Source organism: Cygnus atratus, chromosome 10 (genome assembly GCF_013377495.2).
Source record: "Cygnus atratus isolate AKBS03 ecotype Queensland, Australia chromosome 10, CAtr_DNAZoo_HiC_assembly, whole genome shotgun sequence".
NCBI classification, from domain to species: domain Eukaryota; kingdom Metazoa; phylum Chordata; class Aves; order Anseriformes; family Anatidae; genus Cygnus; species Cygnus atratus.
Window position 1 is genome coordinate 8,397,057 of NC_066371.1, and position 981,116 is coordinate 9,378,172.

At 39.1% G+C, this 981,116-nt stretch overlaps 4 protein-coding genes and 2 long non-coding RNA genes across 22 annotated transcripts; 5 read left to right on the top strand and 1 right to left on the bottom strand.

Moving 5' to 3' along the window:
- The first annotated feature begins 39,826 nt into the window (after positions 1-39,826).
- LOC118248111 (uncharacterized) lies at positions 39,827-53,589 on the top strand. Of its 2 annotated transcripts, XR_007708682.1 has the most exons (5): positions 39,827-40,058; positions 49,546-49,664; positions 50,511-50,547; positions 51,917-52,011; positions 52,700-53,589. It is a non-coding gene; the product is annotated as an uncharacterized LOC118248111 (long non-coding RNA). The 2 variants fall into 2 exon arrangements; XR_004778663.2 differs by lacking the exon at positions 50,511-50,547.
- Positions 53,590-57,489: 3,900 nt separating this feature from the next.
- FHIT (fragile histidine triad diadenosine triphosphatase) lies at positions 57,490-619,844 on the top strand. Of its 12 annotated transcripts, XM_035546799.2 has the most exons (11): positions 85,394-85,631; positions 88,469-88,556; positions 89,636-89,719; positions 129,612-129,674; positions 211,266-211,414; positions 212,225-212,425; positions 221,760-221,881; positions 481,484-481,629; positions 482,569-482,598; positions 533,834-533,902; positions 539,633-539,755. In XM_035546799.2, the coding sequence occupies exons 7-11, from the start codon at positions 221,782-221,784 to the stop codon at positions 539,735-539,737; spliced, it is 450 nt and encodes a 149-aa protein (XP_035402692.1). In that variant the 5' UTR covers positions 85,394-85,631; positions 88,469-88,556; positions 89,636-89,719; positions 129,612-129,674; positions 211,266-211,414; positions 212,225-212,425; positions 221,760-221,781; the 3' UTR covers positions 539,738-539,755. The 12 variants fall into 12 exon arrangements, with proteins under 12 accessions (XP_035402697.1, XP_050568725.1, XP_050568723.1 ...); XM_035546803.2 differs by lacking the exon at positions 212,225-212,425 and having other exon boundaries at positions 85,393-85,631; XM_035546802.2 differs by lacking the exons at positions 211,266-211,414; positions 212,225-212,425 and adding an exon at positions 146,310-146,372.
- A 21,945-nt stretch (positions 619,845-641,789) lies between these two features.
- Positions 641,790-646,913, bottom strand: LOC126913423 (uncharacterized). Its single transcript, XR_007708696.1, has 3 exons — positions 646,729-646,913; positions 646,402-646,569; positions 641,790-641,938 (listed from the first exon to the last, which is right to left on the bottom strand). It is a non-coding gene; the product is annotated as an uncharacterized LOC126913423 (long non-coding RNA).
- Positions 646,914-861,101: 214,188 nt separating this feature from the next.
- CFAP20DC (CFAP20 domain containing) lies at positions 861,102-930,475 on the top strand. 5 transcript variants are annotated; one of them, XM_035546661.2, is made up of 18 exons: positions 861,102-861,169; positions 861,645-861,734; positions 865,287-865,373; positions 867,502-867,591; positions 867,717-867,810; positions 869,868-869,940; positions 878,810-878,924; positions 881,039-881,195; positions 883,853-884,017; positions 886,488-886,624; positions 887,928-888,141; positions 888,701-888,847; positions 892,482-892,813; positions 894,509-894,922; positions 901,448-901,651; positions 906,567-906,628; positions 922,642-922,733; positions 930,225-930,475. In XM_035546661.2, the coding sequence occupies exons 3-18, from the start codon at positions 865,353-865,355 to the stop codon at positions 930,335-930,337; spliced, it is 2,430 nt and encodes an 809-aa protein (XP_035402554.1). In that variant the 5' UTR covers positions 861,102-861,169; positions 861,645-861,734; positions 865,287-865,352; the 3' UTR covers positions 930,338-930,475. The 5 variants fall into 5 exon arrangements, with proteins under 5 accessions (XP_035402554.1, XP_050568680.1, XP_050568679.1 ...); XM_050712722.1 differs by having other exon boundaries at positions 861,125-861,169; positions 861,648-861,734; XM_050712723.1 differs by lacking the exon at positions 865,287-865,373.
- Positions 930,476-948,690: 18,215 nt separating this feature from the next.
- On the top strand, positions 948,691-952,946 carry FAM3D (FAM3 metabolism regulating signaling molecule D). The gene is made up of 9 exons (XM_035546989.1): positions 948,691-948,703; positions 949,442-949,549; positions 949,744-949,767; positions 950,347-950,470; positions 950,686-950,744; positions 950,956-951,006; positions 952,279-952,363; positions 952,536-952,662; positions 952,857-952,946. Exons 1-9 carry the CDS (start codon positions 948,691-948,693, stop codon positions 952,944-952,946), a joined length of 681 nt encoding a protein of 226 aa, XP_035402882.1.
- An 11,686-nt stretch (positions 952,947-964,632) lies between these two features.
- Positions 964,633-977,718, top strand: FAM107A (family with sequence similarity 107 member A). The gene is made up of 4 exons (XM_035546895.1): positions 964,633-964,690; positions 973,332-973,506; positions 976,535-976,691; positions 977,611-977,718. The coding sequence occupies exons 2-4, from the start codon at positions 973,337-973,339 to the stop codon at positions 977,716-977,718; spliced, it is 435 nt and encodes a 144-aa protein (XP_035402788.1). The 5' UTR covers positions 964,633-964,690; positions 973,332-973,336.
- Positions 977,719-981,116: the final 3,398 nt, after the last annotated feature.

The window sequence follows — 981,116 nt, forward strand, 5'->3', positions numbered from 1 at the left end:
GGCTCCCCCAAAATCAGATGGTTTCCCCACATCCCCCTCAGTACTGCATATCATACTGCGTATTGCCAGAGGCCCCCCAAAAATCATACAGCTTTTTTCATCTAATGCTGTGCTGTGTATTGCCAGGAATCTTCACCAAAATCACACAGCTTGTTTTTTCTCCTTCAGCACTATGCCTCATTCTGGATATTGCCAGAGGCCAGCCACAAAATCATACAGCTTTTTTTTTCCCCCCAGTACTGTGCTGGGTATTGCCAGAGCCCCCTTCTCCCCCCACAATTGCTTTTCTTTTTCTCCCAGCAACATACATCATTCTGACAACTGTCAGAGGTTCCCCCCCCAAAATCACCGTTTTTCCTCCCAGTACCACGCAGCGTGCTAGGTATTTCCAGAGGCCCCCTCAAAAGGAGGCAGTTGTCTGATTTTTTTGCAGTCAGGTGAAGCCTGTCCCAAGGCACTCTGCATCCAAAGCTTGATCTGCAGCCCACCCCCAGCAGCGGTTTCTGAGTGATTGATAACTTTGCACAGGAAACAGAAACAGAAAATGGTGTGAATTCAGGATGAAGGGATGGCTACTTGTACTTGGCATTTCCTGGCGGTGCTGTGGTCTGCTGAAGCTTAAATTTCATTCAGAAGTAGTTTTTGTCTGTTTCATTGGTAATTATTTCCATTACGGAGATTCTGTTTCAGAATGGAAAGGGTTTGGCAGGGGTTTATCAGTGCGTGCTGCGCTCAGCTCTGGCTCTGTCATTTGCTGTGATCGTCTCCTCTCTGCTTACCTGAAAGCCTTCCACATCCGTGGTGTTACCAAAGGAGAGGAGATGGGGGCAGGAGGAGGAACCGAGTGAGGGAATTCAGAAGGGAATGCAGATTTATTCAATGGAACGGCAATGATTTTCCCTCCCCCTGCCCCAACATAAGGGATCACTGGAGCAGAGCCCTCCAAGGCTCGAGCACTTACCACTGCTTTGCCCTGCATTTTCTGGAGGGAGCGGAGGCTTTGTATCCGTCCAGGTTTGCCCCACGCAGAACAGGATGCCAAATCAGTGGATTACACTGCAGCCCAAGAGCCCCCAGTTAGCAGGCACTGCATTTTGATAGGCTTTCTTTTGCCTTCTCTCCACATCCGAGGTTGTGCCTGCCAAAAATCACAGTTGGAAGTTAAGAATGCAGTCCTTGCTAAGAAAAACTGTGTTTATCCCAATAAGGATTTTAACAGTGTAAGGATTTAAGGACCTGAGTAGATGTTTTCTGCCCATGAAGGCACTACACTTTGGGGTATGCAAAGAGGGAAGGTGTTTGCTTAAGGATCTATTGAAAACAAAACAAAAGATTTATAGGCCCTGAAGAAAGTTCCTATCCAACTCATTGTTCATTAAATCATTTCCCAAAACAGGTGGAGTTTGAAGGTTGGCTTCAATTCTAATAAACACAAAGATAAAATTTAAAGAGCTAAATTTCCCTGAATTTTTGTTCCTCTGAGAAGCAAAATGAAACAAACAAGAAAAACCAAAACCAAACAAACAAGCAAAGTCTCACCAGTAACATCAATTTACTCATTGGGCTGCTCTAGAAAAACCTGCAAAATATTCCCCATTCAGCAATCTATTCCTGACTTTACTGATAGAATACAAGTTAAGTAGGCAGCTCCCCTCCAGTACTGAGACTTAGCTCTTCAACTGATGTCTGCCTGGCATGTAAGACGCAATCTTACAGTGAGTTTCAACAGGTGTCATTAAATGTGAAAAGTTATTAAACATTATTGCAATCTCACAAAAGAAGAAAAAAGTAATGGATTTTTTTTTCAAAGAACAATTTGCATCAGTATTTTTCTCCTTGATTTAACATCCTTTGTGAAAGCTATTAATTATACCATTTTATATTTCAAATATAATTTTACATTCGTTTACAGTTTCCTGTCCTAAAAAGTTACAAATCTGAAACTGCCCCCATATCTTAGAATTGGAGGAATTATATGTTTTCCATTCTCAGAGCAAGCATACAAGTAAGATATAGAATACATAAGCAGGAGGCTGTCTCCTGAGGAGCACAGATGACTTCAGACCCCTCTAAGCTGCTAAGAAAGATTTTAGAACAGCAGTGTTCCCATCAAAAACCAGAAGTGTTCAGGATGGATATTCACAGTAGTCCCTTCAGGTCCGAACTTTTAAAAATAAATCTGTAAAACCCAGATGTCTGCACGAACAGCTTGGTTCAGCACGCTGTGGTACAACTTGTACAATGACCCACTTTTCCTGGATTGGCAAATCAATCACTGCGTCGTCACACATCAGTTTAGGAGCTGCAGTGACGGAAGTCCCTTTGTTTCACATTGGCAATTGGGGTGGGCAGAGAAATGGAAAGATGTATGATGGAGATCCAGAGAACAAAATTAAACACGGTCAAATGAGAATCCATTTCCTGCAGTATCTCTTTGCCCGTGGCACAGTGTCTATCAACAATACACAGGTACAAATTGGTTTGGAGATGTAGCTTTAACTATCCAAACAGAGAAAACTGCATTAGCAGCAGCATGCTGCTCTGCCGGCCTGGTGCCACGTGACTGGGGAGAGTGTACATTAGATAGGACAGCTGATCCTTTCCCAGTGCCTAAAGTACTGTGATGTGATTAAAATAACTGCTACTGTGTGAAGAGATTGTAGAGGGACATTATAATACAGTGCAGTTAAACCAGACTGATGGGTCTTCTGCAAATCTTGCAATATTTACCGTTAAACAAAACATGGTGGGTGCTGTCAAGGTGAAAGGAATGGGATCAGCATGTCTGCCTGGTTTGCATGGAACAGTGAATAGCGTAAGATAACTTTTATCTTTTTTTTTTTTTCCTCCTGTTTGAACAGGTAATATTTTTATGCTGCTTTCATCAACGTATGGGCATCACTCCTGAGAAAGGAATGAAAGTCTGTTAATTTATTTGATCAGACAAGAGAAATAATAGAAAACTGAAATGAAGACTCGCATTTGTCATGTGTTTGAATTAGCAGAAAGCTGGAGAAAGCAGAAAAATACTGCAAGAAGTTCAAAGATGAGAGGGTTTATTGGATTAGAAAAGTATTAATAGCATTAATCTTTTCCAAACCGGGCTTCTTAATGTGTATGATGACTATGTAAAAGGTTGGGGAAGTAAAAATGAAAGAAAAAAATCAGATATAGAAAGTTACACCATGTTTAAAAAAAAGGGGTAAGTTATCACTGATCCATCCAGCCTGACTGGAATAGTTAACCTGTGAGGAAAAGACCGGGTAAGGATCTGGCCCTGAAAGGATAAATCAGCGTGAATTATCTGAAAAGCAACTACTGTACAGATCACAAGTCATGTGAGGCATAAACTTCCAGGTTAATTCAGCAGTCCTGGTTCCTATCTGGCTTGCATAGGAAGGAAAAAGAAGATGCTGAGCTTGTAGTTTCATAAATTATATTATTGCAGAGTTACTTTATCATAGCCTCAAGACAGATGCATTCTTCTTAGAGTGTGCAGTGAGGCTTTGAAAGTCTTATATGGTACCTGAGAACCTGCTGAGAAACAGAGGTGGAGGGCGAGCAAAGTATCTGCGAGGGAAAAGGGGGCTTTATTTCAATATAAGCATAACAGCATCTGTGTTGTTTGATTTATACAGACATAAAAACAGATTAACCCAGGGAGGCAGATAAAGCAGAACCTATGAAAAATGTTGACGGGTGATGCAGACTTTAGGTAAAAACGTACACTGTAGGTCAGAGATTACTGCAAGTGTTTTCAGGCTGCACATCAGTGGCACAACCAGCGTTATATGAATGAGCTGACTTGAGTGATGCTCTGGGATGTCCGGGCTGGGCAGCGTTCCACAGGGTTTGCACAGGTTTCTTTGGAAGACCGATACATTAATTTTCTTGTAATTTATGAAAGGAACCCCCACCTCCGGGTATGTTTAGGCTAAATCATTCAGACCAGGCAGTTAGTCACATGCTGAAATACCTACTTGAAAGCTGCATACTAGTCCTGATGTCATACAGCTCTTTTGTTTCCTGAAATGGCCTCGGAATGACCGCGTTGGGTACAAGTGTGCGACTGGCGCAGCAGAGGGCCAGGCTGATCGGCAATGAGTTTCTTTCTTTGAAAAGCAACTGTAGTTCAGAGTCCTACGGTATGACCTTGCTAGGGCTGTAAGTGTGTTTAATTCACAAATCCTCTCTTGTTAAAAGAAAAGAAGAAGAGAAAAAATCTACTACCAGTGTAGCGGTGAGCAGAGCAAGCATGTTAATGAGTGGAGCTGAGGGATGAGCATCGCAGACCCAGCTGCTGTCCTGCTCGTCCCTTACGGTGTAAGTAGCACGCCAGGAATACATTGTCTTACATCAGAATTTAAGGTGGAAACTAATGAGACAACAGACTTAATAACTTTTCTTATTGATAAAAAATACATATGAATGTTTAAAGGTTTCAATAATATTTGGGTTCAATGGAAGTGTTCTGAACATCAGTTGTAGGGAAGCGAAAATCCTTTTGACTGGGAAGGCTTTTAGCCAGCCTGGATGTTTTTAACACAGTCGTGCAGCTTGCCAGTGAGATAACTGCAACCGTCAGTTTTTTTCCTACACGGTAGCTTTGACATGGGATGTGTCAGAATTCTGCCAGGGCAATAAGCAGCTGAGTTTGGTGTGTGCAGGAATTTGGATGTGGTCTTGTCTTGTGTACTGTGCACAGCAGCCAGAGATAGAACTGTCCACAAAAAATAATTATATATACACATATAGTTTCCAGAAATGGCCAATTTTCACTGTTTGTTTAAAGAGCTGTGTAGCAACTTAAAACCTAAGGACATGATGTGAAGACATCACTTACTTCGAGTCTGGACAATATGTTCATCTCCCATCATCAAAGCACTCTTTAAAAAGTGTTTGGTTGGATCTATATTTCTTAAAATGGCCTAAATATGTCTACACAGTAAATATAAAATTATCTTACTAAGTACAATGGATGCACTCTGTGTGGCCTCTAGTTTTCCCTGCTTGGCTATTTTCATCATTTAAATTTAATGGGGACCCAAGGAACTTCCTTGAAAGTTGACTCGAGGACAGGCAGTGTCTGCAGGCAGCAGGAGCTCCGACTGAACAGCAGCTGCAGTAAGGAATGGTGTGGCTGCAGGTTGCTGGTTCTAGACGTACTGTAGACACAGTTAATATGAGCAATCTTCTTGTCCCTAATAACCTCAACTTCCAGATCGCTTGTGTTTCTGAGGACTCCAGAATGCCAAAATCACAACAGGATATCTACTCTTTTAAAGATCTCCTGCATTACAGCCAAAATATCAGACTTCAACTTTTCCCCATAGGTAAACCAGTGAGAATGAATATATTTGGTGAGGGGGGAATTTCTGCTGTTCTTTCCCCTCTTCCATTTCAATGCTGCTTTCTGTCAAAAGAGTTAATGCTACATGGATGTCAAAAAAGATGTGTCAGAATCTACTTGTGAAGGGGAAAATCATTGGCCTGCAACAGTCCCAAGGAGGAGAGGCAATAATGGCCCTGTAACAAGACATGACCTTCAAATATGAACCCATTGCAAATGGTGTCCAAAGCCAGGCCTCTGAAATTGCTCTACAATGAAGACCAATCAAGCAAAAATACTTTCCTAGGCAATCCCAGGAGAGTACTTTAAGGCAATAATAATAATAATAATAATAAAAATAAATAAATAAATCTGTTCTATAGATGGTACAATTAGTCTTCAAATCTATTTAAGAGAAGAAGTGAAAGTTAAAGAGCAACATTTGCCAAGCCTTTATTCTTTGGGAGATACACAGTTCTGTGTGCAGCTGTAAGAAAATGTGCAAGCTTGTATGTCCCGGCTACCTTTTTTAGCTGGTAACTTACAACAGGTTGTGCAGATGTGAATAATTACACTGCAGAAATGAATACAGCACCTGGAGGGTGTAGTGGGGGAGGCCTTGACAGGACAAGGAAAGAAATAACATTTCTGTGTTACAGGGACAAGTAATTCTTACTATATTTTGGGCCTTGTGTGTTGAGAAATTCAGGTTGCAGATTGCAGCTCAGTTCTGTCTTTGCCATTCCTCTCTGGCTTCACAGTTGTTGTTTTTTTTTTTTTTTTTTTTTTTTTTTTTGTACAACATTATCAGTTACTCAAATATGGGCTTGTGTGAAGCACTCTGGATTTGAGTGTGGACAGGCAGTACATTAGCTAATATGATTCCATTAAAAAGGGATTCCATAGCTAGTGCCCCAATTAAATGAAGAAGAGTCAATATTAATAAACCTTCCAAAGAAAGGGATAAAATCAAATACCCACAGTGACCCCATAGACATCAGTGCTGGTCAGATCAATACATACCAATAAGCACTGATGGAAATAGCTAAACAACAAAAACGTATCTAGGCCACTGAGATTTGGCAGTACAGCACACCAATAAAGTATCTTTTGTTTTCTCTAGATGGCTTCCCATTCCCTCAGTCTCCTGCCAAAGATGAGTGTCATGAGCATGTCTGCAAACAGCTTTTTGCTGGAGTTCGTCCTGTCTCCTCTTGGTGCATCTAAAAAGGGTTTCTTGGAAGTGAAAAGATGCTGTCCGAAAAGCTGAATAAGCAATAATCCAGACCCCTGCCAGCTTACATCCCTAATGCAACTGAAGTGATTTTCATTCATCTTTTCAATTGTCATCAAATACATATCCACTGTAGTTGGGCTCACCTCCACCAATGTAAATGACCGGGCATTCACTTTGTCGGAACTACACCTATTTGGATCTGAGTTGAAGTTTTACGAGTGCAAGGGGGGAATGTGATCAAATACCCCAAAAATGCAGTTGTCGATGTTACCTTCTACAGTGTTTTGCTACTTTGGAAGTGTTGCAAGAATGTACTCTTATCTTTTCTACCCAGATTTCATGTTCATGGCGCATATCTTTGTGCCATCAAGGTCTGGTGGTTACAATGCACTGTGCTCACAGCTACTGTATAGGAGGGTTTAAAACATTTTAGAATTTCAGCATCTGTTTTATACTGATTTCAGGAGGAGAATGGCAGAAGAGGGTGCCAAGTTCCAGAGAACAGTAAACACTTTGGACCAAATTCTCCCCTCATTTAAACTGGTGTAAATATAACGTCTCTTCATCCAGCTGACAGGTAGATTTAAGCCAGTATGATATAGGGTAGAGTCAAGCCCTTTAATATGGAAGAACACAATTGCTTCCTCTGGCTCAAGCCCAAGAAAATATATTTAAAATATACAATAGATAGTAGAAGAAATTTTAATTAACTTTTTAGTTTTTAATGCGGATATTGCTTTTAAACTATTCCATTCAGGGCTGAAAACTAGGCTCCCAGCTCTGAGCCAAAAAGGGGAATGTTTATCATAAATGCCTTAAAGGAGTACAATTAAAAGGTGTTTAGAAACTTGAACTGTTCTGTTAATCAAAATGAACTTATAATTCCAGGTTTTAAAATAGCTAATGATGTACAAATAGATTTTAGCATATATTAAAGGTATCATCTTAAGATAAGTTGCTGGGGAAAAAGGAAACTGGGAATAAAGTTGTAAGATTAATTCATGGTAAAGAAATATGGGACTTCATAATTCTTCCCAAAGCATCATAGTTAGTAAAATATTACACTTTTTTTTCTCCAGCAGAAACACAACAGAACAACATTATTCTCTAGCGGTCAACATTAATTGCAAACTGATGGCCACTTCTGAACATGGGAGTCTTCGCTGGGCCACATTTAATTATATTAACTGCTGACATGTCAGCGTGCCCAGCTCCGGCAGCCCCCGCTGGTTGAGCCGCTGTCAGTGGCATTGGCCAAAGCAGTCGTACCACACGGGGGAGTCACTCTGCATGCACAGAAAAGTTCATCTGTTTCATAAATCACTCGCTTTGAAACCTGATTTCTCTGTGCTGCAGCTTTGTCAGTTTGTCTGAGAGAAAACGCAAGATCTGCAATGCTTGGCAGGGTAAAACAAAGCCTAAACCACCGTGTTTCTGTAAAAGAATTCCTCGTCAGTAAGGGTGAATAGGATTTTGTTGGTGGGGAAAAGTGTGTCAAGCACAATTCTTGCCAACTTGCCAGGTATTTCTGTATAGAAGATGAAGAAAAGATTAAGATACCTCAGCCATCAGTGAATAAAATTCTCCAGATTTTATTTAACCTTTTAGGAAAGCAGAGGGTGTGGCGGGTTCATTGCAAGGCATGGCAACACCTTATCTCAGCACAGTGAAAATGGAACAGCAATGTGGGAGCAGGATTAGGCCATTTTTCACTGTGAGGTGTAGTGTGACCTTTCACTGCATTATACGGTCTTAACGAGCTTTCTCCTGGATTTCCATACCTCATTCTTATGTCCTTACAATGCCACACAGAAGACTTACTTTGCCAGCTCATAGTTACCTGCTAGTAATATAGACTGCTGCTAGTACAATATACTATTATCCACCAAAACAACGTGTACTGACAAACACTGTTTAGTGTATTGGCTACCATTCTGAGAAAGCCAGGGTCACTGCTGAACAATACCAAAAGAGGTCTCACTAGCTTCTTCTCCCTCTTCCATTGAATGAGCTGTTAATAGACAACCTGTTATAGAGAAAAAGAACTAAATAGTTTACAAGCTTACATTTGAAGGCCTGTGAATTGCATTAGCTGAGCCAGCTGAGTGAGAGCCAAGGCAATCTCCCCATGATTGTAGAAAATGTGGCACTGAGGCATGTGGAGGCAAAGGAAGAATGACAGTGACCAGGTTTACAATATGCAAAGCTGGAATAATTACTGCTTTCTGTGGCACTGAGTTTTTAGCCAAAATAAAATCTGGAATAGGCATCTCCTTTAAATGCATAAGTGCGTGTGTTTGTGTGTGTTCACAGTTGAAAACTTTCACGCCTTCATTCAAACAGTAGTATACAGCCTTAATGTAAACTCTTTGAAGTTGACAATTAATTTTTCCCCATTGAACCTTTCCCCCTTCCAACTCCTCTTCTTTCTTCACTGTACAGACCACTCTCAGTATGAGCAGTGCCTGCAGTTCTTTTTTGTTACTCGCTGTTTTCCTTGCATAAGGCAGTTCTGAATAGGAATGTGAGCCACTTCCAGTGCAATTATCTGGACAATGATTTGGGATCAGTGGAACTGGGATGTGCAGCTGAAAAGTTTTTGGGACCTTCCAGCTACTGGACATGAGACTGACAGAGTTCTTTGTTTTAGTTTCTTTCTATTCTGTAACTTTTCCTATTCTGTAACTTTTCCAGAGACATTAAAGTTTTCAAAAGCTGCAGAACAACAAAAAAAATATAATAGAGAAACAGCAACATTGAAAAGTAAAAAATATAATCCTCAGATCATCCATTTAAGGGCATTAAGCAAAGTACAGAAGTGGTTTTTGCCATAACCCCCATTAATGGGTATCTTTGATAGCTCATTTACAGTTCAGTTAAACTAGTCCGAAATCAGCCTCATAGAATACACAGTTTAGTCATTTTATAAACAGATTTCTTGGTACATTGTCATAAATCATTCACAAACTGGACTAACGTAGGCCAGTGATCCAGATAACAGCTTATCTAGTCAGACTTGAGCTTCGCCCACTAAACTTTGTCTCCAAATCTGAATATCTTTGCCACAGAGCAAACTTTCAGTCATGCTGACTTACAGTACCAGCCATCCATTGGTTACATCTGAAAGGAGAGTTTTAGTCTATACTCAGAGATCCAACATCCCTGAACATAGAGGGTGGGGGTGGAATTTCTGCTGCCATTTTAAAGCCAATGGCAAAACTCATGTTGGCTTCAGAGGAGAGAGAATTTCTTGCTGACTTGTTAGATGCTCTCCTTGGCTTCTAGTCCTGCAGTGCCAGTGTAGGTGAATCAGCTCCTGAAATTATATTCATCTGAGATGTGACCAAGTGGAAATTACATTCTTTCAGGTCCTTAATTATGAAACTTTTGCGAATGTAAGGCTCAGTCTTTTAGGGCATAGCTTACAGTTAATTAATTTCACAAGAATTTCTCTTCATCCTTTTGGTAGTTGTGCATTGGCATACTTCAATATATCTTCTTCAATATATAACTTCTTCTGTGTTTTGGGAGCTAAATCCTGAAGTCCCATCTCAGTACTAGCTGAGCGAATTTGTCTTTAAAGGCTTCAGTGAAACCATCATGTCAAGGACAGTTTGCTTCAGTGAAAGGCTCAGGATTTATCTAATCAAACCTGGGAATCATCCCCCTTAGTTTCGGTGGGTTGGTTTCCCTGAGATGTTTGATTTGCCCTCCTGTTAGATCCTTTCATTCAAGTTAGTAGTTTCCTCAGGTTGGCTGGTCTTTATTTCTGCTTTTAATATTCTGTATTGATTTTATTGTAGTGCACTTACATGCTGTTCAACAGTCCCCTATTACTGTAAATAAAATGAGATAAATAACTTGGCTTTCTTTCTGCATTTAAAATCTTTGGCAGCAGCCACCTCCACCCCTAACTGGGCCCGTGACAGGCCTACTGCCAGTATCTGTGAGGGCAGCTCCTGAGGCGCGCATGCCCCTCACATGTCACTCGTATCCATGCTAGTGAGATAAAGCTAGCTTGGCGTTTGCTGATATTACTGGCTCAGTTTATCTAGCAAGGGTAGGTACCAGGAGCGCCTGTGGGATGTGCAGTTGGTGGCAGCTGCCCTCTTAGGCACTGGCAGTAATAGCAGTGTTATACATGCATCTATGACCAGACAAGATATTACTTATCTGCAGTACATGTGAAAGTCAGCGAGGCTCCTGTTTTCAGATCAGGTAGGTGTTATGCCTATCTATCACTTACAGACTTTGGCTTAACTGGTCACTTAAATAACCATGATAAGGTACAAAAAACAGCTTCATCTTTCTTCCCCCTTCTGACTGCTCTTAGCAGGTACTTCCTCTGTCCAGGCCTGTTCCCCTTGGTCCTCAGGGGAATGACCAGCATAGTCAGAGCATAGGCAGTGTGTTTCTCCTGGCTGGCAACAGCCCGTAGAGCATTCACAGCTCCCACACTGCCCTCGAACTCCCTGGTGTTGGTGCCATTATGAGTGCAATCAGAGCTCAAACCAACGAACTTCCGAAGGGCTGGGCCAGCTTCTCAGGCAGTTGCAGTTTGCCGAGTCAATGCTTACAGTTTGTGGCTGTGGGCTGCCGTACAGAGCTACCCTGAGACTCCCTATCTGGAAATGGGCCTGCCTCGCAAGCAGATGTTTTCTCTTGCTTTATCTAGCTAGTCTGAGTATTGATAGCATAGCAGCTAACTTAAAATGAATGTCAGGATCAGTTGGAGGCTCTACAATCCCAGCATGGGGCCATCTTCATAGTTATTTCACACCGAACAAGACAGATTGGTCTGGGTGTTGCCTCCATGACTTCCCAAGGCTGACTGCACCAGGTCTGAGTAGCTTGGTATTGATGTCCTCTTCCTCTGCAAAGATTAGAAATTTCAGCCCTACTGTAAGTGATGCTCCTTTGTGTTAAAGCCCTTTCTCTCACACATGCGTTTTTTCCTGTTGTGTCTATATGCCAGTACTGAAGATCAAAACTGGGTGGAGGTTCAGATCAACAGTGCCAATAGACAGCTTTCTTTGATCTCCAGAAGTATCCACCCTCTTGCAGATGTGTCTTCCTACTGTGATTTGTATGGCTGCAGCCAAAGCAGCCTTAAAAACAGACCTTCACATGGGGTATGCTCACATCCAGACATGCTGAAGCAGTGCCAGCATTTTCTCCAGTGTCCCAAATTTTAAAGAGTTCAGGATGAAATTACTTGTTTTGACATATTTTTAGTTAAATATACACCTGAGCTATAAACAGATTTTATCCTTTTAAATATGTTCTTGTTAAAATAAACCAATTTCCATTAGATAATATAATTTTTAGAAGAGCTGCAGAATATTCTTTTAAATATATTGTGAAAACAAGTAATTAAAATAGCCAAAATAATGAGTATAAATTGCATGACTTTAAGAAAGCACATAAGGAGTAATCAAGCAGGGTAAAACCAAATAAGGTTAGTTTAAGTGAGAAACTCACATATATGGTATATTGTATTCTTTGGACTGAACAGAATTGCATGCTGTGAAAGGGTGTTCTGAACTCCATTAACGAGTAATCTTTGTACACAACAGTAGTGCTGTGCAAATAAATGTTGTGAGGCAAAAATAAGTAAGTTTTGAGAAATGAACGATCTCCGGCAGTAGTTTGCCAATTAATTAGAACAAAGAGGGAAGTCTAGCAGACAACACAAAGAGATAAATAAGGAAGTGTTCAAGTTGCCATAACAGCTTTTGCTATTCCCTTAATCTGCTTTTGTCTAGTTCTTCTCACAAGTTCATAGGATTTTCTTTGGAGACGGCAAGGGAGCCAGGAGGGTGCAATAGTAATGTTGCTCACTCTTGAAAAGCTGTCTCAGGGTCTTACCTCAACAAAGGTTAATTGTAACTGGATCCTTATAACAACTTGCTTTAGGAAGCTTTTAAGGAGTGTGAACCAGAATGGAGAAGGAGTTACACATGATTTAACTAAGTTGCATATATTCTAAACAGCAAGACCTGCCCCTACAGCAGTTAAGGAATTAACCATGCAATTTCATAATTATTAGTGACCATCTCTGAAAACCAGTGGAGGATAAGTCAGGTTCCAGAAAACTGGAAGAGGGCAAATATAGTACCTGCTTAAAAAAAAAAAAAAAAAGGAACTCTTAAGAAACCATGGCTTTCTCAGCCTAACGTTAAGCAATCTGTAACTTAACTGGTAAGAACAAATTAGTGATTATAACATTTGAGAATGATACCGTTTTGGAAGGGACCGGAAACACTATAGGACCATGATTAGAGCTAATGCTAAACCAGAGACAAGGTCCCAATTTAGCAAGGTCATGTTCACTTAAGTGAAATAAAATGAACTACACATAGGTAAGAGAAGTCAAATCTCCATGTACCACAAAGGCAGCAGAAGCCTGGAAGATCTGCAGGTGGTGACGTCCACAGCAAATAAGAAATGATCTGTTCTTGTAAGAAAACAAATCTTGGAAAATATACTACCAGTACAACTGCTTGTAACATGACAAATATTGTTACTCTGCTGTGCTCAGAACTATTATATGTCTTTTGGTTTACACTGAATCTGGTTTAAGTACTATATTTTTAAATAAAAGCTTCAGGTCCACTGATTGCAGCATACAGGAGCAGGAATAAATAGAAACCTATAAAGGCATAAACTATGAGAAAAGTTTGGAGAAACTGAGGTTGTTTCATTTACGCGATTGAAGGGAGCATGATAACAGACTTCCAGCATGTAAGAAGCTATTAAAAGAAGATAGTAATCCATTACCCGTTGAGGACAGGGCAGGAAAAATTGCTTTAATTTCCAACAAAGTAGATTTAGGTTATCTTTCTAACTATAAGCCTAGGTAAGCATGGGAACAGGCTGCTAGAGTGGCTGTAGAATCTCCATTACTTGGTCTTTTAAAGAAAAGATTAGATAAAACAGCTGTCAAGCTTGTTGGGTGCAGTTGATCAGCATACCTCAGCAGAGGTGGAATTACACTGGACATCTTTTTAGCTCCCTGCCAGCCCTACCTTCAGCCCCTGACATGTTATACTTGCATAGGTTTGTAGTAGCACATACACCCTAATTTTCATCAAAAACAAACACACAAGCTGAAGGAAAAAACAAACAAACAAACAGAAACCTGAAAAAGTGGATCCTAGCATTTCGAAGATCAGAGCAAAAAGCAGTCTGGGTCTTTTTGCTGACTGATGATTCCAGAGTACACTGTGTTAACAGCGTATAGGACTTACACAAAGAAGGAGTAAAGGTGCTGAAGGTGGGGAAGGCAGAACTGGGGAATAAGCAATACCTGTTCTGCTACCCACCTTCCAAGAGCCTGCCCTGTATCTTTGTCTCCTGGACAAGCTGGGAAGCTCTCAGTTCTGCTTCTTGTCTCTGCTTTTGCCTTTCAATATACGTGGGGACCAGGGAGAGTCAAGGAAGGGATCAGGCATCATTATGTGCCTGAGCAAGAGCTTTGTTGGAGCTGGAAGGGGCACACAAAGGGGTCTGTCTGAACATCATGGCCTTCAAGCCCATGTTCTTCTCCAGCACCACAGTCTATGGTTCAAGACAGAGGATCCACAAAAAGGGGCTCAAAGAGTCTGTAGAGTAGCAACAGAGGAAACTAGAGAGTGTCTTAGGCCAATTTCTTCCCTGCACTGAGAGAATCCATTCCCCATGCAGTGGTGTCCTAACAAAGTAAAATTTGCAGGGACAAAAGTGGCAGATTCAGCAAACATTGAGGGGTAGTTCAATATTGCTTCAACTATCTTCAGGCACTGTTTTCTTCTGTGTGTTCAATTATGCTGTGAATTTGTTTATCAATAAATCAAGTCTCTGCTTTCCATTTGCACATGCGGTTTGAATTTCAGGAATACATTCATCTAAGCACATGAAATTCTCTTTGGTCTTTGAATCCTCTTGCAGGTAAACTACTTTTACTGTATTTATGCGTTACCAGCTTTTCAACACTTAGTTTATAATGCATAGCCCTCTGCCCTTTTGCAAATAACTTCTGTTTTGCCCTGAAAGGCAGTCTGTCTCAGCTCACAGAGACTATGTGTTTGTGCCTGTCTGCATTATTTATATCTCCATTAAAGACATTCCTCTTTTCCATGTTCTTATATGGTGCCCACCATTCGATACTTGGAGAACTAGTGGTTGCTGCTGCTAAGAATTTGTTCACCATTCCCACCTTTATGATACAAGCTTTCAGCGTGCAGTTTTAAATTGTTGGTATTCCAGCATACTCCCAGTGGCATTCTTGCAGCTTCATGCAACAGCAGAAGACATCCATTTCTTGAGTGAGTTTTCAGTAGTATCTGGTGAAGATTGGAGTTTAACCTCAGCTTTTCTGAATGATGCATTTTCATTTTAAAAACTCATTGTGTAGGTGTTTACTTTTAAGCCATCATAGTTTTGTAGGTCCTATCCAGAGAAACATCAAAGATAGAGCCTGTATCATATTGTACATGCTCAACTACATGGGAGGGTTGCAGATTCTTTTTAGACAGCAGTGATTCCTATGTATTAAATCTCTGATTACAAAATATCTATATATATATATATAGATATATATATATATGTATTCCTCAGCTGAGGAATGATGAAGAGAAAGATATTGCTCTCCTTTTCTTTCTCACTGTATCTTGGCCTTAACTAATAAGATCCTTCCATATGCCATCCATGCTGAGACTCAGAGCAGCACACCATGACATCAGGCCAGCAATTGCTACCCATTGCCTCTCTGCTGCCAGCCCTGTGACAATAGCTCAGTGCTGATGGCTAAGCATGCACGTGAGAAAAACACAAGTTGTCTTAGCGATTAGACTGGCAGGAGGTGATAGCTCCAACACCTCCTAGAACCTTTTATTTTGTCATGCCTTACAGAGAGAGTGCAACCATATTTCTATTTCCAGCACAGAGTCTACTGATGAGCTACTTATGCATTAAGGTAGTGCCCTATCCCTCTAGTAGGATACACCTGGGAAAAAGCCTTTTGCTAGGACTTACAAGGGAAGGCTCCTGGGTTTTCAATATAAATATTTTAGCAAGCTATACAACCCTGGAGGAGGTGTTTGCTCCCCAGTTCAGTCTGTTGATACTCTTGTCTGAACTAGCCAACTCTTCTTTTCACTGTCATTTGTAATTACAGCCTATAAATATTTTATTTTACTTTAAAATCAGGTTTTAAAATATTTAAATTAATTGGGGCTGGTGAATTAGATAGCCAGGAATTTGAAACTGAGCTTGTCTAATCCTTCTCTGTGCTGCCTTTTTCAGGTTTGTGCTGTAGCCCAAACTCTCACACTTTCTGCAGAATAATCCAATGGGAGATAATTTTACTTGTAACGTATGAATGGTTTGATATAATTTTTTTTTTTCAAGTTAGTCAGCAATGTTTTGTGTCTTCTTGCAATGATTTCAGCTAGCTAAAACTGGGCTGAGTTGCTTCTGAGAATCCAGGCTGCTAAACACAGTGGGAATTTGGATGGGTGGGCAACACAGGGGATCTTCCTGAGCCTCGTAAATTTTGACACGTACAATTGGGATACATCTGTAAAATGGGAATCTGTTGTGATACGTCCTGTAGTCACATTATGTGCTGTGCCCCATGCAGCACTCCCTGTATTCCCTAAACTCTGCTTCAACAACAGAAGGATCCAGTGAATTTTTAGAAGACATCCCCTTCTATCCTGCATCCAGTGACCAGGTCAGTGTCTACAAAAGATGTTTCCAAAATGTTACATATCATAGATACGTTGTGGCAATTGCCATTATGACCTGCAAATGTGTTAAGTCCTGTAGTGACTTCGTGTAGGAATAATCCCACACACCGCATGCTCAAACTTAAATTTTATTTGGCATCAGATATATATAAAGGGAAATTTAAGAACTGAATTTTATCACTTATGACTGTGATATTTCATTTTACTACAGTCTTGGGTAGCCTCCATGGAAGATTCTGGATGGATTGAAATGATTTTGCAGGCTGTTCATCAGGGAATAACCAAGGCAACAGTTGAAATCTCTGAGAATTTTAGAAAAAGTAAGTAAACCCGTTTAAAGTGTAATTGCTACAGAAGACAACTCAGAGGCCCTGGGTGTAGAAGGTAATGGAAACTGTTGTGTTTATCAGTTACTTTTTAGGAAGTATTTCTTTTCTCAAAAAGCTCAGACAAGCTATTATATTTAATAACTAGCTACTAGTCTGAATTTCAAACTGACAGACACTTCGGTCTTTTTCAGTGAACCTATCCATGTGCCTAGCAGCTTGTACAGTGAGTGGATCTTTCAGAAGAGGAAGCAGAGAAGAAAACAGTGGGGGAGAAAGCTACATTCTTGGAAGCTCTATTACCATTTACAGAGTTATTCATCTCCTATTATTTTTAATCATGTAGTGCAAGGTAGTATTTAATAAAATTCAAAGATACTGAAGAGTAAAGCATAACTGATCCCTTTGGAGTCGTAGAAGAACTTAAACAGGCGTAAGGGCAGTGTCTTGTCTCATGCACTTGGAATTCCTAGAAAAAGGAGGAAGCTTTGGGCAAACATATATTTAGGATCTATCCCTTAAATCCAAATCTCACACTAGATTATTACCTTGTGTATTCTTATCCATAGGCTGAAGAGAACTACATTTTCCCCCAGCATCCCACTTACACCCTAGAAATAGAGTTATTTCACACACAGTGACTAGATGGGAGCAGGGAGCAGTATGATTGATTTTTGCTGTGACAAAAGCCACCTGGTTCTGCAGGAGAGAGGACAGGGAGGATGAACCAGACTCCTTCTTAGCTGAGTGAAGAGCTGAGCTCTTCATCTGTTTCTGCTCTACTAAAGATTATCTAAGGCCATTTTTTCCCATTTTGACTCTGTGCAAGTCATACTTTATGTTCAAAGAAAACTTGTCCCAGGACTGTAATCACAGCATAAATAGACCTTTGCAGGGCCTCCCAGAATCTGCATTCACAGAGAAATCCCATACCCAGCACGTCTACAAGGAACCATTCAACCAGCTGACTAAGTGCATAAAGCATTTGAAAACACTAGCCTTATCTCCTCAAGAGTCGACAGCAAAATGTATGGCCACGTTGAAGTTTCTGGCAGTTCTAGAAATAGTGCCTGCTGAGCAAATAAGGTCAGAGTGGGTGGGTGAAAATAGATTGTTCTCAAAATTTGGCACATAAAACTTTAAAAGTGCTTTATGAACAGAAATCATTCTCTCAGGTCTTGATCCTGCAAAAGCTCATGTGGGTAGACTTCTCAAGCTCATAAATTTTAAGATCTGTTTATGCTTTTGCAGGGTGGAGTTTTAGGCTGAATAAAAGAAGGTGGAACATTAGCCACAGGAGGTTTCACCTTCAAAGGGAGATATCCTTGCCTTTCTGTTTATTAATTTTCCCTGTGAGCAAAATACTTGACTAACTCATTTTTTTCATTTGCCCACCCTTTCAAAACTTAAGAAGCAATACCTCTAGGGCACTTGTTTTGATTTTTCCATTTAGGTATTCTAGGAACTTGCTTAAATCATTTGACATTTGTGTTAATAACATAAAATCTTAGTGATCTGAAATCTTTATATAATTAAGCAAAATAATACAGCTCCCTACATGGAACTAAAGTAGTTGAGGGAAATTCTCAGTGGAAATAAGGATGACTCATTCCTCAAGCAACACTAACAATTAAGTATACATAAGCTATCAGTTCCCAATTGGAAAAAATGGGGACATTTATATAATAAAGGACTTTCTTAGTCTGCGTGGAAAGATGATAAGGTATTAGTACCAGCTGCGACTGTATTCAGGAATATATTTACCAGTGCTCAAATTTATTTTCAAGAGCAGCATCCAGTGAATAAGACCATACTGGTGGTAATTTTAAGCCTCACATATTTGTAAAACCATTATGTCCTTTTTAATGTTAAAGTTTGCACATATTTTTTTTAGGTTGATTTTAGGATGAATAAAGGAAAAAAAATCTACACTTACGTATGTAATGACGACCAAACAAGAGTTGTGATTTGGGCAAAACCCAAGAAAGAAAACCTTGTAAAGGAAAAGTGGCCTCAAGTGCTATAAAATCATTATCTTCCTGGCAGAGGTGTCATGGTTTGAATCTGAGGTCTAATCATAGCCATGTCATTGCATGCAGTGTGCTAGGTCAGGAACATTGTAAGTGGCCATACAACCCTTGGGATGTGTCAAGATCACCTCTGCCATTTGGGCTTTTGCCTCTCTTGCTGACAGAGAGATCTCTGTATGGAGGAACTCAATTCTGAACTTTAAATGCCAGGATGCGTTTCTTCCAGACTAATCATCCATTGGCAAATGTCTCTGCTCCAGACCAAAGCTAATCAGCCAGTCCGCATCCTGAAGGCCACATGAGTCATTAGCATTCACAGATAGGTGCCAGTGATATCAGCTATTGACACTGCTCAGTGCCCCAGAGCCCCGTTCTTCCCCCAGCACAACTTGGAACCCCCAGTTATTTCCCTCTTGTGGTGTTATACCTTGTCTGCCACTGAAATCTCATGTTCTTCTCAACAGATGAGGACCAAGGTTGAGAGGAGAGACAGGCAGGGTTGCAGAGGAGGCTGTGAGGGCTGGAACAGTCCTCTGGCTTCTGCCTGTCACAGCTCCTCTCTGCTCAATGGGGCAGCTGCATTACCCCACTGCAGGGTGGTGTGAGGGGACATACTGCACTCTGAGACTGTGCGATGCTACAGGGACGGGACTGCACGAAGAACAGAGACAGGCACATGTTTGTAACCTCTCCTTTGCAAGCGGTTACATTCACAAACTGCTTATCTGGTAACAAAACAGCTTTACTGAACATATGCATTTATGAACACCAGCACATCACCTGTTCTTTCTTTCTTTGCCTTTTTAGAGACAGCTCGTCAGGAAGCAAAGTGTCTATAAACGTGCAGCTCTACAGCTATGGCTCTCTTGATAGCTAACTTCATTACACGTGTGTCTCTGCTTACACAATACTCCCAGTTACACTGCTTCTTTCCTAAGGAGTGAGATGGCTTTTTTAAACTGATGCAAAATTTGATCCACTGTGTTTATAGCACATATTGGATGAGCCCTAATTTGCAGGAAGTCTTTACAAGTGGAAAACCTTGCTAAAACACATATTATTGAATGGATACCTTGCTGTGCTTGGATCAATGAAGCTTATACTGTGGCTTAGGCCTAATCTTAGGACAATTCAGCAATTGAATCCCCTTATGTTAGGCTACTGGCAACATTGCAGGACTCATTCTGTACCTACTCATTAGCTGTGTTCAGTTTGTGCATAAAATGAAAACGAAATCAGTGAAAACATTTAGAAAAATAAAATATAAAAAGATGGGCATGCCAAAAAGCAAAATGAAATTCCTGTAGATTCTGAAGTGTGATGGCAGATTTCTCTGAAATATTATCCTTTTCTTGAGATTCCACCACATCTCATCCCAATTAGATATTGGGAACTACAAAGAGGTGATATGAGTGTAATCCACAGAAAACCAGGAGATGTTATTTCCAGCTGCTCAAAGAACTATTTGCTATGAATATGGAACCGAGAATTTAACTTTCTCTATTTAAAGGCTGCAACATGCACCCTGCTCCTCCCACAAAAGCAGAAGTTGCAGCCTTCCTCTCCATAAATCTCTCCCTGCTCCTTGGTCCCAGCTGTTTTCCTCAGAAGAGTAAAACTCAGTTTTGCTTACACTTCTGAGAAACCAGAGCTTTTTTCCTGGTGCCATCAGACTGAAGCATTGTCTTTTCAAAACCTTTCTTAACATTCCTCTAACCCCCTTTCATTCTGATTGCTCAGGCTTTGTCATGATTTGAATCATCTGCTCTCTGACAGCAATCAGATTAAAATATTAGGATTCTACTTTTGAGACTTCCTTTCCTGACACTCAAAGAAAAGAAATGCAAGATGAGGTGGTTCCTCATAAATTGCTATTCTAAAAATTCTATATTTACCCAAACTAAACTGAAATGCATAGTCTGTACTTTAAGCATCATTTCCATAGATTATTTTACTATTACCCTTAAAAGACAATGCCAACAAGCTCTTCTTATGCTGTACTGATTTTCTATTTTCTTTCCTATTCAAATTTAAGCTAAAAGCTAACCACAGACTTCCCACTGTTCAATCTATTGCTTCTCTGCCAGGGAATCATCTTCTGCAAGTGCTGTATTTGTAATCTAATAGCATCCAAATCAGAAATGAACTTTTGGTTTTCAGAGTTATGCCCAGTGTTTAATAACTGCAGGTTTGTAGCACCAGGTGCTTTATTTCTGTGATGTTACTGTGAGCATGCAAGCAAACCTGCTTTTCTGACTATTGGAAAGAAATCAGATAACTCCAAGTGAAAATCTGTAAAGATGCTGGTGTACTAAGAAACTGATCAGGTCTTAGATGAGAAAAATGGCCTCTATTTGTTAAGAAATACAGATGCAGATGAAGAAGATGGATAGAATCCTCTGGATAAAATGGAAAGTAAAGATATTTCTCTTGTTTCCAATAATGTGCCACTAGAGGGTCTTCCAAGAGATTTCTGCTAGTCCATATATTTTAGATTCTTGAAGTTTAGTTATTTCACCACCAAAATAATGAAATAATATAAACTGATGCCACATCATATCCTTTTGCTTTGGTATCAGCTGTCTGAAGTCTTTCATTTTGACAAAGGTACTACATCTCATTATTTGTAGTTTAGTTTAGGTTCACTTCTCATCACAGAGCTAATGGATTCATTCAGGCTTACAAGCCTGAGTGAGCTGGACAGGTGAGGGCTGGCAGCCACCCCAGGCAGATATCCATGACACAGGTACAACTCAGCAGCTTTCCTAAGGTTTGATTTTGAGCATCATAAAAGCCCATTCTTCAATAAAAGATCAGTGCATTTTATACTTAGTGTAAAGCCGTACAAAGCCTGATTAGTAATTACTTCTTTATCAGTAAATGTAGCTACATATACACAAAGCTGCTTGTACATTAAACAGTGATGACAGGGACACGATTATATAAGTGTATGTGTCTTTCCTTTGGTGTGTAAAGAGTAATTTTTATTGTGTTTAACTGCAATAGCCAATTTTGTATTAATTGGTTATAAATTCCCTTAATACAGGACTTCTCAATTATTATTAATTGTTCTTATCCTGGAAGAAAAAAGCCCATTAGGCTCCAGAGTGCTGTCTTGTTACCACTGTACATCTGCGCATAGACTGAAGCTGGGGAATGACTCAGCAGCACTCAGATGGCAGGTGCAGTCGGCCTCAACTTCTCCTCTGTGGTGATATTTCTAACCCAAAAGCCATCAATCAAAAGGTAAAAGGGTAACAGAAGCTTTCCTCTGGGTTGCATCCAAACCCCAACCACATCAATGGTGGGGTCTCCCTCTCTTATTTACCAGGCATCTGCTTCACAGGTCTTGATTCATGTGTGAACGTTATATGGATGAGTTGTGCTAAGTGGTAGCTGGGCTGCAGCCATTCTTCCAGCTGTGCAGTGGAATACACTGGTGCAAAAGGGAGAGGGTGTTTGACTCCTTGTGCATCACAGACATATGAGTTGCTGGGTGCAGACTGGGAAATGCTATTGCTCAGGCATCCTAATGATTGTGACCTCTACAGATTTTGTTTGGGCTGCCCTACAGTGTGCCTAATTATTCCTAGCACATTCCTGTACCAGCTACCTTCACCCATGCCATGCTGTGGCTCTTCCCATCATGGGAGTGTAGTAGATTTGCCCCTGATTCTCTGTGCAACGGGTAGCAAGTGCTGAAGAGACATTAAAGACTTTTCATTAAAGACATTAAAGACTTTTCACCCTGTCCAGGCAGGGTGAGCTTGAAGGCTGTGATCACCTGCTGTCCTCCAGGCCAGCTGCATGCCATGCACACTTTTATTCGTAATGGTCCCCACTGTGTTCATCCACCAGCTGATGACAGAGGTTGTCATCAGTTTCTTCTCATTTCACATAGCTGTACTCTGGATATAGCAAAATCTTAGCTATTAATCTCAAAGATAATAATTTCAGAAAGTATCTGCTTCATAAGCAAGAAACACTTCTGAATTTTTGGAATTAAGTTTAAGTGATTTCATGTAATTCTTACCTTTCAACTATTGCTTTCAACTTTGCCTTTTATTCTTCTCCGTTGCTCCTTGTCATGTTGGAATTCAGAAAACATTAAAAGTAACCTTTTCCTAATGTTACAAGATATCAGGAGAGTTGTCTGCCTGAGTAATGGAAGTGTTTAATTTGAAGGCGGGGAAGTTATCAGCTGACTAACACAAAGGAAAAGAATTACGTTTAGAGGCAAGGTCCCTGGACTGGGACTCGGGGATTGTCTTCCTGTCTCCACTGTGTGAAATTCTGCTCTGTTTTCTCTTCTAAGCTTTCACTATCTCATCTACTTAGGCTTTAAGCTCTTTAGGATATGGGCTCTACCATGGACCAGTGCAGTAACTAAAACTACGGGGCTTGAATTTTAATTGTAATGTCTGTACTGTTATAATCATAAAAAAAGAAATAGAAATAATGACTGGTAGAACCTGATTCTCCTGGATTTTGCTTTTAGCTCTAGTTATCAGCCTGGTGTAAGATACAGGCAAGCTGTTTAGCCTCTCTGATCCAGACTCACTCCTAATGGTACTCTGTTCAACATCTTAGCCTTTTACTGCTGTCTGAAGTTGATTCTTTATATATTTACATATCAGTAATGTATATGCTGAAATTCTTATCTACCTCCTAGGGGTGTTAGTAAGTTTAATGCATTAATATTTGTAAGTACTTTTATATGCTTGGATGAAAGTAACTATACATATAGTAAAACTCTGCATTAATGGCAAGGCACTTGCCATTGTCAATAAATGGTACTTGCCACTTATTAATAAAGCACTGTGGACAGGGAATGGGGGCCTGCATACAAGATGCAGCCTGGCTGGGGGCAGCATGAGCCGCAGGGGAGTTCCAGTCCAGGGACCTTATGCTGGGCAGAGCATGCATGGAGCGGGGTGAGACAGGACCATGCTGGTGAGCGAGGCTGACCACACGTAACTGTACAAAGGTATCACACATAACTGTCCCTCCAAACCACAGAACTGCAATCAGACAGATATCATGCTTCCACAGCTAGAAGTCTAAAGAGATTTAATTGCTCCAGTTTTAGAATTGGGTAATTATAGCTGGTCAAAGTGTTTCAGCTCTGAAGTAATAATTAACCATGCAGTACACTGGATCTTCTGACAGCCCTGCAGTCTCAGTCTTTGCAAAGCTGATTTCCTCCTTCTCTACTAATATGCATTTGCAACAAAATTTATGTCACCGACTTTAAGTCTTAATGGCAATTTGGGTATAGGGAAAGATGCAAGTCAGTAACACCAGAGGTTAAATGCATTTAACTGCATAACTGCTTGCCTAAAAAAAGTACCATTTGGGCTGGAAACTAATTTCAGTTCACTTTGAAAAAGAAAAATCTTCATTACATGAGATTAATTTTAAATGCAGAGATCATTTATTTAGAAAACTCATTAAAAGGACTTTGTATTTCTGAGTTTTTAGTCTGTTCACTTGGTAAAAACTTCAGGTGAAAACCCTGGAAAAGAGACACTAAAAATGTCATACCAATTCATTTAAATATCAGATGTCCAAAATTATCTTCCAGAGTACTACATAACTACAAATCCCTGTGAAGAAATTCATAGCGTAAACCAAGACATTCATCATGTCTTCCAAGAACAGTTCGCTACCTTTTTTTGTTGTTGTTGTTCCTTATTAGGTGAATGTTTTCATAGACTCAGTCCCTTGAGTCTTGAGAGATGCAGCAATACTATTGCATAGATGCAGAGCGATGGTGATTTTGAGTTACATTCACTCTGAGCTAACAAAAAGAAAGAGAGAAACAGAAGTAGAACAAGAGTTAATGAAGCTTCCTGGCTGTTTGGGACAAATCCTGCAGACACAAGATATCTACGAGATGCTTTGTGGTTACACTGCGGTGGACCTGTAGTTCAGGTCAATTAGGTTAAATGCCTGGGATCTTCAAAGCCTTGGTGAGGCAAGTAACAAGCCTGTGTTGGCTGTGTGCCTACAGGAAGTGTTTGGAAAGCATAGAAAGATCAAGGTGGGCACTCCTCTGCCAACGGGATTCATCCACTCAACAGTCTTGTTTGTTTTTTATAAGAGAAAGAGATCTCTCTGAAGAAGCTAACGTATTAGGAAAGTCAGATGTGAGCCAATCTTCACTGTTCATGTCCTTCAAAGTATTAGACTTTAGTTTAATGGGTTTCTGTGGGTCTGCCTGGACTGGGAGAAATCCTCCACAAAAACAAACAAACAGAAACAAAAAACATTTTACAGCAGTTATTAGGTCTCCTGCATCACTTAGAATACCTTCAACAACAGAACTTCAACAACATTTTTTGTCGTATTTTTGTGATCCCAAGAAGCTTGTAATAAAAATGGGCAATTGCTCCTATTTCAGCAAGTAACACAAAATCCCTCTGAAATCCTCAGCCAGGGAAAGACTAAGCCCTGCAGCCAGGGGAACTGCAACTTGCTAGAGGGTAACCTGAGGTTGCTCACAACACTAGTAGGTTGTTCTTTAGCACATCTGTCACTTCAAGGTGGTATTCAATGCTATTGCCACTGACAGAGATATATTATTAAAGTTTTATACATGTAGCTGTTCAGAGACTCAAGGTATTCTGAACCCTAACAATGAAATAAAAGACACAGAGTTAAAATATTCTTGAAATGGCTAGGTATTGCAAATATATTTACAGCAAATTTGCAGACAATACATCCCAGTGTTGCACACTGCATTTCTGACTGAAAAAACAACAAAACATCATTTGGAAAAGAAGAACAGGAAATATCACTACATTCAGTGCACTGTTCTACTGAGGAAAAATAAACTATTTAATTAAAGTGAACTGATTGATTTGAAGATTTCTGGAAGCTCTTTCTGGACAATATTAAGGTGAAGGATAAAATGTGTAGTTTATAGGGAACATGGCAAGTGATATCTTCTCTGATGATTCACTTGATGTATTTGATATGAAACATCTGTCTCTTAATGAAATTGTTCCTCAAAATAATGATTACAGGGTGCTTCAGGAAATATTTAAGTCTAATTTAGCTTTATTACTAGTGTTCTAGGTTAATGAAAAGCATTCCCTTGCAGCTGCACATTGCCTGCTGGGTTCTTTTTTCTTACTGTGTTTCTCATGGCACAAGCCATAAGAATATTAAAAATACGTGCTACAGGGTCATAATGCACTTACAAACTGGTGGAACCCTGTTAGCATGGAACAGCCTGGCTGCCTGCTCCGGCACTTCTCTCTGATTTCTGTGACATTAGCAGCAGAAAACAAGTACAATTATTTGTGAAGCATTATCTGTATTCTTCATTTAAGAAAGGAAAAGAAAAATAGTGAAGCAACCCAATTAAGGTGCTGAAGTACTGGAGAGACATTTACCACCATAACTCCTTCCTAATGGATTTTTTTTGTTTGTTTGAAATACTGTGTAGTGCATTATATCTCTGCACTTTTAAAAGAACACCAGCAAAGGTATCTGTAATGCAAAGGAATAGCCATTGATATGGTAATCAAATGTAAATGCCATAGTAGGTTATCTGAGATTATGTATTTTACTACACAATTACATTCCCATTAAATTAATATAGGAATTTCACATTTGCGAATCACACTTGGTAGCAAATATCTACTAAGTGGTTGTCTGTTGCAGTGCAGAAAAATGCAAATTTTGACTAATGTTGAAATTCACTACTATGTCTTAACAGACAAATGATACAGTTCTAGCTGGTCTAATTCTGAGTGGTTTGTGGGTTTATCTTTTCCATATCTTATTTCTGCTTTTACAACCTGGTTACCTAATACACTGACCTGCATTTCAATATGTGGTTTTACATCCCATTTTGAGTTGTAATTCCTATTAAGAAAACAAAACAAAACAAAACAAAACAAACAAACAAACAAACAAACAAAAAAACCACACTGGGAGAAAGAATAAATTTTCTTGTAGTAATTTCATGTCCAAAGGGGAAATGTTTAAAGGACTTATATTTCTAATATTGCGTCCTCTTTATTTTCAAGCACACACCTCCAAGTTCCAAACTTAAGTATTTTCCCGAGTTAGCATCTCTGTGTTGAAAATTTAAAAGTGGAACAACTTATTGTCCTGTTTACAGTCTTCAACTCCACTTCTTGTCATGCCATGAGGTTCCCTATAGCAGTGATTCATGACTCCCAGTTGATGGTATAGAGCCATGGTCATTTGACAGTGAACATACCGCCTGCACCAGGTAACTTGATATAAAGGGCTGGAATCCCTTTGTACTTTTTTTTTTTCTTTGTTTGTTTATTGCTGCAGCAGTGGAAATCCCTACTTTCAGCTTCCTGACTTGAGAGGGGAGATGGGAAAAATCCTGTATCCCAATAAAAACTCCAGGAGGAATTAGCATCCTAAGGCCACTCTGGAGTAAATTAGGTGTTTGTTTAAATTCATTATGTCTGCCTGGGCTTTTTGATGCTCTGTGAGACATTTTCACTGTCTAACTTTAAGGGCTTTCATAAGAAATGATAGATACTTTCACCTTTCTCCATAGACTCTAGAAATTCACTAATCTGAATCTAAAAACAATGTGATGGAAAGCTGGGGATACTTCTATCTGTGGTAGCTCAGAATAGCTTTCCTAAAGTCAGTACTGCTACACTTAACTTCTCTGAGGAAAAATCTTGGTCTATAACTTCATCAGCCTTCCCAAGGAATAAAATCCAAGTTATTTTTGGATTCCTTTCTCCAGCCACAAATCTTAGCTCAGACCTTAATCTAATGATTTGGTCTCATACTTAGAAAAAAGTTGGTTACGTAGCATTTGCAGCAGGCTGAAAAAAAAAATTGTAGTAGAACATTCATTTCTATTTGATTTACTGGTGGTGCCCACTTAAATCTTCCGTATCACAGTGGATTGCATCTCAGTAAAAAGGGCCAAGCCTAAACAATGTTTGGATGGAGTATAAAGCTTTAGACCCTGACCTGAGCACATTCCTAAGATTCAACATCTTCATCAGCCAACCATCTGTAAATTAAAGATGAATTGCTTAGGAAGCTGTACACAGCAAATGCAAATGTGTTTTATATAAAATATGCTAACTTCGACCATTTTTGGTCGCACACTCAAGGGAAGTAAGATGAATTTATACAGACTCTGTGGGCACAGGAGTTACACACTCATCTAATAAAGGAAACTATACACATTCAAATTCTGTTTACTTGGAATTTAGCCAAATTGGTCTCTATGAAGTAGACAGTATTTTCATATATATATATATTTATGATTTTTTCCTTCCAAGTACAAAGATTATCAAACCTTTTCAGAAGCCCATCTTAAGAGCTCCATTATATGAGTTAAATAGTAGCAAAAATGCATAACTTGTATGAAAAACTGGGTGGTGTTGTCCTCGTATGACAAAAAACCAAATGTATGTAAATCCAAAACTGAACGTGATAATGAAGCAGAGGAGCATTTTAATGTCTCCCCTGGAGATGAAATGAGAATTGGAAAAACCTCCTGTATGCTCAGTAACACTAGCTGTGATCTACATTGTAAGAGCATCTCCAGAAAGAACCAAGTCAAAACAAGAATTAATAATACAAAAGAATCATCAGTGAGGACAGAGTTTCACGGGCCTCCTTCCATGCCTACACAAAGGCAAATAAACTTCTAAGTGGGAGGCTAAGAGAAGATGATGACACTAAATGGAATAATTATGCTTTTATTTCCACATGTAATCAAATGGAGAAACAGAATCAAGTCAAACTCAAGAAATCCTTGCTTCTTTTTCCTTTTGTCTGTTGCTCTGATGAGGAAATTACAAATTTAAAAATGTTTAAAATAATAATTCATGAGTTATTTTTGAATTCAGTGTCAGAACTGCTACACAGAAAGGCTATACTGTTTATTTATGCAGGTTTTGTGAACATTTGGAGCAAGGATCCTGTGCAGACATATTTGTGAGCAGACATAAAGAACCTCTACTTCAAGAAAGGAGAATATATAAAGAATGGCTGCAAAAAGGATAAAACATATGTACCAATGGTCATTCATGAAGGCAACATTCAGTGATGAAAATAGCATTGTAGTTACCGTGACAGTGAACATTACAACTTTCACCTTTCTTCAAAATACTGCTTTAACCCATCTTTATTTCAAATACCAGTTCCCAATAAAGCCCTGACCAAATATTTGTAGGTGACACTGGAACACTTTGGCTATCTTATCCGCCTCTTTTCTAAGTATGCATGTTAAATCATTCTTAACTCTTGCTAACAAAGAACTTGTATTTTTCTATTGCTGCATAGAAGCTTAGATGTCTCTCTTTTTTTTTTTTTTTTTTTAAATAAAGGCATATATACCTTTACTCATAGTGTTTGACCAAAACCTTTCTATTTTTATTTAACACTTTATTTATGCATAGGCATTTACTCTATCAAGATATTATAAGTTAATAGAAGAAACATTTAAATTATAATGAGGATGCAGCTATTTCAACCTGATTGACCTTGTTACAGTTTGTCTTTCAATTTATTAATTAAAAAGATGCAATTTTGTTTCTATAAAGCACCTAAGGAAGATGAAATTCTGAGCCAAAAATAAACTAAATCTCTCATGGAAATTATTTAAAAACAAATCTCTTATCATATTCTAGTGTGAAAGGTCATTGATTCACTGCCTCTGATTAATTATAATTAATTTGGGAAACAGAATTTTTCTTACCCTCATTAATATTTTCTATTACTGTAGGGATATAGGTCTGCCACTTGGACAAAACAAGAAAGGTCATAAATGTAGAGCATCATTCCTTTTCTCGTTTGAAAATCTACTGAAGTCCTCAGAGAGATAAGGTATTTAAGAATGTGCTTAAATGTCTCCCTGTCAGGAAGCAACTCAGCACATTCTTCTCTTTGCTTGGATATTTATGTCTCTTTTTACTATGCCTGGTTGAACCAAGGAGTCTTTCTAAATTCAGAGAGAGACCGCAATTTGTACTGTAAGAAAAGAGAAATATAAACACAAATTCTAGTTTCCTCAAAAAAGGAAACTTATTAGTTATTTGTTGACTTCATTTAGCAGGGATGAAAATAAAAACATTTATACAAATTTGCAAAATGCTTCTTCAATGGTGATGCTTTGCAGTGAGGATTGCTCACTGATGTTTCCTTTTCAGAGTCTGACAACTATGAAATGTCCACCTTTGTCTGATGACTGTCCTCCAAACACTCCATTCGTATGGGAAGCTCCATTTATAAAGCTGAAATTTTTAAAAGTGAATTTTGGAAAGTAGCTGCCAGGCTTCTTACCAAACAGTAACGAGTTCAGCATTTCAAAGAACAAAGAATATGGTACAAATTGTTATCTAATCCAGCCAAGCCCAGCACTGTTCAGTAGGTGAAACCAAAGAGGTGTGACCAGTTTAATTGTTAGGGCACTATTACTTTCTACATAATTCAGAGTTTATGAAAAGTAACACAAGACTAATTCAAGTACTGCCCTTGCAAACTGAACATAGACTCAGGACTGTAAAAGTTTATATGTATTAATAAAATAATCTCCAATGTAAACTAAGGACAAACAAGTGTAATGTTACTTGCATATGGCATTACAGCTATGGGCCAAAGTCCTTAGAAATCAATGGCAGTAAGTCTGTTCACTGACGTCTGTCAATTTTGCTGCATATTGAACAAATGCATTTAGTCTGGAAAGTACTTTTGTCCATTTTCTGCTGGAAATTGTCTTGTGGCACTTTTAATTTTTCCCCAGGGGTCAATTAAAAATGAATGCAGGAGGAAGGACTTTTTGCTCAAAGCTTTACATGGAGAGAAAAGTATCTTCTTGATCTTAAATGTTTATAGATTTAATTACCCATTTCATTAGTTGACATTGTTCTGAATGGCAGTAGTTGAGAATATATCAATCCCTGTTTAAAATCCAGCTGCGAGTATTTTTCTGTAAATACTTAACAGACAAGATGGTTGACAGAAGACGGAGAGGAAGACCACGTGGCAGAAGTGCCGCAGTCCTGTAGAGCTTGTTGTTTGCAGCCAGAGTTTCCCATTCCATTGGGTCCAAGCAAGAGTGGCTTTCTGCAGAGAGACCTTCATGGTGATGCTGTGTGAAGCAACGATGTGCGCTTTTGAACAGCACGTGTCTATTTCCAGCCAAGGGGCACCTTGTCAGCCACTTTCGCTGAATGACACTGAATGACATGTAATTCATCCTTGCCACTAGATGACAGCACAGCAACACACATCTATAAAGAAACCAGTATTTTGCTATGGGTTAAGAATTCCTGGTGAAACAGGTTTCAGGAATTTTAGGATTAGCCCCATGGCAAGAAGAGAAGACATGAAATTTCTATGTCCTACAGAGTCTTTAGACTTCATCATCCAATGTAAACTTGAGAAGGAATTGGCTTGAGAAGGAACTGGCTTGAGCTGTAAGAATTCTGTGCTGCTGAGCAGGACGAAAAGCCTCATGCACAACTGAAAGCTCTGCATCTGGCAGTTCCTTATGTTTGTATAAATAAAGTGGCAAGTATGAGAGTGTGATGGCTAGCAGCTCTCAATGCCAAAACACAAACATGTCTACCAAATCCATATGACTAAGGGAGGTAATTAATATGAGAAGAAATGATGTGATAAGATAAGATGACTTATGATGTGCTAGTTTAATAAGTCTTTTTTCAGTGCAGTTCTGGTGACTCTAATGATACAGTAGACTTCTTGTCTACATACTGAAAGAATAAAGAACTCTGTTACTGATGGATGCTTTTGAATGGAAAACAATTATTCTGCCATTATTTCATGCACGCTTCTTGACACACTTAGCGCTTTTGATAAAATACTTAACTTCTGTCAGTTGCCTGAGGAGAAATAAAGAAGGTGAAAGGAAAAATCCATGGGTTCAATGTCATGAATGTAATTTTTGCAGAGTTTATCCAGTTAAATGTCTTTCTTTTCTTTTTCCTCATTCCAAGTTACGTCCTTCTTCCAAAATAAGTGGTGGCAGTTTTCAACAAGAGAAAGGAGAGAGCAACCACATGAACAGGTCCATTTTCTGTACTGCTATAATCCAGTCTCCTCACTGTGTGCTCAGTCCATGGGGTGGAATGTAGACCTCTGCTGAGGTCCTTTCCAATCCTGTTTTCTTTCTTAAGTTTTTGTAGTCTTTGAGTTTGGATTAATACAATATTTAGCTATGTTAATCCTTCACTCCCAAAGGATGATCAAAGAATTAGTCAATAATCCCATATCACAAAACAGGGCTCAACACCACAACGTAATGAGAAGGGTCTATCATGGTGGAATAATCTAGAAGTAATTAATTGGTCCTTTAAGCAAAACCTTGGATTGGTCTCCTACACCTGTTCAAGCATCCTACCTCCAAGATACTGTGCAGTCACTCACAGTCTCTTTCCTTCCCTCCATCTTTTTCCTAAAAATTTGTGAGCCCAAGACAGTTTGTTTCGTTTGTCAATAAATATGGTACATTCCTGTGAAAACTTTCACTTTTGACAAAGCACAGTTTTCCAAGAAACACTGTTTTGTTTTCAAATCTTTTCTAATCAACAGCTGGTTTTCTTTGTGGCACTAAAAAGAACTATGGATTCAATTTGAATGTAACACATTAAAACCTTGATTAAAAATATATTTATCCTCCTTATCTGTCCTTTCTTAAGGATGTGTCTAATACTCAATGAAAATAGTATTTGCTCTTGCTTACCTCCACTTTCAGTCAATGTTCTCGATAATTAGTGCTACTACATATGTGTATGTATTCGCCACATACAGGTTGTGACACAACAGGACTGTAATATATTAGCATTTTGTGACCAATTCTTAAACATGTTTACAGTTTTCTTCATAATTCTACTTTCTTTCAAAGGGCAAGAAGAAATTACAGCCCACTGAGAAAAGGAGGAGAGAATAGCTGTGTGTAGGCAGAGAATAAGTATATTCCAGGATTTTGTGGCTTTTCCTTTCATCTATTTCTTTCTATTTGATAATACAGCTGGTGGATACCATACAGGGAGTATTTTAACACTGGCAAAGAATGTGTAGGAGAAAAAAGAAAAAGAAAAAAAAAACACACAAAAACAAGCATGCCATTAATTGCTTATAAATATATGCTCTCAGTCCTAGCAATCAGCTTTCAGGATTTCTAACCTCCAAATTCTGTTCAATTCCTTTATTGGAATAAAAGTATCAAGTTGTATCTTTTCTAACATGAATAAACCTAGTGCTTGCAGGCAGATTGTGACTGAGTAGGAAAGATTCACATTTTCTGAATTACAGTCTTTCTTGTTCTGAAGGTGAGTCTATGTACATACGTGCACCCATACACACGTACACACATTTATGTGTATGGATGTGTGTACGTGTCTGAAAATGGGGTGGTGGGAGTGGTGGAAAGAAGTAGGAAAAGAGCAAGGGATAGAAAAATCAAAGCCAAGTTAGACGGAATCATCAAGATGTTAGGGCTATATTTTTCAAGCATCTGCACCCAGTTGCATCCACTGTGACATTCACAAGATTTCAGCACTGGATTTCTCAGGAAAGTTTAACACCCGAGATGCTGAGCCTTTCCTACTCTTTCCAACCACATAGCTTAAGGAGCTCAGCTGGAGGTTGTTATTTCTTACCTAGAAGACCTGTGTTTTAAAAGCAAGTGGGAAGAAAAAGAAACTCCCTCAGCTTGCTGAAAGCTTTTTCTTCAGACAGTCATGCCTTGCATACAAATGGTTGCACCTGCAAACACTATAGGCACATTTGTTCAGGCCTGTTGAAAATCTGGCCATAAAAGTAATTTTCCCCAAAGCCATGACTATAAAAAAAAAAATCCTCACCAAAATGTTATGTTCTTTTAAATCTGTTTTTATTTTCCTTACTTATTATTTACTGTCATTCCCCCTCCCACCCACAAAGTACCAAGCAACTAATACAGCTGTGCTTGCAGAGAGACATAAACATTCGCTCACGTTACGATCTGACACTGTAATGCGTTCTGATATTGCAATAACAGATGAGAAAAATAAGTGCCTATAATACAAGATATCAGTATATGATAGGAAAAAAAAAAACAACAGAAGAGTGATGGCAGAAAGGGAACTATTTCATATCTGCTAAATGGTAATTGGGGCTGAGGTGAGCACTTCTCTTGATCATATGCCTGCCTGTGGCAACTGACTCTGAACTTCATTTTTCCATCACTTGGATGGTTTAACACTGATACAGCTTCGCTGTGGAATTATGGCTGACACTGGTACAAGTGAGGGAAAAATTAAGCCTCTTCTGACTACATATCATCCAGATCAACTTCTTTTCCTCACAGTCCCTAGCTTTCCTCTGCCTGTGGCCAGAGAGTTTTTAGGAGGCTCCTTGTCCTTCTAGGGCAGAACACTCAATGTGAGGTTGCTGTTGATCTTGCAGTTACAGCTGTTAGTCAGTTTCAAGAGTGATATTGTCCCGGTTATGGTCCCATAGGGCCAAAATGCAGAGAGATTGCATTTTACCATTTTCACTTGCAGTTTTCTATCATGAGAATCAGAAGTTTATCATGTTAATAACATTATGGTAAGAAAAATGTTATCTAGGCATGACAAATTCTAACGCCATGGGACCCATGCTGTTAGTCAGTGCAGCTTTCCTCTTATTTATTTATTCATGGATTTGCATTACATCACTGCTGAGAGACTCTACTGTACTCCTCAGCAGAACAGCTTGCAATCTAAATAGGTAGGACAGACAAAAGATAGGAAAAAGCAGAATTATAGTTCCTCACAGATAGACACTCTGGGTCCCTGTGAGAGTAAATGATCTGCCCAATGCCACACAAACAGTCTGTGGCAGTGCCAATTTTCCATATTTCATACAGCCTTTTGTAAACTTCTGTGCTATGCAGTCAGCACATTTTCAAGTTGCCTTCTGACCTGTCTTTCCTACTGTGATCTTATGGTTCCAAATAAAGCCAAGACTACAAGCAAGTAGAAATTTATAGAAGTCCTTAGCATTATATATAGCCATTGTCATTCTTTTGGATGGATTCACCATAGAACATATTCTTCTTTAATTCCTGCTCTATGCAGGAAAATAATTTTAAGTGTTCTCTAAAATGAGACCAGTTGTCAGAATCTCTTTAGTCTCAATAAAGTTTGATCTTTAAACAACAAATAGTCAAATTTCCACAGCTTTTTTATATACACACTCCATGCTACATTTCCCCTGTTTTTTAACAATACAGCTTTAACTGAAGAATGAATCTTTTTAAAAGTGAATTCATTAGCTGAGATGCATATCATTATGTATGCATGGTTAATTTTAAGTTCAAATTGGCATCTATGGTCAGAATTTTTTTTCCCTCCATCATGGGACAACTGGACAGCTATTGCACACTTGGTTTCCAGCTGTCAGTCTCAAAGCAACAGTATGACTCTCCAGCAGCTTGTATCACATATGCTAATAAGTTATACGAAATGAAATATTCTGCACTATGTGAAATGCCAGTGCTAACTTGATGCTTCATTTAATCTCAGTAAGTAGAACAAGTTTACCTTGCTCAGTGATTACGTCTCCTTTGGATCAACAATAAAGCCAGCTTGCAACAGAAAAATTCAACAGTGAGGAAGTTAGATGGCTTTTAGAATACTTCTCAAACTTGGGAAATACTGAACAACTTGGTTTTCTGATTCAGGGTCCATCATAATTATGTTCACCTGAGCTGCAGCGAAATGGTAGTACATCAGTTTACCCCGAGCATCTTATTCTTGCATTCTCCCTGGCTTTTCAACCTATCAGTGCAAATGTGTCATTTCTGTGATTCCACTGCCATTCAACAGAAATCAACAATCCTTTCAGCTTGATTAAGCACAAAGATTTCCATAAAGCTGTGTATGCTATAACACCACTGATTTCAGGCACATTGTTCCAAATAAATTTGAACCATTCAAACCATTCAACCAATTTTTCTTTATGTGAGAGGTAGGGGTGTTCAGAATAAGACAGACTGAAAGGAAACAAACACAGATAATTCAGATAAAAGGAACTGAGCTGGTACTGCTGGTCTACAGCTGATTAAGAAGTAGAAATGGCTGTAGTTGGATGAGAAAAATCCAGACTTATTTGGGTACTTGCATGGATTGCACTTAAAATGTTTGGGAATGGCATCCATAAGGTGCTAAAATTTTTTAATAAGCCAAATGTGTATTTGGGTATGGTGGAATATCAGTTGAAAGGACTTAGAAAAGGTGGTTACACATATGGGCCAATGCTAGCATGGCAGATGGTATTTGTTTTATTTATGTCTTCACAACTGTGTTTGTGTTCTTTTAAGAAGCCTGTCTGGGTGGAGCCTTGCAGAGAGGGTGAAGAGACTCCTTCCTCGGGAAGCTGTTGAGTATGTTCAGGCAGAAATGATTCCAGGCTTCATGAGGTAGGCACGAGAGACACAGAATGAAGATGATGGCTTGAAGTTCACACAAAGACACAACAGGGATTGGAAGTGTACAGTCAGACAAATCTCAGGAAAAATGAAGAGACCATCCCAGGGACAAAAGGAGAAAAGAATTTTTCTCAGTGATTTAGGACATCATTGAATTGGCTGGATGCAATCCTGCAAGGACAGAGGGAACATGGGATAGCTGTATACAAAACATTAAAATGCAGTTCTATTCTCCCCAGCCGTTTTAAGTTGCATTTATTTTAAAAGTTTCACTTCAAGTTTTTATTCAAAGTGTGTGGGTTTTGTTTGTTTGTTTGTTTTCCCCCCCGAATTGAAAACCTTTCTGTTTGCTAAGGGTGAGGCACATCAAACTCAGTGCTGTAGTTGATTCACTGTCCTGTCAGAAGCCAAAATATAAAAATGTTAACAATCTAATTCAATGCAAAAACGTATTAAATATTTTCTAACTTTCTGTAAAAACAGAAAGTAATGGAATTCCTCTAGTGGTAATGAATCCATAAACTATTATTTTGGTCCTTACACTGTTGTTCAGGAACCACAGATTTTATTTAGAAAAGTATCTTCAGTAAGTATTGTGCTTCAGGAAGACTTAAACTCTCCTAATAGGGGTTTATTTTTGCTAGATGTTTTTAGGAAGACAAGTCCCTTTGGCTTAATTGAATTTCTTTTAGTGCATAGTTTCATCTCCAGGTAAGTCTTTGGAGCAGATCACTAGAATAGTGTTTATTTCTGTCAGTTCCTCAGAAACAGACCAACTGCTTCAGGTGCTTTTTGGCAACTGCAAAATAAAACTCCTTTATGGTGAAAAGATTTTATTTTTTCAGGACATTCCCAGGAGAAATGGATCATTCAGCTGTCAGTTTCTGTTAGGCAAGTAGCAGATCTAGGACCTTGCAGCAAAAGTCTCTCTTTGCTACTACTGCATATAGCGTAATGCAAGCAATTTATACTTCCCATTTATGTTAATAGTGATTTATTAAAAATTCATCAGAACAACTGAAGCTGGCAGAATCCCTCAGAATCACTAAATAATTAATAACTCTTCCACAAAGGTGACCTAGGCTCAGCATGCAGTACCTATTTTTTGGCTTAGCACTGGAGTTCCTTGTTCCCTACCAGAACAGGTAACTAGTCTCCCTGTGCCAATGCCAGGGAAGAATTAGGTATCTTTCAAAGCTAGGTTTTTGAATAAGATGCTGGCTAACATAACTGATAGTTAATCCCAAAGAGACAAAAAGTTATTTCCTAATCTCCACTCTTTTCTGGCATATTTGTCCCTCAGAAATTTACAGATGTAAAGGGTTGAATTTCTACTTCAGATCCCTTCTGATAAAATACAGCCAGAAGAAGTGGTGGTGTTGCCACCACCTTTTAGTTAGGTGCTCATGGGTTAGAGTTCACAGGATATGAAAATTCCAGACTCAAATCTCTTTTTAGATGCAGTGTATTTTCAGAAACACCTTTATCCTTCCAGAAAAAATCTTTTTGCCATCAAGTTGGTTGATTTTGAGAAGTGCTCTCAGTTTTAACTGCTATCATCTTCATTTGAAATGACCCATCTGAAATAATACTTAATTCAAAAATATAAACAGTAACTGGAGGAAGAACCCAGGACTCCTCTCTTCCCAAGTGAAGAAAGATATTTTAGTTGGACTCAGTATTTCACACTCTCTCTTTATATATGTCTTGCATTTTTCATTAATATTCAGTTTTGTCATGCAAAGTGCTACAATTTCAAGAGATGAGTAATCTCTCCTAGAATAATCAATAATTGGGTTTTAAGGACAACGTGATGGAATTTGCAGGGTCAAGATCTTAAGAAAATCAGTGTGCATCAGCCATATCAATTTGTGTATTCAAACATTTCAGTTTTAAGTTTCAGTAAACTTGAGACTGACACTGAACTATTCATCACTGGCAAAAGGTATTTCTTATCATGATTGATTAGTGGTGGACAAGTTTTATATTTATAGACTTCAGATGGTAACTGAACAGTGAATCTGAGGATTAAATATGGTATGAGTGTCTAAAGTTGCTATTAGATATTGAAGTCCAGGTAAGTGCTTCAGAAGATCTTGCTTTTATTGAATAAGGTGAATAATGAAGGCTGTAAAAAGGTGTAATTCCGTGCTTTTCATACTCTTGTCTACAAGTAACTTCAGTAATTTTGGTTGTACCAGTTAACAAAAGAGGGACACCTTCATTTCAGCTCTACAGCATGTGAATGATAATTTATTTACTTTTTAAATATTTTATATTATGATTATAACAATGACTGAAAAAATATAATCTTTTTAATGAACAGTGAAATTCTGGAGTCTGTTACAACCAACTACACAAAATTCTTTCTATCTGTCCAAGTAAAAACATTTATGCAACTGGAATGCTAAGGTATTGATTGGCAAATCTAGTCCTGCAGCATTTTACCTTTTTTTCACTCCATAAAATATAAGTTTCCAGTATAGTTCTTTGCAGCCATAAGTAACATTGAAGTGTATACCTCCTTCCAAGAGGTTTGAAATTAGTATACCGGTAACATAGTGGCTAAGCAACTGTGTAAGTGCTGGCTTTGAGCATGCCAAAACAGTTTTCAGACTGCCAGACAAATCAGTCTGAACAAAACATATTCATTTCCACACCCTCTAAAAGTCTATAAAGATGCAATACATATTTTTTCTACTATTACCAATCTCATGATGACCATTGAATACATGAAATGGCGTGGTTGCATATTTGGGAGGACTCATGCATCCACATACAACAAGCCTGCTCCTTTCTCAATATCTAGAATGGAGAGACTCATCTTTTAGTTCTCAAAGAAGACCCTTTGTGTTAGTCACTGTGCTTATTTCTAGCTGAAAACAACTATCTATCTGCTCACTTTATAACTACTTGTTTAAAATATTATATCCTGAGGTGACTGAGCAAAGAGTAGTTAAACTGAGAGTGCTATCATTGTAGTGCAAAAAAATGACCTTCTGAAAAATTAGGAACAATGGACCTTAGTAGAATATCTCCTCTAATAGGAATTTCTGTGTTAATAGCTTTTTCAAGTGCCACTTTTTTTTTTTTTTTTTTTTTTTTTTTTTTAATGCAGGACAGTGTTAGAACATAAAATGGTCTACTCTCTACTTGTAAGTCCCTGTCTGCCATTATGCCCAGAGGAACAGCTTTTATATCCCCAGGTAACTGAAATCAGATGTTTAAAATGCACATTTCTGAATCTTGTTATTGTATTTCCATAGTGCACCGGATGTAGCAATCTACTGTATTTTAAGATAGATAAGAGTATGGCTGGTCTTTGGATTGAGGACACTCATGTCATTACATCACTAAATGACCCATAATTAGGAAATTGAGACCAGATTGCAGAACTGTGCAAGACAAGATGCATATGTAGCCAAGGAGGACTGGAACAGTAAATTAAAAATTTGTTAGCTTGGGAAATGACTGCACAAAAGCTACTGGGCTGAGGGATGTTGTAAAGATATAAAAATAGGCCAACAGAGATGGTTTAACATTCAAACTAGAAGATTGCCCTACCACAACCTGTTTACTTAGACAAAGGAAGAATCTATTTGTTTAGCAGAGGAAAAGAACTCTTGCTTATTGCTCAGATAACCCTCTTTTTTTTTTTTTAAAAAAAAAATATTATATATATATATTATTTTATATATATATATATATTTTTATATATATCCCTCTGTGACATTTCTATCACCCAGACTTGCTTCTATATGGGATTCCCAATGAAAAAAGGTAATATAGAGGTTCTATCTTAACGGTGTGCTCTTCCTACAGTGGGAATTACTTCTGAGTGACTTTAATGCTCTTTAAGAGCTCCTTTCATCAGGAGAGTGGCAAAGAGAGCTACGTGGCAAAAGGAAGACCAAACAAAAACCTGGATCCCCAAAACTGAGGAAGATTTCCTGTGCAAATGAGTAAGTTGCTCTCCTGAATAAGTTTATTTCCCCTTCAGTCCTTCTTGTGGACAGTGATCTTTAGCTATGTGCTTCCCTGAGGCATCTGGTTCTCTCTAGCTGACTACATAGGTAACTTCAATACTTTTGTGTCACCTTGAATTCTATTCTATTAGAGTGTCCTTGAAATCTCCCAGAGAAAAGAAGCCTAACTCCTCATAATTGCTTTGTGTCAAAGACTCTCAGAAGCTGGAACCACCCTGTCTCCCTGCACTGCACCCTTCCAGGACTGATGGCATTCCATATATGATATGGTAATCAAAGCTGACTTCAATACGACAGATGGAACTAGATTTTATACTTTAACAACACTACATCTTTTCATTAGTATTCTCTGTCTCCACATTTTCCTCTTTCTGTTGATACATTTCAGAAAGCCTGTATTTTTTTTCCCAATTCACTAGGATGATGACTTCAAGGACTTATTGACAATAGCCCTTATATATTCTTTTTCTCTTAGTACTCTACGCAACTTTTCTATTTAATAAGTATTTCCTACTCCCTTACACAAACCCAAATTACTTGTATTTTTGGAGACCCTGAATATCAGTTGCTCCTAATTCAAATACAGTTTATATCCCTTAGTAAAAGCCACAGAATGCCCCTGTGGTTACCCAGATATGTAGCCTTCCATTATATACCCACTGACTCATAAGAATCACATCCTGGTACCCCTGGTTGACGAGCAAGGAGACAAAGAGGAAATCATCTTTCTTTGTAACACAACGTCTAGGTCTCAGTGTTATTATTACTGAGCCTCCACTCTTTCTCCCTTGTTGTGAGAGGCGACTTTTTCTTTAAAGAAACTAACATCTAAACAGATGAGATAAAGTATGGAGAAAGGAAGAATATATTACCCGTTTTATAGACGAGTAACACAAGTAAAGGGAAAGGAAGACACACTCCTGTGGTCACACACAAAGTCTTTGGCACATGCGTGTTCCAAACACAGCCTTCGCTCTTTGGTGAGGACTCTGTGAACTGGGAGATGCAAGAGGGAATGTTTTTTTTTTTTTTTTTTTTCCTCTTTCAAGCAACTTACAGCAGGGCTTCCTAGGGGAATCTTCTGTGATGTTCTAACTAATCATCTTCAGACATATCACTGCAGATTCAGCACCTGGATTTTCATGGAGCTGGAATTTGGTTGGTTCTTTTGTTTTTGTGTATGATGAAACCCTACCCAGATTCCACCAGGTTCTTTGTTTTGTTTACATCAAATTTCACTGTCCCCCACTTGCTGGCGAATATCCTTGGTTACACTAATACCATCTTTTTTACATGAGCAGCAGATGTCTGGGACAAGTAACCAGCTTGGCTTCTGGTGCAGACTGGTTGTATCTTCACTAAATCTGGGATAGAGTGTGAAGCTTGCTGAGTTACCACTGGAACTCTGTTTCATGTAGAAGCATAAAAACTTGTCTCAGGCTGTATTGTGTCTGTAGAGTGTAACACTACCCTTTTATATATCGTGGGGTCTCTCTGTCCAGGGAATATGTTGGTTTAGTCTAGAATGGGGTCAGGCAAGAAACTAGCATGTATACAGTAGGGACAACTGGGAGGCTTTGGCCTAGAGAGAAATAAGTTAATCAACACAGATGTGTAGCAATGAGCTACACTCACTGAGTCTTTCCACTCAGCACAGGGATTACTTATGGTTGATTCTATCATGGCCCTTAGATCCTCACAGATGTCTTGTCAGCAGAAAGGTTAAGTAGAGGACAAGCATAGAAACCTGTCTGATGGAACCATTCCTCCTGTATTCCCGTCTTGATCTGCCCCAGCTTCAGAGCATGGCCTGAATACTAACATTAGGGAGGACAAAAAAAAAAATCCCAAACAAACATTCAGGGAATATGCTGACTTAGAGAATTTGCATTGTTGGATATCATCTAAGTCTCCTGGGATTCCAGAAACCACAACTACCAGGATGGTTCAGCAGCAGAGTTGGATGGAGCTGATTCAGAGCACAATTTTATTTGGGAATGGTGAGAAGCAAGGATATGTGGCAACACATGATAGGAAAGACACAAAAGTACTTGCAGCTGTGCTCTTCTCAGGGAATGTTTTTTGTCCTCGAGTCATGGTTAAAAATGGGACTAAATTTGCGTGTGTGCTTATGATCCTGAGAGTGGCTCAGGGCCTTTCTGTACTACAGAAGCACTGAAGAGAAAGCAGCCACAAAGAGCCTACATAAGAGACAGAAATTACTTTTCTGTTCCAGGATTAAGTGTATTCATCACATCATCATAGCTAGAATTTTTGTGGCTTGGTTTCCTTTGTTTGGTTGCTTTGCATTAATATTAAAGGATGGTTTTGGGAGAGGAGAAGGAATGTCTCTTGAGAAACAGAGATGCAAAGGAAAAAGAATCTTTTGTTTGCAAGTGCATCAGACCTTGTAAAAGTATATAATCCATGGATCATTGGCACGATCAACTGTAATGGCTCCAAAAGAGCCATTGTGTTAATGTAGCCGATGAGCTTGAGTACTGTCTCTGCATACTAAAAATGCTCATGAAAATTTTAACAACATGTAGATAGTGGGTAAGTGCACCAAGTAGTTGTCTTTAAAATTGAGAACACAGTACTATAAGTTTCATCAAAATGCAGAAGAAAAATTAAACTAAAATATATCCACCAGTAAGACATAACTTTAGTACCACCCGATATTTTTTCTCAGATAACATAACTGATTTTTGAAAAAGGAAATGAAGTAGGTCTCATTTACCTGGACTTCATAAAGGTTTTTGATATAATACCATTTGGGAAATTACTGGTTAAGCAAGAGAAGTTGTGGAATAGTACAAGAAATCTAAAGTAGGCAAGGAAATATCTAAAGAAGACATTACAATTTAAAGGGAAAATATTGCAATGGAAGGAGCATACTAATGGAGTTCTTCAAAGACTGATTTAATATTTTCATTAATGAGCATGACATAGAAAGGAAAAATGTGGTAATGAAATTTCCTGAAAACAGAAAACTGGGAGATATCATCAATACAGAATAGGACCGGAACATCATGTGGGACAATTTAGACAATTTGATGATCTCAGAAATACAAATAGAATGGCATTTAATATTGCACACTGCAAAGTCATGGGTTCAAAGACAAACAGAAGAATTTTTACTTTTAGCTTGTAGAAGCCCACACAAGGAGATCTAGGAGTCTCAATCAACTTCAAGATAACTCTAAGGAGAAATGTAAAATAGTAGTGAGAGAGGAACACATCATGTTTGGGTGTATCAGAAAGATATGGGCAGAGCGAGGGAAATAGGACTGCATTTAGACAGTGCTGTAAAACTGGATATTTACTATGGTAGACAATTCTGGGCACCAAGAAAGATTAATTCATAGTGACATAGCCTGAAAGAACATGATTACTAACATGATTAGAGAAAATGTAAAGAATTTGACATGTTTAGCTAGCAAATTTATTCAGAAATGATTAAGATTGAATGACATTACTGAAAAAGAGAGATGGAAAGAGACAGAGAATTTACAGTCTTAAAATTATATTTTGTTGCTACTATGCATTAAATGATACACTATTAATTATATATTTACTGTTGTATTTTGCATGGTAGGGAATAGTATTACCTTGCTTGAAATTCTCCATTTCTTTTACCTTTCTCTCCTTCCTAAGATTCATCCCTCTTCAATCCTTTGGTACCTAACCTTTTCCATGAGGTCTGAAAGATGTCTGTCAGAATCTTTGCAGCCAATTCCTTCAGATCCTTTGGTTGAATATGATTTGGACCTTCTGAATCATAAATATTTAAATTATCTAAATATTCTTTTACCTGCTTTTTATTAATTCTTCTGGTAGATATTCCCAAAGCCCCATTAATATTTATCTCACTGAACTCCATGCTTCCTTCTTCTTTTATATTAAAGACTAAAAAAATGTAGATGTTGAGCAATTCTTTTTTTCTCTCTGGCCAATATCAGTTGACCTTTCTTTTGATTTAGGATAATCTTTGCTTTCTTTTATCCACAGTGTATTTATTTTCTTCATCTTTTCTTCCAGTTTATGCCCTTAACTTAAATTTTATTTTGCCCTCTTTATTCCTTATTATTTTTATTGTTCTGTATTACAGAAGTAGCTGCTTGCACTTCTAGTTCTCATCTACTGTGTGTTCTTTTCATCTTTTTTTTTTTTTTTGAAAACAGACTGTGTTGCCATATTTATAACTAAGGGGCATTTATATGTAGAACTTATATATATTAAAATGTGTTGGTTTCATAAAAATATTAATGTACGTACTTGATATATTTTTCATACGTACAGCTATATAAGAATAAAGTCTGTTTGATTTGGCTAATCTAAAATAATGGAATTTGAAAGAGTAATTTAAGGAGGGTTGTTAGATGCAGGTGTTTGAATATAAACACTGTGTGATTAAATGCTGGTATCACTGAAGCCTATGAGAATTTTGCAATTGGCTTCACTTGGGTTACGATTTTTTTCTGATTCTACATAGATTGATTTAACCTTCAGTCCAGAACTAGACCCATGAACTTAGCAGAGTGTCATCTAAATGTAGGATCCAGAGAGGTTTGCTGATTATAAGGCATTCTTCAGAAAGTCATGCAATTGATGCTCATATTTCTCTACAAGCATGGCTTAAAGCTAAGGTGGAACGATGCCACATTATCTGTCTGCAGACTTGTCAGTTAAGGCTAGTCCAACAATACAGCATCTTTTTCTGGTATGACAAATTTTATGGTTCGGAGTAGTTCTTTGAACTTCATCCTGAGTTTTTAAGTAAGTTGTTTTCTTATGTTGTGCAACTAGAAGTCTCTCTGTACAGATGACAAAAAGGGAGTTATTCTTTCAAGTCCTTTGAACTGTTTCTTATTGCCAACTCAATAAATAACAGAATTTTGAATTTCCTAAAAAGTAAAGTTAACATGGAAAAAACAGACACGATATGGCACAGAAGCCAAAATTTTTTTGTAAATATCATGGGTTCAGCTGTAGCTTTTTTATTATAAAAACTATCTTCTTAACTATTTCATTCAGAATCAATAATGATAAATGAAACAAGACCTTCAGATACTACATAAAAGGACTGTATGTAGACTACATTTCAAAGACTCAGTCTACTCTTACAGGTTATTGATATGGATTGTTATTACTGTACTTTTGTAATGCAGTTTCCATCTGTATTTACCTTATGTTCTAGAAAATGCATGTTTCAAGAGAGATCTTCAATATCTGTCTTACTGGCTAAGCTGCCAGAAGCTGTAGTGCCAAAAGAATGTGAAAACTGACATTCTATGAAGGCTGATAAGTAGAGATGCAATAGCATGAAAATTATGCTTATGAATAAAAGATTTATCATCAAAACCATGATTTTTTATATAGTTTATATCATCATAGTATACAATTTTCCACTGTCACTTACTCCTCACTTGTGAGATTCTTCATGGAGAAGTAACTGATACTTTCAAGCCAGGAATATCAGCAATTGTTCAATAGCTAAAACAGGCAGTTACATGAGAAATGGCCATAACAATGAGCTGGAGCTGTTCATCTGGGATCATTTTGTTTATATTGATCTCTTGCCAGTGTTTGCATAGAATAAAATATCTTAGCCAGTCTGCAGCATGGAAATAAATATAAATGTCTGTGGATGTACTGTCTGTATCCTTTCCCAAATGTTGGTGTGCCAGCAGGACACTTTCCAATTTGCTTGTCGTCTTTCTTAAGTACATAAAAGCCCTTATCTACCAAGAACAATTAAAGTAATAGACAGATTATTGGTGACTAACTAAATATAAAATGAAGATTCCTAAATATTTATGAAAGGATTGTTGCAAAATTCCAGTGATATTTAAGTAAATCAACAAATATGGCTGCCACCATTAACAAATAACCACATGAAAACCGGAGTCACCACTATTCCTCCACTGTTGTGCAGCTGTAACTTCAGCAATGTCTCTACTACAGCAAAGCCTTATTGCAACCTACGTGGTATAATACTGAAGTAAATACAATAATGGCTTAGAGCTTATTATATAGATCCTTCTACCAGATTTTTACATGACACAGTCACCAAACACCATTGACCATATGAATGTATCAGCTAAAGGTCATATATTACACCTGCTATCATACCATAAAAAGCTTGCTTCACAGCTTCCTTTCACTGTTTTTATGCTAGTGCAACTCCACTGAGAGAAAAATAATCTGTGCAAGGTAGAGTGAGATGGAAGTTCAAGCCCACCAGCTGCCAGAGGTTCTCTGCTCCTATAAAAGGAGGGAATGGAAAGTGAATGATGCTTGTAATTACTGGGTGCCATTCTGCCTCTACCCCAGCTCCTTTGTTAGAGCACAACGTTTAAAACTTCCAATCAAATGCTGTGTTCTTGTTCTGGGCCATTGTTTCTTCACTGTATTTCCCTCCACATCTCTGGAAAGTGGGATGGCTCATTATTATGCAAAGAGGGAAGAACCTGATGTAGGTTAATTCTTACAAATCATCTCTTGCAGACCCATATTGTAACTTACTGAATATTAAATACAAAGCAGATACAATTTATGTTGTGCAGCAAAAATGCACCACCCACCATAACGGACATAAAATTTGTTTTATGTTTGTTTGAAAATGGAATATTTCACCATGATAACAGTTCTCTATTATTTAATACCATTTGTGTTTGATTACAGAAACAGCGTATTGACTTCAGAGTTAAAAACCCCTCTGCATTTGGGTTGTTATGCCCAGCTCGTTACAGCGATACCTTATGCAACACACTTCCTGCTGTGCAAGATTATGAAAATCTCCTTTTCTGCATGAAATTCTTCAGGTTTTTCTAAGTCATGGGTGATCTCATTGGATATTTCAGAGAAAGAAGATTATCCAAAGCGAGTTGTAATTTATACTTTAAAAGGCTCCAAGATATTCTAAGTACAAAACAAATCTAAAAAAAATAAAACGAAATCTAACCTGAAGATCTTAGGTTAAATTTATCACTCAGCCTCTAGTGATATCTTTTTCACTGAACTGCTTTTCTGGAGATGGGGTACAAGTAATTGAACTTAAGCTGAATCTTAAATTTTTTCATCAGATCCTATTTGACTTCATCAAGTCTGTCATGCAGTGCTTGGTACCAAGTTTGTGAGAGAACTGTTGTCATTCTGGGGAATAAAGCTGATGTCAGTGTATAGGGCTCAATTATGATTTTTCTATATATTTTTCTATATATTTGCCGTATATTTTTTATTTTCTACAATCTTTGAATATACACCTCAGTCAATTTAACTAGAAAACAAGAACTGCTCTGAGTTTAGTAACACATAATAAACAGCACTCTGCAGACTTATGCTGCTATTTTGGTAAAGGTGTCTATGATAAGCATATTATTTGGAAAGGAGAGTGGTGAAACACAACTAGTATTTGTTTTAAGTCAAAACTTCTTGTGATGGATAACTTGTCAATAAGTAGATTTTTTGTTTTCTGCAGAGCAATTTTTTCAATTGATTTATAATCATAAATGAATGACATTATTCCCAAGGCATGACACTCAGTCCAAAGCCATACTAAAAGAAAATAAAAATAAAAACAAATTTGATTGGTTCCAACCATTAAATACAGAATATAAAACAACCAACTCAGCTACCGCATAGGGATTCACATTGTAGAAAGAATGTCCATCACAGCTAGTCTTTTCTAACCAATCATTCTAATCTTGCTCTTGTGTACTTTTGCATGGGGAAGTGGTACACAGTCAATATAAAAAAAAATTAAATAAGGAATCCTTTCATAAAAATCAGCATTGGTCATTCCAACTTCATTTTAAAATGCCATAATTTAAAAATAGATGTTTATATACCTTGCTGTTCTTCAGGTATAATCATTCATAGCATCCAAGTAGAATGTCTGGGGTTTTTGTTATGGGGAAAATACCTGCACATAGATAGGCCTTACATTTTATGCTAAATAGATTAAAATTCATCTGAATTTTTACAGCTTGGGGGAAAGAGACTGAAACCAGGAGCAGTTTATTAAACATCCCACAAAAATTTAGAGCAGTTAGGGCTAGATTCTACTCCTTGTAGAGAAAGATCATAATGAAAGGTAGATGTGAGAAAGTAGGCATCAGGCAAAATCACAGGGACTTTCTTTTTCAGCACAAGAAGTTGGTTATGATTCCTCCTCGGTGCCCAAGGATAGGGATACACTCATTTGAGCTCTGTAGCTTCAAAACAGAATAAATAGTCTTTTACTGTGTTGAGATTCTCTCAGTCCTATTGCCCGGCTATCCAATGTGTTATGTTACGGTGTTACCAGATCAAGCTGCAACCTCCTTCTCTTTGAAGCAAAGACTAACTATCTGTGCATTTTAGAGATTTAGTGAGGAATAGAGAATCCTTCACCATCTTACAAGAATCATAAAATATATCAGCTAGGAAAGATTTCTGCCTGCTTGCTCACTACCTGAATGGAATTCCATTTCAGGCTAAAAGTCTGCCTTTAGCTTTTAGTCATTTTTCTAGTGGCAGACTGGACAGTATTCTACTAAAAAAACAAACAGACAAAACAAAACAAAACAAAACAAAAAAAACAACTAACCAACCAACCAAAAAAAAAACCAACAACAACAACAAAAAAAAACACAAACAAACAGAAACAGTGTTTTGCAAATCCTATTTAGGCCAGCATACTACATTGCATTTAAAAGTTCCTATGTGGCCTAATGTTTGTGAGACTCAAATTTATCTGAATGTTTTTGTTGCCATTCTGTTGGCAACCAGTCTAGCAAGTCTTGCTGTCTTGCCAAGTAAGTGATCTTAAAAGTCCTGTTTCTTGAGTAGTACCATTTTTCTCTGTAATTCTCTACTTGCATCCCATGTTAAATTTGCTTTGCTTAGAAGCTTCTTGTGAAAGATAGGCAGTTTTGCTTTGTAGTCTAACCTTTTTTTTTGGCTCAAAATGTATGAAAGCAAACACACAATTTACACTAAAGCCTTGTGAATTTCTCTACTTAATCACTGTGTTCTAGAAGGTGAGTGACTTCCCAGTGGATCCTGTTGGGAGGTTTCTAAAAGACTAGATCTAAGCCTTACACTTTGTGTCCTTCCTCTTGAATTCAGCAATATCGGTTTTGATTCATTTATGCAGATTGTATTTTTAGTAATGTTAATTTTCATTTGGTTTGGCTTACTTCTGCACAATTGCTAAGGTGCACATAGAATACACAGGCAAAGAGTACTGATGAAGACAAGAGCACAGTGGCAGCTATGGTTAATTACTGTAAATCATCCATAAAACGATGTACCTTTAGCAGCAGGGACAACTTCTGCTGATATCCCAGTTTGAGTTCCAAAAGAGTTGTGTGGGTGGGAACAGTGTGACAAGACATTGAGTGCTGCAAATTTTTGTTATGGAATTCACTTTTTGCACAGGGCCATGCTTCTTCTAACACTACCTTCCTTTTTGCAGACTATACTCCCAGATTAATGCCAGATGTAAGAACAATACACTAGAGAAAACTCATCATGGTCTTCTGTTAATCACAGAACATCTATTCTGAACTTCACAGGTTTCTTATTGAAAAAAAGGTAAGACAGTCTTATGTGGCTTATTAAAACACAGAAGCATATACAAGATGACATATTACCAAAACTATTAACAATAAACTATTTTTAATATCATTAAAACTAACTGAAATCTTAATAATCAAATCAAAAGCAAACTGATATCAAAGCAACCACTCAACAAATGACTGTTGGGCTGGAGTTCAATTACTCAGTTAATTAATGCTTAAAGTGCTTAAAATGCTTAAGTCTTATACATCCTGAACAGGAGTTAGAGAAGGATGACTGTTTCATTATAGATGCCAAATAAATAATTTACCAGGTGAGTCATATCCGTGATTTGTACTGGTTAAGGAATGGCACCAAACTCAAGTTTCTTAATGTCTGAATCATAATCCTGACACCAGATGTAAAGCTTCCTCTTGTAGGATAGAGCTTGTACTAAGTTTGTACTCATACCGTGTATCTGTACTGTGGTAGTTTTACTGTGGAGGCTTACTCTTCCCTCCCAGCAGCGATCCTGTGATGCAGATTACAGAAACAATTTTGTTGATGGAAAGGGGAGCATTACTGCTCCCAGTTTGACATTGCCTTATCCAGTACAAATAGTATGATGTAGGCTGTAGTACTGTGCAGACTCCCTTGTCCCCACCATCCGCCCCATAGATACAACTATCTTTCAACTGCTCGGAACAATCTTGAGAAAGAGTAGTTTGATGATTCCCGTTTACCAAAAATTAAAGTAATAATATCAGTTCCTTAAGACTTTAAAGGTCGGAACATACTGTAATAAAAATGACTATGAGATAGTGTTTTAGTACTGTTTAAAACCTGTTACTGTTTTTTTTTTTTTTTTTTTTTTTCCCCTAGGATCTTTCCTTTGTTGACTGCGTAGGTGCTCACAGAAGTATGTGCATATATAGTTTACAAAACCTATGGTTGTTTCCAAATCCCCTCCTCCCATGCAAAAATAAATTACCAGAGGAAGCAAAGGAAAAAGAAATCTAAAAATATTGGAATATCCCTTATCTACTAAAACTGCAACATAAAATAGGGAAAGACAAAACATTTAAGCTATTGGGGGTGTGGAAATTCTCCAGCTTTCTGAGTTTTCTGTGCTATGGTCAAATCAGTGAAACTGCATTTAAGCAGCTGCTGGTACAGCTGTTTTCACCACAGACATTTTTTCACAAGCACTGAGAATTGTCAAAGACTGAATTATATGTTTGCTGATATTTTGTCATACTGTTCTCAGGATAAATCTCTTGCAAGTGACTTACAGATTCAAAGGACAATGAATGTGATTTAAAAAAAGAATGTGATTAAAAAAAAAAGATTTAAATCAGTTTTACTTTACTTAGAAAAAAGGTCCTTAAATGAGATTGTGTAGCTGACATATGGAAATTTAATAAAAACAGCTCACTGAAAGTGAATCTGTACCAATAAGTAGTCCTGTGACATTAGTTCACCAGCCAATTTAAACAAACCTGTGATCAATTTTGTCTCTTCCAGTGAGATGTTTACAAGAGAAATTTTGTGCATTTTTTCTATGTAAAACAGATATAAACCAATTTACCTTCTGGAACCTTCAAGAAGAAAAGATAATTTAAAGCATGTCAAGAAGAAACCATACAAGAAACGTTAGATTTTATCGAAGTCCATATGAGCCATATTCCTCACACAAAGCTTGTGTGTGAAGACTAGAGCTAGTGTGCAAAAGAGCAAAGATTGTAACAATCCTTACCTATGCTGCTTTAAGTGCTCAGTATCCTACAACTTTTCTGCCTGTCGTTTCTTCCTTCCTAGTAAAGTACAGAACTTCATTAATAATATACTTTATAAATTTTGAAAACATTATCTAAATTCTTTTGACATGCCATATCATGCCATGTGCCAAAACAAAAGTAATTTTCCCTCAATTTTGCAACAAGTACTCTACTTTGGTGTATGCCCCGGATAGCATCAAAATATGAATAATCTTTGCATTAATATTCCCATCTATTGTTTACCAACTTTTTGAAGTTAACATATGTGCTGCACAGCCTTTACTTCTATATTTAATTATCCTAATATGTGTTTTAGTTGCTGTGGTTCCTTACAAAACCGTCTAGCAGATTTTGAAGGTTAAATGAGTTTTCTGTAGCATATGAGAGCTTCCTTGCTTTCCTTTTTGTGATAAGGTTCCAGTTTGTTTTGTATTAAAATGATCTTGCTTAAATTTGCAGTTGCCCCATGACTTTCACGGGCACTATGTACATTTTTATTTCTTTATCAAGCCTTGCAGGCAGAATTAAAATAAAACCTGAAATAAACAGAAAATCTTCACTGTTGCTTTCAAGAAGTGATCATGAACTGTTACCACAAGAGTAAGGTAAAGACTGAATTCTTTATGTACAAACCTCTTTCTTTTTCTGCTTTTTACACTGATATTCTATATATCATCTGTTAGCAGTCAATGAGAGTATTAATCGCACATCTGTGATACCACATATACGTTATCTTTGGATTAGCCCCTCTGTAAACTCAGGCAAGTAGCATTCTGAGGAACCATCATGCCCGCAGCATAAATACTCCATATACCCATGATTTAGGTCACTCAGTGTGTCCATTTCCAGTAGCACATATTTGCAACATAGGCAGAGTCATACAGTTAGTAAGGTCATATGATAATATGAACAATTGATAGGTTTTCTCTTAAGCTAGTGAATATTTTTTTCCCCCATTTTCTGTATGATCTTTGGAATTACAAACCAGTTAGCTTTCTGAGGTGTGCTTTCTTCTCAAAATTGAACGCTGATACATGTCAGCTCATTATGAATATCACATATTTTCACAGTACCAAATTCACCCAAATCCAGATCCTTTGTGTAAAAAAATCATACATTAAGGAACTTCATTGTTCTTTAGTTTCAAACCACAAAATTGGCATATGTGAAAGGGAAGTTTCCAAGTATCGGGAAGCAAGGGTTGGTCTTTGCTTATTCAAAATCCGCTGTTAGCCATCTAAAGAATTACATACTTTATTTAGTCTGTACTGATTAACTTCATTCTTGATGCAGGCAGCTGCTACTGCATGTGATGACAAACTAGACTCCCTGCTATGCAGCAAAGTTTTCTGACTAAACTGCCTGGTTTCCTACTAGCCTCAACGGCCACAGAGAACAAGAAGAAAGATGAAAGAAAGACCTCTTATGAGTTAGAAAAATATTAACAGTTCCCTATTTTTTCCCTTTTTCTTTACCAGTTACCTGAGTGATTGCAATTTAGAGCTTATTTTGTGGTATTCATTTTTTGTTGTTCCTAAAATTTGAATTCAAGTTATCCAGCTGCGTTGATTTGAAAATTGGTGTTTACATTTTATTTACTGTATTATATACTATGACATGTGTCTACGACCCTGCATCAATAAACCAGTTTCTTTTTCAAGATATGAGTGTTGTTTCAATTATCCTATTGAAATTTTATATGTGGCACGCTGTAATTATACCTTGCATGTATATTTTGTAAAGTTTCCCATTGAACTGAGAAACTGTGCATTGTGTTCACAAAAAAACAGTTTGTTGTGTTCACAGTATTACGCATGCTGTGAAAGCTTGTCCCTTGTGCTCAAAATGTAAATTGGACATAGCTAATTGCATCTACTGCTGGTGATCATGTTCAGTGAGTGCAGATTTCTGGAGGGAGATGTGCCTACGCTTCTCCTCATGCTTAGATATAACTGTGAGTCCTCCTTCGGATATGCTTTATTATTGGCAGGGTTAGACTTCATTGCCAGCATTTCTTATGAGAAACAAAAACATTTTGTACTCTACTTGTTGATATGAGCCTGGAAATGTTTTTTCTGTGTTGGATGTAGAATACTTCTCATTACATTTTGTACAAAACCCACTTGCTGAAATCTTAAGTGATGAAATTCTAACATTTAAATAAAAGTGGCATTATATTCTTATGCTGTTTGTAGACTCTTTCTGTCAAGAGAGGGGTGAAAGATGTAACTTAAAGAGAGGTTGCAGTTCTGTGGTCAGCAGCTGCAGCTGCTGAGGTAGTAAAGAGGAAAGTTCATGAAAGGATGTGGTACTCCTATTGAAAATACAGAATCATTTGTAGATGCCTTGTGGGTGCAGTCCCGGGAAATGCACAGGGTGTAAACTCAGCAGACATCTGGTGATGACAAGCTACCACAGATGAATTAATGACTGGTTTCACAGAAGGGGCTGTTTTGGTTAGATGCAGTATCATTGTTACTCTGCCAAAAACATGAATACTGCTCCCATTTTTGAGTAAAAGAGAAATGACTAATAATGAGTTAGAAGAAACGGCCAAATGGTCTTAAAGAAGTAGCTGTTGAGTTGACCACTGGATAACGCATTCTGGCTTCAAGAAAATTGGGACAGCAAACCTGCATCACAGCAATAAAGTAGCCAGCAGAGTGATACTGTATTAATGCTTAAAACCCACCTCTTTAAAATATCTGTAATCCAGCACAGAATATTTTGTGGATGCCATCTAAATAAAACCAACAAAATATACTTTTATGTTTGAGTACTAAGAAAGAAAACAACATAAACTTCTTAAAAAGTCCTGTGATGCTTTACTGCTTTTTGGATGTCTATACTCTGACTCTTCTCACAGATACTTGAGGATGGTGAATAACATAATGTCACTTAAAAAGAATAACTAGACAAACACTGTAAATTTCCAAACTCAACAAAAACAGGCCCTGAAAAGAATCACTTTATCAGACAAAGGATAACAAAACTGCAAGATTTTGCTTTACTAATTTTAATTACTAATGACATTGTTACTTCTTCAGAACTACCATGTTCCTGCTTCTTGGATACACAACAAATATCAAGGCAAAAGACATAAGAAAGTTTGTTTGAAAATACATGATACATAACAACATAGCTCTACGACTTGTAGTTTAAGATAAAAGTGGTTTCATAGTGGAAACCACCTAATTCACTGAAAAATAAACTACAATTTCTGTGCAGCACAGAACCAGGTAGACCCTCATGTATCACTTTGCAGGTGAAATAGCTTTTATAAGAACTTGATTTACTGAAACTGTGAGATTGGCAAGGAGAAGATATTCCGGGCTCCTGCTAAGGATTAAAGGGAGAAAAAGTTTCATTTCTGCATAAGTATAAAGCATGTATAAAACTTGTTCTTATTCAAGAGGCGATTTCATGCTCTACTGAATGTTAGAAGCAGATTATCTAGAAACACACTTCACTTTTGCTTATGTTTTGCATTTGTTTTTTTCTGTTAATAGCAGAATATTAAAGCTACTTTTTTAGTAAGCAACAGCTTCTTCTTTAGCAGCAACCCACCTCTTCATCTGCTTTCTAAATATTTTAGCAGTTGCATGTATTTATGTAACACATAATCTCTGGTTACAGACAGAGATTGCAGTGGTAGAAATGGAGAATTATGACTAGAGCTCTTTGAAGAGATTAGGATTTACAGTTTGTTTTCAACATTGTTGAACATATTCAGGGTTTTTTTTTTCTTTTGTTAGTTTTAAAACTTTCTGACATGTTTAATCTGATTTTCTGATGTGCTGCTTTACTGAAGTTTAAATTCTTTTCAGCATATACTTCAGTACAGTGTTTTTTTTTTTTTTTTCCACAGTATCAGAAGTGTATGCCTGGGACAACAAAACAGTCTTAAATTTTTACATTTACCCGATTGCAGTCCTCAAAAGACTCTGAGTAGAAAATGAGAAGCTACACATACAGAAGTATAAATGAGCATATTTTCATTGGGGTGTGATGAGCCCATGAGCTCACCACACACTATCATTTTAGTTGAATGGAGTTCCACCTGGTGATGGCAGTGAAACCATCTACATAGAGGTTAAGTGTGATGGTGTTTGCTTTTACCAATGATACAGTCTCCTTAACAATTAATGGCAGTAAAAGATATCATCAAGAGAAACTTAAGCAGGGTGGGATGACCAGAAAATTCAAATAACTTAAGGGCAGTGAGGTGATTCAGATTAAGCTGTTGAAGTGAAGAGACTGACTTCACTGTCTTTATGTTCCTTGATTACAAATTGAGTCAATTTGGGGGAAACAGAATCACTACTATTTGCTTTCTGTACTATTATATATTAACTTAGTTCAGTGAGATCAGTACGACATGAGGAAAACTTCCAAATTGGTGCAAGGTAATAAAATCAATGCACAACTGTAATGTCATTAGAAACACTAGGAACCCATGCTAGGACTTCTGGAAAGTACAGAGTAATATTTCCCGAGTCAAAAGTTACTACACAGAAATTAGAATTCATGATAACCTGGTAATTTGGAGGAAACGACTGTGTGCCATCCAGGCTGCCAATGCAGAAGATAATCACTGAGAATTATTGAAAAGCAGCACTGTAATGACAAAATATTTTAACTGTACTAATTACTGGAATTGTATACACAATATTTGCTTTTGTAAACAACATGAGTACTTACTAAGTTTCTCAGAATTGGGTGGGTATATCAGGAAATGCTGCCAGTAGTGGATTATTAGCTGCATAATCCTAGAGGACAGGTGTATGCACTATAATAGGGGCGTATTTGGGGTAGATTTGCAGGCAGTTGATGCAAGGGAGCTGTTGCTGTGCAGTTCATGAAGGACTAGCAAAATATGTAACAGCAGGGGAATTAATACTGTCATTTCTGTATGAAGTGATTTTAGGGATCCGGTAGAGGACTCTCCTGTTTGGACGTATAGATACTGAATCATCCTCCATGGCAGTGCCATCAAAGGGGAATCTTGACTATCTGTTTACATTAAGTAATAAGGATACTTGGTATCACCTTTATGGGTAGGTGACAATGTCTTCAACGCAAGTATAAGAAGAAGCTGATACTTGGAATATCGGTCTTTGTGGCAGCGTTGATTAATACAGTACTGTCTCCAGCAAATACATCCCACTTGTCTTCCATTGGTTATTTTATATTCTAAAGGAAATGAGTAGGAAGGTCAAGGCTTTGGGCTTGAGAGCAGCACATCTGACTGCCTAAAGCATTGTGACTTGACAGTAACGTTCAGCATCTTCATTCGTCTACAATGCATATATGTTACGGTATCTTTGTAAGAAAGAGAGCTTTCTTAAATACTAGGCTGAAAACAAATTTTCCTACAAACCAAAGGTCACTGCAAACCTTCCTTTATGTTATAAGGCCTTGTCTTCACTAAAAAAAGACATCCAAGTGAACTGAAGCAAGCTACTAAGCAGGCTTTTTCCCTTTAGGAAAAAGGTGGAGGGAGAACTCCTTCATGACAGAAGCCAACTGCGGCGCCGTACGGTCCGCTCTGGAGGGTGCCTCTTGGTGCAGAGTGCCTTTTGTAGCTCTGATACACAGCCCAGGAGCAATGGCAGCCACAACTGTACCAACAGAATTCAATAGGCCACCACTGCCTCACTATTGAGAAACTAGTAATTGAAGCTGTGAGAGGAAAGTTGATGACAGCGTTTCGATGTGATATAATCTGTCTCCAGTGTGGGCCAAAAGCAGGTGCCTTACAAACACAAGACACGCACCATGACACTACTTTTCCCTGCTTGCAACGTGAGCGCTCAGAGCTGTGTCCACTCAATTTTTAAGACTTTTTAAGACTTTTTAAGACTTCTCTACACCAGCTGCTTCGGGCACAGCTTTTCCAGTCCCCTCCTCAGCTAGAGGCTGCCCCCGGGGCAGGCTGAGGGTGGCGGCCACCGCCCTTCTCCTCAGGTGAGGGAAAGTCTGCTGCGCCCGCGGGCTCCTCAGGCAGCGGCCGTTACAGCCCGGCGCGCACCGAGCACGCATGCACACTGCTCCCCCCCTCCCTTTACGCCTGCGGGCCGCCATTCGCTGAGCGCCCAGCCCGCCTCCCTCTCTCACTGCCGGTCCTGCGCATGTGTTGTAGGAGGGGGAGCGTAAGTCTCCATTTTGTGTCGATTTCCTTCCCTCACCGTCCTTGTGCTGCTTCCAGCGGGGAGGAGGGGGCGGCTGCTGCTGCTGCTGCTGGTGGAGCGGGCAGAGCCTTTCCTTCGGCCTCGTGCTCCCTGAGGTGGCTGCTGCCGCCCTCCCCTATTCCTGTCCCCATCCCCTCAGCGCTCGGCTGCCTCGCTGCCCGACCCCCTCCCTCTTCCCTCAGGCGGGATGCTCAGGGAGCCCCTTCGGAAGCTCTTGGCACGGCTTCTACGTGCTGGACACAGCCTGGGTATCACCCCTCACTGTCTGTGGGGAGAGCCGCGCACTGGGTGCCGGCAGTGGCAGCTCGCGTCCTCTCCTCTCCTCCCCTGCTTGCTTTTGACCGCCGCGAGAGGAAGTCTGTTTTCTGACAGAAGTTCAGTGGGCTGAAGCAGATCTAATGCGTCTTCGCTCCCCAGCAAAACAAAACCCGTCACTGCAGCAGCTTGGTTATGTTAGAATCACAGAGTCTGGCCAGCCCCTTGAATTTAACTTTGTGTTTGGGGTGATAACGCTTCAAATAATTTTAGGTGCTTCCTACACTTTGTCCAAGTGATCAGTCTGCTCCTTTTACATCAGTTAATAAAGAACTGTAGCTGAACCCGGGTAGCCTAAATGACAATAAATTGGCTAAAGCAAAGGCAGTTGGGTTCTGGTAAGGAAGACACGTGTCGGAGGTGCAGATTCATTTTGCAAGTTCTTAATAAATCACTTAAGAAACGAGTAAAATCAAGGTGGAGAAAGGAAGGAAAAAGCACTGTTGTGTTAGCTCCGAGACGTTCAGGCGAAATTTGCAGTTGCTTTTAAAAAACGGTTTAAATTATTTTTCTGGGGCTTAATGTATTAAAAATCTTAAACGATAACATTCTTAACAAGAGGAGAATACAAAATTGAATTCAAAGAATAATTGCACACAATATGTCATCTGTAGGCAGGTTTCAGAATAATTTATTTTCAAATACTGGATGTTGGTGATTCAAATAAGACATTCCAGAATATGTGCTAAGATCTTGGCTACTTAATTTTAAATTGAGTCATAGAAATGTCTAATGGAAAAAGTGCATGAAATACTTAACCTTTTTCCTCAGGGCAGGATGTCTGTTATCTCCAAAAAATAGTAGGTGCTTAGATTTCATAACCTGCTTTCATATTTCCCCTCAAATGCATTTTTAGATATTCTGAGTAGTCTTAAATCTTTGAATGACAGACAGCAGAGAACCATTCCTGTCTTTAAAAGTTACATTCTATGTGCTGAAAAGAAATTCTGCACACGCATTGCTTTTTCCCTTTGAGTGCTAGGTGTCGAGTACTCCTAAAAGCTGAGTTTAGTCAGTTCTGCTAGTTACTATGAAACCTTCAGTTGCGTTTCTTTCAGTTTACGTATTCCATCCCCCTCCCCCCCCACCCTGCTTTGTAAGATCACTTAGTAACAATTGGGCAAAAATACTTTTAGTTTCATTTAATGCGAGCTGTTGTGTTTCCAAGTATAGCACTTCTGATGCAAGTTCTAATTAAATCTCTTCAAAACATGCTGTTTGTAACAATGCTATTTTAACTGGTATTATAGTATTGAGAAATATGTGAGAAGAGTGTGTAAAACTAAGGCCGTAATGATAGTCAAATATTTTTAGTTTGATAGCCTTTGAATTGTATGCTTGCAGTTTCATGTGACTATTAGTGACCAAGTTAATATTTTTATGTTTGGGGAAGACTGGAGGATGTAGGAGTGATATAGGAAACAATGGTTTGGGTCAACTCTTGTAACTTCAGGGTGAGACTAAGATTATCCTCTTGTCTTGCATATTACAACTGTGTACATACTTTATAGGATTTGCAATTTCATAGTTACAATGTATAATCCTCTCATATTCATTTTGTCATCTGTCACGCGAATCCTTTTGTGAATGTGCAGTAAATAGAATTATTTAATTTTACAAATGTCATTCTTCTCTGGTGTGACTGCAGCTTCATTTATGTTAATTACATTTATTCATATAATTCTACATGTTTGTAATTTTGACTTTCTTATAAAGTAAAAAATAATGCCACTCTTCAACTTTGTCATCTGATTTGTGTATAGAATGGGTGTATATAAACAGCTTTAAACAAATCAGTAATGTTTACTATTCACTGGCCCAGATATTGATCTCTTAAGTCTGAAACAAAACTGTTGTTGACTTCTACCGCTCAAACTCTAGTATTACAATTATTCTGAAATGCAAGCTTATTATTCGCAAAGAATTTGGTGCTATTTAAGCAATATTTTTATTTTATGCATTATGATTAGTTACTATTGTGTGGAACTTGCATTGCCCTGTATTATCCATATTTTCTCTCTTTTTTTAATAGTAGCTTAAATGTCTTGTTTGCCTTACTATGGATTCTCTGCACTTATGTTTCAATTATTCTTACAGGGCTGAATATTTTTGTTGTTTTGTTATTTCCATAAGCTCTAGAAGAAGATGGATGCTTTAAAGAAAGTCTTAACAAATTATGTTCATTCTTGTCTTTTTCCATTACATCACTAGTCTATCAAATAAGTGTTAAATTTGTTTGGTGCAATGTGTTGTTTGTGCATCCTTGTATTTTATAATGCCTGTTTTTTTCTGAGTGCAACATTAAAATTAATATTTAATGAGATTTCTTAAAAAAACAACAACAACAAAACCACAACCCACCAAAGGGCCCAACCAAATCTGGGTTTGATTTATTTGGTGTTAAAAAGCTTACTGAGTTTCTTTGGGTGGTACAGGTTACATGAGGGAAATATGCTTGTCTCTAAAACTCCAGCGTAATTCCGAACATCCTTCATAAATACTTATTATCAGAATTTAATGTCTTTCAATTCTGAATGTTCGTAATTTTCTACAGTGAGGCAGTTACCTCTTTACAGAGTAGAACACACAAAATAAAGATAAAATTGGGATATTTAAGAAGCAGCTTCATAACGTTCAACATTTAGAAGTTTTAGTAGTAAAAATGAAAGTTGCATTAGTTGAACTTGATTCCCGTGCTTTTGACTGGTTGTCTCTGTAAGTTGGATCTAGTCCTGTGTATGACTTTCCAGGTGTGGTCCTACTGGTGAGTAATAGCAGTTTGCTTGCTGTCTCAGAAGCCAATAAATTAATGACTCAGCTGCTGAAAGAGTTTTTGCAGAAATCATTAATTGAGGGGGGTGGGGTGGGGTGCATTCGTCTTAAATTTCTTGACAACAGATGATGTTGACTGTACGCCTACAAAGAACAGTTTGGAGAGTTTCTGCTAAAAAGAGGGCTCTTCTACAAGTGCTTGAATTATGAAAATTAATCCAATGTTATAAAAGGACCCCAAATCCATGCTCAGTAAAATGTAAACCTTCAGGGAGGTGTATCAAACCAGGAGGGCTGAGGTTACCTTCAGAAAGAACGTGGTGTATAGGTAGGTTCCTGCAGATGGTTCTGGTAAAACAGGCATTCAATTTTACCTACACTGATTGTTTATTACTATTATACTACTCCACCAAAAGTGGAGATGTGTGCTGCATTTCGAGGAGTGGGACACTAATTTAATTGTTAGTTACTTTTTAACACATTTATCTATACTCAGAGAATTTGCTTTGATCGGCAAATGAAACGTTAAGGAGTAATTCTTGATTCTTAGTGTAGTTAAAGATGAACTTGAGGTGGTGCTGAAGAGGAGCTTGATCAGCATAGGAATTATTCAAATACAGGAAAACTGCCATTCTAGAGGCTCATCTTGTGATAATCACATTTTTATAATGATGGGCAGGATGCTACTGACATTTCTAAAGAAATGCTTTGTTAACCAGACTCTTATTTACTGCAGTAAATTTTTTTTTCCTTCCTATCTTCTTTCTTATGTACAGAGTGGTGTCATGACCAAATAGAGTTCAAAAAAGCAAGCTTTCATGATGAACAGACAAAACAGTTAACACCTTCATAAAGTCAGCTGTTGATACTGGACCTTTCCTATCCTACTTCTTCCCAGATCTTACAACTACTATCTGGTTTTCCTATGTTAAAAAATAGGTATGCTGTATATTGTATTTCTTATTAGATGATCAGTGTTATTCCTTTATGCTGGTGAGAAACAAGAGTATCCTTGGATGGTAGAGAGGTTTGGGTGATTTCATGTTTCATTCCAGCACCTTCAAAAATGAACCTTCATTCTCAAACTTGCAAAAGCATCATAGAAAATTTCAAAATGGTGTAATGCTTTTAAAGGTGTTCTGTTTTTTAGAAGTGGTATGGTTATTCAAGTAGTAAGCTTGAAAAGTTATTAAAAGAACCCCAACCAACAATTAGGTGAAAGAGCTGTTTATAACCTTGTGGGCAAAATTAAAGAAAATGTTCTAATTGCAAGGTATAAATAAACCTTTCGATTTTAATCAGAACATGCGTTTCTCTCCCATCAATTTTCAGAACACTACCTAATATTCCCAGTATAGCTCATCAGACTTGCAGTTTAATGCAGCTAACTCAGGAACTATATTTATGAGCTTCTTGTTTATAGATGCACCAAAGTACAGATTTTCTGTATTGGCACTCTAATGCTGTTACTTCATCAAAATAATACTGTGGCTTAATGCGTCAATAGTCAAAAGCATTTAAATGAATTCTTCTGAAGATAAATATTTTTTTTTTTAGCATTAGCATTTGCTCAAATTTGGCAAGGTTTTAAGTTTCTAAAAATCTGATAGATATTAGCCTCGGAATGTATCCTGTTGTTAGGCAGTCATTGCACACTGACTTGTTAGAATAGTTTACATATGTCATTTAATTAGTTTTCAAAATTGTTTCTGAAATGTTGAAGAGTAAGGCTTAAAGTTGGCATAGTGCTGACATTTGCCACTAAGTATGCATATTATTTGTCCTGTTCACTTCAGTGGAATTATGCAAATACTGAAAATTAAGCACCTTCTAAACTGTTCTGGTGGATTTGTGTGCAAGTCTTAGCTGAAAACTAAGAGATAATGAAGGCATGTTAGAAAGCAGTAGGTGATATACAAGACTCAAATTTGCATTCAGGTTGTATTAAGACTGGAAATCAGTGTTCTGTTAATAACAGTATAGTGATTCCCTGAACTGATGGTATGTAAAATGTTGCATAGTCTGTTTGGATGTGCAAATGAGTTTGAAATGGCATTCATGCTTTATTAGTGTTCTGAATGGTCACTAAAATGACGTGGTGCTGGATTTTCTGTGGTTTCTTTCTGTCAGTATTTTGTTCTTTTTGATGCCGTACCTGATTCTTACCACCTTCTTGATATTCCACTTTCAAAAACATTCATTAATTTTATATACTTTACCCATGATCTTTGGCATCTCAATGAATCAAAACCAGTAGCTTCATTACATGCTTATTTAAGATACAGTAGCAGAGCAACCAAGCTGACAGTCTTTAGATCCCGATGTGAAAGGACTTTGAAATTACACTTGCAGAGAAATGTATGTCTCCTTTTTATTTCTTGTACTAGGACATCTCCTAATGATTTCAGGCTTTCAGTATCTTTTTAGTGTATGTTTTGTTATTAAATATTTAAGAATTATATGGTTCTGATGAGTACTGTTTCAGAATAGCAGAATTTTATTCATTACAGAGAAGTTTTCAGGTCAAGTTTGACTTTACAACATTCAATTTTGGAAGGAAATGGGGGGAGGGGGAGAGGACAGAAGGGAGCTTGCCTATATGTAAGGTTTATAAATCTTTTCCATCATTTTTGTTTAGGCAGGTGCTTTGCTGAGGAAAATGTGTACGCGTTTGAAACGTGATTAGGTGCATGTGTTTATGGAGAAATCAAAATACAGATGAGCACATCTCAAATCAATGAAGAGCTAATAGCCTACACATTATTTCACTAGAAAATGTTATGACCCTGGACTTCAGCCTCTGTTGCTATGCGAGCTTTCATAGAAGAGCTACTTAATTTATCCTGAAACTACAGCGATGTTATTTTGTGAACTAATTGCTTTTTTTTTGAGTGTTGTTGCATGCTGATCATTGACTAATATTTTTGGTTCAGTTATCATTAAAGATTTGTGTAAGAGTAGCCATTTGGTTATTAAAAACTATATTTATAATAAAACTAATAAATATAACAAGCCTATCAAGTATTATAATAAATATTAACTGTATTATATATTAAATATTAACTAGTATTTATATAACAAATATAAATGTGTTGTAAGTTGTCCTGCTAAGTACTGATTTTGGAAAGGAGGAGGTTTTTTGGCAATTGGATTGTTGCAATTAAATTGTTAGTTGTGTGATGGGAAGTAGTTACTGGTTTGTACCTATGTAACAAAAGTCAAGATTAGTCTTTTCAGTTGTTACGTAAGAGGATACCAGATGCTGGATTTAAAACAGGAAACATTTAACTGTGTTTGAATGTTCATGCAGCACAGTGCAAATAATCTTCCTGTGTTTTCTCTTCCGAAGTCAAGATAGAAGTCACTGTACTCTAACATTAGACTAAGTAGTGCATTTTAGTATAGGTATTTTTATGTGAGTAGTCAAATAAAGGGAAAGAGCTTTCTTAGGAAAACAAATATTTTTAAAGTACTTGTATGCCGAAAGATATAGACAGGTGTTTTAAAATTGGAAAATAAAATATTAAAGTAGAAAGAGGTTTTATTCTGTGAATTTGGCAGCTTTTTCCTGTATTTTTCTAGTGTAATGTTTCTTTTTGAGATGCACTTAGCATGTATGTAGGCATTCTTTGTCAGTACATTGAAAATATGAATGTGAAGACAGCATTAGAAAAGATAAAAGCACCCTGTATTAATCCTTGAATGTTTTCTGTTTATTATGAGACCCATATTTTAACTAGTTTTCAGTTGTGTATATTGAGACTGTATGATGCAACTGCCAATAATTTTCCAATGTTTTAAGAGAACATGTATTGGAGAGCTTGTAATTCAGAAATATTTTTGTACTATACTGTTTTAAAGCATATGATGGAAACTTGGATACTTTGGTTCTAATGGTGACCAGATGACATTGTCTCCTTTTCCTGTAAACAGCAGAGGTCAAAAACACATGCATGCTTAACAATTGCCAGACCAAATGTGTTGCAGTTATTTTAATAACATCTGGAAGGGAAGAGCCATGCAGGCAACTGAAGTGACTGGTGGTTTCAAAGCTGTGGGTTGAGTCCATGCAGAAACCACTGTGGAAATGTTTGAAGTCAAGGGTGAGAAAAATAGCTTGATAGTGGGAGTGAACTACATCTGTATTCGTAAGGTTGATTTCTTAGTACGTAGCCACAGAAATACTGAGCTAGTGTTTTGAGTCTGGATACAAGGATCTAGAGATACTTGTAATCATTTAATTGAGAAGTGAATAAAAAGCCAGTGTCTGAACTGCCTACTAACTGACAGTTTAAGCACTGTTTTTCTTTTGTTGTTATTTGTTTGTTTTTAGGACAGTGCCTATCTGATATGATTCAGCCACTACAAATATTAGGAATTAATAATATAAGTTTCATTCCTCTTTTTTTTTTTTTTTAATAGGATAACCATCTCAGGGAATTCCAGATCAAGTAACTCCATTTCAGCTGCTGGTTCCCTTTCCGATGTGTTATCCTGTTACAGCTTTTTCTGGGATTATGTGAATCACAGCAGTAGAGTCACCTGAGCAAGTTGACTATACAGAAAAGGGTTGTTTTCATCCTTGATAATCCTGAAAAGTTCATTGTTTGAATTTATTGTACAGCCTATAGACAGTTGCTCACATGAGCTTTTACAAGAACTGGAGAGAGAAGTGGGATTTGCTCTAGGTGGAAGAATTGATAGCCTTGCAACTCAGAAAATTGTTCTTGGAAACATGAGATAACCATGAGCGCTTCTTAACCTCTGAATCAGATTTCCACTGCAGTAGTACAAAGTTCTGCTTTGCTCAGGCATTGTTCCAGCAGAGGTGGTAAGGAACAACTTCTAAACAGCCTTTTAGCTCTAACCATATCTGTACATATCCGTAAGTTCAGCAGGTTCATATAATAACTGTGATTCAAAGTGGACTAGATACTAATTCAATCTAATAATGGTCTGCTTTGTTGAGAGGTGGCAGCTTCTTACCTCTTAATGACAGATACAATGCTTGCAGTCCATTTTGGAGATAAGCTGAAATGCTGTGATTTCTTTGTAGATACTTGTAGAGACTTACCACCATATGGGTACTGCATCAAAACTGGATTTATTCAATACTAGCATCAAACTAAGATCTGGTCATGTTGTAAAGGATTAACAGTTATCTTGCTTTACTATGCATTGGCTTACACTTCCCGCTGATATGGGACAGTGTGACACTTCCCTGCCCTTTGCAGTTCTGATCCCATCAATGTTTTCAATCCTGAAAGGTTCAGAATAACACATCTTTAAAATGGAGGAGAAAAGGCACCATCAACATTCCTATTTGTTTGGTAAAAGTGTTTACCAGAAAATTTGTGGTGTGGTAAGATCTCAGCCTTCAGTTGTTTGTCCATGTACTAGAAGAGTGCATATTGACCTGAAAAAGCAATCTACTCACAGTGGTTATGCACTAGCCAACAACTAAGGTTGTTGCTGCTTTATGCTTGCTATAAGAATGACTAAGCACTGATATTTGCAAATATTGAAGTTCAGAATAAAAATATTTTATTAATGTTTATTACCAATATGCCTTACAATTTTTGCATTGTGAACTTAACTAGTTAAATAGAACATGGAGAGATCCATGGCCTAAACTGTTAGTGAATCAACAGTTTTTCTTGGATATACTTTCTGAATTATTTTTCCCTATATGCCTATCTTTTTTTTTCTTCCTTAAGACAGGTGTTATAGCTTAACAGATATTACTGTCAATGTTGCTTCCTATTGAAAACAATGACATATATGTGATTGTCCATATTTATTTTTAAGTATGTTAGGAAAAGTCTTGAAAGCTGTAATTGGAGGGTGGAGGGAAGAATTTTAACTACTATAACACTAATCAGATCAAGGCTGGGATTTCTTCAGTCAGTTTTCCCATAGGTATTGTAAAAAAAACAAACAAAACTGTTTTCCAGCGGAGGCAGAACCCCGTTGTCACCATCAGTGTGGAATAATGAAGCTGATGGAGCTAGCGACATTCTGAATCTAAGGAGAGCTATTAAGCCCTCCATGATAATTTGGATTTCATCAGGCAGAAGTAATACAACTAACTTGCAGTAAACTGGTTTGGGGTTTAAACTGGTTTGGGGTTTAAATAAATTGTAGTGCTTTTTTTTTTTTTTTTTTTTTTTTTCCCAAGTGATGCTAAGTTAGTCATTTTAACTCTTGTGACATTTGTCCTTCACAAAAGGAAGGTATTGTCAACTAGTTCTAGCTAAAGCTAATTTGTGCTTAGTTTTGAGAACATCTGGTCTTTGTAACCAGAGCTTTTTTTACTTGTCAGCACTGCTTGCCAGATTATTTATGCTGCGGGTCTTCATTTTGCTCCTCAGCTCTGAAAATCGAAGCTAATCAGCCAGAGATGCTTTAAATAGCTCACTGTATACTAGATGAGCAAGGAGAAAACTAATGGTCACTCCTTTCAAAACCATTTTTTATGTGATTGTATAACTTAATTTTTTTCTTTTACATGTGAATTACTTGTCAGTTTGTCAACATAACTGACAGAATGGGCTTTTCTCTCTAGAGCTGAATTGTCTTTAGCTGGACACTAAGGGAAGTGCAGAGGAATCTTTCCTAAACCTGAGATTCCTAGGACTTTTGTCTATCTCCAAAAATATTGAAAGATATTTTTATTTTGGTAAAATGTTGTCTTTTTTCCTTCAGTAGTTTTGTTATATCTGTGTTGCTACATAAAAACAGACTACCATTGTGCAAATCGGACTAAAATTATCTGTGCTGTTTCAAAGGTCAGGTGCACTCAGTGAATTTGCTTTCAAATTATTTTGTTTATTCTGTGTACGTATGCATCTTGAGCTCTATAAAGGTCAGGACAAGAGATTCATTTTGGAATTTAAAGAAGTTTTTTAATGCTGGTAACCCTTGTTAGTTTCATTTGAACTAATGAAAATTGTTTTCCTTTGTTTCGTTTTTTCTGTCAGTTTTATATCTCCAGCAAAGCTCACTTGTAAGTGAGGTCCATTTAAAAATAAAACTATTTGTCATGCATTTATTTTATCATATTTTAAACTTAAAAATTAAATGCTGTTTGCATTAATTAAACTGTATTTCTATTTGGTTTTGCTTTCTTGGCTTATTTCATGTGACAAACTAGCATTTTCCTTGCTGGACTAATATATTTATAGGATATACAATATTTAACTGTCTCTTGCTACAAATGGTTTAATAAAACAGGGTGATGGTGCAGTTCCTTAGACTTTGTATGTCCTGCTTATTAACGGTCTTGTTGAATAATATAATGACAAAAGGATTCATATATGAGTCAGCAATGCATAACTCATTGCAGTTTTCAGACACAGAACCAATAAAAATCAGTAAGGAAGTGGGCCTCTATTAAATATGTATTTCAATTTATATGATATATATTTATATCATATATATATGATATTTAGAGGAGAAAGAAAATGTATTTGTAAGGTGTCTAAATTTTGTCCTCTGTAATGTAAATTCTCCTACAATATTTTTTTGACTGTAGAATGGTAGAAATGTGGAATGTAGAAATATTTTTGGTGACTTTCTTAACAATAACTCATAGAAAGACAAAGTTTTATGAAGTGGTGATAATGATTTTGCACCCAAACATGAGCATCTGTGTCAAACTTCACATTCACTTTGAAAGTCTTGAGCTGTTTAACCAAATCAAAATTTTCTCTGTGAACATTATTCTGACATTTTCTTTTCTGACTTTGGGAAATAAAATAAGGCAGAACTTGCTTATAGAATGAACATAATAGCAAAACTTAAGCGAATGCTGTGTTCTTGTGCACATTTTGTGGTAAGGATGGACATATTTTCCAATTATATGAATGTTTAGAAAACTGTTCTGAGTCTCTTTTTATGGGTAAAGGAACAGAAATGTCATCTCAGAAGTTGCAGGTCTTCAAGTAGTAAACAGTAGAGGGCTAGTTTACCTTCCCAAAGATCAGTTCAGCATGTGTTTAATCTGCAGTTGCTCAGCTTACAGCTCATGTGGATGTAACCAAGCTTGGGTATTAGTAGCAACAGATTAATTGTTGCACAGATATATAGATATAGATATATTTAAGTTATGAATAAATAAAGATGCTTTGGTGGTTTGGGTAATTGGCCAGGTGCTGCTTTGGCTTCTGTACCGGGCTGACTAATTTCAGATGGCAGACTGCTACGTACATGTGCTTTTAGAGACACAGAAGGGGAGGCCTAGCCTGGCAGTGCTTTTGCTTGTAGGAGCTTTGCCAAGATGCTGCTCCTGTTTGGAGGTTCTCAAATTTCTTGCCTGCTTTTTACTAGTCTAATCTGTAAACTTTCCCTCACTGATTCATTACTGCTAGTAGCAGGCACTGTCTCACTATCTTTTTTTTTTTTTTTTAACCTAAGTGTCTTCAGTGAGAGAGATTTCTGTGTCAGCTTTTCCCTGATTTTGTTGTTTGAATCCTAGTCCATTAAAAAGCTCTAATGTTTATACCTTCCCAGTGCTGCATCTGAAGCTGTAACTGACAGTGTGATTTAAGAAAACTTATAAATCAAACAAACAAAAACAACCTGGAAACTTCTCAGATATGTGAAGTACAACTTAGAATACACGTTTACACATAAACCACAAAAAGCTATTTTGTATATATGACTACTGAGGACAACTTCTATCTGAATGAAATTCTGTCCTGTTACTCATTCTCCTAGGTATCAGAAAACCACTTCTGTTCTCGTATTGTGACATTAGCACATTTTATGTTGCATTAATTCTGATATGTGACTTATTTTTAAAGGCTTGATTAGCTAGGATAAAATCTCTATATGATGCATGCTGTAATGGTGCACCTCTGAGCAGTAAGTTTAAGTATCAGAATTACGGACTGGGTATGAGTCTCAACTGAGTCTTGTGCTAATTCAAGTGAAAGAAAAGGAACAGAAATTGAGAAAAGGTAGAGTGAGAAAATATTTTTCTTTGGAAGAAGATTAGTAATACCTTCAATGAGGATGATATATAAGGCCTGATGTTGCACATAGGATTAGAAATGGATGCTAATCCACAGCATCTTGTTTATAGAAATACCGTGAATAACTCTTAGAGCCTCTGAAATTGAATACTTACTTCATTATCTTTTTCAGAGTTCTACTGTAATGTAGAACTCAATTCATATTAACATCTATAGCTTTATAGATAATCAAACATTATTAGTGAAAAATTTTCAAACTTTGATATACATAAAACAACTCCATTGAAATATTTGGGCTTGGTGGTAGATTCCAATGCTATCAGGCTCTGAGCATCCTGTGAGACATACTAGAAGTTCTGTAATTATGGATACTTAGACCTTTGATTTTTTTTTTTTTTGATATTTGATACTGACACTAGAGCAACTGCTTTCTCTGCATATGAAAATTTCTAGTATATGGTTTCAAATTGGTGTTGCTTTATCTAAAAATTAAAAAAAAAAAAGTTTGATATGTTGTAATTGATCTTTAAGATTTAAGTTGGAAATAGCAGTGAACCCAGCATGTAAGAATAGTGACAGACACAGTAATCAACTGGTCTTACTAGAAGATAAATCCAGATGCCAGTGAAGCAAATGTGAATGTGTAGCATTGCTTGATTAGCACTGTGGTTTATGCCAGGTCATTTGTATGCTTTAACCACAATGAGATTTCAGCAAAAGAGCTTTTCAGTTCCTCAGAGAAATAAGAGTCAGTGGAGCTGACTTCATAGATGCTTACTTCTGAAGTAGTAATATTTCTTTGGAAGTTATTGCATATGTTATTTATCTTTGCATACATATTAGATGTAGTAGGATAGGACTGCTTTGCTGAAGTTACTTCTAGTGTAAATCAGCATTTGATTGGGAAATAATTGGCAAAACTCTAACAACGTAGAAGTACGTTTAATGAGCAGTGGATGTTTAACCTGGAACTATTTGTTGGCATGTTGTGACTGATTGCCGCAGCCTGTAAACTTGTATTAGTTTCCCTGGGTACTTCTAACAGGCAATGTATATACTACAGGTCGGTTGTACAGCATATGCTGGGGCACTTCTGCTTGCAACTTCGGGTGGATATGCAGTGCTAACAGGGGAAACTAAATGGGAAAACACTTTTTTTTTTTTTTTTTTTACTGCAAAGAATACAAGTTACTGTTTGTGCATGTTATTGTGTGTGCACCCATGATGCTGAATATCAGTGGCTGGTATTGTGTTCTGGCAACAGTACTTTTCTGCTGGTTTTGTGCCCACTTTCATGCAAATTCTTAGAGCTGAAAAGTCATGGCAATGTTTTTCTTTTTTTTTTTTTTTGCTTCAGAGATGTTCTATCATAAACATAAATAATATATGTAAAACATGGAAGTAAATTAGATGCTGAGTATGAGCATTATTCATTCTGTCCATATGTATTATGTGTTTATGCTGTTATCCATTTAGGATTCCATGCTTATAATTGACTGAAATACTTACACATTTCTTGAGCTCCACTTTGTTTTGAAGTATGTAGACCATGATTTCAGGAAGCTTGAAGAAAAGGCTGGAGAATACAAAGAATTAAGTATTGTCAGCATTGATGAAAAATGTAAATCAGAAGAAAATCTATCTGATAGCTTTGTTTAAATAGCTTCTCATAAATGCATAAGATTCTCATTAGTCCAACATCAGAAGACTAATGAATATTAATGAACGAGATCAAAGACATATTTAAAAATCAAAGCAAGTAAACAACAATTATTTTTAAGAATTATGTAAGTTTTTAACTACACAGAAATATGAATCATCTTAACTGAATAGCTTTATGAGAAGTTTTTCTTGAAAATATTTTTCCTGAAAATTTTTTATGCTGCAGGGCAATTATGTAATATAAACAAACCAAAAGTATCTACATCATAATCCAAAATATATATAAATATGTTTCGAATATAGTATATTTAAACAACTATGAATTCAGCTGTAGACTTATTAGGCTGGGTATTTGAGCTTGACCAGAATCCATCACTTGAGCTTGACTTAGGCTGCCAACACAAATTTGTGAAATATCAAGAAGGAAATTACTTCTGTTGTCTCAGACACCTGCTGTTCCCTTCTACAGTTTAGTGGTTTTGGACAAAGGTCACAATATGTAGGTGTTTCAGTTAAAGAAAACAGTTTGTATGTGAGTTCTTAGAGATTCTGATGATCACATGGAAGATAATATCCAGAACTATCTTCATCTTAACATTTACTTTTCCAAGTGTGTACCATGTGGCATGATCTCCATATTTGGAACTGTGCATGCTAGTAGTATTGCATGGAGTAAATATTTCATCATCACAACATAATGCAAATTTAAGTTAAAATATTTAGGGAAGCAATTTTAATAGATTAAGTACTACTTGACAGTTCTCTTTAAATGTCTACTATTGTTTAATTAGATAATCTTCTATTCCACTGAACTAAATAAAACAAAACAAATATCTATTCTGTTCTGTGTGAGATGACTTGAACAAAATAATAGGTCTAGGCATGGGTTAAGATACTTTTTATATTTTACTTCTGGATTTTTTTTTTTTTATATATCTCTGCATAATCTTCTTTAAAATTCAGTGAGGATTTTAATCCATTTAATCCACTAAGTCATAATGAAAATATTACTCCAAAGGCACAAATCTCCTGATGCAACACAGGAAAGTGTTCAGGCCGTAAAGTACGCAGTCCCTATGGGCAATAGTGACGTTGTTTGACAGTTTGTGATTCCTACAAACTTTAATGGCAACATAGGGCTCACAAGAGGCTTCTTCAAATACTGTCAAAGTAACAGTTTCATTTTGGACCTAGATATAAAGCTAATGGTTTCTAACAGCTTTTAGTGTCACTGAATCAAATTTCTCAAGTAGAAAGAACGTTTGACATTCTGTTTTAAAGTGACCGTATGTTTGACCCAGTTCTGCGATCGTGGTGTCATCACAATTGTATCTCACTGCTGTAGGCTCTTGGAGGCTGACAAGCGGAACAAGTTGCTTTAGCTCACCCAGCTCATCTGTCACACTGAGCAGCTCGCAGATTTCTATTATCTGAATGAATTGTGGAGAGAGTTCTCCCCCCACTCCCCGCTTATCCACATCCTGGGCAGCCACTCACACCCCACTAACAGAGCAAAGTAAAATGCTGGAGGAATAGGGGTTCAACTATTTCCAGAGGTGCAAATGTAAGCTACATTTAATAATTAAAAGGTTTGTGATTTAAAAAACAGAAATAAACTCCGGTACTAGACAGAACAACTTGGATTACATGGGAAGTTAATTTCCAAAGGAGGCTTGTGGTTACCTTATCTGAAAACAAAACTGAAATGCTTTGAGTTGTATCTTTAAAATCTTCATGTTGAGCACTTTCTTAGCGTTTGAAATGTGTGAACTTCTGTGGTGATTTTATTATATTTTTCCAGAATAGTGCAGCTGGGAGTTTTGTACACTGTAGGCCAAAAAATCTTGCCATAATCTCAACACAAACCTCTTTGAAGTTCTCATATGAGAGCAATATTATGGCACTGAATTTGTGCAGGCTGCTCTTTGAAGTTTATATGCTGAGGCTTTTTACAGCCTGACTGCTGTACTCTTGTAGCGACTGATTAGTATTTCTTCATTTTAAGGGTATTATTACCAAAAGAAACACTAAGCATAGTGCTTAGTAAATGTTGATGAGAGTTTTTCCCAACATCAAACAAAGGAAAAAGTTTTTGTAGCCCTTTAAGTTATGATACATCTAGTCTTTTAAATGCTTTTAGTAGAGTAAAATTTCAAAGTATAGTAACTGTCAAATTGTCTTATCCAGCCTGAGAGACAGTAATCAGCAGTAACGCTCCATTTAGGGTAATTGAATTAAACATTATAAGGTCCACAGAAAGTACAGAACACTTCAATTTGTGTTCACTTGAATTTGGTTATTAAGCTTTGATGGAAATTCCATTTGCCCAAATATTTCTTTTTACAATACCACACCATTTAACTCTTATGTGTGTAAAATCTGAAAAGTGAGTGTTTCATTCATCCTTGATTTTATCTGCAGTGACCACTTAATATTTATCTAAACATGTTTTTTGGTCCTGACTTGACAGATTTTTTTTTTTAAATATTTAAAGTACTGTCTGCTGTTTTGACAGTACTTTTTCCTATAAGAACACTGAGGGTAAACTATAAATTACTTTAAATATATAAATATTTATATCTTTATGAACTATTTTATAGCTCTCAAATATATATAAAAAGTAGTAGTAATTGATTAAGTTAATTGATGAAGTTTAAGTCTTTGTGGATAATTATTATGGGTCAAATTTTAAAATACATTGATCCAAGGTGTAATAGAGTTGCAATACTTACAAATATTGTAATACTTAACTTTTTTTTTTTTTAATCATTACAGATCTTTCAATAATGAGATGATTCACAGTCACTTTTTTTTTTTTCTTTTTAATAATAAAACTTTCTGGTTTGGCCTAGTTTTCTCCTGTATTAAGGCATCATTCCTGCTAATGCATACAAAAATATGTAGCTCCTCAGTACTGCTAATATTGGTAATTGCAACAAGAATGCGCACATTTGACAGTAGGCTTGCAAGATTGTGAATTCTTAAAGAGAAATGCGTCCTTAGGTTATTTTACATTTCTTTTTTTAATACCACTGAATTACCCATTCAAATTTATATAAACTTGCATCTAATTGCATGTGCACTTGCCTGGTATTTAAAAATAATTTATATTAGTTTAACTGCAAACCTGACTGCAATTTTAATACGGAAAAGTAATCTTTCTATACTGGCACAGATTATTTTTTTTCCTCTTAAAGAGAGTTAAGTTTCTTTGGGTCAGTTTTCTCACAAAACTAGCTATATGACGTGCTGTTACTGGATGTAATATTTACAGATGCACAACATGTATTTAGTCAAAGAACTATTGGAATTGTTTTATGAACACTATTTAAAGATTATGCTGATTACATGCTTATCTATTGCTGCTGTTAACGTAGTACCTTAGCAACGTAAGACATTGTGCACGTCTTAAAACGTCCCTAAGTGGGAAGAAACAAGCTTCCTCTGTCACAGCAGTTACAAGCTTCATTGGTGGTGGATGCAGACTGATCGAATTCTGACTTTAGCTAGGAGCAAGCACAAACTTTTTTTTTTTTTTTCCTTCCCGTAATAGGAATGATTGTGGCAGGCCGCAACCTAAATAATCTGTATGTGGCACATGTCAGAAATACCCTCTGCTATTTAAGAATGTGATAGATTACACTGGGGGAAGAAGCCTGTTTTTACTATTGAGCTTTATTCAGAGTGATGCTGTACAAAATCATTCAAAAGGAATACATCAGCTGGTATCTTTTTGAGGAAATAATGAGCTGAAGCATCACAAACAAATAAAAAAATAGGACTATGGAATGTATGGCATATGTATGAATTAGCAAGATATAAATATCTGGGCTTTATAACTTCGGAGGAATAGAAAGGGTCATTCTATGGTGATAGATGGATATGTGGTGAATTGCACAAGATCTGAGAAAATGAGGATTGCATTTATCATATCTAAGGGGAATGTCAAAGTGTGTGTCTGCCTATAACCCTATCAGTGATAAAACGATTACAATATGCCTTTGGGAGATACCAATCAATATGACTATCATAGAGCTCAACGGCTCTGATGACAATTCAGCTGATGAATTCTGTGGATGGCTTAGAGAGAGCTATGATAAAACACCAAGAAAAATACCTTTTTTTGTACCCAGGACCTGGTGGAAAATGTTGGAAATAGGGCTCATAAAAATGAAATGGGACATAATGTTCTAGGTTTGAAAAATGAGATGAAGGCATTCAACTGATTTTTGTTCACCTGGTCATCACAGACAGCATCTGCACTCACTCACACAAGTGAGAGTCTAACAAAGAACCAGAATGACTTTTGGTGATCTTGAAGACTGAGAATAAACTACCCATGGTGCAGTTTATTGGTAAAACTGTCAGTTGTTAGCCTACTTAAAAATAAATAAAATTATACATATATATTTTGAAGGCCTACTGGTTTTCTCAAAAGTAGCAAAAGCTATTATGAATCAATGGCATTGTCACAGATATATATAGAATATTCAAAACCAGTTTAAAATGTAAGCTAACAGGTAGATTTTTAAAAGCCAGCAAAAGGTAGCTTCCTTAATAGTGTAATCTACAACATACAATGGCAAAAATGTATTTTGTGAGTTTTTTCAGTAAAAGCTAGTGAAACCTGAATCATTTTTTCTGTGAATAAGAACCAGAGTTTTATGAGTGGATAAACCAAATGCACGTTAATAATAACATGGATATACAATTTCATAGAATCATAGAATATCCCGAGTTGGAAGGGACCCATAAGGATCATCAAGTCCAACTCTTGGCACCGCACAGGTCTGCCCAAAAGTTTAGACCATGTGACTAAGTGCACAGTCCAATCTCTTCTTAAATTCAGACAGGCTTGGTGCAGTGACTACTTCACTGGGGAGCCTGTTCCAGTGTGCAACCACCCTTCCAGTGAAGAACCTCTTCCTGATGTCCAGCCTAAACTTCCCGTGCCTCAGCTTGACACCGTTCCCACGGGTCCTGTCATTGGTGAGAAAGGAGAACAGGTCATCTGCCTCTCCACTCCCTCTCGTGAGGAAGTTGTAGACTGCGATGAGGTTCCCCCTCAGCTGCGTAATTTATATGTGCACACGTAGTCTTTCCAGTCTTTTCAGTAATAGTAAAGATACACATGCTAAAATTAAGTTCTATTTCCTAAATCCCTAGCTAATTGATATGTGTGCAACTTTGTCCCCTGACGGATATGTTTTTGTTGGAGTGGGTTTCTTGCTCCATAGTTAGCCACATCATACTAGTCTAAATAATTGGAAGAATCATCATTTAGATGCAATTGTAAAATTAAAAGTATGTCCTAAGAAAGAGGATGAGGATGTAAATGTCTTTTCTCAGTGGTGCAGTAATGCTCAGAAAGCTGTCATTTCAGTGAAGCTTGCATCAGCCTGTCTGTTCTTCAGGCTCATTGCATGTAAGGTAAGACCAAGGGCCTGATTTATTAAACGTGCAGGGTAGTTCCCCTGTAACTTCAGAGGAAATAAATACCAGCCAAAATCATTTCTGCCTTCTCTTTGTATCACATCTGGTGTGTGACTTCAGTGCTATAGGCTAAAGTATGGTGCCATTAAAGCAGTAGAGAGAGGCAATATCTTTCTACTACAGTCTTCTTTCATACAGTAGTAGCTGAACAAAGTAAACATGATTATTAATATATAGGCCAAACCTTCTCTTTTTACTGGTACGTAGGTCATTACTTGCTATATTTATTTATTATCTCTTTGTAGCCTTGAAGTACAGGAAGAAGAAGATACTGTAAAGTTAAGGGTATTTGTTACACTGCGTTGACAAACATTGCCACCCATCCTTTGCTGTTATACTCACAGATCTAAATTCATGGATTAAAGATAAAGCTGACAGGACAACTTCTTTAACCACCTGGCTTTTCTATCACACAGAAATGCTGAGCGTTAGTTAGAGGGAAAATGTAAAGAAAGTTGATATGCTGAGGGTGGCCAAATTTTATAGAATGATTGCTGACTTCTGGTTTGTTCACAGTGGTTAAGTTATTCTGGTGCAGTTATGTTTGCAAAGATTAATGCTAGGTGTATTTAAAAATAAATGCACAGGTATTGCTTCTGGTCACTAGCTCAATAATGCGAGGTGGGGAAAAAATGTTAAAAGTGGTATTTTTTTACGTTTCTTCTGAATTTACATGAGGCTTTCTTATGTAGTAGTATGCATCAACCAGTTGTACAGAAACAATGAAATAAGATATGTAATGTTGCAGAGATCTGTTAATTTTTTTTTCCTCCCACTGTGTATTGGATAATTTCAGTGAAATGAATGAAATTTCAGTGAATGTGTATAAAGTGTCACAGTAACTTTATCCTTTGAAAGTAATTCAGCATTCTGCAAAGAACATGCTTGTTCTTTGACTCATATTTAAAGTTGAAATATGGGGGTTGTTTTTTATTTTCATTTTTATTTTTTTCCCTAAAAAGAGATTGGATAATGCATCAGGCAACATGAAAAAGACTCATTTTCATCCCATAATCTTACTTTTGTTTTCAACAAATTCTTTCTCTTCATTTTGAGATTTTCTGCTATCTGTTTTGGAAAAGTTGAACTTTGATATCGTAGTTCAGGGATATCAATTCTGATATCACAGAAAATAATTGTGATAATTAAAGCAGCATGCAACGTAAAAGGAAGATTTAGAAATTCAAGATTGTCACATTATGCAATGAAATTTAAACCAGCGTAGATTTGTGTGTCATCAGTTCTAGCTCATTGTGATCAATTGTTGAAACATTTGTTAAACAACAGATTTGTGTAATGCAGAAGAGATGAATGTGTGGTATGGTCTTGATTTTTTTTTTTTTTGGTGGATGTTTGTGTTTTATGACATAGTAAATTGATTTTTAATGTTTATATGCACAGTTAAGCTGTTTATAGTTAGGTGAACACACACACACACAAAAGGAAAGTGGAACAAATACTTCTGGTGCATAAAAGTATCTTCAAAGGAAAACTTGAGAAGCAAGAAAGTTTACTTAAACATGGCAACCGTGATTTGTACTTTTATAGTTGTTTGTACCTGCTTTATCTTCTATTTGACTGTAGTTATTTTGGTTCCTGTTGTATGTGATAGGTGACCAGTGAGTCAAATATGCATGCTCTAATCCTTACTGTATTTATCTTCAACAGAGAGTTTTGGCTTACATTTCTCTGACCCCAGTTCCCTTTCTCCTGTTTTTATTTGGGTTAAGAGCTGCAACAGTTCTCTTTCCTGTTGGAGTTCAGTGGTCATTTTCTTTATATGAAGGGGGATCTTCTTAATATGCAGGGGGATCAATAGTTTCAAGAAAAAGATTAGAGATGCAGCAAAATCAGAGATTTTTTTTTGTACAGCCAGAACTAAGAAACATCTGCATATCCGACCCAAGAAAGGAATTCATCATGTAGACAGAAGGGAAAGAGTAGACTTGACACTACGTATCCATCAACCAGTTGTCATCCTGAATTCAGGAAACAAGTTGGCATCCTGAGACCACTAGGTGTAGACATTTCAAGAACATATTCTCTTGTATTACGTCTGTGACATGTAAATTGACAAAGATGTAAGCTCAGATAGCTGCTCATCCCAACCTTTGAAACCTAAAAATAACATATTTAAGTTTGAATATACTACTGATATACCAGCAAAGAAAGAATGTAACGGTACATAACTGGTGCCATTGTACTGCAGACGACTTTTAATTTCTTAGAGATGTTGAGAGATTAATGTCCAGCTGGTCTCCTCAGACCATTTATACAAACAAACAAACAAAAAAAACCCACTCTGTGACTAGACTATTAGTGAAAATGAGTGATGTGAAGGAGTTTGTTTTGTGGCATATTGACCCACATCCAATAGGAGGGGGGAAGAAGTCTGCCTTTTGTCATGGAACGTTAAAATAATTAGTTCTAGCCTAGTTAGAAAGGACAGAGGGGATCAAAGGTGGGGAACAACCCCACTGACAAAGTGGGGTAAGGTGTTTCAGATGCTGGCTATATCTGGCAATAAATAATACTGAATATTATTTATTACTCTAGTAGGGAAAGAAAAAAAGGCAATATTAGTCAGGGATGCAGGACACCACATTGTAGTAGAATAAAGGATGTAGGCATACTTGGAATGTATGAAACATGGGACTTGAATTCAGTGTCAGTGACATGACCACTTCTGTGTGCTGCTGGTTGTAAAACAGTCTCAGATTTTCCAACAATTAAAGGAAATAACCAGGGAAGGACAAAAAAGGATGGAGGGAGAGTGATTAAAGTAGAAAAAATAATAATAGAATCTTAATCACTGGCACATCGGTACCTGGAAATAATTGCAATGCTTAATTGGCAGAAAGATGGAAGTGTTCAGGAAATGCAGTCCACTTGCACGTTGTTTCAGTGCTCGTGCTGCAGTAGTTCTGCATTTGGTCAAGTGCCTTTGTCATTAAGAGGCACATTTCTTGTAAACGTTTCCCCACTAATTGTTTCTAATGCATTTCTTTAATTTATTGAGGACTTGAGAGTTGGAAACACTGACTACTCAACTTCCACAGACAAATGGAAGGAATCCTACCTTGAAATAATATAGTGTCCTGTTCCTGGAGAACAGGAATGCATTTGTATTTCAGCAGAATAATTTACGAATAGCTTACTTAGTGAAAACAGCAGTACTTTAAAGATATTTTTTTCCAAATTACCTCCTTTGTGTATCCTTGAAATTTCTAAGGCAATTTTCTATGGTAATTGTTTGCTTGTAAGATTATTTTAATATTTTCTGTGGGATAGCTGTTTACAGAAGGCATCACTGTTATATATACACACACTTTGAAAATATAACTGCATTGAACAGCATAGGTTGAATTTTTTGAATAAATTATCTGGATTTGGAAGTAGCTGACTTTGGAAACCTGCTTCTATATCCCGTAAAATCCTGTAAAAATGTAGGACTAATATATCCTTTTTACTTATACATAGAATTTATTTATTTGGATAATATTTATAGTAATAGAATAACAACTATATTATTGACACACCTATAGAACTGAAAGGTGATTCCTTGAATTAAGGTGACATTGTGTGCAAGTGTGATTGAATTTAGGTTCCTTCTTACCAGACACAATTGATAAGCCCTTAGAATCTCCAAATAAATACTTCTGCTTTAAGGTCAGTCCAGACCTCATGGACTGCTTTTGCTTTCTTTGATAAAATTCAGTGCATGCATGCCAAATTGCTTTCCTCCAACTTAACCCTAGCACCATTTGAATTCATAAATGCTACAAAAGGAAAGCTTATAAATGCATGCAACAGTGAAGTAGAAAAATGTCATGCCTACCTAATCTATTTTCTGGGAAGGGGGGAAAATTTTTATTCTTTTTTATTTCTCAAGTCTCAGTAAATATGAGGATTGGATGTTATGCTTAGAATCAAGAATTGTCTTTCATATTTTCAGTGGCTATAAAAACATTTGCTGCCTTTGATGTATTGTCTCTGAAATGAGTCAGTAAAAGAATCTTTCTTTTACTGTATTGAATTAGAGTAGCATGCTGCCTTCAAATTTCTTCACCTTTTTTTTTTTTTTTTTTTTTTTTACTTGTTTATGTAGTAGCTGTTAACTGTTCTGAAGCTTTTGGTTTTCAGGATAAAGTATTCAATTGGTAGTACAGCATTTAGTAGATGAAACAAAGAAATGCTTCATATAAAGCCTCAATATGCTAACTAGTTTACAAAAGCTTTAGAAATGGCATCAATGGGAGTTTTGCTATGCATTGATGACAAGTATGTAGTTTTAAATAACTTGGACAGGAAGTAAACAGATTATTCTAAAATAGAGCACTTGACAGAGAAGGAGGTTTTCACACTGTAAACAGGGCCCTTCAGAGGAAAAAAAAAACATTGTGCCATGATGTTTCTATCATAAAGTTTTTGTCATGGCTTTGTAGCTCAAAACAAACTATCTTAGCAGCAGCCACTTTTCAGTGGATGTTTTTTTGAACATCAGTAGAATGGATTGTTGAGAAAGGAAGTAAAAATGAAGTGGGTAAAGTTTAGTACGTGTGTTGATACCACATCTTTTTGTTTGTGTAAATTAAACAGCTGAATGGAGTAATTTTTCTCGTTACTAGTTTTTATAATTGTTCTCCTATGTCATGTTGTCTTAAAGATTTCAGATACAGCCAAGGCGATATTGCAGTCACATAAATTTTAATTCCTTGTTCACAAATCAGGACTGGTGAGTTCTGAGTCACTTCCTCAGTTGCAGATAGCATGGAAAAATGTCTTTTTGTCACGGACAATAGTAATATTATGAATGTTGTTCCTTTACTGAACAGGAAAAGGATTTTTACCAAGTATGGAATATAGGTGTATATAACTTGTACAAATATTTCTTTATATTTCATATATGTCATGGGGATTTTAAATACATAGTGTGATTAAAAAAAAAATCCATGCAAACTGCTGGGTTTTATCCTCTTATATGAAGGATTTTTTTTTTCTTATTTCTGAATGTTGGTACAGAAACAGTGCTTGGAAGGATTTTCTGATTCCTCATCTTTGCCAGTGTATTTACTGCATGAGCTTAGCAGGCATTGTCCTTCAAGCTTCTGAAGATTGTTTTCCACACCTTGAAAATTAGGATTACACCTTTCAGCATGTATGACACATTGATTTCTAACTTGAAAAGTTTTCTACATAGTAGCTGCCAAATTTATGTTAGAATTTAAGTATGGATGGAGAGTGAGGTAACAGCAGCGGTAATGTGTTTTCCAGGTGACTGCATCATATGGTGTTAAAATTCTGTATATCATGGTATGACTAAGATGCAGTGGCTTTATACAACCTGAAATGTGAACTTTTACCAAGACTTTGATTCCATAACGCTTCTTTGTGATATAGGAGGTTCAAAGGATATTAGAAATTTGCAATTGTCTCAGGATTAATTATTAGTCATTGTTATACCAATATTTCTTGGGTAAAATGGAAATTTGTTGTAATCAGGGGTGTTTTTTCTAAGTGAAATAAAGCAGTTAACCTTCGTAAACTGTTATTTGTTGGAAACATCTTAGGTTTATTTTCCTGAAGGTGGCTTACTGATGCTATGAACTGTTACCTGTAATCAGGTTAATCTACAAACAGAAATTAAATAATAATGTGTTCCTCAAGTTTTAAAGATGCGTAACTAGTATCTTGTGTTTTATTAACAAGTCTCACTTTATTTCCTAATTAAAAATTTAATTTACAACTATTTAGTTGTAAAGTTGAAATTCTGCATCTAACAGACGTTGAATCATTCTGTTTTGAAAGGTGACTGAAATAAGTCAGGTAATTCTTAAGTTAAAATCACTATCCTTTAAAATGTTATCAATTCTCAAGAAAGAAAAACAAAACAAAACAAAAACCATGCCCAAAATCAAGAAAAGAAAACTCAAACCAAAACCATTTCAGTTGACAGTCCGTCAGTCATGCCTGATTTTCTGGTGAAAGTATCATGTGCCACAGAATTCTTTATACTATATCTCTTGAAGCTCTAGCTTCTGGGCAGAAATGGCAAAAAGATGTTCAGATTACAATTAAAGGGATTCCTCTTAATCATGGTTGGTAAGAGATAAAACTTTAATCACTTAGTTAAATCTTTTAGCTTTTTTTTTTTTTTTTTTTTACACTTAAACACTTAAAGATCAGGAGCAAAACACCTTGGTCTGATTAAGTTGTACCGCTGACACTGCAAAAGACTATGCTCTTAGCACCAGCATATTGAATATTTTGTAAAGGAATTGTTTGTGTTTAATAAGGTAGTTGAAGAAATTGCACAGTAGTTGTAATTTTGTGCGTCCACTTATGAAACCTGTATTATCAAGGCTTCATCCAGTAGAAACTGCTGTACACATTTTACTATTAAAAAGGTAAGTGTATTAATGTAACTTAGGTAATACTGTGTGATAGCAGCAAGACTGAAATATGTTATTAGGAAATTGCTTATTTAAGGGCTCACAAAGCCAGTTGGAGAGTATTGAAGTCACCAGTAACCTGTTCTGATGCTAAGGTTTAGCAAAAGGCTTTGAATATTTAATAGGGAAACCTGACACATTCAAGCCCCTCCATACGTGGTACCCACAGGATAAAGACGAAAGTGATTTGTGAAACCATTCAACTGTCATTGAAGCAGATGCAAATCCAAATCTGGAGTCAAAATCCTGGGCATTGCAGGGCCGGTATTTGCCATTTAGTATGAGAAAATAAACTTTACATTTAAGGAGGGACTTATTTCCTCCAACTATGCTTCCCCTCCCTGGCATGTTTTTTTTTTTTTACTATTTTTTTTTAACTTTCAAAATTATTATTGTTTGCTTTTATTTTTTTACATTTAAAATATTCCTGAAGGAATAGCCACTGAAATACATCATCAGCCCGGCAAGGGAATTCTGTTAGGAATGGAACAGAGATAGCACATGTCACTGCAGATGTTAGACACCCTTTAAACTAATTCAGTTAGGTAGACTGTCAAAAGGTTAATGCAAATCAATTTTCAAAAAGGACATTCTTTATCAAGCACTTCTGAAATTGCAGTTTTGAACTCTTAGTAGAAATTAAATAAAGATTCTAATTTTGTCTCTTATGCTATATACTGTCAACATAAAAAGCTGACTTAATTCAATGAGAATTCCAATTTATATATAAATTGTAATTTTCATTACTTCTGTGCTGCTTCATCATTATTCCTGCTTATCCATTCTAGCTATGAGTAATGCCATTTTTGTACGATGACAAATTTTAATATCTAAATAATAATACTGCTGCAGTATAGTAAGTTATAGTATTTCAGTTTAAAAATAGAAAATTGTAACCATTTAGATCAAAGTTGCAGTATTTTGTTATCCCTAATAATTCGGTGACTGCTCTATAACTCTACTGCAATGCAGCTCTCTAACAAATTATTTTTCATTAAACAGTTTTCTGAAAATCTCTTATTAGCATCGTTAAGCCTACACCACATTTTTGTGTCTCAAACTACTGTCCTGCCCCTACGTTTTCAAATGAAAGGAGAGTTTGATGGAATCTGTGCTAATTTTCTCAATAGACAGACCAGCAAAGAAAATAGAAGCTAAACAGTTTGTTCCAGCTGCTCTCCCAGAAGACCCTGTCTGGTTGCTGTCCCTCCCTGCCCAGAGGAGCTACCGGAGGCAAACTGAGCTGTGAGGTTTCAGTGAGTCTGAGCGTTTAGGAGTGGCCTCATTGCTGAGAAACTCCAACTTGGATTCAGTGCTAAAAGGAGAGGATGGCTTTTGGCCATGTCCTTGTTTTGAAATGTCATAGTCTTTTACCTCTCAAATGTTCTGTTTCTAATGGTTAGAGCTAGGAAGCTGCGGTAGCTAATTGAGTCTTCTTTTTCCTAATCTCAGTGTTCGGTACTCTGCATGAGGGAGTATAAATTCCTACCCTAATTCACATGTGATTTAAAATATAGGTAAAACTGCTTATTTTTATTACCCTAAAATGACATATTTATATTGCCACTATTTTACTCAGCCTATTAATATATTTTATTTAGCTTAAGTCAGGTTTTAGAAACATTTATTTTAGTTAAATATGCCAAATTGTGGACATGAATTTGTACAAACAAATCAAGTCCAACTTTCTTTTATTTGGGTTTTGGAGGTTTTTTTTTTTTTTTTTTTTTACTCTTAAATCAGTAAGTCATGCCAGACTATTTCAGTGTTTTTTAGAACACACTTAAATTCCTTCATCATAAAGCAGCATTTCTATCTTAACTTGTTTATAGTTTTTATTTTCACTTCAGGTTTATTTGTACTTCTTGAAATGAAACTGCAAGTCAATACTAACTGAAGGTAAATACCTTTTGTTTGAAAGATTGGTAAGAATTCAGGTCTATATTAGATAGTATTGAATACACTCTGAAGTTCCGTTAAATTTTTTTATTTAGGAGTCGGGGTGCAAACAAAATCTCACTTCCATTTTTACTATTTTTTATTACATTGGTACTTTGGATTTATTTATATATTTATTTATTTATGCTAGTTTTACAAGCTAGATTTCTTGCAGGAAAGTCTTCGCTGACTTCCAAGTCTGGGCACCACTGAAAGAACCTGAAAAGGATTTGGCCTTTTCTTATCTTTTTGAAGACTAGTAACAACAACAAAAGCTTAGTGCTGAACACCTGATTCTAAACTGATGCTATCGACACTATGGCTGTAGGAGAAAAAGGGTTGGGGAAGGAAGTCTCCTCTCTAAAGGAAGACATCTGGGAAAGAAGTATCAACAATTTCAAAGAGAATTTTTGGGACAAATACATGTGTAAGTAGCCTTTTTTTGTGTGGTAGTGCTCACTCAGACTGATCCCTAAAAAATGACAATGGTACATAAGTACTCTGTCCAGTGCAGTATTCATACTGCGCAATATGTTATGAATTTATGTTCTCAGAATAAACTACTGGGTGGGTATAGCATGTTTATTTTTATTAGAACTGTATTCTAATAAAAGCATTTCATGAGTTTTGTAGAATAAATAAGACATACTTGGAATGTGAAAATGAGATGTTGGTTTGCTTGTGAATGTGGCAACTCAGAGCACTCTTGAAGGTTTTTTCCTTGCAATGACAATGTTTTTCAGTGTTATGCTAGGCACAAACAGGTGGAAGGAACAGAGGCAGATGAAGTTACTATCTTCAGTGTTGAGATGAACTAGAGTTAATAATGTGTTGCTATACATCAAAAATATTTTTGAGAATGTTTTCAGAGATATTTTGATGAGTTCAGGGAGGAGTTGGTGGTATCATTAAATAAGTTGGCAACTTCTGTAACTGGCTTTTTGGTATTATAGCTCAAGGGAAAGTCAATAAGCTTTGATTCCCAGAATTAATGTAATTATTTTGATTTTTTTTTCTGGCTCCTTCTGAGGAAGGCTGCAGTAATATAATATCAGATGGCCAAAAGCAATTCAGAAAGCCAATGTCCCATAGGATGACGTACAAATGTAGGAAGACTGGGGGTGGAATAAATCATTTCCTCTGATCTTGTTAGCAATGAAATTATTATAGAGAAGCAAATGTACAGGCAGTGCTAATGCCAGAATATTCTAAAAGGAAGTGCAAAGTATGAGCTTCTTTGATTACCAAAGTTACTCTTTTTAAAGAGTTTTTTTTTTTCTCCCTCCCCCCCCCCCCTTCACCTACAGTGAATTCCTTACACAATGTATGAAGCTATTCTCACTGCCATTTGTTTTGGTAACTGTAATAGGCTTTAGGTCAGCTCCTACTCTTGCATTTTGGCTGATTTGGAATAATCAGACATCAATCCTCATCCTTCCCTTCCCTTGACTTGGTGAGAAATTATTTTAAATGTTTTGGTGAGAAAAGTCGCATTGTCTTTCTGACTATTTAAAAGCTCATATTAATGTATTTAATTTCATGTTCTCATGAGAGAAAAAGGAAGACAGGTGAGGGGGGTGAGTCATGGTTATATAAACACCTTTTCGAACAGCATAGGCCAGAGAACTTGCAAATTAGCCCTAAAATGCAAAATTTTGATTAGCTTCCCATGAAGTCACTTTTTCCTCCCTGAGCAAAAGAAATTCAAAATATGATGCACTGAATCTTCAGAATGAAACTTTTCCATAGGTAAACAAAATGTATTTTGATGTGCTAGTTGTTTAGAAAAGAAGTGGGAAACCTAACACGCAACATCTGTAAACGTATTCTGTCGTGGGGAGAGGAAAAAAAAGTTTGTGAAAAGTGTTCTAGAAGCCTATACTTTTTTTTTTTTCTTGGCCTTATTTTCAGGGTTTAAGGAGTAAAAATTACATCCTGAATACAGTGGATTTTAAGGTGTTTTCATACATTTTTTCCCCTTTCCTTTTTATAATTTCTTCATGGGGATGTACAGATACAAGAAAATAAATGCCTAGGCTTTATCCATAGAATTTCGTGCACAGAACTCTGTTAATAGTTCTGTCTTTACGCAGACAAGAAAAGGTGATATGTTTAGTATACATAGGGAGATTCTTGCCAACTCCAAGCAGAGGATGCTGGAAGGTGTTACTCTCACTGTATCACCAGCATGCTTTCAGATTTTGTGCCGGCCCCTGTTGAAGTGTGCAGCCTGTCCCATGCCGGTGCTTTCTTAATCAGCTGATCTGGTGGTGGTGCTGGAGGAGGTCCCTTGCAGTTCAGTAGAACTGACTGTGCCAGAGCCAGGCAAATTACCTGCCTGCTGTAAACCACCTTTGGCAAGCCCTGCTGTTCTGTTCTTCCACCTGAGATCCACACCATCTGTGGGAAGCTTTCCTTTCACCACTCAGGCAGGCTTTGACCCAGAAGTCTTTGTTTTCCAGCCCCACTTCTGCCAGCACAAGCTGTAAATTCTAAAAGTGCAGCAGAGGCTGTATTCCAGAAGCATTTTGCCCGAAGTGAGATGTGGAGCCTCTAGAACATCCTGTTGGGGCCAAGTTATTTTCACAGTTTGCTACAAATATTGTAACTTGAAATCATCACTGGCACCATTATTTAAGGCTGACCAACTCCGTTCTGTTTGAAGTGCCATGTACTGCAGTAAAGCTGACCGGGTGTCACTTAGCAGCTGTGGTCACAGAGATCTGCTTCCCCAGTCACTGGAGTAGCTGGCAATTAGCAGCCATCACAGAAGGTTAACTTCTCTGTTAATCTCACTGCAAGCCTGCCCTGAGTGTAGCCCTTAATAGCTATTAACTAGGCAAATACAATTCTGTGTAATTCTCTAACTTTCGTAATCTGGATTTGACGTGCAATGTTTTCTAGGCAAAGCCTAAAGTCAGCAAGAAGTTGTCAGTTACTCTAAGGGATAATGTTCTGAGTGGTTAAATTTAAGGGTAATTTTTTTCAGATGTACCCAACTGACTGGAGAACCTAAACCCCAGTTTTGCAAGAGGTTTGACTTTCAGTAAGGTTAATGCTTTTTTTACCTGGTGAATTCAATGAATTTGAATTCCACTGAATTTACTGCGTAGTGGTTTCTCTACAGTCATTCCCTAGGTAAACATTTGTAGTTCACACTAATCTAAGATGCTTTTGTTTGATGTACCACCTTGCGCTTACTACACACTGAGACATCCAGAGAATTAGTAGTCTGTGTAATGATTATTCTTACCTTTATCACAGAGTAACTTCCCCGTGAGCTACGTGAAGGCTCATCAGTACACAGAAGCCAGTTTCACAAAGCAATTACAGATTCTGATGACGCAGCTAAGTATGTTTTATAAATCCTACTATGTGCATTATAAGGCATTTGAGAGCCTGGTGTCCTGCATTAGATTGTGGGATCTTCAAACCAAGGATAAGGCTCATAGGTCACTCAGGTGCTTTGGAAAATGCTAGTTTGTGATGCTTATGTTGTACAACTGAAATCTTCTGTCATTTAATAGGGATTTTTTTTACTATATGTAAAACTGAACCTAAATGATTCAGTTCCTAAATGTTCCTTCCTTGTGCTTTGCTCGTATTTTTCTTATTTCTCTTTTAGTAAATCTGATAATCTGAATAGCAGACTCTTGTCTGGTAAGCGCTGTTTTGTACAGCTGTAAGCACTCTGAAGTGCTGATAGGCCTTGCATAAACCATGATCTGATTTAAATTTTTTTCCCCCTCCTTCTGGAGATTTTTGTGATCGTTCCCTCACATTATTCTTAAATTTCATGTCCGTGTGTTTGATGGTGTAAAGCTGATCCCATGGAAACCCCTGCTGCAGAGGTTCAGTCCACTGACTCACAAATGTACCAAGCCAACATGGTACGAAAACATAGAATTTGTCATAACTAAAGAAAACATGAAAGTTAGAAGAACAGAGGCTCAGTGGAATCAAAAATAAAGAAATAAGATTTCCTCACTTGTTGGTTTTACTAATTACATAGTTATTATCCTACTGAAGTCCTCCAGGTAATATAACTGCTTATGTCGAACTCTTTTGTTTTGTCACCATCTTAGAATGCTTCTTCTTTTTTTCTGAAGACATAACTTCATCTTTCTCAAGCATTTATTTTACACTTTGAAGTAATCTTTAGAGTATATCCTTTGGAAATATATTTTATTGGAGCATTAACAATGCAGTTGAGGCTTTGAAAAATGTGGGAGCCGTGGGCGCATGAGGCTTGCCAGGTTACAGTTTTCTTTTAGTAGAGAATAATAGGATTTTTTAGTAGTCTTGAGTAGAGGCAACTGTCATTAATCTTTACCTTGGCAAAAACAAGGTATTGCACATAGAATATGCCATAAAAGTGGCATGTAAGTATTATTCTGAATAAAAATAATCATTAATGGTGCTCATTAACAGATACCGAAGATGAGAAACAGATTCCATACAGAGCTGTCCTGTACGCTTATACTCTTGAAAAAGCAGACATCAGTTGATATATAGGTAATTAATGGATTTAATGACTTTTTGCATGCTTACTTGAAAATTCACAGGGGAAGTCTGTAGTTACAGTTAATGGTAGCATCACAGAGGATTATTTTTGCCTAGTGATTTGTATTTTATTCCTAGGTGTGTATGTACAGATCATTAAACTCGTATTCATGTTGCAAATATTTGTGTAAGAATTAAGTTCAAAATCCTGAATGACCAAGCAAATTTTATAGTTTGAAGTAATCTTCCACAGGCAGTTGGCTGTATGACTAATAGAATTACGTATGCGTAAAATTGCTTTTACTGTAGAAGCCAAAATGCAGAATAATAGCTTGTCAAACTGTCATTTGCAAGTGAGATCATAGATTTCGTTGTCCAAATTAGGTTGCATTCTCCTTCTTTTGTCAGGTCACATTCTAATAACCATATTGTGCATTAAACCCTGTGATTATCTGAACACTTGACAGATGGTAGGCTGTTAATTTATATGTAAGAGACAGTGATTGCCTGTGCAGTAATGGTATTCAACAAAATATAAAATGTCAAAATCCACTTTTTGTTATGTTTTTATTTGACTTATTTCAGAAAGGTAATTCTAGCAGAGTAATTTTTTTCATAGCTAAACATATGCTTCATTTACTAGTACTAACGGGTTTTGGAGTTTGAAATCCTACTTTTTATACTGAGAGTTGTTTAAATGTTGGTCAAGAGTACAAGAAAATTGTAGAGTACAGTGAAAATGACAAATGTTGTTACGTTTATTAATCCGAGGATTTTAATATTATATTACTTGATTTTAAGGAAGTCAGATTAATTTTAGATCACTTAAGAAGTAGTATGCTACTAATCAATTGGATTTATGCTAACATAGCTGTTCTAACTTTATACCAGAAGTTTGTTAAATTACTGAAATGGGTAGTTAGTTAACATCTTCTTCAATTACTGTTTAAACTTGCTTGAAAGTAGTTGCAGAAAACAATACGTCCAGGTATCCAGATACACTCCATGTGTGCGTTGGGGGAGAGGCGGGGGGAGTTAATGGCTGAAAATTGGTACTAGATGATTTTTATTGAGCATATGAGTTATACAAAGTGATTTGTTGTCTTCCACACTTGGGGGGGTCGGGTAAGGAAAGGAGGTTATCATCAGCATAGTTAATATATATAATATAAGCACTTACTATAAAAAAATAGTTCTGAAGGATAATGTTCTTCAGGAAAAGACATGCACAAAAAAAATCAGAAGTGAAATTCTTGCACTTCTAAGATGAATACTTTTATCTAAATGTTTTAACCTCTTAAACGTTATCAAGATATGTTCAATAATGGACGCTTGTGACATTTTGAAGGAACTGCAGAGCAGTGTAGTTTATCATAATCTGTACATTATGTTATAATGATATTTCATGTAAATTTTACCAAAATAGGAAAGAGGATGCTTTTCCATGTATTTGGAAATGTTCCGTATGTATGTATGCCAAGTACATACCACCAAAGAGAAATTTAAACTGAAGTAACACCATTGTTGCAGCCATTTGGTTTTTTGCAGTTTTACCTTTTGATTTATATAGCATGAATTATTTATAAACCGTAACTTTTAAGATGCTAGTGCCATTTCCTATATCAGTCCCATTAAAGTATAATAAAAATATATTAAAATATATGTTATATAGAAAATATATTTGCTAAGATGAGCTTTGCGATACTAAATAGTAGACCAAATATCTATCAGGCCTATCTATAAAGCCAAGCTGCTACTTAGTATTTAAGAACATATACTCCTTATAGTACCACTCCTCCTTGTAGTAAAGCTATATCTGCTTCTTTGGTAATTTACTTATTAATCTTCTATTGTGGTCTTAGTGATTGGGCCTAAGGGTGTTGGCACAAACAATTCATATATCTGCCATTTTTGGATACAAATCCTACAGTTGGACATCCTAGAGTTAGAAGAATTTCCTAATGCTTCTGTGGCCTCAGTTATTTAGTCTCAGGCTTTCTGTTATAGCAGCTGAAACATAAGCAGTAAAACACTTGCTGGAAGACATCACAAAAATGGTTGAAAGTGTTCCCAAATGAGAATACATGCATTCAACAGCTGATTTAAAATACCTTAAAGAAAACTTACTGAAAAGCACTAGGAGAAAAACAGTGTATACTGTAGTGTAAAGGATAACTGTATGAAATGTATTAGCTAGAGCCCTAAACTGAAAATGTGATATTAGCAATGTTTGTTAAATATTCCTATCTTTACCAGAAGTGTTGCATCTGTGTTTTTTGTACCTATTTTCTGCAAGATTGAAGACCTTCAAGAGCTTTATTTAAACCATAGCACAGCAGTTGTAACATTTTATTGGAGCGTTGTTACTCGTAATTTGGTTAACAAATTTGTCCACATACATGTGGCAAAGTATTGCTATGAGCAATATTATTGTTGTCACTGAAACTTTTAGTAGATGGAATTATTATAAGACTTAAATTGTTAGCAGATGCTAAATCATGAAGTTCCCATAGAGTCTCCTTTTGGAAAGAAAAAAAATTTTTTCCAAATTAAATAGTGAATCATTCTAGGTGTTCTCTTCTTTAGGTGAAACCATCTTCCATTAAATTAGCTCTGGTAAGGATGTCAGACTAAGTATTAAGGATGCACTGAACGATCCACATGCAATATTTGTATTAGCAATCCTGTTCAGGGGAAAAAAAAAGGCATACTTTGTGCATTATAGACATTTTTCCAGGCCTTAACTATGCTAGAGATTGTGAAGGCTCAGCAGAACACTGAAGTTGTTGAGATGTAAACTGTTATGCAGCAGCAGCTTGTTGTTACGCAATAAAGGAGATAAATAATAAAGGAGATCATTGTACTTACTTGGATTATAAAAAGAAACAAACCAAATTGAAAGTGCAGGCATTAATGACTTCAGAAGTACAAGAGCATGTTTCTATTAAAGAGAGCAAGCAGCCTAAATGGAATGATGTACAGTTTCTTTGGGGGGTGGTGGGGTGGAGTTGAAGAAAAACCTTGGAACTTTCTTTTAGTGTTTTGCATAATTTTTTATGATATAAAACTAATCTCCATCTGAGATACCTCACTGCTGAAAGTTCAAGCATGCTGCCGAGAATTAGCCAACCGTGATCATTGGAAGAAAGAATGCCGGTCCTGGTAACACTTCCTGGATTTTCCAAGATCCCCATTCTTTCTGAGTGACTTTGGTAACCTCTTGTGGTTACTGCCAGTTATCTCATCCATTCAGGTTTTATCTCTAACCTCATCTTTTTTGGTATGAACTGCATACTGTGGTATGCTCAACATACTATTTACTTGGCTATATCTAAATGTCTAGAGAGCTTTAACAACTTTCCATTATTATGCCATAAAAATTATTAATAAGAGTCAGTAAATAGTAGAAAGTTCAAATGACATGACATTAATTAAGACAATACCTTCATTTGTAACAGTTTGTGAATTAGGTAAAAGTGACTTTTTTTTTTCTTAACCTGTAAGATTTTGGTGTTTTCAAAATAGTGCTAAACTTCACAAAGACAGAAAAACAACATAGCTGAATATAGGGAGCAATACTGTTACAGATAGAGCAGCTCCAGAGCTCGCCTGTCTCTGCTGCTGTGTATACTAGAACTAAGTCACACACTGCAGCAGCTTTTCCCTTCCTCTCACTGTGAGGGGAGCCAAGGCCAATTACTCAACTCACCTGCTAATGTTATGTGCTTAGAAAGAGGAGAAAACATTAGTTGGAAGAGGAAACATGACAGATGAGACTACCAAAACAGCCATCTTGCAAACAAGATAAGAACAATGATAGAAAATGTGTAATTACTGTTTTTCACCAAGACCAAATAGTAAAAAGGCAACAGCATAGGGAAGAAAAGCTTTTCTCATTTGAACTAGAAATAAAGGGAGCAGAAAGCAACAAAAAGCACAAGATCCTTATAAAACAAACATTCTCATATTATAGGATGTGCAAGAATATACCCAGCTCTGTTTAAAACAAACAAAAAAAACCCCACACCACAACAGGTACAGTTCAGTACTAGCAAAAGCCCAATTTATTTTATCTCCGCTCTTCAAAAAGATTTAGAAAATGTCATTGTTAGTCATTTTATCATAAAGCTCAGACAATTTCCCCTCTCTATAACGAATTTATAGATTAGTTTACAAAAAAATTAAATGTAGGTGTATAAAAGTTTACCATTTTGCATTTAATGAAGGCTACAGCTCCAGTCTTGCAAAGATTTATGCAAATACTTAACTTGATACAGGTGAACTATTCTATGGTGAAGGCTGTTATGCAGAGGCAGTAACAGCTGGTATAAGGCAACATTAATTTGAAGCACATGGTTGTTATAGTATTTAGAAAGGATTTTCATTTGTGTTTAACATCAGTTTTAGGCGTGAAATACATTCTTATTAAAACAAAATAGCTCCTAAGTTATTTGATGCGCTGCCAAACCAAAGGAATGAACCTTTTTTCTTCATTTTTACTTTTGAGATTTGTCACTGATATGCTTGATTCTTATTACCCAACAATAAACATAAATAGGAATCAGGTGTTTCTCAGTACTTATATTCATTATTTTAGTTCTTGCTCTATGGTTTTTCCCTTTAGCTCTTAGCACATCACTCAAGTGCTAGTGGGAATGTGTATCAGAGAAGTGAGGAAGGACAAAGAAAAAGGGGAACAAAAAAACCCTTTTGCTACGTTTTTTTTTCTTTTCCATGCTAAATTCAGGTAATAAAAGGTTCTCCCTTCTATATGATGGTTTTCAATAAGAAATTATGTTCAAAGGAAGCTAGAAAAATATCTTCTAAATATGTCTGTTCATAAAATTCCGATTTTCAAGAGCCATTTGAGCAATCATGCCTTTAGAGAAGCTTCTCCCTTAAGTTACAGGACTAGCTCGGCTGTTTTCCCTAGTCCTTTTTAATTTATAAAGAAGCTTGATTTTCCTCCAAAATTTTCAGTTGTGTAGATCTGTTTTTGAGTAGACTTTTGTTTTACAATTTCTGCCATAAAATCATTTGGGTCTTATATAGAAGAACCACAGCAAATTTGAGCATTAATAAAACAGATCCCTATATTATATATGAAGATTTTGGAGAAAAGAATTCTTAAGCTATTGACGCTCCACTGGCATGTGTTACAAAATAAGATTAACTGAAGAAAAGATTAAAAATAATTCAGAGCCTGCATTAATCAATAGTCTCTTCTGATGCTTGCTCCCTTGGTATTGGCTTTTCCAAGCCCAAGTGCTCAGATGAGCTACGCAACTACTTTGTTTTAGTAAATCTGTTTCTGGCCTGTCTCTGCTGCATTCAAATGACACATAAGAGAGTGCTTAAACAGTAGTTTTATTTGAGATATTCTTTAATGTCTCAAATTTAGTTTTTTCTTAGAAAGCAAGTCAAGTGAGATTTTTAGGACCAGACTCAAACTCCTAGAGGTTTTTGAAGTGAGTTGATACTTGTGTTGTAAAATGTTTTCTCTGTTTAGAGAAACTGCTTATGAGCTTTGGTGTTTGAGTTTAACTGGGCCCAGATTGCAAGCATGTCCCAGATTTACATATTCATAATGTAAGCATTGAATTGTATCAAGTTCTGTATACCTGAGAATGTCAAAAAATTGAGATTTTTTTTTTAAGTGTTGTATAGTTCAGCGTTTTACCTGATCGTGTTGAAAGACAGTAGTCTGCTCAGACAGACCAGTTACCCCCTAATAATAGTGGCAAATGGCAAAGCATCTCTTCTGTCACTGGAGTTGTTGGTCCAAAGCAAAGATAAAACTTCTCCAAACCTTAAATCGAATAAATGATATTAGATAGTGATTCTTTTGATTGGTGGGAAATACTTTGATCTATCATAACTTTTTTTTTTTAAATGCAAGTCTAAATTTTATGACTTCCTTGTGCAACGAATGGATTACAGATGACAGAATCCACTAAGTATTTATTTTGATAAAAGAAAATTGTTTTCATTAAAATCTGTTGGGACTAATTTTTACTTGAAGTTGTGGTACAATAAATTTTTGAACACATATGTAAATGAACTCATTAGTGCACAGTCACATTGAACGCCTATTTTGGCCCTGGGATAATTTGAATTTTTCAAAGCACAAAATGCCATTGCTAATACTTTTTTTTTTAATGTAATTTTTCTTTAAATGTGATATTGTTTCTGTTTCTTATTTAAATCTTACTTGTATAGAAAGCAATATAAGGAAGATTTTATTTTTTTCTAAGTAAGGCTAGCGCAGAGAGAGGAGCATTGTATATTGACATGCAGAGGATGGAAAGTATATGCCCCAGGTGCTGGTACCATAGAATTTTTTGACTGAACCCAAGGGAACTACTTGGGTATCTAAAGGTAACCTGTGCATTAGTATTTGCAGAATTGGCAGCTAAGTGGCAAATATGATATTTTGTGATGCTGCACTGTTGTAATAAATTTGCTCATGGTATATCTGAGCTCCTTACCTTCATTTTAGATGTTATTTTTTTGTTGCTGCTTCTACAATAAAATCTCTGTATACTTGGAAATCTGTACTTGGCATATAATATATGAAGTTCATTTGTAATTATTTCATGGATATGGTTTTAGAGAAATGGTTGTACAGAAATAGCAATACTTTTACTATTATTCTGCTGTAGTATTTTTTTAATTTTTATTTTTAATTACTTTTTTTTTTTTTAAGTAAAGCTTGGGGGAAGAACATGTCTGAGTAGTTCATGATGTAAAACTGTGTACAAATGGTATCCATAACCTAGCTGTTTTCTAGGAACTTTTGATTCTTGCAACTGTAGGATATTGAATTTGTACAATATTAATGTTCTGGAGTAGATATCCAGTAAAAGAATGAATGTCTGCTACAAAAGTGTTTCTTTAATGTTTTAAGATATCAATATAAATGGGACTGTGTCTTCCAGCTTTTTCATTTTTTTTTTTTTTTAATTTTAATTGTTCAGGTGTATTTGTCCTCTTTAGAAATGTGTGTGTGATACTGAAATAGTCATCAGCTGTGGTTTGATAGGATTAAATGTATGTAATCACAGCTAGCGGGAAGCTTTGCTGTCTTCTGTATAGAAAATTAGTGTGCAGGGGTTTGAACTGAGCTTGGAGCTGGCTTGTACCTAGTTTATTTATTTATTTATTTATTTTTGTTGATCTACCCTGGGCTATTTTTGCTATTTTGTTGTTGGTGCTTACAGGGATTACTTTAAGGAAACAATGGAGAGGGGGACTACGATTGTGACTAGTGTTATGATCTCATTCTAATCTGATATCAGAAAATAAAAATCTACAAGTGGAAAACAAATTCAGGATTTGAAATCACTGTAAATATGCTAAATCTGTAAACATTGAGGCCTTTATTTGTTACTTACCATATCATTGCATAGGCAAATGTATTTAGAGTTACAATTTACAATTGTAATAGGTGTATTGGCTACAGGAAACTTTTTCTATATTTTTCTGAAACTTCAGTTTACTAAATGCATCCTAATTTCTAAAATCTATCTTGCAGTTTGAATGCAGGTACTGGAATAAGTTGGAAGTCTTGGAATTGCAGCTTTTTTATTTTTATTTTTATTTTTTTTTAAATTGAAGTAAAGTAACAGTTGAAGTATGTAGTGCAATCTGTCTCATTTACGGTAAACTGTAGCAATTTCTACCTTGTATCCTTTGAACTTCTTTTGCTTCAACCTCTTTTATTTAATTTGCTCGTTAGATTTACACTGCTATCTGGAAGTGCAGTAGCATGATACAAATGAAGAGGGCCAGTCTGGATACTTAATCTCTTTTTAGGGTACACAGGCTTAGATTTATAAAGGAAAAAAGAGAAACCTTTTTAGCAAATAATATCTGAAATGGCTTGAAATGTCCGTTCTCTTTGCAAAACAAGAATCAAGCTTTCTTCAGCAACACAGAATTAAACCACAACCAGGAACTGAATTCAGTGTTCATGTTTCATGTAACCTTGACATAGAGGCCAAATCCATCTATTTCTATGCCGTTTAATATGTGGTAATAGACATTTTAGATTATTAATTTACTAAAGTATAAATGAAATGAAGAGTACAGTGATTAAAAAAAAGATAGCTGAAATGAAGTTCTGGAAATAGAAATAGATGTGCTTTTTGAGATGAAACATTCACGTAAATTTTTGAATCTTCCTCTTTTGCTTAGATCTTTTTATTTTATTTTAATTTTTTGCATTTGCAGTAGAAATAATGGTGATGATACTACATCTGGGGTATTCTGTGTAGTTTACCTAGGAGAAAGTGCTAACTGCAAAATAGAATAAAGTGGTATCAGTCTTATAACTAAAACTAAAATATATTTAAAATGCTTTTCAATATGCCCTTTAATATTGTTTTAAAGTGTGTGCATGTTAAAATTACTACATATAGTCGCAAAACTTCAATAAGGACGTAGGTGTCTGAATTGCAGCAGTTTCTCTGTGCAGTTAGGCTACAAGGAGACAGTGACGAGATGGATTGAGTCCTGGGTTATAGCATTTTACTGCCCTAATTAATTTTTTGAAGCCCCATAGCTGTTATAGCAATTCTTTATGTTTTATCTTCAAGAAACAACTTGCTGCTTTTCTGAACCTGGACTTCTCATATGTAAAAATGACTTTAAGATAGCATTTGTTATTTGATTAATACAAGATTCAATATTCTGTCTTGCTTGGATTTCCCATAAAAATCATCCTCTTCTTTGATTTGGTTTAGTTCAGGTGTAAGCAAAATACGACTGTAAAATGAAAGTGTTACTTCCTCTCTGATTTCCCAGCTCAGCATTCTTTTGAGCGCATGACTCTGTGTGGTCATCCACAAGCTTATCTCTGCATTAATTTTTCAGTATACCGTTAAATTTGACATAAATGGCATAGCTGTATATCTGTCTTGGAAAAGACCTAGAACATTAGTTAGTTAAATCAAGTAACTGCCTCCAGCGTACTGTATTGCCCTTTTTCTTATTAGTTACCTTTTTTTGGTTAAATTACAATTTGTGAAATTCTAGAGGAATCTTTCACTAAGAGCCATGGGACAGGTCTTCATTTAGATAGCACTTTTTACATGAACAAAAGAGATTATATAAATAGGTGTTAAAGAGACTGGACTCAATTCAGCTCTCCAGGAGGTCCTTTATGGTATTGAACTGTGTAAATTGGTCCCTCCCTCCCCTTTTATTGTGTTAACCTGTTTTGGCATCCTTTCCTAAATCAAATACCTTATGTAATCATACTCTTTTTCTGTAAGTCCTGTGTTCAAACTCACAGATAAAAGTAAAATATGAAAGAATATAAATCTCAGATAAGTGAGGTCCTGTGAATTTCTCAGGGTATGCACTGACCAAGCATCTTCTACTTAAAATCATAATACATTTTTTATCCCAACAATGGTGCAGTTGTCTGTGCAACCAGCTGAGGTCTACAGCTCAGTAATGAAGCTACAAGTGAAGATTTTGAACCATCCTTATCTGCCCTCTTTGTTGACAGCCTCACAGTAGAAGTTCTGCAGCTCTTCTCACTTGCATAGGGATTTGAGAGACCAACCTTTTAGTTCTATTTTGTGCTTATCATTCTAGGTCTTGATTGCTTTTAGTCCCCTTCAAGGGGACTTGCATGTAATAGTATAAAATTGTGCAAAAAGAGTTGAGTGTTAATATATCGAGGTAGCATATTGATAAATCAATACTGCCTTAGCAACCATTGTTACTAAAGTCTTTTATATTAAAAAAGAAATCATTAAATTACAAAGCAACAATTGGGTGACTTAAAAGCATCAATGGGGAAAAAAATAGAATGAATTAATGAGTTTTTCAAAGTTACCTCAAAACATTTCTCTGTAGAGTGCTCACCTGATTTGGCACCTCACTGTAGTACTCTGCTCACCCTAGAACAAGGTGACACATTGTTCCCTCCTCTGTGCTCTTGTTCACTGCCACTGGATCTTTGCATGCTTAGGTATAAAAGCAATAGTGCCTTGGGTCTTCCAGGCATATGTTTAGTAAGTGACAATAAGGGGGGAAGGGGGGAACTAGGGTAAACTTCAAAATACTCTTTGGTTTAGAATTTATCTATCAATTTAAAAAAACAACAACAACAACAACAAAAAACCTTTCCTGATTAACAGACATTTTGCTTAACAAGAGATGGATGTTGTACTTGGTATCTGGAAACAGTATACTTTTAATGTAATGGGAAACAGTTTATAATAAAGTGCCCCCCCCCGCCCTGAAACTACTTAGTCTGCAATAGTACGTAGGGGGAGAAAAGATGCCTACAAAAAGGTGATCTAGAAGACAGTGGCATTATAGACGAGGATCAAATATCTATTGATGCTTTTAAGTTTTGCATTAATTGTTATTAATCAGCCTCCTGGTGATGTCAACCTCCTGGTGATGTGTTCAAAATATGGTCCTAACACTCCCTTAATGAGAATTGTATGTTCAATACACATCCTACGTCACTGATTATGGATAAGTTTTTTTTTTATTTTTATTTTATTTCTAAAGTTATTCAAGGTCAGCAGCTCAGAAGAAAGGAGTCTGGTGAGTATTTCAAGAAATGAATTGTTCAGACTTGGTTTAACTTCGTATACAGAGAACTACTGTTATAGGTCTGAGCCGAAATCGTCTCAAAGGCAACAGTGTCTTTACATCAAATTCTACTGGCTTTATTATTTATTCTACTTTTTTTTTTTATATATATATAATAACATGAAATGTTTTTTCTTTTCTTTTCTTTTTTTTTTTTTTTTTCTTGAAAGGATGACGTAGTTGGGTATGTACCTTATTGGAAGAGTGATAATAGATTAAAATGTATGCCAAGACGTTTGGTGGGTAGAATTTCTAAAGCTGTAGAGCATCTAAAACATCTGTGCATTCAGTGGTATGTTTTCAGTTCTAAATTACCTGCATTTTAGATTCTTTTACGTGACCATTATACTCTGCCCTAGAGTTACCTGCATTTATTGATTTGGGAGGTATGCCAGTTTCTGTTTCTTTCAAACAGCATTTGTTCAGAGTGCTGGCTCCATTCTGTCAATTCTTACCCTTCAGACTGTGCTGTTCTTTGCTGTATTTTGCCAATCTCCCTGAGTGGTGGGAGAGGCTGTGTATTTGATCAGTCCTAGTTTTTGTCCTACCAACTGACTTCTGTCTTTCATACTTCAAACATTTCAAAACTACTTTTCTGTCACTGGCAGTTTTATTCTTTTTACAATTTTTTTACATCTTAGTCTACATAGCTCTAATGTGGGTGTGACGTGTTTTAAACGTCTTTGGTATCTATGCCAGATGGAATTATTCTGTATGTCACTTCACATCTGAATCCCCTTGCATGCTGTTCTCATTTTCAGTCTAACAGACCCTCACTCCTCTGGACAGATTTATGCATTTTTTTTCCCCGGAGGAACTTTCAGTTATGTTTTGTTCTGGATACTTCTTTTCTCATCACCCTGTCCCCGAAGTTAAACAAACTGCTTTCCACCAATCTCTCTAATTTCTTTTCTTTTTGTTTATGCAGTTAAAGTATTTCTGTTTTCATTTTGTTTTTCATTGGTTTATTTCTAATTTATTTGTTATTCTGAATTATACATAGAAATTTTGACTTTGTTTTTCAACAAGAATATCATAATATGCAAGGTATATCATGCTGTATAGACCATGAAAGAAACTTTGACCAAAACAGAGAATGTATTTTTAGTGCATTTTAGGAATTGCAAATATATATATATTAATAGCATCAAAGAATATGCAGTACAGTGTTCTAGAAAACAGACATATATGGACGATAAATGCATGAAAACAGTTTTAAAAGGTGTGAGGATGTATATATGCGTAGGCTTTTTCATTTTCAATGCTGCACTTTGGTTCAACCAGAATCACCTTATTGTACTTGTATAGAAACTTTTGTCTTTGAAAAAATGTATTGTCTAAGAAATTACCTGCTAGAAAAAAAAATCATGCATATTTCTGTTCTTCCTAGAGTTATATCACCACAAGTCATACTAGATGTAAGCACTTACTAGTGCTATAGTTACTTATTAGTAATATACTAGTGCATTATTTACAGATAATTAAATTTATGTGTATTAAGAAGCAGAAATTTGTCATATTTTGTATATATGTGTTCCGTATGTATTTGAGATATATACATGTATACTATGTATACAGTTTGGAATAAAAATGTTAGATAGTTTGTACAAATGTGGTTTATGTTAAGCACACAGTTTGCTATTTTTTTCCCCTTATTTCGTGCTCTCTTTTTTCTAGGTGTCTTGGTTGAATGGATTTTTTTGATTTTGATAGCCTTGTTTTGTGGGTAAGGAACCTCCTTGCTCAGACAGAATTTTCAACCATTACCTTGAAAACAGATGCATAATTTTAAAATGGAATATTCAGACACAGAGTTACAGCTTGTAACTGTTGTACTTTCCTCTCTGTTTCTGGCACAGTAAGGTTCAAAGATATCTAACATCCCAAGTTTAAATTGGTAAACTTTGTGTCCAGTGTGAGAGGGAAAGAGTGAAAGCCGCTCAGAGAGATTTAAACAGTACTGCTACAAATTAACAAGTGTCTTTCATAGTATGGCTTGCCCATTAGCATTATTGGATATTGAAGTTATTTTTTTCCACTATAAGTCTTTTCATAGAGGTTTTAACTCAGCTGTAGAGAAATTTCTTCTTTGATTAAGTCTAACCTGTATTCTATAGTGCATTTCTCTAATCAAGTGTGACAGACAGCTGTTTTAGAATTAGGATTATTTCTAGACTTTAAAGTAGCCCTGGAGCTGCAAATAAGTCTGTGGTACTGAAGAAAAAAGGAAAGGTTGGGGTGAAAGTAATAGATTTAAGTTCAGCAGATATGAGCTCAGTTCCTGGCTCCTGTTCCTTATTGACTTCCTGCTTGGCACTGAAAAAATCATTTCAGTTTTGTCCAGTATTTTGAGGATTTTATGTTCATACTGTTCGTGCTACTTTTAAAGTCAAAGGAATTTGGATGTGGAAGTAGACTGAAAAATTTACCTTTCATTCTCAGTTCCCTTTCATGAGACAGATGATGCTAATTCCATGACCTCCTTTTTTAATTTACATTATGCTAACTGGAGAGAAGAACACTACTGTTGCGTGTGAGCAGTGGCTATTGTGCTTTGATAGTTTGAAACTTACAGAACTCAGAGAAGGCTATAAGGGATTGAATCATGGGAAACAGGAAGTTCACTGTTACACTAAAAACTGTTTTGAGATCTTGAAAACTGCAAATGAAAGGCATTGGATTATTATTGTTATTAAGTATATTGGTACGGATGTGTAGTAAAAATAGTCAGCAGGGTTCTTAAGGGTATCCTGAATAATAGTCTAGTTGGAAAAAAACAATCGAAAAACCACACCACCAACAAAAATGTAATAAAGATTTTGATGAGTATATATATTTTTACGCAGATTTTCCTTGCAATCTATTTAGTTTTTCCTGGTAACTGCAGTCTCTATGTGAAAATTTCAAGGAGGAAGGTTTTGTTTTAGCTGTTTAGTAGAAAATTAAAACAACAAAGTACAAACCAGCAACAAGAACTCAACTGTGGATGCACAAAGTTCAAAGAGGAGTTTTTGTAAGTGCTTGGTTGTCGTAAATGTTCTGTCAAGGAGCTAGGCAGAACTGACTTTCAGTCTAAATTAATGGCAGAACTGATAATAAAAGCCCTCAGCAAGGTACAATAAGACTAATAACCCTGTTTCCTTGGTATGTCAAGAATTACAGGAAATAGCGTGCTTCCTTGAGACATCATGACTCCTGCAGTCATATGGAAATGTATTTGGTGTCTTCAGAAGACTGATAGGTTCAAATCAAAATGCTCCTGTATGACTCATAAAGAAACTGGAGGCTGGTGTGTGTGTGTGTGTGTGTTGTGTGTGTGTATGACTAGCCTAGAATTCTGCTGAAATACTGGACATAGATTCCCTCGCTCGCCCAACCCTTAATTGTATATACAATGGACAGTTAAACAAGTTGCAGGAGATGTGTAGCTTTGCTGCCTGATTTATTGCTCTCTTAATTTAATTCCCCTAAGGTGACCTTTTCGTGTTTCACTACAGAGAGGAAAACCTTGTTGGGTCTGATTAGCCACAGTTCTGTTGGAAATTCCCATGGTAAAATAGACATGAAAATTGTACTCACATGACATTATATGACCATTTTTTTTGAACATTTATGTACCTGACTTGGAACTATTGTCACTTGCTATTCAGAGTCGCTCATTTTAGGGACTTGACTAAGTTCTTATTTTTCAACCGTATTTTTTCCCATTATGCATAAAGTGCTCACCTTAGTTAACAGCTGCTTTAGCACAGTACAAAAACCTTTTGGACTGCAAGTTGGTGAGGATGCAGGGCAGCGAGTCAGTGTTGTAATACTGGTGTTTCTTTGAGTCTCTGAGCTACAGAGAAATTAGTTTTTGATATATATTCATAGCTTTGATGAATAGATAATATGAAACCTATTCTCTCAGGAGAAATATTATAGAGGAACGATGACTTGCAAGAGGCATTCTCTTTGAATGCATTATGGGTAAATTTAAGAAAGAACTGACCCTCTGGATAGTTCCCATAGTGCTGCAAGTGAGCCCTTTGAACACAGGAGTAGAGATTGTTAGAGGGTGTCTGTGCCTTTTCCTTTATTTAATTTTGGGGTGATAGTTGCTTTTGTAGTCATTTTTTGCCAGTCAGGTGTCTCTTGGAAGTCCTGGGAACTGACCCGTCCAGATGCCTTCCCAAGTGATGGAAAACTTAGTCATTTCTTAGTCAAAGAGGAAAAGGCTTCTCTCTTTTTGTCCTCTGCCCATCTGTCATATGAAAGAATGTTAAAGAAAAATGATGACTGATATGACTTTCATCTGGGCAGATCATTAGTCTAGCTCTAGGTTTTTTCTGTCCTTCCTGGAACTTGCAGGTCTTAAGAAGTCTGTCTTACTTGGGAAGTCTTAAACAGTAAAACTCTTGAGTTGCTTTTTCTCGTATTACTAACTTCCAAAAACAAATCTAGACATCTAGCATGAAATAATATTATTATTCCGCCTCTGTTTTTTGTTTCCAAGCAAGATGCCAGAGAATAGCAGTAATTTTTTTCTATGTTCAGCTCTAATTTTGTGTTCAAATTCAATCTAATTGACATATTTCAGTTTTCCTGTAGAAGTTTGACTATAATTTGATGTTTAGACACAAGTTGTATATTTTGTCTTTGCATATTAGTAAGCATTCTGGAAAGGTATCTGGTTTTCATAGCAATAAATTTTAATGATGTTTGTACAGCATTAGAAAACATCTGGTGGTATCAAAACTCAGACAAAATAAACCTGTTGGAGAAAAGATTGTCTTTTTCTATTCATAATGACTTCAGCTCTGTTTTATCCTTAAATAAAAACGAATCTTTGTGTATGTCATAACATTAAGATCCCTGCATTAATAGATTTAGGCATTATGGAAAATTTGGGGAGCTGCTTTTGTTTACTCAGTGATATGTTTAAGTAGATTTTTGTTTTATTGCAAATAGACATCTTCAAGTGAAAAAATGAAGTGTAAAAGCATCATTCTTCTAACTTCTGTAGAACTCTGTTTTTATAGTGCTTATATGTGTGTCTTGCCAAAAATGCCCAAGAAACAATGGAAAATACCATAGGTAAAGTTATGGAAAGTTGCTGTGCATGTTGTACCCACAAAATTCACCTGTAGAAAAACAAACAAACAAACAAAAAAAACAAACAACAATTATTCTCTTGAGCTTAAAGTTTTGTTTGCACTTCTATGTGCAGCAGACTTATGGTATTAGCTCTTCATTAGTATAGGTCATCTCTAGGTGAGCTCTGTCATCTGTGTAAATTTTTTTTTTGTATTGTGTTTTGTTAATTTGTATTGTGTTTTTAAAGTTTGTGCTAATATTTAAAATGCGAGTGAATAGGAAACATTATCCAATTTTCAGTTCCTGAGAAGATTATTCACGATGTCTGCCTGCTCCTCAGCCTATAGAGTACTACAGATTTTTTTTCTTTTCCTGTGAAGAATAAGGATTACAGTGCAAGTTCACATGAACAGCTGTAAATAGGGTTTAATCTCCTTCAAATCCACCTAAAATAGAAATGACTGTAAGGAATGGAAGTGACCCTAGGAAAGAGAAGTAAAAGATAGACTGGCTGGAACTATGAACCTTTGCAAAATGACACTCCTCATAGTATTTCTTTCAAACAATGGGTACAGCTTTTCTCAGCAGCAGCACCTTCTTCAATATTATGGAAATTCCTCAAGCCAAAAGATTTCCCATCTCCTGGATTTTCTTCTTTGCCACACAAAGAAAATTTCAAATGATTGTTTAGAACAGCCAGCAAGTTGACTCTTGAAGTGTTTTTTTCTACTACCTGTACACTCAGCTGTATCTTGGCTAAATCTCATCTATTTTACCTGTGTGATTGCAAGTGTAATATGAAGACAACTGTGGATTGGAATGGGATCTTGCATCCGTTGCTAAGTCTGGAAATATGTGGGGCTGTCTCAGAGGATGTATGTTCTAGAAACAACTGAGTGGGTAACACTGAAATAATATTCACTTTAAAAATAGTGAGTTGTATAATTTAAAATAAATGGGGCAACAATCATTTATTCATCTTGCAGTCTCCTATCTTCCCTGTATGTCTAAGATTACTGAATAAATAATATGCCAATATTTTCAAGTGTAGTTTTTAAAAAACGTGACATTGAAGCTCTGCATTTGTTTATATGAAACAAAATCATATAGATTTAGATTATGTGACTGTTCAAATGGATGATGCTATGAGAGACTTTTAAATACTACCTTAATACTTATGCTCAACTGTAGTAAATGAAGTGTCCCACGTCTTGCATTTGGTGATTTCATCAATTCAATCATTTCTAAGTTCTTTTCTGTAGATGGTGTTGTGGAATTAGTCAATGGTTACTTGCCATAAATCAATAGTCTGGTTCTTCAAATATCTGTCATAAAACAGTGCTGGTCTTGAATCAATTAACAAATTAGGTTTTTGGAGTCAGAACAAAAGCAGCTGCTGTAGTGAAAGTTGTGAATAGAGTGGAAGGCAGAATGTTTCTAACTTAATGCACGATGTCTCCTTTCATGAAAGTGAAGGATAAGAGGCTTGTAATGCAAAATTGGGAGGCTTTTCCCTGTTGATTTTAAAAATGACAGAAGATAGCATGGAAAATTTATTGGTGGAAAAATGTTTTTGGTATGATTTGCATTGCTACAAGATTTTGATTTTTTTTTTCTTTTTTCCCCCCAGCAAGTTGCTGATGTTGTTCATAGACATTTTGTAATTTCTGGAAAATATTTTGTTGTTCTATTTTTTTTTAAAGTTTTTATTGCACTTATTGCTGTGACATTGGAGTCTCTTCCAAACTTAGAGAGAAAACAACTAAACGATTTTGGTCCATCAAATTTCAGTCCTTATGTTCATACGTTACAGTGTGGAGAGTAGTCACCTTAGTTAATGTAATATATTTTCAAATGAGTGCTTTTAGAAGTTCAGAAATACTCCAATAAGGTTGAATTACTTAGAGTTAACTGAAAACAAGCCTGTGAAAACATGGCAAAAAGTAGGCATGAGAGCTGTATCTTATTCAGGTGAGGTATGTTGTCTTCTCCAGTTTAATTGAAGAGGAAGCATGTTTGACAAGCTGTTATCCTTGTCTCACTATTCCCTTAAATCTGAAATTCTTTAGACTATAATAGCATCTTAAATAACATGTCAAGTAAAACCTCTTTAACTCCTGACAGTTTTTTTTTAGATCTTATAAGTACCGCTTACCACAGGAGATGTGTATTTTGTTTAAAAACAACAACAACATATTTTTGTACTGTATGAGCAATAAGGACCAGAATGAGAGAGATCTCGCTTTTCCTCTCGGGAAGGTTACTGTTCAGTTTCTAGAAATCCTTAGATACTCCTGGGTTAGGAGTTGTGGTGTTCTGAAGCTAGCGTACTTTCTGCTGACCCCTCAGGTAGCTGATGTTCTGGCCTGGAAGTATTCTGGAGAATACATCACCTGGAGAAGGTGATGGCACAAGTCAGCTCACTCTTTGGTTCTGGTCTCTTTCTAACAAAATATGTATTTTTCCTTCTTTAGCCATGAGTTGCAAGAGCTTCAATAAGGAAGTCCTTGCTCACCATCTCCAGGCCTGCTCTTTAGGTCCTGTTTTCTGCTCTCTCAGGATGAAACTCATAATTCCTTTCTGGCCTTTTTGAGCTTTCTGCCTCTGTCACCTGCATAAAGGGGGTAGAGAGGGTTGCTAAACTAGTAAAATGCCCCAGGTTTTAATAAATAAATAAATAAATTCTGTCATTTAAATCTTAAGTATTTTCCATGAGTAACTTCTACCATAGGCTTTTATAAATGATTCAGTGACTTGCTAAGCAGCTTCTGCTGTTTCAGCTACATGAGTGTATTAAGGCGCTTAAGTGCTCATACCTTTTAGCCAAAAAAAGGTGGTTTAGTAAATTAATATAAAAATAATCAAGTTTAAGTCAGCGAATTACATGAGCTATTTTGAGAGCCTAGCTAGCACCTTTTTATGCTGCACTTTTGCAAATAGAAACAAAGGAGTTGCTGGCTTCAGAGAAGTTAACGTGCTCAGGACTGTCTAGGCAATTGGTCTATTTTTGGAAAAAGCATCTCTACCTTTTACAAAGTTATATGGAGAGAGAGAGGAAGAAAACATGATTTTCAGCAGGAAATCAAAATAGTAATTTTCATAATTTATTTTAAAATTCATACTAAGAATAAATTATTCTATAGTAGTTTCATTTTTGCAGAGATGAAGATCTAAAACCTTAATATGGATACAACTTATGTTAAAAGCATTTCATTCAAGGAGTTCTTCATGGTTTTTATTGAACGCTTAGACTGACATACCTTGTCTATTGTTACTGCTAAATTAAATTTCATTTTGACAGCTGACCACCAAGTCACTCTTCTCAGAACTATTTTGTTCTTAGAGTGAATGTGACATGAGAAAAATGGTTTATCTGTGAATATTATTCCTTGCAGATTTTTTGTTCTTAAAAATATGCTTTAACAGGCTTTGAGATTCTTGGGAAGAGTGCTTTTTTGCCATTCTCTTGACATTTTTTCTTTCTGTGTGAAAGTTCTGAAGTGTTGAAAGCATAGATTTTCCTTGATTAATGTAGCCTTTGAGATTCTCAGCTTCTTGGCAGCATGTCCCTAAAGATTCTTTTTTTTTTCTTTTTTTTTCCTTTCTCTTTTTTTTTCTTCTTTCCTCTCCAAGATAGAGGAATAAATAGGTATATACTTCCCAGGAAAAAGAGATGCTTGAAAATAGCAAGACTAACACATCTTATCTCTAGATTTAAAAATAAAGTTGTTTCTGTTTTTTCTTCTCTCTCTATTCTGTTTCACTCACACATTTTAACTGACTGTTTCCATGTTAACAGAAGAGATGAGTTGTTTAAAACATATAGGATAAAGCACATAGGATGACTCTTGTCTGAGTAGAGCATAGTTGTAGGAAAAGTTTCTGAAGCATGGAGAAAAGATGAGATGTACCGATGCTGAAATGTTCAGTTAAAAATTGTCTGTTCATTTACTACAAGGTATTCTAATTTTGCAGATGTAAGAAATACCAGATCTCTGAAGACAGTGTGGCATAATTACAGAAACTTCATTTAATGTAGCAACAGTTGTCTCCATTTAACTTTCTGAATATGACTGATCTAGACCTTTGCATTTAGAATGGCATTAAGAAATGAACAAATTTCACTGATTCAAAAAACACTTTTTTTCTTTACATTGGGAAGCAAAAAATAATCTCTAATCTTTTTGCATTCAGAATAACATGAGCAATATCAAGTAAAATAATGAAGACCTCAAGCATGGTCTTTATTTAACTGTCTTCAATTCAATCTTTGAAAGACACTTCAAGTTCCAGTTTTCACCTTATGCACTTGACTAGAAATGCCTACTGTTAATTGTGTAAGTATATACAAAAACACTTGCAAGATCATAGAGTAAAATGTGCAATGTCTGATCTGCATGTTTAAAAATATACAGCAGTATTTAGTCTGTGAGTTACAGGTTTATGAAGTTCCATGTTAAATGATGTGTGTGTAATGCTGATGAGGAAATGTGAATGCTAGGAAATGTATTTCTTAAGCCCCTCTATTGAACTATTAATAAAAATAACTCTTAGCTGTTGTTGCAGTATTACTTCAGGTTGTCAGATACCATATATCACTGCTATTCTGGAGCTGGAGCTGATGTGGTTTCTGTTGCACTGATAGTGATATGTCTAGTAAACGTGACTAAGAATTTAGTTGTATAGGGCACTGAATTTAATTAGCCAATAAATTTGTCTTGATAGCACGTTTATACTTATGAAGGAAGACACTATATATCTGATCTACGTCGTGAGTTTTCTCCCATATTCCTCATCTCTGAAACATAAATTGTTCAAGGATTCCCTTTGTACAGGTTAACATACTTCCAATGCAGGATTTACCTTGCATCTAGAGGTCTCTGCTAGATGGAGGGTTAGCAACTGTTTGAGCCTGGGCCTGAACTGGGACCTTTCTTCACAGAACTACGGCCTTGTACGGCCTTGCAGAAAGCACCTGATGTTATCAGTGCCATAGCAGATATAATGTCTGTTTCCTTGAGTCTGTTTTCAAAGAGGTATCATCTTTGTATAAAGAGAAGCTTTCAGATTAAAAGCTTTGAATGGTTGGATTAGGATCTCAGTTACAGACAACCTGTGCTAATTGCTCCTTTGGATTGATTTTTAAGTAGCCTGGAGTAAGATCACATTCCTCTTGAATACTGCCAAATTCTCAAATGGACAGAGGATGCAAATAAGAAGCAGATTCCATGCAGGTATCTCTTATGGAGATGCTTTTCTTCTCATAGCTCACTTGGGCAAGTGAGGCAGAATGTCGGTTCTGACGGCTCTCTGATGTGTGCAAAGTTCCTTTCTGATAGCAGGAGTACGATGGCAGGTCTTTATGCTGTCTTTGTCCTTCTTTCTTTATAGACTGTTGTTCTCTGCTCCTGGGTGGGCAGTGAGCCTGTCTTAGAGAGAACCTTGTGCTGCAGTCCCAGCAGGGATTTCTTGGGAAAGAACATGGTCTTGCAAAGTTCAGCAGCAGTGTGGGAGGTGTTCGTATTGTAAGGCTGAACTGAAAGATAAATTTGAAGAAGGAAGCTGTCTTTTCTCATGATACCGTTCAGGCTGTGTGTAGAATGCAATTATCACAGTTTTGATCTTTCAAATGGTTTAGTTTTATGGCTTTAAAACCTTTGTCAGTCAGGTATATTCATGCTTGGTTTTGATTTGCCTTATTACTGTCTGTGTAGACTAAACGATAACCATTTCTTTTGCTATTCCAAACAGCAGTGCAACTGCAGAGGAAAAAGCCACAGCTATCAGGTAGACATTAAAGAAATGTTTCTTGGTTTGATGTTCAACTTGTCATGCCTTTTTTCTCATTGGGTCAAAATCTTCCTTTGTTCTTTTGAACGTTTCAGGAATTAGGCTACATAGAAATGACACTTGCTGCTGAAGGTGGGGGTACCTAACTGCAGCCATCCCTGGAGTAGAACTCACCGAGGACATGAATAAAGGAGGAGGCTTTTCATATCTGTGAGAAGCTTACAAAGCAGTTTGCACTCCCTGACAATCGATGCTTAATTGGTTGAGATTTAAAGAACCTTAAGACAACATTTATTCGAGGTTTTTCTTCCCCATTTTTTCTTACGTGGGAGTTCTGTCATTAACAAACTAATGTTCTGAAATACATGGGTGCGTGTATGTGTATACAAGAAAACAAGCAAAAAAATTGCTTGTGTTAATGAAATCTAACAAAATGGAGAGAATTAAGTTTGTTCAAAAATATGCATCTTTTGAGGTTTTAGAAGGGGGCAACTGAGGGCTTGAGTCCAGCTGAACTGTAGAATTCAGAGGCTATTATCTCTCATAGTCATAACTGCCAATCTTCTGCATACATTTTTAATATATATATTTTTAATTTTCCCTTCTATGTATGTATATGGTTGTTTATTTATTTGTTTATTTTTATTTTCATAGTTGGGACTATACTAGTCTGTTAGAACATGCCTTTTTTTTTTTCCCACTCCTTACTGGAGCCTTGGGAGATTTTTGTTTGCAGGTCAGGTATTTTCTGGTGATGCCACTTCCTCTATATAGAGCTTTATGAGGAAAAGACCCTCATAAATCATCTTTTTTTTTTTTTTTTGGGGGGGGGATGGGGACAGCGATTGGTGGGGAGGGCCTGGTGCAGTTTTTTGTGCTGAAATGTATTTTGCTTCACTTTATATGTCATTTTGATATATTCTGGGTTGATTTTTCTGAATAGTCAGCATACAATTTTCCTCCTCACTGTATGGATGTTAACTTATTGAGAAAGGAAATGATTTTGAAAGACAATCAAACCTGGTCTTTATGGTGTTCCTTCACCATTCCTTGATCTTTGTTTTCTGTGCACTCCAAGTACTCATTTCTAATGTTTTATATTGATCAAGTTACTTTTCTGCATTCTCATGAGAAAGTTAAGCTGCACTGAATGTCTCCTGGTTTGGTGGCTTTCCTCTATTAAGAAGTTTCTGGAATAGACAACAGCTTCCAAGTGTAAAAGAGTTTAAAAGATGGGCTGTGGATAGGTGTTTTTTTTCTTTTTTTTTTTCCTTAGTAGAGAATGTGATAAACACTTCTCTCTTGGTCACATTCCAGTGTGGGGACAAGAAGCATGTAACTAATTCATCATCTCTCTACTGATTTCCAGTAATCTGTTATTAATACGTGTATTCATGTAAATATAACTAGAGATGACAGATGTAAAAACTGTTGTGTTCACATCCCAATGGAGTAGTGAGGTGTAAAAAAAATGGCTAGGAACTGTAAAGTATAGCCTTTTGCTAAATCTAATGACAGTGTCTAACTTTCTGATGAAAACACATTATTGTGAATGTCAGTGCACAGAGAATTGTTTAGACAGACTGCAATGATGATTGCTAAAGAAATATCAAAAGCAATAAAATATAGAACAACAATATCTTCCATTAGTTTTGTTATAATTCAAATATATTATCACTTGTGTAGTATCACTCCACACAAAGACTTACATTCAGTGTGACAGATGATTTTTTTAAAAAAGGATGTTGTGATAGAAAGGTTTACTCTTGCTTTTAATTTCTTAAGTACTATGGATGCTGACATATATTTATGACATATAAATATGCTGACATATAAAGAAATGTATTTATGAACAGTGGTAGCTTCTTCAGGATTGCCTCTGTATTTCCATTCAAGATATGTTAAAGTACTGCTTATTTATGAAATCTATAAAATGATAATACTGTGTGGTTATAACTATATTTTTAGAAAGGAGATGGATACCAGGTTTTAAATAACATTTTTTAACATTTGCATTCAGTGATGGTGTCATGGCGGGATTCTAAGAGGTTAAAATAGCATAGCTGTTCATTGTTATTGGTGACAGTGTTGAGCAGAGCGGAGCGGGCTAAGCTTTCACTGCTGCGTCCGTGGAGAGACAGAGATGGGTGAGGAGAACATAAAGGATCTACTGTTTTATCAGTTCTTTCTCTCTTCAGTGAAAGTGCTAGTTCAGTCCCCTGACTGCCTGAACACAACACAAAAAGCAAGAAGAAATAGTGCAAGAGAAAGAAATTACAAATGAGATTTTATTTAGTGAAATAGTGAAGACCCCCCTAGCCCCCTTCCCCATTCCTGCAAAACAAATAGCAAATTAATTAGAGTTAAATAATAAAAGACAAACTCCAGATCTAAGACAAAATCCAGATCTTAGGTGAGCTTTTACATTGGATATGTGTGTTCTGACAAACTAGGGTGACTTTTTGAAATGTTAAACTTTTATAATTAAGTCACGCACAGTATTCTTTTCTGTCATTTGGAATTTGTGTTCAGTTCAGTAAGCCCTTCCAAGTGCTATCAAACATGACTCAGTGTTGGGAATTACTATGAGAGTATTAAAAAGTTGAAATGATTATTTTTATCAAGTTTCACTGTTCATTAGAAACATCTCATATATAGAACTGTTCTTTTAGGTTACTTTTATTGTGATAAACATAATAGATGGAATACCTGAAGTCCAGGCCATCTGAACACTGCTGGTGAAGTCATTGTTTGTTCTCTCTCTTATCCCTCGTTTCCCCTCCACCTTGCTTGGTGTGGATAGCTCACTTTTGCTCAGATCAGTTTTGTATTACAATGAGGTCAACGTTTTTATTTTGCCTACATCTCTAATCCTAGTTTTTTCCTTATGTCCTCCAAAGCCTATTCTTCCTACAGAATCTGGGAGAGAGTTATGTAATTAAGTAACCTGCAAAGTTATGATAAAAACATGTAAAAATTGATCAGTAATTAATGCTTTAAAAATTTTGAGTTCCGTATGAGGCAAAACAGTCTGCTAACAGAAATAGGTTGTATACTTTTTCTTTCTTTATTCTAGCTGAAGAGAGTGTATGGTACAAAGGGTAATAGGAGAAGAGGAGGGCCGAGGCCACCATATTGCCTCGGCTGTCTCATTTAAAGTAGCGGTGACCTCTAATTCTTTCTGGCTTAGCTAAACACTAATCATTCTCTGCTTTGCTGGAGGGCACCTCCTTTGTTTCAAATTTATTTTGACCAGGGACTACATAATAAATGTGTAAAGAATTATACTGAAACAGGGTGAGGAATGTGAGACTTTATCTGGAGACTATATCATCCTTCCCGTTTTCTGAACTCATGGACATTTTACTTAAGGAAAGCTTAAATGCTGGTACTTGACTTGTGATGTGTTCTTTCAGCAGTAAAAGCATGCTTAAATAAAAAGCAAGTAGTTGTCTTTAAACCTATTATGTGGACAAATTCAGCTAAAATACAGAATATTTTACAGCATATTTTTCTGTCGTCCCTTTTTAAAATACTCTCAGAACAACCTCATACATCTTAAAATCTGTTACTGAATTGGTAAAATGACCTGCAGGCAAGCATTATTCTTCAATTCTACACTTGCTTGGAAATTCAAACTCAAGAGAAATACTCACTGTCATTTGTATGCGACCATGAGATAATATGCAAATACTGTACACTCAGATCTGGTTGTGATCCCTAACCTTGTAACATCTGGTCTTTGCTTTCATAAATTTTTGTACTTAGGTGTGAAGGGAAGTCCTGCAAAGTGCTGAACACGGCAACCAGCTGTCTCAACAGCAGAGATTATTAGGTACATGAAACCTCAATCAGCATTTCTCTTCTCTGCTTCCTCTAAGAATATTTTACTGCGTGTCCTGTTTTGTAGTCTCATGTGTGAGTCTGGATTTTAATATTCAAAAGACTTTATGTCCAAAATTATGATCTTTATTGACACCTTTTTCTGCTGGCCATCGACCAGTAGTAGTTCACCATAAATACCAAGGCAATTTTTTTCCTGTTATTTTTACAAAACCTTTCTCACTCTCATATTTTTTATTTGTATTAAAAAAATCAACTGTCTGGCTCATGGTGATAAGGTCAGAAATGATTGTTATCACACAAAGGAAGAGCTTGAATACTGTTGAAGGGAGCCAGAAAAAGAGCCAGAATCATTAGGTAATGATTCTGCAAGTTCTAATTTTGCTTATAAAGGGGGGCAATAAAGGAGATCTGCCAAGTTTTTTGGGATCAAAGAAAAGGTTCTTAAAGATAAACCTAGAGGAAGAGTAGTTAGCTAGGTGAAGGGAATCTGTAGAAAATGAGAAAGAGGGATAATACAGAGTAAGTTCTATGCTAAAGAAACATATTGGAAGCTGTGGAAGTAAGACATTTGATGATAAAATGATACGATAAAATAATAGAGTGCAGGGACGACAATATACTCATGTTATTTCTATTAAGTAGCTTGAACTTGCATTCATCATTGGATCTGTAATCTTCAAAAAAAAAATCAAAACTTACCTTAACAGAAAAAATTCAGAAATAGCCTTTTCTATAGTTAATAGCATGTCTGGTCAGCGAACTGCCAAATATGTGCTGAGCTTAGTATTCCCACTGTGATTTCTTTTCCTGTAATGGAAAGAGCACGAATGGCTTTCATAAAAATTATTTGTCATGTTTTAAAGAATGTATTGTTTGTCTTATTTTTGACAAACACAGCCTTTGGCATTCACAACTTGTGCTTTCCATGAATGCAATTCATTGGCAAAATTAAATGTTCTGATCTTTGTGAGAAGTGGGATGGTACTGGGCAAACTAACTTGAAGGACGACTTGAACACAGAATATTACAGACTTTCTGTAATACAAATAAAGTGTTTTCTAGACAAAAACATTGAAAATCAGAAAAAAATCTGACAATGGAAATATTTCATTTTGGAAGTCTAAATTATATTTGATAGGCTAGCATTATTTTGTGCTTTCTTCTACATGAGTTTCCTGCTGAAATTGTGATTAAGGCATTAGTTCAAAGGTGCAATTCATAATGAAGCCTGCTCAGCATATTTGGAAGTCTAAAATGCACCTTGGCTTTAATTCAGCAAAAGACTTGGTTTGGTTTTAAACTGCAGTAACTGGTATTTGTAAGAAATTATTACACAGATTCAGGTACTTACAGACTATAACAGATTAATTATAAATACATTGCTATAGCTTTCTAAAAATTTATTAAATTACCATAGGATATGGTCATAAATTATTCCACAGGAATATATTATATGCATGTGCTTTGTTCACTAATAATATACGAGCAACTGTAAGAGACAATGTGGCTATTATTCATTGCCACCAGCATCTTTAGATTAGAGTTGGTATATAGCTTTCATTGCTCTCATCGAAGATATTGAAATCAAGGGCCACCATGTGTGTCATGTTTAAGAATCTGTATTTTGTGTAGGTCTGCAATCAAGTTTAAAGTAAATATTGGCAATATAAGCTTTCCAATGAAACATTAGATATCTGTCACAGTGAACTTGAGATGTGCACATTGAAAAGAATGTATTTTACGTTATTGGAATAATGCAGAAAGGGCAGTGGAAAATAGAGTTCCTTATTGTGTGTTTCTTCTGTGACCATGGGTGAGGGAAGCAGGAGATATCCATGGGGATATTTTAGAGAATTTATTTTTAATTAAAAACAGTTATGCTTCTTTCTTGACTCAGTGTGATTTTTTGAATCCTGTTAAATATTCTACATGAGATATAAAACATTGCCTTGCAAGTAATCATTCTGTAGTCTAGGGGGAGATTGTTTTCCCTGCTGATTAGGTTGCATAAAATAGGGGACACTTAACTTTTTTTGGGGTGAAATTCCAGTAGTGTGGAGAATGTTGATTTCTCTCAGGATTTAAATAATAAAATCAGTGTTCTGCACATGTGTTTTTGCCAGGTGAGAAGAATCAAATGCTTGATGTGTAACTGTGACAAGTGACAGATATGGTGATGCTCAAGAGTTTGTTTGATACCTTTGAGAATTAGAGAAGAGAAGGCACAGCCAGGTCTGTTCCAAGGAAAGGAACTGCAAAACAAAGAAAAAACACATGGATGATCAAAAACAGTTGGAGAACAGAAGGCACACAGGATAGGGAAGAGGAAAAGATGAGGAAATACCAAGCAGGAGGGCAGGCAGGATGAAATTAGAGGTGTGGACTGGAGGTACAGGCTGCTATAGGATAGGAGATGCGTGTTTTGATTATAATGATTAGCAATTGTGTGACTGGTAGCACAGCTTACTCTTGTACATTTTATGAACTAAAGGCAAACTCAGTTTTAAAACAGAAGTTTTGCAGTGATAAAATTCAGTAGTCAAGAAGTCTTAACAATTTTTTTGTCAAAGAACTTTCACACTAAGATAAAAATATAATCTAAGAATAATGACCGTGTATGCCTTCCTGCAACATGTAACTTATGAAATAAGATATTGTTTTTGATTTAGTATGCACTGCTTGTTATGAAGTACACAAAGCATATGATATGATTAAATTTTGTGCGAGGTCATATAATTAGATTTATTTAGATTGTTGTCTAATGTTAATGAATTAAATTTTGTATTGGAATTCTGTTCTAGGTTTCACTGCAGGATTGCAATTTATTAATTTTATCTAAAGGGTTAATTAAAGTTTTGGTGGTAGTAAGTGTTGACATACAAGTCTGTGATTCTGTGATTTTTTTTTTTTCTTTTTGTATATGTAAATATATAGGAAATGTAAGAACAAGTCCTTGGCTAAAGTCTGTGCTTGTTTGTTGCTTTGTTTTAGTTCACATTCTGTTAATTATGGCAGTGTGATAGCTTCATGAAATTACGTTTAATGAAACTACATTACTGATAGTAGCACTACTTTAACTGCATCTGAAACTTCTGTTAAAAGATGTGACTGGGAGTGGTATGAAGAATATCTTAGTTGTTTCAGTGTTTGTATGGCTTTTCATTTGGTTAATCAGATTTCATCCTGAATGTGAATTTGTATAAGATTGCCAAACCATAACGAGTCAATGGAGAGGAGATGTACAGTTTTCTGAAGGTTTTGTAGAAAATTTTCTCCCTTTTTTGGAAAGCTTTATAGGACCAAAGGCTTTGTTTTCTTTTTCTGATTACTAAAAACACGGGTATTGCAGATTTAAGAAAAACAAATCAAGCACCAAATCTGCTGATGTATTTTCATCTTATTTTTAAAATTTTTTTTTCCATTTACTTTCATTTACTTTTGAAATCCTGCTTCTCCTGCTAAATAGTGGTATGTACATGAGATAGCACTGAAATAAGTGTGAGACTTTCTTAATCTTTGGGAAGGAGAATGGAGAAGAAAAGGGTGGAAAGGGTTTTCAATGTTCCTTTAGGAATCTTTCAACTTTGAAATTCTTTTTTTTTTTTAATTTATTTTTTAATTTTTATTTGAGTTAAAGCAGATGATTGATGTGATTATAGCTGTTGTTCTGGGATGTAAAAAGTGTTAGAATTTTTGCAAAGGTCATTATTTTAAACACTTTTCCTTCTGCTCATGTTCTACTGACTTTATAAACACAAACATGGACTGCTCAATATTAAAAAGCTTTCATGGGAAGGAAATGGCTGCAATGTCTTTAGCCTAGATGTTGCTTATGGATTTGATGTTCTTTAACAGCTGTTATTTGTATTAACTTTGATTACCTGTATAGTGTAGTCGTTATAAGCTACTGCATAATAATTTAATGTCACATGCAAGAATACCTTTATAGAGGAGTTGCTTTGTGCTTATTTTCTCATATGGGAATTGAGTTGTGGACAAGATACAGAACATAAACCAAGTATTTCTAAGTTTCAATAATTGGTAGTTTATTAGAAATAAAATGGTTTAAAGTAAGAACACAAATCTCATGAAAATTCTGATTTGACAGAAACTGGGAGTTTTATTTCACAAGATAGTGGCTCCAGAATATATTAATATAAATTTCTTTAATTGCCAACTGCTGAGGTTTATTTTTCTGAGCTGATGCCTATCTTTAGTGAAAGCAGAAAGCAGTCAGAAGCAGGTTTTGTGCTCACAAACTTACTGACAAGTAGTACGTTACAATAGATGCCTTCGGGGCAAAACAAATCAAGCATCTGCTTACCCTACACTATAATTGGTATTTACATATAAACTTTTGATTAATAGCATGTACTCGTGATTATGCTGTGTTGTTAGTAGTAGCTTCCAGAAATAAGACTTATACCTGGGAAAGGTTTTACTTGTTTCCACAGTTTCATGTTGAATTCAATGAGGTGTTTGGGCTCCAAATAAAGTACAACTATATGAAAAGAAGATGTATTTGAAAGAAATATCAGCCAATGGCACTGAATTCCACAGGCTTTATGCGTTTTATTTATTTAGATTACCGAATTCATTTTCATGGGATGTTTTGACTGGAAGGGTTCTTGTCTGTTCAGGTTCTCCTAAATTTCTCTCAACTAGAATGCTTAGGAAAACTGTCTTTTGATTTGGTACTGTGCTTATTGATATATACACTGTGTTTGTGTCTCAGATTTTCAGGCCAAGTCTACAGGATTCATTGGATTTCAAATTACTGCTGTATTGGCTTAGACTACTTTTATGTGAGATCTTGAAAATAATTAACTGTGATTTAATTTTATGTAAAGTTATAGATGGGTATAATTCAAAGATTTTCTTCCTATGTCTTCCATACTGTTTTTCTTCTTTATTGTATTAAAAAACTACAAAAACAAAACAAAACAAAAAACCCAACAACAACAAAAAAGGAAACCACACCTTTAGTGTTGCTTTTAAGTACATCATGTATTCTAATATAACTTTTCGTGTAAGAATATGTGGTGCTGGATATCAGATATCAGCAGAAAATATTGACCAATTCTTAATATTTGATGTGAAAGTGAGGAATCTGAAAAATGAACATTAGCAAACACGTATGAATGAGTATATTTAAAATTACTGTATTGAGGTGGTTTAACTTATTATTTTAGATACAAAAATGCCCAATTTATTTTGTTGTACTTAAGAGAAAATAATCTTTGTGCCTTCTCAATCTCTAGTACCTTCTAAAAATCTCATTTGCAACAGTTTTTAAGTGACATTCTGAATCCCCAACTTTTATTGACACCAGTAAGGTTATTGGCTACTGAAAGAGTATTTGAGTTCAATATTAAATATTCTGTTTTAGAAGAACATTTATGGAATGAAATGAATGCTCTGATTCCTTCCCTTCCCATAATTAATAATTTTGTCATGTGCCTTCTGTGTGCCTCTTCAGTAACCGTGACTCACCTTAATACCAGTGTTTGACATTAGAAGCCTCTCTAGAGAGGAAGAAAATCATTCAGAAATGAGCTGGATAAAGGTTATTAAACCAACACTTAAAATTCTAGTCCTGCACGTTTTCCTTTACCCCCTAATTAAATGCCAAGAACAGCAAAGTGGAATTCTCCGTGTATGCATATGTTTGAATATACGTTTATCGAAGGAAAAAATACCCATAGGGAACTGAAACTTGTTTCCAGCAGTTGCATCCTCCTGCTTGTGTGTATTTGGAATGTTGTTCTTCAAAAATATTGGAAGAAATCTTGGCAACTGAGTCTCCTTAAAATTACATTGTGAAGTCCATGTGATTCTTTTCTCTTTCTTGTATGACTCAGGTTTTTAGCTTAAGTTGTCTTATTCACTTCAGTGGTACTATTTGTATAAGTAAAGGAAAACTCCACGAGTACAGTCTGTAAGGTTGGGTCGATACTGTGTATATACATCACTGCTTACAAACCTCACATTTGTCATCTCCCAGAACACTATAGGACTAACTTGAATATCAATATGAATGCTATGTGGAACAGCTTATTCATTTTTCTAAATGACTGAGACATCTGAAGAAGTGTAGCTGGCAGTTTGAGGGAGGTGATTCTCCCCCTTTCCTCTGCTCTTGTGAGACCCCACCTGGAGCACTGTGTTTATTCAGCTCTTGGGCCCCCAGAACATGGACCTGTTAGAGCAGATCCTGGGGAGGGCTATGAGGATGATCGAGGGGCTGGAGCACCTCTCCTGTGAAGACAGGCTGAGAGAGTTGGGGTTGTTCAGCCTGGAGAAGGCTCTGGGGAGACCTTACAGCAGCAGCCTGCCAGTACCTGAAGGGAAGCTGGGGAAGGGGACTCCTTGTCAGGGAGTGTAGTGATGTAGATAAGGGGTAATAGTTCTGAACTAGAAGAGGGTAGGTTTAATTTAGATATTAAGAAGAAATTCTTTACTATGAGGTAACCTGATCTGGTGGTTGGTATCCCTGCCCGTGGCTGGGAGGTGGAACTTTGTGATCTTTAAGGTCCCTTCCAACCCAACCATTCTGTTATTCTAATTTTGGGGGAAAAAGATGGTGCATGCCAACATTCTTACTTTTTTTTTTTTTTTTAATTATTTATTCCCCCCCTGTTTCTAAGCCTTCTACAAACCATGTATGCTGGGGGGGGGGGGGTGGAGGGGGTGGGAGTGGGAACGACACACGACTGACAACTAAATTTTAATCAATAGAATTCAATGTGCTTGGTCATATTCCCTTTACAGGTAGGACATGCTGGCATTTGCAAAGCAGTGATAATTTGCTGTGTTATCATTCTCACTTGCAGTGCTTGACCCTGGTGAGGTCAGGTCCTTTCAATTAGCAAGACGATGGTGTTAAATCCCGCACTATTATGCTCTTTTGGCCAGACTCTGCTGCTAATTTATGGAATATTACATAGGTTGGCCATTAAAGTCTAATTCCTTCAGTAAAAATTTAACACAAACTTCCTTTCCCAGCTGATAGAACTGTCTGCATCTTTTTTTAACCCTTTTTCTCAACGCTGTGTGTATCAAATTAATACTTATTAAAAATATAAAAGGTCTGTGGATGTTTGGTCTCTCGTATTAAATTTTTCAGTGAACTTTACATAATATTTTAACTTTCAGAAGTGGTAAACAGGTAATTCAACTTAGCTGACTGCAGGTGTTATTTTGGATATTTAGTGCTTACTGGAAAATTTCCAAATAATTATAACATTGCTAAAAGCTTTAGAATCCTCAAAATGCTCTAATACTATGCTGTTATTTGTCCAGAGTAACTAATGCTCTTTTCTCCATTCTTGTGAGAAAACCAGGCTGCCTTGTAACAAGGACTGATCAGTTAAATGGAGATCGCTTAATGTTCGTGCGACTTCTGTCCATTTCATTCTGTAATACTGCAATGAAAAAGATATTTTAAAATGTTCCTTATTAAATTCTAGTAAGTATTGATTGTTTTACTGCAAGTAGAACCATGTTCAGAAATGAATTATTTGTTCTCTATCACCCATCTAAAATCTCTGAACACATTTCACTTTTTAAGAATAAGTTTTCTGTTATATATATATATATATATATATATATTTTTTTTAAATTAAAAACAAACCCGTAACAGTCCAGCAAGTCCCCATAATCACAAAATAAATGGGACCTGGCTTCACAATGGCTCATCATCATATAGCAAGGGTCATAGCTATGAAAGTTTGTTTATAGTCATGTTCCTACTATGTTTTTTTCTATGATCTTTGTCCTTGCATTTCAGTTGTTTTTTGACCTTATCCCTCTGCTGCAACCTCTTCCTCACATCTCCTTGCCCTAAAGTTAGCTTGGTTGTCTGCCATGATTCCCACATCATCCCTTCCTCTGTTATTTTTGTCTTCATGTCTTTGTTGGTCCCTGACCATCAAATCCTTCTGACAGCCTCTTAATTCATTTTTACTCTAAAAGGAAAAGAAGTCAGGAAGAAAGGTTCCAGTTTAAGTAATGGAGAATATCTGTGAGAAAGAGGAATGAGGGAAAAAGGTAAAAATAAGAGTCACACCGGAGCTACACCTAAAGGACCATTTCTACAATGAAGATATTAGGACCATTCCTACAATAAAGATATTAGTACTTCCAATCTGAGAGGCATGGAAAAAAAAGAGCAAACTGAACAACATGATAGTTTTGAATATCTTTACAGTGGAATTTGGATGTAATTAAAAGGTTTAATTTAGCACTGAAGGGAAAGGAGGAAAAAAATTCAGATTTCATACTGAGTTCTTTATCACTAGGTTATTATCAAATTCTTTTTATCCTTTATTCTGAGGAAAGAGGAAGGAAAATGTTTATTTTTACACTTTTGTGAAAAGGCAGAAATCTTGTGTTTTCTTTCATGTGTCTGAATCCTGTTCTGTGTATTTACAAGTATTTTGATCCAGAACAAGATAAGGCGATGCATGCATTTTAGTAGTAGAATAAGATGATGCTGTCCTAACAGGAATCATGCTACGGAATGCTACTAATGAGCCCATCTCCCATCATATAGAGTTGCTGATGTTGTGCAATTCTCTTGTCATAGCTTAAGTGCAGATACTATACCTACTTTTTCAACAAGAGTATGACAGGAGAATGCACTGTGGATCAGAGGGCAAAAAATAAGATACAGCAAGCATGGGAGCAAACTGTTTCTCACACATGAACTTCTCTGTACAGTTCCCACTAACCAGTTTATTAATGATAAAATTCCTGGAACTGTTGAGATCAAAGGCAGTTAACAGATTTAATAATACAATAAAAGGTTTCCTTTTAAGAAAAACTTGTCTTTTCACAAAAGCCCCTTGAACTTCTGTTCCACTAGAGGGCTAGCCTTGTCCTTGAAAACTGCATTAAATTTTAGGATCTCTTATTTGTCTATATATTACTTCCCATATGTCATTTTCTATGCTAATGTTGTCCCTGATGATGCCAACTTCTATCCTGCACTTGCTTAATACTATTCTTTTAACCTAACCAATTATCCAGTTCAGAAGTTACCAGAAGAAGTGGATGTTACAGTTATTAGGAGTATATTTATTTGCAAGACTAAAGAAATTTGTTTCCTCTTAATGCACTAGGAATTGAACAAAGGACTTTGATTTTCACTCAGCTGCAAACAACTCTCTCTAGTCACCTCTTAGTCTGAAAACCCATCAATTAACTGCTCTCAGAATGCTCCTTTCGGCACTTATTCAGGTTCTGTTCTTGGGTTTTGTCAGTGTGTGTTTTTCTTTCATTGAAACATAAACTTGAACATGACTCAATAAATAATATCTATTCTTGCACCTACTGACATCCCCAAGAAATGGTATGAATGTTGGTGGTATAGCTTCTTTATGATCCTGAGGTGCAAGTGTGGGTAATGGGTGGTGACCCGTAACTCAGTCTATACCAAAGGTACATAATTCATTGGTCTTAGATGTCAGCTCAGCTCTTACATCCACTAGTATTACTGAAATGTATATGGTAGTATAGAATGAAATATACTAGTAAGCACCTTTTGTGATTTCTGCCATGCTGCCATTTATACTTCGGAGTGGTTTCCATTAAATGCATCTACAGTTACGGAACTGTCTGTATTGAAATTTGTCTGTATCTCTTTAACAGTGGTATCTTGGAGGTCTTAACACTGTGTAGGCTTCAGCTTCGCAAAAACTACTGTGTGTCTGTAGCAAGGATGTCTTTTCAGTTTCTATTAAACTTCTCATCTGCCTTTTGCTGTCTTTTGACTAAGCTACCCTGTTTTGCTACGTGTTTACAAAGAATCTGGCATAGCAGGTTTAGTCCCTGATTAGGCTTAGAATACTAAAAATGATAATATGGCACCCCAAAGGTAAGCTTTAGCCAAAATGACAGTTTCCTTAATTGACAGTTTTTCTTGTTAGAAGGCTGTTTTCAAGGAATGTGAAAAACAATAGGAGAAAAAAAAGCTGAGAATTATGAAAATCTAGAATTTTAGTTTTTGTTTTCCCCTCATAGGCATGGTTAATAAAAAAAGCATTTATTTTAGTTTACTTCTTGAAATTCAGACAGTATTTGACAATAACCAATGGAAGTACCAAGGATAAAAATCATACTTTCCCTATGTAAATCAGAACAAGAGAAAGATCTTGTAAAATAATACTGTATATATGTGCTGCTTTTCTCTACACCTAAAGTAGCCAGTGCTACTTTTTTCTCCCTCATATTTCAGCTTTCAATTAGATGCTTGTCAAAATGGGTGGATAAATTGAGCAGAAACAAATATCAGGGGTCATGTCTTTACTTGTTTTTTTCCCAGTTTAACAGCTATGAATATAAATATTCTAATTTCATTTTCTTGAGTAAGTATACAGAATTTTTGTTTAAAAAAAGGTTGCTGTTTCCTCATTTTAAGAATAAATACCGAAGCTTGTTTCCTTTGTGGAAGGAGCATATTGTAATCTTAATTTTTGAATCATCCTGTTTCTTTCGAAAGACCTTACCCAAGTGTGGTTGTGGTGTTCTGCTCCCTGGGTCATTATCATTGTTTAGTGCAGCAGGAAACTTGCAGCTTTATTACTGCTCTTTGTCTCTTCAAATTGATGTAATTTGCTTAAAATCAACTTCCATGATGTGCAAGAATTGAGGGCATTAATCCTAGAACTTCTTAATGCTATTTTTAGATATTTATTTTGTATTCATGTGTATCTCTTTCCATATTGTTCTGCTTTGTTGTCAAATGAAGAGAAAAAAGCTACACTGCAGTGTCATCATTATCAATATCTTAGGAGTGTTAATGATCAGTTAAAGATGAAAAATTGAGAAATAACTTTTCGTTAAAAGCATATTTCACTTATGCAATGTAAAATTTGGGAAAGGCTCTGATTCTGTGAATAATATTTATTATCGTTGCACCAGTATCTGTATCATGCTCCAAATTTCTGTCTGATTTCACGTTCAAAATGAGTAGTGTGTCTCCTAATATTTCTGTGCTTCCTACTGGATATTTGCTGGATTAACATAAGGTGTTTAATTGCAAGCGAAGCCTATCTGGCATGTAGTAAAGTAAATTATTTTTTTTAATAAACCTTACCCTTTGATAATACTAAAAAAAAAAAAGCAAGCTATAAACACTGATTATAAGACATCTATAAAGCAATCTTTTAATAAGATGAGTGAGAGCAGTGAAATAATGAAGTGTGAGGATGTGGAACAATTTTCAAAACTGCATTTCTAATTTTATTCAATATATACAACAAGAAGGAGGATGATGCCTGACATTTTATGCTGAATAAATAAGAGAAAATTTGGTCATTAGCCTGCTACAAAACATAGATGGTCAGATGACATATATACTTAAAAATAAGGCAAAAAAGAAAACGTTTTCATTCTGAGCTCATCTGAGTGATTTTGAATAAGTTGGGAAAGAAGTCCAAGGAGACTTAGGGAAAATGCTAAAAATAGCACCTGTGGGGAGGGAGAGGGAACAAAAAAAACCCATGCTAATTAATGATGTACCTGACGGTTCTTAATGGGGAGGAGAGTGGGAACCCTAGCACTGAGGCCTTAATGAATAGTGAAAATTACTTGATTGAAAATAGCATGTGTTTACTCCTCACCCAACTCTGACTTTTTAGGCTCTATTCAAGGTGGTTATGTGCAACTCATTTGACTGCCTTTTAGGAAGCCCTTTCTTCAGCAGAGTTTTATAACACATTTTTAAAATTAATTTATTTATTTTTATACCAGTCTACAGCAAGGAAATACGGCAAAAATCAGTCTGTGTCCAAGGGTGTGTGTGGAATTGTGGAATAACTTAAATGTACCTGAATTTCTCTTGCATCTTTTAAGGGCTCTTCATATTACTGATCATGTGAGTAATGCTGTTAATGAACTTACAGAATCCTGCAGCAGTAGATTGACTGTAGATTAGTAGATTGTCCTGGCTATCCGGGGAGGTCCCAGTCGACTGGCGGCTAGCAAATGTGACGCCCATCTGCAAGAAGGGCCGGAGGGTAGACCCGGGGAACTATAGGCCTGTTAGTTTGACCTCAGTGCCAGGGAAGCTCATGGAGCAGATTATCTTGAGTGTCATCACGTGGCACTTGAAGGGCAACCAGGCGATCAGGCCCAGTCAGCATGGGTTTATGAAAGGTAGGTCCTGCTTGACGAACCTGATCTCCTTCTATGACCAAGTGACGCGCCTGGTGGATGAGGGGAAGGCTGTGGATGTGATCTACCTTGACTTCAGTAAGGCTTTTGACACCGTTTCCCACAACATTCTCCTCAAGAAACTGGCTGCTCGTGGCTTGGACTGGCGTACGCTTCATTGGGTTAAAAACTGGCTGGATAGCCGGGCCCAAAGAGTTGTGGTGAATGGAGTCAAATCCAGTTGGAGGCCGGTTACTAGTGGAGTCCCCCAGGGCTCAGTGCTGGGGCCGGTCCTCTTTAATATCTTTATCGATGACCTGGACGAGGGGATCGAGTGCACCCTCAGTAAGTTTGCAGATGACACCAAGTTAGGTGCGTGTGTCGATCTGCTCGAGGGAAGGAAGGCTCTGCAGGAGGATCTGGATAGGCTGGACCGATGGGCTGAGGTCAACTGTATGAAGTTCAACAAGGCCAAGTGCAGGGTCCTGCACCTGGGGCGCAACAACCCCGAGCAGTGCTACAGGCTGGGAGATGAGTGGTTGGAAAGCTGCCTGGCCGAGAAGGACCTGGGAATACTGGTTGATAGGCAGCTGAATATGAGCCAGCAGTGTGCTCAGGTGGCCAAGAAGGCCAACAGCATCCTGGCTTGTATAAGAAGCAGTGTGGCCAGCAGGTCTAGGGAGGTGATAGTCCCCCTGTACTCGGCTCTGGTGAGGCCGCACCTCGAGTACTGTGTTCAGTTTTGGGCCCCTCGCTACAAGAAGGACATGGAGGTGCTCGAGAGAGTCCAGAGAAGGGCAATGAAGCTGGTGAGGGGTCTGGAGAACAAGTCTTACGAGGAGCGGCCGAGGGAACTGGGGTTGTTTAGCCTGGAGAAGAGGGGGCTCAGGGGAGACCTCATCACTCTCTATAGGTACCTTAAAGGAGGCTGTAGAGAGGTGGGGGTTGGTCTATTCTCCCACGTGCCTGGTGGCAGGACGAGGGGGAATGGGCTAAAGTTGCGCCAGGGGAGGTTTAGGTTGGATATTAGGAAGAACTTCTTTACTGAAAGGGTTGTTAGGCATTGGAATGGGCTGCCCAGGGAAGTGGTTGAGTCGCCATCCCTGGAGGTCTTTAAAAGATGTTTAGATGTAGTCCTTAGTGATATGGTTTAGTGGAGGTCTTGTTAGTGTTAGGACAGAGGTTGGACTAGATGATCTTGGAGGTCTCTTCCAACCTAGACGATTCTGCGATTCTGTGACTAGCCTTTAAATTTCACAAAGATAAAAGGTAGTAATACTGCCTCTTCCCTGAAAATCCTTACATACAAGTTTTTGCAGGATTCGCTTCCATGACAGCGGAATAAGCAGTGAATGTTTTGGCTTGGTGGCCAAACAAGAGTGAAAAAAGTTGTTATATGACAAATTATTTTTTTCCTTTTGTGTAAATACTCCATCCGTTTTCTTTCATAATATGGATTAAGGCATACAGGGTGAATCAGTTTTAACCAGTATTGAATAATTTTTATAAATGAAAATCTATCCTTTTATGTCTTACTGTTAAATATAGTGTGCATTATGCACTGGGTACGTGTCTCACTTCCTTGTATGGCATTGGTAATGTTAAATTAATATCTATTCTTCTCAAGGTATGGAGTCAGATTTACATAGTCTGTTGTTGCTTTGAGCTTTTTTGCAAAGGAAACCTGTTACTAATGAAGGTCTGTTCTGGTCACATAAAGAATGTTTTATTCTTCTAATAATGTTCATTCACTTACTCCACCCTTACCTTTTTTATTTTTTTTTTAAATCAGTTTTTGGAAAGGTGTCGAGGCATCCTCTATAAAGCTGTTTGCAGATGCAAACCGCCAACATTCTGTTCCACAATTCATATTTTCCATTTTTCAGTGTAATAAACTCCAATTTGTCTACTAGTTTTTAGAAGAGGAACTTTTAAATTTCTTGTAACAAAGATATATATATACATATATTTTTTTTTTTCTTACCCTTTTTTGTACTTACCTGTTGTAACAAGTCTGGTTCTCTTCTATAGGTTTGTCTTATTTCTGGGAGGAACTCTTTAAATGAACGTGTTCTTCATAGCCAGTAGATCAGAATTATTTGTTGTTTTGGACCAATTTTTAACATTTCTTAAAACTGCAAAAATATAAACCTAGTCATCACTGTAGGTGTAACTGTTACTACAATAAAAGGAGTAGAGTGATTTCTAAATCACATCTAAAAGATGGATAAGTCAAGTAATTGAGGAAAAGATGAACTAAAAAGGGAATTTCATACAAATGTGTATATTCAGAGCATCATTAATGGAATATCAGATTATAGCTGTATTTTTTTTTTTTTTTAGAAATAATGTTAAAGCTTTATATTTATGTTGTATTGGTTGCCAAGAAGTACTGAGTATGGTGTTTCCTATTTTACAGGTTACCTATACAAATAACACATTTTAAGAAGTTAAACTCCAAGGAACCGTTAGGTGGAAATACGTAAGTATTGACATTCTTGTTATTTACTTCCTGTTCTGAGCACTTAATGTGGTAGGTTTCAGCTTTAAGGTTTTACCCTGGAATAAAGAAGATAAAAAGTAGATTTTTTTAATGCAAATACTCACAATATTGTGAAGTTCTTCTGAAATCCTTGCAAAGACAGTGTGAAAAATAGATTATATGGTTTTTCTTCATATTTGTTTTTATCACTCAAATAAGTAACTCTAAAATATCTATTGGTTTGCTGCCTCATGAGAATTTAATGATGATTTTCATTCAGTGTAAGCTGTTGGTAGGTCAGAGATGCCTCATATCTTGGATGGAGTTATGAAATTTTCTGAGTTTATTACCCTATTAAAATTCATTTTAAATGTCAAAGTTTCTAATTTGTACAAGGAAACTTAATTTAGGAGCATCTTCAATGTAACACATACTTTTCTTCCTGAGTATGAAGTGAAGTATCAGATAAAAATGTAAGTCCTTTGCAGCATATTAAAATCAATTATTTCTATCTTTTCACTTTAGGTAGTTGCAGAGGTGGGTACCAGAAAAAATAATTTTCTAGTATGTTATTACTTGACTTTCATGTTAAAAACAATTTGGAGGAAAAGACTTCCTAATTTTAACCAAAAATACTGATTTAGGGAAAAACAAAACAACATTCTCAGCAAAGCCCAACCGCTTTTTTTTTTTCCCCCTTAAAATTAATTCTGTCCCCTGAATGACTCACTGCTGGCTTTGACCTATTTTGTACTGTGTTCTGTAATGTTAATCTCATACTTCTGTCTTGGCCTGTCTGCACTATAGACCTCTGCCTCTGTGCTTGTGTAGTGCATATTAACTCAACTTTTCATTGTGTTGGGTGTTTTCTAGTCAGCTGTTTCCAGCTTCAACACCTGAACACGTAAGTTTTACAGAAGGGGGAGTATTAATGAGCAGGTGGCCAGGCAAAACTGGTGGTAGTCCAAGGCTAAAATTCTCCAGATGAGCCAGATGATGGTCAAAGGAAACATTTTTCTGAACCCTGTTATTGAGGTTTTGTTTTTGAAGTGGGACCCAGTACTGTCCTGTCTATTAGCTGTGTGTAAATCTTGCCAAAGCCTGAGACTGGAACTTTGATAAATAGATTTTTCTAGTTAATGAGGAAATGTGTCATTAAGGATATCAGATAACATAGGTATTGGTTTATTGTTGACTGATAAATTCGGGAGTATGGGTTTAACAGCGGAGGACAAAAATAAGTTTAGTGATAAGGATTGAGGGAGACTAATCAGGCAGTAGTATGCCACTTTGAGAAGTTTAAATTTTACATCCCTCATCAAAACTAGTAGTTGTGATGCTTGTATCTGATATCACTAGATCTCTGAGTTTGAGAATAGTTAACATAGAGCTAAATTCAGTGCCTGTGAGACAAATGCAATGTTTTTTCCCAACAAGAACCTCCAACAGCATGGGGGGGGGGAAAAGAGGTTTTAACATCCTAGAATGAATGTTGTTTGAAACAAATTATAATTGATAATATCTGCATCATAACTGAGTGCATGGATAATTCACCAGATTCTCCTTGTTACTATAACTTTGTCAGTGTGTATTTGCCTGTTTACATGCTTGAAATCCGTGTTAGAAATATCATTTCCAGAGATGCTAGCCTGCATCTCTAAACGGTAACTGCAGTACTTGTGGTTCCCAAGTATCTATGCCTAAGCTCACTAGCCTATACTAGTTGTTAGAAGTCTCTAATGTATGCCAAAATCCTTGTTAAAGCAGATTTAAATTGCTTATTAAAAAACAAGGGAAATGACGTTAACACTAGTAAAACTTAGATTTAATTGTTGGATTTTCATGACTTAGACTTCAAAAGCCTTGATTGTGTCATATGTTTATTTAGAACTTAAGTCACTAATTTATTCGGACACTTAAATGTCAGTCTTCTCAGATGAAGACTTCCTCTTTGAGCAACTGTTCAAAAATACTAGTCTTGATTTCTTGTGATCCCAGAGGAAAGAGACTCTTTTGTTTTGTTCTGCAGCATGAAGAAGAGTGCAAACTATCTTAAATTGAGGTATTGATGTAAGAGGAGTTCATATCAGGAAATTGAATGCCTTTCATGTGCTTCAAATGTAGGTTTCAAGACAGTTAATTTCAGAATGGCATATCTTAGCAGATGTGCAGAATTTATAATAGATTTCATCTTCACTATGAGCCATAATATCTGGTTAGCTAAAAATTCTAGAAATGTTGTCAAGGAGAGGGGAGAAAAAAATGTCAGTGCAAATCAATAACCATTTAGCTGTGTTGTCAGATCAGTTGTATTCTGTGGTTCATAATTTTTCAATGAATAGACAAAAATGTTTTGCATATGCATTATAATTTCATTATATATTGATTCATCTTAATAGTTCCTTCTAGTTATTAGCATTACTATTATTTGTCTGACAGTACCACCTAGCGAATGTGGCTGTCGCCATAAGCCGTAGTCTCAGTTTCTGCTCACACATGTAACATACTCTGCCAGTAATACCAACAGCAGGACAAAATATTCTCTCTTTTCTACAGATGGCATGCTTAACATGAGTATTTACCTTGGCTCCTGGGCAGAATTGTACAATTCATGCTGCAACCTATTCTGCCACAACTACATTGTCACTAGGACTTGCATTAGTAAATTTGGAGCCATTTAGATTATATATGTGCAAGCTGCAAGAACGTCTTTGGCTTTCAGTTGTAGATGTATTCTATTACAATGTGCCTCTAAGGTATAACAGGTTCTGTCATCAGCCTTGTGTTATTAAGGTGAGGAGGAAAGAATCTTCCAAGTTACATTTATTTCTTTATTTTTTTCCCCCCAACTCTCCACTCAAAATACACCGTGTACTTGGATAGTTAGAGCCCTACTTTAGAAGGTTCGTGTATTCAGGAGCACTTGTATTAAACTGCAGAGAAGAATTGAGTGGAGAGATCAATAACTACAGCAGAAGCCTCACTCCTGGTAGTTGGAATATCTCGTATTTCCATCTTGTGCTTATTTCTGAAGTTTCTTTACTACTGAATTTGTTTGTGAATCCAGTTACTCCTCTTTTTATTCAGGCCCAGAGATCGCTCTCTATTCTTTTAGACTTGTGAGTTGGTAGTAATTTCAGTATATGAATATGTATATATACGTATGATATATATATATATATATATCTATATATAAGTATTCGGTATATGAGCAGTGTTCTACCATTCCATCTCATTCATTCTTGCAATTTCACATAGGCTTGCTTGGACACAAGTCTAAAGATAGCAAATGGAGTTCCATTTTAAACATATTTTGGACTCTTCTTTGAGGAACTGGTTTGTTTCTTCCTTCCTTCCTACAAAAGGCAGTTTTTCCTCATTGAGCCATCCCATGAGCAGCCTAGAACCTGGCAAGATTATTCCAGTTCAGCCTGCTTTGCTTCTGCTCTTGTCTGAGTGGTGGTTGCAGCTGAGTCACATAAAGCAGTCTTTAAGATTTTTTTTAAATTGTTTTTGAAGATTGGATATTGAATATTGGCCTTTCTTATACCCATTCGTCAGGGGGCTAGAGCTCAAGCTATGACTATTCAGGTAATATAATGGGAGTTTTTTAATATGATCAAGCTCCTATCAAAGGATAGTCAGTCTGTTAATATAAGTGCTCCTTCATTAATCAGAAAATATTTGACTGACTTTTTCATTCATCAGCATCAGAAATAGTTTGGAAAGAGTATAACATGTATAGCTTATGTGCTTCATTGTATGCGAACATACATGCATACATAGTAAGCATGATCTTCCGACGTACATCTTCCTTGTTGAGTTGGGTAAGGCTCTGCTGCTTAGTAGTTGTATTTTTGAGATTACTTAGCACAGTAGCCTGTTTCTTTCTGCTTGTCCCCAGCTCTGTATCTTTCTCTCTTTTTCCACCTGACCCTAAAACACATACAGATTTTTGTCTGGGACATGTTTTAAAGTCATTCCCCCCTCCCCCCCCCTTTTTTTTTTTTCAAGTTTTTGAAGTAAGAGGTATCCTGATAAAAGTAGAATATAAAGGTTGAGCTTCATCTCTTCAAGGAAGCAGATACACAGATAAAGACAGTAAAGAATATTTTGGTCCTCCCAGTCACTGCTGTGATCCTCTAAATTTTATTGATGCAAATAATTCCATCTTTATATTGGATGGTATGTACCACATGCTAGCTCAAATGATAGATTCTTTTGGTTTATTCAATTTGTGTATTTTTAATATTGTTTAATGTAGGTACTGTTGAGTGAACACACATACTCTTAGGGGTGACTCAAATTAATTCCTCTTCTATCATGAAATTTCTCCATGGATTTATCACAAATTGCTGCATCTGTGAGTGATTCCACACTCTCATGAGAAGTATGAGATTAAATTCTGTCACTACTGTACTATTTTTAATTAATTTAACCTCCAAATGAATCATTTTCCAGTTCCAGTTTCTATCTCTTTGGTCAGTGGATTACTAGCTAATGTCAAATTAATTATTTAATGCAGTTAATGTTTAAAAGCTTTGTAAAAGTGATAAGGATGGCAACTGCAGATTCTGGAACTGCTATGGAAAATGGGGATTCATGATTTTAACTGAAAACAGAAGTTGCATTTTCACATTAGTGGCTTGACTACTGCTATTGATTTTAACATGGAACACACTCAGCTATAACAGCAAGGGTGATAGTTAAAATATCACAGCGCCACCGGCTAGATCCTGAAGTGATAATTTTTTTTTTCTAATAATTTGGAGAATAACGAAGGAAAACAGGAACAACTCTGACAAAGTAGAAGAGACTTTAACTTCATTGCATATTAAGGAAGGAACAATCTATTTCTTTTGCAGCATGAGTTGAGGTGTTTCAAAAATAATTTTGAGCTTTTTCAAAGAGAGGTTGAAATCATTAGTATTATCTCCTTGAAAAAGGTGAAGGTCAGGTTATGGGGTCTAGCAAGTAACCAAGAACTATTATTATTATTATTATATCTTTCTGGCAGTATCTATATTCTGAAGCAATATAGTTGAGACTTGGTACTGGTGGAACACAGAAGATGAGAACAAAATTGCTCAAGGGTTTAGGCAAATCAGTAACTGTAGGTAGGACAGAGTGCAAGAAATTCTTTTTGTCAAGTTAAGTATGCTTTACTTTAAACAAATGTCTTCTGTCAAGCAGGTTGTCTTTCATATACCAATACAGTTGGTTCTGCCTACTGTAAAGGCTAGAACCTAGAGGTCATAACACAGACACATTAGATTGCTAGATCCCATTGAAGAAGCCAAGGCTGAGTCTGAGTGCTGGAAAAAGAAAAAATAATAAATAGAGGGAATGAAAAAGAATGACTCAAAACCCTGTTTAAGCAAGGGGCACTGGAAAAAGAGGACCAACAGAGTTCCCTTCTAACCTCAACCATTCTGTAATTCTGTGGGAACTACTTTCTTTATAAAAAGAAACACTTCTAAAGGATGTTTTACTTTTGCGCTGTCCAACTCATACCATATGAACTCTAAATACTTACAAAGCTATCAAATAAATAGATAATTAAGCTTTGTGCTGTTATCTTTACTTGAAAACAGTGCTTGAGTGTGATTTCTTCTAATTTCTGAAAAGATGTCAAACTTAAAATACCTGTCACAAGCAAAATTTTTCTATGTCTCCAAGTGTTTAAATTAACACTGCTAAGTGTAATAGGATAGGTGTTTTCTCTGGTAAATCTGCAGCACTCTGAGGACCCTTGAGATTAATTTTTTGCAAAATGATTATCCCCACCATCAGCAGTACTCTTAACTACCTAAGTATTTTGCATTAACAAAACCAAGGTAATGAAACATAATGCAGATTGATTTTAATAGAGGAAATAATGTGTGGAAACTTCTATGATAACATGTTACTTCTGGGTTATAAATTACCAAGAAAACTGATGGAAGTGGAAGCTCTGTTTGCCAATCCCCACTAAGGAAAAAGAAAGAAAATGGGGAGGAGGGGGAAAGACACAAACAAGCAGAAAATATACTTAAGCAATGTATATTAGTTAGTTGGTTGCTTTTTATATGTATATAGTTCACCTTAAACTGAGAACTATAACCTCTACTAGGTGTTGTAAAACTAGAGATTACCTCTGATTCAAATATTAATATATTTTTGATAAAGCATTTGTGTATAAACTAATTACTTCTGCTTTGTGTTTTGAGGCTGGAAGCTATGAGGTCCTTCATTCATCTAATATTTTTTTTTTTTTTTGTAAATCAGGTATAAATAGGAAAAACAACTGAAGTTATCCTGGAGATGCTCAGATAGGAGACAGCAAAAACTATTTAAATGATTAGTACTTAGGAAATGGAATTATTTAGAAAGAGTGGCTGAATCCTTGCCAATTAAATGGGTGTCAGAAGAGATAATGGGTAACTTGATTGGAAAAGAGGTAATTTCTTTAAAATACATTTGCTCATCTAAAACAATTGCATATACAAAAATTCAGTACCAATTTTAGAAAACTATCTCCTGTTATGGTACAGTTAATTGAACAGGTTTAATGTCTATGTCATTACTTACGCAGATACAGAAAGTTCAGAAATTTTAGAGGTTTGATTTAGCATGATGTTGATGTTCTCCAATGAAGACAATAAGATCCATTTTAATGGAACCTTTAACATTATTTCATATATTAAAAGAACACATTTTTCTTTTTTTTTTTTTAAAGAAAAGATTATACAGTGCATGTGGAGCATAGGGTGTATATAAAAAATGAAAAGGAGGCATGTATTTTCTCTGTAACCATTTTCTCATTTTTTTTCACATTTTGGATGAAGTGAATTCTATACTCAGTTGTTTGAGCAATGTTTATTTGTGTATTGACAGCTTATGAGTACTTTTTTTTTCTCTGTACTAAAAGGAGTCATGTTCAATTTCTTGTTAACTTGCTGCGTGAAGTGACCTGCATGTGTTTTGTTGTGAGTGTTGAACTGATTTATTTAAAAAAGCCAGGTGAACAGAAAGTAAAAAATTTTTGTGCTTAGTGTTTTTAATTGTATAGCTCTCTTTCAAGGATTTATAGCCAGGTCGTCTTATCTATGGGTGCTTTGACATCAACCCTTCCTACTGTACCAGAAATGTTGTCATTTTGATTGTATTGAAACTCTTATTTATTCTCCTATGCTTGCAGCTGCTGGCTGGGCACTGCAGACAGCATTATTAAATTACAGTTATTGCTCAGTATCCTGGCATGATGAGAAGCTCTGTCAGAGGTGTTGATCAATGAGAATGCTTTCTCTTTAGATACTGGCACCAATGTAGCTCTGTTTAGTTAATTGGCAAGATATTAAGGTTAATTACAAGTATAAGTCATTGTATTTCTACTAATTCCTGCTTGCTTAAAGAGTGAGTTCTGAGGTTAAAAAAAAAAAAAAAGTTCTGAACTGTCTGAAGTTCTGAGTCTTTTGTGATATAAATAATGTGAAATTTTATTTTTCCAATTTTTCTTTTTACAAAGTGATCACAGAAATTTTAAAAGTTGCTATGATCTTTTACTACATTTTCTCAACTAACGAAGTAACAAATTAATACTTCAATATTATATTTACTATATTTATATTAGCATGCTATATATAATAAAGTAGATTTAGGGCATTGGAAGATGTCTTGTTTCTGAGCTTCAACACTGAAGTGCTGTGTAACTTCAGGCATAAAGTTCACATTGTCTCTATGCCAGACCTCATCTCTGACATCAAACTTGGCCATTTGTATGAATAATAGTTATTGAACTGGGTTAACCACAAGCATAGCCAGAGACAAAGCAGGTATAGTGAAGATTATAACTGATGAGATTCACTTTATACTTAAAGCAAAATTATAGAACAATTAAGGTTGGAAAGGTTTCTGTGTGATCTTAGTCCAACTTCTGTTAAAGATAGAGTATAGGTAGTCATCTAGAGAAGTGGATGGCCAGGTTGGATGGAGCCAGGTTGAACGGGGCTTTGAGCAACCTGGACTAGTGGAAGGTGTCCCTGCCCATGGCAGGGAGGGTGGAATTAACTGATTTTTAAGGTCCCTTCCAACCCAAACCTTTGTTACAGTTCTATGAGTTTGACTTTAAATCTCTAGAACTGAGATATTCTGCAGCCTGGGTGGGCAGCTTGTTGCTTGGAGGGGATTTTTGAGGTGATCTAGTCCACAACTAGACTAGTTGCCAGCTACTGCCAACTACTGTTTGATCCAGTCAAACACATATTTGTTTAAATTTCTGAAAAGGGTGATATGCTGCCACTATTAATGCCCAGCTGAGTCTCCCAAGATAAAATATGTAGCCATTGCCTCTATTATCTCTGAACTTATTGGAAAAAAAAAAAAACAAAAAACCTCCAGTGATGAAATTCCCATGTTGCTTGGGAAATTTTTCCACCTCCTGGGAAATATGTTCTAGTTATTGAATATCCTAGTTGTTAGAAAAGGACTTCCTAGTTTCAGGGTGCAAAGCTGGTGCAGAAACAAAATACTGAACTCTATCTCACCAGCTGGGGAAGTCTTCTCCAAATGCTTTCATTGCATGAGTGCTTTGCACTGGGAGGCTTATGTTGAGATTGGTGATTTATTAGTTCTATATGAGGCAAACTCTACTGTAGTTTGTGTTTAATTCTTTGTGTCATACTGTTTGTATCTGAGGTTGGTTCATGTATTTCAAATACTTAAACAACTTTTTTTTTTGATATGTAGAAATGTTGCTTTGTATTCAGCAAATAGAGATATTGTTCTTCCCATTATCTGTCTTAGCGTGTGTTTATTTGAAGTAATACTACTTATGAGTAGTAAACTGGATTTATTTGTGAACAAAAAATTCTCTGACATACAAAAATATTTTTATGGAATGATTTTAAAAAATATATCTTTTAATTGCCCAGTGGAGAAGGCTGTATGCTTGCACAGTGCTTCCACGTGTCTGTTCTTTAAAACTTGCATTGTTTTTTGATTTTGTTTTGTTTGTTTAATTTGTTTTCCATACATTCCTATCTACTCTCAAAGAAATAATGGAATTTCTCCAGTGATGACCCAGGTATACTTTGAATTTTATGGGCGTTTCATGTATATCATGCTTAATCTTTTTGAATTCTTTTATTCATATGATGTATTAAGTTTCCTGTGAGGAATAGAATGTTATAGTTTCTATATTAATAGCTTGTAAGAAAATGACTAAGTGGACTTGTTTATTGTCCTACTGCATTCAATTGCAACTCTAAAAAGTATATAAGAACAATGGATCCTGGTTAATATTCTGAGAATGTATGCAGCTTTGATGTATGTATTTGCTGGTGTCTGCAGAACACAGATAATCAGTATTCAGAAGAGCTGTTCAAATTAAAGATCTACTTGACCAGTCATAATTATGGCATTGTAAGGACAGAGTGGCACTGAGAACTAATGAGGTTGTCTTTAATTTCCTGCACTGTCAGTTATAATCTGCTTGTGGTTAAGAGAAAGTATTTTGGTGATTTTAGTCATATTCATGTGACTGCTGGGTGGAGTTTGCTTATGTGTGCTATTTCCAGATAATAAGCATTTAATGCTTAAGAATTCCTTCTAGGAGGAAAAGAAGCTAAAGATGTGCTTTATTTCCTGGTTAAAAGTTCATCTTTCACTGTGTTGTAGCTGTTATTTCTGACTTCCTTTCTCTGGTATTGAAAGATGGGAGTTTTATGCTTCTTATTTTATGACTTTTTTTAGCCGTCTGCATTTTACTGAGATACTACAATGTCTTATTTAGCATTTTTAAAATTAAAATGTTTCTTCTGGTTCAAAGAAAGTATCACCGTTTGGGTTTTGTGCTAGTTTTATCCAATCATTGGCCTTCAGGGTATTTCAAGAGCAGTAACTTTACCGCATTTTGCTACATGTTACACTCGCTTGGTTTGAATTTTGATTAATTACGGTGAATGAAAATACCAGGGTTTCTAGTACTCAAGCTCTTTATTTTGTCAACAGAAAGCATAAAATGTCAGATTAAATGTTCAGAAGAAAGAAAAACACATTGAAGCATTCTAGAAGGGAAAATAATCTTACAGAAGCGGACAAGATCATGTACCATACCGTGAAGCCTATGGGTAAACTTAGAGATGTTTTGCCTTCCAATATAGAATTAGAAGTGTTAGCATTCAGAAAAATTTCTCAGCCCTTTATAAGAGATAGCACCTAAAGGTAACATTAAGAAACATCTTGTGTTTTTTTTTCTGTATAAGGAAAGCATCTCCAGAATATCTCCAGCATATCTTCAGGTATTATAAAACAGGTATTTGACAGATTGTATGAACTATGTAGGGTAATCAGAGATAATTTTCTTAGAGCAGAGGATTAGATTTACAAGTTACTGCTAGATGTTGCTTCTCTGTTTTTCATTTTCTAAGTTAAAGCAAAGTTTATAAATTACTGCTTAATACCATCTGAAGTGCCAGTTTCTTCATAATGAATTGTGAAATTTGGATGTGGCTGTAGGAAATAAAGGCCATGACACTATTTTTGCCTTACAGGAGTGTGTATGTTGGTAGATGTCTTATACAGTGAGTGCAGTCCAACATTTCTGACTGTGATGATGTAGAGAACGTATTATAAATGCACCTTGTAGGAAAAGTCATGGTAGAAGGCATGAAAACAGGTGGCATTGCTGGGGTTTATTTGATGGTTTAGGTACTCCAGCTGTTGATACGTGTATTGAAATGTTATGCTAAGGATGCCGTATATTCTATTTATTCTGTCAATTATTTCTTGTACTTTGAAATGAGATCTAGACTTCTGAGAGTTTTCTCAGGCCTTCTGGACTAAGTCTGTAATTCAGCGGGAGTAGTGGGAGCCATATTTTCCACTGCAGTGGTTGCAAGTGAAGTTAAGTGGAAAAGAAATGAGTCCACAAGGCTGCAAGAGTTAATTTGCACATGACTGTTGTTTACACAGCTCAGTATTTTTACTTTGCCAGATGTTTTATTTACTATTACTGTTTTCTGTCTGGTTATGAAAATAAATTTTTTTGTTCACTTTGTTTTGTAAGTACATTAAACAATAACTTCTGGAAGGATATTTTTATCAGTTATTTGCTGTAACTGTTACGATAATGCAGATTACACCATGCCATACTAAAGAAACTTTAGTATTTATGAAGAAGAAAAAGTGTTTGAAATCTTAATAGCTGCAATTTGATTGCATTGATGGTAAATCGGGGATATTCTGAATATAATTTAGAATGAGAAACTAGGCAGGATTGGAAATTGCTGGTTTTTTTCTTTTTCTTCCATCAAGAATCGACATTGTTTCTGTTTAGTTTGCTTTGTTTCTACATACGCAAAATACACTGAAAATTGGGATATGTTGGGTTTTGTCTTGTTTGGAGGTTTGAAATTCAGTCCATCAGTTAAAGGTAAGCAGTCTTTAAAACCTCATTTAGTTTTAGTAGCTTTCACAGTTAACAGAACTATTGTCAGCACCTTTGCTATGTTAAAGTGCTGACACAAAGGAAGCCTGAGCTAGATCAAATATAGATTATTTTTTCTTTCAAAACTGCTGTTCTCTTGTTTATATCATACTTTGATCATTATAGTAAAATAGTTTCAAGCATATTCTTTTTCATTGACTTGTTTTTCTTTCAGATACAGTTCTATCAGGTGCACAGGAAGAAATGGTCAGAGTAACTTTTCTATGTCTTGCTAGTAACAATGCCAAAGCGTTTAAGACTTTCCTCATCTTGTACTGTGCAATAAAATCTTCAGCTTCTCTTGATGTTGCTTTGATGCCAGTGTAGTTGCCTCACCTACTGTTTTCAGTGTATCATTACTCTCTTTTATGTTACTGATTTTTCCTTTCCTCCTTGTGTCAAATAATTTTGAGTACTTTCACTGGAGTAAGAATATTAGTACATCTAATACTAATTGATTGCATATACTAACAATTTGCATGGAATTTTCTTAAGGCATTTGCAGTGTTGGCTAGCAAAGTTGCAAAACCAGAAACTATTGCTATAAAAGCAAATTAAGTGAGAATTCAAACATGAAAAACTTACTAAAAATGTAACTTCTGATGATATTTAGCAGAAGTAGCACTGTTGCACAGCAGATGCTTGCAAATAAAACAAATGTGCATCCAATTTCTACCGAAGTAAATATGCACCTGCTATAAACAGCTCAGAAGTGCAGTTCATACCTGCCACAAATTGTCAAAATTACTCTGTTTCTCCTAACTGAACTCTGTAGTCTCTTCTCCTTGCTATGTACATTCAGTATTAAATACTCTGTGATAAAGAACTTAACCCTTTTTTTCCCTGCAGAAAAATCACTTCATTCACCACAAGTAACAGGTATTATTAAACGTACCAGCAATGTGATATAATGATGACTTCTAATTAAATCCCTATCCTAACCTTCTCTCCTTTAGTTTCTTACTCTAACCAGAAATTTTCTGTATTATCTGCTGATCCAGCAACTAAAAAACTTGGCAGAGCTTGTTTCTTGAAAAAGATATTGAAGAAAAAAGACCATTCAGAAAAAAAACATGCTTAATGCTGCACGTCATGCATGACTAGAGAGAGTGATCTCTTTGTGCTGTTCAGAAATAATGTGGTAGGCTTCATCAAATGGGAGGAAGGGAGACCTTCAACTCTAAGCTGGAAAGAGAACTTCTTCTGTTGCAGTGGTTTGCACTGATATGTTATGGAAAACAGGTGATTTGGGGGGCTGTGGACTGAAGCCCTCTTTTAGGGCTGACTGGTGGGAGAGGCTGCTGGCCTCTGCTCTGCTGCTGGTGGTTACCGGTTGTTCGCACTTGCTGTCTAGAGCTGCTCTTAGTCTCACTTCTTCAGCTTGCATTTGTACTTGAAATCATACCATGTAACTCTTGAGCAATTTCTCAGTATCTGACGTAGCATTCAGGCCTAGATTTGTCTTTTCTTTGATTTTAATGGGCTTTTACTCAGACTTTTATGGGTATGAACTTTTGCTCTGATTGTGTCTGATCCCGCATTGTTTGGTATATATTCTCAGCAGTATGTGCCTTTTCTCCCCTTGCCTTTCTGTTGTGATTTTCGCATCATTTTGGAATACTTTGAGTATCTTGTTTACTAAGCTATAAGCAAACTTGATTTGCTGTGTGATTTCTGTGATTCTTATTTTCTTTCTTAATCTGAAGTGAGCACACGAACAGTCTGGTATGTCAGTTAAAACAGATGTTTTTAATTGATGATAAGAGCGTGTTAGCCTCTAAGTAGAAGTTTACAATATGTGGGCAGATGAGTTCTGCTAATTAATTCTAACCAACGTACAAGCTCCATCTATCAGCCTGGATATATATACATATATACATAGCAGCCATTTTCTGATAGGACACAGAATACCACTAAACTTTTAAGTTCTTTGTGTATTTTCTTCATGCAACTCCCTATGTTCCGTGCAAAGAATCCACGTATTTGTATTTTTCTTGGTTAAAGTGATTCCTTGAAGGAATGTTTCTCTTTCTCTTTTGTGACACTTCTACTTGGTTTATTTTGTATGGAATTACAAAGAGTGTCAGTATTGCTACTTTTTCCAACAGAAACAAAAAAAAGTATTCTCTCAAGGCTTCCATACTTAAGCAGGCTTGAAAGGAGGAACACAGAACAGAACTAAATACAGCCTCTTGTAATAATGTGTGGACTCTTACAAGCATCTCTTATAAACAGTAGACATTTATCAAGTGAGACAAAAGTCTTGACAAACTTTTACATATAAAATATATCTCCTGAAAATATATGTGTATATATTTATATTTTATATATAAAATATATCTCCTGAAAATATATATGTACATATACATATATCTCCTGAAATCTGATCACTTACTAAGTGATCGAATACTAAGCGTATTAATCTGAAATAGTCTTCCAAATTTTATAGAAATGAGTTGTTCTTGACCTTTGTGATGTCACCTTGAGAAACCTTCATCGGAGTCTTTGTGAAAGATTTTCTTTTCTTTGACATAATTTTAACAAGGTGACGGGAATGTCAGCAGCAGTAACGACAGACCTGCATTTTTCAGATAAATGAGAAGGTAATGCTGCTTAGACTAGTCTTATATATATTATTTAAAGGAAGATTGGCTTCCTTATACGTATCGCTTTTAAAATTAGTCTCCCCTTGAAAGGCCATCAGGAAGGATTTGATGAGTTTTATCAATAGTTGTGTGTATGTGAAAAAGAATGGGAAATCGTGATTCAAAAGGTCTAAAGACATTAAAAACATTGGTAATAAACTTTACATTTTGTACCAAAAAATTATTTTGTTGTGGTTCTCAGGCCTTTGAGATGCAGGATGTTCTTGAATAGTATTGAAAAATGCATTAGTCTATACAATATTTTTTGTTGTTTTGCCTTGTTCCACAAGAGAATGAGCAGAAGCTATTTGAAGCTTATTTTTGAGACCGTCTCTTTGCCTTCCTGAAAGAACACACAAAATACTTTTAGGCTAATATTTCTGTGAAATGCTCATTTTCAGAATTCCAAATGGTAAAGAAATCATTCCCATTTGAGAGATGGATTTAGTCCATTGCTGCTTTTCCTCTCAAGAAAGTTTTCCCTAGACTGAAGATGTGATGTGAGGCACTGTTGTGATGGTTTCAGGACTGGTTTTCAATTCTAAATTTCCAGCATTAGCTTGAACAAGATCACTACAGGGGTTTGAAAAGCAGAGCAATATTTAAAGAAATTCAAACTGTTTCTTCCATGTATAACAATTTGAAATGTGTGCAGGAGCAAAAGTTATCCAAAGCTAAGAAATAGGACGTATTCTAAAGGCCTAAAAGATGCACCTTTGAATTTTAATGTAGTGGGTTTATGTATCTCATAAGATTACTGGCTTGGAGGTTTGTTTTTTAAAATGGATGGAAATAACTTCTAGACTCTGCCTATGGCTACAAATATGTTAAAATCCTATTTGGTAAATTGATTGCAATGCTTTGGGTGAAGGTGTGTAAGTGATTCCAGGTTAAGAGTTTGGCTGATTTCCATTGCCATGCCCTGGGCTAAAAATTTTTATACTTTCAAAAAAATAAAAACTATCTATGAGTTCTTTAAAAAAAAAAAAAAAAAAAAAACAACAACAACAAACAAACCCTACCAATGTAGATGTAATTTGATTTGTGAATAATTCATTTATCCTTGAACAAGGTAAATGCTAATTATTGGTGAAAAGGCTCACCAGGCAAGATGGCCAGCTATGGGATTATTTTGTTTGTGAATTTAAATACATACCATCTTTAGAAGATGCAAAAAATGTAAGAAGTGATAAGTGTACTAGGGAAGAATAGCGACGTAACGGAATGTATAATGAAAACTCACTGAGCAATAAAATAGATATTAGCAAAACAGAATTATTTCCGAAAGACATCTGACGTATGACATCATGGAAACACAAAGCCGTAGCATTTTGTGTACAGGTAAACAACTCCCTTTGAGAAACCTAAAGCATGGAATTATATGGGGAATTACTTCCACTGTATTGAAATGCACGTTTTTATTACTTCTGCTTTTCTTATGACAGCATATTTATATTAGAAAAATGTTTTGCTTGCTTCTTCTAAATGCAGCTACACCACTGATGGCATAATTATTCCTCCTCAGGAATTACTTTTGTGTAAGACTGATTTATATCGGTAAAAAAACCTCTATTTTTATTGGTAGTTTCAAATTAATACGACAGCACTAGATAACATAATTCAGTGTAAAAAAAATAAATTTAAAGTGTTTGCAATTCTGTTGGCAGTTCTGAGTAAGGGGAAGTTTGCTGTAGTAGTACTGTTAGAATGAATGCACCTGAGAACCATTCTGTTGTTTCTGCAGTTTATTCTAGCCACTACTTGTAAAGTCTGCTGTTTGTGTAAAGATAATTTTACCTGTAAAAAATGCTCTCTGTGCTCAGAAGTATGATTATTGTTTGCACCCTGTTTCTCACAAGGCTGTTGTGGTTGGGCCACCGTAGACCTTGTTCTATGTACGTAGAGATTGTATGAATTATCTGAACATTGAATTCTGGCCAAAACTGCAGTTGAAATCAATTCATCTTCTTAAGCTAGGCTTCTAAACCTAGTAATGCTAGTATCACATCTTTAATGATAAAGGAAAATATTTGAGGTAAAAGAGGGAAACTGAATTTGGCCCTGAAAGTTAATAAGTATTTAGGAAAACTCATGCTCAGCATTGGATGAGTTAGATTAATTTTGGGAAGGTGCTTAAAAGTTTTCTTTATCCATGCACTGTGCAGTATGAAAAGGCATAAAAAGGTGTTTTTTTTTTTTTTTTTTTTTTTTTTTTTTTTTTTTTTTTTTTTTTTTTTTTTTTTAAGATTTGTGAAGTCATTATAGCTTGTGTGAAATGCCTGTTATTTCATTCTTACTCGGCTTGGCTTGGGATCTGCCAAGCCTGCATGTATTATTCCTATAATAATATATTCATGCCTACTATGGATTGTGGATTTTGTGAAAAATTATTGGAATTTATGGGAAGTCATATGAAAAGATTATAGGAGCATTTGCTCCAAGGTTCTGAAGGTCAGGATGCTATTTTTGACAGGATCTTTAAGAGATGGAGGAGTACTAAGACAGGCGTCTGTTGTTTTCCAGGAAAAACTGAGATCAACCCAGGATAATTTCCCAGGACACTTCAACTGCAACTATCAGACTGTTGTAAGCATACCAGCCATAGACCTGTAAAACTGTTTAAGTGCTTAAGTATCTGCTTAAAAACCATGATGTAATAATTATGTAATAATCATCTCTGAATCATTTGGACTGAGAGGCATGCTAATTAAAGCACAGAAAAAGAACACGAAGGCTTCAGTGCTGGCCTTACATCACCCAGCCATACTGCAGAAGATGATGTTATGTGCTGTTTGGATAAGCTTTCAGTACAGTAGCAGAACTGCCAGAAGAGGTAATGAGGTTTGTTGAAGATCTTGACAGCAAACTATAGTAAATGACATAGATGGTGTAACATTTCACTGAACATCTGTCAGTGTGGATACTTCCATGCCAAATGGATAAAATATTTTTGTCTCATCTTAATTAAGAGTAGCATATTTCCTTCTTACCAACTTGAGAGAGAAATTTTGAAAGCAGACTTTCAAAGAATTGAATTTTTTGTGCCTTTTTTTTTTTTTTGAGTGCCAACCCGAATGGGTTACCTTTGGAGAATTATCAAGCATGCACTTTTTTCAAATGAGCACACTGCTCTTTAGAGTGTAATTCTGATATATAATTTAGACATTTGTGTGTTTAATGGTGTTGTATACCATGTGGTGTTCTAGGTGTCAGTCATGTTGATCTCACAAAACTGATTCGCACAGGTTTCTCAAGTTTTTGCTATGAATTCACATTTGAAACATTATAGAATATTCATACTTCTCTTCAAAAAATGTCATTTAAGTGTCTGATCTTCACTTTGGCATATTTTGTGGAAAATACAAATTAGTTAGTAGAGGTCAACAAAATAAAGGCAAAATCAACATTCCTTCAACCTTGACACTGTAAGTCTTGCACAGTTTCAGAGAAAAGCTAATTAGATGTTTTACAGAGGAAAATCATGAGGTTTGAATTTTAGGTGATGTACCTCTGCAAATGAAGAGATTCAGCTGTTTGAAGAGTGGTTTTGGTTTCCTTCAGTTTTGGTGTGGAGTGGTGCTCCTAAGGAAGGTCCTGATTCAAACCCGCATCAGGAAAGTTGAATTGATTTCTTGACCTCCTGTTGGCTTCCAAAAGCCAGTTCATGTAGAAGACTTAAAATAGCTATCACTTCTTCGTGGCATGTTCTTCTGGCTCATTAGCTTGATTACGTGAACTGTAGGATCTCTATTTCCCCTTTGTTCAGCGTTCTTAATGTTAGCATCTCTGGTGTAAGAGTAAGGCAGAGCTCAGTAAAGTTTCATATACATATATAAATAAAAATCAGGAAGTTCAAACAGTTTGTAGTGCACTGCATAGAATCCAGTTACTAAAGAGCAGCTGTTTCTTTAACCTACAGCACTTTGCTAGCAATTTATAGGAAAAATGTGCAACTTTAATCCCTTGTCATTCCTGCCTCCCCAGTCTTCTTCCAGCTCATCTTTGCTTATCTCTGCTGTTACTCATCTTTGGGATGACTGGTGTGATGGATGTGCAAGGAGTTCAGAGTTATTGCCAGGCTTTATGCTTATTTTGGCTAAATATCATGCTTTCAAACACTTCTTTCTTTTTGAATTATTTTTCAAACTACAAATAACAGCAACAAAAAGGCTCATTAAATAGTTTGAAAATGCATAATACCAGATCCTGCTGACTTGCTACCCACAGGATGTCATTTTCATCTAAAACTAGCTAGGAGTCTTGAGTAAATTACAAATTTTTCTTCTGTATTTTAATTAATATGCTCCATATTTAATGTGTCTCACCATGGCTTTGCCACGAAATGACCCCTTTTATACACTGTGCTGTTTGTAAAGGAGCTCAGTCCTTCACAGGATGTCTGCCTTAGGAACAAGCTTTTAATGTGCTCATTTTCATTCTGTTGCTCATGAGTAACAGGCTTCGGAAATATTTTGGTATTTTTAATCATGTGTTGATCTTCAATTTGTAAGGTAGGAAAGGTTTTGTTCTTCGGCTGGTGAGATATGCCATGCTACAAAGACACGAGTGTTTTATAAGCGAGACCCAGAGTGAGGACCTCATGAAAAAGGATGGCCAATTCTGCGCTGCCTTTGTGCAGAGCTAATGAGATGCATCCATTCCCCCTTACTGGAATGGGATAACTGGCAGATACATGATGCAGAAATAACCATCAGGTCTCCGGATAAAGTTAGTGTGGTGTTTAAGGGTGGCTGCAGTGCTGGCTACTGTGGAAGCCTGTTGTGAGGAAGAGTGGTGGCTTTAGTTGATGTGGCGGAGAAAGGGGTGTGAGGAGTTAGAAACCCTTCCATGGGTGGGGAAAGAAGTCAGCAGCCTCTGTTCTATGCAGAGAATGGATGCGGTAACTAGTAGTAAACTACAACACATCTGGGTTGAGGGGGAAAAATGTATGAAGGGTCCTGAAAGCTAAATTCTGTTTTCAGTGGCTGCTCAGGTACATCATTTGTATCTGTGAAGACTGCTGGCATCAGACCATTGTCCTGACCCTTATGACAGATTTGGAAAATCTTCTTTTTATAGACATATATATATATATATATATATATATTTTAGTATTTGTCTGGTTTTATTGTGGCAAGTTTGCCTCTGTGTGAGGTATTTATTAAAAGGAAGGTTGTAACTCAAGCTTGTCTTGGACAGTGAGGTAAATGGACCTGCTCTTCTCTGTGACTACGTGTTTTCATGTGGGAAAAAATATAACTGATATGATGTTCTGCTCCAGATACTCAAAGTACTGATTCAGAGGTATTTTACCACTGGACACTTCTGAATCTATTTCTAAAATAAGTGACAAATAATTCAGAGGTGGTGCTAATGTAGTTGAAGTAGTTGAGTAGAATGCCTTTTCTGTGTGCAAATATTGTCATGCTCAGTAGGTGACAATACTGCTTTTTGCTCACTGATCTTTTTTGCTGCATGTAAACCCCAACTATTGTTGCTATAATGATTAAAAAACTAAATACATAAATTAGTGACCTTCACATGAGTTCTCAACACCTTGTTCTGACAACGGATGCTTATTTTTTAATGCATGATATAATGGCCATAATGAGATTATTTTTTAACATTGTTACTTGTTCACTTAATGTATCTTATAAAATACAAGAAGCTTACAATTTCTGCAACATTGATTCACAACAATGACCAGCTTAAAAATGCATGCAGAAGTTGGATTTCATTTAAATTTGTGCTTCTGTTTTGTCATGACATACACAACAAGCGCTAACAAATCTCTTTTTCATATAATCTGTGCCATTTAAACTGTGGTATTACTTTTTCTTCTATAAAATTTGTTTCAGATTACTCCAGTGAAATATTAAAATTCAGCTTTTGATGCATTGGAATGAGTGAGTTCCCACTTCAGTAGTCACAAAATTATTTGAATGTTTGTATGGGCTTTTGCTTGTCTTTAATATTACAAATAATGCTTTTTTTTTTTTTCTCTATAAGTTCTCAAGCATTTATTCAAGCCTTATTTTTTGGAACTCTCTAAGCCTGTATTCATACTGCAAATTAATATTTTGCTTTGTGTTTGTGATTGATCATTTGCAATCACGGTCTGAGTTTGCAAACTACTGAAATGTCCCCAAATACGAGTGAAGTAGGAACATTCCAAGGTTTATGATTTTTTCCTTCTTCTCTAAACCTGACATCTAAATGTTCCACAGACATCAATTAACTGGCCCTCTTAGAGCCACAGAAAATCAAGTGATGTGTTAAAAACTAGTCTTGGAGCCTGAGATAGAGCAAAATACTGAACTCAGGTAACATGAATCTCAATCTAGTGACTAAATCTAGTGAAAAAATTATGCTCTCTGAATAAGGTCTGGAAGGTATTTGTACGTGAAGTGTAAATAAAATTTTCTATTTTTTATCAATTTATTTATTTATGAGCAATTTCACAATTATTTAAAGCTAACGTAGATTCACTGTTGTTTGAACTATCTTGTATAAAAGAGGACAAGTAAAGAAGCAACCTCTCCAGGGCTATTCTTACAGAAACATGATGTTTGTGTGTTTTTTTTTTTTGTTTTTTTCCTCCTCTCTGTCCTGTTTTTGGAAAATCTGGATCTTTACTTTTTGGCATTACATACAGGAATTATAAAAGCCTAGTAACAGTCACTGGGGAGGCTGTCATTTACATTTAAGATAATTGTGGAAGGCGGTAAAAGAGTTTTTAAAAGATTACTTGCCACTGCCTGTTTTCTCAGATTACCTACTGACTGCTGATGACAGCTACTTCATCGAGTTTATTGGTTGTAGCCTTTAATACAAGAGTTTTAAAGCTATTTATAAATAATTTATGAACAAACCAAATGGCAGCATACCTGTATTTCTGCTTAGTTAGCAATCAGGCCTATAGGAACATACTGACTTTGTAAACTTTGAATACTTGAAACCAATCGTTAATTAAAATTTGTGCAACAAAGTTCTTTCATACTTCTCTCTCCGAACTATATTTGTATACTCCTGTGGGTGCATTTTCAGTGGGAAGTTTTGCACAAAAGGAATGGGAAATGCATTATGTGACAAGAACCTCCAGATTCCCAAGATATTTTTTTTGTTTTTTTTCTTCTTTTTAAGTCAGTTCTTGTCAAGTGAATTTCATTCACTGAAAATTTATACTCAAACTGGAAATTCCTGTACTTTTTGATTAGGTGGTGGAGACCATCTGAGAGCTACATGTGGCTCATAATCAGGAAACTTAGTTTAACAGCTTTTGAGGACTATGACAGGGGAAACTTGAAAGATTTTGGAGGATTAGTACGTAAGTGACAAGCAAGCTAAAATTCTAAGCATTGTCACTACTATGTAAGTCTAGAAATTAAGATGTATATTTAACACAGTCTTTAGACTCAGGGTTCAGTTTTAATAGCTCTTATATTGAAGAAGAGGAATAAAGTATTAGGATGGGAAAAAAAAAAAAAGAGCAGTAGCCAGAAAGTTGCATTTTGCTTTCTCTTAAATGTAAAGCGGCTTATTTGTTTCTGATGGGTATTTTGTTATTTGTTTTAATTTTGTCCATTAAGCCCAATTTATACTAACAGAGATAAAGTTTTATTTTAACACTGTGCCTCAAGATGGTCATGGTGTTACTCTGCTCCTGCAGCAATGATGTCATCTCTGTACGTGGACTATTAAGTTAGTTTTTCGTTCTGTTTTGTGTATGAAAGAAGAAGAATTTGTATCTTTCTTGTGTAAGAAGAGGAATTTGTATCTTTATGGTCTCACCCATTTGTGGACTTCTGTACCTTCAGTTCTGTTTCTGTACTGCACCTTACTAGAATAATGTTTAGATCTTTCCCACCATTGAGCAAACCGCTAAACCGCTAAGTCCTTTTTTTTTTTTTTTTTTTTTTAGACATAAATTCCAGTGTATTTATTTGCTTCAGTTACAGATCCATTGGATTTATAAAATGTGAACTCTTCCTCAGCAATTAACCATGCTGGATCACTGTGGGGTGCTTTCCTGTTAGTAGGTTGGGAAGAGTTTATTAGGATTAGATTTAGGTCTATTTTCTAAATGGTTAGTAACTCTTTGCAGCTTATTCATATATTTAATTTCACATCTCTGTTAAATGCATAGGATTAAATTAGCTGTATGATTATTTTTTGGTTGCTTTCTGAAATACTTGTAACTCCCCTTTCTCATTTCCAGTCCCCATTCTGAAAACCACCCAAAACAGACTCTAAACTCTCTAGAAGATAACATTACTTTGGAATTGAAGAATCATACAATGTAAGAACTTACTTTCAGTATCTTCTTTTGAAGATATGTGCAATCACCTGTAGCATATCATCTCCTATTTGCCTATTGCTGCACAGTTGCACTGATGTGGAAATGTATGATGGAAAAGAAATTCAAGATTGTTGTCTTTTTGCTTCGTTGAAAATTATCTGTACTTTTACAAAGCTTTCAGAAAATTATTTGCAGTCCATTTAAGGAAGCTGGGTGAGCTATCAATAGATAAGTCAGGTCTTTTCTCATCTGAGATGTCCTTGACAGTAAAGAGTGCACTAGGCTGAATTTTCTACTTGAATTTAACAGCTGCAGTTGTTCCAGAGCGAGCACTGAAAAAAAGATGTTGTATATTTCTCCCTAGATCTCCTTTGCTGAAATGTTAATGAGAGCTGCTGAAGGCATTTATTTTTATAATATACGATGATATTTTGATAATTTTGGTTTTAGGGACCAATTTTTAATCTGAGATTTCTTTAGCTAGTCTGCCACAAAATAGCAATTGATGGCATTCCCCAATGAAAAAGATATTTTGAAGTATGTGTTATTAACTCTTTTTAGGTATTACAGGTAATCAGATGTTTTGGAATATCTCTGGTGTCAGAAGGTATGGCAGGTATGTGGGGGGGATGCTCTGCGGAAGTTTCTTATTCCAGTTATCTTCATAACGATAATGCCAGCTCTTATTTCTGGGTTTGTGGTCAGTGAGAAAAATGACAATGCAACATTCCCCTAGAAATCCTCTATGTTTTTTTTTTTTTTTTTTTTGTGTAAGCGAGATTAACATGGACTTTGAGAAAGAATGCTGATTATTTAAAGAATCACTCATGATAAAATATCTCCTTCTGGGAATTTGTGTTCCAGTAGATTAGCATTATTGATCATCCTCTCCTCACATACTCTACAGATGATTTTAGAAATCTGAAACTATTATTCTTTTCTTGTCTAATGTAATTACCAGTACAAAAAATAATCTAATTAGAAGACAACAAGGATGCATTCTAATTGTTCTAATAAATTATGCTAATGCTTTATGCTTGCAGTCAGGTTTAGTAAGAAATCATTTGACAAAGTGACAGCTTATCTTACACTGCTAGCCAAATATAACTTCAGTTTTCTCTGCTTGAGGCTTACTGCTATTAAAAATTTGAAGCCTTTTATTATTAGATGGGTTTGGACTCCTCAGGTATATTGAAGATTCTTAAAAATTCTCTCCCATACAATATTTATAGTGGCAGTTAACTGTTCTGTGTTAGTTGTCAGGAAACCAATCAATTTGATGATTTGGCCTACACAGTTTTAAAATAAGGCAGTAGGGCAAGAAACACAGTCAAACAATCAACCACTTCTGAAAGAATTAGTACTGAAATAGTTAATGCTAGCTAAGTCTATCTGCTGGGTCTTTACAAGGCATGTAATTGCACCAGGGAGAAAATGCACTTGGACAGTGTGCAGATGTTTAATCTCTGTTTAGCTGTTTCCCATCCTTTCTATGGATTAGAGCCGTTCTGCTCTTCACTGCAGGACTGTAGAGTTGGATCTCTGTAATAACAAGATGCATGCTTCCGATGCCACCCATCTGCCTGATAATTGGTCTGACATTACTGAACACATAATTGTATGTTGTTATGCAAGGATCACAAGGTGCCTACAGACTGTGAGGCTGCAAATAATTAACCCAGGACTGAGTTCTTTGCTTAAAATTAGTAAGATCATGCTTATGGCAACATGAGCATGACCAATATATGTTAAAACCACATGAAACAGAGCAATTGATAATATATTCTTCCCCCTCATATCGCCCTTTCAACAGTCTGATGATGTTTTCAATCTGTTTCCTTCTGCTGACACAGTATTTCTGGCCATTTAAATCTGATAGGTGATTTCTTTTTCCCCAGGAAGAAATGGAGTACTCATTTCTCACAGTAACTGATGCCTTCATTCACTCTTAATTACATGGAGTACTGAAGGTGGCACTACTTTTTTGTAGTACTATTATGTCTCTAGGTCTGAGATGAGTGCCTGCTTGATCTATGATTTGTAGCATTAATGGGCTATATTTTAATTGTTGGCAAAAAAGGGTAATGAGAACTCAAACTATTAATAAATTCTTTGTTATAATTTAGAAACCTTTTCCCTAGACTTCACTTCATCTCTTCTATTTATTTATTTATTTATTGTTAATGGATCACAAGGTATAGGTAAATATTTCAGCTAGGTCTGAGCTGTCTAGGCTGAGAAAATATGAAAGAAATAGTTTAGAGTTTTGTGCTGGCAACGTGAGAAGATCTGGATTACCTTTACTGGGTTTGCGAGAGGTTGTTGAGGGAGGCAGAAAAGGGTTGGCAGGCGTGATCAGTAGAGAGAGCACAAAGAGACTTTAAGATGGCTTAACTTCTCTAAACGCTCTGTGTTCAAACTTCGGACTTTACAGTTTGAATGCCCACCCTGACTGATCAACAAAACAATTTTATTTAAACACTTTTGAAAGTTGTAGGGTGCTAAATTGTAGGGTGGTAATGTCAGCGAATAGGAACTGTAGTTATGCTACACTAGTTTAGTTCCATGGATTACCTATGAGACACAGTTACATATAGGAGGGATGGAAAGGGTTGTAATTTCAATATTAAGCAAAAATAATATTGGTAAAAAATGCATCCATCCTTCTGATGGCTAGCTGAAACGGCACTGGGTTACTGTCTGTCTCTATAAGCTACGTGGCATCCTGCTATTAAGTATTCTTTGTAAACTGTGTGCATGAAGAAATACCTTGGCCTTCATTTGCTTAATCTAAAATTCAAATGCTTGTTGCAGTGTGCAACTGCATTAAGAGTACTTAAACAAATTAAATGATTCAGTATGGTAGCTTTGAAAAATCTAATTTCCATGTGGGGCATCATTTTTATCATCTGGCAAGATGTCAAAACAGGAATTTTACATTGGCTGCTTTTTTGGTAATGTTTACTTTGCATTTGGTTCACTTTATTGTTAAATGTCAATCCGAACCCAAAACATGGACCTGTTTGTTTAGCTCACAAATGCTTAAGGAATGTTACAGATTTTTAGTACACATGCCGATATTTACCTTCTTACTCTGTTCTGACCTTCTCTTTTATGTAGAAGTTACTGTGAGCTCTGCTGGAGCAACACATGTATTGATGCAGTTTTAAACAAGGATTTTATCTGTGGTGTTTATGTAACTGCTTCTTTAGTGCCATTGCTGTTTTTAACATAATTATATATGTATGACATTTTGAAATATATACATTGCGCATATGGTACCTGGAAGATACCCTTGGTGTATTCAGTTTGTCAGTGACTTATTTTTGTCTGCTTCTTCTGTTGCTTTTACTATTCGTAAACAAGAATAATTTATTCCTTAAAAAAATTTAGCCTGTTTTCAATAATGAAGCAGCCTTTTGACAACCTTTAGGTAATATTTGTTCTAAAATCCCCAAAATTCATAAATTTATTATGAAGAAAAAAAGGTATGTACCTGGATACATCAGTAACTTATAGGGGAACTTATAGGGGTAATGACTAGTCAAGTTTGGTGAAGTTGCTTCTAGGATCGAAGTTAATTCTGTGTATGGCTGTCAGCAGGTCACTGCCTCAGGCTCCTTCGGTGGATGAACAAGAGCTTTAACAACAGTTCTGAAGGAAAGCTGCAGAGAGCTGCTGGTAAAAGAACTTTCCCCTTTGTTCATATTTTCTGCCTAACCTTGAGAACCTCAGATGTCATTCTTTTATTCCATTCCTTTTGGACAAATTTGGGCTGCTTTGAAGTTAACGGCAGCTTTGTCAGTGATTCTAGGAGATCTGCAATTCATTGCTATGTATGGTTTAGTTCATGAATTTAGATTGCAGAACAGTCTTTACTTTCTTTCTTCCCTTTTTTTTTTTTTTTCCAATTATAAGGGGACTAAAGAAAAAGTAGTTAAACCAATTCTGCATAAGGCAGTTATCAATCTGATTTCTGCAGCCGTGCAGGGAGGTGATCAGTACTACCACATGCTGCCAACAACCTGTTGTAAATCCTTTATAGGCTCTTAGAAAGCTAGTGCATAATTAACCTTTGCTTGAAAATATTCTCTTAACCAGAGAAGAAACCTCCCCAGATAAGCATGAAAAATATAATAGATGTGTCTAGATGTTTCTTTTCTGAACATTTTATTCCCAAGTGACATTGAGAACCATCAGGGTGGCAGCAACCTGCTCTGGAAGGCAACTTGTCTGAGCGATGTATTTGAGACCTTAGGGTTTCTGTGCAGCCTTAAATCTCACATACAGACCAAAAGAGTGTTTACTACTTTATAGCATGCAGCAAAACACAAGTTGAAATCTACAGTGTGGCCAAAACATGCTCTTAGTGAGAGAAAAGTGTATTCAGGAGAAACAAACAAAAAAATGCAAGGAAGTCAAAATCCAGTTCCAGGAGTGGAGTTAGAGTAATGGATGTGGGAGCACATGCTGATGTAAGCTATATGTCTGAAATGATCAACCCAATTACTTAATTGGACACTTCAGTTGTAGTCTTTGGGCAAATATTTATTCAAATGCAGAGCTTTTGTTGGACTTAGTCTGGTTCCTTTTAGCTGTTTGTAATCCCCGTTTCTCTTCCAAGACTGCAAGTCAACAACATTTTCAGGTGTTTTTATCTGCGCATCTGGAGTTACTGGCAACCATCCTAGATACAGGAGAAAGTGACTTGTTAAAGGTTTTGCCTTATTTGACCAGGATTCAGAGCATTAATCTTGTTCAAAACACCCATTTTTCTCTGCTAGTTGAAGTATAGGAGGTACTCATTCATCCTTCTGAGAGACTTGGCAGGGCTCTTGGGAGCTACAGATTCAAATTTCAGCCTACAGAGTTGTGGGCTGGAAGCCGATTCCTGAGCTGACATCGTATGCTCAGGGATGTATTACGTGTTTTTCTTTTTTTTGTTGCTGGTTTTTGTCAATATATATTAAAAATAAAAAGGGGGGGGGGGGGGAGGCATGTATGTTGCCAAGAGAGCTGGCAGAGGAACTGTTTTAAAGAGGATGAATGTAATTCTAGGCCTTTCACATCAGAAGTGAGGCATGTCCCCAAAACTGGGGAAGATTAACAAACGGGGCATGAATATTCTCAAGGTGATGAACTTTTCAATTTTGTTTTATTTTTTTTTTTTGGGGGGGGGGGGGGTTGTTTGTTTGTTTAATATGTTCCCTGGTTATTTGCCTTGCAGCAAATCTGGGAATACCAAGTACGTATGTCACGTTTTTTATCTATCTGTTTTCTGGAGAAAATATTCTTCCCAAGTACAGTCTTCTTGCGAATCCTGTGGTTTGATATCCTGCCTACTAGGAAAATAATGGTTCAGGAAGTGTCAGCTCTTAGTCGTACCTTCCTATAAACAAGAGGGAAGTTCTGAGTCTTTTTAAAGGTCTAGCTTTGCATTTTTCTTATAAACAAACGTTAAAAATTCAATGGGCTTTTTTTTCCTTTACTTAGTGTTGCTGGTTTTCTTTACTGAAACTTTTGAAATAGAAGAATTTTAGATGTGCCATGATCAAGAGAAGAATTAGACCAGTTCAATGTCCTTCTAATTTATGGTGATAGTTTTCCAGATTTGCTGTGTTCTTGTTCAGTATTTCTGCACTGTACAGCACCAGCTGAGTACCTCAAACAGTGCACTGTTGGATATTGCAACAACTCCCACATTTTTCTTAATGTTTTTCAAGAAATCTTTATCATCCTTCCTGTGGAAGACTTAAGAATTGCTCAAAAAATTGGCAATATTGGGAAAAACAAACAAACAAAAAAAACCACAGAAGACACATTTTTAGCTTTTGACCTGTAGACATCTATGAATCTTTAGTGTAAAGGTTCTGGACACATTGGCTTCCAAAACTTGATAATATTTTGATATTCCCATCTTTTTCACCCTCCCTAAACAGTGTGTTCCAGAAGTTTTTAGTATTACCTGCATAAATCAGAATTTCAGGGGAGTTTCATAGTGACGATACAGTGAGCATGTTATAAACAGACCTATCTTGAAGCACAACAATAAACTATTATTACATTCTTCCAAATGGTTTTGAAACTTCTCTCTCACCTTTCCTGAATTTTACCCTACTGTCTGATAAACATATCAAGCAGTATCCTAGGCTTTGCAGGCATTAAATTCAGCAGAATGTAAATTGTACTCTGTGTGTTTAAGCACTTTTTGGCACTTTTTCTCCTCCTGTAGAATCATCAGACTTTGTTACCCCAGTGACTACCATTTACTAGTGGGCTGGAATTAGCTGCATGTGATACTGTTTTAAAAAAAAATCTCAATCAGTGCACTAGAAACTTTTAATATTATCAAAATTAATTGCCATTTTATTTATGATCTTCTCACTTGATTGTATTATAGTTTTTTAATGTCACCAAACCATGTCAATAGCTGTTCAATAAAGTATCTGTCCTAAATGCTGTATTAGAAGCTGCATTTAATTGTCTTCTATTAGTCACTGCCAATTTAAGATCAGTGAATAAATATTTCAAATAACTAAGAATTTCAGTTTTTAAACAATTGCTCTGTGCTTTTAATTCAGAATAAGGTCATCTCACTCCCACTCGATGGTAGAAACTTTAAAAATATTTGAGCTTCTGAACATATTTTCATTTTTAAAAATGTGGTAGATGTAACAGTACGATAACCTCATTCTTATAAATTGAAGAAATGCAGTGCTGAGAAACCAAGCTGCAAAACAGGACTCACTTTGAAAACTGCCTTGAAAATCCAGAGGGGACAAAGTTCCCTGATCCAGAATGCTTGAGAGCTCTAAGTGGAAGGCTGCAAATAGTCAGTATAGACAAATAAGTGGGAGTATAAGAGCACAGAAATGGGTGTTGGCTGGCATGCTTTTTCTTTTTTGTTCAGCTGCTATTAAGCAGCTCTCATCCCTTAACTGCACTGTATTGCTTGGACACTGGACAGCTAATTCTCTCCTTTAATGACTTGTGGACATCACCTGAGCAGAAATGAAAGTTAAATCCATTCTGACTAGCTTAACTAATACAGACCCATTAGCTGTCACAGCTTTCTATGATTAGCCTTCAGTTTAGTGATTACAGAAAAATGTTAAATAGTCCCATTTGACTTTACAGAATAAAAGCAATTTAAGGTGTCTTTCAAGAGTTGTCTGCCTGCTAGTGTTTCGTTAGAAGAATCTAGTTTTGCATATCTTTAAAAAAGGAAACCCTGTGATTAATAGAATGAGTAAAGCATACAGTAAAACTGCCTCTGCAAGTCATATTTGGATTTTGATTTTTGTAGAGTAAGCTACAATTGTCAGCCCTTTCTCAGGAATGAAAAACTGGAATATCTCCGTGGCTAAATTGAAACCTTCTGGATGACATCTATGCTGTGCATATAGTTGATGAACTGAATACACATCCCAGAAGAGTTTGATAAGCTATATTTGCCCCCACTGCCCCAGCTGGGAATGTATGACTGGGTTGGGGAGAAGGTTATGTTCTAGGTACTGGCAGTATGTTGGTTGAGATTTTTGATGCAATGTGTAGTGCTAAATTAGTGACAAGTTCAAAAGACAGGAATGTGTTATGAAATGCTTCATAAATCAGAAAAAAAAAATCATCTATGGAAAGAAGCATGACAGGCTTTCAGAATGGCTTTAGCCTTTAGACTCTTGTCTCAGATACTTTTGCACATGTTTCTTAGTGTTGTGGAGCTGCTTCATTCATTCCTTCTGGGACTTAATGAAAAAGGATACCCCACATCAATAATAATGAAAATTAGTCCACACTGAAATTCAGATACCCTAGCTATTTCACGTATCTTACTATAAATCACTGGCAGTATTATGTTAAAGATATGACTAAGGATGAAAATACAGATGTTAATTTTTCAAATGTACAGTACTTTGTACAAAGAAAAGTCCTTCTTGTTATTCCTTTTTTTTAAAAAAAATAGATGGAAAATGATTAGTCCCATTATGTGGATGTGCTTATGTAACAGATTATAAATATATATGAAACCCTCCTTAGAGAAGATACAGTCTTTATTCCAGTGGTTTTAGTAACTTGCTGAGATGACAAATTTAGGAAAAAATTATAAGCCCTAATAAATGAATTTATCCTTCTCTCTTTAACATTTCAAATGCCACATCCATGTGAAAATCTCCTGATAGATGCATAAAATTTTACTTTCTGCTTTGGTTTTCTGTATTTTTTTTCTTTGAGCCTGTTTCTTCTCTCAAAGAGACACAGTAATTAATAAAAATTAGTAATTTATTGCTTTAGGTTATAAGTAAGAACACACCAAAATGAAACAAGTTTCTTAGTGCTCCTTATAAATAAGGATGTCCTGGGTTTTGTTCTGCAGAGGGACCAAACCAACCTGAGTCTATATCTTTGACTGGGTTTTGTATTCTGCGTTCTTTACTCCAAAAAATCAAAATGCTGTGCCTTGAAGCTACACCACAGAATAAAAATGCATGAAACTGAGAACGAATGGAGTTTTAATATCTTGAACTGAAAGTCTGCCTGTTACCTCTGACAGTATTTTTAAGTACCTTTCATACATCTATCTGTTTTAAATAATGATTCTTATCATTCTAAATAATGATACTGAGGAGCAAATATATATGATGTCAAAGAATGCCAAATAGAAAGAAATATTGGTATTGCTCTAAAACACACCTGAAATATGTTCTAGTATAAAGCTTTGTAATTAATAGATGGGTAGGCTTTTTGTTAATATACATTTCTGTCAATCTCTTCAAAGTGTTGGCTTGAAAGCTAGTGTATGCGTGTATATATATATATATGTTTTTATATATATGTGTATGTATTTATATATGTATATATATAAAAAATAGCAGGTCTCTAAAGTTACCTGTATGCTGTCAAATTGCTTAGCTGGAAAAATATGGGAGTGCTTTTTTGCAGGATAACAAATAGAAGTTTTTAATGGGATTAATGAGGAAGATGAAATATTTTGATGTTTCTTTTTATGTGCTGAGGAGGATTTTTTTTTTTTATTAAAATTTCTTTTAACAGTTTGGGTTCTATGATTATAATGGCTTTCAAAAGGGCAGTATTAAATGAGCTAGCTGTGAATGGGAAGGAAAAAAAAAAGCAAACTATTAATTCCTGGAACACTTGTGAAATCACCGATGGATGATTCATTGCTCAAGGGAAGTTGTTCTGGATGTTTGTGGCCATGCATTTTATCCTTCCCAGTTCTATCAGCTAGGGGCTCTAAATTTTTTAGTAAAGGTAGTCTTTGCTTATTTTCTTTTCTGTGTTCTTGGTTATGTGTATACTAAAAGCTACATGTGACTCAGCATTGGTCCCTAGTGTTGGGCCGTGGACTTTTAGGACAGGGAATATGGACTGTTTTGTGCTTATGGAATATTTGAGACAGGAGGATTCATTCTCACTTGATCCATAGTCACTAATATAATAAACAGCATTAATTACTAAAAAGCAGCAGTAGGAGTCAAAGGCAAGCAAACAATTACTCGAACTGTTAACGTTATCTAAGGTAATGTGAGAGCAGTTGCTCAGGAGCTCAGCTTTAAGTCTCAAGGAGTCTGTCCCTGTGGTATAGCCTTCCTGCAAGGGTTGCAACTGGAATGATTGGTTATTGCTGCTTTGCTCCAGACTTGGTTTTACAGAATTTTTAGTGATTACAATTCAATTATCCATGAATTAGTTTATTCCCATTTTTTCTTGGAGGTACTTTCATTACCTTCTCAGTCTCAGGGAGATTTAGTGCAGATCCTGAGTATGATGCTCAGGCAATGCTCTCAGCAGCTGAAACTAGAGCAGTCCCAAGTGGTCTTACTTTTAGTGTACTGAGGTTCTTCTGGAGGCATTTTCATTTAGGTCTCCAAACACATACTCCTGGGTGTCAACTCTGCCATCTACCAATTCTTATGCAGATATAAGTACAAGAATGAAAATCCTAGGATCATCATTAGCAGTAAAGTGTACCTTTCTGCAGTCCTATATTTTAAAATACTGTGTCACTACCAACCAGAGCTTTTTATTTTTTCAAAACGTTCTTCCCCATTAATTAAATTTTTGATTACACTTAATTTAGTATACATTTTTGTTAAAATTTTATGCATTTGAGAAAGGTGTTTTGACAGAATACAAAATCAACTAAAGTATGTATTTCTCCTTTGTTCTGATTTATTAGTTGTCTATCTGGAGCACTGGAATTAGTTTTCTGTTTAAAAAAAAAATCCTCTTTGTACCTGTGTATGTTACTTGTGTGAAACCAGAAGGGTTTTATTGGAGGACAGTAAATCATATTGATGTCAACAGAACAATAGACAAAGTACTGACAGAAAAAACTGTCTCACAAAATGTGCACCTTGGTTGAGGGATTTAATAGAATCAACCAACTACCTCTTAGAGTCCTTTTCAGTGTTTTTAAATACTCTGTGGACTGACAAAATGCCACATTATATAAAGTCTCTTCATGGTGATTTTTGTATGTATGCTTAGAGAAATGATGTCACTAATTTTCATAGTAACATGGATTATCGCATATACTTGTTTCCTAAGTATTGGTAGATTTTTTACATCAGGTTCATATTTCCCAATAACTCATTATCAAATCACATTTGGAATTACTTAGGTAAGAATGCAGTCATAGGTTTGGTATTACTCATGACCTTCACCAAACAACAAGAGGCTGCTGCATCCATCTTATGCATGACAGGAATGTTTAATCGCCATTCTCCAGTAATATGCTAGTGTAATGTGAGTGAAATGCATACGGTCATATTGTCCCTTCCCTGCACACTACGAAATCACCCTAATCATCCTCACAGTGAACTATATGGTTTATATTTTTTTTCCATGTCCTTGTAACTAAAATATTTGTGTAGTTAAAATAGGTCTTAACAGGGAGGTTCTATCAGTATGTAGAAGTGAGATATACTTTTCCTTTCATGTATTTGGACAATGCGGTGATTTACTGTGTAGTAGTTGGAAGTTAATGTTTTAATTTCATGTAACCATTTCAGAAGTTTGATTATCTCAAGCTCTGCTATCTGTAAGCATAAAGAATTGTGACTTGTTCGAAAGAACAGATCTAATTAAAACTCATGATCTTTAGGATATTCTGAAGTTTAAAATAAAATCTGAATGAAGAATTGTAATGTTGAAGTTTCTCACCAAAGAAATATTAGATCTGTGAAAGTATTGCTTTATAGCAACATGTGCGTTTACTGATTATCCTAAATACACAGGATTGATGGTAATGCTTTCCAATCGTACTGTTTACTAAATAGAGATTTTAGCAACTGGTCCTTTGGCAGGTAGCTAATAATTGATGCTCTAAATCATTAAAAATTTGTTTTTGATGACTTGATATAGTATATATTTCCACTATAAAGCAATATATACTTTTGTAACTGCATGTAGGAGGAAAAAAAAAGGTTCCCCAAACTAAACCGCTCTATTCTGATGAGTTCAGTAAGATTCTCATGGAGAACACACATTTTCCCACCCAATGAGCGTTTATGGATGAATTTTTCTGTCAAATAATTTGTGACCATCTCTATTAAATACATCTAAGGTGCATTTTCTTCTTCCAGATAAAAGACTGAGTAACACACAGAAGCGAGCCTGTGAACCCCTAATGAAAGTTTCTATTTCTCATGTGAACGTACTTCTCTGTTCACTGAGGCATAAGACCCATCAGTGATTTCTTCAAATGGTCCTGACAGCAATGAACAAAGAAATTAATAACAAAATCCACATGGCTAATGTATCCATTTTCAGTACCTAGTTAAACAGTGTTTGGAAACGCCTTGAAAAATAAAAGTTAAGTCACATAACAGGAACCTCTATGTATTTCTAAATCTGTAAGTTTCCCCTTTGAACTGGGAGCACAATCGTGTGCATCAGAATGTCTTAAAAAGAAACAAAGGGATTACAATAGAGCCAGTAATGCAAACCAGCTTTAGGTACTCAGGACACAGGCTGTATATAAGACTCTGTGTTTGAAGAAGCGATTAAGCTTGAGAGTCCAACCCCCAGTGGACAGATCTGGGGTGAGGGTTATTTTGTGATCTGTGATAGAGCTTATTCCTCTGTCTCTTCCAAAAACATTTTAATCCGATCACAACAGCAGATTATATGAAGCCAAGAGGCTTGGCATTGGTAAAAACAGTGTACCCAGCTGCACACTCTAACCTCTGAAGAGAGATTGCCTTTCTGGTAAAATCTGTTGTGAGGTGCGCTCAAACTCAAACCTCCTGCCACTCTCTTCTGCTTACCCCTGATATGAAATAGACCTTAGGGTACATAATCTTGCAGTGTGAAAGTGTGCTAATATGTGCTTCAATATTTTATACACTGAAGGGACAAAAATACATCCCACCAAGTTTTCCTAAATCTTCCCAAATTTTCCTCTGTTCTTTCCCTGCTACTCTGTCTGTAGTCTTCTGCATCTTCTAATTCTCCACCAAGCTAATGTTATTTAATGGTCAGCTGAACTGTGTGGTTGATGTACCTATGTATTTTCTAAAATTGATATTTAGACAAAACAGAGAATTTCAAGATTTTAAAGCCTTCAGCTTTTTTCATTCAAATGTGTGTGGCCTTAACGGGACCTGAAGCAATCCCATTATGTAACTGGTAACTCCTTAAAGAAGTTGCATTGTGAAATCAAGACCTTTCAGTAATGAACAGTTCATCTTCCCTGATTTGGGAAGCAAAGAAAGTTCTTACATTTGGGTTTCATCGATGTTGTTCATCCTTGATAGGGTTGTGGGCCTGCCTTGGTAAATTGCAGTAGAGTACAATGCAAATGATCCAAGAGTTAGAGTATGTGGTTGGCAGTGAATTTTTGGAGTGTCAAAGCCTTGGGTATATGATCAATTATTAATGGTCTCAACTATCGGGGATGGGGAAGTGGACTATGCTTCCATTCTTTAAACAAATTTCTTGGTTAATACAGAACTTATCTAGTCAGTTGATTTGTCATTTCTGGAGTACTTCTCAGGCTCTGAAGTCATAAGAATTGCGGTAGCTCAGCTGAAAGGGGAATGAAAGAGGGCGTGAGGGAGACGGAACAATTTCAAAGTGGTAAAATGCTCTGTTTTGTAGGCACATCAGCCAGAAGAGGATAGACTGAAACTTACACAAAGTTTCAAGCTATATAAGAAACACATTAAGGCTTGTTAAGCATGCAAATGGTTCAGAAATTCAATAACCTTCCCGTTATGAATACGAACAGGTAAAGATAAAACATTTGTTGGGTTACCTCTCAGGTTCTTTGATCATCTTGGATGAGTGAATTAGCTAATACAGAAATGGATTTATCCTGCCTTAGGGTGGAAATATGAACTAGATAATATCCTGAGATATCTGCTTGCCCTTTTGTTCACTGAATGGCATAACAAGAACATGCTGCAGTAGAGTGGGTTATAAAACCCCTCTCTCTCATTTGTGTTTTTGTGAAGACAAAGAATTATCATCAACCACTTTAAGAATAAACCCATTATTAAACATGTAACGTGAAAGGAAAAATGGTTTATTTGTAAAGCAGTGGATACACTTTGATTAATTGTTAAGCATTACATAAAAATTCTTTTTAAAATTGCTTCTTGTGCAGCAGTTTAGCTGTGGAATGAACAACTCAAGCGGTTGATGTATTGGCAGATACATACCTAGCAAATGAGTTCTAAATTATTCACTTTGATTACCAGCAGTTATCACATATGTTGATATTTATCCCTTTTCTTTGTATAATGCAGAAGATAATCTGTTATCAACACTTCTTGGAAGTAACTACTTTTTGGTGTTGGGAGAAGTTTCTTTTTCATTTTGAGCTTTTTTCGAGGATTTTCTCCTTGATTAAATGTGATTGAGAATTGTTGCCTTTTTTTTTTTTTTTTTTTTTTTAAGGTCACTTGCAAAGGTGAAACTAAATCTTAAGTTGTACCCCTTATTGTTAATTGTAATTTCTTCTTGTTTTCCTCCCATAAGCTAGACTTTGCTCTGGAGAAGTGAGGTCTTGTATAGTGGAGGGATACCCAAAGGTGACAAAGTAACAGGAGGCCTTTTCATTTTGCTGACAGAGGAGCAAACAAGCGTGTCTTCCCCAGTCCCAGATTTACAATTATGGTGAGAAAGAGACACATGCTAGAAACTGAGTCTGTTGGACTTAGCTAGCTCCCCAAAGGAGATAAAAAGAGAGATTTGAATGCTGAGACTTGTTTTTATGTCCTCCTCTTTTCCCTCTCCCTTTAGCTTGGAAAGGGGATGGAAGGTGACACTTTTGCTTTGTTTAGCTGGTGAAAACATGTGCAACTGATAACCACTAGTTCTGCACTAATGTTGGAGATGTACAAGGGACAGGTGCTTATCACGAAAATGAGCAGCAGCTGATTGCCAGGGAGCATCAATATTGTCTTGAATAAAATACCCAACAAATTCCAGACAGCCAAGTATATTGTTTTTAGTCTCTATTTCATCTGTGTAGATATGGTTGTTCAAATGCAGTGACTTAGTTGTTAAGCTATTCAAATTACTTTCTTCAACTGTCTTATCTTAAGAGTACTCTTGATGGATAAGAAATGTGCTGTTCCACATCTTACAATCAGATCACCTCTGAAGAACAATTGGAATAGATGTGTAACATCATTTTTTTCCCACTTAATTGTTCATTGAAATACATTTAAAATGTTTCTTCTAATAAGCTATTAATTTTCTGAAATCTTTTAAAATAGTGATTGTATCATTTTAGATCTTTGCAGGATAGTGTACAATGTTTCATACAAGTTACAAATGAACATTTTTGTCTTTACTATATGACATTTAAAGTGAAATAAACAAATGTGCTGTCAACTTTATGCTGAAAGATTAAACAATTTGAGAGCCATTCAACTTCTGTGTGCTTTCTAAAGAACACCAATTATGGTAAAATTTGTTCATTTTAGCAACATGATTGAAAGGTGATAACCCAAGACCAACATTTTAGAAGAATATGTTAGCACTGATAACAGATGTTTTTTTCCACAAGTACCTTCTCTCTTAAGCATGCAGGTGGCTGTGGTTAGAAGAGTTTTTCTGTGTTGCATATGATGGGATAAAATGGGGTTGATTTTTCTTGGAATCCTGTAAACTGTTTTATTGTGATCCCTTTGCTGAAGTACCAATTATCTGAAGCTGTCTTGACTTCATTTCACTTGTTTCAATAAGACTTCTTATGGTGAGAGTTATTTTTCACTTTTGAAATCATATATATACATGAATGGGGAACAACGATGACATGAAGCTTCTTTTTGAACCTTCCCAAGGTTAGGATTCTAATGTAATTTGAACTTTCTTAGTCTTTTCTGCATTATGATGGTTTCTCTTCCCTATTCTGCAGTTGGTCAGAACTTCTGTTAAAATAAATAAATAAATGAAATTTCTGATACCTCATGTAATGGGGTTCAAGATGATGTTCAGATAACGCTGGCCTTTCCTTACCTTAAATTCATGTCTAAGTTCATTAAATTTCTTGTTATATTTGACACAGGCTCCTTACAGCCTTATAAACCATAACTGTTTTTTTATATATTTAAAATTCTTATATAACTTGGCATAAACTATAATTTAAAATTCTCATGTAACTTGGTATTGTTAATTTCTTTTCCCAAAGGCTAGACCTCATTTCTCTATTTTTTTAAGTTAATATCCCAGATTTTTCAGTACCTGTATGATTGAGTGATTTCTTTGTATCTTTATTTTTGCATACTTTTCCCAAAGCAGTGTTAGGAAATACAAACAGTGTTCCAAATATGCTCTGAGCCTCATGTATGCAATAGATAACGTTCTTCTGACTTACAATATCTTCATACATCCAGCTATTCAAAAATATGTAAATAAGTAGTAGTTGCATTTGAATCAGCAGTACCATAGGATTAAACTTTTAGTAGATTTTTTTTTCCCTGTAGCTTTTATTTAAAATATGTTTCTTTATAATTGGCAACTAAAGAAATGATCTAATTTATTGCATAATCTGCACTTTAAAAAGTCAGTTCAGGTACCAGAACCAATCTCTTTTTATCAAATCAATTTCTGTACAAGCTCATCTACCTGCTTGTAAAGCATCTGCACAGAATGGTAATTTATCAAGCTTAATCCGTGAGAATTTTCTCTCAACTTTGCAGTAGTGATTTAAGCTATTTTTGGTTCTGTAGGAATACATTTATAATAGGGAAAAAATCTTTAAATTCTTTGTTAGAACTGTTGCTAAATACCATTTTATCTAAATTGTCTTTTATATTTGAGAGTTAGCTGATAAGGAGTGTCTCTTACAATACTACATTCATAAGAACTAGAAGTAAAGATAAATAGTGTCCCGTGTTCCTTTATGGTCAGTGCTTTCTGTAATATCAGAATTGTTTACCAAATTATTGGTAAATGCTTTTCCATTCTGAGTCCCTTGAGTATCTTTTAATAAAATCTTTACTTTTTTTTTTTCTTTTCTTCCCCCCAAAGCTAAGCTGCCTTGCTGCCTTGGAGTCTTGAGAAGGCAGTGTTCTGTGGTATAAGCTAAAACAGATCTGATTCTGATGAAGTAGATGTGTAGGAAGTGAGTCATCTGACACCCGCTTTACTGGCTCCTTGGACACTTAACTAAGTAATTACCTTAGTAGCTCTATTACCGCTTACACTACAATTAGTGATCTGTGGATACTTTTTTGTGCCATTTTCCAAACCTTACTTTATTATTCCTTCTATGCGCCTGAGAATTCTGTTTGTATCTATACAACTTTATTGTTTATCTTCTTAAATTAACTCAAACTACAAAATTTTCTTGGTTTTGATTGCGCCATGCTGCAAGGCTCTTTTGTTGAGGCTTCTGTTGACTTCCTTTTCCTTCCTTCCTGTAAAGGAAGGGGCCAATTTAATAAATATCACATAAAGTTCATTTTTTTTTTTTTTGCTGCACAGAATGATAGAAAACAGGCATTGTAAGGAAACTGTCCTAAAGGTTAGTTAGATAATCATATTCTCTTTAGAATTCTGTGGTTCTTTAACTGTATAGAAGGATTACGAATTTTACTATAAATGGATTTGAAGCTTTCCTTAGAACAATATGACACTGGGGTGTTTGTTACACACGCTGGTTTTATCTCTGTTAGGGACTATAAGATATTATCTAAAGGACTATTATTGTGGTGCAACATAAGTTATAATTCTTCAGTTTCTTTTTTTTTGTTTTTCTTTTTAATACCAAGAAATCCTTGTTTTTGTTGTTGTTGTTTTACTTTTTGTTATAGGGAAGTACTTTGGCTATTTTTCAAGTCCCATCAAAAGCCCGTCCTGGACAGCAGTGTCACTTGATATCTCACTTTTAACTACTACTTTTTCTGGACCTTTTTTTTTTTTTTAATCCTGGTAATAATCCTTCCCTTTTCTATCTCAAGCCCAGTTGTGCAAAATATCAGGTCTGTGGCATGGATAATGAGAATGAAGAAGTTCCCCTTTAGTAAAAGGGCTTCAGGACTGAACCACATTGTTTGTTTCTATCTGTATGGTTCTGGATTTTAGGGCAATGATTTGTCTATCTAGCCTGAGTCTTGGAGGTACTTTATTTCAGCATCTATTTTTTAGCTATATATTTGAGTTCTGTGCCATCCCAAAAATTCAAAGTTGAACACACTGTTCAACTGTACAGATGCATCCAAAAGTGAGGTTGTTGTTGTTGTTATTATTATTATTATTTATTGTATGTAACATTGGATCCCATATCACTGTCATTTCCTGATTCTGCAAAGTAAAGGATCATCACCAAGGTGTACTGTGGTGAGAAAACAGCAGTAAGTAGGGGTTAGTAATGACTTTGCAGAAAGAGACAGTAGGGTAAAGAAATATCTCAGGATAAAGAGTCCTTGTTAAATAATACGGTAGATTTAAGGATTTTCTCTGAAGATGAGGAAAAATAATTCCTGACTCTGAAAGCATGTTTACACACAAAGGCATGCTCACACTAAAACAAAGGCTAATTCGTAGGCCCTGCTTTTGTCTGCGGCATGTGGTTGGGCTGTTTGGCACACTAAAATCCAGTGCAGGATCCAATCCCCCATATACGGATGAGTAAAACATTCTTGTCGTAAGGGTCTAAAGAGGGAGGAATTGAGCCATACTGGAACCTTGATTTGTTTGAGAGAGCTAGTGAAAAGTCCCTTAAGATTCTGTTGTTTGTTATGAGTCTGTAATAGTTTTCACTGAATAAAACTTCCTAGTTTTGCCTTATAAAAACAAAATTAACACATTAAAATGCGTTAATATGCAGAAAATCTCGCTTTCTAGGTCTTAGACCATAATTTCGTCAATTCTGATGTCCCTAGCATTGGATCACTTTTCTGTGTTTGCTTGCAGATAGCTAGCTGGTAGCCTTTCTGAGCTGAACAGCCTGTGCATACAAAATATTAATAAACCAGAAACATATAGTTCCAAGACAAGCAATTTTAAAAAATCACATTATGTATACTTAATGCCTAACTGACCTTTTCTGCTGTTTCTTAAATCTCTTAAAAATTCATCTAATTTCAAAGCCAGAGTATTAGCCCATTTATATGTAAATTGCCTTTAATTCATGCGTTGATTTGAAAGACTAATCCAAAAGATCCTTTACCACAGGTGACCTTTTTGACACTGTACTTCTGGGGAGACTGTGAAGTGGTTTCTTATGACCTCACATCCACCTGTAGCATAGCATATTCCTACTTCAGTCTGTATAAATCAGCCATAAGTGAGTGGTTTTCAAACAACATTGAATTATTAACACTATAACTGTCTTGGTTACTGTTATAGTTAAAATAACTCCCATTTAAACCAGTGATTACTTTATATTGGTTTTCTTGCTTAGTTTAGATGTCAAACATAATTAAGGTATCTCCTGATTATGCCCTTTGCATAAAAAATAGTAGGATAATTTAGCTTTTAAGTGACAGTCTCCATAAACTGTAAATTTCAAAAAATATTCAATATTTATTATTGTCCAGAATATCATGTCACCACAACAGTCGATAGAACAAATATACTGTTTGACTTTAGCATTTCCTTTAATAAAGGTGAAATATTCCCTTTTCACAAGATAGTGGACAAAATGGAATTATGATATGTTAGGATGTCCGTTCACTGTCCTGAAGGTATCTCTTCAACATCTGTTGTAGTGTAAATTTTGCTGCAGACTGAAGAATCACGTGGCTTGGAGGACAGCATAATTCACTATTTTCTCAGTGTGGCAGGTTATTACTGGGAAGTTGCATACTAATTCTGTTGAATTGCAGCAGTTTCTTGTTGCTAATATATAATATTGAATAAAATAAATCCCATTTTCGTCTCTCTTTACAAGTCAACTTCATTTTTTTTTTCAGTTAAAGCTTCAGAAGAAACAGTACAAATATTTAGTGTTAAAGGTTGTTAGGTACTTCCATGTTCATCAATGAGATGACAAACGATGTGATATTCTCATTACATATTTTTAGTTTAGTTATGATGACTTTTTTTTTTACTAGGGAAAAACGAAATCTGCCTTTTAAAATCCATTTAGGCAATGAAGCGTACCAGACAGTGCATTTTTACATTATTATTATACAATAAGCAAAGATTATTTTTGTGTTGTATGCTTCATATAAGACATAAAATACTTTACACTGTGAATTATAATAAAGGAGTAACACTTTGCCAAGATGAGAAAAATATGCAAAAATTTGTAGTAATAGAAGCAAAAAAAGGGGAGAGTATGGTCTGTGTCTATATCACATTTTTTCAGTCATGTCAGGATAAATTAGTCTTAATGGTCTTTGTGGGAGGACAGGCCTGTCTAATCTCTTTTGACTAAGGAGATTTCAGAAGAATGAGAACAAGATAGAATCAGAAGTGGTGTTTTGTCATTTGTTGGGGGGGAAATTAAGAAAACCACCTAGCAATCATTATTTGCAGGAAATTATAAATTGTTGTAACATTTGAAGACCTAGTGTAGTTTTAAATGCAGAGTAATTCAGTACAAGTTAATGTAATTATGGGAGATATGATGAAACCACACAAGAAATATTGATACTGTGAAGGAGATACTTCTAAAAGTGAGGTTTAATAGTTCAGCTATCCACTTACCTGATATTTTAGCTAGAAGTTGTTATAGATATCCTAAATCAAACTGTGGAGCTTTCTTACCATTAATAAACTCTACATCACTACTGGGTGCAGACAGTTCCTTTTCCTTCTGAAACAGTGACTAAGTACTTAATTACCCGGAGTTAATAGAGTTACCTCTGCGTATAAGGATCAAAAAGGGTTTTGTATTATATAATAATAATGAAAAAAGATAATAATATAATGATAATATAATGAAAAAAAAATTGATTAGGGTTGAACAGATATGTATATTCAAAATGTAGGGGAAAAAAATATAGATAGTGGGAGGAGGTCCCAATTATCTGATGTTGTCTTGAAGGCCTGAGGAAGAGCTGGACTGAATGGCTGTAGCTGTTCAAATCACATGCATAAGGGCATACGTTAGTATCCTTGTATAGTTTGCTTATGCATGTGATTACCCTTATTATTTGGTATGGCAATACAGTTATCTGCTTAAAAATTAGAGATAATTGGGTAATTAAAGGAATAAATGTAGGAAAAGCTACCAAAAATTAGCTGCACATGCCAACAATGTGGTGTTTGTTGCTGAGCCAAGGCCAAGAACTGAACCATCTAATGTGAGATTGATAATTCTGAATATTCTGGGTTTGAAGGTACTCATGAAAAGCTTGAAATGGTAGTATTGGATTTCATTACCAAACCCAGAAGGTGGTGTCCTTGTAGAGGTTACTTTGCTTTGCTGTTATCACAGTGTGATATGATAAGGAGTAGGATGTTTTTTACTGTTACAGAATGTCAGCTTTGGGGTAGAGATGAAAGGAAATAGATACTTCAGTTTGTCTTGCACTGGTGTAAATGCAGACATAAATATGGTTATGTATTTGTTTATATATATGCTTCTGTTATGCAGACAACAGAATGCAAGAGTAGTGGTATTAACAAGTGAATAAAAGTAAGATGAGAAAAGAAAGCTTTGGTTAGTGTTAGTATTTAAATACCCTCATTATCTATTTCACCTGTCTTGATAACTGAGTGGTAAATAAGAATGATAGAACATCCTGAGTTGGAAGGGACCCATGTGTCCAAATGCTGGCTCCACACAGGACCACCAAAAATCAAACCCTATGTGTGAGAACATTGTCCAAATGTTTCTTGAACTCTGGCAGGCTCAATGCCATGACCACTGCCCTGGGGAGCCTGTTCCAGTGCCTGACCACCCTCTTGCTGAAGAACCTTTTCCTGACATCCAGCCTGACCCTACCCTGTTGCAGCTCCATGCTGTTTCCTCAGGTCCTTTTGTCACCTCCTGGAGTGTATGTGAGAAAAATGAAGGAAAAGCACAAAGTCATCAAATGTAGAGTGTGTTTTGAATTAGTGAAAAATACGTGCACTATTAAGAGTGATAAAACTTGCTTATTGCCTTGCTATAGTTTATTACTGCAAAGAGTCTGCCTCAGTGACTACACCCTTGCAGAAAGCCATGTCCATTACTCTCCCAAAGCCCTGGACTGGGGTTCTGTTCAGCTGATACAAAAAATTTTGAAGAACGTTGATATTGGGTACTAGTGCAGAGAAAAGACTTGAATTTTCAGATGTTTCAGATTGAAATGATTCAGCTTCATGTTTGTGTGCATACAAAAGCATGTAATGTTTAACAGTTGTACATACAAATTCATCTGCTGTGTTTACTGTGTGCTAGGTATATAAAATTAAGAACTTAATCTGTTTTTCTTCAAAAATTTAATGGATATTTCTATTTAAGTGTAAGAGGTGTTCCAGGGTAGAATGATGCTGAACTAGGTATTAGAACTTTGAATACATATGAAATATTAGCTGGAGCTTCCAGGATCCATGATTTGAATTCATTGCATCCCCATTTGACTGTTGCTTGATGACTCTCTTCACCACAGTAGACAACAAACATCTCTCTCAACAGAGCTACTTTAAGTTAAGCCTCTGCTGCGGCAGGTGTCATTTAATGGGGTGGGACTTACGACTTTATGGAAGTCAATACCTGAGAGATGAATTTATGTACAAACCTGGGAGGATCAAGGAGATTGATAATGATATATTCACAGGGTAACTGTCATGAGGGACAGGACTGCAGTACCAGGAATAAATGAAGATCTTGGTTAAGCAAGATAATACTTCATGGAATGACAGCAAAAATAAGATGACAGAAAAGATTTATATTGATCAAAAGAAATACTAGCCTTGGGCTAAAGGAACAAAGGGATTAACAAAAAGTGATGCAACTGGCACTCAACGACTTAACTCTGACATGATTCAGTGGACACACCTTGGAAAGTCTGTGAATTCATGTGTCAAGGAGAGGGTTTGATAGCTATATTAGGGCTGAAGTATTCTTAAACAGGATGTAAACATTAGAGGGGAAAAAAATGGCATGTAAAGGAGTGAATGAGATTATGTACTCTGCTCCTTTCCATTATTTCTTAAAAAGACTGCTGTAAAGATACCCTCAGTGTTGCAGGCCAGGAAAGGGCTGCATTAACTTTTCAGTGCTGTGGAGACAGATTTTTCCGTGACTGTGTTGTCTTTATTCAGGACGGCATGACTTACTGCCCACCAAACAGATAACTGGACTTGCCTTCATAAAAGATGTTCCAGTTAGACAAGTTTTATGTCCTGTGTTAGTGCACTCATGTTTTATTAGTTATGCAGTGTTATAAGGAGAATTGGGGCCCTTTCTATAAAGGCAGTTAGATGATCACTCTCCCTACTATAATTTCAATGGCTGGAGTTGCATCTTATTACAATAATAATACACAAATAAAGTAGGAAATACATTTTTCCTTTTGGAGAAAAGGAGAGATTGCATCCTTTTTCCTCAACTAGGCTTTTAGTGGTATGGTCTCTTGACATTCATGTTAGCTGTTCAATGATGGGTTCACTGCTCTCTCCAGTCATCTAGTAAATGAAGTATCTGTGCTCCCTGTGAGCTTTTGAAACAAAGGGCTCAAGACTCTGTAAAGTGTTTGCCTGACTTGTGCTGTCTCAGAGGATCAACAAAGAGGAGTATAGTAAATAAGTGTATCGAAGATTATGTCTGGTTAAATTCTGGCATGTGAGATGAACAGTGCTGTTGGATAACCAAGCCTGAACCATGACAAGGAGCAAAGGAATATGGGGACAAGGGGAAGGCAGACAAACATTTGAAGCAGTCTTAATCAAAGAGTGATGTTCAGGTTGTTATAAATTAACAAATCCATACAAAGTGAGATTTGTCTGTAAACTTTTGTTGTACTGGCATTTCTGTCCCTTTTCAATAGATTTTTAGAATACTCTGGCTGATACAGAAAGCAGCTGTACAGCAAGACAGCATGCTTGGGACCTTTAGCTTGGATTTTTGCCTGGAATTTTTGGACAACAACAAAACTATCTCATCTAGAACTTGATGGGCTCTGGGCACTGAATTCCATGATTTTCTACATCTATTTCAGGAGTAATATATAAATGAACTGAGGTAAGCATCAACTGAAGACATCTCTTCTGGCAGAGGGGAAGTCTCTTGTGCTATTCCTATTTTTTGCATCAGTTTTGATTGCATATTAGTGAAAAGTCAGTAAGAGATGGGAATGTGGAATGTAGCTGGCCCATAGCTTCTTCAGGTTGTCTTCTCTCAAAGTACCTTTTCTGTCCTATGCAAAGGAATATATTTCTGAGGTCTGAGTGTTTTCAGACCTTAAAGCTTTCTGAACATAGTCCAGAAATATGACAGCAGGCTTTGACTATGAAAATTTTGTTGTGAGAACTGTGAAAGCTTTATCTGTGAACTTTTTTACCTCTTCTTGGTATTTGTTTCACTTTAGAGTATTTATATTGAGAATATCCCTGCCTGGCATTTTCTTCTTCTTTAGCAGCTTCCAGGCTTTTCAATATTGACTTTGTTTTATCCAGTTCTTAATTTCTTCAGCAGATTTCTTTTTCTGTTCAAAGGGAATCACAGATCATAGCTAGGAATTTTAACAATATTTTCCAAACCCTATATTAGAAGATGACTGGTGTTCTGATACTTGCTGTAGACAAATATTCAGCAAAGAACCCATTAAAGGTTCTCTCTCTGATTTACAAGGAGTAATCTCAGAAGTTTTGTCTCGCATTTCTTTGGCCATTTACATTTTGGCACTAGAGCAATTAAGAATTGCATTCTTTTTGATGAAGTTCAATTTGGAACCTCTCTTATTGTTCTTCAGAAAACTCTTCTTCATGACAAGAGGTCCTGATCTTCAAGATGTTTCAGTGTTTTTTTTTTTCTTTCTTTTTGGCCTCTTGATATAATAGTTAAGACAAATACCACAAAATATGAGACCACATTTTATCCTTATGCAAATAGAATTTCCTTGTGCAAATTCTACAAAGCAAATTGTTTTGCTTATGCCATTTGTTTTGTGTAAAACATAGTTAAACTGAAGTTTAAGGGTCATCTGTTCTTCCCCTATGCAGCCTATTTCATAGTTTAGATATACTAGCTGATTTTGGGCTAGTTCTCAGTATGTATATAGCTTTAAGTATGAGACATATCGTTGTCTAATTCTTAAGCTCAGCTTCATTTTTCTTTGTGGAAATGAAGCAAAAGGGAATACTTGTTTTATGTTTATATCTCTAGTTAATTATTTTCAACTTTCTTTCATTTGCGCTATAGTAATGGAGTACAGCCACATTTTATCTAAAAATACTGAAGGGCAAAGAACTTTTCAGATTGAATGTTTGCATCTTTTTCTTTTTTTAATATGGAAATTCTGTTGCTCAGTTTTTCAAAAAGCTAATTGGATTTATGAAAGTTAAGTCAATTTCCTTTGACACTGTCCCTTTAAGAAGAAACCTCTAATTTGCTCAATAAAATTAATGTTTATTTCCTGCTATTTAAGCTGTTACTGATCAGATAAAAAAATTTCATTTTTTTAAATTTTTATTTATTTTTTTTTTTCCAGTGAGGGCAATTTAAGTGAATGGATACTTTGAAGGGAAAAGGCTTGCTAGACTTGTCTATCAGTGTTATCTTGTATTCATTTCATAATCCTCTCAGTACCACAATGAAACTACTTCATTGTGCAACTTCGGTGCATCTTTTTTTTTTTTTTTTGGTACAATTTTGCAATTCTAATATCTCCTTGCTATTGTGTTACGAAAGAATTGAGGAACCAGTGTATTTGCATGAAGGACATTTTAAATTCTAATGTCAAGGGTCATTAATCATTTTTGTTGTTATACTTACAAAGCTCAGTTTCTGCATACTGAAGAGGCTGTGGGGTAGGAATCCATTTTGGAAATAAATCTTTCAGATTACCCTTTCATTTTATGTGAGTTGCCAACTACAAATTGAAAAAAATGCCAAGCCAAGGTAGTTCACATATTTGATTTTTTTGCATCTGATATTCATATTTTTTTTTTTGAGAACTTATGTTGTCATTAACTTTTTCCGCAAATTATATTCTTTTTTTTTTCAATCTTCGTTCCTTTAAACTTTTCTTTCTTTAGTTTTCTGTTTGCAAATCTTGTCATTAACTTTTTCCACAAATTATATTCCTTTTTTTTTTTTTTTTTTTTCAATCTTCGTTCCTTTAAACTTTTCTTTCTTTAGTTTTCTGTTTGCAAATCTTTTCCTGGAGAATTACCTTAAAAGCATTTATTGTTTAATTGTAAACTAGATATGCATATACCGGGTTATTTGGATTCATTAGATTGCTATTTTTTTTTTTGTGAAGGCAGGAATGTATTTGTACCAAAATGAAGTTAGACTTTACTTAGTTAATGGCTAAAAAGAGCTGTATGCATGAAAACCGTAATTACTGTATTATTAATAATAACAAAATCAGAGGTCAATTTGTCAATGGCATGAATGCTTATAGATTTTGATGTTTTGAGTAACATTAAAGCTAATTAACTCTGCTTTTCTTAAGAAAGGTTCAGGGTGATCTTTAATGCATCTGATGTTGGCTGGAACAAAGTGCTGCGGATTCCTCCTACATGCTGCTGTTATAGGATGTGGCACTAGGGGATGTGATTTAGTGATGGGACTTGGTATGTCAGTTTCATAGCTGGATTTAATAATCTTGAAGGTCTTTTCCAACTGAGATGATTCTATGGTTCTATGATACAGGTTAACCTGACTTTTTGTTCAGTTATTTATTGTCCTGCTTAACTGCTGGTGGCCGTGCCTCAAAGTGAATTGATTGTAATTTCCTTGTTAGCAGAATAATGATGATGCAATAGGAATGTTTTGAGTGAAGAGCAGAAGTTTAATCAGCACAGCTGTTTGGTTGTCAACTTGGAGCATTGCTCCTGTGGAGGATTGAACCTTTCTATTTATCTCAGTGCTGGAACTCAGGAGGGATGTGTGTGAGGCTGTCTTCTCAGAACCATTGACTCTTCTTTGAGTAGAAAAGTTGATACCTTGCAGTTTGACAGCAGCTTGGGGCCAAAAAAGGGGAAGCTTGTTTTTAAATAAATGCTTGCACTAAATAAATACATCCATGAGAATAAGGGATTACATTTTTTTTTCCTATAACTTTAAAAATAAAAATCCCAGCACACAAATAGTCAGCTGGAAGTCTTCAGTCTAGCTTAGTAAGCAGGAAATGTAGTAAGTGGTTATGAGATAAATATTTGCTATAGTTTGAGCTACCAGATATAGAGTAATGTGTTGCACATTAATTGACCTTAATTGGTTGTGAAAAAATCCTAATACACTTTTTTCAAGACCTATTAACAACTGAGTACTGACTACAAGTTTGCCAAATGCAAGAGGCAGAAGAGAAGTGGTTGTATAGGTAAGCAATGGCAATTTATTGTGGCAATTTAAAGAAAAGATGAAGGTGTATGGAATACTCTTCAGTGCTTTGTTTTTGAGTGGATTAGCATCTTAATGTAGTAGATAATCACTAATTTGTGTTGTAAAGATGATAATATTAGGCAGTTTTCTTCAAGTACAGATGGTATTACTGTTTCATTTATTAAGTACATAACCGCATCACAAAGGATCTGATATGCTTAGTTACCATTTTGTATTCCATTGTAAATAAAGGCACGTTATGCCTAATGTACTTTGCATTGTGAAGAGTAAGAAATATTATAGAACTATAAATAACAGTGTGTTCTTTTTGTGAAAGGGAAAAAGTGAAGATGTTACTTTGCTTAAAATTGATCAAAATTGTATGGAGACAGTATGAATGCATAGCTGTGATTTGTGGGATGTATATTTAAGAATCCACTATCAGACTTTAGCATTTCAATTCCAAATTTCTGGGAAATATGTGAGAAGGGGATAATATTAATATGAATATGCTGTAGATAAATGCTCATTGCATTTGCCTCAAGGTATTTCCTTACTATTTAGATGAAAAAGCCATTATCCTGTAGAAATAGTTAGAAAAGCTTTACTTCAGTCTGTGGACCAGTGTGTTTTACAGAGATACTGCATCTTAGTTATTCCAGCATGCCAAAAAATTATGGAAAGCTGCTTTCTCATTTCAAGTAATTCTACTACATGGAAAAATTCTCACTTTAGAGTCACAAAGAATTAAATTAACAATTCCATCCCTATACAGCATTTTTTTTAATCTATTAAAAAAAGTTAGATTTTTAAAAAATCTGTAGAATTTCCTTTTGGGGAACTTCTCCTTAAAAATGGCTGCTGTGAGATACTAATCTGTGGAAAGACCATTGGTATTCACTCCTGTAAGGAGGAAAGCTGTACATGGGGATAATAAGCCAGTTTAAATGATTAATATGTTAATTAGTAATAACATTTTAATATCAAACATTAACTTTATTAAGAGAGCTACTGACGGGATTGTGATTTTGTGAAAGACAGGACTGTGGCTTAGAAGGATCAAAGAACTTGCTGTTCTCTTCAAAATCTGAACAAGAATAAACCCGCTAGATCATGCCTAATACTTGACACTTTTTTTCCTGAGCTAGAGGACTCTTATCAGAAAACACATCTGCCTTCGTACAGTCTGAAACATGGGAATATTCTCTTCATATTGATTAGGGTTTTTTTGTTACTGATTGTGGATTTTTTTTTCCCTTGAGGAAGAGAAAATCATAAACTTTCCCCTTTGTTTACCACCCAGACATCTAAACTTCTCAGAATTTCCCCTTCCAGATGATTCTTCAGACTGCTTTTGGAAATCTATAACTAATCACTTTGGTAGTGTTCTTGCAGTAAGTATGATGTGAATAATGGCACAGGTAGAAATTTTACTGACTTAAAATAATTAAAAAAAAAGAAAAAAGAATATTCAACATTACATTCTCTTCCCAAATGCAACTTTTTTTTTTTAATTTCAGTGGCCTTTAGTTGATTTATTTTGAAATCAGTAGACTTGAATTCAAACAAAACATTATTTCCTTTCCATGTCATCTTTTTTCCTGTCCAAAAATTGTTTCTTTCCTCCATTCTTTATGATCATTCTTTGATTTTATATATGTCCTACCCTATTTGGGCAAAGTCCAGAGCATCTCTTAGCACTGCCTAGGGAAATTTTATCAGCATCAGGATAATATTAAGAGGAAGAATCAAGCAATTAATTTATTTCAAGGTAAGATCAGCATATCTGACTAGGTATTATATTACTATGTGTAGCAAAATTTCAAAGTTAATTTAGACTGTGTGATGTAAAGTCATCCATTTTCAAATGCATGAGAAGAGATGATTAAATTCCAGATTCCAGTGTAAATTAGCTTCTAAACATAGAGGTTTGCAGCTTGAATTGAATCAAAGAGAGTTTCAGAGGTTCAGAGTGTTAACTATTTGCTGATGGCTTTGCTTGATTCATTTTTGGAAATGATATCTCACTGGGGTTGTCCAATTCACAGTATATAATGGATTAATGGTTTGGAACTTTATCTATAATTCTTTGGCTTTACATTTAAACAGTTCATAAATTCTTGATATCCTCTTCTCCCCTCTTGAATTCATTAAGAAAATACCATAAAGAAAAGCTTACATTCTCTTTTCTTCATATTTTATTATTTAGGAAAATGCATTGTTATGTTAATATTCTAAACCACTGTAATTTAATAACTTAAGGACTTTGGGGAGAGAAGAAAACGGAGGTTAGTTTTTTCAGTCCATTCTATTAAGAAGAGATAAAATGGACAGAAATCCATCAAATGCCTGATGGGTAGGGTGGCTACCTTTTTGAAGCTTAGAAAGCTAATGCATCTTTCCTATTTGGGATCTGTGTACTACTGTTACAATGGGCATGGCAGCTGCTTGAATGTAATAGACGGCACCCACTATTTTTATTCTCTGATTTCTTTCCCAAATTGTTTAGTTTCAGTGCTGATTCTAAAATATGTTATATGAAATGTGATTTCAGTGTTTTGGGTTGGACACAGTTAGGTCTGTCCTTGTATCCTGCCATCAGCTGTTGTCTTAGGAGATATTTGTGTGGTCCTGTATCATTGGATTCACTAGCATTCTGTTCACTTTCCAGAGCAGTGGTTTCCCTCTCCATGCCCTTGTTTTTTTGTTAGATCTTTCTTTGTTGTGATATTCAACATTTCAAGACACCATCACTTTTTCCAGTTCATAGTATGGTGCTATATCTTCTCAATGACAGCACGCAACTCTTCTGTTCTCTGTGTTATCAGACTATGCTCTCTGCTTACTTCTAGGGTGCTTACTCTTTCTAGTAAATAATGCAATGGAACTCAAGTATGGCCACCAAACTTAAATCTAAATAAATCCTTTTTGAGTGCAGATAAGTGGGAAGGAATGGGCGAATACTCAAATAAGACAAAACAGCAGGAACAAATGTTCTATTTAATTTTTATTTTATCTTTGGATACACCAAGGTAAAAAAGGTATTATGCTTAATCTGCACTCTTGTGGAAAACTTTTCTTCATTGGTAGATGCTATTTACTACCTCACGAGTCAATAAACATTTTGAAACATATTTGACACTTTCAGTTTTCATCTTTCATTACCGTTCCTTTTTTTTTTTAAGGTGGTAGGGGAAAAGGTTGACTGTCCAATATATACAATGAACAGGATTGTTTTACAACTTCAGTAAACTAGAGATAAGCCAAGTTATTCCATGAGTGTGTGGAAGCAACCCTTCTTCAAATATTTAGCTGTTGGTGCATAAGTACATCTAATTCAAGCCAAAGAGGCAAAGGGCCAATTTTGGTTTCTTAACATTCCCAGAAGCATCGGGTCTTGCAAGGCAATTGTTTTTGGTTTGGTAACACCAAGAATGAACTATTTAGTAGCTTCTCTGGTCTTAGTTTTAAATTGTGGAAATTACACTTTGTCAAAAATTCTGTATTTTTAAGTTTAGAAAAAAACAAGCTGGGTATGTTTTAATTGGTTCCAAATCAATAATCATATATTTATGCAATTTTTCTGTTCAGAGATGTCTGCATTTCACCAAATAATTTTTACTCTTCACTCAAAAGCAGTTTAGTTTTTTTTTTTCCTTCTTGAAATTCTAAACTGCTGAGAAGCAATGTGAATAATTGATACCTTTTATTACTCGTTGTTCATTGCTCTTGCATAAAGAAAAAAAAAATCTTTTATAGTTTGCTCTCCTGTGTAGTAAACGGGCTTTAGGCATGCAAGAAATAGCAGCTGTAGAGACTACTATTTCTGAGGAGGTTTTCCATTTTCTGACTAGCTTGATGGACCTGCATTTTTAATTAAAATGTCAACAAGCACTATTGTGGTAGTCATAGAGCTTGGGTGAAACGTAATCAGACAAATCCATAATTTATGTAAAACCACTTTAATGAGTGAAATTACTCCAGAGATTAATCTATCCTGATGTAAAATGAAAGTTCTAGGAAAAACAATTGCAGTTCCACTTCTCTTTGAAAATACATCTGTTTTCCTTCTGGAATGTTTCAAAGGCATTTAGTATTTAGGTGTTACAAACTTCCACACCGGGACCTAGACAATATTTGAGGTTTATATCCAGCACAAAGTTGGTGTTGGATGAAATATAAAATAGGACACTGCAATTCCCCTTTTCCCCCTCAAATATAATAATCTGAGCTCTGGTTCCACATACATTTGTGTAAGAAGAACAAAGTGTTAGTTTCATGGGCCAGCTTGATGAAGATTTTTCAGACTGCTGTCATAATGCTCCTAATATATTTTAATTTTCCTTGGCACAAAGATAACATAAGGCATTGTATTTTCATGTAAATAAATAGGATAAAAGTGAAACTGCGTTGCCTTAGAAGTAGGTAAGGAACAGGGTGTCATATCTAAATTTTGTCTCCAGCTTTGTCACTGTTAAGACTTTTGACATGTTATTTATCCTTTTGTGCCTTGTTCAGTAAAAAGGGATCATGACACCTCTTTAGTATTGTAAAGTGTTTTTAAGATGAAAGATGCTTAATAATGTGGTGCCACCACTTTTCTAAATGTGTTACTGGTAAACTTCAGTTCTGAAAACAACTTTGACCTTTTGGAAGAGAACGTTCCCAAATCTGTATTCTGCATAAAAGGTTGTTTAGTGATGTGTTAAAGATTCTAAAATTCTAACTAATTTTACATTGAGTTATTCAAATTGGAAAACAAGGCATTAATTCATTATGTAGGGCTTCAGTCTGTTTAAGGAGAAAATAAAGCAATTTGAATGTAGCTGAAGGTAGATGTTTGTGGTTACTGCCTAGCTTGTATTTGTCTATACCATTTTGCTTCCTCATTCAGTGATACCTTATTCTGCTTCCTATTCAGTGATAAAAGTTTTTTTTTTTTAATGCTAAGTGGTGCATTCTGGAAATGGGGTGTCACTCCATTTCAGGGATGTGCTTACACACGTGTTTAGAGAAATGCTTTACCCATGAAGAGAAGAGATTGGGTAGATGGTACTTATCCACAATAACTGTTAGTTCCAATTTAACAGCAACATCTGAATATATATGGTTTGATTCCATTGAAAAAATACTGAAATGCCTGCTCATTGGTTTTCTGGATTCTGCTATTCTGACCTTTGGAGTTGTGTTGAAGACAGTTATATGACATAAGATAGCAGAACTCTGTGTACATTTGCAGTCTTTCAGCCATTCAAGTACTCGTTTGTTCAAGTGTTCAGTTACTTGTCTTTTCTGTCATGTGTTGCTTAGAGAAAATACTTTTAGCAGAGAATGAAATAGAACCAGGAAACATAAAAATATTTGGTGTGTGTCATGGTAGCTTTAGCATAATTCTGTAAAATGTCGTCTCTAACATTATCAGAACAACAACAAAAATGTTGTTGTTTTGTTTGTTTGTTTTTGTTTTAAAGAAAAGACATAGCCACTACAAAATGATATTTTCACTTACTATATATTAATACGTGGCTGTGAGAGGGCAGTGGATGTGGTGTAGCACTTTTTTATATTCCCAAAGTGGTAAAAATGGAGTCCAAGTAAGTGTACTGATGTAGTGATTTAATTATTTTTTTTATTCATTATTTAAGACAGCAGAATTCATGTGGCACTATTTTGGACAACGTATCCTCTGAGTAATCTGTTTTGTTTTATACTTCATGCTACTAACTTCAGTATTATAACTTAATTTTCAACTGGGCATTCTCCAAGACTGGGACATAAGAGGCCATGGACATCTCCAGAGCTGTCCCTCCTAGTTTGTACTTTTGTTGTTGTTGTACTAAAAATGGAGTTGTGTCCAAATACCAAAGTTTTGCAAACTTCAGTGTTGTACAGTATTTGTACTTGTCTTCAAAGCCAGACAAGGCAAAACATTATTAGAGTCAGTAAGAATATTATAAAACAGAAACTCAATCATGAGTTGTTTTTCAGTACAGTTCAGGTTTGTTGTTTTTCGTCACTTTATGACATTGTGGAACAATTAAGTAAAACCTAAATACTCAGCTACAATGTATTGAAAGCAACAGGCACATGCACAATAAGGAGAACAAACCAACTTAATTTACTAGAAGCACAATACCATCCTCATCACACGTTGAATATTCTCATGTCCTAGACTTTAATAATTCATTCGTGTCATGGGAACGCAATGCTGTTATCAATGTGGCGTTCCCTGGCCTTCTTTCCAGAACATCTCAAGTTTATTATTCTCTGTTAAAATATTTAGAAACTGGTTTGAGCGATGCCATTTCTTTAGGAAATATAATGATTGAAATGAGGGCAAATGGTGATATCCCGAATCTTGTTTATCAGTTCATTCTTTGTTATAGTATGCCAGTAATTACATATGCTAAGTGGAATGCTAATTACATTCTGCATTTCTGTTTAACAGTGTAGTAGTTTTGTCAATGTTATTTAGCTGCATAATGCACACAGTCCAGACTCTGGTACAGTAATAAAAATAATCTGTTTAATTTGCCATTAATGAATCTACAAAATAGAATGATGTTAGTATTTTCAGAAAAAGTGGTTAATTACAAACATAATTTGCATATTTTCCTATGTGGTTGCTGAATTTATTTGTTGATATTGATTATAATTTTCTTGTGTAGAATTTCTTAGAGTGCGACATGCCAGTAGGCTACTGTCAAACTACCTAGATTTTGGCTGAAAGATCTGCTTTCTTTGGGAACCTGCACTAAACTATAGAGAGGTGGAGGTGTTACAGATATTTCTCTGTGTGTGTTTCTTTTCTATTTCTTTCTTTCCTTTTTTTTTTTCCTAATGTGTAAGAAGAGAGAAGAAGGTGGAAGAGCAAAAATGGGAGGTTGCTTTTTCTCATGCACTGGAAACATTTTTTCATCTACTTTCTAGCTATAAAACAGATTAGGTCTGAAATATGGTGATTTATCAAAGCTCATTTCTCTTGTGTCTCCTTAAGAAGAATTTTGCTGTCATAAAAGGCACGGTGTTTCTGGCAGTGCAGCAATTCAGCAGTTTACTCAAGTAGGCTTGTTTTTATGTCTGCTTTTGTGGGAGGGGCAAAATGGAAATGGGCCCTGAAATCCCAAACAGTAGGCAGATTTAACGAGAGGCTTAATTATCCAGTCACTCTGCATTTATTAGAAAAAGCAGCTAGGTCGTATTTAAATATACCTGAAAGACTAGCAGCAAAAAGCTTCCTCCCTCAGTTTGGTCATTGTCTTAGTATGTAATAAACCATGATAGAGAGGTGAGAATTATTCACTCATGCCCGTGACTTTGTTCTGCAAATGTAGCTGAAATCACATAATCAATATAATTGTTATTGCCAGATGTTATTGTGTTAAGGAAGAGCATCACTTATTAGGTGGTCTTTGTAGCAAAGGAAAAATTTGTTGCTAACCGTAGGTGGAAAAAAAACCAAGATACTTTTAAGGCTGAAATTCAGATGTGTCTCTTGAAAACAAATGGTAAATCATCTCTCTGAAACATGCTTTTGTCTATATTTGAGTAGACATCACTTTCACTGTAACCTCAAAATTGCCATTGTTGTAATTTTTTTTATTAAGCATGCTGATGGTCATCTTCAGTAAGCTCCGGTAAGACTAAGTGCAACAAGGGAATTTTCTTCTCATCTTTTACCTTTAAATAGCTCTGTATCTTACTATTTTAAAACTAGATTGTGTTGACGATAAGCTGATAACCCAAATAACAGCTTGCTTAGCAGAATCTGAGTGCCTAAACTATCTAGCTGCTTACACATCTGTCTCTTCATTGCTCACTAAGTACCAGACTTCTGAAGTTTCATGGTGTATGTCTGGGCTACTTGCATTTCTTTCACCCCTTTTTTCTCTGTATTGAACAGTTGCAGTAGGTAAGTCTTCCATTTCTACCTGTTCTGGCCTCAAGAGGTATTGTTTGATTCTTGTGTTGTGGCAGCTCCTAGGGGTACAGCAATTTTAGAATTAGAATTCAAAATTTAGATTACTTAACTGGCCTGATGGGGAGTTGCTCACAACCGTTTTCTCTTTTAATAGCTAGAAAAGAGAGTAGAAAAAACAAACAAACAACAACAAAAAAAAACCACCTCCACCACCACCAAGAACAACAAAAAACCACATAACCAGGCAGTGGAAATAAGAGGAAAAAATTGTAGATAAAAAGCCAGCATGCATCAACTTCCTCTCAAGTGCAGATTACCTTAGCTATTGCTACCTGCACTTGAGCTATTCTAAAATTGAACAACTTTTCTGATCTAAGGATTCTCCTTTCCTTTGTTTTGTACTAAATTGTATTTTTGGTTGGAGATCTTAAATATTATCAGTCAATGATCCTAAATGTTATGCCTTAAATTTTTGTAAGCTAATAGATGACAGTTTGCACCCATGTTTTACTTGGAGTCATAATACATATACTGTCCATAAAGGCTTACCTCTGTAAGGAAAAATATGCAGCAGTACAGGAAAGAACCCTTAATCTTAAAAGTCCTTTCCCTAGCATCAGTCATCAGTTTGTTCCTGGACTTGGCTCCCTCTGAATGGATTTAGTAAGCAATGACATCAGACATTTTGATTGTTTGTCTGCCTTCTTGCTCCTTGCTCATTTACTGATCATTTTTCTCCTTGTTTGTCATCTTAAAAAAAGAGTAGCAGTGGCTTGGGGATTTTAATTTCTACACATGAAAACATATATTTGAGGGGGAGGTGAACAAGATGCTGAAAACTGTCTCTCCACTTTTTCCCTGATTCTTATCAAATCTCACATGTAATTGTGCTGAAACTGTAGTCCACTTGACTCAGAATGTAGTTAACTTGGCTGAAATTGTTCCACCCTGCTTCTTGCATTCCAATAAGCAAAAATGAAAAGTGATGTTGAAATACGTGCACTTTCTGTTAAGCCACTTGAACCCACAAATATTTTTGCGAAGATTTGAGAAGCCAGACATTGAGGGAAATCAGAAAGAAGGTACTGGCTGATCAACAGAAAGTTTATCCAATTCAGTTTCATGGTTAGGCTTATTAGGTTTCATGTCTGCTTCTTTGGAAATAGGTGCTGCAATTAGTTTTTATCAACTGTAGCTGTAGACTCACAGGATATATGCATTAGCCAAGAAAATGGTCTGTTTTCAGTTTACTAGTTTAATCTGGATTTTCTAAAATGTTGCTATAAATGTTTTCATGTCTTTCTCTTAGCAGAACTAATATCTCATTTTCAGTCCATCACGTATCTTCTGCTTGTCCCAAATATATATAGGAGTGTACATATAAGTGTATATATACATATGCTTGCAAATACATCATAAAAATAATAATATATTGTTCTCACCATTCAAAGAAGAAACCTGGTGTGGAATCCTAATAGGTTTTTTTAGAAGTCATAATTTGATTTTGTTACCTTCAGCAAAGATTTGATTGTATCATTTTATTCCTTTGCCTTAGTTACTCTGTTGGTGCGTTGTTTTGTTTGTTTTCCTGGTGTGCCTGTATTTTGTTCAAAAAATAGTGGTATGATTAACATTTTGTGGTGAAAGGTTTCTCTTGAAGGAGAAGTTCCTGTCATGGTCCAGACAGCATGCCCTGTGCTGGATCTGGATGCCAGGGTTTAGTCTGGGTCTTACCGACATTTACACCGGTTTATACTAGTTGCCACCAGGAAGTAGCACATTTCTGCTTGGCAGTTTACAAGTTCAATTTGGACATTCACCTCCACAAACGTATACACTCAATTAGCTGCTGCCTCTTAGCATTCATGGTGTAAGCTATTTTCTGCAAATGCAACTATTCATATTTAAGTTGATAAATCGTTTTCCTATAAAAAGTTAGGCTTCGCAGTTTTATTTTTTTCCCTGTTTCCAGAAGTGCACATTTCAATTTTAGGAAATCATTTTCCTAATTTTCAAGCAGATTGTAGTGGAAAGCAAAATTGCTTCATCCATACTTCCTGCCGGCTTCCATGAATGAATGATACAGCATCTACACAGTCCCATTTTGTGAATAGGGCCTGGGGTGAGATGGGAGGTTTTTATATTTTTAGCTTGAGGTTGCAACAACATGAGTGTTAACTACTTAGATTGCTTGTATAATATTATTTTTTTCACTTTGCAAATCAAACACTAATATTTGTATTTAAGAAGAAGGACTTCGGAAGTACTGTTTTGGAACAACACAACCATATTTGATATAGGAGAAAGATTAATATTAGTTACATCTGACTACTTGGTATTCCATTTTAGCATTTCATTAACATTGTATGGTTTTGCACTTGGTTTCCTAGGGAATATGAACCTTCATGTTGAAAGACTCCTGGTTCAGTAGTTCTGTTCTCTGGAGAGCTTAGAAACTGCTTTTCCTGGGGACTAATTCCTTTCAGGGTCCCTGAAAGGGTCATGGTATATTGGTACCATGATAATTACTCAGACAAAACTTACTTTTCCTTCAGCAGACATCAAAGGCAATTTTACCTAACTACCTAACTTTTTTTTTTTTTTTTGAGGATTTGGTTTGGAAATAGACATGACCAACTTGTAATGTACAAGCTTTTTGAGTTTCATCAAAGCTGTCCTGCATTAGGCCATCTTTAAGAAATGAAATTTTGAAATATAAGTTTAAAATGGACACACCAGAAATTATTAATATTAAACATTTATTAACTGAAGTACTCCAATATCCAGATAGTCTGGTATTTTTACTTGGGCTGCTCACAGTAAGTCTCTGAGATTTAACTTCAATTCCAGAGAATGGTTTTGACGTTGTAATGTGGATGAAAGTTGCCATTAGAGTAAATGTTCTAGAATTATTTTATTTTTTTAACTCGTTCTTAATTTTTCAAAGAGTTTTACCCTATATGTTAAAATCTAGGATCTATAATGTCCTCTAAAAATGTATTTCTAGAAAATTCTATTGCAGTTTTTCTTCAGTCTTGAAAATACATAATTTGTAAAAGGCAGGTTAATATTCTTAATCTAACATTCCCATTTGCTGGTTTTTGTTTGTTTGTTTGTTTTGTGCCCCACATAGTCACGTGATATTTTATCTTCACATTAATATGACTTGGTCATCACACATACATGTGAAATATGAAAGACTCTTTGCAGTGCCCAAACCTACTCACATTGGTTAGACTGTCATATTTCTGGAAACAAGAAATTGGGTGATGCAGTAGGTGACCCAATTCTGTTATGGGGCTGAGCAGAAGAGTAACCCTAAGCTAACTTAGAAGGGAAAACATTTAATCCATATTAATAAAGTGCTGAACATCTGTTCCTCTCTGTTTTCCTCTAAGTTTAAAAAATTTAACTCATAATGCACTCTAAGTAATGACTTTATTCTTAAATTATAGTCTCAGAAAACAGGGGAAGTTGAAACAATCTGCTTTATTTACAGCAAAAAATTGTAGCCCCACTTACAAAATACTGGTAATGATTTAATACGGAATCCTCAGTCTGAAGAATTGGATTTCTTTAGAAAAAGGAAAAAATCTGAGTACTTCTAAAATGTGGCAAGGACTTCCTGCTAGTCTTTGTTTTCTTGATTCTTTGTTTTCTTCTCATCCATTTCTAAAGAGGGGGTGATAGTAACTTTTCTTTTTCCCCAAACAAGCAAGCTTATAATCAAGATTGGTATCTTCCTGGCTTGGGAGTTTACAGTAATAGAAATTGTTTGTCATGGAGGGAAATTCTGACTCTTAGAGACTCTCAGGTCTGAAAATGATTCACTGCTAAGGGGTCAGTTCCCTCCCTTTCCTCCCTGTACATTTCGGTGCCTCAGTGATAACCGTGTATCACAGAGCAGCTGATGTGAACTGGGGTGTGCAGGCTTGGGCTTTGTAAAAACCTTGAGTCAGCTTGTATGGCTTTATTTCAAGCAGTTAAATTTCATTAAATGATGGACAAATTGCATCCAATATCCTCCTAAAATTGCTCTAATACAAACAGTTGTGCTTGCAAGTTTTTATATACAACGGAGAACTGTGTCTACTGTTTAAGTAATGACAATTTAAAATAAATTGCCTATTCGTGTTCTTGATTATTGCTTCTTGTATTAGGCACTATCAAGCTATCTGTGTAGCAGGTGTTGTCTTATAAAATAAATGCTTTACTGTAATGTTCTACAATAGTCATCAATTGACCATGACACTACAAGTTTACGGAATAGGAACCTTCCAGTTTTAAACTAACTAACTTTTGGCTCAGGAAGTTTGATGTGGATGCCTGAGCCACTACATGTTTTAAAGCAGCTGTCAATAACAATTCTGGCTCGACTTGCTTCGTTCTGATTACTGATACATGAAAGCGGACAGCAAAGGAAGCAAACCAGAAGAATGGGTGATTCGCACAGACTGGCAGGATTTTGGTCTCACTGTAAGAGAAGAGAGGTAGTGGGATAGTCTCCTGGCTGGAGTGCAGAGATGTCTGGAGACAGGATGGAGAGGTGGGGAAGGGGGAGGGTGCCTTATGGAGAGAAGGGGTGTAAATGCATGGAGCTCTGCTTTGTCATAGGTGATGAGCCTGTTGAGAGCTAATGGGTAAATATCTTGCAGTAAAATAAACAGTGGTAAAAATCTTTCTCCTTTACATTGTTTTACTTGGAATACCAAGGAATGGCAATGTATCAGTCGCTGTTTTTAAAGAACCTCTTGCCTTGCTCCCTCTGAGACTAGGGAGCTTGAAAGGAAATATATAGATACATTATGAAGTATTTGCATATATTATTGAGCAACTTTTGTACTAGAATTCAGAAGGGTAATATAAGGTATTTCTCCCCTGCCTTGATAATACTAAATAATGGGGTTGGGGGGGGGGGGGTGTGGAAATAAAATAATAGGGATGGGAAAAAAGCAGATTGGATCCTAAAAAGGAGAGATGGCAACAGATAAATTAGAACAATTGTGCTGCTTTAAAAGGTTTTTATTTTTTTTAAATTGTACATCGAAGGAGGCAAGTAAGGATGCAGAGTGAAAATCTGATGAAGAGTGAATAAATAGAAGTCCAGATTCCTCCCTGAAATCCTGTTATCTTGAATTGAGAGAGAATGTCTTGGGGTCCTTATATAAAAGATGTGCTTCACCCAGATTAGAAAACTGTCCTGTAAGACTAATATTCTTCTTAAGGGCATTGGTGAATGACTCCTTAGAGATAATAGCTAAACTAGTTACTAGCTAAATAGTAGCTAATAGCTAAAAAGTGTTTGTTGTTGTTTGTTTGTTTGTTGGTTTACTGTTTGGTTGTTTGGTTTTTTTTTTTTCTTTTTTTTTTGAGGGGGGGGGCAGAGGGGGAGGCTGTTATTTTTAACCTCAGGTGTGCAAAAGACCTAGGGCAATATTGTCCCTTGAAAGAAAGGATATTTGATGTATGTGAAGTCACAGTGCATGGAGTAGCAGATTTAATTTATGTTCATATGCAGTAATAGGATTTGCTACATTGCAGGTAAGCAGATTTGTAAAATGTATGTCAACCAACATGGCAGTATTTTCCAATACAAGAACAGAGTAGGTGGTAAAAAGTAAGCAATGCAAGGAACAGGTCTGGATTTCAGAAATTTCACATAGAACCACTCGGGATCTTTACAGTGATATTGGAAAGTAGCATGCTGGTTGATGAACAAGAAAGAACAAGTTAATAATTATTTTATCAGAGTAAGAGTCTAGATGTATCAGTCCTGAGATGTAAGTTGCTAAAAGTAAATCGGGGAAATTACAGATCTGTATGTTCATCCCAATATGTGGGGAACACAGGCTGACTACAGCACTCAGAATACACAGCACTTTTTTTTTTTTTTTTTTTTAAATATAGGTATATATGGATAATTCTGTGGATAGGGGAGTGATGTGCACTGAGATGTGTGCAATTCTTGGCTTTCTTGTACCTGATCTAACCATAATTCATAGCAAATGTTCCTGGAAACTGGCAATAGGTGCTACCAAAAGGTTTAGACCTAGTGGTTTTTTGTACAATTACCAGTTCTGAGGCATTCAGAAATGCAGCCTCCATCCCTTTGCATCTAAAGGACTGAGAAGGTTTTCTTCCACAGTACAGAGGCATCTGATAAAGGTTTGTTACTGGTTTACTTACCATTATATTGTGAAATAATAAACATGAATGTAAAACAAAAAGTCACCAATGTACACGAGACTAACATATGAAATTTAAAGACAACACAGAAAAGCATAAAGAAACTCAACAAGCCCACTGAAGGAAGGAATTCGCCCTGATACAAACTGGCTAATGGTGAAGAGACAAACTGTGCTGGTGGGGCTACTCAGTTCCTCCAATTTATTCTTTAGTAACTTCTGCTGTAATATTTCTGGGGCACATCAAAGAACAATACAGGCTGATGTTGGTAATCCCTCTCACAAATAAAAACTTTCATTACAGAGTGTTAAAGGCATCATTCTGTCTGAGAAATGGGAATTGATAGGGGTTGGCTTTTTTCTATCCTGGGGAAATATCTAAGGCTCTTTCTCATGGTGATGCTGAGTACTCTTGCCAGAATTTGTTCTGAAGGCTGCAGATGTGCAATATGATGAAAAATCTCTTTGATAAATGGGAAAAGGGAAAAAAAAAAGTCCAGCAGACCACTTTTCTGTGTCAGACCTAGAAACTGCTTTCCATTCTAATTAGTTTTAAAATGTTTCTTGTAAACACTTTTCTATTTCTTCCTGCAAAGTTGTCAGCACTAATTTTTACAGGGTTGACTGTATTCAACATCTTCCCTTATAGAAGCACAGCAAAACAAGTTTTAGTTTTCATCCATGGCAACTGCTGAGTTCCCTTCCTTATTGAAGTTATAGTAGTCAGACAGCCTGAGTTGGCTAAGGTGGACCTTCATCATTTCCATTTCAATTCAGTGCAATACTCTTGCTTTTTTCCCAAGCTCAACTGCTGCACTCTGTGGCTGTCTTAATTATGCAGTTACCAAAGTCTACCCCAGGAAGGACTGCATCTTGGAAACCCAGCAGAATTACTTATGTGTTTGGTACACAACATAAACTTCAGAGGTTTGAAATGGCACTGCATTTCTTAGCCTCATGAAAAATCAAGCAGTCTTGCTTCTTTTTAATATGCATGTACAGAATTGCAAAATGAAAGTATGTAATAAACCCAAGAGACTAAATTAGCCTCTTGGTCCTTAAGCAAGCAAATCAGATTAGAGCTGTATCTGATCCACAAAAATAAATGAACATGGAATTTGGCCCAAAATTCATATTGAAGATGACCGCTGCCCTGTAGTCAGTAAAAGCTGCAGAGGGTGCATCAAGAAGTTTAAGCAGAGGCTGTTACCTACTGCTGTTTTCTTTTTCAACCCAGGAAAAAAATGGCTTACCAGATACTGAAGCCTTCAGCAGAAGAGAATCTGTAGTTCTCTTCTCATTATAGTAGTGTACATACAAAGTAGCTTCCTTAACTTCAGTGAAGCCAGATGACTACAGACTAGAAAAAGGAGAAACAGTCCCCATGTTTTATTAAGCCCTTTAAAAATTGATACAAAGAGTGCTCCAGTAACGAGAGCTGACAACTTTGATTAACGTAGCAACATTTTCTTCCTGTTCGTATATCATATCCATTGTAATTTAAATAAATAAATAAATAAAAACTCAGTTTCATACAGTTCACAGAACTTCTAAAAAACACCCATTTGTGGAAAGTGACATTATTTTCGTAACTAGAAACTACACCAAAAACTTTATTCTCTGCAAGTCAAGCTACAGAAATTGGATGGGTCTACATCTAGGAAGAAGCCCTTGTCTGTGTTGTCTATCAAACATTACTTAAAGTACCTTTCTTGTAGTAAGTACTTGAACAGGTGCCTACAGTCACAACATTTCACCCAAACAGACAGAAAAAGCAGTGTGATCTTTGCCCCAGTCAGTCTCCAATCTGAATAGATAGGCAAGAGAAATGCACATAGGCATGTGGAAGGGAACGCCAAACATTAAGTCACCGTAATCGTTTATTATTGTTTTCTTTAAAAGGCTACAGACAGAAAGAGCATACCCAATAGTCTAAAGTGACGTGCAACAAGGTTTGTCATGTGGCAAGAGTATCATCTTGCCATAGGATCAGTCAGTATTATTCCACTCACGTTATTCTGTCACTATGTTTCATTTTATTAAAGTAGGCAAGAGCAAACAGCTTTAAAATCATATTACCTTGTCTCGGCCAATTGTTCGCCACTGCAACAGTATAGAACCATAGTGTATAGTTTTAAGGTTCATATGTTAGGCTCCTTAAAGTCAGCAAAAGCCACCAAGAAGAAATACTTCTAATGTATAAATCAGAAACTCAGTGGTAAGGGTTTCAGGTTGACCACTGGGCAGGGGGCACAAAAGCAGAAGGGATCATTTAAATCCTTTAAGTTTGTATTTAATTTCAGAAGAACTTCTCTCCTAAATGACTTTTCCATTGCTCAGCTACCACCAAGAAAACTAGAGACTTTAAAAAATGTTTGTATTTAAGACACAAATAAAATTACCACTTTCATGTATGTATAAACATTGGGTTTGGTAGCACTAGTTGTAAGAGTCAAACTGCCAGGGTGTGTGTGGGCATGCACGTGTTTCCAGCACTGGAAATGATCTGCTTGTGAGGACAAAAAACAGGAATTCCTATATTATTTAGTGACAACTATTAGTAGTCAAATTAACTTCAGTGGGAATACTTCCAGCCTTAAAGTTAAACATACTAACTGTGTTCAAGAAAACAGATCTTGGTCTACTGGCTACAGTATTTTGGGATTAACAAAATCCAATTGAAAGAAAAATTTCCTGGGCTCTCCTGGTAGCAATCTGAGAGAATTATTACTAAAAGTGAAAATTATCACATTGAAAGACCACATAACTTTATGCAAAAACTGAAAAGGCTGAGGGGAGACTCTTACAAATTCCAAACTTCAGCCATTTTCTGCCCAAACTGACTTGAAGTTATAGTATTCCCTTAATTTATGCTTCTGTCTTTGACGTAGCTATTAACTGGATGTGCCACTGACCTTGGTTGGATGACAGAGGTAAATTGTTTGCCAAGGATGAACTGCTCTTCAGCCGTTCTTTATTATCGGGCAGACCTGTGATTTCTTTCAAGAGCCATGCCTCTATTTATGCTTCTGTTTTTCTTATTTTGATAAAGCAAGCGTATCTCTTCCATAAAGAACATGCTAAAAATCTATTATGTTGCTGGCTTGCTCTACTCCCAAATACAGATCATATTCCCATGCTTTTTTTTTGGGGGGGGGATACCTGTATGATCATTAATGAGAATTACTGGATACTGAACACCACTGCTGAAAATTACGTTCTGCTTGTAGGAGTACATAGGAGGTTTAATCTTCAATTTTATTATTTTTTTTAATAGGTCACAGAGGAAGATAGGACTTCCCAGTGTTAGTGCTGTCTACTTCCCCTTCCTTACGGGAGCACAAATCTTAAAACATAAAACATAACGACAAAAATCAAGCAACCAACCAACCAAAAAAACCCCACCTCATAACACTTGAAATACGGGAAAAAAAAAAAAAGTGATGTATGCTATATCTGTTGGTAACTATTTCCTGTATTATAGAAAAAGAATTCAAACAAGACTCAGGATAACATGGGCTGAAAGATAAATGTATGCATAAATGATATGAACAGGGAATTAATACATTTGATGGTTGGCCTCATGCAGTTCTGGATGCAAAGCTCAGGTCTGATGTGCTTAAATTTAAAAATATTTTAGTTCATAGATTAGAAATGTATACACTCCCTTAGGAAATATTGTACCTTTCTAATTTTTAGTAATGTGGAAATAGAAATTAAACAGAGCTCACTCGTAAGCTTTTCTTAGTGTTTTTGATTTCTGCTTTGTGATAGATAAGGTCAAGTTTCAAGCCTTGCCTAAAGGGCTGCTAGTCTATTTGCTCTTCATCTCTATGACTGTTTCCAGGAGGCCAGATGATGACTATGAGATTGTTTTTTAACTTACTTCTGAATCCCTAAAGAATACAGAGCCTCCTGCAAGACAGCCCTTTTTATACTCCAAAAAGTACTAAAAAGTAAGCTGCATTTTAACAAGATTTCTGTTTTTAAACAAATGAAGATGTACCCTGAGCAAAAGTATTTATACAACAGAGTGATCATTATAATGGTTCACTTCAGGCAAAGTGAGACATTTTATGAGTTCTTTTCTTATTCAAAACTCTGTGATGATTAGAATTAGTTCAGTTTTAAATTCTGAAGGAGTCTTTTAGTGTGGTATTTTTTGATGGCGTGTGTGTGTGTTAGGAGTCACTAGTCTGTTCCTATTTCACCTACTTCAGAAATTCATCTGAAGTTTCAACACATCTAAGTGTTGTCTGAAATAGGAACAGTCGTTAAATAGGAATGGTCTTTAAACCAACAAACAAAAGGTGTGTAAGTGCTTTTCTGAATCAGTCTCTGTACTCAAGAAATACCCCTTTGATCTGCCCAGAGAGATACCATGACATATGGTAGTGGTAGCGGCAGCTGAATCTTTGCAAAATTTAGAAGAACTATGTTGTATGGATTTCATTAGGGATGAAAGACCACTACTTCATGTGCTAGCTTATACAACTCTCCAAGGATTAATTAATTTTTTGGTACTGTTTGTGAGTAATGTACCTAGCAATAATTCGGTAGCTGGTAAATTGATGGAATTCCAGACAATACAGACGTTTAACCATCTGCCTTGTTTATTTTCTCTTGTGTATGCTCTGCCCAGTTCCAAAAAATAATGTTGGAAGAAGAGACTGAAGAGAGAAAAAGCCAAACTTTTGTTTTCTTATTTACAAAACAAAATAGTTACTTTTAAGTACTGTTTACACTGTAATCAGCTTTTTAAATTTACTTTCATACCGTATTACAAGTTAAGACATATGTATAATTACAACCAACCAACCTTCCAACAGTCATTCTAAGCTCTTTAAGTTATATTTTATAAGTACATATACATTGATGTTTTTCTCCTTGTGGTGGCGGGCTTTTTGTACTGAGAAAAGAGGCTGCGTACCAAGATTTTAAAAAGGTGCAGAGATAATGTTGATTAATGTGAGTTATTATGGAAACACTGGACTAGCATTCATAACAGAATCAAAGGTGTAACAGAAATTAAATTTGCATTTAATTTTAATTACAAATTACTTCATTTAATAATAGTCCCTTACCATACCTGTTTGCCCAATGATCATTAACATGCTATAAAAAGCACCAAAATATTGGTGTACCTGGCATATACAGCTGAAAGAGTGCTTAAAGGCACTGTTTTCCAGTTCAGAGAGGCTGGCACCAGTTTGGTCAGCCTAGCCTGGCTTCCACAGTCATGGGACAAGGCCAAATGACTTCCTCAAATTAATTCAGTTGAATTACATCTTTCAGAAGAACATCTTAACTTGATTTGTTAAAAGTGACTCTTGATAGAAAAGCTACTGGTCTTAGTAATTTATTCAAGTAATAAATTATTCTTAAGGAACAACAAACAAAATGTACCTAATTTCTAATCTGATTTTATTAATAGAATTCCATCATTAGAAGTTTTTATACATAAGTCTTCCTAGATTTTGGAGTTCTCTATTAGGAAATGTATGCAGCTTGTAGCAGCTTTTACACTCAAGTCACTCCTCAAGTTTCTCTTCAATAAGCGAGATAGATGGAGTTCTGTGGCCTTTTGCAATGCAATGTTTTCTAATTGATTGGTTGTATTTGTCTCTGCCCTGAATGTTTTCTAACATATCCACCTGATTAAAAAAATTATGAATCTTGGAATGGGGCACTGCTCCAGCTGTTGCTGTACTGGAGCCAAGTACAGAAAGCAGTTTAACATCTGATTGTTTGCTTGGGATTTCCCTGTGTGTACATCCAGTGATGATGTTGACCTTTGCTGCAACATCTGTGTGATTAATTCTTGTGACTCTGGGTTTCTTCTAAGCTACTGATTCTCAGCAGTTTCCTAATACATGAACACAACAACATACTTCTGTTAAACCTGATGTCGAGAACAGCCTCTACTCCTCTTTGTTCAGCTTTCCCAGTGGACCCCACTTAGTATCAGTGTCTTCCTGTGTTTTAGAGCATTCTTCAGTCTGTTGTGTACAAACCTTATCTGTAATTCTATAATTATTTAAATTTTATTTCAAATTACCAGTAGGAATGTTAATTATGGGATTAAGAGCCAAGATCTTCACTGTTCAGCTAAAACCAGATGTTTCTTATTTACCATTATTTATTGATGTCTATTACTTTTTTTTCTTTTTTTTTAAAGTTAATTCTGGAAATTTCATGGTAACTTCATTTAATTCTAGTTTCTCATTGAAAATTTTGAGGGCTGCTATGTTGTTCTGTGGAAATGTATTATTTTTAAGATGCAGCCTTTTAATCAGTCGAGCTTTCAAATGCATTTAAAACAACAAAACAAACAAACGAAATGAAAGCTAGGTTCCAGATTGCTAATAAGAAATTAAAATAAAGTACAATTAATGCTGGTCAATATTAATTTATGGGAAATAAAGTTAGCTAAATCTTATGTTAGTGATTTAAGTATTTTGCCATTAGTTGATGTCGGGCCAACAAGAGCATCATTACCTGTCATTACCTGACTTCCACTTTGTGGATTTTATTGGTTTGTTTGTTTTTCAAAGCTTAGCAGTGTAATTTTATTTTGGACAGTTTTGATGCTGCTTGGCTAGCACCAAGCACCACCAATTTGAGACCAATTTTTGTCTCAAAATTCTAGGGTGCAAGTTAACCAGATCTGTTTAATTTCAGCAGCTGTTGTTTAATCGTCCCTCTCTAATTATTGTTGTTGTAGAAAGCACTTCACACTCTATCGTCTAGCTTTTTCCTGAAGACTAATACTTTTCCAATATTTCTGCTTTTTCTATATTATTATTGCTGTTAATACATTTTCCATAAACTGTGTAGATATACACAGCATACTTATAAATTCTGTGTATTTAATGTGATCTTTCTTAGTCCTTAAATCTGCTAGACATTCTTTTTCTCTAAATTTTCATTTTTTCCCTGATCAGCTATGCAGTTTCTTAGTACTGATATTGCTGGAAATGCTTTACTTTCTTCCACTCATTATGTATCTTTCACTACTCATCTAAACCAAGTTAGATTATTTATTTATTTATTTTAATCAGTTTGGCTTAATTTCCGTATGCTGAGGTATGACTTCGTTAGCTTGCAAGATATTCTTAAATAATCTCCAACTTTACACTCCCTGAATCACCTGTTCTCAACTGACTTTTGTGATGAACAATTCACACTTTAATTATTCAAATTTACATAATAGTTTAATTTAGTGACTTATTCTCAGTTTTTGTTCTTTTGTATCATGGGTAGTTCTGTTTCTAGCATCTGAATTTTTACTTAGAGTGCTGGGAAAGGAAAAATAGGCAATGTTTTCTAAATGATCTTTCAGGAACTGTGCCATCCTATTCCTTTTGTTGTTGTTGTTCTTGTTATTTCTTTTCCTTCTCTCTTTTCTCCTCTCAGTTTCTTTTTATTCCTTTTTCTTGTCTTCCCGTCTTCTTGCTGTCTTTGTTCTTTTCTCCACTGGGATTGCTACATGTTAGTATTGTCAAGTGCTAGAATATCATAGAATCCCATAGGTGGTTTCAGTCTTTGAAACAGAAATTATGTTCAGTAGAGCTGGCATGGATGGCATGAAGGGCTCAGTTTCCTGTTCATAGTTCAGAAACAACCATACAAAAATTCCTATATTTGTCCTGGTGGAAAGATTTTCCAATGCTTAGAGAAAATATTTGTGTATATTCCACAGGAAAAGCAGATCTTATTGGCCAGGGAAATTAGTCTATCTTGTTTCTACTTTAGAGTATATTTGATTATGATAGATGAATGGAGTTTTATTTGGGGATGTATAGTTTAAGGAAAGTATTAATAATTTGTCCTAAGTATTTTTGACACTATAGATAAATCTAGAAATTTATTTATAATTTTTCAGAAGACAGAAGAATGTAATACCTGATTCATGTGATAAACACTAAATAACATTGAAGTACCTTGTGTTTGTTAGATAAAAAAATTCAGTCTGGAATAGCGATTTTGAGGTAGAATTTGACAGACAGGTTAAATATTGAAATAGTACTATCCCCAGATTGTGAGTTTGATGTAAACTTGATAAGCATGACATCATCATCATACTAATCTTACTTGAATTGCCTGTGAAGAAACCGTTCTTGGGTCCTCATGGTACAAAAAGACATCTGATGATGCTAAGCTTTTTTTCAGATTGTTGTTTTTTTTTTCCAGCTGATACTTATGAACAGAAAAAATATGCTTTGGTTTGGTCTTGGTTTTCTTATATAATTTCTGCTATAAAAATAATATAAAATGTGATAGCTCCAGCAGTGAACATGTAGTATATATATTGCTGAAGGTGCATCAGATGATATAGAAAATTAATTGGTATCATCTTAGGGGTACTCCGGAATAGGCAGTTCAAAAAAAACTGTGTAATTAGACAATGAGTTAATGGACTCAATTAAAAGGGGATTATTAATTGATGCCCTTTATTCATATGAGGAATGTGAGAAAGCTATATACACCACATAAGGATTAAATTTTCCAGTTTCCATGTCCTTTCATGTTATTGTGTTGATATACTCAAGATAAAAGAATAAGATAAATCTCAAATAGGTATTCTTGAATGGAATAAGTATATCCATTTATAATCCACTATTTTCCTCTTGAAGTTTGGGGAAATTTATGTTACAAAGATCAGTTAAATAGGAGTCAAATAATAGTCTCACGTCCAGTGAAGCCATACCAATGACTGCAGAGAGGCTATAAATTATCTCAAATAGTAAAATAAATTATGGATAATTTACCTAGTTTAAATTTGTATAACTGAAATGGCACTAAACCGCAGCAGAAGAGACTAGATCTACTATATTGGTGGATAAATGGGATTTCTTAGAACATGCCTATTGATTCCAGTGTGATTGGAATTTTCCTTCATGTTGAAAGGGCATTGGATTGTGCCTTTAATAAACGACACCAAAATACACTAATGTTAATTTAAAAACAGTGTTGATTCACAAATAATTAAGTATTGCAATACTTATCTCTTATATTTACAAGTATTGTATGCAAATGCATATCGCATTTAGGCGTACCTGGTTATATTATGTACACTACAGTTATATTTTAAATGTCTTTAAATGCAAACTGCTGCTGAGGTTTGATTGTTGATTTGAGATAATAGTTCACTTGTGTTTGGAAAATAAATTCCTCTGGAGAAATCAATATTTGTCATGTCAGATTCCATACCCATTGAGGGACAGGGTTGCCCCTGGGGAAGAGCTGATCGTTCATATGCTACTGTATTAGCAAGATCTATTTGCAGAATAAAGGATTGCTCAGTCCAGATTCATCTATCATCCTGCTCTCTCCTGTCTTTTTCCTGAACACCCTGCATCAGGGTGGGTAAATTCTACATTCTGAACGTGAGAAAATAATAGCTCTGGCTTCTGGTGCCTTGGCTTGCTTCCTATGTACCCAATAAATGTTTGAGTATTTGTGTGTTTATGTTCAGTAGGGATAGGGAATATAAATGTATGGAAAAGATAAGGGGGAGTGTAACTAGCAGGGGAGACAAGCTCTGCTGATTTTTCCTCCAACATAGAAAGAATGGCAAAATCTGGGCAATAAAACTACTTCTTTTCTTTCTGTTGTTGAGCGGGTTATAGGCATGTGTATATATATGTGTGCATCTAATGTTAGCAAAATGAATGCCATACTAATAATGTGCTCTGGTTTCTGTCTTCAGAATTCTCCCATAAAGTACTGTTCTCCAGATAATTCATCATACATACTACTTCTTTAAATAAAAAGCTGTTTTGCAAATTTTAGCCAGACTTTTTTTATGGACATGTAGCAAGTGGGGAAAAAAAAAATACCGTGCCCAATATTAACCTCCCCATCTAACTGAAGAGAGCAGCCTCTGTCATGGTTCCTTCACTGTGCCTTTCAGAATGAACTCCCCCCATGAGGAGGTATTGTGCTCTTTGGTCCTGTTTGCCCCTATCCACAGAACTGTGAGTAGGGGGATGTGGCTGCACAGCAGAAGTAGCTGCTCCCTGCACTGATTTTGAGTTTCAAATCACATTTCAAGAGACGCAATAGCTTCAGGGACTTCTTGTGAGATGATGCGACTCTTTCATCTTATCTTTCTCATCCCAAATTGCTAATTCTGCAGAGTAGTTTCTTTATCTGTAACGCAAAGATTCCAAAAGCATACTTTCCTGCAAATGTGAGGGCACAGGAGCAAACTGGGGAGCCACATCTGAGCAAATCTAGAGATGTAGTATCCTGTGCTCTACGTTCTGCAGAGATGTATATAAAAGTACTTTGCAGAAGTGAGCATTCTGAGTAAAATATTCAAATGCAGGAATACAGATTAGCCATTGCTATAGCAACCTGTATATTCTCTTCAGTTAAAACAAGGAATTACAAAATATCAGTCCTACATCTTAAAGGATAAAGACCAAAGGTTCATTCTTTAAAGTTACCGTATAGGTCAGTCACAGTTTGGAACATACCTTCTGCATGTAGACTGAGGATCTTTTGCTGCATGTTGCTATGTAGTATTTGTTTCTCTTTCCGTGTACTGAGATGTATTAAAAGAGGATTTTATGTGCAAACAAGAACAACAAAGCAAAATCTCCAAGTGTTTCAATCACTGTTTCTATTCTATTCTGGAAATATTCAGTTTTGTGGATGTGGGTTTCTGTGCTTTGATGCTATTCCAGTAAGATACTGGAAACTGAATTCATATGTTGTATCATTCATTTGAGGGCTGTTGAACAGATCAAAAGGGACTGTATAGAGAGCATGTTGGGTTGCTAGAAGGTAGAAGCTTCACTCAACTTTTGCAATGCAAAGTTAATGAGCATATATTAAAAATAAAAATCAATTATCAAGATTAATACTAAATAACCTGGATTAACTCATGCTTGATAGTTAGTAGAATTGCTTCAGATAGCACAAGAATAAGAATTGTTTGTTAAAACTTACCTTATCAAAGAAAATCTTTCCTTGTAAGTGATCACTTATTAAACTTCATTAATTTGCAAAGCTTAAAATTTTGAAGATATAACTGAAATAGGAAACAGAATGATGTGTCTGGAAATCAGCATATGTTGATATGTGTCCATGTGTACAAGCATCTAGTTTACTCAAATAGTAAAATATGAGCTAGTTTACCTGTTTCTACTTCAAAGAAAGGTTTCTAGTATTATTATAACAGGCAAGATGGGAGAATTTTAGCACAGCTTTATGAAAGGAACTTTCTTCAGCACACTTGTTGGAATATTCTGAGTTGGAATATGCTTTTGCTTGTGCTGATCATGCATTGAAGCAATGCAAAGAGATGGGAGGAGGATGGTAAAAACGCAGCCTTCCATGTTTCTGATGATTCTTAGGAAGCCATTCTGTGGCAAGATGCCATCTAACAAGTTGAGGGAGTAACACCTATCTCATGTAAGAGCCTGTGGCTCCATAAGGCTCGTGATGTTATTGGTAGAAACCTAATGATTTTTTTTTTCTCACTCATAATCCACCTTTTTTCCTGCTGAAGAACAGATTGCCAGGACTGGTTGTGGAATTGTCATCCCTGGAGATTCAGCTGTCCAAAGTCATGGCTGGCATGTTTGAGTGTCACTTTTGTCCTGAGGCTGGACAGGGCACTTGCAAGGAGCCTCTCCAGCCTGCATTTAACGTTTTTATAGCAGTTGGTCTAATAAAAATAATTACTACTTCCCTCTGCACTTTTGACTTGTTGATCTAATGCTGGGGAGGCAGAAAGAAATGCACAGGCTAGTTGGTTATATTGCTGTTGGGAAAAAAGAAATTAGTAGCTGACTGAACATTGAAGGTGAAAGGGATTTTTGGTGGCTTTTCTTTCTTTTTCTTTTTTTTTTTTTCTTTCCCATGACATCAAATTAGTTTTCATAATTCAAAAAAATAATAATAAATATATATATATCTTTATCTGATACCATTTTGACTTTACAGAAACCAGAATTCCTGACAAGCAACTACATCGGCGTGGGAACTTTTAAAGTTCCTGCAAGTCATAACCTTGAAATACGTTGTTTGATTTAATATAACAGATTGGAGATGTTAATATCTTTATAGTGCTTTTTTTATGCAGTGTTTGTGTGCTTGTGTTTTTGTTGCCGTTTGCTTTAATTTGTTTCTTAGCAATTAACTACATCTTCAACAGAGAGGGAAAATGAGAAAGCTTTCTGTGGATTTTTTTCCTTTCTTTTGCTTTCCAGAAGCTCATAAAGTGAGGAATGCATGTGCATTTTATTAATTCTGTGATTAAATTGTAGGTTTTACAGTTTGTTTGCTAGAAAATGTAAAATCATTAAAAAGACTCCTGGTTTCTGGATGAATTTCAAGCTGCTGGAGCTTAGTTTTCTTAGCTACATTTTATCTCTCTTCCCATGACTCGATATTGTATGACCCCGTACTTCAGTATATTCTAACAGATTTTAAATGAACCTTTTCTAAATTAGTGAAAGAAAATTAGAAAATTTCCAGGGAAATCCCTTGCTAGATAGCACATCTGTCAGTGCATTTCAAGCTGGAGTAATTTTCATCAGCTACCATCAGCAGTTTTGTTCAAAACTCAAATAAAATGTTTGCTAAAGGCAAATACAATTATTTTAGAGCATATCTCAAACTTTGGTCAAGTACCAAATATTTTACTGTTGAAACTGTAATGTCCCAACTTATATTAACAATGAACCAGTTAAATAAAAAAAAAAACTAGCAGAAGCATCTGAAATGATGCACAATAGTGTGAAAATCTCTTGAGACATTCTGTAAGCAAAGTGAAATAGAAATGACTACTCTTTCAAGTACTGATAATATACAGAGATGTTTGTCTTCATCACTAGCTGAAAATGTGGCATATCACTACGTAAATTTGATTTTACTCATAATTAAATATTTTAAAAAAACTTAGCTTTCTGTTGCCCTTTGAGAAGATGGAATATTCTAGGTACAACATCTTATGGTTTGATATTACTATAAACATTGTTTTATATATGTAAGATCTGTTGACAAAGTGTAGTGAAACATTGTTGATTTGAACAAAGAATGTCTTCCAAGTATTCTTTGAAGACATATTCTAGCTGGAATATAGTAGATTTCACTTCCTTGGTCCAGCAGATATTCAAGACCACTGATAGTTTTACACATGAGATTAGTAAATGAGAATGCTATTTTCTTAATTATTTTCTTAAATATTTGGACAAATAGTCTCTGAGAAATCTATTTTTTGCAAATTTTATTTTTCTTGTCAAATGATCATTAAATATGTGATGACTTTCAAATTATTAAATATCCACAAATTTCATCACAATTTGAAGCACATTATGCTGTCTTAGAGCTCGAGTACTTCTTGGGCTGATGTAGAATCTGGTTCTGGTCTTCTATTGCTGGGTGTAACTCTTCTTGCTTTTCATGTGCAACTTGCATGTCGTCTAAAAGAAATTGGGACTGGAAACTCTCCAGCTTTCTAGAGTCTACTGTCATGAGTCAAATGACAAGACTGTTTGTGTGGAACTCTTTCTTTAAGTTCCACTCAAGTCATGTCAGCGCGCTGTTGCAATTCTTTTTGATGCCATGAGAGCATGCATGTGCAGTCTGGAGAGGGAGGCACTGAAAGAGGGTTGCCACTGGAAAGGGACTTAGAATCATAGAATCATTAAGGTTGGAAGATACCTTCAAGATCATCTGGTCCAACCATCAAACTTGCATATACATCTTAAAAGGCTTTATCACCCTTCTACTGCAAGGTGCAAGGGGCTTTCTGGAGGGAGAAAGAAGGCACTGGAGAGCATACTGGAGCAATACCGTTTCTCCTCGACTCCCATGTATGCTTCTGGCTTAATTTCTGCCTATGTTCACGGGAACTAGCAAAAGGAACATGTCATGTTATTGTTGAGATTAAAAATGGAATGCCTTTGACAAAAATTGAAAGGACAGTCCCCCAACATGTTTTCCTCTCCCCAGTCTCTTATGTTAATACATAATATGTGTTAACAGAAGTAGTACTTGGACCATTTCAAGCAATTCAACAGAAAGCTCAGTAGAAGCCTTGCTGAATTTACCAAGCCTAGGCAAGCTCAGTATTTTATTTTTCTAATGGAAATGTTTTTAACCAAGCTTTGTTCATTACCACTTCTGCATGTAAATCAGAGAGATTCACAATGAGATCATAATTCTTTCTTTGTATATAAATGTTACACATACAAACTGCACAGAAAGAATATGATTAAGAATGCAAAAGCAAGTAGTTGAGAGAAGAGGGTGTTAGCATTAAAGTTGGCATTGCAACCTAAATTCAGCTTCTGTTATGCATATGCATTATGATAAAGTCTTTAACTGCAAAACTTACAGTACTTTTCCAGGAGACTTCTTCCTTACTCAGTACACGATATGGACAGTACTCAGTTAATGAGCGGCTATTTAAGATGTTGTTTTATCCTTACTGTTTGATGTGTGGCCTCAAGCATTATTTACAGCACGTCACTCAGACCCGGCTCAGAAGTCAGAATTATTAATTTTCTCATAGGCTTTTCTATGCTGCTCATCACTACAGTATCCAAGTGCTTCACAGGTTTTAAATTAAATTTATCTCCACAAAGCCCCAGTGAGGGAAGTGGTATTATCTCTGTTTTACAGATGGGGAACTGACAGAGATTAAGGTCAGAAAAAAATCACCAAATTTGGATGCACATTTTAAGACTTAAGTTTGGGTTTATAGTGCACTTCAGATCGTGTAGTGCTTATTGTGTTCAGAAAACTGCACTTATTACTTCAGCTTCAGGTGTGCTTTCCTCATGTCTAGAAATGTACCCCCACATCCCCAGTGTATAAACTGGAAATTTACATGGCATTACTCACCGCTAACAAGAAGTTCATGTTGCCTACCTTGTGTAGCATCACAGAGGACCTCTGAGCTTTCTCTAAAAGAGGTAGAGTTTCAGTGAGTCACTTGCAGAGCTGAAGAGACAGTGGTTCCTGTTGAAAGCCCTACTGTATGATTTTATTATTAGACTGTTTCTTAATGTTTGTACATAAATTGGGGGTACACAATCCATCTGAATTCTCATATTTGTCAATTTTTGATTGCTTGACTTTTGCAACGGAGAAAGATTAATTGGGAATATTGAAATTTGTGATCCAGTTAATTTGGGGAATGAATATTAATTGAGAAACCATGTTGCTTAAAATTTGCTGGCTATTTTTTCTATTATATATATTAGCAGCATCTTCCCAAATTTACTTTCATTTGCTTTCTTAGTATATTCAGATTTATTTCCTCTGTGAAGACATTCTACATCCCAAAAGATTCATGAGTGAATCTAGCAAAATAATTTTCCTTTGTTTAGGAAAACCTTAGTTGGCTGTTTATATGTGTTGTGTCCACATTTTATATAGTAAGTATATAAGGTGGGCAGGGGCTACCTTATTGCTCTCTACAACTACCCCAAAAGAGGCTGTAGCAGCATGGGGGTCAGTCTCTTCTCCCATGCAACAAGCGATAGGACGAGGAAATGACCTCAAGTTGTGAAGCATTGGAACAGGCTATCCAGGGAAGTAGTTGCGTCACCATCCCTGGAGTTATTTAAAATATGTGTGGATGTGGTACTTAGGGACACAGTTTAATGGTAGACTTGGCAGCGCTAGATTAATGGTTGGATTTGATGGCCTTAAGGGGCTTTTCCAACCGAAGTGATTCTGTGATAAATACAGTGACTGGGAGTCTCTCCATCAAAGATGGGTATATTTATATATTTTCCCAAAGCTCTCTGAAATCTTTAGCTGACAATTATTAGAGAAGTGGAATGTTTCTTTTTCAGTGTGGCTCTGCTTATCAGAGCAGTGGCCATGTGTGTTGCAATTGCCTAGCTATTTACAGAAGCAGTTTCTTTAAATGCTTTTTTAGTGTTAACCTACATGTAGCTTGTTATTAGACTACATTCCCGCTGTTGTGCCAAGTGCATAGATTTTGTGGAACTGGAAGGCTACTCTATGTGTAGAAAGTTGGGAGGCTTTGTCCTGGCTATGAAATGCACTTGCATAAGCAAATAAATTTCTTATAACAAGAGAAAATGAAATTTTCAGTAGCTTCAGTCAGGGTCCCTTGTGCTAACAGCTGTAACCATTTCCAGGCTGCTCTGAACCAGTTATTCCCAGAGCTTTATGGTATTGCTGTGACATTATTACAGAACAACTTCTTGCTTTTGGGGAAAAATGAAAGTTAGTGAGGACTTTGCTTGACTAAGTAGAATTACCAACTGGGTAGCTTGTGTAGTACATATGGATCATGGAAATATTCTTCTAAATAATAAAGAGAAGGCAAATTAAATCCATTATTTAACAGCTGCAATGGTAGTCCAAATTTTTAATTTGAAATAACTGATTTATTCCCACTTTCTGTAAAATATTTGATCCTGGTACTCAAGTAGTCAAGGTTGTAGTGGATGGTTGTGGAAATGAGCTAGCAATCTGATTTACAAGTTATCTGTCCAGTGGAAACCAGCGCAGTCTGAGGAATTCACAAAAAAATCAGAGTTTCAGCTTTGACAAATGCCAGCCAAATTCTTGAACCTACAGAGGGACTTCCAGCTTAGTTCTCTGCCAGTTTGCTGAGCTTCAGCCTAAACATTCATCCTGCAGATTGTAGATTAAGATTTAATCATGTCTATAGATTTCTAATTACTCATGAATATCTTATTAGAAAGCCTTGCTGGCAAGGAACTCCAAAGCACTTTCAGTAAATTATACAGAAATTTGTTCCAGAATTAGTTGCAGAGCAGTCATCTGGCACCCAATTCTTGTTTAAAATGTTATCAAGTTTACTGACAAATGAGAACATAATACTGTCTCAGTTACTCCAATTCACCATGTGACCATAAATGTTTTTTTTTTTTAATCTTGAAAAGTTAAAAAGAGTAACACTAAAACATTTTTGTTGATGCCTGAAGTGATGTGGAGTTGGAAAGGAAGCCAGAAATGCAGCAGAAACATACAGAATTATTTGCTTGGTTTATAGCTTGATTATGTGACTCATGCAATTCTATACGGTGAGACTAGGTCCAGGGATAATCATTGAAACTGCCTAAAAGGAAACAAATTCAGGAACCTTGGGGTAGTCACAGACATTAAATTGCATGCTTTTCAGGATATTTGGCAAAAATAAAGTAAAAAGCAAGCTGGAGAATGGTGTGCATATACAGTTACAATTATAATTAGTAAATGCTATGACATACTTATGTCATAAGACCATTATCATCATACACTTGTAGAAATCATGCATACTTAAAACTTTTCCTATGTTTAAAAGAACATTTTAAGAATTCTTCAACCTTACCAAAAGTGCAGGCCAGCATTTTGAAAATGCAGGTCTAGGCTATTTACTGCAATACATTCCTCTCTGATCTTGACTTACCTGCAGTATTTATGCTGCACAGTGTTAGGAGGAAATACCTTCCTACATGCATACTTTTGAAATTCGACTTAAAAATTATGGACAAGACTGTCTTTGACTTCTCTTTCTTGTGAAAATTAACCAAACAGTAAATGCTGGAGTTGCTACATCCTGGTTATACTTCCTGACTTCTAGAGTCACCTGCTGAAGCTAGAAAACTGAATGATACCTTTTAGTGGGTAACTTACTAAGATCTCATATCTACTGTGGAAAAAGGCTCATAATAAAGTAATTTCAGGTGAAAATATTGAAATAGAAAGTGTCTTGGGAGATGCATGCAGCAGTGATTGCTATTTCGGCAGGTAGTGTAGTGTTCATCATTTTACTCTAGATAAAGCTTACTGTTGCATGAAGGTGTTGTGCATCTATCCTATCCTATTTCTCCATTCTCTGTTATTCCAATTTAAGAGCCTTAGTTTCACAGTTGCTGTATCAGGACACCATACTATAACCTATAGTTGGTTACTTATGTGTATATTACCTATAGTTACTATATAGAGAACATGAGTTGCTGAAAATCAGAGGGAACGTGCAGAGAGGGAAAGTAAAACCTAGAGCAGTGTACAGCCTTTTTCTCAGACTGGTTTCTTTACTCATGACTGCCTTTCTTTACTTATTCACCAGAAAGTGCAGTCTGTATTTTCTGAAAGATATGCAAGCCATTTTCTGTTTACAGCTATTTATTCTCTTTCTATTGTTGTTTTCATGCAGTTTGCAGTCCGACTGGTTTAATTGAAGCAGAAGTTGTAAGGAAGTCACGTCCATTTACATTTTGCCTGTGACTATTGTATAAACCTTTTAAAGAAATAAATGTCAGAATTGGACAGCAGTTCATCTTTAATTGTGTAGTATATAATTAGGTATGTATGCCCACCATGGTGGTAGTTATATAATTAGACTGTATAGTTATAATGGTCTTTTTTTTTTTTTTTTTTTTTTTTTGTGCAACAAGATGGGAGTGTATTTTTCTTCCCAGCTGTTATATATACAGTTTGGCAGCAGCCAGTGTGTGCTTCTGGGCTGGCTACTCGTCACCTGCAGAAGCCTGAATCTGTCACTCACCTGACTGGGATGCTATAAGGATCATGGGGGAGAACTTATTCTTGTGGGGCGAACAAAAAGAGGTATGGGAAACATGGGAATATACATCATTTGAAACAAGACTTCCTTAATTCCAGGACCCATGAAAAAAACTGGTTTGAATGGCTTTATTTTGGAGTGCACATACATGTATAAGGTGGTAAAATGAAGGCTAATGGGATGTCTTAATGGTTCCAACATATAGCATTAAACATAAATGAACCTTACATAAATGCAAAGAGCCCACTACCTAGTACTAGCTATATATAAATGTAAAACTGAAAATGTAAATACATTTTCATTAAATGACTCTTTTAACCTATATGCCGTAGGAATTGTTAGGTAAAGTACAGTGCCTGCCTTTTCCTTTAAATATTTGTGTTACATTTATTAACTCAGTAAGATCAAATGCTTGTGGAGAAACTTGGATATTGAAGGAATTGCTCCAAATATAGCAAATCCATAGTATTACAGAGGCAAAAACATGCTCTAATATTAACATGTTGCATTCAGAATGAAATTAAATGCGATTTAATTTGAATCATTTTTTTATTATTTTATTATTCATGTATTATTTTTTCTTTACATAGGGAAAAAGTGTGGTCTGGAGCCATTATGTGTGTGGACTTTTTCTCTTTTTTTGGATTTCCAGAAGTCCCAGCTGTTTCATTCTTTCTGTTGATAATTTTCTTTTTAGTAAGGCTGGATTTACTTTGACTCTGCAGTCCTTTAGTTAAAGTAGTTTCACATGAAGAGAGCGAAACTTTTGGAATCTTTCAGTTTCTCTGCTGGTAAGTATCAAAAAGTTTAAAGTACAAAATACAATCAGGACAAAAGAATATAATACAGTAGATCAATCTTTAAGGTATGTACTGAGTCCAACATTTTTTTTTTTTGGAAGTGACACTACTGGTTTCTTAGTGCCATAATGTGCATTGTGACAGTGCATCATTCCTGTCTCTTGCTGCTTCTGATGAATGTTCAAAAATACAGTATAGTTAAAGCTCTACTACCACATACTGGAAAGCTTTAAAAAAAATCACGCTGCTGGGAAAACCTCTGTAACATTTTTTTAATGCTCTCAGTGAACATGTTGACCTATCTTAAATTTGCCCATCCCTGGAGCCACATGAGATCATGTAGCAGGATGTTTTAGGTTTAAAAAAAAAAAAAAAAAAAAGTCTTGAGTGTGACTGGAAACTTACAATGCAACATCTATTGCTCATTGCACACTTACTTTTGTCATGATTTTTGTATTCGTGCTATTTCTTGTACTGGCCCTGAGTTGTGTGCCTTTTGCCATGGCACAGATTTTATCTGATTCTCTCTTTCTGATTGTTCTTCGTTTAATACCATCATATAATTTTGGTAAGAGCCATTTCTCTCTCCTCCCCATGGACTCTTTTCACTTAGCTCCAAACAGCTTGTCTTCTGCAACTCTATTTACTGCATCTCTTCTATCCAATACTATAGATGTCTAAATCACATTCACTCAAAGGAAACAGTAAGACACTTCAGGGGAAGACTTAGTCTTGGTATGTGTTTCTAAAGCCTATAAAGTGACTTTATGTAGTGCTATATAAGTAATAAATAAGAATGCTAAAACATGACAGCTTTTCTTCTCTCTGCATTTTTAAAGCCACCTTTTTCCACTGAAGGGTATAGCAAAAGAATATTCCTAGCTGTTCCATCACGTTAGCTCTTAGTTTGCAGCCTCCAAAGAGATGAGCTTAAACTTGTATTTTTCAGTGTGCTAGTCTCAATAGCAACCTTCTTCCCCCATCTCTACCTTCCCTAGGGTAGAGAGTTCCTTACACTTACGTATCTCAAGAAACGTCACAATCTTCTATTGTTCCTCTAGCATGTAAGGTAGCCCTAGGTAGCCACCCTGGAAGAAGGGATTTTCACAGTATAATTTCTGCCAGTTGTTGTATAGTGTGCAGACTTTCCTTGAATTCTTCCTTTTCTGCCTTTCAACTTTCTGCTTTAGAAAACGGCATGATTGGTATTAATATTTTTCCCTGATAAAAGTAGAAATGTTTGGTGAAGAAGTTTGTGAAGATCTAGATCAACAGTCTTGCAATGGGATTCTGTTTAAAAGATTATCGCTTGGAACATTGCTGTGTGTTGAGTTCATGGCTGTGTGTTTTGGCATAAAATGGACATAAACCTGCTCCGGTATAATGCAAGACAGGAATTTTATTTCATGTTAGTCATAATAAATGTTTGTTTGGAAAAAGCAAAGTTTCATGTATTTCTAGGGTGTCAAAAAAGCAAGGGTGTTTTAATGTGATATTTAGAAACATGTCCTAATGTAAGGAAAAATCAAGCTGTTATGTGATCACACAGACAGACATTGAGCTTCCACTGCCAGAATTATTTTCTCAGGATGGTTAGATGCTGTATGAGTCATCTTCTAATGAACACAATATACAAATAGACAGTTGAAGTATGTAAAGCGTGCTTAGCTTTTTCATGACTCTTCTCAGACCTCATTTTTCTTTGTTTAATGGATTATACAGTTCTTTTGGCTCCACAAATCTTTTCATTTATTGTGTATAACTTTGCACTCGTTACCTGAATTATAAGGAACAAACAAGTTGGCCTAATTTGTATTCCAAAATGCTTGTTGTAGTAATGAATTTGACAAATAATTCTACATAATTTAAAAATATTTATGCCCTCTATGCATATTATAGGTGGTATATTGCTCTTGCTGTCTAGCTTGATTCTGTGTTTGTTGATTACCTTGTCAATGTTGTGATTGCTGTACAATGTTGCTACAGAGCTGTTTGCTTCCTTTTAGGTGTCTGTATCCTTCTAAGTCAACAAAGATGTGTGTGTCTGGAAGTTTGAATTTCTTATTTATTTATTTACTTACTTAATGAAGACTGTAAATGTCATAGGAATGACAGACCAGATAACTGGGAGGGAGGTGTGGGCCATAGACAAGCAGTTTAATGCCTGAAGAGGAACAAATTTGAAAAATTGTTCCATCTTCTTTTTCTGCTGAGCATGATGTTACATGGTATGGAATGTCTCTTTGGCCAGTTAAGGTTATCTGTCCTGAATGTGTCCACTCCCAGTTTCTTGCCCACCCCCAGGCTACTCAGTAGGAGTAGGCAGAATGGGAGAAAAAGAGAAAGCCTTGTTCAGCTATAGCTAAAACATCTGTCATCAGTATTGTTTCAGTCACAAATTTAAAACACAGTGCCATGCAAGCTACTATGAAGAAAGTTAACCCCATCCCAGTCAGATCAGTATAATTAGAAAATAGGTAGTTTTCATCAGGATCCATTCATCATGCCTCCATCAGGTTCCTGTTCATGACGCTGTTAGTGTTACCTGGATTGTGCTGTGCTCAGGGCAGGGTGCTGCTTGGTCAGTAAACCTTGTGTAGACATGTTCTTGGGTCTCCTGGTGTAAACCAAGAGCTACAGATAAGCAGTTAGAGAAGAAGAGGAGAAAGGGGCCATTCTTGTCATGGTCACTCCCCAGGCAAATCTGCTGTAGCAGCAGTACTGGAGCTTACAGGTGCAAGACTGTGAGGACAACAGTGTGAGAGCAGAATGGAAAAACACAGCCCCGGGGGGGCTGGGAAACAGTACTGCTGCAGCGTGGGTGAAAGGGATCAGATAATTTAGCTTGTTCGACTATGCTAAGAAAACAATACGATGTTTAAATAGTAATAATTTTGATGTTTTCTTTGCTGCTAGATTAAGCAGGTGAAGCCACTTGTAGCGGATTCAAGTCCACCATAATCTGTGTATGATGTAAGAAATCACTCCCTGTCAACACTGACAGGACTGGTTGCATGCATCACATTTAATGGGCTTTCTGTTCAGTAGCTTCTGTGGGTGGTGAAAATGGAAAACAATCTACACAAGCTTCTCCCTTCAATGCCATGTAGAGCATTAAATACTAACCCCATTGAGAGAAACTAAGCTTTGGCTGTCAGATGCTTGAGCACCTTTCCTAGTTTTATAATAATTCTTGGCTTTTTTTCAGAACAGAAATAGCAATGGGATACTATATTTTGTCTGGCAGAGACATAGTCTTTTTTCGTTGTTTTATTTTAATTAGAGGCCTTTTTCTGGAATTGGAAGAATTCAAAATATATAGTTAAATCTTGTACAAGGGTAGGAGTGGAGGATGCTGAGACGTAGCCACTGTAGGGACAAAGGGATAGTAGAAAAAATGAGTAATTTTAGAATAACATTTTTTTTAAATTAGTGTTTTTAAGTACTCTTTGATCAAAGTGGCAAATTCTCACTACTAGGAACAAGAAAATTCATTGCTATGTGCTTGGGTTAAATAAGTAATAGTCTGAACTGTGTGGATTTCATCTTCACAAAGTAGCAACAATGGGAGGGAATAATTTAAAAAACGGTAAAGCACGACAAGAGAGGAGATAGCATGCAGGGCAATTCTTCATTGTATGACATTCGTTGAATGTGATGAAGAATTCAGATGTCTAAGTAGAAATATCTCTCTCCACACAATCACACCTTTTAGAGGGAAAAATTCCAAATATACATTAAGGATATAATTGTGGGGGATAAAGGGCAGCTTAGGAAATGCCATAGGAAAATCTGAAGTTAGCCACAAGCATCATTAACTGTAGATGATATGCATCATTTAACCACATTGTGTTACATAAGTTGTCTTATCTTGTAGATTAAGAAAAAAAAAAAAACACTCACACAAAACCAAAATGACTTATGTAAGACTTTTTTTTTTAAACAACAACTAGTTTTGCCATTTTGTTGTGTTTTAACATTGAAATTGAGTAGCTGAATAAGGACTGTCAAAATTAATGAACACGTGACATTAATATAGTAAAATGGAAAACTTTAAATTAAAAAATACTCCTCACCTTGTTTCTGAAATATTCATATACATTAGAACAGAGAGATAATGGTATTATAATTGGCTTTTTTCAATATACACATTTTAAGTGAGCAGCCATTTTGCATTATCTTATGTTCTGTCCTTACAAGCAAATTTGTAGCTTCCCTAGAACACTGCTAATGCAAGTGTTCAGCACAAGCCTTGAGCTTGGTTCCCAGCAGGTGGTGACCTCAACACCTCCTAGCTAAGGACAATTAACCGTACGATAAAATAAAAGGGTGTTATGGAGTACCAGCACTGCCTCGAGTAAGCATCTGGGTGGGAGGTCTGAAGAGGAAGGAAGATAGCCTAAAGAATTAGTGCCATCATTCCTTATGGGCACTACAAAGAAAGTCATTTCCAAAGGTATTCCAGGCTGTTGGTTTTTAACTATGGTGATGCCACGTGACAAGTATACATCTATTTTGTGTATTTGACACCAACATTTCTACACCCTCTACTATTTCGAGGCTAGGTTGGATTGGACCTCAAGAAAACTGATCTAGTAGAAGGTATCATAGCAGGGTGTTTGAACTAGGTGATCTTTAAAGGTCCCTTCTAACTCAAACCATTCTATGATCTAAAAAAAATAAAGCACAAAACTAAACCCCCAGCCCCCCAAACCAAATACATTGGGAGAATTGACACCTATGTTTAGATATCTTCTCAAAATTACATTAAATGTATGAGTAGCATTTGTAGAGGCTGGGCAAATATAATATGACCGTTCTTGAAATTTTACCAAACTCGTAATATTTGAAAATATGTCAGTGCATCTCAACATTTTTCTTAATTTTAGCACTCTTATTTTTCAGGGTGTAGTGTAGAGTGCCAATGTAAGGGTTTGTTTTGGTTTGGTTTTGTTTGTTTGTTTGTTTCTTCCCCTCTAGTAGAAGATCCACAGATTTGAGATCTGTTGTGGATGTAAAATTAGTCCACTTGCTATATTAGCCTTTAACACTATATTCCCACCTACAACTACAGGAACACAGCTTGAAGGAAATTTAATTAGGAAAATGAGGGAGATGAAAAAGGCAATGTAATATATACACGCAATATGAAGAAGAGTAAATACACTTTCCATCTGAATAGTCACAATAGAAGCTATGTTAAACTGAGCCAAAATTTTCCTTTGTTAGAAATGGATTTCTTTCATTTTCTAACATTACTACCTAATTGTCCTCCTTATTATTGGGATTAGAAAGACTATCATTAAAGAAGAAACATCTTTCACAAATTATATTTAGATTATGGTTTTAGCTGGCAATGACCTTCTCATTATGTGAAAAATGGAAATCCCCAGGGGAACAGACTTAGTGAGGTGATTCCAATCAGCTGGGAAGCCTTGTGCACACACTATTTGCATCTCATGACCTGCATGCATACACCTGTACTGTATCAATTTCTGCTTGTTTACAGGTCATTCAAGCAATAAGCAGGTAGAATTTGGATGACTGAGAACCCGCTCTGCTGGTAGCAGTTTCCTGCCTCACTGCACTCTGGAATATTCCAGCCTTGCTGCAGTGTGCTGCTACACAGCCATGGGTTTTTCAGTTACAACCGTTACACACTTCCCTAATGTTTTTTTTTTTGCATTTGTATTGGTACGAAGCATAGATGATCAGGCTTTACGGAAAAAATACAAAGGATCACTAGGGCACAAAACAGCTTAAGTAATATCTAATAGATAATGAATAATTGTTTAAGAAAAAATCATAATCCCCTTTAATAATTGGAGAGGAGAGCACTGGGGTCTGCAGTATTACATAGTGCAACCAATAAAACCATTCCACATTTGAAACACATACGGTATTTGTTTAGTCTGAATCAAGAGAAAGAAATACACTAACCAGGTATATTATTATAGAGTAAGCAAATATAAATGCATTTAATACATTAATTTTATGCATGACATTTCAAAATGTTCTAATGATTATTTCAGCTCTAGGTTCTGGGTCAGCCCAGTTGTGCTGTAACCTGACTTTTCAGACTCTTGCTTAGGGAGGTGTGAGGCCAGTGTTTTTATTGCACTCACCCTTCCTGGATGCATGCAGTAGGTATATCAAGAACATGTGTTATGGTTATCTAAATTCTGCAGGCTGTGGTTACTGTGTGTGGATCCATCTAGAATTTTCAGAAAATGCATTTTTATTGCTTTTAAAGAATTGGAAGTATTCATTAAGATTAGAAAAAGAGCAGTGGTGACCCAAACTCTATGCCAAATAGTGCTGCGTATGTTTATTTTGGCAAATGTGTTGAGTGTATTTATGCAAGTTGTTAGCTCAGTTGACAAAATCTTTTTTGAATATCTCTCCAAAAATAAAGTATATTATATATATATATATATATTTAAAATATTACCTTTGGATATGCATTTCTCCTAATACAGCTTTGAAATTATGGTCAGTATCTGATAGGCCCCGAAGAGACTTTTTTCTTTTACGGTTTTGCTCTGTATTGCAGACATAACCTCCACATGATCACTTCAGGCTGCACAAACTGCCTGTGACAATGTGGAGGGCTGCATAATCACGGCCTTGGTTTCCAGTGGTGACCGGTCTTTGTAGGCCCAGGGTAGGAAGAAGGAAACTCTGCCTCTTCCCTGCCTGGCACAGGTTGGCTGCTGGAGCAGTACCAGCTGCTGCCAATGCATCATTTGACTTCAGGTAAACCCAAATGTCAGTTTTGGAATTTGGGCTCCATTCCATCATAGTGGTACATTCTACCTAATCCCTTGTGGTACTAGTTGTTTCCATTTTGAGATATTGAACACTTAAGATTTCCCATGAATTTAACATCTTTTGAGTGGAGGTGTTAAATAGAGGCCTTAAGGTCTAATTAGTTGTCCACTATTAAATACAAATACAATTCCTAATCCTCAGAGTTACAGAGGGAGAGGGAAATACATTTTTATTGTATGGATATGTAGTGGGTTTATGTGGCAAGGTTTTGGTAGCAGGGGGCCATAGAGGTGGCTTCTGTGAGAAGAATCTAGAAGCTGCCCCATGTTAGATAAGGGCCCCACTGCTGACTAGAGCCGAGCCAATAAGTGATGTTGTTTGCACCTCTGTGAGAGCATATTTAAGAAAGGGAAAGAAAACAAAACAAAAACAAACAAACCAAACAACAACAACAAAAAAACACTGCTTCACAGCAGCTGGGAGAGTGAGAGGAGTGAGAAACAGCCTTGCAGGCGCCAAGGTCAGTGAAGAAGGAGGGGGAGTGATGCTCCAGGTGCTGGAGCAGAAGTCTCCGGCAGCCTGTGGTAAGGACCATGGTGAAGCAGGTTGTCCCCCTGCAGCCCATGGAGTACCACAGTGGAGCAGGGTTCCATGCTGCAGCCCATGGAGGAGACCACGGTGCAGCAGGTGGACCTGCACTGATAGAGGCTGCGGCCTGTGGAGGGCCACTGCTGGAGCAGGCCCCAGGCCAGACGTGTAGCCTGTGGAGAGGAGCCCACACAGGAGCAGGTGACCTGGCAGGAGCTGCTGCCCGTGGGGGACCCAGGTTGGAGCAGTTTGCTCCTGATGGATGGACCCCGTGGTACAGACCCATATCTGGAGCAGTTCTTGAAGAGCTGCTGCCTGTTGGAAGCCCAAGCAGGATCAGTTCAGGGAGGATGGCATCCCGTGGGAGGGACCCCACGGCACAGGGGATGAGTGACCAAGAAGGAGCGGCAGAGATGAAGCGCTATAGACTGACCACAACCCCAATTCACCCATTCCCCTGCGCCGGTCAGGAGGAGGAGGTGGAAGGAGGGTGGGTGGGGGAAAGATGTTTTTGGTTTCTTTCCTTTGTTTCTCTCTTCTCTAGATTGTTAGTAATAGGCAATAAATCTTACTGGCTTCCTACTCTGGGTCTGTTTTGCCCATCATGATAATTGTTGAGCGATCTCCCTGTCCTTATCTCAAACCTTGAGCTCTTTGTGTCATATTTTCTCCCCCTCCTCAAAGAGGAATGGGGAGTGAGAGAGCAGCCATGGTGGAACTCGGCTGCCCACCCAAGTAAAACCACCACAGGATATTAATGTAGTAGGATATTTAAGTATTTAGTATAAATAACAAGTATATAATTTAGTTGAGTACTTCTGTGGAATCAGCTGAAAAAGCTGGGTCTTCCTTCCAAGAACAAGTATGTTTCACTTCCCAAATACACTTTCAAAGTGCGTGCACTTTGATGGGTTTGGTGTATGTACCTGTACCTTTTGCTTGAGCAGATAGAAGGAGTGGGACACTAAATTACAAGAAAACATTTAGATCAAGAACCACGTGAAAATGGAATCCCTGCCAAGGACTTGAAATGTATGTATCCAGGCGATTGAGTCTTACTAAACACCGTAGGCTTGCAAGAAAAAAACTGCAGCAAAAGACCTCATTTGACTCTAATAGTGTCTTTTCCTTCATCAAAGTAACTTATAAAACTGAATTTTCTGATGAGTCACTTGGTTCAAGCAAGGTAATACTATTGTAATGCTTTTGATGTGTCTGAAGTATTGTGTCACATGAAATTTTTCATAACTTCATATTTTACTCTGCAGCATCTTGGATATTTCTGATTGAATTAAATACGTTAAATAATTCAGGGCTTAAAGACCTAAAATAGATACTGTTAGGATTGTGCTTTAGTTATTTAAGCAGGATTTTCATTCTCTCCAAAAGACGAGAAAATTTTAGTGAATGAAAGTGGGAATCTTTGGTTCTCTGTTTAAGAGAAAACGTTGCATACAGCTATTGATCTTCATGTCAGTTGCTCAAATTGGAAAGCATGGACAGAAAATGACCAACTAATTTGTTTTTCTTAGTTCACTGGTATTTCTTCAGTTGAGGTATTTAGTGGACGGGTTGATTTAGAAAATGTAGTTTCTTTATTTTGGAAGCCTCTGTGTGCATTGATTCACAAAGGGCATGTGAAATATTATTTGTGCATTTCTAAGCACATATGACTCAAAATGTATATAATACACAAGGCATGAAAATGGGAGGAAGAAATTAACTCTCTGTCCCAAATTTTGTAGCCCAACCAAGATGATTGGTTTTAGAAATCAATGTAAAAATCATGCTTTGGAAAGAAGTCACCCCTCCCCATGAGTGATATTTTTGGAAAGGTTGGTGATACCTTGGTGAGCCCAGGAGGCACTTTCTTTCAGAAGCAACCCAGACAACCTGGCTGTCTTATTCCTGTTGCTAAGAAAAACAAAGTCAGTCTCGTAATTATCTTAACTGTTGTCTCTTTCAGAGCCCAGAGATTAACATTCATCATGCTGAGATTCGGGCAGCACATCATCAAGCCCTCCGTGGTCTTCCTGAAGACTGAACTCTCCTTTGCTCTTGTGAACCGCAAGCCGGTGGTCCCAGGCCGTATCCTTTTGAGCAGTGCCTTGGCCATGGGTGCCTGTGCTCTGTGGAGAAGCTGAGGAAGGTTGGTGTGCTCCAAAGGCCAGGTAGGATCTGCACGGATTTATTCTGAAACCAGGCGGTGGAACATAATACGCTTGATTGGTGTTGCAGAACTGCCAAAAAGGGTTGCTTAGCAACTGTGACCTTACAGGTGAATTTCTATTGACCTTTTCACCACAGATGATGTATAAACAACCAGGTGCTACTAAAAGCATTTTAAAGTGTATCTGAGAGGGTACTGTTTAAATTTCATATTATGCTAAATAACACATCCTGCTTCCCTTTTAATAACATCACTTATTTTTAGATGTGGTAACTTCTTTATGGAGGATTTTCAACTTCTTGTAGCTAAATGTACACAATTTGTCAAATGGCAGCAGAATTCTCTATGAAGACTATTATTTTTTGGGGGGGAACAGATTGCTTTGATTAATTTAGGTAGGAATGGATTAAATAAACCATCTGTATAGCAAACATGCTTCCTGAGGAAAAATGAATCCCCATGTTGTAAGCAAAACTTAGTTTTTAGAAACTTTAAAGGAACTTGATTGTGCAAGATGCTAAATGCATTTATTTAGTTAGTTTATTTTATAATGTTGTGTATTATTTCATAGTCAGAACTCTGGTGCTGTGTAACTTTGTGCTGATTTCAGTGGCTGGAGGTTGAACTTTTCAGAAATACTCAAGACTGATCATTTCCACAGAGGTTTATGGTAAAATTTTAGTAGGAACTGTTAAGAAATGGCTGAATGAATGTTGGGAGGAAAAAAAAAAAAAAAAAGTCTGGAGCTCATTGAAAGCTTTCTTCTTTTTCTGTACTTTTCTGTTGTTTCTCATAACTTAATATATGATTTTAAATTTAGTAGCTTTTAAAATCATTTTTAAATGTATTTTATTCCTCTGAAATTTTGAATGTCCCTCTCCTCTCATTACTTCTGTATATTATAATTGTTCAATGTAGAACTTCTTGGTGTACCTGTTTTGAATGTTTCTATTCATTCCAGAAGTCAGATCATTTGGTTATAAATGTCTGACAAATATGCACAGACTTTATAGAAACTAAACACATTACTATCTCACCAATACGTTTCAATGAATTAAACTAATTATTCTTCTCCAGTAAAAGTTTCTAAGTTATCTGACGTAAATCAACGTGGTTTACAGAGTCATCATATTTTTAGGCAAAATATGTCAAAATATGTTCAAAGATATCTAAAGACACTATCACGTTAGTCATTGTGAGTTGAAGAGCCTGTAAATTCTTGACCAGTATGTAGGTTTATGCATTGTCCACGTCAGAGAGTAAACAAAATGTTTTCTGTATGTGGAAGTTTTTAAAACAATAGTTAACAATTCTGTTGGTTAGTTAAGTGAACAACCGCATCTGTTATTAAACAATGAAGAGGTATTTCAGATGAAAGAGAGTTGTTTTAAAGTTTTGTTAGCATCTAGAAGTGACAATTTAAGGAGCCTATAAAACTTAATTATTACAAGCTTCTTTCCTTCTTAAATAATTAAAGATTATAAACTCTAGTTGCATAGCTATTGCTGACTGTTTGGCAGATACATTTATTTGCTCAGGTTTAGCTTTGTTATCCCTGTAATGAGTATTGCAGCATATTTTACAGTGTCACATTGTTTTAATAGCTCATGTGTTGTAATATATAATATAGTCTTTTTTTCTCTGTTGAATAAATGTTCAGGTAATAAAACTCCAACACTTTCCCTCTCTCGTTACACTAAGAAAAAAATTAGAAAAGATCTTAATGCAAAGGCTGGAACACAGTATGTAAAATAGAGCAATTTGCAGTTGTAAGCTTTTAAAATGTCTGTATAATGCAGCATTTGTCTCGAGACCAGGCAGTAACAAGTGTATTTTCTTTGTTTTATTGCAATAATTTTATCTGCCTTGTCTTTGGCACACTTATGACATTCTTTTTTTTTTTTTTTTTTTTCCTCCCGTAGAAAATAAAATATTAATGCATGTGAATTAGAGAGACGAAGGAAATCAGTTTGAAAGCCAGCTCACTCCAGGTGGTGGCTTTAATTAACTTGTAAGGTTGAAATTCCGTCTTGAAGCAGAACGTAGGATTGGAGTTGTGAATTTGTTATAATAGTTTTAACATACAGCTGTGGTCTGAGAAATTTCAGTAAAAATGGTCTCGTGGAAATCACTGTTTTGTGATTTGAGCAATCCTAAAGCATGTTTTCTCAGCTAACACATTAAAAGTTTTGTTTTGTTTATTTCTGTCTGTCGGTCCTGTGAATTCAGCTTGACACTTGAAAGTCAAACTGTGCTTGTAGTAACCAAGAGTAGGAATAGCAAGAACATAGTATTCCTGGAAAGGGAAGAGCGGTCCTGATCCCAGAGAGAACACCTTATCTGACTCAGCATTAGACTTCTGTCTAATGGGTGATGAACTTTTTTGCAACTGGAACCCCTTGAGGGAAGATGTAGTGGTTATTGCAGATTGTGGAATAAGAAGTAGCTGGTACCTTAGTATGGACCAGGTGGTATGTGATGTTAAACTGGAATCTCTGCTGTCCAAGCAAAAATGTGCTCATTTGGTTGACACTAGTAGCAAACTCATTCACTTCTTTTGGCACAACCAAACTGAGACGGAGAGCTATGCATGGTCAGTGTGTAGAATTAGTGTTTGCCCCTGCCCCCCTCCCCCCCCCCCCCCCCCCCCAAGGGGGCTTAAGAGGTCTTGATTAATGACATGTTGTTTTGGGGGGTGTTCTCCCCCCCCCGCCCCCCCCCCCCAGTTTTGTACAGAAATGCTGCAATATTGTTTCAGCAATCCTTGTGGATTCTTACGGAGTCTAGATGGGAATACTGTATGCAGTGAAAATCTTAGCAGTCAGTTTGGGAACAGGGAGGAGGTGAGCCACACACTGTGCATTTCCCAGCAAGCTTACACAGGTACAAATACCATTTTCCATGAAAAGTAGAGTCCCTGTTTCCTATAAGTGCTGTTAACTTGCTGCTCTGTGAAGAGAGATTGTGAAAGTAGTCTGTTGCTGTCTTGAACTAGTTGTGTTAAAGAAGGTAGCTATTCACCAGCTGCAATAGTGCCAGGGGTGTTGATAGTCACCGGATGCAGCCCTTCCTTCACTCAGAATGCACAAGGCAAGAACTGAATCAGCTCTAAGTGCTATGTTTCTGCTTGTCTTCTCAGTTCATTTCATTCACAGTCTTGCTGCTTCCATAGTTCACAGCAGAACTGTAGTGTGTTTTTAAGAAAATCCATCTGCTCTTTGACGTGGACTTTGTGCTCTTTAATATGGTTACAAATACTTTGTGAATGACCTACCATTTTATTGATGTTTTCCTAGCCACACGCCATGGCTTTACATGGTTTTGCTCACATCTTCAATAAATATGAACTGTGTTTTTTATCACTTTCTCACTGTATCGTGCAGGATACTTGCTTTCATCTGGTGTTAAACATGAAAAATGAATTTGAACATTAGTAGAATCCATTTGGGAACTAGAACTTTTTTTTTGTAAATAAAATTATTCATTTGTTATGTCCTACTTTTTTTTTTTTTTTTTTTTTTTTTCAGCAGACAGGGTATTGATCTTTGGATTTCTGTTTAGGATGCCATAAGGAGAACTAGCACAACAGGAACACAGCAACATTTGTAAATTGATTGAATGCAATAATGACAGAGACAAACATCAGATCTATGGCGATACTATATTATACAAAGCATTTTTCAACAGTTTATTCAATTGGTTATTAAAAGAAAAAAAAAAAAACATGCTTTCCATCCAGGAATGATGAGCTGAGGGCTATCAGGACTAAGCAATTTTATAGTAATTCATGGTAGACAGTGCAGCATCTTCAATAAGCACACACATATGCGCATATAATAAATTAGAATAAATGCTTTATAAAAAAAAAAAAACATCTAGGATTGATTATAAAAAGGGTGTTCCACTTAAAAAAAAAACACAAAAACAACAACAAAAACACCCCTCACTGTTCAGCTGTTATATATTAAGTGCTGCTGGACTATTTGGTATTACTCTATTCCATAGAGGTCTGCTGTCTTCCACCACAAAGTATCCTGATTATAGGGAATAGAGTATATATAAAACTCAGAAATGTAGGATTTTTTTTTTCTGTCAATTTCACCATTATATAAAGTTAGTGGTCATTCTTTGCTGCTGAGGCATTGCATTGTGTTGTTTTGTGAGTGACCGTGACTTGTTCCTTTCTTAATGAGTAGAGAAAACATTAGTTGGACCAGATGCTCCTTCAAAGATTTGATAACACCCTAAGCTGCAGTGTAATTGTGCTGGATCTGTTGCATGGGGGGGATGCAATCTAGGTCATCCAATATAAGAATAGCATCTGGTTTGCTGTACAATATATCTGTCTGTGAGCTCTCAAATATTATCAGAATTGTTGCATTACTTGAGACTGACATAGTCTTTATTGTGACAAAATATTTGCAATTAAACAAATCATTTTAATCAGCATGTTGTGTTAATATATATATTAAAAGTAATTAATTTAGTTACAGTCCTGATAGATTTTTCCACTGAAGATAGGACATTGGTTCTGGAAAGACAGGTTCTCTCACAAGTTTGGTTGAAAAAAACGGTACTTAGCATGAATATAAAGTTTTAATCCTTCCTAAAGTTACTGAGCTGCTGTTTATTTTGATTTAGTTAGCTAGTACATTGAACATATATCACATCAGTATTTATGTTACATAATTATGAACTTTATGTATTTAAGCCCAAACAAGTGTTAATGTTTGCCATAAAATGAGGCTTTAGAAAATAAAATTCAGTTATTGCAGAATGTAAATAATTGCATTTACATATTGCAATAATATACGCTGCACTGTTACAACTCCACATTATACATATCCAGCCCTGTGGGAAAGTATTCTTTAGTGCTGGTTGCTGGAGCTTCATATACATTACTTTTGTTATTAGTTTGCATTAGCGCAATGCTAAGGAGCAGTTGTGAAGCGGTGCCATGATGTGTCAGTTGCCTTTCAAGTAAAGAGCTAAAAATAGCTGTTTTCTGTGAAGACTTTGTAACCTAAATAGGGCATTGGGGATAGCAATGGAATCACATAAAGATAGAAAATGTTGCTTGGTACAATGAGGACTGAACTTTTTACTTGAATTTCTCAAATTTTCTAGGCATGCTGGAAGAAGAGAGCACAAGAAACAGGGATTCAGTAGCTTTGCTGGTGTAGAAAAAACTTTCAGAGTGAGAATAAATATGTGATGGATCTGGTGTGAAAATGTGGGGGAAATAGTATATTTCTTCAGCAGGGATGCAGAAGAGATTGAGACTTACTTTCTATATTTTCAGTGTCTGATAATTTGTTTTTGAGATCCCAGGCTGAAGCTGTTCAGCATCAGTACAAAATGACTGTTTTTTCCCCTGTCAAATCCCAGATACAGCTGTTCCATAAGCAGCCTTGATCCCTTACGTGGGACTTACTAATGCTGTAATGTTTGCATGCACAAATGAGAGTAGGAAAAACGATTCCTATCCTTAGTATTTTTTTTAGCTAAGTTGAACTACCTTGCACAGACGGTAAGAAGTGAGAGTGCACCCCTGGCAGCAGCAAACCAGTAGGTCAGCTTCATTGTATTCTCAAGCTACCTTCTGGGAAAAAAATGTTCTCAGACAGCCCAAAGAATGACTGCTCAGCTCTGTGTATGCAAACCACTTGAATTTAGTGGTGATAGAGAGGCCAGTTAATTATTTCAGGGCTGGAGTTGTTTTGTTTGCAGTCTACAAACAAAGCAATACTGTTTGACTCGCATTAGGAAATGTTGCTTCAGAAGATAATAGATTCAGGGTTGTATGCACAAAAGCTTGTCTGTCAGTCTGTCTGTCTCTTTCTCTTTGTATTTTTGATTGTTTATTTTTCAACTGTATCATTTGGTCTAATAAAAACACTTTCTCTCCCTTCAAATCTTGCCTCACTTGAAAGGTGCTCGTTGTTGAAGGAGACATACTTCATGATAAGGATTTATCTATTCTGTTTGCATGGTTAAGGTAGCATTAATATGATGGTGTTGATGAATATCCCATTCTAAATGCTTTGTGCCAGCATTTCAGGAAGAAAGAAAAACTGAAAGTAATGAAATCAAACATTTTTTTTTTTGCTAATTTGCAAATGGAGTAAGTTACTAACTAAATTACTCATTTATGTGCATTCAGCAGAATAATGATAAGAATTTCTCAGGATGTAGCACAACCTACTTTGGAAGAATTATTAACGAAGCGGTTTTAAGACCACATCTGGAAGAGGCAGTAGCTCCCAGGGTAGAACCTGGTGCTTCATGTAAAATCCGTCTTACCAAATGAATTAAAAACAAAACAGCAACAAAAAACAAACCCACCACCACGTTATGCATGAACCTGCTTTATGTGTTTCAGTGGCGTTCACTATATAGTTTTGAAAGTGTGTTATTAATGTATGTCCTCTACAAGTGGAATTGTTTGTCCTTATAAGCTCCAGGGACATGCGGAAGAATTTCTGAAGCATAGTCCACGAGTCCTCACCACTGTGGTACCTAATATGCATACTTACACCATGTCAATAAAGTAAAGAACAGTATGAAAAGCCTGTTCTTGTCATCATGAAAAAATGTAAAACTTCTACACTTAAGATCAGTTGGCTGCTGATTGCTATGGAAGGTCACATTTCATAGCTGCTACCTAGTGCCTTCCCCATGTTGTGATTTTTATTTTTTTATTTTTTAATTTTTACATAATTTTTAAGAGCTATTTTTATATGAAGGCTTGTATTTTTGGGGGTTGAAAGTATTTAATTGAATTCACATTCATATGTAAAATTATTTCATTTTTAGTTTAGTTCCAGCCTCACATTTTCTCATCTTTAACATCATTCACAGTTTGCAGAGCACGTTAACATTTTCACATCAACTTATATCTGTAGATGTACTGTGAGACTCCTGTCACTGGGGTAGCAGAGATCATCTGGGGAAAAAAAAAAAAAAAAAGTTTAACCACTCCTATTTTAGTATAGCAAGAAACCAGGCTAAATGTTCAGTGAGAAAAGCCTCCTTCTAAGGAGCTGTAAGACATCAAGTTTAAAAGAGAAGCAAAGCTTTACAAAAGGAAGTATAATTAAGAGGTAGAAAAGTTTTATATGAAAAATGGCAGGGAAACTGATGTTGGATTCAGAAAAGGTAAATTTTGAGTATTTCCTTTGAGTTTTAACCCATAATTGGCATTCCTTGTATTGAAGAAGCTGAGAAGTTCTGTTCATAGATAATGAATACTTTTAGCCCAGCAGTTATTTTCTAGTCTAGTAGAGAGCAAATTTGTAATTGGAGTGGTTATTGAACAAACCTGTAATTTTATACTTTTTATCACATCAGTAAACCCAAACAAATTCAACAGCCATAAATGGACAATAGATAACAAACATAAAATGTTAGTGTGCTGTCATTGCAATTTTGTCACTACAGAAACTTACGTCCCTGCATCAATAGCAGATATCCATGTGCTTTACATTTGGGTACCAATTACCAGAAACTTTATAAAAGAAAGGAATAAAAGATTTTTTTTTTTTTCTCGTCACATAGCTGGACTTAAATTCAACTTTATTTTATTTTTTTAAAGTAGTTTCTGAATGATGAAGGTGATGACAGAAAACTGTTCCTGTTACAGTCAGTGCACATCTAGCACCTTTAGTCCTCAACGTAGACATCAGAATGTGATATGCAGCACATACACAGTTAACTGAGTCTGGGAAAAGTATTGCATAGCTTGCTCTTGTAGTGGAATAGAATTAAAAGAGATGATTGGAATACATGGTTATTCATAATAGATGTCACACAATTACCATAAATAATGCAATACGTGCAAAATCTCCATTTGTAATGAAAATAGATTTGCTGGAAAGTCAATTGAAAATTTCATTTATTCCTTATTGTTTCTAGCATATTGGAATATTTTGTGCTGTTCAGTGTGATACAACACTCAGTGTTTTCCCTGAGTACACCTTTTTGATGATCTTTTTGAGAGGCATCTGACATGAATTTCCTGTTGCAACTCCTAAGAGGAGATCTAGCGATACATACTAAACTGTCATCCCTTTTCTGCTCCAAAGCTAGAATTTTTGCTGTGAAATATTATTTGATGGACCACAATTACAACCTAGATAGTTCATAAAATCACCAGTAATAATCTTGTATATATATTTAAGGACCTCCAACAGTGAGGAAGGGGAAAAAAGGCATGCCATGTACAGGAAAAATGGTCAGGAATATTCTCTAAACAGGCAGAAATGAAGGAGTAGTGCTTTGTGGTGTGAGATCCCAGTACTTTCTCCAGGGCAAAAAAAAGCAATAAATAATGCCATAGCCTAATCTCTTTGGACTAGCTGGTGTAGATGTCAGTCCTTTGAGGGTAAATCCCACTTACTGTATACTGATTTCTTTAGAGGCAATTCAAGGAATACAGTTTACAAAATGAGTATTTTGAGCACAATTGCTTTACTCTAAAGCAGTACTAGACTTCTGGATACCTGTGCAAAATAAATGACTTTTGAGATGCAAGGCCCCAGCTCTGTTGGGCTTCAGCCCCGTCTGGCACCTGCTGTTCCTTGGGTAGGACAAAGTCCTTTCCTCTCTCTCTTCTGCCTTGCCACCCCTGTAGCACAGTTAACTCCTGCCCAGCGGTGTGCTTTCCCTTGCTGCCTGCTCAGGAAGGCAGCACAGATGTTCTCTCCTGCTTTACTGTGTGCCCAAAGCTGCTCAGTCGCGCTGCTTTGTTAGTTTAGGAAATGCTTTCTTCTGTTGGTTTGAACTGGCAGGTGAGACTATCAAAACAGTGATTCCAAATGGCCCTATAATTGCTTCACAGAGCTTCAGCTGCAGGTCAAGCACCTTCTCCGAGCAAGATAATTGGGTAAATTATGCTTTAATAGGTTGTACAAAGTTTGGTATGAACACAACACACAACGGAGGCTTTGCTGTAACATGAGGTTACAGTAGAAAATTGAGTGCCTGATTCATTGATATGGATGTATTTCACTCTGTCACTCATACCATGTCTAGGTTTCTAAAGTTGCACAAGTATGTAGACTGCTATTTGTTTGCTAATGTATTTTATTATTATTATTATTTTATATGTATTTTTTGGTTCCTTATAACCTGCTGACTTCTAATAGGTTTCTGATCAAAACATATAAACCTTAGCACTCTCCCAGTTAGATAGCTGTAGCAGATGTTCATATAATGCAATACAAGTTGAAAATTCCCCTATTGATAGTCTTCATTTTAACAACATACTGCATTCAGAGGAGTGACCTCTACAGAAACTACCTAAGAGCAGTTAATTTTCCATCAATACTCATTTTCTCTCTCTCTCTCTCACACTTTTTTTTTTTTTTTTTTTTTTTTAATATAACGATACATTTTGACATGGTTGTGGTTATCAGGACATCTTTAAATTTCAAGGTTTTAGTTCAGGATTTGTTATCTTTTCCTGTTAATAATTGAAAGTGCATTGAGATGACATTGCTGTTTGCATCATAAAAATGAAAATTGTGTGTAACAAGTTTGATTTTAAATAGGTGAATTTGAAAATACTACTTTTTTATGCAGTCTGGTCTGATGGACTCAACATAGATGAATACAAGGTTTTGCTTTGATGTGCAAGTAAAGATGTAACTATAAACGTAGTTTTACAAATGTGTCATTGTGTGATTCTGTATTTCTTTTTCTGTTGTTCCCAGGTAAAATGTGCCTGGTTGCAAGGAAAGATATCACAGAATCATAGAACAGCTTGGGTTGGAGGGGATCTGGAAAATTACCTAGTTTCAGCCCCCTGCCATGGGCGAGGATGCCACCCACTAGATCAGGTTGCCCTGACATGTTTTATGACATGTTACATATTTATATTATGCCATAGAAATTAATGTTGCCAGAATTCATCCACTGCGGTCTGGTCACTGAAAGCATACCTTTCAGCAATGCTTTCTTAGACTCAGTTTTGTTAATGATGATTTGATCCAAACAGAACCTTCCTTATTTGACATGTAGGTCACTTTACTACATTCATACTGCAAAGACAGAGTTGATAAAAAGCATTGTCAGGATATAATTCTTTTGCAGCACACTTATTATTTTTCCTTTTTTTTTTTTTTTTTTTAGGGCAGGAGGGTGAGAGTGGAGTTTAAGTACTTCATATAGTGTCTTGAAGAAACTCTAAGAGCTCAAAATTTAGTGAGACTTGTGATAACATTGCATGAATATAAAAGAAGTTGCCAGAGTGTAAGATTTTGCCAGAGAAAGTTGAAAAAAGGTTCAGTCATACCTGCCTATATGGAAACACAGTTTCTAGGAATAAAAATATTAGACTAACAAAGACTTTAATAAGAGTAGTAGCTGTAAATCTGAAGCTGGAGATCCATGAATTGTAAAAATATTTTTTGTTGTTGTTGGTGGTGTGTTTTTTGTTTATCTGTTTGTTTATTTTTTCATATCGAGAGCAACTTAGTGACTGAAACAAATTTCTAGGAGCATTTGGCATTATTTGGTGCATTGAAATCAAGACTGACTTCTCTTTGTGTAGGAAGTTACTGTTTTGATGGGGGAGTGGTAATGATGGTATCTGTTGGTTTGCATGGAGCAAATCAGAATAGTTGATCTTTTACTGTCTGAATGATAAGGACTGTCAGTGGGACAACAATTAGCTGTGACACTTTTTGCTGCTCTTAAGTCTGCAGAATGAAATCTTATAATCTTTAGAAGGAAGATTGATACAAAAAGGAAGCAATAAATGTACATTAGGAAGTAAGGTCAGGATAATTGCATAACCTTTCAAAACAGAGGGAGGGGGGTCTTATTTTCAAAGGGAATGTCATTAAACTTTGAAAATAGTAGTGGAGAATTTTATACAAAGGAGCATTATTGACCTATGATTTGATATTCCTGCAAGGAGCTTGAAAGGGACCATAAAGTCACCCCATTGCTAAGCATCTATTAATAGCTAATTTAGAATTTGTTAAAATACTGTTTAACTTAGGTATTATTGATTGATTGATTTCTTTAAGTCTAAACATTTAATGTCTGTGAATTGCATTCAATGTATAGTAAAACTGAATTATTTTGAACTGCATCTGGAAAATGCTGATGTTTTAAGATTTTCATTTTGCCTGTTCATTAGGATTTAGCAGGATACCTCTGCTAACCGCTCCCTAACTGAGAATGTTCAGGTTCAGGGACTGCCATTGATATTGAAAGCAGTCTAACACTTTCTAACTAGAGCCAAAAGCTGTGTGTTTCAGTGTTCTATTGAAATTATTAGCTGAAAGTCCACCTAGCGCAAATACAAGAGAAAATGAAAACAAAACAAAAGCACTTTGAAATAAGATTAATGTATTTGTCAAATGACTCTCCTTAAAAATTTTAGTGGAAGACTTCAGACATGGCTGCTTCTGCTGAGTTGCCAAAGAACTAGAGTACTTAAAGAAGGATTGACTGATTTAATTTTTTTTTTTCACTTTGTTCATTTTGAATGCATATAAAACATAGATTTCCCACTCTTAGTTAGCAGGAAGGCTTAAAAACCAAAACAAACAAAAAAACCATACCTAATTAGTATCTAGTCATGTGGAAGGATGCTAATGGCATCTCTGCTCAATTAATGTTTCCCTACTATGACCCTATCAATATTAAGGAAGTAACTTGCACTTTCTTGTCTTCAAAAAAAAAAAAAAAAAAAAGAGAGAGAGAACTTGACCAAGAGAGAGTTCATCATAAAAATATTGTGGAGTTGGATAATTCTATTTTTATCTTGATCAGAAAGCAGCAGCATTAACGGAATGCTGCTGACTGAGCATAATATTGTGCCGAGGTTTCTTTCATTTAGAAAACAATGAAAATATCCCTTTTTCCTCTCCAGTTCCTTAAAAAAATAAAACTAAATTCATTTAATATTGATTGTAACTTGCTTATAAGTACATATATATATACACATATAATTTCAATGGTATTGAATCATCTTTTTTCATGTAGAGAAACACACTTCTTACATGAAGGTGAACTGAAAGGATCTGATAAAAACAGATGTTTGCAGAAAGCAAAACCTCAGAAACAGCTTACACTAGCATTTATATGTTCAGTTAAAAAAAAAAAAAGGGAGACGTTTTCAACTAAACTGAACTGCTTCCCTTAATGCTTGCAACATCTATCTTAGTTTTTATCATGTAGATCACCCATTGTGATTGGGTAGTCACCCATTGTATAATTTTCTTTATTTTAACACAGTAGAAAATTGGAAGAAATGTTTTATTTTGGTTATAATGGCTAGTTGTTAATAACAATGAAGTTGGTGCAGATTTTATTCAAACCTGGGCACTAGACAAAGAAAAAATTAGACTGTTAGAAAGCCTATCAGACTCAGGTTTGTCTCTGAAGATGCTTTATAAGGAAATAATGAGTATTATGTAGAGACTGAGGGGCTGTAATGCTGTGTACAGACATGTACTTGTGCTGTGCTCCTTCAACTTCATACAGAATTCTCTCGTGATGATTGTTTTCATAGCATTTATTATAACAAAAGTCTTTCTATACAAACATTAAACTTGTTTGACCCATTTTTAAACTATGGGGATACAAGATGTCAAGATGAGATTTATTATTATTTTTTTTATTATTATTTTTTTTCTGTATATGTGAGTTACGTACTTAATACAATGCTCTAGTGAGGGTCCAGGTCAGGCTTTATTTGACCTTTAAACAAGAAACATCAGATCCACTTACATGGCATTCACAGCACCATTGTTTGTTTTGGCCTAACCCTGATTCTTAGTGTGGTTTCTTTTTTCTAGTGGGTGACTGAATTTTTCTTCAACATTCACTGGTCTACTAGAAGCCCACAGATTTATCTGCTCATTTGTATATATTACAGTGCATGGAGAAGTTAAACTGACTGCTAGAACTAGAGGTTCTCGTGTGCAAATCAAATTGATGATACTTAGGTAGCCACCTTAGTTCAGAATTAGGAGAATTATCTGTAGGATGTATTTGGAAATGTAATGATTTTAATCCTCCTAAATTAAATAACAGGTTGCATAACACTGAGTATTTTCACATGAAATGAATGCAAAGAGTCTGGCACTCATAAACAAAAGTGAATAAATTCATAATTTAACCAACCAGTAGAAATGTAAGGATCCTTCCACGCAGTGGTTGGATTGCTGTTGTGCCTATATATTCCAAAAAACTACTGCTTTTGTTCTTTCACTTTTCCCAACATCACATGTGTGCTCAGGGTTAAGACAACGTGCAGTCCAGCTTTGTGTATTTTCTCACACCTTCCTTGATCTTACACAATCACATTGATAGTACCTGGATGAAATTAACTTTATACCACGTCTAAGTGCTGGTAAAAAGGGATCATTTGAAATTACTTACAAGATTTCAGAATAAAGAATATAATGTGATTTGATGATTGTGTTTTATTACAATTGAAAAAACACAGATGCTCTATTTGTCTTTTTAAATAATAAAAGTTGAATCTGATCTGTCAGAGGATTCAACAGCAATAACTATCTTCCATCTTATTACCTCCCTGTCCCGTTTGAAACTTTTTAATTTTTGCATGAACAATAGTCAGCTGTGGTGCATATTTACTGCACAACTTCGGGATACATGCTTGCTTTTAAAATCTCTCACTGAATTGGTGGAGTTTATGAGGAGATTATATCATTCACAATTGTCATAGAGACCTACTATGTTCCTTACCTCTGGAGGTTTGAGGAGAAGGTGACAATCTAATTATGTTTTTAGTTCATGTGGTTGTTTAAAATGATGGCTAAGGTTTTTATACAGATATTTCAGAACAGATGACTTTTGAGGACATGTATTTAAAAATGCTTAATTTAAAAACTAAAAATATCAATACAAATACTGGACAGAAAAGGAAGAGAAACAACGGTATAATGGTATAATAATATTTTTTTTCCTCATGTGAGAGAGAGCTGCTTGACTCTCATCAAATTGTTAAATCACTTAAAAATCTCACAGCGTAATTGTTGAGGAAAAGAAGGACTGAAAAAATAACATAATTTTTACAAAATAATGCTGCATTATATTATTATCCATGTATCAAAACTATCTTCAGAGCTGGATGAGTGTGAGATGCACACTGGAAGAAAGTCTACCTGTTTTTAATGACTTTGGATCACAGTGCTCTGTGCTGGTAGTTTCAAATTACTTTAATTTATGAATACCATCCCTGAAGAAGGAATGAAAAGTAATTCCAAATTGAGAAGCCAAATTAACATCTGCTGGTTTCTTTTGTTTTCCATATACATGATTCTGTGTGTGGAAGGTTACAAAATACTATTCTTTGAATAGAAATAACTTGAAGACAACTGTTTGGTATCATCTTATGCACAAAATGGAAGCAGAATACTTAAAAACATATTTTTTATTGAATAGCTCATAGTTGCAAATTGAATTGTTCATATCCTTATAAAAACTAAACGTTGAACGTTATTCTTTTCTTTATAAAATAATAAACTGATGAAAGAAAAAATATACTTTAAGATATAAAACATTTGGTTCATTCTGAAGAGGACAGCAGAACTAACTATAATGCTAATGTACTCTCCATCAACTGCAATGCACTGTTCATAATGGAACTATGTAGTTATATACAGTGTGATTGCATTTTCATTTTAATTAAGCACACTGTTTTGGCAATGATGGACCACACCTTTTGCCATAGATTTGAAACTTTCAGCTTGACAAGAAATATTTCCAGAACCTGGAGAAAAATGGTAGAAGTTCTGACCTGTCTTTCATTTTCTTTTTGGAAGGCTCTTGGGCAACCTTCCTAGATCATGACAGTAATAGTTTTCCATTAATGAGCCATCATTAAAATGTGCCTGAAGAGTTAAGATGGAAGAAGCCAAAGCAGTAGGAGCACTGTTGTTGATATTGTAGGGCTGAGAATGTTCCCTGTGGTTTCCTGGTCCCACAGCATTGGAGTGCAATGAAAGCCAGCAGACTCATATAAATCTGATGTTATTCCACATCTTGAATCTAATTTTTGTTCATTGTCAGTTGAGCTGCTGCACTCTGCAAAGTATTTGCTGTCAGAGCCACCGAATTCTGAGTATCTGTTTAAGAAGATCCTTTGTGACTTGCTAATTATATTTCATGACAGTCCTGCTTTCTTTGGAATAACAATGAAATGGAAAACTTTCAAATTTAGTTTTAATAGAAACAAAATATATGCAACAGAGTGATAAACCTTGAAAAATTGCCATTCACACTGAGTAATTAAATATCATTACCTTTAGTTACTACTGGATTCTCTGTATTTTGCCTCCTAAGTACAGGGAAGCATAAGTGTATCACATATACTGAAAGCAATTTAATTTGCCCAATTAGCAAAGTTTAAGATTGATTTCAGGGGTATGTTTTATCTTATGCTATTAGTTGTTTTGTGCTTCTTGATGTAAAAAATGTTTTTCCTTTTTATATTATTGAGGCTTAATTGAATTCCAAAACTTTCTATGCAGATTCAGTTGAAAAATAAGTTTAAGATATCCAACCAATAAAAAAGAAAAAGGCAGTCATATTATCTTTCCCTCATGCTTATTGAAAATAGTTGTGCCAGCTACAGTGAAAACTGGAGTTGTAACGTTGCGTGCAGTTTTCTCCTTTAGAGACGTCTGCAGACTACAGTGTCTTGAATCTGCTCTGTTAAAAAACGATGCCCAAGGCCTGTTTTTCACCACTGTGCAGTATTTGGTAATAAGGATGTGATAGTGCATTTGACACTGACAAAAGGAAGTAGAAAAGTAATTAATTGGGTTTGACTCTGCAGATGACAGCGTATCTCAGTTCACTTCAGAATATAAAAATACCACAAATGATGGACATCTGGAAGTAGTTTCCAATAACTTGAAAATGTCTTTTATTGAAGCGGTAAGGAATAACTCCAAAACTGGAGGGGTGTTATTGCTTATTTCTCAGTTCCTTCCAATACCTTTTGGCAGCTACAAGAGATGTAGAATAGTGAAAGATAACCTAAGTGAAAGCAATATTTTCCCCAGTTCTTCAGAAAGCAAAGAAAGAAAGATAGCTTAATGAAAGAAAGATAATTTTAATTCCCATTACTCCTAAAATCATCTAGGTCCATATGACAGCAGTTACTTACCAATTAGCATGCCTGAATTTGTTCTCCAAAACTGTATTAGTTAGGTTGTTTCAACTATGTTTCTGTAAATTAGAGGTGCCAACATAAATATATTGCCCTATAAGCAAGGCTAAGACATTATTAGAAAGCAAACCTTATTATTTCCTTAGGCTCTGTTCAAGAGAATTCTTGAAATCCTGCTGAACTAATGATTCAAGCAAAACCATTTTTTAAGAATAAGCAAGAATTGCTTTTTTGAACAGACTTTCTAACCTGATTTTCATCTCTGTAGCCATCAGACTTAGGTCATGAATGTACTGTGTGGAGGAAGGCATGGTAGTGGTGAAAATCTTTTCTTCCTGTAGCGTGTGGTCACTTTTCCTTGAGTTTCATACATGACTGAGTTAATACTGATTGCTTAAAATCACATTGCCTATCAGTGGTTCAAGGCAGATAAAGAACTGAAGATCTCAACTAGTGTCTGCTGTAATCTAACAAACTTGCTTTTTTTTTTTTTTTGCATACGTAAAATAAGATAATGAATTAAAGAAAATCTGTTTAAGAGCTTGATTTGTTCTATTATTATTAGACTCAAATACTTATGATGGCTTAGGCTGCAACTGTTTTGTAGCTAAGAGGAAAGCAGCACTTTAATAAGCTTTTTGTAAGCTTGTAAACTACAGTAATGAAGGTCTTGTCCCTACTTATATTTTTGGTGGATTTTAAATGTATTTTTCCTTGTATTAATCTTCCCATTTCTGTAGCTGTTGTGTGTATCTCGTTTAGAAGATTGTTGGAGACTAGAGATGCTCAGTACAATCACAAACGCTATGATTTCTTTAAAAGTATACTTAAATCAATACACAGCTTCTGATGGCTAGTTAATGACTGTCTTGGAGCTGCTTTTTGTTTTTCTTGTCAAGGAAAATGGTTTTGATGGGGAAGAGGAAAATGGATTTATGCAAAATAAGTCTTTTAGATTACTTGCGATAGTAGTTTATTAGTAAATAATTACACATAACTTTTTATGAGCTTAGTGGTTTTGAATATTAAGTATTATTAAAACAGCACTCTTTACAGCAACAGGTGCATATGTTTCTTTCTTTTTTCTTGTGATGGTTTTGGTTACCACAGTAGGTTTTGAGTTGCGTTGAGATATACTCCAAAGTTAATGTGGAAGAAAAGATAGCTGTCAAAAAATTTCCCTTCATTTTTTCCTGCCTGTATATTTTACATAAATATATTATCATCTGTTTACAGTTAGCTCTAGTCAGTAGTCATTTTCCTATATCAGTTATGGCTCTGTATTTGAGCCCTTGTTAGGATCGCAACAAGTAACATGGTCAGAAGTATGATAAATTTTCTTAGACTGTGAAGAACGTTGTGTTTAGGTGTATCAAGTAAACTCATCATTACATCAGGATTTGATAGCGCTTAAAAATGATTGTTAGAAGTTTCAGTATATTTCATTGTCACCAATGAATATTCAAAATCATGATCCTTCTTTTAAATGGAGATGCATCACATAGACTCTAATATCTAAATGATATGTGCTAGTTTCATTTGGAAGTATAATTAAGGTGTATAATGTCATTTAACTGTTTAATGAACTCTGCATAATGTAATAGAATACAAATATTTGACCTTCTTGACAGTGACTGATGGATTGAAGTTGCATAGCATGATATCATTAGAATGTCAAATAACATCATTATTCATGATTATCAGGAATTATTCAGGTGAAATGGCAAATGTAATGGAAAGCTATTATTTGCGTGTGGGCTGCAGATTGACTTTCTTTGTCAGTGCCAGTCTCTTGATGATACAGGGGGAAGATACTCAGATTTACTGAGCTACAAAAATTAGTGTCGTAGGTTAAACAAATGTCAATAATATCAGAAAAGTATTTTCAGTAGGTCAGGTCATGTATTAAATGCCTAAGAGTAACTACTAGTGATAATATTTCAACTTTAATTCTACTTTTACTTCTGCTAAATATTGGAAACATCTTTAGATTGCAGGGATTCGCAGCATAAGGATATATCAAGTTTGTTTCCTGTGTGACTTTTTTAATAGCAGAAAAGAAAAAAAGATACTTTAATAAAACTAGCTTTGAACAAGACTTTGTAGTAGCAGATGCTAAATTTGTACAACAAGAATACCATTTAAAAGTTTTATGAAATCTTGATAGAACAACCGAAGCCCGATTATATACTACTGTGTTTGCTTACATGTATGTAATTTATTCTAAATAACAGGAATGATATATGTGTGGGGTCAGTATGTTACTGGCTCAGAGATTCAACTGTCTTTCCTAAGTGAGGTTATCAGTTTGGACTGAATTTGCAAGTAAAGTAGAAGAAAGGATTTTGTGTTTGTATGTGTATATGTGTGAACAACAGTAAGTATTTATCACACGTTGTGATAGTACTTAAATGTTGTCATTTATCTTCAGTCTGGGACAGTTCCCTCCTCAGTTTTAATCAAATCTGGCACAGGGCAGAGTGTATGTCAAATATAAGTAGGTAGTAGACTGGAGGAGAGATACTAATGGTGACCCAATCAATGTGAAGATTTTACAGGGTCTTACCTTTTATTAGGCAACAGAGAAACCTTAATAAACAGACTCCTTGAAGAACAAATCAGTAGGTTTTTTGTTGTTGTTGTTGTTTTGTTTTTACTGCTAATACAACTATGTTTATAGGATCCTTAGTGCTATGGAAATGAAGTGTGTTCCCATTTAAGAATAATATTTCTGTTAAGTCTTTGAAATGCTTTAATAATATGTATATAATATTATCATTGCATTATAGCTTAAAATATACATGTATGACAGTGTGATTCATACATTCATATAGTCCTGGTATTGCTTATCAGGAACATATATTACTGCTGCAGATTATCAGAAATAGAACAAATGCTTTCATATAATTTAATTTAGCTGATTCTATTCTCAGGTTAGTTTGTTTCTGTAGTCCAATAGCTTGTGCATATGTTATTTTGCTTGATGAGATGGAGAAAATTGAAATGGATTAAAATGAATTTTAATGAATTATAATTACCTGTATTCATAACATATATTGAAATAGAAATAGCTTTGTGAGTCATTAGATTTAATATTAGCAGATCTGAATTTTATAAGGGTGCAAAGATCTATATGTAGCTCAAGCTGAATGATAAGAGGAACTATGTGGTGATATGGCAAATAAGGATGAGATTTGGTTTAGTCTTTTATGCTTTCAAGTGCAAGTGACTCAGGTTTTTCATATGAGCATGCATTTCCTGCAGACGTTACCTGGAAGAAAATGAATCATGCCCAAGCGTTCTACTTGGTGTCCTTTATTTCTTTTTTGCCTGGTTGTTTTCTTTTCCTTTGGCTATACGTGCATTAAATTGACGCAGGAAAAAAAAAAAAAGAAAAAAAAAAGAAAAAAAAAGGAATTGCCGTAACCTTATGATGACGTGTTTTCCTCAAAAATAAGAGAATGGAAATGGCATCTCATCATTTTTTCCAGATGTTATTGGAGTCAGGCCATGTGTTCAGCATGTATTTTGTACTTCAATTCTTAGTAACTGTAGAAATTAGAAAGTTTTCAGGTTATATATGCTTACGAGTAGGACATGTATTTCCCACTACAATGCCACAACATGTTTATCAGAAAAATGTGTTTATGGATGAAATGCTCTTTCTAAGGTCAGTAAAGCAACTTTATTAGAATGAGATTTGTTATCTATCACTGAAACACAATTGTTGTTTGGTTTCACAATAGTACCCTGTTTCAAAAGAGCTCTTGTTGCACAAAGACCATCCAGATGTGTATGTTTAAAAGAGGATCGGTGGGGACCAGTATGTCTTGATGTCACTTTTGGGTGGCAAATTCAATGAGCCTTTGTCCTTAAGGCTGTTATGTTTCAGCAGTTGGATCTTTTTGTAAGGCTGTGCCTCCTATGTTCATCTAGATCCAGACTTTTCTAGAACCTGAATTTGTCATATCATGTCAAATGAACTTTTGAATAATAACTTTATTTTTACTCTATTTGAATGAAATTTAAGTGAGTTCAGTAGTTCATTGTTTCGATGTAATTGTGGGATAACAAGAACACTGCTTCGTCTTAAGGATACTGATGTTTGAATGTAACTTTTTTTTTTATTGTATTAAGGCAATGTTGAATTTCCAGCAATGTAAGGCTGTGCATTGTAATCATAAAGAAGTGTTAGAAAAAAATATGCACGTAGTACTTCTTATAAACACCTTTTTTTTGTCTAGTTTCAGCTTGAAAGGAAATACTGTTATAATGGCACATGCAGTTCTGTTCCTGATGTAGTAAATTTTAAGGAAATCAATAACGGCATAAAGACAGAATTAGTAGCTACCTCAAATGTCTCCATGCGAATGTAAAGGCTGTCTTATCAGTAAGGAGCTGATGGCTATAAAATGAAATGCATTTAAATACATTGCTACAGATGATTGAAATATCATACAGGACCAAAGCACTTCAGCTGTAGATATTCATTAAATTGACCATTAATAACTTGCAATATAAAGGAATATTACTGTATTCATAAATTTTGTATGCAGAATTTATTAAGCTGGCATGTTGTATGGATTGATTCCCTGACATCTTCTGGCTGTGGCTGTATAGATAATAGTGTCTTGTATGAGTTTACTATAATCCGGGAATTCTGATTGACTGTTTCTAGCTAGAAATTACATTTTTGTTCTGGATGGCGATTCTTTCAACTAGTCGGCAATCAAAAAATACAATTACAGTGTTGTGTTTGGAATGGACATAGTCTTATGTCAGCATTTTTGTCACAAACTCCTTTTTTCCAAGGATTATAACTTGGACATAAAAATGTGCTCAGACCTAACAATTACTGTTATAATGTTTTTAACCTGGTAATTCCTGGTAATTAATCTTCCTTCTCTCCACTCTTTCCTTTTTTCATTGAAATATAGGATTTCATTCTGTACATATTATTTATTAATTAAATCATTAACCTATCAGCCCCTTTATTGGTAAAGTATAAAACTAAAATCCTACCGTTTTAGAACGTCGCTCTCCTGTGTATTACTACTTAATAGCTGATATGTTCTAGGGAAAAACATGAGAAAACAAGTCAGATTTTATAGGGATTAATTACTTAAGTAAATAACTTGGGCAGGCTGACAAAAGCGGAGTATGACTGTGGATATAAAACTTGAGAAATCTTGTGTTCGTGTAATTTGACTAAGGGGGAGTCAAGGGGAATAAAGCAAATGGGCATAGTGTAGGTTCCGTGACTTTTTTATACAAATGCTCAGTGCTTACTGTACCAAATCATCTAATTTTTAATAGAAAACTCTAGAAAGTCAAGGTAGCTAGAGGGATGAGAGGTAGAGAGTTATTAGTTGGCAGTTCACAATTTAGGAATCTCTGGTCCAAAAAAAATGGAAGTACACAAGCAAGTCCCCAGTCTTAGATAAAATTGTGTGTATACTTAGATGGTGTGTAGCTCAGTTTTTAAGTCCCTAATGAATTATTCTTGAGAACTACTTAATATTGTGCTATATTGTGTATGAGTAAATACTGAAATGGTCTCTTAAACATCTGCATTTTTTTTTACCTGTTGTTTGGAATTGACTTACAAATTTTAGTGCCATGTGACTTCAAAATCTTGTCAGTCTAAAGATAACTCAGAATTTCCCAAGGCAAAAACCTTTTTAATGTCTAACCAGAATCCCCTGTATTCATTTTTAATCTACAGAACATCTTAGATACTAAAGTCTTTTATGAGCTTAAGCCTAACGTCTTTATTTGATCATCATTTACATTCAAAAATAAATATAATCAGTGTTATTTAAATGAAGTAATTATCATATGAACCTTTCTATTCTGGTTGCCATTTAGGTAATAGAAATGTAAAGGATGTCCTTGTAAGTAAAAGTGCAAGAGGTTTCCTTTCTAAAGTGTTAAGGCTTAAATCTCCTAAAAATATGCCTCAAAATTGGAATTATAGTAACGATATCTGCAACCATAAATGCTTGATTTTTACTAGCAAAAAGGTAATTTCTGGTGCTTGTCTGTTTATAACTGCAGTTGAATTATCTTTGTAAAAAGACAGGCCTGTAAGCTTAACCATGACTTAATGTATGTCCAAACAGGTCCTTCTGTGATAATGGTAAATGCGTTTTCAGCAAACTAATGATTCCATAGATTTCTTGCAAAAGTCTATTTATTTGAGAAACTGGAGTATGACAAAGGTTGGATAAGAATGCATCTGAAAATATATATTCTATGCCAGCTTATTATTAACATTATTGTTAGGTATATTTTGCTTTTGGTGGGAGTTCTTGTGTTTTGATACAAACTGAAAATAATAAAACATTCATTATCCATTAACAAGAAAACTTGTAAGTTTTTCAAAGTGAATTATTTAGACTTTTAACCAGAAGTACAATATTGAATGTAATATAATGAAAAGTGATTTGTCAACGTTTATTCTGAGGGTGCGATTTAGCTTTCTTTAATAATATGTACAAAGCAGCTTTCCTATGGCATAATTAATTATGAAAATTTTAACCATAATTCATATCAATGGTTTTGAGATAATGAGATCAGCAAGTCTGGGAAAGAAATTGAGAGACTTTTGGAACACAGCATATGTTTTAGACTTGAGGTAGATAAAAGTAAGGATGTTTCACATTTTGGAATAAAAAGAAAGCTGAGAAAACACTAAGGGCTTTGTTCATTAAAGAGTTGCATGCTGCTGCCCATGCTTGACCTTTTCACAAGAGAAATATGAATTAAAAGCTGAAAATAGGACTACCATACCCACTTCTTTTTTCTGCCTATTGTTAAAACGCCTATCTCACCATGCTGCTTCCAACAAAATGAGCTTTCCTTTGGTTATTACAGCTGCTCAGAGAAGTGGGTAAGCTCCAGGCTTTAATTATTGACTCTCACGCTCTGAAAATAAATAGAGAAGCCAGTTCTATTAGCCAGGACTTTATTGCCCTAGGTAGTATCAGTATTTCCTATGAATTTTGTAATTAGACAGGAAACATTATGTTCCAGAAAGCATAGATCTGAAAAGGACATGTTATACCACTTAGTGGTATAACAGAAAGGCATTTGTTAAAAAGTTATCTCAAGCAGAAGCATCAAGAAAGAAGATGGAACTTTTCCTATGTGAACAGAAGAATGAAACACGTGAAAGAAAATTGTACCCTTTTCGTGGTCATGATTGCATGTTTTACCTTCTTGGCAGACATGCAGAAATTTTATTTTTGGTGCACCTTATTTTCTACCTGGCTCTGAGTCCTTTCAAAGCTACGTTGTAGGCAAGATGGGTTTTTCAGTAATGTAGTTGATAGCAGTGGGTTTACTATGACAAATTTTATGTATTTATTTAGGAAAAGTATATGTGAACCTTTTCTTCAGTTTGTTTGTTTGTTTCAAATTGTTGGATATGTTCTCAAACAAAAAGCCCAATATCTAAAATAATTCTTTACTTGAAAAAAAATTATATACACATGCACGTGTGGGCTCATGCACATACAGATACAAAAGAACACACCCTTATTATTCAGATAACTTGTTTTACGCACTGTAGTCAGGTCTTCAGTGACACTATTTGCTTACATAGGATTTAAAAGCAAACATATTGATTTATAAAATAGGAAGTGTCTTTACAGTATGATAATATCAATGTAGAATGCTATTAACACAGCTTACAGAGAAATCTTCGAGGGAGGTAGAAACACTATGCTATAGAAAGCTCTGCTCCTTATTTAATAACAACAAGTTAGTAGGAAATAAATCAGAATGAAAAACACAAATCTGAAATGGCCGCAACAGAAACTCTAGTTTTCCTGTTATGAAAATATCTTCTGGTGATGAAGTTCATCCTTCATATAAAGTATCAATGTTGTTCAGCTGTAATATGGTTTAGTTTTTAGAAGAACCAAAATAAAAGGAATCAAAATGATAAAGCTGAAGAGTGTAAAGCTTATAATAAGGTAAGAATTCATTTGAACTTTAAGTTATAGGAAATGTTACTCAAACCAACCTGTTCCTGTAAAATGTTTACATTTTAATACAGCTCTTTTTTTTTTTTTTAGATGGAATATGTTTCCATTTTAATACAGCTCTTTTTTTTTTTTTAAATGGAAAATATGTTTTTTTCAGAAAAGTAAAATTGCCCAGGTTTGCTTAGAAATAGCAGGTTGCCTGAAAGTTGGCGAGGAAGCTCCAGTCTTTGTCAAAAGGCCATTTGTTCAATGTGTGTGTTTGGAAATTTTTTATCAGATGTTCGTCTAAAATTCTGAATTATTTAGAAGTAGAGGCTTGTTACAGGAAAAACTTGCAAGTTGCAAGGCGGTGTTTCCTTATCCAGACTCACAGGTTATATGTAAATGCGTATTTCTACTCAGAATTATGATACAAAACAGGGCCATTTTTAAGGATGTAAACAAAAACTGCAGTAATATAGAAAGGGAAACTTTATACATGTAAGGTATTTAAAAGTAGTAGTTTTTAGTTATTTTTCAATTTTAGACTTCTTGCATTAATATTAAAGACTGATCTCTGTGTTGCCAATGACTGATCTGATCACTGTAGCACCACTTTGAATGTATTAGTGGGTACTTAGCAGATGCAACTCAGCTAGAGGCTGAAGGCATCATTGGGTGCTGTGACTGAATGGGGGTGATATGGTGCTCTTGACTTTATACATCAATTATTCATAGTCATAAGATGCTTACAGAAATTAAAAATAAAAAAAAAAAATCACCAGTACCAAACTGACTTGCATAATTTGACTGTGGGCTGCAGGCTTTTTCTCCAAGCTTCTTTAGCCTAGAATAGCCTAAACCTCCTTATCTGCTTGCTTTGCTCAATACAGAATTTCCTGACACCCAAGTACATGCAGAGGAATGCTCACAGGCAAATTGCCATGGCAACCCTGAAGTCACCTCTCAACTAACTTGATGCTGCTTTTCTATCCAGCTCTTTCACAGTAGTATTAGCAATAAATAAATTGATAAGTAAAAGGCAATTTCTCTCAAAGCATATGTTTCACAGGTAATTTGTGTCATAGTGATGATGTAAGAATCTGTTGGACTCTGAGTTATTTGTGTACCTTCTGATTTTTAATTAAAAATACATTAAATTGCAATGATTTATTGAGTTGTAGATAAGAAACTAACAGAGACTATTTGAATTCATATTTCAGCAAACAAAATGTAGCTGGAAGTCAATGAAAAGTGCTTAAAGTTAAAAATGAAAACATAAGACCCCAACACTTATCCATACTGACAAAAGCAAATACATCAAAAATGCTTGGGAACCTGTTCCCCCCACTCATATGCTTCTATACATTTTCCATCTGACGGACACTGCCTCAGCTTGCTAAGGTTAAGTTATTTCATTGTTGATTATACGACCATTGCTAAAGCACGTCCTTCTTGCATATTGATGGAAAAAGTATGGTGCTGGAGCTGTTTCGTACTCTAGTGTGAGTAGCATACAAGAATTCTGTGCTTTCCAGAGGGTCTGGTCTGTGTTTCTCCAGTAGTCCTGGCAGGAGAGTAAATGAACTTTGAAAATACAAATGTTGGAACTGGCAGTATATCCAGGTTTGCAGGGAGGGAGAAATCTCAAAGGGCTGTGTTTATTCAGCAATAGGGTTCTACAATAGGCAGGGATTTTTAAAATTTGCCCTAGGAATATTTCTTGCTTTTTGATGAAGACTTGCTACTTCTAGTGTTCTAAAACTAAGAAGTGGGCTAAGCAACTGAGACTTGGGCGTTTGTATCAAACTAAAACATCTAGAGGTCTACTATAGTAAGTGTTACAAATAAAAAGAGGAAAATTTTAGTAACTTTAAACAATATGAACATAAGAAAAAACTGCCTTGTCCTAATAAACCTTGGTTGGGTGTTGCAGTTTTCTTTCCCTCAGCTGTAGTCTTTCTTTCATACCTTTCCTGATGCTTCTGTTTCCTGTAAAGAAACAAACACGTATTTCACAAACGTTGTACATGTAAGTCCCATTGAACACAATGAGGTCAGTCAGTCCTTGAGAAAAGCGCTGTGCATAATATAGATATTTTCCCAGGGTTGGTGTGCATGTTTGTTGTAGCAGCTTCAGTAAAAAGGAGGGGTTTAGATTATGCTACTTTGATTGTAATCAGACAAAAATGCAGTTTTCAGACCTGTTTTGCTTTTCTATCTCCCTTTATTTTAATGGCTAAGAGAGCTAAGTGCAGCAATGTCAAAAGGTGTGCTTTGGAGTGGTGCATGAATAGTGCAGGGTAAGTTATCCAGGTGTGCCTGGGGTGTGAATCACATTCACTCTCCTTTTTGCATTGCTGAATGTTAAGCAAGAAATGGGTGGATCATGAAGGTTTCCAAATACTGCAAGAGATATGTATGTATTGAGTACATCAGATTAAGTTGATAAATATTACAAGAGGCCTTTAACTTTTCATTCCTCTTTGATGTATCAGAATGCTTCCTGCCATACAAGTTACCCTTGATGTATTGAACTGATACTAGTCTTTGGCCTAATCTTTTCATTTGTGTTGAACTTTGCAAGTAGAAACACTGAATTTTAATTCAAAATAACTTTTTATACCCTCTTAAAAACAAGAACAGAGCTAACTAGTTAGTAAGAAATGACACTTTTGTAAATCAGATTGATGCTTGCCTTCAATTTTTTATTATAAACAAACCATATTGTTGTCACAAAGTAAATGTTCAATTTTTTTTCAATTGATAACTTTTTTTTTCTTCAAAATGTTTAATTGCAATTCTAAATATGAATGCATGAAAATATTTGGTAGCCTGTCGCTTAGGTGGTGTATTCACCTGCTTGATTATTTTTGCTAGTTCAGCCAGCCCTTTGACACCCTGTGTAGCCATTTGGTAAGCTAAGACCAAAAAGCCAGGAGATGTTGAACATGAAAGGGACGTAGTAAAATACCTTGGCAGATACTAGCAAAAAATCCTGGTCAAACCGTAGAAAGTAGTATTGGACAGTGGTTTTAACAATTGCAGCTGTCCAGAACAGCTTAAAATAGTTGACTAGAAACCACATTTTCCTTTTCATATTTAATTGAATTTGTTTCCTGTTGAGAACAGAATGAAAACTAATAAATGTAAGTTTAAATTTTTCATAAGGCAGTATTTTCCAAACATCTTTGTTTCTATCCCATCAAAAAGGTTTGTTATATTCTTGAACATAAAAGAATGTTTAAAGGGTTAACAAAAATATAATTTAAAATTTATAAAACAGTCATCAAAACAACTATTTCTGAAAATTCAGAAATACTTTGTTTTACGTGTAAACAATATTTTAGTATACTTTTTTTTTTTTTTTTTAGGAATGCTTCCAACTGATTTTCCTTGAGAAGTTTTCCTTTTTCAAGGGAAAGTTTTCACCTCTCTCCTTTGTTGACATACTTCTCCAGTCATTCATCTGGGATGAATTTCTGTTCAAATCTGTGTTCTCTCGTTTTTAACATTCATGTCTATAAACATCTGTCTTCGTTCTTATTGCTGTTGCATCTGTTCTGGAGGACCTGTAAGAACATTTGTCCATGTACACCCATAAATACAGGAGGGGAAAAGAAAAATAAAATCCTTTGTCCTTTTGGAATGGAGGAGAATAAGAGCTTTCTTTTCCCACACAGGAGCCATATTCTCCATTATCTATTTTCAAGCTCATAAATGGAAGAGAGAGGTGTTTTTTAGACATTGGAAGGGCAGTTTGTCTCTAGAACAGCAGAATTCCACGAATGAGAATCTTAATGTTGTTTTCAGCCTTCTCAACCAATTCATAATTCTCAGAGTGCATCTTTCAGCCTTACAGCTGGAGGAGCATGTTTGAGTATCATTAAGCTGAATTGTGCTAAATCTGTTGTTGCCTCCCGGCAGAGAGAAAAGGCTTTGCGGTAAATTTGTCCAACATTGCTGTGTATGCTTCCAGCAGATTGTTACATGGCTTTGATGGATAGGATACAGGTAGGAAAAATCACCATAACATCTGGGAAAGCAAGGATACAGGCATAGATGTTCTTCTGGAAGAAGGTGACCACCTAGAGGTAATTACAGGTGGTTAATAAACAAACTTGTCATGTGATTTGATCAACTAATTATGGTTTTGGACAGCATAGTGCAGTGACACCAAGCCAACAACAATCTATATTTGGTGCTTTTTTTGAGAATACCTGGCATATTGACTCAACTTAATCTCCGGTGTGTAACTTCTTCTACTGCAGCATTCATTTCATAGGAGAATGCTGTTCAGGTTTAGACGCTTCATTGTCATAAATCCTGTCATTAACAATGTCAAAGTGAAAGCCACTGGCCAAGAAGGCAATGAAGTTTTTCTTTGAAGGACGGTGTATATTACAACCCTCCTGACTGAGAAGGTTTGAAAAAAAAGAGAGTTTCATCAAAACATAAAAAGCAATATGGCGGTTAAAAATAAGACACAATGAGAAGGAAGAAAAAGAATAAGCAGAAACCTAGAATATCAGAAAATTTTCTGTGAGTAAGATGTCATTATAGTCTGTTGTGCTTTTTAGGTTTCAAAGTTAGGGGTTAAAAACACCACTGAGACGTAATAGGAAAAGAGTTCTGCACTTGTGGAGAAGTTATATTAGATGATTTAATAAGCACTTTTAAAATTCCTGAGAGTCTTTGACATCTGGGAAATTAAAGGCTGAAGGATTTCATTCCTGAAATCTTCAATTCTAAGAAGTATTCAGCTTCTATACAGCATTTTTTTATTTGGCCTATGATTAAAAAAAAAGAAAAAGAAAAAAAAGAATTAGAATTAATAATCCTGATTTATCTACTTTTCTACAAAATGCAAGACTGTTGACTGAGGTTTTTTTGTAATATGCACATATTATTAATGATACTTGATCTACATAAGGTAACATTAAAGAAAAAAAACAGCCTTTTCTCATGTATACTGTAGCATTCAGTGAGACAGGTGCTTAATGTTACCTATTTTTTTTTCTTTTTGAAGCAAATAATTTTTATTCAGACCACTTGATTTTCCTGCAATTTATGGATTACAATAATTGCTGCAATTTGAAGATCAAAAAGCCATTCCTATTCATTTGAACACTAATGTCTTTTGGGATTTTGGGACATTCTATTAATCCAAAATGTACAAAGGCTTAAAAAAGTCCCCATTTTTTGTTAAATGTTTGAAGGAGTGCATGAAATATGACGGTTCTCTGTGTGAAATGAATATCATGGAGAGTTTAGTCAGTAGGGGAGAATCAACACACTGGAAATCCATCAATTGCCAATACTGGAATAAAAATACCTATGTGCTGAATTTCACTATAATGCCTCTAAAATGAAGAGGATATGTATACATTTACAAATATGTATATATATTTAAATTTAGAGATTAAAAAAAGCTATTATAAAAAAAACTATGATAATAATATGAAAAGAAAGTTTCTAATTCTAATGAATGAACTCTTTAACATGCTGGTAATGCTGCTTCATTGAAACTGGAAAAAAAAAAAAAAAAAAGGTATGAAAACAATATTCCTAAAGTGGTATCCATGAACTAGAAATAAATGCAGTCAGCAGTAGGGCTGTACTTTAATCTTCATGTTTTCAAGAATGTGCTTTTTAAAATGCCTCTTCATTGCAAGTGTCATACGGACATCCTGTTGCTATATCCTGCAAGGCAGAGAAGGCATGATGTTTCTTCTGCAGCACTGGAGAAGTGTTTGCTGCCTTTCCCTGGGTAAGTTGCTGTTCCTTGTAAGGCCACGTAGGGAGACTGGATGAGGGCATGCTGGTCACACTTAGACTGTCTGGTTTGGTGACAATAACAGTGAAAAATGCTTCCTACTCTAGCTGGTTCTGAAGTTTTATCAAGCTGTGACTTGTGGCTCAGGACAGCTTACTTATTGCTAGCTGCTCAGTGCATCCTCCTTCATATCCTTCCTGAAAGAAATTTTATTCTGTGATTGATCCCTTCTCCTCTTTGGTAGTAGCTTGCCATGAGATCTGTTCCTCAGTCGTACTATTAGGACAAAGCAAACAGACCCTTTAGGGTGCATATCTTGATCAGCATTGTGTGACTTCCTGGCACCTTCCAAAGGATTTGTACAGCTACTGGGTGAAATGGAAATTTCTGCAGTATGACCAGTGAACAGACTCAGACTTGCTGAGGTGATATGGTCAGGGCTGGGCTCCATGCTTCAGGCTGTTGTGGACCATATACTTTGCCCTTTGTTCAACACAGTCATGTGATAAGGTTTTAATGCGTATGATCTTATGTATCTATTTTTTTTCCTTACATTTTTTTTTAATATCCAACAAAAATCACTGAGGTTAAGCAATGGACAGTTGATAATGCTTCCCCTAGGAAGTGATTTCATTATGGATTAGGTCCATAGACTGTTTTCCTAGATGCTATGCCTGTTAGTGCTTGATCATGATTAAATATCTAGAAAATGAGCTCTACTCAGCACAACTAGATTATAGATTAAAACAATAAGCTATAATCAGACAAGAGTGAAAGCTTGTGCATCCAAGTCCTCCTGCAGGAATGCTTCTTTAGCTGATACTGCAGTAGTTCACAAACTGAGCAAGTTCAAACGTGATAAATTAGCAACCTAAATTTATAACCCATTTGTTGATTGCAGTTAACTACAAATTTTCCGGAGTATTACCTCGTTCCCATATGCCTATTTGCCAGTATATTAAAATATCAATTGTGTGAAACTTTACTGTAATTTTCTGGTGTCCTTAAGCAGGAAGAATACAGAATTCAGATGCCATTCATCTTTCCTGTGAAAAGAGTCCTTAATTAGTGATGATAAAACATGAAAAGGTCTTCTAGGCTGAATAGCATTAGAAAATTTAACCAGGGCTAGACAGGGACAGAAAACATCACAAAAATTTGCCTCCCAAAAATTTGCCTCCCAGACTAATTATGGTATGGGAGCTCAATAATTTTATGAACTGGCACCAAAATATTTTACTATGCGTGGTTTTACTTTCTGCAGCTAATTGAAGCATCTTTTGATACCATAAAATCAAGGGAGAAGGTCCTGGAAAAACAAACAACCAAAAAAAAAAAAAAAGAAGGAAGGGAGGAAGGGAAACATATTTGCTAGGCAATTGGAGAGGCTTCCTACAGTGAAGCAACATCTGGTAGGTGTCATGTTTTTGATGAATTTTCTAGGGAGCTGTGTCACTGCAAAGCAATGACAAATGGTCATTTCTAGGTGTAAGAACTTCCTTTCCAGCCTGGGATAAAACCTTGCACTCCAAACAGAGGAAAAAAGAACAACTGGCAGGGTTTAAAACTTGGTCAGTGTAGAAACTCAGAGGAAGGAATAGTTTAACTTTCCACAAAATGCGTCTAGCATCTAGGTATTGTTGCTGGTATATAATACTTTTTTCTTTTTTTTTTTTTTTTCTGGAGCACATGCAACGATTTCAAGAACATATTTTTATTCCTCTTATGTATGTCATATTTATTTCATGCATCCATCATATTTATGTTTTGTAAACTAAAGTTGCTCGTCCATGTTTCCTTAGTCACTCTGAGTTAAGGAGGGGGTACGTATGGCTGACTTTTATTCATATGTCACTGTCTCTAAAAATGAATCAACTTGTTCTGTAGTTTGTGTTTTTTTTTACTATAAAATCAGCCATGAGTGAGAACAGAGACTAGAAGAAAGGCAGAGAAAATCTGGTTTTGATAACTGGATTCCCTCCAAAGAACCATGCAGAACATGCAACTAGTAAACTGCTGTTACCCAAGCTAAGTGGCCAAGCTCCATAGTTTGCTGAATTGTGTCAGTTCGCTGAGGGATTTACTTCTCTTTTTTATTACCAGAGCATGGCATAAAGGTAATATGACAATTAAAAAACTAAAGATATCAAAGAGTTTATGTCCTCATTTCTGTCTGTTGTGAACTCTATTGTTGAGGTAGAAAAACGAGGATTTTTTCTTTACTGTTATAGTGGAGAATTTTGGAAATGGTCAAAGTTTTCCACTTGAATGCAAAGATTTTTATTCTCTGTTATAGGACAGCAGTTCTTTAAAAAAACAACCCAGAAACTTTACCCAGTAGGTTTCTTGCTTTCTGTCCGCCTTAAGAATGCACAGCTATAAAGTACAAAAATTAAGTCCAGGAGATATATAGGCAGTAACAACAAAAATATGAAATAACACCTTTCCTAAGGCTCTTTAACAAACGTGTGATCAAGTAGAGGCTGTGCTGCAGGGTGTGAAGAAATGAAGGAGTGATGATATCTGGATGTAAGTTGCAACCTAGATTTCTCACTGCCTGGTAGTTTTCTTGCATGCTTATTGTCAGTGCATTCCTGCACAGATATTAAACTGAAAAACTGTATCATAATTTGTGTAGTTTTTGAAATAGAAAAACATTTATATGAAGTAAGAAAAACCAGTTTTATTGTGTTCTGCTTTTCAGTTAGAACACGTTTCTGTAGTCCCATATAAATATGTGAAGAATATCATGTACAAACGAAGAAGTACTTGTACTGGATTTTAATACAATGTAGTTTCTAGAAGTTGAAAGTAACTGTTCTAGATTATGAACTGAATTATGTTCCTCCAAAATCTTGGGTTCCCAACCATGCATGTGGAAGTAAGGGTGTGTGAGCTGTGACTGCATGGAAGACTCATGCCAAATTCAGTGTGAGAATTAGTCCCTGAAGCTCTGCATTGGAATTCACAGTGTTCTTTAAGGGGGAGGCAAGATAATATGAAACAGGTTGTGGTCTCAGACTTATTCACGGTCTCATGTTGATTCCTGCTCTCCGGAAGCTGATGCATCCCCTGTCCAGTTTCTTTCCCAGATATTTCAAGTGTTCTACTTTTTTTTTTTTTTTAATGAAAAACACACAAAAAAAAGAATTATTGAATTCTTGTAAATATATTCGTATTTTAATTTGCCTTAATCTTTCACATAACTTTCACGGATTACAGTTTTCACATATATCCACAAAGTGGGCTGTTATAGCTGTATGTAGGGAACAGTCTGGAAATCTAGCCATTGGAGGTTTTGAAAGATATTTTAGAATTTTTTTTTTTGATTTGCATGACTTGGGATCTTCATTTTTTGATTTGCGTGTGTGATCTTCATTCTTTATGGAGTTCTTTAACATTCCCCTCCCCCCAAGTTTTTTTAAGCAGCAAAATATATTTTTATCAGCAAAAATTGAATTTTTCAGAAGCTAACCGGCCAAAGAAGAGATGTTGTTTCCAGTTATATTTTGATACAATGGTCTTCTAAGACCAATCTTCTAAATAATTTTAAAACTATTGGAAAATGGTTATGTATTTATTTAGTCATCCACATACATGATTTTTTATCTTTTTTGAGTCTTTTTTCTTTCAATTTTTTCGTCTGTGGCACTAGCTTAATTCCATGTGCTATCAGTTAAAAGAGAAGAAAATGACTATAATTTGCAAGGAGGAACAAATACCTTGCATTTACAAGTGGTCTTAAATCAAAAAATTTAAGGTGAATTAATGTACTTCAAAATTAAATGTAGAAACTTTTTATCTCCTAAGGGAGATGTAATTCTGTACAAAAAGTAGTCCCTCTGTGAGAAAAGTTGAAGACATCTGCTTCCCTCTCTAGAAGCACAAACAGTGAGTCAGATTACAGCGTTATAATAGAGTGGACTATGAGAACTATTGTAATATTGCTAAAAATAAAGAACTCTAAATTGTAATTTGTTTTAATCTTCTCATAAGTGTTTCTTTAAAAGTTTTATTTCCTTGAGAGACACGTACTACTGGCAGAACAACAGTAGGAATAGAGTAAATTGGTATGAAACTTGTATGTTACAAAGTACAAAAGAATTTACTTCAAAAAAAGTGTAATTGGGTGAGTTTTTCTTTTTACATTTGAACAAATATGACCTTAATAATGAATAAATATTGGGAACTCATAAGATCTTTAAGTGTACCAAATTTTTTATTTAAAAAATAAATTTTTATTTTTTATTTTTTATTTTTATTTAAAACAACAATAACAAATGAAGCAAACCACAAATTATGCGTATCTCATTTGGGGGATGGTAATCCCGTATCTTACAATGCTTATTTTGATGCATTGCTTTGGATATGAGCTTAGAACTGATGGAAAGAAAATAAATATTTTAGTGATACAAATAATCTGTTATCAAAATATCCAGCACTTCATTTTTCATCCATGTCCTTTTTGATAAGTATTATTGTCTTTAGTACTGGAATTAAAGCAAACAAACAGATTAGCGGTTTGAACATTAATGCTTAGTTGGCCTGTGAATTGTAATGCTTATAGAATGAATAGGTATTGGGAAAAGTGTTGGTTTGGTTAATTGTATGGAAGGTAGCACATTTTTGTAAAAACACCATTAGTTTACTAGTAATTAGTTTCCCTACAGGGGAAATATGAGGATCTCACTTTTTTTTATAGATTGCTGTTTAGTTTCTGTTGTCATCTTGCTACTTGTTGGGGAAGTTCTTAAAGCATTATTACCATTCAAAGCACAACTGTTGCATTACTGCAGAGAAACAAATCATTGGAGAAAGTGATGGTCTCATTGCTAAGGCAAACGATAAGGTCTTCAGAAGGCTGGATTCACTTCCTGGCTCTACCACTAACTTTCATGTTGTTTTATCTTTGTCTCAGGAAACCAGGAATTGCAGTGCTGTTCTCACAAGGTTGTGCAGATATTTTCTGATGCCAGAATGTTTGTTATTTGATATCTCAAATAACATAGAAATGTTAATGCTTTATTAGATGTTCTGAGATGCTCTTTCCTACCTATGACACTGTTGTTATAAGTATTCTTCATTACTGGGAAAAAAAAAAAAAAAGACTATACATTTAAAAATAACATGGCACAGTTAAATAGGAAAAACGAACATTCCTTGAATCCAAATTTTTTTTAGCCAAAACAAAATCAGAGAAGGAAGAAGAGCATGGACTACCTTATGAATCATCCCCAAAGTCTAACTTTGGTAGTGCCTATGTTTTGCAATTCGTTCAAAGTTTGCTTTGAGAGAAGAGGAATTATGTGTGTGGGTGTTAGATATGTTCTGTTGTTCACTGGAAAATTGGAGTGCTCAGCTTTCTGTTGGTATGGTTAGGTCATCTCTTATTCTTAGATCCATATGGTACTCTTTAAATATTAAAAATATTCCTGAAGAATAACTTCTAAAGTAAACTTTCACAGATGGGTTTTGGTAAGATGTCAACAAACATGACCTTTCAATCTCTAGTGCAAATGGCAATAAAAACCTAGCCTATCTAATCTGCCTGCAAATAGCTGTAGCTTCACTGATCTAGTCTAATCAAAGGAACAAGCCCACAGGGGTTTAAAGGATTTCTTGCTGTTGCTGCAGCCATTAATTTAATTGCTAGAGTACAGTGAACTCTCAGAGTACAGTAAATGTTTGGATCTGCAGGGAGATAAACAGCTGAACCCTTGGAAAAAAAAAATCTAAGGCAAACAGGGTTTTCTCCGCAATTAGTGTTGTCTTAAAATATGTTTTAAAAGCAGACCCCAGTGGAGCTGACATGAGTTATCATCTGCATTTCCATGTAACGTACCAGTAGTTATTCCAACATATCCTGCAGTAACTCCAGTGAATGGGTTGAAACTACCAAAGGGAATGCTGGGGGAAAACTTGTGTCACAAGTGCATGGGGTTGAAAATGGTCATTCCATCGCCTGCCTTGCTGCTGCCATCCTTGTCATTTAAAATTATAATTTGAGTTTTGAGATATTTTTCTGCCCAATAATGTATCTTCACTGTGCTGCTGCACTTTTAATTACATTTAAATCTAATTACTGGACAGGGCAATGCTTAAATAATTAGTGGTATGTAAAGAACTGGTAACTGATGATATGGAGGAAAAAGGACTTACGTTAAACAGAAAGTACTCTTAACTGTGCAAGTCTGAAGTGATTCCAGCTTGAGAAATGTTTCTGAATTTTAATGTTGGGGTGCTTCTCAAAGTATACAGAATTGCCTTCCTTTCATTTTTAAGATAGTTTACTTTTGGTACTAATATTAGTACACATGACTTTAGCAATGGAGGTATAAGGTTTTAATCAAGATCAGAAAATTAATGCTGTTTTTACAAAAAAAAAGTTCTGTAAAACTGTAAAAGTTCTTGAGCAATTTATTGGTCAGCAAAGTTGGGCACTTTCCCTTTTGGCAATACATTCCCACTTATGGAATGATGAAAGGATTTCATTTAATGAGAATTGGTTTGAGGCAAAGCCAAATTTAGAATAATAATAATAAAAAAATATCTTATTGAGTAAGAGTTTAAATTGTCCTCTACCTGCTCTCTATCTCTGTTCCAAAGCATGTCTTCTCATTTTGTTTGTCCTCCTGCTGTCACCTGTAGGATTTGGGATAGCTACTGTCAAGCCAGTAGAGTTCATGTGAACAGAGGTGGGGTTGTGTGTGGCTGCAAATGCCAACCTAGTGGGTGAGACAGTTCACTGCCAAAGGAGTCGATTTTAAAACTCTGTAGGTGGAGAAACATGGGATCCCCACTATATTTGTAAATTGTTAACATATTTATGGGTGATTTTCAGACAGATGAGCAACGATTTATTTTTAGTGTATGAAACATTGTTGTGAATTCTAATGAATTAACAAGTTACGAATACTGGAGATTTAACTTAATTGTAGCGTGCAGTGCTGGAAAATATTTAGGAGGAACAACACTTGTCATGATACCTTTTTAATGCGGAATTTGAGGGTACAAACATATTAAGACATTCTGTCTGCTTTCTTTTTAATAGAAAACTGAAGAGAGTTTTTGGTTTCCAGTTCTCATCAACAGACCAGGCTTTTCATTATAAAGGACAGCCAGTTTAGTGCTCCCTCCCAGCTACACAGTGTCATACAGTTGGTTCCTTGCTGTCGCATGTACTTAGGCAATTTTATGAAATGTGTCCCTCACTGGGCTTAGTTAATCCAGTGGAAGCACTAATGAGATTTTTTTATTATTATTATTTCATTTGTTTTTTTGTCTTTCTTTTAATCTTTCTCTCAAGGTCATTTATAGATCAAGTGTGACTACTGAAATGCAGGCAAATTCTAGGAAAAAACTGTTAATGCCCTACTCTAAAAATGAGGTCCAGATTATAAACCTTTAGAATTGTACACTTAAAACAACTCCTAGCTTGTCAACAGAACCACCACATGATGCTGTGTGGAGACCTCTAGTGAATGATGCACATTTTTCTTTAGTGTAAATGATTTTGCAGTTTAGTCATTCAACAAGCAGTACTGCATCAGTGTGTCTCAAAATGGAGCTGGGAAGCGTTCTTTGCACTATTGTGCAGTCCACAAGGAAGCATGTTTTGTGTGTCAGAAACATTTTTTTTATTATTTTTATTTTTTCTGTAAAGCAATACAGGTGCTAAGGGTAGGCTTTAAGAATTGTTTAGGAACTAAATATGCAGCTCTCTTATGAAGATCATTCATAATTTGGTTTGACCACAGGCAATATCTTCTAAGAAGAAAAAGAAGTGTTAAGTATCATTTAATGCCTATTATTGACATTTAAATTTACTGATGTGTACTTGTCTTTTGGGAATTGTACTTAGAAAGGGAATTAATTTCTTTATGCTGACATTGTAATCTAGGACTATAGTGTACTTAAAATCAGCCAGGTATAAAAGTAAGAAAATTCCAACAGTGCCCTCAGATTAAAAAAATAAATAAAAATAGCTTGCTTAGGCACACAGTAATTAAACTGCTCATGACTGCATGTAATTACATCATTATGTACACAGTCCTGTTTCTGTAATTTGGATCATTGGAGGGCAAAGTGTCAAAATCTCTGTAATGATGTTTAATTCCATTTTAACATTTCCTAGAGGAATTGCTTTGAGTTCATTTTCAGACCACAAAACTTAGAAAATCTCTTGAAGTTTGGGAGAACTATGTAAGTTACAACCATTCTAAATGAGTTTGATAATGCAATCATTAATTTGCCTTTCCTTATTATCTCTCTCTTTGATTCTAAAAAAACATGCAGGAGTTACAGTTAACCTAGTTCTTTTAGATTTTCTTAGTACACTTAGGAAACTAAATATGGGATGAAGTTTTTTCCCATGAATACATGCTTTGACTCTTATAATTTGTAGTCAGTATGCAGAAATTTTATGTGTTGGTGTGAGCTTTTTCTTTGAAATACATTCTGGGAAGTGCCATTTGACTATTTAAGTCTGTAAAACAGTCTAATGTGGCTTTTATTGTCCATGCTGTGCTTTTGTTTGTTCAGATTTAAAACAATAACAACAACAAAAACAAACAAAAATAAACAAAAAAAAAAGCACACCTGGGGGTATTTTAAGAAAAACGATGATGTACCTTAGGATCTGTGAATATACATATGGGTTCTTCCTCATATGTTTTTTTCATTTTTTAGGAATGTTTTTAAAAGTAATTATATTCCTGGGATGATAATTCTGAAGGTTTGTGATTAATACTGCTGTGCTATCATTGAATCTTAAGATATTTAAAGATACTGTTTCTTATAGTTGTATGTCATATGACATGAGTAACCATACATGTTTGCTTTTTTTTTTTTTTTTCTAATAGCAGATTTCATCTTTGTTACTCACAAGACTCTGGCCATTGCATTCAGTAGGCCTTGAACTGGGATGTAAAACAGGCTTAAAAGCTTCATACCAGACACAAAGTAGAGTATGAGGTCATCTACCAACAGTCTTTGACCTTGAAAAGGTTTTTGCCTCTTCCTGCCTCATTTTCTCTGTTTTATCAATAGTGAAACTAGAATCATAGTTGGTAGAAGTTCCAAGAACTCCAATTTCACTTAGCTTCTGAAATGACGCAGTAGAAAAAGTGCCAATTTTTCCATGGATGATAGAGTGAGCCTAAAGCAGCAGGATTGCTAATTAGGCTGAATCTAAACCTCTGTGTCTCGGTTTCTCCATATACCAGGGCAGAATAATTGTTTTGCTTCCCTCCCATATTTTTTAAGAATGTACTCATTAAATTGTAACCTTTTTGAGACAGATTCCCCCTTATTATGCATGAAACACAAAGGCATCCTCAAGGAGCTATTTTTAGTATAAATAAATAATCTGGTTTTAAAAGATGGACAAAACTTGTTAATTTCTTTAGCAGATTCATGCTTACTCTGGAAGCCAGAGAGATGGTTTAAAATTTGTATACAAAGGTTTTATGTTTTGAAGTGCATAAAATATTGGTTGCATTATTTCACCAAAAAGAGAAGTTAAAGCTAACTGGTACTTTGGCTTATTAGTTGTTTCGTTTAAGAATACTGGTAGCTAGCCATAACTGTCTATAATTGACCTCTTGGGATTTCTTTTTTGTTGTTTCTGTAGTGGACAATGGGAACATACTGACAAAGTATCAACAAGTGGAGACAGTCAACAGACTAATAGCATTTTAAAAAAAGCTTGATCCTTTTCACATTCTTAATAATAGAATGTGTTCGTTGTACGTTAGCTCCTAGGGATCCAGCCTCGAAATCAGGAGTGTTATTACAGTAGTTACAATTTAAGCACATAATAAAAGAAGTTACTGGCCCAAGAAAATGAGAGTGCAAATTATTTGCAAATTATATGTAGTTCCTTTAATAGTGGTGCAGATGGACAGTAAATTCCTATTGTCCCTTGACCTTTCTTTATATGGAGCTTAGCCCATATCAAGAAAGGGGTGGAAAGAACATGATTTTATACTACCAGACTTGAAAAGCAGAGACAGACCAGTGCTTATGGAAGGACAATTTATAATCTAAGTGCCAGGAAGATAACTACGTTTACTAGCAGATGGCATCAAAATAGACAAGAAATACTACAGGAAAAGCAAGGCTTTCCAGATTCCTGGTAAACATAGTGTAAAATGTCCTGGTAAGTTTTTAGATGAGAGAGGACTGCAGGTTTCAAATGCCAAGAAGTCACTGAAATGACTATTGGCTAAAAGGAAGGAAAATGAGGTAGCACGGGCTTTTAAAACTTGGAAAGGTTTTGACTACCAGGCTTGGAATAATCAAAGACTATTTCACAGTGAAAATACTAGTCATGCAAGAAGGTATGGAAGCTTATAAAGACTTTATAAGGAATATTTAGCAGAAAATGTGGAGTAGATGAGCCAAGTATCCCAGGATGAGAATAATTAGAGGAAAGCCAGCAGTCGAAAGACAAACAATTAGAAATGGGCATACATCCAGCTGCTATAAAGTCAGGTTATTCTAGGGCAAGCAATATACCACTGTATACTGAAATTACAGTCAGCTTATCTTAAGCAGCAGCTTGTATCCAGGCAGTGTGTGGTGTTCTGTTCCGAACAAACAGAAACCGTATCTCACTGGCAGAAGAATCAAAGATAAATTCATACGCAAAGGTGCCACTCATTAGGAATTACGTATTTCAACAAATTCTTCAGGATGCTGATACTGTATGTATGGAGAGAGAGAATTTTGTGGTTAGACAAACACCATAATCGTATGCAGTTACTTCAAGAATGCACTTTGTAAAACGTGGAAATTGTCTGTAAGAGGAGAGACTGTTTACAGCAATATTACCTGGTAGCCACGGAGTATAGGAAGGGGGGGAGGACGATGACAACTTTATGCTTTTCAAACTGTACTTAATGAAATACATACTGTCAGTTCTCTCATACAGAAGCTCATTATTCGCTTGAAGAACAAGTTAACAATACAAACGCAATTCCAATCCCCCTGTGCCACTTCCAGAAACAGATTCTGGTGTGATGCGTCCAAATATATATTAGGGCTTTGACCTCAAAGCCAAGATTTACATTGCTATTCATAATGTCAAGAATTTTCTTACATGGCTTTGGGGAAGATGTGAAGAATTGTAAGCATGTAGTTTCAGTTGTGTGGTACAGTTCACACAAGCTAACATACCGATCTGGTAGTTTTGGTGTTTTGTAGTCTTTTTCCAATGTATTTTTTCAACTCTCAAAATGTAAACATTCATTTAAAATTGAGAAGGGTGACTGAAATGATCAAGACGGTAACAGAGCTGCCTAGCACTGAGGTCCAAAAAGGATGGGACATTGCATCCTGGAGAGGAGGCAGCTGAGGGGAACGCGATGATTTACAAAGTTCATAAGAAGCACAGAAGTTGCAGTGCTTCTTATGCACACACACACACACAAAAAAAAAAAAGTACAGATTCTGTTCAGTTCACTTCTTGCAGAATACCTACATGCACAGCCTTTCCTCTGGAACTGAACCTGAATGCTATTATATGGTGTTCCTGGAAGTTATCCCTACACAGCATTTCAGATCATAAATAAATCTACAGTATCTTTCCCCTCCCCCCCCCGCCCCCCCCCCCATTTTTTCCTCCCTCCTCATTACCCTTTTACTTCTGTTCTTCCAGGTAATGCCAATGGCAAAATCTTTTACAAAAGGTCCAATATCATATAGTTCCAGTGCTAGTTTCCCCATCCTCCCAGCAGTTGCTCTCTGCAAAACTTACCAAGAGCAGCAAGCTTGCTGTCAGGTACCAACATTCCCTTGCTGTGTTAGTTTTCTAGCCACAGACAGCAAATGCTCGAAAAGCATGTGCCATATCACTCAAATGCCTTCTCTCAGGGTCAGTTGCAATCCACTTGTGTGTGTCTGAGTTTGTTTTCAAGTTTTTTTCCTTTCTCACCATTGTTATTTCTACTTCACATGAAATACTTAAAGGAAATACTTTAAAATGTAACAAGCATATGCACTGTTCCCAGCAATCACTCTAGTATTTAAAAGTGTTTTATTTAAATATGACAATCCTATCATTATTTTCCCAAAACCACACCTGCTTAAAATTCCTCTTACTCCCAAGTCAACTTTGAAAGCTTTAATTATAATTTCACCAGCAAAAATCTTATTCCAATACAGTCAATGCAAGCATGTCTATCGTCCTGTAAGTAACCTCAGTAACAGTGGCTTTTTTTTGTTGTTTAGAATAAGCAAGGCTATTATTATTGCCAGAAAAATAACACAGCTCTCATTTGCTGGATACAGCTTGTCATACTGTGTGAAATCCAACCACAACTGGAAGTCTGCAAGGGAGAGGAATTTTCTCCTTCAATATCATCTTTATAAATACAGAAAACAGATGTACGAGATGTTACAAAGCCAGCCAGGAGCTAGGAAATACCATAATTAACATGAATGTACTTTTTTTTTTCCTGCATGATTAGAAAACATGCCATTTCTAATTACATGATCACACTTTTTTTCTTTAAGATCTCTGCATCATTCAGAATGCACGAAGAGTGGTGCTAGCTTCAGGAGCAGCTGTTGAGAGCTTTTCTTCTTTGTGTGGTTTAGTGTATGGCCCAGTTTTTATATGTTGTTCCTTATCCTGGACTAGCTCGAGAGTTTCTTCCTTTATGGTCTTCTCTGTGACACTTATAACACCTGTATGTATGAACTTCACAAAGGTAGTGAACTTCTGTTTGTACTATCTCTACTGGGAGCTGATGTAACGGCATTTATCCTCATTTATGCAGGTGGAACAGAGGAACTGTGAGAGTAAGCATCTGCTAATTTGGGGAGTCCAATGTGAGCTGACTGGGATGTGATTTTTCTGAGCTCTGCTTAACATAGCCTTGTAACATGTAAAGTTTACCTCTTCTTTTATTTGCAGTTATGAGAAAGGAATAGTTTTGCAAATCAAGACCTCAGATTGGACATCCACCAAATTGAGGGATATTGAATGAGCAAAAAAATGAAGAAACTTACTTTGCATCACACCCTGTGGGTCCAATTTCCATTGCCCCTTTCTAGATAATCCACAATCCTCCTGTTCCACTCACTTTAGATAATCTCCATCCTTTTCTTTTGTGGCCAGATGGCTCCCTGACCAAATTTGTTTTCCTCACTCAATGACTATGAAAACCTTCATGCTTAACCACTTTATAGTCCCTCTTTTCCTTTTTCTCCACCACTGTATTCATCTTTGAGCTCTTAACAAGACAAAGAAGCTGAAATGTTTTATTTTTTGCACTGCGGTCCTTACCATTAGGTACACTTCTAATTCCTCTCCCCTGTTTTAGGCTGGTTGTTAGCAGCAGCAGTAGTACTTCAGAGTTCCCATCCTGGGAGGATGTATGGTCAGTGTAGTGTATGAATGTTGGTGTCTCATGAGAGATGTGTGGGGTGAAAAAAACACCTATGGGTGGTTTATAAGAACAGAGCACCGGGCCCTTTCCCGTTAGCACTAGGAGCTGTGGAAGCCTCAAATCTCAATGTATGGGGGGCTGTATGGTGATATTAGTTATTTGATTGAGAATGTTGAAAATTCACTTCAGCTGGCTTTATTGTACGTCCTAACATAGAGGGACAAAGATACCTAATAGGCTGCTCCTTCCCACTACTTACACAGAAAGTGCAGGACGCTGATCAAGGAAAAGGTCACGAAACTTATAGTAGGTAAAATAAACTTATCCACCACAAAGCTTATTCACCAAAATAGCTGAAAAGGTTGGTTAAATGCTAGCTGCTTGGAAACAATGGGGTTAGGAACTAAATAAAAATTTAGCTGGACAATGGTCCCCATGCAAAAGTGCAGCGTGTTTCTAACAGCCCTTCACTGAAGAGCAAATGTTTAGATGCTTTTAAACTCCTTTTTTCACTGTGGGGCTGGACGGGATGGCCAACTCCTTTGGGGATGAGACTGGAAACATCTGGAGCCACTAATTCTGGGACTTAACAAGTCACAAATGCCTGTGCTTCTGGTGAGGTATTAGAATTCTACAGTTACATATTTTATTGTAGTGTAAAATCTAGAAACTGGTAGTTCAAGGAATGTGACTAAATCTTGAACATTTTATTTTATTTTTTTTTATGTGTAGGTTTGCTATTACAAACATTAATTATTAAAAGGTGATAGCTTTTTTTTGTAAGCAGTTCTGCTGAGTGCATTGTGTAATACAGTAATTGTACATGCTCCTTTAGAATTGCTACGTGAATCATATTCACTAGTGGAATAACATGAATTCAGTTAGTGAATGTATAAAAATAGTCCATTTTGCAAAATAGAGTATATGCAACAATGAAACAACTTTAATCTATTTGTTGCAGAAAGCACGTTCTAGTTTGTCTGTACATATTGGACAGTAAATCAATGTTCAGCAAAGATCTGCTTAGGACTTTTTTCTCCAGTAAGTTCCTGCCATCATTGTGATATTTAACACTCAATGTGGGGAAAGCAGACAGCCAGAGTAATCAGATTTGGGCATCTGCTAACTTCCCCTGTAGCCCTCTGTGAGCTTTTGTGTAAGCTTATGTGTTCATAGACATCTGTGTGTATGTATGTGGGAGAAAAAAAAAGGGGCGGGTAGAGGAAGAGAGCACATGTGCAGCAAATTTTCAAAACACCATACAGCAAATGAGCAGTATTATTTTGAGGGAGGGAAAAAAAATCTGGAAAAATACCAGAACAATATTTGGTTTGGTTGTACACTTGTGTGACCTTGGATTATTTCACTTAATTTTTCGTGCTTAGCTTTTTCCTATTTGTAATATAGGAATAAGTTTTGTATATTTGCCTCATCTTTCCTTGCTTACAAAAACAGTGGTGTAAGTGCAATCAAGAATCTTGAGTGCAAAATACCTAGTAAAAATAAGTTACAAGGCGATACTGTGTAAGCAAGATGTAAAGTTTATAGCTTCATTGACAATGCAAAGACATTTTTACTCAAAAACCAGTGTTCTGCATTTCAATCTGTCCTGTTTCTCATGTTCCTACCTATTTTTAAAACAACTGACCAAAGGACTCATCTAGAGACTATTTCATTAGGCAGTAGCTGGGACATTGTTGTAGTCTGTGTTGTATTTGTACAAGTATCTGTGTTATATCTGGTACAACTAATGGAACATTAATCAAATATTTTTGCAATTGACTGTTCTCCATGGTGGGAATATTGAAGGAGTAGCAGCGTTGGGGGGAGCAAATTTAGATGATAAATTAGTTGAATGCTCATATTGTGTCCTCTAGACCATTGTTCTAAGTGATTCTGTGTGCCTTTTTTATCTTTAAATGAAGTAGGATTGTTTTTACTGTTCCTGCAGATGAGATTGTCTTTGAGAAGAGCTTCTGCATTTATTTCCTACAAATTGCTGTTCACAAATTTTATCTACTGCTATAGTTTTTGCATATAAACAACTTTTTTTTTTCCCTCTAAAGATACAATAACATATGATGCTACTTGTCAAGCTGTATTGTTGTGTTTTTTGTGAGGTTCAAACAGGACAAGCTAAATAAAATTACTCTGTCTTGAGGAACGTTAAGAGACAGTCTTAACTGTATTTGCAAAATTGTTGCAGGAGTATTTTAAAGTTCTGCTGTTTCTGAGTGCCCAAAACTCTGAACTGCTATGCATTAAAATATTAATTTAAAAAATGGTCAGTTATTAAATTTACCTTCATTTTAACAAATGAATAGATGCAAGTCAGACATTAGTCTCCTAGTTCTAGAACTTGATTTAGCAAAACAAAAAAACAAACAAGCAAAACAAAACAACAACAACAAAAAAGAAAACCAAACCAGAAAAAACAAAGCTGTTAAATGGTGTCTATATGCTGTAACATTTTTCTTCCCTGTGTTTTCTGAGTTTGGTCTTCTCAGTCCATATAAATATGTATATTTTTCTCATTACTTGTTTTGTGTGTATGAAGATACATATTTATAAGATCTTGTTGATTCTCAAGTTCTTCAATTTTTGCAGAAAAACATTACTACTAAATAAATCAATAGAAAACAATGTTTTACTTTCTTCATTTGCTTTAATAAGATAGTATACAGTCTTTTTGAAAATCCCTATAGGATAAATTTGGAGTGTTGTGTAGCTGCAAGTGTTTCAGATCATTTCAGAGAACACTTCTAAAGACTCCTGGAAGAACCCAAGTCCCTTCCTTGGTCTGAGTACAGTAATGATTAAGCTAAAATTTTCTTCTGCTTAGGTAAACACTAACTATTTGAGCATCTTTGGTTCCTTCTGGAAGTGTTTTCTTTGGCATGAAATACTGAAGTCGTAATTTAAGAAGAAAGAATAAATCCTTAATCTGCGGAGGATTCCTAGAGTACCAGGTTCTGCTTCAGTGAACACAGTAGAACAGCATTAACTGTGAGGCTGAAAATACTCTACCAGCAGAGTAGTCCATAATACATCTCCAGGGAGGTGAAGTGTGATATGTGGATTGTAACACACAAAAATAGGAAGAAAATAAGCATAGATCTCTAGGCTCATGGAAGGGCATTTCAAGTTATGAACTGTACCATTAAAAGGGAACTGGCTCTACCTTCAAGTTTTATGAAGCATGCTCTTTTTTTCCCTTTGCTTTTCTTACAGATACCCACAATAAATATTTTATGCCAGGTTGAATTAACCACCTTGTGCTGAACTGAGAAAATCTTGTGCTGTTTCATTGCAGTCTGATGGGGAAAAACAAGATAAATAATGGAATAGCTTAATCAAAACCAGTTTGGGATTCTTTATTTTGTTTGTTTTGTTTTTTCCTTCCTAGGTTCAGTGTTCAACCAGATAATCTATTCACGCTATTCCTCTTATTATCAAATCAGGAAGTGGTTCATGACCCACCTTGCTTATGAGGAATCCATTCACAGCGGTATGCTGCACAGCAACTTCCTGTGGATTGATTGTGCCATAAGTAACAGTATGGGAGAAAAAACAGACGACACATAACTCTTGTCTTTAATTTAATGTAGTGTTTGTATATTTTGTGAGGGGAACAGGGAATCTTCCCCTTCCCCTCTTTTTAAAGCAAGCAAAATAGTTAGTACCCTGTGCGTGCTTATTCAAACCTGTAAGTTGCAATACTAAAATCAAAGATGGTATCAGAACCAGTTCACAACTACTTTTTTTGAGACTGCATGCCAGATGATATTGAAGACATCAAACATACTAAGAAAAAAAAAAAGGTGGTGGGTGGGAGGTGGGACTTGTACGTTGACCATAATAAAATCTGTTGCTATCGGAAAAATGAAAAGAAAACATAATTACTTCAATGTATGAGGATGTAGTTACCCAATGTACTTCAAAACTGTTCTCTGCATCTTCATTTATCATCATTATAAAGCATTTCCAAAAGAGTGAATTTACCTTTATCAAGTTACAAAAGGTATTTGCCTTCATGCATCCTTACCCATGTAAATTAAAATGTTTGTTTACTTTGATATTTTGAGTTGTACATGTGCATTATTCTTCATAGAAGTTTAAGTGACAAAATATGGGTGCAGTTTTTTAAACTAAAAATAAAATGCATCAAGCATAAATGAAAGTTTTGTATAAAAAGACTGGGGTAAAGGGGAAAAAAATCACATATTGGACATGGCACATTAAATACTGAATAGCAGTGCTCTGTGCCTCTGTGCACAACAGTGCAGCAGTAGAAAAGGATGCATATATAGCTTTTAAATAATTTGCACAATTTCAGAAAGTATTTTTAGTAAAATCAGTATCCAGAGTCCCAGCAGGTATAAATAATTGTGCTTCCATTAACCTTGAAGTATTTATGTCATCTGACACTTTAGTTGTGAAAGAAAAGAGCTGGTCTCAAGCAGAAAGTTTTTCAAAGCAAGACTGGATGTACTGGAGATGATCTCTGGAGCTATGCAGAATGTTAAGTATGAGTGCAGTTTTCCTGAAATTGTTTAACCTACCAGTCTTACCCTAACATCCATCAAAATGTAAGGAAAGGGTTTTCAATTCTTTTGGACACATTTTTATATTCTGTATGTTAAGCTTGGTGTTAAGTAGCAGAAGGTGTTTGTGGTTTATGTGTCAATCTCTTGTGGGCCTGGCAAGAAGCCACATACAAGCTGATGCATCCTGAACTTCAATGGAAGTGATAGAATCAAAATTAAACAAAAATGCCTCTGTCTGCACAAGCAGTTTCTCCATACAGAAAACAAGTGATAAGTGGTGATATTTCTAATCATTACACTTTTGCAGAAATGCCATTGATTAAGAGTATGCTCAGAGGTTAGGATAGCTATAAATTACTTGTTTTCATGTCCTATGGATGCTTGTGGGCAAAAAGAACATTTTGTATTTTTCAGCTTGATTTCTCTCTTGTTGCTTGTGTAGTATAAATTGCAACTGAAAAATGGAAATGCTGTTAAGATGAGCAGGTACATCTTCAAAAAGTGCTAAAAGTTTTAAGTGAGCAGGCTGGATTATATGCATTAGTTGATTATTTTGGTCCTATTTTGGAGATAACTGCAATGGGGTAACCAGATTTTGTGTTCCTTACCTTATTTCATACCTTAGTTACTTGTTTTCTCTTTTCTTTTATCTTCATATGCAGTTGTGCCACCTTTGTTCTGTCTGTGATTTTTCTAACTGTATAATCCATTCAGTTTCCATTTCTTTCCCTGCAGTGTTGCTTGCAGCCCATTTTATTCTTATTTTTCTTCCACTTTTTCTTTGTTCTATTTCCTGTAAGGTTGAATCAGTCTCTCCAATATGTTACCCAAGAACTTCAGGGTTCCCATCCCATTGCAAAGCTGAGATGTTAGATGAACTGTGCTCTGAACAACTGTTGGTGTTCCTTTTCCTGCCAAAGTGATAGATCTGATACTCCATAAATGATTATTTTCAAAGTTGTGAAAGGAAACAAGAGCTCTTTTTCTGGAGGGGAAAATAAAGAAATAAATAAATTTAATCATTCTATGATTAAATTATTTTTCAGACCATCCTTGCCAGTTAAAATGTATATATATATAACTTTCTTTTTCTATTGTCATCCTGCTTTATGAATATATGCATTTACTAATGAACTGTTTTTTTTTTTTCATTCTGCTAGTTCTGTCCTCCAACTAAATCATCATGGTCTTTATTATTTTTTTGAAAGCAACATCTTTAATCCAGTTTCCTATATTCCCTTTGTTGTGTCACATCTACAAGTGCAGAAACTTCTTGTGTTCCCTAATCAAAAGCAAACTTAAAACATTTTTCATTTGGTGGGAAATAAATTTCTCTCTCTCTCTCTCTCTTTAAAAAAAAATCAAAATATCTCCATCTCATGTAAATTGGTAAGGTAAACTCGAGGGTTACAAGTTTTATGCTGTGACCAAATCTCACTCATTTTTGCTATGGATTCAGGTAGGAGATTGACCATAAAATTGCTCTCTGCCTTATTTATTTATTTATTTATTTATTTATTTTCACGGAGATGTTCTAATAAGTAGAAAGAGCTCTCTTGATTTTCACTAATATAGACTATTTCACACCTCTGTATTTATAGAGATATGTGTGCTGTGCAACAATAAATGTTTCCATAAACATGAGGGTAATAGAAGTGTTTGCCACGATTCAGAAGCAAGGATAATAACTGAATGTCTGGCAACTTTTTTTTTTAAAATATTTATTTGTTTACTTTTAAAGAAACAAATGAAGGAAAGAAGATAATGAATGTGATAATGTCTTCATCAAAGTAGCTAACACATGCATTTTGAAAGTGAACCTGGTCGTAGGAGGTAAAATAAAAGGTGACATTTAGAATGGTGACATGATAATTACACTCCTGCCTCTAGAGGTTGAAGTTGCATTCTTTTGTGTATCTATGATCCGATATTTCTGAAATAAACACATGTCTTGGAGTATCATACTCTGTCAGGAAAATCTTGCTGTAGGTGTGAAATGCATGTGTGTTATCTGTATTTACAGAGGGGCTATAAAACGATCTTTTTCTAACTGCGGGCTGGAAGCAGTAGAAAAATTGCTTAGTTTCTGAAGGGGCAGCAAATATTCTATAATTGAGATAGATAATATTTGACAAAATCTGGGTTGAAACATTAAATCACCATTCTACATCTTGATGTGGTACAAGAAAGGGAAAATTAGAAATGTACTGAAGTAAAGATACTGCTTATAAAGTAAGAGGATAATTACAGACAATGAGGGACAGAATTGATTTCAAAGAGTTTCAGTAAATTTATTTGTATATAAGGTGCTATGAAAAAAAATAAACTGAAAATGATAGTCTGAAGAAAAAGAGAAAAATATTTCAGTGACTTTAATAGTGGCTGCTATTAATAAATCTACAATAAATACAAAAATATGTGGCTTTCTGATAGTAGTATGATTTATTTTGTTTCCTGTGTTATGTCCTTTGATATGCAGTTCTTTCAGAAAAGAAAAAAAAAAATCTAATGCTAAAGAAACAATGGTTTTCAATTATAGAAAAAAATCCTGGTTCTTTAACAATTCTCAATCAACTTACCCAGTATTTAAAAAGCAAAAACCAAAGACAACAACAACAATATATATATATAATCTCAGAAATTCATAATATTTTTCTTTAATACAAAAAAAATAATTCTACATATAGCTACGTTTTTTTTTTACCCTTTCTACAAACCACCTTAACCAGTTATTTCATGCCTTGAAAACTGCACACAAGGCACAAAGAAAGGAAGAACAGAAGAGTCCTGATTGTGGCTGGGTCGATTCCAATAGCATCAAGGGGATGGAATACATAAAAGGAGTAAGAACAGATAAAAGTGATTGGATGTGACATTTAGGATACTAAAGAAATACTAGGGTAATCATAAGCAATATAATGGTAGAAAGAAGTAAGGTCTTTCATTAGATCAGCTGGTATTGCAGGGGGAAAAAAAACAACAGATATATTTTAAGAGAAAAGCATTCTTTCCAGTCTTTAGTTGTGGTCTACTTACTATATATATGTCCTGATCTACTAAGTGTGCTCTTCTCCATAATATTTTGCACAGTATCTTTCATATTTTAGTTTTGCTGGAGACTTTTCTTTGAATTCAGTCTTTGGAAATATTTTGGCTGGTTGGAATAAATATCTAATTACAAACTGAAGTAGCTTCTTGGTACCGGATTTCGTAGATTTTTTTTTTCTCAATAAACTTTGCATGTCTTGTCTTAAAATTCACATCAACAGATTGAGAAGATACATGCAGAAATTTAATTCCTCATTAGGATGAGCTAAGGTGTCTTCTCTTTGGAGATTTTGTGGCCATTTAAACCTAAATGATACTAATAATGTAGTTTTAAACCTCTCTTTTCCATATGAGGTAAGGTTGTAGAGCATGCTACTGTGACATCAGTACTGCAGCGTGTTGGTTTCTCTAAAAGACAACGACTGTTAACCAGCATGGGGGAATATTGGAACTTCTGAAAATTACTGCTTTTTTCACTTTTGTGAGTATGATCTAAAATTGCCATATCCGCTTTCAGTTAGTGAACTGTATAGATGATAAAATGACTAAAAAATAATGTTTTCCGTGCTGATGGACTGAATAAAGAGAATGCACTAAACATAGCACTCCTGCCAAGTCACTGTAAGGTTTAGTACAGTTATAAGGGAAAAGTTGCAAGAGCTGCAGCAGGTCAAGATAATCTAATCTATTTGCAGGGGTTTTATTTGAAGAGTGTCATAAAGTTGCCAAAAAGAGAAAGATGCACATTGCTGTTAGTCAGCTTTATACTTAGTCTGTCTCCAGCGATTTTAGAGCATAGTGACCCCCTGTTTCCTAAAATGCAGCCATAGTAGACTTGCATATGAAATCAGGCACCTACATGTATACATCGAGTATCCAGATACCTTTTTTGATTTTGGTTCTAAACTTTAAGCAAAATCACTCTGTGGTTTGATAGATACAAGCATTTATGTATGCTGTGAGGAGACATATGCCTTTGAGGTGCTCTCATTCAACATTTACAAAATATAGTAGAATGATGTAAGTAACATCAGTGGATCTCACTGTACAACTGCACGTGCACAGCTGAGGGGGTGCCCTGGGATTGAGATGTTTGCAAAACAGCAAGGGTGCACACCAGTCTGTGTGCTGGGGACACCAATACCAGGCAAAAGACTTGATGCTCTTACTCTAAAGTCACCCGGTCACCTTGGGTGCTTAAAAGATGGGAAACATGTAAGGAGCAAGTGACAGCAGCCAAGAGGAGCATGCTGGCACTGTTCCCAGGACAAAGGGAATTAGTCTTTGGACAGAAAGGAGAGTCCTGCTTAGGAGAGAAAGGAAACTGCTAATATATTCTATACTGTTACTGTTTCGTGGAAACAATACATATTTAATGAAGAAGAGGAAGATATAACTTCCTGTATCATGTGTTGTTACACATCTGCAAAGTGGACTAAAATGACTGCCACAGCATGATTTGCTTCTACCAAACAGACTAACAAAAGTTACAAAGCAATCTGTAGTGAATATCATGTGATCAAATCTCCAACCTACTTAGACAGTGGAATGGAAATCATTTTTTTTTTTTTGTTATATACTGGTGTCCTACAAAATATTGAAACTACTAAAAACTGAATTGCTTAATTCATGGATTGTAGGAGTTATTGGTAGCAGTGCCGAATGTAGGATTATTTTTAGTTTTAAGGAAGTACTAAAACAGGTGCAGAAAATGTTAGTCTAAATAGATGATAGACTCTACCTTGCTAAGCAGAAGAATTTGTAATAGATATCTCTACTGCATTCAGCACCTAGAAATATCACTTGTTTTGGATTCTACTGGGGAAATGGTCCTTGCCCAAGCACAGAATTTTGATTTTGAAATTAGAACATTTTTTGTTTGTTTGGCTGCCATGACATCTGTTTCAGCTACTGAAGTGCACATGGCAATACTTTATTGCATGTTGTTTGGAGACAATTTGAAATTGCAGGACAGGTGTGTATTCTGTGCATTTCAAGTCCTGTTGTAAAGCATTCCATGCAGGTGTACATCTGAAACTATGAAGTAGGTCAAATGGGTGCCAATGTTATTTTAGTTGAAGGGGGTTTATTATTTCCTGGAAGGCATTTTTGGTAATGCTAAACTGAGACCTTGTGAAAGGAGACAAACATGTAAATTAAGTCAACTTCTCAGACCTCTGGGATCTGTTACAGCATGAGTTACTCTTAACAGATAATTAGCTGGGGCTGTTAATCAAGTTTAGCAGGTGTTGAGTAATGAACTGAGACAGGGCATCTGCTGTGACTGGCCTCTCACTCTAATCTGGTTAGGGAACCCAATGCCAGTTGGAGCCCAGAATACTTTACAGTGAGATCCAACAGTGCATTTTCCTGATGCTTTCATCAGTCTTGTGATCATCGAAGAAGGGTGACATTTGCAACAAGAATATATACAGAATCAGTCCAAAATTCCCAAAGTGGAAGCTATTAATGAATACATGTTCTATGAAGCTTATTATTAGAAGACTCTATGAAGGTCTCAGATTTAGATTTCCTTTGGTTGAATGGACTTTTGTCCATGTTAATATTCATTTGCCTTTAAAATGTATTTCATTACCTTTTTTTGAGTATCACATAACCAGAATCTTGTACAGAATACATTTGCGAAAATGCTATGTAAAGCTACATTTAGTATGTAATTTCCAAGACCCTGTAGCAATCAGAACTTTGTAATTTCATATGTTCTATGTTAAATGTTTTTACCTATCTAAGAGATCCAGGCCTTACAATTCATTGTCACCAAGTAACATCTTCAGCACTTTCACCATTGTATAAAACTCAGTTGGTTACCTTGAGTGTTATGCTGCATGGTTTTCCCAACAATCTGTTAGCAAAATGGGTGGTGTGAGTTCTTAAAGATAGATCTAACTCTGAGCTTGATGCCAGGTTTGTGCTGACTAACAGGATTGCTTGTCAGAATACCCTCTGGGGACTCGCTTGGGTCAATCAGTTTACAGAGGAGAGGGATCCAGCGCTGCTGAGTGTGCTCTGAGAGAAACGTGCAATATGGATAGGTCCTGGCATGCTGTGTCTGACCAAGGTGCCTGTCTGCATGTGTGGGTGACCTGATACTCTGTCATATCTGCCTCTGCCCTTACAATTGTCTCATGACTGACGTGAGAGAGACAAGAAGCCCCAGTGTCCTTCCTGAACAAGCACTGATAAGGGCTGCCATACACGTGAATGAGATGTGTGTGCTGTCTGAATAGGGAATGAATTCCCATGGTTTCATGTTTTGATAGCACTTCTTTCAGATGTAGTTGGTGTAGCCTTTGCATCATTTCCAACCTCTGCCCAAAAGGAAAACTTAACAAAAACTTTCATTTCATTTCTTATACATAGGTTAATCAGAGATGCTCCAAGCAGGAGTTAAATCTGGATCATGTTGTGGATATTGCAGTTCTACAATTCTAACAGTCTAAGGCTTTTATGTATTTTTTTAAATATTATTTTTTGTCCGTTAAGTGAGGTTGTGCCTGTGGCTATTTTGCTCCAGGGGTCTTCTATAAGATGCTTTATTGTTGTGGTTATGTGATCAAATGCTGGAAGCATTTACAGCTATTCGTTTGTTAGCAGAAGATGGACTTGTTTATCCAATAATAACTAGCATTATGCAAATAATAAGTATGCGTATTGCAGCTGGATGATTCAAGCTGTGTAGCCAGTATTCCTGGAAGGAGACTGTTGGTGGTTGGCAAGTATCTTTTGGTTAGTGTGAAAGATTAGTGTCCTCAATTATATAGGGCTTAAACTCTGAGCTATTGTTCACAGATCTCTGATGGGATCACAGGGATTAGACAATCCTCCGCAATGTTTCCTTACACAGAAAGTAAAGTTTTGACCCAATGGAGTCAGCAGCCAGTTCCCACTGACCTTAGGAGATGTAGGATATCTCCCAGAAAGCCAGGAAAAACTCAGAACTCAGAAACTAATTTATATAATATAAAAAAAGAATGAGGATAGAAAAAAAAAAAAAAAGCCCAGAATAAGTATGTGAGAATTCACAATGAAGAAGATGAAGATAGCTCACAGGTACAGTGAGAGTAGGAAGAAAATTGGGTACAATCAGAAATTGTGAGGAACAGAAGGAGGATCACACAGATTGCAAACTAGGCAAGCAGAGCCTGGAGAAGGAATGTAGACCAGCTCGTAACCTGTGGTGGTGAGAAGGCATTCCCAGTGGGGGTGCTGGAGATGCAGCAGCAGAGCCAAAAAGCAAGCGAATTTAAAGTTTGCTGCTTTCCTTCCAGTTTGTGTTGCAGGTTTGCATGATACCTGATGTGTACTATTATCTTCTGAAAGGCTGCAATATCAAGTGGTACTTGGCTGTCACCTTGCTATATATTTTTATTAAGAATATATAATTTTTCCTGATGGGAACCATTTCTATTATTTATATTAAAAGGTATGGTAAAATTCCTTGGGAAAGCTCCTAATATACATGCAAACTAGCCATAAGTAAAAGTAGCCATAACTCAAAGATGGATGTTGGAGATTTTTTTTTCACCTGCCCTCAAAAGTATGAAAAGTGATTAGATGTTATTACGGACTTACCGCTTGCCAAATTTCATTTAAAAAATCCTAGTTTTCAATGCCATGATCTACTACAGGACCCTGTGGAAAATTGCGTGTAATCTCATGACAGGTGTGTTATTAACCTGTGTCATTATTGCAAGTAACATCTTCTAGAGCTGCTAGACGTTATTTTTATTTTTTTCCCCCTCCTTTTTCTATTTTATCTAGACACCTAGTTCCTCTCTTCTGCGTTGCCCTGTTTAAGGTCAGGGAGGATTATGGTTCTGAATAACTCTTTGCCATCTTAAACCTTCTGGATAACCATTCATTCCTTTCATTTCGCTAGTAAGACCCAGGCCACCTTTAACTGTCAGGAAAAACAACAATTTTTGCATTTTGTCTCTCATCTGAATAAAAAAAATTTTGAATAGATGTCAAAACATGGGATCTATTTTTCTTGATGTTATTTTTATGTATATATATAGTACTGGCTCTGCAGACTTCTTTCCTGCATTCAAAATTAACTTGACTACTCTTCTGAGCCTTCAACCTTTGCTCCAACAGATAAACCACTTCCTGGTAAATGACTAAAAAGGTTTTGAATTTATATTTTATTTTATTTTTCCCCACAGCAATGTATTTGTATGAGTGCTTTTGTTAAGTAAAGTAGGTTTTAGCAATTAAAAGATCTGTGATTCTTTAGCTATTCTTAAATGATTAGTCACCAATGTCATTTTCTTTTGCTTTTCATTTTTGTTGCACTTCAGATTTCTGTTGTTCTCTGAGTGCTTTTATAACAGATAGTGGCAGAGGATTATGTGACTTTGTCTGTGTCTGCATATTGAAATTGCTTTTGGAACGAGAGTCAGTGTATATTTTCCATATTATTTCATACAGAAAATATACAGTTTCTTTAAATTTAGATGGCACTGTATGCAATGATACTGGAAAGAATATAGGCTCCAGAAAGTAGTAATATTTGAGTTTAATCCCCATTTTGTATTTGTACTCTTTGATGGCCAACTCCTTATGGACTTCATAAAACACTCAGGTTTTGGTTTTAAATGGAGAAAATCCACTTTCTAGCATGTTGCAGCTGCTGTAGTAGGTTTCCTAAGATGTGTGAATATCAGTTGTGCTTCTAAGGTGACAGTATGGAGCAATGTGTGAACTCTTACAAATAAACTTAAAATCTGTGCAAGCAGAATTTTTGACTTTTGAACTTCTTCAAGGCAAATTTGGGAGTCATACAAGGTTTCTGTATGTGGAAATGGAAGTATTTATCCTACTATGTTGGGCTCAAATTGATCTATTTCTCTTTCCGCTTTTATTTAGCTTTTAGAACAGAAACAGATGACCTCGGTAAATCCTGAAGCTTTTATAGCTCTAGTTTTATCTCAGACAAATTATTGGAAAATGCCATTGATCTGACTAGAACTAAAAGGAGTTTTAAATAGCAAAGAAAATAAGACCTTTAATGCTGAAAACCTCTGCCTGTTTTCTTCTTTCCCTTCCTTTCTTCTTTCCTTCCTTCCCTCCCCAAAACATCAGCAGTAGGGGCTAATAAATGCCACTGATTTATTTGAAGTGCTGTCTGTCTTTTTCACTTTTGTTCTGAATATCTGAGAGTCTGTGGCAGCTCTGGCTCCAAAAGTCTGAGAGACAAGCTATAATATGTTTCAGAAAGTCCCTGTTTGATTGCATGTCTGGGGAAAGAATGGAATAAGCTTTGTCTTTGTTACAATAACGCTTAGCTCCTGAGAGCAACCCCACAAGGAAGGAGGATGTTTCTGAATTAGAATTAACAAGTCTCTCTGTTTGCAGTAGTTTCAGCATATTTGTAGTAAGCACAAGCAGTGTTGTTTTTCTGCAGCACATGCTAGTTAACATCTCTTTAGTTTTATCTTCTTTACTGCAAATGCTGAGGCAATATAGCAGAGAGCAAGAATCTGTTCTGAAGTCTGTGGCCTGAAGAGCTGTTTGTCCCAAACACATTTCTTAAGAGCTCTGTTGCTTTGCTGACATACAGTAAATATTTTCAGCATGAAATACTTATTTGGTGGGCTTGGCCATGTTTATGGATACAGCTCTTGTAGACTTGGACAATTGCACTCACCTTTCTTGGAATTACCCTCAAATATTTAATTACAGCAGGAAACACTCAAGGCCAAAAGTTAAAGTGCTCCCATGTCATATTTTCATTTGAGTTTGTACAGTGTTTTGCTGGAAACACTAAAAAGTCTTTCGGGATATATATTTATTTGTCAGCTGCAGTGGTGCGGTTCAAAATATGCATGCATACTTGAAACAGAATGTAAGAATGTAGTACCCAGTAGTGGTTGCTCTTGGGTGGGCTACAAGAGATCAATACTTGGGGTGGCTACAAGAGGTCAAGGGGGTGATGTTTTCTCCTTAGTGTATATTCCATCTTGAACAACCAGTGGTTTATAGACTTCATGAGTGCGTGAATAACTACATCATTGTTAGTAATCACAAATTACTTCCTCTTCATGAATCTTGTTTAATTTCTCTTTCAATCCATATATGCACTTATCCTGTATGTTGTTCAGTGGAGGTGTATTCTACAACCTAATTACATGTTGTTTGAAAAATTTTCCACTTGGCATAAAAGCTCTTTTTCTGTAATATTGTCACTTTCTGTACATGTAAAGATCAGGAAAAGTGTTTGGACCACTGTTCCTACTTGTGTACAGGTCTGGAGAAGAGAGGATTAACCTTTTCTTCTCTGTTTGTCAATACTTCAGCTTTAGAATAAAACAATTGTGTTTTCATGAGGCTGCATTTCTATGCTTTACATGCATTAGGAGGCAGAATGAATGACTCAGAGGAACAATAAGGTGAACATAGTAGTTTCAGACAAATTGTTAAATAATTACATTCAGGTGAGTGGTAATGGAGGGACAGCTCCACATGAGCTAAAATATTGGTTTCAGGTAGAGATGTGAACACTGCATGACTACTGTCTCACTGTTGATTACTGGGGTGGATACACCCTGTTGAGAAAATTCATGACATACAATTTCCACATTGAGAAATTTGTACAGCATTACGCAAGTGTGTGTGTTTTCCTTTCTGGCAACATCCTTCAAAGCACTTGGTAGAGAAAAAAAAACTGCAAAGGATTCTACCTGTGATACATTTTTAAAGAAAGCACATTCACAGCAGAAATTGTCTAACCTCGCCAATCTTGATTATGCAAAGGAATAATTTCTTCTAAATGTTTTTAAGCTTGTTTCTGAATGTCTGTCAAGTACAATGGTAATGTAACTAATTCTGTGTTCGTGGCTTATATGCCACATTTAATTGTAGCAATTGGAACGGGTTTCAGGAAACCCTATTCCTGCTGTCCAGTGGCTACATTTTCTTGTTTGTTTGAATAATAATAATCATCATCATCATCATCCTGGGATTTGTATCTTGGCATTAAGAGGATCAGCTGCATTTTTCCATTACTGTGAGTTCCTCACAAGGTGGCTAATTGTATTTGTCCTTTATTCAGTTTTCAGCAGAAATTCACTCAAATGTAGGAAAAAAATGGAAATAAGTTTCTAATGAGATCTTATGGATATATGGTAAGATATTGGGAGGTATGTGTGGATTTGCTTTGAAGGAGAATACCGAGTGGAAGCTAAGTCTCTAAATATGTTAGAAAAAAATAAAAAGCAAGATTTGATAGACTTGCTTCACTGGAGGTAGTTATCTTGAACAGTTTGCTTACTAATTTTTTGAGGCAAGTACATTTCAGATTGAAATGGAAGGATGGAGGAGAGGGTGATCACTGTGTTTCTCTGATTAAGCAAAGCATTGATGACAATGTAATGCCCTTACCCTATTTCTCTGCAAATCGCTTTTTTTCACAGATGTATTTTGTCCATGTACTAAGTGAAGAGATGATCTTTGATGCTGGAATGTTCTTCCATTAGGCAATGTAACAATTCGAAATGTAACTATGTTCTAATTCTGAGCTGTATCATTTGAATAGTAGAAGAAAATTAAGTCTCGTACAGTTTTCCTAAATGTTTGTTCAAAGTCTTTTTTACTAATCAAAATAAAAGATCTTTGGAAATTGCAATTTTAAAGGAGAAGACAATGTACTCTCAGAACAATGAAATGCTGGAAAGTTCTCTTGGCTGAGCTAGGATCAATTAATTTTACACCTGAAGGAATTGGTTCTCTTTCTTAAAACCTTTGCCTGACAAAGATCACAGACTACAGGCTGTCTAGTTGCTTCTTTTGTTTTGATACATGGCTGGTCCATGAGCCTTGTTTGAGTAATTGCTTCTAATTGTCAGCTTTTCCTCCTAATTACTTCTAATTGTCAGCTTTCTTGCTTTATTGGCACTGTATTCATAATGATTTCTTACCTCCCTTCTCACCCAGATATGAATATTTTTTTGAATGCCACTTTGTTGACTTATCCAGTGATGTGTAACTTGTACCATTCTATACCTTGCTTCTGCCTCCTCTGCTTGGAGGCTTCCCAAAGGACTTGTTAGAGTTTTTGAAATTAGTGTATGACATGCAATCACCAGCACGTTCTTGGTCTCCTGAAGGAGATTTGATGTCTGCTGTTCTGGATCCTAGGGCCATTTTCTTGATGTTTTTTTTTTCTGCTCTCTAAATAATGCCTCGTATTAAATGTAGGTACAGAGGAGAAATAAAATTGTTGGAAGAGTAATCTGGCCCATTGTAGCCCCTGATCTTTGCTGGAAATGAAATAGTGCAGAATAGACCAAAAAAAAGCTTTGGGAGGTGAGATATGGAGTGAAGGACTTTCCTGGCTTATAAAATATCGAAGGAAGTGAGCAAATGTGTTCTCTTTTCCTTGCTATTGATAGCCAGAATGTACTTCTTCCATTAAGAGTATTTTGCTTTTCTTTCAGAAATCTCTTTTAATTAAGGCTGTATAATATGTTTCCAAGGATATGAAAGAAATAAATCACCATGGCTCCAGCAACTACTTTTGCTTTCTGATGAAGAAAAGCAAATATCACTTGGAGAGGCAGCAATAATTAGAAAGAGGCTATAGTTAGGAATCAAGTTTTCTTCCTCTGGGCAGCTTCAAAATGTTAATGTCTATTTTTCTATTTATTCGGTAGTGCACTGGTATTTTACTAAGGCATCATGAACCTCCTTGTGCTGGGACATTTCTGGCAGTAGCTCTCAAGTGCATCAACTAATAGAGGCTCAAATGAACCCTTTTAAAGGGTTCTGAGGTGCTACAGGCATGTTTGCAGCATCACCACAGCAGTCAGCGTAATATATTTGACACAGAGAAAGGGCATCCAAACAGGAGCAGAATTAGTATTAACTCCCCAGCTCGTATAGCTGCCCACTAGCCAAGAAGTGGTATCAGCGTGCTTTTATCAAGAATGAAAAGTCCAGTTTCTATAGGGTCAGAAGGACAAAGAGGAATATTTTAAGAGCTTTCTGTACTCACACAGGACTTGCTCAGAGTCATTCTTGGCTAGTTCTTGTCCCACAAAGAGCAAAAGGTGAAGTGGGAGCCTTGACCAATGCCACAGCCTGCCCCAGCTCCTGGAACTGAAGGAGAAGCTCATGTGCACTCCTCAGAAGTACAGCAGGGTTTCTGCTCCTGCTCCAGGACCTGTTAATGCTTGTGCAGGGCTCTGCTTGAATCACAGTCTTCCCCATAACTCTCCTTCACAGTCTGACCTGAATTCCTCTGTCTGCTTTTTGGTGATTATCTTAGTCTCCTTCACAATGTAGGTTCATCAGAGGGAAAAATTGCCTGAGAAGAGAGAAGGCAAATGGCTAAATATGACAGTGCTAGAAAGTCAAACAAAAAGAACCTTTTTGAATTGCAAAAGGTGACATCCTTGTAAAAGGCTTCAGTCTGCTTTTTGTTAAACATTTCTTTGAAGAACTGCCCGTCTCATTCACTTTCTCGCAGCTTACAAAAAGGGGCAATGACAGCACTGGCTCCAGGTGTCTGTCAGGAGAGCAATAAAAGTTTCAGCCATACCCAGTGTGATTGTGTTTGATAGGTAAAAACAGACAGATGCTAATTTCAAAACTTGGCTTTCAAGTAGACACTTCTCTATATGTCAGATTATGGAAATGAAAGCTGTATGTGGCTTACAGAAACAAGTCACTGAGTTTTTATGTGATTAAAAGGATTAAATTAATCTTTCACTTCATAGTGCTGGTCAGAGTTTCTACCTATAAAGCACGTGCATTTATTTTTTGCAGGCATAGCAATTTTACTGTCTCCCTTCAGAACAGAAATACTGGAAATGAGTCAAATGTGATTCACTGTACACATGACTATCTTTGAAATACGTCCTGCTCCCAGAGCCATTAGTGCTATCTGGTATCACCTTCTATGTAAAGACACTATAGGCAGTGGAGTTAAAGTACACATAATCCAGGCTGCTGCACCTTTTTCCTGTTTGGCTTCTCTCACTCCTACTACTCTTCCTTTTACAGTTTGTTTTAACATGCGTTTTACATATGTTCTGAAGCTGCTTTCTTAGGAATTATTTCTCTGTTTATACAAAGCCTTGAGGTCTGGCACAAGACTGAATACCAGTCCCCAGTTGCTTCAGAGCTCCAGAAAAGTATCTGTAAGGAATTGACTTTTGATGAAGAATGGTTGGACCAAGTAGATCCAACAAGCATTTGGTAAGAATATGCTAGTCTAACATTTGAGACACCTCATTTGTAATACAAGCAGTAAACACTATAGGAGCATCCTCAAGTGGCAGAATGAACTGGCCTTCAGGTTCTCAGTAGACCAACGTTGAAGATGAAAACCAATAAAATTAAAATGTCTCAACATGTAAGTAAATGGCTTGCATTATAATAAGCTGAAGAAGTTATTTGTTTACATTACTTTTAAGGATATTAAGAATTAGATATGAAATGAAGGAAGGCAGTATTTTTTTTTTCTAGAATGTATATTTACTTCCCTGCTCCAGGTAAATTGAAATTATTTTCAATTTGATGTTCTGTATCATGTAATTGAGTGAAAATTTAAATTTGATAACTTGCAATTTTATTGATTTTCTTTTTGTTCCTTGAACATTCTTCAAAGTGACAGTGCTTGTGGCAAATGTCACTTTATCAACAACAGTCACACAGCACCATATTTCCAGTTAAAAAGCACTGTGAAAGTGTTCAGAGAAGCAGATAAAAAGCTCTGAAGACTTGTTAGAATGGACAACTATGACACCATCACCATCAAAATCACCCTGAATTCATTGTATATTCTAGATATTTTAATTAGTTTACTGGTGAAATAAATGGGGACATATGTTGCCACAGGAAAGTAGCAGGAGATGACAATCCATTAAATCCTGACAGGTATTGTAGGCTTGAGAATGAATAATGAAAAAAGTGACAGTAATTAAAATATGTTTACTTAAGATGACAATTACATGAAATATGGTTGCATAGTAAAGACCTCATTACGATCCAGACTATGTACATAAAAATGATACTTATGCCAAGCAGTAATTAATTTGCTCTTGTAGGTGAGCTGGTAGGTCACTTGTGGTTCTGTCTTACTTGTTTACTTTTGATGGTTCCAGTGGTTTGTACTTGGAACTCTTTCATGCTTTTAGCATGATTGTTTTGTTTCTGTTTTTAAATACTATTCTAATTGAAGACATGGTTAAGTCATGAAAAATATATGGACTTTCAAACAACATGTCCTTTTGCATAAATTAGATTTCCTATGGCCAAAGTAGTTATTGCAACCTATTTGCATCTTTTGTCTTTCAGGGGCATCTTTTGTCAGAGGCATCTTCTGTCTTTCTTTTCTTGTTTTGTTTTATTCTTTTTTATATTATTTTATTTTCTGGAAAAAGTGTGGAAGTAAGAAATGTAGTTGGACTATTACTAAGAGTCTCAAGAAAGCAAGGGTTTATGTGAAGCAACAAGTATCCATGAAAAGCAGTCAATATGTTTTATCTTCCCTTGATAGACACTTCAAATTATCCTTGTACTCAGAGAGGACTTTCTATGAAATGTAAATACTTGGAGGCGTGTCCAGGGGTCATGAAATCGCTGGACATGTAACATTTCACAGTGTTCTAGGAGTCTCAGGTATGAAGATTAATATATATATATAAAGAATTTAAACATATTTTGCTTTGTTGACTTCAGCATTTTAAGAGCCTCGTCTGCGGGAGGTAATAGACAGATTTATATTCACGAAGACCCTCACAGAAAAAGCTGAAAAGTTTGAACCATTTTTATGTTCACTTTTTTGATGTAATTTTATTTTATTTTTCCATTACTAGTAGATGTGTATAGGCATAGAAAAGTTAGATGGCCACTTCGTTTTCCATTCTTTTCTCTTTCTCCCACCTGCCATCCAGGGTAATAATTTTCTGTTGGTGTTCAACTCAACTTCACTGTAAAAGGTTGGCAATGTGCAAAGATTGAACTTTGTTAAGGATCCCTAAATGATTTTTAGTGTTTTTCATCAAGGCTGAAATATGCTGTGTGTAATACAATACAGTACAATGTAATGACAATGTATGTCACAAAGTACAACGCAATGTGGTACAACACTTGCATGATGTTCATGTGTTTAAAATTTTGGGAACTCTGCAAAGATTTAATGCAGTTGATGCCATGTTGCAATATACTGGCCTGGTTTGATGGATGTGCCAATGTGCCTGTCACCTCAGTGATAAATCCCGACAACAACATTAATTCCTATTGGGGAAAACTCTCAGTTAAACCTCTTCCTATATACATTAAATTTAAGCATTTATATTTCTTTTAAAAAGTTTCTGGTCCTAAAATAATATATCCTCAATTCTGAATGATTATCATATTTCTCACTACCTCTTAGAAATGAAAGATACCAAGATGTGAAACTGGTATCAGAAACAGCTTTCCTGTGTGTAGTGTTGTCTCATTTCTCTTGTGTGCGTTAATTGTTAATCGGAAACAGTAGTGTGAAGTCTGATAAACAAATTACACTTTTATTGTTTCAGTGAAGAACTAACAGATCCTTTCAATATATCTTGGGAAGGTAGGAATTGCTTTACAGTATCACGCTAGTGATCTATCTTGTCCATTATCCTGTTTCTATGCCAGTGCTTAAAATCAAATACTGAAAGGAAAACGAAACAATCTGCTTACTTTAGCATTACAGAATAACATGCTCCTTGGTAGAGCTTGGCAAGAAAAATTCTAACACTGTTGCTGGCTAATACCATTAAAATGTGTGTGCATACAGTTCACCTTCTTACTGTCTTTTCGTGTGTGCTTTAGAAATATCTTGTCCAGTTTTTATTTTATCAAGGTGCTGTGTCAACATTTTGAGACAGTGTTTTCTATGGGCTTCTGATGCCATGGGGAGAGGGAGTCGGGGTCTGGGGAAGTTATCTTCTAACAAATTTAAAATTATTTTTTAATAAAAAGAATGCACTAACATTATCTGAGCTACATTTTATTACCTCTCACTTTCATCTTAATTAGTGTTATCTTAATTGATGTCTGTCCTATTTTCGACAATTTTGACCAAAGATCACGCTTTACTTCTCATATCTCAGTACTTATTGTCCTTAATAGTCATTTATATGGCACTTTGAGGAACAAATATATTTTCTAACAATTATTTCAATCCATGTTGCTTCATGCTAGTAGCTGTCTTTTAAAGACAGCATGCTAGTAGTACGTTTCTTAGAAGTTTTTTTTTTTTTCTAACGTGGGACTAACTGTAAGTTGATAAATGGATGTGATTGCCTCCATAGTACGACTTTCACAAATATAAATTTTAAATTATGACTTGTTCCATTCAGGCTTTTGTTTGCCTGTTTTATGCAGTACTTCTTCAATTGTTGCAAGGAAGAACAGGCTTTTCCTTCAAATTCTCTGCCTTCTGAAGCAGTCTCTAACTCCTAAATTGAAAGGCAAAAATTGATCCTGGGATAAAAGATAACACCCTAGGTTTTCAGGTCTCTGAAGTTAACTGTAGAAATAGGGGTGGAAGAATGTTGTTACCTTTTTATCTCTTCAGTGAGGTGCACAAAATAAGGGGGTAAGAATAAGTCCAAACTGAAACTGCTGGAAACGGAACTTATTTTCAGGTTCAAAATACGGATTATAAATTTCCGTGTTTCATAAATCTATAATATGGGCCTAGCTTTCAATATAAGCTTTTCCATCGCTGTCAGAGTATTTGACATGACTGCTGGCTGACCAGATGTTTCTAACACTAGATCATTCTTTCTGTGTATGGATTTTAGACGTGAAGAAAAAAAAAAAAAGCATATATATATATATATATATAAATATTCTGGAAATAATTTCAGCAGTTAATAGAATTAGTTAGTCTTTTGTATTTTCTGTGTGCTTTTGAAAAATTTTTCGTACTAAAATATTATTTCTTTGATAGAATTATATCCTTCCTCCTCAAAGTGACAGATGTAGCATAGACAAAGCCCACTACACTAATATAAACAAAGGAACAATATTTTGAAGGTAATGTAATGATGTGTTTTCATGTATAGTTTTTGCTATTATGGATCACATTGATCAGGCTCACAGCAAATTTCCTAATATCTTGTATAAATTAAAGCTAGAATTTAGTAGACCGAAGTCTTACTACTTACTGAGCATGCTGTGGTCAGTACTTAACTTGTTTCTACATTCACTCCTATTGACTCAAGTCATTTAGCTGAGAGAGATTTTGAATTCCCAGAATTAATCCTTGACCTGCTATTGAAGAATAGGGTGGATTTGTCTTGGCAACACAGAGTTGGAGTTTCTTAAATACCCATTAGCTTTAGGTTTATCCACATTTTACTTAGACACACATACACACACAGAGTAATTAGTTTGCTGTTGGCTTACATTTTCTGGATCACATCTACTTTTAAAGACTTCCTTACAGAAAGCAAATACTTATTACTATCTCAGTAATTCCCCACTAAGGTCTAATTGATTGGCTCATAGTTCCCAAGTCTACATTGTAGAGGGTTTTATCCTGGTAGAAATCGTTCACTTTTCTAGGTGGCAGTACTAGCTGGCAAATTGCTTAATTTCCATTGCATGAAAGAGAAAGCTGCCCTTGATGAGAGTAAAATTCTTAACTGTGAGACAAGCAAAACTGACTTTAATAGGAGATATATCTGCTATAGTTTTTGGTAATTTTTGTTTTGTTTTGATTTTTTTCTTCTTTTTTTTTTTTTTTCCTTTCTTTTTTTCCTTCATTGCGGAGTAAAACAATTCTTCCTGACAATACTAAGAATTGATAAAATTTATTGGGCTTGATCTGATTTAAAAAGTAGCCAAATCTGCCAATGAACATTGTTCGTAGTGTTAAATAAGAAGCAAAGTTCCACCGTAGGCAAAATCAGACACTTGGCCCAAAGTAGAATTTTGCTGTTTTCAGGGAGACTCTTCTTCACTTTCACAGGCAGAGCATGGCTTCTGAGGGAGAGAAAGGGAAGCTGGAAACAATTATCCTGTGTTTTCATGAAATCAAAAAAGAAATATGGGGTAAAATTGGCACAAAATATGATTTTCATTCACCAGTTTTAAAGGCAGTAGGATTTGGTTCGGACTTTTTTTTTTTCTTTTTTTTCTTTTTTTTTTCTCTAGCCCCACCAGTCATTTAGATTTTTTATTTGAATAAAGACACTTGGGGGCATATACAGATCTCAGTCTGCATTTGAGATTCCCACTGACAGCAGTGGGAGATCTGTGTGTGAGCCAACAGCGGTTTATGGCCCATAGTTATTTTGTGCCTTAAAGGCACAATATAATTCTGCCACTTAACATTTAATTTACATATTCATAGTACATACGTTATTCATTTCTTTCACATAATAGGTCTTCAAAACATGCAGGAAAGCAGAATAGCTGCTGTTATAGTACCCTGTTGACCAAATCTACAGAATGACCTGGACCTTGTGATGCTGAGTGGTCACAGTGCCTAATTGGCCTTTGTACTTGATGCTAAGCTAATGTTTGGGCCTCTACAGTGTAATGTGTGGGAGAGTGGGATATAACAGCCACCGCCTTCATGACCAGAGCTTATTCATACTGAACACAGAAGAAAAGTGCTGTTTAAATCTTGCTCTGGGAGCTTATACATTTTCTCAGGCATGCAGTATTTCTGATAGAGTCACAGACCAAACCTCTTGAAGTTAGGTTCCCGTATCATCAAAAGCAGAAATGGAAATGTTCCTTTCTTAGAAGGTAACTTGAAGGAGATGGTGACGGTGCCTACTCCACACCATAGATGATGAGGAAAGGGCTCTCTGGGGATGTCAGGTTTTGTCAAGCTGATCTGATCCCAGCTCTCAGGAAAGTTCTTTGTCTACTAGGATAGCCCCTGTTCTGCCTCGAAGGCATGCTTCACCCTTTCAGGTGAATGTGTCTCTTCTGCAAAGGAAAAAAAAAGAAGCAAGGATGTGTTTATACATTTATGAATATCTGCAAGATTAGGTAAACTAGAGAGGGAAAAGGGGAACCTGACACTGTAGTCAGGAGATTTGGGTTTTAGTTGTAGGCCCAGGATGCAGTCTCCTCTCCAAGGACTCTATATGCATTTTCCATTAAATAGGCATTGCAGAAAATGAAACTTCAAGTGATATTGCCTGTAACAGTTAGCAGCATTTGATTTTGCTGATTCACAGAGATTTGCCTGATGTATTTTAAAATTGGTTTGAGGTAGCAAAATCCACATGGAGTAGGAGCTCAATGTTTATTAAACAGATACTTGTGGGCAGCTTCACATGATGGGTTCCCAGCTCTGCAAATATAATTCAGAATTGTTCTAAAATTACAAAGTGCCATTTTTATACATGGCAGCAATGTTGAGATATCCAAAACATCCCATTCAGACATCTTGTTTTCTTTTGCTCGTAGATTGTCAGGATAGCATCTTCAGAGCTAGATTCTTTCAGGTACGATGAAGACACGTAAGATGAAGGCTGAATTGTTTCATTGTATTTTTGGCCTTTTGGTTGATTAGATTGCAAAATTTAGTGATTTATTTTTTTCTTTTGAAAATATTCAAGTGACCTTTCCTTTGGAAATTTTTTCTAGGCTTGGTGGAATTCTGTTACTGAGCCATATCAACATCTCCTAAACGACCAGTGTTTCAGACCAGTCTTAACTTCAAACATTCGCACCCCTCATTCTGTTTGAAATTAAAGATACAAAAAGAGGGAGAAAAAGACAGAGCACTGAAACCATGATGTGCAAGAGGAATTGAAAACACAGTCTGTGCTTGACTCTGTGCCTTTGGTCTTGTAGGCCAAAGGAGATTTTTTTACTGATGGAAGTGCTAGAGTAGCAAAAAGCACATCAGAAAGTTGTTTGAGTTTTCAGGCTGTCCTAGGTTTTTGGTTTTGTTTCTTCTCTTTTGTATTTCTCTGAACTTTCTGTTTGTTTTTAACATCTCCTTTTGAACTAAATTTCAGAACCAAAGTGATGCTTCTATGTACAGTCATTAAAGAGAGATTTTTTTTTTTTTTAAAAAAAAAAAAAAAGCTGGTTAATGGATTTGGCTGTGAAAGTCACACAGAATTATGGAAAACAGGAATATTTATAGTCAGACCTGCCAGGGAATTTGTTAAATAATAATGGAAAATTACAGACAGCAAGGCAGTCTCATTATCTTTGGTACAGAATTAAATCAAGCATCCGGCAGAATTTGTTTAACTTTTCCATGAAATCATACTGAATTGCTTCAGACAGCAGCAACAACTCTTCAGACCCTGTTTTTTATTACCTAGTTCACCAAGATATTGGTGAAGTTTCATGCAGGCTGGAAATACTATTATTTAAATGAACTACCAACGTGTATAAAAATCTGCATTAAACTTTCTCTTCCTATTTTGATTACGTGAGACCTACTGATACAGAAAGTATCTCCTTAGTACTGGAACTGAGCATGCATTCTTTTTGCAGAGGAACAGAGAAAAGAAGGCAGTTAGTTAGTGGCTGGTTCCTTTTTGGTGCAGCAAAACTTTTGTAAGTCAGTTCCCAGTTCATGGGAGAATCATTATTCATGACTAGCTTCGTCATGCTGGGGAGCCTGGTCAGAGTCAAGCTGTACCATCTCCTTGGAAGGAGAAGAGGAGATGCAGACTTTGAAATTAGGAGCAGCCCTGAGCAGAAAGCCATTCTGCCTGTTTTTAGGGAGAAATAGGTAGGTGCCATCTTTTCTGGACTTCAGTTGTTTTTAAGCTGAAGCCAGGAAACCTGCAGGCTCTCTGGGAAGACCTGGCGAGCTCCTGGGTCTGTGTCCTTTTTCTTTTATTTTTTATTTTTGACAAAAGGCAGAGCACAAGATTTAGAAGGCCCACCTTGAAACAACTATTTGCAAGCATCTGTGCTTGGGATCTGTTTCTGCATGCGTTTGCATCACTTCTGCTCTTCCTGATAACGTTTGCTTGTCTCTAATGATCATCTTCAGGGGTTTAGGGACAGTCGGTCCTGAGAATCCAGGGTGGTGGAGAAGGCCAGACTCAGAGCCTTAGGGAGAGCTCCACCTCTAGTGAAATGCACAGTGTAAAGGTGAAAACCCAAACTAAAAAGCAGAATCAAAGACTGGGAATGTGACTACTTTTATGGTTGAGGCATTTCTCAAGCCTCTGGCTTGACTTGTTAAAAAGTAATGGGTTTTTAGTATACAGTAAGCCTTTGCTTCTCATAAGCATCTAGTCTAACACTGCGGATGTGATTTTTGACTGCTGCTTGGCTAGTTTTCAAGAGATAACTATTGCATGTGGCAGTCTAAAGATGTGTCTATTCTGATAAACAGCATTTGTATTTCTTTGACTGTGACATATTCAGCCTCTGCCAGCCTGTAGATGAGGGAATATAAGTCTTGTTCTAGTCTCCCACTATGGCTCAAAGTACAGTGCACTGTGCCATGTCACTCATTGCAGCCCAGATAAAATATAAGAACAGTGGGTACATTTTAAAACAAATATGTTTACAGCCAGTATTATTTGAGGTGAAACTTGTCATTGACATGAGATAAAGCTTGCCTCTGAGGTATCTTTTATCCAGCCCTTTCATCTTGTTAAATATAGTTCAGTGGGTTTTTTTTGTTTTGTTTTGTGTTTTTTTTTTTCCTGGTGAACAGATAATTGCCTTAATTTAAAGAACAGCAGTTGGCACACCAGACATGCAAATGGAGCAAAACTTTGGAGATGAAATAGGGAGTAGCCGATCAGTTAAAATAAATCGATTTTGTCCATTTAAGAAACTACATTCTATTCACTAAACACAAGGCTATAGCCACAGGTACTGTGTCTTCCATTCATTTCTATAGGAGTGTGCTTGCAGATGTCTTGGAGCTGTGATTCTGTAATGACTGAGATTGTCTTCACTGCTTTAAAAATACACATGAAGGTGGAAGTCTTTCAAATTATTTTTTTTCACTGCAATCCCTGACTTGAACGAGTTTAGTTTAATGAGAAACTGCTATTTTGCTGTTCCTTTTGTTGTTGTTTATTTTTAAGTTATATATATATATATATTTTTCTGAATCCACCCTGAGTTCAAGTCAGCTTTAATTTCTCCCTGTAGAAGACTGATGAAAGGCAAGGATATTGGCCTTGCTAACATCTCTTTATTGCTGGAATTTCAGTGACTTATATAGAGCCATACCAGATAAATTCTGCCCAGTTTATATATCAGGAATACAGACAATGACACCCATGTCATGTCCATTGAGCCACTGTCTGCACTAACAGATGTTTATTCTTGTTAGAGCAATGGGATTTTTGTAGCTTTGTTCTTTTTCTCTTAGAAACAATTGGACAAATTGTCAAGTTTTACTAATTTCCCTGGAAAAAAAGTAGTACATCAGGAACATGCCTCTTTTACCTCCTTTTAAGTGTTTTGCTTATACCAGGAGAAATCTGCATTTTGCAGGAACCATCACCATGCTAAGTGTATATTTTAGAAAGAATGTCCTGCTGGGGACACATCTGTTGGGTAAATAAGAAAGCAGATATACAGTGCTACCTATTCTACTGCAGTGTGCTGTAAACAGGTAACAACTAACAAAGGCTAATTAGTTGCATCTAACTCATGTTATCACAAAGCATAAAAAACCAAAATTATCAAAAGCTCAGTAACTAGCTTATTAAGAGAGAATAGTTGGAACAAAGAATATCTTTAAACAAAAAAAAAAATAAATCTCTTCCTCCATTTCCTGCTCTGTGAAACAGGAAGAAAATATTTCCTTGGCCATCTAGAAGCTAGATAAGATTCACCAGCTGGAACTGGCTGTTGTGGTATTACTGCTCTAGCTCCATCAAATAATTATTGTCACCTGAAGATGATTGATCCCTGGTGGGGAAGAGGGAGACTGAATACACAGATATCTGATACATCACTGTCTGAACTCTCTAGAAATAATATATTGAATGAAGGAGAGATGGAGATGGGGTTTGTTCAGCCTGGAGGAGTGAAGCAGTTTAAGATGGGTATCCAGTTGCTCTCCTCCCCTATCTGTATGGGGCTCAAGAGAAGGTCGAGTCACATTCTTCTCGGAGGAGCAGAGTGAAAGGACACAAGGGGCAAAAGGCACAAGTTGAAGTAAACTAAATTTTGATTTGAAGGTGGGGGGGGAACATCCTTCTCAGTAACAGTGGTTATAAACTGGAACTGGAGCTTAGAGATAGTCCTTAGATATCTCCATCCTTGTAGATATTCAATACTTGGGAAATCTCTGAGCCTTGATCTAGTATTTATGTTTCCCTTTTAGCCACTGTAATATTTGCTAGAAACAGATTAATCAGTTGAACTCCATGAACAGTTTTAGTTAATGCATGAAATTAGGAGGAATTGTAAGTATTCTTTGTGTGGGGAAGGTAATCCTGTAATTGAAGCCTGTCTTACAATGTATGTATGGAAGATGCACTGTAAAGAGATCTTAAACTCTGTTATTTCCTCATCTAAGAGTGTTTCACTTTGTCTTCCTCATGCTTTGAGGTAGTTTTCTGTATATTCTTAGAAGTTATGGTGGGAAAGTTCAATCTTATTTTACCAGTATAAGCTGAAAAACATGTGTAATTGTTCTGATGTAGAATGTTATTTACAATTTTTTCAAATCTCTAATTCATTTATGTGTGAGTAATTTCATTTATTGTAAAGCTTGTCTCTCAAGTCTTTGTGCCTATTTGATGATAGTTCAATGATTAAACAAAAGAATAATAAAGATTACAAAGGTGAGGCAAAATTTTCAGTAAATTGAGGTGCACAAATAATTACCACAACTCACAAGTAGATTTCAAGCAACAGACATGAATCACACCTACGTATTAAATAATTATCTACATCACTTAGCAATTACTGCAACTATTTGCTGGTAGTGCTTTGTACAAAGAAAAGGAATGCTGAGAACTACAGCAAATAGGTTCCTAATGTATCTTAATTGACAAACATTCCTGAAGTTCAATAACCTCCTTTCAGAAACACGGTGATTTCATACTCTGCTTCATAAGCTCTTTGAGTTTATAACTTATGAATAATTTTGTTTTCGATGCAGTTTTTTAAAAAACAAATTATATAGTTTTCATATTTGACAAAATGTGTAGCTGTTGGAGTATTTTTGAGAACTAAATGTCATTATTATGCTTTCCCTTTTTTTCTTATATAACACCATCTGTTTAGTAAACATCAGAAATTGATTGATATGAAACTTAGAAAGTTCATAACGACAACAAAATAATGCATGACAGATTAGATAAGAACAAGTCATTAAAATGGCCTATAAAAGGACAACCATCTGCAGCACTAAAATAATCTTTCTATTGGTGACAGTAATAAATTTCTGTCAGTGACAATTCTGGATTTACAGCATAAATAGTAATCATATGAGCCAAATAATTAAAATGTATTTTTTGTAATTAGTGAGTACTCTTTTTTCCTCTATTACCTTTGTGAAGAAACAGAATTTACGGAAATATATACGTGTGGATATTTAAAATTCACTTGCATATTATCTCCCAAGCCCACAAAAAGTTCATTATAAAATCATATGTAACTCTAAGTCTGGGGAAAATAATTTAATGTTTATAGAGAATGTGCTTAATGCTCCTTGTTACTCTGAAAATCTTAACAGTAGGCAAGCAGACTCCAAAATGCTGAGGGCACAATTTCAGGTAGAGATTCAGATGCACAAAGATCCCTTCTCAGAGAGGCCAGTGGGTATTGTCTGAACAGAGAATGGCCAGCAGATAACCCAAGAGACAAATATCTGTGTGCTACTTTAATTAAAAGGGTATCATACTAAAGGTTTGATTATTTGATCTCTTCAAGGGCATGGGGAACATCTACTTTCAGTTGCACAGAACCTTTGCCTGGGGGCCTGCACTGGCCCCTCTTGCACCAGGATGGGGAGGTCACCGTGGTTGATTTGCATTTCACTGGGGTTTGATTGATCCTGCTGGGAGTTGATTTCGTTCCTTGTAGATGAAAATTTATGTTCTTAGACTTAAAGCAACACTTACAATTCTCTTTCAGTGCAAAAAAGAAAAAAAAAAAGAATTCACTGAATGGAAACTATTACCTTTACTTCTTTTATTAGGCATATAGTTAAGCTTTTCATCTCCAAAGTACTTAAAAAATGCTAATTAACCTTCACAAAACTTCCCTCCCCTTAATGGTAGGTGGCACATGAATGACTCTCTGCAACATTATAATCCAGCCATTTTAGTAATTAGTTTTGAAGTATAGCACATGAACTAATTAGAAAATTGTGCAACTACTAGGCACCTGTTGGCTACAAATGCCTGGGAACTATCCAAAAATGTCACATAGTTTCAAGTGATGTTGTAGTTGTGTACCTCATGGAGTAATTAATTCTTTGTATGCGCTGAGACAGGTCTCGGAGAGTCAGCAATGCTAAAACAGCTCCTTGAAAGTTTTTTTTTTTTTTTTCCTCTCACTCTTTTTAAAAATTATTATTATTTTTTCCTCCTGGGCTTTTTCTCCTTGTTGAAGAGCTTTGAGGCTATGGAACTGGAGGGCTGTGCCAAGGAGCAGTGGACTTCATTAATCACATGTAGTGTACACAAGGAAGGCTGTAGCCAAAACTTTTGCCTGACTTCTGAAAGAATGAGTTAACATCACAACTAAGTGGTACAGCTAATCAGATCCTACTTGCTTGTCCAGGTCTGTAGCACACCCCTGTTTTTCAAACAAAATAGCCTAAAGATGCCAAAGTGTATAGAAAGGAAACGAAGCATAGGGCCTTTGAAGGTTCTCTTTCTATTGTGAAAGAGGCTTACTGTTTATATTAAAGAACAAGCAGAGTGTTCATGTTTAATAATTCTTGCCTAAAAAGTTCTTTTTCTACTTTGTTCTCAACTGTAAAGCAGAGGTGAATCTTGGAAGAAATAGTGAATACCTAAAGCATGTGTATGCCTGTGTGTGCATGTATGGGTGTGCACGTATGTTTTTATGTGAAAAAGTACTTCACCCTGTCCTTTCCCGCTACTGAGCGTACTCTTTACTTCTGAAATAAAGTTCCTTGATATTTCTCAAAGACTGCAGTTCTACCAAACCACAAAGCTCTAATTTATGCAGGTCAGAAGTCCATTTCAGTTGATTAAGCAACACGCCTCTTTATGGGACATAAGCTTAATAAAAGAAAAATACCTCCGATCAAATAGTTCTAGCCCTACAATATAAAGAAAGCAAACCTTGATTCATTTGGTGGGGCAGAGGGCAGAGTCTTCAATGAGAATAGACTTTTTCTTTGTGCTTTTTATGTTTTCTGTTCCATGCACAACCAAGTAAAACCCCTTAAACTGGAAATCGAATGTTTCACTTCTTCAAATTGGTTTTCTGCGGTGTCACAGTCCTCTTGTCTTATTGACACTTTTAGAGTCAGTGATGCTGTGATTTTTAGTAGTTTCACTTTTATATATCAGACTTTTAATAGTTTATAAGACACACTCTGTTGTACAGATAAGCACAGCTGAATTCCAGTTACTTCCCATGGTAGGGGTGATGAAATTGGTTGCCCTTACCTATGTTATGGTATTGTGTACAGTCTCTGCCTAGGGTAAGACCATTTATAGCACTTACAAATATGTGGCTTGAGATATATGAGAATGTCATATCACTTTTTTTTCATCTGAGTTGAAGAAGTTTCACAAGTTCCTGTGGTATTCTGTCCTTTGAAGAAATACCTAATTTTCTCAATCTTAAATTTAAACAATTTTGTATAATCATGTTTGTAATTCTATGCCACTTGGATAAGTCAATGTAAATCTTTTTGTAACTTCCACCATATTGGTATTTTCGTTTTCTCTGTTGTGCAAACATCTCTCCAAAATTCAGATGACAAAAAACAAACTGATAAACAATGTTATTTTATGCTAAAAACAAAATAACTGCCATTACATTGAAGACAGAAGTCTAAACTGTTTAGGTATTGTTTCCAGGAATCTCTGTCAACTTTCAACAAATTTGTTCAATAGTTTTCCGAGATAAAATTAATTGACTAATTTTGTGTAGTGATGAAGAACTGTGGACTTTGCATCATTTGAAATATACTTTTAAAAGAACTACAGTGTTATAAATTTAATTTATATACATGTCTTCAATTTGGGTACTCAGTAAAAGTGTTTTTTTTTTCTTTCCATTCATGCCTAAACTTTAGCAATGGCTGTGAGAGAAATGACTTTTATATTTCTTTTTTGATGTTTTGTAAGCTAGATTCACCAATTACCTAAAGTATATTTGAGTGTATAATGAATTTTTCAAGATGACAACTGTCTTTTAAAACAAAAACAAACAACAACAAAAAAAACATGCGTTTTATTTCTTGAGAAACCTGCATCCTATCAGTGACAGAATTAATCAGATTGATTGATTGACCCGATTTGATAATCTGGTCTGAATTCAAAATCTGTACAACCCATAAATTAATTTATATAATGCTGGTGGGTTCCAACACATTATTATTATTTTTTTAATGTTGCTTAGTTATATCCAGCCATATTCACAGTACTAAAAATGGAGGTAGTATTTGCTGGCACCAGCAGACAGTACTCAGACTGTTATCTCAGGTCATACACAGAAGTTTCTAATATTTTGTGTGATGTGATTTTCATTAGCTTCTCCTAAATACTTACAAGCTGACAGAAGCATAGATACTTTTGGTATGGTAGATCTTGGAAGTGCAAGAGCCAAAGCTGTCTGATTCTTGTCTGATGGGTAATCCTATGGCATTTATGAATCCAAATAAAAGTTAAAGTATCTCTTACTATTTCACAGCTGGTATTATTTTTGCAATATGAAGCTTATTATATTCTAATTAATTGTTTTGGTGATGTGTAAATTAATGCAAGAATATGTATTTGTTCTCCAGCCATGAGCCTGTAGCTCTAATGAAACAATTTAACACTACTCATCTGTTTTTCTACAAATTTTCATGGTGCTCTGCAGTCTGTCAGTTCACTTTTTCAATGTGTGTGCAATCCTTTTTGTGGCAGAGATGTGCCCAGACGTCACTCTGCTGTGTGCTGCATCCTACCCTGGATCTGCTCACTCTAGAAGGTGACATTTGTGCACGTATGCAGGTGCTGACACACCACACATCCTTGAGAACTTTTTCTTTAATGATGTTATTCAGAGGAAAAGATTAATCTGAGTTGGCCTGAGGGCAAACTCACTGAAAATGGTGTGATCAAAATGGGTCACTTGCTTGCTTCTTTGATACTTTCCTAGTTTATTCTATGGTCCAAAGACCCTTGGGAGTTCTTGCACAGGCTGAGGACCCAGCTGTACCCACAAGTTGTCCTAAGACAAGGAACATCAGGACCAAAACCTGACAGGGATTGCCTCAGGCAGCTGCACACAAACCTAGATGCTCTGAGCAGGACTTTCTTCGCCCCAGGCAGATCCTGCCCTCACCTAGCCAAGCAGTTGCAACATGAGGTAGCATTTTCTTCTATTTTCCTGGGTACGACTGTTTTCTGAAGATGGCGTATTCATGGCTGGATTTATTTCTTATACCTTAATACTAAACAAACAAACAAAAAAACCCACTTCATACTCTTTGGGCTTATGACAAGATGGGGGGTGAAGAGAATAGGGTTACATAATCCATAGCAGAGTGGGATATATACCTGACACCTCCAGGCAATCCTGCAAAACTGGCAATAGTCATATTTTGTACCCTTCATAATTCTTCATATTTATCATCAAGAAAAAAAAAAGAAAAAGGTATAAACAAATCTCTCTAAAGTGATATCTCATGTTTTTCTATAAGAGTTTGGAAAGTGTACATACATATTGAATATATTTATAAGTAATATGCAATATATTTATAAGGCAATAAATATAATCATATATAATTGTATTTATTATATATTATTGTATATTAATATATAATATATATTAATATATAATTATATTATATATAATTATATATAATGCAATAGGCAATATATTTATAAGTATATGGCAATATATTTAAAAAAATCAGGATGCTTTTCTCTAGTCCACATTTAATATTGCCCTGCATAAATGTTGTTAAGTCACTTAAACTCACTTAAATTCTAAATTTTAATGCTGTAACATATTCCCTCATTGCTTTCTTCCCTTAAAAGAGAGACATAACATTGCTTAGTTCATTAAGCAGATGTTTTGGTATGCAATAAAATGGAAACACAAGTTTCCAATTTGTGGAATTTTTTGGGTAAGGTTCTACCCTAGTTTAGAAGCTGGTGATAGAAGGTAACTTAGGGTCAACCTGCTTTGTTTTTTTTCCTTGTTGAGTTCTTAGAATTCTTTTGTTTCTTAGAAGAAAATTCATTTCTTAGAAGAAAGAGAATTCATTAGAATATTCATTTCTTAGAAGAAAGACTTTTCAGGGGGAATGAGCACTGGGGCAGGCTACCCAGATTGGCTGTGGAATCTCCATCCATGGAGATATACAAAAACTGCCTGAAAGTGATCCTGGGTTACCTGTGGTATATGAACCTGCCTGAACTGAGAAGGGATGGATAAGATGACCTCCAGAGATCCTTTCCAGCCTCAACCATTCTGCAATTCACTGAGTGGAGAATAAGATCTGGCTTTTATGTATGTGCATCAGCATTGTCCACTGCAGTGCTTGTCATACAATTTGATGACATGCTTGCATCTGCCCTGAAGGTGTGCAAATGTGCCTTAGTTTGAAATCAAGGCAATATGTTGTGTCTGGCCACAAAAAAACTGTCTGTTCCTTGAGTGGTGTTGAAATCAGTGTTTGATTTACTGGGCTAATGTAGGTTCATAAGGAACTTTTATACATGTCATGAAAATTTCAGAAAGTGGTGAATTTTCATGTCTTAAACTCAAGCTTCATCTTTCCATACACTGCTTGGAAAGCATTCTAGTTGCTTGAATTTAGCTACAAGACTTTTCCACTCTGGAAATTTCTTGTTTAAACTTGAAAACATCAATTCTGTGAACTCATATTTTTTTTTTTTTTAAGTGAATCCAGATTGTTCTGCTTCTTGCAGAAAAACCTGTCACTTAATCCCCTACAACAGTACACAGCTATGTCTTAGGAACACTCAATCTACCTCTCCAAATGGATTTCTAGGCTTACTCTGCAGGAAGGTCTCCGTCACTTGTTGAAGTGTTTTTCTGGTTTGGGTGTTTTGTTTATTTGTTTGTTCTCATTTCTCTCTCTCTTTCCCATTTTTTCTCCCTCTTTCTTTTTAACTAGTTGGTGTACACTCAGGCATGCAGAAAATCTTACCAAAATAAATGGCAAGGCTCCCAGCTGTATCAGATTTGACTGAAACTATGCACAGCAATGGTATATGGACTTCCTATTAATTGTTATGGCTTTAATTGGACATTATACACTCATTACACTATATAATGAGTACTCATCTGCTCAGGGAATGCTAGGTATTGTGTGAAGTTGTGAAGGTGTAGGAGAAAGGTCAGATATTTTTAAAGAGAGAATGGGACTAAGAAATGTGACAAACATTTTTGAGTCACGGCGATATTTTAACAGGATGGAACTGAAAGCTATTTAAATTTTCCCTTTTGCTTTCAGAGTGAACCTGACAATTTTGGAGCTGAACACCTTTTCCACTCTAGCTCTGATTATACGACTACTAAAAGAGAACTTTGTAATAGGAACTGATTGTGGCTTTAACTCCAGAGCTGTTACTTCCTCTCCCTAATGTTCTTTGCTCCTTCCCTCAGTATACTCTTTATTAGATCATTCTATCGTGCTCTTTATTTGACACAGGCACAGGTGAACAACTGCTGGCCCATAACAAAACAGCTGTGGCACAGGTGGTTTGGAGAGCACAAGAGTTCCTCTCAGACAGTCAGCTGCTCTATGTTTTGATGTCTGGAAGGCAGCTTTCTTAATTTCGTTGGATAGGAGGTGGTCCAGAAAATTAAAGGTGCTGACAATTCTAAGCAGCTGATTATAGGCTAGAGTTATTAGTTCTTGTAGTTTCATGACAGCAACAATTATTTACATTTTTTAAAGATTAAAGATTCAGAAAAACAATGAAAACCCAGGTAGAGCATTTAATAGATAATGAAATGGGGAAAGATTTTATGCTAATAGCATTCTTTATTCCTTTCTCTCTAGTTAGACTAAATTATGTTTAAAAATCATCACCCAAAGCAATATTTGCAGTCCCTTCTTAGAGAGAGAAGGAATATGTCAAGATGGAGCAGAACTATTAGCAGTATGTTTTGCACATCTGATTCTGCTTCTTTGAAGACAAGCAAATACAAGAGAGCAGAAAGGACCAGCAGACACCAGAAGGACAGGCTCATGTACTGATTATTTCTTGTTGTCTCACTGATGGAGAGGCACTGTCTGATCAGCCACTCTGAGACCTGATGAATGTGTATAGAATTTGGACTAATTAAGGCACTACTTTTAGCTGCCTTTCTCTCTCTCTCTCTCTTTTTTTTTCTTTTTTTTTTTTTTTTTTGTTAATAGAGCTTGCAAAAGATGTTCTCTTGGCTGTTTAAACACGGAACAAGAAAACAGATCTTGGAAAAGGAAGGTAGCAAGGGATGCAACAGGGAAGGGAAGTCACAACAGAAACCTATGGTTTGCACTTATAGATAGACCTAGGATTTATCTGAAACAGGTAGAAGTGGCCAGGACACCTGTAAACACTAGGATGGTGAAGACCTAGTAGACCTAGTGATGCCATCCAAAGTAGAACAAACAGCCAGGAATATAGAGCATACCCTTTTTTTTTTTTTTTTTTTCTTCAGTCTTCCGGTTCTCCACTGGTCCACAAAAGACAGTTTAGAGATCTCAGAATGGCCCATCTGAGGAGTGAAGAGGCTCATTTCCTGGTCACGTTGTTTAGATAACATTTGTTATCTGATTTGTTACATTATTTCCATCTCTGAATATAAGGATGGCTAAAACAGCTGAGATCTTGTGTCCATCCAGGCCAGGAAACTGTCTTTGACAACTGCCAGAACAGATGTATGTGGAAGGGTGAAGCTATAACAGATGGAAAACCTGGTGGTACTTCACTTGCAGTGCTCTCCTAACACTCCACAATTTTCAGTCTAGGGACTTTCTGCTTTCCAAGCCTGAATAGGTCTGTATATGTTAAAGTTGATGATGAATTTCTCTCCTGCGTTCAGCCACTCCTTTAACACACAATAACTTTTACAATCGTCCATTTTGCATGACAAGGCGACCCACAGCTCAACCGTGCACTGCATGATGATGTGTCTCCTTTGTAAAAATGCTACCTGATAGTTTAGGCTGGCATCTCCCCAGCTCTTGTGCTGGAAGATATCGTGAACAGTTGATTATTACTCACTTTTTCCACACCACTTGAGTTCATAGATGCCTGATATATCCTCCCCCAGTTGTCTTTTTCTAAGCTGAAGAGTTCTAATCTTATTTAATCATTCTTCATAAGAAAAAGATTTTATACCTTTGTGCTTTGTCCATCTCTAAACTTTCTCCAGTTTAACTCTATCTTGGTTGCCTTGTCCAACATAATTTCAGTACCATCCTTTCACCTTTATGCTTGGATAAATCAATTTTTCCTTTATTCCTGTTCTCCACTTTTCTGTTAATAGCCATTGCAGAGAGTAAGTATAAAGCTCAAGAACCTTCACCCATGTTTCTATGATGGATTTTACCATAAAGGGAGACTTACCACTCTGCAGGTGTCACAGCAAAACGTTCCTGCAGCCTTTGCCTGGCCTATTGGAAACACTTCTATTCCACCATGGAAGTCTGTGAGCAGAAGGATGCTGTTTGCTCCTGCAATGATTTGTTGGTTTTTGTTTGTTTTCTTCTTTTTCTCTTTTCTTTTTTTTTTCTCTTTTCACAATAGGGGATGGAAATGTCCATAGGATTCTACACTTAATCTAAGGTACTCTTAAGCATGATGTTATCTTTACTTTGTTACAAAGTTCTGTATGCTATGTGCTCAGGCATATATCCTTTAGAACAGTATGCTGACCACAAGTCTGAGAACCCTTGAATCAAAGCTAGTTACAGCTGCTTTTTTTTCTTTTTGATAAGTTACATGAGTGGCATTCTCTAAGCTTCATGTCCTGCTTTTGTTATGGGTGTAATATATTTGTAAACATGTTTCTTAACTTCAAAACATGTTTGTTCTGCCTCATTTATTTGCAGATAACTTACTGTCTCTTGGATCTTTAGCTTCTTGTTCTAATGATTGCTTTGAAATATTATTTTAATGAACCTATGAAACACATCATTGTATTCTTTTTTTGTGGTTGGACTGCTAATGATACTCATCCATTAAGTAAATGGTTTTGTAAGCAATACAAATGTAATAAATAAAGTTAGTCAGTTCTTTTTTTTACCACTTTTCTGCTGATAGGCATACCACATGCTGGGAAGGTAATGTTTCATGACCAAAATAGTTCACTTTGTAGGCAGACTGGGAATCATTTAGATTTAGATTCAGTCAAAGAGCTTCAAAGAACATCATGAACTATAAATTATATACAGTAGAATTTAAAATTTTTAATCTGGTTGCAGTATAATATATATATTTAACTTCAGTAGTATATTCTGAAGCATCATGGTTGGTTTAGGCCTCACTTTGCCTGGTCTTTGATGGAAATAGTGGAACTGAATTATATATATATATAAAATCTTATGTTGTTTGAAGTCATCTCTGAATGAGGTATTCCAGCTGCTGAATCTGAGTGCTCTGAAATGTGGGGAGCATTTCCCTGAGACAACAAGAAGGGTCTTGTGAGAGGGAGCTGCAATATGTGCAATGAGAAACTGTCTTATTTGCCACAGGCCACAGCTGGGCAAGTCTCCACCCATGTTTTCCAACTGAAAATAGTGGTGGTGCTTTTTTTTGTCTCACAAGTTTTTGGAGATTATTTCATTAATTCTGTCACATGATGAATATGGACTTTACAAAAAATGTTGTTAAAGCAAATTACTTAGGAAGACTGTAAATTTAAAAGAATAACAAGTGTAGTCAGAGTTATTTGTAACTCAAGGAGGAGACTGCAAGAAAGAAAAAGGCTCCCATTTCAGTGCTTAAACTCCATCTTGAACTGCTGAGAATGTCTGATGTCTTCACTGGAGGATGTCAGCTCTCTTATTTCAACAGGTGGCACTAGTTCTTACTCTTCCCTGTGAAACATCTGGTGGGGGTCATCAATACAAATTACGTCCTGGACAGATAGATGGTGGAACAGAGCCAACCTGGCACATTTTCATCCCACACCTTATAAATGGGTATAAATAACGCCATTTCTGTTGACACACAAGAGTTAGCATTACAGCTTTAGGTACCTCTATTTAAAACAAACAAACAAATAATAGCAAGTTAGCTGCAAAATCATTCAAATGATTCTCACTTTCCTTTGCTTTATTTTAGTGTTTCTAAGATGAGAGCTTATAAGAATAAATCAAGATGGAAGGTAGAGATGGATAATTAGAATAGAGCCGTAGCCTCTGCCATCCTAAATGGAGATTTTTTTTTTAATGAAGAGAGAAGCTTTTTTCTAAATTCACAAGAGATCAATAGGAAATGTCACTGTGCAAAACTTCTAGGGTTGTGCCAATGGCATAAAAAATCAAGCTGGTTATAACTTATAAATGAGACATTTGCTTGAACTACTACAGATGATTCTCTAATTTGATTCATGTCTTGATTTATTTTTTAATATATATTAATTCTCCAAGGATATCAGAAATGTGTAACTTACAGTTCTGGAATATAATCAAACCTAGTCATGAGAAGGCCAGGTTTAGCCACGCATATGGAAATGCCATAATATTTTACCAGGTAATTATAAGTAGATAATTTAGGTTGAAGGGATAGGTCAGAAGTCTTCTCTGAAATGTTATTAATTCACTGAAGAAATGGGAGTTACTATAAAAATTATTATTTTATCTCTCTCAGAGAAAGTAGTGCCTTTACACTGCTCTAAGTTGTTCATTAAGACCTACGCTAGATAGCACAAGCAAGAGTTCACTTCCCCCAAGAATTTGAAGAAACCTGCCACTAAGGAGTAAAAATGAATTTACCAGTGTTTTATAAGGTTTTCCACAATCAATACTAATTCTGAAGCAGACAAAGGCAACCATTGCAAGCAAACAGGCTTCTACTGCCCCAGCTTTTTTTCTTTCTTTTTTTTTTCTTTTTTTCCTAGCATTTTAAAATGATTGCCTCAGGCATTTATTCAGGTAAGGAAGTACAGAGGTGATGGCAAATGGAGATTTTCATACGGCTTCCACACATTAAGATGATTTGGGAAAATTATCCCATTTTCTAAATGTCCCACCATCATGAAATTCACAAAAGATTAGGAGTTGCTTTGATTGAATGGCATTTTTCTTAGGCTTTGACTGTGTTCTGAACTCTGATGTCTGCTTGACTGGGGACTGAAGTACAGTGCAGGCTGCAGTTGCTGGGTTGAAGTTTTTGGTTTACAGAGTTTTTTATTTATTTATTTTTTTAATATTCTTTAACTTCTACAATGCAAGGGTTTGTATATTGTCTTAATAAAGCTAAATAGAGGTTTGAGGTGTCATTTTCATTTATTTTCTATGAGTTGATCCAAATTGGATTGATAAGTTATTCCAAAGTGTGAATATTTCAGTAGAGAAAGAAATTAAAGTGGATTTAACAAGTTAAAGCAGATTTGATAGTTTTCTTGCATACAGCAAGGAGATGTTGGGTCCTGGGCATGTCCTGGTAGGAAGGAGAAATCACTCAGTATCTTGCTTGTGGTACACAGGTACAGATTATGCTCATACTGTGGAAGATTTTGACTGGTTAGTGTGTGTGTGTGTATAATATATATTTTTCCTTATTTTATTCTTCTGAAGTTCTGAATCAGTAAGCTGTTTTCTTGCAATCCATTAAGATCAGAGTTTTTATTTGTCTAAATACAGTATATCGGTTCAATACAATACAATAAATACATCACATACAGTTTCAAAGAGACTTTAATGTTCACTTTGAAAGTGATACTATCCCAGGTACTGCACTAATAGTGGAGAAGTGTCCGAATCACTAGACACTGGACTCGCTCTAGATTCAAACATCTCTGTAACAAAGTATGAATTGGAGAATAATAAGATGCCACTAAGCACATTTTGCTTTGTTTTTTATAATGACAATATTCTTCCGAATTGACATAAATACAGGTATATGAATGCAGAAGTTCAGTGTTTGCTAATAAAGTGGTACGCATGAACTGAAGACAATAAATGCTTCACTGAAGACCTTTCCTAAATGATGATTAATTACTCTTTTAAGGGATTTTTTCTAGAGGTATGCTGAACGACTCAGCAGTGATTAGAAATTGGCAGACCATGGACACTTTGCCGTCTGCCCTTCTTCTGCTGGCCAGCTTTTGTTGGAACATTGCAGTTATCCCATTTGGAAGCGAAGTGGGAAATGTTGTCCTTTAAATTTTAGCTGTCGTGTCAAATTAGGTCAGACTTTACGGCACGTCATAACACAAAGTGATGCAGCATGTTATAAAAAGAGCCTGCTAAAAGTGCATGCATTATATTGCCAGTTGTACATTATTTGAGAATGAAAGTGACTTTCTGCTTATAAATCTTTATTGGATTCATAGCTCTTCTGAAAAGATGAATAGTGGGAATTACTGGGTTCTGCAATGTTGCAAATCACTTGTGTTGTTTGACTGTTCTGTTGAAAAATCTATTGCAGTCAACAGCACAAGTTTTCTAAAGAGGGCTGAGGTCTGCACAGAGCCCTGCATCACTTCATAATTTTTTTTTATTATTTTATTTTTTGTGCAGCAAAGTTAAGCATAATACTGTTTGAAAACACAGAAATATTGCAGGTGGTTTTACTGGTTTACTGATTTGCAAAAATGATTGAATTTCTTTTAAAAAGGTGAAGTAAAGTTAGGGTTTTGTCTTCCTTGTAGACAGAAGACAGTAAAAGAGAATTCCACCCATTACAAAAAATGATGTATTGTATTAACAGTCTGTTAGGCCAATCTGCCAGGCATGCTGGTAGGAGAAACATGTAATGTTGCACTTCTGAGACTGCCAGTTCTGATACAGGAAAAAGTAATTCAGTGTGTTGAACCCGGACAAAGAAATTTATGGGAAAATATGTTAATATATATATTTATGAATATGAAAGTGTATCCTGTTCCATTCTCCTTAAAGCATCCATCAGAAAAATGGATTGATGTTCGATATCTAGAACTGTTTTGGATGTTTTACACAGAAGACTCATATATTATACAGTTGATTGTGAAAAAATATTGTTGCTTCTCAGCTAACCTGGATATGAATTGAAGTGGGAAATCCATACCCAAAAGAGGACCAAACAGCATGTAGTACTTGATACACACTATCCTGATGTTGATTTTCTGCTAGATATGAAAAATTAGTCGGATATAATTATAGTTCTTGCTGTACTAGGTGGGATTGCATGTTACAGACCATACATTGTGCTATGTGCTGCAAAATCACAGGTATTTCCTACCACCACCAGCTGCTCGGGAATACACAATGCAAGAGGGAACAGCTAAACATAAATTTACAAAGTACCAAGACCAATGGGAGAGTATTGGTCAGCATGATTGCTTGTGCTCGAAGTGTACTTAAAATCTGGGGTGTGTAACACGGCATGTCATAAAAAAAAGTGACACGGCATGTCATAAAAAAAAAAAATAATTGTGTTTTGCTGTTCCTAACCTGCCTTGTGTGCTTGCAGATGACCCAGCCACACGTACCCTTCATCTCGTGTCTGGCAATGAACAGTGCAATACTCTGTATTAAGCTGCTTGAAGTGCAGCTGAAAACTGAGAGCCTGTCTGCTTGTTTGTCATGGTAGTTTAGATAAATTTGAAAGATAACGTGACAGGGTTCAGAACAAGAGCAGATAAAGAAGTTCTGGCTAACAGCCTCTCTATCACTTAATACTCTGATAAACCAGCAATGCTGACTTTCACAGTTGTAGGTCAGGTTGCTGAGTACATAATGGCTCCTGTGTTTACTTGGCAAGAACAGACACTGCTCTACTTCAGCGTGCCACTTGCCGCTAAAAGCTGTAGCTATATCTGTTTCTGTAATAGGTCTTAACAGGTCTACAGCTAACGTTACTGTTAAAGGGGAATACAAATGCATGAAACCAGAAAACCCCGTGTGTGCACACTCATGTTCCATGCATTGTGGATGCTTGTCATTCCACACTATGGACTAAAAAACTGTGTAACATTCTGCATTTATTTTTCCAATTTTGTATTATACCAGCAGGGCATATTCTCTCTGCCTCCCTCTTTAGCCCAGTTACAAAATGAAGAAGCCACCCACAGAAATGCCTATTATTATTTGTATCAATGACAAAGTGTAATGATCCAAACCAGATGTTTGAATTTCATCACATTTGAGTACCTGAAAGGAGATTAGCTCCTGCTCTGAAAATCTTACCATCTAGAAAGGCAAAATCCATGAAGACTGTGAGAGGAAAAGGGAGATCTGAAGGGTGAACAGACTTGGTCAAGGTTAAAGAGCAGATTCATGACCTTTGTGACTTAAGTTACATTAAAGTTCTTCTTGAAAGGCTATTCACTTGAATATAGTGAATCTATTTGGTTTCCTTGCATATCAAAGGCATTAGAAGCAACATTTGCTTGAACTTGACTCATTTGGCTCGGGATATGCTTGGTTCCTGATGGTTGTATCCACTGATATTTCAGTTTCTTACACAGTGAGCAGCCTTCATGGGCAGTCCTGAGAGCTTCACTCTGTCAGAAAACTTCAGATCGTGATGACTTGGAAACCTTCTGTAAGAGACTGGAAATTGTTTTGAGCTCTCACCCACTGAGGAGGGAATTGAACCTGGATGACCTTGTCCAAGCTGTATATCCAGACTACTGGGCTGTTCAGTGAAAGAAATCACAAATTGGTCCTTTAGAAGTTTTGTGATTTTTTACCTTTGAAAATTCTTTCTGCAGGTGATATTAATAGAGATGCTTTATCTGTATGTGCAAAAGGTGTGGCAGTGATTCAAACTACATCGTTTAGTGAACTCACCAAAACTAATTCTCTCTGTCTCTAGTTTTGACAAGACCTGACTGGTAGGTAAGATAGCTTGGAAAGATAGCAGTTAACAAGTCAGCTTAGTCTATGAGGTACTTCTCTGTATTTATTTTCTTGGCTAAACAGAAATGACTGAGAATTGCCAGCATTTCTTCTGCTGAGATTTTCAAGTGTATTCACTCCCTTTTATAGCCTTACATACCAATACACTCCTTAATAGATTCAGTGACAAGTAAAGACCTATGTCGTGTCTGTGGATCTGTAATTGTTTAAGATAAATATGCCTAGGTCCAGTAAGCCAAAGCTAAAAAGATTTTGAAACAAGTGAAATCATGCTTCAAATGGAATTGAAATATTTGTTTGAAAAATCACCCCAAGAAGCATAACCCATCTGGTTAGACTACACTTGCTGATTGGCAGTGCACTGCTCTGCCTTTTCTTAATGAGAAAAATATATGTTAATCATAGTGAAATCAAGGTTCTTAGGCATCCCAAAAGGAAGAACAATTCATTAAAGTTACGAGCAATGATGAGTAATAAAAAGATGAGAAGATGAGACATCCTGATCTTCTTGGGGAAGTTATCAGTGGATGGTAGTAAAGATCCAGGAGCCTTTCTAGGCACATCTGTTCAGCAGTGCGGTTAGTTTCACTTATTCATGTTTTGATTTACAGATGTTAAGAAACTGAATCATCTTTTGCTGTGTTGTTTACAGATAGTGTTTTTTGATGGCTTGGTTTTTTTGGTTGTTTGTTTTCTCATGGTGATAGGATGTTTCTTCTTACTGTGAGACCTAAAGATAGAAAAGAACAATCTAAGGAACTGTGGAGTTGTGATGTGGGCTATTAAGAGAGTTTGTTGTGCTGTGATGCCTGAGTAGAGTTGAATGTTGAAGGAGCCGCAGAGCTGTTAGAGATCAAATGCTTGCAAGACAAGCTGCACTTGGAGAGGAGGTGCATAACTGTAATGCATGTGCTAAAGGAGTTTGGAAGTTACAGAATACAGGTGGAGCAACAGACCTATCGGGGCTTGTAATTTAGTGTATTGAACGCCTGATAGGCAGGTCATGAGTATTATTTTCTCTCCTGCTAAAGGGAAGGGGCATTGAAAATATGCAGTAAGCTTAAACACACCTAAATTTTCTGTCCAAATATAATGACCCAGTAGAATATTTGCTTTAGTATTTTTTTAGTATCTCCCAAATTTTATACTGACTTAATTCTCTGATTTTCCAGTGAGGTGTCATACCTGTATGTGGACTGTTTACTCTTCTGGGACATAGTTTCCCTGCAGCTGCCTGAGCTGTTAGCTGGGAAGTAACGATTTAAGAGAACTGTGTTTTTTTCCTGTATTGTTTCCTCTTTTCTGTTTTGTTCTAACACAATATTTATGTGAATTACCAGAAGGAAGCAATATGTGGCTTGCTGCCAGCTCCACCCAGCTAAGTTTAAAAACTTTTGTAAAATATCTTACATTTTTCTCTTCTGTAGTCACAAAGGAGAGAAATGCGACAGAATCTGGCAGGTCTGGGAGAGAGCCAGCAGAAGCTCCAGGGAAGGGTTTTGCTCATCTTTCATTCCACTGTACAAGGTTGCTCTTGCTTTCCCTTGACATAAGTTTCCTTTTTTTGGTTAATTCATGCTGGCCCTAAGCAACTGTTTATCACTCAATGTGATCAGACCTTTTATGAGCAATATTATTCACAAACCAGAGTTATATACCCTACATGTATGTGCAGTACCAAGCTAAACCTGATAGATGCTATTGTTTTCAATAAGCAGAAAACATTTTATGCATGTTTTGAGCCCAGAACTGTCATAGTCTGAAGCAGATATTTTAGCATAATTATTACATTTTAAAACTGTTCCATTTATCATATTATGAGGTCACAGACCAGTTCAAAACTTCATCATTTCAAAAGTATGTTGCCCTGGAGAATTCATAGATCACCACATATGCAAACTGTGATTCCAGAAAAATGCACCTTCCTTTTCATCTCTTCTGGATCCGAGATACAGTGATGGTGTGCAATTCTGAGCCTGAAATGAACATAAAAGACAATTAGATGTGTTTAATAAGCACATCTGAGCTGTACTGAGTAGGAAGGAAAAAAGCCAGAAGATTGTTTTTGCCTTGCAACATCTGGTGTTAGGGATTTATAGGATGGCATTATCCAATTAGATAGCTGTCAGGAAAGGCTATTCTTGAGCATGCAGCTTGTAGACAGAATCTTGTAATACCCAAGAATTACTAGAGTCCCTTTTAAAAGCTCTGAGTTTCATAAGGAGAATGACACCTTTTGTTGTACATTCAATTTGAACAATTTTAACGTAGATTTGAGGAGAAATCCAAGCCTCCTGGAATAAAAAAAAAAAAAAATAATAAAAAAATGGGAAGGGTGATATGAAAGATTTAATAATTCCTGGAGTTTCTTATGTCATTTAGTTACCAGTGAAATCTTTGTGTGTGTGTGTGTGTGTGATATTTAACCTGGAACTTAGATTAAAACCGAACTACATCCTTATACACATTGTGCTACATCCTCTATTCAGATTCTCTATCAATAAAGATGCCAAAGAGTTTCCAGCTGGAAGATATTCCCAGGTTTTAATATGTTTTTAGTGCAGATACAAATGGACAGATTGCTGCTGATTTAAAGCATGTGGAAAAAGCCTGTGGAGATTTATATTTCTTTCATGATTGAATGTTGGTACTTGGTGTTATGTGGAAAAGCAGTCACTTGGTTTAATAGTTGCACAGCTGGTGTTATCTGAAAAATAATCATTATGATAGAAAGCACACATTTTTCATGTTTTCTGTCAGGTCTGTCAGAATATGTTCTGTGCAAAGTCTACACACTTCATCTGACATTCCTTAAATTAATATATTAACATATAATACTTTTAAGATTGTCAAAGTTATAAAATGTGACTTTAATTTAAAATATAACAGAGTATGGCTGTGTAAAACAAAGCAATTTGCAGGACGCATAACGTGAGAAAGTCACTATGATGCGTGTTTGGAAACAACATGACATTATTCTCTGGAAAGCAAGTAAGCAAGTGACAAATTGCAAGAATTAAAATTATGCATAACCAAGTCAGCTTGGTAATAAGCGCTGATTTGAACATCTTTAAATTACAGTGAATATGAAAATATTGAAGTGCAAAACAGCTTGATTACAAAAGGTGGATTTCTCTTTGCTTCTCTGTACCTCTTCAGACCTCTTAAGCAAGCGAGCAGAGAGATCAATGAAGTCTTTAAATGAACATGTAATCTCACTATTTGAGGATCTAGATACTTGTTGGATGTTCATTATTTCTGTCTGCAGTAAATAGACAGTTGATCTTTGCATCGTCTCAGTGCTAGAGGCAGAGGTCTGATAGGGAAAAAGTAGTTTATTTTGTCTTCTCTCTTGATGATATGTTAGTGGACAACCCACCAATGGACAGTTCTGTCCCCTGTAGAATTCCAGCAACCAGAGGATGGGTGAAGAGAGAGTAGAGTGTGAATGCAAAATGATCAGAGCAGTGACTGATAATGTTATAGGTAGTTCCTACTCATGTTGCTTTGTCAAATGGCGGAGGTTTAATATTCCAAATAAAGAGATTGTGTTGTGTCCAGAAGGATTTTGTTTGTTTGTTAGTTTCTGAATTCGAGCTCTCTTAATCTCATGAACTGGAATTTGAGCAGCTCCATGATGACCTGAAACTTCCCACTGTTATGGGCATCTTTGTGTCATGAAAGGAAGCAGGCAAATAAAGTTCCATTTACTGGATCTGATGCCTTCTCCTTGGACATTTTCCACATCCTGTTCCTACTGGAAACTTCTGAAGATTTTGTGAAAAGAAAGGCCTAATGAGTAGTACGCTAATTCTGAACTCAGAAAGACCTATAGAATTTACCTGAAGCAAAAACCTTAATGTGTAAATGATATTGAATGTAATCTGTTACTACCAGAAAATCCAAAGATTTGACTTATGAAAACTCATAATATTTATATAGCTTGCTTTTGCATTGCCATGACATTTTTAAAGCTCTTCTTCTTCCCAGTATTTAAAAGCTTAACCCCATACTAAAGAGGTTGCATTTTTGCCATGAATATTTCATATCAAAGAAGAGTACAGTAAGCTCAATTCAAATAGAAAAAATAAGGATTTACGTGGACGTGCTCCAGCATGTGTTATTGTTCTAGTTTAGTTAGCTGCTTTAGTAAAAATCCTATAGAAAAATCACCTTTCCAGACACTAGTAAAACTTTCCATGCACACGTAGTTTGGGTTCATTCAATAAAGTAGCAGTAGCTATCCACTGGTAGTTTTCATACAGGCAGCAAAAAAATAAGGACAGTGGCAGAAAATTGAAGAACTGGCATGTCACAAGACTGTCAACTATCCTTAATTCCCCAGTGCAGCCAGGAAAGGAAAGGTATTTTTATGATACAAAATGGAAGAACTCTTGAATATGTCCTTAATATTGAAGACAGATGCACCCATTCAAGAAGTGCAGTTCACAAAGATTTGTCTTTTATTTTAGTAAGTGTTTCTTTGTAAAGATAAATAGCTTTCTGCTCTACTAAAAACATTTGGCATTCTGTTGCTATGTTGGCTTTAATTTTGAAGCTGAATAGTTTGCAAATATAACTGTCGCCTCGCCCTTGCTCCACTAACTGGAAATTTTTGAAGTGAAACTGAATATTGAGCTAATTGATAATTTTGCATTAGGTATTTTCTACCATGTATAGTTTATCCTCAGAGACACTACGGATCTGCTTGGAAATGGTTTGAAAGAGGAGGAAAAATTATCAGTATTAATTCTGATCCATTTAAGCAGTACTTGTGTCAGGAGTACTCACCTCTATTGTTCTGGTTTTATTCATTGATGTTCCTTTTCGTGACACTTTTCAGTGCCCTTCGTACACATTTTTATAGGAGCGTAATCTTAATTGCTAGACGTCAAGTTGTGGTGAACCTGTGCAATCCCTCGGACAAAAAGAACTGCTCTAATCCAACAAGATTGGCCCAAGATATTGCTGCCATTGTGCTTGTCACCAGTTCTGATCTCCACTCATTGGAAAGGGGGCCGAATTCACAACACCACTTACATGATCGGTACTGTGCTAAACCATCCTATAGTCATGGGATTATTTCTGTGAACTCCAAAAAGAAGCCTGCAGGAGTTGATACCAAGCAAAAAGCAAGTTTCTTTAAAAAAACATCATTGCATTGCGTCAAAAAGACAAAACTAACAGACTTAACATTTAAATAAATGGATGGTTTGGAATAGCTGCTTTGCTCCTGTACTTATTTTGGAGTTTACATTTTTAAACCTTTGTGTGTGTGTGTGTTTTGCAACGCTAAACGCACCCAAACTGCTACGCATAGATTAGTCTAAAATATTTTTGTTGGCCAAGATAAATGTAACATTTTTACAAAAAGGAACTTGTAAACTTAATCTGATATTTTTCTATTCAACTGTAAGTTTACTTAAATATTCCCTGGTGACACAATGAAGTGCATGTTCATTCTTAGTGTTTCACTAAAATGTAAAGTCAGTGGTGTTTTTTTTTTGTTTGTTTGTTTGTTTTTTTTCTCCATGACCCTAAAGACACCAGGAATTCAAATACACAGAAAATAAAGACCCACTAATGTGGTTTCATATCATAAATAATTGGTGTCAGCAAAAAAAAGCCTGGGTAGAAAAGATATTTCCTCATTTTAAAATGACTGTAATAGTCAACACTGTATGTTCTGTCTTGGTTACACATGCAAAACTCTTCTAGCATTTTGCCAGAGTTTTATGAGCCTATGCTTTATACCTTCCCAGTTGTTCACAGATGTGTTCAGCTGGCATAGATCTGGGTAGCAAGTTGCTTTTGCTTGTTATGTGCAAGAATTCAAGAGCATATACGTCCCGTGAACTGATACCAAGGTATATTGCAAGAGTAACTATTGTCCCCTCATCCCTCCTTGGTTTCACTTTGCAGCAGTAGCTCCCTTCTCACCCACCTGATCCAAGACCTCAGGCCTCTTTTTGATCATAGTAGTGGGCTTTGCACTAAAGCTTTTCCTGCTTTTGAAGTGAAAGCTTGTTTTTCCAACCATGTTTGGGGCCTTGCACACACTAGAGAAAGAGCAGAATTTTGCCCTTTTATGTTTATATGATGGTTTTTGTCTTTATAGAACCCAAATCACTTCACAAAATTAATAGGCTGGAAGAGACCTTGAGAATTTATCCAGTTTATCCCTCTGCCAAAGGGATGCTCAGCTGAGCTTAAGTTATAGATAGATGTGTGTCCAGCTTAAACTTCTGCAGAGTTTCTAGGCTTCTTATCAAAGGACAATTATAAGTCTTTACAAATCTGAGGGTATTTTTTAATTTTTTATTTCTTCTGCATTTTGGTTGAGACTTTTATTATAAGGATAATCTTTCTCCTCCTACCTGTACTGGTTTAGGAAATGAAGTTCCATTTTAAACTGAAAGGGAACTGCATGCTCCAATTTATTCTTAGTAGGTCTTTTTCAGTAAATCAGGTTACAAAAATACTTTGAACAGTTAAGTCAACCCCAAACTTATGTATTTGCTGGACAGGGCTTTAATAACCAATATTGCAATTCTTTCCAACTTTTAAATTTTTAGTTGTATATGATTAGCTGTATGTTATTTTCAGAGCTTTCTGGCATGGTCACTGTTTATGTAACACATTATTATCTATTATGAAACAAGGTCACAGAATCTGTTCATAGTAATCTGTCTTGAGTATTTTAAAAAGGCTTCAGATTGCTTTGGGGTTATCTGTTTTGTTTCACATACTTTTTTTTTTTTCATAAAATATGTGGGATTAGAAAAAAATAGATTGATTTTCAGTCCTACTTAGTTATGGGTATTGATCAGATTCAAGGTCTTTGAAGAAAGTTGTCAAGAATTTTAGGAACAGGGGACTTTTATAATAACAGCAGTGGCCATGTGAGCCTCATTTCTCTTTATTGTACTGCTGATATTAGTGGTGAAAACTGAGCTCAAGTAGCTTATAAAACCCCTTTATTGAAATACAGCTACTGATTTGGTTTATCCTGCTAAATGCTACTTTGATTTATGCTTTAATGTTATGGAATATAGTCATAAGATTTTCAACTTAAAAGTTTTACATTAATAAAATATATTTTATCCACCTACTATGTATAAATAAATAAATGTATTCTATGTATTCCTGAATTTTCTGATAAATGTGCAATGTGAGGGAAGTTTGGTTTAGAATTGAAGCGATAAGAATAACTTGCCTTTGCACAGACAGAGAGAAGATTGAGGCCTCTAAAATGCATGTGTGTGACTGTCAGTGTGTGAAAGGAACTGATGGGTGCTAAACACAGCTCTCTGATGTGTAAGCAGTTTTAAGCTCATGGGAGTGCCAGCTGTCCCTGAGGGAGGCCAGCCAGAAATGATGTTTAAGCGTTTCTGTGGGGAACATACCTGTAGACAACAGATGGATCAATCAAGCCGCTAGACCCCTGGTAATTGCAGAAGGTTTGGGGCTGTGTAGATTAACTGGGCTTCACAGAGACTAGGTGCAAAGGCAGAGCCTGGCTTATTCATTGGTTTGCACCACTGGGTCTCTGGATATGTTGGCACTGAAATCTGCCAGGAAGCCAAGAGAAAACTAGCAGATAGCTCATGGTCCTAAGCAAGAGCAGGGAAATGGGAGAAATGGATCCTGGGACTCTACAGGTGTGGAACTGTGTGGTTGTAGGATGGTGTAGGGAAAGGGAGCACTTCCTTCCTTTGCCTCCACTAACCTTTGGGTGGAAGGTTTAATAAAACCAGTCACGCCTAACATTAGATTATCAAGATCCTTTTCTAATGCACAACAATGTTTGGGTTTTTTTTTGTGCTTTTTTTTTGTTTTGTTTTGTTTTTTTCCTTTGCATAAGAGCATAATTAGATATGAAAACAGTACAATAAAAACATTGTGTCCCAAGCTGCCAGGATTGTGTTAGGTTTTTATTTCAAGCTTGCAGTGTATTATAGCTGCTTTGGTTATATGCCAGGTTATCTGAACAGTTGCAAAAGCAAATGTTTTGAGTTATTCTGAACACTTCTGGATGTTTGAAGACTAGTTTCCTTTTTGTGTGCTTAAAATGAGGCCTCTGAATCCTGACCTGGGTTTTTAATGAAAGATGTCCAACATTCAGGAGTACTCCGCTACCCTCTCAGTTAGCTATGCTCAGCAACTGGGTACTCTGGCACCCCTTTCTTCTCACTTATCTTCAAGTTCACTTGTCTTGAGGAGCTTAGACCCCAGTGGTGACTTCAGCACCCAGGTTTAAAAGTCTAAGTCTACACTGCAAAGCAGTCACAGTATAAGGACCACCTGCAGAGTTTTGAGAAAGTCTTAAATTACCATTGCAGCAGTTATGATTAATATATTTGTCTCTTTAGGGTTTTTGTGGCACTGATAATATTTGCTGTTCTCACTAAGACTCGATTAAATGAGTGCCTAAGACTGACGGGGAGTTTGTCTGTAATGACAAGTGCTTGACTGTAGCAGAAAATGATGAGCTGCCCCAGGGAGACATCACCACCCACTTGAGCGAGATCCATGAAGGGTTTATGACCCGTTTGAATCCTGATTGAGCATCACTGTCTTGACCCTCGGGGAGCCAATTGTCTGGAATACTTGCTCTGTCAGTCTAAGCGATGTGCTCAGAATCCCTCTGAAACCTGTACAGCTTGATTGCATGTAATACAGTGAATTATCAAAATGGTATAAAGATTGGGAAATATTTTATCACTGGGTGTCGGTATGTCATGTTTACAGAGCACGCTCTTTTACATGTCAAATAAGATGTACAGTGAGTTTAACCCATTCAGGAATTAAGTTAATTCAGATCTGGCATTCAATGTATAAAAAGTTCCTTTTGAAGCAAACTCATCTGATAGGTGATTACTGAACGCAATTAATTTCTCTGTGAGCAGACAACCTGTGCCCAGAGCACTTGGGAAATCTCAGGCCAAATTCACTTCTGGGAGTTGTCAGCACCCCTCCGTGGCAACCCACAGCAAGATATGGGCCCAAGCTGATTGCAAGGTGCTGGTTGCCTGTTGAGCAGCTGTAAGCTAAAGCCAGGCTGATGGGGATGGCAGCACCCATGGCCTGTACTGCCATGGCCTTTGTAATTTTTCTAATCGTATGGTTTTGTAACTCCACTGCAAGAGTAGAGCTGGAATCCTGGTTCTGTAGTGAGAGATATTGGAAGAGCCTGTTCAGAAGAGTGTTGTAGGCTGAGATAGCTGTTGTAGTCTTCTTTTGAGTCATCAATAAAACCAGAATGGCATATACTAGCTCCACAGTGACCTCACTGCAGGTGCTATACCCCTTAAGTATTTATGCTGGGAACTACTGTGTTGTTACTGACCGGCAAAGGCAAATGACAAGTGAAAATGATTCTTTCATTAACAACATTAAGAGTTAGCGTTTAACTAACCACTAGCAGCTGGACAGGAATTAGAATGCCAGGCTGGATGGTTGTTGCAAGTCTCTGTGACTTTTCCAGGTAATGTTTTAAACTTCTTTTTATGTTTTTATATAGTGGAGTTTTTAAGTTTTTGTTTTGTTTTTTTAAATCTGAATTACTTTCTTCGTTGTCTGTCTCTAAACTGCCTCCCTGCTGTGTCCATGTAGGATAAGCCTAGCAGCATATATTCTTTGTGACTTGTCTTTGAAAAGCAGGGGAAATTTTTTCAGTTGTTATCTTCTGTGCTCTTTTTTGTTATTGGCCATTTACCTCTAATGTGCTTTTGTCATACCAAACTCAAGATGGTTATGTCTTAATGTCTTGAGCTGTAGGATTCTGTAGAGATACAGTAACTCAGAACCCCTCTGATAAAGGGGGCAATAGAGATGGATGTTGGTGACTGGTTGGGTGGGAGATTCAGCTTCCTTGCTTTCACCACCAAACATCTATGCTATACTATGTGGCTGGTGAGACATGAGGCCACTAGATGACCATCTTAATAAAGTATCCCTCATCTGCTAGGCAGTCTTTAGATTACATATGTATGTTTCAGGAAAGAAGAAGTAAAACACTTGTAAGTGTTTTAGGAGAAAAAAAAAAAAAAAAAGTAAAACCAAATAAAACCTCTAAAAACCCTTTCCTCCCTTTCCAACCCAATTCCCCAAAAGCAGAAAACAACATCTCAGGACCAGAAATGAGAAAAAAAAGAAATCCAACCCCATAAAGCAGGGATATTCTCCTTTGTTTTATAGTTAGTATTTCACAGATAGCTAATCTTTATTATTATGGTATTGAAGCAATTAAACAGATTAAACAGGATTAACTGTTGTTTTTCTACTAACATAAAGATGGCCTCTTAATTTCAAATGCTCTTTCTCCTATGTAAATTGTGCTTTCACACCCAATTACAAGAAAATTGGGGTGGGGTATACGTTTATGTCTATGCAGGTATTAGCAATGTGTTGTTTTTTTTAAATGACCAACTATCATGTGTGACTAAACCATGTTAAAAAACTCATTAAATGTTAAAGAAGGTTAGATAAATTAAAGGAAGTAGTATCAGAACTCTTGTATAACTCAGTACAAGAGAACATCAATATTGCTCATTGAACAGTCTATTCTTCTAATTTGAAAAGAACAACTATTTGTCATGGTTCCTGTCCTTGGGCTGGCAGTTATCTAATTAAATGCATATGAAATTCAAAAGCCTTTACTGAGGGACAGTAATTTTCCTTGGTTGTTTTTAAAGTCACCAAGATGAAAGAAGAATTACATTGAACAGATAATAGATGAATTCCTCTATTGTGCATTAAGGTCTTGAATTGACTAATCATCCCATGGTTATTAATCAACGTGTTATCTTATAGTTTGAAATTAAAGGTTCTGTTCTCATTATTGCTGACTCTAGGTAATAATACTTCCAGTCCTTGATTACCATGACACTGCAATGTATTGCCTTGCAAAATACCAGAAAAGTAATCAAAAATAGATCAGACCTATAAAGAGCATTGCCAGTGCATTATATTTACATGACTCTTCAGCAAAGTATTTTTTAATCTAGTCTTTTCAGAATGCGCTATGTAATGTTTTTCACATTTAGGTTCGTGCAGTTCTTTTTCCATACCATCCAAACATAACATCCTGATTTGCATTTGGTGATACTGAAAGATAGAGACGCTGTCCAAGTCTTTTGCTTAAAGGAGATGATTCCCTTGGTCTTGCCAGAATAATCTCTAGTGGTGGATTGTTCCAAGTACCCAGTAAACATGCGTGCAATGAAGACAGTAAATAACATTTCAGAGTTATGATTTCTGTACTAAATATAATGTGGTGGTCAAAGTGTGAACTTGTAGACACTGACTGTACTTTGTGAAGGTCATCTGGCAAGACTGAAAAGACATCAACATGTGAATGTATGTATCAGTACAATTAGGCATTTATTCTGATATTTCTGAAGACCTGTTTTTTAGCTGCTGACTATATGTAAAGAGGAAAAAAAAACATTAAAACAGCAGATGTGAGGATGGATTCATGGGAGAATTTTGTTACTTCTACCCCTTTAGCTGTATTCTTCTTGCTTTAATGTCTCTTGCCCTTTCTTGTGACATAAAAGTCCTATGAATCTCTAGCCTTAGTGCACTTGAAGTTTTTCTCGTCTGTGGTTCTAAGTGAAGCTATTTTATTTAGAGAGCAAAATAGTCCCTGGTTCTGTAATTGAAGATTATAGGGGCATCATACCGATGTAAAAATTCTACTATTCATGTGCAGCTGTAGAACTGGGGTCTTAGAAAGTGGGATATTATGGTTAATTGCATCTGGAAATAGTATCTGCAAAAGGGCAATGGCAACAATAATAAAAACTGTATTGAATCCTTATTTCTGACCTAAAACAATCAAGTTAAACAAGTCTTGATCTTTTGCATAATTACAGTGTGCAATTCAGAGGGTGATGTTGGTTTGTTAGCATATCTTTGAGATTCTCTGGTTTGACTACAGCATGAAAAATACAGTATAAAATGTTTTGCATCAAATTTTTAAAGGTTAGTGTTCTGTTTTAAGGATCAGAATGCCGCTTCTAACCCAGATTATCATTTAACTATCTGCTCAGGAATGTTCTCATATCGAACCCTTTTGATGGCAGAATAATGCTGCTATTAATAGACTCGTGCTCCTATTTTTGGTTTTGTCTACATCAGTGTCATGTTCAAAAGCTGTTAAGTAATCCCAATTTCAGGGGTTGTTGGTGTGAATATATACTTCTGTACATTATTTAGATACTGGGAAAGAACATTTAAACATCCTTTCATGAGTAGTGAATGTGCTTTAAACATCGGCATTTTAAAGTTATAGCTTTCAACAGAGCTGAATAATGGTAGACACCAAATTTAAAAAAAAATAAAATATCCATTGTATTGAAATAAGACTGGAAAGAACAAGTTATTATTATGCAAAATCAGATAAAACAGCATTTCTGTGCTATGTTCGGTTTCATAATATCTATTTCAGCCTTAACCTAACATATAGCAGTAGTTATTTGCTGTAATTAAATCACAGAAAGTGCTTAGTTGGCCTCCTGATTTCAGTGGTCTTCCACTTGCTTGTATTTTGGCTGTGCTTTAGCCAACACCAATGCAGAAAAAGATGAACTCTTCAAGTGAAAATATCTCCCAACATGTCAGAAAATATCTCCCAACATGTCAGAGCAGAAAAACTACGCAGCGTTAGAATTATACTCTGCTGGAGTCTATAATGTCCTAGAGAGATTTCATTATGTTTTGTACACTGAAGTTTGTACCAAACTCCAATGTAAGGTTCCCACATCTGATAAAATATTAAAGAAGGACAAATGTAGGGCTTGCCAAGCTGAGGTACTGTAAACTTGTCCATGCATATTTGGCCTTTCATGACTTATTGTGCATCTTTATTTATTGTTTCTGAATCAAGTGTATTGCCATGAAAATGACATTGTACTTGGAAAAAACCTATCAGGCAAAGTCAACCCCTAAAATAAGTGTTATAATAAATATGCAGAAATGTCATTCTTTACATTAGCCCAAAGGTTTTGTATAGCTTAAGGATATGTGCAGTAAGCTAACTATAAAAATAGAAGCTTGACAGTGGGGATGAATGTGTGTGTCAAAATAATATTACTCTTTCTGGGAGGATGGCAGAAAAAATGACACTACATCCACCAGCATGATTTTTATAGATCTGCCTCTTTGCCAGATGTCACCTTTTATAAACTACTTTATAAAAACATGACAGCGTAGTGAAGTAGTGTGTTTATAGCTTGATAAACTTTTGTAATAAAGTTAGGATTGGCTGAAAATTAAAGCCATAGAGGCTGCTCATTAAGCATTTGGGAAGCTTGCTCTAACTTAAAAGCAAAAGATTAAAGAAATATGCAGAATGAGTCACTAGCGGTAAGTGGCCTTTTTCAAGAGTGTATGTCTTCTGGTAGTGTTTACCAGTATGCCATGCAATAACCAATCCAGATATATTACTGGGATTTTAGAGAATAAAGTTTGCATTACTTTAAATGTAAACACATGCAGACAAAATATACAGTGTGTATTAAATTATACGTTTCTAAAGAGTACTATGAGGACATACAGAATTATGCCATAAATATCTTCCCAGCACACAATTGTTTTATTACATAATAAAGGTCTGTATATTACCCTCTGCTGTACTATGCAACACATAATTCAGATTTTTCATGACATGTCTAATTTATAAAATTCTCTGGCTCTAGAAATCATACAGGAATAATATCTTAAATTGTTACTAGCCTGAGAGACTTCAATACTGGAATTGCTCTGCCACAGTGAAGGCTTGTCTGTTGAGCCTGGGGTCGCTGCCCCATGTGCCTCACTTACTGCAGTGCAGAGAAAATTCCCCTCTGGTCTCCAGGTGTGTTTGATGGACACCTTAAAGGCAGAAATGCAAAGATCTTATGCATACCTCCTTACCTTTTGAAGAATTTCTGTTATACCCCTTTCCTTCTTTGCTTGGGGAAACTTTCAAAAATATTCTACCAAACTTTTGTGCATAAATATTAATAGGTGGTGGGGAGAGGCTACTTGCAATACATGCAGCTGTGTTTTGTGCATCAGCAGCCATGATATGGAGGCTCTCATGAAGCCAAATGAGATGAAATCTTTTGCTTACATGTGGTTTGCTCATAACTGGATGTACTGATGCACTGAGTAGTTGAAATGTGACTGCTTGAAAGAACCAATGCTTGTTTGTTCTGCTTCATTCTTCTGACAGAAGTAACTTCACAAAAAAAAAAATAATCATCCTGTAACATATAAGATCTCGTGTATGGGATGAACCATAAGCAAACTGCTTTTTTGTGAATTATTTCAACATCTGTAAGTGCAGCAGTCATGTGAAACATGTTCAGACCAGTGCTGGAAAATCTGACTATCCTCTTGGTTATATTTGAAGTTCTTAACCTTTCCCACTTCCACCCACCCAGAGACATGCTTTCTTTTATATCTTGAAATCAAAACACTGACTTTCTCTTGGGCTATGTAGGTTTGCCTTTTGTGGAGAAGAACACACACAAATACAATTTAGAATCACAGAAAAATAGGCTTGAGGGTGTCTCAAGAGGTAGTGTAATGTGCCCTGCTGTCCCAGGGCAGTATCAGCATGTGTTGAGTTATGCTGATGCTCTGCCTCTCAGATGTTTGTTTAACCTATTTTCACAGACCTCTGGTTATGAAGGCTCCAAAGCATCTCTAGGTAAATCTATTCCTATTTATTTGGGGTCATGTTGGGAGGAGTCTTTTTCTTGTGTCTAACCAGTCTTGTCAAATCTCCAGAAGCTATCCGTATGTATTTAGTTATTTAAAAATAAATAAGTAGTTAAAATAAAGAGAACCGTATTATCAGGTTTTGCTACTCGTGTTTGTAGCCTCCATTTATCCAGAGAAAATGTGCAGTGCAGCAGCTAAAGCATAAATTTGTCAAACAACTTCAAGCTGGTTTACTCCAGTATTTAGTATTTAAAAAAAACCTTCCGTTCTAGAATGAGCAGAAAACTAGATATTTCCCTAAGTACATTTTACCTAAATATTTGTAAGTGTAGCAGTGAGGATGTGTTGCTGTAGAAAACATTAATTTGGTATGGGTTTGAAGCCAATGGGTACTCTGACTTATTTTGGTGAGGCATTTGGTTGAGTGCATAGTCCCTGCTTGCTTGCAGTCTGCTGGCACTGAAATACCGTCAAGGATGATACCTGCCTTCTAGTAGAAAAATATAGAATTGCTTTTATTGGTGGTAGTTTTTATATTATCAATTTTTCCTGTATAGTTTAATCTCCATAGACATCAAAGCTCTTCAGTATTGAGATCATCATTTCATTTAGCCCAAAGGGCTGCAAATGACTTGTCGAAGAATGCACAGCAAGTAGGTGCAGAAGCAGCTGAAACCTTGGACTAAGCTGCATATTTTTGAGTGTTGTTTGCTTGTTTTTTTCAATAAATCCTCTCCTCCATTTAAAATGTAGATGTCACACATTAAGTAGCATCATGTCATACATAATGTCGACATACATGACATACATGATGTCATACATAAATAGCATCCTTATGAGTGAGAGTTCTTCCTTGCATAGCAAGATAGGAAAACTTTCTTTCTTACATGATTAATGGTCTCCTGCTGGTGGATTCATATAGGGCTGCTTCTGTAAGTGTGAAAGACTATGTGGCAGTATGGAGGGGACAGGACTGCTGGGGGTGGGGAGGGGGGAAGTTAGCAAGTTTTAAGGTTTATTAAAGCTCACATATACCTTATATAGATGAAAGGTGCCTGTTTAGCTTTATTGGGTTTAGCATTTGACCCTAAGTAGGTCAGTGGTGAGATGATATATGGAAGTGCGATGAGATTGCAGGGAATTATCCGAAAAGCAGGATAATCTCTGAATTAGAAAAAGCATATGCAGGAATGGATTAGGCAAGGGTGTAAGTAGAGTGTTTTTCAGAATACTAACAATAACATTTTTAGATGAACATTGTCAGTTTTATCAAAAATATTATTCTCAATAGTGAATAGATTTATTTTTTTTTTAATGAGCATTTTTTGTTTTTTTTTTTTTGTTTTTTTTTTGTTTGTTTGTTTTTTGTTTTTTTTTTGTGGCAATAAATCATTACTTAGTTGAGAAAATCCTGTCAGAAAAAGGATATTGTGGTACCAGGAGGAAAGCTTTTACACGTGATTACTTAATTTATTTTTTTTCCATTTGTATAGTTATGAAACTGGTCTCAGCAATGGCATTGTCTGATGTTGTTTTATCCAAAATCTGAGTAAGGGTTACAGAGATGATCACAGGACTTGGAATTTTTTTTTTTTAATGCAGCTTATTTTCTCACTAGTTTAGTAAAAAATATTTGATGGTATATATTAATGAATAATACAGCCAGCAAAATGCCTCATCTTTACATGTGAACAATAGAAGAAATAAATAAACCTTGTATGAGTGTTAAAAAGATTTAGGTTCTTCTGTTTTTGCAGTTTTGGCAGTGATAAACTGGGCTGGCTTTTGAATAAAACTGCTTTAAATAAAGAAATGATCTTTCTGGGAGTAAAAGAAGCCATCTGAATCACTGCCATTTACTATTTGAAAATTTGTAGTTCTTGGCAGATGACTCATTTTGACTTTCCAGTAGACTTTTCATTATGCAGGTGGATGGCTTTATTTACTTTCCTTTTTTTTTTTTTTTTTTTTTTTTTTTAGAAAAAGAAATCTGTGCAAAATATCAAAGTATTTTCTTTGCCCTTATATTGACTGCCCCCAAACGATGACTGATATGTGTATTTTAATGGCTTTAGAGGAAGGGTCCACTTAACTGCATCTGTTTTTATGATACAGCTTGCCAAGATGAATCATCTTCTCATATCTGCAATCTACCATTTTTAAAAGAAAAAAAATAATAATCTTGGTTTCTAACAGTGGCCATATTAAGTCTATCCAAAAATATCAACTCTGCAACTATGGATATACCAGAGCTATTCACCTGAATTTTTAGAGGAATAAATGTTATTCCTGTGTCCCATTATTTTAGAATAAATATTTGTTGGTCTCACTTTCTGCAATGTGTAGCTATCTTGGATCTGTTGCTACACAATATGAAGACAGTAATGGTTTTCCAAGATTCCATTATATGGAGGTAATAATTATTTTCTTTCAATGTTATTGGAATTGATGAGAAATATTTTAATCATGAAGGTGCACTTTTCCTAAGTAATAATAACTCTGTTCTTTTGGAAACATCTTTTAAAATTGTGCAGTAAACGTAGCAAGCTATTCCAATACAGGTAATTCCAATGCCTTGATAGGCTCTAAAAGAGAGCAACAGTGAACAATGGAGTTATTGCTGTAATTTCAGGAATATCAGTTACTGAAATTAATTTTCAGATAAACCCAGAAGAAATATAGACAGAGGGAATCTGTCTAACTTATTAAAAGAAAAAAAAATGTTTACAGTTCATCCCGGAAACTGGGCAACTGGCTAGTATGAACACCTTAAAAGGAATACACGTTCAGATTTTGATTAAGGGACTTTTATTTCGCCTGCAGTTTGCATAACTATTCATGTAAGAGCCCTGGAAAATCCATTGCAAACAGATTTGAAAGGGAAAGTTAAACAACCTCCACTTGAACCTCAGACAGAATGTATCTTCTTAATTACTCTGAACTCCTGCCATTAGTGCTGAAGTAGGTGATAAATAGCCTCTCTGAGGTCTCTGTCCAGCCTTCTCCCTTTTTTATCTTTGGTATTGCAACATGTTAAGTTTCCATTTCTTTCTGGTGAGCAATGAGACCATAAATAATCTGTTCTCTTAAGTGGAGTTCATACTAATTATATTGACAGCAAAATCAAGTATCTTAATTTCACGCTATTGATCAGAGAATTCTTTGGAAGGCTACACGGCTGAGATAGCTTTCTGTTGGACCTGGGCTTCATCTGAAGGTCTGTAGAGGGGCTAACTGTTAGCCTTTTGTTGGCCTCTGTCTGTGATCTAATTTCTCGTTTGATAGCTGGTTTGTGTAGGGACCAATGATGGTGTGTGACTTTGTGCATTTAAGGGGTCAGTTTGTAAGGCGCGCACACACATTAAAAAAAAAAAAAAAGCCTATTTATTTCAAACTCTCATGTCAGCTAAAATCTCTTGAGAGAGCAGTGCAGCTGAACATGCTTAAAATGGTGTGAAGGAAGCTCCAAAAAACGTTGCAGTTGCGTTAGTAGCAGACTTCCTATCGTGAAGGTAGAAGGCTTTGAAACATCCCATTGTTAGCAAAGTTAATTCTTTGCTTATTTGTAATTAATCATGTGCTGTTGTCTGACAGTACATAATAGAACCACAAAACAATCACTTACAGAAATCACAAACAGAAAACAACTGTCAATTAATACACTAATGAATGAAGTTTGCCAAAGGTTAAGCAACTTAGACTCCCAGTGGAAAAGTATTAAATGTGTAGCTTCTGTGCACAGAAAATTTGTCCTTTTACATTTCAGATCTGTTTTGTTTTGTTTTCAAGCCATGGTTCCTCACGTGCGGTTTTCACTTTAGTACATGCTGATGCTGTATTTGCAAGTGTTTATAAACTATTAAAACATGATTAAATCATACCTCTGTGGCACAGAAAATCTGTGTGTTTATTTAACTGGAAACATGAGAAGGATCTGAAATCAGGGCTGGGCTTCATTCAGCAATGTTTTTAATATTAGTCAAATGAATTGTCATTTTTGTTTCCAATAGAATGAGTCACATAGGCAACATGGTGCTTTGTCAGGCATTAACTGTAGCAGGTAATGGTGCCATAGGTGTGCCAGAGAGGGTGGTGGTTGTTGTTTTTTTAATTTGGCATTTCATTGGTATCTTGCAAACAGTCCGAAGTGTACCTGGATATTTCTGTGTGCAATCCAGTGTACCCTGCCACAAGCAGGTGCAAAGAAAAATCCAAGATGCTTCCATTTAGCAAAGTCTCTTGAAAATTTGGCATTGCCTCAACTTCAATAACCTGCATTTTGGATTGATATGTGCTCTGTTGTGTTATTTCATGTTATTTTTGTTTCCTTTAAAAAAAAAAAGGGCAAAAAAAAGCACAGTTTTGTGACACTCAAAGGTATCTTTGCAGTAAGAGTTGGCAAATCTCAGCTCTTCACTGTGAAAGGGATGCTGAATCTATGAAGGCTATCAACACTGTATATTGCCCTCTGGGCTGGGGTGTCCACCAGTGCACAACATTTTCCATCGCTATGAGGGCAGCAAGGCTGTGAAATGCCACGTGTGTGGATTAATCAAAGTTCAATTTAGAGTCAGTTTAAATTTGAAAGCTGTTATAAATTTACCTCAGTGTTTCAAATTTAGGTGACTTGCACGTTCAAAATGCCACAGCATTTCTTGGTTTTGTTTTTGCTTCATTTTTGGATTCAGGCTGATGGGCTTATAGGTTAATTGTATCCACAGCAAGCTTATAAAATGGATCTCCATACCAAAATCTTTGTAGTCCTGCTGCTGCAACTTCATGCATCTTTACTTTACTACCTGTGTTTCCCCTTTGACTTTGGTGTTATTTGACTGGGGGATATTCTTTTTTAAAATTCAGGATGCATCTCATCTGGTTTGCTTTAAATTTAAGAGAAACAAAGTGCCACGTCTTCAGTCAGACAAGTAAATAAAATAGATCATGGAGCAAGTTCCTGAAGTGCCTGTAGGAAGCTGTGCAAGAAGAAACCATGTGCGTTTCCTGGGCAAATTGTTTTGATAATTTCAGCATCCTGGAAACTTAGTCTGACATGAAAACACATTGCAGGAGTTACAGTAACAGTGTTCACTAGCTGTGGAGACAGCAGCCAGCCATGAAACTCAGGGTGTGACATTCTATCAACCCATTCTAATTACAGTTTTATTTTAATTTCACTCATTTAAATAGTAGATATATCTGTTTCACTTGATTTTGGGGGTGTTTACTATTTTGATGCAAAATAACTTCCAATGACACATGATTATAGGTAAAAATGGCACCTGGAAAAAATGGACTCAGCCTTTTAAACTGGCTTTTAACATTATTGCTGTAAGTGCACTCCTACAGGCTTTACTTCGGAAAATGATGCATGGTTTTAGAAGTGCACTTGTTTGATAATCTTAGTAAACTAGCTTTTTACGGGCTGATGTGTGTATTAAGAACACTTGGAATTAGCTTTCAATATATGTTTTAAAAAATTTTAAAAATCAATTTAAAAGTTTGAATATATCTTGTATATTTTTGAGTAGTTTCTCTTTAATATTATACTTTGTATCTGCTTTAAAAGCAGCTAAGTCAGGGAAAACTATTTTAATATAAAAATTTGTTTAATTCAGTGTGCCCTGACCAGGTTGACAACACAGGATAAATAGTAAATAACGTTGCTTGTGCACTTTGAAATAAATATAAATAGTCTTGTGTTTCTCCTGCTCGTGGCATTTGGCAGTTTATTTCTTATTTCCAGAATATTTCAAGATGTAAATTTTTTAATATTCCAGATAAGCTAGTGTGTAAAACACATTGTCTTGGAGCTTCAAGATGAATGGACAGTGGGAGATGTTGTTCCTTTAAAGCACCAACTGAGAGACTCCATTAACTGTGTGGCAGTAATGCGTGGGCCCACACAGAGCACAGCCGTGGAGGAGATAGCAGCAGCCTGAAATGTCGTTATTGGCAGGTTCCTGAATAATTTCACAAAGGCACTTCAGGCTAGGAATCTTGTTAGTGGAACCCAGTCTCACTTCAGTCTTTATATCTCCAGCATGTAAAACTCAGTTGTATCCTCCTAAGACTCTGAGTATTATTTTTTTATTCAATTCACTAGCTGTGATTGACAAGGACCTCTTCATGAATATGTTAAGAAAGAACTGTTTCCTGGATATTATGTCCTTTCATATCTGTCATAGCTAGAATATTCATGATGCTGTTTTTAACAGGCCTCCTATTGTAAAAGAAATATCACGGAAACATGCTCTAGTTTTTATAAAGTCCAGGGAAAAAGAATGCCTTAGGGGCCACTAGGTAAGCTGTTTTTTGTTTTTTGTTTTTTTTTCCCCCCTAACAATTTAGAAATGCAGTGTGACAGCTAGCAGAATATATATCAGAAAGCAGAAAGCTCTTAAATATCGCAGTCCTGGGCCTAGAATTCATAAAGTAGTATGTATTTTTTATTTATTTTTGTGTTTTCTGATGTTTGTAGGTTCATAATAATTTTATTGTACACTTCTCCATCTAAAAATGCAATTATGACATCGGGTTTTCATCTACATTTTTATTTCCAGACACTGAGTCTCTTTTTCAGTCAAATCCTGCCCAAATTCAGGACTACACATCTTTGTTGAATGGAACTGCTGGGTTGGTGAATGCCAACTGCCCTTTGATGGTTCAGTGATGGCATCTCTAACAGTGAGTTTATATGTTAGAGGAGAAGGCAGCAAAATAGAAAGATTGAAGAGAATCCTCTTCTTTCATGCTGAGGGAAAAAAAAAAAGTGAAAACACCTAGTTTTGGAGTAGGTTGAATTACTAGTGGAAGATGTTTTTCACACAAAAATAAAATTTCGTTGAAAAAAAATCCATTTAATGAAAAATACTTATTTGGTCAAAATACTTCTTTTTATAATAAATACAGGAGAGTATTTTAAACTAATTTATCAGTGTACTTTAATTCCAATTTGAAATGAGATCACATTTTATAGTCACAATTGCAATTCTGGCTATGCAATTTTGACTTCAGTTAGTCAAAAGTAAACACATTAACTTTACAGATGAATTAAATAGTTCCAATGGACAAATCTCTTATTTGTTTTCCCGCATAAAGCTTCTTCTAGGGAAAAGTCATATTTTTTTCTAGCTGATTCTAATGATTTCTAAAGCTAGAAGCACTATCTGCAACTGAGCAGTGCAGTCTTTATGGCTTTATATAAGTAACGAAGTTACATAAATGTTAATTTATATCCGGGGGTCTTGCAGTATATTTCCAAACTGGGAATGAAGACTCTCAGAAATGTGTTAAACAGTTAAATCCAAATGAGGATGTGGCTCTTTTGACCACTGTGCCTTAGTCTGGAATTGTTAGGGTCTTACTCAGCTCATTATTTCTAGGGGAAAAGATTAGTCTGACTAATGCCTGCATTGCAAGTAACTGTTTCTTAACTACTGAATGCCATTATTTTATTCAGAGGACATTATTCTTATTTTTATATGAAAACATAATTGTTTGTAAAAAGCCCTGGATTTACTACTGGAGAACCACTGTGTTTAGTTACTTTGTGGCTGGTCAATCGGCATCTTCTGCCTTCCTCTGGAGCATGCTGCATGTGAACGAATTCTCCTGGGCTGTGAAAGTGATTAAGGCCCTGTGCATACCTGATGAAATTGCACCTGTCACAATAATCTCATGCAACAAATGGGATAGCACTGAGGTTTTCTGGTTTTAACATGACAGGAATAAACCTGCAAACAACACTGTTTCACATAGGTCTCTGTACAACTCATCTTGGCTTTTTTGTCAGCAGGAGCTGGCTTCTCCCAAGAGCTGAGAGCTCTTGTCCCCTGCTGAGTGGCCTGAGCAGGTCCTGGTGTCTGCGGGAGCTAAGGGCAGTTGCTGCAGAGCACTCAGCATGTTGCAAGATCAAGCTTCATAATCTGGGGTGAAATTGAAGGCACTGACCTACAGGTGAAAGGCTCTGTATCCTATTAGCAATCTTAGTATCATACAATCCCCCAAAGTAAGTATCGTTCCTGATAAAAAAAAAAAAAAAAAAAAAAAAGCACGAAAACAACCCATAGAAGCGAGTGCAGACTTATTCTGTGGATCAGCATGCCTTGGAAGGTCATGCCTGCCTGTCTTGGGTAGCGAGTACTGCTGGATATTTTCCTCTGCCAGAACTAAAAACATGTCTTTTGCAAGGAACAGTAAGATGTACGTACTCCTGCCATTTTGTTTTGTCTTCAGATGTTTTCTCAAAACTTTAATATTCTTCTGCCAATAGAATATATGCATCACAGGATGTCGAGGCTTCACTTTGCTTACCTTAACTGATCCAAACAACACAAGGGAAATTACTGGTGTTCACTTCTATTATGCTTCCAGCCTGGACAGGTTCTGCACCCTTCTCATGTTCAGCAGGATCTGCATTGGCATATGGTGGATGAGATTGACCCAAGGCTTGCGATACACTTTGCATGTCCTAATCCCTATCCTGCATGGATACTTGTATTAGAGGCATTAATGTTTTATTTCTAGTAGGTAATGGACTCTTAAAGACTTCATGAACGTTTCACTTCTTTATGTCACTGTTTTTGCATCTTAAGTCACTGCTGATTCATTGAGATCTCAGCATAGGTTCCCAGGATTCTTCCACAGGCGTCATTGAACTAAATACTAAATTACCTTTTCCTTGGTCTTTGTAACCTCTGTCTCTAGCTCTAATGGCTGAAGGGGAAATGGCAAAGCAGAGCCTGGATGAGTTAAATCTGGATGCTGTCTGTCTAAAATATGATTAAGTAGAAAAAAAGGAAAGCAATCAAAGTGGTGTTTTAATGCCAAAAGCAGTGACTAAAGAATACTGCTGGCTTCTGTCTTAATCCATAAAAATCCCGTAGCTGGAATCTATATGGAATAATCCTATATGAAAGAAACACAGGAAGACAGAGAAGCCACATTTGGCTTATAACAATCCATGAGTGTTAAGCTATGATCGTCAGCATTGTAAAAATACACCCGCTTCGCCCCCCTGCCCCCCCCCCCCCCCCCCAAAAAAAAAAAAAAAGAGATTAGCACATTTATTGCTTGCATTACTGTATAGGTGGATTTCTTCTTAGGTGTATGTAACTGCGTTTCTAGCTCTTGATTGACATGGCAAAATTCAGATAAATGAAAAGAATTGTGAACTCCTACACCGATCAGATTTGAGTTACAAATTTTTCTCCTGCTTTGAATAATACATTTTAGGTAGTGTTAAATGAGTAGTATAGTAATGAAGGAAATAATAACAATGAGAAACGGTATCTTTTTTGTAAAGAGGTTCTGCATTTCCATGAAAGTTCCATCATTCAGGCATTAAGTGGCTATAGAGATGCAAGAATAAAACATTTTTTACCAGGTTTCCCAATAGCTTGAAAAGGTAAGTCATGTCACAGTTAATACATGCAAATGCCCTTTCATTGTGTCTGTAATTCGCAACAATGTCTATAGGGAACATCACTTTTCTAGGATTTGTATTTATTTCTTCTTAGACATGTGGTTTTCTGAAACTACACACACCTTGGTGATATATCTATATTAAGAGATTTGAGCTAAAAGGTCTACAAAATCTGTGTTTGAAAGGTTGCACACCCTGGACACTTGAGAAGTGCTGCCATGAAGGATAATGGAAGAGGGAAACAGTTAGCTGACCAGGAGAGAACTGAGCAGCTTCAATGAAAGAGCAAAATGGTGGAGATACGAAAACTGGGAGCTGGGAAGAAAAGAAATGGTATTCAGAGCTTTTGGTTAGAGGAAGGTGCAAGCAAAAACATGTTCAAATTGTCTTAAAAGATAAAGCTGAAATGGCTTCTTGAGGTGGGGACTGTTTTACTGTGTAGCACCACTTATCACATCATACAGACCCAGTTAGGTCATGTACTGCTGCAACTCCCATGGGGGCCCTTAACTGCAGCATGGATGCTGCTGGAGATGCTAGATGTGTTTGCAGCAGATGCTGCTTTCCATTTTGGAGCTGAAGGAATGACCCTGACTGATGGCAGAGGGCTGTGCTGCTCACTGTGCCAGTGTTCATATGGGATATAAACAAAGTAGTTTCAAATGACAGTGCCTTGCATCCAGGTCAACTAAGCCTCAGTTCCCAATAAAATCCTGGTGTCCATCCTAAGCCTAACTCCAGGGAGTATTCCAGTGCTATAATTCCGAAAAGATAGGGAGACATTTTATTTTAATATACTGCAACATTTTCTTAAAAATAATTGTGTGAGATGAGTGGGGCAGAATGTGAGCAGTCAATTAGAGTTGAATGTAGCATAGGCTGATATCTTCCCTGTCATCTCTGAACAGAAAAGAGGAAAACATCTCACCAAATAGTTTTCGTATCGAATGAAGCAGCTCATCAACCATAACAACCATTTCATAAAATGTTCACCTAAAGTCTGCGTTTTGCTAGCCACCATTTTAAAAGCTGTTCAAGAAAGAACACTATCTTTTGTACAGCACCTCCAATTCTGAATAATTAGAATAGAAAGACTTTCAAGTTGGCTTCAAGTTTTAGGTTGTTATATAAATAAGTTCACAGGAATCTCAAATGCTTTACATAAATCTGACAGCAACTATAAAAGGCTTTTGAACATTTTTGTTGCCAAAGTCCCAGGGATTGCTGGAATCTTAAACAGCCTGTTTTAAGCTTCAATTCAGAAGCTTTTTGTCATGTTTAATAATGTGGTGAATAATTCTTTTTCTGTTAGTAGTTTCCACTTTTATAATCCACAAGGATCTCTGAGGCATGGAATGGATGCTTTCCAGACCTAGAAATGAACGTTAGGGGTCTTTCCTACCCCAAACTCAAAACTTGCTTTTCAAGTTCTCTTTGTATTTCTCTGTCTGTCTTTGTGCCTAGCTTCTTCTAAAGAACTGTCATTAGAAGATGCTGAAGTGAAAAAGTCAGTTGTCTGAGGGAACTATATATGAAATATCAAAGTATCATACTAACAATGAGGATAAGTACATCTTAAGAACAAATGTGTAATACGCAGCTAATAATCGAGAAGTCTACAAACAGCAAAATGGAGGGATCTGTGGTTCAGGTGCAGTCCAGGGAGTCTCACTCCACTAAGATGCACCCATATGGTTTTAGGGTAGCAGCTATTGCAGAGCAATGTGATAATTTAAAGCCAAATATGTTCTGGAAACACAAAAAGCACAAAGTCTCTTGCAGAGACTCATAAATGCCAGTGTCTGTCCTTGGTAGATGATGTGGGATGTTGTTCCTGCTGTCACTGCCAGGCCGGTAGTTTAGAGCTGCAGGTTCAGAATTTCACTTCAGTCCAGTAGAAGTGAGTGGAGCCTTACCTGTTTTAGGTGTATTTTGTAATGTCATTCTCAACATGAGTAATGCTGTTCCTGTACCCTAGCCAGATCAAAATTTGAAATTAACTTCATGCTAGCTATTGTATTTCTTCTGATTTTTGTGCATGCCCTTAAATTGCACTGATGTGTATTTGTTGCAGTCCTAAAACAGGCTGTTAGGAATCACCTTTCACAGGTAAGCAGATAGGTTCTCTATAAACAGTTTGCCTGTTGAAATTTAATTTGCAAATATAGAGATGTTTGAATGTGCTTAACTTTGTGCCTTGTGAATAAGTCTTGGGAATATTAGGATTTAAGACAGTGTTTATGAAAATACATCAGTGTTGGAGCTGAAACAGTTTTTTCTTTGAAGTTTCATTTCTTCCTCTTCATTGGCACCATGAAGCAATATTAATTCCCATAGCACTGTGGAGGACTTACTTTCTGAAATGGTTTTGCTACTAAATATCTTGCTTTATAAATATGTGGAATGGTAAATGTTCTTATGTATCTCTTTAGGGCTGCAAATATCAAATAGTATGTATGTTGTTTATTTCTGATAGTTGAAGTCCACACTAAAGCTTTATGAAAACCTCAGAAATAGTCTAGAATATGTGAGCTTCTGGTTAGTGTCTGAGATCCAAAACCATGGAATTTGCCATATATTCATTTGCTAATAAAAACAACTTTAAGAAATTTTAGAATAATGAAGCATATATTTTTAAATTGCTCTAAAATGAACCTTGTTTAATTAGAAATCATGGTATAAATGGCATTTTCATCTTGTGATTGAATAAAGGGTTTATCTGTGTATTTTGAAACCTATTACTGATTCTGCTTCAGTGATATTAATGCCCCACATTGTTGAGCTCTCATCAAAAGACACAATAAAATTGTTTTCTTTTCATGAATAGATCTTCTGTTTTGCAATCTAACCTCTCTCTGCCATTTGTCATTGTATTCACCACTTTCCAGTGTCACTCTTTAATAAGGTTCTTTTATTTGCTGTTGTACACTTTCTGGGAGTAATTTTTCCATTTCAGGGAAAAGTTTTGGTTTATTATAGTTTTTTAATCTCCTCATATGATTCTACAGACTCATACAATGAGATTGGCTTTTTTTTTCCTCCCCACTTTGTTGTATGGCCTTCTTATTACATAGTTTCCATTATCTTATGACACACTCTTCTACTTCACTTTGCAGTTATTTCCAACAGATTTAACATTTAGCTGTCCACATCCACTTTATGGGTATGTATAATGTATGGATGGCAGTACTGTCCCATTAATTTTTAATGAATTGGCTCTTTATCCAGTGCTATCTAATAAAGATAATCATCAGAGTGCATTGTCATACTGCAGTGCCCAAGAAACTTTTAATATTCCTTATTGCATATGCATAATCCCAGATTCTCTTTTACTCTCCTGTAGTATGCCATGTCTTAACCACATTTCCATTATTTAGTTGAAAATCTGCACGTTTCACGCCTAATACCTTGCAGCTAAGAAAGAGCAGTAAATGGCAGAGGGATGTGAAGAAATTTTTAAAATGTCCTGTGAACACTGGGTACCCAAGCTCTTTTTATTCTCAACTTTTTTCCAGAACTGAGAATTACTAAACTAACTTCTGGGCTGATTCATTGAAGTCTTGGTGTTTCTAATTGCTTGGCTTTCTCACTGATGTTTTTCTTCATGTCCACTATGTAACTGGAAGATGTGACACTGTGGTGAAACTGGGTGGTAGAAGAGGCAAAGTTACACATTTCTAAGTTAATCATAGTTCTGCAGCTGTGCTGGCAGAGAAACCCTGAGTAAATAAGTATTTATAAGTATTTATTCATAAAGTTATTTTGTTCTGTCTGGAAGCTCACTACATTTGCCAACAATAAATGAGCTTTTTTTTTTAAGTGATATTTTAACTTCTTAAAGTATGTAACTTCTTTGTGCTATAAAGAATGCTACTTCCCACTCGCACTGTATCTATGTTCCACCTGTACAAGCGTAGATTTAGCACTTTTAAAAGATGAGGATGAGCAGTTTCAGAGGAGGAATTCTCTGTGCAACTACAAAACCAGGCAGCACAACTGCTGACTCTCTCCAAGCACCCTTCATTTTCTTTCCAGAGTCGGTTTCCATGAATCTTGCTTAGCTGTGAAACTGTCAAAATGGCCAGCAATTGCATCTGTACTGTAGGCAGTTGTCTATGAGAGCACGGGGTGAAACTGGAAGTAAACTTAACAGGGATCATTCAGGTGGTCACAACCCTCAGTCACTCCTGGATTTGAACCAAGGACAAGGATGGAAGCATTTACATAACAAACGCTTGATTTCTGCTCATGCACAGATGCATACAGTAAATGTAAATATTTCCTTTAGATTGCATGTTGAGAACAGGTTGCCTTTTATAACTGGAATTGCAGCTTTAGTATTAAAATATAATGGACTTATATTCAAGTTCCTGAAGTAATCTTACATCTCATCTTCTCTCTCTGCTGATTTTGGTGAGGACAATAAATTATCACCAATCTAAAACTTTAGTATATATAATTAAATGTGACCCAACCTGTTGCATCAGCTCTTAAACTGTTCTTATGCTGGTAACTCTTACAGACTTCTTCGTTTCCCAGCCTGCCCTCCATGGCTGGTCCAGAGGCAGTCTCCTCGTGCCCTCTCGCACTGCCTTGGACTGGGGAGCCCAGCCCACCTCTTTCACCTCCTCTGTTGCTGAGGCATCTTGTGTTTCTGGCTAGCAAAAGTGAGGGAGAGTAGGAGCGTCATCACCCTCCTCTTCATGCCAGTGGCAGCACCTCAGCGTGTCCCTTTTTGTACTCTTTGCAGTGGAGAGGTACAGGGCCACAGGCCACAGTCTTGTGATTCAAAACCTTCCTCGGACCTGTGGTGAAGTTGTTAAAGAAGTAGATTGATTTTATTACTGTGTAGTATAGATGTAATCATGTTCTGATAGTTGTGTGTTTTGATAATTGATCTTCAGACACAGACAATTCTCTTGGGAATAGAGATATAAAACTGCCAGTTGGGCTCTGAATATTCTGAAAGGTATATGAGTCTGTTTCTTTCATAAGAACTAAAGTGCCATCTGTGTATCAGTGTATATAAAAGTCCCTTCCTGTTAAGTAAGTGGCTCTAAAAACTCAGGAGATAACATTATTTTAATTGCTGCCTTGAATGGATGCTGACTGTCATCATTATTAATGTTGACTGGATTCGTAGTACTATTTGAATCATCAGAGAGCAGGTTTTTTGTTGCTTAAACAAAGGCATTTCAGCTCTAATTCACTAAAACGCTTTTTAATGCTAAGGTTTGTTTAAAAAGAAAATAATGATAAAAAGAAAATTACTAGTAGATTTTCTATGATAAAAATATCTGTATCAGATCCAGATAAAGCTGGAAACAGCTATGTTCTTCAACACACATCGTATGTGGGGAAGCCTTTTTGGTAGCTTCTTAGGCTAAGGGTTTGAATGGCTTTTGGTTTGCTGTTGTGTTCAGAGGGCTTTGTGCTTTTTCAAGATGTTAAGAATATGAAATGTTGCTGATCTTTTTTGGTATCTATTGTTAAAACAAATATTGCAAAGAACAGCTTTGTTACTGAATCTTGACTGAAGGAATGAGACAATAGTGACTGAAATAGGAAAAATTCATGGTTTTCTGGCCTAAGAGCAATACAGTTTCTCTGGATACTGCTATACTGTGGATGGGGGGAGCTTTTGTAGTGGTGTTGAGTCACAATTGTTTCTAAATTCAGTGCCAGTCCAACAGTTGGAATTTAAGAGCAAGTCTAAACTCTTCAATTTATCTATATTTTCTTTTAGTTATTTTAGAATGAAAAAAAGAACAACCACAGCTATTGAATATTGGCTGTTTCACAAAGATACAATTCTTTCCAGCAAAGTAGATAAAAGAAAACTCCCCAAGCCCACTAGAATACATTTTCCAATCCTAAACAATGTTGTTAGGCTATCATTATCCTTCCTGTATTCTTTTGTATTTCCCATTTTGCCTAGTAAGGCATCTGCTGTTTTTATATGACCAAAAAAAAAAAAAAAAAACCACCCAAAACGGTACACATGCCAGTATATTATAGTGAATAACGATTCTTTGAAGATAGTATTCTTTCTTTGAAATTTTGTTTCATTGGCCAAAGAAGTGGCAGTTGTAAAGACTGAGATGACAGGGAAGTTCTGATAATGCTCTTAGTGATTTCAGTGGGACTAGGTTTTTACTCCAAGAATAATTTGGCAATTGTTCTCAGAATGGCATGAACATGTGACATTTTCCTGCTGAGTATGTAATGTGTTAATTTTGTATGTATTTAACCTTGTCTTTTCTGGGCTTACTTTAAACTAATTTGTTTGAAGGTTTAATATTGCCGTATATTAGTATTATTTGAAAATATTTCATAGAAAAGACAAAGCAGCATGTCCTTAGAGTTCATGCAGAATTTGTAACCTCTATTTTCAGGCTAAAGCCTGTTTTAGGGACTAGGGACTTCGATAGTTTTTTAGTGCTTTGGATGGAGGCTTATGATGTTCTGGGAAATATGTGACACTATTTCTCTTTGAGAGTAATCTGCTTGGTAAGTACCTGCTGTCTGGTTTGTGCAGAATTTCTGCTTCCTAAGGTTATCCCATTAGCTTAACTGTTATCCCATCGGAAGGAAAAGAAGGGCAGTTATTGTAAGAAGCTACACAGATGCTTTATCTCACTTTAGCCAAGAAAGCAGTATTGAGTGATAATGGGAGGGAAATCCCTGAGAACACACAGCAGCCATTTCTGTATGCTGTCCCCAGGGGCGGAAGCCTTTCTCTGTTTCAGGTCCTTTTAACTCTCTCCTGGAGGACATGTTTACCTTATGAAGGAATTCAGTAATTACTTGTGTCACCAGCTTGACATGTTTCAAAGCAGACAGATGATTTCACAAGAGACCTAGAAATCTCAGTTGTATGTGCTTATTTTCGTATCCGATGCCTTCTGTCTTGTCCTCCTCACTCCCTGATCTCCATCACTGTAGGTGTTTTCCCAGGAAGCACTGCTCTGGCATTTACAGCTTACAATAAAAAACAGGTTGTTTTATCGTTCTCCTAAAGTTTGTTTTTAATATGTCCCACCCTATAAGACTGTTTGTAGAAAAACAGTAACAGGTTATATAATTTCCTTTTCAAAGGAAGAAATAAAATAAGCTTCTTTTATATGGAGTCAAGTTTCCCAAACCTGATTACTATTTTTTGTGTGTGTGTAATTCACACTCACAGAGGCTATTCGTGTATGAAAATGTGCCATTTGCCCACTTATGCATGCAATCAGTGGTGCCTGTCAAACTTTTAACTCAAATATGTGAATAGCAAATCTCCCATTTGCTCTCAGGTGAGCATGGGCTGGACTGCAGTAAGGCTGAACCAAATTTTGTCCCTGACTCTGAACGTCACCTGGTTCATGGGGGTGGAAGCTTTGGTTTGGGGATCGGGGAGGTTGTAAATGACTGCCAGCCTGCATCAGCTTGTGCTGTTTCAATCTAAATTAGTCTGTTTTTGAAATGAATTGTGTTATTTGATCAGAGTAGCTGTGATTTATTTATTTATTTATTTATTTTCTGTAGCGTATACAGAAATTTATCTTCACTCTGGAACTTTGACTTAGTTTGTAAATTCTCGGGAGGCAAGCAAACCCCAGAAACTTCCGGAGTGAGGATGTGTTGAACCAGAAAAAAAAAAACAAACAGACCTGCAGCTTTGAGAAACTCGATCTCTCTCTTGATGAGAGCTTAAGCCCTGGGGCATATATATATATATATAGCCAAAAACCACAATAAATATCAATGCACAAAGTGTGTCACCAGAAAAGGAACTGAGAATTCATTCTGGGAGCAAAGATCAGCAAATCAATGAGGAAAAAAAAAAAGGGGGGGGGGAGGTGTCAACATTAAACTGACAGTATTTCAACCCCCCTCCCTGCCTCGCCCCAAACTCCCATGATAACCAAGAACTGGGTTAACTGGGTTTTACATTTAAAGCACTATAGAGGTAAGTTGAGCTGTAACTTGGCCAAGCTGCCTCTATTTTTCAAACTGTTAAAATTTTATGCATATAAAATCATCCTATTGAAAGAAAATGATCTTTGAGCCTGGAAATGTTGCAAGTCAGTAACTAGCATGGTAGTAAAATAACGTTGTGTTTCTCCTGCAGACAGGTACATTCAGCGCTATACTAGGTTTTAATTCAGTTGGGCTGCCCCTTATAAAATCATGGTGCATCTGCTGTCATGATCTCCAATGGTATTATTTATAATTTGCATGAAATTGAAGATTTGACAGGTGCTTTACAAACAAGTATGTTGATGTGGCTGCAGCCATGTGTAGCTTATCACACAGAAAGCTGATACGCTGAAGGGAGATGAAGAAACCAGAGCATGTGAATTCAGTAGTGGTTTCTTAGACCCAGCAATTTGGTGGGTTTATTACTTGAAGTGGGGAAGAGGTCTAGCTAGATACCTTTACGTAGGAGGAGCTTTGCTCAGAATGAGGGGGAAAGCTTCTGGACAAATGTGGAGTTTCTGTATATAGAGAAAAAAAGATGACGTGTGAATGGGAGAAAGTAGAGACCTTCGTGAGTATGGAGATGAACTATATGGGATCAGGAGGACACGCTTGTGAGAGGACGTGAAAAGAGGGAGGTGATATTGAGGAAGCAGAGTGGCTCAGCACCCTGAGCAAATGAAATGTTTGGTGACTGAGCTTCGAATGGAGGGGAAGGTAGTTATGTATGTGGAAACCAGCAGGTATATTTGGGAGCTCAGACACTGAAATATGTAATGTTTCTTATGCAATTGGTCTGAAGCGGAGTTTACAAGAGGCTGGGGCTGATGAAGACAAATAACAGCAAAATGTCTTGGTTTTGTCCTAGGAGAGGTATTGCAGGTGTCTGTAACCTGGTTTTCTGCCACCATGGAAGTTCCTTTTGGGTAACAAAGTGTCAGCTTGGGATTTAGGGTCAGAGATGCACCTGAGGGGCTCCCTTTTAATGCCAGTTTCCTGACACACCAGCCCTGTATTCTTATGGGTAATGAGCTTCCAAATTCGAAATGCTCTTGTCAGTATCCTGGATTTACCAGTGGCAGAACTGGCCATGGTGGGCAAGTGAGCTCGCTGTCATCCCCCTCTATATCCCCTGTGGCTTTCTTTTAGGAAAAAGAAATGTGCGCCTTTAAAAAGAAAACTTTTCTAGATTTGCATACTATTTTGCAATACTGAATATGCAAAAATGTTAAACCAATTACAAAGAACTTCTGTGGTGGAATGACTTATGGGCTTGTTCTCTTTTGCTGACCACCATCTATGTGACCAGAATTTGTACATAGCCCTGGCACCTCCTTGCCAAGTTCTGCACAGACAATTTTTTCAATGCTGGCTTTACAGAGGAAAGTAGGGTTCCACCTTATTTAAGCTCTTTCCTATCAGTAAAGTATCATCAAAGATCAGATATAGCCTGATTCAGGATTTCTTCTGGTCATTGTAACCCAAGATTAAAGCTAATTATTTGATAGTATCAGTCAGTCAATCAAAAATCCTTGTTAAAATCAATATAGCTCATAACATAATAATATCCTTTGTCCGGGCTCTTTATATATCATCTGCCACCTTAATTGGTACCGATGCAGAGCCACACAATGGCTCAAATCTGGGCTGATCTGTTATAGCAGTGACACTTTACACAGCTAATGCAGAATCATTAACATAGTTTTTCCAGTTACTGACCTTGGAGCAGCTGTTCCTAGTTTGCTTATGAAAATTGTCACTACTTTTGGTTGTTTTATTCTCCTGATTTTCTTTCTGGATTACTCTTGACAAGAAGAGTCCAGAGCTAAGTCTTGATTGGTGAATTTTAATTATTTTGCAGCAATCATAACTAAGCAAAATTAAATTTCTTGAGTGTATGACCTCCAAAATGATTCTACACATCATAAGGCTTACGGATCAGCAGTAAGAGCCTAAAAGGAGACTGCTGCTTAACTTACTCACATCTTGGTCCCTATAATGGATATTAATACAGAATCTGACCGGAGTTGTGCTGGCCTTTCAAAAGCATGGAGGAAAAACTGTTTTAAAAAATTTTCATGAAACCATTTGGACTAACCAGCTTACTGACACCCAGTGTGCCAGGTGACCACTCAGATTATAGCAATAGCATCTTCCAAACTTTTCTGTGCCTGAGAAATTTATCAACTCTGTCACATTTAAGCATTTTCTCTTCCTGCAATATGAACATTACTACAGGGATTTACAAAATTAGCAAAAGTTTTGCAAATAAATGGGATAAATTCCCCAGGCCAAATCCAGGTTTTGCTGAAGTCAAAGGATATTGTGAAACTGGTTTTTGGAGATGAAAAAGTGGTTTAGCATATAGCCACATACACGCTGGAAGCTGATGGCTACTGGAGGAGGCTAGATGAGATTGGCAAGAAAAATGAACACAGCTCTAATTTATGTTGCTGCATGATTAGTATACAATCTTTACAGACATAATGGTGATTGGCATTAAAACGTGCTGTAGAATATAGCCTGACATAAGATACTTCATGCTCAGTGAAAACTCTTTGCTAATTGTCACTTTAATACAAGGTGCCATGTCAACAGGCAAAAAGTTCTGTATTGAATATAATAGCTAGACATATTTGGTTCAGCTCTGCTAAATGATCATGCAGACAGAGCCACATACGATCATTAGTATGGCCTTTTGGTAGTGTTTGGGGGTTTGGTGGCTTCGTTTTCTACATAAATAAAAGTATGCTATATTAAAATGTCAGAGTGTCTGGCAAAATCTGTTGATGGCTGACATACTCCACTAGTCACTAGCAGGGATGGGGCTTATACAAGGCATCCGATACATTATTTAAATATATAGAGATACATAAAGGACCTTTCCCTTTAGATTTCTTTAATCTTCATTCCTGCCAGTTTAACAGAAACAATGACCATGCTGGAAATGTGACCCTGAAATGAATTCAGGGAAAGCAATGAGTGCAGAGTGCAATGGACCACATTGTCAGCAGTGCGTCCAGCATCTCCTCTTATTCCCTCAGGCAGAAGAATTCCCAATATACTTCCCCAAAGTGGTGTTGGTTCCTCCTCAGAACTCTCCTTAAAGACCTCTCTTTCCGTGATACATACATGGAAAGCTTAATGCTTTTAACAGTTTAATGTTATCAGGAGGGGTTGTTAATGACTAGAGGCTACTGTTGTAGACATTGGGTGGCACTTTTTTGTTTTGTTTCCAGCTCTTAGGGTTCCTTGTCTTCTACTGTATCACAAGATTTTCAATCAAAATGTCCAGTCCTGCGCGTAGTCCAGGGGGTTGTGGTCCGTGACCTGGGCTCCCATTTCCTATGTGAATGATGGTGGTGGTGGTATTGGGTCTGTCACTTCAGTGCCTTACCTATCTCCTAGCTTTTGAAAAGTGTGGGGTAGGGAACCAACTAACCTCCTGGTGAGGATTATTAGCAGTGAATCCTGCAGGAATGTTACTGAATGCAGGAACTCTTCAGTGCTGCTCTCTGGGAATGCTGTTAGTTTGCATTAGGAGCTCCCTTTTTCCCCCTTAGCCTCAGTGAGTCACAGCGAACGTTTTTTGCTGCTTGCAAGGAAATGATTAAAAGTTGCGGTAGTGGCAAGGTGGCCATCACCCATCTTTTGCGTTTACTTTGTGCAAGAAAAAAATGGATTTTTTTTCTTTAGATATGCACAGTATAATCTCAAGATTTAATCAAGAGACTTGACAGAAAAAAATTTCACTAGATCTAAACCACGGATATTTTACTTCATCAGGGTCTATATTAATTAGGTGCAATTTACAAGCTTTAAAAGAGAAGTAAATATAGCTGGTATTAGTTCAGCATTTAGCTGACTTAAGTAAAGAAAAACAACCTCAAAATAACCTTCCTTTAAGTCTCCCCAGACTTGTCTACCACATTTCGTTTTCATATTTACATAGGATGGAAAAGAAAAAAAAACACACTAAAACAGAATATCGCAGTAATTCAAAACCCTTTCATCTGAGTGTCTCTCAGCATGTTATTCACCATATCACAACAGAACCGATCACACCCCTCAGATTTAATTGGCAAATCCCATTGTTATGAGGCCTCAGTATATGCTAAATTGTCTCTCTTTGCAGTGAGCATGCAATGTGCTATTCTCTGTTGAAGACAATGAATATTTATATTCTTCCATTCTTATCTGGGAGATTCAGAGTTGTTTTGTGGTAGCCGCATCGTTCAGGACTCTTTCCTTTTGTTTCCCATTTCAAACCTTAATATTTTAAGTGACTGTGAAAATGCCTCTTACTGGTTCCTTCTGTCACTATCAGGTCTTGGTTCCTGGACTGTGCTTATGGTACCTTCCTGGAAAAAAGCGCTTCTTTGAGGTTGTTGCTCAACATAATGAGAAGCTGAAAGATGAGCAGTGACAACAACAAATGACATCTTAAAAAGTAATTTGTTGTGTAGCACAAAAAAAAGAAAAAGGTTAGTTCTGTGCGAAGGATATATCCACCTCCTACCAACCTTCCCGTAATGATTTACATAGCTTCCTTGTACCACAAGGGTCAGTTGGAATCTTGTCATCAGTGTGCAGTTTGAAGTCACATTGGTAGAGAAAGAGCTAGCAGAAGATACTCATTGTATGTCAAATTAATACTAAAACTGTTTAACTTTCCTTTGATAATGGAAGAAAAAAAAGTGTCAAGTACATGATATCATATGGAAAATATTCACAATAGTCTATTACAACTTTAAAGAACTTCCGTATTGTGCTTGAGAATATAAGATTAAGAGTAACTCAGAGGTCATGTTAAATACTGTGCAATTGCTAGAATAATCCCAAAGCTATCTGCTACAGACAATTCCAATTTTATTTAAATTCCTATTTTCACATAGATATCATTGTCCTTTCCAAGCGATACAAGGTTTTACTATTGATTTTTACAGGGGTGTTGTCAAGAGTATCTGTAAAGCTTGAATTGATTTAATGTCAAAGTCCAAATACCACATTACCCCTCTGGAAATCTAATTAATTGAAATATATGCCATTTCAACATATTTGTAGTGAATTCTGTTAACCAATACGCGAAACAAACAGTTTAGCTGCATTTCCCAGGGTAACAGAAATGATGTTGTCATGATAATAGTAAAGAGCTTTCTTTCTTATTTTGCATAGGATTTGCAGTGAATGAGGTTTTTTTTTTTTTTTTTTTTTGTGACTTCCTATTGATTGAATTACACGTGCATGCTACATATTCCCGGTATCTCTTTTCACATGGATTGTACAGCATATATTGCTAGACCATCTACATACAGAATAGTATTTTTATGCAGTAAACCTGTTCTTCAATTAGCTAGAATAAAAACAGCAGGTCAGTAATTTGATTATATTTGACAAAGCTGGTTCTGTTGGAAAAGTGTTAAAAATGAAGAAAATATAAATAAAGATAGTTCGTAGGGGCCAACATCTCAGCGTTACTGTTGTGGAAGCTTATGATACAAGGACTGGAAGCTTGTTTGAACTGTTGTCATCTCTCTGTAGGTTTTTGCCTTGATATATCTTGATATATTGTTGAAATATATCGTAGTGCCTTGGTTTTTGAGACTTAGTAGAGTAAAAATCACACTAAGACCATTTAAACCCCTATTCCAAAGTAAAATCCTGAAATTAGTGCCTGAATAGAAATTTTTAGCCTAAGAATTTTTGTGATGGCGATTTCTATAGATATCTGATGTGTAGTAATAGCATGGTTAGAAACCAGAATGGAAATTTTTGAAATCCATGTTCCTGGAACTATTTCATGTTGTATAGCATGTGTCGCTGTACTTCCCAAAGTACCAAAGTTGTGTGTCACTGTACTTTCCAAAGTATCAAAGTTGATCTTTTAGAAAACCTAGCTTTAGTTATTGCATTTTTTTTCTTTTTGACACAAACTGAGTTAATTGTAAGTAGATTTTTAATTATACTGAAGAATTTAATTTGAAATACTCTGAGGGAGAATGTACCATACTTAAAAAACAATAAAACATTTAGAAGATTTAGACATTTTCAGACTGTTGCATCTAAGTGATGCCCACAGGCAATTAATGGTATTGTCTGTCTACTTCTCAAGGGATGCTTTTAAAATACACACCTCTGGTATAACAATGCAGAGATACAATAGCATGCTGTCATCATCAATAATATTTATTTTTCAGAGTTTGATCATACATACTGACAATTTAATGATTTTTCTTGAAGACTCCAGACTGGTGGAAACTATGTACATATTGTTTAGTTACCTCATTTGGAAGATGGCTGCATACATCAATATTCATTATCTTGCATGCAGCAGACACCCAACATTAGCTTTTGTTGGAAAAAAAAAAAAGTTTCTTTCTTTTGACCAACATAAATTACAATAGAGTGGTTGGAGGGGACAGTGAGGAGAGAAAAATACTTAGTTACAATGCAGTTACTCCGAGATGAGTGCCCAAACATGGCAATACTCTGAAATGTATTCCTGTGTTTCACAAATTCTCAGCTGTATCTGGTGCTAACTGCCTTAAAGCCGCCTACTGGTGAGAATGGAGCTGTACTGCTGTAAGCATCATTGCTGAAGTGCTTGGTTAACAAGTCACTCATGACTTCAACAGATGCTTTTACCTTTTGGCCAGTGGGAACCTTGTGAAACCAGCTTTTCTCTTTCCAGTAACAAATAATAAAGTAAAAACAGCTAAAGCAGATCTTTTCTGTTTGTGAAATAAAAGTCACTTTTTATTAATATGATCACATGTGCCACATCTTTCTTTGTGGTTTTAATCTTTCTTTTTTTAAATAACATTATCAGGCCCATCAAAATCTTTTGATATTCTCCATATTGAAACAAGGTGGCTTTAAAACAGTGCGTATGGAATTTCAAATGAAATGTAGATCTCATTTCCATATCACTGTTTTCTTTACTCTTTTTTTTCATCAGAAAACAGTCAAGGAGTCATTATATTTTCCAGCAAGCTGTCTTGTACACCCTGAAGGGAATATTATAAGATTAAATGCAGAGTAGCATTCCTCTAGCAAGGTGAATGTTTCTCATTACAGAGATCCCTAGTTGATCTCCTAAATATAATTCCCTGTAATAATGTGAAACTTCTGAATTATTTATTGTTTCATATTAGATCAGGAGTATAATTTCTGAAAATAAATTTATTGTCATGAGCAAATCAGCTTATGAAGGTTATCTGTAACCATGGAATGAAAGAGAACAGATGCTGTGTTTTGAGAGACTATCTATTGTGTAGCTACTTTTTGGCTTTTAGGAGGAAGCTCTAAATGTGGATTTAAAAATTGATGAACCATGATTCTGCTAATGTGCGAGCTTGGAGTCATAACACTCTATATCTTTGCTATTTTATTCGTTTGAATAGAAATGTCTCTTTGAGTGAAGATCCATGATTGTGTCCTTCTCTGCCAGCCTGTGTTACCGAGGATTGCCTGGGCACTCTGAGGTGATGACAGTACAGTGTACCAACTCGTAGCATGGTGCTTCTAATGCATGAACCGCAGATGACCTGATGATCCCATCTGTATTTTACAAACCAGTGAGGTGCACGTGAACTTTCAATTTAGCCTCTTTGGAAATTAATTGCCTTAGCTGATATGACAGGTGACTTATTTCATGCAATTCCCACTCCTGCAGATGCAGTATGCGGTGCATGGATGTGTCCCAAGCTTCCAGCTCCATCAGTTGTTTCCTTGCCTCACTGGTGCACCTTTGATCAGGGTCCTTGAAGTGGTCTTTCTCAGTAGGGGTTCAGCACTGAATCTCTTTCAAGTTTAGAGGAAATAAGGAAGGGGACTTTTTGCCAAGCATTGAGGCATGTAAATAAAGGACACGTGTGTCTTGGTAGAGGTGGAGGTTCCTGTTACCTTCTGGTTGCAGTAGCTGTGCTGTGGTGTTTGGGGATAGCTGGGTGTTGGAGGGAGAGGAGAGTATCTTCGGGAAGAGTGTAAACTCCTCTCTTGCTTTTTTCCCTGATACATTAATTTTCTGCATTTTGGTGTATTTTTTCAGACTCCCCATACTCGAAGAATGGGTGAGCAAGCGAACTGTGTGACTATCTCCTGCTTACTGAGAGAGGACAGAAGTTTTGAGTTCTCTTGACAAAATTTTTTCCCTCTTTCTGTGCATATCTTGGCCCTAGCAAGCTGTGTGCATTGCCCTATAATCTCAGGGCATTCCTTAGAAGTGTTTAGTAGCCACTTGTTAACAAGTCATAAGTACAACTGTGTTTCAGCCCATTAGTAAAATGAACAACAGTGTGCAAAATCAAACTGATTTTTGGGCTGACATGCAGCCACTGAAAAACCCATAAAAAATCCTCCAGAGAATGACTCCTTCCCCAAAACTGTGGCTATTTTTCAGATCAGGCCTTTACTGTTTTATCTGTTCAGACACCTAGCAAAAAATGTTAACCATATTAGACTGAAGGACTCAGCAGGTAAAGTGTCAGTCTACTGTCTGGGACAGAGGTTTAAGTCACAGTTGAAGTTTCAATTAACTGGACCTCATGGTTTCGTGCTGTGATTCTAATGGATAACAGTTCACATTAAAAAGATCTAAACATAATTTAGCACATTTTGGTGCAGATGGCTGTCTATGTTGAGGAGATGGCCACCTGGTGACTGTATTATTTTTCCACCCCTGAAGAATGGTTGCTGAGGTCAAGTCTTCAATCATTGGCAGGGATGTGGAGAGGCATTTGTGCTGTGACTCTGCATGCCACCTGGCCTCTCTGATTAAGGACTACCATTTTCTGCTTTCATAGCCACTCTGCCCTGGTATAAACAAAATTCGGTATGATTACAAACATCCCTAACTCGTGAACACTTTCTGGATCTGAGAAGGGAAATGTGGTGATTTTTCGCTTTGTTCATTCTGTTTTGTAATTAAAAATACAGAAGTAAGGGGGGAAAAATGTTTTGTTCTGCTTCTGCTGTGAAGTATACTTCTGGGAACTGATCTGAAGTTGAAATCATGCCTAAATCATTGCAGCTGAGCTACAGCAAGCAACTGCAGAACTCCTGCGTGCAGCACTTTCCTTAGCTGGCTTTTAAGTTGGGAAAGATACTTCCAGGCCATTCGTGCAAGAATTTTGTTACAAAATGTTTTAATTATGAACAATTAAGTAGTTAGCTAAGAGTCAAAAAATGCTTTTTTTTTTTTCTATTTTAGTGCATCTGATTTCCCATTCTCATAAAGCTTTGAGGACAAATTCTGATAAAAGAGTTTACATAATGCACGTGAAAGACCTTCCTTTTTAATATTAAAATATAAAATTATAATTTCAGCATCAAGTTGGGAAATGATTCATTATTTGGATAATCAGAGAAACAAAGATGTGCTGGCTCAGATGTATTATGATCCCTTTGTGAGATTCATTAAATAGAGACCCTGACTTCTAGAATCCATATCACTGTTCTCTGTCTTAGGGGGATTAAATTCTGTTATAGATTATATTTCATTCAACCATAGTGGATTAGTTGCAGTTTCTACCTTTTAATTAAACAGCTGCTGTAACTAAACACAAATTTGAATTATTTAAGAGTCCGCAGTATTTTAGTCAACTCGCAGTACTTGGATTTTTAATTATATGAAGCTATACATTTTTTATGATGAAGGCTTTAGTTAGATCAATCAACAGCCACTAATAATGTATCCTTTTTAGAAGGCTAGTGCATTTTAACAGAGCATGAAAAAAAAGAAAAGTAAATTAAAAGCCAAGCCTATCTAGGAAAATGTCTACATCATCTAAATATACTTTGTGGTTTTTGACAAAATGTTGGGTTTGTTTTGTTTGTAAAAGTATTCTATTGCCCCAGTGCAGAGTCCAATTTACTACAAGTGTCACATTATTTCCAAGCGTAAACAGTGCAGTAATGTTAAAAAGGTGGTAATTGTGCTATATTAATGATCATCAAAGCTCCAATCAAAACATTATGATACAGGGAATTTAATTTAAGAGTCAAAAAGAATATACATTTAGAAGTTTTGCTGAATAAGAATCACTTCAGTGAATGCACAGACTATTTCTTTATCACTTATAATTAAATCTAATCGGTCTCTGTATCTGTTATCAACAAGAATTAACCTGTATGACTGACATAATTCTTATGCATGGTTAAGGTTTATATCTAAGCCACTGCTCACTTTTTCCTTTTTTTTGGAATAAGCATGGCTAAATAACTCAGAGTATCTGTGAACACTATATACTAAAAATATTCTAAAAGCAGTTATACAAAAACTCTCTTGTTTTCCCTTCCATTGTGTAAGCTTATTCTACAGATTGTACATCTGTCTTTAATTTATTAAGACACTAATTGGTGTAAAAGATGTTCCGGGGTGAATGTCTCGAAGAAAATATATCGTACGAATAGTAATCCAGCAGATAAAATGTTGGTGTAGAAATTCCTGTGTTGGTGCATATATCTTAGCATTTGTTATTTGCCATTCACACAAATGGTGAACAGCATGGAATAGAAAGACACACATGCCAATACAAACACACCTTGTTGTAGGTGTCTAGGAAGATTCTTCCATTAAAAGCAAAAATGTCTACCTTTCAGGTAGTAGTAATAACAGTGATCATAAGCGGGAATCTCTTTGATCCATGTGAACCACAGGAAAATACTATTGAAAAAATGTGGTTAACACCATTACACCCAAATGTAACACACCTTTATTATGTACATTACCATCAACATCTGAGATCTGTTCTTCATCAAGCCTGAATCAGAGTGCCTATGGAGGAATTTATAACCTATGACTTCTTGAACTTTTCCAGCTTGGTATCAACATGCCATGCTTATATTTATTAGCTGATTTTGTTGCTGTTGTTGTTGTTTTGTTTTTGACTAAATTCAGCTGATTTTTCACTTCAGCCTGGTTTCACTGGTGTCAGTGAAGCTCTGTGTGTGTGTGTGCACTGCTGCATGGATGTGAACCAGTTGCATCTCTTGTACTTCGGGGGACATCTCTCTCCATCAGAGAGAGCACTTCATTAAATGAACTTTTTATGTTTATTCAGTTTTTGCCAGAGAACGTGTGCCTCAGTTACACTGTTGGAATCCAAGTTGGAAATCTGCTGTTGTGGCATAAAAAAATGTTTGGGGCAGCAGTATTCTTCAGTTTGGGCTCTGCATACAGTTTTGGTGTGTGTTTCAGCTGAGCAGCTTGTTTAGGCTTTGGGAAGGTAGAACGGTAGAGTTTTTCCAAATGTAATGTTTTCTGCTGAATACCAAAAAATGTAGCAGGGGTGTTTGTGTCAGTGCTTTGGGGTAAGAGTCCCTGTAGAATACAATAAATGGACAATGTCTGGAAATTGTTTCATTGTTTTTTTTTTGCCTTTTTGACATGTATTAAAAAAAAAAAAAGTGTTGAGGCCTTCCTCAGCACTGTAAAGACTACAGCAGCTTATGCTCAAGCTGGCTATTCAATAATGCCGCTAGGGTTAACACAGTGCATTACCACAACAAGCATATTTTGAATGGAATGCAAGAAAGAAAAACAAGAATGATGACTAAATATTGTTGGCACTTGAATAACAAAAAAAAACAAAACAGAGTAATAATTTCCTCAGTCCCTGCAGTCATTCTTGAATTTTTAATACTGCTCTGTTTATTGTACCTTTACATTGCAGTCATGTTGTTTACCAAATAATTTCAGGCCATTGTACTTTGAGAATGATGGCTTCCCAGAGTCACATTTTCCAGACGTCAGTAAGTGGTAGGGGCTTCTGGCTGGGTTCTGTTCCTGGTTGATTCATTTGATTGTAGGCTGTCAAGTTTGGGGGATTTTTAAATAATTTTTTTCAATTGTGAGGTTACAAATGAGTCACTCTAAAATGTTTCCATTTCAGTGCTTTTAATGTCTGGGAAAAATAAATCTAAAAAGATCTTTATGTTTTTTCCTTACTCCTTTATTACCAGACCTTAGAAGTGAAAGCCCATTTGCAATTACTTTTAAGGTATCATTAAGGCCCTGTAAATATATTTAATCAAATTTCTTAGAAATTGTGTAAAGTACAAGCTGTACAGATGTTTCAAAGGTAATGTCCTATTATTAAGTTTTGGTTGTTCTTTTTTTTCTTTTTTCTTGTTTCCAGGACCCACAGAAGCTCATTTTAGGCTCTTTTATGCCTAAGAGAGTATAAATGACCTAGTACAGCAATCACAGGTCCATCTGGCCTTGTTTCTGAAAGGGGCCAACAGAACAGGGCAAGTAAATAGGTTTCCCAGCAATACTTTTCCAGCTTCCAGCATGGGTCTTTCCTTAGTATAGTTGCTGAGTTATTTATGTTGTTGAAGGAGAGAACAAATAAGGGCCATACACCATACCTCTGCAAAAAAGTGAAAATCACACATGTTCACAGTGGAAGATGCCTAACCAAACTCACTGATTGTACTTTTAATTTATCTCCACTGTCTTGATGGGAGACATGGTGTTTCCACATGTCTCTGTATTAGACACCGTTTTCACTTAGTTGCTTTTGACACTGTCTCCTACATTTCAAATGTACAATATGTGTAGGTTGTATTTTATGCTTCTGCTGCAGCATCTTTTGCTAAGAGAAATCCAAGCATTGTGGAAACAGATAGCTAAAATGTGTAATCTCCCCATAGCGTACTGCATCCTGTTACTTGTATACCAGGCCCTACATTCCTTGCTCAATTTTCAGTCTTTACAAAAGCAATTTTCCTTTGATCTATATAGGTGTTTGCTTGAGTGAAAAAGGAGTTCAGGTGCCAGATTCAGCTCACTCATGGCTGAGATGACAAATATACTGAGAATGCTGTTACACCTAGGGTTCTCGTGGGAAAGGTAGATTGAAGTTGTGCTTACACGTTTAATTTGTATGCGCACACATCTGATTTTTAGAGGAATAGATATAGGCTAACTGTAAGGAAAATGAGAGTTAATAATCTTTCTTTTCTCAGAGTACAGGACTATGAAAAAGATTCTACTCCAGAGAGTTTTCTGTTGAACCCACAGTCAGAATAATTTGCTGGAATGTTTTTGACCAGCTAAGACAAGAAATTCTGGACTATTGCCTCTGAGCTGAGCATCCTTTTATAATGATGAGAGTAGATGGTTACTATAGCCAATTCTTAGTTTTTCGGACTAGAAAAGACCTTTAAGGTAGTCTGGCTTTTTGTGTAACAGAGGGAATGGATGGATCAGCGTGCTGCCAGTGGGAGCCCCTTCAAAGAGAATTTGCTTGATCTGTGTTTGTTTTCTAGTCTGGAGTGTGGTATAAAGCATCTCTAAAGAAGGCTTTGGGCAATTTGTATTTAAACTTTTGTGAAAGAAATTATGCATGCAACTAGAAATCTGTACACTATACCCATGTAATTGCAACAGTAACATAAAATTACATTAAAGGAGGAACTTCGTTATCATGCAGTGTAATCAGGTACTGCTACCTTCTGGTCATTAGTTTTAACATTTAAGATGGAAAAATCGTAGTTCAGGAAGATGCATACAAGAGCAATCTCAAGACAAGCTTAAAAGTACCTGCAACTAATCTAGTACAAAGAATGAAGTATTTCTCAAAAGATGCTGCATATAAAGAAGTGAATGCTACAAAGGAGTGGTGGACAACAACGAGGCATGTAAGTCCATCATGAATCCTCATGATAGCAGAGACTCAGACCCAAAAGAACCTTAAAGGTCATTGATAAGAATCTTAAAAATCAATTTTTTGAGCAACATGGAATAACTGAAAGAAAATCAAAGCGTACTTAATATGCTGAGGTTGCTTAGCACTTGATAAGGCTGTTGCACCTGAATGTAAAGTATGCTGAAGTCTGACAAAGGAATATTCCTGTAAACCTGCAAATACATATTTAATAACCAAGACATGATGTTATACGTTTACCATATGAACAAACAGCTGCCACATAATGTCCTCAGTACTGCTGAAGGGAGCCTATGAATTCTTCTTCATCTTTCTGATTAGAGTGAAACCAGACACAGTCATTATAACTGTCTGCAAATGAATGCTTTCAAATATACCTGCTCTTTCTCTGGCTCAGATCTTCCCTAGCTTATTTTAATCTTTATCCATATTTTGGTCAGGCAGAATAGAGATATTTATTCTTTTATTATTTATTTATTTTTGTCTTCCCTGTGATGGCTCTAAGGTTCTGGAGAATCTTTCAGCTTAAATAGGAAAAACTGACCTAGTTTATAGCATATTATTTATCTTTAAGGGATTTCTCTTTATTAGGTATCTGCCATATACTGAAGATTTTTGATGTAGATGCTGTACTTTGATCCAAAGTCACAAAAGGAGCATAGAACTGGTTATCATTAGGAGAGATATTGGAACTTGTGTTCTTGTGAATAATGCAGGTAGTTGAAAGTACAATAACAAATATTGGATATAGCAAGATACTTTAATACAGACTGTAGAGAATCACTGGAAGGAAGAATAGTCTTTCTCTTTGCGTCTGTCTAGACACTAAGCCTCTATTCATCAATCCAAACTGTTTGAATATGGGTAATTTACAGTTAGAATAGGACCAGTCATTAAAAAAAAAAAATAATAATATTAAGCATAAGCTTAATATTGCTTTGCAATATTGTATATGCTTTTCTTAAGCAGTGGAAACTACCTTGTATAAAAACTCTGGTTTGGCCCCAAACATAAACGTTTTAAAACTGAAAGTGAGAGCAATTAGTGAGTTGCCTTATCATTGCACTTGAATTCCAGCTGGAAATGCAAAGAGGAGAAACAGAATCGGGTATTGTCCTTATGGTTTTCTAGTTTTTCAGAACTTGCTCCCTCTTGTTTTACTTGAGCCAAATCTCATAACATTTTAGATAACTCCTTTTTCCAGAACTATCAGAATAAATTGTCTCAGGTCCAGTCATTGCAGTATCTCACATCTGATTCTGGGCATCCCGGAATTGTTTCAGAGAATGGCGCAGTAAGAGTTGCCTTAATGTAATCCCTAATAGGCTTCTTTCACAATCCATGATATTTTAAATGAGTCTGAAATTTTCTGTTACCATTAACTCTTTTGGCTGTCTCTGTTTGCCATATAGTTAGTCTATGCCCTCTGGGACTATGATTAAATTACTTTTTTTGGAAAATGCCTGCTGAAAGTATAGCCTGGCTTTTCACAGTGGGGCAGCAAAGCCAGTGCAGCTTGGCTATGCCAGTGGCAGAGCTGTGCTGCTCAGCAAAGCTGTGCCGAGTCTCCTTCCTGTTGATGGGGAAGGCGGGTGCCTGCAGAGACAGATGAGTTCATGTTGTGCAATGTAGAGTGTTTCCTTCTAGAGTATGTGTTCAGAAACAGGGATGTCTAGGCAGGAGGCTTCTTTTTACTCATATTCTAGCTTTATGTTTGAGCCACGCAAGAGTGGGGAGTTTGCTCCTGGGAGAATGTTTTACTGTTTGCTTGCCCAAGTGTCAAAGCTGTTGAGTGGTTAATGAAATGCAGTGTCAGCAGCACCTTTAGGAATGGGAAGTTCAGAAACAATAGTGACTTTGTTGATGCATGTTCTCCTGCTCTCTTCAGCTAAAAAATGCCTCAGCTGAATGATAGCTTTGGGGGAATGAGGTAAGTCCATTTTTTCACATGCCAATTTATTAAAGACTGTGTCTAGTGGAGTCAAACCCATGGGAGCAATGGAGGTTGCCAGAAATTTCATAACCTTGAAACAGAAACACCATGTTTGTCAAGAAACAGTTAATATTAAAATGATGCATTTAGTCTTTGTTTCTCATGGCATACATGTCCTCAAATAAATGAGATTAAGAAAGAGTTAAAAGCAAAATAAGGCATTTGTCCATTAGCACGTGTAACAAAGGGGGAAAAGTTATGCCTTTCTGTTCACCTGTAACCCTATCAAAGAATGCAAGGCAATAATTCATCTCTAGCTGCCACATAAAATATCTCCAGAAAATATAGTGTTAGCTTCCCAGAAAAAGACTAATCTTTAAGATGACAATAAAAGGACAAGGAAGAAAGAGAGAATGGTTGATACATGAGTAATGTGCAATGTATTGTACCTGCTGGATTTAAAAACCAGTTAGATCACAAAAGGAATATATACCAACACCAAGATTTTCAGGAATAGGGAACTAAATGTTGTTTGGATATAAATGTGTGCTAATAACTGCTTTGTGCTCCTGAAAATCAGGCAGGCACCAGAATCTGTATTCAGGAACCAAACTTTCAATTTTCATTATATTTTATCTTAAATCATCATGATCTGCATAATTCTGCACATATGACTGTGTTTGTCTAGTTGCCACTGAGGAGTTGTCAAGAATAATCACTCCTTTGAGTTGAGCACTGTCAGTGGTCTGTTGTTGTGATACTGGGCATTCTGAGTCTCGTAAAAGGAGTGGAACTGCCAGATGAAGCACCTATAACATTGTCTGTTTTAGTGACTGAATGATAATGAAAAGAACAAGAGGAAAAAGAGCCAAGTTGATGTACTGCATATTGCCTGGGTAGCTCTGTGCCAGAATGAAGTTACATTAGGAAAGGCTCTGGGCATATGTATTTGCTCTCAGAAATGTATGTGGTATGAGCAGCTTAGCTAGAAAATATCATGAGTTCTTGGAGTTCAATGTGCCCATTCTGTTTCTTTGGAGGTATCATAGTGGTTTGAGCATATGTTTAACATGGGAGAAGTTTGAGTACTGGTTTCCCACTTCCATGATGTATTGAAAACTCCAGTGCTCATCTGTGTTTCTCCTCATCCTCCTGCCAGTTTGCTTTTCCTTCCCTCTGATAAGTGAAGGCAAAGTGTCACACTTCTGGTGTTAAGTATGTGTTTCACTTTTATTCTTGCTCAAGTTATACTGATATTTGTTCTCGCGCTGTCTGTTGCCAGTTCTGTTGCATGGTTCAGCATATTGTTCTGATTTCTGTCTTCTCATCCTCTTCATTAACGATATATTCCTGAGGTATGTATTTGTGTCCCCTCCGTTCAGCCAACTTGGTGCTTCCTATGCGTCTGAAAATGTTGGCAAGAGTCTCAACAGTAGACGGCTGGCTGTTGCCAAGTTATTTTCTTGAACAGGTTGACCTTATGCTACCAAAATGTATCACACTGGTATGGTATTCAGGCATACATTTAATAATACTTACGTAGGATGAGTATTTACTCCTTAGCTTTATTTGAGATATTTAGTTATTTTATTGAGTATAGTCATTTGCCTCCAACCACGCAAGTATAATGCAATCCAGTGTACTCTTAGGTACAGTGAACAAAGCCAGTTGAAAATATCCATCCAGCCAGATGGATTTTGGAAAAAGGGGTGAAGGTGCATTTTATTTTTCTTTTTTTTTAACTACTTGCACAGAGATTGAGTTTTAGAAACAGCAGAGGTTACTGTGTGTTTGTAGAACTGCACAGGGGCTAGATACTCTTCCTGCAGTCACAGTGGATGGAAAGCACTGAGAAAAGGAATTTGGGAAATGAAACCAATATGTATTTTGCAGGTATTTTTGTGCTCCTTGTTCCCTACAACTTCCCACTTCAGATGGTTCTTTGGGTTTCAGGTTTGGGTTTGGGGTTTCAGATTCTGAAGATGCATTGACTCCTAGGAGTTGTACCTAATGCTCCTTTCTTCACTAAGCATCCGTAGAAATGTTTTGTTTTTAAAGAAAAGTCTAATAATCTTATTGCAGGACTTTGAAAGATAATTGAGTTGTCTACCCTAAACTAATGTTTCTTATTCACCCCTGTTGAAAGAGCACACATCTTTATTCAGCATGAGCTAGTTCTTATGTAAATTGTAGTAAATAATATATGAATGTATATGCCAGCTAATGTAGGACTATACAGTGTTTGGTTTTGAAGAATTGTACATACTTCCCAATGCAAACACTTAAAGGAGGAGGGAAGTGCAGTTAGTATTTCATATCTATGCATTGCAGGAAATAAAAGTTACAGCTCTAGTAAAATTCGTATGCTAGACAACTGTAGAGCTGAAGAGACAGAGAATCCCAGAGGGTTAACTCCTCCTCACCTAAGCAAAGTAAATTATTTGACTTTTTGAAATGTCTTCTGAAATGTAATAAAATCTGAAGGGGGTAAGGATCTTCATCTCATTAATACAGGGTCCCAGAAAATGTCATTTTCTAAGCTGCTTTGGGAAATGGGATTCTTTTCAGATTTCAGCGAATAGTTCGCAGTCACAGTGCATTACTTTAGCAGCACATTTCTCTTCCTTACACATTACATGCAGCACAGTTTAAACAGTAGAGTGAACTTATTTTGGCTTCATTTCTTTATATGAACAGAGAGAATTTTGATTTGCTATATATTTCACTGCTACTAGATTCCCTCTCCATCTTAAATGGTAGTTTATTAAGATTAAGTGCTTTCTTATGTAGATGTATTGAAAGGACCTTTGATTTGGTTTAAATTAAATTTGATTCAATTAAAATGTAAGATAGATTGAAGCACTTTCATGAAGAGAAAATGAAAAAGCCTCTCTGAAAGAGAACCAAAGCTACAATAGACATGGAATCAGAAGATTGCTATCAGGTAGGCAGGTTTTTAAAATTGGATACCAGAAACACTACTTTCAGTGAAAGGTCTAACCTTGTGGTATCTGGGTGGAGTACACAAAGAATGAATCACATGGCTCATACCCTAAGAAATTATCCAGAGTGACTAACTGACTGGGTCAGATCTTGAATTTCCTTGTTAGCATTCAGCACCACTGCTCTGGCACGAAGAAGAAAAGAAAAGAAACATGAAAGGAGAGATTAAAGGAAGGGGACAAGACAAATAAAAAAGAAGGATTTGTGAAAGTGCTATGAACCCACTCCTTTTTTTCTTTGCATTCTCCTCAATCCACATTAAATCCATATATCAGGCTCCTAGGATGTCCTTTGGACAGGGCAGAAGAGGACTTTGTGTTGTCATCTGCGTTGAAGTCTCTGCTGGAGACCTCTGAAGAACTGCCCTTGGTACTGAACCTTTGAATGGTTTCACCCATGTGTTGTGGGATTTATGAGCTGCCGTTAGACTTTAGACTGACCAGAAGCTGTGGGTCTGGAGCCCAGACATTTTGCTAAAACATCTATTTAGTCCTGGAGCTGACGAGCATGGCTTTGGGGAATGTCTTCTGGTCAATATAGAGCAAGTGATGCACCAACTACTCAACATGTTGTGGGGCAGGGCATTTGAGAGGGAGAAAAAGCCTGTTTTTTTTTTTTTTTTTTCCTCACTTTGACGTCCTTTCTGGAGCTGACTATGTTTATACCACTATCATAATATTCCTGTAGAGCCAGCAAGGCCATTCTGGGTCTCATTACAGATGCTATACAAACTGAACCAAGATGGTCCCTGTTTCTGTTTGTAAAGTAAGAGTTGAACAGTAATTAGAAAAAAAGGTGATGAGGGAATAGAATGGAACATTAAAGCATGATAAGGCTCATTTCTGTTTCTCTGCAAGTCACAGAATATGTCCAGCTCTGGCCTCCTAGCAGAGGCCATGTGGCACTGAGACAAAAAGATGAAGAAAAAAGCTGATTGAATCTCACTGTTTCTTAATTAATGGGATTGGGGCTTGAAATTGGTATCCAGTTCTCACAGAAGCACATATGATACAAATTTGAACATCCAAAACTCAGAGGGAGAGAAATATGTCCTCTCTTTACTGTCTGAAAAAAAAAAATTGTCAGGATCAAGCACCCCAGACTGTGCCAGCAGCATGTTATAGCCCAGAGAAAGGACGCGTGCCTCTCTCCCTGACAACTGGCCCTGACTTCCAGCCTGGCGAGAAAGTTTTGTGACGTGAGAGTCCTTACCCACTACTGCAAAGTCACCAATTCGTTCCATGCAGACCAAGTCAGATTTAAGCAGCTTTTGGTCATTTCCAACACAGGCTGAATTTAAATCAGCAGTCTTGAAACAGAAACAGTTTGATTTTATTGCGGACAGCCAGATCTGTTTAACTGTCTGCAAAAATCTTAGAAAAGAGGGTGTTTTTTTCACCTGTTTCTTTTTTGTTCCCCTCATAAATGTACACTTCAAACCTGGAAATGTTTAATGCTTTTACATGCAGTGGCTTTGTGTGTGTGTGTCTATATGTATACACATATACACTTCTTTTTGTTTTTAGCTTAAACCATCACATGGTTTAGTCACAGTGAGCAACTTAACAGTGACTTCGGTTTGGCAATACAATACCAATAGGCCAGCAAAGAAACAGTACATTTCGTATGTTATGTATAAACTGTCTTCTCATTTGCATAACTAAAATTCTTAGAAATATTTAATTTTTTGGGGGACTGTCAAAGTTTAACATATAAATTTTCAGCACTGCTTTAAATATTTTAATTTCTTGTTTCTGAGGGAAAGCCAAAAAAAAAAAATAAACTTTAATGTTAAAACCTTGATTCTAAAAAGTGTTCTATAAGAAAGCCAGCTTCAACATTTTGTCTTAATTCAGTGAATGATATTTAGATGTTTTAGTCTGTTTATTGTGATATTACATACCAAATTACATCTAACCATGTTGACTTAGATTTGACACCTTTTATATTATGCAAGTTCAAATAAATTTATGAAGTTTTTTTTTTTGCTGCAGTGCTTGGTGACAATTAATGAAGGTTTGTCTCTAATTAGGTTGTAAGCACTAGTTTTCTGCCTTTCTTTTAAGAAATACATTTTCTAAACTAAGACAGTTGGATTCTTAGTACAATGGCAAAAGGAAACAAAATAAGATTTTTTTAAAGAAACCATTAGTACGGATATTTGTATATATACAGAGTATTCTTGGAATAAGTGCACAGATGCATGCTGTTCTTAGAAAAACTGATACTATGTTTTCTGAATGTACATTAGGAAGAATAAGTAGACTGTGGAAAAATGTATTAGGTATTATATAGGTCCATAATATATAACATGCATTTCTGTTAATTGATGTAGCCAGTGTACAGTATAATAACTGTTATGTTGCATGCTGTGAAGGCATATTAAAACAATACACAAAAGTCATTTAAATTCTAATAAGTCCTTTAACATAAAGCAACATCTGATCCAAGAGTGTATCTATGATTTTCCTGTCTCAGTGAGACCCATTGTAATTTTTATTTCTGCAATATTAGTAGAAAAGAAATTATGAGTACTGCTAGTGTATGGACTATATTGTGTGTATACATATTGCTTTGTTGTCTGGTAATATAAGTTTATTTTAGGTTAAAGCGGATTGAATAATCTTTGTGCTTTTAATACAAGCATCTAAACAGCAGTTTCTGATAGTACAATGCTGTTAATTACTTTGAAGAGACTTTACTGATTAAAAAAGCAGTTCAGTATGATTCCTTTAAATGGCTGAATACCTACTTGCTCGTGTAATTCAATGCATTTCAAGAATGCGAGATGTCCAAAGCTTTTGACCTCAATAAATGCAGTAACACTGGATAAAGAATTTTTCAATTACTAGAGGCCAAAACTTGGTGGCTAGGATGAAGTCAGATACAGTATCTATGGCACAAACGGAAAAATGGACAGTGAACAATGAGAAAGGTTAATAAACAGGGTAAATACAAAAGGTGTTATTTCCCTCGTATAATCCTCTGCACAATAGTGTATTTTAAAGAACATGATGCCCAGAAGCAGTGATCACAAATTAATCAAATATCACCTGAAAAGCAGAAATAGGGCTAAAAAGAACAAAGCTAATAAAGGTGAGTTTAAAAAACAGCATTGCATGGGAAATGTTTATCTATTCGAATACAGCAATAAAGATGAGTGTTTTAAAAATTGCAGTAAGTTCGTATCTTACAAAGAAATATTGTGATATTTTTGTAGTCCTACTTTTAATCTCCCTTTAGTGTTTTTTTTTTTCCACTGAAAATAAAACAAAAATAGTCCTTTTATAGTAGCACCATAAAGGAAACCTCCTAATCCTTGTCAATGACTGTGTACCCAGTTATTGTATTGGTTCAGAATTTTTGATGAACTCCCTTGCAGCCAGACTTGTCTTGGAGCAAGATAGTCTTGGGTGTCTTGAATCAGGCCTTAGAAAAGCTGTTCTTTCAGTATGAAACAGTGTTATAGACCCTTTGAAAGTTCATCTAATGTATCTGATTTTATACTAAAGAACCATTGCTACTTAGCTGTCACCTCCCGTTTGTCTTGATTGTACCACAGCAAGACTGAAAGTTCAAAGGTGTGCATCAGAATTTAGAGCAGTGGCAATTCTTAGAGCTGAATTTAAGGTAGACCTGCAGCCAGGATTTACAAACACGTTTTCCTGGAGCTCTGTTTTCACACTCATCTAATTATTAGTGATTTAAAATGTCTGTAAAAAGCTCAGTTTGAGAATTATTTGTGCCAGGTGATCTTTCCTGATGTTGATGCCTTTGTGCTTTTACTCATTGGAAAGAATTCTGTTAGCTGGATCAGTTTTAGGCAGACTAAAGATAATTTGTGCTGGAGCCTGAGCCCAATCCAGGTTGTCATTTTCAGAATCTTACTCTGAAAATATAAACTACCTATCCCTATATTTGATTTCACAGAGAGAGGGGGGGGGAAAAAAAAGGTCCATATCTGCTGAGAATGTGTTTGTGTATGCCTTGATAGCAAGCCTGGACAAGAATTTTGCCTACCTTGAACAAACTAGTTTCCAAGCTCTGATACTGGCTTCAGTTTGAAAAGAGGGGAAAAGGTATTTGCCAGTCTCTAATGATGCCTGGCTGCTGTTATCACTTTCCATTGTGTATCTTGTCTTTTCTCCTACAATTTTTTGTTAACTTTTGGATAGGACTATATATTGAGATTATTGACAAAAAATGTCTTCCATGAACACTGAGCAATCCTTCGTTCAAACAAAAAATTACCCTTTTGCTTCTGTGCTGGGGAAAATCCACAAAGCAGGGCTTCTTCTTCACGTACTCCTCCTCCTCCCCCCCCCCCCCCAATTAAAAAAAAAAAAAAAAAAAAGCAATTTCTAGCTGTTTTGTTCGTCCTTTCTCTGATGGACCAGTGGAGCTTTTATGCTTTATGCTGCCCTGCTGATATGCAAGCTGCCAAGCATTACCACCTCTGTCTCTAAAAAAGAGCTGATATCACATGTGAAGGGGAGCAGGCAAGTGGTTTCTACCCAGCGAGCAGAAGAATGGGAAAGGGATCACCATGGCAGCAGTGTTATTAAGTGCAAAGACTCTTTTCAATCATTTTCATTATATACCAACTACCCAACAGTATTCTTTTCCCCTAAAGGTGGAAACTGTACTGCAAGCTGGCTGCAGGGCACAGATGCCAGGTTCAGAAATGCATTACAGATTTAGCTTTGAACCCAATAAAAATGCGATCTTGTAAGATCTCTGCTACAGGCTTTAGGCTGGTGCAATGAAGGATGTGCACCCAGTTTATGGGACTGGTGTCAGTTCACATTTCTTCTGGATTGTCTTCCCAATTCAGAGGAAAAAGGAGGTGTGTGGGTTTGTTTGTTTGGTTTGTTTTTTGTTGTGTGTATGTGTAGGGTTATTTTTTGTTGTTGTTGTTGTTTTTCTTTTTTGTTTGTTTTTTCATTCTTTTTTGTTTGTTTTTATTTTGTTTTTCTCCTTGTCAAGAGACTATCAGTGCCTCTTCTTTCAATGAGACACAACAGGGAGTAAGCTCATGGGTGAGACACCTTAGGAGCTAGCTACATGAAATGCACTTATGTTTCTCATAAAGTCCTGGAACTGCGATAGGTTTGAGATAATTACACTACTATTATGCTTGATTGCTTAAATATACTTTAAGAATTCATAAACAAGCATAGACTGTTCATGAAATAATAATGAAATAAACATGGAAGATGCATATTTCAATTTCAAATTTAGATGAGGTGCCTTTGAGTTCAGTTCATCATTAATTTGGCTAGAATACTGTATATGTAATTTGGCTAATTAGATGCAACATACTCCTCTGTACATTTTGGCCTACTCTATACACATTGCATGAATGTTACTCACACTCTCCCCTCTTCTCCATGTATCATTGTATATTTCAGGAAAACTCTGCTGTGTGTGTGCATGTGTCTGATATGCTGCTGTTTCTTAATTACTCTTGAGGATTTTATTGGCTCAGAATTTAGACTGAACCAACTGTGCAACCTGAAGAGTGTATGCTACAAAATCTAAACGAAAGTGATTGATCTCATCCTATCCATACTGTCAAAGCCTATGCCAAAATGCAAAACAATAGGCTGTTTGGCTCCATTTCTCAGTGTGGCTTTTGCTCGTTAATGAACTTCTTCATTTTAGTTCTAATAATAAGAGAGTAACCGCAGCAAGGTTGTTGACTGCGTTGTCTACCTTCTCATCTCCTGTAGTTGTCTCCTAAACAGATTCTACATCTTCCTCTACTTCTTGGTTTCTTCTATAGTAGTGTGTGCAATGAGTTATTGCTGGAATTTAATTTTGACACTGCTCTTTAAACTAGGGGAGTTACTCTTCCCTAGACTTAGTCAGGGAATATACAATGCTTTCTGTTCTGCTATGAATGCTGCATCTTCTGCCTAATACAGAGATTTAAGCTAAGCTGTTCTTTCTACTTCATTAGAGAAGGTGGCACCATTTTGATCAAAAAGGGCAGCAAGTTGCATAGTAACAGTATCACAAGGAAGATGCTCAACACTGATCGATGAAAAACAGAATTTGGCATTTCAGTGTAAGTAGTTTTAATACATGAACTGACACAGCTAGAAAGAGAAAATATTCTGTTACTATTTAAAAATAAACATTAACTCTCAATACCAACGTAAATATTCCTTTTTATTTCAAGGAAGGAACAATTGCAGTTAACTGAGTCTGATAACTCTTGATAAATGTTGTTTGTTTAAACAGTAACTGTATTGTCCAAAGAAAATAAATAAGAGAAGTTTCTCAGTGAAACAACTGAAATTTACCTGCTGCTCTAACAAGCTTCCTGCATGATGGTGAGCAGAACAGAGCAACTTACTGGTTGAAATTTCCTATAAAAATCATGGCAATGGGATAAGCAGGTATCTATCACTAGTAAGGTATTTAAGTAACTCAGCATACTTTGCTTCTGTCAGAAGCATAAGGTGTGGACCTCACCTAGGGATTCTTTAGAATTACCAGTCCTTGAGAACAAAAATTACAGCCAATTTTCCTTTCATCTCTTTTTTCCCATTTATATTTCAAGGTCATTATCCTCCCTGTAAAATCAGGACCCCTCCCTACAGCAATATGCTAAGATTGCTCTTATTTTCTTGGAAGTAATGCTATGAAATTACCTATGGTCTTCTGGTAATCTACACAGTCATGTGGATGAAATCATATTTTTCCTAGATGGATTGCTATCCATCAATAGGCTGTTTTTCTGCCATGTTGCAGAAGATTTACTGAAAACTCTGCACAAAAAGTTTTAATGTGCAATAAACTCAGTATTCATTTTTAATGTATTTTCATGTATTTATGTACAATAACGCTTTGTGTAGTAATTAAGTATCTAGGATGACTTTGTCATGTAAGTACTAAGATCTTTGAAAGAAGTTATTGCAGGATTAAAAAATGGGAAAAAAGAGAACAAGACTATCCAACTTTAATTTTCTATTTTAATAGAACAATTACATCTAGGTTTCCAGCCTCTTGATCAAAACAAACAGGTTGGTGCCAGTATTCACCTGGCAAATGTTCATATTACAATTACAAAATGCTAGAGAAAGCGCTCCTCTTGTTAGCAGTAGAACAAAGAGTCCTATTAGAATATGGAAAACATTATCCTCTGTACAATGCATTCTGCATCTCTAAACTTCCAGAGTTTTTAAAGGCTTTTTTTCTCCTTCCCAATTTCAGAAACAGTATATATATTCTTATGAATAAAAGGGTAATCGTGTTAACAGTGGTCACGAAGCTATGTATAACACCAAACAGCATGAAATTCTTGTAACAGGAAAGGTTAATGAAGGCAAAGAGAAATGGAGTTATTTACTTAGTGTCACACAGCTAAGTTTATGACAGAGAAAGAAGTTGAAATAAGAGTACTTAATTTCCTGCCAAATATCTTAATCACAGGATTATCTCTTTTCTTTTGGGAAGTGAAACAGCACATGTTGAATTAACATTTTTAGGTATTGAGTTATAGGCCATTAGACACAAAACAGTCCTTATTTTGAAAGAACAAGACTAAAAGCACTCAGGCAGTTCTTTTGCATCCTCAATGAGACACAGCCTAATACCAAAACATACAATTGACACAGAACTTGTTTGGACATAAATATGCAAACCCAATTCTTTTGATTTTCTGCCCATCAGGAACTGCATGTCAGCCTCCATTCAAAAAACTCCCCAAGACTTTGCAGAAAGGCTACTTAATCACTTTTTTTTTGTGGGCAACAGAGCTGAGCTCTGCTGAGTGAAAATCGATTGCATTTTGTTGCCTTATTATTTCTGTATTTATAATCCATGTCATGGATTGAAATTGATAATTTCCATTACTTGGTGTGTATATATACACATTCTCTCTCTCTCTTACACACACACATCCTATTTTTATCTCACTTCTTGTTCTGAGGTCTCTCACTTCTTGCAGGTAGCAAGGTGCAAATGGATTTTCTGATGGCCTAATTACCTCTTTTTTTTTTTTTTTTGGTCTTCCAATATCTTACCAACCTGCCTATTGCAGGAAATTGCTGTGAATGGAAATTAGTGCGATTCCATGTATACAATCTTTTGCCTGTTCAGGCAAAAGGAAGGTATGCTGGCTTCTTTTTAACATCCTGACCCTGCAAATTTAGGGACAAAAGAGTCTCAGAATAACTGAACCAGAGAGGTGGGAGATGAGGGGGTGTTAAACAAGGTGAAAGTAGCTTCCCGTGCTATTTTACATGTTGTTTTTCATGTTGGCCTTTCCCAATTTCTACTTTAAAATAGTGGACGTGTGTCCCGGAAGTGGTTTTATGGTTGGTTTTTGCTGTGCCTCTCCTAAAGAAATCTCCCTCCCTCCTGCAAATTTTAAGACTCTATTTCTGTTTTCCAGGCCCTTTGTAATGCATAAATAGTGGTCTATAGTGGCTCAGGTTGAAAAATGCCGTATAAGCAGATTATAGTTGCTGTGTTCTTACTACTTTAGATAACTTATTATTTGAATAGGCTTAGTAGATTTTAAAGTTTTCTCTTTCAGATTTTTGCTTTCACTCTAAGCCAATATCTATTTTTTAAAAGTGAGTTTACAGATACAGTTAGGCAGTTCCAGGGTACCCTTGGCTTACCTCACATTTGGCAAGCCATCAAAAAAAATTGAAAGGTTTCCAGCAATGACATACCTTTATATGCCTGCTCCTATAAAAATGTAATTAAAATGTTTAATAAGGTTAGGCTTTTGCTCAAAGCATTCTGAGTTTCTTTGACTTACCACATCTCCACAGTAAGTAAATGTTGGGTGTCCTCATCATATTCATTGTACAGATTCAATGTAAATACATCTTGAATGATTGATCAGAGGTAATCTACACTCTTCAAACATATAATTTTATAGCTATAGTTCTGCAGCATGCACATGTGTATGTCAGTACACATTTAGGTATCTGTAGATAGCATGCACCTGTGCTTTTCTACATGTAGTCTGAATGCCCATGTGATTGTGTATCTGGATGCACTGGATACACCCCAAATTTCTGCCTCGTAACAGACTCTTTCAGGTCGCTCTTTAAAACATTTGCATGCCAAAGAGATGTCATCTTTCTTCATCCAAATGAGGGATTTCGCTGTCTAAAGATAATATTGAATATTAAGTCAGGGACCAAATTAATACACAGTGTTTTCCAATGCACCAAATCTTTAGCTTGAGCTTTTCCGCACTGGCAGCAGAGATTTCTGACAGCCTTTTCTGGGTGTAGCAGGTTTGGAGAGAAGGTGCTTTCTTCTTTTTATACCTCAATATAAAGAGATTACTTTGAGTCCTTGCTTCACAACCAGGCATGTTGAGAAGAGAATACTGAAAAAGGCCATTTTCCCAAAGGTTCCAGTTTCAACATGAATGGCCCACTGTGGCTCTGGATGAACGTCAGATCAACCATACCAAAATCAGCATAAGAAGATTTCTCAGTGGCACTGGTTTTGTAAATTCAAGAGTGCAGAACACAAAGTGAACACAAAAGAGTAGCTGAAAGGTTTTGTGGGCTACGTGTTTCAGGAGCTTCTGCCAAACTGTCTAGCCAGCACTGTAGCAGGAAATTCCGTTCTCTAAAAACTCACTCAGATTTCAATGATGTTAAAGCTGTCATGTATGCTTACCATGTCATTTGGTATCCCAAGCAAAGCGATAGTAAAGTCAGACTCCCACACGTGTGCACACACAGAGAAAAAGTACGTACCATTTTCCGTTCTGGTGCACTCCTCCTTTGGATATATTTATGCTAATTTAAATTGTTTGTTTGTTTGTTTGATACTATTATTTTCCTCCTTATATGGAGACATGCAATTATTTTTAAACACCTGCCACAGAGACATGGTGCAGTCTCACTCACTTTTTCTTAGTTACCAGTGCACAGTCAGAACAGTCTGAATTTCTTGTGTTAAGCAAGGCTTAATTGAGTAATGCAGTCATTTCAAACTTTTGGTGATAAAGCATTCTCAATTCATCTTCCTTTACTTGCTTCTTGAAAAAGGCTACATTGCCATGGCTGGAAACTCTGGGCGTTGTGATGAGCAGTCTCTCTATTTACTTTCCTTTGGAGCCTTTTGTATCTTTAGTCTACTTTGAAAACACAACTGTCACCCCTCTAATTGGTTTAACAAATAATTGTGCAAAAGGAAGCTGACAGAACTCATTTGGACCTTTTCCATAAAAGATGCAAACTGGCAATCTTTGCTTAAACATTGTGTTATTCCATGAATATTCTTAATCTTGGCCTTTATTGCACTTTAAATGTTAAAATGAGAGGGTCTAACTTTAACTGAAACAATTCTCATGGAGAAGTGAAAATTAAGTCTATGTCAAGGTTAGTCAAATTGGTTTATAAAATTTTGTGTGGCTTGTAAGATAGTTCAGGTTCTGTGTGGTTATTAATCACGGGGTTTCTTTATCTGGATCATGGATGAACAATTCCAGACATATATATAATATATAGTAAATATGTAATGTGTTCTTGGTAGATAAAATTTAACAAATGCATGTAGTGCTTGCACTGCTTTGTCCATTTTCCTAGCAGTTTTAGGAGGATATATTGTCAATTGTTGTAGAAATATCTGAGTCTCTCACATGAGATTCATAGCTGCAGTGAAGTCCATGTTCTCACTTAGCACTTACAATGGAAATTGAGTATTGCAGAGGTCTTGCAATGTCTTTTTACAGAGGCATGAATTTTCATCCTGTGTCTAGTTCATGTAATGGTGTAAGCAAAGATTAATTTGACGTATCAGAAGTGGAAAAGATAGCTACATTTAAGGCTATAATCTTCTCTTATAACACATTAATGACAGTTTTATATCTCTGTCAAAAGGAAAATGTACCTCTTAATACTCTTACTAGTGGAGTATATTTTATTTATTTTATTAGGAAGACAAAGAGCACAAGATGTGAATTGGTATTTCAGCCAATTGTCTTAAAATCACATAGAGTAAGGGTATAATTGTTACCTTCAAAAAGCTAGCTGGAATTCTTAATGATGCCTAAGGGTTGTGGTGCCACTTGAAGCAATTACAGTTGTCTCTCACTGCTGTCCTTTAGCATCGGTGTAGCAAGAGGCCTAACTACAAAAGTCAGAAAAATATCAGCACATTAAATAGACTATTTCTTCAGTTGTAACAACCAGGGATTTAACTGCTGTATTTACAAGACATTGGGACTCCAAGGCCAAAGCAAATAACCACAGGCTTTCATTTCCTTGTTGAAAATCCTTGGTTTTCTGTATTAGCTCTACTTCTTACAATGGGTGGTAAAGGTAGAATGGCAAGATAAAATCACTTGTTAAAAAATATTTACTTAGCACCTTAATGAATCAATCCATATTTGAATATTTTAGAATATGTACTTTTTGAGACGATTAATCCCAAATTGTCTTTGAGGTTTTTGAGAAGATTGAAGGCAATTTCTCTTATTTTTGAATGAAATTTTGAATAATAATAATAATGGCTGGCTGGAAGACGTCAGTTCCAAGATGGACAGAAACCTGATACTGTGAAATCAGTTTCATTTTCATTGTAATGAAAAGAAGGCCTTTTGAAAGGTTTTACAAAAATATATGAGCAAGTAACCTGCTGCACTTCAAAGTTCCTAAGGGCTTAGGGCGTTCATTTGGCATGAACCAGATGCAAGCTGCTGAAAGAAGTAGAGCAGTGATTTGAATCTGGGTTTTGTGCATCCTGGATGAGCGTTTTTAGCTTTAAAAAGTATATTGGTCTCCCTTCCTCCCCTGAGGTTGTCATCTGCTTAATAAAAGTATTTTTCTGCATGCTGAGTATAAGTAATTAAAGAAGTAATGGTTTCTTGTTGTCCTTCAGTAAAAGTAAAATAAGCTTTCAAACTGAAATGCCTTTAGATGGAGGATTTGGGGGTTGCCCACTCTTTGAGGGCTTTTCAAACTTAGTTTGTTTAGGAGGCTATAACTGCAGCCCTGCCATGTTATAGACTTGTTCATTATAATGGAGCATATGGAGCTCTGTAACAATACACTGGCTTTGCTGAGGAGATACCAATTCCTGTTAGCTCCTTCGGCTTCCTCAGAAAATCTCTCTGAGCTAAATGTTCGCAGGTGGTGGCGGTAACTCAGAAATGTGATGAGTTAGGTTGTTGGGTTGTGTTTGTGTGTGTTTTTCCCTTTCTTTGTGGTACTGCCTTATGTGAGAGAAGATGGTTCCAGCAATATGTCTGTTGTAAATATACGTTTTAAAATCCTTCATCTTGTTTGGTCCCTTTCAAAAAGATGGAAAGTGGTCAGTAGAACACTTGATTGAATTTTACGCTTTCTAGTCCTAAAGCTTTCCTCAGGCTGCATTATAATTTCTTAAGTGGAATAGTTCAGTGGTTGATTATACTACCAGTTTTGCAGTGCATAACTTATAACAGAGAAAATCTATTATATGGCTGGAGAAATTCATATGGGAATGGCCCTTAGCTGCTATGTCACAGCTATGCCACATCAGTTAATATTAAACTCCTAGTAGTTTTGTATTTTGTATATAAAGTGCTGATAGTAGAGAAATGCTAAGTTTCAAGTGGTGGGTTTTGTTTTTTTTGGTTGTTTTTTTGGTTTTGGATTTTGGTTTGATCAGACCTCTAATCACCTTCATGGTCCTCCTCTGGACTTGCTCCAACAGGTCCACATCTGTCTTATGCTCGGGGCCCCTGAGCTGAACACAGTGTTCCAGGTAGAGTCTTGCAAGAGTGAACTAGAGGGGCAGAAACACCTCCCTTGACCTGCTAGCTACACTTAACATAAGTGATTTAGAAGAGATTGAAAACTAAGCAAGTATAGGGTAGCAAATATGGCAGGAGAACAGGGTGCAGAAATAAGATGTCATTTGGAAAAGAGCTAGGGCACGTGAATGGCAGAGCTCAAATAGACTTGGGCATCCTGACAGTCACACTAACATCCTGTCCCTTCACTGCATTGCTTCTGAAAATATCCTGTCCTGAAAAATGGCTGTAGGTGCATACTGAAGTAACCTGTGCCAAGCTAGATGTTTCATTTCATTTTCATTTATAATTCAGGAAACACGTTTTGCAGAAAAATGTCTCAGTGATGGTAATACTCATTACAAGCACTGTGTGTTGTAGGATTCTCATTCTGGGCAGAGAAATACTGTTCTTGCAATGTGGATCTTTATTCCAGTAAGCCACTAACTTAAGTCAAGCTCTGAATTGAATATTTGTCATTACAAACATGTTCACAAATGGAAGAGGCCAGGTAAATAGAAAAGACATTTCCTTTGTGCAGGATAGGTGATGCCAGTGCAGTGTAAATACTCAGCATTCTTTCTCAGATATGTTATTCTGACTATAGTGACACCTGCTGAGATTGTATTGGATTCTTATTTTACAATATCCTTTTTCTGAATTAAGTACGTATTTGTAATAAGTCAACCATGGCCGTTGTTTGTAAGCAACCTATCCTGTACAATTCTGACCAAGTGAATTAATGACAATTAATTTCCATTTTTGATATTTAGGAGACAGAATGATAGTTGGGCAGCAGTATCTCTGTCTTTATGAATAGTCTCTTGAGATTCTTAATGTCCAAGGAAATAAAAAAGCAGATAGGAAGAGCACACTGTCACATGCTATCTGAAAAATGGTGGCTTGTAATTGTGTGCCTTTCTCAGGAAGGAAAACTGTAGTACGGGATATCAGGAGAAGAGTTTAAAGCAATAATCCCATGAGCTGGAAAATAAGTGTGATGTTACACAACATGAAAAGGCTTTCCTTTTAGATAATGGTTGTATTAATATTTGCTAATGATGCTGTCCTCTTACAGGTGACCTCTGCTTAGCCAGATATTTTAGATATTTTAAGCTTTCACATACAAAAATAGATTATTAGTTGATTAATTAAATGTTTATTTTTGTTTGTTTTCTTATCAGAAGATAGTTCCGTTTGCAGAGTTAATTGTTGCTGATTCAAAATAGCTATGGAGTTTTAAATGGGGCAGTTGCTACCTAATAAGTCCAAAATGTGACCTGTTCTGGCACAACTGGCTTTTGGAAGAGGATGTGCTGCTGCAGAGCCAGCCAACAAATGGGGCCGTGACAGGATTGCTCTACCTGGGACACAGCCAGGACAGCAAAAGGAGGAGAGTCGTGTTGGGCTGGGCTGTGTTAGGAATGCTAACACAGGAGGGAATGGAAGGGGCTTGGAACGGGAGGAAAATCGATAAGGAACAAAGCCTTACTGCTGAGCTTTAAAGAGATGCAGAAATAATAGAAAGTGACAATACAAGGTAATGAAAAGGACTATATATACTCATGTATGTATGTGTATATATATATATATATATATACATACACACACCGTTGTAAAAAGCCTCATTAAAGATGCTGGAATTTATTGTCATGCTGCCACTAAAAAGCACACTTAAAATTCAAAATGGTCTTTTTGCCAGCAGAAATTAACTGTTTTCTAGAACAATCACACCATGCTTTTGTGTTTAGTATTTACAAGGCTGAATGATGCTGCAAAAAAAAACCAACAACATTTTAGCCTTTTACTTCCTGGATGGTTGGTCTAAAATCATTGCTGGTTTTCTACTTTCATTTTAGTTTTGTTTGGGTAAATATGAAGTGAAAGGTTTGCTTTGTAAATGCTAGTCTCCACATATGCAGCTCACAAACTCTTTCATGCTATTGCCCATCAAGATGTCTAAAACTGGAAAAATATTAGCATCATCAAGTGAGACAACTGATGGGTCATGCAGGGTTGGTTCCTCTTGGGACACCTTCTTTCCAGTCATCAGAGAGGATTCTGCGTTCACCTCTTATTCTCATAAACATTACATGCCCTTCTAATTCTCTATCTTGTGGAAAGTTTTGCTTACAAAGTGTCCAGAAATATGTTTGTCTGAATAGCAATAATATACACAAACCCATGTGGAAATGCAGATTTATTTCTCATGACTCAACTGAGCCATGAAATTAAGTGGATTCTTATTTATTTTTACAGTCAAGAATGAAAGAGAGATATGAGTCCTTCCCTGGGAAGGAGGAGGAGGTATAAGGAGAACTCGTTGGAACAAACAATAGGGTTAGGCTGATGTTCTTTCAGGTTCATATTTAAACTAAAAATAATGCTCAAGAAACCAAGTCCACTGTGTGACTGTTGTGTTAGACAGAATTGTGTGGCATCTATTTTACTCATAAATAGTAAACTATTCCAGTAACATTGTGAGTTTAAGTTTAATGCATACATTCAAATAATAGTATATTACCCCCAAATTTTTAGATGTTTTGAGTTTTGTAGAGCTTTTTTTTAAAAATAAAAAATTAAAAAAAAAAAAAGAATACTGTACATTCGTATATTTTTGTGTGTGCTTATTTCTAGACAGGCATATTTCCTAGTTTATTGACAAGGTATTCTTTTTCATCAGCCTCTAATATGCTGACACATATGTATCTCTTGCTCTATGCACCAGCTGAGTTGTTCTATCTAAATGTAAAGAGTTTTTCTGGCTAGAATACAGTGTACAGGATGAGCTAAGTCTCTTGGGTCTTGCTCACAATCATAAGCTGACACTGATAGCATTTTGCAGATGGTGCTTGGATGGACAAAAGAAGTGAACATATACAGATCTAATGAACGTGCTGAATTGGTTTCTGTTCAGCATTTCTCACTGGACTACCAGGGAAAGGAAATTAAATCAACTCACGACAGCTATCTTGCACATCTCACCTGGGAAGGTATGCATAAGGTAGGACAGGCACTGCTTAACATTAATCAGCCTCCTGAAGTCATTACATTCATGAGGAAATGTAATTCACATGTGATTACTTTTTAATTTACTCTGTAATCACATTCCAAGTGAACAGGGCGAGATTAAAATGAAATTTAAAAGTCAAATACTGCTTTGTATTAAGAATTCACAATTTTTATATGCACTTAGGTTAATAAAGATTTTACAATAACCATTTGTGACTGAACGTATAATTTTTTGAGAGAAGCTGGTGCCAAACTTTGGATAAAATGTATTTGATTTTTGTCCAAGCATTGCAGTGTACCCTAGGAGTTTCAGGACCATGTTTCATACAGTATTTTTATCTTGTTTAAACTTTCTTTGTTTTAAATTGTACAACAAAACAAAATGGCCATATCCCAGATCTCACTTTGCATGAATGCCTTTTTTTAACTTTGATTTTTGCTTTGCCTCTGAGGTAAATTGTTATGTCCATCATCAGAAAAGGTAAGCAAGACTTCATAAAAACAGAACTGAGTTTATACGTGAGAAATATGAACATACAATTATCTGATGGTTCCTCAACAGTTCCTTAAACTTTTGGACTGATCCTAATTTCAGTGAAACAATTATGAAATTTGTGTATGTCATAAATGGAGTCAGAAGGTCTTCAGAATAACTAAAACCCTTGGAATAATCTAAACTTTTTGGTCTGTCTTGAGTCGATGCTTATCGTTTTCATTTCTACAGCACTGTAGTTAATGCGATGTGGTCAGAAGATAGCTGGTTGTTTAGTGTTTATCTGAGCAAGCTAGAGGGATGTCTGGGGTAAATGAAAACCCATTTACCTTGGTTTTGTTTAAAAGCCAGAGTGCTTTCATGTAACATTAAGATTATTCATTTGTTGATGCAAATCTAGCCCTCTACTCCAGACCGCTCCAATTATGGGATGAGTGACCTTGTTACGCTTCTGCAGTGTGTGCAGAACGTTATGGTGTGCCCCAAAGAGCCCAGATCTCATTTCCTTTGCATGGCATAGGGACTATGTCAGCAATAAAGAGAGGACAGAAATCATGAATTCGCATCTATATTCTCACTGAGCTGAGGACTGAGAGACAGAGCTCACGCTGGCTATGGCTGTGGATTTGCTCATTTTGAGGTTTTGGGTCCAGCAAGTTGAGGGGGCGTGCTCCTTTGAGTTGGACTATTCAAACTGTGGTGAGAGGTGACTTGGAAGGGTGCTTAGTCTGGGAAGAGGATTGAAAAATTTTATTTCATTTTATTTTTTTTTCTGGTTGTGTCCCCTAAAAGAATGAGAACAATTTTTTCTTTTCTTCACAGTTGGTTCTGTGAAAGTGATGATTTGATACATATGTTCTCACTGATCTCTTGGCAATGAAACACTGCACATTAAAAAAGGTAGCATCCACCTACATACAAATACATGTGGTACAGGGTTTTGGTTCATTTTCTTCTACTTATGGCATAATTCTCCCTGCACTCTTTATTTCTGCATAGAGAGAAAGGCAGATTATGAATTAAACTGGAGGAATTTCTAGAACACACGATACTGTTGCCCCCAGCCTTCATGGAGCAAACAAATAATATTTTTCTGGAAGAGTTCTCAGATTTCTAACCTGCCAAAGGCCTTGTGTCCCTTGATTTGCTTGGTAGCATCTTGTGGAGTGAGAAAACTACCAGGTAAACGTCATTCTTGTTAGTGTAGTCCTAGTCCTAATCTTCAGAAGTCACTGACTCTCTTAGAGCATCACTCATTCCACTGTGCAGTTTGGATGCCCAGTATCATGTTTGACCGTGGCTTACATATTTTTGCCTTCACATGTGCTGCTTATGAGGGAGGTGTCAGAGTAACTACAGGTACTGTTTTCCCTTTGATCTTTTAGTAGGAGGGAAACTAGTCTGAATCTGAAGATCTCTGCACCCTTCTGCTTGCTGCTCACTACTGGTTTGGGGAGTTCTGATCCTGGAGTTTGGGACAGACCTTCATAAATTAGGCTCTGCAGCTAAACATGTAAAATGTAAATGTAGGTTTTATCTTGTGATGTATTTTAATTCTTGACAAGCAACAATATAAAATAGAGCTTTTGGTAATATTTTTAATTGACTAACAAAAACCTAGTTTTCCATTTTGAAGGCCCATGATGTAATGTGGTCAACCAGGTAGCTGAGAACTGGTTTAAATTAAGATCTCAGTCTGCTAAAATGCAAAATTACATTTCAGAAATCCTGTAGAAAAAAAGGGAACTGCAATGGTTCAGAAAGAACCGTGGTTGCATTGACTCTTCTTGGATTCCTTGTCTTCAACTCTTTTATGTCTGATATCATGAAGTTATGGTAGACAAGCCTTCAGGTCAACTTCTACCCCTAACCTCCTTGAGAAGTGTTACCTTCAGAACAGAGATTGTCAGTTTAAATCATACCCTTTGTTGCATAACAGGCATTATTCCTTGCTGACTGTATGCGTGACAATGCTATCACAATGTATTACAAGCTTCAGTACTGAAAAACTTCAGTCAAAGGACAAGTAGAGGCGTTATATATTTCTGAAGCAGGTAACCTTCATAAATAAGGGCACTGAGCTTGCTGTTGCTAAATTACTTCTAAAATATGGTGAGATATTTGGAATTAAGTTTCCTATGTACTTGATCTGTGCCCAGCTCTTTGTATGGGTTTATGGACCATGAATAATGAAAGGGACTTTGTACATTAACATCTGGAAAGTCATAAAAGGATACTTATCTCTACCCAGGTCAACAAACCTACAAAGTGCTGTAGACCTTGTTGGAGCTGCAATAGTAGCAGAGGAGGTGAGCTTAATTGATAAAACTCTCCAGAGTATCTTTTGAGCTATGTTGCTTCTCAGATTATTAAAATTACAATAATAATCAAGATAGTTATTTTTAGGATTTTTTTCTTTTGTTTTGTTTTCAAGGACTGGATGAAGCACAGGTCATTTTCTGCCGGTCAGGACAGCCTCTCAGCAGATGAAGGTTGGGTGTGGGACAGGCCGGAAGTTTAATAGTTGTTTTGTTCATCCTTCCTAGAAAAAGAGGTGGAAAACTTTGAGCAGTGCCCAATGCTATGTAAGAATTGGGAAGGAAAAAAAAAAAAAAAGCTTTTACACACAAAATTAATTCTGTAATTCTAGTCAAAATGCAATTTGAAGTTGCGTAGTGTGCCAGGATCACCTTCCCAGATATTATATAAATTACTATAGGAATTAAGAACAAGAAGGTCCAGTCAGGGCCCCATGTCTTTATTCCAAATCTTGTTCCTGAGAATGACTCTTCAACATAACCTTTCTTTGCAGTGAGATCCTACCTCTGTATTATCTTGGAGGGAAAAACAGTCACCTACTGAATCACTGGGGTTGAATCACATTACTAGTGTTTTGCCAACCCTGGTACCACTGAGCTGGAAACATGTCTTGGGATTTCTCCCATTCCTACATATCCATTTCATTGCAAAGTGGAATAAGATTTTTTTTTCCCCCTCAGATTGCTGAGAAATAGATATCTAGAATTGAAAGAGTTTGGAAATATTAACAGTCTGGTAATTCTGGGGGACATACCAGCAGTTTGCAAGATTATAGCGTGTTTTGTTTTGATGAATTTGGAGCATTCTGCTAACAGTGGAGCTGCTGATATGATCTTTTCCAAAGCCTATCACTTTCTCAGGCACCACATCAGTGAGGCCAGTGCTACAGTGCCATGCTCAGCTCTGGTTCTCACAGGATGACGAAAAATATTGAGACTGCAGAAAAGAACAGTGACAGTGAGTCAAGAAATTTAAAAAATGCCTAAGAGTGGAGAAGCTGTAGTTCAGCCTGGTGATTTAATCAAAAAGAAGGCTAAGAAAGACCATGGCTACTGGGTGTAAACACTATCATGAGGAGAAAATAGTGGGTGCTAATGGGCTTCTTAGACTAACAGAATAAGGCAAAACATTTACTGGAATGGAAACCAGAGGACCAGCTTCACTTTTTTTTTTTTTTTTTTACACGCAAATAACTTATCTGCTTAAAATAGTCAATGAAAAAAGCTACTGTGCTTGGCGTGCACAGCTGTAGGAGAATATTCTATTTGACAAGTTAAAAATAAATCATTTTGGTTTTTGTTCCAGAATAACATTTTCTTCTGAAATCAGGCTGATCTAATTAAACAAGTTCTATGCAGCATCCCAACCTGGAAAATATTTATTATAGATTCAAGGGATGATTCTGGTTAACCTGGAATAAAGATATGGTGTCATATCAGACAGTTTGGCTGGTGTGGGTTTTTGTTTGTTTGATTGATTTAAATTTAAATAAACAAAACTTTAAAAAACAAAATGAAAACATTTTTCGTTGTTCGTTGTTGTTTCGTTGTGAAGTGATAGGTTTTCTTTTTTTTTTTCCTCCCACTGCTTAACCAGTGCTCTAAAAAAGCAACTATTTGACAGCTCTAGACCACCCTTTCCTCTTTATTTTCACTGAGGAAAAAACATCAGAGCAGGAGATGAATATGAATATCAAAATTTTCTCTATGACTGTCTTTGTCATTTATAAGCAAAATGCTGAAATGTTGTCTTCCTGTTTCCTTTGGCCTGCCCTGGCTGTGCCAGCTGGGTTGTGCTCTTTCCAGTGAGATTAAGTAACCGCATTTCTTTTGCGGCAGAACACAATATTCTCTAATAAAGCACATCTGGTGTAGCTGAAGGATCAGTTATAAGCTAACCTAAATATCGGTTAGAAGTGCTCCTGAAGGGACACTTCTTCCTTTGGTCCTTTTGATCTTCTTGAAGTCCTTAGAAATGGCAGCCTCACTATATAAATAGTTCTCACTCCTAATAAACAATTCTGCCTTGTGGATGCAGGAGTGAATAGAGTTTACTAAGTCAGTCTTAAGTGAGACTGTTTTGTGTTTACCTTTCATTAGGTCAGTGTCAGAGGTAAACTCTTTCACAGAAATTCTTTTCTTTAAGGAAACAGTCACAGGTAAATGTCAGCTGATTTAAATTTTTATTTTTTTTTTTTTAACGAAAAACTCTCTCAATGTAGTTAAATTTAATTAACCCGAATCTGCTTTGAAAGAGTGCTTTCAGTGATTACTCAGTAATTTGGCAAGGTGTCCCTAGCAATAGGTCTCTCCCAGTAGTGTGACATTGCTGAATCTGATCAGATTTATGTGCAGCCTGGTTATATAGGCACTGGAACAGAGAGGGAAGCAAAGTTGCGCTGCTCAGCAAAACTGTCCAGAACTAGGAAACAAAAGCAAAAGTGATTGATAGTGTGAAGATTTTCACAAATTATACCAAAATTAAAACATTAAGCTAATGACTTTAAAGAAAATTATGTTGTCATGTGCAATTTGTTCAGCAGAGAGAAAGCAAATGTGGTTTTACTAGTAACACAAAAGACAGCGAAATCAAATTGAGCAAAGGAACCTTATTTCTTTCCTCCTCTCTCTGTCTCCCTCTCCCTGGAGCTTCAAAATTGAGTGGCTGTCAGAATTTTTCATTTGTTTGACCTGTCACAGGAAAGGTCAGCACTGATCAGTGACTATACTTTTTAACAGATGGAGGGCTGTAATTGAGAATAATTCCTCTGCAATTTGGTAGGCAGGGGTTGTTTCAAACTGGCTTTCAAACGCACTGCCAGGATGGGAATGTTAGAAACTCTGTAACTGTATCAGGTTTTATTCACAGGGCTGCAGATTTCTGTTTGGTTTTACTTCTGATTTACTTTTCCCTTAATGAAACACTTGCAGAATGGAAGCACTCACATTTTAAATGGTAGTATTTCTTCCAGAAATGATGAGGAGTGTAATCAGATTTTACCATCTCCTGGGGTACCCTGAGGCTACCATGAGAAGGAGCCCAGAAATACAGAATTTGCTGGGACGCACTGCCCTACCATGGGCTTGTGCTTGGCAAGAGGAGGCATAGATGCCAAAGGAAGAATTTCAGGGCTTCTCTGAAGTAGTACTTGGAGTAAATAAGGTTATCAGTTTGGCAATGGGAGGTTTTGGTGAGAAATTGTAGTAGGGAGCTTAGGTAAAGCTAATCCTGGTGTTTTTGAAGCTTAAAAAGAGGAGGGATAAACAAGTTAGCAGGGTGAAGGGAACTCTGAGACTTTGTGGGAGATGATGCTGGCCCTTTTTGAACAAGGCTGAGCCAACAGGCACACGTAGAAGTGCCCCAACCCAAGAACTGTAAGGAAGGAAAGTGCAATGCAGAGACTGGTGTTGGGCGTTATGGGAGCCAGCGAAGTCCAAGCACAGGAGGTAGACAGCATTTGGGCTAGAGACTCAGTGGCTTGCAGGAACCTCAGCTCTCAGCTCACTTGGGCTTCCCTGCACTCTTCTATCCTCTTGCGCAGAGCAGCCCTTGGCCAGGCACACCCTGTGCCTGAGCAGGTCCTCGATGCCCCACGGCTGTCATCTTCAACCAAGGACAGCCACCTATAGTGGCCTGTTAGAATGCTGATGTGATTTTTGGGTGGCTTTTGAACATGAGTTTACAGTATCCTCAAGGGTATGTTCTAAAGGACATATTCTGCTAAAAACATCTACGGCTTTTTCACTTTCTGAAAAACAAAGTTTGTCCTTTAGCTAGAAATCTACAAGACTCAGATGGGTATAAACATTGAAGTTGCTCAATAATGCAACAACTCTAAAGTCCTTCCCTATTTTTTCCTCAAAGTACTGCAATATTGATTTGGTTTGTATTTGGGGTTTTACAGCAGCTTACTTCCTGATGAGAATCCACTTCAGAGTGGTCATATATACCGAGATGCATTTTCATTAGGAAATGTCCGGTTGGACACAAAGGAATATAAAAGAAATAGTAAAAAATTAGAATGTTTGGTTCTCTCTAATCTTCCACCCACACCACCTTTATTCAGCACAATAAATCTCTATTTTGCTACATTAACACTGCAGAAGAAGTTTTAAAACTCCAAGTTGTTTTGAATACAAGTAGTAGACTGCAAAGTCTGAATAAGAAATATGTGTGTGCTGCAGATGCATACCTTTACTGTACTTAGACTTGGTTATGTTGAATTAATACATTCAACTTGATTATGTAAATTGAGTTGATTTAGATCATAGCCTTAGCTGAGTACAATGACTATTTGGGTTTATTTGGCATAATACAGTATTATTCCCTTCCTCTTCCCTGGATATGACTGCATACTCCCAACAGGCCAAAGTGCAATTAATTTAGTAACATGATCAAATTCAGCAATCATTACTGGATGTTGTCCACAGTCTCTAGAGACCTCTGATAAGAACAACAATAGACTAAGACATGGTAGTCCTCTCATCCAAAGTCTAATTACAAAGTTATACACTTCAGTTCTCAAAGGACAGCCTTTTAGCAGAACTTCAGCATCTTTAGGTTTTCTTTTTGCATTATCTCTGTAATTTTATCCATCTTTCTTTCTTTCTTTTACAAAGCATGGGAAACGGGCTAAATGTATAATTTGTTGAGTCCAGTGTGACTCTATTAAGGGCCTTATCATTGATGGATTTACTCTAGAGTGATTTCTGCATGTGTGTGAGCGACTGGGAAATCTTTTTTATCATTTGTAAACAGGCATAGAGTGGAGAGGGAAGCAGTTCAGCATTCTCACCACTTCGTTCCCAGTGGTGCCCTCAGGACAGAAAAACATTTCTTTGACCTTGCCTTGGATTTACTTGCTTCCAGCAGACTCTAATTATGATCACTTTCATTTTCTTATTAAAAAAAAAAAAAGAAAAAAAAAAAAAAGAAAAAAATGCCAGAGCTCTTGGGCAGATATAGACCAATGAAATGCAAAATGATCACATAGCTTGAATAAGAGAAGTTTTGATCGTAGAATTTCATAAATTAGCTGAAACTATGAATTAAATACCTACCACCTCTGGAGTAGTTTCAGACAGCCTTTACTTACGTTGGTATTTTTGTTAGTTTAAAGACATCTTACCAATGTGTGATGAAATGCAATTTTCCTTAAATCACTGTGTTCTGAATATGATGTACCATTTTTTTTGTCATTGCTATCTCTATATTGCCAAATAATAATCTATACAAAATTTCTTCCTTAGCACCACTGGATACACTAACCTTCCTCCAGGTAGAGTAATGATTTGAAAAACAGCAAGAACAATGGTACTCTTATTTTCTGCCTTTTTAGACACCTGTGACCTTGTGGGGAAAAAAAATAATGGTTTCTGCATTCAGAATTTTATTTTATTGTGTTCTATTTTATTTTTTTTTAATTTATTTTGTTTTTTTAATTCGGAGGTCTAATAGGAACTAGTCCAGCAGTGGAGGCATCTAACAAATATTTACACTGCCTGACTGCCCTGGTTAGCAGATTGGACTCCTTCAGTTATCTTCAGCACTGCATTGGTAGTTTTCCACATGGTAATCCATCACAAAAGAACAGGACAGCACTGGCTAAGCAGAACAGGAAAATTAGGTCCTCAAGAAAGTAGACAATACATTAGGTTCTATTTAGGGGATCTAATATAACAGATTTTGACTCATACTTCTCTCAAGTTTGTGAGTACTTACTTTGTTCTCCTACATTCAAACTATATTTCAAGTTTCAAAATACAAATTAAAAATAAGGACAGCAAATGTAATGATATGATTTTCTTTCACAAAGAAAATCTTTACTTTCTTTACGTTCATTGTGAAAGTAAAACTGATTCACTTTTTTTGGATGTATTTTCCTCACATCCCAGCCAATTCTCTGTGTGTTCACAGAAATGAGTTCTGCTGGTAATGCAAACTGGTAGCACACATTGTGATCCTTGTAAACGTAGAAACAGTTGGGCTACCTGAAACACATACCAAATGGAATGGAGAACAACTTAATTTGGCACAAATGCCAATTAGTGAATTTTTCAATTTTGTCATTTAAAATAAAACACTGAATTTTGAAACATTCAAACATTTTCATTTTTCTAAAATATTTTTTCAGAATAAGATTTTTTTTCAAACAATTTCCTTTAAAAAGTTACATAAATTAGTATTTTTTTTTTTAAGTTCCAGGCTGAAACATAAAATTGTCAAAGAGAAACCCATTTCTTTTCCTGTTCGTGATCTGTAAATAAATTTTAATTATTGTATTCATTTTCAGCTGGAACTAATTTTTGTCTTTTCATTTTGTGCGATGCAACTATCTGCTTGTTTTTCCCTCTGATTTCTAACGTGTAAGAGTTTAATTTAGTATACATGCAAAGGATATTCATTCTAATTAGGTGTCTCTCGATAGCTTTAAGAGAAAAATTTTTCCTTCTAGGGCATATGTAAACATAGACCCTGTGGGAGCCTGGTTCTGAGGTCCTGCTGTCATGGGAAAAACATTGGTAAATATAAAACATACCATTTGGCCCATCAGTATCTCCAGAAGGCAGAGAGAGAAATGTGTGGGATGTCAAATCGTCCTTGGGATTTTGCGTTGCATCTTTAGCTAAAGCTTCATTACTTGTTCTGAGTATTTTTTTTGGTAAAGTTGTATACACGAGTTTTATTTATACTTTCATCATCTTTATGCTTGAAGTGCTAAGGCAGACAGACACATGAATTTATGTTAGTCTTCATAAAGATATTAGCCTGTGTGGACATATCACTGATCTGTGCTCGGTGAAGAGGTTTGGTTTGATTATTGCATTTTCATATATACCATTTCCCCCAAAAGAAGATTAGTAAGAAATAAGAGATTCCTTTCTCAGCTGCTTGTATCCTAAAGGGGTTTCAGTGAGTATTCTGAAACTTTTTTTTCTATTTTATTTTTTTTGCTTTTCTTTTGTGGGCTTTTATAGACAGACATTTTAGGGAGGATATTTGCTGAAGTCCCATTGCCAGTCAATTGACTTCACAAGTTAAGCTGAAAAAGAATTCAGGTTACCACTTGAGCCATAAATGCAGTCACTCCTCTGATGCTCTTACAAAGTCTCCACCTAAAGAAATCCATTGATGCGCTATATTCTAATTTACAGTTCTGTGACTCACATTTGTATTTATCAGCACCAGCTGTACCAACACAGTCAAATAAATTCCAGAAAGTCAGGGTATACTGATTTATGATAGGATCCCTGAGAAGGATGCTCAGGAAAACAGATACTGAAAAAAATAAATGTGACTGTATATTGCAAGATGATCTTGTGTTCATTCCGTTTTCCAAATAAGATTACCAAATAGACAGTAAAATTACGTCAGGATCATCTGCATTAAAATGGCTATTAAAAGTTAAAGGTGCCAAAATATCTTCTGTAATTTTCCCTGCTGTTTATAATAGCACCCTGTGAGGCTTGAAATTGGAATTGGATTGTCATCGGAAGTGCTACTGTCTTCTCGTCATTGTGCTTATGAATGCTGTTGCTGAGAATTATGTTGAAAAAGGCATGCTGCTTTAAAATCTTCTCCTTTACAATAATGTCAGTGAGGCAAGGGCAATGGTAGCTCCAATGTCTCTTCCTGTTGAGATTTGTTATGAAGGCGCTCATCATGTAGATCTGTTGGTGATCTCTCTGATGTGCCAAGATATCAGTCTTTACAGCTAAATCTTTCCTAGCTAAATGGCCAAGTTTTAGTCTTTGTGAATACAGTCATTGTAAAATTGTTTTCTACATGTATGAGAAGAGGGGGGAAATGGGCTGACACGCGAAGGTTAGCTGAACAGGGAGTGATGTCCTGAGAAGGTAACATGTCCCCATGTCCCGAGCAAGGTAACAGAGAGCTGGGAACATGACTTTCAGACCACGCTGTTTTGCACTTTAAAGGCTTTCTTCCACTAACTAATCGGTTCTTTATAATCAGTTCTTTGATGGCTTGTTTTCATGAGATAGTCAGGGACCATTTTGAAATCATGATTACTGAAAGAATTTGAGTCTGTAGAGTGTTTAACATAGGCAAGTTTTAGTGTTAACACAGGCAAGTTTTAGTGTTTAACATAGGCAAGTTTTAACATAGGCAACTTTCCCCATATTTCCTGCAGCAAGGTAGCTTAATAAATTTTCCCTAGACATATCAGTCATATCATACTGGAGGAATTACTTGCATTTTCCACAGAATATACTGGAAAACCATTATGCTTGTATATGGGATCAAAGACTCTGTGTGGGCAAGCCTTTTCAGTAGGGCTCTCCTTCTGAGTGAGAGATGTCTGCTGCCATCAGCATCAGCAATAAATAGTAGCTATGTTATGGACCCATGTTCATGGGTCTAATTCTGCAGAAATTGAGATAAATGATCAAGTGGTGTAAATTGCAATAGTGCCAGTATTCACCACCTTTGAGTCATGGTAAATAGATAGACTCACGTCATTAAGTTATTCAAGCCCTAATCTGTATCAGAGAGGTTGCTCATGTGGGAGCATTTGCAGGATCAGATTCTGTGTTTGTGCTCTGAAGTAATAAATCTTCTAGGGAAGAGTGTCATTTTTACATGGTATTTTAGACATAAAATCTGTTTGATGTTTGGGGTAGAAAATTTGATTAAAAATCGGGAATTAAAAATTTTAGTACCTCATAATTTGGTGGTACCTGTCAACTTCCAGCCCAGGCTATGCATTTCAAATTCATGGGATGTTTACTTGAAAATAAATGACAAAATTGTGTAGTGTGGGTGGTGTATTTTGTTTGTTTGTTTTTACTTTAGAATGTAGCCTTTATATCCCTTTATGGAATATTTTTGCCAGCTCCTGATACCCATCAAAAGTGGATTTTTTTGTAATTGGTTTAACTGAAAAATAATATGCTAAGATGGAGATGGCTTTTTGCTTTAATACCTCAGTTATATCACTATGGGTTATTCCTGGCATTTATAGAGTACTTCAAAACCACCCACCTGACTGATTTCTGAACTCATTTTTTCTTTTTATCCTACGTGCATCAAAAGCATTTAAATTCTACTTAGTGCTTTGTAAGCTAATCCTAATATTTTATGTCTTGCAGAAGACAGCTGTAAGACTACTTATTTTCCTCTTTAAAATATTTTACAGTTTCTTTACTTATATAGTCTTAGATTACTTCCCATGCCTACTCCACCGCTAAAATGATTCTGCCAACAATCTGGATAATGTTGAAGATGTGACTTATGAAATATCATTATTTTAAAAGTTCCTATGTAAATATACTTGGAAGCAATGTAACCCAATGCTTGCAATGACAATTTACACAGTAGCAGAAATTCTTACAAGCCCGATCAGTAACCTATTTTGCAGCACTTGCAAATCTTTCTTCCACATTTCCTCAAGTCACATGATACAGAGAGAATGGGGATTGGAGCAAATGGCTTCTTAACTCAGGCATACCAAAAGCTCTGGTATCATTTTGTGGTAATTCCAAAGCAGGTACAAGGCAGAAGGTTATTTATTTGACTTTATTTTATTTTATTTTAAAGGATCACCCCCCTCCCCTCCAAACTTTACCATATGCAACAGTTCCTTGCACTGTTCCTTAACTGGAATAGCAATGTTCTCTATCTTTAATTAAAAATTAGAATTAATCTTTTTGAATTAAGCCTTTTAACTGATAACAATGTAACACAGCTGCAGTTAAGCTTCTCCTGCTGCTTTTTGCTCATGCTTGTTTTAAAAAGGGTTTGTTTCTGAGTGCCTTAATTTATATGTATCTGAGTGTATGCTCTATCAAGAGAGGCCTGGTAATTTGATTCAGTCACCGTGTTTCTGGTATGACCCATTTTATCACCTCTGTAAATTCTACTACAAGGCTTTGCATTGGTCATATACCTATATCTATTGTGGGTACAGTGTACACTGTGGTATTGCTTTCTAACCCATCAGCTAAGAGCAATTAAATTGTACCCTGAAAACAGGACAAATAATTTTAAACATTAATATACCTCATCTACCAAATCTGAGAGCAGTTGCTCCCCTGCTGTTTTACATGCTCACGACATAATCTGAGTAATCTTTTGGGCTTTTCATCCTATTTTTAGCATGCTGTTTGTTTTGCATTTATCTACATAACAAATGTGGGAGATTATATAGAAGAGAGGAGTGGAGTGCCTTGACCTACATTAACTCGAAGCTGGGTAGCAGCAGCATTTCTGATTTGATATGACAACACCTGGTTAAATTGCTGTGTTATCTTTCCTAGCTGTTACTTTTTGAGACGATGCTCTGTGATCTTCCCAACCTGTCTCTGCTCTTTCCAACCTCAGTTGCTCAGGTCATTTTTTGTTCTGCAGGAGATAGTGGGTGACTGCTCAGGCGCATGACCCTTCCCCAAGCTATGCAGGAAGGGATTCTGGCTGATCATACACAGAAATAATTTCCTTTCTCAAGTAGCAGTGCCACCTATTTGAAATCCTCTTTTGTTTTGCATGAGCTGTTCCCTAGCTTATGACATAGAGGAAAAGCTTCAAAGCTCTGGCTGCTGTCCTCATCCTCACAGTGTAGATCCCTCTGACTGCATAGGCCAGAGGACAGATGTGCACCTCCCTCTAGATTCTTTCCTGGATCTTTAACCCTTTCTCATGTGAGTTGCTTGCTACCACTTTTTCAAGTATTTGTGTTACTAAACCTGTATTTCCACCAGTGTTCAGAAACTGTCCTTTATCCAGCTTTATCTTTGGTCATCCCAGTCACCCACAGCCTGCTTTGGAGGACTGAGGATGTACAATAGCTATGTAAGAACCTGAGCATAGTGAAGCTTACCACTGTTTTTACTGCCAGAGAAAAAAAAGATACTAGCATCACTGCTTATATGCTGGATGGGCTGTGGTCCCAAACAAGGGTGAGATATAGACAGACAGCTGAGAGCTACAGAGATGGATTGTATAAATGCCTTCTTTCAATCAGGGATAAAATACAGGTTCCCAGTCCTGAGGAGTGACCAGGTTGTGAGCACTAGCTTTTGAGAATAAAGCACAGCATTTCTTCTGCAAGTGCTTAAATAGACACTGTGTCAATCTTAATCTTGGCCTAGTTTAGCTTTATTTGTCTTAACCACATTTGATCTATGTGAATGGGCTGTTTATTGCTCTTAGAAAAGACAAGGGTTGCTTTTGCCTTGTGTTGGCGTACCCATGTACCTTTGACTTTTAAAATGCGCATAGTTTGTTTTTATAAAGCATCTGTCTACGCTATTGGTGTTCCTGTAAATGTAAACACTACACAGTGCATCATACCGGCTCAACACCCTCCCACACAGTATAAAGTACCATTCCATCTGAACCATCAACTCTCCTCCTTATTTCACAGCCTTCACCTAAAACTACAGCAGTACAGATCAGCCATATAGCATTCCTTAAGTCAGTTGATGTGGTCATAGGGTTTGGGTGAAGGAGTGGGTTTCAACCTTCTGTCCTTTACTGCAGACCTCCATGTATACTGCCAAACTTTCTTCACCCTCCAGAAAAAATGTGCAAACACTTCCTCTTCCAGCCCCTCTTCTCTCTCCATGTTTCTGCTACATGTCTCAGTGCCTGTTCTGAGATTCCTGGTGAATGTCTCTTCCTCAGGTCTTTGTGTTTTTCTCTTTCTACTTGTGACATCATCTAGCTCTTGAACACACATCTTTGTGAGTCCTCCATTTCCCTGCAAATCTCTCCTTCCACAAACATTTTGCTCCCTTCTATTGCCCATCAGTCTGCACCTCTCCACATATTTATCATTGTGATGTATCCTTTTATGCATTTCTAATCTGTGCAATGAAAAATTTAGTGCTTCTTTTCCTATGATAATTGTGAAAAGGGGCGAAAGCTATGGAGAGATGAGACAACAAATTTGGGGATCCGCCTTGCTGGACTTGATGTGCTGATCTTTGGCTGGTCTAATAGTAACCTCCTGGGCTGGTAGCCTTGGTGCCAACCTAAATAAATACGACTGCTTTAATACACACTTTCTTTCCACAGTTAGGTTATGTCATGGTACACCTCTTCCAGATAGCTAAATTTCTGACTAGCAAAGGCCTCACCTTACAGCATACATTACAGCATGTGTCTGAATTACACATGTACATGTCCTCCACACTCTGCATTCCCCGTCTCTTGCCCACAAACACACATTGTCCAATATGGCCCTAGGCAGCTCCCTCTGCCTTCCCAGATGTTTCTTCTTTTCTGAAAGCATTGAAAGCATGTGCACACTGCTGATTGTCAAGTGGCTGTCTGAGCCTTGGGACTTCAGTGTAAGTCAGCATTATTTTCTGTTCAGCTACTATGCTTTGGGCAATTTTTAGCACTTTTGTTCATTCTAGGTTGGTTTTGTCAAGGATCATCTCTGGGTTCTCTAATAATTTCTGTCATAAACTAGTCCTTGTGTCTTCTGGATAGGCTGTGCAGACTGCCTCTGAATACAGTAATCACTGTGCTGGCCAGGCATGTATTGTATTTAAACTGTTGTGCAATTGCTAGCAGCTTAAGGCTATGCTAGTATGTGTCTTGCTGCTGCAGCTTCTTGAAAGATTTGTTACTGAGAATGTCAACTGCTCTCAAACTTTTAATGAGACTGTACAGTGTGGGTTTTTTCACCCTGCAAATTTCCAGACCAATGTTCCTTACCATATTATCCTCAGTACAGCCTATGAAAGGGCTTCTGTATATTAAATCTAGCCCCCCTGATCTGAGCTATGCTGTGTAATTTCACTAATGTTGCAGTCAGATTCTCTAATGTACACTTAAGGTGATTAGAAATAGTTTAGTGTTCTTTCTGTGTCTCTCACCCTCTTTATTTTTTCTATCACGGATACCCGAAGGAATTTAGAGCAGAAACTGTATGGAAACACTTCCCTTGTTACATCATTGCTTCACATCTTCCAATTCCCTCTATAACGTATTCAATACCCTGTAATTATTCCCATTGTGACAGTAGGAACACACTTTTGGTAATTCCAATGCTCCCTTTCACCACTAAAGTAACATTAGTTTTGTATTTAATATGACAGTATATCTAAGTTTAGTGTATCTCACAGTTTTACAACATTGGCATTCAGTGTACTGAGATTATCCATTTTCAACTGCTGCATATTAATGTTGTCTTTGTGTGTATGAACTTTTGTTTTATGAACATGCTGCAATGCACTGTGCTGAAATTTGTAGATAGGCATAACATAGCATTTTGGCTATGCAAGATAAAATTTGAGAGTGTAGTAATAGCACAGCTTTCTGACAAGTGTAAATGCTGCTTTGGAAGAGTGCAGCAGAAAAGCTGAGGAGACAACCGGGAAGATTTCTTCCCGTCTGTTAAGGGGAGGGCAGCAAGAGAAATCTGAAGCCTTGTGTCACATACTGGCACTCTTTTTGCCAGTTAAAAGAATTGCAGAGTGGGTGCCTCTGCCAAGACTCCTGTTCAGGATGTGCTTTGAAAGTGCTGGTAAATATTTAGCCCAAATCCAATGGAACAACAATTATCCTGTGATATTGCTTTTCAGAGCAAAGTAGTAAATCTCCTTCCTTTGCAGCAACAGCCTCGTGGAGTCCAGTCTATGGGAGGGATGCATGGGTATTGTTAGACAGCAGGATGTAAGAGGAATAGATAAATGTGCCTGGGGTTTCACTTTCAGGTCTAAACATCACTAAGTTTCTTTGCCATTTGTTTTCTCAGAAAGCACCTTTGCAGTTTTTCATGTGTGTGGCAAGTGTTGCAGAATGCTGAGGACTCAAAGCTTGTCCAGGTTTTTCAGTCTAATAGAGACTAAATGAAGACCTCCTGGATTCCTCTAATTCATGGAAATTGCATTGCTCTTTTCTAAGCCTGCTGAACATTACAAATTAAATCTGATATCCTGGCTAAATTACAAGCTTCAGGATTGCATTCTATTTTATCTATATTCCTCCTCCCGCACTGTAATTACCATATTTTTCTTTGCTTCCTTCCTGAGAATATATGCAGTGTCTCTTTGGTCCTGGTACTGAACATGTGCAGCCACCCTCAGTGAGATTCTATAAGCTCTAATAGTTACTCCTTCTGACCCTAGAGCTGGCTGCATTTTAGCTTACCGTACTGTGATTCCTCTGTGCACAGTCTGCAGAACACTTGAAATTAAAGGCATTATGGAAATGTAATACTCTACTCAAATCTAAGCATGCCTCTAAAATTACTACAGTTTTTATTTTTTAATTAATTGATACTTCGTATTTTTACTCCACCTGTATTTCTCATTAATGGCTCTTTTCTGCTGGGAAAAAAAAAATAAGAAAAAAAAGAAACAACCTTGCCATTCTCCACCTCATACTGCTGCAGTCTTGACTACCAGCCTAATGGCATACGGTAGGCATGTTCCCAAGCTTTCTTGTACAGAAGTGGTCTTTGACATTTCTAAAGGTTTTCAACCATTTTTCCCACTCAGGTGAATTGCATTGCTTTGGGGTGAAAATAAACCATTGAAAAAATAAATTGTAAAATTTGATTGACAGAGCTTCCTTTCACAATCCCCATGTTTCCAACTCCTCCTCCGTGAGGAAGCAATTGTAAAGAACAATCTCTACCTGGCACTTAAAGACCTAGAAGCTATGTTTTCACCCTGACTGCAATTTTCAATCCAGGTTGCTTTGTGGGATCTTCAAATCACGTAGTGAAGGCTTAGATCACATTGGCTAACCTCAAGGATGTTCAGCCACCACAACAGTTGATTTAACAAATTTTCAAACATCTCCCTGATGCTAGCCTCGTGCTAGAGAGAAAATGACGTCTGTTCCTTATTAAGAAAGGGAATGTACAGACTTATCTCTTTCCCCTTTCTGCATAAATGCAACATCTAACATCGGCATGTGCAATGGCTAAAGCTGTTTTTCACATATGGCCTCTAGGACTCTTTGCTGTTTAGGTTATATACATGCTTTCACCTGGTGCTACAAAGCATCCTGGCACACAGCTCCAAGCACTACCCGAGGGCTTGAAGTTTTCCCCGATGTGTCAAGTTGGTCTTTCTAGTTTGATTTCTGCAGGGCATTCAGTCCTGTTCCTTGGGAGTTTTAAGACAGCATTGATTATTTATTTTTATTTTTTTAAGGAGTGAGAGAACAAAACTGTTCAAACTCAAGCGTGTTCTTACAGAATAGTATCAATTGTTGAAGAAGTACCCTCTGACCTTTAGGCTTCAAATGACATTGTGTCTAATTGCACTGAAAAGCTAAAGAGTACACATGCACACAAGTTGAACAGTACTTCTTTCAGTGAGGAACACAATAACATTTGCAATTATTTTATTTTCCCATGTTATTCTTGCTTTTTTAAAACTGAACAGTCAATAGTTACAATTACTACTAACAGAATATCTTTTATTAGGAAAATGCACTGTACTCAAATAAGCTGGGGCTGTAAAATGCTCCAAGTGATTTGATTAGTACAGTAATCAGCTGGAACTCTTAAAAAGATAAACAAGATGATGCCCCTTCATTTGGATATGGAGAAAGTTTTGTTGCCTTAATGAATGCCATTGGAATATATATTTAGTAGAAATTACTTTGTGTAATACAAGTGTTTTTGGACACTGTGTGCTTGGAAAACTCTTTATGCTTGGAATTGTGTTAGAGGGAATCTACCCATTGGACAGCGGTTGAGTAGGTCTCTTTCTGAGTATCAGCTTCTTATCAGTCCTTGTGTGTTTTTTCTAGTGAAGATCATGAATTGTGAAATGTTCATAAAGTTTGGTCATGTCCAGAGAGCTTGAAAAAGACATTTTGAAACAGCTAAACTCAAAGGCAAAAGAGTGATTTCCTGATGCATATAAATAGCTGCTAACATTAATTTTTTAAGACTCTCAGCAGTAAGGTCAAACAAGGTTTCTTTCTCTGTGTTTTGATTGTCCTCCAAGTTGTCAGTTCTGACAAAGGAAAAAGGCAGCTGGAAATGAAAGGAAACAAAAAGCAGATCTTGTCTCAGCTCACAGGCATTAAAATGAAAGACACGCATCCTGCAAGGGAAAGCAGAGTTCTGCTCTCGCCTCACAAGCTGGAGAGGTAAGTAAGGAGCAAACATCACTAAAGAATGTTTATTCACTGCTGGCTTGCAGTTTGCTCTCTGGAGGACTTTCTGTACGAGGTGTAAAAATCCAAGCAATATGACCTTCCCAGAGACATCTTCACAGAGTACTCTTCAGTATAAGCCTCTAAAGGCAAAATAAATAAACTAAAGGAATCCCCTAACATAAGCATTTCCATACCTACTAAATCATCAACTACGTCCCTCCAGGGCACAAGTGTTGGTATACATTATCATGTCTATCAAACAGGAGTATCTAAGACCTTTGTATGGTCTCTTCTTAAACTAAAGCTAGCTGAATCATGTCATCAGGTGCGTTTGTAAACATATTTTAAACATATTTGTTGGTACATTGAACACTTAATACTCGTAATGGCTGCTTAGCATCAAAAGGCTGCATATTCAAGTCTTTTAGCAATTCCTGTGTATTAAATGGACCCTAGCAGCACAGTCTAGTAGAAATCAGGAAATCCAACATTGTAAATGTTTGTTGGCTTTGCATTTGTTATCTCGGAAAAGTCTGAAGATAAAATAAATAGAGAACACTGCTCTGAACTTTGCTATCTCCTTTCCTTGTGCACACACCTGCAGCACGCTCGCACAGTGTTTTTCTGAAGATGGGCCCGGCTTTGAAGCTAATAGAGCTGCTCTGGGTTCATTAACTCACAAGCAATTACCTGCAGTTGCTAATGTCTGATTTCTGTGGTTTGTGGAACTGGGAGAAGGTGGTTAGTGGTCCTATAGAACGTGGTTTGGGGTCCTATAGAGATCTACAGAGATCTGTACTTTTTGCCCCTTTATAAGAAGACTACTGTCCTTTGCAGCTTGTGACAGATGCTTGTGTTGTGCCTGAAGGCAAAGGGGAACAACCAGGCCAGAGGCAGTTTCTGTAGGTCTGTGCAGGACATGTCTGCAGCTCAAGGCTGTGTCAGGACACAGGGAGCAAAAGAGGTCTTTACTGGAGAAACAGAACAAAGCTTACCAAAGCAGAAGCTGAAACACGTGTTGAGACTGAAATTGTTTAGTTCCCTAAAGAAGAAGTCAGGTTTGAAACGTTACTCTGTTTAATATATATATATATAGAGAGAGAGAGAGAGAGAATGGGAAGAAAAAAAAAAAAAGCCTTGTGTTTTTCCATTTGGTTATTGCTCTGTTGCATGTTTTATCAAATAAACAGGCAAGAATACAGGCAGGTTTTGTGAAGAAGCTATCTGCTCTGATATATTTGGTTTTCCATGTTATCTCTCTGAAGCACTAGTTTTTTAGCAGTTTGGTTTCCATTTCATTCAGCCACAACCTTAATTTTTTTTTTTTGTACTTTTATTTGGAGTAGATGGCATTGTGTGTTAAGGGTAGCTTTGCCACAAGCTCACACACAGACATCACAGTGAGAAGCAGAGTGTCTGAGCACTCTTAAAAATATGACTCTTAGTCTTGTTTTCAAGAGTTTTCTAGAGCTGTGGAAATAGCTGGGTGAAGAGAGTTTGAGTCACCTAAATCATGGAGTAGAGAAAGAGAAGGTATTAGCTAGACAATCTTCCACCCCACTCTTCAGACAGAAAGGGGCATGAGGAATCCCAGTCCAAGCTCTAAGAGGGGCTGCACAACTTCTTCAATCTGTCAATAAAAATGATGATTAGGTTTCTCCTTGCTAGAGGAATGATGTCATCTCCGTTTTAGTTCCTACTTTCCAGTGACCTTGGCTTGGTATGTAGATCACAGACTCTAAAAGCAGGAATTGTGTTTTTCTGTTGTTCAGTGCCTGATGCCTCAGCAGGAACAGCACGGGGATGGCAGGGCTTTACACATGGGATGGCAATGGGTTTTATTTGCTTCTGACCTGCACTAGATTACGTCCCGCCAGGTGAAGAGCTGTCAAGCACTTACGTGTTTCCCAGAAACATTGGCACTCTGGCATTCATTATTTTTTGACATATTTAAAGGTTGAAGTTCATGTAGGAGAGCACATGAAGTCATACAGACCACTAAACTCTTCTCCTTCCCTAACACACAATAAAATCAGACGAATCCATTAAAATCAAACTTGGTTAGGAAAAAAAAAAGAGAGAGAGAGAACAATAGAAAGGACTTGCGTTGGGACTGTATCAGGTCCAGCCTGGAACAAATTTGTATAGTTTAATTATATATCATTGTAAATTGGGACTTATGTTAGCAGCAATGAAAAGCCTTAATTGTGGAACAGAAGCATGAACAGTTTCATTAATGGAAGGCAAAGCAGTTGAACCAATGGAGCAAGGTCAAAGTAGACTTTTTCTGGGTCTTTACTTTTGATCGCTGAAAACTACAGAAGTACAGATGGGATACAATATATGTGGCTGAAAGCACCTGTATCCTAAATAATTAACGTGACATTTACAAGACTGTTTGCTTACTCTTTCCTTTTTTCTTCCTTTTTTTTTTTTTTTTTACCAATTACTTCCAATAATGATAGCAAGTAGTTTTCTACTCCTGACTGAGTTAGTGATTATAATGTCAAAGGGCCTTGCGTAATGTCTTCTGTGTCTTAATAAACCTGTCAGCTGAGGTTATGTTGCTTTCTAATTTTCACCAGTGTAACATGCCACTGCACAGCTGGGGAGAAATGGCAGACCTGTGAGCACAGCCCGCTGTTGTTGTCTATTTTACTGTACTATAAGACTGTGTCCTGATCTGAGCATGCAAAATGGTTAAATTTACAGGCTGATTCTGTGCTTTAACCGTAGTCTTCTGCTGTCTTTTTGTGTGCTTAGTTTTGACTGTTTGATATGTATAGCCAGCCTTTTGGTTTTTTATTTGATTTGATGGTGCCTGATTTTAACCCATGGAGTATAAATTGCACTTGTAGCAAACAAACAGTAATTAATAACAATAGCAGCTAGAACTTCCTAATGAATTACTGCAGGTTATATATATCTACTTGGTTTCCTTGATATCTCCATTTGTCTGATGTTTTAGCGCAAACTAAAACAAGAAGTTGAGGGAAGGGAATCCATAGCTCTGCAGACGGCTGGAAAGAGAAGCATCTTATTAGTTATGTGGATGTAAGGGGAGCATTAGATTAATGGTTGCACTGTGTGAGTTCAGTCCCTTACATTTACTGTACATAATGATTTGCTTATGTGTGAGTGAGGCTTTGTGAAGAGGTCTGCAGAGACAGTGCATTCAGATAATTGTGGTTTCTACCAGGCAACTCTCCCTTTTCCTGTAGTTTCCAGAAGATCAGGAGGGACCATTCAGAGGGGGATCTTAGGCAAGTGTTTTTCGGGTTTCCTGTACTGGTGCAATGGTTGCATTCCACAACTCCTCCCTCCCCATACTCTGCAACATGCATCATTTCCAGGTTAGGATTTAACCAGCTGCTAGGAAGAGGGATGGTACCTATAGCAGGGAAGATGCTACTCTCAGTATATGGCAAAGCCTTGAAGGATCCAGTCAAGTGTGCTGGACGTGTATTCAGCCTGCGACTGGGACTAGATTCTGTACTTCAGTTATTTTTGACAAATGCAAGATTTTTTCCCCCCTCTTATTACATTTTCAAATTTCTGTTGTGCAGAGCTAATAAATTATTAAAAGTGGCTCAAAATCTTCTCAAGACATATGGGAATTATTGGCATCTGTGTGTTTAAGTAAGCAGGTATTTCACAGCTTGAAAATAGCATATGCCTAAGATTTTAACGCAACAATTTAGCTTTGAAGAGCTGCAGCAGCAACACAAGTGTCTGTAACTCACCTACCATATGCTGTGGTGTGAGGGGACAGCAACAAACACTGACGTTACATATCCTGTTTCTTTGCTGAAGCTGGATAAAAATGTACACCAAAATGTGTTTGGGTTCTTTATAGAAAATAACATCCGCTTAAAAATATTTTAACAAAAATAGTCATTTTAGTGGAATGAGTTTAATATGGAACTGAAAAATGTTGTGATGTGTACTGTATGAGCTGGATTTATACTGAAAAGCATAAAATCCACGGGATGCCACCAGAATTCTGTACCTTGGTCACCTAAGTACTGCTGCCAATTCCATCTGGAAGCCATTATTACAGTTTCCATGTTTTTCAAGGTTTGTGAGTTTGCATACATCGATCATGATTTAAAGCATTTGTCCTTTATTTAGTTAACAAGAAGGCACAGCTGTTTGCTTGCTTCTCCCACCAATCTCTTTTGCAGTATGACTGTCTCAGAGGACTACACTTACCTTGAGAGTAATTCACCGTATGTTTCGGGAAGGAATTTTCCCAAACATTTCTGACATGCATCTTTCTCCTAATTTGGAAAAGCAGGGTATACTCCTTCAATAAGATATTCAAGCATTTGGCATTTCATAGCATCCGAACTTTCCAGGTCAATTAAGCTGTTGAAGGCAAATTTGTCCACTTTTGACTTGGAGCCTGAACTTAAGGTCTAAATGATGCCATTCATATTTTAGTAATTCATTTTCCTGCTTCATTTAAGGATTTTTTTTTTTATTTTATATATATTAGATAATGTTAAGGGTATTGGCCCAAAGCCTCAGCTTAGCTGTGACTATAATCTTCCCCTTAGAAGAACACTGGCTGACAAGGCTGCTAGCGTGTCACCTTCTAATAATCATATAATTATAAATGATGGCAACAGAAGTGTGGGATAGTTGAACAGCAGCACACAACAAGCATAGCCTGCCTGATGATTACAGCACAAAAGGGTGGGGGTTTGTGAGCTGCAAGTCCAAAGGCCAAGGTACTTTAACCACTTGAGGCATGATTTAATTGCCCTGAGAGGCACAGCCTGTCATGTTCCATTGCTATTATGAGTATATTATGGGAATAAGGTGTTATTTATACATCAGAGAACTTATCATAGATTACATTTTGCCTTTTACAATTTTAGTAAAGAGGCTGAGTTTTGTCAGTAAATCTGGCATTCTAGTCTTTCAGGGGAAAAAAGTATAATTTGTACTTTAATTAACATTTTTTTCTAGATTGCATCCTGTTTTGCAACTAAGAGAGTGTTATTGGTTTGGAATTGATTTTGGTGTCATATGTTGTCATTTGACAAAAAACAGTTTTACTAAGCTGTTTGACATTAGAACAGCTGGTAATGTCACTTTTGTTAATGTCTTTAACCACATTTTTAACAAAACAGCAGATGCTCATCACAAAAGCCATTTTCCTCTTCCATCCAAATGTGTAAAATCAGCTAACTTACTGCTTCAATTAAAGCTGAGCCTTCTAAACAAGGGAACTGACCTGAAAACAGTTTTAGGAATACCCTTCAGATATATATCTGGTTAACAGAAAGATTACCTTCACACCCATGAAATTTCTTTTGGGGGCGATATGTTCTCCATACATATGGCTGATAGCAAGGGACCCCAGAATTGTTACCTCTGATTTTTTGAAGGATCCTTTTGAATGCATAAATACTCAACAGCTGTAGAAAGACCTTACCATTACTATGTATACAGAGCTATGATGTTTTAGCATTATTGTGACCTGTTTATTAATATAAATATAATATTTTTACTCAGTAGTTCAGTAGCTAAGAGGAGAGCTATAGCCTGGGATGTTATATACATCAGATTTTAACATATGTAAAAATGTTTGTGCTTATAACAACGTCTGCATTTTCTCTAGTTGCATAAAAGAGGATTTCTGATCAGAGTTGCATACAAGAGCTTGCTAACAAATAAGAACTTCCCCAAAATCTGCATGTTTCTTTTGGTGAGTGCAAATTTCACACCTACTTGATTTATGGTGAAAACAAAAGGTAATATGCATTTAGCAAAGCCAGCACACAGTCCATTTTTTATGTTTCTTTGAAGTTACTCAGACATCTGAAGTTCACTCATATTAGATTTCAATTTGGCTTTTGCTGTCAAGGTGACAAACTCATATTTTGTGTCATGTTTTAGCAACACTTCATAAAATCTCAGTTTGGATTGTGAAATGGGGAATGGCTTAATGGGGGGATTATTTAACCCTTCCAGACATTAGAAGAAGTTAAAAATGCACCTTTACAAATGGTAGCACGGTAAATTTAAAATAATTTTATATTTTTAATATAGCAATAGTCTCTTCCTCTTTTTTTAATATTTTCTTATTTTTAGCTGAAGGTCAGTTTCAATATTGTGACTGTTACTAGGCAACAATTAAAAATGCTACCTCTACAGCTTTTAAGTACTGTGTATTACATCAAATATGTTCAGCTTACCCTTGCTTACTTTAAGAAATAATTTACTGGGTTCTTTTTGTGTATGTGGTGATAGCAAAAAAGACGTGCCTCATGAGCTTGACACATGTAGTTTATATTCTGAAATCTACCTATTAAAATGACTTAATCTGCAGCAATCACAGGTAATATAAATGTGTTAAACTTTATTATAAATTGATAGACATAGAATAGACAAATAATCAGAGTTTCACCAGAATGCTGAAAGCCTTTCTCTAATTTATCGTTTTTGTGATACTCATAGGTTCAACAGTACTGCCCTTGTACTAGAGCTGGCTCCGTTGTGCTCCATAAATTCTGCCATTGTTTTCTTCCATTTTTAGCCAAGTTTGCTGCACCTACCTTCCTGTTTGCTTGTTAACTTTCTTTGTGATTATTTTAACAAACGCATGTTCTAGTCAGGCTAGCCGTAGGAAAAGCAAATATTTACTAGCTAAGGCACAATATTCAGAGAGAGGGAAATCTATATTCTTAATTGTGACCATTCAAACTTCGTGCTGGATTACAATACACACACATCTCAGTTAAAGAAATAAAATCGTCAGATGGTCTTCAGTTAAATGACCAATTACAACAAACTGAGCCCAAATTTCAGGTTCTGAACACTCACTATGAACTGCTTCCAAACCATCTGCAGCCCTGAATGCTGACTGCTTTTTCTGCTCAGTGGAAATAGTAAGTTGAGAGTTCCTTTCGTTTTTTTTTGGTTTTGTTTGTTTGTTTGTTTTAACACAGAATGGCATTCATCTAAAAAGAGCAGGTTTAGTTGTTCAGTGATCCCTGAGCTGGCTTTTCCAATTAGTTTTTTCTAGCAGGTTTTATGCCCACAGAACTCACTCTCTTCTTGTTCTTGGAGCCATACCCACAACTGTTTTCCTCTGCTACTTTCATTCATTTTAAGTATTACGACAATTTCTGAGTTTTCATCCAATCTCCAAGAAATGTTTCTTGTTCTTGCTATGAATTAGGATTTCCAAAAACTTGTCAGATGATACTGTGGTGTATGCGGTAGCTCTTACGGTTTCCAGCTCCTGCTATAAAGGAGGTTAGACTGACCTTCCTTTTTGCCCCAGTAGAAGACAGTCAGTCTGTGCAGACAGCAGAGAATTGCTTCAAGGTAATCTCTGAAGTTTCCTGGAGTAATTTAAGGTTCCACACACTTAAAATATGCACAGTCTGCACCATGGACCTATGCAGAGACAGATATATATGGATATTAATGCACTGTATTTTTTTTTACTGTAGTTTTGTTAAGAAGCACATTCACTCTCTAGAGAGCATGACCTAGAGGTTTTTGACCATCCTTCCAATGACTTCAGCTTGAGTCAGGTCAATTCCTGATCACTATCTATATGCTATAGAATGATCTGATTGAGCTTACTGATGGGGTTTAATTTCAATATCAATATTTTCCTTAGAACATATGAATAAATGATATTAGAAAGTAGAAATGAAATTCCTAAAATACATTCTCCAAAGTAGTCAGTTATTAGTATCATCCATCTCTCAGTAATAATACCAACTCAGAGCTCATGAAATACTGAAGATTAGTAGGGCCAAGACAACCTTGAAAAATGTGTTAGTACTGTTCAGGGCAGCTATTGAATGCAAGCTGACAAGAAGTCAAGGTGAAATTTGCTATAAATGATTGCCAACTCTTTATTTTGTTTTCAGAAAGTGTATCTTTCTCTTGGAACATTGAAGTTGTTTCACTGAATTTTGATAATTCCTTTTTTTAAAAATAGTTACTTGAAGACACTTTGGGTAAATAACTGTTAAATGACTAGAAAAATGCAATAGTTTCTGTAAATGATAATGTATGTGCAGACTGTTGGTAATTACCAGTAACCACTGTCATGAGTAATTACCTGTGCCTAATATTTTTCACTTCATAGAGGTGAAACAGAAACATTTATGAGCAGGGCAAACTGAAGTCTAGATTCTAGTGACATGAACTATACTGGATGCTGGTTTGCATTTTTCACAGCAGTGTTGTAGCTGTTGCTGACACAAAAAGAACATCCCACTTAATGCTGCACTGAGGAGTCCAGAGGAGGACAAATGTCTGTGTATGACATGTAGACTGTAAAGCAAAATGTGTAATGACTGCTGTTTGGAAAGTAAAAAAAGTCAAACAGAAATTAATTTTTTTGAACAAGTATGAAGATTTGCATTATTGTGCAGAAAATAGCAGTTCTAAGATGAGATTTTACTAGTCACCTAAGATAAACTTCATTATATTACAGCTGAAGCCTTCCAGAAACTCCAAGCATAGTGGAGTTTTCCTGAAGGAGAAGGAAATACACATGTACCTAGAGATAAGGTGGAGTCAGGGACTGAGAGATCCTGGGACAGGCTGGAAGCTGATGTGTGTTGAGGAATGAATGTTGTCTTCGACTGGGGGAGAGAATGTGAAACCCTTTCTGGTGGCAGAAACACGAAGGTGAAACTTGGAAGTTGTTGGAAGGAGGATGACAACTGAAAATAGAGAAGGGGTAAGAGGGTGTTAGGGACATGATTAGCTGCCTGTGTCCTAGGAAGGAGCGGAAAATGAGAGACAGGCTGTGTCCCAGCTGTGGAGGAGGTATTGTGGCCTTTGGGCAGCCCTAAAGTTGTAGGGAAGGAAGAAGTGACTAGCTAGGAGGTCAGTAGGGATGAAGGGATGGAAGCATGGAGGAAGCTCTTGGCTTCTGCAGTGAACTCATCCTTTGGAGCCAAGAACCATTGCAATCCTTATTTCATATGATAATTTTACCAATAATGCCAATCCGTAGGTACTGTCAGGTGAACTCCAATGTACCATATTTGTTATATTGAATTTAGATCTTTGAATACATTTATTACTCATTTCATCCAAAGCTGGTGTCATATTTTGCTCGAATAGCACGTAAAACATTTTTACATAATGCAGCTTTCTTGTTCCAACCTTTCAGCTAAATACTGCAAAATAATGACAGGAAGAAAATAGTTTCTGCAAAGATGCAAAAGTATTTTATGACAAAAGCAGAATTTGGAGTAACATTCTAGAAAAGCAGAAACACTTTTTTCCCCTTGCCACTCTCATTAAGGCTCTGAGAGACTTTTTTTTGTACTGTGTCTCACTGTTGGAATACCTGTCTCCAAACAGATTTCTGTAGTGGAAAATCCAATTTAATCTCAAACAGTTTTATCAGTTTTGCGCTACCTTTTTTTTCCTATTGGAAAATAAAATAAAAAGATCATATGTCAACTTGACTACAAGGTGTAAAGGTTCTGAGTTTGCATTAATAAATTTATGCATCAATAATATGTTTGCACATTCATATATGTATAGCTGAAGGCAGCCTTTTTATAGGCTGAGTTTTATTTATGCTGCATAGAATATATTTTTCCAATTTCTAACATTCTTGAAAGGCAGCTTTTTTCAGAGATTGTCCAGCTTTCACGTCTTCACAAGATGAAACTTAATTTCTTCTTCAGGGATAAGGAAGATGAGAAATTAAATAAAGTGTCTATCTAGGAATTCAATATGCACTTAGTGACTTTAATTCAAACGTTAACTCATTTTTTCAGTGTGATTCTGTGCTCCTGTTTATGCAGAGGGGGTTGCATGTGTTCACTCATGCTGTGCTTTCTACATACTAGGGTGGATTTGGAGAGCCCAAAGACAGGAGAGCCTTTGTTTTATTGCTGTGCTGGGAGTGGGGGGGATGAAAGCCACTACCTCCTACCAGTTGCTGAGCTGGACACACAGATGTCCCTGCCAGGCCTCATGCATCCATGGGCAGCCACTGTCTGATTGTGCTTAACTGCCCTGACCAGCCTCACCTGGGTTCTCCACCCCACACACTCTCACCTTGTAGCTCTAAGGGCTCTGTTTAAACCCAAGCCTGAGCTGTGTTGTGGGTGTACGTGTCTCCGGCCCTGCTTCCTAATTGGTCTTTGGCCCAGTTCTGAAGGTGAAATCTGGGCCTACCCCTGTCTGAGTTCTCTGGATGGATTTTGGCTCATTGTTTGTCATCTCTTGTCATGATGATGTCATCATGACGGTTGATGGACCCTGGAGGCAGCAGCTGTCTACTGTTGTGCCCAGGTGAGGTGGGTGAGGGCTCTGAGGTGGCCTCCTGCTCATCCCCATGTGGAGCAGCTGCTCCCAGCTGGTTAAACAGTCTCAGCACCAGTGACTTCCAATGGCACCTTATGGCCTTCAAGCAATATCGTGGCAGCTCCAGGTTTTGTATCCCTCTCTGCAGGGCAGGTACGTCCGTGGGTTTTCCTACCGCTGTGCTTGCTTCAGTGTACGGGGAACATGCTGCAGAAGGCTGGAGGGGCTGCCCCAGAGGGGGACCCCAATTGTGACTGTTCCTGGCCTGGTTTAAGGGCAGATCTGTCACCTCTAGTGCTGGGAGATCAATTCTCATCAGTGTGAACTTAATAAGGAAGGACAGGCTGGAAACAGAAACTCTTTCTGCTTTTTAAAGAGCAGCTGTGTAGTTGTACCCATAGGAGAGAGTGCTTACCTTGGCTGTGAAATAATGCCCATAGCTAAAAAGCTTTCGGCATTGTAAATGATCACACAATTCATTTCAAGGTATTTTCTCTTTCCTTCAGGCAGTGTTGTACTGCTCTATTCCTCAAAACATTAGTTAATACTGCATCAAACACTTCAAAATAACACTAATGCAGCACTAAGAATGAAAAGTACCCCAAAGTCAAGAAATACCAAGGGCCTCACTCCTTCTGGAGCTGATCCCTTTGCTGGCCTGTATACTCCTACATATTTTATGATGTACTGAGGCAGCACGCTGCTACTTCAGCTAACGTGTTTGACAACGTCTGTTTCTGAAAGGTGGAGGAGCAACAAAAAGCAATTGAGGCTTCAGATAAAATTTCAGAGCTACTGGAATTTGTCAGTTCTTATAACGAATCTTGCCCCGAGACCAAGTTGTCTTGGCTTCCCAGAGCAGTCCTGGTAGGCCTGAGGCAGCCACAGGGGAAAAAGGCCTCAGCGAGGCCTGCTCCAAGCTCTGGTGGGCATGGGAGGGACAAACACTGAGGAGAATAGGACAAAGAATAGAAATTTCCAATCCCAACAATGAGTATTTTGGAAGGGGTCTCAAACATGAGGCCAATAACTTTTCTGTCAGTTTTGCTGTTGGTTTTTGCGTCTACCTAAGGTCCATGCTGGCACATCCTTGTATCGAGCGGTACCGTCTCCCACAGATAGCTGTGTTCAGCAGGCTGAGTTATGAGCAACAAAACCTGACCTAAATAGTGATCAAAATGCTTAATAAAGCAAGCGCAGGGCTCTTAGAGGAATCTGGGAAGCTGTGGCCAGCAGGTGGATTACAGCCTCTGTGGAACTGGGCAGGGCTGATTTCCTGTGCTGGGAGGAGCCCAGCTGCTCTGGCAGTGTGTGCCCAAATTGGTGTAGGAAAAATCCTGTTATGTAGACTTCTGTGATGTGTGTGGGGTGTCTTTTTGTTTCTTGTTTGTTTTTAATGTATGTTGATACCAGGGGCTTGTGACTCAATTGTGCAGCACAGGAAATTCCAGGTTGTGAGGTGCATCTGTCAGCACTTCCCCTGACATCTTGGCTGTAGGGGCCTTTTCAAATGGGAGCAGGAGCTTGCCTGGAAAGGGCGTGCTGTGGATTGCATTTGCAGACAAGGAAAATCCCATATAGCAGTTGCCAGGATTCAGAACCTTCTGCTGAATAAAGGTGTTATGTTATTTTCACTTGGATATTAAGTGATAATTAGTATTCTGTGTGACCATATTTGCTACATGGGATGTACTCTATTTGCTGAGAATATGTAGAAATGCTGGTGATCTTTCATTTTATAATCTGAGATACATCTGAGGTAAAGTGCTGTTTGCTTGCATTATAAATGTTTATATCCTGCCTCTGTTGTTTGTAAATTTAATTTATAATGATCTGCTGCTGGTTATTATCATGTATAATGTGTTCCTTTGTAGAAAATAATTAGAATAATGTATTAGGGTTACTTACAAGTCTTCTCAATAATGCGTCTGTGGGCGTGTAGTTTGTCATTGGTTTTGATATGAAGGAAAATGGGAGGTTGAAACAGTAATGCTGATGCTATAGGCAAAAATACTCAACAAGGCTTAGTTGGTTGAATTTTCAAATTATTATTTTTAAACAGTGCTGTAAAGTGTGCTAGGTAAAGCTAATCTATTATGTATCACTCTGAAATCTGTGCACTGCCTGATTTAAGAAACTTTTATACACGCCTAAACTGCACAAAAAGGCCATTTGAAATAAGTGCTGGTGATAGACTCACAGCTTTGATGGCAGACCTACTTCATTTGTTACTGTTTTGTTTGCTAAGTGATCGGTGTTAGTGGGCTTCCAGTGTAAGAGCACTTCACAACTCTTAAAGGTGATCTGAGCCCACAAGTTTTTTGAAAAATGACTTCAGGTGTTTTGTATGATTGAAGGGGGACTAAGCAGGAAAGCGTTCTTTATAGTCCCTGAATAATGCTTTTATATTCATGCTAATAATCTGCCTGATAGCTGGGTGTCAGTGGAATACATTTATTTTCTTTTGACATGTACAGCAGAAGTGAAAAGCAACCATTGATGTGGATGGTATCAGTGTGTTCAGCTGTCACACCTGACAAAAACCAGCCAAGTCAAATGAAGGGCCTTAGTTCGACTAAATGCATCTGTGCGCATCTGCAGTCAAATGCGTGTATAGCTCAACTTCCACCTTCTCCTTCAGCCTTCACTGCCCCCCTGTCATCTGCAAATTTAAGCCATGACCCTGCATCCTTTCTGTGTGGTTAGATTGTGGTTAGATTGTGGTTAGATTAAAGAGAAATTTTAAAGGGGCAAATCAGAAGCCACAGTGAGGACTCTTGGTGCATCCCTGTTGCACAGCAGACCTTACTACTTGCTCTCTTCCTCTCTGTCTCACAGTAATAAATGTTTACTTTAACTGAAACTACACTTAAGTGAAACTTGCTCTAACCAGGCTCTTGGTACCTACTTTCATTTTTCCTGAACTATTCAAATAAATTTATTAGATACTTATAAAGGGCAGAAAAACAGCGGCTTTCTTTTCTGTCCAAAGAGTTGATATCTTTTCCTCTTTTAGCCTTATAAACATTCGATGTGTTGGGAAATGTATACACTTCAGTGCTTAGGAACATCAAAAGAGATGTTGTGTTCGCATCAGTGATCTGCACTGAGTATCAAGCAGTATTTGGGAAAGAATCTGGCATATCCCTCAGTGACTTATCTGGGAAGTGTGAATGGCATTTAATAAAACAGATTTTCCAGCAAATGACAGGCCAGTGCCTTGAAGCAAAAAGTACTTCTGCCCTGTGCCAATCATTCACTTTCTTCCAGCTCAGTGATTTATCCCATGTAAAATGTTCTTGTATTTAAAAAACTGGTCCACCCTGCACCAATGGTAAGCTGTCAAATCCCTCACAAAAGAAATAGCATAAAATATGAAAACTTGAACGTTAACCAACGTCGGGATGCTCATCACTGCATGGCCTGCTTGCCTTCCTGGAATTATCAGCAGGCATTGAGAATACCTCTCGATGAGGTACTACTTTGAATATTTCTTAGGAAAATACTGAAGGATGTGTGTGTCTGTGTTTTATATCTTATTATATATCTTATAAATAAATAATAGTTGTGCTACTGAAGTTGACTGCAGAGTTTGCTTTGACTTAATCTGCCCAGGATTTTGTCTGCAGACTCTCACACCAGAACGGTAATAGTGAATTTCTAGTCTGGTCTCCTGTAATGAAAGACACCATTGGTGTGGAGGGACTATACAACCATCGAAACATTCTCTTGCAAAACTGAACAGGTCATTACTGTAGGAACACAGAATATGTGATAACTTCTTCTGTTGTTGTTTGATCTACTTTTGGGCATATCTTTCACCTGTGGGATTCCTTTGAATTAGATTTTGTCTCTTTACCTGCATCTCCGTAAAACAAAACAAAAACAAAAAAAAAGCCAAACCAAACACATCTGTACACTTCATGTTCCCAAGAACTTTACCTGTCGTTAGCTCTTGTGTTTTAATTTCATTACTGTTACCACATTTGTCTTTATATTAGTCGTAGTAACAGTAAACTTTGAAGCTGTACTGGGCAACAAACTGAAAAGGTAATGTAGATAAGATGCTTTTGAATTTTAATATACAGTGTGTACCCGAAAAAGCTTTAATATTCTGTGTACTGTCTGCTTCAAGTAATTGTATTAAAATTATTGAAATTATTATTAAAACCATAGTTTTCCTTACCTAACCTGAATTTTAACATATTTTATACCTATAAACTAATGTGTTCCTTTTTCACAAACTACGACTTAGCTTAACGGGAAACCATGTGTCCTATTTTAGCTTTCTTTTTGATATAACCCTCAATGTAAATGTTGTTCTAAACAGCTTTTCAGAGATTAAATTGTACTACTAGTTACAGCAGCATGCTCCATCACAGAAAATATGGCCATGTTCTTCCAAGGTCCTACATTGTGTTGTTTGTTTGTTTGTTTTTAAACAGATCACATTGATTTTCCATGAAAAAGTAATGTATTGCAGAATATTGTGTCATTAGGCAAGTTCAGTTGTGTTTTGCAGTTGTTAATTACCCTTACAAGGTGGATAAGAAATCCATGGGGAATTCCTTAAAAGAGAAGTACTTTGCCCTTGGGATGTGTATTACCATATGGAAAGCAGGCTTATGTTCTTAGTTAATTATCTTTGTTATTTCAGTTCATTTAAAGGAAATGTAATAATTTGTTGGTTGTTAGTACCTGTGTATTTTAAAATGGGAAATTGTTAGAATAATAAAGACCCCAAGGGGATGCTAACAGTGCTCTAGAAAGACGCTTTCAATTATTTTTTCCCAAGGCATTAATTTTTCTAAGTGGAACTGACAAAATATTAAACAAAGGTGGTATACAGCATCTCTGGGAAGAGTGTTTCATTATTATTACTGGTTTTTGCAGATGGTTCAAAACTTCTCCCAGTAATCACATTCCCATTTCTTCTTTGTGCAAGACTGGAATCACACTGAATTTGATAGCTTTGAGCAACAAAATATCAAAGCAATAAATGAAAGTGAGTAGGCAGACAGTACTTAGTCTTGTCTTATGGAAATGTGAAGGTCATGGAAACAGGCAAGGGAAAAGCTCATCATTATAATAAACCAATGGTTATGGGTATGATCCTATTGAACAGAGAGCCTGGGATTATTCCACCTGGCTGGTGACAGGATACTGCTTCTGTCATGGTGAAATACTGTTCTTTGCTTTATAAGGTATTAGGAAGCTCTTTGTTCAGAGAGCAGCGCACATCCTGCAGAGTCGTGTAGGAAGCCAGCAATTGGACTTCAGAAAAGGCTTGTGTCTGTGGTCAGGACTGAGGCTACTCTTATTTTGCTGCTCCTATGGTAATTATTGCTGTGCAGTTCCATTAATTTTTGGCAACACTGGGAACAGATTTAAGCTTTAAAGTAATACTAGGGTAATTCTTTCCTCTCAAATGATAATTGTAGTTTATTATTATTATTTATAATTTGTAGCTTTTGTTAGCCAAGTAATTCTATATAAGATTATGAAAACAAAAGGTCAAATTGGAGGGGTTATTACACTGATTTCAAGTGGTTGCTTAGGATTTACCTCCATGTGACTGACAGCAAGAAGCATCATCTAAGTAAAAGAGCAATTACTTCCAAAGCACTTAAAAATTATTAGGCTTATTGTTTCATCCTCTAGTAGAAAACAAAATCAAATCTAAGCATTTCCTTTCTAAGCATTGCCTTAGGAAACCATTATGATGCTCCAAAGCTGAATTCTGGAATGGTTGGGAACTTGCTACGTAGGTCGCGGATTTGTATACACACTCTACTTGACCTGGGTTGCAGTAGAAAGTGTAGGCATCATTTAGGAGAAAAGGAATTGAACAGCTGGCATCTATTGCTTCCATGAACACTAGCAGTCCATGACTAAGATATTCTGAAATGAAAATTAAAGGGGAATTAAAGCACTGATGTTGTTCCTGTGTCACTTACTGAACAAGTAAATCAACACAGTGCACTCTTTAGGGTATAGTTGGTTCCCCTGTGCTGCATCATGAAAAAACAAATAGTCCCTTCTCACTGTTCACAGGCATGAGTAAACATGTTCAAATATGTTCCCAGAGGAGTTTTGTGGAGCTTGGAATGGACTTCATCTAAAAATCCCTACTTAGAATCTCTTCAAATTGCAGCAATTTTTTCCTCCTATTGCTACAAATAGCTTGCTTACAGACCTTGCTTTAAAGTTAGGGTAGATCAGAAAAATCACCTAACAATGTCACCACCTTTGCCAACAAACCACTCTTGTGTATATTCTGAGCCACGTGTGCTGCCTTTGTCACATTTGTACTTGCTTTGTATTCCAGTTAGCCTCATGGAGCCAGGATTGCACAAGCGTAATTGAGGGCAAGATTTGGTCAGGAGAATCTTGTTCCTGCTGCCGCCTCTGTGGCATGAACTAGAAAGAGCACAGCTTGACTTTCATATGTCTGAGGTTGAGTTTGCAGAAAACTGAGCAAACTTGCTCTGGAAATGCCAGTCACCCTCCAGAGGAGAACGGTGATTTAATTTGGTGAGAGAGCTAGCTCTGACAGCATTAACTAGCTCAGGTCAGCCAGTGTCTAAAGCCAGCATCTCGTAGGTAACTTGCAATAGCAGTTGTCATTAGGAAGCAGTGCCCTGTGCCATAGCCAGCAATATTACTCTGTGTTTTTAATTGACCTTTTTGTGGAGGTGCTTCCTTTCAGTGTTAGTATTGACCTTGCTTAATCAGAGTGGGGCTAAGGTGGGGTGAGTACAAGTGTTTCACTGTAGGTTTGGGTACTAAGGCATCTTCAGTAAAGCTTGCTTTAGTTTGTGTTTCTGCTGTCTGATAATTTGTCACATCAGGCTATTAACATCATTCATAACAAAAGAATGTAAATCCATATAATGTGGAATGGAGATTATTCTGCTGTCTTTGGGGAAATGCTTTGGATGTGTGTGCGGGAGTATAGATTGCACTTGTGTATTTCATGCTCTTAAATCCATGACTGCCTTATCAAACTAAGATTTTTGCCAAGCTTGTGGGGCAGGCATGTGAACTCAATATCTGAAAATAGATTCATCTGCTTCTGAATTGTGTTTTTCATCCGGTCTTTTAATTGAGTGTCTTTACACACCGAGAAGCATCCTGGCTTATGTTGTGAAGCTGTTACCTTCATGATTATATTGCTGCTTGATTTCTGTAAAATCTGCTTTAAAAAATCAATTAAATGTAATATTATGCTGGTAATACAGACATATGATTCTCAGTTGTTAGGAGCTCTGATTGGAGATCGACCGGTGGTCATTGTACAGTGCTAGCTAGATAACATGGCAAAAGGTGTATTTGTCACCTGAGCTGCTATTTTAAGTATCACAACTACAAATGAGAGTGACAGTAGCTTGCAGTTCAGGTCACTGGGGATGTTCCAGCTTATGCATGACAAACAACCAGATGCTGAGGTTAAACTCTGGCCTGCCTTGGAGAGAGCAGCCTATCTCTGTGTTTAGAAGATCCCATATTAACTTTTCTAAATAGCTATTAGACAGAGGTTGGTTTGGTCATAATATAACCCTTTCTACTCAATTAGGAGACTATCACGTTATTTTCAGAAGTGATTTGGGCTTTTGTTTCTACATTTCCTGTCAGGTGTTGTTTACTTCAAGTAAGATGATTTCAGTTGATTTATAGTAATGTAGCTTAAGAGAAAATCTAAGCAGCATGTTCATTTGAACGTCATCGCAGCATATTGGAATGGAAGATGAGTTGGATTTACAGCTAGAAGTAGTGAAATAGGGATTTTGTGTGCTGTACTATTTCATATTTCTCTTGGGTAAAGTAAAGGGTTGGTGTGTGCCTCTGGACAGAAGCCAGTATTATGCCAAATGCTTCCCAAGTGGCAGCTATGTAGTATAATGCTTCTTCACAGCAGCCTGCTCCTTCTCCCCAGCATGGCTATTGCTGGTTAATCTGCCAGGATCATTATTACGGAGGTAAAATTTTGCAAAGTAACCTGTTCTATTGGAAGCAAAACGTTTCAGTTTTCCTTGAATTTTAATCATGGTTGGGTGTTCTGGAGCGAGAAAAGAAGAGCAAATACCCTACCCAGATGTGTATCTTAGTTTTTTTTTGTGTGTTTTTTTTTTTTCAGTATTCAAAAGCTGATTCAAAGATGGACAAAACCCCCACAACTGTCCTCTTAGTTGAGTAGGAGAGGAGATCTGAATCTGGCTGACTTTAATGGGTGGCTGGTATCCTGCAATAAATAAATAAATAAATAAATAAATAAAAAGGGTTCTTACACAGAGAAATGGGTACCCACTAAGGACGGCCAGATGTGGGCAGCTCAGGCTACGTGTTCAGACCTGGGGGAATTAATTTGGGGTGAAATATAATCCTGAGCAAGTACCCAGCAGCTGTATGCCTGGGCAGATAGATCGCTATATGTGTGAACAACTTAAACATTTTGAATAGGCCAGAAATGGTAAATAGGGAGTGTATGAGCTTTTTTTTTTTTCAGACCGCATTGAGGTCTGCTTAATGGCTGGCCGACAGTGTCGTTTAGACTAGCACCACCTGGAGTCTCTTTGCCTGGTGTCGGAGGCAGCAGACAGAAGAGGAGGCAATACAGTCCTTGTCAGCTTTGCCCACAGTTGAGTTCAACGAACGAGATGGAGAAAATAACTGTCATTCAAAGCCATCTGGCCATTCATCCATGTTGACTGGGACGGTGTGAGGGTGTCCTTGCTGTGTGCTCAGCTGTCTCTGACAGCCTGCAGGGATTTTCACTTCCGAGCAAAAATTGCAGCAGCAGCTCCAGGAATTAATACTCGAGAAGTTGGTTTTCCTCACCTGTCCCCCACTCCACCCCATTTTCTTGTCAGGTTGTCTATGTGGGAGGGAGGATTTAAGACAAAGCATTTATTTGAGATGTTAAGCTGTGAAAAACGGGCAGGAAAACACCTCAGCAAGCTGTGTGAGGAACTTGAAGGCCATTTCACTGGGCAGAAGCTGCAGGGTGTTCTGAGTACAGAGCTAGAGGAGCTGAAGAAATACAATGCATTAGGCTTTAATGAGCATTACACAAGATCTTCCTAAAGTATTGATTAACTAGGCATCAGGGACTTTAGGACCTTAAACGCCTGCAAAAGCATGCAGGGTTTAAAAGACTCGTTGCTACTCCACAGAATAAGAGTCAGGTTCTGGGTAAAATGATTGAATACGACAAAGTCTTTGGTACAGCTATTTAGGGCTACAAAGAGCCTTTGAGTGCTCAACAATAGCATCAGTGTTGGAAGCCCAAGAAGAAAAAAGAACAGGAAAATCAGATATTCTGAAAATCATCCATGTGGCATTCAAGCTTGGCTAGGAGGCGATGAGAAGATCCAGGTAAAGCAGGGAGCTACATGGAAAAAGGTTTTCTCATTTACATCTTCACCTCCTATTTGAAGGGACTTTTTAGGAACTACGACCATGAGAAGGACGAGACATAATTAACAATATCTATGCTTAGCATTTTCACACCTCACTACTTTAGATTTTGGGGGTTATGAGCATTTTTATAGGCTGGTAGTAATTTACCAGTGGTGCAAACATGCTCAGCTCTGCAGCTTTTTGTCCAAGATGGTAACCCTGAGTATCCTTGGAAATGTTAGGTCCTACTGCTACAGATGCTTAGTGACGACTGGGTGTGTAGAGATGAAGGCAGTCCCGCTGAAGAGACACAGCAGCTGTCAAGATTATAAATTTATATCCTTGGCATTTAATGCATTTCAGCCACTAACTGTCTTCAGATGTCTTCATCCTCAAAAGCTCATAAAAACAATGGAGCTATAATCAGATAATTTAAAGTGAATGATGAATCTTGCAGTTCAGAAATTCATAGTTATACATATGCGCCGTACCAGGAGGTAGGAAAGAACTGCAGTGGGTGTAAGGGAACTGGATGCTATTGAGGAAGTTTATGATAACTAGGCCAAAGACAGGCATCAAAGATGGATCGACATAATTTAAATATCTGAACGCTATGATAAAACAGTCTTTCTTTGCTTCAAATATTCACTTTACACCTATTCCATCTAGAAATGCTCAAGGAGATTAAATAAAAGATTGAAGTTGTAGAAGAAAATATACCTGTCACGTGAAAAGAAGGGGATTTGTGTCTGTTGGCTGCAACAGAGACTAACCCAACCATTGTAAAGGCAGCAGTAAAAAGAAACTGAAGTAAAAGCAGCAGAAGGTGGACCTGCACCTCACAGAGTTTGTCTCTACAATGCAAGAGGGCTCTGAAACACCGCAAATCTTGCAGGACATGCTTACTTTAACAAAGAGCCACTGGTGCACTGATAATGACCTGAGATGGGTCCAATACTGGAATGACTGATGCTGGGATAAGGTGTGCTAGAAGCCACAGTTTGCATGATTAGTGTCTTTATGATCTTTATATAAACAACAAATTGCCACTTAGTGCAAATCTTGTGGATATGTTTACTGCTTCTGTACACTTAGGAAAATCTCATTGCTGGTTGAATCTGGTTGATCTGTTATTTCACCACTGATTAATTTGGCCCAAGATGTATATGTATTTCATTAAAATGCAACATTTTTGCAAATAGCCACTATGTCATCATGAGAAGAGACATGATTTTGATTAATTAAATACTAAGTAAAAGCAATTAGATTTATTTATTAATTATAATTCTGTCTCCTCAGCACTGTGCTGAATATTCAAGGCTTTACCTTTGGACGGTTTATTCACCTGTGAGAAACTTCACAGAACGAGCATCGGTAGACAGTCCAGCGAAGCATTAGGAAAACATATCCATGCCTCCATGTCTTGCACGTCCTCTTTCTTGTGCGGTTTGCAAGGATGGAGAGTGTAAGAGGGACAGTGCTGCTGATGTTGGGGTGTGTGTGCAATTAGCAGCTCACGGTTAGCTTGCATCTTTATCTTTCCGTAACATTTAATCATTTGCAGAAGCCACTTTTTCATTCTAATATAAATACTATTCTCTAATTGTAAACAAGCGGAAGTGAATTACTAGCAGTAGGGAAACTCACTGCAGCAAATCAAAAAGGGCATATATATTCAAAGGTTTCACTTAACAAGCCCCGTTCATCTTTGTACTAGACCTCCTACATTTCAGCCATGCTCACTTTCTCCTGGGATTTTTGAATCCATTGTCAGTCTGTAAAATCAGAAAGAAGAGGGAGTTAAAACCTACGTAGATGCTAGAATTTTCCTATTGCAAATCATCTCTGCTTCAGCAGACTATCTGCATATCCATCCGTTGCCAAATGTTCTAAAACTACTTCATCCTGTCGCAAGTTTCATCTCATCCTTTAGAGCATTTAACAACTGGGAAGTTTGCCTGGACAGTGCTATGTAAGAGAGAGTAAATTCTCACAGAAGAGATGGAGAAAAGGTGAAACAGCTAAGGACAGTGCATCTGAGGTGTACATAATGTTGATGTGCAGATTCAATTCCTGCCTAACTAAACAAATGGCTGAATAGAGGAAGTGAATAGGACATTTGAGCAGGTGATTACATGATTATAATATGTGAAGAATAAAGACTAATACTCTATTACTCTTTTGCACATTCAATTCTGTCACATTTCACTTAAATGAGAAGGTATTTGGGAAGATGCATGTATAGAAATATGTCAGTTATTAAAGGCCAGATCCTGCAGCAGGCTCCGGATTAGGCCTGTAATTTGTTAGAACATGACAAAGCCTTTCCTTTAGAAATGTAAATTGTTTCATAAGAAGGGGTAACAAAGCAGCTCAGCAATCCTTTTCCATTAAGTACAAGTCTGGATTAGTTATAGCATATGACAGAGGGTAGAAACAAGTAAAACTCTGTAGAGGTGGGAAATTAAAACATCAGACCTTTACTGGAGTCTATTTATGAGGATGATTTCTAAGCAGGAACCTGGTAGGCCAGAACAGTAAACCTTCCAGTAAACCATACTGCTGGGACTTGTACTGCCAATATTTTAACAAGGACTAGGCTCACAATAGGGTGAATAAATAAATAAATATCCCGTTAGTGCTGCATCCCAGGGGAGAGGAGCAGTGAAGTGGTGAGGTATCGATTCAATTAGTTTCCCAATTAAACAAAAATTATTGCAAATAACTACAGCCAAGGAAAGATGCAGCAGACACAGAGGATGGAGAAGTGTCCTCTGTGGACAGCAGTGACACTTCACACGTGACAATGTACATGAATGTATGTTGAATGTACCAAGGATGCTACAGGACATTCATTCAGTCTCTTATCAGTGTCCTGTTCACGTGGGGGTGATGGCTTTGGGGACAGGGTAGGGGAAAATCAATTTTGTTTGCTCTTATTTCACAGCAAAATAATGATGGGCCTACAGAAGTATTTTTCACAAGTCTTTGTAGCCAAGACTGCTCAGCAGAAACACCACCATGACACCAAGATTGTTGTGAACATGCTGTTAATTTGGATGGCAGTTCTTACAGATACACGCTTAGAAAACGTCTGCCAGGTCCTTACTCACCAAGTAAGACCAGTCACTCTTTTGAGATGACTTGTTTGTTAAATGTTAATTTTAATCTGCTAGGCTATTTAAAGCAATACTGTTTCCTAGATGATCAAGCGATTAATGACCCACTCTTAAAAATACATTTGAATTTCTATTAGTAAGATATTAAGTAGTGTCATCAGGGTAACAAAATTCGGTTTCTGCTGCTCATCATTCATACAGAGGCTGTAATATTCAAATTGTGCAGATTTTCTAACTTAGGACTATGTGTTTCTGTCTCGGTTTGTGCAGTGTGTGAATGAGGAAGTCTCACCCCTGTTCACAATCAGATACAGACCTCTGTGTTTTGCGTGAGTAGAAGCAGTATCCAGCATACATTCGTAGGGCAAAAGGCAGGTACCCCTGTGCGCAGATGGGTTTAGTACAAAAGGTGTTCATTTTCTGTTCGCACCCAGGCATGCTTGAGGCATTATTTCTACGTATAGCGTGCATTTTCTGTACTGCTAGCATATAGCATGGCAGCTCTGCCACACTCTGCCTGATTTGTCTGAGGACATGGTAGTTATTTTCTTATCAAAAGATAATTCGAGTGTATTATTAAGACAATGGATTTGACTTTTCAATGAGTTTGTCTTTAAGAACAGTTTTCAGAGAATGAGTCAGCCATATGTTAAATCAAATTTAACATCCATTATGAAACACTGAATCATACTTTATATCTCTGTAATGATAATAAATGATCATCTCTCCTGTGTTCCCCTCATTTGTACTACTGCTCATCAATCTTGCTAATATCACAAAGATTTATTAAATGAATAATCTTCAAACTATAACTGTTTTAATATTAATAGCTCCATTTTATGTTGTTTCTCTTATGATAATTCCATTTGTGTTTAAGCATGCTGAGTTTAAAAGTAATAATGCTTTTTATAGTGAAATTTAATGAATAGAAAACCAGTAAATCAATAATAAAGTCCTCCTTAATGAGATTTTGTAATTATACCAATACATTACAACATACAGTACATTTCTGAATGCCCTTCATATGTAGGAGAATCATAGAAGTAACAAACTACAGAATGAGAGCTGAGAAAGTATTTAAAGGAAAGGGATATTGAGATGCTACTGAGACTATGTGCAGCTAAACAAATGTTTTTAATCTATGCTCCAAAGTAGCCAAAGATTGTAGTTTGGTGTTGTGGCTCAGCTCTCTGTAATGCAAAACCTCTACGTTAAACATAAGCTTTGCATACTGTAGTTATCATGGCTCTGTTGAGAAGTCCTCATTGTATTGGTGTCTTATTTGGCCCACCCTAATTTTTGCTCTCCGTGAGAATTCGGTGTAACACTGCATTGTATTTCTATACAGACTGAAAGTAGCTGTGTAGTCACTTTGTAAGCACAATGCCAGGAGGTGGGAGTGCAGCTGGAGCTGCTTTGCCTCAAGCTCATCTGAAGCAAGGCTCTGCTGTGAGCCCCCCTCCACGGCTTTGTTCAGTCAGGAGGAATAGCTGCAGCCATCTGCTAATGAAGCAACTATTCTGCACTGTGTTTTAACTTCACAGCTGAGTAGTGTTTTAAGCTCTTGGTTGGTTAGTATATTGCCTCACATTACATTAAATAAGTTGGATTTAATGTCAAATTCGTAACTTTTTTTTTTTAATAAAAAGTTCTAATCCTGGACTAGGGAGTTTGGGAACCCAGGTGAACTGTGTGACGTCCAGGAGAATTGGAAAAGCCCAAATGGGCTGGGGAATTTTTCTTTTCGTAAAGTAAATAATAGTTAAGAGTGGGTCCACTGGTTACATTTGGCAGGAAAATCCCTGGGCTCTGGGACAGTGGGAAAACAAATTTGTTCTCCGTCCGGGTGCCTGATATATAGAGCACCACAAAGAGCTCAGCAAGTCCTCAGCCTTTGACTGCCCAGTCACTAATAACCAAATAACACAGAGGGGATACATCTATTTCTTGGGCACTTCCCTGGTGCAGGTGTGGTGAGGTATTATTAAAAGTGGGGTTGGGAGACCAGAAGTGCAGTTTGCTGCCTTACCTGAGGTTCTTGTTAAACTCTCAGCATGGGTGCCGTGGGCTGTGCTCGCAGACAGCTACTTATCCCTCCAGCTTCAATATTTTTGCGATGTTGCAGTTTCTGAAGTGCCTGGTCTGGAAGGCCTATGAACAACGGGTTTCGATAATCCAGCTGAGATGTAATGAAAGCATGAATGACAGCCTAGCACCCTCCTGAGACAGCCTTGGTTGTAGCCTTACTTACTAGCCTCTGCAGATGTAGAAGTTTTTGTCATGTAGCTAAACTGATAATCAAAAGATAGGCTGATATCAAAGATGACCTCAAGGTCATGAACCTTCAAACCAGACACTCTAAAACTTCCTTTAACAGGAGCTGCAAAGGATGAAGTGCAATTCTAAAGGTATCAGGCACCAGCCAATATAAGCTCAACATTCTTTAAATCTAATTGCAGGGCATGTTTTTCTGATACTCACAGCTAAACGTCATTTAGGTGTCTCATCAAACAGGAAATTACTTCCCTTGGGTCACCTGTAATAGGAAAATAAGCTGTGGCATTATCAGTATAACAATAGTTTCAAATTATGCCTTTCAGTCATACTTCCTAATAAAACCTTAGGAGCACACAGCAGACACCTGTGAATTTAGGTCTGAGAGTCTCCCCAGCACATTTCTGGAGGAAAAAAATATATATTTTATTTCACCTGTACTAGTGAAAACAGCAGGTAGGCAGTGTGCAAAAGGGTAGTCTGGTAGTGCATGACGTTAGAAAGGAGTGGCGAGGGTAAGAAACTGGTGAGGGGACTTGAGGCCAGGGTACATGTCTTAAACCCTCTGCCACTCTTCACTTTTGCTCTTCCTTTTCAATTCAGATTTTAATGAGCAGGTAACACCAGGTACAGTGTGACTTTTGTCATGGCTGAGACCTTCCGGATCTGCTATTGTATAAGTGATAAAAATAATTCCTCTCTGTGTTAGTCGTGTTGTTTTAGCTTTATGTACTTTCCAGAAATTAAAAAAAAAAAAAAAAAGTCTTCACAAAGGTAGGCATTTCTCCCTTAAAAAGGTGTTTATCTTAGTTCTACTGTCATTACATTATTTTACTCTGAGTTTTAACTGACAAACTGATTTCCTAAGAACTGGGAGAATGAGATTATGGTATCATAGCAGTAAATGCTGTGTTTTTTATTTTTTTAAAGCAAAACCTAATGGAGCATTTTGTCTATACCTGACCTTACAGGAGACATGGTGAACAATAACAGCCTATTTCTAAAAGCTGAAAAGCTGCTGCTTTCTTAGCAAAATGAGCTTAGCAGCGTATGAGGCCCCTTAAGTTGCTCCCCTGTGTACCCAAGCATTACAGCTTCCCACTTGGCCCTTCCATTGGTCCCCCCAGCTTCTCCAACTTCCTGAAATCAGAAGGTGTAGATGACTTTGGCCTCCAGGGCTCTCATATTTTAAGAAATAATCTTCCCCTTCTGGACCTCAGAACCACCCACTGGAAGTTCTATCATCCATTTATTTTAGCATGTATTAAAAATTAGCAATTAATTATCTGCAGTTCTAATTCAATGAGTCTGGGCAATTAACATCTGGGATTTAGCACATCCTTTTCCTGACTTTTTAATTTAAGGACTTGGGAGGTAGTAGATCCCCTCTAGGAGAGCAGAAATAAGTAAAATATAACATATACTTGAAATTATCTACTCTGTTTCCTGTCTTTGAACCAATCCTGTAATTCACTGGCTCTCTAGTACATTGGACAATGGTTGTTGCTGGTGACATTTTAACGTGTGGAAGCAAATTTCTGTGACGCGAAGTGGTCTAATGGAGACAGAATGTTTAAGGAGGGATTTCCAGGCTCTGTTCTTTCAACAGCCACCAGGTGACATTGGTTTATTTTGTCCTTCTGCAAAATCATTTGAATACTGCTCCTGTCCCTGGGGTGACAGACTTAATTAATAAACAAACTTATCCTGAAACCCTATTAAAGGGTATTATAAAGGTGAAAAAACTGACTACTAAAGTTAGTAAAGCCTTTCTTCAACCCTTAGCTTAGTTACATATTCATTTGGCAGTTAGTGCCTTTCCTGCTTGGGGAAAACAAATGAACGACAACAGCAAAAACGTGCTCCATGGATGGTGTTCTACCTAGGAATAATGGGATTTAATTCCTGTAAGTGATGGAGGAAAATGATTATTTGTTTCATAATAAAAAAGAAAATGATGTAGGTACCTATCTTCCAGTAAGGACTATTCTGGAAATTACTTAAATTCTTGAGCAGTCACTGAGCCATACTTTGTCCTGCTGATAAGGTATAATCCTGCCCCTTCATGTTTTTTAAGGCAAGAGCACTGCTCAGGACACACTCCTGGGTTTGCATTATCAAAAAAGTACATTCTACCTGTACGTTGAAGTCAAAATGGACATCGATCCTTCATTCCGTGGGTGGCTAGATGCAAATTGCACCTGTTACTTAAAATCCTGTTGATTTTCCCACAGTGCCCACAATTCATAAATCCCTTATTATTCTTCTATGTGAAATGCAGTGACAACAAAGTGTCATTTAAAAAATGACACAGCTATGTCCTCCTGGTAGAAGTCAGCAAGGATAGTTCAGGTTCCTTAGGGTAAGGTCTTTTTACTAATTTACTTAATTTATCATTGTAATGTGTCTTTCTTTTGGGAAAGATGATGTTTAATTTCAGTTGTGTATTTGCAAGAAACACAAGCTACCACTTGGCATGAAGTACTCTTTTTTTTTTTTTTCAACTATGTCACTCAAACTATTTCTTACACACTACATCTGTTTTTTGCAGTATTTAGCATTCAGGATGGACTCAAGGCAAATTATTTGTGAGGGTGAGAGCTGGCAAGTTTCTGTATTTCAATACCATTTCCTTTTCTTGCCTGGAATATTCCTGAGCACTGTGGGAAGACCTTGTCATAATATGTAAAGGCATAACTCAATCAGCCTTCACATCATATGTGTGTATGCCACAGACTGGAATATACAAAATCTGGAACAGGGGAACTACTTATAGGCATTCAGTGATTTACAGGAGTATATCTAGGAGCTAGAATATTATGTAGGAGGTATTGATTAAATATTAAAGAGTTAAGAGACAAACTGTATCTTTAGTTTCCTCTCTGCTTGGCTGCAGGCATATGGGTAATACGAGGGAAGACAAACTCCAGTGGTTTTGTCTCTGAGGTTTGTAACGCAAGGTTTCCCATGGCTCATCTACATGGTCAAAAATCTGGGGCTTCCTTAATTCAGCGTAGAAGAGAATTTGGCTGGATGTCTGACTGAGCTGCAGTGCTACTGTACAGACCCCAGCTGGGGACTGGGCTCTGCTCAGCGCCGTGCACACACCAATGGGCTGGGGAGGGGATGGGGGAGATTTCCCATGGCTGGAGTGACCCTGTGTGTAAGGGACACTGAAGACAGCCATGTAATGGTCTCTCAAGGCACCTACATGTGCAGTCAGTTCGTAATTCTTCAGCAGAGCCCTAGAAATAACAGAGAGGGTGCATTCAATATAATGAAATTGTTTGGGCCTCTAGTTAAGTGGAGAACTGCCCTTTCTTGGTCAGCATAGTCCTTAGCTCACTCTGCATCACTCTGCAAAAGTGAGATATTTTGCAAAAATAGCAAATCACTCTGCAAAAGAGGAGTTCCCTTAAGCTGCTGTTAAACTGGCTTAGTAGTGGGTATTACAGCCTTCACGTTTTCAGGAAGCACAGGTTGGCCTCCTAAAATTACAAAACTGGCTTAATAAAATAAGAGATTAACAGGCAAGAGAAAGACTAACCTTGGATTTATTTTTGTTTGCCCTTTGGTTTCTGAAAATTTGGGGTGCATTCAGATACATTTTCAGGCTTTTTTCATCCATCAGGAAGATTAAAAACTGCTCTTTGTTTTCGGTAAAAGCAGGAATGTTCCTGAAAGCCCTTGCTCCCAGCAGTCAAGGGGAAGTCCAGCTATTGCAGCAGTAAGTAGCACTCCGGGAAGGTCAAGCTTGCAACCATTCTGGTTTGCTTTCTGACCATAATATTCTTGAGACATGCTATATGAGTGGTCCCAGATGGATTTGACTCACATAATGTACATTTGAAAAGCAAGATCGGTGCCAATAAAACAAAAACCTTTACAGGGGACAAGAGAAATCTCCCTATCAGTGATGGATGCTTCTGCCAAATAAGTATGGAGAAATTGCCTCCTTGTAAAGGCCTAAAGAATGCTGTCATCTGGCTCATTGCTTGTTCTGTTTATTTTGTCTTTCACCTTTGTATTTTAATTAGCTCCTTTTTCTTCTCTTGTGATTTCGTTTACATGCTGGTGGAATACTCATTTTATTTTAATATTTGTGACAGCACAGTATGCATGCAAATAACACTTTGGTAGATAATATCTATTCTGCAGTTGTAGGTGTAACCCATTTTCTCATCTTAATATGTTTTATAGAGCAAATAGATACATGTGATACTATTTAAGAAAACAGCAAGAGAATCATTGTCCAATCAGAGAGGCAGATGTATTTCAAAACCAGAAGTTTAAACCAAGGGACCTAAGGGGTAATGACCTCCACTCCTTTTCTCGGCTGTATAATGTTATACATTTTTGCAGTGTGCTGCATAAAAGAAATCCTGTCTCTTGAGAAAGGGTTCTATGATTGAGTTGTAGCACCTTCTGCTTTTGCATCGCTGCATGTTATCAAGGACTGAGGATGAGCTGCAGCTGTTAAAACTGGAAAGAGAACGGTTAGCTGAACAACATTTGCCTTGAGATTTAAGACTGGAACCTCCAGATTTATCACATGCTAAATGCAGCATCTAGCTTAGTCCCCTGCTTTAACTGTTTACACAGCACTGGTGTGATTGTATAAGCATTTTTCCTCACCCTTTCCCCAGACGTTGGTGTTCATAAGCCACCTTTAGTATTTACCTCTCTGTTTGGGCTAAATAGGGAAACAAAGGGAGCCTGAACTAAGGTCAAGAGCAAACCCTGTCAGCATCCATTTTCATAATGGTACCAACATTGGAGAGAAGAAAGCTTAGCTTGTTAGAGAGAGTGTTTAATGCAGTTTTCAGTCTCTGTAGGGAAAAGCAGTAGTTTCCATATCATCACCAGGAATGCCTATTTAAATACAGAAAAGGATGTTTAACTGCGTTTAACTCTAGGCTCAGGGTTTGTCAGGCTTAGCAGCAAACGCAGCATGAAAGCACCTCGCTCCAGAATGCTTTCCACCTAACCAGTGGAGAAACAGAGGCACTTCCACAGGGTGAAATGATCTCTCTGTTGACTGTTGAGGAGCTTCCATATGAAGTGGCTTCTCTCTTAGGTACCCGATGTTAGTGGGAGAAAGGATTGGGCAGTTTTATGGGTGCATTAAAACAGACAAACAAACAAAAAACCAGCCAGACATGTAATGCTACAGCGTGTTTTATTCATGCTCCTTCCCCATGGCAGCCTGGCTCTTGAACTCCTTTGCTTTGTGATTTTCTGAAACCATGCCCAGTTCATTTCCCTTGGGCTGTGGTTTCACATTTAGTGGTTGCTTAATGGTTCCTGGCCCTGATGTTACCCTGTCTCCTGCTGTCCATGGCACCCGTCGTGTTGCAGCAGCACAGCACGGTGGTGACCTGCATCAGGGGACTTCTCTGGCACAGAGCAGCCCTTCAAATGCAGGCTCAAAACACCTGGGAGGATTGAAAGCACGTTTTTAAAGGACAATTATGTCAGCAAAGAGGGGGGATGAGGAATCTCTCTGCATTAGAAGAAACAGGTGGAGAAATGGATTTCCAGGGTTAGCTGACAGGCTGGAGGCAGAGCTCAGTGCCAGGGAAAGCCTTTCCTCCTCCTGTACCAGGAATGCACAACTTTGTATTTTCATCATCTTTGACATTAGCAGTCTGCATGAGTAGTTCTGGTTACTCTCTTTGCACTTCTGCTCATGTTCTTCAGAACTTTAAGAAAGGTCTGGAATATCTTTTCAATTTCAAATAACTTGTTCTCTGTAAATCTCTGCTCAAAGGCATGTTGTGAATGCTAGTTAATCTCACATTTCCTTCTGGCTAGCGTGTTTTAATTATAAGAGGCAGAGCAGTGGAAGATGGTTTAGGATAACTCTGATTAAAGGATATTTCTGTGTGCTGTAGCTACCATTGGATGAGCAGCAGGACACAGTTTTGGAGTGTTGTATTCTTTTTGCATTTCATCTGAAATGATCGCTTGTGTAGATATAAAAGGTCATGTAAGGTTTGATCTCTTGCAATTCTAAATGCAAGAGCCAACACCCAAGTGTCTTTTTCTGAACCTTTTGATAAAAGATCGGTTCTTAAGGGAGCTACTGCTTAGTAGCATCAGAGCACTGCAAGTGCGAGAAGACCAGAGGCAGCACTGCTGGGAGCATCAACTCCTGGGGAGCAGGAGGGGTTGAAGATACACGGAGGACAGCGTGAGTGTAGAATCATTAAATCACTTTGGTTGGAAAAGCCCTCTAAGATCATCAAATCCAACCGTTAACCTAGCACTGTCAAGTCTACCATTGAACTGTGTCCCTAAGCACCACGTCCACGTCACCTCCAGGGATGGTGACTCAACCACTTCCCTGGGCAGCCTGTTCCAATGCTTCAAAACCCTTTCAGTGAAGAATTTTTTCCTAATATCCAACCTAAACCTCCCCTGGTGCAACTTGAGGCCATTTGTTCTTGTCCTATTGCTTGTTGCTTGGGAGAAGAGACCGAACCCCACTCCAGCCCACCCCCTTTTTTTTAAAAAAAACAAAACAAAACAAAACAAAACAAAAAAAACAATAATTGGCAATTCTTATTTTTCTCCTGGTCTCCTAAGCCCTGTCAGTAGTAGAGGTATGATGAGCCTTTGGGAATTGACCACTGTTGATAACTTTGTCCCATTCAAATTGCTTGTGCTACGGGTCAAGCCTGAGGTACTGAATCTTATCTTCTGGGCTCCCCTGCAGGAGCCGGCGGTGCTGAGCCCCACTCCTGACCTCTCTGGCAAGAGAGAAGGAGCAGGAACCTCTTAACAGGGGAGGGAGGAAAGGAAGAAACATGCTGTATATACACTGACACATGCAGATAGGTGTTATGTATGCACGTGTACACACAGACAACAAACTGGTCTCCTGTTGGAGGTTGCTCTGTGGCCTTTTGTTTAAAAGTATTCATTTCATATTTTCCTTTCTGTGGAAAATCTCAGACTTGTTTTATTTGTGTGAATTTTAATTTATCAAGTAAATAAATAAATAACTGGGGCAGATATACTATTAATGCAGAACACTTATTGTGTAAGTCACTGAAAGTCACAGATGCGTCGTAAAAATAGATGGCAATCAATAATCGCAGGAAAATGTTATTTGTTTCTAGCAAAGCTGCAGCTATAAACGCCCCTTCCTGCCAGTAGGAGTGTCATTGCCAAAGCACTGCATAGGTATTTCTGACAGTATCACTCAGAGCTGTAAAGAAATCAACTTCAAGAAGCAGACTTTCAAGCAAATACAGCACTGTCCTATATTGCAGGATAAGGCTATTTAAAAACAAACCAGAAAAATCTAACCGGGCTCTGAAAGGAAAGTCGTCTTTGTCCACATGGAAACGAGAGTTTCTTCTACAGAATGCATTTACATCTTGTGGCTATTGTTTTTGTTATTCTTCTTATATAAATATAGCTTTTATAGGAGGGAGAAGGGGGTTTACCAGAGGTTACTTATTGCCGTAAAGTTAGAATTCATTAAAGCAGGCTTGCAAGCCAAGAGGTGTGCGTGGTATTTAAGTTATTCCGTGACTGCATCATTTGGTAACTTGAATAACATTCAGCAAGCCCATCTGCATGAAAGTCACTTCACTTTAATTACAAAGAACAGATAGTACAATAATCCCGTTTAGTAAAAGGGCATCAGCACTACAGTGCTGAACTTATTTTCTTCCTGTGCTTGTGGACCTCTCTGCAGTTTAGAAACTCTCTATCTTCTTTTCCCCAGCCCCAGTGCCCTAGATCAGTTACTATATCGATCAGACTCCTATAAATACATTAACCAAATATATTTTTAAGCATATTGACTTGGCTCCGTTGATGCCTTTTTCTTTTTTTAAACAATTTTGTTGTTTCGGATCAATGTATCTGATACTCACTAGGTTCACTGTAAACAAAAGGGAGCTTGGATTTGTGGTGCCTACTAGGAGGCATGGAAAATAGGCGTGAAGGGGAGCCTGTGGAGTAGCTGCAAAGGCACCAGCAGGTATGGGGTGCTGAGCCAGGGTGCTGATTTGGCCAGACTTCTGCCTCTGCCAAAGCTATCAGGTGAAGCAGAAATCTGCCCTATTTAGGTTATTCCTACCCATGGGAGTTCACAGCTTTCTAGGGCGTGTGCGAGCAGGACTTTACAGTCTAATTTTCTGCCAAAAAGACATGTTGGCATGTAGCTGCCACCTTGTTTTCATAGGTATATAGTTTCTCTGACTTATGAATCGTGATGTATGAAAATGAAAAACTCTGTGTGATGTGCTTTTGGCATCTTATTTCTTTTCACAGGTTCCTTATTACATTTTGACAGGTGTCTGACACAAGAAGCTGTCAATACTGTGATTTAACCTTGGTGTGCCACCTCCAATTTTAGTGCCTAGGACTGTGAAACAATAGATCTGAGCAGCTGAAGCTTCAATAAAGTTGCTGCTTTTTTTTTTTTTTAAACGCTCTCTATGCATAGGAGCGTTTTTTGCTGGTGCTCAGGATGGAGGCACAATTTGTTCACAGTTGCTTGATTAGTAGGTTATCTTTTCTGAGAAATATTCTCATAAAAACCAGTTCAGACCAGCCTGACATCTTGCAAAGATTTCAGTCTAAGAGTTACAGTTGTTTTGTTGCTTCCTTATGTAATGGTAATTTAATTCATTATAAATATCTAAGCTGTTAATATCAAGACAATTTTAGGGAAGATACATGGATAAATATGAAGCAATCCAAATGTATTTTTTTGACTGTTTTGTTCTTGTTTGTTTGTTTTAAGACAACACAATCCCTCAGAAATATGCAGTGACTCACTGTAGTCTACTTGGGCCCTGCAACTTTTATTTTATTGTGTCTAACTATAGTATTTGATGCTAACAAAGCATATAAATCTTGGTCTGTTTATCGCACACTCGAGAGCATGGTAGTGCCTGACCTCCTTGTCTCTGGAGATCTGGCTAAGGTACTGTGCAGAACTGCCTGTGCAACGCATGAGAGATAGTATTTAGGAAGGGCTCAGCACCCTCCTTTTCAGACCTAATCAGGAAAGTGGTCATACATTCAGCAGCCACAAAACTGGGGTCCAGAGGCTTTTCCATAGCAGAAGCTTGGTGATTTGAGACTGAATCCAAAGCCAAGTGTCTGCTTCAGATTTCCAGCCCAACTTCCAGCATTACTGCCCATAAAGCTGAAGGCCCTCTGTGCTGATGGGAGAGCACCTAGTACAAGTCATTAGTGTTCCTGAAAATGTGACACCTGCCAAACCGAAGTCGGGCACTTCAAAAAGATATTGCCCTGCGTCAACTCTAAAGTATCAAACATGATGATGTTGTCACCCAACAGTGTTGGTAGATGTTGTAGAAGGGGCTGTCATCTGGGCTTCATTGATCACACTAAGCAGCTTCTTTACTTTCAATTACTCATGGATGTCAGGAGGAAAAAGAGAACACTAGAGAGGTATTATATGTAGTGGCACTTCAAAGGTGATTACTCTTTCTTCCTATCAATCATGTTAAGAAAATTCTCCTGGTGCACTTGATAATCCTATTTTCCTTTGAAGAAAAGAAACAGTCTTGATTCCAAGCTAGCCATGGAATTAACAGTGTCATTACACGTTTTTGAACTCATTAGAGTGTACTTAGTATGCCCGAGATGTAAGAAATTGAAAAGCAATTTCTCCAGTGATGATATGAAGTGGATAATATTTTTTTTTCCCCAAAACATATTGCGGATCAACTCATCAGGCTTTTTTTTCCTAGATGCTTTTGTACAAATGTTTCACTGTTGTCTAGTTGTGTGACTGGTGAGGGGTTAAAATTCATTTACAGAAATAATACAAGGACACTATACAGCAAATAATATACATAGCGTACATGTTGTTTGAATGCAAATTTCTCAAGTTGCTTTCCTAGCCTGTGATATTACAATTTTCTATTACTCAAGTCATGGTACCTGCACACTTAGATGACACTGAAGATCCACCGTACAGCCAATCTATACAAAGTTTTGTTTTGAAATCAATAGATTCAATAAGTGTGGAGTGGAGCAAGATTTGGATCTTTATAAAGATAGGGGATTTATTGTCAGCTCTTCCTAATAGGATATGGCTGTTCTCCTGACACTCTTCAGACAATCTGTTTGTTGAAAAGAAGACACCTGAGTTGTCCCCAGCTAGAAAATTCAGGTGACACATGTGGTGCAGATTGAAAAATCTTTGCAAAAGACTAGTGAATGTTCAGATCTGCTGCCTCTGTTCTTGAAACAAACCTCAGCAGAGGTTACTGGATTTGATGCAAAAAAATGGGGTGCCTCCAGTAGACCTCCTCAGTCTTATGTTCCAACTTTTCTCCTCTCTTCATTGCCTTAATTTTACAGCTCTCTTCTGATTTATTTTACAATCTCAAAGCATGAGAAAAGGAGCCCCTTGGGCTTTGTAGAGACCAATAATGACTGTGTGACCAAGCTCATCTGATCTCCCCTTGGGCTTGATTATGCACCTGACAGAGCAGAAGCTTTCCAAGGGGTCAAGAACTCTAAAAAAAAAAAAAAAACAACAACAAAAAAAAAACAGACAAGCCAGAGAGCTTCCCACCACCTGCACAAAAAATGTCAGCAGTGCTCTGGGATGAAAGACGGGAAAGGGGTGGCTAGCTTTGAGAAATTCTTGTTGTTAGTCCCTTTCCAGGCTCGGCAAGGTTTGAACACTACAGTCAGGATCTTTTACTAAAAACGTTTGCTGTTCTGTCTGAGTGCAGCTGCTGGGAAACATTTCTTATTCTTGCCTCAAGGCATTAGTAAGCTGATGGAAAATGCAGCTGACTGCTCCACAATATGACCGGGATCACCAAGATCATTAGATAGACTGGAATACCTAATCTGTCGTAAACCCCTATCTGATGTACATAATTCATTTATCTGTAGGGAGGTGCCACCCACCTGGTCCTTCATTTCCAAAGTCCCTGATCACTTGTCTTTGGGAGAGGGGTGTTAGTGTATCAGGCTGACAACTACGGATGCTGAGACACAGAGATTAAATGGTTCTCCCAGTGTCATAATAAGGGATGGTAAAGGTTGTGAGTAGCAATGAGTCCCCCTCCCCTGCTCTGACTGTTAGATGTAAAGGCCTAAACAAAGGACAATGTATGGAGAAAATCATTTGAGCCAACATTCTTGACAGCTTTTAGTTGCAACACATCGAACTGTTATAACACAAGCACATCACACCAGTTGGGCAGAAGTGCGAGCGTGAGATCTGCAGAAGGTTGCAAATGTTCTCAGTGTATCACAATTATAGCCATTGCAGTGCTAAACAACGCTGTGAAAATGCAGGGTTGTGTAACCTGCAAGTTTTCACATCTCCCCTATGCTGGGGTAGTTTTTGGGTAAAAATAGGACAGCACCAGATAAAATGAAGGGGGTTTGGATCACTTACATCTCTACCAAGCCTCTCTTTGTGCTGTAGTGAACTGATGGCAGTCAGAAGTGAGGCTTAAACCCTTGCCTTTGACTGGTGAAAAGCCTTAATGACTTTCTGATGTATTCTCTGAATATCTAAAACCCGGTGCTGCTTTCAGGCTTGTAACTGCTGAGAGCTGCCCTTCCTCCCCTCTGTCCCAAACAAAGTGAGCTGCTGTTAGCAGTAGCTAATGTAAATGCTTTGTGAGTCCTTTGGAATTCTTCTGCCTCTCCGTATCTGGGGAAAACAAGTCATTTTTTTTCTGTGGTTTGTTAAACAGCAAACTTGATCCATCTATCCCTATGGCATATTCCATATTAGCAGACCTCTGTTTTATTCAAGGTGGTTATTTCTGGCTTGTTGAGTGTTAGGGACAAGGGAGTCAGACTCTTGGCAGGGTGGATACATCTAGAGGACCACTCAAGCATTTAGATATTTTGGATTATTATTTTTTTAGTGACATTCAAGCTTGCTTAAATCTTAGATATTACATACAGTCCTGTGAAGTCAACAATGGATGGGGGAGGAAGAGAAGAGAAGAGAATTCGGGGATATATTGTGTTTATCAAGAGCCTATACTGAATATGCACATTATGGAAGTAATTCATCAAGTCTTTCCAAGGAAAGTTCAGCAGCTCTCCAGTGTGTAAAGAAGTATAAATTTTGTAATATTGCCTGTTTGTATGTCTCCGTATGTGAATTCCTTTCCTGGTTACACACGATACCATGTTTTAACTGTGGCATGCATTTAAACCTTTTAGATATATGTGTGGATATTAACCATGAAAACATAAGACTGAAGCAGGTAAAACTACCTATCTGAAGACAAAGTAATTATGATAGTCAAGCTAATAAACGTTTCCATCTTGCCCTTGAGCAATTAGTTAAATAATTTGTGGGCAGTGAGCCCACAGAGGGCTCCTTGCTTCTGCAGTGATCCAGAGATACCCAATGAGGGAGTATAAAGGAGTAAACAAATACTTAACGTGAGTTGTCGTCACGTTCTGGGCTGTGTTGGAGTCATTGCCTAAGTATATAAGAAAACCTTTTGATTCAGGTGGAATTTCAGAGATAACAATTACTTGTGGATGGCAGGCCAATGTCCTGGGGGGGAGAAGAAAAGCTGTTTAAAGTATCAAATATCTAATACTGCTTAAAATTATGGAGAACATGTGTGATTAGAATTATGTATTTTGCCTCCACTTTGTTCCGCTTTGATGTCCTCACACCTTTGAGACAGGCATACAGAGATATGTTTATTTTTTCCTTCTGTGCCTGTGCTGAATACACCGCTGACTGTTTGCCCTCTCTCAGCAAAAGATTAGAGTTGCCTTAAAAGAAAGCACTTAATCATATCCCTTACTATACAAAATAATTTTTTTATCTCTTCTTTGGTTTTTTCTCCCTACTGAAATAACAAAGATTACGATTGGATTGGGACAACTGTTTCCAGAATAATTATAGTTGCTACCTTTGCTGGTAAATGAATGCTTTTTCTGAAGCTGTGACTACAGTATTTTCTATTTTAGGGTTAATGAGAAAATGCGTTTAAAAAATATCAGAGTAGCATTTTCTCCCTAGATTTCACATTTGGGAATTAACCCAGATTGTATTATCAACATAATATATCATTAAAATAATGACACTAAATGATAGTTTACAATGTTCAACACACTGAAGTAGAAAAATATAATTAGTACATCTCTACTGCAACTCTTTATTAGTTGGTATAACACCAGCATACATTCTAGTAAGGACCCTAAATCACAGACTGTCACTGCTGTCCTGCTGCCAGTAGATAGTTGCAGCCCGTAGATGAGAATTATCAAGTTTTCTGTGGCACTTGCTTTTCCCACCCTCATAATCAGGGGTTATATTTTACTGACTCCTTGATAGCTTGAAAATGCTGCAGGATTCAGGGGGAACCATGGAAATGAGTTATAAACTGCAGCAGCAGCAATATTCGGCTTTTTTTTTCCACGTCTTTCCCTTTTCCTCGCCTGTGTTTTCACCCTTGAATTAGCAATTATTCAAAAAAAAGCAATAGTGAGGTGAGAGTGTGGGAGTCTGGGACAAGACAAAATTGACAGATGACAGCAGAGAAATAGATGAGGGATGGAGTAAAGGAGAATGAATGGACAGAAAGGTGCTGGGCAGTCGGATATGGAAGAAAGAAAACGAATGGAAGCAGAAGGAAAGGAGACAGGATGATGTCTTCAGAAGCTTCAAAAATGAAATGAAATAAGGCCTTCTGCCCCCATCAGCCTCATGGTGCCCCTGAGCTGCCAGCCTCGTGTTGTGATTTTACAGAGCTTATTTGTGTGACAGGATTCACAAGCACAGGTCAGACCCTCGTCCTACAGGAAGCAGCAGATTTGCCAGTGAGCTTAGCAGGATCAGTGCTTGCCTGGATGGTGGATAAAGAAACTACATTTTAAAAGGCACCATCACCTCGCAGCTTGCATTTATGCACAAAAGTGACATTTTTCACTCCTAGTGTAAATAACAACTTGCTACAGAAACAGAAGGAAATTACTTGCAAAAATACATTTTATTTCGTTTATTTTGTGCAGCTGTCATTATGCAGTGAGTTACCTGAACACAATGCCTGGGCTTAAAGGTGTAGCTATAGGCATAAATCAGTACCACTGCGTCTCTTGGCTGGACGAGGTAGCCAGTGCTTGGAGTCTAGCAGATGGTTTCCTTGGGGAAGAGAAACCGATGATGCAGTCTGGTACTTCTTTGTTACCGTTCAGTTTATTCACTAAGAAAGCACCCCGTGACCTGTTTCCCCAGACACGTTAGGCAGCAGATAACAAGACTCCTTTTCCTTGCCTGTGAGGCCATGCCTCTTTCTTGGTTAGTGCTTGCTTTGCTCCAAGGCTTCCTTTCCACTCTCGCAGGGCAACTTTTCCAGTTCTGTTCTTATTGTGTAACTTTGGGGATGTTTTTTTTCTGTCTGTAATACTCAGAAGGTTTAAGGTGTTTCTGTTCTCTTTCTATTTTCTACATACATCCACCCTTCATGACTGTAATATCTAGGCAAAAGTTCCTGTCCAAATAGTCCTATTCCTAAATAACCTTTCCTGAGGTTTGCGTTTGGGTGGATGAATAGGTATTGTCTCAATTATTCTTTTTCCTACGTTTATTCTGAATGAAGTGGAGCTGACAAACCTCTCTGTATCAAACAGATTTCTCCCACAATAGCAGCTTGTTGACCCAATTCCTAGGGTTGTTGTGTAGAGGCAGGCATTTTCTTTCCAGCAAAATGCCAAATAAGTAGGAAATCCATTAAATTAAAAAGATATATATATAAAAATGTTAATTTCAAAGTGTATTACTTAAAAACACTACTCCAAATGGCTCTGCTTTTTCAATGAATCCAATAAAAAGCAAGCAAGCAAACAACCACCAACAAGAGAAAGCCCGCCAGGATGGTGCTGTGGTTAGTTGATGGTTATTTCTGTCCTTCAGAAGCCTGCTTATGCCTTCCTAGCATGGAGCTTAGGAAACAAAGCCATGTTAGTTCAACTACTGCTCTGCTACACTGTGATTTTGCTTGATGCATGTATGAGCTGGTAGTAAACTCTGGTTTTGACAACACTTCTCCTGTTCAGACAGTACATTTTCAGACAATGCAGGAGATGAGACAGTGCACAAAAATTGGCTGGTGCTGTAGTTACGGGCCTGGACTGTGCCTCTGTTAAGCTCTTCACCTCAGCAAATCAATCCTGTTATTCCCATATCCCTCTTGCTGTATTCCTGTATCTCCTGGAAACCGCTGAGCTGGAAATTTGTTCCTTCCACGTTACTGGTGTCAAGATGATAGCCCAGTTACAAGGCCTTTTTCAGCCATGGTTGGGCATTTCTGATTTAGCTGAGGTTATTTTCATGGCTCATTAGGACAGCACAGGAAAAGAGGGATCCTAGAACCAGGCATAAACACTTCTATTCAAATCAATACTGGCTCTTCACGTTCACAGTAAATATGTTGTTCCTAATAAGATGACCCTGACCCTTTAGAAATGAGCTGGAATTGTACAGCCTCATTTTCTGTATGTAATAATGGGCCAGAAACCCAAATATATCACCCAGGTCTTTTTCTGCAGCTTGATCGCATAAGACGGTCTTTCTTATTTTCCCTTTTGCATTGCAGAAAACTAATTCAAAATATAATTATGTTGCTGCGGGATATCAGCGTGGCTGTTCGGCTGCCTATGAGCACAGTGATCACCATTTGCTAGGTGACATTGTGTGATATTATCTCCTCATCTATCACAGTCTCTTCCTCTCTCATACTTGCACAATTCAAGCTAATATCCCCGCGTCTGTGTAGTGAGACTACACAGCTAATGATAGTTGTGTGTTTATGCTTGTTTTGGTTTGGTTTTGTTTCTTTTCATCCCAGGTCAGCAGTGATTGCACAATGTTACTTTAATACATGAAAAAACACAAAGGTTTATAATCAACCTGCATTTTTATCAGTGAAGAAATAGGAGATTTTTTTTCCACAATGCTTTTAATATTTTATAGGAAGGATTTTTTTAAAAGGTCACTTGAAAATGAAGGCTGTTTTCTTTTTTTTTTTCCTTTTTAAAAAAGAGTAATGTTAGCATTGTCAGGGGAGAGTGCTTTAATGAGAACGGTTCAGTGAGGGTGCCTGCTTTCCTGCGCTGTATTGTCTGAGGATTTGATCCCATTTCAGTCAGTGGAAACATCATTTACTTGACATGCTAAAAAAAATACACTTTTTTTGTCGTTGTTGTTTTAAAAGAATGTGGCTTTGTGACACCTGTCTCTGCCTTGCTGTTTTCTTTTCTTACTTTGTTGCACGTAAGCCTTGATACTGCAGGGTTTTTCTCAACGCAGTGCTCCATGAGAGGAGTTTGTACAAGGAGCGCTTGCAGCACTCTGTGGAGCCCAGCAAAGCTGGTGCTGTGCGCGGAGCACCGACAATGGGGAGGAGGGCTGTGAGTCAGGGGTGTTTCACTGCCTGGGATATGTTCCCATACGGAGCTCTCCTCTTCAATTACCAGGGCTTCTTGAGGAAAACAGGAGGCATTTTGACTTGAAATGCCACCTGTTGTGTGTCCATGCTTATGTTTGAAGAGATTCTGACTGATTCTGTATAAGTAATTGGCACTGGGGTTTGGATCTTTAAAGGCAGCTCCTTCTTCTTCTCCCCAGGAGATGAAAGTCATGCTTGAATGCTATGTCTCTGAAAATGAGTTTCTGCTGCTGATGGGTCACTCGGTGTGGATACCCTAAGAACCAACCAAGCCTGTGCTACAGGCTAAAATTATTCCTTTTGGAAGTTTGAAAAGTGTGTTAATATGTATACTAAATTTTGCAGTTGGAAGAAAACAGCCTGCTATTTTAAGCCTTTCTGGGCCTCGGGGAGGTGGGGGGGGGGTTGGTAGAAATAGAAGACGAACATCTCAGGTAAAATCATGCGGAAGTCTCAGGAGTGCCAGTCTGTAGCATATCCTCGTCACTTGGCACAACAATATTGCCTGTTGTAGCAGCTCTGTGTGCCCAGTGACGAGACCCTACCTGGGCCTCAGTGCCACAGATACCAATTTTTATAGCCAGTTTCTCCAAATTATGATCATTGTTTCAGGGAAAATGGAACACCATTCGTTTGAATTTTGCTTCTCCTCAGCAGCTGCTATCTAGGGCTCATCTACTCCCTGATTTTGAATGGGAACAGCTCACTACCACTTTAACAAATATTGCAGCTTCCACATCATGATGACTGCAACATGTTCTTGTGTTAGAATTACATAAAATTCTTCATGTGATTCAGAGAGAGACTTTCAGATGTTGCTTAATCCATTCCCTGTCCCAGGGCAGAATCACCCATGCCTTTGTCTTCAGTTTGATGTCCCACAGGCTTTTTGGACACATCTACCCCAGAGCCTTACTGAGCATCCCACAATAGAAAGATACTCCTTTTTGCACTGCCCCCTTTTTACTACAATTTAAACTGGTTCTGTTTTCTGGCCATCAGACACAGGGAGAACAAAGAGTCTCCTTTTTGCAAAAGATATGTATATATTTCAAAATTGTTATGTTCTGATATTTTCTTCTGTAGGTTTCTGTAGCCCATTAATGGTGATGTCCTTTAAGATTTTTATCTAAACCTCCAGCACCTTCCTTAGGCAGAAGACATTTTAAAGAGTTCAGTGGTCACTGATGTGTAACTGCTCATCATAAATGAACATCATCAATCTACATGTTGTACATGCTGACCAAAACCTGATAAAAAGGAGAAGAAAAATCCCTTTATTCTTGACTTTATTTATTACAACCTTCTCCCCTCATTAATGATTTAAATATTCACATCTAGACCTTATTTCATACGGCATGAAAGAAGTAGCTGCCCTCATTGCAGTTTCCTTGCCAAGTGAGATTAAAGACATGCAAGATGTCTTTAATTTTGCAATAAAATCTTTCCGAGCTCATTATGTCCTTTTGTGGACAGTTGATACGTGTTGGTTGCTTCAACTGTGCCAGGCTCCTTTGCCTCCATTAGCAGATGTGTGAATTAAGAGGCTCATTTTGCTTTCAACAGTGTGTGTCTTCTCTCTTCTGCTTACAGGATATCATGATTGTATCTATAATGTCACTGAAAATCTTTCCTACCTCAAAAAGCAGGAATACCAGCCTGTTGTATAGGACTCCCTCGTACTCTTGCTGTTTCAGTAACAGAGTAAGTTAATATTTTAATTTGTACCACATCATCTGCTGTATTTCTTAATACTAGCATCAAAGTGTTTTTCCTTTCCACACCCCCTCCCCCTTTCTTTTTTGTCCCTGAGTGCCAAGAGGGGATAATGTGCTGTCCTTGCTGTTTTTGCCTACAGCAGAGTAATTTCAATATGCCATTCTTTCTTTGGCAGAAAAGGAACAGATGACACTCATAAAATAGGTTTTTGCATTAGTCTTGAGCCCTTCTACCACATTGCTGGCACCAATAAGATTTATTATTCTTCTAAATATCTCCTAGCAGGCTACTTTGAATGTTGGAAAAAATAATAAAGGATTTCAGTATGAAACATCATACTTCACTGCTCAAAAAGAGTAGTCAACAATATTCTTCTGCCTGTTAGGGAGAAACACAAAGGAGATGTATCATAACATCATGGATAAGCAGGATGTTGTGTGGACCCTAAGGGATGACCAATGTTGCTGGCTGAACTGGCCAGCAAACCAATTGCCTAAATTAGTGCAGCATCTTCACGCTTCGTAGATACTACTAAAGGTCTCATCACAACATATCTCTGGAGCTGGAAACTAACTACCCATAGAGCCTGAGGGCACTGTTTGTAGGACAAATACGAAGTGTGGTGGGGTATTTAGTGATCATCTCCTATGTTTCTGCTTAGTGCTTCAACCAAGAGACTTTCTCTCTTCCCTCTGCCCTTACCATGCTACTCCATTACTAAGGTTGGATTACTACATGTTTGGAAGATATTTCTTTTATATTAGGAAGATAATAACCAATCCAAAAAACATCTGGACTTTCTATTGAGAAAAGATAATCAAAAAGTACTCTTGCAGACTTGAACTTCTGCATACGGAATCTAGAGCACCTGGAGGAAAATCGAAAGCTTTTCTTGCCAGTTACTTCTCTAGATGCAGATATGATAATTCTGCCAGTAAATGCATTGCCCCAGAATTGCCATATAAATGAAAGAGTGTGCAAGTAAAGCAATTCTTTTGTCTCCCGAGTCAACTTTTTTTTCTCACTATTTAGGATCTCCAGGGGTTGTTTTATTTAGAATGGAACACTGGTGCTTGATCCTGTAGATCCTTTGATCAATTACAGATTACTTGTAGAAAAAAATATGCCATTCTGCACTGAATGAATCCGCTAGAAATAATTTTGCTGTTACTGCCAACATGACACCAAATTTTTCTTTTTGCTTCAGGATCACTGAAGCTGGGTTGGCTTGTGCTTTCCTTTTAATCCATTTCTGACCTTTCTTAGGTGCATGACCACAAACTTAACTTAAATGATATTCAGAAAACTTTTTTAATTTGGGCTGAGGTATAGCTGTATTCAAGGGCTGGAACCTGCTATAGTTTTTCCTCCCGAGTCTGTAAGTGAGCTCAGTGATCTCCCACAACTATCCCAAATGAAGAGCAGCTATTATGGTCATCAGTCTCAGCAAGGTTCCCCAAAATGCACTGTAACATTAATAGGTTACGTTCCTGGGTTATTTTCAGTACCACTGATACTACTCTGGGTTAATATATTAATTTTATGAGAGCCTCAAGGGAAATGAGATAGGGGTTGAGAAAAGCCTCTGCAAATACAGCAATGTGTTGATTCCCACTAGTAAACCTCTTTTGGGTAATAGTATTAGAGACTCTAATATACTCCCTGCTGAAGTAAAACAACTTCCTTGTTTTTGACTGACTTGTCTTGAAAAGCTGATGTGACTGCACAAGCTCCTCTGACCAGCACCACTGGTAGGACAGAGCATGTCTGGTCTGCTCTGAGGTACTTGTTCAAGTGCAGCACTCTTTTTTGACAGTATGAAGGAAACTAGGAGATGCAGTACTGTACGAAATCCAGTGGTGAAAACATAGATTTTCAAGAACCATATCATCACCTTTATATGCCAGCCTTCGAGACAGGCAAACAAGTATCAGTGAACAAACAGCCAGATGTTTATTTCACACTGCAGGCTACCTGGCAACTATGATTAATGGTTCCAGTTTTAGATGTTTCTTTTAGTCATGTCATTTCTAGGGAAATCATAGAGCGAATGAGAGCGGTTCTTTATTTTTCTGACACTCCTAATTACAGAGTGACTGTTGCTTCCAGTGCTTGGGGGAAGATGTATGCCTCTTTCTAAGGAGGGCTGCAGCACATTGCCTACTCACACACCGTCTGTATGCCCGGAGAATTTGGATGTTCCCTTTTTCCAGTGGTGTTGGGCATTTCTCTGTACATCTTCAGGCTTTCCAGGTTACTGGCAGCCCTCTAGAGATGTGTGTTGGCTTCTTCCATAGCAAGAACTTGTGAGAGGGGGGGTTGAGGAGGTCCTTTGTACTCATTTGCAACTCCTCTAACCTCTGGTTTGGGCTGACCCCTAAACTGTGTGCTTCTCAGAGCAGCCATCCATTTATGAATGGAATAATACATGGTGCACACATCCCATCATATGTCTTCTGACATCCCAAATGTGCCTGAAAGTCATGAAGTCCAATGTCTACAACTGCTGAATATCCCCAGCCTTTCTCATGGTGTGGTGTTATCTCCGGCTCTTTCCTTTCCTCCCACCTGCCAATTCCCCTGAAATATCTATAATTTTTTCTGTCAGGACTGTTCCCAACTAAGGATCATCAAAACCCATTGCTCAAGGTCAAACCACTTGGGGATGGGAAAGGCAAAGGGAAGAGAGGCTGTTGCCCAGAGCAAGGGACAGAGAGCAGCTTTAATGTCCACGCTTCCTCTCCTTAAGAGGCCAGGAGACTAATGGTTGTCTGGAGCATGCACTTAGCTGTTAGATCACGTTAAAAAAAAATCAGATAAAACTTACAGTTTAAGGGAAAGACATTTATGTTTTGCTTTTCTCTTAAGCAAAAGAAAGGGCCCCAATAATTTGGGAAGGGAAAAGGACCCAATTCTAACGAGATGCAAGCTTTTATTCGTGTTTCTCTTGTGAGGTGTGAAATACTAAAAGTCAGCATTCAAATCTTCTACAGAGCTTTTTCAGGAAAACAAACTCCTTCAGAGTAACTCTTTTAGTAGGCAGGGCTTCATTTCTAGAGACCTGTTAAAGTTTTCCCAGTTTTAATTTGCTGAAAGTGGTAAATCTAACACTGCCCAGGGTAGAGGAGGGTATGAGGATTTTTCCTTTGGAAGTCAATTCTTCTGTAAAACATATTTGCAGTATGTTAAGAATATTAACTCCCTTTTCATGTTTCTTGATGTTGCGAACAGTCTAAAAGGAATTCAGTTCCCTAATAATTCAGTTCTTTTCATACAGAAAAGAATTTTGGATTCTATTGCACCACAGTTTAACAGTACTTAAGGTTATTGTTTAGAAAATAAACATTTCAATGGCCACATCATTCTAAAAATGCATTTGGTCTGTCTTGAAATGCAGCCCATTTACTGTCCTCTTGAATCTAAGAAATTCTTATTTTCTATGATACGTTTTCAATTGATTTCAGTGAAAGTTGGAGCTAACATACGAAGTCCTGAATTAGGATTGCTTTACCACTGTGAGGATAGATATGTTGTTAGTTTTAAGAGAGATTTTTTTCTGTGCTAAGAAAAACCCAAATATTACTTTATTTTCAGTTTGCAGTTACTCTTTGCAAAGGATCCAGCCCTTTGTGTCCCAAATAAACCAACACGGAATACATCATACCTTTTGTGATGCATTAAAGATGCATTATGGAAAAAATGAAAAGCAAATAAAAGTAAATAAGACCAAACAGAAATAATGTTAACGGCTTTTGTTGTCTGTCCTTGAGATCTGTCTGCATTTGCTCCTGTCAGTGGCTGTTGCTTTCCTTGGCCCACAGTAGAAGCCCTTTTCCATGGTGAATATCATTGCAGGTTGTTTCCAACAGGCCTGAAATCACAGCCTGGTAGTATGGAGAGAGTGCTGAAAAGCTTCGCTGGGTACTTTTAAAATGCATGGTAGATATTACTGTTTAGGATGGAAAGAAATGACAGAATGGAGCAAAGCAACTATGGCACATTAGTCATAGTTACACTCCTTCATTACCGCTTCAAATTGAAAAATGCCAACCACTGAACAGCTCACTGATGTAAGATCAGAGAGAACTGCACACATTCAAAGGTCAGAAAAAGGAAAAATTATAAACCATATTGTTTTACTGCCTCCACATAATTATTTATTTTTTCTTGGTCTTACTTTCGAAGTTGAAAAGATAGAGGGATTGTGCTAGGGAATTAAATTTTAGAAATTAAATTTACTTGCAATGCAACAGCTTTTTTATTTGAGCGGAAAGCTTGTCAAGCAGGGCTGTATTTATAGGCATCCTTTGGGAGCCGTGCCTCGCAAGGTGAGATTTGAGAAGCTTTGGAGGCTGATTTCTGGATATAAGGCAGGATAGTTTAGCAGGATAGTGGGAGTATTTGCCTCCCCGAATTGCTTATTTAATTTACCATTTTTAAAAATTATCTAAAGCACTTTTATTTTATGTTTTACATGATTTATATGTTGTGGGAAGTCATTATTTTGCACACTTAGAAACTTCCTAATTCTTTATATTAGGAAATAAACAATATTTTTCAAAACTCTACTATCTAAAAATTGTTCTGACTTCTTTGACTCTTTGTGAATGTTTTTTTTTCTTTTTTTTTTTTTTTGGTGAACATTCTCTTGTGTGCCTCTATCCTGTGGGACTGCATGCACTTAGACATGTGAAATTTGTATGGCTGTGCAAAACTATTCATGTGGTAAACATTTGTTTGTTGTTCTGCTTCTTTTAACATTAGGTTCTTGTGGTGCAAATGTTTTTGTTTGCACAGACTTCATACTAATGGGTCTCAATGCAATTTTGTCTGGAATTTGTTATATATCAACAGATTTCTGTTTGTGCACACAAACACAGACAAATATGGTATACACATAAAATGTCCTCTCTATTCCTAGTTGAGATTATTGTAATAATCGTAACTGTGGCGTGATCTTGACTTTCACTGTTCTGACTGATGCCAAATGGAAGATTAAAACATGCTAACTCATTAACAATATCCCCCTGTGGTTCTGGTACAGAATAAAATAATAATTATTATCTCAGGGAAAATAACACATAACAAGTGATTGAGGGATTTTAAAGTCCTGTTCAAAAGCAGTTCGATGTATCTTTATAAAGCACTTGCTATTTCTACAAATGTGTAGATTTTTAGCTGAATAGCTTTTATCATCTTTTTCTCGGTGTGTAACTAATTAAAGAAGCCTCTGTTATCTGAAAGCTCTCAGGTGGATTTAACTTACTTGTACCCTGGCTTTTTCACCCAGGGCCTTTCAGACCTCAGGTAAGACTGGACCTTGCTTTGGTAATGAAAACCTGTGCGCTCTGTAAAGATGTAGCTAGCTTATGGAGAGCACAGCTTGTTTAATTTTAATGTTGTTATCAAAAAAGCTTCTTCTTGGTTACCAGACTCACCCCTTTTAATATTTTAAAAGTTACGGTGCAACATTGAGAGAAGAAATATTTTGTAGCATGATACACTTTAGTAACATGAATTGAGTTGCAGTGTTGGTTTTGTTTTGTTCTGCTTCGTGTGTGTGTAGTGGTTAGTCACTGATAAAATAAGACACTGGAATGCACAAATACCGTGTAGTCTGTTTACAGGGTTTTTAGCAGAAAACGCAGTCAAGAGAATTGTCTTTACGAAGTAGAAAGATATAGTGAAAAATTTCCATAGAGTTTCTTTGGCCGATTTTCATTTTAAAATATACGTCTGTGTTAGGAAAAGGTGTAGAGGACTAGTTAGCTTCAGTCCCACAGACAGATTGAAATGAGATGACAAAGAATCAAGCATGCATTTCTTTTCCAGTTAAGAGCATGAAGCCTGTGAGTTTTGTAACAACATGCTCTTATTTCTAAGACAACTTTAATTCCTCATGTAATTTATTCAGCACTGAATTTTAATCAGTACACAGTTTGTTGATTCTTATTGTGTGAATTTGTAAAAATAACCAGTAATTGTGTACTGCATAGTAAAAGAACAGTATTTTGGTGGATCAATAATGAAGGATTCAGTGATCCTTAGTTAATCTCTAAATATCGATTCTGTGATCTAAATTCAGTTTAAGCTGATTTTTCTCAGGCTGTACTGGAGTGCAGTCTTCTGAAATCTGGGCTCTACTCTTCATTTGTTATTTTAATAACTTCTGCATTAAAGGTACGTCAAATAAATCAAGCAATTTAAGTGACTTTAGATACCTGTGGTTGTTTGGCTTGCAGTGGTTATTTTTTCCTTCTAATCATAATAATTAATTTGCTAAGAAGGTTCATCTTTTTATGGTTCAAACAAGGTATAGATGCTTCAAGAGTTATGTCGCAATTTCTTGTTGCCAATGTCTGTAAACCGTAAATAATTGTGACTGTCTTGATTTTTCTTTACACGTCTAGATAGGTTGCCCAGTGGAGCAGAGAATACCAATTTAACACTATTTAGGGCAGTATTGTGAAGTATGTCTTGAGCTATGAATTATCACTCAGGAGATGCCAAAGGGAAGCTAAGTTCAAAAAGGGTGTTTGTAAGAAGGTGAATTTCTTAAATGCAGCTTCTGTGTATTGGTCAGTGGGGTACAAAATGAGACGGTTGCATTACTTTTTGTTGTTGTTGTTGTTTTTTAACAGAGCAGAGGTTTTCGTATGCTTAGTGGCTTTGACTGAAATGAGGTTTGAGGCAGATCCAGTCAACTGTTCCCACAAAAACAGTGAAAGTTCTTGAATTCCCTCTAAAGTCTGCCTAAAAGCAATTACGTAAGAATGAAATGTTTTTTAAAAAAAGGGAATATGGGATCTCAGAATGTGTAATAATCAAAGTGTTTTACAATGGAAAAAAATACTGGCTCAGATGAAAACCAAAACTGATCAGGTTTCAGGGAAACAGGAAGAAGGAAAGTTGGGTGCTAACTTCCAGGAGATTCTTTACAAAATGAAAGTCTCTGACGTGTCTTGAAATAGGCCCTATAAAATATACAAGTGCTTCTCAGAATAGCTCTCATGATCATCACTGTGACATTCTGTGCTGCTATGGTCAGGTACACTGAAGCCAATATCTCTTGTTCATAGCAGTGCGTTACTGTATGTTAGTGGTGAGTACAGTGTATAAATCAGCTGCTCTCTTTAGGTCATTAGAACAGGCAAAGAAAAATAAACAAATATTTTGCTCTACTTGTCTTTAAGATATTATATAATTAGATTTCATTAGGCATTTCCTTAGTCATAGTAAGTACCTCATGGTGCAGATGAGAAGAATTTTTCATCCTTACATCCTTACAGCTGATGCCCTATTATGTGTACACGTTGGATCCAGTCGAACCTTGGCATTAAGTGGATATGGTTTATCTCCCCACTTGAGTGGAATTTAATAAAACCAACTAGAGATTCTTGGCCAAGCATGTTTTAAATCCTCAGACGTTCCTTCGTGGGCAGTATCTGTGGTAGTGATTTTGAGCAGTGTGTCAAGACTAATGGACCAGTAAAGGAATATGAAGTTCCTACTTTCAGGCATTTTCCCACTTAAAGCTATTTAAACTTTGCTCACTGTACTATACAGGCAAAAGATTTATTTAAAAAATTATTTTTAATTTGAAATGAGCATCTGTCTGCACACAATACATAAATATATAACTATTATTATTAATAATAATTTATTTATTTTCTGGAAACTGCATTTACAGAATTTATCAGTATAGTTGTGGCAGTTAATGAATTATTAGGTACAAGTGAGGAAATAGGTTACTTGAATATACCTTTGAAATGTGAAATGTACTCTTTAAAAATAGCTTGTCTAATTTATATTTTACATGATATCCAAGATATCCAAGTTATTCGTATTGGACTGTTTTTCTTGAGGCAGAGGTTATAAGCAGCTGAGCTGTTGTTTGTTATGTGTATATTATTTATACTCTCATCTTGTGCTGTATTTTCTGCTTGATCATGTAAAGTTACAGGATTCCAAGAATCATTTAAGATACTCTCTCCCCTGCCCCTGAAAGTCAGTAGGAACAATTGCCTGGAGTGAATCTATCACTGCCTTTTCTTTCTCTGCTGCTTGGAGCCTGGAACTAGGCTATGCTTTTTTTGAAAAAGCTCCAGAGGATCTGGCCAAAAACTCAGGCAATTCCTTGAAAACCTTTCCATTGACTTTACAGAACTCTCAGAAAATACTAAACACAGTAGAAAAGACACAAATTGGGAAAAACAAAACAAAACAACCAAACAACAGTTGAAAACAAACAAACATGCAAAACAAAACAACACATAGTCAAGCTCAGTCTGGGCTATCAGAATCCAGTGCCAGTTAAGAAGCCTTTTCAAAGACCTCTACTTATTTATGTGTGCCAGGATCCCACTGTTGGGAATGAAAGAGTAGTAAGAGAAATCAAATGGCCTGGGGCAGTCAGGAAAGCCAGAACAGTCCAAGACATGATATTGCACTGACCATTGCCCACTAGGCATCTGATGAACATTGCTTGTTTAATCTGATTAGTGAAAACCTTGGAATGATATTTAGCTACACATTTTCATATCTGTGTAAATATAATGAAATGTTAGGAAAAAAAATATATACTTTGGGGGCCACTTCCCATTTTTGTGTAGTAATCCCCTGGCTCTTTGAAGTCAGCCTTGTGTCCCAATACTCTGACTAGAGAAGCTATTCTCAATAGTAATTCTTCAATATAGTATTCTTCAATATTCAAGTATTCTTCAATAGTAAGCTATTGAATATTGTTGCTGGAAGAGCACCACAGAAAGTGAAGTGAAATTACATTTCATTGTGAATGGTTTCTAGAAATGCAGCACCTTAGGCTGTAAGTTCAAATCAACGTCATGTGTTATCAGTCCATATTCTGTTGGTCCAGCTGAGTTTTCACCAAATTGGTTTTTGAAAAGGAAATAAAGAAGAAATGTTTAGGTAATTGATGTCTGATCTTGAGAAACCCATGTCTGAGTTTGCTGGAGAAAATGTGATGTCACCTGTTCCTGACTGCAGGAGCATCCTGTTTACCTTAGCTCTGGTCTGATGTCTTGGCATAAAAACAAATCACTGCCATGCCAAGGAGAACAGTAATGAAATGAATTGCCTTTCAAATCACGTCTGGATTTGAAGAGATGGAGATCACACTCTGTTTTTTAGATGTTGTGCAGACCTCTAATACTCTGGCAGTCTCACTATCTCACCAAGTAGATTTTTTTGCAAATTCTTTGAACCTACTCAAATCCATTACTAAAATATCTCACTTTGCTTTCACACCTGAAGCCAAACATAATTCAGCACTTCATGGAGTTACAGATGATTGAGCCTAGAGTGTATTTTCTCAGTCACCAGAGGCAATTTTGTGCTGGCTTGAAGAGGAATGGGGAACAGGGCATGTTCAGGGACACCTGCCTGTCAGTGTGTATGTTATGGGAGGAAATCTCTCTGTTCTGCTCTATTCATTGCAGACTGTAACCGTGTATGAATCCCAAATGTTCGTGGCAGGTGCTAATGTTCCGCTTTTTTTTTTTTTTGTCCTGCTATTTTTTTTTTCACTGTGTAAAATGTAATATTTTCTGGGTTTGCTTGTGGACTTTAATTTGGATTTTAGAGCTTCTACTTCAATTCTACCTTACAGACGATGGTACTGGGATGGTGACATGAGACGTGGCAGCTCTGAACCTCTGACTAAGGAAGGAGGAATGCTGCTCCTAGTCAGAGGCCAGATTCACAGGTGGTGAAGCAATGGGGAAGTTATCTTCATCACTGACCTTTTAGAGATGGGCAAAATACAAAGTTGCTTATCACCAATGCTGCATCCACATGGTTCCCCAGCACACCAGCACAAATGTCCTCTGAGCATTTCATAATGGGTCACTGGCAGTTGTTCCTGCTCTGGGGCAGCAGCACATTATTTAGTAGTCTGCTTTGCTTGTGCTCGCAGCTTTGGCTTTACCTGGAAAACTGCCCTTATCTCAACCCATGAGTTCTGGCGCTTTTACCTTTCCGATTCTCTCCCCCATCCTGCTGGTGGGGTGTGAGCGGGCGGCTGTGTGGTGCTTGGCTGCCCAACAACATGCTGCACTTCCTTGCTGGGGGTAGTATAGGATGTTAAAAATGTAGGCAGTGGAAGTCCAAGCAGACAATTCTGTAAATCCCCCAGACTTTCTGTGTGACATGCACATCTCATGCCTGAAGCTGTCTTTGACTGACTTTCTCAGTCAATTTGCTAACCGATATTTATAGCCATGTTGTTATTCTATCCGTCTCCAGCTTGCCATTCGGTGTGACTGAGCTCCTTGAATCCTAAGGTAGGATTTACTAGTGAAGTTCCAATTTATGTTCGTCACCCTCCCTTTTTGGAGGTCTCTTTTTTCCTGAGCATCTTTTACCATGCCCAAAGGGACAGCAGGCAGGATAGATGCAGCATGAGGACACATCAGCTATTTAGTGCATAATGCAGATACAGGACAGCTAGGACAAATGTGCTGCTTGGCCTTAGTCTTTAGCATTAGCATGCTCCTCACTGCCAGGGACGCACAGAGTCTCTCTGCTGGCTGGGCAGGAGGGAAGGACAGCATCAGGCTCTGGAGCCTCTTGGAGCAGGCTGACCCTCAATCTTGCTGTCGTTTTTTGCTTTTTCGCTGCTTTCTCTTAGGTTTTTATACTTCTTCATGTCAGTAATTTTCTCGAGTCCTTGAGCAGCTAACGATTATCGACTCGACAATTACACTTTGTTGTTTGTTTTTTTTTTTTACTCTTCTTATCTTGCAGGGCTTCAGCTCGCGGTCTCTATCGCCACTCAACAACAGTTTTCTCAGTAATGCTACACCAAGGTCACCCAGAGGTGTTGCACCAACGTACTCCTTGGGCCACAGGTGTTTAACCTCAGCCCTGGGTTACACCTTTGGCTGGAAAAAATATCTGTGTGGTCAGCTGGCTGGCCGGGCATGTCCAGTGCTCCTTCTGGGCTGGGCAGAGCACTTTTCTGTCACGTCGTTAAAATATCTTTGATCGGCTGAGTTTCTGTTCTCGAGGGTTTCATTTCCTTCTGGAATAACAAGAAGTACCTATAAATGAGACAGCTTGTAAGCATGGGGAAGTTGCAGCTGTGTTTAGTGGAGAGGGCTGCACAGAGTCCAGGCGGCACAGCGGGGTGCACAAAGCTGGGTCGAGAGTGGCATTAGAGAGGCTTAAGCATAAATGGCAGCTTTGCCTGTGGTTGACCTGTCAGCTTCTCAGTTTCTTTCTTCGTGAAACGGGTTTACTAATATATATTACAGAGTAGACAGTGAGGATTATGTGATTAATGTTTCACATGGTATTTTGTGAATGCAAAGTGCCATCTATCTTCTAGATGAAACTGTTAGCAGCAATACATAAACCTGAAGTGTAAAAATGCTGTTACATGTTTGGTATTAGCCCTAGTCTTAACATTTTAATTCACAAAAATAAAATGGTCTGTGTATGGATTTTTCTCCTGGTTTTCTTTTCTTTTTAATTTAAAAAGCACAGGTCTTCTTACCATGTCACGCTGCAAATCCTTTATGTTTAAAAATGTGGTTCCAATCATGTAATATCTTGCTTGAGTTCATTTTTCAGTTTTCAATCAAGTTTGTACTTTTATTTTAAAACGTAAGAAGCATTGTCAAAACTTTGGCATTTTATTTTTGGAGATTTTACTTTTTTTTCTATTCATGTGAAAACAAGTGTTAAACCTCTAGAATTTCCCCTACAAGGAAAATATTTTGAAACCCTCTCCAATTTTTAAAAAATGTTTAAATAATTGTGACAGTGGAGGTGTCCTTTCTTCCTGTGACTGACAGCTGTTACCTGTACCTGTAGGCACAGTGCCCATGAAGGATTGCTTTTTGAGAACCAAGGTGGGCTGCTACCAACATTGGTCGGGGTGGAAGGAAGCCAGCTGGCGTTGGAAGCAGCTTCTTGTTTATGTGCTGGCTGTAAGATATTTTAAAGCTGCAAGAACTGATTGGGTGACATAAGCCTTCTCTTTACCAGAGAGAGAGATATTCAATAAACTAGCAGCTTTTTTTCCATGAGCTTTGCTCTAGAATTTAAGGAACAAAAAGCTTATTCCATGGTCATCATGATGTATTTCCTAGGCGTTATGGACGTCAGTGATGTGTAGGTCTATCCTTGAGTACTTTCACCAAGTTTTACTTGTTCACAAATGTCCCAGTTGCTCTGTGGGTAGATTTCTTCATACTTAAGCAGCCACTTTTATTATCCCTAAGGAAGAAATGAAGCCTTCAGTGTAATACCTCTGGGTTTGAAGATTCATAATCAATATGGAATATTATCACTGTGCATTACCAACCAGGTATCTCACCGCCTTCTCTGGTTAGAGGATTTGGTTTTAAAATGTTCTTTTCCATCTAGAGACTCATGCGTCTAGAAGAGTGTTTGACAGGCTTTTTTTTCTTTTTTTCTTTTTTTTTCTTCTTTTTGTGCTAAGGAAGGGTAAAGTGACAAGGAGATGCACACTAGAGATGTCAGTTCATAGCATCCTGAACCTGGAATTGCTAATGAAGTCTCTTCTGTGCCTCGTAGATGATATGCCAGTGCATTTCAGTTTCAAGAGGATAGAAATACAAAGCAGTCAAGGGTACCTTCCTTATCACATAAAAAGAGAGGTTAAAAACACAAAAGAATGAGACTGTAATTCTGAATGGGAGTGTTCTATTATTCATAAAGTATTTTGTTTCTGTAGAGAATCATATTAAAATATGACATTCAGTTCTTATTACTCTTATTGTTACTGTTGTGCTATGCAGCTGTTCTGCATTAGGGGGCTTCTCCTTTTGCTTAACAGAGCAATCCCTTTTTTAGTATTTATTCCTAGTTTTAGGGTGTGGTGAGAGAAGAAAGCTTGTGGTTTCTTGGGGGTTTTTGCTGTTCCAGAAAAATACATTAAGTCTTGCTGCACCACTAAACAATATGCTTGAAAATAGGAAATTAATAACCGAATCAATGCAAAAATATGTACCACGCATTTATAGGATTCTTCCTATGTTGTCATATCAGTCTGCATTTTAATTATGATACTTCAGGAAAATATAAATATTTTCCACAGCTTGTTTGGAAAAGTATGCAGTATACAAATAATTCTTCCTGCGTCTTCCTAACTGGTATCTCTTTGGAGGACTTGGGTTCCAAAGGGGGCACAGAAACTACCTCTGTGCAATTGTATGATGGCAATTGTGGCTTCCAACAATTAAGGACAGTTTTTCTGTAGAAAGCTCCCTGTTTTCCATTTTGTCTTAGGGATACTTGTTCCTTTTCAATCTGATACCATGATTACCCACTGTATACCTGAGTAGAGATTTGGAGAAATACATTTTAGCTATAGTGCACTGCAAGTCAATACAAAAAATACATAACAGCCTATGGAGATGACTGATTTAGGTTCTTTGAACAGTCCTTAAGGGGAAAAATATACCTCTAATGTTTCTCTCTAATGCCTTTATCAGCATTTGTAGCAGTGCTATCTTCTACAAACCTGCTATGTGATACCAGGTAGAAAACATGACCACACTGCAAGTCCGTTAGCAGCACTGGTGAATGAATAGTAATTAGTCTTAGACACAATTTCCTTCACTGGAAGAGAAAATGAAACACTCTCCATATTGCAAGAGCTTAATGAATTTGCCATAAAGGGTCAAAGGCTGCAACACATGTCGTTGAGCAAAGGCTGGCAAAGGCAGAAATAGTACCTTCAGCTTCTCCATGCCTCCTCTTCTTTTCTGCAGAGAAAACTGTATTTATTATCCTACCAGTGAGCTATTTGGATGAAAGCAGGGCAAATTTAAAATGTGTGATTGTGGGTACAAAAGTTCTGTAGATGACAGAAATAAGGAAGATAAAACAGGAAATCAAGGGCTGGAAAGCATAGAGCTCCTACAAGTGCCCTCTCTCATACACGCATAGGGTCGGTCCCAAACCCAGAGATTTTGTCACACAAGCTGTGATCTCTATTTGGCACTAAATAGCCAATACTCGAGAGTTTATCAGGCTACCAGAAGGGGGTACATTCTTACACATGGGTTTTAAGCTTGCAAATGACACTGCCTGTGTAATTGGAAGATTTTGAGTGTAGGAATTTCCATGATATAGTACAAAAGTACGATGTTTAAAATGAAGAAGTAACTTCATGAGCAGGTAACAAGTCAGGAGGTAAATACAGCATACATTTCGGCACGGACACTTCACATTTAAGTACTTCAGGTGATTACTTTATTATTATTATTTTTTTTTAATGTACCTGAGTGTTTACAGGATCAAAGTCCAAAGTAGTACAGGAAGAGAAGTAAGAAATCTGCTTTTTTTTCTGAGTCCTTGTGATCTCTATTAATAGCGCTCATCCCTCATGAGTGTAGGGATTTACATAACTGAGACAAACGTACAAGAATGTCTGAATAAGAGCACAATATCCCCTATCTCCATCCCTCTGAGAACTCCATTCCCAAATAATAGGCCATAGACAAAACAAGATTTTACTGAATGCAGTGGGCCGCAAGACCCTCGTTGTCTGCCACTGTTTAATCTGTTTCTATCCATCTCCTTAGACGATAATTGGAATACTCAGCCTATGACTTTTAATAAGCTGCCAGTCCCAAGGTTAATAATAGTCTGAAGTTCTGTAGATGCTTTGACTTTTTATGTTTGCAATGAATAGTCTGCTATAGAAAACGTAGATCAAGACCTCAGAAATCAAATTGTCTAATTGTAGAAGAAAGGGGAGAAACAGAGACTGTTATTTACAATTACTGTTTCTCTTTGCACATTTTCTCTCTGTTTCTTTTTGTTAGATAAATGCCTATGCAGACAGATATATTTATCAATCTAGACCTATTTGTGGTTCCTACAAATACGTCTGTCATTCTCATTGCTCACATGCTCTCTCTACCTGCTAAACTATGTATCCTAGTAATCCAAAATGAAGATTGGAATCTATGGTGATCTTTGTAACCTTAACATTTTGGATTTTTTGAATGTAATTAAGTTCTAAAATTTAATTAGACAAAATTATGGTCTATGACAAAATAATTGGGGATGAAAGTTGCAACCAAATTCACAACCTGTTTTAAAATTTCATGAAACTTTAAATGATGCCCCAAATGCTCAGTATCTTGGTGTAAATCAGAAGCTGTGACTTGCAGAAATGTGCAGTGGGAAGGACAGGGACAAAAAGGAAGCTTTGTAGTGTTATTAGTGAAAATCGGCATGAAAATGATTGGAAAGGAATTATAGTTTAGAAAATTAAAATGTTGCAAAATAATTTTGTACATGAGGAAAAGCAGACTTTTTTGTTTGTTTTTGACTATTATATTCTTGGGTTTTTAAGAACTAAGTTATATTAATAATCAACATTAATGGTCAAAAGACTGAGCAATTTCCAGAAGACTAGGGCAAAACTAATGTCATGTCATTAGTTAAAAACTGTCACTTTGTCTTATCTGATAAAATAACAAGAGCAACTGATATAAGACCTAATTTATATTACTTATGGAATTAAAAGTAATGCCTATCACTGTAAGCTTGCAAAAATGGTTCTTATGAGACTGGCTGGCTGGACTTTAATTTGAAAAGCTGGTAAAGCTGATAATACTGGTGTAAGATTTCTGTGTATCCTTCACCTTGGTATCACGTCACTTTTAGTATTGTTATCAGTGGTCAGGATGAAAGCTCTGGACTGTTACTAATCAGCTTTGCAGACGATACTGGAAGGAGACAGAGAGGACAGCTTGCTAAAACTGAGCATCCTGGACACAATGCCTAATCCAAGTGTTAGAAATTAGGACTGACTCCTGGAATTGGCACTGCTTCCGTAGCTTGCGCTGCCTGCCTGGCTGCTGTCCTGTTACTCTAGATTGTAATTCAGCACGAGTTCCTTGGCACTTTTTTGCTTTCTGCTTTCCTCTGTTGCCCCACTGCAGTTTGCAGAAGACAGGGATTGATGACTTTATATTTACCTGGAGTCTGTCAGCTCTGGATCTGTGGGTCTTTAAAAGCCAGAGGCTGCCTTTCCTTCCTTGATCAGAAAGCAGCCCTAGCAATAACGCCCAGAACCATGCAGGGTACCCTCATAACCATGTGTTTCCTGAGGTAAGCCAAAATCTTTGTTCTGTGCTTTGCTGGAAACCTAACTATATCATGCCCTCACCCCTGTAGTTACCCAGCCCTTCATTTCACGTGGGTCACCCCTGGTCTCTGGCAGTCATCTAGGCTGAGAAGAAATGCATAATTCCAGGAGGCAATTTATACTGGTTACCTGAGACAGCTGCCATAGGACAGGAAAATTGCATTCTGAAGAAGTCTCTCTCTTTCCCCTGGGGACAGATTTAAACTAGATTTAAACACATTTAAGCTACCCTAATATTTAGTTGGCTAAAGTTAGGTGAAGTGAACCTATGGAATAGCAAGAAATGTGTGTGGGAGTTTATGACTCTCCTGCTCTCACATTTAAAACCTAGGGAGTTTTCCGCTGACTCACCCTACAGCGTCTCTGTGATTTCACAAACAGAAGAAAATTTTCTTTTCAGCATCTTGAGAACTTTTGTCTGCAGGAAGCCGCCTGCTTTTTGAAACAACTGCTCTCCATTTCTTCTCTCGCTAATAGAAGTAGGTTTTCCATTCCATGTGCTAGCAGGCAAGACGTAGCCTAGTAGCAATAGCTCTTGACTGTCTCACTGACTGTGAGAACAACATTATCTGAGAGGAATCTACATTGCCCAAATCCTTAGATGCCCATAGCAATTCTTAAAGAATATTACTCAACAGGGACATCTAAAGAAGACATAAAAAATAGTTTGCCTGCTCCTCAAGTTGTGGGTTGCTTTCAAGTAGTGTCTAAAATTCGCTGGCAGGTAACAGGCTTTAGGATTAACTATTGGGACCCTGAAGATAAGTCAGGGAAACCTCTTTTTATTCTAATCATGGTGAGGTGCCTGGCTACTTCAAATGCCTGCCTGCACACACGGCTTTACTCCAGAGTGATGGCTTGCCTTGGTAAAGGCACTGCACATCTAATTTGTTTTTATCATCAAACGTAGTGAGTGTGATACAAATAAAGTAGTAGCTAAGAAGCTTTTGGTGGGAAACTGTACTTGTGAGTTATAATTTTCTCTCTGTTCTGATCCCCATGCAATTTATTCTGAAGTCATTATGTAAAGAAACTGAAGGCTTTCTGTCAGAAAGGCGGCTGTGAGGAGCGCTCATTAGAACAGCAGGAGTAGTGGTGACACCAAGGGTATTTGCCTGCCCTCCTCCTTTCCTCCCATGGAGAGCAGGAGCAAGCGTGCCTGTGCCTGGTTCCTACCTTACACCACTTCAAAGAAGATCCTTTGAAAGTCTCTTACATGAGTCTTCTGTAGAGAGCTAAATATGCAGATAAAAGTTAACTGAGTGCACTGTGTGACACTGGACTCTGGTAAGTGTTTATTTTATAAACACAGAAGCCCCTGGGAAGTAGCAGCTAATGCAGGTGGAGCACTGACAGCTAAGTCAGGAAAGCACTGGCCCGCTCTTGCAGGCACTGTTGGGCCATGCTGGATGGATTCACAGCCTCTAACATGGCAGCCTTTGGGCAACTTTTGGCTGCTACCTTTTTATAACAAGCCCTGCAGCCTGTCTGAATGGGGTACTTCACTACAAGGAGGTACAGGGGAGTGATGGTTTCATTCCTCTGTCTGCTAGTCCTCAGCTTTCTGCAGGTCTAACATGAGCTGTGTTTCTTGGATTAGTGGGGAGCTGCAAGTATGAACTGCTGTTGTGGGACAGCAAGGGACCTCTGCTTCTTTGTAACAAGAAAAGAGCAAGGAGGACCGAGCACTTCACAGGCCTGCAAATGAAAGGCAAGTCCAAGGCAGGGCTGGAGACTCAGACATCCCGATTATGAGGGACAGGTGTCTGCAGCAGCACATGTGGGGTTTCCAGGCCTTGTTGCTAAACAGTGATTTATTTATATATATATATATATTTTTTTTACTGAGCCCAAGCTAAGTCCCTTGTATTCACTGAGTGCGGATAGTGCATGTACAGGTACTGCAAATCAGCTGGTGTGTATAAAATTCTTACCCCCAGCAGTCATTCCAGCCATATGAGATTTTAATTACTTGCTATTTGTGTGTTATAGGCACTTGAATGATGAGCAAATATTATGTGGGGCGAGGTATAAATGCTTTTAAAAATCTGTATTTTGTCAGTCCTTGATTCTTGGTAGTTGGGCAATCCAAGTAGCAGTCAAGTAGAGAGGTAGCAAGTTATGCTGCCCTAGAGCCATGTAGACTTATGTGAAAATGTCCTACTTATGCAAATGGATCATAAAAAAGGACAGAGTCTGGCCTCTGGCGCATTTAATAGCATTCTTAGACTTTGCCAGGCAAGTGTTTCTTCCTGCCTCATGCTTTTGATAGATGGAAAGTTACTGCTAATGCATTTTTAACTCTGAGTATTGTAGTGAAAATGTCACCGACTGAAATGCATTCTCTCTTCCACGCATGTTGGCTCCCTTAACATGTCAAATGCTGCTAAGTAGATAAAAGGGGTGTCTGCAAAGAGATGGATCTACTCATAGCACCTCGTTTATGGACTCAGTTCTTTCAGTGTCCAGCGTTTCCGATACCAAGTGATCCCTCATGATTCACACCTCGGTGGTGCCAGAGCTCTGCTTGGCTCTTTGAAAGCCAGAGGTGACCCAGGTACAAGTTTGAACATAACTTATTCCTGTTCTGCTTGTCTCCAGGCTGTGGTGGTGCTTTGGCTCCCCAGACTCCTCCAGATTACACATCTTCAGTGAACCTGTCTGTACTTAGTGATGGCTAAGCAACAGCACCGCAAGGCACGTACCCAAGAGCAGCCTTTAGAGACAGACCCCTGCTGCCTCCATAATGCTCCAAGGTTCCCGTGCCACTGCCCGGGGAGTGGTGGTGGTTAGAGCTGCAGCTCTGACACCAAGTGGCCCAGGCAGATTTGGCAAGTCAGACTCCGGTCTCTTAAGAGTAACTTGGTCTTGAAAAACCCATACAGTGAAAGATTGGGTTATGAGACACAATATTAAGACATTGCGCATAGCATGGTAAGTATGTATGAAGTGCCATGAGACCCTATTATTTATGTTTCCGTGTTTGAACTGTACAGAATCTAAGTTTTGGTGTATATGATCTATACATGCAAGCTGGGATTTGGCATTTCCCGGGAGCTGTGTGAAGCTCCTGGGGCCCCAGGCAGAGGTGATGGGAGCAGACCTCAGCCACACAGGAATTCACTGCAGCAGCAGCAGGTGCCAGCTCCCACTGGCCGCGCGGTGCTGCTGCCCTCCCTGCTGTGACCTGGCCTCAGGAGCATGCAGCCCCATCGGCGTGACATGGCGTGGCTCGGTCTGGGTAGGCCTCTGGGGCAAGGCCCCCTCTCTGCTCCCGTGCCTGAGCCTCCTGCAGCCACACAGGGCTCAGAGCTCTCGAGGAGCCATGCTGGGCTTTGCTTGCTCCCCGTCAGGCTCGTGCCGGGCCTGAGCGAGCGCCTGTGATCCATGTCTGTGTGCTTTCCTCCTTGTTGTGTGCGCTCTACTCAGCGTGCCTCGCTTTGTGAAGATGTGGGCCTTGTTATTCAAAGCAGACAAATGTGTTTCTAAATGTATTTGCTATTAAAGTTCTCCATGGGGATTATTTAAAAACCTACCTATCAAAGACCTGTTTATCTCCTTTCTTGGGCAAATGTTACAGTTGATTTTTCTGTATACCTGTGATGTGGCGTATTTTCTGCTGTCTGCCCTTTTTCTGCTCAAGTCCTCACTCGTATCACAAAAATGTTTCATTTATGAAAATAAGGTCCTTACATCCCCGGTTTAGGGTAGACATTGTTCTGCAGATATTCCCGGATTCACAGCACTGCCTGCTTTTGATTTAGCTGGAGCAGGGGCTGTCTAATCTGCTGGGTTGTGCTGTCACACAGGGGCCTTGCGGGGAGCAACTGTGGGGAAAGAATGTGTAAATATTCAAACTTAAGCATTCACTGAAGCATTTTCTTGATTCTGAGCCCTTAAATCTCATAGTATGTGATCTGTGTGCTGAAGCTGTGCCAACCAAATATTTACTGTTACTCTGCTGCTTCTTGGAAAATGTAAAGAATTCACACATATTATAAAAAGCAGTATTTTCTGAAACATCTATCACTGAAAGCCATGTTCTATTAGTAAAGTGGTATGTTTTACACTGTTATAATTAGGGTTCGGCTCAGAGAATATTTTCTCAGTAGCCCCATGTTGTTTGCATAGTTCACCTATGAAGAATATTCTGAGCTAAACTCATCTTTAATACAAGACAATTTATGAACCTTTCATGAAAACACATTTCAAGATGCAAGTGTTTTAAAATTAATATAATTTGCCTTTCTAGTTACTGATTTCAAATATCTTCCCTCTGCTTTTCTAGCAGCCTTTGTTTAAGCATAGAATACAGAAAGACATAACATGTTTCTGGCACTATTATCCAATGTAAATAGCCAAATTTTGGTACTGATTTTCTTTCTTGCACTTTTAAAATGAGTCCACATGGATAGGATTTACATTGCAAGCACCACTAGTCTTTTTCAGTTGTCTGCAACCTGTTTTGCTGAGTTAGATTATGACAGATTTTTAGCAGAGTTTCCTTAGGAAATGGTATTTATATGCTTTTCTGTATAACTGTCTTTTGAACATGTGTTTTATTTTGCCTCTTTCCCTATTCCTGTCCCCTGTCTGCCACAGGAGCAGGGACTGTTTCTTATTTTGTCTGTGCAGGTTGGAGCACCTTGCCTCTAGGTTTGCTTGTGCAGCCTGAAGAGATTGGTATTTTCTAGTGCAGATGAAAAATAATTGATGTTGCTGATGAACAATTTTGTCCACCTTTGAGTTGAGAGCAAAACTGAATTCAGATCCAAGCATCCCCTGGAGCCTGCTCTTGCTTTGACACTGTTAGCCAACACTGATAGAGATGTGGTCTCAAGCAGTGAGAAGGCATGGGAACGGGTTGTCAGAGGTTCCCTGGTAATTGGATGGAAACTTTTGGGTGCAGGAGTCAGACTCTGACTGTCCTCTGTCATTTCCTCTGTTCTCTTAAGGAGGGCTTGGAGCTTGGGCTTACACCAGTAAACTGTGGAGTCCTCAGGAATGAGGACCAGCACAAGGGAAACTTGAGTCAGAGTGTGCAGCACAGCAAAGGCCATTGAAATACATTCCAGAGGAGCCAGCATGCTCATGTCCAGGCCTTCCTCCAATTTGCTAACAAACAAAATTTTGGGAATTTTTGGGTGGTGAAGTGCTGGAACAAGTTGCCCAGAGAGGCTGTGGATGCCCCATCCCTGGAGGTGTTCCAGACCAGGTTAGATGAGGCCCTGAGCGCAACCTATCTAGCGGGTGGCATCCCTGCCCATGGAAGGGGTGTTGGAACTAGATGATCTTTAAGGTACCTTCCAACCCGAGCCATTCTATGATTCTATGAAATTCTTATTTACTATAAGGAAAAAGATCATTTTAGTAATCTTTAAAGAAAGTCCTTGTTACCTCGTCCCGTAATTCCATGATAATCAATACTTTGGAGGAGGATCAAACCTCTGAGTGAAACCAAGCCTATAATAAATTTTAGGAGCGGGGCATACGCACTGAATTGTGAAAATACAGGGATTACTGTATAGGTCTTAAACCTTAGGGGAAATACTTTGGAGTTGTATAGGCAGCTTAATGTAATCTAAAGGGTGAGCATGGTCCTAAATGTATTTTCTAGTGAGCTCTGTCCTCTTAAAAGCAGTAGAGAAAATTGCTTGACAAGCTAATGGGATTAGCCAACCACATTCAAAGGGCTACAGTCCACTATAGAGTAGCCAGTCGAGTAATATGGATATTTCTAATATTCATTGCTTTAATTTTTGTTTTATTAAGTATGAAAGGCTCAGTGGCTGCTTGGAAGAGAGCTTGAGGGCCTCCTGAGGGAAGGGTTGTTTAGGGTATAAGAAGCCAGGAAAAAAAAAAAGAGAGAGAGACAGAAAGAAGAAAATGTCTTGAGAGTTTCTATCACACTGAGCATTTAGGCATATAAATATATTACTCAGCTAGACGGTATTATCTTACTGGGATGGTGTCGTTGGAGGAGGTAGCAACAGTCACTTTAGAAGTCTAGAAGAAAAGCTTATTGAAATAGTAACCATTACTAGAATTAGCTCAAAATACAGCTGCTTTTCCAAATTTGCAACAGTGCTGCTGGGGAAAAGATGCCAGGTGCAATGACTGCAAACTGAATTTTCTTGCATGTGCTTCTGGCAGCATTAGGAATAGCAGGCACGTCCCTCCTGTCCCATCTTCCTCTCCACCCTTTTCCACATATCCAGCAGGGATGCCAGAGCTGTGGGAAGTTGTGGCAAGCGTGCAAGGCAAAAGGACTTCCCCACAATTAGCCGTCTCTGTTCCTTCCCACAGCTTTTGGGTGGGAAATCACCTGTGGCTGACTCTGAGCCAGAGGGCTGGGCATGTGCTGAGGCACTGCATGCTCAGCGCTGAACCAGGAAGGCTCCCAGTAAGGGAGAGGGCAGATAAAAATGTGCATTAAATGCTCCTTTGGAGATGTTACCTACCCAAACAAGAATAAAAATGGGCATGCAGCAAGCCTTAGAAAAAAAAATCAGATTTGAATAGAGTCATCATCTAGATGATGATGAGATGTCTAGATGATGAGAGATGTCTAGAGACATCAAGGCGTGCGAAGTCACCCTGATAATGAACATTCAGAAATTTCCAAAAATGCTGGGGAATTAACCCCATTAACCTGGGGCGGGGGGAGCACATGTCAATAAATATTTACTCTCCTTCTTATATTTGAATGTGCTCTTATTTGCACAGCCAACCAAAAGCTTGCTGTGGTGTTGTTGTAGAAGTAATATTAATATTAACTTTGTGTCTTTGTTTCTTTATTTTATTTCTTTGAAACAAGTAGTAAATTTACCATTGCAAAATTGAGATTTTTTTTTTCAGTTGTAAAATTTATCTCAGCTCATTTGTCATGAAAATTTGCCCCTTAGGACTAGTTTGAACAGTATCCCAGGTGTTTAATGTTGTTCACCTAATGAAGGCACAACTCATGAAAACAACTATTGAACTGTGGTACACTTCATGAATACTGAGGAGGCATTCAAATTTAAAATGCATGTAGTAGTAACTGGGTCTATAAACTGCTTCTCCTGAAGCCTCGATGCTCTATGCATACTTCTCCATAGGAACGTTTTTCACTTGCATGTTTTTCTGTTTTTCAAAGACAGTTTGTATGTCTCCAATTTAGCTTCATCAAGCCAGAGAGTGTACAGTTATAATTAGTTTGGCCATGGAGGGCTTGACAGATTTTTCTTCTGAAATATTGTAGTTCATAACATGCCTTACTAGTCACATTTCTGTCTGCTTAGATCAGAAGAGATGGATCATAGTGGGATGCAAATAATGTAGCAGAAGAGGTAAAGAGCAAAGAAAGAAGGCTTTTACATCCAGGTGTTGGGGCCTGCTGTGCATTACTCATTGTTAGAAGAGCACGTTATATGGAAATGAGGCATCGAGGTAGGTGGATTAGGAGACAAAAGGCTGAAAAATGGCAAAAAGGAGATTTCAAAAAAGCCTGACACAGTTGTACCCCTGAGAGGGGAAGGGAACCGAATCGAGGGATCTGCGTGGCCACTGAGCACTGCGCTGGCAGCCCATCCCTTGGGAAATAGCTCCTGCTGAGGCAGGAGAAGAGCAGATCTGCTCCTGCACAAATGCACTGTAGAGCTGCTCCAGCAAAGCTGGAGGGGCTGGGAAGAGAATGTGCTTGGTGCGCGTACCCAAAAACTGTCTTGGAGTGAAGCTGCTGTTGAAATGAGATGTCACCCTTGCCACAGGAGAGCTACAGCTCCGTCAGTCATAGCCCGAAAAAATAAAGTCGGTATTCTAGGTTACTGAAATGAAATAGATGAGGTTGTCTGCCACCCTGATGACAAACCCCTGTGTTGTTTTTTTTTTTCTTTTAAAGCTTCATTTTGTCATGTCTGGCCCACATGCAGGAATTTTTCTGCTCTCTTCCCTGAGCTGATGTTGCTTAGCTCTGCTAAAAATGTGTATCAGCATTTGCCAGATGCAAATCATTGTTCTTGACAGATTATGCAACTTGATTATAAAAATCCAACATTTATTTCTTTCTGGTTGAAATTTAGAACAGAAGTTTGCAACTTTCCAACATAATGGGAAGCATTGGTGGTCTCATTTAATTCTTGGAATTGCTATAATTAGACATATTTACAAATTTAGGCTGGCCATAAAATAAGAGTTCTGTTCTGGAAAAAAAAAAAAAAATGTTGATGTCCTGCCATTTGTTGTTACTGAAACGGGTGTTGAATTTCTCATTAAAAATCACTGTGAGCATGTTTTCAAGAACAGAACCGTCAGGATACTTATAACAGGAGAGAGGTCTCTGTGCAGAATTAGCACACTCCAAATGAATGCTCTAATCCCCATATTGCTGCCTGGTCTAAGATCAGCACTTAAACTCTAAAGTCTTTTTAAAATGTATTTATGTATTTATTTTAAACCAGGAATTGTATTATAGCCCTGATTTTTTTTATTATTATTTTCTGGGGGGAGTAAAGCAATATTTGCCTGTGAATGAACACTAACTACAGAAGGAAAATAAAAAAGAATGCCAGATAGCTCTACTTTTCAACTTTTGCTGTATCCCAAAATAGCTCCAGACCTCATTCTGTTCTGAGATCTGCAGTGCACATCTCTGCTCTGATATGCTGCTCTCTCTGTATGTCCTGTATTTTTAGTGAAATCAGTGGGAGTTCAGAGTATGTGGGACTGTGCAGAATCCTTGATCTTCCTTGCTGCTCTGAGACTTGGATATTTTTTCTGTTTGAAATGGACATGCTGCTGCAATATTAAAATTTCTATGGAGAAGAAAAAAAAAGTATTCTTGTGTTGCAGTCTGGTGGTCGGCGTTTTGCATTTGGCCCTCTGTATTGCCTCTTGACAAGTGATGAACTCCTGATTCTCATTGAGTTTTTCTTGCTCTTTTGTTTTTATATTGAGGACCACCAAGTATGAAAAATGAAGATGTGATACATTGTGCCTCCCCTGCCATGATCCCTGTGGCTGCAGTACAAACAGATTTTTTATTTAAGGATCCCAAACTACCGGATTTGAGATGCTCTGGGCAACTCTAAGAATATTGTGTCATATGTTGCAATGATGAAATGCACAATGGTGAAGAAGTCTTACTTGCAGATCAAATTTCTTATCTGTTGTGCTTGAAAGCCAGACACTTAACATCATTTTAATGCAGTTTTTGTGTCTGAATTAATATAATAAATGCCAGTGATGAATAGAATAAGGTCACATTTTACTACTTTGACCAGAAGTGTAATCTTCCAAGATTCAGTTTTATTACTATTATAACAGTCATGCTGGATAAGGTCACCAATATTTCTTTCAATACAAAGTAATATATGAAAACATAGTTTATACCAACTTTATTCTCTGCAGTGTGGATTTGTGCTGTGAGATGTATTGACAAAGCTCTGCCTTAGATATATTTGCATTTAACTCTGGAGCTGGTGTTGCTGTAATAGTGTGTTGGTTAGCTTATGCTCATTAGAGCCTTAGTCATTGCAAAGAAATGAACCTTTGAGGTTTGTACTCTTCTACTTCAAAAGAAAAAGGGCATTTTCTTCAGCAGTATAGATATTTAGTCTGAAAGGCGCAGCTATACCCTGCACAGCATGATGAAAATGATCTAGCTTTTGCATATGTACACTTTGGTTGAACAACAACAGTCACCAACAGTGCCAGATTTCAAAGGTAAATACATCAAGCATACGTATCAAAACCTATGTGCACAGGCTGCACCAGTCTTTAAAGCTGAAGTAATTGGACACCTACCTGCATATTTACATTGCCTGACATGGTGTTACAACTGCTTTTCTGTGCCTTCCAAACTGCACTTGTAAAAGATGCAATAGATACCCTTCATTTTCCTTTTGAGTGAGGGACTGTGCTCCAAGGAGGCTATCTCAGTTGCCCTCTGTTGAAAGTGTAGCACTAATGATTTTCTTCTGCTCAGGATTTCTCCTGGTTTCTTTTTTTAAAAAAAAAATAATAATAATAACTTATGAGTTTTATTATGTGAGGATGAAATGCTACTCAGTTTATTATCTTGTAGACCTTGTATACCCTACTTCCTTAGAGAAAAGTCACCATATTTTTTTGGGGGGAGGAAATTAAGAGTGAGAAAATGCAGGGGTTAAAAGGTTTTGCAACATCCAGTGCTGTACTGAATTATGTAAGGCAAAAATATGAAATAATAATCTATTCTGTGTTGCATACAGTCTGGGGATTATATGGAGCAGGGGTGGATGGAATCCAGGGTCCTTTGTTCTCTACTTTTTGTTGTTTTCTTTTAGGCATCCTTTTAGCTAAAGAAAAAGTTTGCATCTTACTTTTGGCATCTTACTTTTTTGGGAACTTTTTTTTTTTTTCTTTTTTTTTTTTTTTATCTCAAGGGTTAGTTTCTGAATTATAAAACTATTTTATAAAGGTGAGGTACCAACACCATTTCTGCTTTGCATGGGTTCATTTGCAAAGCAAACAATAGCAGTGTGCTTCTCCTGCCATCAGTCGGGGTCTCTCAGGTGTTGCTGAAGATTTGTGTGCCCTATGGCAAACAAACTGAGTTTCAAATCCTGTTTGACAGCCGTGGAAGGGCTTGATCCATGCAGGTATCTACTTCTTTCATTAAAGATATGTAATGTATTATATTAGATTTTTAGTTGAGTTTTTCCCACATCAAGGCTTGTACTGTAGGATGCTTCCTGAGTACTGGGAGGATGCATTTTGGCACTGGTGTGGCATAACCCACAAGGAGAGGGCAGCATCCCCTCCTCGCTGCTTCGTCCTGCCTGTCACAGAGCTGGTGGGCATCGCTGGCCACCTGCACCTCTGCTCACTGGGTATGGCCTCCGTGCACCAGCAGCATGCCATCTGTGCTTGGTGTTTTCCCTGCGTGTGCCCAAGGCAGGGCGAGCGATCCAGATGTGCTATGGGAGAAGGGGGCTGCAAATGCCCCAGCTGCCCAGCCCAGCATCTTGCCCATTCATGTTAAGCTGTGTTTTGGAAAAACACTTGGAGAGTCTTCTCCTTGAAGAAAATGAATCGAGGTAAAACTCTTTTCCTGACATCTGCTCCCACAAGGTTTTACTTGCCATTATGTGCAGATTTATTCTTCTGCATTATGCTTGCCATTGTGGAAACATTTTGTTCTCTGATGTATTCAAAACAGCATTTAATGAATTTAGCCTTCACCTATTGGGACTCATGTTTCTGGAAAATATTTAAAGCATGCAAACTGGGGAAGCAGGTGTGTATGTACAGACTTGCAAGTTAAACCTCCAAGTCAGGGTTTTCCTGTTATTGGTAAGTTTTTTGATAGATCAGTGGCAGTCTTGGAAATGTCTTCCCAAGAGCACGATTGTGTGGCCACGGGAATTAAGGCAGGAAAATAATTTAAAAAATGGTATTTTGAAGAGATGTTCTCTTCTCCAGTAATCTCTCCTGCTTTGTTAAAGCTGATTTACTTTTGTCCTGTATGTTGTCCTAGAGCACATTTGGGAGATTGTAGATGTTTTGATATCTGAGTTCTGAACAAAGAAGTACACGTTGAGTTTCAATGCACGTACACATCTATATATCTATAGCGTACACAAGTTTAAAAAAAATCAATTAGCAATTGACTATTGCATAGCAATGGTGATAGCATCTAGAAGTGTAGATAGTTTTCAAAGTCTGAGGAAATCTTTTGCATTTTCCAGTACTTGTTGAGGTCAAAATCATTGGGAGGGGAGGAGGATCCTGCTTACAGGATTTCATTATTTCAGGATTTCTGTACGTGCAGATAAAAATGCAGAGTATGTAATTAAAAGGAGCAGAGGGTTTATTGAATGTTTCCAAATCTAAGATCTGTGAAAAGCAGAGCTGCTGACAAGGCATCCTCTAAGTGGGCCCCATGCCTTTGGGCTCTGTCTTCTCCTGTTGACCTTTAAAGTGTGCTGGAAGACTCATCCCTTGCCTGAGGCTTGGGGAGGGGGACATGGCTGCTGGGTGAAATTTCTGGTGATACTTTTCTGCCTGGTCCTTGCTGGCTAGAAGGTTCAGGTGAAACTGCCCAAGATGCCCAAGGACAAACATACTCTTGAAAAAACCGAAAGAAAGCCAAAACATGTAAAACAATCCATTCCTCTCATTGGAAACCATTAAATTATTCTAAGTAATACGTGAGTGTTTCATGCATTTTGTAATACGTTAGGTCATAAAGGTTGCCGGTAAGTCTAGTGTTTTAAATTTAGGCCTCTGGATGTCTTAGCTGCTGCCACTGGAAGTTTAGGTGTGAAAGTTGTGCTACATGTGTGGTGTCAGCTCTCTTCCAATGAGCATAGGCTGCAGCTCCATCTTCCATCCTTTTAATTGGTATTAAAGGAGACAGCAGCAGCCTCACAGCTGGCATCTCATTTCATCAAAGCAGTGATAAACTTTATATTCAAAAAACTTCTATCACTTCAAAATCCTTTAGATTTGGTGACAAATGTTGGGATATATTTGCATACAAATCACTTTCTTCCAGGAAAAGTCTGATTCTTATTTTATTTTTTTTTTTAATGCTTTCTAAATATAGTTTGTCTGAAAGTTTTATGAGCCAGTTCTTTGTTTTCATACTCAGTCTGATGAGCTTCTTCTGGAAGAGAAGAGATTGAAACAACATTAAATTGCCTTTTGGTTCCTTGTTTGAGAACATCCTGAGTGTGTTTTGCTACAGAACAATTCCACTCCCCTGTTATATTTTTTTGGCTTCTTTTCTCCTTTGATAATTTTGCTTATCCTGCACTTATGAGTAAGTAGTATAGATATAATTGCGTCTGGCATCTTGACTGCAAGACTTTTTTTTTAATTGTTCACTCTTGGTTTAAGATTTTTTTTTAATTTCATTTAAAAGGTTGTTTTTTTTTTTTTGTTCAGTAACTTTCTATTCTAACCAAATGTCTTAAGAAAGTTATAGTAAAATGGAAATTTTATTCTATCTTTCTCCTTCATATGGAAAATCTGGCTTAAAAGAGCTTAATTCTCTCTTACTGTAAATCTATCCTATGCAAGCACTTTTATCTCTTGGTGACTAGTTGCATGGCAAAAAAAACATCTCAGCCTGATCTATTGTATTCTTGGACACCATTTTATCTCCTCTGCAATCGACTTTGTCTGTAGTGGAACCAACGTTCTTTTTATCACCCGTGGTCTGATCTTCAAGCTTTCACCTTCAAAAGCACAGCCATCCTTAGGCCGACTGGTAGCTCAGAATCATTTATAACTGAGGAGAACTTTGAAGTTTCTATAAACAACCAAAAAGCAGTGTTTCCTGCCTTTCTTTGCAACAGTGCCGTTAGTTTGCTTGCTTCTGCTTAGGCATCTCTTGTGGCTTCTGCTCTGTGTCAGCGACATCCAGGAATGACTGTTACCAATGTCTGCCTGGCCTGATGAGAAGCCTAAGAGAGTCATGCAAAGCCCAGGAAAAAAAAATGGTTTGCAAGTGTTTTTTACACCAGTGGTAAGTATCAGCACAGGGTCGCATGTGAATCATAGACAGGCAAATTCAAGTGAGCCCTGTAGTGATCATGTGTTTAATTTCCAGAACAACGAGCATGTGCATCGCTTTTGTAAGACAGTTTTGTACCAGTATACACAGCCATCACTGACGTGGGGAGGTCACTGGGTGATTCACATCCAGCAGCTTAACAAGAGGAAGCTGAACAAATGACAGTGGAGATGCTTTCATGTGGAGGAGTACCAAATGTTCCTGCTCTTTAAGCCCCTAGATATGGAATATCTACTTTGTGACCTTTGGAGAGAGAAAGAAAGACATCCACTTTTCTCAGCAAGACCACTTTGATGGTGATCATAACCCCCCAAGAAGTGCTGTGTGCTTCTAATTTAGGGAAGAAACACAGAGATTTGGAAATTTATTTGCTGAAACAAAGTTTGCAGTTCAGCACCAGTTTTCCCCCTCACACCCAGGATGGGTCTGGAGTAGTCACCTTTCTTTGCTGTTTTGTGTTTGTTTGTTTTACATCATTTCCTTCCTTTTTTTATTTTTATTTTTAAACATTGATACCATGTCAGATTTAAGATATTTTTTCTTCACTCCAAGGAACAGTCTGCTAGCAACATATGGTAGTGACATACTGTTATGATCAACTCGTATTATGGTAACATTGAGAGGTCCAAACCAGAGATCGTAGCCCAAGTCTTGGAGGGGTATGAAGGCATGCTGTGAAGTGTTAACAGGCCTTGCTCCAGTGATACTTTTAGGCCTGTGATTAATCTGAATTTCACAGCGGTCTTGCAGATTCCTGCAGTGGTTCCAACACTGGCAGGGGAAATATCTGTTAATGAGGATGAGGTGAGATATAAAGGTGTAAGGGCAGCAAAGACAGGTGCTTGCATTGACCCTCTCTTAGGGATGAACATCTTCAAGTACTTTCAGTTCTGTCAACAAAGCATCTGATCATTTTGAAACCTGTATTTGCTCATGGAGCCTCCTGTTTTTGCAGTGCACTGGTGTCATGGCAGTGCCCCTTGAGAAGGTGAGCACATTCTGCACCTCTTCACCCAGCTGAGCTCTGCGGAGAGCAGCAGAGGAAGAACTCTGTCCTGATGCTTTTGTGGAGCTCACGGGCTGATGTGGAAATGCTCCCGTGGACAGAAAACCAACCTTGTGCCGTGCAATTCCCTGCTGCACTGAGTCCTGCAGGGATTTTGTCATGCTGTGTCTGATGGTGTTCAATGCTTGTGGAGTGTGAGAGGGCAGACAAGAAGGGCATGCCTTTTCCCCCTGTCTTCCTTGAGATGAGCATATTCTGGTTCTGGATTTGCAAATCATTACAATGACAGACTGTGACAATAAAAAGAGCCATGAAAATAGATCACGTAAAGAAGTCCTGGATTAAGGAATCCCCTGGTACTCTGGGAAATGATAAAACCCCACTAAGTCAATAATCTGTGCATTAAGAGCTCCTCTGGTTATGTAAAGGAACTAAAACAGTCTGTTTTTCTGAGTGAGCCAGAGGAATTGGTAGCTTTGGTATGTAATGACAAGATAAAGAGAGCTTGCTCTTCGGTAGCCCTTACAGTCTAACTTGATTTACAGATCAGATCTCTGTTGATGACAGTGGAAAGACCATAATGATGCCAATGACCGTGTCTGAGAGAGTCTCAGTTGTGTCTTTATTCCAAGTCCACAGAAAGGAAATAATAAAAACAGATAATCACATTAAAGTAATGGTTTCAGATGACACTCACACAAAATAAGGTTATTCAGAGTTAAACTGCTAGTTTGTCTTCTTCGTTCTCATGTGCTTGAATATTGCAGGAGTCCTGGATGAGAGCATAAATTTATGTATTGTGCATGCTGAAATGCCTAGCTATGATGCGCAGAGCTGAGAACAATGAGCATTAATGACAATAATAGTATTAGAAAAACATCTACTGAGGCAATCATGAAGCAGGGCCATGTTGTCCTTATCCAAGAGGGCTTATTATGCAAGTGAAAACCAAGGGGGAAACGTACGTTCTGATTCCCTCTCCCTTTATAGCTTTCGTCAGCAGGTGTTTTACCATCTCTGCTCAAGTTTTATTTTGTATTTAAAAGGAATGCTTTGTGTGGGTAGCTCTGTGTTGAAGACACACTCTACATCTGTTTTACATTTTCTCGGCTTTAATGTATGACTTATCCAAAACTGACTCCCCTGGCAGGTGAGGGAAAATGTATCTTTGGGAGTGTTTTGCCCTGACAAATGCACTTTCTATGAACACTTTTGTAGATATCAAGCTTTTTGTGTTCATATCAAGTAGATATGAAATAAATTGTCAAAATTAAGTAGCTAAGGATTTGTGGCTTAAAATAATTTCTTTTCATGTTGGACTGCCTCTGAGTCTCTGCTTAAACACTACATGGGGTCTTTGGTATTTTCGCCTCACCTTTTCCTCTCCTGCAGCAGAGTGAAGGCTGAGTCCCTGCTTTGCTTTGCTAGTTGTAATCAGGTATATCTGTAACCCAGCTATATAAATTTCAGAAGGGGCTATTGTTATATTCTTCTTTGTTTTGAAATATCTCCATCAGCCCCTAGTTACACTTCCCTTGCTTACCATTTCAATGTTCCCCACCTATTAATGTTTCCAAGGGTGAGCTTCTGTCTCCTGACAGCAGAGAGGAGTGCGTACATGCTCCTGTGCTTCAGTGGGGTATAATGTGAAAATCCTTGGGATGACAAAAATACTGTTTTCAGTAGATCCTACTAAGCTGCAAAGAAGTAACATTTGCAAAACAATAATAGACTCTTTCACTTGCAAAGTCATTTCTCTGCTACATTCCCACTTCAGCTGCGTGTTAACCTATGCAATAAAGGTACTCGTCTATGTTCTTTATCAAGACCTATGTAATTTTTAACATTCAAAGGAACTGATGGAAGTGCAGTGGCAGAGTTATTTTTAGGTGCAGCGGCAATGATGAACAATGATCTTGTAGAGCAAAGGTACCATGGTTTGCCTTTCTGACTTGCAAGTGTGCTAAACAGCTCTTTCATAAGGCAGATAGAAAGTTCTCATTTTTCAGACTGCTTCTGCAGGTGCTGATGTTCTTAAGGAGGGCTAAGACATTCCTGCAAGGGGTGTAGAGAGCTTCTTTGTTTGTTTGTTTGTTCTAGGAGAGTTTGTTTCTCTCCTTTATAATTTAGGATCATTCTAATCTCATGTAATTACCTGGAACAGAATAGCCCATCCTGTTGTTCTAGTAACAATATCAGTAAGTGAGCACATAAAATATGCTTTGAGAGCTTCCAGTCTAAGAAGACAAGCATAACTCTCCATTGACTTAATTGGAGCAGCTTTCTGAATGCCATAACAGAACTAGGTAGAAAACCACTTCTGAGAAATTAATGGGAATCAGTTGTCTTACTCCATTTGAAACTTTGAAAGTCCCAGCATATATTACAATATTCTTTGAGGAATATGTTTACTGTAAGACAGTCAGAATTATCCAAATTCAGTTTTCCAAAACTCCCTGTTATTCATGTTCCTCATTATCTACCAATTACATTCAAAATTACCTTCATTATTTGAAACCTTGATTATCCAAGCCCATTCTTTTTCCCCTGTGGTACTCTGGTAATTGGTCTTGTACCGCATTCCTCCAGCTGATGCTTCACTGGTTGTGAAATGAAGGTACCATTGTCTGGCACGTGCTATCAGAAGCACGTCTTTCTATGTGCTGTTCAGCACAGACTTAGTGCAGAGCTGTAAAGAGTATGTGTAAAGCTCTTGATCATCTGCCATCGATAGGTAATCAAACAACGTGGCTCCGTAACCAGCTTCTCCAGCGGCAGATCCAAAACAGCCTTGCTTAAGGTAACTTAATTCTGGAGTATAAATCTACCACAAAGCACTGTCTTTTCACAGGTCCAAATACAGTGTTTTGCTTTATAAGTTATACCAATTTATCTTCAAAATTAGGCAAGATAAATCCCAGACAGATTCACCAAATATTCACCATTTATTTTATTGCTGTCTTGAACCACAGAAGCTCAGATCGGAAAGAGAAAACATATTTTCATGTCCCACAGACAGCAGTGTCAATAATGCTTACAGTTTTTACAGAACCTTAATTCCCAACACATCTGTGGTGTATTTCTACCAAGTCAAAGCTTGTACCCATTAAAACTTTATGTTTGGAATACGGCATCCAACTTCCAAGTAAATAACTTTGTCATAACTAATATTTAGTAGTTAATTATTATTATTATTACAATTCCTGAATCATGAGTTCCAGAATGTAACTTCACAATGATCACATTATTTTTTTTTTAAGATGATGGTGCCACAACTTTAATTAAGACTCAATTCTGAAACATTTTTCACAAGTTGTTTCTTATTCTCAGGTGGAGAGGTTGAATGATGAGCTTACTTCCCCCATTTGAAATGAGGCTTTGCAATTACATGTTGCCATTCCAGCAGGGTGAAGTTTGATAAACTGAATTCAGTGCAGTTTTCTGGTGATGCAGGTCATTCGGACAAGACTTGTCGATGCTGAGCTGCTTTGCGGGAACATATCAGTTTCACTGGCAAATGCCACTGCTCCGATGTTCATGGTAAAAAAACACTCTTTGAGCATTGTACTCCACGTGTTGTTTGGTTTCTTCTGTCAGCTTCAGATATGGGTATTTTTCTAGTGGTCTTGTACATTTATACCTGATAAACATGCATGGATAGCTTTGTGTAACTATGAATACTTTTGTTATTTATTTAGAAATAGGGTATATCAGCCAAGAGCAACATAGATGTAGTCATTAGCTGAAATGGGTTGTACAACAGCATATCATTACAGGATCTCCTCAGAGCATTATAGCAGTTGAACATGAAGTGGCTTCATATTGGCTTCTACTTTTCTAATTTGGCCATTGGTTATTGCTTTGGGGACTTCAAAGATCAAAAGTTTCATGTTATTCTAGAATGTGGTTGTCATTCCCAGTACAAATCTAAGTTTGGGTCTGCAGTAAATTTCCACCAAGTGAAACTTGGATCAGAAGCATGTTTCTGAGCCACAAACTCTCCTACAGCTATTCTCACTGTGGTTCCACTTAGGCACCTGCTATTGCCCGAGGCTGCCCTTGAGGTCAGTCACTAGCAGAAAAGGAGGAATCCTACAGTAAGATACCACTCGCTATGAAGAACTGAGCTCTTAGTGACCTACTTGACATACCCTAAAGGCATTTAAAGGGAATATCAAATAAACGAAAGGTTTGTTTAAAATGAAAAGTTAACAGTTCTGAATCTCACATTTCCCTGCTGCGGCCCTCTGTCTCGTGGAGTCACTGTACTTTGAGTAGCAGTCATTTGTACTTTGGTGTGCTATCTGGCATGATTTGGTGTATAAGCCATCTGTATTGAAATGAGATATACTGACTTCTTTCTACAGAAAAACTAAAATAATATTTATTGTTAATTTCTTGGAACTAGTGCACCTTTTATTGACATGAATTATTTCAAATAGCTTCATTGGGGTGAGAAGATGAGGCCAAGCTGAAAAAATATATATATCTGTAAAAGCTGCAGTGTGGTCTTAAAACAGTGCTCTTATCATAGTGCACAGAGATCCGTGTCAAAGATTTACACTGATTGCTTTTGGTTCCAATGGAACCACTAATTCTCTGTTTTACTGCTTAAAGCTGGTCTTCTGTATCAATGTAAATGTGCACTGAGCTGCCTTATCAAGATCAGCTATGTTTAGATAATTTGTCTTATCTTAATGACTTTTTCTTATTAATGCTATGAAGTGGCATAGCAAGATCAGAAAAATGCATTGTGTGTGGTTCTAATAGATTAAAACAATTTTTGAGTTTTTATTGTAATTTTATTGCATTTTTATTTGTTCTTAATCATCTTTATTGTTCACAGCTGTTTTCTCCCAAACTAGCAAGTTCTATGATGTACCATAACCAGAACAGCTTTCTTAGATATATTTAAATCCAGTTCTACATATAAAACCTGCTAAAGTGTTCCTTCACCTTTTCCTACTATGAAATGTTCAATTTTAATCCAAATAGCCTCTACAGATTTCCTTCCAAAAGTGAGTCACGCTGTTCTGCTGAGCAAGATTTACCCCTGGGGAAGGGCGTCGGTTCTTGCATTGCTGTGGTCTTGCATACATCCTAATTCGGTGGGTGAAGTGGGGACTGAAGTGATGCCTTGACCTATTGTTGTTCTAATGCAGGATTATGTGTATTTGGTTCATTTTAAGGGCTTTCTGGATGCCTATATGATACAGCTTGTGCATGTGTGTAAGTGTAGGTGTACATGCATGTGCTGTTCCAGTTGTCTTCACTTTCTTCATCACTCCTCCTCCTATCGTGGTCTGTGGAACCAGTACTGTTTCCTTCACAGAGAGAAATTGCTCCTGTAGCCTTCTAAATGTGGAGAATTGTTCAAGGGCAGGGCAGAAGAAAGATAAATGACTAGCGGTTGTTTTTCAACTATATTAATTTTATTAGTCATGCATTCTCCTGCTATATTTTTTATTATTTTTTTCTGAGCTATGGGACTTCTTTCTGTTAGCAATTAGAGTTTTTGAACAAAGAAAACTTGTGCTTAGATGCAACGATGAATTCAATACCCCTGCCTGTCTGGGGACAACATTGTGGTGAGTTTTAATACCTGAAGCTTTGTCTGACTGATTCTCTGTGCTTGGGGCACTTGATGCAAATTCATGTAAAACAGAGCATTAGAAAAGAATAATCCCTCACCCAGCTCCCCACAGCGCATTATTACTACATTCCCATCAGCTAACTGATGGATGCGCAGAAGGGGTATTTCATACAGATGCATGAGATGGTTATAAATAATCATTTGTTGCAATCATCTCCAGCTGGTTCTTCTGACTTCGGAGCTCCCAGCAGCCACGCCAAGGCCTCATCTTCCCATCCTGCTGAGGGCTGGACTGGCTACTGAGCAGCCTCACGCTCAAAGGACACCATTTCTACACCACTCCCAAATGCTTCCTGCTGTTAGGAAGAGATGGTAACAATATCCATGGTGGTACTGTCTGCATTAATCCTGAAATGGCCAAAGCCCTTGTCTCCAAGGCAGGAGCTTTTGCTGAGAGTTGCTCCATAAATGAGGGGGGTGAATTCGGCTGTGGGGGAGAGGCTGCTGTGCTTTCACGGTGTTCACACAAGCTTATGAAGTACATGAAGCAGTATTAAGTCTCCATAGGTACCATAGTCTGGGACCTTTTTTTTCTTTGTCTTTCTTTTCTTCTCTCTCTCTCTTTCCTATTTTTATCTTTTAGTGCAAACAGTTTAGTCAAAACCAAAATAACGACAGGATAAGTTTTGATGAGTTTCCCAAACTTAAATTATTAATGACAAATTGTTTTCTTATTAACTGTGAACTGTCTTTTATGTCAACATTTTTTTGAATGCTAGAATAGATATTTCAAGAGTTTGAAACTTTTTGAAATGTTCTTAATTTTCAAAATATTCAAGTTAACTTGAATATTTTTCCTACTTTCACCTTTAAAATATATATACATATTTGAGATCTTTGAGTCTTTGTAAAGGGAAGATTTTTCGTGTTTGTTTTCTTTTGTTTTGTTTTTAATCTTTTTTAAAGTTTCTGGAACAGGAATAGTATTTCCATCCCAATGCCAGTGATGGATTCCTGACTATGCTGAAAATACGTCATTTTACTAAGTTAAAACCTTTTGTAACAAATGGTTTAGAAAACAAACAATATTGGTCAAACCCAGTGCTTCATAAAGACGCAATTACCCTTTCACTTTTAGATATTCTGCCTTTTTCCCCATGTATTTTGTTCTTTTAAAGCCTTAACGTATTAAGAAAACCTGTCAATTTTAATGTTTTAACTGGTTCTTATAAAAAAAAAAAAAAAGGAAAAAAAAAGGAAAAAAAAAGAACTTTATTCCTATTGTTCCAATTGTTAGAATGTCAGTACCTGCAGAGCCTTTAATTTTTTTCCTTTATAAAGCTTTGAATTGTTTGAATTGTTCTGTATGAAGTTCAAATTCAGAAATTAAAGTTAAAATGGAAAGTATGTTTTTATATAGCAAGCTAGTGGACTTAACAAGGAAAAAGCTGTGTTTAGTTTTAAAGCTTGTCATATAAAAGGAATTTTAGCTGTTGTTGCTGTTGTTGTTTTGTTTCTTTCTTTCTTTCTTTTCTTTCTTTTTTTGACCCCCTAGGCCAAAAACCATTTTTCCAAGATATCAGAATTACAGAATGTGTGTACCCAAATAGTTGTGTGTGAAAATTTATCATAGGTGCCTTATGGGGCTGATCAGAACCCCACTAAAGGGAACACAGAGTCAGAACTAGACCTTAGATACAGAATTGCAATAATTTGGGCTTCAAAGCTCGAATTCAGACCAAGCCACTGGAAATGACTACTGTGCCTTTGAATTTTGGCCTCCAGCCTGTGTATTAGCAAAAGGAAAATTGCATTTGAAGTGGTCAGCATGCGGATGTTGGCCATATGTTTTGCATCTCTTGTAGAAGCTGAAGCCTCCTGTGTGATCAACTTAAAGTCATTATGCACTTAACAAATGATCACTTTCATTAGTGACCCATCATCTTTTATGTGAGCATATCCTTAGATGCATAGATGCACACGGCGAGTTTGTACTTGTGCTTGGCAAAGCTGAGCGTAGCTTTGGCAGTGCCTGGGTACCCGTTGCAGTGTGTCCCTCTGAATGCCAGTCTCAAAGGGCTCCAGTTACTATGGTCTAAAATGTCAATGAAGGCGTGAAAGAGTTTCACAGAAATGTGTGCAGCCTTGACTTTTCGTGCTGAGAGCTAACGTCTTTCAGCATCCTGGCTCTGCTGGTGTGTAGAAACTTCTTGAACGGTGCTTTCTTGGTCACAAGTCTGAGCTTTTCCTTACAAGTTACAGTCTTAATTACACCAACACTGGGAGAAAGGCAGAGGCCGTTAATTTGAGTTATGGAGGAGGTTTACAGACTTTGGTGCATTAAACAACCTCCCCAAGGTTATGCAGGGAGTGGGCTGCTGTGCCCAATATGTAAGGACAAGAAATTTTGCTGAAATCATAGGTCATCCGTAGTTTTCAACTCCATTTGAGATTAGTGGTTTGAGGGTAGTGGGTCTGACCCAGTGTTGTTTTACTGCTACTTTATGGTTCCGCACTGCCACTAATATAGCTGGAGTTTTAGCCTACTGTCTACTGGTAGTCTTTGGAAAAAATACTGACATTCCTAATTGTTTAATAAATCATTAATGGAGCTTTTAGTGTGTGTGAGGGTGTGCATATTGATTTGTGTATGCATATTTAGGTATTAGGAAAAGAAAGTAAGGCTGTCGAGACTCCTGCAAGATCTGGAGAGAGGAATACCAATCACAAATTATAATTAGGTGTAAAGGTTTTCCACTCGTTAGAATGGAGAAGTTGACATATTAAATGGCACGTACTGTAACGAAGTGGTCTGACTCAGAGTTTGAAGGAAATAACAGCTGTGCACATCAAAGCTTAAAAATAGAAACTTCATCAGTCAGTAGCGGTTTAGAATGAATGAAGAAATCATGAAATTATTAATTATGGTGGTTAGAGAAAGGAAACATAAAGTTCAAACTCTCCAAAGGCAGAATGCTGCCTTCAGCCTTGCAGCATGCCTGCCAAGAATCAGCCCCTTGTCCTGCCGAGCCCCTGTGTAAAGGTGGGAGCTGTTGCCCAAGTATAGGCACCTGCTGCTGTTTCAGATACCCTAAGCTGACTCAGACATCCCACCTGGCTAGCAGATATGACACAGGGCATATGGCAGACTCCTGCCCTTCTGAAGTGGCAGCTGGGTGCCCCGAGGCATCTCAGATGGCAGTAGCACTGCTACCTAAGGAGCGATCACACATACACAGAAGTACAGACTCACTTTCACTCGCATCATTAATACGCAGTCACCTGAAGCACATCAGTAGTTCACAGCAGTGTTTGCAGTGGGTAATTGCAGAAAGCAATGAACAGTTTATCTGATTTGAGACTTAGGAGGACTTTTGAGATGAATAGAACATTTATCCAGATTAAAATCTAACCAGGACATAATGTTAAAAGCTATCCAAGTGTTAAAAAGTGTAGTTAAAAACTATGATTTAAAGTTGCAGTGGCTGGTTGTTTTCTTAATGACCTCAAATCCATGAATTCATTCTAACATTTGCCTTTTTATATATTCATAGTTAAATATAACTTGAATGTTGTCCTAATTACATTCTCATGTTAATTTAGCTCTGATTCAGAATTTCTATCATTATTCTTTGTAGAATTATTTTGAAATGATGCAAAGTTCAGTAAAGATGCTCCAGTGTGTGATTGTGCCTTTGAATTATTTATCACATTCAAAGACAGAAATATGGCTAAAATCTAGTTTGAGTTGTAAATGAGTCTTGGTAACATGAGGAGGAAGTGAACATTCTTTTTTCAGAAGGACGTGGTTTATGGGCACATTGTCTGATAGCGGAGGAGCACCTCGTGGCCCCACATGAGCAGAGAGCCTCATGGCTTAATAAGAAGACCTCCATCGCACCAACTGGCAAGGGCTATCTGAGCAGATAAGGCAGATAAGGAGTTGAAGAGGAGAGAGAGAGAGGTACAGAGACAACTTGCACAAATGACAGAAGAGATTAGTGACAGAATTAAGAAGGGGAAACAGATGTCCTGCCTTGGTCAGCAGCAGCACTCACACCGCCCTCTCTCCCTCTCCTGTGTGCTGTGGAAAGGAGAGCTCTCACAAGCAGTATTTAGCCCTTGTTTTTTGCAATGCATCACAGTGACAAGTAGTACCGTGCTAATATAAGGTTGTAGAAACTATGATTAATGCAAAACTTCATACTTGTGGCTGTGGCCCTGAGCTAGGTAGAGAACAAACAATTGCTGGTGAGGCGTATGCAAGTCTGAGAGGGAATGAAACTGTAGGAAAAAAATTCTAGAGGAGGAAAGGAAATTGTCTTAATGTAAGCAGCAGTTTTGCTAGAGGTAAGTGAGGGGAAATTCTTCATTTATAAATGGTTCGTTGACCCATGATAATAAAGCAGTGCTGCAGAAGAAGGATAATTATCTGCTTAAGTATCAGATGCCCTAAGGGTAAAAGCTTCCCTTCTCTCCTTTTGAAAAATGAACTCAGATTAAACAAATGTCCTTTTTCCTGTTTTACTCTTGACGTGGATTTCCTCTTTATGAGTAAAATTAATTAGTTTTTCTATTCCTTTATTCCTGGTATGGAAATCAGGTCTGCCAAGCAAGTTTCCAGCTCATCCCTTGGGCCCTGAGTTCAGCCAATAGCATCCTTTATGGAGGTGCTTTGTACAGTGTGCTGGGAAGGCACAAATAAATTACAGGAGCTTTATTATGCCCAGTAGCTTGCCAAGAGGCACAGCCTTTTAGAGCTAAAAACCCACAAAACCAGATTTTTTTTTTTCCCCGTTCAGGAATGGTTTATTTCCAAGTACCCATTTGCTAAATAGATATTTCTCCTTCCTTAAAATATTTTTAATACTGTGAGCTACAACAAGGGAAAAAGAGAAAATAGTGGTGGCATAGCTGTTGTACCAAACAAAGAAGGGCCAGATTTTCAAAGCAGATTAACGCCCGCAGCTGGGGTCAGGCTTCTCCTGTTCTGTTGGGAGCAAAGCTGTGGAGCTTGCTGGAAAAATCTGCTCCCAGTTAAGCAAATATCCGTTAGAATATTGTCTGTCCTCATCTGGACTCAGAAAAATTGTCAGAATCTGCCCCTACTTCTTTATTACCAGAAATTATCTGTTTTTTCCTCTTATCAGAATTATAAATGTGATTCCTATGAGAAGCTTGGTGAATGTAAACATGTCTCTCTGTTTATGGAAATAAAACATCTTTCACATGTGTTAATCATTTTTTATTTCAAATGTTTCATGAGGTTCTTGAAGATTCTTAAATCATGTCAGCGTAACCTTGGTGTGAACCTGTTAACTACAGAACATCTCCCAGTTACATTTCCTAGAATATAGAGAATATTCCTGAACACCTGCAGCCTTCAGGATGCAGTAAAAATGAATATTACTGGAACACAATGGCATGGAGCTTAATTTTCTTCAAATAGTCCTTTGAAGGTAGCACTCATTTTAATAAGGAAAAAATACTGAAGTTGTTAATTTTCACAGCCTTTGGTCAGAGAAATTCAAGCGGTGTTAAAGGTGATTTTAAGGTCTTTATTCTGCAAACACTATGCTGTAAGTCAGAAAAAAAATCCTGTCTTCAGGGAACTGAAATGAGAAGCAAGTCCCAAGTGCTTTCTTGTTGGATTTACACAACTGAAACTCTGCTAAGAATTCTGGACATTATTAATAATGTTACAAAATTGACTTTCAAGTGAGGAGTCATAGAAATTATTAATTTCTGTGAACACAGCAGATCAGGTGACTGTGCATAGTGTTTGTGTACTTCCATTGTTTACTTTATAGCTTCATTTCACCGACTCATGAAGTGCTGTTACCAAGGTAGAATAAAATCGGTGTATTTGCAGTGTTGTGAACACAGCGCTTAAAAGTAGAAACTCTGAAGTATCTTACCATATTTCTAAAATATATAATGTTTATAACAGGTGAGCATTCCTTGTGAATGGTAATTAGTGTGATGTATAACTAAGTGAGCTGCTTTTAACAGCATAGTGTCAGGTTTTCACATTTAGGTACCTAAAATTAGAGGTGTAAGATCAAGATTTTAAAAAATACGTACTATGTATGTGGAAAAGCACTGTAAAACTGTTGTCTTGGATCACACACCCAAATCCACCTTCAAATCTGTTATTTTTCACCCATTTTTTTTAATCACAAAAGTAAATGTCTCTAACTTCCGAAGATGCTAAATACCAGCAGCTGTGTAGTTCAAAATGGTAACTTTGAGTTAGTGAAAACTTTGTTTCCCTTTAGATGTCTTCATAGTAGCGTATGAACCGTATTTTAATCATTTGGTTGATACCTGAAGGGCTTCAGGAATCTTCTGAACAAAGCATCAAATGATTGACTATGTTTAGCCTCATGTTTTAGTAACCCTCAGAGCAGGAGGAGTTTAGGCAAATCAGGGTGATCAGAAACAGGTTACAGGCAGGGGGTGAGACACTGGTCTTTCTGGGCAATCAGATTTGCATTTGTGCCTTGACAATCCAACCTTCAGATGTCCTTGTTTGCCCGCTGCGTCCGGTGGAGCGTTTCCGCGACCTTTGTCCTGAGGAGGTGGCTGATCTGTTTCGTATGGCGCAAAGGGTTGGCAACGTGGTGGAGAAACACTTTGGTGCCACTTCACTCACCATTTCAATTCAGGTTTGTAAATCAGTCAAATAATAAATAAATAAATAAATAAATAAAAAGGTTTCATGATTTATTTTAGCAAGCTTCCTGCCACCTTTCCTAGGCCAATGACAAAAGGGCATTCACACTTTAAGGGGCAATAAATGCAAAGTAACAATTAAGGAAAAAATTTAAAAGCATATTAATGTTTTGCACAGTGGATGGCAATATGCCAGATTTGCCATTGAAAGAGAAATTCTCATTGCTAAGAGAAAAAAGAGAAAAGTTTGGATAATTACTAACTGCCATACTTTGGGCTAAGCCTGGGAACACTCTCAAATGCAATACTTACTCATGAGTGTTTCAGCAAGTACTCCTTTCCCAAGGAGGTGTTTGCAGGATTGAACTTCTAGAGGAGGCAGCCACATCTCTGTCTTCAACAGGTAACCCACAGCTTGGAATGGAAAGGAGTAATTCCTGCTCTCCTACTCATGCACATATATATGCAGGCAGAGAGATGTGGCCATGTAATATGTTATCAGTTGTTTTCAGTTATTTGTGCTGGGGTTCTGTGCCAAAAAAAGAGCTTTTTTTAAAGCAAATCAGGAGACTAAGCCTATTTCGTTAGAATAAGACTTTAAGAAATCATGCTTTGATAAAATTCTCACTTACTTGTCTGATTTTATATTCACAAGGATCAGAAACCTATTGCTAGCTATTCAAAAATACAATCTGAAAGCATGAAAATTAACAACTGTGGGTTTTGTGGTCTAAGATACCGCTTCTCACTCTGCCATGGCCTGATGTGGAAAGGCACCTAGTCTAAAAACTGTGTTGAAGGGACCCCAGGAGAATATGCTAAATTACCATACAATGAAATTGGATGTGAATGATTAATGAATGATATTTCTGAATCCCTGTGTGTGATCCTTGTTAGTTCCTCTAACCTGAGACTTCTCCCTTTGCTTACAGGATGGCCCTGAAGCTGGACAAACTGTGAAGGTGAGTGCTTATTATGCAGAATACAAATTAAGAGACAATTATAAGAACTAATAAAAGATCAAAGCTAGTCATCTGCAGACCATTGCTGTATCGTTATGTTATCCTTGAGATCAAAAAATCCCAAGTGTACAATAGCTGTAAATACTTTTTATTGAAATTGTACTGGATAATGTTTACATTTTTTTTCTAGGCAAAAGTTTTCAATCATGAAAATATCTTTTCCAAGCTGCTGGGTGTATTTATGCAAGGGAAGCCATAGAAAAGAGGCATCTGTTTAAGGTTTTTGTGTTTGTTTTATGGAGAAAATATTGCCCTTCCATTCTTAATCTCTTTGTTTGTCTTTTATTGCCTAATGAGTTGTAGATAATTATAGGAACGGTTAAACTGAACCACATTATGAAAATATACCTTTTGTCTCTGCTTGCTCTCTACATATTCATATCACATTCTTGTTACTGAAGTTCAAATGTAATGGAGCCAGTGAAGCTTAAAAACAGATTTTAAGTGTACTTCTGAAAAAAAAAAGGCGGGGGGTGGAAGGGAAAAGGATTTATGATTATACTCTCCACTTGAGTAATAACATAGATAACATCCAAGATGGCTCTCCAGCCATGTTTCACTGCCTCGTAATGCAAATGCAAATGCATGTGTAGTTAGATTATATGCCTGAACATTAGATAAAGGCTATTTTTTACATTTGGAATCAAAGGAAAGTCAAATATGGCTATGGGTTAGCACTTTGTAAAATCAGATTAGATGGCTCAAAGAAGCTGTTTGGGTTGATTAAGATAACTCTAACAACCAAATGATAGCATATAGAAACATTTTGCTTCTTTCCAATTTGCTTGTATTGACCTTATTTTTCCTGTGCCTTTTTGTTGCCTGCTTTGAATATTTAGCAGGGAGGTGAAAGGGAGAGAGAAGAAGAAATTAGAAAATCCCCAAGCTTTGGGAAGCTGAGCAGTGATGAAGGAATGTAATACAATTTACTGCCATACTGCAATAAAACTGATTCCTCAGGTCATGATTCAGAGTTCATTGGGTGGGTTTCACTGGGAACGCCTATAGTTGGGTAAAAGTCTCACAGTTTAAACATTCCTGAATAAATTTCATCATTAAACATGGACATGTCGTAGCAAGTGGATCACAGGATTTCTTTTACTATCTTGAACAAGTGTTTTTTTCCTGCATAAAAAAGCGCTTTATAGGGACGATTAAATTAAAATGTGAGAAAATTTTCTAGTATGAATGAGCAAAACCAGATGTAAAAATCCCCATCTTGTGTGATTGTGAACAATAACAGATGCTTACGTAGGCCTTAAAAAGGGAAAAAAATCTGTATCGTTTTGTATTCATACCGGAGACAAAGAACATTAAGCATTAATCTATCCGGTACATTGCAAATGGTAGCCACCCTTAGTGCTTCCATCTTATACTTTTAATGAGCAATGAGATGAAAATGACCCACTCTTACAGCTGTGAATCCCTAGACTCCATAATAAAGAGTGTGTATTCATAAATTGGAGGTTAGCAGTTTGCATTTCTCTACTTTTCTGCTTCATTGGGCTGCACTGTAATTTATCATCATCACTTTAGGATGTTTATCATCTGAAAATGCCAACAACTATTTTCTTCAGAGAACTTAGAGCTTTCAAAACTGGAATTGGGGAAGAAATTACTATGATCAAGATCTTCTTTAAAGTGAACAATAGGGAGGGTACATAAATAGCTGGTTCCACTTAAATTCCTTTGAATCAGAAAGTTTGTAAAACCACGTGATCTACAAATAATTTATGAACTTTGCATTCAATGTCATGTGTTTCTGTATGTGTTTTTTTTTTAATGTATAAAAATGCACAATAATACAGTTTTCCCCTAAGGGAACTTGTAATTAAAATTTCTGGAACAGATTTAACATTAGAAAAACATTCTAATAGTAAGAATAGCAAAGCATCACAATAAATATCCAAGGGAGTTTGTGGAGTCTCTGTTTCAATAGGGTAGGCAAGCGTATGTCAGGAGCTAATTAGGTGTAGCTGATCTAGCTCTGAATGGGGGCACACACCAGATGGCTTCAAGAGTCTTTTCTATTTGTATTTTGTATAATTCTGGATACCTGTATAGATATAAGCTACTACATGCACTACACGGGAAAAGAATTACAGGAAACAGGGGACGTGTACTGGCTGTTAAACTGATCAGTGCAAAACCTCACTACAAAATGGGAAAAGCAATCAGCTTGGTGGAAAATAAAATCTGAGAAATTTTATCTGAAAAAGATTAGGAAATTCTCTTTATTTTTCAACAAGGAGAAATAGTAATCCATGTCCAAGAAAAATCTTGGACTTGAGTTTGATTATGTCTCAGGTCTTTCTTTGCTATAGAGATGCCTGAGATATGTGCAGTGCATGCACCAGGTTTAAAGGAGATCGCTCTCTTAGGGCGATTTTGGATAGAAATCCATGGTAAGATATTGTTTGCTAATGTTACATGTTCGTTGTGTTGGCATGAAACCTGCTGGTGCGTGCATATTACAGTACTGCAATGTCAGGATACTTCGGTGGTGCCTGTACTGAAAGCATACTAGTTATCTAATTGGAAGCTGTTTATAGAATCTAACACACAGCTCCATTGTTACTGTACTCCTTTCCTTGTTTATACTGTCCTCCTGTGAATCTAAACTATTGGAGCCTGCAGGATGGCATTTTAGGGAAGCTCCTGGTCCTTTCAAATTCTCCCATTAATGAGGTCTGTATGTTTGTCTTTGGAAGAAACATATCTGATCCTCAGCTCACCAGTACTTTGGAAGTATAGATGGCTCTTTTCTCAGCCTTTAGCAGCAGGAAAGAATACATTTGCTGAGGAATTCTGAATCACATCCCAGGTCTCAGACCTTAAAGTAGTACAAAGTATTCCTTCATAATCTTTTCCACAGCTGCCCACAGATTGCATACATTCCAGCCCTGTCACCTATTCGTGACAGGGAGAAATATCCCTCTCCAAAGGTGGTCACAGACTTGCACACTTTGTGTTTTACTGTACGAACTTCTTGCACCAACTCACAACAGAGAACCTGAGCTTCTCTAAGCAATGTGTGAGCAAGCATAACCATCTTCCAGCATTAAAAACATTTTGAATTCTTATTTCATCCTACCTGGGGGGGAGGAAATTGTATTTAGGTTCTCTCTTAAAGAATATTTATATCCGCAATTTTGAGCTCTGTTTTTCTTACTGAAACAAAACCTACAGAGTCCTTGTGTCAGGAATGGAGAGTGAGTTTCACACTGGTTCTATTTGAGAATGCCTTAAATATCCAGGCAATTTCATGGATCAGGGAAATCAGCTCTGCATCTTAATGCAGAGCTCTTATTGCCATGTCAAGTGAGTGACGTTTCAAGATTTTCCCCTGTATATTTTATAGCTTTCTTTCCAACATCAAGTCAGCAAATGCTCTAGCTGCCTTGGTGGATGTATGGCATAGTGTAGAATAAACTCTCAGGTTTACCTTTTATGTGAGATTCAATCACAAGAAACTCCATGCACTCTGTACTCTGTAAAGGCTAAACAAATCAAGCTGGCAGGAGCATGATGCAACTAATTTATCTGTAGAGACAAGATAATATTGCACAGCAAGTGTCCATTGTGCAAACACATATGAACACACACTCTATTTTGCAGCAGTGTTGAAGTCTCCGGCAGCTCAGCACCTCCACTGTTATCCATGACAAAGTGCCTGCTTGCCAGTTACAGGTTCACCTAAATAAATGAGAAATTGAGGCTGATGGTGGCAGTGTAGGTATATGTGCAGAAATTTATTTTGTATGTCACATATTGCACTAATTATTTTACACTGAGAAGATTGCGTTACCATTATTTTTGATGTACATGTTTTTCTTTTCCAGATGTGTTTTTAATGCTATGTTAAATGAATCCACCTGGCTTGCATTCCTGAGAAATCTTAACCTGAACTGTAGATTCTAGTGTGTATGTAAGCCCACAGGAGACTGCTCTTTCGTACTATTTGTCTACCTGTCCCTGGACCTAGAGTACTGGACTTCAGGTCTGAGTCTTTAAATTTAATCAGATCACATTGCAGCCTGATTGCATCAGAAGGATTAAATTCACTAACTGCAACACTTCTGATGCCTCAGCCTGCTTTCCTTGCAGACTGGCAGATGTGAGTCTTTGCTCAATGGAGTATTAAAGGTCATCTTTTGCTCTCTTAAAACAATAATTATTAATAATCATAGTAATAAGAATAATAAGCTGGCATTTGAGAAATGTAAACATTTCTTACCTCTAAATGATTTAAAAGTTTCAAGTAGAAAAAAAAAAAACATGGAAAAAGCAAGATTTTGAAAACCAGATTGTACTGAAACATGAACAAGTGGTCTTGTTTGCTTTACTCTTCGGAACCATGATTCTCTTGAAAGCTTGTGGGATGTCCAGAAATGATTTGATTAAGTACAGGAGTCTCTTCAAAGTGTGTTGAGAACCACACTAAAAATATTTTGTTGGAGTATATGTAATATTGCAGATGGGTAATCAATGCAGCAAATTCAGCAGTTTTAGGGCTGGTATGTCTGTTTTCAGCTCATAATTTTCTTTCTATTATGGTACTATACATAGACTGGGGTGATTTTTGTGGAATGTTAATGGTGTATATTTTCAAAGCTAGGACTATACTGGCCCTTACAGCCACAGGGAAGCAGCTGGGGCATCCAGATTGTTTGCCTTATGCCAACCACCATGTAAGGTCTTTTGTTGGCTTTTTAGTTTTCTGCTCACTCTAGATAATTCTTGCCCTTTCCTTCAAGGCCCTTTCCAAAATTGGCCTTGTGTTGGTCTAATAGCCAGACCTATGTTTTCTGTAGCAAAATTAATGGATATAGCCATAAAATCTCATTTGTTTATTTATTTATTTATTTTTTGTCAGGACCTTACTCCTGTTCACTGCATACATTGTATTGCTTTTTGTTTTCCATGCTCATAGGCCCCCAAAAAGCACTGGTCCCAGATGGGTCTTTAGACCCTTCCTTAATACATATAATAATATGCAGGACCTAGAATGAAAACATTTCTTAAGATCCACTTAATTTGTACTGGTCCATTCCTGTTCTTAAAAAATTGTAGTGGCTGACAAAAGAGGTGTCTGTGTCTAGTATACACCCATGTAAAGCTGCAGAGGTTTTTTGAAGGCTGAAAGAGATCAAAGAAAATTGGGAATTTGGAAATAGCCCAGTGATTGATGGACATGACACCATCTTAACTGAGAATACCAAAGGCTCCAAGGCACTGATAAATGGAAATGAAGACCTGGATAATGAAGTCTGAGCTAGAAATATCAGGCTGTGAGGTTCCCCGAAGGGATGGAGACAGAAGTTTTCAAAAAATTCTCTTTGGCAGTGAATTACTGCTAAATTCACCATTCAACCAAACATCCAGATACTTCTGAATCTGGATGATTTTTAATTTCCAGCAGCCAATGTCATGCTGTACCCCTGACCAACAATCACAGAATATCTGCGTGGACTAGTCTGTAAAGAAAACAAACAAAAAAAACCCCAAACCCATAAGATTTAAAAAGTGCAACTATAAAAGAGGAAAGTAAAAGAGAAATTTCAGAAGATTTATATTGCAGAATGGTAATGAGAAGGAAGATTTTACTATTCTGTGCTAGCAATTCTCCTCTCCTTTCTTACCATATGGATTTCTTAGATGAATATTCTCTTTATGTAGTTTAATTCCAAAAATACCCCCTGAGCTATTCAGAGTTATTGACACTGTCTAAATTAAACTATAATAAGCAAGTAAGTGGGCTCAAATGCTTGTTTAATTTGCCTTAGTGTACACTCAGATATTAAAAGTCATGCAGCTCTCTTGGCTACATCCAGCATCTAGCTCATCACTTGCTCGGCACGACCACCTTCTGCAGGAGACCTGCAGAGTGCAGTTTGCTGGCTTTTTTTTTTTTTTTTTTTTTTTCCTCAAGAGACAATGGGTGAGAGCTAAATCGCAGGGAATGCATGCAGACCTGCAAGAGTACTTGCATGTGCATAACATGAAGTATGTGTGCCATTCAGGAATGGCTGTGGGAGCACAGAAGTGCCTCTCCCAGTCCTCAGCAGAGCCACATCAGGCATCAGCAGAGCTCCATGTGCCTCGGGAGAGGCTGGGGCTGCGGATGGCTGTGCCCGCAGCTTGTCCACGTGGAAAGCAAGCACTTGCTCCGCAGAGCCCTGCTTGTGCTGGGACACTGCTTCATGCTGCCCACAGCAACCTGGCTGATTACTGCAGGGAAGGGTTAAACTCTGCCAGGGCTCCCCATGCTCTACCCTTCTCCTTGCAGCTCCAGAACAGCCCATGCCTGGCTTGAAAAAAGTGCGTTAAATATACTTCCTTCCTTTTTTTCCTTCTTTCTTTTTTATTTTTTTTTTTTCTGGAGTGTGTTCAGATATTTACAATTTTCATGACAGAAGAATCTTGAACAAATCAGTCATTCAGAAAGGTTTATTTGGGAGGTTGAAGGCTCTTCTTTTTTCTTTTTTTTTTTTGTCTATAAACAGTTTCATTTCAAAAAGAGAAAGTATTTCTAGCTGAAAGGTGGAAAAGTTTTCCTCTGCGAATGTTATAACAGGGTATTTTGAAAACATTAAAACTTTTTCTTCATGGAAACAAAACCTCTTTTGCAAACTCTCTGTTTCACTGAATTGGCATTTTCTGACAAAAAAAAAACCATACAAACAGAAGATGGGGAGGGATGTTGAGAAATTCATGAATTGCTGTAGATGCTGCTCTTCATTTGCCCCACAATGACTGAGATTAGGATCAAAAATCCTATGTTTTAATTAGAAAGTGTCTTTCACTTCTTTGTTCCCATGTTACAGCAATATGTTTTGCATTTAAATCATTCTCTGTCCCAGAGTATGTACAATCAATCAAATGCCACTCTTGAGTACAGGTCCTACAAATACCCTATTGTACTGCAAATGCAAAACCTCTTGAAATCCCAGACAATGCATGAGGTCTAAAATCATTAATAGCATAGTCAAGAATGTCTGATTAATTTTTGTGTGGTTAGTGTATGAATTTCTTTCCATGCTCCATCTCATCTATAATACTTCTCTTTGTCAAGCTCATATCTTATAAACCTCTTCATTTTACAGGGGGCATGCTTGCTTGCTTTTTTTTTTTTCTTTTTCATATTTTTGGTTACAAAAGATTGCTTTCAACTAGAATGTAACTCTCCAAGAAATGTGCAAAATCTATGAAAGTATTCCCATTTAATTCAGACATGTAACTTGATGCTGTTGTGTTTTGTATTAGGTGAAAATTGTTTATTAAGCAGGTGTTGCAAAGCAATATTTCAGTTTAATAGGTTTCTGAATAACTCGTTATAAAAATTAATACAATGCTTTATAGCAGAATACTGTGTCCCAGTGTTCTGGCCTCATGTGGTTTTGCACTTTTTGAAGATTCATAGAATGGTTTGGGTTGGAAAGAAACTGAAAGATGACCCAGTTCCAACCCCGACCATGGGCAGGGACACCTCCCACTAGTAGAGGTTGTCCAAAGCCCCATCCAGCCTGGCCTTGAACATTTCCAGGGATGGGGCATCTACAACAGCTCTGGGCAGCAACTTCTCTTTGTCTTTGCATTCTTACCTACCAGGAACTGCTTTTACTTCCCCAAAGATCCACCACACCAAGGGGTCAGGAGTGAAATGGAATGCTTTTCTGATGGAATGCACACTGATGCAGGACTTCTATAAGCAGGCACTTACCCACTTTTAAACTGCTTTGTGGTTGAGGTTATTGGATGTTCTTGCCCAAAGGCATTTTCAGCTGACTGATCTGTGTTAAACTTTGGTGCCTTAGCTGTGAGGCTGGATGCTGTAACATCTGAGTCTCCTAGGAAGGACAGAGTCAGTGCTTTGCTCGTGCTAATGACCCATTTTCAGCCAGACAAAGGGAATCCATTTATTAGAGCCCTGGCTGTCTTATTAATCCAATAATAAAGAAAATATTAAGCTGGACCATTTGTCCCTTAAAGTCACCTCCCCTTCAAAAAAAGAAAGAGCTCTCTACCTAAAACTGTCCCTGCAGTTCCCCAGAGAGCCTGCACAGATTGAAAGTTTGTTACCAAAACTTAGTAAATATGGAGAGTGTATGTAATGTTTTTGCACCTAGTAGCAAGGGAATGGAGGTCTTTGCCAGCTCAGTGCCCCTAGAAAGGTTTTATCACATGAAAGAGTAGGTGGTTGCACTGTCCTGTAACCTACTGAAAATCTAAGCACATGTGAGATATAAGTACATTTGATCTAGTCCACGCATTTTCGTCTGTTCTGGCAGCACCCTATTAGTGCATGTAGGCTTTATTTGTGAGAAAGAAAAGCCTCTCCTTGAAATAATTTAGAAATGGAAAACAGGGTTAAAATAACAGAATAAAACTTGCTCAGTAAGCTCCAGACAGGATGACAGGGTGAAGAGTATGTAATATTTTTGCAGCTGAAATAAAAATAATGTCAGGAGTTCTGGACACTTCAATGGGTTTTTTATCATGCTCATTGCAAGCCAGACTGGACAAGCCAAGAATGTCCAACAAAACAAAGCAAAACCCCTCTCTCAAGGCTCATTTCCCCTTTCCCTCCTGAAAGCTGCTTCAATGCACTCTGGCAACATCTCAGAGGTAGGGTCAGTGCTCACTCTGTAAAGAGGGAATCCTTTGCTATGGCAGTTCCAGGGAAAAAGGACAGCATGCCCAAGTGGAGGACCCTGAGAAACTAGTTTGGTTTTCATCATGGATGAAACATATTCAGGTTATGTCTAAATGGTCAGATGCAAACAACCAAATGGTTTCTCTCTGCTGTATTGTTAGCATGGGCTCAGGTCCGAGCTAATAGGCTGCCCCTGTTTCTGGACTGGGACTAACACATAAAGTCCAAACAAATTTGTTTCTGCCTGTACCTGTGTGCTGTACCAGTGCTAAGTGAGGTGTGTGCATGTACACATCTCCTCTAAACAAATCCTGCCCAGTAGTGCTTCAGAGCAAGACTGTGCAGCCAGGGGCAAGGATATCTATACCCTGTAGCAAAGGCAGAAGATTGGAAAGCCATCCTGTGTTTGCCAAATTGCTCAGGTCTTTTGAAGGAGAAAAATGGTTTCTCTTTTGGCAATCTCCTAGGTTATTACCTCTGAAAAATCAAACCATTTTCTTTTCTCTTTCTTTATACTTTCTGTGACTTACCTCCTCCACTGCTACCTTAGAGAACATAAAATGAAGTTTCTTGCCTGACATCACTGATCCAAATTCTCTCTGTGAGAGGCTGCAAGAAAATAAATCAGACCAGATGGAAAGTGCTCATGTGAATGACTGTCTTGATCTTGCTGCTAAAGATGTCAAAAATCTGAAACAGTGAATTTCTTTACTTGATTTCTTGAATGCTGAGTCTAGTTTTTAGTATTTGAAATAGAGATAATGCCCAGAGGTAGCACTCTTTCTGTCTTTTTCTTTCTGTTTTTTTTTTCTTTTTCTTTTTTTAAACAAAACAAAAGAAACTGATCCGTGAATGAGCTTTATTAGTTTTCCATTGAGAAGGCGTAGAAGAGGCAATGAGGCCATTTAGACCGTGATATTTTCTTATGCAGCCTTCTAGCATGCCTCAACTCTTTTGGAGAGGAGTTTTCATTAGGGGGTGGCATTTCTGCCCAGACTAAAGAATGGATCAATTGAGACCATATTTAATGGATGCTTTTTTTCTACAAATAAATCATCTTTGAACAGAACTGAAGCCATTATTTCAACTGGGACCTTTTGGTGAAGTCACAATGGGATAGATTCAGGATCGTGTCATAGTAGAAATGTATCTGTAACCTGTGTTCAATTCTCTGAGTCCCATATAAATAGAATAACCTTGATGTCGAAGGACAGATTATTCTCTGATATAAATTATTTAGTTCACTTGTGAAAATATATGAGCTAAATCAGTGGAGCTTCTGCCATTTCCATACAAACGCTTTTGACCCTACTTGTGCAAGTAATTCTTTGAATTCATACAGTTTATAATTTGAACCTACAATTGTTAGTCATGTGTAAATCTAATAATTTTGTATGTTAAGTAGCATTTTAAGAGAGTAACCTATGAAGCAAGTTTTAATGTAGCGTTTTTATTTCTTCTGTAGATATCTTCTACTTCACCTAAAGAAGGTCACTGTTATAGTAACCATCAAGTTTAAAAAAAAAAAAAAAGTAAGGAAAACTCCCAGAATTTATTAGGTTCTAATAAACTCCCCCTCAGTGCACATACACTTAGTATCTTTCATTAACATTAATGAGAATTATGCATGCATCCTGGGGAGAACAGGCTCTGTTATTTCTCTTTTATTTCTTTTCCTTGTTTTCAGTATTAAATCTTATCCTGCAGTCAGTTCTATAGGGCATACATGCATTCCTGCTGCTCAGTTATTTGCTCTACTTAATATATATAGTTTGAGCACTTCCTTTTGCATAGCGAAAGTAGAAAGTTAATAAATTTAAAAAAAATCTAATAGAATTTGTGGGCACACATAAAAAAGGGATATGCAAATTAATGAATTAATAGATTACTATTGATTAACAGTAGGGCCTAATTAAATAATAACTTTTTTCCCACACAAATTACTTGTTTCATGTTACTAAATGATTGAATCCATAACTAGTTTTGAAGCTCTGACTTTGACTTAAATGAGGTGCTCAAGAGAGCAAAGTTGTGTTTAGGAGCAACAGAGGCAGGGCCTAGTCACATGGTTTTATGATTTAATTTTCTGTGTAATCTAGTTTAGTGTAACAATTGTGTTTCTAAAAAAAAAAAACAACTATAAGCAACCTTTGATTAGCTTTTGTTGACAAAAATAAATACAAAATATGGGATAGTTTATTAATTATCTGTACCATGTTGAGAAGAGTGACTCTCTCAGAAAGGCTATTTCTGTACCTGAAGTAGCCTTTTTTTTTTCCTCATTTCCTGCACTTTCTGCTGTGCTCCACAGCTGTCAGTCATTCTCCAGGCCCCAGTCCAGTGCACGACAAAGATCCAAAATCTGGAGGAAACAAAACTCATTTCTGTGAGAAATTTATTTTTTTTTCTTATAAATAACACAGCTTCATCATTGCTCATTTCTGAGGTAGACATCAATATTTCATAGAAAGCATTAAGAGTAATAAACATGTGATGGTCTTGGGAAGTAGGCACGTTGCAGAAGGAAAGTATGCAAATAAAGCTCTTCTGTTTGACACACTTCCACATAATTGGGAGTTTTAAGAGCAGACCGTAGGAGCATGAAATGAGTCTTTCAGCTAATTCCCTTCTGCATGAAAAATGCTGTGTGCCAAAACACTGCTGTCCCAGGCGAGGAAACTCCTTGGGTGCAATTCCTCAGCACAGTGCTGTGCCACAGCAGCTCCCTGATGGCATCTGTGCCTCAGGTGTTGCCGACCTGGTTGGCTGTATAATTAACAGCAGATTGCAAGACGAGCTATGTCATCTCATTCGTTAGCAGTTAGGGCTGTGTTTTGCTTGTATCTGCTGGGCTTGCCCAGCAGCAGATTGAAGCTGGGAGGCAGATTGCTGGCTTTCTGTTGTAAAAAAGCACTGAGCCTACCTGCATGGGAGACTGCACATCTGTACGGACCCAGGCATGCATCTAGTTGTGGGCAGCACGTTATTGCTGAGCTAGCTTGCTGCAGCTAGGCTAGAGAAGGGATTTAGTAGTTTTGCCTTGGGCAGAGCACTGCTCTAGGGTGGCTCTACTTCATGGAGTATCTGTGTGTCACACCCTGAAGAGTTTTGCTTGCTGTTGTGAATTCTGGCCTGTGCTTGACTGAAGCCAAGCTGCTGTTTTTGCGGTGTAGGGCTCCCCTGGCTGCGGTGACTGCATGCCGATGGGTGCTGATCACTGGCAGCATGTGCATTAATGTCACTGACAGAGAGGAGCACCTAAGCAAAGCCCACTTAAGAGAAACATGGCTTCACTTCAAGTTCTTTGAACTTACTGTAGGGTTTTGGCACTTTGGGGGTTTTGAAACAGTCGTATATTAAATTTGTTGTTGTCTTTTCTTGAGAGCTGGAAAGGTGTCCTTCACTTGTTCCTTCCACAAAATGTGTGGAACAACTTTTAAAACACCTCTCCCAGTTCTTTCCATTTTCTGATGATTACATTGAATTTCCTTGTTAATGTTTCCAAGCATTTTTTAATCATGTGGATATATAAGCAGAAAAGTTGTTCTGTCATTGTGTGCCTGGTTGACTCTATAATTAGCAGCAGATTGCAATGAATGACATCCTGTTTCTTAACGTTTAGGGCTGTGTTTAGCTTATGTTGGGTTGAGTTGACCTCAGCAGGTCCAGGCTGGCAAACAGATGTCAGCTCTGTTTAGCAGAACACCTTCTGGTCACTCCAGTAAAACAGGACAAGTGTGTGTGTATAGAAGTGAAAGACAGAATATTTGCAGTAACTGTTGAGCGGAACATGCAAACAAATTTCAATAGGCAAGCAAAGACAGGTTGCAAATCCTATTGGGAAATGATAAATTGCTGTTAAATGTTATAATTATCCCGTGACATTCAGGACTGAAACTAGGCTAAATTTTGCTGAAAACTTAGAAAAAAATAATGGAGAGAGGTAATGTGATTTAATATATTAGCCATAGAGTAAGTGAAAAGAAATGAGAACACAACAGAAAATTAATATTTATATTTTACCAGTATGTAACAGGCTTTGTTAAAAAATGTCTGAAAGCGAAGAAGAGTTTGTTAGACAAATTATAATTTTAATTGCAGACGTAATTGATTATACTCAGCATGCTCATTAGGTTAAGGGAGAATATGAGTCAACTCTCAAGGTCATTACAGTAATAGATATTGTAGGCATGTAATTTGTGATAAGCTGGTTCGTGAACATCTAATTGCTCATTCATGGCAGCGTGTCTGGCACTTTTACTCCCCATACACCTCTTTGTCCAATTTATTTAACTCCCCTTAATATTCCTGGGTCAAATTTACTGTGGGAGGCATCAAGCAGTGAATTTTCAACCTCCAAATTATTACACCACTTCACCCTTTTTGTGCCTCAAAGACAGAGTCTGCATTACTAAAAATTAGTGGTCTGGCACTAAGCAGGATACATCACGAATAGAAATACTCACCCACAGAGACAAGCTAGAATTTCTCATTGAAAACAGCTGTTCCCTGCCCTCCCCAATGGCAGTCATAGATTGGAAAAGGATGCCAAAAGAGATGTTCTTTTTAAAAAAAATGCACCATTTAATCAGAACTTTGTCTTTATATTGTTTCTAGGAAGAACACACAAGATTATTGGCTTGTTAACTCTTTCTTTATTATTTCTTTTCCAGACATTGACAGAGTGTTTAATATTAGCTGTCTCTTTGCAAACAAATTGGAATGTCACATATCTGTTCTTACCAACCCGACAAAATAGAAAGGACCTCTTATTATAACACATATCAACTATAAGTAATAACTGTACTTCATTTTGATATAATGTCTAATGTTTATAGGTCTCAGAATTGTTGTCCTAATTACTAAAATGCAAATAGTTGAAATGACTTGTCCAGGGTAAGGCAACACACAGGGGTGGCAGTAGGAGCTGAAGCCAGGATTTTTCTACCTCCTCTTTCTAGTTATTTGGTCTGAACGCAGGATCAGACTGTTTTGTACTGCCAAGTTGTGTAGCATTGCAGAGTGGTGGCTGAGGTAAGGTATTCCCATTAGTTTAATAAGTTTGGTTCAGTCTGCAGTGCAGGAGGAAGTGTAACTTTTCATTCAGATATCTTTGGCTCCATTCTATGAAGCAAAGATTCTGGGTTTTGTTTTAATTTGCTTTTTTGTTTTTGCCTTTTTTTTTTTTAATAAAGAGCTAGCATGATTCTCAGAGGAGTATAGCTTTCCTTTGCAATAATTTTCATTATTTGAAAAATTTGGAAGATATTATTTTAAGATGACATGACGTAGTCCATAATTATCTATTGCTTGTTGCAGAAAAGTGCAGTAGGTACAGATATAGATACTTAATTATATACCAAATTAATTCCAATGTGATTTAATAGCAATTCTCTGTTAATATTTTTGGAAGATTTAAAGGTGTCAAGTTCCTCTTTGAAAAAAAAAAAAAAAAAGATTCTATCTAGCAGTCTCTGTTTCTGTATATGGGCTGTACTCCAATCTTAGTCCTTGGTACTACAGCTTTGCTGTTTAAAGCATTGTCTGGCATGATATATACCTCCTTCCCAGTGTAGAAGTTACTTTGCTGGTGCTGATTGATATTACCAAAAAAGTCCCCATGCTTACTAATGTATATCAATCCCTATAACCACCTTGTAGTTTGACCTGCTGAAAAAAATTGTTGTGCAAACACATTGCCATCTGTTGTGTAGTTATTCTTCAGTAATAGAACATAAACTGGAGATATGTCAAAGTAATTTAGTAAGTCAACAAATGTAAAATGAGACTTGGTAAATATAGTGTGTTATACAGAGTTTTATTAGTCATTGTCATCTGCAAGAATATAGCAGATATACCAGCCTATTCAAAGTCCAGCTTGTTTTGTTTCATCCTTTGAATGCTGACATCAGAGCTAGTGATGAGGAACATGTGGTCAACTATAATAATTAATTAGTTTTAAAATAACAATTTTAAAATGCTGCAATTGATACAAAGCCCACTGAAAACTGTGGGAATAACCAAGTGTGCATGTATGTAAGTGTATTTGGTGTTACCACTCACTTCAGAAGTGGAGCTAAAGGTATCCAAGTAAATTGGGTACCTCCTACAAGTAGGTACTATTTTTCAAGTATAATGTTACGGTAAGGTCTACAGAAGAATCAAAAAAAAAATTATTAGCTAGATTGTAAGTACAGTTCTCAAAATGGTGTTTGGACATCCTGATAATTAATGAAGAGGTTTCAGATGAAGCATTTTCAGTATCCTCTCTCTGCTAATTTCCTTTTTTCGTTAAGAAAAGATAAATTGTATCCAATTATTGAAAATTATGTAGGTCATTATCATGAATGAAACTGCAATTAAACTCAGTTTTGACAAAAAAAGAAGAGGTTATCTTGTCACAACATAGGTGTTAGTGTGCCTTGCTTAGCTGGTACTCCTGCCTTCAGGCCAAGATTGTATTAGGGTTAAGTTGTACATCAGACTGAAGTGCAGTATTTGACTAGGAATGTGCTTAGAGACTTTCAAGTGCCCTCAAGAATCAGAATCAGAGTCCAGATCACATTGGTAGCGATCCACATGATTGTTCAATGTCTTGCAGCAGTTTTTGTTCAAAAAATTGGCAAGGGATAACCTAAGCAGAGATTACCCCTTCCCACACAGAGCAAACACAAGCAGCTGGTGGTGCTTCACTATGCAGCAGACATGGGGTGGTCTGTTCCCTGACACTGGCAGCTCTCCAGAATGCCATGGGATCCAGAGCCGACCTCTCGTCTGAGGTTTTGTCCCAAAGAACAGATAATTTCACAGCAAATTGGGAGAGTGGTGACAGAGCCCACCTCAATTCTTCTCAAAAACTGCCACAGGGAGTCGTTCTGGGCATCTCTCCATCCTCCTCGTGACAGTGGTCCCTCAGCACAGTGTGCAGAAGGGTGGTAAGGTCCTGGGCTTGAAGGAGGAAAAGGGAATCCTGTGAGAGTGGGGAGATAACTGTCCTGTCTCGAGGAGAAAAACTGAGAGAAAGGGACAGGGGTGGGCAATGACCCCAAAGAACAAGCTGAGCAGGATTCTCCTGTACTTGCCAAACCTTTAATTTGACCCCAAACATTTTTTTCTTTAAATAAAACCAGATCAAAACCTCAACGTCACCACAATGATACTGGCTTAAAAGCAGTTGAGGGTAAACAGGTGCTGATATACCAAAGAGATGAGGAGCTGAAGTATGACCAGTGGGACCCAGCTTATGCAGTCACACATCATGCCCACCAGCACAGCTCTCGGCTCTCGTTGAAGCCGTGTTCACCACATGGCTCTCCAGCTCCTGGGGTGTTGGCATTTCTCTGTGCTTTGCAGATCAGGTGAATTTTATTGAGTGAATTAAGGAGGACTATGGGGACAACATTATTTAGCTGCTTGCATTACTCAGAATGCCATACCTGAGGAAATGTGAAGAAACACAATTTTATTTTCTAGCCAAATTTAATAAACTAATCTAGCCCTCTAACTTATGTTAAACCAAATTACAGTTTTCATATTAGTTTCACCTTAGATTTCACTCCAATTATTATAGGCTTGGCTGCAATCACTGGCAGTTTCCCATCCTTTTCCAGAAATATATAACATGAAGTGTTGTGCACTTTACACTTTTTTCTATTTATTGTTCACATCCAGTTGGATGTACTAATAAGCATTAACATGCAAATAATTATAATCAAGATTTGATATCCGTAGAGAACAAATGCTAATACAGTTAATACATCAAATATGAAATAGGCTTTTAATTCAAAAAAGAAAAAAAAGATTAAAAATATTAGCTTTTTATATGAAAAGCGTTTGCAATGATTATAAATTCTATTGAGCTTGCAGAAATCTGAGCTTTGCGCTTTCAATATCTCTCATTAATGTTTAGCCTCCAGAAAGGGTTTATAATAAAGGGACTTATGCAGACAACAGATAAATAGAAGTGATACAGCCAAGAGGACTGAAGAGCCTTGGGTATGTTTGTTGTCATCTTACCACACTGATTTCCATCAGAGGTGCTGAATATGCTAGGAGTTGTATAGAAGACGAAGTGAAATGCAATATGCATTGATAACAGCTAAGGCTAGAATGCCAGGAAATTATTTTCTTCTGATTTTCTTCTGAGTTTCTTTTCCTTGTTATTACTTCCTATGGGATAGAAAAGGTTAGCCCTGATCTTGCAAAGTCAGCTGGTTGCCCTAAACCAGATCTCACTGGAATGGTAATTTGGAGAAGTCTAATGTGCCATAAAATGGAGGTCAGTGTGGGTGATCTAGTGTCCCCCACAGGTTTTAAAAACTGAGCATCTCCTGTGGATTGGAGAGAGATTTTTTCTACGTAGGCACTGTGCACAGCCATGGCTTCGCTGCTTCTTTGTGTAGGTGTATGGGTCCTGTGTGAGACTGGGACTTGGATGTGGAAGAAGGATAGATGCAAATCGTTTTTGGTCCTAGCAGGGCAGGCTGAGCTGAGTGGTTTGCTCTAAAGTGGTAAAGCCAAAAAATAAAATAATAATAATAAATGAGGACCTCTTCCTCTTGCAGCAGGCAGGCAGTGTATGAAGTAAGACTCTGGTGGAGTGTGTTAGACAGCCTGAAGAGGGGTGCAGAGCTGGGGTAGGTGGGAAAGGCTGGCTTGCATGTCTGCAAGTTGGGTTGGATATGGCACAATGTCAGCAGGGAAGAGAGGAGATAAAGCTGTGGTCTTTGGGCAAGGTACACTAACGTTTTAAGCAAAATCCTTAGGTAAACAGGTCTGGGGTGATAGGACTTGGAAATGCTGCGTATCTCTAAGTTGAGTTGAATATTCTTCCCTAAACAAAGTCTGCTAAAAGCAGTCATCACATGACAGATGAAAATGCACCAAAAGTAAGAGCAGTATCAGCACTTTGTTTTCACAGTGTTTGCAATGAATGCTTTGAGCGTTCTGAGGTTGAACTGGGAAAGATTTTTTTTCTAAATAGATTTTTTTGTATAGCCCAGTCAATAAATACGAGTAACCTCAATCTCTTACCCTGATCACCATTATATTTTATGATTTTTTCATAAAAATTAATCACTGAAATATTTAAGTCTTAATTAATTAACCAGAAATTTACACCCAATGCTGTGTGGTGTCCGCTAAAAAATGACTTAATAGGCTTTCAGTCCCGCCATTGTTCTGGCCTGTCAATGAATTACTTAAGTGTCATTTGTTAAACAAGTTAAGTCAATAAAGTCCTTTAGTTGTTTTTCAGAGAGTGAGCATTATTTCCAGATAATGTATATCTAATTTCTTTTCACTTTAGTCTATCCACATTGGCTAGTGAGGGTTATTATTAATTTGCCTTTCATAGCAGATTAGGCAGGAAAGGTCATGATTCAGTAATAAGTAAAGGTTCACAGAGACAAAATTCTCTAATTAGGAAGTATGGCTTAGTGGTGAGCAGTGTCTTCAAATGGATTGCCATCTGTTAAATTAAAGCTGATTTCCTTCATTTGCTTATATAATATTTCTAATGAAAGTGGCTCTTTTTATTTATGGAAATTATATATTCTCTTTCATTATTTTCTCTTAATTGATTCTGCATTCCTGTAATTACTAAGCAATGAAAACATACGGTGCAGGAGAAGAGCCACAGAAATGGACAACGTGACCACGTAGTAATCGCCATGTGAACCATGGAGTATCATTCTGCTTTAACATGTTCCTTTTGATGTGTTTAGATGAAATGAATGTAAATTCAAATTCCTGTTTCCAGGGGAATAAACTGTGCCAGTTTGTGTCCTTTTTCATACTGGATATAGCAAACTGGAGTAGGCCTAGATATGTAGCTTCTTGGCTTTTAGCATCTTAGGCTAGAAGACAAAGATCCTTGCTTTCCTATCATTTCAAAACTTACTGATTTCTTCTGTAAATGGTGAAAGTTAAGGGTTATATAAATAAGCACAGTATATTGGGAGTCAACATAGGCATGCAGATTCTTGTTAGAGAAATCAGTCTCCATGAAAATTTCCCTCTTATCCAAGGACATCCTAAAAATCCTGGAGTTTTCTTGACACCCTTGGGGCCCATAGCTTTGAAGTGTTTTTCCTTTGCACTGGAATCTGATGAAACAAAATGTATCTAGAAAAATTCCTTGAGTCAAAACTCTGTATTTTTCATCTTTCTCTGATTCTTCTTATAGAAGAAGCTATATATGGTCTTGTGGTAAATGTTTGTGTAGGGAAGATAATTAACATGAAGCTTTTGATAGATGGCTATGATAGGCGTGTAAACACGCCCTTGTTTTCCACAGAAGCAAAATATTGATGGTTTTGTTGAAGTTTGCAGTAATGAGCTCAGAAGTTTGTATCTAGTGTTTGGTAGCTGCTGTTTGAAAAATAACATATGTGGTTGCCTTAGACAAGTTACGAATTATAGTTAAATCAGATTATAACTCCAAGTTCTGCGCCTATTGATTGCCACATGGAGATATAAAGAAATCTCTTTTCCTCCCCTGGATAATATAGATAATTAGATATACTGTTAAGAGACATTCAACTTCTGGTGTGGCATCTGGTTGTTGCCAATCCCACAGCAAGAGATTGGCCCTGATGGATTACTTGGCTGGCTTGGGCGGGCAGTGGTACTTTTGGTGCTGAGGGTGTCACAGGCAATGCCTCTCAGGGAGCCATTGTGAAGCAGGGTGTGCTGGATGCCTTTCAGAAACGTCAAGAAAAAATGACCTCAGTTAAAGCTTATCTTCTGCTAAAAATCCCCAAAAGCCTATTCTACTGCATATTCTAGGGTTTCAAGTGGGCTTTCCAGTGCAACCTAGATATGATAATTCATGCATTATGTATTGAGAAATGGATCAATTAAAAACATAGAAACAGAATTAATCAGATGTTCACTTTATGAACATATGTTCCATGTTACATTTCCACCAGGATATCTAATGAAAGTGTGTCAGAAAAAGAGCAGCTCCTTGTATGTTCTCCCTTCTCTGATTTTAGTTGGGGGGGGGGGGCGGGGAGTTGTTTCTAGTTTCTCTGTGTTTCTTTATAATATGGTAATTGGTAAAGTTGTAACAGGCAATGAGGAATGTCTATAGAGGAATACTACAGAACACTCTGCAGAGCTCACAAACATTTCCTTCAGTAAAAAGTGTGAACGTATCAGAAGGAAAAGACTCAGAGATTTTCATTTAAAAACTCACTATACTGCCCTGAAGATTATCCCAAGAGGATAAGTAATTGCTCAATAGAACAAGTGCTAGATTGCAATGTAAAAATATTCCACTTTTAATAATCATACTACAGCAGTGTCTTTGAGTTCAAACAGTGAGGTTGAGCCTTTTTCAAACTATGGACAGTGTGTTAATTGCAGTTTTGTGTGTATGTGTTAAGATTGAGTTGGAAAAAAAATGCAGAGACCTGACACAGAAAAGCAAAAACATACAAAAAGGCAAATAAACAGAAAAGGTCCTGTATTTCTGCTTGTATTTAAAACGTCCTGTGACTACCGGTAAAAAGAATGCATAAAAATATGAATATCTTCTCTAATAATTTCTTCTCGATTCCAAACGCCTTTTGACTTTGAAATAGGTAAGTAGACCATAGAAAGAAAAGAGTACTGTAATTTTCTTCTAATAGCCCCAAACTCTTCCTGAAAACGCAGTGGAAGCAACTCAGCAATTCTAGTGCCAGATGGATGGAAAAACAAAATTGCATATTAAGCTTTCTTCATTAATTAAAAACTGAATACAAAGGCTTAGGTTTATAAATGTCTCCAAACAGGTTTGCATCTTGGGACAGGGTGCTGTTAATGCACTAAATATTGGCCTTGGATATTGTTTTGCTTGAATGTTAACAAGGTGGTAATCACACTGATGGCATACAAGAATAATAATAAAAAAAAAAAAACAGGACTAGGTGAAACAGCACTTCAGAGCATAACATGAGGAGCAGTCCTGGAGGGCAGGGGCCTGGACAAGATAGAGCTAGGACAAGAGTCTTAGTCTAATGCTTGAGCTTGCCTAGTTGAAGTCTATTGCAGTTATGTCAATTTAATGATGCTTACACTTAGCACCCCAAGCAAGAGATACACTGAAAGTGCTTCCACATGCTCACAGAGAAATTCAATTAGATTCCTGTCTGCAGTCCATAGCCCAACACTTACTACAAGGCAAAATCTCTGTAGGATTTGCATGTGTTCATCTCTGTATAAATGATTTAGGTGAGGCATGGTGCGGGCTGCAATGCTTAACCGGTGCTCCTCATCTTTTTCCTATGGGCCCAAGTGTTCAAAGTGATAGAAGTCAGAGCTGCATCTCAGATAAAAAGAGGAAGGTGTATGATCAAAAGGAGAATTCTTGCCATGACACAGCACTTGTTCTGTTTGTTTTATATCTCTTGAAAATCACTTAGCAGCTTTTCATTTAAGGCATCCAATTTTTTCCATGCAATCACGTACCGTTACATCTGCTGAGATTTGGTTGGGTCGGGCACATGGGCAGGATTACACAGCACTGGTTTTGGTTTAACATTGTTCCCTGCACAAGGTAGGGCAGAGAGATTGGTGGCAAGACAGTACCTGGACTTACCCAATTTAGTGATAAATGTTAAAATAATATCTGATAAGTTTGGCATCAGGCTGTACTAGTTCTGCACTAGCTGGTTTTGTCTACATGACTGATGAGTGGAAAGCGATGAGTAGTTTCGCTTATGTTGTGGCTGCTCCCAGGTGATGTCTGTGTTGCCACCCAGCAAACAGAGAACCAACTGCAACAGATTGCTTGTAACCACACTCCTAAACTGATAGAGAACAGTGGATTACTGTATTTTTAGAATAAATTAGGATAAAAGCCACACTGTAATTTTACAAGGCAAAATCCGGGGTTAAATTCTGCTCTTTAAGGAAATGTGTGGTAATTCCCACTAAGTTATACTGTATAACAAGAATGAGGAATAAACATCTGTCATATGTAAAAAGAAGCAATGCACAGTTATCCTCTATGCACAAAATGTATTCCATAATACAAATTCAGTGGATGAAGATTGACAATATTTCATCTTCTGCCTATTTGAAATTTCTATATGCCTAGCTCATGTAATTTTGCCTTTTTGAAAATGTTGGCAGGAATTGATTTTTGACTAAAAAGCATAAGTACCTCAGTTTGCTTTATTTAAAAAGCAAAACAAAAATATTACCAGGCATTGCCTGTTGTAGCAGAAGTCTTACGATCGTGCTTGCAATTAAACAAATGTCGTCTTATCTTAAAATATTTTACAGCAGAACAGAATCAGACAGGGAAGTCCAGCTGGTGATGGAGGTCTATATTGATCTTGAGAGGTGAGGTCGTAGTGGGGCTTGAAAGGAAAACCAGTTTCACGTGGAATAAAAAAGATGGAGCGAGTTAGTGCAGGGATGCAAAGAGGGAGGGAGGATCACCAAAATAACAGGCTAAGATTTTTTTCAGGACTTCGGGGATAGGTGTAAACGGAAGAGATGAGATTTGTCACAATGTCAGACGATAGCCCTGAGCCAACAAGACAGGCAGCAGTCACGGTCTGTTGCAGCAGGGTGCATCCTGGTGTGCTGTCTGCGAGAGCGCAGAGCTGAGCCAGTGTGCATGTGTTCTCCTTGCCGGGGAAAGGAAAGGAGCCATTGTACTGACAGAGCCTCCAAGAAGAGAAATGACAGGGAAAATGAAAGTTTTCTGAAGAATTGCTGAGAGATCAGAGAGTAGAAAGCAAACAAAGACAAGGCTGACTTGGAGTACCAATGTAAGGACAGGATTTCAAGGAGATACAGACTGGGACAGAGATTTTATTAGTAAAAGATGGCTAGAAATACAAGGCTTACAATTTCTTGTCCAAGAACTTTTCACATTATCGTATTTATATAACAATAAACTGTGTTTATGGCCAGAAGGGCTTGTTAGATATCCTGTTGCCTTGTAGGTTTGCCAAGATCTGATTTTTGCAGATAGCTGAACAGGAACATATCCCTGAGTGTTGCATTTCTCCCTTGGTATCTTAAATGCTTTCTGTAGAGGAAGTGTCATGATGCATGTCAGAAAACCAACTGCATCGGAATGTTTTTAGCTTTACATAAGAAAATATGTTTCTTGTTTTTGCTGAACCTGATAAGGAAACATAAGCCTGTTAGTAAAAGAAGGAGCAAAAACAAACAAACAAAAACCACAAATTATTTAAAAATAACATTGTAGCAAATATATATATATATATATATATTTGACAACACAGCTAGCTTAATTTGTTAGCAAATATAAATAGTCCAAACTCTTTCACTCTGCTTCCTCTAGCTGTTGCACTGCAAAGAGCTCTTTGCCTGATGTTGGTTTTCCTTTATACATTGTCCCTTTTTATAGTAATATGTAGAACTTTTGAACTTTTCTCTACCAATATTTTCTTTTTAGATTACTAATGTGGAAATGCAAAATTCAAGTGAAATAAATAATATGCTGTAGGTTGTCTAACAAATAATATTCCTTGTTGGTTTTTTTTTTTCCTTCACACCAATATTTCCAAGGCAAATGTGAGAAAAGAGGTCTGTCTGCATAGTCAATTTGTTGTTTCATCTTGTCACTAGAAAGATCTCCAATGAGTATATCTCTGGTACTAAGTGCTGCCAATTCACAGAGGACTTTGTGTCAACTGATTTTTAATGGTAGAGCAATCAATAACTTTTTTTTTGTTTTGCTGATCTTGCAAATACTTCACACTACTGAACAGATACCTACAAACCTTGTGGGATATTATTGCATGCCAGGATAAAGTGTTTTTGACCTTAGTAACAACATTTGTGTACAAGGCCTTTGTGGTTCAGCTGTGATCTACTGTTTTTTTGCTTTATGGATTTTTATGTTATGGAAGTTAATGTCATCTATTTGCATCCATTTAACCACACATCTCACACAAGCTTTATGCAAGTACCCAGTTCCTGGTGATTTTCTGACTTCACGAGAGGCCTCATAACTAGTTTCCATTCCAAGGCAGTCAAAAATTTTTTAAACAAACAAACAAAAAACTAAACATTTCCACTCTTTCCTTTGTTCAGGGAAAAAAAAAAAAAAAAAGACAATGTCTGTCTTTCTTGTGTTGATTTTTTCGCTGCACGCTTGGATTGCGGCCAGAGAGTGATCAGCTAGTGTAGCTCATGTTCATACACTGCTGGTGGAGTGTTTGAATTTCTTTCTTCCCTGTTTCATGCTTAACCTTGTGAGGTCCCATTACTCGTTTCATCTGTCCTCTGATAGGGTAGATTTTTCTGATATAGGTAATATTTTAGGATACGGATGTCAAGAGAGGTCTAGATGCTGTGCTGGTGGCAAGCAACTATGGGACAGAATTTCTGCATTTGTTTTGCCCTCCAGTCACTTACCAGGAGGAGTCAAACAGCCTGGCATACAGCAAGCATTACAATGTCTGCTTCATCCTTGGGAACCAGGAAGCAATAAGTGACGCTCAAGTGATTCCTATATTGCAGTGATGTAGTTGTGCTGTAAGCCTCTTCATCTGTCCTGTTTTTTTAATTATGCTGCAAAGTTCCCTAGTGAGGTAGGTAAAACAATACATAAAATTATTCCATCTGTCAGAAAATGCAGCCACATCTTCAGAAAAAGACAGTGTCATTATTTAAGACAGCACGTGAAAATGTGGTAAGAAAAATCTGATGCCTGATTAACGGCAGGAGGGGGAATTAATTTAGGTGGGATATTGTTACCTCCATTGTGCTTTGCACTGAACATTGGTGCTGACCAGTCTGCTTACACAGAAACGTGTCCTAGGATCTCATCTGAGATGACCAGGAGTCAGCAAGTCAGCCTTAGTGTTTCCTAAGTTTCTCTACCTTTTTAGATGCAACTATGAAGTTTTACATTGTTCACCTTTTAGATGTGTCTGTGCATATAAATCTCTGGGTGGAGAGCTGGATAATAAATGAGTCTTTCTGGTTCTGTAGAAAGCCAGACATGACACGTTTCACCTCCTCCAGCCACGCTGCAATCGAAGGACCTCTCCCACTCATTTTCTTGCCTCTTCCTTTTTTTTTTTTTTTTTTTTTTTTTTTTTTAATCCCTTGTAGCTTATCAGTGCCATATGTAAGCTCTGGGGATGTGTAGCAAACTTTCACCTCTCCCGCCATCCTTTTTTTGGGTGAATTAACATTGTTCTGCATGCATAGATGAACCTAATGAGCCTGAGTCTTTCAGGAGTGGTGAAGGTGATCGAGCTGTTTTCCATGCTCAGTTCTTTAATCACTGCAGACTTCCACGTTTAATCCCCATAAGCAGTAATTGCTCCTTATGCTACTGAGACAGGCATGAGTAAATAAATGTATTTTAGCCCTGCCCAGGCAAACTTGCAATATAGCTCTGTGAGAGACCACAAGAAACCTGTTCTGCATGGTGTGGCATGTAAGAAATCTTGAGGTACTGGGCATCTCACAGAGGGAACCTGTGCTGCTGATCCCCAACAGTGGCGTACATCCCATACAACCCCTCAAATCCGTTAGCTTCTCTGTGAGGTCTCATTACATCTGAGATGTACAACCACTTTATAAGATCATTTGGGGCAGTTTCTATGAAAGGGTGGTTGTAGTCAAAACACTCTGTACTCTAGGGGCCAGGCTGGGGAGTTCAGCTCTTTGAAGTGATCCCATTGACCAGATTTCTATTATTGGACTTAACAGTGGCTTGCTGCGTGTCCTCAATATGTCAGTGGTTAGCTGTGTGACTGTGGGCAAGACATTTCACCTTGTTATTTCCTCTCCCACCCTTTGTCTGTCTTCTCTGTTTAGGTAGTAAATAAAATGTTTCTTCAGGACAGTGACTTGTCTTTTAGGATGTATTTGTTCAGCAAGTACAAATAAGATCAAGGCCCCATGGCTGGGGTTTCTATGTGCTCCCACAACATGAATAATAAATAATAGCAGAGGTAAACTGATTGTGTTTGTACCATTTATGTGCAGAGGTATTATTGAATAAGACAACAAAGGAATACAGCACAAGTGTTCCTGAGTGTTGCAGTAGAAAATGATGATTTTAATATAACTTTTTTTTTGATTTATGGAGCAGATGTCTGTGCGCAATTGATGTAGAGACTGCTCTTCACACTGCATTTGTGTGGTAACAGCAGTGCGTCTAATCTCATATATGGAAATTCTGTTGTTACTATTTTAGCAAGGAAAAAAAAAAAGCTACTCTTCTTGAGATAAACACAAGAAAACTTCTCACTGTCCAAGAGGGTTTGGCAGTAGTTGAGATTTAAACTTTTGAGTATTGTGAGTGCTATCTGCTTGCACAGAAAGACTGCCGTGTTTCCCTCTGGGACTTCTGATACCAGCCACAGAGTCTTTAATGCATGGCTGGATGTTAATGTTGCTATGTACAGCTTTGAAGTGATTGAACTCCCACCAGAACTTAGATTTTAATCATCACTTTGATCTGCAGCTATGCTACAGATTCAGTTACAAATGTGTCTTGAATCTCTAAACCTAAAATTGTGCAGGACTCCAACGTGTCACATTTCAGAAACAGTGCAACTGATGGTTTTTGTGAATCAAAGTCAAGTCTGAGGGGAAACGTGTGGTACGTTACTAGAGGCTCTTAAATATTCCCTAACCTATTTGTTCTGTACTGTTTCTTAAGCTAGAAATAAGAAATCTCAGAAGACATTGTCAACTTTCTACTTGATTACTTTCAAATTAAGAGAGAAAATTAAAGTTCATCACAGGACAGTTGTCAAAGCATTGATATTGTTGCATTTTTTTAATAAAATAAGGATTTTTTCAAGTGTTTATCATCATCTTTTGTCCATTTAGCTGTCTTCTACAATCAAATTTTCAGCAATAGCTGCACAAGCTAAATTAGTTCATTACTGATTATTTCCTTAAAAGATGCCATAGAGTTCAGTCCTGTCTCCACAGAATTAAAGGCCATAAAGAATGTAGCATTGCTGTTTGTTATCTGAGTTTCTTTATTCCAAAGAAGGAGAGAAACAAGATATCATGACAGAATAGTTGTCTTTGGGAGATGATTTCTCTCAGCTGTGACATTATGTGTCACTGTCTTATGACTAAAGAAATTAACAGTATATATTCGTCACGGATTTTTTTCTTTCAATCTTCACCATTAAGTGACTTTAAAATGAATGTTTCACTCTTATATTACTAGAAAAAGTAATAAGTGGAAAGCTGATCATTATTAATATTTTTGTTAGCATCTTCAAATACAACCCACTTTATTATTAAATAAAGTATTAATATTTTTATATTAATATTGCAGTGGCAGTTGAAATCGCTGCATGTGCTGTACAGACACAACCTCAATTATTTGAGTGCTCCACTCCTATATTGGGAAGAACTTTGATGAAATATAGCTATACTAAGTGTTAGAATTGAGCACAAGCAGACAAAGGAGGCATTGTTAACTTGCCTTATGGAGGGACACTGGGAGAGAAGTGACATGCTGAAGTTTAAAGATGGAGCCTCAGGCAAAACTTGAAACAACAGGATATCCCGAAGTTCTTGTCCAGTGCTATACACTGCAAGTCTTGTCATCCTTTCCAGATGCACTGCCCCTTTCACTTTGAAAACCAGTTAGAAAAGACCATAATAAGTTGGTAAGATCCGTTGTGTGGACTTCTGTAGTACTGCCTTCTCTTTGTGTCTTTTGTTGACTTTGAGAGCCTCCCAACTGTGTAACAATAGGAGTAGGAATAGCTCTTGATACCTATCCCATCTCATCACATCAGGGCTGTTGTTGCCCTTAGTTAGACCCTGGTGCATCTGTGCTGCTGTAGACTGCAAGCAGAGACTCTTGGGGAGGTACTGCAGCTCCAAGCTGTGCTGATTTTTATCTCTAGAAATTGGAGCCCTGCAGTGGGCAGCACTGCCGAGTGCAATATATTGTTTGTGCTGTGCTCCTATTGCAAACACAGTAGGGAGATAGTCTTGGCTGTAGTTAGCACTGACAGCATTTGTTCTTTTCCACAGACCCATAGGGAAGGCCGAGGGGCTTATCTCAGGAAGGTGAAAGGTTCACCATTCTCATTAGAGAGTAAAAAAGAAAGACTGTAACTTCGTCTACTTCGGTTCAAATGTTTTTCAAAAAAACATTATACCCAACATGAAACTGCCAGTAGAAATATGAATTCAGAGGGCCTTTATCTTCCATAATTTAATTTTATTGTATTTGTAGACTTGAAAGTGGATTCTGGCTGCTGAGGATTGAAAGGCATTGCCCTAAACTTCACATAGTGAGCTCTTGGAGCCTTTCAAAGAAAACAAACACACGCACAAAAAAAAAGCAATATAGTTTAAAGGTTAGGATTTCTTCTCAATTTCTAGGTTTCTTTGTATCTTTGCCCTAGTGTGATTGTGCTCCCCAGCTGATAGTGTTTACTCCCCAAATATTCTACTCCTGTGAAAGCCATCTGTCCTTCTCATGTTGAAGTGGCCTTTCACAGAATTAGGTCTGATAGACTTGATAAATGAACCCTGATGAACACAAGAGAGAGAGGCTCCTTTTGAAAAAGAAAAAAAAAAAAAAAAAAAAGAGAGAGAGAGAGAGAACAAAAAAGGAAAAAACACAGACTCTTATGTCGCAGTTGGTCCTTTGTTGCACGCCGCATTATATCTGGACCAGGCAGTGTGCACAAGAATGCAGTATCTCTGCACAAATGTGGAAAACAAAAAATATAATCTTGTCATTTGGACTGTAGATTGGTAAAATCTCTCCACCTTCACTCAAATATACCTAGGTTCACTGGATACCATGCTGGAAAGAAGCAGCTAAGTTGCTACCAAGCGCTCAGCTGTAAGCCAAACCTTTAAAAGGAAGAGTGCAGCTGTAAGTGACAGAGTGAATTTGTTCACTTGTCATAGAGTCAGTAGCAGTTGTGTTGCAGTTTCCCATCCTATACTAATAATACCTGAACAACAGTTACTCACATTCGTATTCAGTCAAATACAATCAATAGACATCTGTTTGTACATGAATGACGGTGCACGGGTACCTGTTTACTGCTAATTAAGTATCATTAGTGATTAGTTTGTCTTCAGAAGGGAAAAAAACCCTCCATAGTTAAGGGCTAGCATATTATGTGGTCCCATATTTTCACTTTTCAGACCTTGCATTCTAACAGGACCATTAGTTTGCAGTACATTTGTCTGTATTTAAATGTAACTACATTTCCTTGAAAAGACCATCTGTTCATAAAGACCATCTTTTTCATGCTCCCTGCAGTAAACTAGAGAGTGGTAGAATTAGCAAAGGACTGTATTTAAATGAAAATATATGTGGATTGAGACTAGGTAAAGCTGTTCTGAACACACTAAAATGGTTCTGCACTGGAAAGATTGTAATTATCTTCCTCCTTTACTTTTACAGAATTTTTTATGTTCTGAATTCTGCCACCTTTGACTGAGTGATTTTGTTCCTTCTACCTACACCTGAATGGAATGTACCAAGTAGCAAATTACTTGAGCCATGATTGTGTTGAAGCTGTTTTTACTTTGTAAAAAATGAAGCACTTACCTTTTCATTTTGCTTGGATTGATCATAAATAGCCACGTTACAAACCTGCAGTGTAAAGGTCTGGATTCTACTCTACCTAAGTAACACTGAGTGCTTCTTTATTCTACGAATTGTCCTATTGTAGAGTGAGGTACTATTTGGTTTTAGAGTGGCCTGGATGAACAGCAGGCTGGTCTCCTTTAAATAAACAATTCTGTTCAATTTAATCCTATGCATAAACTGAAAGAGCAGGCTAAACTGAATGTCAATGAGACAGAACACCACCACCATAAACATATCCATGACAGAACAAAATGCCCCCAATGAGGTTAGAAATATAAAAAAATGAACAGAAGTGCTGTAAATGGAGTTGGCAATATTCTCATATTACACAAAACAGATGAATAATTCCTGCTACTTCAAAGGAGATTATGCAAGTACAGCCCTTCATGACCTGCACAGACATAACCGTGGCAGTAGCGAGCAAACAAGATAACGTTCTTATCCAGAATTCAGAATTCAGACGAGGGTAAATGTTAACTCCATACAAGAGTTAAGATAAACATTTTGTTGTTGTTGTTGTTTAATGGTTTATTTCTTAGCCAACTAAAGCGTGCATTCTGGACTTTCTTAGAAACCTAGGCAAAATGTAGAATCAACCAGAAATAATGAACTGAGCAATGCTGAAATGCTCAAAACCCGGTTATTATTTTCTTTCCAAAGATGAAGGGAAGACTACAAAGGAAATGCTTGTCATTAGCTAATAGCTTCTTCTCAAGCAGTAAAATTGGTGTAACCAATGGTAAAAGAAACCTCTGGCCGTTAGCTCTGTTGAATCGTCTCACAGAAGTAAATCACTGTGTAGCCGACATAAACGAGTCACTGTTGTGTGGAGTGCCTAAGTGACAGCTCTGTACTGTGGGAGTTATCAACCCTTCAATATCAATATGACCTACTGTATACTCTTATCAAAAGCACATACATCTCTTCTATGATAAGATACCCCTGTATGTCAGATTGCCAAACAATTTTATTGTCTGTATTCTGCACATACTATTATTCTCCGGAGGAGCTTCACGTAGAAGGATGAGTTATGCACAAATGCGAAAAGTTCCCATTTTATTAGAAATTATTTCTTCCAACAAAATATGCAGGGTTAATGAAAAAAAGACCTCGGAAAACATATTCGCAAATACTATAGCTTGGTAGATTTTAGGTGGATCATGTTTTTACAGGCCCTTTGTGTTTACTCTTTCCAGAATATTAATATGGGTGTGATTTTTACTTGCAAAACCAAAAGACATTAATGTTACCGTGTCTGATCCAAAGCTCTAATACAACAATATCTAATGGTGTGCTCTGCTTTGTCACTTTCATGGTTGGAGGGGATGTATTTCCTCCCCTTTGAAATGGGGCCATTTTTGAAGAGTTCTTTTTCTGTAGGTGGGTCTGTAGGCTATGGAGCATGGTAATAAGACTGAGTGTTAGTGAGGAGCTGTGTTGCTATATGTTTTAGGAGTAAGAGAGACAACCATAAAAAGCACTCAGATATGCCTTTGATACCCTTCACCTGTCGGTCAGTAATATGGCAGGAATGCAAGGATCCTAACATTGAAGAAACAGAACTAGCACCCTTGGATTTGTTCAGATTTATCTTTATATCTTGATGATATGTAAAGAAAGACGTGAAAATTGAAAATGGTTAGTGGTGGGTTTTCTTTGTGGGGGCTTCCTTTTTTTGTTGTTGGTGGTGTTTTGTTTTTTTGTTTGTTCTGTTTTGTTTTAGTGTAGTGTAGTGTTTTTTCTTGTTTCTTTTTATTATTTAAGAATGCATAATGGCATAGTTGGGCATTGTGGAGAGAACACAGAGAAGTAGAAGTGCAGGTGTATCTACTGAACTTAAAAAAGTCTGGGCCTGACTATGCAACTCAAGCAGTGTGGAATAGCCCAGGAATTGCTGAAATCAAGAAGCTCACCTTTTCAAAAATTCAATGAATTATGAAGTCAGTAGACCCAACCATGTATGCTGTTTTTCAGGCTATGCCTGCAAGGAGTGTGTAAAAAAAGTGAGGTTTAGTAGGAATGTGTCCTTGATCTTGCTTTTGATTGCTCAGCATTACTACAAGCCACATCCTTTTTCTGACATGAATTGCAAAATCTAAGTCGGCATGAAACTATGCAGTTATTTTTTCAGCTACCAAAATGTCTGGTTCTTTCTCTTTATGAGGCTGTTAGTCCCTGTCATGTTGGTGAAGATCTTAAAAGCATTTTCAGTGGTGACCTTTTGCTAGTGTTTGGTGCCTTCTTCATTCTTCACACTCAGAGGTAACATTTGCTTAATGCTTCTGAAGTCCTCTGTCAAGTGTCTCTGCCTGCAACTCTGTAGTTAATTCAGTCGAAGATTGCTTCACACTTGGGCTATTGCAACTCCCTTCTCAAAAGACCCCCTGTTTTTCTGAAGCCTGCACAAATGGGTCGCTCAACTTACACTGTTGATTTTCCTGCTGCTCACACCATCAGATGTTATCCCATTACTCTGTCTAATTTCAACAGTCTGCAGCTGATTTTTAATACCCAGTAGATAATGGAAACACCCTACTTCTGCATTCTCATTTCTGGGCATTTTCATATATTTGTTCTATTTGTGTGACAGTTTGTTACTGGTCCCTGCATCCCCTTTATTATTTTTTTTCCCCAGTGGACATCTGTAGTACAGATGTGGGTGGAAGCTGCAGTGTTTCTGTGAATCACTGTATAAAGTAATAATTTATAATAGTTGTTAAGTATGTGGTGGCCAAAGGTACGTTTGCATTTTTCAGAGGAACACATGAAAACTTGGTAGTTGGCACTGATATTAAGCTTCCAGGTTGCTTTTTTGCGTTGTGGGAAGCAGGGCTGAGCAGGAAGGAGAGCTGTCTCTTCACCAGATGCCCAGATTTTTCTACTTTACAATTTTCTCAGCCAGTCACCAAAACAAACTCTACTCCCAAGAAAAAAGCCTTTCCATCCCCCAATGCCCAGGTGAAGGTTTTCAAGACATTTAATCCTGCAGCCTGCCTGGTTGGGCTTCTGGGGTAACTCAGTGGTGGCATGCAGCCCTGTCTCTGAGAATTTGATGATGGTTTCCTCTTCAGCTTTCTGAATACTGTGAAGGTCTCTTGCGCTTCCTGAATGCTCGTTGAAGGAGTTCTCCTCATGAACATTTCTTAGCACTATTTAACACAGGTGAGAAACACAGATATTGTTTTGTGCAAATATGCACCATGAACAACCTTGTCTGCATTCCAGACTCTTGATGTTGCTGTAGGACCCTCAATTCTATAGCAGCTTTGTGCTTAGGTAAGGATTGCAATTACATGCCTCAAAAACATCTCCAGTGTTGAACAAAGTTAATCTTACACTCTCTACATATTCCTCTCCAGTCCCATCTGTATGAACAAACATCTCCTGCGCCCCTAAACAAATCCTGCCCACCTCTTTTTTTTTCTCTGTGATATTGTAATGGCAGTCGTGTTGCTCAGAACTTCACCTGTAATAAGAAATCAATGCTATTGCTATCAATGCAATCATTAGTAGACTTAGCTTCTTAAAGCTAGCATGAAATTAACTGAAACAAATCTGAAAGCTCAGTTTGATGTTGATGTCCTAAATCAAATTAAAATTGAGCTAGAATCTAGCACAGCATAAAATCTTATTTGTACAAGTTACGTATTCAGTTAAATCTTATCTCATTAATTTAATCTTACTCGATAGCACCTTAAAATTTATAATTGTACAAAATTTTCCAATGTTCTTATTTAATGAATATAGCAATTAAATTGAATGCTGTGTTATAATTCATGGGAACATTTTGTTATAATTTACTGTGCTATCATTCTTGCCAGAGATGGATAAACTATTACTGATGCGCAAAAAGTTCTATGTTTAAGGAAAGTTTAGGATATAAAATTAAACTCTGAAGGATTAGGAAAAAGCAGAATTAAGACTGCCTATATAGCTTTGAAGTAGATGTGATACAATCTTAAAGACTTGAACACAAGCTGCTACTTTATTCTGTGCACAGGGTGGACAGATCAAGTGTTTATTTTTATCTGCATCATTCAGTGTGCAATTTCAGTGCTTAGATGCCATCCAAACCCTGCCCTGAATACAAGGTTATTAATGTCCTCTAAGCTTTCCTCTCTGCAGAGTATCTGAAAGTCTCCAAAGCATTAATACGCATATTTTAAGCAATGCTCATTCTCTTGGGTGACGACTCTAGCTTTAGAACTTGATTTATTATTTTGTGTGTGTGTGTGTACTTAACAACTTAAATGACAGCTTCAGCTCACGGCTCTTAGGGAGTACAGTTACACTTATCATTGCTCAAGATTTCTGCAGACCAGGCCAGCATGTTTCATATGGATGCCCAGAAAATGACCAGCTGTGGGATGTTCTGGCTGAGGTGACTTTCCTAGCAGTACGGAACTGTGGCAGAAAAAAGGGTAGGCTCAGTTCTGTAAGGTGGTGTTTGATTACCTTATCCATGGGTTTATCCTTAATCATTTTTTATCTAACAGTCATATACATAATTTACTCTGCATTCTCAAAGTCTCAATGAGATAGAGCAGGGGCCATATATCAGGAAGCCTCACTTAACCTCAGTCTGCTCCTAGAATTCTCTCTTGAGCTTTGTGTATTACCACTTTTCTTAAAAGATTTTTTTCACTATTTTTGCTTTTGCCTATATATTTTAATCTGTAATTAAGTGTCTATACTGTATTTCTTATCATCAAATAGACCAATGAAACTTTCATCCTCCAAGGTAAAGCTGGTGCAAAAGCGTGTGGGGCTTCTGGTAGGCAGAGGCTCCTAGGAATAACCCTGTTACAAAACCCCCACAGCCTGCGCTAAAGCTGTTGAACTGGGTGCTAAATGGCCTACAGGGCTTTCTTGAAAAGTTGTTCATCACTTGCATAAGCACCTTGAGGACTTAATACTCTGTAGGACCATCAGCACCAGTATCCCTTCTCCAGAGGGCTCTCTGCAAGGTGTCTCTGAGCCTGTTACACCTGCTGGCTCTTTTGCAGGCTCTTTTCAAGAGGTTGATGGACCTTGGGTACCTGTAAAAATGTTGTGCTCTTTGGGAGGGCAAGATTCCTCTGGTTTATTTCCCTGCTTAGCTGTGATAAAAGACTGTTGTTGGTTAATTTAATCTATCGAGGCATGCATTTTTTTTCTGTATTTCAAAGGCCAGCAGGAATACAGTTAAAATTTCCTAGTGCACTATGTAATGACTGAGGAAGGGAAAACTTGAGCATTGTATTAGAGAAATCTTGGGATTGAATTATGTCATTTAAGAACTCATTAGCCTGTCTTTCAAGTGTATGCACTTTGGGGAATAATCATCTTTCTTCTCCTGCTTTGCCTTTTGAGTTACTCGTGTGTCATATCTCTCATCCCTAGGAACTGTGGTTTTATGGCACTTTGGATTGGATAACCACTTAGCTTTGAGATGTGAAATCCTTCAGTTAGCCTGAGTTTGGAGACTAAAGACCAAATGTTTCAAATTTGGGCACCTGAAGTCAACAGGAGCTGCAGGAATTCATCACCACTGAAGATCAAATCAATCATTTAGGTAGCTAAATTTAGATGCAGGTACCTTGTTTGTGCAAGCCCAGTTTAATCACCGAGTCCTGTAGTTTTACTCTGGATGATTTGGTTCTTCTGTTTTGTTTTCCTACCAGGATAGGGCTGAAGTTTGTGTTTAGATCTCCATGTTACAATGTCCTCTTGACCCCAACGAGCTGTTCCGTGACAAGTGAATCCTTCCCAACCCTTGTGCTGAAAACACCTGTTAGGTTTAGCACTCTAAAGTGAAAGTAGGCACTGAAAAAATTGCTTTGAAAGGTTTACATTAGCTTAAAATAGCCAAATGCTAGTCTTCCATTGTCTGGGTGAGCCTGTGGCCTATTTTGCTGGTTCTAGTCACTGTCACTCCAAGGTATGTTTTCTGACCTTGGCCAAAGCATGTTCTCTGGTCAGGATGGTAATAAAAAATAAATAAATCTTCTCTGAAATCTTTGCGGTTCCACTCTGAAAGGGACCCAAAGGGACAAGGGTATGAAAGCAGTCCCCCTGGCTTGTGTAGCCTCCTAAGGTCAGATTTGCTTCGTCCAGGCATTACATCTTTTTCTGCAGAAGTTTTATGAAGCAACTGGCACTGAAAAAAAAAAAAAAAGTCAAAATAATATAAAACACCTGGTAAGAAATATCACTTTTGAATGGCTTTGAAGAGTCACTCTTACAAATTAAAGTGTTGTTGGTTTGTTTGTTTTTAAAGCAACAGGAGTAGGATAGGAATCTAAGAAAACTTGATATATTGGACACTGTATGAAAGCTATTACCCTACTCGTCAATTTTGAGAATCCATACTTTTGAAGGAGATGTGGAATCATGCGTGGATTATGTAATTTGGGCAGCTGCTTTTAACTGCCCGAACACGTGGAATGAATTGGTTTCTTTCACTGGTTTTCTGACAAAGTGAGGTAGCAGAATGAGCATAGACAAATAAGCAACAGTGGCTTGTGCAGATTTAGTTGTTTACTGAAATGACTGCCCAAATAAGTAAATCCAAGAGCAAAGGGAATTTACAGAGATTTGTATTCATAAATGAAAAGATTCTGAAATAATGTAACAACTCAGGGACTAAACAGCCTTTCCATTGCCATGATCTTCTACTTCTCCTGATTGTGAATGCTGAAAGTCTGCTCTATTTCCCCAAGGTCCTTATAGAAAATTCATTGTCAGAACTGGGAAGGCAGAAAATTATCAAATACGAAAACGCAAACAAAAATCTCAAACCCCCAAACAATGCAAGGAGATCGCTTCGTTATAGCTACACCCTAAGCAGATCTTAATAAGTCTTTTTAAACCTGTTCAGACTGTAATCTGCTGCCGGCCTCCTGTTCTAATCTAACTTGCCATTTCCCTGATCAGCTAATTTGGACCTGATTAGCATTTCAGAAATGCACAGGTTTTGTCAAGCACAGCTTCAGAAGCTGCTTTGGAATATCCCTTTGGGTGCCTGGTTTTTGTGAGCTGCAGATTACAAAGGATGATTTCCCAATCTACTCCGTTATATTCATTCTGGCTTTGATTCAACATGAGGAATCATTCATGACATTGAAATGCACCATATGGATAGACATCACATAGTTGCACTGCCAGTGGTTGGATGGTTTCAACCTAAGCTCACCCTGCTGCAGTACCAACATCAACCCAATCCCAATGTCTTCCTTCCTCGGAAGGAGAGTGCTTCTTTCTCTGTTTGGGTGAACCACCTCTCCAAAGAAGCAAAGTGGAGATTTGTCTGCCTGCTGTACCTCTCCACCTCTTCTCTTTTGTGGAGAGGGCAGGGGTCAGGTTTTGTGCTTGGAGAAGTAGGAAATGGAGAGAGTTTGCTTCTTCACAGAAACGGCAGAAGCGAGAAAATTTCTTTAAAATATTTTCAAGTTGTTGAGAAAATTTGTGTAAAACTCTCCTCATAAAATGTCTGTTCAGCTGAGGATTTGGGTGTGACTCAGTTTGCTGCAGTGTGTTTTCTTTGTGGAGCAAGAGTGGCTCTTTATTCTAGGTTTGTGTGCTGTTTCACACAAACAGGCAGCTTCTTTCCATGGACTTCTGAATATGAGCTGCTTCCTTTCTCATGCATGAGAATATGGAGTATTTCATCCCTTTCTTCTTCTACATATGTTCTTCTTGTGCCAATATAAGTCTTTTATGTCCCTTACAGTATCATGCAGTGCTCCCCCCCGACACCTCCTGCCCATAGACATAGTTGCTATGGCAGTTCTCCTTGGAGAATACATTCCTATCCTTAAAACCTCACCTGGTAAGAACTTATTTGACAAGAGATATCAAGATTCCTTTGATATATGTTGGTCTCTTCTTCTTCTCTCTTGCAGTAACAAGAGGGTGTTTATTTGCTTGACTGAGTTTGGTAAAAAATGGAGGTAAACACGCCTAGCAGCTAAGTTACCAAAGTAGAAGTCTGCATAGTGCTATTTTTAAGCTTAAGTTTGGCTTTGTTTTGCTTTTCTAGGATGAATGCCATGTGATGATACAAGATTTTGTGATAAACAGGCATGGTAGGATTGATCTCAGTTTTGTATGGATTGAAGAAAATCATTCCCTGTGCAAAGGACCTTGACATGTCTGCAAAATAATTAAACTTAGAATAGCTTCTGAAGTGCCTAAGCATTATTTGGAAAAGACATGTTGGTAGAAGTTTTCATGAGAGCTTAGCACAGATGAAACATAGTTTTCAAAACTGATTGGCAATAATGTAGGTGGCTAAATTTTCTGAAATGTACTGAATGTTGAAGTGCTTTGAAAATCTGACAAGAAGTGTCAATGTCACAGTTGCTGCTGGTTGCAGAATGACTTCAGAAATTTGGCTTTAAATCTAGGTATTTATAGATCTGGCCTGAGAGCAACAGTTACCAAAGAAGTAAATAAACAATCTAATTTTGAACTTCTTTTCAGATAAGGTGCTAAAACTTATTTCGAATTATTTTTTTTTTCAGATGAAGTGGCTAAAGTAAAGCTCTTATGTAAGCATTTCTAATATCTTAATTTGTACTTGGATTTTCAGAATATCTTCTTGCTTTCTAATTGTCACTGTGCACACCCAAAGGATCTAAGATACAAGCTAGTTTGGTTCACGTCACTTTGCAAATTCTTATGTAGTAGGAATGTCAGCAGCCTCCACTTTCTATGATCATGGCTTTTGCCTCAGGTTCCTCCACTGATTCAAATTTTAAGCTAAAATACGGGTTTCTTTTATGTTTACAGCCTGAACTACAAGGTGTTGTACTTATTGCATTCTGATTCAGCTGAGATGCCAGGAGACTGCCACGATCTGATTCACAGAAGTGGGTTTCAGCTCACTTGACTATGTCAAAATAATAGCAGAAAAGATCAAGCACATCCCTGATGCTTCTCCTGGAAGTGAAGACCACTCTTCTGTGGAGCTCATTTGTTGTATCCCTATGCAGCTCCTGCTTACAGACGAGTCAAAACTTCTGCATCCAGAATAGCATCCCAGGAGTGTTACTCTACTTTCTAGAAACATGGCCTAAAGCACAAACATTGTGGTGTAAAAGCTGCTCAGCTCTGATCCACAGTCTTGCAGGTGTTATTCTGGCATCTGGCTACAAGGAAGCACTGAGTTTCTAACTCTAAAGAGAGTCACGAGTAGTTAACCGCTTCTTAAATTCAATCCTTTATGCCTGGTGGGCTGAAAGCAAAACAAAGATGACAGACTGATCTGAGGAGGGCTCAGATTCTTGGAGATCATGGAAAAGGGAAAGTTTGGACCAAGTCCTCTTTTATCTGACTTGATTTGCTCATTCCCATACAGCATGTGTCTCTCTCTGAACATCCCTTGTTAGGAGTGCAGGCAACGTTTCTGGAGCACACATTTCATTATGTACAACTAACACTTTTTTTTTTTCAATGTGCAACTGGCCTAAAGTTTGAGTGGCTAACTCTGCTAATTACTTGAAACTCTTTAATACGATGCTGGAGATGTTAAGCAATTCTACCTGCAGTAAATATGCTGTGCTTACGCAAACATGGCACACAGACTGCAAGTTCTGAAATTTATCAGGCAGACTAATTATTTAAATGTGAGCTATAGGTTACATAAATAAATAGCTCTCCCTCAGTAAATGGCAAGGTGTCAGGGTGTTAGCCACGTGGCTTGTAGCAAAGTAGAATTAATGTTAACACTTCCATAGCTTTCTTTCTCTGATTAGTAATTCTTTCGATGTTGGTAGATGAGCTGAATTTATGAAAGTTTTGCCTGCCCTCTAGGTCTCTGTTTTGTATTCCTTGTGCATTGCAGCCTGCTCTTGACTCTGGCAGCAGTGTTGGATACTAAACCCATGAGCAGCTCAGGCTCCCTGCTTAGCTCGTGGAGTGAGGTAGATCCAAACCAGCCTGAGAGCTTCCCCTGGGCTCTGCTCTTCCAGCTCCCATAACTTGGTCCTCCAGCTAATGAAGCAGCCCATTGGCAATTAGCAGCATGTACATCATACAGCAGTGACACAGAATTGCAGATAGCAAGAAAATAGGCAGATCACTGTGGTAATGAATAAGCAATTTCCCAAGGTGGGCTCCTTGCATTTTACTGTTACACGTATGCTGCGGGAGAGACACGTGTGTTCAGAGAGAGGCACAGAGTGATAATCTGCTGCCTGTAACTTTTTAGGATGCTTTTTGAGTGCAGAGTTATGAAAGCTCAAAAAATCCTATATGAGAAAGGCTGTTTTAACTAGTCAGGGAGAGTTTCATTAAAGTTCCTTGCTATTATTAGTTTTAAATTCACTTACGTCTGCTTCAGTCTCGTTTCCAGAGGCACCTGCTCTGGTGGTTTTCTGGCAGCAGTGCTGCAGAGGGTGGAGAGCGTTAAGAGACAGGGTGCACATTCCTCCTCAGTCTCCTGGAAAATGTTTTTTTTTTTTCCCCTCCAGTCACGCAGTTTACAAAAAGAAGCTTAAGCAGGCATCTTTCGTCTCCTTCCCCATCTGCCTCATTTCCCACTCCTCCTTTCTGTTGCACCCTGCCGAAATGCAGCCTGATTGCCTGGCTTCACAAAAGTGAAAACCTAGGTAAGCGTTTCAATTACCCTTCCCTAAGGGGAATTTGTAGCTCTGACTTGAGGGTCTGATCCTGCACCATGAAATGCCCGTTCTGGTGACCGGGAGGGAAGGGGCTCAGCACTTGATGGGACAGCACTTGACTCAGCCACCTGCAGACTCACAGCCTGGCCATTGCCCTACTCCCCTGCACCACCACATCACAGGAAGGCCTTTGCCCATCCCTTTTGTGGTGGTTTGAGGAGAACAAACCTGCTTTCACGGCAGTCATTCAGCAACACTGTCTGCATTAGGCCCAGTGGATGCAATTGGAGAGCTCAGTCAGTGCAAGGGATTAAAAGAAGCCAGATGCTGCCTTAATGGACAAGCACAAGGCAAAGTTGCAAACCTGTCCTTTTGGGAAAATTGAAAGCAGTTTAATTCAGGTTCGGCTCAGAGAGTTGAGAAGGAAATTGTCTATTAGTCTCAAACCAGGCTGACATTGCACCCACACCGAGCTCGCAGATGCTCCGCGCCCTCCAGGCAGAGTCACACGTTGACCCACTGGCAGCGCAGGGGCACAGGCTTCTGCTCGCAGCCATGCTCAGGCTCAAAGAGAGGCTCAAGCAACAACCCTGAGGTCACTAAGCCTCTTCCCCTGGGGCCAGCTCTCAGACCAGCTCACACGGGACATGGCAATGTGAGGTCTGGGTGGCCCAAACCAGGCGGTGGGGATACTGTTTGTGCCCCATTTCTCTGGCACTGGGCTGGAAAGCAGCAGGGACAGGATTTGGTCACCTTAGCAAGCCCTCAGCCAGCACTTCTGGAGGACACATTGCAGCAGGTTTAGGCTGACCAAACCCCTTTCCCAGTCCCCAGAGGAAGGGGAAGGAGGGAGGCAGCTGTGAGCCTGTTAAGAGCCGCTTTCAGCTCTGATCCCAGGACAGCAGGTCAGCCTGTGGAGGCTGATGATGAAGCTGCTGTAACCCTTTGCAGATAACCTTTGTGGCTGGTGAAAAATGAGATTGCCGTGCTGGTCTTTTCTTAGCCCAGAGAAAGGGAACAGGCACCAAGAGCAGCTTTGGCTCCTCCTGCTTTCATATGCCATCTAATTTTTTGTGTGTGACTAGAGCCACCGGTGAACCGTGAAAGCTGCTGTTAAGGTCCAATTTCAAGCCCCACATAAAGTTACACTGTTTAAAATTATTTACATTCCTTCACTACTGTGTCCTGCAAGCACACCTTTTTTTTCTTTCTTTTGTTTTCTGAGCACTTTTTCGATTGCCAAGGTGTTCAGCTGCAAACACGAAAGGCCATGCAAATAAGACCAAGCCAGCTGCACAGATTTTGCACACTTTAATTAAGTTGTAGGGCTTCAAATGAATTTGGCTCCAGTTTCTGATGCTTCCATTCCCTGTATTCTGTTCCAGTGTGGATGTTAAATCGTGCAGAAATGGAGCATGACCTAACTTTCATGTCAGTTGATCTGGCAGTAACTGTTTTTGTGTAACTAATTTAAAAAGATTGATTGTTGGTTAATTACATTAATGAACTGAACCAACATGGGCACAGACCAGAGCTCAGCAGTCTCCTAAACAGTCATTAAGAATAGACATCTATCTTTTCACCTGCTTGTACAACCTCCTGTTGGGTGGTACAGTGTGCAGAATTGTAATTCTGAAGGTTAAATGACTTAGGGACGTAATCACAAACTGTTCACCTCTGCTACCCTTCTGCCCATATGGCCCTGATAGACACAGTCAAAGTCCATTTGGACAAACTGTCTGTTGAAAGGTCTCCAGGACAGCAAGTCTGGTGGTTTCAGCTGGGTTCCTGGCAACTGCCAGTATGTATTATAAATCCACCAAAGTTCCCTGCTTGAAAGGAATTTGTGGATTTAAACAGTTTTCAAAGAACTCCTTTTCCAAAGAGGGTTATTCATGCTTATCAAGGTGAAAGTGTATTAAGCAGAACAGCTCACCATTCTCTCTAGCCAGCTCCTGATCATGAAGAAAGATTGAATCAATATACATTTCTGTAATTAAATTGGTAAGTTAAAATGCTTCAGTTCTTGTTTTAGCAAACAGTCAATGGAAGATGCATTTCTGTGTGTTTATCAGTGTTGCCCTTGTTGCCATTCACTAGAGTAAGGAGAGAGATGTGCAGATGCTGCATGCCATGCAAGGGCTTACAGAAGAAGCATTTTAAAAGGAAAAAAAAATGTTTGAGATGGGCACTAACACCTTGACACCTTTTCTAATCTAATTTCAAAATAATACGCACTGAATAAAAACAGTGGAGTGTACTTTATTTCATTTTGAGGCTTGGTAACATAGCATTGTATGTCCTTTGTCATTTCTAGCGTGTCTGTTTGCCAGATTTCTTCAAATGATGAAGGACTTAGCCTTAAGCTAAGTAGCAGTGTCGTCACTGGCTTGAGCAGAAAGAAGGAGAAATGGAGCAGGGCTGCATATTTTAAAAGGTGGCAAGAAATGACCTAGTTGCCTGGGAAATCAAGAATGAAGGTACTTTTCCACTGTATATTAGTTTGCGTAGGTTGTTGTCAAAATATTTAAAGGTGACTTGCGTTGATGCTGATACTGTGTTACTCTACAAGGGTTGATCCAATAGCTTCTGAGACCGAGGAGTCGTTACAGGGATTTCAGTCTCCTTTGGGTGATGGAGTTGGTGACCTACGAAGTCTGATTATTCAAGGAGGCCATTTACTTCCGCAAAACTATCTTGTATCCCATATTCAACAGTGCTGAGAGGAAGTAGATCAACAGGAAAAAAATTAAAAAAAAATAAAAAAATAAAAAAAAAGGAATTGTCCAGGGGTCATTTAGTCCATCCCAAAAAATCTGCTTTCTTGAATGTTCTGCTCCCTCATTGGATATGCTGTCAACAGTTTTTGAGGTTACAAGAGGTGAGACTTGCTTTGTGGGTCATTTGGAGACTGGTCCTGCTTCCCCTGTCATCCCAGAGACTTTGGTGGGTGGACTATTGAGGGGTGAACAGCTGAGAATCTGCATTAGGGATTTCAGGCTTTGGTTCACAACAACTTAAAAATACATTAAATGTGGGGTGACAAAGTTGTGGGATGACACATATGCAAATAACATTAAATTATGGGCTTATCTAAGATCTTCTGTTTTAAGCTAATTGAAAGACAGAGGCCACTGCTGCAGGAGGAAAATATGAAAAGAAAGCTATACTGAAACATAAAAGTGTTTCTGATCAAGAAAAATTCTGTTTCTGTTGAATGTTTTATTTTGTTCCAGTCACATAAATTACCATCTTTGAAATACTAAAACTCCCACAATCAGCTTTTTACAACATAAAATAATTTACATTTAAAAGGTTTAACTGAAGCAGCTAAACCTTAGAGATGAATGTGCACATTCGGCAATAAAATAGGAAAACAGCCCATGTTTTGGAACACATAGCTGCTATGTATAATTTTAACATTATAAATAACTAAATACAGTCTAGTGAGTGCTATATGCAGGCACGGAGATATATACTAACTCTTGGGAAATGTATCCTTAAGGATATAAAATGCCTCAGTACTGACACAGAGCTTTGGAAATCTCCCCGAGCACTGATAGATACTGCGATGCAAAGCACCATGGCCTGAATGCATTTCGTCCTCCGGAGAATGTTATGGGGCTCGGTCTCATTACTGTCGTTGGAAACCTCCTCTTTCTCCTTGCAGTAGCACCTCTCTTCCATCTTTAACTAATGGAAGAGGAGACAGGGACAGTATGTTAATTCTGCGGGAACCTTGTCCCAGGAGTTGGTTGCAACAGTTATCTAAAAAGGCAATAACCACACAAATTAGAGATAATGAATTCCCACTCAGAATAAGAGTAACTGATATGTAAGGCTTGCCTTCGCCTGCTTCCCCCTGCCACATCCATTCCTGATTTATCTGCTCTCATTTTCCTCCATCTCCCCTACCCCCTGCGTTCAGGGGGGAGCAGGCCATTACTGCTGTAATGCTCTTATTCCCTGCTAGTGGAGAGAAGATATATTTCAGTTTTATGGTCTCCTCAAATGTACTCAGGCGCGTGGAAGAAATATCTTACAGGTGTTTGTATCATTGCAGATACTCTGGAGAATTGAAAACCCTCTCTATTCCAACAATAATATTTCCCTAGACCTTGGCATAGTTTATATCTCACCCGGGGCACCAAGTCCTGCAGTTACTGGAGTCAGTGAGAAAATGGGTGGAAGTTTCTGCAAAACTGGGAAGAAACCCTGGGTGTTAATCATGTGGCTGTAGGACTGACATTTTTGGGCAAACTGTACAGAGCTGCATGCACAGCTGTGTGCAGTACTCTGCCCCCTCCGAGGGGCTGGACCTTTCTTGACATCTACAAGATCTGGCTGGGGTGTTCTGAGCCTCGCTATTATTAATTTGAGAAAAATTAGCGTTATATTACCCTTCATATCGGACCTTTCAGGGGTCTCCCAACCTTTTCATTTAGACTGGGCCTCCAAGGGGAAAACACGATAATAATGCAGTGGACCGGTGTGATAATTAGTAAGTACGTTCTATGTGATTACAATGTTAGCATCTCAGGGGGAAAATGAAAGCTTGTGCTGTCCCTTTAACGGGACAATTTGATAATCCTCTTAACATTTTCTCTTTTGGATGATAATATTTCACAGAATTTTACTTTGTAAAATATTCCTAAAGGGAGGCTTAAGCAATAATGCACAGATTATGGAAATGACTCTCATTAAGTATAGGAAGAGACTTCGGCAAAGCCATGAACTGCTTCAAAACATGTAACCCCCATTAGGAGCTTCATTTAAATGTTTATTCACAGAGCAGTAAATGTTTATTATAGACCATTTTATTGAAACATAAAAAAACATAATTATATGTATCACAAGTGTTAAAACAATATGCATTTATCAAGACTTAACTAAATATCAGAGGTAAGGGGAAATGCAATTCCTGTTTCATTTGCATCTCAACAACACCAAATTTGCAGAAAAACACCTGGGCAAAGTGACCCTGAAGGAAGATGAAGGAGCAGGACTGTGAGGCAGGTGCTCATCAGCTGTCCCTAAGCCTGCGGCACCTTCACTGGTATGTGCCTCAGCCTTCCCATCCAGAAAATGGAAGTGATATTTTCTGCAGGGGCTGCCAGGAAATATCAGTCCAGAAGCATCATACCATACTTATTTCCATTTCATTATTTACTGCCTTTCAGGAGATCTTATAGATGTCATCTAAATCATTTGGATCACCACTTCTGATGAAAAGGCTAATTATCCTCATTATTTTGCCATTTTTTTTGGGCTAGGGGCTGGAGGAAGAGGCTGACAATTCTCATGTAAATGCTAAAGTTGCCTTCAGCTGGGGAAGTTATAACCTCAGATCTCAAGTGGCTTTGAAAATCATTCTGCACGTTTCCATCAGGTCTAGGTCTCTCTTCCAGCTCATTCACAGCTCATTTCTTCAAAACTTTATAGTAGTTGACTGATACATTATTTATTGAGGATGCTGAATCTGCACATTTCTCAGTCTACGTGTTTGAAGATGTACTCTGTTGCAAGTCACCCACTTGTTTTGGTTTCTGATGTATTCACAAGTTCTCTCCATTTTGTAGCTTTCCCAAGTATGTGTTCTGTGTGCTGAGCAAGTATCTTGACATTCTTCCAGAGGCAAATCCATGGCATAGTCATTGTCAAGGACCATTGCAAACTTCCTTTATTCCCTGCCAGGGTATGTGTACAGTGCAGTGCCATGCAGGGATACACATGTGGCTCCTGAAAGGCTACTCACGTGGTAGCATCAGGTCAGCCTGCATGGCCTCTTCTCCCAGGACTGTTCCCCTCTTTCTTCTGTTTTCTCTCTGCACTCTCCGCATGATGTTTTTGATTCACAAAACAAAAGCCACCATCCCCATTCCACTGGTAACTCACACCCTTCCTGGTCTTTGATGTCTCCTCTAGTCCATTCCCACCTGCATCTCGGCCATTTTCCCTGTCCTTCCCTTACAAAGCGTCCCTCTGTCCCCCTGCATGCGCTGCTCTCACATCCACCTGTCTGTATCACCCCTTTACAACTGTATCATATTCATATATTTCTCATGCTGGTAGTCAAGCAGGATTTGTTTCTCTGCTTTAATAAACTAGAAAAAGTGTCATGAGAGCGCACAAGTCAGTGTAGTCTTCTTGGTTTTGGAGTAGTCCTTACCACCAAAATGCTTTAGCTGCCATCTGGGGAAAAGACACCAAGTGTCTGCATCTTGTGTGCAGCTGAGGCCGTGAGGTTTTAGTGATGCTGGAAAGGAAAATGCTCATTCCTAGAAAATGGGCATTCTTCTAGGAAAGGAAGCATTTCAAGTAGTTTCCTGTCTTGTTTTAATTTTTATAAAACTTAGGTCTTTCAAAGTGGTCTTACTTTGTGTAATTTATAATGGCTGGATAAGTAGAGAAAAATAATACTGGCAATAATTTTGAAGGCTGGGAAAAATGAATATTTTGATTGACCCTAACTACTTTTTTTTAATGTCGGATAGGACTTTTTTTTTAATGTGTTTCTCCATCCCAACCTAATTCAAGACTAGGAAAAATGTCAAGAATTCATAAATGTTCACTGAACAGAAATTTCTTTCCCACGAGAATATCTTTGCGAGAGCCTGCAAGTCAAGGGCCCTAGAAATTGGCTTGCGATGCCTAGGAAGAACAATTGTACCAACTTTGCAAGCATCTGGGTAATGCGATATATTTTCTGGGACAGCAGAGGGAGTGCTTTCTGTTAATGAGCTATGGATATACAGGCAGGGCTTTCTGCGGAATAATTTTGTAACAGGGATAATTGAGCAGTTAATCAAGAATAGCAAACAAGGGCTCCATGGAAGCCCAGTTTACAGAGAGGACAAAATTGCCCTATTTTTCATGTGGCTATCTCAGTATTATGGTTGATTTTCTTTATCACCCGCTGACAGTCTTACTTGGAGAATGGTTATTAGTCTGGAATTTCTACAGTTAATCTGGTACTTTAGAAGAAGCATTATCACAGGCTACTGTATGAAGCCCATGTCTCTGTAATGGACATGAGACTTTCTGCAGCTGGCAAGGTGTTATCTGCAAACCTCCATCCTTTTTCCCAGTGAACTAGCTGATGGGGGTCTCCTGGCCAGCACATCTTGCAATCTGCAGCCCCCACTGTCCTTCCCGTCCTTCCTCCTGCCTGAGAGCAGCAGTGGCAGGGGCATCAGGGCTTGTCCTTCCTCACACTGATCTCCCTCTGTTCCCCACATTGCTCCCTTACCTGATCTTGCTGCACCACGAGACTGTGGGAACCCACGTGTGAACGCTTTGTCTCTGTATTAACAAGGAACATAACAAGGGAAAGGATTAGGCTGATGAAAGGCATCTGGTTTTGCTGTGTGAAGGCACAGCTCAGGCACGTACTGCCCTTGCAGGTGCGGGGGGGATCAGCCCTTCCTCTACCACCTTTTTGGCAGTCCTCAGGGGCACGTGACCCATTGCCAGTTTTTATGTATTCATCCTAGAGCAACGTGTATTGCTAATAAACCCCAGGTGAGTGCCGAGGAGCTCTTGTACAGGCTATTATCTCCATTTCTGTTGGAAGCAGAGCTTTGTTGCTCTGCTAACTGGCCCAGCAGCTGAGTGAACACAACATAATGTTCATGAATTATTACAGGCAATGTCCGTGTCCTCCCCAGTGCTGTGTGGCAGGGTCATCTGATCTTCACTGTTCTGGTCTACCCAGGAAATCTCTTTCAGTGTCTGTTTTTGCCTGGTATTTTCACTTTACATCCAGTGTGGTGGTGACACATCAGCTATTCGACCATAATTCAGTATATAAAAACAGCCATAACTAGGAACATTGCTTTCTGCATGGCCTTGAGTGCTGAAGCAAAACTCACCTGACCTGAATGTGTGTTTTTTTTCCCCCAACAAAACAGGCTGCAGGTTTTTTGGCTGAGATTTTTGTGAGCATTTTGCAATCCTGGCTCATAGGAAAATGTTTTTAGATGCACAATCCCATGAATGCTTGTGCTGCTGCCAGATTTCAGCAGCGATGGGATGAGTGGGCCCCAGGCTCCCACAGTCATGCTGGGAATGTTGTGGGGCTCGAGCGGGGGGTCCCCTCACTGCAGGGGGAGGTCAGAGGTGGCTCCTGCTGGCTCTGGCTCACGAACCCCTCTTGGCAATGCAGATTTTGCTCCTCGCAGTACTTTTCTAATTCTCTGTCCACTCTGGGTTTAAAGATCTTGAAAATACTTCTCTTAAGGGTGCTTTTGTGTCAGTTGGTAAATCTCACCTTTAGAATCTTTTCAAACTGAGATTTCATTTGTAACATGGTAGCTGCTCTGAAAACAGAGGAAGCTATAAGTCCTGAGCCTAGAAAACTGTCAGTCTAAAAATTTCAATTTTGAAGGCCTTATAATATTCAGTCCTGGTTCTTTGTGGCTAGGTAAACATTTTTCGTGACAGCTCCTACATCCTCCTTGCAGATATCAGAAGCAACTGGTGAGGCTCAAGCATTTTTGACCACAGGATGTCCCCCAGGCTGGGTACATATTGCCATGTCCCTGTGGTGTTGGACCCAGCATGCCTGTGATCACATGCAGCTTTCTCCATCAGTGTCTGACAAGAAGAAGGAATGGTAGCTAACACACTAGGCAATGCAAGCGTGTGTCTGCATTTTTTATACCCTCATGCGGATAATATTGATCGGTCCATTAATGTAAATGTCTTGGTTGTTGTATGTTGCTTTTCTTGCTTATTAATCAAAATAATGCAAAACGAGGGAAAAGTAATTTTTAGGAGAAAAATGAAACGCAATCAGCAGTGATTGAATACAGCCTGCCTGGAATTCAACAGTGCTGTCTGCTACCCACCCAGACCAGACATGAGGGTACCCACAATAACTGGGAAGAGTTGAAACGCTTTATTTTGACATGTTGTATACACAATGTTTGGATTTCTCGTTTCCAAACAATGTTTTGAGAGAAGATTTGTCTAAATCTGTTTGTTTGGTTTAAAAAAAAAAATGCAGCCAAATGTTTTGGTTGTATTTACTGACACATTTCAGTCAACTGCAAATGGCTTTTTGGACATTCATGTTTTTGTTTTGTCTGGAAAAAAAATGAAAGGAAACAACTTTAATTTATTGGTAACTTGAAGTAATTTCCTCCACCCCCAGGTGGGGAGATCTTCCTGCATCCAGCAATGGATGCAAAACACGGAGATATATACATTATACCTGTGATGCAAATACTCAAACTGAACCAATTCACAGGTTGGAAATTAAGCTGGTGCTGAAGTGCCTTGGTGGATTGAGGCTTTAGCAATAACAAATAACACTAAAGAGCAAAACTGATCAATTAAAGAACTCTCAGTGAACAAAATACCAGCACCCCAAGTTGGGAAGACCATAAAATGTGAAATCCCCTTCTTTGGTTTCTCTCCCACATGGTAACCACCACTCTGTGTTTGTTTTTTCCCTCTACTTTCTTGGTAAAACTGAAGAGAAGGAATCTACTTGAGCCATAATTTCTGATCCTGTTTCTTTCTATTTCACAAGCAGTAGGAAGAGTTCAGATATCTATGTATGTTCCATGCACAGAATTAAAAATAATAATAATTGGAATGTCTTGGAAAAAAAAATAATGGAGTTCTCTCTTTAATTGATTCTAGTTACCTCAGACATGGAAGTACTGTTTTCTGATACAGGTGGCAGATTTTGCTACATGGCCTGGTATAAGAACGTAATGCACATAGTAAAGGTGACTAACCCCTGAGAATGTCTCTACTGATGCCAAGTGGCCCATATGCTGTCATAAATACTTCTTTTTCAATGCTGAACATGTGAACCCATTTTGGGCAGAAGCTCACATTAGGCTCATTCGTTACCTGCTATGCTGGTCTGTGCATCTGCAGTGCAGCATCTCTGCACTGAACTTTGGACTACATCCTGTGTGCTCACTGATATTCCAAATTGTCCTGGGCATACAGATCTTTTCCTGTGTGCATCCTAGAACATTTTTCCACAAAGGTAAAAATTGCTTTTAAAACGAGTGGAATTTGGGGGAGATATGGTTGTTGACAGCTGTCATTAGGCTTCATATATATTATATATTAGGCTATATTTTATATATATATATCATCAAGAGAAATTCCTGAAAATTGATATTTGTAGCGAAGGTATCACTCCTTGTACCAGAAGAGAAAGAAACTGACAGATCATTCTATAGTTTCATGAATAAACTTTAAATCTAAGGAGAGTCACAGGTGGGACACACTATTGAAATTTTGCAGTATTGGTACAAACTTTCATGTTTACTCATATTTTTCTTGGAAGTCTGTCTTTGTCAAAAGCAATGTTTCAGGCCTAGGACTACTGAAGACCATCTTTAAACTTGCTTTGTGATTTTGAGCAATACATCATGAGAGCAGTGATGTTCAGATGATACATTGCACTAATACATCACAAGAACACTATCGCTCCCATGATATATTAGTATAATACACTATCAGAACACTATCACTGATGTATTACTCAAAACCATGGTTTTTAACCCTCAAGAAACATTCTCATATCTAGGCTGAAAACACTGAAAGCTGCAGATAATGATAAGAGTAAGCAAAATTGGTTTCTCTAGGGTAAATTAAGAAAAAAAAAAAACAACAACAAAAAAAACACAACTGTGGAATTCAGAATATTTCACTAACTGAAACATCCTTGTGATTTCCCTTTATTCACTGAGCAAATGCTTTTATGGATCAAAGCTAACATGATGTAGGTGTATTTGAATTTTCTTACAATTAGCGTAAGAAAATCTTTTTTTTAATTTTCATTATAGACTTGAGCCATGTTTTACGCATGTTTTAGCAAGGTGCCTGAATTTCAACTGATTTCCATCTCATCAAATTGAATCACATGCAAGCTATCTAAATCCTGTGTATTTTGTGTATATACGTGTGATCAAAGAATGTTTGCAATTTTGTAGCTGAGCTCACTGCAAAAAAGCACATAGATGAGTGTTTGATTGATTTCTCAAGCATTCTTTTAAAAATTCTTAGTAGATTTTGAGGCATAAGAATCTTGAATTGTCCTTCCTATATGGCATGAAGAGACTGTCATAATCTCTTAACAGAAAAAAATAGTAATAATAGAACATCAAAATGACATGTAATGACTTTCTTCTTATTTTTGTTCCTTTTCCCCATATATCATCAGCATTTGTGACAAAATACATTGCCCCTCACTTTCCAAGCCCATGCATGGTTACTTGTATGTGTGGAGAATAATGCTGACAGTCCAGGAAAGAATGGCATGATCTTGGTAATCACTGTTATTTGCTTTCATATTTCCAGCATGTCCACGTCCATGTCCTCCCAAGGAGGGTAGGAGACTTCAGCAGGAATGACGATGTCTACGAGGAGGTAGGGGCTGCACTCCATTTCTTGTTCAGAGTTGTTTTCACAGTTAGAAAATCACCTTGATGATATAGGACCTGCCTTGAGTGGAATTATTTAATGAGTTCTTTGCATTTTTATTGGTTGCAAAAAGCCTGTGATAAGCACCAAAACCTGTACTGAGATTTCCTTGTAAGCTCTGGGTCAAGTTGTGGTCGCACAGGGTCTCAGTGGAGGATGCAGTCAACATTTTTGGTACTTTTGTTTGTTACCATGCACAGCGTGAGGTGTCATCTCTACCAAGAGCTGTGCTCTCTTATTTTGCGGGTGCTGTGGAAAAGGGTGAGTGATGGATAACCACTCACCAAACCACACAGTTAACCTGCCAGGCAGAGAGCTGCCAGGGTGGGGTGACAAACCTCTCCCTCCCAGCAGGGGAAAACACAGGAGGCTCAGTACAACTTCATCACAAATTGCCTTCTGGCTTGCTTTCTGCAGAGCTCTGCTCAGGCTCTGGGCAAACGACTTTGTAGCCCCAAAGATAAAAATTAAAGAGCAACTACATAGATGTAATAAATGCATGTGTGCAGATTATACTGCAGAGCTGGGGACATAGGCTGTTCCAATGTGACTGAATTACTGGCTCTGGTTTAAATGAACAATTGTATTGGCATTAACAAAAAGTTTTCCCCAGCTTGACAGCTGTCACAATGAGTTAACGAAAAAATTCTCACTATTGTTAGATTTACGGATTGTTCTTAGTGGGTTTGGTAGGATCCTCTATCTCAAATATGACATCTCCTTTTCTTTCTGAAAGTAATTAATACAAACTTGTTCAGCGCTGCTGCAATACTATCTGCTTGAAGAAAAATTCATGACGTTTTATGCTTTTGTATTTTTTCCTTTGTGATATATACATGATGACAACTCCCCACTCTCAAAAAATGATAGCATATTTTAAAGTTTTCTAAAGACTTAATTCAGAAGTTGTGAACATGAGAAGTAGAGACTGAGAACTCATCTAACAGGGATATAACCTTATAATGAGACCATTGAGCAAGGACATCAAATGTAAATACATGACAGCCGTCCTATATACTGCTGTACTTAAAAGCAGTAAAGTGAGGCAACTTGGAAGTTAACATTTTTTCTCTTCAAATGTGTTAAGTGGTTTTTCAGTGCTGTACCAACCCACAAACTCTGTTTCCATTTTTGTCATATTTACAATGCCATTTACTTTTTTTTTAGCACGCTTATTTCTCTCTTGTTGTATGTAAATACAAAAAAACAGAACTCTGTTAATGAAATAGACTTTACTTTTAGTGTTAAATGCAAAAGGCATAACAAATTGGTGAAAATTATTTTTATCTTGTCATTTTCAGTTATAGCAATTGTAGGTGTTGCTTATAGCAGACATAGGAAACAAAAATATTTAGACACTGATGTGATAATATGTGTTTTAGTGGAAGAACATACAGCCTCAGAGTCTAAACAGTCACTCTTGAATACCAAAGAGCAAACAGAAGTCTTTATACAGACTGTAGCTTACCAAAGATTTCATTGTACAATTAAATTGCCAGGGAAAAAACCTACAACATCTGATGTTATAAAAAGTTTGGTGCCACGTTCTAGCACTTTCTGGACTGTGGGGCAGAGGGGCTTAAGCAGTATGCTATCAGGAGGAAAGTGGATAAATATATACTTAAAAAAAAAAGGGGGGGGGGGGCAAACTGTTGAAAATACAGCTGATTTGAGAAATTATTTGGAGCTTATTTCAGTAAAGCAAAAATCTTTTGATATCATGCATCTTTGTGTTGTACCAACTAGACTTATCCCTTTGTCAAAAAGATTTTTTAAAAGACTTAGGAAGATCTGTTGATCATGGTGAAGCAACAGTCTGAAAATCTACAGGGGATAGAGTACTATTAGGTGAGGTGTAGGTGCTGGAGAGAGCTACAAATCCATTGTCCATGAAATTTGTGCTTAAGGCAATCCATAACCTGTTTATAAGTGAAGCTTTATTTCCATATAGCTGAATGATAGGCAGAGTTGTACTTTAGTCAGCAGGCCTCCTTCCAGTATCATCCTAATAGCCTTTTCCTTGTAGTGTGTGAAACAGGCTGATCAGCCTCCCTGAAACAATTTTTGTAATTGTAAAGCACACCTGGGCTACTTTTTGCATATTGTGGTGCCTGATCTAATAACTGCAGGTAAAAACTGTACAGCTACTGTGTATAATTTTTGCAGATTCTGGGTCTCATCCCTGATTCAACATATATATCTCAAAATCCTACCTATCTGTAAATGCCATTGAGCTCTCCAAAGTCCACAGTTGTCATCTGTATATGCTCGGCAGATTGTTGACAAATCCCATTGCTCAGTGAGTGTTTGACAGGAAGGAGAATGCCCAGATGTTGAGACATCAGTCCTCTTAGGAGACTTCTAGAGATGAGACAGCTGGAAAGTATTCATAGCCTCTTCCTGTGTGCTTTATTTCTCCCATTTGGTTTGGGACTGACCACCCTTCTGATTGAAAAGACAGAAAAAAACTAGCAGGTTGATCCATGCTTAGTAAAGTCTATTCACTAGGCTCTGGTATCTTCAGGCTTTTGGCTATGAAGCTCTGAGATAGCCTCATCTAGAGCCACTTTTAAGTGAAAAGGGTATTCTTAAAGGTAAGGTATACCTTTAGCACTTGGTTTTTAATAAGGTTGCTGATGGACACTAATGCCAGCTAGTTTCTGGGTATATTTTTAGAACTTCAATACTGGAACATTAATTGTAAAAGAAATGAAAGAGGGGCCGACACCTATTCCACAGCACCTTCTCTGAGACAATTCTTGGAATATGTCACTTAATCTTTTAGCTTTCTTTACCTCAGTGCATATGAAAAAAGTCACTGGATGATTTTTCTAAGATATGGAAAGAGTGATTAATAGTGATATGAAGATATATTTCATTTGCATCTTTGCAGGGGTATTTCTTGAGAGGTTGTTTCCCATGGAGTGTTAGCTATCCACCCTCAGGGCTCAGCACAGTGAAAAGCTAAAGGCATAGTTTTTCAGTTCTTACATTTTTCTGCAATTATTTGAAGCCTAATCCTGCAAGTACGCACAAGTCAGAGTTAAATTGGTCTTGCAGGTTTTTTATAGGATCGGGTTCTTCATATTTTAGTCTTGCTGGATCACTTTTCTATATCTTATTTATTGGTTCACTTTATTTCTTGGACAACAAAACTATAGCAGCTAAATATTAGGAAATGTACCTCTTATTTCTCTCTTTCTGTTTGGTTTGGAATAGATATTTTTTTTTGAAGTTATTAATCAAGGAATTTAAAGGCCTTCCCATCAAGCAGTTACATGCGTTGAAGTAAATGATTTTTTTGCTATTGTAAGGGCATGTCACAGTAACTGGTAAGTGTGGTGTTAATGAATGTCTTTACTGTAGGACAGCACCTGTGTTGTTGCAGTCAGCACAAGCGCTGCAGAGTTGTTGGAGGTCATCGTGTCCAAGGCATTCAAGAACATTATCCTGAAATGTCTCAGCAGTTTCATACACTCAGCCATCTGTGGGCAGTCCTCATTCAGTGTGTGTTTGAAAAAGTCCATAGCACAGCCTGTCCCGGGTCTCCACTGAGTGGTTAGCCATTACCGCAATATAAATAACATTTATCATCCTTTAGGTTGGTAGGTAATAGCTGTACTGGGCCAGAGAGTGTGGGGATTTCTTAGAAAGGAAGGCTGAATCAAAAGTCTGTAATGCCACTGTTATGGGTACTGACCCCAGTAAGTGAATTTGGAGGCTGACATACTTGGAGGGGTAAGGGCAGCCCAACTTGTCAACGAAAACAGGAGCACCCCTGGCTTGCAGTACTGCGTTTTGTGGTGCCAAGCCTCATTTCTCCCCAAATCCTGTGTTTCAGTTGGTGGTTGCAGCCTGTTGTAATGCATGCAGTTACAGCAGTGACGTACATTTTGTCCAGGGCAAAGAGTGCCATCTTCACACCAGCTTTGCTTTCATGCCCACCTGAGCTCCTCACCCATTTTCAGTTCCCAACCTAGGCTGGAGAGCATTAAAAACACTCTAGAGAGGGAAAGTGTGAATAAGAGAGGCTGACCCAAATTCTCATGTCTCCATCCCCTCACTACCTGCCAGACCTGCCTCGTGGACCTCTTGTAATGAGCCTGGGTGAAACTTCCTAATGTGAATTCTTCAGTAACTTAGAGATTTTGTAAAATGCAGAAGCCAGCAAAAGACCTCAGTTCATGGTGTCCTCCTTCCCCTCTAGCATTCAGGCACACAGTAAGAGAATCACTTAGGGAAAGATATTTTGACTTAGTGATCTCATTCAGCACATTATGTTAAATCATTTCAGCAAGGATACCTATTAGTAATCATTTCCAATTCCAGGGAGGATGGAGGAGGCATTTTGGCACGTGACTCAAGAGCCTGCTGGGCTGCTTTTTCACACTGACAAAACTGGGGAACAGTGGTGAATTTAGAAGTTTAGTCAAACAAGCCTGAAGTTTAATCCTCCGTGAGTGGCTTTGACTGTGACGTGCATTCACCCTGACCTGCAGACAGCGTCTTGCATACTGCAGGGCACAGAGCCTGGTAGAGGGCTTGAAACGTGCACAGCTGCATTAAACTGTTTGGGCTGCTTCCTCCTTAAAGATAAGGTATATAATGAAAAGATAAATAAGCCTTAATCCAGGTCCTGCTAGACAAAATGGAAAGATGCCCAAGAGCTTCTGTGAGCATTGGATTGAACTGTTCATGAAAATTAATAGCATGCAGAGCTAATAGGCTGTTCCTTGGCCTCAGAATTATATTGCACCTTCTGGGAACATATTGTAGCCTGCTGGTAGATCAGTCTGCTGCATCTGAACTCCCTTGGGGCCAGACTCTGCTTCCTTTGAACCCTACATGGGTAAACCCATGGAAAGGGAAGGAAGCAACACGGAATCTAAATTGGATTTATAGAAGAAAAATAAAACAAGAAAAAATGTTTTCCCCAGGTACAAGTCTATTTCCCTATCTTCTTCTGATGCAGCAGCAAATAAATTCATCTTAGTAGGCTGTGGATTTTATCCTGGTCTTGCCAATGTTGTTTTTTCTGACTGATGGAGCATCAGAGGAGGTTTCTAGTAGCCAAGGAGCATAAGCATTTCCCAGTTGTTTCGTGTGTCTTGTGATATTATAGTGACTCCAGCCGGGCAAGTCAGACTAACTGTACATGAATATTTCCTGCTGCGAGTATTGCAGTAGAAGCTAGAACTGTGCAAATAATTATGTTTTGGACTTCTGGCAAATAAACTGACAAAAAGTCATCTTGAGTTGACCTGAAACATTTTTTTTTCCAACAAATGAATTTCTTTTTGAGTCAAACAAGATGATTTGTTTTGTGGACCATGATATTTTATATGATTAAAATTTGAAATCCCCTGGAAACTGCTGGTACTCCCTGCATGCACCCAAGCTACATAAGGCAAAAATGACAAATCTACAAGCAGGATGTAACAAGAATACTGGGAGACATCCTACCATCATGTATATCTCCCTAGATGGAAACCCCATTGTTTGTGGTATTTTCTACCTCTTCTAACCCTGCAAAGCATTTCTTAATTTGATACCTGAAATCTCTGAGATCTTCCTGTAGACTGTGTACATTGCTGCACTCATCTTAAGATAGGAAGATATCATAATCAGATCTGATTAAGAACAATTTCATTCTCTAATATCTTCCTTTGGATCTAGAGAAATGGGATCAGCCCAGCTATAGGAACAAATCAGAAGTGGTTTGAAGAGTTCCCGTTAAGGGCAGCCATTCCTCATGATCATATCCATGTCCTTTACACCTAGACTTTGTCTGGAAGGTAATGTACGTTTGGCATTACACATATCGTTGTGTAGTCTCATTGCCCTCTAGCCTAGCTGTCTCTCTGTATTCCATCACTGCTCTTGCTGGTTCTTACCCTTTCCTGCCTCAAGGTTCCTACAATCATTTTCCTCATAGGTAAAAAATACCAGCTTCCAGAAATCACTAACATTTAGTCTAAAATATAGCACAGACAAATTATTGTGACAATTACAAAAGGGCTTTTGGCTCCTACTGTAGGATATTTACTGTGTTTAGCTCATGAAGCATTTGCTCTTTTGTGTCCTTCATTGGCAAGTGACTTAGTGACAAAGAGGCTCCAACCAAAGACAAGTTGTTAATAAGGGAATTAAAGTGAACATGGTGTCTCAGGCCCATTTGCTATGTCAGCACTTGGACTTGCTTAGCTGCCCAGGTGCTTCTTGTGTATTCCCAGTCCCTGAGGTAAAACTGTCTCTAGACCTCTCCTTATCCTCTGATACACAATGTAAGCTGAATTCTTGCTGGTGGGGAGAACATGCCCCATTAGTATCCTAGATACTCATCTTTTTGGAATTGATGAGATGCAAAGTAAACAGAACTATCAGGGAGTTGGTCGTTTCCAAAAAGAGATTTTTCTTCTCTGGACTGAAAAGTTGCCATAAACTTAAAATAAAATACTCCCTTACATTCTGTTTAAGGATTGAGGTATGAGAGCAGCCAGTTGGTAATCCCCAAACCTAATCACAAAGAAATGCAGGGCACTGTACATCAGATTACCTTTGCAGTTTGTTCTGCCAAGAGTAAAATTTGGAGAGTCCCTTCCCAGTCATAGAATCACAGAATCATAGAATTGTTTGGGTTGGACAGGACCTTAAAGATCATCAGAACACCTTCCAGTGGTAGGACTGGCTCTGTTATGGCCAGTAGCTCACAGTGATCCAACCTTCTGACCCCCGTGCAGGTATGTAAAGCTGCTATGGTTTTAGGATGTGACCCTCCACAGAAACGATCTGTTTGGACCCTGTAGCTGGGGGCAGTTTCTTTATCTGCTCCCTTGCAAATGCAGATCACTGTTTTGAGGGATCGGCTTTGTCTAGTGGAGGTTCAAGCACCAAGTACCAGGGAAGTGACCAACCCATAGGAGATGCCATCTGAGCTGGTTGTTGCCGGCAGTGTCATTGGATTGCCCAGCATTGAATCAGCAGATTCAGTGATATGTATGTGATGCTATCCCTCACTTTCTAAATGTGACTTTTCTAAATGAAGGTGCAGGTATATTAATGGAGCCAAGTGTTCTTCCTTGGTTGGGAAGTAAATAAAAGTCTGATGGGATGGGTTTACCAATATCTGCAAGGTCAAGTTAATTTATCTTATGAGTCAAAAGAGTGAAAAATGCATAGATATGAGAAATAAGCTTTCCAAATATGTGCCTGTGTTCTGTTTTCATTTGTTTTGTGGGGAAAAAAAAAAAAAAAAAAAAGCTTTCTTTTTCCTTTATGTATTTGCCCACTGTTTTCCATTATTTTTTTTTATCGGGGGGAGTAAAGGTGTAGAAGGAAGCTGAACTGAAAGGGAGCTAGCAAATACTGCCAACAGTCCTAAAATAACAAACAGAGAATTGAATGTTTTTTGTTTCCAAAACCAAAATGACATGCTGACAGTGTGAGTTGAAACAAAATTCCCCAAACCTCTTATTTAGGCACTTCTAGATTTAAAAAAAAAAAAAAAAAAAAAAAAAAAAAAAAAAAAAAAGCTTTATTAAAATGAAAGTGAAAACTATAAAGTCTGAAGAAAAATACTTTTTTTAATAAACAGGTATTAATACATGTGCTTATATGTATGTGTGTTTATATATATGTGTATATATATATACACACACACACGGACTTGTGTTTGTAGATGTGGAAAGAGTGAAGGGCTCAGAAACACATGCAGTATTTGTTTTGGTCCCTTCTAACACTTCTGGGCCTTCTCTTTTGCACCAAAATGTATGGGATTTCAATAGCTAAATTGCCTAAGCAAGATCTGATTGTGTCGTGCCTTTGCTCGATATTTCTGCTACAATAATCATCAGTGAAACAGTTAACAGCATTGAAATATAAACTGCCATCCTTCAGGCACCAAAGTTAACACCTTTCGGTTACCAGCTCACTGTGGTTTCACAGTTAACACCTCACCTCTTTTTGTAGAAGACAACACTTTACATTACAGCTTGTGGTCTGGCAAAAATGCTACAGAGTTTATCGTAGGCAAATCTCAGTTTCATGCATTTAAAACACTAGTTAAAAAATTCATTGCCAAAGATAGCTCAGGCCGTGTTCTATACCATTATTGCCATATGTGAGGAAAGGCTTAAAATGCCTAAAAGGCAGAGGTACAAAATTATCTTGGGCAAAATATTGCAGGAATATGGCTTGCTTTTCTAGAAACATTTGCTCAAAATTATTTTCTGCTCTTTTAGGCCCTGATAATGCAAGTATGTGGGGCAGTTGCTGGGATGGCAAGGGCTCAGGTCTCCTTTGGGCAGACCCAGCGATGGATTATGCCATTGAAATAGGAGGAAGAAGGCGGATGGCAAAAGGAGTACACAGTGAGAGTGGATGTTAGTTTTTGTTGTGATGCTTTTGCCATGAGGGAAGTCTAGAGAGATTGCAGAGCTTTTTCCATACTGAGAAAGAAAATGTTCATTTCAGTTTCAGAAAGGAGATTTTAACAAATCATTGCACTAGAGTGAAAATGTAGTTTGACAGAGTGTCAGGATAATTATATATAATTTGGTTTTGTTTAAATATATTAAGCACTATTGTTTCTTTTCCATGTTAAGGATTGACTTGAGTGCTAGGTTTTGCAGTGGTTTTCCTTAATTTCTTTAATCCTTGTCCTTAAGAAAATGAATACTTTAAATGTGCACTAGTTAAGTACACTGCTAATGAGCAAAAGGCTTTACCAATCTTTGGCAGATCAAAAAATAAAAATAAAAAAGTGAGAGAGAGAGAGAGAGAGAGAGAGAGAGAAGCTAATCACCAAACCATTCTGTTAATGCTTATTTTAATCATCCTGCCTGCCCTTCCTGGCAGACAGAGCCATTAAGGCTGCAGAGGCAGGAGGTGAGCTATCACCATCAAATGGCACTGCTGTTGAGAATTGGGCCCAGGAGTAAAATTTGACTTGTCAGTTTGTATAGACATAAAGCTTCATTGTTGTGCACAGACACAACTGGCTTTTTAAAAGTCTATTTCCCTCCTGATGATGTGAGAATCTGCTCCCCTCTCTCCTACTGTTCTCCTGCCCTCAAATTTATTAAACAGTGTTTATAACCCTACACCCAGGTTACATGGCACTGCAGGGGCCGGTGGCCTTCATCGGTGCCAAGAGCAAAGTTGGTGGGTCCTTCTCACACCAGCGACCACACTTCCCTGCTCTGAACCCCAAGATACCCTGCAGGGTGGGAGTGAAGAGCTTCAACTCTCCCACTGGGGTGATGGCTCATTGCGGGGAGATTTCGAGTGGCCATATTACTGCAAAATCTTCAGAACTGCTAATTCTGTCTGGAATGAAGCATGCATTTTAACACATGCAGGATGTTCAAAAGAAGAGAAGAACTAGCAGTGTTTCCTTGGGGTCAAAAAGGAAATATCTCCAAAATTTAATTAATTACAGGAAGTATATGATTTGTTTTCAAAAACAGATTTGTTGCTATTTGCCTTGTATTGAAAACTTTCACCTTTCTGACTACTGCCTTGTGTGCTAATGACTCTGTTTGTATGAAAACGCCTCTCCATGTTGCAGGGAGCCATTGAATATGTTTCCAGGAGTGCAGTGCAGCATTGTTCCCAAATTTCAGCTTTTGCACTCTGCAAAATGGAGGAAGTGTTTATTGGTGCCCACATCAAGAAACTGCATTTATTGCTGCAAGAAAAAGCTCCCACTTGGCTGAGTTGCAACCTAATTACAGCCATCCAAGCACAGGTATTCCAACAACAAGAGAAAGCAGGGAAATAAGGCAGCCTTTGTCTCACATTCCCTGGAGGGTTGCAGCATCATGCAACTGGGCTGGCTGGCTAAGAACTGCTTCCTACATTTAATTGCAGCAGTTGGTCACATGTTTGTAGTAAGCATAAAAGCAAATCCTACCAAACATTTGTATCCCCATTTTTACCAATGTAAATTACTTCTGTCTGTTGGTAACCTGCTTCTAGGGATTGCAACCTCCGTGGAAGAGGGAATGTATAGCAATAAATAGTTCTTAATGGAAGGTCTATTTTTAGATACTTTTTTCTTGAAGGATCACTTTTTGCTTTCTTTTTGTAAGAAGAAAATCTATTCTTGGTCATTACATAAGTGTCTTTGAAGTGGCAAATGCACATAACTGCCAGATCACATACAGCATGGGAGTTATGCAGGGTTTTCTTCAGCTGAAGTGTGATTGTGAGCAGTAATTGAGATTAGCTTCCCAGGAGAAGGGACTTTGCTCTCCTTCTGTGTTTTTTTTCCTCAGAAAAATAGTTGCACTTAATGCACTTACGAGTAGAGTCTAAGTGCTAACATACTTTCTTCCCATACCCCTGCCATTTCTGTGGCAGTCTTACCGAAGAAATAACAATACATAAAGCTGCATAAACACTTAAGGTCTTAGATGTCTGCTTCCACAGGCACTTTCAAATTTTCCATTTGTAGATAATTTCATTTCACACTTTTACATCTGAAGTACCTGTTTTTGGAGACCTCAGAGTATTTTTACACGTTAATTAAATTTCCTACCAGCTCTGTGAGTGCATTAAGTAGTAGCACTTAAAGGTGTGATGCAGAGAGGTAAGGGGAGATTGTGAAGTTAGAGAGTGAGTGAGTGAGATCTGCTATTGAGTGCAGATACATTCATAACTCTCTGAACAACCAAAAAGAGAGAGGTGGATTGATCACATCTCTACAGCTACATGGAATACTCCAGGGTATGAGGATCATGCTTCCTTGTAGGAGCTGTGACCCAAAGAAGTCAACAAATATACTGGGATATGCTCCCCAGCTTTGAGCAACATTGAAACCTTAGATGTTTCTCAAGGACTTTGCTTCAGTGTTTTTCTGGAGAATAATATTGTTGGTATTAAAAAAGTCACATTGTCACTTGGAAATACCCTGGCTTAATTCTACCAAAGTTTGTAAGTAATAGCAATTGCAATTCTCCAAAGGTGAACACCTCAAGTATTTTAATAACAGGTGATATGTTCACTCACCTGCAGATAACAGTGGTTTTACTAGGTCTAGGGGGTCTCTCTCCACTGATGTGTTGTCTCCTAGCAAACACTTAGGGAAAAACTACAAGGAGGAGTTTTTTTTTTTTTTTTTTTACTCCAGAAAGGTGCATCCAGGAAATTCTTTGCTGTAAGTGCATTCTCAGGTAGAGTTTCAAAAAAAATAAATAAATAAATAAATAAATACAAGCAAGATAGCTAGGGCCCTCTCTGTCATTGACTTTCAACAAGAGTCAGAGTCTAAATGCTTTAAAGACTTCTGAAAAGCCAGCCCTTTATCCTTGTGTATTAGACTGCATTGAGCAGTATTGACAGTCGGTACGCTGTTATTGGCATGTGGTAGTCTCTTCGTATCGTTTGCACAAGGGCATGAAGCAGAATTGCCCTCTGCTGCATGCGAGCAGGGGAGCTTTGAATTGATGCATCAGCATTTTGTGTTTCTGGGTCGCTTTCATGAACATGTGTAGAAGGGAAATAGCAGTAGAACAAGGGCAGTTCCCAGGTTAGGTAGTATGCTCCATTGATTAGCATCCTTTACTCTGCAGTTAAGTGCAGTAAACAATGAAGCTGAGAACAATCTGGTGTTTTTCCAACACTTTTAGCAACCTCTTGTCATTTTAAGCTCCTGATATTTCTTCTCTGGTACTACCTGGTGATCCCTTTTACTCACTTATTACTGTTGCTTCTTCTCAAGAAATAAATTTGCTGAGAGTAAAGAAAGTTGCTCATTAGGGCAATGTAATTAAAGGAAAAGTAGACATCATGCCAAGTTCTGCTTTCTCTACAAAGCGCCACCTTGGAGATTGCCTGAAACTCAATTACTCGTTGCTCTGCTTATTAAGGAGAACAATGTGCTGAAATGATCCCTACTCCTAATAACCTTGTTTTCTACGTGTGAATCATGTTAATACTTTTTTCGTCAGTGCCCTAATCGCCATGTATAAAATGGATCTCTTTCTAGAGGGAGAACAGGGAAGGTGGGCTGCATGGTGGGTGTTCTCTAAATTAACACTCTCCATGGAGAGTTTCTTGTTTCCTGCTGGTCCACAGTCATTTTGTTTGTTGTTGGTTTCTTTTAATTACATAGAACAGCATTTATTAGCAAATTGCATCTTGATAATCTGTTTTCCTCTGGTGAAATGAAAATGTTCATCCTCTGCATTGTTCCCCTCCTCTGGGGGAAGGAGTGTGTGGTATTTTCCATGTCTCAGGCTCTCCCATCTTAGTCCACGGTTTCACCAAGAAAAATGACTTCTGGAGCAGAAAGCTGGCATGAACACATGGTAAATAATCTTGTCCCATGAACGATGCTAGTGCCAACTCTTCTCCCCAGGGTACAATGCTGATCTCTTCCCACTGTCCTCTTAATACAGTATCTTCAGCTTGCACGAGCAGCCTGTTCCTATGGGCCCAGGAAACCTGTGCGTCCCTGCAGAAGGCCTGGGTTACAGAGACCCGTAAATAACAATCTTTTGTCAAGGGCTTTGGAAGACACCTAAAGACCTCAAGGAAACTTGATATACTCCCATTCAGCTGACCACATCCGTACTCTCCTTAGTTCTGTGCTGAAGTCTAACCCTCTATAAATACACAGGTAAGGATATTCCAGCAGAAGTGAAGGACAGAAGTGTTAATAATGGCAGCATGCAGGCCAAAGCTGTCATGGGAATCTGGGGAAATTACATGAGGGTCAAAATCCATGGAGCCCATCATCTGAGTACCAGTAAGCTTCCCTGAAATTCTGTAATATGCCACAAGCAATCATAAAATAATTGCATGTAAACCTAAATTTAGATCAGAATTGTGGATAGAAGTGGCTGAATCTTGAAAATATCCAAGGAAGAGAAATGGACGTCATTTGTTCATAAGAAAAAATAAAGATGAGCTTGACTGAGATAACTTTGCTCCCACTGTGGAAAAGAATTGCAGAAATATAAGGCTCTTCACTCTTTGGTGCACACACGTTCATATGAAGAGGAGGCTAGTCCTAGTACCACCAATGTCTTGTATACCAGGCAAACTACCAATTGTATGTTGCGTGAATACTCTGTTCCTGAAAAATGCTTTGTATTTTCATCGTAGAAGGAAATGCAGGACTATATAGTTAACCATTACTTCTCCCTCTTTCATCTCAGAATATTTCAGTCCTTTCATGTAGAGCACAAGGGAACATGATTGAAAAGGAAAGTCCTACCCTTTGATGTTTATTTGTTGCATTATCCACTTTTCATGGCTCTATTATTCCAGAATCCTATTGAGCTATTCATATAGAGCAGAAATCTGCACTGCTGTCAGTAGGGAATTTCTGTCTCTAAATCACGTAATTTGGCCCCTGATACTTAACTTTGGGCCAGATTATCAAAAGTGTTGAGCACCAGCTTTCCAAAGATTTAGCACCTCCCACTGAGGACAGATTTTCAAAACTGCTGAGCACAGAGCAGTTCCTATTGTGACCCTTTAAGGATAGATATGCAAAAGAACTCAGCAGTTCCCTTTCACGAAGGAGCTGAGCCCTTTCCAAAATCTGTCCAGCTTTTTTTAGTGCCATGCCAGAAGATGAGGGCTTTTGAAAATACAGCTCTTCGTAAACTCTCTGATGTGGAAAACACTAAGCTACAAACTCCGGAAGGGCTTGAAAAAACGTTCGAGAAGAGGCAAACCTCCATGTTTCAAGACAAGCCAATTTTTACTGACTGATGGAGGGGCTGGGAGAAAATGTTGGATCTGAACAGTTTTTTCCTGTAACTGCCCACTAGGAGGTTTTCTGCACATCCCCCTGCAGCAGCTGCCAGACAGGATGCTGGAGCAGAGCACTGCTGTGCTGAGGCAGCATGGCAATTCCTGTGTTCCCAAAAATGCATTCACTTAAGTGAGATGTGATTTGCAAGCAAAGTAATGCAGAGCAGCCATTACTCTTCCACCATCCTTCTGGGAAAAAAATTAAAATAATAATAATAATAATAATAATAATAATAATAAAGATTTCTTTACACTTTATAAAAAATAGGGGCTTTTTTGTTTTGTTTTTGTTTTTTTGAAATTTTAAGACCAAGGTTCTCATTGCATGCACTGTACTGCCTCCTTGTCCAGAAAGGCATCCCTAAAGTGGGTAGGGAAGAATAATCTATATTGAGCAGTCTCTGTAACCTGGGAAACTTATGATTTAATAGATGAGTGTTAGTTCTTGACCGGGCTGTTGTTGCAGGCAGGTGGCAATGGAGAATATGATTAGTAGAGGTATATGAGTATTTAAAAATGCAGAACTTGAGGCTTTAACCCTAGGCAGTGCATTATCTCCATGGAAAGTTAAACTTTTGTACTTCAGCAAACTAAAACTTCTTGTCTTTCTGGAAGTCTGCTGGAAGTTGGAGTATTTGACTCCCATGTAGGAGAAGGCAAAGGCAAAGGAACATGAAAGTCCCAGCAGCAAGTTGGGGATCTGGCACAGCCCAATTCAAAACATTTGGTTTTGATTTGTGAAGCTGCACAAAATACCTAAAGAGCCTTGGAACATCTTGTCTTCAGTCCTCTGAGATCCCCTGCAAAATGAGGATGAGCATTTCCATTGGTTATCCAGCCTCATTAGCATTTGGTTGCACTTCAGTGTAAGTAGTTTTTAAAACACTGAAATCGATGAAAAAGAAATAAAGCAAAGGGGGAGGAATGGGCTTGGCAGAAGCCTTTATCATTGTTACAGGACTGTGCAGCTTCTGTGATTATCCCTTGCCTTGTTCAGTAGTGTATAATTTAATGATTGCATCCAGGGCGTGCTATTAACTTTCTTTTCTACTTCTGCGACCCCAAACCTCATTCATTCTTTTTACTATTTCCCACTTGATGCATGTGTATGTGTAGGGGGAGGGTAGTGGCTAAAGAAGTATTATAGATTTCATATCTTTGCTTCATCTGCCACATTATAGCAAATGACAGTTGATTAGGTCTTTCTATAGATCATTACCAATTGTTTTCTACCTTGCAGATACCGCTGTTACGACAAATCTATCATATCCTGGAGATCCTATGCAGCTTGTTATTTCTGCGTGATTTATTACACTCACAGTAGAAATGTTGTTAGCGAACATTGGGGAAGCAGTGAATATATTGAGAAATATCAATGTATCCTCATGTTCTGGCTTGCAGTGACAGTCAGTGATCCATCTCACTGACACTTACCTTGTTAACATTTTGATCAGATGGCAAATTTGTCATTTTTCATGGTAACAAGTATAAGTTTGTACAAGAATTGCAGAAACATGGGGAAGATAAAGGGTCCCTCTCTTAGTTTTTCCCAGTGTGATGTAATCAGTAATCTTTCTAGAAAATGAAATAATTACTTTGTGAAAAAGCTTATCCGCTGGAAAATGTGCCAGTGTTAGAAAGCTTATATTTCTCTTCATTTGAAGGATTGAATGAGTTCTCTTTGCAGCCATTACTGACACTTTGATTAACACACCAAACCAACATGAAATGATAATATAGAACAAAAAGGTTTACAGGCAGATTTTCTCTCCTTGATTGTAGTGGGGAACACAAAAGATCTAGCAAGTAAAAGTGAAGGCATTATCTCTGGGAAAAAACAGAGTACAAAATACTGCTAACATGATGTTGCAAATTTCTTGTAATCCTCAGCTGAAGCTCACTCGCAGCTCAGCTGTCGTCTTTGTAGCTCACCCGTTCCAAAGCTTGGCCATGAAAACTGTGCTCAAAGCAAGAGTGGACTACACAGGGGGCAGTTGTAGCTCCTAAAGTAATAGAGCTGTCTCTGTGACACATCAGCCTGGGCAGAGGATGCGTGTCCAAGCTTAGGGTCAGCACCAAACCAGGCTAAAAATAAGAGAAAAAGCCCTTCTTCTAGGACCTACACGAATTCAGTAGCTGGAAGTTACTTTCATTCAGTTTTTCTCTTTTCTTCTTTTCTCAAGAAAATGTCTTGACTGCACCATTTCACATATTAGTATGCACAGATGACAAATACCAAATGTAATCTTTCAATCAAAAGAAAGGAGAAAACGGCCAAACAAACCATGCAGCACCCAGTTCTTCATTTTAATCTGATAGATTAAAAAAATACTGGCTATATATGGCAGAGGAGTAGATCTTGAGAGTACTTGGACTAGAGTTTTATTGAAATGATAGAGCTTTTCATTCTTGTTGTCACCTAAATGACAGGAAAGGAAAATCTGATCCTCAGCTGGGTTTTATCTTGTTGCTGTTTTTCTAACGTTCTTTGTAATGCACTGTCAGAATATAAATGTTTTGGACGTATTATTGGAAAGGCTCAGATTGTATTCATAGAACGCACACAGAAACTGAATACTGCTTCAGTTGTGTCACTTTGGTCATAACAGTACAGCTTTGAATTGTTAATTCTCCTAATGTTATGCATAGCAATGCAATAGTTCAGGCACCAGAGAACTCGAGCAGTGTCTTAATGCTCTGCAGCAATTTGAGAAAGCACAATGTCATCTACTATAAGGTCTAATTGTTATGATTAATATTTAGCATAGGGAAGTCTATATGGAAGGGCACAAGTTACATCTGCTTGCTGAATTGAATGAATTACTGATTTTCATTTCCTTTTATTTTTAGCATCCTGTTCAATAGCCAAAAATATATGAGTACATGTTTGCTATAATATCTCTGGGGCTAAAGGCTCTGCCTTTCAAAAAGCCACTTGAGATGCCTGGTCCAAGGGAGCATCCCTTGTGCTGGTGGGCAGCAGCACATTTGCTGCTCATTGAAGTGTGAGCTGAGGACCTCTAACCTGGGGAGACGTTTTAGGTGCATCAGAGGTGCATCTGCACCAGAATACAGAGACCAGACAGACTTGGAATCAGGCTGATGAGGTGACAGGAGTGAACTCCAGCAGGTGACAAGAGGTGGCCGTCATTCCTGAAACCAATTGCAGTACGACATCTCACTGATGTATTGGGGCCTGACCGCACAATCTTTCTTTTTAATAGTCACACCATAAATAAAACTGCATGATAATTCTGGTCACTTAAAAAATGCTTCTTCTGACCGAAAACAAAGGGACAGTTAAAACAGAGAAAAATAGTTCATTTGCAGGAAAGAGCAAAGGAAGGAAGTTGGGGAAAATATTTTGCAGGAGAAAAACGTAATAGTGAAACAGGTGCAATGAGAATAGACAGTGAAGTAAGTTTAAGAGAGCTGGTTGACAAGATATTGCTGCAATTTATCTTTGAGATCACACAGAGAGCTGACAGATTTCTCTAGGTCTTGGTGACATTCATATAAAAAAAGTTCCCTAAATCACCAGCTGAAATTTTGGACAGTGGTTTCTGATAAAGGGACATCGGAAAGCTTCACCTTCTGAAATTGGTGACTCATTACCATTATCTTCATCAAACAGCTGAGATCTTTCCTTTAGGAAGAGAGATGAAAAATTATCTTCTGAATGTACCATATTGCTTCTGATTCCAGAGAGGAGAAGGGAATTAATGTTGAGGATAGTGTTGTAGTAATTAGTTTCAGATGCGATGGGCTGAGAGTAAATCCCAGCAAGCAGCAAGCAGGGGATTCACCAGCAGAGCAGCTGGAGGGTGGTACATTTTTTTAGAATATGCAATCAGTGTTGTTCATCAGCACTTTGCTCCTTAATATTTAGAGCAAGATGAAAAAGAAAAAAAAAAAGAAAAAAGAAAAAAAGGCAAAGCAGATTAAAAGCAGATTATTGCTGGGATCTCATTTATGGCTGTATCAGGAGTTAATGTTAAACTCTGAAGGTGGTTAACACTTTTGACTGAGATAGCAGATGGGGGTGGTTAGTGCCTGATTGTGGGAATGCAGACCACCAGCTTCTGTTCGATGCAGTGGGAGCTGAAGACATCTGTCCTCATGTAGGCTCTGTAGAGTCCAGTCCCATTCCTATTTGAACCAGTGTGAAGATATATTAAGCTTGATTAGCATTAAACTGGGCTCTTGAATTAAAAATTCTGCAGCAAGTACCCGTGACATAGGTGAAACCTCTCTTCCCTCTTCATCTGAGTGATGCCACTGTTCCTCTTGGGCTGTTGATAACTCTTTTGCAGTCATTGATATGGAGGAATTTTCTGGGACTGACTCTTGACACTCTTGTGCACCCTGTTTTATCAGACAGGGTTTTGCTAATTCTTGGCAGGAGTGTGTTATCAGACTGTGTGCTATATGCTGGCAAATTGCAACCTCTCTCTCTTCTAGGAGTTTTGTTCAGTCATTTACATTTTATATATTTCTTCAAAAGAATCTAACTTTTAACACAGATCATTTTGTTTGAGTGTTTAAGGAATGAATAAACATATTTGTCCACAAATTTCCATGAAGGAAGGCTTTCAGGTAATTAAAGACTTAGATGACAAAATTTCATTGCTCTTGCAATTCATTTAGCTGCCATAAAATGAAACAAAACAAAACAAACAGGAAAAAAAAACAAAACGGCACACATCTTGAAAGAAAGTGTCATTTAGTGAATGTCTGTGGCTTCTGATGTCTTTGGGTAACTTGTTTCTATTGGGCTGGATAACCTAGCAACAAACTGCAGAGAGGGCTTGATCCTGTGATGATCAGAAGTAGCAGTTATATTGACTAGCAGTTTTGATATTTAGAAAGCTAAGCAGATTTAAACCCAGATTGACATCAAAAGCATTTTGTCCTCACAGGGCTGGTCTTGAGACTGTTTGGAGCAGGTCTTCCATCTCTGCAATCCATCTCAGTGCAGCAGAGATTGAAATCTCAGAGACCTCAAGAACCAGTAAGGAGGCTCCTTGCTAACATCTGTGCATATACAGAGAGTTTTCCTTAGGTTAAAGACGGTTCTAAAAACCTGGCTGAATGCCTCTCAGTTCCTTGGGTCAGACCCGTATCTGTAGTGCTGGTATTTCTCCTCACCCTCCCACCTTGGAGTTGTGTACAAGACACAGGAGTGAGCTGGGGGCACTTGGCAAGTACCCACGCTGGCTTTATCGAGGCAGCACAGGTCAAAAGAGCCAAGATGCAGTTCCTCGACTTTAGCTCTCAGGCACAGTTTGCTGAGGTCCCTGGCTGGCAGGGCTTCTTCTCTGCTCAGGTTATTTGATATCTATTTCATAGTAAAGGCTGGTTTTACCTAATTGTGAGTATGCTAGAAATGCTATTACCTCCCTTTTAATTTATTTGTTGTACAAAGAATTGAAAAATAAGCATTATTTCAGTACAAAACTGTAAGCTGCTAGATCTCTGTAATTTTTTGTCCATCACACATCCTCAACCTTATTCTTAGATACCTGACAAGGAAGTAATATCATGTGTGAAAGCAGTGCATCTTGCCAACAGTAAGGTAAACCATCATCAAAAATTGTTTGTGTGTGCTTTTGTTTTTTCTCTGGCATCCAACATCAGCAGGGAGATTTTAATCTGAAGCAGAAAAAGCCTGAGCAGGGTGTTTGAAAACCAGGCTGTTGCACAGGTGAGTGAGAAGAACACTGAACTCAAACAAGGTTATAGATAAATATTGTTTTCTTCATTGCAAGCCTGACAACCCACTTACAGCAGTTCACTGGCCTTTGCTAATGGATATTTGGTAATGTCCTGTATCTATAATAGCCATGACTTTATTTTTTAATGGATTTGAGGTTACTGTGGCTGAGAAGTCCATACATTGACTTCTTGCTAGTAGTGCTTAACATTTCTATGAAACTTTGCTGTGTTTCTTCATTTCTTTTTTATAGAAAAATTACAGCCACAACACTGCTGAAATTAGGATGTAATGCATTTTTTGTCCAAACATTTTCCATTCCTAAGAAAACCTTCTCATGGGAAAGGTGGACTTACTTTATTGTGGGCATGAGATATATAGCTTAGCCAGGATTCACAAAGAAACAAAAATGCCTTTGCGGAAATACTGTGGGTTTTATGAGTGCTTTTTTGCTTTTGTGGCAGGATGGCAGTTCTGTGTAGAGCGAGCTGAATGGTTGCCCATATCTGTGTGGTATTATTTGTCTGCAAATGCCAGATTGTCTTGTCAGGAAATCAAACCCACACAATACACTTTCATTGCCAAGAATTATGTAAAGTTCTTTTTGTTTTGTTTTATTAATTTTTATTTTCAGAAAAGGAGTTCTACTACTATCTTTGCTTTGCCAGGATCTCTTGCTTCCTCTTCTGTTCTGGCAGGACCAACCTAACTCTGTTTTGCCAAGAATAATGTATGTCTCTTCTGCCAGAAATCTGACAGCATTTCTTTCTTGAGGAGTCGTTATCTATGGATTTTTATTATTTTTTTTTACAAGAGGTGGGAAATGATGGTGAATCTCAGGTGCCCAGAGCACAGATTGCGTCTGGATGTACTGCAGAGAACCTGCGTGCCGCACACCTTTTCATATAAAACTTTGGCTTGGTTTGGATAGTAATTCAGCCATGTGTTTGCTTGGTGTGAAAACACATGAATTAGTCCCATCAGAAACTGAATGATTTGACTTGCTTGAGATGGTGTTTGTTCCACCAAGAATTTTATTAGGGATTTGGTGTTCATTTCTTTGGTGTCTTTCCTCTTTAGGGTTAGCATTCTGGCATATTTCAAAGATAAGTACATCTTCTTTGCCACCAATCTTCAAAATATTCACTTTTCAAAATATAGCACTTCATTTTAAAAACTGGTGCTGGCTTTGCATAGCAGAACATGTTGACTTTAAAAGGTACGTAGCGTGTGTAATGGAAGATAAGGGGTTAAGGGAGAGTTGTTCGTTCTTGCTGTCATTACTGGGATGTGTGCCTGCACACCAAATGAATACCCCCAGTTGGAAAGATTGCAAATAGACTGGACTGGAGACATGGAAAGAAAACATAAATTGATGGGAACATTTTGTCAGGATGATGGACTGAAAAATACAGCAGGTCTTTCAACATATACGGCTGTGAGATGCAGCCTGGGCTCTCCCAGCTGAGGGGCATGAGTGCCACTTGGCACCAGGCTCCCCCCTTGCTTGGGGTGGCTGCCTTCCTGGGCCAGCCCTACCAGAGGAATGTGATTTGCTATGAAAAATGTGTTGATCAGGCTTGACTTTGTGCCACCAGGCAGATTAGCAAATTGTTTCGTCTGCCTCCCGTTGCTTTATCCCAGCCAGCAACATCTAAGCCTTGATGATTTTGCAGGTCTTCATTAAAAATAGCTGTTTCTATATCTGATTACTGAGCCCCATCTGGGGAGAAACGATCCTTTCATCTGTGTATTATGAGGCCATATCTGAGCACTTTGATTCCATAACATAGTAAAACCAGACAAACTTGCTGTTCAATTGCTTTTCCAGCTCATCTCAAAGTTCTCTCTGAGCCCTGTCCCTGTCCCCAGCACATAATGGCTGGGGTTAGGGCTTTTTTTGTTTTTAATTGCTCTTTTACTGCTAAATGCAATTTTCATAATTGGTTACATAACTCCAGGGTTTTATTTTAGATTAATGTAACTTTGCAATCATTCTGCATATGTTGCTCTTAACATTTGCCTATTATTTGGATTAATTTCACTAATTTATCACCACTGTTTAGATATGCATTGTCTTTATAACACTTGCAACTGAATTAAAGCACACTTGTTGGGCTAAAGGCAAAGTTTGGTTCACTAAATCAAGCAGCTTTCTTTTCCTTCTCTGTTACTAGATATTTACATAGGATTTTTCCAGTGCACTCCGTTAGTCTGCTTTAAAAAATGGCAAATATTCTGGTAAATAAATTCAAATTATTTTAATTATAAAGTAAAAGTAATGGATAATGCTGGCTTTTTTTTTTTCTTGTTAAATTCTAAATTATTCCTCTGCATTTAAGCACCTAATTAGCAGCCAACCTCTTTCACCAAAGGTTAGCTTTAATATTTGTCCGTGGCAGTAGTAAAAGTAGTAGAAGCGGGGATTAGCTCGTATTTCTAGTAGGTGTCTGGCCTATTCATCTCCTGAGTCTAAAGTCAAATGGTCGGGTAGGGATGACCCAAAAGCCCATGCAGTCTGTCCTCCTGAGCAAGGGCTGCGTCATCAGATGCCTTCTGTACCCACAGAGCAGATGTAGACATTTAACAGTGGCGCTGATCTTTCATCTTTGTGTTTTCCCACCGGTGCTTTGTACAGAGACCAAGCACGTTCGTAATACAGGAGTTATGGGCAAATGACTTGCTTAAAGGAAAATTTACTGCAAGAAAGGGCTTCCGCTGTAAACAGGCTGTACTTCCATAAGTACAAATGCAGCAAGAGAAACAGATACATTGAACTATTTCACTGGATATATATTAAGGTTGTCTTTAGGGACATGGTAACAGAAGCATCCTTCTGAATGCACATGAAGGGAACAGCACACAATTTATTTGTTCAACAGCTCTGGCCAAACTCTTTTTAAATGAATACATGGATATATTTCTGGGATTCAGCATGTGAAAAACCCTTGTGGGATAACTGTGTGGGCATGATATCACATTAACATACAACAGATACTGAGACCAACCTTTTCTAATCTGAATAGCTTTTCCATTGGTGGTCCTGCTGCAAACAACAGAAATTTGAGTTAAGAGTTTCTCAGATATGCAGTAGAAAAGGTAGCTTGTATTTTCCATTGACTGTTAGTAGGGAAAGAGGATTTACGTTGTTACAGAAGGATACAGGCTTGATTAATAAAGGGCGATTCACATTCTGGCTAAAATGAGGAACAGTCAGGGTGTTTTTCATAGCTGATCAATTCAGTACATGTAAAATGATCTTTTTAAAAAGAGATAAACTGATTCCCTTAGATTCCACTCTTCACTTAATTGCATGTAGTACACAGTGAATTTATTTTGCTATAGTGTTAACAGAGATTGCATATAGTTATTTTTCTTCCAACATGTGGTGCTTTGATGATTTCTCGCAAATTACAATTTTTAATCTTAAATTGAAAATGTGTCCAGAAATTTAACTAGGCCCAGGCTCGCACTGTCGAAAATAAAGAAAAGGATTGCAGCTCTCATAAACCCTTACCCGTGAGTAATTATCTTGTTATGTTAAAGTGGTTCTCCTGAATATTAAAATAATTAGGACCAACAATCTCAGCAATACTTTCCTCAGATGTTGTAATTGGCAGGGGGTGTTAACTAATTAAATGTATTTATATCGCTGGCTGGCTAAAGAAAAGGATGAAGCACTTATAATTGCAGAAATTTAGCAAGACCACATATTTACTACAGAGAATAAACATATAGCTTATAGTATTGGTGATGGGCTAATAGCCAGAGACAGTAGTCCCAGCGCTTCCTATGGGCATTTCTCATTGCTCGAGGGGAACTGGAACAAGGGGCTTTGGCAAAGGGAATTTCGGATGTAGGTAGTCTCTCCCCTCGCAGTGAGTGGAGCGACTCCATGACAGCAGCTGCAGCTTCAGGTCCTGCAGGACAAACCCTGACACTGCTGGGGTTCAAAGGGGAAAGGCCAACGGGTCTGTGCAAACCTGCAAGGGGTGCGCTCGTGGTCGAGGTGAACTGGGAGCCAGCCAGCCCCAAATCTGTTTTGACCGGTACAGGGCTAAAAACCAGCGTTGCATACTGGTTCCCCGAGTATCGCTCTCACCCCAGCACAGCACAGGGGGCTCGGAGCCAGGGGCAGCATGTCCAGCATTGTTCTGCATCTCATCCCCCAGAGAGCTGCCAGCATATCGGAAAGCTCTGTGCTTGTGGCTACTTGTTCTTATTTCAAATGTGGTGGGTTTTTTTTCTCTTCTTTTTTTTTTAGTTCATAGGAAAGACTTTAAAAAAATCAGTATAAAACTGGCTATTGTCTGACCTCTGAAGTAATCAATTTTGGATTCAGCCCTCTCTAGCAGTTTGACATTTCAGGGTCAGCAGAACAACTTTCTGACAGATTGAAAAGCTGTGTTTCTGGGCCCAGGGTAGATTAGAGTAAAACTGGGCCAAATAAAATGAGGCTTCAAAGTGTCTCACTTTTATTTCTCTGCTATTGAAAAAGACAGTGAGGGCTAGTTTTAGGGAGCATGGGTGATAGAAACCTTGCCTCCTTCCCCCATCTCCCCTTCCTAAGAGTTTCTCCCCTCTTCTTTTGGAGGAATCTCAAGCATGGCTGGAGCAAGCCAACACAGAGTGGGTCAACCCCTCAGCTCCGCTCTGAAGCATCCCAAAAACTGCACAGGAAAGGCAGTGCTCTGGGATGGGTGGGGCATGAAAGCAGGGGGACACGTCCCCTAGCCCCAGCCCTTTGCTTCCTCCTCTCCTCCTCCGGCTTCTTCCCTTCTCTCTCCCCTCCACTCCAGCTTTGTTCTTTCTCCTGCCATTTCTTCTTGTTTTCCCTGCCATCCCTCAGCCCATGCTCTCATGACAGCACGAAACAACTGCAGTCGTTTTCCCAGCAAGTAGGAGCCCATTAGCTGCCTCAGACAAAACCCGTCTCCCCTGCTTGCTCCCTGTTTTTAACCTCCTCATAAATGAAAACACAGTTCACTAGAAGGGACATATGTTTACAATCCCACAGCTGGTAGGTACATGTGTACCAGGAGAGGGTGCCAAGGTTATATAGACACATGTCACTTTTATCCCAGAATCCCATTTGGCGCCTGGGAACATCTTCATGCCGTAACGCTGTGGAGGTCATTACTACACCCTGTAATCCTCCACAAAGGTTTTCCGTTTTCATTTATACACAGTAATAAAATACACATCTCAGCATCAGGCATTAGGATTAGTACTGACAAGGCTTAAGCTGAAATGTTTTAAGGATACATTTCCGATGTGAATAGAATAGCTAGCACGCAGAGCGCAATTATGCTGGCTTCACAGAGGGAAGGACTTATGCTTCAGCACTGTTAACATCACAGTGACATCAACAGAATAAATGGAGTTTTATTTAAAATAAAGATTTAATTAATTTTCCATTGTAGTACTAATCTGGTATCGTTAATTTATTTTGTGTTTCTGATGTTGATAACCCACTAGATGTATAAAGGGAGATGTCCATTCTAATTTCAGGGTCTCTTCTTCACTTTTTTTAAAAAAGTTGAAATTCTGGGAATGGTGCTTGATGGCTCTGGACAGAGCTGCCTGGGAGCAAAGTGGGTGCATGGGAGAGACCCCTGCCCTAAGCCTGCCTTTCTTTCCTGATGCGGCAAAGCTTTTAGCCCTGTGCTTGTGTCTCACTGCTTCAGTATGTTCCTAAATACGTGTGAGCACGAGCATGAGCCTTGCTCACTTGGTCCCAGTGTGTTTACAGCCTGGCATTGCTTGCTAGATGGTATTAAGCCCCAAGGAAGTTCACAGCCGCCCGAGGCACAGGCTGTGCCACTGCAGCCTCCTTCCCATCTTGCACCCCCCCTAAACGTCCCTGCCCTGTTTTAAACCAGCACAGCAATAATATGTAGGGGGAGTGCTGGCTCCTCCAAAACCCCATCACACACCCTCGTCCTCAGCATCAGGAGGCTTTACACCTCTCCTCCCACTCTGTGTAGTCATGGAGGAACAGGCAGGCTTGCAACAAAGCAAAGGCCTGGTGCAAAATGAATGAAAAAGAGCAGCTTTGGTATGGGCCATGATATTTTCCTAAGTTTTTGTTGTTTTTTTTGTTTGTTTGTTTGTTTTTTGTTTGTTTTTGAGGGCAGCAGTTGGTCAGAGCAGGGGAGCCTGGCACAAGCATGGTCAGTAGGTTATATATTTATTTTTAGTTTCTTTCCATTCTGCCCTGCAATAAGCACAACTGGAGCCCAGCGGGTTCAGGCTGCTTTTACATTGCTAGACTTACAGTTGCTGGCATACTGGAGATATGAAGAATCAAGAAGCAATTTCATATATTGCTGTTGCTTCTGCTGGCAGTTTCCTGCCCTTCAAGATATTTGTTGTGATAGGAGGGAACCTCCCTCTCTAAAGGAAATGTATTTAAAAAGCCCAAGCAGCTGAAGAAATGCTGTAGCTCAGCGTGCTTGTCTGAGTTTTTGTGTATATGTCGTTAATTCCTGTCTGCTTTTCTAACTCATATTTATTTTATTAAGTACAGCTTTTACTATTTCTGTATTTTAGCAGAAATATAAAAAAATCACTCTGGTTATAACAAAGAAAACAGATATGGCCCAAGGAAAGTATATGCTCATTATATCCATCTATTCTTTCCTGCATTTTCTGGGGTGAAAAGGTGCAGTTTGCTGCCTTGCAGGATGGGGATATTTTGACAGAAAGGAATCTTTCATCCCTCAAAAAAGAAATTAAAATGCCCCAAAGTGAATACCTTAATTCACCAGGGCTTTGTTCGGTGAGCCCAAGAATGCTTAGACATCGTTCCTTTGCTTAAAGAAACTCATGTAGTTAAGAGCTATGGTGCCAACATGCGTGCTTGCCCCGTGTGACGTGGTGATGCTGGGGGCTGTTAGCAAGAGCTGCTTGGAATATACCGTAATATATGGTGGGCTGTGGCTGTCAGATGGACAGCCCTGGCTCAGGGGTGCACAAAGGACACTTGAGCTCCTCCCTTCGGCACTCTCATACTGAGCATGTCCTGATGAGACCCTGCAGCCGCGTCAGGCTGTACCATAATGGCAGTCATGTTCTGCAGCTGCATAATGCCTTTTACAAAGCGCCAGACAATAGCGTGATATTTTATAAGTGACAGAAATTCAGCCACTGAGAGGCCAAAGTTGTTTTCAGACAATGTTGTCTGAAGTCAGACACCTAAATGGTCCAAAGACTTGTTGCGGTTGGTTGATCAGGTCTCTCGGTACCTTTATTTAGCTGTTTAGCCTGGTTTCCAGCAGAGCATCAATAGTGTTATTACAGTGTAATGTAATTATTAGATATTACACTGTTGCTTGTTTGCAATAGGGCAGCTCCCCCAGGCCCTGGAGCGGACGAGGATGTTGGTGGCTGTACCAAAAGGCCGGCAGCAGAGGCAGCCTGGCTCAGGGAGACACTGGCTGTGTCCTGTCCCTTGTCAGCACAGCTGCTGCCCTGTGCATTTCTCTCATGCTCTTTCCCATTTGAAGGATCAGACACGATGTCCTTCTGTGTCATTTCTGTAGCTAAGGGTGTGGGGACAACCTGTGACTCCAGACGGAGCTTCTGAGCCCACAGGTCTGGCATCTCATAGGAGCTGCCAGCAAGTTGCGTCCTGCTGCTTTCACCAGGTTAAATTTGTGGGGATTTCAGGGGGTTGTTCCTCCAAGGACCAAGTGCCCAGACCACAGAGCCTCTGTGTTCTTGAGAGCTTCCTACGTAAGCCCAATCACAGGAGCAGAGAGCTGTGAATCGTGTGTACTTCTGAAATTTGAAAATCAAAAAGGACATTATCATTGCAATCCATACTAGTCTCCTGTGTGTCAGCTTGTGGTACAAAGGAAATCTGAGAAAAATATTGTGTGGCAGATCCCTAGCAGAATGAATATTTTCCTGTTATACGAACTTTTCATGATGAAATGGTCTCATCTCTGTGGAAAAATCTTTGTATTGCCCCAGCTGTTGTCAATAACTTTTATGCATTGACTGCTTTTTCCACTAGACAATATTTACACTTCTCCACTCACCCGATTGATCTTCATTTTTGCAGAGAATTTTTTGGGGGTAAAATATAACCATTTTTTTTTAAAAAGGTAAACATCCCAGAATTGCACTTGAGGGAAGATATATAGTGTAGGCTTAGTGACAACTTAATAGCTTGTAGTATATCAGATGTCTTCTGTGCTGCCATCTTCTTGGGAAAAGGATTTCTATACAATGTATAAACCTATGCACATAGAAAACTAGATACACTCCCTCATTTTTTCTCTCAGGTGTAAGCATTTTTGGCACTGACAGGATGTATGTAGTGCTCTACGGGAGCAGCACTGTTCCTCTTCTGCAGGAAATGGAAGAAAACATTAATTCTATTTCTTAGAAATTTGCAACAAGCCTGAAGATTAACTGTCTTTTCACTGAATAGTGTTTACTCATTTCATAGGAAATGCATTATTTTGTTGATTTAGTTTCTATTTGGTATGCTAGAGAAATCAAATTTCCATACAGAAAAGTATACACAAAGGATATGACCTTTTAAGTTTAGCAGAGGAAATAACTGAGTGCAATGTAATTAATATGCCATATAAATGCCAACAGCAACATTAATGCACCATAAAACTAGAACAGTTAAAATGATATAGTCTGGAAATGAAAAAGTTAAGTTTCTCTTAGCTTCATTAATTTGCTCACATTGTATTTCTGTGAAAGAAGCAACAATCTTCTCATCTAAACCCAGAGAATAGATATGCAGGCAGAATACGCCTTTTTGTTAGCAGGAAGCTGGGTCTTGCTTAAGGCTTGACTAAACTCCTAAGAGGTGTTAACTATACTTCTGCCATAGTACAATTTTTTTCAGAGCTTACACCCTTAAGATTTTTCCTAAAACCTTATGAATGTCTCAGATCCAAAGCCTGTCCACACTTGTAGATAGGTCAGCAGCATTCTCTAAAATACTAACATTGCTATAGTTATACCATTATGCTGTAGCAATTTCTAGTCTCAGTATTTTTTCTGAAGCAGTCTTCTCATGCAGAGAAAGTCAGTATCCTGGTTATAGTCCAGTCTTCTAATGTAGGCAAGGTCTTTGCATGGGATAAATGCTTTCTAAGGTTCAGATGACAGCTTGCACTTAACTTTAACAAATAGGTCTCCAGGGGGAAAGTGTGGGGTTTAATGCCCTTTTTATTGTTCTGGAACTCAAAAAATAACCACCAAATTCATGCCTAAGATAAATAAATAAATAAATAAATAATTGAAAAAAAAGAGACAAAGCTTTAGCTTAAATAAGAAGGGATCTATTCTTCTCTCCGTATGTGCACAACTCCTGTTAATAATAAAATGTTAATGATAGTTATGCGTTCACATCAAAGGCAGACCAGAACCTTTCATCTCAGTTAAATCTTATTCAAATAATTAATGAAAATAGTTGTCTAGGAAAAAGAAAAAAAAAAAAAAAAAGATATTAAGAAATTCCTTTGTAGAGCATCGCAAACTTTGCAGCCCCTAGGGAGCAGCTCCTAGAATTGAGGACACCAACAAATCACGTTTAAGTGGGTCTGTCCCTGCTTTCCACCAGCCTTGACTGCATTACATCTTATAAAAAATAAAGAAAGAAAAAAGAAAAAAGAAACACGTTATTGGCATTGCAATAGATAATCCAACCAAAATCAAATCAAAAATCCCTGACAAGGCCTATGTTATGAAAATAATCATAAATCTTATGCTGTGGTAGCTTTGTGCCGGCATTAAGCATTCTGGTCAGGCCTGTAGTTGACATGAAAAAAAGGGGGAAAAAAAGTCATTTGAAGTTCGCAAATCAAGCCTGCAGCTGTCATTGTCTTCTGTGCACTGCTGCGGCGGTCCAGCAAAGCAAGCTGCTGGCTGGCCCCTCGCTTCAGGGCATGGATACAAACCTGGAACAAGTCCCTTGGTTTCCTTGAGGCAGAGAGGGATAAGTGCAGTCCGGAGCATTTATTAGGTGATATTAGAGTCAGGTTTTGTTTCTGATGCCTTTTGGATTTCCTACAGAGGCTGAAGTGGCCCACTGAAACCCCTGCATCCGGGTAACACATTGGTTTCTGCTATGAAGTTGCTTTTCCCTTTCCCTGAGGTTGCTGCACAAGAGAAATGGAGGTGGAAGCCTGCAGCGTGGAGCAGCATCCCAGTGAGGTGATGCTCCAGGCTCCTGCACGGTTGAGCAGCATCCCCATTGTGCACGCATAACTTGTCAGCCCAAAACCCCAGGAAAAGCCATCTTCATGGGCGGCAGGACTGCAGGCCAGCTGAGGAAGTGCTTGGAGGCTGGTCCTGCCAGAAAGAGTGGCCTGCTCCTAACAGCTCTGACTGTACCTACACAAATTCTGCATTTATTTTAATTTTGCTTTGTCTTGCGTGGCACCCAGTCCAAAAGAAACTCCTGAGGCTTAGCCTAAGTATTGGCAGGAAGAGAAACAGAGCCATGGAGGGGCAGAGCACAGCTGTGCAGAAGCCCATGATTGTTTCCTGCAAACAGTTTTCAGCATAACTCCTTTACACGTTATGCATTTGTGCCCCTCTGTGGAAGAAAGGTGGCAGGAAACACCTGACTGTTTGTTACTGCATCAGCCACGAGCAGCAGAAGAGACAAAGGAGTCGTGTGGGTCACAGGAGATGGAGGCGAGAAGGAATCGACTTCTACCCTCATTGCATCAACTTTCCTGGTTACCTGCTTCGTGTTTCCTTTTCAGTCCTCATCAGATGTTAATGGGATAAGTAGTCTGAAAACGATGTTAGCATAGACAATGTCACTACTGGAGCGTAGTACCCAGGGAGGCAGCAGTTTGGTACTTTGGCGTGAATTTATCTCACGGATCCCTACCACTTGCAACCCCTAGCTCCTTCAGATCTGTGACTTCCACCAAAAAGACCTTGGAAGTAGAGGACAGTAATATATTTTAGAACTTTAGAGATCAGAAAGTTTTTTTATACATAGATGTGCACCATAGAAGTGCCTATAAATAGATATTAAAACTTGCAATTTATAGCCTATCATTTCATGGCCTTTCAAGGCTAGAAATAAAGTCATATTCCACTGGGAAAATGAGATTTGTAGTTTTCCATGGCTTAAAGCTCCTGTTACTAAACCTGACGGGCTGCAAGATATTGGACAAGATATCTGTCACTGGTCTGGAATGTATATAATATATATAAGTGTATATAAATTAAGGGAAAATGATGAAGTTTCTACCAGTAAATGAACAAGTTAGGAGATTGCAAGATAACTTGGTAGTGTCGGGAGGAGATACTCCCAGTGAAAGTAATTTTTTTCTTCAGTAACGATAACTTAACAAAGGCAATTAATCCACTACCCCAGCAAACGAAGTCAATGGCACAGTAACCTCCTAATAGTGCTCTGAGGTAAAATGAGCTCCGTTAATGCACTTCTGAAATCATTTTGAAGTTGCAGTAAGTCCCACGGCAGCGGTGAAGGCGACCTGCCTGCAGGACCTTGCTGCGAGGTCTGCTCTCTCTGCGGTTGCTGGAGTATGGCTTGGGATGCGCTCGCTGCCATGCCGAGCTCTCATGCTTCTTGTGGGAAGGAGCAGCCAGCGTGACTGCAAAGATAAAGATTAATTAACAAAATGAGGGGCAAATAAGCAAGGGACTCAGTTTTCTCCCAATACTTGCTTCTCATTTATTCCTCTTGAAGTGTTTCATTGGGCTGGGTGATGTCTTATACCGCAAATCTGTTCAAGGTGGGTAAGTGCCTTGCTTGACAGCAAGGACCTGGCTTGTACTGATTGCAGGGAGAGGAACGCTTGGCCATGTCACTAGAATTAGATGCCTGAAATCTGCTGTCTCATTCACTGTCCTCACACCTCCATACTGGCCTGGCTCTGATTTTTACGTGGAAGTGACCAGGATACTTAGACACAATTTCCCTTGTAAAAGGTTGGGTCTTGAAAGCATGAAGTACGTGAGCAAGGTATGGCTCAATTGCCAGAAGTTTAAATAAATAATTTAAATAACTTATTCAATATAAAAGAATAAATGCCCAGCAAAAGTTAATATTCATTGCTTGTGTTGATGGTATCCCTCTGTCAGCATTACATATTTATTAAAACAATTTGGAGGTGTAAATTAGAATCAGTCATACAGGTGTGTCTGCTGTGTAACCCTTAATTTGAATCTTCAAGCTGTTTCCATCCCTTCAAATTCATTTTAAAAAATGTATGATTTTCTCACCATCTAAGGTTACCAAGAATTAATCTTAAATAGTTTAAAATATAACTGTTCTGTCCCAAACCAGGATTGCAAGTGAGATTCTTTAGCTAAAGAACAGTTTCTGATCTGATTATTTATTTGCTGAGACAGCAGTTGCACGTGTCAAGTTCACTGTAACTTCATGAGATATAACAGCTTTTCAAAAAATATTGTTGCTAATTAAAAAAAAAGACTGTGGAGAGAGATGTAAATTTTAACTACAGAATAAATGAAAATTACTCTGTTGTGGTTAGGACACACAACAAAGATATGAAATTGCAGAAGAAACCAGAAACATTTTTGATGTAATTAACATTGAAATGCAGCATCCATTAAAATCTGCCTTCCCTTTTCTTCCCAGCAATTCACGGCTTTCTATAAACAAAACCTCATCTCGGGCATATTGCGTTTATTATGTTTGAGTTCAGTACAGAATTGATTTTTTTTTTTTTTTTATTTGGATGTAGGGAAATTTCAGTGAAACCTATTCAAGCAAACCGCTTCAGCAAAATCCATATGACTTCCCTGGGAAGGCAGACTAAACAGATTGAGAGTCTCCCATTGGAAAAGACTGGGATCTCAAAAAAGGGATGAAATATAGAGATCTCTGAGATCATACGATAATGTGGAGAGGTTTACTAGTAGATAGTTATTTGCTGCTCCAGAAAGAACTGGAGGGGACACGTAGTGCAGTTTTGAAGCAATAATTTTGAGACAAACAACAGAAATAGATGATGCATAATTAAACTGTGGAGGTTGGAAGCAGCCTTGTAGCCATGCTGGGTCTCCTGGCTTTTGGAAACAGAGGTGGTGGAAGGCTGTGACTGGCATAGGTGAGGTCTCACGTTTCTTGTCCCATGGAGAAACAGCACTGAGTGACTTTGGCAGAGCCCAGGGGCATTCGTTCTGGGGTTGCACCATCTGTTGGGTTTGGGGGATGGGAAGATGCGTCCCACTGAATTACAGACTGAGGCTCAAGTTAATGTGTGCTGCTTTAGGATTCTTTTGTAGCAGAGACTTGGTGACTGAGCTTGAGTGAAAATCCCTGACCTTGGATAATGAGTGCGGTCTAGCAAGCATGGGGTTAAATTTGGGGGGAAAAAAAAAGCAACAGAAGCACTTTTTCTTAATAACCTCCATTAAGTCTGGGAGAGGAAGCAAAGCAATCTCCCAGAGAGGAACCTTCTGAGTCAGACATTTGTCAACATTGGCAAGGATGGACTCACTCTTTCTTCAAGAAATGTCCATAGCTGAGTTTTAACCAGAACCCAGTTTCCGCACTGCTGTATGCCCTAACACTGCTGGCCTGGGCGGCGTTGGCATAGTTCGGCCTTTTGATCAGTACAGCTGCACAGGAGGCTCTAATGAATGACAGAGGCACAACACATACCCTCCCTGATTGGTTCAAAGTGCAAGAGACCTGTGAGGGTAGGTTTTTAATTGAAATATTAAATTGAAAAGTTTGCAAATTATGGGCACATTTTCCGTTTCTGACCTCTTAGGTTAGGGTACCGGGTCTGGGACTGCCTCATTAACTGTAATAGCTCAGCTTGTAGGATCTCCGTATTGTTTGATGAGAGACAGATCACATCTTCCTTGTAATTTAGGAAGAGACGTACATCGTTTTTACATGAGGGCTGAGGTTCTCTAGCATTGGACTGCATCTGAATTTACTCTAACACTGTAGCTCAGCAAGGGGACAGGCCTGCTTACTGGGTATTTGGTAGCTCAGGGCTTCAGAAACTTTACATATGAAGCTGCACACCATGAATGAAGGTAGATATTGATAAAGGGACATATATGTTTGCAAATTTCCTAGCAAAACTTGCAAATTAAAACATGTTTTTATATATAATGAAGGCTGGCGGTTTTCTCTAGGTTGGATAGTGTAAATCACTCTTTCTCCTCATAATTTGCATGGAAATGCTGATGGCTTTGAGTTAGCGGTTACTGTTATTTTTTTTTTCCCCTGAAGCTGGACTTCTTCTGTCAAAGAGAATTTAGAAATCTCCATCCTCACACACTATCAGTGCAGTTCATCTCTTCATTTATGGATGTACTTGTGGGTGTAAACATACATATTCCTCAGGAGAGGAACACAGAGTGTTTGTTATTAGGGTGGTTTTTTGTTTGTTTGTTTGTAAATTCTCACATCTTCGAAAGAAAATCAAGCTTTAAAGAGATGAAATGTACTTTTAAACTGGTAGAGCAGTATCTAGAAACCTTCCATAGTCATGTCTCTTCAAAATTGCTGGAAAAAAAAATGTACTGAAGGCAGAAGATGAAAAATGAATCTCTGAAATTGCAGCAGTACCAGCACCAGGTGAAGCGGGTCTGAGAGAGAAAAGTCCTTACAGTTAACAGAGAAGGACTTTGTACTGAAAGTATAACTCATAAGTCCAAGGAAATGTCTTAGATGTAGAAAGGGGGAGGGGAGGAAACAAAACCAAAACAAAAACCAAAAACAAACACACACAAAAACAAAAAACATTTTTGTGAGAGAAACTACTTCCAAAGGTGGCAAACCCTCCTGACTGACTGCAAAGACAAAACCCAGAAAACTGGCCTGAGTCTCTCAGAACTACAGTCCTGCCTGGAGAAGGACCTGGGCCAGATGACAAAACACAAAATTGCAGAATGGGATCCAGGACTCTGGCCTGGCTGCTGGGACACAAGACGAGACTCAGGTACATCAGCCAGCTGAGCCATTAACATTAGAGACTGCTTAACATCACCGTTATCACAGCTTAGGGGTTTCATTCCCAGTAGCTGGCAGTGTGACAGAGCATGGCAGCATCAGCTGTGCTCATTCAAAACACCATTGCAGTGCTTCATCCTTTCCAGGCGTCTCCAGGGCCCTGCTGGTCCCTTTGAATTGCTGTAGCTGGTCTGCAGTGTGTGTGACTGGAGGTGCTGAGGATGGGGCAGTGCGATGCTGAGGTACACGTGTGCCTACACACCTGTACACTACACCCTTGCTCGAATTTCTAGCCATAAGATCAGGCCCATTCTCAACTTTTCTTAGTAACCTCTCTTTTTTTGTTTGTTTGTTTGTTTTTTCAAAATGTAATATTTGTGCACTATTATGTAAATTAAAGCTCTCTCTGTCCCCAAAGAAAACTCAAACCTGAATAAGGACCAATTAGAAATATGTAAGATGCAAATAAAGGGGCTCCATTGCAAGCAGCCAAATGGATGGCATTTCTTGTTGGTCAAGAAGCAAAGATGGAACATATGACTATTGGGTTAATGATATTTGCGAAGGCAAAGGAAGTAACATACTTAACACTTTTCAGTGTTTAGCTCAGTCACTTTTTCTCATTGTCATTATTTCCTCGATGTCATTCAACCTAAGGTCTTGCTTCTGATTCCACTGTGATACACTGTTTTGCCCCAGAATATTCCCTTGCTACTAGCACCTGAATTTGTTGAAATCTCTCTCTGTGTTCTTTCCTGTTCGTTGCCTACAAGAACAATAACAACAAAATCTCAAGTATGCATGGTGGTTGGGACATAGAAACTCCCCAAACAAAAAACAAACTTTCATGTTGTGCCAAGAGCTGAAAAGACATACAATAAATTTACAAGTTCTAATCAACTTATTTACACTTTACAGATATTACTAAAGACTAATTAAGGTCTGATGTTAGCTGAGCAGCTTAATAACTTAAATTATTAACATTTCTGTTGAAATGCATAATTTATATATGTATGGAAAAAGTACTGTCTGCTGCAATTTAAATTTTACCTTCAGTGTGTCTGTATGCTTTGTTGCATACACATTTTAAAAAGGAGCTTTGATAACTACGATTAATCGGTGGTCCTGCATTAAACTTTTTTTCCAATCTCATGTTTTTGCAAATGGTTAATAAACAATATGAATCTCAGGAGATCCAGAGAATCACACAAGGCGCATACAATATCACCATCCCAGAGAGACAGATTAGGATTTATAAACTCAACAACTGCAAATATAAGAGTGAAAGGAATTAATATTCAATGTGGAAGGTGTATGCCAAAACAGAGCAGAAGGTGTAAAGCCTGCAACGTATAAATCATGTTTGTCTCAGTGGATAAATCTCATTCAAAGAATCCCCAAATGCTGGATGTTCTAACCAGCTTTGCTGCAATATTGTATGTAAATAGGTGGTGGGAAGTGTGATGGAAATGGTGTCAGATCAAGCTACAACTCTAGTAGTAGGAAAAGTAGGCTTAGAGAGAAAAAGAAAAAAAAATAGAAAAAGAAAAATAAATTATTTCACTGGTTGAGTGGAAAGTACAATGAAACCAATGATAGCAGAAGCTATCATTTTCAGTGCTTTGCAGCTGAATTCCTGAAAATTTTGATGAATTTCAGGATCCTCATTAGCTGAGAACTGGACTGTAAAATATACATTGGCAATTTCATCACCATGTGCCAGACCCCTGTAGTTAGCTAAAGTGTCTGACATACCCAAGTTTGGATCCTCACACAGTGTTGTTACACAATACTCCCATGAGATTGTCCATCACTGTCATCAATTTCATATAAATTTCACTAGGAGGTCAGCACCTGAGATGGCCTTAAGTATGGGACCGATTTATAGAGAACATGCTCTGTGTGTGCATACACATGCATTCCTTCTGATGCAGGCTTGCTAGTAGGAGAGCAGCTAAAGATGGTAATTTTTTAATCCCCTTTTTAAAAAACATCAGAGAGAACAGACATTTATTTTTGTTTTGTGGTTTGGTTTTATTACATCAAAGAGATTATCCCTTGCAACACAGATGTACTTTGAATGGATTCTTGGAAATACTGTAAAGTTTGGGGATTCAGAAACAACCAGATTCTGAAAACTAAGTAGGAAACATAAGATTTGTAGGCCTGATTGTTAATTGGGCTTCTTCATGGACTGCATGTTCTGTCTTTTTAGCTAAAAGTCAGCAAAGCCATGTTATTATTCCATCTACAAAACTACACGTGGATATTTAAAATCTTTAATTGTTTTTAGCTTTGTCAATAAGGGCATCCAAACCATGCTAAGAAATAACACTGGTTTCAGGCTAACATATATTTGCTATTAAAAGGCTCTATTCCAATAGGAATAACATATTTTATTGAAAATAGCTATTTTTAAAAGTACACAGTGAAGATTTTGAAGATGGAAGCTGCTAGGTTTCCCGCTGATAGTCTAAATATTGCGACATTCATTGACCTTATGCTCCCTAATATTTTTCTGATGCACTTGAATAATCTGTCACAACAAAACTAATACAGGTACTGAACTCATTCTTTAATCTTGTTTTTAAGGCACTTATATAAGGGGCTGAATCTTCAAAAGTACTGATTATAAAGCACTTTCATTGCCTTATAGAAACCACACCAAGCATCTAAACGAATCTGTCTGGAGGTACAGTCACGGAATTTTCAAACCATGCAGAGCATTTATATAGAGGAATTTTTGGAGCTCACAAACAACATTCTAGGGTCCATTCTTGTTAGTGAGAAGTTAAGATCTATAGGCCAGTTCCCCCAGTCTCTCTTGCTCAAAAAAAAAAAAAAAAAAAAAAAAAGTAGCCCCCTGCTTATTTCCCTTTTTTTTTTAAACTGTGTCTGTGTATAAACCTGTGTAATGGAAATTCATTGCTAGATTTACACAGCTAAAACCCACCACTTTAACAGTTTAACACTTGCAATACTTACTCAAGAAAGCAAACTGGAATAGCCTGACTCCTGAGAAGAAATAAAATTAAGCATGGATATAAAAATGAACAAGATCACACTTGGAATGAAATTAATGAATTTAAAATCAAATTATTTTCCCTATGCCCTGACCTCCCTTCAATCTGGAATTCAAATTTATTTTATTTTTTTATTTTTTATATGCTGCTTAGCCTGCTAGTGGTTGCAAAAGTGTACACAGTGAACAGCATTTAGAGAGATGTTGTAGGAAACTAAATCTCATTTACCTAGTCTTTTGGGAATTTACACCACAGTCTTCACTTTGCAGTACACATGGATACCAGCTCCATTACCCATTAAGTAGGAGACGGAAGTAGAGATCTTATTTCAAGCTTTATCAGGACACCTGAGGAAGTATTTTCAACCAAACTCAGCAAGGCTTCCATCTTGCAGTAATTCAGGGTTTTCTCTTTCCGAGGATCCCAATGTGGCAAGTGACATTATAAATGACAGCAGTTTCTCTGTATCTCCACTTTGTAAATGCATTAATTATAGTGGGAACTATCTGCTTTCTCATTACAATTAGTTAGTAGTAACAATAAAGGATGAGATGAAGGTATTAGCTGTACTATTCTGTGAAATACAGAAAAAAATTTTCTCTCTCAGGAAGATACCATCCAAGCACACTGCATACACTCTGGTTTAAATAAGCAAACTGCCCATGTCAGTCCACCTCACTGAATCAGAAAATGCATTTCAAGCAAATAAAATGTCACTCTGGTTTCTAGCAAATCTTGAGAGGTAAGATTTTATTTAGCTGTAAATTTACTGAAGAAAGATTCCTTTAATATTTTATGACTCTAGTGGATTAAACCTTGTATAAATCAACAAATTAGCAGTCACACTATATTTACGTTCAGAAGAGGGCTAGAGAAGGTGAAGGCGAAATTACTCCTTCCTGGCAAGTTGACCAAACTGAAAAGCTAAATTGAATGACTTCGGCATGCTTAGAGCAATGCAGAAGTGAGGTGAGGATGATAAATAATACACACTGACTGCAGCTAAGTCAGGTGCAAAGTAGGAGGATTTTTATTACTCTTTGAAGTTTTCTTTTTCTCCCCCTTTGGTGTGGATCAAAGACTTCTCAGTTTTGGGGGGTTCTTTAGGAACTCATAAAATTTGTAAGACAGTGACCTTCATACAAATATTTCTGCCCTGGAATAAATATACCTATAGTCAAATTTTCAAATATTGCTTATGATACTGGCCAAAGAAGAATAATCCATATCTTTCAAATATTTGAAGGCACATTGTCTTCTTATATATACTCTTTTCTTTTGTTTAAATTAATAATTTAAATAAGACAAGAAGTACAGATAGATGAAACCAGGTGCTCCAAGTGTGGAGTGGGCTTTGGAGACTGATCTGAAACAGAAGCAAATGGTCTTCAGCGTCTTGCAAATATGTTGAATGATTTTACTGTACTTTCTATCCACCAATTTAGTTTCCTTCTAAGCAGCAAAGTATTGTGATGGCAGAGGGGGTGGCTTTGTGGCCAGACAGAGAGGAACAAATGCCCTCCACAAAAACACTGCTGCCACATTCCACCCTTCTGTTATAAACATAGTATGAACCTGCACGTCTGAGTCTGTTGCCAATTTGTTTTTTTGAGATCCAAAATCAGAACGGCACCTTTGGGAAAGAAAACCTGAGAATGAGGTGTGCTTACAACACATGAAAACATCTGAAATGCTTTTAAAAATTCAAGCCTTAAGGCAACTGGTTTTCTGAAAACAGAGTATCCTACAGTTGGTAGTTTAGAAAATTAATGCAAAAACACCATCTGCTAAACTTCAGATGTATGAATACTATTTGGTCTATAGAGAGTACAGACTGTACAGGAAACTATTGATCCCCCATCTGCTTCAAAATGATCTTTTAAGAATTTATCTCACTGAATCAAGTACTACATTAGTAACATAACATTATATGGAGCACAGCATCCCAGTTGCTCTTAGAGAGGCAGTAAGTAGAAATGTACTGCTATCATCCTTCAGCCACCATAACAGAAAAATGCTTTTGGCTTTATGCATGTTTATTTCCTGTGTAGCCAAGAAAACATGATATAAATCTCAATTAAATGGCCTTGTCTGCAGATATCATGTGTTTGGATGCGTGCATTGTCAGATATTCCTGGGGGTAGACCATACCTTGCAGAGGGGTATCCTTTGTATCTTCTGCCTCCTAATTAATAATTAGATAATATCCAGATGGTCAACCATGAGGAAATCTGTTTTCTGTTAGTGTAGTTTATGCAGTTCTTGTCCCTGAGTTCAATGGGGCTGAGATCTATGTTCTGAGCTTTCAGTTCAAGACAAATACTTCAGCTTGTGCCAATGGACTTGAGCACGGACTGAAGGCGCTGCCTCCCTGAGCACAGCACGCATTCCTTCAAAACCCCTTCATATCTTCTTGATGCAATGGGACCCAGGACCTTGACACCTTCTTTATGTGCAAATTCTACCATATTTCTAGACAATTTTCACTGATCCATTCTTGGGTATCCATTAGATTTGTTTTCTGAAAAGGAGAAGAAAATAAGTCTTTTATACCTCTTTGTAACAGAGTGGATATAATTAGGCATATCAAAGAATAGTCAGTCTAAAATAAGGACAAATCATTTGCAGAAGCACACTCCCCCCCATGCCCCCCCCCCCCCCCCAAAGAATGGTGTGTGTGCGTGTGTGTAACTTTCACAGGGTAAACAGACACTTAAATTGTGTAACTGTATGAATGCTATTTTATTGTTGTACCAAAAGATATGTGGTTTTAAAAATGGTAGGATTTGCTGTTGTTCTACTTCTCCTGAAATAAGAAGATACGTGCAGAAGTAAAAATATGGGATTTTCAGCAAAACTCCAGGTTAATTCTTATTTTGGAATTCCAAGATTTCAGCTCTGAATGCTGGCTCAGCTTACCAGTGATGCCAGCATAAAACCAGAACTCTGGCTTTCCAGCCTTTCATCCTGCATCCTCTTGTGAGTCCTAATTTCTTAGGGACAGCATGCAGCCTTATCTAGAAGCATTAAATTAAAAATACTCAAAGGACGTTATGTCTCTGTGGACCAGATAAGGATTCCAGCAAGTGTTACGCAGGCTGTCAGTAACCTGTGAACCTTAACTCAGGAAATGGTGATGCAGAATTATCAGTCATTTCTTGCAAGATTCACAGCCCCTTTTGCAGATCAAATTGGCTACACTCCACACTGAGTTCCATTTACAAATTAAAGGTTAATATGTTAGTGTTACCAGTGATATATTTGCTCAATCAGTGAACCAATTGTTATACAGCCCCACAGCTTCAAAAAACAATTATCACCGTGACTTGCAATCATCTCTAAAGCTTTCTTTTGTTGTGTTTAGAACCATGCCTAATGCATAATACTCATGTCTGTAGTATATGTATAATAACTATTAATCACTTTTAGACTATTGTGACTAACTTACATAAGGAGCCTTGTTCAAGAAATTTTTTATAATAGTTCAGTCAGTTACATACTGCAAAATTTTGTGCATTGTATTCCGTCTTCCAAAATTTATGGAATACAGATCCCAGCTGTTGCACTGGCATATTTCTCCTTACAGTCCTTCAAGGGCTGAGCCATGTTTTCTAAAAGGACATTACATCTTTACCGCCTCTACTTGTCTTTGCACCTAACCAGCTTGGCCCAGGATCATCCCACCTAATTTTAAGCACCCTGACTGTTGTAGTTGGGGTGCAGTTGCCCATGCCTGTGGAGATGAGGATGAGAGGGACGCTTCAGTGCCCACTCTTCCTCTGTAGGGAGCACAGGGAACAATTTTGTCCAATTGTTGTGTTGCCGAATGTCAAGTGGAAGATCCCAGATCTGGATGATGTTAAGAGAGTGGAAAATCAAGATATGCAGGTACAGTTACAGCAAAGTGAGTGGAAAGAGCCTTGGAAGTTTTATTACCTCCCAGATATCTTTGTGTTGTCTGGTGCCTACCTAAGAGATTTGCTTCTCCATTAATGAAAAACAAACAAAAAAAAATCACGACTTGAAGCTATCCATTTGAACAGGTGTAAATAGTAAATAAAAGGCCCGAAGTACTGCACCACATGAAAGTGTTAAAGTGAATAAGGTTGATGGTTCCACTTAATCAGAAACTGTGAGAAATTAAATGTTGTGAAATGCTTATAAGCCTAGGGACTGGGGTGCTCAAAGACAATTACCAACTAAACATTTCATTAATGAAATAATGATTAATTATAACTACTAATTAAAATTCAGGATTATGGTGTTGGTTTTAAGTATTAATAGGAGTAATGATATTACCATTTTTAATGAAATTCCAGTAAATTATAATACAACATAAAAAAATAGGTACAGGCTACAGTAAGATTAAGAGTTATTGTTAAGCCCAGAGGCATAGAATTTTCCCAGCTGGTGAACTTAAGTTAAGTAAGTTTAATGCACTATAATTTAATTACTAATCATAGTTTTTCTTCACAGTGGGAATTGATATCAGGTTTATATTTTACAAGAACAAAAGGCACAATTTGAATACCTGCTCTGTGATGGGTGATGGTATTGTGCTACAGGCTACAAATAAAACAATATTTTGCAGACTGCTGCATAACATTTGGATTTAGATATATTACAGTATGATTTAAATATTATTTAATTAATGATTATTGGATTAGAAATTAAGTAGGCCCTGTAGATTTTGTAATACGATTTTAATGCAGCCTTTGTGAAGAGCACACTCAAAACAATTTTGTATATATATTAAATTTATCTTCCTTGAATAATTCATACATGGGCATATTAGTAAATGTCATATTCCCACAAGAAGATGGAATTTGACCTACATTAATAAAGCTATTTAGGATTCATTAATTGTAGACAGATTTCTTAAACTATTTGCTATTACTCACCTTTTCATGCATAATGCAATATGTTGGCTTAAATACAATTCCTAATTTACATAGTGTTGGCTGTGTTGTCCTTCTTGATATTCACTATTTGACTTCTCCTAACCTGACTGACTTATAGGTCCTCTTACTAATTTGCTGTCTTGTGAAGTTCTCAAATGTCAAGGTCAATCAGAAGTTGTGTCACAGTTGGTTGTACCTGAGCAATGAATGAAACTTCACTTTTTCTTGAGTTTTATGGAGCATTTAAGTATTTAATGGAACTATTCTAATGAGATACCTGACTCATGTTTCACTTGATGGCAATGCATTCTCATATTTACATCACTGATGGACAAAGACAGATCCTACAACAGGAGATTTGGTTCAGTTGCATGTGAATATAGGGAATATTAACAAATCTGAAGAATTTGGCTAATGCTGAATAATGTATTTGTATTTCTTCAGAATGATATATGGAAGCCACGTATATGCTAAGTATATGTAGGTTCAGAGAGAATTTGCCTTGAAGAATAAAAGGCTTTTTATTGTTATTTATATTTATAATTAGCTCTTTGTGTTCCAAAGAGATAAAGCATCTAAGACAGTGAGCAAATCAGCACAAAACAAGCCTGAGGATATACAAGTAGATACACAAATGGCTCTGTAGGCTATGCACAAAGCCAATCCAGTGAAAGGGTCGATGTGGTGGCAGCCCAATAACATTAAAATCTGATCATTAAACTAGTCATTTGTGGTGGTTTAATACCCAATAGGCATGGTGGTGCTTAGCTGCCCATCGGGTGTTAAAACACCACATCCTTAGTTCTCCTGGCAGTTTTCAGCGTGCTCAGGCAGCAGACAGACTTACAGATGAGCCATTTTCTAAATGAAGTTTGATATGATGTTGCTGTGGGACCAGCAATATTGTAAGTTGCTACCCTAAATGAATGGTGATGTGAAAGCTCCAGGTATACTCTGGAAGACAGTTTTTTGAGGAATGATGCTTCCTTCTTGTGTTTGGAAAGTAATCAGGTCTTCCTGAGAGCAACAGGTGTTCAATCAAAGCCATGTACGTTTGTGTTGGAATGCTAGAGTTAGATCCTATCCCAGGAGATGACAACCAGACCTCAGTTTCACCATTACTGCTTTTTTCTTTCTTCTATTCTTATTTTTACATGTTTGTATCCAAGGTAAAATCAAATCAACAAACTAATTGTTGATGCAATTTCAGCAGGCAATTAATTTGAGGTAAACTTAGTACATTGCCAGCTTTTCCTACTGATGGCGTGCAAATACAGTCACAGTCCCATTTTGCTGTTTCAAAGTGACACAGAAACTGAGTTTATCTGTTATCATAATAAAATATCCCCCATGTTGTTTCAATGCATAAAATAAGTGGATAGGTGGCAAAGGAAGCCTAGTTTTGCAAACTAGACTCCTAGGTTTTGTAATTAGTCTAAAGCAAAGATGAAGCTTGACAGTCTTGCTCTTATATTGCTCTCTGGGGTACAAGTGCCTGTGTAGCTTTCAGAGAAGAGATGAAAATCAGCCAATACCTGGAATACTAATCTGTTATCTGTACACTTCTGAATGGGAAAATTGTGCCTTGTGGCAGACTCAGAAACACATTGGTTTCAAATTTCTCCTGTGCTTAGTGGCTATGTACAGCAGCCACCAGATTGCCCAGTACCTCGGTAGTTTCTCCTCACATTAGCATTTTTGCATGGCAAAATTGCACAACAGCATTGAGCACTACCAATATATGTGACGTTAAGTATCAGCTCATTGGTATTCTTTTTCCAACCCAAGAGTCGTGGTTGGGCCACACGCTCTGGGTGGAATCTTTCAGGCAGAAGAGCTTTGCCTGAGGAAAATACCAAATAACGGTGACATCCATTTGTCCTCGCTGAGTTGAAATATTCTATTAACAATAACAATTGGGTGGTATATGCAGAAATGTTTGGCACGGTAAATAAATACAAAAGGATCTTATTAATTCCTAGAATGGGAAACTTACAATATGCACTAATTGCAAAAAACTTCTAATTACCCATAATTTTCTTCTTCAAAGTATGTTGAAGAGTGTAGCATTTGTAGTGTTGTTGACCTTTTCAGTGTATTTTCAGGAGAAACCCTTATAAAAGAGGTGTAAAATTCATCCGAGAGCAATTAATTTGAACAATTAGAGGAGTATAATCTGATTAACGTGTATGTACATACCAGAACATAAATGGACTTTAATGTAACAGCTCAGACTTCAATTTGTAATGAGAATTCATTATACAACTAAGAGAATGCATGAATAGGACTTTCCTCACACAAGACAAGTTCAGTGGTAGTCCAGCTGTAAATGGAGAATGTGTATGAATTGTCATTAACTATTTGAATCTTTTTATCTGATAAAAGTAAACCAATATACTTTCATAAGCCCACAGTCTCATCAATGCTTTTAAAGCACATACCCTAACCCTTAAATATTTGTTTAAAAATACAAAATTTCTGTCTCATTTTACAATTTCCAGAGAGAGATAACTATTCTATGGCCTCCATGAATTAAGTCTGCTACAGTCATCACTTTAGAAACAGGGTAAGAGCTAGCTAAGCCTCTTGCTGCTGGTCCTGAGCCTTTGTCTCACAATATTACTAACCACATAGCAAGGAGCACACCAAAACTGGAACACTGCATCATTCATGTGATGCGTTTCACTTTAGAGACTTGGATCCAATCTACAGGCGTCATCTCCCATTGCACTGTTGCTCTTAAGTATAAATTTTGCTTTCAAATTAAAGGACAGGAAGAAGGATATGAGATAAAAATTGCATAAAGGTATAAATAAAGAGTGGAGGCTCTTGTGAATCTGTTTTTCTTTTGCATTACTGTCCAGGAAAGTTTTTTCTATTACTGCTAACTGAATCAAAGACTAAGACTGGATGAGGGGTTTTTTTGTTTGCTTATTTTTTTCTGATACAGGCGGTCCAAAAGCACGATTTATATATATATACATATATTAGTTTTAACTCAAATGTGATGCTTCTAGACTTTTAGGAAGAATTAATCTTTAGGTATTAGATATTCCTTTTATATTATATTTTTAATCTTTTCTGACCACTACTCCACTTATTTTTAATTTTACTTCACTAGTTGTCAGTTTCTGTAAAGTGCGATCATTCTCAAAATTGGGTATAAATGTGATTTCAAACTTGTCAGTTGAAATCAGTGCACCTTGAACTTCCCCTTTGTGAGTGCCTGATGCTCCAGTTTATCAGATTCTTTATTTTGTAAGTTACTGAAGCATAGCTCCAATAAGTAAGCCTACCTTAAAATCTGTGCCACTCAAAATATTTTTCACAGTTTTATGCGAAGACATACATTGTTTTTATGCAGCTGTCTCTTTCTGAACTAATTTTATTGCTATACATCAAGCTTTAAAGACCATCTCATGTGAAACTTTGCCAATTCTTTAATGGGCTTAAAGTGCTAAGTATTCTTATTTATTTCTCAGTATTTACTTATAGGCACTGTAATGACAAGCAAATGTATGATCAGAGCTACAGAAAGCAATATATTCAGGCTGAATATACTGCATATGAGCATATGCATGCTGAGCATAAAGAAATCAGAGCCATAGATGTCTCCTTCTTCCCCATTCTGCAGGTTGTCTTCTGTCTTCTAGTGCAGGGAAGAAGGGCTAGGAGACACACGTATCTGCTCCCAGTTCTCATTTTATGTTTGTATATATACGTGTGTATATATATATATATATTTTTTTTTTTTTGACATCTGTTCTAGTCCCACAGAAAAGATTTGGCCTGGTAGTTAGGGGCAGAGTCTGTTCCTCTTTTAAGTGACTGATGAAACATAAATGCAACTCTGGCACAGGTGGTGAGTATCAGCCCTGGGATAGTACCCATTGCTGGAGTGAATCGGGGGAAAAAGCTGCTTTGCTGTACTTCCATAGGGTCATGTCTTCACCCAGGCTGGGTAATCAAGGCTGTGCAGGAGGCAGGTGAACCCAGCAGGATCACAGCTGGAGCCACCTATTTAAATCCTCCTTTAGGCAGCTTGACTTTTTCTATTGATTTCACAGTGGATGGAGTCTGTTTCACTCAGCCTATGGCTGGTAAGTCGTTCTTCTTCCTACCTCGTAGTAGCTGAAGATTAGATCTGAAAGTCTCTTCTGTAAGTGGAGGTGGTCCCTACGGCTCCAGCCTCATATTCAGGCTTGTTTTGGTATTTCAAAGGGTGCTGTACTGATAGATGGTGTCCCATTGTAAATGGACATTTCCAAAGAGAGCAGCAAATACATAACTAAAATTAAGTTGTTGAGCAGTCAAACGAAGCAGGAAAATGTAGGCTTTAGATTTATAGGGCTGTAAAAAGATGTTTTTTGTATCTTGGATGCTAAAATCTCCAGGTCATGCTGAGGAGATGTCCTTGATAATTTGCATGGCCCCTGGGAGCCAAGCTGGGGTATATAAGCAGCAGCACTCCCTCTTGGATAAGGAGCCCTGATCAGTGAAGGTTGTTGTGCTGACCTAGAAAACATCCTGGTGACTGAGTGCTATTGCATTCATGGGGTGTCATTTAACATCTGGACTAGGGAAAGGAAGTATCTAGTGGGCACAATAGGCAGAAAGAATGGTCAGAACTATAGTTTAAAAAAAAAAAAAGTTGTTTTTATCTGCTAAATAGCAAGATTTAAAGCTTTGTGAATTGGCCAGCATGCTTTTGTTGAAAGTGTGCATAGAGATGTGCTATAAAATGAGACTGACTTGGACTCACCTCACTTGCAGATCTCCAAGCCAGAGCCAAAGCTCTCTTCACACCTTTGTGTTCTTTCTTGTAGCTTTACAGTATCTGTATCCCTTCCTCCTCACCCTTGAACAACTTTCAACATTTTCATTGCATGTCTAACTTAATGAGAAACTTTGGATGTGCCTGGAGCTGTATCCAGGGCTGTGCTCAGATGTTGAAAAGACTGCCTGAAAATTGGCTTCCCAGGTAAAATTGGCTCGGTGTATGAAGTGTAGCGTGTTGTAGATGTTCTCTCAGTGCAATTTCTTTGAAAAAATAAATTACCACTGTGTTTTGTATTGGGAGAAAGAGTGTTTTGTTGTCTAAAGTGACCCATAAAGATAACAGTTCTGGAATTCAGCACTTTGCCTTTGCAGGTCTTTTTTAATAGCTTTAAAAATGATAAACGTTTTCTTATTATAAGGGTCTCTGGATTACTTATCTAAATTATGAGTGAGGTGGATGTTATCCTTCAAAGGACAAGCTTTCTGCTTGCTGTGTTCTCAGACAAAGTATTTTCCGACAATGTGGTCTTCAGTGTTTGCCCATTTTTGCACTATAATGAGATGTATGCCACTACAAAACTGCATTAAAAGACTTTTTAATGCAGTCGGGAGCTACAGCTAACAGGCCTTCTATCAATGTAAGTGCTATAGCTCAAACTGATAAAGAGCTAAATCCCTAACAAGCTCTAAGTTTCAGCATGGAAATAGAAAGTAGACCTTCTCCGTGCATGTTTTAAGTACCTCATTAGTTCTCAATACGTCTTCATGAGCTGAAAGTAATTGATCTCATTACTATGTATATAAATGTGGCAAATTTCTTAAATTTTGCAACTTAGCTCTGTTCAATTAGCCTGTTTGTTAAAATATGTCTCTTCAATTAATTGCAGGGATGAGAGAGTGAAAGGGAATATATGCATATGTTAGGGTCTAGGGGACAGAGATGCTGAATCTCATCCAAATCTCAGCTATTGCGTTTGGGGATTTTGAGAAATGTGCTCTCTGCAGAAAAGCGATAAATAGTAAGAGCTTCTTGCTGCTGAAGCATAGACTGTGTGTGCCCAGCTATTTCAGGTAGAGGTAGACTTGTGATAGTTTTAATGATGCTAAAGTTTGGTCTCCATATTATTCGTGTCATTACTTGCACTTTGTTTCTCTTCATCTGCCTGAAAGGTATGTTTTTGAGGACTGGGGATGGCTCACAGAGCTCTTAACCAAGTCATACTGATGTGCTTAAATTTGCTTGCTTTAGTGGGTCTTTATAATATGTTATATTATACTATAATATGATATATTGTGTCTTTTTGCCACAGGTGCAAGAATGTTGATGACTTGATATCTTTAGTGAGTATGGGGTCTGGGCAATGAACAGGCCTTCTGTACATCATCTGCCTAAAGAACTTCCTTTCCTGTATCTGTGTTATAGGTAGTAAGTTAGTAGATTTGCAGTCTCATCAATCATCTGGATTTCACAAGCTGCTTGGATGCAAGATGATTCCCCTCTAAATGCCTGCAAAATATCTGTAACACTCTTGACGCTCTATTAAACAATTGCAATAAATTCCTCTCCATCCTCTGCTGTGCAGCACAGCACTTTCTGAGGAGCTTAGGTATTTCCTGTTACTCCTAGAATGGCCTGGCAAGAGGGGCAAGTTGGCCTGAGGTATATGACAGGATATACTGGGGATGCAGGGTCTTGTTTTCATGCACTCAGATCTGAGCAAAGCTGCTGCTGTACCCTGCAAAGTGTTCCTGTGCCTTCCCATGCACAGACCAGCTCCAGGAGACTGACAAAAGCCAACTGCAGACGCTTAAGTATCAGAGGGAATGGGAAATTGTCTGCCTAGATGATGCATTTTAGGTCATGTGTGTAAGGGCAGCAAAGTTCCCTTTCATGACCCCAGCTGACAGTTGAAATGGCAATAACTTCTGTGGAAGTCATACCAGTAACTGGCCTCTGGACTGAGCACACCTCTGCAGAGATCTGGACATCTAGAAAATATTCCAGCCCTGCAGAAGTAGTAGCGATAGAAGAAAATTTTAAAGAAAAATGTATGTTAGTGCAGTTTCTAGGATACTGGAATAAATGTGAAAAGGCTGAAAAGCTCACAGTGGAACTTGTTTAATACAGTTTCGTAGAAGGAGCTTTATAAATAAAGTGTAGCTCTGGCAAGTAAGGAGAGTTCTTGCTAATCCATGGAGGTTAATTTGTTACCTGGTGGTGCTCGTTGTTCAAAAATGAACTGTAAGGATGGAATGACCAACACAGCATTTTTGCCTCTAGAAGTTCTTGAGCTTACCTAGACATTGCATGGCAAGCCAAGGCTGTCCTCAAGCAAAGCTCTTGTCTGCAATGAAGGATTTATTTTTTTTTAGTGGTTTCCTCCAATGTTTCTGACAAACTGTTTTTCCCTCTTTACAGCTCATGACTCCTAACAACTTTTTGAACAAAGTGATCTGTTCAGTTAGTCACACTACATAAAACGTACCTAGAAATATTTACAGCATCCCCTGCTACTTTTTCTTCAGTAATAAAAGAGCATGTGCTTGTTCTATTAATTCTAGCTTTTGGGGGGCAGGAGGTTATTTGTTTTGTGAGTAGTTTGTGTGCAACTTTACCCATAAACCAGATGTTAATACAAGAGTCCACATGTTTGTGATCATTAGGCAATATTAAATGCTATCACTCAATCACCATTTGGGAACAAGAACCTTGGGTGTTCTGCTACCTGCAAAGCAGTAAAATTATTGTCTGACACATTTACAGGCCCAGAACTAGCAATCTGCTTTTACGTGGAATGTGGTGGGTTGCTTCAATACAGTGTCTTGCTGAGCTATTTATATATAACATCTCTGTTAGATAATTCAATTTAAATGCACAGACAGAAAAGAGTTGTAGGTCTTATTTATAAGAAATTGAGTGAGATAATTTGTTGGTTTTATAAGAAGCTGAGTGAGATAATTTTCAGATAGGTTCTTCTGTAAATAATCCTGTAATCCTGGATGATTTTTTTTACCTGTTTGTTATTAACCTTTGCCACCTTTGCTAAAGAAACTAGAAAAGGCTGGATATTCACAAACACTGGAGAACTATATTTTTCTTTTATTTAAGTGTTTTTTTCTAACAAAGAAACAGTATCAGCATATTTTCCAGTTTCCAGAGGGTTTTGAAAAGAATGATAGGAAACCATAAAACTCCTGAAAGGACTTTACCTTGGCTGAAGACTTTATATATAAAGAGATCAATTTTCTGATAAGATTCTCTGGAATGAAAGGACATTTTGTAATTTTAGCAAACATGAATACCAAAACTAGATGTCCATTTGGGACCTGGAGCCTGATACAAACCTCATTATAGACTATGAAAAGTTTCCTGGAGCTTTTATGGCCTTTGGATCTGGTCCTTTAATGTGTCCAGTAATGTGATGGTTGAAATAGTTTCTGATGCTCTAGTCTGCTCTCTGAATGCTGTATTGCTGCCAGTTTCTTTGGAAGGGCTTTAACTCCCTGGCAAGCCATTTCAGGGGGGAAGAAAACCTTCCAGTGTTGGCAGCAATTATTATGAGATATCATACACCTGCCAATGTCTATTCCAACCTAATGTTGATAACAAGAGGTAAAATCTGGTTATTGATATTGATTACTGAATAATAAATAACTTTTGGGTAATGTGTTTTATTTGCAGTAAGTCAGTGCTCAATGATCATGACTTGCCCAAAGAAGCTGTGTCCTCAGTAAAACCCTCAAGTGGTGGTGCCCAGTTTGGGAGCTCTGCTGGGCATCGTGTCCAGTTGTGTTTGTACTGAAAGTGCTCTTGGAGAAACCTTCCCCTCGCCTTGATGCAGTAGCAAAGGTGTGGGTGCAATGTGAATTTCTAATTGCTTTGGAAGGCTTGTACACGCATTACCCCGGTGTACAAAATTGGTGCTGGTATAATGCCTCTTACCAAGTCTGACATGGCAGGAAAAATCTCTCTTCTACGCAAAGACCAGTGATAATGTCACAGGGCAATAAAACTCCAAAAGCATTAATTTCAATTGTCCAGGTACAGTAATTGGATATTAAATATACAGCGGTTTCATCAGAAATTCATCAGCTCATACATTTACAGGCTGAATCTGAAGCCTACCAAATTCAACAGGAAAGTAAACTTATTTCAGTACCCTTCTGTCTGGTTGCAACTTCCCTTTATTCCATAACCCCCCTGAGAAATGCCCGTGTGTGAGCTCAGATCAGAACTTTTGTCTGTGAATTTGTGGGTTTCGATTCCAGTCATGTTCTGTGGCTGCCTTAGCCATGGTACCTGTATCGTAATCTGCTTTCAGTGAAAAGACCTGAATATTGTAACTAGAATAAGTGTGCCTCTGAGTCTGGGTTTCCTCCAGCTGTGCAAAGTGCACAGCACCATCCCTTACTGCCCTGTGAGCCAAAAGATTTTTGCCAAAAGCTCGCCTCCAGTGCTATGCCTCGTTTTACAGGATGCACCTGCTGCAACACCTCGAATGCTGTCTGCTCTAAACCATGACAATCCTCTAAGGCTCCCACTGAGCTCATCTGTGTTGCCTGGTGGATATTGTAACCCTAAAAGCAAGTAATCAGTTTAGTTGAAATATAAAGGTTTCATTCAACTGCAAATGCACATAGACTGTCAGTAAGCAGTTAGTCACAGAAATAAGGAACACAGCATAACCTTGGAACAAGCCAGGTATGCGACTGCAAGTGGTGAAATGCTCTCTGAAATGTGCTATCAGCAGGTATTTGATATAAGACTGTTCCTAGTCGTCTGCCTTCTGGATTACTTGGATTTTTATTTATTTATTGCTACTTGGTTGCTGGGTGAGCTTAATGCCTTCCAACAAGGACGGCTCTTGTCAAGGAGGTGGATGGTATTGCAGGTTGAGGTCCTGGATGGCTGCCATGCAAAGTGGGTTAGACAGAGAGGCTCCGAGTGAGTGCTACAGTAGCTGCAAATTGGCAGGTCTTCCGTGCATGGATGCCAGCTAGACAATTCCCGCTTCACAATGTTGAATAATGAGCATTGTTCCTAAATTCTCTGAAGAATAAGCTCCATTAAGATTCTCAATGTAAATACTTCCTCTTACAGAAAGTAATGATTTTAATTTGTTTTAATTCTATTATTAGGTCTGTTAATAAAAATGTCTATTTAAACTAAGCCATCCACTAAAATTCTACAATATTAATTTTATGGACAACTTCCAGAAGAACTCTATTACTTTTCCTCCATTAAGGTAACATTATGGACTTTTAATAGAGCTCTTGGCTACAGCCATTTTTATTGACCTAGTTAGTAAATGAATTAATGCTAGCCCCAACATCTTCAGAATGTGGTACAATTATTTTTTTAAAGTATATTTGGTAGTTTCTTCATTACAGCAACCTAACTTTTACCATACATTGATCAGTTGTATGTGTGCACTGAGAGAATAGTAGGCATAATTTAGTTTTGCTTAAAACTTTCTGGGCACCTCAGATAATGATTTTTAGTCCCTACCTAACCTTGTTTTTTTTTTTTTTTTTTCAGTAAGGCATAAAAATCAATTCTTACATGATCTCACCCACCAGCTGGTTCCATACAAATAAATCTCAGGATGAGATGTGTTAATTCTTTTAATAACGCTTTTTCTGCTCAATCAGATTGAATAAATGCAACTAGGTTACCCGAAGTGCATTATTTGTGGCTGACGATCTTTTTCCAAATCATAAATGCACCCAGACCTGACCATTTGTATCTTGTTTCTAAATTCGACAAATACTATAGTTTTCCTGTAGTTTTGGACAGAGACTACAGAGTTTCATAAGGAACTGCACTGTGCTTCTGCACCTGACTCAGAGGAAGACCAAATCCATTTCAGAGAGCTCAAATCTGGACTGCTCTGACAGCCAAAGCTCCTGTTCAGTTTGGGGTTCTCAGACAGCATCTCAGCATGATATTCCAAGCAAAGGATTGTGACTGACAGCATCCTAAATTAATTGTGAAAACATACAATTCTTCTGGTCATGGGATTATTTTGTATTTGTGTTGCAGAGTTGTTGGACATGCATGACATTTGCATGCTCTTTAAAGCACTAGAATAGCCATTAGTCCATTAAATAGTCAATCCAATGGTCCATGTACAAGAATTTTATTTGAAAAGTAAAAGTAAAACAGATTAAGGATATCTGAGTGTGTTAATATTTAACTGAAATTTATTTAAATGTCAAGTTAGGTTATAGATGATTAATCTAACTTTTTTTTTCCAACAGCTATTTCATATAAACCAGCACTGTTCTGTATTCAACCTGAAGACTGTTTATGTCTGATGTGTTGTTTTTCTTAATGCATCTGCTCATATTGCATTTTGTGTTCTAGACTGTCAGGTTGGTATGAATAGGACCAAGTAGCACATCATGTAGCACTTTTGTAGTGCAAGGACTTTGTAATGGCACATCCTTAAAGCTGAGCATAAAATAGTTGACATAAAATTTATTTACTTATCTGAGTTGGCTACAAATAGGCGATAATACCAAGCTTTCTAAAGCATCATTTGTTAAAATGAAATGCCTGAGTCTGAAAGCTAAAAAGAGGTAGTTGGAAAAGTGAATCTAATCTGCTACCAATTCTTTCTGTGCTGTTTTGCTTGGGAGCATTGCTTATGTTTGCTGCCTTGTATAGCTGATACCAGAGAGATGGATGTTTACCCACCATACAGAGTCCCACTACTAATTCAATAAGTAGCTCAGGCTTTTCCTAGGTGCCCTCTTGGGGGCTTTTAAATTACCAGTAGGTTATTTACCAGGCTTCTGCATAAGGATTGAGCTCATTTCTGCACACTGAGTGCCTAGATGTGCCAGAGTGACTGATTCTAAGTAGTAGGAGTTAGTGGTTTAGGTCTTGATCTTATAAACAGTTGCTACTTTATTTAGCTTTATTCCTAGACACTGTCTCTTTAATTCCTTTTCATTTACAGCTATATTGGATCTGTCTGACGGATGCTAAGCACCACATTTATATATTTTGGTCTTCTGAGGTGTGTAAGACCACATGTACAAGCATCAGGACTATATTCTGGTTTGATATACTGGGCTTGTCTTGGGACTAGACTGGTAGAGACTGCAGATGACGGGCAAGGAAGTAAAGCTGGATATGGAAAGATGAACAAGCTTTAAATGTGTCACTGCTGTCATTCTCTGCTTTTGAAAATGCCAATGCAGAAGCTCTGTGTGAGCACTAGACCTTGCTAGTCTGAAAGCCTAAAGGTTGTGCTGGCTTGTTGGTGGAGGTCGACAGAGGGATGTTTATTTTCAGCACTGTTCTCACACTGACAACTTCAGAGTGAAAGGGATCCACAAATGTGTATGCTTGGTGACTTCAAGTAGCACTAGCATAACTTTTGCCTCTTAGTTCAGAGCTGAATAAAGTCTGGCCAACACATATACGCCAATTTGCCACTTGTGTATCATAGCTTCAGGCCCAAGAGCTAAATATGAGTTTGTTTAGTGTTTGTTTATTAATATTTTAAAAACAGTTTAGCATAGCACAGTCATGTTTGACTTTTCAAAAATATTAAACAATATGGTGCTGTTAGTGCTTCATTTCAGTCTGTGCTCACAACTATTCAGGTACCAGGGTGTTTTAGGGATCAGTTTCTATACCCTGTACATAAAATATGTGGAGCCTGAAAGGAGGATCTTGTGTATGGTCTGTGATGGGGATGTCAGGTCAACCATATATTTGGGCAAATGTTTTTGTCTCCATATTTGTGAAGTAGGTAAGTAATTTCTTATATGCATGGGCATTCATTGCATGGGTTCATACAGATGTCTGTATCCCAGCTGTGAATCAGCATTTATCAGACTAGGTGGTAATACGTTCCCTTCTGACCTTCACATCTTCAAATCACCCCAGCAGGGCAAAAGTCTCCTCAAGTGCTATTGCTGAAGGATCCTTTCACAGCCATAGGCTTGGGTGCCTTTGTGTGTATTTTAAGCATTATGGCTATGCTCAAACAAGTTCCTTGGCCTTTTCAGGGTCCCTCCCTGTTTCCATAACCAGTGACTAATCTCAGCAATGCAGACATCTCCTTTTTTGCTTGCTCTCTTTTTTTTGCAGACTCTGCAAACGCCCTGTGCTGCTTTGCACATAGACTTGCCACTCTTGGTATAAGAACCTTTGCTGTTGTTTCCACCATCTGGAGCAGCCTCCGTGTATCTTTCTGCCTCATCAACTCTCCATCTCTTCAACTTTTGTCTTTTTTTTAAAGTAGATTTTCTCATCTGCATATGCTTCTTAATTTTTTCTCACTCTTTTATTGGTCTTATGGCCCAGTGCCTTAATTTATTCATCATACAGTGTCTTTACACCACTGGTTTCTATAATTTATATTGTGTACTGCCTGCATCCACTGTTTCCTTGTACTTAATTCTGGGAATGCAGTTGGTATGAAAGGTAGTATATGATATAAAGTTGTATTATATTGTACAGAGATGCAGAGCAGCATCTGCTGCTATATATAAAAATATTCAAATTTTGCAACACTTTAGATCTAGCCCAAATTACTTTTTTTATTAAATAGGAAAAATATTCTATGTGATAAAATGTATTAAATGAATTCCAAAACAGCTTAGGAACTTTATGCGTAGGGGTTAATCACCAACACAAGGCTTATTAACTCTTGTTTTCATATATGTTTTTGTGTGTCTGGGGGTACATGTGTATGTACACTAGCATATAATACAGTATTGTTACAAATCTGTTGTTGGAGCTACATGATCAAAGGAAGCCTCTACTTTTTTCTTTTTTTTGACGTTTTAGAGAAATTTTTAAGTTTGAGATCTCAACAGGGGAGCTTTGCTGCAGCCCGTTTTTCCCAGCCCAGCGGTTTGCAGGTTTCCTCTTCACATCTGCGCTTCTGTGCTGGCAGCTTGGTGTGGGCACACCACCTGAGCCACTCTGAACCCAAGTTACTTGGCTCTCTCCTTCCTCGCAGGCCATCTGAAGTCCTCAAGTTAGAAGGTAGATTTGAGAAATTGATCTCAATGTGTGTGGCTTGGGTTGTTCAAGTACAAATTAAATTCAAAATGTATTCTGCAGAATTCTGATCGAATAGCCCTGCCAGTACTCTTCTGGCCTCCAAGTTGTATGTTTTGGGGACTGAAAGTTTTCACTTCTCCAAACCTCGCTGAAAGCTCAGAGGTCTTCCAACACCTGCAGAATTGCACGGTTACCATGATATATTGTGAATGCTTAACACTGATCTAGTGGGTACCTTCTGCTAGCAGGAAGACCTGGAGGGCTGTATGGACTTTCTGGGATCAATCCATTACCCAAAGTTGAGATAATTGATATTTAAGTGTTCAGCTGTCACAAGCACTTGAGCATGGTTTGTGCTGAGGACTGCAGCAGGATTCTTTCCCTTCAGTGTTCCCTGATGGCAATCCCAAAGTCCTGTGGATGTGGCTAAATGCAATTCTATTCAATGTTGAAACCAATATCTGTTGATTCTGGGTTTGATCACTTATTTAATTTGGCATCCTTCACCCAAGCTGTCGCTGTCAGAACTTCCTTCATGAGCTGAACTAGAATAACAAGAGACAACTATTTAAAGGAAATAATTTAGACATGAGGGTGTTGATAATGAAGAGTTCAGCTGTGCAACAGTATTACAATCGCTATTGTATTTGATTACTAATGAATACAGAGTATTCATCTTAGCAACATGCAGAAAAAGAGGAAAAAAGTTTTTTATTAAATCAACTAAATGACAGAGTGAGCCAGCAGAGACTGTTTTAGTGTTCAGAATGCCAAGTGTGCAGTTCATAACAATGAAATTTACCGTACATTTTCTAAGCATATTTTGACTGTAAATGAGTGAGATAAAACTGCTTAGTTTTTAGGTTGAGATGGACAGCCTTTTTTTTTAAAAAAAAAAAAACAATGCCATTAATGGTTGGAACTGTAATGCCCCTGTTATTCAATCGTTAAAAAGTTTGCTTACATTTTACCTCTAATGGCTCTTTCATATCATTACCAAATGACTGATAGTCATTGCAAGCATTTTAGCAGCTCTCAGATATTATATTTTTAATTAAATTGTCTGTGAATTGCTTAAGTAGTGAAGGTTGATGAACTATCACTCAGTGCAGCATCACTGCTTCTTAGTGTAGCTGTCACAGGACATTCTTGGTCTTGATTTCTTTAAACACTTTATAGTTCTTTGATTCTGTATCAGATGTTGATTTTGAGCAGTAAGTAAATAGCTCTGGAGAGCAGGATGAGGTATTGTAGAAATAGCCCTGAGCTGCTTTGATGGAAAGAGCCTGGTTTAAAGTGCATGGAGCTTTCTGACCTCCTGCATGCTGCCAGCAGAGGCACAGTGGTTGTGGGTTTGTGGAGAATGGGGTCTCTGTGCTCAAGGCTAAAGGACTTGTGTAGCATACATGTGAATGCTGCTAATGGCATGCCCTACTTTCTAGTGACGATGTCAGTGAGGTCTCTTGAGCTTACTGTCAGCTATGTTACTGGAGCAACATCCAAGGTCACTCCAAGGAAGTGCAGATGTCCCTTAACCACCTGTAGGCTGATGCTGTGGCAGCTGTTTGCTTGCAGAAAGGGGGATGAAAAATTAGAGGCCTTAGCCTATAGTTACGTGCCATTATTTTTCCTAAAGTGTTTCTGCAAACACTGCCTTTGCTGTTTGTGCCTCTGATTCCTTCTGCTAAGCCCCTCTTCTGGTGCCAGACCAGTAGAGCATCACTGTGCAAGCGTAGGAGAATGTGGCTTTTGCACTGCTGTTCTTTGTTAGTTTTAACTGAGACATTGCACACTGGCCTGTCTTAAACTAAACTAGTTCAGTCTGCCCAAAACTGTGGGTAACATCCATGGGAAGTAATGCTGCCAGTTTTCTGGAGTGTTTTAAGAAACTAGTAAATGCTAAAGTAACTAGTTTGTGGTATTTTGTATTCGAAGTGCTGATGACCTAAGGATATGATGTGTACAGGCCAGATTTTGAAAGCTTTTTAGTCTGTCGGAGCAAAACTGTATTTGAGGAGAAGACCTGGGTAAGAATGCAGTGTGGGGTCAGAATTTTACATGAGGGGCTACTATTCTGGTCCCATATGCTGCTGTCTTTTTGTGCTGTACAATACACCTCACTCTCTAAGAATATGGTAGCATATTCTTATTGAAGAAACAATACTGCAATTTTTAGGACAAAAATAAAGGTATTATTTGCATTCTTACCATCTGTCACTGGGAATAGTGAAGAGCACCTTTGTGGGCCCAGCTCTCCTGCTGTCTTGTGCTCTGGATGCTTTGTGTGCTGGTGGAGTTAATGCCAAGTTGCATACAGATGTCAACTGCTGCTGGTTTGTCTCATGGTAGGTTGCAGAAGTCCTGTTTCAGATGAATTTTGAATTATTTAGTTCTCCATTCATACATCTCCCTCTCTTCCAGTGTTCTCCTGATCTTTTGGCTGTTACCCTGTACCATGTGCCTGTGCTGATGATAGCTTTTTTTCAGTCAAAGTACTTTTGATGAAGCAAGAAGAAAATACAGGATTCTGAAATGCATTCTGCTTCACTGTGCATTCGGTGTTACAAACACTGAAAGCAATAGCTATGCTCCCAAGTATTAAAAGTACTTGCAAGTGGAAACTGCACACAGTCTTTGCAGTCTAGAGGCTTTGTTAGACTGCAACTGGCCTGTTGTCTGCAGCACACATGCGGGTGCTGACATACAGCTGTATCTGAGCACGTCATTGAGGAGGGCTGCCAGGAACACACTTTTCTAGGGAGGACCTGTTCCCTTTATATTTCTGACCATCTGGATGCTTGCTTTTCAAGTTTCATCTATTTACTGAGCCCTTCTACCTGGTGTCAGCTGGCACCCACAGTTTGCTTGTGTCTCTGATCAAAGAACTGTGATATTTTCCCTATGTGCATGGCAGGACACCTGACCATCTCCTTTGCTTCCTCTGGGGTAGGCGATGGAGTCGAAGGCACTTGTCCCCACACTGAAGTGCTCTCCAGCAGCTCAGCATGGGAAAAACAGCACTGAGGGAAAGCTCTTCAAAGAGCGCCTGTCTCTCAGCTTTAGAGCATCACCTATCAACCCTGTGCACGGCTCAGAACAGCAATGAAGCACTGAAAAATTCAGGCATATGCAAACTTGTGCATCTTTGAAGAATACAGCCATTTGAGTCTGAGTTTAGCTTCAGTAAAGGTTGTCTTCAGCTGATGGGGTCAGACCACTCCCTACTTCAGAAGGGTGACAGCTTGTGCTTAAATGGATTAGCAGCTATCCATATCCTCTTGTTAGCACTGCAATTACAAATTAGTATAACATAAAAGCTTGGTATAATTGTGCAGGAAATGAAAAATATCTCTTTATGTTGCACATTTCACAGTCACATTAGACTCACAGAGCATTGTGGCAATGATTACTTTTTGCTGAGGGGTAGAGAAAAAGATAAATGACTTCTAAATCACCACATGACTCAGCCTGGAAGCTCTGAGTTTATTTGTAAGACATTTATCTCCTTGTATACTCACCAGGAAAAAAAAATTATCGTTTAATTAATAAATTTAATAGCCTGAGGTATTCTGATCAATAAAAAATAGTATGAGAGAATAGGGCCTGATGCAATGAAATATTGAGTTGTCTGCAGACAAACCGATGATTTTCTTTAAAACCATTCATGCTCCTGCCTAGTTAGTTAGGGGAGGCTGTGTGGCAAGATGCATTGCTGTGCTGAAATACAAACCAATAGGCTATCCTGAACAACAACAAAAAATGAAGCAGCTCCTTGTGCCTTGGAACAATTTCCCCTTTATGTTTTCTCTGTGTGACCTTTCGAGCTTTTTTTTTTTTTCCCCTTGCTGGCTCTGAGATGCTGAACTTGCTTCCACTGAAGCCAATGAGTGTTTTTCCACTGAATGCAGCAGACCCCAGCTGGGTCGAATTCTGCTGCTGACAGGGTCTGACTCACTGCCTTTCCCTGTTGTGACATTAGATCAAAGCCTCGTTCCAGCTCTGCAAATCCGGAGTTACCGCACTGGCTCCAGGGGTTATCCCGGATAATGCAGAGCAGCCAACAGCAAGATGTGCCCCCGTCTCCTGTTACCAGTGGCTCAAATGCATGCAGCGGTGACTGCCTGGCAGGATGGGGCTGTTTGCTTTATCCACAGCTCTGCGCTGAGCCCCATCATGATTTCATTCTTTGCTGAGACAGCCAGGGGCTGTTCTAATGCAGAAGTCGTTGCTGGGGGAAGTACACAAATACATCTTTTTTTTTTTTAGTTCACGCTGTATTACAAATAAGTCCTTAAAGAAAAGGCCTATGGATATTGCAAGAGGATACTGCCTTTGTTGACAGGCAGAAACAACAGGAATCTTCATCTTATTTTGTGTGGTAGGCAGAAAAGGAAACAACATATCTCTTGCAGATAAATGCATCTAATTAGCTCCACGTGTCACTTCTGACATCAATGTTAAGTGGCGTGTAGAGTTTCAATTTGAATATGCTTTTGAAACAGTCCATTAGAAGGAACGGTGCTGCAGACACCATGAATTGATTGAGTTGATTCTACTCAATTCATTTCCTTCATTGGACTTTCCAGACCCTTCCTACAGTTGTCCTCCCATCATTCTTCCTTGCCTGCCATTCTGTAGATATGTTTTTCTTTTCTGATTTCATGGCAGGATATGGTAAAGTTTACTACAAAACACTTTCTGTTACAGTCACTGTAACAGTGTCCGTGCTGTCCTTCCATGCTCTCTGGCCATGGTTTTTCCTTACAGATTAGTCAGCTATGGTGCCAGCAAGCTGTGGAAATATATTAATTAGGATATTTGAGAAAAGAGGCTGAAAATCAACATAAAGCAAACAAATGGAAGAGTTGCACAAAACAAGCTTAATCAAAATACCTGGGAAAACAAGTCCTAGAGAGGATAGGAAGGTAAAATCTTGTATTGCAGCAAATCATTCCTCTTTTTTGGAAAGACAAGGTTGTTGCCAACATAGTGTTGCTGTGGTGGTGTTGATGGTAACAATATATTGCTGAGTTTTTGACAAAACAGTTGTAGAGCTGGCATGGCAGAAGCTAAGGATTATATTCATTTGGCTAATGTTATGTGGAGAGAAAGCACACCCACAGCCTTTGCTCTACCTTGGCAGGTCATGAGTAAAAGCACTCTGGGGCCTTCTCCAGGTTTTGAGCATGGGCTAGGTTAGGGCTCAGACCATTCCTGGATTAGGTATCACCTTCGGTTGTGTTAGGTGCTGTGAGGCACTTGGTTGGGCAACAGATTAAGTGAAAAAGAGAGAATGTAATGGAGGATGGAAAAGCACAAAGGAGGGGAAGGATGGACAGGATGGTGGTAACCTCTTCAGTAGCAGCAAGCAGTTCTGCCAAGTATCTTGGGCTCAGTATGGCTGTGACTGAAACTGAGTATCTGGAACAAAATGGAGCCCTTTCCACACTTTCACTGGAGCCTGTTCCACCCTTTTTGTTCCTGCTGTGTCTCACTTTTGAAGCTCCAAAGTGAGACGGAAGTATTAGAATATCTATTACTCCTTTTATTAATATTTTCACCAATTCAATGTAACGGCTGATGTGCTAGTTATCATCTATTCTTACTTTATTGTGTTAATTGTGATTCTGAGTTTACAAAGCGACCTTGTTTGGATGAATGCAGGCTCCTCCCTTTCTGCACTGTTTTTATCAACAAAGATCATTACAGGTTTTCCGGCTATTGTGTGAAACCTCACATTTTTCATGCTGAGTTTACAATTACAGAAGACCTGCAGACCCCAATTATCACAGTGAGGCAGGGGACAGTGCTAATGGATAAGAATGATACTTAGGAGCAAACACTGCAAGGTGTGGTCCTCCCTAGCTAGGTTGCTTTTCACCCTTTAAGTGCCATGCACATTTTCTGGGCTGAGGCACAAGAGTACTGAAAATAATACCAAAAGTTCGGTACACATAATTGAAAAATGGCAGTGGAAAATTATAACAGTAAATTTCTGAAGATGCATCAGGAGATGCCAAGTAGATGCACGAGGAGATGCCAAGAATGAAGGAAAAACATCCTCCTAAAATTTGTCAAATGTTCAGTTTTGAGCCAGAAGATAACATTTTCATCTAGAATTTCAACTGATTTGTCATAATTATTTCCCTGGTTTTAATCTGGCTCTGCATAGTTTTCTGACTCATGCTATGACTTAATCTCTCTTCCTGGACTGTGCTCTCTGCCATAATATGTGAGCATCCAGACATCTTCGCTCTCTTTAATTAAAGCAAGAGTTCTTACCCTCAGACATGGGCAATGAGTAACACAGCTAGCTATTCTCATCATGCTCAGTCTTTTTAAGCTGTGTGTCCATTGGTATTAAGTGCAATCCCATTTTAGCATTTAAATGAGTGATCAACTTAAGTGAGTTCAAATAGATCTTGCATGTACAGTCAGTGTTGAGAGAGCGCTTAAATGCCTTTCTGAATTTGGACATAGCAGTTTCAGATTTACTGACAAAATTGTTGCTATCTACAAAATGTATTTTTTTTTTCCTAGGATCTCATTAGAGGAATTGAGGATAATGGCCTTTTCCTACTGGTACTAAAATCAGTGCAAAATCTGTGTTCATGTGATAAGCAAAAGCTTAGTGTAGCACGCTGGTAAAAACTATTTTGTTTTACTTAGCTAATTTTCAGCATTTCTGTCTCTTTATTAAAAAATCAATTCAGGATATTTCACAATTTTCAGCCATGAACTTGGATAAATATTTTTTTTTGCGATAAAATTAACCAAATTTTCACTGATGCCCCAAAATCTCAGCTGAGGTGGAATGATGGAAGCCCTTGACTTGTTCCATGTCAGATGATCCATAACACAATATTTATAGCTTTCCTAGTCTTCTCAGGGCTATCTCCTGAAATGTCCCCAGGTGCTTGGCACTGTCATCTAGAGCCCAACTTCTTTTAAAAAAAAAAAAATAAATAATAATAAAGATAGGAGTGCCAGTAAACTGTGATAGGAGGTAGCAATTTGGTGCCCTGTGGGTTCAGTTGATCCATAAGACATCTGGTAGCCTTACAAGTGCTTTCCTGGAAGCAGGTCTGTCCTGCCTGGGCCCTGGTGTTGTGATAAGGTGCAGAGAGGTCTGTAGGGTGCATCAGCTTGGGCGGAGCACCAGGCAAAGGTCTGGCCCTGGCCAGTTCCCAAGGGAAAAAAGTGCCCACTAGATGTAAAGAATTTTTCTCCAGCCTGGTGAGTGGACCGAAGGGACTGAAGCCATGACAGGAAATGAATATATTACAGTGTAGGTAAAATTGGACCTGAAACAGGCTTTTGAAATAAGAAAAAAAAAGTGCTATAAAAACCAAATGCTAGTTTAAAAAAAAAAAATAAACTAAAACAAAACCCCCAAGGGTAAAACATTACAATATGTAGTATTCTCTGTGAGCAGGTGAAGTATTAGAAAGAAATGGTGTGAAGAGGAAAAACTCATTCTGTCTAGCAATGTTAGTTTACAATGTTAGCTAAATTAAGCAGTTATTGATTATTAATAAATATTCTCTTCTTAGTGGCTTATTTAATTTTTGTAAGCTTTCAGAATTCCCTATGGGGTGCCCTCAGTTTGAGTGGCAATAGTGAAAGATTTATGCTCTGTAGCATGCTGGCTGTGCTGCCAGCAAAGTAAACAGCACTTAGAAGATTTGGGCATGCGGCTTCATTTAATGAGAACATCATCTTTCAGGGCACGGATTTGTTCATGTAACCAAATAGGCCATGCATATTCCTATTTGTTATAAAAATTAATATACAAAATAAACTGTTTATGTAGCTATATGGACAAGTAATATTATGTCTGCATCCCTATCTATATAACTTCATCATAACATTACTTAGTAGCTCAGAAGTGACAGTGAAGCTCTATGGCATCATGTGGGTGTTTCAGATGGGGAAGAAAATGCAACAGTCCTGAAGTGAGAAGGACCCATGTACCGTATCGCTGTGTCTTTTTACTGTTAATGCTCTCCTCCACAGTGAGCGCTAGATGATCTGCACGGCACACAATGCATACTTCTAAACTGAGGTTAAAATCAGTAAGGAATAGAACGTAAGAATTTGTACTGTGTGGTATTTGATGATAAAATTAAATTGGATGCTTGTAAGAAAAACAGCTATGCCATATTGCTGCGTGGATGCTGTTATCTACATGTGTGTTCATTTTTCTTAATGCTAAAATAATGCTGCAAACATACAGTGAAAAGGAAAATAACGTCAGATCTATAATCTGTTTGAAAATGCTGCTCCTTTTACCACAACCATGGCACAAAGGAAGAGCTTCCTCACCATGTGTCCCTGTTAAAGCAAGAATATTAAATGACATTGTGTCTCTTTATACGAACCACGGACAAAACTAGGGAAGGCAGAAGGAGAGAGTCATGAGGTCCAGCTGTTGCACTGCTCTGCAGACGTTTTGAGGCTGGTCACTGGTTTCTCTGTCTTAGAGAATTTTGATAACTCTGAGTTCATGCAGTTAGATATCTTATTCTACCCCTGCTGCATAATGCACCCAGAATTATATGAAGCCGTTTTTTATTTTACAGTGATTAATTGCATTGCTGTAATTGTATGTTGGCTAGTATGAGTGTATTCTCATTTTCTTCCAGGATTATCAATTAACTATCACATTTTCCAAGACTTTTAAGTTCAGATAGTTTAGAAATATTTAGTTTTCTTAATACAAAACATTAAAACATTCTTTAAAAGTTCTAGTGATGGAAAATGTAAAACAATTTTAAAATTTGTTGGTTGTGAGTTCCTTTTGTTTTTGGGGTACTGCATAACAGATCATTTCCAAGCAATTATAATGTGAAAAATGTTGGACTTTCTTAGTTCATACATATATCGAAGATGCAAAGCCAGTACAAAAATAATTTTAATTGGTTTGAGATAGTAGCAGGAAATGATTTTCCTTCATTTGTAGAATCAAAAAAAAAAATTAAGGTATCTCAGCTATTGAATTTGGGAAAGGATTGCATATTTCAGTACTGCAGTTATTCATGTGTGAAATACAGAAAAATGTTAATTGAGGTAGGCTTGTGAAGTGAAATTAGTTGCAAGTGGACTGTAGATGAGCAAAGGGATTCTTAGGATGTTGCACCTCAGCCATACTTTGAGGTTAATTCATTAAAGATAATTGGAATGTTAAATAGTTTCCTATAAGGAATTGCTGCTACAGTGGTCTGACACTTTCAGTCTGATTGAATCAAATGCTAATTACTAATATTCAGATTTATGCTATGCTTATTTACGTACTGGCTGCTCTGATTACTTCCTTGACTGCTGGTAATCTTTTCTGTCAAGGGTAACAGCCCTTCAGTCATCTGAAAATTAGGCCTTGAATGAGAGGAATTTCAGCAAGAGGAACTGCCTGTTCCTGTCCTTGTCTCCATATCTATCAAGTCTGTGTTAAAAATAGGAGTGGTTGAGTAGTCTTTCAGTGTTTCATAGCTGATTAAATACTTGCCAATGACTTGGAAGTAAATGCAACATCAGCATGGTTCTTTGAGTGGGCTTGACAACATTTATGTACCACTGCACTTGATGTTCAAGCAAATGGGCTTTTACCACAGATGGAATATCTGTGGGTTTGCAGCCTAAATACCCAAATTGTGGTCTAAGCACCTTTGGGATGTAAATGTGGCTTGTTGGGCTCCAGTCCATAAGATGGATCCACGCTCCTGTGTGGGACCCTTGGGAACAGGGAGAGAGCTCTGGCTGTTGGCTTTGGTTGGATGTGATGTTCCTGCCCTTATCCAGGACAAAGGAAAACCAACAGAGGAAACAACTCAGGGTAAGTTCCCCATTGTAAAGGCAGAATACCAAAGTGAATTGGACAGAAGTGAGAAGAAATGTTTTATGTCAGAAAGCCAAATAAAAATCCATAGCCTGTTACAGATTTCTTTTGCTTTCCTTTATTTATTACTGTGACATAAGTGTTCTCTGCATCTATTTACTCTTACTCAGGGTCTCAGGCTTGCATATTTCATATACCCAGATGGTCTGCATCACTTTGTGAGGGATGATCTTTCTGTGCTGGAAAGGTATGTGTGCCAGGTCCCATCCACGTTATCACTTATTTATTGCCTCCCTGGTGGCATGCTGTCGCCAACAGGCGTATAATTAGAATAGCTGAGGCTGGAGACCTGTGGAAAGTCTGAGTACTTTTGTAATTGGCCAGTAAACGCTGTAGGTTGTGCTTGAATCCTTTGCAATTTCTGCTGTTGGAAGCTCAAGTTTCTTCTTCCACTGACATTTATCTTTTATAAGTAGATGGAAATCCTTCCATTTTGGATCTGTTCTCATTTGTGTTGCCTTATTTGAGAACTTGTTATTATAAACAACCTGTTCTTGCTTTTACGGAAACCTCCAGTCATTTAAACAGAATAGCAACTCCTCTTGTGCTCCCGCCCTGTACAAAAAGATAAAGAGAAGTGAAAAGTAAGAATAGGAGAAAAATGTTATCAGAAACAGTTAAGCCAACAGCATAATCTGCAAGTTCTGTGTGTACAGTTATGATATCTGAAACATAATTATCAAGCTTAAGTTAATTAGACTAATGCTTAGAAAATCTGGCATGGCAGATTGTGGTAAGTAATTATATATACCGATTAAAAGATGTAATACACAGTGAGCAAAGGCAAAGGAAAACTCCATTTGATACAGCCAGTGAACATAGACAATTAAGAAGTCAAGTAGATGAGCACTGACAAAGATACTGAACTTTGTAGAAGATGATGGGCAAGATGCTGGTTTTCCAGTGGAACAGATTTTACACAGTATCAGTCAAATACTTTGTTTTAGGAAAACCTATGCTCCTGATTCCTAACTGAAATATGTGAAGGGGCCACTTGTTTTTTGCATTAGGATTAGCTGACATGACTACAAGGTTATGTGCAAACAAGAATGTGACATTAGAGTACTAGTTTACATATATATAGAGGTTGTGTAAATGGCTTTTCTTAAAAGCAATTCACAAGATGTCATATAAGAAATAAAGCCGTGGAGACAGTGTCTTCTGCAATTAAATGTAATGTAATAATGCTTACAGGTCTCAATGAGGAGAGCTTGTGCACCTTTCTGCACCTCAGTACATGCACAGACTAAGCCCTGGAAACAAACTGAGAACACGATCTTTTTGTGAATCTTGTTTAAGGCTAGTTAAAAGAAATAAAAGACAGGAGAGGAAAAAATGTATCAGGAGACCTTGTAGAGAAATTTTGCTATCAAGGTACCCTACTCTGACTTTAAGTTGACCTTATTTAAATGAATAAAATGATTTTGCCAGTCCACAACAGTATGACAATACAATATAGTTCCCAGTCAACCTCCTTCTCAAGAGTAGGTAGGAAACCTGCAAATTCCCAGTTTCGCAAATTGAGATGATGCGAACTCGGACTGGATCTGTTCTCACAGCATTTAATTCCCAAGTACTCGAGCTGAGCTTCTGGAGTAATGTACAACCTCTACTCAATGGAGCCATGTGCTTTATTCATATCAGCTGGAAATTGCTTTCATTTCTGTTGATCTCGTTTCCTAAGGCATGAACAAACTGAAATGAAAGCAAATAAAATTGCTTTCTCTGGAAACTGGGAAGGTTTCGGTTGCTTTTCCTATCTTCATACCCTTTCTACCCTAATCCCCTGCTATCTTCATACCCTTTCTACCCTAATCCCCTGCTATGTTTGTGATCTCCCCATCCATGAAGTGTGGGATTTTCTATACCTCTGAAGCATGTCCTCCAAGTTATGGTGAGAAGGCCTGGGACTGGCTGCCAGTGTAATGTTACAGGAGCAGAACTGGCACAAAATGCTGCAAACAAAGTTCCAGTGAGTTTTCCAGATGAATATTTCTAAAATGTGTGTGCTCAAAGGTTTGAATATGAACTCTGTCCAAAAGCAATGATACTGAAATCTGCACAATTAATATTTAATATGTAAATTATATCAGGACAGGAATTCTATATAGAAACATGGGGGTGTCTGGGAAGATGTAGCATGGGCTACGGCAACTGACTTTTTCTAGTTGATTTTCAGAGTATTTTCATCAAAAAGACCTTCCTACTAGTGGAAGCTATCAGCCTTAACTGCACCATGCATCCAGCTAAAATTAATTATACCCAAATTCACAGTCCCTTCACTGAAATCTATTGCAGAAGATTATATTCCTAGGCTATAATACTATCCCTGCTTTTCAGTGTGGGTACAACTGTGGTTTTACTCCCCAGAAAAAGAATTTGAACAGAAGGCCAACATTGCAGCTTAGAAGAGGAGCAAATATATTCCTCCTTCTCAAAAATAAAGGCAGCCTGTGCCACTCCACCCCCTGAAGAAGCCACTGCTCTCCCAGTCTGAGCTTCACCAAAAAAAACTAAGGGCTCTGTGTCGCCCCTGTTTTGGGCCCTTGTCTGTGACTTTGTTCTCATTTGATTTTGTGTGGAAGTTGAGGTTCATCTTGAGGAATGAAGGAGCATGCTTGAACAATATCAAGTTGTTCCTTGTTCTCCTTCCCCTTCCTTTGTCAGGGTCTTCCAACCAGTACAAGGCAGCATGGGGACCTCTCGCACAGCTCACAGCCTCTGCATCCATCTCTCACAAAAGGGAGTCTTAGATCATATTCTGTTATGGATAGCTTACCTTTCTGATGATTTTACAATAAGAAAAAATAAACTGGGCAAAAGCCTACATGATGTCTCTGAAGAGAACATCCTATTTAAATTCAATGGCAATAACTGATTAGCAAAACTGAAAGAGGTTAATGACCATCTGAAATCTCCAATTCTGCTCCTGTGTCTGGGTCTAGTGCTGTATACTACCATTATAACATCAAGAAAGCATAAACCTCCACAAGTATTCTAGATGTTGAAGAAGCATATTTTTCTTTGCTGCTACTTTAAGAGATGAATTTTCAGACTCTAGGGCATTTGCCCTTGACAAAGCTTGTCTGGTTCGTATGCCACTAGGTCAGTGGAATATCAATAGATTCTTAATGCAGTCTGTCTTTTAGAGTTTCTTTCATTTCTCAGAGCAAGAGTAAATGTCATTCCTATTGGCAGGTTATAATGGGAACATTGAGATACTAATTTTGAAAAAAATATACACAGCTGTTAAATAGTCTTGGTCTCCATCTTGTGTGTCCTCTGTCTGTAGCAATTACAAGGTTAGATATCCCTTAAGATGCCAGAAAAGGTCATTTTGTTGTCTTTTCTACCCCCATGCCTCAGTGAAATATTCATGGTACAGCTCAGGTATTGGGATTGGGTTTAATGTTTCGTTGCCTCGCCATCTGTTTTGTTCTTGCAGTTGTTGTTGCTTTTTCCCTTGGCGGGGGGTGAGGAAGCATGGAGGCTGTGGTGAGGGATGCTGGCATGCGGGTCCAGACCTGGTATAAAAGATGAGCACTGAATCTGCAGTAACAGTGTAGATCCTCTGATCAGTTATTTTCTTTTTAACATCGAAAGTTTTTGTGGTGAAAATCTGCTATTATGCATGTAGATCATCAGTGGTAGACAGCCTCTGTGTTTCCTCAAAGGCTATGAAGCTGCATTAAAGTAAGCTTTTATATTATATGCAAAGTTCACTCATATAACTTAGCCCAGGCATTGAAATAAGCTCCTCACTGAGACAAATGGCATTATCAAATTCCAGGGACACATTCAGCTGAGTTTTCCAGGATATTGTGGTGGCTTGGTGGCAAAGGACAGCACTGAGAAAGGCTACACCTACAAGGTGATGCAGAGCACCATGATGGTTTTGTCTCAGGTGCCCAAGTGCCTTGATCACAGCCAGCCCCAACCACCCAGCTGCTGGTGGCATCCCTCCATCTGCCACGGGACCTGGGGACAACCACAGGGTCACAGAGACCTGACAGAGCTTGTAGGGCTCACAGGAGGGTCGGGGTGGCTTTCTCATATGTAAGTGTTATGCTCCTTTGTGATTTTATTTTTACTATACCTATGGTGTTTGCCCCATAATACTTCACAAGGATTTTTTCAGATCCTTTTTGATCATCTTGTTCTTTTTTTTTTTTTTTGCTATTTCCCCTCTTATTGCTGTTGATTTAAATGTCATGACATTTTAAACATGACTTATTATAACAAAACAGTATATAAAACAATATGCGGCATAATAAATGCAACCATATTTTTCTGAGTGAATGTTAAATGAGAGCAATTTATTCCTCAACCTATTTTAGTACCTGCTTACTGGATGGTATTGGCCACGTAAATCCTGGGGAGGCCATCTCAGAGGCAAGGTAGCTTTGCATGTGGAAGGCCGGAAGCTAAAGAAGTATCTGGCGGTTGGTTGGAAGAATAGATCATCCTGAGGATGTAGCTGTGATCCCATCACAGTGATGTGATCCCATCAGGGAAAGCAGATAGGACAGTCCTGGAGAAGTCTGTTGGCGGGTGAGAGGTCCCCTGAGATACTGGTCCTGGAAGCACAGAGAAGAGCAGGCTTTGAAACCGCGTGGGGATTTCTTCCAGCATGCAGCATGTGTCATTTCTGACATTTGAAATCTTAAAATATTCCTATAGTTGGCAGAGAGAGTGACTCAGTATATAAGTTACTCCAAGATGCATTAAGTGAATGTTTTCTTAATTTCAGAAGTGTTCAGGGGGTAGGGAGGCAGGGGGACTTTGTTTAATAGGAGCTGTTTAGTTGGCGTATGCTTATTCCCCAAAAGAGAAGAAAGCTGCTCTTTGCTCTGGTCATTGCAGGCTCTTCCCAGAGGTGTGGTGAGGAGGGAAGATCTCCCCAGGAGTTTGCGCATGCTCGTGTCCCCCCAGCATGCTGAACCAGCTCTGTGCTGATACCGTGGGACCTGCAACTGATTTTCTTTGTGCTGGTGAAAAAAAATACATAGCAAACAAACTGAATCAACCACCCTAATACAAATGTGTCTTCCTTGGCGTGTCATGAATCTTATTGAGTGTGCCTAGGGTAGGGTAAATATTTGTCTGAAGTTAAGAAGATTAGCGGGGGAAGTTCTGACTTTGAGACTCCCTGTGCTGAGACCCAGAATCCATCAGCCTGATACGGGCACCCCGAGGTTATCTCTGCTACCAGGGTGGGACCGACACATCGCTCTGTGGCTCTGACCTTTGGGGAAAATGCTTTCAGTCAAGTAATACATGCACCTGCATGAAATTTTTGAATCACTGGCTCCATCCTTGATTAAAGTGCTTTTTCTTGATTAAAAATAGCCTTTTTCCAAATGACTGATGTTGCGTGGCAGGCTGTGCACAAAGTATAACGCTTCCTCCATCATTATCACGTTGATGACATTGCCATTTCTTACTCAGGACTCTATGCAACACACCTCCCTCAGGTAGGCAGTTCTCACTAGGAAATGCCTTTAGCAAGTTCCCCGCATCCCTCCATTTAGTCTTCCCAGGTGAGGAAACCTGCAGAGGTGCTTGTAACATTATCTGTTAACTGAGAGGATAATGGGTAACTTTGGGCAACTTTGTCTACTTTAAAGCATGGAGGAAAATGTATCCAAACATGTTTATAGACTCTTGCTTGGATTTCTATCAGACCGTAAATAGCAGTTTTCCAAGTTTTTGGCAGAACTTCATATGCTAGTAGATACTCCTTCAAGCATCTCCTTTGTAACGTGCTCACTTTCCAAGAATTTTATCTCCGTTAGAGCCAAACTGGAAGTCTGTCAAGGTTTGAGCTCTTCCGAGTGCAATTTACATATTTCACTGATCAGTGGATGTGTTTTCTATATAACCATCATTCTGTTTATGGTCTTGTCTTGTATTCTTTCAAAAGCAAATTGCTTAGGATACCTTTTGTATTTTTTTTATTTTTATATGCGGAGTTGTTAGAAACTAGTTTTTGCAGTTTTTATTTTAGCAAAGCACTTAAACACATATGCTTAGGAGTTTTTACTTAACCTTTGTGTGTTTCCACAAAATTTTACAGTTAAGTGCTTTGCTAAAAAGGGTGCAGTTACTTGTGTCCATGTTGAAGTATGAGGTTCAAGTCTTTCCCCAAAGCATGACAATAAAACTGAAAAAATATTTGCAATTTGAAAAAATATTATGAAAGACTCAATGGGAAGAAAAAATTAAACACCCTCTTTAAAATACAGCTTTGATAGACTGAGTTTTCCAATGAAATGTGTGCTTTGTAGGGATAATACCAGTAGTGGTGGTAGCAATATATTGAACAGAAGTGGTGAAAAAATTGGCAAAGGATTATTTTTTTTTCCAGTAGCTAGTTTTAAAAATTGTAATCTAGGTTACAGGTAATCTGGATTTCCTCTCAATCTCATTAAATAATGAGGATTTAATGCAGCAAGTAAAAAATACCACAATCAGGTATTTCTTTCATGGAGATATTGATATAAAATACAATCCCAAGCAAAGTCAGCAAATGAGGAAGTAATAGGATGTGTTTTCTTCTGCTGTGTTTACTGTAAATTAAAGCAATTAAATTACAGCAGTCTTGTAGCGGTAATTAAGTATGGAGGCAGGCCCAGAGATGCAGAAAGCTCTGAAGTGCCTGGGCTGCTCAGTCGGGGAATGGGAACTGTGGCAAGGGCAGCTTAGAAACAGGGCCTGATTTGGTAGTGGGTGCTGAGGGGCAGCCAGGGCTCTCATGTAGCATTAACACAATATTTTGTGGGTCACCTCATGTTCGAGGGTGAATGTGCTATGTTTGTTCTCTGCCTGTTTTTGCCCTTTCTGAGACCCTGCCTGGAGCAGGTGCATTGGGAGATACCCAGGTGGAGCATGCCCAGGGCTGGGAGTGTCTGTGACTTACCCACAGGTAGGTAAAATAGGATTTAGGGCCAACTGTGTTCAAGAAATGACACAAAGCAATCACAGCGTACCTGAGAAGCCGTTCTGTGAAACCACTGCCTGTCATTCTTCTGTTTTACGTTGTTAGTTCAGACAAGACTCAAAGCACGACAAGAGGCACAGAGGAGGCTGCCCATGAAAAAGCTTACACTTCCTTTAGGCAGACAGCAGAGGCTGAGGAAAAGGGTAGAGTGTAGCAGGAGGTACAGATGATAGCAGTAAATGTCACAGTTAATTACATTATGGGGAGGGGTGAAAATGAAGCCTTACTAGGAGGATGTAAGCTAAATAAAAAAAAAAAAGAGGGGAGAAGAAGGACAAGTCCAAGGAGAAAATGGTGAAGAAGGCAAATGAGAAATTAACGTAGAGGTAGCACGTGAGGAAGTCAGTACCTTAGTACCACCAAATAGCTGAGGAGGTATAGCCAGCTCAGTCCTACAGGTTTTTTCCTCTGGTAAGATGACCGGGATCAAGCCCCACTGCAGCTGCTTGCTGCAGCATGACAAAAGGGACAGGGATGTGCTGTGGTGGTGTTTTCATCACACAGCTCTGAGTCCACAAGGGAGCTGGAGGACAAGGTGTGTACAGCAGTTTTTGTCACCAGTTTTTTCACCAGTCTCTGGAAATGGGTTGCCACTAAAGAGATGAAACTTCTATCCTCATCACGGTTCACATGTTAATCCAGTGCTGAAATATTACTCTGCAGATTTCACCGAAGTGGGGGAGGTTAGTGGGGAAAATAACTAAGTAATCCGAGGTATATTTGTAATACCAGCTAGGTAATGCCTAACATCTGATCCAAACGACTAGCAAAGATTGGTGTGTTTTGTTTTGTTTTTCCTGCTGGTTTTGACAATGTTATATTGTGTAATTGATGAAGTAGTTGAGTTTTGTTGTATTGCAGTAGTTTGGTGTAATTACTCTCCACCACTATGATTTTTCTTTTAGTTATGTGTATCAGAGGATAGTGAACTCTTAAGTATCAACAGTAAATATTCATTGAGACTGACAGTGTTAATTAGCATAAGAGCTTTTTTTTTTTTTTTACAATACTTCTAGCTAGTGCTCTATGTTAACACCAGCAGAAAAGCTACCTATGTTATCGCATAAGTAGAACAAACCATAATATAGATGTCACTTCAAGCAACAGACAGTCCTGGACCTGGGTTCACAATAGCTTGCTGCATTGTGAATTCTGGGCTCCTCCACAAAGGGCAAGAATCAAAGGTTCCCCAATGCGAATGTGTTATAAAACAATATTGTGTTTCCCTTAAGAATTGCAGTGATAAAAACGTAGACCGTTCTGCAGCACTAACAACTTTAATAAAATAACATAAAGCACAGCTGTCAGGTCTGCCAGCATCTCACACTGGGAGACATGAGTGAGAAAATGAATGCTTTTCACAAGCAGAAATATTCAAAGAGCTTCACTGTTTACAAGTAATCAAGACTGACAGTCATAGATTATTGGTGGAAGAGCATTTTCTGCTTGAGGTGAAAGAAGAGGATAATTTGTCAGTAAGCCCAAGAAGTCAGACATCAGTAATGATCAGCTTGAAGAAGGGCTTCTCTTAGAAACAGTGCATTTATTTGTACTGCGAGGCAAGAAGATTATAACCAACTAAGTTATAACCAAGAGTCTTAGTGCTTGAAGAATGTTGAACCAGATACAGCGTGTGATTTGGGTAACGGCAATTAGGGAATTGACTAATGGGCATCTCAGTGTTTGCCCAGAATATTACAAGAAAAAGTTAATAGCATAATAAAAATTGTCTAAAAGAAACATTCATACTCTTCCACCTTATCCTGTACTTTCAGAGTTATTTGAGCTGCGCTAATCTCGTTGCTTATGTTGTTGTTAGTTGCATTTTTGAGGTGCTCCTGTAATGCCACAATAGGTTTGCATTTGGTTTCAGAGTATTTGGGGTTTCCAGAGTTTTGCAGCAGAGCATCTTGTCTGTCTGTTGTGGTTCTTTTGCATTATCTTTCTCTTATGTTTTTCTGTTCCGTTATGTACCAGTAGTTTTTCAAATGGTAACTAGCTTGGATCTCTACAGAAAATGACTAGTGGATTGCAACTGCCCTGTGCAACATACCTTGGTGTGTTCCCCGACCTGCATGGATGTAAGGCTGCCTGTAGGCAAACTCCACTCCCAGTGCCTCTGCCATGTCTTGCAGGAATTGCTGCCCAGGTACCAAGAAATGCTGATTCCTTCCTGGGGTACAGCATGGATGAGAAGGATTTGATTATAACTAGATGATGAAGCTCATTTTGATGTAAAATACCACGGAGATTAATTCCTTGCAATTTAGTATGCATTCTCTGTCCTGCCAGGCTCACCTAAAGCTTTTTTTCTTTCACCTCCTTCATCCAAATTTTTCTGTCTTGCACTTAGTATACAGTTTATATGTTTTAGTCTTTAATTGGCCAACGTTACCATAATGCTGCTGAGGACATGCTATGCTACCCCACTCTTCTGCTCCACATCTTAAGGGGGCTGGGCTTCAGGGCCGTTAAGTCTTCCGTTACCCACCAAAGAGCACTGGGAGCCCTACTGAAGGTATTGGGAGTGGTTTTGAGAGGATGTGGTTCAGTCCATCTCCACCTCTACTCCAGCTTTCCAGGGAAATCTGGGCAAAATGACTCACAGAAAATCATGTCACGCAGAAGATGTGGGACTCTGGGTAAGGTTTTATTGCTTTTTTGGTTGGCTGTTTTTTTTTTTTTTATCTTTTTTCAGAGTTTGCAAAAGTAGAATGGTCCTACAGAAACTATTACAGACTTCAAGCTAGTCTGTTTTGAATATCTCTGAGTAGGAACGTCAGCTCAAGTTCTCCAGCTTTTCTGTCTGACTGGAGACGAAAGAGGGAAATTGGTTTGTTGGTTTTTTAGTTTACGTAAGTTATTTAAATTAGTTGGCTCTCATCTGGATTGCACAGAAATGGGATGGTGAGGGAGAACAGCAGCAAAAGCACATCCCTAAAAAGTATTTCTTGCAGGTTAAGCAGGGAGGTCTTGAGGAACAGGGGCTGCCCTCCCTTGCCTTCTAGCACTTTCTGTATCTCCTGCTGATGCCAGGTTGAATGAGCAAGATATTGCTTTTTTTAGAAAATCAGCTCACCCCTCTGACAGATGATTGATTTACCACCACTTGGCTCATCCTAGTGCATCGTCTTGTGAAGTGTGAGCACTTACAGTCCATGAAAAGTATAAGGTGATGTGTGCTGCTTCCCATAACTCTCTCATTGCCAGCTTAGCTGCAGTACCTATATGCCATGCAGGTGTGTACAGTGGCACAAAGGGTGGATGTTGGCCATGTATCCAGTGTACCTGCTCCTGGTTTGTAAATCTTTCTCCATAATTCTATAGCATTATTACAAGATGGATTTATGACATACCTAGAGCTAATGTAATGATGAAGATTAGTTCTATGCTAGTCAAACAGTAGTGCACTTTAATTTGCCTACAGCTATTGTATCATATTGGCATGAAAGGAAATAGCTTTCTAATGCAGCTTCATCTGCTGAGCAGAAAGAAATCTGTTGCAGAGTAAAACTGCACAGAGCTATAGCTGGCAGCAAAATTTAGAGTAGGAGAAACAGCACAAATTAAAGCATTTGTGAGTTGGATATATGCTAACAATCCTAGTTTATTGCTAAACATGCCATATACAGTAATGAAGTTTGCTTGGCAGGTACGATGTTGTTTCATCTGTTTTTAACTGCTTCATCTTCTGTACTAAAACTTGTCCGGGAATAAAAGGTGTAAATTCATTTAGCTTCCAACTTTTTTTGTGACATTAACAAAGAGTTGATGTTATGTTCTTCAGAAGCACTGACGCTGTTAATTCAATCTGTACTTGTCTCTGTACCTAGAGACACACTGGAATTCTCGATACTTCAGCAATTAATGCAAATGTTTCTGCTGCCTGTTGTTAATGTAGTCTTCCCTTGATGAGTTGCAGGGATTCTTTCAATATACATGTGTACAAATAGACACTCAAGTGCTACAACTTTATATTTGCCATAAACCAGGAATCTCCCTTCTAGAGAAGCAAAGGATGTGTTTGAAGTATTTCAGGTCTTGGATAATATCACTTAATACTTCATATGAGATAGATCTTATTTTTGTTGGCATATTATGCAAGCTAGATTCAAAAATTAAGTGTTTCACATACTTCTGATCTTTTTTTCCCCCACTAAATCACTGGTGAAATAGTGTGCTTAAAAGAAGTTTTCTTTTGCGAGTAGGGACGTATTTCACTTTCAACAAGGGCAAGGAAGAACTAATAACTTGCATGCAGGGAGGGAATGCATCTCTCCTGAAAACTGCTGGTATAAACTGCTGATGGGAAACAGCTGCAATAGGGCCTTGTTATCACAATAGGTCTTTGATGAGAAAGCTGGCACCATGGGAAGAGGAAAAAAGAGAACATTTTACATGAATTACTGGTGTCCAGGCGGCTTGTGCCTAGACCACTCTCTACTGATGTAATAGGCACTTCAAACTACCAGAGCATTTGTCATCCTGGTACCTACCAGCTTTGCATCAAAGACTCTCAAGGCATCTGACCATCAGCTCACAAAGGTGAACTTTGTCACTGCCTAGCATTCACCCTTGCACCTTGCATTTTCTTTGTGAATCCATCAGAGCCAGTTAACTAATCCTACTGTTGTCTCCACCCTAAACCAGTAACCTTTACCCTTCATCTTTCTACCACCGGCTCCCTCCATCCCATAAATACATGGAATATCTTGATTAGTTGGAGAGGCAGGTCTTGATTTTGACAATAAAATTGGGGAAAGAAAAAAAAAAATAAGCTTTTTCTTCTTCCTTCCTCAAAAAAGTTGCAACGACATGACAAAGAGGATTCCCCTGACAAGTGGAGAACAGAGGAAGAAATGGCAGCTGAAGCAGCAATTCTGAAGAAGTATTTTCAAGAAAATTAGAGGTAATGGTTTGCACATTTAGTTATTCCTACAACACCCAGAATTCTTTGGTGTTCCATAGGCTTCTTAAGGACACATGAGAATATGTAGAATGGAACAAAAAAAAATAGAGCTTTTTAGGTTTGTGTTGTTTACTAAAAGGACACAGCACTCCAACAGTGGCTGAAATAACATCCTCCTTCTTGAACGAATAAGCACCATCTTAAAGCTTTTAGTTCCCAGAGAGTGAAAAATAACACACCTGGAAATCAGAATCATCTGAAGTTACTTCAGAGGAATGCCTGCCCTAACATATCCTCCTTGTGTTTTTAGAACAGAAAATAGCCATGGCACAACGAGTTAAAAACTGCTGTATACAGCCAAACATACACATGTACCTACATGTACAAAATTCCAGCAGAGTGCAGACTATAGAGTGGGATAAGCAAATGCTAACTTTTTCCTGCAAATCTTAAATAATCTGGTCAATTCAACTTCAAAATTAAGCCTACTGGAAAACAGCCTGTTCTGCTAGATTTTCCCCTGGCCCTAAAAGAAGCAAAAAATATGTAGGAAGAACAGAAAAGAGGAAACACTTGGCAAGTGTTAACATTGGTGCACTAGAAACTGAGAGGTTTTCATTTTGTACCTGAAGTCCCAGAAGCCAGATTCTTCCAATAGAAATGAACTGGCCCCCAGAGATTGATGTGAGTTACACTGGGATGTATGCTGCAGCGATGATGCCAAAAGCTCCCTCTCCCCTGTTCCCCATATGTTGTTTGCCATCATCTAGCAGTCTCATTTCTGTAATTTTTTTCATATTTTTTTCCTCTGAAGAACCCAAATCCCATAAATATCCCTCCTATCTGCCTGTGACTCATTGCTCACAGCCCAGCTTGACAAATCTTGAGCTAAACTACATGATACATGTGGCATGAATGCATGACAGCTCTGTCTCCTGTGCCATTCTGTCCTCAACATTTGGGCTGGTTTATTGGACTCTTCTTTCCATATTTTTTTCCTGTGTGATGAACATACTTTGCAGCAAAAACACCAGCTTCTCCAGACAAATTAGCTATGCCAATGCCTCTGCAGACTGGCACACAGAAAGCTGTGAAATGCATGTCATTCATGTGGGTGGAGGAAGATTGTCTTTGGCTTCTGGGACTGATCCCATTGGGGACCTACGGACATAAAGGAGAAGCATGAAAGTTCAGGCTACACAGTCAAGTTTCCACAGTGGCTGCTGGATTTGCTTGTAGATGCACGTTTCTGAGATATGGAATAAACTGGGTAACTCAGTCAGAAATACCATATCTTTAGGTAAGACACGTGAGCTCTCTTCTCTACTAATAGAGGCATTATGTAGTGCCCCATCTATGCCACAGCAGCGAATGAATAGTATTTAGAATAAAATGTGCTATCCCTATTCCAATGTAGTGATGTTCCCCATTATATATTTGGTAGGTCTGGGATAATTTTTTTTGTCTGATTAGAAATGAATCTAAAGTACATTTGCAGAGAGATTTGTAAAGGAGTTGGAATTGGGTTCCCACATATCAATAAGGTGTTCTTAGGCTCTTCTGATACTAAACACAAAGCTGGATAGATGAAATTGGCTTGCAGAAATGAATTTATACATGTGCCTGGACTTTTATTTCCATTTATTACGAAAATAAATCAGTGTGTCTCTATATGGATGACCTCTTGATAAGTTCTCCATGATATTAAGGTCATTACCTCTCCTAGAACAGGCTGGTAAATTAAATCTCAGCATCATCATTATCATGAGAGTGTTTTTGTCTGGTACAAGCAGTCCTTCCAACCCTTGGTTTCCAATGCAAGGCATCGCTGCCAATCTCTTCTCCCTGATATTGTTTTGTTTCTGAGGCTTAAGGCTCTGAACCTCTGATGAAGGTATATCTGAGCATCTTCTGAATTTCTCAGCCTTTACCTACTCTCTTAACCTTACTTCTAAAACGATGAAGATTGAAAACTCTTGGCAAATTAACAAGGTTATATGCATTCTCCTTGAAAGCTAGTTCTTCCTTTTTTTCACCTACAAAGGATTTATTTTGTCATTTATAAGTTTACCTGGACACTATTTGACTTGAGTTTTTTCATGCAGCACAGTGAAAGTCAGAAAGAGCTGAATGTGGGTGTTCTGCAGCCAATATATGGCACTTTTAAGGCCTCATGCATTATTTTTCTACTTAACTGTTTTGTTCAAAGAAGTCCCGCTCAGCTAGATTAGCCTGGAGATGGAGCAGTGTCTCAGCTTTCCTAGCTACCCTTGCATTAATCACAAGTCCTTCAACTGTCACAACTCCTGTGTGACTTGTTAGGTACAGGAGCACCTTTTTCTGTATTTATAGATTCTGATCAATTTTAGATGACTTTTTTTTGCTAAGAAACACTTGAAGAAGGAAACACTTAAATAAGGCAAGAAGATATCAATTCTCTTTCTACTACATATGTTGGTGCTGATCACTCTTGGTGGGTTGGGTAGCTATTGCTGAGTGCTTCTACACCAGTCCCCCAATGGCTGGAGATATCCAACCACCTGATTAAAGAAACAAACCCCATTTAGCCTTGCTAAGCTTAAAGCTTTAAGAAAATACTTGTCTCAAAGTAATTCACTTGGGTGTACAATTGCCTAGAGTAGAAAAAACTGAGATCAGGGAATTAATTTGGGTTTTCCATGTGTTCCTGGTCTTTCCCTTTATCTCCCAACCCCACTGCATCCCATCTCCTTAGAAAGACTTGTTGCTTCCTGAACACCCCCAGCATGGGTGGGCTCCGCAGGGCTGCTCACAGCAGTGCCTTTACAGAGCTTAAGTTCAGCGAAGTTCAGTAGAACTTCATGTTAATCTGAAGAAGGACAAGAAAAGGAAAGAAAAACATTCTGTGGAAAGGATATTTAAAATGTCATTGCTCTTGCTTAATAATACCAAGATTTGACCTCTTCAGGAGCCATTCCCAGTCATGCATTTGCTGTCATATGGCTAGTTGTGTTTGCTAACTGGTTGCTCTTTGAGGCAGAACCACGGGGAAAGAGTCCTTACTCAGCAAGATTGGATGCAGTATCTTAATTTTTAAGTCTGTTTTCAGATGTGCCTTTTAAATTTTTCTAACTAACTATAGCTGAGTGTTTTGATAGTCTGTTTTGTGCATTTTAAATTATGGTACACATGCCATCAAAAAGGCTAAAGATTAAAAGAGTTACTAACTTTCAGATAAGATTTGAAGAATGTTTCTCTTCAAAGGCAATTTCAGTTTGTTTTCTGCAAAAAGAACGAGGCTGCACAAGTTTCAGTAGAAGTTTTCCTATTTTATGCACAACTAAAGTAATACTTTTATGCCATTAGAGAAGTAGTCAGTCTGAAGTATGATGTCAAAATGTCCCTTTGCATAAAGGAGATTGGCAGTGATACTCTGTTGCCTAGTGCTTTTTGAGCTGCAAATATCCCAAAGCTTTTAATTGCTTAATCATCTGAATATTTTGTGTCATTCAACATGCAAAATTCATTTTAAAATCTCTGAAAATAATTTGGGCCGCACAGTGGTGCAGGATTTCTAATGTCAGTTCTCTACTTCATCCCTAGTCTGGCAACGTTTCTGGAAAACTCAGTCTTTTGAACTTTTTCAGAGAATATGAATTTTATTCATTTTTTCACCCCACTGTGAAGGAGATGATCTCATTCTTTAAGAGCACTCTTCCTACCTCACGTCTGCCTTTTCTGTATTGAGGTATCAGCATGTGTGAAAAGATGCTTTTCTGTTGACTTCAGCAGGGGAATTACCACTGTTAACAGCAGCTGACCCGAGGGAATTTAAACTAGCAATTTGGTATGCATCTAGTCTTGCTCCAGCACCTCTGATCTTTCATGCTGCACGTGTGAGGGCGAGCACAAGAGCAATCACATCACTTTTCTTAAATTTAGGCAAGTGTGACAAGATGATTCTCAACACCTTTCCTTGGTTGCTCTACTTTAAGGAAAGCCCTCCCATTATTTCCAGCACTTTGAGCTGAATAAAAACACAAAATGATGATTATGCCTTGGAATGGATCCAGAGTGGATGTGGGACATGTGCTGTGTGTACGCAGCCAGTCTACCCTCAGAAGATGCTGTACCTGGGCTGTGTGGGACAAGGTACAGGTCATCTCCTGAGTGGTTGCCACAGCAAGAACACAGGCATGGCCAGAGCTATTTTCTACAACAGATATTTCTCCCCTGTAGGCAGCCCTTGGCAAGAAAATTCACCGTGCAACTGTAGGAAATACAATGTACTGTGAGCTCTGCTATAGGGAATGGAAGCAGTGGAGATGGGTACCACTGGCAGGGACCCATCAGCCGTGTGAGCCTTGTTCCACACACAGGGCAGGTTTCTGAATGCTTACACTGGAGTAAGGCTTGAGGGGGTGCCTGCTCCTGGGGACTTCCCAAAGAGCATCATTGAGAGCTGCTCATGCCTGCATTTAGGAGCTGTTTGCATATAATCCTGAAGTAAATACATACCCTAGTAATCAGCCATAGATTTCTCTGCACTCTAGACTTAAGTGCTATTAATTATATCCCCTACTCAGCAGCCTCCAAGAACCATTAATTAGAGAGCAGGAGCTGATGGTTTGCTTGTCTGTGTGAAACTATTATGACCTGAGAGTGAAATATAAGCTTCAAAAGAAACATGTTTTATGAAGGTCACCTTGGCAAACATCATAACAATCTGTCAGAAGAGAATGCTGAACTCCAAATGTGTGTTTCAGTGTGACATTATGCTTTAAGTAGTTGGAAATAGCAAAGAGAAGATGAATTGGATCATAGGGTCTATGCTTTTTCACCCAAATTTTTTTTTTTTTTTCCTGCTGTGAGTACATATAAAGTAATCTTTTTGTCATTTCAATGGAATGGAAGGAAAGTTAATATCAACAGAAATTCCACAGACAAACATAATCTGGCCCTTGCTGGTATTTTTGAAGTGTAAAACATCCAGAGCCACCACCTCTGCAGCAGAGAGGTTTATGCACAGCAGTTAAATTATCTCTTCAAGGGAAGATGTAACCAGCCAGGAGAAGCACAGTGACTGTGTCTTGGCAGTAATGCCCACCCTAGACGGCTTAGAGCAAAAGGCTATCCCCAGGTAAATGTGGTGTGTTAATGCACAGCATCCTCAGCGTCGAGGCTGATTATTCTTCTGGTTGAAGCATAGCATTATTCTTATGAAAACAAAGATGCAATACAATTAGCTGTGGCTATCAGTGAAATGTCTTCCTCTTGCAGGAGGCTGGCATAAACATAATGTCACTCTCACAGCTGTTCCAGGGCTCTATTTTGAGGTTTTAAGTGCTACTGTGCTAAAAGTTATGTATCTCATTCTCCGGACTTCCATTTCCCCATAGGTGGCCATTTAATTCAGCTGTAAAGGGTACATGAATTCCATACTGCACTGCTTGGATCCTGTAATTATAGCTACAGTAGAAATGTCACGGCCAGAGACAGACAAGATTGTGCTGCATAAAAGCAAAGCAGCAAATGTGTTACTGTTAGCAAAGGAAGCTGAAACAGGGACGGATGTTCTCTTAACTTGCACATCCAGAAGCCTGAATGCTTACCTGAGCTGTCTGTCAAATACCAAGTATTTTCAGTATGATCCTGTCTTGATTCATCGTAAACTTTGTATGCATCGCATTGTCTGTGAGGAAAATGGGGAACGCCAAGCACTACTGATGGGCGCTGTATTGCAGGACCTCAAATAAAAGACTCAAGGTACAGGACAGTGCTGAGCTTCAAATAAGGATATGAACTGTGGTCAAGGACTTATGTCTAAACCTGTGCTCAAATGGTGCTACTCCCTTGCCCCCAAAGCTGTGAAAAGATGCATTCACTAAGCAGCCAGACCCTCCTTCGAACAGATTCATAAAACATGTGCCAAGTAATTTACGGGCTGCCATCAAGCTGCCTGTCAAGAGGGGCATACAATGGAAACTGTTGCTCAAAATGCCATCAAATGGGGAAACATATGTTTCAGTGAGAAAAGACAATCAAACAATGAAGTGGGCGGCTGGGGAGTTGCAGCCACAACAGCAGCAAGGATCCAAGCCTTGCACGCAGCCCCGGTAAACAAGTTCGAGGGCTGTGCCCCTGTCTAACAGTTGGGTAGCAGCTTTGTGTTTAATAAGCTGAAATAATTTGCTGAGTAGTGAAGCCAGCTCTAAGCGTGGTCTGAAGTGAAGGTACAAAACTGAAGGTACCAAGCAAAAAGCCCACTACACGTTGAATTATTAGCAGAGGTTTGTATCGTGTTATCCTATTACTGTAGCTGCTGCATAATAGAACTGCCCAGAGAGACGCTCATACCAGCAACTCGAACGTGACCTCGAAGCTTAAGAGCTCCCTTTGTGTGAGTTTCAGCATCTAGGCTGCGTAGGTGGAAAGGCATTAATAACTCCTCTGTTAAGTAGTTATTTGAAAAAGGAGAGGTGTGATGGACATTTGAAATACATTGGACTGAGTGTATTTGAGGCTCTGTTATTAGCCAGGATATCAGCCTGTACATGAAAGGACAGGCGTGCGGATGGGTAAACCCAAATGCCTGATTTGTGTTAGCTTCTGGGGCTGCTGGAAGCCTCCAGTTAATGCCGCAGTAACAACTGTGCCGTGAGTTTGTGCAGGGAATTAGGATGTGGCTTTTACAGCTGTAGTCAGCTGCAGTTGTCAGGCTCTCAATATATCTATTACTCTGCCTCAAGAATGCTCTCCAGGTCTGTCACGGCACCTAGTAAAGCTCCTTTACTAGGAAGGAACACCAAGAAATGTATGAAATTGGAGCAGACAGACATGGGAAGAGATTCCCAACTCATTCTCCGGTGTCTGAGATACGTCATGTTTTCAGAGCAATGGTCCCAAATCCCTGACGTGTAATGCCTTGGCCTTGGGTAGAGTCCCACAATAGGGTCAGGATGGGTGAAGACATACAAGAGATGATGACTTTGAAAGAGCATTTGTTGGAGTTCATATGAGAGATCAGGCACCCCAAAGACTCTTGCATGACATTATTATAGCAAAATTGATTTGAAGAGTAAGAAGCTGTATTTGATGACACAAGATGCCCTTTCTAATCCTTTGTTCCTATGACTAGCGGTCAACAGAGCTGGGGACTGTGCTGCCTTACTCGGTGACAACAGAGAGGTGGCTTCACTTCATGTTTGTTTTTTGTAAAATGAGCCTGACCTCCTTTGGTGGGTGCTTTGTGAGTTAGGAATGAAAAGCACAATGTGAAAGAAAGACATTAGTATTATTTGGAAGTGAACTTTATTGGAAAAAAAAATAGTAGTATATAATAAATCAAACAAATGCTTCCCTTTCTTGCTCTGGTATGTGTTTTTAAAGTAGTCGTGTGCAACATTTTTTTCCTTTTCCTGTACCACAGGCTATAATAGAAGATGAAATGTGCTGTGTGTGGATTTAACACTGAATGTTTCCTTTTGCCTATCACTGTCAGTGCTTCCTGATGGAACACACTAATGAGCACATAACTCATTAGCAGTAAACAGCCTTACATTTTGTCTTACTAATACAGATCAAAGATACTATTATGTTTAACTGTTATGTTTGATATTTCTCAGGTAACAAAGTGTTTGAAAAACATCCTGTGACATAAGAAACTCCCTGGAAAGACCTGGTTCTCTTGTTCTCAGTGGGCCTGGAGCTGCAGCTGAACAATTTTGTTATGTTCTACAAATAGGGGATTCTTCTATGAAAAATTTTATTGGACCTTTGGATATCGTCAAGGTTGAATTTCAGCTAAGACAACTAACAGTGCTGATTCAAAATACTGCTCTGAGTAGTAACTCATATTTTTCTGAAATGTATACTTGGGAACAAATCATTTAAAATTGTCCCTTGGTCTAAATTGAAATAAAGTGCTAGCAAAACTGGGTAGCTGCTGCATTTAGATGCATTACGAAGCGTTTACTCTATGTTTTGCTTTTTGAGATTCGGTTATTGCATGTGGGCTATCATATCAAAGAAAAATTAGATCTTTTAGCAATGTGACATTTCATTAAAAAAAAGTCTTTGTTATAGACTAGACAAGATAAACTTGGAGATCTACTCTTCTGCCAGATAAGATAGTAGAACAAGAAATACGTACCGCTTCTTAAGATCTCTCCTTTCTCTGTTGCTTCTAATGCATTGTCAGAAAGTTTCTGGACCTTAAGGTAATAGAAAACACTTCTGCAGATCAACGAATATGTCAAGCTGCTCATGTCATAGTCACTGCATTAGGGTTAGACCAGTATGACAGTCCTGCTTGCAGCAATAGACAATGTGAGTGGGGGAGCCACCCGTGTGGAATGCTCCCTCAGCAAGGAATGCTGTGCTCAGAGCCCCGCAAAAGAAGGAACCCACCATGGGTTAGCTGTTGATTGCTAACATATAATAAAAAAAAAAAGACGTCAAACAGATGGAAGGGAGAAGAAATGAGTCTGCAAGATATGCATGAAAAGAGCACCCGTAATCTTGCTCTTGAATTGTGGGAAAGCTACAGCTGAGGTTTTCTGTGTCCCCTGAACCAGGATGGAAAATCACGTGTGCAAAGTCCTTCAATAAGAGCTGGGGGGGGGGGGGGGCATGGGCTGCAGGGCTTACCTGAGCACTGGGGGGCTTTGGGGTCAGGTCCAACCCAGATTCAGGCAGCGCTTTGCATGCCTGGTAGTGCCACGTGTTCACTGTACAGAACACATAAAAATGTTTCAAAACAGTCTGTCCTGCAGGGTCATACCCTGACTTGAGAATTATGAAAATGCACGATAGACAAACTGATATATAGCATAATTTTCCCTATACACTGCAGAGGAATTCACTCCATTGGTTTGAAGTCTTTCTGCTGGTCAAATGCAAACAGAAACACTAGAGTAAAATCATTGATCTTTAATTCCGGATTTTACTGTGTTACTGTTAAAATATTGCTACCGAAAAGCCGGTTTGTTTTCAAAGATTTGCCATGCCGCAACATGGCAACCTATATAATCCATTAGCCCTTTGAAAAATTGTAGCTATTGTAATGCAATTCCTTTTTCCAGGCAGAGTAAGTGAAAAGGCCATTTTGATGGTGTCTTGCACTTTTTGGACCCTGAACAAGGGCTGAATAAACAGGAAATGAAGGTAAAAGGGTAAGAAGTGACAGAGAAGAAAAGGTGAACAGACAGGCCAGGCAAAGATGTGGGCAAATGGGCCAACATGAACAGTTGCCCTTTTACCCTTTATTATTTAAAGTAGCTGTGATTTCATGTAGAAGGAAGACAAAGGTTGCGCTAGTGGGGAAGTGCTAAATGGAAAACCTGAGCATCCAGTGCATTCGCAAGGTATTTCCAAACCTCAATGGCTTCCTGTTAAGTATGGAATATTCTATATTAATGCTGCAGCTCATGATGAGCAGGCGATGCGCCAACCATTTTGCATGGGGGCTGCTAAGCAGAGTGCTGAGCTGTATGGAACATTTCATTTGTGTAAATGAGGCAGCTGTTATCACAGCACTAAAGGTCCTGTTTTCAAAAAAAAAGCCTCCTGTGGCATTATACACAAAACAACCTATTTATGCAGCATGAAAATATTTATGTGCTGTGCTCCAGCTTAAAAAGGGAATTTGCAGTAGATGAGGGACATGAGAAAGGATTGCAGTGGGAGATATGAAGAGCTTAGAAAAGGTAGATCATGAAGTACATGACATCCTGCAGCAGTATGTGGAGTAACTCCCCTGCACTTTTTTAAGACCTGAGCCTTGAGGATGGTGTCTGGATCATTCGTATCCTTCCTATAGACTTAATTTCCTTCAGACAGAGCATTCTATGCAAAGATACAGTTACTGGAAGTGCAAGGATGCACTTCACTGAAGGCATTGCTGGTCTTTGTAAGAAACCCTTTTTTTTTTTTTCCAACCTCAATTTCTTGCCCTTGTAGCAGGACCTGGGTCATCTCCAGCACGCAGTGTGCCCAGGGCTTGCCTTTTTGCACTGGGGGATGCTGCAAGACACTGAGCTCCCCCACCGAAAGGAGAAAACATGGCAATGGCTCAGGTGAACATGGTACAAGTAGAGTGGTCCCAGTGGCATGGCTTCTTAATATGGGGTAGAGATAACTGTGCTTTCTGTTATGTGGCTTGGGACTACGATCCTTGTCCTTATACACAAGCAAGTTTCCCAGACTTTTTCCATTACTAGAAGTTCACTTACTCGAAGTGAGCAGTTCCTCCAAGGGAATGCGGTGACTGCCTGCGTGCCTCTATTTTCATTAGCAAAACAGCTGTGTTTCAGGCACGTTGCTCTTTATTGACTTTTGTAGAACAGGCTGGGAGTAGGATGTGGCTCCAGCTGCCCTTTTATCCCTGCTTGCTTTAAAACAGAAATTGCAGGAGAGCTGTCTCAGGCACAGTTAGTCCTGCGGGCAGGAGAATGGCCGACCCTGAGAGCACTGATCCAATGGGGACACCATCAGCCCGTGGACCCAGCTGCTGCCACAACAGGCAGCCCTGGCTAACAGTCCCATTTGGAAGCCACCTGGCAGCCATCCGCTCACACACGTACACTTTTGGGGCTGGGCAAAAACATTAGGAATCAGCTCTGAAGGCTTTGGCACAGCGGCAGCTTGGGCCCATGTTGTTCTGTGCAAGGCTGCAGGCACCTGGCTTCTGCAAATCCGTTCTTGGTTTTCCAAGAATGCTCATCTAGACCACAATTATGGGTCTGTGCAGAAAAGCAACTTAGGTGGCTAAGTGTCCTGCTTGCACTAAGGGAGTCAGGTATTATTCTACAGTGCTGTCAATTAAGGCTGTGAGTACAGCAGGAGGATATATTTTTAATTACCTTTCAGCAATTCAGCATCATTTTCCCTCCAGATGCATCAGCATCCTTCCCAGCACCCCTGGTCCTCCACAGGAGTCAGTGCCACCCCAGATGGCTCAAAAGCACTCACAGGTTGATGGACCAAAGGGCTGGGGGTGTGCCATGTCTTGAAGTTTTTGTATAGTACTTCAGAAATCAGTGTCACGCTGCTTGTAACTCCCTCTGAAACACACACATCCCTCCCACAAGTGCCAGGCTCTTATTTGATCCTGTGCTCAAATAGGAGCAATCAATTAATGTTGTAAAAGGTGAGAAAAAAAAAAAAAAAAAGAGTTTGGTCTGTGCATGAGCCTGAGTTGGCTGCAGACCCATGACAATGCCTGAGATGGAGGCTTCTGGCTGGGATGGGGGAAGATGAGGTCAGCTACTGGCTTGTGACAGCACCCTGAAAGGTGCCTAGGGACTGAGCACCCCCTGAAATAAAAACACCTGAATGTATGTAGGATCTGGGGGGTGATCTCACAGCATCTGTGAAGCAATAAAAACCATAGCGCGCCACTAGCCATGAAGCTAAAGAAAAACTTTTAAGCCCAAATACACACACAGTGACAGCCATAAAAGTACCTAATTCATTTCTATATCAGCTCTCTGTGTCCTCCTATCCACTCCCCATCTTTAGCTGTCACTGCAGTCGATGGCTGCTGAAAAGCCTTGTCCGATTCCTGCATCTGGTTCTGAACGTACAGGCCAGCAGCGCTGTGAAGGAGAAAATGCCGCTGCTCATGTAAGCTGTCCTGTGTGCTGGCAGGGCTGTGGATTTCAGAACAGAGTGATGTATTTCAGCTCTTGTGAAATTTCTGAATAATCAGCTCATCAAAAAATATCATGCAGAGTTCCCTTGTAGTCCTCTCCAACTTGCCACCTCTCCTGCCAATAGCTCTGTAGGGTGACCACAGCTTGGCATAGCCCATTAGCAGAGCTCTGTACAATCACTCATGAATAGAACTGGCTGTAAAATGCAATTTTTCTTCTTGGGGGGAAAAATATTATTGGGGGGGGGGGGGGGGGCAGAGAGCTTTCTGCCTTTGCATTTCAGGATGAACATTTCCCCCGTTGTTCTCTCCAGCACCCGCTTCTGCTTCCCTGCCCATTCTTCCCCATCCCAGTTATTAGAAGATGACTCCAGGAAGATAAAGATAACAATAAAAATCCCACTTAAAATGGTAAAGTTGTCGACTGCTGTTTGACCTGCTGCAGCTTCTGTGGCCTCCCAGGTTGGGAGCCTCACTGCAGGACACACACCGGCCTGCTGGCACATTCACAAGCCAGGGCTCCTAGGCGAGGTGTCCTGGGACCTGCAGTTTTTGCTGCTGCTACCCAGCCTCCTGTTTAGAGTTTCTCCAAAATATCACCCTGAGCAGCCCCAAAAACTGCTGTTTGGGCACCTGGGGGTTGGTGAACGTTACTGCTCACAGGAAGAAGGCAGGTCCTGGAAGGGCAAAGCCAGTCAGCCACCTCCCTGCCTTCGGCTGCTCCTCAGCCGTGTCCCACCAGCACATACCCCCACCCCACTCCTTGCCATCCTGCATTTCTCAGCCCCAAGTTAATGCTACTTTGGCTGGGCAGAGCTGACTGCCTCAGTGGGAACTCTGATGATGCTCAGAGACGAAATGTGGGACGGCCAGGCTGGCTGTCCCTGTCTGTCAGCCATTTTAGGCCTGTGGTGGCTGTACTGACTGTGCCACTCATTGTAACATGGGCCTAGCAGTAGTGCAAGGCCTTGTGCACACACACACACAGGGCATGACTGCATCTGTCAGTGAGTGGGAGCTGGGTGGCTCCAGCACTATTTTGGGGCACTGCCTGACCCCCCCCAATTCTGCCCTGACACAGCCACAGCTCTGTCCCTCCTCACTTGTGTCACCCTGTCCCTTTCTGCTTAGGCTTTTGTCATTTCTTTGTCACCATAGTGACAGGAAAAGAGTGATGATTGCTAGAGTAATTTCCCATATTAGCTAGTGCTGGCCTTTCAGCCTAAATCAGTGCTTCATTTTCCTTCAGCTCTGGCTAAGTCTCAGCAAAATGGGGCTAAAAAGTGGTGGCAGGGGGCCTCAGCGCAGGGCCTGCTGCCAGCACCCTGCAAGGAGAGCCTGGGCAAGGACAGGGCCCCTGGATCTGTGTCAGTGCAGAACTGTGCTCGCCTACTGTTAGTAGTCATGCTGTGCGTCTTGGTAAGATACAGGATACACATACACACGCACACAAATGCGTACTTGAAAATCAAGCTTCTTAAGTAAGCACATAATATGTTTAAATAACAAACAAGCCATTGAAAAGCAGAGAAAAGTCACAAAACGTGAAATGGAAGCTGTTCCTCCGTTCTCTGCTTCAGCAATGCCTGTCCCCACCACAGAGGAGGATTTATTAAGAAAAGTCAACCTTCATTTCAGGCATACTGCCTTTTGTCCTCATATCACAACATTAACATTATCCCCACATAATTTTGTGTATTTAATTTTACAGTAGACTGTGCCAGTGCGCACTGCCTGTAAATATTTGATCACTGCCGTTCCTCTAGGATTATCTTATCAAGAGTAAAGATATTAAAATAGAAATCTTGTCATGTTACTGCCTTTATACTTCCAGCCTGAGAGTTGATTGACAGAAAATGAACTGCCTGAACTAGCTCTAAAGTGTCTTTTCACTGAGAGCTTCAATGCCAGAGGCTATAGAAAAAAAAAAGAAAAAAAAAGAAAAAAAAAAAAAAGAAAGGTAGTCATCAGAAACTAATGCCTTGCTGTAGTTATGGAGCTTTTGTACTGAAGATTAAAAATATGAATCTACTAGGAATATTTTACAAGTGCAAAATGGTGGTGGTCTTTTTGCTTTTTGTATCTTTTTGCCATCTCTAATGAGCCTTTACAAGAGCCTTTCCCTCCTGCACTTGAGTATTCACCGCAGCTCACAGACATGGGCTGAAGTTTTGCAAGAGTAAGCTCTTGACTTATCTAACCTACAAAATTTCTTTTTGGTGATAAAACGGATTGTGAGCCAGGACTGAATGTTCCTGCCTAGCTTGGAATATCAAACCATGATAGACGAGTCAAGATTTCTATTTATGGCCAGTTAAAGACACACCAGTAATGCTGTTTTAATGTTACAAAATTGCTCTGAAATAGTCATGTGTCTGAAGAGCACCATGCTGTAAATACATCGCCATTCCCTGAGGGCTTAGCCAGCCCGTGCTCCAGCACAAATCAATGAGAGTTTTTGCTGTGGTAAGGACCCAAACGCCAATTCAGAAAAGCGCCTAAGCACAAGCAAACTTTAATCACAAGCTCTTGTTCCTTAGAAATCAATAAAGACTTAAGCAGGAGCTTAAGTACCTTTTCTTCTTGGGGGTTGGAGGGTGGTACACATCCCTGCAGCACCTGCGCCCACGCAGGCAAAGGGCCAGCAATTCCCGGCATCCAGAATAAATCTGGCTCTGTCCCATTGTGATCCTGGAGGGCAGGAGAGGGTGGCTGGTTCACAGATCTGTCCCATTGCAATGACAAACTGTAGCCACGAGCATTAAATCATCCCAGCCCTTCACAGCAGTAACAAAGTGCAAGTGTGGGATGACTGCAGTTGGAGGGGCCAGAGGAGAAAGTGCAGCCTGGAGCACTGTGTTTTGGCCAGATCATTGCTCCCCCTTTTTTCCCCTCCAACATGAGCAACTGTATGAAGTGAAAATGATTGGATGCTAAGCAGCCCATTACAGCGCTATCATGAGAGGGATTTACGTGGGTGACTCCTGTTAGCAGTAATGGGTGGTCCCTTCCACGCTTTCCCTGGACTCTCGATGCAGAAAAGGTTGTCCTAACATTTCACTTACGGGAAAGGTCAAGAGCTGTGGTTTTGTTCAGTGTGCTCAATATATTCAATTAAAATATGCTGGCATGTTCATCAGCTATTAACTGTCGTTGCAATAGCTGTAATTAAACAGATGCTTAGGTGTGAAAGGAAATCCTTCAAGACGAGCTCTGACACAGTGGCGAAGAGCAGGGGCTTCCCAGGTCTCCATCATGGGTTTCCTCACATCTTTGCATGACTCAGCCACTGGGAGTTTTCCATTCCTTGCTGTGGCAGTGGGGGGAGGGGAGGGGTGGCATGTGCCCCTGACAGCCACCAGTTCCCTACAGGGGGGACATGTCAGCAGGGAGTGAGGGGCTGGCAGGGTCCCTTCCCTGTGGGGGCCAGGAGCAGGTGCAGAGGGTGCTGAGCACTGGCACTGTGGGGTGTTTGGCAGCCCTTGGGGGGAACCAGCTGAACAACGTTCACAAGCATGCAATTCAGTCGCAGGAATATCATTTATGGAGTTCCACTTGTACGGATAAGAAAGGGAGTATGAGAGAGAGTCGGCTGCTCTGGCATTTTTAGCAAACTCCAAGGTTTTAGAGGGTTTAGCAGTCGGTGGCCTCCGATTCAATGGGCGGTAGGGAGTTAAAAGCCACACACCCTGCTTTGAAATCTTCCTCCAAAGAGACTGAAATGAAGGAAAGCCCCAACTAGTGCAAAGCAGAGGAATGAACTGAAGGAAGCCAAAAGTAATTACTCGAGCCAACTGCTCTAATTATACAGACACAGCAGAGCAATGGTGATAGCAATCGTTGGCACTCTTAAGATGGATAGTGGGGAAATGGAGATATAGTAGAAAATAACACAGTCGAAGGAATTAGTAGTACTTCTTGTGCTAAAGAGGGGGGGGGGGGATTCATCAGACATGTGGAGACGTGGAGAGATGGGTGCCACAAAGGAGAAGGGTACTGGGCCATGCCTGATGCCACCACCATCACTGCTTTTCCCCAAGGACCTTTCAGGGCCAAGTGGCAGTTTTTTTTTCCCAGCTGTGATGTTCCCATTGGTCCGTTTAGTCTTCCATATGCACCTTCCTACATGCTGAAATACAGCATTTCCCTAGGAGGCCCTGGAGCACGTGTACCCTCCACATGCACTGATCATCTGCTAATAGATAGTCTCTGAGTTGCTTGATTATACATACTCAGTTATAGCTTTATACACCTAATGGCATCCAGTGTGCAGCTCAGGTTGGCTCCAGCACAGGGCTGGAGTGGGGCACGATGAAGACCAGCACCATGCTGCATGGCCACAGGTTATCACACTGCGTGTGATGAGCTGAGTCTGCTCCCTCTTGCCATGGGACTGGGGGCAGGATGGGGTGCCTACTGCCAGGCTGTACTGGCTGGCTTCAATCTCCTGTGCACTCATGATTCTCCAGGGCCTTTCCCTACAATATCCCAAAGCTCCTTCCACATTGGTGTCATCCTGCTCATCAGGTGCCATCAGCAAATGCCTGTGTTCCTCTGCTTATGCATCCTTAAAAAAGATAGTGATCAAAGTAAGCTTCAGCCCTATCCTTGACAAACTTCTCCAGCCCTCTCCTTGAACCATTACTGGGCCCTTTCAGCCAGTTCCTCCCCCATTTTTGAAGTATTTGTTGAATTCCTGTCTTTTCCAGCATGGCTTATAGCATTAGATATTCAGAGCACAAAGGCAGGGGCTTCACTGAAATCTCAGAAGAGAAGAACTGCTGGATTTCCTTTATCTGCAAGATCAGCTAGGGATTTAAGGTTAATCTTGGTTGGTAAATCATGTTGCATTTTATCCCATTTGCCTTCACGTCTCTGTAATTGGTCTTTCAGAAAAATGCCACCAAGTGCTGAGTAGTGGACCCTGTTCACTCGACCATCCCTTCTTCAATAGATGCACTACATTTGCCATGCTTCACTTAGCCTCGCTCCTGATTTGACACACTCATTAAGCATCCACCTATGGGTCTATGTGCCAGATCCTTCAAAATTACAGGACAGAAATTGCCCGTTCACTGCTGTTCGGCATCCAAGCACACTATTTAGGTGCCTAACAAACCCAGCAAAGTATCTAAATGCCTAAGAACCATCCTGTTGATAGTTGCCATTGGGCAATTAGGAGCCAAAAAATCTTGACATGGGCTGTCAAATCTGGAACTCCCATTTCCAGTTGTCTGTCTTAATCTCCATTTCTGTCTTCAGCCCCCTTGCCACACTGCCTTCAGCCCATGCTCCTAATCTTCCTCAGTGAATAGCCAAGCATTTCTCCCACTTTGAGGAAGGGGGGCACATAATTTTGTGCCTTCCCACATAGTCCTGCCCTGTGCTATGCTCCAGTCTTCTCTCCTTGGTCTCTCTCTTGCTCTGTGGATGTAGAAGCTGTGCATCTACATAGTCTCTCCTAATTCTACCTGAGCATGTTTTTTGGCAGGACTTGCTTTATCCTTCCTTTCCCAATGTGCTGCACACAGCTTCCTTTGTTGCCAGGACTTCCTTCATTGTTCCATTGAGATTCATCTCATTCTTTGTCTCTTTTCTAAGACTACATTTCGCATCCAGTTCAGCCTCCAGCGCCTTCCTGGAAGTTTCTTCTCCTTAAACTGAGAGGCAGATTCCAAATTCAAAGCAGGTGGCCTGTCCCTCCTGTTCGCAGTGTGGTGATGCAGGTGGCAGAGTTGTACAGCTCCTTGGGTGATCAAACACTTAATAAATTTCCAGCCAGATATGTACAAAAAAAAAGGAAGAAAAAAAGAAAAAAGAAAAAAAAAAGAAGAAAAAAAAAAACACGCAGGGAGCAGACAACAACATAAGAATTTTACATAGCTGCACACAAGCAGAAAGGTTACATCGACTGGAATCTCTGCTGACATTTTGTGTCCCAGATAACGTAAACCCAGGTACTGCCCATGCTCAGGGCTCCTCTGGTCATGCCCCTCCTGAGCCTTGTCACCAGCAGGGAAGGGAACACTGAACCCCAAACCTCTCTTGGCATAAACCAGGCTGTGTTAGCAAGTCTCTGGGCTAGAAGCACTGAGCAGAGGCCTTCTGGCCATATCCAGAAGCACAGAAGAAAAGCATCCCTTAACATCCCTTGGGATCTCCGCTGAAGAGCTGGGGTGACGCTGTACTCAGCTGCTCTCATGGCAGTGACTTCTCGATTAGGTTCAGTCAATGATTACCAGCAAAATTAGAGGAAAATAACTGTTGCAACCCAGGGAGTGCTGGGTGTTTGTGCACACCTGTGTGTGTCCCATAGGATAAGCTTCAGCACACCATGTAAATTGGTTTTACCTAGAGAAAGGCCTGGAAATGTTGAGAGAGGCTTGGGGGGGGGGGGGGGGGAGATCCCACCGTACCCATCCCCTTTAGAGAGGCATGAGGGGAACCACAAAACAAATACAAGGGCTCAGGCACCAGCTGAAACCCAGGCGCTCCAGGACACGCTTTGGGGGCATCAGTAGCAGCAGCACAGGGAGCTGCACAGCCTCCGGCCTAGCGGGGCCTAGGCCTCCTGCACAGGCAGGATGGCTAGGCCTAGGGCCACAGGCCCCTGGCAGCAGTAAGCTCAAAAAAGTCTCACACACAAGTGTGTCTATTAACACTGTGTGTGTGTGTGTATATATATATAAAAAATATGTATTTTTGTGTGTGTGTGTGTGTGTGTGTGTGTGTATATATACACACATGCTAATCTTAATTATTAAGACCTTTTCAAAAACCTGTATAAATATACAGTGGAAGTATAGAATATATAAATAATTATATTAATAAATGTATATAGTATAACATATGCAATATATTATATGATCGTATATAGCATAATATAGTTAAACGTGAGTTTAAGCATATTCTGCAATTATATATTATGCAATTATATATTTTATGTATACATTTATATTTTCAAATTATGTGTGCATATATACATATTCATATAGATACACCTATGTTTACACATGTCTGTATGTAAAGGCCTTTTAAAAGAATCCAGAAGGTTTATATTTATAGGACACACAGAATACATAAGTAAATGTGTATATATATATTACGTTATATAATGCATATATATACATGTGTATATATAAAGGTCTTATAAACATGTACATCAACACATCTGTAAATATATGTGTATGTATGTGTGTATAACATAAACTTGTACATATGTATATACAGATATTTTCTGCATAAAAAATACACAAGAATCTTTTAAAATGTCTTTTAAAATGTCTTTTGCATATGCAATGCAAACAATCAGCATGTATACATATATATATATGCATGTGCATATATATTTTTATGTGTGTTTTTGAGTATTAATGAACGAATAAGTAAGGTGACCAGATCTCATCAATGCTTTGGCAGCCTTGCAATGAAAACTGTGTTCTCTACCTGCTTTCATTTAAGCAGCCCTTTTTTAATAACATTTGTTTGCTGCCTGACAGATACAAATTTGAAAAGATGCAGATAATATCCTGTAATGATCCTAAACAATAAATACATATATTGTGTATATACATACATGCATATGGACACACATATACACATGGGCTTCTATTTCTCTCTAGGAACACCAGAAGGAGAAGCTGCTCAGGTGGGGTTTTGAAGCTTGGCTGGGCAGAATAAAGGGGGAAAAGAAAAGCCAAACCCACAAGTGTCTTTAAGCAGCAGCGCTTCCAGCCCACTTTTGTGCCTGCTCTAGCTCGTTGCTCAACCTGGCAGTGCCGCTGCTTCGGCTGTGTGTGGACAGTGCTGTGTTCGGCTTGTGCTATTTCTCACTCGCTTAATTATATCCTGCACTTACAGCTTTACAGAGAACAGATGTGTAGGCTTACCTTGGGACAGATACATTATGTATACAGCATTAACTTCACACCCATACAGTCCCCATTTTAATTACCCAGACAGTGGGGGACCAGGAGAGTTTGCTGGCAGAGCAGTTGGTTTCATTAGCAATTCCCCAGACCTCAGCTGGCTGCAAACAGCCTCACCCATGCTGCCTGAGCTGCCCTGTGATCGCAAGCCTCCAAAAAAATCACCAAGAGAAAGAACCAAAGGCCACATGGGCATGTATAGGCTCTTCGTACCTGCCTGAGATTCACCGTAAACGAGTACTTTGGAGAAAAACCTCAGAGTAGCACAAAATGTGAGACCATAGGATGCTGAAAGACAACCTGGACTCAGAGCACTGCAGTAATTTGTCTGATCTCTGACCCCTGCCAGGGAAACATCAGTCTGACAGGTCCCCACGGGCTGTGGCGCTCGGCTGATAAAAGCCTTTTAGCTACACTCAGAGGAGGGGTTTGATCTCGTCCTCTCCCAGGTTTTAATAGGTGGCAAAGCACAAGCTAGCATTTGGTTTTGTCACTCCATTTGACACATCTCCTCTTTGAACTGACACAAGCAATGCCCTTATGTTTTGTTAGCTCCAAAGGAACCCACAGCTTCTTTCTCAGGTGCTGAAACTTCCTTCAAATTTTAACAGAGCTAAATTGGAGTAAAATTTTGCTCATGCAACCATAAAGTAGGTAGAACTGCTCTGAGTAGTATTTTCTCCATCAAGCTCATGGCATCAAAGCTGGGCAAGGAGACAGTTTCTACATTTGTGCTGTTCCCAAGACAAGCAGAAAGGGAGGGCCATTTCCCTGCTTTCCCCCGTTGTGTCCCTGCCAGGCGGCAGCCGGCTCCGCGGTCCCTTTCCTGCAGCCACCTCTCATTATCCCGGCTGCCTGTCTCCCTGTCTCCCTGCCCATGCTGCAGCCATGCAGCCCTCCAGTTCCATCTCAGGGGAGAAACCATCAATATACATATGTCAGGTGAAATTAAAATTGTCCCTGTGAGTTATTCTGTGACACAAGCTAGCACCGGCAGTATTAAAACCTATTAATTAATATTTAATTAATTCTTCTCCTAGCCTATAAACACGAAGTGCTACTGCAGAACACAGAGGCAATTATTTTCTGGGGTGCTTTAAGACATAACTTTCTGAGTTATAAAAGCTGCATATTTGTTAGAAACAGCGTGACAAATCTGTCACTGATAGAGCCACTCTACCAAGACTAGAAAAATCCTGAATAAACTGCAATAGGTCAACAATTTGCCAGAAATATCAGCTGAATCAGGAACCTGAGGTTTCATCTCGCTGGAACATTACTTATTATGTGCACAAAGAGCCCTACCTCAGCAGAACACCGTGCATTACTTACCCGGGGCCAGCGCGGCATGCCTCATGTTTCACTAACTTCCACCCATTCAAGCTTAATTCTTTGCTTAGTTATTTCTCATCTGCTTTCTGAACCGGGAAGGAAGGGCACTGAGTGGAACAGGAGAGCGCTGAACCCCACAGTACAAAAGACCTTTGCACTGATGAGGCACCTCAGTGGACGAAATTTGGCTGAGGAATCCAGCTTTCTGCAAACACGGTGCTCACTGCTCGTCCCTCACTTGGAAATGATGCAGAAAGTATGAGGGCACGTTTCCGTTTGTTTCTGCTTGTTGGGAAAAATGCTCTTCCAGCCAATGGTGCTCTGGGGTCCGCACAGTTGTGCTCTTCATGGTGTGTGCTCCCCCCATGGCTGGTAGTGGCCTGGTGGATACAGGGGTTGAGGGGGTTGGAGGTGGTGAGCTGCCAGGGCTTGTGATCCCCGAGGGATCCAGTACTGCTTGGTCCATGAATGGTGTAAATATGTCCATCCAGGCCTTTCCTCTGCTCCATCGCTGCCAAATGGAGGAGGAGGAACATGGAAATATGTCTCAGATGGGGTAAAACATACCCCTAAGCAAGTATCAAGGAGAAGTAATAAAATGTGTCATTATTTGCATTTCTCAGGCCTCTGTAACAGATCTGTGGAGGGCTTTGAGGAGGTCAGATGTTAGTCACTGGGTCAATCAAGCCTGCGAATGACCACCCCTTTCTGCCCGCCAGCTCATCACATCTTGAAGGGGCAGCAGTGCTTTTTGTCTCCATCCAAACATAGATGGATGACATTTATTCAAGCGGTGACTGCTTCAGTGGCCTTAGGAGACCTGGGAGGCTAGGCTCCCAGACAAGAACCTTGGTGGCCTTTTGGAAAATTCAGCTGTTTGTTTCCCCGTTGAAAGTGGAACAGGGAGAGGAAAAAATAAATAAATAAATAGAAGAAAAAAACAATAATACCCCTTTACTGAAGTTGTCATGCAATGAGTCATTTGCTGCCTGACGGGAGATGGGCCAGCGTCCCTCTCTGCGCTGCAGTGATTTGACTAATTACTTCTATCTGCTCCAGCAGAAGAGCAGCCTCCTCCAGCCTCTCTGCTGTCTGGGTGCCGTCTGTCAGCAGCAGAGAAGCAGCCAGGGTTGGGAAATGACATCCTTCTGTTTCGGGCTGTGGCGTTTTGCCTGTTCCTTACCCTTGCTGGGAGGCAGGTCCCAAAACCAAGCGCTCCTGCTCAGTGAAAAGCTGGAGCCTGAAAAGCTGGGCCTGGGCAGGTTGGGCATTTCAGGGCTGGTGTCCGGCTGCTTGCATCTCCTCAGCAGGTTGTGGTTGCCCATTTTTCTCCTGGTGAATTGGGACACCAATCTTGCTTGAAAATGGGTGAAGGCAGAGGCAGAGCGGGTAGGGCTGGCTCCAGCTCTTGCAAAATGTGGCATTCCCCTCCGAGCTCCTAAACAGGGCCCAGGATATCGGGAACTGTTAATTAGAGGTGAGCGTTATTAAAGTAAATTAGAATAAAAAGGCAGCTGTGTATGCAAACTGATTACATTTTTACACTTGTTTAAAATCACTAATGTGATTTTTAATTATAGTGGATCAAAGAAAATAACCACATTAATCCAGTGTAATCACGTGCGAGCTGATTTGATAACAACGTTGTATTTAATTGGCAGTAAGCTCAGGCAACGTTGAACACAAATGAAAAGCACTGACACATTCTGAAGACTAATTAATATGACAGACTGGTAGCAAATGCATTGTTTATTACTACTAATTTCCAGTAGCTGGTTCAACACCATTTTGTTACCACGATCCCCGGTGCTGTGTCCATCAATGCATGATATTTAAAAGGAAAATGAAACATGATTTATTTTAAGGAGGAACAAAGAAGTTCAAAGATAATTAAATTATGCATTTCAAATACCAAGCTGCAGATAAAGAGCTTCAAAATACAGGATTTTTCTCATTCCAACTGTAAGTCCCCTTGATATATGCACATAGCTCACATTAATGTGCTACATCAGTGATGGAAGACACTTTTTTCCCTGCACATTTTAATGTAGTTAATAAATGGTGATTTTTTTCAGGGCCTGACACAACTCTCAGTGAAGTAAACAGAGAGATTACCCTCAGGACCCTGCCAAAGCCCAGTAAGTCATTGGAAGAATTTCCTTCGGCTCCAGTGGGCTCTCAATCATATCCTAAGCTTTTCAGATGAGGGCCTGTTATCTTTGTTTTTTTATGCTTAGAAAGTACCTAGCAGAAATGAAGAACATTCATTCAGATAAAGTCTTCTAAATACAGTGTCCTGAAAGTTTCCTAAAGCTGTCCTGAATCGCATGCATTGCCATTCTCCTGCTTGGCTGTGCTACCTTCCTCACTTGGTCCTGGACTGTGATGGCACATATTTGTCACACCTTGTTACAGCCTTGGTCAATAGAGTAATGGAATAATCAATCATCTATATTTTAGTGTGAGACATAATAAATACAGTGCATAATAGTCAATCAGGTCTTCACCAAAGAAAAGTTGAACAATTACAGTGGTTGTCAATTGTAAACTGCCTATGATAAGTATGCAAACATTGACCCCAAGTGTTACACTGAGAACATGGAAATTAAAATCATCTATCTTACTCGATTCAAAGCCTCCCATATTGCAAGGGTGGTATTTAAGGAAAACCTTGGCCAGACTCAGATTGCTTCTTTCAGTTAGATTAAAATTAAATTAAGTCAAAATTTAGAAAATACTGGTTTAATTAAAGATACTTCACTAGCTCATAAATTATACATTCTCCTTCCTGTGGCGAAGTGTAAGTTTGATACTAGGTGTCAGAGCTGCGGAGGATTCCTAAAGGTTAGTTCACATTTATGTGCCATATAAAGCAGGCTTCGAGAAACGAATGACTAATTATCGAAGTTACCAAATTGCTACCCTGGCCTGCTTAGCAAGTGTGGTCCCCTAACTTTGGCTAAAGCAGTGTTTTCTTCAGCAGCTCAGTCCAAGCATGCAAAGTAGGACAGCTGAAAGAGACCTTGGCCAAAAGCAGACATTGGCATAGAGTCAAGCATGAAAACATTAATAGATAAATATCCAGAAACTAATTATGAAATGTAAAAAGTCCAGCTATCCTACACAGACTGGTGCAAGGAATACTATCTCGGTTTCATTGGCACGGCAGTGAATGGAGAAGCCTCGCAAAGTAGCTTTCCTTATCTTCTTACCAATGCGCATGTTAGCTAAAGGTACATTCATTTGAATTAGAGAAAACAAATAATTTTAACAGTGAAACTGATAACTCACTGAAACAAGCTGCAGAAGGAAAAAAAAAAAAAAAGACAGAAAGATTGAGACCGATGCCTTCCTGGAAATCTGCTATTGTCCCGAGCACATTATTGGGATCATCTCCAGGGCAAATGAAATGCACGGTGATATGGAGCAGGCCAGACTGGAAGACTTAGCGACTCCTTCTGAACTGTAAACTTCTTTTTAAAAAGCACTCAATCCCAGCAAGTTAAAACTAAATGCAGTGGGATGTAGGCACACCCGGACTGAAGGGCAAGGCAAAGAGTTGTCTTTTGGACCTCTGTCACCTTTGGTGTGGCTCAGCTCCCCCCATTAGTGGCTATTTGGACAGCAGCAGTCCCAAGCCCTCCCGATGGCACTGCCACAGCACTGGGCTTGTCCCCAGCACACGTCATTCCTCTCCCTAACTGCAAGGTCCGATCTCAGAAAGCACCCTTGCCCTGGCAGGAATTTAGGTGTGTGTTCCTTGTCAGGAGCTTTGTGTTCCTTGACAGGAGCTTGTGCTCCTGTCACGCTGACTTCCCCCAAGGAACCGGTATCCATCGACACTGATATGTGCCGAATCAACTGCTGTGTTGTAAAAGCAGCCATTATGACACAAAAGGAGCCTGACAAATGCTTCCTGTGAGAGCGGAGCTGCTCTGGGTGACAAAGATGCTCGTCAGCACCTTCCTGCCAGGAACAGCAGCGGTTTCAACCCAGGTGCCGCACTACAGCCTTGCAAATGCTTGGCAGTGAGATCCCAGGTATCAGGTGCCCATCGGCGCTGAGGCAGACTGCTGAAGATGAAGGCAGGGTGAGGCACCCTGCCTGGCTCCAGGGGTGGGGAGGAGAGCTGGGAATCTCCTTTGATGCTCGGCAGCACGATTGCTCACTGAGACACAGTCCTCCTGCCAAAGAGCAGCTCTGGTTGCCTGAACCAGGGCTAAAGACGCACATCGGTGCATCCTGAAATGGTTGAAAAAGCTCCTTAGACCTTTAACCCAGCCATTAGGAGGGTGCTGGGGGGCAGACCAGGGAGCTAAGCCCTTTGGCACGTGCCACATTTTGAAAAGCTTTGCAGAACCATAAAAATCCCCCCGAGCCGGTTAGATGCCCCTGAGCTGATTATTCAGATAAGCCACGAAGAGATAAGCTCTGGTATCATCAGAAAGGGTGCAAAGCACTGTCACACGAGGGAGAGCCGGGCAGGATGTGAACTCTATTTAAGCAGTCCCCCGGTAAAGCAGCTCACAGCCCATGCACAACTGACTGTCAGCTCCCTTCGAGCGCTCCTTTGATTGCACCGCTCTGTGAAGGAGCACATGTCACTTTTTATCGAAGGAGAGGGGAAGAAAGCAAGGCAGCCTGCTGCTGGGAGAAAAGATGCCACTCACTGTTAGTTAAAATATAGACAGCTGCGATGCCCTGGCTGCTGGTGATTGAGGACCAGCAGGAGTGGGAAGGAAGCATCAGTGCAGGACAAGAAAAAGAAAACAGCAAGAGACCTGAGCAAGTGCAGAGAGGAGAGGGAAGGGGCTCCAAGTTCTGGCTGTAGCTGGTGCTGAAATGCCTGAATCATGGGACGCTGGGGATGGGATAAAAGGCAGCCTCAGAGTCACCCAGTGCAGAGGATTTTTAAGTCCTCATATAACAAAAGGGCAATAAATATTTTGGTGCTGCCTTACCGGGGCTGGTTAGCCTTTACAGCAAGTTATCCTCAGCACGTTATGAGTACTGATAGAAGTGGAGCAAAGCCTCAGCACTGCACAGCCTGTCCCACAGCCTCTGCCTTCCTGCGCCTGCAGACTCGAAGTTGTGCAGTGAAGTCCCTCCTGGGGAGCTGGAAATCCCCCACTCCAGAGCAGGAGTATTAAAGCACTCTGATTGTATCTTTGCAACCCAGCCAACAGAGGCAAACAACCCAGGGAAGGTAAAAATCTCAGGTAACAGAGAGCCCCTTTTCCTCCCTTTGTTTGCCAGGGTTTTGCTTGTTCCAGATAGCAATCAGCAAACAGAAAGCAGCGCACAGGAAAGCTCAGGCAGAGAAAGCCCAATTTCACCTCAGCCACTGGTGCTTCTGCTAAGAGTTACTTTGGCACATTAGAAGGTGCCAGAGATGACAGCAGTAACCGAAAAGATGGAGAGAATTACTCCACAGACGTAGAAGAAACCAAAATGCAAGGCAGTATCACAGCATCCTGACCGCCACAAGGCAGAGCACTTCCCACTGGAGCTGGGAAAGGTGATATCTAACAGCTGGATCCCGCAGACGAACTGATTTGCTTCTACGGTTTTGTTGCTTCTAGCAAAGCAGAAAATATTTATAGGTATTATTTTCCTAAATTCAGCTTCATCCGTGCCAAATTTATATATTAAAAAAAAAAAAAAGTGCTCTCTGGAAGTACTTCCCACCTGGCTTGCAAGGTGCAGCCCATCTCCCTGTCCCAGCACACGCCTGCAGTGGCAGCGAGGCTCCAACACCTTGTCCCAGCTGCAGGGTTTGAGGATCACACCCCTCTGTGAAGTCACACATGGTGTATTTGTCCTGAAGCAATGACGGATAAAGTCACTAAAATCACTTATCTACTCACTTTAGTGGCATTAGAGTGAGATTAACTTAACGTGCTGCAGAGGGTGGATAAGAGGAGATCTGATTTTTCGGTTGGTGCTAGTGGTCATTAGTCTGCTAGATTTCCTAATGCACGCTGCTTATGCTCATGCTGCATTTTCCCTTTAATGTGAGCACATGGGGGTCACTCACAGACACCACAAACCTGCTACTAATACCGCTCTGTCTCACGGCAGCACGTAGCCATCCAGCCTGGCAGCAGAGCCCCGTCATGCTAAGAAATTACACATCCCTTTGGCAGCAGACGATCCCAATGTCACCTTCTCAACAGGCAACCAAAGGATGCAGGAATAAACACAGGACCGGCCATTCCCCTGGAAGCAGAGGAAGGGAGAGCCTCCAAGTCCCGCAATATTGAGTTATCCTCTGGACCTGGCTACATTTCCCTAAGACTCGCTTCTGTTCCTCTCAGCCGCTAGCTGATAGGTGACATATGGACGTCTTCATGCTCCTGGCTGTCTTGCCAGAGGTCACAGTCCTTTCTTTTCCCCTGGTAGGATGGGAGCGGTTCCTGGAAGCATCGTGGACTTTTCCCATCCTTTCTGCCTTGCCATCGCAGTAGCTCCCTGCTGGGCACTGACGTGGTGGGGAAGGACTTCAGGAGCAAGCCTGCCAGCTTCCAACCTGTGGGGTATTTTCCTACAGTAAAAACTCCACAGCAGTACAGGGCTGGCTCATGCTGCAGGCACTGACCCCACCGGCAAACAGGCCCAGGGAAGGGACGAAAACAGCACAAGGAGCAGTGCCACAGCCTGCGGGGACAGCCCAGCGCCCACCAGGGGACATGTGGCCAGAGCCACCCGTCCTATGGCATGGCTGATGGGAAGCACACAGGTGCGACTCACCCACGGGACACCTCTGCATACAGCATCTCTGCTGTGTAAAAGCTTATTTATTGTCTCTTTTTTTTTTTTTTTGTCCTTTCTGTTCCTTTTTGTTTTAAAAGACAAGACTGCAGATCTTGTCTATCCCAGGAAATACGTTACAAAACTGCAATTTGCCTGTCTTGGCTCTCTCACCCTAGCATTGACCCTAACGGTGAACTCCCATGAATAAGTCTAATCCTGTTTTTCATGTTTCCCCAGGTAAATGAATATTTATGAATCATTTCTCCAGAGCCAAAGCATGGCCCTTACAACTGGCCATGATAGTTCAATTTGTTTTCTTGCCAATTCTTGGAATTGTTTTTTTTGTTGTTGTTTTTGTTGTTCTTTTTGAAACTTGGGGAAAAAAAAAGACCTCTCATTCCCAGTTGGTTCTTATTAAAGTATGTTTTTTTTTTTCCTAACTCAGCTGGTGCTTGGAGACTTTCCAATCGGCTTGAATGATTAATGTGGTGCCACTGACTTGTTTTGTGTTTGTATTTAAAAAAAAAAAAAAAAAAAAAAAAAAGCACAATTCATGTTTTCCAAAGAGCCAGTTAGGTATCTCTGATTGACCATGCAATGTAAGTTTTAAATTGTTCTTTGTGTGCACAAAATGTATAGCAAAAAGGAAGCATTTCCACGGAGATGAATGGAACAGTCAAGGTTAGAGGCACAGGCTAAAAAGAATACCGCCTCTCAGTGAGCTGCGCATTAGACTATAATCATTACAAAGCCAGGTCTTAATATCCTACATTCATTTAAGGGAGGAGATTTGTTCTTATGCCTACTACTTATTTAGCTAGTCTAAATTCGGTTTGAATAACAAAACAGCTTTTCCAGTTTAGCTGTGCTACCAAGTCAAGGTCATTCCCCTTAGAGAAAGATCAAGATCCTTTATAAGGGGAAAAAAAAAAGATGACTCTCGCCCCAATTGATCTGCTGAACATAATTAGCGAAGGGTAAGAGATATCTAAACACGCTCCCTGGTTCATCGACTTGCATGGGTGCATTTTGAGTGGGAAACAGAAGGAAGTTATGCAATTACCTCGAGAAAAAAAAAATGTTCCTTTAGTGGTATTTGGAAATCAAATAGAGTTGTGAAGGGGGGGAGGATCCTGATGGGCTCTTACAAGCTGTGCGTTTGTGAGTCAATAAAGCGGTAAAGAAATGCAGCTCTATTGATTTGCATTATGTGCTACTTCCCAGGTGATAGCTCAGCCTTTTATAATGTTTTCCATCCACTGTTTTCATATTTTCTGTAGAAGTTTGATAGCACTTAATAGCACATATTTATTTAGAAATAATAATTGTTTGTGTTTAAACTCATTAGACAAAGACAGGCCACTGTAATCCATTCACTCAGGGACTCCTTGGAGAAGTGTGCAGGAGCTACCCCCAGAGAGTTTAACTTTCACAGGAGACAAAAGATGTCACGTTATAAAATCCCACTCAGCAGAAAACATTGGATTCTTCGCAGTGATTTTCTCCATATGGCGGGGTGAGTTTCGTTAAAGCCTGAGAGTGAAGGGCAGCTTTCCCAGATTGCCCTGCTGCAAAAAGAAAGATCATTACCAGGGATGCAGAGATTGTTTCAAGGGTTACAATTACTCATGGTATATTAAGGGAGGCTTCTCTGCATATGTATTATGTATATAGACATACGCACACACACCCTCAGTCCCCTCCAGCTAAACAGCAAGACCCCGACACATTCCAGTGTGAGGACACCTGAAAATGGTCTGTGAGGGTTTGGTTTCTTTTAAATTCCAGCTCCTGTTTTATCCACTGCAACATTAACCAGTCAGCTCTATAAAAATACCTTTTTTATAAGCAGCAAGCTCAAAAAATGCAGGTGGCTCAGCACTGTTGGCTCTGCAGAGGACCAAAGGTGCTCCTGCATCTCCACAATGCTCATGGATAAACCATGCTTGCTCTGTCGGGAATTAATTCACAGTTATCCTTTTCCAAGTGGTTTGTCCCAGGTCACAGCAGCATCGCAGTGACCTCCTGGGCACTCACTTGTCCTCTCCCCAACCCCCTCCCCAGGGCTGGGCTGCATTCGGTATGCCCATTGTTTCCTGTTTCTTTTGCTATCTCAGCCAGATTACCGATACAGGGTGCAGCTCCCCACACCTCCTCTCCCCCGTCTGGCAAAGAGGATTCAGTGGGGTCGCATCACCCTTACCCACAGCTGGAGGAGATGCTCAAAGAGGGCAGGATGCTAACCAGAACCCAAACCTTAACGAACCATTGAAGAAAGACACTGCAGGCAGCCGTGAGAGAGCCCTGCCTTCTCCTCTGGCACATGCACCAGGCAGCTCTGGCAGCATATTTGCTGGTTATCATTGCTGTAAATCAAAGCAAAATTAGCATAATTGTTCGGGTCCAGGGTTTGTTTTTACTGGGGTCATAAACAAGCTGATGACATGGGTTTTTCTTTACACCACACTCTAATTGTGCTGGCAGCCTAATTTCCAACACCCTGCTCACCTCTGTTCCATCGCAACCGTGTTAACACCAACCTTCTTCGAAAGAAAACCAATTGTTCCACGAACGCATCTGAATTCAGCAATATTTCTGTCAATCCAGTGGGCTGTCTTTACTTCTGCCTTCCTTTAGGAGACAATCATTGCCTGCTGGGACTTTATGCATAGATTGCTAACTTGCTGTGCATACACTGATGCAAAGAAAGAGCTTTGTAATTTAAATAACAGACTGTGGAATTGATGACAGACACAAACACGGTCATTCACCCAGCTGTAGAAAACTGCAACTAAGGCTCCAGCAGGAGGGAAAAGGAAACATATTGCTTTCTTCAAGGACCAGAAAGACAGCCTGCAGCCATGGCTGTCTCACGTAGGATGCTACACTTACACATGCAAAATAAAGCAGCACACAGTGATGCCCAGAGGAGAAGAGGTTTCGCGGTGTCCTGGTCTGAGCAGAAGAGACTTCTTCTGTATACTCATCTAGCTGGATCTTCAGTCCAGCTCTGCCACAAAGTGGAAATGCTCCTTCTTGCAAGGAGACTGAAAAAAAATGGGATTTGCAAAAATCCTGGTGTAGGCTCCACAGTCCCTGGAAAAGGCAGTTGAGGAAGCCTCATCTGCTCAAGGAAGGCAGCAGCTCCCTGCTGGGCAGGATCACACCCGCTGACAGCACCTCTGCAAAGCAGAGAAGCAAGGAGCTCTCTCAGCCTCCAAACTGAGCCTTTTGCCCCGGATACACCACGATTTACCCCCAGTCACAGGCTCCCCAGCTGGCAGTGGGTCCTGCAGCCACCACGATGCCTGCTCCGAGCATGGACCTGCAGCTGGTGGGGGGCACCAGGAGCAGCCCCGACAAACAGCCCGCTGTAAGAGGGGCACACTGCAGGAGAGGCCCTGAGGGACTCCATCAGCAGGCAGAGAGCCGGGGAGAGCCCTTCTACTGCTGGTAAAGGAGAAGGGGGTACAGGTGGACAGGAGCATGGGCCAAGGCTGGGCAGAGTCCATGTTGTGTGTCAGCGACCCGTGTCAGCTACCTTGCAAAGGATGACAAGGCTGCTGTGGACAATGACAGCAGGACTATTGAAAATTATTGTAAATACCTTTCCAGGTGAAATAAGCCTCCTTAATCTGCTGTGTCTCATTTGCATAGCAAGAAAGACTTTTTTTACAAAAAAAAAAAAAAGATAACTACATTTTCTTTTTGTAAGGAAACAAAGACTCTGACAAGACCCTTAATCATCAAATCAGTATAAACAACATTACAATACATTAGACTTGGAAATGCTAAACTGTGATTATGCAACAACTAATTAAATTAGTACTGACAGCTTTCAAAGAGGAGGAGAAAAAGACGTGGTATATCCCTTGTTTTCAGAGACAATATTTCCTAAAAGCAGTGAAGACAGACAAGCTGTAAGCACTTTCCATCTGGGAATGAGAATCCACGCAGGAAACACTCACAGCTGAAATGCAGCCTCTGCTTGAACTTGGGAAACTCATTTTGTGAGTGGGAGCTGAGCCTGGTCAGCTGTGAGTGGTAAGCAACAAGTTAAAGTCCTCCTTAAAATGAAAGCCAGGGAGTGTGCACTGGAAAAGACTAATTACAGCTGCTGTGCCACTGAGCGGGAGCTACCACTCTTCTGGCAATAACTTGAATTTCATTGTTTAGGAAGATGAAAGCCTTCACTCGGCTGGGGAACAGCATAAAAACAATCCATAAACAGCAGCAAGACAAACTGTCGTTATTCAGGAGTAGCATTAATATCCTTTTGAGGTTTTTAAAATAGTTCAGGGTTGCTATGCAACACAGGTCCCAACCCAATTCCAGTAACAGCAACAAAGCAAATCATCTGCTAGCTTTGGTAGGACCCAGAGAGCCCCCCCAGGGGGCTGCCCCCAGCAGGGTGTCCCAGCTCTGCGCCTCCAAGAGAACCACAGGAGCACACATCCTCAGCACCCCGACCACCGCTGTGCATGGCCCATCCCAGCCAACAGCAGCGGTTGTGGAAGCAGGAAAACCTCCCAAACCCAGCCCTTGTCCTGTGCAACGCTTGTCAGCTTGTCAAGATGCTGTTTTCTATAAATCATGTTAATTTGCATGTTAATAATACCCAAAGCTGTGGTTTGGGAGGAAGAGAGGAGACCTCTGAAATCTTGTCAGAACCGGAAAAAATTCAAAATTCCCAATATGCTCAAAGTAAAATCCTCCCATTAATCTTCCTTGCGGCTTGTGGCAGCACCCTCTAGTTCCACACCAGCATCTCCTCTTTGGGAGCTGCTCGAGCATTTTGCTCCTGACAGCCTCCACGGTTGTGGTTTTCCTTTTGATGGCAGAGGTCCCACCTGCACGTGCAGGAGCGCAGCTCACTGTAAGGAGTGCTGTGCCCTGCCAGCAGCTCGCAGCACAGCCAGCCCACGGGCTTGCTAGGATCCAAATGGGAGACGCTCGCTTCCCCATGTGGAGGCTGTTTGCAATTAGGAAACCGTGCTTTCCTCCTCCTCACCTGCTCAAACCGCTGTGCATGGACACAGCGCTGGGGGCTCGGCAGACCCAGCCACCATCCTAGCACAGATTTTGGCTTTCCAGTGCACTCTTGTTTGTCACCTTTTGCTTTCAGATGCAAAAACCTCAATTCAAGGGTTGCACGTGGGCACGTTCCTGTGATAACTGGATGAACATATGGAGAGAAGTGGGTGGAAGGAGGCCAGGCAGCTACGTGCGCTTATCTGGGAGGAAAGCTGTGGAAGGAGGGGAATCACACTACTAGCATCCTTGCTAATACCCATTCATCACCAAAAAATAAAAAAATAAAAAAATAAAGGAAAAAAAAAGTTTAAATCAGTTTCCTCTGCAAATGTCAACAGCCAACAAGCTCAGCCACCCCACAACACAGCAGGTCCTTTTGCTTTAGCTTGCCACACCACAGCACAGCAATCACAGCACAGCTTGCAGGAGCAGTCTGAAACTTCAGCTTAGGTAACAACAGAAAACAGTATTTTCTGTATTTTGATTACTTGGTAATGTTGGCCTATGTCATCAGCTCAGAGCATGTACTTGCCATGATATTCCACAGTCAGGGCTGAAGTAAAAGTTAAACTAAAGCTTATTTTTTTCTTCTGAGTCTTTGTACTGGGCCACATCACATCCTTGCCAGGCTGCCCAACCAATTCATTTGTGCCTTAAAGGACAGACAGACAGACAAGTCCTTCCCCAAAGGGCCCCTCCTGGCACAGCCAGCATGGGAGCACCAGGGACTTGAAAACAATAATTTAAAGAAAACTCTACCCGGGGCTCACAGGCCTGCTGTACCTCACACACATGTAGAGGTGTATGGATAGGGGTTCTTCCTCTGCTTCCCCCTTCCCAGTGCTCATGGTTGGGCATTTTCTGATGTGGTACTGGAGGTGGTGGTTCAAGGCACCAGTCCTCTCCACAGTGCTTCCACCTGGGCCGTGAAGGCACATGTACCTCACAGGTTTGTTATGTGCAAAACACTCAATTTTAAGAGCCACCGAAGTCAACTTTCTGTCCTTCTAATATACACTGGATAAACAAAGTGATCATAGAATAACAAAGAAATATAACCAGCGCCAGAAAAAGTCCTGCAGCCAGCAACTCTCTCCTGCATATTTTATCTTATAATCCACTGCACTAATACTTAACCACCACACCAAGCAGGTGGAAGTTTGAGGGCCATTGAGCACTGTGAATTTTCCCAATGCATCACAATTACCAAAACACCTGTGCTAAATAACTTTGCGCTGAGCCACTGTGAAAATTCACAGAGTGCTCAATAGCCCTTGAAATTTCTCATTTCTAACCGGGGCTGGAGTGGCTGAGCGCTCGCACATTACACCACAGCACAAAGCAGGTAAGGACACTGGTTCAAGACCTCGTGAAGGCCCTTTTCTCTGTGGCTGGAAGTTATGCCGTCCCTGTGATTTTCAGGCTGCTCCTACTTTGTCTCCGCAATTACACTCACTTGGAGCTGGGTGAACTCATGTGTGAGCAGACTCCAAATATTGCCATGCTCCCCTGTCCCTCCTTCCCTGCCCAGCACAGCTGCCTGTCTCAGGACCTCCCTTTTCCTCTTCAATAGACAGGGAAGGTGTCCAACTAGCGTCACGTAAACCCCATGGGGCACAGCAGGCTGATCTCTGTGCTCCCCATCCCATTCTCATGGGGTCTCTGGAGCAGGCCCAAGGGCTCAGCCTGACCCCAGGACATGCAGCATCTGAAGGCAAGCTTAGCCCTGGGATGCACAGAGGCTCAGCAAGGGCAGCCAGGGGCTCTCTGACCACAGCACAAGACATGCACATACCGTGCTGTGTCCAGCTGGAGAGGAGGCTGAGAGCAGACTGGAGAGGTTTCAGGCAGCAGAAGCAAGAAGAATGGGAGGTTGATAAACAGCCAGGAACTAGAGACATTCAATCCATTTCGTCTGTCCCCAGGAAGGTGAAGAGGTGACTTGAGAGTGGTCAGCAAGTGCCTACGCAGAGAGAGGAGTAATAAGATGAGGCTCTTTAATCTGACAGATGAAAGCATCTTGAGACCCAGTGGCTGGAAACCAAAGGCATTTCTACAGAGAAATAGAGTAGGTCTTGGTGCAGAACAGCTAAGGCAATTAATTAACCACCGGACAATGTACCCGAGGAGACAGCAGATTCTCTGTCACTTCAGCTCTGTTGGTTGGACCTCTGTGGGACACCTGGGCTCCACCAGGGCTCCAAGATGGGGGCATCACACGGGAAACTTCCTTGTGCCTGCTATCAGGGGCTACTTTTGCGTAATCAGTCCAGAACAGGAGATCTTTGGAAGCCAGCAGTAGCAGCCCTTAGATACAAATAAAGAGGGGAAGAAAAAAACACAGAAGTGAGAAAAATTCAGAAAAAAACAATGCATCTCATCAGAGGTCCCCTGGAGCCTCACAGGGATGTGCCAGCCCCTGTTCTCTGCCAGTTTGCTGCTCAGAAGAGAGCAGAGCAAAAGAAAACCATCTCCACACAGAGAGAGGCTGAGCACATCCCCTTCATGTCCTAGCCCTGCTTTTCGCCATGAGGGCTATGAGGTAACAGCACACAGTGACTGTTCTCCATGTGCTGGGTGCTCACCAGCCACTTCCAGCTCACCTGTAGGACTTCTACAGCCCAGCCTCAGCTTCTCAGTACGGGTCACTTGCTGAGAACTGCTGAGATAGTGAAGTCGGACTGCTATAGACAGCCAGTTAGTACAACAGCTATGAACAATACAAAGTATAATAAAAATTAGAAAAAAAAAATAGGTCTATCATACATTGAAAACAGACAGGAAGGACCAAATCTTCAAATGGAACGAACCAAGTTAGCCATGCAAAATTCAGTTGATTTTCACTAGTTCACGCCTACAGTTTCCTAATATCACAGCAACATAACAAGGACCCAGTGCTGGCCTGAATCACAGCTGAAATCTGCTGGGATCTGTCAAGGAGGCAGGAGCAGGTCACATAACTGCCAGGACTAAGTTCAGGCTGCCCAGCAGACTTTGAAGGCTCTCATTAACCCTCTTATTTCTATAAGCATTACTCACAGACTCATCAAACCAGCAGGCAGAAGAATCCCTGTCACTGCTCATCCTTGGACAACGGGGTTACCTGACCTCAGTGCTGCTTCACCAGTTGTCAAACAGCTGCCCAAGCAGTAAGGCAATTTAAGCTTTCCAGAGATTTGGGTTTATTTGTTGGTAGCAAACAGAAGAAAAAAAGAACTGCTTTGCTCTGACTACATAAGAAACTTATTTCACTGATTACATTTTTTTTTTAAGCAACTTTAAATGGGGGTTGTTGCCATTACTCATCTGATAACCACTCTACTGCAGCCAAAGACCACTGTAGATGATTCAGAAGACTCATGACTTCACTATGACGCAGAGACAAGGAACGCTCAAAGTCTCATTGTAATTATAACAAATCCAAATGACCTGAGCCATTAGGTCAATGTCAGTAAAAGCGACTCTCAGATGCATGGACTGGAAGGCTTCCACCAACACCATTCCCTCTCCAGGAGCAAGAGACCACCCCAAATGTCGGTGGAAGGTTGTTTAGTTTTTAATTGGTGCCTGAGCTTTTTTTGGCTGGTTTCTGAGTGATTCCCCCCTCCTTTCCAATCAGGAGAGCTTTCAAATCTCGCATCGAGGGTTCTCAGGCTCTTTGTTCTTCAAGACTTTAAAAACAAAAATAAAACCCCGCATCTGCAAACAGTCACACAGGAAGACAGCCAAAATCTGATCGTGAGCATTAACATTTAACTACTGCTGTATTTCACTGTGTGCCTGCACGTCTTGTACAAAGGCAGACACCCTTATGCTCCGTGTCCCCTGGAAGTAAACAAGTACACATGCTCCATTCATAATTAATGGCCCAGCTTTTCCAAAAGCACTAACAACTGCATCTGCCTATGTCTGTGGAGGACTCGGCCCTAAAGGTTTGGCTTCACCAGGCTAATACTCTGCCTGCAAATTAGCCACATGGAACATGCTGGAGCCAGCCTTTGACACCTGGACCCCGATGTACCCAAGCCAGCAAAAAAAACCACACTCATCCTCTGAAACCAATGCTGGCTTTGCTACCCATGTCAAGGGTGGTGGCTTTGGGCTTCAAATATTCAGGCCTCCAAGGTGCTCAGTGCCTAGGATAGGGACTAAGCCCTCTCAAAGCCTCAGGCAAGCTGAGAGCCCTCAGCACCCCTGCAGAACTGAATTACTACATTATTTCAAGCCATCATACCACCTGGAGGACAGACGGACACACAGCAGAGCTGCACCTGCACTGGGCAGTCAGCACTTCAGCTCTCAGCAGGGCAGCAGCAATGCTCTGGGCAGGTAGCTTGCCACTAATAGGCATTGAAAACCACCTGGAGATGGGCTGGCTGGATCTATTTACTTGTTACCCTGCCCATGGAGTGAGATATGCCCTGAGTAGATTTGCTTTGATGAGGGAACCGGAGGGAAAGCCTCCCCAAAGCAGCCTCCCTGCTGCCAGAGGACTGCCTCCAGTGAGTTTTTGGCTTTTAAGAGGAGAAAAAAGTGTTGGCTAGTGCAGACACAACCTGAAAATAACCCTCCATTCCTCCTCCTGATGGCTTTTGTTTGTGCTTCTCTCAACACAAGAAGACAGAACCCCCTCCTGTCCCATCGTGAAGTTTCTCAAAGAGGAAAAGAGAAGGCTGTGCTGGGAGGCTCAGGGGCTGCCTGCTCTTGTCTACCATCCCCTGGGTGCCAAACCTAAAGCAAAAGTTGAAACAGGCCCTGGGATTTGGCTATACGTTACGACATGAAACTTCTCCGTAGCTATTACTGAAAGTTTTACTTGACTTTTCCACCCATCCCATGAAGTTACCCTCAGCAGCAGGAATGGTTCACAGGCATGCCAATCCTTGCAAAATACCCATAACTGAAGATTTAGAGAGGAAACCTCTGAAAAATAATATCTACAACTTTAGAAATAAAACTTCTTTGTTAAGATGCCCCAAGCAGGTCAAATAGACTTTGATCAAAAGAAAAATACGCCCCAGTACCTTTGCTCTGCTTTTACCTCTGTGTTGTCTGTGTCTCATTTCACTTGTTCCTCCCTTACTTTGGAATGATTTGTGAAAACCTCTAAAGGGATGACATGGAGGGAACAAGGCTGGATAAAGTCCTAGAGTATTTGCCAAACTGACAAAAAATACAGAAGAGAAAACATCAAGCCCAGCCAAGTCAAATATCAATCTACTTTTGTGTGCTTTGTTTCATTAAGTTTACTTTATGATTCATTTGTAACCAACTGCGGTGGATAATGAGTACTTGCATCACAAACCTCTGTGTGCTTAAGAAATCCCTCTCCCCATGCAGGGAAGGGCTGGATAACAACAACAGAGCCCTCTCATTTGAAAAGCCCATGGTGGTCCAAGCGTGAGTGGAGATCTTTCAAGCATCACTGAACTGAGAGCTCCAGCAATGAAGCAGTCACATCACTGCCGAAACATTTGAGCCCCGTGGAGACAGCCCGTCCCATTGCATTCAAGTCTGCCAAGATGCCCTGAAACAACATCTCTGAGCACACAGTGGTTTTGGGGCAGCTGCCTCCCAAGCAGACAGCCCAGGAGATACCCAAAGGCTGGTGGGTTGTGTGCAGCCAACGGCTCTCCCAGAGGACACCGCCAACCCTGTCTCAAAAGTCACAGGACAGCAAAGGTCAGAGGCAGCAGAAGTCTGAACGCCTAACCCACTGATCTTGGTGGTCATCCTTCAGCACAGGGTCAGGTCTAGATCTGCCAGGGACTCTCCACCTGCACTTGCACCTCCCCTCCTGCCAATCCCTCTGCTCGTGGGAGCTGCTCCGGAGCTGATAACTGCTCTGCTGAGAGAGCATCTCCCATACGACAGACAACTAGAAACAAGCTGATCCAGCAGGAAAAAAAGCACCCAGGACTGAATTGCAGGCAGGCTGCAGGTGTTCGGGTAATTATAAGAGTTTGGCAAAGTGTGGGAACAGCACACACTCCTAGAACGACAGCGCAGGCTTTTATACTTTCATTGCACATCTGTGCATCAGGAACTCAGCACCCCCGCCCCAGCAGTTTGAATGTGCAGGAGAGCCATGGGTGAAGATTCAAATACTCAGCACAGAGTAAGCAGGGTCACAACCCACCCTGCTCTCTTACAGCTCTTGGAGTTAGACGATGAGGATGGGAGCACGTGAGGTGAACCTACAGGTGATTTTACGGCACCATGGCCATTACAGAGCCAGGCACCATGCTGCGGGGAGCCTGCTCCAGCACAGTCCCCACTGGACACCTTCAGCTCCCTGCTGATTGAATCCCTCATAGCTGTTTAGGAGATGGAGCACAGCACGTATTTTGTCCATTTTGCAGGTTGGCCCTAAGGGAATGAGCAGCCAAGAGGAGAGGTTTCCACTTCCTCTGACTCTTCCCTCTCCACTTATTTCTTTGCTTTTTCCCCTGTATTTTCTAACAGTTTTCAATTTGCAAGAACTTCGGTGTGACACTACAGGTTCTTTCCCACTGCAAGGCCCCAGCAATAAGGCGACATTTATCACAGCCTGTATTTCCCCTTCTCTGCTGAAGCAGAATTCTCTTGTGGAAGGCAAAGCCACACAGGTTTACCAGCTTTCACTTTTCTGTGCATCCTGTTAACACACCTTACAGTTTCCCGCTCATTAATCCTGCAAAGGAGCATTTACAATGTATTTAAAACGCTTTTCCTCCTTTACTAGCTCCCTGTGGTGCCGTCCAGATCCCAATCTGAAGAGCAATCAATAAATAAGCTCCGTCGTCCACCGGGGTTCCTGGCTACCCAATTAGAACAGCAACCCTCCACATGCTGTTTTATTATACAGCGGCAGCAGTCAGCTTTGGCGCGGCTCTCAGTGCCTAACGCTGGTTTTAGATGTTTGTATTTGAGCAACAAAGCCTGGGAAGTCAGCAGGGCTGTTCTCTGCCAAGCTACATAAAAATTCACTGGAGTTTCCATCACACAGCACTTTGGCCAACTGGTTGCGTGGGGGTTGATGGCGGTGTCATCATTTTAATTGCTCGAAACAGTGAATGGGCGGATTTCTGGCTTGTCAAGGACATTGTATGGAAAAAAAAAAAGAGACATTGTTAATCTCTCCAAAGCCTAGCTGGTGAGCAGGTCCTTAAAGCAGCTGTACAGTGAACAAAGAGTACTTGGCAAGCAGGCAGCGAGGGGCAGCAAGACCAGGGCTCAAAGGGACGGTGCTGCCGGCTGGTGAGCTCCTCACACTGAGAAATAAACAACATTAAACCCCCTGGTGAGAAGGAGCACAAACAGAAGGTGCTGCTCTGCCTCATGTGGTCTTCAGAAAGAGGGATATAGTTTATTGGGATACCACGAGTTTACTTTGTGGACAACACCAGCAACTACTGGTGCCAATGGGGTGTCAGCACCTGCCTCCATCCTGTGCCTGGCCTGCCTAGTTTGCAGCCCCCCTCTGACGCCACCCTCCTTCCTTCTGCAATCACCACAGGTTCTCCAGGACAAGGGTTGTTTAATATACACCGGTGTCATTTTGATGCTTCTGGATGCTATGCCTATGAAATTAGAATAGCAACTAGTAATTGTTTCCAGACTTGGGATTTGTCCTATTGTTTTAAATAATAATAATGGGGTGTCATCAAAACTGGAAGCATCAAATGCCCAGATATTGGGAGCAGAAGGGAGAGCATCCTAGTACATGCATACCCGTGACTTGCTGTCATCATAAAATGCTTGGATATTTCAGCAGCACACAGCTCAGACCAGCAGCCAGATGGAGGCACGAGGCAGAGCCAACCCTTTCCCGAGCAGCACATTGCCTTTTGCAAACAGCCTTAAATACTTCTCACCCACAGAAGTAAGGGAAGCACATTTGGAAACAAAGGGTGATGGTGGTCACCCAGCAGGGGACAGCATTATCCCAGGTGAGACTCCTCTGGAAGCGCAGCAGGGATCATTACAGAACTTGTTTGTCCTTATTTAAGCCTCCCCACCTCTACCAGGAGCCCAGCTGACCTGCTGCTACCTGGTGGGTAAGCACAAATACAAGAGACTCGTTACCCTGAGCTAAGGCACTGCAGGTCACTGTGCCTCCCAAGAAGTGAAATGACAGAAGAGAAACATTTTCCTGTTTCCTGAGAGCAGCAGCTGTTCTGCACATCCATAAAGCAGATCTCTAAGTTATTTGCCCTATACAATAAATAGCCAGCCCTAACTAGCTGCCAGCTTAACACTAGCAAAGATGCTCTATTCTTTCTTCGGTCCTATTTTTAAGCAGTTACATAAGGAGAAAAGACATAAGGGACTTAAATCTGTGGGAGGTCTTCATGACAGAACACATTCCTTCCACCTGCATTTTGCAGATAACACTCTAAATTTACTTTAAAAAAGAAAAAAAAACTTACTCCCATTGATTTTTCTGCTGTGCTACTCATGCAGTGAATGAGGCATCAGTAGAGACCAGGCAGAGCTGCAGGTACCTCCTACAGGTGGCTAGATCATCCTCCAGTGACGGTCTCTCTCCAACAGCTGCCCTCCAGCTCACGCCTGCACCTCTGCATTCTTCTCTTAAGCAACCAAGTGCATCCTCCTGGTCTTGCTTTGGAGTGCTGAGCCCTTAGGTGATGCACATCACACTTGAATTGTCTCCATTAGCAGCCTGGTTACTTCTAATAGATGCTTGATTTTTATTTTTATTTTTATTTCCAAGTCACAGAGCAGTCAGATTGGCAGAAGCAGCCAAGTAACAGTCCCCAAAAGTTTAGTGGTAAATGGGCACAGATGAGGTAATTAAACTAAAGGGAGTCCCTGCAGAATGGAGACATGCCGGAGAACCAGGCAGCCCCATCAAAACAGCGGCCATCAGCCGCTGATTTGTCCAGAGGAAAGATTTGTCCAGAGGAGAAGGGAAAAGGCTCTGAATCTTTTGCAGAAAAGCCACATGCAGCTGTAAGGAAGGGCAGCTGCCCTCCTCAGGAGGCATTTTAATCGGGGAGACCTTTGTTGGCTTTTTCCCCACAATCTCTGTACCCTATGATAGCGCTTTGCTATATTTTCACCTGAGACAAGGCTGATCTCCACGCCAACCACCAGTGCCAGGACGTGACACCCTGCAGAGACACTGAATAGCTGTTTGCCAGGGCCCTTTCACACCTCCCTGGGAAGCAGCTGGTGCCACCCACGCCTGAGAAAGGCTCCCAGAGGGGATGAATTACTGGTTTGATTAAGTCTGGCAATTTCTAATGTGTTGGACCACAGCAGAGACATGCTCTGGATCCAGAAGATGCGCAGCAAAGGCTGGGCACGGAGCTTGGCTACATCACACCAGAGGTTTGCAGGGAGCAGTTAGCTCGTGCCTTGCTGTCCCAGTCAGCAGTAGGGCATGCCACCAGGCGTCTGACCAGGGAGGTCTCCCAAATTAGCAAGAAGGTGTCAGTCTCCTGCAGGGTGGCACCAGGACCACCCCACCCCTGCTGCTGCAAACAAAAGCCAGAAAGTAGCTGAGCAGAACTGTGCACCGTGGAACTGCATCTCCCCAACGCTGCCAACACAAGGCTTGGGCTGGATCTGGAGACCCCAAACCTGCACTTCCCAAACTCCCCTCCATGCTGCTGCAGCACCTGAAAATCTCACAGCAGCCGAGCTTGGTGACAAGGAAAAGGACTGGCATGGGGTTGGCCCTGATGCTGTGCAAGGGATTAAATAAACACAGAAGTGCTGTTCTGGGAAAGGCCTTGAGTACTGTTCTCCTCTGCATCTCCCCATCCCGTGTTAAGCCCAAACTCTATGCAACTGAATCTTCGCTGAACGGAGTCCTAAATAAATAAATCAATCATTCTCTAGCGTGCCCCGGTGCTCTATCTGTCACTGCCTGCTGAGCTGCCGTTTCCACTTCCCCTGGCCTCTCCCTCATAGGCTCTTATTGACATTTAATGGTGATGGGTGCAGGTGGCTGTCCCAGGGCTCTGCAGCCCAGCAGGCAGCACCCCACAGCGCTGCGCACCATCAGGAGCCCCCAGCCACAGGGCTGCACACTGCGCTAATGACCACGACAAATCACTGACGATGCTCAGCTGGTTCGCACCAAGCTGCTCTGATGCTCCTGGGTGATACAAGAGGCGCTGCGTCAGCTACAGGGAAACAGTCATCCCTTGTCCCCAAACACCAGTCAAACCCCTCATCCCAACATCCCCTGCGTGCACTGCAGCTGGGAAAGGCAGGACTACTCCACACTGCTGCACCTGAGCTGAACTGAGAAGGGCGAAATAAAAAAGAGAGTGCTTCTCCCTGTGCAAAGGGACACAGAGGTAAATCTGTAGGGACCAAGCCACCCTTGTAGCACCACTTCATCCACAACCTATGGGTTGCAGACAACTCCTGTAAAGAATTAAGCCACATGCACGGAAATGCCAGCATTTTCCCACCTTTCCCATACATGACTTTCAATGCATGTTACCAGTGCAGAGACCTCAGCATCCAAACAGTCACGCCTGGAGTTCATTCTGGGTCTATGCGAGTTTCCAAGAGAGAGCAAAAGCCCTTCACCACAGAGAGAGAAATATTTGGCCAAGCTCCCAGTATTTCACTGGACACAGCAAGGAACAACCCAGGGAGATGTATTTTGTGGCTTTTTTTTTCTAATAAGGTCACGCCTCGAGGTATTTTAGCCGGATTAAGGGTCTGCGATCACATGCCTGGGCTTTGGTGTTCATGAGCTGCTGTCTGCTGTGCGGGGCCTGAGGCCAAATCACTCACTGCTGTACTGGAGCTTCACCTCTTGTGCAATTAGCTCAAAATTTCTGGAACAGCACAGGTGGCCTTGTCGGCGGGAGGTCTTTACATGTGGTGTAAAGTGGAGCTGGGCTCTGAGGGAATGGGCGAGGGGATCCCACCACTTTGGGCTGCCCAAGGTCCTGGGAGCCGCCAACAGGATTTCAGTGTTGGCTGATGAGAGAGGGAAATCACCCCCAGAACGAGGGGAGGCTGCTGAGGGAGGGCTGGGTACACTGCCCCACTATGTAGGCAGATGGTTCCTCTTCACCCTGCCCTGGGAAGTTTTCTGCACCCGGGTGAACCCCGGAGAGAAGCACGAGGGAAACACAAACCCCTAGTATTCAAGAGAGAGAAGGGAAGAGGATGCCTGAGCTTTGGCCCAAAATAGGGGTGAGAGGCATCCTCTGAGGAGGGATTTAAAAGAGACAAATTGCAAACACCCAAGAGTAAATTAAGCTCCCATCAGTCTGAGCAGTCTGAAAGGGCATCAGCTGTGCTAAAATCCCCAGGAGAAGTAAACTGGGGAGGGGCACAAAGAGAACTGCTGGTGAAAAAGGCACACTACAGACAAGGTGTGAAGACCTGCACGGCCCTAAAGGCAGCTCTCATCTTCTCCCCTCAGCCCACTCTCCCTGCAAAAATCTGTGTCACAGGACTGTGAAAAGCGGTGTTCGCTGTAAAGTTTTGAGTGGAAAACAAAACAGCTTTCATGGAGAAAAGCCGCTTTAAAGGTAAGAGACAACTCAAAGGATGACATATCCTTACTGCCTGCTGAGGAGCTCCAAGGGGAACCCCGGCGGCGGAACTCACCGCATACTGAAGTGCGCCGAGCACACTCCAAAACACACTCCACATCACAGGGTAACCTTAGGGGGAATAGTTTTGAACATCCAGAATTAGACATTGCTAATAAACATTACAAGAGAAGAGATGCTGGCTTTTAATGTGGCTTCCACCCGGGGACTGGTTTGCACAGGTAGGAAGGAATGTCACGTTTGTTGGCATTATTCACCAGGAGAGAAGATGTCAGGAGCATCCACTGACAGCACATTTCTGCCTTTCAGGGGTGTGTGTCAGCCTTCACTGAACTCCACACCAAATTCCAGACAATACACAGGACATTTATGAAGCACCTGGCCAGCACTACTGCCCAATGGTTCACTAGACTGCAAGATCTTGAACAATTTCATTTTCATAGGAAAACATTAAAAATCTGAATTTGAGTGCAAGATTTAAGTTGTGATATCAGATGACAACCGACTCTGCATATCTACGTGGAAACTTCCTATCTGTACACCTCTGTCCCATGCAGGATAACTTCTGCAGCAGTTATCTTTTTGGTAACAACAAAATGCAGAGCTTCATTCCAGGAGAGAAATCCATTAAGATGTGGCATGGTAGAAAATTTTAATCACAACACCAGTTTCAAATGTATGACCTGCCAGCCAACAGCTCCATAGTCAATGAACAGGGCTCTTCTCCATAAATGCTCACATATAAAATAGGCTGAAACAAAGCTACTGACTGACCTGAAATCAAAGTGTCCCCACATCCATTCATTTACATATCACATTGGAGGCAAAGGTTGTGCTTTATTTGACAGAATCAGAACAAGAAACTTAGCAGAAAAGGAAAAAGCTTTACAAGTATGCCAAATTATCAGACTGCCAAGGAATAAAACCTTGTCATATATCATTCATGCACTACATACAGGCTTCAGACTTCTGTAGCCTCTTCCTCCCTTCCTCAGATCTCAAAGCTGTTTGCAAACATAAATGAATAAAACCTCTCACCTCCCATGAAGTAGGTGATTTGTTTTTATTAATACATAAATGAAAGAGGAAATTAATTAAGGAATAGAAAGGGCAAGAGGCCCAAGATCACACAGCAAGAGCACTTTAGTCACCGTATTCTGGCCACTTAGGAGTAGCACTCGCATGTTAATGCCTTTCTGCTCTCCAACAAGCATTTGCCATGGACCGTGGGTCCCAGCTAGCTTTGTGGCTTTGTTCTCACTGGGGACATGAAGTTTTTCTTCGCATTCACACCATCACACCTCTGTCCTCTGGTTTAATTATTATTTATGCTGAATATAAATAGCAAAGGAGATGATCCTAAGATGAATAATGAAAAGACAACAAGAGACAAAAAAACCTGCTCCAGTCAGCGAGTATCCTACCTGCTTTATATTAAATATGTCTTAGCTCTGGGTCTCTGCATACCAGAGGAGGAAGGGTGAGTTTTAGGGCCATTGCACAATATGAACTTCCCCAATGTATCACAGTTACAGAATCTCCTGTGCCAAATAACTTTGTGCTGATCCACAGTGGAAATTCACAGTGTTCAACAGCCCTTGAAATTTCTAATTTGCACGTTCCCACAGAGGAGCAGTGCAGTGGGTGCATTTCTGGCTCCTGTGCTGCACCTTGGACATGGGATCAGTCACTCTCTGGAGCCTGACCCTGAATTTTGTGGCACTATTTTAATTATTAAGCAAGGCATAGCTATCTGCTTCTCCATTTGCATCTAGCACTTCTAACGACAAGAAAATACATCCTTTTTAAATGCTAGCCTAGTGAGTGGTATTAAGAAAAGTGCGAGCTATTACACGTGCAGATTTCCAAGCAATTAGTCACAGAGGCAGGAGCACAGACACAAGATTAGCTCCCAAGTCGCTGCTGCCTTCTGCTGCCCCGCTGCACCAGCAGCTTGGCACGGAGCCGAGAGGTGAAGGCAATGCTCTCGTGCCGGATGGATTCCCAGCACCTGCCACCCACAGCAAGAGCAATGCCCCTCGCTCAGCACCTCCTGCAGTTCTGCAAGGCTTCACACCACACAGGGGTGGCCAGGGACTGGCCACCAGGTAGGACTCGAAACGTTTTTAGATATAGAGAAACAAGAGCTTTCCACCTCTGTTTACCTGCAACCAACACGATCCTACTGAAGAGAAATATCCCCTGTGGATAAAATACTAAGTGTATGTAGAAAGGGAACACTAACAGCTACATTCTGCTCATGTGAAGATTTCTTCCCCCAACAGTGCTATTCTAGATGCATCACTGCATATTTGCAGTGGAAGATGAAAATACTTCTGGCATTAAAGATAGTGACATTCTTAATTTATCTCACGTGTGGGAAGGTGTGTGTGGGAGGAGTGAGAGCAACTCTCAGGAATACGTCCTACATAGTTTAATAAAGAAGAGTACACATTTCCCCTAGGATTTTATTTTTTTAATAAACCTCAAAATTGTAATAGATGATTCTTTTCAATAGTTTAGAAAAAAAAATAAACCAAGGGAAAGAAATCTGATTCCACTTTCCATTTTGTAGGGTTTTTGAGGAGTGTGTATGTAGAGAGATGAAATTATAAAAAATGGAATCCAAATTATTCTGCTCTTAGAACACTCTTGAACACTTACTCAGATCTGCTCTCCAATCTGAGTATCTTTAGATTTTGGATTGTTCCCAATTTTAACATGTCTGTGGCTCCAATTGCGTTGTGACAGTGAGTACCTGTGACTGAAGAGCCTCCAGACTGTTCCTCGGAGGGCAGCGGGGCCAGGGAGAACCCACTGCCACAGGGCCTCCACGCCAGACCCCCAGGAGAAGCCAGGTCTCCTGCGGAGACATGGAGCACTGCTTGGTACGAATTTCCCAGCCACCTCTCCCAGACGCTCTTTCCCTGCCTACACTACACCCTGCTCCGCAGCCATGCAGGCTGCCCTGCACAAAGAGTACGAGGACCTTGAGCAGCTTTCCTTGTGGCAAATTTCAGGGGAAGGGTGCCAAGGGCACAGACTGGTCCAGATCCACCCTGAGACACAAGAGCTACAAACCATCTATTTTCCTCTGGCTGACAATACATTAGCAAACCTATTTTTCTTGCTCATAGATGTTCACAGAAGACCTAAAGATAGTCTGTTATTTTCAACAGAAAATGCAATTTGCTTCCCTAAAAATATCAGTAGTGCAGGCTATGGAGAGTTTGTTTTTCCCCAGTAATGCAATTTTTCATTATTGCCCTGGATTAAAATTAAATTGCTAACATAAGGACAAGCAGATGAATCCATGGTTATGATAGCATAGCAAAATGTCAATACAATGCTTGTACACTGTATGCTTCTTCAGTATTTAAAGATTCTTATCTCTAGAATAATATAAACTGGAAAACATTGTGAGGCTCTCACACTATTAAACGAAACAAGGCTACTTCTGTTGCTTCCCTTCTGCGTGCTGACTTCAGACAGGCAGTATATAATGTTTTGAAACTGCTTTTTCAAGACTGCTTTCTGGGTTTGCCCGCACAGGGAGTCAGCATAGTTATTGTTTGAAAAGAGAACAGGGCTGTGGTTTTTTGTGCCTGCAAACCCAACAGCAACGTTGGCAAAATACTGATAAAAATGCTAGAATTGTTTACCAACCCTAGGCAAAATAAGCCTATTCTAAACCCTGACTTGAAGCATCTTTGCAGCAGGGGCAATGTCAACTTTTGGTGAGAGGGGAAAAAAAAAAAAAAGCAACTCAAGCTCTGATATATTTAGCAAAACAATAATGACTTAGCGGGTCAAAGGAATTGCATAATCTCCAGTTCCATGTAAGAACATGGTAACTGAGAAGCAAACTGCTCTTTCAGAGGAGGTCAGACTCATGTTCTTCCAACATGTTTTATATAGACAACCTTTGCTCTGAAGATCTCTTTTCTCTTCCCATGGCCGAGGTTGTCACCAAACTCTACTGAATTTAGCTGAATCCCATTGCCCCACACCTTCCCCCAACCATGATCTGGTGCTGACCCCTCCAAACCCATCCAGGAAAAGCTCCTTTACAAACCCTGCTTCTGCCCAAGAAGGCCTCTTCCTTGGTTTTCTGTTTTAGCTGGAGAATAGTCATTTAATTTGCAAAATATGTATTTTCGCACTTGCTTCAAAGTAGTTTCATCACTAAGCCCTAAAGACATACATGGGAACAGTGATTGACAGAAGAAGGTTACCAGCAACAGTCACTTTGAACCAGCTAAGTGAGAAGCAGTTTTGATGGAAATGACACACGTGCTGATAATTTCCTTTCTTCTTAGGCACCATGTCCTGGGGGTTATTCACTGTGCTCTGCACAGATGCACTTTCCCAGTGGGACCACTGGCCGGTACGGACACTCGGCAGTCCCCGAGAGAGAACTACCACGACAGCAGGATTAAAGCCCGTGAAGCTGCATGAAATCAGCCTCTCAAGTCTCTGAACTCAGTGCAAAGCCTGTATTGCACACATTGCAAACGGCCCTGGTAGCCCTTAGGCTCTCTCAGGAGATCAGAAAGGAAACCACAGCTTTGTTCTAGCAAAGGCATAAAGGGCTTCAGAAGTCACAATACCAAAGGGCTCTGCAGGCACGGGCCATAGTGCAGTATTTTGTTATCCACTCTCACCTTGTTGGAAACACGCTGTTGGCTTCTAAGGAAAAAAGGATAGGGATTAGGTTTATTTCTGCGGGCTCAGTTCTTGGTTTCTTTACTTTCTGGTCAACCATTGAGGCTCATGCTTCTATACATCGCCACCTGAAAAATAATAATCTAAAATTATATGGACAAAAAATATCACTTCTTGTTGTTGTTGGAGTCTCAGGTGAATGTGAAATGAAGAAATAATTCTGGACAATTTCTGCTCTTTCTGTAATGAAAAAAGTAAATGGAAGTATCAAAGTGACACCTCCATCAATTTAGAATTAAGGAATCGACTTTTCTTGTCTCAAGTCAGAAAACTGCAAAAGAAAATATTCTGACAACCCCAGTTTAGAAAACTGCTATAGGAAAAGCAGCTACTTCATTCCTCAATGCAGCCTTTTAACGTATAAGAAGCATTATATTATACAAACTAATATGCCTGCTGAGTTATGCTCTATTTTACATTATTCATGCCTCACTTTTCCTTGCTGTTCATTCACTAATTGAGCTTCTGTCCTTCATTATTTGTACAGCAGTGTCTCAGGGGATCCTCTTGTTCTCTTTATAAAAATATAACTTAAGTGCTCCCATAAAATAATTATGCCTTTGTATTAACTTGTATTAATAGGTGTGCTGTAACTGCATGGCTGGATCATTAAATAAACTGAAGAAGACACATGGAGCACACAGAAAACTTGTGTAGTGTTTACATAGTCTTCCCACATATTTTGCCAAAACAGCATTGCTCCGAGTCCTGTGATGTGCTAAACAACAACAAATTTGAGCACCAACAACAGCAAGCCTCTAGAGCAGAATTACAGAAATGCAAGTGTTATGTATCATATATCATACGGTTGAGATCTTCAAAAGAAAGGATCCTGATGTTCCTGAGTTGCCCATCAGGGTACGATGCTCCCTGCAGGAGAGCTGGAGCATCGATGCTCCACAATTACGCTTGACGAGCCTCCACCATCTGCTACATGCAAAACACTGGCAGTTCAGAAACGAAGGCTCTGTACTGAGAGCAGCTATGCAAAGGCTCAGCCATATCATGCAAGTCCTGACAAGTGATGGAGACTGCCTCAGAGAGTAAAAGTAATTGCGCGCGTTGCAATTTATTGGCTCGGGTATTTACGCCTTGATTACAACTAACAGTGTGTTTATATCCATTTTATACTTCATCTGCATGCTTGGTGTTTCCCAGACTCTGTCCTTCAGCCCCTGCCCAGCTGGGGGAGCACACGGGTGCTGCACAGAGGTGCTGCCAGGGCAGCACCGTGTTCCTCCAAGGGCTGCTCGCTCCCACCTGCTACCAGCAGCCCCGTAGATGCCACACTCACTCCAATTCCCTCTGCACACACACACACACCGGATTTGGTGCTTTACTTGCAAATGAAGGCAAAGAAATGTGATTGCAGTGACAGACTGCAGGGTTTCACTGTGCAAAGTACACTGGTTACAGCTGCTACCAGTGAATTTCAAACTAATAATCAAAGACACGGCATCTTTTCAAGCAAACAGTCAGAAAATACCTTGATGCTAATTTCCCAGCCCCTCCTTGGCAGCTCTGCAAGGAATTCACCACAGGTTTCTGCAGGGATGGTAGTGGGCAGGCTGCAGGTGGGTTGCAGCAGCACAGGCTGTGCCACAGCAGAGCTGGCCCCGGGACTCGCTGTGGGGCCTGATTCTGAGGCACACACCTCGGGTTGTGCTGCTCTTCACAACGCAAACGAGTGGTTTGGTTCCTAAAGCAGTTCGTCACACATTTCAACACCTGACTTACATGTGGCACACCCAGTGAAGCTGTACTACACCTTACATTAGCACTGTAAGGAAATGAATATATATATATTATATATATACACACACATTGCCTTGTTTTTTTTTTCTAAAGTCTGTCAGATCGCTACATTATAACAGAGAGGCTATTATGGACAGGTTTAGTTAGCTGTGCATCATTTCACACCTTCATTACACTCTTTACCAGGAAAATGGATTGCTTTTGAGCCTCTCTCCATTCTCATTAAACTTCCACTCTTGTGAGGTGTCAGTGCTGTAAAACGCCTAATGCGGCCAGTTAATTATAACACCGCTCCCTGCTTTACCCTTTTCAATTACTACTTCCACTGGCTGGAGCAGCCAAGCTCCCACTTTGGGTTACCCAGACCAAAACTAACATGGGAGACCAAGGGGCGTCCAGCGGCCAGAGGAAAACATGCCCACGCCAGACCTGGGAGAAAATGAGGTGAATTTCCACCAGCAGGACATGGCATTTCTTGGAACATGGAAGGGGGAGTCCTGCGTAGGCAAGGCTGGAAGATGGAGGTGCCACCTAGCTTTCAACCTCCTTTACTAATGCTGGTAACTGCAAGGCAGACACTACAAACCTTATTAAAGAAGCCTTCCTCGGAGCTACTCAGGGTAGTAGCAGTACTTACCAGAACAAGTACTGGCAGAAATTAGCCTGAAATCACATAAATGGCTGTAATTTCCGCTTCGCGGCACGAGCTGTCTGATAGCTACGAGTTAATTCTCTTCTTGAGTGCTGCGGTGTTCTTTCACACTTGGTGCGACCTGCAAAAAAACACAGGCTAGTGGCAGCTCCCAGTGACCAAACGTCAGAAGTCTCCTTCTAGTCCAGCCTGGCCACTTCCACCTCCCTTCTGCAGCTGGGAAGAGCATGGGAGAGCCACACCACCAGACCCCATCCAGACTGACACCAACCTGCTTGAAGAAATCTTGATTTAAAGTTTCTCAGAGCAGCAAACCCACTAGGACTCAAAGCAGGACTTTCTAAGGATAAACCACCCTCCTGCTTTGCAGGCACTGCATATGCCCACAAAAAGGACACTACTCTTTTTAGCTCTTTTCTCTTGCTACAAAAGCAAAGCAACGGAGGATTTCCCAAGTAATACCTTGCTGTACAAATGAATATTTCATTTCTAACAGGAAGCAATTTTCAATGTATTTATGAAGAAAGCATCGTTGCTGTAAAGGAACAACACGTTCTGGCAGAGGCATCCCAAACACAACTGAGAAAGCCATCTCCCTGATGAGGGATCAGAAGATCAAAGTTGTGTTTTATTAGTTGTATAAAAAGTATCTTTAGCTCTCAGTTGAAAGAAAAAATTTGCATTTAAATAGAAAGATTAATAATTGTAATACACAGAGCCCACACTGAATAATTTTTTGTAACAGAAAATAATTCATATTGTTTTATATAAACTGTGCACCTTAAGTCAAGCTACGAAAAATGATAATCGTAATATTTTACAGACCAATTTTAATATAATACAGCTTTGTTACATTATTATTCTCCATTGTAAATAATGCATGTCTGGAGCTTTGGGAAAGGCTGGATTTAAAATACTCATCTCTGAAAATTCAGTAGGGCGTGTGCTTTTTGGTGTGTTTACACTATGCATGAGTTTTACTTATTAAAGTAAAAAAAATGTACTGGAAGGATAGGAACAAACCTCCCTGCTAACACAAAGACAGAGCAGGAGGTGATGCAATTGAGAACTTATTGAATTATTTTGGAAAGAAATATTTTCTTCTAGAATGTGCAAATTTGGATTCACTTGAGTATTTTGAAATGCTATTGAACTGTTGAGTTGTTTTGGTCAGGTCAAAAAAATCCCAATCTTTAAACCAAAAAAATATATATAAAATACACTTTGACATTCTTTTAGCATTTGGGGGTGCACCTTTTGAAATCTAATTTCAAAACAAAATTACTTACAACTAAAACTTTCAAAAACTGTCTCCTATCTACAGGAAAACAGACCCTCTTTTCCATTTCATTCTAACCAAGCCTTTAAAAAAATACTAAGACATTGATGTTTCAAAGAAAACTTCCAAAACATCCCTTAGGATCAACCCGAAGCATTTCCCATTTGTGTGTGTGTGATTTGCCTTAGTGATGGGTTTTTTGTCCTGTGCTGAGGAGCTCAGCTGGGAGCAGGGATTATATCCCTGGGTCATATCCCTGGGATGCTCTCCCATAGCCACCCTAGGAGGGCTGCAGTACCTCCAGCGCACCAGGGCTGCAGTTTCTTCCTTCAATGCCTTTCCTTTTCCTCTCCTGACCTAGCATTAGCAGAGCCCTACCACCCTCAGCACACTTCTGCCTTGGCTCCTGGGATGGTTCCTGCACCCCACGGGCTGCTCGCTGACACTAAAGGGCAGCCGGGGGCAGAAAACCCCACAGTCAGCCATCTCGTCTGTGAGGGAGACCAGCTGCTGCTGAAAGCACCACTAACTGCTGCTTGCAGAAGGCAAGGGGCAATTTCCTCACCAGCCCCACTGCGAGAGGCAGAGCAGGGACCTCACAGCATTCAGTTTGTTGCTTCCTCATGTATTCCAGTCCTCGCCCAGAGAAACCTTTTAATTAGAGAAGGATCAGGATGGAGTTGTCCAGCATTCCCCCAGTGCCACAAAGATAATAGAAGAATGCACAAACCCTTACTCTCCTCAAAGCCACCAGCACCACTAATTACCCTGCCAAAATTCAGCTCAGGTTCCTCTCGCTGATCATTTCATCACCATCACTCTCGCTGCCTCCCATTTCATCCTGCAAGCGCCGAGCAATGGGCACAGACACAATGAAGCAAGTTTGGAGGAGCCGCTTCTGGGGCTCGGCGGAGAGCACAGCGCTACTCGGAACAAGGGCTCAGCTGCAGACAACCAGGAGAAGATGAACAGATGCTTGAAAACCCGGCGTGTGTCCATTAGGGAGCACAGCTCTCTTTAGGCTGTAAAGCATCTAGACTCCAGAGGCTGCAGCTTGTGATGTGTGCTACTTTCCAGTGGCAGCGCTGGGCTGTCAGGTTGGGTGTTAGTGCAGGGAGTGAGATGTCCCACCTCACCTCCTTACCCTGGTGCCGCCACCTGCCCAAAGCCACAGCCTGGGTGCCACCAGCAGGGCCCCACCAGCAAGGCTAGGAACCCCTGGGGACTCCGTCTCCGTCACTAATGTCAGAGCCAACATAAACCAAAGGTGTGCAGGGAGCTGCAGTTTGGGAGCAGACGTCATTTGTGCATATCTAGGAGCAGCGGGACCACTTCCAGGCCCAGGACTTTTTGCTGGGCTCCTCAAAGACTTTGGACCTGAGCCCAGAGTCACCCAGCACTCTCCTCCCAGCTCAGCCAGCCTTGATTCCTATGAAGATCATTCACCCAGTTCAGCTGCAGGGTGCTTTTCACAACAAGCCCTTTGTTAGCAAAAAGCACGAGCAAGGAGAAACAGAAATCCTTCAGGCCTGGACCCTTATAGGCTTACTGAAGCACAGAATTGCTTCATCCCCATCTCTCCAGTTCAGAAAGGAGATGAGATGTTGGAAGCTACGACTTCCAAAAGAGGGGTCTGGAAATGGGAGGACTGCTCTGCTGTCCACGACCACCGCTCTGTGAGGTCCGAAGAGCAACCCTGCCTTCAGGAACCATCGCACCTTTGGGCAGTTTTGCAGAAACATGTGGCCTAGTCACTTTTTTCATAGAATGGAATCATAGAATATCCCCAGTTAGAAGGAACCCATAAGGATCATCGAGTCCAACTCCTTTCACCATATTCGGGGAGTGAAGCTCAATCAAATATTTTCTATTTAAAACAGCAACAAAGGCAAATAACAAGCTTTGTAAATACTAATTTTCTTGCACACAATGTCAGTTAGCATTACAATATTTTGTCATATATTCCTTAGCTGCTCAATGTAAGTTCTTGAGCTTCTGAATGCAAATATTTCCTGTCAAGGATAAGACCACGTGATTTTTTTTATCTCAGTTATACATTCACATATCACATACCCAAAGTTAACAAGTGACTCTCTTGTGTAAAACAGTTTTCTACTTCCTGTGCATCCAAAATAGCAGCTATGAAAATTCTCATCTATTGTACAGTAAGATAGTTTGCTGCATTTATTTTTCTGACCACATGTGTATTGTACAAGCAGAGGACAGAGTCTTTTATGCTATCATCCTGCTGTCTGGAAATCTCATTCTGCAATCTCTGCTTTTTCATTGCCATTTTCAGATGTTTAATGAAGCGACACATGGATATGAGATGCCCCTGTTATTTCTTCTGCCCAGTCTCTATCGTTTTCAATCTCAGAACTATTGAGTAAATGGAAATAAAGTTACCAGCTCTGTTTTGCACTTCCTCAGCAAAACTCCCATTGGAGTTGATGAGAAATGTACATAAGGTACAGACAGGAGATTTAAGTCTCCTTTTTTCCACATTGGCTGCGTGGAAGAACAGAAAAGGAATATATTCGTTGTTCATAGGCCTCATCTGCTTTTTAATTGAGAATCGCCATTAGTTACGGGTGCTTTCTAAATGAACAACCTATGTTCATGCTCTGCCACAGCCACTCCTTTGCCCAGTTGCCCTCCCCTTTGGGACCTCACATAGTACGACCAAAAGTATGAGACATCAATATGCCACGCTCTTCTGCACACAGCTGTGGATTTGCCCAAGAAAGCTGTGCAGAAAGCTGATTTCTCACCATCTCCAGCTCGGAGGTGCACCACTGACCTTTTCTTCCCATAGCCATGTCAAATGACACGAACGATCAGGCTTCAGTGCTGAAGGTCAGTCACATCAACCTTGTCCGTTTCCTACTTGTGTACGAGTTCACACGCATCCTTCCGCTTGCCAGAATCATGCTCAGCCCACTGGTTTGCAAGAGCATACATTAGCAGGAATTTTAATGAGTTGAACTCGTGCTGAACTTCCTTCTTTAGCTGCTATTTTAGTGATTTGTTGACTCTCTAAGGCTCATTCAGGACTTTTTTTTTTAGCCTTGACAGAGTAGATAGAGTAGACATGGATTTTATGTGCCAACTCTTCTGTATTTTTGGCACTCCTCTTGTCACATAGCAGGTCAGTGAAATACAAGTTCGAGCAACAGAGAATGCCTCCTGCATGTATCTGTGCTGTCTCAAAGTAGCCTAAACTAATCTCTTCCTCTCTTCCCCATTAGTAGCGATGCTAAGCTGGAGCAATGGCTGAGGATGCTTTAACAGCCACACAGAATCTTAATAAGATCTGCTTACATTTATATTGTGCATTTCAGGCCGGCTGGCTCAGTTTCCTTAGCCACAGCCTCACAAAGAAGCTGAATGCACTGGTTTATTTTTGTGGTCTTTTTAATTATTTTAGCATTGTCTCTGATTTTTGTATCAGCCATCTGTGAAGCGTGGCAGGATGTGTGTAATCTTCTATGGCACATGTTGTACTTTCTCCATTATTATCTGATGGGAGAGAAAACCAAAGTTAGGGGAGATTAAGGTCAGTGTACTCTCAACATCCAATCGCTGTATAATCCACTGCGTTATCACTAGGGAAGATTATCAGCCTTGATAGGGCCTATTCTTTGAGCCATTCAGCTCTGTGGAGGCCCACTTCTCTCACAGAATGGCATTTCTGCTCAGTCTGAACAGTGAGAAATCATACATAAATTTTCCACTACATACCGCTGACATGCAGTAAGCGATTGTCTCTGCGCAGGATGCAGGACAAGCACCTCACTGCACAGCACCACTCAGCTGTGCACTGCACTGCCCTGGCCAGAGCAGAGGGGATGCTAACGTAGCCCCCCCCCCCCCCCCCAAGCTTCCCTGTCCCCAGAGTGTTGCTGGGCAGGATCAGGCCTCCCAAGGCTGAAGTCACACACTGTTTCTTGCAAAGGGCCCACAAACACAATTTTATGATGTTAGACGGTCCAAAGAATTATTTGAGGAGGGTGAGGCACAAAGGGCAGTGTGGCTGGGACATGACTGACTCCGTGCCCTGCCTCCCCTCTCCCAGCAGAGTTGTGCAACTTTCCCCAAAATGCTCTGAAACCAAGGCAGTAAATGCATTATCTCCTATTGCATCACCTCTCTCTAGCAGCAACACAGCTCAGCAGACACGCTCCATCTACCAAAGTTCGGTAAGGCTGGGCCACATGCTGCTTCCAAGCATCACCACATTTAACCAGCTAATAGTATCTGAGCATCTCTGTGGATCGAGCAGAGGCAGGACCAAGCAGACACTGGGCTCTGCCACACTTTGCGCAGGTTAAACGTGCCTCGAGAGAGAGCGAGGACGGCAGTAATTACCCACAGCTGCAGCCCCACTGCGAAACGTCCACAAAACCCATTAGAGCAGCTGCATTGCAAGAGTAACCAGAACACCCCAGATTTCAGGCTAATTTCCCTCTGTTCGCAATTAAGGTATGAAGGTAGAAGTGTTTTCAAATTACTTTAATTCCCAGTTCCTTCTCCGCTCCCAACATGTTAATGGCTGTTGCTCCTCCACAAGGCCGAGTCTCTTAGCAACGCCGGCTCGGCAGCTCGGAGGATGCCCCCCTGCATGGTGCCACGCCGCAGGCTCCTCTCAGACAGCAAAAGCAGGAGAGATGGAAGAGCTTCCACTGACCTGGGGCAGGCAGCATTCGGCTCCAGGAAACTCAGTCTATTAGCACATTGTGTTGCGAGTGAATGGGGGATCTTCCTCTCGGAGCCGGGAGGGGATTAGGAAATGGGCATCACCTCTTTCTCACAGGAAGATCCAGCGTGGGCCCTGGGAGCTGGTACTTTGCTGCAGGCCTCAGCTGCACGATCTGCTCCTCACAAGTTTCTGCAGCCCCACAACAAGCAGTGGCTGTGGTTCATGCACTATTAAAATGCTAGAGAAAGGCTCAATTCTGTTAGATGTACTGAACCAGCTCCTCATTTTGTTCGGGGGGCTTTTCAAGCACCTACAAGTTACCTGTGTGACACCCACTCCCTTAGCAGTCCAACTTTCACAGACATTTTCCGTAGATTTCCAATTCTTTCTGGTTTACAGTGACACAAGACTGAAGTCATCATCATCTGTCCCTCCCCAGGCCCTGCCTGAAATGAGCAGCCAAAGTTGATACATGAATGCATCCAAACAGCACAGTTTCAGCAAGCTACCAGCAAACATCGGGGGAAAAGGGAGGGGGATCAATAAAAGATATCCACTGAGAGGGAAACACAAGGCACATAATCCAAATACACTGTTTCATTTCCAAAAACTCAAAATATTTCACTTCAACGTCTTCCAAATGAGACTCACAGCTTTTTCTCTTCAAACAAGTTTTGCTGGGCAATTCAGTTTTAAAAGGAAGAAAGCAAGGGCAGAGGGAGGACATCGTTTTGTTTGGTTTTGAACAGCATCAGATCATCTTGAAAGTAGCCATAACATCGTTTTGGGGCAAGAAAGAGCCAATATTCTCCTGAGGAGGGCATTAAACTAGGTTCACTGCGGGCCAGATACTAAAGCCCACAGCAAGTGGGAGGATGGGCAAGGGTGGGAGCAGACATGCACAGGGCAAGGGAGAGGCTCCGAGGAGGAACTGCTGCAACGTGAGCTTCTGAGCTATGCTAAAATCAATTAAAACCACACATTCATTTTGCTGTGTTGCTTTTCTGGACAATAAATGACTGCAGCTGCCATGAGGAAAGCAAATGAGATGGGAGGGGAGATTGGCAGTGAAGCAATGTCAAGAGGCTTTCCCCAGTGGCAATGAAGGTCTGGAGAGCTGACAGTCAGAATCTCACCACTGGGAAAACTCTGCTGTTTTCTCTAGGGTGTCCTGAGAGATAAGTAGCCATCACTACCTCCATAAAACACAGGACATTCCCACTCCCAAGGCTGAGAAGAAGTAGTAAGACCACAAGGTGCCCAGACATCACAGGTTTCCCCTAAGGTGTTCCCTCATAGAGAGGAACTGACCTGGACCCAAGTGAGCAGCACTTTTGCCCTACTGCAGGAAATCTTCCTGGTGCCTACCCAACTTTCCAGCTAGGGTAAGATCTTAGTTCTGATCTGCTTTTAATTTTTTGCTTATAGCTTCAGTATTGCTGTATCATATATAACTGTACTTTCATGCTTGGGTAGCAGCAGTAATAGATCAGCAAGATTTCTTGCACCTATCTCAGGAGGAAAAGTTTTATTAAATCATTAAATAAAATCATCATGTAGTCTGCCTTTACAAAATTAAAGAAAAAAAAAAAGAGAAAAGAAAAAAAAGGTCGGCTTTAGAACTGAAACACAATTGGGAAAGTAGGTGTTGTGAACACCACACCAAAGTAGCTGAATTAGAGGCTATGCATCAAGAAGAGAATAGAGTGCATGAGTTTAAGAGAGAGAAAGAGAAAATTTAAAAAAAGTCCTTTTGAATTAAGCCTTTTCTCACCTCTAACAAGGCTCTAGAAACAGCACCAATCAATCCAAATGACACTTTAGTGTGAAGATCTATTATATTCTTCAATGATCATATGGCTTTATATGTTATAATTTGGTTCTGAGTTATGTCCTACATCAATTATAACTGAGCACTGCTTCCCACTATACAATCAGACTGTGATGAGAACAGAAAGGCAGTGGACATTAGAGGATTACTATCAGAACCACCTAATTTAATTAAGAAGGAGATTTATTAAAATGGTAACATTAACAGGTGTTTTATGGGACTAATAATTAATAAGGTTTCTGTAGAACATTTGTAAGAGAAATAGACAATATGCAGTGCCAGCAGAACCTCCCTGTAATGGGATAACAATAAAGCATTAAAAACTGTAGATCAGATATTATGATAATAATCTGATACTGTAAATTATGGTTTGAAGAGGATTAAATGCCATTAGTGCAAATTAGTATTTATTGAAGCTGAAGCACGACTTTGCACAGCATCTGGAAAGAAGGCAGGCTGCAGCCCGGCTCTCCAGCACGGACACTTGCTGTCCTCCAGAACCTAGCCACGACAAGCCAAAAACCTTGCTGGTTGCCAACAGACTCTGAGAACCTTCACCCAGGGAACCGCAGCAGTGCCGCAAGGAAGCACTTCACTCCTGGGAAGCCCAGAAACTCATTTCTGCCCAAGTTACCTTCTGGGAGCAGAGAGAAGAGAGCCTCGGGGTCTTTTCTGGAAATGAGGGTGCTGAGGGACTTTGCAGAGGGACTATTGCTAAATAAGCAATTTACAGCTCATGTTAACACCTGGTGCTTTCTTAGCTCTAAGCTTAAAGAAATAAGCATCCCCCAGGTAGGAGGAGAGAGGTGCTACAGCAGCACCACAACCCCACAGCTCTTTTTGTAAACTAGCCGCGATCCTTGACACAGTGATGGAAGAGGATATTAGCAGTGGGAAATTTTTTCAAGGCCAGTACTTTAATGAGCTCCTAAATAATGACTTTATCTTAGAGGCACATTCAATATTCATTCTGAATCACACCCAAACAATAGTACTGCCTGACTTCGGTCAACAGAAAACAAGTGCAGAGCTACAGCTCAGAGAGCAGCTTTGGGAAGCAGCGAGGGGATGGGGCGTTGGTCCCTCGCCAGGACCAGGGTGAAAAATTTCCCCATGGGGATGGGAAACCCCTGGAGATCATGGTGTTTTCAGCTCCAAGACACCTTGCACCAAGTGAGAGATGCCTGTGTGTCCCTGCAGTTCAAGGGCTGCTTGTGCCACTCAGCCAAGGGCCGAGCCACCTTTTTTTTCACATTTAGTCAGTATCTGATATCAAGAACAAGCAGAGTTTGCAAAGCAAATGAAATGATCACTTAGAATCAAAGTGGGTCGCTTCCACCCCCAGCTGCAGAGGTGCTGGTTTTGGATAAGAGCTCAGCTTCTCGTTTTTTAGGGTGGGTTTGAGTTGTTTCACAATCAGGGTGTGCCAAGGGGGAAGGCCCTTAGCTTTAGTCTTAGCACTCAGACCCTACAGATGCTCGGCCACTGTCCTCTTCCACAAATTGCACTGAACAATTTTGGGTTACTTCAGGCTTGCATGTAATCAAATTTTAGTTTCTGTGATTGGTTCTGGGCTAGTGCATTGCAATGGGGACAATTTTGATCAAACTTTCTCTGGCTTTTGTTTCCAAGTTTGGGGCCCAAAACACATTACAGTTTTATATCCGCCCCAACATGAAATATCATCTCTGCCAGACCTTGGGGAACCACCACACCAGGCTGCTTCCATTACCATCTCCCCAGGCCAGAAACAGACCCTGGGCCATGGCTTTTTTATGGTTCAGAGACACTTATGAGTGCAGATTAACTTGTCCTGACAGAGAAACCAGTTACCATCCAGCAGCCTCTGGAGCTCCCATATATCTTCTTACCAGCTTTATTTCATTTTTAGACTTCTCATTCATTTGTGCATGCCTATAGGGAGCAGAAACCCATGCTAGAGTTCTGGGAATACCCTGCTTCCCCAACCAAAAGCCTCACAGGCAGCAGGGAATGAGAAATACTTCCTGTCAGCACAGTGCTGCATACTCTGGAGGTTTATAACACATAACAAAATCTCCATCCCATCCCATTTCCCACGGGCAGGCCAGGATTTCCAGGCTCTTCAAGGAGTTCCCACACCCAGTTCCCACTTCACTGGCTGGCTCTGTGAATCCAGACCTCACGAGGTCCTTTCAAATTCCCACCTGCAAGCAGCACACATTTTGCAATTATTAATTAGCCAAACTCTTGCATTTCACAAGAATGCTTTTTTCACTTGTTTTATGTTGTATATCACATGAAGAGCAGTCTGGGGTTTGCATTTGAACATCATTTCCCTACCCCACACAAATAACCAGTTCCCATGTACAAACCAAATATTCATGCTTGCTTTTAAGGGCTGCAGGCTGCACCCAGCAGTGCTAGCAGCAGGAAATCTGTTGACTTCACAGGCACGGTACAGGTTTGGCAGAAATAAGGAAGATGTATTTCAAAGGGGAAAAGGTGCATAGTATATTCCCTCCCTGCAAGGGAGATCCTCTGGGCCAGTTTGAGCAAAATTGCTGCAAAAACAAAGCCTACTTTCTTCCCCGGTACTGCTATTTAAATCACTTCTATGGGATGCCACTGTCAGTCACTGGGTTTTAATATTACCGCAGCAGCATTACAGGAGAATGAGTGCTGAATCAATAAAAAATTAAGAAAATACAGGTTTTATTGCACAGTGATATTTGGAATTGGTCCCTCAGGCTTTCCAGTTGCCTCAGTTTTGTTTTATATGCCAGTGGATGGAGCGTTGTGTGAAGTAGTTCGAATGCAGGAACCAATCAGTCGTAATCTAATTCTAAATGGACCACAAGCAAACTGCAAAAATAAAGACAGGCAGGGGTATCATGTTGACAGATGTGCCTATGGTACATTGTATCTCTGCTCTGCCTAACTAGGAAAAATACTCTCTTAGATTGTTTTATCTATGTATAATGCCAATAACAAGAACAATAGGGGGGAAACTTGTTTTCTGTAGGGCCTTTAAATATAAATTTATAGAAAAAAAATGTGAAGAGGGAAAATAATATCATATCTTCTTGGTTTCACTTGTCAAATAGTAAACTAACAGTCAATAAGCATATGAAAAGCATAGAATGAACAAGTAAGACATTTATACTGCTTAAGTTAAAGAGGATTTCTCTCTGAGACCAAAATCTAATTGTTCCTCCTACTCCTCAAGCAAAGGGGTATGATTGTCTGGAGGAATTGTGGACAAACAAAGAGGTGGTGGTGATCAGCAGGTAGTTATATACAGCATAGTGCATAGCTGTCTGCATCTTCACCTCATGCTGCAGTTCTAATTAATTTCAACTGCTTTCACCTGCTATTTGCAATTATTATTTTCTCTTTCATTTCCACCACCATGAGCTCTTACGGTTGACCAATCCTGCCCTGCTTAACCCAGCTTACCCCACGGAACAGGTCCTTAAATCACAACCTCCTCGTCGCTCCCCTTGCTGTGAGAAAGCAACAGCGAGCAGCTAGCTATGCCCTGCACAGACAAAATCCAAACCCCAGGCAGCAACATCCCTGGGCTCTGCTTACTGCAGTACGTGAAGATTCATCTCATTCCTCTGGAGCAGCTGATGGTCTCTCTGAGGGGTCCATCTCCCACCCGCCAGCCCCCAAGGAAGATTTGCCCGTGGGTCAGAAAGCAGCTGAAGTGTCTCGGTGTGACTCTAGACCCCTGTCCTTCCTGAGTAAGCTGCTTTTGTTGGTCCTCTACTGAATTGGCACCTTTTACATCTCTATCAAGACACCCACTGCTGTAATTCCTGCTCTGTCCTGACTCACACTGCTGTGTTTGCCTCCTAAACACAAAGAAAACAGAATTATAGGCTTGTCTATAAATTTAAGACCCAGTTAGTATAGGATCCTACCACGGCGCATTAAAAGCCATCACTCTGAGACCCCTCCAGACCTGCTGAAATACACCTACCATAATATGCTGAAGAAGTTACATTACCACAGGGTCCCAACTTTAGGAAACACTTAAGAAGCTGGTATTTTTTAACAGAAAATGTACAGCAGATACATTGAGGTGGTTCGGCAGTCAGTCTCCCTGAATGAAAAAAAAAATAGATAAAAAGAACAAATCACCAACCTAAATATTCATCATGCTTTCACAACCATTTTTCTGTCTTTCTGTGCAGATGAGAGCTTGACCATTAATGCTGGCTGCTGATATTCTGAAAAACAGACAAGCCAAAACAGAAACTGAGAATGCTTTTGAGGCAAATAAAGTGTGAGCAAATCACGCCTAGGAGGTAAAATAAATAAATAAATATCTACAATCATGAAAGTAGGTTTCGTAAGTTGAAAAGGAAAAATATGCAGCTAAATTAGAGCTGTATAAAACATTTAAAAATTCAATCACAAAGGGAAAAATAGTGGCTCTGCTCTCAAGGAGCATAAATCAGCAACAAGGGAGAGCAGACAATTTGAAAAAGGAACCTAAGAGAATCAATGGAAGTTCTGTGACTTGTAGAATAATACAAATATGGAAATTTAATATAATAGCATGTCATTAAATCCTAGCAAGATTGCAGATTTCATAATAGATAAGGATGGAAAAAAATGTCAAACATCATGCAGAAAATGCAGAAATAAACAGCAAACATTTCTGTTCTGTATTTAAAAAGATGGAAAATCTGTTCATCTTTTACAGTGGCATGGCAATGGTTTTTGTTTCAACATAAGCAGAAGATTTAAAACAACCATTAAATGTAAACATTTAAGTGCAGGATCAAATAGTTTTCTCTCCAGGCTATTAAAACAATTGACAAAGATCTCTCTGAAGCAGATAATTCCTTTTGAATCATCTGAAACCTCAAAGGAACTGCAGGAAATTCAGGATCACATCAGCACTGAGAAGGGTTCACAGGGTGACACGGGCTTGTTGAACACTGATTCTAGATAAAATCATGGAAATAGGGGTGTGTGGCTCTAGTCCTGCCCTGAAGGTCCCACATTGCTGCTCAGCACCCAGTGGATCGTGCCAGGCTGGTCCTGCAGGGATCGAGGCTTTGGCAATAGGTAACACAGCACTTGTCCCCTCCTGCACCCAAGGCTGGGTTCTTACCCCAGTCCTTCCTCAGATCAACAGAAGGCACTATTATGTTAGTTCTTGGCTTTGAAAGTTCTTTGCTGTTAATGCCCTTGATTTCCCTGTTCTCCAGCCCACCTTGGAGGATGCTATTTGTTAAATGGATCCTACTTGAGAGCTTGTGAATGCATTTTGATTGGATTTGATTATCACATATAAACCTCTGAGTACTTGGGCTGGCCAGGAATATAAATACAATTATTAGTAGTAACAAACATTAAGCAAAGCTGCACTGACTCACTGCGAAACACTCATCAAGCCCCGGCCAAACTACTGCTTTCGCTCTGCTTTCCTGCCCACTGTTTGTGCAGAGGATGCTCTTCAGAGGAAAAGCAGCACCACCCTCCCCCGGAGTCTGAGTTTGACTTTTCTACACACTTGCCCTCTCGCTTAAGTTATGCCAGCCCATCTGCAGGCATAGCTAATCCTCTCGTTAGCTAGCAACTGGTAGCTCAGCTCTGCTTCGCTGTGCTTAGCATTATACAGATCAGCCAAGTATTGATGCAGCTTCACTGAGGAGAATCTAGATTGTCTTTTTTCCCCATGCTTCCTTCTTTTGAAACTTAAGATACATGCTAGAAATAATTTCAAGGGCTGCTGAGCATTGCCACTGGGGGAATGCAAGGGGCTTTCAACATTAAGACTAAAAGACAGTTGGAAATTTGCAAGTGGTTGCCTTTGAAATTAGATTTTGAAGCTAAATTCAATGAAGCCCTGTAGCTTGTCCCACTCCCTGCAAATACACATGGCATTTCTGACAGAGGCCAACAAAAGCTCTTCTCTCTTGCTAAGTCCAGCCCATTGGGTCTCATCCCGGAGCCTTGGCCCAGCCAAAATCCCCAGCCAGGGGGCTGCATGGGGGTGTTGGCACCAGCACAGGACCTGCAGCAGCAGCAGCAGCAGCAGCAGCAGCTGGGGAGCCAGGGGTGGCCAGCCCAGCCTGCAGGCTCACAGCAGCACCAGCAGAGCTGCTCGGAGGGGAAGGAGCAGTTTTGCTCACTGTGAAAACTGAAGTCCAGATCTCTTCAAAGCAAACTTACCAGCAGAGCTGGGACGGAGAGAGCTCACCTAAGGCACCTCTGTCCCACCAGGTCCTGGATCACTGGAGACAACCACAAGCCAGCGGATGCTGATTCACGTCTTACGGTGTTATTTGCCATCTGTGTTCCAGTGGCACACAGAGGTCTCCAGCCTAGCTTCTGGTACGGCATTTTCCTGATAAATCCTTCCATCGAGCATTGGCACTCAAATGAGCCAAAGCAGACCAGAAGTATTATAAACCTGATGCTGCAGCAGGAGGAAAAAGCCCAAAAAAAAAAAAAAAAAAACTTGTTAGAGCACATAAAAGTCATCTGTGGCAGAAAAAGAAACTGAAGCCAGGTATCCTCAACCCCAGCTCTGCTTCAAGCTCAAGCTTTCCTTACAATCGATTTATCCGATTTCTCCCCTGCTCCTCAGTCCTCTGAGGCACGACAGTGTCACATCTTTATAAATAAAGAAAAACAGCACTGTATCTGTTAGGAATGGCCTCCTACAGCAGGTTATGTTTCATTCTCGGTACTAGTTTCCATTCAGGTAATATATTTTTAAATGACAAATTTCCATATTTTGTCTTCCTTTAACCTAGAGGCAGTTTAGTGACATCTGCTTCCATGCCATCTCTGCTTTCACACGAGTGAAGGAGACGTGCCAAGTCATCCTCACTGAGAGGTCACTTAATTTTGGTTTGTAAAGCCAAATCTCCTGTGATCTCCATAATTACCAATCAATTTTACATAAATAGCAAAATTAAGCCCCATTATTCTCATTTACCAGAAAATTAAAGTAATTAATTAAACATGGGAAAAGTGCTGATGTCTGCCAAATTGTTACTTCCAACAGATAAAAACAAATTCAGGAATGATATGCAGGCAGGGGAGGAAAATCAGCTTTCCATCCAGCAACTCAGTGAACTATTGCAATGGAGAAGACTGTAAATAACAATCTCTGCGCCAGGCTTTATCTGAACACTGGGACAAGAAACACACAATTCTTTGTTATGAAGGGGAAAAAATCTGAAACAATCCCCTTATTTTTGTTTTTGCAAAACAGAAAAGGCCCTGGGGACTGGTAACAACAGGCTGCAACAAGAATGGTTCTTTCAAAGTTTGATTTGTCAACGGACTGCTGCTCTGTAATTATCATGAATGGTTTTATCTCAAAGGAACAAAAGAGGGTACAAACATTTGGAGACAAACTGTGACCACAGGAAATCTTTGCAGGTGGTTGAATAATGGGGGTGAGGGAGAATTTCCAAAGTGCAGGAGCCAGGGTTGGAAAAATAGGGAAAAACCGAACATTGAAGAGCTCTGAGACCCCAGCATCTTCTGCTGTCCTAATGAAGATGCATCAACGGGCAGGTTCTGAAGTTACAGTCATAAGACAAATGCATTACTGCAAGCAGTGTTTGAAAGACACTTGCAATTACAGCTGCTCTGGAACAATGAAATATATACTGTTCCTTAAATAAACTGAAAAAATGATAACCTCTTTTAACTGTCGTGGTGTAGTAGAGAGATCTTCATATCTTCCTTAATGAGATTTTTATTGCCAGTGTAAATTTGTCTTGAACTGAATTTTTGTCTTGGGAACTCTGAATTATGTTATACCGAGTTGTTCCTGGTAAGCATGCAGGCTTGCACACATTTTTTGCTGTGAAAATGGCTCCTTCTGGCAAACTGAAAGCAATTGAAGCTCAATTTAATTAGCTGCCTTCTGTAAATATGCCATTATTCTTCTAGCTCAGTGCTGGAGTTATATTTACAAAGGGAACAGATAGCAATAATTATTTTGGGCTGTAGTTAGTCAGTATTAGTTAATGCCTGAGTGTAATTGAGAGGAAATTAAGACAAGTGTAGTCTTTGGGGGGGGGAAGGGGGACACAGAGGAATATATGAGTCTGCAGCAGTATAGGTACTGCACCTGCATGTTCAGTCTTGGGTTGAAATACACAGAAAGTTTTGGCTAAAGAAACAAGCATTTAGCCTCTGATCTGGAACTGGAGAGGGTTAATGATAATCGTCTTACAATTTGTTCATTAAAAAGTTGCTGGATTTTTTAAATAACACTTGAAAAGTATCTCTTCTGAGTTTTTATCTGCCTTTCAAGTTACAGCCCCAAGAACTAACAGCCATTGCCATATTACTCCTCACCAAGGAAAGGACCAGTGAGAAGAAAGGCTCAGAAAGTTGTGCCAGAGGCCCCAGATCTTGAGGATGATGAGCTGCCTAGAAGAGCTTTTGGTGTCTGAGAGTCCCTGCAGGGCTTGGGATAGGGGAACCAACTCCAATGACTCTTTTGTGAATCTCTGAAACATTTTCCTGTGGCCATCTTAAAAGCAAACACGATTCTCATATTGAGGCACTGCCCCATATCCCTTTTCATGGGTCTGGGTACATTATTCAAATTAACCCTCAGAACAGATTAGTTAAATTGCATCCCTATGTAGATGCTTCTATTTAGAATTAAAGAGGCCTTAATTCAATTTACCTTAATCCACTTTCAAAGTAAATTATAGCAAATGAAGACTTCACTAATTCTGAATGATTGTTCACACTTAGGTTAAGCACAGTTTAACTAATTCTCTTTAAATGTATCTACTTAATTTTCATTACTTTCCCTTTGTGTCACCACAACACACATTCCCCCTTCTTTGGGCTTGCAAGTGTCAAGCAGTATGTGAAATACTAAAAAATAATGAGTCAGATGCTGCATTCCTTGATGGAGCAAGGAGTTCTGAATAAATTTACTGGATTTTATTGCACGAGGGTTAGCAAATTGGGCCCCCTCTTTCCACACTAGAAGTAGTTGTCAGCACATGCTACAGGACATGGATGGTTTTGTGGTAAGCCTATTGCACCAAACAGGCTTTCAGATTCCCATTTCCGACAAAAGCTCTCTCTGCCATACTGGATAAGCCTGGAGGGTACATGAGAGCTGAGGACAGCGCCAGGGCCATCAGCATCAACCTCGCTGGGATCCTGCGCTGACAGCTGTTGTGCTAAACAGCTTCTGGCTTCAGGGCTCACTCACTTGCTGTGCTGCCTTGCATGATGGAGAAACTCCCTCCAGTTCCCTGCTCCTCAGCATCTCCCCCATAAGACCTATTTCCTCTTGCTCACTGCCCATCAGAGTCACTGGCTCAGGATCTTTTGGTGTCTCATGCCCAACAAGGAGACCTGCAGGAGCCCAGGCTGGGATGCACGCAAAGTGCCTCCCCCACAAACACAGGTAAGTCATTCCAGCTGTCCCCCAGCCAAAGGCAGGACGCACCAGGGCTCACATCACTGTTCTGCCAAAGACATCACTGTCCACAGCCTTCCTTTAGACTTGCCTTGAAGTCATGGGTTTCACTGTGCTTAATGGTTGGCTAATCAGCATCACTATAAACGAATACATGAAGCTACCTCATCTGCAGGTGGCAAGTTAATGGAGTTTGAGGCGTAAGACATCAACAAGCCAGAAAGTAGCACCAGTGGAGCTTAGGTACTAACTCCTGTGCTATTTCCATGCTATACAGAGCTCTACAGCAAATCAAAGGACCCCCAGGGTACCTATTCAACAAGGAACAAATTCTCACTTCAGCCATTATGCAAATGAAATGCTAAAAATGTTCTTTTGTTCCTCTAAGGTATTAGTACTACTAATGTGAAGTGCACAAACTTCATAATCACGTAAAATATGATCTTGTGGTATTTGCAAAGTGCTGGAAGTTTATGGACTACATCTCTGGAAGACGTGAAATGCTCACGGAGCTTTCAATGTCCTTTCGGCAAAGTTCAGACAAGAAGTGTTTCCATAATTTAAAATTCTGTTGTAAGCTGAGATGGGAAATGGCATGCATCTGGCATGTAGCTACTTAGAAATGAAGAGTTAGTATAATAACAATAAAAAAAAAAAAAGATCTAGTGTATCTGAGCACACATGGTTCCTCCTTTGTGTAACTTATTTCCGAGAGCCCTGCCAAAGCTGAGCTGAACTATGAATACCAACTATTTTAGCCTTCAAGAATTATAGTGCAGGAAATTCACATCTCTGTATTCTTTCCCCTAGCTGTCACTCAGACTGTTCCTTGTGACAGACCTGAATCCAAAAGCCAGCTTTGGACATTAATTTGACAACAGATGGATCAGATAGATTGGACCCCCACTCTAGCAGCACAAAGCTGGAATACGCTGCTGCGGTGCGTGCTGAATTGCTGCAGCGACTGCCTTACAGCGTAACAGCCCCCTCGTCCTCCGGCTAGTGCCACCACTGCTGCACGGGCTGGTGAGGTTCTGTCCCATCGTACCCTGTAGTAATGAGGAATTAGCAAGAGGTGCCACTTTCATCTAAGCACCAAATGCCAGCCCAACAGCAGACCACAGAGAACTGCCTCTGAACAAAGCCTTATCTGCTCCCGTGGCCTCTACATCTTGAAGAAGGTTGATAAAACATCAAAAAGGGATCCTCACAGAAACAGCCAATGCTAGAATTGGATCATCTCTCCCAGAAAGTACATCCATCTTCAGCATGCCACTAATTTTAGTTTCTCCCTGTACCAAACCTTATACCAAACCTTATGCAGAGCCCTTCATAAAAAATAAATAAATATTCTGTCACAACTGCACACAGTGAGACATAAAAATCTTAAGCAAGTGTACTTCTGTACCTCAGAGTTATTCTAACTAGAGCGTTAAATGGTCTTAACATAGGAATCAGCAATGTTAGACTGTGAAGAGCTCCCTGGCCAGCGTGTTCAGGCCCCAGCAGGACTTGCCCTAATCCCTCTCATGCCCTGAGGATGCTCCACTGAAAAAACAGCTCTGATCTTTTATTTGACAGTTCCTACCAAGGCAATGTCCCAGAACTCCTCTGACAGGAACTTCCCCTGAAAGGAAGCTTTCAGCACCCTAAATTAATTCATGACAAATATATCCCCTTTTGTTGTCTTGCAAACATTATCCTCAGCTCTTCCCCACCACCTGGGTTTTTGCCCCTTGATGTGCTCATACAAAACAAATTAATCCCTTCTCAGTTTTTGTTTTGCTTAGCTAAGGAGGTCAAACTGAAGTTTAAATCTCTTTGTTACCTAAGGCATTTTAGTTGTTCCCATTAGTTTTTAAACAGGGATAGAATGATGTGACAGAGCACTTTTCCTGATACAGGCACAAAGCTAGAAGGACAGCTGATGAATGAAATACATACAGGATGGTTAACACAGCAACCCAAAGCTCACTTACACCGCTTACCTCATGTAACCAGGTAGGATGGTTGAACAGTAGCCAAATTTACCCCTCTTGAATTGGAGGGAAGCCAGCCAAAAATACATGACTCACTAATGTAAAACCCCCGTATCCAGATGAAGTTATTTACATTCTTGTTACGTCTGCTTTGCAGTTAACTACTTCTAATGCTTTTGAAATGCAGTGTTATCACTGAACAACGGATGTCCTGGACAGAGAGACAGACTAATGGACAGCAGGATGCATCAGAGGGAGATCACAGCAGTGTGGTCTCACAGGGTGAAATCAGTATTTGCCCAAAGGACATGCACTGGAGCAAATAAGTTTGAGAAACGAGCAGAGATGCACAGGCACCAGCAAGACACAAGGTCCACAGGCAGATGGAAGATGACAACATGCACCGACAGCGAATTCAATAAAGAGAGAAGACATATGAAGGACTAAATTCTCATTAGTTTGCAGGGTCCAAATGTTAGCCCCTTTTATTCCAGACTTACCTGGGTGCAATAACTGTGAGATTCGCACAGATGGTTAAGGGCAGGCAGAGCCCCAGTAGTATGTAACCTGGCAGGGCTGTGTTTCACAGAGCTCTCAGCTCCACCACTGTAACACAGACGAAAATGTACCATTAAAAATGTTACACCGCTCAGCACTGCCATATATAAAAATGTTTTTCCAAGATACAATTCACTACAAAAAGAGTTGAGTACATTTCTCTGTCACAGCAAGAAAAAAAAAACATGGGTAGTTAGGTTTAAAGGAGAAGAAAGCATGTGCCCTGCTTTCTGACCCTGGTGTTTGTTTATTGTTTGGATCCTACACCATATTTTTCTTGTTTTCTCCTTCAATTATTTATTAAGGAAAAAAAAAAGAAGAGAGAGAGAGAGAGAGAAGGGTTCTCTGTTCTTGTTTGTGCCACTGCTCATGGCTGCTGCTGTGGGAATACTGCTAAGAGCAGCTACTACAGTTTTATTAAAAATAAGAAAGTATATCGTTATCATAAAATAGCAATGTGATCAAAAGGATTACTCTCATATGCCCTTGTCTGAGTTTTAACTGTAAATTAGAACTCAGATAAAAACAATCTACAGTAGAGCATATGAAGTTTGGGAAAGCTGATATATTTCTACATAAACTGTTCAGTTAATCTTACATATATATTACAAAACCCCACACACGGAAATTGGCAATCTCACATATATTTTTTATACTGAACCTTTTATTCTGTATTTTATAGATGCACAGGGGGCCGATCGGCTTAACTCTATTGATTTTCATAGCGCTGCTCTGGATCCGGCCCCTCTCCCAACGCGATGAAAACCTCCCCCCGGAGCAGCCTCTTGAACAGGAGCACTGCTCCATCTGCTGGGCTCCCGCACGACGGACAGGGACTGGGTGAGGGCTGAAATATTCACCGTGAGCCATATATTAAGAGGCAGATTGATGGCTTGCACTATGGCATTAAATCTGTAAAGTCAGCCAAACGCACGGAAGGCGCGCTCTGTGCCTGCCAAACACGTGCGCTGTCCTTCTAGCAGGCGCGGGGATGCAAACCACGGCTCCACAAATAAAAGCGATTGCACACAAACGTCCATAACACGTTATCAGTCACAAACCCTACGTGATGCTCTGTGGAGACGTGCACACCTGTGCTGCAGCTCCCGACGTACAGTAACACGTTACAGGATCCCTCACTTGCCGAAACTCATGGCCCCCCTGCAACAACCCATTTCCCAACCGTCCCCTTTGGTTAAAACATCGTTCCTTGTTTGCAGATAAATCTTTTTCTTATTTTCAGCCCACAGCACTGAACACTGTTCTCAGCTATTACTAATGACTCTCTTCTATTGCCTGCTCTCTTTCCTAGCCTCTCATATATATATACAGTAGATTACATAGGAAAAACGGACCTGAGGCACAGCCAAACAGATACAGCTTTTCAAGCTTTTGATCTTTCCAAAGCAGGCCAGTAATATCACTCCCCACACACACAACCTTTTAAAAACAAGTGTAAGTGAGATGACTAAAATGGTGTCTTTCCCTAGCAATGTAACATGGCTTTGCATTGGAACAATCTCTTTAAAAATCCTAACTTTAGAAAAATAAAAGTCCTTGTCTAGATTATTTTTCAAAGTACAGTCAATGAATGATTCAAAGAAAAAAAATTAAACATTTGCATTTCACTTCCCTTCTTATTATACTTTACTCCTGCATTTCTAAGAGCTCAGCCAGTGCAAGGTATAGGAACTGGCTTCCTGGCTTTGTTTTTATTTTTTAGCATACAATCACCTTATACTCTATTCACTTTGGGGTCCTTTTTCATTAACACAAAACAGTAACATCTGGATTGCAAATGCTGCAGGGCAATGTTCATTTATGTAAAAAGTCTTCCTGCTGAAAATAAAGAAAATAAATTCATTTATGGAGGTGTTTTTCTTAACCCAGCAGCTAGCAGAGCCTGAGAACAATACCTGAACAGCAGAACAACAGGACCTGGTGACCTAACCATAACACTCACAGATGTTTTTAAACCCAGAAGTTTAGGATATGAATATTGACAGAAAAATTGTCTGGGAGAACCTATTAAAGGAGGAAGCACTTGCAGCAGCACCGAAGGCTGCAGACGAGCAGCACAAGCACTGCCCATCACACCGCCACACAAACTGAGTTTATCCGGGAGCTCTCGGATCCACAGGAGGAGGATGCCAGGTGGCAAGTGAAGGGAGCTCTGAGGTGATGAAGTGAACTCTTTTTTATGTATCCAGGATGCATAGTAAAGCAGCAATTTTAATACTTATCCCCTGGCATTAAGCATTATATTGATGGAGTGACTTCTTGGTCAGAAGCCATCTGCTCCTTCTGTGGGCAAGAGTCGAAAAGAATTTGCAAAATTTTCTATAAACACGGGAGAAGTTTCATCTGACTGGGGGTGTTTTCATGAGGCACCAGACCAGCAATAGCACTGAGATGCAAAACAACCCCATTTCTGAAATATACCAGAGCATGAGGCATCCTGCTGCCCAGGCCCAGGGGAACAGGGGTGAAAGCCCATTGCCATCAGCTGCCCTTCGAGATGCAGACAGCCAAGGTCGGGTGTTTCTGGGAGAACTCCTCGTGTTTCCAGGTGGGCAGGGGTTGGGCTTGTTGGGTTTATTTCAGACCTGATAAGAAGAGGGGGGGAAGGGGAGATGGCAAGTCAAGGACAGCTTGGAGGTGAAGCAAGGATGAAGATGGCAAAGAGAGAAGGGCAGCAGGGGTAGAAGGGAAGCGGGGTTATGAGGCACAGCCAGTGACTGCAGCTGGAGCAGCAAGAAGTCAGTCAAACAGCAGCTCCAAACCTATGCTGATGTCTGAAGAATGAGCCGCTGGGGGCAGAGGCACCCCAAGGACTGGGGGCACAGGGCAGGCAGGACCTTGTGCATGTCCCCAGGGCTGGATGGCAGTAACAGGCCTTGTACCTTGGGGACAAGGAGGTCTCTCTCCTCTCCCCCTTGCACTCGCCCCAGGAAGAACATACAGCAGCTTTTAACGGTGTAACAGAGCCTCTCTGAGCGTGTGACCCAGCCTCAGAGCTGACAGCAGAAGATAAGAAGGCAAGAAGATGGGCAGCCTTTCAAATTTCCAAGAAGGTCAGTGCAGGGGTGGAGGGAGAGCAGAAGACAGGACAGCCTGGAAGGAGAGGCGAGCGCTGCCACTCTGCTGTCACTGCCATGGCACTCCGCAGCCAAATCCCTTCGGTTGTCAAACATGCACTATGCTATTGTTAATGATGCTATTACTTACCATATGTTTAGCAGTATGGCTGGATTTATTCAGCTTATTCACATGCAGGATTGAACATTTCAGTGTAGCACGCGGCCCCAGGCTCAGGGGGCTTTTGAACTGTGGGAGAAAGCAAAAGATATTGCAGAGGAGGTAAAACATTAGTTAATTAACAAGGTCAATAGCATAAATTCTTATTTTGTTTACTTCAGAGAGCACAGAAGCCAGTGTTTACACCCTGTTTCTGTTAATTACTTTCAGAGTAGGCTGCAAAATCTTTCCTACCTAAAATTGTGCTTTATGCTGCTAAGAAGAGCGTCCAGACTTTTCACCCAGGAATGACTGCACTCTGTGGAGAGATAAACTTGTTCTTTTATATTGCCATAGATGGGGTCAAGCTATAATATTCAGAGCCAGTGCTTGCAGGACCTGGAACATTGGTTCAGCCACTTGAAAAGGTAAAGGTCATTTGTAAAATTTAGATTCAGATTCAGCTTTCGAACTTGTCCAAAGATTTCGGTTATCCAGGGAGGAGAGCTTGTTAAGAGCTGGTTTGCTTTGGTTTATCTCTTAATCGTAGGTGTTCAAAACCTGTAGCTCCCACCAATTCCAGATAAATTTACCTTCTACATGTTTAAATAGCAAGGCCTGGTGATTGATGAAAGTAGCAGGATGTTCCAGAAAACCTTGTAAATAAAGTCTTCCTAAGAATTTTACTTGCTTGAAAGAGAAATAAATCCAAGAATTGTCATGTTTCTGTTTGACTTGTCACTGTGAAACAGATGTTGATACCACCTAGCTAACCCATATGATATTCCCACTGTATTCTTGTCCAACACCATTAATTCCCAAAACCTTCCTATTACCAGAACTTGCTCTGGTAACCAGGTGCTCCCAGCTTAGGCTGTCCTGCAGATGTGGCTGCATTTGCAGAAGAACACAACATGCAAAGTTCTGTTCTTCCTTGCCAGTGTCATAATCTGGCTCTTCTTCAATGTATTAACAAAGCTCTAAATCCACCCCCAGCCCAATTTATAATTTTTATTCTGACAGATCTGCTGACAGTACTTGACAAAAAGGAAACACCTTCCTAAACTTACCTTAAAATACCAGGTTACTAGGAGTCCTTAATAAAATCAGCAAAATTTAGAGTCTGTATAATATGCAAATGATGCCAGCTGATTTGCAGTTTGTTTGTATCATGTAATGAAGAAAAGAACAAACAAAAAACTGCAGAAAGGCAACTGTAAGCTTATTACTTTCCAAAGCAGCAAGAAACCTTGAAATATCTCTCCAGCTATTTAGCATCAAATATCCTTCATGTAAGATATCAACTCATCTCAGAATAAACTGTACTAGTTCAATGCCCATGAACGATGCCTTTACTATGCATGGTTTCCAAGGAACAGACATGGCAGTAATTAGTGGGGCATGAAAATCAATTCTGATGACTCAAAAGACAGTCTGTGATTGTGGAAGTGACAGTGACTGGAATAACAAGGAATACCTGCATTCAGAACAAGACACACTCTGCCTTTGACCATTAACACACTTGTGTGACACCATCATTTCAAACCAAACATGAAGTAGCTCAGAGACATATAACACTACTCCTGGAGAAAAAAAAAGGCAAAAAGAAAAAAACAGAAGCTGAATCAGTGCTGCAATGTCAGTGCCTGCCTGGCTTTGATGGAGCTATCAGAGCTCAATCTTCTCGTCTGAGCTTTCCCAGCAGCACCTCCTTGGATGTCTCTGACGTGGTGCACTTGGAGCAAACAATCCTTCTATATGAACAAGGAGATAAAGACATGGCCCTCAATCCCTCCACTGCTGTTTGCTTCTGCTAAAAGGGCTTCATAAATATAAATATATTTATATTTAAGCATATAAATAGCTTCATGCCTGCCTACCAGTGCAGTGACAGTACAGGAAACCGAACACTCAACTCATGCAGAACAGCAATCCAAACCAATTCCAGTTAAAGGTCTGAGAACATTATGTCCTAACACACACTAGATACCAGAGGAGTACTTCACATCTAGTTTCAGTGGATCTTCAAAACAGAAAACCCATCAGCTTCTTCAGGGACTAAAAGGTGCTTTGCCAGAGAAGAGTGGCCATCGAGCTAATCTGCAACAAGAAGTGTGAACAAAACCAGAAAGTCTTTTCTGCAAACAACATCACGTGCTCCCTGCAGATAACACTGTAATCTACCCATTGCATCGCTAGCCTGGCAGCCCAGAGAGGCTCCTAATAAAAGGGTAATACAGGGATGGTTCTTGCAGGACCAGATCTTGGTTGAAACAGAAAATCTGCCTTTTTCAGAGTGACTGCAAGGCTGAGGTGCTCTGTTGCACATACAAAACAAATGAGTAAGTAACCGGATGTCTTCATCACTACGAGCCAATACAGCATAACATCATTTGCAAACATTTGCTCATCAGTAGCTGCCTTCATTACTTTCACCTTTGCACACACTGCTTCAGATCTGGGGCCACAAGCATGGTGCCAAATAATGGGGAAGCAAATCCTCAACCCATCTGTAATTTTATTTGCAACAGAAAAATGCCCTCGAGGGAACCACAAGGGGCCTGGCAGCTCGTTTCAGTGCCCTGGCACCTCTGGCACACCATCCCTCAGCCAGGCAGGCCCCAAACCCAGTCGTGCAGCCCTGCGTCTGACTGTCCCCCTTCCCTGCACTGCTCCAAGCGTGGCCCATTTCCATTGCTTCTGGAGTGTAGGAGATTAATGGCACAGAGAAATTGCAGGCATAAGGGCATCAGAACAAGCAGAGTAATAGAAAAGTACTGATTATTTAGACCAGGAAGAAAACAAAAAGAAATCTTAAGAGATGTTTCCTTTTGGTCAAGATTTAGAGCCCAGAGTATTAAGGTAAAAGGCAACAGTAAAGAACAGGAGAAGATGCAAAAGCATCTGGGACTGAAAACAACAACAACAGAAACAAAAAAAAAGGGGGGGGGAATAAAGAAAAATTTCAGACCTTGAAGTAGAAACTTAATAGTACCAGGCTGTTCTTTACCAAAAATACTCTTTGATCTGTCATAGCTCTGCCTATGGGCGTGCTATCCCAAGCATTTCAAAGAAATCTCTTATCATTGTGTACCTGCCTCAGAGAAATCATACCACTGAAGGAACAAAAAGGTTGATTGTTATTTTAATTGAATTTGTTTTCAATTTATTTTCAAGCTGTCTGGGGGAAACCTTTTACACGTGCTTTGTTTGATTTGTTTTTAACTTTGGTTCCATTATCCTAATAATGAAGCTTTTAAGGCATTTAAAGAAGCCTGTTTGTCAAAAAAGTTACTCACATTGATCAGATCAATACATACGAAAGCGCCTGAAAGCCGGGAATAAATATGGATTAAAAAAAGCCAGCATTATTTTACAAAACTCGGGTTTTGTTGTGACCTCAGATGCTCAGCATGAGTCGCTGACTTGATCTCTGCCAACACACACATCCATGAGCTAATGTGCCAGGGGATTATTCTCCAGCACCCGCTAATGCGGGCTGCCTGCATGCGGTCTCTCTTTCAAAGGTGCCGAATGCGTCCAGCTCCCGCTGCTCCCAGCGTTAAGCTCCAGGACAAACCCAGACAGAAGGACTCCTTCAGTAAGATTAACAGTAAACCCAGGATTTGTACTACAATAGGTTAATTAGTTTTCCAGGTAGTTAGCTAATAGTTCCTTTCGATCTTATAACAAACAAGCCGTGGAGCTGCAGGAGAGGGAACGCTGCATGCCAGAAGGGCTGTCGGGCAGCTGGGCTGTTCTGCCAACTGCAGCAGGATTTAGGACAAGGCCCTGAACTGCAGCATCTCTTCCTCCCCTGCAAGCCGGTCATGTTGCCCTGAAAGCCTTCAAGGATGCCCTGCTCCAGCCAGAGGCGAGCATCCCAGTGCTGCCCCACACGCTCAGATCCCGGCACCTGCAGGGCCCAGCTGCAGCAGCCCTGCAGCACCCACCCTCGCTTGAATGCATCAAATTAGGCAAAAAGTATTATCACACATGAAATCAATGGCTTTTTTTCTGTTTTTTAAAAGTGTGCTTTTGTGTTGAGATGAAAAGGGTTTAAAACTGAGCTTTCCACCTCTGAGCTTTCTTCCCCAAACAACACACACTTTGTTTCTTAAAGATGCTTGGAGTCTCTTAACACTCAGAACTAGTTTTTTTTCTTAATAATAATAAAAAAAAAAAGTCTCAGCTAATCCTTCAATGATCACTTTCTTTAAGCAGTTATAGCTCAGTTACATCGGAGTTTGCCTGTGCTGCCTACTGCAACAGCAGCAGCTTAGACCCAGCTCTCGCGTTCACTTTTGCATTAATGAATGAAACTCATTATTTCATTTCCATGGCAGCAAAACAGCTGGGCAGCACTAGACAGACAGGCCTCATTTTACCTTATTATTTCAGTGGAGATCTATTAATTTTTCTGAACAAGAAATTTCTTGAAAAACAGAAATGAAAGGACCAAAATGACTTGTAATGAGCAGTTTCTGTCATTCCGTTCCCTTTCCTCTAGCCCCAAAAAGGAAACAAACTGTCAACACCATTAATTTTTTAAATGCCATTTTGAAATTAAATATTGAGCTAGGTTTTTAAAAGACAGGACAGTTTAAAAATTGAAGAACCAAGAACTAAGCTGAGTACTTTTTAAGAGTACAGAGTATTTCTTTTTGGCCACTAAACTATGCCTGTTCACACCACCTAGCCAATTCTTCATTTTTACTACTGACCCTGAATATCCACAACCTGCTTAGCTCTATCTTCACCTCAGTGGCAAACCAGAAGTTTTAATAATCTGCAGAGGAACCTTTTTAATGTAAGGTCCTTAGGGAAGGACCCATAACTAGTCACGTTTGTTCAGCATAACGTTCAACTCTTAGTTCAATATAAGTACTAAGGAGGCCTTACAGCCATGGATTCATCAGACAGCCCATGCAGGTAGGCATAAAAAAAGAAATGCTGAAGTAGGTACCCTCGGCCAAATTTAAACCCAGTGAATGACACCAAGAAAGTTCACTTGATTGCACTGGGAATCTCTCAAAGCTGCAATAACGTTGTTGTATGGTCAGCTCCTGGGCACAACTTCACACCATGTCCTGCATCCAGTGGGATGGGGGTGAAAGCTGCTCCCAGCATGGAACACCAGCTCCAGCTCCATGTGCAGCAGGTTTTTCCATACCTTCTAATGATAGCACAGAAACTGAGTACTGTGTCCTTAGATTGCACCACCCTTACCTCTGTCAATGTTCAGGTGGTCCCACTGAGAGAGATAAAAGCCTCAAGAAGTATTAGATATGCAGGAGGGAGCAGCCTGGCCCGAAGTAAATGCTGCTGCCATATGTGGGTCTTTTGAACTGGGAACATCTATTGCTAGACCTGAAGGAGTAACTCCACAAGCCACAGCAGCCATTGGCTCCTGGCCTCCACTAACCTGCTGCCAGCAAGGGAAAACTGCCAGGGCAGGTCTATGGGGCTGGTGCCAACAAGTGAAGGATGGACCTGGGGGAGCTGCAATGTATACCACAGCCATGCGGGGCCCTGGTCCTACACCCCAAGGATTTGGTAGAGCCCCAGGCTGAAAACTTCAGCAAGCCAACAAGACCCATGCCATCAATAGCCACAGGCTCTGACAGTTGGCATACTGGCTGGTATCTGTGCTCCTCCAGAAGGAAATTCTTCATTGCCTCCCTCCCTCACCACAACTAGCAGCCAGCAGAGGAAGGTGGGCATTACCATCACCCTTGTCTTTAGGTATGTGCACAGGGCATGGCCATGGTCCCCTGACTGGGGCCAGGAGCAGCACACCTGCACGCCAGCCTCCCCACTGTCCTCACAGACTACTGATTTAGGTGCCACCACCACTGCCGTCCCACTTCTGCTTTAATTTCTGTTCCCTGTCATTCACAGAAGTGAACAATGATGCATTCGAATTTTCAGGTGCCTAAGGCTCAGAGAGCTTTCCTAGATATAATCAGCAGAAAAGAAGGATTTTGCATTGAAAGCCAATGCCAACATCCCTGCAGTGATAACCAGCCCCGTATAATTAAAACGAGCATTTCATAAAATGTCATCTCTAAGCAGCATATTTTAGATAAAAAAAATAATAATAATAAAATACGTTTCCAAGATCAAAAGAAGAGAATTATAATTGGGAAAGGGTGGAGGTTGGGGAGGACAGTGTGACAGCCCCAAGAAGTATTGCTATTATTATGAGGCAAAGTTTGCTAAAATGCCAACTGCTCGCCCACAGTGGAAGGAAGTACCAGTTTACTTGTTAATCGCCTTAATTAATTAACTGGCATTGTCCTGGATTTCCTGAAGCTGGGTTTACTGTGGGAATCAATTTTAAAGAGCTTCCAGAAAGAAAATTTAAATTACTGCTTAAAGACTTTACAGATTAGTAAACAAGAGTCTGCTTCCAAACCTTTTGGATGAAACCATGGCCACGATTTATGGAAATGGCCCTTTTTCCCATACGGTCTGTTGTGATCAGCTATATTGACCTACTGCACAGCACAAACTTCCTTGAATTAATCCCTCTTTGAACTACAGCAGCTCTGTTAGAAAAACGCCTCGTCCTGATTATACAATTGGCAGCAAAGCAAAAGCCAGCATCACCCATGGTGTGCTGTACCAGGGGCCAGCTCCCACCAAAACCCCTGCTTCCCTCCACCACCAATTTGCTCAGCTCTACATTCCACCCACCGCTGGCCTGCCCTTCTGCTAGGACCAAGGATAATTTGGCAAGCCCTCGCTCCCTGTACAAGCACTTACAGATGGTGACTGAGTTTTCATTACCAGGACTGTGATTGTCTGGAAATTCTCAATTGAAGGGGTGTGAAACAGGCACTGAGCTTTCTCATGATCATTGAGGAAGTTTCTCAGTATTCTTCTCGAGCTTGGGATATAGTTGCACCCAGTGTCAAAATTAGGGCAGCATCATCTTCTGGGAGTCATGTTAATACATGCAATAACCTGCCCTATCCCTTCTAACGACAACATCATGTCGGACTTTCTCCCATCTCACGGATTATCCGACCTGTGCTCCAAGTCTTGCTTTAATTGCTGTTTCCAGGGGCCACAATTCCCACCCCATAAGCTTGTCTACTGATTTATGTCAGGCCACAGTAAAATAGATCTTAAATAGAACATACCTGTTAAATGAAACAGTACCTACAAATGCACACACTCGCATTTTCACATCTTGAACTGGAGTCTTATTTTCCCCTGTTTATCAGGGCCCTTTCTTCTCTGGAGCTCTGCAGAAGACTACGGATGGGATTCCCCTTAATGCAGGCTTTACCCACTTAGGCCTGGCACCCTCAATGTCCTTTGTGATCAGTTGAGCTTTCAGGGCTCGTTTCACCTCAGCTATCTTAGACATCTATTTTTGGATAACAAATGATACCTGTAAAAATGCCAGTTTCCTTCCACTGACTGTACAAGAACTGCAGGTGTCCAAACTCAGATGAACACAACTACATCAGGTTAGATGAAGCTCACCCTTTGAGTCTAAATAATACACTGCAGATAAATATAGCATAACATGTATGACCTTACTGAAGTGCTCCAGCAGCAAAACACCACCACATAAATATGGAAGTGCATACTTCTTTGAATAATGGATTTTGAGTGCTAATTTTGATGTCAGATTCTGCTCTTACATGTGTGCAACAAGACAAGAGGGAGTAATGGGTTCTCCCAGCTCCTTCCTTGTAATGAATATCTGGGTAGAATCAGCTCCTTCTAAAATGAGGCACACAAAGATGGTCATTCCCTTCTCCAACATGGCCAGCACCACAAAACAGGTATGGAGGATTGATCCCTCTCACCCAGATATCAACATCTCAGTCCCTTTCTGCCCAGGGGGCAAGAGAAGATCAGAGTTACACTTTTCTTCCCTATTTCATGAAATGGCTACTTTGGCAATGGCAAACTTTTCCTCAAGAAAACTATAGTCTGCAAGGGATGAGTTGCCATGGGGAAGAGGGAGCTCTGGCAGAGATACCCGCATGTTTCAGCATCCCTGAACATGCACTTCCACACAGGATTGAGAGCAAGATTCCCCTCCATGGATTGGTGCCTTGTTCGGTATGGCATGGGTCCACTGGTGCTGAATAGGGGCATTTGGGTACAGGAGGAGCATTTGGAGATGACAAGAGAAACTCCAGTAAATACAGAGACATTTGGTGAGACCTGAGGGAGTGGGGAACAGAAAGAGAAGGGAAGAACAATGTGGTCTCTGGAGGGGTGAAAATTGGCTTGCCCTCCTGCTGCTCCACACACCTGAGCAAGGACTCCTTTCTCAGCACACACCTTTTCTACTTATCCGACTGGGAAATTCTCACGAGGAACCACTCTGAGAGCTGGACTCGATCTCAGGGCAGTGGGGAGACACCAAGGTGGAACCAGGAGCTGCATGCTGCCAGGGGATGTCCAGGCACTGGCCGTGAGACAAGGCTGCATGACACTGCAGTTTGGTGTCTTTGGCCCAGCTGGAGCCGTGACAGTCCTGGCATGGCTGGGCAGGCCGCATCTGCAACCAGTCACACACACACACACACACAGCAAAAAAGCTCAGGCAGACTGTAGCTTACCTGCAATGACCACGTCTCTGAACATCCAGCCTTTGGTATTTCCAGGAGAAGACTATCACATTGTCTTCTCTCAAGATTTGACTGGAGCACTGCAGTGAATCATAGAATCATAGAATATCCCGAGTTGGAAGGGACCCGTAAGGATCATCTAGTCCAACTCTTGGCACCGCACAGGTCTGCCCAAAGTTTAGACCATGTGACTAAGTGCACAGTCCAATCGCTTTTTAAATTCAGACAGTCTTCGTGCAGTGACTACGTCCCTGGGGAGCCTGTTCCAGTGTCCGACCACCCTCTCGGTGAAGAACCTCTTCCTGATGTCCAGCCTAAACTTCCTCCGCCTCAGCTTAACACCATTCCCACGGGTCCTATCACTGGCGTTTACAGTGAATAGGTCACCTGCCTCTCCACTCCCCTTCGTGAGGAAGTTGTAGAGCGCGATGAGGTCCCCCCTCAGCCTCCTCTTCTCCAGGCCGAACAGGCCCAGTGCCCTCAGCCGCTCCTCATATGTCTTCCCCTCTAGGCCCTTCACCATCTTCGTCGTGAATCCTATATTACAAAGGATATTTGGCATTCCTTGCACTGGCAATTGAGTTCCTGTCACTCAACCAAGTGACCGATGGGAGGCCAGGAGAGGAGCTTAAGAGGCAAAAGGGAAAAGTAGAAACCAAAAGGCTAGTGGGATATGGGGGAGTAGGAGATGCTGGGTAAATACTGGGGCCCCAGGTGGAAATACCAAAGAAGCTCATCGCATTTGGAGTGCACCTAGGAGGTCAGGCCTGCATACACAGAAACAAGAAAATTCATTGTTTCTTAGATGTGGGAAACCAAGTTGCAATGATGTGTGTAAGCTGTCCCCAAAAGTGTGGCAACACAGTAAGTTCCCACCATCTCTCCCTTCTGGGAGGGGTACAGGGAAGGTAAAGTTTTTTCTCACGTTTAAAAGCCCTTCTATTTATTACTGAGCTATCGAATCAGATGATATCTGAATAACCCTGCACAGCAGATAAAATTGTGCTGGACACTAGCAGAGTCCTCCAGAATTATGGGCCTTTGTCCAACCTCATCTCCAACAATATGAAGTCTTGCCTGACAGTTTGGACTTTTTTTTGTGCAAAAATACTGTAGCACTGACACAGAGGCATGGATAAGTCATGTGCTGGCCCATTGCCCAGCTCAGTGCTTGGTTTGTCTTCAGCAGTTCAGCTGACACACACATCTTTCTCAGATTTCCTTTCTGCAGTCCCTTCATTTCCTGAATATCCCTTCTCCTCCTGTCCCACCACTTTCCACCACTGCACAGCCCGCTGCACATGCTCCCCATTCACCTGCTCCAGTCACACAGACCCCTGGTCAGGCTGCACTGTGCCTTACCATGCCAGTTATCACCCCTAAAATCAATGGGGCTATTGAACAGGACATACTAGACCTGACTGTAAAGGGCAAAACAGCCCAGAGAAGAAAGTAGAAGATGTAGTCATGTCACATCCAGCTTTTTTATGTAGCCATGTACTGCCTCCTGTAGCAATGACCCAGCCCATTAGACCCACTCAGCCTTTCTTTCACCTTTTTAGCCACCAGTCATTGATAATCTGTGCCATTAATCCTGCCTGTCACTAAAGCTACAACACATACCTACACATTGCAACACGGCAGCTGAATACGCTGAATATAAGAGCAAGAATCTTCCTAATGGAGTTCTGCAGTGAGAGTGGTAAATGGGGGTGTTCCCAGCCACATATATCCTAGTGAGAGGTAATGAACAGCACTCCCAGAGCATTTTGCTAATAACCTCAAATAGAGTGAAGAGTTCAGCTGGGAGGGGTGATTCTTTTTTTTTTAGTAAAAGTTTGATGAGCTTTCAGAACCCAATATTTCAGAGCTTGCTCGTTGCTAATTAAGGGTTAGTATACTAAATTAGCAGTAAATTAACATTCATTCCTCTGCTAGTACACTAGAGCTGCAGGAAATTACCCAAATTATTAAGGTAGTGACATTCATCACGGGGTGGAATGACTGTAGCTTAAACAAGATTTAGTGCTACTCTGTAGCTAATATTCACAGCTGCAGTAGCAGGGAGGCAGGCTCCCTCATTCACAGTAATTTTGACAGCATAGGTGCCAAAGTAGGGTAAAATGTTCATCTGAGCTGTTGATTATTGAGGCAATGGGACAGGACAGACACTGCATTGCTGAGATCCCTGCATGCTTGGGGTGCAAATGGAGAAGCACCTGGCTGGTGGTTGTGAGTGACTGAGTGCTGCCATAAAATGAAAATACCACCCCCAAAAATATCTCTGTGCATTTACTGGGGATAATTGATGCTGGTGCAGTATCAGTTCAAACCAGTCGTAAAGCCCCATCTGTAGCTGCAGCTCTATAGACATTTCATAATTATGTTTAATATTACAATCCCCTATTTCTAGGAAGGATTTGAGGATCTCTGCACATTTGTCTAAGTGATGAGCATTTTATCCAGGGCTTAGGAGCTTACCTTCCTCCTTGGGGGAATGGACAGCTCTGGAGTCATTGACTGCCTTCAGAGCCCTCCTCCACCTCTGTTCAGGTCAAATCCAACACAACCACAGCAGCCTGAAGAACCTACCACCAGACGAGCTTTTGGTGGTCTGTGAGAGTGGGGTGGGCACTTTACTGCAGCCAAATGTCCACAACCTAGTAGTGACTTTTCCCAATTTGTCCATTTTCAACAACAAGGGTACACTTGAAGTGGGTACACCAGACCAGGTGGTACCCAGTTGCTTTGGCACTGGGGAAGATTTGTACAACTGTTATCCCACCCTGCCCTACTGCAGACAAAGTCCGTCTTCCTTCACCAGATATCTGTTCGTAGTAAATTCCCTGCAAGAACCTCAATCTAACACACAACATTTACAAAGGATGTAGACTCACACATTTGGGTTTTCCCAGACATTTTGCACTTTTGAAGAGGCTGCAAGCAGTGTGCATGGAGAGAAGGTCCATGCAAGAAGAACAAGGACTGGCCATGTTCTAGCACATATCAATGACAAAGGAGCCAAAAAGAGGGAGGGAAGCAAAAAAACCATGTGAGGAAGATGGCGACAAAGTGGGGAGATGGAGACTCTGAGAACAAAGTGCTGCTGCTTTCTGATTCACTCAGGCTGTGTATCAAGGATCAAAAGCCTTTAATGGTTAAGGAGAAACTCTTTAAGATACCATTTTACCCTTACCTATTAAGAACACAGTTTGTAAAATGCATATGGCTGAATAGATGCAGTTATGCAGACAACAGGACATACCCGATTTGATCACAAAGTCCATGTGTTGTCTGAAGCCTTGTGCAGAACAGCAGCAGGGGTCTTTAAACTCTATTTATGAATTCTCCAGCACTCAGACTCAGGGAATGAGTTGTCCCCCCTGCAAATCAAGTCCTAGTCTAAAGCAGGCATGTTTTTAAGCTCACGGATGGGGATTTCAGATGCCACCGCTATTAATTTTCACTCTTCTGGCTCTGTTCCTTGTCTGCTGCTGGCAATCACAGTGGGATCAAGAATGAGTCTCAAAACAGGAGGAAAAGACAGTTGTCTAGTTGTGCTTTTTACATTCTCTCACAAGCAGCCCAGAGCAGGGATGATAATACATATCTTAATTAACTACGGCCCTCCACAAACTGCCTGGGGCAGGATTTCATAGATACTGGCTTCTGGCTGGACAACTGGCAAGCAGACTTTTTACTGCCTGGAAACAAAGGCACTGCAAAAAGCCAGTAAGTTAAATCAATGTTCTATTAATTCATTTTTAAAGTCTCACGGGAACGTAGCACTCTTTGTCCAAAAATGTTCCAGAGCTTTAACAGCTGCACTGCTAGCACGTGAAGCAGAAGAACAGACTTCTTGGATGTCGATGTGTGCAGGGACATTGCTGTCTTCCATTTAAAATCCACCAGGCTTTACAGAAAGCTGATACCAGCCCACCTTTGTCACCCGGCTTGCCCTTAAGATGAAGAATCACCAGATCGCTGTACTAGGAAGAGCTGCTAACACGAAAGAAGCAAATCTCTAACTTCCTGGAAATAAATAGACTGTCTCTCCCCCTTCCTTGCCCTTCAAGGCACGGCGTCCCCACACATGTGCCGCAACATGCTGAGCAGTGGCAGAAGCAGCAGCTCCCGTCACCACTTCGCAGCCACTCCCGAGGTGCAGTAAGAGAGGAGTCTGTTTACTTGCTCCTTTGAACCTGCGATGAAGGATGAATTTCACAAAGCACTCTCAAGGAGCAGCTGCTGCCTCCCCTCCCACAGGCGTGAAGGTTGCTCTTCTGCCTCTGCCTCACTCTGCCAGGCAATGCAGAGGGGGCAGCGAGGGAACTAAGGCACCCTAAATCTGTGGCACTGTTAGTCCTCGGGGAGGTGGAAGGGGTAGGACTGCTTGTCCCATTAGCAACAGCCTTTTCTGAGCCAATCATTAGCAGGTGTCAGTCTTGAAAAGCCCATCCTAATTACTGAGAGCCTGAGTGGAAAACAGAGCTTCCAATCATCAGTGATGGTTACAGGGAAAGTGGAATAAAACCTGAGACTGTACGAAAGGCAGATGAACAGAAGTCCAAGTGTGCTACCGGGTATGGAAGCTGGGCTATGATGCCATGCCGGGCAGGAGGCAGGACAGCCAGCAGCTCACAGCCCAGGAGCTCCCAGGTGTGTGGTGACTGCACCCAACATGGCCCCAGCCTCCACTTCACCCATCTCCAGCCCCCGCTTTTCCTCGGTAGCCCTCGCAGCCTGTACACAGAAGCGGAGGATCACAAGACCCATTTTGCAGAGGATGGAGGTTGCTGTAGTGACTTCTCTGAGCTCCCCCAGGAGGCCTGCGTGGAGCCAAGAACAGACCGCGGGTTTTCTACATGCCAAGTTACCAGCTCTCCATTAGGCTAAACTGTCCTACAAGCATAAAGCGCCTCAGAGCACAATTTTTGGGCATGGAGTAGGAACTGCACAGAGCAGAGCATCTGTGCCGGCGCTGTGCGCTGGGCTCAGCCTGCCCCGACTTCGCCCGCCCATCTGCACCCTCCCCTTCTCCCAAAGGGCTCTCCCCAACAAAACACCACAGTACATTTTGGAAGGATTTCCATCCCATGGATGTTTCATACACATTTTAACTTTCCATATGTTATCAAAAGAAAAAGAAAAAAGGCAATGAACGTCTCGCAATGACAAATAACGTGACATTGGAAAACATGCAGCATCTTATTAACAAAAGCTGTGCAACTAGTCTGTTACAGGGACTAAGTCAAAGTGCCAATTCTGTAATGCTGTTTACCAAAATCAAACAGGCATTCTGCAGTCCACCTGTTCCTAGCGCCACTGAATTCACGATAGCCATTTTCCGAAGCCAGAGAAATAATTACTAGACCAGTTTATTGATGGCAGCTGGTTTGGAGTGAGAAAGTCCAAAATGTGCAATAATTAAAGACTGTAAAGGATGCAAGCTATTAAAAGGACAAAGAAAGTAAAACAAACCAGTCCAGAATGGGCAAATAGATACCCTCCATGGGAAACAAAAATCTCTCCTCCTCCAGGCTGGTGTATTCACAGTCAACTCACAGGGAAGCCAGTAAAGGTGCAAAGGGGAATAAAAACAACAAGCCAAACTTCTGCACTTAGGGTTTTCATCCAGGAATTACAGCCCAGTCCTTGTCACTAGCACAGCATTCAATGTGCTTGAGTCAAGCAAAGGCCTAGAGACCAACCTGTGACAGCTGCTTCAAACGGCCCTGTAAAATCCCATAATGGAGAATTATGCACCGGTATGCCTAAGGGAAGACTTCTGCTTAGCCTCTGGCCAGAAGTACAAAGGATGAAACTCCAGCCCACCTAACTGTAGATGATATTTCTAATCATACAAATGCTGCCAATCTGTCGCTCTCAATATCCTACCTTGTGGCAACGAGTCCCATAGGCTAATTAAAACTTAGGTTAAAAGTGCTTCCTATTAAAGCTGTTCAATGTGTTTACTTCGAATGTAATTTGATGTCTCTTTCTTATCCAAGAGAGGAAAGAGTTATGGAATTGCTGTTTTATTTATATCCATCATAGTCTGTCTTTCAGTGGCACATCTGATGTATTGTTCTCCCTAAAATAAACAGACCTAACCTTTGCAGTCTCTGCTTGCATGCAAATCTTCCCACTGAAGTATTTTCCATGCCTCTGATTAGGTTTGTTGCCCTTCAATGAACCTCTTCTATTTCCTGCTCTATCATTTTTTAATTAGGGTAACCAAACCAAACATGCCTCTCAAGGTGAGGCCACATCACCATCTCTAGAACAACACTGTCATATTTTCAGTGTTGTCCTCTATTCAGCAAATTAATGTCATGCCATTTCACATTTATGCTTTCCTGATCACTGCTCAGACCTGAGCAGATGTTTTCTATTGAGCTCTCACGATCTTTTTCTGTCTTGAAACTTACCCCATTAGAAGATCGACTGTTCCATCCAATTAATAGTAACTTCTTTTAACTTGCAACATTTTTTTATATAAATATTTTGATGAATAATATAGCTTTTGTAAATTTGAAGGAAACTCTTAATAATTTTTAGATTTTATTGAATTTTTGACCATCAAATTTCTCCAATTTCCTACTTATTTTCTTTTTCAGATGATCATGAAATACCAGGCACAGGTTCAATGGGTGCCTACCACACAAATGACCAGATATGTGATTACTCAAGCTCTTCAGAGAGATGATTTTTAAAGAATGCAAGTATTAAAGCATAAATAAGAGCCTAATTTATTTTTAAAGCATTATTGAATCTCAGACCTCATCTTTCTGCACCTGAACCACAAGACTACAAAGAGGGGTGGAGGGAAGGAGCATCTGTCTCTTCACGGGGTTTATTCACATGCACAGCACTAAGCCAAACAAACCCACTTTCTCTACCTGCTGTAACACAATTTTCAAGAAAGGTGAACATGACAATCTTCAAAGACATTTTAAACAAAACTATGTCAGTAAAGGCTTCATCACCCTATGTACCACACAGTTCTACAGTCTATGAAGAGAAATACCCCTCTCAGTGAAATCCAGACCTCATGTGGTTTCTGAATGCAGAATGTCCTTTTATAATGATATATTCATGCTCACTGCCATCCTTCAGAGACTTCCTATAGAGTGGATGTTTTTCCCTCAAAAAAAAAAGCGTTGAATTACTTTAGGGGGAATCAAGTTTCTGAACATCCACAAGAGGAAGAAGAAAGATGAAGGGAATCTTCAACAGTTTCACACCTAGACAGAAGTTCCTTTTCCAAGGATTTAGATAAGACACGTTCCTACTAGAGAATTATTCCCAAATTCTCAGCAGCAGCCTCCTGCAGCCACAGACAAGCACCAGCTTTTTGCTCTTCAGATACCTGAAGAGCTGACCTCAAATCACCACTTAGTGCTGCAGCTTTTGGCCTTGGCTTCTGGGATGTTATTAATTACAGGAGTTGATTTTATATATATATATATTTACTTATTTCCCCCAGCATATGACACACTAACTTGTCACAAGTTATTTATTTCTGAAGAGAACTTCTGCATATTAGACAAAAGTCCAGAAGTATATCTAGGTGTTATTTGAAAAAGCAATATTTCTGCTGGGAAGGAAAAATCATCATGATTTCCAGAGATCAGCTTTCTGGAAAAGAAAAATAGTTACTTCCCTTTTAGGAAAAAAAACAATGGTTTCTACCTCAGCTAAAGATTCCCATCTGCTGTGGGCTCTCTGACTCATCTGCTTATTAGCAAAATTGTCTGAGAGCAGCACAAATCTGATTTTCTGAGAAACCAAATCTGCAGTTAGGCAAAAAATCACATTCTGCCACTCCCCCCTAAATCACGCTCCTTCGTTGCCTTCAGTTCATTAGCACCAGTGGTCATCAGCGCTGCTGGACAGATGCTCCCCCAAATCACATACAGGATTTTTCCCTCTGCCACGAGGTTTCTGGCCAGCACCAGCCCAAGGGCTGGGTTTCTCTCCCTGGCAGTCAGTCCATCCACAGCCATAATTTCTGGCTGGTGGCATTTATGCTGCGGTTCCCTTTTGGCCATCTGTCCAGACCAACCACATTTGTTTTCCTTTTGCCTCTCTGCCTCCGTTTATCTTCTGAATATAATGCGCTGTCAGGGCCACGCTTTGGTTTGTATCTTTTAACGGCTGTCACCACTCAGCAGCTCACTCCATGCTTTACTTTTAATGGCACATTTCTTCTCTACTTTATGCCGAGCCACTTCTACTTGGTTGACCAACTCTACACACTCCTGGGGTCAGGTGTGACATTGTAAGTTTACTGGGGCTAATTTTTCAGTTGCTGTTTGCTGGTACTTAGACACACTCTCTTAGTAAATCATTGGAGCTAATGGGGGAGGGTGCCTTGGGGGGACAATGGAGGCACTCTTTACAGGCTATGTTTACAACTCTTTATTCTTCTCTTCATCCAAGCCTGTCATCTGGGGAGGCGGTACATCCTGATCTCTACCAATGTGGGATCAAAGCTTTCCAGAGCTGTCAGAACTCCGAGCATGTCGTTATCCATATTTACACGTGTTTATTTTTAGTATTGTTATTAATATTAAGTCATTTTGGCTGTTCCTGAGCAGCCACATGGACAAAGAACCTATCTGCAAAACACTGCACAAATGCAAACCAAAATTACATCTCTCCAAGGAGTTTATAGACTTAGGAGAAGCCAGCAACAGAGAGGATGCTTAAATGCTGGACTTCATCCAGGTTAATTCTGTGTAAACAGAGACATGCACCACAGGTCAGGTCATAACTGGAGTTTGGGGACCCAATTCTGTCACAGTGAGCCAAAATTAGGCATCTGGATGTCTCCGAAGAACTGGCTGTCAGACCCACTGCACCTTATTTTCAGTAAAAGTTAACAAAGGCTTCCCGGAGCTGCAGCACCCCAATTATGTCAGTGCAGCACTCTGCACAGCAGTGCCATGTTCCAGGGCACGGGAAAGAACCATCAGGTCCCCCGTTATCAACCCATTCCAGGATCCTGATAGCCCAGTTCACCAGTTCTCAAAGTACCCAACTCCCTGAAAACCAACAAAAGTACTTCAAGGATTTGGGACCTTGGCTTCATTTCAGCAGAGTATGCTGAGGCCCACGGCACAGGCCCAGAGCCATTGTGTTCACAAGTGCAGAGGTCCACTGGCAATTATTTCTGTGACAAACAACACCAGAGGATATCGGTGCTGAACGCACTTGGAGTTTTACAGTTGTTCCCTTAGCACTTCTTTGGATTTTGTTTAGCTCTCTTCAGCAACAACAGCTGGGAGCAGTATTTCCTTCAAATTATAGAAAGATTTAGTGTTATCTTAACGTGATACAAGTGTAGCCTGAATTATATTTAGGAGGAAGCACAATATGTGCTAATGAATAATAAAGACTTTGTACAAGGGTATTAGCCTGTCTCTGACTACTGCTGCTTGAGCCAGTTCTCACCTTTTTAATAGCATTAGTAATTCACAGCAACTCTGCCGCTCAGCAGCCTCCTCCCAAGGGAGGATATTGGAAACGTCCTCCATTTGGTACAGTTTCACCTGTTTGCAGACCCGACAAAGTTGAGCTGGAGAAGAGATGGCCTTCCCTTCTGCAGTCCTGCAAGGCATCTTTAGCAAAGTCAGCTCCTAGGGAACCAGGGATACCTACATCCACCACATGAAAAGCAGTAGTTACACAAAGAGTTTGGAGAGAGGCTTGGCCCAAGCTTCTTTCCAAAAGCTGGAAGCAGTTCCAAGATTTAGTCCTTATTTTGTCCTTGTCAGTTTGTCTGTCTGCAATATAAACAGGCATTTTGTGGAATATTAATGTCTGTATCACAGCTACAGACATGTGAGTAGTAGGAAAGAGAAGTTCAGTGTAGTCAACAGTAAACTATCATCTGTGATCAAGAATGGCACCAATATGGTTCACTGACAATCTGAATTACTTCAGGGTATCTAAGCAAATCCCTGCCATGTATCACAGCCACCAAAGGAACACAAGAATTTACACAAGGAAGAACACTTTTAAAAAGATGCTACATAAAAATACGGACAGAAATAGCAGAGCAAGTGAAGTGCTAATGGATGTTCCTTTCTCTCTGTATTATTTATCCTTCATAAAAATACTACATAAATATGCTTTCTCCCGTAGAAAGAGACAAAAATAACATTTGACTTATCTGTTTAGGAAATAGTGACATGTGTCAACCAAATTGTTTCAACACAGAATTCTTCAGTTTCAGCAACTGTCAGAGGGCTCCCTCCATTGAAAATAATCAATGCATTTGACAGATAAAGAGAGGTAATATAGTGACTTATTTTGATACAACTTGACAGCTTTTTTGACAGTAGCTTTCACTGTCAGTCTATAGGATTTGAATTTTAACTGGGGCCCATGAGAAATATGCTTTTGGTCTTTAGCACTGAATCTCTGCAAATCAAAAGGGCAGTGGGAGCACAGTACTTACCTGCTTTTTATTCACCATTATCTATCAGTCTTCATTTTTAATTACTCATTTTTAATACCTTTCCCAATTTTTATACTCCTGAGATGTCATAATAAGGCACATTTAAACTCTACTTTGCTGCTCCCTTGGCAAGAAGGGACATTTCATGTGGCTAGACTTGGAAACAGAACTATTTTCTAAAGTCACTATGTTCAAATTGACAGTTCCGTTCCATCAAGAGCTCATCTGTTCTGCTGTTATGAGACTGCAGAAACTTAAAAGAACTTATTAATATAGACTATGAAATATTCAAATATTTGTCCATTCAGGAGCTTGTGGGGTGGCTACAGATCTCTTCATTAAAATTCTTAATACAAAACACTTCTTTCCATTAAAAAAAGGTGGGGGAGGGCCCTGAATCATACAAATTCCAAAAAAACAAGAGGCATTATTTCAAAGGCATTTGAAATAATCACCTAAAACATGACCAGGTCCTTCACTGCTGTGTCCTTCAGTGCTGCAAACCAGCACTGTCTCACCAAATGGGTCAGGAGCTATCGGCTCCCTGTTGACATACGCTGCCCTTAAATAAAGAGGCAGGTGGGTAGGTCAAAAAAGACAGAAGGAAACTCCTCTTTATTCTGTATTTTGATAAAACTTCTTTCAGTAATTACCATTTTGAACAATTTCTCCCACCAAGAGGTCAGGCAGAATCCACTCACTCTGATCTCAGTTGTTCATTTCTGGCTGCAATGTCCATGAGCATTGTCATCACATTATTTATTTTGTCTTTGATCTGAATATGTGACCTTGTAGGGTTCGGTATCTAAATATTTATTTGTTTCCAAGCCTAAATTCACAACATGATGTGTGAAAATTCCCTTTGGTATAACAATGCTGAAAGAGACAGGACTGTGAGATGACTGAAGGTACAGAGGTGCAGGAAATAAAAGGACTTGTGTTCCTAACTCATCATCCATATACTGCTCGAGACAAGAATCGCATCCTGGCTTTTGATGTATTGTTGTTGTATATGTTGAGAGCTCAGTTATGTTTAAATGTAGTACTTCAGCTCCTTTGCTTAACAACACCTGATAACTTGCTTGACATCTCAAAGAGTTTCTTAAAATATTCTTAAACCTTTGGCATCCCTTCCTGCCCTGGGCTTCATGAATAAAACATTTATCCAGTCAGCAGCTTTAGCAAAGAGGAACAGCCAAGTTCCATCCATCAACGTCAGCAGCTGAATTACTGAGTGATTTCAGATCCTTTAATAACTCTGTTTCTTTATGACTATGTTGGTAAACAATCAAATAGTGCTGGCACCTGGCTTTCAGTGAACATTAATTTTTTTGCATTATCAAGTACTGCTAATGCAACTCGTTGCTCTTGTTGTTGTTGTTTCAATAAAAAGAGTCTGCAACACCATTCACCTTTGTGAGAATGCACTGAGGTTTATTCTTGATTTGTTATGAAGGTCATCGAAAGCTACTCGCATTAAACCTGCTGGGACTTGGAAAAAAAAAAAAAAAGGATAAATAGAGCCTTTACTTCACATATAATGTGCTTCATTTATCATTGGGATCACCAAGTAGTAATACACTGACCTTTTTGTAAGGTTGTTAATAGAAACTAAGCATTTTGGGGTGAAAAACCAATAATATAAAGCTTCTGTTGTGGAAGTCCAAGGAAGCTTGGAGATCTAAGTATATTATATAAGGAAATTGCCTACAGGGATTCAAAAGGAGGCTCCAGGTTCAAGCCTCTGCACTAGAGGAGGGGCAAGGGAAAGAAAATCAGAGCTTTCTGAATTCAAAACCTATCCAGAATGTCTCCGAGCACATTTGGTTTGAGTGAATTTGGCTATTCAAGATAAACATCTTCACACAGCACTTTACACTGGCAGAACACTTTTGGATACATGCAATGGTTTAGCCTCTAACCGGGGCAAGCAAATGGAAAGCCCTGATATTCAGTCCTCTAACCTCTCGTGCAAGAAAGCTATTCTTAGGCATGCAAGAATAACACATTGAAGTTGAAAGGGTCGTCTAAATAAGGATGACTGTCCAGGGTATGGCTCCTGGTCTGTCTCTATTCACCAGGGATTTGTGCATGGAATACAAATAGCAAATAGGCACAGGCACAAATACGAGCATAACTTTGAATATCTGATCCTGCATAAATAAACCTTCTGAGCTCTGGGCCAGAAACAGCTACCAAACACTGAATTTGCAGGGGATTAAGACCCAGTGAGGTCCCAAAAAACAATAGAAGAGCACGAGGAGGTCTGCAAGCTACCATGTCTCCTTCTACCAGGAAGGTCCATCTGCTCACCAGGCACCCAGACACCACAGCCTGATTGCAGCAGAGAAGACAGGATTTTGTCCAAGTTTCTGCAGGTTTAAATGAGCTCCACTCTACTGATGTGAGGGGGCACAGGTAGGGACCAGTAACATTTTCATTTAGCGGCATCTTACAGCCTCTCCATAGGAAAATAAACAGACTCTTCTGTAAAATTACACCCAATTAAGCCACAGGTAAATAATTAAGCCACAGGCGTCAGTATTTAAGCACTTCCCAGTTGCCTGGATAAGTGAAGTATTGCTGTTATGTATTAAGCTGCTCTACTCTAAGTTTTCTCTGTTGCATCTTAAAAATAAAACCCAGCACTTACACCTAACTGAAGACTGGCTCTGGCTCCTTTGTGGAAACGAAGGGAACTTCTGCTCCTGAGGAGCAAGCTCAAGGAAGCCAACCTGTTGACTCATAAGAAAATCGACAGTGAAGATTATTAACCATGAACATGCTGGCTTGATGAGACAAAAGCCCAATTGCATAAAAGACCAGCTGGCCCATGTCACACCATCAGCTTGCACAACCAGACACAAGGGAGGAGAGCTCAGAGCCAGGGCTTTCCAATGACAGGCTGCACATCCTGCTCGTGGGCAGGGTTCTGGGGGCAACTCCTCAGAAATCTGTCCCCAGGCTGAGCTGGAGGTGGCGGGATGCCTTCACCCTGCTCCAACACGCATGGTCCTCGGGCTAGTCATTGCTTTCAGGTGTGCTGGGGGGATTCCTCTAAATTTCTTCCTAAATTTGCAATTCTTCTGATGACCTGTTGAAGAAAAACTATAGGAGACAATGGGGAATTTCTGCACTGAGCTTTGGAATGGGCCCCATGAATTTCTAGTTCCAACTAAAAATAAAATTAAAAATAAAAACATCTCATTTTATTTCCTTGTTTCATCCACAGACTCTGAATTTGTAAATACAAGCTACACCTCACTCATTTGATATACGCAACCTCTCCATCACAAATCAATCTCCAGAGAAATTAATTACCACTTTTTCTGTAGGTGTTTTTTGTTGTTGTTAATATTGTGGATTCCATAACCAAAAGGTACTTGGGTACCTTTTCTTTCTTAAAAGAAAAAATAAATAGAAACACAGTCCCATCTCCCCTCTGTTGACAGCAGCTGCAGCTGGAGTGCCCAAGGCCAAAAATCCTTTGTCTTGAATTTTAAAAAATATCTGATCCCCACACCCCCCACATCCCCATATTCCCACTGAAACATGTTTCACGCTTAGCTACTGGAAACATACCCTGCAGACATTTACATCACAGGCTTTGTTATTATAAGTTACAGTAAAAGACAAAAGGAACAAGGTTTTGTAACCAGAGGGCAAACATTGCAACTGCTAATTTGTTAGGGGGTGACATTTCTGATAATGCCACTTTAGTCAAGCTACCATTCCATATTGTAATTTCATTATAGCATCCTATCAAGCACTTAATAGGAGAGATACACATCAACAGATCTATTACCTAAAACAAACAAAGATATTAGGAAACTTCCTGAGACTGAGTTGTATATTGACTTCTGGTCAGCATTTCCAGAGAATTTCATTAAATTTATGTCATCAAAAAACATAACATATGGACCTTCTGAACAGGAACTCATACCAGCAGGAGTAACACAATTGTTTTTCCCCATTTTGTGATTTATCATCCATTCCATTACAAGCTACACGGACTGTCATTTTTCTTTAAATGTGTTTGATAAAAGAGCTCTTGTTCTACCAGGTCAGGTATTATTATTCACCAACATTATGTACCAACCACCACAAATGCCAGCAGCAGCTGCAGAGCTGTCGCTGAAAATCAGAGTTAGTGCTGGGCTTTACCCTGCCACACACTGGTCCCATGAACATGGGGAGCAGCCGATGGGGACACATCTCCCCACTCCCTCCCCGTGCCAAATGGGACACACACGTGTTCATGCCTGATACTATAGCAGAAGGCTGCAGAGAGAAGAAAACTGCCATGCCTTGCACAACACAACCCATCAAAAGGATTCAGAGCTGCCTTTGCTCCCCGCTGACCCTGCTGCACGTTGCCACTCGCACAGGTCCGTGGATGTCACTGCCAGCGGCTCTGCACCAACCCCGTCCTGTGTTCGCAGCTGAGACTTGCCCCAGCCAACATCCCTTGGACTCAGCAGGGGTTTGAGCGTGGCAGTGTCAGCAGCACTGCCATGGGCATGGTACAAAGAGAGATGTGCCCATGCAGCCCAGCGCCCTGCCATGAGATCAGGGCTGGGAACCTGCCCTTCACATGCCCCATGCCTGCAAGATCAGTTTAGTGAAGCTCAGCAAAGGCAGGAGGCTCTCTTTGCACTTCTTGCCAGTTCTTAGATGTTCCCTTATCTGCTCTTAATTATCCAGGCTATTTTTACACTGTTTCTCCCCCCACCTCCTAATTGCCCAAACTTATTTTCCTGATGGTTTTCTGCTGAAGATGAATTTCAGGAGCGCAGTATCTCAGGCAATTTCAAGACATAATTAACACCACCACTCCCCTCATTAGCGAGTGGCCTACTTTCTCTCCAGCAGTACCATCCCCCTAGATGTTTGGAAAAAGTCCTTAATATCCCCCCCATAGCTGCCTGACTAACTTTAACTCCTTGTGCTCCCCCTCTCCCTGCCCGCCGGTGGACACTGCCTGCCCAAGTCCCCACCACCTGTTGGTTCCCTGCCCAAGTTTGTGCGCTGGGCACTGGTAGCTCCCAGTCATGGACATGCTGCCAGCTCCTCTGTGACTTGGTTTTTAGATGAATTATACAGAACCCCTCCCCTTTTCTTGTAGTTGTGGGGTTTCCCCTGCTGCTTCCTCTGGTGACGACAATAACTCCTGTCCCAGCATAGAGTGAGTGCCTTTTTTTAGCCATCAGCAATCAGGGTGCACAACTGACACCATTCTAGGTGCTGCTCAGACACAGAAGTGTCACCATCCCAGCAGGTTTGCAGTCAGGACAAAGGAGATGAGGAAGCTGGATTATCTCCACGGAAATTTTGGCTACTGAGGCACAAACATATGCAGTCCACAGCAGGCCTGGCACTACAAACCCATTGCAAACTATCTTTTTCTTTGAAGTGCATATCTCCTCCTCTCCACCTGAGCTAAACTCCTTTTGATTTCAATAGCAGTACTCCCTCGAGTAAGATGACCAATTTGGAATACAAGACTGGATTCCCGCAGGTTCCCTTTTCCACAGTCCAAGAGCCCCAGCACAGATACATCCTATTAACCCACCAGTAAGCAAAACCAAAGGCTTATTTCCAAAGCTGACCCATCAAGAGCTCACACAGGAGTCTAAACTTAATTGTGTGTGGCTGTAACAATATCAGATAACCTCTGCAGAGATAAACAAGCAGACTTGGGAGATTAATATTTTCTTTGATATAAACTTTGTAGGATGTGCTGTTGTCAAAAAGTCCATAGAGATTACTTGTGTTGTAGTAGGTGGCACTTCATTTTCCAGAATCTATGACCCAGCAGAAATTACTGTCAGCTCCCTGACCAGCCAAGGGGTATTGATTCCCCCGTTACTACAGCAACCCATTAGTTATTAGATCGTGTCTCGTATGCAGTGACTAATCTGCCTCGGTGAGGTCTCGGATTTTGACACTTTTTCATTCTAATCCTTAATTAGTTTATTTGATGCGGCCTGCACATTTTATTTTTATACTAAGTAGTTATTGAAAATACAGTCAAACTGAGCAGAGATCAAAGGAGCAAAACCAGTACACTGTCAACTAAACTAGTTATGCAAAAGAAAAAAGTAACACACCAGATCAAATGCGTAAGCCAGTTTCACTCAACACGCCTAAAGTTACACAAAAATGAAGCCAGGACAGACTTCTGTCCCCAAACTTCACTTGAAATATGACTGCCCCTGATACCTCCACCAGCAGCTCTACCAGCTTCCCTTGGTACTTGGCTTCTCGAGGGGTAGATGTTGACAGGTACCATCTCTTTACACCAGAATTACCAGAGGCCAGGTACCACCTGTTTTGATATGCAAGTGGTGAATGAGGGCCCCATCAAAAACCAGAGTGCACCTCAGAGTCTGAGGGATTCCTGTCTGCATAAGGACACAAACCTGAAGAGCACAGCAGCATGCATTGCTGAGACCCAAGCTCATTCTCACAAACCACTCAATATATACCATTGCAGGTTTTGTCCACAGACTTCAGCAATTAAATTTATATCACATTCATTAATAAGCCCCTGCATCAACCTGGCAAAACATACCAGTACTTGAAACAAAGCAGCTCTCATTAATTCAAAAACGATTGTTCCTATTCACAAACAAAAAAAGTGTAGGAAATTCTGTACCAAACGTCAGAATGACAATAAAAAAAGAAGAATTTGTTTAACTGAAATGCCATAAAATTTCTTCTCATGCCTCCTTAAGTTGTTATTAACTGAAAATAAATTTCCAAGCAGAGTCCATCCCTTCCAGCTTTCCTACTGCAGGATATAAAATATGAAAGCAACTTCATTCTCAGGCAACAAAATCCAGTTATGTCTACTGACTGTACAGTAAGGGCAATTGCTATGTGTTTGCAATGGGAAAATTTCATTACAACAGTCTGCATTCTGATAAAATCTCTCTTGCTATCTTTCATGGAAACTGTGTACAACTTTCACATTTGTATAAAACTAGATGAAAACAAATCAGCGTGTTAGGTCTGCTGTTCTACTGGGTATCAGCAGAACATTAAGCATAACATGTTCAGTTACTGAAGAGGAGATGATGGGATCTGCCAGATGAATTGGCTTAAGAACCACTGCCATAATGTGGAAATGCAACCTCTAGCTAATGCCTACCAGGTGATCCCTCCCTGTCTGTGCACCTGAAAAGGTTTAGGCACAAAACGCCCACCAGGTGCTCATGCACTTAAATGGATGAACGCATGTCTGTGAAATCCCTGTCTCTCAGTAGGTTTTGACTGTGCCACATCCGTAGATGTCAGGGTGGGCACGGGCCTCAGCTGCATGTTTAAGCTTACACAAGCAAGCTGTGTTTGTGCAGTTTTAGAAGAGGGACTGAAAAATTGCCAAACTAAGCAATAAGGAAAAGCTCTGCTTTAGCTTAATTTGATAGCAAACTATGGATGCGTGCTGTGGCTTTTTCCCAAGTCTGATTCATCAAGTGGAAGAAAAAGAAAGAGATCCTAAAGTAGAAAGGCTTGAAGTAAGTATTGAGACATTGGGCTGTATGCATTTTCATTACTTTGTATTATCACCAGGCTGGGGCACGTCCTAGGTTGCAAATTCAGCCTGGAGACTCCATACTTCACCAGTACTCCCTGTCACACAATTTAAATTTCACAAAACTGAAGAAATGGAAAGAAAACATTTAGACCACTCATTTATCAATTTCAGGTCACTCCCTGTAAGATCAGTGCTTGTGCTTTTTTCAGTTTTAAAGGTCTCAAAAAACAAAGATTAAATGTGAATAGACTGAAATAGAAGAGAACTTAGAATTGCCTTGATCTACATGATGCAGCATGAGAGCGTATGTATGTGTATGCTAGCCTTTTTCTGAAACACGCCTACTTTGACCCATTAGAAAATTGACCTAGTATGCTCAAGAAAGTGCCTTGAATTAGCCCAAGTATCCCATTTGTGATATCATTCATCCTGAACAATTCTCTGGATGTAATTTATGGAACTGTGGATCAACTACTAAATCAGAACACTGCTCTAGAGAAATCTAACCCTCACTCTGAGCCCGTATCAGCAAGAGCAGTCAAGTGCTCCACCTATAGGTAGCTGAGTCGGGCATACCCTATTACCTAAATGAAAACCCACAGGCGCAGTGGATTCAGTAGTAAACCACAGAGTATTGGATTATATTGAGATATATTTCATTGGAGGTGGACAGAAGTGCTAACAAAATGCAAAAGGAAGTTTCTCATCACTCTTGGTGAAGATGTAATAAAACCTTAAGGTCAAGCAAGATGCAGTTGCATCAATAAAATATCACTTAGAAAATTCAAGGGCATTGGGAGTTGGGCATTGGCATTTAATACAATTGGGCACACAGCTGGGGAATGTGATTGACCAATAAAAGCACCCAAGGAGCAAAGTAATTGTTGCTCATGCTCTTCATTAAGAAGATGGGGAATCAGAAGTGATCAGTAGTAATACACTAAAAACCTGTCTGCTAGACAAGCTCACTCTTTCTGACAAAGTATTTTATAATGTCATACATACCAATTTCACCATAGACAAAATGAAGCAGACATTCACCTCAGCCTTTCTTTTCCATAAATCTAACACTCTAGAGATGAGTAAACCAGCCTCAGGTTCAAAAAACCAAGATTTGAGGCCTTAATTTGAGGCACAGAACAAGAACTTAAATGGGCCCCCCATATACCTGATCAGACCCATAACTCTAGTGCCTCTGGCTGATTTTTCCATCCCACTAACACCCTGGGAGATCACAGATCCAAGCCCAAAGAGCCCCAGCTTGTTAATACAATGGAGCTGAACACACAGCATGCCAGCCATCCCCTTCAAGTTTATTTAATTCCCAGTGTCAACTGTCTAAAAGGTTGTTAGCTCAGAAGGAATTTTCGGAAGGCTTCTGGATGACATCAAGATGACTTGTGCAGTTGATATGATAGAAGGAAGGGGTGACATCCACAGGGATCTAGACAGGCTTGAGAAGTGGGCCTGTGTGAACCTCATCAAGTTCAACAAGGCCAAGTGCAAGTTCCTGCATACGGGTTGGGGGCAAACCCAAACATCGGCACAAACTGGGGGATAAATGGATTGAAAGCAGTCCTACAGAGAAGAACTTGGGGTACTGGTGGATGAAAGACTGTACACAGACAGAAGTCAGTCATAGTGACAGACCCTGCGGCCACTCCAAGTCCTGTGACAGGCCCAATGGCTGCTCCAGCCCCTGCGGCCACTCCAAGCCCTATAACAGGTCCAGCAGCCACTCCAACCCCTGTGACAGGCCCCGCGGTCATTCCAACCCCTGTGACAGGCCCTGTGGCTGTTCCAACCCCTGTGACAGGCCCTACAGCTGTTCCAACCCCTGTGACAGGCCTAGCAGTCGTTCCAACCCCTGTGACAGGCCCTGCGGCTGTTCCAACCCCTGTGATGAGCCCTGCAGCTGGGTCAGGGAAACAGACTGTAGCAGTGAAAGTTGCCCCTGTAACCAAGACAAAAAAGTGGATGAGAAAGTCAGGTTGTTTAGAACGCAGAGGAACTCCTACTCAGACTGGGGAGGAAGATGGCGATGAGATAGGCTAATCTGCAGAGGCTGGGCCATCACACGAACAGGAAGATGAAGAGGAAGATATCATAAAAGCATCAATAACTAGCCCAGAAAGCCAACCATATCCTGGGCTGCATCAGAAGAAGTGTGGCCAGCAGGTCAAGGGAGGTGATTGTCCCCCTCTGCTGTGCTTTTACAAGACCCCACCTAGAGCACTGCTATCATCTCTGGGCACCCAGCATATGAAAGATGTGGACCTGTTAGAAAGAGTCCAGAGGAGGGCCACAAAAATAATCCAAGGGCTGTAGTACCTCTCCTACAAAGAAAGGCTGAGAGCTAGGGTTGTTCAGCATGGAGAAGAGGAGACTCCGAGGAGACATTATTTCAATCTTTCAATAATTAAAGGGGACTTATAAGAAAGATGGAGAGAGACTTTTTACAATGGCATGTAGCGAGTGATAGGACAAGGGTTAAAGGTTTTAAACTGGAAGAGGGTAGGTTTAGATTAGATTAGGAAGAAATTTTTCACTCAGAGGGCGGTGAGGCACTGGCACAGGCTGCCCAGAGAAGCTGTGGATGCCCCATCGCTGGAAGTGTTCAAGGCCAGGCCGGATGGGGCTTTAGGCAACCCGATCTAGTGGAAGGTGTTCCTGCCTATAGCAGGAGGGTTGGACAAGATGATCTTTAAAGGTCCCTTCCAACCTAAACCATTCCTTGATTCTGTGATTCTAAGGTGAGCTGGAGAAGAGAAGCAGCACTAGCAGGGGAGACTTACAAACGATAACTCTCATATGTTTGGGCTTGGGGCTGAATGAGAAAGCAGAAGAGACATCACAGCTAAGTCCCAGCTCCTAACTCTTTATACACCATTACATACCCAGTTACCCACAAATAAAACACATTCTGCGTTCCTCTTCACATCACATTTCACTCTAGCATATGAATAATCTGATATGCCTGCAAGCAGAGCCCAGATTCAAGAATATTAAGAAATTGCACAGATATAGTAATAATGAAACAAAATTCCTAAGCCAGAGAAAAACCAGCTGTGTGTAATTCATTATGCCATGGAGACTGTCATGTTGCTCAATAGAAAAACATGCTTTTTGCCTGGCTTAGATCAGGCCTGTTTGCTGCCGGGAATTGTTAAACCTATGGCAAAAATAATGAATTGTGCTTCAGGATATCACACATTTGTCTTGCAAATATAACCTAACTTTAGACACTTCTGAGAGTAAAGGAACGTGCAATGCAAATATACATACACTGCTACCAAATGTACAAAATGGTGAAAAACAACAGCTGTACACTACAAAGCAGCGCACCGGAGCAGTGAATCTCTCTCAAGTACAAGTTCCAGCTCTATTACCAGTAGACATGACTGGGCCACATCCTCTAACTGATACTGATTACTACAATTCCCTCTTCTGCAGGGCAGCTACATATAAAAGCAACAGATGAACATGTGGCTTCACAGCCCCTGTGTGCTAAGTGAGGGCAAGAACCAGTAGAGAGAAAAAGGAACAAAACTGTATCTGACAGTTTATCATACTTGAACCAAGGACTTATTTCACCTATACACTGCCCTTCACAGCTGCTGTGCCCTGGAGGTGTTTGCTTTGCTCAGAAAAAAAGCTGTCTATAGTAACTCCAGCACCTTCTCCTCACGGTGGCTGGCTGTGATCCGATCACTGCTGTACGTAGCATTAAGGTCAATACGCCTGTAACCATAAATACCAAAATACATTTTGCTAATGATCAACCATCGTCACAGAGCAAAGACAAATGTGTTCACTGCAAGCTTTGAGAGCTCCATAGCATTGCTTTTAGAAGAAGAAAATGCACTGAAGAACGTGGACTTCATGTCCCTGGAAATAAGCCATGTCTTCATGGCCTAGTCACCTCTATAAATACAATGAAGTATGGTAAATACATCTGGGATTACATTAGACACTGAGCAATTTGGGAAGATTGGTCGACTGTGGAAATCCAAAATGATCTCACTAAAGCAGCTTAAGTGGTACTAGCTAAGCAGGTTTGGAGCTCCCATTTAGAGGCAGAATACCATTTTATGAGAGAACTCACTTTGCAAAACTGTCTAGGCTCAATGTCCATTACTAGACTACTTGATAATTTATTGTGTCGTAAGTTGGAACTTCTCCTAGTGCCCTTTGTGTTGATGATGTCATTTGAAGATCACTCCTCTTTATGGTTGGTACATGCAGTAAAAAGATTTACAGCATTCATATGTCTCCACCAATGGCTCTTACGCACAACCTTTAAGATCTGAACAGAGTGGGGTTCATCTCACCTAAACAACGTCTCGAAGTCAGGCATTTAGCCCACTTTATTACATAGGCTCTTTTTTCAGTCAACAAAAAAGGAAAAGACATCTCCAGACTGTAACTCTTCCTACCTATCTTAGCAATCTACTTAACGAATCTGAGCCAAAGTAATGTTACATACTTATCTGATGATGCTATGTATGTTTAGTATCACAGGATAGATCTTATTCATGCTATAGAGCCGTAAAATTCTGTCCTGTAAGCAACCTAACTTGGAATGAAAAAAAAAAAATATATATATATATTCAGATGGCTCAGCCCCACCTTATGTATATGTTTGTGACTGTTATAGTCCAATTTGTATGACAGATTTATGATTTTCTCCTCCAAACTTAACTTACCCTGGAAAACCAAATGAAACAAAAATAAATTAAAAGATCTGAACTCAAGGGATTTGTGAGGCTAAACCACATCACAATTCTCAGGCTTCTGCAAATGCAGGCCCTGTAACAAGCAGAGAGATGCAGCAGAGAAGGATTAACTACAATCCTTCCCCAACCCTACACGTGCCCCATTCCTGTCCCACTGAGCTTTGGTGCAGAGAAATGTTTTACTCATTTTGAAGCAGCAACACAGAGTTCATCACTGGCATGATGAAAAGCAAGCCACCATGTCCTGTAACAGCCACCGAGCTCAGCTGCATCCCTCAGGGAAGCATCGCTGCCTTCACACCCCTGCAGCTTTGCAGCCCAGCTCAGTCTGGGAACCACGCAGCTGTGATCAGTCCTTGGCTGCCTGGCCGGGGAGGGCAGAGGGGAGCTGTGCAGCCACCTCTGCCTTACACGGCCCAAAATGCTGTCATGGCTGCCTCACTGGTGGGAGGGGGGAGGACGCACTGGTACACTAAGACCCAAATTGCAATCTCTCCCTAGGAGGATTCAAAAGGCATCTTTGCATTACCTTAATGGAAGGAACCGCAGGTGCAAAGGAGCACACACACCTTCCTCACACAGGTTCAGCCTGGTCTCACTGCAGGCAATGGGGTTTTATCCTCTGGTGGCACTCGCTGCCCAATACAGCCACCTTGGGTTATTTCAGAGCCTTACTCTTGTCTTTCAGGAACTTTTACATTTCCCATTTAGGGGCAGTACATGCAACACGGGACACAGCCACATTTGGGTGCTGGGGAACCTGCCTTCCCCAGTATCTCATGGGGCACACGCAAGAACACGGGTCGGTGTGTTAGCCCTTGCAAATACACATCCAGCCTCTGCATCTAAAGATTAAAACAACTGCACAACCATACCAATCTCTTTAAGATCCTGTTGCCAAATTAGTAAAACATGCAGCTACTGTATGTCATTTTTATTGTATATAAAAAGAGCCCATTACATTTATTTGGTACTTTTTTGTTGCTGTCATGAATGCTAAATAATAACCCTGTGTTTAGAAACAAGCCATTGGGGACCAATGAGATGCATTTATTGTAATTACATGATTCTTCTAATTAATTTTTGTCAGGAAATTTCAAAGTAAAAATCCCCAGCTAAACATGCCCCCCTTTCTTCCAGCCTACAGAGGCGTCTCCAAGCCTTGCTTAAAGGGCTCGTTTCCTTTTTGCCCAGTTGAAATAAGGCAGAATGGTTACTGAGAGTGGGCAGAAAGGATAGAATATTGTCATTAGATCACATTGTTTAAATCAAGCCATAACAAGCATTTCATTTTGTTCGGGTCATTAACTGCATTTGAGTGAAAAATGTAGTTTGTCTGGCAACTTGGTTGGTGGCCAAATGCCTCCAACAGGAGGCTCTTCTGGGTTAAACTTGAAGACAGCAACACAGACTCAAATTTTACAGATGGGAGACGTAACTGTAAAGAAAACATGACTCAAACAGGCATCCAAAGAAATGGATGCTTATCAAAGATACACACAAAATTTGATATTTACTGATTTCTGAGATTGTACAGCCTGAGGCAGTATTCTCATAATTTATTCTCCTCTGTAGCACAGATCACTGAATGTCATAAAGTAATTCAGATAAGATAGGCTGTAATTAGGGGCTAATGATATCAGCTCTGCTGGACACACAGCCATTTCTGACATATGATGCCCAAGTGATTTTACTAAAACAATTTACCACATCCCTAGATAAGACTCAAACAAACGAATAATACATTTGAATGGCCAACCCCCCTTTTTCAAGGCCTTGTGAGCTTCAAGAACAGTTCATTTACTTCTTCTCTTGCTGCAGTCATTTGCAGAATTAAAAAGCCACCACTTCATCTCACCTTCACCCCCCAGCCTCTCCACAAAGCGCGTGTCCACCAGCCCTGTGAATGCAAACCCAAACTAGGTGCAATGTATACACACACCCTTATATATGAATAATATATAAAATGTATTTAATTGAACTGTTTTCTGATAATTTCTCAGTTTTTCCAGGGACTCTAAATTCTAGTGCCGATCTCCAAAGTGATGCCACCTTTCTCAGGTTCGTGTCAGCCTCCAAGCATCATGTTTGGACCCTTAACTCCACCACCCAAGTCAAAAATGAAATATTGAACAGCCCCAGACCTCTGACAGGCACCATGAGGTACCTCACCTAAAGCACTCCCTAGTTTGACAGCAAACCACTGATAACTTCTCCCTGAACACAATTTGCCAATCATTCACAGCCTCTGTTATAGACTCAATTTCCTTCTATTGCTTTGGAGATTGACATGAGAGACAGCATGAAAAGCCTCACCACCGTCAAGCTGACACCCCTCCTTCCACCCTGTCACAGAGGGGAACTCGGTGGGGTTGACACGATGTGTCCCTGACAGTTGTGCTGGCTGCTCTTTATCACCCAGGATGTCCCAGCTGCGCACGGACAGATGGCTGGATCACTTGCCCTAGCAGTGAAGTCAAACGGACTGGTCTAGACCTGCCTGGCTCTGCTTTTTCCTCTCAGAGGCAGGTGCTACCCACATCTCATCTTTGCTCTTCCCTCAGAACCACCCCTGATCTCCTCACACCCTTGAAGATAACTGCTAATCGGTCCTGAAAATTGTTTCTGCCTCTTCTCAAAGAGTTCTGAGAGCTGGGAACACACAGTTTGACCTGGTATCTTAATAGCTGCAGAAATCTGGAAGTCGATAGGGACTGCTAGAGCACTGATTTCCAGAAAGCAAAGAGAAGATGCTTTCTCCCCAAGGCTATGGCAAGTTCATGGTCTCGTCACCACCCTCTCTTGCTGTCCCAGAGACCTCATGTGCCAGCCCTAGAGCATGTTGCCTTCAGCCTGAATCATGAGCTTTCCTTTCACAAAAGACATCTCCATTGCCTGTCACCTTTCTCCACTCCACCAGCTTATCCCTGTTTGTTCAGATCTGTTCCAACCCAGCCAGCACACAATGGACAAAAACGCTGCTCTACGCAGCCTGTGAAGCTGATGGGTCTTGGTTGTGTCTTGCAGTGTTCATCTTCCCAGATCTTACCCTAAGTGACTAGTGCTCTGATCTGCCCGATGCCCAGCAGCAGTTTCATTTTCCCATCTCTCTGGTGGTCCGTAGCTGAGTGCATTTCATACAGGGACAATGCCTCGTGTTGGATTTGGTCCCTGCTTTTTTCTACTCTGGTCCCCTGCTGACTGTTATTCTAGCTGCAGCAATGCTTATTTAAAATAACAACCACACAAGCTCTTCTCTCCCATCCTCCTGTTTATGGAAAAGCACTGATTAACCAGAAGTAATTTTTTTAAAAACCCAGAAGTAATTTATATTATATAAGGGAAAAAAAAAGGTCAGGTAGATACTCCATTTATCACTATTACAAAGGGCTGTAACACAGTGATGAAAAGAAAGAGAAATTAATTACAAGTCAGAGGCTGCAATAACTCTCTCTGTAATTGTGACGAAAAATTTAAATTAACGTTTCTGTCACCAAGAGAAGTTTGATTAATTTTACAATAGTGGAGATGCTATCACCTTAATATTGGTGGGTAAGGAAATTTTACTATTTGCAATTTAGATGTAGATCATTTCTTTAAGACTCAAAATGTGCCTGCGAGGCACCTTCACACTTTATTAACAGCTCAATCAGTGCCACACTAGAAATAATTAGCTAAGAAACCATGTAGTAAATATATCTAGACTAGCAAACCCACAGAATAAGAAATACATGATAAAACCAAGACCCTACCAAGAGAAATCAACTCTCTCCAGAGCCCCAAAGCAACCACCACCACCCAGCTGCCTGCTGTGCCATGCTGCCTTCAGGGAAACACCACAGATAACAGATTTGGGGACAGCTTTGTTTGGTTTTCTATGCTTAAGCCTCTGCTCAGTTGGGAAGCTGGAGGGCGGAAGGGTTACATCCAACAGCGGCCCCTGCCATTGCACCAGTAGCGCTGGGGCTGGACGAGACACTGGCTTCCCTGGGGGCTCCTGGGCACAAGAGCTGCGTTGGGGAAGGGCTGCAAGGGAAAGCGTACTGCTGGCAGATGGGAAATTAAATGCAATGGGAAAGAAATCGAGGCGGGCAGGGATTGCCATGGTGTGTGCCCAGGGACTCGCCCGGCCTTGCACAGAATTGCATCTGAACACATTGCTCAGCAGGCAGCCTCCCATTCCCAGCCCAGGAATGCAAGCATTGCCTCATTTGGTTTTTCTTTCATTTTGCCCACCTAGAAGCCCTCATGCGACCCTGACCAGGCTTGGGGGCTCTGACAGGACTTGGATAGATACAACTGCAAGTGCCTTGGTCCATCCACAGGCTTTGATACCAAATATCCCACAGACAGACCCTGACCAGCCCCTTCTCTCTCTGCATCTTTAAAGTCTCCCACCCCCAGTGGGGTGGGCAGCGAGACATGTCAGGAGACAGCATCCTCATCCCTGCAGCCAGGAGCAGCAGCACCTCTGAACACCAGGCTTGCATCTCCTTGCTTTGCAGAGTGCAGCATCAGAAGTACAAAACACTGCAAACTCCTCTGATATAGCTTGTGTTAACAGTGTGCATATCCCTGTGCCCTCCAGGACACTTATCTTCAGTGTCTGCAAGGAAAGGGGACAATTAGTGTGGTTTTGTCCCCTAAAGACCTTCACCATCTCCAGCACACCCAGGCACACAAGGAGCAACGCAGCAAGGGACCACGGGGACCCAGCAGCCCCCAGTCTTTGCTATAAGAATGAGCCCTGCAAAAGCCCAAGGATACAATTCAGGAAAGTAAAGATCAGACTAAAGCCCTGAGAAGCCTTCCCAGCTCCTCTCTGCACTATTTAGCAAGGGCCATTTATTTCTTCCTTTCATAAACACTATGAACGATGAAAATCTGGAAAATAAAATGAGCCTGATGAAAATGCATCGGTTCTGAGGCAATCAATGCCATTCGGCTCACAGAGAAAGTGAAACACACTTCCCCAGCTGTACTTTGCTCCCCGTAGTCAACAAGGCTGACTGTTTCCAGCACGGATCAATGAAGCGTTCGTTATGGGAAGTGAACCCGTACGAACAGCAACCGTCTCTCCTCCAAGATCAAACAGACCCGCATGGGAAGTTTCAAGACTGCTCTCAAAACTTTAAGCCCAGAGAAACTTGGAGCACCCGCAGGAAGGTCATATACCAGTGTCTGGTAAATCCTCATACCTGCTGCATCCAGAGACCGGGTAGGAAGAAGCTGAGATGGTGCACGCAGAGGCTGGATCATCTCCACAGAGCTGAGGCAATGCTGCACTACGTGTGCATGGGGCTTGTGAAAGCATCAGGGTCCGGAGCTTTCCAGGGCTGTCAGCTGGCCAGCAGTACCAAACAATCACTGCAGTTTTCTCTTTGAATCACTTTAGAGGTAGTGATGCTAAAGGTGAAGAAAAAGGAAGGTATGAAACAAACAGTGGTGCAATGTAACCAAAGCAGTCTACTCATCATTCAAAGAACTTAATAGATGGATCTTTGCCCTAAAAAGCTGAAGAACTTTACAAGGAAAGTCATGGAGATATGTTTACTCCAGCAGTGATGAGAGAGTGCTGCTGCTCCTAAGCATTCGTGTAGGGGAAGAGCTGAAGGAAACCATTTTGCCAGGTGCGCGGTCCCTTCTTTGGATATATCACTGTAGCATCTGACAAGCGGCACCTACAGAACAGCTGTTGGAGACTGCCATCAGCAGCTTACAAGTAGCTGGTGGCATTCAGCCTGACATTAACTTACACGGTGCACCACAAGGTCCACAAACCACACCGGTTTAAATAACTGGAAAGCCAAAGAAAGCAGATTTGGCCAAGGAGGTGAACAGCAGCAGGCACATAAAAAGGCAAAAACTTATAGCACATTGCTAACGAAAGGCCATGTTCCCTTTTCCCACTGAACTGACACAAGAATTAATGGGAGATCTTTATAAAAGTGGGCTGTAGAAAGAGGGACTAAGGACTGTTTCCAATGGCTTTGGAATTATGACATCAAATGACAAAGTAGGCAACAATAAGAGGAGGAAATTAGGAAATACAGATGCTGGACTGTCTCCAAAACTTAGTGGGGGAATTTCCTCACATTCTGAATATTATTGCAAAGAAGAGAAAATGCTTTCCTGCCTCCTGAAAAACAGCTGGAAAAGCAAGATATGGAGAGCAAAGCGAGTGTAAAAGGATAATGCCATTGCACACATGTGCACTGTAGCCTGAGCTACAGCTGACAAAGAAACAGGACCATCTCAGAGCGATCAACTATGTGCAAAGTGCAGCATGGTCTCAGATGACTTCGGCCACCAAAAGCATTTGTCTTTACCACGAGCAAGTGTCACAAACCAACTACAAACAGTACAGCATGTACAGATCTGCCTGTGTTCAAGTTGCTGCCTTTTCCCAGTAGTCAGACACTGCCTGAGTATAACGTACACATGAAGAAGTAGTTCTCCAATAAGTATTTGACAGATTAAATGTTGCCTTCAGCTTCAGTTCTTCAGCAGAGTTATGAAAAATAACTTCTCCTGAAATTTGCATTTCATGATAGCTTGCGGAATGACTGCCTCTCTGTCGAGGCTCCGCTTTGGAGTGTGTCTGCGCTTGGCAAGTGACACCTCTCACCCATCAGCTCCATCTCCTGCTCCCGCGCATTGCTGCCACCAGAACCGAGACCCAGTCAAATATCACAGCATGAATGTAGGGTGTCCTAGAGGCCTAACGGAGTCATCCTCCTGGACAGAGAACAGCACAGGGCACAGATGCAGTACATCCGCCCACACACTAATTGAAAGAAAAAAAAAATTATGCTTCTTGTTTTGCGAGCTGAAGACATATTTAAGAAGTTTATGAATCACCCAGAACAGCTGCACACTTGTATGACCTGGCAAGGCACAAGGCTTTCCAAGTAATGTACTGTCTCTGTACAAACAGATGCCACAAAGTACCCAGCTTCTCTATTACGTGTTTTCTTCTTCCTCATCTCCAAGAGGAAATAGATGTTCAGCTCAAGAAACAGCCACGGAGAATCAATTGAACCTGTTTATTGAGAAAATACTTTTGAAGAAACAACTGGTTCCTTATCAGGAAGGACGCACTCAGTAACTACATACCATCTATGAATTAGATCCAAAAGCTCTCTAAAACTCCATGTCTTTGAGTGGTAAAACTTCTAAAGAGGGAGGAAAAAACAAAAGAAATCCAGGTCCAATAACATTGGTAGTAACAGCTTACCTCTGACTACCAAAGGAAAAAATAAACCATTAAATTTATCTCACACAGAATCCATTTTACAAGCTAATGTCACTTTGCTTTGCTTTCAATCAGAGATTAAGGTTAATCTCCAGAACTACTGGTGCACATGCAGACATGGTGGAAAGATGTAAATAACTCCACAGAGGAGGCACAGAGAAGAAAGCTCTTCACCAGAAATCTATTATTCTACATTAAAATGCATCAGCTAATTTACAATCCTTGTTGGATACTCAAGTACAGCTCAGAACAGGCAGAGGACCTGAGCCCAGAGTACAGCACCACGAGAGCACGTTACAAGGGGGTGTGTGTGTCCCCAGGCTGGGGCAGGGGGAGGTATTTGATGGGGGCATACTTTAACTGCTAGTCAAGCACTGACCTATACACACCTCGTCCTCTGTCCACTACAAGAGATCAAACACAAGTCCAAACAAATACAGAAGGGTACATTTATGAAGGTGCAGACCTCCTGGTCCCGCAGCACTTAGTGAGCAATCCCAAACCTTCAACACAGAGATCCAGCACCCCAGGGATTAACAGGAGCCCCCATCAAGTGACTAAATGGTGCAGACACAGGTACCACCTCCTGAGCTTCTACAGCCTCACACAGCTTCCCCACCAAAGGCAAATGGTTGTCTGCCCCCAGGCTAGCAGGAATAGTTGTGTCTTGCAGAAGACAACCAGCACGAAGCCCAGGATTGCAGCAGTATTTTTCTCCTGAAAAGGGCTGGCAGCTTTACTCCAGGACTGGGCTTTAGAGCGGCACCTTTAAAAAAGGCTGCCCGTGAGCTGCTGTTAATATGTCCTAGGCACCTGCTGGTAGTTTTATTGCAAGGTACTACAGGATGTCACAGGGGGAAAAAAAAAGAAATAAAGGAATATGAAATTTTGCATTATTATAATCAATAATAATACATATTATATATAAAGTATATATAAAGACATAATATATATGATAATATACATATATAACAATGACTAGGTTGCAGTCTTCTTCAGTAAGAGAAGCGTAGGTCCTAAAATGGATGGCCTCAAAAGGGAGGTGCCACAAGCCAAAGGCAGTGAAGGAAACACTAAGGGCAGCCCGTAGCCCACCCCCTCACAGGGGTCACCGACTGTCAGGGATCGGCCAAACAGCCCTGGAGCTGGAGGAAGCAGAGAGCAGCAAAGCTGCAGGGCCAGCAGGAGCTGTGAAACCACAGCTGATCTCCAACCATGCCACAAATTTGTCATCAGAGCTCAAAGCTTTGCTGTCCTGCCCTTCAAATGTTTTCAGAGACTATCCTCAAAAATATCCCCGACGTGTCTGGCTTCAGTTCTGCCCTAAAATATCACATCACTGGATTCTGATGCTGTCACCATGTTTCTACAATTATTATTTTTTTCCTCATTTCTTTTCCTCCTTGGCTTTCTTTGTTTGGTTTTGTCTGCGCTTAACCAGAGTCTGACTTTGCTGGCCACAACTGACCTGGCATTTCGCTGACATGTTGGTCTATTTGCGATGATATTGCTGACAAAATTATGTCCTGCTGCTGCTTTTACTTTTCTTTAGACCTGAATTTGCCCCTTGCAGACCCATTAGAACCTGCTGGGAAACTGGCAAATAATTGTTTTATACTGACAAGTAATTCCCAAGTCATCTTTAAAGCTCACTGTAATTCTGCAGCACGCCCACCTGGGTGGTTGCACACACACACAAAGCAGAAAAAGCCCCGGGGACCACATGAAAAAGACAATCTGGAAATGTGTCAGTAGGGAAAGCCCGAGGATACTATTTTGTAAAACGTGTCTGAAATCTGTAGAAGGTCTGTCTTGTAGTCAAGACCTCGTCATTAAAATTCAATCAAAAAAGGCAGTAGAACCTTCTAAGTTAAAACAGTAAATAAAAGGAGATCAAGATAAATAGCAGATATCATCTGAGCCAGTCATAAGAACGAATGTGCATCAATCTCCAAAAAAGTCACTCAGGATTGATAACACTGAAAGACAACATCTTGATAATCAGTTTTACAGTGATGGATTGAGGGAAAGCTTAATGAGTCAACTACAGGATTGGAATTTCATTAGAGACTTTACCAGAGTTAGAAAAACCTGTAAAAACATAAGACAAAATCTGCCTTGTAAAATACGGGAGTAAATACATTTCTGTCCACATGGTGAATTATCACATACATTTGTGTCAGAAGGAGTTTAACTGGAATCCAGTACAGAGGGAAAAAAACACTACAAAACAAATGAACCCCCACACATACATACATCTCCCAGAACTATAATGTGCCTACCACGCCATAATTTAGCAGTTGTGAGAGCTGATCTAACATAACGTAATTGTATTTTAATGTCTTCTGTGAGACAAAGACTCATTAGTCATCATCTAAAGAGAAACACAAGCTGAAGTCACATGCCATTATGCCAAGTTGTCAGGCATATGGTGCTCGCAACTATCTTCACACTAACCTTTATGTCAGACTCTGCAGGAGAATGAAATCTGATGGGAACATCCCTCAGATGTGAGGCTGGCTTTCAGATTTCAAGCTAAAACAAAACATATTTCATCTCCCATATTAGCAGGGCTGATGGAAAAGTGTGGCCATGCTTCTCGGGTAAAATCCTGATTTTATTTAAAGCTGCAAAGTTACCCTGGATTCAGTTGATCTATATCAGATTTCAGAGCCAAGAGTCAGACCTTGAAGTTAAAATTGCCTCCCCAGTAGGGAAGCATCAGTGTTTGTTAAAGTACAATTTCTCCTTTTTACATAGCAATACACTGGTTGTGCCCCTCTTGAGGTTTTGTTCCTCCAGTTGTTAATCCACTTGGCCATTTGCCCTGCTTATCTGTGCATGCTCAACACATAATGCAACACCTTGCTTCATGAGCTAAAATGTGACATGGAGCGCAAAGATCCCAACTCAAAGGATGGTGTAACAAAACAAAACGGTTCCAATTTTGTTGTAATCAAACAAAATACAAGCTTTAAGTTTTAATCATGGAAAAGATATTTTCCCCCCTTATTCTTGATCCAAATGCCATAAGCAATGCGAACGCTACTATCATAGATACATGATGATTATTAAATTCTCTAGGTGTTACATTAAACATGTTGCCAACAATATGCTTTTTTCTGAAAGGCAAATTCATTTTGCAAGACTTTTTCTTTTCTGACTGATTTTTTCTTACTATATTAGAAGTGTATAATAATGATCCAGCAACATAAGCATCAGAAACACAAGCTATTGGTGCAAGTTACTGACATAAGGTAGAAACAACAGAAAAAAAAACAAACATCAAAATAGTTGATTTTAGTTGATAGTCCCTGAAACTACCTAGAAGTGATAAAATATTATTCCTTTTGTAGAATATCTATCTGTGAACATGTACATTCCTCGTTCCCTAATAATAAGTTGTTAATAACAACAAGCACATCCTTGCCAGCAAAGTCCGGCCTGTGCAATCCACCTGGCTGGGCAGCACAACCACGATGCCTAGTTTGCAAGAGGAGAGCTACCTCCATCCCCCAAACTGAATCTGAACACAAGCAAACCAGCAGTGCTTTCCCCAAAAGCCCTAACAGCACAGGGAAGCTTGTCCTTTTCAGTTTCCATAAAGCAACATAATATTTTGGCAGGAGGAAACACCTCTGGGCCACTTGCAGGGTTTCCACCACCACCAGACCTGCCTAGATAGTAAGTCCAAGCAAAAAAGGATTTGACTCTCCAGCAGGGACGGGGCAAAATTTGTTATTTATTTATTTTAAAACTGTGATAAAATTAACGTATTTATGAGAAGCTGAAGTGAATACCTCTCTGGAAACCTACCTGGCAGACATTTGGGTCCTTCTAAGTGGATAATTGATCACAAGGCTAAGCCGGTGATGTTATGGTAATGAAACAAAAAGGGAACTGGGATTTAAGGATTTCAAATAAGCCTGTCAAAAACATGTAATAATACTGTCAGATCAATTTGCTGTCAAATACAGGTGTGATGTGATAAAACCTCAGAGTTTTTAGTAGATTATATTATTGAAGCAGTAATTTAAGAACACCTTCTAGGTAATAAATTACAATAAATCAAACTTTAAAACTTGAAAGCATGTACCAGAAGACATACAAAGTATGATAGGAGGAAGACAACTAAATTTAAACCGTATTCCCAAGCTAAAATAAAGCAAATTCAATTGCTTTCAAAAGATAATGATCAAGGTCTAGTTTGGTATGAAATCAATAAATCTTGCAAAGTTATAAGGTAAAACCTGCTAAATGCTTCTGCCCTTCACCCTCCTGTGTTTCTAGTGGAAGAATAACACAAGTTAAGACAGGAATGCAAGAGGATGCCCTCAGAAAATATAGTGCTCAGTAATAAAAACTGGACAAATACAACACAGTGACATTTTTGAGACAGTTTTCCACAAGAAAAGTTCAATTTCTGTGAACAGCATCATTTCATTTAAAAAAAAAAAAAAAGTCTTAGGAGACACCAAAATGCTACCTAAAAGGAAAACACTTGATTTACATTTCAAAAGTGTTACTTTAAATATAAAGAACTTTAATGTCTTCAAATGTGCCCAGAAGTGAATGTGTCTGTAACTCATAGTCCATAATTCACTTGTTTCTGTCCTCTAGCATAAAAGCAGGGAAGGGAAGAGAAATCTGAAGTCACAGCTTAGACCAGATGGGAAAAACGCTATCACAGCTGAGTTTACTGACAACCATGTAACAGCTAGGACAAGTACAACACCTGGCACTTAAACAGGAGGCAACCAACCAGCAGGACAGGACCATGCCTGATATTGCCCTAGTGACAAAGGAAGGAAAACAATGATTGATTATTTCAATGGCAGCCAGCAAAGATCAGGGAAGAAACTAAATGTAATCACACCTAGATCAGTGAAAAGAAGTCTTAGCAGCCTTCAGCAAGTGATATTTCTTAAAACCAGATGACAACTCGTACTCATATGTTATGAGGTTACTGCTCCCGGGTTTTCCTAGTCAATCCATTTTGCAATTGGTGTTCATTTAAAATTCAAAAAGAAAAAACTACACATATAAACCCCCTCCCACTGCTCTGTGCCTTCATAACCACACAGGGTCTCTGCAACAGCCACTGTAGTTACGTAAGTGAAGAAAATAGCACAAAGCAGAGTATTTCACATATTTTAATACCTTTTAACACAGTTCAACACATGGAGCCCAGGATCCAGCAGGATGTGGCAGGCCAGCTCTCTCCTCTGAAAATGGATCGTTTACTGCTTTACTCAGGAGAATATTTTTCCAGCACAACCAGAGCTGGATCCAGGCTGCTACCACACTGCTGCTCAGGGACCAGAATCAGCAAAATGTTTCCTGTACTGCATTTTCCTCTACCACAGGTTTTCTTGCAGAGAAAGAGGCAAGGAATATTGTATTTTTCTGCCTTCAATGAACCTCTCTTCCCAGCAATCATGTGCCTCAGCTTTTCCCTTTAGAATTTGGGTTACGAGAAGCTTTGCTGACTTCACTTTCGGGTGCAGTATATTTCCCTCTGAAAAGCAGCACCCGGGAGCCAGGTCAGTGTTATGGCAGCACTCCCCTTCCTGCTCCCAGCTGGAATTGTTCCACAAAGACGTGCAGATGCCCAATTTCTGTCAGGGCTTGCGCTTAAAATGCACTGTCAGTTCTCATTTCTCACATTACCATCTCAAATGGGCAGAAAAGGACAACTAAACTGGCAATCAGCTTCCAAAAAGAGAAGGTCAAAATAGACTCTACTGCACGTGAAGAGCTGTCGGCCGTCATGAGAAGGCCATAATAGCTGCAGCCAACCAAGCAGCACAGTTAATGCGCCTGATGGAAGAGCTGGCACCGAGGCAGAGCAGTCCCAGGGGTCTGGGCACAAAGTGCACATCTATGAAGATGTCCCAGTCCCAGTTCGGTGCCACGCTGCTGACTTTATGTGATGCACAGTCTCACACAAGTGCATCATGCTCATGAAGAACGTCTGTTGTTTTTCTAAAAACCACGACGTACAGCAGAATGAACACACAGCTGTACACAGGCATCGAGGGGCTCGACCCTCCCAAAGGGAAAGGACCTCAGAGAGCTGCACTGCCAGCACTGAGCAGCACCAAATGTCAGGACACGAACAAACACCAGCCGAGGAGGGATACTCGAGCTCGGTAACGGCTCCACCTCATCCACATAATGAACACAGATAGGAAATACTTCCATTGGCTCAAAGTACCCCTCCGATCAGCAAGACGTCTGTGTATCACCCTGCTCACAGGCCGGGCTCCAATTCAGCTGCTAAGTAAGAAATGCCGGTATGCAGTAATGTAACAAGAGAAGGAATTAAATGGAAAATAACCCTTTGTTCCTGGCTAGAAAGCATAATATCAAAACAGATCTCTACTTACTTCGCCTGTTTACTGAACACAGGATTAGCCAGTGCCCTGTGTTGTACCAAACAGCACCCAGTCTCAATGTTAGTAAGCTTAGCGTTGTCACAAACTTCATCACACATTAAAAGCTGATATCTGTATCCCTCTCCCCACCCAGAAAGTGAATTGATATTGAACTGATGCTTTCTGCTGCTGCAACAAAATAAACCCCTTAAAACCAGAAGTAAATGGAAAACATAGTGCTTTGTATCGATTGTGATGTTTTCAGTTAACTAGGTTTTGCCCGTGGCCGTCCCCCTGCAGCACATGCGCACCAGGGAAGTGCTACACTACCCCAACCAATAACTTTTAGGAAATGGAAAGCTGCGTCTGTTTAATAGATGTTTCCAATTTCTTACATCGCCATCAGTATCTGTTTTAGTCACTTGGCAGGTTTTCTATAGCTTCGTGCACCCAAGCTGATTTCAAAACCATTTGGTAATGTCAATGTGACTTCAAGGTTTAATGATTCATTATTTTTTTTTAGACCTGAGAGCAAGAGAATGCGTTAATTTTTTTTTCCCTGCATGGGCTTGGTAGTTTCTTCCTGGTTTATTCCCTCTATATATCATTAAAAGAAGGTCTGATAAGAAAAAAAAAAAATCTCAATAAAACATACAAAAAAGAGACTTCTTTAGCTTAAAAATGCTATTATAATCTGACTGTGCTATTATAATCTGTTTTATAACCTGGAGAACCATTACAAGGGTAACAGTTCTCCATGCAAAACACCCTCTCCAAAAATACTAGGCAAATGAAAACTCACCACTACCACCACATAAAAATCACATGCACACATATACATTTAACTGATACTAGAAAGCTTTGAGCCTCATTCAGTGTCCTGCATCATCCTGCTAAGCACCAAGCAAACAAAAAAAAATTTTTTTAAATTAAAAACACCACCTCCTGAGATAATTTGTCAGCATTGCTCAGGTTGAGCCCTGTAATAAAATAATTTGTCTAAAAAAACACTTTTAACCATGAAATAAGCAAGGTCACAGATGCTAACAGCATCACAGGTACCCAGGAAGCTCTTCCACACTTTCTTCTAAATCTGCACATCTCACTGGAGTTCATGTCACACCTACATACCTTTTCTGTGGCATCAAAGCCACCAGTGAGGCATCAGGGACCTTCTTACATTTCTCATCTTGTACTCTGTAAGAAGAGCAAACACTGAGCCACCTCATTCTCCAGGCATGCCAGGTTTGATGAGTGCAAGGACATGATAGATAGGTATCACAGAGGACAAAGCAGACAGAAATAGCATATGCACCGTATGCAACAAGGAGACAGATAGCCCAGCTCCCCGGACATCCCCAGCCCCTGGTCTGGGAGCACACAGCCTGGAGAGCATGTTTAGCACAGACTGATCTCAAGTGTAGGCAGGGAAGAGCTGCCTCCTGAACACCCTCCAACAAACAGTTTCCACATCCCCTGACACAAATCATCCAAGAAGAAAAAAAAAAAATCTTCCTTCTTACAGGTTTCAGTGATGATTGCTGCTGGCATATAGTCCAAACGCGGGACTAGTCACCTCTTTCTGGACTTCACTGTAACATACACTGGAGTTTAATTAGTATTTGTTGATCTTATCCACAACTGCCAGAGCCTCTAGAGGGAAAGAGGGTTGAAAGAACTCCTCTAGAGTTTCCTTTCTCCTCCCTCTCTGTTGTTATGTATGGGAATATGAAAAGGCATTCACAAAAAGAAAAACTGGGGGACTGCAGCAGTTCTGGAAAGATGACAGATTTGTTTCTATGTTGGTACTCATTAATATTTTCATGTAAACCACTCTGGCCACTCATGTTTCTCCAAGACCAAGGAAGAAACAGAAGTTGCAGGGGGAGATACCCAAGTGCTTTGGGTGGCAGTCTGTACCCTTGGGTAAGCACAGGGCCACAGGCAGTAACCCCCACCCTGTGCCCAACCCAAGGAACATGCTGCCTCCTGCATCTGCAGAGAGCAGTTTTGGTGCTAGCTGGTGCAGATGGACATGTTATAGGTCAAGTCAGAGAGATGCTCCTCCTAAGGATTATTTCCCAAACTGTTAGCACCTGCTCCTTCATGACCAGCATCTTTGGCGTCTTGGCAGAAGTTCATCTACCATGTAGATGTCTGCAGTTCTCCCCTCAATATTTCAGTTTCTGCATGACACAGGAGTTGGCCAAGGTTTTTTTCCTGTCCCAGGAATCAAGATTGGGAGCAGAATGCAACAGGAACAAGGCAAGATGAACTCCAGCCTTGCGCACATGACAAGGGAAGGAGGAAGGCATTTCACCAAATCTTTCCTAACTAGAAAAGAATGTATTCATCTCAGCCCAGGTGGGGAAGGACTTAGAGTGAAGGATGTGCTGGCATTTCATTAAGCTGGAGTTATTCATTGCTTGTAGGAACTGAAAAGACTGCAGACAGGCAGCCTCAAAGGCATTGCTCGCCTGGTCCGAATGACTGCCGCCATCACCAGGGCTGAGCGTATCTCATGGCTGCGGTGGAGACGAAATTGCTCTCATGCAGACTTATTAACATGCTGAATATGCCACAGCCAAATGGCCTCATTCAGCACAGAATGAAGAAGCAGTTTCACTGAATTTAATGACTGATTAATATTCATTTAATAATTCTTGCCTAAAACTGCAGCAAATGATTTTAAATTATACCATTTGGGAGATGGCAGACTCAATTCAACAGGATCACTGGGCTCAGGCTGTCCTAGTTGTCACTCTCTGGATTATTTAGTTCTTCCTTCCCTTGCCAGGTGATTGGCGGTTGTCTACCTTGCCCACTTCTCTATTTTTTTTTTTTTTTTGCTTGTTTGTTTTAAAATGCACGCATCACTAAGAGGATACACGGAGGAACTGCTACTGGAGTGAGGCAATGTCCCTGCTGTTCTTCTCACAAACCTTTGTAGACAGCAGGCTGCTGCAAACCAAGAAGGACAAGCCATGCTTGATGTGCTGCCAGCAGACTCCGAAGGGAGCAATAAGGAAACCATACAGAGTAGAAAACAGATCTGTACCAGCAAGCAGCACAGCTTGGGTCTGCTCGTGTTCTATAAGAAGACTGGGATTTTAATGTGTGTAGGTTTTGTTGGGTTTTGTTGTTGTTGTTGTTTGTTTGTTTTTTAATGTAAAACCAGAAAAAAATTGAAGAACTCTGGTGTGTCCCATAGCTCCCACCACTCAGCAGCCTTAGCACCAATACCTGCACGCACCAGCCCACATGAAAGCCAAGGTAAAAAATAAATAAATAAAAATCAGGGAGAAAAACTAAGCACCAAAATTCACATTATATTAGCTTCAAACCTATCCTTGGGGAGATGGGTCAGTGCATTGCATAAGGCAGCAAAGTCAAGCTCTTCTACCACAAACCCACGGACCAGCGAGACCCAGCACAACATGCCTCATCTAGAGGCACGCACCAAGCCCCACACAACTCCAGTGGGGGACAGAGGAGGGCTGTACAACACGGTATCTCTGGGGGCTGGGGAGCCACGACACTTCAGACATAGCCTAGGCAAAGAAAATGATTTTTTTGGAGCTACAGACACCCCAAAGCAACACCTCACCCACCCACCCAAGCAAAGGCCCAGCACCATATCATACTCCCAAGAGAGACCAGGTGCTGAGCAGTCTGCCCTTCACCGCCCTCCAGATGGAAGAAAGCAGTCGAGAGGCAAAAGTAATGGTGTGGCAGCCACTCAAATCCCAGGGAGCATTATTCCCTGCCCTGCTCCCCCCACGATCCCCACCAATGCAGAAAGCACCACCTTTTCCTTGCCGTGCTATGCCCTGGCAGTGCAGTCCCCCTCATCCAGAGCAAACCTCCCTTCCCCGAGCCTGGCACCCGGCCGGCTGGAGCCTTCTCCCCCGACTCCTATCGACATACCTGCATCTCACCAACCACAATTCTTCCCTTTTCAATTTCAATTTTTATTGATTTTTGAGGCACTCATTTCTGAGATGTATGGTATCATTGGATTATACTGTTTAGCAATTTATTTGTGTCTCTCTTTATGCACTGGATTGATTCTTTTTTCCACCGACTCTCAAAAAAAGATGCTGCCACTGTTGTTATTTGGCTATCATAACAGCTCACGTAGCCCTGAACTATTAGGCAGTGCTGCTCCAAGAAATTTTGTGCCGAGGTAATTTGGAGACTAAATCAAGTTTTATCACTGAATGAGGTTAGTGGATATTAATGGGAAGGCAGGAGTTTGCACTGAATCATTAATGTGGATAAATGGAGAGCGCCTCTTTAATACTTTATACAGTGAGTGCTAATAATGCCTGAAAATGGTGGGGAAATATTGCAAGTTGTATTTAAACACAGCAGAGAAGGAGGCCTAATTTGACCTCTTTAGTACATTAGCTGATGGCTGTGCTAGCACCAGCCATCCCTCCATGCTGCCCTGCTGTACTTCAGCATCCACATCCTCGCTTTAGGGATGTTTATGAGTTTCTGCAACTGCACTAGAGAAACACAAATGCAGCTGGGATGATATGTATATGAAGCAAATTGCTGCAAACAAACATTTCCAGGAACGTGAAACTTGGAATCTTTCTTTAAACGATGAAAATTAACTAGCAAAAGAAAAAACAATTAGAGCTAACTGTGACTGCCAGAACCCTCCCATTAACTAAATGGGAAATGTTTTCTATACAGGCTTGTGCATACATCGATTGAGCTGTTCAGAAGTGCTCAGAGCCACTGTGACCTTTGTATGTGAGCAAGAACCAAGTCCCTGGGATACACAGCCTGAGCTGCCAGTCCTTAACATACAGACTCTCAGAGGCATCTCTGTGAATGAGCCTGTGGAAAGAATGAACCTAGAGAGAGATGGACAAAGCCCAGGGCATACTTCTGCAGCTATTTAAACCTGCCAGAGCAATGCAATACACAAAGCATTCGTATGTTTTACTTACTGGAGAGACTCAGCAGCAGTTGAATCATTTGTCTGCACTGGGGTGTGCACCGCAGCTCTGCTGCTGTAAGAGTTTATGGAGGAAGAAGTCCTGCAGCAACAGGCACTTCCACTGCCAAGCAACCATCAGCCCAATTATTCCAAGGTAATTCACACTAAGCAAGCAAAGCAAGGTACATTATCAGAAGCAGATACGTAGGTCTGAGGTCAGCCACTACAGTAAGGAACAAGCAGTCTCAGTACACAGAAGAGAGCTGCAAGAAGATGATGAGATTACAGAGGAAAAATGAAGTGTGCTTACTGCTAGCAAAAGTAACACAGTATTCTCTGTTTTCCAGAGAAAGGCAACTGCTAAAAGCTTACATCAACCCTCTACAATAGTAAGGATGAAGCTCAGCACTACTCACTAGCTGAAGAGACAGAGACCACAGCCAGTTCTAAAATAGCATTACTGCTCGGCAGCTCTCCCCTGCATAAAGAGCAAGCCTTAGAAAAGCAAATAGGAGAAAAAAGATTCCAAGAAAAAAAGAGCCCAGCAGTAGGAGAGTATTAAAAAAAAAAAAAAAAGTGCTGTTTGAACAGGCATCAGCCATACTGTTAAAATAGCTTAGGTCCCTTTCTAAGCAGCTAAATGAAATGGCAAGTAACCTGAAAAGATCTGCCCTAGCACAGCAAGAGCCATGCACAAGGCTGTTAACCACCCACCCCCACAAAAAAATGGACACAGGTGAGCTGGGTGTTATTGTATGTCCCTAAACACAGCTGATAAGCGAGCAGGTGACAATTTACAGATATAACAGCTCTCAGAGAGCATTGCAATACTGTTACGGAGCTGTTGGTCAGTGCAGCACAGGAAATTGTGTGCTCTGCTTTCTTCACGTCTTTGGGATTGCCTTTTTCATTCCATGCTTTCGGTGGAGTAGAATGTCACTAGATGATGTGCTATGTTTAAGAGTTTCAGAAATTCTCCTACTACTGCCTCCTATACTTGGGCAGGGTACAGGAAGCCTCAGGTACCTCCTTATCTCACCTGGGTGCAGCTGGTGCTCTGTTCCTGCATGTAAACGCAGGCGGGTGCTATAATCAATTTACAAAGCACTTTTCAACCAGTGCACCAGGAATGCTCAGATACATGTGAACTACTTAATGTATGTTGTGGCTGTTAAGTCAGTAATAGTTGGACAGTTGCTAACCACCAGTGTGATCAGCAAGAGATGTGATAAAAACCTGTGATTCCCTACAGGGATAGTAACTATTCCCTATAGGGAATAATAACCCCAGTCAGGCTAAGATCTGTGCAGTGCCTGCAGTGAGCACCCCACAGCTGCAGCTCCCTAGGAGGGCTGCTTCCTTCTGCAAACTCTCCTAGGATCAGAAAATTCAGTCGAATTGATTTTCCCAGAAACTTTCTCAGGAATAAGTGATTTAGCCCAGCTGCAACTCACAGATCAACTCATACGGCTGAAAATCTACCACTTCATTGACTTTTCTAAGCAATAAGCTTCAGATATTGTCATATTTTATTGAATGCATTTCACAGAGTGGATTTGGAAATGCAAAGTCAAAGCCCTGCTGCTAGTCAGCTGTCGCCAGCCTTGTCTAAACTGACCCAAACAATTTCCTAATTTTAATGAAAGACTGCTTTAGTCAGCTGACAGTAAATGGGCTATTCCTGGAAGCAGTGACTAAGTTAAACCAAGTCAGACCACGCGTGAACTCAGCTGTTCTTCACAACTCTAAGTGCAACTCCAACTCATTCAGCATTTAACTAAGAATCTTTCTTGTTACTTGAGAAAATGGCTTGTTCTCTTTTTCACTTGTTTACTGAAAAGTAGTGGAAAGCACAGAAGGTAAAGAGTTAAAACAATACTAAGCTAAATCAAAGAAAAACATGAGTAGTGGAACATCACATAGCAACGAGAGAATTATGATGAAGAAATGATTACAGTGTAGAAAGGGTACAAAAGAGAACAACATAAAAGACCGAGTTATAAAAAGAATTTCATGTAAGGGGAAAATATACATAAATAGGGAAGATGCAGAGTGCTCAAGAAAATGCTTTTGAAACTGAAATCTTTGGATTTAGCACAAAACTATAATACTTTACAATTTTGAGAATATTATTTGAAGTTTTCAGAATCATGCAAACTTCTGCAGATTGAGAAAGCATACGTAATATAGAGAGATTTAAGGCCAAAAGAGATACTTACAGTGTTACGGTGGGTTTTGTGTTTTTTGTTGTTTTTTTTTTTCTCAGTTTGCTTTCTAATAGAACAATAACTGGAATTTGATTTTCTGAGTCTTCAGGATACATCCCCTGTTGATTTAAACACCCGACTGGTGGCAAATCTGCTGCTGTTTCCTTTAAGCTCTTTCAATAATTAATTACCTTCAGAGTTAAAAAACGGATTTTATTTTCAGTGCTAACTTAGCTGAATTTTTCTATTCTCTTCTGTAAGATCAAATTCAGTTTACTAACAAAGTAGGTGACTTTTTTAAGCCACTTTTTTTTTTTTTTAACTGCTCTCTGGACCTTTTTTAAAGAATGAGCATTAAGAGCAATGTATGCATTTATATTCAATACAATTCTACATAGTGAGATACATTATATATATATATATATTACATGATATATATTACATTACTCTTAGGAAGGCATGGAACAGGTATTGCCTGTTTGAACAGCTTTCCAAAGCTCCTGGAATGTCTTACACTTCCCTCAAATCCTTGGATTATCCAGGAGGCTGCTGCATATTGGGCATACAGGATGGGACAAGATGAAGAACTGTCACTTCTTGGCAAATTATCACCACCAGTCTCTGCATTCCAAGATAATACTTAGTTAATGCTTAATAAAGTATTTTCAAAGTGTTTTCCAGCTTGCATTAAAAAGAACTTACTGCAGCTTGGTTATCTGATGAGACACCTTCTAGGAATGTTTTCAAGGTTTCCTATCTCTCTAAGTTTTTTCCCTCCTGGTGCCAAAAGGGATGAATTTATGTTCTGGAAGGCAGGGATCTGGGTAGATGGTTGGGGCACTGCTCTTGGCAGATGTCCTGCACTCAGACCCACAGCGCACAAGGAAATTGCTACCATACTGCAAAGAGGGCAAGGGCTGAAATCTCTGTGGAGGCAGGGATAAACCTCATGCCAGGATGTTCACCTAAAGTCCAAGCTTCAAAGGTTAGGCTGGACAGATCCCAGAAGGTAAAGGTTTCCCTACAGAGGTGAGAAGTAGCACAATCAGCTATAGCTGCTAGTGTAGACATAAACAGAATAGTGCATTTAGGTCGCAGTGCTCCATCTCCATGGAGGAGAGAAATTCCCCCCAGAATGAGGGATTGAACAGTCAAAATAATCTCTTTAGCCCTAACTGCAAATGAACCAATTTCCAAGGCAATATTCTTAGACCTGGAAAGTCTCTCTCTCTTTCATAGAAAATAAATTCAAGCTGGAATGCTACAGGGGGAAAAAAAAAATCCATCTCAAAGAAAATAATTATTTAGATGTCTTAAAAATCTGGGAGGGAAACTTATTTTGAAAATATATGTTGCTTCCAAAGCAAATATTACCCCTCCAGCAGCTCCCTCCACATCCTCCCTACAGAGCGCCCAGCATGAGTGCAGAAATACTGCAAAGAGCGAGTGGGGTTGAAGGGTGGCAGAATGAGAAGTCATCGAGGGCACATTGAACAATATAGCCCTAAGTTTAAAAAAAAAAAAAAAAACTCACATTTGCTTGTTGTATCCCATGGAGATGTAAATGTTTTTTTCAAAGCAACAGATCAGTCCATAAACAAATGGAAGCCTAAGGCTCACTCCCTTAAAAAAAAGGCGCCATTCGTACCCTGCACCCATACAACCCACATGAGCAATGTCCACAAGCAGTGTCCATAAAATATTCTCCTATTACAGCCCAGGACATTACAGCTACAACAGAGCTTCTCTCAAGCTCAGCCCTTTTTTCATGCATCCAGCAGTCAATTTTACCACAGCCATCTTATCTGGAGGCAGGGCTGCAACACGATCTGCACTTCTCCTCAGGAACTGGGAGGACAGCAAGAAGGGCAGATCTCCTGCAGGAGTACAGGAGACATTGTGGGTTCAGGAGCCTCTAGAAATCATCTTCAAAGAGATGTTTTGGCTATGAAGGGGATGAAGCAAGGAATCATCTACGAAAGGCACTGCAAGAGGGGAGATCTGCACTCACCAAGCAGGGACAAGGCACGGACAGGTGCAGAAACCAGGCTGAGCACAAACATGCACAGCCACAGCCATCTCAATTCATTTCCAGGGTAGGACCCCACCTTAGGCAACTGCCTACTTAACCCATGCCTGAAGCCCTGGTGATAGGGCCCCTTTTATGATTTCTGGCTCTAAAAAAATCCTATGGGGTTGCCCTTTCCCTTGAGCAATTGGTTGGGGAGCATTTCCAGGAGCTGGAGTCTGTGCTGAAATCAATCAAGTTAAATGGTGGTACATGAGAATAGGAATGAATAAACCTCAAGGGATATCATTTGTCATTTACTGTACTTGTTAAAAGTTACAAAATAGCAGTTCAGCAGAGGTTAGAGAAAGGACAATGCAAGAACACAAACTTTCAACCTATTTCTGAAACTGCTTACAGCTCCAGTATTTTTCAGGAAGATGAAAAATTAATAATGAGGGAAATATAAGGATTAAAATGAGACTTTTTATTTTATTTTTGATGTCAAAGTAATAAGCTATTCAGACCTTTCAATTGCCAGCAACCTTTGCTTACAAGGAGAGAGATGCTGATCCAGTCATCAAGAACTTTTGGACAATAAAATGTCCATGAACAAACACGCAGAAATGATAATAAAGAAAAGCGCACAACCAGAGGTCAGACATACTTTATAGTAGGAGCTGAACTCTGATAATTCACAGTAGATTAAATTCAGCAGCAGTAGAGGCTTAGCAAGAAATTTGGATGTTAGTAAGATTTAAGCTGGGAATAGGCCTTATTCTTATTTTACCAAAGGCCAGACATAGACTCATACATGTTTATGAGGAAAAATCAGAAGTGACTGAATTTTAAAGAATTAGGTCTGTAGAAAATAGTTTGGGTATAGCAGGGTCCATGGAAAATGCTGTCAAAAGTTAGAGGGCAATAACTGAAATTTTCATCAGCAACCTTCAACTTCACTTCCAAATGTCAAAAGCCAAAAAACTGTGGCTAAGAATACTAAGTGCAGACTGTTTTTTGGAGTGATATTTTTCATCTTCCTATGAAACTGAGAATTTTGAAAGTGAACAAAACATTTCAAATTTTGTTGCTCATCAAGTTTTTAAGTTAAAAACACTTGAAGGATATTTTGCTATTAATTATGCTTTAAAGTTCAATTCAATTTCCTGTGGAAATAACACAACATCTTTGATTACAGAGGGGGGCAGAACTCTTCAGGGCAAAGCAGAAGACTCAGTAGCACGGGGCTGCCCTGTACCGCCCTGGGGTGAGGCCTGCATGGCACAGTGAGCAAGGCCTCAGGCTTGGGGCCGAACAGCAGCGTTCTCCTCATGAATAGGCTCCAAATGTAACCCTGTGCTCACCACTGCCTCCCTTCCCCTGCCTACCTTCATCCACCTTACATACTTATGCTGTATAATATTCAAGACACAAGGCTGTGGTTTGCAGAGGTGCCACCATGGACTGCTGGATCCCACACAAGCTATGAAATCCCCCAGATTTGGCCACCAGAACATGGACTCATGCAAGGGAGCCTGTGCTACCAAGGGTGCAGGCATCCTCACAGCAGAGAATTTCTTCTGGCGACTGTAAACTTCACATGGAGGAGGCCATCTTGGCAACTACTCTGAAAGAAGTGATCTCTGCGGACCAAGAAGCCTTTTCTGTTTGCAGAGCCTGGCCACCGTACCCATACCATCGTGCCGGAGGCTCAGGGCTCCTGTGCAGGGGAATCACAGCCTGAAGTTTTCCAGTGATGGGAAGGAAAGGGATTTGCTGGGCAGTTGGGCAGCGCTGCCTGTCATTGTTAGTAGCAGGTGCCTACTGCTGTAGTCACATGCTGGCAGAATTAAATTACAGACTGCTAAAATCATTACCTATTCCTGTCCATAGCCCGTTCTTGAGAGGCAGTTGCCGCTGAAGAGACGATATAATTTTGATACCTGCTTAATTTGTGTACCTATATCCTGTCTGACAGAATGATTTCTCTGGCTGTATAAATGGATCCGTGTTCCTCTCAATTGGCATTCACTCTTCTTGCTGCAAGAGCACCGTCTGCCTGAAATCTTTAGAGAAACAGTTCATGGGGAGCAGTTAATTGTAATCTCTCTCAAAAAAAAAATTATTCCCTATTTTTCCTCTGACAAATGAAGACATTGTTCCAACAATATTTTCCTTTTCCACTGACAGTGCTAAATATTTATATCGTGTGCCTCCTAGAAATGCTCATCACCTCATGAATAAGTACTGGGCTAACAACGAGCAGCCTCCGGAAGGACACAGGGTGCAGCTGACCTCTTCACACTCCTTCCACATTTTAAATGCCAGGTTCCCCATGACAGCTATTTAAAATCAACACTGACCCTGATACCTGACCTGAGCTTTTTGTGTTGGCCAGAAGACATACTTAAATAGGCCCATCTTGGCAGTATGCAACAAACAAGCCCAAGCCTTGCATTATAAAATGTTACAAACCAAGCCACTTATTAAAAATACAGAATTAAAATTAAGGTGTTGTTGGTAAACTTTGGTAAACATTGCCTATTTCTGCCAGTTCCCGTTTCACTGAGCGGGTTAGCATCGGCATTCTTCTTTGCTCCCCTGGTTTTTACAGGTTGACTTCTGCGGCACAGAGGTTCTGTAATTTGAAGAAGGTTCCCCTATTAACTACGAGGGCCTGATCCTGAGACAACCCCTTGCTGTGCAATGGAAAGGCCTCATGTTTGGCCTCATATTTTCTGAACATGCATCCAGAACCCTGCGCTCTCAGCCTTCCAGGTGCTGTTTCACCCAAGCACAGGTTGGGCCTGGAGCTGCTCAGCTCCTCTGCGAGGCTGCCACCAGCAGCTGCAGCCAGCAGGGAGCCTTCCTCCCCAAAGCAAAGCTTTTACACTGCTGCATTTTAATTTCAAGTTTAAAAGAAGGATTAAAAAAAAATAAAAAATATGATGGCTGCTGATGTTATTTTCACCATTTACCATTTTTATTCTTCTGCAATTTAGGATTATCTCATGCACCAGGAAACAGATGGATCAGCTCCACTTCTGTCCAAGCTCCCCAAGACTCCATCAAGACAAGACAGCACAACCATTTAAGAAGATGTCAAAATAATCATACAATTACATTTATAAGGTTCCTTTGTTGTAGAAAGTATCAGAAAGACAGCCAATTTACAGTGGGAAAAGAGCTTTGTATTCTAATTACTGCAAAGTAGGACTCAAGCAATAAGCAGACTAAATAGGTTTTCTCTTCCGGGAGGTGAGTATATGAGCTGACGTGGAGATTTTTTTGTCACATTAAGGAATGGGTAAGACAATCGTCTAAAACTACACCACTCTTCCCAAATGGGACAGTCTCTCACACATTGTTTAAATGGCTATTTAGTGTTTTTCTACATTTTAGGGTGACTTTCCCTTTTGCTTGTGCAGCTCTAATTATCATTTTTACACTATTCTCCTCTTTCTCCTTTCCTTTTCAAACCCCCAATTAATGTGTGCCCACCATAAGCCTTCATGAAGTTGTCAGCTTCTGTGTCTGCCGTTAATATAGCACTTCTTTCTTGTCCTTCACAGGGATTTTCAGTTCTCCAAAATCAGTCCCCACAGAAGAACTGAGTAGGCTGTCACAATCTCCCCTTCAGCTTTAGCCCTCTTATTATCACATGAAACTCCCATTTGAAATTAGGCCATCAATATTTAACTTCCATCATTACTGCTATGGAAAGCACACAGTCCCGTCTCTTGTTTGCTTGCTCCCACTGAGTGCCTCTGGAAATGATTCCTAGGACGTCGGGTAACAAGCACAAGCCTAAGAAAGGTAAACAAAGTCCTACATAGCATCTCCTAGAAAATAATGTAAAAATCCCCCACCTTCTCTGCACAAGCAATTACAATTCCACTGTGTGACTCCAGAGGAGCGTGTTTCTGCTGCTAAAGAAATTTCTACCCTATTTCTTTTATAGAGGAAATAGCTTATATGAGCCAACTCCTCCTAAATACATCTCTGCAAACTGCATTGGCACAAGTTTGGTAACCCACTGAACAGCATGAATAGGACCACACTCCTGAAATCCATGGGAGCCCACTCACACCGAGCCTACAGCAGGAGCTCAATTCTGTCATTTAAAAACACTGAAAGTGCTCAGCAATTGAGTTATATTCCTCAGTACTCCCAGTACCATTTTCTAGATGGAAAGGAGCTGAATACTTCATGTTTACACAACTGCTTTATTTTAATCCCAAAAATACTTATTGAAGAGAAAGAAAAAGGAAAAAAAAAAAAAACAACAAAAAACTCTTCTCTGTGGACAGAAAAATTTATCAGAAATTACAGACTTTGCCAAGATCCCATCTGTACAACATTATTTGATTCTGTGTAAAGAGGAATCCAGCAGAAGTGTTCCTAACAGCATTTAGATCTCAGATAAATGTGTCTACTTATTTATTTTCTTAAAAATTAGCTTTTAAATCTTCTCAGTTGCCCATCACTTCCCAACAGCCTAGTGGAGCTTCTGGTTTATTTAAAGATCTATTGCCACCTGTCAGTGCAGCATCAAGAACGTGCTGTAGTGTGCCATTAGTCCTGGGCTTGGATAGGACAGACAAGTTTTTTTAGTAACTGTACTGTATTAATGCCTTGTTAGAGTTTCTTATATGTCTCCTGCTAATAGGAATAACCTCTGGAGCAATAGCAATTTATCCATACATCTAGCTCACACTGCTTGTCACAGCTAGTAACAGCTGATAACCCTCTTGGGCTGCTTTTCATCTTCAGTAGAAGCGCTCTCATTCTAGAATACATTATTTTAACCTGTCAGAGTACAAACAGGACAATTACTTAGACCAATGTAGGCTGAAAGTGTTGATAACTAAAGTTAAATCCAGCATTGTCACTCTAATGTGTTCGTGTTAAACCAAGCACAATGAGGCAGCTTGCCTTCTCAAATGAAAACATTTGTCAAACTCGCTAATTCAAAATCGACCAAGTACAGATCTCTTGATTTGCACTGCTTGCTGACAAGCCTAGGAAAGCAGCAGTGGAAACAGTGAACTGATTATTGGGGCAGAGAGAGAAAATCACCAAGCAGGAAGAACCAGGCTGTCTTGTGTCTTTGAAGAGAGAACTCACCAGACCCCAGCAATGATGGCAGCAACCCACCCCTGGCGCTCAGGGATAGAAGGGTTTTGTAGGATTGGCACAAAATCCAGGCCTACCTCTGAATACCCAGGATCAATATCTGGTCCCTGGGCATTTGAGTCCACAACACCACCACAAAATTAATAATAATAATAATTTTAAAAACCTGCCTCTCCCCCTATTTCCTACTGGTGCATGCAGCTATGGGAATAGCAGCATCGCTTTGCTCAGCAAACAGCCAGCAGTAAAACTCCAGCCCGCACACTGCATGCAGTTCACGGGCTCTTGCTGTCTGGTTTCATCAAAGAGAAAGGGCAAAAGATGTCAACACTGTTTCCCTCCCTGCACCCCACCCTTCCTACAGCACCTCTGTCTTGCCCACCCCATGGGCACAACATTTCCTGCAAAGCAGAGTCAACAGCACTGCTGCTCTCTAACCTTCCTGCGTTCATCTTCTGGGACAGCCTTTGTGTTCTTTCTCAGATTTAACCTTATCTTTCTCCTCTGGCTCCTTTCTCTTGTTATTCAAACCTTACACAAACTCCCCTGAAATCACCCTCCCTGAAGTCTCTGCTGACCAGATCTGGGGATTTGTCCAGCTTGCCTTCCTTGAGCACTCAGCTGCTTTGATGCTGCTGACTAGGGCTGCATAAGAAATAAATACTCTACCTCGCCTATTTAAGCATTAAGCTCTTGAGTTCTTTTGGGGATCCAGCTCAGTTCAGACTGTGCTGAGACCTTGCCACATCCTGCCTGACAGTATGCAAGAAGACCTTAAAGAAATGAAAATCCAATTGCCCTATCTCAGCCTCATCTAAAGAACAATATAGGTGGTATGGTGTTCTGTTTTACACCGGAGGCCCAGGGAAGAACAAAAAAGAATATTAATGTAGTTTAAGCAAAACCGTAATGTCATGTATGTCTTTGTATCAAATTCTCACAAGCCACTTCATATCAGCTAAAAACTTTTATTACCTATTAGCTAAAAGTAAAAATTAAGATGAAGTAAAAGGATTATTTTCTTTGTTTCCACAGGATGGACCATGGCAGAAAAACAGGTTTGCTCACAATCTGGACCTGGGACCAGGTCCATTTTGCACTACCTTGTTATGCTATGCTTAATCCCACATAAAAGTATTTTGAAATTTTAAAGTGTAAACATCCCAGCTGAAAATAAATGGGCATCATTGTTTAGATTCCTTTTTTGTGTAATTGCCATAAGCTGTTTTTTCCTGTAATTCTTAGCAGTTTTCATTTCCCTGTGATTGTGAGCAAGACAAAGCTTTGCTCCTAGTGATCTGATAAGTAATATGAAAATTCTGAATTGAAAAGTATCTTTAAACTTATTCCTGATTGTTTTCCTGACAGTTTTTCAATGCCCATTAGTTATGAAATGATACACTTTTTTATAGTTTCCTCAAGGATATCCCATCTGTAATTCTTTCCAATAGTTTTATTTTTCAGTTGGCAACTAGACTGCCTTACACTAACCATATCCTTCAATCATTCAGGTGGCAACACATCTTTTTATAATAGATTGGGCAAGTAATTGTAACAATGAACATATGTGCAGCTAATTTTTTGGACCTCAGAATAAAACCTTTAACCCCTGCTTTTCAGTTACACTGCTTAATTGGAAAAACAAGAGTGAAAATTAATGACCATACAAGAGCCATATGAAAATAACTTGAAACAGAATATGGCAAAAATACAGCCATCAACGTAGGAGGACTGTGGTTCAGATATTTTCAAGCACAAAAGGGAATGAAATGCTGGTTTGGTCCCATTTGATGTTAATACTATCAGTACCACTCCACTGATGAGACTGACAGAAAAAATACGATTTAATAAGCCACAGTCCATTAAAATTCTCATATTTATTCGATGTTGAGGCTAACAACATAAATGTTTAAAATGTAATCAGAAAAGTTAGAGATTAATTCATTGAATATTCCTCCTGCAAAAGCCTGAGCCATAGAAAATGAGGAAATATGCAGGATTTTTACATATAGCACAGATTCTTAATGCACAGTAAGCCAAACACTTGACAGATAGGTTAATATATCCTTCAAGCTTCTCTTTGCAGTTTTCCTCTCTTCTTAAACTTATTTTTATATAATTTCTCTTCTTTTTCTAATTTGTAAACACAATTTCAAAGTCTTCATTCAACTCATAGCAAAGAGTTGTTCTTTAAAAGGCCAAAGTCCTTATTTATCACACTGTAATTCTCTTAACGTCTACAGCTCATTCTTTCCTATTATTTGCTTCGATATTTTACTAAGGATTAAACCCAAAAGTATTACTTCGACAAGAGACAGACAATTTTCCACTATTGCATTCTTCCTACTCGTTTTAGAACCTCTAAGGGTCTCTAAGATCTCTCTGAAATTACAGCCAGCAGTTCAGCAAACCAGGGAACTAATTCCCATCCAACCTTTGCCAGCCTCAGTATCTTCCTGCACTACAGGCTGTGGGCTCACTGAGAAAAATAAATAACTTATATACCTGTCAGAAAAACTTACCAATGTACCACCACCATCATTGCACTGGATAAATACACCTAGAATGTTCTTTAAATAAGATTTTTTTTAGTTTAATTCCATATAGTCCATACTTATGTCATTTTAACACAGAATCATCTTAAAATATCATTTTCTTCCCAATTTTTCCTTTTTATTTTTGATAATAAGAAGAGAGATATTTATTTACTAAAAAGTATTGCTATCTAAGATCCAGTAAAGGCCTAAGCAAAATGCTATATTGAATATAGTGCTGAAGATCAGAAGTCTTGAAATCATTCTTGGGTATAGCACATGCAATGTAATGAAGAACACAAGGCTGATAACTGCAACAAAACCTGGAACAAGCAATCTCATCGTGGCATGATGGGGTACTGAAAGCAGTTATAAATGGGGGAAAATGCTAATAAACAACAAATGTAAAAGAGAGAAGGTTGGCAGCAATACACTAAAAGCCAGGAATGACACAAAATTAATATGGGAAGCAAAAGGACAACTGAAGAAATCAATGCTTAATAAAGCTAAAGACAATAAAATTAAGCTTATAAAGTGTGTTGTAACAAAGAGTATCTAACCAACAGTTACTGACCCATTACCACTATGGAAATGATAACATTGTCAATAATACTGCAGGGAAAGACAACCATGTTCAATAAACACTTCTGTTCTGTGTTTGGGCTAATGCCAGATGATGTAGCCTTATAACAGATCAATGCTGATTAAATACTTTATTTACCAATAATAATTAATTGATAAGGATGTTAAATACCATCTCTTACAATCAGAATCTTTACCCAGCAATACAGATAATTTATATCCAAGAGCACAAAGGCTCTGACTGAGGAGTTCCTGTGGTCATTTCTAGTCAGTCTTGGACATTCACAAAATTCCACGCTACAGTAAAGTTGCTCTTGTCTCAATATTTAAAAAAATTTAAGCACTATGAATGGAATAATTATGGGCCTCACAGCAAGTAACCAAATTGTTAAATAAAATAAAATAAAACAAAACAGAATAGAGATGATCCAGGATTTACCTAATAAAGAATTAACAAAAAGTACTTCAAGCAAACTCTAATCAATGATAATGAACATCAATTCAAGGAGAAAAGATATTTTTGCTTTGTGTTGTATAAGATTACAAAAATATTTAATAAGGATAATAGCCCTGACTAAAAATGAATCCTCTTACAACATTTGGCAGGGCCTCCCACAGCATTTTGGCAAAAAAAAAAAAAAAAAAAAAAAAAAAAAAAACCAGACCAATCCAAATCTACTGAAACTGACATTACACACGTTTCAAAGAGATGCACGTGTTTCCACTGACTGGAGAACTGGAGAAGCTCAACTTAGACCAGCCTAGCCAAGATGAACACCACCTTACCTGGACAGGTCATGTCCTCCCATCTTCCTCTCTTGCCGTCTTCTTATCCAGCTGCACTCCGTATAGGCAGCAAAAGCTGTGGATCACACTGAAGGAAATCATTTGAATTTCAGTGCAATGCAGTTAAAATACAGCAGGGCTGAAAAAACATTCTCCAAGTGATACTGAATTTACGGACAGGGGCATTGGCGAAGTAAGAACAGAGGCTTTGCTGTAGGACTTTGTGGATCAATGTACAAATTGTTATTCTCATTGTTCAGTAGAACAATTACTAAAATCCATTTGCCGGTAAATGTGCCTTGTCTTGTAAATCATTGGGTCATTAACCTTAACAATGTCAGTGTGTTGTCACTATCCAATTCAATTAAATTACTGACCAAGGTAATACCTAAAAGCACATTTTCGAAAAGGGGATCTACTATTATGTTATTATCTATGCAGACACTTAACGATATCTTAATTTTGGAATTAAGAAATAGCAATATATCCTAAAACTCAAGTAATATATTCTAAAAGCCAGGTGAAAAGATACACAAACAGGATGAACAGAAGGAAATGAGAATGGAAAGGTTAGAGAAGGAGGAAGAGGAGATGATAGAGTGAGAATGGAACACAGTACTGAGCAATTACCTCCAAAGGGTCATGTTGTGCATTGCTGTGTGCCATTTTTCAATGTTTCTTGAGGTCAAAAGACAGGGACACAGGATTTTCTCTTGCCCATCAGTTATTTTATCTGGCAACCTGCCTTAGCAAATGTCCAGTGCTGCTGTATCTAAAAAGGGGCACTCTCCGCTGTGCCAGCATGTAACGCCAGCAGTGAATGGCAAGGGTGAGGAAAGCGCATGTTGACCTTTCCAGGCCAGCAGCAAAGCACAAACCCAGTAGTCTGTTTAACTGGGTGCTGGCAGAAAGAGCAGCTGCTGATTTCCAGTTTCATCTGAAAAAAAAAAAAAAACATGTGTGTGACACATGAGGGCTGGTAAAACTCTTCTCATCACACTAAGAAGTCTCATTTATATGTCTTTCTGCTGCATGCTTCCATGAATATATTCTCACATTTCAGGTAGATTCTCAGCCACACTTCAGGGAAGAGAATTCCTGAATATATGTATTTTTTTTCTGCTCCTTTTGTTTTCCTCCAGTTTTCTCTTCTACCCCTAAAAAAAAGAAAAACCACAAGGTTTCTGACATAAAAGCACAAACCGGCAATCTCAGTGAGGTAGCTTGATTACTATGATTTATGTCTCTTGCTTTTCCAGGGCCCAGGACTTCACCACGCTAGGTGCTGTAGAAAACGCAAGCAGAAAGGACAGCCCCTGCTCCAGACCCTGTCAGAGAGACACTAAGAGGTTGTGGGCAGATGGCTGGAGCGTGAATGGAAGCCATGAGACCATGTTGGCCAGTACATCAGGCAGTAAGCAGCCTAAGTGCTGACAGGCTTTTTGAAAACTCAATGGTAAATGAGCTTGCTTGACTCTGGGGTCTCTGGTCAGGCCAATGAATTGCAATAGATAACTCAGGTCTATTTATTAACCTCAGCAGTTCTGCAGAGTGTCCTTGCTGACATCGGTCTGCTGAGCTGGAATGCTTTACCTTGAACGTATCATTTCAAGGTAGTCCAAATTATGGAGGGCTTCCTCAGGGACATCCTTGGGAAGCAACAACACAGCACCCTACATTAAACCCAGTAAGCCCAGAAACAGCAGCCACTGACTTTGGAAGAACTGTTGATTGTGAGGCACCTCTGAAAACTATGCTTGTCTTAGCAAGTTTTGAGTTAGGCCATCATGTTTGTCCTTGCTCTGAAAGGATACACAAATTCCAGACTGAAACAAGGTGGTATTTCTCTTTTCTTTTTTTTTTTTTTTTTCTTTTCAAAACTTGTATGCACGGGGGTCCCTGTGCTCTTGAAGACACAAAAATGACACACAATGCCATGTGGGTTCTTCATATTCTACAGAAAACATTTGTTCAGGCCTCAAAGTGGAGGGAGGATGATGGAATGAAAGGAAGTGAAAAAAATCAACTCTCCATTTTATATAACTGCAAATTTTAACCAAATGAATGCATTCTACATTCAGTACAAGTTTTATCTTAAATGGTGAAATGAAAATGATTCTATCAAATATTTTCTAAAAAGTTATTCAGACTACAAAGAAAATATAACAGAACTGGAAATGAACTAAACTAAATCACCTGCAAAACTTCTCTTTATTTCTATGGGAGGCACAGCAACTGGAATGGGCTTTAAGCATAACAGCGCACAAAAAAGGTAGAGTGCTGCTTTGTTAATGGAATTGCACTTCGGATCATGAGCCGAATGGATGCAATTTTATGTGAACTGCACACACAAAAAGTTCCCTCAATAAACATATGGAACATGAGGCTTCTTTTCTCCTTACTTTAACTAGGCAGCAGGGAAACATTACAACCAAAGAGTAGATATCAGCATTAGAAGACTTATAGGATTGCTTAAATGGGAGTTCAAAATAAAAGAGAAGGCAGACAAAATAATTGAGCAACATAAGCTACTATCATTTTCCTTATAGGTTTTCTCTTCTTTCAGAAAGTACTAACCTGGACACACACACATTTTTGAAATCATATTTTCTGTTCAACTATGGAAGTCTTTTCTGGATGCATTAAAAGAATAATATATCCTTTAGAGTCTACTTCAAGAGCTAGAGGTCTTTGAGGAGGAAAGCATATTTATAACAAAGGAGCATAATACCTGAATAAAGAGACACAAGGCTTAAATAATGCTTTGTGTTTTTCAGTGATTTTTTTCAGATGGAAGATAATTAACTAGAAACCACTGACATTAACAATATTGGACTTGTATTACTTTCCTTGCTTTGGAAGCTGGATTTGACAGCACACTTAAGAGCTTTTCAGAAAGCTCCTGTTGATAAACTATTAGACTTAAATCCACATCCCGTTTTCAGTTAACTATTCTCATCGGATCATCTTTTAAGTAGTCCCAGCTTGCAACCCTGCTGGCAGCGACTATTTGTTTTTAAGAGAGCATCTCTTTTTAAAACTTACCTGGCACTAAGGTGCTCATTATGTTGGAAATCATAGGAAATAAGGACAGCAGTTCTGGACCTAGAAAACACTGGCTGTCATTGCTCTTCTGTTTCCCAGTGCCAGGCCTCATGGGGATGATTGCAGCATGATCCTTAAACCCCTGTCTTTGTCCATCGAGCCTTGCGAGGAAGGCTTTCAACATCACCAAAGCTTGCTGAGAGATAATAACTCATTCAAAAGACAAAGTGCAGCAGCTTCCAGAGATAGATTTTCTTCACAAAAGTTACACAGATACCCCAAGTGCTTTATCGCTGTTTGGAGGGGGAAAAAAAAAAAAAAAGAAAGAAAGAAAAAAAACTGTCAACTGCTGCAGTTCCAAACCCTCCTTCTAGAATTCCCTGGAGAATTAGTACTTTACTGCAAAGTTAACTTTTTACTGCCCTTCCCTAGCTCCAAGCTGCATTTTCAGCTTATCATAAAGGTCTGCCAGGAATGGCTTCTGGTTTGTTCCTTCCACTATGATTGCAAATTTGTTAAAACCTCCAAGACTTCCCAGTAGGGAATGTGAAGGGTGGTACAGGTGTGTAAAATGCTAGCATCCACAGCCTGACAACCCAGATGGGTAATTTAATATTACCACCACATGGCTTTCAAGAGTAAATCTTGTATTTCTATAATGAATGTTTTCAAAATCTTTAAATTATGCAAAAGAAGTCTATTCTGTCTCTCTAAATGCTAAGAACTAGAGCCAAATAATTGGAAGCTATTGATTATTGCTGAATTCTCCACGCTTTCAGCAGCGCTGACATGCATGCACCACGTAATGCAGCTATGAATACCAACAGCCATAGTCTGCCTTGGTTGTTCATAGGGTCTTAATTGCAACAGACCACACGGACCTCACGTACTTAATCATCCTGATAAATTCTTATTGCATGAATCATCTTATGGATTAGCTTTCAGTGCTTGTTCTGATCTTTGATTTCTACAGAGGCACAGCCACACTCTGCCAGTCACTCACCAGCAGATTTCTCATCCCAATCCCTACCTTTCCTGGGTTCTTGTGGTTTCCAGCAGCATGGGGTTTGCAGAGCAATCAATGGCTGTAACGATGCTGAAATGACTTTATTTACACCTGTCTCACTTTGCCTCTGACACCAAAGACAGTGCCAAACCCTTAGCAAAATGGTACTCTCTAAAAAGACCAGAAATAACAAGGCTATTCCATACTCTGTCCCATACTAGAGTTTTGTTTTTTTGTATATCCCAGCTTCTAAAAAGTTTCAGAAAAAGTTCATACTACAGTGACCTGCAGCTAGGCAAGTCTGCTAAAATTTTAATCATGGATATCCAGACTGTACACAGTACACTCTGGAAAATCCTAAAACAACCTTTAAATATGAACACCAGGAGAAGCTTACTGGCTACTGTTAAGAAAATCTTGACCTCACTGAAATGGCATTATCTTAGCTGAACAACCATCTCAGAGTCTTTCTTCTTCCCAGAAAGGCTTCTTTTACTTGGTAACATTTTATTTTTTATTTTTACCAGGAAAATGTGAGCACTCCAAAATTCTATATAAACTTAAAGTACAGTGTGATCTTTGTGTCCAATGGTTGCAAAATAAATCATTTTCTCATCATTTTAATGAGAATTTATTCATATTGAGTAGAGACATTGTACAATAGACATAATGCAAGCATGCACGAGTGATTAGGAATGTTGCCTCATTTCATAAATACATCGCAATTAAACAAATGTCAGCAGTTCAGTCTTGTGCAGAGATGATCTGACAGCCGGTGAGAATCTCAATTGCACAGTTCAAGGTAATTCTGGGATCTTGTTATTGTTTGCAGTATAATTTTTTTCTTTATGCATTTTACTCTAGCAACCTCTTAGCAAAATTGTACTCGTCTTCAATAAACATCAGCTCTAATAGGCATGGATGTATCATTATGAAGCCTTGTTCTGCATCACAAGTGAACAAGGTGAGGTAATCTTATTGACCACTTTCCAGACTAGAAACCCAGTTAAAACCCCGATGCTTCTGAAGATATTCAAGTCACAGTCTAAAATATTCACTGTCAACTGGTTCTCAGGGCAGCTCTGTCCCCAGAGGGAGAGCAGTCTTTGCTGACCTGCTTTAAATTCTTCAGCTTGTTGAAGCTGGCAGATCACAGGAACTCTAACAAAAAGCCGTATTCCAGCACTATCAGACATCAAGTGAGAAATGACCACAATACCTTTTCACAACGGGATTCTCAATTACACAGGACAGCAAGGCTCTGAATCTCCGTGACTGTTAATGCAAGTATTCACATAGGCCAACCAGCAGAACAGCAGACCATGGTCAAACTCCATCTGCAGTAATACCCTGTGTTGCACACCAACCAGCAAGATGCATTTGTATGTAGCCACCTAGGAAATCCAGACTCCGAAGATACAAGGAACGACCAAGCAAGGTCCAAAAATCCCTACTCACTTGCTAGCTCTGCAAGAAGGACCTTCTCCTCCTCCTCTTTCATCTGCAGGTTCAGATACAGAAGTCCCCACTCATAACTGGAGAACATCTCTTCCTTGCCTGACCCTTACCGTGCTATCAGTTCCATTCCCTTGCTCATTGGTTGTTAATCACAGGGCAACACAAAGGAGATCTAGATATGCCTGACAGAAAAGCCCATGCCCAAATCCCTGCTTCCTTTTCTCACAGTAATTTGAAATTGTTAAGAATAGTAAGACATCCAGCAGAGAAAGGACTTGGTATATAACAGCATTTATTTATTTTTTTTTTTTTAAACCAGGAGCATGAGAGTTAAATCATTCCAGGCAACCAGCAGCATTTTTTTCTGAGCAATGGCTCAATATAGCCATTAGAGAGTCTGGATATACAGAGAGCAGTGCAGCTCTGCGCTGCCGTATGGTGCCCATCATATTTGTCTCCTCCTGTGCTCGACCTTCTTGTGCAGATAAAAGAACAGTTAGCAGCTCTTTGTTATATAAATGTCAGCCAAGGCAAACAGAGTGGAAAGTTGGTGGTCAGGTGTAGGTGGTTGAACATTGCTAAAAAAGATTAGGTACCTGATAAAGGAATGGTATTTACCAGCTGCATAAGGTGTCGGGGAGAGGTATTGTTCTCACAAAAATGGCATGAAATAGGTTCCTTTTGTTTCCCCCAGGCTTTTCAGCTTGGCAGGAAAGGAACCCACTGATCTCCACAAGACAAAGAAGATCCTGGAAATATTTTAAAGCTTGGCTGAACCCTCAGAACCTCTTCCACAGTATTGCTGAGCGATGCTTTTGTGCTGAGACCAAAATTGCAGAAACACAGCTTTCTTACAGGAAGTGAAATTTGTCATGACTGACTCAAGCATCCTACCAAACTCCCCAGTTTCTCTGAAGATTTATCAAGCGTTTGTAATTATAAGTTGCCTGCGCTGCAAATCGCTCCAGAAGACAGTGGAGCTCAAATGCCTGCTCTCAATGTCACAAGTCTCCAATGAATTGCGAGAAACCTCAAGCACCTTCTGGGCAGGCCTTCAGGCAGGATAAATTACAATTGTTCCCTCCAGACAGTGGAGCTATGCTGATTTACATTATAGGAAGATCTGCTCCCTTGCATGCGACAAGTTTAAAGGGAAAAATAGATCATCTCACATGCCCCTTATCTCTGTCTGAACTCTCCAGTTAAAATACATTCTTTGATTACATCTTAGAGACTGGTTTGAGCTTATTTGGTCTTGCCCTGTCCTCTTATATGGATGTGCAGCAATGGCAGCTACAGAATCACTGCAGTGGGGAGCAGGTAAGAAGCTGCTGAGTGCTTCTGTGTCCTATGGTTTTGCTAAGGACCTGTTTTCCTATGTAGTATGACATACCCTCCCCTGTCTATGGGCTAATGGCCCAGTTCTTTGCAAGTAGTCAAGCAGTGTGCATACCCATCCAGGAAAGCTTTTACACTAACTCAAAAACAGGACCAGTGTAAGGACTGCAGCAATGTGTGTTTGCAGCTCAAGTCATGTGTGCGTGTTGTATAACCACTTGGGATTCTGCATATAGATGCTGGAAAATGCAAGCATCAGTTCTTTTTTGAATGGGCCTCTCTGGGGACCAGCCATTTCACAGCCCGGATAGACTGTTCACTGGTGGGCCAGCGCATCTTTGATCAATGGGTCACATTTCTTCTTTACATGTCATTTAATTCCTTACCACGGCTTATGACTGCCCAAAATCCGATATAAAAAGAATTCGTTTGCATAAACATGAACGCTTGAATAAGTACCTCAATAACATCAGGCGTCAACTCCTCACCATGAGGATAGCTGGTAACTAATTAAAAGCTTGAATGAACAGATGAGCCAGAAACCATCCTCACGCTTTGTTGAACAGGCTCAGGCATCAGGCTGCGTAAGGGAAGCTTTGATCCCAAGTGCTCCAGTACTAGGCAGAGGCAGCTCATCCCTGGAGAAAACAAGAGCACAACACTCAGATCCAGTCCCTTATCGTGCCAACAAGCTCTTGCCTCCTCTGACGATCCCCTAGAGATGTGGAAGGGCCTTTCCCAGCCTGAAAAGGGGCAATCTGGGGTTTGGGTGTTACCAGAGCCAGCATCCTGCTCTGCTGAGCTGAGCTCCAGAGCAGTCCTTTAGGACTACATGGCAGTGGGAGGAAGGCAAAGCATCTCTTTAGTTTTGCAAAGTTCCCCTGTGGAGAAACACAAGGTTCCTATTTGGCTGCAGCAACTCTGCACAAGCTGCCACCCACAGAGGTGAAGGTCTGGCCCTACAAGCCCCAATTCCATGGTCATCATATTTTTGCTGCTCTTTGGCGCTGCTTTTAGGTCAGCCCTTCTTAAAGATCATTGAAGCATGACACTTACATTCAAATGACTGGTTTGGCAGGCAGAGGACAGCACAGGTTTTGGTGCATGCCATACGAGCTTGTGCTTAGATACTGTGTGGCAGAAACTCGACCTGAGGCCGATTCACCTCTTATTCTAATTAGCAACCTGTAGGCTGTCTGCACATGCCAAGAATCACACTTCACATCACAATACAAACCTAACCTAGAGTCTGCACAGGAGGGGTTGTACCAATTTTAATTAAACCAGTCTCCAGAACAACTTGACTACATTTCTTGTGTAGGCATGCCCAAGAAGCAAATGGATTGTAAAATTGCTTGTTCTCATTTATTATCAATTTCATGTCAACAATTGTTCTTAAGCCCTAACTTCAGGAATCATGTTATTGACTAGGAAATTCAACTTTTATATTTGTTGTAATCCTTTGTTTCAAAGAAAGGCCAAAAAAATAAGATATTCTTGAGTCCTACAACTACTCAAACTTACAAGCAAATTATCCAACGTGAATTGTTTTTCCTTTTAAGAAGTAATTATTTATATGCCAGTCCCATGACGTACAGGAGCTGTGCCCAGTATTGTTGGAACATGTAGGTAAGCAGGATGAAACTAGAATAAAAAGGAAAGAATGCCCCCACACCGGGCATCCCTCACAAGGAGGCTGAAATCCCTCCCTACTAAACACGATGACCAAAAACTATCCTGGAAACATCTGTGGTGCAACCACAGCCACAAGTGCAGTGTCTCTATGGCACAGGGACACCGAGGCTGAGCTTGTAAAAGGGCTCCTGCCTTCTGGTAGGGCTGCTGCCTGCCCACGTGCTCCTGTAATTCCTCCTCCTTATGAGCTTGCCCTCATGCTGAATGGACACTAACCCTGTACTGGACAGAGGGAAGAGCATCCTGCCCGGCAACAATGAAGTACCTGCCATCCCACTCCAAGACTGCTAGCACAGAGCTAACAATATCTGTTTGAGCTGAGAGTGTTTATGCTTCAGCAGTTCCATTAATAGGTATTAAATAATGCTCCTTTAAGCTACAATGCTGCTGCATAGGGTTTCAGCTTCATCTTTATGGATGCCTTGTCATAATTTCCAGAATTATAGAACTTCCTGCCATGCACCTACATATATCTGCAAGGTTACAAAATAGACAAAGATTATTTTTTCTGCCCAGAACTAGGCAGAAATGACTTTTCATTAATCAGGATCAGACGAGATGAAATTAAATCAATTCTTCTCCCTAAAGTTTGAGATACTAAAAGAGGGAGAAACCAACTCTTCGCAACCCTCAGCTCAGGATCTGTAAAGTGAAAACCCAGCTCTGAGTACATTGCCTCTGGAAGGAATTGCCACAAGAAGTAGGCCCCAGCTACTTACCATCTCTTTCTGCCACCCTTCCCCCTTTATGCACACACAAACACACACGTGCATGCTCTTTTATGCAAACTAAGTCTCCAAAACTTGCCCTGGCTCGACACCTTCCAGCAGGAGAATCAGAATGTCCTTGGCAAATCCAAACCTACAAGATGCTCTATTCAAGGTCCTTTAATCTAGCAATTTGAGAAGTACACAGTCTGCCTCCTCATACCTTCAACATCAAACTTTTACAATCTTCTGAAAAGTCATTATATTGAACTCATTCTCTTGCTCATGTGCTACAGGGAAGGGGAAGTTGATGCTTCACATTCAGGCTCCTACAGACCTGAAGGTTGCTCTCAAGGCCTCTTCATGTACCTATTATTATTTCATTACTCTTGTACATAAGTGCCTCAGTCTTCAGTGTATCTGTCTTTATCAGGAACTTGTGAAGCCACTATCCCCATTTTGACATCCAGCTCCCACTGACTTTAAAAGGACTTAAATGCCTAAATACCACTTTGTCCTCAGCCCCCAAATATAAGTGTTGTGTTTCCAGAAGAAATATTTGCACAGAGCAGGGAATGCAAATCCCAAACTCAGGACCAACTGTAACATGTTGGAAAACATGGATCTTCTTCCTGCCCAGATGAAAGAAATTCTGTGGCCACAAAGCAGTTTGTGTTTGAGTGCAACAAATGTGCAACAAATAATTCCTGAGACACCTATGATAAACTATACTGCCAGATGATTCTCCCCTCCCCTCTTTATGTCATTCACTTATTCCCAAATACTCAACCACAGTCTAGACGACGTGTTTTTTTCTTCTACCTAGCACATGAGCCAGTCTCATTAAGAATCATGTCTGACAAGACTATCCAGGATATACTGTATCCCACATTCCTTCAGGCAATCCCAAATTTACCCAGAGTAGGTGATGAGGAGGCGTATCTCCCATATGTGGCAAAAAAATAAAAATAAAATGTTGTGGACTATTGAGAGGTACTAGGTGTAGGAGATGTACTTATGCCTGAGCAGGACAGAAGAAAATAGGCTTCATTGTGTTAATGCAAAATTCAGACAGCATACTCAGTTCAGGATTTCCACTGACCGAGAAATTGAGCTTAGATCTCTTAGGCATCACTTCTGGTGTTTGTGTGCGTATGAATCATCCAGAGCAGAGCAGGGGGCTGGAGAAAAGCCATGAGTCTGCTGCTGCTCATGCTGAAATCAATGGATGTTTTGGTAAAAATCTCTCTGAGAATCCCTGAGCACAGCGAGATGCTGTTTGCATTCCCAGAGACGGCATGCTCCATGCTCAGCAAGGCTTCCTGAGCACCTGTCCTCACACCCATTTATCTCTAGCTGACATTTGAGGGAGGCTTTTAATGCTGTTAGAGCCTATTCTGCCCAGCCCAGAAGCATCCAGTACAGTTCTCAGAGTCTTCCACATGACAAATGGGAAACCTGAAAAAACATGGGGGAGGCACATCGGAGCCCAATAAAATGAGGTGACATCCTCTGCCCTGCAGAGGCCAAGACAGATTTCTGACTGAGTTCAAGCAGCAAACTGGTATGATAAAGGAGCTAAAGCAAGAGGTTATGATATGCTTGAATCACTCCAGAGAAAGCAAGTGCTGTGTGTAAGTAGGGAGATAAATAATCAGGCAGACAGAGTAGCACTGCCCCCTCACTCACTTAAATCAAAGCAGCTTCTTTTGCCACCGCTCCTCCCACTTGGAACACGCAGCAGGGAAGTTTAAAAGTTGGCCTTGGCAGGAAAAAAAAAAATAGAGAAGTTCAGTTCTGAGGCTGGGAGGTAAACTTGCAGGTAAGAGATGCCTCTGCAGTTGTGCTAACAAGGGGTCCTGCAGCCATGCTCCCCTAGACACAGGCGGCACAGCCGAAGTCAGCAGATATTTGCAGCAGGTTTCTCACAGAGCCACCCAGTGCCTGCAAACATTTACTGCCCTCACACAGACCTTGGCTTGGGGGATAAGCAGAGCCCGGCTGCCATCTCCCCAGGGTTTATATGGTCACGACCAGCACACAGAAGCCAAAATACAGCAGCAAGCTCCAACACAGGCATGGTTGGTGCAAGCCATTTTTTTGAGATGCCCATGGCAAGATGTCTGATTCGTTGGCTGTATCTGGCCTTTAACTGACTGAAGCTGCTGTTCAGCAGCCTGAATCTGACCCTCAGTGGGATTTACATTCTGCCTGAAAAGCTGTGCATTGAAATCAGAGGGCTGTGTAAGTATGTCCAAGGTCAGCTTTCCCTGTAAGTAATACACTGCATCTCAAAAGCAACTGCATGTTGCTGACGATTATTTGAGAAGGTAATTGAACTCAGCTGTTTCAAATGTGATTTCCATACAATGGGCACTGTACTTTGATCCCAAGTTGCATAAAGGAATAAATAATCCTGTTTTAACCTTGACTTGACATGGCACTTGCTATGCAAACATCTTGCCTGCAGACTGCACACTCCAAGGTGGAAAGAATGTTGACACTCCAGCACATGGGAAGAGCTGCTAGTTGATATTTCTGCCCTTTAGCTCCCAGCCTCCAAAAGCCATCTAAAAGCTCACAAAGCAGGTAAAAACTTGACAAGAAAAATCTTTGATCTCCCACTGCATTCATGAGAGGGAAAACTGAAAACTACACTTCTCACAAGGGGAAGACACCTAATGGTAGAAAGAAGATTTTCAGCTCTTTTGCATTGTCTTGTTGATATTTGAAGCCAGTTCATCTGATGCACCCGAGAATAAAGATTTTTTAAATTATTATTATTAATGTAGGTAAAAAGCAAGTTTAAAAAATGCATCCTCCACATAATACATATGGTTGAGGAGGACAAGCTGTGAGAGAGAAATCATGTTCTTCACATGCTGCAGAAAGATCACAGCAAGAATACCAAGGAATGGGAAAAAACGTCCATGCATACAGGACTCCAGTGAGCAACCTACCTGTGCGCCTGTGTGCTCCCACAATTATCACCAACACAGGGTCATAAGCTTCAGTGAATTTATTCCTGCAGCACTCCCGCGAGTTACAGAAGTGATGTTTTTCTCCACGTGGAAGCAAAGGCAGAGAGAGTCCCAAAAGCTTGCAGCAGGTCTGAGAGATGAGCCCAGCTCTAAGCTAACTTAGCTATCCGAGCATCCTAGAAGAAGCAGTCTGGAAACAGGAAAAAGAAAAAGAAATATAACTAAAAGGATGACCAAAAAATCAACATTATAATTCCATAATTCCAAATAATTCCAATAAAATAATTTTACCAGCAAAATAATTCCAAAAATACCAGCAAAATAATTCCAAAAGTACCAGCAACGAACTGGGGGCACAGCTTCCACAGAAGCATCAAGGGAAAACACACACGGCACAATTGCAGAAAAAGAGGTAAGGGACCAGTTAGGCTCAGCAGCATGGAAAGCACTGACACAAGGCACAAAAGCAGTGATGGGACAGAAACTTCAACATTTGCATGAAGTTGTATTTAAACATTCAGCTAGCTTTGATCTGTTACTCTTGCAAAGAAGCCATTCTTAGGAGTTCTTCTGATCTAATCCCTGTAAGCTGCCCTGTTTACCCTGCTACATGCCTAGTACCTCACTGTTTCACTGACATCTCTCCAAAAATGCATCAAGCAGTTGCCATATACATTTGGGTGCATGTGTGTCCACGAGCACACACAGTGTTCATAAAAGACAAGTATGTACATGCTTTTCATCTTTGCAACCAGATCATTAATACACAGGACAGAAACCTTATGTCGTTTTCATCTTCCCCTGTGCTTCTGTCTGATTTCAGCAGAACCATTCCAGAATTAAATACTGTTCATTGTAAGGGAGAATGGCAAACGTCAACTCCGAGCGTGCAAATATCCACTCAGAATACACCAAGGGATTCAGCGAGTCTCTACATATGCTTCCTCTCAGCATGCAGGTGTAAGATTTAAAAATCCATATTTTTCTCCAATCAACTTAAAAACAGCTATAATATCGAGTACCAAAAGCACCATCTGTGCTCCACATATAGTGGTGATGTTTTTTTTTGGAGCTGATGCTGTTTCTTGGTATAGCTTGATCCTATTTTGTCAATCACTTCATGAAAAGTGCAAAGAACCCCTGTTGTTCCAAATGTGTCTGAAACAAGATGCTTTAACAAGTACATACACCAGCTTTTTGCTTCTTTAAGGCATTATAGTGTTGACTCACATACATAGTAGCATTTTAAATTGTAGAAGTGTTAAATCCAGGCACTGAAGTGCTCCGCACACATTGGCACCAATTGACTGGAGATGGTTGTGGCCAGAACAAAGCAAGAATTGCTTGCTGAAGAAGCTGAAAAATGCAAGTGCTTACAGAGCTTTAATTTCTGAGCTGTGCAGGCAGCACCTCCCAGATGGCCATCTCCCCTTTACTGCATCCACCACTGATACCCCTCTCAAGAAAGCCCAGCCCAAGCATTGCTCTCTGATGCTCACTGGTGCCGAGCTTTTCTGAAGCCCACCATGGACTTTGCTGTTGCCAGCTGTCTTGACTAGCTCTTAGTCAGTGTCCTCAGTGATGGATGTGCATGTCAAATTCAAAGAAGTCTGACAGACCCTTGCCTGGTGTTCCCCTCCCTCGCTTTTCCTCTGCTATAATACATAACTTAACTCTGGATCTGCCGCCTCTCCTCAGAGCTGCATTAATGCTATTCCTTTTACCTGCCCTACTTAGGGTAATGTCAGTGCCCACCATCCATCCTGGAGGTGCTGCAGGTATTTCTCCATGCCAAATGATGGCAGTAAAGGCACGGGTATCAACTTTAGATCCTCAGCTACCAATCTGATACTTGGTATTTGCTTTGACTCATAAACCATCCTATGGTCAGAAATCCACTCTATACACAGCACCATGCAGACCCTACTCCACTCTGTACCTTGGTATATGGCACCTGCTCCTTTTTCAGTTCCTTCCTTCTCTCTCTTTCTCTATCTCCTTCTTTTGTGCCTCATAATGTCTGTAGGCAGAAACCTTACCAAATGTTTCTTTACAGATGGTTTCCATTTGAAGTCTTCAAGTAGTTATTCTCAGAGAAAACACTGATAAGTAAAAGGAAAAAAATATGAAAGAAAGATATTGTAAGTGAGAATCCAGGTTACAACAGGGCACAGAAACAGTATTTCACCAAAAAGTTCCCCCAAAAATATATTCCCAGAAAGAAAGAGAAACTCTAAGCAAGTTCCTTCAGCAATGCAAGCCTGAGTTCCCTTGTCATCCTGTGGTTGGCTTCCTTTTGCTTCCTCGCTTTTATCTTTCTGGTGGAGCACAGCTTCATGTCTGCAACTTTATATCTAGCAGAATTGCTGTATCTCAGCAAGACCTGTGTCCTGCTCTGTAGATAACGTCTCTTCCTCCACCACCCATAATATTTTTAACCTGGATGAACCAGATGGCTACCATCACATAACCTATCATCATATCATCGGATAATGTAGCAAGGGAGCTCTTTTTAGGAATGCATCCTGACTTGCCTTCTTTAAAGGTGTTTCTCACCATGACTTCCTACTTAAGCCAGCATGTTAAGTGAGCTAAAAGTCACACGGTGCAGCATTTCATGCACCAGCCAATATCACACATGTCCAATGAAAGTTCAGATCTATTTCTTTGATCTAAATCCATTTGTACAACCTCCCTCCTGCTGTACTGCTTGAGACGTTCCTGAAGCTTTCTTCTCCAGGCAAAAAGTGCTGTATGAAACAAGGATGTAACTACAGACATCAAACTACATTCTCTGCTGATATTAATCAGCATAATTCCACCCAAGTCATTATACTTTTGCCAGCTTACACCAACACAAAATATGACCCCGCATTTCTGTTCAGCCTATCACTAGTTAATCAATTTGAGTGACCATCATTCTATTCATATTTGCTGAAGTTCATAGTCACTACTTAGCACCATTGCTTGAATGCTGATTTTTGGGTACCACGGTTAGCAATATATCTATTTCTTTCATTATTCTTTGCAAACATCAAAAAGAGAGAATAGAAATGATTTACTAGTGAAGCATATTAACATTTAAAACCAATGACCAATTAGGGATTTGAAAATGTCTGAATAGACCCACTATTCAAAATGCCATCTGGTCTCCTGATTATTCCTTCCATGTACTTCCTCATGAAAACTACACAAAGGAAGATCAGGACAAAAAAATTCTTCAAAAGAAGATCATTTTTACTGTACTTAGCTGCTGTCAGTGTTGGGCAGCGTAAGCAATCAGTTGCCAAACCAAAATGCCTAAAGTAAGGTTACTGAATTAAACTTTTCTTCCTCGGCTTTCTTTTTACGCTCTTTCCAACCAACATCTATTGACTTGCAGTGCAAAGCAGCAAGCGTACACCTAAAGCTGTACTCTAAATTCACCCCTATTATCTTTGTGTTGACACTTCATCCTAGAAGATATATGCTGAGCTCCAGGTAGATCATTTGTAACCCTTATAATGATGATGGCAACAAATACAGCACAGTGCCCTCCAACTGACACCGAATGGACACTCAATGCTTCGCTATTTTGCAATGAATAAATTGGTTGTCGACATATGCATGGTAGCAGTTTTTTCCCCAATTTAATGATCATACAGCCATGGTGTAGCAGATCTCTATGTATTATAATGATCTGGAAAGCTTGACTGAAAGATTTGGAGAATGGATTTCAAGCCAAAGTTTTAGTTGCCCTGGAAAGCAGCAATATGAATTGATTTCTGGGTTGGAGAGATGCTGCACAGCAGTTTTACCTTCCGTAAGGGTGACCTTCATTAAAATGCAGTTACTTTCTCAGAACAATAAAAGCTCTCTCTGATGAAGTGTGTTTTCAAGGATACCCAGATGCAATACACACACCTGTCCATAAATTGGGCATTTGTCCTGCCAATTGGGTGACTGAACATGCAACTGTTTAGATAGTCAATATATTTCAAGCAAAGGAGACGTGCACTGAGGTACCCAAAAGCCATTCTGCAGCAAATAAGTTTATGTAGAGATTATGAGACATTTCCCTTCTTCTATACAAGCCCTACCTAGGAATACAATCTGTATAGTTCTACAATCTGTATAGTTCTATCTATAGGGAGATTGCAGATGACTCTCTGGCAATGCCTTCAGTGTTACAAAACTCCTTAATCCCAGTCCTCTGCTAACCAGAATTAGTGGAACAGAGAGGCAAGTAGCCCTTTATTGATGTTAACCATCTTCATTATGAATTTATATTTTGACTACTTTACAAATTCACAGAAAGTATTATATTTTGAACACTGAAGACATAAAAATACTATTGGTGGGCTGATAATTATAAATTATGTATTAAATTTAAGATTAATCCCTGTGCGAAAGGCATGATTGTTTGAATCTGGGATTTGTCCCACAGAGATGTTTGCAAAGAAAAACAGGAATTGAATTATTGTCCCATTCATCTCATCCACTGTTAAGGGGAAGAAAGTGCTTTAACTTCTTTCATTTTGCTGAACTCTGGGCATTTTTAACCCCTTCCTGCATCCCAGCATGTGTGTATACACACGCGCGTACATACACACACATTTAGCACTGAAAATTAGCACATTCCCTTACTGCTTTGTTTACCTTTTTCTACTTTACTGGAGATAGGCTTATTTAAAGTCTGAATTTCACCTCTAAGGCTCTCACTGCTTTGCACTTTCTTATTTCTCTCCAGTCAGGAGAAAGTCAAGCAAATGAGTCATTTTCGCCTTTCTTTAGTTTTACCAATGGGGGAAGGAAAAAAAAATGGACTATAGCCCTTCTCTGGAGTATTTCAACTAGCAATTAACTGTGGTATCCTGAACTGATGAAAATTTGGTTCAGTACAACAGCAACACCATGCGACATTATTTCACATTGTAAGTACATTCATTTCTTTCCAAATTACACATGTAGGCCTTGAAATGTCTCACTTTTTTTAATTAGTTTCTTATACCAGATGGGATGACATGACTAAGAGCAAGTATTTAAAATTCATGTTCAAAACTTTTCTTCCGTAGAAGCCTATTGTGGTGTCTAATTACATGTCACCCTCTCTGGCCATGGGAAGGGGAACCCTCCCTTTTGGGGAGACAAGCAGTCATTAGAGAGACAATTCACAAGACTTTGAGGAAATACTCAGGACCTTGCAGTGGTGGAGGCTTCACTTGGATTCATTTGTGTTCAGTTACACAATTAGAAGAGAATGACTTCTGGTTTCAGACCAGCTCCTTTGTACATCCCCACAGACATCACCTCTTCTGGCCCAAGGCAATAGCACTGATAGAGGCAGATGAAGACAAAGCAAGACAAGCCATTTAGCAAATCTCAGGCCAGAGTCTGAGCTGACAGAAGGAGGCTGCAGTCATCCTCCTCTTCCTCCCTAGGCAACGCATTTCAAGGGGCAGCTCAGCAGCCATTCTGCAATTTTTCTTCTGCCTTAGCTGTGACAGCGAGGTTTTGAAACTGCTTGCAGCTCTTATTATATTTCTGTACTTTTTCAAATTACACACTTCCCTTTGAATACAATATTTGCTTTAAATATTTGGAGAATGCAAATTTCTTTATTTACACATGCCTGAAAAAAACTCTGGCTGTGCTGCGTTCCCTGGGTAATTCAGTAATTCTCGCCAGCCTCCTTTCAGTTAATTACTCTATAAGACTCCATCTAGTGAAAAATGAATTCTGCCCAATTCTTCTCCTGAAAAAAAAACATGCAGCAAGCAGCAAGTAGGACTAATTCTTGCTGCAACAGAGCAGTGCACGGAACAAACACAGCATGTGAGACAAATCAATACTGTAATCACCAATGCAACCAATCAAATGAAACTCCAGGATCAATCAATACTGTATCTTCCCAGATGACAACTGTGTAACAGAAGCTTTTAATACCTTTCCAAGATAAATCTCTTCCTGCTGAATGTGAGACACAATTTGCCAGTAAGTTCTGTAGCTGGGGCAAGATTTTCCTAGACATTAGAAAGATTGAATATTAAGGCAGCCAAGCCTTTCTGCATTTGAAGGGATCTCCCTGACTGCCTGTCCGTTCAGAGACTTTATTTTTAACATAAATCCTTCCTGTTCTTGTATTACAAACCAAACAATGCAAGTCCTTCAGTTTTTGCACTTCAGAACAGATCGCTTTGTGATTGAATTGTATCTCCCAAATTAAACACTTAATAGACGAGAAGCTCTTCTCTACCACCATGCAACTGTAGTTTCAGGGATGTAGTTTCAGGGATGATGTAAATCACAGTTACCAAGGTGTTAATGTTCACTTTAGAGGATCATGGTGTATGTACTTACTCTGGGAATGAAACCCATCTGTCTCAGCGCTGTGCAATGATTAATAGTTTTTTATCCCATACTGTGTCCATGATGCAGTGAGCTATTAGTCCCCTCTGACAGAACCAAGACAAGGGGAGATTAAGGGTGTGCCTGCACAGAGAGGTGCAGGCAGATGCACACTCCTTTGCCCATACTGGCTGGATGTGGATCCACATGGGCCTGGAAGCTGTGAACATGCTTCTGCGCTCAGGCTGTGCTCAGCCTCTCCCCAGCACAGCACCATCCTCAGGGCCATTTCCTGCATGGCTTCTTCCAGCAAGTTAGTGGTGGAGAGGGGAAGCAAACCAAAGCCTGAGGAGTCACTTCACTAGATCATCATTCCTCTCCCTCCATCTGATAAGCTACAAATTAAGTCCAGTGACTGCAAGTCAATGCCTTGGGGAAGAGGAGGAAGGGAGAACATCGAAAGGGCACTCTTTCCATCCCAGGACTGGGAATGGGCCCCAGGAAATCAAGGGGACCTGTCATGTGAGAACAGCAAATTATAGGTCTGCTTGTAGCAGGGGATCTTCTAGTTCACTGCTTTTTAGTTCAGGGAAAAAAAAGGGAAAAAAAAGTCCTTCTGGCAGCTCCAACAGCATGTCACAGCTGTGAGTGACTGCTATTATCACCTGCTTTAAAAGCACAGTAAGAGAAAACAACAAAATAGTTCTCCCTATTTAGAATGTCTTGGGATGAGATTAATTCAATATATGTCCTTAAAATACACCTGCAGGTGTCCAGCCAGGTTTCTGGCACTTACTCTGTGAATTGAACTCCATACCATGCAGAGGTCTCTCTTTAGAGCAATGAGGGGCATGTGGAGAACTACATATTGGAAAAAAGCCTGTTATAGCAGCTGTCATTAAGGAAGGAAGAGGGAGTTCCCTTGGAGAGAAGCAACTGAAAGATTAGTTCTTTGATTAATTGATTTTCTAGCCATTAAGGACCTTTCTGGTCCTCTCACTCATTCTCCTGTGTGAAAATTCAGGGGATTTTCCCAGAGACTGCCAGGGCTCTGCTGGAGATGCTGCTGTGTCCATGGGGACAGCCATCTGTCCAGATGCTGCCAGGCTCCAGAACAGAGCCTCAGCCTAGACAGGGCCAAATTTCACTGCCTGCAGACATTTCATTTTTCAGTTTGGCATCCCACTGATTCCATCAGAAGTGCTGCCTGGGAAGGCTGCACCACAGATCCTGAACCAGGGTCTGGAACAGACAGCAATCCTTTCCTTAAAGCATTTCCGTCAGCCCTTTAAACAGCATGTCAAATGCTGTGGTTCCCTCTGCCCCCGAGACATTGTACCAAAGCTCCTTTTCCTTAGGAAGCCTTTCCAAGCCTCTGATGTGCACATTTTATAGAGAGAATCCTAAAATGAAAATGACAGTCTTGTGCACCACTCTATTCCTTAGCATTTTTTCTCTCTTCTTTAACTTTCCACTCCAGCAAGCGAAGTTTAACAGAATCAATTTCTCTATATGCTCAGTAAAATCCTCAGCAGGAGCCACTGCACTGTAGGCTTCTTTTAGTTATTTATTGCCTGCCTCCTGCATACCACATATGTTAAAAGATGTACTACCAGCTTGGAAAACAATTAATCCTTTTATTGCTTATAACATGGATGCTGCAGAAACACAAATAGCACCAAGGTGAACTGTGCAGAAGGGCTGTGTTCAAATGGAAAGGATGATTTCAGGACACAGAAATACTTTACCCCATGAACAGCACGAAGCAACTTTCTCTTCGTGCTCTCACTACACGTATTGTCAAGATCCAGGAAGTGGCTCCCAGTCCCACCAGTAAGATCAGCAGGCATTTTACAGTCAATTAAGTTTATCAGCAAACTGCTGCAGATACCTTAAATTCCAAAAGTTCGGATGTTTACCATTCGGGGCTGTATTCTCCTGCCTGACCATCAGCTGTGAGCAGGAGCTCCATGCAGCCTGTCCCTGGTGAAACCCTTACTGAACCAAGCACAGCCCTCCAATCCACTCTCATTCTAACAAATATGCAGTTGTCAGCAACAGTATTTTCTCCCAAAGTCAGTCAGCTCTAATCCAAACATCTCTCACTTCCACTGACCTGTTACAGCAAAAGGTTGTTTTGTACGCCGAGACGAAGCCAGGTCTCAGCATGTCAACCTAGATGACAGCTCCGCGTGAGCCTGCCCTGACCAAGGATGTTGGTGTTGCCACAGCTACAGCCGTTCAGAGGACGTAAAACAAGATCTCAACCCCTGCAGCCGGGAGAGATCTCCAAACACTTTGCACTTCTGCACCAATGTTAGCAGCATGCCCTGGCTGAGCTCCACTCAAAGCTGGCCATGCACCAACCACACAGCACAGAGGGCAGCTGCAACCCAAAAGGCAGCTTGCTTTGAAATAAAGCCTACGTATAAGCATGAGAGCTACCGGATCAGCAAGAGGGGAGGCTGTCACAAAGCAATATCCAGCACAAGCCACCACAGACTCAGGGCAGCTGTGAGAGACACCTGCATGTGTGACCAGAGGTGTCAGCAAGTGACATCCCTGTCCCAGAGAAAGGCAAACATCTCAATATGTTTGGGGGAAGCATTAAGCAAACACCTGATTCTTGCTTGCCTGGTGTATTGTGCTATCAGATTTGCAGAGACAGTTGGACTGTGACCATTTTTAGCTCAGGCTCAATAAATCAATTTATCTGCAGGTTAAATTGATTCATCTCTCTTTGCCTTCAATTCTACATCTATAAAATGGAGATAGAGTCAGCAGGCTTTCTCTTTGGCAAAGTATTTTAAGATCATGATGAGCATGATACGAGAACTCAGGTTTATTATATACAGTTACCATGTGCACTTACGTTATGCCACTGTTCTAAATCCAAAACAAGGCAGTGGGAAAGTTTCTAAATTTGCATTTTTATGCCAAATTAAGACAAAAACATATCCAAATGTTGGAACTCCCCTCCCCCTTTGGACTTCACAGCACAGACATCAGCCATGGGCTCCTGTAACACACAGCAGCAATGCCCTCAGGTGTCAGTGGAGTGGAAACCCACCTGGGTGAAGGGACACCCACAGGGCCTCCAGGGACATCATCTGTGGGCCCTGCGACAACCCGTGGTGTGACCAACAGCTAAACCAGCATGCCTTTGTCGAATTTCCCCAGTTTAATACTAAACTAAGTTGAACTTTCACAGCAGAAAACTTGATATCCCCCTCAGACCCATTCCAGTGAAGAACCAGCATATAAGATAGCTTTCACCCGCTCTGCTCCAGGACTGTTACAGCCCCTGCACACTGCTTGGACCCAAATCTAACTTCTCTGTCTTTAACCTTCTGTTTTCCCATAATCTTGAAGTCCAGGCTGTGCCCTTTTTTTCCCCCTCTTCTAACTGGGGCAGCAAATGCTCCTTCTAGAATTTAATGGCATCAGGCGGATGAGCCCTTCATCCAGGCAAATACCAGGCTGACAGAGGCCTTACCTCTGAGCACCCACAGCTGATCTGCTGCTCTTGAGGGTCACCTACTGCTTGTGCTCTTCTGTCAGCCTCTGATTCTGCACAGCAGGCAGGGCTGCAGCTCCACACACAGCTGGGCCAGCCAAGGTTGACACACTGCTGTAAGTGCCTTTGTTCTCAGGGAACAAATTTGCTATTACCAGCACTTCCATCCCAGGAACAAGAAATGTTTCATGAAAGCCCACCCACACCCCAAATCCTTTCCCTTTTCCAAGAGAAGCACAGACCAATACGTTTCTGGCTGAGGCTGCTGGGCTGCAGGTTCATGGCTCAAAGCACTGCTCCATCTGAGTGCTGTTCGCACATCCAAATTACTTAAAATTTCCTGGAGAGACCAGTACTCCTCCTCCCAGCTTTCACACCCACCCTGCTCTGGACAGAACCCCAAAAAACATTCGCTCTGCCTTTCCTCTCTCCATCTGTCTCTATTCCCTCAACCTACCTCCTGCTAGTCCCCCAGTGTTTTTAACACAGCTTTTGCCCTCAGCCCCAGCTCCCATTCCCCAGGGTTCTGGGGACTTAGCAGCCCCTTTGGTACAGCCATCAGTGTCCCAAGCTCTGCCATTCGCTCACACCACCCAAAAGAGGCAGTCCAGCTCCCTGGAGCTCAAGGCATCTCCCCATGCAGCCCAGGCTCCAGGGGAACTGTTTTCAGCACTAAAAGCTGATGCTGTCTAAACAGCAGAAGCCAGAAAAGCAGTGAAACAGAAATTTTAAAATAATGAAACAGCTTGGTAACACAATTCTCTACCCTGAAGTCCTCCAAAACAGCAATTCACTGCTTGAATTATGGACAGAAGTGATTGCTAAGCAAATCTGTCCACTTCCAACAGAAAGGGAAATGCAGCCTCTCTCTTTGGTTTTAGCTCTAGCCCCAGACAGCACCAGAAAATGCAGGTGAATGAGAGGAATGAGCAATGAAGGAAAGCAAGGGAAGATACCCTTGCTGGGAATGTCATTGCCCAATTTCTGTTTTAGTTTTAAGCTTCAGTTCAAGGCACTTGTGACTATATTTGACTCCCTTGAATAATGTCTAATACTTATATGAGTCTCCTGCAAATTCTGTACACCAGCTTTGATCCTGAGCAACGAGACCATTAAAGTCAACAGGAGTTTTTCTGTGGGTTTTTGATCCCATTCCCTAAACTCAAATATCCAAGTCAATTTAAGTAAAACACTACCAGAGCATTTACAGGACAGTTTTACCTGTGAACTTCTATTGCCTGCATTTCTGCTGTGCTGCCAGAACCTCAGACATGAAGAGTCTCCTTCAGTAAGGGATTGCTCTAGGAGTACAATTAACATTTCATCAGTCCTGCAGGAGCAGGACTAAAATCTACAGTCAGCCCTACAAGAAAGCAACTGATACAGGGACAGTAAACACCACCAGAACCAACAGACTTGCTCTTACTGCTTAGGAGCTCTGAATTTGCCCAGGCATTATCACATCCACAAAATGGGGTGGTCTGCCATCCCCGCTGCTGCCTGCAATGCTGATTCTCCACCCAGAAAGTCCTGCACGTCACGTGCTAAGGAATTTCTTCCATTTATAAATGATTCCTTATTAGCTCCGATACAGGGGCTTCTGCCACCCCCTGAAGCATGTCTAAGCCCCGCACCAAACTCTCACTGGCAGTTTTCTGGGTGGGTTACTAGAGTCAGAAAAATACTGCCAATACTCTGTGTGACTTACAAAACATTATTAAAGCAATATTTTTTATATTATTACCAAAGTCTAATACTGTTTTGAATTTGCAGTTATGGAGTCCGTTTTAAAGCACTTGATTATACTTTGAGAAGAAATAGTCTTACAGTACAAGTCATTTTCTCAAGTACACTCAAAGAAAGGATAGTCTATGGCTCAGTAAATACAACAGTCTGAAAAGTTATGAGCTATCAGACTAAGCTGAATTGACTTACTGATATTACCTGCAATGAATGAGTTTTAGATAGCCTCTCATAAATAGAAGGCTACAGAGCCTACGATTTTATGGATGTCTTGTACTTATCAATATATATGAGAAATGATGCTGTCAGGCTTTCGAGGGGATACTATGTGAACCACACTACTGTCAATTTAATTTTTTATGATTAAATATTTGGTGCTGTTAAAGGTTATTTAACATTTAATATAGCTGCTCTTCTACATAGCTGATAACTGTCATCTTTACATAATACTGAGGCTGAGAATGGATGGGGAAGGCATATTTTTTAGAAGGTTCCTATTTTTTTTTTCAATTTACTGTTAGATTTGTTCCAGTAATAGAATAATATTGGGTGAGTTTAAAAGGCTTTCAATATTCGGATGTTCAAAAATTTAGTCTTAATGCCAGCTGCAGCTGAGCTCAACATTTGCTACTGAGGCTGCTGAATTTTCCTTTGCGGTAGAAAATCTCTCCCGGGTTGTACTGTGGGATGGCAGCTCATCCTACAACGGAGATCCTTGGGGCTCATATTCAATCTAATCATCTTTTATATCTTTAAAAGAGACATCATCTACTTAAACATCACATTCCTGTTTGATCTTTTTTTTTTTTTTGTACTTTTTAAGGTTCCAGTAGCTGAAAGAGATGAAAGACAAAAATGTTTTTGTGTGTTTTGCAGCAAGTATGCCTTGTGCAGTGACAGAATGCTGTCTAGGCTGGCACAAGCTCCTCCCCACAGCCATCCTGCAAACATCTTCAGATTTGAAAGAAAAATACAAGTGGATCTACCCAGGCAGGTCATCGTTCTTAATAAGACAACTCACGTGTATAAAGGTAGGTAGGCAGGCTTGTTTCCAAAGCTCTTGCATACAGAAGCATATTAAAGAAAAAAATGTGAACATGAGGAAGGTGCCAATTCTTAAAGTCAAAGAAATTATCAGTAAATTACGCAGACTAAATGAAAAGATCTAGTGCTATCACTCTATTTTTTCCATTTAAAAATTAAGCATGTTTACTGGGCATCCTAAGCAGAGGCCAAAGCTATTCTTTGCTTCCTGTGCAATAACACATCAAAAAGATGGAATTTGTAAAACATCAGGAGGCAGAAAAAAAATGTTTTTATAATTAAAAATAAAAACAAAATGTATAAACAATAACAGCCACAAAACCTGAGTGTAGACGCAGGTCACTTCAGGTCTTGATCTCAATTACATTTTCTGTCAAGTGGATCCCTTTGTGGAACTAAGCCTTTATATTTTCTTCAGTAGCACTTATTACGGTACATTTACAAAGAAATCTTTTTATTGCTTTTCAGCGACCAAATTATTTTCTTGTGTAATAAAGCCCTTTATGCAGACTTCCCTTAGCAAAGTATTAATGTAAAAATACAAGCCTTCTATAAATCTCCAAAAGCTATCGTCTGATTTTCCTACAGCCTAGGGTCTTTGAAGGTACTGCCCTGTGTCCTGTGGCTACTTTCCCATCAGCACATGTCTGGTCTTCACCAATGCATCCCAAATGCAGGCATAAACCACTGCTTTGCAGCCTCTAGCATCTTATCTGTAACAAAGCTCATTAATTGTGAGGACAGCACCTCAGAAACACGAGCAGAAGTATTTCTTATCAGCGACATCAAAGAAACACATGGGGGTCTCTCTGCAGGAAAGCGGATTGATAACAAAACACCAAGATACCGAGAGCAACCCGGAGAGTCCTGGGCATCAGCTACGCACACAGGAACAGGGCAGTGCTACCTTTCTGCTGCCCAAATGGACACATCTTGCCTGGGTCCAATACGAAAACGGTGGACATGCTGGGGTGGTGCTGCACAGTCCTGTCGGCACAGGTGAAGTCATCTGTGGAGGAGGAAACCTGCCTTTGAGAGGAACTGCTCAGCGGTCTCCTTCCAGCCTCCCTACAGACTCTGTTGAACCTTGACTCGGCTGGTTTCACGCACATCACGCTTTCAAGCTTTACTCCACAGCTATGAGAAATAACAATATAAATTAAAAAAAAATAAAAAATAAAACCATGAAGCTGATGAGAAATAACAACATAAATTAAAAAATAAAAAACAAAACCATGAAACTGCCACAAAAATACACACATGAAAGTGGGACCAAACCATCAACTTCAAACGGCATCACCTCACAGACCTGGGAGAGCTCACACTCTTCTGTTAAAATTGCTTAGGTCTCCTTCAATACAAAAGACTTAAAGCAGAGAAACATTTTAACCACTCTGAGCTGCTTCATATTTAACCCTAGAGTCAAACTGAATCTGTGGGTGGTTGAATGAAAGGTTTTGTTGGGAGCGTTTTTCAAATGTAACTTCCAACACGCTTACTGATCCCTTTCAGTGCAGTCAACCAAATTCAGATATTAAATGAAATTAACATTTTTTTTCAGATATTCAAATACACTTTCTCCACCCCCGATGAAGTATATTTCATTGTGTCAGGTCAAATCTGCAAAATAAATAGGGCAGAAATACTGATTTCCATATTGAAAAAAAAAAAAGATTTTAGTGAAAATTCTCAAACACGTGAAAGGCCTATTCTATCTCTCTGCAGCAGAGGTAGGAAGGGCAGAAAATTATGACACAGTAATTATTATGATGGATGTTGAGCCAGTCCTTTATATTAGATACACTGCTTGTGCAGGAACCAGCACTACAGATTGCATACTTCACTAAGCAGGACACTCGAGATTATAATGGGCAATATAGATTAACAACATTAGGTTAAAGCAGGATAATTCTTCTTCTTTCTCATTTCTATTCCTTTCCCATGGACCAGCTTCTGCTTTAAATTTCCGTGTTTCTTGCTTCCAAGACTTAATCTGCACATCAAGCAGGTATTTTCCATTTCAGGTGGTACATATTTAGAGGACGTTGATGGAAATTTATAAAATTACAATGTTGTAAAATCAATATGACTAAAGAATCAGACCTATCTCTTGCTAATTAAAGGTGATGTTGTGTTTGCTTTTGCTGTCTCATCCAAACGGCAGGAAAGATTCATCTTACTCCAAGCCTGCATGAGAACGCAAGAGGAAAGCTTGTCTCTGCACCGCGTAAATAATCAGCATGCTGTTATAAGAGGGCCTACTTATAATTGTAGCAATTATTTCAGTGTCAGTGTGAGACTGAGGCAGTGTAACACTGTGCACATAGGCAGGGGCTGAAATTTGTTCTATGCTCATCCCTCTCAGACATGGGTTGCTAACAAGAAAAAAGCCAAATTGTGTTTCAGTAATTATCTTCCCCACTGCAGCCCCACTCCTAACAGTCAGGGGAAATCAGCTAAATACCATGCAGAGCTCTGACTCAAATCTTTGTTGAGCAAGGAGAATTTAATTTTATTTTTTATTTTTTATTCTTTAAACTTTGGCCAAAATTCCTTCCCTCTTCAGAAGAGGCAGCATTGGGGTACTAAACCCCACCCAAGAAAGGTCTAGGTAGCAGACGTAGGTGCTGGGCAAGCACAGCTTCCACCACACTTCAGCTACTGACACCAGTCAGCATTGTCTCATGTTTCCATAAGATCCTACAGCACATTGTGGATTTGCACTGCTTTTAAGCTACATGACATGGCTAGGTGAATCTCCATCCCATAAAAGATATGGAAGTCCTCACCACATCACAAATTCATAGAATGGCTTAGGTTGGAAGTGACCTTAAAGATCATCTTGTTTCAGCCTTCCTGCTATGGACAGGGATGCCATCTACTAGGACCAGGTTGCCCAGGGCTGTGTCCAACCTGGTGTCGAACAGCTCCAGGGATGGGGCATCCACAATTCATATGCAATTAAACAATAAGAGAGCACAAAAAAGGCAGTCCAAATGATGGTGGGCTGCCTGCAGACTTGAGTGTTTGAATGTGCCTCTCCACAGGCTAAGCCAGGCAGAGAGCACGTGGAAAACGAGAGCATGGTTCCTTGGGTCTGTGCACAGGCATTGTACCAGTCTCAGCAGCAGCGTAGTCAGGTGTTTTCCACACCACCCCATTTCTTTTGCAGCCCACGGGGTCCCAGTCTCCCTCCCTCAGGCATGCTACAGCTCTCAGCAGCACTGCGGGCATTCATTGGTACCCCCCCGCTCACTCTGCGCTGATTCCTAAAGGACCACTTTAGCATGTGGCAGTGACTGACCCCTTCCAGCATGCTGCAGGACCGGATTCCAGTATGGCTTCATGAGGAGAGCTGCTAAATGTTTAATGTTAGCTGCAGTGGAGAAACACTGTAAACATTTCCTGTAATTGGTCTGCTTTAAAAATTGATTTCATGTGAAAAAGCAAAGGAAGTATCACACTGTACTCCATGGCTCAGGGGTGCTCGTAAGGCCTGAGATGTAAAAATAAGAGGGAAGGAGTCGTCACTGCAGCACTTCTCTTCCAATCTGGTCCTGAGGGCAGACAGCAGACGTGCCTGTCCCCGAGCAGCACGCCCGCTCTCTTTAACCCTCAGATAGGGCTACAATGAGAGGCAAAGAAGGGGTGGTAGGGCTTCACCAAGCTCCAGGAGCAGCTTACAGGTCTTTGCCCTTACTCCTATGTTCAGCCCAAGTGCCTCCACTGATGTAAAGAAACACAGGAACAGACAGCAAACATCTGCTGAAGGAGAAAAGGGAAGCATGAGCATGAAGGGAACTCTGTGACTTAGGTGACAGAGACTGAAAGGACTGGAAATTGCTTGTGCTGTGTGTTATCAGTCCTTAGGACCAGAGATAACAGAGATGATAATGCAAAAGCAAGCTTACTGTGAATTTATGAATTGGTAAGTCACTTTCTTATAACAGCCAACAGTGAATCACTGTTTGTTCCTACACTTCTGTAATGTTATGCATTCTCTACCTGCTATCAGACTTCATCTCAGTTTTCTTCTTATTTGTCAGACACAGAATTCAAGATTTCTCCTAAATCAACTTAGCAAAACTGTGATATTTTCAGTCCTCTTGATTCCTAGAAAAGGGAGGGAAAAGTAGTTTATTCTTTCAAGTCCTCCATCTAGTTGCAACTTCTGCAGAGTTTGGTTAGTCATTTTCTTACATTGAAAACAGGTGGGCATCACTGCGTCTCTGGTAAGAAGAGGGAACAGCTCAGTGGGCAGGGGCTTACATATAGGAAGGCATTGCACAGTTCCTGTTTCTACTGTTCATTTTTTTGGTAAAGGTACATAATCTCCCTCCTATCAGATCCATCAAGCAGAATAGGTATTTCTTGATGTTCACCTACTCAGTATTTCAGCCACTGTCCATCCACGGAGATTATTATCTCTTTACAGTAGGACTTCTACTACTGTGAATATATATACTGTGGTTTTGATCCTGTTCAACCTGCTGCCTCTCATTGCCATAAAACACAGATTTTAATGTCCCTTTCATCCCAGGATCTAGCAGCCTAGAGCTAGTATTAACTGATCATTCTGTTCATTGTGTCTTGCAGGATTTCCCTGTGGCATTTTCACCATGATGGAGGACAGATTTCTTACTTATAGGGGCTTATGTTATATCCCATTTCTATCTTTTGAACATTGGTAGTATCACCCATATTTCTATAGAAAAAAATCCACAAAAACTACCTATCCTTTTTATTAAAGAATTTGTTATTGTGCTGTTCCACATTCCCTATGAGGGCCTGTCACTCTCTCATTACTTATGTAAGAAAATAATTTGTCCTGTCAAAATTTCTGTTGCTCTTTAATAAGAAGTAATTAGGTATGGAAATAAACAATCTATTTTCCTCCAGACACAGATTGATCGGCTTATACATTAGCTGTACCTACTAGACTGTTCTCTGTACATGTGCAAATGAGCAGGTGTGCGTGCAAGAGACAGCGAAAGAAATTACTGAGGGAAACACAACTTGAGGAAATCAGTTTTGCATTTAGATTGATTTCTGTCATGAGGTCAGGTAAATGTAACTTGAGTGAGACCAAAGTTGCTAGAAGGAACATATAACGTTGAGCACACAACCTGCAACAATCCCAAGGCTTTTACTATAGTTTTAGCATTCTACACCTGAACTGCCCAAAACACTCTGTTCAAAAGTTCATCACTCAAACTTCAAGCTACCACAGTTTATGAAGTGTGTGAACAGGAGCATCATGAGCACCAGAACATGTATCTATACCAAGCAAACACAAAGCCTTCCCATTAAGGAGAGAACCATCTGGCTGATCGGGCATGTCTGGGCAACCCTAAGGCTTTGTTTTTCCAAAATTAGATCAGTCCTGATACATCACAAAAAAAATCAAGACTCAAAACATCCTAATAAAAACAGCATGATAATGTGCATGCCATACTATGATTTATTATAGACATCACAAAAGAAAATAAAATTCTACTACTCCCCCCAATTTCTAAAGTGGCTTATGCTACCTAGAAAATGAGAAATATATACATTTTTATCAAAGGAAAATACATTCAAATTAAAACATTTCCTAAAAAAATTAACAACATCAATTCATAGCTACTTCCTCTACAATAGTAATTCAATAACAGCCATAATCCAGTCTTATCTGGTGTAGTATGTCAAAGAAAATGCTTTGGCTTTTAATGATCATTATCTTCAAGCTGTTTTTTCCCCTCAGAGGTTATTATACCTTCAGGCACTATTAGTTTCCTACAATGACTCTCTGCTGTCGGATGATGGGGCATCCCATAAGGAATTGTAGTACCGAAGATGACTAGTCATGTTCTTTTACTACTGGTCGAGAATATGCAAGAGATCTTGTAATTTAAACCACTGAAAAAAGGAACAATTAACTGGCCCAAGGATTCTTGTGCTGCTGCAGAAAAAGGCCTATTCTTGTTGGATTTCTTGGTTTTCATCACCACTTGCTGCAGGGATTAGGGTAAGCTCTTTTCATTTACAAGTAGAGTTGCTCAGGAAAAGAGGAGCTTTCCTTCCTTTTCTTAGATAAAAGCCCTAGCTTTGTATGCTTTTAAAGAGAATTCTAAAGAAAACACTGTTCCTAACACCTCCGAAATTTCTCCATGCTAGAAGACAGTATACCTTTGGCTCTCCCTCCTCAGCAATACTTCAAACAAACATTCCCTTACTGATTTATATCAGGTTAATGGTGTATGCACAATACACATTTTTTTTATACACACAAACACAGACACACAAGTAATAAACAAACTTTACAGTTGACCGTGGTACATCAGCTGAGTATTGGAGGAAGAGCTTGCAGTGATGGCCAGCCTGGGCATCAGCAAGACTGAAAGGGCAAGGAGGGAATTCAAACAGGCAAAGCTAAAGCTACAGACAGACAGCACACGTCCAGCCCAGAAAAGCATCTTGTTCTTAATGTGAGACCAGAGAGAGCAGAAGTTCAACACCTAGCTGAGAAAATACTTATGGTGAAAATATTTACTGTAAAAGATTCATATGGGCTGAAATTCCATGCACGCATATGAGGAACAGTACTACTCTTGATCATAACTGAGACAGTGACAGTGATGTGATAAGGATGATTAGATCTATAGTAATGCTTAACTCTAATAGAAGAGACACCTAAAAATGATTAATATGGAACTAAGAAATTGAAGATAAAAAGGGAAGACATTTATGGGTTGCATGGGGACTATTTAGAAAGCTAAATGAGATATTCAGAAGAAATGCTGGCCACCTATCCTTTCAAAATTATCAAAGAAAGTTTGATATAAAACCAGAATCAAAAACAAACAACAAATGACAATAAAAATGTCCAATAAGAGACAGAGGACATTCTTCTTTAAAAGGAGAAATCAGATCCAAAACAGTAAAAGAGACAAGTTGAAACTGACACATTAGATAAGAAGATATAAGAAAGTAGGACAAAAAAAAAAAAAAAAAAGGATTTCTAACCGTCAACGTGTTATAGACAAAAAAAAAAAAAAGTAAATAGCAAAAACTCTTTCAATCCACAATCCAGAAAGGATTCCTACCAAAGAGTCTGCAGGACTGATAAGAAATTGAGCTATTAAAGAAAGATTGAAGGAAGATAAAACCATTGCAAAAAATCAAAAAAAGAAAAAAAATCCAACCCTAACTGCATTCTTTACATCAGCTTTCTTGATGGAAGAGATTAAGGATGTTCAGCTATCAGTGAGTTTTTCAAGTCATTTTTTTCTTTTCTACACAGGAAATACATCTGAGGAATCGTGTCAAACTGAAATGTCAGTAGAAGTTTCAGAATAAATGAATAAAATTAGTAGTAACAAGTCACCAGCACCAAGATAGTATTGGATATGAAATAGCCAAAGTACTTACTGTGGCATGTACCCTATCACTGAGCATTCAGCTCAGTATTAAAGACAGAAAAAATTAAAAAATGACAGCAGTTTTTAAAAGGCTTCACAGGATGAAGGAGCTAGGTCCATTAAATCTGACTGGTTGGCTGAAACAGAATAGAATTAGCAGACAATTAAATAAATCTAATACAATAAGAAACTGCTAAAATGGCTACTGTTAGAAGAAAAAATTCTTGACTCACAAACATACTTTGAAGGATTTGGTAAGTTTGTGAACAGGAATGACCTGGGTGAAATATTGTACCTCCAACTTCACAGAAGCTTTGGGTCATATTCTTTATCTAAAGCTTGTTAAGAGCTGCAGGTGTACTGGGATAATAAAACAAGATGGTATTCCTGCACCCACCAACAGGATCAGAGGCAGCAAACAGAGGGTAGGAAGGAAGAAACTGTCCCATGGGATCTGCTCACTGCATTGGCACATGACAGGGAAACCAATGCAACTCCTCAGGTGAGGAATTTCACCGAATATACAAAGCTATTCCTGCTACTCAGAACTAGAAGTGGCTCTGAGGTATCTCATACATAAAGTAAGTGGGTGAGAGAATGGCAGTTAAAACAAAATGTGAAGAAATGAAAGTCACGAAGAGGAAATACATACACCTCAGTTATCTCTGGATGACTATTCTATGACTATTTAGAAAAGATTTTAAAGTAACTGTGAGAAGCTTTCTAGAAAGATCCTCTTACTTTAAATGATGGTAAAAAAAATGTAAATACAATGCTAGAACCTATTAGGAAAGCAATAGTTAATTTAAAAATACAAAACAGAAACAACCTTTGTTGACAATACAAATCTGTGTGCCACCTCTGTAGACAACCCCAAAATTGACAGAGCAGAACCAGGAAAAGCAATGGAAGGGAGTAACCTGAACAATCAAATATATGAAAAAAAGCCTATAAAATGTAGTTTTACCACTATTTCCCAAAATATAAGGTAAAGGCAGGTAAAAAATTAAAATGGCAGAAACCAGTCTGAAACAAGCAAAAGGAAGCTCCTTTTTCACCAAAAACAAAATTATTTCTTAAATCTCCTTGCCACAGGATCTTGTGAGTACCAACTGTTCTGACAATTTTGAAGAAAAATAGACAAGTTCATGGAAGAAAGATATTATATATGACTACTTGAACATTACATCCAACTTACAAAACTCCCTAAGCCACAACTGCCACAACCTATAAAGATAATTGGGGAGAAAAGTCGCCATTTAGTGATTCTCTTCTTCTGCTCTTTCTTTGAAAGCCTGCTACAGATCACTGCCAAAAACAGAATATGAGACTGAAAAGACTTGGATTACACTGATTATGGCTGTTTCTGGTTTTATGGCAATAGGAAATGTTAAGTATAGTTATAAGAAATGATTATATGGAACTGTGATTAATTGGACACAACAGCAAACTTTGATGATTTCTTTAAGACTCTTTAGTAAAATCTTCAAAGTTAATGGAAATTTAATATAAAATGTGTTTCTTTTAAATAGGTATTTAAATAGGAATGCTTTAATTAAATACTTTCATAGCAAGTGGCCTTGATAATAAGTTAAATGTAGTTTCCATTTTTACAGAAACTGTTACCATTCTGAAATGTCTTTGCCATTCATCTTGGGAAAAATGCCAAAATGATAAAACTTAACTTGAGCATTTAAACCAAATTTAAAAAAAAAATCCCTGAGAGCAATCCTATTTATAGGGGACGAGTTGTCATTAAAACAGCCCTTTTCAGCAAAACAGCTGTTCTGATTAAAAAAATTACCATCCAGCTTCACTAAATAAGGTCACCCATATCAGGCACACTTTGGCATTGTTGCTGTGGTAAATTCAACTTAATGGATTTTCCTTTAGAAATGTGGGTTCGTCATTCAAGTCAGACATCAGTGGAGAACAGAGAAGAACCCTTCAAGATATATGGCACAGGTGCATTTGTATTTTCAAAGTGAACTGGATCTTACTATGGTGCAGTCCAAATTAAACTCCAAGTATAACCTCATAAAGAGTATCCATGGACACTAAACCACAACAGTCAGCTTCTTCAGCTGCTTCATACAGTATTCACCACCTCTTCTTTCTAAAGAAATCACAGGTGCCTCTTTCAATCTCCATCCAGGCTCTGTTCTGTATCATTGTGTCACCAGTTGTTTATGAGACATGGTCAGGCTTGGTTTTTGGATTTGTGGGTGGGTTCTTTTTGGCTTCGTTTGGTTGTTTTGTGTTGTTGTTTTTTCCCTTCTCCTTATAAACAACACTTCCAGAGTACCTCCCTTACACCTGGAGGCAGTCAAATAAAGTATAACATGGTCTACTGAGCTTCTAAGGACAGGGATTTATGTGGATAGAAGAGGGGAGACAGTGCATCCTTGTTGGAAAAGCTCTTCATCTTGACAACCTCTAAGGACAGAGGTTGAAGTGCCTAGTGAACCCAAAATACACAAATATGATTCATCAGTCCTGAGATTCCTACCAAAGCCCTTCCAAGATCACCAGAATTTAGGTGTTTTTTGGCTGCCCTGGGTCAGTTCACTAAAGACCATTGCAAGAGCAAGATATATTTCTATAAAAAACATCCTTTCGTATAATTCCCCAGAAGTTACTAGGCCTAGTAAAAAGATTTTTACTCTCTCTCTTCTAGATGCAAATGAAGAAGCATGATCCCTCTTCATTTACATTTTCATGGTTTTCAAGCTATGCAAGTTGTACTATCACCAATATTACACAAACTTGCTGAGATGCTCTTAACTTGAATGACAAAAAAATGCTGAGTGGATACTGGAGTTTCCATTCACGGTGGTTTAAACACTTCTTCGTCTTTTACTGCTAATAAAGAATTGATGTTTATCATTTATGTTCAGCAATATGTAAAGCTGTTACAGGTATGTACATCGTGAAAAGTCTGAAAAGCATATAAATGTAAGGTCTGCGCAATTATGTTTGCCAAGAGCATGGCACATTATTCTAATTTAAAATTTAGCCTCAGTCAATTTAATTTCAGAATGGAAAGAAACCTATTACTGTACTGAGATTTCAAAGATTTCTACCTTCCTTATGATACAGAATTTTGGTGAATTAATCCAGCCAGGTAACCTTGAAAAGCCTCCTGTGCTGTAAATCTATACGTCATCTCAAAGCCTCTGTTTTCTCAGATCTCTCAGCTCTGCACAGCCCAGCTCCCAAGATCCTCACCCAATTTCTTTTCTTTTTAAAGCCCAAGATGCTACTTTCCAGGGACTTTTAACAGTTCCTTACACTAGGTACAGTCCCTGAATTCCCCCCTCCAGTAAATCCATCCCTGCCTTAGCCCAAGAGAGCACTGGAGGTTTCTCATTATCAGGAATAAGCCACAATAACTAGCAAAAATCAAAATCTGCACTTGAATAGCAGCTATGAAAAACAGCTCCCTTCAGTGCATGTGCCTAACCTGTTTTTTTCCTTACTAGGACCACAAGGTGCACCTCTTGATCCCAGTCCTGACTTTCAGCCCATGCTGTCTGTATGGAAGAGATCAATGGAAAACATGTTAGGGAGATGGAAGGGACTTGTCTTGCTCAAACTGAAATACATGTTGGGGGACTTCTCCTAAATTCATTTTGAATTGATCTAGAACATTTAATTTGACCCAAAAGAAAATAATCTTGGCTTTGCTATATGGATTATTTAACTTTTTTGTTGTTCTTCTTTAACCTTCAAGTTCAGGTCACTCTCTTCCATGAAAAACACTACTTTGAAGCAAAAAGTTGGAAAAAAAAGTTGGAAAGCTTTTCTTGATGCAGTGATCCCAAAATGAAACATTTCATTGGAATAATGTGGTGAACATGGGGATGCTGTGCTGGGGTGAGGCTGCTGTCACTCACAGGTCCAAGAGCCCACCTCAGGCTCAGCAGTGCAAACAAGAAGAGGGGGCTTCAGCCAACTATGCCAAAGTGCTTTGATGCTTTCTAAATCTCTGTCCATGTGTTAGTATGAATTACTGCCAGAATGCAATCTGAATTCGTAAACAGTGTGCACCTCCCTGCCAAAATCCCATTTTTGAACATACACACTCTTTGCCAGAATGCCACCCAGTTGCTTCCAAACCTTCTGGCCACATGAAGAAAAGAGACAGACAGTGACTCATCTGAAATGAGTCTCAAACCCTGCAGTGCTTCATCTCAGCGAACAACCACTCCTCCAGCCACTTTGCAGACCCATCCATTCCCCAGCACAGCACAGCCTCCTGGGGATGCTTACTAGCATTTTTCTGGGCACACTTTGCTGCTAGACCTCTGTGTATATTCTCAGAGGACTCAGGCAACCACAGACATCAGCTCTCTGGGGTCATGCATGTTTCTTCCATCCATAAGACCTTTTATAAGCTGCAATGACCTGAAGTACTTCATAAATAGTCCCAACATTTTATACCCTTCATTGTGTATCCAGTCATACCACCACAATTACATATCCCAGGAGACACAGCAGCAGATCTCACTGACAGACAAAAAAAGCAACTGATCCACATAGCATGTTTCTAAAACTGAAAAGAAAAAAAAAATGCTAGGGGACAAGCCATTCTTTCCCTCCAGCCAAAAACACTGCCTTGATTTTTCCAGTGCAAAGCCACATTCTGTGACAATGATTTGGGTTTAAATGTCTCCATTTCTACTCATTTTTACCCAGACAGCTGTGAGTCAACAAGTTAGAGCCCACTTATTCCCCTATATCTCCAATATTTTTAAGTAATTCCAGCCAAGGAAAGAACCTGATTTTGTGTTTGTATTTTTGCTGCTCTCATCTGCACCCTCTCTTTTCAATGTGATTCACCAGTGACAGCCCTGCAGAAAGTGCTTTTAACACAATGTACTTATAAATTATGAAAAAACTGATTTACAATCTAATCTCTCCATTTGTAGCAATGTGTATTAAGTTCTGTTAGCATCAGAAATAACTGTAAATATAGTGTACGCCTAAGAAGTGTATGCCCATATTATCATCAGTAAAAATCATGTGCTTTTTCCTCAGTCCTGCTATTTAGATGAACTAGAAACAGTCTTATTGGAAGAAAATAAAGTTTTCCCAGAATTCTTTGTTAGTTCAAAGCAGAAACAGTCCACTTAAAAATGAGTTAATGGTTGATTTTTCCAGCTAGTGTCTACACTTTAGTCATTAACTAGCAAAATGTTTACACCTATAAAAATATCTGTTTCCTAGGGATTATTAATCATAGTTTACTGAGAAGCCATCAGTTAAATAGTTTAGTTTCCCTCCCCTTTAGAAAATTTAAATGCAGAGATATTCATTTCTGCAATGAATATCTATCCAGTAATTACCATATTTACTTTTCATTTATGGGGGAATAATCTGTTTTAATTAAGCCTAACTGAAGAACTTTTATCAGATGTAATTATCCCTTTCGATAAATATGTCTCCACTAATTACATTTAACCATGGGATTTATAGCTCTTAAGTCATTTGGTGGGAAACATAATAAATCTTTAGTAATACATGCTAAATTACTATAAATTAATTCAGATCATTAACATAATAAACAAATTAGGATAATTTCACTTAATTAGTTTGGGTGGTTAACTCAGAATTCCTTCTAAAGATTCATGGTATTCAAAAATTTACCAGTACTTTTAGTGATTTTTTTTTTTTTATAACAGACCTGTTTGAATATTTACGCAGAAAATTATACCACTGCTGGAATGCAGTAAACACATATTCCTATTAGATAATAGAGCCTATTAGGAATTGATGCTGGGTCCTTCTTAAATGCAGTTAAGTGTGCCTCCCAGGTTTTCAAGTTTGTACCACTGCATATCAAAGAACCTGAATGGTAGTATGATAAATTTAATTTTAGAAGTGAACTCCTTCCTCTCTCCTTACCTTTTCTACTTTTTGCTAGTCATCAAAAGGGTTGTTACAAGCAAAGGTAACCACAGAGCTCTTCTCCTGTGATCAAGCAAAGAATAACAGGATGCAACATTGGATGCAGCAAGGACAGTAGGTCGGCTTGCCTGGTGAGGTAGATGGCCAGCCCTGGATTAACCCCACTGCCTGTTTCCCTTTTGTTTCTGGTGTGATGCACTGGGGGGCACAACAGAACCAAGTAGCACCACAAGCTATAAGAACAATCATGCAGGCTCTTCAGAGACACCTGAGGACTATCTGCTGTGACCTGTCCAACCCCAACATACCCTGACAAACCACCAAATGTAGGCATCTTCTCTCAAACAACGGCTTATGCCGCATTGCACATCAGGAGGGCACACACAGCGGGGCGGGGAACTGACACCATGTATGTAACTCAACAGCTATCAGAAACCTCCTTGCCCCCACATCAGAGATGTTCCTGCAGTGGGTCCTGTTATGCTCATAGAGTTTTCCCCATTGGCATAGACTATGAAGGCAAACCTTAGACAACGTCAATGTGCTGGCGCACAAACAGTTTATAACTCCTGCTGACAAACATACCATCTCAGCAGCGTTTCCACCTCCTGCTAGTTGGAGATAAGTCTTGGGCTTAGTTCAGCCAAAGTCAAAACCCATCTATATATTTATACAGAAATCCCTCATCAGATTACGTGTTCAGGTGAGGAATAAAGATGAAAGCAGATGAGCTTTTTAGTCATGAACTTTTGGAGCTTAATCTTCTTAGATGAACTCAGACAAGCAAAGAGCTTCCCTGCAGGCAAAATCTTTCTCATAAATAGAGAAAAATACCAATCGACAAGACTTATTATTAAAAGAACATTTTAAATCTTTTTCCCCAAAGCATTATTGGATCTTTCTGGTGGGAGTGCCACATTTATTCCATGTTGTCCTACTTTGCTGAGCTGATCCTTGAGAGGCAGGAGGTGTCTGGTTTAATGGCCACTTACCAGGCTCACTGCTTTTTCTGCTCTTTAAGTCACAGCTTGTGTAGATGAGGGAAACGGGAAAGAGAGCTTTCCATGTCTCAGTATCAGGTCTCAGAAAATTCACTGCCTATAAAGCAAAGGAAGAAAAAAAATGGCATCTCAGCTTCATTTTTATGTGCCAATTTTGTTTTTAACATTTTCCCTACTCCCTCGCTGCCCCCCCCAGTAAGGGCCTTCCTTCTGGGCTCCCTGGGTAATTCTGCCCAAAATGTCCCTGTGTCCAGAAGCCTTCTCTAGCCAAGACATGCCACCCTCTGCCTCTCCTTCCACAGTCCCAGGAGGTGGGCAGGCAGAAGGTGCAGTTATAGCACGCTGCAGAAGCAGCTCTCAGGAGCACAGGGATGGCAGAGCAGCAAAAAGATGACTTCAAGCAGGCTTTTGTTTCACCCTGGAGTCATGACATGACTTGACAGCATGCCTTCACATTAGTCTGAAGACTGAAGAAACTGCTTGTCCAATGCTTACACTAGCACCAAGACAGAAGAGTCCACATCAGACCCACTCAGTGGAGGCAGTGCAGACCCTCCCCTCATTGAAAGCTGTGGCTTCAGGGCTCAAACTCCCTGGAAGAAAAAAAAAATTACTCTTACACACTACCTAATACCAAGGACTAGAGCAATATGAGATTTGCAACATGCATGGAGCTGGAGCTATCCCCCCAAGAAGGAGTGAATTTCACCCTGAACTGAATCTTTTAATAAGTCGAGAATTGTCCGTCCTCATGCCTTGTTTTTATAAAGGTGGATTGTGCAGATTTTTTATTTTTACTTAATGCTGGGAAACTCAAATTCCTATTCGTATTTCCAAACTGCCATGTTAACTTTCCTCCCATTTTACTTAACTCATTTTTTACCTTAGTCATATTAATGGTTATATAATAATATTAGACAATGTTCACTAACCATTAACTCCAGAAATAATGGTTGTGCTAAATCAGAGTTAATTAGTGTGTCACAAACTCCAGTCCAAGTACAGAGTGATGACTTAATGAAAAAAATGCAATGTCACTTCACCAAGAATTACATATACAATTTTAAGAGGTATTTTAAATATTTTTCTTAATAGCTGTCAGCAGAAGCGATGTGATGTGATTCTTTAGAGAGCATTGCTCTTTACTGAGTACAGGCAAGTGAGCTATCACCAGCCTTACAATGGCTGCAGAAAACAGATTTAACATTAATTTATGAATAGCTGAACTTTTTCTCTTTAATGTTTAATAGTGAATCATGCTCTAAACCCTTTATATTTCACTGCACATCAGCAAGGTTGTCAGGAGCAAAAGATCAGGATAACATAATTCTTATGACTTGTTCTCAGCATCCCTCATTTATTCCTGAAGCAGCCTGAATCATCTTGAAAGTAAGACGCATGGGGTGGCAAAATTTAAATGAGAAAGGAGTTACTCTTTAAGGGCCATCAAGTTTTTAAAAGCATAACTTCCAGCTGAAACCGTGTGAGCAGCGATTCATTCACTCACACAGACATGGAGGCACGCACATTCTTTTCTAGAGCCCATAAACAAAGGAAGGTCAGGCCACTGGCCATGCTTGGGTACCTGCATTCAAGCACCCATCATGAAAAGAAAGAAAAATGTGGATGGCAGAAGGTGAACATGCTCTCTTAAAGCTCAGGATTTTCACCTTTCCAAAACTTCCAATTCACTTAAAGTCTTGAAGAAACCATATACACATCCAACAGTTTCTCAGTACCTGAAGAACCCCAAAGCAGGCCTGCCAAAACATAACTGCTGTCATTGTTATCAGCAGATCACAGCATATTATGGATTCCACAGATTTTTAACTCTCCAAATTTGTCATCATCTATTTAGATCTGAAATGGGCAGAGAGGAGTTATTCCAAGCTCCTGGAAATCCAACCATCATTTCAGTACTACCAGGGAGTGTGGAGCACAGAAATGTCAAGCTCCACGAAACAGGCTCCAGTTTAGTTGCAAGCAAAAAGCTAAGACCAAAACGTAAAGATATCAAACACCTGGCAACATATTCAATGCCACATGGGCTACTGCAGTACTGCTGAGCTTTAACAGATGAACTGTGTTTTCCTGTAATCTGAGGAACCCAAGGTCCCTTGATGAGACCCTGCAAGAGTGACTCTCTAACACCTGATGGAGGAGAAGCTCCAGTTAAGACGTGACCTTCTCTGATTTAGGAGGACAATGAGTCCTCCACAGGAAGCCCACATCCACAGTACACTTAATGGAAGTGTGTTCCCTTACCAAGCAGACAACAGAAGAAAGAGGGTGAGGGGCTTTTGTGCAAGACTTTTATTATTACCACTGCTACCTGGGTGTTCTGTCTACTCAAAAGGTCTCTGTGATCTTTCAGGTGTGGTGAAATACTGACTGGACACGAAATTGGTTAGCCTCAATGATCTCAGTAACCTACAATATTTCCTGAGTAGTTGAAAACTGTCGACAGGCTGCTGCTCTCTTCCTCAAGCTATTTTCTCAGTGACAGTAGATACATCCAACTCTACTGCCTTCAAGTACTCCTGATACAAACCACTGATTATAATTTTATCAAACCATAGAGGCTGGTTGTTATATTAGGTAATCATGAGACTGTTACAGAACTATGCAAGGGAAGTGAAGCCTCAGGCTGTTACAGTAGGTAACAAACCTGTCATTAATTACTGAGGAAAAGCTTTCTGCTTTTTAAATTATTTATACAGCTGGATCTACGGTAGGGAAAGATTAAACATAATTAAAATGGAGGCTTTAAATTCCAAGGGGGCAGGCTAACTTCACAAATCAGCCAACACTGGCCAAGCACAGATAAGGACCAGAGCTAATGCCTATCCTGCCCCCGGGTTAGCCCTGGACTGGGGTTCCCTTTATGAAATAATTTCAGATAAAGACCTGCTAATCTCACAAACTCGCACATAGGATGCCTTGCTTAAGTACTTTATCCCTATGACTGGCATATCTTTGGAAGTGATTCTTTGTCTTAGTCTTTGAGGTTTAGTGAAGGGAAACGTAACCTTCCAATAAGGTTATTGCCCTCCTAGGTTTCAATTTAATTGCGCTGTGCAGTAGTTCAAGTACTATGTACATTCAAAAAATCTTTGGGTGAATTCAGTCCATATAAATAATATAGTCCCCTAATAAGTAAAGCAGTGTGCTAATGCATTCCAAACCCATTTGCATTCTTCCTTCACAGGGAGCAGCTTTTATCATACTGTATTTAACAACAAAGTAAAATGTAGCAAAATATTAATCTCATTATGCTTCATTATGGCAGTCCTTGCCATATCTCCTGCTATATATGAAAACAAATTGGTATCGTCTCAGTTTTCAGAGCTCTAAATTTTAACGCAAGGACTTTTAATTGGTTTGGTTTTTTTGTGTGTGTTTGTTTTCTCCAGTCCAGTGATGCCTGTTCTCAGAACAAGCCACTTCAAAACTCTTGGATACTTTGGCTTTCCACAGAAATTCAGGAGTTCTAAAGATCTCTCCTTCTAGCAACATGTGAAAAATCTGCATACACAAATATATATTTTAGTATATATATACACACACACACGTGATGTCCAATTATTTTAACAGGACATAGCTATGTTAATCCTCCAGGTAGAGGATTGAAAACTGTTGCTCAGTACTACCAGGTAGACATCCCTATTCAATAGAAATGAACCTCCATCTATTCTGGAGCTTTTGGACTTCCACCCCCCCCCCCCTTTTTTTTTTTTTTTTTTAAATACTGCTTCAAAGCAAAACTCTCTGCTCTGTTATCTCTAGGTCAGAGGTAAGAGGTTTTTTCTTTGGCGGAGGTTTAGGTCGCTTTGGATACGCCCAATATCTTATTTACATATTGAAACTTATAGCAAGAGCACCATTAACTCTTTTTTTCTGTCTACAGCCTCTAGTCAATACCTGTATTGACTTATCTCTCTCTACACAGAAGGACCACATCATGCAGTATATATTTTACTGTACAGTTAGTATTCTTCCTTAAAACTAGCTATGAGATATACCTCAGTACTACTTTTGAGTATTAAGGTTATCTGACAAATGTTATTTGACATAAGTATCCCCCCATTATACTGAGTATTCCCCTAACACCACAATGGTTAACCTAGATTAACCTTCACATAGTTAAATTAGCCTTTCATGTCTAATTATACCCTGTGATAAGATACATTAGTTCCAATCCTCACAGCCATAAGGGACCTGTAGTTTCAAGTGACCTCTACACATGGACAATAATCCAAATTAGAACAGACATGAAAGCAGGATCAGGGCCAAGACATGTAGGATTTTATATGAGTTTCCAAGGTCAGCTTAAAGATTTGAAGGCTGGGCACTGCTCTATTTGGGAGCTCATGGAAAATTAACCCATTTTAAAATTGACAGCTAGGAAGTACTCAGCAAATAATCTGGTGGTGCACAGATTAACTTTCTATCACATGCCTGTATTCTGACAGATTCATCTGCCGTCCTCAGCTACCTGTGGTAGCAATACACCTGCTGTAGCTGAGAGTATATAGAAACATTTTGTACTGCACTACTAGTTTTTACCCAAACAAACTGTTGCTAATTGTTATACAATAATCAAGTTGGCTTTTGATGCTCTGTTAATATTTAAGTGATGATTTTCTCATTAATTTGCCATCCTCATTTACCTAGCCCAATTCTACTGTAATTTGGTTGTTTAGTAATTTTGATAAGGTGTTGAATTTGCATTTAGAACCCAGTTGATATAGGGTAATAAAATTGTGTCACCTAATGACTACAGAAATGTTAAATTGGTACAAAATATACCTTTCTTCTGATGTCTGCTTTGAGCAAAGACAACTGCTTTCCATACCAGACAAAGCTGTTCAGAATAGAAAATCCATGGAAACCAAGCTGATGCCAGATGCTGCCAGTTTCAGAGCAGCGGTTCCAAATTATATGGCCCTCCCGTAACACAGGAGCACTGAGACACTACCTGCTCCCAGGTGAAACACCATGTCTTGCAAAGCCTTTGTTTCCCATAGAGCATCCCCATCCAGTACAGAACTGCACCAGCTGCACCAACATGTGACGAGACAAGATGACACCCCAACACTACCTCTCCTGAATGAGAGGGGAACACGCGGGGAGTGGTGGAGGAAGAGACCTACATGAAAATGATTTTTAAGCTATTGCTGTGCACATTTCTTTATTTGGAAGTTTAAATATATTAAAACCACATGGGTCTTAGCATTACTGTTTTTCTCACAGTGCAACTTTCCCTTAGTATTCCTCTCAAGGCCACATTTCAGTTGTGCAACTGAGTAAGGGCAGAATGGAACAGACGTGCTAGGAATCCTCACCTACAAATCAAGACAGATCTCATGTTCTTAATGCTCAACATCATCATCTCAAAACTGGCTGAACTTTGAGCGGCATCTCCAGCAGCTTCTCTCTAGCAAGCTGCAGACTCTAAGGGATCAGTATGAGGGCATGTCAGGTGGAGGAAGAAAATATCAGTGCCGGAAGATCTTCAGCACAATAACAGAAATTCACCAATGGCTCCCGTGGAGAACTGATGCTTGAAGTTATTTTCTCTGACTATAGTCTAGAGAGATATCTGGGAAAATGAGAGTTTTGCCACTGGCTTAACTATGATAAGGACATTGCCCTTTAGATAGGAGTCATTCTGAACCTCCAGTGAACCCTGGAGAGAGTATTTGTTCAAGCAGGTCACCAGTTTCCCCACCACTTCACACATTGCTCACGCTGAGCTGACCTGAGGTAACTACCCTGCAGCACTGCATGTCAACTCAACAACAAATGCATCTAACATTTGACATTTCATGCAATCTATATCTCATTCAAGTACTTTTGGCCCTCGTAGTATGCAGTGATATTGTTTAGCACAAAACGTTTTTTATAGTCATCTCCCCACTCTCTTTTGACCTATATATGTTCAACTGTCACATAACAGTAATAGGACATTTGGTTACCACCTCTACCTCCTGAATAATGCACAGAGTGGCACTGCAGCCTTGCTCTCAGAAGACTACCCCTTTCACAGCATTTTCACATCCTGATCTTAGACTTCTCTCTGCGGTCTGTGTTCTCCCATGCAGTGGAGAGCTCCTTCCTGGCTCTACAGTTCAACCAGAGTTCAAAATACCTCTTGCTTTGGATGGATGAGTGGCTAAGGAAAGCAGAGGTGTCTGTGCTAAGACAGAAGGCTGTTACCTGCCTTATAAGGGGCACAAACCAACAAAGTTCCACTCAGGCCAAGAGACAGTATGTTCGAATACACCCAGTCTGTCACATTGACTCACGTCAATGGACACCACCCCCTCGGGCAGCCCTCCAGGCTATTCACTGCTAACTGCAGACCAGAAATGAAAATGCAAAGTGACAAGCCTTTGCCCTGTGGCGTCTTTTCCAAAGGGCTGGCCACTTTCCATACAGACAGAACATAGAGTTCTACCACAGACTTCATAGAAAGGGTTTAGTGGTTTAATGGTTTAGTGGAGGACTTGTTAATGTTAGGTCAGAGGTTGGACTAGGTGATCTTGGAGGTCTCTTCCAACCTAGATGATTCTGTGAAATGCCAAAAAAAACAAAAAACACTTTTCTCCAGCTCCAATTCAATGCTAAATCTTATACTCAGGCACATACTCAGCTGGTGTAAAGCAGCACATTCCAGTATGATGGTAAAGGTGCTGAAAATCTACGAAGCTGTATCAGTTTACACCAGCAGAAGATCTAGACCACTGCACTTAATAAGAGTTGGCTCGCAGTCAAAGAGCTACTAATATTTATTGTCTGTAAAGAGCTAAAATTAATAAAACATTCAAAAGAGGCAGGAAAAAATACCCCAAAAGAGTGAAGATGTAATTACGTACTATAATTTCTTAAAGTACTTTCAGCCCCCACAACTCAGTGTATGACTTTATTATTAATGACTTCTATGCACAAGTAACAAAGGACAATGCTACCATTTGCAGTTCATAATTATGCCACATTTGTCTGCCACCACTAATTCACTAATACTAATTTTGTTTAACATACAATGCATGGAGAACTGTACAATAAATCTTGTGATATAACGCAGTAACATCTCCCAAGCTTATCTATGTGATTTCTCTTGACTTACCCAGAATACAGTTCATCTATTTCATATTCTCTATACACTGTTTTAGGAATTAATAGCGATAAATGCAAGTTTGTATTGCGTAAAATGTGAATTATAGTGGAATCGTATTTGCTGAAAGGTCAGTACTGAGAGCATCTCACTGAACATGGTATATCAACTGGGAATCAAAGGTCTAAGAAACTATAAAATGTATTATCAGTGGAGTTGGAACACAATCTAATTTGGCATTCTTTTCAAAGATACACTGCCACAGAAATATTTTACTTGTCAGTGCTTTTCTCCATTTGACACAGATATCTTCTTGAATGTTCTATTCTAAGATACTCTAAGGTAAGTTCTACCATTGGCTCTTTTAGCCCTAAATAACCAGATCCTTTACTGATGTCTGAGTAATTACAGTTAGATTTTAGATTAATTTTCATAATGGTCCAAACATATGATTATTACATTATGGGTCTTAGATCTCAAAATCAATATTCAAAGTTATTTTTATATTCTGCATGAAGTTTCTATACTTCTGTAATTAGAGCGTACATAATTTGTATTATTCAAAACTCCTACAACAATCTCATGGATATTATTGTTCTAAAATTAACTTATGTGCATTTCATCACAAGACATTTGAGCAAAGAATAGTCAAGATATCATAACCTCTTCTGACATGTTTTGAAGACAGACAAAACTTTAAATGTCTGGGAAGGGGGTGGGAGGGAATTGTTTTGCAAAGTACTTGTCATACAGTGCTTATTCATTGCAAGAGATTGGTGTTTCCTAATGATTTTTTTCTAGCGTTACAAGAAATTGAGGACCAAAAATAATTCAGAATTGGTGAACCACAACATCCATTACTGTGCAAATGCTATGGATATAGTATTATATGCTGCACTTATATCTGCTGCAATTGATTTTGATCTGTCTAGGCTAATTACTTACCTATAGATGACAAAACTACTCTTGGTCAGATTCTTGACTGCAAAACTTTCCCTGTCAGTTTTTAAATCTCAGCAAAATATCAAGCATTCAACACCAAAACTCATCCTGAGCTAGCAGGCAAATTAGTTATAGAGGTTAACAACCCTTTTGTTTTTCACCTTTCTTACTATCCTAGCAGTGCAATTGTAACAATAAAGCACTAAAGCATGGACAAGTAGGGTTTAATGACCCACTTAAAACCCAGAAGTGGAAGTGTGGCTGACACTTCATCTACCATTTATTTACTTTAGCTCAAACCTGCGGAAGTGACGCAGTAGCCATCAGCTCTGGCTTTGTTCACAGTAATATCATAAGCATGTGCTTAACTTTAATCATGTCATTGCTCCCATCCTGGACTTAATTGCTGCCTGGCTGCAGATGCTTTCCAGAATTATGTCTTGAAGTCAGTCATTAAGATTTATATGCACAGATTTAATGGACCAACACCAGACTTCTTTCTCACTAATGTCAATGGAGGGAAACGGTCACCTGAGACACCTGCACACTAGCAGGACCACTCCTATACTTCTCACAGCTTGACTCTACCAACTCCAGCTATCCCGGCAAGTCCATTCCCTTGGGGAAGAATAAGAGTTCTCACCTGCAATTAGTACTGGAAAAGGCAGACATACCCAAAAGCTTCACTGCGCTCTCTACAATAAATATCAAACAAGCTCAGTCCAAGAAGTATCTATTCTTCTGAATGTTATTGTTCTAAATATATTACCTTATTTATTTTATGAAATAAGAAGGCTTATCTCATACCTCATAACGCAATCTCTTATTCTCTCATTGCTCATAAGGTAATCTGTTTCAGTCAAGATCTTCAGTTTCCATAGCCTTCCAGAAAAAAAAAAAAAAAACTAACAAAAGCTAAAGCCTGGTTACTCAAGTGACCTCTCTGATGAGAAAATTCCAGCCTTAAAGCATCTTCATCTTCCTCTAAAGAAAAAGCAACAATGATCTGTCCTTACCCAAGATACAGTGTTCAATCTGTGTTGAAGAGGCACAATAACATATTTCAATCATATCACACATGATATGAAGCCCAACATGGGAAGTACGTCCCACAGAAATATCCACCATCACTGGTAGCTATCCTTTATAAGATGCCAGAGATGTGCTCTGTGCTGTAGAAAACAGACTATGATTTATTTTGTGTACCAAGATACATAAACTTAAATTAAGAAAGCTGATCATAAACTTGCATTGATATCCAGCTACACCAGGGCACTGACTACAATTTGATATGTTCTAGCTAGAGTCAAGCTGAACAGAGTACAAAGAACATACTGCCGGCTACTAGCACGTCTAGAGCAGGAAATTAAACTGAATGGCCCAGCACGTCCTGACACCTCTATTTCTATAAATTCCATAACAGTGAACTTTTCTTCTTTAATCCTAAATAGTAAACAACAAGCAATTTGAAAGTTCCTATAAGATAGTACTTCAGTGCCATGTAGACATGCTGCTAGTTCAGATTCATGCACTCAGAATGACTCTCTTATACCCTGGTCCAAAACATGAAGTTGTCAACAGTAATCTCATACCAGAAGAGTAAGGGGTGAAAACCCTCCTTTGTGCAGTCCCATGCAAGCTGAACACCTTTTGTTTCCTTTAACATTTCTGTTATAGATCAGATGTTTCCTTCCTATATGACAACCTATTTGAGATTTCTGTGGATCTAAAAAACAAATCAAAATAAATTAAAATGCTAGGAAATAGTTTTCAGACATATTGAATAAATATTTCTCTCTGCACAAAAATAATTTAATTATTTTAAGTGCACAAAAATGGTTTATAAAGATGACATTCATCAATTTTCTTATAACTTCATCAGCATCTGCTTCCTTATGTGCTCAGATTTGTTCAGCTACATAACCGCATTAGTAATTCTTAGGAAAAAATATATTTGACGTTATCCATTAAATAATTTTAATTAGTTAAATGGCAAATTAGAAAGATGATTTTTTTGTAAAGGAGAAAGACTTTAAACTCTGAAGTGCAAATATGAATTTAGGTCAGTTCACAGTAAAGGAGAAAGAAAAATCTAGTTTGAGCACATGGGGATTTCTGATTTCTTCAGCAAGAGAGAACCTTGAAGAAACTAAACCCTGCCATGGCCCAGCCACTGGCACATGTGCTTCTGGAACACAACTCCAAGATGAAAAAAAGCGATTGGAAGATTATCCCTTCTTGGAAAGAATACTACTCTAGTTACTGTGTGTATTTTTGTACATCAACAGCCAGAGAGATGGTGGAGGAAGAATGCCTCACTCCTAAGTCATTGACACAAACTTGGTATGCATAAAAGCCATGACAAAGTCACTACTTGGGCTGCCCCAGGGGAAAATGAAGAAGAGGTTTGCACTCTGCTTCTACCAAAAGAGTTGCTGGAATCTGAAAACTGCAGGCATTCTATGAAACCTTTTGCCTTCTTCTAGCGACAAGCTCCAGAAAGAAATAAATGTCTGTATCCAATTTCTTGTTCAGCTGTCATGCTTTTGGACCTGGAGACCCTTATTTCAGTTCCCCTGATAGGGGTTCACTGCCCAGGAATAGGTGGTTGTACTGTGTTATATGTGGATTTCCATTGCAAGACCTGTCAACCTGGCACTGTTCACAAAATACGAATGCTTTTCTATCCCAACGACTGCTTCATTCCTGTGGCTCTGATGATGAATGAGCAGTAAACATGCCACAAAATTAATTTAGCCCTATGGCAGATCATCGTGAGAAGCTGAAAGTTACGAAAATAGACCCATTCTTGTTACAGCTTTAAGACTGATAGGTAAATCTCATTCACAAAAGGAAACTATAATTACATGAATATAAATGTTAATGTGAGGTTCAAATGCAATTTTAAATATTTATCTTGCAGAGGTAAACAGCCACAGTGAATATCTAAAGAATAAACACACATTAAATCAATTCAAGTGCTTGCAAACTAATCTATTCTCAAATACATTTACTTACAGGCAAAGAGTCTACAATGCCAAGAACCCAGACATTAACTGATGTCATCATACTTGAAAATCATCAGCCTGTTGTGCACAACTATGCTCAACAGGTCAGCTCTGCCCAGCAATCGGATTTCCTGGACTACCTCATCACTAATTCTCAGGATGGTTCTGTTCTCTTCAAAGGTAAGATTGAATATTTTTTCCCCAAAAGTGTACAGAGCTGTCAAATTAAATAAATAAATAAATAAAAATAGCTCCAAACATTTCCCCGTTCTCTTTGAGATGGAAGAGAGTTTAAAAAGCCCAAATGTGGATCCACATTCGTATACCATTCTTGTTTTTATTGGCAAAATCTTGGACTAGAACCCCACTGCAGCAGCTGATCCAAAACCCAGAAAGCTCCCATGGGCTGTGCAAATGCTGTGTGAAAAGTTTACTTTTCAATGGTTTTGACTGAATTTATTTTGATGGCTGATATCCAAACATTTCATAACTTACACCTTTGGAACATTTTTGCTTTTGCTTTTTCTGAACTGTAGTTCTTGCATGCTGACAAAACATGACAGGAAGCTTCACAAAGCACAGGGGTCTTCCCATGCTGCAAGACTGACAAACAGGAATATGCCATCACCGAAGACAGTGAGACCTTCTGAAACTTCTGCTGCCCTTTAATAACCAAACACACGATATCATCCTTAACCTGCAAGACCAATTGCAAGGGACACAGAAGTGGGCCATATAGGAAAATGGGTCTCTCTCCATAAGGTAATGACTGTTGGTTTTACTATATGGAAATACAATGTTAAGATTGTACCAAGAAACAAAGAAGTTAAGAACTTTCAGACTGCTCCCTCCATATTATTCATAATACGGTTTACGCATCACTACTTAGAACTACAGAATAGACAAGTGAAGTCTTAAAACCCCTCTATTTTAAATGAATATTGTTTGGGCTTTTTGTAAGCATAGGCACATCTTAAAGTTTCAGTTTCTCTCAAGACAGAGCAACATTGCACATTGTCAAAGCTGGACTTTACCTACAAAAGAATAATGATAACATTCAATTATGATCTTCATTATAACATGATGAAGACTGTTTAGTCAGAGGTCTTTGTAGTTTCACAACACGACAAAAACAAGAAAATCTAATTTTCATCTGCATAACATAACTAATTACACAATTCCTAGATTAAACAAATCTTGTATAAACATAATGCACTCATTTATAGGGAATTCCCTGAGTCTAGTTAAGCAATTACTTCAATAATTCTTGAGGTATCATTAAAATCTTCCTAATTTAAACAGAAACAGATGTGTATAACAACACCACTGTCAAATGCAACCCTTGATATGTCAATAAATAAATGAGAGGAAAATATTTTTTTCCTTTGGTGATAAGCAATTACTTGGTACAAAGAGGAAATAACTGCTAATAACAATATTAAGGGTTTCAACATGTAATTTTACTAAGCTATGAGCATACCAGCACACAACCTGGCACAGAGCAACATTTGTTAAGGTTTTCAAATGGGGCACGATGCATTTTCAGAGGAAGAGAAGCTAAAATCCTAGTATGTTATTTGGTCTTGGTCACTTTCATAAAACAGGATGTAGCTTCTCAGCTGTAATAATAAATGATGCCCAGACACGGAGACCACTGACAGTTTGAACTGAAGATGAAGGTAGTTAATGGACCAATATCAGATGTTCTTAAATCATGAAGATGCTTATTTTACAGTATGTTATTACACTAATAGATTGTAAAAGAACTCATAAGTACCTGGCTTTAATGTGTTTACCCCTGAAGACCATCAAAAACCTGCTTTGTAGACAATACTCATGAATTATTACATATCTAAAAAACAATTACTGTGTTATCATCTGTTTCAGCTTTGAGGTTCATTACTGTAAATGTACATACTGTAAAAATAGCGAGCAATATAGTAGAAAACATCACTTATGCATCTAGAATACAATAACATGAGATTGATTAGATAAAATTAGGTGGAACTAAGGTCAGTTAAACTAAACAAAACAGACACTTTCACCAGAAAAATGAGGGCTTTCAGTCTAGGAACTGTGGAGTATTTCATAAGAATTGGGTTGAACAATAGCCACTGAAGTTCATCTCCAATTAAGCAATTCACTTCCTCCCTGTTACTGCCAAAGCCTCACAGCCAGCTGCTTTGTACCTTCGAGCCTCCAGCAATGCCACCTCCTCTTTTTCCTCCCCAGCTGCTTTCTTGCATATGAGGAAAGGAAAACAGAGTAAGCCAGACAGACCAGCTCAGGTTGGCAGCCATCTCTCAAGAAAGCAATCCAAATCAAAGCCTCTTAGCATCTGTTTACCAGGTCCCTTAAGGCTATGAATCTCACTTGAAAAGCCCTGCCTGAGGACACGCGGCCTCCATGCTGTGACAAGGCCTGGGTCTCCTCTGACGGACATATGCTTCCCGTTCTTCTGCCACATTACTCTTAAATTAAGAGGTACAGGGCTTGTCAAGCACTGAAATGTGGTACACACCACAGTTAGCAGGTAACCACACTAATTGAAAACGGTGTCATTTGAACAATGAGTTTTTCCCAAAACAAGTCTAAGGGTGCCTTACAAGTGACAGTCTGCTGCAGCAAGAACTGGACCCAAGAGGCTGTGCTTGGCAGTAGATGCAGGTTTTGGTATAGGACTGCTAGGCACAATTTATGGCTATAATTTTAAAATTAAACTAATACAAAGCACTGAACTGAAAAGAGCTCAATTAACATGCATGAGATCAAACTTCCTGCTGATATAATTTCTCCAACTTCAATGGAACTGGAAAAGAAGCGAATCTGGCTCATTATTTCCTATTCTTCTGAAGACACACAGATGATAGTATCTGTTATACTATTACCACAGCATGGAAGAAGCTCTGTTGTAGTGACCACTAATGCCATATGCTGGGGAAGAGAGAAACATTCTTTCTTGCTTCCAGACAATGAAGAGAAGGATTATATCCAGCCTCACATAAGCTAATATTCAACGTAAGTACTTATTCTACATTGCAGTAACAGACGTACTCTCCATATGAAATAGGTCATGGATGCAATCTTCTGAAGAAGTAGATTAATGATTTTAAAGACTATCCTCAGCAAAAAAGTAAAGAAGTGCAGGGCCTAGTCCAAATCCCACAGTGGATATGGAATATGGATTTTTTTTTTTTTTTTAAACTTATGCAACCATTCATACAGGGCTAACTTATGAACAAACATTGGGTTTAGCCATGCTTGATATCCTTCTAGCACTTAGTCCCTCTCATTTTCAGCAGTAGTAATCCAAGAGCTTTCATTGGTTACATTCTACTCTAGTCAAATATTCCCCCTGAGGAACAGCAACTAATTAAGCACATGAAGATTAATGAAAAATATAAGGAAAGATACTGCAGTTGTTAAATTTAAAATAGCTCCTGTGCCACTATTTAAAAATATGTATATATATCAAACATCATTATAGCCTCATTTGAGGAAATGGTAAGAATTAATATTAACAGCAAGTCTTCATTTCTTCACTAGTTACTAGCAATTACAAGGCCAAATACCAGCAGTGCAATATCTTCCTTTATTTCTATGGAAAACAAAACACGGTTGCAGTGCTAGGCCAGAAAGATAAAAGCATGTCTCAAGACATTCCCCAAGAAAACAGGTACTGTGAGAAGAACACTGTGGGTCAAATTTCACAGGTAGGTCATGTTCTGCCATCTGCTAATGGTATCATTGAGTGTTATCAACGGAGACAGCATGCCCAGTTGCCTGATGAAACACTAGATAGCTATATAGCTGCATTAAAAGAATTAGCCAGGACACATCAATTTGGTAACCTTACTGTAATGAAATAATAGATGACCAACTGTTGGGAAAGGCCACAACTTCCTGGATCCATGCAATATTACCTTCTGAATCAAAGCTGACACTGACCGGAACAACTCTCCTTACATGGAACAACCCTTCAAGGAAGCCAAGGCTCTTGAAATAAAAGTATAAATGTAAGCTCAGGAGAAACTGAGCTAAAAAAAAGCTTTTTGTTTAAGGCAGAAGGAATTGCATCATGTCCTGAAATGGTTCTTCCTATTGCTTTTTGACAGATGAAGCAACATCCCTTCCTTTGTTAAAAAAGAGGCTTAGAAGAGCTGAGAAGATTTGCTTATGATTAAATGCACCAGTGTTTAATAAGTAATAGCATTTACATAAATAAGATGAAGTTACTGGTGCTGTCCTGGCTTGGAGATAAGTCCAACATATATTTCCATGTGGCTGTATGGCTGTAACAAAAGTCTGCACAAAGTGCTACCCAAATGTTCTAGTTCATGTTGAAAAACTAAGGGACACCCTTTTTAAAATGCTGAGTTAAATCCTGGCCTTCAGATTGTGACTTCCTTGAAGCTAAAGTGTTTGGCAATGAATTTTGGACCAGACCATGGTTTTGCCGTCGGGTTAGTGGTGCTGCTATAGATTCCATCACATTTTGCCAAGCCTTTACAAGCATTTGCTGTCAAGTGTGGCTGATAAATCACAGTGACAATTCTGTTACCATCCCACCAAATGTATTAATAATCCAATGAATTAAGCTGCAATTATTTTTCCTTGCATCTTTGGAATATGCTACAGCTCATACATGAATGGCTTGTTTCCTTGCTTCATATCTCAGCCCAAATTTGCTCACATTAAAAACCCTATTTGTTCATCATTATGAAGGGGCTACATCTGACCCTAATTCTCCCGGGAGCCAGCTGGCTGCCTTGGCACATGTAGCAAGATAGACGCACCACTGTAGTCACAGAATATTCAAGACTGCCGCTAAGACTTTTTTTGTAGCAAGACCATAAAAATGCCTGTGATGTTTCTGGCTAAATTAGTAAGAAAAAAAGAATGCTTCTTGCATGAGCTGAAAATGAGAAGGGATAATTAAATCAATTCCTGATACTGAAGCAACACATTAAAGGTTTCTTTCTCTCTCAAATGCACAAAGTTCAGGCTGGTCTGACCTGGTTACTGGAGCCCAGGATGAGAAAAGAAATGACCCAGTGGAAGACAATCATTCTCTGGGCACTTGCCAGCACATGGTTCTGAACCATGAGAAAAAGCTAGTATACCATAGGCTCATCAGGATCTCTATCTGGATGTGTCACATACCTGTGAGTTGTGTCCTGTTTAAGGCATACGTGCTCCAAAATCTGTTCACTGTGAACAGTTTTCTTTAGGAGCTAACTGACTACAGGGTAACCCTGAGACTGGACCTGCATTCATGGCTGCTAGAACAACCACAAGAAACTTGCTTGCAGTCTTGGTCTGGAAGAAGAGAATGACCATAACATCTAAATTTGGCCATATTTTTTGTTTTGTTTTTTTTAAATGGTAGCCAGAAAGCCAGGCTGCTAAAGTCATGCATGCAGACCCATGAGGACCACTGAGCTTCCTTGGCATTCATTAACCCACATTTTTCCATGCTTCATTTGAGCTTTCCCTCTACATACGAGAATGGCAGCAAGAACAGCCTTGCAGCAATACATATATTTTTGAATGTCTTTGTATAGATGTATAGAAAGTTGCTGAAGGTATTTCCTGGACAGTGATATGGAGAAGATTAAGTAGACCCTCCTGGCCTTGGAATCCAGGAAATGCTAAGTCTCTTGCTCAACAGTAAGAGTTAAAACCAAAAAACTTTCACTTTTCCAATTACGTGTGAATTATGCGGTATTTTTAATCTGATCTTCTTTGGGTTTAGCCTCTCTGCCCACGTCCATACAAATGTGCTGCTTACTGATGTTCTTTTCTGTATACAGTCTTATGTTATTTTTTTATGGAGGAGAAAAATTACCATTAGGGTACAGCAACAAATCTGTACTCAAGCAGGCTGTGTATTGTGTGCGCTAGTTAGTGAGGCATCTTTATTATAGCTAAACAGTTAAATATTGACCATGAAGTTGAGCAGAGGCACAAATGCTTTATCTAAATTACCTTTGATCAACTGGTTTGAGGAGGTTACTGAAGATAAAGCAGACTACAGGGCTTACATGAAATCAGTTCCACACCCAGCTGTGGAACTATCAGCAAAACCCTTCCAAGACAGATTGCAGTCTTATGGCCCAGGACTTATGTACTACACAACTGGTCTACTGAAGTACACGTTGAAATACATTACCAAGAAATACTACCAGCACACTTTTTTACACAAAAAGATGGCTGTATCCAGCTCACTCACTTCTGAGACCGCGAGCAAGAAAGAGAGCAAAGAGGGCAGGAGTAGAAATGGAATCCTCAAGTAAAGGCACACAGCAGAAATTGAGCTTTGCTCTTTGTGTGGGGAAATAAAGGGCAGCTCACAAAGATTCCTGCCAGTCTGAGTTACGTCTCATGGACATTGCATGAGCCCAGCAGGTGTTCATGTCAGGAGACTTCCAGACACCAGGTAAAACAGAGGGAGGCACTGCACCAACACCATTTAGTAGGAGAGTCTAAGAAAACAAATCAAAACAAACAAAAAGCCACCCACACCTAAATAGATTGATGATATTTTTCCTAATCTGACCTTTTCCTACCCAGGTTCAAACACCCTCTCCCACACACAGATCACTGCCAAAACAGACAGAAAGGAATAGAAGATGCAAAGAGCTCTGCGGAGGTTTCATCTACCATTAAAGTAGATGTTGTAGGCAAGCTCACCTTCCTCTGCCTAAAGCCACCTCATGCAGCACGAGGCTGCCACACTGCCCCTGCACATCTGAGTGCTCAGCCTGTCCCCATCTGCCAACAAACCTGTCATTCAGCCAGGGGCTAATGGAAAGGGGAGATAGCACAACACTGCGTGGCTTAAGAGGGCAAGAAGTACCCAGGGAAAAAGTGGCCACAGGCATCTCACTTAATCCGTGCAGTTGGGATAGGATTTATGCACCAGCCTGATTTGCAGGTGTAAGATTTAAGAGGAGAGAAAAAGAGGATTGCATTCGTTCAGGGTGTTGAGCTGTGCTGAGAGATCAGACCCCTTCCAGCACCATCCCTGGAGGAGATGGCCACCGGCCTGGACGTGCCCATCTCTGCTCCAGCCCCTAGCTCCTGTGGAAATGACGGAGGAAAGCAGAGTGCTCCAGTTACCATGGCATCCCTGACAGCAGCCCTCCAAGTCTTACACTAATGATTTTGGAGTCTGATGTTTACATGCTTAATTTAAAAGTATAATGATTTAGTAGCCGACAGGATTACACCAGAGTAAAAGACAAGCATTTTGCCCCAAGGCTTTCTTTAGAAATTAGACATATCACTTTTAAATATGCCCACTAGCATTTTAGTGTACCTCTGAGATGGTTCTGCTCTGGTTTGGTATCTCAAAGCACAGGAAGAGGAAAATGCAGGTCTTTATCATCTACACTGTAGTGGAAAGGGGGGAGGTTGGTTCCCCCAAGGCAATGGTTTGGGGCTAATGTATGGAATCGCTTTGTAATTCAGACTTTCTAATAAGACTCACAGTAAAGGCTCCTAAATCTCAGTGCCTTTTGATTAGTAAAGTAGGAGCATATCCCTGGGCAGAACGAGGACAACAGCAAACATGCTTTAAATTAAAGGGAAAGCAAGCTGAGCAAGATGTGACCCAAATAGCTGAGTGGAAGGGTACAGGCAGAGTTTCTTGTCCATGCCTCAGGGAATTTGCCAGGCACTGTTTAAACACACACTGCTGCCCCAGCACTGTGCAGAGGCCCCAGAACAATGGGCCCAGACAGTGATCATGTTCCCAACTTCATGCACTTTTTGCTCAGTGCCTCCTACCCTGGCCGAGCAAGACAGACAAACGAGGACCAACCGGACGTAGCTAGAATTGCACTTACCACTGATGTTGCAAAAATGTCTAATTGCCACCACTATATGGCTTCAACTTTTTTCAGAAAAATAAGTTTCCCATAATTATTTCAAGCTTTTGGCCTAATTCCAGTGCAGAACTTAATGGGACTTATTCCGACAAGATATAGGATATTGTCCCGATAGAGTCTAATTTGGAAATTGGCCACGTGCAATTACCAATGAGCAGAGCTGTGCAAGATTAAAAGCACAGGCAGTATAATTTCTACCTTGTGTCCCAGGCTCCATGGATTTGTTACTCATCCAGCCTGTCCATCTGGGGAGCAAACAGCATGTACTCTTTGATGAGAAACTCTGGCCAACCGACCAGCTGTGAAAAAAATAGATTACTCTTGTCATTTTTTTCTCCCAGGTAATTTGCTGGGAGTAAAAATATAATTTCTTTGAAGGTTTGCAGTTAAAAGAAGATCCAAGGGATGGGTCTTATTTATATTTAAAAGTTCACCACACTTTTATTTGCTAAATCTAATTTGAAGATATATCACTGATGGAACAGTGCCCTGTCCTTTGGGACATGGGAAAAGTGAATTTCTGTTATTCAAAGTACTGTCAAAAATGCAACGGCTATTAAAGAAAAAAGTTCCTTCTAAATGCACTTCTATACTCCATAAGAGAAAATAGACATTATTAAAAAGGTATTAAGAGAATGACTTAAAAAAAGTGTTCCTGCTGTACCCAGGAACCTGAATGGATATATCTTTTCTTATACAATAGGATTTTGTGCAAAATTCCATGGATCTTTGGAAATTTTAAGTTCAGAACAGGTCAGTGACCTAGAATTGCTCTTAAAAGGCCAATTGCCAGTAATAGACTAAATGGCATTATAATAACAGCAATGATATTTTTTTGGCTTATATTCAGCTGTAGGTGCAGGTCTGTCAGTAGCTCAGACATCACACTCGCTAGTGGTTACTGCTTGAGCTAAAAAAAAGTTTTGCTGTAGCTTCTCAGAATTTCTCTAGAACAAATCACAAGAGGCTGCCAGAAAATCCATCTTTCCTGTGATGGACAGCAAGAATCCAAGCAGGTCCAGAGAGTATACAGTGGGTTTTAGAGGTATACAAGAGATTTCTGCTCTGTGCTTTTTAGACCCTGTATGTGATGAAACTAGATATGCACGTACACTGTTGGCCTTAAAAAATTCTTTAACGCTTTGTCCCAGCCACCAAATGGGTTTAGTAAGTTATTGGTGACTAGCAAATCAGCAGGACTTACCACTCAACAACTGGTCAGTAGAGTCTAGGAAAGCTGCTACGTACAGATTTAGGTCTAACAGTGCAAGAATCACCCTTTCTGAGTCGCTGGCTCTGTGCATGTATATCATGTCGTACTCCAGTCACTGCTCAAGTCTGTATGACCCCAAGCTACATCATGAGAAGTAAAATGCTTTTATATCAGCCTGCCATTCCCAACCACCTGCTACAGTACTAAAATTTAAAAATAAAACCTATTACCTTTAATTATACCTAAAGGAATATAAAAATTGCAGAAAAATACTCTGAAATAGAGAAAACACTGTTCTCCCTTATCATTCCTCTATTAATTCTGCTCCACATGGTACCAATACCCTCCCTTTCCATGTGTACTGCACTTTCAATACTAGGTAATGGAGAAAGACGGATCTCAGTAGTTACGAAGAGAGAGAAGCCACAACAGGAGGACCAGCGCTTGCTGTGTGTAATGCAGCAATCGCTAACCTGACCTGACTGGCAGAGGTCATGCAGAAGGTATGACTTCTGATGCCTCTGACTTTAAGCACCAAACTCCACCAGATAACTGATAGTCAGAACAGCATCTTCAATGTTAAAAGGAGAGAGAAGAACAGATGTGTTCCCCCCGATTGAGAAAAATCTCTGATAACAGCTGAGCTGTCAAAAGGAGATGATGGCAGGGAACCTGCATTACAAGCTACTGTATAGACTACTTATTCCTATGATGTCAAAGACGGAATATCTCAGGGGACAGCACTTATCCAGCATATGCTATGCTAAAACATTGAGATGCGTGCTTTAGCAGAGATGACCTCAGAGTTTAAACAACTGCTTCTCATTCTCATACTCAAAAATTAAGTTTGATCTAAGGAAATACAGAGAAAAACGCCAAAAGGTATTCCTTATCTTGCCTTTCACATTTGTATATTTCAATTTATCATGAAGAAATATAACATAATTCCTGTTGGCTTATGATTAGAGTTCAGTCCGATAGACCAGTTCACTTCGTAAGGCTCTCAGTCTCAGATTAAAGTAAACCTTCCATACAGATACCAACGGAAAACACCTACCCATGATTTAGTAGAAATTAGCAGTAAAAATCCTACCACCTTAAGCTACTTTTTACCCCCAGTTACCACATTTTTCTGATTGTACATGCATGTATAAAGGCAGCATGGATGCACGCCAAATATGCAGTAGTCAAATTTAGAATTCAGCCTTTCTTTACCATAACTAGTCTTCTCTCAGTGCCCACAGGAAAAGAGGATTTCTACAAAATAGAGAACAAACCCTAAGGCTTCTTGCTTTATTTGTCTCAAACACGTCAGTCAATTATAAACTCCCACACATTAGCCACACTAAGTCACGTTTATCTCCTATGTGATCTTAGATATACTGGACTATTCCCAACATGGAAGCAGATTCTCAGGTAAATCATGTACATCAGCATATAGCTGACTTCAGACCAGCTATGCTGATATTTACATACATTAATTCAAGTAGCAGCTATTTGCTGTTTCTACACAGGGCTAGTTTCTGAAAGTTTCTGACACATTGGGTACAGTAAACACCACCTCTGCTTTGAACTGCACCTATACAAACCACCCTCAGACAGGTCTTACACTGGATTAAATCCAAAAGTTCCTACAGATGAAGGGTTGATCTCAGCCTTAGAAACTTTGGTGGTACAATTATTACTTTTTTTTCAGAAAAGGATATCTTGAAGTCAATATGATCAATATGCATGATTGTTTTGTTAGTTACATACAAGTAGTCACTCCAATGAAAGTCGGTCCAAATCAGGATTTATGGCAAATTAAAAAACAAGAAAATGTACATCAATTAAGATGTTTGTTTTTTGTATCCTGAAGTGCCAGAATTCAAAAGTCTAACCATAACAGAGAAATACATATATATACACACACAAAGAAACATGAAATACACATATGTATATGAAATACAGATGTATTTTCCCATCCAGTATTCCAAGGGTATTATAATCAATGATTTACTGTAAATAGAAGACCATTGCTATTTTCCATTCGTGATATAGGCAGCTGTAGTGAACGTTATAAAATACTGACTCAGTACACATTTGTTTTCTTTGACTGCACTGAAAGCTATCTACAGGTGAATATCTCCATCACAAAGAGAGCCTGTCACTGGATTAGGAGCCATCTAAGCCTGAAAAATTAGTCTTTATCAGGCCTGTGCACAGGAGTAAGTTTCACGTGAGGAAGGCAACATGATTCAACTGCGCAAGGCTGTGTTTTAAGTAAAACGGACAGAAGGCAACATGCCCAAAACCTACAGTGTTCTGCTGCTACATGAGATGGGAGATATTTAGCCAAATATTCTGCTGGCATATATCCATTGACTTGGAGTCAGAGCTGTCAGAGCAGTACAGAATCTGCTGACAATTAACCATATTCACATGCACAGAAATACATTGACATGAATACGTACACGCACAAGCTTATTCCTCACACAGTTCCCACATTAGTTGTCTTGTGGGTACAAAAAGATACATGCTCATATTTTATACAGTACATTTGAAGTCTGAGCTACAAAACATTCCTGCATGTAAACGTATGGGTACATTTCCTCCGAGTGGAGAGGTATGTCAGGAGAATATGATTTCACAGCCAGATCTGTAGCAACCACCCCCAAGATAACCCCAGAGGCAGCTCCATGGCCAGCTGTTCAGAGTTCACAAAGAATTCAGGCAATAAGCCAGAGCCAAGCCCAGATGCTGCTATTGGGAACTTTCCAAAGTTTTACATCTGGATCCTGCTCCTGCCAAACGCCCCATCTGCCTACGAGGTGATAAATTCCACCTCTCAGAGGACAAGTAGCAAGAGAACACAACAGCGAAAGGGAGCACTGACAGCACCAAATTGATAAGAGACAGTTAACACTTGGTTGGAATTTAAGAAAATATTAAATTTCTTTTAATTTAAGAAATTTTATCCTTCCACAGAAGGCCAAAAATACTGCTCTTCCATGTCCCCATGGCCTTCAGCTAGTGGGCCACGGAGTAGGAGGACTACTTTGAGTAGCACATGGCAGGAAAGATCTCATTGCTTTGGGGGGGGATGTCTCACCACCAGCCCCCTTATCATCTCTTTTTCCTCTCCTCAAGATATTGAGAAAGAAAATCTCAGGTAGAGCTGAAGAGTGCAAGGGAATGAAAACTAAGTCCCAACATTGGAGCATCAATATTTGATGCTGCCAAGGGGCAGCAGCATCCTTAAGAAGGATTGTAGGTTTTAAAAAGATAGGCTGTTCTACAGAAGAAATTAATAGTGCTAGAGCAAAAGTGTATTCATTTATGCTCATGAACAGCAGGGAAGACAAAACTGCACAAGAACAAAATGTGCATCCACTAGGCGGGGTAACATCAGATTTTTGCAACTGAGGATAGTTTCATAGAAGCCAAAGAGAAACAATTTGGTCCATGTGAAGTCACAGAGGAGATATATCTGGAACTGTGCAGTGAGGAGAGATTAAAAAAATACTGTGAAGAGAGTTGTATGTAATTTAGGGTTTCTATTGCACCCCTTTTTGGCACCTGCTCCTTCAAAACTGGCAGTAGCTCAAATCCCTCTGAATTTCATATCATCATCATCATCTCCTCTCTCACCAAATTGCAGAAAACCCAGCTTTGTGTGGGATCTTTAGTGAAGAGGGCTTCTTGGGGGGGGGGGGGGGGGGGGAGGGGGACACAACACGGTATCATATAGCTCAAAGCCTTTGTGATATCACTATTGTTAAGAGCAATGGCTTGTACATCACTCTAGAAAACTGCAATTGTTTTTCAATAGAGCTGAGCATTTGAGGAAAGCTTACATGGCATCCATGCTTAAAAAGGAATTAAGGTTCAAACAAGAAAACTACAGAGCTGTAATAGAGGCAAAGATCCTAAAGTCAGTGATAAAGCACAGAAGACTATTCAGACAAGCTGCACAGTGAACGGTCCAAGTGGATTTCTAAAGGGGAGGTCATGCTTAGCAAGCTTTTGTGAGCACAATAATGAGAAGCTGTCAGGACTGAAGCTGGAAATAGAATGTAGTTGACTCCATGAATGCTTTTCTATAAAGTATTATAAAACATTAGCATATAAAGATGAGTAAGTAGGGCAATGATCACACAATTCATAGGCAGGAAACCAAACTCAATACTACATCTAAGGCCTGTGATTAGTAATAGATAGGTTCAGTTTGGAAAGGAAAGGTGCAAGTGACTTGCATTGCAATTTGGCTTTGTGCAGAACCCAATTAACAAAGCGCGCACAGCTACGTACCTGCGTAGCTGGATCTTTCATATCAAACTGCCACTTCTTCTTGCAGGACCAGACATCCATCAAGTTACCCACAGAACCTTTAAGCTTGCAGCTGGATTCACCATACAAGGCACAGGGACGATGGCAGAAACTCATTTTATGTCCCTTGCCCCATGTTCACCTCAAACTACCATAGAAAGAGAAGTACCATGAATACAAAGGACTCCCTTGTGAAAAGAAATGTGCTGCCATAAACACATCTTGGTGTGACTATTGCTACTGTGATATTAGGTGAAGGTTCACATTCCCAAATACACACCTGGTTATAATCCCACTGAAATTCTGGAACCTGGGACAAACCTGCTACCATCATATTAATGCCAGAAGAGACCACATTTGATAATTTAGAGACACTTTCTGCAACATTTAAGTCATTCAAATTACCTCCACTCTACTCCCAGTACACTTCAATTTTCTCTTGCATGATAAAAAAAAAAAAAAATTGCATAGGTCTTGGGACTGTATTTTGAAAGGTAGCTGCATTTACACAAACATCTGTGGCCTGAACTTTCTGTTGCCTAGATGGGGAGAAACATTTCAGAATGGGATGCAGAGCTGCCAGCATGCTCAGCAGGAAACTGCATACACCAGCCCATAAAGCAGTGCTGACAGAACTTAATGAACAGGCATGACTTAATCCTTCACCTCCTGAGGGATTAGGCACACCGTTCTGGATTGCCAGAAGCACTTATGATACCTTGGGTTTCACTACCATGAACCCACACCACAATTTTGACATCTAAATTGCCCCTCTCAGAAGGAAACTGGTATCAGGCTCAAATCACTGTGGAGGTGGTGGTTGTAGAGAGTCTCCACTAAATACACCAGCTGAGATGATCAGAGCAATAGGAGACTTTTGCCCCAAAAATTTCCACTGCTGCAGCAAAGCCATGGATCAGAATATGCCACAGCTTAATGACCATCTGGAATTTCTCTAATACTTTAAACTGATATTCTAATTCAGCTTTACAATGTTGTGATCTAGAGGAGCAAGACTAGAGAGAGAACTGGACTTTCAGCACAGAATTTTTGCTTTTATTGTTGCTTTTTAGAGGGAATTTATCCATATTAAATTCCCTCAGGTCCTCTTCATTTGGGGGCACTGTCACAGGAAAGTTTTGGTGCCAGATTGACCTGCTCTATTTTCCAGTGTTGAAAGATAAAGATTTATTCACATTAGTAAAACGTCAAAATCTCTTTCACAAGAAGGCAGCAGCACAGTGTGTTGCCAAAAGAGCAGAGCTACTTTCTGCCATGGCTGGAATGCATTTCTGTGAAGGACCGAGCACCACTTCGATTTAATGGAAGAGCAGTACTGCATTTCTGTATATCAGCCAGGGTAAGATTAATGCCTTCTGATGTGAGACTACTGCACACCAGAGAGAACTGACTGACAGAAGCATTAACTAATGTTCATAACATGATGGTTTTACAATCAGTATCCTCATATCTTTTTAACCAAGTGCTTCTACAAAGCAGTAGGCAAGAACACATGTCACTTCAATAAGCCTCTAAAACCTAACCTCAAAATCTAGCTGTTTGTGCACAAATATACGTGTTTATGTGTACACATTTATTCTCTGCATGTACTGCCTTCTAAGACTGCTTGTAATTACAGGTACAGAATTGCACAAAGTGAGAAAAATTATCACTTTTTTTTTTTTAAACGGAAAATACAACATTATGGATTTAGGTGTTTTCCAAAGTTTAGAGAGATTATTTGTGACACTGAAGGTACTCCTCCAAGGACCCTATGGAGTATTTATGTCATTTTCTAACAGGGCACATTTTTAAGTTGGTACAAAAGCCTATGTCACTGCCAACCAGTAGTCATGTTGATTTACAACATACTCCAATTTGTAAGCCATATTTGAAGCCCAAATTCCAGCTTTGATTTGTCTTTTACTACAAAACTGAAATTGAGCCATTTTCAGGTTAAAGATGGAAGAAAACAATATGCTTGTAGACTCAGGCTCAGTTCTAAGCAAAAGGAGAGTGAAGAACAACCAAATCAGAACAATCAAATTCTGAAGCATGCATTGAACTCTGCTGAGCTTGAGCCTTCTCATTTATCCATTGACGGTCTGCAAAATTTAAGCATGTGCCCAGCTTCAGCAAGACTAAAATCAAAACTATTTCTGCTTTCCCTCATCAACAATGCAGATTAATTCATTAAGAACTAAGCAAAGACCATCAATCTAGTTTCTAAGTAATCAATAACCAAGTCCTACAGGTTAAGATTGACCCAATCTCTATTCTCAGTGGAAAACAATTAGTGGGTCGAGTGCTATTAGAGTATATTGGACCAGTTCTAATGGAGATGTAATGAATAGAATTAAAATGGTTTAATTAACACCTGCATATTAAAAGACATACAGAATAGGCCTGTCCAGAAATCCACAAGAATTGTGATCCCAGTTTGAACCTTCTCTTCAAGCTGATTTTCAGGAAAAAAAAGATAAAAAATAAAAATCCAGTCTCTTGACTCTAGTCTCTGTCCCACTATTTTGCTCTGCAGCTCCCTCCTGCTCAGGGCAGCTTTGGAGGCTTTGCGGAGACATTACCACGAGGAAGTACCCCTCTGCTGTGCCCTCTCATTTCCAAGAGGGCAGTTAAATGAAGCAGAGGTGAAGTTATACAGAAACAGCCAGTCAGATCAGTCCTGCATGACAGCACGCAACCTTGATACAGTTTGGTCTACTATGCAGGCTTTCTGGGGTGTAGTCAATGTTTGAAGAAATATCTTTTCTCCTCTTTTTTTAATCCTTTCCCCTCTCTATCAATTCATTTAAATAAACAGCAACAGTAGATAATCAATAAATTCAGTTGTAATTCTATTTTGTACCCAACGTTTTAGCAACCTGAACCCTGGAGGAGCTGCAAGCCCCAATACAAGCAATACAAAGTTTCTCTCTCCCCTTTTTCTAACAGAAGCAAGTAAGTATGAAGTAAGAATAAAAGATCTCAAGCCATCAAGCCCATATCTTCGCTCAGCTGATACTGGTCTTAGCTTTTTTAAGGTGTCATCTCCCCATCTTTGTTCATGTTTTTGTAGGTATGTTCTCTGCATTTTAGGCAGGTGATTCTGTTTTGGAGTTAATTTCTCATTTACATCCAGTTGTCCTCTCTGTTTGAGCATTAATAATAAAAAGAGGTTTAAAAGAAGATTCATTAGACAGCAATGCATTCATTCTTTTTAAACTGAAAACACTGATACAGCTCAAGTAGTTACCTCATATCTCCAGGTTCCAGCAGACTACATGGCAGGACTGATAACCAGCCTGCAAGTCATTTCTGTGCCTGTGAACATATTAAATATGGGGTGTTTTTTCTCTTCAGTGCAAAAGAATCCTGTTTTTCCTTAAGACTTTGCTGCTGTTGCTTTTATGTTTCACTAAGGGTGGGGAGACAAAATTAACAGATTTCTGTTCACCTTTTTCTCCATAGCCACAGTTCAGAAGTGGCACTGGAGCAGATAATGCGTTTGACCCTGTGGGAGTGGTGGGGACCTGAGGGCACCATGCTCTCGTGCTCTCTCCCTTTCTTTGGGACCCTGCAAGTGATGGACAGAGGATTACGAAAAGATGAAAAGATTCCTTTTAAGCTGCTGTTGAAATTAACTGATCAGACTCTGTCATCTGTAGGGTCCTGCTCTTCCTTTTCTTGCATTCTCCCTGCTGTGGGAATGAAAAGAGAACAAAAAGAGAACAAAAGTGCCACTCAATTCAACTAAAAGGAGTTCTCTGAAATGGCAAGCTGTTAATGTACATACTAAAGATCATCTCCCATTGTGCTTGTCAACGAGTTTGCCAATCATTTAAGCTAACATTATCTTTTTGCTTTACCTTAAGTCTGTGAGTTGCCATGACAAAACTGAAAAAAATCTTCAGCACTTCTTCATCTAGAGGAAGATAATTGATGACACATTAAACCTGGGTCTTTAAAGGCTAAGTACCAATCCCTGTCCAACTCAAGTCAGTAAGGTACGGCTACTTGGGAAAAGAGCTCTGCAGAATTCAAACAAAATCCAGCTGCAAAAGAACAGTTAAGGAAGTCTTCAGAAGCATGTATCAGGGATACTCTGATCAGCAAGCAATACTTGCAATACTACTGCAGTACATGAATCAAAAGACACTAAATAACTCATTTGGACAGGTAGGGAAGGAAAAAAAATCTACAACACAGAACTTATGATGCATCCAGTGCATAAAGAGGTCATACAAGAGGGACAGAGTAGTTCTGTGGTATGAGAAGGAAAAGGAGAAACACTTCAAAACAAGACTGCCAATATTCTTTGTGGGGGCTCTCATCTTTAGGCGAAACTCCTGAAATAATGTGTTCCAGTACTTGTATTAGGCATGCACGCAAGACTCAACACATCACCACACATACCAGTTAGATGTTGGCATTGAAAGTCTTTTGGTTGAGTCAGTATTGACTCAGGGAGATGATTATTATAGAAAAGAAGATTCAGGGTGGAAAATAAGTGTGGCTTTCTGCAGGAAGGGGTGCATGGCTGGGGGTAAACAAGAAAACAAACAGCTGATGAGTGAGGTATATCTGTGGAAAAGAGATTCATTGCTACAATTGTTTTTTTCATCTCAAGATAACAATTAGAAATTCATGTTTCCCATGCGAAGGTGCAACCCAGCATAAATTTCACGAGGACTATGCTCAGATCAATATTCATTTAGATTGTAAAAAGATGTCATGGCTTAGAAGGCTCTAAAATTATAACTGCTGTCAATAAGGGAATGCTCATTTGCAGACTCTCATAGATTACGTTACCTGATAGCAAATATGTTTGTAAGAGCAATCTAGAATATCTGGGAACTTCTGCTATCTTTATATTAAATTTGGCTTATGAGCAGCAACACTTGAGTGTGTGAACTCACGTGCACACACATTGGATATGCAAGGGGCTTTCAAGCTGAAGGAATTTTAGGACATTGAAAATTTTTCTTTTCTTCTTCATACGTACATACACTACACTACCAGGACATACACAGGCACCATAGCCTTGAAAATGCTGGGACACTCTTGTAAGTAAGGCAGAAATTTTCTAGTCAGAGTTACCGGCTCTTTAGAGGAAGCTCTTTACTTTTAATTATCTCTTCTTCCTTTCATCAAGATCGTTAATTGGATGTGTATTTGCAGTGCTATCTGGGACAGGTGTCGTCACATATCTTTGCCCAACTCATTTGATTAATTGCCTCTAAAGCATGCCTCTGGCTAGGGGGCACGTCACCTTTTAGTACAATCCCTGCCAGTCAGCAGTAATTTATTTGTCGTGTGTACATACGCAGCCCTAGCTAAGAAAAGCGTGGTAACATGGATCCTTGCTGAGCTCATTCAATTAATTGCTTCAGTGGGAAGCCCCTGGCCAGGACAAATTTGGGTAACTGTGGAGTTAGATGACCCAAGCAAACATTTTTCACATACATACCAAATCCATTTACTGGATTTACCACTCACCCATTTTCTGTCACCATATACCCCAGTCCTTGCCACTCATTTGAAGGTTAAAAGTCACATGTACAAGCTTGGCTCCAGCTGCTGATCTCTGAGACACTGCCTGCCCTTTGCCCCACATTCTGAGGCTAAAATATGCTAGATGAAATACATTTGAATATAAGCAGAGCAGTAAACTTAAATCTGATTATATTTCATTAAGTGGAAAGTGCCAGCGTTAAGAAGCTAGATGCCGTAAGACTTACACTATGTTGAATTTGTGTTTTGTGGCATTTACCTGAATCCGTTGTTGTTTCATAATGCTCAGCAAGCTGCACATTACACCGACTATACAATGACAAAGAAATTATACTTGCACACCTGAAAGATTATGTGAAAGTCAGGATGGACAGCGAGAGAGTTGAAGTCCCCAGCTCAATAAGCTGCAGATGTCATTCAGGCCAAGAGAAGCATTAGGTCGGAGTTGCAAGTGTACATCTCTACTGATTGCGATAAAAAGCTTGAAACCATAGCTGCAGATGCGACTGATACCTATGGAATAAGAACCAGGCACACGTATGAGGACAAGTATAGTACATGCTGCTGCAAGCTCACAGACAGAATATTGCATGGGATCCCTTCAGCAAAGCCCATTCCTCACAAACTCAATGGGAGATCTACAGTTGTCCTCTTGCAACAGGACTCCGCCTTAATCTAGTGCTCTTAACTGATTTTACAAAGTCAGAATTGCAACTAGTTGCAATTACTTTAATTTTCTCCATAATAATGATTAATCACTAAGCTCACCCTCCTTCAGAAGTTACCAAGTAATGAAAAAACATCATGCGAACAGGATTATAAATGTGTCTGATAAACAATTCAGCCTGACTGCCAGTGATTATGAGTTTGTGACACATTATTTCACTTCAATCTCTACATTAGTCAGTCAAAATCATCCTGAGTATTAGTGCAAGTAATTTATGGGGCAGGAAGTAACAACATCTCAGAAAAGAGACAATATTGGGAAAGTCCTGCTGGTCAGGCTGCGGTGGCTTGGTGATGTAACACGCAGAGGGATCTGCTGTGTATGAGTCCTTTGTGTGACAGCTCCTGGCATTCCACATCTCATCAGTCACAGGAGCAGGCCTGTCATCCTCAGTCTGACTCCGATAGAAGCTACGCGGTGACCAGGTATCCTCCAGGTTCACAAAACTGCACAAAAACTCAAGTATATCCTGATTATTCTTTGGTTAAGTCACCCACACAGTCACATGTGCACAGCAGATTTATACACCAGTTTAGAAACTGCTGTTCATTCCGGATGCAGGACCACGCTCAGACTAACTACTGCAGTGTAGCTGTATGCATTGGGAATGATACTGTGATTTCTCTGGATATCAGCCACATTTATGGAGCCTTATTTATTGATCTACCAAAGGTTTCTGATACAGTTGACCGCACATTTTTGTTACAGCAATTTAAGCGTGACACAGATTTTACTGTAGCTTGGTTTAGCAGCAATATAATTGGTCACTGGGTATTATGGGGAAGCTGGCATTGCAACAGCTCTGCTGTATCTGTGCTGCAAAGAAGGATGTCCTATCCCCCCCCCCCACACACACACAGTTGGACTAGTATCTTTTGCAAGTATAGCATATTCACTGGCCACAACTCACATGATTCCCCTGAGAAGTCTGTGATAAATACTACCACTTGTGTTCTGCAATGGAAAATGTCCACAGATGGTAGCCTGGGCAAACGATGGACGACAGCAGTTTTAAATACCCTCTCTGCTCTTCTGATTCTGAACAACCTCAGGACGCAGGTCTCCAGCATAATCTTTCAGACTTTCCCTGAACATGGCAACATTGTCCAGTAGTTAGAGTTGCTATGTCTCTAACCCTCATCCTGACAGGTATCTAAGGACAGGGCTAGCACAGGGATGAACAAAATCCCCCTACAACTTGAGTAAGTCATCTTATTCTGAGGGACACCAGTCTATATCAACATGCATGTTTTAAAAGTACACATACAAGCAAAAGAGATAGTCTTTTAGATTAAGATAAAGCGCCCTCACCACACCTTTAAGCCTATGATGCCACTATCTTAATTAGTATGCATAGCAGATTGAATTTGAAGCTCAGCAATATCATGGGATCTCTAAACTGGGTAGTTGACTCAGTTTTTCCAGCAGAATATAAAGTTGGATTTTGAAAGCTCTATAGCAATTGGCTATAGCTGAAACATAATGGCTCAGATCACTTCCCTCAAAATTCCTTAGCAGAAATGATGAATTGTCCAAAAAGCCCCTTGCTGGAGGGAAGAAGATAGAAAGCATTCCTCCACAAAGCCAAGAGGAAAAAGAGGTGACCTCTTTCATCCCAAAAGATCCTGGAATCTGTAGCACCATTCCTTGATGCAATTTCAGACATAGAAATTTGTAGGAGTTACAGTGCTAGTACACATGACCAGATAATTTTAGTATTTTTCCCCTCATTAAAACTGTTGCTTAAATGATTCTGTACCCTCAAAGAAAGTTGCTGTGTTTTCCATTCTTTTGTGTCTATTCCATTTCACTCGGGATGATATGTCCATACGTTATGTAAACAGTGAAGCTGATCTCCCTTTTACACATTTTGGTTAAAGATACTGGAATGCATTCCTTACACATTTACACACACACACAAAAAAAAGCCTTTATGTCCTATTCCAAATTATGTGTACTTACTAAAACAGGATCTGAAAATGGATAGAACTTGAGATCACACGTTTATATTAAAATTAATGTTCTCAAGACTAGTCAGAATATTTTTTAAGTAAATCATTCATTTACTTGGATCCTTGCTTCACATTAGAGAAGATGATTGTACAGAGATTTTAAATCAATTTGAGTCTTTTTCTACTGAGGATTAAGCTTGATGATTAAAGGGACTTTATGTTAATTTCAATAAAATTTTGCTTCCCTTTTCACTTTCTATTTTATCAATTTAGTATGAGAATTCTGCACAGTCTGAGAGCTCAGCTCTTGAGGACTAAGATGACAATTTCTTGGTAGACTGTGTTTTCTCCCTTCTACACTGACTATGATAGAGGACTTTAGCACTGGTCTCTCTCCCCTTTGACACTAACCTGCTGGAAGATTCCTAATGTCCTCCTCCCACCCCACTGTTCTCACTAAATATATTTTGACAAAAGATCAAAAAGGTGAATGACCAGCACATCCCCATGGCTACTGTGGGTTACCCTCATTGCTGCTAAAGAGAACAAATACAAATCACAATCTGAGAGCAAAAGCCAAGAATAACTCACAGGCAGCACCGTTGGTGCCTTTAGAAAGCTTTTCACACAATAATGAAAATCCTAGATACTGCTAGACAACATAAGAGAACAACAAACCAACTGTAAATCTCAGTCTCAAGCTACAGTGACTTATCAGAGTCTGCATTATGATAGCCCTGGAAGCCCCAACCTTAAAAATCACAGAAGAAAGGGCAGGAAAAGACTCCAGGGTCATCAAGCCTATTTCCTACCCCAAGGCAACAACAACAGGCCTAGCACTGCTAAGCGGTTGCCTTAGCTGGTCAATAACTCTGCGCTTTGTACAGGCATAAAGAACAAGTCCCTGCACCAGAACAGTTCATAACTGAGAACAAGACCAGAAGGAAGGCAGAATTCATTCTTCCTGCATTACTAATAGGCAACACAGGGCCCTATCCAAAGTTTGTCTCCAAATTCTTGAGCAAAACAGGAAAAGAAAAGCTATCTTTCTTCCAGTCACATGATAACCCAAAACACAGCCCTGCACACCACACCTATGCACTCTATGTATATTCAACAGTCTCCAGCTTCAGTGGTGTTCCTGCAAGAGGCTGGCTGGGATCTGGGCTCAGTTCATAAGGCACTGCATCTCCAAGTGCTTTACTGAATTTAGTGTACAGTTTTAAATGCACAGCAGAGACTGATGAAGCAACATGTAAACAGACCTTGGAAGTCCCAGGGCAAGACTAGGTAATAAAACTGGTCCAGAGAACAAAAGCAACAAACACAGTTCTTCACCCAGCCAGGAGAGGAGAACTGGGAGTAGAGAGATGGGCATCAGCACAGAAGAGTAAAGCAGTTTGGCATTTTACACAGACAGATGAGTTAACAGCCTTTGAAAACCAAGAGCCTCCATTTCTTCCTAACTGTAACATTGATCAGCTCAGTGATAAAGGGCCAGCCACCTCTCCAGCCAGTATCCTTGCTTTCCCCACTCCCTGCTGGTTTCATTGTTCCTTTATGGAAGAGTTCCCAATCTCCTACTACATAATTTTCCTATACTCTATCCCAGTGGGGTCATGAGCTCAGCTGGGTCCTCTATTCCCTATTCTCATGCAATCAGTCAGAACAAAAATCAAGAGGAGCAGCGATTACTTTTAAGAGAATGGAGGATTTTTGCATTTATTTTCTTGGCAATTTGCTTAAAGATTAGATTTTGCTAATTATAAGAGAAGTATCCACAAACACCCAAAATTTAACTTTCCTTTCTTAAAAAAAGAAAAATCCTTTCAATGAAAACAGATGGATTTGCCATCAGCCTTTGTCACTGGAATTTCCATTTTCATCAAGTACATCTAAGAAGTGCTTAAAATTTTGTCCAGTTCTAAACACAATACCAACTTTAAAGACAAAATAATGAAGGCCAAGCCAGAGGCCAAATAGCTCAGCAAATGGTGAGGGCTGAAAACACACTCCAAGCCTCATGATCCCCACCACAGCATCTTGCTCCTTAGACACCTCATCCCACTTTGCTCAGTACCTGCACTGAGAAAAGGTACATAAAAATAGCAATGAACAGAATGTAGGAGATGTCAGTTAACACCTCAGAGCTGTTGCAAGTCTCTCCCTCATCCTTTTTTATAATGAATTTATGAAGAAAAAAAAAAAATAAGAGAGGCCCTCCTTACTGTAGAACATGGAATTTTTCCCCTTAGGAAAATGGGTAGTTTTAAAACCCAACACCTAGTGAATTAGCAGAGCCAGAAGAAGGAGCTACTCAGTGACAAAAATGGAAGAATTTCAACTTTTAATTCTGAGAAACATAACATTTTCATCTTCCATAACCATCCCAAGAAAAGCATGCCTAAAAAAGAGAGATTTGAAGTCATTTTTTAAAGGGCTTTACGATCCTGCTGAGCCCTGTGCCTTTGGACTCATGCCAGCACAACTGAAGGATTACTCTGGATTCCAGCCGTTCGTTCTTCATCATGAGTATTTCAAATTCGGAAAATATACATATTCAGAACAGAACAAGAGGACCATCCCTTCTCTCTTGCAGAATACCCTGGTCTGTCTCACTGTCTGAGGGAAATACCAACCACACAGCAGTACAGTGCCATATGCATCAACATACCCTAATACAATTTGTCTCCTTACAATAAAATCTAGAGGATCATATGCTAATCTACTGCTCAGTACTATTCTCCAGTTCTCACATAGGTTATTTTGTAATGGGAAAAAAAATGGCATAGAGGCTGCATTGTCCTATTTTTTAGGTAAGCAAGGATCCCTGTATTTCTTTCAGCAGTTTGATTATCATGGTTACTGTTCAGTGTGTACTCCTACGCTTTTTTTGGGAGATGTGTAGGTGGAAAGGCTTGTCTGAGGAATCCACCAAAATCAGTCCAGATCAAAAAAAATATTCCCACATGCTAACATGACTATTAAATGCACAGAAGCTTGTGGCTTCATAGCAGTTTTGAATGCAGAGATGCTACAAACTTTTTTTTTCTAATAAAGATCAAAAATCCTTTGTGTTCATCTAAGGTTTTGAGCTGAGCCCAAGCTGAAGCCAATGGTATCTTTTCCATAGTACAGGGTTCTTAAGATGCCTCTGAAGCTTTTATCAGATATTTCAGCACACAGTTATTGAGCACAGGTGCCAAAATACAAGAGTACTTCCATCTCTGTTTGCACTCCTCGATGGAAGAAAACAGGTTTTCTGTTCTGTGCCACTGCTGCCATCCAGAGCCGGTACGAATGGATGCTTTTTGAAAGTCTGACTCCAGCAGTAGGATATCTGCTAGAATTTCATGCTGTAGCATTGCTAGATTTTATTTGCTGCATTTGAAATGCAATCTTTTTTCCCTTCAAACAAATTGACCATTAGAGAACATCCTCTGTGAAAACAGCTCAGAGAATGCTGGCACTTTGAACGTTATGCTGGAGGATGGGAAATTTGTATCTTTTGATGGAACAAAGTCACTGGCTTTACTTTGCTGTCGCTTTTTGTTAAGCATGTGTCCAGCTTCATTTACATGCCTGTCAACATCCCTTTTCCCTTGCTCAGAAACACTGAGGCCAATACCACAGAGCTCACACTGTAAATGGAAACAAGAATGCATCTCTGTATATTTATACACTCACAGCCCTAATGTCATTGCCAGGGGGCAACCAGAAGGAAAACACCCATGCATTTTAACTATGACAGGCACTTAAAACCAGCTTTTCTGAATGTGGTGCCAGAAATATGCAGATTTAGCTTCCTAAATAACCAAAGCAGTCTTTGCATGCACCAAGAGCTTCTTTTTGTTGTTTAGAAGGATAAAAAGAGGAAAAGATGAATGCATTCAGGGGTAAAATGAAGGATCTATTATTACATGAGTACTATCCACGTCATTTTGTTCTTTTCTATTTTCCTAATAAAGACAGCTTCACAGCAATCCCTCCTTGGTGTAAAACTTCCTGTCAACTAATTTCAGAATGGCAGAGTCAGAGTTTTACAGGTTGGATTTAGTTCCCAAAGAAACCAGAGCTGTACATGTGACCAGAGCAGACCAGACCTAGGCTCTCAACTTTATAAAATGGCATGGGTACCAGAGGATGGTTACCTGAAGTGGGAAAGAAAAGAAAAGAAAATCCTTTCAGAGTAACACTGCACCAGGTAGAAAATAGGTAAGCCAAGGACATGGAAAGGATTTAAAAACAACTAAAAATATCTTTTCATATATGGTATGATGCAAAAAACACTTCTAGAACGTGCAAGGGATGCAGGACTGCATATACCAGCCTTACCCCTGTGGTGTTACTAAGGTTACCCAAACCACCAGCTGCTGCCTCACCAGTATCTGCCATACACAGGGTGGTCCTTCGGAGTCAGAGCCCAGTTCAACTCCAAATTCTCTCAGTAGCACTGTCCTGCAATACTGTTGTGTTAAAATAAACAAGACCATTTAAAGCTAGAAATAAATATAAATAAGACAGGCTGAATTCAGCCCATAATGGCTTCAAAAATATGGTTAGTATTTTTAGGCAGCATGGGGGCTGTTTTATCAAACTGCTGAATGCAGTAAAGGCATTCATTCACTTCCACAAAGTGCCTGCCTCATGACAGCCTGTCTCAGTCATTTTAGACTTATTTGACAGTATTCTTGATAGAATCAAATTTTTCTAAATTCAGAAATTCAGCAGGGAATCTCGCTTTGTTTGCAACTTTAGAACATTGCCACTTTCTAGACAAGTTACTTACTACTAGAAGCGCAATTCCAATTTTTTTTTTGTACACCTCACTGTTAATAATAGTGGGAAATGCATCAAGCTTATTTAACAGCATACGAAATAATTTTTCATATGCTTTCTAAGGACTGTATTTTGCATTTGAGTGATGATAAATTTAACCAAATCAATCTTATGCTCTGAAGGGGAGTATTTAGTTTAGTATTTTAAACTATGTTGTAGCATTCCCTATATGGGAAATAGCCAGGGCATATCTCTGCACTTGAATCAAGACCAACTCCATTTCATTCAGATGCGTATTACCTTTGAGAAGAAAGGTGTTAGGATGGGATTCAGCAGGTGGCACTGTTACACATAATTTAACAATGGTTTTTTGTTTGTTTTTAAACAAGATAGGTGCACTTTTTGATTTGCATGTGAACTATGCCTTTGTCAGTTTTTCCAGTGAAGTTCCTTTCTGGAGGACAGGAAAGACAGAAGGACAGCTCTTCCAAACTGCACGGAGGTTCTCTCTCTGCTTTAATCTGTCTCACAGGAGTTAGCAGTTGAAGCAGAGGTTGAGGTTTGCATTGAAAACACGGGCAAACATGACACATCCAACTTTAAGACCATTTCTGCTTCAGGAACAAGGTGTATGTTTAAATAAAGCTCAAATCTCTTTTAATACAGCCATTACCTGTATTACTCAGCTTCCAGCAGGGTATCAACTTCCAAAACTTTCTGAGAGAGAATGTCTTCAAATTAACATGTTCGCAGTATTCAGTAGCAGTTTAAAAAAAAAAAAAAAACGTTGAGGACCTACCTAACCCTGTTTCTTATGTTGATATGACTTTATTGTACTGAAATTAGCATGTTTCTCTATGTGAGCACCAGCAGGTCTGTTGGGGTAAACATAAGAAATTTGGGGCTACTACTTGGACTCTAGCCTTTTCTCTTGCCCTTGTATTTTTTCTGGGTCAACTGCACTCCCGTCCCAATAGATATGAGAAAGGATTTCCTTTCAGTATTGGTGCTTCTTGGCTTGGCACCCTCTATCATAACCATCACACCACCAGATCCCCCAAGAGGAGACGCACTGATCTGCATGCAGTTCTGACCAACGAAGAGTAAGGGATTAGGAGAAGCCTTATAACCACAAGGAAAATGAGACATCTACTGCTTTGGCATATCCATCGGTCTCTAGTCTACTCTTTAAGGTTGCCAAGAGCCTCCCAGCAACATGCACAGCAGCATATGAATTAGTCTTGAGGATGGAAAGCTGGTCTCTATGTTCCAGCTTTGTTTTCCTAGATTTCTCTCATTCATCCACTCCCACTATCAGTCATGATAGAATTAGTTACTGAGCTGCTTCCACTCCACATTCCACTTGTATGCTCTATTCCCAGCATATCTGGATCCGCTACTGACTGCCCAACAAATCTTCCCAGTAATTTTTAAAACATCACCTCAATTATAAAGAACTGTTTCTTTATCACTGTTACAATTACTGCCAGGAATAAGATTTTGAATCTGTGCATAACCAATAATGGTAGATAATGCTTCTGAATGAGATCCGGGATTTTTTTTTTTATTTTTCCTATCTACTTGCATAAAATTCACCAAACATGACACACAGTAGTTCCCCCACCCCCAGCCCCACAAGGTGTTCAAACAGAATTGTTCCAGCATCAAAAGTTTTGAACTCCTATCTAGGAGGTTGAGCTGAGCAAATAACAGGCAATGCTACCTAAGCTTTTGAGGGAAAGGCAAGGATGTGGAAGCATCAGGAAAGATTTGAGAGAGAACAGTCTTGTCTATTTTGAGACAAACCTATGCTAAGATTAAAATAGATTATTACTGAGATTTAAAACAGATGTTTGAACCAGGGAACCACAGATGGGAAGAGTCAGGTGACATCCTTCTACAAAGGCTAATGAAAATCAGGAGGTATAAAAGGAAGATTGCTATCTGTTGCAGACACTGAAGCACAGGGTCTCCACGGCAGGTATCCTGTGAGAAGAATTTGGGAAAGTTTAAAAAGGAATGAGACTGTTCAATTTTGTTTGGTGGGTATATTAATTTTCATGAAAGAATAAATGGAACTGAGAGGAAAACAGGCCTCCTCATACGAGCTTGAGAGACAGGTCTGCAACCTATATTGGGGACAATTTAGATATAATTTGTTCCTGGATACTAGACAAGGAGACCGCACTTCCAAAGATATGCCTATTGCTGTGAGTTAGCACTTGCCTTTTGAGCTCATGTTCATTCGTAAAGTGAAGCCTTTAGCACCAAGACTAGCATCAATGTTATACATAAGCTGCTTATTTGGGAATGAATTCTCCATCACCAAGATTCCCATGACCTTCACGGGACATAGCTGATTTCCATGCCTGTGAGTTACTCTGATAGGGAACTAATATATGCAATTTGAAGGCAGTATGTAAGCAAAGGATGCCAGCAGAGACAACTCAGAGACCAGTATCAGATGGGCTCAAAGAGACTTTTAGTATTGTAGGACATGCTGGGCTATTCTCTCAGTAAAACAATACCATCTGCCTTCCTCCTTTAAAAATTAAAATTCAAATGAAAGCATAATTCTGACTGTTTCAGCCTTTATCAAACTCAACTGTTCAGCACAGCATTAAATAGTATGAAATAAGGACTCTTGGAGGACTGTGCATACTGCATGAAAGCATTCATTAAGTCTAAGTTATGGTTACTTCTGCTGTCAAGTCAACAATGCACAATCAGTGGTGGCTAAAATTTTAGCCTCATGGGTTAGACTAACAAATAGCTTTCAAGCCTGTATAAATCCTGTTTCCTGCTAATGAGGACAAATTATATGTCACCATGGGATTAATTTCTTTCTTTGCACTAAACAAAAAAAAAAAAAAAGAAGAAGAAACTTCTTGCAGATACAACTTTGTAAAACTTATCATGATTTTTGCTAGAAACAGCACTTCTGTTTACAGCTCGGTGCTCTGGTTCAGCATAAGATCACAGAGATAGGAAAAGGAAATGACTAGAAATTTTGGATTGAAACACATCCAGATTTTCAAAAGGAAGAATAAAAGAATTTGATATTCATGCTTATGCATGATCCTGCAAATGCTCCATGTTGTCACAAAGATATGGATTCACATGAAAATGAAGCATCTCTGAAGCTCAGGGTGCATTGAATCTAGACACAGATTTAACAACCAGGATCATCACTAGTTAGGATAGTCATCTTACAGTAGCACAGACTATCAGCTTGAGCTATTAGGTTTTATTGAATACTTCTCCTAAAGTTCATAGGCTGCTCTTTGCTGGCTTGACAAATGCCAACTCAGTCATTCAAATCAGCGCTGCAAAACAACGTCCCTGTCTTATTCCTCTTACTGCACCATCACCTGATCTGCTTTCTATCAGGTGCAAAACCTTGTCTCTCCCACTGGACACCCATGGTGTCTGTAATAATGCTACTGATGCCTGTCCAGCCAGCAACACTGGTTCCCATCACCTCAGAATGTATTTTTTTATTTCGTACCTCACAGTCCCATGCAGCTCAGAAATTCCCAGCAATGAACCCACCTTCCCTTTACTGTGACACATACAAAGCATTTAACAACGAGCAGCCCGCTAGCACAATCTGATGGCTGTCTGTCACACTAACCAGGACTGTCTTATTAATCTTGGGTGCTCCCCATCTGCCTGCACCCATTGTATTCCTACTACCTTCCATACTATTTCCTTCACATTTCAATTCCTACCACTATAGGACTCTGGCCCAGTATGGACGTACTTGGGTGTTACTATAGCGTAACAACATGTCATTACATACATTACTTTGCCATTAATATTAGTTACAAGAAAAAGAAATTCTCTGTGCTCCAGTGAAAGAGCAGACTACAGAATTAGCCATAGATACACAAAAGAATCAACTGAAACAGAACTACATGGCAAAGCTGTATTAACAGATCCTAGATGCAAATTAAAACTTAACACATATCCCACGACTGCAGTGATACAACTTTTGATTTTTCTAATATAAATTTATACAATCACTTTAATACCACCTATGTTATTAATGTATCATATTTATATTGCACTCTGTGCCTTGCAGGCAGGATTGCTAGCAGTAAGAGCTAAATTTCCACACATTTTAAAAGTTTATCTAGAAAGTGTTAGGCATACGGTATTTAGAGTAGGAATTGGCCATAACACCACTGGTCACATCACCACAAATTACACAAACAGCATATAACTCTTCAAAGGGGAGGAGTTTCATGCATCAGGAACAAAATGGGAATCACACCAGCATTCTGCAACTAGCATGCTTCCAAGACCACTAAAACAAAAAAAAATACATGGTTTGCAGTCCAGACCATACAGTTGGATCAAGGCAAAGCAGCCCATGCTTCTGCAAAGCTGTACTCTTCTGGTGGGTCAAGAGCCCCAAAGACCAAGCTCTACATGTGAGTTGCAAGGTGCATGAGTTGACTTATGTAAAAAAAAAGGGTTTCTTTTCTGCGTACAAGATGGTGAGGCTTGTCAAGAAGAAAAATAAAATGAAATGATAGTCCTACCTTAACCTTATGTTGCACCAGAATCAATGTGAAAGCTTGCCTAAAACAACCCAACAATAACTTCAAACTTTGCCCTCTCATACAAACACCTCTTTCTAAATTAGAGAACAGCTGAAGGCTTTAGGTTGATAAATGGAGTTTAACCTCTGATCTTAAGCCCACATGCTCCTGAGAGGCGTCTTTTTAAGTACTTAAGTGGAAACATCTGTCAATCAGAGTGAATTACTGAATGTGATTGCAAAGGATTACATATTTCTAGGCAAGAGAAGTTACGAATTACTTGATAGTTTGTGTTATAGATTAAATCGTGGTTTTTTTTAGGTGAAAAGACTGAAATCTTTGGGTTACTACCAGAAGTTACATTTCTCCCTTAAAGTGGAATTAACCAGTTTGAGTCAGCTCTAGTAAGGAAGTTGATATAGAGTTATCTAGCAAAGGGCTCTATAAACTTTGAAATGCTTATTGTTATATTTGATAGTAAGTTCTACAGACTAAGCTGTGTAGGCTTAAATATTTTATATTAAGTCTTCTAATATTTTTAACTAGAACAGATATTTTTACCCATCTTTTTCATTTCCCTATGAGAGCGCCTGCCAGACATAGTTGATTCCTGATTTCCCAGTCACACAAGGATATCATCCCCTTCTCACAAGGATATCATCCCTTTCATTCCAACCCAAATCCCTTCTAACATTTCAGAAGACAGAAATAAAATCATTGATTCACAATTTTAGCTATAATAGTTCTGAATAATTTATAGGTAGGAAGAAATGAAGAAAGATGTACAGCATATGACGGATCATACTAGCATAGGACAGACAGATAAAATGTTTCCCAGAAGAAAGGCAGTTTAGTTGCATCTTTGTAGATTAGACTCTGAAAACTAAACAAGCAATCACTTTCAGAATGTAAATATTTCTAATGAAAGAACTGTGTATCAGAGTAGCTTCTCCTATCTCGTTGCATGAAGCAGATACTGATTATTTTCCTTGGAAAAGTGGAAGCTCCTGTTAGCTTAGGGGAAGATGCACTGAGATATGGGCCTGAGAAGCAGGAATTCAGGCCTCATCTATCCAGCTTGCTGCTCTTTCAGAGGCAGTGATGGATGAGCATCATGGTGGAAGCCAGAAGACCTTACTGAGAGGTGAGTAGGTAACCGGAGATAGAAATAGTCCTTTGGCTTCCAGCGCAGCCATGCAGATTTAATGAGTGGGGCATTTAAAGCTTAACAGGCTCAGCAGATGAGGCATATCTCACCCATTGTCTCTAGAGTATTCCCTGACTGTATCATCAGTGGAACATCCATTGTGGCAGAAGGAAAAGTGGGTTTGAGTGTGAAAGACTGCACATACTATATACACGTGGTAAACTTCAAGGAAAAAAAGACTATGTGAAAAATATGAGTGAAATGATTGAAACAAGACAAGGAGTGCACTATCATTCATATGTTACTGTGTGCTTCTCTGCTCCATAATAGCATCAGTCATGATGGTCACTGGAGTGCACACAGTGGAAACAATACCATTGGATATTAAGAAAACCGTTTCTACCATTGGGTCAGACACCTGAGAGAGAAAATAGCATCAAGAGCCACTTGACCGATTCCCTAGGAAGGATAAAAGCATTGCCTTTAAAATTTAGCCCAAAGTGACTGCTCTTCCTTTTCTGTCTTTCCTTTCTGAAGTTGCTTGCAGGGAAGTGACAGATTCCCCATGCTGAGCCCCACTTGCAAAGTGGATTCAGGCAGGAAATAAAGGTGCTCAGTTCCTATTTGGACAAGGCTGCTATGTATTAGTCACCCCATAGAGCAGCCAAAGCAGGCTGTATCAAAGTGTCACATCTTAGCCAGTCCCTGCTTAGCACACTGGCTCACCGGGAAACAGTCAGTGAAACACTCTGCTTTCTTGTGTGTCTCTGTAAAAGCAAAAAACAAAAGTCAAACTTAGTAAGTCCTCAGGAAAAGTGAATCCAAACTTGAGATTCAACTTTTCTAAGACTTTTTTCATGTAAGGAGGTCTCTTCTAATCACTTCTGATACTTCTTATTTTCCAGACATCCTAGACACCACCATGAGGAAGTGGGTGATTGATTGGGGCCTCAAGATTTAATGTATTCACTGAACCTTGGTCTACTAACAGCTCATATTCATCTCAATAAGAACTGAATCAGCAGGTCACACCATGCCACCAGGATAATTACAGACAGAATGTATGAGATTTTTAAAATCCACTATTTTGTGTGTAGTTTTAGTTTATATCAAGCATGAATGACAAGGAAGGTCCAAAAGGTTATAGCAGATGCTTAGCACAATAAATAGGCAGCAGAATAATATGATAATCAGACCCACCCCTGCTATCTTTAGGGAGTCAAAACACAATTATTTTCAGTTGGAAGATTGGTTTTTTAAGTGTTTTCTGTTTGTCCAAATAACAACTCCAAGATTTGGCCCCATTCACATCTGAACCTAGAGGTACTTCATTACAATTTATAGTGAAACTCAAAGAACAAACACACATTTAAAGCTATTTTTAAAAGTAATCACTTCTACGGTCCACAATTTCCACACTTCAATTTGGATCTTATTTCTCTGCATTTTGTTATTTACTCTGTAATTTCTGTTTATCCAAGAGTGCAACTGTTCAGATGTAATATGTCACTTTCAGCAAGGCCCTACTTCTTAGCCAGTTTTTCACAGCTAAATTCAGTGGAGTAGAAGAAAGTTAGTAAGTTACTCTCTCAGTAGTCTAAATACATAATTCAATTATTATATGTATTTTGTTACTTGAGGATGTGAGTGGTTGATAATACCAGAGCCAGAGACACACACTGTAAACAGACATTGGAGGCAAACTCTTCTGGCTCCCAGGTCCCTGGGCCATTTCACCACTGGCCAAATTATAGGACTTCTGTTCATCCACGTGAAAAGCAACTCCTTTAGAAAACATTTACACCACTAAGCTACATGTCTAACCTAATGACAGATCTGTTCGTGTCAGAGCTAGGTGCCTACATGACTTTGCTGAATCCTGACCAGGAACAACTTTGCAGTAGCTCTTTTTGAGTTGCTGGTAAGTGCTGACATTTCAGTTGTGCATATTGTTAGCATACTGCCAGAGCATTAGGAGCCAGGCACAGGTTCCTAATATTACCAGGTTCTCTTGGGTATCAAGTTTTCTTCCATGAAAAAAATAAATTAGTCCTGAAGAACAATGTTTAATATAATTTTAATGCAGGCAGACAAAATTGTGTTTAACAATGGGCCAGCTGGTGACAGGTAAATCCTGCAAGAATCAGAGCTCTGTTAACAATCTTACTTTCACAAAAGGCTCATGCCATGAAGCCACATTTATTAAACTTAGTTAAATTATTCCTCGCAGTTGTGTTATGATATGTTCTAGTGTTCTACTGAAGATTAGTATGGATGGAATTATGCCAGTGAAAAGTGACAAAGTAAGGACAACATTGGCAGTAAATCAGAACATGAAAACCACTTCTCAGCTGGTAACTTGTGTCGAGTTGTGTCCATTCCTACCAAGCAAAATCAAAATACCCTGTAACCTTTTTTCATCCAGAAAAATCTCTACTTTTGCAGTCTGTTCATTCTGAAGGAAAGATGGTCTTTTGCACATAAAATCTGCACAAAACATAGCCAACACTGACATGTATAGGGCTGAGATCTAGGCAGTTATTCTGATTTTCCCTGAATTTTTGTGCAGCTGAAGACTCAGGTTCAAAAAATCCTATACTTTTCTTTTTTAAGATAAAGATTTTTCAAGGTCCTTCCACTGTGCAGTTATAGCACTTCTTTTGATTTACACTGTCTGGTCAAAGTAACAGAATGATGACCAGATTTAGAAGATTAAAGGTAGGACTTTGATGTTACTATTATAGATTTAATGGAGCTAAGGGAATATTATGCAGAGTTCCAGCTTGCTACTCTTTTTCATATAGCTAAATGGCCTTTCTCCTGAGGAACACAACAGAGTTCATTCTTTTTCAGGACTTTAAACAGAAATCTGTGAATCAAACTTCCAAGAGACCAAGTGCCATACAACAGTAACTCTGTATATATATTTAAAGCCAGCCTCTGAAAAACTTATGAATGCATTTCTTAGGCATCACTATTATGTGGTCACTCTGCTGCTATTTCCTGAAGAACTTTTGCTATCACATAAACAGGAGGCAGCCACGAGGTGGCAGACATTGGCAGCCCTGGAGTGGTGTCACCGAAGGATCTGTTTGGGGCTACATCTTACTGGTGCACGCATGGGCACAGTCTCTGCTCCTGCAGAAATGACATCCCAGTCCCTGCAATGGAGCATCACGGAAGTATGTACCTGAAAGTCACAGCCACCACATGAGCATGCCACAATCCCCGTTAGGAGGGCTATGGAATATTTGGCTGGTGTCTTGATGTGGGAAGGTACAGAGTAATACAAAAACCTACCTAACATGATTACATATTAGGGACCAAGAGGATTTCCTAATAAGGCCAGGCCAGGCCAGCCAGCTTTTTTTCCTAAGTAGTGTGTCTGGATTATTACAGTCAGACATTTGTTCACAGTTAAACCAGAATAGCTGGATCTCCTTTGAATATTCCTTTTGTCAAAAAAATCCTACCAACATTTTTTCTAAGTCTTAGTTAGGGCCCAAAGCCATGCTTACTCTCCATAGGTGCGCAGAGATGATGAAGATTCATTATCATTTCATATCTCCCCTTGACTGTTTATCGTTTACTATACAAAAAGTCCAGTTCTGTGATGCGATTGCATGTACAACATTACCACAGCTGACAGGAATTCAGTACTCCACTATTTTACCTGTGTCTGCAGCACATGAGTGACAAAAAATAACTCTTTTGTTCCTCTAAATGGAGTGACAGCCATATAAGCCTCTTGCTGTGCCTGGAAAAACAAAAACAATTAATTATGTTGAGCTTTCACTACAACTTAATGTATAATTTAAGTGAAAAGTTCTCTAAAGACAAAAAAAAAAAAAAAAAAAAACGCTATGCATTACAGCTTTGTTGAATGCTTCATTTGAGTGTCTCCTGAGGCCATTAAGTAGTTGACAATATCTGTAGAAAGTACAATGTGTGGGGAACTTCACCTTTAATGGAGATTTGGTAATCAAGCAAACTGCACCCTTTATACACCTTGAAAGTTCACAGGCTAAGAAATTGTCCTCCAGAAGAGACTACATATAACCAAAAATAAGGCCTAGACATAATTTCTCTGAAACTCTTCAGGGTTGTTGTATAATAGCTGAAAAGGAATTTCCTGTGTTGCCCAAGTATCATAAAAGACTTCAGTGAGAGAGACAATTAACCAGATTCTCTCCTGGTTTAACAATCCAAACAAGAAGTTTGCTGTTCACATTTAATTAAACAATACATTAAATGCTGGGAAATGATTTTCAGATGGGGAAATTTCAGGCCTTTATGTTACAGCTTGCTGTTTGAAAGATTCAGGATGCAAATATGGTTAACTTGGTGTCAACCACCAATAACATGGCACAGTTAATCACTGTCAAAGTAACTGAAATATTATTAAAATTATCATTGTACCACTTAGAAGCCAGAGTCATGCATTAGGTGTCCTTGATATTAGACGCAGAAAGAACATAAAAATAGTTCCTACTGTGAAAAGCTTACAGCCTATGAGACAAAAGAAAAGTGGATACAAATTAGCAGGAAAAAACAGACCCTGAAATTGTGTGGAGCTTATAGCAGAATGCTCTGCAGACATCCCCATGTTTCTTCATAATTTCACACTAAAAAAAGGAACCCATCTCCTGGTGTAGGAGTAGGACTGTGATCCTTGCAGCAGGATATTCCTACATATGTCCACAGGACGTGCATGGAGTATCACTCAGCAGCAATGTAGCCATTTAATTGCGTGGATTCACTGTACATTCTTCAGGCCTTCACAGTGCACATACACAATAAATCTCACGCTCTCACTGGAAAAGTGCTTCAATATGCCCAAAAATGTCAGATAAATATTACATTTCCCAAAAGTGCGTCCTAGATTTTGGCAGCAAAAGAAGATGAAACACCTGAGACCAAGCAATATGCTTCCATTCCCATACCAATGACCTCTAGTAAATAAGCCTTAACGTTCAGGTATTCTATATGAACACAGAGGTAGCAAAATGTGAATGAGGTCCTTCTGCTTGAGAACCTATATTAGCCTGCACTCATGTGGGCCAGATGGCTGCATTTGGGCCAGGAGAAGCCAAGATTCCAAGATGCAAAGGCTGCAAGCTGCCGTTCCCTGCAGGAGTGGAATACTGCACTTAGAAGTCAAAACTCAGCTGGTCTGTTGCCACCTCTTCAAAATCAGCCCACCTTCCTTTGATGAATATGCTGCAATTGCTGGCATGTGCCCTTGGCTGCCCCTGACAAGTGAGTTAGGTCATAATTATTCGTTATGATTTCTTTTTCTGAGGCATTTAAAACAGTTTTTAATACTAAAACTTGTCAATTCCTTCCTTGCATTGCAACATTGGGGTGCCTACTCTGTAAAATTGCCATGCAGTGGAATACTACTGTGCATGTTGGTGATTAAAGATAAACAAACTCCTTGTGTAGTTCAAAAGTTCAGCTACAATTTGAATGCTTTGGAGTAGAAAGCGATAAAAGAGCAGAGGAAAAAAAAAGTTGAAAAATATAGGATGAAAAATGCAGTTGAGAGGAGGAAAGAGAAAGTTGTAAATGAGCATAGAAGCAATTTAATTACCATATACAGCACACTTGTCAAATGCTACATTTCCCTGCTTTGATGTCTGATCCACAGGGGAAAGCTGTTTGCTGTTCCTTCAGAAGCAGTTTGGTTTTGCTTTAGTGATTCAGCAGATACCATTGGATCCTCTGCTCTGGACTTCTGCCAGACATAGCCCAGAGAATTTCACCAGTTGATTCCTGCACTGAGCTCAATAACTTCTTGTTGAACTGGGGCATGTCTTTTAGGAAGACATCTGTTCCTCACTAGATCCATAGGTGAGTTGTTTCAATTATTAATTTCCCTTGCTGTTAAAAAATTTGCACTTTATTTCCCATTTGAATTTGCCAACCTTTGTTCTAACAGTCACAGGTTTGTACCCTGATGACAGCTCATCTATCAGTTCAGCATTAGACAATTCATATGTGCCAATGCAGTTACTGGGAAGGAAACAATTCCATCTTTGGAAAGACTTTCCTTTAGATGGGGCAAGAAAAACAACCTTTAATAAAAACTCCTTGGCAAGAAAAACAGCCTTTAATAAAATCTTCTCTGTAACTAAAGAGGGAGAAATGATACAAGGAGAAACGATACAGGGAGCAATCAGTAATAGCATTAGAAACTAGTGACAAGCTTGAATGTATGCAGCCTGAAAGGCAGCTGCTGATGCAAAACCAGGAAGACCTTTCAATGATTTTGAGTGACTTGGCGGTCCCATAGTAACAGCAAAAGCAAGTTTTTAGAGTTGATCACTCTTGCTACTTTTAATTCCTATCCAATGTTTGCTGCTACTTGTAAATATCCAACCTTCACAATATCGCCAAAGCCAGTCACCCAGAGCAAAGAATAGAGCTAGAAGCAGGGAAGAGACTAGCTCAGCATAGCACCAGTGAGGGAAACTCAAATGGCTGAGGAATACTGTGTGACCTTTTTGTAGGGTTGACATACTTATGGCAAAGGGCTTGGCTGAGGAACACCTTCTTGTTAAAGCTGGTTTTGCAAAACAAAGGGGTTTTGACCAAATGGACAGTCTTCAGGGACACAGAAGACCATATAATGCATATGCACAATCGGAATCCATGAGCACAGAATGTAATCGTGGGAAATATTAATGCCCCAAATCTGCCACAAGCCAAAGTGGGAAAAAAAGAAAAAAAAAAAAACTACTCGGAAAAAAAAATCACAATTTTTATCAGTAAGATTAAGTATGCAGGGACACACTAATAGTGACTAAAAGGAAGTTTGCATCAGGAGAGCAGAATCTTGTCTGTACCCTCCAAGTTCTCACTATCTTGATTTTCCAAGTTCTCTGTTAGTATTCATGCTGTGTGCTTTAGTAAAACCCAACCAAAAATCCATCCATCCATCCATTTACTCACTTGAAAGCCCCTTATTTTATTTCTCCTTATTACTATACATACATACATATATACACATACATATGTATGCACGCATGGGTATATATATCGACTAGTTTAATTGTAGTCAGCACAGCATTTATTTTTCTTCACATGATTGCTTGCACTCTCTTCCATGCATTCCATCAGTTGCTCTCCATTTGAGTTTCAAATCAAATCCACTTCATTTTCTAGTTACCGTATTTTTCTATTGCATGGATAAAAATGTTTGAAGCAAATAGAAGAGCTAGTTTGTTGTTAGAATTGTGAAGCAAGCTGACGCAATGTGAACCAATGCTCCCTAGATAATCCCCAGTTCTGACATTCTTAGTCTGAGAGATGTAAGCATACACATGAGATGGAGCAGTACTTTTTGGCTTCACATGGAAAGCAGACATAGAAGTGATTCTCAGCCAAAACAGCTCACTTTTTAGTCTGTATATCAGGCATGAAATTAAAAATCGCTAGAGCCGTATCTCAAGAACTAAATTAATGTTCTCTTGCACACATCTACAATCCCATCTATGACAGACTGGCAGGTACATCACTGAACACTGGAAGGTCTTGAATCAATATTTACTTCTCACTAATAAATGTCCAGCAACATACTTTGTGAAAACTGTTCCACAAAGAGCATCCCAGATGTTGTACCAGAACAGCTAGGCAGTGGATAATGTAGAGGAACAAAATGGAAAGGCCAAATGTGAAAAGCTATGTGTGATCTGGTTACTGTTCTCTCTGCTGCTGAAATCTTCTGCGGAAGGTATGGTAGACCATATATGTATGACATGTCAGATTGCAAGCAAACTGTCGACTTTCTATGTGTGGATTATCAAAACAGGATGAGTGTCTATCATACAGCCATTCAGCTTCTGCTCAGACAGAAATAGAGTGCTTGTCAGATTGTTCTGGCTCACCCAGTTCCAATTACGAACAAGCTGGCTTCCAGGAAGATTCACCATGAAGTCCAGATCGGTTATGTCACATGAAGGGTCAGTGGTGGAAAGCCAAGGCTGATGAATGGCAGGAAAATGCTGACAAGCACCGTATGTGCTTGTTTTATAAGGGACTCAAGAGGGATTACGGACCAAGTCAGAACATGACAATGCTGATTATAACCAGGGGGAAAAATGCAGTGATCACAGATTGCCAAGACATAAGGAAGTGCTGGGACCAACACTTTTAGTATTTGTTTAGCAACAGCACAACCACCAGTGGAAATGTGTTGGACTCACTATTAAGGTTTGGTTGAGTTACCAGTCATAGCCAACTTAACAAGGCACTAGCAGCAGTGCAAGATTGTAAAATACATCAGTTCCTGAAACACAGTGTGAGTTGCTAGGTTCTCCCTAAAAGATTGCACCATTTGTTTCTTTGTTTGTTTTTGTAGTTCTTTTTTTGTTGTCGTTGTTGTATTTTAATCAGATTTGGGATGTAGGAGTCACTCCATGATATTTCAATGTTGTATACATCATCTAGAGATGGAAGAAGATAAACTTCACTGCAACTGTAGAGAGCAACCTCACCACTGGCCTTCACTAGCCAGAATCTTTCTCAGATTCTCCCCAGTCATTTGTCCTTCCATCTGGTCAAAGGAAAGCTCTGGACCACAGTGTAACCCTAAGGAAACCACAAGACATTTTACATATATTTTTCAGCTCAGTAAATGCAGAAGTGTTCATGCTTTAATTATTCCGAAATGGGGAGCTGAACTGCACTTCAAAGACTCCTAGAAAGACATGACTGTGCAAGAAGGTTTCAAACAATTTTAAGAAAAGCCAGGCAATCAAATGTTCTGCACAGCAGAATCTCTCTCCCAACTTCTCCCTGTGACAAACAAGGTTAAACAAGGATGTATCACAGGCCCTATCTTATTTGTATTATTTCATGCAGCGGAGCTAGATCAAAGGGACCTAAACTTTATTATGTATACTAGGATGTGCTTTTGAACTGCCATAAATCTGTCTAATCTATCTGGTTAACACAATGCTCAGCTGATGGAGAGCTGATGTCTGGTACTCGCCGCATACCAATCCTCCTTCCCACCATTCCCATACGCAGGTCTAACCATCTGCCTGCTTATCTGTTCACTTTTCTTGAGTGTGCGTAGAATGTCCGTGCCAATTCTGAAAGTCTATTGCATTCAGATCAAGTTTTCCATTAGACTGAAGGTGTACAAAACCATTTTGCCTACCACATTTTAAGTCATAATGTTGTATTAGAGCCAAATTTATCAGCTTGGGAATTTCTAATTGAGGTAAAGGAATATTCAGGTACTTTTCTGAACACAGCAGTAAGACCAAGTGATGATTTCTTGCAATATGTTGGTTCTACGCTCACAAAAAGCATTAATAATGAAGATGCAACTGATGGGTCAGGCACACTGTCCAGATGTGAATACCCTCCTACCTCTTTTATAGAGAATATTTAGCATGGAAAGAGGAAGCATGTTTTCCTAAGAAAGTGCAACAAAGGCACACAAAAGGAATGCTCATGCACACACATTCTCATTAACAAGCTTTTATTTTTCCCAGCCACACACTGACCTGACATCCCAAACCACAGAAGAAAATTCTTAGATACACTATGTACTACTGTGTACCTACATTTTTTTTTAGGAATTGTAAACTTGATTTAGAGAAGAAAAACATTTGGTTTGAAAAACCTATAATTTAGCTATCACACACCAAAACCAAGATAAAGAAATTAATGGGGGCATGCATTCTCAGGTGAGGAATCAGCTGTCAGTTCTGTTAAGCAACAGAAGCTGGGAACATACGTCTTCTTTTTCAGTTCTACACAAACTTCACACTGGGCTGCAGAGTCCGTTACTGTTCTTTCAGTATTAAGAAAATATTAATCAAAATTTATTAGGTAAGTAGGATTGTATTTCTTAGAATCTGGTCTTTGTGTGGCTGTACATTCAAATTTTCAACAATAGCTGATTACAATTTAACCAAAAAAAAAAAAAAAGAGGCATAGCTGGGATAAAATAATCATATAAACTCTAAACATTGTGCCTACAGCAGGTCTAGGATAGGAATCCTCTCAAATACTTCTGAACTTTGTGGGAAAATGAATTTCATTAAAGCCAATTGGCAATTGTCCTATTTCTATAAACACTTTTCAAAGCAATGCTGATTACTTTGTCACGGCCCCCAGTTCCCTTTCATTGACCTCTTCATCTGTCCAAGAACTGCACTCACCAGTGGGAGAAACAAGGATTCTGGTATTTATATGGAGCACTCCAGCACCATGAATTGCATTTATTTGCTACTGAATCAAATAGAAAATCATCTGTTAATTTAGATATCACTTGCCCTAATCAGCATCATGAGTCTGATATGACTGTATCTACCAGCAATGTAAGGAAGAGTTATTCAATGATGCTGAAAGCCTAGAAAGCAAAGAAAGCAATTTTATATGAAAACTAGCAGAAGAGAAATTCAACAAGAAATAACTGAAATCAGCCATTCAGATAAGAACAAATCTGAAATTCAAACTATTCCTCTTACTGGCCAGTTTTGAATTTGGTATGCCTCTTCAAATATAGATTTTAATTTTTAACATTGCTTGGCAATACTTTGACTATTCCCACTGTGGCTATAATGATAACAAAGAGCTATTGCCATGGTATATTCAAGAGAATTAAAAGAAGGAAGTCCTATGGAAAATCTTACTTTTATAGCTTTCCTACAAAATAATTTTAGGTTTATGGACCACAGGTGACTCTCGAATTTTGTGCAGTCACATCCACGCACATCCACAAAATAACATGTTTCATAAAACAATTCATAAGGTACAAGGCCACCAACAGTCAAGCTTGGCAAGTTATGTAGCTTACTAAATTTTTAATTAAGCTTCATATGATTGTTTTTAATTATTATTATTGCCTATCACAATTAAATTCTGATGCCATGGTAATATTTACAGGCTATATTCAAACTGAGCTGTCCTATGCAAGCCTCTATACACACTTGTAAGCAGCTCACCCTGCCCCAAAGGACATGAAACCAGAATTCTGGATCTTTCAAGGTTTGTCTGTCTCCTTGAAACCTTGGTTTCACATTTCACTTTGCATTGGCTATTCCATCATTTTTAAACCTTTCTGGTTATTCACCTGTCAAGGAAATGTGCATTAGCCTCCAACAGGAAAAGGCCATGTACCTGTAAGTGAAAAGCAATTAAGTTAATAATGAAAACAGTCAAGGTTTGTGTAGCTCTGTCAGAAAAATCAGAGATTTATTAATGGCACATTGGTTGGGGAAGAGAAATGTTAACTCCTGTTCAGTTAACTTGTATATGATTTGTATGCATTTTGCTTTTGTAAGAACCAGGGAATTAAACTGTATTAATAAATACCTATTAAGGGGGCAAGTTTGTGTTCACAAGACCTTTGACCCACCAATCAATATTCACTAGTTCCAACCACACATTGATATAAATGAAGTGCAAGCTTTCTCTTGAAGTGCAAGCTTTTCCTTTTGCAGTGAGAGACTGCTTACACTTCTGAGCTGTGAAGTAAAGGGGTTTATGAGGGATGGGCGAGAGACTATGAACAAGTTCATTTACAAGCAGAAGAAGTAATGCTTGAATTTTGTGGATTTGTGTCAAATAGGTTACAAAATATTCCTACTTTGGACAAACTGAATGCTTCAAGATACTGGAAATTTGGACTAACTTCTTAGGAACTGACTTGTTGTTGCCATTCCCAAACTCTTTTGCCCAGCTTCCTTACTCCATAGCAACCTTATAGCACATTCTCTCCCGGTACCCTAGGTATAGGTCTTTGCTAACAAAGTCATACATCTTTTAGCTCTGAAAGGTAGTCTGCATCCTTACACTGCTGCAATGACTCACAGGCCTCCGAGACACGTTTTCGTAACAAGAAACTTCTTTTGACTAGCAAAGAAGTGACAGATCCATTGCCTGTCTCTTTCCTAGCTCTCTTTCAGGTTCTGGCACAGGGCAATGGCAAAGGCTTGTTAGACACAGGGAAGACAAAACTGAGGTGCACTACTCGCTGCATTTTTTACCACTGGAAGATCACATGGAAGTTACAGGAATCCTGAATGCAAGCCAGAGCAATCCTGAAATCTCTCTGACTCACTGCAAGTCTCATAGGGATCTAGCTTTCTCAATAAAAACAGTGCGAATATGGCCTAGAGCCACCTCTCCCTTTCCGTATTTTATTTCCTTTCCAAATTCATTCTTGCACTGGCACAAAGAAACAGAACCATGGTGCTGAAGTATTTATTACAATCCACGACCACTTGAAATTAGAACTGACTCATAAATAAAGCAGCACAGGCAGATTTGGGGTAAGCTTATCTGATTTACAGACTGCAACACTGCGCAGAAATAGCTTTGATTAGTAGCCATCTCCATTTAGTAGCTGCCTACTTACAGCACAGTTTATAATAGACATTGCCTTCATTCATTAGCTGTTCTTGTTTAGTACAATATTTGCTCCTTTATCACATACACCTTCAAGCAAAGCTGCAGGGGAAAGCAATTAAAAGCAATCAAAGGAATGCCTTCTAAACAAAGATATACAGGATGTTCCCTCTGCTAACATTGCTGAAGGCCATGATTATAATTTATAACTAAACAAATGCCCATATGTATGACATTACAAGCTCTGAACCATGATGTGCAGGTAATGAAACCATACAATTCTTATTTATGCCATGAAACAAGCTGTTACTTTTATTGCAGCTAGAGAGGTGCTTATTCCATTGCTGCATGCAGGTGCAGCTCACAGTGAGTCAAGAGGACTGGCAAACAAACTGCTGTGGCAGGTAAGGCCTGCTGACTTAAATATACACTTGCTTTTTAAGACCCCCCACTCACAGAAGATATCCAATTGTCCTGAATACTTATAACCAAACCAGGTGAAGTGCTTTGAAAACATTCTATAAGCAAATTAGCTTTACAATCCACGTTTTTAACTTTCCTTTGCCCACTACCAAAACGTGAAAGAAAATGCTCAGTCTCCATTGTAAAGCACTTTGCATTCAAGGGATACCAGGTGCTAAGTAATGCAATATTAACAAGCAGTTGCATTACTATAAATTCATTGTCATTAATAATCAAGAAAATTATTATTAACGAAAAAAGTGGCAGTAGAGCTGTGAGTTGGGTGCAGCCTATCCTTGCCCCAGTACCTCCCGTTGAGAGCTACCAAAGGCAAGGGAAGTTCCCTAAAAGGCCACCCCAGCTACTAAATTAGAGAAAATGCAGATTTTCTTCTCCATATTGTAACAATAAAACTTGACTAGAGGAAAAGAGGAAAGGTGCCTGTGCAGTTGAATCTTCTCACCGGCTCGGGAGCACCAGCAGCTGCATGTTGGAAGAGCCCCTTGGTCTCCCTGGGGCACGTGAGCTCCCTGTGCGCTGGCCAGGGCTGCTAAAGGAACAACTTCATACTCTTTTGGAATTTGGCCAGAACCATCTGCTTCGCCGCATCAGCTAAGAATGTCATCTTGTGTTACTGTCCTTCAGTTTCAGCTCCACACCCTCTTATTACTCACTCCCCCATCTCTGTTTCTATGGCTGGCATTTTAGTAACAATTAAACCTACTAACGCTTTTCTGATGTTAACTTTAATCTCAGTTTCTGCAGAACAGCTGTCATAAGGAATTAATACCATTTCATTTAGCAATTTAATTAATAAAAGAATGTTAAAATTACAGTATTAATGAGTAAAAAAACTATTTAAAGCCTTAGAAGTGTCAGAACTCCTGAAATTCAACAAAATATATGCAACACAAATGAATTAATGTAAACTCTGGGGCCTGAAAACAAAATTTGAATTCTTTGCCATTCAACCTCAATTATGCTCTCAGCCTACAATAATTTCTCGGCTGGTGATGAGGACTTTTTGTAATTTTTTTCATTGGGTTCTAGTGGAGCAAAGAGGACATGCATTTTGGTTCTATTTTCCATCTCTAAAAACATTAGTAAATTATCTGCGGATGCAGAATTTCAACTTACGACATCTAAGTAAATCATTTCCCCCTGTAGAAGTAATGGTGAACAAATATCAAACTGTTACTGATCTTCCCCTCCCACTCACCAGACTGGATCATGGAACTGGCACCCACAATTCTCAAATACAGAACCACAGATGTGCATGCTTTGGAGTCAGCAAGAAAGAATAAGAATGGAGAACACACCCTGCTAGGAGAACAATTTAAGACAGTAAAACATTATTCAATTGCTGATGCCTAATGTAGGACTGCCTGCTGCAGATTTTTGCCATAGAGCTTTCACTGAACTTAGCAGCTGCGCATGAACAGATTACAGGATCAGAACACTTTATGTATTAAGATTTTTAAAAGCATAGGTAAACACACATTGAGTAAAAATGACAAAATATAACCCATTACAAAGTTCTAGTAGAGGTAAATGCAAGTGGTGGAAAGTGTGTTTTGGAAGATTTCTCACATGCTCATACTTATTTGGACTAAGCGTAGCAAAAATATGTTTGGCACAAGACCAAATTAATAGGAAAAAAAAATAGGATTTCCAAAAATACTTCCCATTAAAGCTCAGACAGTTCCAGAGCAGAGGAGAAGTTTTCTATACAATCATCTAGACTTCTTTCAGTAGCAAATTTCCTATTGACAGTCATGGAAGCAAAACCGGATCCTGAACTATACAGAACATTTGCATTCTTCATTTTAGCAATTGTGCAAAGTTCATCTGTTTGGCTACATGCCAACAAACAACCACGTGCTTGTAGTGACCAGAAAGCACAGATGCTGGGGAAGACTGGCACACTCACAAGATTAACATTACTATAATACTCTGCCAGCAAAACTGCCAGTTATTTCAGACTCTGTCACATTCCCCCCAAAAGGAAAAAAAAATAAAAATCTTATTAAATACTCAGGAATTAAAAACAGCCAGATGAGCCAAGCCACTTGAATAAAAGATCTCTGGAACTAGATTTTTAGTTACATAAAAGAGCTGTCATGCATCAAAGTCAAGATGTATTGAGGCAAGAACCACCCAAAGGGATGGTGTTTCAAGTACTCAGAAATGAAAGGTCCATAGGCAGCTGCATGTGCCCTGTGCGTAATAGCATTCCTGAGCTGGGGGAATTGGGTTCATGGACATGTAATTCATCAACCTAAAGCATGAACAACACTTTGCCCACCATCTCAAGCATCGTACTTTTACGGAGCTTAACTTCTGTAAATATCCTGGACCTTCAGTGAGATTTCCAGGACCCTATGTCCCTCAAAACTGTTTGGTACTTTACCTATGCATAACAAAGGAATTCATTTTCTTAAGCAGCTTAATGATGATATGTGTCATCACCATATTCCAATGAAAATAATTCAATAGCCCCTTTTAACTTAATCCAAAAAAAACCTACACATCCCAATGTGGACTCACAGATGATTTGAATACATACATTTATGCTAGTATAATTAGTTATTAATATAAATTAAATAAGTGAGAGCCTTACCATTTATTTTACGTATAATAATGATAGAATAATTAAAGCCAGTGAGTATTAGACCTGTACAAAATACCTTTGAACATTAAACCTTATGTAGGTCATAATTATTTAAAAAGTATATGACCAGAGAGACTTCGTTGGGAAAAAAAAAAAAACACTTTTTGTTTCATTTTACATGATTTTTTTTCATTTCCAAAAGCTTAAAAAGCTTAATTACATATGTAGAAAATGATTTATTAAATATCTCATTGTTAAATACTCCCAATGAAATTAAAATCCTTAGCAACAGATGTAAGTTTCACTCACTTAACCTACTTATATATCCATATGTCTCCACTTAGTCACTACCTTTTCTGATAGAAACTGGTATACTCTTTTCTACTGCGACATAGACCTTCAGGGATCACTGTACCTCTGTGTCATTATAAACATCAAAGTGTGGTAAGAAGTTTCTGCTGTGTCCTGTATTTAATACCTACTCAATTCACGGATTGAGTTCATTTTCAGCTGCACCCATCTTCTCTTCAGAAACTGCACGTCACTTTTCCAGCGCCTCCATTATCACAAGCCTACAAAAAACAACTATTCTTATATGGATTTTAATTTTTTCCTCATTTCAAGAGACAATCCTGCCTTCTTCAGCTGACCTTCAAACTACCACTCATCATATAGATCCATCCTTCTCCAAAGGCCAGCTGATGGCCACTTCTTACATCAGTGCTACCAAGAGTAGTAACTGGCAGCAGCCATGAGGAAAGATGAAGCTTCTTTATAGCACAAAATAACAACCTCAGCCACTTTCAACTTCAGCAAGCACAAGAACAATGTGGGAAAACGCATTTATTCTAAATAAAAATTGAAACATACCCAAGAAGTAAGACTTCACTAAGTTTATGTGGCTTGAGAAGTTCAAAGGGTTATGTCAAAAACTCTAAAACTGGGAAATAAATTTTATTTAAAATCTATTTTCATTTTGCATTAACTCCTAAAATGGGTTTAGGATAAATTATCACACTGACAGTTTATCAGTGTGATATTAACCCTTTAATGGGTTTTCAGATAAATTATCACACTCAAAGATTTATTGCATTTTAAAGATAAAATAAAGGCTAAATTCTTCATCTAAACTCAAAGTGTGGACCCTCACTATAAAATCACTAGTGCTTCCAGAAATTTGTATAGACAGATTTTCTTGTGTGGAAAAACACACACTATTACACTGAAATTAACAGGACCAAGAAAATTGTTACATACTTGAAACAGGTTTCTGCATAAAGTGCAGCATCTTTGTAAGAGGTAGAGCTAGAATAGCCCTTTATCTTAAAACTTCTGCTGAGAGAAAGGAAGATTGGGAAGTATGATCTCTTTAAACCAAAAGGTAAATACAAATATCTAATAAGTGATACAAAGTACGTATGTGATAAGAAAGAGGATTTCCTTGTCAATTACTGTCCAAAACTTTAGCTTTTTATCATGTTAGGAACCAGTACCTCTCAGCAAAAGAGGGAGCATTTGATTACATTTAGAAAGCATTCATCTGTCAGATTAATTATTTTGAAGAAACAGCAGCAATGCACTGATTAAAACATAAAGCTTTCTATTTCCATGCTTCTATAACGGTCGCATTAAGTAAATTCCATTTCCCTGAAAAGATTCAGACTTACTGAAAGGTCTTTATGTACTTATAAATGTGTCAACAAGAGATGAGGAGGTAAGGGTTTCTGAGAGGTATTACTGCAATGTATATTTGATAATGAAATTTGCTGGTTAAATTAGCCAGAGAAAAGGTATAAAGGTCTAATGGGCTTAGTCTACCGTTCAAAAGAGCATACATTTCCAGCTGCAGCAAAGATATGATGGATGCTTACTACAAAAGCGTATAACAACCAGCAAGGACAGAGATGAATTTACCTGTTTGTAAGCGAGGTTGTTACAAATAATTTTTGCCGTGAGAATGAACTCTTCTCTATGACAAAGCAGTCCTGATTACCAGCACCATACTCTCCAGTCACAAAAACAAATAAACAAATAAATAGAATAACAGTTAATAAATAAATAAATAAATAAAACATCTTATAAATCTGTTGTCTAGATCATTGCAGTTTGTCTACTTTAGTAATCCTGTACTGGATATTCACAGTGGGTCACTGATCACTTACATCACAAGGCATTGCTCTTGTTAATAACCATAGTATTGAAACTAGAAAGTGATAAATATCAAACATGTCCATTCAGAACATTTGAATACTTTCAATTTGTACTGAAATTAATTATGTTTTGAGATTTGCAATTAGTGTGGGGATTCATAGACTTCTGGGAGCTGTTCAGAGTGCACACATTGGGAATTTTATGTCCCCAGATTTAATACAAATCAAACTCAATGCTTATTCTTACCAAAATAACCTCAAATCAATCCTGTTAATATTTGATTAGCCATACTAGCTAGTTGCAACTCAGTGCTACTTATTACCCTGGGGAGCAGAGCTGCCTAAAAGTAGCATTCAAAATCTCTAGGATTTAAAGATGCATTACACTGGGGAAGCCATTTAACCAGCACTCATTTATACAGTCAGATTATATGACTGGTGGCATATAAGGAACATTGCAAGTGCCAGAAATGTGTCATATGCTATCATCATGTGCTATTTAATATGTACATCACTTTTGTTACCTCACAGCTCATTGTTTAAGAAAAGAAAAAAACAGTGTGATGTAGTAAAGAGGTAGAAGTAGAGTTATGTGAATGCATCTTTCTCATCAAATTTCAAGATGAATTACAGTTCATTCTCAACTTGAGACAAATGATAAAATATCAGAATGCTTTGCAGTTCTGCAATCATTTTCACCTGGAAGAACTGACTCTAAAGGGATAGTATGGAGTAGTGGAGGGCTCAGGGACAGGACTTCTTTAAGTAAAAGCACCCCATATTTCTGTGGAGAATTAGCTCACATTTCAGAGTCCTACACTATTATAGAATCATGAAAAAAATTGTAAAACTTTACTGGTATATTAATGGACTTCATCTTCGAAATAGGCACCAGATTTATATTTCTTCCTATGAAATGCAACAAGTCCTTTCAGATTCCAATGAGGTGAAAAGAATTAATGTTCATTTCTGGAAGTGTGAAAAATTATGCTTTATCTGTAAATATAATATCTTTACAGACTCTAGTGTGAAATTAATACATCACCACTACATAAAATGTATAATTCATGAACTGATACCAGTCAGATGTAGCAGCCATGACAACCGAGGCATCTGCAAATCATCAGCATACATCTGGAAAACAACTGATGTCAACACTGCCAATAAGAGTGGAACATGGATTTTAAAACGTAAAAACTTTTCACTGCATCTACCTGCTTACCTTTGCAATGTAAGATTTAAAAATTGAGACAATACTTAGAAAATAAGCTGTACATTTTTTGAGAACAGCCAACAAAATCATTTTCATGTGTGAATAGCAGTAAATGAATTGTTACAAACTCTAGAAAACAAACATCATTAACAGAATTATGATACCATCTCTCGAAGAAACATAAGGGCATGCATTGAAACAGTGACATAGATTGTAAATGTTACTGAGAGCACAATTTGGGAAATCTACGTTGAACAAATTAGGTGCTAGTAAAACACTACACAGACAGAAAGACCTTCACAAATCCACATTTACTTTGAGTCCTCTTTTGTTGCGGACCAGCATGCAGAGGGTGAAGGATCCTTGCCCTGCACAACAGGGAGGTGATGGGTCATAGACTGGCCCTCCAAGGGCAGGTTGCAGGGGTGGCAGAAGTCTCTGCTGGACAGACCCAAAGCCACAGCAGGAGCAGCAATATCAGCATTGCGCTTTTTTCCTCTCAAGTTCTTTAGATTTCACCTACACTGACAGTTTCAAGGGGAAGAGGTGGGGAGCACTTAAGCCTTGCTGCCAGCTTAGATCCTCAGCTTCTTTCTCAAACTGCTGAAGGATGTTTCTTTAGTGACACAGAGGATGAGGATTACAGTGCTGTGGGCACCTGCCAGATAGAAATTTGAGTAAGATTGCTACCACACTCCAAACATATGCATGTGAATCACCCCCGTGCATTTACCATATGTCAGTGTAAGAACACCTGAATTTTCATCCAATTATCCATTATTCTAATTATTGTTCTGTACCAGAAATACTAAATTATGCAACATGAATATTAGTAAGTTAAAAAAAAATAAACAGAAAAGAATCTTGTATTCTATACCCTAGTGGCTGCTGATGCTAAAGAATGCTACTGTTTTAGAAAGTGTCAAAAAACTAAGATCCCTGGAAAATTCCACTTGTTGGTTAAGGTTACTCAGTAATCTGAGCACACTCTTGATGTGATGGTGGCTGAATCCAAGGAACATATGATATGCACCAGAAAAGCAAAGTAACATATAAATCTGTGGATTAGCTTAATTGTCAGTAATTTATACAACGCAAAGTTAGATATCCTGAATATAGTTTTCTAAAAAAATAAAAAATAAATAATAAATCCCAAACAAGCCAGAATCCACACCACATATTTACTTGCAGAAGGCACTGAGTGGATCTGGGAGAGTGTGTAATAGGTGTTCAGTGTCTGATGTAATGGATATCACAGCCACAGACTGAAAATAAGGGGACAAAAACGCCTTGCATCAGCCGTGGCTGGAGTGCCAGCGGACAGAGATCACAGCAGGAGAGGCAGGGAAAGCCAGTGCAAAATGCCTCGTGTTTTTTTAGCTCTTTACAGAAATCTCTTTCATGTTTCAGCTCAGTGCCAATGGCCCTGCATAACCGTTCAAAATATGGCCTGAAAGGCAATTGACTTTGTTGACTGACCCTCACTCAGAGTAATCCCCCAAAACGTTCCTACTCATCCTTAGAGGAAAATGCTGACATGAGTTGCAGCATCTCGCACTGAAGCCACGGAAGACAGAGAGGCCTCATTCTCCTCTCAATCACCTAAGGCAATATCCAGAAAACCCCTTCTCATGCCCATTGAGCCTGATCCCAATCCCGCTTTGTATGCCAGCTGCTATCCACTATTCTAATGGCTTCAAGCAGCCCTAAAGCCTCTTAGTCAGTCACTGGCAAGCAGCCTTCCTTGCAGATTTTACATTACCCCAGGAAACAGGACATTTCCAGTGTGCCCTGAATGCTCTGCAGTCCCGAGCTGTCAGAACAGCCTCCGTGGGCATGGGCGGACAAACCAGAGGAGGTGAGATTTCTCTGGGAATTGCAGCAGAAGCTGAACGGCTTTGGGGTACTTTTGGCATAAAAGGCAGCCTTTATGCCACCTTCACATGCAGCCGCAAATGAGGATCTGGCTCTTTACATGGGAATGAAGCATAAAAAGAACATTTTAAAGGATACAAGAGCAAAAAAGCATTTAGTACTGGTCTGTCCTTTTCTCCCCACTGTGATCTCTGCACATTGGCATGCTGGCCTTGACAGATGCAAAGTGGTTTTTGTTCCTTCACTCTCATTTTGCAGTGGTGGCACACACTACAAGAAACACTGTGAATGTATTAATCTGTTACTCTCCAATATCCCAACTCCTCCTCAGAGCAAACAGATGTCCCACAAACTTGTCACTGCATGTGGCAGGATGTCTTCATAATGAAAGTTGTTTAGTCGCTTTCAGTTACAGTATATAAAGAATTAGCAGTAGAAGCTACATGTAAGGTTTGAGGGATAAGCAGATCTCGGCATCTTTTGGTAAAAATAATTTATTTTCATTCATCTTTAATCTTTAATAAAGAAATTTATATAGAGTTTAATACTTCCCCCTTTTGAATAGTTATCCAAGATCAGGTCTTAGGGTCTTGTCTCCAAGAAAGGAAGAGACAAATATGCAAGACATTGAATTGATATATGGCTTTACTCCTAAGAAAAAAGGTGAGAGGACCTCCTGGAGTCTGGTCTGCTGCTCATTCAAGCCATCATGTCTTAACAACCCCTTTACATAGCTTTGTCTTAAAAATAATTAGTTATTTTTGCCCCCATATCTCTCAGTGGAAAGCTGTTCCAGAATTTCACTTCATTGACAACTAAAAATGTCCTTCTAGTTTCCAAATTTAATTGTATTCATGATTGCTTTATACTCATTTGTCCTTTTGCCAGCATTGCTCTTTAGCTTCAGCACTTCTTTTTCTTCCTCAGTCATTTCCGATACATGAGCTTGAAACTTGTCAGTCTCTAAATGCATGACCTTGCACTGCATACCAGTGAATTTCATCTGATTTTAACTGTTCCAGGCCTCAATTTCATATAGTTCTTCTTATCTGACAAGCTGCTCCTATTCACAGTTATGCCATCTGTATATTTTACGAATGTCTTTTTTTAAGACAATGATACTAACCAAAATACTAAATAAATTAGTCACAAGACCAGCTCTTAAAAATTGTATTCCCCCTTCAACTAAAACTTTCTAGTGTTTCCTGTAGTTCTAAGACCTTTACATCCTTCTTTGCTCACTTTGCAACTTTCTTTTTGATGAGCATTATCTTTAATTTCTGTAAGAGATGCCAAATCACATACACTACTACAGTCCAACTAGAGGAGTTCAATTGCATTTTGTTATACAGAAAATGAGTTACCTTATCAAAGCTGTCCCTGTAGATTTCTCCTAAATGTATTCCATTAAATCAGTGCTGAGCAGTGGCCAAAAAGACAAGTTGCTGAAAGCAAAAATGCCAGGTGCCATATTTTTTATCCAGCCTAGTTCACCCTCATGGCTGCCAATCCAAATCTCTATTAGCGGCAAATTTGACATCAGTGCCAATGTCTGCCACTGCTGAGGTAAAACAAATTCCATCATCACTTGGACCTGAGTAACCCTATTTATCTCAGCAGCCACTCAGCGGCAGAGAGTCTCCCATCTTCCCTAGATTCAAGGTGCAGTATATTCTGTCTTAGTCAGAAAATGAGATATTTAGCAGCGAGATCCAAAAAGAACAAAAAGTTCAGTCAGAGAAGGGCCACAATAAAGAAGTTATCTCTTTTCCCAGGTTCATGACACTGATGAGGAATCGAGCCCATAAACAGTTTCACATCACCATGATGTCTCTGGTGCATGGGTCCCCTTGGGCACTGTTATCTCCTGAATCATGCCAATCTGATTTCTCCTAGGAACAGTTGCTTCTTTCAGACATTTATTCTTGGGAAGAATAGGAAATACTGAGTAAGGAGGTGACACTGAAATGCAGCATTACTTTATACAGTGATTGACATTTCAAACTTTACTCTGTGGCACAGCCCCTGAGTTGAGAAGTTGTTCCGTCTCTCAAATCCCTCTGTTCTGTATCCCAAGCTTCTGCACCAGCCAGAAGAAGCACAACAGAAGTTGAACAGACTAGAAAACCTTTCCTATTTTAGAAATTCCCTAGAGACTATTTGTCTGCAGTTACCATGCTTTTGGCTTTATTCCTAACACCTAATGATGAAAGCATACAAACAATATCAGCAGAGTTCTGTGAAAACTCTGGGCAAGTTCAGATCATTAGTGCACACAAAAGCATTGTGTACTTTCACCTTAGCAATGCACACTGATAAGAATAAACGTACCTCTTCATGCACTATCTTGTATGAGTATAGCTGCTCCTACAGTAGCCCATGGCACTTACTTCATTAATTTAAAATGAGTAATTCATATGAGTAATTAGAGTAATTCACATTGCACTGCTTTTTCCTATGAGAGGAATCAGTTAAAGTCATACAGAATTCATAGCTTGGAAGTGAGCAATGTATTTCTGCCAACCTGCCTACTACAAAGAAGTCTCTGTAAGTAAGCATATAGACTTATAAAAGGCAGGTCACAGTCATATCACTGGGTTTAGTTTTGTTCATGTTTTCCTCATGACGAAAAAAAAAAAAGTCAAATCCCTCTTCGAAATATATAGAAGCATTTGTCTGAACACTTGTTGAACAAATATTGTAAGAAATTACGTAAAACTTCCACTGTTCTTTCCACTCAGCTTCCATACAGCTAACTGTATCTGAAAGAGGAACACAAACTTTAATCTTAACACATCTTGGTGCTTTGGATAGCCAACTACTCAGTCATAACACAGTAAATATTGATTTATGTTTTGGGTCAAATATATAAACAAAAGGCCAGTCAACCAACTCCCAGAATATACCACATTGCATAGAAATGTAAGACATCAAGTCAAGCACACTGTGCAAGTAATCAAAATCTTTCTTTCAAAATCTGTGACATTTTTTAGCCTTATTTCAAGTGGAATATCATGAGATATTAGGTCCCTGCAAGTTTCCTAAGAATCAACAGCTGAGAAGAGATTTTATTAATTCTGCCGTATGTGAAAGGCGGGAAGAATTAAGCCACTATTCATTTTCTTTGGCAGTGGCCAGGCTAATAGACACTTACTGGCTGTCCACTCAGCACACTGACTGTACTGGACAAATCACAGTAGATACTTTCTTGTCTGGCTGCCGAGCAGAAGGACAGAGGACTTAGGATATCTGGGAGTTCTACATCAGGGGAAGAAGAGTTTTAGGAAAACAGAAAATGGCCAAGGCAGAGGATAAGTGACAGGAGATGTAGGACTGTGAAAATATAAGAGAAAAAGACAAGTGGGGTTGTTGTTTTAAGGGAGTCACAAGAGACAGCAGAAGTTGAGGTTATTAGATGAGAGGAACTTAGGGGACAAATCAGCAGGAAACCTGTCTTTGTGAAGTCTTTTGTTCAAAGAACAATTTCATAAAGGCAAACTGGAGAACATTGTATCATATCCAGTGCTTCAGCCCAAAGGAAGTCTGTGAAAATTGCAGATGCCCTTCAGTTCTCAAAATCTCTGAGTCTGTGTGTTTATCTGTATTCCAAATGTGCAGAAAGTTTTATTTAAAAGTACTTGTATTTCTGCAAAACCCTACATTAATTCAAAAGGATTAATTTAAGAGATATCACAGCAGAGACATTTATATTGGTGCATACTGTGAGAAACCTTAAACCCTAACAATGTGAACAATAAATAAATGAAAACACAGTATCAAAACGTTAAACAAAAATCTGACAAGTTGGATGAGAAATGTCAAAGTACATATTGACTTCTTTTTCCATCTTGCCAGAAAAAATAAAAATCGGAAAGAAAGAAAAAAAAAAATATATATATATAGTAATCAGAACGAATAAAGGCTCTGTTTATCCTGTCTCAGCACAAAAGAACACACGAAATGTCAGAACAGAATAGACCATTTTGACCCATCACAACTAATATCTTGCCTTCTAATACTTCATGGTACTTCAGAATAAATACTCTGTGGTATTCTCCTTCATTGTACAATCTGTGTGATGGAGAGATGAAGAAATTCCTCTGTGAGTCTAGATAGCTGTCCATTTTAACCCTGGATCATGAGGCTTTTTGTGAAATTGCAATTTTTCTTCTTGTCTATGCAAGTCACTAACACTTTTTGATAAACTCTCTGCCTTAAGAATGTCCCAATAACAGCAAATTACAGTGCTTAAATTTTTTTATTGTATATATACACATCATGATCAAACAGATAAAGGTTATCAGTTCAATTTAGAGTGAAATCCTCTGCAGTGCTGAGACTAGCATGGAGATGGTTTCATTCTGAGAGTAGCATGAATACAGTTTCATTTCAGACTGAGAACACTACCTAATCTGACTTACAACAGACAATGTGCTGAGTGCATAATACAGAAAATGTAAAATGATTTCTTAAGAAAACATTGGCAACTTAATTGTATTATAAAAATCAATAGTTTATCATTTAATGGCTTGACTGAACAGAGAAAAGTGGCTATACTATCTGAAGTTTCCATCGGTCATCCAAAGGCTGTTTGAAGAACTCTCTGAATCAAAGAAGCATGAACAAAATATAGAAGATATTAGACAAAATCTCCTTCTACACTGTAAAGCTGAAACAAAACAACCAGTAGATCAGCATAGTTTGGAGTGTTTAAAGACTGTAACTACTATAAAGCACCTTAGCAAGTGCAAAGAGAACTTCTTTCACTTTAATGTAACTGCCAAACTTAAATACAGATTGCTTAAATATTATACCAAACCATGGCAAGTCATCAGTTTCCTCTGTGCTTTCATTGCTGCTACATGACTAACGAATTGCTCTGAAGGAATGGAGGTCATTAGCACACATACTGCACAAAGCTGATCGGTCTTTTAGTTAAAGAATTATACTGCCTTTTTTCAGATGTGATCACTTTTTTTTATCCATAAACAGATATCAGTTGTTCCATATAAAACCCAACAAAGCAAAAAAAGAGAACAAATCAATATTCTTTTCAGCTCTGTGATGGTCTTTCTACATCCACGAATACTAGCTACCTAGTTAGGCATTCTCATTAAATACGTCTCCATGATTTTCAGGGTTTAAATGTCTGCTTTGAACTGAAATTTGGCCAACCGATCACATGGGTGGATTCCAATAAAGCCTGACAAGACATAAGTAGCCTATTTTCCAGCTTCAAGTATTATTGTCTGAGCACTCAATGCTTTCTGGAGTGGTGCAGTGCATTTATTTCACAGAAAGAATATGATTTTTTATACGCTTCATGAACAGAATTAATCTGGTGATAGTGGGATACTGAAGTCTTCGCTCTCACCTCAGCACTATCCACTGTGGTGTAAAGAAAAGACATGCAGAAGGAATGCCTCCACGCCTTTCAACCTCTACTGCCGCAGCATCTGGCCCCCCAACATGTCCCTTCATTGTGGCCCTCCCTGGAATACCCTTCCAAGCCTGAGCACCAAGACCTGAAGAGTGGTGACAGAAGTCTAATCTTGGAAGTACACACCAAAAATTAGGCCAGACAAGTATTTTCTTAACTATTTCCCAGTCCTCAAATAGGGATTCGACAGAACTTCTGTTGATGAAGTATTTGTGGGGCTTAGGAAAATAGCTTGTGAACCAGTAGTCCATTTGTGACATAGCCAACAACAGTCTTCTTCAAATTACTGTGTTTTCTAAATTGAAGGCATTACTCCATATTTCTGAAAGAAAAGCCTTACTTGTATATATGCATCTCTCTCAGAAAAATTATTCTGTTATAGAAGCTCAAATTGAGACAGCCAGGATAACTAATGAATTCCACCTTTTTTCTTTTTTTTTTTTTATTTGTATCAGAAGACCAAGGAACAAACAAAAATGAGACACAATTAAAGACTACGTGTACATTCTGCTGGAAAATTTTCCGAGACCAATAAACAGTGTGGATACAATGATGATTATGTAGTTAAATTACTGTATGGCATAATCTTGGCAAACATACATAAGGAAGGTCACTAGCCGAGGAGCAATGCTCAAGGGAAATAAAGACAGGCCTGGCGTTGGGGCAAATATGCCTCAGCTCCATGGCAGCTGTTACCAAGTGAAGGCTAAGCAGGCAGCAAAGCATATCGTGTCTCCCTTCACTGTAAGTCAAGAAAGGCAGGAAGGGTTTACAGAAAATTTCAAAGAATGCCCAGGTGTCTTCTTTCTCAGCTTAACTTTTATGTATATTATATACCTTCCAAAACATAACAAGGCGTTTCACAGAATACAGTATGAACTAGAAAGACAAGGGACTTCCAGACTACATGAACTGACAGTCTATAAAGGCATAAAACAAAACAATTCAGAACAACAGAATACAGATCAGACTGGCAAATGGTCGTTAGAGCTGAAATGGAGCTTTACACATGAGGGAAGGGAGGCCACCTGGCATGTATCAGCTGGCAGGCTGCTCCAACTGTGAGCGATGGTATGCAATAAGGAAAAGTCAGGAATGGATGAAGGAAATTATAGTACTATTCCTATCGATACAAAGCCAACCTATGCCAGTGGGGGTCCTTTAAAAATGGCTGGGTTTAATATCATACATCAAATATCTAGTGCATGTTGAACACTATCATAAATTAAATCAATTCTGTTCCCAGCATGACACTACTAACACCTTGGAATTTTAATTTAAGACAGAGATCTAACCACACCTTGTGCTTTTAGCATTTACATGAAGAAGAGATGTCTGTATGTTCCAATTTCCTGCTCCAAGACACAGTAAAAATTCATTCACTGAAATATGTTGTAATGTATGTGGGTTTCAGTTCAGAATGTGGAAGGGTTGTATTTGAAGATAAATGTGTATGAATTCTCACAGTTTTCCCCAGATTATTACCCAAGTACTTGCAGAACATTCATCATACCTTTCCAGGACTCTTTAGTAGATGTACTCTGCACAGAGGCCTAAAACATATAGTCAAAGAAAAATACATAACCCAGCAGCTCAGGTAGCAACAGCAGCTGACCTGAAGATACAACCATAGAGAAGCCAGTGTAACAAACATCTTGATTTTCTAATCATTATTTTCACAATATTCCCACATTACCATACTTCCAAATCGGACCTTCAAGTATGAAGGGACCAGGTCAAAGAGGGGCCAAGTTTAATGACACATGGTTCCTTGCTAGTTTTACACTACCTGCTGTTTCTGAGAGATAGGGTCAACAAAAAATATATGGTTTCTACTGTAAAACTGTAAAACTATGAAAAAATTTCCCCTCACACTACCTCTGAAACCTGTTTTCTCCAGCCACTGGCAAAAGGGCCTTGTGCAGCCCAAAGCTGCCCTGCACAGGCAGGCAGCTAATTCCACATCTTCTGCTCACAGCTGGCTGCTTTACACACCTTTATCACCTCAGGTTCTTCAGTCTGAAACTTGATATTTAACCAGAATTTCTTAGTTCCTCAGGCCATAGACCTGTCACAAAGTTTTTGGTCTTTTTAAATACAGACTTGTGTCAATGAATTTCAAGATGACTTCTGGTTAAACCATATATAATGAACAATGTAGTTTCTGTTGTCTACAGAACTCCCCAACAGTTTTTTAACCTGCCTTTTGATATCACCATCTCTCTTTTGCCCTTGTTCTATCAACTGTTTTTATTTAATTTTTACTGAGCTACTAAAACCGTTGCTCAGTTTTAGTATTACTGTCTTCTTTATCTCTAATACCCAAGAACTCTAATATGTGTAATCCACGTATGATAAAACTACACTGAATGTGATTTCTTTGAAAATCCTAAGGTAAAATGAGAAAGCTAAATAAATCCTAACTCATTCCCCTCCTTGACAAGACCAGGAGAGTACCTTTCAGGAGCAAAGGAAAGGAAGATGATGAACAGGGTGAAGATGGGCTGAAACACTATCAGACCCGCTGGTGGCTCAGCACCTTCAGTTCATGGATTTCATCACAGTGTGATGGGTTACAGGGTCCTTAATTCTTAGTAGAAATGTTAAGGCACACTTTGAGAGAGAAGGGGGTATTCAATTATTTATTTGCATGTGTGTGAAAAGGCTATGAAGTTTCATAAGGAAATGCCGTGATAAAGAGTGGTGATTTCAAGGAATGATCTTCTGTGAGTGCTATTCCAAAACCCTGGATCAAACTGGTTCCCTGTGACCTCTTCCCAGAGGCTTTTGAAGCCTTCAAGACTTATTCCTGACAACATTAAACTAATGGTGCTGTGCTCATCTCCTAAGAGAAAAATGCATGATCCACAAGTCTAATTAATTCCATAAAGACCAAGGGCTTTTACGCAGCTGCTCCAGTTCATAGCTTCCCGCATTCTTCTCAGAGGAAGAAAATATAAATAATAAAGGACTCTCTGGCACCCTGCATGGGGACCAGCACAGCCTTTTCCGAGGGCCAGCAGCCCTCACGCTTGGCCAGTTTTTATCCACTCGGTGAGAGGCCTGCGGGCAGCCCTGCCACCACCGGGAGACCCCCAGTCCCCTCACTCGAGCTCGCGGCCGAGGGCACCCAACGCCCGGCCGCCATCACCCAGCGATCTGGCCGCTTCGCGCGCGCCGCCATTTCCAACGGCTTCCTCCCCGCTCATCCCCGCCTCTCGGCGAGCCCTGGGCCCGCCCCTGCTGTAGGTGCGGCCTCGTCCCCAGCCACCATCGGCCAGGTGAGACCCGGCGGGGGCTGAGGTCCCCGAGCAAACCGACCCCGGTCCTCCGCGGCCAGCGGTGGGGCCTTGCCGGAGCGGCACGGCCGTGCCGGCCGGTGTTCAGGACGGCCCCGGCGGCGGAGGGACGGGGGAGCCCGGCTGTACGCTGGCGGGACGCGGCCCTGTTGTGGCGCAGGGAAACTGATTTGCGGGGATGCCGGTGCTTGAATCACCCCGTATCAAAACGCTTTGCGGTCGCATCTTTCTAAAAATGAAAAGTTTGATTCTGTTTTTTTTTTTTAACTTCTTAATTCTGCAAGTTGCGTGTAAAGGCTGCCTCCGCCACTTCAGGCATAGGAACGCTGGCAGTCTTAGTATAGTTTATTAATGGTCTTTTTGCCCATTTATTATGTTAACTTGTGTTTTGAGAAAATATATAGCAGTGTTACAAACCCAGCTTTAAATATTCAATATGTGGAATTCATTTGTCTAGAAGATGCTAAAACCCTTCATCAGTGATGAACTGCTTTCCCTGGTGTGTCCCAGCCTACCATAAATCAGCACTGGCTTTGGGCCCATGATGGTGAGTTATATGTATTAACAGTCTTGGGTCTAAGCCTACGTTCCCTGCCAAAAATAGTGTGTTTGTGTCATTTTTCAATGCGAATTAGTAGGAGGTGCGCGTTCACTTTACTTTGCTTCACACTTTTGTCTCTCGAATAGAAAAATAAATAAACACAGCTTTTTCAACACATGGAAATTGATCAGAAAAGTATACTCATATACTTGTGTAAATAGTCCCTTTTAAGTCAAGGGACTAGCCATGGCTACAGAGGAGTTTAGGAGTGCATGAGTCTGTCTCTCCCTTTCTCCCATGGGGTATAATAGTACTTAGTATTAGGTAATTTAAAGAAGCCTGAAGGTATGTCTGTGTTTACTGTTTGTGAAATGCTTTTTTGCTTGTAATTTACAAGGGCCCGATTGTTAGAAACATGGGGCTACATGTACACAAAATACCATTGAAGTGTGCTATATCACAGCATGAAACATTCTAGTTGGAAGAACAAAATATACATGAGAATGTGTCATAGGATGGGGGTAATTTTGCAGGGTCCTGAGTGGTTTGTGAGGAAGAGGGTTAAAGGGCCCTTTGGACTGTTGCTACTTTATTTTTGGTGCGGGAAGCATTATAAAACTAATGATCAGTCAGTGTACAATTCAAGACATCTCAAGGTAAATTCTGAAAGGAATCTGTTCATCCAAACATAAATATCTTTCATTGTCACTTAACTTTATAAACCATATTTTTCTATTCTTCATGGTTTGTCATCGACTGACACTTTAAGCCTGTATTTCTAGTTGGGCAGATATACTAAAGTACATGGTTCAGGAAAAAAAAAAAAGCTTGATCTGTGAAAGAAAAATGAGAGAACTGCCACTTTACAGCATTCTATTAAGATGTCATAAAAAAGATTTATTTGAAAAATATGCAAAAAAAAAAGTGGAGGGCTTATATATCAAGATGCTGTTGATTTTTTTCTAAAATAGCCCCTCTTTTTTCAAAAATAATTCCTCTGGGTTTTAAGCCCTTTTTTTGATTTTATGGAGAGGATAGGAATAGGAGTGATGAAAATGGAAAAATATTGCAATTATGAATTTTCCGGTCTTTTTCACGTGTTTCCCTGATCAATTTACAGTAATCAGCTTTGTAGTATGAATTGTCCCAACACAAATGGTAACAAACTTTGAATCTAGCTGGCTTTTAGCTAAAGTTAGAAAGAGCCATCTCGTTATGAATTTGATAGTTAGGAGTCTCTTCAGTTTTCTGAATCTATATAAAATACGTTCTGCAAATTAATAATTGACGTAGCCTGTATGTATGTCAGTTTCAAAAACAACTGCATTGGTGACAAATACTAAGCCACATTTTAAGTACTAAGCCACATTTTAAGCCGTGAATTCTATTTGATGATTTGAAAATTAAAGATTTCTAGTGGTCATATGAGATTTCTAGTCCTTCAATAAGTGTTCTTCACCTCAGAGGTTGTTTTTTTTTTTTCTTTTTAATACTATGCACTTACTAGATGTTACCTTTTCATATATATTTCTACCCTTTCTGTGATCCATTGAAAGTCTTTGATTATTTGATCATGCTTTCTACTTTTTCTTAAACATATCATTTGAATTAGAACTTTTCAGTTTACACCATGCTTTCTCCACTTCAATTTAAGGACTAATTGTTAGCAGAAGTTTTTTTTCTGTGAAATATGTGTGTCTACATGGTGTTTTACCAGCACACGTGTTTTTTCCATGCTCAGCACCAACCAGGTGAGAACTATTTCCATACAATACAATGTGGAGATAAATTAATGTGATGTCAAGCCAAAGCTAATAAGCACTGCTGAAAGGCAAAGAGTATTAGCACGGTATTGAACCCAAGTTAATATATCAACATGGCTTCCACTCACTTTGCACTTACACAGAGCTATTTGCATCTTCTTTCAAAGCAATGCATGATGTACTTGTTAGTGGGCTGAGTCTATGAAAGCCAGGTACGCTTTATGAGAGAACAGTGAAGAAAATGAAGTATTACTTTCCATGTCTTCTCTGTAATTCTAACTACAGCAGTGTTTGCAGATACTGTAGCTGTCCACCTTGCTAAGTAGCTTTAGCCTGATAAGCTTGTTACACATGATATGGTTTCTAAATTTCATTTTCTTCCTAATCAAAAGGATGAAAATGAACTAATGTTTCTGGTAACAGCATGCTACATGTTTCTAATTTCTGTGTGTTTATATTTTTCCATTTTTATTTCATTTACAGTCAACTTGGAGGTTTACAATAATTGTTCCTTGTTAAAATAGAATGCTGTTTAACATCAACTGGTTTCATCACATTTTCCTAAATGAATGGTGATACATTTTTTAAAATAGAATGATGTTCTAATCTTTCAACTGTGTAAATTGTTTATGAAGTCATGCAATTTGTCACTGAATTTCTAGCTCATTTGCAGTTGTGTATCATCTTATAATATTTTAAACTTTTTGTTGCTCTCTGGTTGTGAGAGGCCAGTATTACATCTAAACTTTTCTTCATGTGAAGCTATACTTACATTCTCCTGGTCAGCATATTCTTCTGATCTGTTTAAAAAAAAACAATTTCAGGCTCCAAAAAATTCCAGAAATTAAAACTAATTTAATTTTGCAAGTACTCTGTACTGAGCTGAAGCAATGTACATAAACAAGGTATAACAAATGAATTAGAAGCACAGTCTTTTGAAATGTTTTCTCTGAGTTGATGAGCACTTTCAGTTTCCACAGTGAAGGTGCATGTTGTCTCTTGTGACTGGTCCTAGTTGCTGATTAAGACTGACAACTGCTTTTTATGTTCAGGGGCCCTTCACATTCTGCTGACTTCAGATGAAATTGCAAATATTCTGCACAATCAAAAAGAGAAGTGGGAGGCTTCCGTATCAATCCCTTTACTTTCTACTGTTCTGATTCTCCAACTGCAGAAATCCCTTAACTCACATTGACTTTAGCAGCCCTCAAAATAACTTAAGTGTTTGGTTTGAGTCTTAGAGTAATCATCCTCAAAGGAGACTGCTGAATTTGAAAGAAGATAATTTGTCTAAGAAGTCTCTGCCAAATATCTCTAGATGGAGTGGTTTCTATTGCAGCTGTTCCATGTGATTCTCCTTTTTTATATTAAATGTTAAGCCCCTCTTTAAAGGAATTCTGATGTTTTCCAGTGAGCACTTGATAAAAAAGAGTAATAAAAAAAATGTGTGTTAAAGATAATTTTCACTCATTTTTAAACTGTGAGGAATCCTTCATTGTTAAAAATAAGGGGTGATGATAAAATTACAATTTCAACTTGGAATGTGAGGAAAGGTATCATTGAGCACTTGATGCATAAAAAAACATTTTCCAAAATAGCATCAATATTAATAGTTTTTGGAACTTGATTCTCTTGTGGTAGCCGTCTGATGCAGTTGATATACATTCTATTATGAAGGCTATTTAAGAATAGTATTTGTATCTTTTAAAATATTGTTCGAGTTTCAATATAGGAATTTTTTCATGTCAAATCCCATATAAATTTTGTGTTTTTGTTTTTTTATTTTTATTTGCAGGGTAGTGTATAAGTGTCTTTACTGATTGAAAACCTGAAATATTTTTTTTGCTGTGAAAGCTGGAAAATGTTCAAAAATCAGTATCAGGTAAAACAGAAATAGTTTTAATTTTTACCCTCTTCCATTTCACCTTTGAGAGAACTCAATTAAAATGGCTTATTCAGGGGGAACAAAAAGTCCAGATACAGAAATGTTTTAGAAAGTGTATTATTCAGTATTTTTATTAAAATGTTATGAAATAGCGGGTAGCTACAGATGCTGTGAGGTCTGGAATGGATACCGACATGGTGATATCAGTGACTGTTTTTCTGCCTGTTCCCTTGTGGGCTAGGGAAGGCGCCCCGTCTGCTCCCATCCAGTCATGGAAGCAGGCCCAGCTCTTAAAGTATAGTCGGAACAGGGCGGTTGGTTTCTCTTCCTGGTCCAGCACAGGTTACCTGTGAGGTACCACCGGCCAGCACAGTCATATTGTTCACAAACTTTAGTATCACATTTTCTGTTTCTTGGCCTTCCTTTTCACTACTCTACTTCCCTTTCTCTACACCAGTCCCCTCCCAAGAAATCAACCCACCCCAATTACTTTTTCACAGTAGTCCCAGATGTTCTACATCTGTACCTGAAACATATTTCTGGTGCTGTTACGTAGACTATCGCAGCTTTATATGGTATTAATGATATGGGCACTTAGGTGCTGTTGGCCTTGTAGGAGTGCAGTCCCCAAAAGATGCCTCATACTGCCCTCCAACTCCGTTGTTCATGGAGTTTAACAGTTTCTTGTATAACTCCTCCTCAGCCATCCACAAGATCCAGCCATCCATCACGGCACTGTCAGTAACTTCTGTCAGCTTCTCACATCAGTGCTTGTTATGTTCAGCATTTTTTCATGTTGTGTCCAGTAGTAGTTTTCCATGTCCTGTTCAGTTATTTTAACATCAAGCCAGGGCCTACTCAAGGGCTGCAGCGTTAACGATATGTACCTGTTTCTATTTTGGAGAAAATTCCAATTGTTTGATCCAAAAGATTTGTTACAAACATACATACATTGGCAGTTAAGAATATTTTACAACTTTCTGACAGCTTGGTCCTATAGTCCTTAAATATGTCTGATAACTTTTTAAATCGATAGTACATCATATTTTTTAAATTCTTTTTCATCCATTATGAATTAAAAATATATTTTATGGATGCTGTTTATGGAATGCCATTTTTAATCTCCTTAGAACTTAGTAAGTGTAGTCACCGGGGTTATCTGTCAGGCATGGGGGGGAAATAATTTATATACGGTACAGAGTTGATGTTCTCTGAAAGCATAATTTGAAGCATTTATTTTGCTGGCACGACTGCTCGCCCCTCTTGCTCATAATGACTTCTGTACAATTGTTTGGGCAGCTGAGCATAAAGAGTATTGGGAAGTGCATACAACTAGAAGTGAGAAGGGAGAGACAAAGTTGTAGTGATTGATTAGGTTGACCATAATGCTGAAAAAATGCTGATCAAACCATAGCCTGAGTACATCAGAAGACATCTTCTGTGACATCAATTGTGAAAAACACTGAAGCAGATAATTCCATAAGAACAGCTGATAAAGCCTGCTTCCCTAAATGCTTATGGTTAAATTCTTTGATGTCTTTATATGTTTCGTGAACTGTTCTGTCAAATCAGGCTGGAATTTGGTAACTAGTAGAAAAGTTACAGGGAAATGTCTTTGACATACTCACACATGTAAACAGAACCAGCATGACTCTGTAAACTTAATTTCCTTAGGATGTTAGACAAAACATCAAACATGCAACAATTTTTTTGATCATTTAACAGTATGTTTTAAATTCACTTTATTTGGTGAGTTGTAGAAATAAAGTATATCTAAGTATAAATTGGAAATCTTCAGCATATTTTTAGAATTTTTACAATAATTTTGCTAGAGAATGAAATATATATATATATTTCATGAAATATTTCATGAAATATATATATATTTCATGATATTGCTTCAAATTTATGTTCTGATCTTCTAATAAAGATAAATATTGACTATATGCATTGCTATATTGTAGTAGTCTAGAGGCTGTTAATACGCTATTGTCTGACTGATCAGTAATACCGACTCTGGTGTGGGGTGGGATTGTATTTGGTACATCACTGGTACTCTTGACCGGTGATGATTCTGTGCTGAACATTTGGTTGGTTGATGCATCCTTAAACCGTTTTATCATAGGGTGGTCCATTTGTTGAAATATTCAGTGCTCAAGGCAAGAACCCAGGAGCAAAATGGAAGATTTTTGGCAATCCTTCAGCTATATGGAAAGTAAGTTTTTAAGAAATTTATTAAACCTAGAGTATAAAACTTAGAAAAATGTGAATGAAACTTTCTTTTTAAGATTAAGAATTATATTAGGATGCTTATGTTTGTTTGTTCGTTTCTTTTTGTAGGAATATGATAAAGAAATAAAGGGCTTTGTTTTTGTACTTGAAGGAAGCAGTCAAATCAACAGAATGCAGCTACCAAAGGAAACTAAACAAGCTCGTAAGTGTCAAAGAACTAAATGTCCATGATGCTGTTCTGATTATTAAAGCAGTCATATATTGGAATGTCAAACTTGTATTATTCTCCTTTATTCTGAGTTTAGTTCAGCATTAGCAAAGTGGTTTTTTCATTAATTTTTTAGCAGGTCAGCACAAATAAGTAAAAGGTATAGAAATGCTGTGTTAAAGTTCTTAAGGGAAGATCCTTGGTTGCTGCATATTGTCCTAATTCTTCTGGTTTGCTTCTGTATCTGATCCTGCTACAGACTGATGTCTGGCAAACAACTTCTGATTCTGTCAGAATAACTGGTGCAGTTGGAAAAGATAGATAAGTTTTCAGGACATGTGTGTTAGAGCACTTGTCTTTTCTTATTTCTACTTCATCAATTTGTCTAATAAAAGATATTATCACTATACATGAATTTTGTATTAACTGAAATCACTATGGTGTGGTGACTTTTCACTCAAAAAAATCCCCAAAAGTGGTGTGAATAATGCTATATTTTTACATTTCTTATTCAAGTATGTCTTTGTTATTGAGTCAAAGGTCTTAGCACACATTATTGTAGTCAAGTATGTTGTGTAAGAGCTAGATCTTCCACTTGTTTAAATCAAAATCATAACATTTATTGGAAGGAATTAAGCCCCATCATTTGCACCAAAACAAAGCCCCAAAATCAAAGCAATTTGTGTTGCAGAGAACATACAGCAATCATCTTAATTCATGCCTTAAATTCCGCTGCAGGGTGTTGTGTGTTATAGGGCTTGTAGTAATGAACCAAGCTGTTTTAGGTTTAACCACATGCTTTTGAAGAAAAATTGAGATGGTGATTTTAATTGATTAAAGTAGGAATCGTCAAATATACTTCTCATGCATGGTATTTAATTACCAATTAATACAATTTTTCTCAAACATACAGAAAAAATAATAAATGAGAAGTTTAGTCTGGTTATGCACTAAGGCCTTGAAAAGTAATCTGATTTTCCTAAAAGAAGTTTTAGTATTATATTCAGTATTGTAAATATTAGACTAATGTATCTTTCTGAGAAATCCAACCTTAATTTGTTTATTGCCAAACCTAAAATAAACTATTACAGCCTAAAACGAGGCTTGAGAATTACTGCTGTGCATTATCACTGCTAAAAATAGTTTGGTTTCAAATCAACTTTAGCTAGTGCTGCAATACTGTAGCCAAATTCCCATCTCTTACCATTCTGTCTCTCTGTCTCATTCTGTCTTCAGGTGTGTGCCTTAAGTATTTCATTTCTGTCAAATATACGATCTGCCAGTTGTACTGTAAATTTGGAATGCTCTTCCAGAATAAAAGACATTATGTACACAAATATAATTTGAAATCTTAAAATGTTATTTGACCCACAAAAGAAAGAAGTTTTGAATTGGCATTTTTCAGAAGAAGAAATATTGTTGCTGTTGAGTCTTGCTAAGTCAATGAAGACCAGCCCATATCCTCATGGGTGGAATAGCTAACAAAACCATAGAACGTTCAATTCACACAGCTTTGTACTACCTGTTTTTCCCCAAATTCCAGGATTCCCTGGATCCCGAAAGTTTTCTTGTGTTTATTGCCTCGGTTAAGCGTGATTGTTGTAAAAATCAGAATACGCCATTGAGCATTGTTGCAGTGATCTGGATTGCATTTTTACTCAAGATCTTTTTAAAGTTGTTTAGTAAGGTTTACATTGTCACAAATGTAAAAGGAAGCTTCATATAGTTTTAAGATAATCTTGATATGAACGTATTGCTTTATTTTATAATTGTTACAGGATATTTGGTTCACATGCTCTTGGAACACAATATAAGTGTACATAAAAAATCGGTTCCTTTTATTTTCATGAGAACTTCTCTAATGACACAGATGAAACCTCTAAAACAACACTTTCACTGCAGTTTGAATTTTTTTTTTCATGTTCATGTGTTTTGTGAACATTGGGAAACAGTATTGCAAGAGCAAAACTGTATCGTACAACGTTGAAATGCTTGATGGTGAAAGGTGTATTTGTGTGCACACAGCATATTTAATTTTTTTCTGTTTCTAGTGGGACTGATCCAGCAGTTTCTGACACTTCAGATTTTTGTGCCAATGGGACAAGACTTCTCCACTGAGTTACTGTAAGATGCATAAAATTTCCTTGAATGCTTAATGTAAAGTGGATGCCTGATTGCAACCATTAATTGTAATGGCAGATTTTCCATTAAAGCACAATGACTTACCAAGTCAATAAGAAGTAATTAAGCTAATGAGATCATTATTTCTTGGATATTTTAACTACTGACATTCCTCTGAAGATTGAAAAGATTCTTAAAATCGTGAATGAAGATGGTAAGACTGAAGAAATGAGACGTGAATTTATCAAACAAAATATTGGCTCACAGGGGTCTCCCGAAAATTCATAAGAAATTTATCAATCACTATTCCAGGGTCCTTTGCTTTAGGGGAAAAAGAAATATTCTAATAATTAGATTAACAAAAGAAATATTACGTCATTAGAAGCCCTGCAAGAATAGATGAGTTAAATGATATGTAATTAAACTGGGTAAACTCAGTGCTGAATTTTATTTTTGTTTGTCTTTCTGTAACTTCTCTGTTCTTTGATGAATTTCCTGAGTGTAGTTCTGCTTACACTTTCTGCTCCTATGGTTTTAATTGCTGTATTACTTCTAAAAGTGTTTAGCAAAAGGGACTAAATAAACAAGATAAGTCATGCAGTAAGCAGAAATCAAGTACACAGATTTGCTTCTCATAGGCATTCTGTAGACAGATGGCAGAGGCTTAGTGCCAGGTTCAGGAACGTATCTTCAGATTGCCTATGGTTTTGTACTGGGTTTGGTTCTTCAGGGTACTTCTGGTCATTCATCTATACCTCTTATCAAGAACTTTTCTGCAATTCTTCCTCTTTCATTTTCCCTTTTTTATCACTTGCTTTTATTTCTTCTTCTTTTTTTTTTAATAAACATGAGAACTCTAATTTTCTACTGCCTCTTCCCTCTTTCTTTGCACTTTCTCTTTTGAGCTTGTATCTAGGCTTTACATTTTCTCATTGCCTTTCTTGTTACCTCCCATTGCATTTGTATTTGCTATATATAGCATATATAAGCATACACTACATTACTGTATTTGACTATATTTACTATATAAATTCAATATATTTAAATAGTTGTAACTTTTATTTTTTACTTCTTTTCTTTTTTCTGTTAACCTTCCAGATTCTAAATCAGTATTATCAGACAACCTGATACAAATCATAATTCTCTTTCCTCTTACATGCAGTGGTTTCATTGTCTATGTTGATGAAGTAATCTGTCTTAATACATTTCCACTGAATTTTTATGAAATAATAAATGTTTAATTCAGTGTAACTGTTTCACTACTTAATTATGTTATAATAAAATTATGCTTATGCATTCAAAGTAACCAAAGCTACCTAAAGGTGTATATGCAGAAGATGATAGAAACTTATTTCAAAAAATTAATGTTTTGTATTAGAAATCAACTGTAATTTATTGATGTACCAATAAACTCTGTGCAAATACTTGCAAAATAGACACTGTATTTTATTTTAGCAGACTCCTGATAATCCAGTAATTAATGAAGGCAAGTCCTTCTTGCTTCTTGTTGCTTATACATACTAGTAATAAGTGACTGCCATTCAGTTCTTTTTATTTCAAATGTTTTGAAAGGAATCTATTGCTTGTTTGTGGACAGAATATTGATTGTGCTGGTGCTTCCTGGAGTTCAATGGCCCAAGACAGTTTTTTACATAGTCTGGCTATGTACTTATAATATAGTCTTACTACTGAATCTTTGAGTAGCTTTATGTGAAAATTCATAGCATACCAAGCCATCATACCTGCAAATTTACTTTTAAGTAAAAAACACTTTGGCAAGATTTATAACAGCAGCAAATGATGCTTTATGGTACATTCCTTCCCCTCCCATTCTGCGTAAATAGAAATAGTATGAATATAGTTTGAGCTTCATCCTCTCTTCTGCATTTTACTCTGTGACTTATCTGATCAGCAGACAAGAATTTCTTCAAGGCCATCCATCACTGCTGGCATCAGCTGAGCTAAACCTTCTAACTTGCTCCTAATCAACCAGTCATGCGAGATTCCTGTCATAAATACTGAATGTGCAAACAACTGTTTAAATTATCTGTCTTGCCTTTTCTTTGGAAAAAAATTAAGTAGAAATGTAGATACTTTGTTAGAGGGCATGAATAGATGAGTATCACCACATTAACAGTCAATGTATTGATCTGCCTAACAAATGTGTAAAATAATTTGTGGATGAAGAATTTGGTGAAGCATAATAAAATCTGAAATAAGGTGGGGAGCATGTAATTTATGCAGCCTTTTTGAAGCAAATAATAGCAAAGCTGTTAGTAATACTGGATATAGCCATCTGTTGTAAATGTAGTAGCTGGTTGTTAAATTCTCAGTATTATGGATTTTGCTACCTTTCTGAAAAAGCAAAAGTAGCTCAATGTTTGGAAAATATTTGTGCATAAAAGAAAACAGCATCTGGCTTGTGTTCGCATTCTTGGTTTAGTTCCCAATATATGGACATGTGCAGGTGCTAGCACTTCTGCGTGGCATCTTGTCAAGCACACATACATTCATTCTTCTTAAAATACTGTAATGCCAGTCATTTGTCATACTTTATTTCTGATGTGTTTTTATTAGATGTTAGGTATCATGGGAAATTAGTAAGTCGTATAATAAGTTTTACAGCAAACAAGTAGAGTTGTTGATGTGAGAAAACAGACCTTTAAATTGTACCATAGATTTCCCCCCTCCCAACAGAGAAAAGTAGAGTTATCTGAGGCACGAACAAGAGTTAGAGTTCTGTTTCTGGTTATGTACTGAAATGCCGTGTAGCCTTGTATATGTCCTTGGAATTCGATCTGCCTTTTTTCTTCCCCCAAGTTCTTTCATACAAGTTGTGGGAGTAATATTTATCAAGTTATTTTGAAAGTACACTACAGAGAGTTAACTAACTCATTGTTGAATGATACTTTTAAACATCCAAAACACTGAAAATTGGAGTGGTTATAAATTTGTCCTACTTGTCAGATATAAAAAAGAATTCATGAAATTAGTATAGAATTGAAAACAAAATTCACAGGCCTGGTTTAAAAATAAGTCACTAGTTACATTAGCATTTGCTCTGAAAGAAGATAGGTATTTTTCCTCCCCCTGGTCAGGATAAATCTGTTAGCTTTATTCTGCAGATATGTCTAATTTCTCACATTTGATGACTTTCACTGCTTCTGCAGCTGTAAACCTATTCTAAGTCTTCTTATATCAATAGTTCCATTGTTCATTCAAATAATCAGTATAAAACATGAGGCACGGAGAAAGACTTTTTTCATTGTTGAAGGTTTTGAGCCTTTTTCTAGAGTATTGTCAGGTATTTTGCAGCTGCAGAACAAGAATATTCTCAAGTGGGTAATTTCTTGTTTCTTCAGTTATTGAAGGGGAGAAATCAGAATAAGTTTATCATGTTTTTATAACAAAAAAAATATTAAAAACTGTAGGTTCAAAATTTGTTTGTAAATGTACACGTTTTCTAAGGTTGGAAAGAAAAATGAGGATGGTGGTGCTGAATACACATCCTGAAACACTGATGAAATTACTCATGCCTGGAGGCCCAGGTGGCTAAAAAGTTGAGTGTTATCATCTTCAGTTATTTTGATGATAGTCTTTTTATAGTAACTTACAAGAATTAAAAAAAAAAATAAAAAGCCATCATATCCTGGCAGAATTAAAGCAAAGAAGACTAGCGTGATATCTGATTCTGACTAATACATAAACTCTGGGGTTCTGAATAGTTGATGTCCTGGTGATATTACAGAATAAATAGCTGTGCTCTAAGACTTTATAAAGTAAAGAAAAATATTGATTATGTGTATTTTAGCTGGTGCATCACTTTAAATAACATGGAGTAAATTGAATCGTGTATGTTTGGTTGGTAGGGTTTGTTGTTCAGGATGTTCATATGTCAAGGAAGGTAAATGTAGGAACCAGTGTTAGCAAGAAAACTTAGTTGTGTAGTTTTAAAGGCAAAATTCTTAGCAATTCACATAATTCAGTAATTAGAATAAAAGGTTTAAATGTGAGAAATGTGTCTGTATTTAAGAGGTCTATTACATATAGCAGGTGTGAACATAACCTTTTCTTTGTCTTTGTAAACATGAAAAGACTGATTGTCTCTCTTGAGTAGATAAATTCACGGAACGAAAAATAAAGTGAAAAGAATAACAGTCAATAAACTAAAGAAAATACACAACGGAATTAGTTACAGGCATAAATAACTGCATTATAAGGATAATTTGATTCTGGAAAAGATATATGCACTAAACTTTCCACATATTAATACTCATTAGAGTACTTTGTCTATACTGAACAAATCAAAACCTATTTTCTAGAATTACAGTTTTCTAAATCATTTGACACAGCTGGCTGTGCTTCAGAGGAACATACCACCATGCCATAAAAAAGAATTTACTAAATACTTGAAAATGAGAGAAAGAGCCACATGAATGAGCAGGTATCAAAACCAAGATGTTAAAATATTTATAGAAGATTCCAGAACATGTAAGAAAATATCAGTGACCATTTCCACAGTGTTTTTTTTGGGGGGGAGATTGGGAAAATTTGTGAAGTTCTATGTGTAATGAAGCTTTTACAACAAATTATTCTTGATCATTGAAAATATCAGATCATTCAGTTAAATTGATTGCAAATATGTCAATATCTTGCAGAGAGAGCTCAGGAATCACAATTTCTTCATAATTGCTAACATTTGGAAAGCTTTTCTATTCTAGCAATCAGATTTCATGATTCTCTTTCTGAACCGGCCACCTGTAGTACTGCCTTTTTATGGATACTGTTTAAGGGGACTTGTGTTGGTTTTTGTTGTTGTTGGTTTTTTTCCTTAATTGTCTCCAGAAAAAGATTATCAACATAGAAAATTCCAGTATATAAAAAGAAAGATGGTTCTTTGCATCTTGTTCCCTAGGCCTATGTGACGTATAAATCTCAATCTTTTATTTTGTAGAGATTTGATTGATTATCAACATAACTAAGTCTGTTTTAATGAGGGCAGAATACAGTGCTCTGGATTTCAGAAGATCAGACAGACAGTTCAATAAGATAATATCTCATACAAGACCAATTTACAAGTAGCGAATAAAGTACAACATGAATGAAATACAGACCATTCCTGAAAAAAAGCAAATTTAAGAATCTGTGACCATGGCAAATCACTTAACCATTACTATTCCTTTGTTTTTCTATCTTTAAAGTGGGGCTGATGATGGTACTATCTGACATTTGTGAATCACATAGCATTTACGGAGAAAAAGGCCCTATGATAACTAAGACCTAATATGCTAACATACTAATAGTTAAAATTTACTGGAGGATTCTGCCTGGATTTCAACCAGGATATATAGAAATTTCCAATAATAATAAATTGTATGACAGTTGCTCTTTGCATAGCAACATTAATGAAATATCTACTTTCATGTTTGGTAAACTTCCAGGTTAAGTCATTTATAAGGAGAAAAACACTTTCATTTTAAGAACAAGTGAGCCTTGATAAATGAAGCATCCTTTCAACAGTCCAACGTCATTTTTTCAAGTTCATTTTAAGCCTTGAATTGAACATTAACAAATGGTTATAAATTATTATACATACAGCAAAGTGAATAGGTAATCGGAGAAGATGAGTTTATCTATACTCTTGGGTAGTTGCTACTATTTACTTGCAATCTCACTATAGTTACCATTGTGAGGAGAACAGTCAATCAAAGTAGACTATATAAAATAAAATTGAAAATTGAGTTGGAAGGTAATTTTACTTTCAAATGTTTTGCAAATGTAGATGTTAAGTGTGAAATGAATGCAGTTAATGGCCATAGCTGGGAGAGTTATGCACCTGCTGATCACAGGAATATTATAATAAATGAGGTTGATTTTCCTGTTGACTACCTCATTTTTCTCAACATGGTCTCATTACTTTTCTATCACATGTCTGACCCTTAGATATAAATACTCAAACACAGATGTAATAAAAATACATTAACTCTTATATAGATTTTTTTAAATACATCTTTGAAAATCAAGAACTGTAGTACAGATGTTTCTTCTTTTTAGGTTTAACATAGGTGATGCTTTTCGATAACAGGAAAAAAAAGGTTGAGTTTCAACACAAGTACTCTTGAATCATTTTGCAAGTGAGAGTTCTAAATTTCTAACTCCCATTGTCTGAAATATTTCAGATAAGAGTTTCATCAGACATTTATTTCACTTTATTTTCCAAGAAACAATGTAACTGAAGAGTCAAAGTTTCACCAATTCCTGAATAATTATTTTCTTCTACAAGGACATAAATTATTTTATAGAATGTTAAGACCATCTTCTTTCTCTGATTTTGCCCCTTCTTCAAATGTTTACCTCGTTTATACTGTAGAATATAAATATTTTTATTGTTCTAAATTTATCTGCTGAATTAAGTTTTAAACTTCTTTAGGTGTGATTATAACTATATATCTAGGGTTTGCTTCTTCTTTATAGCATACATGCCATCACAAAAAAGCATTTTATTTTAGACATATATTTCTGATATAAATGTGTATATTTTTATCTAAATGACTGTCTTGTATTGCACTTCAGAATGCAAATGAGCTGTACATTTAGTAATGTCCTTTTTATTACAGTTAATATTTTTCAGGAGGGAGAAAGATAAAAATATTCATACAAAAATAAACTATGTCATTTCAACATATTTCTTGAACTAATGTTATAAAGTGAAATTAAAATTTTATTGCCAGTTATTTGGAGATATGCATGGTTTAAGTTCAGGGTCCTACTGTTTTGTCATGGCATCATTTAAAGCAACATTCTCCATTGAGAATAGCACTGAGTTTCAGCGGGAATAGTATTTTTGTCTGTTTTTCAGCACACAGGTTACTGCAACTACCTGGTTCCTCCGCATACTTGCTCAGCTATACACATAACGAGGACGTGGGGGAGTTTCAAACAACCGCTACTTCAGTTCTTTAAAATTCTTTGGTGCCTTACTTTCATAGCACTTCTGAACAGCAGGATTTACAGCAGAGTAGAGAGTTCCTGAAAAAATGCAGCCATGGGTTTTTCATCAATGGGTATATGAGAATTTTATATATCATATGAAATATGATGGATGGAACTGGGCCTGGACCTGGGGCACAGGTTTAGCTATGTGGCCAACTTGCTGATGATATTAGGTGAATTATTTCACATTTTACCCCAATTTCTTCAAAAGCAAAATCAAGCCCAGAATGCTATCATTGTAAGACACTTTAAGGTCCTATGGTGAAAGCACTTTTCAGGGGGTTGATAGTATTATTCATCCATTCATAAATATATGTGCAGCTGATACTGAATTCTACTCTCAATAGCAGTGCTGAGGATGTAATGCTTTACCCTGGCACAGAAGTGAAATTCCTGCCTTTGAGGTGCATGCAATTTATTTGAGGAACTGCTAGTCTCTCAAAAGAAACTGCTAGTAGACTCTTCCACTCCATTGTGATTTGCCCACCAATGTTATGAGGATGGATAGGTTAAAGATCAGGCGGCAAAGATCAGCAAGGGAGAGCAAAGAAGCAGCAAGATCTGTAAGGCCTATGAACTCCGTTTGCTTTGCCTGATGCTCATAACAACTTGGGGAAACAACCTGTTTTTATCAGCCTTACTAGTAGAGCCCTTTAATTTTCACATACTTGCAGTGTTTTTTGAACTGAATGCTGTCCTGGGTTGAAATCTTGAATTCACAAAAATAGATGAAATGTGTAACTTGCTCCAGAGTTAATGCCTTTCTAAATTGACTCAAGGAATCCTAAGAACATTTCAGGATGTTTATCACCAAATTCTGGGTGACAGCATTTCATTAGTTCAGCTACAGGTAGGCCTTGCTAATTAAAAAGTGTTTTCATTTAAAAAATGTGTAGCCTACAAGGTAGTCTCACAATTTTAAAGTAGAACTCAGCATTTAAATCATAATTATTTTTGAGTAATTACTTTTTCTAAGAAATGAGAACTGACAGAAAGTTGTTTATTGTAATTATTTGTCCTCTTGTCAGAGGGACTGCTAATTATAGAGAAATACCCATCTGTTAAAAATGGGCTTGTTCAAAAATAATAGGTAAATTAATCATCGTTTCCCCACAGAGATTGCACCCTTTAAAGTCTGTTCTCCAGTATCACAGGGTGGTATTGCTGGGCAATATCAACATTGTGCTGCTCACAAAACTTGAAGAAAGCATAAGCATAAGCAGTCTCTTTATCAGTTTAAAGCAAACCTAATCTTTGTGATCACAGCTGTGGTCTAAATCTATTAGAAATGTTCGAATTCAGTGTCCTTGGTGTCACTGTGAGATGACCTGAATAGTGAGCAATAAACTTCTGTATTATGTTTCCCATTTGAAGGTATGTGCTCAGAAAGTGAAACGATCAGACAATGTCTTATTTTTAAGCCAACAAAGAGTCTGTATAAAATGACAGAGGCATTTTTAGGAAAAGAAAGCAAATAATGTTTTTCTAGTTAGCAGGTGACAGTGTGTCCCAAGATAACACAAGCGTAAGGGGCAGAAACAAGTGTGATTATTAAAGGGTACTGGGTTCTCACTTCAAACAAATTGAATTCTTTCATAGTCTGAAGGGCTATGGAAATCTAGGGAAGAGTGTAGACTGTTGAAATAAAATTAGCATGTAAAGTGATTTGATATATGCAGGAATATAGCCACCAAGGTTGAATTTGAGAAAGAAATCTCATTACTCATCTTGTAAAAGAAGTAATTCTTAAATTCTCTGTTGCTATCACTGACATAAAGGTTCTGCATATCAATAACGGGGTTTTTTTGTGATTGTCAAAGATACTAGATTATTGAATTGACAAAGATCCATTCTGTTCTCTCCTGCTTTTATTTTGCAGGATAACTGATTTAGGAAATATTAAAAGAAGATTGTATTTATCAACGGTCCACAAGGAGTTGTCTGTAACCCCTCTGCATGCAAAAATTCCTCTACATATGATCAAGCGCAAAATAGTAGGTACTTTGGGAACATTCCTTGAACTGTGGTTGAGCAGACTTTTTTAGCAAAAGGATTTCATTTATGTCTACAGATCTGCTGAAATTACTGTTTGTTTTAGAATGCGGTTCCTGTCAATTCACAATAAGTCTATGTCCCATCTACTGGATGGTATCAGAACCACTTCATACTTCTACTCTTCCACCCTTCTTCTACCGTGAAGAATTCGTTCCCATTTTCCATGATTAATACTGATTATGATGTGTTTATCTGTCACTTTTACTGTCTATTCAGCCTGTGTACAAGTTCTCTGTGTCCCTAATTCTTCTCTTTAGTGCTCCTGTTCACATGTACCTTCTCCTGTAGTGACATTTTATAACATTTGCTGGAGCTGCAGCTTTCAACTGTAGCTGATGGCTACTTTCATGTGCTTCTGGATTCTCCAGATTCTAGAATATATAAAACACTGTATATTTCAAACTGAAGAAAATAAAACAATGGCTGTCACGTTCTGCCCCGCGTTCTTCTCTCCCATACCCAGCCCCAGCATATGATAATACCTGTCAAGACAGAAAACCTGAGAGGTTACCATATAACCTTCTAAAGACTCAAATCTCAAATGCTGCTTTAGAAAGTACTTTGAAGATGTGAATAGTTAGATTTCAACTAGATAACAATTACTACACTAAAGGGTTGTGGATTTGAGGCTAGACGTGGGAGAGAATATTTTACAGAAGCCTCTGAAGTTATGACTTATTTTAAGGTAGTTTAGCTGAAGGCTGCCATGATAATTTTAGATTTCAGGAGTTTTCTACTTTCTGGAAAGATCTGATTAAAAAAAAAAATTAACATGCATCAGATCATACCCATGAAGTTGCCATTATTTCAGCATCCACTGAAATGAAAGTATTCTTCTTCAGTATGATTTCAGTTAGTTGCTCTTGGTCTCAGGCTAGCAGAAATGTTTCAAGATTAAAGTATGCATTAATGTCTATTAAATTAAATTCAATCAGAATATGAACTTCAGTTATGCATTTTAATTTAAATAATCAAAGATTTGTCAGAGAGCTAAATGCTCTGGTCAGTTATAATGACAAAATATTTTAATAATCTTAACCCTTTACCCTTAAAAGGCCCTAACTCTTAAAGAGTAGGTTTGTATTTCTTAGAGTATATGGATACAAAATAATCTATCTTCTTTTAAGTGGTAATCTCCATTTTTAGTTTACGACTTTTACTTAAAGGAGGGGGTATAGTACTTTCAGTGACTAAGTAGGTCTTTTACAAGGCTATGATAGTTTAACTTATTTTATACCTTAGCTGATTAGCTGCTCGTTCTGTATTATAAAAAACAGCAATATGCAATGTTCGAATGGAAAAAAAAGAAAATTTTAAGAGCTACTGGAATAGTGCAGGAGAGTGTAAAACACTGATGTTAGTGTACTAACAGTGTTTCCTGAAACAAACAGAACAATTAGCTGATGAGAATTAAAATATATATTTAAGTGGGATTGTCAGCAACCTAGTTAGTTGTCATTATTTACTTTGTCTTCCTGAAATGTCTTAAAGGAGTGGGTAACATTTATTATAAATAAGAAGTAATTTTAAGATCTTATGGTACACTGGGGTCTTGTCCATACTGGAAATTTGCCCGAGTGTATAAGGGACACAAGCTTGGGAGAGGTCATTTTTTATGAATCTCAAAAAAAATAAATAAAAAAATCTCCAAGTACAAGTATAACCTTTGGAGCATTTAGGCATTTAAGTACATAAGTAACTTACAAAGTAATGTTGAGTATTTTTTTTTCCAGAAAACCTTCAATAAATACATTTTCTTACAAGTTGCTTACTTTGAAATAGCTGCAAAACATATTGTGGATATGCTAGGGAACTGAGCTCACTTGGACTGGCAGTCAGTAGGTCATATGTAGTGATTTGTTCATATAAATAATTGTCATAAAAGCAAATACAGAAATACCTTTTTTAATATCAAAATGTTACGCATTATGGATCACAGCCTGTGAAATCTAATACTCTGCAGAGGCTTCATTTATTGATAACTATACACAATTACTCTTCTGCAATGATTAGTGTTTGGGTTTTATTAAAGAATATTGTTTCTTTTTTCTAGTGGTGCAATATGTGTATTGACTTGGTAGCATTCACCAGTGAAATATTCAGAGGAGCTGTCTTCCAGTCTTTGGATGGAATTATTATTTCAGCTAACTGTAAGCTGAGAAAGATCTTCACTTTAAAATCCAAGCCTCAAGATACAGCCGAGGAAGATGGTGTGTTATAATTACTTTGTAGACTTAATCATAACTGTTCACATTATAAAATCAAAAACTTCTTGGTCATCAGATTTGCAGTTCAAAAGATTACACGACTTTGTGAAAATTAAAGTGACAGTGCAGCATATTAAATCTGTTGGATTTCAGGTGACAAATAAATGTGTACTCATCTGCTTAAGCATGGAATACATTAAAAGTATTTTATTGAAGAAATTCTGGTAAGATTTATCAAGTAGACAACTTGTTTTAATGATGGTATCTTACACTGATAGAAGGCTTTGGCCACGAAGAGGGTATCTGAAAAGAGAGAGCATTTGACTGGTACTTATTTTCTTTGTTTTGGAGTTTAGGAGTAGGTGGAGGATTTCTTTCTAAATAATCGAAAACAAAACTTTAACAAAACAGTATTGTATGAAGCTATCATAAATACCTCTCTGTGATCTCTAGTCCATTTATCCTATGGTGTCCTTTTTTATCAGGAAAGTAATTTTGGTGGTGGACTGAAAAATTAGAGATTATAATAGAGCAGGATATTGGTCAAAGCCTACCCGTCACCAAACCAGGATCAAAATCCCGAATCATTATTTTCCAAGGGAGAGAACTTCATTCCTCACTGGTATTTACAGTAATAGAGGAGGAATTGAAAAAGCACAACTGACACTTTCTTATTTAGAAGAAGCCTAGGTCAAATTCAGCTTCAATTTCATTCAGGTTTTCATTTTGTGGCTTTCAAAGGACACACCAGAAAAAAAGGGTTCTGTTTTCTGAAGGAGGGATGTTTAGCAGATGGGTATCAGTATTGTAAGTGTAACAACATTTATCTTCCATTTGGAAAACCTAAACCAATATGGGAGAGTAATCATTGTGATTCCTCTGGTGAGCTTGGAAAAAAAATATTAATTCACTAAGTGACTACAGGGAGAATCCAGTAAATTCTCAGTGGAATGTGCAGTTAGAGACATCACTGGCTTTAATTTAATTCATTTCCATCAATGCATTATTTTCTCTCTTCCATTCTAAACAGTTTTTAAAATGCACATAAATGGTCTAAATGAGTTCCAAAATTCAAAAATGTAGTTAACATAATGAGTAGACAGCTTTAATGAACTGTAGGCATGGTAAAATACTGCACTTTTAATTACTGGATTATCAGTTCTATGATTATTACACAGCTGGTGGGCATTAGTATTTTCTGTGTTATTATGAATTTCCTTATCTAGGCAAGTTTTAAAATTAGGTTACAGCTCAAGGTTTTGGCTGCATTAAAATAGCTGTATACTTCATACCCAATTACAGAAAAACAATAGACATTTTTTGTTATTAATTAATTTTCAGTTAACAATCATGATTTGATAAACCTTTTTTCCTCTCAGATGACTGGGACTTGATCAGTTCAGCTCCATTTAGTGCAGTGACATCGTAACTTTTAATGAGGGTCAAGTTCTTTGCTTAAACCTCCTCGGTGGGAGTAGTGATTTCAAAGTGTAATGCATTATTCTTTTGTAGTAGGTTATAGACACTGTTTTGTATTCTTAAAATAATAGCAAATGGAAAGGAAAAACCACGTATACTAGGAAATTATTTCTAAATCAGATGATTGAGATGGAACAGGAAAGAATTACCTTTGCCCTGTGATATTGAGGCGTATGCACTTGATATATACATAGTTGCCAGTTTCCATATAATCCTAAGGTTACATTATGTGTTGTTGTTTTTTCTAATGAAGTATTGTCTTACTGTGGTAAATAAATAATATACAGGTTTGGTGAAAAACAAGTAGCTAGCATTTATCTTGTTTAAATAAATGTGTCCACTGCTGAAATACGGCATGAGACAACTGAATTTTTGTTAGGTTCCTAATTCTTGATCCATTATTCATGTTTAGCTTTGGGTTTATATATTCCTCTTCTTATCTGAGGAAAATAGGCTAATACTCATTAGCTCACTATAGTCTAGTCTTCTAAAAATTGGTAAGAATTTACCTCAGGACGTCAGGAAGGGTTCTGACTCTGAAATCATTTCTTCACAGAAAATAACTTTCATAAACTCAGTTTATATTGGTTATCAAAGGGAAAGCAGAGACAATCAGATCATGTTCTACTAGTGCCTGCTGTCACAAGAACAGATAGGTCAACAGCTTTTTGGTTTAGTGTAAAAGAAGTGTAATAGTATCCAAAGTTTGGAATTAAAATTTGTCAAAATCTTTATTTGCATATGTGGGACTTTGCTATTTACCACTTCCATCCCACTGATACCAGTGCCATTTTCAGATGATCACTATGTCTGAAAATCAGTATAGCAGTATTAGAATTAAAGTGTAATTGTAATAAAATATTAGCTAAATGTATTTTATGCTTATGTTTCACTTGTTCACTTGCCAAATCAAATAATTTGTTTTACTTTGACTATTCCATACATTAGTATGTAATTTTTTAGTTTAAATTTATTCAGAATTTTTGATCAAAAAAACAAAAAATAATCTTAAAAATTAACATTTATTGTCTTAAAATTAACAATTATAGCAAAGTTTTCAAATTACTGTCATCTATTAAATTGTTACAATATTTGTAATCTACTAAACTAATAGTGTAAACCCAATTTAATTCCACTGAGTGATCTGTGAATGAAGTAAAGCCCACGTTTTTTGATTCTAGGTATGTGCTTTGTTCCATTTACACCATATGAGACCATAGATGTTATTCCTCGAACCTGCCAGCTAAATACAGATGTGCCACAAGTTACACAATTGCTGAACTTGGCTAAAATTCACAAGCCAGAAATAAAATGCAGGAGTTATCCAGTAACAATGCAAGAAACAGGTATTCTAATGTACTAAAATGCTGTGAATATGATCAAATACAAATAACATACAAATAACAGATTTTTTTCTGCAAAAGTGCATGTTAAAATTTTCCAATGTCTTAAAATACATCGCAACCCTTGTACAACTGTAATAGCATGAGCACACAGACACATGTTTATTCTATAGTTTCAGAGATGTGTGTGCAACCTGAACAATTCTTATTCAAGTGTGGGATTTATAATAACAATAATTATGAGGTATGTCTTTCAAATGTACATTACAGTGAGGCTGTTCAGTTTTTACACTTCTTTGAAAAGTACGTTAATACGTGTTTGTTTACAGTAACAAAACTCATCTAAGAAAATGACCAAGAATATTCTCCACTATTCTGAAATGAATAGGAAGGGTTTTAGATTTTTGCTTCGAGTAAGACCATTTTTGCATTTACTTATTTAAATTAGATTCAACTTTTTTTTATATGCAAGTACCATTATTGTGATACTAAAGGGCAAATAATATTTTAAAGTGTTATTGCCCTACAAGTAGTCATGCCAAAATTGTGTTATGAAGTTTAATTACATGTTTGCTTTTTAAATAGCAAAAGAAACTGGAATTCAGCCACTTGGTGACAGCATTCAAAAATCATACATTTTTGGCTAGGTTGTCAAAACAAGAGGGACTATAAAACTTAAATGAGTACAATAGTTTGAGTGATATATTTAAAAAAAAAAAAAAGTTTGAAACAAGTCTCTTAGTTAAACCTCAAGTTTTGCCATCCAGACTACGAAGATACATATCCCTTATATAGAAATATAGTAACATAATTAACCATAACATCCCTGGCCTGCGTGAAAATGAAGTGTGTTCAGCTTAAAGTTTAACCTTTATTTTTAATCTCATGTTATGAACATAGTATATGTTCTTCCAGACATGCATTTTAAAGTTCCGAAGTCAGGCCTTCTTGATAATGGAAGCTTTGGTATGTTTAAATACACTTCAATTGGCAAATGTACTTTTTAGCCACTAAACTTCTCATTTATTTGATAATCAAAAGCCCAAATTATTTTTAGTCTCATCCACTTTTAATTACACATATTATTTCATTATGCCATCAACACACTGTTATGTGTTGATGTAGGTAATTAATTGCAGTCAATTAATGTGTTCATAAACAGAGATTTTCATGCAAATCAGCTTTTATAATTGGAGCTAATAACATCCCAAGGTAGTCAGCAAATTAAAGAAATTGATGTTGGGTCATCTAATCTTGTGAAATGGCAGCTGTTAGGAGGAACCAAATGTCACATCAGGAACAAAGGAAAAAGCTAATGGAAGAAAGTGCCTTCTTTTGTGCTTATTAGTACAGTAAATTACAATATTTGGTTGCTAATGCATGATCTTTTTTTCATTTCCTTGATGACAATGGAAATAAAGCTTATCTTAAATGAAGACTAAACAATTCTATGAAAAATGCTTAAGACAATGTACAAAATGTTGTTCCTACTTTTTTCTATCCACTTCTCAAAAGTGATAGCAATTTAACACTCAAGTTATAGCAAGAAAAAAAAACTGCATACATTATAAATTTTAATTATAAATTAATGTGAAGGTACCGTTATTTTTTATTAGCTCTGAAAAGGAGAATTCACTGACAATCATGAAGAATCAAGAAGAAAAGGAAAAAAAATTATTACATGCAGTTCTGGCACCCTGGTGATAAAATTACCTTAATACATAACTATTTTACTGTCCATACCTTTTAAATTTTACTCAAAACATTCGCCTGCATTTCATGATTACTTTTTGTTTGTGTGGCAGACCATTTGGCATTTTCTGTTTGAAAATAATTACAGAAGTATATTTAGAAGTATATCTAGATTTTAAACAGTAAAAAATGCCATGAAAGTGCTAGAACATGTTAACAGGACTAGTGCACTTTTGCAATATTAGGGTTCAGCCCTGGCAATGCAATAGATTCATTAATTTCAAAAAGAAAACTGCATGGAAATATTTCTTGTGTCCTATGTGAGCTGTGTGTGATATATTGAAAGTACTACCTCAGTTCTATTTCTTATTTATTATTTTTTGTTTTGTTATTTATTAATTAGAGCTGTTTTTTCTTCCTGTCACAAGTTAGATTTTCATTGAAGTTCTGCAGAAATCATGCCAAAAAAAAAAAAAATTTATAAATAGCCCCTTTTTAAATAAATCTTTAAAGCAAGGAGATTAGAAATATGTCTATATAATAGACCAACATTTTCTTGCCTGTATATTGATACACTTTTATAAAATGTGTGTTTGCTTTGAGTAAAAAGATAGTGAACTTTGACTACATATTTCTAGGGATTGTGCTATAAAGGAACATAATTTTTGTGTATGTGTAGTGTTCATAATTCTTTCATTTCAGTCGATTTTTAAAGGTATTAATATTTATTCTTTGTAAGTACCATAATATATTTTTGAAACTACTATTTTTCTTTACTTAGGATGCTTGATTAATAGGGGAAAAGGCAATATACGCAGCAATAAAACTCAAGACATATCACATATTGCATTTGGATCAAAGATCCTTGGACCACCTCCATCTTCAAACAGAAGAGTCAGTACAAGGGTATCTGGAGAGGTAAGAAGGCTTAAATTATGATGAAACCACTGCCTTTTCTACAAAGAAAGAGATTGGCAAACAAACGGGAGAGTCATACTAAAAGTTTATTTCAGAACTGATAGGAAGCTGCATCTAGAGTACTGTGTTCAGTTGTGGGCCTTGAATACAAGAGAGGCACTCTAAAATCCAGTGGAGGGCAAATAAAATGCTTGAGTGGCTACAGCATGTGGCATGGGAAGAGAAGCTGAAGGAGCTGGGTTTGTGCAGCCTGCAGAAGAGCAAGCTAAGGGAGAGTCTAGTTTCTCTAGTTGTTCTCAACCATCTACTGCAAGGTTATGGAGAAGACAGGGCCAGATACTTCTAAGACTTCTATAGTGAAAGGGCAGCCGGCCCAAATTGCAACAGAGGAGCTTTGACTGCAAATACGGAAAAATAAAATTTGTTAAGTACTAGGACAGGATACTAGGAAGTCTGGGGAATTTCAAAACTTTCAAAGCTAGCAACACAACTGGAGCACAACCTGATCTAATTTCATCATTAGCACTCTTTTGAGTGGTAGCCTACGGAGGCCTCTTACTACTGAAATTATCCTGTGTTTTCCCATCATTATTATTTTTCTGTTTGTTTGGTGGTTTGGTTGGTTTTCGGTTGATTTTTTTTTTTTTTGGTTCTAGACTGCTAACATTTGTGCATGTGTATGTATAAATATTTTTTTCTTCTAATATAAGCTATGATGCAGAACAGAAACCTTATCTTGGTATGCTAGATGATGGTCAGCTATACAGTAGCCTATGTGATACAAACAATGCCGGGGGAAACATAACTGGTCTCACTCTGCTAACAAGCAATATTCAGGTGTTGGGAATCTGGTGAGGAGTAACATTCCCAATTTAACATGGTCAAGAGGAGATCCAGCCAAATAAAGAAGTAGACTATTCTATAGGAATTCAACTGAAATCTAAGATGGAAAGCAAGATTCCTTTCTCCAAAGAAGAAAGGGCTTCTTCTGAGGTCTAGAATAGCCATAAGTCTCACTGTCTTTTTATCCAGATAGTAAAGTTTGATTTTTTTTTCCTTACTTTGCTTTGCTTTGTTTTCCTTTCATTCAGTGGAAACAAAAAATCTGCCTGTTTGTTGACTGTAAAGATTGAAGATACCACACAAAACTGTACCTACCATAAAGTTTCCTTAAAAGATGATTTAAAAAAAAATGGGGAACATTTATTCCAAAATAAACTTAGTTCAAAATCTGTGTTTAGCTCGGAGTAGTTTGAAAGAGTTATATCTTTATCTTTCATTAAGAAACATATTATCTTTCAAGGTAACAAGGACTGTGGGTTGCAAAAGTAATAGATCATGCCGACTTCAAAGTTCAGGAAAAGGAACTGAATCCCGACTTCAAAGTTCAGGAAAAAGAACTGAATCCCTACAAGACATTGAGAGATTGGAGCTGTCATTCTCACCATGCAATGATTCTTTAGATCAAGGAGGCAAAAGAAATACTCACCGAACAGCTGAAGATGTACATCAAAATGGTAAGAGCGTAAAGTGAAGCATATATAAAGAGTTCACAAACTGCCAAAATTCTTTCATGATTCTGACTTAGAATGTAAAATGTAATTCTCAGTTTTTCTCATCCTTTATCTACCTTGTTAATTACTGAAGACATTTATGTTAAATAATGGCTTGTTCTCCTGCATGAGCATGAAAAAAATGCTCATTCTCTCTGTAGGTATTTTAAGTATTTGAGCCAGGGACCACCACCTGCTTGCAGTAGCTACGGAGTATAAACATATTCCTCTTACCCTCATGATATGTATATATTTTGTTTTGATTACTTTGCAGGTTTTGCAGGACTTTTTTTTTTTTATATAATTTCTATAGTATGTCTTCCTTCTGTACATAGTCAGTGTTAAATTTTGACTTTCTTATATCTGTCATTATTCCTGCTGCCCCACAAGATTCCCATGCTTTCTGGAAGACATTTGTATACCAGAACAATTCTCTGTATGCTGTTCTTCCATGCCTCTTGTAAGAAAAACATACAATATGAGTGTTCACAGGTATTTAATAAGTGTCTGGATTACATTTCAGACTCTGCGATTCAGACTCAGAAAATGTCTGAGAATGGAAGAGCAGATTTTCAGCTCCCCTCACCACAAGATCTATCACCAGACAAGAACAATCATGGAAGATTATGTATAAAAAATGCAGCCCAAAACACATGGGAGATAACCAGTGGTATGGTGCTAATTTTATGTTATTTTACATCTCAGTTCTGTGTGGGGTAGGGGACTATTTGTTATAAATTTCAAAGGACTCAGAAGCAGTTCACATAAAATATAAATGTATGTGCTGCAGGGATTATGGAAATCAAACACCCTGCAACAGAATTGCTTTTGAGCATTGATAAAGATTTGTAGGATTAAGCAAAGTACCAGAGCAGTGAATGAATAAAAAAGAAAAAACTCCATGCTCTCATGAGTAAAGGGAAAGAACTAAAAATAATTTATACTTTAAATCACTATTAAATTTAACACTAAAGATTCCAAACATCGAATGTATGAGAAGAGGTAAGTATTCAGGGTATCTATTATGATATCCATGTAATATCAGGGTTTGTTTTGTTTTGTTTTTGAAGTTCAGTGGTGAATTTTCTGTATTTTTTTCTTATTAATTATTTCTGGATTAATATGTTTTGAAGAACTTCCCATAGGCAACCTGTTCATCAAGGAAAGTCTCCTATGCTCTGTTATGAACTTCCTCCAAAGATGGCAGCGGAAAAAAATTGATCTCAAAGAATGATAAGCATACTTTGTGGAAAAGTTCAGAGGGAAGGGGGGGAAATTCAAAATAAGAAACATCAAACAAAAAATGAGGAACATAGTAATTTTAAATAAAATTACACCATGCAACATATGCATAAAATACACTGACGTTACCAGATGAGAGAACTCCTACTCCTTCTTACCAACCATTTAACATTTGAATTCACATTTTAAGTACCTTTCTAATAAAAGCAAAGAAAAAGTATTTTCTGTGATGACTTCTCTCATAGCAGCTGTTTATGCACATTGTCAGAATTGTAAGCCATAAACCTCAGGACTGATGTTCTAGTCAGGAAACTCCAAAAACTTGATCTTGTCCCACAGGCGTGGTTCGGTGGCAGTGACTGTGCCAAAAGCATCATCCTGATACTTCTGACAATGTATTAATGTACACACCTATGACAAGTTGTTGGCACAAAACCACTTTCCTAAGCAAGTGCAAAACTTAAATATTTTCTGGCTCCCCTTTTATATTGTAGTTGAAACAAGTTGTATCAACAAGAATCTGTCATACGCTACTCTTTTCTTATAAGCAGGAATTTAGTATTCTTGAGCCCTGTGCAGCCATCGTCATCTTGGGACAGCACAGTAATTGTTGTGCCATTAGCTTGAGCAAATATTAACTTAAGTTTCATGGGTGGAGGGGAGCTTTCATAAGTGATTTTCTTATTACTTTAGAGGTTGTTCACTGCTATTTATAATACCTTCTAGATTTATCACTGAGCTCAAATCAATGTAACTTCTGTAGCAGGTGCACAGCATAGTACCTTTAGAAAGGTAAATTATTTTTAAGCAAGGGAAAAAATAAAATGAGGGAGTATTGTTTATAGTTTGCCAATCTTATTTATGCAATGTTGAAACCTTCATTAAAATGTTAGGCTGCAATTGGAAGCTTTACCATAAGTCTGACTGTGTAGAAGAACTGATGAGATGTTTAGGTGATCATTCTTGCATTTATCTTATTTGCTGCAATATAGTGATTACATAGTGATTTACATATTTTGCTAAGAAGATACTCTAAATTGTTCATTACAATTGACATGGAAATGCTGAGTTAAAAAGAAATTCCAGTATATTTTGTGGCTGTGAGATAATAGGATTTGGTTTGGTCCAAAACACTCCATATCTTTCACTTGTAGACTATTAACAAAATGCTACACTGATTACAGGTTACAGAAGTTGCTGAACTCCATAGCTAGTGTAAAACGTCATTTGAAAGACTTGCAGACTTAATGTTTTCTCTTATGGTTTCAGTTTTATTTGCATATGACCTCTTAGATGTAATTGCAATTACCTGCCTAATGTAAGATGAGTGACACAATCTTGAGTGATCAAAGAGAGGAGAATTCTGCTGTTGTATGCTCCTTTGAAAAACTTGTAGTTATTGATCAAAACAAAAGGTCGTTGGGTTTACAGAAACAAAGGGTAGTTCTTAAAAGCTTTGAATAGTGTCACTCATTTCTTGACATCAAAAAAGGTCCAAAATATTTGTGAAATAAATTGCATTACTTACATGTTCATCTTGCAATTCTTACAGTCTCTTTCAGCCTCTTACAGCTTAAAAATAAATGAGATGTCTGTATATTTACTAAATACACCTTTCTATGTATAATTTGCAATGGTATACTAGGTTACTTTAAACTAGCAGGACTATCTAATATAAAAAGAGATTACATTAAGAGCCTCGAGGCTTCTGACTATAGATTGTCTTCATTTAGAGACTGAAAAATAGTGTCCTCTGGAACAAGTAGGTGCAAGCCGTGAATGTACAAGACGTGTTAAGTCCCTTCTTTCCAGCTAGTTCCTAGTACAAACTGCTGTTTAGGATGTTAACTGTAGTTCAGTAGTTTCACTAGCAACTTTCAGTAAACCAGAAGAACCAGAGCAACAGAGTAAGACAGCTGTTTCTGCTGGCATTCTCATTCTTCTCTTCTGTTTGCCTTCATTTATGGTAGTTCAGAAACTTTTTTTTTCCCAAAGCTGCTTCATGTGCCCGGAGTGGTAAATATTTCTAACAAAACTAAGAAAGAATTGAATGCCATAGTAAATTTACTCCGTTCTGTGACAGCAAGCATTTTATTATTGCACTGCTACTTTATTATTACATTTTTAGTATTTTTTATTGAGGCTTTTTTAATATGGTTGGTGGTAACCTTGTTTTATGGAGCCAGAAAGTTTCCAGATTAGTGAATAATCCACACCACACTACCTTTAATGAAGATAAGGGAGTATTGCATACTTTAGCAATTCTCCTTTTCTCAGATGCTGTTTGAGATTGGTTTTAATCAATCAAATTGACATTTTTTTCTATACTATCATTCCAAACAGTAAAATATAATTTAACAATGAGAATATAAAAATGGTCTTTTCATGTTTATCTGGTGCACTCGATCTTTAAATCCATTTCTGTAGTTTATTGTTTGTTTTAAAATTGGTAGATTAGTACAGCCTGCATTCAGGGAAACTTAGTGAAACAGATATCTTCATACGTTTTTCATGTCATGCTATTTTTCATCAGAACTATAGTTTGAAATTGGGATTTAAACCATAGGTACTAAACATAAAAGAAAGTGTAGAATTTCAGCAATAAAGAAGCAGCAGACTAATATTGTGAACTTTCCACCAAGTATTTGTGATTTTGGGGGGGGGGGGAAATGTCAGCCACAAAAAAAATGCCTATGGAAGATCAATTGCCAGATTTAATACAATTATGTTTTCCTAGAATGTAACTCAGTTGTACAGTTTCAAGTCTTCACAGCTAAGTAGTTTTAGATTTGGAAATTGCAGGTTTGCATGTCACATATCTTAGCCTGCAGCTTTTTTAAGCTATGATCAGGAAACATTTTGATTGACCTTGCCTCTCTTAGAAAGCAGACTGATCTCTTTCACTGCATCCTCATCACTCTTCCAAATGTATGAATTTGATAATCAGAATAGTTGTGTAAAAAAAATTATTTTCTGTACAGCTTCCAGAGGGAAAAAAAATGTGATCAGTATAAAAATACAACTTATATGTTTTACATTACAGTAAAAATTTTACATTTCAGATGAATGGGTGTTTCCAGAAAGTTTCAAGGAGAGTGTTCAGTTGGATAAGAGTGGACAGTTTGTAACTACTCAAGATTCAGCCTGCCATAGTTTAACCTCACCACAGAATGCCTCTGCTGAACATCATAGCAATGAAACAGGTGATCACCATGTGAATCATAAAGAGATTTTCACATTTTCATCAAGACCTCGGTCAGCTCCTCATGGGAAATCTCCAAATAGGTCACCAGAACATTGCATTTTCCCTTTGGATTTGAGGCAAGACAGTAACCAAGTCCATGGGGAAATCCAGGTTGCAGATAACTTTCAAGGAATTGACAGCAGTGAAGAGGTAAGCCACTTTGCACATGTAATTCTTGATAAAGTAGTCTTCATCCTAAAACTCCTAGGATGAGATTCTGTCTTCACTGTAGACAGGGAGGATTAATCATCTTTTCCCTATATACCTACCAGTAGATTTGTCTCTGTCAGGTTGCTGTGTCTGACGGAGTACAGGGGTGAAAATGAAGGTATTCCCTCTGTAACAAGTGGACAAAAGAAACCTAACTCTCTGTCAGCCCCTATGTCAGTAGATACATGTAAGTATGCTTTGAGCATCCTTACAACAGAAAAGATTTAAGGAAAGCCTGCATTGTAGATTTCAGCAAGACATATGTCTGTTATGGTTGAATGAGTGTGCAGTAAATCAGGCTTCACTGTGCCTTTTAGAACTGTAAGCAGGGGCTGTTTTGCTCACCGACATTGTCAAAAGTAAATTAAGAAATTTCATCTGTTTAAAGTCACTTGATGATTGGTATTTCTTCTTTATATCCTATTTGAGCTATGTGAGCATTGCCAGCTTTAATTCTTTTGCAATGTGGAAATCTTTCAGCAATAAGATTAGTAGTGAAAGAAAGGAAATATTTTTTAATATTTTTAATGTTTCACCTTGCAAACTGAAAACCACAAGTATTTGTAAAGTACCTTTAGCATTTACCAATTAGTCACTGAAATAGTTAATTACTGTTATTCAATTGTAAGAGTCAAATAATCAGTAAAGGATAAACCTTGCTTCTTTCTGTGGAATCATTCACTGTCAAGTGGCTTATTTTGTAATTAAATACATGTCCATGCTTTCAGCCCAAATTCCTGTCAGAGACTTTTTGTAGTGAAACTTGCCATGTCAGCATTTGTAGATTCTGCCGAACCCAGAGCAAAACCAAGAACTCTTTCTGGCCACAGGTGTCGTGTGACTGTGGCTGGTGTGCCCACATGTCAGAACGCTATCAAATATGCTGTTTTGACTGTGAAGCCAGAAGTGAGGCCTTCAGTGAAGAAACTTTCTATCCTTATGTAATTCAAAGAGTAAAGGAGTAAGATTAAGTAAGATAACATACTTTTTAAAAGTCTGATAGGTAATTTCACTCTGATACCTCTGTATTAAAGCCCATTGTACAAAGGGACTATATCTCATCTGCTCCTCATAGCGGCCCTCAAGTCATTAGAATTATCTTCTTAAAATTACACCCCAGCAAGAGCAATCAATTTTATGTATCTAGAAATTATTGTCCAACTGCCCATCTGTATGTTCTTTCTAGCTGTATAGTACATCAGCAGAAGTGCTAATTCCTCAGTGAAATCATTCTCACCTTCACTACACATATGCTGTGCTATAGTTAATCAAGCAAACTTTTTTGACGTTTTTGGCACAATTTCATGATTTAATATTTATCAAATTATTCTAGAACCTACATTTATATGGCTACATATATATGGTTACCGGCATTCTAAATCTGGGCTGATGTTTTGAGAAGTGTAATCCTGTCTCCATCTTCTTCCGCTTTGGTTCACTAGTTAAGATGCAAAAATATGTTTATGGGATACTCAGAATAGCAGTTCAGAAGAGCAGACAGTTCTCAGAATCTGCAAATTTAAAATTAAGCAGTAGAAATTAAGGAGCCATTTTGAAAACTTAAGGTCAAATGTTTTATGGAAAACAGTGTTGTGTGATGATGAGAGGAAATCCATCTTTGTTTTCTGAATTTAGGATGACAACAATAAATTTATCCAGGGTACTGAGAACCTAGAGATCAGTGTCAGCAGGCAAGGAACATCTGATTCAGCAATTTTTGAAGAGAACACATTAAAGAGGATGCCATGGAGAAATGAATACTGGAAGAATAAGGAACACAGCAAACAAAACCTCGAGGAAACCATCTTGTCAAAACCACAGAGTTCCACTGTGAGAAAAACAGATTCTGTTATCTCTCAGAGAAGCTTAAAGCCTACCCTTTCTCTTTCTCCAACTGGAAGTAAATCTGAATTCTTTAACATCATTCCAAATGCATCTGAAAAAACTGAAAGACCTGAAGGAGTTTCTGGTCAAATAAAACCATCAATTAGTAAGAAGTCCCTCAAGAAAATATCAAGAGAAAATTCATGTCTGACAACACAGACTTGTGTAAGTAGTTTTTACTTTGAAATTAAGTTGTTGCATTGTATAGAGAAGCTTTATGAGATGTACCCATTTACATGAAGTGAAAAATAGTGTATCTTTCATCTAGATATATTCTGGGTTCATCATAACAGTGTTTACCAAGCTCATTCTGTTGAAAGTTGATTTTGTATTTTTTTTGTTGTACATAAAATGGTACTCCAAATAAAACAGAAATCATAGAGGTTCATAGATAGAAATAGGTGTAACTGAGCAACGAGGATTTTGGAAATATGTGAGTTAGAAATACATGAGTAGTTTTGGTCAGAAAAGCTACAAAGGAAAATTGACAGACTTTCAATTTTTATATTAATGAATGACCATAGAAAGAGCATTACTCTAGATACTTAATAGTCTCTCTGTAACAGTCCTGAGAAAAGATGAATTATGTAATTGAGGGCTAGCAGTGAGGCTGTGTTGTAGGCTAAATTGCCACACTACTAAAGGAATTGTTACATTCACAAAAGTGTTGTTTTATCCCCAGATTTTCATCCTGGATTCTCCTTACAGAAACATACAGTAATTTTAAGAACAAATTTGTCTGAAGCTAATTATGTTCTTACATACTTCCTAATAGTTAATTCTTGTCTTCTCAGCTTATATTAAATGATGTGCTTTGAATTGTGCTTTGAATGAGGAATTGGAGCTTAAGAATCAAGTGTATTCTGTAAATTGCAAATGAACAAATATGTTACCGTTCCATTTTTGGACAGAATTCTTTTAGGCTTAGAATTACTGCAGATCTATATCTTTTAACATGTGACCTCTTTTCTAAATGTGTTATGACTTGATTAGATTTATTCCTGGGCACCTGAGAATGGAACAGGCCAAGTTTGTTCTTCTGACTTCAGAGATCTATTTTTTTTCAGATATCACCTAATACTTTATGAGACTAAAGACTTATACAGCTAACAACTTCTGTCCAGCAGTGGTCAATCATAGATGCCTAGGGAGAAATGTAAGGACAGATGAAGCATCCAGCAATACCTCACCAGCATGCCCTGCAGGCTTCCTGCTAGCCTTCATAGCTTAGCAATTTATTGAGCAAAAGGTGTTGTATTTGTGATAAATAACTGGGGGTGGAATTTTTTTTTCCACGCACTTGTATAGTTTCATTCTATGCCCATGTGGCCTTTGTCTTGGGACAATGAATTCAGAATTTAACTGCTATTTGTGGGGTAAAATAACTATCTCCTTTAATTTGTTTTTAATGCACCATTGCATTCTAGGTGCTTTGTCATTCTTCTGTTTGTTATAAGAAATAATGAATACTCATTTTTTCATTCTTCTCACCTATGCCACTTCCTATTGTATGGCTATATATCATAATCCCCTGCAACTGTCTCTTCTGCAGGTCAAGGAGTTCTATGGTATTTAGTCCCAGGCTTGCTTCTTTATGATTTTTTTGCCTTTTTTTTTTTCCCAAGGATGTTGAATCCAGCTAATGCATGATCATTAATGTAAGTTATTTGGGGGTCATAATATCTTCAGCAACTGCAGACCAAATGGATAGATGCCTCTCTTTTTTGTGGCTCAATGAAACAGTTATGTATGCTTTGGGAAAAAAATAACTACAGTAACATCTTGAAACATGACATTTACCTCGTTAGCATGATGGAAATGGACGTCTTCCATCATTATTGTGTTTTGTGTCCTTGCTGCTTGTCTGATCTCCTTTAGGATATCACAGTCCTCATTCCAGTCAGGGGGATTTGCTGTCATTCTGCTGCTGGAATTTTAGTCCATGTTGATTCTATTACTTGTCGACGCAATTAATTTTAGTTATCAGATTTGATGGCATCCATGAAAGGGGAAGCATGAGTGACTATTTCCATGGGACAAGACTGCTACTGCTGTGACAGGGACATCTTGCAGAATGATTTTAACACCTATTTCTGGCTGCTATAGCTACTGAGGACCGCACAGCAGCTAACTGTGAATATAGAATTTGGGGCATCAGACTAGGACAAAGGTTCTAGAAATCTTTTCCCACAAAAGGGAAGTAAAAAAGGAAAGAAAATAAAAAAATGGAAAAGAAAGGAGGGGAATAGCTGGACAATTCATTTTTTTTTATAACTGCATGATCCTCAGCACCTCTAAATTGGCTATAGTGAAACAAAAAATGTAAAACTTCATAGACGATATGCATGATCCTTTTAGAGTGTGAAGTACAAGGTACTGGCCAATGTGCTGACCTGAAAAGTAAGATGGTTGTAATAGGAGCAGAAAACTGGTAAGGAGATCTATTTTAGATCTTTCTTGCTCATTTCCCTATTAATGCCAAAGAATGTCAAAATAAGAGAAAGTTATGTGTGACCTTGGGTACCTTTGAGACAAATGCCCAGAGAAGGTGTGGATGCCCCATCTCTGGAAGTGTTCAAGGCCAGGTTGGATGGGGCTTTGAGCAACCTGGTCTAGCAGAAGGTTTCCCTGGCCATGGCCGGGGGGTTAGAATTAGATGATCTTTGGGCTCCCTTACAACCCAAACCATTCTATGATTCTATAAAATGAATTGTAACGTTAAAAAAAAAAAATCCTCATGTTTTCTTTCCTGCCAGGCAGATTTTCTTTAGTTTTTAAAGTGTTCAATATGTTTTACAACTTTTCAGTGAGGCTTTGTTTTAAAGCATGAAGGAAGAGAGCTGTCATTTTTCTCTACTCAATAAATAGTTGATTATTAAATTAGACAGCAGAACTATTATTATATTACACTGACTCGTAGCTTTAAATCTGTTGCATGTCATTTGATTCTTGTAAGGGTTTTTTGCAAGAACAAAGCCTATCGTCAATATATAGAATCTGAGGTGTGACAGACTTTGCTTTATTGCTAAAATATATAAGATGGAAGTATCTGGTGGATTTAACTCTCATACTTGATTAGATGAAGTAATATTTTTTCCCATCCAGAAGCCTTTTTTTGGAGTTCTTTCCTACTTCTTTTTATACTAGGTCATCCTCCAGATTTGAAGCCAAATTTGAGTGCTACTGACTGCCCTTCAAGCAACGGTTGTTTATATCATTAGAAAGTGTGTCCAACTAGCACTTACTGAATACTGTCAAACACATACTATTTTTAGTTTTTATTAAAATATTTCCAATACTTTAAAAATTAATATAATAAGCTATTTGAGTATGGTCGTCTTCTGATCACATACCGATATAAGGCTTCTTTTTTTTTTCTTTTTTTTTTTTTTCTTATCTACTGGAGCAGTTTTGGTGGAAGAAGCTAGTATTCTAGGTTCCTACAAGTTTCAGAAAAAGAAGTGCTGACATATAATATTGTTAACTGCAGTGAAGCAGCACTGGAGATTTTTGTTGGCTGTGAGCATGTAATTATTTTATTTCCATTTGAAACGCCATTCATTGTTTTAAGAATTATGTATGATAGGATAGTTTTGTAAGAGTATTAGAGTGAGAGTTTACACAGAAGCAGTCTTCTAATCTGCTTGTGCAGAGGACTGGTAAAGAAAAAAAAATGCTTAACCAGCTCTTACTGTAATCGATTTGCTAACTGCTTAATACACTTTAAGGACCTGGTTGCTTGCAATGTTTTATTCATGTTTTAATAGAGTTCTCTATTATTAAGTTCAAATATTTTTAATTAAGAAAGAAGTACAGCCCTCTGGGTAATATCGCAACCATGTAGATAGCTGGTAATTAAACTTTTCCACACATATAACTGCATTCAAACAATTCTGAATAAATCATTTGAACCTAGAAGAATGCAAATGTCATTATATGTGAAAAAAATCATTTAAACAACAGGTTTTGTCAATCTAGCAAAAGTTTTCAGAGTTTAATAAAAATGCTTTTTTATCATAAGGGGAGAATATGCAACAAGACGAGATAAGCTTTTAATTACTAAATGAAATATTCATTTTAGACAAATTTATAAGTACTGCAAATTTACTTCTTACATCAAAAGTTTCTCCTAAATTACAAAGTGAACTTAATCTTAAATTCAATTTTCAAATTCTGTCTTAGAAAATAAGCTAAGACTATGTAAAAAGTCTGAAGAGGCTTTTTTTGTAGTCATCATCTGAAGCTACAGTATATATAGTCCAAACTATTTCCCTTTTAAAACAAGGAATTTATTGTAAAGGATGTTAAAGATGGAAAACTCATTTCCTTCTCCTTTCTGAATATGGTATTTCTAAAGTAAGACCATTACCAGAAAAGAAAACAGAAAGACAATTTGAAATAAGTCGAAAAGACAATCAAATCTTTTAAGTTCTTTTGTAAAAAATCCCCAAATCTATACATCTTTCTTCATAAATTTTAAAGAAAAGACTCTCAGGTTTGGGAAATGTTTTGCCTTTATTAAAAAGAAGGATGAGAAAAATGTTCTTTCAATTCTTAGTGTTTTTATTCTGCACGGTGGTAGTTCATTCTGTCATTTTAATGACTGCATACCGATAGGTTCCTATATGAGGTAAGAAAGATAAGCAGGAGCTTCTCTTATAGTGATCAAAATAAACGAAATACAGAAGGCTTCTATATAGGAAAATTAACAGGAAATCAACAGCTTCAGTAAGATCAATGAAAATCTTAACAGCTGTAGGTCTGGTAGAATACTAATGTATCAAAGCAAATCAGACTTTCCAGATAAAACATAGCAAGCTTGATGTGTAGAGAACAAAAAACTAATAGTAGCTGAACTATTAACTTACATTTAGTAAGGTCTAGAGAAAATGTCATTTATTACTGTGGGATTAAAAATGGTAGTAATAATCAAATGATTCAGGAATGAAGCTTTGAGCTCAAAAGGCAGAGGTAAGAGGGGTGGCAGCTGTGCTAACCATGGTAGCTCATGCACTGCACAGACAAAATGGCAGACTGTATTTATCTGTGTGAAAAAGTAGTCTCCAAGTGCTTTAGATGGCTCTGTAGAAAAATCTGTAAATGACCTTTACAAAGACATCTAACAAAGAATTTGAGATACATGGTAAAAAATGTAAAATGTTGCAGTAGGCTTTAGAATTAATGGTCTTTTTCACAAAGATTTGCATACTTGCACAACTGTTTCCATTTGAGCACCCTTCAATCATAAATCCTGCTTTACGTGATATATTTACCTGCTGATTGTCATCTTGCAGGCACACTTGCCATCAAATGTTGTTTACTTTGCTATTTCAGTGCTAATTTTCTTTCTGACCATTATCTGCAGTAGTTGGCTTTAAGAGAAATCTGATAGACATATTTTTAGGTAATCCTGTGTCGAGGCAAGAGTTGGACTCAAAGATCCTTTTGGGTCCCTTCTAACTTGCAATGTTCTGTGATTCTATGATTCCAGTATCATGGTAGTCAGAATGAGATACTTAAAATGTCAAAAATGTATGACATAAGTGCTACTCCCACAGACTTAGTCTTCAGCAGTAACATTTACTGAATTCTTACCTAAAATTAAAATAGCAAGTATTTTTTTACATGCTATTGAGATAATAATTGTTGATTTCTTTTATGGTAGCCATGAATAAATAAAATTAAACTATATGCTTTCATTCTAAAACTATTTTTGCAAATACTTAGTAAAGTATTCTAGAGCTTGATCTGAAATCAAGGTTCTTTTCATTGCATGATGTGATTACATGTATTACTAAAAGAGAAAGGTTTCTGAATCTGTCCTTGATTCAAAATTCATATCCATTGTGCTTGGTATTACACATCCTATGCAGTTCAGTACTGTGAATGAATCTATGGCCATATCCCCAGTTAAACTTCCGATGGGGAAATAAGTAAATAAGTAATGCAGAAAAAAAGTAGTGTCACTGAAAATGACCTCCTGTTTGAACAGTGTTATCTCATAATCTGTCTAGGGAAAGTGAGCATTTTGCATTTGATAAGCTTTTGGTCTGTGGATCAAATTAAATATAACAATTAGAGTTACATTAACAATTCAACCAGTGAGCATAAAGAAAAATGAAAATAAAGTGGCATTTATTTTCAAACGTATACACTAGCAAGTTACCAAAATAACTTTTAAAATTTAGTGCTGTCGTGTAGCATTCCAAAGAAATTTTATACTGTACTTGAGAAATAACTAAATATTATATTGGTGGTGTTTATGATACTATAACTATGTTATTGGGCTTATTTCAAGATTTGCATTTAATGTTTAAGCAATTTTAACTGCTGGATTTTCAAACTTTTGGGATTCTGCTTTTATATTATTATTAATACTAATACTACTAATAATAATCAATGTTTTTAATTACAAGGGGACAGCAACTTACCAAATACTCTGGATCCAAACTGCAGTACATAATAATGTTTGTACTCTTCTTCATTCCTGTAATGATATGTAAATATGCTTCATCTTCATAGCTGAACAGAAATCTATTAACTAATATTTTCTAGTAAAAATTTTGTTTCTCTTTAAGTATAGTAGCTTCTTGAAGAGTCCCCAAAAGATCCCCCAAAGTATCCATTTCATTCATATATTCTATTCCATCATCCGGTCTATATTGTTGACTTTTCAATTTTATTTCATAGGAGTATGACTGGAAAAACTACCAGACAAGTAGACTGAGTGTATCTGAACTGCAGATGCTGGCTAGCATGAGGAGGCAACAAAATGAAGAATTAAGGGATACAGAGATCTCTCATGGGCTAAGCGCATCACAGATAGACAACTGCAATGTTAGCATAAGTACAAGCAGTGATGATACAGCAACCTGGAATTCTTGTTTCCCACCAGTAAGTCTAATCCTACAGTGTTTTCTGTAAAATTCTCTGAGTGTTTACACAGTTCCTATCAATTCTGAGGTTCAGGGGTCTTGAATATAATATTTCTTGGAGTATCTTTGCAATTTAAGTTATCATTACCAAGCATTTTTTAGAACTCAACAAGTAAAACACACAAACAAAACATGCACTTCCTGCAGCTTCTATAGGACCACCATGGAAAAGGAGCAAATCTATTTATTATATGTATTCTTTCGTACAATCCTGAATAATCATGTAGGCGTTACAGCTTGTCACAATAGCATCTGACAACCTGCAGGTGTGTGTGATATAGTACTTAAAAATAGTTTCAAAATGAATGAAACCCATATATACCAGTCAGCAATTGCATTATAGTATGAGTAATGGAAAATAATTGCTTCTTAGAATGATAAAGGCTCATTACTGAACAGCTAACTGTTTAAGGGACTGAAGCAGGAGAATAGTGGAAAGAAGCTGCAGTAGTTCTGAACACTTAGTGTGATCCTTCTGTATTTTACACCTTGTATCGTTACTTGTCCTGGCACAAAATGGTGCAAAATCACACACCTTCACTATGTGACAGAGCACTGTTATATGAAGCAGGGGTGTATTTGTTGTAGACTACTGAGAGTATTGATTGTATGAAATCATAGAATAGCATTCCAGCAGCTATATGAAGGTATTTGCAGGCGCTGCTGTAAAACTAGATAACCTCATACTCCATTTATATCACAGCAACATAGTTCTTATTTTATTATAGGTGAAACAATAATAAGCAATGAATATGGTTTAAGTAAAGCACATAACTCTCAGAGGCAGGTCCCATGTGAGAAGAGTAAATGCTGCTGTGTTGCCTCAATATAAATTATTGTAGGGTAAATGCTCTGAAATGTTCTGAAATGTCAGCTGCAAATTATCTCCAGGGACCTATAGGGCCCAATAGAGGCCTGTAGTAGCAATCTTTCATAATGAATGACCAACGTAGCATTGGAACTTTGTGGTGCACTGGTAAATGAAGGATTCAAATGAGAAGAGTTGTATTGATAAGTGGGTAATTATACTAAGAAAAATTTGGTTTACAGAGTAATATTTTGCAGGCCAGAAGAAAATTAATAGTTGGCTTTAACTATTTGAGATATATCGACATTGTGCATTTAGTTGATAGTCATACTTCTGATGCATTTACTTAGTACTCACTATGTAGAATCAAATGGTATATGTCTGCAAGACTAGACAAATGGAACTCAATTAAGTAAAGAGAATAGCAGTCTTATTAACTTTGGACTAGCTTAATTATAAGGAAGTTGATAAGAATATTTAGGCAAGTCAGTTTTGGCTAATACAAATTACATGACTGAAACAAAATGATCTTTTAAAATGAAATGTACTGCTCCGGTATTTAGTGAAGCCCAATGTGATTGCAACAACAGTTCTTTAATGTCACTGCCTTGATCAGTTTCTGTATATTTCAGACTAATAACGTTAGTTAAAAAAAGTGTTCAGATAAAAGAGTTTAGTCATTTAAATTGTAATTTGATGTAGCTATGTTTTTTTGTTGTCTTACAAAAAGCTATAAATCTGTCAGGTAATTTCATATAGTTATTTTCAGAGAATCTCCACACTTAGCATTCACATGTACAGTAAATGTGTTATTGTATGCATAGGTAGTCTACGTAACTGAGAGATCAAAATACAGCCTATCCAGTGTGATTAGAGCACGTTCAAAGGTTGTTGCTCCTGTATTTCAGTCTTCCACCATGCAGGATGCTGCTGTAAGATCTAAAATGAGTAAAGTCGTCATTTCTTCAGCTTCCAGTTTTTACTCAGAGGTGTTTCTTATATATGTTAAGATACTTAAATGTACAAGAAAAGCAAATTTGTTTTTATGTCCACTGATTTTTACTATTACCATCATACAAGTTGACTTGAGAGAATTTGGAAATGACCAATCCCAAAATGACATGCGCAAACTGGAGAAAAGTTTGTATGTGACTGTAGCAATCTTGTTTTTGCAAATGATGTTAGCTGTACGAAAAAGAAATAGAAGTAATCCTCATGTAGTAGCTTAAGAAATTAAGGACAGTTTGAAATTCTTGTCATGATTAACCTTTCATGCTTACATGTGTTTCAAGATAGTATCTTTTTGATTATTTAAATCAGTAATATCTACTCTGCTTTATCTTATGGACTTCAAAGATAAGAAGATAAATAAGGAGTTTTTTTATTCTAAATTTTCATTCATTTTATATAACCTTTTTGTCCCTTGTTGGAATCTATGGCAACAGCACCACCAGACGGCAGATTTTTGTGTATCTTTCATTTTGAAATACATATGATGCAGTAAGGCAGTGCAGGATATAATCATGTTAGACAGTGAACATACATATAAAAGTAATATTTTATATATAAAACACATTTTAGTAAATTTATTTTTTCCATCACTTGCCACTGTTAGTGGGATTTCCAGATTCATTGAAAATTTTGCACTTATTACTGACTAATGAATCTCAGAAACCCTTCTGAAGTAAAGGCAGATAGATCAATCATACTGTTAAGCTGCAGTTAGAACAGATGAACAGATGTCCTTAAAAACTATAAAACTGATATACTAAAACTGTATTTTACAACCTATGATAGTTTACCAAAAACTGAGTATATGCTGTCAGGAGAAATTGTTGAAATGCAAGTTGTTTAGCAGCTGCTGTAAACTATGACAGCCAGAAAGGAATAAAATAGCTTTGAATATTGTACATTACCCAGCTATAAATATAAACAGCTTCTTTTTAAAAAAAATGATTTTATTTCATAGGAGAGCTGTAAATCCTTACAAAAAGTGTGGGGGGCACAGCGCAAAGTTCCAAATTCATAATGTATATTTGTAGGACTAAATATTTTAAAATACAGTATTTGACAGTGTCTTACCCAAATGTTTTTCAAGGTTTGTGAAGTTAAACACTATCTTTACCACAATATGAAAGACAGTTCTGTATATTGCAGAGTATAATGTTAATTTATCTACACATATACTTATTATCCAAGGAATGTTGCAAAGCTTAGAAAATAATTCTACTTTAATGCCTCGCTCTGTTCTAAAGATCCAGTAAGACCTTCCTGCCCTGCCAGGGAAATGGCATATTCAGCTTCTTGGCTAGCTGTTTCCAGACAACTTAGATATAACACAAGAATTTTGGAGCAAGAGCACATATAAGAGAATTTAGGATATCTTCTTGCATATGCTCCCTGATTCTCAGTCAGAACTGCAAAGGAGAATGAAGATTCTCCTGGATTGTTCATTGATGAATCCTAGAGATTGCAGTAGTGTAGTGCTCTATTATCAGACTCCAAAATGTGCTCACCACTAAGACCTGTCTTTCAAGTAAGGAGTACTCATAGAGCAGTAAGATTACCTGTTCTCCAAGCAACTTCCTAAATATAAATTCAATCTAATCAAGTTTGACCTGAAAAACCTGTGAGATTTCCAGGTTCACGCCTAATTTGGGGAAGGTCTTCTGACCTCCATTGTGATGATTCAAGAAAGAAAGCCACTTAAGACAAAAATGTTCTGGCAGAAGTGAAGTCTGACAGACAAGAGGAGTGATATTTAAACCCAGAATTATTCCAGCTGAGAGCTCAGTTTGACAACCCCTGGAGGGATCTATTCACATCAAGTCAAATTGCAAAACTAAGGCAGACTATTCTTTACTATGAAATGAGACTAAAAATTATTTAGACAGATATTCTGGTTCATAGACTGACTAATTCACTTTCTGTCTCATCCTCAGTCTTCTACTAGCCATCATATGGGAATTGCACTATCCACGACCAGGCAGTGACTCATATTTGGCAGTAATTAGGATGTCATTCATCCTGAGCATATATTTTACAACATCCCTCCTGACTTCCTGAAACCATGTGAATGTACTGATTTTTTTATTGATTTCTGTAAAAATATAGTTCCTTTCATAATACTTAGTATTTATTTTTAGCCATTGCATGTACTAATTCGTACAAGTATTTTTAAATTGTGCTTGTGTTTTCACTTATTTCTGCAATTGCTTCAGTGGTATGTATAGAGCTGTTTTTGACGTGTGGGATAATGTGAGGGGGTCCTCTATGGAAGCATATATATTGAGACAAAATATATTTCTGAATTTTAGAATTCTTGAATTTTTATGAGTTTATGAATATTGGTGTTTATGGCAAATAGCTGTTTTAGTGCCATAAATACCAAATAATGTAATTTCAAACTTTTAGATGCACATTCTTACAATAAGCAGGTAAGATTTGAAGATTTTTTTTTTAAATAATCATGCTTTTTTATGAATATTCTTACAGTCCGCTGTTAGTAATCCGTGAACAGCTTAATCCAGGTTTCAAATCAGCAGTTCTATTAAGAAGCATGTGTGCTTCAGCAGCCTTCATGTGGGACCACTAACATTCCCCCTAGTGCTTCTGAGAAGAGAAGAGCCATGCCTGCCAGCCCTATCAGCTCTGGCTCAGGGGTGTGTAGCCTTAAGAATGGTTGGTTGTACACAGGTACAATGAAGTGTCCCTGCACCATGCTTCCTGTACATGTACAACCCAGACTTGCCTAACAGACAAGTCTGCCACCCTTCCCTCTCTGTTTCTTGACTCTGTCTGACACTGTCACAGACAGTAGAGAAATGACTGTGTGGTCGACTCCTTAATTCATATGTATTTCCACCCAGACAAGAATCATCTGTTAACTTTGCACAGTTAGGATCCGAATATCCCTTTTAAATTTCACAGATAAAATGAAAGACTGTAAAATTCCAATATCAGAAGCTTCAAATGTGTATCCTCATAAAGGATCTCTTACATACTTTTGAACATTCTGAAAGTATATTTGCAAAGTTTTCTCATTGTTATTTTTTGTTTTCCATAGCCCGTCAGTCAGGAGCATCACTATCAGAAAGAAATGAGCCCACTTTCTCATTCCAACCCACGGTAAGACTCCATGTATAGCCCAGGCAGTAAGAATTAAGGTGGAGTGCTCTGAATGCTAAATGTGACTTTCTTTGATTTAATCTCTTTTCAGTTGCAGCCTCCTCTCAGAGGGCTTTACTATTGCTCTTTTTAGTCATTGACTACAGGTTGCAGTATGTCTACATTGTCCCAGAATGCAGAGCTGGATTCTGCATGGTTTGGATGTACCTCTGTGTATTTAAAGTAGCCAGCACAGGCCTGGCTCCTAAACCTGCTTTGATGTGTGGTTCAGCAAATCTTCTTCAACTGACATATATATACACTCTCACCTGTTTCTTTCTCCCTCTCTCTGTCTCTCTGCTTTGAAGGCTCTGAAGTAAAATTCTGCATGTGACTCTAGATGTCAGGGAATCCATTTGTTACAAAAAATTGTAACGTTCCTTAATTAAACAGGACTTTTCAATAGATAACCCAGTCAGGAGAGGGTGCTATGTTGTAACACTGTGGGATAGTTCAGACGAATCCTGCCTACAATGTATTTTGACTGTCAAGTTCTTTGTCTTATCTGTTTTGTTTGGAGTCAGCACCAAAATCCCTGTGACATTATCGTAAGATAAGATAGGGATTTGAAGACAAGAGGAGAGGGTGGCTAAAAAGAAGTGATGAAAGTTGAGACGACCAAAATTAATTGTTCTGTTTTAGAACTGCCTTGTATCTGTGAAACCCCAGCATCACTTTGCCAATTTTTTAACAGCCTGAACAGGAGGCGTACTTATTTCAAAAAGTAGTCCTGCTTCACTTTCAGTTGTTGTGATTAACATGGATTTTGCATGTCCAGATTTTAGCTGGACAATGCATGGATGTTGGGAGGAATATGAGGAGAGGACATTTCAGATACGACCATGAAAGAGTTTGCTTGTTTTTTTTTCAGGATATCAACAGTGTGAAACTTTATGATCATGCACTGCAAGTCAGTTGTGCAGCATAATATGTATTTCTCCTCACATAGATGTTTTCAGTCACTTGTTTCACTTCCATCCACATTTTTATTATCTTCTTGTTAGATTTTGTGGAGTGAACAATATGAAACTTGCTGTGCAAGTTCACCCAGATGTGTCAGTTATTGCAGCATATGTTTCTTGGTGCTCATAGTATATTACTGGAGTTAAAGTGCAATCCTGGATTCCTGTTCCATTTCATATGTAAATCTACGTGCTGATGTCAGTCTAGAAAACCTCTCTAACTTGGGTGTTACTTATCAGAGGATCTGTGTCTATCCTGATTGTTAAAATGGATGAAGTGGATGGAGACACTTGACTACAGTCCACAGATTAAGATACCAGGTACCTTGTGACTGACAATTTGTCGAGAACTCTATTCCAGAAGTGATTTCATAATTTTGATGATATTAGAATAGCCTGTATTTTAGTACAAGTTGTGTTTTTTGTCTGCTTTTTACCCATAGGTTGGTTGGGTCGGGTTTTTTACTTTTATGCATGTGTTAAAGCAATTTTATACTCAGTACATTTTATATATTGAAAAAGAGAATAAACACCATTATCTGTAAAAATAAAGCATTTCAGCATATTAAGTTAATATGGTCAACAATGAAAACTTGCATTTCCATATAATAAAATCTAAAACAAAATAATATAATAATATTTATATTAATATAATAAAATAATATTTAATCCAATACACACACTAGACTTAAATTTCTGTAGAAGTCATTTTCGAGAAATGTGGGCAAAGTATTCGTAAAATACCTGAATACTTGCAAGTGCTTCATAAATTCAGTAGCCCCTGTGAACTGCCAGAAAAGTATTATTGGCTGTAAATACAGAAGATGACAAAATTATGAGGTCAGTTTGCATCATGATATTAAAACCGGAGAAGATATGATTGGAATACCATCATTCAGATCGTTACCTTTCATTTATAATGGAAAACTGGGTAATGTTTTCCATATAGGGTGTGTACCTAGATGAGAGAGAGAGAAAATAAATGGCAATTCTGTAACTTAGTTCCTGAGCTTTTTTTAAAAGCCAATTTTAATAGGTAATGTACAGGCAAGTAAAAAATATCTCTATCTTTGTGAGGCCTACTGTAGCTACGTAGAGGAACACACAGGACAATATTTGAAAAATTGGTATATTCTATGTAGATCAATGGGTAGAAATACCATGGTATGAAGACATTTAAATGATGCACTTACTGAAACAAGTTTGTTTTTAAAAGTGATAAAGAATTCGACAGGTCTGACATAACTTTAAAAAGCGTATTAGTGATATTTTCTGGGAAATGAAAAGAGAGCAATGTGGTAGCTATTGTCCAGTAAATGTAGCTTCTGTCCATAATAAGATAAAAGAACAAGCCAAGAAAGAAAGCACCTGTGAAGATAATGGAAATGCAGTCAATAAAAAGACCCAGCTAGACTCATTTTCCATTGGTTCCACTGGGTAAAGGTCATAAGTCTGCCAAGAATATTGCTACTGCAGTACAAATCACCCCCGCATCATGCTGCTTTGCAAGGCACAGAACCAGTTAATGAAAGGAGACAGGCTGACTGCAGAGGCTACAGAGCCAGATGAGCAAGAAGATGCAGTGTTTCAAGCCTTAGCTATGCAGTTCCCACAGGCTGACTAGCTGTATGGTCCTAGCTGAACTTCAGAATTGCTCTTTTCCCTCCAAATAGGAGTCTAATTATCTTTGTTACTTCTTCCTCCAGTGCAGGGGCTGGAAGCTGCTATGTACTCTGCATCTACTTAGTAAGCATTTAAGCAGCGTTGTCCTTCAAAATATTTGTGTGTTATAGAAAGTTTGGAAGTTTCATTAAAGGAAATGCTGAAAGAAAATTAATATTGAAAAGGAATTTCAGTCATACTGAACTGCAAAATGTGGAACTATTCTATAAAAAAGATCACTTGAGCCTAATTTTGTGAATACATTTTCTGAACTACAGATGCTCTTCAGAAAATTTATTTCTGATAAAAGCTGATTTTCCATCTTGAGAGATTTTTTTTTTAAGATGAAATCTTCTTTATAGGCATTGCCTCACCAGCTCCTCAGCTGGCATCCTACTCAACTCTTCCCACTCTACCAAATTAAATTTGTTCCTCTGAAGTTCAAACAGCTGTTCCCCAGAAACCACGCTACGGTAGGTCATAAATATTTCAGTACTTCATTGGGTATCCTTTCACAGGAATTATATTTTACTTCAGTAATTTCATATAAAATGTACATAGGCAAATTTTCAGTTAGGTTTCACCCAGACATTTGATTTTACATGTTAAAAAAAAATGTATTCCCATAGTGAATTGTGGGCACAAAGATATGACGATAGTAAATATCTACCTAATTTGGACTATGTCCAAGAATGTAAGAATAGCACGTACAGCACAGGCTTCATTTTACGAGAAAGTATATTTGTCAGTGGTCTCAAACCAAAGAATGAGTGATCAAGATATGTTTCATTCATAAATGATTTTTTTTGTTAATCTGAAGTTTAATTTGTTGTTCATATTATTGGCTGGCGGGTTTCATATGTTAACGGCTCTAAAATCAACAGCCTCCCCAAATTGCTCTATATACGTGGAGCTGATGGGTTTTCCAAAGGTGGCTGGAATCTGCAGAAGTTAATTAGTATATCAGTCAATGAAAAGTGATATTTTGAACTACAGTCTGTACCTCTGCTGTGGGCTTGGTCAGGGCTGCCTTCACAGAATTACCAGGAGTAAATAGGACTGTAGTCCCTTACCAGCTCCAGCCCAGAGCTGGACTGCTGGAAGCTCACACTTGCTTGGCTGGTATGTGAAAGTGTGTGTATGCATCTGAATATAGTGTACGCACCCATTCAGCCCTATGTGTTGGAGCTGGGCTCGCTGTAGGACCTGCTGGGTGATCATGATTCCCTGTTAATACTGAGAGTGCATCTGCAGCTGATGATGTAGATTGTCAGCCCTGAAATCCCAGCAAGAAATTGAAGAAGCTATGTGATGTCATTTGCCAAGTTCCCAATTTACCCTTTCCACCATCTTGTTACAGTTGCTCTGCAGTCGTAGGATTCAGTACCACTGTCAAACCAGTCCAGTAGCTGACTCATAAAATAAGCTCAATTTATCTTCTCCATACGTGCAAGTCAGTTGCTTCTTCCATGAAATTTTTGTGTTTAAATTAGTTTCCATCAGTGGTTTTGTTACAAATAAAAAAGAAACCTCTTAAAGCTAAGGAACATACTAGGTCCCTAAAATTTTAAGGAAAAACAGTATTATAAAGTGTTTATTAAAATTGCTAAATGGAAATAGATGATGCAAGTCAGGCTCACTTTTTGTCTAGATTTATGTTTTATCTATAAAAAGTGTCACACTACTGTGGTTTAAATCCCTCGTAGCTTTGCCACTGGTGGATGTGATATAAAGTTAATTGTATCTATAAGAGGCTGATAAGGGCCTACAGTCATCGACAAATGATTAATAGTCACCTCACCTCACATTGGCTTGGTACAAGCTAACTTAAGCAAGCTGTCTTGTTACTGTAACCTACATATGTTACATTAGACTGATCGGGATGTCATCATTCTTCCTTTGTCTACAATCTGAAAGAAAAAGGAAAAAACAACTAATGAAGTTTTCTTCCCTTTTTTGGTAAAGATATGTCTCCAATGGAAATAGTTCATATAACAAAAAACGAACAAGCAATGGTTGCCTTTTGTAATTGCATTCTATTGTTTAACATTACAATAAATGTTATAGATTTGAAATTGATCATCATAAAATAAGTGTTTCATTGACGTGCAGATAAACATGTTTGAAGAGGACAATAACTTTAAGTATCTCAAAAAAGTTGTAGATGTTGCCATACGAAAAAAAATAAAAACAGAACCCATATTCTTAGTTACTACTTTACGAAACACTGTGATTTCCTTATTTTTGTATGACATGTATGCACAGTATACATGTCATAATGAATGACAATTTCATGATAATGAATCATGAAATGGATAAGCATGTTTCTTTAGCTAAATACATTTTTAACTTATTTTCAAACTTGATAGCTGGTAAAATTCTAGTAAATTAGTTAAATGTAACTGACAGTTCTTTATATGCATAACTCTTTGACCACTCTCTATTAATTTTAGGAAGTAAATGAGTCTTTACACTTTCTTTAAAATTTTCTGGTACCAGTCCTTTTCATAACCTATTGTTGCCATAAATATTGCCATGATAATGGCACCTGACATTTACATAAAGTATCGATGATGTCAGCACAAATCCACAAACCTTGCAAACACTTAAGTACAAATATTAAAGGTATGTTCAGTTTTGAGACTACCATTCAAGTGTTCTCATCCATCCCAGATAGAAACTACACATGCCAGTAGCTGATGCATATCATTGCACCTCTCAGAGATTCAGTAAGATTAAACTCACCTATAAAATGTTGCAGTAGGAGAAAGATTGTAGTTATAACATTTATTTGCGCTCAGCCAGAATTTGTCTAGCATGCACGCTGTAAAATTCAGATGCAAAACATCTTTGTCTCCCGTACTTCCAGGCAAGGGCTTAAATAGGAGAATAACTTAAAGTTGAGAAGGAAATTTAAAGAATGAGTTTTGCAAACAAAGAAGCATATTTATTTTTATGATTCATTAGAAGATCAAAGTCATACAACTCCATTACTTCTGCAAAACAGACAATATTACATTATGAAGTATTACAAAATTACATAACAGTTGTCAAAATAAGTGAACAAAAACAATGTATCACAAAAGGTACTTTGTCATTGTACTTGTTCACTTACTTTACTCATACACAATATAGAGTAATTTACAATAGGTCTCCCAGTTGTTAATCTGAATCAGCAAAGTGCTGCTGCATTTGTCAGGTTATAATATGCATGAAAAAGAACATGACAATAGAAGCAAATGACACAGGAAACATCTAATTGAAAAGGTTAAATTTTTTAATCATGGTGGTAAAAAGCTTAGCTTCAGAAAGATTATTGAGAACCAGGTGGCTAACACATAAAAGCTTGTTAAAATAATCCAGAAATGGCTTTCTCTTGTATGGGAATCTGAAAACATAAAAAGTGGCAGCATATACACTAAGGGACTGGACATGGCAAATGCTCCTAGTCATGCTTTTGAGTCTATGTTAATATAAAGTAGTTTGTCTGTTGTACTTGTAGATTCAGGAGTTATTGAGAACATTTTTATTGTTCCACACTTTTTCTGAATATTCCTGAGCCATTGAAAGTGAGTGTTCTAACTATGCTTATATGCAGAGATGAAGAAAAGACCAAAAAAAGTCAACTATTCCCTACTATTGTTCCTAGCTTCTCAAGTAAAACCAAAGTAATAACAAACGAACACTGTGCTATTTTCATTCTGTTGAGAATTGGCCATCTGCAGACCACAGGTATTTTTCCAGCAAATGGTTACCTTCACAGTGGGAGATGAGAAGGTTTGTTAAGAGATTCAATTGTAAGACTTCTCTGGGATTTTTTTTTTTTTTTTTTAAGAACCTACCAAAGCAAATTAGAAACTCACATACTGACTTAACAGCTACTCTGGGACAGTTATCTGCATAGGGAAGGCTGTGGAATCAGGATCTCCATTTCTATGGAATCGGTCTTTGTAACATGCAGGCTCGTCAGAAATGATTATATGTGTGAAATCTTTTTCATAATTCACAATATGAAATAGAAGCTTGTACTGTACAGAGAAGCAGTAGGCTCTAGGACACTGCAGGAGTGATAAGTGTGAAAGCCTCCTCTTTTAACATAAGCCATAGTCCCTGAGTGGGACTCTGAGGTTGTCCATGATAATAAGAGTCAGAACGCCGTGACCCCAACCGTCCATGTTGTTATCCCTCCTAACACTCAAGATAATGGGTGTTAAAGCCACTTCTGTGCAAAAATATCAGTCATTGTCCTGAAGAATATGAGAAAGGAAACCAGCCAAAGAACAACAACAACAGAAAAAGAGTTTAATAGCAACAATTGTTAGTGTTCCTAGTGGAGCAGTCTCTCAGCTCCTTAGAGACTCTGAGAAAGATGTATCTGGCCCTCTGGTCTCCCTTTATGGCCTCAAAATCTGATTAATCTCAGGAGCTGAGAATCAAGGCCTTTATCCTATTCTTACGCCAGCACATAGTCTTATGCATGGGGTCAGCATCTCCTCTGCTATATGCTGATGCTATATCCTTCAGTCCTATCCTATTTCTCCATCCCCCTTTAAAAGTAGAGTTATAAATACTCTTCTTTTACAGCAGGTGCTTCTTTTCTCAATAAAAGGAATATGCTTGTATATGTGCCTCAAGACTAGTACTGTAGAAAAAAATACAGGAAAATATGGGGCTGCGTACATCAGATTAGACTTGGTTCATGTCTCGTGTGGTCATCACGCATGTTAATGGACATGATGTGTTACAGCAGCAAAAATAACATTGAACAGATGTATTATAGGGCCTTCAATGTCCCCAGTACATCATTAAAAAATGCAAAGGACCTAGCTGTATTCACATTCTTGAAAGAGAGTGGTTACTGAATACTCAAAGGTGAGGAGTACTCTAAACTGCAATAACATTGACACAGGGATTTGTCCAGAAACCTCTGCCTGCAGTATAAATGTCAGTACAGAATGGCGGGGTACTGCAAATGGCACTTTTTACCAAATGTATATGCTTATGATGTTGTTCCTTTGCATCTTCATGACACTTGGATGAATAAAGATATTAAGAGAATGATATATGGCCCCATAGCATTTTTTGCTAGGCAAATTTCAGTCAGTCTTCCCTGAATGAAGTGTCAGTGCTTACATAAGGTGAGACAAGAGATTTTATATTTATTGCTGCCCATAGAAAACAAATCAGCTGGTTCATATCCATAGAAGCCTGTGTTCATGTGACACTACTGCTTGGAAGAGTGTATTGATAAACTTTTCGTATCAAAGGAGCCAACTGTTTTAGCCTTTCCCAGGACGTAACACATGCTGTCTGTTCGTGTACGGACTAGTCATGCCTTGTTCCTGGCAGGATGTCTGAAAGAGATCTTTCTTTTTTTTCTTAAAAAGCAAAACTGCCTGGGTTTCCAAGGGCACAAATGCCCACATCTCCCTTCCCTGCCATCCCGGTATCATTTGTGCAATTGCTTTGATCCATCATGCAGAGTGTTGGTTTTGATTCCTTTATGTGATTTTGCTGTTGTTAGCAAAACTTGATGTTTTTGAAGAATTAGACCGAGATACCATACCTCTCACTTTTGGTAATGATCAAATTTCTAGCTTAATGCTTTACCATTCAAGGTATTAATATACCAGAAGGTCAGCATTTCCTAGCATATTTTTTTTCACTTTCTTGAAAAAGAAAGATAATTTTCACAGAATAGGAACATCACCTTTAACAAGTTTGATAATATTAAAGTTAGTGTTCTCTTGAGTCATGTTCTCTCCATTGGTTTTTAAAAGCCCTCTGGCTCCATGTCATCCATTAAAAATTAAATGGGATGCAGTCTACATCCAGGACGCACAGAACAGTAAAGTGCCATTAGTGGCTGGCTGTGGAGGAAAGGAATTATTTTAATTGCGACAAGACTCGTTAGGTTCTAAGTTCAGGTGTTTCCTGAATAACAAAACATTAAAACATAATGTTTAAAATGCATGGTTTATTTAATTGTTAAAAATATGTGGAAGAAGAAGTAAATCCTTCCTAACAGGTGCTTCATTAAATGTGGAAATCCAGTTGATTCACTGATCAATGAATATCTGATGTACTTTATTAGAATTCACTTGTTTAAGATTAGCTTCGTATACAGGAATTTTAACACACCTTCACAAATTCATTACTTCCAATTTATACAGCTGGTCTTCTGATAACTGAATCAAAGCGAGCAAAGAAGAAAGGGCCAGTATTTTATTTAAATTAGATGATAAAACAGTGGTTTTCTCTATTAGTGTCATTTATATTGCTATTGAACATCAAGACTATAATCTAGCCAGCAAGTAAACATGGTGATGAACTAGAGGTTTAGCCTTTAAGTAAATTACATTTAACAATTTAGATTGTGGTTTGTTTGTTTGTTAAAGTCTCTTTGTCTCCATTGGAAGTATAGTGTTTGGCAGGCTAGATTTGCTGAAGTGGTTTGGGGACAGGGAAAAGTCATTCTGTAAATACACTCACAATTTTCTAAAACTTAGTGGTAGCAAAAAACAAGTTCCAGTAAGGCATACAGTAAATGAAGATATTATGTATTAGGGATGGAATGAATCTGTCACTTTGACGGATTGTGAGGCAAAGAACAGATTAACAGATTACTCATAGTCAAAATGTAGCTCAGTGTGAAAAATGTGCAGGAAATGATAAGTGTTGGTTTGTGCTGATTTAATGATATTTTGAAACTACAATAACACTCCAGGAGAATAATACAATGTAGCACATCTTGCATTTTTTAATCATCAATGTATTGCTGGATTGACCTTAAATCCTTCTGATATTTCTTCTTAAAATATAGTTTTCAGTTCATGTAAAGTCATACAGACGTATATTTATGTAGTTTTTCAAATTTTTATTAAAATCTGTACTCAAAAATCTTTGATATGTATGTATAATATACTCTGTATTCCTTTGGTAGTATATCTTGATTTTCTGTATACTCACTGAGTTTTGCATTGTAGAAATACTGTTCTACTCATGTGGAGCTAAGTGACACTGAAGAGTGATTTATAAAATAATATTGAATGTTGCTTGGTTTATGGCATATTTGTTTAAGAACTTGTAAGAATGTTCACAACTGAAATTATTTAAAGCATTTTATTTGCAATAATGGACAATTTAAGGCTAAGACGATTTCACAATTATTACAGATATATAGTGGTATGACCTGAGATTTGATTTCCTTTTTTATTTTTAAATCGTAAGATTGCATATAACACAAGCAAATCTTATTGTTAACAGCCTTCAGAAGTCTTTGCTTTACTACAGAAACTAATATTGAAGGCTTTATTTCTATGGAAATGTTTCTATTTTTAAAAAATGTCATTACACATGCATACATAATATATTACAAAGCAGAATCCAAATAACTGTTTATTAAGTAAACTGATTTAAATTAATGAAGTTACACATATCCATGAAGTTCAGCAGATATGTAAAAAATTGAAAATTCAGATCTGCTAATGTATAGGAGCCTAAAAATTAATGGATGCTCCAAAACCGATGTAGCAGGGAATGGGTGAGGGGTTAGGTCACAAAGCTAGGTGACTTTGTATTGATTTATGTAAGTATTAAGTTGGTCTCTCGCTACCTCTTTTAAATAGATACAAATAAAAATCCAAACAAAGTGGGAAAAAATAGGTCTTCATCCTACTTGAATGTAGTATTTAATTTATATGAACCATACTTTAGATATGAGCTCATACTTTGCTTTCAGTGGATCATAGTAAGCTATTATTTACTTGGAGCACAAGATGTCAAGAATTGGTCCTTTTTTCCTTAAAATATTTTTGTACTCTTGATTTATACATTAGCATTCTCTGGCCCTCAACGGAGTTAATCAAATTATTCACTGTAAAAAATAATTTTGAGGCAAATGTGCTTCTCTTATTATCACTCAGACATGAGCCAGTTCTCCTCTAGTATTCATAAAAATTTACTAAGTAGTTCATGCAGCTAAATACCATCTTTTGTGTTCTTTATTGATTGTACTCTTCAGATGCTTAATAATCTCTCAATTTGATGTGTTCTTAATAATACAAAACTGATGTTACTTTTTCATTCCCTGGTTTGATGTAATTTTGCACTTGCCTTGCATTTTTTAAGTGTACTGCTAGGTTGACCTAATAATATGAGTATTCCTTTCAATTCCTATATAAACTATTAGACAAAGCTGTTGTACTGAAACTCTGAAGCATTTTAATTTTGTTAATAATAGGGATTAAATGATGTCATTGATTTAAATAATACAAATTAAATATGATCCCAAAGAAAAGTGGTAAAGTATGCTATCTCAATTCACAGAAATGTTAAAAATCTTTATACTTAAGAAATTTGCCATTTTCTCATTCCATCTAGTAGGATAGCCTAAAAAGCAACTTTTAAAAAATAGGAGTATCAAAGGTGTTCAACAAGATTTAAATCAAAGCCCTGATTCTTCATTTTTCTGTTGATGGTATTATTGCTCATGGCAATAGTTCTGATATGGTATTACCATTGGTTGAATCTTTGTTTAAGTACTGCTTTAAAAAGCATCACTAATTTTCTCAACAGATTTTACTGATGGATGCCATTTTCTGCAAAATTTACTATTCTGTCATAAAACTAAAAATTGTGCTCATAAATCCAAAAGATTTATTCTGTTTTCCATCACAGCTCAGCTATCATGTGATCTTTCAAAATATGACACTTATTTTCTGATTTTTTTTTTATGAAAAGACCAAGGCATAACGTATGTTCTATTATATTTTGATATGAAGAATTGCATCCAGAAAAATTAAGAATCTCAGTGCCAGCATTAAAGATGCTTGCCACTTTGAATGTGTGTGGAATCTTTCTGTTCCAAGCCTTCATACAAAAAAAGTCACAATGTCAAATGACAGTACTTAGCATTCAGCATTGTTATCAGAAAAGCTCTAGATAGTTTATTGCGTGTTGATTGTATTGATTATAGCTTGAGGCATTGATAGCATAAATAGAGTATCATTCATTAGTCAGAGTGCTTGATTAGCTTTTCTGTTTTAAGGTGATAAACTAGCTTCTTGAAGAAGTTCATCCCAGAAATATTCTTTATTCAGTCAAAGTAAAGACACAACAAATGGGAACACAGGCCACAGTCTGCATTTCTCAAATGTTAATTGCTGGTTGTCTCCATGCTGTGCTCTCTACTTTTAGGCATGGTCTACAAATTTTCTCTGATTTTTTTTTTCAAATTACTGTATACACTCTGTCCCACACACAAATATGCTTTAGGTGCTTCCTAAAAGCATCTGCAGATTTCATTGTGAAAAAGTCTGTCTTGACTGCGAGACTACGTCATCTATCAGAATTATGATCGTAAACTCATGTTTCAGAGGTTTATCAATCAACTATAAGTATTTACTCTCTGCTGCAATTTGACCGAGAAGATTTCAGCACACATAAGCTTTCTTTTTTAAAATTTTAAATTTTACAAAGGATTGTCTTAGACATTGCTAACTGACATGTGGAAGTGATAAGCCAGTTTTTAATATATATTGTGTAAAACCTTAAAAGTAATATTATGTCAGTAATGGATTCCTAATATTGCACTGTTTTATTTACTTTTCTTGGTGGTTAAAGCTATTCATTTTTCTTGGACAGTGAGGGGAAAAAACATGAACTGATTCCAGACTATTTCAATAGGAAATAAACTTACCATGCACCTCCTGTGCCTCAGTCATAAATACATACACCTCTACCTCCCTTTAGAACCATCAAAATCCCTAGCTGTTACACTCACACCTGCTAGAGCAAATAATAATTCTTCAACTGAGCCAGGTGCATCTTAATAAATATAAAAATGAAACTGAACAACTTCTGTGCAGCAGAATTAACTCAGTTGAATTAAAAAAAAGGGACAAAATCATACAAATAATCACAAATCATCCCATCTTTGATTTCTCAGACTTATCTTTCAGGAAGACTTTGCAGAGATGAGACTTCAAACTGAAATTCATAAATTTCCTGAGTAATAAGAACCAGGAATTTAAGAGAGATACTGGTTTGATGGCACATGATTACCACCCTCCCTCCATGTTCTGTAAATGAGTTATCTTTCTTTTCCCTTGGAAATAATTGCCTTATTGTCTTTCCTTCCTTCATACTAACATCCTCTCTGCTCTCCAGGTACAAACTCCTTTTTTTTTTTTTAGAAATGATCTGATACTTATTTTTTATGAAAAACATGGATCTGTAAACTCTTCTGTTTTGTGCCAGACCTGTAGAACTTCATGTATGTTCTAAAGCTTCTTTACTTTTCTAACATTTGTTAGTCTGACTGAGTTAATTCTCTTTACCAGCAAGCACCGTCTTTCCTCTGTCCTTGCACAACCGTAGCTTCAGCAGTCTTCCTAGCAGAAATACTTTAGTCCTTCTCTGTCTCAAACATCACTGTCTTTAAGTTGTAATGAACTGGGAAGAAAGGGTAGCTTGGGAAGCGGAGATGTAGATTAGCACTAATAGTTCTGCCTTGCCTTATCTAAAATTGTTGCAGTTACTCAAAAAGGTTGCCTTTACTGACTTTATGCTTCAGTACAATTGTAGAGAATTGGGTAAGTGCTAAAGCTTAGTGCTCTCTTACTGCTTGCTGTGAGCATGTTCAGATATTAGTGTTTGGCTTCATGTTGGCTGAGCATGAGGCAGCAAAAAACACATGTGCAAGTGGTAGAAATGGAAAATAAATTCTACCATGCTACTGAATATCACATGCATGTACTTAACTGTTATTCCTGGAAGCTTTTGAAACTTTGCTGCAAATGAATAGTCTTTGGGTGAATTCAGGGAATGCAAAAATGGTAAGCAATGACAGCGCTAATAATGAGGTGTCTAGGCAAGGATATTGCTGTGTGGATTAGTTGTACCAGTTCTCACTGGCATTGGCTGAACAGCAGGGAAGGATAGGTTGTGAAGTTGGCCATATATGTGGAAATAGAATGATGGTATAAAAAAAAATTTTTTTTGAACTATATTTTTTACATATTGAAATGATGGAAAAATCAATATCTCTTCCTTTAAATCTGCTATACTACTTGCTGGATTTCTACACCAGCAGTTCTGTTTCCTGAGGCAGAAAATTAGTTTTTTCCATTTTGACTGCAAACAGATAGGTGGTTGTCCCCTGATTCACCCCAGATTATGTGTACATGCCAGCAGGAGATGATGTGGAATCAATAACAAGTCCAGAAGTAAGAGAAAAACTAACAGTAAAAAAAAAAAGCAATTGGCATATTTTAGCAATTATAGCACATGACTGAGCCTTGCCAGATTTCTCTGTCAGAAACACATCTTACATGAGATCATCAAGGCTTTTCAGAAAGTAGATGTACATTACCTGTTTACTTGGTGTTGGACAATTGATAGTCTGGCAATGTAAAGAAATCTGTCAAGCTTTGGGAAAATTCACCCTTTCTAGAGGAATCTGCGGATTCTGAAGTTACTTTCGCAGCCCTAGCTAATCTTCCCAGCCTCTAGTACAAGTTTGCATGTAAAATGTTCTTGTGCCAGCTGTTGGAACAACCATGACCAAACATAAATTGAATCAATCCCAAACTAACTTTAATTTACTCTGTAGAGCTGCACTGTTCCCACCGGCATGAAGCAAACACAGGGGAATTTAAAGACCCCTTTTCCCATCTAATTCCCTTGCCTTGCAGTGAGAAAGGTTGGTCAAAAAGGATGGATCTACTTCTATCAATATAACATTATTTACTGAGGTTCTTTGAAATCTGTTCAATATGTTAAATTTCAATCATTCAGTTTAGTTAGTTCTATGGAGGCTTTAATGTGTTAAACCTCTTAAATGCTGAACGGGAGAGATGGGAACATAATGAAATATCAGCAATGCACCGTGTACAGAGATCAGTTTCCTCTATGACAAGAATTGTGAGATGTGGTCAACTACACAAGGATTGCCTGAACTTTGTGACATAGATGCGTCCTTCCAGGGCTGTGTTTCTCTCACTGGTAGTATAATATGAATGAACTCTCATACATGTGTTTCCCATCCAATTTTTTAGTGAAAAAGTCTGCAGTTCAGTTCGCAATAAAAAAGCAATAGCAATAACAAAATAACAATAAAAAGGACTGCTCTGTTTTCCTTTCTTTGAGCCGTAGCAATCAAAGACAGTGTATCATAAAGTGGCGTATGTGAAATGAACATTGAACTTTACATCAATGTATGATAATGGAAAAATCATTTTTAAAAGCTATCACAAAGTAGTGTTCAGCCAAGGCATAAATTGCCTATTAAATTAAATAGGTGAAGAAGTTCCATACTCCCTTCTCTGTGATAAAGATGCCACCAAAACTTTTTTCTTCACAGAAGTAAAACAGATCTGTGACAGCTGTGATGAGACGAGTCCTCTGTCTTCTGGTCAGCAAATAAAACTATGTTGTGCTCAATAACAAATGTTTTATTTACAGCATATAACAGATTTTATAACAATAATAAATTGTTCTAAACTAATGTTTATAATGTGTTTACCTAATAAAGGTTGTTTTTTCAATATCAACAACTACTTTTAATAATATTCTGATTCAATCCAGTATTTCCTTCTTAAAAACACTAGGAAGCTGTTAGCATGTTATTCTTAGCTTTGATAATTAATTCTGTCCCTTTATTGAAAAATTTAAAAGTTAAAATGAACTGCAAAGAGTAAATTATTTTATACAAGTCAGCTTTCCCACAGTTCACAAGCACTGACTTGGCATCACACTGTTCATGGCATGTTTCTCATGTCTATGCTCAGCTCTTGCTCACAGACCACCCAGCCTCTGAAAGTTACAGTGCTTGCTCACGCTATAACAGGCAGCTCCAAGCAGTGGACAAACACAGCTCTTACAATTGTGCTAAGGCTTTTTCTCTAGGGATGGTAAGAATTTTCAATCACATGGACCCCTACAGTCTCTCATCAAACACAGGTGGCTTCTCCCAAGTCTGTTCCTCAGACAAGGACTCCCCTGAGTCCCGTAGGCTTGCAGGGCACAGCTCTGTGGATTACAGATCACACCTCATGTACAGCATTGGCTGGCAGAGCAATACCAGCTGAAATCTGCAAAGTGAGCCTGACTTGGAACACAGGTTTTCGGTGTGAACAGGTTAAAAATGCTAAAGAAGAAAGCCTTAACTTTCTTAATTGTATTAGCTATAAACTAAATTTTTATAATAATAAAATCCAGCTTCATTTTGTTTCATCACACTTGACAACCTGTGGTTTCCTTTGAAAGTTTTCTAAAAATCAAATTATTCCAACAAATGGGAACACAAACTGTGCTTTAAAGAGTGATGTTTTGATTTGTGTTTTTCAGAGACTGGTTGAACGTGTTCAGTCCACCCCTCACTCCTGCAAGCCAAAAACTGGACGAGCACACTAAATCTTCAACAAATCAGAGTATTCCAGGTAGGTTTATGAAGACAATGAAAAGGACCTGGATAGGACAACATTTATAAATGCTGTTTCTGTAGCACTGGTTCTGTTTTCCAGTAGTTTTTTTATACTGCTACATTTTGGGTTCAGAGTTATTATTCTCAGTGCAAGCTAGCAGAGTTTTCCGTGCAGTATTATTTGCCTCTGATAAAAGAATAACTTATGCAGTCACAGTTTCCTAACATTCTGGTTAGATATAGATTAACCTCATAAAAAAATGCATCTTATTTGTTTAAAATAAGGAATTGATGATAGCGTGTATGGCAAACCTATGAAAAAAAGAATGCAAAGCCTAAAATTCATCTTCAGAAGAACAACTATGATTATGTATCTAATACTTCCATTATGAAGAAAAAATACAAATTTATCTTTAAATGAAATCTCAGCATGGTTTCCTAAGATTGCTGAGTCACCACCTGAAGTGTTACAGATTTCGTTTATAATGGCAGTTGCTTAGAGAATGGTGAAGAAGTTGGCTGAAATTGGAAAGTCAACAACAATAGAATAAAACATATATCCTGTGTGTTGTTTTTTTTCAAACACCCTTTTTTCTTCTTTGTTGTGTTAGATACCCACTTTTTTTTCTCACGTCCAGGGAATTCAATGTGAAATCTCATAAATCTGACTTGTGTATTTTGACTGCTTAAGGATGAAGTTGTCTTAGTGATTTACTGCCTGAAATAGATCATGGCCCTCAAATCAGGATTCTTTTTGTAGATGTGTATTTGTAATTGTTTATGACAGCAAAACAGAATTTTGCTGTCAGGAGAGGACCTTGCTTTGAAGAATCAAATAATATGTTTTGTTAAGGGTCCTAAGTAAGCCAAAGAGAATTGGACAGTAATCCTTGAGTTAAAGGTGTGTTGGATATAAATTTGTGAAAGGTCTCTGGGAATGTTTTGATGTTAGTATTATGAAATCCAAGACTTGCTGCAGTAAAGCTTGAATTCCTGTAAATTTTAAAAATTGGATGATTATGACGCCCATCTATAAGAAGGGCCGGAGGGCAGACCCGGGTAACTATAGGCCTGTCAGTTTGACCTCAGTGCCAGGGAAGCTCATGGAGCAGATTATCTTGAGGGTCATCACGCGGCACTTGCAGGGCGAGCAGGCGATCAGGCCCAGTCAGCATGGGTTTATGAAAGGCAGGTCCTGCTTGACGAACCTGATCTCCTTCTATGACAAAGTGACGCGCTTGGTGGATGAGGGAAGGGCTGTGGATGTGGTTTACCTTGACCTCAGTAAGGCTTTTGACACCGTTCCCCACAACATTCTCCTCAAGAAACTGGCTGCTCGGGGCTTGGACTGGCGTACGCTTCGCTGGGTTAGAAACTGGCTGGATAGCCGGGCCCAGAGAGTTGTGGTGAATGGAGTCAAATCTGGTTGGAGGCTGGTCACAAGTGGTGTCCCCCAGGGCTCGGTACTGGGGCCGGTCCTCTTTAATATCTTTATCGATGATCTGGATGAGGGCGTCCAGTGCACCCTCAGTAAGTTTGCAGATGACACCAAGCTAAGTGCGTGTGTCGATCTGCTCGAGGGCAGGAAGGCTCTGCAGGAGGATCTGGATAGGCTGGAGCGATGGGCTGAGGTCAACTGTATGAAGTTCAACAAGGCCAAGTGCCGGGTCCTGCACCTGGGGCGCAACAACCCCAAGCAGAGCTACAGGCTGGGAGATGAGTGGCTGGAAAGCTGCCTGGCCGAGAAGGACCTGGGAGTATTGGTTGATAGTCGGCTGAATATGAGCCAGCAGTGTGCTCAGGTGGCCAAGAAGGCCAACAGCATCCTGGCCTGTATAAGAAGCAGTGTGGCCAGCAGGTCTAGGGAGGTGATTGTCCCCCTGTACTCGGCTCTGGTGAGGCCACACCTCGAGTACTGTGTTCAGTTTTGGGCCCCTCGCTACAGGAAGGACATGGACGTGCTCGAGCGAGTCCAGAGAAGGGCGACCAAGCTGGTGAGGGGTCTGGAGAACAAGTCTTACGAGGAGCGGCTGAGGGAGCTGGGCTTGTTCAGCCTGGAGAAGAGGAGGCTCAGGGGCGACCTTATCGCTCTCTACAGTTACCTTAAAGGAAGCTGTAGTGAGGTGGGGGTTGGTCTGTTCTCCCACGTGCCTGGTGACAGGACAAGGGGGAATGGGCGAAAGTTGCGACAGGGGAGTTTTAGGTTGGATGTTAGGAAGTACTTCTTTACCGAAAGGGTTATTAAGCATTGGAACGGGCTGCCCAGGGAGGTGGTGGAGTCGCCATCCCTGGAGGTCTTTAAAAGACGTTTAGATGTACAGCTTAGTGATATGGTTTAGTGGAGTACTTAGTGTTAGGTCGGAGGTTGGACTCGATGATCTTGAGGTCTCTTCCAACCTAGAAATCTGTGTCTGTGTCTGTGTCTATCTCTAGAAGGCTAGTATATATATATATGTATAGATACACCTGGGAAAATGTTGAATTTGTCCTATTAATTCACACTAGGAATTCCAAATTGTTTTGTAAATTGTTCCTAAACTCATTTTTCGTTATGCTGAAATATTTTAAATGATGCGTCGGCCATGGCACATTTAGAGAACTGAAAATCTCTATATATCATAGCTTTTTATTTTTGCACCTTCATTGAATCTAATTAAATTCTGGATCATGTATATGTATGATATTTGTAGTTTTAATAACTTCACAGAGATTTTTTTTTATTTTCAAATACTCAAAATAGCTGCTGTAGTGGTTGAAATGATCAAGTTTCATTTCCCCAGGAAGATGGAGCAAATAAGAGAGAACAATAAAGCAGTTCCTTTACCTTTCCTCCCCACACAGAGCAGTTTGGATTTTTTTCTGAACTACTAGAAACCCTTCCCTATTTAAGTAACAGAGAAGATCCATAAGTGGTCTTAGCACCTGTGGGAAGGGGAGGTAGGACTGACAAATTAAGAGGCTTACCCAAACAATATACAGCATCTTCAAGAAACTTTTCTGATCGTTTATAGTCCTTTAAAAATGTTGTCCTTCTGCTGTATTGACAGCAAATTGGCCTGCATTTTTTCACATAAACGATACATTCAAGTTTAACACAAACCTTTGGATGTAATATAGTGCTATGTGAAAGCATGGTGCCATATAATACACACATATCAGATTAGATTAGACTGTGAGTTTTCCTAGATCTCTTGGTTTAAAGAAAGACTTGATGGACCATGGTAACTAGATATTTTGCAGTAGTATTTTTGAAAGAGATGCTAAAAAAGGTCTTATCTTGTTATACGTCTCTAACACTTCAGAATAAATGGGGGGGGGTTCTTAATCACTTCACTTGAGGTTAGGTATTTGTGTGACAAAAGAACTGCTTTATTGCTTACACTTGAGTACCAGATTAACAAACTGAATGCTCAAATTCATTCCAGGAAATTCTGATGCCCTAATTATATGTATTTTTAATATCACATTAGAAAACAAGTTACTTTGCATGTTGGCAAGTGACTTAAGTGTCACAAGATTTTTTGTGTGTGTGTGTGTGTGTGTGTGTGCAGTTTTCCAGTATACCAAGTATCACAGTATAACACAAGTATATTATGAGTACTGAAAATCTACAGTGAGGCATAGTGTATCTGAGATGGCCATTTTAAAATTATCCTTAAAGAAAAGTAGCATTAGTATATTTCCAAAAATTCTTTAATTCTTGTATTTTGGAAAAAAAAAATCTTTAGTTTGAGGCATAACTTTGGGGGAAAAGGTAATTAATTTCTGAAAAATTTTACGGAGTTCCTTTCTTAATAGTGACACCATCCATAATACATAGTTAAATGGGAAGATGTAATGAGAAGTAGTCTTGCGTTTGACATGTTTCACAAGATAATCAAGAGCAAAATTTAAACTGATAAATATGATAAATTTTAATAGATTTTTCCTTTATTGGACATTGATGTTCCCGACTCATAGAAAATGTTGTTTACCTTTAGATAACAAGTCACACAGGAAAGTTTCCACAGTAAGAGACAAAGGCAGAGTCATAAATTCTCTGAAACGTACCTCATTGTATCTTGTTATTTGTCTAAAGATAGTGCTGCAGGAACCACAGCACTAAACAGACTTCTTTCTGGGACCACAGCTGTTGACAATATTCATATGGTAACCTTGCAGTACATAATTACAGTATAGATTTGAGCACTGTAGTTCAATGGTCAAGGATCATATCAGAGAAAAGATTAGCACTGTTCTCTTCAGCATCCCTTTTCCTGACAGATGATTCTGAGCAATTGACCTCCACCAGGGTGGGATTATGATCCCCATATTTTAGAGTGATTTTTTTAGAGATTTCCTACCAACCATTTTCTAATATTAAAAGCTAGAATACAAGAAAAATTGTATTTCTGTGAAACAGGCAACTATTTATTTTAGTTCTTCAGACTGGTGACTATGTAAACACTTAGTGTTAACATAGTCCAAATAACAACACATTTATCTGTATGTTTGTTTCCATGTTCAGAAAAAGCTGCTGCCTGCCTCAATTCCTTGATATCCAGGTTTATACAGGTAGAGAAAAATCCTTTCTCTATAAAAACAATAGCTCCATTTTCAGTGGGGCAGCATATCATTTTTTAGACAGGTTCTCAGAGGTACTGTCTTCAGTCTTATTTCAGCTCAAGTGAAGAAAAAAGTATTCATCCCTTTATAACGTATATCACAGACTTTGGCAAGTTTTCATTTAAAATCAAGTTATTTTCTAGCCTTAACAGCTGCAGAAAATACTGTTTAATTTTACAGTAATTTAAGAACAAAAGCTTCCACTTTGCTTTCACTATGATATTCAAATTAAACTGCCAAGAGGTTTTTTCATGCAATCCTGAGCCGCTTCAGCCCCAGAAGAATGGATGGTGGCAGAGCATCAGGAGCTAGGGAAATGTTCTTTGAAATGCACTTGTTTGTCGGTTAGTTTGGCCCTGGATTTTGAGGAGAAGCATAGACAAGGAAACACAAAATAATAAAAGTAAGAATTCAGTGGAAATAACAATATGGTTTCAGGTGAAAATGTAAAGCTCTGTGAGGAAACGATGCACGAACACCATTTGCTTGTTTACCGTCATGTGAAATGTAGGAAAAGATGTTTGGTTCCCCCAAACTGTCTGCACTGAATCATTTTTCGCAAGAGCAACATCAAACAAAGTATCTCGGTTAACCTTTTTTAGCTTGCCAGGCCTGGTGATGGGACCAACAGCAAGGAGGGCACCAAATGAGCTTTACCTTTTACTTCTGGTTACAGTGAGAGCCAGTTTCTTTCTGACTGCATTTGTTCGTGCTATTGAGGAAACAATAATGAGATCTCTTCCCAAACAATAAAGCACGTACTTCTTCTTTACGCATTAAATGCACCGACCTACTTTCTGGTCTCTAGATAATGTAACTAACCCATATATCGTTGTGTGATCCTGCCTGTAAATAGATTCTGCGTGTGGTGAAACTGCCGCCGTTAGCATAACAGGCCATTACTTATTATGAAGTGTTAGGGCATACAAAGCATTCAGTTTGTATTAGCAGCCTGAGAACATTTATGATGAAATTCCAGATACAGATTGCATTCAGCTATGATTTTCTGTCATATATAAAGCATCTATAATAAAAATCTGTCTGGCTTGATCAGTGTATTTTAGGCTAAGAATTCATTTCTACCTAAACCTTTTATAACCTAAAAACATTCTTGGGTTCTACATGGCTTTAGACAATGAAGATCTGAAATTTTTATTGTCTGAAAAATCTTATTTCCTCTCCGATATTGCAGGCTCTTTTGTACAGATTTTTTATATTAGAAATTACACATTAAAATCCCATATGTTTAGAGTTAATTTACAAACTGAGTGTAAGAAACAAGTGAATACACTGTCTGAAAGATTCAGGACTGTGTTATCTGAGGTACCAGAACTTTGTTTTGTCACTGTATTGAGCAGGTGAAGCAGAGGAAGACCCAATTCTTATCTATTCCCCTACGTTAAAAATAATCAGCGGGAGACTTGTAAGTTGCAAAATTTTTGTCACTGTTTTAAAAATAATGGAATGCTGAAAAATCAGGTTGTAATATAGTTAAATAGGGAGTTCATATTTTTGCCTGTAGTAAGACTGCTTTCTACTGTGAGTAGACACTTAAAAGGCAGTATTTCCTTTTACTGATATGAAATGCTGCTAAATTTTCATACATGGAATTCCATCCTGTTTCTCAGGGGGTAAAAACCAACTGAGTGAAATCCATGGGGAAACTTTAATCATCATAAAAAGGAATGCACTTGGTGTGTATTAACTAAGTGTAACTGAGAGCAGTATGCAGTCACTACCCTGAACTGAAAATTTATTTTCACATTCTGATCTTAATTTCCAGAGACTCACCCTGGTTATCATCTTTCTCCAATAAAAAAGATTTTTTATGACATTCTAATGTCATTAAGCGATATGGTAAAAACACACGAGGAAATACAATACTTACAGGTTCTATAGAAGGTAGTTTTCAGCTGCACTTCTTAGAAGTTCTACAGTTGGTTTGTTATGAGCCGTTAGGATACTCCACTACCTTGCTCAACTAAAGAGAAAAAAAGAAAAGAAAAAAAAAAAGAGTTTTTCTTTATTTTAATTTTAAGACATCTTTATTTATGACTAGCAAACCTTATCTGAAAATATGAATTGGAGTATATACCTTTACATGCATGGTTAAATGTGCTATCTCAGGATAACACTGCGTATCTTCTTTTAGTTTAGCTTTGGCTTTTATTAGGCTTCCTACAATGAAAGAGCTCATTGTCAAAGAGAAGTCAATATGAGCACATTTATTGCAACAATATTGGCTTTGCTGTAAGTTTGTTAGACTTATTTGTCACACGATTTCTTCCTCAACCTGTTTAAGAACAATTAATGAAATATACTTAACTACCGAAATGTAACACATGTAAAACTAGCAATAATAAATACCCTATAAATACTACACAGTATGCTAACACACTTCAACACAGTCACTGTGAGACCAACATGATAAGCAAGAATATTTCAAATAAAGATTTTTGTGCTGCTTAATATTCTGGGTTTCCATATAGAATGTACTAATAATACACAGTTTGATTCTTACAGGCCTTAAGTATAGATTGACTTGTCTTTCTTGTTCCGAAGTGAACATTGAGAAAAATATCACTTAGGAATACTTCGATGCACTATCAGTAAAGGTGCTTCTGATGAACAGCTCTCTTGGACTTTGTATAGTCCAGTTGTAAAGCAAACTCTGAATGACATCATTTCACCTCAACTAAAGACAAGTCTTCAGAAATGTATGTTAAAAAAAAAAAAAAAAAGAAAGTGAATTGCAGTTATCTTGAAGGTAACAATTCAAAAGTCAAAAGATTATACAATTTAAAGAGAAATTCTGTCACATTTGATAGAAAGGTATTTATTTCCATGTTATTTTTCAAAGTGAATGAAAGTAATTTATTCTTACTTTTTACACTTCACACAGGTGAAGATGACCTCAATGCTGAAGAAGATGAGGAAGTCTTGACTCTTTTGTATGATCCATGTCTGAACTGTTACTTTGACCCAAATTCTGGGAAGTACTATGAATTGGCATAGTCAGATCATGAGATACATTATTTTATAGTCAGAATGGGTTTATCTTTTAACTGTTTGTAAAGTGTGACTGAGCTGTATAATTTATCATGTAACTTAAAACATGAATTAACCAACAGTTTTGCAAACAAATGAATATATTATGTAAATAGTGTCTTATTTTTATAGTTTCACATTAAGTTGTAATGCAGTGGAAAATCACATCACATAAAAGTTCCTTGTGGCTAAGACATTTATTTGTTAGTCTAATTTATTTCCAATACTCAAAGGTTCTACATGGGAACAAATGAAGTTGAATCAAGAGCTTTTGTGGTGTTCATCTGTAAATTATGCTTTGACTCAAATAAATTTATTTTTTTTTAATTAGTTGCTTACTGGATAATTTTAATTGATTCCAAGCTATCTTACCCTTTGTACTGTTAAAATACACAATGCATTGTTCAAAGGCGTCTGTTTCATAAGTTCCCTCCTTCCCTTTAGTCATCAGAAAAAAAAAGCAGTATTTTCCTCATCTTCGAGAAATTCCCTACTGTTGCTTATTACAGTAATGAGATGATGTCAGAGCTGTAGAGTGTTACAGTGTGTACAGTACAGTGCACTGTAAGGTGTGTACACAGGCAGTTTGTAAATCTAGACCACAACAGGGTAAATACAGCAGGCCCTGAGATTACCAGCTACAGTCTACTTTACTGCTGTAATTTAACATAGCCCTGAAGAAGAGCAATGAGTGATTGTTTCAACACTCACGAATTGGAGCCTTGTTCCATGTGAAGTAAGAAAGTGTGTATATGATTCATATGTGAAGCTGTGCTCAGAGTACAGTATTTCTTTTTCTGTTATACCTTGCAATAAAAGAAGATAATTTATTTTTCCTGTCTGTATTGGCTTTCAGTGCAGTTTTCAGTGAAGGCCCCAAACTTCAAGGCCCAAAGTTCCAACGTAGAGATTTAAATTGCCCGCATCACGGTGTGATTGTTTTCTGTTGTACATATAATATCCCTGTTGAGCATGAAGAAAGATTATAGAGATAAACCAGACCATATGTAGCCGTTGCAAGTAAAATCGGCACCTGAAACTGAATAAAATACTGTGCATGCAGATGTGTCAAGCTTTGTCTGCTCAAGAAAGCAGTTAACCTGATGCTGATGCTTCTGCAGTGCCACGGCTGTTACTTGGTTCCAAGCAGTGCCCAGCCCCAAAGCAGGGGAGATTCTGCAACGCTGAGCAGAGGGACTCACCACCAGTGACCCCCCCCAAGCCAACAGGGCGCTTGCTCAAAGGGTAGATAAATCATCAGAAGAACAGTTGGCTGGTATTGGAGAAAAGGTGTGGGGCAGGGACTGCCTATGAAACAAGAAGTCCAAGGAGAGAAGCTGTAATGGAGTTGAGTTAGTGGAGCAGCGTTGGAGTCCACCAGTTCAGTACATAACAGTTTCATAGAGACAGTTAAAGGGGATGTCAACATCACATGGCAAAAGTGATCTATAGACATTGCTCGAAGTTTCTACTTGATTATATCCAGTGCTGTTCCACAGTAATCATTTGCAAGTTGATTACTCAGTGAATTTTTAAGAATAATGTATTCGAATGTCATAAAGTGAGCTTAGTAAGCTCACTGGCAAGTGATTTAAAATGTTATGTCTGTAAATTATTTCTAATTATGGATGCCAGTTAATGAATATCCTAGAATCAATTGGAAATGCAGTTGTTAATAGTGGCTTGGCATAAGATCAGATTGTGTATTTGGCTTCCGTGGCAGGTACAAACATATCATCACAAATTGATTCGAGTAGCACTGAAATCCATGGGAAGACAGATACTGTGTGGAGATAATTTACTTACCCTGCCTTAGCCTGCTTCTCCCAGAAAGATTTGTATCTGTTCTTGCTAATGCCATAATCAGTTTAAAAGTTCAATGAAATCATAATTTTGCCCTTCAAAAATCAGATCCTAGCTTGTGCATGCTTGTACATATCTAACTGCTTTCTGTTTACCAACATTTAGTGATCAGGACCGTGTTCTCTGTATTTAAGGCAAGGGCTATTTAAAATGTATTGTTAATTTTCCTTTCACAGCCCCATGTCTCACAGGAATGATTGGATGTGCTACAGCACCACTGTGAATCCAGACTGGGTCACTGATGCTTCTGAGATAACAGCTCACTTTGTAAATAAATAACTCTTTCAGAGTGTCTGCAAGCTGGTGTGTGCTATGTAAGAGTCAGAAGTCTGCAAAGGGCCAGAGGATGGTCTGCCAGTGACTTGGGGAAGACACACTTGTCCTGGCTTCACAGCAGGCAGTCACTGATGTGTCACATATAGCAGTCTGTAAATGGGCATCCAGAGCTCGGACAGAAGAGAGCCCTCGACAACTCCAATCTCACCCCTGCCTTTAATGGGATAAGGAGGCAGGCAGGTAGCAAAACTAAGTTCGGGGCAAGCCTGTTGTTCCAGGCAGGTTCACAGCAAGTCCAGATACACTGTATTTTCCTGTCATTAGCAAGGTAGCATTTTACAGGTAAGTCCTGCTTTTCAAAATCAGCAGTTTGGGATCCTTGCCCTTTGCATTCTAGGTAGCAGCTTTATGTCTTCAACATCCACAGGGACTGATTGCCCTGACGCTGTGAGCAACATCTGTGAGCAGAGCAGCACGGAAGTCTTAGCTACAAGGGCTGCAAGTTTTGCTCCCGATGTTTTTCGTAATCATCATCCTGGGAACCTAGAACTAAAGCACTGCTGGTACACACGCATGCTTTTCTTCAGCCAATTTCTCAAGGCCAGCATTTATGGCAAGTTACAAAGAGCACATATATTTGCTCCCAACAGTTGTGTGCAGTGGTGTTAGTCCAAGAGAGACAGATCGTTCCCACTAGGGTGTGCTTTCAAACAGGTAAAAAAAAAACTGTGCCTGGGCAAACAGTTCCAGGTTAAAGAAACTGTCTGCAGGCATTTGTGTCTACAGACCCAGCATCAGTTATGATTTTTGAGAGCAGAAATTTTGAAATGCAATAAATTTTAATAAGGCTTCATTAATGTTTCCTAGATGAGCATTGAAAGAGGAATTGAAAATAGCTTGGTGAACCTGCTGGAGTCAGCAGATCTCAGGTGAAGCAGTTGTCCCTCAGGCCTTGCTGCTCCCCACACATGGCAGGTGAGGCAGACAGCTCTGCTTCGTTTCCAGCTGGTGCAAACAAACCTCCTTCCAGTCAACCAGCTTTCAGACAGTTCAGGAGGAGGGAGAAACCTTTAAAGCACCTTCCAGACACAGCCCAGAGCCGTGCATTTCTGTCCCTCTGGAACGATTCTCCCTATTCCTCTCATTCTTTTTGCCTTAGGCCCGTTTATGCTTTCAAGGATTTCTCCAAAGCCTGCCCAAATATCCCGGTTTCAGCCCTTAGGTCGCTGTGGGCTGCAGTGGCAATGAGGCATGGGGAACAGACAGCATGGGCCCTGTGGGATCTGGCACGTTCTCTTCCGAGCAGCTGCTAGCACCTTGTAATCTCCAGTCTTGCGGAACTGTCCCCTGTTGAACCTGGGTGCTGTGTGTACACACTGGCCTCATTATGCCGAACAGAGAACACACTCTGTCCTAAGGAGCTCGCCGTAGGACACCAGCCTTGATTTTTTCCCCTCTGCTGCAGTGGTTACTAGGTAAGAAGACATGAGAAGTAATTCTTTATTATTCATATATCCTTCACCCATCAAACACCCCATTTAGGAGTGCATCCTCTAAACTTTGGGTCAAATGGCAAGATTGCACAGGCTGAAAACTCCATGAAAATCATTTTGCATAATATTCATATTTCATATTCAAATTTTTTTTTCCATGGTATTTCTTTATATTAGAAAAGGGCTTATTTTTAAGCAATGGACTATGGGTAAAATGAAAAGACAATCCAGTCTCTCTTTTCTGTGTGGTATTGCTGATAATCACCACTTTTCTCATGGTTACTATAGTAACTTGGCATCCTTAACTGCCACCTTTTTTGGCACTTTGAAAAAAAACTATTTAAATTCAGTTCCCTGATACACTGAAAGCTTGTCTTCATGATACCCAGGGAGTGTGTAAGTGTAACAACAATACTTGTCATTTGTTCTTATTTGGTGTTTAACTTGCTTGTTAGCAGCTGTACAGGCAGGTCTCGCTGTGATGTTCTGGGATCCTGCTGCAGGGATTATTACCAGCAAAAATGCTAACGCCCTGGGTGAGACCCCAGAAACAGCCCTGAGCTGCCACGGGGTCACAGGCCGCAGCCTGCCGTGTGAAGGCCTGTGCAGGATTTTGCTCTCATCATACCACTCTAAAAGTAGTTCTGTTTCCAAGCCTGGCAGCTTTCAAGTGGAAAAATTATCTGTGTTAAGGTTGTTTTCCTTGTTTTGTCCAAATGTGGCCCAGATACGTCCCTCTGCCTGTGCAGCCCTTGTGCTGGCACCTCCAGGCCACCAGTCTGGGTGGCTGCAGAGGCAGTTTGCTGAAGGCTGAGCAACTGGTGATCCATCACTGCAGCTGCGGCCTCTCCAGCAGATCTCAGGCTCCTTATATTTGTTATCACATTCTTCTTGTTATAATGTTCTTTTCCAGGAGTTTTGAAGAACACACAGGTTTGAAAGGCACGTGGATGCAAAACAACAGAGGAAAAATCCTAACGATCTGTTAACTGAAAGCCCCCACGTCTGCAGTGTGGCTGGAGTGCTCCTGGGGACAGTCAGTGCCTTTGTCGCACTCCTCGCAGACATCCTCCTCTGCCAGAGGAAAGATCCTGGTGTGCTGATAGCAGGGCTTCTGCTCTGACCAGGGGCAGCCACAGTTACATGTTCCCATAAATCAAACCAGCCAGGCTCCTCGTACAACTGCTACTGCACAGGTAATGCCAGTGGACTTCTAACAGCACTTACATTACACTGCTTAGGTTTTTTATCTATTAAAAAGTTTGTTATGGATGATTGTGCATTTTATCTGTGTGGGAGACCAAAAAAGCTTAGGTCACAGAAATTACAAGTGTAGTCTTAGAGCACTGCATATTTATTAGGCCATCTGCTGCTGCTATGCTAAAGGCAAAAGCCTTCGTGCAGGCAATCTATTCAGAGCTACTGTTTTACCACCTGATGTGCAAAAAAAAAAAAATCTCTGGGTGCATTTATTATTGTGCTGAGTAATTTTCTAATGAGTTCATACAGTTCAGGAAGCATCCCATGCAGGAGTTTGGCTGCAGTTCTCTCGTGGGAGCCTGGGAGGGGTCTGCGAGGAGGAATCCCAAAGCATCAATGGGTTTCTTGTGCTGGACACGCGGTGGCACTGAGTTTTGTTATCCCAGACCTGGACAGATAGATTTTGGCTAGTGGGTCTGGCAGGTGTTCCACCCCATCTCCAAGCTTCCAGCCCTGTTCTCCTGCTTTCAGGTGTGAATCCCTGTGAGCAGGGACAGGACACAGGGCTAGGCCTTACGCTGCACCCCAGGGCCTCTCCACGCTACACCGCAGGAGTCCAACACTGTTTAACAGCATGGGTCCAGACAGCTATTGCTACTTAAGGGTCTGTAATTATCTGGGCTGAATGTTTGCATTGGGGGTCACCCAATTGGGGTCACCCACCATTGGGGGTCACCCCAACCACTGGCGTTGTCTGCATGTTATTTAGCACGGCCTGTAAATCCTCACGTGCCAATAGAGGTAAACGTCTGATCGGCCTGTGAGGCATTCAGAGGACTTGTCTTTTACTGACATCTTCTGTCAATTTCCAGACTGTGTGCCAAGGCAGCAGGAGCCGGGTGCTCACAAGAGGAGTGTGTTGGCTGCTCCCCTCCAGGGCCCCCTGCGAGGCACACGTGCACTGACAGAGGCACTGGTACCTGCTTGGGGCTGGCTATTGCTTTGTGTGCTGAGCTTGCTGAATGTGAGAGTGGGAACACTTCGGCACTGTTAGAAGTTAACGATGCATTGTTAAAATGGGAAAGAGACTTCCACAGGCAAGCTTATAGCTGGAGTCATCCAACTGAGCCATAGGAAGCAGTGCGAGGCTGCTTGCGGAGCACCGCTGTGGAAGTCCCAGTGCCATGAGGATGCGGGGCTGGCAGGGCTGGCCCGGCCCCATCCATGTCTCCCTTGAAATTCCCAAGGAAATTTTCCAAGGAAATAAGGATGATGGTGCCGATTTATGAATTTGCTTTCCCCTGCTGGTGCCTCCAGCTCTGCAGTCCCTCTCAGCTGCAAACTCAGTGCCCTGGGATTAAAATGTACGGCAGTGTGACACCTTCTAGACCGCACTGATGCGAACTGACAAGGCCCCTTAACAATGAAGGATTTCGCACAAAATCTTCAGGCACTAATTCAGGATCGGGGCTCACTTTCCATTGCAGTGGCTGTGCAATGCCACTAGGAAACCTTGACTGAATTACAGCCTTTTACTCCTAAGGCATCTTTTTCTCTGTCTGCAACAAGGCTTTATTTTGACTCAATCATGAACATAAAAAGCATAAGAGATACAATCGCACTTAGTGGTAGATTTGTTTTCTTTGGAAAAATGTGCGACATTTGGATGCTAGGAAAATAGCTATTAATTTGGAGGTTATTTCAAAGCTAATGGATAATTATCATTCTGCGGAGATGTTTTTCCAATGAAGAGTTTCGTTTGCTGAACGTTCCCTTTCCATTTGCAGTGCTGCTGTTTCCCTTCCCCTGCATTAACACGTTGCTATTCAGAATGAATGGCTGTGCTTTTGGCTTGGAATTTTTCTTCCATATTTTTGACAATTGTTTTTTATGTCTCGCATAAATCACTGTAACACATGATAAAGCCAAGTGCATTCAAAGCCTGTGAATATTTAAGTTAGTTTCTCCTTTGTGCAATAGCCCATAACCATATTTTAAAGCAGTTACAGTCTTTCATCAAGCACATGTATTGGCATTTTTTTTTTATAACTGGATTACTGAACACACTCTAACAACTCTTAAACGGCTCTCACGGACTATCATGTAAATCCTTCTTAATTCACGGTTTATTGACCACAGTGGTTCTGGATGAGCGTCTGCTGCCACCCCCCCTCCCGTGGGCACCACGCCACCTGCTACCATGTCTCCACAGAAAATCCCGAAGTTCCTCTTGAAAAATCAATGTGCGTGCCGCAGCCCTTCTCCACATCTGTAGGAAAACCAAGCGGGGTGGTCATGGGGTCTGCAGAAGGTTGAGAAGCACTTCATAGGCAGCAGGCAGGGCTGGCTCATGGCCAGGCAGCACCGCAGGGTATGGGGGCTCTGGCACTCTGTGCACAGCTTGGGGACGTGGAGGTGACACATGGGGACATCTGTGGCTGTAACTGTACCTGCAAACCCCCTGGGTGTCCCAAAGTAACAACCCAGGGCACCATTTACTCACCACAGTCAGTGTAGGAGGCAGGAGGTTCTGCCCCTTTCCTGGGCTGATTTATGACCTGTTTACTTGGATGCCTCACCCACGTTGCTAATGCTGTAATTAAACTTTGTTAAAGTGCTCAGGACCCCCTTGGGTGTGGGGTGTAACTCCCACCTCCCCCAGATGATGGTTATTACATATAGGTGAAAATAAAGAGTGATGAGGAAGGCTGTCAGGCAGGCTTGGCTGTAACAGGTAACTACTTAGCAGGCAGAGGATGCCTAGTTCTAAATCAGATTGTGTATTAAGAGTGGAAATTGCTGAGATTGGTGTTTACCTATGAAACCAAAATTACTCCGTGAAGAAAATAATTATAGACACTGACTGGCTGAAAAACCAGTTGCGAGCCCTTATTAAACGGTTGAGCTGGAGATGCTGCTGTGACGTGCAGCATCAGCACGGGGTGGCTGGGCAGGATCCCGGTGGCAGCAGCATGCTGCTCTGGCCAGCCCTGATGGTGAGGCAGCGGCACCACCGCCATCCATCTGTCCGCCAGGGCTGCCAGGATCCCGCCTGGCCAGGAGCTGGCACAAGCAGTGTGCAGGCTGTGAAATGTGAATTACAGCTCGAAACTGATGTGAGCCCCTTGTACAGAAACTGCAGGTGTAGCCTGCTTGCAGGTAAGCTCCTGGATTAATGTAACATTTCTCTCTCTGTTCCTTGTACTTACACGTATTGAGAAATGTATTTTTTCCTTCCTCCCATCTCAGCCTCTCAGCGGACTTTTTGGTGTCTGCACACTATTGGGTATTTAAAGCTGCACCCTTCATTTTTCTGGTGCATTACAACACCTTCCATGTTTAAGAAGGCCTAGGAGATGGTAAACTCCATGAAGTAATAATAAATCAGTTGAAACGCAGCACAAGAGAGAAACATAATTGCCAGAAAAGGCTGATGAGTTCAGGGAATTAGTGGGGGAAAACATGAAAATTATATTAATACCATTTGTTCATTGCCTATACCGAGGTACTCGCCACTCTAATGAAGGGGTGTGGAGGCACGGCGCTCACCGACAGGCGCTGTGCCAGTTTTGCTGCAGCATTTTCCCTGGCTTTAAAGCTCAGTGCTGGCTCTGCCATACTGGGACACATCCAGGGCTTTCATAAGGCTGCGTCCCAAGCCCTTGCCCTTCTGTGGAGAATCATCTCAGTTGGAAAAGACCTTCAGGATAAGTCCAACTATCAGCCTGACCTACCGAGTCCCATCACTAAACCATGTCCCCAGACAAACACCCTCCTTGCTGCAACGTCCTTTCAGGTGTGCAGCAAAACTCTTGAGAAAACACAAATTGTGGAAAAAGAGCAGGCAGCAGAAAGACTTTCCACACTCTAAGACCATAATGCTTGAAATGTTGGTGCATTTTCTCTGTAAGGCTGGGGCTGGGGCTCTGGCTCCTCCATCAGAAAGAAAAGCGGCACTGGCCTCACTCATCAAATCCCTCAGCATACTTGTCTTAGCCCAGAGTAAAGGCTAAACAAACACATCTAAACAACTGAAAAGCACGTCAACATTCAACTTCAAAATAAAATGCAGTGAAGTGTGAAATTATAGCTTTTATTCCATAAATCTCCAGCAACCGGCACAGCTCTATAACTTGTATCACACTTTAATACCGGCAGAGTTTAACACACCATGCAAACCCCATAAAGTAATTACATTTCATCTCAACAAAGAAACAAAATCCTGGCTCATTCATCCCCCTCCATCTGAGAAAGGATTACAGACAATTCAGTGCATGTCGATTTTTCCTGGCGATAAATCCAAAGCAGGTCACCAATGAAATGGTAATGTGGCTTCCCAAGGCAGCTGATTTACAGGGGAAAATAGAGATGTTATTTGGTGTCCTTCAAGGCAGTGTCACCCTACCAAAGCCCCTTTACTTTCTGAAACTTCTTGAGGTTTATCATCTACTTAAAAGAAACTTAAAAACATAAACCTTACCTTCAATCGGCCATTTCCACCCTTGGCAATTGCCGCTCTGTGGACTGGTTATGCGTTTTGCACTGGATCCTCATTCAGCTTTTAAAGAGTTGCCTCATTTTGTGATAAATGAGGTGATTTGGGGCACAATGACAGAACACCAGCAGCGAACAGAGGCAGGTTCACATCCCGCGGCACCAGCCAGCAGCCAGCCACTGGGGCCCAGGGGGTCGGCACAGCACCCCCATGGTGTCCAAGCGCTCGCTGCTGCCCTGCCGCCAGTCCAGGGAGGGCAAAGGAGGCTCTTCCCTGCCAGGCACAAAGCACCATGGCCCAGAGGGCTTTCTGTTGCTCCCAAAGCAGTACGGGTGCACCAGCTCCAAACCCACAGCCACACGGACAGCCGTGAGGCTCACTGGTGGGACAGGCACAGGGGAACCTCACTGCTGCTCGCTGCCAGCTCACGGGCGTTCTCCCTTACTCATTTCTGACCTCTGAGCATCAGTTTGTGCCTCCTACAGATTTTCTATATGTGCATCCCAGGCCCAGCCTTGCTTCTCACCCAAGCAGACCCTTCCAACATGCTAAATGTTGCACAGTGATGGGAACACAGCGCAGACAAGCCCTTCCCAGCCTCTGGTGCTGCCATATGAAACTCAAGGAAGATGGTGCAGAAATAGCTTGCACAAGTGCTTCCATGCTTTTTCTGCTGATATACCTTGAGAATATAGCTCAGGTCCCAATTCAGCAAAGAAAGCAAAGACTTGAAATGGTGTGTGCGATTGCATTGCCATACCGGGGTCTTTTGTGCACGGAGAGGTGGGAGTGAAACCATCACTGCTGCCAAGAGAGTATGACAAGGGGCAGTAGCAGCAGAGAGGGTTCAGACATGCTCAGCACCACCTGAGCCCAGAGGCGTCTTGGTGGAGGACACGAAATTTGATGGGGAACTTTTGTATTAAAAGTTAGCAATCTTTCTAGGAGACCACAAGCATTAGAAGACCAAAATGAGGCAAAAAAATGCAAGGTGGGTGCTACTCAAGTTACATAGGGCAAAGAATTTAATAATATTATGATCAATTATGATAGGATCATCAAGGAAAAAACAGAAAGAGATCTAAGATGCCAAGAAATGTCATTGGGGACAGGAGGGGAGGGCAGCAAGGAGGCTAGCAGCAAGCAAGAAAAAGCAGGTTTCTATATTTAAACCTGAGCCAAGTCCCTCGTTCCAGCTCTGGTCATTTCTTCTGCCCTTTATACTTTTCAAAAAGCTGACACTGTAGCATAACATAAACAACACCAAATCATCTCTCCTACTGGCACCTTCATTCAGATGGAGCTGGAGCAAGGAGCTGCTGCCCGCACCCGGCACGTGCACAGCACCAGAACCAGCCCAGCGGGTGTGGAGAGCAACCAGAGCTACTGCCTGCTCTCTGCCACGCAATGAAGATGCAGTTACACCGGGTGGTAACTCGTAGCAGATGGTGACTTTTTAAAGTTGATTGCCGCAGAAACGAGACTTTCTGAGTTTGTTCTTTTTCCCTCCCATTCTCGGTAGCATGTTCAAATGTCAGGGAGCGTCATATTTCTGTCTTTTATTTCCTTTGTGAGCAGAAATCTTCTCTAAGAAGTCTAAGAATTACAGCTTGGGAGAAAAGCTAGGCTCCCTTGATAAAAGTGATCTACTTTACAAATATTACAGGATACAATAAAAACAATGGATGCAAAAAGCCCCGCTGGCTTTGTTCTCAGTAGAGACTTTTAATTTCTATTGCACTTTTTAAAGAGACAGTCTGTCTGCACTGTGATGCTTTACTGGATCAGTGGGGTTTGCTGGCAACACAGAGGCAAGATTTCCTCTGCTGCAAGCACAGGGAGCTTCCCCGAACCTCATTCCCATGCAGGCTCCTGCATCTGAGGATCCAGGTGTCACCGTGCTTCCCACCTCTGTCCCCTCCCTGAGGCAGCCCCATAGTGCCTCACTCTGCCTAATTGCACTAAATAGCAGCAGTTTTGGAGCATTCAGATGATTCATCCCCAAAGCCCTGCTCTGCCATAACTGATAAGCAAATCTGGCCAGCTCAGCATGCAGGACAACCGCATGCTCGCTCGAATATTGCTTTTCAATGACAGAAATAGAAGAACCAACCACAAATAAACTCTCTCTGCTGAACGAGGGCCAAGAACAGCTGCCTCTGGCTAATGTGGGGCCAGTTTGGCTGTGCCTCGGTGACACCCGGGTGTACCTCCAGGGCCATGGCTCTGCATGCGACAACATCCACCAGCGTCACATCTGCACCACAACCTCTTCATTGAATAACCTGTCTGCACCTTAGGTCTTACAATAAAAGAGATTTGGGAGATTAAAAGCAGCCCTAGGGTATCTGGGACTCCTCACCTAGGAGCCCTGCAGCACCCTGGTGTCCTTTTTCCAGGCTCCAGTGCCCCCTAAATTGGAGCCATCGGGGCCTGCCTGGGGCTTGGAAGGGTTTTGGTGCAGCCACCAACCTGCACCCTGCCCTGCACCTCCCCTTGGCTTCTGCCTCTTCCCCAATTTATTTATTGCACCTCACTGCTAAAAGGGAACGACACCCCCAGCCAGAGGGAAATGTCCCAATTAAAAAGCGGCTGATGCAGTAAAACAGCAGAGCTTGCTTGAGAGCAGTGGTAAAGCGACCACCTCTCATCCTCGATTTATGCTGCTCCCATCACCCTGGGCATTATATTTGTGCTGACAAGGATCAGTTTAACCCCTGCCTGCAATCTAATAAAAAGCTGGTGTGGTGGAAGCATGCATAATCCTTCTTCAGCGTCCTAGGAACAGGCACAATAAAAAACTGCTGCTGCTGCTGCTGTTTGGTGGCCGCAGCCTGGCATAAATAACGCCCTGCCACACCAAGTGCGTCGGGGCAGGGGCAGCTCAGACCCTCATCCCTCTGCAACACAGCAGCCCAGGCTGGGCAAATCATGTCAAAATAGAGAAAAGCACCAGAACTGCTGCGTGCATCACAAGGAAAGGTCTGCAATAACTCAGGAGACTATGGCCCATGGCTGGGAACCAGCTTGCTCCTCCTCTCCTCCTCTTCCTTTCCTCTTCTTCCTCCTCTTCCTTCTTATCATCATTATCATCCTCTCCCCGAGCTTCATGCCCCAGCACACATCTGGGAGCACGAAGTGCACCACTTGGCCAGTGGTGTTTCGCCCACCACCCCTCCATACTTACTACAGGCAAAGCAAAATGGCAAGGCCCAGAGGCTCGGCCGTTGGCGAAGGACGTGATTTTCCCCCCTCTCGTCATTAATTGCCCAAGTCAGCGCTGCAGAGCTGGTATTATGCTCCACTACACTTCGTAATGAAATCACTGCCTGCGCGTGAGAAACAAATTTAATGATATGATACTAATAGGGTTAGAAATTTCCCATGCAAACATTCATAATTTATACCTACAATCATTTTTTAATACCACTTGTGCTCTGTAATGAGAAAATACTGAGCTCCATCGTAACCCTCTTGCCAAGCTGCCCAGGAAGGTGCTGGCATTATGGAGCTGGAATCAGAGGCCCCCATCATGATTTCACTGTGGGTGCACATTAGTTTTTGGGGATCTAGCCTGTAACCATGTTTTGAAAAAAAAAAAAAAAAAAAAAGACAATGCTTAAAACACAAGGGACAGCAAGCACTGGGGCATCCCTGCGGCACCCATGCCATTAATCACTGTGGCAGCAAAACTGGGTGAAGTGAAGCTGTGGCCCCATGGTGATGAATATCCGTGGGCATCCATCTGTGTTTTGAGGCTGCTGGCAGTGAAAGGAGCGAGCCCTGGGCTGCAGAGCCGGAGGGATTTGGGGACTGCGGGGGGGTGTGGGGGGGTGGATATGGGGAGGGATTTGTGCTCAATGGGAACAAAGTTGTGTTAAAGGAAGGGCAGGGGCTGAGGGTCTGGGCAGGTGGAAGAGAAGCTAATTTCCTCGGACAGGTGTAATTGCTGCAATTCTGAATGCTAAAAATGTGAAATTAGGAATAATCAATGAATGTTTATGATCTGTGTCTATACTGTGAATTCGGCTAATACAGAGTAATTACACCACCCTAATTCCCGGTATTTGTCATCGTTCAGTTGCAAAGGAGTCCTGCAAAACAATAAAAATGGATTGGCTGCGCTAGGACTGCAAACTGTGGGCTTAGCACTGCACGAGCTAATTTCTCTTTTAATGGTAAAAGCAGTTATGATTTCCTTTATTTATTCCCCTCTCCAAGCATCAGGGGCTGTGCTGGGGCTGCAGCGGGCGGCCGATGCGCTGCACAACAGCACCACCAATTGCCGTGCCGTGAGACACGCCGGCACCGAGCGCCCACCCAGCCCCTCTGGCGAGCCAGATTTCCACCTTCGTGCCCAACACTGGCACCAGGCCTCCTCTCAAGCTTTGTGCCCTGTCAGCGTTTTTCCCAAAGGATCACCGGGATTCCAGTGAAAGCCACGGGATGCGTTATCAGTTTGCTGACGTGACTCATTCTCTGGGTAATGAGACACTGCTGGCTACAAACCTTGTCCATGTGTGCAAAAGCAGGAGAGAGGTGAATGCCATCACACCCTGGTGTTTACTGTGAGTGAATAACGCATCCCTAGCATGCAGGAAAATGCAGGCTGGTGTTTGACCAGGGAAGTAGCCAGCTGCTTCCTTTCCAGGTGCTGTATATAACAGCTGATGTGTGTGGTGATGCTCTTGGGGGTTTTTCCAGGCCCCACAGCTCCCAGCGACCCACAGGGGGCTTCCATGGGGAGGAGGAGGAGGAGGAGGAAGAGGAGGATGTGAGCAGCTCCTTGCCTACCAGCTTGCTGAGGGCGATGCGCCCGTGGCACTCACTGCAGTGCTGTGAGCTCACATCCCAGATTATTCCTTCCCCGGCCTGGCGGCTTTTTGATATCACATCAATTTTTTTTTTCTTAATTTCTCTTTCTTCATTTCATGCCAAAGCCTCCCGGTGGAGAGCCTGCAGATGAGACTGATGTAATTTCATTGCACCGCACAAGTTAATTATTTGCTGAGTCGAGCCCAGGCTAATGTCCCGCTCACGGAGCTCGATGCATTCCCCAGCATTACTGGCTTTCAGTGCCCCTTCTGCTGTGTGCCGCAGTGCGGGGGCAAAATCGGGGACACGGGGCATGACCGAGCCTGCTAGAGCTCCCAGCACCAGGGCCATTCCTTCCAGGAAAGCAAGCAGCTTCTCACATTTGTCCTTGCTTTCAGGGGAATGTCTTAGGACCAGCTGATGAGACCAGGTTTCTTCGTTGTGACGATGTGGGCCAGCTCCTATGTGGGTGGGAAGCAGTGGGACAGAGTGGGGCCACGTGCTGCAGTGCACCAGGGCTTGGGGCGCTTGGGTATGGAGCCAAGCCAGCACTGCCAGCAGCTGAACACAGCAATAGGAAGAATATTTCCCTGGAAAGGGAGGAGGCTTCTGGTTCAGACTGCGCTGCTTAAGCCCAGACTCACCGCAGCTAATGTTTCCTTCCAAAGGCAGCACTCACCCCAATGTGAACATCCCTTTTACAGACATCGAACCCTTCCCATCCCAGCAAAGCCCCAGCAGTGTCAGACCCACCACGTATCCCATCAGCAGTACTGCTGCTGCTGTGGGACCGTGCTGAGCGTGGCTTTCAAAGCTCCGCCAGAAGCCGCTGTCTTCTTCTGAGTGAAGGGAACAGCAAAGAGAAGGAAGAAGGAAATGGGAATACTTTTGTTTTCAGCTGCCAGGTAAATGTGGTTCAGCTTTGGAAAACGAATTCGTCCTCCAGTGTTAACTGTAGTGCTGGAGTCTCCAGGGAGTGATTGCTTCCTTCAGAAACATAATAATAACAATAAATGATTAAAAAGAAAAAGATCTAAATCCATACCTACAGTTAACTCGGGACTCCATCAGAGTTCAGGACTGTTTCTGGATAAATAAATGCTGATTTGAGAAGGGAGCCTCCAGCCTCTGGCACAGGAGCAGTAGCCAAGCAGAGCCGGGGCTGGTGGGGTTCCTGCAGGCGCACCCCAAGGCAGGGGGGACACTTCCAGGGGGTGTCCCAGCAGAAAGATGAGGACCAGAGGGTGCTGTGAGGCACGGAGGACTGGGGTTTGATCTGCTCTGCTTCAGGCTTACAGAGGGACCGGGTTCTGCTGTTGCATGGAGTGGCCAGCACAAGACTTTGGCTGCGGTCCCACTCCTGGGCACGGCTGGGCCCCACAGCCCCACGTCCCTCTTGGATCCCGCAGCCAGCTCAGGTCCTCACCCTGCCCAGCTGCCGACTGGCACGGGGGGGATTTGGCCATAAGGCAGCTCTCGAGCGGCTTGGCAGATGCAGCCAAGCATTTTTATGAGCTGAGGAATTTATGAGCCCTCTGGCAAGCAGCCCTCTCCCGGTGAGTAACTCAGCAAAGCGCAGTCAGGTGGACTCTTTCTGAGGGTAAAAAGGCATCGTGGCATCCCCCATCCTTCCGCAGCAGCCCCCATGATGTGGCCCTGCATGAAGTTTCGCAGGAAAACCCTGTTTTTTGGAGCAGAGACGCGCAGGGTGCAGGCATGAGTGACATCTTAGAGCCACCTTCCCTCTTGGGAGCCTCAGCCCCATCCCTCCTCTCGACCCCATGCCAAAACACAGGCTCGTTCGTGGTCAGGGACATGCCAGGAGAGTGGGACATGTGGGGTTTGTTCACCCGCTGCATCCCAGCAAAGCCCCCGGGCTGTGGGTGCTGGCAGGCGGCAGGCAGCACCGCAGCCTTGAGCAGGCTCTGGGTGGAGCCCAGGCCTTAAAACGTCACGGAGCTCTTTAGCAATATTTGCAGGAGAACCTTTTTGTTCCCAGAATGTTTTTTAAGCAAATAGGCTTCAGGTTTATTAGACAAATAACTCTGGTTATCACCCACCTTCCTCCGCGGCTGCTTCCCTTTCTCCCTCTCCTGCTGGTGGCTCAGGCAGACAGCAGAACCCGGTATTTTTTCCAGCACAAGAAGAAGAAGGAAAAAAAAAAATCAATCCAAACAATTAAAAGAGAACATAATAGGAATCCCAGGAGAGGGCTGCCCTCTTGTAATGCAAACAGGTTTCATCAATTTCACCACCAAGGGACTTCACCCAATAAATTTTATCTGGGATTAAGGTGAAAATAAATAGCCCAAATAAATAAATGACTTCCCTAAAGTGGTAGTGTTTATCGGTTTATTTTTCCATTTCTCTCCCTCTACAACGAAATCAATACGTGCATAGCAAACTACAAGTTTGGCAAAGCGCTGTGCACCCGGCCACGTGCCCCTGCACAGGCTGGGACACGACGGGGACATTTTGCAAAACCAGTGGAGTTTTGCCCCACTTTCTGTGTCCAAATCATGGCCCAGGTCTGAAATGGTCGCCATCTCCGGGCTTTACCCATTGCATTTTTGGGGAGCTCAGCCAGCTCGGAGTGCAACCCAATACCAACTTCAAGGACTTGTGACTCGCAGAGGGGGATTTCAGGGACACGGAGCCATGGGGCTGGGAAGGGATAGGACAAGGTGGCATGGGGAAGGGCTGTGGGTGAAGCTTCCCTCCTGCTACACAGATCGCTTTTGTCCTTGTTTCAGAGGCTGCCCCCAACCCCCTATGGTGTTACTGCCACCTACCCCAGGGTGCTGGGGAGGTGAAGGAGGAGCATCCTGCCCGGGGTGCTGCATCCATCCCACCCAGGGGGACACAAGGGGACGAGGCACTGTGGGGGTGATTTGTGTGGCCGCAGGCATTTTCCCTGAACACAGGCACTGGGAGGAGACCCAGAGTGGGGCTGGGCAGGAGACAAAACTCTTCTTTCCTTCCTCATGACGCAGGAGCCTGAAAGCAACTTTCAGCCCAGCCCTGCTACAACCCATTGCTTTTTATTTGCCTTTCAAACAGGAAAAGCAACTCTCAGTGTAGCTCTTTTACAGATGCGCTATGCCAAGCCCCACTAAAAGGCTGCTTCAGCTGGCACCAGCCTCTTAGCTCTGAGCACACAGGTGCTAAGCACACACCAGAAGGCAAGACTTTGCCTTAGAGCACCGGGACGGTTTCCAGGACAGACGTGCACCACGCCGTGACCCCAAATTTCGAAGGTAGGAGCGGGTCCCCATGGGTGGCGGTGCTGTTCCCTCCATGGGGGATGCAGCAGCAGCAGAGAGGAGGGTGGACTCTGGTAGGAAATGGTTTGTGCTCCCACTGCAACTGCTCCCAATTCACGTGGGTGAGGACACTGCACCTTCTGGACAAGGGGAATCATTTCTGCTCAGTTTGGGAATTGCTCCCAAACCATGCTTCTCCTCAGCGTTTTTATTCTCATCATTCTCACAGCTGCATCACCATTGCCCCAGCACTGATTTTATAAATTTGAGGGACATAAGTGTCAGCTCATCCAAGGGGAGAGATGTAGGCACAAAACCAGCCCTTGGTACTGTGTGTGGTGTTTTTTTTTTCCTTCACTTTCTGATTAAAAGAGAAGATTTTGCTCCTGCAGGTGTCTCTGACCACACAGCCCCAACCTCAGGCTGTCAGTGGCATTTTGCAGTCAGTCACCAGTATTTGAAACTTACCATGCATCATCCCAGAAGGAAATGCAGCAGGACTGTGATTGCACATACACTACTTGTGCTCTTGCTTTTCAGCAGAATACGAAAGAGTGAGTTAGGGAGGAAATTGCAGTTCAGGAGGCAGTAACATTGAATGGCAGGGAATAACCCAGAGTATGCAAAACTAAGCCAGTTTATTGACACCACTTGCTCTAATGTGCTGGGACTTTGCAACGTCAGGGTGGAACCAAGCATGTTCCTGACAGGAATTCCTGCATCTGTGGTTTGCTTAGTTACTGATCTTAGTTACTGCTAATACTGCTTATACATGCTAAATATGCCTGACAGAGCAATTAATTTTTCACCTAATATTGGTCTGGTTTTCGTGGATTACAGCCATGCTTCATGGTATTTCTCCTTGCTCAGGGTGAAGTGTGACTTGTGACAGCCCCCCTGCTGCGTTCCCCCACCATGAGGGTGGCAGGTAAGGATGAGGATAGACATTTGCTTTTCTCAGTCCCGTCTTCTACAGCTCTTTATGCTGATTTCTCATTTGCATGGCTCCTTTCAAGCCCAGCTACCCTGACCTTCCCTTCCAGTGTCACAAAAAAAAAGGGCCTTTGTATAAGCATCAGGTTTTTACAATATTTGTGTAAATTTCAGCCTGTTGTATTTTTCCCAGTGAAACCCTCTGAGGCTGAGACAAAATGGCTGTTGAGAGGTTCCTGCTTCCATAAGAGCCATTCAGCTGCAATATAAGTGTATTTTTCTACCCTGTTTCCATGCAGGACTGGAACGTTTTGCTCCGATGAGTGTTGCTTTAAAGCCAAATGCCAATCACATTTGTATTAGCAGCTGCTCAGCTGTAGCTAGTGACTAATTGGGGGACAGCATCTCTCCCAGCGCTGGGAACATAGGAAATATTTGGATTTACATAGCTTTCTAACTAATTATCAGATTTACTTCAACGCATAGTTGAGCATTAACAGTGCCTCCCAGTAGAAGGGTAATGCATATCAGAGTATCGCCACTCACTCTGGAGACATTAATTAAGAGATCAGAGTCTTTACAGAGGATGAAAAAAGGAGTGTTAGCTGCCTTCCTGTGACACACGGGTCGCCCGTGCATGGGGAACCTGGGGACACATGGACTGAGTCCCCACCAGCCCCTGGGGATGCTCCGGCCCCGACCCACTCTCACCATCTCCTCTCCCACCTGGCAGGCATCATCCGGTTCCTGGCACTGTTCGCCACACTGCTGGGCTGCTGGTTCATCGCACAGATGTACTTTGAGCGCAGCGGGAGGTCCATCAGCCTGCGGAGCTGGCTGGGTGAGGCTGGGAGCGTGCGGGTGGTCCTGGGTCAGGGCTGCGTCCCCCAGCTCCGCTTATCCGGGCACGGAGGGGACAGAGCAGTGGGAACCAGCTCCGGGGTAGCCAGCTCTGGGGATGCTCACAGCTGTGGGGAGAGGGTTTGGAGAGCCAGCAGCTCTTGGGGTGTCTGACTGCTCCTTTGGTGTCCGCAGGTGCCACCGGCAAGCCCAGGAGCAGTGAGTACCGCTCTTGTCTTTGTCTTCATTGCACAACACCACCGCGGGGCTAAGGGTGATCGTGGAAGTGTGATAGCTGCTCTCAAGGATTCCTCTCTCAAGGAGAATTTCCTACCCTCCCAATGCAGAGAAATTTCATTACTGCACCTAGCAGCAATGCCTTTGGCAGGCAGAAGCACCCCCGAGCCATATGCTGTAGGAAGTGAGTGAGGGCCCCATGCGGGTAGCAAGGCCCCAGGCCCCACCCCAGCTGAGAATGGGGAAACTCAGGGCAGGAAACCCACAAGGGAAAGGCCATGAATGGGTGCCGGTGCCGAGTGCTCCCTGGCACGCACCCTGTGGCATCTGCCTCGTGCACCCTCTGTTCACACACAGAGCAATGCCCAACCCAGGCTCATCCCATCCCACCCCAAGCCCCATCACTGTAAACCTCAAATACACAGCTGGCCCCAGCCCCAGGACGAGGCTGGCCCGGCCATCACCCCCACAGCACACCCCGACAGCGACCACCATGCCCCAGCGCCAGCCCCTGGGCTGTGGCTGGTGTCTCCCCGCCCACAGCTCTCTCTTCCCTCGCAGGCCAGCAGCTGCCCCGACACAAGTGCGGGAACCAGCGGAGCTGCCCCACCAAACATTTTGCCTTCAAGATCATCAGCGGCGCCGCAAATGTGGTGGGACCCTCCATCTGCTTCAATGATGAGGTGTAAGCAGCATGCAAGGGGGCAATTTGCAGCCATGGCTTGAACAGAGCAAGCTTGGCCTCTGCCGAGCAGGTTGATGTTTGTGGTCAAACAAAATATGGTTTTCTTTGCTACCGGGCCTGGGGATGTTTCAGTCTGACACATCCCCATCACACTGCTTTACCAGCACCCCCAGGGCATCCCTGGACTCACTGGTGGTCTCTGCTTTCCTTCCCAGCCTCATGAGCAACGTGAAAAACAACGTTGGCAGGGGCCTGAACATCGCCCTGGTGAATGGTGAGTTGGGCAGGAGGCACGGCCAGGGTCCCCTTCATGGCCCGGGAGGGAACAGGGCACCAGGGCTGGTGGCCAGGCAGCATGTCAGGGTTTCTGGACAGCCAGGTTTAGGGTGTCGTCAACCAACATGTTTGTGCAGGGCTGAGACCCAAGTGAGCTTCTCCAGGAGACTCAACCTCACTGTGCTCTGTTTTGAATTTCAAACTTTTAGGAACAAGCGGGCAGCTCCTGAAAACAGCCTCCTTCGACATGTACCTTGGAGGTAAGCACAGTGGCTTTGGTGGCTGGCGGCTCGCAGCCAAGGCTCATACAGGCACTGCAGCCACCAGCACTTCAGTGACTCTGTTGTGTATTTAGTGATAAAGTCCGATGGACTTTGACCAGCTAGCTCTGGTGGGTAGTGTAAGCATGGCTTCCCCGAGGTCCTTGGGCCTGGACTCCTTGTAATGCACCTACATCTGAGCTGGGCTTCTCGGTCCTTTTCTACAAACATAAAAGCCTGAAAAACAAAATTCCACTAAACTGAATAAACCGGGGCAATAGAGGCCTGAGAGAGGCTGCTTTTTGAATTCACTTACACCAATCCTGACATGTTGTGGCTTTCACCTCCCTTTCGGAGTGCTGGTGGTGGGTAAGCAGCTGCCTGTTCCCTGCCTTGCCCAGGGGGCAGGGACCAGTGCGGGGGCAGGCACGATGCAGGCCCCAGCCCCAGCAAGGCCGGGCACGGGGAGCAGAGCAAAGACCATGTTCCTGCCCTGAAGGCTTCAAACACTTTTCCTACGAGCAAAACATGCCCTGAGCAGGGCAGCACTCACTCACAGCCTGGTTGATAATCCCACTGTTCTTGCTATCACCGAACCCCAAAGTTATGGCAGGACCCCTCAAAATCCCATGCTTAAGAAAACTAACAAGGTGCTTTTGATTTACCCCTTGCCTTTCAAACCTTTCCAGGGACCTGTCACCCTTTGTGCTTTTTGGTTGTGAAACCCATACTTAGTAACTCTGGGGTTTTAAGAAGGAACACCAGCACCATGAGATTTCCAGCAGACTGTGAGCAAGACCCTGCTGCGGGCGGCGCTCAGGCAGGAGGCAGCAGTCGGCTCCTGTGCCACTAGATGGGGCGTTGGACTCGAGCATCCCGCGCCGCAGATGCAGGATGAGGAATAATTCCTGCAATACAGCCCAAGCTGCTACAATGAGGCAGGCAACTCTGCAGCCCTGCCTGCCCGAAACCCAGGCTCGCTCCTGGTGCTGAGAAGTAAATTCACATTAATGAGGTCTCCCAGCTAGTGAGCAGCATTTAGTAGCAAATTCCTCCTGCAGTTATGTGACAGCAGGAAAGCACCAGGTGCCAAAGGAGAGCCCAGCTCTGGTTGGTGGAGCACAAGACAGGGATGCCACATATAACAGACTATCCCTCCTCATGCCCTTGACCCCAAACCTTGGCTATCCCCAGCACTAACAGCATATTTCCCACTGACCATGCACATCCCTGCTAAATCCCTTTTCCTTTTCCTAATGCTCCCCCTCCCAGATGTCACACGACTGGAGACCTTCCTCCAAGAGATCAAGGATGGCACTGTCATACTGGTGGCCACCTACGATGACGCTGCCACAAAGTGAGTTTGTCCTTAGCAGCAATGCCTGGCTGCCCCAAAACCAGCAGCCAGGCTGGAGCTGGGGGTGCTGCTGCCTGCTCCTCTCCTGCAGCCACATGTTGCCAGCAGCAGCATGGGGGCAGGAGGGGAAAGCCACCCAGCACCACTCTGATGAGTTCTTCCCCTCTCTTAGGATGAATGACAAAATACGGAGACTTTTTTTGGCACTGGGCAGCAGCTACATAAACCATCTGGGCTTTCGGGACAACTGGATCTTCTTAGGGGCAAAAGGGCTGCAAGGCAAGAGCCCCTTTGAAGAGGTACGTGGCTCTGTCTGCTACCAGCTCTCACCCTCTTTGTAGCACGTCTCACCCACTTGTCTGCAGAAGATGTTGGCCAGCGATGTTATCTGCAAGCTTGCCATGCCCAAAACTTGCCCCATGCCACCAACCTCATCATTTATTTTCTCTCTCATTTTCTCCTCATTTATTTTCTCTCTCATTTGCTCCTGCAGCACATCAAAAACGACCAGAAAACAAATAAATATGATGGCTGGCCTGAGCTGCTGGAGATGGAGGGCTGTGCCCCCAAGAAGCAGGATTAGCGGGGACGCGCCAGTGGCACTCCTGCATGGACCCCAGCAGGGTCCCGTGGGGACACCAGATCCCTGGACTGATTGCAGCCCCCTAGCCCAGCCACACAGCCTGACGGTGGCTGCCCGCTCCCAGGGACCAGCATTTAGGCGCGGGGACACAGTGCTCAGAGCAGTGCTGTGCAAGCAGCTGCAGCGTGCAAGCAAGCAAACGCCCGGCCAGGCTCCAGCCTAGCTGCCCTAGTCCATGGTCGTGGGTCAGTTTGGGGTATTTTATTTCTCTGTCTTCAAACCAAAAACTTTGTGAGAGGTTTTCTAGCTGTTTCTTAAATAATATATATAATTATGAAACACTATCTTCTCGCTTCTATTTTCAAGCATAATCCAGCCTTTTCCCACAAGCTGGCAACGCCAGGCCCTCTGCCACATGGCACAGGGATGCTCTGGCCTGGGTAGTTTCCCCCATCCACTGCCAGCCCCCTTCTGTCCCTTGCAGCCACAATAAGGCCAGGCAGCCGCAGGGATGGCTTGCTGCAACACAGGTCAATATATGCAGACCAAAATGTTTCCCAGCCCAGCCAGGCAGAGCCCCATGAGCCCCTGTCCGGTGCGGTTCCAGCCAGGAGGTGCTGGGGGAGCATCTGTTTCCAGCTCCTACCTGGGTTACCCATCATCATGGATACATTTGCATCATAAAAACAATTTCCTTTGTATCCATTTTTTCCACATTCTCTAAAGCAGACCAGTGGTTTTGCAGACAGCATGGGGGGAACATTTCTGCTGGAGCTGTGTGGTGTGACAAAGGGCTATCATGGACAGCCTCTTCAGCCCTCAGACAGCAGGGCTTGCCCCAGCACAGCTCCTAACCCGCAGCTCACAGCAGTTATCTGAGCCCACCGGTCACCCCAGGGGGAGCAGGCAGAAATGGGGAGCGCCGGCAGAACAAGGGATGCTGTAAGGATGAAACCTTGGATCCAAAACCCACCACCACCATCCCAAATCAGCAAGGCAACAGGTTTTCCCTAAATAAAGAAAAATCCTGAGCAAAACTAAAACAAAACCCCCGAACAACCATCACAGAAGAATTCCCCAACAGCTGTAGTATTTTATCCAAGCTTATCCTGCTGCGCTTTTAACGTGCACCTGACCATGCTGCGGGAAGCCTCCACCATAAATCGATCCCTAAATCTGCTGCAGCAGCAGTGGTTAATCCCAGGCGCTGAATCATCCATACCCGCAGCAGCAGCGAAATAACACAACGTAGCAGACACAACAGCCCTCACATCACACAGCCCCGCTGCACTGCCAGCATAAATATGCCAACTATTTTAAGCCCCCTCAAAGGATCTAGATTCGCCTGTAAGCCAAGCTGAAAACAGCCTAAAACCCATAAATGCTGCTGCAGAGGGTAAAGCAGCACCCAGCATCAGCTATAGCAGAGAAAACAAGCGGCCCCTTTCAGCTTCAGGAAACTCTTCCTGGCCCTTTGCAATGCACACTATTTTGGCTTTAAACCAGAAGCCTTTCTAAAGGAAATCTATGTTTCAGCATCCTACAGACAGTTATAAGTAGCTCCGAGTCCACTGCTGAGCAGTTACTAAGGTACACCACAATTTTGAATAAACAGGGAGAGATAAAGTGCAGCTCCTGTGTGACCATCAGCAGCAGCCAGTGCTCTGAAGAGCCATTCCTGCCAAAGTTAGTGCACCCTGTAAATAAATCAGAGTTTTTCAAAGGCCCCAAAGGTTACTGGGGGGAAGGGGTCAGTTATAAATATGACTTTAAGTGCCATAATTATTTAGCAAATTTAATTTGCACGTTTTTTAAAAAAGATCTCAAAAGGGTGGTGGATGCAGGGACAGCAATCCCCAGAGGAGTTGTTTTCTCAGTGCCCCAGCATTTGGAAAGCTGCATTGCTGCAGAGTTGGGCTCGGTGCCCACCTGGACGACCACTGTGCCCCCCCTCAGTGTCGCGTGCCCCACCTGTCAGCAGCCCAGAGCCTGGGCTAACACGGGCTCACCGGGGGCATCTGCAGGAGTAGGTCTGCAAAATCAGCAATGCCTCAGGAGCCAAGAGCCGGGACGCAGGTGGGCAGTGCAGGGGCTGTCCTGCCTTATTTTTAGGGTACCGATTTATTTCAGCAAAGCACCAAAGAACCAGCTGGGAAGGATGCCACGGGCAAGGACCAACGGGTGCCGGGGCCCCGCGGCCGGGCGAATCCGCGTCCTGTGACATCTTGCCCTGTCAAGTGCAATTACTGTAATCTTCCACAGCCTCTCAAAATACGGATCCTGGCTTAGAAACCGGGCATCCGCAGCATGAAAGCTGCCTTTGTGCCCGGGCAGAGCCTGGGCGAGCGCCAGCCGTGAGGTGCACGAAGAAAATGAGTTCTCCACGTGCTGGGAGAAGGGAGGAAAAGCAAGCCTTCCCGCCCGGCCCCGCTGCAGATGGGCTGGAGCTCAGCTCCCCGCGGTGGCAGCCGGGGCACAAGGAGCTGCGTGGTGGTCTCCTGTCCCCCTGGGCGTAGCGGGGCCAGTGCCCGCAGGGCGCTGCTGACGTGTCGGACCATGGGAGCGACCCACGGGAAAAAGGTAATGGAGAGGTTTCATCGCGGGCTGAAGCGGTGGCGGGTTTAGGGAGAAGGCACCATCTGCTCACGTGTGGCTTGTTTTGCCCCGCGCGTGCTAAGGCAGTGACAGCAGCCGGGGATTAGGGGGAAGGGACTTGCTCTTAAGTAATTCCACCTGATGGGCTCAGCGCTGGGGCCCTGCCAGGGCTTTCAGGAGGGCGAGGAGGAGACTGGAGCATGGCAGTAGGACAAAGTTTGGGTTTCTGGGGAGAAATGTCTGATTGCACCCGTCAGCCTGCAGGCTGTGTGCTGCAGATGTGGCACAGAGCAAGCCCCCATGCTACACCCGCAGCCCAGCCTTGGCCCCCACTCCCCATCTCTGTGCTCCTGCTCCTAACTGGCCCAAACCAGGGGCGAGCAAACTCCCCTGCAGCACGGGGCACTTGTCTGCTGGCGCAGGCTGCACTCCTGATATCCCCGGTGAGAAACTCCCTGGAGGTCAGAGCTGCGCCCATGACCCCTGTGGCCCCTGGAGACACCCCATGCATGTGCACTGTGACACCCCCGAGTATTTTTTGGACTGTGAACAGCTGCCAGCTCCTTCCCGGAGCAGGGGTGAGCTGGGCAGGTTGCAACAGCACCACACGCATCTGCTCTCCTCCAGATGCCCCAGGAGAGAGGCCACAGAGCTGCAAAAAGAAGCAGGGCTGTAAGGGGTCAGAGCCATGTGGAGGTGACTGGAGATAGCCGTGCTGTGGATGTCATTAGGTGTCACTTTGCTTTCATGTCTGATAACGTCTGTGCTTGGAGATGTGTCACCACATCTCCAGGTGTCACCACCACGTGCTTGGGCCGCTCTGCTCTGGTGTCCAGCTCCTCTGCAGCTTCTCTCCCAGCTTCTTCCCAGAAATGCCCTCGTACACCACGCTAGGTCAGGAAAAACTGGCAGGTCTTTCTGTTTGAGTTTCTTACCCAATCTTACTCAGATTACAAGACACTGTTTTAAGAATGCGTATTCAAATAGTCAAGAGCAATACCAGGAAGACGTTCGTGCTTTCACCTTGTCCAGACTCGAGCAGCAGCCATCAGACTTATGATGTTCTAAAGGCTTCAAGAAATTGAAACTTGTGCTCTCTCCCTTCACCCTTTATCAGAAACTGCAAGTGAAATGTAAATGAAAATCCCTCAAAGAATGAGAGTTAGGCTAGGACCCTGATTAGAGACAAGCAGCACCCAGTGGCCCAAAACTGTCGCCAGCTCTTCATCCGTCTTAACCCAGATTCCCTCCTAATTGAGGGAAAATGAACCAACCCCCTCACTTGAAAGTCCATGAAATTGCATTCCCACTATCCTAGGGAAACAATCTCCAGCAGTTACAGTAACTAGAGTAGAAGACTTAGTTGTACCTTTGATTTTAAGCAATGCTCAGCATTTAACATCACACGGTCCAGCAAGGACAGCAAATCCCTCAGGGCTGGTAAACACCTGAATGTAAGATAGGAATAAAACAAAGCCTGAGTGATCTTGGCCCCTCTCACACTTCTGCAGAGCCAAGGCAGTAATAAACTTGCAGAAAAGCTTTGAGGAGTTAGCCTGCGTGCCGTGGGAAACTGCTCCAGTGCCTGATTTAGTGAGAGCTTGCGAACCAGTGAGAGAAAAATCCTCCCAGCTTGGCCTCCTCATTGATGCTCATGGCAGACACAGTCAGTGCAGGGCAGACACTTCGGGGTGATGCTCCCCAGCCACGGCGAGCCTGGCCTTTGCCACAGCAGCCCTGGTCCTCCCCTGCACCTCTCATCATCCCCAGCTCCTGCCCCAGAGCTGGGGCTTCCCCAGGGAGGGCTTTGGGGGTGGGCTCTGACCTTCCCGCCGAGCAATAATTCAAGAGGGTCAGGAGCAGCAGTGCAGCTCTAGCAAACACCAAGCCCATCCCTGAGGACCTTGTCTCACATTGTCCTGGCCAGTGCTCCCAGCACCCAGCAGGAGAACCGGGGCTGGCGAGGGACCAGCAAACATCGGTCTATCTTCCTGTCCCTCAAACAATTGCCAGCTACAGGGGGTGTCACTCGCAGCCCCCCCATTTCCCCACTGCCCATCAGAGGTGCGGATGCTTCAGCCCAGCTCTGCGGCACCCCTGGGGCTCAGGGCTAGGGCAGCCCCCCCAGCAGGGGCCGAGCTCAGCCTGCAGCTCATCCCCAGCCCTCTGCTCACGTGGCCACGACCTCCGGGCCTTGGCTCGTTTGCAGGGCATTGCTGCAGCCAGGCAATTAAGCTGGTTAGGTCAGGCTTGGCTCGGAGCCACCTGCTCGGCACTCCCAGCCCAGCCCCACTGCACTCACGGCTATCTGTGCCATCCTCCCGACGGCTTTTGCCTGGTACTGAACAGGCTTTGAAACCTTCCCCAGAGCTCTCCCCTCACTGGCAGCCCTGAGCAGCTTCCAGGGATGGGCAGGAAAGCTCCACTTCCCGCAGGACCCGTTGCAGAAGGTGCACAGAGAGGACCGCAGGGGACCAGGGAGCGGGACCAGGGCCAGCGCTGCCCCATTAGCAGTCTGAGCAGAGCCCCTTTCAAGCTCCGAGCACAGCAGCCATCCAAGGGGCTGGCAGCAGGGGATGTGGAGCGCAAGGCAATCCCCTGCTCTGCAACAAAAGGGACCGGAAAGGTTGCCAGCGGGGCTCCAAGGACATTTCTCCTTTCAAAGGCTGCGGCTGCTCCCAAAAACCTGTTCTGGCATCACAACCATCTCACAGTGCCCTGCCTGGGTGCTTCAAGGAGCCAGGGCAGCTCAGGGTGCTGGTGCCCTGCCCGCAGGACCCTCACAGCCCTGCACAGCACCAGCCTCCCCTCTGACCCCAACCAAACCCACCTTCGAATAACCCCACAAGCGCAGCCTCCCCCAAAACAGCTCCCGGGGCAGCCAGGGTTTGCACATCGGCCGTTTCCCCAGGGAAAGTTTTTCTGTCCCCAAATTCCCAAGAGTGTCAGTTTACACTAATGTCAGATGAGCTGTGATTAGGAGAGCTTTACTCTGCTGCTGGTTTAAAACAACAAGAGGCAGCATGCCAGCACCAGGGAGAGCCCTGTTTGGCACGGCAGCACCTGGCTGCCCACGCTGGAAGCCGGGGCTGGGAAGCCATCCCCTAAAACCCTCTGTGTGCACTGCAGCGGTACGGGACAGCACCCCTGGGGGCTGCAGGCACTGCCCCAGACCAGCCTTCTGCCATCACCCACCCTGCGTGAGAAGTGCACACGTAGCTGCACTTGATGGAGTTTTCTCACCAGCAATAACACACCATTCACACGATACCATTCACATGATACCAGAGGTGAAGGCTACAAAGAAAAATTTAAAAAAAAAAAAAAAAAGCTATGTTAAAACTTTTAAAAGTCTGTGGTGTTAGATGAAAGCTCTGAATGGATGAAGAATCTGGTTCTCGCCATTCAAGAGCCTGGAAACCCTTATCCCAACTACAAAAATCCTGGGCCCTTATTTTGGAAAGTGCAGGATCAAGTAAGGCAAACAAGAGGAGCTGTGTCTGTGGCTGGCAGAGGAGAGGTTTATAATGAGAAGGAAAAGGGCTGCTCCATGCCAGTTCAGCAGAGCATGGGGAGCAAATGGCCACAGAGGGGACCAGCGTGGTGTCCATCCTGGCACGGTGACACGGATCACAAGAGGCCAAAGTGGGCAGCCCCAGGGCCAGTTGTTTTGTGGCACTGGCCCCAGGAGCAAGTCCAAAAATCAGATGGCAGTTTGGATCTGTGATACCTCGGTGTCCTGCAGCATTGCACTGCTCAGGGAAAGGATTTGCCGTGTGCTGCCTGCAGTTAGCACTGGTTCAGAGGGATGAGAGCAAGAGACGATGACTTTGTACACCAGAAAAGTTCCTACGTGCCTAATGACAGGAGGGAGATATTGAAGAAAAGCCCATTTCTAGGCAAAATTAACACATTCCCGGAAAATAAGATCATCAGATGCTTCAAACATCTTCAAGCTTCATCTTCTGCGTGACACAGCACAGGTCAGGGCAGGGGAGCTAGGGCTGGTCCCGAAACCTCCACAACACCCCTTTCAAATGGCTTTATCCTGCCCCATCATCTTCTTCTGCCCTTTAAGGTCTCACAGGTGGTGACAGCTGGGGGCTCTGATTAAGCACAGACACTGCTCTGGGCTTTGGTAAATGAGAGGGAAAAAAACAATGTGATAGCAACCCTCCTGGGGTGCAAAGTGCATGGGAACAGGTGTCTGCACCCCACACCCTGTTCTTGTCCTTGTCCTCACTGTGTGGGCGTCCCCATAGGGTGGCTCTGACCCACAGAGCTGGCTGTGCTCTGCAGGGAGGGTCTGTGCCGTGCCACTGGGAAGGAGTTTTTCACCAACTTGAGCCAAAAAAAAATACAGAAAGACTCAGCTAGCAGTGGTGGTGGCTGGCACGGTGGTGCTCACCATCTCCAGCACCAGCTTGAGCCACAGAGGAGCTCAGCATAATTTGGGGCACACGACGCAGCACGGAGGGAGGAGATCGGGAAGATCTCTGCATGGAAATGCAGCAGCTGCCAGGTTTGGGATGGCTCAGTGGTCCTCAAATAGAAATGGATTAAAGCAATTAAAGGCTTCACTACTTTGCTGCTTCCCTGTGCTCCAGGGGGTTCGCTTGAGCAGCACCTGCTGCTTTCTCATAACGCCTGCAATAACAGGGACGTTTCACCTCTTCCCCCGCTGCCTCCTCTGTTCACAGCCTGGCGGGTGGCATTTGCCCTTGCTCCAGGTAGCAGCCAAACCTCCTCCCTCATGGCCCCTTCCCTCCTGCCCCCGTTCCTTACAAACCCCATTTTCCCAAGCTAAGGGGTCACAGCACTTTCCTTGGCCCCTAACCTGCAGTGCCTGTGTATGACAGAACGATGCCACTGCAGCTGGCACGGCGCCACAAGTAAATGTTGTCCCTGTCACTCATGTGGCATAAGCCTCACTCTCTGCAAAACCCCATTCTTCAAGGCTCTTTAGCGTTTCTTAATGGTCTCTCTGCAGCATGACAGCAATTCCTTCAGAAACTGTCAGAGCCCCTTTGTGCCAGTGACTGATGCTCTCCCCATGCAGTCAGTGGCAGCCCCAGAAATAGCAGCCTGGTCCTCCACATCATCAGTGGAACCAAACCTACTGCACGGGGCAAAAATAAGCTCTTGAGACAGGTTAAAATAATGGTTTGTTACAGCAGAAGTGCTGCTAACAGTGCTTGGGCAGGCGATGGAGGTATTGATGACAGATAGAGGGGCTGGAACTGGGCTCTGCACGTGGCAAGGCCCCAGAGCAAAGATCTCTGAGCTGCAGGGGATGCATGCCTCAGGGCCAGGGCAAGGCATCAGGTCTGGGGGCAGCAAGCCGATGGGTGGATGGACACATGGCTCCAGTCTGTGTTGGGGAGCTGCCGGGAGCCTCCCCGTGCCCTTCAGGTGCCTGAGCCTGGCCACTGCTCGCACTCATTAACCTGCAGGAAATGCTCAGCCGAGGTCCAGGCAGGAGCAGGGCCTTGTTCCCAGGGTGCTGCTACCTCGCGTGAGCTCCTGGTGCCATGTTTGTGGGCAGCCCCTGAAACCGGCCTTGTTTCACCACTTCCCCCAGCTGCGGGAGGGCTGGGCCTGCCTTCTGCAACCAGCCCAGCCAGCGGTGTTTGTGACAGGCACACAAAGGTCAGCGCAGCACTCGTCTGTGTCAAATTGTGTTGTCTTTATGAATAAAATAACACGAAGCGCTATTCGAGGCATTTGAAATTTTCCACTTCACTCGGCAGCAGAGTGGCCACCTGGCCAGCACGCCCTGAGAGCAGCATGGGCACAGCAGGGTCGGATTCAGCTGCCTCCCACAAACCCTAGTCACAAACCACGGGTGTCGCGCAGCCCCGAGGCTGCTGGTCACCCTCCTGAGAGTGCCTGCGCGTGTCCACCTCCCAGCTCTGATCCAACCCAAGAAATGCTGCAGATTTGCACAGGTCAAAAGACCAGGAATGAAATGTAACACCAATAACTTGATCTTTCTTAAAGCCCTTTGCAACATGATAGTGAGAACAGGCATGGCCATGGCCAGGGACCAGGAGTAACACAAGCTCGCAGCCTGGCTTGGCAAACCTGATCACCCATGGGCAGGCAGGCATGTGGTGACCAGGACAAGGGCAGCAGGGTGCAGGGCATCCCGGGACCACCAGGGTTTGGGTTGTCCCACCTCACTCCCACATCCCGCATCGCTCTCCAGCAACGCTGGGTCACCGAGAAGGGACATCAAGCTGGTGGCATGGGGATCCTGCAAGGTGGCTTCATCTCTCTTCATGGTGCCACGAGCTTCGTGGGCAGCAGGGAGCTGGGTTGAAGCAAGCCCTTAATGCTGTGGGAGCTCAGAGGGGCCACAGCCAGTGCAGGCAGGTTTTTCATCCAGGCTCTGAGCTCCCCATGCTTAGCACAGAGCCTTGCCGTGACATGGGCAGTGCAGCAGCTCTCAGCTGCTGGCTTGGGAGCGCTGGGATGCGCGCGGACACCGACACCTGGGTGCCTGCCAGTCCCAATTGCAAACTCTGCCAAAAGAGCATTGTGCCACAGTGGGTTGGAGCAGAGGACGGGCAGAGCCAAGCTCCCCGCCAAGCATCGCTCTGCCCCTGCAAGGCAGAGGAGCCTGAACTGCAACACTTCCTCAGGGCAGGGCCAGTGGGGAGCTAGCTGTAATGCTAGGTGTTGGGACACACTGCCCTTTTTCTCTGTGTTTCTCCTTAAAATAAATAAATAAATAAATAAATAAAAATGGGATCGTCTCGGCAAGCATGTGCACCAGCTTGCTGGATGCAATCAGCCTCAGCACCTCACATGGCAGGACTTTGCAGCAAAACAATCAGCCTGACAGATTTTTGTGCATTTACATCACAGATGGGAAAAAATCTTACTAATCCTCAGAAGTTTCTTCCAGTGGATGATTTCACTGAGGTCTGGATCAGTCCCAGCTGCTGCAAATGAGCACAGATAGAGCAGAATTCAGCAGTAATCTATGAGATATGGGCAACAGCTTACGCAATCTCCCAGCATCCAGGAGCATGTCAGAGATATTTTCATAAGGAGCACCGGGAGTAGCAAGCAGAGGGTATTTGGGGCTGATAGAAAGCAGTGATAGGGTGCAATTCGGCCTATCTCTGCATCTCATGTTTTGTGGCTTCATCACAGGCAGAAATGCTGGCTTTGATCTGCCAGCTCGCAATGCGTTGTTTCAGGTCATCACAACTTCCTTCAAAGCCTCTGGGCTAAGCAATGAGACCAGTGAATCAACAGATGTGTTCATTCATTGAACTGGTGTCAGCAGCTGCTCTTACAGCATACAGACAGAGCGCCTCTCTCCAAGCTCACCGACTCACCAGCAGCTTGGGCACCTTCCAGCCCTGCTGCTGCCTCCCAGAACCAGGTCTGTGGCAGATGCAGATCAGTTCTCAGCCTGGGTGGCATTTCGCCCACGTTAATACGTCTTAATCACCATGATCTGATTGCAGCAATTTCTTGCCTAATTCATTAGCTCAGACTTTGGCCACTGTGCAACATAGATGCTGCGATGCTGCACCTTAATGGCACCTGTATCAATCTTAACCTGCCTGAAGCCATCCTCCTCTCCCTTTCCAGGATGAGGGCTCTTTTCTCTGGCTGCTTTCAACAAAGCACAAATGTGACCCAAAATTACCAGCTATCATCTTTGCTACAAGTAGATATCAGAGCATCCATGTGTAGGACAAGTTCATTCAGGGAGGCTGGCCTCAAGCTGCAGGAGAGCATCACACCCCTCAGCAGGAACCAGGGAGGAGGATTCCTGCTCAGAGCCAGTGGTTCAAAGCAGCCTGCACCTGAGAAAATGCCACCTGTAGGCATTCCATTGCTGTAGGAGAGCTTTGCCACGCATTGGAGTCAGGGTGATGCACAGGAAGTTTGGGAGTACAATAAACCAATAAAACACAGTGCGATGATACTCATTATTTACATTGCTTTATTGCATTTAACCCCACTTAACAGCCGGGCTAACTCCGCATGAAGTGGGAGGTGTCCATCCTGCAGCAGGAGGGTGAAGCAGTTGCCCCAGCCCTGGGTGACTACAGCGGTGCCAGAAGTCTGTCCGTGGGCAGGGAGCCCAATTACAACCAACAGCAGCACTCCCTGCCACCCACGCTCCCCATCACGAGCTGGGAGTGGAGATTTGATAACGACATGGCCCCGGCACTGCGCTCCCCTCAGGCTGTCTGTGGGGCCCAGGCACGGAGGAGCCAGTGCTGGGTACCCACTTGGCATATCTGGGATTTTTTTAATAAGAGTAGGCCCAGGGGACGTGTCCATGCAAGCAGGTTGTGTGGTGACACCTCCCAAAAGGAGTGGTGTAGGGACGAGCTCTCTTTGTCACCCCACGCTGGGACATGAAGCCATTTCATAAGAAACGAGACCTCGATCGAGGCAGCTGGGTGTCTGGAGGAGCCAGATTAATATCACCCTGCAGTTGGCTGCCTTGACACAATAGCCTTCAGGGAGCTACAGAGGAATACAAAGGCTTCTTGTGAATCCCAGAGACTCAGCAGCAGAGGTTAAAATTGCCGACTAATTTAGATAGCAGAGAGAGTCATTGTGCAAGGAACTCCTAGAAAAACAGCTTTGCCATCAGACTGCCTCAGGTTCAGCATGGCAGGTCCCAAAATGCCAAGACCCACTGCCAGCAAAGCAGAGCCCTGAAAGTCGTGGGCAGTGTGTGGGCTGCAGGGCGGGCTGCAGCCTGGGCAGCTTGTGCAACCAGCACAGCCTCTGCTCTGTGACACCCCCCGCTGCCACAGCCCCTGTCTGGAGGCAAAGGCTCTCAGTGACCTCCAAAACACAGCCCTTGCCCAGCCCACAGGTGGTGGAGATGCATGCAAGCTCACATCTGCACAAACACACACAGAGGGGAACATGGGCCAGCAGGACGCTCTGCTCCTGCTTTGAGTCTCTGTGTCAATGAAATGAAAGGAGATTAAAAATATAGAGATTTTTAAAGTCTCCATTAGCTCTTACTATGTTTCACCCTCTGTTACAGGGTAATACCCAGACAGTCCTTCCCCATTTCCCTCTCTCTCTTTTCTTCCAGAAGGAATATTCCCTGCAGCCCAGGTGTGCCGGTGGCAGTGGGAAGCCCGTGAGTGGTGGCTCGGGTGAGTGTCGGAGCTCCTGCAGTGCATGCTGCTGCATGGGGTGGTTGGCAAAATGAGCTGGGGGGCCCTGCACACAGCCAGCACCACCAAGCCCTTTGCTGGAAAACACGGCTGGGATGGGAGAAGCGCTGGGACAGGGAGAGGAGCGAAAGGTGAAGAGGTGAAAATGAGGGAATAAGGACCCCAGTGCCCATGGCAGCCTGGCCTCTTCCCCTAGACCTCCACAGGGCTTGGAGCATCCTGCACCGTGGCTGTCAGTGCCCCCCATTTCCCTTGTCCCTTTCCTCTGGATGGAAATAGCTTTACCCCATACCTGCCCACCTCCTGGGACTGAAACACTGGGTGAGCTTCTGCAAGCCCGGGCTGACAGCGGGCATGGGGCGATGGGCAGCACCCAGCTGAGAGCCCTAAGGAGCCACTGGGGCACTTCAGCTCCTTCTCCCCCCACCATGTCCGCAGCCTCAGGCTCCCCAGGCCAGGACAAGCCCTGGGCAGCAGAACCAGGCTGCTCAGCCCCTGCGCCTCCCCCCATGCCCTTGCCCCCGGGATGGTGCAGCGCTGGTGCGCAGCGGGTGTTGCAACGCACTGGGAATGATCACGATAACACGAGCGGTTGCCCTGGTGCCGGGCTTTGCTGTTGCAGTGCTTGCTAAAGAGAGTGGGCGTGCGGCTTCCTCTGGGCCGATCTGATTTCTCCGGGAGCGTGGTTAAGGCACACTCAGGAGAAATCACCCTCCGTGGAGCAGAGACACAACCTCTCGGTGCGCTCAGGTGCCTGGGCAGGCAGGGAGCTGTTTTCTTTGCAGAGGGGGGGGGAAATCAACTAGTTTATTCCTCACGCCTGGGAAAACATCATCCGGCAACGAAAAGCAAAAGGAGCACATTTTGGGGGGCCGTGGGGTCCCTGCGGGTTGGGACAGAGCCCCACCACGGGAGCCTCCGTCCTCACCCCCATCAGAGAGACAAGGCAGGAGCTTTGTGGGACCCGGCCAAAAAGTCCATCTGCAGGAGCGCAGGCGGGCAGAAGCAGCAGCCCCATGTCGTGGGACACGGGGCAGCACGGGGCCACCAGGCTCCCCAGGGCCACGCTGCAGAAATCAGGTAAGCCCAGGGCCCCCCAGCTGCCCTGGGGGTCCCCACGTCCCCGTGTCCCCGTGTCCCCTACCTGCACTTGCTGGGCATGGGCTGCTGAGCCCCCGCGGGGATGTTCTGCACCGCGTGTCTGTTTGTGCACAGGTGACTTTGGACCCTGCTTTCAGTTTGTTTTGGGATATCATGTTTCTGTAGTTCTGAAGTGGCACTTCAGAAGCTTCCCTTCCAAAACAAACCCATATCCCACAGGGAATTCCCTAGGAGAACCCATGCTACAATTCGATGTTCCTGGGGAGGAATTAGGCTGGGCCAGGGGTACTTGCTAGTGTAATCCCTACGGTTCAAAGCGAAACGATTTTCTCTGCATTCCACAAAATACCTTTGAGCTACCTTAAAACATTCATTAATGATTGATGCGTGTCTCTACATAGGTCGGCAAATGCACAGAGCAAATATTTGATGATATATTAAAAGCAAGTTTGCGACATTATCAAGGACTGCTGAGCATCTGTCACTGCTTAACAAAACTAATCGAGCCGTTCCACATGCCGTTTGCAAAAGGCACGGGCAGGCTTTTCTTGGTAATTGTTAACAGAGTGGGATCCCTGCCTCAGCACCCTTGCTTATCACAGTCCAAGGTAATTAAATGAAATTATTAACCAACATGCCCAGTCCCGCCTGTCTCCAGCAAGAGAGGAGGCTGCTGCTGCCTAAACGCTACGCGCATTTCCACCCTCAGCCAGCCCAAACCTGTGCAGAAACTTCCAAGCACCGGAGGGCTCAGCTCACCCCAGCCAGCTGGGATCCCTCTCTCAGGGTCCTTTCCTATGGAGTAGCTGTGGGGTGGCTGTAGCTGGTGGCGGGTGCTCAGCAGGGGTGGGTGGGACTGGGGGCACTGGTTGGACTGGGCGGAGCAGTGGCTGTACTGGTGGAGAGCTCAGGCTGGACTGGACTGGTGAGCAGCACTGGCTGTACTGGTGGTGGCACTGGGTGTACTGGTGGCAGCCCCATCCCGTGTGTGCAGGGGCAGGATGGTGCTGTGGGGCAGCAGGGCCAGATGTGAGGCCATGTCACGCCTGTTGGCATCCCCAGGATGATAAAATCTGCAGAGGCTGGTGACAGGAAGCAGGGACTGAGAGAGCATAGACACAGCAGGGCCCAACCCCTTGCTCCCCTCACAGGAGGAAGGGCCAGAAACGCCGGCACATTGCCGCTTTCCCTACAAAGCCGCTCATCACTAAGCACTGCTCTTAGTCCTCCATTACGGTGGTCTTTCCCTTTCTCACCCTGTAACCCTGTGGGGTTAATTTCTGAATTTCAGTGCTGAGCCAACCTGTGGTGAGCACCTTCTGCCCTGAGGAGTGACCCCGTAGCTGGGACCCATTTACCAGAGCAGCCACATCAAGTTACATTTGCCTCATTACATTATAAATACCAGAATTAGGCTGGCTTAATTATTTAAAAGCATAGATTAAAAGCAGACAAAGGCTCTTTGCCTCCTTTCTGGAGCACGCGTATCATTCATCAGCGACGCGGTCGCCCGGTGACAGGCAAGGGTAGCAAGCCAGGCCCCTGGGACGAGAGGCTCCCGAGTTGCCAACACGGCAGGAACCAGGGGAGAGGAAAACCACAATGAGGATGGGGAGGATAATGAGCAGCATCTGCCAAACTTCGGGCTCGCCGTGTTATTATTATTAATAACAGTCATTAATGTGACGGCAGGACGGGTGTTTGTGCTTCTCAGGTTTGCGAGGCAGGCACAACCCCACCGTGTTTTTCTCACTTGTAAATGTGCAAGGGAAATGCTGAGGCAGCAGAAACACCCGGGTATCCTGAGAGCCTTCCTCCCTGGGGTGCTGTGAGCGAAGACAGCACGTCACCAGGCCACCTGTGAGTTCGGAAGGGGACCCCAAGCAACTCCTGCTTTCCGATACACCACCGCCTGCTGAAGTCCCTGCTCCCAGCTGCCCTGTTTGATCTGGTGTCCGCACCACGTGTACGGATGCTGAGACACACGGCAGCCGGTGCCCAGCACTTCCAGCATGTTGCTGCTGCAGGAGCATGGCAGCAGCAGTCACTGAGGTCCGCCCCAGCAGGAATTCAGCCCTCAGTTTGTAAGGTCAGGACAAGTTGCTTGAAGCCAGCATGGATGAGGGCAGCTCTAGAGTCCTCCCAGCCCCAGCTCTTCTGTGTTTATAAAGCACTATTAATTAACATCAGGAAAATCATGCAAGTTGACAGGTGTCAAGAATTCAAGAATCCGATATGAAAGATCAACTTCCATCGTAATTCTTCGTAGGACTGAACATACATGACCTCTTCTGCCATGACACTGCAGTGGGAGAGGCCACAGGGCCAAACTCCAGCTCCACCTTAAACATGGAAATGTCCTGACCACGAACAGACATTGTTTATAACCGTGTTTATAATCCTTAAAGCAAGAAGTGGATCAGGAGCTCCCAAGGGCTGCCTGAGGGGAGGAAGGGTTGGAAACCTTATCCTCAGGAGAGGAGGGCTCCCCTGGGAGCAAACAGGATGAGTCCATGGCGTGAGAAATGCTGGGGCAGCCATGCCCGTACAATGGGGCTTAGATCCTGTAAAGATAATACACATGTGCAGGCCCCAAGATCTTTGCACCCTCTAATCCAGCTCAGAAATCTTCCCCATGCTCCATTTTTTCCCACTGTGGGCTTATCCACAAATATATATATATATATATATATTTCTAATTCTTTCTCATTTTGAAAAGTTTCTCCCACATCACATCAGAAACCGCTCTGCACTGATGTGCTTAACAGGATCCCAGCAACATGAAGAAAGTTTTGTTTGGAGATTTTTAAGAAAATGCTAAATTTTCATGAGATGAGGCTTTTAAAAGAGATGAGCTGGGCGCTGGGGGCAGCTGGCAGCACTGCAGGGATCTGATGCATCTTGTGCTTGCTCTCTGGCAGACACCACTCCGTGGCAGTTAGAACAGAAACACCAAGTTCTTGGGCATGGCAAAAAATCTCCTGAAAAGGGAAGATTTCCCACTGTTGCAGGCAGATGTGTCACGAACTCGGATTATTTTGCAGTTCCTATTACTCGTGCAAATAGCTTGAAAGTAGCTTTGCCAACCTGTATTAAGCAAGATGGTTTGCAGCCCCATTCCTTGTGGGATGCGTGTGACCAGCTTCTTTCAGCAGCCCATCATTAATCTGCTGGTTCTCTTAAAAAAAAAAAAGAAAAGTATTCATGAACAAATTCCAGGCACTCGGAAAACCATAGGCTACAGTTTTAAGTGACCATTTCAGCCCAGGAAACCTCAGGTCAGTGGTTCTGCAAACCCAGACCTGGGACTGTGAGCTGAAAGTCTGCATTTTTCCTCCCGTTTCATCTCTTCCACCAATTACCAGGGTTTCACGGAATTACGAGCAATAACCACATCTGGCCCTGGCTTCCATTCCCCGAATAATGCCTTCTGCCTATTTTTACGTGGATGACATTTCATGGAGCCTCACTCTCTGCCCAGAAAGGGATTCCCATAAAATATTTTTAACAAGAGCAGTTTGGCCATTTTCTGCCGCTATTAAAAAAGCTCTCCCTAGATGCTCTTGTTGGGAAATCAGTTCTCAGCAGAAATAAGTCTGCAAACACTTTAGACGGTGGAAACGCATTGACTGAAAACACTCAATTTTCTCTCCAATCCCTTCTGTACTTTCCCCTCGAGAAGGGAGGCTGGAGCCAGGCAGCCGGAGCGGCACCCTGGTTGCCAGCCCTGCCCGGGGCTGATAATCCCCTAACAACATTCCTGGGGATTATTTTCAACCCGGTATCTGGGAGCAGCACAGGCTGCATGGCCGCAATGCAGAGGGGCAGCCTCGCAGAGAGAAGTCATTAAATCCTAAATAAATGCTCTGTGGAGGACATCTCTGAGCCCCAATCCCAAAAGCAGCAGCAAGGGAAGCGCAGCTCAGCCCCAGCAGCTGTGCCAGCCCCTGGGCACGAGCATCCCTGTCCTCTGCAGGAGCAGGCTCAGAGCTTTGTCCTCCGGGTGCCCCAAGCAGCACACCACACTTTACACCCCTTGAGGGTATATTTAAGGTGTTACTTGTGACATTCAGGTTTTCAAAGGCATTTAATGTCGCTTCAAAGCTGGTATGCTATTTCCCAAAAGATTGAGGCCAAGCATAATCAGAAGTGGAAAGAATTTGGGCCAGAATTGCAGACTCACAATTCTATCAAAAGTCTCCCAGGAACGGGGGGATTTATAAGGATTTCCAGGAACCCAAGATTTGCTTTAAGTCACAGCAGACCAAGCTATTAAAAAATCATTTTCCTCCTCCAGGCAGTCCCATGACCAGGGACAAGCCAGGGAGGGGGGTGCTAGGTTTCCAGCACCTCCAAGGTGCCGAACATCTCCCATGGGGTCTCCCAGGAGGCAGGTGAAGGCTGGGAGCTCATTTCACAGCCATGACTAGGAGAGGAGCTGCGCCATGCCTGAAGTCCAGAGATGTGCCAGCAGCCCTGGCCTCATCATCCAAAAACTTGCTTTGTACATACAGAAAGTCACTTGGAAATGCAGCTTTCCTAGAAAGCCTCGGGCTTCTAGAAATGAGGAAGGGGAAAATATTTAAAAGCAAGCAAAACACTAAATTCATTGAAGCAAATACAGCTGCTTTTTAAAAGCCACAGTCCAAAGCAGCTCTATTTGAAAGGTCACACTGTCTTTCCGAGTACAGCAGAGGGTGTCAAAAATGCACATGCTTTTGTTGTTGTTGTTTATATCTTGCCAAGAACAATATAAAAATGTCTAACACCTATCGCCGATTTATGGTGGTGGCCCAGGAGGTGCCAGAGCTGAGGCTTGTTCATTGATCTATGGCCGAATCATGCAAAAACAGACATCCTGCTGTAAATCCACTGCAGAGACCTGGTTTGATTTACACTTCCAGCACTATAAATAATGACAAAACACAGTCTGATAGCAGTCTGTCTCCACATACACGGGTATGAATTACATCAGGTCTCGAAGACGACAGATCTACTGCAGGAGGAGCATTTTGCCCAGGGTACCTTTTTGCTTGCAGAAAGGATGTCCTGTCCTTACTCCCAGCATAACCCCAAGCTGTGCTTCAGGTCCCACTGTTTTGGTTTGGTTTTGGTTTTGTGTTTTAATGGTCAATGCAAATGCAGACATTCCTTAAATTTTTCCACACTAAGGTCTTGTGGTGACTTAAAGTGCTGTTCCTGGAGGGAGGTTCATGGCTCCTACCAGCGAGTTTGGCACACAGCAGCACGAGACAAATCCTCATGTGGGTGCCTGCATGCCCCTGGGCACATCCAGAACAGTGATGACCAAGCTGAAAGCTGCCTGCAGTGTCCTGGCCCTGGCAGCATTGCTCTGCTCAGGCAAATTACACTCCTTGTGAGCACTTCTTCATCCTGATTTACCAGCCGCCTGGGCAGAAATGCTTCCAGCCCACCTCAGTTCCTCCCACTCCTTCCTTCCCAACATTTTCTCCAGTTGTACCAGTTTCAGGGAAAATCCCCCCCCCATCTGCCTTTGGTAAATAGGTTGATAACGCTGATGCTTTTCACAGACCTCAGCCATGCAGCACTACCTTGCTGCAGCCTGGAAATAGCCACATTCTCCAATTCAAAACCTCCAGGCTCGCCACGGCACTGCCCCAAAATTCTGCAAAACCAGGGGGCCCCCAGGGCAGGGGGAGTTCCCTGATCATCCTGGGGGCATTTCCAGATGAAATCCCTGTTGTGCAGGCAGCTGACCAACAGTGGTGCTCCTATTAAATTGGCATTCTTTGAAAGTTACTTGTTTTGTTAGAAGAATAAAGCCACCACTTTGTCATTGGAAATGGAAGCTCATCTATTTTATTCACACCAAAACAAACCTTTACTTTTGTACCTTCCTTTCTTGTCCTTTGTCCGCCTCCTTTCCTGTGGAAAAGAAGACCCCCAAAAGGGAAGAATTAGGAGAACAAACCACAGCAATTTTACCCCTGTGAAAACCCCGTGTGCTTTCCACTGTTCAAAAACCAGCTTTCATGTAACAAAAATCAGCCATCAGATGGTGCTGCCTTAACCTCTGGCTGCTCTGCAGCTCTGCACCTCTCCAGCCCATGCACCAGCCGCAGCAGGGTGAGATCCAGCCTGGTGCTTCCATCAGTCAGCAAAGCGCCGCTCCCTCCCTGCTGCCAACAGCCGCGTGTGATCCTATGGGAACATAACCCGGTACAAGAAATCACTGGTCCCAGCTTCCAAGCACCCTTTGAATATGTACCGAACTATTCACCCCAATTACACTCATGTAATGGGCTCCGATCTGTTTTCCTTTGTTCCCAAAGCAGCGGGGCACTGGCCACATTAACATTCAATGAAAAGTTGTTTGATATTGAATCATTTCTTCAGCAGTATTATTTCTTACACAATTCTGTTTGATTGCAATCCACTTTACATTTGCTGAGTACTTACTGACTGTGAAAGAATGGCATAGCCTGCTTTCTCGTGCTTTTTTTTTTATTATTATTGATTTCTCTTTTAAAAGGGCTTTATTCCTTTTGTACATGAGACTGCGATAAGAGAGAGAGAGACTGTATTGCTGAACAAAAGCTGTTTTCCTTGCTGCTCCATCAATCCATATAGCCTCACACTAGGTACCCCAAAATACTATAATAATGAAACACTTGGAGCTGTGGAGCTGCCTACACCCTTTTTCTGGGACTTTTTGTTCTTACTGGTAAACTCTCAAATTGCTCAAGTGAGTAGTCAGGAATTAATTGCTTTTCCTGGGCCCCTGATTAGACCATGCACTGGAATAATTGCAGTCAGCTCCGCACTTAAAGCACAGCCCGCTGCATGCATCCCGTCTTACAATGTGCTTTGCACTCCCTTTGTATCGTTTTTGTTTGTTTGTTTGTTTTTGTTTTTGTTGTTTTTTTGTTGTTGTTTGTTTGGTTTTTTGTAAAGGAGAAGTGTAGAGAACTTGGAAAACACCAGCAGCGAGAATACCCTGTGGGTTGCCTGAAATCCAAGCTGCCACCACTTAGAAAATTGCAGGCCCTTGTTCTCACATCCAGAACACACAAATTGTTACTGCACACGTGAACTATGCTTTCCTTGGCGTTGGGCTGGGTCCTGACTTCTAGGTCAGCAGGGTATCACCAAAATCTGATGGCAGTGCTTCCTCGGGCCCCCCAGATCCTGCAGCTTCCCCCCCCACAGGAGCAGAGCCCAGCACAGCCTGTGGTATGGCTGCTCCCAGCCTTAGCTGGGCTGATCTTGTGTTAATTAGTCCTTGGCACTCAATGCTGCAGCCACCGAAGCGAGTGGCTGCCAAGTCATTTAGAAGTGATATAATTAATACATGTCTCTCCAACAATGCAAAGGGAATATTTTTAAATATATATATATATTCCCAGCAAAGGGAATATTTTTTAAACCTCTGCAAAATGCCCCAGCACAGCCACCTGCCCGGGGAGGAGAGCACCAGAGGATTTCCCACACCCCTTGGGTGCCACCTCTCCTGCCACCTCTCTCTCTTGTCTTCCAGCCTCAATGTACACAGAAATACAGCGGGAGCATCCCAACAGCGGGAATATCCTGACTCACCCAGACTACATAGATGGAAACCCGGACCTGATCAAACCTAAAAAGCTCCTCAACCCCGTCAAAGCCTCGAAGAGTCACCAGGAGCTGCACAGGGAGCTGCTGATGAACCACAAGAGGTAAGAGGATGTTGCAGACTGCAGTGCTGAGCCCTGGCACAAGTGCCAGCGACGGCCTGTGTGCTGGAGGGGCAGGATAAACCTGCACATGAACACGGTGTAAAACCTGCTGTAACCCTTTTCGCTGATGTGGCAGTTTATTTTTAAACAAAAACAGACCTAAAGGCCCCTGCTCTGCCCTCCTGAAGCACTGGTGAGCGCTCTTCAGAGCTGCTCGCTGCTTCCACCCACCTCAGACCACAAGCACTGGATGACGCAAGGCATCCCTGCAGCCCCCTTCTCAGTGTCTCACACTTGTTTTCTTCCTGGTCTTATTTTTTCCATCTCCATCTTTCCAAAGTTCTTGCCAAGCCCACCCCAATGTGCAGCCCTCCTCTACGTTCAGCCTGGAGGCAGTGAGAGGTGCGGGCTGGATGGAGCTACTGGAGCTGTGTGAGGGCATCACTGTGAGACTATCTGCACTGCTTCCCTAAAAATCAAGAGGTGCCTAGGGCAGAGATACAGCTAGCATTCACATCCCTTATTCCCCACCCCATCACCCCAGTTTAAGTCTTTGGGGGTACAGATACAACATCGGGATAATGACACCAGGGTCTGAGAACCTACCTCCACATCAGTCCCTTGTAGAAAGTGTCTGAATGCCAGTGCAACAAAAGCATGCTCAGTTCAGAGCCTTTCTAGCACAGCAAGAAATCTGCTGGCTTTATATTGAAATGATCTGAATACCCTGAAATATTCTGACATGATCACACTTTGACTCCCTAATTAAAAGGAGCAGAGCCTCTGTTCGAAATGACTGCTCTCATCACGAGAACCAGACACATGCGTTAATTGGGCAAACAATCACGCCTGCCAGTAGGGTGCATTACCCAGTTCTGGCACTGCCTGGGCTCAGCTTGGATTTGACTTTCACAGAAGCAGAAAAATTACAGGGACCATGCCCAGGCCATTCTCCAGCATCAAGGCAGAGCCAACTAAACCAGCCAGGTATTTTTAAAACTCTGTCTTGACAGCGACCATATCCCAACTAGTGACGCTGCTCAGTTAAAGGTTCACCAAGCATCCTTAGCCTGGATCTCCCGGAACATTATTCCAGTTTAACCCCCACAGAACAAAGCACCAAGATGTTTCTGCAGTAAGGGCAGCAGAGATGAACAGCAGCAGACGTGGGGCACTGGGCTAAACCTCAAACTGGCAAATGCCAAGTGGCATCATCACTTTGTCCTCGAGCCCTCTGCCTGTCACCATGCTGTACCCACACGTGCCATCAGGTGCTGGCAGGAGGCAGCCCCACCACGGCCACCCTGTGTCCCCAGCCCCTGTCCCTTGGTGCTGCATGGCTCAGGGACAGGCAGTGCCTGAGGCAGCAGTTCAAGCCTCCAGCCTCCCAAATGATTTTCAGCGAATGCGTGGAACAAATCCCACAGCAAACAACAATCCATCTGGGCTGGTTTCTTCTTGTTGGGATTTTTAATAAAATATGTTTAACCAAAGATTTTTATTTTATTTTTTGTTTAAAAGCAGGAAGAGATCAAGCCTTTATTCATCCAGCTTAGAGCCTGGTCAGAGCCAGATCAGTTTAAAGTCTCTCTTGGTGAGTCCGGCTCCCAGGACGATCGATGCTGGCAGCGCTGGTGCAGGTTCACAGCAGTCAGCAAGCTGGCACCGGTCTGCCAGAGGGATGGAAGAGTAGCATCGATACACGTCCTTAAGTCACCAGCAAATCCAACAGCTTTGCTCTCTGCTGTATGGTCCTATGGAGGGGAGGAGAGGAGAGAGAAGGATCAGTGCTTGCTCCCATTTCTGCTTTGTGTTTTCTCCTTATGCAGAAGCAGGAAGCAACCCACAGCAGCAGCTTCTGCAACAAAACCCTTATCTCAGTCAACACCTCTGGGTACTAACAACACAGGCTGATTAAACCAAAGAGCAGTAATAAATCCAAAGGCAACATTGCAAACTCTGTGCCTCCAGCAACCAAGGCAGGCCTCCAGCCTTGAAAAAGCCATCTCTGCTGCAGGAACCCCAGGCATCCTTATGTTACAACACCTCTCCTATGACTGTTTTTTTAGGACCTGAAATATTCTCAGCCTCCTGATTTAAACGAGTGTTAAACCCAGACCAGGAAAGTGGTCAGGCTCTGGCCCTTTCCCATGTCACAGCTACAATGTCTTCAACTCCTCTTTAAAAACATTACTTCAGCCAACTACCTCTACTTCTGTATTTTCTTGCAAAATTACTTATGTTGCAGTTGCTATTGCAGAAGATAACCTGTTTAAAAGCAGCCTTGATCTCTTAATAACCTGTTCTTCTGCGACACAAAAATGTGTACTTGCAATGGAGTCTGCCCAAAAGCCAGCAAAGCTTTGACTACGCATGTCTACGTCCATGCCGCTTTAAGGGGACAGAAGCTGGTAGGAAATTGGCCAGGGCGAGATGCAGGAGACAAACCTTAGTGCTTAAATTCAGGCATGGCAATATTCAAAGGGTTAGGTTTCTGAAATTTGTTTGGAGTTCTCCTTTCATCTCTTTGCCAGGTATTTAAGCCTTGCCTGCATGTCCTTGCCACAGCTCCTTTCCAGTGATCCCACCCCCAATGGAGCTTTGCTTGGGACGTGTTGGGCGATGAAGGGGAGCCAGGTGCCCACCTCAGGAGAGGACATCTCCTTCTGGCCTCTCGACCCAAGCTCTCCACTTCAACAGGGATCGCTCAGCGATCAGCTCAACCCTCAGCTCTGAAGCAAACCTGGGACGCGAGCTGCCAGGACAATTACTGCAGTTCAATGACTACCCCTGCTGGTGGAAAAAAAAAATCTTCATTATTTAAAATTCCCTCAACGCGGCTGAAGCCGTCACTCACATAAATAATGCTAAAACCAGTGTGAGCCAAAGGAAGGGCAATTTCCATTCCCGCACAGAAAGCTGTGGCACCTTGGTGTCAGGAGCAAGGAGGGTTTGGAGCTGCCAAGAGGGCAGGGTCACATTCGGTGCAGCGGCTCCAGTCCTGATTTATCTGTTTTTTGATCCACAGAGGCTTGGGCGTGGAGAGCAAGCCAGAGCTGCAGCGGGTGCTCGAGCACCGACGACGAAACCAGCTCCTCAGACAGAAGAAGGAAGAGGAAGAGGCAAAGAAATTGCAGTCACCCTTTGAAAAGGAGCTACTAAAGAGGCACCAGAGGCTGGATCAGGTAGAACAACGTTGTCGGTCATACCTGGCTTATCCTAACCACCCCACACAGACCACAGGGGAGATCGCTTGGCTGGGGCTCAACTCAAGGAACAGTGCTGGCACCCCTCCATAAAACAAGAGCCAGGGTGCGTCCCTCTGCCATCCCACACAGCTGCACCGCCTTGTCCTCACAGTCAGACCCACCTTGCTCACGTCACCTCCATGTGTCCCTGGCCTCGCGTCTCCTCCAGATCCCAAGGGGTGTCCTCGGCTGCTCTCTGTGCTTGCCCACCACTGAAACGGCTGCAAGCAGCCCGTCAGCTTGCTGCCTCTGAAAATAAACTCATTCCCTGTCCTACTTGTCAGTATTTGCACTAAAGATGGATCTCACTGGTTTATTTAATGGCACAACAGCTCCCTTTTAATCATATCAGCCAAGCCAAGACCACCAGAAAATCAAAGCCTGACCCTCTCAGAAAAGAATCAGGAATGCGAAACAAGGCAGTTTAGGGACAGAGCCATAAAGGCTTTCCACATTGAAGTGATGCAGCACGATGAGTTATTCCCCTTTAGATGATAACCTAAAGCTGAGAACGTTCCCCAGGCTCACAGGCCTCCTGTGTCTGGAGGGACAGCAACCTCTTCCTCCCTCTGCCATGGCAGCTCTGCAGAGGGGCCAACCCTGCTTACCTGCTGGAGAGGTTCCTCCCTGGAGGGAAAAACAGATGCTCCAGTGGGCAAAAAAAAAGAAGTTATGGGTGAATGTGGCTCTTAATGGTTTGGAAAAAGAGAGCACTGACATGTGCACTTACACAGTCATTCAATTCTGGGCAATAATATCTGGACACCCAGCAATAATGAAGCCCAGACTTTTAATGTAGCTAATGCACTTCTGTCCTGTAGCAGACACAGATAACAGTGACTCCTCTTTATTACAGCTGGAGAAAGAGCAGGAGAAGGAGGAAGACCATGCACCAGAATTCATTAAAGTAAAAGAAAACCTGAGAAGAACATCGACAGTGACTGGGGAAGAGAAAGCAGCATAGCTTCTGCCAAAACTCACTGGAGATCCTACGAAGGCTGACATCTCTGTACATGGTGGACATTCAAAGCCGCATCTTTGGGGCTACTTACAGCTATTAACACTTGCTCCAGTAGAAGGCACAAAAAAGGTTTTCTCATCCCAGGAAGGTCTTATGGTGGAAAAGGTGCAGCATGCACTGAAGAAGTACTCAGGCGAGGAGATGCAGAGAGAAGCGACGTCCCTTTCCTCCCAGACTGTGGGTGCACACTAACTTCCAGCTAACTCTTGGTTAACCCTTGAGGCACAGTGACCGTGTAAGGAGGGATGGGCATTCCCGTGAGTTTGGGGGACCCCACATCTCCCCAGAGGTGGGCTTACCAAGCTGGGGACAATAGGAGGGCAGCTGCAGCTCTGGGAACCCAGTGTGTTAACACAAGGGACAACCTGTGCATCGCTGAGAACAGCCCAGGTGACTGTAAGGGCTTTCCCAAGGGTTACTGGCATCGTGCCACTACACGAGTCCAGCCTTGCTGAGGCTGTGTGTCCCAGACGCATGGCTCTGCCATTAAACAACAAAAAAAATCAACCCGTGTGCCCACCCCAGCTCATCAATGGCCAGCCAGGTTCAACTGTTTTCATGAGCACCTTTAAGCTGCATTTCAAACCTGCTTGTGAACAGCTATTTAGCTATTTATCCAGTTCCATGCTCAGGCAGAAGATATACTGGGCTATCCCATGAAATCCCCAAGTGAGAGGAAAATGCTTCATGCATAAAAGTACAAGCCAGGGGCTTTCAGCATGGGTGTCAGTGAAAGTATGTGGTGACCAGGCAGCAACAAACTGCTTCTTGCCTCTCTGCATGAAGATGCTGCTGCAAAACTGTCAGTGCTTCTTATCCCTTCTTCCAGAGGTCAGTGCTGCCTCACACTGCAAGGCTAAAAATCTTCCTGCTGCTGGTAGAGCAAAGCTGAGGTAGATGGTGCCTTTGCACCACGTATGGACAGAGGCCACCACATTTATGGGGCACCTGTGCCCTGAGGTGTCCACATATAGAGCTAAAATTGCTCCTTCAGGTAGATCTCAGCTTCTTGGTTCTCACACAGCCCTGCTACAAAGCCTGAACAGCATAACTCACCGACTGCCTTCCAACACTTGTTCTTGAAAAGCAAGAGTCAATGGGTGTAGTCAGCTGGGAAGGTGACACCTCATTAACAGTATCTACCATCCACATCTGCAGGGGATCCATATGTAAATTAAGGAGAGGGGGTGTTTATTAAGGAGAGGGGGTGTTTAATAAGAAGTTACCAATCCATTCCCTAGTCTCTCTGGTCTAGCAGAGTGTTTCATTTCAGAGGATTGTTGCTCAACCTGGCAGCTTGAGTAAAACATCTGAGCCACATCATGCGTCAAGAGCAGCGATACAGATATGAGGCTTCTGGACAGCCTTGCGTTATAAAAAAGCCCTTAACCCAGTTCCAGCCCTCAAGAGCCCCACCCCACAGCACTGGCCTTCGTTCATCATACTTATTCTAAGCAGGTTTTTATTTCAGAAATCCAGTGCATATGGTTTCTATGGGTCAAACGAGATCTGAAAGGATTTGTTTTGTCTTTTCCCACTGTAAAGTTTTTCACATAGCCTATGATTAAAACCATGAGGGAGAAGCAGCATCGAGCATTTTTTCAGGGGGGGAAAAAAAGCCAAATTTCTCAAAGATAAAATTGTGTCGCTAAGGATGCTTGTACACAGCCGTAGAGAATGCTTTACAATATTCCATCCATAACATCAGTTTAAATAACAAACTGAGTTGTTGTTTTGTGAGAGGTTATGGCACAGATCAAGTAACCTTGATCAAAGAGCTCCAAAAAATAAAGCAAATTAATTTGTAATTTTGCCACTGATGGAAATGCACTCCAGAAGAGACAATCTGTCACTCCATATGCACCAGCAAAAACAGTGCTATCGGCTCACCCTGTCTGCAACAGGGGCACTTATGCAAGTCCTTGGGTGGGAAGCCTGGGCAAACTGAGTGCTTGGAGCAGGTTGGAAGTATTTTGCCATGGTCTTCTTGAATATGAGGATATTATCTGAAAAACTCAAGGTGTCTTCCTTTCACTTGGCGTCCACCGAGCATGGAGACGGGCCACGTACCTTTGCAGTCTGGCACTGCTGAGGGGGAGTTGGGTGTCCAGAAGTGAAAGGGAGGGCCAAATCATACTGTCCTAGCTGAGGATAAGCTAACAGCACCAAAAGAGACCCTTCAAGCTGTGGAGAGACAATGAAGAGCCCTGACACAGGGAGGGCAGGGCGGCCCATGCATCCCTGCAGGCCGCAGGCAGCGGCCAGCTGCCCACCTGAGACGGCCCCACCATGCCAGCCCCAAGCTCCACGTACAATGTAGCGCCCTAGGCTTGAGCCCAACCTGTGACGAGGCTTCAGAAGCAATGTTTTCGTTGGATTAAAACCCACGGCGCAGTCAAACAGAGCTCTTCATGCCTGGACGAACTGATGGCCACCTCCCTCACACGCTTGTTCGTCACACCACGATCAATACAGAGGTGGCACTGTCTGGGCACCAAGGGAGCATTGGACTCCAACAATCCCAGCAGAATTGAAAATGCACCAGTGTGGACACAGCCAGGATGAGATCCTGGGATGTGTCGTTTCCTCTTAAATGAATTCCTTCGTTTGGGGCCTAATGCTCTATGGCCCTAGAATGCGTTCCTGAATAGACGTGATGTATCCAGAAGGCACAGATTATCAGAGTATTGATGGAAGATATGTTTTTTTGCACTATGTTTCCTATGTGGTATATAGTTTATATTGTGTTGGTGTTTATACATTTATATACATTTGTGTTGTGCAACTCTACTACATTAACTGTCACTGCTCTGTTTAATGTGGACACTTCTGAAGAAACAAACTAAACTGGTTGTATTTTTTGCTCTTTTCCACAAGGAACTGAAAAAGCTCCAAGGATGCAAGCAGACAACAGCCAAATAAACTGATTGAACATAAAAACCACTTAAGTCTGACAGTGACTCGTTCATCAGTGCTGTGTTAACTTACTCATCAACAAGCTGTTTCCATCTGTACCCAACACTGCATTTGTTGCTTAGCCCTAAACTTCATCTCAATCTGCTGAAAGCCTTAGGGCACAAAAATGCAGGATCTGGCTTTCTGTGTGGTTGCTCTTACCAAAACTTCCCATGTGTTTAATTTTGCACTGGCCAAACACGCCCTCCTGCCTGGCAGGGTACAAGTCAATGCCAAGGAGACACGTTGCCCTTGGCTTTAATCTAAAAACTCAATTTTGGACTGAAAAATAATCCTACCGCTACCCAGCTCACCTTGTTATTTGATAAACGTTTTACAACGGTTCTAGCAACAACCACAACCCACATCTAACCCCTGCTAAATCA

Excerpts from the sequence above, each read along its gene's own strand:
- FAM107A (XM_035546895.1), top strand. The coding sequence starts at position 973,337 with ATGTACACAGAAATACAGCGGGAGCATCCCAACAGCGGGAATATCCTG. Across the intron at positions 973,507-976,534 it reads CTGCTGATGAACCACAAGAG|AGGCTTGGGCGTGGAGAGCA; the intron begins GTAAGAGGATGT and ends TTTGATCCACAG. Across the intron at positions 976,692-977,610 it reads GGCACCAGAGGCTGGATCAG|CTGGAGAAAGAGCAGGAGAA; the intron begins GTAGAACAACGT and ends TCTTTATTACAG.
- FHIT (XM_035546804.2), top strand. The coding sequence starts at position 221,782 with ATGCTGAGATTCGGGCAGCACATCATCAAGCCCTCCGTGGTCTTCCTG. Across the intron at positions 482,599-533,833 it reads AAGCTGGACAAACTGTGAAG|CATGTCCACGTCCATGTCCT; the intron begins GTGAGTGCTTAT and ends TCATATTTCCAG. Across the intron at positions 533,903-539,632 it reads ATGACGATGTCTACGAGGAG|AGAAATGGGATCAGCCCAGC; the intron begins GTAGGGGCTGCA and ends CTTTGGATCTAG.
- FAM3D (XM_035546989.1), top strand. Across the intron at positions 949,768-950,346 it reads CACCGGCAAGCCCAGGAGCA|GCCAGCAGCTGCCCCGACAC; the intron begins GTGAGTACCGCT and ends CTTCCCTCGCAG. Across the intron at positions 952,663-952,856 it reads GCAAGAGCCCCTTTGAAGAG|CACATCAAAAACGACCAGAA; the intron begins GTACGTGGCTCT and ends TTGCTCCTGCAG.
- CFAP20DC (XM_035546661.2), top strand. The coding sequence starts at position 865,353 with ATGTTCAAAAATCAGTATCAG. Across the intron at positions 867,592-867,716 it reads ATCCTTCAGCTATATGGAAA|GAATATGATAAAGAAATAAA; the intron begins GTAAGTTTTTAA and ends TTCTTTTTGTAG. Across the intron at positions 906,629-922,641 it reads CTTTCTCATTCCAACCCACG|AGACTGGTTGAACGTGTTCA; the intron begins GTAAGACTCCAT and ends TGTGTTTTTCAG.